At 46.1% G+C, this 1,136,870-nt stretch overlaps 37 protein-coding genes, 6 long non-coding RNA genes and 1 pseudogene across 99 annotated transcripts; 20 read left to right on the top strand and 24 right to left on the bottom strand.

Annotated features, from left to right (window-relative positions):
* Positions 1 to 72,971: 72,971 nt before the first annotated feature.
* Positions 72,972 to 80,257, top strand: ACKR5 (atypical chemokine receptor 5). The gene is made up of 2 exons (XM_080994891.1): positions 72,972 to 73,218; positions 78,801 to 80,257. Exon 2 carries the CDS (start codon positions 78,819 to 78,821, stop codon positions 79,899 to 79,901), a length of 1,083 nt encoding a protein of 360 aa, XP_080851017.1. The 5' UTR covers positions 72,972 to 73,218; positions 78,801 to 78,818; the 3' UTR covers positions 79,902 to 80,257.
* Positions 80,258 to 83,417: 3,160 nt separating this feature from the next.
* ZBTB39 (zinc finger and BTB domain containing 39) lies at positions 83,418 to 89,936 on the bottom strand (the record flags this gene model as incomplete). The annotated part of the gene is made up of 2 exons (XM_080994547.1): positions 83,418 to 85,287; positions 87,802 to 89,936. One exon carries the CDS (start codon positions 89,934 to 89,936, stop codon positions 87,837 to 87,839), a length of 2,100 nt encoding a protein of 699 aa, XP_080850673.1. The 3' UTR covers positions 83,418 to 85,287; positions 87,802 to 87,836.
* A 2,293-nt stretch (positions 89,937 to 92,229) lies between these two features.
* Positions 92,230 to 106,027, top strand: LOC308471199. The gene is made up of 4 exons (XR_013982784.1): positions 92,230 to 93,634; positions 102,816 to 102,863; positions 105,672 to 105,781; positions 105,876 to 106,027. It is a non-coding gene; the product is annotated as an uncharacterized lncRNA (long non-coding RNA).
* Positions 101,078 to 127,188, bottom strand: TAC3 (tachykinin precursor 3). The gene is made up of 7 exons (XM_080995125.1): positions 127,106 to 127,188; positions 119,792 to 119,929; positions 109,144 to 109,252; positions 107,889 to 107,918; positions 106,037 to 106,090; positions 105,044 to 105,118; positions 101,078 to 101,486 (listed from the first exon to the last, which is right to left on the bottom strand). The coding sequence occupies exons 2-6, from the start codon at positions 119,903 to 119,905 to the stop codon at positions 105,045 to 105,047; spliced, it is 381 nt and encodes a 126-aa protein (XP_080851251.1). The 5' UTR covers positions 119,906 to 119,929; positions 127,106 to 127,188; the 3' UTR covers positions 101,078 to 101,486; position 105,044.
* A 66,820-nt stretch (positions 127,189 to 194,008) lies between these two features.
* LOC308471053 (17-beta-hydroxysteroid dehydrogenase type 6-like) lies at positions 194,009 to 198,789 on the bottom strand. The gene is made up of 5 exons (XM_080994969.1): positions 198,655 to 198,789; positions 198,226 to 198,547; positions 197,087 to 197,345; positions 195,068 to 195,225; positions 194,009 to 194,771 (listed from the first exon to the last, which is right to left on the bottom strand). The coding sequence occupies exons 2-5, from the start codon at positions 198,536 to 198,538 to the stop codon at positions 194,554 to 194,556; spliced, it is 948 nt and encodes a 315-aa protein (XP_080851095.1). The 5' UTR covers positions 198,539 to 198,547; positions 198,655 to 198,789; the 3' UTR covers positions 194,009 to 194,553.
* A 13,976-nt stretch (positions 198,790 to 212,765) lies between these two features.
* Positions 212,766 to 222,294, bottom strand: LOC308471057 (retinol dehydrogenase 7-like; the record flags this gene model as incomplete). Its single annotated transcript, XM_080994976.1, has 4 exons — positions 212,766 to 215,631; positions 216,939 to 217,096; positions 218,518 to 218,776; positions 221,982 to 222,294. The coding sequence occupies 4 exons, from the start codon at positions 222,292 to 222,294 to the stop codon at positions 215,414 to 215,416; spliced, it is 948 nt and encodes a 315-aa protein (XP_080851102.1). The 3' UTR covers positions 212,766 to 215,413.
* A 9,847-nt stretch (positions 222,295 to 232,141) lies between these two features.
* On the bottom strand, positions 232,142 to 248,716 carry LOC308471051 (retinol dehydrogenase 7-like). Of its 3 annotated transcripts, none has more exons than XM_080994966.1 (5): positions 248,608 to 248,716; positions 236,101 to 236,422; positions 235,567 to 235,825; positions 234,750 to 234,907; positions 232,142 to 232,690 (listed from the first exon to the last, which is right to left on the bottom strand). In XM_080994966.1, the coding sequence occupies exons 2-5, from the start codon at positions 236,411 to 236,413 to the stop codon at positions 232,473 to 232,475; spliced, it is 948 nt and encodes a 315-aa protein (XP_080851092.1). In that variant the 5' UTR covers positions 236,414 to 236,422; positions 248,608 to 248,716; the 3' UTR covers positions 232,142 to 232,472. The 3 variants fall into 3 exon arrangements, with proteins under 3 accessions (XP_080851092.1, XP_080851093.1, XP_080851091.1); XM_080994967.1 differs by lacking the exon at positions 248,608 to 248,716 and adding an exon at positions 243,840 to 243,981; XM_080994965.1 differs by lacking the exon at positions 248,608 to 248,716 and adding an exon at positions 236,530 to 236,607.
* Positions 248,717 to 253,306: 4,590 nt separating this feature from the next.
* On the bottom strand, positions 253,307 to 273,886 carry LOC308471054 (retinol dehydrogenase 7-like). Of its 3 annotated transcripts, XM_080994971.1 has the most exons (6): positions 273,244 to 273,886; positions 269,524 to 269,595; positions 267,504 to 267,825; positions 266,451 to 266,709; positions 258,437 to 258,594; positions 253,307 to 254,440 (listed from the first exon to the last, which is right to left on the bottom strand). In XM_080994971.1, exons 3-6 carry the CDS (start codon positions 267,814 to 267,816, stop codon positions 254,223 to 254,225), a joined length of 948 nt encoding a protein of 315 aa, XP_080851097.1. In that variant the 5' UTR covers positions 267,817 to 267,825; positions 269,524 to 269,595; positions 273,244 to 273,886; the 3' UTR covers positions 253,307 to 254,222. The 3 variants fall into 3 exon arrangements, with proteins under 3 accessions (XP_080851097.1, XP_080851098.1, XP_080851096.1); XM_080994972.1 differs by lacking the exon at positions 269,524 to 269,595; XM_080994970.1 differs by lacking the exons at positions 269,524 to 269,595; positions 273,244 to 273,886 and adding an exon at positions 268,450 to 268,607.
* On the top strand, positions 256,145 to 282,778 carry LOC308470928 (tigger transposable element-derived protein 1-like). Its single transcript, XM_080994638.1, has 2 exons — positions 256,145 to 257,450; positions 282,209 to 282,778. Exons 1-2 carry the CDS (start codon positions 256,180 to 256,182, stop codon positions 282,654 to 282,656), a joined length of 1,719 nt encoding a protein of 572 aa, XP_080850764.1. The 5' UTR covers positions 256,145 to 256,179; the 3' UTR covers positions 282,657 to 282,778.
* Positions 278,081 to 313,853, bottom strand: LOC308471031 (retinol dehydrogenase 7-like). 7 transcript variants are annotated; one of them, XM_080994913.1, is made up of 5 exons: positions 302,658 to 302,809; positions 292,285 to 292,606; positions 291,229 to 291,487; positions 283,213 to 283,370; positions 278,081 to 279,214 (listed from the first exon to the last, which is right to left on the bottom strand). In XM_080994913.1, exons 1-5 carry the CDS (start codon positions 302,679 to 302,681, stop codon positions 278,997 to 278,999), a joined length of 981 nt encoding a protein of 326 aa, XP_080851039.1. In that variant the 5' UTR covers positions 302,682 to 302,809; the 3' UTR covers positions 278,081 to 278,996. The 7 variants fall into 7 exon arrangements, with proteins under 7 accessions (XP_080851039.1, XP_080851042.1, XP_080851040.1 ...); XM_080994916.1 differs by lacking the exon at positions 302,658 to 302,809 and adding an exon at positions 297,911 to 298,434; XM_080994914.1 differs by lacking the exon at positions 302,658 to 302,809 and adding an exon at positions 293,276 to 293,806.
* On the top strand, positions 280,671 to 302,156 carry LOC308470931 (tigger transposable element-derived protein 1-like). Its single transcript, XM_080994641.1, has 2 exons — positions 280,671 to 280,685; positions 300,084 to 302,156. The coding sequence occupies exon 2, from the start codon at positions 300,402 to 300,404 to the stop codon at positions 302,100 to 302,102; it is 1,701 nt and encodes a 566-aa protein (XP_080850767.1). The 5' UTR covers positions 280,671 to 280,685; positions 300,084 to 300,401; the 3' UTR covers positions 302,103 to 302,156.
* Positions 313,854 to 316,640: 2,787 nt separating the features above from the next.
* On the bottom strand, positions 316,641 to 331,989 carry LOC308471058 (retinol dehydrogenase 7-like). Its single transcript, XM_080994977.1, has 6 exons — positions 331,777 to 331,989; positions 328,492 to 328,563; positions 326,479 to 326,800; positions 325,423 to 325,681; positions 318,574 to 318,731; positions 316,641 to 317,728 (listed from the first exon to the last, which is right to left on the bottom strand). The coding sequence occupies exons 3-6, from the start codon at positions 326,789 to 326,791 to the stop codon at positions 317,511 to 317,513; spliced, it is 948 nt and encodes a 315-aa protein (XP_080851103.1). The 5' UTR covers positions 326,792 to 326,800; positions 328,492 to 328,563; positions 331,777 to 331,989; the 3' UTR covers positions 316,641 to 317,510.
* A 344-nt stretch (positions 331,990 to 332,333) lies between these two features.
* LOC308470975 (retinol dehydrogenase 7-like) lies at positions 332,334 to 599,499 on the bottom strand. 4 transcript variants are annotated; one of them, XM_080994735.1, is made up of 5 exons: positions 599,180 to 599,499; positions 351,323 to 351,644; positions 348,091 to 348,349; positions 345,329 to 345,486; positions 332,334 to 332,585 (listed from the first exon to the last, which is right to left on the bottom strand). In XM_080994735.1, the coding sequence occupies exons 1-5, from the start codon at positions 599,417 to 599,419 to the stop codon at positions 332,368 to 332,370; spliced, it is 1,197 nt and encodes a 398-aa protein (XP_080850861.1). In that variant the 5' UTR covers positions 599,420 to 599,499; the 3' UTR covers positions 332,334 to 332,367. The 4 variants fall into 4 exon arrangements, with proteins under 4 accessions (XP_080850861.1, XP_080850862.1, XP_080850863.1 ...); XM_080994736.1 differs by lacking the exon at positions 599,180 to 599,499 and adding an exon at positions 353,996 to 354,016; XM_080994737.1 differs by lacking the exon at positions 599,180 to 599,499 and adding an exon at positions 352,345 to 352,472.
* Positions 333,360 to 335,968, top strand: LOC308470932 (tigger transposable element-derived protein 1-like). Its single transcript, XM_080994642.1, has 2 exons — positions 333,360 to 333,667; positions 334,134 to 335,968. Exon 2 carries the CDS (start codon positions 334,151 to 334,153, stop codon positions 335,849 to 335,851), a length of 1,701 nt encoding a protein of 566 aa, XP_080850768.1. The 5' UTR covers positions 333,360 to 333,667; positions 334,134 to 334,150; the 3' UTR covers positions 335,852 to 335,968.
* LOC308471104 (17-beta-hydroxysteroid dehydrogenase type 6-like) lies at positions 362,682 to 441,364 on the top strand (annotated as a pseudogene). The gene is made up of 5 exons (XR_013991574.1): positions 362,682 to 362,999; positions 364,218 to 364,476; positions 364,979 to 364,998; positions 371,134 to 371,712; positions 439,402 to 441,364. The product of XR_013991574.1 is annotated as a 17-beta-hydroxysteroid dehydrogenase type 6-like (transcript).
* LOC308471056 (17-beta-hydroxysteroid dehydrogenase type 6-like) lies at positions 384,479 to 391,844 on the top strand. Its single transcript, XM_080994975.1, has 4 exons — positions 384,479 to 384,954; positions 387,041 to 387,299; positions 387,794 to 387,951; positions 388,815 to 391,844. Exons 1-4 carry the CDS (start codon positions 384,642 to 384,644, stop codon positions 389,030 to 389,032), a joined length of 948 nt encoding a protein of 315 aa, XP_080851101.1. The 5' UTR covers positions 384,479 to 384,641; the 3' UTR covers positions 389,033 to 391,844.
* LOC308471117 (retinol dehydrogenase 7-like) lies at positions 396,202 to 408,998 on the bottom strand. Its single transcript, XM_080995098.1, has 2 exons — positions 407,873 to 408,998; positions 396,202 to 396,472 (listed from the first exon to the last, which is right to left on the bottom strand). The coding sequence occupies exons 1-2, from the start codon at positions 408,183 to 408,185 to the stop codon at positions 396,210 to 396,212; spliced, it is 576 nt and encodes a 191-aa protein (XP_080851224.1). The 5' UTR covers positions 408,186 to 408,998; the 3' UTR covers positions 396,202 to 396,209.
* LOC308471055 (17-beta-hydroxysteroid dehydrogenase type 6-like) lies at positions 409,182 to 430,794 on the top strand. Of its 2 annotated transcripts, XM_080994974.1 has the most exons (5): positions 409,182 to 409,469; positions 422,080 to 422,401; positions 428,481 to 428,739; positions 429,243 to 429,400; positions 430,281 to 430,794. In XM_080994974.1, exons 2-5 carry the CDS (start codon positions 422,089 to 422,091, stop codon positions 430,496 to 430,498), a joined length of 948 nt encoding a protein of 315 aa, XP_080851100.1. In that variant the 5' UTR covers positions 409,182 to 409,469; positions 422,080 to 422,088; the 3' UTR covers positions 430,499 to 430,794. The 2 variants fall into 2 exon arrangements, with proteins under 2 accessions (XP_080851100.1, XP_080851099.1); XM_080994973.1 differs by lacking the exon at positions 409,182 to 409,469 and having other exon boundaries at positions 421,897 to 422,401.
* On the top strand, positions 410,574 to 415,960 carry LOC308471059 (retinol dehydrogenase 7-like). Its single transcript, XM_080994978.1, has 4 exons — positions 410,574 to 410,917; positions 412,052 to 412,310; positions 412,642 to 412,799; positions 415,082 to 415,960. Exons 1-4 carry the CDS (start codon positions 410,605 to 410,607, stop codon positions 415,297 to 415,299), a joined length of 948 nt encoding a protein of 315 aa, XP_080851104.1. The 5' UTR covers positions 410,574 to 410,604; the 3' UTR covers positions 415,300 to 415,960.
* Positions 432,488 to 504,820, top strand: PRIM1 (DNA primase subunit 1). 3 transcript variants are annotated; one of them, XM_080994723.1, is made up of 13 exons: positions 432,488 to 434,751; positions 486,272 to 486,429; positions 486,823 to 486,929; positions 488,321 to 488,394; positions 489,442 to 489,578; positions 490,634 to 490,692; positions 493,391 to 493,500; positions 494,796 to 494,887; positions 495,645 to 495,777; positions 496,144 to 496,213; positions 498,224 to 498,315; positions 501,504 to 501,602; positions 503,624 to 504,820. In XM_080994723.1, exons 1-13 carry the CDS (start codon positions 434,439 to 434,441, stop codon positions 503,641 to 503,643), a joined length of 1,464 nt encoding a protein of 487 aa, XP_080850849.1. In that variant the 5' UTR covers positions 432,488 to 434,438; the 3' UTR covers positions 503,644 to 504,820. The 3 variants fall into 3 exon arrangements, with proteins under 3 accessions (XP_080850849.1, XP_080850848.1, XP_080850850.1); XM_080994722.1 differs by lacking the exon at positions 432,488 to 434,751 and adding an exon at positions 454,403 to 455,362; XM_080994724.1 differs by lacking the exon at positions 432,488 to 434,751 and adding an exon at positions 484,004 to 484,163.
* On the top strand, positions 458,655 to 466,739 carry LOC308471124 (17-beta-hydroxysteroid dehydrogenase type 6-like). Its single transcript, XM_080995111.1, has 3 exons — positions 458,655 to 458,926; positions 464,079 to 464,236; positions 465,632 to 466,739. The coding sequence occupies exons 1-3, from the start codon at positions 458,796 to 458,798 to the stop codon at positions 465,847 to 465,849; spliced, it is 507 nt and encodes a 168-aa protein (XP_080851237.1). The 5' UTR covers positions 458,655 to 458,795; the 3' UTR covers positions 465,850 to 466,739.
* On the top strand, positions 469,646 to 472,507 carry LOC308471244. The gene is made up of 2 exons (XR_013982835.1): positions 469,646 to 470,751; positions 471,149 to 472,507. It is a non-coding gene; the product is annotated as an uncharacterized lncRNA (long non-coding RNA).
* LOC308471050 (17-beta-hydroxysteroid dehydrogenase type 6-like) lies at positions 472,299 to 479,645 on the bottom strand. The gene is made up of 5 exons (XM_080994964.1): positions 479,507 to 479,645; positions 476,751 to 477,072; positions 475,427 to 475,685; positions 474,722 to 474,885; positions 472,299 to 473,298 (listed from the first exon to the last, which is right to left on the bottom strand). Exons 2-5 carry the CDS (start codon positions 477,055 to 477,057, stop codon positions 473,078 to 473,080), a joined length of 951 nt encoding a protein of 316 aa, XP_080851090.1. The 5' UTR covers positions 477,058 to 477,072; positions 479,507 to 479,645; the 3' UTR covers positions 472,299 to 473,077.
* Positions 489,359 to 501,460, bottom strand: LOC308471185. Of its 4 annotated transcripts, none has more exons than XR_013982764.1 (3): positions 501,072 to 501,460; positions 495,804 to 496,004; positions 489,359 to 489,587 (listed from the first exon to the last, which is right to left on the bottom strand). It is a non-coding gene; the product is annotated as an uncharacterized lncRNA (long non-coding RNA). The 4 variants fall into 4 exon arrangements; XR_013982765.1 differs by lacking the exon at positions 501,072 to 501,460 and adding an exon at positions 500,942 to 501,069; XR_013982766.1 differs by lacking the exon at positions 501,072 to 501,460 and adding an exon at positions 499,865 to 500,216.
* Positions 512,606 to 531,700, top strand: NACA (nascent polypeptide associated complex subunit alpha). 10 transcript variants are annotated; one of them, XM_080994373.1, is made up of 11 exons: positions 512,606 to 512,759; positions 514,386 to 514,457; positions 517,166 to 517,282; positions 519,609 to 519,689; positions 520,759 to 524,184; positions 526,507 to 526,592; positions 527,743 to 527,820; positions 528,465 to 528,611; positions 528,879 to 529,007; positions 530,462 to 530,584; positions 531,579 to 531,700. In XM_080994373.1, exons 2-11 carry the CDS (start codon positions 514,388 to 514,390, stop codon positions 531,591 to 531,593), a joined length of 4,272 nt encoding a protein of 1,423 aa, XP_080850499.1. In that variant the 5' UTR covers positions 512,606 to 512,759; positions 514,386 to 514,387; the 3' UTR covers positions 531,594 to 531,700. The 10 variants fall into 10 exon arrangements, with proteins under 10 accessions (XP_080850499.1, XP_080850497.1, XP_080850501.1 ...); XM_080994371.1 differs by having other exon boundaries at positions 517,151 to 517,282; XM_080994376.1 differs by having other exon boundaries at positions 512,607 to 512,759; positions 517,151 to 517,282; positions 521,413 to 524,184.
* Positions 547,735 to 564,101, top strand: PTGES3 (prostaglandin E synthase 3). The gene is made up of 8 exons (XM_080995113.1): positions 547,735 to 547,911; positions 557,328 to 557,441; positions 557,550 to 557,619; positions 558,903 to 559,001; positions 559,875 to 559,964; positions 560,134 to 560,196; positions 561,387 to 561,411; positions 562,914 to 564,101. Coding segments are annotated over exons 1-8 (483 nt in total). The 5' UTR covers positions 547,735 to 547,909; the 3' UTR covers positions 562,934 to 564,101.
* PRPF40B (pre-mRNA processing factor 40 homolog B) lies at positions 595,802 to 626,582 on the top strand. Its single transcript, XM_080994473.1, is given in 27 exon segments — positions 595,802 to 595,900; positions 600,309 to 600,401; positions 601,502 to 601,651; positions 601,735 to 601,815; positions 602,859 to 602,886; positions 603,285 to 603,310; positions 604,902 to 605,012; positions 605,852 to 605,972; positions 606,074 to 606,104; positions 607,630 to 607,797; positions 608,830 to 608,932; positions 609,137 to 609,201; positions 609,461 to 609,625; positions 610,599 to 610,707; positions 610,923 to 611,073; positions 611,713 to 611,921; positions 613,448 to 613,453; positions 613,455 to 613,587; positions 614,983 to 615,074; positions 616,936 to 617,052; positions 618,244 to 618,381; positions 619,980 to 620,075; positions 620,304 to 620,384; positions 621,206 to 621,308; positions 622,796 to 622,857; positions 625,526 to 625,654; positions 625,811 to 626,582. Coding segments are annotated over 27 exon segments (2,664 nt in total). The 5' UTR covers positions 595,802 to 595,897; the 3' UTR covers positions 625,904 to 626,582.
* A 1,504-nt stretch (positions 626,583 to 628,086) lies between these two features.
* On the bottom strand, positions 628,087 to 732,863 carry FMNL3 (formin like 3). 8 transcript variants are annotated; one of them, XR_013982674.1, is made up of 28 exons: positions 732,636 to 732,861; positions 687,657 to 687,740; positions 685,445 to 685,525; positions 684,498 to 684,574; positions 674,966 to 675,049; positions 672,855 to 673,007; positions 670,285 to 670,393; positions 668,942 to 669,018; positions 665,588 to 665,681; positions 664,304 to 664,378; positions 662,277 to 662,387; positions 658,596 to 658,745; positions 657,394 to 657,495; positions 654,760 to 655,021; positions 654,594 to 654,662; positions 653,780 to 653,904; positions 652,430 to 652,632; positions 651,816 to 652,050; positions 649,503 to 649,571; positions 649,017 to 649,097; positions 648,342 to 648,471; positions 647,420 to 647,580; positions 645,986 to 646,087; positions 641,004 to 641,093; positions 639,949 to 640,060; positions 638,310 to 638,424; positions 635,411 to 635,461; positions 634,849 to 634,938 (listed from the first exon to the last, which is right to left on the bottom strand). XR_013982674.1 is itself a non-coding variant. In XM_080994456.1 (27 exons), exons 1-26 carry the CDS (start codon positions 732,750 to 732,752, stop codon positions 635,439 to 635,441), a joined length of 2,988 nt encoding a protein of 995 aa, XP_080850582.1. In that variant the 5' UTR covers positions 732,753 to 732,862; the 3' UTR covers positions 634,802 to 634,938; positions 635,411 to 635,438. The 8 variants fall into 8 exon arrangements, 7 of the variants coding, with proteins under 7 accessions (XP_080850579.1, XP_080850578.1, XP_080850580.1 ...); XM_080994456.1 differs by lacking the exon at positions 638,310 to 638,424 and having other exon boundaries at positions 634,802 to 634,938; positions 639,949 to 640,072; positions 732,636 to 732,862; XM_080994457.1 differs by lacking the exon at positions 638,310 to 638,424 and having other exon boundaries at positions 634,802 to 634,938.
* On the bottom strand, positions 702,663 to 705,883 carry LOC308471450. Of its 2 annotated transcripts, none has more exons than XR_013982971.1 (2): positions 705,224 to 705,883; positions 702,663 to 703,074 (listed from the first exon to the last, which is right to left on the bottom strand). It is a non-coding gene; the product is annotated as an uncharacterized lncRNA (long non-coding RNA). The 2 variants fall into 2 exon arrangements; XR_013982972.1 differs by lacking the exon at positions 705,224 to 705,883 and adding an exon at positions 703,832 to 704,063.
* Positions 732,864 to 744,312: 11,449 nt separating the features above from the next.
* On the top strand, positions 744,313 to 763,946 carry TMBIM6 (transmembrane BAX inhibitor motif containing 6). Of its 3 annotated transcripts, none has more exons than XM_080995071.1 (10): positions 744,313 to 744,465; positions 755,938 to 756,041; positions 757,745 to 757,853; positions 758,626 to 758,746; positions 759,426 to 759,474; positions 760,039 to 760,136; positions 760,241 to 760,320; positions 761,241 to 761,341; positions 761,798 to 761,870; positions 762,417 to 763,946. In XM_080995071.1, the coding sequence occupies exons 2-10, from the start codon at positions 755,986 to 755,988 to the stop codon at positions 762,438 to 762,440; spliced, it is 711 nt and encodes a 236-aa protein (XP_080851197.1). In that variant the 5' UTR covers positions 744,313 to 744,465; positions 755,938 to 755,985; the 3' UTR covers positions 762,441 to 763,946. The 3 variants fall into 3 exon arrangements, with proteins under 3 accessions (XP_080851197.1, XP_080851199.1, XP_080851198.1); XM_080995073.1 differs by lacking the exon at positions 744,313 to 744,465 and adding an exon at positions 746,919 to 746,943; XM_080995072.1 differs by lacking the exon at positions 744,313 to 744,465 and adding an exon at positions 754,896 to 755,044.
* Positions 763,947 to 778,709: 14,763 nt separating this feature from the next.
* Positions 778,710 to 821,823, bottom strand: NCKAP5L (NCK associated protein 5 like). Of its 2 annotated transcripts, none has more exons than XM_080994412.1 (13): positions 821,676 to 821,823; positions 797,696 to 797,765; positions 794,813 to 795,019; positions 792,618 to 792,686; positions 792,429 to 792,467; positions 792,033 to 792,146; positions 790,086 to 790,199; positions 786,758 to 788,862; positions 784,154 to 784,316; positions 782,661 to 782,739; positions 781,291 to 781,611; positions 780,808 to 780,947; positions 778,710 to 780,468 (listed from the first exon to the last, which is right to left on the bottom strand). In XM_080994412.1, exons 3-13 carry the CDS (start codon positions 794,912 to 794,914, stop codon positions 780,232 to 780,234), a joined length of 3,483 nt encoding a protein of 1,160 aa, XP_080850538.1. In that variant the 5' UTR covers positions 794,915 to 795,019; positions 797,696 to 797,765; positions 821,676 to 821,823; the 3' UTR covers positions 778,710 to 780,231. The 2 variants fall into 2 exon arrangements, with proteins under 2 accessions (XP_080850538.1, XP_080850539.1); XM_080994413.1 differs by lacking the exon at positions 821,676 to 821,823 and adding an exon at positions 803,163 to 803,363.
* Positions 821,824 to 828,840: 7,017 nt separating this feature from the next.
* Positions 828,841 to 840,589, bottom strand: KANSL2 (KAT8 regulatory NSL complex subunit 2). Of its 2 annotated transcripts, none has more exons than XM_080995426.1 (10): positions 840,440 to 840,589; positions 839,490 to 839,748; positions 837,914 to 838,092; positions 837,041 to 837,155; positions 836,024 to 836,187; positions 834,377 to 834,543; positions 833,956 to 834,052; positions 832,814 to 833,067; positions 830,404 to 830,643; positions 828,841 to 829,525 (listed from the first exon to the last, which is right to left on the bottom strand). In XM_080995426.1, the coding sequence occupies exons 2-10, from the start codon at positions 839,738 to 839,740 to the stop codon at positions 829,427 to 829,429; spliced, it is 1,566 nt and encodes a 521-aa protein (XP_080851552.1). In that variant the 5' UTR covers positions 839,741 to 839,748; positions 840,440 to 840,589; the 3' UTR covers positions 828,841 to 829,426. The 2 variants fall into 2 exon arrangements, with proteins under 2 accessions (XP_080851552.1, XP_080851553.1); XM_080995427.1 differs by having other exon boundaries at positions 832,916 to 833,067.
* A 4,558-nt stretch (positions 840,590 to 845,147) lies between these two features.
* On the bottom strand, positions 845,148 to 857,004 carry CCNT1 (cyclin T1). Of its 2 annotated transcripts, XM_080994534.1 has the most exons (9): positions 856,788 to 856,995; positions 855,481 to 855,562; positions 854,105 to 854,233; positions 853,300 to 853,360; positions 851,943 to 852,005; positions 851,540 to 851,585; positions 849,435 to 849,598; positions 849,095 to 849,165; positions 845,148 to 848,586 (listed from the first exon to the last, which is right to left on the bottom strand). In XM_080994534.1, the coding sequence occupies exons 1-9, from the start codon at positions 856,961 to 856,963 to the stop codon at positions 847,222 to 847,224; spliced, it is 2,157 nt and encodes a 718-aa protein (XP_080850660.1). In that variant the 5' UTR covers positions 856,964 to 856,995; the 3' UTR covers positions 845,148 to 847,221. The 2 variants fall into 2 exon arrangements, 1 of the variants encoding a protein (XP_080850660.1); XR_013982676.1 differs by lacking the exon at positions 849,435 to 849,598 and having other exon boundaries at positions 848,517 to 848,586; positions 856,788 to 857,004.
* Positions 857,005 to 861,937: 4,933 nt separating this feature from the next.
* SPMIP11 (sperm microtubule inner protein 11) lies at positions 861,938 to 866,026 on the top strand. Of its 2 annotated transcripts, none has more exons than XM_080995115.1 (4): positions 861,938 to 862,239; positions 863,047 to 863,184; positions 864,583 to 864,727; positions 865,841 to 866,026. In XM_080995115.1, exons 1-4 carry the CDS (start codon positions 862,155 to 862,157, stop codon positions 865,887 to 865,889), a joined length of 417 nt encoding a protein of 138 aa, XP_080851241.1. In that variant the 5' UTR covers positions 861,938 to 862,154; the 3' UTR covers positions 865,890 to 866,026. The 2 variants fall into 2 exon arrangements, with proteins under 2 accessions (XP_080851241.1, XP_080851240.1); XM_080995114.1 differs by lacking the exon at positions 861,938 to 862,239 and adding an exon at positions 862,377 to 862,475.
* Positions 866,027 to 869,508: 3,482 nt separating this feature from the next.
* On the bottom strand, positions 869,509 to 916,435 carry ADCY6 (adenylate cyclase 6). 3 transcript variants are annotated; one of them, XM_080994414.1, is made up of 24 exons: positions 915,945 to 916,435; positions 913,859 to 914,227; positions 912,221 to 912,333; positions 910,810 to 911,632; positions 904,980 to 905,129; positions 904,521 to 904,642; positions 904,100 to 904,211; positions 903,251 to 903,378; positions 900,552 to 900,710; positions 898,804 to 898,945; positions 897,928 to 898,056; positions 886,800 to 886,825; positions 886,439 to 886,586; positions 886,203 to 886,300; positions 884,775 to 884,862; positions 883,835 to 883,951; positions 883,184 to 883,345; positions 882,413 to 882,588; positions 880,882 to 880,917; positions 878,967 to 879,096; positions 877,532 to 877,795; positions 875,755 to 875,959; positions 875,488 to 875,612; positions 869,509 to 872,351 (listed from the first exon to the last, which is right to left on the bottom strand). In XM_080994414.1, exons 4-24 carry the CDS (start codon positions 911,629 to 911,631, stop codon positions 872,226 to 872,228), a joined length of 3,465 nt encoding a protein of 1,154 aa, XP_080850540.1. In that variant the 5' UTR covers position 911,632; positions 912,221 to 912,333; positions 913,859 to 914,227; positions 915,945 to 916,435; the 3' UTR covers positions 869,509 to 872,225. The 3 variants fall into 3 exon arrangements, with proteins under 3 accessions (XP_080850540.1, XP_080850541.1, XP_080850542.1); XM_080994415.1 differs by having other exon boundaries at positions 913,958 to 914,227; XM_080994416.1 differs by lacking the exon at positions 913,859 to 914,227.
* On the top strand, positions 872,358 to 874,571 carry LOC308471282. The gene is made up of 2 exons (XR_013982875.1): positions 872,358 to 873,820; positions 873,866 to 874,571. It is a non-coding gene; the product is annotated as an uncharacterized lncRNA (long non-coding RNA).
* Positions 916,436 to 949,971: 33,536 nt separating the features above from the next.
* CACNB3 (calcium voltage-gated channel auxiliary subunit beta 3) lies at positions 949,972 to 991,419 on the top strand. Of its 3 annotated transcripts, none has more exons than XM_080995465.1 (13): positions 949,972 to 950,190; positions 972,647 to 972,769; positions 974,963 to 975,085; positions 976,855 to 976,970; positions 977,708 to 977,760; positions 981,002 to 981,021; positions 982,054 to 982,134; positions 982,369 to 982,427; positions 982,541 to 982,650; positions 985,225 to 985,376; positions 986,940 to 987,035; positions 987,685 to 987,843; positions 988,244 to 991,419. In XM_080995465.1, exons 1-13 carry the CDS (start codon positions 949,987 to 949,989, stop codon positions 988,556 to 988,558), a joined length of 1,611 nt encoding a protein of 536 aa, XP_080851591.1. In that variant the 5' UTR covers positions 949,972 to 949,986; the 3' UTR covers positions 988,559 to 991,419. The 3 variants fall into 3 exon arrangements, with proteins under 3 accessions (XP_080851591.1, XP_080851593.1, XP_080851592.1); XM_080995467.1 differs by lacking the exon at positions 949,972 to 950,190 and adding an exon at positions 952,027 to 952,234; XM_080995466.1 differs by lacking the exon at positions 949,972 to 950,190 and adding an exon at positions 952,779 to 953,887.
* Positions 991,420 to 994,100: 2,681 nt separating this feature from the next.
* Positions 994,101 to 1,011,066, bottom strand: DDX23 (DEAD-box helicase 23). 2 transcript variants are annotated; one of them, XM_080994495.1, is made up of 17 exons: positions 1,010,950 to 1,011,066; positions 1,008,981 to 1,009,177; positions 1,007,887 to 1,007,997; positions 1,007,117 to 1,007,213; positions 1,006,552 to 1,006,617; positions 1,006,202 to 1,006,340; positions 1,005,708 to 1,005,841; positions 1,003,933 to 1,004,045; positions 1,003,421 to 1,003,564; positions 1,001,872 to 1,002,097; positions 1,001,358 to 1,001,503; positions 999,434 to 999,611; positions 998,680 to 998,922; positions 997,554 to 997,705; positions 996,556 to 996,664; positions 995,860 to 996,034; positions 994,101 to 995,078 (listed from the first exon to the last, which is right to left on the bottom strand). In XM_080994495.1, the coding sequence occupies exons 2-17, from the start codon at positions 1,009,175 to 1,009,177 to the stop codon at positions 994,855 to 994,857; spliced, it is 2,454 nt and encodes an 817-aa protein (XP_080850621.1). In that variant the 5' UTR covers positions 1,010,950 to 1,011,066; the 3' UTR covers positions 994,101 to 994,854. The 2 variants fall into 2 exon arrangements, with proteins under 2 accessions (XP_080850621.1, XP_080850620.1); XM_080994494.1 differs by having other exon boundaries at positions 1,010,734 to 1,011,037.
* A 5,453-nt stretch (positions 1,011,067 to 1,016,519) lies between these two features.
* Positions 1,016,520 to 1,024,337, bottom strand: RND1 (Rho family GTPase 1). Its single transcript, XM_080996054.1, has 5 exons — positions 1,024,086 to 1,024,337; positions 1,023,326 to 1,023,413; positions 1,021,422 to 1,021,531; positions 1,018,644 to 1,018,778; positions 1,016,520 to 1,017,549 (listed from the first exon to the last, which is right to left on the bottom strand). Exons 1-5 carry the CDS (start codon positions 1,024,203 to 1,024,205, stop codon positions 1,017,304 to 1,017,306), a joined length of 699 nt encoding a protein of 232 aa, XP_080852180.1. The 5' UTR covers positions 1,024,206 to 1,024,337; the 3' UTR covers positions 1,016,520 to 1,017,303.
* A 7,160-nt stretch (positions 1,024,338 to 1,031,497) lies between these two features.
* Positions 1,031,498 to 1,042,160, bottom strand: LOC308471232. 2 transcript variants are annotated; one of them, XR_013982820.1, is made up of 4 exons: positions 1,042,012 to 1,042,160; positions 1,037,236 to 1,037,463; positions 1,031,938 to 1,032,033; positions 1,031,498 to 1,031,813 (listed from the first exon to the last, which is right to left on the bottom strand). It is a non-coding gene; the product is annotated as an uncharacterized lncRNA (long non-coding RNA). The 2 variants fall into 2 exon arrangements; XR_013982821.1 differs by lacking the exon at positions 1,037,236 to 1,037,463.
* Positions 1,042,161 to 1,050,732: 8,572 nt separating this feature from the next.
* On the top strand, positions 1,050,733 to 1,063,940 carry DRC2 (dynein regulatory complex subunit 2). Its single transcript, XM_080995183.1, has 10 exons — positions 1,050,733 to 1,050,847; positions 1,052,509 to 1,052,633; positions 1,053,357 to 1,053,496; positions 1,055,177 to 1,055,344; positions 1,055,813 to 1,055,982; positions 1,056,098 to 1,056,236; positions 1,058,258 to 1,058,455; positions 1,059,786 to 1,060,004; positions 1,062,288 to 1,062,440; positions 1,063,513 to 1,063,940. The coding sequence occupies exons 3-10, from the start codon at positions 1,053,365 to 1,053,367 to the stop codon at positions 1,063,804 to 1,063,806; spliced, it is 1,473 nt and encodes a 490-aa protein (XP_080851309.1). The 5' UTR covers positions 1,050,733 to 1,050,847; positions 1,052,509 to 1,052,633; positions 1,053,357 to 1,053,364; the 3' UTR covers positions 1,063,807 to 1,063,940.
* Positions 1,063,941 to 1,064,819: 879 nt separating this feature from the next.
* On the bottom strand, positions 1,064,820 to 1,083,224 carry FKBP11 (FKBP prolyl isomerase 11). Of its 2 annotated transcripts, XM_080995185.1 has the most exons (8): positions 1,083,107 to 1,083,224; positions 1,080,015 to 1,080,112; positions 1,075,919 to 1,076,047; positions 1,070,898 to 1,070,963; positions 1,069,273 to 1,069,360; positions 1,068,223 to 1,068,256; positions 1,066,930 to 1,067,000; positions 1,064,820 to 1,065,059 (listed from the first exon to the last, which is right to left on the bottom strand). In XM_080995185.1, exons 3-8 carry the CDS (start codon positions 1,075,934 to 1,075,936, stop codon positions 1,064,842 to 1,064,844), a joined length of 495 nt encoding a protein of 164 aa, XP_080851311.1. In that variant the 5' UTR covers positions 1,075,937 to 1,076,047; positions 1,080,015 to 1,080,112; positions 1,083,107 to 1,083,224; the 3' UTR covers positions 1,064,820 to 1,064,841. The 2 variants fall into 2 exon arrangements, with proteins under 2 accessions (XP_080851311.1, XP_080851310.1); XM_080995184.1 differs by lacking the exons at positions 1,075,919 to 1,076,047; positions 1,080,015 to 1,080,112; positions 1,083,107 to 1,083,224 and adding an exon at positions 1,071,321 to 1,071,525.
* A 7,302-nt stretch (positions 1,083,225 to 1,090,526) lies between these two features.
* Positions 1,090,527 to 1,102,871, bottom strand: ARF3 (ARF GTPase 3). The gene is made up of 5 exons (XM_080995187.1): positions 1,102,744 to 1,102,871; positions 1,098,865 to 1,099,075; positions 1,096,690 to 1,096,800; positions 1,095,014 to 1,095,138; positions 1,090,527 to 1,092,442 (listed from the first exon to the last, which is right to left on the bottom strand). Exons 2-5 carry the CDS (start codon positions 1,099,010 to 1,099,012, stop codon positions 1,092,281 to 1,092,283), a joined length of 546 nt encoding a protein of 181 aa, XP_080851313.1. The 5' UTR covers positions 1,099,013 to 1,099,075; positions 1,102,744 to 1,102,871; the 3' UTR covers positions 1,090,527 to 1,092,280.
* An 8,456-nt stretch (positions 1,102,872 to 1,111,327) lies between these two features.
* On the bottom strand, positions 1,111,328 to 1,135,721 carry WNT10B (Wnt family member 10B). 7 transcript variants are annotated; one of them, XM_080994852.1, is made up of 5 exons: positions 1,135,507 to 1,135,721; positions 1,133,074 to 1,133,227; positions 1,127,708 to 1,127,970; positions 1,121,006 to 1,121,340; positions 1,111,328 to 1,115,568 (listed from the first exon to the last, which is right to left on the bottom strand). In XM_080994852.1, exons 2-5 carry the CDS (start codon positions 1,133,136 to 1,133,138, stop codon positions 1,115,110 to 1,115,112), a joined length of 1,122 nt encoding a protein of 373 aa, XP_080850978.1. In that variant the 5' UTR covers positions 1,133,139 to 1,133,227; positions 1,135,507 to 1,135,721; the 3' UTR covers positions 1,111,328 to 1,115,109. The 7 variants fall into 7 exon arrangements, with proteins under 7 accessions (XP_080850978.1, XP_080850976.1, XP_080850981.1 ...); XM_080994850.1 differs by lacking the exon at positions 1,135,507 to 1,135,721 and adding an exon at positions 1,134,660 to 1,134,927; XM_080994855.1 differs by lacking the exon at positions 1,135,507 to 1,135,721 and adding an exon at positions 1,134,361 to 1,134,411.
* Positions 1,135,722 to 1,136,870: the final 1,149 nt, after the last annotated feature.

Raw genomic sequence — 1,136,870 nt, 5'->3', positions numbered from 1 at the left:
CTTTTTTAAAAAAATACACACCCACAATTGCACCACACATCTGGGCATTTCTTCTTGGAATAAAAGAAATAAATCCAACATCAAATCTGACTTTCAGATTTCTCAAAGGGGCGGGAGGTTGGGTAGAGAAAAAGACACTTCCTCAATCTGAAACGCCAAATAAATGACAATATTCAGCCAAGCAGGAAAGAACTTGTAGCTTGCCAGGCCTCTTGTGGGCTTTACAACATTTTTATCTGGCTCTTCCTCCAAGGAGCTCAAGGTGGCATGTTTGATTCTTTTCTCCCCCCAATCACTTTTATTTTCAAAGCAATCGTTCATTCATTCACTGTGTATATTTATTCTTTATTTTAAAATGTTATATCCCATCTTTCTTTTAGCACGATTATCTATATAGCTCTATCAGCGTGCATGTCACTTTGCAGAAAGGCTCTGCCCCAAGGAGTCTACCATTCTAAATGCAGCACAGTTCAAATATAAGTAGGACAAAGATGGCTGATAACCACCGCGTTATTTTGAACAATCCCAAACCCAATATGCTTCAATCTGCCTGGATACGGCGGGAATGCAGAAAGAACTGCCTTCTTTAAGAGAATGAAAAAGCAACAATACATAATCGTGTAAGTTACTCTGGGAGGGAAAGGCTTAAGGATGGGAAGGAGATTTGCTTCAGTTTGCATTCAAAGATTAATCTACCTAATCTGCACTTCTCGAAACTGTATGTGAACAGAAGCACAACCTTCCTTAGACATTTGAACTTCTCTGAATTTTGCTGTGCAGTTTACCAGCCAAATGATGCGAACAAAAAATGCATACACTAGAGGAAAGTGTGCATAAATGCAAAAGTTAGTAAAAACAGCATGCAAAAGCAAATTCTGTTGGGGCAATACCTTGCCAAAATAGGCATATCAGTCAAAACTGCATGCGAAAAAAATGTATTAGGATTATGACAAAAAAATCAAACTGATGCAGAAATGTGGGAAACAGCACTTATGACTGGAAACTGAGAGAAACTAACATAGAGAGATTTGCCCATCCCTAATGTTAGAGAGAGAAAAAGGTAGAACAATGGGATACTTGACTCATCACAAGTCAGGGAGCATTACAGCTGGTATATGAACTGTTGAAAATTCTATTCACATTGAATCACAATGCACTTATTCAGGTAAGTGTTACAGTTCATTCACTGCGATAAGCCCAGAAAGCTGCCGAATTGGAGCTTTAGTCCTCCGATTGACAGACCTGACAAGTGGTGACAGAGCAGCAGTAGTGCTCACCTGCACCTCCCAGTGAAAACCACTCCAACATGTCATCAATCATCCACAGCCCATCCAGGCACTGGCATGACACCATGACCAGCCTTGGATGGTAGGCTCATCCTTGCTTATAGACACCCCGTATCCTAATCTAAAATGGCTATTGCCTCAAATCAGGTCACCCAGCAGAGACACAAAGACCATACCTAGGTGCCCAAGAGTGAAGGCACCTGAAAGGCTAGCTTATTCATTGTGGCTGCAGAAATGCACGCAAGAATAAAGGTGCCAGTCTTTGAGGTGCTATAAAATTTTTGGTTGTTTGGGACAAGGAGCGTCCCTGGTTCACCACGAGGAATCAGACCTTGCCAGCCATTTTCTCCCATCCAGCCTGAGAAAAGGGGAAACCATCTTTAGATGCGGCCACGACGGCCAACTATCGCCCAGTCTCAAATCTTCCATTCTTAGGCAAGGTGATTGAGCGAGTGGTTGCTGAACAACTCCAGGCATGCCTGGAAGAAGCAGACCACTTGGATCCCTTCCAGTCGGGATTCAGGCCTCATCATGGGACTGAAACTGCCTTGGTCGCACTGGTTGATGATCTCCGGCGGGCTAGGGACAAAGGTGAGAGCTGTTTCCTAGTTCTGCTGGATCTCTAAGCGGCATTTGATACCATCGATCATAACATCCTTCTGGACCGTCTTGAGGGGCTGGGAGCTGGGGGCACTGTCATACAGTGCTTCCGCTCCTTCCTCCTGGGCCGTGTTCAGAAAGTGGTGGGGGGGATGAGTGTTCAGACCCCTGGGTTCTCACTTGTGGGGTGCCTCAGGGTTCTGTCCTCTCCCCCATGCTTTTCAACATCTACATGAAGCCGCTGGGAGAGATCATCAGGGGATTTGGGCTGGGTGTTCATCAGTATGTGGATGATACCCAGCTTTACCTCTCTTTCAAATCAGAACCAGTGAAGGCGGTGAAGGTTCTGTGTGAGTGCCTGGAGGCGGTTGGAGGTTGGATGGCGGCTAACAGATTGAGGTTGAATCCTGGCAAGACAGAAGTACTGGTTTTGGGGGACAGGAGGTGGGCAGGTGTGGAGGATTCCCTGGTTCTGAATGGGGTAACTGTGCTCCTGAAGGACCAGGTGCGCAGCCTGGGAGTCATTTTGGACTCACAGCTGTCCATGGAGGCACAGGTCAAATCTGTGTCCAGGGCAGCTGTTTATCAGCTCCATCTGGTACGCAGGCTGAGACCCTATCTGCCTGCAGACTGCCTTGCCAGAGTGGTGCATGCTCTGGTTATCTCCCGCTTGGACTACTGCAATGTGCTCTACGTGGGGCTACCCTTGAAGGTGACCCGGAAACTACAACTAATCCAGAACGTGGCAGCTAGACTGGGGACTGGGAGTGGCCGCAGAGATCACATAACACCGGTCTTGAAAGACCTACATTGGCTCCCAGTACGTTTCTGAGCACAATTCAAAGTGTTGGTGCTGACCGTTAAAGCCCTAAACGGCCTTGGTCCAGTATATCTGAAGGAGCGTCTCCACCCCCATCGTTCTACCTGGACACTGAGGTCCAGCACCGAGAACCTTCTGGTGGTTCCCTCACTGCGAGAAGCCAAGTTACAGGGAACCAGGCAGAGGGCCTTCTCGGTAGTGGCGCCTTCCCTGTGGAACGCCCTCCCACCAGATGTCAAAAAGAACAACAACTACCAGACTTTCAGAAGACATCTGAAGGCAGCCCTGTTTAGGGAAGCTTTTAATGTTTGATGTATTATAGTATTTTGGTGTTTTTTTGGAAGCTGCCCAGAGTGGCTGGGGAAGCCCAGCCAGATGGGCGGGGTATAAATAATACATTATTATTATTATTATTATTATTATTATTATTATTATTATGTAATTTTCTTGCCCCCTGCTTCTCCATTTAAAATTGCTTCCCACATGGTTTCTCTCCCTCTAACACACACACTTGGAATCCTCCCACCCAGGGTAGACTGGAGAGCCGTCTGAGGCTACAAGCAGAGGCTTGTAGTCAACCTTAGTCCTACTCAGAGCAGACCCACTGAATTTAATGGGCATGACTAACTTCAGTGGGACTGCTCAGTCTATCATGAGTTGGTTTACTGGTGTTTAAATATCTAATTTGGCCCTGAGTGGCTAACAGGGGTGCTGCTGGCAATATTAAGGATCTCTGACCCTTCCTCTTAATGTGTGCATGTGTGTGTGTAAACCGCAGTGCCAATGAGACCTCAACTACCTGCCATTTCTTGAGCGGCTGCATATTTCTGCAGAAAGGAGAGGAAGAAAAGGCTAATTGCTTGTTTCCATTTTAATTTATACTTTAATTACCCCTTGTCAAGCTTGTCCTTGACCTTCCCAACCAGCGTCTCACAAAAAAAAACATACATATGCAGGCACAAACAAAAACTTTCTCAAGATCTGTGCTTTGCTGGTAATTCAGCAAGGGAAAGATCTCCTGTGCAGTGCCAGGGCTCATCCATACTTCCACTGGTCTCATGCGTAGAAAGCAGGGGCTCAAGTGGTTTCTCCCTTGCCCCACTCTTTTCCAAGAGAAAATTCACTCTTTAGCTTTAAATCAGTACAAATGGCAAACTGCAGAAAACCTGGCTGCTGTTTGCTCTGATTGAGCATTAAAGAATGGTTTTCCCAGGGCAAAGCAGTGGGATAAGGGGAAATGTGGATGAGCCCCCAAGATTTTTCATTCAAAGTGCAACACACAACAGAGTGTCTTGTGCCCTTGGAAAGATGATTTTTCTGGGTGCTTCTTACATCGTGCATCCAAAATCCAAAGGAGTTCAATGCTCCTGAAATCCATGGGAGGAATTCAATAAGGTGGGATTTGAGCCCCACATTGAACAAAAGGTTCCTGCATTGCAGGAGGTTTGATTAGAAGACCATTGTAATCCCTTCCAACTTTTCAGTTCTGTGAATTTATCGTTCTATTTTCCAGGATGACTGGAGGTATTGTGAGTTGTAATCCAGCAACGTCAAGAGGGCACCATGTTTGTTGCTCACACAAACGCTTAACATTTATTTAGGACTTGTTTTTTGCATCTCCTTATCGATTCAGACAGGGACGCGGGTGGCTCTGTGGGTTAAACCACAGAGCCTAGGACTTGCCGATCAGAAGGTCGGCGGTTTGAATCCCCGCGATGGGGTGAGTTCCTGTTGCTCGGTCCCTGCTCTTGCCAACCTAGCAGTTCAAAATCACATCAAAGTGCAAGTAGATAAATAGGTACCGCTCCGGCGGGAAGGTAAACGGCGTTTCCATGCGCTGCTCTGGTTCGCCAGAAGCAGCTTAGTCATGCTGGCCACATGACCTGGAAGCTGTACGCCAGCTCCCTCGGCCAATAAAGCGAGATGAGTGCCGCAACCCCAGAGTCGGTCACGACTGGACCTAATGGTCAGGGGCCCCTTTACCTTATCGATTCAGACATATTGAGCCAAATTCAACTAAATGTTTTCACAAGTGGGAGCCTGAGCAACAAGACCCAGTAGTGCAATGGGGTTTTCCCTCCTTCTCCCATCATCCCCCTGCCCACCAAATCAGCTCTGGGCAATCAAGAGAACCCATCACATTGATGGAGCCATCTCTTTAACGCTAATTTGGGTCCCACCCATTACCCCAAGGATAATTACAACAACCCTGCAAAGGCTACATTTATCTTTCTTAAATGTATGTCACTTTTCTACATACTGGTGACAGCCCTGCTGAAGATCAGAAGCAGGGCTGATGATGGACAGATGAGTGAGTAGCCCCAGGCTACTTTGGAGAAGCCTTGACAGCTGTAAAATTTTAACTAGGGCTGATGGTTTCACCATGTAGCAGTGGTGGGGAACTTGATAAAACTGGGGCCACATTCGCTCATGGGCAACATTTCAGGGGCCGCATGCTGGAGGTGGGCAGGAATCTATTGGAAACACTGAAATGTCTAAAACTAAAACCTGCACTATGTATACAGCTTGCAAAGTAATTATTTTAAAAAACAAGTGCACAGCTTTTATATCCATTTATGGATTTTAAAGCAGCATACACAAAAAGAAATGACCACAACAGTAAGGGCCCCTTCAGGCGTCCTATTTATTGCACATTTGTGATGATTTGTACTCATGATGTAATTTGGACAGCCGTACAAACCAGACTTTTAGAAGACATCTGAAGGCAGCCCTGTTTAGGGAAGCTTTTAATGTTTGATGGATTGCTGTACAGTGGTACCTCAGGTTACATACGCTTCAGGTTACATATGCTTCAGGTTACAGACTCCGCTAACCCAGAAATAGTGCTTCAGGTTAAGAACTTTGCTTCAGGATAAGAACAAAAATCAGGCTCCGGCGGCGTGGTGGCAGCAGGAGGCCCCATTAGCTAAAGTGGTGCTTCAGGTTAAGAACAGTTTCAGGTTAAGAACGGACCTCCGGAACGAATTAAGTACTTAACCCGAGGTACCACTGTATTTTAATACAGTGGTACCTCAGGTTACATACGCTTCAGGTTACAGACTCCGCTAACCCAGAAATAGTGCTTCAAGTTAAGAACTTTGCTTCAGGATGAGAACAGAAATCAGGCTCTGGCGGCGCGGCGGCAGCAGGAGGCCCCATTAGCTAAAGTGGTGCTTCAGGTTAAGAACAGTTTCAGGTTAAGTACGGACCTCTGGAACGAATTAAGTACTTAACCTGAGGTAGCACTGTATTTTGTTGGAAGCCGCCCAGAGTGTCTGGGGTATAAATAAATTATTATTATTATTATTATTATTATTATTATTATTATTATTACATGATCCCACTTTTAATACCTCTTGTGCCTGCAGAGGTTTTGGGCAGTCATACTGCTTTATTTCCAATCAGTGCATGTCCTATAACTTCCTGTTGAAATCCTGTACCTTTTTGTAGCGCAATGTTTGGTGTGTTTTTTTTCCTCCCTGCTTTTGTTGCACTATAGACAACAATAATGTGGTACCACTGAGGAATCATCGCAGAACAAACTAAAGCAGAGTAAATCCACCAGTACGCTATTATTGTGTCAAGAACATATTGCAGAATGCACCTGCAATAAAACACAGGGATGGAGGAGTTCTGATTGCCCCCAAAAGGAAGGCATCTACAGGTGTACATCAAAGAACACATCCTTTGCAAGCAACACACCCAAATGTTCCTCTTCTACCGTTGGAAAGGCAAGGACTGCTCTACTTGGCTGTCAGCTATGCCATTTTGAGTTGAAGGGCGGAGATGCCATTGATCTCTCTTCTTGCACAACCTACCATGTGAAAATAAAATAGAATCAGCTCGTTAGATTCTGGTTGGTCAACTGAAGACATAACTGCTGGGAGTTCCCAAGGGAGTCGACACAGGAATATACTGCCATTTTTAATGGTCTGCCATATAATTTTATAGGCTGTTGCCCAATAATTTTAATTGTTAGGCACGGCACTCTCCACCGCATAACTGTGCTAGATGCAGTTTGCATCAGTGCAATGGCAAGAGATAGGGAAGCATCCAGTGGAAGGATAGTATCTTGCGGGACACCTTAGGAGGCAAATTTGAATAGGATTAAAATACACTTACTCAGCAGATCTCAAACCAGTTTTCTGATTTTCTTCATAAAGTCACTGAGTAACATTGGGCATAGAAGAAAATGTTGAAACCCAAGGGGCTGAGGTGCAAAACATTTCCTTGGGAGTTTCTCACACTCCAGACTTTGCTCAGGACTGCAAAAGAGGAAGTGTAAGAAGTCATAACCTGGGGAGGAAATAAGATTCTATGCTCCATGGCATTCCACCATCTCTTACTCTTTGGAATAAAAGCCAACCTATCTATTGCAAAACACTTGGGCTACGATTAAAGCAGCTAGGACTGTATCTGTTAAATGGATTTATGATCTGCTTCTTGAGACCAGACTCCACAAAGCAGACTGCAACATGCTTAAAGATCCGAATCCAAATGCAATATAAACACCTTTGAAAAGATGTATGTCATAATAATACTAAAACCTAAAAACCCACAGAGATAAACCACAAAACTCACAGAGACCCTCATGCAGGGGTGGGGAACCCCAAGACCAAGGGACCCAATGTAGCCCTCCAGTCCTATCTCGCTGGCCCTCAGAACTCTTCCCAGGCCACCTTCCCAACAGCCCTGCTCCATTCCCCCTGCCCCTGACACAGGGTGCTTTGGTAAGGCTGGAATTTGCCAAGCAGTAACTGTGAAAATGCCTCTCACTCACCTGCAGAGAGGATGGAGAGGTGTGTGTGTTTGTGTAGAAACCGCTAACTTTTGTGTGGCTGAAATCAACCTTTATAAATTCTCTGCGTCAAATACACCTAAGTTAATTATGATATCTAAGTCATTATCGTGAGCATCGCAGAATACAGTGGAGCTCCATTCCTAAATTGCTTAATGCAAAAAAAAAGGCTTCTAATTAGTGTGAAAACCTGCTACAACAAACATTCAACAGCCGTAATTAAAATGCATGATAAAACAATCCAACTAAAACAACACAGCCATTACTGAATAGTGGCAAGAGGTGCAACCGTTGCTCTGCTCACTTTTGTCTCTGGTCACTGCCCACCATGTGGCCCATTGAAAGATTGTCTACAAAGCAATGTGGCCATCAGGCTTAAAAAGGGTTCCCGGCAGCACTGCTCTAGTGGAACAGCCCCAAATTATATTAACCAGGAAAGGGTGCAGACCCATTTAAAGGGCCTAAGTGACTGTGCTTGCTTGAGCTCAGGAGGAATTGAGGTCCATTCTTGCAGAGGTGAGACGTGGGTGGCGCTGTGGGTTAAACCACAGAGCCTAGGACTTGCCGATCAGAAGGTCGGTGATTCGAATCCCCTTGACGGGGTGAGCTTTCATTGCTTGGTCCCAGCTCCTGTCCATCTAGCAGTTTGAAAGCACGTCAAAGTGCAAGTAGATAAATAGGTACCACTTCGGCGGGAAGGTAAACGGCGTTTCCGTGTGCTGCTCTGGTTCGCCAGAAGCAGCTTAGTCATGCTGGCCACATGACCTGGAAGCTGTACGCCAGCTCCCTTGGCCAATAAAGCGAGATGAGCGCAGCAATCCCAGAGTCGGTCACAACTGGACCTAATGGTCAGGGGTCCCTTTACCTTTACCATTACCTTTACCTTGCAGAGCTATTACTGAGAATATGAGCACATAATGTGGTAGTTTCTCAAAGGCACACTCTGGTGTAGCAGAAGCCCAGTGAAACAAAGACTGTGAACATAAATCAATCATTCTTGTTTCTTCAATGTTTGCCCAACAGTAGCAAGGCAACAGCCAAGATGCCATTGTCCCTTTTTCATGTTTACAGTGAAGAATACAGCTAATACAGATGTTAATTGTACAGGCCCTGGCTAATTTATACCACCCACACATACCAACATGAATGTTTCAAAGGGACATCAAAAGTGCATAAGTTAATTATGATATCTAAACCATTCTTATGCACTGGTTTGAGCATCAAAGAGTAAAAATTGGAGCTCCAATGGTATAGTGGTCAGAATAGTCCCCAGCATCAACACCACCACCCATCCTTCATGATTCCTTATATCCTTTAGTTTCTTTTCACTTCCCTTTGCTTAGAGGGAATTCCTGCGCTTGGGTTCCACTGGCTGATGGGCTGTAGAGTTTAGTGGAAGGAAGCCTGCCATGGTCAGTATGGCGAGGGGAGTGCACTGGCCTGACCCCCCATCATCAGAGTTGCTGTGCCTTCCTGGGAAGGAGAGGGGCAGGAGCAGCAAATTTCCTCGGCCTGTGAAATTGCAGCGCACCAGCCTCCACACCACCTCACCTTCCCAGTAAAGCACAGCAATGCTTGTAACAGAAGGTCAGGTAAACGACACTGCCTATCCACAGCAACCACTGCCAGTGGAATGCCAGGTACACAAGTGGTATGAAAGATGGGGAAGATATTCCAACAACACACAATGCTGGTGGGGCCATAATGTGCCAGCAGAGTGACTAACACGGGGCGGGATTATGGCTGCAACATGACCGGCACAGCAGAGGAGCACACTTACACGGTCTCCCAGTGTATCCATTTGATCTGTGCCCCCCATCAACAGTGCAACTTTACACCAGCCTGACACAAGGACTCCCCATCACAAACTACTGATTACAATAGGAGGAGTGGAATTTTTAAAAAATGAGGATGAGAGAGGAATAAGGATGCAGGCCACTAAGGCATGCTGAGCTGCTACCTGGCAGGGCTGGGACTATCTCTGGAATTACACCAATGGGACACAGCACACATGCCTTCCAGAGCCCTGAGGAAACCGCTTAATCCTGATTTGATTTGATTCTTTGGTAGATTTACAAAAAGAAAAACACACACTAATAAATAAATTGTAGAAAGGGGCAAGATTAGATGTGGATGCACAAAGCATTTTAAAAAATAAAATAAAGATTCCTTGTGCTCCCCTCCAATCCCCCTTTCTTCCCACCCTGGCTGGCCCTGCCCTCTGCCTGCCCCTCAAAACCAGTATGTCACGCAAGACTGGGCCTCAGAGGCCACAGCCTGTCTTCCTCACCTGTTGGGATTTCATTCCTCCCATTGCTGATGTGAAATTGTTTTCATCACATGTCTGTGTTGACATTCCACATTGTTGGAATCATGACAACGGAAGTTCAGTGAGACTTTTCCATTGTGTTATGCTTTTGCTTTTTCTGTTCTCTCTCAGACGAAAAGGAGAGGGGAAACATGATTTCTTTGTTCTGTAACACTTGATTTTGTAAATAATAAATCAGTGTAAAATTCTACACCTCAGGTCCAGCTTCTGCTTTGAACTCTGCTATGTTTGTGTGTGCCTATATCTTTGGATATATGTCACACTAGCGACTCGAGACAGAAGAGTGATGAATCATTCGGAGGGAAAGATGCTGTTCCCTGGCATTTTCCTAACATCACCCACTCTCTAGCAGTCGCTACAAGCTGCTCAAGAGAGGAGGCTGGCAGTGGCAGCCATGGAGAGACCATGGAGAGGCAGCCATCACTGCCACCACTGCCACTCAGGACAGGCGCTGGCTCATTCTCCTCCCTGAGCTTGGTGGGGGAAATAGGAACATCCTGGTATCAGATCAGAAGCCTGGATGACTGTCCCTGCAAATAGGGACACTTGGAAGATATGTCTTCACTATAAGATATAAGCCAGTAAGTCCACACAAACATCCTTAAGCATCTTCTGCAATTTCACGCACACCTGTCTCCCAGATCCCTGAGGAAAGCATGCCCTCCCTGCCTACCCATGTTTCAGCCTGGTCCTGAATGTTGGGCTAGAATCAGTGAGACTTGGACTTAAATCCTCACTCAGCCATGAAGGTGACTTTGAGCTAGTCATCACCAGCCAGGATCTCACGGCAGCATTTGTTACAGGGATAAGAGGAGGCTGGCATGATCCATTTACAGTGCCCAGAGCCATTTGGAGGTGCAAGGAAAAGCGTAGAGTGATAAATACCATTTCAGAATTCTTCACCTTGAAACCCCCTCCAAAGAAAGTGCCTATTTGCCTAAAGCTGCTCATTATGCATAGTGTAGCAAAGCATGGCATGAATAAAAATAGAGTGGTACCTCGGGTTACATACGCTTCAGGTTTCAGACTCCGCTAACCCAGAAATATTACCTCGGGTTAAGAACTTTGCTTCAGGATGAGAACAGAAACTGTGCTCCGGCGGCGCAGCAGCAGCGGGAGGCCCCATTAGCTAGAGTAGTGCTTCAGGTTAAGAACAGTTTCAGGTTAAGAACAGACCTCCAGAACGAATTAAGTACTTAACCCGAGGTACCACTGTATGGACATTTACATATTATTTGCACATGCTGCAAAGAAAAATGGAAAAGAAAGAGCTAATTTTAAAAGTCTGGATTATATTTGTTCCTTAAAACTTGAAATCTCTGTATCTATCTTCCCATTGTGAGTGGGAAAACCTTTTTTGTGATTAAAATTTGGTGGGGCATACAGAATTGCCTCAGTGGCCAGGCTCTGGGCACAAATTAGCTTTTCCTGTCTGAATTAATACCCACGTAATTTGTTAGAGGATACTCCAAGGATCCTGGTTCTCCTCCACATCCTCTCCCCCTTTGTTTAGAAATTTGCTTACAAGGTGACCGATCCCACTTGCCTCATTGAGGCCTCAGTCGCCCACTCTCTTAATTTGCTTTCTAGTTGGGGCACAGATTCTGTTGATCTGTGGTTGCTGAATATTGTGTATGGATGGTACTGACTGGCGACAGGGGACAGCTAAGTACAGACAGATAGACAGATAGATGGAGTGAGGAGGCAGGTAGAATCATAGAGTTGGAAGGGACCCCCATGGTCATTTACTCCAACCCCGGTTGGGCGTGTGAATGAGGGAGAGAAGGGGAGAGTTCTGTTAAACACTGGGCAATACTTTAATATGTATGTAAGCAACAGACATTGCCAACAAATTGTGAATAGCACAAAAGGCCCAATGCATATATAAAATACCCAGGAAAATCTTGTTGGCACTTCATAGCTCAGAAGCAAAGGTTGTTGGAGTACAATTTCCTGGTAAGGGATGTTGGAAGTTGTAGTTGTGTGACAACTGGATGGCACCCACATTGGCTAACTCTGGCACAGGGCAAGCCCTGACTGGAAGAACCAGACTTGAGTTTTGCCCCTCAAAATTTGTGTCAATACTTATACAGTTTTATGTAAATATATGTCAGGGCCCCAGGGCCTATACTCCAAGAACCTAGCAACACCCCTGGCTGCTTCCTTTCTTCAAATAAATGCAATTGGCTCACTAAATAATGTCAACTTTCCAGATTCCATGTTTCCCACTCTGTGACCCAGACGACAAAAAATAAATAAATGCCAGCTTGAACCTGTTCATTCAGGCAAAGTTCATTCATTCTTCCTGTGAGTTTCCTCTATGTTTGCATAGTTATTGTTTTTATTGATCTCTTTCTTTTTTGCACCACGCCTGTGAAACCCTTAGCAATGGAATACTTCATTGTCTTCTTCAATACAATTATCGTGTCATCAAACTGTGGAGGTAGGAAATGTAATTACTTCCATTTAGAGATTGCAGGTTAATCCCTCTGTGACTTACCAAGGGAGGCACTGGAAGTCTGCAAGAGAGCAAACCGAAACCTGCTTGCTAGAAGATATTTGCTCCGACACCTGTAGTTACAGTATTGCAACATACCCAAGTCTCAGGCTCCATAAGCCCATACAGTTGAAAGGGAGCCGGAAGACTCAGTGGGTATTGCTGTCTTGAAAAATCTCAAGACAGTAGTTCCGCATTTCTCCTCCTTCGATGACACTACAGTGCTTGGAAATCTTTGTTTAAAAGAGGTCTATCTTGGTCTTCCACTATACTAGCCCTCAAAGAGGCTTACCGCTCCAATTAAAGATAAAATGACAAGAAAAATAAATAAGATCAATTTAAAAAAAAAAAAAATCAAGCAATGCAAATAAACAGAAGTAACTAATACTGATAAAAAGCCAAGTTGCTGGGACTAACCTATTGAAACGCTAAGGCTACAATCCTATACACATGTATCTGGGAGAGTATTCCCATTAAAGTCAGCAAGGCTTACTTTAGCAGGTTGACATGTATAGGATTCTGCGGTAGCGTAAATGGCCTTAGGACCTCGCGACCCCAAAGCCCCCTTTCATTTCCCCCATATTAACCTCCTTGCTCTCTTAGATCACTGACTCAGGCCTTGCTCTCCATTCCTATGGATTCAATGGCTTCACAAGTAGGTGAATGCAAAACAAAGCCTTCTTTACATTTACGCACAGGCAGGGCAGGGCAGTGCTTCCCATTCTGCCTCAAGCAGCAAAATGGGGCACACCGCCCTTTCACCCAAGCTCTGGAATTTCCTCATTAGCAGCTTTCTGTCGGATGGGTAAACCTACCTGCTTAGGATGAATGCTTTGAGTTCCTGCATAGATTAATTGAGGGGTTGTTGCTTTTTCACTTGCTCTCCTAAACAGTATCACTGGAGGACATCTACAACTTAAGGGTTTTTTGGCTGCCTTTTTATCTTTTCTTGTATTCTGCTCAAGATGGTGCTTTTCTTCATTCATCCCCCACCAGATGGAGTGGAGTGACAGAAGCTTCCACCAGTCCAATGTGCTCGGAACTTTTGGACATGTTCTGTATATTCATTTTTTAGTAGTCTGTTGCAGCATAAACAAAGTGGGTGTATATGTTTCATTGTTTAAGGTGTTATAAGACTGTTGTTTTCCCAATACAACTACTTCCTTTCCACCCTGCTGTTTGCACCTTTGCTCTGAAAGTGGAATCACCTATAGATAAGCTCGGTCACATCCCACGTGTATTTCCAAGATGGCAGTTTCAACTATAAACATTCTTGCATCCATCAGTAAAGGCTTTCGTCAAATCAAGGCTTTCAGAGACTGAGATCTTAACGGGATCTCAGGCTTGGGAAGGCGGGAAGGATAGAGACCTGCAGCCCAACCCAAGAAAATCCACCTGGAGGATGCAGTATTGTCTAATTTCTCAGGCAAAATGAGTACATCTTGGGTAACAAGCACATCAGCATCTTAGGCTGATGCTTATGATGGCAGATCTTTCTTGCTAAGGGCTCTGATATGTGTGTCATGCGATGAATATTTCACCAGGGCGTAGTGCTTATAAACCTATGGCCCAATCTATGTCCCTGTAAGCATTTCCACGAACTTCATCTCCCATCCCTAGCTCACTGAATGGAAGAAAAACTGATTGGACTCCCAGCGCTTCATTGATCTTCACAGTGGGGAAACCAAGAACAACTACTGTGCATGTTAAACCCCAAAGGTGTTGTCGGTTTTCCAAGCATCAGTAAACTAAATTTCTGCATTAAATAGCCTGCATGTCCACTGGTGGAGTTAGGCAAATGTTACTGTATGGATTCGAGCCCTTATCCTGGTGATTTCACAGAATTAGGCCAAGCATTGTGAGTGGTACAAATTGCCTCTTCCCGAACTGACTTCTAGCTGTTATTTTCTGTTTTGATAACATCTTCCTAATACAGTTGTTGCTTTTCTGCCTCTTCTGTTAGCAGAAGGGAATAACTGGCAAGCGGCCAGTGTTGTGTGGTCAACAGAATGCTGGTTTTAAGTGTGGGAGATTTAGGATCAAGTCCCTAGTCATTTATGAAACTCAGGGCCTTTCTGCAGCTCAAGTTGCTGTTTAAGGCACAGCTAGGGATGAGGGGGGACACGGGTGGCACTGTGGGTTAAACCACAGAGCCTAAGGCTTGCTGATCAGAAGGTCGGCGGTTTGAATTCACGTGACGGGGTGAGCTCCCGTTGCTCAGTCCCTGCTCCTGTCAACCTAGCAGTTCAAAAGCATGTCAAAGTGCAAGTAGATAAATAGGTATCACTCTGGTGGGAAGGTAAATGGCATTTCCGTGTGCTGCTCTGGTTCACCAGAAGCGGCTTAGTCATGCTGGCCACATGACCCGGAAGCTGTACGCCGACTCCCTTGGCCAATAAAGCGAGATGAGCACCGCAACCCTAGAGTTGGCCACGACTGGACCTAATGGTCAGGGGTCCCTTTACCTTTACTTTACCTTAGGGATGAGGGAGAAATTCACTTCAGTTCACACTTAAAGGCAAACCTACCCCTAGTCGTGCAATGGGTCAGTGTGTCTGGCTGTTCACCAGAAGGCTGGTGGTTTGAGCCCACCCAGGGATGGCTGTGCGCAGAATTCCTGCATTGCAGGGGGTTGGACTAGATGACCCTTGGTGCCCGTTCCAACTCTACAATTCTATGATTCTAACACAATTTGTTAGCATTTCTCTGAATTTTGCAGTGCTGCTCTTTAATCAGGTAATGTGTATAAAAATGCACATATTAATGTAAAATGTGTATTAAATGCATATATTAGTGAAAATAACTTAAAATGCACTCTTTGGGGGGAAATGTGTATATTGGGCAAACTTGCTTACAAAATTGCGTATATTGGAAGAAATTCACACTGAATTACTGATGAATTTTCATGAGGACTTTTTTAAAGCAAACTGATGGGGAAATGTAGAGAACTGATTAATGTACCTGTAGGACACATGTGTCTGCAAAATAAAATGTACTGCAGATCACCTGCTGTAGCAACCATGTTAAAGGAGGCCATCTGTTGTCTCATGCCTAGTGCAATTTCTCTCTCTGGACAAGTGCTTTCTCAGGAACAAGGAAGGGATTGTGATTTCACAGGAAAAAGTTATTCCCCTCCCCCTAAGGGGGCACTGCTCTTTCAGAAAACATCACCCCTTTTGAACTGTTGATTCTCTCTATGAAGAACAAACTGCCTGAAAAGTCATCTGAGGCCTATAAATATGCTTGATTCCTAACGCTGGCTTTCCAGTTTCACTTGTTAGTCCTTGGGTCTGAATCAACGCAGTTTGCCCTATGTCATAGAAGAACTGGCCCTTTAACTGATGAATCTCATGCTTGCCTCAGAACCTAGGGTGAGGGAGATTTGTGGTGAAAATTTTGCAAATGAACTTCTATGCCAATCCTTCCACTGATCCACAGTTCGAGGAAGCTCGTGCGCTGCGCACAGTAATCCTTAGCATCATTAGCACTGAGTAATTATTACTAAAATGCCTGCTTTGTTGGAATGCAGGCTGTGGCATTCCCCATGTAGAAAGGCTTTGTTCCTCGCCTTTTCCTGGCTTTTCCCTAATTGTATCAAAACATTCAGTATGTAGATCAGCTGATACACCCAAAAAGAGCCCTCTTCTCATTGCCTTCCAGGCTCTCCTTCTCTTGTATCGGCTGGGTGTGAGATGTATGAGGCAACGCACAGCTTGGGTCCATGGAAGGCACTGTGCTTGGGGTAAAAGTCTCCTCACCAACAGAAATATCAATAGAGCCAAAGAAGTACCTTGGGCAGGGAGGGGAGAGAGCATGGAATTTAGTAAAACTGAGGCATAATGCCTAGTAGTCTGAGAAGTGCCGGAAATAAATTAGTAAAATAGATTTGCAACCATATCCCCCATTTCCAGTCCACCAATGCCCATCTTTGCAAACTTTTTGAAAGCAGACTTTTATTGACACTTTGGTGTATGGAATATTGCAGTCAGATACACTTGTTGCAGTGTGCTAGGTAAAGGTAAAGGGACCCCTGACTATTAGGTTCAGTCGTGGCCGACTCTGGGGTTGCAGCGCTTATCTCGCTTTATTGGCCAAGGGAGCCAGTGTACAGCTTCTGGGTCATGTGGCCAGCAGGACTAAGCCGCTTCTGGCGAACCAGAGCAGCGCACGGAAACACCGTTTACCTTCCCGCCGGAGCGGTACCTATTTATCTACTTGCACTTTGACGTGCTTTCGAACTGCTAGGTTGGCAGGAGCTGGGACTGAGCAACGGGAGCTCACCCCGTCGCGGGGATTCAAACCGCCGACCTTCTGACCGGCAAGTCCTAGGCTCTGTGGTTTAACCCACAGCACCACCCGCGTTCCTTCCAGTGTGTTATTTTGAATTTATTGGTTTTGAGCCTAGTATGATAATGGAGCTAGGGAACAGTTTGAGGCCACATCATACTGTAATACTTTTATAGCTAACCAGGCCCCAGAGGTATCTGGAGGAAGTGTGGGACACTGATATAAATACCTCAACTCTTTTCATTGTTGTAAGCTGCTTAGATTTCAAGGTCAAGGTACTCCCCCCCCCCCCCCGAATTCTCAAACTTTTCATTCTTCATGCCAGAAACGTGGGAAGTTCCTATGTAGGCAGGCCCTCTAAATAGCAAACTCAACTGGTGGGTCTTTTTGGGTGCAAGTTAGTGTAAACAGATATGGTCTGAAGGCACCAAGGAGTACATGTACATTTTTAAAGAAACTGGAAGCATTTTTATTAGGCATTTCATCGGCAAACATTTCAAAAGAAAATAAAAGAGTGTTTCTCTACGCGTCAACAGCAGCCAGAATACTAATAGCTAAACATTGAAAAAATAAGTCAATACCAACCAAAAACAAATGGCAAATGACGCTGTGCGAATACCTTGAATTGGCTAAGATGACAGAATTAATAAGAAACCAGTCTGGAGACAAGATTAAAAAAGAATGGGACTGTTTTTAAAAAATATCTGACAAAACATTGTTCCAATAACGACACTTGGCTGTGCCTTGATAAAATTCACAGATATAAGGGAAAGTTCATTTAACTTAATAACTAAATACAGATTACGTAATAGTAAGAGAAGTACAGAAACCTCAAAGAGTTAGAGGGAAGTCAAATGAAAACAAATAAGGGTCTCAAACCGAAACAGAGGAACAGAAAAAATGCAAAAAGTAGAAAAGTATAATTACGAAGGATAATTTTTTTCCAGGAATTTTGTGTATAGATTATGTAATACATGGTTTGTAGACCTGAAATGATTTTGTGTATTGAAAAAATATTTGGTTTTTTGTGTTCCTTCTTTTTCTTTTTTCTTTTTTTGTCTTTTTTGTCTGTTTTGTCGTGTTTATATTTTTATTTTTTTTATTTTTTTATTTTTTATTTTTTTATTTTTTTTACTTCTTTGGATTATGGATTGTTACTGTTGATTGTTTTTATTGGTAAATTAATAAAGCAGTTTTAAAAACTAAAAAAAAAAAAAAGGAAGGCACCAAGGAGATATGTGGTCTGGTCAGTGCCTGGGTAGAAGATCACCCGGGAACCACATGACTGAGGAAATGTGGGATATGAATGTAAGAAAACTAATTAATAAGTAGACATATGGTTGGGTGAAGCAACCCTTTTAGATGTTCCTATCAGAGTCAAGAAAGAGAGCCACAGGGACATCTTATCTTTGGGCTGTGACTAGGGTGGAGCTTGATAGATGCCACCACACCTTTGCAATCAGCAATGAGTCAAGTCAATTGTGCGGGCAAATCAAAGCCTCATTGCAAGGGAACCAAGCCCAAACAATGACCCCCATTCGACTACTTACATCATCAACACCAAATATCACCACAGTTTATTACTCATGTGGGCACAGATTAATTTCAAGCCGAGCTTCAAAGAGCACAACCCTCACGTTCCTGAATCCGATTTATAGATTACCCAAGCAATGTGGACTTACATAGCTCTGCAAATTTTATGAGCAGACATTTGTCATAACCAGCATCCAAAATTGGCCCTTTTTAAATAGTGCAAACCAAATTATGTGACTTCTAGCACTAGATCTAAGTAAAACATTGCTGACCAAGGAATTTGTTTTAGAAGGGGGTCCAGTCAGTTTTGAACTTACCGTATTTTTTGCTCTATAAGACACACTTTTCCCCTCCTAAAAAGTAAGGGGGGATATGTGTGCGTCTTATGGAGTGAATGCAGGCTGCACAGCTATTGCTGAAGCCAGAAAAGCAAGAGGGGTCGGGTGCGTCTTATAGAGCGAAAAATACGGTGTGTCGAGTGAGGAATGTACAACCTCAGGGATATGGCTACGACAATCCCTGTGCACAGACTCACAATCTAATAAGATGCAATGCAGAAAGGAGAAGAGAGGGCACATTTGGCCAGAGAAATCAGCCCCTTTATCTCACTGCTGGATGGGGCCAGGCTAGTATCTCCTACATAGTACATGAATGTAAGATAGCAGAGTATTATGGTGAATTATTGGGCTCTCTGTGGCCGAGACCCTCTAAATATAGATTCAGTAGGCTGACCTTTAGAGCATGTGCTTGGAGCCACAAATCAAGGGCTGACGACAGTAGGAAGAAATCAGGTATCAAGACCAGTATCAGGGGCCCCTCCTATGTGCAGCAGTAGCATGGGAACTCCTTATCCCACGGCTTAATCTTACTCTGGTGTCAACAACGCAACAGCACATGGCTGCTGGCCTTGATCCCAACCAGGTGGCAATTGGGTGGGAAGGACCAGTGTTGTCTAGCCCCACCCATGTGACATTGGACCTTCAAGCAATACAGGAGCGGAGCGGTATGGCACCATAAATAAGTGGCTTCTGCACCCCATCCATGACATTGGAAGGGTTTCCCCTTGAGAAAGGACCAGTGGGAGAGCCTTGTGAAATGTTGTCAGAACACATTAACCCTTCAGAGGAAAAAGAAGGACAACTCCTTCACTGCAATGGTGCAAAGAGAGACTTGAGTCATTCTATCAACAGTATGTAGGGCACAGCAATGCAGCTGCTGCTTCCTCCAGAACAATTCAAAATATTTTTGGGGGGGGGAGGTCTCACGCTATGCTAAATGCTTGTTTTGGCTTTGCACTGGGTTGCAGGACTGCTCCGTCAGCCCTGTCACCCTAAAACAGGTGCTACTGTTAGGAGAAGATTGTGAAAATTGTTTTCTCAAGTGCTTCAGTCTTGCACATGTAAACTACAACATCAAAGCCAAGCAAAGAGCCTATCCCTTGGTGGGTGTTTTCAGAGGTTACCCAATCAAATAGTAAAGCAGGAGAAAACGAAAAGCACCCCACTTAGGCTCTGTCTTAGGTTGCAGTTCTGCACAGGTTTAGAATACATCTGATGGCCACCAAATCTGATCCTGATCCATGCATGCAATATTGACTGCTTATCTTTGCTGGCACTCTAGGAATGGCCAAGAATTGGGCTGGCACACAGCAGTTCCAGGCTGCATCTTTGCCAGATAGAAAGAAGATGTGTTTTGTTTTGTGTGTGGTATACACACCCCAAATCTATGCTAATCACACAACCACAAGTAGGTGGCTGCAGGGGAAAATGTTTTGAGTTTAATTCCCAGCTCAATTGCTATGTCTGTTTTCAAGGAGGCCAGAAAAGTAGGGCATGCTGTGATCTCCCTTGAGCACTGGGGAGCATCAAGAGACCACAGGCTAACTTGGTACATATGTGCTCAGCAGCACATGCACACACACCCTTTTCAGCAAGCAAAGGTGCAGAAGGCATCATAATGTGACTACCTGACGCAAGGCCTCTCAAACGCTATAGGCAACTTATTATATATATCCTCACCCTGCCCTGTGCAGCTGGAAACTTCATCAAAGTTAACACTGTACACAATTACTTACAATCTAAGAAATGGATTTGAATGCTTTCAGGGAACTAGCTAAAATAAGAATGCCCACTCACCGACATTCACTTGCCCCCGTTTGCCCCCATCTCCCAAAATATGCCCCTCTCAACCTTTACCCAAATTCTGTTAATTGGCTCTTACACTCCTATTTTGAGGACTGTACATGGTTGGCACGTTCTAGTGATGGCCAGTGGCTTAGATGCCTTTAAAAGAGGATGAAACAAAATTCATGGATGGATAGCTCCATCAGTCTCTCCTAGTTATGGTGGCACTGTGGATGCACACATAGACACACCCATTCAGAGGCAGTATACACCACTGAGTGCCAGTTGTTGGGGAGCAGCTGTTAGGATATTTCCGTTCCACCTTAAAAGGGAGCAGGCTTTGTGAGTCAGAGTCTGCGTATTTCCTGTTTCACAGGATGTTTATGTTTTCTGTTGCTTTCGTTCTCTCTCTGTGTCGCAGACACTAAAAGCAGGCAGTCATGTTTTTCTGTGTTCTGATCAACGCTGAATAAACTTGTAAATAATGCTCTCCTGATTGCAACTTTTGGCTGTGCATTATCTGCTGATAGAGTGTGCATGAGCTCTGGAATGTGGCAAGATATTTTCTAGAAACTCATGTCGCTGCGTGCCTACGGGAGGTCGATGGATCGTCCGGCAGACGGCTTGGGGGCCTTGATGGACTTTACCTCCCTGGCAGTATCCCAACAGCAGCAACCAGAGAGCACTTGTTGCCTTCACGCCCTGTGTCTCGGCTTCCCAGAGGCCACTGTGAAAAGCAAAGCATTCACCTCGATGGATCTTTGGTCTGATCCAGCAGGGGTTTACTATAAGTAAAACTAACAAATAAAAATACAGCTCACATCCTGAGGTTCAGCTCAGTGTTAGAGCGTGTGCTTTGTATGCAGAAAGTTCAAGGTTCAATTCTCAGCATCTCCAGGTGTGCAGATGACAAAACAGAGCTCAGTGGACCAGTGGTCTGACTCGGTATAAGGGAGCACCCTTACTTATTCCATTGGGTTCTGCAGCTTAGCAATTCTTAACAGAGCTCCCATCATCACATACCGGTACATCATTGCAGCACTGATGAGGCAGTGGCGTCAGAAGGGGGGACGGGGGTGGTGCACCCTGGGTGTCATGTCTGGGGGGGCGACAAGAAGGCACCCCACGGGATGCTCGACCTGCCACCTCCAGGCGCAGTGGCGTGAGCAGCCATTGCACCACCGCAGCCACATGTGGAGGATCCTCCATTTGCGGTTGCAGCCATGAGCAGAGGATCCCACCACCATCCTTACGGCGCTTGAGCAGCATGGGCGGCAAACCACTACATTCAATGCATGTGCAGTGTTGCACGCATGTGCTGTACATAGCGATGCTGCACATGCGCTGTATATAGCAGTTTGCCGTCAGTGCCCTCGAACACCATACGGACGGCGGTGGGATCCCTCCGCTGCCACTACAGCTGCAAGTGGAGGCAATTCACTCTACATGGGGCTACCTTTGAATTGACCTGGAAACTGCAATTAATCCAGAATGCAGCAGCTAGACTGGTGACTGGGAGTGGCCACCAGGACCACATAACACCGGTCCTGAGATATCTGCATTGGCTCCCAGTCCGTTTCCGAGCACAATTCAAAGTGTTGGTGCTGACCTTTAAAGCCCTAAACAGCCTTGGCCCAGTATACCTGAAGGAGCGTCTCCACCCCCATCGTTCAGCCCGGGCACTGAGATTTAGCGCCAAGGGCCTTCTGGCGGTTCCCTCATTGCGAGAAGTGAGGTTACAGGGAACCAGGCAGAGGGCCTTCTCGGTAGTGGCGCCCGCCCTGTGGAACGCCCTACCACCAGATGTGAAGGAAATAAGCAGCTATCCTATCTTTAAAGGACATCTGAAGGCAGCCCTGGAAGCTTTTAATATTTAATGCTGTATTGTTTTTAACACTCGATTGGAAGCCGCCCAGAGTGGCTGGGAAAACTCAGCCAGATGGGCTTGGTATAAATAATAAATTATTATTATTATTATTATTATTATTATTATTATTATTATCCCTCTGCCGCCACTGCAGCCATGAGCAGATGATCCCGCCACCATCCGTACGGTGCTCGAGTGGCGCTGGCAGCAAACCGCAATGTACGGCACATGCATGCGCAGCCAGCGGTTTGCCCCACCCCAGGTGTCAGTTAGCCTTTGTTCGCCCCTGTGATGAGGGGAACCTGTAGCTCATGACCCTTTCTCTTTGGCTCTCAAAAAGAACAGAGGCCTTCTTGGGCTGCATCCACACATAATGCTTGGTTTCATAAGCCATCCTGTGCGCAAGCTGGTGCTCACAGCCTGAGCATGCCCACTTTGTTGCTCCCTTGAGATGAAACCATGAAAAGGGTGGCTTATTAATGTGGCATCTGCTCTCTGGATGCTGGTTTATTTCACCCTCACAAACCACAATTGCTAAGCTAACAATGATGGTTTAGGTTGGCTAGCAATAATATTTTCTTAGGGAGAAACAAACCATGATCCTCAGTTCAGGCATTGAGTTACCCTTCACGGCTTGTTTACCTACTCACCTGAAGTGGGGAGCAAAGTGAGAGCGCACCTTAGTTACAGTATGGCTTATGAAACTAAGCTAGATGGCTTGGTACTTTGTGTGAACACTATCTCATATTTTCCCACCTACTATTCCATCACGTAAAGAGAACAGCAATAAATATATAAGCAAAAGCATCAGCATTGGTGGTGTGGGAATTAAAAACACAACTGTAGATGATGAGATGCTCTACCTGGGTGGGAATCTGTTTGTGCATATACCTCTACAAGCACAATGCAAAACTTTGAAATCACATCACGGGGGGGGGGGGAGCCCTTTCTGTGAGCAGGGAACTGTCCGCATCCCATCAAAGCGGCAACATATACAGGCTGCCATTTAACAGAGCTGGTAAATTGCAGGGTTGGACCAAAACGAAGAAGCATGAAGAGGTGGGTCTAAAGAGGTGATCAAAGGAGCCCGTTCAGGAAAACAAGGCCAACACCTAGGATAACCATTTGTTAGCAGTCGGATACAACAAAGTGAGCTCTGAGACTGGAATGTGGTTTTCTTACTGCAGTAAGTCTGTGTTACTATGTGTAGCTTACAGGTAACACCTGTTCTTGCAAATAAGCGTTGCTTGTGGAGCTCAAGAGCTGCTATCCATTAAATATTTCATTAATCATCGTAGCAACTTGTTAAGCGTATTTGCCTAATGGTGCATTGTTTTTATTATCAGTAAGTATCTCTATTTTTCTTGCCACAGACACACGCACACACACACACAAATCAGCTCTCTGTATTAGCCATCTCAGGATATTTGAGGTAAATTTATGAGGACAATTAGGAAGGGAAATGAAGTATCACAAGGCCTTTGCCTAGATTTAAGTCGTGTGGACACATTTTAAACGGTATGCAGAGGTTCAGAAAGCGTGGTCCATCAATTCCAAGACATTGAGAGCTCTGCATGCCCAGGGGCTTCCTTGTTCTCCCCTGCCAGGGAGGGATATTCCGTGTGGTCAAAACATGTTCAGTTCTGAACATTTGGAACACTGAGATCAAACATGAGGTTTCAAGTTAGTTCTCTTTCTGGGGATTTGCATCATTATAAATCTGTTTGTAGGGACGCGGGTGGTGCTGTGGTTTAAACCGCTGAGCCTAGGGCTTGCCGATCAGAAGGTTGGCGGTTCGAATCCCTGTGATGGGGTGAGCTCCCATTGCTCGGTTCCCGCTCCTGCCAACCTAGCAGTTCGAAAGTGCAAGTAGATAAATAGGTACCACTCCGGCGGGAAGGTAAACGGCGTTTCCGTGCACTGCTCTGGTTTTGCCAGAAGCGGCTTAGTCATGCTGGCCACATGACCCGGAAGCGGTCTGCAGACAAACGGCCGGTCCCTTGGCCTATAGAGCGAGATGAGTGCCGCAACCCCACAGTTGTTCGCGACTGGACTTAACTGTCCAGGGTCCTTTACCTTTTTTAAAAAAATCTGTTTGTACTTAACCAATGGCAGTTAATTAGGAATGATATCTAATCTAAAACCCCTTATCTAAGATTCCCCAAGCTTCTCCAAAAACAAGCCCTCCCACTCCTCTCTTTCAGAAGTTGCGGCCACCCCCAGTTGTCCCAGTTCCCTGCAAGATAAATCCAATGTGCCCTATATCAAAAAAATGCAGGGGAGAAATTGCACAGAGTTCTGGCACAACTTTGTCATACGCTGAGGCCTAAAAGATTGCCAGATTAGCCAGGCGTGGTGTGTGCCTCAAATCAATGCAAGATGAAACCAGCCTTTGATGATATAGATCAGCCTCCTTCAAATTAGCATGTATACATACAACAATTTGACGTGTGCAGAATAGTCTCTCTCACACAAACACACTCACCCCAAGTTAGGCAATATTTTTATATTGGGGGGGGGAATACAAACATCCCAATTTTCTCCCTGGTGGGTCCCTGCTATGGAATGCCCCCCCACTTCCTGGGAAATGAAACTGAAATGGAAGCTTTTGTTATTCCAGTGCCAAGTGAAAAATTCAACCATTGGCCCTGGGCTTTCATGAGTTATATCAGTAGTGTAGGGGGGGGCACTCCAGGGGCAGCTGCCCCATGCGCAAAATTGTTAGGGGTGCAAAATTTCAGCACCCGGTGCTGTCTCAATACAGTTCTACCTTCCATCGCTGGGCTCTGTTGAAAATGGCTTTTCCATGCAAACCAGGAACTGACCTCTCCAGACAGAGAAACAACTTATTTTCTTATCTCTGTGGTTGTGATCTCCTGGGTGATGTGGACGCTGTTAGGCAATTGAATGCTCATGTGTACTCCATCCATTTCCCTCACTCCTACCCCCTCTTCGCGCAGTCCCGGGTGCAGGCAACCCACGCTATGCCACTGAATTATTTGGTTCTACTGGTGGTGCTGCAACATGAAGAGCCCATGTCATGGCTCGTTGGGGTGTATTTTAAGGAGACATTGCATTTCGTCTGCTCTTACCATTGTATTCAAATGTGCTTTTTATAATTTTGCGGCATTGCAGCTCACCCTGTTTAGTGGTATTGCAACTCATGACCTTCATACGATGAAGAACAGACTAGAAGTCTTCCTATATAGTAAATAAATACATGTTTTAAGAGTAGCAGTAATGTCACGTTCACACCAGACATTTACAGCACACCCACACACACACCCCAGATAATTCTGGGAATCATAGTTTACCCCTCACAGAGCTATGGTTCCCATTCCATTAATAAACTACAGTTCCCAGGGTTCTTGGGGGGAGAGGCATGATTCTTTTAGGGGGGAAGGAGTAAGAGAGCAGCTGATTTTCTTAGTGAGGTAGTGAACAAGCCCTAGGGCAAGTTTTCAGTGGTCTGTTGGGCAGTACAGTGGTACCTCGGGTTAAGTACCTAATTCGTTCCAGAGGTCCATTCTTAACCTGAAACTGTTCTTAACCTGAAGCACCACTTTAGCTAATGGGGCCTCCTGCTGCCGCCGCGCCGCTGGAGCCCGATTTCTGTTCTCATCCTGAAGCAAAGTTCTTAACCTGAAGCACTATTTCTGGGTTAGCGGAGTGTGCAACCTGAAGCGTATGTAAACCGAGGTACCACTGTACTATTTTTCCTGGTATTCAAAGGGCATTGCATACATCATCTCAGGGGTAAAGTAGATATGGCATTTAATGTGAGTATTTAACATGCCTTGTTTTATTCTTTAAATAGTGTTTGTCAGGAAATGGGTGATCAGAATCAGGACCATGCTGTATTGGGAGGGGGCTTTAACCCCTTTCTCCATGACACAACCACCGCTTGCAACTATCCAGCCCCCCACCAGAGGCCAAGCTGCTATTTGTCCTAGTAGGGAAGTTCCCATAGGCACGGATAACAAGTAAAGAGCAGCTTTTCAGAGGCAGAGGTGGGGAGGATTTTCATTGGCACCATAACACGAGGCTTAAGACTTTAAGCTCTCTCCTCCCACATTCCTCAGTCCCGGTCATAGTCCTCCCCAACATCACTCACAGCTGCTATTTAAAGAACCAAAATCAGGAACATGAAATGCTTACCTGAAATTAAACATTACATCTAGTTCTTTTAGGCCCTAAAAGAACTCTGGAAGTCCTATGCCCATAGGACAGGTTGCATCCTAAGTACAATGGTACCTCGTGTTAAGTACTTAATTCGTTCCGGAGGTCCGTTCTTAACCTGAAACTGTTCTTAACCTGAAGCACCACTTTAGCTAATGGGGCCTCCTGCTGCCGCCGCGTCGCCAGAGCCCAATTTCTGTTCTTATCCTGAAGCAAAGTTCTTAACCTGAAGCACTATTTCTGGGTTAGCGGAGTGTGTAACCTGAGGTTCCACTGTATTGGAATACAGAATCACTGAATAGTTGAGTTGGAAGGGACCCCAAGGGACATTTAGTATGGTAGCTACAAGTGTTTTATGTTAATATCGGTGGGGGCTGAAGCTGAAGGATTGTTCACCTAAGGTCACCCAGGAAGCAAATGGCCAAGTTCATAGCTCATTCCCATAACCACCACACTGAGACAGCTTATGTGTTTTGGGTGTATAGTTGGAAGGCAGCTGTCACAGTTGTGGGCAAATTCAGCATGCCTACAACCCAGGTGTTGTCATTGTAGTTTTAATTGTCCTTAGTAAAGGTTAAAGGTAAAGGTACCCCTGCCCGTACGGGCCAGTCGTGTCCGACTCTAGGGTTGCGTGCTCATCTCGCTTAAGAGGCCGTGAGCCGGCGCCGTCCGAAGACACTTCCGGGTCACGTGGCCGGCGTGACGAAGCTGCTCTGGCGAGCCAGCACCAGCGCAGCGCACGGAAACGCCGTTTACCTTCCCGCTATAAAGCGGTACCTATTTGTCTACTTGCACTTAGGGGTGCTTTCGAACTGCTAGGTGGGCAGGAGCTGGGACCGAAAGATGGGAGCTCACCCCGCCGTGGGGATTCGAACCGCCGACCATACGCTCAGCAAGTCCTAGGCACTGAGGTTTTACCCACAGCGCCACCCGCGTCCCACTTAATTGTCCTTACATTGCACTATATGCCAGAGGAGTTCGAGGGGGTAAAAGGGAAAGGGAACAGGCAAATCACCTTAATGCAAATTAGGGGTTTGTGGACAGGGGTGCCTGCCCCACAACAGTGCCTGAAAGTTTGGCAGCAACCACCGTGCCCTAGGAAGGCTTAGAGGTATGTGTTAAGCATAGAGTTTTTTCCCATTATCAGGGCACAGCTGGATGGGAATATTGCAAGGGATGAAGAGTTCAGCTAACTAGTCCCACTAGCGGAAACCCACACAGAAGCATCCGCTAGTGCAATGGGGCTGTTCCCGAAAGGATGGGGAGGAAGAGGGAAAGGATCTAAAGAGTGATATTCATTAGGGAGGGAAGTATTTCAAATTATAGGGAAAGGGAGAACCTTTTTGAAAAGAGGATGAAAATATGCATGTGGTTCTAATTGCCCAATCAAAGGGGATATAAATATCAAAATAAATAAATAGAAAGAAATTGCACGCTTTAATTGGACGGGACAGCTTAATTGGTTTTAATGGACGGGACAGCTTAATTGCATTTTATTATTTTGCACAAGACACCTTCTGCATCAAAGGCCGGGCATAAATTAAGTCAGTCAGTGAATAAATATGCATGAGATTTGGTGGAGTTGCTGTGATACGTGTAACAAAGAATGCACTGCGGCCTCTAATTGGTGACCACATGTATGAGAGAGAACGAGAGGGAGGGAGGGAAGGAAACGTGTTCATTAGCCAAGTGATACAATGTCTGACATGCACCAGCATGAAGAGAATTCTTCATTTTCCAGCAATGCCACCTGCAGGCTGCTGCTGTTTTCCTGTTGCAGAAGCCAAGAAGTGAAAGACTGCAGCTGCCTGCCTCATGCTGTCTTCAGATTGCATTATGCCCATGAGTAAACAGCTCAAATACCTTTTCAGTTTACTTCAGTAATATATCTTCTCGTGAAGCATTCAGATCCAGGATGAGAAGCAGTTTCATGGCACACACACACACACACACACACACACACACACACCTGCCCCCTGTGGGCCTGCCAAACATTAACCAAGGTGTGGTAAAAATATGAATTGACAAGTCTCACCTCAGCCGCAAAGTTATTGGATACACTTAGGGATAACAAATACCTGAAATGTAAGGTGGGCATTAATAATATTGGCCTACAAGACTGTTGTAATGTTTACCGTGATACAAAAGTGCTATATATACACTGGTTTCTTTATTTTATTAGGAATGTTGCCCACGGTCATGTTCTCATAAGGAAGAGAGCACTGGCTTCAAAAACTGTGTGTGCAAGAAAGGTTCCACATTCAGAATCTGAATTCAAATGTCAGTGTTGACATTTTATGATCAAAACATAAAGAACGTAAGAAGAGTTGTCACAAAATGCCTGCAGGAAGCCTGTAAGCAGGGCATGAGCACAACAGCAATCTGCCCACCTGCGATTCCCAGCCATTGATGCCTTTGTCACACCCTTTTTCCACCCAATCCTTCTAAATCACCCATCAGAGGTTGATGGATTGATCCAGCAGCCTTCTCCTCCATGTATTTGTCTGATCCTCTTTTAGAGCCATCTAAGTCTGTGGCTGGAGGACTTGCTGATCAGAAGGTCGGCGGTTCGAATCCCCGCAACAGGGTGAGCTCCCGTTGCTCGGTCCCTGCTCCTGCCAACCTAGCAGTTCGAAAGCACCTCAAAGTGCAAGTAGATAAATAGGTACCGCTCCGGCGGGAAGGTAAACGGTGTTTCCATGTGCTGCTCTGGTTCACCAGAAGCGGCTTAGTCCTGCTGGCCACATGACCCGGAAGCTGTACGCCAGCTTCCTCGGCCAATAAAGTGAGATGAGCGCCGCAACCCCAGAGTCGGCCACGACTGGACCTTATGGTCAGGGTTCCCTTTACCCTTTACCTTAAGTCTGTGGCCACCACAGCCTCCTGGTTTAGCTATACACTGTGTGAAGAAGTATGTTCCTTTATCCGTCTTGAATCTTCCAGCCTTCGGCTTCATGGGGTCTCCACAGGTTGAAGCAAAAGAGGGAGAAAAACTCTTCTCTATCCACTTTCTCTATGCCATGCATGATTTTATAAAATTATTTCATGTCACCTCTTACCTTTTCTGTAAGCCAGTAAGTCCCAAATGCTTCAACCTTTCCTCATGGAGAACTTGTCCCATCCCCATATTCTTTTCTAGGGTAAATCTGGATTTTGTTTCTGGAGGTCCGTTCTTAACCTGAAACTGTTCTTAACCTGAAGCACCACATTAGCTAATGGGGCCTCCTGCTACCACCGCACCGCCGATACACGATTTCTATTCTTATCCTGAAGCAAAGTTCTTAACCTGAAGCACTATTTCTGGGTTAGTGGAGTCTGTAACCTGAAGCGTGTGTAACCTGAGGTGTATGTAACCTGAGGTACCACTGTACTCATTTAGCTATGTTATATATTCATAGAACCGATCCCCATGAACCAAATGATACCCTCTTCTCCCTCCCCAAGTCCGATTGAGGGTTGGTACAGATATAGCACTGAATCAGCAATTGCTTTCTCTTGCATTTACTATGCAAAAGGCAGACATAAACACCCCCTCTGCCAAACTTCAAACTGGCTGTCCACCTCCTTAATGTTTTAATGTGTTATGCATATCAATTTACTCAATGGGTGGGACAATCCTATGGTGATGGCGGTGAGATCTGCTGGTGGAGCAATCCCCACATCCATTGCTCTGCCATTTCACCATAGGCAAGGTGGGAAGTAGAGATGGCCTTTTCATCCCATTGACAACACGAGGGGAGAGCAAAAAACAGTTTTTGCTACACTGGTGTATCTCCATCTCTGCCAGCTGAGAGAAGAAGAAGATGAGTTTGGACTTGATATCCCACCTTTCACTCCCCTTTAGGTGTCTCAAAGCGGCTAACAATCTCCTTTCCCTTCCTCCCCCACAACAAACACTCTGTGAGGTGAGTGAGGCTGAGAGACTTCAGAGAAGTGTGACTAGCCCAAGGTCACCCAGCAGCTGCATGTGGAGGAGCGGGGAAGTGAACCCGGTTCACCAGATTATGAGTCCACCGCTCTTAAGCACTACACCATGCTGGCTCTCTTACGCTGCTCCCTATGGCCCATCAGCTGGCTTTTTCATGTGGTTTGGAGGTTCATCCATCACTTTAAAATTAAAATAAAACATAACAGGGTTCCTCCCATGAACCTCCAAATTTTCAGATGTTTGACAGTCACACCCCGTGGTGGGAAAGCCACAGACAACTTGCCACCTGCATGGATCTGTGAGGAAGCACATTTGTTCCTTCCTTACTGGTGACCTTACATCACCCAAGCGTACGTCTTTCACAACTGTGAAACTCTTTATGGTAGGTGGCACTACATTTATCACAGATTAAATGGGGCAAAGATCTAACCAGGGGCTCAGGTTGCCACTTCCAGGTCCTGGCTTACTGTTCCTGGAGGACAGAGCAGCCCTAAATAATATAGAATCTGGCCACCCCAGCTGAGGAGGTACTTGATAGCATCTCAAAGGAACATTCCATGTCTTGCTACTTCTCAAAACTTTGAGAAACCCACAATCTCTCCCCTGCACCCAAGTTTCTAGCACCCACGGTTACAAAACGAGCTTGAAAATGTATTGATGCTATGGGATGACAAGCAAGGAAGCTTAGGAAGACCATTCTCCCTCTGTAGGATTTTGGGGGTTTTTAATAATAATAAAAACTAGACAGTCAAGAACAGATAAAACAAAGGTATATCAGATGTAGACATATTCTGAACTGGTTTCAACCTCCCACTGCTTTGGCGTAACACTGGTGTGCCAATACTCCTGACAATGTGCAATTTGGACTGGATTGGGGAACATACTCTGTAGATTTCCTGTGCACCATGGGAAAGACTGGGGTCAGTATTTGGGAGGTACTTTGCCCCCATCTCTCTGAACCAATGAGGGATGAGAGAATAGGACATGCAAATCAACAAAGTTACAGTTACAGACACCAGCAATTCATGTTAGCAGCGCTTTGCAATAGAGACTTGCACTTCCTGAAAGCCAGTGGTGGCTGGTCCATTCAGACAAATGGGGCGCTGCTCCACCAACCTCAGTCAGCCCCAGCTGCCTTCTACTTGCCTGCCTTCTTTCTTAAATCCGGTCCAGGGGGCAGTCCCTGCTATCAGCATCCTCCTCCTTTGTCTCAGCACTGCCATTGTAGAGGAAGATAAGGACCAAACTAGCACTAGTAATACAATCTCTGCTTTCTGCCCCCTGGTTCTAAGGGCACCAACCGCCGCTGTCCGAACCCCAAAGCAAAAGGGCAGGCTTGCTGGACCCTGCATTGTCTTCTTGATCCAAAGATTTTCCCGGCCTGGCCAGCCACTGATACAGTGCTATATTGCTTCTTCCTTTGCTCCACAGCCAGTCTTCATGGCATTATATTTACATCTATTTGAGACTTTGGAGCAGCAAACCTGAGCAGCAGATCTAGTAAACCTCTGAATACCAGTCACTGTCGGATTATATTTTGCAGTTAATTCACGATTAATGACATAATTACCGAGCAATTCCAGGCAACATATAATTTTAGAATTTATTTGTTCTTTAACAGATTATTCTAACCCTCACAGCCTTTAAATAGTGAGACATGGGTTCCCTGTCAAGCAATCACCATCTGTGTGTGTGTGTGTGTGTGTGTGTGTGTGTGTGTGTGTGTTTCCCTCTCTCTCTCTCATTTCACTGTTAAGGAAATACCGTCTTTTTCGCTCTATAAGACGCACCAGACCACAAGACGCACCTAGTTTTTGGAGGAGGAAAACAAGAAAAAAAATATTCTGAATCTCAGAAGCCAGAACAGCAAGAGGGATCGCTGCGCAGTGAAAGCAGCAATCCCTCTTGCTGTTCTGGCTTCTGGGATAGCTGCGCAGCCTGCATTCGCTCCATAAGACGCACACACATTTCCCCTTACTTTTTAGGAGGGAAAAAGTGAGTCTTATAGAGCAAAAAATACTGTATTCCTTGGGCTTGAGGCTACAGCTATAAAGTACCCTGCCATCTCTTCCAGTGTAGCCTCATTGTCACTCGACAGAAGTCTTTGCTTAAAAACAAAGCAGCTTTGGGGTTAAGTCAGGGTAAAATAGATAGTGCACCATGAGAAATTAGGATGAGGACAAGGCCCAGGCACAAAGCAAGTCAAGATCCAGGAAAAGGAATGAGGAAAGCACAGCAGGGATTCAACATTTAAAGGCATCCCCAAAGAGCCTGAACACTAACAACAAGAGCACATGCAGAGATCCAGTGATGGTAAAAGCAGAGCTCATTCTTATTTGATCAAGGATTGGTGGGAACTGATGCCAGACATGGGGGAAGTGCAAGGGGCACACTGGGTGTAAAGGCAGGATAAAAATTGTGGTGGTGATGGTAACTATGACGATAATGTCTAAAGCAGCATGCTATATTTGGAGTTGAACGGTTTCCTGGAAGAAGGTTGGTTTCATAATATACTGTGCACATGGCTAAAACAAACATGACAAAGTCAGTCATAGGCAGTAAAAATATATAAAGCAAAAAGATGTACACTGGACTATGTAAAAATTAGCATTTTAACATACCCTGCAAACGTCCCGGGGAAAAATGGGGAATGCCGTTATCTCACACAAGAGCACGGTGACCACTTTGGGTGTGGTGATCTCATGTGATTTTGCACCAAGATCTCACCCAGAAAAAGTACTCCCCCCCCCCCCCGAAAAAGTGCTTTTCCGAGGCTGCAATATCACACAGTGCCCTAAAATGTGTCGTTTTGGGTACATGCAAGCATGGCTCCCCCCAATAATGCATCTTTTGGGTTCCATGATCTCACTCTAGTCATGTGGCTCATGCAAGAGCACAGGTAAGAAGATGCATGTCTCGGTTTTGGGACTCGAGTTGTTGGAGGGTATGTTTTAAAATCTAAGCTGTTTGGGTTTAAAACTGAAGCCAGAAGATGTGTCTTTCTGGCAAGTTTTGTTTGTGTGATGTCTTCCAGCTATCACTTATCCTGGAGATCACTTGATCTTGGGTCTCTCTGTAAACTGCCACTGATTTATCACTGCTACTTCTCTTTCTCTAGGGAATTCCCTCTCTAGACACCTTCTGTAGCTTCCTTGTGATCTGCAACACGCACATTCATCTCACCATTGGGTCACTTCCAATGCAGGAATGCTGTGAAGGCAATCTTTGGGTGTCAACACCTTCCTAAAATAAGAGAGTGGGTGTGATCCCCAAGGGTTCCGCCCAAGTGAAGTGTCAGTTCTCTGTTCAATTAAACGCTTCTCTCTCCTTTCGTTAAAGGACTAATGGGCAATCTTGCTTGCCTATTTATTCATGTTGCCATCAATCTGTCATGCTCTGTTTGCTACATTGGGTAAGCTCCTCTTGCTTTTTGATGCTTTCGCAGTCTGGAACAGCTCCCATAGCCAACATCTCCTACACACTTCTTCAGCATTGCTCACTTGTGTGGGGCTGCAAATTGGCCCATCTGCAAACACGGTGACTGTAGCTTGGTAGCAATTGACAGAATTGCAACTGGGCCTTTTCAAGCATCCATGCTCAAGAGAATTCTTTCTGCATAGCTCTGTTAATCATGGATGTGCATCATCATCATCATCATTTTATTATTTATACCCCACCCATCTGACTGGGTTTCCCCAGCCACTCTGAGCAGCTTCCAGCATATACAGTGATATGAATATATCACTATATACTATATATCCCTTCCTGTGAAAGTTAGTTCAGGTACATGGATCTGTCCTACCCTTCTGTCTTCATTTAGCTTCCCTGCAATCTCCCCAGCCCCATAACACACCTTGGATACCCTTGTCACCTAAAGGCCCAATTGCCTTCCTAGCTTGTCTCCTATTACTAATATATGAAAAGATTTGGTGGTGGTGGTCTTAATATTTTAGCAAGGTGCTTCTCAAATTCTTCCCCTTTTCTTTTCTTTTTTTATTGTCTGTTAGTATTTCTTTTGGCAAAGTCTGCGGTCTTCTTTGTTCTCGTTTTGACAAGACTTCCATTTTCTGAAGGAAGCCTTCTTGCCCATGACAGCTTCCTTGACTGTGCTCATAATCCATGCTGGCATATTCTTGGCCCTGATGGCAGCAAGCATTTTTAACCTGTTTCTGGTCAGGAATGTTGGTCCCAATTTCCAGCAGGTGGCTTAGAAGTAACCACCTCTGCCACTACATTCTTCTGCCCTAAACTTCAGTTACTAGACCTTGGGGCAAAAGAAAGAGGAGGCAGTTACTGATTGAGCCCAGGCTGGTACTTACAAAGATATGGGTTCATTTCTCCTGCCCTAGAGCAAGCACTCCAACAACAGTGCTGATAAACGCACAGTCATTTTGCCCTATTATCACCAAATTTGACTTTTTAGCTGGGACAGAGAAATCAGAACGCCAGTTACTGAGAGGACTATTTCATTTCTGCTTCAAGGTTCCAAAATGAGTGAGGCTAGATGTGACTTTATAAAATCCGCATGAAAATTAATGCAAATAGCATTCTTTCTGACTACTGTTGCTTGTAGTGTGGGTGAACAGATAAAGCAGAAGAGGCAGATTGCATTGTTGAGTTGGAGAGTTAGTGAAAGACACTCGACTGTGATTTATAGCCTTTCAAACACTGTTTATGCACACCTTCTGTTTATAATATTTGGCTTTAGGGACATTCATATGCTAAAGCGAGTTGTCACGCTGGTAAGGATGGCTTGTATTTGAACTAACTTGAACTAAGATTTCCGGGCCAATAGCTGTGTGTTTAAATGTGTGTGTTTATATCTGCCTGTCACCATATTGATTTGTAGGCTGTTGGTGGATTATTGGCATTGTCTTGTTGGGCTGTGTATGTGATAAAGGGGAGCCATACCGGGGTACACTTACTTCTGTAAAACAATAAAATCCTTAATAATAATAATAATAATAATAATAAAATCTGCCTATCACAGTATAATTTCAATAGCTGTGTGTTTATATCTGCCTACGACAGTATAATTTCAAAATTTGGTAGACGTTGATGTTCTTCAACAAATTTTAACCAGAGTGAAGTTCACCACCCCTCAGGGGATCAACCTTAAATAAAAGTCTTAGAGAAGTGTGTGAAAACTGTTAGTTGGTGTTTGTTAACAGTTGTTCAAGAATATTCTCATTGAGAATGTCTTCCATACAAAAGAATATAGAGATGCATGACATTTTTAAACTCTTCACAGTTTTGTGCTCGCTTCGGCAGCACATATACACAGTTTGAAGCAATGTCCTCTTCAAAATTATCAACATGGAGGGGTGTTATCCCTGAAAGAATCAAAACCGTCAGTCAGTAGTTCAAATATTATAAATGTTGTTCTGTAGTTTCATGGCCCATTGGAAGATAAGAGAACCAGCTGCAAAGCAGGAGCCCACTGTGAAGAAAAATAGATGATGGCCATGGAAGAACATGATGAATGAATAGGTACTCAAAGACCTACAGTGAACTGTCAGCCTAGAGTGTCCAGGGTTGCATCACTTCAGTGAGTTTCTTCATGCACGTAACAGGGAGAGGTCAATGACGGGACAGACTAGAAATTTATTTAATAGCTGTTGCCTTCTTTGGTGGTGCCATTTTGTCTGGAGTACAGCAATGCAACTGGTGGTTGCTATGCAGCCATAAGAAATGTTTCTCCAGGCCCATCAAAATGGCTGAAACTTATGCCAAGAGCATGTGCGTGTGTATTGCCTACTTAATGTTTTCGTGTTGCCCCTGGAGGGAGCCCATTCAAGACCTATAATTCTCCTTGGCTTGGGGCACTTGTGTCACAAAGAAAGGGGAGGTCAGGCTGTAAATCACTGAGCTGTCTCAGAAAAAATGAAGTACTACATGTTCAAATCATAGCTCACCTTGCAGGCTATTATTGTATTAACATTATTATGCCAGACTCACTGCCTCAAAAATCGAAACATGTGGAATTTCCCAACAGGGTGGTGGTACTGCAGTAAATTGTTCCAATACAAGTCACTGTGTGTGATCAGTTCTATGTTTTGTCACACAGGACTTCATCAGTCCATGAAACAAGGCTAAACAGAGATCTAGGTATAATATATATATATAATAATAACTGAGTTATTATTGCTCTTCCTTTATAAAGCTTGAGCTACACTACAACTTTTTCATAAGGTACTGATTTTCTACGTATATGAAGTTCTTTTTAATATTCAAAAAATAATTCATATTCAGAAATTTGATCTACCTCCCCTGAAAACCTTGGGATGCGGGAGAAATTTGGTTTCGTGAGCATTGAAATGAGAAAGTGCTTAATCCACATTTTTTTGAACCAATACAAGAACTGAAATACAATTATCCTCCGAACTTTGCCCTTCTCCAAACTTGGCTATGCAATTTGCCAGCCAAACAGTGTGTACAAAAAAAGTGTATATTAGGGGAAAGTTTGCATAAAAACACATACATGGAACTAGCGCACAGAAATGTAGAAAACTGAATTTAGAATGGGGGAAGAGAGAAAGAAAGATTCCTCCATCCCTACTGTGCTCTGCAGTACTGCACTCCAGGATGGCCTTGGAGCAAGGAAGCTTGGCCCAAAAAGAGCATCCCCAAATGGGCAAACCAGTGGACACCATGTGGAGGGTGATTGTTAAACAGACAGGAGTAATCCCACTGGAATGCATGGCCTTTTATGCACACAGAGGGGGCAAGATGTAGAACATAGCAGGCTTGCTCATCCCTGGGGACTTTCGCTTACTCACATTCTCCAGAAGCCATTCTTAATTACACCGTGCTCCTTTTGTATGAGAAGTGTTGAGTGCTTTATAAACATTAATTAATTTGTGCAGCCTCCCTACTAGACAGGTTAAAATTATGGTGGGTGGTGAAATGGAGACAAAGCAACTTGCCTGGTGTAAAGTAGAAATAAAGTCAAAGAAATAGATTTAGTAGTTTGCCCCATGCTTTCAATCAGGTTTCAAGGGGGGTGGGCGCTATTTACTCCGGCCAGATGGTTATTATTATCAATATTATTTATTACATTTGTATATTGCCCTTAGCCGAAGATCACAGAGTGGTTCACAACATAAAAATACAAAATGAAAACACAAAATACATAATAAAACAAAAGCAAACCTTTTACTCTTAGGAGGATGTGTCTGCCCCAGTTCAGGATACAAATTCAGGATACAGCACAAAATAAGAAAATAGGTATAGCTGGAAGGTATTGTAAGTGGAAACAGTCCCTTCTAGATAGGGGTGAGGGATTAAATTCAACTCATATTTAAAGGCAAATGTAGCAAAATCGCACCTAACAAAACAACAGAACTGAAACAGGGGCATCCTTCAAAATTTGCACTTCTCTGAATTTTGCGACGCAGTTCTCCAGCCAACTGACATTTTTAAAATGTGGAAAAACATGCATTAAAATGAACATATTGGTGAAAATAACAAAGTGCATTTCATTAGGGAACATTTCTTACAAAAATGTATCAAAGCAACATCCAGAAAGCTGTATAGAGCACCACACTAAAATTCTGTTGGATTTTCATGAGGAGTTTTTAAATTTTTTTTTACAGATTTAGGGCGGTGCAGACTCAGGGCACTGAGCCAAGGGGCCCAAAACAATAATAATAATTTCTGCAAATAAATTGTAATAAATTATTTGCAAATAATAAATTGCAAATAATGTGAAGTTTCAGTGAGCCTGTTGAGAAGATCCATTTAAAAAGCAACTGTACCAAAAGGAATTACTGTGGAAATAAGATGTATCGGATATTTTCTTCACTCAGGGTACCATATTACCAAAGTCCATCCCTGGTGGCAGCTGGTTCTTGCCAACTCTTGTTGATTGTTTAGCAGCTGGAGATGTTAGTGATTAGACCATAGCTGTCAACTTTTCCCTTTTCTTGCAAGGAATCCTATTCGGAATAAGGGAATTTCCCTTTAAAAAAGGGAAACATTGACAGCTATGGATTAGACCCAGAACCTCTTGCATGCAGATTGTGTGTTCTGCTACCAAACTATGGGTCCTCCCCATTGGTACAAACCAGTGAAGGTTTGTACCAGGAGGACAAGTAGTTCACAGGCTCAACACATGTATTGCATGAAGACGGTCTCAGATTCAGCCCCTAGTAGCTCCAGTGTTAAAAAGATGAAGAATTGGGCAGCAGGTGATAGAGAGACGTCTCCCTGGGACCCCAGAGTCTTGCTACCAGTCAGAGCACATCGCATTGAGATGGGGGGGGGGGGATCCTGAGCCACCAGGTGAGCTTAAGCAAGTCACCACCTCTCAGATTCTGTTAGAAGCACTTTTATGAGCAGCCTGCCCACACATCCAAGAGAGAAATACAATGATTTTATTGTGCCAGTACTCACCCTAACTGCTCACACAAGCAGGTTTATATCCACCAAGTGGATTGTCAGAACCAGCTATCATTCTAGCCTACCTCACAGGGTTGTCACGAGGATAATTTTAAAGCCCTTTGTGCACTGAGGAAAATGCTATAGACTACTCTTAACCAGAAGGGACGCGGGTGGTGCTGTGGGTTAAACCACAGAGCCTAGGACTTGCTGATCAGAAGGTCAGCAGTTCGAATCCCCGCGACGGGGTGAGCTCCCGTTGCTCGATCCCTGCTCCTGCCCACCTAGCAGTTCAAAAGCACATCAGAGTGCAAGTAGATAAATAGGTACTGCTCCAGCGGGAAGGTAAACGGCGTTTCCGTGCGCTGCTCTGATTTGCCAGAAGCAGCTTAGTCATGCTGGCCACATGACCCGGAAGCTGTACGCCAGCTCCCTCGGCCAATAAAGCGAGATGAGTGCCGCAAACCCAGAGTCAGTCATGACTGGACCTAATGGTCAGGGGTCCCTTTACCTTACTACTACTACTACTACTACTCCTGCTCTGACCTAGTTTCCAAATTGTGTTAAATGAGCTTGTTCCTCCAAAGCTTGCCCTTTGAGGTAGGCACCATCCAGACCCCTGGAGTCTGGGACAGTAAAGCAAGTAATGCGAGATGAGCGCTGCAACCCCAGAGTCGGTCACACCAGGACCTAAAGGTCAGGGGTCCCTTTACCTTTTTACTCTTAACCAGGGGTCGGCAACCTAAGGTCCATGGGCCACAAGCAGCCCACGGCGTCATTTAAACGGCCCACGAGCCGCCCCCGAACCGAGCCGCCTGCTCGGCAAGTCCCCGCATGCTGTGCTAAACCAGCACAGCACGGCACGGGGATTCGCTTTCGCGACGCCGGAAATCGCGTCTGCGCAGATGCCGAAAATTGCGGCTGCGCGCAGGATCTGGCACACAAAGGGATCTCTGCTGGAGTGAACCAGCCCAGGCAAGGTAAACCTTGCTGACTCCTGCTCTTAACAATAGCTGTATGAATGCTAAGAAGTAAAGCTGGAGTATAGAGGTTTGTGGAAGGAGACTAACATCTTTAGCAATTTCACAAACTCTCTCTCTCTCTCACACACACACACACACACACACACATACACACACAGCTATACTTCTGTAGTTCCACATTTTGAAAAATTGACCATTCTACAATGCATTGTCTAGCACTCATAAAACATTATTTAAAGCTAGTGCAGAAAGGAATCTTGATCTGGAGCAATTATAAGAAATGGATGTCCTCTGCAGTCTTGTGCTTAAAAAAAAACCTGACAGTCTAATTACTATGAACCAAAGAGAACCTAATAGATCTTCCCACACAATGTAGTTTGCTTCGTGGTGGTTCATCATTGCTCTCAGTTTTAAAGGTATCTTGCCATGGGAGAACCTTCCTAGGGAACTCTCCAAGGAGTGTTGCATGGCCTAGAGCTCCCTCTAAAGGCTGTAAACAGAATTGCATATTAAGGTCTGAGAGTGCATTTCACATTTTGAATACAGTTCTGCTTCCGAGTTTTTATAGTTCTCATTTGGACCGTAGAATCGTAGAATTGGAAGTGACTCTGAGAGTCATCTAGTCCAACCACCTGCTATGTAGGAACTTCAGCTAAAGCATCCATGACAGGTGACCATCCAGTCTCTGCTTAAAAACCTCCAGGGGAGGAGAGTCCACCACAGGGGTCAGCAAACTTTTTCAGCAGGGGGCCGGTCCACTGTCCCTCAGACCTTGTGGGGGGCCAGACTATGTTTTGAAAAGAAAGAAAAAAGAACGAATTCCTATGCCCCACAAATAACCCAGAGATGCATTTTAAATAAAAGGGAACATTCTACTCATGTAAAAACATGCTGATTCCTGGACCGTCCTCAGGTTGAATTTAGAAGGCGATTGGGCTGGATCTGGCCCCCGGGCCTTAGCTTGCCTACCCCTGGCCCACTACCTCTTGTGGGAGACTGTTCCACTGTCAAACAGCTCTTCCCGTCAGAAAGTTCTTCCTGATGTTTTCTTTGTACACTTGCAGGAGCTAACATCGGGTCCCCACAGATCTCCCATCATGTCACCAATGGGTTCTACGCATTTTCTTAACTTTACTCGTGTTTTAACTTATTAGGTGCACTCTAGAACATTTTAGTGCAGGGTACACCCTAACAAATTTTGGTTTAGATGTTAAATATAAGGGTGTTTTGATTTGTTTCTTCAGTTGTAACTCAGAACTATTTTCTGCCTGGATTATAATGTGTCATGTTGCCAACCGACCAGAAAAATAATAATATTGAAATGCTTTTGGACCCCTGGCCACAGCTTCAGAAATCAGCAGGAAAGTTTCCCACACCCCCAGGGATGGAGACAAGCATTATGAACTGTTTATGTGTGCAGATCAAGCTGCCATTATAAGCACCTGAGCAGGGGCTAATTCAAAAAGTTGGCAGCCTAAACCGTGTAGGGTGTGATTTCTCACTCTCCTGCAGTCTCTGCTCCAAAATAGGCTAAATTGTAATTAAGGTTCTTAAACATGCATCATAGGGTTGGTTTTTTAAAAAATAAATAAAAGAATCAGTACATTTTGTAAAGCATAAGAGATGACAGCAGATAATAAAGATGTTATGGGGAAAATTTATGTGGTTTAAAGATGGAAATAAAGATGCGATTAAAAAATTAACTTTACAGTGCAAATCCTGTGCAGGTTTCCTCAGAACTAAGACTCTCAGAATTCAATGGGGCTTACTCCCAGGTAAGTATAGGGTTGCAGCATGAATCACAGTACAAAAAAAAAAAAAACCCTCTTGTTACAGTGCCAGCAAATGGACTTAAGAAGGCAGGAAGGCTGCAAGGGGTGTGTGTGTGAAAATATGAAGAGACAAGTTTGAGGTGTGTCAGGAATGATCTTCAGTTGCAAAGCAGGGCAAGCCAGTTCTTGCTTTTGAAACGATGCCCCTGACACACCCCTTAGCTGTCTCAACAGCAGCCAAACTGAACAGGAGGGGGCTTAAATGCAAGAGTGGCGGTGGTGGGGATACCCCAATCAAATTGCTAAGCGTGAAAGATAAAGCAATTAGACAGGGGGAAGTGGGATAGAGGCGAGAAGACTAGCCGTGGGAAAGCAGGGGATTTGGGGTTCAGTGGAAGGTTTCTGGAGAGTGGTGCAAAAGACTTAGGCAGGAAACTGCATTATACCTTGTCAGACCATTGGCCCAGAACTCAGTGTTGTCTATAAGGATCAGTCCCAGCTCTCCAGGGTTTCAGACCATGATTTTCCCCAGTCCTAGCTAGAAATGGCAAGGAACCTGGAACCTTTTGCATGGTGGGCGGCAGGCAGAAGCGATCTAAGGAGCCACACTCTTTCCCCTAAGGGGAGAAAACATTTCCTGGCATGTAAGGCTCTAGGAAAGAAGCAAAGGCCACAACTCCATGGTCACTTACACTGCTCCACATGGGGTTGCCAATACGTATGGGGGAAAGGACCACACTTGGCTTGCTCATGTGCCTTTCACGCCAGCCTAATTGCAGGAATCAGCAAGTGGAAATTTTCACATCCTGCACAACATTTCCCAGCTGAACATCAAGTTGCTGTAGAACAGTTGCAGTGATTGAAAAAATGGCTACACAAATGGCAGGCCAAGGGCCGAACTGGCCTCATATTGTAGATTTTGTTGGAGGAGATGGTCTCTTTTCTTTGGTTCCAGACCTCTCTGGAAAAATGCTTCCCCTCATGAGAACTGTTGACTACTAGTTTTAACCTTCCTGACTGACTGAAGTCTCTACAACAGGCCTCCCTGACCTGGTGCCCAACTCCCATCCCTCTCTCTCAACCAGTATGGCCAGTGGTCAGGAATGATGGGAGTTGCATGTTGGAAGAAGCCTGCTCTACACCACCCCAACAGTTACCCATTTTTTAAAACGCAAGAATACTGCTTCTCTCCTGCCAAGGCTATGGGGTGCAGTCAGAGCAAAGTGAACCTGACAAATTTCTGGAGGTCCAGTGGGCAGAGCTGTGAAGAATCTGGAATTCACTAGCTTTTCCAGACCCCAGTATTGGTGACCGGACAAATCATGGTTGTACTGGTCAGATGAGTAAGATACTAGCTGCTTGCTAACAGCAATGTCCACTGATCTCAGATAATCAACAAATAGTTAAATGGCAACCAGCTATTAGTGGGCTCATTTCCCACACAACATGATTCTGTGCATATTTTCTTGGGAGTTAGGCCCAAATAACAGAGGTAACTTGCAGGGAGACAGGTGGACATCAAGGGTGGGGGGGTTACTGCTCTTCCTCCCCGACTCCAAGCAGCAGCCGATGAAGCATGAGCCAACAGTGTGACGCGGCAGCTAAAAAAGCCAATGCAATTCTGGGCTGCATCAATAGGAGTATAGCATCTAGATCAAGGGAAGTAATAGTGCCACTGTATTCTGCTCTGGTCAGACCTCACCTGGAGTACTGTGTCCAGTTCTGGGCACCACAGTTCAAGAAGGACACTGACAAACTGGAACGTGTCCAGAGGAGGGCAACCAAAATGGTCAAAGGCCTGGAAACGATGCCTTATGAGGAACGGCTAAGGGAGCTGGGCATGTTTAGCCTGGAGAAGAGGAGGTTAAGGGGTGATATGATAGCCATGTTCAAATATATAAAAGGATGTCACATAGAGGAGGGAGAAAGGTTGTTTTCTGCTGCTCCAGAGAAGCGGACACGGAGCAATGGATCCAAACTACAAGAAAGAAGATTCCACCTAAACATTAGGAAGAACTTCCTGACAGTAAGAGCTGTTCGACAGTGGAATTTGCTGCCAAGGAGTGCGGTGGAGTCTCCTTCTTTGGAGATCTTTAAGCAGAGGCTTGACAACCATATGTCAGGAGTGCTCTGATGGTGTTTCCTGCTTGGCAGGGGGTTGGACTCGATGGCCCTTGTGGTCTCTTCCAACTCTATGATTCTATGATTCTAAGCAGAGTGTATGTGTCGGGGGTGGGGGGTTCTCACAACTTAGATTTTCAGCAGCCCATTTCCAGGCAGCTGCGCTTTTGTCTCTCTGGCTATTGCTATTGGTGGACGGCTAAGTAACAACATCAGTACCAGGGTTATTTGGTGGGTGGGCAAGGTGAAAAAAAGACCATGAGCAGGCGAGCTTCGTCTGCTACGAGCATTTCTGCAGGCAAGGCAGCTCAGGGGTGGGACGTGAATTCCTGGTGTTTTCTTTTGCAGAGATTTACTACTGGGTGTGGAACAGGCAGCTGCCAAGTGAGCATCTCCTCACATCAGGTGAGTGGGAACGAGAAAGCTGGGTTCACACCACACCCAGACGCTGCCATCGCTCTCAAAGCAGGCCAAGCAGCTTGGCCCTTGTCCCCGCCAATCACCAAGGGTTCCCAGGGCCGCCTTCCTTATTTGGGTGTGATGTAGAGGGAAGCTGCTTCAGCTGTTGAGGCTGGAGTATCAGCAGGCCATTTCTGCATAAGCAGAATACCTTGTAAAGAGGGCATTCCCTGCCCCATACGCCTGGGAACAAACAGTACTCATGGTGCAAAACCCTCTTTCAACATGGCCCAGTGGGAAATGGTCCAGCGTTCCAAATCATCACAGCAAACATAGATAAGCAGACTGGAGGTTAAGGGCCCTTCCAGATGGCATTGCTTGGCCGCACTGAATGTGCAGCCCTTGCCAAGGTGTTTGGGGAGGGTTCAGGTGTGTCTCCCCACCCACAGCCCCTGAGAAGAGCGCATTTCACCTCCACTCAGGCTGCCGTGCAGGTGGGGAGATGCAGGTACCCCACTCCATGCAACTGCAAGTTGAGTCTTAGACCTAGTGTCATAGATGGCAACACTTGAGTTGTGCCTGCAGCCCCACTGCAACAGGAGCTCAAGGCCCTCTCTCCTCTACCAGCACCATTTTGAAGAAGCGAAAGGACAGCACATGAGAAGAGCATCTATGGCTCAGAACCAAGCCTTCCCCCCATCTTTCCCAGGAAAAAAGCAGCAGAACAGGCGTGACCTTTGCAAGGGAAGGCAACATGTGAAAGTTGAAGCCGAAATCCTTGGAGTCAGCAAACATTGCAGGTCGTGATTTATGAGTGGGCTTAAAACGTCAAGGGAAGGCTTGGTTGTGGGACCGTACGGTGGCCTAAAATGTGCACCCTGATGCAAAGGCGGCTCATGGCAGCTACGTGGCACAGGAACAGCCTGAGAAGTCTCTCCAAACCTGGGGACACCTGGCACCCACTGATTGGTCAATCAAGCTACAGCCTGGCAAATGAAGGATCCGGGCCCCTCCCTCTGGGATTAGAGCAGAGCTTTGCTTGGTCGTTTACGGGGTTCTGAAGTAACCACCCGCCCTGCCCCGCAGGGCACGGTGTGGAGAATCTTGCCGTGACTCAGAAAGCCTGGCAGCCGGCCATCGCCCTCCCCTTTCCCTGCCCACCCAAGCATTCTCTGTAAGAAGGACAAGCGGAGTCAGGAGCTTTGCTGTGAGTCAGGGGGCCCCCGCCCTGCTTGCACAGCTAGAACGAACCAGCTCTGTTGCCCGTGGTCAGCAAGATAGGAAAAGACAAGCAACAAAGTCTTGCCGTAGGCCAGGTGGGGGAAGCAGAAAATGAACCCCAAAAGCACAGCGAAGAGGGCGAAACAGCTGGCCAAATCTAGTCATTCACTTCTGGGCATTTTGGGCTGTTGCTGTTGTTTTTTTCAGGCTCCCTGGGCCAAACATTTTGGCCTTGTCCTCACAGAAACTGGCATTTCCCCCCTCAGCTGCTCTCAACTCTGAGCTTGTGTGCATGCCAAAAGAGTTACCCATTGCGAGCTCCATCTTAGAAGCTGCTTAGAAATCTGTCCCTCTCGCAGGTGGCACAGAGGAGATGGGGGTTCAAATCTCCTTCCTTCAGGGACTCCTTTCCCCAATGGTTTGTCCGCTCCTATATGTCTGCCATGGATCCACTTTGAGCACTTTCTGCAGAGCAGATGATTCAAGGAAGTGGAAAGCAAGCGAAGATAACAAATTGTCCCTAGCCTATTTGACCTTGGAGGAAATTCCTATCTGGGGCCTTTCATCGCAGCCAGTAAAACTTCACCTGTTTTGTCTCTCCTGACTACCCAAGGCAGTCTTTCTGCAAGCATGCCTTTTGCACATGGGCAGATGTCAGCTTGGCCCAATTTGGGATGGTTGGGTTGTTCCGGACTGAAATCCAAGATTAGAAAAGGGACTCGGTTTTGCAAACCTCTTTCATTCCAAACATACTTCTCAAGACAGCAAAATGGCATGTCCAAAAGAACCATATTTGCATTGTCGTTTTAAGTTCCAAATTCAGAGCAGCTTGCTAGTCTGATGCAAACCCTCAGGCAAATGCTGTCTGAAAATAATTATATGTACAAGATCCAAAGACCATTTCAAGTATATGGGTTCTCTTCTTCTTCCTCTTCTTTCAAATTTAACAAAATGAAATGAAAATAAATAATATGTGAAGTAAAAAACACCCCATCAGGGTACAATAACCATCCATGCATTCACCTTATGTTAAACATGTACATTAATATAACCCACCAAGTGTAAAAATAAGTATCCATATAAAACTGATGTATATATGAAATATTTTCAGATGTAGCCAGGGCAGTGAGGTCCTCATTGACTATTATGTGATAGATGATGGGTATTTATTCATCCAGGGTTGAAATATATGCCTCTAAGCAACCATAAGGACTCACAAAGTCCACTTTTGTTGCCCTGCCATTAATCCCCATACTACAGGAAAATAATTTTAAAATACAGTGGTACCTCAGGTTACATATGCTTCAGGTTACATACGCTACAGGTTACAGACTCCGCTAACCCAGAAATATTACCTCGGGTTAAGAACTTTGCTTCAGGATGAGAACAGAAATTGGGCTCTGGCGGCGTGGCAGCAGCAGGAGGCCCCATTAGTTAAAGTGGTGCTTCAGGTTAAGAAGTAAGTACGGACCTCCAGAACGAATTAAGTACTTAACCTGAGGTACCACTGTACATGAACATCTGCAGCTATCAAAATGCCTACATAAGCATTCAAATTCCATAAATAAGCATTCATGTTCTTGGCATAGTTTAGTCTTCACATATAACCATACCTTTTCAGAGTTCACATTCTGAGCCACTTACTTCTTTGTTCAATTGATTCAAAGCATTTTCATTCCGCCTGCCAGCCCAAAATAGGCTCCCAGAGCAGCTCGCAAATTAGTATGGTAAGACAGCCCCTGCCCAAATGCTCACAATCTCTGTCCCACCTGACAGCGTTTACTAATTTTAGAGAGAAAGTTCTTTCCTTGTGAACTCTGAGGTGATAATTGTACTGTTGGCCCACCACTCGGCTACTAAAGAGAAGAAATCTTCTAACATGGCAATATTTCTGGAATTTTCTGGCATACTGAAAGCCCCATAGCCAGAAGATTTGCTGCAAACAGAGCAGATCACTGGACCATGAGGAAGAGTTGGGAGAAGAGAGCACCCAAGGGAGGCAGGAAGTCTTCTTTGGCCTGGGTCCACAGGGAGTCTGTTGGAACCAAGGATTTTCCAACCCTAAGGCAAACATCTCCAAGAGGACTTTACAATGTCCATAACTTGGCTCTGCTTTCACAGCCTCTGTGCTTATACACTTTGTTCCTACCCCCTCTTTATTGCTAAGACAACTCCTTGTCTTGTCTTTACTCCTTCCTCTCTGGGGCTCCATTTGTTTATTTTCTGGGCACCACTATATTTAGGCCTAGGCAGAACCCCCCAATCCGTATAGTAAAAGCTATGGTTTTCCCAGTAGTGATGTATGGAAGTGAGAGCTGGACCATAAAGAAGGCTGATCGCCGAAGAATTGATGCTTTTGAATTACGGTGCTGGAGGAGACTCTTGAGAGTCCCATGGACTGCAAGAAGATCAAACCTATCCATTCTGAAGGAAATCAGCCCTGAGTGCTCACTGGAAGGACAGATCCTGAAGCTGAGGCTCCAATACTTTGGCCACCTCATGAGAAGAGAAGACTCCCTGGAAAAGACCCTGATGTTGGGAAAGATGGAGGGCACAAGGAGAAGGGGACGACAGAGGATGAGATGGTTGGATGGTGTTCTCGAAGCTACCAGCATGAGTTTGACCAAACTGCGGGAGGCAGTGGAAGACAGGAGTGCCTGGAGTGCTCTGGTCCATGGGGTCACGAAGAGTCGGACACGACTAAACGACTAAACAACAACAAGAACCCCCCAAATGCTTGCAAGCCAGCCAGCCAGCCACCACCTGCCCTCCCCAGCTTCCCTTGCTGCTCGAACAGCCGCCGCCCAGTTCTAACAACAAAGGCCTATTCTTATTTTGAGAACTAATAATCGCCTGTTGGATTGCCTCCTCTCTCTGTTCAGGCCTGCTCAGGCAAAGGTGCCTCGCCCCATCTGGCTCAGGTGCCTGGAGGCCGGCCAAAAATGCTGAATTGTGCTGTGAAGGCAGCCTGTGTTTTCGAAAGCTCAGCAATAAAGGCCCGACTCTCAAGGCTTTCCTCAGCCCAACTGGGTGGAGGACAAGGGAGTCCAAAGTCTGCCTTTCCATTCTGACACCTTTCAGAACATGCCCAGTGATACCTCTCAGTGAGATAGCAGGTGACTTTCGTTCATCTCTCTCTACCTGTCCATAGCTAAAATTTAACCCCCTTGTTGTCTGTTTTTCTAGCCATCCAGCAGGTTCTTCCTAGAAGCTCAGTGTTCACATCCACACCAGGCTTTTATTCAGTCATGGCTTTCCCATAACGAATCCTGGGAATGGTGGTTTATTATGGATGCTTAGAGTTGTTAGACGATCCCTCACAGAGCTATAGTTCCCAGGAAAACAAGAAAACCCAGGGAAATAATGTCAAACTGTCCAAGGGTTTGAGGACACCGCTCACTTCCTGAGCAAATGTGGATAGGCTCAAGTTGCAGATCCTATGTTGCAAGTCAGTGGTCCAAAGAGGACATCTTACTGCTGGAAGTGTTGAACTTGCATCTGTTGTAAGCTAAGGGCAGGAGAAACAGTTTCATTCCAAGGCTGAACATTCTGGGAGTATTTTACAAAAGGAGACCTTCACAGTCCGTATATTAAAGCATGTTTCACACCATGCTTCAGAAACTGGTGTGAAAGTCAAGCTATCGCAGAACAACACAGAGCAAGGCTTGGTTTTGTTTCCCTCAGCTCCACGGGAAGGTAGTCTGCACAGCCTAGGGACCTTCTTCTCCAAAGGACTTGCCCGTGCTGCCACTCAGCTCTTGGAGGCTGGCATAAAGCTCCCCTGAGCTGGCATGGGGGTCCCACACTTAGCATAGCTTCCACAAACATGGCTGCTTGATGTGGAACCCAAAGAGGGCAATTCTTTGCTCCAACCCTCTGCACTAGGGTCAACTCTTAGAAGTCTTACTGCACCATCCGGACACCAATTCCTCTTCCGTTCTGCTCATTCAGTGTAGTGGGCCGAAGCCTGTGGAACTCCCTTCCAATTGTGAGATTACATGGGCACCCTTCTTGCTGAAGATCAGGCACATGACTAAGACTTCTTTGTTCCTGCAGGTATTTTTAAAGGAGTGTTCGGTTTCATGATTTTTTAAAAATACTTTATTGTCCTGTTTTCCATGGATTGTTTCTTATCTACACTGCTTAAAGGTAAAGGTAAAGGTACCGCTGCCCGTACGGGCCAGTCGTGTCCAACTCTAGGGTTGTGCGCCCATCTCACTCTAGAGGCCAGGAGCCAGCGCTGTCCGGAGACACTTCCAGGTCACGTGGCCAGCGTGACAAAGCTGCTCTGGCGAGCCAGCGCAGCACACGGAAACGCCGTTTACCTTCCCGCTATAAAGCGGTACCTATTTATCTACTTGCACTTAGGGGTGCTTTCGAACTGCTAGGTGGGCAGGAGCTGGGACCGAAAGACGGGAGCTCACCCCGCCGCGGGGATTCGAACCGTCGACCATGCGATCGGCAAGTCCTAGGCACTGAGGTTTTACCCACAGCGCCACCCGCGTCCCTAACTACACTGCTTAGAAAAGCGAATATAATTAAGTGGGATATAAATGTCTTTAAGAAGTCACTCATATTTTCGCCCTGCTCATGCCAAGTCTGGCTTGGTTTCCACATCTCCACCCACCCAGTTCTCTTCCCATACAATTCCACAGCTAGCCATCTACCAAATGGGAAGGAGGGCTTTTTAATAATAATTTAAAAAGAAGCGGAGGGTACAGTAAATAAATGCTATTGGAAGGAGGGACTGGATCGTATGGTTGACTGATAACCAAGAGATTACCCCGGGTTTTTTTGAGAGCTGCATTATTAAGCAAATTAGTGTTAGATCAAGCTTATTTTGATTGGCTATAAAATGATACTCTAGACCAGAGGTAGAGAGAGCCCACCTGGACTCCAATTCCCATCAGCCCAAGCAAACACGGCCAATGGCCAGGGATGATGGGAGCCAAAGTTCAGCCACCTCTACAGGGCCACAGGCTAGCTGCTCCTGGCCAAGACTAATCTGAGAGCAGACTTAAATATCAATATATATTGTGCACAAGAACTAACAGAAAATGGTGGGTGGCAGATGCAAAGAAAAGGAAATGCCTCTTGCCTTCTCACACACAAAACATTTAGAGCTCATTCAATGCACAGGATTTCGCCCAAAGAAGCTTGGGAACTGTAGTTTGTTAAAGGTGCTGAGAATTATAGTTCTGTGGGGGAGAAACTGCAGTTCCCAGGACACTTTGGGGAAAGCCATGTGCTTTAAATGTGCAGGGAATGTGCCTTAAATATCAGGTGTGTATCTGCTGCTGCAAGTTATCTGTGATTTAAAAACAAAGAAGTGGGAGGATACATTTCTCTTAATTCGAATGGAAGTAACAGGTAGATTTACGAGACCAGTCAATCAATTAAGACTCTGTGTGTGTGTGTGTGTGTGTGTGTGTGTGTGTGTAATTGGGTGCATCAGCCCTGCTTGTTCCCCCAGTGGGTCAGGACCAGCGCCGGATTTAGGTTTGGTGAGCCCCTAAGCTACTGAAGGCAATGGGGCCCTTTATATGTCCAGCTGTCCCTTGTCAACAACAAAATGTCACTGTTTTTTTGTGTTGAATATATGCTATATGGTTAATTTATGGACCTAACAGGTATCCAAAGCCATTTGCACATAACAAAATATGTATTTTATCAAAGTAGTTGTTGAACTGAAATACAATTAAGAAGAAGTATATTAATAGTGAAATTGGGAGGGGGCAAGAGAGTGGGGCCCTAAACTATAGCTTGTTTAGCTTATACGTAAATCCAACACGGCTCCCTCCCACAAAAGGGCCTGGATCTGGCGGCAGGATAAGTGTCCCATTTGCCCTGAGGGTGTGTCAGCTGTGATGCCAGTGTGAGAAAATGCGCAGGGCACATTCTGGCCCAGCTTAGGGAAATGGCAGCCTGACCTCAGTGACAATCCCATGGACACACACATACCTTAAGCTCTGCCTCCGCCCTGCCGTGCCATTTAATTGGAGGCTGCCGGAATCCTTTATCACTCCTTTAATTAAGTGAAATTACAAGCTCTGGCAAAGCCGTGCGTCTTTTAGGTCCTAGAGGCAGGTACAGAACATTCAGCTCCACATTTGCCGGCCTGTGAGAACAGGAAAGCAGCTGCCCGGTTTCCTGATAGGAAAGAGAGAGAGAAAGCAGGAAAGTAGCCAGGGTGCCCCGGTTTGGGGTGCTTTAAAAACCTGGGTGCTTTAAAACTACACACCTCGCCCCCTTTAGTCAAAAATAAAAACGGAAACGTGCAAAAGCAGCTAAATTTCATGCTCGTGTTTTTAAGGGAAATGTTGAGCAGCTGGCTCCTGGGCCCTACAACAGCATGTAAATATGCCATATATTCTTAAATCTTGCACAACTATCATCTTAACAACTCTCCAATGGATGCAAGTATTATTATCCCCCTATTGCAGAAAGGGGCAAGGGCAAGGAGTGAGCCTAATGGAATAATGGCTTGCCTCAAAGCCAGCTAGTAAATTCATGGTGGCGGCAGCAGGATTTGAATTGGAAGCTTCCATGCACATGATATTAGTTTAATGAGAAAGCTTTTCGAGATTACAGAGTTCCCCCCCCCCCCCCCGCTACATGCAAGCTACTCGGGCTGTCTGCCTCAGTCTGCCCATCTGCAAAATAATAACAGTAATGCTGCTCAGTGAGTTGTACAGATAAAGCAAAGACAGGGGCCGGTAGCAAAACGAAAGCATAGAGGGGATTGTACCACCTGGCAGGCTGCAGGTAGGTGACTAAGTTTTAGAATGTCCCTCTCCATACATCCTCCTCCCTGCAAGTAGAACAGTAGTGGAAGTTGGAATTTTCACCCCGATATGCTTGTTTTCTACTTGTGGGGATTTTTATTTTTACATTCAGAAACAGCGTTCCTCTCATCTGTGGTCTGAAGAACCACGCTGATGGCTTCCCATGTGTTCAGCTTATGCCTGGAAGCCAAAGTCTGTGGTGGATTCAGCCCCGGCATGGCAAGGGTAGGAGAAACATAGCTAACGTGCGTTGGCAGGCAGTGGCAAGTGTTTGGCAGAAGCACTGATCCAAACAGATAATATCCCTTCAGTCTACTAATGGGGAATCCTGAATTCGATAAGATGGGGACTTGGTGGTACCAGATGACACCAAATTGTTTGGGGTGATGGGGGGAAAGGGAGATTGTGAAGGGCTCCAAAATAATGTTCTCAAAATGCTAAATGGGCATGAAAATGGCAAACGAGATTCAGGGTAAGAAAGAATACAGTGGTACCTCGCAAGACGAATGCCTCGCAAGACAAAAAACTCGCTAGACGAAAGGGTTCTTTGTTTTTTGAGCTGCTTCGCAAGACGATTTTCGCTATGGGCTTGCTTCGCAAGACGGAAACGTCTTGCAAGTTTGTTTCCTTTTTCTTAACACCGTTAATACAGTTGCGACTTGACTTCGAGGAGCAACTCATAGAACGCAGTGTGGTAGCCTTTTTTGAGGTTTTTAAAGACTTTGGTGATTTTTGAAGCTTTTCCAAAACTTTCCCGACACCGTGCTTCGCAAGACGAAAAAAATCGCAAGACGAAAAAACTCACGGAACGAATTAATTTCGTCTTGCGAGGCACCACTGTAAAGTGGCAGATATTGGGGGGGGGGGGACAAACCCTACCTTCACATATGCACTTAAAGGGTCTGAAATGGTGACAAATGACCGGAAAAGAGATTTTGGGGTGGACAGCTCAATGAAAATGTCAACCCAACTGTGAAAAAGACAAATTGCCAGTCTGGGGAAAAGGGACTGAAAAATTAAACACTGAACATTATATCAGCCCCCTCCATGACCTCACTGATTTTGGCAAAAGTAAAAAATAAGGAATAAGTAAATGCAGTTTAAGCCTCTTTGCCCATCCCAGCACCCCAGTGGGGATTCAAACCACCTCCTTCCTGGACCTCAGATGCATCATTTGGTGCCTAGGGATGGGACAGTAACATCCCTCTCCTCTTTGTCTGCACAGATCAGCTATGGTGGTGGTGAGGAGGGCCCTGTCGTTGTGTTCTGCATGTTTGCGAAAGAAACAGAATATGGGGGGGGGGGGAGGCCATGCTCCCCAGTAGCATGCAACCCCTGAAGTGTTGGTGGACGTGAATGCAGACTCCAAGCCCCCTGCAAAAAGGTTGTGTACCCCTGGCCTTGCCAGAGAAGAGATGCCCAGCCCTAAAAGAAAAGAGAACAAGGTTGTATTACCAGGAAGCAGGCCAGCGAGTAGGGGACGTGGGTGGCGCTGTGGTCTAAACCACAGAGCCTAGGGCTTGCCGATCGGAAGGTTGACGGTTCGAATCTCTGCGACAGGGTAAGCTCCCGTTGCTCGGTCCCTGCTCCTGCCAAACCTAGTAGTTCAAAAGCACCCCAAAAAGTGCAAGTAGATAAATAGGTACCACTCTGGCGGGAAGGTAAACGGTGTTTCCGTGCACTGCTCTGGTTTCGCCAGAAGCGGCTTAAGCATGCTGGCCACATGACCCAGAAAAACTGTCTGCAGACAAACGTCTGCTCCCTCAACCAGTAAAGTGAGATGAGCGCCACAACCCCAGAGTCGGTCGCGACTGGACCTAATGGTCAGGGGTCCTTTACCTTTTCTTTTAGGCCAGCGAGTAGAGATCCCACTACAGTTAGGGTTGTCTCCAATTAAGGTTGTCTACTTAGAGTAGACTCATTGAACTGAATGAACCCGAGTTCATCATGTTCATCAACTTGAATGTGTCTACTGTGAGTAAGACTAACATTTACCATGCATTACTGACAGTGAGTCACCAAGTCTAGCACAGCCCACCCGCTATTGCATGCTGGCTAACCTGAACATTAAGGTCAGTTTGGTGGAGCCTTAAACCAAGAACACTAAGCACTTGTCGACATTTATTTTTCCTCTGCTCTTTCCGCAATTTAAAGCTCCGCGTCTGAGCATCCTTCTTTTGCTGCAGAGCTGTCTCTGTGAAAATATGCTCTTTAAAACTCAATCGGAGCAAACTGCAGTCCGTGGAAAACCCAAATTGATTTTTGCTCCAATTGAGCAATAGAGAGGGGATTTTCACCAGGAAAGCTCTGGAGCAAAAAAGAAGCTACTTTGATACAGAGTTTTTAAGCACAGGCCTGTAAGTGTGGATAAGCCCTAAGCCAGGCGTGGCCAAACTCGGCCCTCCAGATGTTTTAGGACTGCAATTCCCATCATCCCTGACCACAGGTCCTGTTAGCTAGGGATGTTGGGAGTTGTAGTCCCAAAACATCTGGAGGGCCAAGTTTGGCCATGCCCGCCCTAAGCACTCATCTAAGCTAATAGTTCTGTTTAACTTTTATCACTTTGTACAAAATAAAATCTGCCATTGCATCACATTGCCATTAGGTGGCAGCAGCGGACCACAGACCAACACCTTGTGGATTCCCGGGCTGAAGTTCTCTCTAAGATTTAAGGTCCCCATTTTTCAAATGTACTGGGATGCAGCAGAGGGTCCTAATCCTGCCATCTTATTTGTCATACCAGGTTTTGTGGAGATTGCTGCTTTGATTTGACTACTGATCAGTCCTGGGAGCGAGCACTCTCTTGCCTTTGGCACAAGTAAATATTCCCAATTGCAGTTCCCTGATGATGTGAAGTCTAGTCCACAAAAGCTTAATAAATGATATTAGTATTTCATGTGCCATGAGAGCCTCTGTAGTTTTCTGCTGCAGGAAATGCCATCTGTAAATCAAAGTACAGTTCGTTGAATTCCTTTTCCTCTGCTGCCCCCTAGGGTTACGTGTGTGTCTTGCAAACTTAATTCACAATCCCTTCTTTCTGTTGTACCAGGAGCACATTTTCTGCCTGTTTGTATTTCAAATCTAGAGTCATACTGCTGCTCTTTTTTATAAAAAAAAACAACACCTGTTTATGGACCCTCTGTAAGCAGCTCATAAAACCGACTGACACTCCCTTCTGTCATTGTCTCTGGCAGAAACAAGAAAAACACATGCACTCTGCTTGCTTCTCTTTCTCTCTCTCGCATTTTCAGGGCACTGTTAGATTGCTGCCGTGCTTAAACTATATTTAATATCCACAACTGCCTAACAATGTGTTTTCAGCGGTCAGCACTGCTATCAGGAATAGCAGCCATGCAAGTGGTCTGCTCTGAATGTATTCAGACAGGGGACACATTCATAGACACACATTATGTGTGTGTGTTCTCAGGGTCTCCCAACAGCCCCCCTCCTACAAATAAATAAAGGAAAATTCAGACTGCATCCCTTACTACCACACCCAGTCAAAGGCACTCCTACTCAGAAGTAAGCCCCATGGAGTGCAAAGGGACTTCCTCCTAGGTAAATCCACCAGAAAAGAGAGAAGGGGAAAGCTGGAAATGAACTTCAGCAACAACGAAAAAGAAATGAGGCAAGGGGGGTTGATAATTGGTGAGTGAGACATGGGCACAGAGGAGGAGCTGACAGAGGGGGATAACTCAGAAACTATTATATGGCAAACACACATTATATGGGACAGCGGCATGTAATGGTTTTAGAAAACCTTTCTGTGCTACTATCAGTTAGGTGAAAATTGGGTTTTACCTCCAGGAAAACTGAGATGTCACCCTCATACACCCCCCCAAAAAAAAAATGCAGAAAGAGGCAAAGCTACAAAGTAAAATTTGAGATAGTGTGAATAAACCCTAAGTTAAGTGTTCATGTTTGTTTGTTTGTTTGTTTGTTTGTTTGTTTGTTTGTTTTTAATGCACACATTTCCTCCCATAATTCAACCACTCCTGTGCAAATGCTATTATTATTATTATTATTATTATTATTATTATTATTGATGCAGGTGGCGCTGTGGGTTAAACCACAGAGCCTAGGACTTGCCGATCAGAAGACTGGCGGTTCGAATCCCCGCAACGGGGTGAGCTCCCGTTGCTCGGTCCCTGCTCCTGCCAACCTAGCAGTTTGAAAGCACGTCAAAGTGCAAGTAGATAAATTGGTACCGCTCTGGTGGGAAGGTAAACGGCGTCTCCGTGCACTGCTCTGGTTCGCCAGAAGCGGCTTAGTCATGTTGGCCACATGACCCGGAAGCTGTACGCCGGCTCCCTCGGCCAATAAAGTGAGATGAGCGCCGCAACCCCAGAGTCGGTCACGACTGGACCTAACGGTCAGGGGTCCCTTTACCTTACTACTACTACTACTACTCCTGCTCTGACCTAGTTTCCAAATTGTGCTAAATAAGCTTGTACCTTGCAAAGCTTGCCCTTTGAGGTAGGCACCATCCAGACCCCTGGAGTCTGGGAGCAAGCATGGTGGGGTACAGTTTCAACACACACACACACACACACATTCACTGAACATGTGAAGTTGGCTTGCAATGAGGAGTGAAGTGAAACAAAGCTTTTCCCTTGACTGGGTACTTTACAACAGAGAGCTGTCATCCACATCATCAGCGTCACAGAAACAAGAGCCAGGCCAACCTATACTTTCAGAAAGTTCTTGGGAAGGTGACTAATAGCATAAGAAGCCATACCAAATGTTTGGACCGTGTTTTAAAGCAGGGGTAGGCAACAAGCGGCCCACGGGGGTCATTTAACCGGCCCACGAGCCTCCCCCGAACCAAGCCACCCACTCGATGAGTCCCCACACACTGTGCTAAACCAGTGCGGCGTGGGGACTCGCTTCCACGGTGCCAGAAATCGCATCTGCGCATGTGCAGACACCAGAAACCGTGTCTGCGCAGACACAGATGCTGGAAATTGCGGCCGCGCATGCTCATGCATGCCCGCAATCCAGCCCATGGACGGATCTCTGCTGGAGTGAACCGGCCCAGGCGAGGTAAACCTTGCCAACCCCTGTTTTAAAGACATCAATTCAGCTGATTCTTTTGCTTTGAGTTAACAAATTCTAGAGTCAGCAGCTGGGTTCCTAGAATAGCCAGGCCAGAGGTGGGTCAGGGGTGATGGGAGCCCTAGTCCAGCAACATCTGGAGCGCTGCAGGGTGTCCATCCTGGATCTAAGCAGAAGGGTCAGGGTCACCTTCTTCAGAAAGGGGGGGGGGGGAGGACAGTCACCTGATTCAGACAAGCCCCAATCTAGGCAAATAAACACCCTTTGTTTGGAGGAAGCAAGGAACTGGGTCTGATACGGAGTTAGAAGGACACAGAGCCACCCCAGCCTACTCTGGTTCTGGAGAAAAATATTTGCTTCACTTGACCGATCATTTCATTAAAAGAACCAGAATTGCAAGATGCTATGCATTTCTCAAGGGAAAGTCAATGTTCTCTGGTCCTTGGACTAGGGCTGTTTGTGATGCACTAGCACCACCTGCTGGAAGTTAGAAGTGGCACATTTAGTGCCCAAAAGAAGTGAAACGACATCCAAAGCTGCGGAAAGTTTCGTTCCTAAAGTTCCTGGCGGCATTAAAAGAAGCATGCTCATTATAATGGAATCACTAATTCCTCTTAGAAGAAGAGTTTGGATTTGATATCCCGCCTTTCACTCCCCTTAAGGAGTCTCAAAGCGGCTAACATTCTCCTTTCCCTTCCTCCCCCACAACAAACACTCTGTGAGGTGAGTGGGGCTGAGAGACTTCAGAGAAGTGTGACTAGTCCAAGGTCACCCAGCAGCTGCGTGTGGAGGAGCAGGGAAGCGAACCCGGTTCCCCAGATTACGAGACTACCGCTCTTAACCACTACACCACACTGGCTCTGCAATGCAATCTATCCATCTGTGACAATGGCTCCGCTGTAACAGAGTATATAAAGAGAAGCCAAGGCTGTGCTCGTGGCGCTGATTTTGTTTAATATGGAAAAGCTAAGAAATCTCACCAATCTGCTGTTTGGCAGGGTTGTGTCGGTGAGGGATAAGTGTCTTGCTCCCCTTCTCAAACTGCGTAGCAGGGAAGCTTTCCCAAAATGGCTAAATGCAACAATCAACATCAGCTGCTGGACTGGGAAGCAGATCTGCATGCGGAGGACCTATTTGTACATGCAGTTCCTCACCCAGCGAGGAACAAGCAAGCAGAGCCCAGCTTTCATGCCTGTTGTAGCCCTTAGCTGAGGCTTCCTCAACCTCGGCCCGCCAGATGTTTTGAGACTACAATTCCCAGCGTCCCTGACCACTGGTCCTGCTAGCTAGGGATCGTGGGAGTGGTAGGCCCAAAACCAAAATGCTTGTTTACAAGGCTATTGTACTACCAACCTTACTATATGCTTGTGAAACATGGACCACTTATAAACGCCATCTCCAACTCCTTGAAAGATTCCATCAACGGTGTCTCCGAAAAAATTTACACATCACTTGGGAAGACAGGCAAACTAATATCAGTGTACTGGAAGAAGCAAAGATCACCAGTGTTGAAGCAATGATTCTTCAACATCAACTTCGTTGGACCGGTCATGTTGTGCGGATGCCTGACGATCGTCTTCTAACTACTCTATTCCGAACTTAAAAATGGAAAGCGTAATGCTGGTGGTCAACAAAAGAGGTTTAAAGACTGTCTCAAGGCAAATCTAAAAAAATAGAAACACTGCGAGCGCTCCAGTTGGAGAACAGCCTTTACCAAAGGTGTCATGGGCTTTGAAGACACTCAAACTCAGGACACAAGGGAGAAATGTGCTAAGAGGAAGGCACACTTGGCAAATCCACACCGTGATCAACTCCTGCCCAGAAACCAATGTCCCCGCTGTGGAAGGACATGTGGATCCAGAATTGGCCTCCACAGTCACTTACAGACTCATTGTTAAAACTGTGTATATAGAAGACAATCTTACTTGGCTACGAGTGAGCGCCAAAGAAGAAGAAGAAGGCCAAAAACATCTGGAGGGCCGAGGCTCAGGAAGCCTGTCTTAGCCGCATCAGGGCAAATGTAGTTGCAAAGGCAGTGCAGTTACTCTAACGGAAGTGCCCCCTGCAGCAAAATGTTACAATGTGCCCCGTTCCACCTATCATCCTGGTTTTCTGTCCTCACCCACCCCAGCAGTCAGCATTCCACGCTCCCTGAGCATGGAATGTCTTCACTAGGCCATTTAGAGGGGTCCCTTCTCTGATATCCCCCCTCCAAATATTGTTTGTACTTCTGGAAACTTTGTTGTTCCCCTGGGCCTGCCGATACCTCCCTCTTCTGCGTGTGGGGGGGTGCTGTTTTGGCTACATAAGCAATGGCACTCAAAGCCTGAACACTGAAAAGAGTTTATCTGCTTAATGTCATCATTGTTCTGGCTATATATATATATATAGCCAGACTATATATATATATATATATAGTCACATTTTCAATGCAGATTCTTCTTGACCATTTTGAGGTTTGCAGCAGCAACTGGAGTAAGGTAAAGGGACCCCTGACAATTTGGTCCACTCGTGACCGACTCTGGGGTTGCGGCTCTCATCTCGCTTTTATTGGCCCAGGGAGCCGGCGTACAGCTTCCGGGTCATGTGGCCAGCATGACTAAGCCGCTTCTGGCGAACCAGAGCAGCGCACGGAAATGCCAATTACCTTCCTGCTGGAGCGCTACCTATTTATCTACCTGCACTTTGATGTGCTTTCGAACTGCTAGGTTGGCAGGAGCTGGGACCGGGCAATGGGAGCTCACCCCGTCACGGGGATTCGAATCGCCAACCTTCTGATCGGCAAGTCCTAGGCTCTGTGGTTTCACCCAAAGCACCACCCGCGTCCCTTCAACAACTGGAGTAGGCATCCCCAAACTCAGCCCTCCAGATGTTTTGGGACTACAATTCCCATCACCCCTGACCACTGGTCCTGTTAGCTACGGAGGGTGGGAGTTGTAGTCTGAAAACATCTGGAGGGCCGAGTTTGGGGTTGCCTGAACTGGAGGTTCAAAAAAATTCTGGCATTCGAGATGTGCTGTGCGTGTGAATTAGCTGGCTGCATCCCAATCTATGCATGTTCATTGCAGAGAGCATCTGTAAAACAACTCTGCATGGACTGCTGGGAATCACAGCAGCTTTCTACAGGTGTTCTAAGGAGTGCAGGGAGGCTTGTCCGTTAAAGTGAATGGGGCACTGCCATGCCAACTTCCATCTATCTCCAGCCAGCCAGTACCTGCAACTAATCCAGCAGGTGGCACAATCTGTCCACTTCCTCCTCCGTAGTCTCAAGGTGTCTCTTGTAGAACTCATGGGGACAAAGCTAGAATTAGTCTGCTCTGCTTGTCATTGGTTCTGGGGTCCACTACTGTTGGCTTCCTTGCCTTCTGCCCTACCAGCCCAAATGAGCAGCAACCACCAATGGTTAGGGGCCTAGCGCCTGTTGCCAAGATGCCCTTTTTCCTTGCATAATCGCTTCTCCTATTTTGAACACTTGGAAAGTGATCAGGTCAGGTGTGTCCAAATGTTCTAATTTACAAGCGGAAGGCAAAAGTGATTTGCCCTTTGAAGCTCCTGCCTCTTGGAGGACTATTTGCAAGAGGGGGTGCTGTTATTGTTTAAATTTGTTTGTAATTAATTTAGGCTCTTTTATCCGCCAGTTGTTTTGATTTTTTACAGTGCAATTCAGTACCGCATGGATTTCAGGGAGGCAAACTTCCAAGTCACTGATTATGTGTAGGGTTGCCGCAGCCCAGCCAAAGCTAAGTGCTTTTTACATATGGTGTTTCCAGACTATCACAGTTTCATGGGTGGGATTCATCACATACGGTCAAATTCAGATCTCACAACTATAATGTATTGGGAGGTCTTGCATAACAAACCCACTTTCACTCCCAAAACCAATTTTGTTGTGATAAGGAAAGTGACAGAAAATTGCACAGGAAAGTGCATGATAGCACTCGCTTCGAAGTGATTATGTCCAGTCTTTATCAAGCATCTGTTCTGATTTGTTTGTTGAGAGGTCATATGGCAATCAGCATTCATCCGGAATTCATCCTGATTTGCTTGTGGTGTGGTTGTGCATTAGTCACTCACTCATCCCATGTGAATTTCCCCATCACTTTCCTAACCACAAAAGCCAGTTTGTTTGTTTTTGGGGTTTTTTTAATATAATATTTATTATTTTTCCAACAATTTAAACACACAAAAAAAGAAAAAGAAAAAAAAGTACAATACAATACAAAAACACTACATAGCACATTAAACTAACAAAACAAAACAAAAACAGCCAGTTTGTTTGTTTTTAAGTGGATTTGTTCCACCAGGGCAACAGAGCAATGGAATCGACTTCAATTGCATAAACCTAATTTTTTGGTGCACACTCAGATCCAACTCACAATTTTTATTTATTTATTTTATTTATTTATTTACGGCTATTAGCCCATAAAGTATGTACAAACATAAAAGCACAGAGGCATAAAGACCGATATATTCGGCACCAGAAGGTGAACACCATGATACAGGGGTGGGTCATTGAGCAGAGCCAGATAACAGCTTGGGGCCCGGAGAGCTCCAAGGGACGGATCCCAGAAAAAGGAAAACTGAAGACGAGATCCGACATGCACTCTCTTCAAAACTGTCCGATTAGTTTTTGATGTTGTTCTTTTTGGTGGTTTTTGTGTGTGAGATAACCGCATTCAGGAATCTCGCCACCTGCAGAGTTACAGAAGGATCTGTATCCTGCAAAAGTAGTGCGGCATGTGACTCAGCAGGCCTGCCAACCAAGCGCAGTAAAGCAGGACCCAGGAATTTAGTCCTGGCTATGCTATGTAGGGGACAGTTGAACATTATATGTGGGAGAGAATCAACAGTTTTCCCGTCACACACGCATAGCGGAGACACCAAACCCTTGGAAAATCTGTGGCTCAGCAGGTTCGATGGAAGGACATTGAACCTTGCACGAATAAATGCAAGTCGGTGTGGTACAGATGAAAGAGATGACATGTATGATGGAAGGCCAAGTGGTGGGGTTATTCCGTGATACCTGGGGGAGCAGACACCCCCACCCCCGGCGAGGTTGTGTTGATTTTCAATGTCTGCTAATCTTTGCACAAAATACCGACAGTTTGGGGGTGACCACAGCCTCATTAGCATAGCTGTCAATGTTTCTCCTTTGTTAAGGGAAATTCCCTTATTCCGAATAGGATTCCTCGTAAAGGTAAAGGGACCCCTGACCATTAGGTCCAGTTGCGGCCGACTCTGGGGTTGCGGCGCTCATCTCGCTTTATTGGCCGAAGGAGCTGGCGTACAGTTTCCAGGTCATGTGGCAAGCATGACTAAGCTGCTTCTGGCAAACCAGAGCAGTGCACGGAAACGCCGTTTACCTTCCCACCGGAGCGGTACCTATTTATCTACTTGCACTTTGACGTGCTTTCGAACTGCTAGGTGGGCAGAAGCAGGGACCGAGCAATGGGAGCTCACACCGTCGCGGGGATTCGAACCGCCAGTCTTCTGATCGGCAAGTCCTAGGCTTTGTGGTTTAACCCACAGTGCCACCCGCGTCCCAGGATTCCTCATAGGAAAAGGGAAAAGTTGACAGCTATGCTCATTATGGATCCCGACAGCATGCCCAATACTCTGCTGAGCAAGGCAGCCTTAGTTAAGTTTAAGCACACCTAGCCTGGCAGAGCATCAGAAGAACGGAAGCCTTTCCAGGATTGTGTGCATGTAGCCAATACAAAACTGGCATGTACCATATTTTTCTGTGTATAAGACGATGTTATTTTATTTTAAAATTATGCAAAAAAAATGGGGTTGTCTTATACACAGATAGTGGAGAGGTGGGATGGGTGATTGGTGGCTGCCATGAGCTGGAGATTGTCAGCAGCGTTTTTGCAGGTGATTGGTGTGTGCGGCAAGGTGCACTGGCTATTGGCTGCTGTGGCAATTGGGCGTGCGATTGGCATTTGCTTTTGGTGAGTGTGCATATGATTGGTGGCTTCACTGATGTGCATGGGATTGGCTGTGGCAATCCTGCGGGTAAGCAGTTTTTTGCAAAAAAACAAACGGGGGGGACACAGCAACCATGGACGATCGCCCCTCAAAAAAAGCTCAGCAACTGTGGGCAATCCCCCCCCCCAAAAAAGCTCAGCAACTGTGGGCAATCTCCTCCATTTTCTCAATTTGGAGTCCTAAAAAAAGAGACGAAAAAATGCGGTAATACTTAAGCTGCAATCCAAATTGTGCTTACTGGGAAGGAACGTAGTGAGACTTACATCTGCGTAAACATGCATGCTACAGGCATCTTATACCTCAGCAGGTTTCTGCCTTTTCTTATTATCACAGTGTAGGAGCCAATACACAGGCCTTCTCCGTATCCGGATGCTGGTGCAGCAAATGTTGGGAACTGGTGCCATTCATTATCTTTGCTGCACGTTCTGCCCTCCTGAGTCACATAACGTGGCTTTGGGATGCCGCATCCTGCTGCTGTCGCTGGGAAGTACGCCCATCTGGCCTTTTTCCAGGAACCCCTGGCTGAAGTGCGGGAATCTTGGCACAAAGACAATAGGAGGAAGATCATCGGGGCACGGTGGGCAGAGGCCGCATGGACTGGCGGAAGGGGCAGGAAGCCCACAGAAGTGCAGAGGAAACAGAACAGCAGGAGACGAAAGCACCTTAGGGGCACCAGCGACTACCGACAGGAATCATAAAACCTGATGTGATGACCAGGAGCCAGCTCTTTCCCTTCCGAAGCAGGGCTGCCGGGGGGGGGGGATCAGGATCAAATGCAGACTGGGAAGCTGCAACACACAATTGCCTCTTTGGGTCCAGAGTATTTCAGTTCAGACGAGTTTGCTTTGCCCAAGCAGGGGAAACTGTGATCGAGGGACTAGGGACAAGGGGTGCAATTTGATTCAATTCACATTTAAAGGCAAAGTTAAGGAAATCACTCTTTCTAAAACAATATGCGGAACAACAGATATCCTTTGAATTTTTTATTTCTCCAGATTTTGCAACGCGGTTCCCCAGCCACACATTCTGTACAAAATTGCATATGCTGGAGTAAAGTATGCACATATATTAGCGACATACAAAAATACATTCCATTATGCAGAATTGCATGCAAAAGTATGTGCATTGGAAGAAGCTGGAGAATTTTCACGTGGACTTTTTAAAGAAAAACCCACACAGACTCATCTGAAAATGAGAACTAAACTTAAAGACTGAAAATATGAGAAACCAAAACTTGTCATATTTTCACACCCTTATGACAGATGTATGGGACGTGGGTGGTGCTGTGGGTTAAACCACAGAGCCTAGGACTTGCCGATCAGAAGACTGGCGGTTCGAATCCCCGCAACGGGGTGAGCTCCCGTTGCTCGGTCCCTGCTCCTGCCAACCTAGCAGTTTGAAAGCACGTCAAAGTACAAGTAGATAAATAGGTACCGCTCCGGCGGGAAGGTAAACAGCGTTTCTGTGCGCTGCTCTGGTTCGCCAGAAGCAGCTTAGTCATGCTGGCCACATGACCCAGAAGCTGTACGCCGGCTCCCTTGGCCAATAAAGCGAGATAAGTGCCACAACCCCAGAGTCGGTCACGACTGGACCTAATGGTCAGGGGTCCCTTTACCTTTATGACAGATGTAACAACAATTTGTGCTATCTTCACAAAACTGGGACTGGGATTGTACAGGGTTGTTGGCAGGTTTAAAGAGAGTTTGACTTGAAGTTTTAGCGTTTGAGTTACAACTTTGCTGAAAGCTTTCTTGAGACCATGCATCCATCATGAAATTGATGTGCGGGATACTCGGAAACTTGGGAGGGGGGTAATATTTTAAGACATTTTGGTGTTTTTAAAGATAAGGCGGCCACTGGCTCCCCACCAAATTAAAAGAAGGAAAGAAAATCCACGAAAGGTCTTAGAAATGGGTTGATTGATTGACATAATCTTTAGCGGCATTTTCACTCCATCCCAATGAAATGCCAAACAGTTTCAGTTTCTTCTTCGGGTTTCCCAGGAGAAACACTCAGATCTCAGGATGAGGAGGCAGAAGCAAACAGGGTGGAGCATCCTCTGCTTCGCTCCAAGAGCTTTTGCTCTTTGTGTCCCCCCGGGGTAAATTAATATCGGGGGGGCTATTAACATCTGTGACCCACCAGCTGCCATTGGACTCCAGCTCCCATCAGCTCCACCAGCATGGCCAATGGCCTTAGATGATGGGAGTCATAGCCCTACATCTAGGGGATGGCATGTTCCTCACCCCTTTGCTTGGGGTTTCATTGTGAACCTACATAATTTCCACTTTCCAAAACAATATGCAGCTATTCTCCAATAACACAGCTATTCTCGAAAATTTGCATTTCTCTGAATTTTGTGATTCAGTTCCCCGCTGAAATAATGTTTACAAGTATGTGTAAATTAGGGGAGTTTCACATAAAAAATGGGTACCTATTTGTGAAGATAGCATATGAAATACTTTATCTTAGGGGAAATTGTTTGCCCAAAAAAGGCTTGTATTAGACAAAATTGCATGTAAAACTGTCCCTATTAGGAGAAATCTGAAATAAAATGCTGGTGAATATTCACGAGGACTTAAAAAATGCAACCTAATGCAGCAATGTGGAGAACTGGAGACTGGGGAAATGAGAAACTGAAAGAAAACAAAACTGAGACATTTGTCCATCCCTGATGCTGAGACATCAGTCTTAGCCAGAATCTTCTCCCAATCTACCATTCGCCATCCTGTAGCTTCTAGGTTCTGCTTTTCTTTACTGCCTGAGCTCCAAGGGACCAGGCAATGCCACCAACCTCCATTTTTAAAATGGTGATGATGATTGTAATGGATTTAGGGGTTGCTCGTGCATAAGTTGCCGCCACTGCTGGCGAGGTTACCTGGTTAAACCCTTTCTGACTGAACAGCCTCTGGCATCGTGACTGTCTCAGTTGCTGGCAGAATCCGTCAGTGGGCGTTTCTTAAACCTTTTCCAGCATAAAAGTTGTTTGACGCCAAGTCTCCTCCTACTCTCCCTGCGCGGAAGTCTTCTGCGCAGGGAGGGTGTGGGCAGCGGAGTACCCGTACTCTCTCCTCTGGTCTCTGGCGAGGAGTCTTGGAGCCTCCTCTCCGATTCCCCCATCTGCCCCCCTTTTCCACTGGTGTTACGCTGATTTCCTTCCCCAGCAGATGGGCTGCCTCTCTCCCTACTGGGACCCTCTCCTGCATCCCTTTGGAGCCTTCCCTCCGCCTCTAGCTCCGATGGCAGTTCCCTGACAATGATGATGATGATGATGATGATGATGATGGCCCTCTAGATTGGGACAAGGGGCAGAGCCAAGGCAGATGAAGGGTGGAGCCTGGAGGAGACTAGCAGATGTGGAGATGGGCACAAAGAGGCAAATGGACTGTAGCAGAGCAAGGCAGAATATGGCAGCTGAATGTATGGATAGAGGCAGACAGAATCTGATCAGAGTATGGACAAAGTAGTAACAACTACTGGCTTTCCATGTGTTGCTGTTTAGTCATTTAGTCGTGTCCGACTCTTCGTGATCCCATGGACCAGAGCACGCCAGGCACTCCTGTCTTCCACTGCCTCCCGCAGTTTGGTCAAACTCATGCTGGTCGCTTCGACAACACTATCCAACCATCGCATCCTCTGTCGTCCCCTTCTCCTTGTGCCCTCCATCTTTCCCAACATCAGGGTCTTTTCCAGGGAGTCTTCTCTTCTCATGAGGTGGCCAAAGTATTGGAGCCTCAGCTTCACAATCTGTCCTTCCAGTGAGCACTCAGGGCTGATTTCCTTAAGAATGGATAGGTTTGATCTTCTTGCAGTCCATGGGACTCTCAAGAGTCTCCTCCAGCACCATAATTCAAAAGCATCAATTCTTCGGTGATCAGCCTTCTTTATGGTCCAGCTCTCACTTCCATACATCACTACTGGGAAAACCATAGCTTTAACTATACAGACCTTTGTCGGCAAGGTTATGTCTCTGCTTTTTAAGATGCTTTCTAGGTTTGTCATTGCTTTTCTCCCAAGAAGCAGGCGTCTTTTAATTTCGTGGCTGCTGTCACCATCTGCAGTGATCATGGAGCCCAAGAAAGTAAAATCTCTCACTGCCTCCATTTCTTCCCCTTCTATTTGCCAGGAGGTGATGGGACCAGTGGCCATGATCTTCGTTTTTTTGATGTTGAGCTTCAAACCATATTTTGCGCTCTCCTCTTTCACCCTCATTAAAAGGTTCTTTAATTCCTCCTCACTTTCTGCCATCAATTTTGTGTCATCTGCATATCTGAGGTTGTTGATATTTCTTCCGGCAATCTTAATTCCGGTTAGGGATTCATCCAGCCCAGCCTTTCGCATGATGAATTCTGCATATAAGTTAAATAAGCAGGGAGACAATATACAGCCTTGTCGTACTCCTTTCCCAATTTTGAACCAGTCAGTTGTTCCATATCCAGTTCTAACTGTAGCTTCTTGTCCCACATAGAGATTTCTTGGGAGACAGATGAGGTGATCAGGCACTCCCATTTCTTTAAGAACTTGCCATAGTTTGCTGTGGTTGACACAGTCAAAGGCTTTTGCATAGTCAATGAAGCAGAAGTAGATGTTTTTCTGGAACTCTCTAGCTTTCTCCATACTTGCAATTTGGTCTCTGGTTTCTCTGCCTCTTCTGAATCCAGCTTGCACTTCTGGGAGTTCTCAGTCCACATACTGCTTGAGCCTACCTTGTAGAATTTTAAGCATAACCTTGCTAGCGTGTGAAATGAGTGCAATTGTGCGGTAGTTAGAGCATTCTTTCCGTACCAGATGCTAATTATCTGAAAAAATACATTTTTCTTGGTCAGACCAATAATATAATGGCTGACTGAATGGAAAAGCTAGGGCACATCTTATCTGATGGTGAACTGACCTGGAGCCTACAGTTATTATCTGAGGCTCTCCTCCATGAGAGGTCCAGAGGGTGGCAACCCGAGAACAGGCCCTTTCTGTGGTGGCTCCCCATATGTAGAATGTCCTCCCCAGAAAGGCTCACCTGGTATCTTCATTAGATATCTTTAGGCGCCAGGCGAAAACTTTCTTCTGTAACCAGGCCTTTGGCTTTTAATTATCTGTGGTCTTTCAGAAGTGGGTGGAATGTTTTTAATGTATTTCTCCCCACCCACCCTTTTTGGTTTTAATGTATCCATGTGGAGTTTTTTGTCTGGTTGTTTGTTTGGTTGTCGGTCACTTTGGGTTGTCCTGGGCAAGATAAAGTGACTAACAAAGTTAATTAATAAATAAGAATAATATACATATTGCCATTCCATGCTTTACAACTGCTTCAGCATTCCTGATACGCTGGAGTACTAATCATGTTACGAAACATACAAAACAGCTTGCCAGGAAAAGGAAAACTCCGAGCATGTGCAGTTGCTCATTCGAAATCCGCTTAAATCGCAGCACCATCATGAATACAGGAATAATATGGATTTTTGCTTCTGCTGCCCTGATGCTAAACATCAGGAATAGGCACTATTTTGTTGCGTAAAAGTATAATGTGTTTTTTTCAGAAGAGCATCTGTGTCCATGGATGTCCCCAGCTGACTGCCCCATTGGCAGTGCAATACTCATGCCAGTCTAGGTGTTTGGCCAGTTTGCCTTTGCCACCACCATCTGCCCCCTCAGTGGTCACTTGAGGAGGGGGCTGCCCCACCAGGTAGCACGTGTAAAAATGCACTTCGAAGAGGATGCCAGAGACCTTATTCCTTTGCAAGATTTCACATGGAACCAAAGTGCTGACAAGGTTCATTTGGGATGGGAGTGGGCTGAATGATAAGGCTTGGAAACGGAGTCGCCTTCCTCAGCCTCTCTTATCGCTCTTTCTTTTCTCTCTTCCTGAAGGCAGTTTATATAACCTGCTATCTGTCAGGGCCTGGGAGAAAGGACCCATCTCAAGCAGCTTTTTTGCAACGGAAAAGGCTTCTCATTTTATCTCTACTCCAAACAGAGAGGAAACTGATCTCTGGATCCAGGGAAGCCTCAAGCGAGGAGCTACAAAGCAGTCTAAAATGATGCAGTCCACTTTGCCCTTGCAGAATCCTGCCCCCCTCCCTGTGTAGATCTAACCTCAGCTGCATGGAACCAAGTCATGAGAAATAAAGTGATCCCTTTGCCTGCGGGAACCATATGAGGCCCAACATAGCAGTTAAATGTTCTCCAAACCAGTCCCAATTGTGGACAATTACTGTGAGAGGTTGGGGAGAGGGGACACAGTCAAAGGTATAGGTTAAATAAGCCGATCCCAGCTCCTGGGGCAGTTGCTCTGTTGCAAACCCAGGATACCTGTTTTCCAGGCTTGGTTTATTGTTTAAAAGGCCTGACTTATCTGGGCAAGTGCACTTCCCTGTTCCAGCCAAGCCTTCCTTCCGATCTGATTGTTGACCTCGCCTGAAATGGAGATTTCCAGCAATTGTTTCAAACATAAAGGTCTTTTGGCCCCTTGCTGGAGCCAAGCCAAAGTCCCCTCCTCACCCCCCCCTTCCCTGCCAGAAAGTGCAGAGCCATCAACTTTTGCTGATTAGTTGTGTCACAATCCTAGCGGCCCTGGGCTTAGCTCGGAGTCTGTCCCCACCTAATAACTTAAAGTTTGCTTTCTAGGACATACAACACAACGTCATGCCCCCAGTTCTCCCAGGTTTCCTCAGTTTACCCCTATAACATTGCACTTGCAAGGGAGTGAGGAAAATTTGCAGAGGTCTGTAGCCTGGGGAGAGTTTCAAGGTCCAAATGGAAAGGCCTGGGGGAGCTGGCGTTGTCCCCTGGTTCTCAGGTTCCCCATCCCTGATATACAGACTATATGGATTATATGGCTGTATGGACCCTCCAGTGTTCTGAGACTCCTGAATACCAGTTGCTGGAGAGCAATCGCCAGAAAAAGGCCATTTTCCAGTGGTCTCCAAACTTTTTTCAAAGAGTGCTAGATTTGATGACGTGAAGGGCCATGAGGGCCAACCAAAGGGCCAAACTTTTTTTAGGATTGAAGCAAAGGTAATAAAAAGAAAATGTTATTTAGGGGAACTGAATTTAATTCTAAATTATATTCCGGAAACGTGGGAGATTTCAGGGGGTCAAAAATAATGGATGTACCAAGAAGCAAAAAAACTTGTTTTGATGAATTGGAAGAGCCGCAAAAAGATTCCATTGAGAACATGGATTGATAATATGGACAGATTAGCTACATATGAACAAATTGTGTGTTGATGCAAAATAAGAATGGAAAAATATGAAGAAATCTGGAATGAATATTTAAGCGATAAGGCGGATAGTTGTGAGAAGTAGGGGGAAGAGAGAGAGGTGGGAAAATATTGTTTAAAAAGGTGTAGTCGTAGGTATATCAGTGTATTCAAATCTGAATTGTCAAATTGTGTTATTATTGTTAGTATGGTTGTTATTGTATGTGTCTTTTTTTAAAAAAAGGGTTGAAATTGTTGAGCTTTTTTTAGGACTGACCTTGTTGAGGGTTTTTTTTTTAGGATTTTACCTCAGGAAATAAACTGCCACAAGGGCCGGATTAGGCCCCCAAAGTGGACTTTGGACATGCCTGCTTTATATACTGCTTGTGGGTTTTGCAGAGACATCTGGTTGGCCAGAATGCTGGACTAGATGGATCCTTGGCCTGAACCAGCAAGGTTTCCCTCTTATTCCACTACACCTTTTCTCCAGGAGACCAACGTGAGTGATTACCAGACACTGCAAGCCAAGAGACAACTGTGAAGTACATAATCAATGGTTCCTGCCCACTGTGGAGGCTGATGAGCCTTAGTTCCTTCCAATCAGCTTCCACTGTGGGACAGTTAATTCTGCCACACCTCCAGATCAGGTGTGACTGGAACAACCCGGAGCAGAGAGTCGTCTGAATTAATCGAGCTCAAATGAGATGGACCATTGCATCTCTGCATGTTGCTGCTCTTCCAATCAACAAGTCTTTCTTACCTCATCACACTTTTGAAAAGCTAACCTTTTCTGGTGAAATGCAGTTCCAATTATAAATCAAAATACAGATGTTCCTCTCCCCTCCCCCACCCAAGGTCTTTCCCAGATCTACAATCTGGAATGAAAGATTTGAATCTGGGACCTTAAATATACCAAGTATGTACCCTACCCTTGGGCCACGATGACTCCTCTACAAGATCAAGTAGTATTTTAAACTTAGGAGCTTCATGTCAGGTATCGTGTGGTCCACAGGCCAGTTGCAAAATCAGCTGTTTCTGTGAGGAGCTGGCTTCAGGTAGCGCTCCTGACCAACTCCTGTTACAAAGATACCTGCAAATGTGACATGAAGGCTGGCAACGTCAACCCCCCCCCAAAGTGAGGATCCGTTGCAGACGCCAGCGCCAGTTTTACGAATAAGCTAAACAATCTATAGCTTAGGCCCCCACACTCTTGGGGGACCCCCAAAAAAGTTAAAGGGGAAAAAACTGGATGTACATTTCCAAAATATAAGATAAAAAAGAAATAAAATAAAACCTACATACAGCAACAGTGTTTTGTGTTGTATAGGCTCCAATGATGTACCGTATTTTTTGCTCTATAAGACGCACCAAACCATAAGACGCACCTAGTTTTTGGAAGAGGAAAACAAGAAAAAAAAAATATGAATCCCAGAAGCCGGGACAGCAAGCGGGATCGCTGCGCAGCGATCCCGCTTGCTGTCCTGGCTTATGGGATAGCCGCGTGCAGCCTCTCCTGGGCAAGGGGAGCCTTCATCCCCCTGCCCAGGAGAGGCTGCATGCAGCTAAGGCTCCCCCAAGAGCCACACTCCCTTTAAAGAGCGTGTGGAGTGTGTGTGCGGCTCTTGGGGTCTTTTCCCCAAGGAGGGAGAAGGGCAACACACGCTCCACACAGCTCTTTAAAGGGAGTGCTGAGCAGAACCTCCCACCTGCATTCGCTCCACATTTCCCCTTACTTTTTAGAAGGGGAAAAGTGTGTCTTATAGAGCAAAAAATACGGTAAGTAATGGGCCCCGCCTGCTAGCCTGCTCCCTAGAATATCACTGGTTTGCTCATTTCTATATATAGGGTGCCTACATTCTGCATGGACTAGTTGCACAACAACATGTAACATGCAGCTGCCGACTGCGGTGCAGCACAGTTGAATGTAGCTCAAGCTGTTGTACCTGTTACCTAATATTAAAGAGTGCTTTGTTGTTGACAATTTGTTGTTGACAAAGGACAGCTGGACATATAAAGGGCCCCATTACCTTCAGAAGCTTAGGGCCTCATCAAACCTAAATCCGGCCCTGCAGACGACCGCAGTGCCTGGAGACAGGCAGATAGGTCTGGACTGCTCTCTGCCACTGACTCTTCCTGCTCACTAAATCCTGTTACCTCTTCAGCTTCTGACACCTCCTCCTCCTCCCAGTCTGCTGCCTCTTCTCCCTCTCACCACTCATCATCGTCCCACCACCAGTCCTCTGGCTCTGAGCCTTCTTCCCTTGAAGGTTCCCTTGGGGGTTCCCCAGCTGGTGCCTCCCACCACTCCTTTCCATCCAGCCAGTCTGTGACAGCTTGATCCTCCAGATGTTGTTGGACTACAATTCCCATCAGCCCTGACAATTGGCCATACTGGCTGGCGTTGGTGGGAGATGTTGTTCAGCAACATCTGGAGGGCCAAAGCTTCCCCACCCATGGCATAAAGCATACAAGGAATCATTATTGGCCTCCCATTTTGCAGACAGGGAAACAGAGGCCAAAGAGAAGGAAAACGACTCGCAACTGGAATCCCAGGGGACATTCTTGTTGACTCTATAGGAACACCCAATGCACTCTGGTTGCATTGTTATGGATGCTCCGGCTCACCCTGTCTTTGCAGGCTGTGGTTTTGACCAGGGAGGCAAGCTTTGAAACAGCAGTTCAGAGAAAGGAAATCAACCTCAGGAAAAATCTGCATCCTCGGATGTTCTTCGAAAGTTGTCATGGGCCTCTCTGAATCGCCTGATATCTGTCCTTGGTGCCTGCCAGGCAATCTGAGCCAAATCTGCATGCATTCAAGAAAAGGGAAGTCCAAGGGATGGGACCGTGTTTGACAGCTCGTTTTACACCAAAGCCTGTGCTCTCAGGATAGCAGGCGATGATGCTCATTTCCTGTGCAGAGGGAGGAAAAGCAGCAGCAAGGCAGCCAGCCGCAAACACACATTCCTGGAAAGACTGCACCGAGAGACCCAGCTGAGCTACCAAGTTGAGAGACTTCAGACCAGAGGTCCATCATCTCAGCGCAGCAAAGGATCGTCTTTGGCTTCCAATAAGGTAAGCAAGGCATAAAAATAAACTTCAAGTTTTCCATCTCTCCTCCAGAAACAAAACTTTTCACCAGCATCTAAGCTTGTATAGAGACCCTCCCAGAGACACCTCTGTTACAGACGCTAGATTTCCGTCTGCTTAAAGAAGCAGCAACTTTCCCTTCCTTCCTCCAAATGCCCTGCCTGGAGAAAGTGCGAGTTATTTTATTTATTTGTTTGCAGTGGCTGCCAAGTTATGAATCTTTTTCTAAGGTTGGAGGCAGGCAGTGATTGTTGCCCTTTTGGGAAGAGTGAAAGAAGGAATTTTGAGAGGCATCGCTGCGTGTCCCAATGTTAAGCAGGTGTGGCAGGAATTTGCATCATTTTAAACAACCCACAAAAATCTGTTTGACCAGAAGTGACTGAGTCAAAATAATGTGTGCCTGAAAAGGTAAGGAAAGCCTCTTTCAAACTCTCTTGATAACATTTGTCCGTCTGCAGCATGATACATTTGATAAAAGTGAGCCTTTGAGATGCACCGAATTCTCCTTTCACCAAGCCAGAACCTACTTCAGAATTATGGCAGCTCCACACCATACATTTAAAGCGCATCCATTGCACAAGTAAAGTTCATGACTTCCCCCAAGGAATCCTGGGAACTGCAATTTGTTAGGGATGCTGGGAATTATAGCTATGTGACAGGGCCAGATTTAGGTTTGATGATGCCCTAAGCTCCTGAAGGTAATGGGGCCCTTTATATGTCCAGCTGTCCTTTGTCAACAACAAATTATTACTGTTTTTTGTGTTGAATGTATTTTGTATGGTAATTTATGGACCTAATAGGTATCTAAAGCCATTTGCACATAACAAATAGGAGCCTACACAACACAAAACACTGTTGCTGTATGCAGGTTTTATTTGTTTTTTATCTTATATTTTGGAAATGTACATCCAGTTGTTTTTTACTTTAATTTTTTTTTGGGGGGGGGGACAAGAGAGTGGGGCCCTAAGCTATAGCTTGTTTAAATCCGGCACTGCCTGTGAGGGGAAACTATAGTTCTCAGGATTCTTTGATCATGGAATTACAGAATTGTAGAGTTGGAAGGGACTCAAGGAGCCATCTGGAATCTCGGCTAAAGCATCCATGGCAGATGGCCATTCAACCTCTGCTTATGAGCCTCCACGAAGGAGAGTCCACCACCTCTCAAGGGAGACCCTTCCACTGTCGAACTGCTCTTGCTGTCAGAAAGTTCTTCCCGATGTTTAGTTGGAATCTCCTTCCTTACAACTTGAAGCCATTGGCTCATGCCCTACCCTCCAGAGCAGGAGAAAACAAGCTTGTTCCCTCTTCCATGTGACAGCCCTTGAGGTATTTGAAGAGGGCCATCATATCCGTCTTCTCGATGGAAGTCAAGTGCTTTAAGTGTGTGTTGGATTTGCTTTAAGTTTATGGTGTGGAATTGTTCCTATTCCTGAATGAAGGAAGAGTCGTCTGGCACTCAAAAGCCAACCCTTCACCGACCACACATCTGATCTTATAAAAAGCTGTCATCTGGACCGCTTTAATAAAAGGTTTTTCTGTTGCTAGGAACAAACCAATCAGTGCTCTCTTGTCAGTGTCTGAGAACCAGCCTCTTCCAAAATCAGTATCAGTGTGGGAAAGCTTGAGGGTCACAGCTCAGCAGCACAGCATGCAGGTTGCACGTATATGGTCCCAGGCTTGTATTTTCTGGCACCATCTTCGATTAAAGGCTTTTGTGTGAAGCAGGGCTGGGAAAGATTGCTGAAGATATTTTCAGAATGGGCGTTAAAAATAATGTTGACCGTTTCCTGAGCTGCCCGTGTGAGCTGTAGCTCAGCACTCCGGTCCTTGGTTCAATCCCTGACATCTCTAGATAAAGGATTTCAGATTGCAGGACTGCCTTTAAACCTTGGAGAATCAACAGCCAACTGGAGTAAGCCATAGTTGTATATTGGAAGGTGCACCAAGTGCATGTGCAGAAATGTGAAATATAAATGTCGTTAGTGAGGAAACAGATGCATAGATAACAGTGCATGAATGTGCTCTAGCAGCCACCCTTATTTAAACCTGAGGCATTTTAACATACAAGCTCAATGAGGTATTCCTAAGTGCCTAGGACTTGCCGATCAGAAGGTCGGCAGTTCGAATCCCCATGATGGGGTGAGCTCCCGTTGTTTGGTCCCAGCTTCTGCCCACCTAGCAGTCCGAAAGCATGTCAAAGTACAAGCAGGTAAATAGGTACCGCTCCTGCGGGAAGGTAAATGGCATTTCCGTGCGCTGCTCCGGTTCGCCAGAAGCGGCTTAGTCATGCTGGCCACATGACCCGGAAGCTGTACGCCGGCTCCCTCGGCCAATAAAGCAAGATGAGCGCCACAACCCCAGAGTCGGCCACGACTGGACCTAATGGTCAGGGGTCCCTTTACCTTTAAGTCTCTTAAGAGATGGGTAGGATGACAACTGTCTGATTATGGATTATATTGGTTAGACTAGAGCTTTGTGCTGATAATGCCAAGATTTCAAGTTCAATCCCTGTATAGGACAGCTGCATATTCCTGCACTGTAGGGTATTGGACTAGATGATCCTGAGGGTTCCTTCCAACTCTGGAATTCTGTGATATTATTGATTATATTATCCACAGTTTCCTAATACCATTTTTTCCAGTATTCAGGTGTATCTGCATTTAAAGAGACAAGGGGAGATTTTAAAAAAGCTATACTGAGGGCATATTTACAGCACTGTTCCTTTGTGTGCATATGGCTGAACTGTTGTGGCTTTCCTTATTAATTTCAGGAGTTCCTAGAATCATAGAATTGTAGAGTTGGAAGGGACAGACCACGAGCATCGTCATCTAGTCCAACCCCCTGCAGTGCAGGAAACGTTTGCCCAATGTGGGGCTTGAACCCACGACCTGAACTCAGATCTACCGACTGAGCTATCCCAGCTATTGTTCCGTGAAATCTTGATTCTGAGAATCCTAATTAATTGATTCTGAGAATCATGATTCTGAGAATCTTTTGGTAGAGATCCCTGAGCTTTTTCACTAAGCTGCACTTTGCAGAATTCCATGGTTGGGAAATATGAGCTGTAGTGAATGTTAGGCCTACTCCAAGTGGACCCATTGACCTTAATGGGCACGACTAACTTACCTCCATTAATTCCAATGGGTCTACTTTGAGTAGAACCCAGGTGCACACAACCCAGTGGCCAGTGGTGTGCGGTGAAATTTTTCATAGGGGAACAGTTAGGGCAGGAGGTGCCAGGTTGCAAGGGCAATAGGGGGGCTATATTGGGAACTATAGTTCACCTTAGCCAAGGCCTTTGGGAGTAAGTACCTAAACCCATTCACTAACAGCTGCTCTTTAGTGAGTTATCTACATACCCCGTTGAAGAGGCAGCATTATAATCTCTGTAAGCCTTTTGATTTAGCTTTGAGCATTAAATCAAATGAATCGTAATTCTAGAGTGGTTTGTAGCTTAACTGTAGCAATGTGCGGTAAGTAGTCAGGAGAGATGGAGAGAGAGAGAGAGAGAGATGAATTAACAGCTAATTCACTGCTTATATATAAATGTGCTAAGTGCTGTAAGCTCTCTCCCCAGATCCTTTCCTTAGAGATGCCCGAAAGTGAGCCTGGTACCTTACGCAGGGCATAGGTTCTCCTGCTGAACCTTCCCGATTGGCCTGCCAATCCTCTGCCTCTTCTTGCTTCCTTGCCATTGCCTCACATTTTCCTCTGCCTCTCTCAGCCAGCACTTCTCTCCGAAGCCCCGTGTTTCTTTGTGACAGTGATGCTCCTCAGGCACACACTCATCTGTCACAACACAGCGTTCTCAGTTGCCACTGAGTCGCAGGTCCACTGGGGAAAGGATAACTGTGGGATGGAAGGGCAGAGGGCCGTCCGCCCGGTGCCCTTTGACCGACCACACTTGCCTAAATGGAAGCTGCTGTTGTAGTATAATACACCGTATTTTTCGCTCTATAAGACGCACCAAACCCTAAGACGCACCTAGTTTTTGGAGGAGGAAAACAAGAAAAAAAATATTCTGAATCTCAGAAGCCAGGACAGCAAGAGGGATCGCTGTGCAGCGAAAGCAGCGATCCCTCTTGCTGTTCTGGCTTCTGGGATAGCTGCGCAGCCTGCATTCGCTCCATAAGACGCACACACATTTCCCCTTACTTTTTAGGAGGGAAAAAGTGAGTCTTATAGAGCAAAAAATACGGTAATTTGCAGAAAGGGGTCAACCAAAATAATGAAAGGGCTCGAGCAAGTCCCATGTGAGCAAAGCTTACAATGTTTGGGCATCTTTAACTTACAGGGGAAAGGCAGCTAAAGAAAGACAGGCGAGGGGCATATAAAATTATGCATAGTGCAGAGAAAGTGAATCAAGAGACGTTTTTCTCCCTCTCACATATTAGAACTAATGAAGCTGAAGGGTTGTAGATTCAGGACAGGGAAAAAGAGTTCTCCACACAGTACACAGTTGTAGTCATCGTAGTTATTAAAAGAATTTATATACCACCTTTCATTTCGAGAAGACTCACAAGCAACTAAAAAACAACGGCCAAATAACAAGAATAAAACCAATTATGAAAATACAGTTGCCTTTGATTAAAATACATAGAACTACATTAAAATATCACACACACACACACACACACACACACACACGTTAAAACTATGGAATTGGCCAGCACCAGTTGTGATAATGGCCATCAACTTGGATAGTTTTTTAAGGTGGTTAAGATAAATTCATGGAGGATAAGGCTGTCATTATCTACCCATCTCACTGAAGGCCTCCCATTTCAGGTATCAAAGGCAGTGAATGGGGTACATGAGTGTGATTAGGACTATTGCATTCATGCCAATCTTGCAGGATTCCCATGGGTATATGGTTTCCCATGATAGGTAAAGGTAAAGGGACCCCTGACCATTAGGTCCAGTCGTGACCGACTCTGGGGTTGCGGCGCTCATCTCGCTTTATTGGCCGAGGGAGCTGGTGTACAGCTTCCGGGTCATGTGGCCAGTATGAATAAGCCGCTTCTGGCGAACCAGAGCAGCACACGGAAACACCATTTACCTTCCTGCCAGAGCGGTACCTATTTATCTATTTGCACTTTGATGTGCTTTCAAACTGCTAGGTTGGCAGGAGCAGGGACCAAGCAACGGGAGCTCACCCCATCGCGGGGATTCAAACCGCCGACCTTCTGATCAGCAAGTCCTAGGCTCTGTGGTTTAACCCACAGCACCACCCACGTCCCTTTACATGATAGGAAAAGGAATATTGGACTAGACATTCTTCTTATCTAAATAAGTAAACCTTTAAAATCCCAAATCAGTTAGGAGTCCTAGTGACTCACATGGATAGAAAAAAAACAGCAACCCGTTCTTTTAATAATTGAGAGCCTATACACATACACACAAAAAACCACTTATAATTGATGTGGATTCATAGCAAAGGGTTACAACTGTGCTAATGAGCAATGCATATCACACTTTCCGGTATCGATTACTCCTCCTTAATTTGGTTCAGTGGAATAATCAGCCCAGATCTACTAGTACTGAAGTCTCTCCACCATTTCTTCTTACAGTTAACTTTTTGACCCAAAATGGGAGAGCCCGACCACCTCTTGCCTTTTAATGAATACGGAGAGTACCACAACTTGACAGAGCTTGCCCACCTGCTCAACTACACCTTCAGCTACTGCAGATTGGGGCTGGATGAGAGCGTGAAGCGGGTGTTCCTCTTTGTCCTCTACCTCATCATCTTTGTGGTGGGGCTGGTGGAGAACCTTCTGGTGATCTGGGTAAATTGGCAGACCCGAAGCCACAAGAACCTGGTCAACCTCTACATCTTCAACATGGCCATTGCAGACTTGGGAGTGATCCTCTCCTTACCGGTCTGGATGCTGCAAGCCATGCTTGACTATACCTGGCTCTGGGGGAGCTTCCTCTGCCACTTCACCCACTACTTTTACTTTGCCAACATGTTCAGCAGCATCTTCTTTCTCACCTGCCTGAGCGTTGACCGCTATGTGTCCTTGACAACTTCCTCCCACTTCTGGCACCGACACCAGCACCTGGTGCGACGCATTGCTTGCTGCTGCATATGGGCCTTGGCTGCCATCGTCCCTTTGCCAGAGGTGTCCCACATGGAGTTAATTGACAGCACTGAGCCAGTATGTTTCTTCATGGCCCCCCTGGAGACCTACGACATCTGGGCCATTACTCTCACCCTGCTCACTGCCTTCATTGGGTTCCTCATTCCCTTCTCCATCATGGCAGTCTTCAACATACTGACAGCGAGGCACATCAAGCGCAGCAACAAGCCTGAGAGCAGGAAGCACTGCCGTGTCATCTACGCCTACATTGCCGTCTTCCTAGTGAGCTGGCTGCCGTTCCACCTGGTTTTGCTTTTGCTGACGCTCGAAGGTACCAGCATCTTCCTCCACTGCCACTTTTTGGACTTCCTCTACTTCTTCTACGATATCATAGACTGCTTCACCCTTCTCCATTGCGTGGTCAACCCCATCCTGTACAACTTCCTGAGCAAGAACTTCAAAGGGAAGCTCATCTCTGCTGTGGTCAGGTACATCCCCAAAGACCAAATGGATCGAAAGGGGGGCGAAGGTTCCTCTTCTAACACCCAACATTCCATTGTCATAGCAAAAGAGAACACCTTGCCAAATTAAAAGTGCGCTTGATTTGGTTTATTGCTGTGGTTCCACAACACGATCCTGTGTATTCAGACATTCTCTCGCTAGCAAAGGGCAGTCTTCAGTAAGAACCTCTCCGCATACACCTCAGTGCTTCTTGAAATCTTGGGAAAGCAGGGCCATATAGGGTGAAATGTGGTGATTATATGCTGCTGTGCCCTGTGTTTTCTAGTAACCCTCATCCAATCCCCCACCTCAGAAAAATAACTATGGAAATAAATGTTCTGATTTCTGCTACCCTGTAATTTTATGATTATTTGGAAGATATAGATTTCTGTCAATTTCCTCTTATTTGTGAAGTTTTGAGTGAAAATTACATTATAAAAACATGAGGGTGTCTTGGTCATTAAATAGATGGCACAAAGACTGTAATTCCGTCCCTGCAAGGGTGAGACAGGGACTACCAAGGTCCTTTTATGTGCATCTAACTAGTTACTTCTTGTGGCTGAGGAACCAGGATACCAACAACTCCCTTCTAGCAGTTTGTGCACAGGCAGCCTTTTATTTATGTCACCACAGAGACATTTACACCCAGGGATGCCAGCCTGAGGTTGGAGAAGGGAAGGCAATGCTGGGGCTATGGACCTCTCCTGAGGGAATGCTGGTGCCTGGGATTTATCTCCCAAGAGAATGCACTCCCACCTTGAAGTTTTGGCTTGGGGTAAACTTCGTTGTCCATTCTGGTAGAGTCAGAAAACGTGATGATTCAGTTCCTGAGTTAACCAGGAGCACTGCAGTTCCGGTCACTGAATCAAGAAGCTTCTGCTAACCCTATTCACAGGGTTCCAGCCCAGTGGTGCCTAATAAAGCTTTAAAAAATGGAAGTTGAGGATCTGAGGGACTGTTCACAAAACCAAGGACTCAGATTTTAGCATGGTATCATTAGCTCAAAAAACGTATTTGCAAAGGCATGAAAAAAACTGGATCCTTGCATGTGATGAGATTACACAACCATGGAGTGAGTGCCAACATATGGAGGTGGGATTTAGTGGAGTTGGGATGCCTGGCTGCCAAAATGTTCAAATAATAATGTGAATAGGCCTTGGCCCTCCAGATTTCCTAACTATAGCTCCCATCAGCCTGGGCCATTGATGATGTTGGCTGGAGCTGATGGGAGCTGATGGGAGACCAACATATGGAAGCCCAAAGGTTCCCCACCCCTGGTATAGACTCTATCAAATTGAGCTTTTTAGTTTGCTGGTGACTTAGCTTTGCCTAATTTTTAGCCAATATTATCATGGAATCTGCCACATAAACATGGGGTAAATGGGTATGTGATCTGGAGGTCCCTCATTCTAAAGTGAGAGTTAAGTGGTTATAGGAAGGCACATGTTCCTAGAGGTCAAGGTCAGACATGTGAGGAAGCGCTGAGCAAAATGTTCTCAGCATTTCCTATGTAATGCCATTTTGGCCTTTATTACAAGAATTGTGATAGGGGCACAGATCCAGGCCAAGTACAATCTCAGAACAATATGAACAGAAGGTAAAAGAGGAGGTTACTACAAATGCTAGAAGATAACAAATCACTTAAAAATAGCACTCTTATACAAGGGCTGAAGGACATAAGTGAACATCTGGATTAAAAAAATACTTGGATAAAGTTTAGGGAAGGAAGACAAGGAAGCAGGATGTTTATAACACATTGAGTTGACTTTTGCATTCGAATGTTATCTAAAAGGGAATGAACAGCCCTGACAAAGGTTTTTCAGGCCAAGTAAGGAAAAATTAATTCCAACCCAATTTGATCAGAAATGACCCAACACATTGGTTCCTTTGCAGGGGGTAGAAAGACCCAAACATTTTCCCCAATACTGGCAAAAATATACCGTATTTTTCACCCTATAGGGCACACTTTTTCCCCTCCCAAAATGAAGGGGAAATCTGTGTGCGTCCTACGGGGCGAATGCAGGCTTTCGCTGAAGCTTGGAGAGCAAGAGGGGTCAGTGCGCACCGACCCCTCTTGCTCTCCAGGCTTCAGGAAGCTATCTGCAAGCCTGGGGAGCCCTGCGGGAATTCCCGCAGGGCTCCCTAGGCTGCGGATAGCAGCCTGCTTCCCGGAGCGCGGGGCGCACTGAAAGCAGAGCGCCCGGCGCTTTGGGAACACGTCCGCAACCTAGGGAGCCCTGCGGGAGTTCCCGCAGGGCTCCCTAGGCTGCAGATAGCAGCCTGCTGCACAGAGCACAGGGAGCACTGAAGCAGAGTGCCCCGCGCTTCGGGCAGACATCGGGCAGCCCCACAAGCTCGGGGGACAGCAGGGAGGCGCAGCGCGCCATCCCGCTGTTCCCCGACCTGGTTTGGATTCCCCGACCTGGTTTTGGGGGGGAAATAAAGGAAAAAATGTTTTCCTTTATTTCCCCCCAAAAAAACTAGGTGCGTCCTATAGGCCAGTGCGTCCTATGGGACGAAAAATACAGTAAGTTACAAGTCTGTATGTATGAATATAGAAACAAAGGAAGCTGCCCTATACAGAGACAGACTATTTGTCCACCTAGCTCAGTACTGCCTACACTGACTGGAAGCAGCTCTTCAGGGTTGCAGGCAGAGGTCTCTTGCAGGCCTACTTAGGGATGCTCAGGACTGAACTTGGAACCTTCTGCATGCAAAACAGCCTCTCCTTGTGCAAGGAATTTACAGAAGTCAGGAGTACCAGTATCCCAGAGCAAAGTCCTTTGGCATAGGCAGAAGACTCAGGTGAGCAGCCTCTGTTATCATTTGATCTGATAATATTTCCATAGCGTGTCAACCACAAACTATGAGCAATGCACCACACTCTCAAGTTTTTCATTTTATTATTCTAAATAAAAACCACACTTTTGTGCCAAATGATGGAGTATAAAAGAATCCGATGTACAACGATTTTAGACATCTACTTTTTTTTCTTTGAGGAAGAAAAGTTTTACAAAATGTACAAACTTTACAGCAAATAGATATTAAACACTTAAATAACCAGGTCAGTACCTACAATTAACTTAACCAAAAGGTTAGACAGCAATCACAATGCTCTGCTTTGTTTTGTTTTTTTTTATTTCAAGACATCTGGATCTTTGGAGGAAAAGGGATAGGGCATGGTTTTGAGTTCACAAAAATAAGAGCAATAATAAAGCATTAGTCTCCAAAAACATTGTTGTTTATTATTTTCAAAGCTTTCTGTGTTAGACTGGAACACCTGTTCCATGCCTGAACCCTCCCCTACTGTGGTGGCAATGGTAGGGATTCTTCACAAATCGTAGCATAGCAAACAGAGCAAAGCTATTTAATTACAATACTTTGTCTTTCTACACGCCTAAGGATTCCAAAGCACTTTACAGACATTTACTACACCTCACAACTTTTCCATTTGTGAGGTAGGTATTTTTAAATATTCCTCACTCACAATTTGGGGTGAGTTGATGTGTGGGTGTTTGAGGCAGACAGGTGAAGTTACTTGGGCCAAGCTACACTACCAAGCACAATGATTCATATCTTTGTCATGGCAGAATGCTTTTTTTAAAAAAATGGAATTTCTAAAGCTGGCCAAGTTTGCATTGGATGCAGTTTGGCACTGGAGAACTAGACTAAAACAGCTCTAGAAAACAGCTCTGGGCTGCATCAATAGGAGTATAGCATCTAGATCAAGGGAAGTAATAGTGCCACTGTATTCTGCTCTGGTCAGACCTCACCTGGAGTACTGTGTCCAGTTCTGGGCACCACAGTTCAAGAAGGACACTGACAAACTGGAACGTGTCCAGAGGAGGGCAACCAAAATGGTCAAAGGCCTGGAAACGATGCCTTATGAGGAACGGCTAAGGGAGCTGGGCATGTTTAGCCTGGAGAAGAGGAGGTTAAGGGATGATATGATAGCCATGTTCAAATATATAAAAGGATGTCACATAGAGGAGGGAGAAAGGTTGTTTTCTGCTGCTCCAGAGAAGCGGACACGGAGCAATGGATCCAAACTACAAGAAAGAAGATTCCACCTAAACATTAGGAAGAACTTCCTGACAGTAAGAGCTGTTCGACAGTGGAAGTTGCTGCCAAGGAGTGTGGTGGAGTCTCCTTCTTTGGAGGTCTTTAAGCAGAGGCTTGACAACCATATGTCAGGAGAGCTCTGATGGTGTTTCCTGCTTGGCAGGGGGTTGGACTCGATGGCCCTTGTGGTCTCTTCCAACTCTATGATTCTATGATTCTAGAAGTCGAGAATAAGGAACAGTCCTTACTGGGTGAGATCCAATATAGCTCCTTCTCCATCACTTCCAATGAAGGCATCTTAACTACGAAAACATGGTTCTGTTCAACACCTGGGGAGTACATCCATTATTGTCTTGGACTCCAGAACTTGAACCAAGAGCTTCAGAGACCAAGACTGGGGCTTAGCCTGGTGTGCTACTTTATGGGCTCAGCCCTCTTCAGGCATAGAGGAGCAATAAGAGGAGCAATATCCAGTTGAAGGATAGTATGAAGCTTTTTGACTGGCCAGGGCTCGTATAAATAATAAAATACTGTCCGTCTGCCATTAGTCCACAGCTGGACCTTGGGCTTTCTTAGGCTTCAGTTCCTTTCTCAAGCCCTGTGGGTCTAGACATGTGGCCCTGACATTAACTAAGTACTAGTAGTACTACTAGAAGTAGTAAATTCCTCTGACAACTCTTACATCCTTACACTGAATGTTTCCAGCATTACTTAAACTTAGGAATAGTCTTGTCCGCTATATTGTTGAGTTAATTCCTTAGTGTGTCCTGTTTGGTGTTTGCTATTCAGAGGTCACAAGGAGGAAAGGAATTGAGAGATATGTCAGAACACTTTCTTGCGTGCTGGGGGCTATTTTAAGACAGCAACTTTCTTATAAGAAAACAAGAAGACATACCTAAGTGCTTTTTTTCCTTGACAAAAATCAAAGCAGTCAATCTTCACAACACCCTTAGAGGTAGGTACTGTAAGCAGAGAGCAAAGCAACCTGCCCAAGGCTGCCCTACTGGAATTACTGTCAGAGCTGAGATTCCTGGGGCTGTACAGTTTTTCATTCCCCCCCCCCCCATGGGTCAGGGCTAGAGCAGCATTATGTGGATTTCTGTTTTTCTTTAACAACAGTGTTTTCATATACAGAAGCCTGGAAGCCTATTTGTACATACCACTGGTTTTTAAGACTCCAGGACTTCCTCCCTATGAGGTAGTTTGCATTAAACTTAGGGGCAGATCTCAAGCCAGCTGCTACATTTGTTAACGTACGTTTCTCTCATCCACCCGCTTGCCTGGATTTCACATAGTACTGCACTTAGAAAGCATAAAGTACAACCTATAGGATAAAGCCACAAGTGTAGTTCAAACTGAGTCTGGATCTGTGCCCTGTGATCAATCTGTTCTGTTGCATCCCTCCAGAAAGCACCTGTCAGGGTTGCAGGAAAAGGAAAAGGAAGGTAGGTTACAACCTCACTTCAAAAGACAGCATAATTGTTATTGTCAATTACACAAGCACACACTGGTTTTTCATTGCCACAAGGGACAAACACCCAGAGGCATTTCAGATGACAAAAACCCCATATGTTACCACAAATCCAGTACCACTGTAATAAAGGGGGGGGGGAATACCTTGCTATAGTGTAAAAATTAAAAAGAAGAAGAGACGTGTGTTCCAGGCTGGAGGGGGAAAGTGCACAGCCCTTAAAGAACTTAAAAACAAATAATCAATTGATGGTGTTTTCCACTACTTCTTGATGATGGGCTAAATACGCATTCCAGCACGAGAGCACTCAAACTCTAAAGACTTTACAAATATTAATGAGAATAAAACCTTTTAAAAGTTTATATAATTGCTCTGCAATGGAGATAGGGGGAATTAATGTTGCTCCATGTTTGTGATGTCATGCTGCCCAAGGATGAAGAAACATATAATTTAAGAATGACCCTTTGTTGCAAATTCTTTATCCTTCCAGTTTAAATAATCTGTATGACAAACACACATCCTATCAAGTCAAATGCTGGATTGACCACTAGACTTGTCCTTCTTCCCATACTTCAGAGGGGGTGCCCACCTCTTTATAAAGCATCACTTGTATGCTTACTCATTCTTTGTTCATCCTGCACCTTCTAAAATGAGCCTATTTTAAAAACTGTAGGGATTTGGGTACATGCTTCTTGGTGATGTAATGGGTATTAGGAAATTGATGCCATCCACAGCCAGCTTTTGCTGCAAACTTGAAGAACTGGGTGTTTTGGATAAATTTGTTTGGGTTTGTTTTTTGGTCAGAGCATAATCCTGGAGAAAATGTCTATTTGTACTGAGTGGTAAAGGCACATTCAAACTGGCCTCACTGCTGCAGAAAAATTGCATCTCTTCATTCCAAGAGCACCTATGACACCAACACAACCACATTGTACATGACACAGTCAGAGTTGATGTGCTAGAAGGTGGGGTGGGTGAGGAGAGAGAGTGATTGCTTTTCCCCCTGCAACAAAATGCTATGGTTTGTGTGCTGGAAAATAGGATACCCCTGCAACAAAAGTGCTACTTTGAAAAGATCTATGAATCCCTCCAAACAAATGATTAAGAGCTGAATATTTAATATGCAACCCCCCCTTCAAAAAAGAGAGATAATAATCTGCCCTAAACCTGTCATTCCTCCTTCCAGAGACACTTCCTTAAGGCAACAATATATTTTCAAACAGAACGAACAGTGCAATAATACACATAACGAGGCTGAAGTAAGCCCCGCTGAGATCAATGAGACTTATTCCCAGCTGTGTATAGAACTGCAACCTAAAACCTTGGCACTGTCCACAGAGCTATGTCAAAGACTTTCAAGAATGTGACCCCTGAGACATTCATCTCAATGTTCAAGACACCAGCACTGAGTTAATATTGCTGGAGGAAAGGAAGGAGCCCCAAAGCTGTTTTATGATGCACTAAGAACACTTCTTTTTTGAAAGTGGATGTTGGAGATAAAACACTATTGCTAAAGCCTCTATATGCTTATACTCAAAAGCTAAGAGTCCTTTCTAGGGCACCCCTTCAAAAAAAAAAAAAAAAATCCAGAATGTTCACATTTGGCAAAACTCTCCTCCATTCCACCACACCATTTTTATGCCCTCTTTTGATTTTGTTAAAGTGGAACTTTGTAAAACCAACTCATAGTTTCATGGAAAAGGGCAAAAGGCAAAGGCTGGGTGCGAACTTAAAAAAACCCAAAACAACTGGCCTAACCTGCTACTGTGGCTTTTTCTGGCAGTTTTTACCTACAGAAATCAGCAAGTAACATGGAAATGAGCCCTAACAACCATGTCTGCAGATCACATGGTTGTTAAAGGCACAGGAAGAAGAACTGGCCATATATATGGCAATCCTGGTGGGAGGGAAATACAAACTTATTGACACGAAGCTAAGGCTAAGAACGCAAAGCACACTTACAAGGCAGAGAGCAAGTCACCATTAAACAAAGGTGGACTTACCTCTGAGTAAGCGTGCTGGGGACTGCATTGTAAGTTTTTATAGAACTTCTACCCTCCCAATAGCAGCACATAAATAATTCGCCCCCCCCCCCCCCACTTTCTCTCCTGCTATCCCTGCTGATGTGTAGCATTAATATATCTTAGCAGCATAAATCTTTTCAAGATCTCAAATTAGAGATGGAGGGAGGAGAGATATGAGGTGTGAAACCTATCCGTTGAAGGGGGGGGCACAGCCTGTTTCTAAGACTTGAAATAATGAGCCCTGGACTCAGCAGGAGGTAAACAGACAGGTTTCTCAAGAACGGTAACACATGTAACGTGCTGTTGTTTTCACAGAACGACGATTTAAGAAACCCTCTAACAAGGCAAAGGGAAGTAAAGTACAATGCTGATGATGCCTGACCATTAAAATGTAACGTTGTTTTTTAAAAACAGAAACAAGCTTCTTTGCTACCTGCAAGTAGTGCTTACTCCGCAAATACTGCTACATTAGCTGTCTGTATTTTTCTCCGTATCTTTGGAATGGATGATGTACATGAAAGTTTGTTCAATGGTGAAGTCAGGTGGAAGGCTGCCTTTGTGCACACCTATATGCTTGCTCATAAGGTTAAGGGTAGAGCTGTAGTGCCCACAAACCGTGCACCGGTACATGAGAGCCCCAGAGTGTGTCTTCAGGTGGCACTTGATGGTGGAACGCCCACGGAAGAACTTGTGGCACACTTTGCACTGATATGGCTTCTCCCCTGTGTGGATCCGCCGGTGGTAATTGAATTCGCTTGTGTGGGCAAATCTCTTTCCGCACACCTTGCAGCTGTACTTACTGTTTCCAGGTTGGCTCTGAAGAGCCACATCCTCACTTAGGAACTCCTCTGTCAGCTTCCTCTTCTGCAGAGCTTGCTGGTGGAGTCGGTCGCCAAAACTGGGCCGGACAAGGTCCAAGCCAGAGCTGCACTTGTGCTGGCTCACATGGTAGCGGTAAGCAGCTTCCAGCTTAAAAGCTTGGCCACAGTAGTGACACCGAAAGAGGGCTTCCTCCATGCTTTGGTGGACTGCCATGTGCTTCTCCAGGAGGTGCCTGTCCACAAAACTGTTGGCACAAACGGAGCAAGAAAAAACAGAAATGCCCAAGTGGGAAAGGGTGTGCCACATCAAGCTGCAGAGATTGAGGTGCCGCTGGTCACACACGCCACATGTTTGGCTTTTCAAGTTAACATGGTCCAAGATGTGGCCCCGAACCATATGAAAATCCTTGGCGAGGAGTTTCCCACAAGTGGCACATGCTAAATCCCCACTGAACAAGTTGACCTTCCCTATAAGCGGGTCACTAGGATGGATGATAATGTTGTTGTCAAACACCCCTTCGCGGCGGTGAAGGCTGAGCTGCCACTGGGTGAAAAATTTAGTCTCACACATATCACAGGAGAAGAGGAATATCCCAATGTGAGACAGGACGTGAGTGACTCTGGAGTTCCTGTCTTGGAAATGGGTCTCGCAGACTTTGCAGTTGCCAGTCAGGAGGTCCACATGGTCTCTGGCATGTTGGCGGATCAGCTGTATGTTGGGCTCCAAAACCTTTTTGCACACTTGACAGGGCATGGCCTTGTTATCACGGTTGTCATTCTCAAAGGATAGCTCCTCTTCACTGTCATCGCTCAGCTCAATAACTTCCTCTGCAGCACCTAGCTCCTCGCTGGGATCTTCAAAATGTAGTTCATCCTCCCCTAGATCTTCTAGCTGCAGCTCATCCATCTGCCCAAAGCCCTGGTCTTTGGAGTGATCACTATTGCTAGGGCAGGAGTTGCTGCCTGTTGATATATCCAATGATGCATCCGAAGCAAAAAAATTGCCTTTGTTGTAATCCCCGTTGTTCTGGAGTTTATATGGATGACATGAGTTGACAGTGGTTTGAACAGCCATGCTGACATTGCTGAGACCAGCCTGTGTCATAATGCTCATGGCACCAGTGAACTGTGCTGGTGATTCCTGTTCTTCGGTTTTGGGAGTCTGCTGGTGCATTAAGTTATGGATGCCTTCATTTGCAGAATCTTCTTTGTAGCCACCTGGTGCTTCACTCTGCATACTGCAACTCCGCTCTGGTCCCGGGTGCTCCCCGCTGTTTCGGATTTCACCCAGAGCATGGTTCGGCTCAGTCGACATGCCAGTTGGCCGGCTTTCACCTGAGACAGAAGGTTGTTTCGTGTTGGCTGAGTTTTCCAAGTCTGGGAACGTGGAATGGCAAGCCTTCAGCAAATCATCCATGCCCAATTTTTCAGCAACCTCGTAAATGACACCCACATTGATCAGGTCTGTAAAGAGCTCTGAGGTATAGACAAAGTTCAGAATCTTTTCAAAGTTGGCTGGAGTAATGAAATCCACCACGTAGGTGCGGGTCACATCCAGACCTGTACTGAGGAAAAGGTTCTGGAAGTAGCCTGCTGCACACGCCAGAACTGCTTTGTGTGCAGGGAAGGTACGACTGCCCACCACAATGGTAACATCACACATAGTCTCTGACAACCGGCATTTGTTAAGTTCCCTCAACAGGTTGTTGGGGTGGTCAGTGCTGTGCAGCTTGATCCTCATGCCCATCTTGACAGCTGCCGAAAACCTCCTTCTCCTGCTCACTTCTTGTTTACTCCTGTCCGTTCCTCAGCTGCACCAGAAGGCGGCTTCCAGGCTCTGAAGCTCACCTGGCAGGGTCCTCTAGAGAGGAGAAAATGAAAAGTTAGTTTCTGTTCTTACTGGTTTTGAATGAAACCCAAAATATAATAAACCTAAACTATTAGTATGCCACCTTGGACATTCTGTAAAGGGAAAGGTGGAGTAAAGATGATTTTAATAAAAAAGAAAACGCCATACATTTATTATTTCTATTACAAGGAAACATAGCTGCTTTTGACAAAATGCTCTGAGGGTGTGAGGTGGGAAAGAGCGTGGTGCACATACTACAAATTAGAATGTCAGGATGTAGTATCACTCTGTGTAACGTAACATTACACACTTCCATGCCATTTCCCACGTCTACTTATACACAGTTCTGGGACCAGTTCACCAGCTATCTTTCCATCAGAGATATAACAGTAATTCTCCAAGTTGGGGGCGGGGGGAGTGTGATTGCCAGTTCACACCGTTCCCTTTCAGTTCGAAACTGCTATTCCTGTCTATGTTTATTTTTTTTCCTTTTAGTCTTTGTCACACTTTCAGAAAACCTTTTTAAAGACACACATTTACTGTGAAAATAAGTTCTACTAACCCCTTTTAACAACTGGACTGGAAGTTTTAAAACTTGGTTGGCAGAAGGCCAAAAGACTAGAAATTTAAACTCCCCTCTGCACATTTCCTTCCAGACACAACCTGTTGTCTCTTTGTTTATGAGCCTCCAGGTGGGTTTTAACTTTTAACCCAGCTGACCAACACAATAAAATGTGCAGTGCAAAACTCATGTTAAAACTCCCTTGTGTTCTTTCCTAAGGTTCTGTGCATTAAGCAAGCAGGCAGGGATGCTATCTTAGCACAATTTCAAGCACTCTGGGCCCCTTATGCCCACCATGAAAACGAAACTCAACTCTGCATCCCAGCAGGATGGAAGAACACTGAATAGCCGTTCACTAAGGCAGAAGACTGCTCTATGCCCCTTCTTCATGCAACAAGATGAGGTGACGGGGATCACTTCGTAACCAAAGTGAATGATGACGACGATGGACATCATCACTGCAAAAAAAAGAGGTGCAAGTGGAAATAGGTTTGAGGCGCAAGGTTCTGTCAGGGTCGTGAACACGATTTCTTTCTCTTTTTTGGTAAGTCCAGGAGATGTGGAAGTAACGTGAAAACTGGAATGATGGGGAGGGGAGGGTATCTCTCGTTTGGCAAGGGGGGAGGAGAAACGGGCCTGGGGGGCAGGTGAGACCCAGAGGTGGAGTTGGGGGGAGAGGAGACCGGCCCAAAGTGGGAGGGAAAAGAAGTTTGGACTGGAAAGGGGGGGAAAGTGCGGGCGAGTGTGGGATGGAGGGCAAGGCGAGGCGCAGGCGGGAGACGAGGCAGAGCAAGCCCCGTGGGGGGCGAGGGAGGGAAGCCGGGCGAAGAAGGAGAAGGGGCTCCTCTCGTCCCGGAATGGGGGCCGGAGGGCGAAGCGGAGAAAGGGGCGAGCGGGGCGGGAAGTGCGAGGCGCGCGGCGCCTGAGGGAAAGGAGCTGCTCTGCTCCGGGGAGGCGGCCCCTTACCCGGGAGGCGGCGGCGGCGGCGGCGGCGGGCACCATCCCCGCGGCTCTCTCGCACCTACACAAAGGGCTCCGGCTCCCCCGGCCCGGCCTCCCTGCCCACCCCGCCAGCCCTCCCGCCCGCCCGGCCTCGCCGAGGAGGCGCTGCTCCGGACCCGGCCAAGAGGCTCCATCCGGCCCCGAGACGGCCGGGCCCAGCGCCGCCCCCAGCCCCGGAGGGGGCACTGCAGCAGCCCCGGCTGCAGGGGATAAGCGCGGGGAGATGAGGCGGGCGGCGGCGGCGGCGGAGGGGAGAGGGGATCCGCCCGGCTGAGGAGCGAGCGGAGGGGTCGCGGGGGCTGAGGCGGCGCGGGAGGCGGGAATGGCGGGGCGGGGGGGAAGGTAAAACCAAAAGCGGGCCCGTGACCCAGCCTATTCAAGGCCGGCATTCCCCTTCCTGATGTGGGGGGGGGACGCACTCTGCGCCCGCTCAGGGGCACTTTTGCCTGTACCCCAGCTTCTTGGGTTGATTAACATTATATGGTTTGTGGGAGAGGGTCAGTGCCGAATTTACGTCTAAGCTAAACAGGCTATTGCTTAGGGCCCCCCAAAAAATTCACTATTAATATACTTCTTCTTAATTGTATTTCAGTTCAACAATTACTTTGATAAAATACAGTGGTACCTCAGGTTACATACGCTTCAGGTTACAGACTCCACTAACCCAGAAATAAGTGCTTCAGGTTAAGAACTTTGCTTCAGGATGAGAACAGAAATCGTGCTCCGGCGGCAGCAGGAGACCCCATTAGCTAAAGTGGTGCTTCAGGCTAAGAACAGTTTCGGGTTAAGAACGGACCTCCGGAACGAATTAAGTACTTAACCCGAGGTACCACTGTACGTATTTTGTTATGTGCAAATGGCTTTAGAGACCTATTAGGCCCATAAATTACCATATAGCATATATTCAACACAAAAAACAGCAACAATTTGTTGTTGACAAAGGACAGCTGGACATATAAAGGGCCCCATTACCTTCAGTAGCTTAGGGCCTCATCAAACCTAAATCCAGCCCTGGAGAGGGTTATTGATTTGCTTTGGTTTTATTTTATTCAGAGGTGGGGTTCCAACCTGAATGAAATTTTTGGGAAGCCCAGATAAGCCCCACCCTGCACAATCGATCCCAAGATGTGTCACAAGCACACACACAGAGAGCATTGGAATGGAAATGCCCATCAACTGGGGGGAACAATATTTTATTTGGCAGTGGGGGGTGAAGGGACCTCAACCCCTAGGAGTTGGCTGTTCAGAGGAGTAGCTAGGCTCCCTTGTGCCTTTGGCAAGGAGCTATATTGGCGTCCCCGCCCAAGCATGTTCACACTTGTGTCTACACTGGCTCCGTCGTGTCCACAGGATGGAAGATGGCAGGCTCCCCAAGGATATGCTCTACAGGCCGGTTTCTGCATTACAAAGATGTCTGCAAATGTGAGACTAGCAATATCAGCCCTGCTGTGTGGGAATCCCTTGCAGATGACCACAGTGCCTGGAGACAGGTCGTGCATCCCTACCAGGGACCAAAGGAGGAACGGCCTCTGGGAGGGGGAACACACAGAGAAGAAATGTCATGGTGCATCTACAGCAGCACAACCAGGCACCTTCACCTGCCCCAGCTGCAACAAAACATGTCTCTCCCGTATTGAACACTACAGCCACAGAAGGCACTGCAACCTTCCAACAGTTTGACTTCAACCCCCCCCAAAGGCCCATTGTCTCCCACGACTGATGGATGCCAACCAGTAATTAGTTAATGTATTCTCATTTTGTGTTTTTCTGTTGTGAATCACCCTAGTTTCTTCAGATGAGGGTGGAAATTTAATAAATATAAATAAAAAATTGGGTTCCAGCTTGAGCCCTGGCATGGGAACGGGAGCTGTGCTGCCGAAGCCCTAGCACAGATAATTGAACCCCAGTTGCTGGATGTTTAAAAACTTTTCTTCTTCCTTTTTTCTTTTTACATGTACCTTATATCCTGCCTTGCAAGTTGCCGCTTTCCTGGAGCTCGAGGTGGCGTAATGTGGTTGTTGAAGATTGAAAGGTGTTTGTTTGGTTGTCAGATTATGCCTGGGGAACAAGGGAGTAGTTAGCTGTGCAGTAGAGGACAATGCTCTCCATTGGTGGTGAAGAAATGGAGAAGGTCTGGTGTCCAGCCCAACAGGAAAGGGGTGTTTGAAATCCTCTTTGCCGAAATGCACACCTGCAGATTCTGTCCCGTTCTGCCCACCTGGAAAAAAGTGATGTATTTCATAAACTTGCGCATTTTGGATGAAGCACGCAAACAGCTCATTCCATGGATGTTATGTGCTGCTTCTCACCTTACATTTATGTAGGTGTAGACCATGCAGAACATGTTTGTGTGTGTGGAGAGTGTGTGTGTGCATACACATGACAAATCAAGGATGGTCCAAATTGTGTGTGTGTGACATCAAAAAGAAAAGTCCATGTGGTGCCGCCAGTTTCTATGGTGGCAAAAATGTAAAATGGTAGTTAAGTAACTACTGCCTAAGACAGATCCCAGCACACTGCCTAATGCCCAGGACTTTGATCTAAGCAGGACTGTGGAACTTGTAGCTCTCCAGATGTTGGGCTACCAACTCCCAACATCCCTGGCACTGTCCACATTGGTGGGGCTGGTGGGAGATTGAGTCCAATATGTGGAGGGCCACAATTTCTCTTGCTTGATCTAAAGGAATGTGATGTAGCTAACCAGGTCCAGGCATTGTCAGTGCCTGGAAAACAGATGGCCTGAGGACCCTAGCTGCACTGCCTTGAGGCAGAAAATGAATTAAAAGTGGCCATGACACAAGTGCATGCATACTAGGGGTATAAAGGGTCTATGTTTGAGGTGCAAAGGCCTGGCTTGCTATATGAAGGTGAGAGACACAAGCAAGGTGTTGGAGATCAGCATGCAGACATAGTGGGTGACCTCTGAGAGGTGAAAACTGCACCAAGGGAGCGGGACTGGCTGCAACTCACCTCTGCCATGTGTCTGCACAGTGGAAAATATGCTTGCCAGTGGAAGTGCCCTACAGTACTGAATAACACTTGTAAAGCTATAACAGGCTCGTCCATCAGGTAGACGGTGATCTACCGGTAGATCAGTGCACATTTGTGGTAGATGATTGGTAGATGACTGGCTCCCAGCAAAGAAGCTCAACAAGTTTGGCTCCCCTAAAGAAAGCTCAACATTTTTGCCCCTTGCAGCCCTAAAAAAATGGGGCTTTTCACCTACCTAAAAAAGCTCAACAACTTTGACCTTATTCCAGTAATTTATGTATAGGTTGGGGGGGGTTGCCCCTCCAGCAGATATGATGCACATGCAGCCCACTACCAAAATCAGCACAATCGCTTTTGTGACTTTTGTGATTTGTCCCCACAAAACACTTCATCACAGTTTCTTCCTACCTATTCAAAGGGCCTTTGCTGCACAATACCAAATGTAAGAATTCACTGATAAATGTATCTATGTACTGGCTCACTGGGAAAACTTCAGAAATTCATATAAACATGTGAGCTCAGCTGCTCAGCAGCGCCTCTGCCTGAGTGATAATCCCTGGCATCCTGATACCTGAGTGCCAGAGAGGTAGCCATTCCAGAAATAACAAACCCAGATGAAGACAAAAGGGTGCGATTAACTTGGCTGGGAAACAGGGAAATGTAAATATCTTTTTTGTTACACTTGATGGGTGTTTGGTGGAGGGCAAGGAGAACCATGGGGCAGGGTCCAGGATGCTCAGATTAATGCCACCAGACCTCCCCTTTCATTATGTAACCGTGATGTATGAGCGATGTAGTCTGGGGGGCGGGGTGTAACATGGGGATTAGAAGCTAATAAAAGTTTGGGGGCTCTTTTGTTTGGGGCTTCCATCTTGTTCCACCTTGTGGCAGGTGGGAGTCCTGTCGCGACAGTCTTCAATAAAGACCAAGCCTACTGGCTGCTGTTTTGCTCTGGTATTCCTGGCTGGTGTCCTTGCTTTTTTTGTCCAAGGGAGCCCTCAGATTTTTCCATTAACAACCTAAACCCCCCCAAAACAGGGTTTTCCTTCCTAAGAAAAGCTCAACAACTTTGAACCTCTCAAAAGGGGGTAGACCACTGCCAGTCCTTAACTCTGTGAGTAGATTGCAGTCTCTTGGGAGTTGGCCAACCCTGAGCTATAAGATACATTTTCCATATGCAGCAAGCACTATTCTGCAAACTGGATAAGCACAGTTGCCAGGTATGCTTCACTGTTAAGGAGAAATTCAGTGTGAACCCGCAATCGTGTGAATTGAGGGGCAGAGGTGTTTCTGCATAGAAAGGAAAGACTGCACCACACAGTGTGAATTATGAAACTAGAACTTCCGTTTCCAGCTGTGGCACATGCTCTTTTGTGAGATGGTTTTGGCTTCCATAGATATGATTCAGATTCAAAACTCACATTGGCTAGAATAAAAAAATTCCTTCCTGTAGCACCTTAAAGACCAACTAAGTTAGTTCTTGGTATAAGCTTTCGTGTGCATGCACACTTCTTCAGATACACTGAAACAGAAGTTACCAGATCTGGTAACTTCTGTTTCAGTGTATCTGAAGAAGTGTGCATGCACACGAAAGCTTATACCAAGAACTAACTTAGTTGGTCTTTAAGGTGCTACAGGAAGGAATTTTTTTATTTCGACTATGGCAGACCAACACGGCTACCCATCTGTAATTGGCTAGAATGTATGTTTGCTGTTGTTAGCAGCAACAACGAAGAATGTTGCTGAAATGTTGTGCATTTATTGTTGCTGCTGCTGCTGATTTATTTTGAAAGTACTTCAAACATACTACGCATGCAATCCAAACAAAGCTGAAAGAAACATGGAAAGAAACAGTGTATTCCAAACTTGGACTGGACTTCAAGACAAGTCTGTTAAAACTGAAGACTGCTGCTTTTGCCCCTCAACCTAATGCATGTCTGTCTATCCTGAAACAAGTCCCATTGAGTTCAAAGATATTTTTTCTACATAAATAGGCATAGTTTGCAGTCTCAGTAGGATAGTCCTATAGATTCAAAGGAAACATTTCCCCTGATTCTGATAAGGTAGGGAAGTAGCCAGTGCATGAGAAACTTATCTTGGAAAATCCAGTGTGGTGTAGTGGTTAGTGTCGGACTAGACCGGGGAGACCAGAGTTCTGTGATAGGAATTTTATGGTCTTAGATATATGGTAATGTTCATAAGTGTACCAACCAAGCACCTACATAGATCAGCACAGGAAGACCAACCTGGAACCATTTTGATTCCTAAACTGAGCAAATGTTTTCTCTGCAGGGTCAAAGTGGGAAACCTCCCATTGTCTCTTTCCTCACAAATCCTGTCTTAAGGGTATGTCTGTGTGGTTTTTTTTGTTTGTTTTTTTACATTTTATTCACATTTATTTTTCGCTTTTAGTGTGCTCACAGAAAATTAAAATAGTTCATCATTTTTTATTTCATTCCATGTTTTCCCATAGTTCTCATTACTTAAATCTATAGTGTTTGTTGTTAAATTTATTCCAAGATACCTCATTTTCTTTTTAATTTCCAATCCTGTAATTTCTTGTAATTTCACTTTATCTTTTTCTTCCATATTTTTCACTAGTATTTTGGTTTTCCCATAGTTTAATTTGAATCCTGCTAATCTGCCATATTCGTTTATGCATTCCAATATTCTAGGTGTACATTGTAGGGGATTTTCTGTTGTGATCATAACATCATCTGCAAAGGCTCTTAATTTGTATCTTTTTTCACCAACTGCTATTCCTCTTATTTGGTTGTCCTGCCTTATTTTCTTTAATAGAACCTCTAATACTATTATAAATAACATTGGGGATAGGGGGCATCCTTGTCTTGTACCTTTAAAGATGTTGATTTCTTCTCCAAACTCTCCATTAATAATAATTTTTGCTTTCTGTTGGTTATATATTGCATTTATACCTTTTTGGAATTTTTCACCTAGACACAATTCTTTTAATAGTTTTTTCATATATTCCCATGAGATTTTGTCCCAAAATTCCCATGAGATTTATGTCTGTGTTTGAATAGGGTGTGAGCCTGTGACCTGGCCCAGGAACTAAGTATTTATCATTACAAAAGACTGGCCAGGCTACCCAGGAAATCCAATCAAGTAACCTGCCAGACAGGAGATAAACAATGACAGGAGAAAAACAATATTCAAATTTTCTGTTTTAGACCACCTTTTTTGTGATGTAGGTATGATGTTTCTGGGGGTGGTCCTGATCTACAGGATTGGAATTTCCAAAGTCTTTATAAGGCCTTGCATGCCATTTTTCGTTGTCCCTCCTCTCTCCTGCGTGTGAGGGGAGCACCCTGTTGCAACAGATCAATAAAGATCAAGCTTACTAGCTGCTTTGCTTCTCAATATTCTCTGGTTGGCCTCTGTTATTCTCTCCTACCAATAGGGAACCTATGTAAGGACTCTATATGGGCTCTTGGATACCCCATAAGGTAAAAGGGCAATTTTTGTTTACAACAGTTCAAATCTCCACTCAGCTATGAAGCTCACTGGGCCACTCACTGCTTCTCAGACTAATCTACCTCACAGGGTTGCTGGGGGGATTAAATGAGGGGGAGAACCATATATGATACCTTGAGTTCTTTGGAGAAAAGGGTGGGATATAAATGCCGTAAATACCTCTCAACCCACCATCCAATCCTGACAACAGGGAACTTTAGAAATTCTTAGCATTCTTAGTCTCCTTCAGAAATACTTGGATGAGTAAAAGTCCTCATTTTAGGTAGCATGATAAGTGCTTCCCGAAGGTGCTTTGATCATTATACTGTACTGAAGCAGCTAGTCGCGTAATTTGACTGGGACCCTCTTATGTAACCGAACAATTTGCTCTGGTTATTACAAAGCTGCAATATAAAGTTAAGCACACAAGATGGCAGTCTCCCGTCAGTATCCAGAGAACCTTATTTTCCTAGTGTGGGAGCAGCACCCTGTGTAAATTCTTCTTCCTATGAAGTTTTGTGTAAATACTGTTTTTTGGTGTGCCCCCCCCCCTTTTTTTATCACTCCCAGGGAGGTCTCTTGGATTTTAAGATGTAATGTACCTTTTCAGATAGCGGAGACAGCAGATAGGCATCCCCCCCCCTGTTAAATTACCCTTGTTGCTAATCCAAAATAGGATTATTTATTCTTTCTGAAGTCAATTTTTCTGAAGTGAATGGCTTTTGTGCTACAGCAGGGCAGAAAAATGCAGAATTTTCTATGGGAACTGATGCTTCTGATGCACAAGAGAAACAACTCTGTAAATAAGCAGTGTGTTCTTTGATATCCATGATTATTTTATCATTCATCTGGACTTATTTCAAAGCCACAAGCTTTTTCTATTTTCCTTGCCAGTTGGTTTCAGCATAAATACCGATGTGAAGAGTTGCACTGGGAATGCAAAAAGTTGAGGGGGAAAGAAACTTGGAACCATTTTCACTTACAAGTGTTTAATTTAAATATATTTTTTTAAATGGGATGGAAATGGAAAATTGAAGTGAGAAGAAACAGTTCCATGGAAATATATCCAAGAGGGGACTATAGTACATTCAGTACTACTACTTCACAAACACAAGGTTCTCATCCCATCTGTAAGCTTATCACTGAGAATGTAGACCTCTAATGGGTGGACTCTAGAGCCAAGTGAAAAATTTAAGATTTTAATGTCCTGTGCTTGCTGAATTTGTTGTATAGGGAGGCAGGTGCCAAGGAGCTGCCTGCCCAATTTGATGGATACATTTTAGAGGTTTCTGTACTGTGGAATCAAATATAATATGGGGAACCCTTTCCACAGACTCCATGTATTGACAACTTGCTCACCTCAGCTTACTCTTTAATCCTTACTACAGATCTGTTTTCTTGTGCCAAATGAACAAGACACACCAAAGCAGACAAGATTAGTGAATGCACATAGCAAGGTTTTTCTCAGTTTGGATTGATGCTAGAGGAAATTGCATCAAAATGCATCACTTTCATAAGAAGTGACAGGATAAATACAGAATAGATATGGATTGTAGCTAACGTCATACGTACACTGCTTCCCAAAGCAGTGGTGGGAGCAGACTAAATACAGACTGCCTACATGGCTCCTCCAGAAATAATTAAGTTAAAAGATACATCTAATAGCGTGATGTACCTCACAGCCCAGGCAGGCAAATCAAAAACAGCATATTATGAGATATACTGATATGCATTAAAGAAATAACAGTAATAAAATTGTAATTAGTGAATCATACTTAATTGAATTACCTTACATAAAATGCCAAACAAAATAAATGGGAGGAACAAAAAGAACACACTATTAATTGTGATAGAATCACACAGCAAAATAAGATACTGTAGACTACTAAATATGCATATTTTGCCGTGTGCGTTAATTTTATGTAAAATGAACAGTGGTAGAATGTTGAACATAAGGGCTGTTTTGCAATTATGGTAAATCTGCAACGGTTGCTTTCAATCACTCTTTTGTGCTGTTACAATGCAAATGAATGAAGCCACCTTATGCTGAGTTCATCTAGCTCAGTACGGTAACAATTCTGACCACGGGTGTTTAGCACAGGACAATTTCCTCCACAGACAGCAGAGAAGAAATGTGTAGAGTAATTTAAAATGAATTCCGTGATAAATGTTGAAGGCTGATGTGGCTGGCCACTGCTGGAAACCGAATGCAGGACTAGAATAGAATATTAGTTTGCTCCATCAAGGCTTTTGGATTCTGATATTATGCATGGCTGAAGGAGGCAGGAGGAACCTGCACCACTCCACTGCTGGATCACAACACCCATCATCCCTGACTAAACTGGCTGGGGCAGGTGGGAGCTGGAGCCACAGGTTCTCCATCCTTGGAAAAGAAAAAACCTCTACCCAGGCCCGGGAACAGAAAGAGGTTAACTCAAACTTCGGAGCCCAGTTCCAGTGAATTAACTTTCAGTGAGGCTGCATTCTAGCAATTCCACCTATCTGGCTCAACTTCCAAGCAGGTCTGAGGCCAGGTCCATCTCATTTGAAAAAATAATTAACAGAGGTGCTGTGTTATTGGCAGAAAGGGGTAGTCAAGAGACTGTGGTGCTGAGGAGGCTGGGGAACTTAGAGTTGGGGAATGTAAATACACGAAGAAGCAGCTCAAGAGACAAATTTCTAGCTGACGCTGTGAGACCAAGGAAGGCTCTATCCTGCTAACCAGGATTCTATAATATTCTCTGAGTGTTTCAGTGCTTCAGGCAGAAGTGTTTCCTAGCCATCCGCACCTGAGATAGTTTTCAATCAGAGATACTGGGGATTGAGCCAGGGACTTTATGTGCACAGATCATAGCTTTTTATGACTGAGCTATGCCCAGACTCTCATCAACAACTTGCGCTGTAGGCCAGTAAGTTACACCATTTTAAACTGTGTTGGTTCGTTTTGTGACAGCAGAATCCCCTCCACAATTTTATTAAATAACAAACAAAGAACGAGAGACACACAGTGGCAGGTCATAAGTAAAAACCCTGTAATTGTAGAAGATTTTGAGGTGTTCTTAATCTGTGCCACAAAAGGGTGGGCAGTGAGGGTGATTTTGCTTGTGGCATAGGAGTTTTCTGCAGATCAGGTATATATGTACACAGAGGGACAAAGCACCATGGGGAAGGGTTACTTTCAAAATTTCCAAACAGTGAACACTAGAGAGTTACAGTGAGGAAAAGGCTGGAATAAAGGGCAGAATCAAGGAAAAGAACATGGCAACAAGGAAGCACAGGACAATACGAGGTCTCCATAGTACATCGAAGGGTTCTGGTTTGGTTGAGAGTGTGCTGGGCTTTGGTGGATGAAATCAGCTTTGTGTTGGTTTCTTGAGGTCCTGCAGACATTGTGACTGTCCACACTCCTACATGGATACCTGTATGAGAGATCAAGGGGGGCAGAGAAGGCTGAAGTTAAATTGGTTCCAACATTCAGCACAGTTCCCTGTCTTGGAATCAGGTCTGGGCATGGAAGAAAATGGCAGGCTGGAATCCAAATAGCTGCTTAAATTAGGGGGTTGCACAGGTGATTTTTTTTACTTTCCCATTTCAACAGCTGATCCCCATCCCATACTACCAACTGCTTGGGAAATGTCCATCAGTTTCAAAAGTAGCTGTCATGTAACATGGGTGGGAGTGGCTGATGTTAAAGCTCTCTCAGTTTCATGGAAAGGATTTGTGGTTCTTTGAGCCCAGGCAAGAAATGTTTAGAGTACAAGGAAGTAAAAGATAAAGGAACCCCTGACAGTTAGGTCCAGTCGTGGCCGACTCTGGGGTTGCAGCACTCATCTCGCTTTATTGGCCGAGGGAGCCGGCGTACAGCTTCCGGGTCATGTGGCCAGCATGACTAAGCCGCTTCTGGCGAACCAGAGCAGTGCACGAAACGCCGTTTACCTTCCCGCTGGAGTGGTGCCTATTTATCTACTTGCACTTTGACGTGCTTTCGAACTGCTAGGTTGGCAGGAGCAGGGACCGAGCAATGGGAGCTCACCCCGATGCGGGGATTCGAACTGTCAACCTTCTGATTGGCAAGTCCTAGGCTCTGTGGTTTAACCCACAGCGAGCTTTTGTGTTTCACTCAGAACAACACATTTCCAATGTTTTGTTTGTTAAACAAAAGCTATGACTTCGGTTTCTCTACTTGAGCAAGAATTTCAGTGGCACTTGCTCAAGATAAAGCAGTTTTGTATCAGTTTTCCAGTGGGGATGGCTGCTTTTGGAACATAATGAGCACACCTGATCTGTATCCTACAGGCCCATGCTACCGCCTTGTTCAGCTTTGTTTATCCCTTAAGTATGTGCAACTGTGAGATCAGCTTGGCAAGCCAAATTTGCACACCCAGTGTGGAAACGTTATTATTGATGACAACTATCAAAGCATTGGTTCAATGACTGTGTCCAAAATAGTAGCCAAGACTTTTAGGTGGGTAATTTAAAAATTCAGATTTCAATCTGAGTTAGAGGGGCATTTAATTTTTTTTGTACAGGTTTCTGTAAAAAAAAAAATGCATAAAAGACAATTGCATCTGAGTTCAGTACTAATTATGTAATATTAAAGACAGTGAGACAGAGAGGGGGAGGGGGGAGCAAACTATATTCTTTACTAATCTTGGATCTGAAATATTTTAAAAAACTTGGTTATTGCCTATTCTATATTATTTTAAAAATCCTTTAAAATATAGCAACCATTTTTTACATATTTATAGAGAGATTCCTGCTGCTTCATGGATTGCATAGTACACAGTCCCTTCCAGGTAATCTCATTACTGATTATTATTATTTGTTTGCATACAATGTGAAATCAAGCAATTGTTATCCCACACTTCCCAGTGCATTTTCACATGCCCTTCCTTACTTCAAAAGGCCTAATTTCCTCAGAATCAGGTTTCTGGCACAATAAATCCACTTTGTAGAACATGCATTTGTGTGGGTATGGTATTGAATCCCACCCACAAAAGAGCAACAATCTGGAATTGACCTTTGTTACTTCCACTGCCATCTGCAATGTTGGCAGGATGGAACACGGAAAAAGGCCACCACCTGTTGCATCATTAGATACATCAATGCTTGTTTCTAGTTCTGAATGGCAATGAAATTTGCATATTTTATGGATTTTAGTAGTTGCTGAATACTGTGGTTTATTGTCTTATTTGATTATTTTGGCTTTTACCTACATTGGGTTCAACCTTAGACAGAGAAAAGCAAGACACAGGTTATTAAATACAATTTAAAAAAATGTTAGCTGCATTTCATACTAGAAAGTGTTTTGACAAATTATGTACCGCTGAGTCACTGTCTTATTACCAAGTGACTCATAACTGAATTTGAATTCGTGAACTGACTCCACTGCATTGTTAACTCTGTTTCAATTGTGCTTGAAGTGACGCGGGAACAAGGTCTGAAGTGTGAAGCCAATGATATAGCCATTTCGCACATGCAGCATCACTTAGGTATTGTATACACAAACATTATACCAACAACAGGCACCCACATGCTAACAGTGTTCAGTTAAATATATAGAATTCTTGTAGGCACACACAGAAGCAGAGGAGCCAACTAGTAGAAAGTAGTGGGCATAGTGTTGATTCATCTGTGTGAAGTTCCCAAAATGCTTGATTTTTCTGTATCCTGAAAATGCATAGCAATCACATTTGGAAGTTAGTGGCTCTGAGAGAAAGCTTGGAACCTGGTCAGCACGGCACGGAGGCGTCGAACAGCTGCTGGTGACCAGGTTCCAAGAGACTTGGACTTGCGAGTCGGTGAAGGGGGGGTGTCAGACGGAGCCGATCGGCAGACCTTAGCGATGTGGCCCCTTTTGGAACACTTCCTACAGATGGTGTCTCTGAATCGACAGTTGGCACGGGAATGGTTGCCTCCAAAGCATTGTTCTATAGTCTAAGTGTCATTGGCTTATCAGCAGCAGCATTGAAATTACATCACAAATTCATAATCATGGAATAACTACTGTCATTCACCAAATTATTGGAACTGAAGAGTTAACAAAAAAGGAGGTCACATACCCATTCACTATGCTAATTGGAGAAATGGCAAGGAAGGAGTACAGTTGGCTGTATAGCCTGATGTAGATGGTTAATGTTTTCCCAGATGGCTGAAAAAGCAGCTTTGGCATATAACATAGTCCTCATGTAACAGAAGAAGGAGGATAGTTTTATGCTGCAATAAGGACTTAACGGCCAGGGGTCCCTTTACCTTTACCTTAAGGACATGTAACTTTCTCTTTTATTTTCTTAACCAAGTTGGAAAGATTGCCTCCTGAAAGCCACCCCTTGATCAATTCCACCCATTTTATGAATGAAATGATACAGTTAAGAGAAGAGGATAAACTCATTCTAAAGACACAAGGGGAAAAAAGCTATGAGTTTACTCTCTCTTACTAGCCATACCATGTCATAAGATTTCTGAAAATAATTTCATGACCGCTTCTTGTCCATTGCTTTCTTCCAGAAAAGTGACTGGGCTAACCAATTCTAGTGTAACTTTCCCACTTGTAAATTGCAATCTTGTGAACCCATCAAAGTTGGACTTGTCATGGTCTCTAGGTCTACATGCAGCAACCTATCAAAGTAGCTTTGTTCCTTGTATGAGCATTTCTCTTTAAATATCCTTTCCCCCTGCTCCTGTTGTACTGAATAGATGGCATTGGTGCCAGGTTTGTGGCATCTGCAATGTGCCTCTGACTTGCACTGGAAATGCCTGGAGATCAACATATTGTTCTTCTACGATGAGGGGCAGGAATCTACACTTCAACTTAACGACAAAAGAAAAATGTATGAGCAGTTGTGAGTGCACTTGCATTTGCGCATGTGTCGGTGAATGTGTGTGTGTGTGTGTGTGTGTGTGCGCGCGCGTGCGGAGCAGTATTTCAAATAATCCCTCTCCCTTATAGTCAAGTTCTGGGTCCCTTCTTCCTTACCTCATTCTGCATTCAATGAATACTTTAGGTCACCAAAACCAGTGAGTGTTCCCTTATTGACATCTGTGGGATTATCTGAAATTAGAGAACGAAGCAAGTTAGTTTTCCCCAGAGCCATTTCTGTTCAGTCCCTTTGGTGGGTACCACATCTTCCCTCTAACTCAAAGGTAACGACATCAAAGGATTCCTTGCCCGGTTCCCCAGCCTTTACAATAAGTTAACATGGCAGAATTTATTTCTTCATTCAACTCTTGAGTTATGAGTGAATAATATTTCCATTTCAGACAGTCCTAAATAACCACTATGGGTACATGGAGTTTCTTCTGAGAGTATATTGATTCAGACATGCATTAGCGATGGGACACATCTCACTCCTGTTGTTACACCTCAAATGGTGGTCATCAAGATGGAAGGTTCTATGAGGAAAGCTGAAGGAACGAGTGTGCTTATCCTGAGGACCAACTATGGAAGGTGGGGAGGGAAGAAACAAGCTACAGCCAGATTCTGTTTCTGCAGTTCCATTTGTCCAGGGGTAGAGCAGACCAAACAAGAAATAGAAATCACCCACTACAAATATGACAGTTTCTCCTTCCTCCTCCCTTACCCTTGTTCTTTGCTTTCCTTTTAGCTGTAGCTGCTTTACCATGTTCCACCTTCTCCACTGCTGTATGATCTAGTTTAATGCAATCTGAAAAGATTAAGCCCTGGATATTGGCCCTTAACCACCAAACCCACCAGGTAATTGCTTTTTAAAATGAAAACTCAGATTCCCATGAAACTGCATTCTAAAACTAATGCCATGTTTTGGGTTTTTCCTCCTTCGTTTCCACAGAACTGCATCAAACACACAGCCCTGCCTAAGAATTAGAAAGTTGAAAGAAAGAACCCTTACCGTACTTTCCAACTAAGAAATCTACCAAGAAATCTATTGAAGCCTATCAAGATTTTCAAGGAGTGTGTTTGAGTGTGAAATCTCTTGGCTTACACACCTACCAGGCTCTGTGGTCCTTTTCCCCATGAGTCCAACAAAGAAATCATGCATATCTCCTACAGAGAAAAACAAGAGGGTTACAACAGGTATCAGATGGATTTCAGATTTTAGAAAAGAAACAACAGCACTATTGTAATGAATGGCTTCTAAATCTGCTATGGTGGTGTTTGGGTGCCTTTCTTGTAGACTCTGATTAGATACTTGCATTCTGATCATCAGGGATGACTCCAGTGGTCACAAGTACAATGGTCACAAATAAGTTTCTGTAAATAACACACTGCCGCCACCATTTTAAACCAGCTTCTCAGAAAGGGAGATATTGCTGACTGTAAGTTGAGGAACTTATGGAATATCAGTATCATGCTGAACACCTCATTCATTTCTTACTATATAATGTTTCTGTTTTAAAAAAGTGTCATGGAACAGTTTGTGTAAATGACAATAGATGGCCATGCCGACTGCATCATGATAGCAGTGGGCACAGTGAGCAGGTGAAGCAGTAAAGCCAAGTAAATGTATATATATGAGAGAGAAATCTGTCTTTGGTCATCTGTTCCCTGACATTCATGTCTCACTTGTGTCCTATAACCATCTGCATTCATTCATCTTAAGAGATTCCAGACATCTTTTCTCTGTCATATCTCCTGCCATTGCCTATTTTGTGGCAGCACACTCAGATGGGCAGGGAATAATAATAATAATAATAATAATAATAATAATAATAATAATTTATTTATACCCCGCCCATCTGGCTGGGCTTCCAAAAGAATATTAAAATACTATGATACATCAAACATTAAAAGCTTCCCTAAACAGGGCTCATCATCATCATCTGGAACTGACAGTGGCAAAGATAACAGGTTCTTTTCCCCCTGTGGGGCATTGCTTTCAATTGTAATCCTTTGCATGTTTACTCAGAGGTAAGCCCAAAGAGTTAATTGGAGGTTACTCCTCACCAACCAGGTTTAGGACTGCAGCATTACAGAACAATCCTTTACCTATCTATTCGAGTAAAATGGGACTTACTCCTGGGTAAGTGTGTATAGGATTGCAGTCTTAATCAACAGTCAGAAGTCTTCTTTTCACTCTCTCATCACTTTTTATCATGAGCAGAAAACTGCTCTCTTTTCTTCTTCCTGTCTCATTCTGTCATTCTTACATGCTGTCCCCAGTCTCACCTGCACACACTTCTACCTAATTCTTATGCCAGTCATTCTAGGAACTACTTCCATCACTCTTACTGCAGTGCCATTGGGAATCCTGGCCTCAGTGAAGCCATTGGCCTGGACTGGTCATGCTATAAATGCCAAGTACCATAGGGGAAGAGAGAGGAGAGAAACCCCCCAGAGTGAAAGATATGGGTGGCTGGAGATGAGGCAAAGAGCCCCATTTCAGCTTCTTCTGCTTTTTACGCATGGTTTAAAAACCTTATTAGACTGTGACTCTCTCATGAAAATGTTTCCTCCACCATAAATTCACTTGGTGGCTGTAAGCAACCTTAGGGCTTGTCCAAACTTCCACTTGTTCTGTGCCTAGAAAGTAGGAGTATGAGCATTTTTCATCTCATCCTGTGCTTTCTAGCCATGGGTCCAAGCCTTTGCCCCGCTGTTTCCCCCCAGAAAATCCACTCTTTGGTGCTAAATTGGAGCAAACATCAATTTGGAGAACACCTGATGTTTGCTCCGATTCAGCGGTAAAGATTGGGTTTTCCCGGGGGAAGTGGCAGGGCAAGTGCAAGTCTGGTTGAGCCCTTAGCCTCACCCTTCAACAGCTGCTTCAAGCTATCGTTAGGGATCAAGCCATAGCCCAGAGACCTTCTGGTGTGCAAAGCAAGCAAAAGAAGAGCTGACTTACGTTTCTGGGAAGAGGCAAGTGCCTGAGGATCTGAAAAAAAGAAAGAACAGGGGTTCTGGTCTACCAAAGCACAATACACATCTCCAGGCCATGACTGGTTTGTAAGGTGGAACAGATGCCTGCTGGGACTTAAGTAGTGAGTTTTTAATTTAAGATTAAGCTCTTAAATACTTTGGGTGAAGATCTATGGACTTAACTTACTTTCCAGGGAGCAGTGTGCTTTCTAATAGTCAGCAGGGGGCTTACTTATCAAGGCCCTTGATGTACTGGGTGCTTTAAGAGATTAATACACAAGCAATGGTGTTCTACACCTCTTTTAAGTCTTTATTTCATGTTTTTTTTCCCTTTGTGTGTTCATGTTTTCATTAGGATTCCAGTGCATAGCCTATTTAACTGCTGATGACCAATGGTGTCATCAAGAATATTCTGAAATAATTAGGCTGAAAACTTTTGTCACTGAATGACACTTTCAGGTGTTGACTACATCTTTTGATATCTTAAGGTGTTATTGTTATTCCTGCCAGGAAATACAGCTTGCATTTTGCGTTAATAGAAATATTCCCATCCCAAATCCAAGGGTGATTAAACTCTCACACACAATGTCCATTTTGTTGTAGGTGTGGCTCGTCCTGCATTTAGATTTACATTTCTGGCTGCCGCTGCAAATAGCCCCTTCCTCCAAATGTTGGACTAGGACCTGGGAGGGAGAGCAGAGCTGAGTTCCCCATTCAGCTGTTAAGCACATTCAATGACCTTGGGGCAGTCACTATCTCTCAGACTAACCTACTACACAGAGTCATTGTGAAGATTTTAAAAAAGAATTAGCATTTTGAAGTAGTGGGAAGGTGAAAAATCTCAAGCTTTTTGGAGGAAAGGTAGGATATAAATGTAATAATTACAACAGAAATCTGAGGATGGTTCGTATCTGTGAAGGCAACCCCCAAATCTATTCTATTCCATGCATAGCTTGTATGGCTCTCTGCTGGAATGCTTGCTGCTATTGTAAAGTAGACTTCATAGAATGTACTTCGAATGAGAAACATAAAAATGTCCCATTTTTTTTTTAATTTCATACTTTATTTTTATTTCATAAAATTTATATACCTCTTGATTGTAAGAAAAAGCCTCAAAGCAGCTTACAAAAAAGGCTTTTCAAGTAACCAAGGTGACTTGAGTTGCCTAAATGCCAAATTTACTCTTCTGTTTCATGGGAAACTGCCATAACTATTCGGAAGGTGAGGGGGACAGGACTTACTGACTTCCTCTTTGCCTGACAGTCTGAGCAGTGCCTCATAGGAAATCCCTTGGCCATCATACAATCGCCGGAGCAAAGATGGAGGAGTCTTATAGAAGTCTGAGCTCTTCTGCTGGAAAGAAAGGAGAAGACAACTGAGAAAGAAGTACCAAAGCTCATGTGGCAATGTATAGCAGAATCGGCTAAAATCTTCCCCAAACAAATAATTCCCACTGTCACCTTCAATAACCCTAACATGGGCATATCAAATTTCAATGAGAAGGCAGTTTTAAAAATATTGCTATCCCCAATCTGTACCAGGTATGTAGCAAAAGAGTTGGTTCAGCGATGGCCACTACCAGCTTTTTGTGGGAAGAGCTAAAGAAATAACAGTAGAATTCAGCTCACGATTAAGGGGAACTAAACTGCTCCATGGCTTTAACTGCACAATAGTTTATGGAGAAAAGCATTAATGCAAAATCTAGTAGCTGAGCTCACACACAGTATAAAAATGTTTTTAGTTCTCTGTTAGCCTTCTTTTCTAGTCGTTTCCCCAGAATGCTCTCAAACCCCAATCTTTTCTCCATCTTCCTCTATACTGCGTGCTCATTGTTATTTCGGAACTTTCCCTCACAATCTGTGTATTCAAAGCTATTCCACATAATGTGCTGGGATATGCATCCACCAATCCCATTTTCTCCCTATAGCTAGGTTTCCCTGGAGAGGAAAAAATTGCAAGTTTGAAGAGCAAGCTTCCTTCTCCTTTCCTCCCTGGCACATCAAGTGCTGCCTCTGTGCTTCGACATGCCCATTCCTGCTGTTCCCTCTGGTCACAACCATCACAGTCCAGAGGGTGCTCCCTTATTGCAGAGTCCCCAGAAGCCCAGAAGAGAAGACAAGGCCAAACTTTATCCAGCCTGCTGGGCAGCAGTGAATCTGTCAGGAAGATTTGCCTAACAGTGCTTGCTATAAAAAACCTCATCTGTCAATCTTTCTTGCAGCCTGGTTCCTATGCACATTATTAACCTGGAAGAAATTAGCAATTTGTTCATTGGAGCTTAATGCTAGGTAAACGTGCAACCTCCAGGCTAGTTGCACAAGGGGAAATGGGGAACTCACAGACTCTATCCAGTGCAAAATATGAGAATGCCTAATACATAAGGCTGTGGTGGAAGGCTGTCTTGGAGATGGGTAAGGGAACAGGGGGATCTTCCCCAAACCAGTGGGAACAGCATGCTAATCAGTACCCATATGTAGCAAGACATGTGTGAAACAACAGGATGTTTAGTGCTGGAAGAGCAATTCCTCCCCATTCCTTGGGAAAGGGGGTAGGGATTCAGAACATAAATTTTAAATAGATATGTTGCAAAGTTTGACATGCACACCTCCCAATCACTTCTCAAATTATTAATGTAGCTATGTGGGATTTTGGATTTTGCAGTTGCTTTACATGGAATTCTCTAAATTCTCACTGGAGATTTTTGAATACTACTGAATGCAAATCAATATGAAGACTTTTGAGTCTCATTTTTTCAGATTCCAGAATAGGGTTGGGGTGAGGAGGGAGGTATTGTACCAGAACTTTCACCCTCTAACATGGATAGTCAGAAAGATTTGCTGGCACAGATATGATTGTCTCCATTCAGCTCCCCATCCTGTTTCTGTTTCTAGGCAAATTGGACTTGTCCCATGGACTTCCAGTTGCTGACACCTACTTTAAAGTTTTGAGTTCTCTCTCTCTCTCTTTTACTACTTCTGTGTGGATTTGCAATCCTTCTCAGTTGAGCTGTTGAGTATGGGCATATAAAAGCCTGAGTGATTTAAAGAGGCCCATACCCCTTCTGTCCTACAACAATTCAGAGAAAACCTCTATCTGAAGAAGCATAACAGAAATTACAACCAGGATTTTATTCTTCAGCATTCAGTGTGGCGCAATGGACAAAAGAAATAATTGTTGTCAGATTCCTGTCAATCTGTGAAATCAACTCCTGGGAAAGAACATGTGCTCCCATTAAAGCCAGATTGCTACAGAATCCCCTTTCTGATACACTGCTGCCATTACTTGTCCATTACTTGTACAGTAGGCAGGACCCTGATGACCTGCCTCAGTCTGAGAAAGTCCATGCGCTGAGCTGCTTTCACTGTGAAGATAAATTTCCTGCTTCAGAGAGTGAGTCGCAGCAGGAAGAGAAGCGTTGAGATCCCAGCAGCAAGACTGGCAAGGCAACACATCTCACAAGGAAACAAGGCCTACGAAGTGGGGAAGATACAATTCCGCAATGGATCTCTTCAAAATGATTTCTATATTGCTGACCTCATCACCGAGCAATTCAGGAGGAGGGCACCTGTGTAGCTACCATCCAGGTGTGTCCCCCTCCCAAGCAGGAAAGCTTATGAACCTCATATGAACGCTACGTAGTACATACATAGTGACACAGGGAATATGATACAATGGGATATAAGCCTTCCGGGGGGTGGGGAGGTGCTCCCTATGTGTTTCTGTGATTGCTAGTGAGGCTCCTCCAGTGCCAGATCTACCCATTTTGTTATAGAGGGTATAACCCCCACCCCTTTGTGAATAAACATCATATAAACTTCCACATTTTGCTTATTGTGGGGTCGTGTCAGAGGCTTAGTGCTGTCCAGCTGGCCATAGATAAGACTCCGGGCTCAAACAATTGATTTATTTGACAAAGTTCAAACGTACATCTCCAGCGTTTCCATTAGCCTCCTTCCCCTTGTGCGCAGTTGCTCCCTCTAATCTTACTTCCTCCTTTTCCGCACCCAGCATGCAAGTCTGCGAAAACTCCTCCCCTTACTTCCTCTGTGTACAGCCTGACTTGTCCCAGGCTCATCCTTCTCCCCCTCTACGTCAGACTGACTGTCAGACGACAAGCTGCTGATAATCTCTTTAGGCTCTCTATAACTGCTGGTTTCTGTCCTTTCATCTTTTCTCGTTTGCCTCTCCCTGACAGGTTGGATACAAGTCTTTAAAAGTTTTGAGCAGATTCAAAACATAGCGAAACCTTCAGCCTTTGAATTCATCATTTATAAAATAGAATTCATCTTATAAAAATAGTACTCTATCAATATGGAACCGAATGGTGCTTAACGAATCATTTTGGGATGCAAAAGTTGGTGTTGCAGAGCTTATATTTGTTTCTGAAATGTAAAAATCAGCAGACAGGTTTTGTGTGCAAAAGTATCTAGACTTTGTCTAAAACAACTGCCCTTGACTTCCATTATTTTTGCACATATTTCACATACCCAGTAGTATTTTTTAATTAAAATTTGTTTTCTATTATTTTCTGTTCACAGGTGCTATTATTTCTGACATTGTGATCTGACAGACATTGCATCTTTTGACTTTGTGATTAATATTTGTATGAAAAAAGGATGTGTCTGTGGTACTGACAGCCTGAGTGCAGAACTTGGCAGTGTAAGAATTTCAACAGCATATTTACTACAGCCTTCATAGCATGTAGAAACTTGAAGGTGAAGAGTCAGAAAGTAGAGTGGGACTCTGCAGGGCATCCACCATTCAGAAGGCAGGAGAATAATGCCTGAGCTCTGTGAGTGCAGCTTTCTCCTGATTGAAGTGCAGAGTGTTTGAGGACCGGGACATTCGCAGGGAAACCAAAATGCTTGTTTACAAAGCTATTGTACTACCAGCCTTACTGTACTGTACCACCTATAAACATCATCTCGAACTCCCTGAAAGATTCCATCAACAGTGTATCTGAAATTTTTTACACATCACTTGGGAAGACAGGCAAACTAATGCCAGTGTACTGGAAGAAGCAAAGATCACCAGTGTTGAAGCAATGATTCTTCAACATCAACTTCGTTGAACTGGTCATGTTGTGCGGATGTCTGATTATAGTCTTCCAAAGCAACCACTCTATACCAAACTTAAAAATGGAAAGCGTAATGCTGGTGGTCAACAAAAGAGGTTAAAAGATTCTCTCAAGGCAAATCTAAAAAAAAATGTGATATAAACACTGACAACTGGGAAACACTGGTCTGTGAGTGCTCCAATTGGAGAACAGCCTTTACCAAAGATGCCATGGGCATTGAAGATGCTAGAACTCAGGACGAAAGGGAGAAATGTGCTAAGAGGAAGGCATGCTTGGCAAACCCTCACCCTGATCAACTCCCGTCTGGAAACCTATGTCTCCACTGTGGAAAGACGTGTGGATCCAGAACTGACCTCCACAGTCACTTACAGACTCACTGTTAAAACTGTGTTTAAGGAAGACAATCTTACTTGGCTATGAGTGATTGCCAAGGAAGTATTGCTCTCAGTGGGAAATGATTTCCTTGCCCTTCTCCTATGCAATGGCTTCTGTCATCCTAGACTTCCCCCCTCCACACACAAAAATCCAAATCATGTGAGAACCAAGTTCTTGGAGTAAATATTGGCCATCAAACTTAAAGGTTCTGATGTAAAGAAAACATAGCCCTTATATAGCACAAGGCTCTCACTTGTACATCTCCTTTGATAGCCAATAGGCAGTCCTGGACAGGTAGCACTAGAACGTCTGCAGATTTTGATGGATATGAAGTTCCATCCTTATTTCCCGTAATCAAAGCATAATTTTCAAGTGAAAAAAACTTTGTCAATTACATCTACCGTTAGTTACAGAATTTAAATCTATCTCGAAGAATAAAGCAAGGGCAGGGCGGGGGTGTCCTCTAATCTGGTTAAAACTACTGCCTATGCTAAGAGTGAAGTAATTCCAGGAGAGAGAAATGTGAAATTGGTCCGAAGGTCAGCCGCATCCAAAAATGTGGAATTGCTTCGTGAGAGCCTTAAAGCTACAGTAATTTGAGGCTTTTTCTTTTCTCTTTTTGGACAGTAAGGATGTGACAGGAAGAGAAGGTGATGGGAGAGGGTTGAATTGGATTTCTCAAAGCTTTTTTATCCTCAGCAGATCTGATTCAGATGGGATTTGACAAAAACAGCCACTTAAGACTCCAGCTGGGTCTTGCCTACAAAAGTAATTTGCAGAGCAGAAAGCTCTTTTTAAGCGAGATTGGGGGGGACCTCATCTTCTTTTTAACTTCCCCTTTTCATACCTATGAAAGAATGCCCCTTTTACATCAGATTAGAGACCATCTACACACCGAAAGCCTCTTCAGCAGACTTAGAATATGGAAAGATGATTATAGTTTTGGCTACCAAGAAGGTGTTCCACCATGCATGTTGCTTCCAAATGCCAGGAGACTGTGTGGCCAGCTCTATGCCTTCAGCACCACAAGTAGATCAGCCTTCACCGACCTGTCCAGATGTTTTTGGACTACAACTCCCATCAGCCCCAACCAACATGGTCAATAGGGATCATGGAAGCTGTAGTCCAATAACATCTGGAAACCACAGGTTCCCCAGCCTTATCCTAGATGATATACAATACTGAAGCTGCCCTTATCTCTGCATGTGAAAGACAGTGATAGAAATTGTTCTCTCCAAACTTTCTGTGTTAGCTTTGAAAACAAGACAGCTAATGATCAAGTTCACAGATCTCCCTCAACCTCTCATTAGCCAGACGTCAAATTTTATACTAGATTGGAGCTGTTTGGTTACGGTATTTTAGGAACTGAGAGATTTGAGTTCCACTAAAGGCTGCCTTCATGACCTTGGGTAAATGATTTAATCCTTTGATATCTTTATAAATGGGGGAAAGTTGTGGGGTAAACATTTCAACAATATAAATTAGTTGCAAAAAAAGCAAAGAAAGCCAAAAGTATGAGCCTTTGAAGCCAGGATCTTGGATGGTTTTATACTTGCTTCATTTCACGGTGAAGCTATTTTAAATAATTTCTCTAATACGTAGAAATCAACCTCTTCGCACATGCAGATGCACTGAAGTGCTTGGCTCTCAAGCCATCGCTTGGCTACCAAGAGACCACTGGCTCATAGAAGCTCTCATCAGTGGCGTAGCGTGGGGGGTGCAGGGGGGGCCGGCCGCACCAGGCGCAACATCTGGGGGGGCGCGGAAGAGACTCGAGTGCTAAAATCCACGGGTTAGGGGGTGCAAATTACTTGCCTTGGCCCGGGTGCTGACAACCCACGCTACGCCACTGGCTCTCATTTCAGACTGCAGTGGGAGAGATGTTCCCTCCTGCGTAGTCATTATCGCAGACCAACATTTTATTCTCCACAGGATGTATAGGCTTTTAGGTTATTGAAACAGCTTTGAGTAAAAAAGAAAAGAAAAGAAAAGAAAAGAAAAGAAAAGAAAAGAAAAGAAAAGAAAAGAAAAGAAAAGAAAGAGCAACTTTTTGTAACTGCACCAAAGAGCCTTCTTTGAACCACTTGTTGTTTCATTATGTACAAGGCCCCATCACAAAAAGCAATGAGGGACCAACAGCCTAACACTGAGAGATACCCAACTAACTCCAAGGAATCAAAAGTAGAGCAGGATACAGACCAAGAGCCTGACCCCGTATATCTCTCCTTTTGATCCTTGAGGTCTTTGGGGGTCGCTGTTGGGGGGGGTCGCCCATGACTTGGGTGCACAGCTCATACCCACAAGGAGCCCGTACATTCAGTAATGTGGGCACAATTTTTTGGAAATCCCTTCCAGTTGAACTTCTAGTCCTTAGGTAAAGGTAAAGTTAGCCCTGACCATTAGGTCCAGTCGCAAATGACTCTGGGGTTATGGCGCTCATCTCACTCTATAGGCCGAGGGAGCCGGCGTTTGTCCACAAACAGCTTCCGGGTCATGTGGCCAGCATGACTAAGCTGCTTCTAGCCAACCAGAGCACAGAGCAGCGCACGGAAACGCCGTTTACCTTCCTGCCGGAGCGGTACCTATTTATCTACTTGCACTTTGACATGCTTTTGAACTGCTAGGTGGGCAGGAGCAGGGACCGAACAACAGGAGCTCACCCCGTCACGGGGATTCGAACCGCCGACCTTCTGATCGGCAAGCCCTAAGCTCTGTGGTTTAGACCACAGCGCCACCCACACCCTAGTCCTTACTGAAGACTTATTCTTTTTTGTATCTCAGCAGGGCTTTTAAAATTGAACTCTGATTTTATAGTTTGAATCATTTTAGTCTAATTTGCTAGGTTTCTTCTACATAACTGTAATCATAGGACCCAATTCCTAGGGGCTGAGGTCCCTTCACACCCCCCATAAAATATTTGAGAGGGCCGCCCCCCAAGTTGATGTGTATTGCCATTCAAATGGTGTGCATGTGCCACGTCTTGTGATCAATTATGTGTGGTAGGGCTTACCTACCCCCCCCCCCAATATTTTATTCAAGTTAGCACCCCTGTTATTAAGTGGTATACAAACTGTTAAATAAATAAAATAAATAAGAAACTTGTATACTGTTTATGGTGCACATGATATGTTTTAGAAACATAGGGGCCATTTCTGGAGAAGGCTCCAGTATTCAATAATGGGGAGCTTCATGCCCTGCAAATCTGTCTGCCCCACCCTGCAAATCTATTGGCTTCTAGTCATGCTTTTCCATCCATATGCCCACGTTGTCTCTCACTTACTTGAGCTTCCCTTCCTATCACAGTACTTTGCTCCCCGCCCCATTCAAAATAAAGCACAATATCATCAATATTAATGCCTGAATAGTCTGTTGATATAAAATAAGTGAATGAGTGCCCAGGAGAGGAAATTTGACGTTATTTATTTACTAAAATGTAAACTATGAACCACTGCATATGATGGACAAGATCACTCATGGGGGGTTTTTTGGGGGGGCAGAGGGATGTCAAGCCTGCTCCCTGTGTTGTAGGTACACGTCTGGGGTTATCTCTCTTTGTACTGCTGGTGTCCACATCTGATAGAATCACCTGCAAAGCCACATCTTCTTTGTTACAAATTAGGGCAGGCATAGGCAAACTCGGCCCTCCAGATGTTTTTGGCCTACAACTCCCATGATCCCTAGCTAGCAGGACCAGTGGTCAGGGATGATAGGAATTATAGTCCCAAAACATCTGGAGGGCCAAGTTTGCCTATGCCTGAACTAGGGCACCAGTTTTGCATTTACTTCTTCATTACCTCTTCTCTGTTCTCGTCTGTTCATTGAACAGTTTCCATCCTTCATACCCATGTAATAACTCCTCTGATTCAGCTAGCATAATTTACACTTGAGTCCCATTGTTCCATCACAGATAACAGAACAGGTGGATGGCTACTTCAGTCTCACCCACACCATACATTTAAAGCATATTTTTTATTTCTATGGAAGCCGCCCAGAGTGGCTGGGGAGGCCCAGCCAGATGGGCGGGGTATAAATAAATTATTATTATTATTATTATTATTATTATTATTATTAAAGCACATGACTCCCCTCAAAGAAATGTGAACTGAAGTTTACCCTTCACAGAGCTTAATCAACTGCAGATTCCAGGATTTTTATTTTATTTTATTTTTTGGCGGGGGACGGAGATGTGTGACAAACACAGATACCACATCCATGCTGGGAAACCATATGTACACATTTGCCTGTGATGGGTTCACATGTGGCTAGTTCACTGAATCATTGTGTGCATGTACCAAATTAAACTGCCATTTGCCAAGTGTTCACTATTATACAGGGTCCATGTGTAGCAAAAGGTCACCAAGGAAAGGCCTTAAGTAACATGAAGCTAAGCTGGTCTGGATCTGCTCAGTGTTTAGATGGGAAACCACCAGGAAGACCCCTCTACACTGCCTCAAGTCCCACCAATGCAGAAAGTGTGTGTGTACGATTCACATGCACTTCACATGATGGCACGCACAGAAAATGCTTATGGTTTTCCAACACAGAAGTTACATCTGTGTACAAAATCACTGCATATAAAGCAGGGCTCATTAACAAGGAATTTGGAAACCTCTCCTGCTGCTTTTAGGTCCTGTTGTTCTTGTGTAATAAATAGATTGGTAAGATTTGTGAGCCAAAGCAATCCCAAAGTTCTAGTTGTGCCAGAAATGTATGAAGAGCCCTTCAGGAGCAGTAGCCAGCCATGACCAGGCAGATGCTTCTGGGCTCTCTAAGCAGGCTCAGGAGAGTTAATCCCTGTTCCAAAGGAGTCACAATGAAAATACCGAGTAGTAGGGGAATCAGTATTTGTTTTCAGTTTCAGCTTTGTAATGGAGGTCCTGCTCAACATGTTATCATCAAACAAGATTAATTCAGCAGCTGCTTGGGTTCTCTGCTGTGGTCTGAACATTACGGAACTTCCTCTCTTGAGAAATTCACTAGTTCAGGAAGGCAGTTTATCATTTTAGAAGTTTGGACTCAAGACTGAGAATACATGGATTCAATCAACACTGAGCCACGAGTCCCATTGGCCAATTGCTGTATCACAGCCTAACCTACTCCACAGGGTTGTTGTGTGGATAAAAGGAGAAGTCGTCTGAAGTACATTGCTCTGGCTTCCAGGGGTTTCTGAACCAAGCCAAATTATATGCAAACTTATGTTTGTGTATGTGCACTTTTCTGGGGGCAGGGTCCAGCATTTATCAGATTCTCAAAGACGTTTGTGACCCTCAAAAAGGATAAGAACCACTGCCTTAGATGAAAGATGTATGAATGTCTTGCCATGGGGTGTGTTTATGGGGGAACCGAATTAACATTTTTATAGGGAAGAAATAGGATCTTCCTCTGTATTATAAACCTCAATACTCCTTCAAACTGTAGCAACTGCAGATGAAAGTCAACAGATAAATTACACAGTACCACCTTTCTTTTTAATTGATTCAGGTTTCTAGCCTTGAGAAAGTGACTAGGCATGATCACATTTCCTGATTCTCTAAAACAGTGTACATTGGTAATATATTTTCCATTATTTGTTTGTTCATTTCCATTTTACACTGTAGGAAATCAGGTAAAAATAATGAAATTGGGGGCAGGGGGCAGAATCCAATTTTGTGTTGTATGTCAAAACTTGAAATATATCCTGTTTGCAAAACGTTAGAAGAAAAACTATGTTGGAAAGAAACCCATGAAATATAGAGAAACATCAGAATAACTTTTCCAAGCCTTGGACAATTTACTGTTGCAGAAGTCACAACAGGGGAGTGTTTGGGGATTATTATCTTTGTTTAATTAGCTTCTATCTGGGTATCAAGGGACACGGGTGGCGCTGTGAGTTAAACCACAGAGCCTTGGGCTTGCTGATCAGAAGGTCGGCGGTTCGAATCCCCACGATGAGGTGAGCTCCAGTTGCTTGGTCCCTGCTTCTGCCAACCTTGCAGTTCAAAAGCACACAGTGCAAGTAGATAAATAGGTAACTTTACCTCCGGCGGGAAGGTAAACGGCATTTCTGTGCGCTGCTCTGGTTTGCCAGAAGCAGCTTAGTCATGCTGGCCACATGACCTGGAAGCTTTACGCTGGCTCCCTTGGCCAATAAAGCGAGATGAGTGCCGCAACCCCAGAGTCAGCCATGACTGGACCTAATGGTCAGGGGTCTCCCCCCCATTACCTTTACCTTATCTGGGTAAAACAAAATTATGCATTAACTTTAGTATTTTGAGTCCTCAGGTTTTCCGAAGTGGATGATGGGTTCAGTCTCAACTCCTGAAATGCAAGGCTCTAAAAACCACACTGGTACCATGGCAGGAACTTATTTGGAGCAGATCCTTACCCAGCACAGAAGCCGTTCCACTCACCAGCAACTTTCCTATCCCCTCTTCCAACAAAATTCTAGCCACTCTCACCTTTGTTTGCATTCCGCTGGGCAGCTGCTGCTCCTGGGACTCAATACAGTAAGCCTGGCACAGTTTTGCTGCTATTAAGGACAGCAGCACTGTCAGCACCAGAGGACTCTTCATTCTCTCTTCCCAAGGGAGCGACAGCTTGGGAAGGGGAGCAGTGGGAGAGGGTTCAGAAAGAGAGAGAAAGCGGGAGAATATCAGTGTGAAAAATGGAAACTGCAAAGTGTGGAGGGAGCACAGGAGTACCAACATACATATCCTTCATCATGGGAAGAAAAAGAAAGCAGATAAATAACAGCAAGCAATTTTATGTAGAACTTTAATTAGCACACTGCCATTTTCACGCTTCAGATTTGTAAGAGGAACAAGAGGTCACTGCCTATTATTCCCTTATAAGTACTACATAATGACTAGCCAATTAATTTCTGGGAAAGCTAGCACTTTGTTTTTTAAAAAGATTATACTGAATCCTCTCTAAAGCTAGAAACAGAACACCACCATACATTACCTGTCAAACATGTTTATTTCATATGCAAACCTGGTTATTTCCTATAGCAAGACACATGAACTGGGGACGACGTTTGTGAGTGTTTAAATTTCTTTTAAATGAACATGTCATGCATCAGGCAACCCCACCTACAAAAAGGCTCCCATTCTCTTTCATCTATCTATCTATCTATCTATCTATCTATCTATCTATCTATCTATCATCTATCGAAATAGAATCTGGCTAGTGTGACCGTGGTGATGGGAAGTTACTCTTGTTGCTCCACAGAAATAATTTCTCTGCATAGCCTTAGAAGACAATAAAGCAATGCTTTCTTAGCTACCTCCCTTCTTTGAACTCTTAGGCTTAAATTCCATCTCTGCTGCTCTCTTTGCACACAATCAAAATGTTGCTTTCTGTCTCCTACTCAGGAACAGAACGAATCAAACTGAAATTACCTACCTAGTGGCATGCAATCTGGACTCACAGATTACGCCCTTTGATACAACCCAATATAATACTTGTATTAACCTTTATCAGTCAGACATATCCTCTCTACTGAAGACAAGGGCATTACTTCCCCAGCCAATCAGCCCATGTGTCAGAATTTGGAACCCATCACTGGATTAACAAGCCTAGGTTAATTGTGGGCACAATCTAATAAAACCACCATGGATCAAGAACACTGTCTGCCCTGATATTTAATGAAGAAGGTACAGTCTCAGCTGTAACAGTAAGATAAAAAAGGTCTCCTCAGTAGCAGGAAACATTTGGTACACTGGCCACAATTGTTTGGGAATTATTTAAAAGATGCACATGCTTCTTTTCAGCTTATGCTCTGAAGTGACATGCAAGCAATAATATAAAAGCAATTAGAATACAGTGGTACCTCGGGTTAAGTAGTTAATTCGTTCTGGAGGTCTGTACTTAACCTGAAACTGTTCTTAACCTGAAGCACCACTTTAGCTAATGGGGCCTCCTGCTGATGCCGCGCCGCCAGAGCACGATTCCTGTTCTCATCCTGAAGCAAAGTACTTAACCCAAGGTAATATTTCTGGGTTATCGGAGTCTTTAACCTGAAGCGTATGTAACCTGAAGCATATGTAACCTGAGGTACCACTGTATAAATCATAAAATAAACTAAAGCAAAACAAGATTCGATACAAAAACATCAACAGCAGAAAATTGGAAAGGGACTAACTTCCAACGGGACAGCGAAACAAGATTCATTTCACTTGTTTAGGGAATTGCATTAAAGAGGCAAACGGATGGACAGCCCACAGAAGGATTGGAAGCAAACTAGTAACCACCTCAGTTGTTTAACCACAGGCTCATATTTGTTACTAGCCAAGCAACAAGATTCTGCACCTCCTGAGTATGCCAACACTTGCATAGATTGCAATAATCTCATCTGGTGACTTGCATATTCCTCATGTAAAATATATGAAGTAGGTTTTCTTCTCTGGTGGATTTAAAATATTGTGTTCCTAATTAAGTTTCAAAATAAAGTCCTTGATAAGCTAGCGGTAGCTTGCAAATACAGGTTTGCTGATGAGCTGGTGAAATTTGCGCCATTGTTCCTAGCTGAGAGGGTATCACTGGCTGGAGGCCACTATACGACACCAAAGCTGGACTGTAGCACCAGCAAGAAGAGAAGTGTAGGATTTCAGTTTGGCTGCACTATGGTAAGCTTTTTGCCTTACTGATTGTGCTCCTGAACAAACGACAATTGGGGGGGGGGGTCACTGTGCATGGCAAGGGGAAAGTAATAAACAAATAATTAAAAAAATAAAAATTCAAGAAGGGAAATGGGTCACTTTGCCTTTTTCTAAGACATAGATGGGTGCCTAAAATGCACTTGGGTGACTGCAATGTTCTCTGCCTTTTTGAAGTTGCCGCTGGTGCAAAATGCAGCAGCCTGAGATAGGCATGTCCCAGGGCACATCCATTATTCTCATTTTGGTTCCAGTGTTCGAAACTCCCATTGCTCTAGGCCAGGGGTCTGCAACCTTTAAGACAAAAAGAGCCACTTGGACCCGTTTCTGAAGAAAAACAACAACTGGGAGCCGCAAAACCATTGCGACATTTAAAGCATGCACGCCGCTGCCCTCCGATCTGGCAGCGGGCGGGAAGGCGACGTTGGGACGGTGCGTGACCATCGCACGCACCGCCCCCATGCGACGTCACAGCCAGTACAGCACCAGCCACAGTGGGGAGTGTCGGGGCGCACAATGTGCCTCCTCCCCTCGCTAGTATCCGCCCCGGAGCCGCGGCAAAGGTGTAAAAGAGCCACATGCGGCTCCGGAGCCGCGGGTTGCAGACCCCTGCTCTAGGCGCATTTTGCGACAGGGAATTTCATTAGTGCAAGTAGCTTCCGAGCTCTGGCTGCGCCTAAGATTTCAGATTAAAACTGCAGAGTGGAAGGAAAAGAGGACCCTTTTCTGCCTCCCCACTTCTAGCTACTCTCTGTAGACTGGAGAAGAGACCCTCTTAAGAATATTAGGGGGGTGGGCAGGGGAAGAACTAGACCATGTGAAAAATGAGCATCATATTTTAGCTGCAGCTCATTCATTTTCAGCTTTGTATTCTTCTTATAAAAAAGCATGCCTAGACATTCCATTGTTGTGCCCATAACCTAGATTTAAGGTGCCATTTAGCTCCTAGCTTTCATATCTCAGTTTCTAACACTGTTTGGTTCAACCACTGTGGCTGCCTGTTTCCTTCTGGGGCTAATTACAAAGTGCTGGTATTTAACCCTTAAAGCCCTTTACAATCTGGGATGAATCTTTTTAGACAAGAACGTCCGGCAAGGGCATTGGTCTCCTCCATGGCACCCACATGATACGTTGCCCACTTTAAGTCTACTCAGCTCTACCACTGCCAGCCTTCCAGAAAAAAGGAAAAACATGGCTTGTAAAGAAAGCTAATCTGGAAGCTATTGTTTTAAACAGCTGCAGATAGTATCTTTTAAATCTGCTGGCTACTATTATTGTTTTCCTGCCAGGTTTTATATGGTTACACATTATTTCAGTATTTTGTTATTTGTAACTGTTTGCAACTTTGGAGGCAGCAGACAGAGAATACAGCTAAAAATGTTTTATATGAATTAAATAGTTGTAAACAGAATTAATCGTTTTTACATTTCCTCCTGCATGGTTTCCTTTTTATCACTCTTACTTTCTCAGTCCCATTTTCAGTTTCGAAGCTTTTCTAAACTCATCTCAACCAGGATTACAGACTTTTCTGTGAGTTTGCAGACAAATAATGCTTTGAAAATCAGAATGCAGGCGTAAAACTAGTGAGGCACCATATCTTTATTTAGCTAGCTATTTAACCATAAGTATATACTGCTTGATTGTAAAAAGAACCTCTAGGTGGATTACAAAAACTTGGAGGTACAGTAGCAATGGTTCATAGTAACCCAAATCAGATTATCAGCATTCTCTAATGCAGGGTTAGTCAATGCGGTTGCCTCCAGCTGATGTTGGACAACAACTCCCATCAGCCCCAGCAGGATGGCAAATTTTCAGGGTTGATGGGCATTGGAGTCCAATACCATCTGGACGGTACCAGGTGGGCTGCCTCCTGCTCTTGTGTACGTCTGACCAGTGTGAATATGCAACATTAGATCTCTGAGAGATCTGCATTGGCTCCCAGTCCCTAAATAATGCAACCCTAATTCTAAGTAGCTGATAGTCATGAGATCCTTGGAGAGGAGAGAGCATGCAAGGGCTGATGACTTTAGCTGCCATCCTGTTATTCTGAACATAAGGAGCCTAACTTTGAGGACTGCAGTCTTTACATAACTGCCATGTGCAATTACATAGATGCTCTTACACATCTTAATGCATGCTTATCAATATATCCACATTACACGGATGCATACATATGATTGCTTATTGTAAGCATTGTGTATGTCACACTAAACAAACACACTGCTATAAAAAGTTTTCTCTCTCAGACACACTCCTTTCTGCATCCATATTCCTGCTTGCTCCTAGTGATACTCCAGCATATTGATGTTCACCCTCATGCTTAACTCAGCCTTGGTCAGCCATCCAACGCCACTCACACATTTGCTTAGACACATACCTGAAGCAGAACTGTGTTATGTCTGAAATGAGATACTGTAATCTATAGAGAAATACCCCAAAATATACCAGATCAAAGGCAGTATTCAAAACTTACTTGCTTGGTCTGATGCCAAGTGTTTTCTCCATTAAAGGAAAATCATTTGGTAAACTAACAGTTCACCTCCCCACACTTACAGCAAAATTGCTATAACCCTGAAAATAGCAGCCCCACTCATTTACACTGAAAAGCAGTTTCTACCAAAAGAAAAACTACTCCTCTAAAATGCAGCCACTCTGTTAGCAAACAGTTAACTTGCACTAAGTTTCAGCAGCTGTCCTGCCAGAGATGCAAGTTAGTAAACTGGGCACTCAGGAGCCCTTGATCCTGCCTACCAAATAATTCATCCTTATAAGAAAACGTCCGTAGGCAGCATGGCCAGGCTGGCACTGAAAGAGGGGCAACTGCTCAGGGGCCCTATGCTATCAACTATACCCTATCTCGTGGTTGCTCTGAAAAGCTTAGAAATGGGATTATCTGTGCCTGCAAAATCTCCAAAATAGAGATCAGTCTTCTTCAGTACTTTGCACAGCAATTCACCGCACTGAATTGGCTACTCTTCTTTATTACATCACATGTTTTGGCTGCTAACTTAAAAAGTTTGAAAGGTGTACATAATAATGTGACAAAGAGGTGTTTTGCAAGCAAATGTATCATGCAGATTCACTTGCCAGGGAGCCAGGACAGGCTGCACCTCCCTGATGAATATATAAAGGTAAAAAGGTAAAGGACCCCTGACAGTTAAGTCCAGTTGCAAATGACTCTGGGGTTGTGGCGCTCATCTCGCTTTACTGGCCAAGGGATCCAACCTTTGTCCGCAGACAGTTATTCCAGGTCATGTGGCCAGCATAACTAAGCCGTTTTTGGTGAAAGCAGAGCAGCGCACAGAAACTCCATTTACCTTCCCGCCGGAGCGGTGCCTATTTATCTACTTGCACTTGACGAACTTTTGAACTGCTAGGTTGGCAGGAGCAGGGACCCCATCGTGGGGATTCGAACCGCCAACCTTCCGATCGGCAAGCCCTAGGCTCAGTGGTTTAGACCATATACCCATTAGCAAATCTATGTTTACCTTTGCCGTGTATATCTTCCATATCTGTGCATGGCTCTCCTTCAAGACTCAGGGTTATTGCCTCTTCTGAGGGTCTCTTGGGCAAAGCAAAGGGGTCCTCATATACCCTGGATGCTACAGTATCTTTTACCTCTATGTAAATATCTCCAGTGAATGACAGGCTACCACCTCCCAAGGCAGTCCACTCCCCAGCCAAAAACAGTCATTTTTTCTACTGTTTAGCTGAAATCTGCTTCCCTACCATTTCCCCCCATGAATTCTAGCCCAAACCAAGAGAGAGAGAAATTCTGCTTGGTCTTCTGTGTGTCAGTTCTTCAGGTATTTGAAGAAGACTGTTATCATGTCTCCCCTTAAGCTTCTCTTCTCCATTGTTGTTTTTAGGTATGTAATAAGCATGGAAATAAGCATGGAAAAAATAAAAAGTATTTTTTTAAAAAAAAAACTTCTCTTCTCCAGGTGTATGAGGAGGACACCTCTACCTGGTCATGCCATTCCCTCTGTTACATATGCATATGACATCTTCGTGCTCTGTGGCAATTGATTCAAAACAACCGATTCCCACCCACTGGTTCCATACTATACCTCTAAGGCACATTTGAAACATGTTCTTTCCCTCAAAGAATTCTGGGCACTGTAGTTTGGTAAGGGTTCCTGGGAATTGCAACTCCGAGGGGCAAACTACAGTGCCCAGAATTCTTTGAGGGAAAATGTGCCCTCAATGTGTGTAGTCAGAACCACTCACGCAGATTAGAACCCACATTTCCCCACACTTCGGAGCAACCATAAACCTCAGCTAATGGAGAATACGACAGGATGGCTAGCAGATTTTAGGAAGCGACCAATTTGTGTTTCTCTCTTTATTAAGCATCACCCAGCAATCTCAAATGCATGCTGAACCAGAGAATATGACGGGGAGATCAGAGAGTCGCATTGGCACAAACCCTGCCACAAACACACAAACACACACACACACACACACACACACACACGTCCCCTAGACTTGAGCAAATTCTTTGCAAGTGGAAATTCAACAGGTGGAGCTTTCCTCATGACAGAAACTCAGGGATGGGGAAACTTCTGTCGAATTTTTGCCCTGTGCTCTACACAGTATATTATTATTAATAATAATACTATTACTACACAGTATTGGTTGCAAAGCTCCGAAAACTTTGTCAGGAGGAGAAAAGTGGCAGTTCTCTTAGAACAGACATGTCCAACAGGTAGTTCGTGACCTACCGGTAGAACACTGGACATTTGTAGTAGATCACTGCCCCCCCCCCCCTCAGAAGCTCAATAACTTTGGCTCCCCTAAAAAAAAGCTTTGCCCGGCACCCCTAAAAACGGGCTTTCCTCCTCCCCAAAGAAAAGCTCAACAACTTTGACCTGAACCCCCCAAAAGGGGGTCGATCACTGCCAGTTCTTAACTCTGTGAGTAGATCGCAGTCTCTTGGGAGCTGCCCCCCCCCCCGCCTTAGAAGATCCTGTCCCCCTGTGAAACGATGGTGAGCTCTGAAACTCCCTGCCCCGCACTTTATAGATATACCTAACCCATTTCCCGCACTTTGGGGTCTGCCGCCCCCTCCCCGCCCCCCTCTCTCACAGCCACGGGGCCGTGAGAATCACCCACCTGGCGGAGGAGGGCGATTTGGCGGGAAGTCCGCGGCGCGCGCTCTCGTGCGGACTGCAAGGGCTGAGGGCGCTGCTGCTCTCCGAGCGCCTTTTCGACCCCCGCCTCGGCTCGCTTGAGGAGAAGCAGCAAGCGCGCTTGAAAGTCGGAGGAGCCGCGGCGAAGAGTGCCTCGCCGCCCGACAGCAGCGCCACTTTAAGAAGAGGCTGGCTGCCGGGGATTGGAGAGCGCCTCTCGGGGAGGGCGGGGGAGGGGGCTGCGAGCGGCGCCCCCTTCCCGCCCACGCGCCGCCTGTGCGCGCGCGCCCCGCGAAACCGCAGGCGCGGAAAGGAGGCACGCGCGCGGGGGGGGGGGGATGCGCAGGGATACTTTGCGCCGTTAACTCACCTCTGAAAGGATCTTGTGTTGTTGTTGTTTAGTCGTTTAGTCGTGTCTGACTCTTCGTGACCCCCTGGACCAGAGCACGCCAGGCACTCCTGTCTTCCACTGCCTCCCGCAGTTTGGTCACACTCATGCTGTTCGCTTCGAGAACACTGTCCCACCATCTCGTCCTCGTTCCTAGCTTCACATTTTCATCGAACTATTCAGCATGACCCCAATATCTCTTCTCTGGTCAGTCAACACCAGTTCAGACCCGATAAGTGTATATGTGAAATTAGGGAATTCGTACCAACATGCATCACTGTGGGAAGCATGATGCTGTTCTAGATAGGCCTTTGATCTGATCCAGCAGGGTTTTTATGTATATGTGAGAGCAGAGAGATGGACATATCCACTTTTGGCCACAGCTACTTCTGGCATTTGTTGTTGTTTAGTTGTTTAGTTGTTTAGTCGTGTCCGACTCTTCGTGACCCCATGGACCAGAGCACGCCAGGCACTTCTGTCTTCCACTGCCTCCCGCAGTTTGGTCAAACTCATGCTGGTAGCTTCGAGAACACTGTCCAACCATTTTGTCCTCTGTCGCCCCCTTCTGCCTCCCGCAGTTTGGTCAAACTCATGCTGGTAGCTTCAAAGACACTGTCCCACCATCTCGTCCTCTGTCCTCCCCTTCTCCTTGTGCCCTCCATCTTTCCCAACATCGGGGTCTTTTCCAGGGAGTCTTCTCTTCTCATGAGGTGGCCAAAGTCTTGGAGCCTCAGCTTCAGGATCTGTCCTTCCAGTGAGCACTCAGGGCTGAGTTCCCTAAGAATGGATAGGTTTGATCTTCTTGCGGTCCATGGGACTCTCAAGAGTTTCCTCCAGCACCAGAATTCAAAAGCATCAATTCTTCGGCAATCAGCTTTCTTTATGGTCCAGCTTTCACTTCCATACGATCTTGTAGAAGTGGAGAAAAGGGCAGGTGACCAAGGGCTGGGAACAACTCGCCCATGAAGAAGGCTCATCGTAGGAGAGGACCTGGTAAGAGGTGCGTAAGATAACGCATGGCATAGAGAGGAATCATGTGCATGGCTCTCCTTCAAGACTCAGACAGCATAGCTGTCAACTTTTCCCTTTTCTTGCGAGGAATCCTATTCGGAATAAGGGAATTTCCCTTTTTAAAAAAGGGAAAAGTTGACAGCTATGTAGAGGTGGAAAGGACCACGAGGATCATCTGGTCCGACCCCCTGCAAAGCAGGAATCGTTTTGCCCAACATGGGGCTCAAACCCTGGACCCCGAGGCGAAGGGTCTCGTGTCTACCTAGTGAGCGATCCCAAGTGGCAAGAGATAAACATTTCTCCCTCTGCCCTGACACAAGCTAGCAGGACCCATGGCCATTAAAGGAAGCCTAATGTTGGGGCGCAGGTGGCGCTGTGGGTTAAACCACAGAGCCTAGGACTTGCTGATCAGAAGGTCGGCGGTTCGAATCCTCGTGACGGGGTGAGCTCCCATTGCTCGCTCCCTACTCCTGCCAATCTAGCAGTTCGAAAGCACGTCAAAGTGCAAGTAGATAAATAGGTACCGCTCCGGTGGGAAGGTAAACGGCGTTTTCATGCGCTGCTCTGGTTCGCCAGAAGCGGCTTAGTCATGCTGGCCACATGACCCGGAAGCTGTACGCCGGCTCCCTCGGCCAATAAAGTGAGATGAGTGCCGCAACTCCAGAGTCCACGACTGGACCTAATGGTCAGGGGTCCCTTTACTTTTATTAATGTTGGAAGGCACACAAAAACGAAAAGCAGTTCTTTACACAGCGCATGGTTGAACTATTATTTGCTTATTTGTGACATTTCTATCCCACTTTTCCTCCAAAGTAAAACTTCAGGTGGCTGACATGGTTTCCCTCCTCTCCATTTCTGTCTTCATGACAACCCTGTGAGGTAGGTTAGGCTGAGAGTCTGTGAATGGCCCAAGGTCACTCAGTGAACCTAGTGGATGAGTGAGCATTTGATCCCTGGTCCAGTGCTCTGACCACACTACAATCGCTTTCTGTGGGATTCAACACCACTCAACGTTGTGATGGCCATCCATCTGGACTGCTTTAAAGGGCGTTTCCACCATTTCAAGCTGTCAGTGGCTCTTAGTCATGGTGGGTATATTAACTCCCAAGATTCGGAATACCAGTTTCTGGGGAACATGAACAGGAGAAGGTTATTGCGCTCATGTGACCCAGCATGGCTATAATGTTCTTATATACATGTGGAAGTGACTCCCTCCCCCCCTCACCTGCTCACAGTTTCACACATCACAAAAGTGCTGCTTTGACAGTGATCACTCACAGGAGCAGACCAGCTCCCTCAATTTTCCATCCGAGGTGGATTTAAGGGGGTGAAACCGGTTTGCCTGCACTGCACCCTGAAACAATGATGTAGAACGGAAGGTGAGAGGGGAGGGGAGATGAATTTTGGAGTCACACAGGGCACCATTGAAATTTGAAAGCCCAAAGTCTGCCATGCCTTTCAACTGTGGCATGACCCTATATTAGGGCACTTCTGGGCTGTTGCTAGTTTTGGTTGGGATTCAGTCACATACAGTGGTACCTCAGGTTAAGAACTTAATTCATTCCGGAGGTCAGTTCTTAATCTGAAACTGTTCTTTAACCTGAAGCACCACTTTAGCTAATGGGGCCTCCCGCTGATGCCGCGCCGCCACCGCACAATTTCTGTTCTCATCCTGAAGCAAAGTTCTTAACCCAAGATACTATTTCTGGGTTAGCGGAGTCTGTAACCTGAAGCATCTGTAACCCAAGGTACCACTGTACTGGCAAATTGTGAGGTCATGTGCAACCAACCCACTTCCCCCAAATATAAGACTTTTTGCAATAAGAAAAGGAACAGCAAAATGCCCTGGATAGTGTGTGTTAACACTTGGCTTGACGCAGCAGCATCCGACCTCCCTGCAAACGAATCAGGGTGAATGCTCAATAAATGGGTCACCGGGAAGCACATCCTACCCTCTGCTATCCAGTCACTGCAAATGTCAGTAGAAAGCATTTTCAGTTTCATTAAAGCATAGCAATACTTTAATTGTTAGAAACACCGAGACGGCATCACTGAAATTGACAAGAACTATCCTCCTAGCTTACTATTTCATTAGCTCTGGGATTTGAGAGAATAGATCAGCAAGCAGGTAATGCAAAAAATGGGATGGCAACACTGTCAGGACTGTCACCAGCCACATCATGGTCAGAGTCTGATGACAGTGTACCACGAATCTGGAGAAGGCAAGCTGGGGAGTCCTCTGCACCTGCTAACTGGAGGGTGGTGTGATGACATTTGAAGCTGGGAAAGCATACATTGTGAATAGTGGTGGTAACACACATTAACAGATGTAGGGGAAGATTGTTGTATTATGATGATTAAAGTGTGTGAAAATGCATTTGTAATTTCAGCCTCAACAGACACATGCATTCCTGATCTCAAAACCAAACATATTACTCCTCGCTGTTTCTCACTGTGTATTGCTCATATACCTTCCCCTCTTTTATGTAAAGTAAAAAATTCTCTATCTCAGTGCTACCCACTCACACTTTCACTTTCATGCACATGTCACTCAGTCACACAGAGATAAGGCTGTCACACTTGTAAACAATAGAATCCTTCCTAATGACTCTTTCACTCATCATTCATGCTCCAAATGTTTCTGTGTTCAGGTACATTTCCCCTGTTTTGTTGTCTAACTTTTAAAAGAACGTTAGCATGCACATATGTCCACTGGAGGGCTTTCTGTCTCAGGTCCCTTCCCTGGGTCTTAAGAAGTTGAATATCTGAATGAATGGGGATCCATTTTAACTCTAGTGCACACCTCTGCCAATAGAACACAAGAGTCGTAATCTCAGGGTCATAGGTTAGAGCCCCACGTTCGGCAAAAGATTCCTGCATTGCAGGGAGTTGGACTAGTAATAATAATAATAATAATAATAATTTATTATTTGTACCCCGCCCATCTGGCTGGGTTTCCCCAGCCACTCTGGGCGGCTTCCATAGAAACAAAAAATACAGTAAAATATCACAGATTAAAAGCTTCCCTGAACAGGGCTGCCTTAAGATGCCCTCTAAATGTCAGGTAGTTATTTATTGCTTTGACATCTGATGGGAGGGCGTTCCACAGGGTGGGCACCACTACCGAGAAGGCCCTCTGCCTGGTTCCCTGTAGCTTTGCTTCTCGCAATGAGGGAACCGCCAGAAGGCCCTCGGCGCTGGACCTCAGTGTCCGGGCAGAACGATGGGGGTGGAGACGCTCCTTCAGGTATACTGGGCCAAGGCCGTTTAGGGCTTTAAAGGTCAACACCAACACTTTGAATTGTGCTCGGAAACGTACTGGGAGCCAATGTAGGTCTTTCAAGACCGGTGTTATGTGGTCTCGGCGGCCGCCCCCAGTCACCAGTCTAGCTGCCGCATTCTGGATTAATTGTAGTTTCCGGGTCACCTTCAAAGGTAGCCCCACGTAGAGCGCATTGCAGTAGTCCAAGCGGGAGATAACCAGAGCATGCACCACTCTGGCGAGACAGTCCGCGGGCAGGTAGGGTCTCAGCCTGCGTACCAGGTGGAGTTGGTAGACAGCTGCCCTGGATACAGAATTGACCTGTGCCTCCATGGACAGCTGTGAGTCCAAAATGACTCCCAGGCTGCGCACCTGGTCCCTCAGGGGCACAGTTACCCTATTCAGGACCAGGGAGTCCTCCACACCAGCCCGCCCCCTGTCCCTCAAAAACAATACTTCTGTCTTGTCAGGATTCAACTTCAATCCATTAGCCGCCATCCATCCTCCAACCGCCTCCAGGCACTCACACAGAACCTTCACCGCCTTCACTGGTTCTGATTTGAAAGAGAGGTAGAGCTGGGTATCATCTGCATATTGATGGACACCCAGTCCAAATCCCCTGATGATCTCTCCCAGCGGCTTCATATAGATGTTAAAAAGCATGGGGGAGAGGACAGAACCCTGAGGCACCCCGCAAGTGAGGGCCCAGGGGTCTGAACACTCATCCCCCACCACCACTTTCTGAACACGACCCAGGAGGAAGGAGCGAAACCACTGTATAACAGTGCCCCCAGCTCCCAGCCCCTCTAGACGGTCCAGAAGGATGTTATGGTAGATTGTATCAAAGGCCGCTGAGAGATCCAGCAGAACTAGGAAACAGCTCTCACCTTTGTCCCTAGCTCGCCGGAGATCATCAACCAGTGCGACCAAGGCAGTTTCAGTCCCATGGTGAGGCCTGAATCCCGATTGGAAGGGATCCAAATGGTCTGCATCCTCCAGGCATGCCTGGAGTTGTTCAGCAACCACGCGCTCAATCACCTTGCCCAAGAATGACTAGATTGTCCTTGTGGTCCCTTCCAGCTCTACAATTCTATGAATGTCATTTTTAAAAAAATTTATTAAAACACACATGTCAAGACACAAAATGTTGATCTGGCTATAGCTTTCCTTCCATCCTCTTGCCAAGAAGAGCAAGAAAGAAAAGAGGGTGGCAGAAACAGAGAGAAAGAGAGATAAGTGGCAGAAAGACTGAGCTCCTGGCTTGTTTGGCTTCTACCCCTGCCCATATTTGATTCTGACCTCTTGTGCTGCCAGTATACAGCCCTCAAGAGACTACCCTCAACTGAGTGCAGCCCTCAACAGAAAAAAAAAAATTGCCACCCCTGATATATGGCATCTCCCAAGTAACCAATGGAAAGGGCAGAGGGAAAAGCAGCCAGCATGACAAATGGGTAGAACATTTTGAGTCAATATTTGATGACCCAGTAATGTTTAGTGTTCAAATTATGTTGAAAGCTGCTGAGAGGTTTAGAATAACAAAGAGAATTGTCCTATCAGCGTCCATCTCTGATGTTCCTCCTAGGTTATCTGTTGGTCCTCAAACTAGGACTGAATTCCATATGGAATGGATCCAGAACACCAGCTTTGTTCCTGGAACCACATGCTTTCTCATGCAGTCTCATATCTCTAATTAAGGAGCGGTTTGTGCATGAACTAGCCTCTTTGTTTCCCCATCCACACCCACATTTTCTTTTCCGAGCTGATTCACAAGACCACTTTCTAGGAATCAAATTGTTTATGCAAACAGAGTGCAATCTCATGTGGTTACATCATATTACCATGTCATTCCCGAGACATTATATTACTGCATGGAGGCCATTTCTCAAGCCATTTTGCAAAAATGACTGTTTGAAGCATCTATTTATCTTGTCCAGCATTTCCCCAACCTGATGCTGTCCAGATGTTTTCAACTAAAACTCCCATCATCTCTGACTTTTGATGAAGTTTTGATGTCTGATGGCAGTTGGAGTCCAAAGCGTCTGGATGGCAGCAGGTTGGAGAAGGCTGGGTTTGTATATTCAGGCTACATTCTCCTTGGCTCAGCAATTGTCAATATACTTGAAGGATTCTCAGCATCTATGAGATATCAATGTTCTAATACAATTGAAGAATATAGTAGAAGTGACCAGCAGAAGACAGCTATGGTATGAGACTGGAATTATACTGCTTTGTTGCACACTATGCTGTCATTAGGGACGCGGGTGGCGCTGTGGGTTAAACCACAGAGCCTAGGGCTTGCCAATCAGAAGGTTGACAGTTCGAATCCCCGCGACGGGGTGAGTTCCTGTTGCTCGGTCCCTGCTCCTGCCAACCTAGCAGTTCGAAAGCACATCAAAGTGCAAGTAGATAAATAGGTACCGCTCCGGCGGGAAGGTAAACAGCGTTTCTGTGCGCTGCTCTGGTTCGCCAGAAGCAGCTTAGTCATGCTGGCCACATGACCCAGAAGCTGTACGCCGGCTCCCTCGGCCAATAAAGCGAGATGAGCGCCACAACCCCAGAGTCGGCCACAACTGGACCTAATGGTCAGGGGTCCCTTTACCTTTACCTTTATGCTGTCATTGAATACAGTGGGATTTATTTCTGAGTAAGCATGTGTAAGATAACACATGCATAGGATAACATTGACCCTGCCAGTCTCTGCAACAGCCACCATATTGTAAAGAAGCTAACAAATCACTGTCGTGGAAATCATCACTGCTAAAATACTCCAGCTGAACCAGTGGTGCATGTTCATCATTCTAGATGGTGGTTTTGTGTTTTGAAAATTAATTTGAGAAACAACAGAGGACAGACTGAAAATCCCCTCCCATTGATAAAAAATAAACTTCAGGCTGCATCCCTATAATTCTTACCTGGGAATACTGTAAGTCTCATTGAACCCAGCAGGACTTGTGAATGTACGTGCATAGGACTGAGCTGCTGAGTCCATTGCCCTTCATATTTATTGGCATGTTGGAGCACTTTGAACCCCAAGCAAACGCTTTTTTAAAAATCACCTGTCAAGAAAGTTCCAATCAAAAAGTGGGCTTGAAAACTATGTGACAGTCAGGATGCTGTCAGCTGCTCCCGGCTGGTTGCCCAGGAAATTATAAAGACAATGAAAAGTTTCTTACAGACTTTTTTTATTTCAATCTTTACAGAGAGAGGCTATAGACCCCAGCCTCTTGGATAATGGCATTGTCCCGCGTGAATCTGCACCCCCCCCGCACCCCCCGTCTCTCCCACTTCCTCATTTGTCATTCTCATCACCTCTTCTACGGGTGCTGCTATGTGCCCTCTGTCTTTGAGCTCTTTGCTCTCCTACTTTTAAGGTTCACCGGGTTCTGGGAGATGGAGGGTCTGGAATGCTTTCTAATGAGAATGTGTCAGCCGCGTGTTGTTCCGCCTCTCCCATGATTTCCCATCTTTCCCCCTCATCTGCCTCTGAGCTGCTACCTCCCTCAACTCCCTGTTGTAAATCTATACAGTCTTCTTCTTCCTCCTCCCTGGAAGGGTCAGGATGGGGAGATGGTCTCCACCATTCCACCTCTGCCCAGTCCCTGACAGTGACTTGCTTTTTTAAGGTTTATAATTTACCCAAAGCCGTTGTACTGCTATAGTGATGATGCATACCACATAAATATGAAACAACGAGGTGCAAGGATGGCCACAGTCACCTTTCAACTCCCTAGCCTTCTGTTTACCACTCTCTTTTGCCTCCCCCTTCTTTTTGCCACTTCAGGATTCACACATCTGCTCCCCCCGCTTTGTCATCATCTCCATTACAATGGCCACTTCAGTCTAAAGTGTCACTTGAACACACATGTGGCAACAACCGGGACATTGTGAGTCATGTACGAATCCATCTCTCAGCCCCAAGCAAAGGGGAGCATCTGCGAAGGCTGGGATGATAATTAAATGAGTCTTGGGAAGAGAAGGCCTAATTAATAAACGCATTGCCCCACCTAATTGCAAAGTCGTAATAGCTCTGCAATGGCTCTCCCCCTGAAAACTTCCTGTGAGGGTAACAGCCACCTCGGGTGTTGAGCCTGCCAATCCAATGGCTGCAGTTATGTGACATTCATTTTTCATGGCACAAGGATTGTACCATGCCGGCTGGTGCTGCCAGACACAACCTGATCTCATTACATTAATTGGGCCGGCTGATTCAGACCCACTTCAATATAAAAGCCACAGAGGATGAAAGGAAATATGCCTTGATTTCTGAAACTGCCCCAACCTTAAAAGAGATTGCTGGTCAATTCATTTCATGGATACTCATTTCAAGGAATAAGCGTTACATAATTCCTTTAAAATGTACAAAAACTAACTGTTTGATTATGAAAGATAGCAAATAACCCATAGTTATCCAAAATTCATGCTATAGTGTAACCCCACCACAGGTTTGTTAATCCTCACAAGACTGCATCAGAACATTAACAAGTCCCAGATCCAATCTGTCTACTGCACACATGTGCACCCACAGTTCTTGACAACCATGCCAGAAAGTTCTACATTTTGCATCTCTACTTCCTCATGTTTCCAATTTGACAAGATTCCATTCTTTTATTTCTTTTAGCTTACGCTTTAGTATTGAAATTCTAGTGTGATTTTGAAAATTCCAGAATACCACTTGAGAAACAAGCTCCAACTTTGATTAGCTAATCAATAACACATCAACTTCACTATAAATCTTTCTGGAACAATTGGCTCTTTCTTCCAGAATACTTAACCACCTACTGCATCAGAAGATAGTAAAGTTCAGTGATTAGACCAGCCCTGTGGAGTTTAGATCTGCAGTTTAAAGAAACATACATAATTGGAATCTTATTTTTAAAAATGATACATGCAAGAATAAGTGTATCATAATTAAATAAACAGAGTCATTCAAATACACTTTGTACAGTAAATAATATAATAAGAAATAAGGTACTAAAGTTAAGAAGTTAATATCAAATACTGATCCACATTGAATCATGAGAAATAACACAAAAGGCCTGAGGTTTAACAAGCCCCTGCCCAAAGGGGCTATCAGTCTAATATGGACACAGGGGAAACAGAAAAGGAAAGGATAATAAAATATTTCCAAAACTTATGTAAGAAATCAGTATGCAGCTTCTCACAATGCTAAAAGTGTGGGAGCCTTTCATTGCATTATAGATTAGTTTAAGATGCAGAGTAAGAAACCACCACATATTTTGTGAACATTCTGCTTTAGCGTAATTTAAATTAATATTTTTGTTACATTGGCCCAAACCCATTTCCACACTTCTGCTGGTATCTCTATCCCCAATCTTTCCCCCATTTTTTTTTAAAAAAAGCCATCTTTCTAAAGTGGAGCATCTTCGACACTTTCCTATTAATCCTCAAACATAGTGCAGTCACTAACAGAGCTATACTTAAGAGACAGGGAGAAAGGCTGATCTAAAAATACTGAAATAGTTTTGGAACATTAGATTAGGGTCTCATCCTAACAACAACGTGATAAAATGAGTTCTTTGTTGTTCTTGCTGCTATAGGTCCTACTGCTGACAATGCAAACCGTACACCTATGGGGCAAGTGACTTTGTCAAGGTATGGGTTGGCTGACGTGTGTTAATGGCTTCTTTGCTTTACATTCCAGAACTTCTGTGTTCTGTCCCTGATTAGGGAAGGAATAAGATTTCATAGGTGGGGTTGGCAGCTGGTGCGAGGATTTCTAAATTCTAGGAAACCACTAGATAACTAGAGAGATAAAAGGTAAAGGGACCCCTGATCATTAAGTCCAGTCGTGGCTGACTCTGGGGTTGCGGCACTCATCTCGCTTTATTGGCCAAGGGAGTTGGCATACAGCTTCCAGGTCATGTGGCCAGCATGACTAAGCCACTTCTGGCGAACCAGAGCAACACACGGAAACACCGTTTACCTTCCCGCCAGAGCGGTACCTATTTATCTACTTGCACTTTGACATGCTTTCGAACTGCTAGGTTGGCAGGAGCAGGGACCAACCAACGGGAGCTCACCTCGTCGTGGGGATTCGAACCGCCGACCTTCTGATCGGCAAGTCCTAGGCTCTGTGGTTTAACCTATAGCGCCACCCGCATCCCCCAACTAGATAGATAGACATAAATAAAATGGAGCCACGTCAGAAGTGAGCAAGTTACTTGTATGGACTTGTTTATGCGCAGTGGAGAGATAACAGTTTAGATGCAGATATTTATTTCCAGTGCATATGATGTCAAAATCATTACTCTCCTCTACCTCCCTGCAAGGATACTCAGAAGAATATTGCTCCCACCGGTTGGCAGCTTAGCCCCTCACTGGTACCAGTAAGGGGAGCCAGTTGCAAATCTCACCACATGAGACAGTTATGAATTATGGACCTTGATGAAGCTGATTTGCCAAGACAGTGGGAATCCTTGATGTGCTGAGTATAAGGGAATTGAAAGAACTCTCCCACAAAGTGGAATTAAAGGGATAGGCTTATGCAGGAGCAACCTGGGACTGGGCCAAAAGAAACTGCAGACACTGTTTCTAGGAGGGAGGGAGAGAGTTTGTGTATGAAACAGAGGGGACAAGAGAATAAAAAGTGAATGGGTTTGGGCAAGTCACTCTCTCTCGGGCTAACCAAGGATGAAAATGAGGTAGCTTCATGTCACTTTAAGCCTTTGGAAGGGTGAGACAAATAAATGTGACAAATAAAATGACACATTAAAAGCAGCTATTCATGTTTACCATCTTCAACCTGTAGAACCCCATGTAGCACCTATGAGGTCATTCCTAACCAAAATACTATGCATATAAAAATTCACTGCCTGTAACATGCTTGCACAAGCCCCACACTTCATAGATAAATAAATGCACTATATGCCACACCCTTCATATGGATATATATTCATATATGTATATATACAGACGCTGCATGTTATGATTAGGGCTGTGAGAAGACTTTGATTTCCATTCTGATCTGTCATGGTAGATGCAGTGCTGTTTCCACTGACGTTCAACTTGCTGTTCGCTGTGGTGGGGTTTTATGTAATTAATTATGCAATTATTTATATTATCATGTTGTTCCACATCATTCATTTTGGTGCAAATGAGACAATTGTCAACAGTGAATATTCACATTGAATATTCACATCGTATTCACTAGATTGATTTGCATTCCGTATACAGGACAAATAAGCAAACCTGACAAGTTCCATCCCCACTTCTGTTTCTTCCAGAATTCTCTGGCATCCCTAATCATAATCACACAAAATGTACAGCTCCATGGATACAGCACAGTGTTACTAAGAGAGAAATACAAATGCCTTTGGAACACCTGAACATCTGTAAATGTTATTAGGATCATGGCACTTACTATAACATGAGTAATAGTAAGTACTGGCACCTTTTTTCTAGTAGAAAAGCACTGCATGTATTTACTTCTGTGTATGCCACACATGTTAAACAAATTTATATGCATTGTGTCAGGAGCACATATGCATATACCTGTGGTCTCACATGGACTCAGGTATGCACCCATCACAAAACATTAGCAGCACATCCATCCATCTGTGCAACACATGCATGCAGTCACCCAGCACATTCTCTCTGCCTTGGTTGTGCTCATACATAAAAGCACAAGGTCGGAAGGAACTAAAATTTATAAAGTTCTAATGACGCGGGTGGCGCTGTGGGTTAAACCACAGAGCCTAGGACTTGCTGATCAGAAGGTTAGCGGTTCGAATCCCTGCGATGGGGTGAGTTCCCGTTGCTCGGTCCCTGCTCCTGCCACCCTAGCGGTTCGAAAGCATGTCAAAGTGCAAGTAGATAAATAGGTACCACTCCGGCGGGAAGGTAAACGGCGTTTCCGTGCCCTGCTCTGGTTCGCCAGAAGTGGCCTAGTCATGCTGGCCACATGACCCGGAAGCTGTACGCTGGCTCCCTCGGCCAATAAAGCGAGATGAGCGCCGCAACCCCAGAGTCGGTCACGACTGGACCTAATGGTCAGGGGTCCCTTTACCTTTTTAATGTCCTACTGCCTTTGCCCCAAGACGGGATCACTCACATGTTCATTATTCTCTCCCTTCCACCAATTTATCTCACACTGTCTAAGCTAGCGCATATTAGAAGCAGAGGAAAGGAGTGAACAAGGTGCACTGTAGATGTGCATTTACACACACGTGCATATGTGTGCACAGATACACACCGCAAAAAGCTGATCACACCTCCAAACCCCTACAGCCGACTTGTGACGACAAGATGATAAGCTGACAGTGTGAGTGTGTGACATGTGAGGACAGAAAATTTCTTAACAATTTTGACACTAGCAATAGGAATAAAGGAAAACAGACCTCAAGGCAAGTGAAAGTTTAGGGTGAAGGGGGGGAGAATTCTCTGCAGACTCTCCAGCCTGCATACAGTTGCAGAGGAAATGCTGTCACAGGTAACAATAGAACATATTCACATCCTGGTGTTTGATGCATCTTATATCGGGGATGAATTTCCTGCAACAGCTGTCAGCAGGGAGCAGCGGCCACTATGACTACTTCTCTGCATCCTTCTTTTTGTGGGAATGTTTAGGGAGGCAGGAGAGGATATATTGTTTAATAATATTCTTCGCAACTTGCGTTAGCAAGTTCTATAATTTAGCAGAGTAACATTCCCTTTTTAAACTTACACAGCGGCTAACTTATTGCCACGCTTGCTTAATTCCCCTTTATTCCCTCCTAAGAAAAGAACAGACACGACACAGTCTTGTATAAAAGGTATAAAATAGCTTACTCACACATTCTGTTCACAGATGGATCCCAGAAGGCAGACTTAGGTTACAAAATATATACACTTGGATCTATCCCATCAAGAGATAGTTCCTTTGTCCTCTCTTGGCTGGAGGCCAAGAGAGCATCTCAGGCTAAGCAGCTGATGCTTCTACGATGAAAGCAAGATGGAGAAGAGAGAGAGATGGTGGCCAACCCTGTGCTTATGCTACCTGCACGGGTAAGGTAATGCCCACCTCTGGTCACATGTAGAGGAAGTTTGTCCCAGCCTAGGAGGAAACACAAAGTTCCGACTGGCTGGTCCAAACATGTTCACTCTAGGAATGTTGCATTTGACTGCTGTTTTTCACATCCCACGCTTTTTTTTTTTATTTAAAAAAATGATATTTATTGAGAATTTAAAATTACAGAGAAAGGAAAAAACAAGAAAAAGAAAAGAAAAAGAAAAAAAGGTAGACAAAAAGAGAAATTAAACAATACAAGTCAATGAAAACAGAAGTAAAAAAAAACACACACAATACATCAAAATCAAAAAAACAAAAATAAACAAAAAATTTAAAAACAAATCCAATATTCCCAAATCTTTATCTTTCATTAACTTGTTTCATCAACCTCCTCACAGCTCCCTTTTTTGTATTCTAGTTATTAATTATCTCAGCAAATCCTTTCCATCTTTCACAATATTCTGTCATTAAATTACCTTAATCTATTTTAACCTTATCTTACCATAAAAAGCCCTAAAGCTTAAAACTTAAATCTTATTTATACCTAATTCTTTTTAACATAACATATTTATACATAATTCTTTTTAACATTTCTACTAAAGCCAAATAGTTTCATTCCAACATTTTTCTAATACTCATTAATTTTACAATGATTTTCTAAATGAATTTTTAAAACTTTCTTCCAATCTTCATCCATCGTCTCTTCTTCCTGGTCTCGGGTTTTGTCAGTCCTTTCTATCCCATCCATCTAGTCCATCAACCTGGTGACCTTCTATCCGAGGCTCTTAAGTCTTTTCCATGTCCCTTCTGCAGGTCTTCTTCATGTTTATACCTGCACTTTACTTTATCTTCTGCTAATCTTATTCTTAATTTCCTTCCTTTCTCTCGTGGAGACTCCAACTTGACAATATCTTTATCCCTTCTCAACAAGTCAGCCCATTCTCCATAGTCGACACTGAAATCCAAAAGATATTTGAAGGCATGTTTCAAAGTCCCTCCAAGGTTAAGGGCCCCCACAACTCCAAACTCCCCCTGGCCCAAAGCCAGATCCGAAAAGTCAAAACATCCCTGCATAGTGGGATCTATCCAACTTCCCATCTCCAGACCAAACAGTACTCCATCTCTCCAAATCTGACTTTCTCCAGGTTCAGTCGTCAGAAACAACAACTTATGTTCCTGCAAGGCCACAGCTCTCTCCATTTCTAGTACCTGAGGTTCAGCAACAACCTCCTCCTTTATCTTCTTCACCACTTGCTCTGTCAAAGCACATTCCTGGATTCATTCCTGAGTGGTTTCTATATGGGTATTCACTGTTTGTCCAAAATTTCCAACTGCAACAGTCATCAAATCCATCTTCTCATGTAACTGTTCCAGTAAAGCGCTTGTCTTGCAAAAAGCAAGCACTAAAGCTTCTTCTGGGCACATTCTTGTTCAAGGTCAATGTCTTCTCACGATCTTTAATCTCTACAGCTGCAGATTTCCCCAGATCAACTCTAACAACAGTTTCACAAGCTCCCTCTAGAGGAAACAATTTCTATTTGTATCCGTCTTTTTAAAAGCCGATCTAGCAACAAAGTTCATTTCGTTTTTCAGATATTTTGTTCCTTTTAAGTGCAAAAGGGAACATTGGAATCAATATGTTTCTCTTTTTTAACTATCTGTCAAAAACGTTTTATCCACAGTCAATGAACTTCCCCAAAGCGTCTGTCTCTGACACCCCGCTCCCAGGTTCAAGACGGTGGGAATTTATCTTTCTTTACTCTCTCTTCTGCAGGTTTAAACAGTCTAAAAAGATTCCCCCCTCTTCCCCTGCTTCCAAGGGGGATTTAGTAATTTTAACTGATGGAAATTTAGTCCTTTACAAACGACTTTCCAGACTCTAGTTTGCAATGTCTTTGCTTCAATCTATTTACAAAAGCGGAAGGCGGACTTCCTGTTTAGACCTTCCCGCTTCGGTGCCAAATTAAGAAGTTTCATAATCCAATTTTCCGTTCTACTCACGGGCAGTTGTTTAAAATCCAATTGTCCACAGGAAAAAGTCAGCGCTCTCCGGCAACAGCAATGCGACTTCACTCCGTGAAAAGAGCAGTCGATTCGAAGCACTGCGCCATTCACCCCACGTCGCTCCGGATACCCGAAACTGGGTTTCCCCGCGAGTAGGGGAGGCGCAAAAGGTGCCAGCTGAATCCCACGTTCACAGGCTTCTCCCGCCTGTGGTTTTTGGTGGGTCTCCGCCTCGCCGCGGCGGTCCAGACCCTAGGTCTCACGAAGCGGATTCCTCCCGATCAGAGGAAATCCGCCATTGCCGGAGGCGCTAACCCGGAAGTCACACATCCCACGCTTTTGACCTAGAAAGACTGGCACCTGGAAGTAGCCTTATTAGGGGCTAAACTAAGTATGACATAGGGGTTGCACTGTGATGAGATCACACAATGTTAAAAGCAGGTTTAGGGCACGCAGTATGAAACAGGGTCACAGTGCTGGGGAGGGGGAGTTAACACTTCCTCCTGCACTATATCACCCACTTAACACCCTCACTTAATAGCAGCAGTGGGTGAGGGTGGGGAAACAGACATAATACAGGTTAATTTTAAATAAACCATATTGTACATAAGAGTACAACAGCGACATTGTGTTGGCACTGCAGTTAAGATGCAGAGGTGGTAACCTTTTGGTATCCCTGCCCCCTGCATTTATTACACCCAAGTATTGTGAGGTTTTTGTTTTGTTTTGTTTTGTTTTGTTTTGCTTTGTTTTGTTTTGTTTTGTTTTGAATGCATTACTATGACCAGGGGTCAGCAACCTTTTTCAGCTGTGGGCCAGTCCACCGTCCCTCAGACCATGTGGTGGGCCGGACTATATTTTTTTTTGGGGGGGGGATTAACGAATTCCTATGCCCCACAAATAACCCAGAGATGCATTTTAAATAAAAGGACACATTCTACTCATGTAAAAACACGCTGATTCCTGGACCGTCCGTCGGCGGGATTGAGAAGGGAATTGGGCCGCATCCGGCCCACAAGCCTTAGGTTGCCTACCCCTGACTAAGATCATAATCCTATGCACCAGGGGATCAGTTCTCTGAAACTGAGAAGGACTTGCTTCTGCATAGCCATGCACTGGATAAGGTTATTTCAGTTCTAGGAGATCCTAAATAGAAGCAGGAGTTATAAAAGCAGTTAATTACACTGTTGTTGTAGTTTCAGCAGTTAAAAAAAGGAGAGATTAATCTTTCTGTATTGATTTGCTGGTCATGCCTCTTGGGAATTTTGAATAACAAATGCACAGGGAAGGGACAGGGCGTAATAGGGCCCTACAAATAAATTACTCCAGTTAACAACCCAGTACATGCTTTATGCTGATGCAGTATTGCTATAAGAAAGGCTGGGAAGGCCACAAACCCAAAGGTATGTGACCAAAATGTCAGGCCAGTCATCTTCAGGTTTTTATTATGAATGAATTTTAAATGGCATAATTTGCCCGAGAGGGTATACTTTTTGTAAGTTGTTGTTTCTTCTTTAGCATTGTATGAGAAGACCCCTGCTGGATGAGGCCAATGGCCCACCTAGTCCAGCCTCCTGCTCTCACAGTGCCCAACCAGAGCAATTTCCCCACTTGTGCACCCCTGCAACTGGTATTCAGAGACATGCCCCCTCTGATACAAAGGTCATATATAATTGTATACTAGCCATCATGACTAGTAACTTTTGGAATAGTAGAATCATAGAATTGTATGCAGCTCAGTAAACTTTCCTCTCTGTGGTCCCAGAGAGAGATCTTGAACTTGTTCATCACTGCAGAACATCTCTTCTACTGCTGCTACTAAGCCATCTCTGACTTCTCAAGCTTCCTCTTCTGCTGCGAGCAACCTGCAGCTTGGAGTGAGTCATCAGGTAGGCTAACCCTGCGAAATGGAAAAACACAAGCCTTCTGCTTTCACCCAGAGTGGAACCTCTTGCTCAGTGTAAACTTCTCGGCTTTGCAAATGCAAACCTTTACATAAGTTTTAACTTCAATGCATTACATCTTATGCGTATCAAACTTGTGATTTTAACAGTCCTTTTTTCATGAATTTGTGTAACCCCCTTTCTTTTTAATCAAACTTTAATAACAAATTTAACAAAGAGAAGCAGCAGCAAGAAATACGGGGTGGGGGGGCGGTGTGAGAGAAAAGGGAGGACAGACCATCAGCTCACGTTATAAATGCAATAGCCATTGATATGTCCAAGTCAGTGGCCATTACTACATCTTGCAGTAGTGAATTACAATGGTACCTCTGGTTACAGAAGCTTCAGGTTACAGACTCCGCTAACCCAGAAATAGTACCTCGGGTTAAGAACATTGCTTCAAGATGAGAACAGAAATTGCGCGGTGGCGGGGGGCCACTAGGGGCGCATTGGAAGATGGCCGACAATACCATCTCTCCGGACCACACGGGGTAATTAAGAGGCTGTTATGGGAGTAGGCAGCCTCCCTTGTTGCCCCAAGGGAATGGGGAACACTGCCCTTGCCTGCTGTGCCCATAAATCACCCCCAAATTCGAAAGAAGGGGGTGAGGGCACTAGGCAGAATGCCCCCGTGTGGACTTCGGCTCTCCTGGATGCTGTCTCTGATAGCGCACTAGCTGCAGCAATTTGGAATAATTAACTACAAAAGAAGCAAATGCACATATTTCAAGTGAAGAAGGGGAGTGAAGACTGCTAATTGAAGGGACCTCTGCGAAAGAAGACGACGGGTTGGAGCAACAGGAATATTTTACGATGAAAATACATCAAAGGCTGGGTATGTCGGCAACGGGACTGAATGGGGGGGGAACCTTTTTTACTTTTCCTCTATGTGATTAACCAAGAACCCCTCCTCATTAGAACCGTCGGTTTAACTGACCCAAGCAGGATGATTAAGGTCTGTGTGGAAATAACCTTTAACCAAAAGTATGCTTTATGGAGATCAAGAAGGAATAAGAGCTTTTGGAATGGCACAGCAATTAATTCTGAGTCGCCATCTTGCCAAAGGATTTATAGCCAGGAGGAGGAACGGATTTGTTTTCAGACTGCATTCCTGGTGAATCTCCTCAGAGGTTTGAGAAAGGAGGCAGATTTGTGAAGATTAATGACGCTAAGACTGTTTTGATTTATGGAAGTGATGTTATATGGAAAACGTCTGGATATGGCTACTGGATAAAAAAATATCCACGCAGGATTACAAACTGTTTTAACCAGCTTGTGGAGACTATCAGAGGTCACAAAGAGGAAAAATATATGAAAATAACAACAAGAGATGTGGAAAAACAATAAGAAAGGACTGGATAGTACTGTGAACATTATATGGTCAGATTTGTGGACATTAAAACAGCAGTAAGAAGCAAGAAGTTGATTGGATCCCCTTCGGAACTTGAAATATGGGTACCCCCAACAAAAATTTAAAATTCGGCTGTGTAATTTGGAATTTAAGTCCATCATTTTCATCTGCCATTCCTCCAGTGTGGGTAGGTCTTGTGTCTTCCAATGCTTTGCAATAAGTATTCTTGCTGCTGTTGTAGCATACATAAAGAAAGTTCTGTCCTTCTTTAACACCGATTGGCCGACTATGCCCAGGAGAAAGGCCTCTGGTTTCTTCAAGAAGGTATATTTAAATACCTTTTAAAATTCATTATAAATCATCTCAGTTCAGACCCGATAAGTGTATTTGTGAAATTAAGTTAGGGAATTCGTACCAACATGCATCACTGTGGGAAGCATGATGCTGTTCTAGATAGGCCTTTGATCTGATCCAGCAGGGTTTTTATGTTTGTATATGTGAGAGCAGAGAGATGGACATATCCACTTTTGGCCACAGCTACTTCTGGCATTTGTTGTTGTTTAGTTGTTTAGTCGTGTCCGACTCTTCGTGACCCGATGGACCAGAGCACGCCAGGCACTTCTGTCTTCGACTGCCTCCCGCAGTTTGGTCAAACTCATGCTGGTAGCTTCGAAGACACAATCCAACCATCTTGTCCTCTGTCGTCCCCTTCTCCTTGTGCCCTCCATCTTTCCCAACATCAGGGTCTTTTCCAGGGAGTCTTCTCTTCTCATGAGGTAGCCAAAGTATTGGAGCCTCAGTTTCACAATCTGTTCTTCCAGTGAGCACTCAGGGCTGATTTCCTTCAGAATGGATAGGTTTGATCTTCTTGCAGTCCATGGGACTCTCAAGAGTCTCCTCCAGCACCATAATTCAAAAGCATCAATTCTTCGGCGATCAGCCTTCTTTATGGTCCAGCTCTCACTTCCATACATCACTACTGGAAAAACCATACTGGAACCACTACTGGAAAAACCATAGCTTTTACTCTACTATACTTCTGGCATAAGGGCCCCCATTAGGGACCCCAGAGGGTTGACCAACAACAAATGCAACCCTCAGCCAAACAGGTTAGCCACCCCTTCTTTAAAATAGTCATCAATTGTAGAATTTATCATACAATTAAACAAGTAAATCTGCAGGCCTAAATACAATTGCTTGGAAGTGCCATTGAGCTTAATGGGGCTTGTTTGGGAGTAGACAGTGTATAGGATTAACTGCAAAATTTCCTCACTGAGGACCCGATTGGACTGCAACTTACTTGGGGACCTTGTTCTTTTCTTTCTGTTTCAATAATTTTTTATTAATTTATAAGGGAAAGCAATTTCAACCAGTACAAAACGAATTACAAAAGCATGGTCAAGGATGGTTACAAACTGTAGATCATCTACTATTACAGTTGGAAAAACTGAGCAGACAAATGCAATCTAGCTTGCTGACAATTTCAGGTTAATAATAATCTTCCTTGCAGGTTCAAGGTTACTCTTTACTTCCTCCCAGGCCAAAAATTATTACTGCAACTACAAACAAGAATATGTTTCAGGCAGGGGATGATTACATGGCCTATACTCTTGTATACCCAATAAAGCAATGCCATACAGTTGCAAACTTATTCTGTTTACTTTCTCCCCTAGAAATTTTCAGGTCCTTGCTCATCAGCAAAATGCTTTTTTTCAAATTTGGGGGTGGGGATTAAAAATAGAGCTCTCAGTCTATCTACTAATCTCAAGATTTGTTCAGTTCCACTTGACACAGAGAGAAGGTCACCTTATCCAAATATCCAATATATAGGATATCACGGAACCATCATGTTCCAAAATATATTGAGTCCATTATGTTCTGTGGAGCTCTGGCATTCTGAAAGGAAATGGACAAAATAATTTAGAATGTTTAAATTTTTAAAAACATCACCCGGTAACTCAGTTTGCAAGCTATTCATCTGATGAATCCACTTCCTTCCATGGATATCCAACTCTCCTGAAGATGGATTATTAATTCTCCAAGCTTTGACAGCACTTCTACTGAATCACAAGACCCCCATTGTCTTCTCCTTTGTTAGAGGAAGGGAGAGACAGTGTGTGTAGGAGGCAATGTGTTCTTTGAGCCGTGTGGTGGTAAATGCAACAGCTTAAAATGGATTCAGGGAGACTGGTGCTAATGGAGGCTGAAGAAGACGAGAACTCAGCTCCAGCTGAGCAAAATACTTAAGAGTTTAGTTCTGATGGATGGGAGTCAAGACACCAGCAAAAACAAAAAAGGAAAGATGGGCTTTTTCCAGACTTGCTTGAACAGAGAATCCCTTCTAGCTTCAGAATTGACTAAGTAAAACTTCAGGTGTTATCTGATTTGCCGTCTGTGAGTTGGACCCTTTATTCATTATTGTAAATTATAAGGCAATTTCAGGGATTTGTCAGGGATTTGACATCTCGCAACAGCCAGTGACGTAGGCCAAAACAATGTAATAACGTGAGCATAATACCTCTGCCTCAGATATTCTTATTTATTTTTTAATTAGGAAGTTCTGTGCTTGTAACACTATAGTCCAGGCTTCCTCAACCTCTGCCCTCCAGATGTTTTGACCTACAATTCCCATGATCCCTAACTAGCAGGACCAGTGGTCAGGGATGATGGGAACTGTAGTCTCAAAACATCTGGAGGGCCGAGGTTGAGGAAGCCTGCTGTAGTCGGACAGAATTCGTACCTCTGCAAGCGTCGTTTTGGAGAAATGCATGCTTATTCCACCCTTCCTTCATTGAGCATATATGAAGTTGACCCACTTTAATCTCACAACTACCCCGCAAGAGATTAGGCTAAGTGTGAGACTGGGTAGCCCAAGGTTACACTGTGGACTTCATGGCTGAGGGGGAGGTTTCAACCCAGCTTTCCCTGCTCAAAGTCTATTCACTACTGCATACACCAAGACAAGTGTGAGTAGAGACAAATTCTTGGGTAGTCGATGTGGTGTGCCCCAGATGTTGCTGGGCTGCAAGTCCCATCAGCCAAAGTCAAATGTCATGTGGAGGGCACCATGTTGGCTACCTCTGCTTCAGAGATACTAGATACACTGGACATTGGGCCATGTATTTTGCAATGAAATGGGAAACAGAATGGAACCAAGTGGCTTCAGTGACTGAAAACCTGACCAGCTGAGGTTGTCTTGGCACAAAACAAGGAAAATGAAGGAAGTAGAAAAAGCCTTGCATTTCAACAGGTGCTGTACGCCACCAGAGATTGCTTGCTGAATAACTTCCATCATCCCTGATGATTGGCTATTTGCCTTTAACCCTCTAAGGAGGACTTCCTTGTTTCCAAACAATTTCATTGGCAAATCCTCTGGCGTGCCTACATATTCCACAGAAGATAGCTTGTACCTTTTTGTTGCTCGTTATGCAAGGATCCCAGAGACAATTCCCTTATGGTACCATTTAGAAATATCTCTGGAATTATGGGTCCTGACGAGATTATTTATTTTCTGGCCAATGTAGATTAAATACCGGTATGTTATGTACAAAAGCATTTTTATGTCTGGCAGCAGCTAAGAAGATTAGAATCAAGAACACCCACTATCAGTTGCTTGGTATTGAATGATCTAGTTAAGTATGATGTTAATGCTTTAATCTATTGTTCATTGGACTGGCTTGAATCCAAATCCTTCTCCATAATAGTGGGAGAAAAGCCCTCCCCTCAACGTTAAAGTCACTCACATGGAGGGTTTTTCTTTTTTAAATGCAGGAACATACGCACTTGTGTGAATGCATGTGTATAAGTAATGGTGAGCATTGCCTCATTGTAATCTCTGCTTCCTCCCTCATCAAGAACACCCACTCTATGCCTGCCTATGCAAAGCAATTTACTCCTATGCTAACTAGTTCAAAGGATGCCTTGCGGTCAAGTGTTGCTTTTGCAAGTGGAGAGTGGAGAACTAGTGGATGTTAAGGCTTAAAGCAATCCCAGTGGACAGGCACTTCTGTTCCATTAGCACATCCCAGAGACATCTTACACTCTTGTTGTTAAGCCAACATTGCATGTTCAATTAAGGCGTGATTGATCATTAGTCATCACAGAGGCAAAATTCTACTGAAGGTTATTTACTTGGAAAGATGGCTGGGGACAGGCAAGGCACAGTGGCAAGATTTTGTTGCTTCAGGAGAAGTGATGCTCCTTCAGAAAACTATCTCTTTGCTCTTCCCTGTTCAGCTTCAGGTCAAATAAGCCATAACATATTGGAGTCTGCATGATGAAGATCCCCCACATCACTTCTAATTGGGCTCAAAATTGTGGAGGTGTGAGTAGACAGACAGTGCGAGTCTTGTAGCATCAACTCCCACCCCCAACAGCATAAGAACATAATAGTTTGACCACAGTGACTCAAGGCATTGATGACTTGTTCCTCACTTTCATGAACTTAATATTTTAGTGTGGCAGCACTTACACTTTGGAACTCCCTTCCTACTGACACCAAGCTGTACTCTTGTTGGCACCTGCTTAAAACATTTTTGTTTAGGCAAGCCTATCCAGACGTAAAAATGACATATGTCTTATCCTGTTTTCCAATACTGTTGATTTCAATCACCTTTCGAATGTTTTTAACTACCTGTTTTTAAGTGATCTTTATTTATAATTTTATTTTATGTTTTTGTAAACCACTCAGAGGTTTCTGTTTTGCAGATGAGCAGTATATAAATTTTGTTAGATAAAATAAACATAAGAGATGAAACCAAAGGCCTCTCTGGTGCAGCAACCTTCTCTTTCAGTGGCCAGCCTGATACTTTTAGGAAGCCCACAAGCAAGACATGAGCTCATCCATTTTGCAAAACCAACAGCACATCCCTGCATTTCTCCCAGCTGAGTGTTTCCATAAATGAGGCATAAATGCTTCTGATAGGCGAGTGTGTGTAATATATATAATGATTCATACTGTGGAAGAGAGGTGCTCATGTAATGTGACTGAGCACTTTAGTCAATGAAGGCTTTATATTATATTGCACAGCCGCCTGAAGCAAAAAAGCCTTTCAGCCTCACATAGGAATAACCCTCAAGTCTGTGTCTCCTTCTCTTGCTAGATTCATGTTGCAAAATCTGGTAGGTAGCTGTGTCAGGGCAAACAATTTGGAAATTGCTGAGGGAGACCAGGGATGAGGCAGCTGCGGTCCTCCCGATGTTGCTGGACTCCCATTTCTCCATCAGCCTCAGGGATAATGGGAGTTGCAGTCCAGCAACATCTGGGGGGCACAGATGCCCCATCCCTGAACCAAACAGCAGTCCTGTTGATTCAAGCAACTGGGTGTATTGAACGGGGAGGGGGAAGGAGCAAGCCCGTGGTGGCAGTTCCAATCCCACAAGTGGGAAGAATTTTAAAAAGCCAAGTTCCTGATTGCAGGTGATAATCTTATTTCAGTACAGGGTGATTATATTAAATGCCCTTTACACAGGGCCGGCCCAAGACATTTTGGCACCTGAGGCGAACCTCAAAATGGCTGTAGAGGTGGAATTGGGCAGGGGCAGATCTGGTCTCTAAGGAGCTCTTTGCAGCTGTTGCTGGTACCACAGTAGCAGGAGTGGGCCATGCATTTTTCAGAGGCCAGATCTGCTGCCCCTGTGAATCCTGCCACCTGAGGTGGTGGCCTCACCTTGCCTCATGGGTGGGCCAGCCCTGCCTTTACGTTACTATTGTTCCATATTGTTGTTTAGTCGTGTCCGACTCTTCATGACCCCATGGACCAGAGCACGCCAGGCACTCCTGTCTTCCACTGCCCCCCGCAGTTTGGTCAAACTCATGTTAGTAGCTTCCAGAACACTGTCCAACCATCTCGTCCTCTGTCGTCCCCTTCTCCTTGGGCCCTCCATCTTTCCCAACATCAGGGTCTTTTCCAGGGAGTCTTCTCTTCTCATGAAGTGGCCAAAGTATTGGAGCCTCAGTTTCACAATCTGTCCTTCCAGTGAGCACTCAGGGCTGATTTCCTTAAGAATGGATAGGTTTGATCTTCTTGCAGTCCATGGGACTCCTCCAGCACCATAATTCAAAAGCATCAATTCTTCGGCGATCAGTCTTTTTTGTTCCATGTTTACATGCATTTTTCTAGCTTTCATCTCTACCTGTAGCTTCCTCTGCCTTTCAGTGCCCTTATAGTAGGTGCCTTTAAGCAACACAAATTCCTCTCAGCCCTTGGCAATAACCAATAGTACGTATTTGCATAACAGCATAGCGTAAAACCAGCTAAAACCAGATTTCCTTCAAATTCTCCTCATTTGTGACCAGCAGTTGGGTCAAGCTCACTTTCCTTCACCTCTACATCACACCTTGGCATCATGGGAAAGTGCACACGAGTCAGCAAAAATGCCTCTGTTGGTTTCTGCATCCTGAGGCAGGTAGGCAGATGTCCAAAGTCCTAATAAAGGTTCTCCATGTGGAAGCAGGTAGAAGGCCCAGGACAGGAGAAGGCATGCATTGTGGAGAGAAGCAGAGCTGCCTGTTGCCTCATCAGCCTTCAGATCTTTTAATTAACCTTCTGATCTTGCAGTCTTTTCGCTCCTCCTGTGTAATGCCATTCTCCAGCTGGATCTTAGCTCTTTGCTGTAACTCACCAGCTCAGAGCCATTTAAGGTTTCAAACTCCCCGGGGAAGCAGGCACAGCTGCTGGGTAAAGAGAGCTGATTAGATGACCAAGCCAAGTAGCCTGCTGTTCCCACCCAAGAGGAGATTAATTGGGCCTCTTAAAGTATAATGTGTGCACATTACTGGGGCAGGGAGGAAGTAACGCTGGAAAGGAGAATCCTCATTAATGAAGGAATGCACATTTCTGTGATGCTGAAGCCGCAACTGAACGTTCAGCCAAAAGACAATGTCAGGATTGGCTGAGTTATCAGAAAAGCTGAAAAGCGTTTTGACAGTGAACTGGACCCTGTACCCTCCCCCTAAGGAAAATGACTATTAAGACCATAAGAATTATAGAATTGTAGAGTTGGAAGGGACCCAGTAGGGTCATCTAGTCCAACCCCCTGCAGTGCAGGAATATGCAACTGTCCGAAACCTGCAAACTTGGTGTTATCAGCACCACGCTGTAACCAACTGAGCTATGTAAGAAGAGCAGCTCAGCTGGAACAGGCCAATGACCCATCTAGTCCCACATACTGTTCTCACAGTGACCAAACAGGTGCCTATGGGAAGCTGACAAGCAGCACCCGAGTGCAACAGCACACTTCTCCCTTGTGAGTCAGATGCAAATACGCTGTAGCTTTTGTCTAACATTTAAAATCTTTCTCTTGTGCATGGAAAAAACATGGCAATCTACCCCAGGTATGAAGAATACACATGTTATAACTCACACAAGGATGGGGGTATAAATTCAGTTTCTAGTTTGCACTTTCTGAAACAATATGTAAACTGAAAATATTATTATTATTATTATTATTATTATTATTATTATTATTATTATTAATTTATTATTCATACCCCGCCCATCTGGCTGGGTTTTCCTATACAGCAATCCTTTGAAATTCCTGCTCCCACAAATGTTCTGATGCAGTTCTCCAGCCACTCAAATAATGTGAGTAAAAATGTGTGTATTATGAGACAGTGTCCATAAAATTGCATTTATTGGTGAAAATAACATATAAGATGCATTGTGTATGGGGAAACGGCTTGCAGATATGTATTATTAGGAGAAAGTAGCCACCCAGAGCGGCTGGGAAAACCCAGCCAGATGGGTGGAGTGTAAGAACAATAACAACAACAATAACTATTATTATTATTATTATTATTATTATTATTATTATTATTATTATTATACTACACACTGCCCAGGCTTGTGCCCCAGGGAGATCACTACAGTGCTGCTGACACAATGGTTTGACTTCGCCCCCAGAGACACATTCCATTCTTGGGACAGATGCATGCAAACAATATTGTAAACCGCCTTGTGATCCCTGGATGAAGGGTGGTATAGAGAATTAATAAATCATAATCATAATCTTACTTGAAGAGTTTAGCACCAGAAGCTAAAACTTGACATTGACTGGCAGCTGGACATGGTATTCGGAAAAGGGAATGCCAATGGATCGGAACATCCCCACTTTTTGAAAGGTAAAGGTACCCCTGACCATTAGGTCCAGTCGCGGATGACTCTGGGGTTGCGGCGCTCATCTGGCTCTATAGGCCGAGGGAGCCGGCGTTTGTCCGCAGACAGCTTCCAGGTCATGTGGCCACCATGACTAAGCCGCTTCTGGCGAACCAGAGCAGCACACGGAAACGCCGTTTACCTTCCCGCCAGAGCGGTACCTATTTATCTACTTGCACTTTGTGCTTTCGAACAGCTAGGTGGGCAGGAACTGGAACCAAACAATGGGAGCTCACCCCGTCGCGGGGGTTCGAACCGCTGAACTTCTGATCAGCAAGCCCTAGGCTCTGTGGTTTCAACCACAGCGCCACCCGCATCCCCACCTTTAGCACGTACCTTATCATCTATGGTACCTAGCAAGCTCTGGTATTATCCATCTATCACTAGATAATGAATACGTTTGAGTTAATCTCAGAGAGCTTGAGTTGTTAACTGAAAGATGTAGTAAACTGGGGCGGGGGGAGGGGAGAGAGAGAACTGCATAGAAATAGGGAGCTGAAAAGCTTTAGCGACAGTGATTTCCCTGCAACTTCCTCAACATTTACGACACTGGTTGCTCCTACAATCCTTCGTGAAATATTTTATATGGAGAGAGACTTGAAAGCTTCGGGCTTAATCTATTGATTTTAATCAGTTACAGAGTTGGAACTGAACGGGGCAAATGTACCAGGAAGATGCAATTTTCAACTGATTTAATGGCATTCTGGAAAATCACTCCAATCAAAGACCTGTAAACAACAGTCAAATCAGGCTTCTCATTGCTGTAGTACTTGGGCACTCATCCAATACCAATGTATTTGTTGCAAAGCCCCCGTGATGGTAGCAGAGGAATAACTGTATCAGGATGGCCTACAGCAGGGATGGAGAAGCTGTAACCCACCATATGGTGCTGAACTACAACTCCCATCATCCCTTACTGTTGATCATGGAACTGGGGCTGGTGGGAGTTGGAGCCCAATGACATCAAGAGGGTCACATTTTCCCCACCCTTGCTTTAGAACTATTGGGAGAAGAGTCCGGAAGGTGATTTGAGGGTCCATTTATATGCAGGGAGGCAGCCTTTCAGGTAACCTGGCCCCAAGCCATTTTCAGCTGTAAAGGTGGATACCAACACTCTGAAATGGGCCTGGAAATGGACAGGCAGGCAGTACAGATGGAGGCGTGTGGGTGTAATTTGGCCATAATAGCTTTGCTATTTGGTTTTGGGCCAGCTGATGTTTCCATGCCATTTTCAAAAGCAGCCCAACATATATTATAATAAAATCTTTATTGAGGTCCAAAGACCCATTGAACAATTTCAGAACATAATACAGTTAAGACAGCCAACCACAAAAGAGAGAGGAACAGAGGCAGTCGTTTTGTTTAGTCTCAAGCATGATGATCCTTGTTTCTTTTAACTTCCAAGAGAAACTTTGCCACGGCCAGTGTAATATCATTAGGCCTGTCACCCAAAAGATATTTAATATGGGAGGCTTCAGATTTTCCCGGCAGGGGTTTGATCAGTTAGTTCCTTGCTTGCTCATACTGCCCACATTGCAGTAAAATATGCTTCATGCAATCAACGTCCTGAGAACATAAACAAAGCCTGTTCTGATAAGGGATTCCTCTCAGTCTACCATTTAGCACTTCCGATGGAAATACATTTAGTTTGGCTTTGGTAAATAAGCATTGATAGGTTTGTACATACAGGTTTCTAAGATATGAGGGTGTCTGAAAGTCGTACCTATTATTGGATTCCTGCTGCTAGGTAAAGGTAAAGGAACCCCTGACCATTAGTCCCAGTTGTGGCCGACTCTGGGGTTGCGGCGCTCCTCTCTCTTTATTGGCCGAGGGAGCCGGCGTACAGCTTCCGGGTCATGTGGCCAGCATGACTAAGCCGCTTCTGACGAACCAGAGCAGCGCACGGAAACACCGTTTACCTTCCTGCCAGAGTGGTACCTATTTATCTGCTTGCACTTTGACGTGCTTTCGAACTGCTAGGTTGGCAGGAGCAGGGACCGAGCAATGGGAGCTCACCCCGTCGTGGGGATTCGAACCGCCAACCTTCTGATCGGCAAGTCCTAGGTTCTGTGGTTTAACCCACAGCACCACCCGCGTCGTACCCATTATTGGATTCCTGCTGCTACCAGGTCACAAATTACATGAGATCGAGATTGTAGGTCGCTATGTGAAATGTACACTGCACTAATCCTAGGCAAGACCTATGCAGTTCAAGCTTTACAGGTGAAAATCAGAAGCAGAAAATGGTTGCAGATTGATGTGTTAAACTTTTTCTCATGTGTATTTTGTACTGGTTGAAATTGTGGAGCTGTCTTTAGAGGGCACCAGGAGTGCTGACTTGACCTCACAACAGCAGGTGCCCGTCGCGTGCTGACATCACAGTGATGTGCACGAGTGGAATCTAAGGGCAACAGCCCATTCATTTAAAATTTGTGGGTGCTTGGGCACCCAGGACCCTACATAGTCAGCGCCCCTGGAAGGCACTATAGTAGCCAAGTCTAGAAATTACAAAAGCATAGATGACAGAGGCAAGGTGCCGATCATCAAAGAAAGGGTGCAGCTCTGCTATCACTGCACAGTTGTGGAGTGATAACAGAGCTTGTTTTCAAGTAAGAAGTAATCACAATAAAGAATTAGACATCCACAGCCCTCAAGCTTTGACAGTGGTTTTTTTTTAAAGGTGACACATGAGGACTGCTAAGAAGAAACAGAATTGAAAACAGGCTATGAGGCATTGAACTTAAATGTGAGGACGGGTGGAGGAGAAAAATGTCACAAAAGGATTCCTGTTGTAATCATGTATAGGGGGAAAGGGGGTGTGCCCCTACCTGCCAGGAGTGGGAGTCAGGAGCAGGATGGCAATAAATCACATGGCATCAGTGAAGTTAACTCATTCTTCAAGGAAACAAGGTCTACTCAGGAGGCCAGGCCTAGTGAGCATAGCAACTCACCCGAAGGAGGCAGCTTTGGGGACTGAAGGTCCCCACCTTCCCACTGTTGTCTAAGTTCCCTGCCCTGGGTCCTTCCCAAGTGATCTGAGATTATGTTGCCATGCCTGTCTCTGCTGCTCCCTCTTCATACCTCTTCTGGTTCTGGGAGACCAGGGTGGAGGGTATCGGATTATTACTCAGCTGGAGGGGGAGACCCACCGGCTTCTTCACCAGCCTGATTCATCTCTGCCTCTTGCGCCGCCTCCTCTCCAGCCTCCACGTCTGCTGCTGATCCTAGACTGCTCTCTGCCCAGCCTCTTCCTGCTCACTAAACCCTGTTGCCTCATCAACACCCAACACTTCCTCCTCCCAGTCTGCTCCCTCTTCTCCCTTGGACCACTCATCGCCGTTCCACCACTAATCCCCAGGCTCCGAGCCTTGTGGGTTCCCCCACCACCCATTGGCAGCCAACCAGCCCATGACACTACCCCCCACACACACACCTGCTGTCAACATGTGGGTTTTTTGGGTGGGAAGACATTTGTTATATGTGCATGCTCTTTCTGTGACTGGGGACCATGATTGCACAAATGGAGACTGAATGCATACAGCAGCCTCCCTTCTAGAGATGCTGCTGCCCTCAACATGCGGATGGCAAAGAGTCGATGTGGAGGCAGGGCCAACAGGGCACAGCCCCACTTTCCCACATGATAAAAAACCACATGGCAGAGAAAGCCTGAATAAGGCTTCAATTCAAAGTGTTGGTGCTGACCTTTAAAGCCCTAAACGGCCTCAGCCCAGTATATCTGAAGGAGCGTCTCCACCCCCATCGTTCTGCCCGGCCACTGAGGTCCAGCGCCGAGGGCCTTCTGGCGGTTCCCTCATTGCGAGAAGCAAAGCTACAGGGAACCAGGCAGAGGGCCTTCTCGGTAGTGGCGCCCGCCCTGTGGAACACCCTTCCAGCAGATGTCAAAGCGATAAACAACTACCTGACATTCAGAAGACATCTTAAGGCAGCCCTGTTCAGGGAAGTTTTTAACGTGTGATATTTTACTGTATTTTTTGTTTCTATGGAAGCCGCCCAGAGTGGCTGGGGAGGCCCAGCCAGATGGGCGGGGTATAAATAATAAATTATTATTATTATTATTATTATTATTATTATTATTATTATCTTGTTTCAAAAGAGTCTGAAAGGAAGGTCTGTACCACCTAGTGATACCTGTTTTATACCAGTTTAAGTGCCACACCTTCCTCCAAAAGAGTCTTGGGAATTGTAGTTTGAGGACAGTGCTGACTATTCTGTTAGAAATCCCTAGCACCCATTCACAGTTTTATAGCTCCCAGGGTTCCCTGGGCCTTGCTGCACCACTTTAAATCCTCAGGTCTGCATAGGCGAGACAGCACGGCTGTTGGGCAATAAGCAACTGCAAAAAGCAAGAACAGAAAGCCGAAATGTATGATGAAAAAAATAAAAACAGGGAAGAAGTTGTAGGGGTGTGTGTGGATCAGAAGAATAGACGAAGGAATGTGGTTTGACTGAGAAGAGCAGGGAGGAATTCCACATAACAGTATGACAATTGTTTCATCAGTGCAAGCTCTTCAGCTTGCCAGGCGGAACAATCCCCACTGAGTGATTGCAAAGGGACTGAATGGAGAGAGAAAGCCATGATCTAAACTTGATGCCACCTTCCTTCCCAAAGTATAACAGTAAACCCCACATCTGGTGTGTCAGGACACGGCAGCCTGCTCTCCAGACCCTAGTGGCAAAAGGCCAGTGGAAGCTGACAATATTGGAAGCAAGAGAATGAAAAGGAGATCAAGACACAAGGAGGAGGTGATGAGCAGAAGGGAGAGAAACATTACTGATATATTTCGAATCCAGCCAGCCATTGTGTTCCCCCTCTGTCATTACAGGGAATTGAATCTGGTGGCTGTGAAGTGCCCATAACAAGCTCATAGTACAGTAATAGGGGGGAAAAGAGACTGCATGACCCACAAACAGAAAGGCTAATGAACAGAAAGGCCATTTGCAGGATTCTGTAGGACTCACACAAGATCTTTCCCATCCAGTCCCGGATTCCAGCATAAGGACATAAGAACAGCCCTGCAGGGACAGACCAAATTCCCATCTAGTCCAGCAACTTGTTTTCCAAAGTGACCAATCAGATGCTTCTGGGAAGCAGAGCTTGAAGGCAATATCCTTCTCCTGCTGTAATTCTGCCCACATCTTATTGAGAGAGGCATGTTGCCTCTCTGAAGCTGAAACTTCTAAATACACATCATGACTAGTGCTAGAGCCTCTGTGAAGGACTAGAATCTCCTTTCAAAGTTATCTTTGGTCTGTGGCCAACACCACATGTTGAATCACAAAACCATTGCATTGTTTTACTGGGTTGCTGTTCTTTTGTTGTTGTTTTAAATTTACTGTTGATAATGTTGCATATTCAATGCTATTGCTGTACAGTGGTAAAAGGTAAAGGTAAAGGGACCCCTGACCGTTAGGTCCAGTCGTGACCGACTCTGGGGTTGCGGCACTCATCTTGCTTTATTGGCCGAGGGAGCTGGCGTACATGTGGCCAGCATGACTAAGCTGCTTCTGGCGAACCAGAGCAGGGCACGGAAACGCCGTTTACCTTCCCACTGGAGTGGTACCTATTTATGTACTTGCACTTTGACGTGCTTTTGAACTGCTAGGTTGGCAGGAGCAGGGGCCGAGCAACGGGAGCTCACCCCGTCGCAGGGATTCGAACCGCTGACCTTCTGATCGGCAAGTCCTAGGCTCGGGTTAAGTACTTCATTCATTCCGGAGGTCTGTTCTTAACCTGAAACTGTTCTTAAGCTGAATCACCACTTTAGCTAATGGGGCCCCCTCTGCCGCTGCGCTGCCGGAACACAATTTCTGTTCTCATCCTGAAGCAAAGTTCTTAACCCGAGGTACTATTTCTGGGTTAATGGAGTCTGTAACCTGAAGTGTATGTAACCCAAGGTACCACTGTAAACCACTCTGGTTCTTTTTTGAAGAAGAGTGAGGGTTAAAATAAAATAAAATAAAAGGGTGTCTTTGAATCATTGTCTTTTAGGCAAAAATACTGTTTCTCCTGGGGCTTTATTTACCAAAGTATTTTTGTCCATCTTTTTACTAAATGTTTAAGGACCACAACACTTGATGCCATGCGGATTTTGTCTCTCATTGGCCTTGTTTGCACATAAAGCAAAGCCATGGCTTGTTTAACAATCCGCGAGTTAACTATAAGTTGTGCCACAGATGATCAAACAAACCATGGCTTGATTCACCAAAGTCTAGTTTGTTTTCCAGCTGCTTTTGCCTTGTCCCTTTGTAGTTGGGTGAGTGTCACTGGTGGTCAAACAAACTATAGTGAAGGAAGAATGCTGGACTTACACATAAAGTCAAGTCATAGTTTAAACAGTTGGGGAAGGGCCACAGCTCAGTAGCACAGCATCTGCTTTGCATGCAGAAGGTCCCAGGTTAATTTCTCAGCATCTCCAGGTAAGGCTGAGATTGGCCTCTGTCTGAACTCCTAGAGAACTGTTGCCAGTCATTCTAGATAACGCTGAACCAGATGGACCAGTGGTCTGATGCAGTAGCTTCCTATATTCAAACCAAGGTTAGTAAAACAGATTGGATACAGATTGTGGCTTGCTGGCAGTAACCAAACTATAGTTAAGCTCCTGGATTGGGTTCACACATAATGCTAAGTCATGGTTTAATAAACCATACTGTATTTTAATAAACTATAATTTAGTATTATGGTTACATGCAAACCCTTTCTTTCTTTCTTTCTTTCTTTCTTTCTTTCTTTCTTTCTTTCTTTTTCTATCTCTCTTTCTTTTTCTATCTCTTTCTTTTCTATCTATCTCTTTTCTTCTTTCTATCTCTATTCATTCCAACACTTCTTCACTTCTATTTATTCTTTTTGTTCCAAGTGTACATGTCTGAGAATCTATTAACAAAAGCCTATTTAGTAAAGATTACTCCCCTCTCAAGGGTGTTCCTTAGAACAGACGAAAGAGAGAAGAAATAGGAAACATAAAAACATTACAAATATTCAGGCAGATGAGATGCTTTCACTCAATTGCTTTTGTTCCGATTATAATCTTGTTCATCAGCACACAGGGCACAAAAAGCACACAGATACATTCAGCTCGCAAGCACACCACTTCAACAGTGCTCCTTCCTACTTCATAAAAACTGACAGAGAAAGAGTTTCTCTTTTATCTAAGGAGTAGGCCAGTTTTGTCCTTTTAATATGGAAGATGCCACAAATTCAGTAAATGCTGGCTTTTACCAGTCATTCTTAAGGTTTATAGAAAACTGGTGGGCAATGACAGAAAATGTTGGCATCCACCAGTAAAATCTCAAATACAATTAAGTGCCAAGCTGATGTGGTAAATGTCAGGATTTTTTTTGTCAGGCAACACAAAGTTCAAATTGAGAAATTGGCAGCGGCTCTGTGCTCCCTGGGGCTATTGGTTGAAGGAAAGAACTGCAGGCAGTTGTAGCTAAGACATTTGACCAACAGCCGACACTTCTCCTGCCCCAAGGAATCACATGACAGCAGAAGGCCAATAAGGTGTCTTAAATATCCATTTCCCAAATCTGCTGGCTTCTCTTAATCCTGTTTCTTGAGGAGGCCACCAGACTCTCTTTTTGTGCAGGTGGAATACCAGTCCTTGGCTGGGCTGCCTGCTTAATGTTCTGTGGGGAATATGTGGGAATCCCAAGAGGCTCCACTTTGGTAGGGAAGCCACTCATGTACGAATTTTCTCTGAAGCAAATGAATCTGGATTCCTTATGTACAGTAGGTAGGGCTCCTTCCAGACCAACTGCCCAGGCCTTGGTAGGGACCTAGAGAGTACAGTGGTACCTCGGGTTAAGAACGTAATTCATTCTGGAGGTCCGTTCTTAACCTGAAACTGTTCTTAACCTGAGGTAGCACTTTAGCTAATGGGGCCTCCCGCTACCGCCACGCGATTTCTGTTCTCATCCTGAAGCAAAGTTCTTAACCCGAGGTACTATTTCTGGGTTAGCGGAGTCTGTAACCTGAAGCATCTGTAACCCAAGGTACCACTGTACCACTAATCTTTCTATATGGTACTGTGATAGGAATTTTGAGGTCTTAGATATATGGTAATGTTCATAAGCATACCAACGAAGCATGTACATAGATCAGCACAGGAAGACCAACCTGGAACCATTTTGATTCCTAAACTTAGCAAATGTTTTCTCTGCAAGGTCAAAGTGGGAAACCTCCCCATTGTCTCTTTCCTCACAAATCCTGTCTTAAGGGCACATTTAAGATATGAATAAGGTGTGAGCCTGTGACCTGGCCCAGGAACTAAGTATTTATCATTACAAAAGACTAGCCAGGCTCCCCAGGCAATCCAATCAAGTAACCTGCCAGACAGGAGAGAAACAACGACAGGAGAAAAACAACATTAAAATTTCTGTTTTAGACCACCTCTTTTGTGATGTAGGGATGACGTATCTGGGGGGTGGTCTTAGGTTACACCCCTTCTGTGATGTATGTATGATGTTTCTGCGGGTGGTCTTGATCTACAGGATTGGAATTTCAAAAGTCTTTATAAGGCCTTGAGCGCCATTGTTCTGGGTTCCTCCTCCTTTCCTGCGTGTGAGGGGAGCACCCTGTTGCAACAGATCAATAAAGATCAAGCTTAGTAGCTGCTTTGCTTCTCAATGTTCTCTGGTTGGCCTCTGTTATCTTCTCCTACCAATAGGGAACCTATGTAAGGACTCTATATGGGCTCTTGGATACCCCATAAGGGAAAAGGGCAATTTTTGTTTACAACAGAACATAAGATCATCCAACTCAACAGTGTTGGCTTCTTTGCTTGTAAATTTCCACCTACAAAAGTGCATGGACTTTGAGAAATGAGGGCTCTGGATTTGCTGCTGCTGTACTGATGTCAAAGGGGTTAAGATAGGCGTCACTGATTTGCCAGGCAGCCAAATAAGCAGGCAACAGGGAGCAAATACACAGTTTTATTTATAGAGTTCACTTTCCTGATCATCACCTGCAATGAAAATAAGCTTATTTTTAAACAGACTCTTCTCCCACTTGTCAAAACAGCAGCGCATGAACTGGAAATAAACTACATATCACCCCGTCTCAAAGGGGGACAGCAATAGGTGAACTGGCTCATGGGGAAATGAGCTCAGCTTGCTGGGCAACTATTGTTCAAGGCATCACAGCAGCAGAGACCCATCTCTTTAAATGTGGGTCTGCTCCCAGATTGTGTTTTAATAATAATAATAATAAATTTTATTTATATCCCGCCCTCCCCAGCAGAAGCCGGGCTCAGGGCGGCTAACAACAATAAAATAGTGCAACATTCGAAAAACATTTCATTATAAAAATTAATTAAAATCCAATTGATGGCAACCATTAAGCTTAAGTTCTGTAAAGATTGCCAAAGGAGGGAGTCAGGCTGCGCCCTGACCAAAGGCCTGGTGGAACAGCTCTGTCTTGCAGGCCCTGCAGAAAGATGTCAAATCCCGCAGGGCCCTTGTCTCTTGTGACAGAGCGTTCCACCAGGTTGGAGCCGCAGCCGAAAAAGCCCTGGCTCTAGTTGAGGCCAGCCTAACCTCTCTGTGGCCTGGGACCTTCAGGATGTTTTTATTTTAAGACCGTAAGTTCCTCTGTGGGACATACCAGGAGAGGCGGTCTCATAGGTACGAGGGTCCTAAGCCGTATAGGGCTTTAAAGGTTAAAACCAGCACCTTAAACCTGATCCTGTACTCCACCGGGAGCCAGTGCAGCTGGTATAGCACCGGGTGAATGTGATCCCACAGCGAGCACCCCGTAAGGAGTCTCGCCGTGGCATTCTGCACCCGCTGGAGTTTCTGGGTCAGTCTCAAGGGCAGCCCCATGTAGAGCGAGTTACAATAATCCAGTCTGGAGGTGACCGTTGTGTGGATCACGCTGAAGGGTCAAGAGATGCTGACCCCTCCTCTTTCCTGTAACTTACCTCCCTACAGTCTCTCCTCTCCAAGCTCTTTGCTCCAACTAGAGTTCATTTCTAGTAATGGACTACAGTAGGGAGGTGAGGAAAATATTTGGGGGAAGAGGTTGGAGGGAAGTAAGCTGCAGGCAGGGAGAGGGTTCAGTGCCACTCATCTATGCATTCCTTTTGATCTTAAAATCGGACTGATTAACCCAACCCCAGCCTCCATTTCTCCTGAAGCAAACTCATTATTTAAGGAGAAGGGTTTGCTGCTGTCATGTTTCATTTAGCCTCGTTCTGCATAAAGAAAAGGTTCGGTGACATTTCTGGATTATGAATTGCCATTAAGTCCAACAATATTGTTACTCTGGGGGATATTAAGGGACTGGGGAAAAGAGGAGCCCGTGAGCTTGTGACAAATCCTGGCGGGATTGAAATTGGTAAGAAATGGGAAAGCACTGAACATGTGTCAGATCTGGATTGGATTAGAAAGCTTTGTCACACATTACATAAGTGAAGGAGGAAAGACTATATACACTCCAAGCTTATTCGATGTGAAATTGATTAGGATCTGCACTGGCTTCAGAATTGGGTTTAGTGAGTCTTTAAATCATTCATCATCATCATAATTTATTATTTATACCCCGCCCATCTGGCTGGGTTTCCCCAGCCACTCTGGACGGCTTCCAACAAAACACTAAAATACAATAACCTATTAAACATTAATAGCTTCCCTAAACAGGGCTGCCTTCAGATGTCTTCTAAAAGTTTGGTAGTTATTTTTCTCTTTGACATCTGGTGGGAGGGCGTTCCACAGGGAAGGCGCCACTACCGAGAAGGCCCTCTGCCTGGTTCCCTGTAACTTGGCTTCTCATAGCGAGGGAACCGCCAGAAGGCCCTCGGCGCTGGACCTCAGTGTCCAGGCAGAACGATGGAGGTAGAGATGCTCCTTCGGGTATACTGGACCGAGGCCGTTTAGGGTTTTAAAGGTCAGCACCAACACTTTGAATTGTGCTTGGAAACGTACTGGGAGCTAGTGTAGGGCTTTCAAGACCGGTGTTATATGGTCTCTGTGGCTGTTCCTAGTCACCAGTCTAGCTGCCGCATTCTGGATTAGTTGTAGTTTCCAGGTCACCTTCAAAGTTAGCCCCACATAGAGCGCAATGCAGTAGTCCAAGCGGGAGATAACCAGAGCATGCACCACTCTGGCCAGACAGTCCGCGGGCAGATAGGGTCTCATCCTGCATACCAGGTGGAGCTGGTAAACAGCTGCCCTGTACACAGAATTGACCTGCGCCTCCATGGACAGCTGTGAGTCCAAAATGACTCCCAGGCTCTGCACCTGTTCCTTCAGGGGCACAGTTACCCCATTCAGGACCAGGGAGTCCTCCACACCAGCCTGCCTCCTGTCCCCCAAGAACAGTACTTCTGTCTTGTCAGGATTCAACCTCAATTTGTTAGCCACCATCCATCCTCCAACCTTCATGGACTTCAGAAAGCTGACCAACTTTATCAGATGCTTGAAAGGAATCTGAATGTTTCCTAAACTGCCTTGGTCAATCTGGAAGACCTCGTGTGACAGATCTGGTGGCTGGTTCCCTAGTGACCAACTTCTTCTTTGTATAAAACTTTTTCTAACAACAACAACAATTTAAAAAACTGATCTGCAAAAACTAGGTAGGGTGAATCTTCGGCCACAACCTAGTCTGTCCAGCTAATTTGGGAGTTTCTGAGCCCTTACACCTGATCTGGACCTTGTGCATAGTAGAAACGAATTTGCTCTCCACCACAAGAGTTTCAAAGCTTTACTGGAAACAATCTTAAAACAGTTACAAATAAACTTGACAAAATACAAAACAACACATTGCTCTTAAACAAGCAAGCAATGTGGCCTAGTCTTTTTTTTTAAAAGTCCTTAATGCAATTCAATAAATATTCCTCTCTCTTGTCCCAGAGAAGGAGATCATAAGCAACTTGCTTGTTAATAATCACCTTTCTGAAGAGAGATATCATCTCGGGTTTCTGTTGATGTGTCATCAATTAACCTGAACACACCAACAGAAAAACTCCAGTCTCTTCTTATTTCTTATTTCTTACTTATTTAATTTATATACAGTGGTACCTCAGGTTAAGTACTTAATTCGTTCCGGAGGTCCATACTTAACTTGAAACTGTTCTTAACCTGAAGCACCACTTTAGCTAATGGGGCCTCCCGCTGCTGCCGCACCGCCGGAGCACGATTTCTGTTCTCATCCTGAAGCAAAGTTCTTAACCTGAAGCACTATTTCTGGGTTAGCGGAGTCTGTAACCTGAAGTGTATGTAACCTGAAGCGTATGTAACCTGAGGTACCACTGTACCACCCTATACCCAAAGGTCTCTGGGCGGTTCACAAAACTGAGACTTCAGCGGCTTTTGGACTACAACTCCCATCATCCATAGCTAGCAGGACCAGTGGTCAGGGATGATGGGAATTATAGTCCAAAAACAGCTGGAGACCCAAGTTTGAAAAACCCTGTACTAGAGACAATTCTGACCTGGCTAATGCAAATCTCTCTGCATAGCATTTTAAATACAGTGCATGCAAACCAAATCATTTTATGCATATATAACTTATATCTTTAACACTAACACCTTGTCTAGATGACCTGTTTGTTGCACGTTAGAAGCATAGAAAACAACCTTTTACTGAGCCAGACTCTTGGTCCCTCTAGTTTTGTATTGTTTACATTGACTGACTTAAAATTGTAGTTATTTTTTTTAAAAAAGAGGTGCCTGTACATTGTTGCTGTTTTTGAAAAGAGGTAGCATCCAGATTTCAACCAAGGATCCCTTGGTCTACAACCAGATCCCCGAAAAGCTTTCCTTTTCGTCGGTTCATACAAACAGGTTTCCTAATGGCAGCACTTGTTGCATTTCCTGTCACGCACAAACCATAATTACACTTAATTTTACTTAATTAAAATGTTCTGTTTCTTTGCTACTAAATGCTACTACCTATCCCAAGCCTCTGGGGACAGAATAGGCTAGAAGCCTCAATAAAGATAGAAACTGGAAGCCAACTGGTGAGAACCAGAAATAGCAGGAATGTGCCTAGAATCTGATCAGCAGGCTGCATTTCATCCCAGCGTTTGGATACTGGCTGGAGCAGAAGGGTTTCTGGAGAGGACAAACTGAATTTTCTGCTCCACTCTCCACGAGACCTTGCCCATTAGGAAGCATATTTCACTGACCCCTCCACTGACCCCTGATATCTCTGATCACTTGGAGACAAAGCAGTGTGTTACATGACATTTCTTGACTTTGGCACAGTTTACCAACTTCTTCTTGATTTCCACTATGCCTCACGGCCACCACAACTCTTTCCTGAGCGTGAACAGTTCTGTCACCTTGGGCACCGAGCCTAGGAGGTGCTGCAGGGCGTTGCAACTGTGACGTAGTAAATTGAGAAGAATGGAACACAAGCAGTGGGGTGGGTGTGTGCCGAATTTTGGCCTCACACAGGGTGCAGCTGAAATTTGAAAGACCAAAGTCTTCCCAGCTACTGCGGATTCTCTTCTCTCCTTTCCCTTTTTCTCACATGGTAGCAGCAGCATCTCTTAGCTTTAATAAACATGTTTAATGGGTCAAAGATGTTTCCTTCCCTTCACTTTGATATGACCCCTCCTCAGGCAAAGGAAGGCTGCCCCTCTCCTTCATTCCTTTTTAATGGCTATTTGACATATTGAAGCAACACAAAATGGCTGCCGTTTCTTAAAGAGCAGAAAGAGGCAGGTCACAAAATGGTTCAGGCAAGAAAAAGGCATCTTTTCACTGCCATCGCTACACTCACTCACAGAAAGCAGCACTTGCGTCTCTCCTCTGTTCAGGACAAAAGGCAGGGATGGTGTCCAATCTTGGCATGCAATGAATTGTAGACAGGCTTAAGGTGATGTGTTCAGTGTAGGAGAAGCTGAACCAGTGCAAACAGGAGCTGAGTATGTTTGAGGGGATATTTACCGAGACCTTTCGTGAGCACCATAGGAAGTACTGGAATGCATGCTGACATTCATCTGCATCACACTGGTGACCCCTGAGCTAGAGCTGCTGTAACCCGGACATTGCCCCCACAGTTCCTCAAAGATGGATGTCTCTACACAACCTCATTAGGCTATGAGGCTAGTCAGGTAGCTGGAGAGGCAATAAAACAGAGCACTACTGGAGATTGTGACCATTTGTTGAGAGCCTCTGAAAAGATGAGCAGAGGGAACCCAAAAAATATTAACTTCCAAAGTATGCACCAAAGGTCATGAGTTAAACCTCAAGGAGATACACAGAAAGACAACCATACAGGAAAATTTGCAGTTGAAGTAGCTTTCTGTCGCAAGCAAGGACGTTGATGGATGGCTTCTATTTAAAGCATTCTAAAACAAGCATTCAGTATTATAGAAAATGATTCATCCAAACCAGGTAAGCAGCTTTGATCTTCAAGTCTTTAAATAGGCGGTCCCAAGATATATAGAACTGGAGAGGGTGGAGGTGGAGAGAAAAAGGTAACAGGCCAAGGTGAAAAGCAGAGGCATTTTCTTAACTACAGTCTTCCAGATAGGCATTTTCTTAACTACAGTCTTCCAGACAGACAGAAGTGCTAACTCTGTTTGGCAAAGTGAACATCTTCATGGATATTTTTGCATAGTTTGGGAGGTTAAAGGTGCTTCCAATAGGCCTGGGGTGAGGAACCTTTTTGGCCTGGCAGCACAGATCTTTATTTCCCCACCCCTGCCCTGGTCAACCAAGTTTGATTATAGGATGGCGTCCTGGCTCCCACCCAACACACATAGACACACAGAGGCTCTTACTTATAAGAAAGGGAGCAGACCTTATTCACACAAGTAATGTTATAGGCACAGCAAGAGACTGAGTGCTCAGGAGCCATGAGTCAGGAATTCGGGAACAGGACAAGTTCAAAATTAGATGGAAGTGATGAAGATGTTCCAACAAGTTTTCCTGCCCCTCCCACAAAGCTTTTAAAGACAATGCATTATTATTATTATTATTATCATCATCATCATCATCATCATCATCATCATTAATTGAATTTATATACCGCCCTATACCCGGAGGTCTCAGGGCGGTTCTCATAAAAAGACATGGTGCAGTCACTTGCAAGACTCTCTCATTGTAAAATTTCTTGGTCCAACAACAGGCACCAATAATGAAGAGTAGTTTTATAAAAGACCCTCTGCTAGGACTGAAACTCAAAGCCTAAGGAACTGCCCAGGTCATGAGGCTCCAAGGCAAGTCCTTAAATTGCCAAGCCTTTAACATTGAGAGAGTGTAAACAAATTATAAGCTCTATCATTGCCTTCCGATAATATTGAGATTGCAAGTGCATGCTCTGCTCCCATCTGCAAAAGTGGACCTGATTCTAGGTGACAAGATTGCAGTCCCTGCTTTGCTGATCAAAGCCCTTCCCAGCCTAAGGCTCTCCACTCTGCAGAAAGGCTGGAGAGGAAAGCCAGCATCCTTGCTCCCCCTTCCAAAGTGGGGTGGAAAGTGGAGGTCCCTCCTCCTCCAACCAGGTTCTCACAATCTGCCCTCCGTTTCCTCTTCCTCCTCCTCTGTCAGAGTCTGCTAGCCCAAGCCCAATAGCACTCCAGGGTTCATGACAGGTGTTCCCACTCACTTGTCAAGGTAAGAAATGCTGCACAAAGCAGGACTGAACTCCCCACACATCAGCTGATATATACCATATTTTTTGCTCTATAAGACTCACTTTTCCCCTCCTAAAAAGTAAGGGGAACTGTGTGTGCGTCTTATGGAGTGAATGCAGGCTGCGCAGCTATCCCAGAAGCCAGAACAGCAAGAGGGATTGCTGCTTTCACTGCGCAGCGATCCCTCTTGCTGTTCTGGCTTCTGAGATTCAGAATATTTTTTTTCTTGTTTTCCTCCTCCAAAAACTAGGTGCGTCTTGTGGTCTGGTGCGTCTTATAGAGTGAAAAATACGGTAAGTTCAATCCTGCCTTGTGCATGACTTGGATGAGCCAGCCACTTCCCAGTGAGAACTCACTGGCATGCCTGAACTGAGCAGGATTCAACTTATGCAGAGGTTCAAACCCTATAGGCATCTGGTTGGCTACTGTGGGAAGCAGGATGCTGGACCAGATGGGCTCTTAGTGTGATCTAGCAGGGCTCTTCCAGTCTTGGGTAGGGTTTGGGTGTTTCAGTCAGTTCCCAGCAAGAACACCCGAACTGGGCAGGATTGAATTCTCCATGCATTATGTGAGACACAAGGAGTTCAGTCCTCCTTTCTGCAGTCATACCTACCCCACACCTGAGATCACATATATCACAGCAGAAATGGGGCAGGCGGGCATGGTTTCAGAAACACTGGTCTTGCAAACCAAATGTGGAGGCCTGGCAGACCAGGTTTAGTCCATGGGCTGGAGGTTCCCCACCCTTGCAATGACCGTTAAACTTCTAATAGGAGACTCAGGCTGACCTTCATCTAAAAGTCCTGCCAGGAATGCAGGTCATGTTGGCATCCTTCGGGGGTCGAGATGCCAGCTGGCTAGCCCCCAGCTGGATCATGCCCTTCCAGCCGTGATGAACCCCCGACCTCTGGTGCGATGTAAATCAGCGACTCAGACTTCAAAGCCTGAGCACACTATATCAGCAGAGCATACTGTGCAAACAGAAGTGGCGTGAGGCTTGTGGAAACATACTAACAAGCTACGGATTTATTAAGCATAAATCAGGACAAAGAAAACATGTCTCTCTTTTGTCTCAGAGAGAGAGTCAAAAGCAAAAGCTATACACAATGGAAGTTCCCAGCAGTCTGTGCTGGAATGTAAACAGACATGTGACATGTAACAATCTCACACGACTGCAACTTAAGGTGGAATGGAATTTTCCAGCAGCTCATACCTACCCAAGACTGGAAGAGCCCTGATGGAGCCCATCTGGTCCAGCATCCTGCTTCCCACAGTAGCCAATCAGATGCCTATAGGAAGCCCAGAAGCAAGACATGACATAGGACAACAGTCCTCTCTTGCTCCTTGCCCACAGCATCTGGTAATCAGAGATATGGTCTTTCTGAACCTGGAGCTCACAGCCTGCCAGGGCTGGGTCTGCCAGGGCCAAATATTATGTGATGATAAATGCATAGAATCATAGAATTTTAGAGTTGGAAGTGACCATGAGGGTCATCTAGTCCAACCCCTGTAATGCAGGAATCTTTTGCCCAACTTGGGTCTTGAACCCAGAACCCTGAGATTAAGAGTCTCCTGCTCTATGGACTGAGCTATCGCAGGTCATCTTCACATTTAACAGGCATGTTTGGGGGTGTTTTTTAAAAATGCAAATTGCACCAGCATCTTACCTCCAGGAGAAAGAAGAAGACTGGGAGAGAACTACTAATACTTTTTTAAAATTACATTAGAAAAAAGCCTCTGAGGAAAGGGGAGGGAGACAAATTTGGGGCCCTTCTCCATCAAAGTGGAGACGAAATTGCTGCAGCCAGCAGCAATCAGGCAGCAGGAAATGAGAAAAAGATGGGGTCAGTAGGAGAGGTCATGGTCTCACAGCTAAAGAGCCAGCCTTCTCTTCCTGCTTTGTATGTGAAGGGCAGGATGTTCGTCACCATTCATCATGTCAATCAACTTATGCCAGCGACACTTTCCATTGTCATTGCTCCCCCACACCTTACGGTAACAGATTGCTAGGCTCATCAATGACCGTATTAACTGGGAGCTACATAGGAGAGAGAACCTGCTTTTGCACCCTAGAGAAGAGCAGCAGCTTCCAAATCAACCCGGACATGAGTGTTTTCTACAAACAAGATGCTATCACTGCAAGTCAGGATGAGGACAGGGTAACATGGGAGATCATGACTCCTCTTCTTCATCACAGGGCAAGGAGACCTGCAGTAAATAAGAGAGTTTCCTGTGAATTTCCCCAGCACTTTCTGTGAACTAGACAGGCAAGAGTGGTAGAAGCAGATCTGTCAACTTCCAGAGGACACAACTTCCAAAACAAACAGATAAGGACTAAAATACACAGGATGCACTGCTTTTCAGCATGCCAATATCTCCACCCCCATTGTCTCCACCCCCACTGTTCTGCCCGGACGCTGAGATCCAGCGCCGAGGGCCTTCTGGCGGTTCCCTCATTGCAAGAAGCAAAGCTACAGGGAACCAGGCAGAGGGCCTGCTCGGTAGTGGCGCCCGCCCCGTGGAACGCCCTCCCATCAGATGTCAAAGCGATAAACAACTACCTGACATTCAGAAGACATCTTAAGGCAGCCCTGTTCAGGGAAGTTTTTAATGTGTGATTTTAGTATATTTTTGGTTTCTGTGGAAGCCGCCCAGAGTGGCTGGGGAAACCCAGCCAGATGGGTGGGGTACAAATAATAAATTATTAATTATTATTATTATTATTATTATTATTATTATTATCTGCATGCAAACAGATATTGTCCATTTGTAGTCTGAAATGGTACAAGGCTGTGTTCTGAGCATGTAGATTGGTTCTTAGTCTGCAGGAGTCATAATCACTCATTGACTAAAACTGAACAAACATCACAAATGTCCCAAGCAGAAACCATTAGATTTTCTTCTTTCTTTCTTAAAAAGACCCAATATGGAGGCTAAATGGCCAAAATATTGGGAAATACTAGAAAAGGATGGAGACAATTGGAAATTGCAGAGTTTGGAGAAAATGAAAGACAAAGTGCGAGATTGGCTACATTACGCTCAGATTAAAGAAGTTTTTAAAAATGATAAGAAACTAGGGTTCCAGGTGGAGAAATCGAAACTAGAAACAGAATTGTTAGAACCAAAGATTAAGGTACTTTCAAGGATGTATAACTTGCTGTTGAAATGGAATATACAAGATGAAACGGTTAAATCGGCTATGATAAGGTGGGCACAGGACATTGGGCATAATATCATGTTTGAGGACTGGGAGAGGTTGTGGAGTAATGGATTGAAATTTACTGCATGTAACGCTCTGAAAGAAAATGTAATGAAAATGATTTATAGATGGTATATGACCCCAGTCAAACTTGCCAAAATTTACCACCTGTCTGATAATAAGTGTTGGAAATGTAAAGAGTGTGAGGGAACGTTCTTCCACCTCTGGTGGACTTGCCCTAAAGTGAAGGCGTTCTGGGAAATGATTTATAATGAATTGAAAAAGGTATTTAAATATACCTTCACTAAGAAACCAGAGGCTTTCCTTTTGGGCATTGTCGGCCAAGGGGTGGCAAAGAGGGACCAGACATTTTTTATGTATGCAACAACAGCAGCAAGGATACTTCTCGCAAAACACTGGAAAACTCAAGATCTACCCACACTGGAAGAATGGCAGATGCAACTGATAGACTACATGGAACTGGCTGAAATGACCGGCAGAATTCGTGACCTGGGAGAAGAGAGGATTGAGGAGGATTGGAAGAAATTTAAGAACTATTTACAAAAGCATTGCAATTTGAGTGAATGCTAAATAAGATGCTAGACTAAAACAACTGAGCACCACTAAATTTAGAAGTTTTTAAGAAAATAAGCAAGACTGTGAAAATTTAGCTCCTTCTGAGAATTATAAGATTATGAAATATAGAAGGGATATAAGAATTTAAATAAGATGATAAATTGCTGACAAAATGTTATAACGATGAAAGTGGGAGCGGGAGATGTGAGGAAGTCCAAAGAAAATGTGAAACTATGTTAAGACAAATGTTATATTGTTTATTATGTTTATTCTTTTTGTAAAACCCAATAAATTGCTTTAAAAAAAAAAGATTTTCTTCTGTTGATTTCTAAGCACTGGATTACTCAAGCAACTCATCACATAGTGAGATCATTCTTACGCTTTGTTTCAGGTGGGGATGAAGGCTAAACGGTTAAATCAAAGTTTCACCATAAAGGTGGCATTAAGAAGAGGGTGAAAAGAAGAGTGTGATTATATGATTATATGATTATAATTATAATTACCATTAATTATTATCATCATTGGGACGCGGGTGGCGCTGTGGGTAAAACCTCAGTGCCTAGGACTTGCCGATCGCATGGTTGGCGGTTCGAATCCCCGCGGCGGGGTGAGCTCCCGTCTTTCGGTCCCAGCTCCTGCCCACCTAGCAGTACGAAAGCACCCCTAAGTGCAAGTAGATAAATAGGGACCGCTTTATAGCGGGAAGGTAAACGGCGTTTCCGTGTGCTGCGCTGGTGCTGGCTCGCCAGAGCAGCTTCGTCACGCTGGCCACGTGACCCGGAAGTGTCTCCGGACAGCGCTGGCCCCCGGCCTCTTAAGTGAGATGGGCGCACAACCCTAGAGTCGGACACGACTGGCCCGTACGGGCTGGGGTACCTTTACCTTTACCTATTATCATCATTATTTATCACTTTTTTAAAAATGACTTAAATGACTTACAGAATATTTAGAAATAGAGAACAGCTTATCAAACATTTAAAATCTAAAATGCTATGGAATAAACAGGAAATAAAACATAAGTTTACTCAAAGTGTTTACCATCAAGAATAGAAAGAACAGATCCTCCCCCATCCGAGTGAAAAATGAATGCCACAAACCAGGCCATATTAAGACTGAAAAACCTGAGTAAACACATATATCTTTGCCACTTGGAGCAAGCTTGAGGGCCTCATCCTGGCCTTAAGGGAGCAGACCATTCTCTAATATTAGAACCATTGTCACCCCACCCCCATTTTTAGGCTCTTTTAACTGTGAGTGTTAATAAACAGTGATTTAGTCTGGCATGGTATGCTAATCCTTTTTTCAAAGTTTTAAAAAATTCATATTTGGAGCATAACTTTCATCCCAATCGATAGATATGCAGAATTAAGGTAGCGGGGGCAGGGGGAGCATGCACACAGGATTGAGGTTTTCTTTCCACCTGCATGGAATCCTCACATCAACAACAGCCGACTCTGAGGAGATGGACATACCGAAGAGATGAGCCTCTAGCTAGGAGAAGATGGTTGAGAGTTCCCATATGTCCTCTTTTTCCAGGGCGCGTCCTCTTTTTCCTGGTTATGTAAATTGAGATTCATCATAATGATCCACAGTTAAAAGCAGAAGTCAGAAAATGTGTCCTCTTTTTTGCTCTTCAAAATATGGCAACCCTACAACTTCTACAACAGCTGAGAACTAATGAGCAGATACCAAAATTACATGTTGTTTTCCTACCTATCTTTTGTAAGACATCAGCCATACGTCTCAATAATACCAGAGGGGCACTTCAAAGTGAATGTCCTCTTCAATGCACACATGCGTAGGCAGACACTTCACTCTCTGCCACCCTTTTTGCCAAATCCTCCAGTTGGAACTAGTTCTGATGTTCAAAGTTCAATCACACCTTCTCACACCTGTTGACATTTTGTGCTCAACAGACCCAGTTTCTGCTTGAAAACCAGCAAGCCAAATTAGCTCTCAACTAATGAGGTTGCCGGGTTTTTCCCTTCTTTGAATAGAAAGGGTAAACAGAAATGGCTAATTATCTGCTGTGTCATGTGCTACATGAATAAGTTTCTTCATAGGCCAGATAAACCCTACCTCAAGCTCAGCTGAGTGCTTCAGATCTGTTTTGTAATATTATGGCATCTGAACTGAAACACTTGTGTTCCTTCCCCTTCAACATATCAGGATGATGCCCTACAGGCCATCCACTTGCCAGAGAACATGCATACAGGTGACTGGTTCCACATTTGCATACATTGCCTATTCTGCTTTCTTTAAGAATGGATGTTGATGACCAATGGAGAAAGATGTGTCCTCACCACAAAGTACCTACTGTATTTTTCGCTCTATAGGATGCACTTTTTCCCCTCCAAAAATGAAGGGGAAATGTGTGTGCTCCCTATGGAGCGAATGCAGGCTCCTTGGCTTCAGTGATAGCAACGCGAAGTCTCCGAAGCGCAGAGGGAGAGCTCCCCTTGTGCTCCGGAGGCTTCGCATTGCTTTTGCTGAAGCCACCTGAAGTCCCCGGAGCGCAGCGGGAACTCCCGCTGTGCTCCGGAGGCTTCAGGCTTCAGGCAGCTATCTGCATGCCTTCGGAGTGCAGCGGGAGTTCCCGCTGCACTCCGAAGGCTTGTGGATAGCCGCCTGAAGCCTGGAGAGCGAGAGGTGTCGGTGCACACCGATCCCTCTTGCTCTCCAGGCTTTGCTTTGCTGGAGAGGCACTGCACAGTTTTCCCTCTCTGCGCAGGGCCCCTTCAGTGAAGTGGGAGGAGAAATGGAAGGGGCTCCGTTTCTTCTGCTGCTTCACTGAAGGGGTGCTGAGCAGAGAGGGGGAGAATTTTTTTATTCCTGTTCTCCCCCTCCTATGGTCCAGTGTGTCCTATGGTCCGGTGCGTCCTATAGAGCAAAAAATACGGTATGTCTTATGTTTCATCAAATTTTGTGAGTTGCACACCTTGGGAACAGTCACCAAGGACATAAACATGCAACAGTGTGTGTGAAAGTTCATCATCATCATCATCACCATCATTTTATTATTTATATGCCGCCCATCTGACTGGGTGGCTCACAACAAAATATTAATGCAGAAGTTTTTACAGACAGATGTAATATTACAGACAGCTACCAATAGGTGCCTTTGACACTTGCGCAAATGCGCATCAATCACAAGAACGGTATGGATGATCTAAGGGAGGTTGTGGGGAATCTCATTTTCCCAGGCACAAAATAAGGAGCTGGGGAAATGCAATATCCTTACAACATACATTCAACCTTAAGTAATCTGGAACTGAGGAGGGGGCCGCACAGCTGAACTAAAAGTTGTGAAGGTAGCTAACACAATCCCAACATCCTTTATTTTAATTTCTTTTTAAGGAGACACACAGCTTCAGGAGGTGGTGATTTGGGGGGGGGGGGGCGGTGCTGAACTCTTCCCACCTACTGCTTCTCCATCTGGTAGCTGACCTTGCCACAAAACATCCCCCCTAGTTTCAGTTGCATATCAAAACCCTAAAATGCATTTTATATAATTGGCTTTCTATTTCTATTCTTTGTATATCGTATTGTTGTTTTATTGCTATGGCCAATGGCTGACACAAATAAAGATTCATTCATTCATTCAGTTGAATACTTGCAAGAAAATCACCTCCTCTCTTCTCTTCTCTTCTCTTCTCTTCTCTTCTGCATATATTTTTGCATGTGATGTGCAGTTCAACCTTAAGCAGTATAGACAGAATGCAAATTTTGCATCCCTAGGTCCAGTTTCCAGCATTTGCTGAGGTTCCATGCCCAGTGCTGCCAAACTGGTCATGCTCCCCTAAATCTGACTGCACTCCAGATATTGCTGGACTAAAACTGCCATAAAACCCAACTGTTGTCCATATTGATTGGGGCTGATGGGAGATGGAGTCCAACAATGTTTGGGAGGGCTACAACTTCCTCAGCTTTGGGCCAGGGGACTACATTTGTTTGTTTACAACAATCAAGTACCTTTCAAGACCCCGCAAGGTCTTTATTTTAAACTAGATTGCGGGGTCAGGCACACAGTAGAATAGGATCTGTTACATTTCAGCTGTCTTTTCTCATCGTAATCTGCATGTTTAATATATTTGGGCCACAATCCTGCTGCAGTTAAGCACTTCTAGTTCCCCCTGAACTTAGCAGAGTGTACAGCTGCAGTCCTGTGTTCATTTACCTTAGAGTAAGTCCCAAGGAACTCGGCAGGAATTATTTCTCTGGAAACAGGTTTAGGATTGTGCTGTGAGGCTATAGTGCCAACCTTAGATGTACTCAGTGGGACTTAAGTCCAAGTAAACATGCATAAGAGTGTACTGTTTAGCATGAGTTTAACTCTCCCACTGAAATCAGTGGGGTTTATCTATGACTAGACCATGTTATTGTTCATCTGTAGTTATCACACTTTCAACCCCCAAACCTTAGCAATGGGCGCAGACTATATACTCCATTTTTAAAAAGGGGGGGACCTCAGTTTGCTGGGGGGAGTTAAACAAAACTAGTCAGTATAAATAAATATAATTATTTTTAAGAACTAATATAATGAAGAAATAAAAAAGGAAAAAGAGGGAAGAATAAAATGAAAGAAACCCCCTCAACCACATTAAAAATACAATAACACCCATACATTCATCTTAATTTAAACATATAAACTGATATCCAAATGTCCAGATAGGTATTTATCTATGAAATTAAAATGTATAAGAAATGTATTCAAATATAGCAAGGGCAGTGAGGTCCTCAGACCATTATATAATAGATGGTGGATGTTTATCTTTCCAGGATTGAAGTACAAGTCTCTTAGCAACAGTAAGGGCTCACAAAATCCACTCTCATTATCTGCTAAATCTTGACAGCAAGGTGGGGCAGAGCAGCGTGTGGAGATCCTGAGAAAATGCATCCCATAAGCGAAAACACGAAGCTGGAAAAGTCGTGCTAGAACTGAATGCTTCTCTAAGCACAAGAAGGGTTGATGGGATCAGGCAGGTATTTTGCAAAGCAGGAGAGGAGTTATAATTCTTCCCTAAAAGCAGTCATTTTTGCAATCATTTTTAATGGCACGTAGCAGCCGGAGGGGTTACTAATGTGCCATTAGAGCTATTTGCATATTCAGAGGGATCTGGTGCGCTCTCCCACTCAGGCTCTCAGCACACTATATAAATGTGTCTGCTGTACACCATTTCCTCTTGACCTCAGGGAGGGAATAGGAGACTCTTGCACCTGGATTGAAAGAACTCTTGAGAAAACATCCTGCCACTGGCACGACAGAGAGACCAAACATTGCCTCCCAAGGGGGACCTTGAGAAATACAGTGGTACCTCGGGTTACAGACGCTTCAGGTTACAGACTCCGCTAACCCAGAAATAGTACCTTGGGTTAAGAACTTTGCTTCAGGATGAGAACAGAAATTGTGCTCCGGCGGTGCGGCAGCAGCAGGAGGCCCCATTAGCTAAAGTGATACTGTAGCACCCTGCTTGTGGTTAACGCTTAGCTGGAATGAAATATTCAACGCAGCAATAGAGAAATTAAAATAATAATTTATTTGTCAGACAAATAAATGAGAGGCACAGTGGTATATGGTTACCAAGCTCTGGCCTGGTCTCCTGCCATTATGGCCAGCACTTATATTCCCTCAGCCCAGCCCCCTTGCTCCTCCTTTGGCTGCCTCTGTCCAATCAGCCTGGTTGAATTTCCTATTGGCTGATTGTTATAACCAATCCTAAAAGATACACCCATTTCCTATTGCCTTTTATGGGATACAAAAAGCTATATATTCTTCTATCTATAAATGACAAATAAGTAGTCATATATCTTACATTTGTCTCAACAAGGAACCTTAATTACCAGCTCACCTCTTGCCCTCCTTGCCCTATTGCCCTCCAAAACAGATGGTTAATAGTTTTAAATTTTTATCTTAAACAGATGTCAGAGATCTTGGGTTCACATTCTCATGCATCATCAATGAAAGATCTCTTTTTTGGAGGTCTTTAAAACAAAGGCCTGACAACCATATGTCAGGAGTGCTTGATGGCGTCTCCTGTCTGGCAGGGGGCTGGGCTCGTTTGCCCCTCTGGTCTCCTACAGCAATATGACTCTATGAAATAAGAATTTAACATTTCTTTCTTTCTAGATCCTTTGCATAATTACATTTAAGCCAGTATATTTCATACATTATCATAGATAGCTTTTTAGAAGAATAAACCTTCTCAAAGCAAAAGGAAGGAATAGTTTACAGCCTCAAAATAAAATAGGAAAAAAGCCTCTTCTTCTGTTTACTCCCCTTCTCCAGCCAGTTGCTTTCTTTTCCATTTGCTCTTGGCCTTTAACCTTAGGAAGATATGACTCAAATTTAATGGGAGGCACAGGGTTTTATTTTACTATTTACCAACTCTTAATTATGTAGGGTCAATGTAACCTTGCTCCCAGCCTGTAATTCCCTTTTTTACGACTTTGAGAATTGTTTTCTGCTATAAATCAGGGGGCCCCTTGTCCAGGAGGATAAACATCTTGCCAAAGTACTTAGGCAGCTGGTCTTCTGCCTGGCATAAAACATTTGAAAATCTTTAAGCTCATTTTAAAATACAGACCCTAATCAAACTATAAGCCTTGATAAAAATGCAGGCTATGATTAGATGCCTCATTACCTCAGGTTAAGAACAGTTTCAGGTTAAGAACAGACCTCCAGAACGAATTAAGTTCTTAACCCGAGGTACCACTGCAAAAATAAAAAATCTTGTCCAAGAGAGGTCAGTCTCCATGGCCCTGAGACATGCCAGATCTCTCAACCTCTGTTTTCCATTTGAGAAATGGGAATAATAATCATGTTAAGAAAAGCGTTTTGCATGTGTGGATAATAACAGCTGGTTGCCTGCCAATTTCCCTTAAACTAAGACCAAGATCTGCAGGGGTGACAAAGGCCGGTATCAGTTTCTATTATAATCATGCACAGGAAAAATATATATATTTGATCCAAGACAGACAGACACCCATGTTCCCCTCCAAGAGCTACAATTCCCAGAGTTGCCAGAAAAGGTTATTTATGTATGCCACTACTGCAGCCGGTGTTTCGTTAGCCCCAAAATGGAAATCGAGTGAGGTTCCAACTAAAGAATGGCAACTTAAGTTGACAGAATATGCACAACTCACAGACTTCGCATATAGAATAAGAGAACAAGAAGAACATACGTTTAAAGAAGATTGAAAAATGTTTATTGAATATATGGGGGAAAACTGTGTACGGCTGAAAACACTGGAAGCATTAAGATAAATTCAACAGTGTAAGCAAGTTTTGATGGATGCAAAAATGGAATACTGAATGGTATAGTTTTTGTAAAATATGTAAGGATTTATGAAATGTAAAATGAACCATGGAAAGAGAAGGGAAGTCTTAAGGATGTAGAATGAGTATTTTAAATTGTAAAAAAGAAAATTTAATAAAAATTATATATAGAAAAAGAAAACCAAAATCAATTACAAGGAAAATTCTGCTGCCCCCTGCCCTGCCACTATAAACACAACAGGGCTTTGGGTCTGCAGTTCCTCCCCCACAGATTCTCCCAGCCCTTTTGATTGCTCTGTGCACCTCAGAAAATAATATTTGACCCTTGTTCTGAGGGCCTATCCACACTTGCGTTTATCCTGTGTTTTCTTCCACTTGCAGTACTACCACAAGTTTTGTCCAGGATTTTGGGTCCTCAGGCCATACCTTACTCTGAAAATGTGTGATATCCCATTCCCTGCTGTCCAGCTTTACTTCCTTCTTGCCCACCCCTTTCTCCATCCCCTTGCACATGTCCTCCTTTGCTGTGGATCTTTTTTGGGGGGTTCCTGCGGTCCATTGTGTTCCTGCGCATGTGCACAGAAACACACAATATCATGCTGTCGCTTCTCTGGAACCCCCAAGAAGAAGTCCAACAAGCACAAGTCAAAAATAGACTGTAATTTAATAGCCATATTCCTGCATTTCATGGGGTTGGACTAGAATCAGCCTTTCTCAACCTGTGGGTCCCCAGATGTTGTTGAACTACAACTCCCATCACCCCTAGCTAGCAAGGCCAGAGCTCAGGGATGATGGGAGTTGTAGTCCAACAACATCTGGGGACCCACAGGTTGAGAACCGCTGGAGATGATCCTCAGGTTCCCTTCCACCTCTATTATTCTAGGATTCTAAGTGGTACTAAATCAATTTTGTGAACCACCCTGAGATCTTTTGATGAAGGGCAGTACATACATTTAATAAATAAATAAATAAATTACTTCAACTAGTTTAAAGGCAAATGATTCATCAACCACAAATATTCTCTTTAGTGATGGGTGATGGCCCTTGTTCTCATGGACATTTTGTGCTGAGGTAAGCCATTCCTCTTAGGAGCTCTTTTCAGAATCCTTCCCATCTTGAATTGTGCTGCTCAAAACAGAAAGCAGTAGAGCAAAGGATGTTTTTGCCAATAGGCCGGCACGGCTTCTTTCCCAAATCTTTGAAACAATGCTACTGTTGAAAAACTGAAATTAGCAAGAAGTGCAAAAACCGACAGAGGAAAGCAGTTCCTGAGGAATAAATTGTGCTAGTAGTCAACCCATAGTCAGGGCTGGAAACCAACTACCTGACAAATGTGTAGCTTGCTGGGTTGCTTCTCTTCTGACCAAGCATGAAGGAAGCTCAATATGTTATCGCTGGATGCAGAGCTCTGGCTACCAAGAGAGTCACAGCTGTTTCCCAGCTTCTAGTTGGCATCACAGGAATGAACACAGCTGGCTGGTAGCACCCCACCAGCACTGAGCCTCTTATTGGTTGGGAGGCAGGTGACAATGGGCTCCAGCTGTGGAATAGTAATTGCAGAGGATAATTAGGTTAGGATCCACATGGGGCTTCACTGTGCTGAACAGAGTGTTATGGGAAGCCTAGATCTGGATTGGAGGCAGGCAGAGGGCAGATCCCACCTTATGCACACATGTGTAAACCTGAAGAGAAGAGTGTGTTCTACCGTCACCCAGAACAGATGAAGAAAGAGGAGAATCCACAAGTATATCTTCCAGGCTGTGTCTGCACTACAAAACAGAATTTTGTCCTTAGAGAATCTATAGAGTTGAAAAGGACATCAAATGTCATCTAGTCCAGGGACCGGGGCCTGGTGTGGCCCTCCAGATGTTCATGGACACCAGTTCCAGTACTTTTCATGCTGGCTTGACAGGCAGAACTTCAACTGGTGAAGACTTAGGCTTCGTTGGGTAAGCAGAAGAAACAGGTGAAGTTGCATAAGCCAGATATTGTTGGACTACAACTCCCATTATACCTAACCATTGGCCTTGCTGTTGGGAGATGGAGTCCAACAATATCTGGAAGGTCACTGTTTCCTCAACCCTGCTCTACAGCCATCCTATACCAGATGGTCAGGGAAGGATGGCACCCTGTTGACTGCCCCTGCTTTATACCATAAAAAGTTGAACACAGAGTTTGCAGTCACAGGACCCAAGTTGGGAAATTGTTGTTGTTTAGTTGTTTAGTCGTGTCTGACTCTTCGTGACCTCCTGGACCAGAGCACGCCAGGCACTTCTGTCTTCCACTGTCTCCCGCAGTTTGGTCAAACTCATGCTGGTAGCTTCAAGAACACTGTCCCACCATCTCGTCCTCTGTCGTCCCCTTCTCCTTGTGCCCTCCATCTTTCCCAACATCAGGGTCTTTTCCAGGGAGTCTTCTCTTCGCATGAGGTGGCCAAAGTATTGGAGCCTCAGCTTCACGATCTGTCCTTCCAGTGAGCACTCAGGGCTGATTTCCTTAAGAATGGAGAGGTTTGATCTTCTTGCAGTCCATGGGACTCTCAAGAGTCTCCTCCAGCACCAGAATTCAAAAGCATCAATTCTTCGGCGAACAGCCTTCTTTATGGTCCAGCTCTCACTTCCATAGTCAAAGGCTTTTGCATAGTCAATGAAGCAGACGTAGATGTCTTTCTGGAACTCTCTAGCTTTCTCCATAATCCAGCGCATGTTTGCAATTTGGTCTCTGGTTCCTCTGCCCCTTCGAAATCCAGCTTGTACTTCTGGGAATTCTCGGTCCACATACTGCTTAAGCCTGCCTGGTTGGGAAATAAGCTGGCATTATTTCTAGCGTGCATCCCAATCATTTTGCTGCCTTTGTGCAGAAAGAGAACTCAGTTTACCACCTTAATCATCCCTCTCCCCGATCTATGAAAGCTTAATTATCCAGCAATTAAAGCAGTCCAGAGTGTGGAGGATCATTATTGGGAAAACAAACAAAGAAACAAGCCTCCTTTCCCATTCAGAAAAACAATGGACCTAAAAACAATTGCCCTATCTCATTATAGCGTTATGCCCAACACACCCCAAGAGCTTTGAAAAGGAGACCATCAGCCAACTGGAAGTCAAGAGGAAGAACTGAATGATAAAATATTTATTCCCTTGGGACATTTGCTTCCCACTGGATAAACCAACCTATTAAGAGTGTCAGGCAACCAGGTCGATTTGCATGAGGTCCATCTAATTGGCCCTGTGTGGGTTTGTGGGACACAAGATTGATGCAGGTGGTTGAGGTGACTGTCAGAATCCAGGCTCCCTGGAAAGAAACTGGCAGAATTCATTCTGTACTGAGCACCCCAAAGGCCTGGGAGCAGGGAGAGTCAGAATGATCTCTTGCTAACAGGGGTCTTGGGAAAAACACTTGAGATTTTCCTCTTTGGATTTTTTTGGCCAGAAAGTGGGTCTTCCCAGCCATGCAAAACACACCTTAAGGGAAGTTAAAGTCATAGAACTATAGAGCTGGAAGGGACCATAGGAGTCATCTAGTCCAACCCCCTGCAATGCAGGAATCTTTTTACCCAACGTGGGACCCGAACCCACAACCCTGGGATTAAGAATCTCATGCTCTACCGGGTGAACAATCCCAGACAGCTGGAAAACCTCTGGAATTCTGTCACTCATGCAGGAATGGAGGGACAAGGGAGAAGGAATATATTGTTGAAGCAATCTGTCCTAGGCACCAGAATATATTGAACTGTCTCAATACCGCATAGCTGGACAGAGGCATTAAAATCAACACAGGTACTAAGATCTTCCTATCATGGTGGCTAAAGTATTGGCGTTAGACCACAGATATATGTGGGTGCAAATCCCAGCCCATAGCTATGAATCTTATTGGGTGACTTTAGACCAGTCATGTCCCCCAGTGGTGCAATGGGTCTGGCTATTAACCAGAAGGTTGGTGGTTCGAGCTCACCCAGGGTTGGCTGTGTGCAGGATTCCTGCATTGCGTGGGGTTGGATTAGATCAGTGGTTTCCAGCCAGTGTGCCGTGGCACCCTGGGGTGCCTTGAATGATGGACAGGGGTGCTGCGGGCAACACTGGCCTCCATCCCACTTTCCTTCCCTCCTTCCTCTGATGCCGTCTTGTGTCTCTGCCTGCCAAAGGCTTGTGTGGCTGTTTGTTGCAGGAGCCCTGGCTACAAGCTCCCCAAGCGAATGGGTCTGGCTGGGGGGTGCTGGTTTCCAGGAGCTGAGGTGGCCTCGGAGTAAGCAAGCAAGCGGGTGAGGGAGCCCAGTCAGCCAATCCACCAGCCCTTGCTGTTGGGAATGGACAGACTAGCTGGAGGCCAGACAGACAGGCACAGTGCTGACCTTTCTTTTGCTTGCTGTGTGCAAGGCCTGCCTGGGAGCTGAGTGCCCACTGCTGCCACCTGAGGTAAGTTGCTGGCCTCCCATTCACCTATGGCCAATCTCGGATGAGCCACCAAGACTGGGGGTATCCTCTTCCCAGGCCCCTATGGGGCAGTGTGAAGAGGCACCTCTTTTTCGAGTGGTGAGCGCAGCTTAAAAACCAGGGGCAGCAGAGGGCCTGCTCTGAGGACTCCCAAGGAGAGGGGAGAAGAGAGGAGGCTAAAGGAACACTCCACAAGGGAGGGTGTTCGAAAAAGGACGAGAAGCTGCCAGCTCTGCAGGCAAGAGGGGACATAACTGGGCTCCTGAGCCCCACAGGGGAGCCTTACAAAGAATGTAGTTGGTCAAGGAAGCCCTTCCAACTTTACAATTCTATGAGTCTAAAATGGGAGGTAAAGGGACCCCTGACCGTTAGGTCCAGTCGTGGCCGACTCTGGGGTTGCGGCGCTCATCTCGCTTTATTGGCCAAGGGAGCCTGCATACAGCTTCAGGGTCATGTGGCCAGCATGACTAAGCCACTTTTGGCGAACCAGAGCAGCGCACGGAAAGGCCGTTTACCTTCCCACTGGAGCGGTACCTATTTATCTACTTGTGCTTTGACGTGCTTTCAAACTGCTAGGTTGGCAGGAGCAGGGACAAAGCAACGGGAGCTCACCCTGTCGCGGGGATTCGAACCACCGACCTTCTGATCGGCAAGCGCTAGGCTCAGTGGTTATTTAACCCCTCACACTGTGAGCTTCTTAAAGGAAGAGTGGGATACAATGAAATGAACATATGGAAACGTTGAAACAAGATAAAATAAATTTTCCTTCCAGTAGCACCTTAGAGACCAACTAAGTTTGTTATTGGTATGAGCTTTCGTGTGCATGCACGCTTCTTCAGAGCACTGATATGGAAATGTTGCCAATCCTAGCCATGGAAAGCAATGAGGTTTAACCTGCAACCTTCTGCATGCTACTTCCCAGGGAGTTGGCACCACTGGACATACCTCCGAGTAAATATGCTACCAATTCATGGTTAGTCACGTACAACAAACCTTTGCTGGATCAGGGCTCAAGGTTTTCTAGGCAGCCTTTAGGCTTCATCTCCTTTCTTGAGAGAGAGAGTTAAAAAAAGAGGCAGAACATTTGCCTCTAAGTTACATCTTTCCTGAGCACTTTGGTACAGATGAAATTGAAAGTGGTCATTTAATTTTTTTTTATCATCACCGCTGACGGTTTCATTGGCCTGGTGGAAAAAGCAAGAGGCTGATTGAAACCCAAATTACCACATTCATCCCACAGGAGAATATCAACCATCTATTTAAGCTAACCTGAGTCATGCTCAGCTTGAGGACTCCATTGCTATTCTTTCGCCTGCAGGTATGTATAATTCTTGTGAGCAAGAGGCCGAGCATTATGCCTGCCAGAGAGATGATGAAAGAGCTCTTTTGTTGCATGGGGCTGGGGAAGTGAGGGGTAGAGTGTGTCTCTAGGCCTTCATGTTTGAGCCCCTCTGTTCATGCTTGGAGAATGATCTGGGCAAGGAATCGTCATGCTTCCTACCAGAGCCAGTGTGGTGTAGTGGTTAAGAGTGGTAGACTCGTAATCTGGTGAACCGGGTTTGCGTCTCCGCTCTTCCACATGCAGCTGCTGGGTGACCTTGGGCTAGTCACACTTCCCTGAAGTCTCTCAGCCCCACTCACCTCACAGAGTGTTTGTTGTGGGGGAGGAAGGGAAAGGAGAATGTTAGCCGCTTTGAGACTCCTTAAAGGGAGTGAAAGGCGGGATATCAAATCCAAACTCTTCTTCTTCTTCTTCTTCTTCTTCAGGTCCTTCCAGACCAGAAGATACAGATTTACTAGACTACTCAAAGACCCAAACACAGGACAGCCAACGTCAACCACACACTGCAAGGGTCAGAGGGAGCATCGGCCACCAGCGTGGATTGCTTTAAGAGAGGGTGAGATAAAGATCATGAGGGAGAAGGCTATCAAGGGCTGCTGGCCAGAATGGCTGGGTTCTGCTGCCATGGGTGATCCTGGGAATCACAGCTGGGGACTGCTGTGTGTAGGTCCTCCTTGGGGGCTTCCTTTGGGCATCTGGTTGGCCACTGTGAGAACCGGAGGCTGGAATGGATGGGCCTGATCCAGATGGGCTCTTCTTATGCTCTTAAGGGCACCTGCAAGCTCATCAGAGTGGATGCAGCCAACAGCTGGACTTGGCAATGCTAAGAGTCGGCACACACGCCACATGCTCCATTCGACAACATTGCAGTGTGGCACCCAGGGTGACTGCACTGGTCGCCCTACCCTAAAATCGCCTCTGCACGTCATACATATGCCTTCCATAGAAATGCACACATTCTCTTTCCTGGTGCTTTCCTTTGCCTGTTGAAGCTTGTCAACAAGGTCTGCCAGTTATATAGGTAAAGCTACCCCTGACCATTAGGTCCAGTCGTTGCCGACTCTGGGGTTGCGGCACTCATCTCGCTTTATTGGCCGAGGGAGCCGCGGTACAGCTTCCGAGTCATGTGGCCAGCATGACTAAGCCACTTCTGGCAAACCAGAGCAGCGCATGGAAACGCTGTTTACCTTCCAGCTGGAGCGGTACCTATTTATCTACTTGCACTTTGACGTGCTTTCAAACTGCTAGGTTGGCAGGAGCTGGGACCGAGCAACGGGAGCTCACCCCATCACGGGGATTTGAACCGCCGACCTTCTGATTGGGAAGTCCTAGGCTCTGTGGTTTAACCCACAGCACCACCCGCGTCCCATGCACAGAGTAATTAAGCTGAAATCAGAGATTTCCTTTAAAAAATCTGTTCCTTGCCTGCCACACCGGGGCATTTTTAACCCGGATTTCTCCCTCAGCCCAGCGGATGTAAGCCCAGATATCAATTTAGCTTGGAAATACATAACTGCTGTTAAGAGTGCATAATAACAAATTGTGGAAGAGTCGCCGATTCATTAGCACAGAGTACTTGTGAATTAGGACTTACAAACGAGAACCTACACATGCATGAGCTGCTGCTGCCCCCTAGTGGGGAAGAGTTAAAACAACTGGCTTCTCTCTGAGTATTCCTTCCCTGACTGAGGAAGCTTTCCAGATAGCTCAGTCTTTAACAACAAAACAACAACAACATGTGTTTATAAATAGTACAAATAGATTGTTCTTATCAATACTGGCAGGACTGACCATGGCAACCTTAACTGATAAGGAACAGGAATTTATGGACAGTCCTATCACCCCAGAGGAAATATTTACGGTCTCAAAAACCTAAAACCACACAAAGCCCCAGGCCCAGATGGCTTTACAGCAGAATTCTATTAAGAAATTCAAAGAACCCCTGATGCCCTCTATGACCTGCCTATTCAATGACATCATAAAAAGGGACCCCATTCTTAAAACCTGGACCTCCTCCAAGATAGTCTCTGTCCCAAAATCACTCAAAGGCAGGGTCAAAGAAGAATCATACCACCCAATCTCATTAATAAACCAAGACTACAAGATATTCAAGCCTTTGGCTTTCCTAGCAGACTTCTACAAATATAACAAACCCACGTTGACACAAGAAATACAAGACAAACTAGGGGACACCCAAATGCCCTGGCTAACACACCGCCAATTACATACCTTCTTAAACAATCCAGTAGTAAAATCAGCAGCAACTAGGCCCTTGACAACCATTGAAAACCTCCTCCTAACAACAAAGGGATACGGCAAGGGGATAGTATCCATAATATACAAAATACTGCTCTAAAAACCCATGAACCCCCTCGACGTAATCAAAAAACGATGGGAGGACGACATAGGCTATGAGAATTAACCCCACCCAATGGACTAGAACCCCCCTTTAAATCCATCTCACCTATATATATATAAAACCTCACCCTGAAACTCACTTACAGATGGTACCTAACACCACGGAAACTAATACGCTAATACGCCCAGGAGCCTCACCAAAATGCTGGAGAGGATGCACCTCCACAGGCACATACCTCCACATGTGGTGGAAATGTCCCAAAATACAACTCTTCTGGACATTTTGCATAAAAGAAATATGCAAACTAACTAAGCAAGTATTAGAAGTCTTCCCAGAACAGGTCCTACTCAACATCTTCCAAGACAATAATGCCCACACAATATAAAGAACTCAGAATCCACCTGCTCTCAGCAGCCAGAAGCATCATAGCCAGACACTGGAGAGACCTGTCAGGAATAAGCATGGACCAATGGTATCAAATTGTATGGGAAACAGCCTTACTAGAAAAGCTAACCAATAAACTGAAACTGACATGGGGACAAATAGAAGAAGATGCCTTCACCCCGGTATGGTTTCCCTTTATCACTTACTTAGCCCAACAAGACAACAACAAGAATCCACCGACAGCATATGAATCAATCTGGCTAACCTGATCCAAAACACCCACCCCCACACACTCACACACATAAACAAATCTCACAACAGCCAACCAAAGACAACCAACCCCACCCTAGGCCACCTCTCTCACCACCAAGGAAATATAACAAGTGAATAGTAAGAGAACCCACACAAGTGACGCTGAAACAAAACCCAACACACACACTAAGTAGAAAAGAAGCATAACCACCACACCCCACCCCACCCCACTCCACTCACCACCACCCTCCCCCTTTCCCCCTTTTCTTCCCAACCTGCATGCAACACTAATGTCTCACAACAAATGAAACTGATCTGTGGAAAACACCACTTGAAAAAAGAGACAATGCACGTCTTTTTGTAAACTAAGAAATCTTTAATACAAATATATTGATTTAAACAACAGTAAGCATGCATATTCAATAGGTTCTTAATGTGGACATTTTACCCATTTAAAATATTTTAGGCTGTTTACTGACTAACGCAGCATACCCCAAAAAGTGTGTGTTTTCTGTTTAGCTTTTAGGAAAATGTATCATCCATTCCTGTGCTCATTCATCTGGTGTGCTGAAGGAAAGGCACTCTGAACATGTTCAGTGATACTTCACATAGAATCGCAGAATCACAGAATTATAGAGCTGGAAGGGACACCCCACTGCAACACAGGAGTCTCAACTAGATCATATAATGCAGGTGGTCATCAAACCTCTGCTTAAAAACCTCCAAGGAAGGAGAGTCCATCATCTCCCAAGGGAGACCATTCCACTGTCAAACAGCTCTTATTGTCAGAAAAGTTCTTCCTGATAACTGAAGTATTGGTTCAGGTCCAAGCCTCCAGAGCAGGAGATAACAAGCTTGTTCCATCTTCCATGTGACAGCCTTTTAGATATTTGAATACAGTGGTACCTCTGGTTACAAACTTAATTCGTTCCGGAGTTCCATTCTCAACCTGAAACCATTCTTAACCTGAGGTACCACTTTCGCTAATGGGGCCTCCCGCTGCCACCGCGTGATTTCTGTTCTCATCCTGAGGTAAAGTTCTTAACCCGAGGTACTACTTCCGGAGTCTGTAACCCGAAGTGTTTGTAACCCGAGGTACCACTGTATGGCTATCATATCTCCTCTCAGTCTCCTCTTACCCAGTTTAAACATACCCAATTCCCTCAACCATTCCTCATAAGACGTGGCTTCCAGACCCTTTATCACCTTGGTTGCCCTCCTCTACACACGTTTCTGCTTGTCAATGTCCTTCTTAAATAGTGGTGCCCAGGACTCCAGGTGTGGTCTGACCAAAGCAGAATAGATCAGGAGTCCTACTTCTCTTGATCAGGACACTAGACTTCTGTTGATGCAGGATCGAATAATATGAGCTTTTTTTGCTGCTGCATACTACTGTTGACTCATATTAAGCTTGTGGTCTACTAAGAACCCTAAATCCTTTTGGCATGTCCTTCTAGCAACCTAGGCGTCCCCCATCTTAATATGTTGGTGCATTAAATTTGCAGATGACACCAAACTGGGAGGGGTAGCACAGGGCCAAAACTAACATGTGTCCCTACTGAAATTCATTTTGTTAGTCTTGGCCCTGTGCTCCAATCTCTTAAGGTCGTCTTGAATTCTGTCTTCTGCGGCATTAGCTACCCATCCCAGTTTAGTGTCATCTGCAAATTTGATTAGCATCACCTCAATCCCTTCTTCCAAGTCATTTATAAAGACATTGAACAACGGGCCCAGGACAGAACCCTGTGGCATGTTTTTCCATGAAGATGAGGAACCATTAATGAGTACTCTTTGGGTTTGGTCAGTCAACCAGATACAAATCCACCTAACAGTTATCTCATCCAGCCCACATTTTACCAGTGTCTTTGCAAGAATATATACAGTATGAGAATACTTCTGTTTATTTAAAGAAAAGGTGTGGCATGGCCAAAAATGGGAGTAAAGTAGTGCTAAACCAGTGTGGTTGAAGAAAAAGGGGTAGAGGCTGGGGCTACAGGTTTCCCCCCCTATTATCATTAAGGTAAAGGTAAAGGTGCTTTTTCCAACTATTTAAAGGTTAAATGGACCCCTGACTATTAGGTCCAGTCGTGGCCGACTCTGGAGTTGTGGCACTCATCTCGCTTTATTGGCTGAGGGAGCCGGTGTACAGCTTCCGGGACATGTGGCCAACATGACTAAGCCGCTTCTGGCAAACCAGAGCAGTGCACGGAAACGTCGTTTTCCTTCCCGCTGGAGCAGTACCTATTTATCTACTTGCACTTTGACATGCTTTCGAACTGCTAGGTTGGCAGGAGCAGGGACTGAGCAACAGCAGCTCACCCCATCACGGGGATTCGAACCGCCGACCTTCTGATCGGCAAGTCCTAGGCTCTGTGGTTTACCCACAGTGCCACCCACGTCCCTATTATCATTGCTAGATCCTAAAGCAAATGCTCAGCATGGCCCATTTATGTGACACAGTGCATACCATATCGTTCTTTCTTATAGATTCAATTCATGCATCTGCAGCCAAAACCACAACACCAATACCAGAGTGGGGTGAAGGTTATTGTGGTAACTCGGAGCTTTCCAAGGTACCAAAAAAAAATAGAATAGCATCCTAAGAGGGAATATCTTGGAATGGATTTATCATCCATTATCTATGAGTTAGGAACAGGTGCAAGTTCACCCATGAACACTTCATAGCTAAGTATTTGTGATACTGTGTTTCATTAACTTACTGTTATTTATGGTTTGTAAACCTCTTTGAGATTCATTTGAATGAAAGGAGGCACAGAAGTACAACAAAGCAAGGAAAATCAGGCGGAGGAACCAAGGCCAGGTCTTTCCACCTCAGATCCATCCACTATTCCAGCTACTGTACCAGAAGAGCTCCCAAGCCTACAAGATGTGGTAACTCCAGAAATATATTATTATTGTGTTTTGTGTCAAGTAACAAAAGACAGCACACAAGCTAGTCTACAATCCTCCTGCGCCTGCAAAAATGTAATGAGCATTCTGTTTCGGATGAGGCAAAAGTAGCTAGAAAGTGGTTTTATCTATTTATGTGTCTGGTTTTCCTATTTTCTTTCCCTGCAATTTTATATATTTGTGCATGCTTCCATTTTCTTATGCAATGTTTTACAGTGATTTCAGATGGAAATAATAGATATGAATGCTCCCCCTCTTGCTAGATCTGGAAAGATTCATTAGAAATATAATGCGCTTCTTAAAACCTGAATGCCCGTCTACGGCAGTTCAAAATTTGTGTCCCCATTTTTTTTACGACTTTCATTCTGCTTCCAATCAGCTGATCCAGTAAGTTACATAAAGCGCTTCCATTTATTTAGGTTGGCTTGGCTGTCATTACAGCCCAAAGCTGTAATTCTCCAAAAAGTTGTAATTGCACATATTAATCCTATCAGCCACTCTTTCTAAGACTTCTTCCTGGACTGAATGGCCCAACACTAAATGAGTCATTTACTGGCAGGAAGCAGGAAGGACTGGTGTGCTGCCAGGGTCTTGTGCAAAATGATAAATAGAATTTGCTGGTGTTTCAGCAGAGCAATCATTTCTAAAGGCCATTGTGGGGATGGGAAATTTTGGTGCCCTAGCCCTCAGCCCTCCGAGTAAAGGTAAGGCGACCGGAGGCAAAGGAAAGCCAGGTATCCATACCTGTACCAGAATGTTGGTTCTACCTCAGGGGACAAGAAGCAAGTGGGCCATCATGATGAAGTCTAACGAACAAAACAATTATTATTTATCTTATAACAGCAATAATAATATTATAAGCCCATTAACATACATTACACCCACAGAATACATTTAGAGCCCTCTAAATAGCCATGGCTTCTGGGGTTTGCTAAGAGAGCTGGCTTCACAGAACCACAATTTCCAGCACCCTTAAACTACACTTCCCAGGCTGCCTTTCAAACACACAGTGTGGGTGTCAATTAATGGACAGTGGAATTGGTGCCCAATGGAGTGCTGAAACCATTCAGAACTGAAAGGAGTGGTGAAGACAGTTCTTCCTGCTTAGTACAGATCTAGGTATGTTTCAAGGAAGGCGGAAGGATAACCAGAAGATTCATGTTGAGGGGGGAACAGCGGGGGGTGAAGGGATGTATAGGCCCCACGGAAAGACCACCAGGTTGATAAACGGATGACACCAGTGCTTATGCAACACCCATCCTTCAATTTTTATAAGCTCACATTGTGCTGCTTAGCCCTACGGCTTGGGTCTAAGGTTGCCTGAGTTTGTGTACTGCAGACATGTCCCGGCAATTGCTGGAACAGAGGAATGTTGGGACTGCCTGTTGGCCTACAGATGACCTACTTTGCCTGCACAAAGCTTACACGTAGTTTAGATTATAACCAGCTTTACTTGGGCATTCATTCCAGTTGGTTTGTGGGGAGCACATCTTTCCCTCACTCCAAGGAACTACAATGGTACCTCGGGTTACATACACTTCAGGTTACATGCGCTTCAGGTTACAGACTCCGCTAACCCAGAAATAGTACCTCAGGCTAAGAACTTTGCTTCAGGATGAGAACAGAAATCATGCTCCGGCGGCGCGGCGGCAGCGGGAGGCCCCATTAGCTAAAGTGGTGCTTCAGGTTAAGAACAGTTTCAGGTTAAGAACGGACCTCCGGAATGAATTAAGTACTTAACCCAAGGTACCACTGTATAAGGATACAATGCATGTCCACTCAGACTTACAGTAAGTTGCACTGCGTTCAATGGGGCTTATTCCTAGATCAGCCAATAGTAGAGAATCAAAGAAAAATAAAACCACTTCTCTTTACAGCTCCTGATTACTAAGCCTGCATCTCAATAAGATCCTAAAAGATTCAATGTTCCATCCATAGATTGTTTGGCCACCTGTAATGTTGTTCTTCACAGTCATCTACACGGCTTGTGCTGGTTTGGGCCCAGAGCGGGTCAACACATAGTCTGCAATGGTGGTTGGCAAGTAAGAGACAGGAAGGTAGAAGAACTTTGCATCCCAGCCTGGAGAGTAGCGAGTGCGAGGGGAGCAGGATGTCAGGGCATGTTCTATGCTGTCGGTGACCGGGTGAAGCTTGTCGCTGCAACCATCAAGTTGTTGTTGGAACGATTTGCAACCTGTGTGAGAGAAACAAACAAATGAACAGTTGGATCTGCAGCAACACAGGAGGCAAATTTAATCTTCTGAGCATCCTCCCTATGATAGCTAAATCAAAGGAGGAACATCTGGAACTATTTTGGATGCCAAAGAAAAGAACCTTCAGGTGCTTCCAGACTGCATTGCGAAATTTTGGCGAGTGCAAATTCGGAAGGAAAGCTGTGTGTCAGTTCGCTTATTGTTTCTTGAAGTGTAAATGAGATACAACTGCATTAAAATGCAAATCGAACTGGCTTTCTCCCCCATCTCTACTCACATTGCTCAAAGTACTGCTGCCCATAAGTGTCTCTGATGTCAGAAGGTACCCGGCTCCATACAGTCTGAAAATGCTCTACTTGTTTTGTGGAAATAGGTGTTTTGAAACCACCAGGTTCAATTATGCTGACTCGGACTCCAAAAGGATGGAGCTCTCTCCTGAATTGGGGAAGAAAAGTAAAGAATTATCATTTGTTACTGAGCCACAGTAATATTGCAGGTCAAGTTTTTGGATCCGTGGAAAGGAACACCTTTCTTTTTGAAAAGAAGGGGGGGGGGAGGAGAGAGAAAAGAAGAGAAATGTAGTCCCCTATCTTTTGCCCTCTTGCGTGAGCCTGGCCCTGCTCTGCCCAGCAACTAAACACTACAGCAATGGTTGTACAGTGGTACCTCAGGTTAAGTACTTAATTCGTTCTGGAGGTCTGTTCTTAACCTGAAACTGTTCTTAACCTGAAGCACCACTTTAGCTAATGGGGCCTCCTGCTGCCGCCGCACCGCCGAAACACAATTTCTGTTCTCATCCTGAAGCAAAGTTCTTAACCTGAAGCACTATTTCTGAAGCTGCAGAGATAGCGCAGGATAGTGCGCACCCCGGAAATGATCTCTTTCAGCTTCTGCCTTCTGGAAGAAGGTATAGGGTTATAAAAGACCAGACTAGCCGCCTGAGAAACAGTTTCTACCCAAATGCAATTCTGGTTTTAAACGCAGTATAAGGAGTCTTTATAGGAGTATATTGTATTTTAAAATGGGGTTTCAGAGTTTTTAGGGGGTTTTGAATGTAGATTTTATGTAGATTTTCAATTTCATTGTTCTGTATGGGACAACGACAATAAAGATATTGCATTGTATTCTCCTAAGTGACACCAGCAACACCGCCAGGTAGGCTGGCCTAGGACCTAGACAAAACCATCTAGAGCAAGGGTCGGCAACCTAAGGCCCATGGGCCACAAGCAGCCCACGGGGGTTGTTTAACCAGCCCACGAGCCGGCCATGAACTGAGCCGCCCGCTCGGAGAGTCCCCGTGCTCCGTGCGGCACGGGCACTCGCTCCCGCGGTGCCAGAAATCACGTATGCGCAGATGCTGGAAATCATGGGCACGCACTCACACACTCGTGACCCAGCCCACGGAGGGATCTCTGCTTGAGTGAACCGACCCAGGCTAGGTAAACCTTGCCGACCCCTGATCTAGAGCATGGACAGCAAAAGTGGACTGGGAGCCACACATCCGATCTCAGGCTTGCAAATTCAAAAACCCTAATTTTTTCATAATTTTATTTGATATGTATTTTGTTGTAATGTTCATGAAATGAAGTACTAACAAGAATTCTTTCAAAGCATTAATTCTATCATGCAATAGCAAGCTATCACTCAGCTTTGTAACACACGTTTAAAAGAAAAGCCTGGTTAGCTTTTCAGACACCTTTTAATTGAATGACTTTCTAAAGAAATGCCTGAAGTAACTGATAATATAGTTTGAAATTTTGTTTAATCTATTATATTTCCCAGAATATAACAGAAGACCCATTTATCCTAATTAGAACCCAATAAGGCAGACATGTATGTACAAATATTATTTTAAAATGTGATCCGACTGAGATCCCAAGAAAAAAAATTGGAAATATTTTTAAATTGTTTTTTTAAAAAATTAATTTTATAACTTAAATTTTAATGTTAAACTAAGTCCATCATACATCATATTAAATCCCATGCAGTTCTGAAGAGATTGGTGTTTTCGCTTTTGACGTATCTCAATTCTGGTCTGAGCTTTTAAGGTTTTTGTGTAGTCTGGCAAGGCCAAAATTGTCAATTTTTTTCAAATTTCAAACCCTCATAACTAAAAAATGGGATGAGATAAAAAATTAAAAATTCAGTTATAAACTTAGTTTTGTTCAATCAACAAGTGTACAAATTATGAAGATAATTGGGTGCCATGGGGTGAAAAAGTTGGATCACTTGATATGGAATGACCCATCTGGTGGTTGCATGTTGCAAAAGAAGAAACTACAGAGCTCGTTTTTACCTCAGGCTGTCAGAGAAGGCTTCCGCACCAAACTTGGATGGGCAGTAACCACCTCCAAAACAGGCCAGTCGTCCCATCGTACTGCACACGTTGACCACCCTCCCTCTGGCTCTCCTCACCAGGGGCACCATGTGTAGCGTCACATCAATCATCCCCAAAAGGTTGACATTGATCACCTTTGCAAAGTCATCTTTGGTCAGCCATTCGTTGGGAGCTGCTGGGACCCCTATACCCGCATTGTTCACCAAGCCCCAGAGTCCTGTGTGAAGAAAGAAGGCATGTTCATCCTCTTAGGCAACCTTAGCAGAGCTCAATAAAGTTGGAAATAAGCTAATCACATGCATAGATTGTTTGTGTTTACTTATGGAATTCTTCCTTTTATTATTTTTTCTGAATTGTTATGCTTATTCTTCATTTCACATGTTGTGAGCCACTTGGGGCACAATTTTGTGGGAAAGTGGCCTACAAATGAATACAGAGAGGCAATTCTAATCCCTGGTCCCACCCAGGGCTGGATTTAGGTTTGGTATGGCCCTAAGCTACTGAAGGTAATGGGGCCCTTTATATGTCCTGCCGTCCTTTGTCAACAACAAATAGTAGCTGTTTTTTTGTGCTGAATAGAATCATAGAATCATAGAGTTGGAAGAGACCACAAGGGCCATTGAGTCCAACCCCCTGCCAAGCAGGAAACACCATCAGAGCACTCCTGACATATGGTTGTCAAGCCTCTGCTTAAAGACCGCCAAAGAAGGAGACTTTGAATATATGCTATATGGTAATTTATGGACCTAATAGGTATCTAAAGCCATTTGCACATAACAAAATATGTATTTTATCAAAGTAATTGATATAGATATGAGCAAACCAGAGATATTTTAGAGAACAGGCTAGCAGGCGGGGCCCATTACTTACATCATAGGAGCCTACACAACCCAAAACACTGTTGCTGTATGTAGGTTTTATTTTATTTGTTTTTTATCTTATATTTTGGAAATGTACATCCAGTTGTTGTTTTCCTTTATATTTTTGTGGCCCCCAAGAGAGTGGGGCCCTAAGCTATAGCTTGTTTAGCCTATACGTAAATCCCGCGCTGGTCCCACCAATAGCACAGAGGCACCACAAGGAAGGTAGAGATTCACCTTTGCTTCCAATGCACCCTTTCACCCACTCCGTCGCTGCCGCCACACTCTCTGTGCTGCTCACATCCAGAATGGTGGTTTTCAAGCGCCCTGAGGTGCCCTTGCCCAGCTGCTCTGCCCCCTTCTGCGTGAGACAGGCTGCCAGCACCCGCAGGCCCCGGGCATCCAGCTGCCTGGCAAGTAGGTTTCCAAAGCCAGAGTCACACCCCGTGATGAAGACATATTTCTCCGTCAAGTTCTCCACCGTCTGTCTCTCCTGGTACCATCGGCGAAGGAAGTAAAGCCCCAGCAGGGCAGCCAGGTAGAGCCACATGGCTGAAACCTGCAGGGAAAAAGAATTCAAGCATTAGGATGCATACACGCCCCTGGCAAAACTTGGAGGAGGATATTTCTACAATTCCTGCTCCACCAAGAAGTTCACTGGAAGACCTTTTATGTTGCCACCGCTCAATTTAGCCTTCCTCGCAGTGTTGTTGAGGGGAAGGAGAAATTTTGCATGAAGCAAAGAGCTGCTTGGAGCAGAGGCAGGCTAAAAGAAGTATAAATAATAGCTCTAGCTAGCTGCTTATTATCTGAACAACTAAATAAAGTGGAAGAGGACAATCCTATACACATGTATATACATAAGAAGTGGGTGGCGCTGTGGTTTAAACCACTGAGCCTCTTGGGCCTGCTGATCAAAACGTCGGCGGTTCAAATCCCCGTGACGGGGTGAGCTCCCGTTGCTCGGTCCCAGTTCCTGCCAGCCTGGTGGTTCGAAAGCATGTCAGCGCAAGTAGATAAATAGGTACTGCTGCGGCGGGAAGGTAAACAGTGTTTCTGTGTGCTCCGGCACTCATCATGGTCCTCCGTGCGCCAGTAGCAGTTCAGTCATGCTCGCCACATGACCCACAAAACTGTCTGTGACAAACGCCGGCTCCCTCGGTCTGAAAACGAGATGAGCGCCACAAGCCCACAGTCGCCTTTGACTGGACTTAACCGTCCAGGGGTCCTTTACCTTTCACCTCTATATACATAAGCAACACTGAGTTCAAATATTGTGCATTAGCTCAAATATTAGCTCAAATATTGACATTGGCAGGCAACAGGTCATATGCCTTATTTTGTCATTAATGCGCCACATATTGTTCAAAGTCCGATCCCCGATTTGTTTTGTGTGATCAAACTCTCCCAACTGAGTTTCACTAAGTATTTTGCAGATGATGGACACCAATGTTTTTGATGCTGGGTTTTTATTAAGTTTTCAAAGGAGATCAGAGATTTATGGTTAGGATGGGAACAAGGACCCAGAGATGAACAGAGACGAACAGAAAGTCTCTACAGAGGGTGGTGAATACAGCACATGATTTCATGGGCTGTCCCTTGAGTCCACTAGATGACATCACAAGGGATCGTTGCCTTAGGAGAGCGAGAAAAATTCTCAGGGATGACTCACATCCCAGCCATCACCTCTGATTATAGAAGTATAATCAGTTGTACCAACAGGCTAAAACAGGGGTAGGCAACCTAAGGTACGTGGGCTGGCTGCGGCCCAATCGCCTTCTCAATCCAGCCCGCGGACGGTCCGGGACTCAGAATGAGTAGAATGTGTCCTTTTATTTAAAATGCATCTCTGGGTTATTTGTGGGGCCTGTCTAGTGTTTTTACGTGAGTAGAATGTATGCTTTTATTTAAAATGCATCTCTGGGGGCATAGGAATTTGTTCATTTTTTTTTTTCAAAATATAGTCCGGCCCCCCACAAGGTCTGAGGGGCAGTGGACCGGCCCCTTGCTGAAAAAGTTTGCTGACCCCTGGTCTAAAAACTAGCTTTTATCCATGGGCTGTTTGGCTGTTGAACAGAAAATAACATAACGAAAATGACTTGAAAGGTGGTGTGTTGTTCAATAAGCACACAGAGTGCAACGAGACTGAGTGTTGGGGGGGGGAGGCTTGTTTAATTTCATTGTACACAGGTTGTACAATGACAATAAAGGTATTTTTATTATATAGACTATAGTATCGAGTGCAAATGTTGCCAACACACCCTAACAAGCTGATCAGAGCTTAAATCCCTAATGATTTGCATGTAGGGATGTAAGAAGGCATAACTTTATTTCCTGTTCTGTACTTTTCACATTCAGTACTGTCTCTGTTCAGGTGCAAGGTCATCTTCCATCAAATATTATGTTATTTGTCTAACTTTCTGCTGTTGCAAAATGACGTAATTAACTAACTATTATTGTTGGCATCCATTTGTGTGGAATATGTCTCCAGGGATCGAATCAAACTGCTGTGTTCGTAGCACTATGACCTCTCCATGTCACTAGCCCAGGCAGTGTGACTTCGCAACACAAGACAAAGCATATTTCAGAATACCAGATGCTGGAAACAAATGGGAGGGACTCCTTGCTCTGTTGACTGGCAGTGACTTATTATCTAGTGAACCCTGCAATCACTGGATGAACTCAGAAATAAAGAGAGCTCAGCGTTAGCACCTCGCAGGTCATAACTGATTTCCTCTTCAAAAATAATAAGGAAGTTTTACTGAGTTTCAGAAAATACATCTTACAAAACCCCCTCATCAATAACAAATTACCCCGTTTGCTCAAGTAGGACACAATGGTCCATATTTTCTGTTGCAACTGATCCAATTTCTTCCAAATCCATGTTAAAAACTGCAGTCCTTTAGCCGAAAAAGTTCCTCTTCCGGTATGATGGCGGACAGCACTCTACTAATGTGAGCCCATTGATTTTATCTTTTTATTTTCTCTTACTCCTTTTAAAGACTATTTTAATGAATATTGAGCTCAGATAAATTTAAGCACCTCACCCCATTCTATCCCACGTTTCGCTTTCCTGACTCATCTTGGAGCTTTAAAGCCGCATTGACTATCTTATCACACTGCGAAGAGCTTACAGGAAGATTCATGGGCTGTTCCCACCACAAGTCTGGAGGCACAGACGGAGCATAATTTAGTGTTATGCCAATAACCTTTGGCACACTCCTCCTCCTTGAATAGGATACTTTCAAGGAAAATACTCCCTCGACTCTTTGAAAAATTTAGGGAAGATAAAAGAGCGAGGCAAAGGGAGAGATGACTCAGCAATTAGACAGCCCTGCTGATGCGAGGAGGGGGGTTGGTAAACGCTGCAGAGAATCTGAGGACTTAGAGGAAATGGCATGTTTGCCCCTTACCAAGCAAACCAAAATCAGCGAATTCTTCTATGGAAAAACAAAGGACACTTTTAATATTCCGACCTCGAACAGCTTCTCGCCATTAGCAGAGATAATAGATAAGGAAATTACACCGAAGGAACCACCCACTAAACAACCCATTAACTCCTTAAACAACACCATCACGAGACCAAAAGGCCCCAAAAAAGTTCCAACTATGCCCATTCAGGCGGAAGACTGCATCGGAGAACAAGCAAACCATCTCTCTGAATTACTGCTTGAACACTCTACCACGTTAGACCTAGTGGCTAAAACCGTGGACTGTATCTTTAAATACATAAGAGACATCAAAGGCTCCTTAGAGAAGATTACATCCTTTGTATCCCCAAAAGTTAATGTCAGCCCTGTAGACGTTTCACCGGAGGATAGGGCTGAACCAACACCCAGAGTACCTGCCCTATTACGCTCAACCCCGCAGACTGGCTGCAAATCTGAAAACGAACAATCTATGGAAGATTTACACACCATATCTTCCTATAATCTTTCGTTACAAGCCACTAGACTTTGTTTAATTATCCTCCCCTTCAAAGGTCAGGTTGTTAACTGGTCGTCTACACATGTCGCAAGAAGGCATCTAGCTGAGCTTCTGGGCGTAGATCCTCTTTCCATCGATCTGAAATCCACTGTCCACATTTACAGCAAGCCACACATGCAGAGGATACTGCTCACCTTTGATTCTAAAAAGCTTCCAACTTATATGATGTCCCTACGAAGCTACCTGACTAATTATAGAATTTTTATCACAAGAGTTTTTATCAACACTAAGATTTGCCCTCTTATTCCCTACTCTCCAGTTAAAAGGAAAGCAATTAAAAATGAGGGCATTCCATCTACTACGAGCTCTACCTCTCCACCCTCAGACTTAATTAGTTGGACAGAGACCCCCATGCCCCTCCTATCAAAGGCTACTCATCTTGAGAATTCGATGGAGCAGGAATTACTTGTCTCCTTCTCCCATCTGCCAAAAGCCGAACAAACAGAGATAACGGACAGACTAGATGAGTTATTACTCTATCTCCGCAACTTTGAAGATCTAGCGCCCACAAAAGAGGCAAATATTCCACCTAACTTGGAGCGAAAAATGGGTCATGAATCTCCTCAGGTCACGGCAGAACACACACCCCTACTCTGCCCAACTGAAATCCACGCCAAAATCTCTGTGGCGCCCCTAATCACATTACCGGAGACTCAACCATCCAATGGTTGCATCTTCCACGACCCCGGGAAAGCCCTAGATGCTATTGAAGAGACAAAATGACTCTCACCCCTACTACTATCCTGGAACGTTGCTGGATGGCAATCGAAAACAAGGGACAAAGACGTTTTAACCTACGTATCACAGTTCAAGATCATCCTGCTCCAAGAAACCTGGATGCAAAATCCTTTCGAACTACACAATTACTTTGCTTTCCATTCCCCTGCCTCAATCGGCCCAAAAGGCGGAAGACCGGCGGGAGGTTTGAGCACCTTCGTATCGACAGATCTAGGAGCCTCCCCTATCCAATTGAAAATCGGTAAAAAATGGATTTTGGCCGTTAAAATATTCTCCACCCATTTTAAGATCATATGCATCAATGTTTATATTCACCCACTTATGAAACAAACTGATCTTAAAAACATCTGGAACGAACTGGAAGACTGCATTCTCCTTGTCTCAAATAAGTTTCCCTCTGCCTCCTTAATTATTGGTGGGGATTTTAATGCAAGGCTAGGCCACTCAGACGAACAGTTAATCAAGGAAAGTGGAATGGGTCCCCTAAATGCTAATGATGAACATTGGCCCCTATTCAGGCGTCACTCACTTGACCCAGTTACCAATTTTGCTGGTACATGTCTTTTTTTAATGGCACTTAGATTAAACCTTGTTATTTTAAACGGCCTCTCCTCGGGGGACTGCCCTGGCCAATTTACTTACTGGTCAGGCTTAAGGCATTCTGTTATTGACTACATCCTTGTCTCCCAAGAACTCTTCGATGAATATATTGAATTTACTGTAGATATAAGAACCGAAAGTGACCATTTACCCCTAAATCTTAAAAGGACTGAATTTTGGGAACCCTCTAGATGTGGGCTTGCCCCGCAGACTCCTGATCCTAGCGCTTTACAACAAATAGGCAGATCCAGAATTAAATGGTCCCCTTATGTTAATAACAATTTTGGTATTTGGACACAATCAATGGAAGGTCAACTCCTCTGGGCTGATCTGACTTCCAACGACACTGAAGAGACCTCCCCAATTGACCATTATAACACATTAATCCGAAAACTCCAACCGTTATTGTCAAGACCCAGAAGATCTAACCAAAATGACTCCCCTACCAACAAAAAATGGTTTGACCATGAATGCACTCAGGCAAAACTTATACTCAGGGAATGCTTTAAGGTCTTCCAGCAAAATCCTAACCCTATCACTAAATTGGAGTTACAACTTAAAAAAAAGAACTACAAAGAGTTATTAAAAACCAAAAAAAGAACCGCAGACTCTCTCATCTGGCAGGCCCTCATAAAAGCGTCAATAGAAAAAGACAATTCCAACTTCTGGAAAATTATCTCCAGTCAAACCAAAGCTCCTAATGAGGGCACAATAATCCCTGCAAATTCATGGGAAGAGCACTATAAAGTGCTGTTTAGGGAACATCGTCCTTCTGCGCCGCTTAACAGCCCCTTAGATAATGATACACCATGGCCCCCAACATCTGAAACTGAAATCACTTCGCTAATTCTACAAATGAAATCTGGCAAAGCCCCAGGAAGTGATTTCATTGTCGCTGAACTTCTGAAAGCGCAAATAAACTGGTGGGCCCCGGTCCTTGCAAATCTATTTTCATATATAGATAAGACAACTGAAATCCCTAAAGATTGGGGACTAGCTATAATTGTTCCCATATTTAAAAAGGGCAACCCCTCTGATCCATCTAATTATAGACCAATTAGTCTCCTGAATGTGATCTGTAAACTTTATACAAAACATCTATGCCTAAAATTATGGGAATGGTTAGATCATAATAACTTGCTAGAAATTGAACAAGCAGGGTTTACATCCGGACGTTCCACCATTGATCACTGCTTAGTGTTAGATTACTTTGTCTATAAGTATGCGAAATATTGGAAAAAGTCATTATATGCGGCCTTTGTGGACCTAAAGGCAGCATTTGATTCTGTATCCAGGAGCAGGCTCTGGGCCAAATTGGCCAATATGGGTATTAACAGAAGGTTATTACTTCTGATGATTAAGCTTCATGAGAACAATACCCTCCAGATAAGACTTGCACAGGATGGTAGACTCTCTAGAGAAATCCCAGTCCAAAGAGGAGTTAGACAAGGATGCCTATTAGCCCCATTCCTATTTAACATCTATGTTAACTCCCTGGTCACATGCTGCCGTGAAATTGAAACCCACCCCCCTGTGTTCTCTAATGGCAGAAAAGTACCAATTTTAATGTATGCGGATGACGCTGTTCTTCTCTCTCAAACCAAAGTGGGTCTGAAACGTGCCTTAGGAAAGTTTAGTGACCAATGTAACACTGAACTGTTAACAATTAACTTTGCCAAAACCAAAATTGTACATTTTAACCGCTCCTTCAGGAAGGATAATTGGAGCGTAAAGGGAAACGCCATTGAACAGACTAAGACCTTCCAATACTTAGGCATTACTTTCTCTTATAATGCCAAATTCTCAACACACTTGACCACATCAGCTATATCAGCAGAAAGAAGTGCAAATGCTATCCTTAGATTATTCAGAAGGAAAGGAGCTGGCTTCCTCCCGATGGCCCTAACAGTCTTTCAGGCAAAATCTTTAGCCCAACTTCTATATGGCTCTCAAATTAGCCCCTCTGCCAACCTTAAGACCCTTGAAACAGTACAATCTAAATTCTTAAGATCATTATTTGCTACCCCTAAGTGTACACCTAATGCAGTCTTAAGGCAAGAGGCAGGACTGCCCAGAGTGGAATTAAAAGTCTGGGAACAAGCAATATCCCTCTGGCTGAAAATCCATTACAATCCTAAGGGTCTATTACCTTGCTTCCTGGCCGCAGTTCCCTATCCTCCTTGGCTTATGCAAATAACTAACAAGATCAAACAAATTGGCCTAAACCCTGAAAATCTTTTTATTGGAACTCTGAACAAGGCAAAAGCTACTATCACTCGGAGACTTTATGATATCGAATTACAACAAGAAGGCGCCCTACTCCCAGAGACGTATAGATGTTTAAAAGCTTGGCCTAATTTTGCAGCTGCCCCTTACTTAACTAACATCACTAACGAAGCCTATAGATGGGCTTTCTCTAGAGCCCGCTTTGAGACAATGCCCTCAGCAGTGCTGTACGGCAAATTCACGCGGGTTCCAATGCATGCGCGTCTCTGCCCTTGTATGTCTAATAAGGTAGAATCTGTCACACACATTCTTCTATCTTGCGAATTCTATAGTGAAGAACGAGTTCAACTTATTTTACCGCTTCTATCAAAATTTATACCCCTTCAATATTATTTGGAATCCTCCCCTGAAATTCTTCGAAAATACCTCCTGGAAGATTCCTCAAGCTCAATATCATATGAGGTGGCTAAATTTTGCACTTTAGTAATTAAGAAGCGTAAATCTCTTCTGTTGAATGGCACACTGCGAAGTTCCCTTGTGTAACCTTTTTTTTTTCTGAAGTTGTTGCTGATTTCTTGTTGTCTGATCTTGTGGTGTTTAGTGTCACTGGCTTTGGCCGCAATAAACTTGAAACTTGGTTAAAAGCTGCAAAGCCAGCACAAGATGGAATGAGGTTAGTTTCTTAGGTTGCAAGTTTTTTCAATGTTCATGAGAAACAGCCAGTTGCACAACACATGAAACTGCTATGTCAAGTAATGAGACTAATTTATTGAAGCAGAAACGCCTTATTTTCTCACAGGGGCACCACAGATGGAACAGGGGCCAACAACACTAAAACCCCTCCAAGAAAGTGCAGATGAAGACAAATTCATGTGATTACATGTTTGTGGTGTTAGATGCCGTCGGTGTAAGAGCTTAAAACTGTTTTCTCCACTCTTAATTAAAACAGAAGATAGACGCATTGTGGCCCACATGCGGCAACAGCCTAACTGTTCCAAGGTCTAATTCACAGGCTTGTTTTCTGGGAACAAACTGTTCCCATCAAATGTCACTAGATATTTTGTAGTTGATGGACACCAATCTTTTTGATGCTGTGTTTTTACTAAGTGCTAAATTCTTATCTCCTTCTGAGTAATAAATGGGAAGAAATATGAGACTGGGGTCGATCTTGTACCTTTTAAGGTTCTGAACTTTTTCTGGAAATGTTTCTGGGCCTTTCAGGGTTGCAAAGGAAGAAGAAATTCAGGAAGTGAAGCTTCCCCCCCCCCCTCCCCCAGCCTGAAGCTTGAGAAAAGTGTCACCTACTGAATATTAGCTTGAAATAAAGTTGTTATGAGCACCTGTTAGTGGGGACAGGAAGTTACTATCATGTATAATTGAAAAGGGAAGAGACAGACCTGCGGCTGGTTAGAGGAAAGGCTCTCAGCTTCAGTTGTGCGGCAGGTAAAGCAATGCTTCCTTCTCCGGTTTACAGTTGCTCCTTATCTGCCTGCTGCTGTTTTTCATACTCCACTGGCTGCAAAGGGAGCTCCTCCCTTCTGGCAAACATTGCTTTAACCCAGTTAGGTGCTGAGATTTACTGCCTTCTTTAAACTAACTGGGGAATCTATTGGTGAGGGAAACACACCAAATCCCTCCCATTGCAGAGCTGCGTGCCACAGATTCAGCCCCTTTCCCCTGTGTTCTGTTCATGTATGGATAGAGCAAATAAATCATTTGTCTAGAGCAGGAAGAAAGCCTGGGGTTGAGAGTATCTTTCTTGTAGAAGCCCATCCCTCCTGCTGATAGAAAGATGGGCAGAGTGCTTGCAAAATTACATTTCACCTAGAGGCTGGACCCGGCCAGCTTGCTTTGGTGCATGAATTCTAATACAGTGGTACCTCGGTTCGCGAACGAAATATCTTCCAGAAACCCATTTGGCTTCAGAAATGTTCAAAAGCCGAGGCGCAGCTGAAGGAAACACAGCCTGAGGGCAGATTTGAGGGTAAACCATACACAGCATGGGTCTGCCTTTGTGGCTCGTTGGAAGTTGAAACTGCTTCACATGTACTATTACGTTGTCGTCTTTATGAGGATATACATTTGACTTTTATTACACCTGTTTTGCAAAAGTCCAGGAAAGAATCGGAACACCATAGTTTAAAATTACTGCTAGAGGACAAGAATCCCAAGACTACATTAAATGTAGCCAAATTCTGTGCGTCTGCAATTAATCGCAGGAAGCAAGTGGTATCCCATAATGACCAAACCCCCAAATGTTTATTACAGGGGGCACGCTAATAATTAACTTTAATTTTTTAGATTTAAATCCTTGTTATATTCATATTGTCCTCTGTATTTCTGATTTTTATTTTTTTTATGATCTGTGATATTGTGTGTGTTGACGCTGGTCTGTGACCGTATTAATAAATTCATTCATTCATTCATTCACAGCCTGAGGAACTGCCCTCCACCTTGGCCCTGTTGATAAAAAGCAAGTCCAGAATGATAGACTAGAATTATGTCCACTGAGCTACAATTCCCAGCATCCTTAAACTACACTTTCCAAGCTGTTAAAATGATATAATAGCTCAGGACCACAATACCTAAAGGACTGCCTCTTTCCACATTGTAATAAGAATTTTAAGGTCTTAGATATATAATAATTGTTCATAATTGTACCAAGCAAACACGTACATAAATATATAAACCACATTGTCTGAAGCAGCACAGGAAGACAGTCCTGAAATCATTTTGACTCCCAAGTCGACCAAATGTTTCTCTGCAAGGAGGGAGGAGGTGAAAAAAAAACCTTCCTTGTTACAGGAATTTAGTAATTACCATCTCAAAGGAGGGGATGACAGACTACCAGGAAAAGCAATCAGATAAGGCATTATCAGATAACCTGGCAGGCAGGAAAAACAAGAACATTCAAATTTCTTTTATAGACTACCTTTTCTGTGATGTAGGTATGATGTATGGAGGGGTGATCTTGAGCTCCAGGGCAGGGAATTTAAAATGTCTATATAAGGCCTTGCGCACCATTGTTCGAGGTCCTCCTCCTTTCCTGCATGTGAGGGGAGCACCCTGTTGCAACAGATCAATAAAGATCAGGCTTACTAGCTGCTTTGCTTCTCAATATTCTCTGGTTGGCCTCTGTTATTCTCTCCTACCAATAGGGAACCCACGTAAGGACTCTATAAGGGCTCTTCCATACCCCATAAGGGGGAAAGGACAGATTTATTTTGCCTACAACAACATGAACCTACCCGGACCCTGAGATCATCTTCCGAGGCCCTCCTTTGTGTGCCCCTCCTCAAAAGGTTCAGAGGGTGGCAACATGAGAACAGGGCCTTCTCTGCTGTGGCTCCCCATCTGCAGAATGCTCTCCCCAGGGAAGTTCATTCCTTCATTATACATCTTTAGGCACCAGGCAAAAACATTCCTTTTCAACCAGGTCTTTGGCTGATCTGATTTACATCCTATGCCCTTTTAAAATGAGCTGGGGGGGGCGCTATTGGTGTGTTGTTTTATTGTCATTGGGTCTCTTGTGGTTTTATATTATTTTATTCTGTGAACCACTCGGAGACACCTGGGTATAGGGTGGTATATAAATAATTATAAAATAAGAATAATATAAGAGTATATTGACATAGTGTGGATGTCAATAAATTGGAGTGCTGAAACCATTCAGAACTGAAAGGAGTGGTGAAGATCAGTGTTCTTTCTTGCTTAGCACAAATCTAGGTACGTTTCAAGGAAGGGGAAAGGGTAACACCCCTCACCACTTCATGTTGAAGGGAGACGTGAGGGGGGGCCATGTATAGGCCCCATGGAAAGACCACCAGGTTGATAAACTGATGACACCAGTGCTTGTGCAACACCCATGCGCTGCTCCTTCAAGTTTTATAAACTCACATTTTGCTGCTTAGCCCTGCAGCTTTGGGTCTAAAGTTGCCTGAGTTTGTGTACTGCAGACATGTCCTGGCAATTGCTGAAACAGAGGAATGTTGGGACTGCCTGTTGGCCTCCAGATTACCTGCCTTACTCGCACAAAGCTTACTGACAGTTTAGATTATAACCAGCTTTAATTGAATATGCGTTCCAATTGGTTTGTGGGGAGCACATCTTTCCTCCGCTCCAAGAAACTACAGGTTACCCCTAGCATCCTTAAACTACAGTTCCCAGGATTTTTGTGGGGAAAGGAGACTAAAGTGAAGAGTTCTGTTTGGTTCTTTACATCTGGTTCTAAGTCAATTCCAAACTTTGCAAGAATGATTCCAAATACACCTCCTTAGAACCAGATAAGTGGGGAATGAAAGAAGATGTTTTATCTTTTAACACCACTTATAACTCCTTCAAGACCCCTTGGCTGGAGAGTAAGGTAAAGGTGTGGCAGAAAGTGTCTGGCCACTCAGTCTCACAGTAGGTGGCACTGAGTTCAATAAGGCTTATTCCTAGATAAATGGGTAGTAAAGTTTTGAGTCTAAGCTGCATCAGCCAATCACCAATAATAAAAGAAAACTATCTGTAACCTCTGGTACCTCTGTGTGGGATGCAGTCCACTGAGAGCAGTCAAGTACAACATTCCATCTTTTGCTAGCGTGGACATGCGGAGAATGTTTGCTGCCACTCTCTCTTTTTTCCATCTTCTTTTCATCCTGCGAACTTCCTGGAATGAACTGGCTGCCAGCCAAGCAGTCCTCCAAGTCAACTCTCTTATAGTGCTCTGCCTGATCTTGAGTAAAGTTTCTTTTTCCCCCTTATGAATAAGCCTGTGGTGTCTTTATTCTTTTAGGAGGGATTTAAAATGGGATCTTACCAGGAACATACAATTCAATCTGAGGGAGACTGAATTGCAACCAGAGTTCTGCTGTGCGTGAGAAGGGGAATGTAAACTCTGCTAAGTAAAGGAACTTGCTAGCACAAGTTAAAAGGTAAAGGACCCTTGACAGTTAAGTCCAGTCGCAAACGACTCTGGGGTTGTGGCGCTCCTCTTGCTTTACTGGCTAAGGGAACTAACATTTGTCCGCAGACAGTTTTTCCGGGTCATGTGGCCGGCATGACTAAGCCGCTTCTGGCAAAACCAGAGCAGCGCACAGAAACGCCGTTTACCTTCTCACCGGAGCGGTACCTATTTATCTACTTGCACTTTGACATGCTTTCGAACTGCTAGGTTGGTAGGAGCAGGGACCGAGCAACGGGAGCTCACCCCGTCGCAGGGATTCGAACCGCCGACCTTCCGATCGGCAAGCCCTAGGCTCTGTGGTTTAGACCACAGCTCCACCTGCGTCCCAATAGTGCAAGTTAGGAAGGCTATTAATAAACAATATATCGTCTCCTGCCACCCTGAGCATTCCCACACTCTGCCCATTCCACTTGTTGTGGGGACAAGGCAGGTCATTTTTAGGAAAGGAAAGGAACCATTTTGCTGAGCTCCAGACCCTTATTTTATATAGCAGCAGCCAAGGGTTTCTCCTTCACTAAAGCTGAAATCAGAGCCCCCACTTACATTGAAGAAAGCCCCACTGATTTCAGTAGCCTTGCTGCCCCAATCTAGCTTTCCATCCCTCATGGAAACTGAAATCCAAGCCCAGCTTGAATGGAAATGTTGTAAAAAGAAAATACAGTGGTACCTCGGGTTAAGTACTTAATTCGTTCCAGAGGTCCGTTCTTAACCTGAAACTGTTCTTAACCTGAAGCACCACTTTAGCTAATGGGGCCTCCTCCTGCCGCTGCGCCGCCGGAGCATGATTTCTGTTCTCATCCTGAAGCAAAGTTCTTAACCCGAGGTACTATTTCTGGGTTAGTGGAGTCTGTAACCTGAAGCGTATGTAACCTGAGGTGCCACTGTACAATATCAAAGTTCAGAATGCGGTTGGAAAAGCCGGGAATTGGCAACCAAAGAGACAAAGCGAGGTAGTTGCAACTGGGTTCCTCCAGCTGAAGAGAAAGGAAGAACCTCACCTACAGGTGGTGACTGGCACTTGGTTGGGTTACATACAGGTTACATGGCAAAGGGGTGCAAAAGGAAGAGACACGGGTGCAAAGAAGTTTCCCTGCTCCGGTTCCTCCAGCGAGCGCGCTTCCGGGGCGCTCGGAGCCGCAGCAGGAGGGGAACTTCGGGTGCCTCAGCCGCTTTCCTCGCAAACTTTATTCCCTTGGGGAAAACACCCCAAGCCCCCCTGCCCCCAGCAGCTCGACTCCATCAGGTCAAAGGGAGCACCAGCGACGGCCTATGTAGACCTGGCCCAGGAACGTAGCTAGGGGTGTGTGGCGCGCCTGGACTTTGGCATGCTGCCTGTAAAAGTAAGCTCCGCCTGGGCTGGGCACCCCCTCCCCAAGCTATGCTACTGGATCCCAAGGTGGTTCACAACATAAAAATGCAAAATAAAAACACAATAAGCGCAATAAAAACAAAAACTGTTCTAGGGCCTGGCTTTGACAGCCTGACTCTCCACCAAGGTGGGTTCTCTATGTCTCTTATCAGTCAGAGGAAAATGAGTGGAGGCAGGAACCAGTGGAAGGAAAGCAAGGAAGATCTTGACTTTCCTGTTGTGCCAGAGACTCCCCACCCCGGCAAGGAGGCGAGGACTCACCACGAGGGTTCTTCTTCTTTGGCGGTCACTCGTAGCCAAGGAAGATTGTCTTTCATAAACATGGTTTTAACAATGAGACCGTAAATGATCCTTCCACAGTGGGGACATTGGTTTCCGAGCAGGAGTTGGATTTGCCAAGTGTGCCTTCCTTCCTTGGAAATTGTTAAGCAGAGGTTGGATGGACATCTGTCATGGATGCTTTAGCTGAGATTCCTGCATTGCAGGGGTTGGATTACATGGGCCTTGGGGTACCAGCCAACTCTACAATTCTGATGCTATATTTTTTTCTTGTTGCACCATTTATGACCATTTCTAGGCCATGTGACTCAAAAACTTGCCTGACACGGCATGTCCATTTAGACTGAAGTCCCATGTATTTTTTTCCTGGGTAAATGAGTGGTAAAGCATTGCAGTTTCAGCTGTATCAGAGAATAGTTCAGAATAATAATAATAAATCACTTCTCCTTAAGGTACTGATGACCAAATCTGCCTCTCATTAGGATCCTAAAATATGCAATTAGACTTGTATTCCATCCACAGCTTGTTGGCTCATTTGGACAACTGTGTAATGCCCAATGGTTATGCCTCCCCAACGACCACCCACCCCTGGTAATCCTGAGGCAGCAGCGGGTTCTTTGGATCTCAAACTTTTAGGCAGTAGAAGCAAACTTTATTAACTACTATCATAATAAGCAAAGAAACAGCAACAGGTGCTAATATACAATTAAAGTACAGTCGTACCTTGGTTGCCAAACGCTTTGGAACTTGTACATTTCAGCTCCTGAACAATCGAAAACCGGAATGTTTTTAAAATGTCCAGTGCAGCTTCCGATTAGCTTCCAATTGGCTTCAGGAGCTTCATTTGGGGGAGCACTGGCAGGGGAGGAGGAACTGGTGGGGTTCACCAGACACGATGAGTTCGCTCAGACTAAAATCAGGGAACTCAGAGATGGAAAGGGGGGAAATGGGGGTTTCAAGGAAAAAAGGAGGGCTCTTGCACTACAAAGGGGCACTGTATGTGCCGGGAGAGCCATTGAGGGCAAAAATCCTCAGCTCCATGACAACCCCACAGCTGGGCATTTTGGGCAGCATAAGACCATGCTACTAGTCACTAGACAGTTCTGGTGGCCCAAGGTAAGGGAGGGTGTACGCAAATATGTCTGAGGGTGCGGCAGGTGTCAGAGGGCCAAAGGGGAAAGAGCAGCACCAGCGGGGTTACTGGAACCCTTACCGACACCGGGGAGGCCCTGGGAGGTGGTGTCCATTGATTTTATGACAGATCTGCCCAAGTCAAGGGGAAAGACAGCGGTGATGGTGGTGGTCGATCTACTGACCAAAATGTGTCACTTCGTGGCCTGCTCCCATGCGGTGTCAGCCGAGGAGACAGCCAGGCTGTTTGTGGATCACATATTTAGGCTGCATGCGACTCCACTGAGGGTTGTATCTGATCACGGAAGACAGTTTACCTCGTGATTCTGGCGTAAACTCATGAGTCTGCTGCAGGTAGAGGTGAGCTTCTCAACGGCTAGGCACCCAGAAACCAACGGGCAGGCCAAGAGAGCGAACAGCATATTGCAGCAGTACCTATGCTGCTATGTCAGTGAGAGGCAGAATGATTGGGTGGAGAAATTGGCACTTGCTGAGTTTGCGTATAACAATGCTGAACATGTGTCCACGGGGATGAGCCCCTTTATGGCCAACTACAGGTGTCATTCCAGGGCTTTCCCAGGGCACGGAGAGGAGGAATGGAGTGTGCCAGCTGCAGAGCAATTTGCAGAAGAGATGGAGGCTTTGCACCAACAACTACAGCTAAATTTGGAGAGGGCGAAGGAAGTCTATAAAAGGCAGGCAGACAGGCACCGCAGGCCAGGGGAGGTCATACAGGTGGGGGACAGGGTGTGGTTGTCATCCCAGGGGTTGCCCTTAAAAGGGGGGTGCAGCCTAGATGGCTGGGGCCCTTTGAGGTAATCCAGCAGGTCAACCCAGTGACTTTCAGGCTGAAATTGCTGGACAGCATGAGGATACATCCGGTGATTCCATAGGTCCCTGCTTTCGCATTACAGGGAGGGGCAGGGATTCTCAGGGAAGGAGGAAGGGGTGTCCACCCATCCACATGCAGAGGAGAGGGAATGTTGTAATGAAGCAACGGAAATACTTGATTCCAGGTGGAGAGGGCACCAGGTAGAGTACTTGGTGGCCTGGGAGGGAGAACCCAGCTCAGAAAACACGTGGGTTCCCGCAGGATCCATCACAGTGGAATATCTGGTGAAGGAGTTCCATGCTTTGTACCCACATAAGCCTAAACCCCAAGCGAGGTTCTTGAAGGAGGTGTTCGGACCCACGGATGACGAAGGGGACTTTGTAGGTTTCCCATCTTCAGGGGAGGAGGAAGGCTGCAGGGACGAGGTCGGGGAATTGTCCAAAGGAGAAGAATCTGACTGGGACGTCCAACCAGCTGGAAGGGACCCGAGAGGATGGGAAACAGTTTTTGAATCCACAGAGGAGGATGACTGTTCTTTCCGGGGTTTTCCTCCATCACCCGCCAACACTCGAGTCGAGGAGATGGTTAGAGACCTTACCAATGAGGAGGGGGGTCTTGAGGAGGAGGTGGATGTCAGGGAACTGCCATCAACTCAGAAAGCGGCGGAAAGGCAGATGGATTACAGAGAACCTCCAAAAATCGTGGGAAGAAGCACTTCCTCAGCGGAGGAAGGAAGCCACACCTCTAGTGGGAGGAGCTGCAGGGTTCGGAGGAGGCAAGGCAGTGCCAGGACACCTTGCCTGAGCAAAGCGGAAAGGAGGGAGGTCCCCCTTTACCCAAGCCTTCCTTGCGCAGTAGGCTTTCGCGCAGAGAGGGGAGGCGTTGGCTGGGGGTCAAGAAACTACTCTGCTGGGGAAAGTTTAAGGACCGCCCACTCTCAGATTCTGCTAGTGAGTGAGCAAGACATGGAATAGAGGCATTCTGCAGTGTAAAGGTTTCAGCACTAATAATAAAGCTTTTGAAAAGACCAGTAAGGCATGTTGCTCTCGAGCAACCACCTGATAGCAATAACATACAGTATAAGCTAAACTGAAAACAGGAACACCATCTACTGGCTTTCCCTTTGGCAATATAACTAATATTTTTCTTCGAAGCAATGTATACTGCTTGCAAAAGTTTGCTTGTTTGTTGCCTTTTCTATTTTGCATAAACAAGCAAAATAAAAACGTAAACATCAAGATGCAATTAGGCTTGTGTTCCATCCACAGATTGTTGGCTCATTTGGACAACTGTAAAGGTTTTTCTTCAAAGCAATCTATACAGCTTGAGCAGGTTTGGGCTGAATGCAGCTCGCCACGAAGTCAGCGATGGACGTTGGAAAGTAAGAGGCAGGAATGTACAAGAGCTTTGCATCCCATCCTGCAGAGTAGCGAGTGCGAGGGGAGCAGGATGTCAGGGCATGTTCCATACAGTCAGTGACCAGGTGAAGCTTGCTGTTGGAAGTGTTAAAGGTATCTTGGCCAATTTTGAAATCTGTGTGTGAGAAATATGAAGCAAAACAGAAGTTAGTGCTGTAAATGTAGGGGGTAACCTAAATCTTTTGGGAGCTGAATGGACTCTGGGCTGCATCAATAGGAGTATAGCATCTAGATCAAGGGAAGTAAGAGTGCCACTGTATTCTGCTCTGGTCAGACCTCACCTGGAGTACTGTGTCCAGTTCTGGGCACCACAGTTCAAGAAGGACACTGACAAACTGGAACGTGTCCAGAGGAGGGCAACCAAAATGGTCAAAGGCCTGGAAATGATGCCTTATGAGGAACGGCTAAGGGAGCTGGGCATGTTTAGCCTGGAGAAGAGGAGATTAAGGGGTGATATGATAGCCATGTTCAAATATATAAAAGGATGTCACATAGCGGAGGGAGAAAGGTTGTTTTCTGCTGCTCCAGAGAAGCGGACACGGAGCAATGGATCCAAACTACAAGAAAGAAGATTCCACCTAAACATTAGGAAGAACTTCCTGACAGTAAGAGCTGTTTGACAGTGGAATTTGCTGCCAAGGAGTGTGGTGGAGTCTCCTTCTTTGGAGGTCTTTAAGCAGAGGCTTGACAATCATATGTCAGGAGTGCTCTGATGGTGTTTCCTGCAGGGGGTTGGACTCGATGGCCCTTGTGGTTTCTTCCAACTCTATGATTCTATGATTCTATGACTGGTTAGCTTCTAGATACCTCTCCCTAGAAGAACTAAATCAATCTGTTCAGGCTTCTGGGATAGCTGCGCAGCCTGCATTCGCTCCATAAGACGCACACACATTTCCCCTTACTTTTTAGGAGGGAAAAAGTGAGTCTTGTAAAGCAAAAAATACGATAAATCATAGCAGATGCATCTGGAACTATTTTGGAGGCTTCAAAACAGAACACCTTCTCAAAAGATTTAAATCTACAATGATGAACCTGTCCATTTTGGTTTCTCTCTGTTTCAGTATCTCCAAAATCTTTGAGTTTGGTTCTCCTCATTTCAGTTTATGATTTTTGAAAGTCATCAGCATTTCAGTTTTCACAATATACACATTTTCGCAAACATTATTTCCTTGCGTAGTGCATTTTTGTTTATTGTGGTCAATTTGCTTAGTGCGTTTTTGTGTATACCTTTGATGCCAATTTCTCTCTAATATGCACATTTTTGCACACATTGTTGATTTATAGAACTAGTTGCTAAATTTAGAGGAGTTTGAATTCCTAAGCAGAGCTATGTATTGGTTAATGTATTGCTTCATGAGTGTGAATTGGGTAAGTTTGCAGGAAAATGCAAACCATGCTGAAATCCCCCCCATGTCTACTCACAGTTCTCCAAGTACTGTTCCCCATAGACTTCTTTGATGTCAGACGGCACTCGGTTCCATACTTTCTTTAAATTCTCTACTGCTTGTGTGAAAATGTTTGTTTGGAAACCACCAGGTTCAATAATGCTGACTTGGACTCCAAAAGGATGGAGCTCTCGCCTGAAATGCAGAGGAAGAAACATCATTGCCTACTGAGTCATAGGTCAGGAATGCAGGTCAGGAACTTGGGTCCATGGATAGGAACATCTTTCTTTTAAAGAAAAAGAAATCAAAAATTGAGGAGAAAGAAAAGATGGGAAATTCAGCTCCCCTGCCTTCTGCCTCTTGCAGGAGCCAGGATACGCCCTACCCAGGAGAGGATTGTGTACGACACAGCACCAGTTGTATTAAGAGACAGTCATGAGGACATACTTCAAAGGGGGAAAGTTGCTGCAGAGAGCAAGGAGCCTTTTCTGCCAGGGCTGCTTCCCACCCTCCTCCCTGCAGCCTCTGCCATCTCTGCCCAGTCTTCTTGTTAAGAGGGAAAAGGTCACTTGCATCAAAGGAACAAGAACCTGTTTTTTGGGTTCTGGGACCCTGTGTTCTAAAAAAGGAGCAGTTAAGGGTTTTGCCAAACCTCCTTTGTGCAGAAAAAGATTACAGTGCAAACAACCATGAGAAGATGTCACACAGAATTTCTCTTGAAAAGCTACACATTCACAGCTTAGCTGTTGGCATCAAGAGAGAATGGAGTGTGCCTCTGCGGGTGAAGTCAAACCACAGGGTTAGCAGCCCCAAAGTGACCTCCCTGCTACGTGAGCCTGGGCATTGCATATCTACAGATAACTGCTCAGTCCCACACTTTGATAATTAAGTGGTACATAAATAGTTGGAAGGGACATGGGGTGAGCTCCTGTTGCTCGGTCCCTGCTCCTGCCAACCTAGCAGTTCAAAAGCACGTCAAAGTGCAAGTAGATAAATAGGTACCACTCTGACGGGAAGGTAAACGGCATTTCTGCGCGCTGCTCTGATTCGCCAGAAGTGGCTGAGTCATGCTGGCCACATGACCCGGAAGCTGTAAGCCAGCTCCCTCAGCCAATAAAGCGAGATGAGCGCCACAACCCCAGAGTCGTCCGCGACTGGGCCTAATAGTCAGGGGTCCCTTTACCTTTAAATAGTTGGAAAAAGCACACACTTTTCAACATGGTAATCAACATTTCTATAAAGCATGTTGGGCCCGAACTATTCTAAGGAAAACAGGGGGACATCCATAGCATGTTCACCATTAATGAGAAGGTCCTGGACTGAGAGCCACACATCCAATTGCGGGCTTGTGATTTGAAAAGTTTGGTTCAAGGCCAGATGTGGACATGGCCTGTGCCTGGATACATTCATCTCAAGTTGTGCGAGTCTTGGGCAAAGCCCTGGGCAACTGCCATATTTCCCAGCTCTTTCTTCCCTGCAGCCCACTTTCCCCAGACTTAGCAACTAAACCAGGAGGACTCGCATCAGCCACTTCCAGCCTGGCAAGTGGTTAGGGAGTATGGCAGATGTTGCACTAAAGCAAGCAAAAGAGGACATTAAAGAGCTGCTCTGTTTACCTCAGGCTGTCAGAGAAGGCTTCCGCACCAAACTTGGATGGGCAGTAACCACCTCCAAAGCAGGCCAGGCGTCCCATCGAACTGCACACATTGACCACCCTCCCTCTGGCTCTCCTCACCAGAGGCACCATGTGTAGCGTCACATCAATCATCCCAAGAAGGTTGACACTGATCACCTTTGCAAAGTCATCTTTGGTCAGCCATTCGTTGGGACCTGTTGGTAGAGCTGTGCCTGCGTTGTTCACCAAGCCCCAAAGCCCTGTGAGAAAGAAGAGATGTTTTTCCTATTAGCAACCCTAACAAATAAGGCTGTCACATGAATAGATGGTTTGTGCTTAGGAGGGCTGGCCCTTGCATGAGGCCTGGTAAAGTGGTTGCTTCACAGCAGCAAGCTGCAGGGCGTAGGGGCCGACTCCCACAAATTTTGTTGTCAGGACCATGCAGGCTGCATGGTATCCATGGCCCCTGGCTCCCATGGTTGTGGGGCCAAGTTGTCACTGCTGGTGGTGCAACGCAAGCAGTGTTGAGGCCGCAGGCTGAGCACAGCACAACTGAAGTGACATTTTTCAACAGCTGAAGCAATCCCCACACACTAGGGTTGCCACCTTTGGTCGAACAAAATAAGGGACAGGTCAGGCAAAATATGGGACATTGGGGAGAATTGGGAGGCTAAAAATTACCTGATGCAGAAATGACTTCAAAGCTATCCATTACAATGGGTTGTTTCCAGTGCTGGCCATACCCATAGAGTAGACCCAATGAAATTTATGGATCTCAGTTAGCAATGCACATTAATATCTATGACTCACATCCTCCCCACGTGCTGAATTTCTGCTTGTCAGAAGAATTGTAAATATAGAAACCGAGCCCCAAAATGAAAGAGGGGTGAAGATAGCAACAAATTCTGTTTCTCTTCCTCACAGAGCTTTGCCTCCAAAGTCCCTTTCCATGTAGCTGCATCACACACACGCATCAGAGACCGACAACTTCATCTAACCACTAGGGTGACATGTGTGCTTCATTTTTCAACCTGTTCTTAACAGTACATAGTATTAGGCATCAATTTATTGAAATAACTAAAACAACAACCATTTTAAGGCTTCAATCCGCTGTGTACTTATTTGAAAGTAAATTAAACGGAACTAATTGGGACTTATTTCTATTTTCAAAGGATCAGGCTGAAAGTGAATTTAGGATTGTGACAGTTTCTTGAATTTTCGTGGGTTTTCTGGGGGAGAGGTTTTCTTTGGTACCTAAAGAATAGGTTTGAAATATCCATCCTACCCCTCTGTAAAGGAACAGGGTCAGGGAAGCATGTAAAAGGAATGAGGACCCACATTCCATTCCATTTTTTTAAAAATGATATTTATTGAGAATTTAAAATTACAGAGGGGAAAAAAAGGAAAGAAAAAAAAGGAAAAGAGAAAAAGGTAGACAAAAAGAGCAATTAAACAATACAAGTCGATAAAAAGAAAAAAAAAGAAAAAACAAAATACACAATACATCAAAACCAAAAACAAAAATAAACAAAAAAATTAAAAACAAATCCAATATTCCCAAATCTTTATCTTTCGTTAACTTGTTTCATCGACCTCCTCACACCTCCCTTTTTTGTATTCTAGTTATTAATTTTCTCAGCAAATCCTTTCCATCTTTCACTATATTCTGTCATTAAATTACCTTTATTTATTTTAACCTTATCTTACCATAAAAAGCTCTAAAGCTTAAAACTTAAAACTTATTTATACATAATTCCTTTTAACATTTCTACTAAAGCCAAATAGTTTCATTCCAACATTTTTCTAATACTCATTAATTTTACAATGATTTTCTAAATGAATTTTTAGAACTTTCTTCCAATCTTCATCCATCGTCTCTTCTTCCTGGTCTCGGGTTTTATCAGTCCCTTCTATCCCTTCCATCTAGTCCATCAACCTGGTGACCTTCTATCCGAGGCTCTTAAGTCTTTTCCATGTTCCAGGACCCACATTCCATTCCATCCCCAAACACTCGCCATCCTCTGCTGCCTTCCATTGGGCCGCAGCTGCGTCTCTGACTGGATTTAGTGTAACAGGAGAGGGTAAGGTAGGGAAAAGGGGAGACGAGGAGAGAGAAATGGAAAGTGGACAGGCAGGAGAGAGGCAGCAGCTCTGATAGAGATGGGAGGGAGCAGCTGAGCTCAGCAGAGGAGGTGGGGGTACGGGGAGAAAGCAAGGCAGACATAAGGGACAAACTACATCCCTTAACAGGCTAAAAAACAGTTTCTATCTGTGGACTGTTAGGCTGCTGAACGGAAAATGTAATATAGTGCAATTGACTTTTGGGGTGGGTGTGCTCTGCGACAAGCTCACAGAGTGCAATGAGACTGAGTGTTTGGGGGGTGGGGAGGCTCGGTTAATTTCATTGTACACAGGTTGTACATTGACCATAAAGGTATTATGATGATGATGATGATGATGATGATGATGATGCAGCATTTCCCCTTAAAATAAGGGGCAATCCCCTATTACAAGGGACAAGTGGAAACCCCACCAACACACACACGTCACCTGGCCAAGCTGCTGCTGAGAACCCTCCTTGTGGGTGGGCAGAGGTGAGGGCAGAGAAGAAGTGAGAGGCAGTTTCTCCAGCCAAGCCAGCAATGCCTTCCTTGTAACAGCGGAGCAGACATTTGTGTATGCTTGGCAGCGGTGAAAGCAAGATCCGGGAAAGGACTTTACTAATTTGCCCAGCAGCTACAGTGGTGGCAGGTTGCTGATCTGCATACAAGTCCCCCCCCCCAAAAAAAAAATTCATTGTCAATCACAATGAAAAAGCTTGCTTTTCTCTCCCTTTCTTTCCTGCCCAGCAGTAGCAGGGGGCATATGCCCTTGTAGGGGGGGCATAGGGCGGCATGGGGGTCTATAGTGTGGCTCAGTGGCTGCTGTGTGCTGTGGGTTGGGATTCTGGGGTTGCCACGCTGCTGCTGCCCAGAGTTTTGCTGCATTCAGAAACTCCTCACGCAGCAAAACCCTAAAAGTGATACAGTATTTAAAAAGTAACCAAAAGAACAACAAAAATGCCCGTGCCCTTCTCTGTTAAATTTGCCTTTTATTTTCACATCATTCTTCTTCTTTCCCCTTTGCAGTTAAAACAATCAATTCTCTTTCCCCACATCAAGAGTTTGACTTAGCTTGGGAACCCCAAAGACTAGAGAAAATATCTGTCAAGCTGGAATGTTGTTTCAACTTTTCAACTCAGCATCCTTGACAAACGACAATTCCCAGGACTCCTGGAGGGGGTGTCCCATGCTCTCAGGCACCAAATATCTGGAGTTGGCTCCGATATTTATTATTAAATGCTCATAATGATTATTTCTAAGGTATTTTCTGAATTGTTATGCTTATTCTTCCTTTTACACGTTGTGAGCCACACGCCGGTCCCACCAATAGCACAGAGGCACCACAAGGAAGGTAGAGATTCACCTTTGCTTCCAATGCACCCTTTCACCCACTCCGTCGCGGCCGCCACACTCTCTGTACTGGAGACATCCAGAATGGTGGTTTTCAAGCGCTCTGAGGTGGCCTTGCCCAGCTGCTCTGCCCCCTTCCGCGTGAGACAGGCTGCCAGCACCCGCAGGCCCCGGGCATCCAGCTGCCTGGCAAGTAGGTTTCCAAAGCCAGAGTCACACCCCGTGATGAAGACATATTTCTCCGTCAGGTTCTCCACCGTCTGTCTCTCCTGGTACCATCGGCGAAGGAAGTAAAGCCCCAGCAGGGCAGCCAGGTAGAGCCACATGGCTGAAACCTGCAGGGAAAAAGAATTCAAGCATTAGGAAGCATACACACCCCTGGCAGGACTTGGAGGAGGAGATTTCTAATTCCTGCTCCACCAAGAAGTTCACTGGAAGACCCTTACTTCCCTGACTCAGCTAATGCCGCAATCTGTTCGATTGTATATTTTATCTTTATGAACGCTGTTTTTATTGTGTTACGTGAGCTGGTCTTTGACAGTAATTGCCACTGCTCAATTTAGCCTTCCTCGCAGTGTTGTGGAGGGGAAGGAGAATTTTTGCATGAAGCAAAGAGCTGCTTGGAGCAGAGGCAAGCTAAAAGAAGAATAAATAATAGCTCCAGCTAGCTGCTTATTAACTAATCAACTAAATAAGGAGGAACAGTAGGATCCTATCTACATCTATAGACATAAGCAGCACTGAGCTCAAATATTGTGCAAGCTCAGCATTAGCATCCAACAGGTCAAATGCCTTATTTTGCCATTATTGCACCACATATTGTACTTGCTCAAGGTCCGATCCCTGATTTCTTTTATGTGATCAAACTCTCCCAACTGAGTTTTACTAAGTATTTTGCAGATGATGGACTCCAGTCTTTTTGATGCTGGGTTTTTATTAAGTTTTCAAAGGAGATCAGAGACTTATGGTTAGGATGGGAACGAGGACCCAGAGATGAAATAGACTAGAGTATCGAGTGCACATGTTGGCAACACACCCTAACAAGCTGATTGGAGCTTACATTCCTAATGACTTGCATTTAGGGATGTAAGAAGGCATAACTTTATTTCCTGTTCTGTACTTTTCACATTCAGTACTGTTTCTGTTCAGGTGCAAGGTCATCTTCCATCAAATATTATGTTATTTGTCCAACATTCTGCTGTTGCAAAATGACGTAGTTACTTAACTATTATTGTTGGCATCCATCTGTGTGGAATGTGTCTCCAGGGATAAAGTCAAACTGCTGTGTTAGCAGCACTGTGACCTCTCCATGGCACTAGCCTAGGCAGTGTGACTTCGCAACACAAGTCCTGAAACCATTTTGTCTCTCCCAAATTGGCCTCAAATGTTTCTCTACAAGGAGAGAGGAAATGGGAAAAACCTCCCCATTGTCTCTTTGCTCACAAATCCTGCCTTAAGGGCACATTTAAGATATGAATAGGGTGAGCCTGTGACATGCACTCCGGAATTAAGTATTTATCATCACAAAAGGATGGCCAGGCTCTCCAGGTAAACAGCCAGTTAAACCCATCAACAGGTTTCCTGCCAGACAGGATTCTGTTGTAGACCGCCCCTTCTGTGATGTATGTATGATGTATTGGGGGGTGGTATTGGGCTGCAGGGTGGCAATTTTAAAAAGTCTATATAAGGCTTTGTACACCATTGTTCAAGGGACGCGGGTGGTGCTGTGCGTTAAACCACAGAGCCTAGGCCTTGTCGATTAGAAGGTCGGCGGTTCGAATCCCTGCGACGGGGTGAGCTCCCGTTGCTCAGGTCCCTGCTCCTGCCAACCTAGCAGTTCGAAAGCATGTCAAAGTGCAAGTAGATAAATAGGTACTGCTCTGGTGGGAAGGTAAACGGCGTTTCCATGTGCTGCTCTGGTTTGCCAGAAGCGGCTTAGTCATGCTGGCCACATGACCCGGAAGCTGTACGCCGGCTCCCTCAGCCAATAAAGCGAGATGAGCGCCGCAACCCCAGAGTCAGTCACAACTGGACTTAATGCTCAGGGGTCCTTTACCTTTACCTTTACCTTTACACCATTGTTCTGGGTGCCTGCTACCTGCAGCATGGGGTGGGGTGGGGGTGTGAGCACCTTGTTGCAACAGTTAATAAAGATCATGCTTACTAGCTGCTTTGCTTCTCAATATTCTCTGGCTGGCCTCTTATTTTCTCCTACCGATAGAGAACCTAAAAAAGGACTCTATATGGGCTCTTGGGTACCCCATAAGGGAAAAGGGGCATTTTTCTTTTCTTCTTATAATAACATCTTACAAAATTTAAAAACCCCTCATCAATAACAAATTACCCCGTTCGCTCAAGTAGGACACAATGGTCCATATTATCTGTTGCAACTGATCCAATTTCTTCCAAATCCATGTTAAAAGCTGCAAGGCCAGCACAAGATGGAATGAGGTTAGTTTCTTAGGTTGCAAGTTCTTTCAATGTTCATGAGAAACAGAGCCAGTTGCACAACACATGAAACTGCTATGTCAAGTAATGAGACTAATTTATTGAAGCAGAAACGCCTTATTTTCTCACAGGGGCACCACAGATGGAACAGGGGCCAACAACACTAAAACCCCTCCAAGAAAGTGCAGATGAAGACAAATTCATGTGATTACATGTTTGTGGTGTTAGATGCCGTCGGTGTAAGAGCTTAAAACTGTTTTCTCCACTCTTAATTAAAACAGAAGATAGACGCATTGTGGCCCACCAGCCTAACTCTTCCAAGGTCTAATTCACAGGCTTGTTTTCTGGGAACAAACTGTTCCCATCAAATGTCACTAGATATTTTGTAGTTGATGGACACCAATCTTTTTGATGCTGTGTTTTTACTAAGTGCTAAATTCTTATCTCCTTCTGAGTAATAAATGGGAAGAAATATGAGACTGGAGTAGATCTTGTACCTTTTAAGGTTCTGAACTTTTTCTGGAAATGTTTCTGGGCCTTTCAGGGGTGCAAAGGAAGAAGAAATTCAGGAAGTGAAGCTTCCCCTCTCCCCCAGCCTGAAGGTTGAGAAAAGTGTCACCTACTGAATATTGGCTTGAAATAAAGTTGTTATGAGCACATGCACTAGAGGAGGAAGAGGAGTGCGGGAGCAGCGCACCGCCCCGGCAGCGCGATCCTGGTGAGGTGCCATCGCAGCTGCCCCGCCCGCGCTGGACACCAAGCTCCCTCAGGTGGCATGCCACGCCCCCAGGACACACGCCAGCCCCACCCCGCCTGCTCTCCGCCCCCACAGTGCCGGAGCATGAAGCTCCTCCCCTGAGCACATGTCAGTGGTGACTGGAAGTTACTAGCTATCATGTATAATTGAAAAGGGAAGAGACAGACCTGCAGCTGATGAGAGGAAAGGCTCTCAGCTTCAGTTGTGCCGCAGGTAATTCCGTTTGCAGTTTCTCCTTATCTGCCTGTTCCTGTTTTTCATACTCCATTGGTTGCAACAGGACTCCTCCATTCTGGCTAGGATTGGTTTAACCCAATTAGGTGGTGAAATTTAACTACCTTCTTTAAACTAACTGGGGAATCTATTGGTGAGGGAAACACATGGAATCCCTCCCACTGCAGAGCTCCGTGCCACAGATACAGCCCCTTCCCCCTGTGTTCTGTTCATGTATGGATAGAGCAAATAAATCATTTGTCTAGAGCAGGAAGAAAGCCTGGGGTTGAGAGTATCTTTCTTGCGGAAGCACATCCCTCCTGCTGATAGAAAGAGGGGCAGAGTGCTTGCAAAATTACATTTCACCTAGAGTAGGAAGGGTGAGGCTGATTAATATAAATGGCAGAATCACAGACAAGTTGAAGGAAATAAGAGAAGGATTTATTAAATACTTTTCTGAGCTGTACAGACAAGGGAAAGAAAAAACATTTAAGATAGAAGAGTATATTAGAAGTAGCAGTACGCCACAGTTAAAAGAAGAACAAAGAAACATTCTTAACTCCCAGATAACAATGCAAGAATTACTTGAGGCAATAAAAAGCTCTAAAGATGGCAAGTCTCCAGGTCCGGATGGCTTTACGGCAAAATATTACAAGAAACTAAATGAACAATCAGTGAACCCATTGAAAGATGTTATGAATGAAATATTGAACACAGGCGAAATCCCAGAAACATGGAAACAGGCCTATATAACAGTAATCCCAAAACAAGATGCAGATCTGCTGCAAATCAAAAACTATAGGCCTATCTCCTTGTTAAATAATGATTACAAATTGTTTGCAAATATTTTAGCCAACAGATTAAAAAAAATTAAATGAGTACATACTTCAAGATAAACCCGGGTTTTTACCAGGAAGACAAATGAAGGAGAATATAAGGAATATTTTTAATATAATAGAATAAGGTAAAGGGACCCCTGACCATTAGCTCCAGTCGTGGCCGACTCTGGGGTTGCGGCGCTCACCTCGCTTTATTGGCTGAGGGAGCTGGCGTACAGCTTCCGGGTCATGTGGCCAGCATGACTAAGCCGCTTCTGGCGAACCAGAGCAGCGCACGGAAACGCCGTTTACTTTCCCGCCGGAGCGGCACCTATTTATCTACCTGCACTTTGATGTGCTTTCGAACTGCTAGGTTGGCAGGAGCAGGGAACGAGCAACGGGAGCTCACCCTGTCACGGGGATTCGAACCACCAACCTTCTGATCTGCAAGTCATAGGCACTGTGGTTTAACCCACAGCGCCACCCGCGTCCTCGTCCATAATAGAATACCTGGAGGCTAAAAATGAAAAGAAAGCAGCTATGATGTTTATAGACGCTGAAAAAGCCTTTGATAATGTTTCTTGGAAGTTTATGATAAAGCTTCTAGAACAAATTAGAAGCGGCTCAAAATTTTTAAAAGGAATAGCAGCAATTTATTCAGAACAAAAGGCAAAATTAATTATAAATCAGGTGATAACGGATGATTGTAAGATCCAAAAAGGAACGAGAAAAGATTGCCTAGAATGTTGTTTTTGTTTCAAACTTTGCAAATTGTGGACAGAATGGATTGTTTCAAGAGGTGGCAGAAAGATATTTCTAGATTTGTCTGGCAGGGCAAGAAGCCCAGAATAAAATTTAAAATACTAACGGATGCAAAGGAAAGAGGTGGATTTGCCCTGCCAGACCTCAAACTTTACTATGAATCAGCAGCTTTTTGCTGGCTGAAAGAATGGCTACTTCTTGAAAACACTGACATTTTGGACCTAGAAGGTTTTAACAATGTATTTGGATGGCATGCATATCTATGGTATGATAAGGTCAAAGCACATAAAGCATTTAAAAATCACATTGTCAGGAAAGCGCTGTTTAATGTTTGGATAAGATATAAGGATCTATTAGAAACAAAACCCCAAGGTGGCTGTCACCAATGGAAGTGAAAGCCTTGAAAAAGCTCAATATGGAGGTCAAATGGCCGAAATATTGGGAAATTTTGGAACAAGATGGAGATAGACTGAAATTGCAGAGTTTTGAAAAACTAAAAAACAAAGTGCGAGACTGGCTTCATTATTTTCAGATAATGGAGGCATTTAAATTGGACAAGAAAATTGGCTTCCAGGTGGAAAGATCAAAATTAGAAACTGAATTGTTAGAACCCAAAACTAAGAATTTGTCAAGAATGTATAACTTGCTGCTGAAATGGAACACTCAGGATGAAACGGTAAAATCAGTTATGATTAAATGGGCACAAGACGTTGGACATAACATTATGTTTGCTGACTGGGAACAGTTGTGGACCACAGGTATGAAATTTACGGCATGTAATGCCTTAAGAGAGAATATTATGAAAATGATATACAGGTGGTACATAACCCCAGTCAAGCTTGCAAAAATCTATCATTTGCCCGATAATAAATGTTGGAAATGTAAAGAAACTGAAGGTACATTTTTTCACCTTCGGTGGACGTGCCCAAAGATTAAGGCTTTCTGGGAAATGATATATAATGAATTAAAAAAGGTATTCAAATATACCTTCCCCAAGAAACCAGAGGCCTTTCTCCTGGGCATAGTCGGCCAAATGGTGTTAAAAAAGGATAGAACTTTCTTTATGTATGCAACAACAGCAGCAAGAATACTCATCGCAAAGTATTGGAAGACACAAGAACTTCCCACGCTGGAGGAATGGCAGATGAAACTGATGGACTATATGGAACTGGCGGAAATGACTGGCAGAATCCGTGACCAGGGAGAAGAGTCGGTGGAGGAAGATTGGAAGAAATTCAAAGATTATCTACAGAAACACTGCAAAATTAAAGAATGTTAGAGTGATGTTGGATTGAAAATAAGTGGTTTCCAGCTGTACAGGATTTAAAGTTATAGATAGACTAAAATAGATAAAGTTAGATAGATAAAGTTAGTATAGATAGATAAAGTTATAGATAGACTAAGATTAAAGATTAGGATTAAAGAAGTTTAAGGAAATGGAAATTTGATATTTAAGAGGTAAAATTTTAATGCTATATTACATTAAGATTAAAGATTGGGATTAAAAAAGTGGAAAAGAAATTGCTGGACAAACAATTTGGACTGGAATACAAAAGAGGGAGGTATGAGGAGGTCCAGAAAATAAGTAAATTTAAAAACGGAAATGAAAAGGTGATATTGTTTTTAATTGTTCTGTTTCTTCTTTTTTTTTGTTTTCTGTTCTCTGTGTTTTTTGTGTTTTTTTCTTTTTTGGATTATGTACTGTGTATTTGTGTATTTCTTTTTTATGTTTTTCTGTTTAACTTTTTATTGAAACTTTAATAAAAATCTTCTAAAAAAAAAAAAAAAGGAACGAGAAAAGAATGCCCATTATCACCATTATTTTTTATCCTGGTCCTGGAAGTACTTGCCAAAAATATAAGAGCAGACAAAGAGATTACAGGTGTAAAAACTGGGAAAAGCGAATTCAAGTTAAAAGCATATGCAGATGATCTAGTGATAACAGTGGAAGAACCTAAAACTTCACTCCCTAAAGTAATAGAAAAAATTCAGAAATTTGGGGAAGTGGCAGGATTTAAGTTAAAAAGGAATAAAACTAAACTATTAATTAAAAATTTAAAAGAAGAGTGGAGGAAAGAATTAGAGCAAAGTACTGAGATTGAAGTCCATAAAAAAGTCAAATATTTAGGGATTTGGTTAACATCAAGAAATATAAACCTATTTAAAAATAATTATGAAAAAATTTGGCTTGAGGTAAAAAGAAATTTAGAAATATGGAGCAGAATGAATCTCTCATTGTTAGGAAAAATATCGGCGATCAAAATGAATGTGTTGCCAAAAAATCTATTTCTTTTTCAATCAATACCAGCCATCCTGAAAGATGAATGTTTTTTAAAAATGAGAGAGAGATTTCAAAATTTATCTGGGGGGGGGGAGGCCAAGGATAAAACATAAAATACTTACAGATATAAAAGATAGAGACGGGTTTGCCCTCCCAGACCTTAAATTGTATTATGAATCTGCTTGTTTGGTATGCATCAGGGATTGGATGAGATTGGATAAGCAAGAGGCATTAGAATTAGAAGGACATGACAACAGATTTGGCTGGCACGCATATCTATGGTACGGGAAAGGAAAGGTTCATAGATGTTTTTATAACCATATAATTAGAAAATCATTAATGAGAGTATGGGAGAGATACAAAGATTTATTGGGACAAAAGACCCCGTGGTGGCTTTCACCACATGAAGCATTACTGCTCAAACCACTAGGAAAGGAAGGAAAATGGCTCACATGTGTTGATTTATTAAAGGACCATGTTGGAAAATGGAAAGAGATTACGATGAGATCAGAGATCACTTTCAGAGTTGGTTGCACTATCGACAATTATATGAAACATATAAAGACAGTAAGAAAGGATTTAGCTACACAAGATCTAGGTTTCAAATGGAAGTGATTGAAGGGAAAGTGAAATCACTGAAGGCTGCATACAGCATACTATTAGAATGGGAGACGAAAGATGAAGAGGTAAAATCAGTCATGATCAAATGGGCACAAGATGTAGGTCACAACATTATGATGGAAGATTGGGAAAAATTATGGAAAACTGATTTAAAATTTACAGACTGTTCCCTGTTGAAGGAGAACTGTATGAAGATGATGTACAGATAGTATGTGACACCAGTACAGTTAGGGAAAATGTACAAAACTAGTTCAAATATATGTTGGAAGTGTAAGGAAAAGGAGGGGACATTTTATCATATGTGGTGGGATTGTAATGTAATTTTAAAAAATTGGGAAATGATCTGTAACGAATTGAAGAAAATGTTCCATCTAACATTTGTCAAAAAACCTGAAGCATTTTTGTTAGAGGTTGTAGGGAAAGACCTGCCAAAAAAGCTGAAAAACAACTTCATGTATGTGACAATGCCTACGAGAGTCCTAATAGCACAAGGATGGAAGACTGAAGAAATCCCAACTAAAGAATCATGGCAAGAAAAACTGGTAGACTATGCAGAACTGGCAAAATTAACACATAAGCTACGGGACCAGGATAACTGTGACTTTAAAGATGAATGGGAACACTTTACAAAGTATTTGAAGAGGCAACAAAGTGAATTGGACTCCTTGACAGGTTTTGAATAAACAAACTTTTTATTGGCAATAATCAGTTAAACAATTTAAGGATCTACACAACTTTGTAACATGCAGAGAACAGCATTTACAGAGAAACCAAAGACTGGAACAGAGGGAAGTCGGGGGTGGGTGGGGGTTGTGTGGGAGGGTGGGGGAGGGAGGAAAAATGGGGGGGGGGAATTAAGGATGATATGTTTTTTGGATAATACGTTTTGTTTAAATTTTATATATATATATATATATATATATATATATATATATATATATATATTTAAAGGAAGGGTGAGGCTGGACCTGGCCGACTTGCTTTGGTGCATGAATTTTAGTGCGTAAATAGAGACAGACTCCACACATGACTTGTTGGAATGATTTGCAACCTGTGTGAGAGAAACACACAAATGAAAATGTGGATCTGCAGCAACACGGGAGGCAAATTTAATCTTCTGGGCATTTCTCTCTATGATAGCTAAATCAAAGGAGGAACGTCTGGAACTATTTTGGATGCCAAAGAAAATAACTTTCTGGTGCTTCCAGACTGCATTGCGAAATTTTGGCGAGTGCAAATTCAGAGGGATAGCTGTGTGTCAGTTCGCTTATGGTTTACATAGTGTGGGTGTCAATAAATTGGAGTGCTGAAACCATTCAGAACTGAAAGGAGTGGAGAAGATCACTGCTCTTTCTTGCTTAGCACAGATCTAGGTATGTTTCAAGGAAGGGGAAAGGGTAACACCCCTCACCACTACATGTTGAAGGGAAAAGTGAGGAGGGGTGATGTATAGGCCCCACGGAAAGACCACCAGGTTGATAAACTGATGACACCAGTGCTTGTGCAACACCCATGCGCTGCTCCTTCAAGTTTTATAAACTCACATTTTGCTGCTTAGCCCTGCGGCTTTAGGTCTAAGGTTGCCTGAGTTTGTGTACTGCAGACACGTCCCGGCAATTGCTGAAACAGAGGAATGTTGGGACTGCCTGTTGGCCTCCAGATGACCTACTTTACCTGCACAAAGCTTACACGTAGTTTAGATTATAACGAGCTTTACTTGAGCAATCATTCCAGTTGGTTTGTGGGAAGCACATCTTTCCCCCACTCCAAGGAACTATAGGTTATTCCTAGAACGCGGGTGGCGCTATGGGTTAAACCACAGAGCCTAGGACTTGCTGAACAGAAGATCGGCAGTTCGAATCCCCGCGACAGGGTGAGCTCCCGTTGCTCAGTCCCTGCTCCTGCCAACCTAGCAGTTCAAAAGCACGTCAAAGTGCAAGTAGATAAATAGGTAAACGGCGTTTCCGTGCGCTGCTCTGGTTTGCCAGAAGTGGCTTAGTCATGCTGGCCACATGACTCGGAAGCTGTACGCCGGCTCCCTCGGCCAATAAAGCGAGATGAGTGCTGCAACCCCAGAGTCGGTCACGACTGGACCTAGTGGTCAGGGGTCCCCTTTACCTTTACCTAGAATCCTTATACTATAGTTCCCAGGATTTTTGTGGGGAGAGGGGACTAAATTGAAGAGTTCCTGTTTGGTTCTTTACATCTGGTTCTAAGTCAATTCCAAACTTTGCAAGAGTGATTCCAAATAAACCTCCTTAGAAACAGATAAGTGGGGAATGAAAGAAGATGTTTTATCTTTTTACACCACTTATAACTCCTTCAAGACCACTTGGCTGCAGAGTAAGGTAAAGGTGTGGCAGAAAGTGTCTGGCCACTCAGTCTCACAGTAGGTGGCACTGAGTTCAATAAGGCTTATTCCTAGATAAATGGGTAGTAAAGTTTTGAGCCTAAGCTGCATCAGCCAATCATCAGTAAAAAAAATAAAACTATTTCTTTTTACAGCTACTGATTACTGAGCCTGCATCTCAATAAGATCCTAAAAGATTCAAAGTTCCATCCATAGATTGTTTGGCCACCTGCAATGTTGTTCTTCACAATCATCTACACAGCTTGTGCTGGTTTGGGCCCAGAGCGGGTCAACACATAGTCTGCAATGGTGGTTGGCAAGTAAGAGACAGGAAGGTAGAAGAACTTTGCATCCCAGCCTGGAGAGTAGCGAGTGCGAGGGGAGCAGGATGTCAGGGCATGTTCCATACAGTCAGTGACCAGGTGAAACTTGTCGCTGCAACCATCAATGAGTTCTTGGAACGATTTGCAACCTGTGTGAGAGAAACAAACAAATGAACAGTTGGATCTGCAGCAACACAGGAGGCAAATTTAATCTTCTGGGGAAAGATTGCTGTCTGGGCATTTCTCCCTAAGATAGCTAAATCAAAGGAGGAACATCTGGAACTATTTTGGATGCCAAAGAAAAGAACCTTCAGGTGCTTCCAGACTGCATTGTGAAATTTTAGCAAGTGCAAATTCAGAGGGAAAGCTGTTTGTCAGGTTTCTTATGTTTCTTTCTTCTTCTTCTTTTTTATTGGGTTTTTTCTAAATTACATCACAATGCAAATATACCAAATCCATCCCCACATCTTCCCCATCCCCACATATATTTATCATTTAAATCATAAATCAAGCATAATATTCTCTTGTCCCTCCCCCTGCTTCTCTCCGCCCCAACTCGATTTCCTCTACATTCTGAGATTACATTTATCTTTGCGTTCTACAATCTGCTCAAATCTTCTATGTATTCTTATTATCCTTCTTTACTAATTTACCTCCCCTCAGATACTTTACATTTTAATCAAGGAATATTAGCATATCTTTTATTGAGTAATATTTCCCCATATATTCATCAAAACATTTCCACTCCTTTTTAAATTTTTGATTTGATTGATTTCTTATAATAGCTGTTAGTTTAGCCAAAGGTAAGTATTCATTTAGTTTTCAAATCCATTCCTCCCTTAAGGGTAGAGTTTGTGACTTCTATTTAGCAGCAATCACTACTCTAGCTGTACTTGCACATAAGAAGATTCTCTCCCCCCCCCCCAATGGTATCTCTTCCCCTATCAATTCCAGGAGATACATCTCTGGTTGTTGTTTTTATTTATTTATTTATTTTCATCAACATCTTTAATTCTTCATGTATTACTGTCCAGAATTTCTTAATTTCCTCTCACCTCCACCATATATGTATTGTTGTTCCTATTTCTTTCCCACAACTCCAACAAATGTTGGATTTCAATTTATATATCTTTGCTAACTTAGCTGGTGTTAAATACCACCTGTAGAAAATCTTAACAAAATTTTCTTTGATTGTGTATGAGGTGGTAAATCGTATATCTTCTCACCAGAGTTTCTCTCATTGCTGTAGATAAATAGTATGTCCAACATCCTGGGCCCATTTAATCATCGTTTCTTTCACTTCTTCATCCATCAATTCCCAGTCCAATAAAAGATTATATGTTTTAGATAACAATTTCTTATTGTTCTGAATTATTGTAGTATTAAATTTTGAATCCTCTTTTGCAAAGCCTTTCTTTGGATCAGAATTAAATATACTTCTTGTTGTATATAATGCCATCTCTCAATTTCATATTGCCGTATCTCTTCAAAGGGTTTTAATCTGAATTTCCCTTGTTCCTCTTCCAATAGTTGTCTATATGTTGGCCAATTTGTTCTCATATTCAGTTTTTTTTACAGCATATGCCTCCAGCAGCAATATCCACCAAGGTGTCTTTGGTTCCAACTGTAGTCTATATTTGTTCCAAACCTTATATAGTGCACTTCTAAGTATATGATTTTACTTTCTCATAATTGAGATACACATGCTGTCCATATCTATTCTTGAAGCTTTCAAGGTCTAATATATAATTTTTTTCTAATCTAATCCAATCTCTTACCCATATTTAACATTCTGCTTCATAATATAATTTTAAATTTGGCAATGCCAATCCTCCCTTTTCTTTTCTTTCCATCAATAATTTATATTTTATCCGCGGTTTTTCCCTTGCCATACGAATCTCATTATATTTTTCCTCCATTCTTCAAAGCAATTTTCTTTGTTTATAATTGCTATCGTTTGGAACAAATATAACATTTTTGGAAAACCATTCATCTTTATTATGGAGATTCTTCCCCATAGTGATAACTTTAGTCTGCTCTAGGTTTCAAAATCTTTTCTTATTCCTTTCCAAACTTTTTCATAGTTATTTTTAAACAGATTAATATTCTTCATAGTTAGATCTATATCCAAATATTTTGCTTTCTTGACAATCTGTAGTCTGCATTAAAATGCAAATCGAACTGATTTTCTCCCCCATCTCTACTCACATTGCTCAAAGTACTGCTGCCCATAACAGTGTCTGATGTCAGAAGGTACCCGGCTCCATACAGTCTGAAAAATTTCTAGTGCATTTGAGACAATAGGTGTTTTGAAACCACCAGGTTCAATTATGCTGACTTGGACTCCAAAAGGATGGAGCTCTCTCCTGAATTGGAGAAGAAAAGTAAAGAATTTGTTACTGAGCCACAGTAATATTGCAGGTCATGCCTGGAAAGGAACATCTTTCTTTTTGAAAAGAAGAAAGAGAGAGAGAGAGAAAAGGGAAATACAACTCCCTATCTTGTGCCCTCTTGCATGAGCCTGGCCCTGGAATGGGTTCTATAGAACACAACATCAGTTTTATTAAGAAGCAGCCATCAGAATGCTGGTGCTTCAAACTCTGGCTGGTTCTCTAAAGTTGACACTTTGATAATTAAGTGGTATATAAATAGCTGAAATACGCACATTTTTAAACACCATAATCAACTTTTCTACACATCACACTGAGGTATTCTATTCTCAAAGGCCTTTGCTATTCTCCTAAGTGACACCAGCAACATAGCCAGGCAGGTTGGCCTAAGAGCTAGACAAAACTATCTAGAGCATGGACAGCAAAAGTGGCCTGAGAGCCACACATCCTATCTCAGGCTTGCAAATACAAAAATGTATATTTTTCATACTTTTCTTTGATATGTATTTTGTTGTAATGTTCATGAGATGAAGTACTAAGAAGAATTCTTTCAATGCATTAATTCACTTGATATGGAACGACCCATTTGGAGGTTGCATGTTGCAAAGAAGAAACTACAGAGCTGCTCTGTTTACCTCAGGCTGTCAGAGAAGGCTTCCGCACCAAACTTGGATGGGCAGTAACCACCTCCAAAGCAGGCCAGGCGTCCCATCATACTGCACAGGTTGACCACCCTCCCTCTGGCTCTCCTCACCAGGGGCACCATGTGTAGCGTCACATCAATCATCCCAAGAAGGTTGACACTGATCACCTTTGCAAAGTCATCTTTGGTCAGCCATTCGTTGGGACCTGTTGGGATCCCTATGCCCGCATTGTTCACCAAGCCCCAGAGTCCTGTGTGAAGAAAGAAGGCATGTTCATCCTCTTAGGCAACCTTAGCAGAGCTCAATAAAGTTGGAAATAAGCTAATCACATGCATAGATTGTTTGTGTTTACTTATACTAATACTCTTTTCTGAATTGTTATCCCTATTCTTCATTTCACATGTTTTGAGCCACTTTGGGCACAATTATGTGGGTGAAGTGGCCTACAAATGAATACAGAGAGGCAATTCTAATCCCCCGTCCCACCAATAGCACAGAGGCAGTACAAGGAAGGTCAAGAGTCACCTTTGCTTCCAATGCACCCTTTCACCCACTCCGTCGCAGCCGCCACACTCTCTGTGCTGCTCACATCCAGAATGGTGGTTTTCAAGCGCTCTGAGGTGCCCTTGCCCAGCTGCTCTGCCCCCTTCTGCGTGAGACAGGCTGCCAGCACCCGCAGGCCCCGGGCATCCAGCTGCCTGGCAAGTAGGTTTCCAAAGCCAGAGTCACACCCCGTGATGAAGACATATTTCTCCGTCAGGTTCTCCACCGTCTGCCTCTCCTGGTACCATCGGCGAAGGAAGTAAAGCCCCAGCAGGGCAGCCAGGTAGAGCCACATGGCTGAAACCTGCAGGGAAAAAGAATTCAAGCATTAGGATGCATACACGCCCCTGGCAAAACTTGGAGGAGGATATTTCTACAATTCCTGCTCCACCAAGAAGTTCACTGGAAGACCTTTTATGTTGCCACCGCTCAATTTAGCCTTCCTCGCAGTGTCGTTGAGGGGAAGGAGAAATTTTGCATGAAGCAAAGAGCTGCTTGGAGCAGAGGCAGGCTAAAAGAAGTATAAATAATAGCTCTAGCTAGCTGCTTATTAACTAAACAACTAAATAAAGTGGAACAGTAGGATCCTATTTACATCTATAGACATTAGCAGCTGCTCAAATATTGTGCAAGCTCAGCATTAGCAGCCAACAGGTCATTATTTTGCCATTATTGCACCACATATTGCACATGCTCAAAGTCCGATCCCCGATTTGTTTTGTGTGATCAAACTCTCCCCAGGGGTGGAGGAAGGGGGGTGGTTTGGTTCACTCCAGGTGTCACCACTGAGGGGGTGTGAGAAAATGGCATGTGCTTCGTGCTGACCGTTAAAGTGTTGGTGCTGACCTTTAAAGCCCTAAAAGGCCTCAGCTCAGTATACCTGAAGGAGCGTCTCCACCCCCATCTTTCAGCCCAAACACCGAGGTCCAGCTCCAAGGGCTTTCTGGCAGTTCCTTCCCTGTGAGAAGTGAGGTTACAGGGAACCAGGCAGACGGCCTTCTTGGTAGTGGCACCTGCCCTGTGGAACGCCCTCCCATCAGATGTCAAAGAAATAAACAACTATCTGACATTTAGAAGACATCTGAAGGCAGCTCTGTTTAGGGAAGTTTTTAATGACTGATGTTCTAATGTATTTTTAATCTTTTATTGGAAGCCACCCAGAGTGGCTTCGGAAACCCAGCCAGATTATTATTATTATTATTATTATTATTATTGACTGGGGTAGATCTTGTACCTTTTAAAGTTCTGAACTTTTTCTGGAAATGTTTCTCGGCCTTTAAAGGGTGCCCAGGAATAAAGTTGTTATAAGCACATGTTAGTGGAGACAGGAAGTTACTATCATACATAATTGAAAAGGGAAGATCATTCAGACTTCCGGGGGCGGCGCGAACGGCAATGGCGGTCCTCTTCCATTAGTGAGGAGGAGGCTCCGCAGAAACTGGGTCGTCCGCTACGGCAAAGCGGAGACCCACCTTGGAAACCCGCAGGCAGCAAGAGCCTGTGGTCTTGAGGCTCGGTGGGCACCAGAAGCGACCCCCAAAACGTAGAAGGAACCCCGTAAGGGGCTCCGGAACGTGGAGGGGGGTAGCGGCGCTGTGAGCCGTTTCGCGATCTGTGGAGCGAAGCCACACGGCTGCTGCCGGTGAGCGCTGATCCCTTTTCCTGCAAATACTTGATTTGGAAGAAAGCAACAATCCGTGAGTAAAGACTGAATATATTAAATTCGAGACTAAAATACTGAATTTGGCTGAAAGCGGAGAGACGTGGAAACAGGAAGTCCGTCTTCCGCTGTCACTGAACTTTAAAGCAAGGAGCTGGAGGAGTGGAGGCGTAAAAAGAACTTTTAATCCTACTGATCTGAGCACCCACTGAATTTTCTTCTAAACAAAGTAAGGACTTTAAGCTTATGATTTGGTACCTTTTATTCGTATCGATCTACCTTTCTTCTATTGGAATTACAAATTGGAATGAGAAACCCAGGGTCCGGAGCTGCCTGAGCTCTCTGAGAGACTGAGCTGTCAGTTTTGCAGATTTGGTTACTGTGTATCAGAATTTGCAACAATCTGAGGGCATTTGGACTTGTTATTTTGAAACACCGTTTGAAAGACCAGTAAGCACTGGTAGAAACAAAGTGGCTGTTAACATCAACTCTGCTAAATACTTGTTTTTGAAGGTTCCTGGACATTAAACTGGACTTTAATTTTATTAGAATTCTTCCCTAAAGACATTTTAAGCTCCCTCTAGAGGATTTGAGACTTACAACAGTGACTGTACATTTACTTTCACTTTCCCGGCCGCCTGTCTTCTTTGGGCCCATGTTTTCCCATGGGAATAACTCAGCTTGACCTTGACTTTTAGATAACTTTGGAATGAGTGGCACAAGAAGAAGGGGAAGAACCAGACAAACAACCCTGACAACTCTAACCTCAGCCTCGCAGATACGTAGATCATCTGTACCTACTCTGCCTTCAGAGGTAGAAGAAGCCGTTCTGCCACAGGCAAGGGAGGGAGAAACGGAGCAGTTACAATTGGAAGATATGGCCTCAGGATCATCTGCTTCTATCCTAGAGAAAATCTATGAAAAATTGGAATCTCTGGATAAGAGAGTGGAATCTTTGGACAAGAAAGCAGATGAGCAAACAGCTAAGATTGATCAAAATACAGAATGTTTAAATAGATTAACTGGACAAGTCGCACAGAACGTGCAGGCAATTGGACAGTTGACGGAGGCCACAGCAGAAAATCGGAAATTGGCTGAGGACACTAGTCAAAAACTTGAAAATTTAGAACAAGAGGTAAGACCACTCTGCAAACAAGTAGGTGAACATCAGATTTACCTCTCTATGATAGAACTGCGAAATCGTGAGAATAATTTAAGGATTAGGTCGGTACAAGAAGCAGAAGGAGGCAATCTAGCTGAGTTCTTAACTAAAGAATTCTCCAAGTTTTGGAATTTAGAGGAAAAGGACTTTAAAATTGTGTCAGCTTTCAGGCTTGGAAGATTTACAAAGAAGGAAAGGCCCAGAGATTGTTTGATAACATTGAGATCAAAGGAGGAAAGGGATAAGATTTTGGGCCTACACTACGAAAAGTCACTGGACATTCTGGACAGAAGAATTGAAATTTACAAAGATATTCCTAGACAACTGCTGGACCTCAGATCCGCCTACTCTGAACTTGTCAAACTATTAAGGAGCAACTCAATTGCTTTTAGGTGGGAATTCCCCCAAGGAATATCCTTCACCTTTAGAGGGAAGAAGGTTAAAATCAGAACACTGGAAGATAGAGATAAATTTCTGTCTACATACGGAGAGGACCTTCAAAAAGGAATTGAACTACCCTTTGGGCCTGGAGCACCGGCAGTACCGGTACCCGTGGAACCTGAAGATCCTGTGAATAAGATACCACCCCTAGAAAAATAACCAGAATTATTCAGGATGTCTCTGCAACTTTTGAGCTGGAATATAAATGGCTGTAACATTCCGGAAAAAAGGAAGAAAATATTTCATATATTAAAAAAAGAACAATTGGACATTATTTGTTTACAGGAAACACATGTGACAAGGCTCCACAGAAAAGTGTTAATAAACAAAAGACTTGGCCAGGAATTTATATCTTCGGATAGAGTAAAGAAGAGAGGCGTGGTGATATATGCGAAAGAGAGCCTGTCACCCAAATTCCTATTTAAAGATGAACATGGAAGAATTTTGGCAATTGAGATACAACATCAAGGAGAGAAGCTTTTGATATTAGGAATCTACGCACCAAACGAAGGGAAAGCGGAATTTTACAGGAAGTTGCATGAGACTATGCTGGATTATCTGGACTATAACAACATCATTATGATGGGAGACATGAATGGGGTCGTATCAACCAACATGGACAAGTCACAAAGTCAAAATGTTACAAAAGACGGCAGACTACCTAAAACTTTTTTTGAAATGACAGACAATATGGATTTGATTGACATCTGGAGGACAAAGAACCCCTTGGGAAGAGAGGGAACATTCTTTTCTGAAGCCCAACTGACCTGGACAAGAATCGACCAAATATGGATATCTAGAAGTCTGGCACCTAAGGCTAGAAAAGTGGAAATCTGCCCAAAGACCTGCTCCGACCACAATGCAGTAAAGATGGATATGACACTGTTACCAACCGGCTCTTTTAGATGGAAGATGAATGACAACTTGCTTAGAGATCAGGAGATTACCAAGAAGGCCCAAAAAGCTCTGAAGGACTATTTCGAGATAAATATGAACACCACGGTGGAAAAAAGAATCGTCTGGGACGCAAGCAAAGCCGTTATGAGGGGATTCTTGATACAACAGAATGCAGTAAAGAAAAGGACACAAAATGAGAGAAAAGACAAGATTCTGGACAAAATAAAAGAATTAGAGAAGAAGTTAAGATTAAACCCGAAGTCACAGCCAACTTTGAGAGAAATTAAACTCTATCAAGTACAATATTCTAAATTGATAAATCAGGAAATAGAGTGGAAGGTCAAATTAATGAAACAAAAAACGTTTGAGTCGGCGAATAAATGTGGAAAACTGCTAGCTTGGCAGTTGAAGAGAAGACAAAGATTAAATACAGTTACGAACTTAGAGATTGAAGGAAGAAATGTCCAGAATCCTGTGGACATCAGAAAGTGTTTCCAGAGATATTTTAAAAAATTATACACTCAAGGGCCGCAAGACGAGGCTGAGATTAAACAATTTTTGGGGAAAAATGGATTACCAAAATTGTCACAAGAAAATAGGACAATCCTGAATTGTAAAATAACACGACAAGAGATTGAACAGGCCATTCAGAACATGCAACTGGGCAAATCTCCAGGGCCAGATGGGCTGACCTCCAAGTACTATAAGACACTAAAAGATTATTTGATACAACCCTTGATGGAGGTCAGCAACGAAATTATGGAGGGGAATAGGGCGCCGGAGTCGTGGAAGGAAGCGTTTATCACATTGATACCAAAGTCGGAAGCTGAAAAGACACAACTTAAGAACTATCGTCCCATCTCTCTTTTAAATGTGGATTACAAAATATTTGCAGACATTTTGGCAAGTAGACTTAAAAAAGTTTTAAATGAAGTAATTCACAAGGACCAGGCAGGCTTTCTCCCAGGCAGACACTTGTTTGCTAATACAAGGAATATTATTGACATTTTGGAACTTTTGCAAACAGATATAAACACAAAAGCAGTCTTAATTTTTATAGATGCGGAGAAGGCCTTTGACAACATTTCCTGGAAATTTATGAAGGGAAATTTAAAAGAAATGGGAGTGGGACGGGGTTTTGAGAATGGGATTGAGGCGATATATTCAGAGCAGAAAGCTAAACTGATAGTTAACAATGTGGTTACAGAAGAGTTTAAAATTGAAAAAGGAACACGACAAGGCTGCCCTATTTCCCCTTTGTTATTTATTTCGGTTCTGGAAGTGCTCCTGAATATGATCAGAGGGGACCGGTTGGTGGAAGGAATTCAGGTCGGAGAGAAACAATATAAGCTTAAAGCTTTTGCAGATGACTTGGTTTTGACCCTGCAGGAGCCAGAGTCTAGTACGAAAAGAGTATTACAACTGATTCATGATTTTGGTCGGGTGGCGGGATTCAAATTAAATAAACAGAAAACTAAGGTTTTGGGAAAAAATTTGACAGACACAGAGTCAGAACGGTTTCAGAAAGAGACAGAACTAAATGTGGTTAAAAAAGTAAAGTACCTAGGGGTAAACATAACAGCAAAAAATCTGAGTCTATTTAAGGATAACTATGAAAAATGTTGGGCAGAAATTAAGAGAGATTTAGACAGTTGGACAAAATTGAAACTTTCTTTGTTAGGCCGAATTGCTGCTATCAAGATGAATGTATTGCCAAAGATGTTGTTTTTGTTTCAAACACTCCAGGTTCTGGATAAGACGGAGTGTTTTCAGAAGTGGCAGAGAGATATTTCTAAGTTTGTCTGGCAGGGCAAAAAGCCCAGAATTAAGTTTAAGATATTAACTGATGCGAAAGAAAGAGGGGGCTTCGCCCTGCCAGACTTAAAGTTGTATTATGAGGCCGCAGCTTTTTGCTGGCTAAAAGACTGGCTACTTCTTGAAGACACTGACGTGTTGGATTTGGAGGGGTTTAACAATACTTTTGGATGGCATGCATATTTATGGTACGACAAGGTTAAAATCAATAAGGCCTTTAAGAACCATATTGTCAGAAAATCACTGTTTAATGTCTGGACAAAATATAAAGACTTGTTGGAAAATAAAACTCCAAGGTGGCTCTCACCTTTGGAAGCTAAGGCCCGAAAAAGACCCAATATGGAGGCCAAATGGCCAAAATATTGGGAAATACTAGAAAAAGATGGAGACAATTGGAAATTGCAGAGTTTGGAGAAAATGAAGGACAAAGTGCGAGACTGGTTACATTACGCCCAGATTAAAGAAGTTTTTAAAAATGATAAGAAACTAGGGTTCCAGGTGGAGAAATCGAAACTAGAAACAGAACTGTTAGAACCAAAGACTAAGGTACTTTCAAGGATGTATAATTTGCTGTTAAAATGGAATACACAGGATGAAATGGTTAAATCGGCTATGATAAGGTGGGCGCAGGACATTGGGTATAATATCATGTTTGAGGACTGGGAAAGGTTGTGGAGTACTGGGTTGAACTTTACTGCATGTAATGCTTTGAAAGAAAATGTAATGAAAATGATATATAGATGGTATATGACCCCAGTCAAACTTGCAAAAATATATCACCTGTCTGATAATAAGTGTTGGAAATGTAAAGAGAGTGAAGGAACATTCTTCCACCTCTGGTGGACCTGCCCTAAAGTGAAGGCGTTCTGGGAAATGATTTATAATGAACTGAAAAAGGTATTTAAGTATACCTTCACAAAGAAACCAGAGGCCTTTCTTTTGGGTATAGTCAGCCAAGGGGTGGTAAAGAAGGACCAGACATTTTTTATGTACGCAACAACAGCAGCAAGGATACTTCTTGCAAAGCACTGGAAAACTCAAGATCTACCCACACTGGAAGAATGGCAGATGCAACTGATAGACTATATGGAACTGGCTGAGATGACCGGCAGAATCCGTGACCTGGGAGAGGAGAGGATGGAGGAGGACTGGAAGAAATTCAAGACTTATTTACAAAAATACTGTAATTTGAGTGAATGTTAAGCAGGATGCTAGATCATAAACAATTGAGCACCACTAAATTAGATGATTCAAGATGATAAGTGAGATTGAGAAAATATAAACTTTTTTGAGAATTACAAGATTATAAATAAACAGATGGGACATAAGAATACAAACAAGATGATAAATTGCTGGCAAAAAGTTATAACGATGAAAGTGGGAGCGGGAGATGTGAGGGAGTCCAAAGAAGATGTGAAATTATGTTAAGACATATGCTATATTGTTTATTATATCTATTTGTATTTTTAAACCCTAATAAATATTTATAAAAAAAAAAAAGAAAAGGGAAGATTCAGGTAGGTAGCCGTGTGGGTCTCACACAGTCAAAATAAAAAATAAAAAATTGTTCAGTAGCTCCTTATAGACCAACTAGGTTTGTTCTGGTATAAGCTTCCATGTGTCTGCACACTTCTTCAGATACATATACACACAAAAGCTTATACCAAAACAAACTTAGTTGGTCTATAAGGTGCTACTGGACAATTTTTATTTATTTATTTTTTTTTTTAAAGGGAAGAGACAGACCTGTGGCTGGTTAGAGGAAAGGCTCTCAGCTTCAGTTGTGCGGCAGGAAAAGCAGTGCTTCCTTCTCCTGTTTGCAGTTGCTCCTTATCTGCCTGTTGCTGTTTTTCATACTCCGCTGGCTGCACAGGGAGCTCCTCCCTTCTGGCAAGGATTGGCAAAACTTAACTGCCTTCTTTAAACTAATTGTGAAATCTGTTAGTGAGGGAAACATACCAAATCCCTCCCACTGCAGAGCTCCGTGCCACAGATTCAGCCCCTTTCCCCTGTGTTCTGTTCATGTATGGATAGAGCAAATAAATCTTTTTTCTAGAGCAGGAAGAAAGCCTGGGGTTGAGCGTATCTTTCTTACGGAAGCACATCCCTCCTGCTGATAGAAAGATGGGCAGAGTGCTTGCAAAATTACATTTCACCTAGAGTAGGAAGGGTGAGGCTGGACCTGGCCAGCTTGCTTTGGTGCTTGAATTCTAGTACATATATAGAGAAAGACTCCACAAATGACTTTTAAAGATATATATATATATATATATATATATATATATATATATATACACACTCTCCACCCTCCCCGGCCAAGACATAAAACAACAAGGTATAAAAACAATTGATTAAAATACAACTTAAAAATAGGATTCAAGTACAACTTAAAATGCAGCCTCATTTCAGTGAAAGCCCAGATCAAAAACTGTTTTGGGGGAGAAAACATCAAATCTTCACCAAGGCCAACTATCCAGATTGGTCCTACGTGGGCCAGAAAGAAGTCAGGGAAGTCCCCAAATAGGAGTTCCATCACAGAAGGAAAAGGAAAGAGGGGGAGGGGTCAGGCTGATTCCAAGCCAAAGGCCAGGCGGAACAACTCTGTCTTACAGGCCCTGCGGAAAGAAATCAGATCCCGCAGGGCCCTGGTCTCATGAGATAGAGCGTTCCACCAGGCCAGAGCCAGTGTGGAAAAGGCCCTGGCCCTGGCTGAGGCTAATCTGACTTCCTTAGGGCCCGGGACCTCTAGGGTATTGCTATATATGAACCTTAAGGTCCTCCGCGGGGCATACCAGGAGTGGCGGTCCCGTAGGTTTCCTTTCTGCTGCTGGTGTGCAGAAAGAGCGGTTAGAATGATTTGCAACCTGCATATTAGAAATAAGATAATGAAATATTATTTTTGTCAGTTTGCTTATTGTTTACATAGTGTGGATGTCAATAACTTGGAGTGCTGAAACAATTCAGAACTGAAAGGCGTGATGAAGATCACTGTCCTTTCTTGCTTAGTACAGATCTAGGTACGTTTCAAGGATGGGGGATGTATAACCAGTAGATTCATGTTGAAGGGAGCAGCGGGTGTGTGGGTGTGAAAAGGAAAGACCACCACATTGATAAACTGCTGGTTCTCTAAATACCTCGCTGAAGAGAGGGACAAAAGGCTGGAGGGAACCCCACTTCATTTTTATCTGCAACCTCTGGTACCTCTGCCCATTCCACTTGTTAGCGGGGACAAGGCAGGTCATTTTTAGGAAAGGAAAAGAACCATTTTGCTGGGCTCCGGGAATCTGACGGCTAGAGCGCCGGTGGCGGATAACCCATTCTGAATCTGACCGGACACGGGTTAGAGCTCAATGTCGAGCCTACCAAGTGGTGATAGCGACGGCGAAGAAGACTTTCTTCGCCGCCTCTATTGCATCTGCGGAAAACAGCAGCAGGAGACTCTTTCAGGTGGTTCGCAATTTAGCGGAACCACCTGCTCCATCAGGGCCCAGTAGCGGCCACATGATCTCCTGCAATGACTTTGCAAAGTTTTTTGCAGATAAAGTCGCTCAGATTCGAGAAGAGGTAGACTCCACCGTAGGAGCAGGGCCGGGGCGGGAGAGTGCTAGAGTCCTGTCTAGTCAAGTTGTGTGGGATCAATTCCAATCTGTTACCCCCGAGGATGTGGACAGGCTGCTTGGACGAGTGAAACCAACCACTTGCCTCCTTGATCCTTGCCCATCCTGGCTTATAAAAGCTAGCCGGGAAGGACTGGGCGATGGGCTTCGTGGGGTGGTGAATGCTTCCCTCCGTGAGGGAGCCTTCCCAGACCCGCTGAAAGAGGCGGTTATTAAACCGCTTCTTAAAAAACCATCTTTAGATGCGGCCACGATAGCCAACTATCGCCCAGTCTCAAATCTTCCATTCTTGGGCAAGGTGATTGAGCGAGTGGTTGCTGAACAACTCCAGGCACGCCTGGAAGAAGCGGACCATTTGGATCCCTTCCAGTCGGGATTCAGGCCTCATCATGGGACTGAAACTGCCTTGGTCGCACTGGTTGATGATCTCCGGCGGGCTAGGGACAAAGGTGAGAGCTGTTTCCTAGTTCTGCTGGATCTCTCAGCGGCGTTTGATACCATCGACCATAACATCCTTCTGGACCGTCTTGAGGGGCTGGGAGCTGGGGGCACTGTTATACAGTGGTTCCGCTCCTTCCTCCTGGGCCGTGTTCAGAAAGTGGTGGTGGGGGATGAGTGTTCAGACCCCTGGGCCCTCACTTGTGGGGTGCCTCAGGGTTCTGTCCTCTCCCCCATGCTTTTCAACATCTACATGAAGCCGCTGGGAGAGATCATCAGGGGATTTGGGCTGGGTGTTCATCAGTATGCAGATGATACCCAGCTCTACCTCTCTTTCAAATCAGAACCAGTGAAGGCAGTGAAGGTCCTGTGTGAGTGCCTGGAGGCGGTTGGAGGTTGGATGGCGGCTAACAGATTGAGGTTGAATCCTGACAAGACAGAAGTACTGTTTTGGGGGGACAGGAGGCGTGGAGGATTCCCTGGTCCTGAATGGGGTAACTGTGCCCCTGAAGGACCAGGTGCGCAGCCTGGGAGTCATTTTGGACTCACAGCTGTCCATGGAGGCACAGGTCAAATCTGTGTCCAGGGCAGCTGTTTACCAGCTCCATCTGGTACGCAGGCTGAGACCCTATCTGCCTGCGGACTGCCTCGCCAGAGTGGTGCTCTGGTTATCTCCCGCTTGGATTACTGCAATGCGCTCTACGTGGGGCTACCTTTGAAGGTGACCCGGAAACTACAACTAATCCAGAACGCGGCAGCTAGACTGGTGACTGGGAGCGGCCGCAGAGACCACATAACACCGGTCTTGAAAGACCTACATTGGCTCCCAGTACGTTTCCGAGCACAATTCAAAGTGTTGGTGCTGACCTTTAAAGCCCTAAACGGCCTTGGTCCAGTATATCTGAAGGAGCGTCTCCACCCCCATCGTTCTACCCGGACACTGAGGTCCAGCACTGAGGGCCTTCTGGCGGTTCCCTCACTGCGAGAAGCCAAGTTACAGGGAACCAGGCAGAGGGCCTTCTCGGTAGTGGCGCCTTCCCTGTGGAACACCCTCCCACCAGATGTCAAAGAGAACAACAACTACCAGGCTTTTAGAAGACATCTGAAGGCAGCCCTGTTTCGGGAAGCTTTTAATGTTTGATGTATTATAGTATTTTAATATTCTTTTGGAAGCCGCCCAGAGTGGCCGGGGAAGCCCAGCCAGATGGGCGGGGTATAAATAATAAATTATTATTATTATTATTATTATTATTATTATTATTATTATTAGACTTTACCGACTGGTGGGGTCTGCGTTGCTCCTGGGAGGGAGAAAGGAAGTCAAATGACACCGAGGTTGATTCAGAGAAAGAGTTTATTCTGCTCTCCGGATAGCAGAAGGTACTGCGTGAATCGGTTCACCGCAAGCACAAAAGCAAGAGAAATTGCATACAGTATATATATCCTCCAGGCACCCTCTCTCCCCTTCCCCAGGAATCCAGCCACGTCAGCTTATACACCTAAGTTGACATTCGTGACCATAAACAGATGTTCCTGTTCCTCTTCCTATACTCTTATCTTGGGGCAAGAAGGTCACCAACTCGAAGAACACTCCTGGCGCTGTTCCCGGTCTTTTGTCAGACCTGACAAGGTCTGTGCATCAGTGTGGTCAGGATGTAAGATAAGACCCAGATGTGCCATCCCTGCTCCACTTTGGAACTGACAAGGCCATTCATTAGGCGACAAAGAGACCTTTGTTTGTACAGCTGGGTTCCTGTTATACATTTGCTCAAGGGCTCAAGTTAATGGTTTTTACCCTTGGAGAAGGAAAAATGGGGATTTTGCGGCCCGTTTCAGACTGACTGCACAGTCAGATTTTAGATCTGGAAAACCCATTCCTTCAAATCGGAAGCCAAAGACACAAAGCGAGATAGTTGCAACTGGGTTCCTCCAACCAAAGAGAAAGGAAGAAGCCTGCCTACAAGTGACTGCCACTTGGTTGGGTTACATACGGGTACATGGGTAAGGGGTGCAAACGGAAGAGACACAGGTGCAAACGACGTGACAGGGGTGCAAAGGAAGAAGAAATTCAGGAAGTGAAGTTTCCTCTCTCCCCCAGCCTGAAACGTGAGAAAAGTGTCACCTACTGAATATTAGCTTAAAATAAAGTTGTTATAAGCACATGTTAGTGGGGACAGGAAGTTACTGACTATCATGTATAATTGAAAAGGGAAGATTCAGGTAGGTAGCCGTGTGGGTCTGACGCAGTCAAAATAAAAAATTGTTCAGTAGCTTCTTATAGACCAACTAGGTTTGTTCTGGTATAAACTTCCATGTGTATGCACACTTCTTCAGATACACATACACATGAAAGCTTATACCAAAACAAACTTAGTTGGTCTATAAGGTGCTACTGGACAATTTTGATTTGATTTGATTTGATTTGATTTGATTTGATTTTGAAAAGGGAATAGACCAACCTGCAGTTGGTTAGAGGAAAGGCTCTCAGCTTCAGTTGTGCGGCAGGTAAAGCAATGCTTCCTTCTCCGGTTTACAGTTGCTCCTTATAGGCCTGCTGCTGTTTTTCATACTCCACTGGCTGCAAAGGGAGCTCCTCCCTTCTGGCAAACATTGGTTTAACCCAGTTAGGTGCTGAGATTTACTGCCTTCTTTAAACTAACTGTGGAATCTGTTGGTGAAGGAAACACACCAAATCCCTCCCACTGCAGAGCTCCGTGCTGCACATTCAGCCACTTTCCCCTGTGTTCTGTTCATGTATAGATAGAGCAAATAACTCAAGTCATTTGTCTACAGCAGGAAGAAAGCCTGGGGTTGAGCGTATCTTTCTTACGGAAGCACATCCCTCCTGCTGATAGAAAGATGGGCAGAGTGCTTGCAAAATTACATTTCACCTAGAGTAGGAAGGGTGAGGCTCAACCCGGCCAGCTTGCTTTGGTGCATGAATTCTAGTACAGTGGTACCTCGGTTCGCGAACAAAATCTGTTCTACTAATAAATCTGTTCTACTAATAAAGAAGGCTGATTGCCGAAGAATTGATGCTTTTGAATTATGGTGCTGGAGGAGACTCTTGAGAGTCCCATGGACTGCAAGAAGATCAAACCTCTCCATTCTGAAGGAAATTAGCCCTGAGTGCTCACCGGAAGGACAGATCCTGAAGCTGAGGCTCCAAGGCTCATGAGAAGAGAAGACTCCCTGGAAAAGACCCTGATGTTGGGAAAGATGGAGGGCACAAGGAGAAGGGGACGACAGAGGATGAGATGGTGGGACAGTGTTCTCGAAGCTACCAGCATGAGTTTGACCAAACTGGGGGAGGCAGTGGAAGAGCGTGCTCTGGTCCATGGGGTCACGAATAGTCGGACACGACTAAACGACTAAACAACAACAACAATAAATTTGTGGATGTTTATTCAAAACCTGCCACGGAGTCCAAATCCTTTTGTTGTCTTTTTAAATAGCTTGTAAATAATTCCCATTCTTCCTTGAAGTCGCGGTTGTCCTTCTCACGCAATTTATGTGTTAACTTTGCCAACTCGCATAGCTCATCAGTTTTTCTTGCCATTGTTCTTTCGTTGGGATTTCCTCATTCTTCCATCCTTGTACTAAGAAGACTCTTGCCGCTGTTGTAGCATACATGAATAAGTTCTTTGTTTTTCTTGGCAGGTCTTGTCCTAAAATCCCTAACAAAAATGCGTCCGTTTCTTTTACAAGTGTCATTTTGAACTTTTTTTTTTCAATTCGTTGTGTATCATCTCCCAAAATTTTTAAATTTCTCTACATTCCCACCACATATGATACAAAGTACCTTCTTTTTATTTACATTTCCAACATGTATTTAACCCAGTTTTATACATTTTTGCCATTTTTACTGGTGTAATATACAATCTATACATCATTTTCATATAATTTTTTTTCAAAAGAGAACAGTCTGTAAATTTCAAATCTACCTTCCACAGCTTTTCCCAATCCTCAAATTGTAAATTATGTCCTATATCTTGTGCCCATTTAATCATGACTGATTTGACCTCCTCATCTTTTGTTTCCCATTCTAGCAGAATACTACAGTGGTGCCCCGCAAGACGAATGCCTCGCAAGACGAAAAACTCGCTAGACGAAAGGGTTTTGCGTTTTTTGAGTCGTTCCGCAAGACGAATTTCCCTATGGGCTTGCTTCGCAAGATGAAACGTCTTGCGAGTTCTTGCGAGTTTGTTTCCTTTTTCTTAAAGCTGCTAAGCCGCTAATAGCCGCTAAGCCGCTAAGCCGCTAATAGCCGTGCTTCGCAAGACGAAAAAACCGCAAGACGAAGAGACTCGCGGAACGGATTAATTTTGTCTTGCGAGGCACCACTGTATATGCTTTCTTCAACAACTTCACTTCTTCTATAACCTCATTTGGGAATCTAGAGATTGTACAGTGGTACCTTGAGTTAAGTACTTAATTCGTTCCAGAGGTCCGTACTTAACCTGAAACTGTTCTTAACCGGAAGCACCACTTTAGCTAATGGGGCCTCCCGCTACTGCCGCGCCGCTGGAGCACGATTTCTGTTCTCATCCTGAAGCAAAGTTCTTAACCTGAAGCACTATTTCTGGGTTAGCGGAGTCTGTAACCTGAAGCGTATGTAACCTGAAGTGTATTTAACCTGAGGTACCACTGTATAGCTAAACCCTTTTTTGTTATCTTCCTTATACATTTCGTATAATTGTCTATAATGCAACCAACTCTGGACATGATCTTGGATTTCCTTATAATCTTTTAATTTCCATTTTCCTTCTTGATCTCTCAGTAAGTCTCTATATGTAGGCCACTTTCCCTTTTTGCCAAGCAGTTTGAGTAATGAAGCTTCAGTTGGTGATAACCACCAAGGTGTTTTTTGTTCTATTAAATCTTTGGACCTCTCCCATACTCTCATTAATGATCTTCTGATTATATGATTGTAAAATCCTTTATGTACTTTCCCTTTCCCATACCATATGTATGCACGCCATCCGCATCTGTTATCATAACCTTCCAAATCTAATGCTTCTTCCTTTTCCAGTTTTATCCAGTCCCTAATCCAAACCAAACATGCAGCCTCATAATACAGTTTAAGATCTGAGAGGGCGAAGCACCATCTTTCTTTTGTATCTGTAAGTCTCTTATGTTTTATCCTTGGCCTTTTGCCCCACCCCCACCCCGATAAACTTTGAAATATCTTTTTGCCATCTTTTGAGGCAATCATCCTCATTACTGGGGATTGTCCCATTACTGGGACTGTCTGGAAGAGAAAGAGCATTTTCAGCAACACATTCATTTTTACCGCTGCAATTCTTCCTAGTAGGGAAAGGTTCATTCTACTCCATATTTCTAAATTCCTTTCTATCTCAGACCATACTTTTTCCTAATTGTCTTTATACACATTTATATTTCTTGTTATTGTTTTTTTTAAAATAATATTTATTAAGATTTGAAAGGTTACAAAAAGGGAAAAGGAAAAATAGAAAACAGCATATTAAGCAAAAACAGAACATCACATCACAATACAGGAAAGAAGAAAAAAAGAAAAAAAAATATAACAAAAAACAATAACAAAAAAATGCAATGAATCTTCCCATAACGTATCTTTCATTTACTTATGTCCTTGACCTCCTCACACCTCCCTTTTTTGTATTCTAGTTCAGTTAGCTATTTCAGCAAATCCTTTCCATCTTTTCCAGTTTTTGTCCTATATTTTATCTTAATATAATGTAACTTTACTTTCCCTCCTTTTACCTTTTAAGAATCTGTTTTTTCTTAATCCTTTATAGCATTTCTGCTAAAACCACATTACTTCATTCCAACATCCATCTAACATTCCTTAATTTTACAATGTTTCTGTAAATAAACTTTAAATTTCTTCCAATCTTCTTCCACCGACTCTTCTCCCTGGTCTCGGATTCTGCCAGTCATTTCCACCAGTTCCATATAGTCCATCACCTTCATCTGCCATTCTTCCCGGGTGGGTAGATCTTGTGTCTTCCAATACTTCGCGATGAGTATTCTTGCTGCTGTTGTGGCATACATAAAGAAAGTTCTAGCCTTTTTTGGCACCAATTGGCCAACCATGCCCAGGAGAAAGGCCTCTGGTTTCTTCAGGAAGGTATCTTTAAATACCTTTTTCATTTCATTATAAATCATCTCCCAGAATGTCTTAATCCTTGGGCACGTCCACCAAAGGTGAAAAAATGTACCTTCAGTCTCTTTACATTTCCAACATTTATTATCGGGCAAGTGATATATTTTTGCAAGCTTGACTGGTGTCATGTACCACCTGTAGATCATTTTCATTATATTCTCTCTTAAGGCATTACATGCCGTAAATTTCATACCTGTGGTCCATAACTGTTCCCAGTCAGCAAACATAATATTATGTCCTACATCTTGTGCCCATTTAATCATAGTTGATTTCCCCGTTTCATCCTGGGTATTCCATTTCAACAGCAAGTTATACATTCTTGACAAGTTCTTAGTTTTGGGATCTAACAGTTCTGTTTCCAGTTTTGATCTTGTTGTTAACCACATCCCTAAATATTTTACTTTTTTATGGATTTCTATCTCAATGCTTTGGGCCAAATCTTTTTTCTCTTCCTCTTTTAAATTTTTAACTAATAATTTAGTTTTATTTCTATTTAATTTAAATCCTGCCACTTCCCCAAACTATTGAATTTTCTCTATTACTCTAAGGAAAGATGTTTTGAATCTTCTACTGTAATTACTAGATCATCCGCTATGGCTTTCAGCTTAAATTCATTTTTTCCAGTTTTTATCCCTTTAATGTCTTTATCCGCTCTTATATTTCTTGCAAGTACTTCCAGGACCAGAATGAACAATATCGGTGCTAACGGACATCCTTACCTAGTTCCTTTTTGTATTTTACATTCATTCATTATCACCTGATTTACAATTAATTTGTTCCCAGTATATTGCTTGCATTCCTTTAAAAAATTTATATACACAATTAATTTCTTCAAGTAATTTTTTCATGAAATCCCACGAAACATTGTCAAAAGCTTTTTCGGCTTTTTCTACCCGTAAGAAACCCTGCCTGATCTTGATGTATATATTCACCTTGATGTATATATTCACCTAAGATTTTTTCATCCTATTTGCTAAAATGTTTGCAAATTAGTTCTTTGGATCTCAAACTTTTAGGCAGTAGATGCAAGCTTTATTAACTACTATCATAATAAGCAAAGAAACAGCAACAGGTGCTAATATACAATTAAAGTACAGTCGTACCTTGGTTGCCAAACGCTTTGGAACTTGTACATTTCAGCTCCTGAACAATCAAAAACTGGAATGATTTTCAATCGTCCGGTGCGGCTTCTGATTGGTTTCTGAACGTTTTGGAAGTCGAACGGACTTCCGGAACAGATTCCATTCGACTTCCAAGGTACAACTGTATATGAAAGAATACTCAAAGATAAAGTTGTGAAGCTGGCTCAGCTATCCATCATTTTTGCCGGGGACATTCCAGAAACCGGTGATGGCACCCCTCTTTCTCAGGCCAAAATATGCTTCGCACTTTACCCGGTCAGTCCAAACTGGAATCCCAATTGATTGCTGCAGTTGGAGCCTTTTATAGCGTCCTGGAGCAGCTTTCCACCGTTTCTGTAGCAAGTGCTTTATGCTGTCATCCTTTTTCCCATCCACTTCTAAGGGCACCTCCTTCGATTTCACACTTTGAAGTCAGAGCATGAGTTCAAGGTAGCCCTGCACTCATACTCCTCCTTATATCGGCAGCTGGTTCAGAGCAAGGACACTCCTTTCTTTCCCATGCCTGCAGCTGCATTCCTTATCTCATCCACCATATATAGAAATACAGTATAAGCTAAACTGAAAACAGCAACACCATCTCCTGGCTTTCCCTTTGGCAATATAACTAATATTTTTCTTCAAAGCAATGTATACTGCTTGCAAAAGTTTGTTTGTTTTTTGCATTTTCTATTTTGCATAAACAAGCAAAGTAAAAACGTAAACATCAAGATGCAATTAGGCTTGTGTTCCATCCACAGATTGTTGGCTCATTTGGACAACTGTAAAGGTTTTTATTTAAAGCAATCTATACAGCTTGAGCAGGTTTGGGCTGAATGCAGCTCACCACGAAGTCAGCGATGGACGTTGGTAAGTAAGAGGCAGGAATGTACAAGAGCTTTGCATCCCATCCTGCAGAGTAGCGAGTGCGAGGGGAGCAGGATGTCAGGGCATGTTCCATACAGTCAGTGACCAGGTGAAGCTTGCTGCTGGCAATGTTAACGGTATATTGGACAATTTTGCAATCTGTGTGTGAGAAATATGAAGCAAAACAGAAGTTAGTGCTGTAAATGTAGGGGGTAACCTAAATCTTTTGGGAGCTGAATGGACTGGTTAGCTTCTAGATACCTCTCCCTAGAAGAACTACTGTATTTTTCGCTCTATAAGGCGCACCAGACCACAAGACACACCTAGTTTTTGGAGGAGGAAAACAAGGGGGGGGGGATTCTGAATCCCAGAAGCCAGAACAGCAAGAGGGATCGCTGTGCAGCGATCCCTCGATCTGTTCAGGCTTCTGGGATAGCTGCGCAGCCTGCATTCGCTCCATAAGACGCACACACATTTCCCCTTACTTTTTAGGAAGGAAAAAGTGAGTCTTGTAGAGCAAAAAGTACGATAAATCATAGCAGATGCATCTGGAACTATTTTGGAGGCTTCAAAACAGAACACATTCTCAAAAGATTTAAATCTACAATGGACGAACCTGTCCACTTTGGTTTCTCTCAGTTTCAATATCTCCAAAATCTTTCAGTTTGGTTCTCCTCATTTCAGTTTATGGTTTTTGAAAGTCATCAGCATTTCAGTTTTCACAATACAGTGGTACCTCGGTTTAAAAACTTAATCCGTTCCGGAAGCCTGTTCTTAAACCCAAACCGTTCTTAAACCGAGGCGTGCTTTCCCTAATGAGGCTTCCCACCGCCAGTGCCCTTCCACCGTTCGGATTCCGTTCTTAGACCGAGGTAAAGTTCTCAAACCAAGACACTATTTCCGGTTTTGTGGAATTTGTAAACCAAATCATTCTTAAACCGGGCTGTTCTTAAGCTGAGGTACAGTGGTGCCCCGCAAGACAAATGCCTCGCAAGACGAAAAACTCGCTAGACGAAAGGGTTTTGTGTTTTTTTGAGCTGCTTCGCAAGACGAATTTCCCTATGGGCTTGCTTCGCAAGACGAAAACGTCTTGCAAGTTTGTTTCCTTTTTCTTAAAACCGTTACTACCCAGGGTGCATTGCTTGAAGAGGTGCAGTTGCGACTTGACTTCGAGGAGCAACTCATAGCACGCGGTGTGGTAGCCTTTTTTGAGGTTTTGGAAGACTTTGGTGATTTTTGAAGCTTTTCCAAAACTTCTTTTGCAGCCATTTGGTAAGTTAAACTTTTAAAACTTTGGGGGGGGTTGGGTTTTGGGTTGGGGTGTTTGGAATTCAAGGACTTGGTGTTGGGGAGGGGTTTGCAAGAATCTGGAAGCTTGTGTGTTTTTTTTCCTGCATTTTTATGATTTTTTGTGACCATTGGGCCACTCTGCTGTTTTTTTAAAAAAAAAAATCTGGATTTGAATTTCTGTGTGGTGGGTGGCTGGGGGAACAGTTGGGGAGGGGTTTGCAAAAGTTGGGGAGGGGTTTGCAACAGTTGGGGAGGGGCTGGAGGAACAGTTGGGGAGGGGTTTGCAACAGTTGGGGAGGGGCTGGGGGAACAGTTGGGGAGGGGTTTGCAATTTCTGTGTGGTGGGTGGCTGGGGGAATAGTTGAGGTTTTTGAAGACTTTGGTGATTTTTGAGGCTTTTCCAAAACTTCTTTTGCAGCCATTCAGTAAGTTAAACTTTTAAAACTTTTGGGGGGTTTTTTGGATTTTGGGTTGGGGTGTTTGGAATTCAAGGACTTGGTTCTGGGTTTGAATTTTTGTGTGGTGGGTGGCTGGGTGCTTTTGAATTTTTTGGATGTGAAGCACTGATTTTTTTGAGGGGGGGTTGCGAAGGTAGGAGCTGTGCTGCCATGGGACCCAAGAAGACTGCTGCTGCAGAGGCCGGCGAGGGGAAGAAGGCGAAGGTTACGCTGGAAATGAAGAAGGAGATCATCCGGAAGCACGACGGTGGAATGCGTGTGACAGACCTCGCCAGGAAGTACGGGAGGAATCCATCGACCATCGAGACCATTCTGAAGATGAGGGAGAAGATCCTTGCGACTGATGCAGCCAAGGGAGTCACCAGGATCGTGAAGAACCACCCAGCTGTTCTGGAGGAGGTGGAGAAGTTGCTGCTCATCTGGTTAGAAGAGAAGCAGCGTGCAGGGGACACAGTGACTGAGGCCGTCATTTGTGAGAAGGCCAAGGCATTGCACGCAGACCTCGTCCGGGAACAGGCAGGAACCTCAGGCGAGCCAGAAGTCTTCAAGGCAAGCAGAGGCTGGTTTGACCGGTTCAAGACAAGATCTGAAATCCACAGCGTGGTCAGGCATGGAGAGGCTGCCAGTTCTGATGTTTCTGCAGCTGAAGACTTTGCAGCGGAGTTCCTGGAGGTTGTGAAGACGGAGGGCTACGTTCCACAGCAGGTTTTCAACTGCGACGAGACCGGGCTGTTTTGGAAGAGGATGCCCAAAAGGACTTTCATCACACAGGAGGAGGCCAAGTTGCCTGGCCACAAGCCCATGAAGGACCGTCTGACCCTGCTCTTCTGTGCCAACGCAAGCGGCGACCTGAAGATCAAGCCCCTGCTGGTGTACCACTCGGAGAACCCAAGGGCCTTCAAGAAACACAAGGTCGACAAGGAGCAGCTGAGTGTCATGTGGCGATCCAACAGTAAGGCTTGGGTCACACGTGTGCTGTTTGTGGACTGGGTCAATCTTGCTTTTGGCCCTGCTGTCAAACAGTACCTGCTGGACAACGACCTGCCGCTGAAGGCTTTGCTTCTGATGGACATTGCTCCTGCTCATCCTAAAGGCCTTGAGGAGGACTTGTTGGAGGAGTTCAGCTTCATCAGCATCATGTTCCTGCCGCCTAACACCACGCCATTGCTCCAGCCGATGGATCAGCAGGTCATCGCCAATTTCAAAAAACTCTACACCAAGGAGCTTTTCAGGCGATGCTTCGAGGTGACTGATTGCACCACCATCACCCTGCGGGAATTCTGGAAGGACCACTTCGACATCATCACCTGCTTGAAGATGATCACCACGGCCTGGAACGGGATCAGCCAGAGAAATTTGAATTGCGCTTGGTGCAGCCTGTGGCCGGACTGTGTGGCACCAAGTGACTCTGATGCACCAGAGTCAACAGCGGTGCAGGACATTGTTGCCTTGGGGAGGACCATGGGCCTGGAGGTCACAGAGGAGGACATCAGCGAGCTGGTGGAGGAGCACGACCACGAGCTGACCACCCAGGAGCTGGTCGAACTGCAGGCAGAGGCTGCGCAGGAGCAGGCCTCGCTGGAAGAGGAGGAAGCAACTGAGGAACGGCTGTCCTCCAAAGAACTGAGGGACATTTGCCTGAAGTGGAAGGATGTGCAGGCTTTTGCACAGCGGCACCACCCTGACAAGCACGTGGCACATGACATTGTGAACACTTTTGATACGAGGGTCATGTCGCCTTTCAGGGAGGTGCTGAAAAGGCGGATGAAGCAGCAGACCATGGACAGGTTCTTCAGCAAGAAGCAAAGAGTGGAAGAGGAACCTTCTTCGAGTTGTCCCCCAGAGTCTTAGAAAATGTACTGTACACTTTGTTGATTTTTAAATGTTTTTCTGTCATGTTTAGAAACTTAATTTATTGTTCCTTCAATTTTTGAAATGCTCTTTACAGTATGTGTGACTTTAAAGAGCACTTAATAAACTCTCGTTGTACCAAATTTGGCTTTGTTTGGACTTTTTTTGACCATAGGAACGCATTAATTGAATTTCAATGCATTCCTATGGGATTTCATGCTTCGCAAGACGAAATATTCGCTAGACGAAAAAACTCGCGGAACGAATTAATTTCGTCTTACGAGGCACCACTGTACCACTGTATACACATTTTGGCAAACATTATTTCCTTGCATAGTGAATTTTTTTTATCGTGATCAATTTACTTAGTGCATTTTTGTATATTATGTTCACTTTGTACACATAGTTAGTCTGGAGAACTTGTTGCTAAATCTAGAGGAGTTTGAATTCCTAAGCAGTGCTATGTATTGGTTAATGTATTGCTTCTTGAAGTGTGAATTGGGAAAGTTTGCAGGAAAATGCAAACCATGCTGAAATCCCCTCCACGTCTACTCACAGTTCTCCAAGTACTGTTCCCCATAGACTTCTTTGATGTCAGATGGCACTTGGTTCCATACTGTCTTTAAATTCTCTAATGCTCTTGCGCCAATGGTTGTTCGGAAAGTACCAGGTTCAACAATGCTGACTTGGACTCCAAAAGGATGGAGCTCTCGCCTGAAACGCAGAGGAATAAAAGAAGAAACATCATTGCCGACTGAGTCATAGGAATGCAGGAATGCAGGTCAGGAACTTGGGTCCATGGATAGGAACATCTTTCTTTTAAAAAAAAGAAATCCAAAAATTGAGGAGAAAGAAAAGTTGGGAAATGCAGCTCCCCTGCCTTCTGCCCTCTTGCAGGAGCCAGGATACGCCCTACCCAGGAGAGGATTGTGTACGACACAGCACCAGTTGTATTAAGAGACAGTCATGAGGACATGATTCAAAGTCTCACTGATACATCAAATGCCTTCCTGAAGGGAGACCTTAAACTAGTGGGGGAAAGTTGCTGCAGAGAGCAAGGAGCCTTTTCTGCCAGGGCTGCTTCCCACCCTCCTTTCTGCAGCCTCTGCCATCTCTGCCCAGTCTCCTTGTTAAGAGGGAAAAGGTCACTTGCATCAAAGGAACAAGACCCTGTTTTTTGGGTACTGGGACCCCATGTTTTAAAAAAGGAGCAATTAAGGGTTTTACCAAACCTCCTTTGTGCAGAAGAAGATTACAGTGCAAACAACCCTGAGAAGATGCCACACAGAATTTCTCTCCAAATGCTACACATTCATGGCTTAGTTGTCAGCATCCATGTATCCCTCCCTCTCTCTCTCTCTCTCTCTCTCTCATTTATTAATTTTATGATAACAAAAAAACAACAACACTCCTCACAATCAAAAATTTAAACCATAAAACTTGATTGACTTCCCTCCACTCCCCCTCCTGGTTCCATTATTTTATACAGATTCATGCATGTCCATAAAATCTTATATTCTTAATCCCATTTTAAAACCTTATTCATCTTATTACAAGTGACTTTTAGAAGTTCAACTAATGTAGAAACCTATACACAAAGCTTACAAAGTATGCATTAAACATTACCCCTTAAAAAAAATAAATCCATGTCCTTTATTTCTTGGGTTTCAAATTATCTAATATGTCCTGCATCGTTCATTAATTTATTTTGCCAATATTCTTTATTTTCTTTGGTGGTGGCTTCTTTCTCCTACAGTGGTACCTCGACTTACAAACGCCTCAGGTTACAAACTCCGCTAACCTGGAAGAGTTACCTCGAGTTGAGAACTTTGCTCCAGGATGAGAACGGAAATCGTGTGCTGGCGGCACAGCAGCAGCAAGAGGCCCCATTAGCGAAAGCATGCCTCTAGTTAAGAACAGTTTCAGGTTAAGAATGGACCTCTGGAACAAATTAAGTTCCTAACTAGAGGAACCACAGTATAGGGATGGGTTGGTCTTGTCCTGGCGTCCACTCTCCAGTGCAGGAACAGAGTCTTTTGCTCAATAAATCCATTAAGTCCTGTGCCTTCCAAAATCATAGCGTCTGTTTTTTTAACGAAAAACATTTTCCACATTCTCTTCAAATCTTTATATGTCACTTCCCAGGTCTTCTTAATAACTTTACATTGCCACCACATATAGTAGCCTCCCATACCTTTTGCCCTCCCTTCCTGTTTTGTCTCCATCACAGTCAAATCCTCCCAAATCCATTCACACAAGGTGCCATTTTTGTCCTGGACCACCCTTGCTTTCCCTTGCATTTTCCTCCAACCTCCCACCTCAGCCTTTCCCACCTTGGTGGCTTGTACATTCACCACTTTAAATTGTCTCACAGCCTCTGAGAGTAAATTTGTATTTTCCCAAATTTGACAAGCTGCCTTATCAACACTTTCCACTGTCCATCTGCCATATCACGGAAACCTGGACGTTGGCATCCATGTATCTCAAAAGAGAATGGAGTGTGTTGGCTATTTGCAGTTTAGTAGCGCTGCAGAGAGCTTGCTGGGGAGACCATGCATAACAAGGAACTCAAAAATAACAAAAGAAAAACTCCTTTTACACTAAAGATAACAACAACAAACATGACCCAACCACCAACCCATCCCCCAGGGTAATGGGAGAGCTAGGTGCTGCTCCTTATATACTATACCCAATTGCTGACACAGCTTAATTAGCAGCACCTGCTATGTTTCACAGCTGTAAAGCTGGGTCTCGTTATTTTGCTGTGGCCCTTGCTCTGGCCCCTTAAAGACATACATATTGGGTGGAACAATGATGAACCTCCACATTTAAAGAAACCATTCAACAGAGTGTGCCTCTGAGGGTGAAGTCAAACCGCAGTGTTAGCAGTGACTGTCAGTATATGGAAACATCACCGCTGCAGACAGCCAGACTGTTGACATCACATGATGTGCCTATCTGTGGGAAAGAAGAATTTCCCAGGACGTTCACAGGCTGGATAAGTCTTTGTGAAGAGTGTAACTTGAAACCTTCTGTGTGCGCTAATTCAGGAAGTTTGTCTGACTTGCTGGAAGAACTGGACTGAAAGGACGTGTTTTTCTCTAGTGCTGTAATGTCAGAAATAAACATCATGTAAATAGATTTCTGACTTATTTTCTTTCCCCTGCGGAAGTAGGAGGGAGGGGTTGTGCATTTTACCCACGCTTGGGAAAATGTTGCCTATCAAAATCTCCCTGGTCTGTCTGGATATCAGCCAGAGGAGGTTACTGGTAAGCAAGCTCCGAGGACAGTGAGAGGGGCCAGCCTCTATGGAGGGGGCTTGCAAACCAACAGTGACCTCCCTGCTACGTGAGCCTGGGCAGTGCATATGTGCAGATAACTGCTCAGTCCCACATCTTGATAATTAAGTGGTACGTAAATAGTTGGAAAAAGCACACACTTTTCAACATGGTAATCAACATTTCTATAAAGCATGTTGGGCCCAAACTATCCTAAGGAAAACAGGGGGACATCCATAGCATGTTCACCATTAATGAGAAGGTCCTGGACTGAGAGCCACACATCCAATTGTGGTCTTGTGATTTGAAAAGTTTGGTTCAAGGCCAGATGTGGGCATGGCCTGTGCCTGGATACCTTCTTTTTTCTTTTTCCGAAAATTTTTTATTATTAAAATAATTCAGCATTAATACACACATATTGCGAATATACAAGCATACAAACATACATTTCATACAATCCTTAAAAATGTTCAAACATACCTACACTTAATCCCACAGATAATTCCTTTTCCCATCACCATCCACCACCCCTCACCCCACCTTTGTGTTAGACTTCCAATCTACTCAATTGCAATTTCTATCCACTTCTGTTACTTTCTTTCACACACCTTTAACCTAATTTCATGCTTCTTTTTCTATTACACATTGTCATTCATCTTAGTATTGAGGAGATTTCACCCCTCCCATACCCAAGAATCTCCTGATCATCTCCTGATGGTCTCTGCTGACTCTCCAGAGAAGAGGAGGCGTGTCCTGCCTATCTACTTATTCTGCCCAGCAACATATCTGTGTGTGAGAGAGAGAGTCAGTCAGTCAGTGTATCGGAGAAAGTGAGAGTGTTAGAGATCTTAGAGATAAGATTGCTGCTAAGTGCAGCTGCAGACTCTCAGTGTAGCATTGATTTATGCTTAGAATATTCAGCTCTGTATATAGTTTTGTATCATAGTTGTAGTTATAGAATAAAAGGAAGATATTCTACAGAGCTGCTCTCCGAGTGGTTTATACTCTGCAAGACTCTGCAAAACTCTGCTGCGCAACGACTGTATTATTGAGACAGTGAATCCGGTGCTCTCAGCTCTAAGCTGTGAGTCCACAGCACTGTGACCTGTTCCTGTGAGAAAGGAGGTCTCTGGCGGTGCTACCCAGCTCGCCTAGCCCAGTCGGGGTTGAGGTGCATGAGTCCAGTTGGTGCACTGGCTCTAGGGCGATGCTGACATCGGTTATGGGCCCAGTCGTTGTTCCAGTCGTCTGACCTGACGTTGTTCCAGTCGTCCCAGTCGTCCCAGTCGTCCCAGTTGCCAGAGGTTTCTGTTGCTGGTTGCCGGACGGTGGAACGGACGCTGCATGCTGGACTGATTTGCGGTGCCCAGAAGCAGAGCTGTTTTGGAGCAGAGTGTTCAAGCTGCCGCTGTTGCTGTTGCTGCTGCTTGATTTATGGAGGTATGTTGCTGACTGCCAAAGGAAGAAGATAGCATCCCTGTTTGCCTGTTAATTGCGCTCTGAGTGAGAGAGAGAGTGGCTGAAGGAGTCAAGGCTTTATCTATGTTGCACGAGGGAAGTGTCTTGCTCTAAGTAATAGCAGACATGGCCTGTGCACATTCTGGCCAGATGGCTCTGTCCTTTCCTCTCCTCACGCCTGAAACCTATGCAGTTTGGCAAGTAAAGATGAAAGCGCTTTTACAGAGGGAGATAGAAGATTTCACACGATAGAAGATGACCCTCCAGATAAGGATGATGATGATTGGGCTGAGTGGCATGCTGCAGATATGAAAGCCCGAGGGACTATTATTTTGAGTGTTTCAGACCACTTGCTGGTGAACTTAGAGGGTCAAGAGACTACACAAGCTGTTTGGCATAAGTTGAGAGATATGCATCTTAGACAAAATGCTGGTTCCAGTGTGATTTTCTTTAAGAAGCTGTGCAGGCTGCAGTTGGAGAAAGGTGGTGATTTGCCTAGCCATCTATCTCAATTAAAGCGTCTCAGACAGGACCTTGTTCAGCGAGACCTGGATATTTCAGAGGCTGTGTTTGCAATGCTGATGATCAATAGCCTAGATGAGTCTTATGATGGAGTGGCTGCCCAGATTTCCACAATGCCTTCTGACCGGCTAACAGAAGATTATGTGTCTAGTGTGCTCTTGAATGAGTGGGATCGCAGACAGGCTGTTAAAGAAAGCCGGGACTGTGCTGTTAAAAATATGCTTGAAAATGTGCCTGAGTCTTCAGCAGGGGAAAGTGAAACTGCTGCTGTTAAAGCTTTGAAATTGAAGCGGTGCTTTTCGTGTGGAGCACAAGGCCATTTGAGTTTCCAGTGTAAGAAGTCTTCAAAGAAGAAGGGAAACTTCAGAGGCAGAGGGGGAGGAGGACGAAATCCCCATGCACCTGCTACTTCAAAGGCCTTGATCTCTCGCTGTTCCAGTCAACGTGGGCGGAGTTTCTTCGTGGTCGACTCTGGCTGTTCAAACCACGTGGCCAAAGATAAGAATCTCTTTGTTCAGCTTGAGAAGCAAGAGAAAGAAATTCATCAAGCAGATGGGACAGTTCTCACAAGTATGGCTCAGGGAACTGTGTTCTTAAAGAGCCTGAATGCAACTATTAAGAATGTCCTGTATGCGCCTGATATTCAGGACAATTTGTTGAGTGTTTCCCAGCTTGATCGTCAAGGGTTTAAGGTGGTGTTTGCTAAATCTCGCTGTGAAATTCTTAGAGATGGCAAGCTCATTCTGTATGCAAAATGTGTAAATGGATTGTACCAATTGCCTTTTGTTTCAGGTACAGGCACTGCAGAAGCAACTGAGAAAGAGTGTTGCAATTTATCTGTGGATAAGAATGAGAAGTTGCATGACCAATGTATTCATTATTACCATCGCGTTTATGGTCATCTGAATTTCCAGGCTGTGGCAAAAATGCCTGATATGGTTCAGGGTATGAAGTTGAAAGAATGTCCCTACCACATGAAATGTGTTTCTTGTGCTGAGAGTAAGGCAAGACAAGCTCCCAAAGGTACAGAGTCTGGGAGAGAGGCCAAGAAACCATATGAAGTCATTCATGCAGACTTAGTGGGGCCTCTAGCGCTCTCTAGAGGCAATTCAAGGTTTTTCATGGTTCTGATAGACTCCTATTCGAAATATGTTTGGGTCTATATGCTGCAGAAAAAGTCTGAAGCCTTTACCAAGTTTCGCCAGTTTTGTAAATGGCTCAGAAATGTACATAATGAGAATGTACGTTTTCTTTTCACAGACAAGGGTGGAGAGTTTTGTTCAGAAGAGTTTGAGAGTTTTCTTTCTGAACAGGGCATTGAGCATAGGACGGCCACGCCCAGATCACCCTGGCAGAATGGTTTATGTGAGAGAGTAAACCAGACCCTGCAGCAAGGAATCAGAACGCTGTTACATGATTCGGGGCTGCCCAATCCTTTTGGGGCTGAAGCTCTTTCGTTTTTCTGTCATGTGTATAACAGGAGATACCAGTCTAGTGTAAATTGCACCCCATATGAGATGCTTCACGGAAGAAAGCCATGTGTAAAGCATTTTAAAATTTTTGGTTCGGAGGTTTGGGTGCACACCTCGCAGGGTGACAAACTGAGCAAGCGTGGAGAACATGGTGTTTTCCTAGGATATGAGAAAGGGTCTTATCGTGTTCTGATCACAGACACGAAAACCATAAGGCTGACCAGGAGTATTGATGACAATCCACAATGGGACAGAGTTGGCGTTTTTCAGTGCCATCCCATTTGTGATGATGGTGCAAAAGGGGCAAAGAAAGTTAAGAGGGAGGCAAGTGTTATTGGTGATGATAATCCTGATGCCAATGTAGTTCCAGATGATGGCACAGATTATCAGACCCCAAAAGCCTCAGGTGAGTCTGACGCTGACTCAGACTTAGCAGCTTCATATACTTTAGCTCCCCATTCTCCCAAAGAGGAGGAAGCACCAGAACAAGAGGATCAGAGAGTTCTGCGCAGGTCCGAGAGAACAACCAAGGGTGTACCACCGAAAAGGTTTTCTGAAGAGTTTGCAAAGACTGCGGTCACGAGCAACTCTGGTGGGGTTTTCAAACCTAGCATGAAGTGTGCTGAGAGTAGTAGCACAAAACGCTTTATTTATTTCCTTACCTGATATTTGAAGGAAAGCGTGTATTTGAGTTCTGAAAAATGGTTTGTTCAAATCTGCCTAATTAGAAATGTCAATTTGTATCTGAAAGGAAGAAATGTGTGTGAAGATTTTTCCAGAAGCTGCTTATTCAATGGTATTGTAAAAGTGTGTTATATGCCGGGGAGAGAGATACCTGCAAATATGTTAACCAAGGTTGTAAGCAGAGAACAACTTTTGGAGTGTGTGTGTAAATTGCAGTTATGTTAAAGATTCTTGAAATGGTCGGATGAAATGGGGGAGGATGAGGAGATTTCACCCCTCCCATACCCAAGAATCTCCTGATCATCTCCTGATGGTCTCTGCTGACTCTCCAGAGAAGAGGAGGCGTGTCCTGCCTATCTACTTATTCTGCCCAGCAACATATCTGTGTGTGTGAGAGAGAGTCAGTCAGTCAGTGTATCGGAGAAAGTGAGAGTGTTAGAGATCTTAGAGATAAGATTGCTGCTAAGTGCAGCTGCAGACTCTCAGTGTAGCATTGATTTATGCTTAGAATATTCAGCTCTGTATATAGTTTTGTATCATAGTTGTAGTTACAGAATAAAAGGAAGATATTCTACAGAGCTGCTCTCCGAGTGGTTTATACTCTGCAAGACTCTGCAAAACTCTGCTGCGCAACGACTGTATTATTGAGACAGTGAATCCGGTGCTCTCAGCTCTAAGCTGTGAGTCCACAGCACTGTGACCTGTTCCTGTGAGAAAGGAGGTCTCTGGCGGTGCTACCCAGCTCGCCTAGCCCAGTCGGGGTTGAGGTGCATGAGTCCAGTTGGTGCACTGGCTCTAGGGCGATGCTGACAAGTATTTCAGTATTTAAAACGGAACTTGTTTATTCTAATAGGAGTTCTGATTTTTCAATATGGTTTTGCAAGTATCCTTTAGACACTTTCCAGTCCCTGTTTATCTTCTCTTTTGAGATCCTTCCTGGATACATTCATCTCAAGTTGTGCAAGTCTTGGGCAAAGCCCTGAGCAGCTGCCATATTTCCCAGCTCTTTCTTCCCTGCAGCCCACTTTCCCCAGACTTGGCAACTAAACCAGGAGGACTCGCATCAGCCACTTCCAGCCTGGCAAGTGGTTAGGGAGTATGGCAGATGTTGCACTAAAGTAAGCAAAAGAAGACATTAAAGAGCTGCTGTTTTTACCTCAGGCTGTCAGAGAAGGCTTCCACACCAAACTTGGATGGGCAGTAACCACCTCCAAAGATTGCCAGTCGTCCATTTGTACTGGAGATGTTGACCACCCTCCCTCTGGCTCTCCTCACCAGAGGCACCATGTGTAGTGTCACATCAATCATCCCAAGAAGGTTGACATTGATCACCTTTGCAAAGTCATCTTTGGTCAGCCATTCGTTGGGACCTGATGGTAGAGCTGTGCCTGCGTTGTTCACCAAGCCCCAGAGTCCTGTGAGAAAGAACGTATGTTTGTGATTCAAGGACCCGATCCCCGCTTGGGGAATAAAGACACGTGGACACAGAATGTAAGGTTAATGGGTAAGGTAAAGGCCACAACTTTGTTGATTACAGCATGTGAGAAGGTATTGGCTTAGGCATTGGACCACGGAACATTAGACTCCACCCACTCGTAGAGGGGTGAGTCTGAGGAGGGGTTAACCACCAGTAGGGGAAGCCTGTTGATGCTAATCCAACTAAAGGCTCTCTTCCTGATGTCACCGAGGGTCGTGCCATGGCCCCCCACCCCACGGGCATCGGACAGGATCCACGACCACTGGATTCCTTTAGCGGAATACCCAAAATTGTCAGGGAAGGCGATGGCCACACCTTGCCCCCCCGAAACACCAACAACACATTCCAATGCCTAACCGCCAGGTACCACGAAAGTTGTGACGGTTGCTACGAGGTAGGCGAAAAAAACCAAGAGGCCGGGCCAATTTAGCCAATTGGAAAAAAACTCCTACCAGGCCCCCTGGTTCAACAGGGCGACCAACCAGAGGTCCATAGCAAAGTCTCAGGAACAGCTAATCTCAAGGGAGTGGAGGGTGGGTGACTCGAAGAAAATGTGTGTGCAATTGTGGGGATGGCTGGCGCGGCTGCCTTTGAGCAGTAAGCCACGCCGCCGAGCTTCCCTATTGGGTGCCCAACTGGGGAGGGGCGTGGTGCCAGCCCTGGAGATGAAGCAAGGGGCATCCCCCGTCCCACCAATAGCACAGAGGCACCACAAGGAAGGTAGAGATTCACCTTTGCTTCCAATGCACCCTTTCACCCACTCCGTCGCTGCCGCCACACTCTCTGTGCTACTCACATCCAGAATGGTGGTTTTCAAGCGCCCTGAGGTGCCCTTGCCCAGCTGCTCTGCCCCCTTCTGCGTGAGACAGGCTGCCAGCACCCGCAGGCCCCGGGCATCCAGCTGCCTGGCAAGTAGGTTTCCAAAGCCAGAGTCACACCCCGTGATGAAGACATATTTCTCCGTCAGGTTCTCCACCGTCTGTCTCTCCTGGTACCATCGGCGAAGGAAGTAAAGCCCCAGCAGGGCAGCCAGGTAGAGCCACATGGCTGAAACCTGCAGGGAAAAAGAATTCAAGCATTAGGAAGTATACACACCCCTGGCAGGACTTGGAGGGGCAAAAGTCGAATCCCTACTCCACCACAGAGCTCAGCGGGAGACCTTTGATGTTGCCACTGCTGAATTTCGCCTCCCTTGCAGTGTTGTTGAGGGAAAGGAGAATTTTTGGATGGTGCAATGAGCTGCTTGGAGCAGAGGCAGGTTAAAGAAAAACAGGTGTAGCAAGCTGATAAGACGATAACGTACATGTACTTGCATGTACCTTTTAAAGTTCTGAACTTTTTCTGGAAATGTTTCTCGGCCTTTAAAGGGTGCCCAGGAATAAAGTTGTTATAAGCACATGTTAGTGGAGACAGGAAGTTACTATCATGCATAATTGAAAAGGGAAGATTCAGGTAGGTAGCCGTGTGGGTCTCACACAGTCAAAATAAAAAATAAAAAATTGTTCAGTAGCTCCTTATAGACCAACTAGGTTTGTTCTGGTATAAGCTTCCATGTGTCTGCACACTTCTTCAGATACATATACACACAAAAGCTTATACCAAAACAAACTTAGTTGGTCTATAAGGTGCTACTGGACAATTTTTATTTTATTTTATTTTTAAAAGGGAAGAGACAGACCTGCGGCTGGTTAGAGGAAAGGCTCTCAGCTTCAGTTGTGCGGCAGGAAAAGCAGTGCTTCCTTCTCCCGTTTGCAGTTGCTCCTTATCTGCCTGCTGCTGTTTTTCATACTCCGCTGGCTGCAAAGGGAGCTCCTCCCTTCTGGCAAGGATTGGCGAAACTTAACCGCCTTCTTTAAACTAATTGTGAAATCTGTGGTGAGGGAAACATACCAAATCCCTCCCACTGCAGAGCTCTGTGCCACAGATTCAGCCCCTTTCCCCTGTGTTCTGTTCATGTATGGATAGAGCAAATAAATCTTTTTTCTAGAGCAGGAAGAAAGCCTGGGGTTGAGCGTATCTTTCTTACGGAAGCACATCCCTCCTGCTGATAGAAAGATGGGCAGAGTGCTTGCAAAATTACATTTCACCTAGAGTAGGAAGGGTGAGGCTGGACCTGGCCAGCTTGCTTTGGTGCTTGAATTCTAGTACATATATAGAGAAAGACTCCACAAATGACTTTTAAAGATATATAGATATATATAGATATAGATAGATAGATAGATAGATAGATAGATAGATAGATAGATATATTCCACCCTCCCCGGCCAAGACCGGGCTCAAGGCTGCTAACATCAGGTATAAAAACAATTGATTAAACTACAACTTAAAAATAGGATTCAAGTACAACTTAAAATGCAGCCTCATTTCAGTGGAAGCCCAGATCAAAAACTGTTTGGGGGGAGAAAACACCAAATCTTCACCAAGGCCAACTATCCAGATTGGTCCTACGTGGGCCAGAAAGAAGTCAGGGAAGTCCCCAAATAGGAGTTCCATCACAGAAGGAAAAGGAAAGAGGGGGAGGGATCAGGCTGATTCCAAGCCAAAGGCCAGGCAGAACAACTCTGTCTTACAGGCCCTGCGGAAAGAAATCAGATCCCGCAGGGCCCTGGTCTCATGAGATAGAGCGTTCCACCAGGCCAGAGCCAGTGTGGAAAAGGCCCTGGCCCTGGCTGAGGCTAATCTGACTTCCTTAGGGCCCGGGACCTCTAGAGTGTTGCTATATATGAACCTTAAGGTCCTCCGTGGGGCATACCAGGAGTGGCGGTCCCGTAGGTTTCCTTTCTGCTGCTGGTGTGCAGAAAGAGCGGTTGGAATGATTTGCAACCTGCATATTAGAAATAAGATAATGAAATATTATTTTTGTCAGTTTGCTTATTGTTTACATAGTGTGGATGTCAATAACTTGGAGTGCTGAAACAATTCAGAACTGAAAGGCGTGATGAAGATCACTGTCCTTTCTTGCTTAGTACAGATCTAGGTACGTTTCAAGGATGGGGGATGTATAACCAGAAGATTCATGTTGAAGGGAGCAGCGGGTATGTGGGTGTGAAAAGGAAAGACCACCACATTGATAAACTGCTGGTTCTCTAAATACCTCGCTGAAGAGAGGGACAAAAGGCTGGAGGGAACCCCACTTCATTTTTATCTGCAACCTCTGGTACCTCTGCCCATTCCACTTGTTAGCGGGGACAAGGCAGGTCATTTTTAGGAAAGGAAAAGAACCATTTTGCTGGGCTCCGGGAATCTGACGGCTAGAGCGCCGGTGGCGGATAACCCATTCTGAATCTGACCGGACACGGGTTAGAGCTCAATGTCGAGCCTACCAAGTGGCGATAGCGACGGCGAAGAAGACTTTCTTCGCCGCCTCTATTGCATCTGCGGAAAACAGCAGCAGGAGACTCTTTCAGGTGGTTCGCAATTTAGCGGAACCACCTGCTCCATCTGGGCCCAGTAGCGGCCACATGATCTCCTGCAATGACTTTGCAAAGTTTTTTGCAGATAAAGTCGCTCAGATTCGAGAAGAGGTAGACTCCACCGTGGGAGCAGGGCCGGGGCGGGAGAGTGCTAGAGTCCTGTCTAGTCAAGTTGTGTGGGATCAATTCCAATCTGTTACCCCCGAGGATGTGGACAGGCTGCTTGGACGAGTGAAACCAACCACTTGCCTCCTTGATCCTTGCCCATCCTGGCTTATAAAAGCTAGCCGGGAAGGACTGGGCGATGGGCTTCGTGGGGTGGTGAATGCTTCCCTCCATGAGGGAGCCTTCCCAGACCCGCTGAAAGAGGCGGTTATTAAACCGCTTCTTAAAAAACCATCTTTAGATGCGGCCACGATAGCCAACTATCGCCCAGTCTCAAATCTTCCATTCTTGGGCAAGGTGATTGAGCGAGTGGTTGCTGAACAACTCCAGGCACGCCTGGAAGAAGCGGACCATTTGGATCCCTTCCAGTCGGGATTCAGGCCTCATCATGGGACTGAAACTGCCTTGGTCGCACTGGTTGATGATCTCCGGCGGGCTAGGGACAAAGGTGAGAGCTGTTTCCTAGTTCTGCTGGATCTCTCAGCGGCGTTTGATACCATCGACCATAACATCCTTCTGGACCGTCTTGAGGGGCTGGGAGCTGGGGGCACTGTTATACAGTGGTTCCGCTCCTTCCTCCTGGGCCGTGTTCAGAAAGTGGTGGTGGGGGATGAGTGTTCAGACCCCTGGGCCCTCACTTGTGGGGTGCCTCAGGGTTCTGTCCTCTCCCCCATGCTTTTCAACATCTACATGAAGCCGCTGGGAGAGATCATCAGGGGATTTGGGCTGGGTGTTCATCAGTATGCAGATGATACCCAGCTCTACCTCTCTTTCAAATCAGAACCAGTGAAGGCAGTGAAGGTCCTGTGTGAGTGCCTGGAGGCGGTTGGAGGTTGGATGGCGGCTAACAGATTGAGGTTGAATCCTGACAAGACAGAAGTACTGTTTTGGGGGGACAGGAGGCGGGCAGGTGTGGAGGATTCCCTGGTCCTGAATGGGGTAACTGTGCCCCTGAAGGACCAGGTGCGCAGCCTGGGAGTCATTTTGGACTCACAGCTGTCCATGGAGGCACAGGTCAAATCTGTGTCCAGGGCAGCTGTTTACCAGCTCCATCTGGTACGCAGGCTGAGACCCTATCTGCCTGCGGACTGCCTCGCCAGAGTGATGCATGCTCTGGTTATCTCCCGCTTGGATTACTGCAATGCGCTCTACGTGGGGCTACCTTTGAAGGTGACCCGGAAACTACAACTAATCCAGAACGCGGCAGCTAGACTGGTGACTGGGAGCGGCCGCAGAGACCACATAACACCGGTCTTGAAAGACCTACATTGGCTCCCAGTACGTTTCCGAGCACAATTCAAAGTGTTGGTGCTGACCTTTAAAGCCCTAAACGGCCTTGGTCCAGTATATCTGAAGGAGCGTCTCCACCCCCATCGTTCTACCCGGACACTGAGGTCCAGCACTGAGGGCCTTCTGGCGGTTCCCTCACTGCGAGAAGCCAAGTTACAGGGAACCAGGCAGAGGGCCTTCTCGGTAGTGGCGCCTTCCCTGTGGAACACCCTCCCACCAGATGTCAAAGAGAACAACAACTACCAGGCTTTTAGAAGACATCTGAAGGCAGCCCTGTTTCGGGAAGCTTTTAATGTTTGATGTATTATAGTATTTTAATATTCTTTTGGAAGCCGCCCAGAGTGGCCGGGGAAGCCCAGCCAGATGGGCGGGGTATAAATAATAAATTATTATTATTATTATTAGACTTTACCGACTGGTGGGGTCTGCGTTGCTCCTGGGAGGGAGAAAGGAAGTCAAATGACACCGAGGTTGATTCAGAGAAAGAGTTTATTCTGCTCTCCGGATAGCAGAAGGTACTGCGTGAATCGGTTCACCGCAAGCACAAAAGCAAGAGAAATTGCATACAGTATATATATCCTCCAGGCACCCTCTCTCCCCTTCCCCAGGAATCCAGCCACATCAGCTTATACACCTAAGTTGACATCCGTGACCATAAACAGATGTTCCTGTTCCTGTTCCTATACTCTTATCTTGGGGCAAGAAGGTCACCAATTCTAAGAACACTCCTGGCGCTGTTCCCGGTCTTTTGTCAGACCTGACAAGGTCTGTGCATCAGTGTGGTCAGGATGTAAGATAAGACCCAGATGTGCCATCCCTGCTCCACTTTGGAACTGACAAGGCCATTCATTAGGCGACAAAGAGACCTTTGTTTGTACAGCTGGGTTCCTGTTATACATTTGCTCAAGGGCTCAAGTTAATGGTTTTTACCCTTGGAGAAGGAAAAATGGGGATTTTGCGGCCCGTTTCAGACTGACTCCACAGTCAGATTTTAGATCTGGAAAACCCATTCCTTCAAATCGGAAGTCAAAGACACAAAGCGAGATAGTTGCAACTGGGTTCCTCCAACCAAAGAGAAAGGAAGAAGCCTGCCTACAAGTGACTGCCACTTGGTTGGGTTACATACGGGTACATGGGTAAGGGGTGCAAACGGAAGAGACACAGGTGCAAACGACGTGACAGGGGTGCAAAGGAAGAAGAAATTCAGGAAGTGAAGTTTCCTCTCTCCCCCAGCCTGAAACGTGAGAAAAGTGTCACCTACTGAATATTAGCTTAAAATAAAGTTGTTATAAGCACATGTTAGTGGGGACAGGAAGTTACTGGCTATCATGTATAATTGAAAAGGGAAGATTCAGGTAGGTAGCCGTGTGGGTCTGACGCAGTCAAAATAAAAAATTGTTCAGTAGCTTCTTATAGACCAACTAGGTTTGTTCTGGTATAAACTTCCATGTGTATGCACACTTCTTCAGATACACATACACATGAAAGCTTATACCAAAACAAACTTAGTTGGTCTATAAGGTGCTACTGGACAATTTTGATTTGATTTGATTTGATTTGATTTGATTTGATTTGATTTGATTTTGAAAAGGGAATAGACCAACCTGCAGTTGGTTAGAGGAAAGGCTCTCAGCTTCAGTTGTGCGGCAGGTAAAGCAATGCTTCCTTCTCCGGTTTACAGTTGCTCCTTATAGGCCTGCTGCTGTTTTTCATACTCCACTGGCTGCAAAGGGAGCTCCTCCCTTCTGGCAAACATTGGTTTAACCCAGTTAGGTGCTGAAATTTACTGCCTTCTTTAAACTAACTGTGGAATCTGTTGGTGAAGGAAACACACCAAATCCCTCCCACTGCAGAGCTCCGTGCTGCACATTCAGCCACTTTCCCCTGTGTTCTGTTCATGTATAGATAGAGCAAATAACTCAAGTCATTTGTCTACAGCAGGAAGAAAGCCTGGGGTTGAGCGTATCTTTCTTACGGAAGCACATCCCTCCTGCTGATAGAAAGATGGGCAGAGTGCTTGCAAAATTACATTTCACCTAGAGTAGGAAGGGTGAGGCTCAACCCGGCCAGCTTGCTTTGGTGCATGAATTCTAGTACAGTGGTACCTCGGTTCGCGAACAAAATCTGTTCTACTAATAAATCTGTTCTACTAATAAAGAAGGCTGATTGCCGAAGAATTGATGCTTTTGAATTATGGTGCTGGAGGAGACTCTTGAGAGTCCCATGGACTGCAAGAAGATCAAACCTCTCCATTCTGAAGGAAATTAGCCCTGAGTGCTCACCGGAAGGACAGATCCTGAAGCTGAGGCTCCAAGGCTCATGAGAAGAGAAGACTCCCTGGAAAAGACCCTGATGTTGGGAAAGATGGAGGGCACAAGGAGAAGGGGACGACAGAGGATGAGATGGTGGGACAGTGTTCTCGAAGCTACCAGCATGAGTTTGACCAAACTTTTTTTTTTTTTTTTTTTAAAGCAATTTATTAAGTTTTACAATAAAAATAAACATGATAAACAATGTAACATTGATCTTAACATATTTTCACATTTTCTTTGGACTTCCTCACATCTCCCGCTGAGTTTGACCAAACTGGGGGAGGCAGTGGAAGAGCGTGCTCTGGTCCATGGGGTCACGAATAGTCGGACACGACTAAACGACTAAACAACAACAACAATAAATTTGTGGATGTTTATTCAAAACCTGCCACGGAGTCCAAATCCTTTTGTTGTCTTTTTAAATAGCTTGTAAATAATTCCCATTCTTCCTTGAAGTCGCGGTTGTCCTTCTCACGCAATTTATGTGTTAACTTTGCCAACTCGCATAGCTCATCAGTTTTTCTTGCCATTGTTCTTTCGTTGGGATTTCCTCATTCTTCCATCCTTGTACTAAGAAGACTCTTGCCGCTGTTGTAGCATACATGAATAAGTTCTTTGTTTTTCTTGGCAGGTCTTGTCCTAAAATCCCTAACAAAAATGCGTCCGTTTCTTTTACAAGTGTCATTTTGAACTTTTTTTTTTCAATTCGTTGTGTATCATCTCCCAAAATTTTTAAATTTCTCTACATTCCCACCACATATGATACAAAGTACCTTCTTTTTATTTACATTTCCAACATGTATTTAACCCAGTTTTATACATTTTTGCCATTTTTACTGGTGTAATATACAATCTATACATCATTTTCATATAATTTTTTTTCAAAAGAGAACAGTCTGTAAATTTCAAATCTACCTTCCACAGCTTTTCCCAATCCTCAAATTGTAAATTATGTCCTATATCTTGTGCCCATTTAATCATGACTGATTTGACCTCCTCATCTTTTGTTTCCCATTCTAGCAGAATACTACAGTGGTGCCCCGCAAGACGAATGCCTCGCAAGACGAAAAACTCGCTAGACGAAAGGGTTTTGCGTTTTTTGAGTCGTTCCGCAAGACGAATTTCCCTATGGGCTTGCTTCGCAAGATGAAACGTCTTGCGAGTTCTTGCGAGTTTGTTTCCTTTTTCTTAAAGCTGCTAAGCCGCTAATAGCCGCTAAGCCGCTAAGCCGCTAATAGCCGTGCTTCGCAAGACGAAAAAACCGCAAGACGAAGAGACTCGCGGAACGGATTAATTTTGTCTTGCGAGGCACCACTGTATATGCTTTCTTCAACAACTTCACTTCTTCTATAACCTCATTTGGGAATCTAGAGATTGTACAGTGGTACCTTGAGTTAAGTACTTAATTCGTTCCAGAGGTCCGTACTTAACCTGAAACTGTTCTTAACCGGAAGCACCACTTTAGCTAATGGGGCCTCCCGCTACTGCCGCGCCGCTGGAGCACGATTTCTGTTCTCATCCTGAAGCAAAGTTCTTAACCTGAAGCACTATTTCTGGGTTAGCGGAGTCTGTAACCTGAAGCGTATGTAACCTGAAGTGTATTTAACCTGAGGTACCACTGTATAGCTAAACCCTTTTTTGTTATCTTCCTTATACATTTCGTATAATTGTCTATAATGCAACCAACTCTGGACATGATCTTGGATTTCCTTATAATCTTTTAATTTCCATTTTCCTTCTTGATCTCTCAGTAAGTCTCTATATGTAGGCCACTTTCCCTTTTTGCCAAGCAGTTTGAGTAATGAAGCTTCAGTTGGTGATAACCACCAAGGTGTTTTTTGTTCTATTAAATCTTTGGACCTCTCCCATACTCTCATTAATGATCTTCTGATTATATGATTGTAAAATCCTTTATGTACTTTCCCTTTCCCATACCATATGTATGCACGCCATCCGCATCTGTTATCATAACCTTCCAAATCTAATGCTTCTTCCTTTTCCAGTTTTATCCAGTCCCTAATCCAAACCAAACATGCAGCCTCATAATACAGTTTAAGATCTGAGAGGGCGAAGCACCATCTTTCTTTTGTATCTGTAAGTCTCTTATGTTTTATCCTTGGCCTTTTGCCCCACCCCCACCCCGATAAACTTTGAAATATCTTTTTGCCATCTTTTGAGGCAATCATCCTCATTACTGGGGATTGTCCCATTACTGGGACTGTCTGGAAGAGAAAGAGCATTTTCAGCAACACATTCATTTTTACCGCTGCAATTCTTCCTAGTAGGGAAAGGTTCATTCTACTCCATATTTCTAAATTCCTTTCTATCTCAGACCATACTTTTTCCTAATTGTCTTTATACACATTTATATTTCTTGTTATTGTTTTTTTTAAAATAATATTTATTAAGATTTGAAAGGTTACAAAAAGGGAAAAGGAAAAATAGAAAACAGCATATTAAGCAAAAACAGAACATCACATCACAATACAGGAAAGAAGAAAAAAAGAAAAAAATATATAACAAAAAACAATAACAAAAAAATGCAATGAATCTTCCCATAACGTATCTTTCATTTACTTATGTCCTTGACCTCCTCACACCTCCCTTTTTTGTATTCTAGTTCAGTTAGCTATTTCAGCAAATCCTTTCCATCTTTTCCAGTTTTTGTCCTATATTTTATCTTAATATAATGTAACTTTACTTTCCCTCCTTTTACCATTTAAGAATCTGTTTTTTCTTAATCCTTTATAGCATTTCTGCTAAAACCACATTACTTCATTCCAACATCCATCTAACATTCCTTAATTTTACAATGTTTCTGTAAATAAACTTTAAATTTCTTCCAATCTTCTTCCACCGACTCTTCTCCCTGGTCTCGGATTCTGCCAGTCATTTCCACCAGTTCCATATAGTCCATCACCTTCATCTGCCATTCTTCCCGGGTGGGTAGATCTTGTGTCTTCCAATACTTCGCGATGAGTATTCTTGCTGCTGTTGTGGCATACATAAAGAAAGTTCTAGCCTTTTTTGGCACCAATTGGCCAACCATGCCCAGGAGAAAGGCCTCTGGTTTCTTCAGGAAGGTATCTTTAAATACCTTTTTCATTTCATTATAAATCATCTCCCAGAATGTCTTAATCCTTGGGCACGTCCACCAAAGGTGAAAAAATGTACCTTCAGTCTCTTTACATTTCCAACATTTATTATCGGGCAAGTGATATATTTTTGCAAGCTTGACTGGTGTCATGTACCACCTGTAGATCATTTTCATTATATTCTCTCTTAAGGCATTACATGCCGTAAATTTCATACCTGTGGTCCATAACTGTTCCCAGTCAGCAAACATAATATTATGTCCTACATCTTGTGCCCATTTAATCATAGTTGATTTCCCCGTTTCATCCTGGGTATTCCATTTCAACAGCAAGTTATACATTCTTGACAAGTTCTTAGTTTTGGGATCTAACAGTTCTGTTTCCAGTTTTGATCTTGTTGTTAACCACATCCCTAAATATTTTACTTTTTTATGGATTTCTATCTCAATGCTTTGGGCCAAATCTTTTTTCTCTTCCTCTTTTAAATTTTTAACTAATAATTTAGTTTTATTTCTATTTAATTTAAATCCTGCCACTTCCCCAAACTATTGAATTTTCTCTATTACTCTAAGGAAAGATGTTTTGAATCTTCTACTGTAATTACTAGATCATCCGCTATGGCTTTCAGCTTAAATTCATTTTTTCCAGTTTTTATCCCTTTAATGTCTTTATCCGCTCTTATATTTCTTGCAAGTACTTCCAGGACCAGAATGAACAATATCGGTGCTAACGGACATCCTTACCTAGTTCCTTTTTGTATTTTACATTCATTCATTATCACCTGATTTACAATTAATTTGTTCCCAGTATATTGCTTGCATTCCTTTAAAAAATTTATATACACAATTAATTTCTTCAAGTAATTTTTTCATGAAATCCCACGAAACATTGTCAAAAGCTTTTTCGGCTTTTTCTACCCGTAAGAAACCCTGCCTGATCTTGATGTATATATTCACCTTGATGTATATATTCACCTAAGATTTTTTCATCCTATTTGCTAAAATGTTTGCAAATTAGTTCTTTGGATCTCAAACTTTTAGGCAGTAGATGCAAGCTTTATTAACTACTATCATAATAAGCAAAGAAACAGCAACAGGTGCTAATATACAATTAAAGTACAGTCGTACCTTGGTTGCCAAACGCTTTGGAACTTGTACATTTCAGCTCCTGAACAATCAAAAACTGGAATGATTTTCAATCGTCCGGTGCGGCTTCTGATTGGTTTCTGAACGTTTTGGAAGTCGAACGGACTTCCGGAACAGATTCCATTCGACTTCCAAGGTACAACTGTATATGAAAGAATACTCAAAGATAAAGTTGTGAAGCTGGCTCAGCTATCCATCATTTTTGCCGGGGACATTCCAGAAACCGGTGATGGCACCCCTCTTTCTCAGGCCAAAATATGCTTCGCACTTTACCCGGTCAGTCCAAACTGGAATCCCAATTGATTGCTGCAGTTGGAGCCTTTTATAGCGTCCTGGAGCAGCTTTCCACCGTTTCTGTAGCAAGTGCTTTATGCTGTCATCCTTTTTCCCATCCACTTCTAAGGGCACCTCCTTCGATTTCACACTTTGAAGTCAGAGCATGAGTTCAAGGTAGCCCTGCACTCATACTCCTCCTTATATCGGCAGCTGGTTCAGAGCAAGGACACTCCTTTCTTTCCCATGCCTGCAGCTGCATTCCTTATCTCATCCACCATATATAGAAATACAGTATAAGCTAAACTGAAAACAGCAACACCATCTCCTGGCTTTCCCTTTGGCAATATAACTAATATTTTTCTTCAAAGCAATGTATACTGCTTGCAAAAGTTTGTTTGTTTTTTGCATTTTCTATTTTGCATAAACAAGCAAAGTAAAAACGTAAACATCAAGATGCAATTAGGCTTGTGTTCCATCCACAGATTGTTGGCTCATTTGGACAACTGTAAAGGTTTTTATTTAAAGCAATCTATACAGCTTGAGCAGGTTTGGGCTGAATGCAGCTCACCACGAAGTCAGCGATGGACGTTGGTAAGTAAGAGGCAGGAATGTACAAGAGCTTTGCATCCCATCCTGCAGAGTAGCGAGTGCGAGGGGAGCAGGATGTCAGGGCATGTTCCATACAGTCAGTGACCAGGTGAAGCTTGCTGCTGGCAATGTTAACGGTATATTGGACAATTTTGCAATCTGTGTGTGAGAAATATGAAGCAAAACAGAAGTTAGTGCTGTAAATGTAGGGGGTAACCTAAATCTTTTGGGAGCTGAATGGACTGGTTAGCTTCTAGATACCTCTCCCTAGAAGAACTACTGTATTTTTCGCTCTATAAGGCGCACCAGACCACAAGACACACCTAGTTTTTGGAGGAGGAAAACAAGGGGGGGGGGATTCTGAATCCCAGAAGCCAGAACAGCAAGAGGGATCGCTGTGCAGCGATCCCTCGATCTGTTCAGGCTTCTGGGATAGCTGCGCAGCCTGCATTCGCTCCATAAGACGCACACACATTTCCCCTTACTTTTTAGGAAGGAAAAAGTGAGTCTTGTAGAGCAAAAAGTACGATAAATCATAGCAGATGCATCTGGAACTATTTTGGAGGCTTCAAAACAGAACACATTCTCAAAAGATTTAAATCTACAATGGACGAACCTGTCCACTTTGGTTTCTCTCAGTTTCAATATCTCCAAAATCTTTCAGTTTGGTTCTCCTCATTTCAGTTTATGGTTTTTGAAAGTCATCAGCATTTCAGTTTTCACAATACAGTGGTACCTCGGTTTAAAAACTTAATCCGTTCCGGAAGCCTGTTCTTAAACCCAAACCGTTCTTAAACCGAGGCGTGCTTTCCCTAATGAGGCTTCCCACCGCCAGTGCCCTTCCACCGTTCGGATTCCGTTCTTAGACCGAGGTAAAGTTCTCAAACCAAGACACTATTTCCGGTTTTGTGGAATTTGTAAACCAAATCATTCTTAAACCGGGCTGTTCTTAAGCTGAGGTACAGTGGTGCCCCGCAAGACAAATGCCTCGCAAGACGAAAAACTCGCTAGACGAAAGGGTTTTGTGTTTTTTTGAGCTGCTTCGCAAGACGAATTTCCCTATGGGCTTGCTTCGCAAGACGAAAACGTCTTGCAAGTTTGTTTCCTTTTTCTTAAAACCGTTACTACCCAGGGTGCATTGCTTGAAGAGGTGCAGTTGCGACTTGACTTCGAGGAGCAACTCATAGCACGCGGTGTGGTAGCCTTTTTTGAGGTTTTGGAAGACTTTGGTGATTTTTGAAGCTTTTCCAAAACTTCTTTTGCAGCCATTTGGTAAGTTAAACTTTTAAAACTTTGGGGGGGGGGTTGGGTTTTGGGTTGGGGTGTTTGGAATTCAAGGACTTGGTGTTGGGGAGGGGTTTGCAAGAATCTGGAAGCTTGTGTGTTTTTTTTCCTGCATTTTTATGATTTTTTGTGACCATTGGGCCACTCTGCTGTTTTTTTAAAAAAAAAAATCTGGATTTGAATTTCTGTGTGGTGGGTGGCTGGGGGAAGAGTTGGGGAGGGGTTTGCAAAAGTTGGGGAGGGGTTTGCAACAGTTGGGGAGGGGCTGGAGGAACAGTTGGGGAGGGGTTTGCAACAGTTGGGGAGGGGCTGGGGGAACAGTTGGGGAGGGGTTTGCAATTTCTGTGTGGTGGGTGGCTGGGGGAATAGTTGAGGTTTTTGAAGACTTTGGTGATTTTTGAGGCTTTTCCAAAACTTCTTTTGCAGCCATTCAGTAAGTTAAACTTTTAAAACTTTTGGGGGGTTTTTTGGATTTTGGGTTGGGGTGTTTGGAATTCAAGGACTTGGTTCTGGGTTTGAATTTCTGTGTGGTGGGTGGCTGGGTGCTTTTGAATTTTTTGGATGTGAAGCACTGATTTTTTTGAGGGGGGGTTGCGAAGGTAGGAGCTGTGCTGCCATGGGACCCAAGAAGACTGCTGCTGCAGAGGCCGGCGAGGGGAAGAAGGCGAAGGTTACGCTGGAAATGAAGAAGGAGATCATCCGGAAGCACGACGGTGGAATGCGTGTGACAGACCTCGCCAGGAAGTACGGGAGGAATCCATCGACCATCGAGACCATTCTGAAGATGAGGGAGAAGATCCTTGCGACTGATGCAGCCAAGGGAGTCACCAGGATCGTGAAGAACCACCCAGCTGTTCTGGAGGAGGTGGAGAAGTTGCTGCTCATCTGGTTAGAAGAGAAGCAGCGTGCAGGGGACACAGTGACTGAGGCCGTCATTTGTGAGAAGGCCAAGGCATTGCACGCAGACCTCGTCCGGGAACAGGCAGGAACCTCAGGCGAGCCAGAAGTCTTCAAGGCAAGCAGAGGCTGGTTTGACCGGTTCAAGACAAGATCTGAAATCCACAGCGTGGTCAGGCATGGAGAGGCTGCCAGTTCTGATGTTTCTGCGGCTGAAGACTTTGCAGAGGAGTTCCTGGAGGTTGTGAAGACGGAGGGCTACGTTCCACAGCAGGTTTTCAACTGCGACGAGACCGGGCTGTTTTGGAAGAGGATGCCCAAAAGGACTTTCATCACACAGGAGGAGGCCAAGTTGCCTGGCCACAAGCCCATGAAGGACCGTCTGACCCTGCTCTTCTGTGCCAACGCAAGCGGCGACCTGAAGATCAAGCCCCTGCTGGTGTACCACTCGGAGAACCCAAGGGCCTTCAAGAAACACAAGGTCGACAAGGAGCAGCTGAGTGTCATGTGGCGATCCAACAGTAAGGCTTGGGTCACACGTGTGCTGTTTGTGGACTGGGTCAATCTTGCTTTTGGCCCTGCTGTCAAACAGTACCTGCTGGACAACGACCTGCCGCTGAAGGCTTTGCTTCTGATGGACATTGCTCCTGCTCATCCTAAAGGCCTTGAGGAGGACTTGTTGGAGGAGTTCAGCTTCATCAGCATCATGTTCCTGCCGCCTAACACCACGCCACTGCTCCAGCCGATGGATCAGCAGGTCATCGCCAATTTCAAAAAACTCTACACCAAGGAGCTTTTCAGGCGATGCTTCGAGGTGACTGATTGCACCACCATCACCCTGCGGGAATTCTGGAAGGACCACTTCGACATCATCACCTGCTTGAAGATGATCACCACGGCCTGGAACGGGATCAGCCAGAGAAATTTGAATTGCGCTTGGTGCAGCCTGTGGCCGGACTGTGTGGCACCAAGTGACTCTGATGCACCAGAGTCAACAGCGGTGCAGGACATTGTTGCCTTGGGGAGGACCATGGGCCTGGAGGTCACAGAGGAGGACATCAGCGAGCTGGTGGAGGAGCACGACCACGAGCTGACCACCCAGGAGCTGGTCGAACTGCAGGCAGAGGCTGCGCAGGAGCAGGCCTCGCTGGAAGAGGAGGAAGCAACTGAGGAACGGCTGTCCTCCAAAGAACTGAGGGACATTTGCCTGAAGTGGAAGGATGTGCAGGCTTTTGCACAGCGGCACCACCCTGACAAGCACGTGGCACATGACATTGTGAACACTTTTGATATGAGGGTCATGTCGCCTTTCAGGGAGGTGCTGAAAAGGCGGATGAAGCAGCAGACCATGGACAGGTTCTTCAGCAAGAAGCAAAGAGTGGAAGAGGAACCTTCTTCGAGTTGTCCCCCAGAGTCTTAGAAAATGTACTGTACACTTTGTTGATTTTTAAATGTTTTTCTGTCATGTTTAGAAACTTAATTTATTGTTCCTTCAGTTTTTGAAATGCTCTTTACAGTATGTGTGACTTTAAAGAGCACTTAATAAACTCTCGTTGTACCAAATTTGGCTTTGTTTGGACTTTTTTTGACCATAGGAACGCATTAATTGAATTTCAATGCATTCCTATGGGATTTCATGCTTCGCAAGACGAAATATTCGCTAGACGAAAAAACTCGCGGAACGAATTAATTTCGTCTTGCGAGGCACCACTGTACCACTGTATACACATTTTGGCAAACATTATTTCCTTGCATAGTGAATTTTTTTTATCGTGATCAATTTACTTAGTGCATTTTTGTATATTATGTTCACTTTGTACACATAGTTAGTCTGGAGAACTTGTTGCTAAATCTAGAGGAGTTTGAATTCCTAAGCAGTGCTATGTATTGGTTAATGTATTGCTTCTTGAAGTGTGAATTGGGAAAGTTTGCAGGAAAATGCAAACCATGCTGAAATCCCCTCCACGTCTACTCACAGTTCTCCAAGTACTGTTCCCCATAGACTTCTTTGATGTCAGATGGCACTTGGTTCCATACTGTCTTTAAATTCTCTAATGCTCTTGCGCCAATGGTTGTTCGGAAAGTACCAGGTTCAACAATGCTGACTTGGACTCCAAAAGGATGGAGCTCTCGCCTGAAACGCAGAGGAATAAAAGAAGAAACATCATTGCCGACTGAGTCATAGGAATGCAGGAATGCAGGTCAGGAACTTGGGTCCATGGATAGGAACATCTTTCTTTTAAAAAAAAGAAATCCAAAAATTGAGGAGAAAGAAAAGTTGGGAAATGCAGCTCCCCTGCCTTCTGCCCTCTTGCAGGAGCCAGGATACGCCCTACCCAGGAGAGGATTGTGTACGACACAGCACCAGTTGTATTAAGAGACAGTCATGAGGACATGATTCAAAGTCTCACTGATACATCAAATGCCTTCCTGAAGGGAGACCTTAAACTAGTGGGGGAAAGTTGCTGCAGAGAGCAAGGAGCCTTTTCTGCCAGGGCTGCTTCCCACCCTCCTTTCTGCAGCCTCTGCCATCTCTGCCCAGTCTCCTTGTTAAGAGGGAAAAGGTCACTTGCATCAAAGGAACAAGACCCTGTTTTTTGGGTACTGGGACCCCATGTTTTAAAAAAGGAGCAATTAAGGGTTTTACCAAACCTCCTTTGTGCAGAAGAAGATTACAGTGCAAACAACCCTGAGAAGATGCCACACAGAATTTCTCTCCAAATGCTACACATTCATGGCTTAGTTGTTAGCATCCATGTATCCCTCCCTCTCTCTCTCTCTCTCTCTCTCTCATTTATTAATTTTATGATAACAAAAAAACAACAACACTCCTCACAATCAAAAATTTAAACCATAAAACTTGATTGACTTCCCTCCACTCCCCCTCCTGGTTCCATTATTTTATACAGATTCATGCATGTCCATAAAATCTTATATTCTTAATCCCATTTTAAAACCTTATTCATCTTATTACAAGTGACTTTTAGAAGTTCAACTAATGTAGAAACCGATACACAAAGCTTACAAAGTATGCATTAAACATTACCCCTTAAAAAAAATAAATCCATGTCCTTTATTTCTTGGGTTTCAAATTATCTAATATGTCCTGCATAGTTCATTAATTTATTTTGCCAATATTCTTTATTTTCTTTGGTGGTGGCTTCTTTCTCCTACAGTGGTACCTCGACTTACAAACGCCTCAGGTTACAAACTCCGCTAACCTGGAAGAGTTACCTCGAGTTGAGAACTTTGCTCCAGGATGAGAACGGAAATCGTGTGCTGGCGGCACAGCAGCAGCAAGAGGCCCCATTAGCGAAAGCATGCCTCTAGTTAAGAACAGTTTCAGGTTAAGAATGGACCTCTGGAACAAATTAAGTTCCTAACTAGAGGAACCACAGTATAGGGATGGGTTGGTCTTGTCCTGGCGTCCACTCTCCAGTGCAGGAACAGAGTCTTTTGCTCAATAAATCCATTAAGTCCTGTGCCTTCCAAAATCATAGCGTCTGTTTTTTTAACAAAAAACATTTTCCACATTCTCTTCAAATCTTTATATGTCACTTCCCAGGTCTTCTTAATAACTTTACATTGCCACCACATATAGTAGCCTCCCATACCTTTTGCCCTCCCTTCCTGTTTTGTCTCCATCACAGTCAAATCCTCCCAAATCCATTCACACAAGGTGCCATTTTTGTCCTGGACCACCCTTGCTTTCCCTTGCATTTTCCTCCAACCTCCCACCTCAGCCTTTCCCACCTTGGTGGCTTGTACATTCACCACTTTAAATTGTCTCACAGCCTCTGAGAGTAAATTTGTATTTTCCCAAATTTGACAAGCTGCCTTATCAACACTTTCCACTGTCCATCTGCCATATCACGGAAACCTGGACGTTGGCATCCATGTATCTCAAAAGAGAATGGAGTGTGTTGGCTATTTGCAGTTTAGTAGCGCTGCAGAGAGCTTGCTGGGGAGACCATGCATAACAAGGAACTCAAAAATAACAAAAGAAAAACTCCTTTTACACTAAAGATAACAACAACAAACATGACCCAACCACCAACCCATCCCCCAGGGTAATGGGAGAGCTAGGTGCTGCTCCTTATATACTATACCCAATTGCTGACACAGCTTAATTAGCAGCACCTGCTATGTTTCACAGCTGTAAAGCTGGGTCTCGTTATTTTGCTGTGGCCCTTGCTCTGGCCCCTTAAAGACATACATATTGGGTGGAACAATGATGAACCTCCACATTTAAAGAAACCATTCAACAGAGTGTGCCTCTGAGGGTGAAGTCAAACCGCAGTGTTAGCAGTGACTGTCAGTATATGGAAACATCACCGCTGCAGACAGCCAGACTGTTGACATCACATGATGTGCCTATCTGTGGGAAAGAAGAATTTCCCAGGACGTTCACAGGCTGGATAAGTCTTTGTGAAGAGTGTAACTTGAAACCTTCTGTGTGCGCTAATTCAGGAAGTTTGTCTGACTTGCTGGAAGAACTGGACTGAAAGGACGTGTTTTTCTCTAGTGCTGTAATGTCAGAAATAAACATCATGTAAATAGATTTCTGACTTATTTTCTTTCCCCTGCGGAAGTAGGAGGGAGGGGTTGTGCATTTTACCCACGCTTGGGAAAATGTTGCCTATCAAAATCTCCCTGGTCTGTCTGGATATCAGCCAGAGGAGGTTACCGGTAAGCAAGCTCCGAGGACAGTGAGAGGGGCCAGCCTCTATGGAGGGGGCTTGCAAACCAACAGTGACCTCCCTGCTACGTGAGCCTGGGCAGTGCATATGTGCAGATAACTGCTCAGTCCCACATCTTGATAATTAAGTGGTACGTAAATAGTTGGAAAAAGCACACACTTTTCAACATGGTAATCAACATTTCTATAAAGCATGTTGGGCCCAAACTATCCTAAGGAAAACAGGGGGACATCCATAGCATGTTCACCATTAATGAGAAGGTCCTGGACTGAGAGCCACACATCCAATTGTGGTCTTGTGATTTGAAAAGTTTGGTTCAAGGCCAGATGTGGGCATGGCCTGTGCCTGGATACCTTCTTTTTTCTTTTTCCGAAAATTTTTTATTATTAAAATAATTCAGCATTAATACACACATATTGCGAATATACAAGCATACAAACATACATTTCATACAATCCTTAAAAATGTTCAAACATACCTACACTTAATCCCACAGATAATTCCTTTTCCCATCACCATCCACCACCCCTCACCCCACCTTTGTGTTAGACTTCCAATCTACTCAATTGCAATTTCTATCCACTTCTGTTACTTTCTTTCACACACCTTTAACCTAATTTCATGCTTCTTTTTCTATTACACATTGTCATTCATCTTAGTATTGAGGAGATTTCACCCCTCCCATACCCAAGAATCTCCTGATCATCTCCTGATGGTCTCTGCTGACTCTCCAGAGAAGAGGAGGCGTGTCCTGCCTATCTACTTATTCTGCCCAGCAACATATCTGTGTGTGAGAGAGAGAGTGTCAGTCAGTCAGTGTATCGGAGAAAGTGAGAGTGTTAGAGATCTTAGAGATAAGATTGCTGCTAAGTGCAGCTGCAGACTCTCAGTGTAGCATTGATTTATGCTTAGAATATTCAGCTCTGTATATAGTTTTGTATCATAGTTGTAGTTATAGAATAAAAGGAAGATATTCTACAGAGCTGCTCTCCGAGTGGTTTATACTCTGCAAGACTCTGCAAAACTCTGCTGCGCAACGACTGTATTATTGAGACAGTGAATCCGGTGCTCTCAGCTCTAAGCTGTGAGTCCACAGCACTGTGACCTGTTCCTGTGAGAAAGGAGGTCTCTGGCGGTGCTACCCAGCTCGCCTAGCCCAGTCGGGGTTGAGGTGCATGAGTCCAGTTGGTGCACTGGCTCTAGGGCGATGCTGACATCGGTTATGGGCCCAGTCGTTGTTCCAGTCGTCTGACCTGACGTTGTTCCAGTCGTCCCAGTCGTCCCAGTCGTCCCAGTTGCCAGAGGTTTCTGTTGCTGGTTGCCGGACGGTGGAACGGACGCTGCATGCTGGACTGATTTGCGGTGCCCAGAAGCAGAGCTGTTTTGGAGCAGAGTGTTCAAGCTGCCGCTGTTGCTGTTGCTGCTGCTTGATTTATGGAGGTATGTTGCTGACTGCGAAAGGAAGAAGATAGCATCCCTGTTTGCCTGTTAATTGCGCTCTGAGTGAGAGAGAGAGTGGCTGAAGGAGTCAAGGCTTTATCTATGTTGCACGAGGGAAGTGTCTTGCTCTAAGTAATAGCAGACATGGCCTGTGCACATTCTGGCCAGATGGCTCTGTCCTTTCCTCTCCTCACGCCTGAAACCTATGCAGTTTGGCAAGTAAAGATGAAAGCGCTTTTACAGAGGGAGATAGAAGATTTCACACGATAGAAGATGACCCTCCAGATAAGGATGATGATGATTGGGCTGAGTGGCATGCTGCAGATATGAAAGCCCGAGGGACTATTATTTTGAGTGTTTCAGACCACTTGCTGGTGAACTTAGAGGGTCAAGAGACTACACAAGCTGTTTGGCATAAGTTGAGAGATATGCATCTTAGACAAAATGCTGGTTCCAGTGTGATTTTCTTTAAGAAGCTGTGCAGGCTGCAGTTGGAGAAAGGTGGTGATTTGCCTAGCCATCTATCTCAATTAAAGCGTCTCAGACAGGACCTTGTTCAGCGAGACCTGGATATTTCAGAGGCTGTGTTTGCAATGCTGATGATCAATAGCCTAGATGAGTCTTATGATGGAGTGGCTGCCCAGATTTCCACAATGCCTTCTGACCGGCTAACAGAAGATTATGTGTCTAGCGTGCTCTTGAATGAGTGGGATCGCAGACAGGCTGTTAAAGAAAGCCGGGACTGTGCTGTTAAAAATATGCTTGAAAATGTGCCTGAGTCTTCAGCAGGGGAAAGTGAAACTGCTGCTGTTAAAGCTTTGAAATTGAAGCGGTGCTTTTCGTGTGGAGCACAAGGCCATTTGAGTTTCCAGTGTAAGAAGTCTTCAAAGAAGAAGGGAAACTTCAGAGGCAGAGGGGGAGGAGGACGAAATCCCCATGCACCTGCTACTTCAAAGGCCTTGATCTCTCGCTGTTCCAGTCAACGTGGGCGGAGTTTCTTCGTGGTCGACTCTGGCTGTTCAAACCACGTGGCCAAAGATAAGAATCTCTTTGTTCAGCTTGAGAAGCAAGAGAAAGAAATTCATCAAGCAGATGGGACAGTTCTCACAAGTATGGCTCAGGGAACTGTGTTCTTAAAGAGCCTGAATGCAACTATTAAGAATGTCCTGTATGCGCCTGATATTCAGGACAATTTGTTGAGTGTTTCCCAGCTTGATCGTCAAGGGTTTAAGGTGGTGTTTGCTAAATCTCGCTGTGAAATTCTTAGAGATGGCAAGCTCATTCTGTATGCAAAATGTGTAAATGGATTGTACCAATTGCCTTTTGTTTCAGGTACAGGCACTGCAGAAGCAACTGAGAAAGAGTGTTGCAATTTATCTGTGGATAAGAATGAGAAGTTGCATGACCAATGTATTCATTATTACCATCGCGTTTATGGTCATCTGAATTTCCAGGCTGTGGCAAAAATGCCTGATATGGTTCAGGGTATGAAGTTGAAAGAATGTCCCTACCACATGAAATGTGTTTCTTGTGCTGAGAGTAAGGCAAGACAAGCTCCCAAAGGTACAGAGTCTGGGAGAGAGGCCAAGAAACCATATGAAGTCATTCATGCAGACTTAGTGGGGCCTCTAGCGCTCTCTAGAGGCAATTCAAGGTTTTTCATGGTTCTGATAGACTCCTATTCGAAATATGTTTGGGTCTATATGCTGCAGAAAAAGTCTGAAGCCTTTACCAAGTTTCGCCAGTTTTGTAAATGGCTCAGAAATGTACATAATGAGAATGTACGTTTTCTTTTCACAGACAAGGGTGGAGAGTTTTGTTCAGAAGAGTTTGAGAGTTTTCTTTCTGAACAGGGCATTGAGCATAGGACGGCCACGCCCAGATCACCCTGGCAGAATGGTTTATGTGAGAGAGTAAACCAGACCCTGCAGCAAGGAATCAGAACGCTGTTACATGATTCGGGGCTGCCCAATCCTTTTGGGGCTGAAGCTCTTTCGTTTTTCTGTCATGTGTATAACAGGAGATACCAGTCTAGTGTAAATTGCACCCCATATGAGATGCTTCACGGAAGAAAGCCATGTGTAAAGCATTTTAAAATTTTTGGTTCGGAGGTTTGGGTGCACACCTCGCAGGGTGACAAACTGAGCAAGCGTGGAGAACATGGTGTTTTCCTAGGATATGAGAAAGGGTCTTATCGTGTTCTGATCACAGACACGAAAACCATAAGGCTGACCAGGAGTATTGATGACAATCCACAATGGGACAGAGTTGGCGTTTTTCAGTGCCATCCCATTTGTGATGATGGTGCAAAAGGGGCAAAGAAAGTTAAGAGGGAGGCAAGTGTTATTGGTGATGATAATCCTGATGCCAATGTAGTTCCAGATGATGGCACAGATTATCAGACCCCAAAAGCCTCAGGTGAGTCTGACGCTGACTCAGACTTAGCAGCTTCATATACTTTAGCTCCCCATTCTCCCAAAGAGGAGGAAGCACCAGAACAAGAGGATCAGAGAGTTCTGCGCAGGTCCGAGAGAACAACCAAGGGTGTACCACCGAAAAGGTTTTCTGAAGAGTTTGCAAAGACTGCGGTCACGAGCAACTCTGGTGGGGTTTTCAAACCTAGCATGAAGTGTGCTGAGAGTAGTAGCACAAAACGCTTTATTTATTTCCTTACCTGATATTTGAAGGAAAGCGTGTATTTGAGTTCTGAAAAATGGTTTGTTCAAATCTGCCTAATTAGAAATGTCAATTTGTATCTGAAAGGAAGAAATGTGTGTGAAGATTTTTCCAGAAGCTGCTTATTCAATGGTATTGTAAAAGTGTGTTATATGCCGGGGAGAGAGATACCTGCAAATATGTTAACCAAGGTTGTAAGCAGAGAACAACTTTTGGAGTGTGTGTGTAAATTGCAGTTATGTTAAAGATTCTTGAAATGGTCGGATGAAATGGGGGAGGATGAGGAGATTTCACCCCTCCCATACCCAAGAATCTCCTGATCATCTCCTGATGGTCTCTGCTGACTCTCCAGAGAAGAGGAGGCGTGTCCTGCCTATCTACTTATTCTGCCCAGCAACATATCTGTGTGTGTGAGAGAGAGTCAGTCAGTCAGTGTATCGGAGAAAGTGAGAGTGTTAGAGATCTTAGAGATAAGATTGCTGCTAAGTGCAGCTGCAGACTCTCAGTGTAGCATTGATTTATGCTTAGAATATTCAGCTCTGTATATAGTTTTGTATCATAGTTGTAGTTACAGAATAAAAGGAAGATATTCTACAGAGCTGCTCTCCGAGTGGTTTATACTCTGCAAGACTCTGCAAAACTCTGCTGCGCAACGACTGTATTATTGAGACAGTGAATCCGGTGCTCTCAGCTCTAAGCTGTGAGTCCACAGCACTGTGACCTGTTCCTGTGAGAAAGGAGGTCTCTGGCGGTGCTACCCAGCTCGCCTAGCCCAGTCGGGGTTGAGGTGCATGAGTCCAGTTGGTGCACTGGCTCTAGGGCGATGCTGACAAGTATTTCAGTATTTAAAACGGAACTTGTTTATTCTAATAGGAGTTCTGATTTTTCAATATGGTTTTGCAAGTATCCTTTAGACACTTTCCAGTCCCTGTTTATCTTCTCTTTTGAGATCCTTCCTGGATACATTCATCTCAAGTTGTGCAAGTCTTGGGCAAAGCCCTGAGCAGCTGCCATATTTCCCAGCTCTTTCTTCCCTGCAGCCCACTTTCCCCAGACTTGGCAACTAAACCAGGAGGACTCGCATCAGCCACTTCCAGCCTGGCAAGTGGTTAGGGAGTATGGCAGATGTTGCACTAAAGTAAGCAAAAGAAGACATTAAAGAGCTGCTGTTTTTACCTCAGGCTGTCAGAGAAGGCTTCCACACCAAACTTGGATGGGCAGTAACTACCTCCAAAGATTGCCAGTCGTCCATTTGTACTGGAGATGTTGACCACCCTCCCTCTGGCTCTCCTCACCAGAGGCACCATGTGTAGTGTCACATCAATCATCCCAAGAAGGTTGACATTGATCACCTTTGCAAAGTCATCTTTGGTCAGCCATTCGTTGGGACCTGATGGTAGAGCTGTGCCTGCGTTGTTCACCAAGCCCCAGAGTCCTGTGAGAAAGAACGTATGTTTGTGATTCAAGGACCCGATCCCCGCTTGGGGAATAAAGACACGTGGACACAGAATGTAAGGTTAATGGGTAAGGTAAAGGCCACAACTTTGTTGATTACAGCATGTGAGAAGGTATTGGCTTAGGCATTGGACCACGGAACATTAGACTCCACCCACTCGTAGAGGGGTGAGTCTGAGGAGGGGTTAACCACCAGTAGGGGAAGCCTGTTGATGCTAATCCAACTAAAGGCTCTCTTTCTGATGTCACTGAGGGTCGTGCCATGGCCCCCCGCCCCAAGGGCATCGGACAGGATCCACGACCACTGGATTCCTTTAGCGGAATACCCAAAATTGTCAGGGAAGGCGATGGCCACACCTTGCCCCCCGAAACACCAACAACACATTCCAATGCCTAACCGCCAAGTACCACGAAAGTTGTGACGGTTGCTACGAGGTAGGCGAAAAAAACCAAGAGGCCGGGCCAATTTAGCCAATTGGGAAAAAAACTCCTACCAGGCCCCCTGGTTAAACAGAGCGACCAACCAGAGATCCATAGCAAAGTCTCAGGAACAGCTAATCTCAAGGGAGTGGAGGGTGGGTGACTCGAAGAAAATGTGTGTGCAATTGTGGGGATGGCTGGCGCGGCTGCCTTTGAGCAGCAAGCCACGCCCCCGCCGAGCTTCCCTATTGGGTGCCCAACTGGGGAGGGGCATGGTGCCAGCCCTGGAGATGAAGCAAGGGGCGTCCCCCGTCCCACCAATAGCACAGAGGCACCACAAGGAAGGTAGAGATTCACCTTTGCTTCCAATGCACCCTTTCACCCACTCCGTCGCAGCCGCCACACTCTCTGTGCTGCTCACATCCAGAATGGTGGTTTTCAAGCGCTCTGAGGTGCCCTTGCCCAGCTGCTCTGCCCCCTTCTGCGTGCGACAGGCTGCCAGCACCCGCAGGCCCCGGGCATCCAGCTGCCTGGCAAGTAGGTTTCCAAAGCCAGAGTCACACCCCGTGATGAAGACATATTTCTCCGTCAGGTTCTCCACCGTCTGTCTCTCCTGGTACCATCGGCGAAGGAAGTAAAGCCCCAGCAGGGCAGCCAGGTAGAGCCACATGGCTGAAACCTGCAGGGAAAAAGAATTCAAGCATTAGGAAGCATACACGCCCCTGGCAGGACTTGGAGGGGCAAAAGTCGAATCCCTACTCCACCACAGAGCTCAGCGGGAGACCTTTTATGTTGCCACTGCTGAATTTCGCCTCCCTTGCAGTGTTGTTGAGGGAAAGGAGAATTTTTGCATGGTGCAATGAGCTGCTTGGAGCAGAGGCAGGTTAAAGAAAAACAGGTGTAGCAAGCTGATAAGAAGATAATGTGCATGTACTTGCATGTACCTTTTAAAGTTCTGAACTTTTTCTGGAAATGTTTCTCGGCCTTTAAAGGGTGCCCAGGAATAAAGTTGTTATAAGCACATGTTAGTGGAGACAGGAAGTTACTATCATGCATAACTGAAAAGGGAAGATTCAGGTAGGTAGCCATGTGGGTCTCACACAGTCAAAATAAAAAATAAAAAATTGTTCAGTAGCTCCTTATAGACCAACTAGGTTTGTTCTGGTATAAACTTCCATGTGTATGCACACTTCTTCAGATACACATACACATACACATGAAAGCTTATACCAAAACAAACTTAGTTGGTCTATAAGGTGCTACTGGACAATTTTGATTTGATTTGATTTGATTTGATTTGATTTGATTTGATTGATTTGATTTGATTTTGAAAAGGGAATAGACCAACCTGCAGTTGGTTAGAGGAAAGGCTCTCAGCTTCAGTTGTGCGGCAGGTAAAGCAATGCTTCCTTCTCCGGTTTACAGTTGCTCCTTATCTGCCTGCTGCTGTTTTTCATACTCCACTGGCTGCAAAGGGAGCTCCTCCCTTCTGGCAAACATTGGTTTAACCCAGTTAGGTGCTGAGATTTACTGATTTCTTTAAACTAACTGTGGAATCTGTTGGTGAAGGAAACACACCAAATCCCTCCCACTGCAGAGCTCCGTGCTGCACATTCAGCCACTTTCCCCTGTGTTCTGTTCATGTATAGATAGAGCAAATAACTCAAGTCATTTGTCTACAGCAGGAAGAAAGCCTGGGGTTGAGCGTATCTTTCTTACGGAAGCACATCCCTCCTGCTGATAGAAAGATGGGCAGAGTGCTTGCAAAATTACATTTCACCTAGAGTAGGAAGGGTGAGGCTCAACCCGGCCAGCTTGCTTTGGTGCATGAATTCTAGTACAGTGGTACCTCGGTTCGCGAACAAAATCTGTTCTACTAATAAATCTGTTCTACTAATAAAGAAGGCTGATTGCCGAAGAATTAAGAATTAAGGTGCTACTAGAAGGAATATTTTTTATTTTGCCGAAGAATTGATGCTTTTGAATTATGGTGCTGGAGGAGACTCTTGAGAGTCCCATGGACTGCAAGAAGATCAAACCTCTCCATTCTGAAGGAAATTAGCCCTGAGTGCTCACCGGAAGGACAGATCCTGAAGCTGAGGCTCCAAGGCTCATGAGAAGAGAAGACTCCCTGGAAAAGACCCTGATGTTGGGAAAGATGGAGGGCACAAGGAGAAGGGGACGACAGAGGATGAGATGGTGGGACAGTGTTCTCGAAGCTACCAGCATGAGTTTGACCAAACTGGGGGAGGCAGTGGAAGAGCGTGCTCTGGTCCATGGGGTCACGAATAGTCGGACACGACTAAACGACTAAACAACAACAACAATAAATTTGTGGATGTTTATTCAAAACCTGCCACAGAGTCCAAATCCTTTTGTTGTCTTTTTAAATAGTTTGTAAATAATTCCCATTCTTCCTTGAAGTCGCGGTTGTCCTTCTCACGCAATTTATGTGTTAACTTTGCCAACTCGCATAGCTCATCAGTTTTTCTTGCCATTGTTCTTTCGTTGGGATTTCCTCATTCTTCCATCCTTGTACTAAGAAGACTCTTGCCGCTGTTGTAGCATACATGAATAAGTTCTTTGTTTTTCTTGGCAGGTCTTGTCCTAAAATCCCTAACAAAAATGCTTCCGTTTCTTTTACAAGTGTCATTTTGAACTTTTTTTTTTCAATTCGTTGTGTATCATCTCCCAAAATTTTTAAATTTCTCTACATTCCCACCACATATGATACAAAGTACCTTCTTTTTATTTACATTTCCAACATGTATTTAACCCAGTTTTATACATTTTTGCCATTTTTACTGGTGTAATATACAATCTATACATCATTTTCATATAATTTTCTTTCAAAAGAGAACAGTCTGTAAATTTCAAATCTACCTTCCGCAGCTTTTCCCAATCCTCAAATTGTATATTATGTCCTATATCTTGTGCCCATTTAATCATGACTGATTTGACCTCCTCATCTTTTGTTTCCCATTCTAGCAGAATACTACAGTGGTGCCCCGCAAGACGAATGCCTCACAAGACGAAAAACTCGCTAGACGAAAGGGTTTTGCGTTTTTTGAGTCGTTCCGCAAGACGAATTTCCCTATGGGCTTGCTTCGCAAGATGAAACGTCTTGCGAGTTCTTGCGAGTTTGTTTCCTTTTTCTTAAAGCCGCTAAGCCGCTAATAGCCACTAAGCCGCTAATAGCCGTGCTTCACAAGACGAAAAAACCGCAAGACGAAGAGACTCGCGGAACAGATTAATTTTGTCTTGCGAGGCACCACTGTATATGCTTTCTTCAACAACTTCACTTCTTCTATAACCTCATTTGGGAATCTAGAGATTGTACAGTGGTACCTCGAGTTAAGTACTTAATTCGTTCCAGAGGTCCGTACTTAACCTGAAACTGTTCTTAACCGGAAGCACCACTTTAGCTAATGGGGCCTCCCGCTACTGCCGCGCCGCTGGAGCACGATTTCTGTTCTCATCCTGAAGCAAAGTTCTTAACCTGAAGCACTATTTCTGGGTTAGCGGAGTCTGTAACCTGAAGCGTATGTAACCTGAAGTGTATTTAACCTGAGGTACCACTGTATAGCTAAACCCTTTTTTGTTATCTTCCTTATACATTTCGTATAATTGTCTATAATGCAACCAACTCTGGACATGATCTTGGATTTCCTTATAATCTTTTAATTTCCATTTTCCTTCTTGATCTCTCAGTAAGTCTCTATATGTAGGCCACTTTCCCTTTTTGCCAAGCAGTTTGAGTAATGAAGCTTCAGTTGGTGATAACCACCAAGGTGTTTTTTGTTCTATTAAATCTTTGGACCTCTCCCATACTCTCATTAATGATCTTCTGATTATATGATTGTAAAATCCTTTATGTACTTTCCCTTTCCCATACCATATGTATGCACACCATCCGTATCTGTTATCATAACCTTCCAAATCTAATGCTTCTTCCTTTTCCAGTTTTATCCAGTCCCTAATCCAAACCAAACATGCAGCCTCATAATACAGTTTAAGATCTGAGAGGGCGAAGCCCCATCTTTCTTTTGTATCTGTAAGTCTCTTATGTTTTATCCTTAGCCTTTTGCCCCACCCCCACCCCGATAAACTTAGAAATATCTTTTTGCCATCTTTTGAGGCAATCATCCTCATTACTGGGGATTGTCCCATTACTGGGACTGTCTGGAAGAGAAAGAGCATTTTCAGCAACACATTCATTTTTACCGCTGAAATTCTTCTACTCCATATTTCTAAATTCCTTTTTATCTCAGACCATACTTTTTCCTAATTGTCTTTATACACATTTATATTTCTTGTTGTTGTTTTTTTAAAAATAATGTTTATTAAGATTTGAAAGGTTACAAAAAGGGAAAAGGAAAAATAGAAAACAGCATATTAAGCAAAAACAGAACATCACATCACAATACAAAAAAGAAGAAAAAAAAGGAAAAAAAGGAAAAAAAACAACAATAACAAAAAAAATGCAATGAATCTTCCCATAACTTATCTTTCATTTACTTATTTCCTTGACCTCCTCACACCTCCCTTTTTTGTATTCTAGTTCAGTTAGCTATTTCAGCAAATCCTTTCCATCTTTTCCAGTTTTTGTCCTATATTTTATCTTAATATAATGTAACTTTACTTTCCCTCCTTTTACCATTTAAGAATCTGTTTTTTCTTAATCCTTTATAGCATTTCTGCTAAAACCACATTACTTCATTCCAACATCCATCTAACATTCCTTAATTTTACAATGTTTCTGTAAATAAACTTTAAATTTCTTCCAATCTTCTTCCACCGACTCTTCTCCCTGGTCTCGAATTCTGCCGGTCATCTCAGCCAGCTCCATATAGTCCATCACTTTCATCTGCCATTCTTCTCGGGTGGGCAGTTCTTGTGTCTTCCAGTACTTCCCGATGAGTATTCTTGCTGCTGTTGTAGCATACATAAAGAAAGTTCTATCCTCCCTTCGCACCACGTGGCCGACCATGCCCATTAGAAAGGCCTCTGGTTTCTTCAGAAAGGTATATTTAAATACCTTTTTCAGTTCATTATATATCATTTCCCAGAAAGCCTTAATCCTTGGGCATGTCCACCAAAGATGAAAAAATGTACCCTCTGTCTCTTTACATTTCCAACATTTACTGTCTGGCAAATGATAGATTTTTGCTAGCTTGACTGGGGTTAAGTACCACCTGTAAATCATTTTCATTATATTTTCTCTTAAGGCATTACAAGCCGTAAATTTCATACCTGTGGTCCATAACTGTTCCCAGTCAGCAAACATAATATTATGTCCAAAATCTTCTGCCCATTTAATCATAACAGATTTAACCGTTTCATCCTGTGTATTCCATTTCAGCAGCAAGTTATACATTCTTGATAAATTCTTAGTTTTAGGATCTAGCAGTTCTGTTTCCAATTTTGATTTTTCCTCCTGGAAACCAATCTTTTTATCTAGGGCTTTCTCGGCTTTTTCTACCTGTAAGAAACCCTGCCTGATCTTGATGTATATATTCACCTTGATGTATATATTCACCTAAGATTTTTTCATCCTATTTGCTAAAATGTTTGCAAATTAGTTCTTTGGATCTCAAACTTTTAGGCAGTAGATGCAAGCTTTATTAACTACTATCATAATAAGCAAAGAAACAGCAACAGGTGCTAATATACAATTAAAGTACAGTCGTACCTTGGTTGCCAAACGCTTTGGAACTTGTACATTTCAGCTCCTGAACAATCAAAAACTGGAATGATTTTCAATCGTCCGGTGCGGCTTCTGATTGGTTTCTGAACGTTTTGGAAGTCGAACGGACTTCCGGAACAGATTCCATTCGACTTCCAAGGTACAACTGTATATGAAAGAATACTCAAAGATAAAGTTGTGAAGCTGGCTCAGCTATCCATCATTTTTGCCGGGGACATTCCAGAAACCGGTGATGGCACCCCTCTTTCTCAGGCCAAAATATGCTTCGCACTTTACCCGGTCAGTCCAAACTGGAATCCCAATTGATTGCTGCAGTTGGAGCCTTTTATAGCGTCCTGGAGCAGCTTTCCACCGTTTCTGTAGCAAGTGCTTTATGCTGTCATCCTTTTTCCCATCCACTTCTAAGGGCACCTCCTTCGATTTCACACTTTGAAGTCAGAGCATGAGTTCAAGGTAGCCCTGCACTCATACTCCTCCTTATATCGGCAGCTGGTTCAGAGCAAGGACACTCCTTTCTTTCCCATGCCTGCAGCTGCATTCCTTATCTCATCCACCATATATAGAAATACAGTATAAGCTAAACTGAAAACAGCAACACCATCTCCTGGCTTTCCCTTTGGCAATATAACTAATATTTTTCTTCAAAGCAATGTATACTGCTTGCAAAAGTTTGTTTGTTTTTTGCATTTTCTATTTTGCATAAACAAGCAAAGTAAAAACGTAAACATCAAGATGCAATTAGGCTTGTGTTCCATCCACAGATTGTTGGCTCATTTGGACAACTGTAAAGGTTTTTATTTAAAGCAATCTATACAGCTTGAGCAGGTTTGGGCTGAATGCAGCTCACCACGAAGTCAGCGATGGACGTTGGTAAGTAAGAGGCAGGAATGTACAAGAGCTTTGCATCCCATCCTGCAGAGTAGCGAGTGCGAGGGGAGCAGGATGTCAGGGCATGTTCTATGCAGTCGGTGACCAGGTGAAGCTTGCTGTTGGAAGTGTTAAAGGTATATTGGACAATTTTGCAATCTGTGTGTGAGAAATATGAAGCAAAACAGAAGTTAGTGCTGTAAATGTAGGGGGTAACCTAAATCTTTTGGGAGCTGAATGGACTGGTTAGCTTCTAGATACCTCTCCCTAGAAGAACTACTGTATTTTTCGCTCTATAAGGCGCACCAGACCACAAGACACACCTAGTTTTTGGAGGAGGAAAACAAGGGGGAAAAAATTCTGAATCCCAGAAGCCAGAACAGCAAGAGGGATCGCTGTGCAGCGATCCCTCGATCTGTTCAGGCTTCTGGGATAGCTGCGCAGCCTGCATTCGCTCCATAAGACGCACACACATTTCCCCTTACTTTTTAGGAAGGAAAAAGTGAGTCTTGTAGAGCAAAAAGTACGATAAATCATAGCAGATGCATCTGGAACTATTTTGGAGGCTTCAAAACAGAACACATTCTCAAAAGATTTAAATCTACAATGGACGAACCTGTCCACTTTGGTTTCTCTCAGTTTCAATATCTCCAAAATCTTTCAGTTTGGTTCTCCTCATTTCAGTTTATGGTTTTTGAAAGTCATCAGCATTTCAGTTTTCACAATACAGTGGTACCTCGGTTTAAAAACTTAATCCGTTCCGGAAGCCTGTTCTTAAACCCAAACCGTTCTTAAACCGAGGCGTGCTTTCCCTAATGAGGCTTCCCACCGCCAGTGCCCTTCCACCGTTCGGATTCCGTTCTTAGACCGAGGTAAAGTTCTCAAACCAAGACACTATTTCCGGTTTTGTGGAATTTGTAAACCAAATCATTCTTAAACCGGGCTGTTCTTAAGCTGAGGTACAGTGGTGCCCCGCAAGACAAATGCCTCGCAAGACGAAAAACTCGCTAGACGAAAGGGTTTTGTGTTTTTTTGAGCTGCTTCGCAAGACGAATTTCCGTATGGGCTTGCTTCGCAAGACGAAAACGTCTTGCAAGTTTGTTTCCTTTTTCTTAAAACCGTTAATACCCAGGGTGCATTGCTTGAAGAGGTGCAGTTGCGACTTGACTTCGAGGAGCAACTCATAGCACGCGGTGTGGTAGCCTTTTTTGAGGTTTTGGAAGACTTTGGTGATTTTTGAAGCTTTTCCAAAACTTCTTTTGCAGCCATTTGGTAAGTTAAACTTTTAAAACTTTGGGGGGGGGGTTGGGTTTTGGGTTGGGGTGTTTGGAATTCAAGGACTTGGTGTTGGGGAGGGGTTTGCAAGAATCTGGAAGCTTGTGTGTTTTTTTTCCTGCATTTTTCTGATTTTTTGTGACCATTGGGCCACTCTGCTGTTTTTTTAAAAAAAAAAATCTGGATTTGAATTTCTGTGTGGTGGGTGGCTGGGGGAAGAGTTGGGGAGGGGTTTGCAAAAGTTGGGGAGGGGTTTGCAACAGTTGGGGAGGGGCTGGAGGAACAGTTGGGGAGGGGTTTGCAACAGTTGGGGAGGGGCTGGGGGAACAGTTGGGGAGGGGTTTGCAATTTCTGTGTGGTGGGTGGCTGGGGGAATAGTTGAGGTTTTTGAAGACTTTGGTGATTTTTGAGGCTTTTCCAAAACTTCTTTTGCAGCCATTCAGTAAGTTAAACTTTTAAAACTTTTGGGGGGTTTTTTGGATTTTGGGTTGGGGTGTTTGGAATTCAAGGACTTGGTTCTGGGTTTGAATTTCTGTGTGGTGGGTGGCTGGGTGCTTTTGAATTTTTTGGATGTGAAGCACTGATTTTTTTGAGGGGGGGTTGCGAAGGTAGGAGCTGTGCTGCCATGGGACCCAAGAAGACTGCTGCTGCAGAGGCCGGCGAGGGGAAGAAGGCGAAGGTTACGCTGGAAATGAAGAAGGAGATCATCCGGAAGCACGACGGTGGAATGCGTGTGACAGACCTCGCCAGGAAGTACGGGAGGAATCCATCGACCATCGAGACCATTCTGAAGATGAGGGAGAAGATCCTTGCGACTGATGCAGCCAAGGGAGTCACCAGGATCGTGAAGAACCACCCAGCTGTTCTGGAGGAGGTGGAGAAGTTGCTGCTCATCTGGTTAGAAGAGAAGCAGCGTGCAGGGGACACAGTGACTGAGGCCGTCATTTGTGAGAAGGCCAAGGCATTGCACGCAGACCTCGTCCGGGAACAGGCAGGAACCTCAGGCGAGCCAGAAGTCTTCAAGGCAAGCAGAGGCTGGTTTGACCGGTTCAAGACAAGATCTGAAATCCACAGCGTGGTCAGGCATGGAGAGGCTGCCAGTTCTGATGTTTCTGCGGCTGAAGACTTTGCAGAGGAGTTCCTGGAGGTTGTGAAGACGGAGGGCTACGTTCCACAGCAGGTTTTCAACTGCGACGAGACCGGGCTGTTTTGGAAGAGGATGCCCAAAAGGACTTTCATCACACAGGAGGAGGCCAAGTTGCCTGGCCACAAGCCCATGAAGGACCGTCTGACCCTGCTCTTCTGTGCCAACGCAAGCGGCGACCTGAAGATCAAGCCCCTGCTGGTGTACCACTCGGAGAACCCACGGGCCTTCAAGAAACACAAGGTCGACAAGGAGCAGCTGAGTGTCATGTGGCGATCCAACAGTAAGGCTTGGGTCACACGTGTGCTGTTTGTGGACTGGGTCAATCTTGCTTTTGGCCCTGCTGTCAAACAGTACCTGCTGGACAACGACCTGCCGCTGAAGGCTTTGCTTCTGATGGACATTGCTCCTGCTCATCCTAAAGGCCTTGAGGAGGACTTGTTGGAGGAGTTCAGCTTCATCAGCATCATGTTCCTGCCGCCTAACACCACGCCACTGCTCCAGCCGATGGATCAGCAGGTCATCGCCAATTTCAAAAAACTCTACACCAAGGAGCTTTTCAGGCGATGCTTCGAGGTGACTGATTGCACCACCATCACCCTGCGGGAATTCTGGAAGGACCACTTCGACATCATCACCTGCTTGAAGATGATCACCACGGCCTGGAACGGGATCAGCCAGAGAAATTTGAATTGCGCTTGGTGCAGCCTGTGGCCGGACTGTGTGGCACCAAGTGACTCTGATGCACCAGAGTCAACAGCGGTGCAGGACATTGTTGCCTTGGGGAGGACCATGGGCCTGGAGGTCACAGAGGAGGACATCAGCGAGCTGGTGGAGGAGCACGACCACGAGCTGACCACCCAGGAGCTGGTCGAACTGCAGGCAGAGGCTGCGCAGGAGCAGGCCTCGCTGGAAGAGGAGGAAGCAACTGAGGAACGGCTGTCCTCCAAAGAACTGAGGGACATTTGCCTGAAGTGGAAGGATGTGCAGGCTTTTGCACAGTGGCACCACCCTGACAAGCACGTGGCACATGACATTGTGAACACTTTTGATACGAGGGTCATGTCGCCTTTCAGGGAGGTGCTGAAAAGGCGGATGAAGCAGCAGACCATGGACAGGTTCTTCAGCAAGAAGCAAAGAGTGGAAGAGGAACCTTCTTCGAGTTGTCCCCCAGAGTCTTAGAAAATGTACTGTACACTTTGTTGATTTTTAAATGTTTTCTGTCATGTTTAGAAACTTAATTTATTGTTCCTTCAATTTTTGAAATGCTCTTTACAGTATGTGTGACTTTAAAGAGCACTTAATAAACTCTCGTTGTACCAAATTTGGCTTTGTTTGGACTTTTTTTGACCATAGGAACGCATTAATTGAATTTCAATGCATTCCTATGGGATTTCATGCTTCGCAAGACGAAATATTCGCTAGACGAAAAAACTCGCGGAACGAATTAATTTCGTCTTGCGAGGCACCACTGTACCACTGTATACACATTTTGGCAAACATTATTTCCTTGCATAGTGAATTTTTTTTATCGTGATCAATTTACTTAGTGCATTTTTGTATATTATGTTCACTTTGTACACATAGTTAGTCTGGAGAACTTGTTGCTAAATCTAGAGGAGTTTGAATTCCTAAGCAGTGCTATGTATTGGTTAATGTATTGCTTCTTGAAGTGTGAATTGGGAAAGTTTGCAGGAAAATGCAAACCATGCTGAAATCCCCTCCACGTCTACTCACAGTTCTCCAAGTACTGTTCCCCATAGACTTCTTTGATGTCAGATGGCACTTGGTTCCATACTGTCTTTAAATTCTCTAATGCTCTTGTGCCAATGGTTGTTCGGAAAGTACCAGGTTCAACAATGCTGACTTGGACTCCAAAAGGATGGAGCTCTCGCCTGAAACGCAGAGGAATAAAAGAAGAAACATCATTGCCGACTGAGTCATAGGAATGCAGGAATGCAGGTCAGGAACTTGGGTCCATGGATAGGAACATCTTTCTTTTAAAAAAAAGAAATCCAAAAATTGAGGAGAAAGAAAAGTTGGGAAATGCAGCTCCCCTGCCTTCTGCCCTCTTGCAGGAGCCAGGATACGCCCTACCCAGGAGAGGATTGTGTACGACACAGCACCAGTTGTATTAAGAGACAGTCATGAGGACATGATTCAAAGTCTCACTGATACATCAAATGCCTTCCTGAAGGGAGACCTTAACCAAGTGGGGGAAAGTTGCTGCAGAGAGCAAGGAGCCTTTTCTGCCAGGGCTGCTTCCCACCCTCCTTTCTGCAGCCTCTGCCATCTCTGCCCAGTCTCCTTGTTAAGAGGGAAAAGGTCACTTGCATCAAAGGAACAAGACCCTGTTTTTTGGGTACTGGGACCCCATGTTTTAAAAAAGGAGCAATTAAGGGTTTTACCAAACCTCCTTTGTGCAGAAGAAGATTACAGTGCAAACAACCCTGAGAAGATGCCACACAGAATTTCTCTCCAAATGCTACACATTCATGGCTTAGTTGTCAGCATCCATGTATCCCTCCCTCTCTCTCTCTCTCTCTCTCTCTCTCTCTCATTTATTAATTTTATGATAACAAAAAAACAACAACACTCCTCACAATCAAAAATTTAAACCATAAAACTTGATTGACTTCCCTCCACTCCCCCTCCTGGTTCCATTATTTTATACAGATTCATGCATGTCCATAAAATCTTATATTCTTAATCCCATTTTAAAACCTTATTCATCTTATTACAAGTGACTTTTAGAAGTTAAACTAATGTAGAAACCTATACACAAAGCTTACAAAGTATGCATTAAACATTACCCCTTAAAAAAAATAAATCCATGTCCTTTATTTCTTGGGTTTCAAATTATCTAATATGTCCTGCATAGTTCATTAATTTATTTTGCCAATATTCTTTATTTTCTTTGGTGGTGGCTTCTTTCTCCTACAGTGGTACCTCGACTTACAAACGCCTCAGGTTACAAACTCCGCTAACCTGGAAGAGTTACCTCGAGTTGAGAACTTTGCTCCAGGATGAGAACGGAAATCGTGTGCTGGCGGCACAGCAGCAGCAAGAGGCCCCATTAGCGAAAGCATGCCTCTAGTTAAGAACAGTTTCAGGTTAAGAATGGACCTCTGGAACAAATTAAGTTCCTAACCAGAGGAACCACAGTATAGGGATGGGTTGGTCTTGGCCTGGCGTCCACTCTCCAGTGCAGGAACAGAGTCTTTTGCTCAATAAATCCATTAAGTCCTGTGCCTTCCAAAATCATAGCGTCTGTTTTTTTAACAAAAAACATTTTCCACATTCTCTTCAAATCTTTATATGTCACTTCCCAGGTCTTCTTAATAACTTTACATTGCCACCACATATAGTAGCCTCCCATACCTTTTGCCCTCCCTTCCTGTTTTGTCTCCATCACAGTCAAATCCTCCCAAATCCATTCACACAAGGTGCCATTTTTGTCCTGGACCACCCTTGCTTTCCCTTGCATTTTCCTCCAACCTCCCACCTCAGCCTTTCCCACCTTGGTGGCTTGTACATTCACCACTTTAAATTGTCTCACAGCCTCTGAGAGTAAATTTGTATTTTCCCAAATTTGACAAGCTGCCTTATCAACACTTTCCACTGTCCATCTGCCATATCACGGAAACCTGGACGTTGGCATCCATGTATCTCAAAAGAGAATGGAGTGTGTTGGCTATTTGCAGTTTAGTAGCGCTGCAGAGAGCTTGCTGGGGAGACCATGCATAACAAGGAACTCAAAAATAACAAAAGAAAAACTCCTTTTACACTAAAGATAACAACAACAAACATGACCCAACCACCAATCCATCCCCCAGGGTAATGGGAGAGCTAGGTGCTGCTCCTTATATACTATACCCAATTGCTGACACAGCTTAATTAGCAGCACCTGCTATGTTTCACAGCTGTAAAGCTGGGTCTCGTTATTTTGCTGTGGCCCTTGCTCTGGCCCCTTAAAGACATACATATTGGGTGGAACAATGATGAACCTCCACATTTAAAGAAACCATTCAACAGAGTGTGCCTCTGAGGGTGAAGTCAAACCGCAGTGTTAGCAGTGACTGTCAGTATATGGAAACATCACCGCTGCAGACAGCCAGACTGTTGACATCACATGATGTGCCTATCTGTGGGAAAGAAGAATTTCCCAGGACGTTCACAGGCTGGATAAGTCTTTGTGAAGAGTGTAACTTGAAACCTTCTGTGTGCGCTAATTCAGGAAGTTTGTCTGACTTGCTGGAAGAACTGGACTGAAAGGACGTGTTTTTCTCTAGTGCTGTAATGTCAGAAATAAACATCATGTAAATAGATTTCTGACTTATTTTCTTTCCCCTGCGGAAGTAGGAGGGAGGGGTTGTGCATTTTACCCACGCTTGGGAAAATGTTGCCTATCAAAATCTCCCTGGTCTGTCTGGATATCAGCCAGAGGAGGTTACCGGTAAGCAAGCTCCGAGGACAGTGAGAGGGGCCAGCCTCTATGGAGGGGGCTTGCAAACCAACAGTGACCTCCCTGCTACGTGAGCCTGGGCAGTGCATATGTGCAGATAACTGCTCAGTCCCACATCTTGATAATTAAGTGGTACGTAAATAGTTGGAAAAAGCACACACTTTTCAACATGGTAATCAACATTTCTATAAAGCATGTTGGTCCCAAACTATCCTATGGAAAACAGGGGGACATCCATAGCATGTTCACCATTAATGAGAAGGTCCTGGACTGAGAGCCACACATCCAATTGTGGTCTTGTGATTTGAAAAGTTTGGTTCAAGGCCAGATGTGGGCATGGCCTGTGCCTGGATACCTTCTTTTTTCTTTTTCCGAAAATTTTTTATTATTAAAATAATTCAGCATTAATACACACATATTGCGAATATACAAGCATACAAACATACATTTCATACAATCCTTAAAAATGTTCAAACATACCTACACTTAATCCCACAGATAATTCCTTTTCCCATCACCATCCACCACCCCTCACCCCACCTTTGTGTTAGACTTCCAATCTACTCAATTGCAATTTCTATCCACTTCTGTTACTTTCTTTCACACACCTTTAACCTAATTTCATGCTTCTTTTTCTATTACACATTGTCATTCATCTTAGTATTGAGGAGATTTCACCCCTCCCATACCCAAGAATCTCCTGATCATCTCCTGATGGTCTCTGCTGACTCTCCAGAGAAGAGGAGGCGTGTCCTGCCTATCTACTTATTCTGCCCAGCAACATATCTGTGTGTGAGAGAGAGAGTCAGTCAGTCAGTGTATCGGAGAAAGTGAGAGTGTTAGAGATCTTAGAGATAAGATTGCTGCTAAGTGCAGCTGCAGACTCTCAGTGTAGCATTGATTTATGCTTAGAATATTCAGCTCTGTATATAGTTTTGTATCATAGTTGTAGTTATAGAATAAAAGGAAGATATTCTACAGAGCTGCTCTCCGAGTGGTTTATACTCTGCAAGACTCTGCAAAACTCTGCTGCGCAACGACTGTATTATTGAGACAGTGAATCCGGTGCTCTCAGCTCTAAGCTGTGAGTCCACAGCACTGTGACCTGTTCCTGTGAGAAAGGAGGTCTCTGGCGGTGCTACCCAGCTCGCCTAGCCCAGTCGGGGTTGAGGTGCATGAGTCCAGTTGGTGCACTGGCTCTAGGGCGATGCTGACATCGGTTATGGGCCCAGTCGTTGTTCCAGTCGTCTGACCTGACGTTGTTCCAGTCGTCCCAGTCGTCCCAGTCGTCCCAGTTGCCAGAGGTTTCTGTTGCTGGTTGCCGGACGGTGGAACGGACGCTGCATGCTGGACTGATTTGCGGTGCCCAGAAGCAGAGCTGTTTTGGAGCAGAGTGTTCAAGCTGCCGCTGTTGCTGTTGCTGCTGCTTGATTTATGGAGGTATGTTGCTGACTGCCAAAGGAAGAAGATAGCATCCCTGTTTGCCTGTTAATTGCGCTCTGAGTGAGAGAGAGAGTGGCTGAAGGAGTCAAGGCTTTATCTATGTTGCACGAGGGAAGTGTCTTGCTCTAAGTAATAGCAGACATGGCCTGTGCACATTCTGGCCAGATGGCTCTGTCCTTTCCTCTCCTCACGCCTGAAACCTATGCAGTTTGGCAAGTAAAGATGAAAGCGCTTTTACAGAGGGAGATAGAAGATTTCACACGATAGAAGATGACCCTCCAGATAAGGATGATGATGATTGGGCTGAGTGGCATGCTGCAGATATGAAAGCCCGAGGGACTATTATTTTGAGTGTTTCAGACCACTTGCTGGTGAACTTAGAGGGTCAAGAGACTACACAAGCTGTTTGGCATAAGTTGAGAGATATGCATCTTAGACAAAATGCTGGTTCCAGTGTGATTTTCTTTAAGAAGCTGTGCAGGCTGCAGTTGGAGAAAGGTGGTGATTTGCCTAGCCATCTATCTCAATTAAAGCGTCTCAGACAGGACCTTGTTCAGCGAGACCTGGATATTTCAGAGGCTGTGTTTGCAATGCTGATGATCAATAGCCTAGATGAGTCTTATGATGGAGTGGCTGCCCAGATTTCCACAATGCCTTCTGACCGGCTAACAGAAGATTATGTGTCTAGCGTGCTCTTGAATGAGTGGGATCGCAGACAGGCTGTTAAAGAAAGCCGGGACTGTGCTGTTAAAAATATGCTTGAAAATGTGCCTGAGTCTTCAGCAGGGGAAAGTGAAACTGCTGCTGTTAAAGCTTTGAAATTGAAGCGGTGCTTTTCGTGTGGAGCACAAGGCCATTTGAGTTTCCAGTGTAAGAAGTCTTCAAAGAAGAAGGGAAACTTCAGAGGCAGAGGGGGAGGAGGACGAAATCCCCATGCACCTGCTACTTCAAAGGCCTTGATCTCTCGCTGTTCCAGTCAACGTGGGCGGAGTTTCTTCGTGGTCGACTCTGGCTGTTCAAACCACGTGGCCAAAGATAAGAATCTCTTTGTTCAGCTTGAGAAGCAAGAGAAAGAAATTCATCAAGCAGATGGGACAGTTCTCACAAGTATGGCTCAGGGAACTGTGTTCTTAAAGAGCCTGAATGCAACTATTAAGAATGTCCTGTATGCGCCTGATATTCAGGACAATTTGTTGAGTGTTTCCCAGCTTGATCGTCAAGGGTTTAAGGTGGTGTTTGCTAAATCTCGCTGTGAAATTCTTAGAGATGGCAAGCTCATTCTGTATGCAAAATGTGTAAATGGATTGTACCAATTGCCTTTTGTTTCAGGTACAGGCACTGCAGAAGCAACTGAGAAAGAGTGTTGCAATTTATCTGTGGATAAGAATGAGAAGTTGCATGACCAATGTATTCATTATTACCATCGCGTTTATGGTCATCTGAATTTCCAGGCTGTGGCAAAAATGCCTGATATGGTTCAGGGTATGAAGTTGAAAGAATGTCCCTACCACATGAAATGTGTTTCTTGTGCTGAGAGTAAGGCAAGACAAGCTCCCAAAGGTACAGAGTCTGGGAGAGAGGCCAAGAAACCATATGAAGTCATTCATGCAGACTTAGTGGGGCCTCTAGCGCTCTCTAGAGGCAATTCAAGGTTTTTCATGGTTCTGATAGACTCCTATTCGAAATATGTTTGGGTCTATATGCTGCAGAAAAAGTCTGAAGCCTTTACCAAGTTTCGCCAGTTTTGTAAATGGCTCAGAAATGTACATAATGAGAATGTACGTTTTCTTTTCACAGACAAGGGTGGAGAGTTTTGTTCAGAAGAGTTTGAGAGTTTTCTTTCTGAACAGGGCATTGAGCATAGGACGGCCACGCCCAGATCACCCTGGCAGAATGGTTTATGTGAGAGAGTAAACCAGACCCTGCAGCAAGGAATCAGAACGCTGTTACATGATTCGGGGCTGCCCAATCCTTTTGGGGCTGAAGCTCTTTCGTTTTTCTGTCATGTGTATAACAGGAGATACCAGTCTAGTGTAAATTGCACCCCATATGAGATGCTTCACGGAAGAAAGCCATGTGTAAAGCATTTTAAAATTTTTGGTTCGGAGGTTTGGGTGCACACCTCGCAGGGTGACAAACTGAGCAAGCGTGGAGAACATGGTGTTTTCCTAGGATATGAGAAAGGGTCTTATCGTGTTCTGATCACAGACACGAAAACCATAAGGCTGACCAGGAGTATTGATGACAATCCACAATGGGACAGAGTTGGCGTTTTTCAGTGCCATCCCATTTGTGATGATGGTGCAAAAGGGGCAAAGAAAGTTAAGAGGGAGGCAAGTGTTATTGGTGATGATAATCCTGATGCCAATGTAGTTCCAGATGATGGCACAGATTATCAGACCCCAAAAGCCTCAGGTGAGTCTGACGCTGACTCAGACTTAGCAGCTTCATATACTTTAGCTCCCCATTCTCCCAAAGAGGAGGAAGCACCAGAACAAGAGGATCAGAGAGTTCTGCGCAGGTCCGAGAGAACAACCAAGGGTGTACCACCGAAAAGGTTTTCTGAAGAGTTTGCAAAGACTGCGGTCACGAGCAACTCTGGTGGGGTTTTCAAACCTAGCATGAAGTGTGCTGAGAGTAGTAGCACAAAACGCTTTATTTATTTCCTTACCTGATATTTGAAGGAAAGCGTGTATTTGAGTTCTGAAAAATGGTTTGTTCAAATCTGCCTAATTAGAAATGTCAATTTGTATCTGAAAGGAAGAAATGTGTGTGAAGATTTTTCCAGAAGCTGCTTATTCAATGGTATTGTAAAAGTGTGTTATATGCCGGGGAGAGAGATACCTGCAAATATGTTAACCAAGGTTGTAAGCAGAGAACAACTTTTGGAGTGTGTGTGTAAATTGCAGTTATGTTAAAGATTCTTGAAATGGTCGGATGAAATGGGGGAGGATGAGGAGATTTCACCCCTCCCATACCCAAGAATCTCCTGATCATCTCCTGATGGTCTCTGCTGACTCTCCAGAGAAGAGGAGGCGTGTCCTGCCTATCTACTTATTCTGCCCAGCAACATATCTGTGTGTGTGAGAGAGAGTCAGTCAGTCAGTGTATCGGAGAAAGTGAGAGTGTTAGAGATCTTAGAGATAAGATTGCTGCTAAGTGCAGCTGCAGACTCTCAGTGTAGCATTGATTTATGCTTAGAATATTCAGCTCTGTATATAGTTTTGTATCATAGTTGTAGTTACAGAATAAAAGGAAGATATTCTACAGAGCTGCTCTCCGAGTGGTTTATACTCTGCAAGACTCTGCAAAACTCTGCTGCGCAACGACTGTATTATTGAGACAGTGAATCCGGTGCTCTCAGCTCTAAGCTGTGAGTCCACAGCACTGTGACCTGTTCCTGTGAGAAAGGAGGTCTCTGGCGGTGCTACCCAGCTCGCCTAGCCCAGTCGGGGTTGAGGTGCATGAGTCCAGTTGGTGCACTGGCTCTAGGGCGATGCTGACAAGTATTTCAGTATTTAAAACGGAACTTGTTTATTCTAATAGGAGTTCTGATTTTTCAATATGGTTTTGCAAGTATCCTTTAGACACTTTCCAGTCCCTGTTTATCTTCTCTTTTGAGATCCTTCCTGGATACATTCATATCAAGTTGTGCAAGTCTTGGGCAAAGCCCTGAGCAGCTGCCATATTTCCCAGCTCTTTCTTCCCTGCAGCCCACTTTCCCCAGACTTGGCAACTAAACCAGGAGGACTCGCATCAGCCACTTCCAGCCTGGCAAGTGGTTAGGGAGTATGGCAGATGTTGCACTAAAGTAAGCAAAAGAAGACATTAAAGAGCTGCTGTTTTTACCTCAGGCTGTCAGAGAAGGCTTCCACACCAAACTTGGATGGGCAGTAACCACCTCCAAAGATTGCCAGTCGTCCATTTGTACTGGAGATGTTGACCACCCTCCCTCTGGCTCTCCTCACCAGAGGCACCATGTGTAGTGTCACATCAATCATCCCAAGAAGGTTGACATTGATCACCTTTGCAAAGTCATCTTTGGTCAGCCATTCGTTGGGACCTGATGGTAGAGCTGTGCCTGCGTTGTTCACCAAGCCCCAGAGTCCTGTGAGAAAGAACGTATGTTTGTGATTCAAGGACCCGATCCCCGCTTGGGGAATAAAGACACGTGGACACAGAATGTAAGGTTAATGGGTAAGGTAAAGGCCACAACTTTGTTGATTACAGCATGTGAGAAGGTATTGGCTTAGGCATTGGACCACGGAACATTAGACTCCACCCACTCGTAGAGGGGTGAGTCTGAGGAGGGGTTAACCACCAGTAGGGGAAGCCTGTTGATGCTAATCCAACTAAAGGCTCTCTTCCTGATGTCACCGAGGGTCGTGCCATGGCCCCCCACCCCACGGGCATCGGACAGGATCCACGACCACTGGATTCCTTTAGCGGAATACCCAAAATTGTCAGGGAAGGCGATGGCCACACCTTGCCCCCCCGAAACACCAACAACACATTCCAATGCCTAACCGCCAGGTACCACGAAAGTTGTGACGGTTGCTACGAGGTAGGCGAAAAAACCAAGAGGCCGGGCCAATTTAGCCAATTGGAAAAAAACTCCTACCAGGCCCCCTGGTTCAACAGGGCGACCAACCAGAGGTCCATAGCAAAGTCTCAGGAACAGCTAATCTCAAGGGAGTGGAGGGTGGGTGACTCGAAGAAAATGTGTGTGCAATTGTGGGGATGGCTGGCGCGGCTGCCTTTGAGCAGCAAGCCACGCCCCCGCCGAGCTTCCCTATTGGGTGCCCAACTGGGGAGGGGCGTGGTGCCAGCCCTGGAGATGAAGCAAGGGGCATCCCCCGTCCCACCAATAGCACAGAGGCACCACAAGGAAGGTAGAGATTCACCTTTGCTTCCAATGCACCCTTTCACCCACTCCGTCGCAGCCGCCACACTCTCTGTGCTGCTCACATCCAGAATGGTGGTTTTCAAGCGCCCTGAGGTGCCCTTGCCCAGCTGATCTGCCCCCTTCTGCGTGAGACAGGCTGCCAGCACCCGCAGGCCCCGGGCATCCAGCTGCCTGGCAAGTAGGTTTCCAAAGCCAGAGTCACACCCCGTGATGAAGACATATTTCTCCGTCAGGTTCTCCACCGTCTGTCTCTCCTGGTACCATCGGCGAAGGAAGTAAAGCCCCAGCAGGGCAGCCAGGTAGAGCCACATGGCTGAAACCTGTAGGGAAAAAGAATTCAAGTTGTTATAAGCACATGTTAGTGGAGACAGGAAGTTACTATCATGCATAATTGAAAAGGGAAGATTCAGGTAGGTAGCCGTGTGGGTCTCACACAGTCAAAATAAAAAATAAAAAATAAAAAATTGTTCAGTAGCTCCTTATAGACCAACTAGGTTTGTTCTGGTATAAGCTTCCATGTGTCTGCACACTTCTTCAGATACATATACACACAAAAGCTTATACCAAAACAAACTTATTTGGTCTATAAGGTGCTACTGGACAATTTTTATTTTATTTTATTTTTAAAAGGGAAGAGACAGACCTGCGGCTGGTTAGAGGAAAGGCTGTCAGCTTCAGTTGTGCGGCAGGAAAAGCAGTGCTTCCTTCTCCCGTTTGCAGTTGCTCCTTATCTGCCTGCTGCTGTTTTTCATACTCCGCTGGCTGCAAAGGGAGCTCCTCCCTTCTGGCAAGGATTGGCGAAACTTAACTGCCTTCTTTAAACTAATTGTGAAATCTGTTAGTGAGGGAAACATACCAAATCCCTCCCACTGCAGAGCTCCGTGCCACAGATTCAGCCCCTTTCCCCTGTGTTCTGTTCATGTATGGATAGAGCAAATAAATCTTTTTTCTAGAGCAGGAAGAAAGCCTGGGGTTGAGCGTATCTTTCTTACGGAAGCACATCCCTCCTGCTGATAGAAAGATGGGCAGAGTGCTTGCAAAATTACATTTCACCTAGAGTAGGAAGGGTGAGGCTGGACCTGGCCAGCTTGCTTTGGTGCTTGAATTCTAGTACATATATAGAGAAAGACTCCACAAATGACTTTTAAAGATATATAGATATATATAGATATAGATAGATAGATAGATAGATAGATAGATAGATAGATATATTCCACCCTCCCCGGCCAAGACCGGGCTCAAGGCTGCTAACATCAGGTATAAAAACAATTGATTAAAATACAACTTAAAAATAGGATTCAAGTACAACTTAAAATGCAGCCTCATTTCAGTGGAAGCCCAGATCAAAAAAAAAACTGTTTGGGGGGAGAAAACACCAAATCTTCATCAAGGCCAACTATCCAGATTGGTCCTACGTGGGCCAGAAAGAAGTCAGGGAAGTCCCCAAATAGGAGTTCCATCACAGAAGGAAAAGGAAAGAGGGGGAGGGATCAGGCTGATTCCAAGCCAAAGGCCAGGCAGAACAACTCTGTCTTACAGGCCCTGCGGAAAGAAATCAGATCCCGCAGGGCCCTGGTCTCATGAGATAGAGCGTTCCACCAGGCCAGAGCCAGTGTGGAAAAGGCCCTGGCCCTGGCTGAGGCTAATCTGACTTCCTTAGGGCCCGGGACCTCTAGAGTGTTGCTATATATGAACCTTAAGGTCCTCCGCGGGGCATACCAGGAGTGGCGGTCCCGTAGGTTTCCTTTCTGCTGCTGGTGTGCAGAAAGAGCGGTTGGAATGATTTGCAACCTGCATATTAGAAATAAGATAATGAAATATTATTTTTGTCAGTTTGCTTATTGTTTACATAGTGTGGATGTCAATAACTTGGAGTGCTGAAACAATTCAGAACTGAAAGGCGTGATGAAGATCATTGTTCTTTCTTGCTTAGTACAGATCTAGGTACATTTCAAGGATGGGGGATGTATAACCAGAAGATTCATGTTGAAGGGAGCAGCGGGTGTGTGGGTGTGAAAAGGAAAGACCACCACATTGATAAACTGCTGGTTCTCTAAATACCTCGCTGAAGAGAGGGACAAAAGGCTGGAGGGAACCCCACTTCATTTTTATCTGTAACCTCTGGTACCTCTGCCCATTCCACTTGTTCCTTTCCTAAAAATGACAAGGCAGGTCATTTTTAGGAAAGGAAAAGAACCATTTTGCTGGGCTCCGGGAATCTGTAGCGTTATTAGACTTTACCGACTGGTGGGGTCTGCGTTGCTCCTGGGAGGGAGAAAGGAAGTCAAATGACACCGAGGTTGATTCAGAGAAAGAGTTTATTCTGCTCTCCGGATAGCAGAAGGTACTGCGTGAATCGGTTCACCGCAAGCACAAAAGCAAGAGAAATTGCATACAGTATATATATCCTCCAGGCACCCTCTCTCCCCTTCCCCAGGAATCCAGCCACATCAGCTTATACACCTAAGTTGACATCCGTGACCATAAACAGATGTTCCTGTTCCTCTTCCTATACTCTTATCTTGGGGCAAGAAGGTCACCAACTCGAAGAACACTCCTGGCGCTGTTCCCGGTCTTTTGTCAGACCTGACAAGGTCTGTGCGTCAGTGTGGTCAGGATGTAAGATAAGACCCAGATGTGCCATCCCTGCTCCACTTTGGAACTGACAAGGCCATTCATTAGGCAACAAAGAGACCTTTGTTTGTACAGCTGGGTTCCTGTTATACATTTGCTCAAGGGCTCAAGTTAATGGTTTTTACCCTTGGAGAAGGAAAAATGGGGATTTTGTGGCCCGTTTCAGACTGACTGCACAGTCAGATTTTAGATCTGGAAAACCCATTCCTTCAAATCGGAAGCCAAAGACACAAAGCGAGATAGTTGCAACTGGGTTCCTCCAACCAAAGAGAAAGGAAGAAGCCTGCCTACAAGTGACTGCCACTTGGCTGGGTTACATACGGGTACATGGGTAAGGGGTGCAAACAGAAGAGACACAGGTGCAAACGACGTGACACTTGACAGGCAAGGTAGGTGTAAAGGAGTCCTGGGCAAAAAAACCCAGGAGACCACAGCCAAAGCATCGGGGGCAAAGGAGGGAAATTTTGCACCCCTTAGGAGCACTGCTTTTTTACCCACCCACCCCCACACCCCCCGGTGCCTCAATAAGGCACCCTCCTGGGACTCTTTTTTTTAACGTGGTGTTCCTTCTGCTCTTTGACAAAGGAGGAACCAGGAGTTGGAAGACAACGATCTCCCCACCACCACCAGCACTTTTGGAGTGTAGGAATACCGAGGACGACGGGAGGTTGAATGCAGGTGAGCTGGGCAGGAGCAAGCTGGCAAGCAAGCTCCAAAACAGCTGCCGGCTAGTTCTGCAGAGGCTCCTTTTATTAGCAGAAGTCAACAATTGGAAACAGTAGTGAAACCACTTTGAACATGATGTATTTCCATCTAAGCACATTTCCAGCGTTATCAAATACACGTGTTAGCAGGTGTTTCCCTAAAATGTTTTCCCCGATACTTGATTACATCTGTGTCCACGGTCATGCTCCAGCCAAGCGTTATGTCTAGTAACCAAATCTGTGAGAGGACAAACTGTCAGGCGGGAACCCTGTTTTCTAGCCAAGAGGCAAGAGTTCAGGGAGTGTGAGCGCAAGGCTCCTTGGCACACTGTTGCATGCCGGGTGCAAGGTGTGCCTCAGCACAAGCCGAGCGTTACCACCCCACAGAGCAAGTGCCCGCTTTGCAGGAGGAACCCATTGATCCGTTTAGTTCGGCTTCCTAGCGCAACAAGCCTCGTTCCGCTTCTCTCTCCCTTTTGATCCAGCTCCTCTCAACCCGCCCTCCCACTGCCATCACTCCTGCGATCCCAGGATACACAAGGCTCACTTTGGCACTGCCGCGCGTTGGGTCGGAGAGGAGCACTTCTCCTCCTGGAAAGAAGTTTCCCTGCTGCAGTCCCTCCCAGGGAGCTCGGAGCCACAGCAGGAGGGGAACTTCGGGTGCCTCGGCCACTTTCCTTGCAAACTTTATTCCCTTATGGAAAACACCCCGAGCCCCCCCCCCCCGCCCCCAGCAGCTTGACTCCATCAGGTCAAAGGGAGCACCAGCGACAGCCTCTGGAGACCCAGCCCAGGAACGTAGCTAGGGGGGTGCAGCACATCTGGGCTTTGGCATCACTTTGGGCTCAGGCATGCTGCCCGTAAAAGTAAGCGCCGCCTGGGCTGGGCACGCCTGTAGACCACACCTGGAGTAGGGTATTGACAAGCTGGAACTGTAAACATTCTGTGATGATTCGTATTTTTGAGATGGAGGTTTTTGAGATGTCTTCCCCACTTTACTTGGGAAGTGTATGTAGCTCAGGTTTCTGTGATTTTAGCACCCACCCCCAAGTTCACAGTGGAAGAGTCTCCCTTGGGAGGTTGTGGACTCTCCTTCCTTGGAGATTGTTAAGCAGAGGTTGGATGGACATCTGTCATGGATGCTTTAGCTGAGATTCCTGCATTGCAGGGGCTTGGACTCCATGGCCCCTGGGGTACCAGCAGTGGAAGACAGAAGTGCCTGGCATGCTCTGGTCTATGAGGTCACGAAGAGTCGACTAAACGACTAAACAACAACAATTTAGTCTGAAGTCCCATGTATTTTTTCCCTGGGTAAATGAGTGGTAAAGCATTGCAGTTTCAGCTGTATCAGAGAATAGTTCGGAATAATAATAATAAATCACTTCTCCTTAAGGTACTGATGACCCAATCTGCCTCTCATTAGGATCCTAAAAGATGCAATTAGACTTGTATTCCATCCACAGCTTGTTGGCTCATTTGGCAACTGTAATGCCCAATGGTTATGCCTCCCCAACAATCACCCAGCCCTGGTAATCCTGAGGCAGCAGCGGGTTCTTTGGATCTCAAACTTTTAGGCAGTAGATGCAAGCTTTATTAACAACTATCACAATAAGCAAAGAAACAGCAACAGGTGCTAATATACAATTAAAGTACAGTCGTACCTTGGTTGCCAAACGCTTTGGAACTTGTACATTTCAGCTCCTGAACAATCAAAAGCTGGAATGATTTTCAAACGTCCGGTGCGGCTTCCGATTGGTTTCTGAACGTTTTGGAAGTCGAACGGACTTCCTGAACGGATTCCGTTCGACTTCCAAGGTACAACTGTATATGAAAGAATACTCAAAGAGAAAGTTGTGAAGCTGGCTCAGCTATCCGTCATTTTTGACGGAGACATTCCAGAAACCGGTGATGGCACCCCTCTTTCTCAGGCCAAAATATGCTTGGCACTTTACCCGGTCAGTCCAAACTGGAATCCCAATTGATTGCTGCAGTTGGGGCCTTTTATAGCGTCCTGGAGCAGCTTTCCACCGTTTCTGTAGCAAGTGCTTTATGCTCTCGTCCTTTTTCCCATCCACTTCTAAGGGCACCTCCTTCGATTTCACACTTTGAAGTCAGAGCATGAGTTCAAGGTAGCCTTCCACTCATATTCCTCCTTATCTCTGCAGCTGGTTCAGAGCAAGGACACTTCCTTCTTTCCCATGCCGGCAGCTGCATCCCTTATCTCAGCCACCATATATAGAAATACAGTATAAGCTAAACTGAAAACAGGAACACCATCTACTGGCTTCCCCCCTGGAAATATAACTGTAAAGCTTTTTCTTCAAAGCAATTCATACTGCTTGCAAAAGTTTGTTTCTTGCATTTTCTATTTTGCATAAACAAGCATCTACAGATTGTTGGCTCATTTGGACAACTGTAAAGGGTTTCTTCAAAGCAATCTATACAGCTTGAGCAGGTTTGGGCTGAATGCAGCTCACCACGAAATCAACGATGGACGTTGGAAAGTAAGAGGCAGGAATGTACAAGAACTTTGCATCCCATCCTGCAGAGTAGCGAGTGCGAGGGGAGCAGGATGTCAGGGCATGTTCCATACAGTCAGTGACCAGGTGATGCTTGCTGCTGGCAATGTTAACGGTATATTGGCCAATTTTGCAATCTGTGTGTGAGAAATATGAAACAAAACAGAAGTTAGTGCTGTAAATGTAGGGGGTAACCTAAATCTTTTGGGAGCTGAATGGACTGGTTGGCGTCTAGATACCTCTGCCTAGAAGAACTAAATCAAAGCAGATGCATCTGGAACTATTTTGGAGGCTTCAAAACAGAACACATTCTCAAAAGATTTAAATCTACAATGGATGAACCTGTCCATTTAGGTTTCTCTCAGTTTCAGTATCTCCAAAATCTTTCAGTTTGGTTCTCCTCATTTCAGTTTATGACTTTTGAAAGTCAGCATTTCAGTTTTCACAATACAGTGGTACCTCGGTTTAAAAACTTAATCCGTTCCGGAAGCCTGTTCTTAAACCCAAACCGTTCTTAAACCAAGGCGTGCTTTCCCTAATGAGGCTTCCCACCACCGGTGCCCTTCCACCATTCGGATTCCGTTCTTAGACCGAGGTAAAGTTCTCAAACCAAGACACTATTTCCGGTTTTGTGAAATTTGTAAACCAAATGATTCTTAAACCGGTCTGTACTTAAACTGAGGTACCACTGTATACAAATTTTGGCAAACATTATTTCCTTGCATAGTGAATTTTTTTTATTGTGATCAATTTGCTTAGTGCATTTTGGTATATTATGTACACATAGTTGTTCTGTACACATAGTTGTTCATAGTTGTCTTTGTACACATAGTTGGTCTGGAGAACTTGTTGCTAAATTTAGAGGAGTTTGAATTCCTAAGCAGAGCTATGAATTGGTTAATATATTTCTTCATGAAGTGTGACTTGGGTATGTTTGCAGGAAAATGCAAACCATGCTGAAATCCCCTCTGCGTCTACTTACAGTTCTCCAAGTACTGTTCCCCATAGACTTCTTTGATGTCAGACGGCACTCGGTTCCATACTTTCTTTAAATTCTCTATTGCTTGTGTGAAAATGTTTGTTTGGAAACCACCAGGTTCAACAATGCTGACTTGGACTCCAAAAGGATGGAGCTCTTGTCTGAAACGCAGAGGAAGAAACATCATTGCCTACTGAGTCATAGGTATGCAGGTCAGGAACTTGGGTCCATGGATAGGAACATCTTTCTTTTTAAAAAAAGAAATCCAAAAATTGAGGAGAAAGAAAAGTTGGGAAATGCAGCTCCCCTGCCTTCTGCCCTCTTGCAGGAGCCAGGATACGCCCTACCCAGGAGAGGATTGTGTACGACACAGCACCAGTTGTATTAAGAGACAGTCATGAGGACATGATTCAAAGTCTCACTGATACATCAAATGCCTTCCTGAAGGGAGACCTTAACCAAGTGGGGGAAAGTTGCTGCAGAGAGCAAGGAGCCTTTTCTGCCAGGGCTGCTTCCCACCCTCCTTTCTGCAGCCTCTGCCATCTCTGCCCAGTCTTCTTGTTAAGAGGGAAAAGGTCACTTGCATCAAAGGAACAAGACCCTGTTTTTTGGGTACTGGGACCCCATGTTTTAAAAAAGGAGCAATTAAGGGTTTTACCAAACCTCCTTTGTGCAGAAAAAGATTACAGTGCAAACAACCCTGAGAAGATGCCACACAGAATTTCTCTCCAAATGCTACACATTCATGGCTTAGTTGTCGGCAACCATGTATTAATTTTATGATAACAAAAAAACAACAACACTCATCACAATCAAAAATTTAAACCATAAAACTTGATTGACTTCCCTCCACTCCCCCTCCTGGTTCCATTATTTTATACAGATTCATGCATGTCCATAAAATCTTATATTCTTAATCCCATTTTAAAACCTTATTCATCTTATTACAAGTGACTTTTAGAAGTTCAATTAAGGTAGAAACCTATACACAAAGCTTACAAAGCATGCATTAAACATTACCCCCTGTCTTTCTTGGGTTTCAAATTATCTAATATGGCCTGCATAGTTCATTAATTTATTTTGCCAATATTCTTTATTTTCTTTGGTGGTGGCTTCTTCCTCCTGCAGTGGTACCTGGAGTTACAAACGCCTCAGGTTACAAACGCTTCAGGTTACAAACTCTGCTAATCTGGCAGAGTTACCTCGAGTTGAGAACTTTGCTCCAGGATGAGAACGGAAATCGTGTGCTGGCGGCACAGAGGCCCCATTAGCGAAAGCACGCCTCTAGTTAAGAACAGTTTCAGGTTAAGAATGGACCTCTGGAACAAATTAAGTTCCTAACTAGAGGAACCACAGTATAGGGATGGGTTGGTCTTGGCCTGGCGTCCACTCTCCAGTGCAGGAACAGAGTCTTTTGCTCAATAAATCCATTAAGTCCTGTGCCTTCCAAAATCATAGCGTCTGTTTTTTTAACGAAAAACATTTTCCACATTCTCTTCAAATCTTTATATGTCACTTCCCAGGTCTTCTTAATAACTTTACATTGCCACCACATATAGTAGCCTCCCATACCTTTTGCCCTCCCTTCCTGTTTTGTCTCCATCACAGTCAAATCCTCCCAAATCCATTCACACAAGGTGCAATTTTTGTTATGAACCACCCTTACTTTCCCTTGCATTTTCCTCGAACCTACCACCTCAGCCCTTCCCACCTCGGTGGTTTGTACATTCACCACTTTAAATTGTCTCACAGCCTCTGAGAGTAAATTAGTATTTTCCACGGTCTGTCCGCCATATCACAGAAACCTGGATGTTGGCATCCATGCATCTCAACAGAGAATGGAGTGCTAACAGTGACCTCCCTGCTACGTGAGCATGGGCAGTGCATATGTGCAGATAACTTCTCAGTCCCACATCTTGACAATTAAGTGGTATGTAAATAGCTGGAAAAAGCACACACTTTTCAACATGGTAATCAACATTTCTATAAAGCATGTTGGGCCCGAACTGAAGATTTATCGCTTTTCCGTCCAGCTTACGCTTCCATTGCGCCAGCTTTTCAAGCGCAGCCCCGGGAGAAAGCAATTAGCAGATGCACAGCTTTGGTCCGTGTGAGAAAGACATTAAATCAAGTCCAGACAGCTTCTCTATTCGAGAAGGATTTGAAGCCTCCCTGCTGAGCAGATTGACAGCAAATGCTATATCTGGTCTGTTCCACTGGGACAAATACAGCAAACTTCCTAGAGCTGACTGAAAGACTTCAGCATTTTCGAACGCAGCACGTTCTACTTGCTGACTGTCCTTTACAAAACTAGTCTCCATAGGACTTCTTACTCCTGCACAATCATTCATCCTGAATTTCTGATGCAGTTGCTCAATTTTGCCTTTCTGGCTGAGCAAGAAACTTCCATCTTGTGCCCTGACAATATATACGCCTAGATACATCTTGACAGCTCCAAGCTGCTTGAGCTTGAACCGTTTACCAAGCTCCCTAGCAAACTTTTCTGCCTCTTTACCTGTCTCTGAGAAGTACAGCAAATCAGCTACAAAAATCTGCACAAATTCCTGTGTTGCACCTGATCCTTTCAGATAAAGGCAACTGTCAGCAACACTTCTTCTGAAACCTAGCTCTTCCAAGGCTTCATTCAGGCACATATTCCAGTTTCTGGCAGATTGACGTAACCCATAGATGGATTTGTGCAATCGCCACACAATGCCTTGCCTCATGATCTCAAACCCTGGAGGAGGAAGCATGTACAGCTCCTCCTGGAGATCTGAGTTCAGGTAGGCAACATCCACATCAAAGTGGTTTACCCGCCAACCTCTCTGTGCCGCGACGGATAGAAGCTTCCTAAGCGTCTCACATCTTGAGGTGGGCAAATACACCTCCGTGAAGTGAATTCCCTTCCTTTGAGTGAATCCACGAGCCACTAATCTAGCTTTATACTGTGGTTCTCCAGCGTCAGTGGGTTTAAGGCGATAAACCCATCTGCAACTCACAGCTTGTTTGCCCGGTGGCAACTCTGTGAGCGAGAACACACCTAGATTTTCCATGGATCTCATCTCCTTGTGCATTGCCTCATGCCACTTGCTGGCTTCTTCCTGAGGCAAATTCTGAATATCCTCGAAGGATTCAGGTTCACACCTGGCTACACCCACCCAGACACCTGTAGCTTCAAAACGATCAGGAGGCTTCCCCTTGGTTGACCTCGCTGACCTCCTCAGTGTGAAACCTGGTGTTCCTTCTGACTCACTGGGTCCTACTAAATCATCCTCAACTTCAGTGTCTTCCCCCTCTGACCTGCTGCACCTTTTGGGCCTTACAGCTGGTCCAGCAGGTGAGGAAGGCTCACTCTTTGCCTCAGACTTGACAGTTGCTGGAGGAGGTGTTCTAGGTTCCCCCCTCTGAGGGATCCTGAGCTGTCCCTGCCTTGGACTCTGTTTCTGTGGTGGACCCCGTTGCTCTGGACTTCGGTCCCCAGCAACAAGTTCCTCTTCCTCCTCACCGTCTGAGTCATAGAACTGCTGCAAAAGCGCGTCTGGATTAGCATGAAGACGTGACCACCCAGCCTGTTCACAGAACTCAGCACTATTGCTGATCACCAACCTTGACTGGTTTCCACTTGGGTACGCGAACCGCCAGGCCTTTGAGCCAGGCTCATACCCCACAAAGATCATTTTCTTGGATCTTGGCTCACCTTTCTTGCGTAGAGCCTTTGGAATAAGAACCCAGGCCTCACAAACAAACACACGAAGGTAGTGCATCTTGGGCTTCTTACCATGCAGCAGGAAATAGGGTGTGTTCCCTACACTTGAGTTGTACACTCTGTTCTGTGTAAACACCACAAATCTCCAGGCTTCAGACCAAAACTTTTGGGGTAGCCCTGCATCCCATAAAATGGACGACACTGCTTCCTGAATCGTCCTATTCTTCCTTTCCACAATTCCATTCTGCTGTGGACTGCAGGGAGCGGTCAATCGGTGGCTAATCCCCTTCTTCCTAAAGAAATCCTGCAAAGCAGAACCAGTGAACTCTGAACCTCTGTCACTTTGGATGTTCTTAACTTTGGTGGAGAAGGTCACTTCAACTGCAGTGATCCAATCCCTGATCAACCCAGTCGCCTCCCCTTTAGTACGCATAGCAAAAGTCCACGAATTCCGAGAAAAATCATCAATTAAGAGAAGAGAGAATTTTGACCCACCCAATGACTCAACTGACATTGGACCACACAAATCTGCATGAATTAACTCAAAAGATTGAGTGCTCTTTCTCTCTGACTTAGGATAAGAGCATGTCACAATCTTGGACTGTTTACAAGCATGACAATCCAAGAATTTGTCACAAGCCTTAAATTTGCACCTTTCTGTCAGTTCAGGTGCCTTTTTGACATAACTCCAATTCAGATGAGCAAATCTGCGGTGCCAGATATGTGGGCAACCATCATGGGGCACTACATTCACACATTGCCCCCTTGCATCTTCGGTGTCATCCTCAGTAGAAAGCGGCATCTCTATAAGAAAAAAATTGCCTTTGAACTGTACTGAGTACAGCTGTTCACCATTCCTGGAAAACACACACTGGTTAACTGCAAAAGACACACAGAAATTGTCAGCAATTAAATCAGACATGCTTAGCAAACAATTAGCTAAACATGGCACCACAAAAGCTTGAATTTCATGTTTAAGAAAGGAACAATAAAGTGTCCCGGCCTGTGTGAGCGTTTTTTGACTCTCATCAGCAAGCGTCACAAATCTGTCAGTTTTTACTGTCCTGCAATTTCGCAAAAGATCAGGAGAGGGCAGTAGAGTGTTTGTCGCTCCTGAGTCTATGACGACAGTGAGGGTTTCTGGTTGTTGACATTCCTGAAGAATTGTCATGGCAACGCTTTCCCTCTCATTGCCCCCCTGACTGGGGCCTCTGCAGACGTCCTCTGCGGTTGTCACGGCAACAGTCTCCCCCCGGCTGGGGGATGTGTTGCAGCATCCAAACAGCTCTCAGGCACAGCAACAGCACCAGCAGCAGCAACAGGAATAGCAACAGTCCCTTCACTCCCCCTTGGGGGCTTAAGGCTCCTCTCAGCTTTCGAAGAGCTCTCAAGGCTCTGGCCAGCGCCATCTTGGCTCTCTGCCACCTCTGGTGCAACTCCAGCCACTTCCTGGTCCTTGCCTCCAGCTCCACAAGCTTTTAGGAGGGATTCCCAAGCGACCCTTGGCTCATTGGCACCCTGTAGGACTGGCAAAAGACAAGCCTCGACGCTTTCAGCCAGAATTCTGAGCACACGCTGTTTCAGCTCAGTTTGAACTGCAGCTTCCTCAGCCATTGCATTCCCAACTTCGGGCTGTGGGGGTTGCACCAAGTGCCACAGCTGCTCCCCCACTAGCAGGTACTCCATTGCAAAAGACCATTCCAGCCAATTTTGGCCACTCAGTCTCTGACACTGCATATTAAACCCAAAGACCTGTCCCTGGGGATGGGCCATTCTTTCCCCTTCCCTTCTGTCGGCTAGAGTAGCTTGAATACTCACTCTTCTGCTAAACCGGGCATTCCGGAAAGCCTTGGCTCCGTTGTTCCCCTCCGTCAGCAAACTCAGATCTGCCTTTGAAGCCTCTGGCAGTAGATCAAGCTGACCTGCAGGCTTTTAAGTTACGTTCTTTCTCACACTTTTGGCGTGGTTCCATAACCTGAAGATTTATTGCTTTTCTATCCAGCTTACGCTTCCGTTGCGCCAGCTTTTCAAGCGCAGCCCCGAGAGAAAGCAATTAGCAGATGCACAGCTTTGGTCTGTGTGAGAAAGACATTAAATCAAGTCCAGACAGCTTCTCTATTCTAGAAGCATTTTATTAAGCAAAAACAGCATATTTACAGGCCATCAGTATCCAGCTCCATTTTCTCTGACTCCTTTCTTCCTCGGAGCAGCGACCGACTGAAAAACGAAAGCACTTCTCACAGCACAACAAAGAGCTGTGACGTAACATCCTGGCTGACTTCCCGTGGAAGCCCTTCCCTCAGACGTGAGACACAGAAAGGTTAACCCTTTACCACCACACTCTACACGAACTATTCTAAGGAAAACAGGGGGACATCCATAGCATGTTCACCATTAATGAGAAGGTCCTGGACTGAGAGCCACACATCCAATTGTGGTCTTGTGATTTGAAAAGTTTGGTTCAAGGCCAGATGTGGGCATGGCCTGTGCCTGGATACCTTCTTTTTTCTTTTTCCGAAAATTTTTTATTATTAAAATAATTCAGCATTAATACACACATACTGCGAATATACAAGCATACAAACATACATTTCATACAATCCTTAAAAATGTTCAAACATACCTACACTCAATCCCACAGATAATTCCTTTTCCCATCACCATCCACCACCCCTCACCCCACCTTTGTGTTAGACTTCCAATCTACTCAATTGCAATTTCTATCCACTTCTGTTACTTTTTTTCACACACCTTTAACCTAATTTCATGCTTCTTTTTCTATTACACATTGTCATCCATCTTAGTATTTCAGTATTTAAAACGGAACTTGTTTATTCTAATAGGAGTTCTGATTTTTCAATATGGTTTTGCAAGTATCCTTTAGACACCTTCCAGTCCCTGTCTATCTTCTCTTTTGAGATCCTTCCTGGATACATTCATCTCAAGTTGTGCGAGTCTTGGGCAAAGCCCTGAGCAGCTGCCATATTTCCCAGCTCTTTCTTCCCTGCAGCCCACTTTCCCCAGACTTGGCAACTAAACCAGGAGGACTCGCATCAGCCACTTCCAGCCTGGCAAGTGGTTAGGGAGTATGGCAGATGTTGCACTAAAGTAAGCAAAAGAAGACATTAAAGAGCTGCTGTTTTTACCTCAGGCTGTCAGAGAAGGCTTCCACACCAAACTTGGATGGGCAGTAACCACCTCCATAGATTACCAGGCGTCCATTCACACTGGAGATGTTGACCACCCTCCCTCTGGCTCTCCTCACCAGAGGCACCATGTGTAGTGTCACATCAATCATCCCAAGAAGGTTGACATTGATCACCTTTGCAAAGTCATCTTTGGTCAGCCATTCGTTGGGACCTGATGGTAGAGCTGTGCCTGCGTTGTTCACCAAGCCCCAGAGTCCTGTGAGAAAGAACGTATGTTTGTGATTCAAGGACCCGATCCCCGCTTGGGGAATAAAGACACGTGGACACAGAATGTAAGGTTAATGGGTAAGGTAAAGGCCACAACTTTATTGATTACAGCATGTGAGAAGGTATTGGCTTAGGCATTGGACCACGGAACATTAGACTCCACCCACTCGTAGAGGGGTGAGTCTGAGGAGGGGTTAACCACCAGTAGGGGAGGCCTGTTGATGCTAATCCAACTAAAGGCTCTCTTTCTGATGTCACTGAGGGTCGTGCCATGGCCCCCCGCCCCAAGGGCATCGGACAGGATCCACGACCACTGGATTCCTTTAGCGGAATACCCAAAATTGTCAGGGAAGGCGATGGCCACACCTTGCCCCCCGAAACACCAACAACACATTCCAATGCCTAACCGCCAAGTACCACGAAAGTTGTGACGGTTGCTACGAGGTAGGCGAAAAAAACCAAGAGGCCGGGCCAATTTAGCCAATTGGGAAAAAAACTCCTACCAGGCCCCCTGGTTAAACAGAGCGACCAACCAGAGATCCATAGCAAAGTCTCAGGAACAGCTAATCTCAAGGGAGTGGAGGGTGGGTGACTCGAAGAAAATGTGTGTGCAATTGTGGGGATGGCTGGCGCGGCTGCCTTTGAGCAGCAAGCCACGCCCCCGCCGAGCTTCCCTATTGGGTGCCCAACTGGGGAGGGGCATGGTGCCAGCCCTGGAGATGAAGCAAGGGGCGTCCCCCGTCCCACCAATAGCACAGAGGCACCACAAGGAAGGTAGAGATTCACCTTTGCTTCCAATGCACCCTTTCACCCACTCCGTCGCAGCCGCCACACTCTCTGTGCTGCTCACATCCAGAATGGTGGTTTTCAAGCGCCCTGAGGTGCCCTTGCCCAGCTGATCTGCCCCCTTCTGCGTGAGACAGGCTGCCAGCACCCGCAGGCCCCGGGCATCCAGCTGCCTGGCAAGTAGGTTTCCAAAGCCAGAGTCACACCCCGTGATGAAGACATATTTCTCCGTCAGGTTCTCCACCGTCTGTCTCTCCTGGTACCATCGGCAAAGGAAGTAAAGCCCCAGCAGGGCAGCCAGGTAGAGCCACATGGCTGAAACCTGTAGGGAAAAAGAATTCAAGCATTAGGAAGCATACACACCCCTGGCAGGACTTGGAGGGGCAAAAGTCGAATCCCTACTCCACCACAGAGCTCAGCGGGAGACCTTTGATGTTGCCACTGCTGAATTTCGCCTCCCTTGCAGTGTTGTTGAGGGAAAGGAGAATTTTTGGATGGTGCAATGAGCTGCTTGGAGCAGAGGCAGGTTAAAGAAAAACAGGTGTAGCAAGCTGATAAGAAGATAACGTACATGTACTTGCATGTACCTTTTAAAGTTCTGAACTTTTTCTGGAAATGTTTCTCGGCCTTTAAAGGGTGCCCAGGAATAAAGTTGTTATAAGCACATGTTAGTGGAGACAGGAAGTTACTATCATGCATAATTGAAAAGGGAAGATTCAGGTAGGTAGCCGTGTGGGTCTCACACAGTCAAAATAAAAAATAAAAAATTGTTCAGTAGCTCCTTATAGACCAACTAGGTTTGTTCTGGTATAAGCTTCCATGTGTCTGCACACTTCTTCAGATACATATACACACAAAAGCTTATACCAAAACAAACTTAGTTGGTCTATAAGGTGCTACTGGACAATTTTTATTTTATTTTATTTTTAAAAGGGAAGAGACAGTCCTGCGGCTGGTTAGAGGAAAGGCTCTCAGCTTCAGTTGTGCGGCAGGAAAAGCAGTGCTTCCTTCTCCCGTTTGCAGTTGCTCCTTATCTGCCTGTTGCTGTTTTTCATACTCCGCTGGCTGCAAAGGGAGCTCCTCCCTTCTGGCAAGGATTGGCGAAACTTAACCGCCTTCTTTAAACTAATTGTGAAATCTGTGGGTGAGGGAAACATACCAAATCCCTCCCACTGCAGAGCTCTGTGCCACAGATTCAGCCCCTTTCCCCTGTGTTCTGTTCATGTATGGATAGAGCAAATAAATCTTTTTTCTAGAGCAGGAAGAAAGCCTGGGGTTGAGCATATCTTTCTTACGGAAGCACATCCCTCCTGCTGATAGAAAGATGGGCAGAGTGCTTGCAAAATTACATTTCACCTAGAGTAGGAAGGGTGAGGCTGGACCTGGCCAGCTTGCTTTGGTGCTTGAATTCTAGTACATATATAGAGAAAGACTCCACAAATGACTTTTAAAGATATATAGATATATATAGATATAGATAGATAGATAGATAGATAGATAGATAGATATATTCCACCCTCCCCGGCCAAGACCGGGCTCAAGGCTGCTAACATCAGGTATAAAAACAATTGATTAAACTACAACTTAAAAATAGGATTCAAGTACAACTTAAAATGCAGCCTCATTTCAGTGGAAGCCCAGATCAAAAACTGTTTGGGGGGAGAAAACACCAAATCTTCACCAAGGCCAACTATCCAGATTGGTCCTACGTGGGCCAGAAAGAAGTCAGGGAAGTCCCCAAATAGGAGTTCCATCACAGAAGGAAAAGGAAAGAGGGGGGGGGATCAGGCTGATTCCAAGCCAAAGGCCAGGCAGAACAACTCTGTCTTACAGGCCCTGCGGAAAGAAATCAGATCCCGCAGGGCCCTGGTCTCATGAGATAGAGCGTTCCACCAGGCCAGAGCCAGTGTGGAAAAGGCCCTGGCCCTGGCTGAGGCTAATCTGACTTCCTTAGGGCCCGGGACCTCTAGAGTGTTGCTATATATGAACCTTAAGGTCCTCCGCGGGGCATACCAGGAGTGGCGGTCCCGTAGGTTTCCTTTCTGCTGCTGGTGTGCAGAAAGAGCGGTTGGAATGATTTGCAACCTGCATATTAGAAATAAGATAATGAAATATTATTTTTGTTAGTTTGCTTATTGTTTACATAGTGTGGATGTCAATAACTTGGAGTGCTGAAACAATTCAGAACTGAAAGGCGTGATGAAGATCATTGTTCTTTCTTGCTTAGTACAGATCTAGGTACGTTTCAAGGATGGGGGATGTATAACCAGAAGATTCATGTTGAAGGGAGCAGCGGGTGTGTGGGTGTGAAAAGGAAAGACCACCACATTGATAAACTGCTGGTTCTCTAAATACCTCGCTGAAGAGAGGGACAAAAGGCTGGAGGGAACCCCACTTCATTTTTATCTGTAACCTCTGGTACCTCTGCCCATTCCACTTGTTCCTTTCCTAAAAATGACAAGGCAGGTCATTTTTAGGAAAGGAAAAGAACCATTTTGCTGGGCTCCGGGAATCTGTAGCGTTATTAGACTTTACCGACTGGTGGGGTCTGCGTTGCTCCTGGGAGGGAGAAAGGAAGTCAAATGACACCGAGGTTGATTCAGAGAAAGAGTTTATTCTGCTCTCCGGATAGCAGAAGGTACTGCATGAATCGGTTCACCGCAAGCACAAAAGCAAGAGAAATTGCATACAGTATATATATCCTCCAGGCACCCTCTCTCCCCTTCCCCAGGAATCCAGCCACGTCAGCTTATACACGTAAGTTGACATCCATGACCAAAAACAGGTGTTCCTGTTCCTGTTCCTATACTCTTATCTTGGGGCAAGAAGGTCACCAATTCTAAGAACACTCCTGGCGCTGTTCCCGGTCTTTTGTCAGACCTGATAAGGTCTGTGCGTCAGTGTGGTCAGGATGTAAGATAAGACCCAGATGTGCCATCCCTGCTCCACTTTGGAACTGACAAGGCCATTCATTAGGCGACAAAGAGACCTTTGTTTGTACAGCTGGGTTCCTGTTATACATTTGCTCAAGGGCTCAAGTTAATGGTTTTTACCCTTGGAGAAGGAAAAATGGGGATTTTGCGGCCCGTTTCAGACTGACTGCACAGTCAGATTTTAGATTTGGAAAACCCATTCCTTCAAATCGGAAGCCAAAGACACAAAGCGAGATAGTTGCAACTGGGTTCCTCCAACCAAAGAGAAAGGAAGAAGCCTGCCTACAAGTGACTGCCACTTGGCTGGGTTACATACGGGTACATGGGTAAGGGGTGCAAACAGAAGAGACACAGGTGCAAACGACGTGACACTTGACAGGCAAGGTAGGTGTAAAGGAGTCCTGGGCAAAAAAACCCAGGAGACCACAGCCAAAGCATTGGGGGCAAAGGAGGGAAATTTTGCACCCCTTAGGAGCACTGCTTTTTTACCCACCCACCCCCACACCCCACACCCCCCGGTGCCTCAATAAGGCACCCTCCTGGGACTCTTTTTTTTAACGTGGTGTTCCTTCTGCTCTTTGACAAAGGAGGAGCCAGGAGTTGGAAGACAACGATCTCCCCACCACCACCAGCACTTTTGGAGTGTAGGAATACCGAGGACGACGGGAGGTTGAATGCAGGTGAGCTGGGCAGGAGCAAGCTGGCAAGCAAGCTCCAAAACAGCTGCCGGCTAGTTCTGCAGAGGCTCCTTTTATTAGCAGAAGTCAACAATTGGAAACAGTAGTGAAACCACTTTGAACATGACGTATTTCCATCTAAGCACATTTCCAGCGTTATCAAATACACGTGTTAGCAGATGTTTCCCTAAAATGTTTTCCCCGATACTTGATTACATCTGTGTCCACGGTCATGCTCCAGCCAAGCGTTATGTCTAGTAACCAAATCTGTGAGAGGACAAACTGTCAGGTGGGAACCCTGTTTTCTAGCCAAGAGGCAAGAGTTCAGGGAGTGTGAGCGCAAGGCTCCTTGGCACACTGTTGCATGCCGGGTGCAAGGTGTGCCTCAGCACAAGCCGAGCGTTACCACCCCACAGAGCAAGTGCCCGCTTTGCAGGAGGAACCCATTGATCCGTTTAGTTCGCCTTCCTAGCGCAACAAGCCTCGTTCCGCTTCTCTCTCCCTTTTGATCCAGCTCCTCTCACCCCGCCCTCCCACTGCCATCGCTCCTGCGATCCCAGGATACACAAGGCTCACTTTGGCACTGCCACGCGTTGGGTCAGAGAGGAGCACTTCTCCTCCTGGAAAGAAGTTTCCCTGCTGCGGTTCCTCCCAGGGAGCTCGGAGCCACAGCAGGAGGGGAACTTCGGGTGCCTCGGCCACTTTCCTTGCAAACTTTATTCCCTTATGGAAAACACCCCGAGCCCCCCCCCCGCCCCCAGCAGCTTGACTCCATCAGGTCAAAGGGAGCACCAGCGACAGCCTCTGGAGACCCAGCCCAGGAACGTAGCTAGGGGGGTGCAGCGCATCTGGGCTTTGGCATCACTTTGGGCTCAGGCATGCTGCCCGTAAAAGTAAGCGCCGCCTGGGCTGGGCACACCTGTAGACCACACCTGGAGTAGGGTATTGACAAGCTGGAACTGTAAACATTCTGTGATGATTCGTATTTTTGAGATGGAGGTTTTTGAGATGTCTTCCCCACTTTACTTGGGAAGTGTATGTAGCTCAGGTTTCTGTGATTTTAGCACCCACCCCCAAGTTCACAGTGGAAGAGTCTCCCTTGGGAGGTTGTGGACTCTCCTTCCTTGGAGATTGTTAAGCAGAGGTTGGATGGACATCTGTCATGGATGCTTTAGCTGAGATTCCTGCATTGCAGGGGGTTGGACTCCATGGCCCCTGGGGTACCAGCAGTGGAAGACAGAAGTGCCTGGCATGCTCTGGTCTATGAGGTCACGAAGAGTCGACTAAACGACTAAACAACAACAATTTAGTCTGAAGTCCCATGTATTTTGTTCCTGGGTAAATGAGTGGTAAAGCATTGCAGTTTCAGCTGTATCAGAGAATAGTTCGGAATAATAATAATAAATCACTTCTCCTTAAGGTACTGATGACCCAATCTGCCTCTCATTAGGATCCTAAAAGATGCAATTAGACTTGTATTCCATCCACAGCTTGTTGGCTCATTTGGCAACTGTAATGCCCAATGGTTATGCCTCCCCAACAATCACCCAGCCCTGGTAATCCTGAGGCAGCAGCGAGTTCTTTGGATCTCAAACTTTTAGGCAGTAGATGCAAGCTTTATTAACAACTATCACAATAAGCAAAGAAACAGCAACAGGTGCTAATATACAATTAAAGTACAGTCGTACCTTGGTTGCCAAACGCTTTGGAACTTGTACATTTCGGCTCCTGAACAATCAAAAACTGGAATGATTTTCAAACGTCCGGTGCGGCTTCCGATTGGTTTCTGAACATTTTGGAAGTCGAACGGACCTCCTGAACGGATTCCGTTCGACTTCCAAGGTACAACTGTATATGAAAGAATACTCAAAGAGAAAGTTATGAAGCTGGCTCAGCTATCCGTCATTCCCATCCACTTCTAAGGGCACCTCCTTCGATTTAACACTTTGAAGTCAGAGCATGAGTTCAAGGTAGCCTTCCACTCATATTCCTCCTTATCTCTGCAGCTGGTTCAGAGCAAGGACACTTCCTTCTTTCCCATGCCGGCAGCTGCATCCCTTATCTCAGCCACCATATATAGAAATACAGTATAAGCTAAACTGAAAACAGGAACACCATCTACTGGCTTCCCCCCTGGAAATATAACTGTAAAGCTTTTTCTTCAAAGCAATTCATACTGCTTGCAAAAGTTTGTTTCTTGCATTTTCTATTTTGCATAAACAAGCATCCACAGATTGTTGGCTCATTTGGACAACTGTAAAGGGTTTCTTCAAAGCAATCTATACAGCTTGAGCAGGTTTGGGCTGAATGCAGCTCACCACGAAGTCAACGATGGACGTTGGAAAGTAAGAGGCAGGAATGTACAAGAACTTTGCATCCCATCCTGCAGAGTAGCGAGTGCGAGGGGAGCAGGATGTCAGGGCATGTTCCATACAGTCAGTGACCAGGTGATGCTTGCTGCTGGCAATGTTCACGGTATATTGGCCAATTTTGCAATCTGTGTGTGAGAAATATGAAACAAAACAGAAGTTAGTGCTGTAAATGTAGGGGGTAACCTAAATCTTTTGGGAGCTGAATGGACTGGTTAGCTTCTAGATACCTCTCCCTAGAAGAACTACTGTATTTTTCGCTCTATAAGACGCACCAGACCACAAGACGCACCTAGTTTTTGGAGGAGGAAAACAAGAAAAAAAAAATTCTGAATCCCAGAAGCCAGAACAGCAAGAGGGATCAGTGTGCTTCTGGGATAGCTGCGCAGCCTGCATTCGCTCCATAAGATGCACACACATTTCCCCTTACTTTTTAGGAGGGAAAAAGTGAGTCTTTTAGAGCAAAAAATGCGATAAATCATAGCAGATGCATCTGGAACTATTTTGGAGGCTTCAAAACAGAACACATTCTCAAAAGATTTAAATCTACAATGGACGAACCTGTCCACTTTGGTTTCTCTCAGTTTCAATATCTCCAAAATCTTTGAGTTTGGTTCACCTCATTTCAGTTTATGGTTTTTGAAAGTCATCAGCATTTCAGTTTTCACAATACAGTGGTACCTCGGTTTAGAAACTTAATCCGTTCCAGAATCCTGTTCTTAAACCCAAACCGTTCTTAAACTGAGGCGTGCTTTCCCTAATGAGGCTTCCCACCGCCGGTGCCCTTCCACCGTTCGGATTCCATTCTTAGACCGAGGTAAAGTTCTCAAACCAAGACACTATTTCCGGTTTTGTGGAATTTGTAAACCAAATCATTCTTAAATGTTCTTAAGCTGAGGTACAGTGGTGCCCCGCAAGACGAATGCCTCGCAAGACGAAAAACTCGCTAGACGAAAGGGTTTTGCGTTTTTTGAGCTGCTTCGCAAGACGAATTTCCCTATGGGCTTGCTTCGCAAGATGAAAACGTCTTGCAAGTTTGTTTCCTTTTTCTTAAAACCGTTAATACCCAGGGTGCATTGCTTGAAGAGGTGCAGTTGCGACTTGACTTCGAGGAGCAACTCATAGCACGCGGTGTGGTAGCCTTTTTTGAGGTTTTGGAAGACTTTGGTGATTTTTGAAGCTTTTCCAAAACTTCTTTTGCAGCCATTTGGTAAGTTAAACTTTTAAAACTTTTTTTGGGGGGGTTGGATTTTGGGTTGGGGTGTTTGGAATTCAAGGACTTGGTGTTGGGGAGGGGTTTGCAAGAATCTGGAAGCTTGTGTGGTTTTTTTCTGAATTTTTATGATTTTTTGTGACCATTGGGCCACTCTGCTGTTTTTTTAAAAAAAAAATCTGGATTTGAATTTCTGTGTGGTGGGTGGCTGGGGGAACAGTTGGGGAGGGGTTTGCAACAGTTGGGGAGGGGCTGGGGGAACAGTTGGGGAGGGGTTTGCAACAGTTGGGGAGGGGCTGGGGAAACAGTTGGGAAGGGGTTTGCAATTTCTGTGTGGTGGGTGGCTGGGTGTTTGGAATTCAAGGACTTGGTTCTGGGTTTGAATTTCTGTGTGGTGGGTGGCTGGGTGCTTTTGAATTTTTTGGATGTGAAGCACTGATTTTTTTGAGGGGGGGTTGCGAAGGTAGGAGCTGTGCTGCCATGGGACCCAAGAAGACTGCTGCTGCAGAGGCCAGCGAGGGGAAGAAGGCGAAGGTTACACTGGAAATGAAGAAGGAGATCATCCGGAAGCACGACGGTGGAATGCGTGTGACAGACCTCGCCAGGGAGTACGGGAGGAATCCATCGACCATCGGGACCATCCTGAAGATGAGGGAGAAGATCCTTGCGACTGATGCAGCCAAGGGAGTCACCAGGATCGTGAAGAACCACCCAGCTGTTCTGGAGGAGGTGGAGAAGTTGCTGCTCATCTGGTTAGAAGAGAAGCAGCGTGCAGGGGACACAGTGACTGAGGCCGTCATTTGTGAGAAGGCCAAGGCCTTGCACGCAGACCTCGTCCGGGAACAGCCAGGAACCTCAGGCGAGCCAGAAGTCTTCAAGGCAAGCAGAGGCGGGTTTGACCGGTTCAGGACAAGATCTGGAATCCACAGCGTGGTCAGGCATGGAGAGGCTGCCAGTTCTGATGTTTCTGCGGCTGAAGACTTTGCAGCGGAGTTCCTGGAGGTTGTGAAGATGGAGGGCTACGTTCCACAGCAGGTCTTCAACTGCGACGAGACCGGGCTGTTTTGGAAGAGGATGCCCAAAAGGACTTTCATCACACAGGAGGAGGCCAAGTTGCCTGGCCACAAGCCCATGAAGGACCGTCTGACCCTGCTCTTCTGTGCCAACGCAAGCGGCGACCTGAAGATCAAGCCCCTGCTGGTGTACCACTTGGAGAACCCACGGGCCTTCAAGAAACACAAGGTCGACAAGGAGCAGCTGAGTGTCATGTGGCGATCCAACAGTAAGGCTTGGGTCACACGTGTGCTGTTTGTGGACTGGGTCAATCTTGCTTTTGGCCCTGCTGTCAAACAGTACCTACTGGACAACGACCTGCCGCTGAAGGCTTTGCTTCTGATGGACAATGCTCCTGCTTATCCTAAAGGCCTTGAGGAGGACTTGTTGGAGGAGTTCAGCTTCATCAGCATCATGTTCCTGCCGCCTAACACCACGCCACTGCTCCAGCCGATGGATCAGCAGGTCATCGCCAATTTCAAAAAACTCTACACCAAGGAGCTTTTCAGGCGATGCTTCGAGGTGACTGATTGCACCACCATCACCCTGCGGGAATTCTGGAAGGACCACTTCGACATCATCACCTGCTTGAAGATGATCACCACGGCCTGGAACGGGATCAGCCAGAGAAATTTGAATTGCGCTTGGTGCAGCCTGTGGCCGGACTGTGTGGCACCAAGTGACTCTGATGCACCAGAGTCAACAGCGGTGCAGGACATTGTTGCCTTGGGGAGGACCATGGGCCTGGAGGTCACAGAGGAGGACATCAGCGAGCTGGTGGAGGAGCACGACCACGAGCTGACCACCCAGGAGCTGGTCGAACTGCAGGCAGAGGCTGCGCAGGAGCAGGCCTCGCTTGAAGAGGAGGAAGCAACTGAGGAACGGCTGTCCTCCAAAGAACTGAGGGACATTTGCCTGAAGTGGAAGGATGTGCAGGCTTTTGCACAGCGGCACCACCCTGACAAGCACGTGGCACATGACATTGTGAACACTTTTGATACGAGGGTCATGTCGCCTTTCAGGGAGGTGCTGAAAAGGCGGATGAAGCAGCAGACCATGGACAGGTTCTTCAGCAAGAAGCAAAGAGTGGAAGAGGAACCTTCTTCAAGTTGTCCCCCAGAGTCTTAGAAAATGTACTGTACACTTTGTTGATTTTTAAATGTTTTTCTGTCATGTTTAGAAACTTAATTTATTGTTCCTTCAATTTTTGAAATGCTCTTTACAGTATGTGTGACTTTAAAGAGCACTTAATAAATTCTTGTTGTACCAAATTTGGCTTTGTTGCTTTGTTTGGACTTTTTTTGACCATAGGAACGCATTAATTGAATTTCAATGCATTCCTATGGGATTTCATGCTTCGCAAGACGAAATATTCGCTAGACGAAAAAACTCGCGGAACGAATTAATTTCGTCTTACGAGGCACCACTGTACCACTGTATACACATTTTGGCAAACATTATTTCCTTGCATAGTGAATTTTTTTTATCGTGATCAATTTGCTTAGTGCATTTTTGTATATTATGTTCACTTTGTACACATAGTTAGTCTGGAGAACTTGTTGCTAAATCTAGAGGGGTTTGAATTCCTAAGCAGAGCTATGTATTGGTTAATGTATTGCTTCTTGAAGTGTGAATTATATTAGAAATATTGGACAGTATGCACAATTGTTATCATTTACCATTGTTTACAGGGAAATTCTTCTTTTAAATATATATTTTCCTCCCATAGAGTTGGAAATTAGACCAGATTATGGTTGGAATATAGTCTCTGAAGAGCTGTATTTAATACGTAGTAAATTTCCAAATATTCCCCTGATTGTAATGGGAGACACCAATGCTAGAATTGGATCAGATAATATAGCTCTCTATAAACGCTATGTGTCAGGGAACTGCCATCGGAAGGAAGGGAAGTGAAAGGGCTCACACAGGTTGGGAGAGACTCAGCAGCTGAAGAGGGAACCAGTAGGGGGAGAGGAGCTGGGCTGAGGGAAAGGGAGCTGGAGGGATGGCTCAGAGACACTTCCAGCGAAAACAGTGGGGAGGTTTCAGGACCTCCTGTAGGGACACCCACTCCTCGCCGGAAACTGTCACGCAGAGAGTCCAGAAGACGTGTTTCCGTTAAGGAGCTTTTATGTTGGAAGCGATTCCGAAAGCAACCACTGTCGGAATCTGCCAGCGACTGACGGAGCCATGTTTAAGGGGCTCCGTTACAGACAGAGGTTTGCAAACTTGACCAAACTCTGAGGGACTAGGATTTTACACACAAGCAGCTCATCGTCCCATCACAGCATTCCGACAGTCTTCGTGAGCAGCTTGTGCAGGAGAAGGCATCATGAGCAACCCAGCCGGAACCGGAGAAGCAGGAGCTGGAGCGGGTCCAAGCCTGGAAGAAAGGTACCGGGTGTTGGAGGTCCAGCTAGCGCTGCAGACGGCGAGGCTTGAGGAGAGGAGGGCTCAGGATGCAGACAAAAAGGGGAAAGACACCCAGCTCGTCAGAAAGGTACCAGGATTGGTGCAGAAGTTTGGGGGGGAGCCCAAAGACTATCATGGCTTTCGGACAGAGATGCAATATGCCCTCAATCTGCAGTTTGATGAATTCCCTGACGAGGAATCAAGAGTGGCTTTCGTGATTGGGCATCTTGAAAAGGGGGCGAGAGACTGGGTTAGACCCCTGATGGCAGCGAATAGTGACGTCCTAAAGGACACGATGAAGTTCTTTCGCGCCATGGATCTGATGTTTTCCAGCGATATTGAACAGGGAGTGGTCCGCAGACAGTTAATGGCTTGCAAACAGGGTAGCCGATCTGTCCGTGAGTACTGGACTGAATTCACCATGTTGATCCATAAATTGGGGTGGGATCTATCGGCGGAACCCATTCAAATGCTTTTTGAAGAAGGGCTTTCTTCGGCTGTGAAAGACGAACTTTCCCGGGCGCCCAGGGCGGAGTCTATGGACCAGCTGACCAAATCAGCGCTGACCATAGGAGCGCGCCAGGAGGCGAGAGCATTGGAGAGGCGGGAAGGGAAGGGGGAACGTTGGAAGGAGTTCCGCATTCCAGACATTCCAGAGCCAACTTTCCCGCCGGCAGAGCCGATGGAAATCGGAACAGCGCGCGCGCGCGCAGTTTCAAAGCCCAGTGAGGGGGGAAAGAAGGAGGGAAAAGGCGCCCGGAAATGCTATCTCTGCCAACAGCCAGGTCACTTTGCCAGAGTCTGCCCCCAGAGGAAGGAATGGCAAGGGATGGTAGGAGCTGTGGAGGGAAGAGAGGAAGAAATACCGAAGCAAGTAAAAGCCAACGCCTGGCTGCCACCGTCGGGGCACAGCAGTCAGGCCAAAGAGCAGTGAAAGTGCCCACGCCAGAACCTCCTAAACCCGCCCTAGTGATAGAAGTGGCGCTAGAGCTGCCAAACGGACACCCTCTAAAGATAAAGGCGCTGTTGGACTCAGGCAGCTCCTGCAATTTCATGAGCAAAGAGTTTGCAGCTGAACACCAGATACAGACGATCCCTTTAAGCAACCCCCTGCAGGTGACCACGATCGATGGCAGGGAGCTGTTGGGAGGAGAAGTCAGCTTGCAGACCGTCCCAATGATAATGAAGGTGGCAAGGCACACCGAACTGATAGCGTTTAATGTGGCCACCTTGGGAGGAGCTCCCATTATATTGGGGATGAGCTGGCTAGCGTTACATGATCCGCTGGTGGGCTGGCATCAGAGAGTGGTTTCTTTTGGTTCAGCACATTGCTTAGAACACTGCAAAGAGGGAAAGGGTTTGGCAGGGGCCCAAGCCACCCTAGCAGGGACTGAAGTAACGGAGAACGTGAAGGTACCACGACAATACGCAGATCTCCGCGACGTCTTCAGCGAAAGGGAAGCTGACCAATTACCCCCGCATAGACCCTTTGACTGTCAAATCAATTTACTCCCTGGGGCACAGCTCCCTGTAGGCAAGCTGTACGCCATGTCAGACAGAGAGATGCAGGAGCTAAGAGAGTTCATTGACAAGAACCTGAAGAGAGGGTTCATCAGAGAGTCCAGGGCGGTGGGGGGCAGCCCAGTGTTTTTTGTGGATAAAAAAAACACGAACAAGCCGAGGCTTGTGTGTGACTTCAGGGCCTTAAATGCAGTGTCAGAACCAGTGGCTTTCCCTATGCCCAGGATTGACGACATTTTGACAAGGGTCAGGAAGGGAAAGATTTTTACTAAACTGGACCTAAGGGGGGCGTACAACCTGATACGAATAAGGAAGGGGGATGAATGGAAAACCACCATGTTCACCCCTTTGGGGGCATTTGAATATTTAGTTATGCCCTTCGGCCTACAAGGAGGCTCCGCGTGCTTTCAATCGTTTATGAACCACGTCCTGGGGCCTTTGCTTTACAAGAATTGTGTGGCCTTCTTAGACGACGTGTTGGTGTATTCTGAGAATGAGGAGCAGCATGTGAGAGACGTCAGAGAAGTGTTGAGCAGGCTGCAAGCCAACCAGCTGTGGGTGAAACTGGAGAAGTGTCAGTTTCATACCAAGGAGGTGGAATTCCTGGGGTATCGCCTGTCAGACAAGGGATTGGCCATGGATCCCGGCAAGGTCCAGGCGGTGCTGGAATGGAAAACACCCAAAACAAGGAAGGATGTGCAGAGGTTCCTAGGATTTGGGAACTTCTATCGTAAGTTCATCCGAAACTTTGCCCACCTGACGGCGCCCATTACGGACTGTCTCAGCAGTAAGAAGAAGTTCGTTTGGACTGAGGAGGCGGAGCGAGCATTTGAGGAACTAAAAAGGGCCTTCGCCTCGGAACAACAACTCCTGCATGTGGATTTACAAAAACCGATGAGAGTGGAAACTGACGCATCAGACAGAGCGATTGGGGCGGTGCTTCTGCAGCCAGGGAAGGAGGAGTCAGAGTGGAGACCGTGTGCCTTTTTTTCGCGAAAGCTGAACAAATCCGAGAGGAACTACACGGTGTATGACCGAGAACTACTAGCCATTCATGAGGCGTTCCGGAGATGGAGGCACCTGCTAATTGGCGCACAACATAAGGTGCAAGTGTGCACTGACCACAAGAACCTAGAGTATTGGAGGACGGCACGAGTGCTCAACCAACGGCAAGTGAGATGGGCCCAGGAGTTCTCCAAATTTAACTTTGAGATTTGTTACGTGCCAGGCCCAGAGAACATTAGGGCGGACGCTCTCTCACGCAAACCTGAATATTTGGAGGAGGAGGGAGCACCCGAAGAGAGACATGTCATTCCAGAGGACCGCTGGGTGTGTGGGGCGGCATTGGTGGGACAAAGAGAACTGGTAGAGGAAACAGAGAATGATGAATACGCCCAGAATAAGCTCAGAGGTCTTAGGGGTGAGGGAGAGGAACCAGGGGGTTTCGAGGAAAGAAATGGAGCTTTGTATTACAAAGGGGCACTGTATATCCCTGAAGGAGACTTAAGGGGGAGGGTACTCAAGCAGTTGCACGACAGCCCCACGGCGGGGCATTTTGGACAACACAAAACCATGTGGTTGGTCACCAGGGAATTTTGGTGGCCTAAGGTGAGGGAAGATGTACGGGAGTATGTAAGAGGGTGTGAGCAATGCCAGCGAGCCAAAGGGGAGAGGCGGGCACCGGCGGGGCTATTAGAACCCTTACCAACCCCAGAACGACCTTGGGAGGCAGTGTCGATAGATTTTATGACTGATCTGCCGAAGTCCAAGGGGAAAACAGCCATCATGGTGGTGGTAGACCTACTAACAAAGATGTGCCACTTTGTAGCCTGCTCGCATGCAGTCACGGCGGAAGAGACAGCGAAGTTATTTGTAGAACACATTTTTAGGTTGCACGGGGTGCCATTGAGGGTGGTCTCAGACCGAGGAAAACAATTTACTTCCAGGTTCTGGAGGAAGCTCATGAGCTTACTGCAGGTGGAGGTCAACTTTTCGACTGCCCGGCACCCTGAAACCAACGGGCAGGCGGAAAGAGCAAACGGGGTCCTCCAGCAATACCTGAGGTGTTATGTCAATGACAGAGAGAATGACTGGGTAGAAAAGTTGGCGCTGGCGGAATTTGCCTACAACAATGCCGAGAATGTGTCCACAGGGATGAGCCCCTTCTTGGCTAATTATGGGTGTCATCCCAGGGCTTTCCCAGGGGGAGAAGGGGAGAGATGGGGTGTCCCGGCAGCCGAGCATTTTGTAGAAGAAATGGAAGCAATCCATCGTCAGCTCCAACTCAACTTAGAAAGGGCGAAGGAAGAATACAAGAGGCAGGCAGACAAGAACCGAAGGGAAGGTGAAACCATAAGGGTGGGAGATAGGGTGTGGCTGTCAACCCAAGGGTTGCCGTTCAAAGGAGGTTGTAAGAAATTAAGACCCAGGAGATTGGGTCCCTTTGAGGTCATTCAACAGGTCAACCCAGTGGCTTTCAGGCTCCGGTTACCCAACCACATGAAACTGCACCCAGTATTTCACAGGTCGTTACTGTCACCGTATGAGGGGGGACGAGAAGGGATGGCCACTCGGGGACCGGTCATAGAAGAAAGGGAATGCAGCAGCCATGTGGCAGAAATCCTCGACGCCAGATGGAAGGGGGATCAGGTGGAGTATTTGGTAGCGTGGGAAGGAGAACCGGAGTCAGAAAACACTTGGGTAATGGCAGAAGATATCAATGACGAGGTATTGATAGAAACGTTCCATCAAAGGTTCCCAAGGAAACCTCAGCCTGTGGAGAGGTTCCGGAGGGAATACTTTGGGACCACCGATGAGGAGGAGGAGTTGGAAGGATTCTCGGAATCGGAAGGGGAAGGGGAGATGGACTCTGAGGAGGAGGAGTACTTCGAGACCAGGAACCGCAATAGGTGGAGAGAAGTGTTCGGGACATCGGAAGATGAAGGAAGTTCATTCCGGGGTTTTGCCTCCTCACCGCCCGTAGAGGAGGGGGCGAGAGGGGATGAAGGGGGCCCTGGAGGGGAGGTGGATGTCAGGGAACTGCCATCGGAAGGAAGGGAAGTGAAAGGGCTCACACAGGTTGGGAGAGACTCAGCAGCTGAAGAGGGAACCAGTAGGGGGAGAGGAGCTGGGCTGAGGGAAAGGGAGCTGGAGGGATGGCTCAGAGACACTTCCAGCGAAAACAGTGGGGAGGTTTCAGGACCTCCTGTAGGGACACCCACTCCTCGCCGGAAACTGTCACGCAGAGAGTCCAGAAGACGTGTTTCCGTTAAGGAGCTTTTATGTTGGAAGCGATTCCGAAAGCAACCACTGTCGGAATCTGCCAGCGACTGACGGAGCCATGTTTAAGGGGCTCCGTTACAGACAGAGGTTTGCAAACTTGACCAAACTCTGAGGGACTAGGATTTTACACACAAGCAGCTCATCGTCCCATCACACTATGTCTCAAATCTAGCTGAAGATGCCCCACTTCCATTGAGAATAGGGAGGAATTCAAAGGACATCATTATTAATAAAGCGGGAGGAAAACTTTTACAATTGGTTTTAGAATTTAACCTCTCATTTTTGAATGGCTCAATGCGGCCGGATATTCCAGGAAATTTTACCTTCAGCTCCAAAAGGGGTAGGAGCGTAATTGACTATTCTCTAGTTTCCGTTGAAATGTTAAATGAAGTTGCCTCTTTTACAGTTGTACCTCACTCAGAGAGTGACCATTTCCCAATAGTTTTAGAGATGTACAGGAATCCTAGAAATAATGATATTAGTTCTCCTATTAGTATTGATAAGACTATTTATGCCAAAAGAATTTATATAAGTGATAAAAATAGGGAGGATTTATTGGCTGTATTTGAAAATAACCCAGTTATTCTCGAACCTGTGGCTAACCAAAATTTGTTGCCCTTGGAGGACAATGATTGTTATTATAAGACTATCCAGGAATTATTTTCTTCTTTTTTAGACCTTCAGTTCAGCAACAAACCTTTAAATAAGTATAACTGGTTTGATAAAGACTGTATTAACTATAAGAAAGAACTTAGAATTTGTCTAAAAGAAGCCTATACTACCAACTCTCAAGGTCTCTGGAAGACTTATTTTGAAATGAAAAATCTTTTAAGAACATGCTCCTGGAAAAAAAATCTGAGTTTGCACTAGCCAAATGGTCTAAAATTGTTACTGCATTAGAAATCAAAGATACCAAAACCTTTTGGTCACTTCTCTCAATAAAAGATATCACTGATTTCCCTAATATAAGCGATGAGGCTTGGATTTCACATTTTACTGATGTTTTTTATGATCACCAAGTTTGTAAAAAGGAAAATTTTAAATTTTCTTTGGCAAAAACCACACAATTTCAAATTACTGTTGAGGAGATGAAAAGGATAATTTTTTCGTTTAAGCAAGGGAAATCACCTGGTATGGATGGCATTCCAATAAACCTGTTGAGATTAGATGTAGAATGGTGGGCCATTAAACTTGTGCTGCTTTTTAATTCTATCTGTCACTCAGCCCTTGTACCTAAGTCGTGGAACAACTCAATAGTGGTACCGATCTTTAAAAAAGGTGATAGGAATTGTCAAGAGAATTACAGGCCTATAAGTCTGTTACCATGCATAAGTAAAATCTATGCCAAATCTCTGCTTATTAAATTGGAAGAATGGATGCTGACAAAAGGTCTACCTGGTAAAGAGCAGGCTGGTTTTAAGGCAGGCGCGTCAACTCTTGACCAGTGTCTAGTGTTAAGTCATCTTGTGGATAAAGATGTCATGAGAAATAAACGAAAACTCTTTGTGGCATTTGTGGATTTAAAAAGTGCCTTTGATTCGGTCGACCGTAACAAACTATGGACTAAACTAGAACACCTTGGTATCGACCCATATCTACTTACACTGATTCAAAGTTTACATTCTAATAACCAAATATATGTTAAAGTATCAAAAGATGGTAGACTTGCAGGTCCTATTCTGAATAATCGAGGAGTTAGGCAAGGCTGTATCTTGGCCCCTACCTTATTTATTTTTATCTGACCTACCATTATTTCTTCAAAACGCAACCACTCATACTCCTTATTTAAACAATAGCCCACTTTTTTTATTACTTTATGCAGATGATGCTGTAATTATTTCACTCTCTGTTTTGGGTTTTAAAAAATTATTTAAGAGTTTTTCAAACTACTGCTCTCTCAATAATCTCAAAATTAATTATGATAAGACAAAGATTATGCAATTTGGAAAGAGAGGGAACCCAAAAGGCTGTATAATTAATGGACATTTAATACAGGAAGTTAAGCACTTCAATTACCTGGGAATCACATTTAAAAATAATATGAATTGGAATACACATATATGTGCTGCAATAGTTAAGGCCAAAGTGACAGCCCACCATATTAAATCCTACTTTTTTTCTCCAGTAGGAAATAGATTTATTCCAGCTGTATTGCAAGTGATTGACATGAAACTTTGTGCCCAACTTCTATACGGCACACCAGTGTGGATTTCAGGTGACCTCAAGAGGTTGGATAAATTCCACGCATCCCTTCTGAGGTCATTATTAGGACTTGCAAACTCTGTAAAATATGAAACAATATGTTGTGAGCTGGGAATATTGCCTTTATCAGTAAGAGCATGGTTGAGGACCTTGAAATATTGGATCTTCCTCCATTATAGAGCCCTATACCCTAATTCTCTACTTTATGATATTTTAAGTGATAGTGCAATCTACAATCTATCATTGATCTGTAGGAGAAAACTGGATTCGATAGGGCTCACTCTAATTGATTTTGAAATCTCTGATCCCAAAGACATATGGGAAATTATCAGGAAGACTCTTACAGAAAAAAGTGTTCTCGCCATGCTTGAGGCTGCAAAGCACAGCACTTGCTCTCCTATCCACTTAAATCTCCCTTTGTGTAGAGATTTCCAAAAGGGATACATGACAAATCTGAAGAAACATGAATCGTGTAGGCTGTTTATGTTGGCCAGATTCAACATGTTTCCCTCGGTGGTAGTGAGAGGAAGATACTTAGCTATCCCAGAATCAGAGCGTCTCTGCAAATGCAGAAAATAGGAACCCGATACTCTAGAGCATATATTCTTTTCCTGTGATTTTGGTAGTTATGCCAGAAAACAATTATTTGAGGCCCTAAAAGTTAATAGACAGATTTTTACACAACCAACTGTTCAGGACCTGCTGGCGGACAGCGATGATCAAATTACTTTAATAGCGGCTGAATTTTTAAGTGCTGTCCATGAAGAAAGAATGGGCCATGATAAAGAGAATTAGTGGTTTTTAATGGTAGGTGATGTTGCTGTGTTGTTGTATTATATTATCTATGTACATCGATTTATTTCTTGGAGTTAAGAATAGGACTAGGATAAATTGTTCGCTGAGCCCGTATTTTATACAGTCTGTATATGATGTTTGTTTGTTAGTGTGTGGTGTGCTATGCCTAATAAAGGATACTACCGGAAGTGTGAATTGGGAAAGTTTGCAGGAAAATGCAAACCATGCTGAAATCCCCTCCACGTCTACTCACAGTTCTCCAGTTACAGATAGGTAGCCGTGTTGGTCTGCCATAGTCAAAACAAAAAAATTCCTTCCAGTAGCAACTTAAAGACCAACTAAGTTAGTTCTTGGTATGAGCTTTCGTGTGCAAGCACACTTCTTCAGATACACAGTTCTCCAAGTACTGTTCCCCATAGACTTCTTTGATGTCAGACGGCACTCGGTTCCATACTGTCGTTAAATTCTCTAATGCTCTTGCGCCAATGGTTGTTCGGAAAGTACCAGGTTCAACAATGCTGACTTGGACTCCAAAAGGATGGAGCTCTCGCCTGAAACGCAGAGGAATAAAAGAAGAAACATCATTGCCGACTGAGTCATAGGAATGCAGGAATGCAGGTCAGGAACTTGGGTCCATGGATAGGAACATCTTTCTTTTAAAAAAAAGAAATCCAAAAATTGAGGAGAAAGAAAAGTTGGGAAATGCAGCTCCCCTGCCTTCTGCCCTCTTGCAGGAGCCAGGATACGCCCTACCCAGGAGAGGATTGTGTACGACACAGCACCAGTTGTATTAAGAGACAGTCATGAGGACATGATTCAAAGTCTCACTGATACATCAAATGCCTTCCTGGAGGGAGACCTTAACCTAGTGGGGGAAAGTTGCTGCAGAGAGCAAGGAGCCTTTTCTGCCAGGGCTGCTTCCCACCCTCCTTTCTGCAGCCTCTGCCATCTCTGCCCAGTCTCCTTGTTAAGAGGGAAAAGGTCACTTGCATCAAAGGAACAAGACCCTGTTTTTTGGGTACTGGGACCCCATGTTTTAAAAAAGGAGCAATTAAGGGTTTTACCAAACCTCCTTTGTGCAGAAGAAGATTACAGTGCAAACAACCCTGAGAAGATGCCACACAGAATTTCTCTCCAAATGCTACACATTCATGGCTTAGTTGTCAGCATCCATGTATCCCTCCCTCTCTCTCTCTCTCTCTCTCTCTCTCTCTCTCTCTCTTATTAATTTTATGATAACAAAAAAACAACAACACTCATCACAATCAAAAATTTAAACCATAAAACTTGATTGACTTCCCTCCACTCCCCCTCCTGGTTCCATTATTTTATACAGATTCATGCATGTCCATAAAATCTTATATTCTTAATCCCATTTTAAAACCTTATTCATCTTATTACAAGTGACTTTTAGAAGTTAAACTAATGTAGAAACCTATACACAAAGCTTACAAAGTATGCATTAAACATTACCCCTTAAAAAAAATAAATCCATGTCCTTTATTTCTTGGGTTTCAAATTATCTAATATGTCCTGCATAGTTCATTAATTTATTTTGCCAATATTCTTTATTTTCTTTGGTGGTGGCTTCTTTCTCCTACAGTGGTACCTCGACTTACAAACGCCTCAGGTTACAAACTCCGCTAACCTGGAAGAGTTACCTCGAGTTGAGAACTTTGCTCCAGGATGAGAACGGAAATCGTGTGCTGGCGGCACAGCAGCAGCAAGAGGCCCCATTAGCGAAAGCATGCCTCTAGTTAAGAACAGTTTCAGGTTAAGAATGGACCTCTGGAACAAATTAAGTTCCTAACTAGAGGAACCACAGTATAGGGATGGGTTGGTCTTGGCCTGGCGTCCACTCTCCAGTGCAGGAACAGAGTCTTTTGCTCAATAAATCCATTAAGTCCTGTGCCTTCCAAAATCATAGCGTCTGTTTTTTTAACAAAAAACATTTTCCACATTCTCTTCAAATCTTTATATGTCACTTCCCAGGTCTTCTTAATAACTTTACATTGCCACCACATATAGTAGCCTCCCATACCTTTTGCCCTCCCTTCCTGTTTTGTCTCCATCACAGTCAAATCCTCCCAAATCCATTCACACAAGGTGCCATTTTTGTCCTGGACCACCCTTGCTTTCCCTTGCATTTTCCTCCCACCTCCCACCTCAGCCTTTCCCACCTTGGTGGCTTGTACATTCACCAACAGTGACCTCCCTGCTACGTGAGCCTGGGCAGTGCATATGTGCAGATAACTGCTCAGTCCCACATCTTGATAATTAAGTGGTACGTAAATAGTTGGAAAAAGCACACACTTTTCAACATGGTAATCAACATTTCTATAAAGCATGTTGGGCCCAAACTATCCTAAGGAAAACAGGGGGACATCCACAGCATGTTCACCATTAATGAGAAGGTCCTGGACTGAGAGCCACACATCCAATTGTGGTCTTGTGATTTGAAAAGTTTGGTTCAAGGCCAGATGTGGGCATGGCCTGTGCCTGGATACATTCTTTTTTTCTTTTGTTTTAAAAAAGTTTTTATTATTAAAATATTTCAGCATTAATACACACATATTGCAAATATACAAGCATACAAACATACATTTCATACAATCCTTAAAAATGTTCAAACATACCTACACTCAATCCCACAGATAATTCCTTTTCCCATCACCATCCACCACCCGTCACCCCACCTTTGTGTTAGACTTCCAATCTACTCAATTGCAATTTCTATCCACTTCTGTTACTTTTTTTCACACACCTTTAACCTAATTTCATGCTTCTTTTTCTATTACACATTGTCATCCATCTTAGTATTTCAGTATTTAAAACGGAACTTGTTTATTCTAATAGTTCTGATTTTTCAATATGGTTTTGCAAGCATCCTTTAGACACCTTCCAGTCCCTGTCTATCTTCTCTTTTGAGATCCTTCCTAGATAATTCATCTCAAGTTGTGCAAGTCTTGGGAAAAGCCCTGGGCAGCTGCCATATTTCCCAGCTCTTTCTTCCCTGCAGCCCACTTTCCCCAGACTTGGCAACTAAACCAGGAGGACTCGCATCAGCCACTTCCAGCCTGGCAAGTGGTTAGGGAGTGTGGCAGATGTTGCACTAAAGTAAGCAAAAGAAGACATTAAAGAGCTGCTGTTTTTACCTCAGGCTGTCAGAGAAGGCTTCCACACCAAACTTGGATGGGCAGTAACCACCTCCATAGCTTACCAGGCGTCCATTCATACTGGAGATGTTGACCACCCTCCCTCTGGCTCTCCTCACCAGAGGCACCATGTGTAGTGTCACATCAATCATCCCAAGAAGGTTGACATTGATCACCTTTGCAAAGTCATCTTTGGTCAGCCATTCGTTGGGGCCTGATGGTAGAGCTGTGCCTGCGTTGTTCACCAAGCCCCAAAGCCCTGTGAGAAAGAACAGATGTTTTTCCTATTAGCAACCGTAACCTACATGAATTTAGCTGCGTCTCTCACTGGATTTAGTGTAACTGGAGGGAGGGAGTTAGGGAAAGGGGGAGAGAAAGAGAGAGAAATGGAAAGTGGACAGGCAGGAGAGAGGCAGCAGCTCTGGTAGAGATGGGAGGGCGGAGCTGAGCTCAGCAGAAGAGGAGGAGGGGGAAAGAAAGCAAGGCAGACATAAGGGACAACTGACTTTCGGGGTTGGTGTGTTGTGCGACAAGCACACAGAGTGCAATGAAATTGAGTGTTTGGGGGGAGGGGAGACTCAGTTAATTTCATTGTACACAGGTTGTACATTGACCATAAAGGTATTATTATTATTATTATTATTATGATGATGATGATGATGATGATGCAGCATTTCCCCTTAAAATAAGGGGCAATCCCCTATTACAAGGGACAAGTGGAAACCCCACCAAGACACACACGTCACCTGGCCAAGCTGCTGCTGAGAACCCTCCTTGTGGGCGGGCAGAGGTGAGGGCAGAGAAGAAGTGAGAGGCAGTTTCTCCAGCCAAGCCAGCAATGCCTTCCTTGTAACAGCGGAGCAGACATTTGTGTATGCTTGGCAGCGGTGAAAGCAAGACTTGCAAAGGATGAGATCCGGGAAAGGACTTTGCTAATTTGCCCAGCAGCTACAGTGGTGGCAGGCTGCTGATTTGCATACAACCCCCCCCCCCATTCATTGTCAATCACAATGAAAAAGCTTGCTTGCTTTTCTCCCCCTTTCTTTCCTGCCCAGCATGGGGGGGGTCTGACCTTGTGGGGGGGTCTGCCCTTATAGGGGGGGCATAGGGCAGCATGGGGGTCTATAGTGTGGCACAGTGGCTGCTGTGGGTTGTGGGTTGGGATTCTGGGGTTGCCACGCTGCTGCTGCTCAGAGTTTTGCTGCATTCAGAAACTCCTCACGCAGCAAAATCCCAGAAATAATACAGTACAGTGGTACCTCGGGTTCAGGTTACAGACTCCGCTAACCCAGAAATAGTACCTTGGGTTAAAAACTTTGCTTCAGGATGAGAACAAAGATCGTGCAGTGGCGCGGCAGCAGTGGGAGGCCCCAATAGCTAAAGTGGTGCTTCAGGTTAAGAACAGACGTCTGGATGGAAATGATGAATCAGGAAATAGAATGGAAAATCAAACAAATGAGACAAAAAACATTTGAATCAGCTAACAAATGTGGGAAATTGTTGGCCTGGCAAATGAAAAAAAGACAAAAATTAAATACCACTACAAACTTAGAAGTGGAAGGAAAGAGTATACATAACCCAATTGAGATTAGAAATTGTTTCCAGAGGTACTTTAAACAATTATACACACAAGGGCCACAGAAAGAAATGGCCACAGAAAGAAATGGACATAGACCAATTTTTGAAGACAGGTGGAAAAGTCAAAATTAGAAACAGAACTGCTAGAACCCAAAACTAAGAATCTGTCAAGAATGTATAACTTGCTGTTGAAATGGAATACTCAGGATGAAACGGTGAAATCTGCTATGATTAAATGGGCACAAGATGTTGGACATAATATTATGTTTGCTGACTGGGAACAGTTATGGACCACAGGTATGAAGTTTACGGCATGTAATGCCTTAAGAGAGAATATTATGAAAATGATATACAGGTGGTACATGACCCCAGTCAAGCTTGCAAAAATCTATCATTTGCCCGATAATAAATGCTGGAAATGTAAAGAAACTGAAGGTACATTCTTTCACCTTTGGTGGACGTGCCCAAAGATTAAGGCTTTCTGGGAAATGATATATAATGAATTGAAAAAGGTATTTAAATATACCTTCCTGAAGAAACCAGAGGCCTTTCTTCTGGGCATTGTCGGCCAATTGGTGCCAAAGAAGGACAGAACTTTTTTTATGTATGCTACAACAGCAGCAAGAATACTCATTGCAAAGTATTGGAAGACACAAGATCTACCCACTCTGGAAGACTGGCAGATGAAGGTGATTGACTACATGGAATTGGCAGAAATGACTGGCAGAATCCGAGACCAGGGAGAAGAGTCGGTGGAAGAAGACTGGAAGAAATTTAAAGACTACTTACAGAAATATTGTAAAATTAATGAATCTTAGAAGGATGTTGGAAAGAAACTAAGTGGTTTCCAGCTGCAATGCTTTAAGAGATACGAAAAAAGGTTCACAAATGGGTAAGAGCTTAATGGTAAGGATTTGCTGAACTAACAAACTGAACTGGAATACAAAAAAGGGAGGTACGAGGAGGTCCGGGGAAATAAGTGTAAGGAAGATATGCTATGGAAAATTAATGTGTTTTTAACTGTTTTTATTTTGTATGTTTCTTTTTATTTTTCATTTCTTTGTTATACCTTAAAAACTTTAATAAATATCTCCAAAAAAAAAAAAAAAAAAAGAACAGACGTCTGGAACAAATTAAGCACGTAACTAGAGGTATCTCTGTATTTAAAAAGTAACCAAAAGAACAAAAAAATGCCTATGCCCATCTCTGTTAAATTTAACTTCTATTTTCATATCATTCTTCTTCTTTTCCCTTTGCAGTTAAAACAATCAATTCTCTTTCCCCACACCAAGAGTTTGACTTAGCGTGGGAACCCCAAAGACTAGAGAAAATATCTGTCAAGCTGGAATGTTGTTTCAACTTTTCAACTCGGCATCCTTGACAAACGACAATTCCCGGGATTCCCAGAGGGGGTGTCCCATGTTCCCAGGCACCCAAATGTCTGGAACTGGCTCTGATATTTATTATTGAATGCTCATAATGATTATTTCTAAGCTATTTCCTGAATTGTTATGCTTATTCTTCCTTTCGAACATTGTGAGCCACTTTGGGCACAATTATGTGGGGAACGTGGCCTACAAATGAATACAGAGGCAATTCTAATCCCCCGTCCCACCAATAGCACAGAGGCAGCACAAGGAAGGTAGAGATTCACCTTTGTTCCCAATGCACCCTTTCACCCACTCCGTCGCAGCCGCCACACTCTCTGTGCTGCTCACATCCAGAATGGTGGTTTTCAAGCGCTCTGAGGTGCCCTTGCCCAGCTGCTCTGCCCCCTTCTGCGTGAGACAGGCTGCCAGCACCCGCAGGCCCCGGGCATCCAGCTGCCTGGCAAGTAGGTTTCCAAAGCCAGAGTCACACCCCGTGATGAAGACATATTTCTCCGTCAGGTTCTCCACCGTCTGCCTCTCCTTGTACCATCGGCGAAGGAAGTAAAGCCCCAGCAGGGCAGCCAGGTAGAGCCACATGGCTGAAACCTGCAGGGAAAAAGAATTCAAGCATTAGGAAGTATACACACCCCTGGCAGGACTTGGAGGGGCAAAAGTCGAATCCCTACTCCACCACAGAGCTCAGCGGGAGACATTTTATGTTGCCACTGCTGAATTTCGCCTCCCTTGCAGTGTTGTTGAGGGAAAGGAGAATTTTTGCATGGTGCAATGAGCTGCTTGGAGCAGAGGCAGGTTAAAGAAAAAGAGGTCTAGTAAGCTGATCAGAAGATAACTTGCTTCTACTTGCATGTACCTTTTAAAGTTCCGAACTTTTTCTGGAAATGTTTCTCGGCCTTTAAAGGGTGCCCAGGAAGAAGAAATTCAGGAAGTGAAGTTTCCTCTCTCCCCCAGCCTGAAGCTTGAGAAAAGTGTCACCTACTGAATATTAGCTTGAAAGAAAGTTGTTATAAGCACATGTTAGTGGAGACAGGAAGTTACTATCATGTATAATTGAAAAGGGAAGATTCAGGTAGGTAGCCATGTGGGTCTGATGCAGTCAAAATAAAAAATTGTTCAGTAGCTTCTTATAGACCAACTAGGTTTGTTCTGGTATAAACTTCCATGTGTCTGCACACTTCTTCAGATACATATACACACAAAAGCTTATACCAAAACAAACTTAGTTGGTCTATAAGGTGCTACTGGACAATTTTTATTTTATTTTATTTTGAAAAGGGAAGAGACAGGCCTGCAGCTGGTTAGAGGAAAGGCTCTCAGCTTCAGTTGTGCGGCAGGAAAAGCAGTGCTTCCTTCTCCCTTTTGCAGTTGCTCCTTATCTGCCTGCTGCTGTTTTTCATACTCTGCTGGCTGCAACAGGAGCTCCTAATGAGGCAAGGAAGAAGGGCTACCCTTATGCAATTCATATAATCAGTTATCAGTAATCAACATATTCATATATGCTCACACATAATCAGGGCTTACAGTATTGTATAATCCATTTTTAATCAAAGGGAAGCTGTGCCTTAGCTAACTGCATACTGCTTGAAACAGCAAAATTAGGAGCCGACCTTTCCCCTACAAACATCCGTGTACCCTGGACAAGGGGAAGACGTGAATCAGAGATACTGGTACAAAATCCCCTCAGATACAGGCTAAATTAGTCCACTGGAACAGGAAGAGCTAAACCACAAAATCTCCAATACTCCCTGTCCTGTCATAACTAGGGGAGCGGTTAGACAGAGCGTCACTGCAAGCAGCGGAAAGCAGAACTAGAACTCCGTGCTTGACCAGTGTTGACCAGGAGCTGGAAGCATGGCAAGAAGCTTGCTAATTGGCTAATTTTCGCTGGCAATATCGTGACTGCCTCATGGTTGTCTCATGATCTATGATTTGCTGTGATCTGCTCAGGTATAAAGACCTCTGGATTTCTGTCAATCGGGGTCCCAGTTCCTTTTGGAAGAGATTCCAAACTGGGTCCTTATTGCCTGGCAATAAACTTCACCTTCTTATTCCCCATTGCTGAGTCTACCTGATCCTTATTAGCACCAAGTGGGTACCTGCTTACGTGCTTCACTCCCTTCTGGCAAGGATTGGCGAAACTTAACTGCCTTCTTTAAACTAATTGTGAAATCTGTTGGTGAGGGAATGTATGGATAGAGCAGATAAATCATTTGTCTAGAGCAGGAAGAAAGCCTGGGGTTGAGCGTATCTTTCATGTAGAAGCACATCCCTCCTGCTGATTGAAAGATGGGCAGAGTGCTTGCAAAATTACATTTCACCTAGAGTAGGAAGGGTGAGGCTGGACCCGGCCAGCTTGCTTTGGTGCATGAATTCTAGTACATATATAGAGAAAGACTCCAAAAATTACTTTTAAAGATATATATATATATATATATATATATATATATATATATATATACACTCTCCACCCTCCCCAGCCAAGACCGGGCTCAAGGCGGCTAACATCAGGTATAAAAACAATTGATTAAAATACAACTTGAACAGGATTCAAGTACAACTTAAAATGCAGCCTCATTTCAGTGGAAGCCCAGATCAAAAACTGTTTTGGGGGAGAAAACATCAAATCTTCACCAAGGCCAACTATCCAGATTGGTCCTACGTGGGCCAGAAAGAAGTCAGGGAAATCCCCAAATAGGAGTTCCATCACAGAAGGAAAAGGAAAGAGGGGGAGGGATCAGGCTGATTCCAAGCCAAAGGCCAGGCAGAACAACTCTGTCTTACAGGCCCTGCGGAAAGAAATCAGATCCCGCAGGGCCCTGGTCTCATGAGATAGAGCGTTCCACCAGGCCAGAGCCAGTGTGGAAAAGGCCCTGGCCCTGGCTGAGGCTAATCTGACTTCCTTAGGGCCCGGGACCTCTAGGGTATTGCTATATATGAACCTTAAGGTCCTCCGCAGGGCATACCAGGAGTGGCGGTGCCGTAGGTTTCCTTTCTGCTGCTGGTGTGCAGAAAGAGCGGTTAGAATGATTTGCAACCTGCATATTAGAAATAAACTAATGAAATATTAGACCTGTAACAACACAGGAGGCAAATTTAATCTTCTGGGGAAAGATTGCCTTCTGGGCATCTCTTCCTATCAGTTGCAGAGCTTCATGCTCCGGCACCGGGGGGCAAAGAGTAGACGGGGTCCTGGGGGCGTGGTGCCCAGCTGGGGCAGGGGGGCAGCCACGATGGCACCCCACCGGGATTGCACTGCCAGGGGCGGCGCACTCCCCCCGCACTCCTCTTCCTCCGCCAGTGCTCCCTATGATAGCTAAATCAAATGAGGAACATCTGGAACTATTTTGGATGCCAAAGAAAAGAACTTTCCACATGGCTAAATTTTTGTCAGTTCGCTTATTGTTTACATAGTGTGGATGTCAATAACTTGGAGTGCTGAAACCATTCAGAACTGAAAGGAGTGATAAAGGGGAAAAGCTTGCCTGACATGGCATGATAGGTAGATAGATGATAGATAGATGATAGATAGAAAAAAAATTATTTGTGTCCCACCCTCCCTGGCCGGAGCTGGGCTGAGGGCAGCTAACATCATGAAACTAAGATGGTATACAAAGAACATAAGAACATAAAAACAGGCAATCAATTAGTTAAAATACATCTTAAAATTAGTTCAGAAGCAAATTAAAATCTGGACAGATAGCATCCACGGGTAAAATTGAGAGTGTCCATTTGGTCTGAAGTCCCAAAGTTTAATGTATTTTTTTCCTAAGTAAATGAGTGGTAAATCATTGCAGTTTCAGTTGCATCAGACAATAGTTCAGAATAATAATAATAAATCACTTCTCCTTAAGGTACTGATGACCCAATCTGCCTCTCATTAGGATCCTAAAAGATGCAATTAGACTTGTATTCCATCCACAGCTTGTTGGCTCATTTGGACAACTGTGTAATGCCCAATGGTTATGCCTCCCCAACAATCACCCAGCCCTGGTAATCCTGAGGCAGCAGCGAGTTCTTTGGATCTCAAACTTTTAGGCAGTAGAAGCAAGCTTTATTAACTACTATCATAATAAGCAAAGAAACAGCAACAGGTGCTAATATACAATTAAAGTACAGTCGTACCTTGGTTGCCAAACGCTTTGGAACTTGTACATTTCGGCTCCTGAACAATCGAAAACCGGAATGATTTTCAAACATCTGGTGCAGCTTCCGATTGGCTTCTGATTGGCTTCAGGAGCTTCCTGCAGCCAATCAGAAGCCACGCTTTGTTTTCCGAACATTTTGGAAGTTGAACGGACTTCCGGAACGGAAGGCACAAACACCCCTGGCAGGACTTGGAGGAGGATATTTCTAATTCCTGCTCCACCAAGAAGTTCACTAGAAGACATTTTATGTTGCCACTGCTCTATTTAGCCTCCCTCACAGTGTTATTGTGGGAAAGGAGAAATTTTGCATTATGCAATGAGCTGCTTGGAGCAGAGGCAAGCTAAAAGAAGTATAAATAATAGCTCTAGCTAGCTTCTTATTAACTGAACAGCTTAATAAAGAGGAACAGTATGATCCTATCTACATCTATAGACATAAGCAACACTGAGCTCAAATATTGTGCAAGCTCAGCATTAGCATCCAATAGGTCAAATGCCTTATTTCACCATCACTGCACCACATATTGCACTTGCTCAAGGTCCGATCCCCAATTTGTCTGGACTGAAGCTTGACACAAAGTCTAAGCATTGGTTATATAACACAAAGGACACCGAAGTTCAGGAACAACACCCCATCAACCGCCAGCAGTTGAAAGTTCAATAGAGGAGGTAAGAAACTCAAAAATAATTGTTCAGTCTTTGATATTTCATTGCTATGTTTGATCTTAGTATTGCTGGAGATCCAAAATGACTCCAGAGGCTTCTCCTACACTGCAAATGCTGACTAATCGGTTTGAGGTCCTGCAACAGCTTGTCAGTTAAAATTAAAATCTTGCGAGACTTCCGGGATTAGCGCCATCGGTAATGGCGGAATTCCTCTGACTAGGAGGAATTTGCTCTGTGGGAACCGGGTCTGGCCGTCACGGTGAAGGCGGAGACCCTTCAAAAATCACAGGCGGGTGAAGCCTGTGAACGTGGGATTCGGCGGGCACCTTTTTTCACCCCCCCTACTCGTGGGGAAACCCAATTTCGGGGCTCCGGAGCGAAGTGGGGTGAGTGGCGCGGTGCTGTGAATCGACTGCTTTTTTCACGGAGCGAAGCCGCACAGCCGTTGCAGGAGAGCGCTGACTTTTTCCTGTGGACAATTGGATTTTAAAAGCAACTACCCGTGAGTAGGATAAATTGGAATTTTTTAAAGGAAAAAAGATTTAATTTGGCACTGAAGCGGGGAGGCTCAAACAGGAAGTAATGTGGTTTTAGCAGAAATGCTATAGAGGATTAAGAAAAAACAGATTCTTAAATGGTGAAAGGAGGGAAAGTAAAGTTACATTATATTAAGATAAAATATAGGGCAAAAACTGGAAAAGATGGAAAGGATTTGCTGAAATAGCTAACTGAATACAAAAAAGGGAGGTGTGAGGAGGTCAAGGAAATAAGTAAATGAAAGACAAGTTATGGGAAGATTCATTGCATTTTTTATTTTATTTTTTGTTATTGTTGTTGTTGTTTTTTTCTCCTTTTCTGTATTGTGATGTGATGTTCTGTTTTTGCTTAATATGCTGTTTTCTATTTTTTCTATTTTTCCTTTTTCCTTTTTGTAACCTTTTAAATCTTAATAAATATTATTTTAAAAAAAATCTTGCAGCATTGATTATGATATCTTGTATCTGTGCTTTTTGAATCAGGTTGATCAGTGGATATTATCAGACAGGAACATTTATCTTCATACAAAATGAAGTTTCACTGTGTGACTTCACAGAACAAGCTGCTGTCAAAGGCACAAAGCAATAATCTTTCAGGTTATTTGGCAATCGTAGCAGCTCTTGACAGAGGCTGAATTAAGGTGACCCCATGGAATTCCTTCCCCATTCATTGCCTTACTGATTTTAGCTGTTTCTAATACTTTTTAAAGTTGTGTTCTGAGGCCAAAGGAAAAGGACCCTGGTGAGCCTCTGCCCATCAGTCAAGACAAAACTGAGCCCAATGGGCTCACAGGTCCTGACGTGGTACAGGGAACGTCCCTCTGTTCCTGTTTAACTTAGCCCTTTCTTCAGAACCATGAGGACTACAATCTTAGTTTGTTTTTAAAGGGAACAGCTGTAACCTCAGTGGCTTTGCATGCAGAACACCACAGGTTCAATCCCCGGCTTCTCCAGGCCTGAAACTCTGGCAAACTGCTCCCAGTCAGTGTTGACATTACTAAGCTAGATGGAGTAGTGGGTCCGACTCCTTATAGGGCAGCTTCCTAGGTTCCCATTTATGCTTCAGATCTGAGTGTGAGACTTGCTGTCACGTTTATTATTTCTACCTGGAACTTGGATTTTTTTCCGTTCATTCCGATCTTTTTATCTTCCTTCCATAAGGCATTGATTTGATGGTACTGCAGCCAACCTGATAATTTACTTTTTAACTCTTCATATGGTCTAATTTTCCATCCTCTTTCTGATCTTTCTAGGAGGTCTTCATAAGTCCATCTCTCACCTTCTATATTTGTTTTTTTAATAGTTAACATATCTATAGGCGATAGCCACCAGGGGGTTTTTTTTCCAACAGTTTCTTGTTCTTTTCCCATGTTTCTAACAATGTTCCTCTGATAATATGGTTCAAGAAGCCTTTATGCACCTTTTCCTTATTCTGCCAGAGATAAACATGCCAACCAAATCTTAAGTCAAATCCTTCTAGGTCTAGCAGGTCTGTATTTTTCAAAATAATCCATTCTCTAAGCCAGCAAAGGCACAAGGCTTCATAGTACAGTCTCAGATTTGGGACCGAGAATCCTCCCCTGTCTTTTTTATCCGTTAACAATTTAAGGTCTTTTACCTTGCCATATAAATTTAGAGAGAATTTTTTGCCAGTTTTGGAATATTGCACTTCCTCTAATCACCGGAACGTTTTGGAATAGGAATAATAATTTCGGCAGTATGCACATCTTGATTGCTGCCATTCTACCTGACCAGGAGAGTTTGATCCTGTTCCAGATGTCTAGTTCCTTTTGGATATCCTTCCAGGTATTAATGTAGTTATCAGCCATTAAATTTATGTTTTTCATTGTAAGCCACACTCCTAGGTATTTTACCTTTTTTACTTCTTTAATTCCTGATTGGAGTTCTAATTGCCTCCTTAGGTCTTCCCCCATGTTCTTTACCATCATTTTAGTTTTAGTTTTATTTAACTTAAAGCCTGCTACTCTCCCAAATTCCTCTAGAAGTACCAGGGCTTTGTCCATACTTTGTTTTGGGTCCTCCAGTGAGATTACCAAGTCATCCGCGTCTGCTTTCAATTTGAATTCTTTCACCCCAATTCTAATTCCTCGTATCTCTGGTGTTTTCCTTATCTTATTTGCAATTACCTCCAATACCATTATGAAAAGAAGCGGTGACAGGGGGCAGCCTTGTCTCGTACCCTTGGAAATCTCGAATGTATCAGTTAAATTGTTGTTAATAATCAATTTGGCTCTTTGACTAGAATAAATTGCTTTGATTCCCTCCATAAAGGCACCTTCTATCCTTGCTGTCTCCATAAACTTTAATAAGAACTGCCATGAAACATTATCGAATGCTTTTTCTGCATAGATAAAAATTAATACTGCAGGGATTTCATTCTTCCTTTCCAGGTATTCGATGATATTTATTATGTGCCTAACGTTATCTTTTAGTTGTCTATTAGGAAGGAATCCAGCTTGGTCCGTGTGTATTACATTTCTTAGGTAATGCTTAAGTCTGTTTGCCATAATTTCCGCAAATATTTTATAATCATTATTAAGAAGCGATATCGGTCTGTAATTTTTTATACTCAGTTTATCTGACTCCACTTTAGGTATCAACGTTATGTGGGTATCTTTCCAGGAGTCCGGTATCTTCCCTCCTTGTAGGATGTTATTCATTACATCACGTAGCACCGGGGCTAACTGTTCTCCAAGAACTTTATAATATTTGGCCGACAAGCCATCTGGGCCCGGAGCTTTCCCTATTTTCATTTTCTTTATTGCTTCCTGGACTTCATCTATTGTTATGGCCTTGTTCAATTGGGTTTTCTCTTTTTTTTTTTTTTTAATGATATTTATTACTTTTTCAAAATTTCCAACACAACACTACAAACAAAAAGAAAAAGAAAAAAGAAAAAGAAAAAACAATATGAATACAATACAAAAACGCTACATGGACTAACAAATCAAGCAAAAACAAACAAAAACAATTTAAAAACACCTCAAACATTTTCAATATCTTATATTTCATTCACTTATTTCCAGCGACTTCCTCACACCTCCCTTTTTGTATTCCACTTCTATTATTTGTCTCAGCAATTCCTTTCCATCTTACTCTGTTTTCTGTTCTATAATTATCTTAACACATTCTTGCCATACTTTTCCTTTAATTTTCTATTAATCTATTTATACTTAATTCCTTATGACATTTCTACTAAAGCCATGTAATTTCATTCCAACATTTTTCTAACATTCCTTAATTTTACAATATTTCTATAAATAGTCTTTAAACTTTTTCCAATCTTCTTCCGCCGACTCTTCACCCTGGTCTCGGATCTTGCCAGTCATTTCCGCCAATTCCCTATAGTCCATCAACTTCATCTGCCATTGTCCAACACTTCAGTGTTTTCAAGAAGCAACCATTCTTTCAACCAGCAAAAGGCAGATGGTTCACAACGAAGTTTAAAGGTCTGGCAGGGCAGGTCCACCTCCTTCTTTAGCATCCATCAATATCTTAAGTTTGACTCGAGGCTTCCTGCCCTGCCAAACAACTCTAGGAGCATCCCTCTGCCACCTCCTGAGACCCTCCATCCCATCCAGAGCTTGCAATGTTTGAAACAAAAGCAACATCCCCAGCAACACAGCAGCCCTCATCTCCACCACAATAACTCGGCCCAACAGTAGCAACTTCTGATTTGTCCATATTTCCAAATCCCCCTTCTCTTCAATCCAACATCCTTCACAGTTGTCCTTAAGCAGATTAAAATTTTTGGCGGTCATACTAACCCCCAAATACCTCTCTTTCTCAACCAATGTTAGTCCTGTCGCCTCCTGAAACTCTGTCAGGCTTTCCTTTTCCAATTCAGATAGGGCTCTGGTCCTCAAATTCATCCGTTCTTCTTTAAGTTCAATCATAACGAATGTCAGCTTATGTTCATCAAGTTGTCTTTGTATGGATGGGACTCTCCTCTCCAGTTGTATTACTTTAGATTCAGCAGCAACGGTTTTTTCCCTGACTTCATCTGCAGTTTGCCGTATCAGAGTAGATTCCTGTATCAGTTTCTGGGTGGTTTCTGAATTGGTATTCACCTTTTGTCCCAGGTTATTTAAACTTTCTACACTTAAATCAATTTCAATATTTGCAACATCCAATTTCACATTTATCGCATCTGTTTTCTTATGGAGTTGTTCCAGCAAATCATTTATTTTCAATAATGCAGCCACTAAGGCCTCCTCTGTCGACATCCCGTCTGTTTTTTTCCTTTCCGTTTGCCATAACACTTAAGAGATTCAAGGTCAATTCCAAAGTCTCACACTTTTTTTATCTTGCAGCTGGAAATTCCCCTAGCCCAGCTCCTATAAAGTAACCAATTTCAAAAGCTTCCACTAGGGGAAAACAGGTTGTATTTGCATAGGTCAATATGTCCTCTTTTAAACACAGTTTCAATAATCCGAAGTTAGTTTCAATTTTCAGTTACTTTCCTCCTTTTTTAAAAACAACCGGAAACAGTAGAAACAATGTATTTCTCTTATTTGGCTAGCTGTCAATGAACGTTCTAAGCGCTGTCAATGAACATTAAAAAAAAAGTCAGTCTTACTAGCAGCCCGTTTCCAGGGTCAGAGCGGCGGTGTTTTAAGCCTCTTCGCTCTCTCCCGCAGGCATACTCAATCTGCAACTTCCCCCTCTCTTCTCCTGCCTCCAAGAGGGGGTTTAATGTTCTTTACCGTTGGAAATTTGATCTTTTACAAAAGACCTTCCAAGACTCCAGCTTGCAACTTCGTTGCCTCAGTCTATTTACAAAAAGGGAAGGCGGACTTCCTGTTTTGAACCTCCCCGTTACGATACCAAATTAAACTTTTAGAGATCCAATTCTTCCGTTTCAGCTCTACTCACGGGTAATTACTTTAAAGTCAAATTGTCCACAGGAAAAGGTCAGCACTCTCCGGCAACAGCTATGCGGCTTCGCTCCGTGGAAGAAGCAGACAATTCAATGCACCGCGCCACTCACCCCACGTCGCTCCGGAGCCCCAAAAACCGGGGTTCCCCGCGAGTGGGGGAGGCGCAAAAGGTGCCCGCCGAATCCCATGTTCACAGGCTTCTCCGGTCTGTGATTTTAACGGGTCTCCGCCTTCGCCATGGCAGCCAGACCCAGATTTCCATGGAGCAGATTCCTCCCGGTCAGAGGAATTCTGTCATTGCTGGAGGCGCCTCCCCCGGAAGTGATTTTTCATGGCTATGTTTAAAGGCATCTTCTGACATCTGTGCAAGGACCAAGGTTTGTGTTTGTCCTCCAGCACACCCTTTCCGGACAGTGATGATGAACCTATGGCTCAATGGCTGTGTTGCCTAATCTTGTACAGTCATGCCTCGGGTTGAATGCGCTTCGTGTTGAACACGTTCGAGTTGCGCTCCGCGGCAACCCAGAAGTAACGGAGCTCATTACTTCCGGGTTTCGCCGCTTGCGCATGTGCAGACGCTCAAAATGACGTCACGCGCATGCACAAAAGCGGCGAGAAGTGGCGCGTGCATGCACAGACATGCCATCACGAGTTACGTTTGATTCTAGATGCAAACAGGGCTCCAGAATGGATCCCGTTTGTATCCAGAGGTACCACTGTATTGGCTTAATTTAATGTGTGCTCGTGTGCAGACACAAGTGAATGCGCAAAGCCTGAAGGAGAGGAAAGCAGACAGGGGAAATCCGGGGGGGGGGAGCTGAAATGAACAGAGAGTGAAGAGTGGAGAGAAAAGGGTGGCCAGCCCTCAGCCAGAGGGTTATGCTTTCCGTGCAGTAATCTGGACCTACAAACCATGATCCAGGGAAGAACGAAGATGCTTCTTGAGAGCTTAGCGTGAAGAGGAGGTCCCATTGGTGTTTGTGAGCTACCCAACATTAAAGGATGTGTGGATTAAGTATTCTGCTCCAGTGTTAACCTGCAGAGAAGGGAAGGTTCTTTTTAAATGAGTGAGTTTCATAGCACCTTTATGAAACATTTATTTAAGTGACATTAAGCACTTTCCTTCCATACATTTTTATTATGGATACTCCACAATAAAGACCTTGTCTGAAAGCAACTCAAGCCTGTGGATCCTGGAGCTACTTCTATATAAAGAAAGATATTGGGAAATCTAATTGGGGATTCCTCACATATGTGTCCTTGACTATAACATTCTGCATGATTCATATTCTCCATGGAGATTTTAGCTGCCCTGCTGTTGATGCACAGGAGTGCCTTTGGCCCTTATACTCTGTCTGTTATCTTCCCTGCAGGTTTCAGCCATGTGGCTCTACCTGGCTGCCCTGCTGGGGCTTTACTTCCTTCGCCAATGGTACAAGGAGAGACAGACGGTGTAGAGCCTGACGGAGAAATATGTCTTCATCACGGGGAGTGACTCTGGCTTTGGAAACCTACTTGCCAGGCAGCTGGATGCCCGGGGCCTGCGGGTGCTGGCAGCCTGTCTCACGCGGAAGGGGGCAGAGCAGCTGGACAAGGTCACCTCAGAGCGCTTGAAAACCACCATTCTGGATGTCACCAGTACAGAGAGCATGGTGGCAGCAACGGAGTGGGTGAAAGAACAAGTGGGGAACAAAGGTAGCTTTTTGTTCTGTTGTTTCCATGCTCTGGATCAGGCCAGGCATTATCTGTATCATCATCTGCTTATCTTTATTCCACTTTCCCACAAAATGTGGCCAAAGTGACTCCCAATATATCAAATGAACAAGTACTATTCAAAAAACTTATTAGAAACAATTAATCCAGGCTTCTGGTTTCCAGCCGTGAGATATGGCTGCCTCCCAAGAGATCGAACCCTCAGTCTTGCCAGTAATTCAGGGTTAATATGAAGGTAATTAGCCCTGCTGCCCCCCCCCCCGGGTAGGGGAGGCTGCGCCACCTGCAGATCATCCGTTATCTGCCCTCCGCAGTCTCATGAGCTGGGGATCCCTGTGTTCTCAAAGTTATGAAAATTTGGACTAAGAAATAGGCATGTTCTGGAAGGGAGATAAAAAAGATCTCCTAAACGAACCAATATTTGGATGTCAAGGTTTTGAAAAGGACTCTATCGTTGTGTTTTCATTAATGTGAGGTGCGTGGTTATTTTTCCTTCCATATATCTACATCTACTCTTCTATGCCAAACCTCACCAAGAAAGAACAAACATTAAACGGAATACAGGCAGATTTCCAATTGTAATTAGTTATCTGGCTGTGCAGCCCTCGTTTGAAGTTCTAATTTGACTTAGCAAAAGATAAAGGAGTTGAGAAAATGGCGTCCATTAGCTGTGGTGCAGAATGAAAAACCTCCTTCTGAGAGAGTGGGGGGGGGGAGTTTTGGACTACAATATGGGAAATGTTTCATGAAAAGCAGTGCATTTGTTTGCACAGATTATTATTATTATAAAACAGACTCCATTCTCTGACAGCATGCAGGGAAATCAGGTGGCTACTGTGCAAATTGATGCCCAGGGCTCCATACTATCCTCCACTTTACTGCTGTGCTCATTTGACAGAGGGAAATGACGGAAGTTGCAAGAGTGTCTGTGCATGGATCCTAAGCACTAAGTGAGCAAAATATGTGTGGGATAGAAGCTAAGATGGGTGCCTTGACTTAACAGCATCATCCTTGGAAGTGCATATAGTATTAATGGGAAATGTATCATTGTGTGTATCTGCGTGCGCACACACACAGAGAGAGAGAGAGCACGCTCACAAGAATGCAGATATAGCCACATTTCCAAAGAATTGTGTATATCCAATTATTAGGGCAGGTGGGAACCTGGAACAATAAGAATATTTTTTTCTTCTCACACAGGGCTCTGGGGTTTGGTGAACAATGCAGCCATTGCTGCCCCATCAGCTCCCAGTGAGTGGCTGACCAAAGATGGCGTTGCAAAGATGATCGGTGTCAACTTTCTTGGGATGATTGACATGACGCTACACATGCTGCCCCTGGTGAGAAGAGCCAGAGGGAGGGTGGTCAACATGTCCAGTCTAATGGGACGATTGGCATGCTTTGCAGTACCCTATACCGCATCCAAGTACGGCGTGGAAGCCTTCTCTGACATCCTGAGGTAAACATGATAGTTCTGTATCTTCCTCTTTCTCCTTGCTTTAGTGGGATGTCTGCTTCTCCAGCTAAGTTTCAAGCAGAGGACAGCAATGAATAAAGAGCAGGTGCTGGGACATGTGGACTGCACCAGAGACTTACCAAGTAATCAGCAGGGGTTTGCACACCTAAGTCAGCTCTTTTTCTTGAGGAAACAATTTAATGTACCAGCAAGAGTTGTAAGCACCAACCTCCTGGTGGCTGCCTCTGAATATACCTGATGTCGGGTCATAGACAATGCCCTGGTGCCTCAAGACAGAAGAAGACAGGAAGCTGCATTTCACCACATCTCCCTCTCTCCCTTCTTCTTTTTCTTCTTCTTCTTCTTCAAGGAAAGATGTTCTATTCCATGGACCGCAAATCATGATCTTCCTTATTATTCATGATCTTCCTTATTATTCATGATCTTCCTTATTATTCTGGTTCAGTAAGAAGACGTGTTTCTTGATTTTTCCTCCTCAATTCAGGCGAGAGATTCATCCTTTCGCAGACTTCCGGGGGCGGCGCGAACGGCAATGGCGGTCCTCTTCCAGTAGTGAGGAGGAGGCTCCGCAGAAACTGGGTCGTCCGCTACAGCGAAGCGGAGACCCACTTCGGAAACCCACAGGCAGCAAGAGCCTGTGGTCTCGAGGCTCGGTGGGCGCCAGAAGCGACCTCCTTAACGGTAAAGGAACCCCGTAAGGGGCTCCGGAACGTGGAGGGGGGTTGCGGCGCTGTGAGCCGTTTCGCGATCTGCGGAGCGAAGCCGCGCTGCTGCTGCCGGTGAGCGCTGATCCCTTTTCCTGCAAATTCTTGATTCGGAAGAAAGCAACAACTTACTTGTGAGTAAAGACTGAATATCTTAAATTTGAGACTAAAAGTTGAAATCAAAATATTGAATTTGGCTGAAAGCGGAGAGACGTGGAAACAGGAAGTCCGTCTTCCGCTGCCATTGAACTTTAAAAAGCAAAGAGCTGGAGGAGTGGAGGCTTAAAAAGAACTTTCAACCTTATTGATCTGAGCACCCACTGAACTTGCTAAACAAAGTAAAGACTTTAAGCTTATGATTTGGTACCTTTTATATGTATTGATCTACCTTTCTTCTATTGGAATTACAATTGGAATGAGAAACCCAGGGTCCGGAGCTGCCTGAGCTCCCTGAGAGACTGAGCTGTCAGTTTTGCAGATTTGGCTATTGTGTATCAGAACTTGTAACAATCTGAGGGTATTTGGACCTGCTATTTTGAAACATCTTTTGAAAGACCAGTAAGCACTGGTAGAAACAAAGTGACTGTTAACATCAACTCTGCCAAATATTGTTTTTGAAGGTTTCTGGACTTTAAATTGGACTTTAACTTTACTAGAATTCTTCCCTAAAGACACCTTAAGCTCCCTCTAGAGGATTTGAGACTTACAACAGTGACTGTACATTTACTTTCCCTTTCCTGGCCTCCTGTCTCTGGACTCCAGTTTTCCCGTGGGAATAACTCAGCTTGACCTTGACTTTTAGATAACTTTGGAATGAGTGGCACAAGAAGAAGGGGAAGAACCAGACAAACAACTCTGACAACCCTAACCTCAGCCTCGCAGATACGTAGATCATCTGTACCTACTCTGCCTTCAGAGGTAGAAGAAGCCGTTCTGCCACAGGCAAGGGAGGGAGAAACGGAGCAGTTACAATTGGAAGATATGGCCTCAGGATCATCTGCTTCTATCCTAGAGAAAATCTATGAAAAATTGGAATCTCTGGATAAGAGAGTGGAATCTTTGGATAAGAAAGCAGATGAGCAAACAGCTAAGATTGATCAAAATACAGAATGTTTAAATAGATTAACTGGACAAGTTGCACAGAACGTACAGGCAATTGGACAGTTGACGGAGGCCACAGCAGAAAATCGGAAATTGGCTGAGGATACTAGACAAAAGCTTGAAAATTTAGAACAAGAGGTAAGACCACTCTGCAAACAAGTAGGTGAACATCAGATTTACCTCTCTATGATAGAACTGCGAAACCGTGAGAACAACTTAAGGATTAGGTCGGTACAAGAAGCAGAAGGAGGTAACTTAGCTGAGTTCTTAACTAAAGAATTCTCCAAGTTTTGGAATTTAGAGGAAAAGGATTTTAAAATTGTGTCAGCTTTCAGGCTTGGAAGATTTACAAAGAAGGAGAGGCCCAGAGACTGTTTGATAACATTGAGATCAAAGGAGGAAAGGGATAAGATTTTGGGCCTACACTACGAAAAGTCACTGGACATTCTGGACAGAAGAATTGAAATTTACAAAGATATTCCTAGACAACTGCTGGACCTCAGATCCGCCTACTCTGAACTTGTCAAACTTCTAAGGAGCAACTCAATTGCTTTTAGGTGGGAATTTCCTCAAGGAATATCCTTTACCTTCAGAGGGAAGAAGGTTAAAATTAGAACACTGGAAGATAGAGACAAATTTCTGTCTACATACGGAGAGGACCTTCAAAAGGGAATTGAATTACCCCTTGGGCCTGGAGCACCGGCAGCACCGGCACCTGTGGAACCTGAAGATCCTGTGAATAAGATACCACCCCTAGAAAAATAACCAGATTTATTCAGGATGTCTCTGCAACTTTTGAGCTGGAATATAAATGGCTGTAACATTCCGGAAAAAAGGAAGAAAATATTTCATATATTAAAAAAAGAACAATTGGACATTATTTGTTTACAGGAAACACATGTGACAAGGCTCCACAGAAAAGTGTTAATAAACAAAAGACTTGGCCAGGAATTTATATCTTCGGACAGAGTAAAGAAGAGAGGTGTGGTGATATATGCGAAAGAGAGCCTGTCACCCAAATTCCTATTCAAAGATGAACATGGAAGAATTTTGGCAATTGAGATACAACACCAAGGAGAGAAGCTTTTGATATTAGGAATCTATGCACCAAACGAAGGGAAATCGGAATTCTACAGGAAGTTGCATGAGACTATGCTGGATTATCTGGACTATAACAACATCATTATGATGGGAGACATGAATGGGGTCGTATCAACCAACATGGACAAGTCACAAAGTCAAAATGTTACAAAAGACGGCAGACTACCTAAAACTTTTTTTGAAATGACAGACAACATGGATTTGATTGACATCTGGAGGACAAAGAACCCCTTGGGAAGAGAGGGAACATTCTTTTCTGAAGCCCAACTGACCTGGACAAGAATCGACCAAATATGGATATCTAGAGGTCTGGCACCTAAGGCTAGAAAAGTGGAAATCTGCCTAAAGACCTGCTCCGACCACAATGCAGTAAAGATGGACATGACATTGTTACCAACCGGCTCTTTTAGATGGAAGATGAATGACAACTTGCTTAGAGATCAGGAGATTACCAAGAAGGCCCAAAAAGTTTTGAAGGACTACTTTGAGATAAATATGAACACCACGGTGGAAAAAAGAATCGTCTGGGACGCAAGCAAAGCCGTTATGAGGGGATTTTTGATACAACAGAATGCAGTAAAGAAAAGGACACAAAATGAGAGAAAAGACAAGATTCTGGACAAAATAAAAGAATTAGAGAAGAAGTTAAGATTAAATCCGAAGTCACAGCCAACTTTGAGAGAAATTAAACTCTATCAAGCACAATATTCTAAATTGATAAACCAGGAAATAGAGTGGAAGGTTAAATTAATGAAACAAAAAACGTTTGAGTCGGCGAATAAATGTGGAAAACTGCTAGCCTGGCAGCTGAAAAGAAGACAAAGATTAAATACAGTTACAAATTTAGAGATCGAAGGAAGAAATATCCAGAATCCTGTGGACATTAGAAAGTGTTTCCAGAGATATTTTAAAAAATTATACACTCAAGGGCCGCAAGACGAAGCTGAGATTAAACAATTCTTGGCAAAAAATGGATTACCAAAATTGTCACAAGAAAATAGGACAATCCTGAATTGCAAAATAACACGACAAGAAATTGAACAGGCCATTCAGAACATGCAATTGGGCAAATCTCCAGGGCCAGATGGGCTGACCTCCAAGTACTACAAGACATTAAAAGATTACTTGATACAACCTTTGATGGAGGTCAGCAACGAAATTATGGAGGGGAAGAGGGCGCCGGAGTCGTGGAAGGAAGCGTTTATCACATTGATACCAAAGTCGGAAGCTGAAAAGACACAACTTAAGAACTATCGTCCCATCTCTCTTTTAAATGTGGATTACAAAATATTTGCAGACATTTTGGCAAGTAGACTTAAAAAAGTTTTAAATGAAGTAATTCACAAGGACCAGGCAGGCTTTCTCCCAGGCAGACACTTGTTTGCTAATACAAGGAACATTATTGACATTTTGGAACTTTTGCAAACAGATATAAACACAAAAGCAGTCTTAATCTTTATAGATGCGGAGAAGGCCTTTGACAACATTTCCTGGAAATTTATGAAGGGAAATTTAAAAGAAATGGGAGTGGGACGGGGTTTTGAGAATGGGATTGAGGCGATATATTCAGAGCAGAAAGCTAAATTGATAGTTAACAATGTGGTTACAGAAGAGTTTAAAATTGAAAAAGGAACACGACAAGGCTGCCCTATTTCCCCTTTGTTATTTATCTCGGTTCTGGAAGTGCTCCTGAATATGATTAGAGGGGACCGGTTGGTGGAAGGAATTCAGGTCGGAGAGAAACAATATAAGCTTAAAGCTTTTGCAGATGACTTGGTTTTGACCCTGCAGGAGCCAGAGTCTAGTACGAAAAGAGTATTACAACTGATTCATGATTTTGGTCGGGTGGCGGGATTCAAATTAAATAAACAGAAAACTAAGGTTTTGGGAAAAAATTTGACAGATACAGAGTCAGAACGGTTTCAGAAAGAGACAGAACTAAATGTGGTTAAAAAAGTTAAGTACCTAGGGGTAAACATAACAGCAAAAAATCTAAGTCTATTTAAGGATAACTATGAAAAGTGTTGGGCAGAAATTAAGAGAGATTTAGACAGTTGGACAAAATTGAAACTTTCTTTGTTAGGCCGAATTGCTGCTATCAAGATGAATGTATTGCCAAAGATGTTGTTTTTGTTTCAAACACTTCAGGTTCTGGATAAGACGGAGTGTTTTCAGATGTGGCAGAGAGATATTTCTAAGTTTGTCTGGCAGGGCAAAAAGCCCAGAATTAAGTTTAAAATATTAACTGATGCGAAAGAAAGAGGGGGCTTCGCCCTGCCAGACTTAAAGTTGTATTATGAGGCCGCAGCTTTTTGCTGGCTAAAAGACTGGCTACTTCTTGAAGACACTGACGTGTTGGATTTGGAAGGGTTTAACAATACTTTTGGATGGCATGCATACTTATGGTACGACAAGGTTAAAATCAATAAGGCCTTTAAGAACCATATTGTCAGAAAATCACTGTTTAATGTCTGGACAAAATATAAAGACTTGCTGGAAAATAAAACTCCAAGGTGGCTTTCACCTTTGGAAGCTAAGGCCCGAAAAAGACCCAATATGGAGGCCAAATGGCCAAAATATTGGGAAATACTAGAAAAAGATGGAGACAACTGGAAATTGCAGAGTTTGGAGAAAATGAAGGATAAAGTGCGAGACTGGTTACATTACGCTCAGATTAAAGAAGTTTTTAAAAATGACAAGAAACTAGGGTTCCAGGTGGAGAAATCGAAACTAGAAACAGAACTGTTAGAACCAAAGACTAAGGTACTTTCAAGGATGTATAACTTGCTGTTAAAATGGAATACACAAGATGAAATGGTTAAATCGGCTATGATAAGGTGGGCGCAGGACATTGGGTATAATATCATGTTTGAGGACTGGGAAAGGTTGTGGAGTACGGGGTTGAATTTTACTGCATGCAATGCTTTGAAAGAAAATGTAATGAAAATGATATATAGATGGTATATGACCCCAGTCAAACTTGCAAAAATATACCACCTGTCTGATAATAAGTGTTGGAAATGTAAAGAGAGTGAAGGAACATTCTTCCACCTCTGGTGGACCTGCCCTAAAGTGAAGGCGTTCTGGGAAATGATTTATAATGAACTGAAAAAGGTATTTAAGTATACCTTCACAAAGAAACCAGAGGCCTTTCTTTTGGGTATTGTCGGCCAAGGGGTGGTAAAGAAGGATTGGACATTTTTTATGTACGCAACAACAGCAGCAAGGATACTTCTTGCAAAGCACTGGAAAGCTCAAGATCTACCCACACTGGAAGAATGGCAGATGCAACTGATAGACTATATGGAACTGGCTGAGATGACCGGCAGAATCCGTGACCTGGGAGAGGAGAAGATGGAGGAGGACTGGAAGAAATTCAAGATTTATCTACAAAAATATTGTAATTTGAGTGAATGTTAAGCAGGATGCTAGATCATAAACAATTGAGCACCACTAAATTAGATGATTTAAGATGATAAGTGAGATTGAGAAAATATAAACTTTTTTGAGAATTACAAGATTAAAATAAACAGATGGGACATAAGAATACAAACAAGATGATAAATTGCTGGCAAAAAGTTATAACGATGAAAGTGGGAGCGGGAGATGTGAGGGAGTCCAAAGAAGATGTGAAACTATGTTAAGACATATGTTATATTGTTTATTATATCTATTTGTATTTTAAACCCTAATAAACATTTATAAAAAAAAAAAAGAGAGATTCATCCTTTCCGGGTCCGAGTCAGCATTATTGAACCCGGTTGTTTCAAAACACCCATTCAGTCAAAGACGGTAGAGAGCTACAAGAATGAATGGAGCCAAGCCCCTTCTGACATCAAGGAAGCCTATGGGCAGCGCTACTTTGAGCGCAGTGAGTAGAAATGGGCAGGGGGAAGAATTCAGTTTGGTTTGCAATGTGCGAAAGCACACAGCTATTATAACTGCAAAGCCTGCAATTAAAGCATGTGCTAATAAGTCACACTGTTGCAGTGGAACACACACACACACACACACAGAGAGAGAGAGAGAGAGAGAGAGAGAGAGAGAGAGAGAGAGAGACCCTGAGACCCACCAGGCTAAATTGCTGGTTTCCAAATCCCACCCCTCTCCACCCATCAGTAAAATGTTGTTATGATTCCCAAGCTTCTGGAACACATTCCCCCTCCAATGGTCACACTGACACGTGTGTGTGTGTGTGTGTGTGTGTGTGAATGAACCCCCCCCCCTTTAAAAACATAAAAGGCTAAGTTATGTACACTGTATTGGCCAATATCCCAGATATTTTTAACCATTTGCCTTTTCAGTGACTGAGGTAGATGGAGATGGGGGGGGCATGATTATAGTTAGGAGTGGGGGCAGAACCTAGCTATTGTGACACGTTCAGGTCTGTATCTGGAGAGATATGAAATTGCACCCCTTCCTATCCTGTCGTTTGATCTTTGATTCAATTTGGCATATATGATACATAAGGAGACACATAAGTGGGAGGAAGTGGGGAGAGAGAGATGGCCCTGATGGGAGACCAACTCAGCCCAACACTGCGGTTGTGGAGCAAAGGACCTTGGGCAGGTGGGGCAGGCAGGGTGATGCCCTGGGCTTCTCGTTTACTGCATGGAAAGGGAAGCACAAGAAGTTGTGGGAGATGGAGAGGAGATGCAAAGAGACACACATAAGCACACACACGGTCGAGTCCAGCGGAGAAAAGGGAAGAGATTACCAAGGGAGTGGGGAGAGAGATGCACAGACACCCTGGGGCAGAGGAGGGGGGTGCGGTAGGTGCGGATCACCCTGGGTGTCACCACTGGGGGGGGACAAAATGCCTGGAGGCACTCACCGCAAGGGCCCTGCAGCGCACCAGAGCCACTCATCTCTCCTGGGAGTGACGTGGTGGCTTGGGCACCTGAAGGCTCCACTCTGCCCCAAACGGTAGGGCGGCTAAGTGGGAGGAAGCAGGCAGACTCTGGAGGTCCTGTGGTGTGCCACGCTCCTATGGGCGGCTTGGGGGCCACCCAAAAAATTAACAGAAAAAACCCTGCCCCTATGGGCACCTTGCCCTGGCCCTTGGAGTGCTACCCCAGGCACCCGAGCAGGTTGCCCTGCCAGAGCCCGAGACCAGTGCCGGATTTACGTATAAACTAAACACGCTATGGCTTAGGGTCCCACTCTCTTGGGCCCCCAAAAAACATTTAAAGGGAAAAAAAACCTAGATGTACATTTCCAAAATATAAGACAAAAACAAATAAAATACTTCAATAAAATATTTATTTTCTTATGTGCAAATGGCTTTAGATACCTGTTAGGTCCATAAATTACCATATAGCATATATTCAACACAAAAAACAGTGACAATTTGTTGTTGACAAAGGACAGCTGGACAAGGGCCCCAATATCTTCAGTAGCCTAGGGCCTCATCAAACCTCAATCCGGCCCTGCCCGAGACAGAGACAAATCCTGGGTTGCCTGCCCCTGAACCCGGCGTATGGCGACCCTCACCTAGATACAACCCTCAAGCCTCACTTACAGCCTGAAACACAATGTCTAATCCTCTGTTGAAAAAGGTTCCGTCTTAAAGCAACAGAAAATGCTCCCAATGCTCCTCCTCAGATTTAGACCTCCTAGGTAGAGAAATCCAGAAGCTAACATATCTCTTCAGAACCCAAAATATTTAGTTCTAAACCAGTGGTTCTGATACTTTTCTTCCCATGGACCACTTGAGAATTGCTGAAGGTCTTGCTGGACCACTCAGTCATTTTGCTACCCGTTGCAGCAAGTGCAATGTGCCATGGTAGGGTGCTCAGCGATTTTTAATTGTAGTTTATTTCTACTTTTATATCTTTATATATATACAATGTATTTTATTGCATTACAATTGGAATTCTAGAGTAGAAGTCTATTAAAATATTTATCATGTAATGTCCTACTCAGTAAGCATTTCTCTCACACCACACAGATGCACCACTGAAAAACTGGTTTGATGTGGCATTTGGCCTATAGTTCCAGTAAACAAATTAATACCTTTGGTCGATCCCCAAAGTACACTGACTTAAAGGCAGGATCATGATATTACCTCAGGGTTAATCTCAGTGTCCCAATAACTTTCTCATGAATGAGTTTGGCTGCAAGGCAGTGGAGGTTTAGAACCAAAGGTTTACTTCTCCAGGACTGGCTACCTTCCCTTTTGGAAATGTGTGGGGCCCTGTCTCAGTTCTGGCAGCAACAACCAAGGTTGCCCAGAGTCACTGGGGAAATAATATGTCTTTGTTTAGCTCCATGAGTAAGGAAAAGGGGGTGGATTCTGAGCACCATGTGGGTGGGGTGGGCCCAGGGATTCTGAAGGAAGTGCCCCCAGATCTAGCCTGGTGGCAAGATTTTGAGTTGGAATATGGGGCAGGAGATGTCCAGGGAAGAGATTCCCCATGTGCCAGAGAGGAAGCAGCTGAAGAAATTGTCTAGGGGTGTGAGACTGGAGGCCCTGACCCACAACCTAGAAGGAAGGGGAGCAGAATACTGGACCCAACATGGACTGAAAACTGTGTTTGATGTACTCAAGGATAAGAATTCTGGGAAAACCTAGGCAGGCTACCTCAAAGCAGGAGGAGAGAGGTGAAAGCTAAGAGAATACGGAAGGTATGGGTTGGTTGGTTGGTTGGTTGGTTGGTTGGTTGGTTGGTTGGTTCATCATAACCTCCAATCCCCTACACTCATCCTTCTGAATTTTTGCAAGTTACATTCCTATGAACACCTTTATGATGTATGAACAGACCCCAGTTAAGAAACTTGGGGTGCAGCAAGATTAGCATCTGTCGTCTTCACAGAAAAGATCTGGGGCATTCTAGGTACATGGGATGTGGTGGAGGCTGGTCCACTAGGTCTTCTGGAAGCCTGACCTACCAAGTCTTTCCCCATCCACCATACAAATGATTGGACATCTTTGTTCTATCCCTACATATGTCAGAATAGAGGGAAAGGGTCAAACAAATTCAAGCCACTTTTCTTTGCAAGATCCTTGGTGCCCCTAAATGCATAAGTTATCTAACCTTAGGTGCCAAAACCGGTCAACATCAACAAACTTGGTAGGTTTGATAATAGGGCCCATGGAGCGGAAGGCGGAAGTCTGAAGATTCAGAGAAATCTCTAAATGTGGATATGGATTTGGCATTGTTATAATCTTGTAAAATTCAAATAAAAATTATAGAAGAAGAAGAAGAAGAAGAAGAAGAAGAAGAAGAAGAAGAAGAGGAAGAAGAAGAAGAGACAATTATTGTTTCAGGTTCCCACCTAGCATAACATTTGCATGTATGCTAGATTTTGGAAGTGTGGATGTAGTATTATTCTTGTGGTCTATATTTTGGTTGATATGTATTCTAGGATTTGTTAAAGTTGCAAAACAACGAAGCACGGGATGGAGCAAGGGAGAAATTTCTGGAACAACATTGGGATATCAGCTCCGCCCAAGGCATGAAGAATAACAGCAACAACTGGGTGGGTGGGGAGACATAACATCTTACAAGGACCAGAAGAAACACCACAGGCAGAAGAATTGCCACACACAGGAAGAACAAGGATGTAGTTTGAGTTCCTCACTTGTAGTTTCATAAATCATTTAACGTGTCAACACGAATAGAAGTTATTAATATTGCAGTTGTTGTATAAGGGATTATTATTATGACTGGAATGTAATGGAAATTAATAAGATTTTGGAAGACAGAAATAAAGAAAATAATAGAATCATCAAATTTAGCACACAGGGGGCCACTTTATCTAAATTATATAATTCAGCATTGGAACCATTGATATTAATAATTGTATTATAAATTGGTATTGTTATAATGAGGCAATTATTGGATTGTAATTGAAAAAGCCACTACCGTGCTGGCAAAGGAGGGGTTGAGGGCTTCACACCCCTCCCCCACATGCATGGGGACTGGCTCCAGCCCCTGCGAGAACAAGGGAATCCCCGTTCACCTCACTTACCAGGACAGCCAATCGGCTGGCTCCGGGGGCGGGGCCTCGGCTATTTAACCCGGCTTCAGCCGAGGCCCCTCCTCTTTCCTCCGCTACAGCTGGAACGTTTTTACCAGTGTTTTGCTTCGCCGTTCTTCCGTGATCTGTCCCATTCGCATCCCGGCCACGTGGGATGGAGCAGTCGCCGACAACGGTCGAAGAGTCGCTGCATTAGGAGCCTATCTTATGGATCAGAGCTGAAATCACTGGGGGCGTTTTAAGTTGCAGGTTTTTGTTCATAATTGCCCGCCCGCCAGCACCCGGATTCTGGAGGTTCAAGTGACCTCGTCGCGCCGGACGCCGCTCACCGAGGCTGATTTCAATGCAACCGCCTCCTCCGTGAGTCGGGAGCTAGTGTCAGAATTTCACGGGTATTTTCCAGTGGTTTCCCTGCAGTCTGGGAGCTTCAACTCCTCTCCATGGAGTGGTAACTTATAAGGGGGCATTGTTTTGGTTGCATGAGCTGTGACAGGAGCGGGGGAAAGAGCAGCCCCCTGAGGTTTGGGGGTTTTAGCCAGCATAATCATTTTTGAAGGTTGCCACGGTAGCTCGAGCAGCATTGCATTGTGGTAGCCCACGTGGTCGGAGGTTTCCTTCCCTTGAACTGCGGCCATCTTAGGTGAGGCAGCAGCTGCCTGCTGATTAACTTTTCATAAAATTTGCTAACTGTGTGCGGGGGAAAGATTAATAATTTTATTGGTAGCTGAGAGGACGCAGGAGTCAGCAGTACCAAAGGGTTTTAGTCGCGTATTTTATTAAACTGCAGTCCGAATTGAAGCGGTCGCTTGTGTGTGTTGCTGGTTGTTGGTCGCCGCTACACAGCGTCGCTAGGCTACCTGAACCCACGTGGTGCAGGCAGGCTTTGTTTTCGGGGGCCACCTAGGGAGAGGCAATCGGCGAGCATAATTAGCGATTCATTCGGGGTTGAAATTTATCTGGTTATTTGAATTTATTCGCGTTACAGCGTGCCTTGGGGGGGAATTTCCCCCGTTTAAAATCCCTATAGCCATGCTGTTGCCAAGACAACGTCTGCCGGCGCCGCCATTTTAAGTGAGCCCACGTGATCCGCCATTTTAGGTGAGGCACGGCCTGGCCAGCATCGCATTTCAGCGGCAATTTTAAGCTGCCGGGTGCTGGGAACGGCTAAGCCGTTTCATTATAGCCTCTCGTGCTAAAAGGGCGGCCGTTACCTTCATATAAAGCCACTGCCTTCAAAATAAAGCCACTGCCTGTGCAGGCAGAGCTTTCTCTGTGCCGGTGGGCTGCTACCCTGTAGCCCCATCGGAAGGATTATTTTGTGGCTTGCTTGGGTCCAATTCGGGTTCCTCAGGCGGCAGAGCTCCTCCTAGGGGAGCCAACAATACTAATTCTCATCAGGACATAGGTATGCCTAGTCTCTTTCAGGATTCATCACAGCAGGGGGAAGTCTATTGTTGCAATCTGTGGGAGCCAACTTAAAGCGTTTGATTTAACTGACGGGAATACATTCAAAATCGGAAAAGTGCTCCATGCTGTTTATTGTGCTGCTCAAAAGTTAATTGGTACAGTTTGATAAATAAGTAGTAAACGCTGCAGCCGATAAGCGTTGCACCGCTGCCTACGCAGTTAGCTTACAGCAGTATTGCTGTGCTTTTAAAGTGGGCAATACTGAGCTAAGCCTAAGGGTTTAGTGACAAGTGTTTTCTTAAGCAAATTTTATAACCAATAATAGTTGATATATATTTAGACAGACAGACAGATAGATAGATAGATAGATAGATAGATAGACAAACAAATAAATTAAATAAATAAATAAATAGGTAAAGACTTATAGAAGAGAATAATTAATGACAAAGGTTAATAATAATAGTGTATAAATAAATAAATAATAAATAAATTTTAAAAATAACATATAGATAGATGATAGATAGATAGATAGATAGATAGATATTAATAAACAAATAAATAAATAAATAACCTATGTGCTGGTGGTGGTACGCTCCTTTCGCCATGCCTCCTAAGAATAATCAGCAGGCATCTTCCCGCAAGGGGAGCAAAGGAGCCACTCAAACAGATGCACTGGTGCCAGTCATGCCGTGCAACCCGCAAGCATTTGCTCAGTTCTTCGCGGCATTTGAGACCTTTTATAGGCAATGTAGGCCAGGAGCCATACCTCTCCCAGCGCCACTGCCGGCCTCACAGGATTACATTCCTGACACCATACCCAGTAATCAGGAGCGCCCGAGTACCTCTGCCTCCAGGCCAGGCATAGCCCCACCGGGGCCCGCTGCAGTGTCACCACATAGAACCCGCTCGCAGTCCGCTCTATCCCTTGGGTCCAATTCGGATTCCTCAGGCGGCAGAGCTCCTTCTGGGGGAGCCAACAATACTAATTCTCATCAGGACATAGGTATGCCTAGTCTCTTTCAGGATTCATCACAGCAGCTCACAACGGTGGAGGGGGACTCTGGATCGTCCGACGAGGAGGAACAACAGGGACACCAAGACACCCCAGCCACGGTCCAAATGGTAGCTGACGCTGTTCAGCAGGGTGGAAAAAGGAAGTCCAAGAGGAAGCACACTGCGAAAAAAGGCAAGAAGAGCAGGAAGTTGGACTCCGAGGATGAGTCAGGTACCTCCTCTTCAGATTCGGATAGCGACGCTCCCATGGAGGATTACTGGGGCCAGGGCGGGGATATTTCTGGGCTCCCTTTGTGGGTGCATGAAAGGAGGGCTAATTCCCACCGCAAGTCCTTTAACGGGTCTCTGGAATGGAAAGAGGGGGGCATTGGTGGAAGATGTAAAACCATCCACCAATGTGTCCACTGATTTTATACTAGGCAATCATTTATCTAAGAAGAAGAGGACTAAAATACTCAACGGGGATTACATTGACATATTCACTCTCCTCCCCCCCCCCCCGACTAAGATGACTGGTAAAGGGGAGAAAAAACGTAATTATGGGAAACGGAGATATAGGACCCCCCCCCCCCGGCGGAACACACTTTCGATAATTGGTTAGATGGTTACCAAGTCTTTATGGGTGTAGTTTCCGTGGCTTATCACAAGCGGGCTATGCATCTAATAGCACACATGGCACACGTGAGACGGGCCTTCACAATAGCAGGGGAGAATGCTGCCTTATCTTATGACAAGGATTTTCGTAGAAATGCGTCACTTCTGCCATCCGCTCGCTGGGAACTGACGGACCAGAACTATTGGATGGATCATGTAGGTCCATATGTTGAAAAGAAATCTCAGGATTCTCCTAAAAAGGGAAAGGTGGAGCCTAAGCGGCGTCGACAATGCTGGGACTTCAACAGGGGGGTCTGTTCCTGACCGGCTTGTAAGTATGCCCACGAATGCAAAAGGTGCCTCGGTAGTCACCCGGGCTCTGCCTGCATTAAAGGAAGGCAGCCCTTTCGGGGCGGCAGGGGGTACTCTCACCAAGGCCCCAGGGGTACCTCCAGACACCCACAGGGAAATGCAGGGAACCGCCAATAATGTCGCCCTCGACCTAGCGTTCTCACCTATCAAATTACACCCGTTAAAAGCCCTATTAGAATCATACCCCAATAAAACAGCAGCGGCATATCTCTGGGAAGGGTTCTCCACAGGTTTTAGAATTCTGGTCTCCTTCCCACCCAACCCGGGCGATCCTCCCAACCAAAAATCAGTGCGGGAAATGCCTGACATAGCCAGAAAGAAAATTCAAAAGGAAATTGCAGCGGAGAGGGTGGCCGGTCCCTTCAATCAGCCTCCTATTGAAGGCCTACACATTTCCCCCCTGGGCATAGTTCCCAAGAAAGCCCCTGGGGAGTTCCGTATGATCCATAATCTCTCATATCCAAGGGGAGGTTCCGTCAATGACTCCATACCCCAAGAGCTTTACACAGTGAAATATGTGTCATTTGATCAAGCGGTTAAGATGATCCGTAAATTTGGAAAGGGGGCGCTCCTAGCAAAATGTGATATTGAATCGGCCTTCTGTCTCCTCCCTGTGCACCCCGACAATTTTCGCTGGTTAGGCTTTAGATTTGAAGGGTCTTATTTTGTCGACAAAGCTATGCCCATGGGCTGTTCGGTGGCCTGTGCAGCCTTCGAAGCTTTTAGTACGTTCCTGGAATGGGCACTTTGATTTAAAACAGGTTCCATCGGGGTCTCGCTTTACCTCAACGACTTTATTCTCGTTGCAGCTACAGAACCCCAGTGCACCAGTTTACTGGCGTCATTTATCTCTTTAGCTGAGGAACTCGGAGTCCCTTTGGCGGCAGACAAAACAGAGGGCCCCGTTACGAAAATAGTGTACTTAGGCATTGAACTAGACACGGTTGCGCAGTCCTCCAGGTTGCCAAAAGAAAAATTAGACACCCTTAGGGAATTGATTCGGCAGCTTTTGCCATTGAGAAAAGTTACCCTCAGACAAATTCAGTCCCTGCTAGGTCACTTGAATTTTGCCTACCAGGTGGTATCTCCAGGGCGCTCCTTTTGTACCCATCTACCTAGACTGTCAGCGGGCCTGCGTGCTCCGCAACACAGGGTGCGCCTTTCCAGGGCGGTCAAGTCTGACCTGGAGGTATGGCTTCATTTTCTTGATAATTGCAATGGAATATCACTATGGCAAGACAACTTGCTGCTTCACGCAGATTTTCAGGTGCAGTCCGACGCGGCAGGATCATTAGGTTTTGGGGTTAACTTCAAGGGTCAGTGGTGCACCCAACGCTGGCCATCTGAGTGGCGGGACCTTACTTTCTTAGAATTCTTTCCCATCGTTGTGGCAGTTCACTTATGGGGGCAGGTATTTTATAACCACAGGGTGTGCTTTTGGACCGACAACTAGGCAGTCATAGCGGTCCTTTCAACGCAATCCTCACGCTCCCTGAGGGTGGGAAGCCTCCTAAGCTCCTTTGTCCTGCTATGTCTTAAACGTAACATCTATTTTTCTGCTAAGTTTGTGACAGGCGTTAACAATGACATTGTGGATGCTCTGTCTCGTATCCAGATGGATCGCTTCCGCTCGTTAGCGCCAGAGGTGGAACAATCGCCGCTGCCTTTCCCAAAGCATCTTTGGAGCCTTGGGAACTCGAGATAATGGAGGGAGTATTGGCAGCATTAGCGCCATCCACTCGGAGAACATACACTAAGGCATGGGTGGACTTCCTAAATTTCCGTAACAGAGCAGGCAACTTGAATACCACATCCTCCCCTTCAAAACGGGAGGTCCTAAAATACTTATTACACCTAAAAAACTTAGGGAGGGCATCAAAAACCTTGAATATTCAGTCAGCCGCTATATCCTTCTTTTCCAAAGTGGCCTATTCCACAGAACCATGTGCAGACTTTGTAGTGCGCAAAGTGCTCGAAGGTTGGCGCAGGCAGGAGCCCCCAGCAAGAATAAAAGGAAGCCTATTACATTTGACATCCTTAGCCAAATTCACAGAAAATTGAGAGCCATATGCTGGTCAAAATTTGAAGCGCGGCTATTCTCAGCAGCATATTCCATTGCATTTTTTGGAGCGCTCCGGATAGGTGAGGTGGTATGCGAAGGAGGCCCAGAAAATACACAACGGGGTATATTGTTGCAGGACTTGACCCTCTCGTGCTCAGACCTGATCGTACAAGTCCGCAGTTCTAAGACCGACCAGCAAGGGAAAGGGGCACTAATTAGATTACTTTCAACGAAGAAAGCAGGGCCTTGCCCGGTAAAAGATACCAGGCGCTTCCTATATCTGAGACCCAGGTTGCCCGGGCCGTTATTAATCCACAACGATGGTTCTCCCCTGACTAGGCACCAGTTTACTTGGGTAATGCGGATGGCGATAGTGGCCTGCAGCCTCAACGCGGCAGAATTCGCAGCTCATTCCTTCAGGATTGGGGCAGCTACTACTGCCGTACATATGGGCCTTTCAGCAGAAAGAATTAAGGACACGGGGCGATGGAAATCAGATGCTTACAAAACATATGCTAGAAAGAGCCAGTGACTGATCTTGCCTTGTTATTTCATTTACCTTTCAGGAGACACGAGAATTCGGATATGGATCGTGGGCCACAGTATCGTGCATTGGGCTGCTAAACGGGCTGCTATGTTGGGCTCCTGGCCTAGGCTCAGTTTACCGCCAAACATTGATGTCACCTGGATGGCTAGGAGAGGGATGCGATGGGCCAAGTTCATGCCGATTGTTATGAACAGAGTGGTGATTGAGGGCCCCCCAGATGCCTTAGTAATTCAGCTTGGGAAAAATGATATAGCGTACCGCAAAGCCATCGATTTGCAATGGAATATTTTTGGAGACTTTGAGGAACTACTCACCTCTTACCCCGGCATTAGCACGTGGAGAGATTGTCGCTCTCCCGCTGCGGTGAATAGAGCCCGAAAGATCTTGCAATGTACTGTGGCACGTAGAGTGGCGGCGCTGGGGGGACGGGTCATTGACCATCCCGAGATCCAGGTGGGCCTCTACAGAGATGATGGCGTACATCTTTCTGATGCGGGAAATGATGTTTGGTTGAGAGACATTACATCAGGGATTAGGGATTGGTTACAGGTTTGAGGGTATTGGCGGCGAGCTTGGGCTCGAGTGGCGCTTAGGCATTGGTGGGGGTACAATCCTATTGTTATGCAAATGAAGGGGAGAAGGAGCGCCACACCTTCCCCAAAACAAGGGTAGTCCAGTAAAGGGCGTGGCCTTGTCCTAAGCCTATGGAGGTGTGGGCCCATGGCACGCCCCCACGTGGTGACACCGGGGGGAGGTCCTAGTTGATGTGCCTCAGCAGGACTCCCCCCACTGGTGATTAACCCTTCCGTCTTTCACCGGTTATTAGTTAGGACCAATGCCTAAGGCCAATACCGCTCAATTCCTGTAATGAATAAAGTTGTGGCCTAATTTGACCCATTAACCTGAATTCTTGTGTCCTGTGTCTTCATTTCTTCGGAGGGAGGCGGGAAATCGCCACGCAACCAATAAAAATGATTTTTTTAAAAAAGTTGAATGGGTGGTTCATCATAATTTCCCCAACTACTATCAACAGGAAGCGATAAAATGGGCAATATTTGTTAAGGGGAAAGCTGTAATTGAAAGCATGGGAGTCCTAAAGCTTCTATTCACATCACTCTTTCAAAAAACCAAACGCCCTGCTCTTGCATTTGATCTTAGTATTGCTGGAGATCCAATATTTCCCCAGGGATTCACACAGTTTTAAAAGTAAGGCCAACCAATGACCTCTGGGGGCCATTTTGGGAGGCCTTTACATGAAATTTAGCAAAGAGCATGAAGGCTTATCCAAAGTAGATCTGTTAGATAAAAACTGATCCAGTTGACCTAGTGTACTTAGACTGCCGACTCCTGAATAAGCTGAGCAGTCATGAAACTGGTTAAGAAGCAGAACACAGAGTATAGGAATGAATGGAATATCTAGATGGGGAGATGTAGAAACTGGAGTTCTCCAAAGATCAGTGCTGGGACCTCACCCAATGAGCAGTATGCCAAGTGGAGATTTGAACCCAGGTCTCCCAGGTCCTAGTCTGAAACTCTAACCACTGCACCACACTGCTTCTCATTCTCCAACACTAGAACACATGGACATCCAATGAAGTTGAATGTTGGAAGGTTCAGGAGATAGGGATGCCCACCCACTTGGATGGTTTTAAAAGTGGATTGGACAACCAAAATGTCTATGCTCTGCCTCTATACTGGAAGCAAAAATCTTCCAAATACCGAATGCTGGAAAGCACAGGAAGGGAGAGTGCACTTGATTGCTGCTTTTGAGAAGTCATCTGCTGGTAACTGAATGGTGGCTGAGAAGAGACATTGGCCTGATCCAGAAGGTTATACCTTCCATATTCTCTGCTCTGGGCTCCCCAAACACATTTAAATGGGAAGCATCTTAAAAGATATTGCAATATAACTCCTCTGGTCCCTTCTTCTCCCAAGTATTTTCCCCCATCTAAAATGCCTCCTTTCCCAGCTGCTATTAGGAGGAAAAATTCAATGTAGATCAGCCAAATGACTCCAGAGGCTTCTCCTACACTGCAAATGCTGGCTAATCAGTTTGAGGTCCTGCAGCTGCTTGTCAGTTAAAATTAAAATCTTGCAACACTGATTATGATATCTTGTATCTGTGCTTTTAGAAACAGGTTGATCAGTGGACATTATCAGACAGGAACATTTATCTTCATACAAAATGAAGTTTCACTGTGTGACTTCACAGAACAAGCTGCTGTCAAAGGCACAAAACAATAATCTTTCAGGTTATTTGGCAATCCTAGCAGCTCTTGACAGAGGTTGAATTAAGGTCACCCCATGGAATTCCTTCCCCATTCATTGCCTTATTGATTTTAGTTGTTTCTAATACTTTTTGGGGGGGGACGTGGGTGGCGCTGTGGGTTAAACCACAGAGCCTAGGACTTGCCAATCAGAAGGTCGGCGGTTCGAATCCCCGCAACGGGGCGAGCTCCCGTTGCTCGGTCACAGCTCCTGCCAACCTAGCAATTCGAAAGCACACCAAAAAGTGCAAGTAGATAAATAGGTACCGCTCCGGCGGGAAGGTAAACAGCGTTTCCGTGTGCTGCTCTGGTTCATCAGAAGCAGCTTAGTCATGCTGGCCACATGACCTGGAAGCTGTACGCCGGCTCCCTCGGCCAACAAAGCGAGATGACCGCCGCAACTCCAGAGTCGGTCACGACTGGACCTAACAGTCAGGGGTCCCTTAACCTTTATAGGGGAAATGCAGAAATAAAAGTGAAACCAGAAGATGAAACAGAAGGGGAGGAGGGAAGTCAAATTATGTTTTTATTCTGAAGATGTACTACATTTCATATCTTTTATAAAACTGAAAACTCAAAAAATAAAATTAACAAACAAATCAAATTGGGGATTGGACCTTGAGCAAGTGCAATATGTGATGCAGTGATGGCAAAATAAGGCGTATGACCTGTTGGATGCTGATGCTGGGCTTGCACAATATCTGAGCTTAGTGTTGCTTATGTCTAGATATTTATAGGATCATACTGTTCCTCTTCATTTGGTTATTCAGTGAATAAGCAGCTAGCTAGAGCTATTGTTTATACTTGTTTTAGTTTGCCTCTGCTCCAAGCAGCTCATTGCTTCATTTCTCCTTCCCCTCAGTAGCACTGCGAGGGAGGCTAAATAGAGCAGTGAGCTTCATGGTGGAGCAGGGGTTGGGATTTGGTTTCTCCAAGGCTTGCTAGGTGCCTGTGTGCCCTCACTCTTGCAAGCTTCTTCCCTGCAGGTTTCAGCCATGTGGCTCTACCTGGCTGCCCTGCTGGGGCTTTACTTCCTTCGCCAGTGGTACCAGGAGAGACAGACAGTGGAGAACCTGATGGAGAAATATGTCTTCATCACGGGGTGTGACTCTGGCTTTGGAAACCTACTTGCCAGGCAGCTGGATGCCCGGGGCCTGCGGGTGCTGGCAGCCTGTCTCACGCGGAAAGGGGCAGAGCAGCTGGACAAGGTCACCTCAGAGCGCTTGAAAACCACCATTCTGGATGTCTCCAGTACAGAGAGCGTGGCGGCAGCGACGGAGTGGGTGAAAGAACAAGTGGGGAACAAAGGTAGCTTTTTGTTCTGTTGTTTCCATGCTCTGGATCAGGCCAGGGATTATCTGTATCATCATCTGCTTATCTTTACTCCACTTTCCCACAAAATGTGGCCAAAGTGACTCCCAATATATCAAATGAACAAGTACTATTCAAAAAAGTTATTAGAAACAATTAATCCAGGCTTCTGGTTTCCAGCCGTGAGATATGGCTGCCTCCCAAGAGATCGAACCCTCAGTCTTGCCAGTAATTCAGGGTTAATATGAAGGTAATTAGCCCTGCTGACCCTCCCCCCGGGTAGGGGAGGCTGTGCGACCCTCAGATCATCCATTATCTGCCCTCCACAACAAGATGTGGGGGCAGGGGTGCAGGGTGATGACCACGGCAAAAACTGGGAACCTTCCAGAAACAGTCTCATGAGCTGGGGGTCCCTGTGTTCTCAAAATTATGAAAATTTGGACTAAGAAACAGGCATGTTCTGGAAAGAAGATAAAAAAGATCTGCTAAACGAACCAAAATTTGGATGTCACGGTTTTGAAAAGGACTCTATCGTTGTGTTTTCATTAATGTGAGGTGCGTGGTTATTTTTCCTCCTATATATCTACATCTAGTCTTCTATGCCAAACTTCACCAAGAAAGAACAAACATTAAACGGAATACAGGCAGATTTCCAATTGTAATTAGTTATCTGGCTGTGCAGCCCTCGTTTGAAGTTCTAATTTGACTTAGCAAAAGATAAAGGAGTTGAGAAAATGGTGTCCATTAGCTGTGGTGCAGAAGGAAAAACTTCCTTCTGAGAGAGTGGGGGAAAATTTTTTGGGACTACAATATGGGAAATGTTTCACAAAAAACAGTGCATTTGTTTGCATGGATTATTATTATAAAAGGTGAAAGTGAAGGTGAAGCTGACATTTGGCAGCCCCCCCCCCCAGGGCCCGGGGGGGAGGTGTGGACTCTGGAAAAAGCCGATCAATTGCCAAATGATTGCTGAAAGTGAAATATACCCTATCATGTTGATTTTCTACAAAAAACTTTGGAATAACAGCTTCTTAAACAACTTGAGAGCTCACGGCGTCATTCATCTTCAAATGAAGCAGGGAAAACAGTGAGTAAAATTTTACAAAAACTATGCAATCAGTTTAATTCAACCTCTATAAGAAGCTTCTAGGGTTGCCAACTGATCTGAAAGACATTTGCTTTGTGCCTTTGACAGCAGCTTATTCTGTGACATCAGCAGGTGAAGCTCCTTGTGGTGTGAAGAGAAACATTGACACCTCATAATGTCCACTGATCAAGCTGCTCTTTAAAGCACATGTAGGAAAAGCCATAAGTGATGGTACAAACTGGTAACTTTAACTGACAAGCAGGTGATGCTGGACTCTGAATTTTTCCTCCTAAGAGCAGCTGGGAGGAGCTGCAATCCACACCAGGAAAATGACTCAGAAGGAGGAGATATGTGTTCCCTTTCTTCAGAAATGCTGCCTACAGTGGCTGCTGAGACTGAGACAAGAAGGGAGATTATTGTACTATTGTTAATAAATGATATAAATCATTTATTAATGATACAAACCCCTCTTTCTTAGTTATTCCTCTCATCACCTCTCATAAACACCCTCTCAGTGTTCCATACATGCGATATTCCACACGTATGATGTCTTATTAATTTTATCTTTTTCACTAGCAAAATCCCTATAAAATCTCTTAACCAACCTGTGCAAAACGTAGGCCCAAACTGCAGACTCCATTCTCTGACAGGATGCAGGGAAATCAGGTGGCTGCTGTGCAAATTGATGCCCAGGGCTCCATACTATCCTCCACTGCAGTGCTGTGCTCATTTGACAGAGGGAAATGACGGAAGTTGCAAGAGTGTCTGTGCAGGGATCCTAAGCACTAAGTGAGCAAAAGATGTGTGGGATAGAAGTTAAGATGGGTGCCTTGACTTAACAGCGTCATCCTTGGCATATAGTGCATAGCACACACACACACACACAGCACTCACAAGAATCAGATATACCCACATTTCCAAAGAATTGTGTATATCCAATTATTAAGGCTGGTGGGAACCTGGAACAATAAGAATGATTTTTTTCTTCTCACACAGGGCTCTGGGGTTTGGTGAACAATGCAGCCATTGCTGCCCCATCAGCTCCCAATGAGTGGCTGACCAAAGATGGCGTTGCAAAGATGATCGGCGTCAACTTTCTTGGGATGATTGACATGACGCTACACATGCTGCCCCTGGTGAGAAAAGCCAGAGGGAGGGTGGTCAACATGTCCAGTATAATGGGACGATTGGCATGCTTTGGAGTACCCTATACCGCATCCAAGTGCAGCGTGGAAGCCTTCTCTGACATCCTGAGGTAAACATGATAGTTCTGTATCTTCCTCTTTCTCCTTGCTTTAGTGGGATGTCTGCTTCTCCAGCTAAGTTTCAAGCAGAGGACAGCAATGAATAAAGAGCAGGTGCTGGGACATGTGGACTGCACCAGAGACTTACCAAGTAATCGGCAGGGGTTTGCACACCTAAGTCAGCTCTTTTCCTTGAGGAAACAATTTAATGTACCAGCAAGAGTTGTAAGCACCAACCTCCTGGTGGCTGCCTCTGAATATACCTGATGTCGGGTCATAGACAATGCCCTGGTGCCTCAAGACAGAAGAAGACAGGAAGCTGCATTTCACCACATCTCCCTCTCTCCCTCCTCCTCCTCCTCCTCCTCCTCCTTCTTCTTCTTCTTCTTCTTCTTCTTCTTCTTCAAGGAAAGATGTTCTATTCCATGGAAGCCAAATCATGATCTTCCTTATTATTCTGGTTCAGTAAGAAGACGTGTTTCTTGATTTTTCCTCCTCAATTCAGGCGAGAGATGCATCCTTTCGGGGTCCGAGTCAGCATTATTGAACCCGGTTGTTTCAAAACACCCATGCAGTCAAAGACGGTAGAGAGCTACAAGAATGAATGGAGCCAAGCCCCTTCTGACATCAAGGAAGCCTATGGGCAGCGCTACTTTGAGCGCAGTGAGTAGAAATGGGCGGGGGGAAGAATTCAGTTTGGTTTGCAATGTGCGAAAGCACACAACTATTATAACGGCAAAGCCTGCAATTAAAGCATGTGCTAATAAGTCACACTGTTGCAGTGGAACACACACACACACACACACAGAGAGAGAGAGAGAGAGAGAGACCCTGAGACCCACCAGGCTAAATTGCTGGTTTCCAAATCCATAGCTAAACACGCTATGGCTTAGGGTCCCACTCTCTTGGGGCCCCCAAAAAAAATTAAAGGAAAAAAACCTAGATGTACATTTCCAAAATATAAGACAAAAACAAATCAAATAAAATACTTCAATAAAATATTTATTTTCTTATGTGCAAATGGCTTTAGATACCTGTTAGGTCCATAAATTACCATATAGCATATATTCAACACAAAAAACAGTGACAATTTGTTGTTGACAAAGGACAGCTGGACAAGGGCCCCAATATCTTCAGTAGCCTAGGGCCTCATCAAACCTAAATCCGGCCCTGCCCGAGACAGAGACAAATCCTGGGTTGCCTGCCCCTGAACCCGGCGTATGGCGACCCTCACCTAGATACAACTCTCAAGCCCCACCTACAGCCTGAAACACAATGTCTAATCCTCTGTTGAAAAAGGTTCCGTCTTAAAGCAACAGAAAATGCTCCCAATGCTCCTCCTTAGATTTAGACCTCCTAGGCAGAGAAATCCAGAAGCTAACATATCTCTTCAGAACCCAAAATATTTAGGTTATCTCCTGCGGAGGTATAGGGCAGCATAGAAATCAAATCAATAAATGCAAAATAAATACATACATGTTTTTGCATCACTAAGTTTTCTTTTCTTTCCTATATCCCACACACAGGTCTCAAATTATTAAAATTCTGCCACTTCACCGGCAGCAGCAACTTTCAACCGGTCACGGACTCTATAGAACATGCCCTGACCTCCTGCTCCCCTCGCATCCGCTACTCTCCAGGATGGGATGCCAAACTCTTATACGTTCCTCTCTCTTACTTGCCAGCCTCCATTCTTGACTTCCTGTGGAGATGCATTTGGCCCAAACCAGCACAAGCCGTGTAGAATATTCTGAAGAAACATGTCAGTTCTCCAAATGAACCAAGGAAGTCTTTGCGCTATTAACGATGTTCCGTTGTTTCTCTTTTCTGAAGTTCTAAACCAGTGGTTCTGATACTTTTCTTCCCACGGACCACTTGAGAATTGCTGAAGGTCTTGCTGGACCATGGTAGGGTGCTCAGGGATTTTTAATTGTAGTTTATTTCTACTTTTATATCTTTATATATACAATGTATTTTATTGCATTACAATTGGAATTCTAGAGTAGAAGTCTATTAAAATATTTATCTGTTGCAATGTAATGTCCTACTCAGTAAGCATTTCTCTCACACCACACAGATGCATCACTGAAAAACTGGTTTGATGTGGCATTTGGCCTATAGTTCCACTAAACAAATTAATACCTTTGGTCGATCCCCATAGTACACTGAGTTAAAGGCAGGATCATGATATTACCTCAGGGTTAATCTCAGTGTCCCAATAACTTTCTCATGAATGAGTTTGGCTGCAAGGCAGTGGAGGTTTAGAACCAGAGTTTTCCTTCTCCAGGACTGGCTACCTTCCCTTTTGGAAATGTGTGGGGCCCTGTCTCAGTTCTGGCAGCAACAACCAGGGTCGCCCAGAGTCACTGGGGAAATAATATGTCTTTGTTTAGCTCCATGAGTAAGGAAAAGGGGGTGGATTCTGAGCACCATGAGGGTGGGGTGGGCCCAGGGATTCTGAAGGAAGTGCCCCCAGATCTAGCCTGGTGGCAAGATTTTGAGTTGGAATATGGGGCAGGAGATGTCCAGGGAAGAGATTCCCCATGTACCAGAGAGGAAGCAGCTGAAGAAATTGTCTAGGGGTGTGAGACTGGAGGCCCTGACCCACAACCTAGAAGGAAGGGGAGCAGAATACTGGACCCAACATGGACTGAAAACTGTGTTTGATGTACTCAAGGATAAGAATTCTGGGAAAACCTAGGCAGGCTACCTCAAAGCAGGAGGAGAGAGGTGAAAGCTAAGAGAATACGGAAGGTATGGGTTGGTTGGTTGGTTGGTTGGTTGGTTGGTTGGTTGGTTCATCATAACCTCCAATCCCCTACACTCATCCTTCTGAATTTTTGCAAGTTACATTCCTATGAACACCTTTATGATGTATGAGCAGACCACAGTTAAGAAACTTGGGGTGCAGCAAGATTAGGATCTGTCATCTTCACAGAAAAGATCTGGGGCATTCTAGGTACATGGGATGTGGTGGAGGCTGGTCCACTAGGTCTACTGGAAGCCTGACCTACCAAGTCTTTCCCCATCCACCATAAAAATGATTGGGCATCTTTGTTCTATCCCTACATATGTCAGAATAGAGGGAAAGGGTCGAACAAATTCAAGCCACTTTTCTTTGCAAGATCCTTGGTGCCCCTAAATGCATAAGTTATCTAACCTTAGGTGCCGAAACCGGTCAACATCTGATGGAAACCAACACATGGCTCATTATAACCAAGGCCTGGCTGAAAGTACATTACAGAACAACATCAAATTCCTTTTCAACCTCTATCCTTGAAGACCGTAATCCATCTAGATGGTATAGAGCAGACATGGGCAAACGCAGCCCTCCAGATGTTTTGGGACTACAACTCCCATCATCCCTAGCTAACAGGACCAGTGGTCAGGGATGATGGGAATTGTAGTCCCAAAACATCTGGAGGGCCGAGTTTGCCCATGCCTGGTATAGAGCAATTCAGGACAAAATACGTACTTTGGGTATTTCTCTGGGGAGCCTCAAAGTATGTGATGAAAGCTACATATTCCAGACAATCAAGCAGTGGCCATGAAAAACAGCATTTGTCTCCTCACACTCCGCGACCCTGTTCCTCAGAGGCCCTAGGCATAACTACTTCTTATGGATTTTGTGCCAATTACCTAAATGACCTACTACTTCCTTCCCAATGAAGAGCTTTTATCTTTATTTTTTAAATAATATTTATTAAAAAATTTCCCATCAAACCAAATTATATATTCCAAATTATACAAATTACCCAATAATCAAACAAATCTCAATGTTATGCCTAATTATAAATTATTAATTTTTTTTAGCTGACTTCCCAAGCTTTGAGATCGGAGGGAATCCTAATTATCTCATAGTTCTACTGCATTTTAAAATATTACAATAATTCCCTTAAAACATTCTGCTGTTAATCCTTCATTATTTTCAACAGCCTCTGCATTCATTCTGCAAGTAAGTTTAAGTTCAAATAAAATGTTTCTGTGTGGATTTTATGTCTTTACTCTTCTTCTTTATAGTCCAAATCTGTAGTCCAATATTCTCCTCTGTAAATTCACATCCTCTCTTCGCAAACTGGTGCTTCTGCTGAATTAGTCCAGGAGCCTTCCACTGCAGGTAGCTGCCATATCGACATACAGTCTAGATAAAATCAAATCATGGCGTCTGCCCAATGTTGTTCCTTAACCAGCTGCTTAAGAAATGGAGACTTATCGCTCCCGGAGACAGCTTCAGAGAGTGCCAGAATTGTGCAGGGTCTTTCCATCTAGCGTCCCCCAGCCCCTTATTCCCTCCAGATCTGGGGCCAGGTGGGAGCTTCTTAGACTGAATAAAGAAGAGGCATCCCCAAGTCTGCAAATGCCATGCAATCAATAACTTTTTTGGATCTGATGATTCCTTTACACTGACATGAATGTACATTATGTAAGCTAAGTAACTTGTACTAAACAGCAGACAGCGAGGCAATTCATGTGTCTGGTGGAAACCAAACTGCAGTAGAATGGAAGCAGCTTTCTTCCTCCCACTTAAAGAAATAAAAGACAGAGAGAAACCAAAACTGACAGGTCTGTTCACTCCTAGCTTTAGTGTGCCACTTTATTTTCCTTCTGAAAAGCTTTTTGCCTTACTAACTGGATATTGGGTAGAAATTCAACAGGCACAACTCTGCCCCAGTCTTGAGATGCATGGAGAAAAGGGCTGCCCCCAGTAATGTTCCATCTGTTGCGTAAAAAACACATGGCTTCTCAAGCTGCAATTCATGCAAGAGGTGGTGTGGGAACCTCAGGTGTAACCCTCAACTTCTCGTTTGTTTGTTTTTTTATTCTGTGGCAGCCAGTCCTGACCTCACTGTAGAGACTGTGGTGAGGGGGAAAATTGGAAGTTTCTGCTTCTTCCATTCATCCCATTCCTCACACGTAAAAATTGAACTAACTGTAATTAGTTCTTTGTTTTTAAAAAGCTTTCAAAATTTTCTAAAATACATTCAGGATATATTCATAATAGATCATATACTGTACTATATTTGCAAACAAATTCCTTCTCCAATAATTAATAAAAGCTCATTGCTGTACAGTGGTACCTCGGGTTAAGAACTTAATTCATTCTGGTTAATTCTTAACCGGAAACTGTTCTTAACCTGAAGCACCACTTTAGCTAATGGGGCCTCCCGCTGCCGCTGCACCGCCGCCGCCACATGATTTCTGTTCTCATCCTGAAGCAAAGTTCTTAACCCGAGGTACTATTTCTGGGTTCTGAGGTACCACTGTATTGTTGCCTGACTCCTTTGGACCCTATGTCATGAGGTACTTTGGTAAAAGAAAAGAAAAGAAAAGAAAAGAAAAGAAAAGAAAAGAAAAGAAAAGAAAAGAAAAGAAAAGAAAAGAAGAATAGCATAGGCCATTTTATTTTCCTATTCTGTGATAGTAGTCATGTTTTCTTTTCTTTTCTTTTAAATGATATTTATTGGGGGGGGAATTAAAATTACAAAAGAGAACAAAGTAGAAGAGGGAAAAAAAGAAAAAAGAAAGAGCAAAGAAAAAACAAACCACATCAAACAATACAAATTCAAAAAAACAAAAATACACCAAAAACATTTAAAAACAAATCCATTATTCTCAAATCCTCAACTGTCATTACCTTCTTTCTTTGACCTCCTCCTCCTCCCTTTTTTTGTATCCTAGTTGTTAATTGTCGCAGCAAATCCTTTCCATATTTCATAATATTCTGTCATTACATTACCTAAAACTATTTTAATCTTATCTTACTATAAAAAACCTTGAAACTTAAAACTTAAATCTTATTTTTACCAACTTCTCATAACCATAATATTCTTACATAATTCTTTAAACATTTTTACTAAAGCCAAGTAATTTCATTCCAACATTTTTCTAACATTCATCAATTTTATAAAACAATCCTAGTAATAAAAAAAGAAATAAAAACAATCCAATCTTCATCCAGCGTCCCTTCCTCCGGGTCCCGGGTTTTGTCAGTCCTTATTATCCCATCGGTCTAGCGCATTAACCTGGTAACCTTGTATCCGAGGCCCTTAAGTCTCTTCCATGTCCCTTCCGCAGCTCTTCTTCATATTTATAACTGTATTTTCCCTTGTCTCCTGCTCGTTTCACTCGTGGGAACTCCAGCTTAACAATGTTTTTGACCCTTCTCGACAGATCAGCCCCTTTTCCATAATCCACACTAAACTCCATGTGGTTTTTAAGTACATGTTTCAAAATCCCTCCAAAATTAGGAGCCCCCACAACCCCAAACATCTCACAGCCCATTGCCGGACTTGAAAAGTCCAAACATCCCTGCATAGGGGGGTCTATCCAGCCCCCCATTTCCAAACCAAACCAAACTTTTTCTTTCCAAATCTGGCTTTTTCTAAGTTCATTTGTCAAATCCAAAAGCTCATGTTCCTGTTGGGCCACAGCTCCCTCCATCTCTGGCGCCCGAGATTTAGCAACATCCTCTTCCCTCATCTGTTCTGTAAGGGCACACTCCTGATTTAATTCCTGGGTGGGCTCCATATATTTTCCCACTGCCTGTTCAAAATTTCCCACTGCCTGTTTAAAATTTCTGATCGCATCAGTCATCAAATCCGTCTTCTCATGTAGCTGTTCCAGTAGGGGATTTGTTTTACAGAAAGCACACAACAGAGCTTCTGAATACATTGTCCTGCAAGGTCAGAAGTCTATTCCCACGATTGTAATCTGTAACAGCTGCAAGCTCCCCGGAGTTGGTTACAGTTTCACAGTCTCCCTCTAGGGGGAAAACTTCTATTTGTTCTTTCTTTTAAAGACAAGTCTAACAACAAAGTTTCCTTTTTCAGATATTTTGTCAATATTTGTTCCTTTAAAATGCGAAGGGGAACAATGGAATCAATGTTTCTCTTCTTATAGCTATCTGTCAAAAACGTTTGTCTCTGGTCAATGAGCTTCAAAAAAAAAAAAAGTCAGTCCTGACACCCCGCTCCAGGATCAGGATGGTGGAAAGTTACTTTACTTTACACTCACTTCTGCAGGTTTAAACAGTCCGAAAAAATCCCCCCTCTTCTCCTGCTTCCGAAGGGGGTTCAACAATTTTAAATGATGAAAGTTAATCTTTTACAAGCGATTTTCTGAGCTCTAGTTTGCCATGTCTTTGCTTTAATCTATCTACAAAGAAACGGAAGGCTGACTTCCTGTTTAGACCTTCCCGTTTCAGTGCCAAATTGAGGTAAACTTTTAAGTCCAATTTTCCTTTCTGCTTGCAAGTCCTTATTTAAAGTCCAATTGTCCGAAATTTAAGTACTCACGGGTGATTATTTTAGAAGCCAAATTGTCCCAGGAAAAAGGCAGCGCTCTCCGGCAACGGCTGTGCGGCTTCGCTCCACGGAAGAAGCAGTTGACTCTCAGCACCGCGCCACTTCCCACTCTTCGCTCCGGAGCCCGTTAGTGGGTTCCTTTGCGGGTTGGGGGGGGCGCTAAAGGTGCCCGCCAAGTCCCATGGTCACAGGCTTCATCCGCCTGTGATTTTTGAAAGGGTCCCCGCTTCGCCGTAGCGGAAAAGACCCATTTCACGTGGAGCTAGTCCCTCCAGATCAGAGGGAGTCCGCAGATCAGCTGCTGTCAGCAAATCATAGAATTTTTATTTTGCCTTCTGAAAAGGTCAGGCAATGAATGCTTAATAATAATAATAATAATAATAATAATAATAATAATAATAACTGCAAGTCCTTGGCAATCATTTTTAATGATTTCTATGCAATTTCACACTTTTTACTTACCAATCAAAACTAAATGGTATCAATTTAAGCAAAATATCTTTTGAATTCCCAAGTCATGTTACAACTTTTTAGCACCCCCATTTTTGGAATTTGAAAGGTGAAAAACTGAACATGTCCTAATTGTGCCAAGCTCTCTGGCAGGGACCCTGCAGCCCCTTGATGGCCCTGTGTGGATTCCGGCAGAGACAACAAGGTGGTGCAGGCAGCAGTAGTGATGGAGGAGGAGGCAGCAAACCCTTCTGTAACCCAGCCTGCCCCTTCTGGTGCCCCCTCCCAGATGATCTACTGTTCTGAAGATGCTGTCATCTCTCAAAACACAACCAACCATCTTTGAGTACCAGCCACAACTTCTCCGTCCACCCTCACCAAATGGCGGGGAGGTAGTTAGCACGATGGTTTGGCACCTGTGCTGCCAGGGCTGCATCCTCATCTGGGGGGCTGGCGGGGGCTGGCAGAGGTGATGGCCTCTCATAGGTGGTGGAGCAAATTCAATCAGATCTGTGGAGTCCACGCACGCACCTTCCCCCTCCCATCTCATCTCAGGCTTGCATTTTGAAAAAACATATTTCCCCGCAGACCTGGAGATGAGCAAATGTATTTCAGGTCCAGTGTGGGCATAGCATGAGCTGGATCCTTATCTCTCAAACAGTGCAAATGTCTGCTTTTTAATCTGTGATTTAAGGTTCAGCCCTTGACAGCAGCCTGATTTCCCACCACCTGTTTTTTATTCCCTACACCTGGAGAAACACCACGTCACTAAACCGAACCAAACCAAAAAGTAAGCTACAGTGGTGCCTCGCAAGACGAAATTAATTCGTTCTGCGAGTTTTTTCGTCTTGCGGGTTTTTTCGTCTTGCGAAGCACGGTGTCGGAAAAGTTTTGGAAAAGCTTCAAAAATCACCAAAGTCTTCAAAAACCTCAAAAAAGGCTACCGCACCGCGTGCTATGAGTTGCTCCTCGAAGTCAAGTCGCAACTGTATTAACGGTTTTAAGAAAAAGGAAACAAACTTGCAAGACGTTTCCGTCTTGCGAAGCAAGCCCATAGGGGAAATCGTCTTGCGAAGCAACTCAAAAAACGAAAAACCCTTTCGTTTTGCGAGTTTTCCGTCTTGCGAGGCATTCATCTTGCGAGGTACCACTGTACAGAGCTTGTTTTTACCTCAGGATGTCAGAGAAGGCTTCCACACCAAACTTTGATGGGCAGTAACCGCCTCCAAAGCAGGCCAGGTGTCCATTCACACTGCACACATTGACCACCCTCCCTCTGGCTCTCCTCACCAGCAGCAGCATGTGTAGCGTCACGTCAATCAACCCTAGCAGGTTGACATTGATCACCTTTGCAAAGTCATCTTTGGTCAGCCATTCGTTGGGACCTGATGGGACACTTATTCCCTCATTGTTCACCAAGCCCCAGAGCCCTGTGCAAGAAGAGACAGCTATTATTTCCCAAAGGAAATGATATGTAATGAATTGAAATGATATATAATGAATTTTTAAAATGTTTAAAATAAGTTTGATAAAGAAACCAGAAACCTTTTTATTAGGAATTGTAGGTACCAAGATCCCAAAGGAACAGAAAAGACTTTTAATGTATGCAACGACAGCCGCATGGATGTTACTTGCCCAGAGATGGAATGAAGACAAAGTCCTTACCAGAGAAGAATGGCAAACTTGAGACACCACTGTCAGCAGATGAAAACATTGGCAGGACTGCAATAACACTTGTAATGCAGAAATTATTATGGATAAAATGAAGTGACATAAAATTTGGATGAGGAAATAATATGCAGTTGAAAAGGTTGATAATACGGCCCACGGAGCGGAAGGGGGAAGTCTGAAGATTCAGAGAAATCTCTAAATGTGGGTATGGATTTGGTATTGTTATAATCTTGTAAAAATCAAATAAAAATTATTTCAAAAGAAGAAGAAGAAGAGATAATTATTGTTCCAGGTTCCCACCTAGCATAACATTTGGATGTATGCTAGATTTTGGAAGTGTGGATGTAGTATTATTCTTGTGGTCTATATTTTGGTTGATATGTATTCTTGGATTTGTTAAAGTTGCAAACAACGAAGCACAGGATGGAGCAAGGGAGAAATCTCTGGAACAACATTGGGATATCAGCTCCGCCCAAGGCATGAAGAATAACAGCAACAACTGGGTGGGTGGGGAGACATAACATCTTACAAGGACCGGAAGAAACACCACAGGCAGAAGAATTGCCACACACAGGAAGAACAAGGATGTAGTTTGAGTTCCTCACTTGTAGTTTCATAAATCATTTAATGTGTCAACACGAATAGAAGTTATTAATATTGCAGTTGTTGTATAAAGGATTATTATTATGACTGGAATGTAATGAAAATTAATAAGATTTTGGAAGGCAGAAATAAAGAAAATAATAGAATCATCAAATTTAGCACACAGGGGCCACTTTATCTAAATTATATAATTCAGCATTGGAACCATTGGTATTAATAATTGTATTATAAATTGCTATTGTTATAATGAGGCTATTATTGGATTGTAATTGAAAACCAATAAAAATGATTTTTTTAAAAAAAAGTTGGATGGGCGGTTCATCATAATTTCCCCAACTACTATCAACAGGAAGCAATAAAATGGGCAATATTTGTTAAGAGGAAAGCTGTAATTAAAAGCATGGGAGTCCTAAAGCTTCTATTCACATCACTCTTTCAAAAAACCAAAAATGGGTATCTGCAAATTGAGAAAGACAACACAGAAAACACTGGACTGAAACAGACAATTTTGACCAACAAATGTTTATCTCTGGAGATATACCGAGAGAGAGAGAGAGAGAGAGAGAGAGAGAGAGAGAGAGAGAGAGTTCAGTATGCGTCCCTGCTCTTGCATTTGATCTTAGTATTGCTGGAGATCCAATATTTCCCCAGGGATTCACACAGTTTTAAAAGGAAGGCCAACCAGTGACCTCTGGGGGCCATTTTGGGAGGCCTTTACATGAAATTTAGCAAAGAGCATGAAGGCTTATCCAAAGTAGATCTGTTGGATAAAACTGATCCAGTTGACCTAGTGTACTTAGACTGCCGACTCCTGAATAAGCTGAGCAGTCATGAAACTGGTTAAGAAGCAGGACACAGAGTAGAGGAATAAATGGAATATCTAGATGGGGAGATGTAGAAACTGGAGTTCTCCAAAGATCAGTGTTGGGACCTGTGGCTTTTATCTTATTCATAAATGATCTAGAATTAGGGGGAGCATGAAGTGGGCATGTTTATAGCCCATCTTTTCCCCACTCTAAGGGGCTTGAAGTGGCACACATGGTTCTCACTTTCCTCATTTAATCCTCACAACCCTGTGAGGTTGGTTAGGTTGAGAGGCAGTGACTGCCCAAGGTCACCCAATGAGCAGTATGCCAAGTGGGGATTTGAGCCCAGGTCTCCCAGGTCCTAGTCTGAAACTCTAACAACTAATAATAATAATAATAATAATAAAAAATATTATTTATATCCCACCCTCCCCAGCCGAAGCCGGGCTCAGGGCGGCTAACAACAAATTATCCCACATTCTAAAAACATTTCATTATAAAAATTAATTAAAATCAAATTGATGGCAACCGTTAAGCAAAATTCTGTGCAGATTGCCAGAGGAGGGAGTCAGGCTGTGCCCTTGCCAAAGGTCTGGTGGAACAGCTCTGTCTTGCAGGCCCTGCGGAAAGATGTCAGGTCCCGCAGGGCCCTAGTCTCTTGTGACAGAGCATTCCACCAGATTGGAGCCGCAGCCGACAAAGCCCTGGCTCTAGTTGAGGCCAGCCTAACCTCTCTGTGGCCTGGGACCTTCAGGATGTTTTTATTTGCAGACCATAGGTTCCTCTGTGGGACATACCAGGAGAGGCGGTCCCATAGGTACGAGGGTCCTAGGCCGTATAGGGCTTTAAAGGTTAAAACCAGCCCCTTAAACCTGACCCTGTACTCCACCGGGAGCCAGTGCAGCTGGTATAGTATAGAGTTGGGTGTCATCGGCATACTGATGTCAACCCAGCCCAAAACTCCGAACAAGCTGGGCGAGGGGGCGCATAAAGATGTTAAAAAGCATTGGGGAGAGTATCGCACCCTGAGGCACTCCACACACCAAGGAGTGGCGCGATGACAATCCCCCCCCAAGCGCCACACTCTGACCACGACCAGAGAGAAACGAGCGCAGCCATTGAAGGACTGTGCCCTGGATCCCCATGTCGGCAAGGTGGTGGTCCAGGAGTTCGTGATCGACCATGTCGAAGGCTGCTGACAGGTCTAGAAGAATCAGCAGCCCCGACCCGCTTCGATCCAGCAGCCTGCGGAGATCGTCTGTTAGGGCGACCAGAGCCTAACCAGAGGAAGAAGCAGGCAAGTGGCACAGAGCAATGGACAAAGAGATTAAGTCCATGAAAGATCTAGGTGTGTTCTCACTCACAGAGTTGCCACCGGGCAAGCAGGCTGTGAGTTCCAGGTGGGTTTACCGCTTGAAACCCACTGACGCTGGAGAGCCGCAGTATAAAGCCAGGTTAGTTGCTCGAGGATTAACTCAGATCTCCAGGAGGAGCTGTACATGATTCCTCCTCCGGGGTTTGAGAATTTAAGGCAGGATGTTGTGTGGAGATTGCACAAATCCATCTATGGATTACATCACCTTTGTTAGGTAGATTTATTGCTTTATTGTTCGGCGTCCGGCACGCTTCCCCTGCACGCCTCTGCAGGTCGTAAAGCAATTAGGAGAATTGCACAGCGTCCGTGTTGAAAGGGCAGTAAAACAAGTCCCACACATTTCTTCTGTCCTAATATCACTTTATTTGCTCAAAAGTAGCATATTTACAAACAAGAAATTCCATCTGATTCAAGCTGCATCTTCTTCCTCTGTTTGCAGCTGCGTAACAAAGCTGCTTTCACTTTTCACTCAGCTCACAGCATTCCAAGCGGCTTTCGTCACGTCCTGGCTTACTTCCCTTGTAAGCGCCTCCTCTCAGCCTCGAGACACAGAAGGTTAACCCTTCACTACACCCAACACCCCCTCTTGTCTCGCGCCTGAGGGGAGAATCGACCCTTGGTCGTCCCAAACCCAGACCTTCACAAAACTCCCCATGTCTTTGGAAGGTGAGTGGCTTCGTGAACCCATCAGCTAGGTTCTTGGCAGAGGGACAATACTTCAGCGCAACTAATCCCTCCTGAACACTCTGGCACACATTCCGAAAGTGAATGTCTAGGTGTTTAGTTCTGGCCTTGAACTGACCTGACTCTGCCAAACGCAGGCATGGTTGATTGTCCTCGAAAACACGTATCGACAGACAATCCACTTCGCAGAGTTCCTGCACCAAGCAAGCATAGAACTCTACTTCTCTGCACACCTCTGAAAGAGCACTAAACTCAGCCTCAGTGGATGAGAGCGCTATAAGACTTTGCTTCTTGGACCTCCATCCAACTACTGAGTTCCCAAACTTCACCACTAGGCCAGACACAGACTTGCGATCCTCAAGATTAGCCCAATCCGAGTCCACAAAGCAAGTCAGTTTGACTTCTCCTTGTGCTGGCAACCTAAGACAAAATTCTTTGGTCTCCTGCAAATACCTCAGAACTCTCTTGATGCCATTCCAGGCTTGCACACTAGGGTTTGAAGCTTCCCTGCTGAGCAGATTGACAGCAAACACTATATCAGGTCTGCTCCACTGGGAGAAGTACAACAAACTCCCTAGGGCTGACTGAAACACTTCAGTATTTTCGAACGCAGCGCGTTCTACTTGCTGGCTGTCCTTCAGGTAAACTCTGAATATCCTCGAAGGATTCAGGTTCACATCTTGCAGAACCTACCCAGACGCCTGAAGCGTCGTACCGATCAGGAGGCCTCCTTGTCCTCGCTGATCTCCTCAGTGTGAATCCTGGTGACCCTGCCGCTTCACTGGGTCCAGCTAAATCATCCTCAACTTCAGTGTCTTCCCCCTCTGACCTGCTGCGCCTCTTGGGCCTTACAGCTGGTCCAGCAGGTGAAGAAGGCTCACTCTTTGGCTCAAACTTGACACTTGCCTGAGGAGGTGTTCTAGGTTCCCCCCTCTGAGGGATCCTGAGCTGTCCCTGCCTTGGACTCTGTCGCTCTGGACCGTGGTCCCCAGCAACAAGTTCCTCTTCCTCCTCAACATCTGAGTCATAGAACTGCTGTGGAATCACGTCTGGATTAGCGTGCAGACGCTTCCAACCGGCTTGCTCACAGAACTCAGCGCTATTGCTTATCACCAACCTAGACTGGTCTCCACTTGGGTACGCAAACCGCCAGGCCTTTGAGCCAGGCTCATACCCTACAAAGATCATTCTTTTAGATCTTGGCTCACCTTTTTTGCGTAGAGCCTTTGGAATAAGCACCCAAGCCTCACAACCAAACACACGAAGGTAGTGTACCTTAGGCTTCTTTCCATGCAGTAAGAAATACGGTGTATTTCCTACACTAGAGTTGTACACTCTATTCTCCGTATGGACCACATAGCGCCAGGCCTCAGACCAATATTTCTGGGGTAGCCCTGCGTCCCACAGGACCGCAGACACAGCTTCCTGCACCATCCTGTTCTTTCTCTCTGCCAGCCCATTCTGTTGCGGAGAGTAAGGAGCGGTCAGTCTGTGGCTAATCCCCTTCTCCCTAAAGAAATCCTGTAAAGCAGAACCAGTGAATTCAGCACCTCTGTCACTTTGAAAACCACGAACTTTGGTGGAAAAGGTTACCTCAACTGCGGTGATCCAATCCCTGATCATTTTAGCTGCCTCCCCTTTCGTTTTCAGAGAGAAGGTCCAAGCAGACCTCGAAAAATCATCAATCAAAAGCAGAGAATACTTCGAACCTCCCAGTGACTCAACAGACATGGGTCCACACAAATCTGCATGAATTAATTCAAAGGGTTGTGTGGTCTGCCTCTCTGACTTTGGATATGAGCATGTCACAACTTTCGCCTGTTTACATGCATTGTAATCTAGAAATTTGTCACAAACATTAAATTTGCACCCTTGTGTCAGCTCTGGTGCTTTCTGGAGATATTTGCAATTCAAATGGGTGAAGCGTCGGTGCCAAATATGTGAACAACCATGGTGAGGCGCTACATTCACACATTGGCCCTTCGCATCTTCGGTGTCATCCTCTCCTGTGGAAAAAGGCACATTTACAGCAAACTAATTATCTTTAGACTGCACTGTGTACACGTGTTTCCCATCCTTGGAGAATTCACATTTGTCACCTGCAAAAGAAATTTGAAAATCATCAATGAGTAGATCATGCACACTTAACAAACAGTTAGTTAAACCGGGCACTGCATAAGCTTTGACTTCATGCTTAAGGAAAGGACAGAAGAAATAGCCTGTCTCTGTTAGCCTTTTTCTGCTTCCATCTGCAATTGTCACATATTTCTCAGTTTTTACTGTCCTGCAATTCCTCAAAAGACTGCTAGATGGCACTAGCGAATTTGAGGCACCAGAGTCTATTATTACAGTGAGAAAGTCTTGTTGTTTACATTCCTGGGTCGCCAGGGCAACAATCTCCTCACTACCCCCCTCCTTGGGGCTTCTGCAGATGTCCTCTCTGGTTGTCACGGCAACAGACTCCCCCCGGCAGGAAGACTTGCCCACGACCTTCACAGCTTCCGTAGATGCAACTCTCTCAGTTGCCATGGAGACTGGACTTGTCTCGGCGTTCCCACACAACTCTGAAGCTCTTATCTCTACTTGCTGCAGGTGGCCAGCCTTGAAGCCTTTAGCTCTTTTCAGCTTCCCAGGCTCCGACTCACGACGTAAACAACTCTTGGCAGTTTTTGGAGAAAGAAGCATCTCTGAGTTTTCACTGCTCACTGCCCCCCCACTGCTCACAGGGTCTCCAGGACGTTTTCCTGCACCCTCTCTCCAGGTTCCTCACACAGACACGTTGCAGCATCCACACAGCTCCCAGGCTCAGCAAAAGCACAAGCAGCATTGCTAGCAACAACAACAGCAACAGTCCCTTCGCCCCCCTGTGGGGGCTCCCAGCTCCTCCCAGCTGTGTATCGGCTCTCAAGAATGTGGCCGGTGCCATCTTGCCTCTCCCTTTCGGATGCAGCCACTTCTCGGCCCTTGCTTCCCACTCAGCTCCACAAGCTTCTCGGAGTGCTAGCCAAGCGGCCTCTGGCTTTCTTGCACCCAGCACAACAGGCACCAGATGAGCATCCACACTTTCTGCCAAAAAAGCAAGCACACGCTTCTCAACTTCACTTTGCTCTGCAGCCCTCTTAGCCTCTGCTTTCCCAGCTGCATTCTGTGTGGGGTGAATTACATTCCACAGCTGCTCCCCAACTCTACTTGAAAGCTCCACTGCAACCAACTTTGGCTAGTCAGTTTCTGAAATGGCAGTTTTAGCTCAAAGCCATGTTCACGGGGCTGAGCCATTGCCTCCCTTCTGTTGGCCTTTTGCAAAGGTACTCACTCAGCAGCCAAACTGGGCACTCCGGACGACATGGCTCTCAGCTCCCTCTCCGTCAGCCTCCTCCGATCTGCCCTTTGAAGTCTTGCTTGGCAGTCGATCAAACTGACGATCAGCAAATAAAGCTTCAAAGCCCTTTCTCACACGCTTCACGTTCACCCATAACCTTTGTTAGGTAGATTTATTGCTTTATTGTTCGGCGTCCGGCACGCTTCCCCTGCACGCCTCTGCAGGTCGTAAAGCAATTAGCAGAATTGCACAGCGTCCATGTTGAAAGGGCAGTAAAACAAGTCCCACACGTTTCTTCTGTCCTAATATCACTTTATTTGCTCAAAAGTAGCATATTTACAAACAAGAAATTCCATCTGATTCAAGCTGCATCTTCTTCCTCTGTTTGCAGCTGCGTAACAAAGCTGCTTTCACTTTTCACTCAGCTCACAGCATTCCAAGCTGCTTTCGTCACGTCCTGGCTTACTTCCCTTGTAAGCGCCTCCTCTCAGCCTCGAGACACAGAAGGTTAACCCTTCACTACACCCAACAGACCAGAGCCGTCTCGGTCCCATGACCAGCGCGGAAACCGGACTGGAATGGATCCAGAGCTGATGTTTCATCCAGAAACCTGCCAAGCTGTTCAGCAACCGCTCTCTCAATCATCTTACCCAGGAATGGAAGATTCGAAACCGGGCGGTAATTGGATAGACCTAAGGGATCTAATGATGTTTTCTTTAAGAGTGGGCGCACCACTGCCTCCTTCAGTTCCCCTGGGAATATCCCGGTGCCAAGGGATAAATTGATGATATCCCCCAGGGGGGCCTGCACCTCGTCTGGACACGCTCTAATCAGCCAAGACGGGCACGGGTCGAGAGGACAGGTGGTGGGCTTTCCAGCTCGGAGGAGTCTGTCCACATTGGCTGGGGATATCCGGTCAAAGTGGTCCAATACTGGACCCGAGGACAGTCGAGGGGCCTCCAGTTCCTTTAGTGTATCCAAATTGGCAGGGAGGTCATGGCGGAGCAACAGGACCTTCTCCACAAAAAAGCTCGCAAATGCCTCACAGCTGTGTGTCAAATTGTTATCTAAATTTGGCTGTCCTTCAAGGGACGTTAAAACCTGATTATACTAAATAATTGTGCTGGGCGAGAGCTAGCGGATGCAATGGAGACCGAGAAGTAAGACTTCTTAGCGGCCTTCACTGCCATCTCATAGGTTTTTATAAAAACCCTATAAGATGTTTTTGAGGCTCCGTCACGGGCACCCCGCCATACTCACTCTAGCCGTCTGAGGTCCCGCTTCATTTTCTGAAGCTCCTTGGTAAACCAGGGAGCCCGGTTTCCGTGGGGTCGCAGAGGGCGCTTAGGTGCGATCTCATTGATGGCTGCCAGGAGCTGGATATTCCCGCCCTCAACTAGCTCAGTCAATGAGTCGCCAGGGGGAGCAAGGTCCCGCAAGGCTTGGCGGAATCTGTCAGGGTCCATCAGCCTCTGCGGGCGAGCCCAAATCGGCTCGCCACCCAAGCAGGGTGGGGGTGGAAAGTCAATCCTGGCTTTCAGAGCGTAGTGATCAGACCATGGCACCTTCATCGAAGGAGACATGATCACATCTATACAAACGCCAAAGATCAAATCCAGCGTGTGGCCTGCTTGATGTGTGGGGCCGAAACAAACTGGGAGAGCCCTAGCATTGCCATGGAAGACGCCAGGTCCAGAGCCTGTGAGGAGGGAGTGGCATCGGCATGGATGTTGAAGTCCCCCAATACCAATAGGTTAGGGAACTCCAAGGCCCAGGGAACTACACCACACTGCTTCTCATTCTCCAACACTGGAACACGTGGACATCCAATGAAGTTGAATGTTGGAAGGTTCAGGAGATAGGGATGCCCACCCACTTGGATGGTTTTAAAAGTGGATTGGACAACCAAGATGTCTATGCTCTGCCTCTATACTGGAAGCAAAAATCTTCCAAATACCGAATGCTGGAAAGCACAGGAAGGGAGAGTGCGCTTGATTGCTGCTTTTGAGAAGTCATCTGCTTGTAACTGAATGGTGGCTGAGAAGAGACATTGGCCTGATCCAGAAGGTGATACCTTCCATATTCTCTGCTCTGGGCTCCCCAAACACATTTAAATGGGAAGCATCTTAAAACATATTGCAATATAGCTGCTCTGGTTCCTTCTTCTCCCAAGTATTTCCCCCCATCTAAATTGCCTCCTTTCCCGGCAGCTATTAGGAGGAAAAATTCAATGTAGATCAGCCAAATGACTCCAGAGGCTTCTCCTACACTGCAAAATCTGGCTAATCAGTTTGAGGTCCTGCAGCTGCTTGTCAGTTAAAATTAAAATCTTGCAACACCGATTATGATATCTGTGCTTTTAGAATCAGGTTGATCAGTGGACATTATCAGACAGGAACAATTATCTTAATACAAAATGAAGTTTCACTATGTGACTTCACAGAACAAGCTGCTGTCAAAGGCACAAAGCAATAATCTTTCAGGTTATTTGGCAATCCTAGCAGCTCTTGACAGAGGTTGAATTAAGGTCACCCCATGGAATTCCTTCCCCATTCATTGCCTTATTGATTTTAGTTGTTTCTAATACTTTTTAAAATGGTCATACATTTTTTATTATTATTATTATTATTATTATTTTAGTTTTTCTAATATTTTATTAAGGATTTTCTTGTTTTACAGAAGTAAGTGTAATGCCTCGTATTTTTTTCCCATGTAACATTTTTACAAATCCATTTCATTTGTTGAGGCATTAGGGGGAGAAGAAGAAAAAAAGGAAGGAAGGAAAAAGAAAGGGGGAGTGGGGGGAGGGGAGATGGATGGGGGTGGGGTCGGGTGGCGATGTTTCTATTATGCTTAATGTATGTAGAGTTTGGTGTCAGCGTTACTTGTGTTCCTTTGGTGGTGAGAGAGGTTGGGGTTGGCCTAGGGTGTGATTGGCTGTGGTGATCTTTGTTTTCGTGCGTGAGTGAGGTGGGTGGGTGTTTTGGACCAGGTTAGCCATATTGATTTGTATGCTGTTGGTGGATTATTGTCATTGTCTTGTTGGGCTGTGTATGTGATAAAGGGGAGCCATACCGGGGTATGTCCCCATGTCAGTTTCAGTTTATTAGTTAATTTTTCTAGTAGGGCTGTTTCCCATACTATTTGGTACCATTGGTCCATGCTTACTCCTGACAGGTCTCTCCAGTGTCTGGTTATGGTGTTCCTGGCTGCTGAAAGTAGGTGGGTTATGAGTTCTTTATGGTGTAAATGGGCATTGTTGTCTTGGAAGATGTTTAGTAGGGCCAATTCTGGGGTGATATCTTATACTTGCTTAGTTATTTTACATATTTCTCGTATGGCTGTTGTCCAGAATAGTTGGATTTTGGGACACTCCCACCACATGTGGAGGTATGTGCCTGTGGAGGTGCACCCTCTCCAGCATTTTGGTGAGGTTCCTGGGCGTATTAGCGCTAGTTTCCTTGGTGTTAGGTACCACCTGTAGGTGAGTTTCAGTGTGAGTTCTTTTCTTTTCGTTGATATGGATTTAAAGGGGGGTTTAGACCACATTCTGGTCCATTGAGTGGGGTTAATCTCATAGCCTATGTCATTCTCCCATTGTTTTTTGATTGCGTCTAGGGGGTTTGTGGGATTTTGGAGTAGTATTTTGTATATTGCGGTACCGTCCCTTTACCGTTTCCCTTTGTTGTTAGGAGGAGGTTTTCAAAGGTTGTCAGGGGCCTAGTTGCTGCTAATTTTACTGTTGGGTTGTTTAAGAGGGCATGTAGTTGGTGTTGTGTTAACCAGGGCATTTGGGTGTCTTCTAGTTTGTCTTGTATTTCTTGTGTTGACAAAGGTTTGTTATTTTTATAAAAGTCTATTAGGCGATATAAGCCTTTGGTTCGCCAGGTTTTTATCTGAAGGTTGTGTGCTGCATGGTGGAATAATGGGTGGTACGCCAGGGGGATTAGTGGGGATGGGGTTGGGGATAGTTTGCCTATTTGTGTTTTCCATGCTTTGAGCATGGTCTGTATACATTTTATTTTTGATATACAGTGGTACTTCGGGTTACATACGCTTCAGGTTACATACACTTCAGGTTACAGACTCCACTAACCTCGGATTAAGAACTTCAGGATGAGAACAGAAATCGCGCTCCGGCGGTGGAGCGGCAGCAGGAGGCCCCATTAGCTAAAGTGGTGCTTCAGGTTAGGAACAGTTTCAGCTTAAGAACGGACCTCCAGAACTAATTAAGTACTTAACCCGAGGTACCACTGTATTGGGAGTCACTCAGGTCATATTTTGTGGGAAAGTGGAATAAAGATAAGCAGATGATGATACAGATAATCCCTGGCCTGATCCAGAGCATGGAAACAAAACAACAAAAAGCTACCTTTGTTCCCCACTTGTTCTTTCACCCACTCCGTCGCTGCCGCAACGCTCTCTGTACTGGTGACATCCAGAACGGTGGTTTTCAAGCGCTCTGAGGTGACCTTGTCCAGCTGCTCTGCCCCCTTCTGGGTGGTACAGGTTGCCAACACCCACAGACCCCGGGCATCCAGATGCCTGGCAAGGTGGTTCCCAAAGCCAGAGGAACAGCCTGTGATGAAGACATATTTCTCCGTCAGGTTCTCCACCGTCTGTCTCTCCTGGTACCATCGGCGAAGGAAATAAAGCCCCAGCAGGGCAGCTAGGTAGAGCCACATGGCTGAAACCTGCAGGGAAGAAGTTTGCAAGAATGAGGGCACACAGGCACCTAGCAAGCCTTGGAGAAACCAAATCCCAACCCCTGCTCCACCATGAAGCTCACTGCTCTATTTAGCCTCCCTCGCAGTGTTATTGAGGGGAAGGAGAAATGAAGCAATGAGCTGCTTGCAGCAGAGGCAAGCTAAAACAAGTATAAACAATAGCTCTAGCTAGCTGCTTATTCACTGAACAACCAAATGAAGAGGAACAGTATGATCCTATAAATATCTAGACATAAGCAACACTAAGCTCAGATATTGTGCAAGCCCAGCATTAGCATCCAACAGGTCATATGCCTTATTTTGCCATCACTGCACCACATATTGCACTTGCTCAAGGTCCAATCCCCAATTTGTTTTGTTTGTTAATTTTATTTTTCAAGTTTTCAGTTTTACAAAAGATCTGAAATGCAGTACATCTTCAGAAATAAAAACATAATTTGACTTCCCTCCTCCCCTTCTGTTTCATCTTCTGGTTTCACTTTTATCACTGCATTTCCCCTATAGTTCCTTATAATTGTTACTATCTAGTTTCCAAATAAGTTATTATTTAACTTCTTGTGTTGTGTTCTTCCTGCTAATGTAGTTAAATGTTTGCAAATATTTTTTAAATAATCCACGTATTTCCCCCATTCTTTAGTGATTCTTTATTGACCTGATTTTTAAACACATATGACATATTTTGTCATATGATGAACTGGAGAATACAATGAGAAGTACAAGATCAAGAGATGTTTTTCCAATTTAAGCAGATCAATTGCGCGCATCAGGAAATATAGCTCCACTTTTTGTTTTCTTTCTTGCCCTCTCTCTCCCTCTCTCTCTCTCTCTCTCTCTCTCTTTCTCCATGTATAAGAGGCCCATAAAAGTGCCTTTTTATATTCAGAACATAAGAAAAATGTGTGTGTGTTTGTGTGTAGATGTGTGTACACACCACACACACGCTAGGGCAAATGTACTTGTATTTTTCCTCTTTTTTCTGAATTTAATGAGCAAATATTCCATGCCCAGCCTAACTGGAAGGATCTGTTCCCTCCTAGTAACACCTAGAGGGCATCAGAGGCAGAAGCAGAGAAGAAATCTGAAATCTGAAACTGGTACATGCCACCAGCCAATGGGAAAAGGCCTCCAATACTTCCGGACTGAAGGTTTAAAAGTCCAAGCATTGGTTGTGTAACACAAAGGACACCAAGTTCAGGAGCAACACCCCATCAACTGCCAGCAGTTGAAAGTTCTACAGATGAGGTAAGAAACTCATAAAAATAATTGTTCAGTCTTTGATTTTTCATGGCTATGTTTAAAGGCATCTTCTGACATCTGTGCAAGGAGCAAGGTTTGTGTTTGTCCTCCAGCACACCCTTTCCGGGCAGTGATGATGAACCTATGGCTCAATGGCTGTGTTGCTTAATCTTGTACAGTCATACCTCGGGTGGAATGCGCTTGGTGTTGAGCACATTCAAGTTGCGCTCCGTGGCAACCCGGAATTAACGGAGCTCATTACTTCCAGGTTTCGCCGCTTGCGCATGTGCAGAGGCTCAAAATGACGTCATGCGCATACGCAGAAGTGGCGAAAAACGGCGCGCGCATGCGCAGACGTGCCATCACTAGTTATATATGATTCTAGATGCAAACGGGGCTCCAGAACGGATCCCGTTCGTATCCAGAGGTACCACTGTATTGGCTTAATTTAATGTGTATGCGTGTGCAGACACAAGTGAATGCGCAAAGCCTGAGGGAGAGGAAAGCAGACAGGGGAAATCTGGGGGGGGGGGGCTGAAGTGAACAGAGAGTGAAGAGTGGAGAGAAAAGGGTGGCCAGCCCTCAGCCAGAGGGTTATGCTTTCCCTGGCAGTAATCTGGACCTACAAACCTACAGAGTCTCTCCTGTGTCAATCAGAGTTGCTTGATCCATGATCCAGGGAAGAACGAAGAAGATGCTTCTTGAGAGCTTAGAGTGAAGACGGGGTCCCATTGGTGTGTGTGAGCTACCCAACATTAAAAAATGTGTGGGTTAAGTATTCTGCTCCAATGTTAACCTGCAGAGAAGGGAAGGTTCTTTCTGAATGAGTGAGTCTCATAGCACCTTTATGAAACATTTATTTACGTGACATTAAGCACTTTCCTTCCATACATTTTTATTATGGATACTCCACAATAGAGACCTTGATTGAAAGCAACACAGGCCTGTGGATCCTGATGCTACTTCTAAATAAAAAAGGTATTGGGAGATCTAATTGGGGATTCCTCACATATGTGTCCTTGACTATAACATTCTGCATGATTCATATTCTCCATGGAGATTTTAGCTGCCCTGCTGTTGATGCACAGGAGTGCCTTTGGCCCTTATACTCTGTCTGTTATCTTCCCTGCTGGTTTCAGCCATGTGGCTCTACCTGGCTGCCCTGCTGGGGCTTTACTTCCTTCGCCGATGGTACCAGGAGAGACAGACGGTGGAGAACCTGACGGAGAAATATGTCTTCATCACGGGGTGTGACTCTGGCTTTGGAAACCTACTTGCCAGGCAGCTGGATGCCCGGGGCCTGCGGGTGCTGGCAGCCTGTCTCACGCAGAAGGGGGCAGAGCAGCTGGGCAAGGCCACCTCAGAGCGCTTGAAAACCACCATTCTGGATGTCACCAGTACAGAGAGCGTGGCGGCAGCAACGGAGTGGGTGAAGGAGCAAGCAGGAAGCAAAGGTTTGACCAAACACAGTTCACTGAGTATTCTATTCTTATGGATATCATAGGCTGTATGTTGCATCCAATGTTTGGCTGCTTCTGAAACCAAGAAACCCACACTTTCTCTTCCTCACCAGTCTGGTAACATTTCCTTCTTTCCTTCCTTCCTTGTCTACATTTCATAAAATCTAGGACTGATGGGTTGTAAAAGAAAACAAAAAACTCAAAGTGGTTTCCAAAGAGTGTAAAACAATAAAATGATCTGTGGAAACAGTTAAAAACAACTACCTGAAACATTCAATAAAATAAAATCAGCAATAAGGTAAAAACGGATTAAGACTTTCAACATTCAACATGTATGGGTAGGCTTGTCTAAACACACACACAAAATTAGGAGGTGCCTGCCTGATGCCCATGGTCTGGCGGTTCCTATATGTAGGTGCTGCCACACTCAAAGTTCAATTTCCAACACCTGCGGAATGGGTATTATGTAACGGTGCCAGTTCTGCAGATTGAAGTGGTCAATTGGGCATATATAGGATAAGATGATCTCGCAGGTAAACTGGTTGCAAGCAGTTAAGGGCTTTATATGCTAAAAATTTGCCTGGTAGCAAATAGGCAATCAGTGCAGTTCTCTGAGCAGACGTGTTATATGCTGGCAATGTCTCACTCCTGTCGCAACCATGCTGCAGCCATCTGCACTACCTGCAACTTCTGGACCAAGTGCAAGTGAAGTCCCACACAGAGCACATTGTAATCATCCACCCTTGAAGTAACCCATGCACGAATTCCTATGGCCAAGCTTTCCAGGTCCAGGAATGTTCATAGCTGTCAAATCACACCAACTGCAGCTGGTCAAAAGCGCTTCTAGCCACTGAGGCTACCTGAGCTTCCAGTGACAGAGCTGGAACTGGAAGTACCCCCAAACTGTGAACCTGCTCCTTCATGGGGCGTGCAATCCCATCCAGGGTGGACAACTGACCAATTTCTCTGACACAGGAACCCCTCACCCACAGTGCCTCTGCTTTGCCAGGATGCATCTGACCTCTGCATCCATGGCTATTGCTGTTTTCCCACTCTTTGAGATGACGGGTTCATGCACTATCCGCCCAAAATGTGTTCCAAAGAGAAACCATGAGTCTTTTCCCACAGGACTCTGGGGCTTAGTGAACAATGCAGGTATCCTCTGGCAAATGGCCCCCAACGAGTGGCTGACCAAGGAGGACTTTGTGAGGGTGCTGGATGTGAACCTGCTGGGAACAATTGATGTGACGCTGCACATGCTGCCCCTCATCAGGAGAGCCCAAGGAAGGCTAGTCAATGTGTCTAGCATGGTCGGGAGGTTTGCTTATAGTGGAGGAGGCTACAGCCCTTCAAAATTTGCTTTGGAAGCATTTTCTGACAGCCTCAGGTAAATCATTCATTCTGCTTTTACATTTACTGCCGCTATGGTAGGGAAGAGACACTTTGAATGGCATGTGAGATTACACTCCTGAGAAACCCTAATTCATACTGTTTTTAACCTAAAAGGAAACTATCTTCATGTCTCTTTTATGCATGCTCACAGACCTATTTGTATTTAGCAGTTCTGTTGCTTTTGATCGTACCCAAGAAAGGTAAAGCAGTCATTAAAATGGGTAAGAAATCTGTCTGTAACTGGCAGGTTGGGCACAGGGAGAGATAGGAACTCTGGGTTCAGGAGTCATCATGTTGTCTCTTTAAATTTTTTGTTTTCATCATAGGCGTGAATTACATCCTTTTGGGGTCAAAGTTAGCATCATAGAGCCAGGCAGCTTTGCAACAGAATTTGATGAAACTTACAAAAAGAACCTCACCAACTTATGGAACAAGTTGCCAGCTGAGATCAAAGACCTCTATGGGCTGCAGTACTGGAATAACTGTGAGTTGAGACATAGAAATTGCTTTTCCTTGCCCCACTCAGGGATATATATATAGAGAGAGAGAGAAGGAAAACTCTGGTCCTAAACCCCCGCTACCTTGCAGCTATTCTCATTTGTGAAAGAGGTTTCAGGAGTAAACCCCGTGGAAAAATCCATACCCGCTGCTTTTGTTTTAAACTTTTTTTAAATTTTAAATTGCTGTGACCCGTCTAGAAAAGTCTGAAGAGTAAACTCTACACAAATCTCTACACAACCCTAAGATGGTTGGATAGCACCTTGTACATCTCCATCTGGCAGCTCCTGCAGCCAAGCTGGTGCCAAACATCTTGCTCTGCTTTCTTTTGGACCACATCAGTGAGGCCAAGAGGGGGGTCTTGTTGTCTGGGCAGCGCAGGACCTCCATACACACTGCTCAGGCTTGTGCCCCAGAGAGGCCACTTCAGGCCCTGTGATTCTCCAGTGGTTTGATTTCACCTCTGGAGATGCACTCCATTGTCTCCCGAAGCAGACAATGCCAACAATAACACACACACACACACTTGCTTTATTGCTCACCTTTCCCCATTAGTTCCCATGGCAGGTCACAGCAATTTAAAATATGATATTAAAAACAATTAAAAACAAATTACAGCCTCCCCCAGTAGGGTGGGTCCTGATACATGCATGCATGTATATTATCATATTAGCATATCATTTCATATCTTATCATAAATACACCATATATATTTTTTATTTGATGCTGATGAAAAGATGGTAGACTTTGACACGGTCAAACACTGTGGTGCTGTGTGGTGAATTTTCCGAAGCTGTCTGGAACCCGCCCCACTACCATGAGACATTGCCCGTCCCGTTCTTTCTCTCTTCCGAATGGTTGCTGAAACCGGAGGGGAAGTTGCCATTGACATTTCAGGTCATTTCCTATAACATTCTGCATTGTCTGCACTGGACTGCATGGGGCACATACCTGGGTTAGGCAAGCTACATGAACTAAGAAGCTCTTACATTCTGAAAAGCAGATGGGTCATTCTGCAGTTCTTCCCCTGCTCCTTCTACATTTATCTAAAAACATCTGCTGTGTCATGCAGATGTCATGTTCCAAAGAAGCCGAGTGCGCAAGAGGCAGGTGGTATGGCTAACACTCAGAAGCAGATGAATTAATCAGTAACTGGCAGGGCAGGCAGAACTGAATCTGTGATCCCTGAACTCAAATTGTGAGGTAGACGTGGGCTACTGTGAAGCAAGAAGGCAGAAATATAGCCTACAAGGAAGGGTATGGCAGTGAGTACCTGCTGCGAAGATCCACCCAAATTATCCAGAAAGGAGTTTAGTTAATGCCTGGCAGGTGTACTACTCAGCCAAAAGCTTGCCCGCCACGTCTTCCCTTATACCTCGAGCACAAACAGTAAATCAAGCAATAAAGCAAACCGAAAACCGCTGCCAGTCCCAAAGGTACCAATAAGCAAGAAGGAAGAATTGGACAAACCAATCCACCTATCTCCTCAGGATACACAATTCTTCCGCAGTAGGTCCAGGGGGACTTGACACAGGCTGCCATTTTCAGTCTCATAAGTACTCCCCCACCCTTACAACTCAAAAGCTTTGCAAAGTGGGAACTGAGGTCCAGCTGCTTCAGAAATCTGGCAGCAATATCTTCATATGGCACCGGCCCATAGGACGCACCTAGTTTTTTTTGGGGGGGGGGGAATAAAGGAAAAAAAATATTTCCCCCCCAGCCCTAGCTTCCCCGGAACCCAGCCCCCAGAATAGGCAGCTCTCCGCAAGCCTTGGGAGACCGGCGCGACTTTCCGCCGGGCTCCCACGTCTTGCGGATATCTGCCTTAAGCCCAAACCAGCGCGCTTCTCCCCATCGCCAGCCTCCAGATCAGGTCGGGAGACAGCGGGAAGGCACGCTGCGCGCTTCTCCCCGCTGCCAGCCCCACAAGCTGGGGGACAGCGGGGAGGTGCAGCGCACCTTCCCGCTGTCCCCCGACCTGGTTTGGAGGCTCCAAAGGCTTCCTGAAGCTTGGAGAGCGAGAGGGGTCAGTGCGCACCGACCCCTCTCGCTCTCCAGGCTTCAGCGAAAGCCTGCATTCGCCCCATAGGACGCACACACATTTCCCCTTCATTTTTGGAGGAGAAAAAGTGCGTCCTATCCTATAGGGTGAAAAATACGGTATATATGATCTTTCAGTTCTGTTGTGGAAGATGCCAGGGCTCTGTGCCCAGTCAGTTACAAGGCAGGGATGATTTCTTTTTGTTCTTTTCCCCCCTCCATCTCTAGTTTCCCAGACGTTCTTCAATGGTAAATGGAGGAATACAGATCTCTGCCTGGTCACGAACTGTATGCAGCATGCGCTGACCTCCCGCTACCCCCGCAGCCGCTACACTGCAGGTCCGGATGCCAAATTCATCTTCATCCCCCTCTCGTACCTGCCAGCCTCACTTGCAGACTATATTGTGGCTTATGGGAGGCCTGGACCAGCCAAAGCTCTTTGCTGATCATAGACACACTTCAGACATGAATCTCTAGGAGAACCAAGGAATGTTGACTACAGCTGCACGATGCCGTCATTCCTACTTTCGCCATCTCCAGGCTGGTAGCAACTGGAGCTCTCATCTCCTTCCCACTCATTCTGCTTTGCACCAAGATCAATCTACTGAGCTTTCTGTTTATTCACAGGGATATTCATCAACGAAGGGGGAATTTTGAAACATAAAACCCCACTCCCTGCACAGGCACACCATGAAATCACCCCTCAGACTGTTTGGGTCGATCAGCTGAATGTTTCACACCTACACACTACAGCCTCCTAACCAGAAGATGCAGGGCTTCCCATAAAGAGCCATAATTTGTTAAGGGTGCTGGGAATTGCAACTCCATGAGGGCTCCACTACCATTCCCGGGATTCAGCCATGAACTATGAACATGCTTGGAAATCTGAATGTTGTAACTCTTCTCCTTGATATGGCTGGGCTAGCATTAACCCTGAAGAGGATTTCTGCCGTACAAAATTTAAACAGGTTTATCTAGGAAGCCTGAAAAGACATCCCCTTTTCATAATACTCTTACATTTTGAAGGTATGTTGTCTTCAGTAAAGAGGTTTATTGCAGGTCCAGTCCCCAGACAAATAAAAGACCACTAATACTGGTTTGGATCGAAACAGGCCACAACTTTATGGAATACAGTGGTACCTCAGGTTAAGTACTTAATTCGTTCTGGAGGTCTGTTCTTAACCTGAAACTGTTCTTAACCTGAAGCGCCACTTTAGCTAATGGGGCCTCCTGCTGCTGCCACACCACCAGAGCAAGATTTCTGTTCTCATCCTGAAGCAAAGTTCTTAACCTGAGGTAATATTTCTGGGTTAGCGGAGTCTGTAACCTGAAGCATATGTAACCCAAGGTACCACTGTACAGATGAAACAGGTTTGGCTTGGGCATGGGGCAATCAAAATATACTTCTAGCCCGCCCACCGGAAGTAACACGTAGCTCAATCCAGGCGGGGGTTCCTAAGACTTACATCAAATAGGATGATCCCAGCAGGGACCGCCGTCTGGGGGAGTGCCATCAGCCCTGGCCCCGCCTGGCCACGCAGACATGGCCACTGCCCCCAGATCCCTTTAACAGGATACCCATGGGATTGGAGGGGCAGGTGGAGACTACAACCTCCCCTCACAACGCTGGCACACTGAAAGGGTGAGAGGACTTGCCCTTCAGATTTCTGCATAGACCTGCTTCGGGCATTGCTCTTATCAGCATTAAAGCACATACTTGCATATTGTGGGGAAATGTTGTGTTTGTTGGTTTCCTCAGCTAAAATGACTCCATCAGTCTCACCCTCCCCACCAGACATGTATATTTTTCTTCCTTCATCTTTCAGTTGCTATAATTGAAATTGCTGCTTCATTTTTGCATCAAACTTGTCACAATGCCTTTAGTGGAAGTCATCAGATATTAGCATATATTCAATTCCTCCTGCATTGCTAAAGTGTTACAGTGGTACCTTGGGTTACATACGCTTCAGGTTACATACGCTTCAGGTTACAGACTCCGCTAACCCAGAAATATTACCTCAGGCTAAGAACTTTACTTCAGGATGGGAACAAAAATCATGCTCTAGCGGCGCGGCGGCAGCAGGAGGCCCCATTAGCTAAAGTGGTGCTTCAGGTTAAGAACAGTTTCAGGTTAAGAACGGACCTCCAGAACGAATTAAGTACTTAACCCGAGGTACCACCGTGCATGCATTAAGCATGTTGGGCACAAATACTTTCTTCCATTTTCTAAAAATAAAGTCTATCCCTGAACTGTCCAGGAGAATCATGGATTCAAGCATAACTGGCAGTATCAACCCTATATCAGGGTTTCCTTAATGACAGAGGAATTACAAATACTACCAAATGGTAGAATCCTTTCCCTTCACTAATGTTGTTCAGAAAGGAATGTGGATTAAATGAACTCATCTCCCCTGTCCCCTCTATATATAAAATGGATGAGATTAATTGTGCATCTACATGTAAAAAGGAGATGTTGTTTAGTCGTGTCTGACTCTTCGTGACCGCCTGGACCAGAGCACGCCAGGCACTCCTGTCTTCCACTGCCTCCCGCAGTTTGGTCAAACTCATGCTGGTAGCTTTGAGAACACTGTCCAACCACCTCATCCTCTGTCGTCCCCTTCTCCTTGTGCCCTCCATCGTTCCCAACATCAGGGTCTTTTCCAGGGAGTCTTCTCTTCTCATGAGGTGGCCAAAGTATTGGAGCCTCGGCTTCAGGATCTGTCCTTCCAGTGAGCACTCAGGGCTGATTTCCTTAAGAATGGATAGGTTTGGTCTTCTTGCAGTCCATGAGACTCTCAAGAGTCTCCTCCAGGGAGACCAAAGATGAAGAAGTAAAATCAGCAATGATCAAATGGGCGCAAGATGTAGGACATAATATACAATTTCAGGACCGGATAAAATTGTGGAAAGTAAATTTGAAATTTACAGATTGCATATTATCGAGAGAGAATTATATGAAAATGATGTATAGATGGTATTTATCGCAGGTTAAATTGGCAAAAATGTATAAAAATGAAAAGAAAGAGTGTTAGAGATGTGAAACAAAAGGTACGTTTTATCATATGTGGTGGGATTGCAAAAAGGTAAAATCCTACTGGGAAATGATATATAATGAATTGAAAAAAATGTTGAAAATAACTTTTGTAAAAAAAACCAGAAGCCTTTTTGTTAGGTATTTTAGGTCAAGACATACCAAAGGAAGTGAGGACTTTATTTATGTATGCCACTACAGCAGCAAGAATGTTGATTGCACAAAATTGGAAGACTGGAGAAATACCAACTAAAGAACAATGGCAAGAGAAGTTTAAGAACTATGTAGAACTGGCAAAAATGACCCAGAATCTCTCATCCCAGAATCTTTTCCACTCAGATTTTTTTTAAATTTTTTTTATTAATTTTCATTTAAAAATATCCAATATAAGCCTTATTATATCAATACCAAATTACAATACCAACTCAAATACAAATCAATCACATAGGCAATTATGTAATTTAGGTGGCTTGCAATGGGTGGGGCCAAGTGGAAAAAAAATTGAACCCCAAGTCTGGTATATCAGAAAACTGGTTCCCCCCCCCAAAAAAAAATGGCCTTGCTCACAGGTAAATCAATGCTTACATGCATTCCCACTGTGGACTTCAGGTTTCCTGAACTCAGGCAGGGAAGGGGAAGTTAGTTGAGACATCAGTTGAGAGCATGGAGGAACCCCCCCCTCCCTTCAGACTTGGAGGTCCAGCCTCAAATCTTCAGTCTTATAGCACTTTGCAAGCAAACCTGCTACAAAGTCTATATATTGTATTGTTAAGCATCTCCCCAATCTTTGAAAAGAAAGACTCTGGCATTCATAGAATCATACAGCTGGAAAGGACCCAAGGGTCATCTTGTTTAACCCCCTGCAATGCAGGAATCTCAGCTAAAGCATCCAAGACAGCCTGCCCCTTCCACCTTGTCTACTGTTTTTGAGGCTCATGGTCCTTCTGACACGAGTGAAGGGAGTGAGGCTTTTGATTCCTCTGGTGCCTTGTTCTCCCAATTCCAGCCTTCTAGAATCCCAGTCCCAGGGGTCGGCCTAGGAGTATGGGTGCATGATACAGCAGGCATTCCAGTCCAGTTTGCCCCGGTCGCAGTCTGCACCCCCTGGGCATGGGAGTTGAGGGTCTCAGCTTGCTCGACATGTGGGGGGGGGATCTTCTTCCCAGCCACTGGTGAGCCCAGCCCTCGTCCAGTTAAGGATGCCAAGAAATATTTGTCGCTTCGCCCGCCTGGGGATGGTCCCTTCCTGGTTCATCTGATGGAAACCAACACATGGCTCATTATAACCAAGGCCTGGCTGAAAGTACATTACAGAACAACATCAAATTCCTTTTCAACCTCTATGCTTCAAGACCGTGATCCATCTAGATGGTATAGAGCAGACATGGGCAAACGCGGCCCTCCAGTTGTTTTGGGACTACAACTCCCTGTTGGGATACTGCCAGGGAGACAAAGTCCATCATGGCCCCCAAGCCGTCTGCCGGACGATCCATCGATCTCCCGTAGTCACGCAGTATCAGCAATTAGTGACATGAGTTTCTAGAAATAGCTTGCCACATTCCAGAGCTCATGCACACTCTATCAGCAGATAATGCACAGCCAAAAGTTGCACTCAGGAGAGCATTATTTACAAGTTTTATTCAGCGTTGATCAGAACAAAGAAAACCATGACTGCCTGCATCGATGTCTCCAGACATAGAGAGAAACGAAAGCAATAGCAAACATAAACATCCTGTGAACAGGACATGCGCAGACTCTGACTCACAAAGCCTGCTCCCTTTTAAGGTGGAACGGAAATATCCTAACACTCCCATCATCCCTAGCTAACAGGACTAGTGGTCAGGGATGATGGGAATTGTAGTCTCAAAACATCTGGAGGGCCGAGTTTGCCTATGCCTGCTTTAGAATATCAGCGCCTACAGTTCCTAATAGAAAAGCTTCTGGTTTGTTTGTTTTTACAAAAGTTATTTTAAACATTTTTTTCAATTTATTATACAGTGGTACCTCTGATTACGTACTTAATTCGTTCCAGAGGTCCGTTCTTAACCTGAAACTGTTCTTAACCTGAAGCACCACTTTAGCTAATGGGGTCTCCTGCTGCTGCCGCGTCGCCGCTACACGATTTCTGTTCTCATCCTGAAGCAAAGTTCTTAACCCGAGTGTAATGGGTATGAGTTACTCGTGCGTAAACTGGTGCCTCTCTAGGCTGATTTGCCTTGTTAAACCTTTCTGACTGCACAGCCCTTTCTAATCGTGACTGCCTCAGTCGCTGGCAGAATCCGTCAGTGGGCGTTTCTTGAACCTCTTCCAACATAAAAGTTGTTTGACACCCAGTCTCCTCCTCCTCTCACTGCGCGGGAGTCTTCTGCGCAGGGAGGGCGTGGGTAGCGGAGGACCTGTGCCCTCCTCACTGAGGTCCAGTGAAGAGTCCTGGAGCCCTCTCTCCGATTCCCCCATCTGCCCCCCTTTTTCCCTGGTGTTGCGCTGATTTGCTTCCCCCTCTACTGAGCTGTTTCTCCCCCTGCTGCTGGGTCCTTCGCCAGCATCATCTAGGAGCCTCCCCTTCGCCTCTCGCTCCGATGTCAGTTCCCTGACACCGAGGTACTATTTCTGGGTTAGCGGAGTCTGTAACCTGAAGCGTATATAACCTGAAGCGTCTGTAACCTGAGGTACCACTGTATATCATTTCCCAGAAAGCTTTTACTACCTTACATGGCCACCACATATGATAAAAGGTACCTTCTTTTTCTTTACATTTCCAGCGGGTATTTGTACTTGCTTTATACATTTTTGCTCACTTGCTAGGAGTCAAATACCACCGGTACATGATTTTCATATAAATTTTTTTCAGCGTACAACATGCTGTGAATTTCAAATCTGTTTTCCGTAGCCTTTCCCAATCTGAAACCTGAATATTATGCCCCAAATCCATTGCCCAGTGTATCATTACAAATTTAACCTGTTCATCTTTTGCATACCATTCCAAGAGCAATTTATACATTTTCGACAATAATTTCAAATTGTTTTCTAACAGGTCTTTTTGTTTTTGACTGTCTTAAAGATATCATTTAATTGGTGAAACTGTAACCAATCTGTTAATAAATCCCTTATCTCTTCAAAATCTTTCAGTTTCACCTGATGTTCCACCTCGGTTAACAGCTCTCTATATGTCACCCTATTACTTCTCACATTTATTTTTTTCAAAGATATCACTTCTAATGGGGAAAGCCACCAAGGTGTTTTCTGTTCAAGTAAATTTTTATATTTTCCCCATACAGCAGATAGGTCCAACCCATCGATCACAGGCCCGATTCCTGTCGCTCCCGGGCCCCAGGCAGCCCAAGAGAGCATAACATGCTCTTCACCAGAAAGGCAACAGCTCCAAAGCCGACACGAAAGACACACACGCACAAGAAAGGCAGAAGGAGAAGCCAGTGTGAGGCAGGAGGCGGGAGGCGGGAGCAGGGAGGAGGAAGATGGATTGAGGGTTGGCAATGGGAAGGCAGCAGCGGTGGATGGTGGAGCAATGTCGAGATGTTGTCCGATGTCAGTATTCCCTTTGGAGGCTTGCCAAGTTTGGAGGGTCTCTTCGCCGAGGGAGAGCCTGGAGGGTTCAGTGCCCCCAGCCACCTCCCCCTAAAGAGGCGATTGATGGAGCAAAACAGTTTAATGTTGGAGCTCTCCTTCTCCTGCCAGTAAGCGACAAATTAGTGAGATGGAAAGGACTCCTAATGACCCTTTGGAGTTGATTCCAAAGTAACATCACAGGAGGCAAACATGCCTTCCTAAGCGGGGGTGGGTGGGCATTGCTAGGACATTGGCATGGCCCCTTCTCTTTGGTTCAGATCCGTCTGGTGCAATATGTGATGCAATAATGGCAAAATAAGGCATACGATCTGTTGGCTGCTGATGCTGAGCTTGCACAATATTTATAGATAGGCTCATACTGTTCCTCTTTATTGAGCTTTTCAGTTAATAAAAAGCTAGCTAGAATTATTATTTGTACTTGTTTTGGCTTCCCTCTGCTCCAAGCAGCTCATTGCTTCATGCAAAATTTCTCCTTCCCCTCAGTAACACTGCGAGGGAGGCTAAATAGAGCAGCGAGCTTCATGGTGGAGCAGGCGTTGGGATTTGGTTTCTCCAAGGCTTGCTAGGTGCCTGTGTGCCCTCACTCTTGCAAGCTTCTTCCCTGCAGGTTTCAGCCATGTGGCTCTACCTGGCTGCCCTGCTGGGGCTTTACTTCCTTCGCCGATGGTACCAGGAGAGACAGACGGTGGAGAACCTGACGGAGAAATATGTCTTCATCACGGGGTGTGACTCTGGCTTTGGAAACCTACTTGCCAGGCAGCTGGATGCCCAGGGCCTGCGGGTGCTGGCAGCCTGTCTCACGCAGAAGGGGGCAGAGCAGCTGGACAAGGTCACCTCAGAGCGCTTGAAAACCACCATTCTGGATGTCTCCAGTACAGAGAGCGTGGCGGCAGCGGCGGAGTGGGTGAAAGAACAAGTGGGGAACAAAGGTAGTTTGTTGTTTTGTTTCCATGCTCTGGAACAGGCCAGGGATTATCTGTATCATCATCTGCTTATCTTTACTCCACTTTCCCACAAAATGTAGCCAGAGCGACTCCCAATATATCAAAACGAAAAAGTATGACCATTTTAAAAAGTATTAGAAACAATTAAAATCAATAAGGCAATGAATGGGGAAGGAATTCCATGGGGTCACCTTAATTCAGCCTCTGTCAAGAGCTACTAGGATTGCCAAATAACCTGAAAGATTATTGCTTTATGCCTTTGACAGCAGCTTGTTCTGTGAAGTCACACAGTGAAACTTCATTTTGTATGAAGATACATGTTCCTATCTGATAATGTCTACAGATACAAGAGTTCTTGTTGAAACTACACTGAAAAGGATATATCAAGAACTCTGGCCAAAAGTTTCAATATAAGGAATAATTCCTACTCAAGAGTTGAAATGAAAAACGTGTGTATTCTGCTAAGAATAACAGTTTGAAGCTAGTAGTAGATTTAAACACAACGTATAAGTATGATAGTTTTAAAGTAATGGTAAGTTTGGATACAACGTTTAAGTGCAGAAATAATGTCGTTTCAAATATACAATGATATAGTACAAAGGTACATGAAATACCAGTGCACAACAATTGTTTTATACAAGTCTCAATAGCAGTCAAAAAGAGTCCACATTATATAAAATTAGAATAAAGAATAAAGAATGAAGGATCAAATGGGGCCAAAAAGGAGTATCCGGAGTGTGAATCAGATGTACGGTTCAGTGGTGGTAACCAGGACAGGGCCCTGTTTTGGAGTACACGCCTTCTTCAGCTCGGTTTTTTGACGACTATAAATCTGTTGGAAGTCTGTATCATTTAGTTCTTTTATGTTTCTATTTCGACATGCGTCTTAGATAATTGCATCCAAGTTGCATCCAGAGAAACGCAAGAAAACCGGGAAGTAAATTGTTTTCCGCGGTCAGAGATAACCCTCAAGGGGGTGCCATGCAGCCGGAAGATGTGCTCCACAAACAACCGGGCTGTTTCCTCTGCCGTTACAGCATGTGAGCAAGCTATAAAATGGCACATTTTTGTCAGTAGGTCGACCACTACCATGACCGCTGTCTTTCCCCGGGACTTGGGCAAATCTGTCATAAAATCAATGGACACCACCTCCCAGGGTTTTCCCGGCGTGGGTAAGGGTTCCAGTAATCCTGCGGGGGCAGCCCGCTCCCCCTTTGCCCTTTGGCAGCGGTCGCACCCCCATACATATTCCCGTACATCCTCCCTCACCCTGGGCCACCAGAACTGCCTGGTCACGAGCATCATGGTTTTGTGCTGCCCAAAGTGCCCTGCTGTGGGGTTGTCGTGGAGTTGTTTGAGTACCTTTCCCCTCAGGGTCTCCCCTGGTGCGTACAGCGCTCCCCTATAGTACAGTACCCCTTCCTTCTCCTCAAACCCTTCTTGGGTCCCTCTTCTGTCTCGGAGTTCCTGGATTTTAGTTTGCGCGAACACATCATTTCTGGTCAGCCCGGCTAGTTCTCGTTTCCCCACCAAAGTTCCCCCACACACCCATCGTTCCTCGGGGATCACGTGCCGTTTCTCCGGCGACCCCTCTCCTTCCAGGTACTCCGGTTTACGCGAGAGAGCGTCTGCTCTGACGTTTTCCTCTCCGGGCACGTATCGGATTTCAAAGAAAAACTTGGAGAACTCCTGTGCCCATCAAATCTGTCTCTGGTTGAGTACTCGTGCGGTCCTCCAGTACTCCAAGTTTTTGTGATCTGTGCAAACCTGGATCTGTTGTTGCGCCCCTATCAGTAGATGATGCCAACGACGAAAGGCCGCGTAGATCGCCAGCAGTTCACGGTCCTATACGGTATAGTTTTGCTCTGACTTGCTCAGTTTTCTCGAGAAAAAGGCACACGGTTTCCATTCCTGCTTGCCCCTCCCTGGCTGCAAAAGGACCGCCCCGATGGCTCTGTCGGACGTGTCGGTCTCTAGCCTCAGGGGTTTCTCCAGATCTACGTGCAGGAGTTGCTCTTCCGATGCGAACGCCTTCTTCAGTTTTTCGAAGGATTGCTGGGCCTCTTCTGTCCACACAAACTTCTTTTTGCTACTGAGGCAATCCGTGATGAGCGCTGTCAAGTGGGCGAAGTTCTTGATGAACTTCCTGTAGAAGTTGCTGAACCCTAGGAATCTCTGCATGTCCTTCCGTGTTTTGGGAGCCTTCCACTCCAGCACTGCCTGCACCTTGCTTGGGTCCATCGCTAAGCCTTTGTCAGACAACTTGTACCCCAGAAACTCGACTTCTCTGGCGTGAAACTGACATTTTTCCAGCTTGACCCACAACTGGTGCTTCTGCAGCCGTTGTAACACTTCCCTGACGTCTCTAACATGTTGCTCCTCGTTGTCCGAATAAATTAAGACGTCGTCCAAGAAGGCTACGCAGTTCTTGTACAGCAGAGACCCCAACACGTGCTGCATGAAAGCTTGAAAACAGGCGGAGCCCGACTGTAATCCAAAAGGCATAACTAAGTACTCAAAGGCACCTAGGGGTGTGAACATTGTGGTCTTCCATTCGTCCCCCTCCCTCATCCTGATCAAATTGTATGCGCCCCTGAGGTCCAGCTTGGTAAAAATTTTCCCTTTCCTCACTCGTGTTAAAATGTCGTCAATCCTGGGCATAGGGAAGGTCACGGGTTCTGACACCAAATTGACGGCCCTATAGTCCACAACGAGCCTGGGTTTATTTGTGTCCTTTTTGTCCACAAAGAACACCGGACTGCCCCCCACCGCCTTTGATTCTCTTATGAAGCCTCTTTTCAGGTTCTTGTCAATAAATTCCCGCAACTCCTTCATCTCCCTGTCCGACATGGCATACAGCTTACCCACTGGCAGCTGAGCCCCCGGGAGCAAGTTGATCTGGCAGTCAAAGGGCCTATGGGGTGGCAGTCTATCTGCCTCCTTCTTGCTGAAGACCTCCCGCAGATCTGCATATTGCGGCGGCACCTCTCCCTTCCGCTCCACAGCCATCCCAGCCACCCTGGCCACGCTCATCCTTGGGGTTGCTCCTCCTAGACAGTGTTCCAGGCAGTAAGCTGACCCAAAGGTGACTGTCCTCTGATGCCACGCCACCACTGGATCATGTTGTGCTAGCCAGCTCATCCCTAATATTATTGGGGGCCCTGCTAGTGAGGCAACGTGAAAGGCGATGGTCTCCGAGTGCCTGGACACTCTCATTCTCATTGGTGGGGTCTGGTGTGTCACTTCCCCTCCTAGAAGCTCCCTGCCATCAATGGTGGTCACTTGCAAGGGAAAATCCAAAGGCAGTAAGTGGAGCTGGTGCTCTAATGCAAAGTCTTTGCTGAAGAAATTACATGAGCTGCCTGAATCCAGCATCCCTTTCACCTTGACTGGGTGCCCGTTTGGGAGTTCCTAGCACCACTTCGATGGCTATTGCTGCCTTGGGGGGGTCTGGTTGGGGCACTTTTACTGGTGGCTGGCCTGGCTGCTGTGCCCCTTGGTTGGCAGCCAAACGTTCCCGTTTCCCTGTTCCTGTTCCTTTACCACCTCCTCCTCACCCCCTGCGGCTCCCACCATTCCTTGCCAGGCCTTTCTTTGAGGGCAGGCTCTGGCAAAATGTCCTGGCCGCTGGCAAAGGAAACACTTCTTGGTGGTTTTCCAATCCTTTCCCTCCTTTTTGCGCCCTTCGCTGGTGCTTGAAACTTCCCGCGCGCGTGCCCCATCTATTTCCATTGGCTCTGCTGGCGGGGAAGGCTGCCTTGGTATTTCAGGAATGTGGTAGTCATGGCAACGTTGCTCTCTCCCTTCCCGCCTCTCCTGGGCCCGCGCTTCCTGCCGCACGCCAATCGCAAGCACAGCCTTGGTCAGCTGATCCATCCCCTGTGGGCGGGGTGGGCGGGAAAGTTCATCCTTAACCGTTGGGGACAACCCCTCCTCGAATAACATTTGTATGGGTTCGGAGTCCAGTTGCCACCCGAGGCGGTGAACTATCATGGCAAAGCGCGACCAGTAGTCCCTAACTGACTGGCTCCCCTGTTTACAGTTCATCAGTTCCCGCTTTGTCACACTTTTTTGTACATCACTGGAAAACATTGCGTCCATTGCCTGGAAGAATTTCCTCAGGTCCTGCATGGCGGCATTCTGCATCGCCATAAGGGGCCTGACCCATTCCCTGGCCCCGTCCTGCAGGTGACCCACAATATATGCCACCCGCGCTGCGTCGTCTTCAAAATCGTCATGCTGCAGTTCCAATGCGTACTCTATTTCCGTTCGGAACGCACTATATTCCTGCGGCTTCCCCCCAAATTTGTGCACCAGTCCCAGTACCTTCCTTGCTATGGGGGTGGGCCTGACCTGTGCATCTTGAGACCGCCTTTTGTCCAGCCGCGCCGTCAGAATGGCCACATGCTGCTCCAACTCTCGGTTCCTCTCCACCAGAGTTTGCCCTCCAGCTTCTCCCTTCTGGGCGCTCGCTTCTCCGGGTTTGCTCATGATGCTGCCTGCCTGCTGCTGCGCACGAGCAACTTTCAGGGACTGACGGATTGCTGTAATGAGTATGAGTTACTCGTGCGTAAACTGGTGCCTCTCTAGGCTGATTTGCCTTGTTAAACCTTTCTGACTGCACAGCCCTTTCTAATCGTGACTGCCTCAGTCGCTGGCAGAATCCGTCAGTGGGCGTTTCTTGAACCTCTTCCAACATAAAAGTTGTTTGACACCCAGTCTCCTCCTCCTCTCACTGCGCGGGAGTCTTCTGCGCAGGGAGGGCGTGGGTAGCTGAGGACCTGTCCCCTCCTCACTGAGGTCCAGTGAAGAGTCCTGGAGCCCTCTCTCCGATTCCCCCATCTGCCCCCCTTTATCCCTGGTGTTGCGCTGATTTGCTTCCCCCTCTACTGAGCTGTTTCTCCCCCTGCTGCTGGGTCCTTCGCCAGCATCATCTAGGAGCCTCCCCTTCGCCTCTCGCTCCGATGTCAGTTCCCTGACAGTATCTTTATTCCACTTTCCCACACAATGTCGCCAAAGTGACTCCAAATATATCAAATGAACGAGTAATATTCAAAAAACTTATTAGAAACAATTAATCCAAATATCCAAATATCAGTGAGTAAAAAAAAATTTAAAACTATGCAATCAGCTTAATTCAACCTCTATAAGAAGCTGATCTGAAAGACATTTGCTTTGTGCCTTTGACAGCAGCTTATTCTGTGACATCAGCAGGTGAAGCTCCTTGTGGTGTGAAGAGAAACATTGACACCTGATAATGTTCACTGATCAAGCTGCTCTTTAAAGCTCATATATGAAAAGCCGTAAGTGATGGTACAAAATGGTAACTTTAACTGACAAGCAGGTGATGCTGGACTCTGAATTTTTCCTCCTAAGAGCAGCTGGGAGGAGCTGCAATCCACACCAGGAAAATGACTCAGAAGGAGGAGATATGTGTTCCCTTTCTTCAGAAATGCTGCCTACAGTGGCTGCTGAGACTGAGACAAGAAGGGAGATTATTGTACTATTGTTAATAAATGATATAAATAATTTATTAATGATACAAACCCCTCTTTCTTAGTTATTCCTCTCATCACCCTCTCATAAACACCCTCTCAGTGTTCCATGCATGCTATATTCTACACGTATTATGTCTTATTAATTTTATAGCAAAATCACTCTAAAATCTCCTAACCAACCTGTGCAAAACGTAGGCCCAAACTGCAGACTCCATTCTCTGACAGCATGCAGGGAAATCAGGTGGCTGCTGTGCAAATTGATGCCCAGGGCTCCATACTATCCTCCACTGCAGTGCTGTGCTCATTTGACAGAGGGAAATGACGGAAGTTGCAAGGGTGTCTGTGCAGGGATCCTTAGCACTAAGTGAGCAAAAGATGTGTGGGATAGAAGTTAAGATGGGTGCCTTGACTTAACAGCGTCATCCTTGGCATATAGTGCATAGCACACACACACACAGCACTCACAAGAATCAGATATACCCACATTTCCAAAGAATTGTGTATATCCAATTATTAAGGCTGGTGGGAACCTGGAACAATAAGAATATTTTTTTCTTCTCACACAGGGCTCTGGGGTTTGGTGAACAATGCAGCCATTGCTGCCCCATCAGCTCCCAGTGAGTGGCTGACCAAAGATGGCGTTGCAAAGATGATCGGTGTCAACTTTCTTGGGATGATTGACATGACGCTACACATGCTGCCCCTGGTGAGAAGAGCCAGAGGGAGGGTGGTCAACATGTCCAGTATAATGGGACGATTGGCATGCTTTGGAGTACCCTATACCGCATCCAAGTACAGCGTGGAAGCCTTCTCTGACATCCTGAGGTAAACATGATAGTTCTGTATCTTCCTCTTTCTCCTTGCTTTAGTGGGATGTCTGCTTCTCCAGCTAAGTTTCAAGCAGAGGACAGCAATGAATAAAGAGCAGGTGCTGGGACATGTGGACTGCACCAGAGACTTACCAAGTAATCAGCAGGGGTTTGCACACCTAAGTCAGCTCTTTTTCTTGAGGAAACAATTTAATGTACCAGCAAGAGTTGTAAGCACCAACCTCCTGGTGGCTGCCTCTGAATATACCTGATGTCGGGTCATAGACAATGCCCTGGTGCCTCAAGACAGAAGAAGACAGGAAGCTGCATTTCACCACATCTCCCTCTCTCCCTCCTCCTCCTCCTCCTCCTCCTCCTTCTTCTTCTTCTTCTTCTTCTTCTTCTTCTTCTTCTTCTTCAAGGAAAGATGTTCTATTCCATGGACCGCAAATCATGATCTTCCTTATTATTCTGGTTCAGTAAGAAGACGTGTTTCTTGATTTTTCCTCCTCAATTCAGGCGAGAGATGCATCCTTTCGGGGTCCGAGTCAGCATTATTGAACCTGGTTGTTTCAAAACACCCATTCAGTCAAAGACGGTAGAGAGCTACAAGAATGAATGGAGCCAAGCCCCTTCTGACATCAAGGAAGCCTATGGGCAGCGCTACTTTGAGCGCAGTGAGTAGAAATGGGCAGGGGGAAGAATTCAGTTTGGTTTGCAATGTGCGAAAGCACACAACTATTATAACGGCAAAGCCTGCAATTAAAGCATGTGCTAATAAGTCACACTGTTGCAGTGGAACACACACACACACAGAGAGAGAGAGAGAGAGAGAGAGAGAGAGAGAGAGAGAGAGAGACCCTGAGACCCACCAGGCTAAATTGCTGGTTTCTAAATCCATAGCTAAATACACTATGGCTTAGGGTCCCACTCTCTTGGGGCCCCCAAAAAAATTTAAAGGAAAAAAAACCTAGATGTACATTTCCAAAATATAAGACAAAAACAAATCAAATAAAATACTTCAATAAAATATTTATTTTCTTATGTGCAAATGGCTTTAGATACCTGTTAGGTCCATAAATTACCATATAGCATATATTCAACACAAAAAACAGTGACAATTTGTTGTTGACAAAGGACAGCTGGACAAGGGCCCCAATATCTTCAGTAGCCTAGGGCCTCATCAAACCTAAATCCGGCCCTGCCCGAGACAGAGACAAATCCTGGGTTGCCTGCCCCTGAACCCGGCGTATGGCGACCCTCACCTAGATACAACTCTCAAGCCCCACCTACAGCCTGAAACACAATGTCTAATCCTCTGTTGAAAAAGGTTCCGTCTTAAAGCAACAGAAAATGCTCCCAATGCTCCTCCTTAGATTTAGACCTCCTAGGCAGAGAAATCCAGAAGCTAACATATCTCTTCAGAACCCAAAATATTTAGGTTATCTCCTGCGGAGGTATAGGGCAGCATAGAAATCAAATCAATAAATGCAAAATAAATACATACATGTTTTTGCATCACTAAGTTTTCTTTTCTTTCCTATATCCCACACACAGGTCTCAAATTATTAAAATTCTGCCACTTCACCGGCAGCAGCAACTTTCAACCGGTCACGGACTCTATAGAACATGCCCTGACCTCCTGCTCCCCTCGCATCCGCTACTCTCCAGGATGGGATGCCAAACTCTTATACGTTCCTCTCTCTTACTTGCCAGCCTCCATTCTTGACTTCCTGTGGAGATGCATTTGGCCCAAACCAGCACAAGCCGTGTAGAATATTCTGAAGAAACATGTCAGTTCTCCAAATGAACCAAGGAAGTCTTTGCGCTATTAACGATGTTCCGTTGTTTCTCTTTTCTGAAGTTCTAAACCAGTGGTTCTGATACTTTTATTCCCACGGACCACTTGAGAATTGCTGAAGGTCTTGCTTGACCATGGTAGGGTGCTCAGGGATTTTTAATTGTAGTTTATTTCTACTTTTATATCTTTATATATACAATGTATTTTATTGCATTACAATTGGAATTCTAGAGTAGAAGTCTATTAAAATATTTATCTGTTGCAATGTAATGTCCTACTCAGTAAGCATTTCTCTCACACCACACAGATGCATCACTGAAAAACTGGTTTGATGTGGCATTTGGCCTATAGTTCCACTAAACAAATTAATACCTTTGGTCGATCCCCATAGTACACTGAGTTAAAGGCAGGATCATGATATTACCTCAGGGTTAATCTCAGTGTCCCAATAACTTTCTCATGAATGAGTTTGGCTGCAAGGCAGTGGAGGTTTAGAACCAGAGTTTTCCTTCTCCAGGACTGGCTACCTTCCCTTTTGGAAATGTGTGGGGCCCTGTCTCAGTTCTGGCAGCAACAACCAGGGTCGCCCAGAGTCACTGGGGAAATAATATGTCTTTGTTTAGCTCCATGAGTAAGGAAAAGGGGGTGGATTCTGAGCACCATGAGGGTGGGGTGGGCCCAGGGATTCTGAAGGAAGTGCCCCCAGATCTAGCCTGGTGGCAAGATTCCCTGGGGCAGGAGATGTCCAGGGAAGAGATTCCCCATGTGCCAGAGAGGAAGCAGCTGAAGAAATTGTCTAGGGGTGTGAGACTGGAGGCCCTGACCCACAACCTAGAAGGAAGGGGAGCAGAATACTGGACCCAACATGGACTGAAAACTGTGTTTGATGTACTCAAGGATAAGAATTCTGGGAAAACCTAGGCAGGCTACCTCAAAGCAGGAGGAGAGAGGTGAAAGCTAAGAGAATACGGAAGGTGTGGGTTGGTTGGTTGGTTGGTTGGTTGGTTGGTTGGTTGGTCATTCATCATAACCTCCAATCCCCTACACTCATCCTTCTGAATTTTTGCAAGTTACCTTCCTATGAACACCTTTATGATGTATGAGCAGACCACAGTTAAGAAACTTGGGGTGCAGCAAGATTAGGATCTGTCATCTTCACAGAAAAGATCTGGGGCATTCTAGGTACATGGGATGTGGTGGAGGCTGGTCCACTAGGTCTACTGGAAGCCTGACCTACCAAGTCTTTCCCCATCCACCATACAAATGATTGGGCATCTTTGTTCTATCCCTACATATGTCAGAATAGAGGGAAAGGGTCGAACAAATTCAAGCCACTTTTCTTTGCAAGATCCTTGGTGCCCCTAAATGCATAAGTTATCTAACCTTAGGTGCCGAAACCGGTCAACATCTGATGGAAACCAACACATGGCTCATTATAACCAAGGCCTGGCTGAAAGTACATTACAGAACAACATCAAATTCCTTTTCAACCTCTATGCTTCAAGACCGTGATCCATCTAGATGGTATAGAGCAGACATGGGCAAACGCGGCCCTCCAGTTGTTTTGGGACTACAACTCCCTGTTGGGATACTGCCAGGGAGACAAAGTCCATCATGGCCCCCAAGCCGGCTGCCGGACGATCCATCAATCTCCTGTAGTCACGCAGTATCAGCAATTAGTGACATGAGTTTCTAGAAATAGCTTGCCACATTCCAGAGCTCATGCACACTCTATCAGCAGATAATGCACAGCCAAAAGTTGCACTCAGGAGAGCATTATTTACAAGTTTTATTCAGCGTTGATCAGAACAAAGAAAACCATGACTGCCTGCATCGATGTCTCCAGACATAGAGAGAAACAAAAGCAATAGAAAACATAAACATCCTGTGAACAGGACATGTGCAGACTCTGACTCACAAAGCCTGCTCCCTTTTAAGGTGGAACGGAAATATCCTAACACTCCCATCATCCCTAGCTAACAGGACTAGTGGTCAGGGATGATGGGAATTGTAGTCTCAAAACATCTGGAGGGCCGAGTTTGCCTATGCCTGCTTTAGAATATCAGCGCCTACAGTTCCTAATAGAAAAGCTTCTGGTTTGTTTGTTTTTACAAAAGTTATTTTAAACATTTTTTTCAATTTATTATACAGTGGTACCTCTGATTACGTACTTAATTCATTCCAGAGGTCCGTTCTTAACCTGAAACTGTTCTTAACCTGAAGCACCACTTTAGCTAATGGGGCCTCCTGCTGCTGCCGCGTCGCCGCCACACGATTTCTGTTCTCATCCTGAAGCAAAGTTCTTAACCCGAGGTACCATTTCTGGGTTAGCGGAGTCTGTAACCTGAAGCGTATATAACCTGAAGCGTCTGTAACCCGAGGTACCACTGTATATCATTTCCCAGAAAGCTTTTACTACCTTACATGGCCACCACATATGATAAAAGGTACCTTCTTTTTCTTTACATTTCCAGCGGGTATTTGTACTTGCTTTATACATTTTTGCTCACTTGCTAGGAGTCAAATACCACCGGTACATGATTTTCATATAAATTTTTTTCAGCGTACAACATGCTGTGAATTTCAAATCTGTTTTCCGTAGCCTTTCCCAATCTGAAACCTGAATATTATGCCCCAAATCCATTGCCCAGTGTATCATTACAAATTTAACCTGTTCATCTTTTGCATACCATTCCAAGAGCAATTTATACATTTTCGACAATAATTTCAAATTGTTTTCTAACAGGTCTTTTTGTTTTTGACTGTCTTAAAGATATCATTTAATTGGTGAAACTGTAACCAATCTGTTAATAAATCCCTTATCTCTTCAAAATCTTTCAGTTTCACCTGATGTTCCACCTCGGTTAACAGCTCTCTATATGTCACCCTGTTACTTCTCACATTTAATTTTTTCAAAGATATCACTTCTAATGGGGAAAGCCACCAAGGTGTTTTCTGTTCAAGTAAATTTTTATATTTTCCCCATACAGCAGATATGTCCAACCCATCGATCACAGGCCCGATTCCTGTCGCTCCCGGGCCCGAGGCAGCCCAAGAGAGCATAACATGCTCTTCACCAGAAAGGCAACAGCTCCAAAGCCGACACGAAAGACACACACGCACAAGAAAGGCAGAAGGAGAAGCCAGTGTGAGGCAGGAGGCGGGAGGTGGGAGCAGGGAGGAGGAAGATGGATTGAGGGTTGGCAATGGGAAGGCAGCAGCAGTGGATGGTGGAGCAATGTCGAGATGTTGTCCGATGTCAGTATTCCCTTTGGAGGCTTGCCAAGTTTGGAGGGTCTCTTCGCCGAGGGAGAGCCTGGAGGGTTCAGTGCCCCCAGCCCCCTCCCCCTAAAGAGGCGATTGATGGAGCAAAACAGTTTAATGTTGGAGCTCTCCTTCTCCTGCCAGCAAGCGACAAATTAGTGAGATGGAAAGGACTCCTAATGACCCTTTGGAGTTGATTCCAAAGTAACATCACAGGAGGCAAACATGCCTTCCTAAGCGGGGGGAGGGGCATTGCTAGGACATTGGCATGGCCCCTTCTCTTTGGTTCAGATCCGTCTGGTGCAATATGTGATGCAATAATGGCAAAATAAGGCATACGATCTGTTGGCTGCTGATGCTGAGCTTGCACAATATTTATAGATAGGCTCATACTGTTCCTCTTTATTGAGCTTTTCAGTTAATAAAAAGCTAGCTAGACCTATTATTTATACTTGTTTTGGCTTCCCTCTGCTCCAAGCAGCTCATTGCTTCATGCAAAATTTCTCCTTCCCCTCAGTAACACTGCGAGGGAGGCTAAATAGAGCAGCGAGCTTCATAGTGGAGCAGGCGTTGGGATTTGGTTTCTCCAAGGCTTGCTAGGTGCCTGTGTGCCCTCACTCTTGCAAGCTTCTTCCCTGCAGGTTTCAGCCATGTGGCTCTACCTAGCTGCCCTGCTGGGGCTTTACTTCCTTCGCCGGTGGTACCAGGAGAGACAGACAGTGGAGAACCTGACAGAGAAATATGTCTTCATCACCGGCTGTTCCGCTGGCCTTGGGAACCACCTTGCCAGGCATCTGGATGCCCGGGGTCTGCGGGTGTTGGCAACCTGTACCACCCAGAAGGGGGCAGAGCAGCTGGACAAGGTCACCTCAGAGCGCTTGAAAACCACCATTCTGGATGTCTCCAGTACAGAGAGCATTGCGGCAGCGACGGAGTGGGTGAAAGAACAAGTGGGGAACAAAGGTAGTTTGTTGTTTTGTTTCCATGCTCTGGATCAGGCCAGGGATTATCTGTATCATCATCTGCTTATCTTTACTCCACTTTCCCACAAAATGTAGCCAGAGCGACTCCCAATATATCAAAACGAAAAACTATGACCATTTTAAAAAGTATTAGAAACAACTAAAATCAATAAGGCAATGAATGGGGAAGGAATTCCATGGGGTCACCTTAATTCAGCCTCTGTCAAGAGCTGCTACGATTGCTAAATAACCTGAAAGATTATTGCTTTGTGCCTTTGACAGCAGCTTGTTCTGTGAAGTCACACAGTGAAACTTCATTTTGTATGAAGATACATGTTCCTATCTGATAATGTCCACAGATACAAGAGAGCATAATCAATGCTGCAAGATTTTAATCTTAATTTTAAAAAATTAATTAAATTTTTAAAATTTAAATTTAAATTGGCAAGCAGTTGCAGAACCTCAAACTGATTAGCCAGTGCCTCTGGATGGATCAGGCCAGGGATTTTCTGTATCATCTGTATCTTTATTCCACTTTCCCACACAATGTCGCCAAAGTGACTCCAAATATATCAAATGAACGAGTAATATTCAAAAAACTTATTAGAAACAATTAATCCAAATATCCAAATATCAGTGAGTAAAAAAAAAATTTAAAACTATCGAATCAGCTTAATTCAACCTCTATAAGAAGCTTCTAGGGTTGCCAACTGATCTGAAAGACATTTGCTTTGTGCCTTTGACAGCAGCTTATTCTGTGACATCAGCAGGTGAAGCTCCTTGTGGTGTGAAGAGAAACATTGACACCTGATAATGTCCACTGATCAAGCTGCTCTTTAAAGCACATATATGAAAAGCCGTAAGTGATGGTACAAAATGGTAACTTTATTTTTTTTTATATATATATATAATTATATTTATTAAAGTTTCACAAAAATACACAAAACAAAGAAAAAAGTATAAAGTACAGCAAAAAAGTAGAAAATAAGAAAAAACATACAAAATAAAACAGTTAAAAACACAATAATGTTCCATAACCTATCTTCCTTACTCTTATTTCCCCGGACCTCCTCATACCTCCCTTCTTTGTATTCCAATTCCATTTGTTGGTTCAGCAAATCCTTACCATTAATCTTTTACCCAATTGTTAACCTTTTTTTTTCCATGTCTCTTAAAGCATTACAGCTAAAAACCTCTTAGTTTCTATCCAACATCCTTCTAAAGTTCCTTAATTTTGCAATATTTCTGTAAATAGTCCTTAAATTTTTTCCAGTCTTCTTTCACCGACTCTTCTCCCTGGTCTCGGATTCTGCCGGTCATTTCCGCCAATTCCATGTAGTCAATCACCTTCATCTGCCATTCTTCCAAAGTGGGTTGATCTTGTGTCTTCCAATACTTTGCAATAAGTATTCTTGCTGCTGTTGTAGCATACATGAAAAAAGTTCTGTCCTTCTTTAGCACCAGTTGGCCGACAATGCCCAAGAGAAAGGCCTCTGGTTTCTTCAGAAAGGTATATTTAAGTACCTTTTTCAGTTCATTATATATCATTTCCCAGAAAGCCTTAATCTTTGGGCACGTCCACCAAAGGTGAAAGAATGTACCTTCAGTTTCTTTACATTTCCAACATTTATTATCGGGCAAATGATAAATTTTTGCAAGCTTGACTGGGGTCATGTACCACCTGTATATCATTTTCATAATATTCTCTCTTAAGGCATTACATGCCGTAAACTTCATACCTGTGGTCCATAACTGTTCCCAGTCAGCGAACATAATATTATGTCCAACATCTTGTGCCCATTTAATCATAGCAGATTTCACCGTTTCATCCTGAGTATTCCATTTCAACAGCAAGTTATACATTCTTGATAAATTTTTAGTTTTGGGTTCTAACAATTCTGTTTCTAATTTTGACTTTTCCACTTGGAAGCCTATTTTCTTATCCAAATTATATGCCTCCATTATCTGATAGTAGCGGAGCCAATCTCTCACTTTATTTTTTAATTTTTCAAAACTCTGCAATCTCAATTTATCTCCTTCTTGCTCCAAAATTTCCCAATATGTTGGCCATTTGGCCTCCATATTGAGCCTTTTCAGAGCTTTTGCTTCCATTGGTGATAGCCACCTTGGGGTTTTATTTTCCAATAAGTCTTTGTATCTTATCCAAACATTAAACAATGCTTTCCTAACAATATGGTTTTTGAATGCTTTGTGTGCTTTGACCTTATCATACCATAAATATGCATGCCATCCAAATACATTGTTAAAACCTTCTAGATCCAAAATGTCTGTGTTTTCAAGAAGTAGCCATTCTTTCAGCCAGCAAAAAGCTGCTGATTCATAATAAAGTTTAAAGTTTAAATTTAAAACTATGCAATCAGCTTAATTCAACCTCTATAAGAAGCTGATCTGAAAGACATTTGCTTTGTGCCTTTGACAGCAGCTTATTCTGTGACATCAGCAGGTGAAGCTCCTTGTGGTGTTAAGAGAAACATTGACACCTGATAATGTCCACTGATCAAGCTGCTCTTTAAAGCACATATATGAAAAGCCGTAAGTGATGGTACAAAATGGTAACTTTAACTGACAAGCAGGTGATGCTGGACTCTGAATTTTTCCTCCTAAGAGCAGCTGGGAGGAGCTGCAATCCACAGCAGGAAAATGACTCAGGAGGAGGAGATATGTGCTGCCCTTTCTTCAGAAATGCTGCCTGATCCAATCTAAACATTAATATAACTTCTCCATAGTGGCTGCTGAGACTGAGACAAGAAGGGAGATTATTGTACTACTGTTAATAAATGATATAAATCATTTATTAATGATACAAACCCCTCTTAGTTATTCCTCTCATCACCCACTCATAAACACCCTCTCAGTGTTCCATGCATGCTATATTCTACACGTATTATGTCTTATTAATTTTATAGCAAAATCACTCTAAAATCTCCTAACCAACCTGTGCAAAACGTAGGCCCAAACTATAGACTCCATTCTCTGACAGCATGCAGGGAAATCAGGTGGCTGCTGTGCAAATTGATGCCCAGGGCTCCATACTATCCTCCACTGCAGTGCTGTGCTCATTTGACAGAGGGAAATGACGGAAGTTGCAAGGGTGTCTGTGCAGGGATCCTAAGCACTAAGTGAGCAAAGATGTGTGGGATAGAAGTTAAGATGGGTGCCTTGACTTAACAGCGTCATCCTTGGCATATAGTGCATAGCACACACACACACACAGCACTCACAAGAATCAGATATACCCACATTTCCAAAGAATTGTGTATATCCAATTATTAGGGCAGGTGGGAACCTGGAACAATAAGAATGATTTTTTTCTTCTCACACAGGGCTCTGGGGTTTGGTGAACAATGCAGGCACTGGTGCCCCATCAGCTCCCAGTGAGTGGCTGACCAAAGATGGCGTTGCAAAGATGATTGGTGTCAACTTTCTTGGGATGATTGACATGACACTACACATGCTGCCCCTGGTGAGAAGAGCCAGAGGGAGGGTGGTCAACATGTCCAGTATGGCGGGACGACGGGCATGCTTTGGAGTACCCTATGCTGCATCCAAGTACAGCGTGGAAGCCTTCTCTGACATCCTGAGGTAAACATGATAATTCTGTATCTTCCTCTTTCTCCTTGCTTTAGTGGGATGTCTGCTTCTCCAGCTAAGTTTCAAGCAGAGGACAGCAATGAATAAAGAGCAGGTGCTGGGACATGTGGACTGCACCAGAGACTTACCAAGTAATCGGCAGAGGTTTGCACACCTAAGTCAGCTCTTTTTCTTGAGGAAACAATTTAATGTACCAGCAAGAGTTGTAAGCACCAACCTCCTGGTGGCTGCCTCTGAATATGCCTGATGTCGGGTCATAGACAATGCCCTGGTGCCTCAGGACAGAAGAAGACAGGAAGCTGCATTTCACCACATCTCCCTCTCTCCCTTCTTCTTCTTCTTCTTCTTCTTCAAGGAAAGATGTTCTATTCCATGGAAGCCAAATCATGATCTTCCTTATTATTCTGGTTCAGTAACAAGATGTGTTTCTTGATTTTTCCTCCTCAATTCAGGCGAGAGATGCATCCTTTCGGGGTCCGAGTCAGCATTATTGAACCCGGTTTTTTCAAAACACCCATGCAGTCAAACATGATAGAGAGCTACAAGAATGCATGGAGCCAAGCCCCTTCTGACATCAAGGAAGCCTATGGGCAGCGCTACTTTGAGCGCAGTGAGTAGAAATGGGCGGGGGGAAGAATTCAGTTTGGTTTGCAATGTGCGAAAGCCTGCAATTAAAGCATGTGCTAATAAGTCCCACTGTTGCAGTGGAACACACACATACACACACAGAGAGAGAGAGAGAGAGAGAGAGAGAGAGAGAGAGAGAGACTGACCCTGAGACCCACCTGGCTAAATTGCTGGTTTCCAAATCCCACCCATCAGTAAGATGTTGTTATGATTCCCAAGCTTTTTGACTACATTCCCCCTCCAATGGACACACTGACACATGTTTGTTTGTGTGTGTGTGTGTGTGTGTGTGTGTGTGTGTGTGTAATCTCCCCCCTCCCCCCTTTAAAAACATACAAGGCTAAATTTTGTACACTGTACTGGCCAATATCCTAAAAAAAATTTTTTACCATTTACCCTTTCAGTGACTGAGGTTGATGGAGATGGGGGGGGGCATGAAGTCTATTTACAGTGCTCATTATATTTAGGAGTGGGGGCAGAACCTAGCTAATGTGACACGTTCAGGTCTGTATCTGGAGAGATATGAAATCGCACCCATTCCTATCCTGTCGTTTGATCTTTGATTCAATTTGGCATATATGATACATAAGGAGACACATAGAAGGGAGAGAGAGAGATGGCCCTGGTGGGAGACCAACTCAGCCCAACACTGCGGTTGTGGAGCAAAGGACCTTGGGCGGGTGGGGCCAGCAGGGTGCTGCTCTGGGCTCCTTGTTTACTGCACGGAAAGGGAAGCACAATCAGTTGTGGGAGATGGAGAGGAGACACAAAGAGACAGTTATGAGGAGATTTCACCCCTCCCATATCCAAGAATCTCCTGAGGAGTCTGCTGATTCTCCAGAGAGGAGGAGGTGTGTTCTGCTCTCTACTTATTTTGCTCCAGCACCAAATCAGTCAGTCAGTCAGTGTCGGAGACTGAGTGTTAGAGATCGTGTGTAGAGATAAGGTTGCTGCTAAGAGCAGCTGCAGAAACTCAGTGCGGTGCAGCATTCATTTATGCTTAGACCTATTTAGCTCTGTATATAGTTTGTATAGTTGTAGATAGAATAAAAGAAGATATTCTACAGAGCTGCTCTCCGAGTTGTTTATATACTCTGCTAGAGTCTGCTGTACTCTGCTTTGCGACGACTGTCTTCTTGTTGGAGTGAATCCGGTGCTCACAACTCTAAGCTGTGAGTCCACAGCACTTTGACCTGTTCCTGTGCAGAAGGTGGTCTCTGGAAGTGCTACCCAGCTCGCCTAGCCCAGTCGGGGCTGAAGTGGATGAGTCCAGTTAGTGGCACTGGCTCAAGGGCTATGCTGACAAGTTATACACACATAAGCGCACACACGGTCGTGTCCAGCGGAGAAAAGGGAAGAGATTACCAAGGGGGGGGAGAGAGGGAGAGAGGCGCACAGACACCCACACCAAAACAGCACCCGCTACCCGCTTGATCCTGGGAGGCAGCTCTAAGAAAGGAGACCAGTTAATGCTTTTTTTAAAAGCCGCAGAGAGGGAGAGGAGCTGGGCTGCCCCAGTGGCAGAGCTTCATGGTTCGGCACAGAGGGGGGAGGCGGAGAGCAGGTGGGGGCAGGCTGGGGCAGGGCGTGTGTCCTGGGGGTGTGGCGGGGGGAGCAGCCGCGATGGCACCCCACCGGGATCGCGCTACTTCTTCCTCTGCTAGTGGGTTGCCCGGGCCTGAACCCGGCATATGGCAACGCTCACCTAGATACAACCATTGAGCCCCACTTACTGACTGAAATACATATTGACACTGTCTAATCACCTATTGCTAAAGGTTTTTAATTCTGGTGCTGGAGGAGACTCTTGAGAGTCCCATGGACTGCAAGAAGATCAAACCTATCCATTCTTAAGGAAGTCAGCCCTCAGTGCTCACTGGAAGGACAGATCCTGAAGCTGAGGCTCCAATACTTTGGCCACCTCATGAGAAGAGAAGACTCCCTGGAAAAGACCCTGATGTTGGGAAAGATGGAGGGCACAAGGAGAAGGGGATTACAGAGGATGAGATGGTTGGACAGTGTTCTCAAAGCTAGCAACATGAGTTTCACCAAACTGCGGGAGGCAGTGGAAGACAGGAGTGCCTGGCGTGCTCTGGTCCATGGGGCCACGAAGAGTCGGACACGACTAAACAACAACAATCAGCTGCTGCTAAAGGTTCTGTCTTAAAGCAACAGAATATGTTCCCGATGCCCCTCCTTAGATTTAGACCTCCTAGGCAGAGAAATCCAGAAGCTAACATATCCTTTCAGAACCCAAAATATTTAGGTTATCTCCTGTGAAGTTATAGGGCAGCATACAAATTAAATAAATAAATAAATGCAGAAATAAATGCATATATATTTTTGTACCACTAGCTTTTCTCTTGTTTCCTATATCACAGGTCTCAAATTATTGAAATTCTTCTCCTTCACCGGCAGCAGCAACTTTCAACCGGTCTCAGACTCTATAGAACATGCCCTGACCTCCTGCTCCCCTCGCATCCGCTACTCTCCAGGATGGGATGCCAAACTCTTATACGTTCCTCTCTCTTACTTGCCAGCCTCCATTTTTGACTTCCTGTGGAGATGCATTTGGCCCAAACCAGCACAAGCCGTGTAGAATATTCTGAAGAAACATGTCAGTTCTCCAAATGAACCAAGGAAGTCTTTGCACTATTAACGATGTTCCGTTGTTTCTCTTTTCTGAAGTTCTAAACCAGTGGTTCTGATACTTTTCTTCCCACGGACCACTTGAGAATTGCTGAAGGTCTTGCTGGACCATGGTAGGGTGCTCAGGGATTTTTAATTGTAGTTTATTTCTACTTTTATATCTTTATATATACAATGTATTTTATTGCTGAGCAGAGCACCGATTGTCCTACGTGTTAGAAGGGCTACAGTCTTGAAGTGGGCAAGCCAGCTAGATGTAGCTTGGAAAGTGATACCAAGATATTTAAAAAAAAGACACTGTTCAATTTTGTGTTCATCTAAAGACCATCTAAATGTGTGGCGAGCTCTAGTAAATACCACAATTTTTGTTTTGTCATAATTTATCTTTAGAGAGTTTTGGGAACAATAAGCTGCGAGCCCCTCCAGCATGCTATGTAGGCCCCTTCGAGTAAGTGCCATGACAGCCATGTCATCAGCATATAGTAATATATTCAGGTGTTTGCCGTCTGTTTAACTCGTTGCTTGTTTTCCCTCTCTTTCTATTTTGTGGGATGAAGGTTTTGTTGGCGTAGTATGTAATGAATTTTAATATTTTTTAACTATTGTTGTGTTGATGTTTGTGTACAGGCATGGTCCTCACAATAAACGGATTTGATTTGATTTGATTTCATTACAAATTCTAGAGTAGTAGTCTATTAAAATATTTGTCTTTTTTTAAAAATAATATTTATTGCTTTTAAACCTTACAAAAAGAAGAAAAGAAAAGAAAAAGAAAAGCAGAAGAAAAAACAATACAATACAATATATAAACAATACACAACACAACATTAACATTAACACTTTAAACTAAACAAAAGCAAAAAACAGTTCAAAAAACACACATCATACCATCTCAATATCCTCTCTTTCATTCCCTTGTTTCATCAACCTCCTCTCACCTCCCTTTTTGTATTCCATTTCTATTAATTGTTTCAGCAAATCCTTTCCATCTTTCTCTATTTTCTGTCAGGTAATTATCTTAACCTATTTTGACCTTATTTTCCATTAATACTATAATACTTATTTATGCTTAATTCCTTAAAACATTTCTACTAAAGCCGTATAATTCCCTTCCAACATTTTTCTAACACTCATTAATTTTACATTATTTCCATATATAAATTTTAAACTTTTTTCCAATATTCTTCCACCGTCTCTTCTCCCTGGTCTCGGGTTCTGCCAGTCATTTCCGTCAATTCCATATAGCCCATCAACCTGGTGATCTTCTGTCCGAGGCTCTTAACTCTTTTCCAGGTCCCTTCTGCAAGTCTTCTTCATATTTATACATGCACTTTACTTTGTCTTCTCCTGATCTTGTTCTTATTTTCCTTCCTTTGACGCTGAAAAGTAGATCTCGGGGAAATTCCCATCTAGCAATGTTTTTATTCCTTCTCGACAAGTCAGCCAAATCTCCATAATTAAAACTGAAGTTCAAAAGATATTTCCTGTCGTGTTTCAAAGTTCCTCCAAGTCTGGCGGTCCCCACAACTCCAGTCTCCTCCTGACCCAAGTCCAGGTCCCAAAGGTCAATAAATCCCTGCATGAGGGGATCTATCCAACTTTCTTTCTCCAGTCCAAGCAGGGCTCCAGTCCTAAAAGTCTGACTTTCTCTAAATTCAGACTTGAAAGGCATCAACTTATAATCATCAAATTGCAACTGTAAGGCTGGGGCTCTCTCCCTCTCCACTTGTGCCACTTTAGGTTCCACAGCAAAAACTTTCTCCCCCGCCTTCTCCTCAATTTGCCATGTCAAAATGGATCCCTGTATCGATTCCTGAATAATTTCTGTATTAATATTCACTTTTTGTGCCAAATTAGTCACTTTTTGTTCCAAGTTATCAATTTTTATAGTCCTCGCGTCCATCTTCTTATAAAGCTGTTCCAGTGAATCATTAATCTTACATAATGCAACCGCTAAGACTTCTTCTGTCAACATTCTTAACGGTCCAAGGTCAATCCCAGATTCTCACAGTTTTATCTTGCAGGTGGAAATTCCCCCAGCTCAGCTCTTGTAACAATTTCAAAGGCTTTCTCTAGGGGGAAACAATTTCTATTTGTATCAATCCTTTTAAGCACAGTTCATACAATAAAGTTAGTTTCAATTTTCAATTACTTTTACTCCTTTTTAAACGCAAAAGGAGACAATGGAAACATTGTATTTCTCTTCTTTAACTTACTGTCAGCAGACAATCTATTCACAGTTAATGAGCATATTCAAAACTTCCGTCTTACTAGCAGCCCGTTTCCAAGTTCCGAGCGGTGGTAATTTGACTTTCTTCACTCTCTCCTGCAGGCTTACGCGATCTTAAATTTCCCCCCTCTTCTCCTGCTTCCAAGGGGGGTTTGATGATTTAACCGATGGAAGTTTAATCCTTTATGAAAGGCTTTCCAAGACTTTAGCTTGCAGTCTCTTTGCTTCAATCTATTAACAAAAGGGGAAGGCGGACTTCCTGTTTGAAACCTCCCCGTTTCGGTGCCAAATTAAGACATTTAAAAATCCAATTTTCTGTTCTACTCACGGGTAGTTGTTTTAAGATCAAATTGTCCACAGGAAAAAGTCAGCGCTCTCCGGCAACAGGAATGCGGCTTCACTCCGTGAAAGAAGCAGTCAATTCAAAGCACCGCGCCACTCACCCCACGTCGCTCCGGATCCTCGAAACCGGGTTTCCCTGCGAGTAGGGGAGGCGCAAAAGGTGCCAGCCGAATCCCACGTTCACAGGCTTCTCCCGCCTGTGGTTTTTGGTGGGTCCCCGCCTTCGCCGTGGCGGCCAGACCCTAATTTCCACAAAGCAGATTCCTCCCGATCAGAGGAGTTCAGCCATTACCGGAGGCGCTAACCCGGAAGTCCTATTAAAATATTTATCTGTTGCAATGTAATGTCCTACTCAGTGAGGATTTCTCTTACACCACACAGATGCACCACTGAAAAACTGGTTTGATGTGGCATCTGGCCTATAGTTGCAGTAAAGAAATTAATACCTTTGGTCGATCCCCAAAGTACACTGAGTTAAAGGCAGGATCATGATATTACCTCAGGGTTAATCTCAGTGTCCCAATAACTTTCTCATGAATGAGTTTGGCTGCAAGGCAGTGGAGGTTTAGAACCAGAGTTTTCCTTCTCCAGGACTGGCTACCTTCCCTTTTGGAAATGCGTGGGGCCCTGTCTCAGTTCTGGCAGCAACAACCAGGGTCGCCCAGAGTCACTGGGGAAATAATATGTCTTTGTTTAGCTCCATGAGTAAGGAAAAGGGGGTGGATTCTGAGCACCATGAGGGTGGGGTGGGCCCAGAGATTCTGAAGGCAGTGTGGGATATAAAGCTGTCAGTCAAGTCCAACATTCCAAGAGGACTAACTGCCTCTACGTGTCAGGCAGTTTTGTCAGTTGGTTGGTTGGTTGGTTGGTTGGTCGGTTGCTGCTAACTGGTAACTGCTCGGTTGCAGTCTTCTCATGATTCACTACTATCTAGTATATAGTTTATCTGTTATGTAACCTGAACCTGCCTTCAGGAACCACTCTGTCAACCTGAATGAATCTGAAAGTAAAGTAGTTTATGTTAATATGATTCAGATTCATATGTGTTTTCTTTAAGAGGGACAGAAAGGGATTATCAACTAGGAAGGTATAATTATTGATAGGACTCAAATGAGTTAGCAACCCGCTTGTCGCTGCATATACTCAAACAGGGGATCATTTAAACGCTTCCACAGGAAGTGCCCCCAGATAAAGCCTGGTGGCAAGATTTTGAGTTGGAATATGGGGCAGGGGATGTCCAGGGAGGAGATTCCCCATGGGCCAGAGAGGAGGCAGCTGGGATTCTGTGTTTCAAGCAGCTGGATAAATTGTCTGGGGGTGTGAGACTGGAGGCCCTGACCCACAATCCAGAAGGAAGGGGGGCAGAGGACTGGACCCAACATGGACGGAGAACTGTGTTCGATATACTCAAGGGGAAGAAGAAGAGGAGGAGGAGGAGTTTGGATTCGATATCCCACTTTATCACTACCTGAAGGAGTCTCAAAGCGGCTAACATTCTCCTTTCCCTTCCTCCCCCACAACAAACACTCTGTGAGGTGAGTAGGGCTGAAAGACTTCAAAGAAATGTGACTAGCCCAAGGGCACCCAGCATCTGCATGTGGAGGAGCGGAGACGCGAACCCGGTTCACCAGATTACAAGTCTACCGCTCTTAACCGCTACACCACACCCGCTCTCCCAAAATTCTGGGAAAACCTAGGCAGGCTACCACAAAGCGGGGGGAGAGAGGTGAAAGCTAAGAGAATACGTAAGGTGTGGGTGGGTTGGTTGGTTGGTTGGTTGGTTGGTTGGTTGGTTGGTCATCATAACCTCCAATCCCCTACACTCATCCTTCTGAATTTTTGCAAGTTACCTTCCTATGAACACCTTTATGATGTATGAGCAGACCCCAGTTAAGAAACTTGGGTGCAGCAAGATTAGGATCTGTCATCTTCACAGAAAAGATATGGGGCATTCTAGGTACATGGGATGTGGTGGAGGCTGGTCCACTAGGTCTACTGGAAGCCTGACCTACCAAGTCTTTCTCCATCCACCATACAAATGATTGGACACCTTTTTCTATTCCTACATATATCAGAATAGAGGGAAAGGGTTGAACAAATTCTTTTTTAAAAAAATATACATTTTTATTATTTTTTACATATATTTTCCAAACAGAACATATCATCTCATCTCATTTTATACAACAATGAGACTTCCATCAACCACGTGTAATGATTTTCAAACCTCATCTCTTAATCTTACATTTGTTATCCTATCTTTTACTTTTAATCATCCATAACTTAAAGTCCATTCTCATAAATCTTTTCTGCAATATTTCATATAGTTCTCCTTACAAAACTTCTTGTAGTCCTACAAGCGTAGTCAGTTGGTTACAATTGTCTTTCAGGTAACTTGTATATTTACTCCAATTTTTCAAGAATTTCTGGTCCCGCTGGTTTCGAATTCTCCCTGTCATCTTATCCAATTCTGCGTAGTCCATCAATTTCATCTGCCATTCCTCTTTCACCAGTAGTTCTTCCTGCTTCCATTTCTGTGCCAATAATATTATTGCAGTAGTTGTCGCATATAAAAACAGTTTTTTATCTTGTCTTTTAATGTCAGAGCCTACAATACCAAGTAAAAATGCTTCTGGTTTTTTTTATAAATGTAAACATCTTTTTCATCTCATTATAAACCATTTCTCAGAAACCTTTCACTTTCTTATATTCCCACCACAGATGATAAAAAGTGCCTTCCTTTTCCTTACATTTCCAACATTTATTGCTTATTTTATACATTTTAGCTAATTTCACTGGTGTAATATACCATCTATACATCATTTTCATTACATTTTCCTTCAAAGCATTGCATGCAGTAAATTTTGTTCCTTCTTTCCATAATTTCTCCCAGTCTTTTAGCTGTATATTATAACCAAAGTCTTTGGCCCAATGTATCATAACCGACTTAACCTCTTCATCTTTCAAATGCCATTCCAACAGCAATTTATACATTTTTGACAATGTTTTAAATTTGTTATTTAATATTTCCATTTCAAATTTTGACTTAATATAACCAAATCCATTTTTCTTTAAGTCTTCTTTAAACATTTCATTAATTTGGCGATAGGGCAACCAATCATTTACATATTCTTTTACCTCTTCATAAGCTTTAATTTTCCAACTATTTCCTTCTTCTCTTACTAACTTTTCATATATGGCCCAATTTTTACTCATATTTATCTATTTTACACTCATTGCTTCCAAAAGTGACAACTACCATGGTGTTTTACGTTCTAATAGGTTTTTATACCTATCCCATATTTCATATAGAGATCTTCAGAATATGTGGTTTCCAAATCCTTTAGGCACTTTTGTTTTGTCATCCCATTAATATGCGTGCCAACCAAACCTATGATCAAATCCTTCTAAATATTTTCTAACAACATTCCTTCAACCAATAGAGGCAGGATGCTTCATAGTATAACTTCAAGTCTGGCAAGGCAAAGCCCCCTCTTTTACTAATATCAGTTAACAATTTAAATTTAATTCTTGGTTTCTTCCCCTGCCAGATGTATCTTGAAATTATTTCCTGCCACTCCTTAAATATAGCTGCCCCTTTGATTATCGGAATTGATTGGAACAAAAATAATATTTTTGGTAGCACATTCATTTCTTCAGTTTTCCTTATACTCTTTAGGAGGACCTCCAGTACCGATATGAATAATAATGGTAACAATGGACACCCTTGTCTTGTACCTTTCATAATTTCAATATATTCTGTTATAACGTTATTTACTATCAAATTCGCTTTTTGATTTGAATATATGGCTTTTATTCCTCTTATAAACAATTGTTCCATGTCCATTAATTCTAAAAATTTTATCATAAATTCCCAAGATATATTATCAAAAGCCTTCTCTGCATCCACAAATATTAATATTTTGGTTAACTTTGACATCATTTGGTTTTTTTAATTAGCTTTTTCTCATTTTTCGTCATCTGATTTAAAATTTCCAATTTTTTCTTCTCTGTTATCTTTTTCTTAATACTATTTTGTTGTATGAAAAATCCTTGCATCAACGCTTTGCTTGCATCCCACACCACACTCATTTTTGTTTCTCCATTACTATTATTCACAAAATACTCTGTTAAGACCTTCTGTGCTGCCTCATTTATTACTTGATCATCTAACAAACTTTCATTTAAAAAGGTACGGGCCAGTCGTGTCCGACTCTAGGGTTGCGTGCTCATCTCGCTCTATAGGCCGTGAGCCGGTGCCGTCCGAAGACACTTCCGGGTCATGTGGCCAGCGTGACGAAGCTGCAGCTGGCGAGCCAGCACCAGCGCAGCACACGGAAACGCTGTTTACCTCCCGCTATAAAGCGGTCCCTATTTATCTACTTGCACTTGAGAGTGCTTTCAAACTGCTAGGTGGGCAGGAGCTGGGACCAAACGACGGGAGCTCACGCCGCCGCGGGGATTTGAACTGCCGACCTTACGATCAGCAAGTCCTAGGCACTGAGGTTTTACCCACAGCGCCACCTGCGTCCCTAAAGTTGTATGATACTGCTTTAAATGTTTCGTGAAAATGGGGCTAAAGAGTCTTGAGGCATTGTAATCCAAAAGTGTCTTTGGTTCAATCTCAATTTTTATAACTCTAGGTATTAGTTCGCTGGATGTCCAAACATAGTTCTGTTTGTGATGGCGTGGGATTCGGATTCAGATGCTGAACCTGAGGAATCCCAGCCTGCACAGGATTCCCCACCTACAGAACCAGCTGAGCCAGGGCTGGGGCATGAGCCCGAAGGGTCCTCACCTGTGCTGGATCCTCAGGTGCAGGCACCAGCTGAGTCTGCTCTGGCTCCAGAGGGGGTGGAGGACCCACTGCCTGCAGGTGCTCCGCTCTCAGCCCCGTTGGGGAAGCTGAGGTTGCCTCTGGGTCCGGTAACCCTCCAGCTTCTCCTGAGCTGCAGAGGCTCAGGGCAGAGAGGCGGAGGGAACTATGTTTCCGCAGGAGGAGTGCTTGCCTCCAGGCCAGGAGAAGTGAGTCACCTGAGGATCGGGGCCACCCTGTGCCTCAGGGCAGATAAAAGTCAGTCCCAAGTTGTGGGAGCAACTTCGTTGGTTGTCAGTTCCTGCCCGAACCCTGTCCTGCTATCCTGCCGGAGCTCCTGACCTCACCCGACTACCTGCCCTGCATCCAGCTTCAACTTATTCAGACTACCTCCATACTGCAACATCAACCTCTGACGGGACTCGGACCTTGCCTCTCAGTTAGCCCATGGGACCAAAATGCTGTTCTTGCGGCTGATTGATTTGGCTCTGAAAAGTGAGTAAATTGTTTTTCTAATGGGTGTCTCAGTCTCCAAACATCTACCAGATTACAACTTTCTACTAAAGAGAAGAAAGTTTTGGGTAACTTTCCTTCTTTTGATTTCATTTTTCTTCTTAATCTGTCCATTTCTAATGAAATTACCCTGTTCATGTCCCCCATTATTACAATTTTTTGATCAACATTGTCAAACAATTTCTCTTCTAAAGATTTATAAAATTCTGTCTTACAGCCGTTTGGTGCATAAATTCCAACAATTAAGTTTTTCGCCTTGCCACGTGACTTGTACTGCAATCATCCTACCTTCCTTGTCCTTGAAGATTTGCCGTGCCTCAAATTTGTGTTTTATATACAAAACTACCCCTCTCTTCTTACTTCCATCTGAAGATATAAATTCATTCCCTAGTTTTTTATTAACCAAAATTCTGTTTTCTAGCTACATGAGTCTCTTGTAAACAGATAATATCCAAATTCTTTTTCAACAAAACATGCCCAATTTTCTTTTATTTTTATTGTTTAAATCATTAACATTCCATGTCCACGCTTTTAATGCCATCTTGATTTCTTTTACTTTTTGTTAAAAGAAAAGAGAAAAGGTATTTAAACCTGTCCTCCTCCTCCTCCTCCTCCTTCCTTATTATCTTCTTCTTCTAGGTCCGGGGTCGCTGCTGCTGTCTTCTTCCTTGCCTAGCTCTTTGTATCTTCTCATAAATTTCTTTGTCTCATCCACATTTTTAAGTTGAAACCACTTTTCTTTGTAATAGAATGAGACCCCTTCTGGGAATTCCCATTTGAATTCAATATAGTTTTTTCTCTGTATTTGTGTCAGTCTTGTAAGGCTGGCATTTCTTCAGGAGACGAAGTGGGATGTCCTTAAATATGATTATAAATGTTCCATCAATACAGAGTCTTTGTTCTCTGTTTTTCTTCAGGATCAGATTCCTCATCTCTCTATCTTTAAATATGATCAAACTATCACCTGGGAATTTTTAAGCTTTAGTAGCTTTTGTTTTGATCCCGAATGCACTTTGAATTGTATTTGCTACCTCCTCTGTTTCCATACTTAACCATTGTGCAATCTCAATGATCAATTTTCTCATGATATTTCCCCCTGGTGTTTATGGAACCATTCTAAATCTCAAATTCATTTCTCTCTGCTTCATTTCATTTAAAGCAATAGCATCCCATAAGTCTTCCTGCATCTTACTTATTTCGGACACATCTCCTATGGTCTTTTCTTCCTCCTTTTTCAACTCTCTCATTTCTCGCTGTGCCTGTTTCATTCCTTCTTCCAAGCTTTGCATCCTTTTACTTATCTCCTTCATCTGTTAAATCTAAGGAAGGTTTAGGGAATAGTTTACAACAATATGTGCCAGACTTCGTTGTTAAGAAGAAGTATAAATGAGCTGGGCATCTTCCGCCACTTGTTTGGCTAATCCGCAGATTTTGAAGCTTTCCTGAAAAAACCTCACAATAAAAACCAATAAGAAAAAATAAAATACAATATCTTGAACCACTTACTGGCTTAATTCCACACAGTTCCACGCAGTCGCTATTCACTATAGAAGAAGAATCCCAGGAGTCCCAAAAACAACTTAAAGACAAGGGAGCGGGGGGGGGGAGTTCTAACACTCTCCTCTCCACACAGCTTCTCCCCAAGGTGTTTGGAGGTACGGCTATTTTATAAAGTTTTAAATAGGTCTATCTATGCCGGACATTTGCAGGTCCTGCTAAAAGAAAGCTGCTATTTGGCTTCTTTTCCCCTTAACAGTTTTTAATTTCAATCTACGCAGTTCCACAAAATTGAAAGTAAAAGTTCCCAGGAAGCTCTCCCCCCTCCCTGCCCCATGGTATCCAAAAAGTCTCAAAAGAATGTATAATATATCCAGATTAAGAGGTTTTTTCACGCCTTCTCAGTAAATGTTCAGTCTTTTCAAATAAATTGAAACTGTAATTGTGAATCTTATATCTCCGCTGTAGGAAAGTTAAATAGAGTCAAGTTCTCTAGGAAATTCATGCAACCACCTTCAGATCACAAACAGAGCTGACCTCCTTTTTTTGCACCCCACTGTCTTCTGAATTATTATACCACCAAATTATTATTTTTTAATGTGTATGCAATTATACATTTTCTTTCTTTGTATCTCTGTGACTTCCCTCCACCTGTGCTTAGCATCATTTAATTATTTTTATATCATTTAATATTGTGTTAAAGAGATACATTATACATATTAACCCATAAAATCTTTGTTTTATTTTTTAACCTTAACTTTGCGAATTTCAGTCTATGCATATCAATAAATTTATTTTGGAACAATGTTTTGTCATGTATTCTTCTACATACTCCCATTCCTTCCTTAATTTCTGATTTGGTTGTAATCTGATCGCTGCCGTCATTTTGGCCAGATTGACAAACTCACAAAATTTATTTTGCCATTCCGCTACTGAATGAACAAAGTCTGCTTTCCAATTTTTCGCAACTGGAATTCTAGCGGCAGCTGTTGTGTATAAGAATATTTTTTTCTTGTCATTGGGGATGTCTTTTGTGACTATACCTAAAAGGAACACTTCTTGCCTTTTCTCGAATGTTGTTTTAAACATCTTTTTTGGTTCTTCATGGATACTACACGAGAACTTTTTTATTTTCTCACATCCCCACCATACATGATACATTGTTCCTTCTGCCTTCTTACATCTCCAACATACATTTGATTTTAATTTATATATTTTACCTAATCTGGCAGAGGTCATATACCACCTGTACATCATTTTCATCCGATTTTCCTTTATTGTGTAACCAGGGCCGTCTTTAGCAGATGTGGCGCTGGGGTGCAGATATCCTCCCAGCACCCCCAAATTACCACGGATAGTGGGGGAGTGAAGCTGCACACTGCCAGCCATGGGGGGAGGCACAACTCTCCCCCATGCCGCTGCGGGAGAGCGATTCCTGCAGAGGCTTGGGAGGGAAGCTGCATGCCCGCCAGCCATATGGTTGGTGGGGCGCAGCTGGCGGGCGTGCAGGGAAAGGGGAGGCCGGCGGCAAAGCCACGCAGCTCCCCCACTCTCTGGGGCACCCCTGAGAGGCCACCGCCCTGGCGCGACGCACCACAAAACCCTATGGGAAAGATGGCTCTGTATGTAACAGGCAGTCAATTTGATGTCTTGTTTCCACAACCTTTCCCACTGTTCCATCTCGATTGCATAACCGAAATCCTGGCCCCACCTAATCATGACCTCCTTTACTTCCTTATCCTTCAATTCCCATTCCAGTAATAAATTGTACATACGTGGCCAGAAAACATAGAAGAGTATTGATTAATAAGAAATTATGAACGGAATTTATTTCTTCAGGTGGATGAAAAGCTTTTGCTACAGAGAGGAGGGAGCCTTGCCTGGCAGGAATGCCTCTTACCCTCCTTCCTGCATCCTCTGTTGCCTCTGTGCATTCTGCTTGTTAAGAGGGACGAGACAGGCCATTTGTAGGAAAGGAACAGGACCATACAGGTTTTCTTGGGCTCTAGGCCCTCTTTTTATAAAAAATTATGGAACAGTCAAAGGTTTCGCCAAAACTCCCTTGTGGCAAAGAAGATTGCAATGCAAGCAACAATGAGAATATCACATTGGTGCAATGTGTGTGTGTGTGTGTGTGTGTGTGTATCCCTGGATGCCAAGATCCAAATTTGGGGTTGGAGAGATTGTGGAAGGTAGATATTAAATTCACAGCATGCTGTAACCTTAGGGAGAACATCATGAAGGTGTTATATAGATGGCATCATACCCCCTTGAAACTAGCGGAAATGTATAAAGGAAGGTCACCGACTTGCTGAAGATGTAAAATAGATGTGGGGTCATACTACCACATGTGGTGGACTTGTGCAATCATTAGGGGATTCTGGGATAATATCTATAATGAATTCAAGAAATTATTCAGACACACTTTAAAAACAAACAAACCAGAGATCTTTCTTTTAGGCATTTTACCATTAGAAATTAAGAAAGACATAAGACCACTGTTCATGTATGCCACCACAGCAGCAAGAATTCTTGTGGTGAGGAAGTGGAAAAATGAAACAATACCGACAATCACAAATTGGCAGATACTCAGGTTAGAATATTTACAACTAGCAAAACTGACGGAAAGAGTTAGAGGAGTATTGAACTAGAAAACATTTGGAGAATGGAGAATATTTCAGGATTATATGGGATCATATTGTACCAACCACACCATGTTATCAGAACTTGAGTGATCCTTTAAACACAACAAATACCATTTGCAGAGTAGATCCTTCCAGTTAGGCTGGGCATGGAATATTTGCTCATTAAATGCAGAAAAAAGAGGAAAAATACAAGTACGTTTGCCCTTCTGTGTATGTGTGTCTGTCTCTGTGTGTGTGTGTGTGTGTGTGTGTGTGTGTGGTGTGTACACACATCTACACACACACAAACACACACACATTTTTCTTATGTTCTGAATATAAAAAGACACTTTTATGGGCTTCTTATAAATGGAGAAAGGGAGAGAGAGAGCGCAAGAAAGAAAACAAAAAGTGGAGCTATATTTCCTGATGCGCACAATTGATTTGCTTAAATCGGAAAAACAACTCTTGATCTTGTACCTCTCATTGTATTCTCCAGTTCATCACATGACAAAATATGTCATATGTGTTTAAAAATCAGGTCAATAAAGAATCACTAAAGAATGGGAGAAATACGTGGATTATTTAAAAAATATTTGCAAACATTTAACTACATTAGCAGGAAGAAAACAACACAAGAAGTTAAATAATAACTTATTTGGTAACTGTTGTTGTTGTTGCTGTTTAGTCATTTAGTCGTGTCCGACTCTTCGTGACTCCATGGACCAGAGCACACCAGGCACTCCTGTCTTCCGCTGCCTCCCGCAGTTTGGTCAGACTCATGTTTGTAGCTTCGAGAACACTGTCCAACCAATTTGGAAACTAGACAGTAACAATTATAAGGAACTATAGGGGAAATGCAGTGATAAAAATGAAACCAGAAGGTGAAATAGAAGGGGAAGAGGGAAGTCAAATTATGTTTTTATTTCTGAAGATGCACTACATTTCATATCTTTTGTTAAGCTGAAAACTCGAAAAATAAAATTAACAAACAAAACAAATTGGGTACTGGACCTTCAGCAAGTGGTGCAGTGATGGCAAAATAAGGCATATGACCTGTTGGATGCTGATGCTGAGCTTGCACAATATTTGATCTCAGTGTCGTTTATGTCTATAGATGTAAATAAGATCACACTGTTCCTCTTTATTAAGCTGTTCAGTTAATAAGCAGCTAGCTAGAGCTATTGTTTATACTTCTTTTAGCCTGCCTCTGCTCCAAGCAGCTCATTGCTTCATGCAAAATTTCTCCTTCCCCTCAATAACACTGCGAGGGAGGCTAAATAGAGCAGCGAGCTTCATGGTGGAGCAGGGGTTGGGATTTGGTTTCTCCAAGGCTTGCTAGGTGCCTGTGTGCCCTCATTCTTACAAACTTCTTCCCTGCAGGTTTCAGCCATGTGGCTCTACCTGGCTGCCCTGCTGGGGATTTACTTCCTTCGCCGATGGTATCAGGAGAAACAGAAGGTGGAGAACCTGACGGAGAAATATGTCTTCATCACGGGCTGTTCCTCTGGCTTTGGGAACCACCTTGCCAGGCATCTGGATGCCCGGGGTCTGCGGGTGTTGGCAACCTGTACCACACAGAAGGGGGCAGAGCAGCTGAAGAAGGTCACCTCAGAGCGCTTGAAAACCACCATTCTGGATGTCACCAGTACAGAGAGCGTTGCGGCAGCGACGGAGTGGGTGAAAGAACAAGTGGGGAACAAAGGTAGCTTTTTGTTGTGTTGTTTCCATGCTCTGGATCAGGCCAGGGATTATCTGTATCATCATCTGCTTATCTTTACTCCACTTTCCCACAAAATGTGGTCTGAGTGACTCCCAATACAGTGGTACCTCGTGTTAAGTACCTAATTCGTTCCGGAGGTCTGTTCTTAACCTGAAACTGTTCTTAACCTGAAACACCACTTTAGCTAATGGGGCCTCCTGCTGCCGCTGCACCGCTGGAGCACAATTTCTGTTCTCATCCTGAAGCAAAGTTCTTAACCTGAGGTACTATTTCTGGGTAAGTGGAGTCTGTTACCTGAAGCATATATAAGCTGAAGCATATGTAACCCGAGGTACCACTGTATATCAAAAATAAAAAGTATGACCATTTAAAAAGTATTAGAAACAACTAAAATCAATAAGGCAATGAATGGGGAAGGAATTCCATGGGGTCACCTTAATTCAGCCTCTGTCAAGAGCTGCTACGATTGCCAAATAACCTGAAAGATTATTGCTTTGTGCCTTTGACAGCAGCTTGTTCTGTGAAGTCACACAGTGAAACTTCATTTTGTATGAAGATAAATGTTCCTGTCTGATAATGTCCACAGATACAAGAGACCATGATCAATGCTGCAAGATTTTAATTTTAATTAAAAAAAAATAATTAAAAATGATCAACCTGATTCTAAAAGCACAGGTGCAAGATATTATAATCAGTGTTGCAAGATTTTAATTTTAACTGACAAGCAGCTGCAGGACCTCAAACTGATTAGCCAGCATTTGCAGTGTAGGAGAAGCCTCTGGAGTCATTTGGCTGATCTACATTGAACTTTTCCTCCTAATAGCAGCTGGGAAAGGAGGCAATTTAGATGGGGGGAAATACTTGGGAGAAGAAGGAAGCAGAGCAGCTATATTGCAATATCTTTGAAGATGCTTCCCATTTAAATGTGTTTGGGGAGCCCAGAGCAGAGAATATGGAAGGTATAACCTTCTGGATCAGGCCAATGTCTCTTCTCAGCCACCATTCAGTTACCAGCAGATGACTTCTCAAAAGCAGCAATCAAGCGCACTCTCCCTTCCTGTGCTTTCCAGCCATCGGTATATGGAAGATTTTTGCTTTCAGTATAGAGGCAGAGCATAGACATCTTGGCTGTCCAATCCACTTTTAAAACCATCCAAGTGGGTGGGCATCCCTATCTCCTGTGGCTGTTAGATCTATATCTTAATTAAGAGAAGTACTTTCTCTTAGCTGTCCTGGACCTTCCAACATTCATTAGATGTCCATGAGTTCTAGTGTTGGAGAATGAGAAGCAGTGTGGTGCAGTGGTTAGAGTTTCAGACTAGGACCTAGGAGACCTGGGTTCAAATCTCCACTTGGCATACTGCTCATTAGGTGAGGTCTCAGCACTGATCTTTGGAGAGCTCCAGTTTCTACATCTCCCCATCTAGATATTCCATTTATTCCTCTACTCTGTGTCCTGCTTCTTAACCAGTTTCATGACTGCTCAGCTTATTCAGGAGTCAGCAGTCTAAGTACACTAGGTCAACTGGATCAGTTTTATCCAACAGATCTACTTTGGATAAGCCTTCATGCTCTTTGCTAAATTTCACGTAAAGGCCTCCCAAAATGGCCCCCAGAGGTCACTGGTTGGCCTTCCTTTTAAAACTGTGTGAATCCCTGGGGAAATATTGGCTCTCCAGCAATACTAAGATCAAATGCAAGAGCAGGGACGCATACTGAACTAACTCTCTCTCTCTCTCTCTCTGTATATATATATATATGTATATATCTCCAGAGAGAAAACGTTTCTTGGTCAAAATTGTCTGTTTCAGTCCAGTGTTTTCTGTGTTGTCTTTCTCAATTTGTAGATACCCATTTTTGGTTTTTTGAAGGAGTGATGTGAATAGAAGCTTTAGGACTCCCATGCTTTTAATTACAGCTTTCCTCTTAACAAATATTGCCCATTTTATTGCTTCCTGTTGATAGTAGTTGGGGAAATTATGATGAACCGCCCATCCAACTTAAAAAATAAATAAATCATTTTTTTGGTTTTCAATTACAATCCAATAATAGCCTCATTATAACAATAGCAATTTATAATACAATTATTAATACCAATTGTTCCAATGCTGAATTATATAATTTAGATAAAGTGGCCCCCTGTGTGCTAAATTTGATGATTCTATTATTTTCTTTATTTCTGCCTTCCAAAATGTTTTTAATTTCCATTACATTCCAGTCATAATAATAATCCCTTGTACAACAACTGCAATATTAATAACTTCTATTCGTGTTGACACGTTAAATGATTTATGAAACTACAAATGAGGAACTCAAACTACATCCTTGTTCTTCCTGTGTGTGGCAATTCTTCTGCCTGTGGTGTTTCTTCCGGTCCTTGTAAGATGTTATGTCTCCCCACCCACCCAGTTGTTGCTGTTATTCTTCATGCCTTGGGCGGAGCTGATATCCCAATGTTGTTCCAGAAATTTCTCCCTTGTTTCATCCCATGCTTCGTTGTTTTGCAACTTTAACAAATCCTAGAATACATATCAACCAAAATATAGACCACAAGAATAATACTACATCCACACTTCCAAAATCTAGCATACATGCAAATGTTATGCTAGGTGGGAACCTGAAACAATAATTGTCCCTCCTCCTCCTCCTCCTCCCCCTCCTCCTCCTCCTCCTCCTCCTTCTTCTTCTGAAATAATTTTTATTTGATTTTTACAAGATTATAACAATACCAAATCCATACCCACATTTAGAGATTTCTCTGAATCTTCAGACTTCCCCCTTCTGCTTCATGGGTCTTATTATCAACCTTTTCAACTGCATATTATTTCCTCATCCAAATTTTATGTCACTCCATTTTATCCATAATAATTTCTACATTACAAGTGTTATTGCAGTCCTGCTAATGTTTTCATCTGCTTACAGCGGTGTCTCAAGTCAATTGTAAATTTTTCCCATTCTTTATTAAAGTTTTGGTCTTCTTGGTTCCTGATCTTTCAGGTCAGTTTTGCCCTTTCGGCATATTGGCAACAGCTTAGTTTGCCATTCTTCTCTGGTAAGGACTTTGTCTTCATTCCATCTCTGCGCAAATAACATCCATGCGGCTGTCGTTGCATACATAAAAAGTCTTTTCTGTTCCTTTGGGATCTTGGTACCTACACTTCCTAATAAAAAGGTTTCTGGTTTCTTTATCAAAGTTATTTTAAACATTTTTAAGATTCATTATATAGCATTTCAATTCATTACATATCATTTCCTTTGGGAAATAATAACTGTCTCTTCTTGCACAGGGCTCTGGGGCTTGGTGAACAATGCGGGAATAGGTGTCCCATCAGGTCCCAACGAATGGCTGACCAAAGATGACTTTGCAAAGGTGATCAATGTCAACCTGCTAGGGTTGATTGACGTGACGCTACACATGCTGTCGCTGGTGAGGAGAGCCAGAGGGAGGGTGGTCAATGTGTGCAGTGTGAATGGACGCCTGGCCTGCTTTGGAGGCGGTTACTGCCCATCAAAGTTTGGTGTGGAAGCCTTCTCTGACACCCTGAGGTAAAAACAAGCTCTGTAGCTTACGTTTTGGGTTGGTTCGGTTTAGTGACGTGGCGTTTCTCCAGGTGTAGGGAATAAAAAACAGGTGGTGGGAAATCAGGCTGCTGTCAAGGGCTGAACCTTAAATCACAGATCAAAAAGCAAACATTTGCACTGTTTGAGAGATAAGGATCCAGCTCATGCTATGCCCACACTGGACCTGAAATACATTTGCTCATCTCCAGGTCTGCGGGGAAATATGTTTTTTCAAAATGCAAGCCTGAGATGAGATGGGAGGGGGAAGGTGCGTGCGTGGACTCCACAGATCTGATTGAATTTGCTCCACCACCTATGAGAGGCCATCACCTCTGCCAGCCCCCGCCAGCCCCCCAGATGAGGATGCAGCCCTGGCAGCACAGGTGCCAAACCATCGTGCTAACTACCTCCCCGCCATTTGGTGAGGGTGGACGGAGAAGTTGTGGCTGGTACTCAAAGATGGTTGGTTGTGTTTTGAGAGATGACAGCATCTTCAGAACAGTAGATCATCTGGGAGGGGGCACCAGAAGGGGCAGGCTGGGTTACAGAAGGGTTTGCTGCCTCCTCCTCCATCACTACTGCTGCCTGCACCACCTTGTTGTCTCTGCCGGAATCCACACAGGGCCATCAAGGGGCTGCAGGGTCCCTGCCAGAGAGCTTGGCACAATTAGGACATGTTCAGTTTTTCACCTTTCAAATTCCAAAAATGGGGGTGCTAAAAAGTTGTAACATGACTTGGGAATTCAAAAGATATTTTGCTTAAATTGATACCATTTAGTTTTGATTGGTAAGTAAAAAGTGTGAAATTGCATAGAAATCATTAAAAATGATTGCCAAGGACTTGCAGTTATATTATTATTATTATTATTATTATTATTATTATTATTATTATTAAGCATTCATTGCCTGACCTTTTCAGAAGGCAAAATAAAAATTCTATGATTTGCTGAGAGCAGCTGATGTGCTTTTTAATCAAATGTAGGTTTACCAAGCTAAATGTTGCCAAATCAAAACAGTAACAGCAGATTTGAATTTCCCAAACCCAAAGAGAGCCCTCACTGAAGAAATTTGCAAAAATTAAGCTTCCGTCCAGAAAAGAACACCCCCTAATTGGCACATGGCCAAGGTGTGCAGCATGTCAGTATCTTCAGCTCACAGGCAGAGGTACCTGGCCTCCCCCGAGGCAATTGAGCGAGATACTGGATGACCTCTCCGCTGCTTCTCCCGGCAGGCTAGGTCATAAACCGGCGATTTCCCTCATTAGATGTGAGGAAAACACACCCTCTGCTTCTCTCTGCTTCTCTCCCTCCCTGCATTCTCCCCAGGGAGGGGAAATGAGACAGACAGGAGTCCTATTTACATGTTTTATTCCTGTCACTCAACAGTACATAGAAATGTGACTGCTCCCTTCAGACTCCATCAGAAGAGTCACACACTCCTCCCCTGTACTTCCAGCACAGGTCATATGACACTCTGAGCTAACATCCGGTGCTCAGTACAGAGAATAGGCTCCACCTTTTCCCCAACAGTACATCTGCACTGTTTTGCATTCCAGCCATCTGGAGCTGGCTTTTGCCTTGGTGCTTTTTCCTGACATCCTCCCCCAAAAGCATCAATTGGCAAAACATGATCCAGAGAAGAGAACAAACAGTTGTTATACATATAACAGTCCCCTGTTATTTCAGTTCCACCCTTGGAACTCCCCACCACTGGTTTCACCAGTGTACCTCTCTGGTTGTCTGGCTTCCAAGGAATGAGTGCTTCTGCATTACCTTGGCTTGCTACCCTCTGTTGTGTCTTTGTCTCTGACTTAGACACTGCTTCAACCTGCTTTGAGTTGTTAACAATAGCAACACATGCAACAGCTAAGTTAGCAAACTCTTTTGAGTACCTCTTTGGTGGTACACCCTTTGTAACTCTCTCAGACCTGCGTATGAGGTTCTGATCCTCTGTGCTCACTGGTTCAACCTTTGGACTCTGTTGAGAACCAGTAGCAATCAGTGGTTCTTCCTTCACCTGTGAAGGTCTATCCATTGTGTGAGATTTTCTCTCAATGACCGTTACAACTGAACTCTCTGAGCTATCACTGTCATCTTCATCAGTACCACTGTAATCTGTGACATCAGAAAAATCATCATCATCATCTGAATCGCCACCTGTGGGAAATGTTTGTTCTACAACCCGCTCTTGCTCTGGAGCACTCTCTAGAAACTTTGTGAGAATCACCAGACCAGATTCAGACAAAATTACTCTGTAGAGACCCTTTTCATATCCCACAAAAATGCCTCTGGCATTCTTTACTCCACCTGGAGCTTCTGTTCTCACATGAGACCCGAAAACCTTAAAATAGGCAACAGAAGGTTTTCTATTGAACAGCTTCTCAAAAGGAGAACATCCCAACTCTGTTGAGACTTTTCTCAACCACACATGAAGATAGGACGCTAGCGATTCGGCCCAATATTCATGTGGCAAATGTGAACTCAGCAATTGCGCATTCATCCCCTTTTGCAATTCTTTGTTCACCCTCACACAGACCCCCCTGTTCCACGCTTCTTGCGAAACAGCCACTTTGTGGTCTATCCCTTTTCCATCCAGGAACTTCTGAAACTTCTTTAACAGAAAAACTTGTTTGTCATCTGTGAAAAGACAATCAATGTTAGCATCATGCATACTTTTAACCTTGTCACAAAACTCCTGAAACTTTTCTAAAGTTTCTTGCGGTTTCTCCATCATATAAACCCAAGAATAATTAGTGAAACAATCCACACACAAAAGGTAATACTTTGCACTGCCTCTAGATGGTTCTAGAGGACCAATCACATCAGCATACACCCGCTGAAATGCTCTGTCGACCTTCTTGGTCTTGGTCACCTTCCTGGTGCTCACACTGGTCACACCTGCAAGAGAGATTTCGTTAGAAACAGAAGAATTACATTTCATGTAATCACTTTGATCAAAAGTCAACAAATACAGTCCATCTTTCTCTTTGGCAGTAAGAAACAGTTCTCCATCTTTGTAGATCTTGCAGCTTTTAGCATCATAGGTCAGTTTCAGTCCTTTCTTTGCAATCTGCGACACGCTCAGCAGATTAAATCTCAGTTCTGGAACCAGGTAAACATCACTTATAGTCAAGTTCAGACTCTCAAGATACACAGTCCCAATTCCAGTCGCTTCCAACTCCTGACCGTTGGGCTGTTTCACAGTGAAGCTTTGCTCCCTCAACGTCGAAAATAGTCCTCTGTGCGGGCACATATGAACCGTGGCGCCCGTGTCAATTATGAACGAGTTCCCAACATCTGGCGTGGTTCCTTTCGCCATCATAGCCTTTGCAGGTTTCACCTGGCACTTGGTACGGCTTTTGCCTGACGCCTCAGGCTTCGTAGAGCTGCTCTTTGCTCTTCTTGACTGGCGCGGCTTCTTACAGTTTCGCTGTAGATGCCCAGTCTGTCCACAATTGTAGCATCGGACAGCACTCAATGCTACTCCATGCTCTCCAGTAGCATCATCAGTGGGGAGATTTGAACTCTGTTCTTCCCTCCCCCTGTCAGCAACACCCATTGCACCTTGTTCAGGAACACCAACAGTTCCAACAGCCACAGTTCCTGCACTCTCCCCTCTGGGGTCAAAGCTCTCCTCAGCTTTCGTTGAGCTCTTAGGAACTTGGCCAGCATCATCTTGGCTCACCCCTTCTGGGGTAGTTATCCATCCAGACCCTGATGAATAACTGTCTCTGGTCAGGGGAGATGAGTTAGGCAAGTCTCCCCCTTCTTGGCATCCATTTTGAATCCAAGCCTCTCTTACTTTCAAACAAGCTGTAAAATCCAACAGTTGTTTTTTTCTTTCTCAGGCAGGCAAAACTGCAAGTTGTTTACGCTTTTTGCACCTGGCAGCTAAACTCTGGCTGCTTTGGAAAGTCCCTTCCAAGGGCACGTAAACTTTGTAGCCAAAACACTCTCTGGTTTTGTTTCGCTTTTCTCAAGCTTCATAATCCAGCCTCTCTGCTAGTAACTTTCCAGGACCGTTACTTAGCAACAATGCATTCCAGTAGGACTTCTTATCTTAACCACAAGAATTTGTGGAATGCAGGCCTCTTCTCCCGGAGCTGTATTTTTCCAAAACGCAGCTCCCCCGTGAACCAGAGAATCAATCTGCGTTCACACTTTTAGCCCGAAATGCAGCAGCATACCTTGAACTCCGTTGCTTGGAAAACACTTCTTCTTTCCACCAGCCGTCTGTTGAGCCTCTGGCTTCTTTCAGACGCTTCTCTTCCTCCTTGGAGCAGAGGAGGACAATCCACCAGCCTCTCATGCAGATGTCCGATGAATCGCAACCATCCGAAGGCTGCCATATGTCAGTATCTTCAGCTCACAGGCAGAGGTACCTGGCCTCCCCCGAGGCAATTGAGCGAGATACTGGATGACCTCTCCGCTGCTTCTCCCGGCAGGCTAGGTCATAAACCGGCGATTTCCCTCATTAGATGTGAGGAAAACACACCCTCTGCTTCTCTCTGCTTCTCTCCCTCCCTGCATTCTCCCCAGGGAGGGGAAATGAGACAGACAGGAGTCCTATTTACATGTTTTATTCCTGTCACTCAACAGTACATAGAAATGTGACTGCTCCCTTCAGACTCCATCAGAAGAGTCACACACTCCTCCCCTGTACTTCCAGCACAGGTCATATGACACTCTGAGCTAACATCCGGTGCTCAGTACAGAGAATAGGCTCCACCTTTTCCCCAACAGTACATCTGCACTGTTTTGCATTCCAGCCATCTGGAGCTGGCTTTTGCCTTGGTGCTTTTTCCTGACACAGCACTCAGGCACATGCCAGGAAAAAGAAAGATGAGAGAGTAGAGCAACCAGCTAAGAAGGCAGGCAGAGGCCAGGCCTGGGTGGCTGGGTGACCCTGGCGCAGACCCCACCCGCTCCTGCTGAGGACCCCTCCCTCTCGCAAGGCTCCAGCACCACCAGCTTGGCTGACTCTGCCCTCTGCCAGGCCTGGCAGCCCTGCTCCCCCAGAATCCCCAGGCGCCTAATTTGTTTTGCATGCCCGGGACCTTTCCTAGCAGTCAAACAACCCACTGTTTTTTAGACTTCAGCAGGAAATGATGTTTCTTGACTTTTCCTCCCTCGTTCAGAAGAGAGCTCCATCCTTTTGGAATCAAAGTCAGCATTGTTGAACCAGGTACTTTCACGACAGCCATACTGTCAAAATCAGCTGAGTCCTATGAACCTTTATGGAGCCGGTTACCTTCTGACCTCAAGGAATGCTATGGGCGGAAGTACTTTGAGCAATGTGAGTAGACCTGGGGGAGAAACTCAGTTTGGTATGAAAGCTACCTAGTTCACACTTAACAAAACAACACATGAATCAACGAAGCAACACATGAACCAAAATTCAGACTCATGTAAATTTAGTAATGCACTTTCCACAAACAATAATGTGTACAAAAATACATACTGTTACACAAGCCTGGTGTCTGCCCCCTCAACAACTCTGCACTCCCCCCAAAAGTCACGCCAAGTCTAATCCATATCCCAATTAAGCAAAACCCTGGTATTTATTAATTTCTAGGGCTTAGCTATATCTATAACAATACATTAGTCGGAAGTATGTATCAAAAGTGAAGCTAGCATACAAGAATACTCTGTGTTAGAGAAAACTGCTTGCAAAAATGTGTCTCTTGTGGAAAATTGCATATAAAAATATTAAGAGAAATTGGCACTAAAATGCTGGTAAAATTTTGTGAGAATTTTCAAACCACAAACTGAAATGTGGAGAACTGAACTTAAAGGTTGAAGAAATGAGAAACAGAATCTAAAATTGACAGGCTGAGCCATCCCTGACTGAAATTTCTTTTTTCAAATTTTTTTAATGAAACTTTGAAAGAAAATATACAAAGGTTAATATCAAATCTCTTGTTATCAATGACAAAAACTAATCTAAATTAGAAACACAAATCAAAAAGAGGAAAAGAAAAAAAGAATAAAAAGAAAAAAAGAGAACTTCTGAATTCTTTGTCTGTCAGCTATATATAGAAAATTATTCAAAACATCCACTCCAAGATGACACCCAATGATTCCACTTTCTATAAACCAATATTTCCATTAATCCTCAAACCCAGATATCATAAGTTCATTTTCTTTTTCATGCAAAAAAGTGTATAAGGCGTTTCCAATCTTTAATAAATAGTGACAATGATTATTCTCTTATTAAACACGTCAACTTTACCATCTCAGCTAAATCCAATATTTTTTACATCCGTTCCCTCATGGTAGATAATGGTGAATCTTTCAGTCTTTGTGCATAGAAGAGTATTGCCACTGTGATCATGTATTGAAATAATGTTCTGCAGTCTTTTTCTAATTGTCTATCCATTATTCCTAGCTGGAAAAGTTCAGACGTCAATTGAATGTGAAACTTTAAAAAATTCTGCATCAATGTATGTATTTGAATCCAATATTTCTTGGCATTTTTACAAGTCCACCAAGCATGACAAAATGGGTCTGCATATTTTTCACACTTCCAACAAACATTTCAAACACCTTTATACAGTCTAAATAATTTCACTGGAGTTAGATACCATTGGTACATCATTTAATCTACACCTTCAGCTTCCAAAAGATTCTAGGTGCCACCTAGGCTGTTGCAAGGATAATGTTTCTTTTGCTACATGTTTCTCACAAACAGGTTGCAAAATAAGCAAATATTTCCAAAAGGCTGGAAGCGACAACCTTCACCTGGTCACCGACTGCATCGAACATGCCCTGACATCCTGCTCCCCTCGCACTCGCTACTCTCCAGGCTGGGATGCAAAGCTCTTGTACATTCCTGCCTCTTACTTTCCAACGTCCATTGCTGACTTCGTGATGAGCCACATTTGGCCTAAACCAGCTCAAGCAATATAGGGTTGTTGTTGTTTTAAAATAGCGACTATAGAATAATCAAAACATACAATACAACAAAGTAAAGAACCAAGAGGCAACTTACTATTATAGATCCACCATTCATAATTAGATATTACTTTGAAACATAGGAAGGTTCAATCCAAGATTGATCAAGAAAATTGGCATTTTTTTTTCATGGACGCAAAGAGGGCTAATAGTAATGAGTATTCACATTTATTTGGTACTAAATAAAATCAGTTGTGGTGGGATTGCTCCAGTGTTTTTTATAGACATCAAAAACATCCCCTATATAGTGACATACAGTGGTATCTCGGGTTAAGAACTTAATTCGTTCCGGAGGTCCGTTCTTAACCTGAAACTGTTCTAACCCGAAGCACCACTTTAGCTAATGGGGCCTCCCGCTGCCACTGCGCCGCCACCGCACGATTTCAGTTCTCATCCTGAAGCAAAGTTCTTAACCGGACGTACTATTTCCGGGTTAGCAGAGTCTGTAACCCGAAGCGTCTGTAACCTGAAGCGTCTGTAACCCAAGGTACCACTGTAATCCATTGGTTTAGCATGTATCATGAAACGATCATGTGACAAAGGTATTTGAGAGCAGAAGCAGTAAAGGAAGCAGAAAAGGAGTCTAGAAATGTTGTGAAATGTTGTAAAGCTGCAGAATCATTTAGCATGCTGAATCACTGTGACTCATCTTGAGGATGATTCATTCTCTGTATAAGTATTGTATCTGCTTGCAGGCAGACTCAGTGACTTAGTGTCTGTGTCTCTCTGTGTGTGGTGGAGCCTGTGCTCTGTAAAGCCTGTGCTCAATGGAAACTCTGTGTATGCTCTGAAGCTAGTTGAATCTTCTGTTCACTACGGTGTTATTGGCAAACAAGTTTATTTTAACTCAGTAAAGCTTTTATTCCTTTACTGAAGAAGACTCTGCATTATTAATTTACGCTGTGCGACAGAAACATGTATCAAATGAGTCATTTCCCCCCTGAAACTGCAATATGCAGGGATTTATTAAACCAGATGTTAAGGGGAAAGCCTCATATTTCTCCATCCCTACCAGATGGTCAGTCTGGCTGCAACCAGCAAATATAACAGTTTTGTTCACTAATGATGTATTGCCATCTGCAAATATTGATAACAAACATAGTTGGGCACCTGAGGTTAACTCATCTTCCTACAGTCTCAGATTTTGTGTGTGTAAAACTCATCTCCAGAACTTAGGTACAAATTTGCGGTCAAGCAAGTTTATCTATTTGAAGGAGTTGGTAAAGGGACAGCTGAGGAATGAGGAATTTGCTTAAAAAGAAGATGTTAATTGGAGATAAATTTGTAAAATAAGCAATATGTAAAAGGGGAAAAATTGGATTATATCTGAGAGACTGGGAAACCAGTTTTGAAAAATTTGTTTTAAATTAATTTCAGTTTGGTTTTGATGCGCTATAAGTTTGAAAATAAACAAAAATTAATTGGCAAATTTGCAGTTCCAACACATGTACAAGTAAGTTCCCCTGTCAAGACACCCCCTTCATCACAGGGGGGAGCATCTAATTATATGGGCCAATCGCACCAGGGTTAAACGATGTCGCTGCACTAACTTCAGGGTGTTGTCCCAGATGGTGGCAGATACAGACTGTCTCCCAGTCTCCCCGACTGTTTTCAGTGAGGAGAGGGGAGAAAATTGGAGTTTTAATAAGAGGGAACATATAGTGGAAATCACACCATTACCTAAGCGCCCTCTTATTATGGAATCAAACGGTTTAAAAGATTTAGTAGCCCCCTCCTGCACCTCTGGTTAGTTAACAAACGTACGTGATTTTCTTAACATTTAGCCCATTCAATCCCTGGTCTCATCAGCTGATATTGTTGCCTTCCACCCCAAACTCTGAGCGGTGTGAGACTCCAGGGGCTCACCCAGGATTTGGTTTCCTTGAAATGAGGCACAGTAGAGACCGTGGTGTCTCTATGATATATGGCTTACACATACTGTATTTTTCTCTCTATAACACTCACATTTTTTCTCCTAAAAAGTAAGGGGAATTGTCTGTGCGTGTTATTGAGTGAATGTGTGGTCCCTGGAGCTGATTGGCCCATGTACGGGGCAAAAATCAGATCACGGAGGAGGGAAGGCTAAAAAGAGGAGGTTGCTGCTTTCCTGCATTCTGCCTCAGGGTCTTACTGCCCACTGTTTTCACTAGGAGCGCAGCCGACAGCCACCACCTCCTCCTCTCCGTGCTCCGCTGCTGCTGCTGCTGCGTCCAGCATCACAGGCAGCCGGAAAATGCAGGTGGGAGAGAGAGAGAAAGAGGGGGGGGCTGGCTTGGGTGGGTGGGGGAAACTTTTGCCTTCCTTTCCTCCCTCCCGTTAAACCCCTGTCCTGCATTGTTAGCCAGCTGCTTCTCCGCACACCCCTCTCGTGCTCCTTGTCCCTTCTGTGTTTTTCCTTTCCTCTCCACTTAAAACGTGGTTACAAAGCACGGATCCACATGGATCCTCGGGATCTTTGCATTGGGCTACCCCAAACTCACCGTCAAATCACATGTCTCTGGCCACAGCATGAAGCACAAAAATGATACATCCACTGTTTCATTCAGAACTTTTCCCCCTTGTTTTCCTCCTCTAAAAACTATGTGTGTGTTATGGTCAGGTGCGTGTTATCGAGCGAAAAATACGGTATATGCAACCTGAGTCTACTATGGAGGGGCTCACAGCATTAACACCCAAGAAGGCCTTGCTTTGACCATAGCCACAGTGTTGGATTCAAAGAGAGGTCAAGCATGTCTCTTGCTGTCTGGCTTCTGCCTGCTTCTGGCCCAGCTCTCTCACACCCCTCTGGTCCTTGCTCTTCTCCCCCCCCCCCAAGGGAGGGGGGTCCATCCATTTGTCCTCTGGCACAAAGCCACTATCCTTTGTTACCATAGTGACCCGTACTTAGGGGCCATTAACTAACTAACTTATTGGCTCACATAGCGTAGCTATTACAACAATTGAATCCTTGCTGGATCCAGGACTTAGAAAGGACTCAGGAGTACAGCCTCACCAGCAGCAGCAGAAGCACAAGCTCACAACAATATTCAGAGAGTTGAAGCTTACTATGATAAAAATCAAAAAGATAAATTCTATTACCTCCCAACATCTGGTGATAAATGGAGTGCCTAGTGGCAAATATAGAAGAGGGATTAAAGGTAAAGGTATGGAGATTACCTTGTATCTCCATCAGTTCCCAGACTCTAATATTCAGTGCACGTAATACAGTGGTGCCTCGCAAGAGGAAATTAATTCGTTCTGCGAGTTTTTTCGTCTTGCGAATTTTTCGTCTTGCGAAGCAACCCAAAATCCAAAACCCCCCAAAAAAGTTTTCAAAGTTTAAGTTACCAAATGGCTGCAAAAGAAGTTTTGGAAAAGCTTCAAAAATCACCAAAGTCTTCAAGCAATGCACCCTGGGTATTAACGGTTTTAAGAAAAAGGAAACAAACTTGCAAGACGTTTTCGTCTTGCGAAGCAAGCCCGTAGGGAAATTCGTCTTGCGAGGCAACTCAAAAAACGAAAAACTCTTTCGTCTTGCGAGGCATTCGTCTTGCGAGGTACCACTGTAATTATATCCCTCCACCTGGAGCCACTCAGTCAGGAATGGGAGAACTGCTGGGCAGCAGGAAAAGGACTTCAAGCTTTGATGGCTACCAATTCCTTAGTCATTTAACAATGCTTTATTCAAGCTTTTTCATAATACAATAAAAGAAAAGAAACTATCTAAACAAAAACAAAGAGAGAAAGAGAAAGGAAACTTATGGATGGATGGAACAGAGGGGAAATGGCTGGATTTGGCACATGAAGGTCTACAGAAGGAGGGTGTTCCCTTTACCAACAGATTTCCCAGTTAGCCTAGAAAGGTTCTTACATTCCACCTCCTCCATTGGCCAGGCCAGATGTGAGAAACTGACTGTAGCCAATGGTGTGAAAGGTGGGCAGCTGCAGGCACTCTATGGAGCAGGCAGATGCATTATTTTACAAGCAAAAGCCACCTGCGTTCTGTCTGCCACTCAGCTGAAGCTAGGAGCCCTTCCTCTAATCAACTGCAGGTCAGTCACTTCCATTGCACCATTTAGTAATCTCCAGTAACCTCTATACTGTGCTTAAAAGAACTTTATGTCAAGCTAGTAATTCATTAGTTGAATTTCTTCTTCCTGTGCACCTCTTATAGGCTCAGAAACATTTTTGCCTTGGGCCGGGGGGGGGGGGATAAAAGCCTTCAAAAGTAGATGCTGATGCTGAGTTTGCACTACATTTGATCGCAGGGTTCCTTATCTCTGAGCGGATGTTATAGGGTTATACTGCTCTTCTTTATCTACTTGCTGTTTTAATAAATCAGTGAGTCAGAAAGCAGAGCAGGAAGGCTCTCTCATTTGTTGCCAGCATCTGGTGCTCTGAAATATATTCTCTCTTGCATTGTGAAGTTCAGAAATGTGAGATGTCCTGCGATGTAAAGGGTAAAAAGAAATGTTGCCAAGGCTGGAGTCAGAAAGCAGCTGCTGAGATTTGCTACTCTGAGTTCCTCGTGTTACAGTCGACTAGGAGAGCCTGTTGCAAGTAAGGATGTTGGAGAAGTCCGACAAAAATGGTAATGGGAGTGGCAATTTCTGCTGTTCACTTATTCATCTCCATGTCTAGAACAGAAATCAATCCAGTGAACATTGATGTAGGTTTGAGGGGGTCAGACTGCATGATGCCCTGGGCCCCTTCCGGTTCTTGGGCTTTTGTATCAGTGGGAGTAGAAAGCATGAGAACACGTTTTCCAAACCATTCCCTTTTTCTAGGCAATTGCAAGACAATGGCCATGGCTGGACACTTAAGCACCATGATCAGCATCCCAAAAGAATGAGCCGTCCTGCAAAAGCTACAACTACCGTATTTTTCGCTGTATAAGACGCACTTTCCCCCCTCCCAAAATTAAGGGGAACTGTGTCTGCGTCCAGTGGAGCGAATGCAGGCTCCTTGGCTTCAGCGATAGCAACGCGAAGCCTCCAAAGCGCAGAGGGAGCGCTCCCTTCGTGCTTCGGAGGCTTCGCGTTGCTTTCACTGAAGCCGGGAGAGTCTTGCTCTCCCGGCTTCAGCAAAAGGAACCTGAAGCCTTTGGAGCACAGCGGGAACTCGCGCTGCGCTCCGAAGGCTTCAAGGATAGCCGCCTGAAGCCTCTGGAGTGCAGAGAGGGAGAGCTGCGCAGTGCCCCTTCAGCCAAGCGGTAGGAAAATGGAAGGGGCATCCTATGGTTGGGTGCGTCCTATAGAGTGAAAAATACAGAAAGTGATGTGCCCTCCCCCCCCTCCTCACCTGGCCAGTAGATAGAGAACAGGGAAGAAAGACAGATCCATGTCTGATCTGCGCTGGGCTCTGGAGCTCCCCTAGAAACCTAATCGGGGAGCAAGATCTATTGGGGTGTTCATGTGTGCAGTTTAGGACTTCTGAGTTGCCTATGACAAATATCTTAATAACTCTCAATATTTTCTAATTATCTTATATTATTACTGCAGGTGCCTCTTTACTAGATATCAAATATTAGAAAATGTGACTACTATCACAGAATAGGAAAATAAATTGGCCTATGCTTTTCTTTTCTTTTCTTTTCTTTTCTTTTCTTCTTTTCTTTTCTTTTCTTTTCTTCTTTCCTTTTCTTTTCTTCTTTTCTCTTCTCTTTCTTTTCTCTTTCTTTTCTTTTCTTTTCTTTTACCAAAGTACCTCATGACATAGGGTCCAAAGGAGTCAGGCAACAATACAGTGGTACCTCGGGTTACAGACACTTCAGGTTACAGAAATCATGTGGCGACGGTGCAGCGGCAGCGGGAGGCCCCATTAGCTAAAGTGGTGCTTCAGGTTAAGAACAGTTTCAGGTTAAGAACGGACCTCCAGAATGAATTAAGTTCTTAACGCGAGGTACCACTGTGCAGCAATGAACTTTTATTAATTATTGGAGAAGGAATTTGTTTGCAAATGTAGTACACAGTATATGATTTATTATGAATATATCCTGAACGTATGTTAGAAAATTTTGAAAGCTTTTTAAAAACAAAGAACTAATTACAGTTAGATCAAATTTTATGTGTGAGGAATGGGATGAATGGAAGAAGCAGAAACTTCCAATTTCCCCCCTCACCACAGTCTCTACAGTGAGGTCAGGACTGGCTGCCACAGAATAAAAAAACAAACAAACGAGAAGTTGAGGGTTACACCTGAGGTTCCCACACCACCTCTTGCATGAATTGCAGCTTGAGAAGCCATGTGTTTTTTACGCAACAGACGGAACATTACTGGGGGCAGCCCTTTTCTCCATGCATCTCAAGACTGGGGCAGAGTTGTGCCTGTTGAATTTCTACCCAATATCCAGTTAGTAAGGCAAAAAGCTTTTCAGAAGGAAAACAAAGTGGCACACTAAAGCTAGGAGTGAACAGACCTGTCAGTTTTGGTTTCTCTCTGTCTTTTATTTCTTTAAGTGGGAGGAAGAAAGCTGCTTCCATTCTACTGCAGTTTGGTTTCCACCAGACACATGAATTGCCTCGCTGTCTGCTGTTTAGTACAAGTTACTTAGCTTACATAATGTACATTCATGTCAGTGTAAAGGAATCATCAGATCCAAAAAAGTTATTGATTACATGGCATTTGCAGACTTGGGGATGCCTCTTCTTTATTCAGTCTAAGAAGCTTCCTTGGGGGATGTGGACTTGCTTTCATTGGAGGGTTTTAAGCGGAGGTTGGATGGCCATCTGTCATGGACGCTTTAGTTGAGATTCTTCATTGCAGGGGGTTGGACTAGATGAGCCTCAGGGTCCCTTCCAAGTCTACAGTTCTATTATTCGGTGACTTGATAATAACAATGATGTGAACAAATAATGATCATCCTCATTTGACTGGTTTCTGTTCCTGACCCTTATAGACACGTTATTGGTTTGGAGAACTCCATCAGAAAATTCAGAAAGGTGAGAATCTCAGGAAGGTGTGAGATGTAGCAACCTGTGCGCCCTGTGGCCAGCAGCAGAAGCAGAGAAGGCTCCTGAACCTTGATTAGTTACATAGAAGAGGGACGTGCAACATGCACAGCTTACCAGCACAAACCACACATGCTGAAATTCCCTTTTGTACACAACGATTGAAAGCATAGGAGCCTTGTCTCTGTTCTCTTGCATCTGGCTACCCAATCCCCCCTTTTCTTTCCCTAGCCACTATTTTCACGTCACTGTCTTCACACGGCCTGAGCAGGTTTGGGCCAAGACCAGGTCAGCACAAGGTCTGCCAACGCTGTGGGCATGTAAGAGAGAGGAACGAAGAAGAACTGGGAGTCCCAGCCTCCAGAGTAGCGTGTGCGAGGGTGCCGGGACGTCAAGGCATGCTCCATGCAGTCAGTGACCAGGTAGAGGTTAGTGCTGCATCGAGTTATGAGGGCCTCTTTGGACAACTGGCGCCCTGGGAAGAAAAAGAGAGGGAGTTAGAGGAGAAGATTTGTGGTCCAAAACACTGCAAACAAACACCAGGATATGAAGCCGTTCTCTGTGCGACAGTCAGGGTGGCATATGAAGTTTTCAAATCAACAAGAAGAACTGGTGCTAATCACTCAACCATCCCCCCACAAAAAAGAGCACTTTCTGAATTTGGAAAGGTACATTCCCTGTTCCATTAAAGAAATCAACAAACCTTTGAGCAGTTGGGACTTTGCCAAGTCTGAGGGAGGAAGTAGGGCAGGTGGACTTTTCCCCCAATGAGTTTGTTTTCAAACTGGAAGATAGAACCCTTAGGGGGCTAACCATAAATCATAGAGACAAGCAGCAGAAATCAGAGAGACCAGCCAGCAGATGAGGGTGTTGCAGAATCAGGTCTATCCTCCCTTCCTATGTCAGGAGACAATTCTGACTCATCAAAAGGAATCAGGGCCACCAAAGGGGGTAAGTACAAGGGGCACCTCTGTACTACTGGGCCCAGAACCAACACAGGGCAGACTCTGAGATTTCATATTAAAAAATCGTATTAAGTCTCTAGCTCCTTTGGAACAAATGACACAGAGCAAAATTCCTTTGTGAGATATAACTTGCTTCCACCTTCCACTGTTTTAGCCAATGAGTGCCTGAGTTGTGACTGATGACTACAGTGGTACCTCAGGTTACAGACGCTTCAGGTTACGGACTCTGCTAACCCAGAAATAGTACCTCGGGTTAAGAACTTTGCTTCAGGATGAGAACAGAAATTGCGCGGTGGCGGTACAGCAGCAGCAGCAGCAGGAGGCCCCATTAGCTAAAGTGGTACCTCAGGTTAAGGACAGTTTCAGGTTAAGAACGGACCTCCAGAACGAAATAAGTTCTTAACCGGAGGTACCACTGTACTGTGAAAAGGGCAGAAGGCCCCCAAATGGCTTCAAAATGATTCTCCAGCACCAAGGACGCCATGCCTGTAAATCACATATATACCACTTTAACAATCATGGCTCCCCTCCCCAAATCGTGGGAAGTGTAGTTTGTTAAGGCTGCTGGGGGTTATAGTTCCGCAAGGGGTAAACTACAATTCCCAGGATTCTTTGGGAGAAGCCATGACCGTTAAAGTGGTATAAACATTCTTTGAATGTATGGTGTGGATGCAACCCAATATTAAGGGCAAAGCTCCCATCCTTCAAATGGACAGGGAAGCTCTGCTGGCAGAGGTTTGCAAATGCACGGGACTTGTGGCCCTCCAAAATGTTGTGGGACTCCAACTCCCACTATCCCCAGCTATCGGTTATGATGACTTGGGCTGATGGGAGTTGCAGTCCAACAACATCTGAAGGGCGCTAGGTTCTCCATCCACCTTTATCTCAATGGCAGCCCCAGTTCTCTCCCCACAGACCACAGGGAGGACTCACATCTTTCATAGTAGGTCTGTCCATAGCTATCTTTGACTTCCTGTGGGGTGCGGACCCATTGCTGCTCGAGGACGCTGATGTTGTGCTGGACGTTAGTCATGTTTGTTCGGAAATAGCCTGGCTCCACCATGGCTACTTTCACCCCAAAAGGGCGGAGATCACGCCTGGAAAGAAACAATGGGTTTCACCTGGTTCATACAGCTACCCCTGCAACTGTGGCTAACAGACGACAGTTATATGGGAAGAAATTGAATATTTAATTTAGTTTGAATCTGGGTCTGGCAATTAAAGGAAATGGTGAGTGAGGGTGAATTTTGGGAGCGAGGGTAGGTGATTGTAAACAGCTGAACTCAAAAGCTTACTTGGCTAGTCAAGGACCCTTTGCAAGGTCCGTAGAAAATTATCTCACATTCCAGGGACGAGGCTAACCCAGTGAGCAGAGGTAGGCATCATTTCGGCCCAAATTTTTGCAAAAGGTGCTTCTTAAAACCTCACTCCTTAGCAGAAAAGCTAATAATTTAAAAAATGGCATGGGATACATAATTGTTCAGCTTCACTGTCCCCAGCTGTGGAGTGGGGGGGAATGAAACAGCCAGCAAAGCCCAAAATTGATTGCCTTCTTCCTCCTCTTGATCTGGGCCTGAGATATTTAGCCCCTCTCTGCACTGCATTTTGACAATTATGATGTCAGAAGTGATAGCTTACCTGAGAGAGTCGGAGAAAGCCTCCACCCCATACTTAGATGGACAGTAGCCTCCTCCGTAGAAAGCCAGTCGCCCTAGGATGCTGGACACGTTAACAACCCTTCCCCTGGCCTTCTTCACCAGCGGCAACATGTGTAGCGTCACGTCAATCAGTCCAACCAGATTGACATTTAGCACTTTTACAAAGGCATCTTTGTCCAGCCACTCATTGGGTACCATCGCTTCCAGAATCCCTGCATTGTTCACCAAGCCCCAGAGCCCTGTGGAGTAGAGGCAGCAAGTTAGCATTTGAGTAAGAACACCATCACCATCATCATAATTAATAATTAAATAATAATTTCTTATTTATACCCCAGCCACTCTGGGCAGAAACCAAAGGACTATTAAAAACACGATAAAATGATGCTGAACATCTGGCCCAGGCTAAGCAAAGCTTGGGAACACCAATAAATTTAATTTTCTCATAACAAAATGTGTTGCTCGGGGGGGGGGTTCTAAAAATTCTGCACTCACAAGGTTTTGTAAGACAGGGATGGGAAAGCCGATGGTGTTGGACTCCACCTCCCATCAATACCACCCACCATGTGTGATGGACAAGGATTGTGGGAGTTGCCTTTTTAAAATCTGCCTTTCTGTATCAAAGTGTTGTTCTTCAGCATGCTTTTTCTGTGCTTTAGTGAGTAAGAGGGAAAATGGTTGAAACAGCTGTGGTTTGTAGTAAAACAGTTTGCTCGCCAGATGCAGAATCAAATGTGTGCAACGTATCACAGCATGCAGGGATTGTGTGCCTAGAGTAACAGGTGGTAATGCTGGCTAGAGGGAGGACATGGAGCATTGCCAAAAATAGATAGGTAGGAAACTTTAAAAGTTATTGAAGATGTTCCTATGTAGGCAAGCTAAGGGAAACACCTGGCTATGCAGTCCCTATAGAGGACTCGTGAAGCGGAGCCACATATGGATTTATGTTGCCATGGGATACCACAAATGGCTCTTTTGAATCTTCCCTTGTTTGTGTGAAACTATTACTGTACTTGAACTGCTGTTTGTGCACACAATTAAAATTGCTATATAGCTGTATCTCTCCTGCTTAAATGTGCCCTTAAGGCAGGATTTGTGAGGAAAGAGACAATGGGAGGTTTCCCACTTTGACCTTGCAGAGAAAACATTGGCTCAGTTTAGGAATCAAAATGGTTCCAGGTTGGTCTTCCTGTGCTGATCTATGTAGGTGCTTGGTTGGTACACTTATGAACATTACCATATATCTAAGACCATAAAATTCCTATCACACTATCTTCAAGCTCATATCTGGAAGCCAGCCACTGTACCTTTGTCTCTGACGCACCCTTTTGCCCACTCAGTCGCTGCCACAATGCTCTCTGTGCTGGTGACATCCAGGAGGGTGGTTTTCAACCGATCTGATGTGAGCCTCTCCAGCTCTTCGGCCCCTTTCTGTGTAAAACAGGCTGCCAACACCCTTAGCCCCTCAGCGTCCAGCTGCCTGGCAAGCTGGTTCCCAAAGCCGGAGTCGCAGCCAGTGATGAAGACATACTTCTCTCGGAGGTTTTCCACCTTCTGCCTTTCCAGGTACCATCGGATGACAAAGAACAGCAAGACTGCCAAAAGGAGCCACATGCTCACTGTGTATTTCTTTTAAAAGAGGAAGCAAAACATGGCAGGGTTGTTTTTTAATTCTTGTTGTTTTTATGCATTCCAGGTTTATTTTTATTTTATTTTATTGAATTTATATACCACTCTATACCCGGAGGTCTCAGGGCAGTTTGCAGAATCAAAGCAAAATATTAAACCACAAAATACACAATCAAAACAAAAACAACCACCACCCAATAACTACCCCCCCCCAAAAAAAACCACATTTTGAAAGGGCATAGGATGTAAATCAATTCAACCAAAGGCCTGGTTAAAAAGGAATGTTGTTTGCCTGGTGCCTGAAGGTGCCTAAAGAAGGCGCCAGGCTTCATTATTTCCATTCTGGAGTTAGGTAAAGGTAAAGGGGTAAAGGGACCCCTGACCATTAGGTCCAGTTGTGACCGACTCTGGGGTTGCAGTGCTCATCTCGCTTTATTGGCCGAGGGAGCCGGCGTACAGCTTCCGGGACTAAGCTGCTTCTGGAGAACCGGAGCAGCGCACGGAAACGCCATTTACCTTCCCGCCGGAGTGGTACCTATTTATCTACTTGCACTTTGAGGTGCTTTCGAACTGCTAGGTTGGCAGGAGCAGGGACTGAGCAACGGGAGCTCACCCCGTTACGGGGATTCAAACCGCCGACCTTCTGATCAGCAAGTCCTAGGCTCTGTGGTTTAACCCACAGCACCACCTGCGTCTCTATTCTGGAGTTATCGGGCAGCAAAGTTCTCTTAGGAAAGCAGTTTGCAACACTCAAAGGGTTAACATAACAACATAAGGGTAATGATTAACAAAGCCATGCCTGCCCTGGAGTTCATTACACTGATTTCTGAGACTGTGTCCTTGCCTGTGACAACGACTGAACTAAACTGGCACTGCTCTGTTGAAATTAACGGAGACACTATGCTTAGTATTGAGGGATCCTAAAAGAAAAAAAACACTCCAGGGAGACTCTTTCTGGAAAGGACATGCAATAGAAGAGAGATGGGGGAGCCACCCACCCCTTTATGTCCGTATTTGCAGCATGTAAAAGGGCTGCATACCAGGGGTGGGTCAGGCAGGAACCTATAAGTGGTTATAGCCACCCCACATTCTCACACAGCACCCCAGCCAGCCATTTTCACTTAAAGTTAAGCATAATCCATTCTTTTAACAGCCATTCATTCTCTCAAGGGGGCATTAATCACCTCCCTGTTATGCTGGATGAGTTTCAGTTAGTAAGGATAAAGGATGTGGACAAGGTTCTTGAATCAGTCAAGGGATCTGATCCTGACAACGGACTGAAGTCAATATTGCACATTTTCAGATCACCCTCTTCCTGCTCAGCTGAGAAAACAATGTCCACAGTGTAACCTGCCACGTGCATTGGGCCAGTGACATGTTGGGGCAGCACCATGGTCATCAAGGAAGCCATGAAGTCCTGAGCCACCCCAGAGTCAGTTTCCTTGGCATGGATGTTGACGTTCCCCAGAAACAGCAGTCTGGGAGTCCTCAACACCCCTTCTAAGACCAGTTCAGGCAGGGAAACTGCTGGGCAGCAAGATGCACAGTAAGCCAACAGAATTCCTAATCTGTCCCAATTGCCCAGTGCTAGGAACATACACTCAAGATCCCACCCAAATGGACAGAGAGCCTGAAGAGAAAGACAAAAACCCTACCGACTATAGCAACTCCTCCTCCCTGGCCCTCAAGTCTGCCCAGATGCTGCCCAGAGTATCTAGGTGGGAACAGATGGGTAAGACCAACTCCACCCTGCTCACCCACCCAGCTCTCAGTGATACAGACCAGATTGGCCTTATCCATCATCAGATCATGGCTGAAGGAGGTCTTACTCAGTGTCGACCTGGCATTCAGCAACAGCAGCTACAGACCCGAGGCTGGTCCTCCTTTGCATCCGGGCACCTTAGTTCCAGATTGTAACTTGTATTCCATTTTAGAGACCTCATTTCTCTGCCTCTAGGGAGCCATGGGCTTTTCCCCCCTAAGCAGCCATTGATGTCATTCTTGTAAAACTTAATAGACGTATAGGTTCATTATTCTAAGGAAGAACAGTGCTTGTCTTCTTACAATGCTACTGACAATTCTATTAAGCTGTAACCCACCCAACTTCCTTCCAAAAAAGATAGCTAAGATTCAAGCCACTCTCTTCTTTTAAACACACCCTGGATGCTTCCAGATGCGTTTGTGTTGTGGATTGGTGTGTCTCATGCACGCAAGCTTTTTGCAACATTCACACGGTGTTAGTGGCATCAAAATGCCAGCCTGTATCTCCCTCCCAATTTAATCCAACTTGACCCTCTCCAGGCATTAATTCTGTATTAAAAACACCTGTTGGCAATGACTCATTTGTGATTATCTTAGTGACCCATGTACAATATTAAGTCACTGTCTGGAAGCACTCCCATCGCCAAACGAAAAGTTAATAGGCTTTGCTTACCTCAAAACTCAACCAACACCTTGACTGTCCAATCTGTCTGAAACAGGAACCCTCTACGAACAGAAGAGTAGATCTGTTAATCCATTCTGTTAGTGAACCTTTCCCCTACATCCCACCCCAGAATTTGTACGGAGGTTCTGGATAGGCTGGAAAACAGCCACCAAGTTGTTGGGTTTTTTTGCCAAAACAAGAAAAGTCCAAAGTACTTTGTGTATCTATGAATTGGTAACCAGTCTGGGGCTTAGTTCAATGACTTCCCTGCTTCAGTTGTCTGAAATCATTAGCCAGGGAAGTACTCATTTCTGCAGCTGGCTGGCTGCTTGCCATCTTCTCCAAGGCACCAGTCACAGTGCATGGCAGGGAGCTGATCAAAATGTCCCTGTAAATGCTATCTGCAAGCCTTTCAAGAACAGATTTGGCCTGCTTTCTTCTTTCAGGTTTTCCCGTTAATTTTTCAAGATGTAACTCTCCTTTATTCGTGCAAAGATTTACATTCATTTAGGGCATGGTATATATATATATATATATATATATATATATATATATGCCATGGTGGTTGGCTTTAAAGGTTAATTGCCATCAGGCAGCATTTTAACTGATTTTGTTCAGACTGTGTCAACAGGGAGGAGGTATTCACATTTTTTAAAAAGATCAATCATGGCACTTCAGGTGTAGCATTTAGCATCATGTTTTGTTTGGCCCTTAGAAACACACAAACAGGTAGACTAGCATTTAACATAAGAACAGTGTTGCCTGCCACCCCAATCACCAAGCGGTGCGAGATTCCAGGGGTCCCAGGCGCTTTTCCAGGGTTCGTGTTTCCTTTTGGAATTACGCAGAGCAGAGACCGTGGTGTCTTCATGCTATGTGGTTTATTTACACAACTATATAAGCTGAGCCTGCAGTGGAGGGGTTCACAGCATTAGCACCCCAAAAGGGTTTTGTTTCTCCCATAACTACAGCCTTGGATTCAAATAGATATCAAACATTGGTCTCTGGGTGTCTATCCAGCTAGCTGCTTTACTTCTAGATCTCCTCACTGCTCTCCTCTCAAAATCTCTGGTTGTTGTTTTTTTTTCCTTTTCACTATCTGTGAATTGAGGGAGGGTCCTCACCCATTCAGGGACACGGGTGGCGCTGTGGGTTAAACCACAGAACCTAGGACTTGCCGATCAGAAGGTCGGCGGTACAAATCCCCACGACGGGGTGAGCTCCCGTCACTCGGTCCCTGCTCCTGCCAACCTAGCAGTTCGAAAGCACGTCAAAGTGCAAGTAGATAAATAGGTACCGCTCCAGCGGGAAGGTAAACGGTGTTTCCATATGCTGCTCTAGTTCGCCAGAAGCAGCTTAGTCATGCTGGCACAAAACCTGGAAGCTGTATGCTGGGCTCACTCGGGCAATAAAGCGAGATGAGCACCGCAACCCCAGAGTCGGCCACAACTGGACCTAATGGTCAGGGGTCCCTTTACCTTTACCTCACCCATTCACTGTCTACCATGTGAGCCCCTTCCTTTGTTCTCCTTGCACATCACCAGGAGGCTAGCATGGCTATTCCAAAAATTAAAAGTCTTGCCAGATCCACACAGTTGAATACCTCAAACTCATAACCCTGAAGAAAAGTTCAAAGTACTGGGTTGTATCTGTGAACTGATAACTGCCCTGGCAGGGTGCTGATAAGGCTGAGGGTCATGCTATGTCCTGAGCAACCTTTCAGGGCTATGAGAATTATGTAAGCAGAATTCCCTGATCTGGACCTTGTGCAGAGCCTGAATCAAAAAGCTCTTCACACCAAGAAAGAGTTCCAAAGTTTTACCTTAAACCAGTCACAAAAACATTGTAAATAGAAATCAGCACATTGCTCTTAAACAACAAGCAATGCAGTCCAATTTTCTTTAAGCTGTAACTTGTTAATATAGCCCAGAGAGAGATTCCAATAAACAGGTTGCTTCTGAGAGACGCCCAGACTCCCAGGGATGAGTTATCTATTAATATGAGCAATGATGCAAAGATTCCACCCTCTGTTGCAACCCTAGCTGCAAAAGCACCCGTTTGCACTTGCCACGTTGTTGTTGTTGTTGTTGCTGTTGTTGTTTAGTCATGTCCGACTCTTCGTGACCCCCTGGACCAGAGCACGCCAGGCACTCCTGTCTTCCACTGCCTCCCACAGTTTGGTCAAACTCATGCTGGTAGCTTCGAGAACACCGTCCAACCATCTCGTCCTCTGTCGTCCCCTTCTCCTTGTGCCCTCCATCTTTCCCAACATCAGGGTCTTTTCCAGGGAGTCTTCTCTTCTCATGAGGTGGCCAAAGTATTGGAGTCTCAGCTTCAGGATCTGTCCTTCCAGTGAGCACTCAGGGCTGATTTCCTTCAGAATGGAGAGGTTTGATCTTCTTGCAGTCCATGGGACTCTCAAGAGTCTCCTCCAGCACCAGAATTCAAAAGCATCAATTGTTCGGTGATCAGCCTTCTTTATGGTCCAGCTCTCACTTCCATACATCACTACTGGGAAAACCATAGCTTTAACTATACGGACCTTACAGTTCTCTGCAAAACAGAAATCCTGCAAATGCAAACCTCCACTAAGTTTCACACACAATGCATACAAGCATTGCATTTGATGCACATTCAGCTTAGAACTTTTACACTGGGCAGAGGTAAAAGTGGGTGGATCAACAAACGTGAGTTTTGTGGAGGGGGCAGCACTTCTCCCTCGAGCCACTATCCGTTCCTTCCCCAATGCACTTCAGAGCCAATACCACAAATGGCAGGTGCCTTGACCATTTCAGCGGTGTGAACACAATTGCCAGGCTAGCCAAGACCTGCACCTTGCGCCTTATGGTAAGACAAACCCGACTTCATCCTCAGTGGCAAAGTGGCAACTAGAGAGGCTACCCTGCAGTGTGAGCTCAGTCAGGGAAATGTCTTTGATGAGTTCCTGATGGAGGGAACAGCTGCAGACAAAATAATAATTTATTTAGAGCTAACACCTGGAAGGGACGCAGGTAGCGCTGTGGGTTAAACCACAGAACCTAGGACTTGCTGATCAGAAGGTCGGCGGTTTGAATCCCCATGACGGGGTGAGCTCCTGTTGCTCAGTCCCTGCTCCTGCCAACCTAGCAGTTCGAAAGCACCTCAAAGTGCAAGTAGATAAATAGGTACCGCTCCGGCGGGAAGGTAAACGGCCTTTCCGTGTGCTGCTCTGGTTCGCCAGAAGCGGCTTAGTCATGCTGGCCACATGACCTGGCCAATAAAGCGAGATGAGCGCCACAACCCCAGAGTTGGCCACGACTGGACCTAATGGTCAGGGGTCCCCTTACCTTTACCTTTAACACCTGGAAACTTCTCCAGAGCTTTGAAAACAGAATGCCAAGGAAGTGATGTTGACTAATAAGCATTGCCCTTGCCTCACAGTAGCAAGAGAATGGCCAGCTCTAGCCCTGTTGTGGCTTATGACATTCCTGTGGGAATTATCCCAAGAAAGCTGCAGAATGACTTCAGGGAGTAGCAGGCTGGGCCAGAGTTTGATGGCAGCATTTATTTGCCAGTGCTCAAGACCATAAGGAAGAGGAGAAGGGTTGTGGAAAGAATGAACAATCTCTACAATTCTATAGTAATAGAATCAAATTTAATGGAGAAATGAACTTGAAAACAGAAACTGATCTGGTGTGTGTTACAACTCACTTTAAAGAATCCCCCCAGGGTAGGCAGGCTCCCAAAGATCTACTCACAAGAAAGAGACCATAAACTACCATAAAATGCAGCCAGTAAAAACAGCACAACACTATTGTATGCCCTTTCGCTTAAAAAAAAGTCCACTCCCAAAAGCCTCTTGGAATAAGAGCCTTCATCTGCCCTCAGAAAGGAGAGAACTTTTTTTAATTTTTTTTAATTTAATTTAATTTTTTTATTTTACCAACAAAGGTCCATATAGTTAAAGCTATGGTTTTCCCAGTAGTGATGTACGGAAGTGAGAGCTGGACCATAAAGAAGGCTGATCGCCAAAGAATGGATGCTTTTGAATTCTGGTGCTGGAGGAGACTCTTGAGAGTCCCATGGACTGCAAGAAGATCAAACTTCTCCATTCTGAAGGAAATCAGCCCTGAGTGCTCACTGGAAGGACAGATCCTGAAGCTGAGGCTCCAATACTTTGGCCACCTCATGAGAAGAGAAGACTCCTTGGAAAAGACCCTGATGTTGGGAAAGATGGAGGGCACAAGGAGAAGGGGACGACAGAGAATGAGATGGTTGGACAGTGTTCTCGAAGCTACCAGCATGAGTTTGACTAAATTGCGGGAGGCAGTGGAAGACAGGCGTGCCTGGCGTGCTCTGGTCCAGGGGGTCACGAAGAGTCGGACACGACTAAACGACTAAACAACAACATTTTCGTAAAGGGCCGCTAGAGCCTCTCAAAGGCCGCTTTTTCTCGCCGGAACTACAACTCCCACAATCCCCGGCGCGGTGCATATATGGCGGGCGCTGCTCTGATTGGTCCTTCGAGAAGCGGGAGGCGGAGCCTGGCTTCTCCCGCGCGCGCGCTCCGCTTTCTCTTTGGACATGGCAGATTTCGAACCCGGCTCCCTGCCCGACCTTTTGCCGCTGTACTACCGCCGCGTCTTCCCCTTCGGCCTTTACGGGCGGTGGCTGCGCTACGGCGACGGTGAGCCAGGAGCGAGCGGGCGGGCGGGCGGGCGGGGAGGAAGAGGCGCGCTCCTGGGACCCTGGAGCTGCGGAGGGTGCTCGGAAAAGGCCGCGCGGGAGCGAAAGGGAAGCTTCGGGGCAGGGCTCAGCCCCCACAGCCTTGCAACACGGGTGCCTCTGAGCATATGCAGGAGGCGCAGAAACGCGCCTGGTCTCGCCCTTCCTGGTGGGCGCTGGAACGGGAGGAGGCGCCCAGGTCAAAGAAAATGGGGTAGCTGAGTGAAATGAGTCGCTGCCTGCAGACTCAGGGCAGGCTTCTTCCCGCAGTTTGTAATTAACTGAGGAATTAATTGAGGAACGCACAACTGCAAGATGCAGGGGCAATAGGTTTCCAAAAGAAAAGGTTTGTGGGTTTGTGGAAGAGGGACTATCAACTACGCTGAACTGAAATAATAATGCAGTGGTACCTCGGGTTAAGTACTTAATTCGTTCTGGAGGTCTGTTCTTAACCTGAAACTGTTCTTAACCTGAAGCACCACTTTAGCCAATGGGGCCTCCCACTGCTGCTGCGCCACCGGAGCACGATTTCTGTTCTCATCCTGAAGCAAAGTTCTTAACCCGAGGTACTATTTCTGGGTTAGCTGAAGCGTATGTAACCCAAGGTACCACTGTAATAATAACTTTATTGCCAATGTACAACCTGTGTACAATGAAATTAATCAAGCCTTCCCCCCCCCCAACACTCAATCTCATTGCACTCTGTGTGCTTGTCGCACAACTCACCAACCGCGAAAGTCAGTTGCACTATATTAGTTTCTGTTCAGCAGCCTAACAGCCCACGGATAGAAATGCTTTTAAGCCTGATTATACTTCTATATCTCCTGCCCGAAGATTAAAGAGGTGCTGGCCGGGGTGTGAATCATCCCTGAGAATTTTTCTCGCTCTCCTAAGGCAACGATCCCTTGCGATGTTATCTAGCGGACTCAAGGGACAGCCCATGGTATCATGTGCTGTATTCACCACCCTCTGTAAAGACTTCTTGTCTGTGGCGGTCAAGCCAACGTACCACACTGTGAGACAATATGAGATGACACTTTCTATTGTGGACCGGTAGAAGGAGGTCATCAATTGTTGTTTAACATTGTTCTTTCGCAAGACCCTGAGAAAATGGAGTCTCTGTTGGGCCTTCCTAACCACCTGAGTTATATTGCTTTTCCAAGTGAGGTCTTCACTAAGGTAAGCTCCCAGGAATTTAAAGGAAGAGACTCTCTCCACACAGTTCCCCCCCCCCCCCCCGATATGCAACGGGGCTAGTTCCCTTCTCTTCTAAACAGAAGCTCCCTGACTCAGTCGGCTCAGCTGGTTACAGGGTGGTGCTGATAGCACCAAAGTCGCAGGTTCGATCCCCATACAGGCCATCTGCATCTTCCTGCATTGGGGGTTGGACTAGATGACACCCAGGATCCCTTCCAACTGTACAGTTCCATGATTCTGTGTTTGGAAGCACTATACAAGGGAACACTGCCACCTTCGTGCCCCATCTGGCATTGGCTAGTGTGGCCACCTGTGTGGTGAAAAAGAGAGCACAGACATGCATAAAATTTACACGTGCTCATGTATTTGGCATAAATGCAAATATAATTAGTGCAGTACAACACTTGTCGCCATAGTGGGGAAGACTGTGACTGAATGATCTGTGACCGAATGATGGACAACTTCAAGGCCTCTGCTTTCTCTTCTTATTGTTATTTAGCTTTAAAGTGGAATTGTACTATAAGGCTCTGCAAATAGCAGACACTTTTGGACAGAGGACCAGCCCAGCTAACAGTTAAGGAGGACCCAACATTTTGCTGGCCACAGAATTTTTAGGGTTGTATGGACTTCTTGTATGGACTTTCCTGAATTATTGCCAACCTGGCTGACTAAAATATAATCACACTTAGCAATTATATATATCATTTAGAGTGTTCAGTGTGCTGTCTTATTCCTCCATATTGCAAAAGGAGAACTGGGGCTTGGCGAACAGCATCTCGCCTAAGACCATCTTGCCAGCTTCGTGGAATAGCTGAGATTCAAAGCAGAAACTGTGCTGCGCAATGTAACTAGCATGTGATCTTCCTTTTGCAGTGTCAAAGAATTACTTTCAGCGGAGGGAGTTTTCGTTCACGCTCCGCGATGACATCTACGTGCGGTACCAGTCTTTCAACACACCCTTGGAATTGGAAAAAGAGATCCAGAAAATGTGCCCTTACAAAATTGACATTGGGGCTGTGTATTCGCACAAGGTATGCACTTCAGGGCTATAAAGCCAGGCCGGGGAATCTCCGGGTGTTGCTGCACTACAACTCCCATCATCACCCTGGCCATTAGCATCGCTGGCTGCGGCTGATGGGAGCTGGAGTCCAACAACAGTTGGAGGGTCACAGGTCCCTCAGTCCTGTTATAAAAATGATTTAGAAAAGGTTTTCAAAACTGCCTGCCCTAGAGTCCACCATTTAACTGGCTTAAAAAAGACTTGGCCTGTTGGCTGTACAAATATGATCAAACATAATTCTATTGGAACCATTGAAAAAAAAACCCAATTAGTTAACTGTCACAAGGCAGGGAAATAAAATTCTAAATTACTGTAAGCAGCTATCATTTCTAAGTTATTTCTGTTCCCTTTTGCTTCCCTGCAGCCCATCCAGCACAACATGGTACACCTAGGTGCCTTCCAGGCCCAGGAAAAAGAGCTCGTATTTGATATAGACATGACAGATTACGATGATGTTAGAAGATGCTGCAGGTATTTTTCTTACCCTTCTGGGATAGAGATTTGGGGACAGGAAGCCAGTTTGATGGTGAGGATGATAATTGTATATGTTTGGGAAGGTGGGTAGAGCATTCGCTCTCAATTGACTGATCACTCTTGAGTTCTGCTCTGAACTTCACAAGATGCTGCCCACTTCTGTGCTTCCGGCGTTGTTGTAACAGTTATGGACTAGAAACTTGTTTCGTTTTTACTTTAAGCTTATTATCTGTTTTTGTACTGTATTTCCATGTGTGGGCATTCCCTGAACCTTGACAGCACATCAAATGAGAGTCTAGACTCTCAGTATTTTGTGGGAAGGATTCCCACACAAGTGGATACCAGAACTTTAGGTCTGTACAGTAAATGAGGATTAAAGGGCTCTGTCGCCCTGGCACAACAAATCCACTTTAAAAAAGAACCAGACTTTTTGCGGTTTGGAAAGTGACCGGGAAATTCATTCAGAAGTGGGGGGGGGAGGGGTTGTACAAATGACTAGCTAGGTCATCTGGCGGAGTCTTGACAGTGCAATCCTGTGCATGTTTTCCTGGAAGTAAGTCCCACTGTGTTCAACGGGACTTACTGCCAGGTAAATCTGGGTAGGCCTGTAGCCTGAAGAACTCTGAATAGCACTCTTCTGGGAGCTTGGAAGAATATAGAGTTTGCCACGCTGAGCCTGACTCAACCAAGTGCTCTGTCTTCTGGCACAGCATGCAAGAAGATTGCAGGTGGGCAGGATAATAGAAGCCACCCTTTGTTTTGTCCCACACACCTAATAATAATAAGGATGCTAGATCTAAGTGTTGGGCGCAACACGAAATCGTATAAATTATTTCATTAAAAGAAAATCCTTTTTCCATTCTGAACCTTCAGAATGTGCGCAAGAACATGGGGTGTCCACCGTGTGGATGCAGTGTCAAATGACTTCTCATGTTCAGTGAAATTGCCACTCATTACATATGAGCCTCTTCCCACTGAATCCTGAAGCCGTAGAATAGCCTCTTGGATTTGCTTGTTCAGTGCCTTTGGGGTGTGTGTGTTAAAAAATACACTGCCCACTTTAGGCTGAAGAGCATTTAGCAGATCACACCCTGACTTACTTCCTTGTTTGTTAAGGGACGTTAACTTAGAGCTTCCTAGTTTGGACATAACATAAAACTCTGGATTAATGCGGTCCAGGGCCTTGGCACTTAAGCCAACGGAGGAGAGGATGAGTGCTCAGCCCCAATATTTTTCCACTGTTCCATAAACCACAGAGTCTAGAACAATTGTCTGAACCGGGTTGTTGTGGTTTTTATATGGTTTTGTAAGCTTCCTTGAAGGGTGGGAGTCGTGGGTTATATTTTTAAACTAATCAGGGCTTCGTTTTTTAACAACTCTTCTTTCAGCTCTGCAGAGATCTGCCCCAAGTGCTGGACTCTAATGACCATTGCCATCCGCATCATAGATCGGGCACTCGTGGGTAAGTGGCCAATGGCCATGTAGCAACTGTTGCCAGACTGACCATTTTGTCCACCTTTCTTTCGGAGACTCGCCCAAGTCAGAGTTTAAGCGCCTTCCAGCAGTGTGTACCATATTTTCATAATATATGATTTATCCAGTACCATTGGCTTTTGTGGAGCCTTTTGGGAAGTGTAAGCAAAAGAAGGTGGGTGCTTGTCCCAAGGAACTTCCAACCTAAACAGATGGGGGGCAAATTAAGCTTATGCATTAAAAACTTTAAAACTGGGTCTCACCCTGCAGGTGAATTCTGGGTCTGAAAAGACAGGAGGTTGCACATTGCTGTGCTGATACAGCTTTTTCTATCCAAGCAGACAGATAAGGACGGACATGGAAGCTACAGTTCCTTTCCCACGTTCAAGTCATAGGGCTGGAATGGTGTCTTTAAGAGGGTACCTAATGTATCATTCTGCAGTGAGGAAAGGTCAATTTTCCTTAAATTTATAGTGGATATGATTACAACCAACTTCTGCAAGCCTCCCAATTATGGGGACTCCCTGACTTTCCTTTTCATGCTTTTGCCTCTGTTACTACTGTCAGTCCATGCAGCCTAACTTTCGGCAGCAATATCTGCAGATTGGTAAACTGCTGAACTGGCTCTTCCCTTTTACCCTCCTCATATGCTTTGTACCAATGGAATGCTTCTGTTACTTTATATTGCTGTATTTGTGTATGTGTGTGGGAGTTAGTATCTACTGGAATAAATACTAACACACGTGGTATTGCAGTTCAGGATATGCTTGCTCAAATCTCACTTTAGCCGTGATCAAGGTCTGTTTCTTTCTGACTCTTGGTCTTTCCTTGCTGCCACACACACACACACACACACACACCCAGCCAATCTGCAATAGAATAATAATGGCAGCCTACCTCACGGGACTGTTGTAAGAATTGCTGGGACGATGCATGCAGAACGCTATGAGCACTCGCAGCACTAAGGTTTTATTCATGCATTCTTGTCAAAGCTATTGCCTTTTGTGCTTTCTACTCTGCTCTTCTGCACCTCCAGAGGACTTTGGCATCAAGCATCGCCTCTGGGTGTACTCGGGACGGAGAGGCGTTCATTGCTGGGTGTGTGATGAATCGGTCAGGAAGTGGTCTTCAAGTCTCCGCTCTGCAGCAGTGGAATATCTCTCCCTTGTGAAGGTGTGGTATCTTTAGGACAGAAGGAGGTGGAACTTAATTTCTGCATTGCAGGGGGTTGGACTAGATGACCCTCGGGTGCCTTCCAACTCTACAATTCTATGATTATGTGACACTAGAGGGCAGAGAATCAGTGGCCCAGTTAAGCTACAGTACTGGCCTGTCACGTTGGGACATGCCCTAGGACAGGGGTCTGCAACCTGCGGCTCCAGAGCCGCATGTGGCTCTTTTACACCTTTACCATGGCTCCGGGGCGGATACTAGCGAGGGGAGGAAGCGCATTGTGCGCCCTGACACTCCCCACTGTGGCGGGCGCTGTACTGGCAGTGACGTCGCATGGGGGCGGTGCGTGCGTTAGTCACGCACCGTCCCGATGTCACCTTCCCTCCCGCTGTCGCAATGGTTTTGCGGCTCCCAATTATTTTTTCTTCGGAAACGGGTCCAAGTGGCTCTTTTTGTCTTAAAGGTTGCAGACCCCTGCCCTAGGACAAGGAAAGGCAGAGCACAGTGTCATAACCAGAAGCAATCTTTAAGTGTATTAACAGAGAATCCTGCTTGATCAGGCCACAGGCTCATCTGCTTGAGCACTGTTCTCACATTGGCCAACCAGATGCCTCTGGGAAGCCCATAAAGCATGACATTTCTAGCTCTCAGTGGAGGGGTGAGTGGCATTAACCAGAGCTCATTTTGCATATTTTTTATTTCCTGGTGCATTTTCGATTCATTTTTAATCTCGCTGGCTGTTTTGAGCTTCTAGTTTTCTTTATTTTGTATTTAAATGTTTTCTTATTTGTAAACTGACTTTGAAATAATAATAAATAATAATTTTTTATTTATACCCCGCCCTTCCCAGTTCAGGAAACCGGGCTCGGGGTGGCTAACAACAAATTTAAAACACTTAATTGATGCTACAAAAAAACCAGCATAAAATACAGTATAAAGCGTAAATAACAATAAAATCAAAAATCAATTTAGGGGGGAAATCCATCCAATAAACATTAGATAGACTGAAAGATGCTTAAAGAAACCAACCTAAACTAAACCTCCATATTTCACAGGGTGGCGAAGAGACCATCAAGAAGGTGACTCTTCCGGACAACATCCACCCTTTCATCAGGTCAGTTCAGGCAACAGCCAGGGAATTTATGGCATTTCTAGCATAGAGAGGTTGCACGTCCTGAATTGGTTATTCAGCAAATGTTAAGCTTTAAGTGTTGTTTTAAGCTGTGCTGAGAATCACTATGGAATAAGGAGGTATGGACTGCATTGTGGCTTTCTGATGGAGAAGGGTGAGTAGAAGCTATAGGTGCAACTATTGATGAGGCTCGTGGGCAGCTTTCTTCAGTGGCATTCTGTTTCACTTAACCATGAACCAGGGGGCTTAGAAGAGCCTTTTATATACAGTGGTACCTCTGGATGCAAACGGGATCCGTTCCGGAGCCCTGTTTGCATCCTGAGCAGAACGCAACCCGCGTCTACGCGGGTTGCACTTCTGCGCATATGCGTGACGTCATTTTGAGCGTCTGGGCGAGCGGCGGAACCCGGAAGTAACCCGTTCCGTTACTTCTGGGTCGATGCGGGACGCAACCTGAAAAGATTTAATCCGAAGCGACTTTTAACCCGAGGTGTGACTGTCACGGGACGCGGGTGGCGCTGTGGGTAAAACCTCAGTGCCTAGGACTTGCTGATCATATGGTCGGCGGTTCAAATCCCCACGGCGGGGTGAGCTCCCGTCGTTTGGTCCCAGCTCCTGCCCACCTAGCAGTTTGAAAGCACCCCTAAGTGCAAGTAGATAAATAGGGACCGCTTTCTAGCGGGAAGGTAAACGGCGTTTCCGTGTGCTGCACTGGTGCTGGCTCGCCAGATGCAGCTTCATCATGCTGGCCACGTGACCCAGAAGTGTCTTCGGACAGCGCTGGCTCACGGCCTCTTGAGCGAGATGAGCGCGCAACCCTAGAGTCGGACACGACTGGCCTGTAGGGGCAGGGGTACCTTTACCTTTACCTTTATGACTGTAATAAGAGCCTTGAGCCATGGGAGAGCTTTTGGGCTGCTCCTAAAACCCTAAAACTAGGGTAAAAGGTAAAGGGACCCCTGACCGTTAAGTCCAGTTCTGAACGACTCTGGGGTTACGGCGCTCATCTCGCTTTACTGGCCGAAGGAGCCGGCGTTTGTCTGCAGACAGCTTCCGGGTCATGTGGCCAGCATGACTAAGCTGCTTCTGGCGAACCAGAGCAGCATACGGAAACGCCGTTTACCTTCCCGCCAGAGCGGTACCTATTTATCTACTTGCACTTTGACGTGTTTTCAAACTGCTAGGTTGGCAGAAGCTGGGACCGAGCAACAGGAGCTCACCCCATCGTGGAGATTCAAACCGCCGACCTGATCGGCAAGCCCTAAGCTCTGGTTTAGACCCAAAACTAGGGTAGGCTGTGGTTAATGCAGCTCCAAGGGTAAATATTCAGATGTGAAGTGGAGGAAAGACCCATTGAAGACTATGCATAATGACTGGCGAATGTGCAGAATTCCCTTTTCATGGACAGATTATGTGCACATTCCCCATGTGGATGTGCACAATGGCCAGCTGTTATGCACATTAACCACTCAACTCACATTATCCTAATCTGCACAGAGACATACATTACTAATTCCGAGACCGTATCTACATTTCCCCTCCTGCAGGCAAGTGCCGGAATGCATGCCCATTGGCATGCATCCTATTTATGCAATCTGCACAGAACAAAGACCTGCTCGTTTCCCTTCTAGCAATATTTGTGCTTTCTACCAGGGTTGGGTTGCTACAAAATGATGCCATTCTATGTTGCAGCTTCCTTCTTCAACAATACAGTCGTACCTCTGGATACGCACACCTCTGGTTGCGTATCCTTCAGGATGCAAAAACGGCAAACCCGGAAGTATTTTTCTGGGTTTCGCCACATGCACAAAAGCCCTCTACCCTGCTGCGCGCATGCGCAGAACAGGCACCTCTGGTTGTGAATTCCTTGGGATCCGACCAGAGCTTCGGAACGGATCCCGTGCACAGCCGGAGGTACTACTGTACAGATTTCCCCAGACCTAGGCAAGAGCAAATGAAATGCCATTGAGGCTTTTATTACCTCTGTGTTGCAGGCTGTTCCTGCTGAAATTCCCTCTTTCCCAAAATGCTAGGTGTGGGTGGGCGTGTGAGTGTGTAAACATATTGCACCATTCAGGGCAAAGGCCACCCACCTACTCCAAAGCACCTTATAAAATATAACTAACTTTGTATAAGGGTAAAGGGACCCCTGACCATTAAGTCCAGTCGTGGCCGACTCTGGAGTTGCGGCACTCATCTCGCTTTATTGGCCAAGGAAGCCGGCGTACAGCTTCCGGGCCATGTGGCCAGCATGACTAAGCCACTTCTGGCGAACCAGAGCAGCGCACGGAAACACCGTTTGCCTTCCCGCCAGAGTGGTACCTATTTATCTACTTGCACTTTGACGTGCTTTCGAACTGCTAGGTTGGCAGGAGCTGGGACCGAGCAACGGGAGCTCACCCCGTCGCAGGGATTCGAACCGCCGACCTTCTGGTTGGCAAGTCCTAGGCTCTGTGGTTTAACCCACAGCGCCACCCGCGTCCCTAACTTTGTATACGTAGGAGGATTATTGAGCTTTATATACATAGCAGGAACGTTGTGCTTCCTGATGATTGACGACATGGTTCACTTGCGGTGCTTTCAGCCCATGCCCTCGGTAACCTTCCTTGTGCCCATTCACCTGCCTCTCCACCAAAGTTACCCCTCTGACTCTCTGATGTTTTCCCCTCTTCTGTTGCAGCGAATCTCTAAATGTGGTGAAGCGTTACTTCAGAGAGTATGCACTTGTCGAGCAGGACATTCTTGGAAGTAAAGAGAGCTATGAAAAAGTGTTGGCTTTGGTCCCAGAGAATATCCTTTCAAGAACCTATGGGGCGTGCCAGAGAGTGCTGCACATCTTACTAGTGACATGCCCATAAAATCAGGGATGAGGAACCTGTGGCCCTCCAGATGTTGGGCTGCAACTCCCATCCAACATGCTATATGGCCAGGGATGACGGGTTATATTCCATTAACTTTGGGAGGGCCACAGCTTCCCCTTCCCTGCAATAAATAGTCAAGGCCGTGGGGGCAAAAATCCAGATACCCCCTGGGTCTGTTTACTGGCAGGGGTTAGGAAGCAGATTTATCCCGTATCGGAGGCGGAGGCTGCTGTTTTTGTTGGCATCCGTTTGCCTTTGGGGGTGAATTCAAACTTGGAAGGTTACAGCGCCTGCTATGGCATTGGAGACCGATATGGGAGAGACATGTTTTGTTGCAACTGGGGCAGATGAAGGCATCTGGTTGTGTTGCTGCAGATGCACCATGGCGTTGCTTCTCTCTGCGCTCCTCCCAGCAGGCATTCCTCCTGTAGTCACTGCTAGGGATGCACAACCTGTCTGTCTGTCTGTCTGTCTCTAAGCATTGCAATAATCTGCAAGAGAGTGCCATATGGCAGGGGTAATGTTGCCAGCATTCATGTCATGTTTGCATCAATCTTTGTAACACAGAGTTGGTCTGCCATCAAGCCTGGTGCCTGAAGCCAGCTCCCCGTAGTGCACATCCTTGGGGTTCCTGCTATCTCCCATTCTGTGTACACAACTGAGCCAGTGTAAACATCGCTGAGACAGGAGTACAGTCATACTTCGGGTTGCGAACGTGATCCGTGTGGGAGGCACGTTTGCAACCCGCAGCCTGAAGCACTGTGTCTGCGCACGTGCGTGAAGCGATTCGGCGCATGCATGTGATGTCATTTTGTGCTTCTGTGCAAGCGCCAAAACCTGGAAGTAACCCATTCCGGTATTCTGGGTTTGGCGCAGTCCGCAACCCGCAGCATTCGTAACCCAAGGTATGACTGTACAAGCATGCTGGGAATGTGAGATTGGGAGGGCATATCTTTGCTTGAGATGCTGTCCTGCCGTGTGATGCCCCAAATTTTACTGATGCAGAAACAGCATCCCTCTAAATACCAGCTGCTGGGGAACTTGAGTGGGAGAATCCTGTTGTGTTCGTATCCTGCTTGTCGGCTTTCCATAGGCGTCCAGTTGGCCACTATGCAAACAGGATGCTGGACTCGATGGGCCTTTGGTCTGACCCAGCAGGGCTCCTCTGCCCCAGGCACCAGCAGGCCTTGGACCAGATTTGAAACTCCTTAACAATTTGGCCACCAGTTCGAAAAGAACTGCTTCAGGAATTCACTAAAAAGCACGATTCGGTCAAGCGCTGGGAGCTTTTGACAAAAGCAATGGAAAGACACAGTGTAAGTATTTGAGGTGGGGGAGGGATATTTGCATCATAAGAATCTTTTGGGTGAGTCCCTAGGCTGCCAGCACTGGGTGATGGGGAACAAAGCAACATGAGAAGCTGGCGAGCTTTTATTTTTTGACCAAGAAGTGGGATTGACAGCTGAATTCTAAAGCAATGGGATTGTTGGGATGGGCAGTGTTTGAACCCCCTGTCTTGATCAAAAGCACTTCTCACTAACCCCTTCTGCTGATTCCACCCCTGCCCCCAATATAAAACTGTTCAGCGTTGCAGTCGTAGAGTGCTCTCTTAGGTGCTGTGGTGGCACAACCCTTCCTCTGCGACTGTAAGGTAAAGGTAAAGGGACCCCTGACCATTAGGTCCAGTCATGGCTGACTCCGGGGTTGCGGCACTCATCTCGCTTTACTGGCTGAGGGAGCCGGCGTACAGCTTCCAGGTCATGTGGCCAGCATGACTAAGCCACTTCTGGCGAACCAGAGCAGCGCATGGAAACACCATTTACCTTCCCGCCAGAGCGGTACCTATTTATCTACTTGCACTTTGACGTGCTTTCGAACTGCAGGAGCTGGGACCGAGCAACAGGAGCTGACCCTGTCGCGGGGATTCGACCCGCCGACCTTCTGATCAGCAAGTCCTAGGCTCTGTGGTTTAACCCACAGCATAGCCTCCTTCTAATAGAGGGGTGAAATACAAATGCCTACAAAAGATCCTCCCAAGTTTGAACCCTTCCCAATCTTCCTCTTCCTTCCCAGAACACACTCAAGAAAATGGCGCACACTGAGTCTGAGATCATGCTTCAGTACTGTTTTCCACGGCTAGATATGAATGTCAGCAAAGGAATCAACCACTTGTTGAAGAGCCCCTTCAGCGTTCACCCCAAAACAGGTTGGTTGCATGATGCTTCAACATACCTTCCTTTAGTCAAGATGGGGATCTAATAGGGTGTTGGATAGGGCCTTTGGTCTTGGATCTGGGAGTTCACATATCCCCTTAGGTGTGCCAGCTTCACTCTTGCCAGTGTCCTTGGGCCACTCGCTTGTCTCTCTGCCTAAACTACCTTGCAAGGTTGTTGAGAGGGTGAAATCAAAGAGGGCCGCCTAGAGCGCTCTGAGCTGTGGAGGAAGGGTGAGATAAAACCATCTTGGTCAGTGGTAGTAGCAGTAGTGTTGTTTCCCCACCAAAGCATGTAGAGTTATATCTATGCTGGCACCCAGAAAGGCCCCTTCTAACTTGCTCATTGCCCTCCTTTAGGACGTATTTCAGTTCCAGTCGACCTGAAGAAACTGGATGAATTTGATCCATTTGCTGTTCCCACTATAAGGTATGAATGATCCAGCTTTGGGCACATGGAAAGTTGAAGCGCCACACATGCTGCCATTTGTCTCTTGGAGCACAGAGCAGCTGCAGCAGTCCGTGTTACCTTCACTGCGTAGTCTGGGGATAGCCACTGTGGTGGCGTCCGCATGCTGTTGGACTACAACTCCCATCAGCCCCAGCCATCTTGGCCAGCAGTTAGGAATGATGGCCATTGTAGTCTAACAGCATCTGGAAGATACCATATCAGCTGCTCTTCATGTGGTTAGACCCTTAGGTCACTGGACTAGGAGGATTAAAGCATCTTGCGTTAACAGAGGCATCACTGTTCCTGTAGCTTTTTTTAACAGAGGGGAGGAAACTCCTGTTTCTTACTCTTAATTTCCTTTAACCCTCATATCTCTGCAGCCACAACACAACATTCTCCATTGTTTATTTACTGTCGACGAGCAGTCTCGTGCCCTTCATTGGTTGGGAATTCTAAGAAACAAAAAATAAATGGTGCAGTTTTTAAATCGGTAGTTGCAATCACTGAAGTTTTGAAAGGTTCAGTCTGCCACCTTGCTTCAAAATGGTAACCAGTTATGTCCAAACATAAAGGAAAACCTGCTCCTGCTGCTTGATCTCTAGAACCATTATGCAGGATTTGTTTACGATATTGTATGAAGTGTCAAAATGCATAGTGAACAAACAACTTTCCAAAAAATGTAATAGATGAGATTTATTAATAAGGTCCCAGGGCAGGTTACAACATTATTCTGCCTCAGTTTTGGCATAGCCAGAGCTGAGGAACCTGTGGTCTTCCAGGTGTTGTTGGACCCCAACTCCCATCAACCCCAGCCAGCTGATAGTCAGGGGTGATGGGAGATGTAGTCCAACAACATACAGAGGACTCCCAGACGTTGCCTGATCGTATGCATCAGTGGGTTTAGGAGTGCTAAACTGCATAGGACCAAGCTGTTGAAAGAGTTCCACCCTGTAATACAGAAGGTGGATTTGAGGAGAGAATGTTCCTAGAAGAGTGGCGCTGTGGGTTAAACCACAGAGCCTAGAGCTTGCCAATCAGAAGGTCGGCGGTTCAAATCCCCATGATGGGGTGAGCTCCCCTTGTTCAGTCCCAGCTCCTGCCAACTTAGCAGTTCGAAAGCATGTCAAAGTGCAAGTAGATAAATAGGTACCGCTCCGGCGGGAAGGTAAACTGCATTTCCGTGCACTGCTCTGGTTCGCCAGAAGCGGCTTAGTCATGCTGGCCACATGACCCGGAAGCTGTACGCTGGCTCCCTTGGCCAGTAAAGCGAGATGAGCACGCAACTCCAGAGTCGTCCATGACTGGACCTAATGATCAGGGGTCCCTTTACCTTTAAGGGAATCGCAGCAATATTTTGAAAATCCTAAAATGAAAGATCAAAGCTTAGCATGAGCTTCTGAATCATAGCATTCTTCATTGCAAAAATGCAACTTCCAAATCCAAAGCTTTCATTTTTTTAAAACACACACACAAAAAAACATTATATCAGCACACATCGCCCCACATCAGCCTGGTTGGGAGCCTCAGCCTGGTTGGTTGCTGAGACAGGTGGGGTCCTTGGGAAGATGCTCTCCCTAGGGAGGCTTGCCTGGTGCCTGCTCTGTTTAGTTTTCAACACCTGTGTTCTGCTGCCCCAGAAACTACTGCTACCACTATTAGTAGTAGTAGTAGTTATTATTGTTACTATTATTATTGTAACTGGTGTATCCAGTATACGAAGCTAATGTTGTCAGCCAGTAATAATTTAGTGGGGAAGGTAAACAGCGTTTCCGTGCTCTGCTCTGGTTTCGCCAGAAGCGGCTTAGACATGCTGGCCACGTGACCCGGGAAAACTGTCTGCGGACAAACATCGGCTCCCTCAGCCAGTAGAGCGAGATGAGCGCTGCAACCCCAGAGTCGTTCGCGACTGGACTTAACTGTCAGGGGTCCCTTTACCTTAACCTGTTTACCAGGTTTTGTGGGGTTCCTGATGTTTCTGTTTTGTTTTAGCCGCCTCTGTCATGAGCTGGACACAGTTAGCAACGACGAGGGGGATGCAAAAGAAAATGACGGGGAGCCCGAAAACTCTCGACGAAGCAGAGGTTCGTGGAAGGCAGCGTAAGACCTTGTGAAATCTTCACCCACTTTCAGACATGAGATTGTAATAAGGCAATATTAAAACGTATACAGTGGAACCTCGGTTGTCAAACATAATCTGTTCCGGAAGACTTCTGAAACGTTCGACAACCGAGGCGCAAAGGGCTGTCTGCAATTTCAGTGTTGAAAATGGAAAAACATGCCGCAGAAGCCGTTCGACTTCCGAGGTGTGTTTGAAAACACAAGCAATTACCGTATTTTTCCATCTATAAGACCCCCCATATATAAGATGCCCCCTATTTTTGGGCAACAACCAATCACCAGTCCACCCTTGGCACTATCCGTGTATAAAACACCCCCTAATTTTTGACATTATTTGGGGGGGACGACCTAGTCTTATACACGAAAAAATACGGTACTTCGGGGTTTTCAGCGTTCGGGTTCTGAAACATTCGGCTTTCAAGACACTCAAAAAACGAGGTTCCGCTGTATAATGACAACAACATGGCGATTTTTAGAAGTTTTAGTATGGTTTTTAAAATTGTTTTTAAAAATGTTTTAAGTTCAGTCGTACCTTGGTTGACGAATGCCTTGCGAATCGAATGTTTTGGCTCCCGAGCGCCGCAAACCTGGAAGTGAGTGTTCCAGTTTGCGAACGTTCTTTGGAACCCGAACGTCTGGCTTGGCTTTCGCAGCTTCCAGTTGGCTTAAGGAGCTTCCTGCAGCCAATCGGAAGCCACACCTTGGTTTCCAAACGTTTTGGAAGTCACATGGACTTCCAGAACGGATTCTGTTTGACTTCCGAGGTACAACTGTACTGTATGTTTTTTGATTTTTATACTGTATTGACCTAACATTTTTCTGTTTGCTGCCTTGGACTTGGGAGAAAAGGCAGGATCCAATATTGTGCTATGTTTCTTCAGTGCAAGCATTTTCACTTGCCAGAAAGGACAATCTCTCTCTCCCCCCATGCAATGTTCCAGGGTTCTGCCAAACCACCACCCACTGAGCCACCGAGGAGGAGATGAGGGGGGGGGGGACCCATCACACAAACTGATGGGACCCGTTGGTTGAATCTCACCTATAAAGAAATAATAATAATAATAATAATAAATGAGTGAAATCCGCGCCATGGCAATCATTCCGTAAGCGCAAAGATTTCTGCTTGCATGTGGAATGCTCTCCCCCTCTCCTCCCCCCGCACAACCCCTAAATCTGTTTTAGGGGTTCCCCCAGTGCTTCAGAGTAAATTTGGGAGCGGGGGGAGTCCTGTTGCACAAATGTAATGTATGTTATCCTAAAGGAACAAATATACACAGCAGTCATTGAGTTCTTACATAGGCCTGTAACGGGCTTGGCCTCAGAGTTACATGTACACGCATTCAGGGCCAAACCCTGACACATGCGTATTTATAGCCTGTTTGGCTAGAACAGGGGTCAGCAAACTCTTCCGGCAGGGGGCCGGTCCACTGTCCCTCAGACCTTGGGGGGGCCCGGACTTTATTGGGGGGTGGGAATGATGCAAGAGCACCACGAGCTCCAGTGGCTGCTTACCTGTGTCTTGCGAGTGGCAGGGGCTGGCGGCGGTGGAGGGACGCCAGAGAGGGGCTGCTTAAAATGGCGGCCACTCGAGCGCTGCTGGCACCAACAAAGCCCAACCCCCTTCCTCCTCTAGGTAGGGTGGGGAGAAGCCAGGAGGAGGGAGGGAGGAGGCGCCACCCTTGCCGCTGTCTGAGGGCGAGGGAAAGAACACGCGTGCTGGCGATCCATGCAGTGATTCCCGGACCGTCCGCGGGCCGGATCCAGAAGGCAATTAGGCCTGATCCAGCCCACAGCCCTTAGTTTGCTGACCCCTGGGCTAGAACAGAGGTCGGCAACCTAAGGCCCATGGGCCGGATCCAGCCCATGGCCAGTTCCATGGATCGGCGGTTGGACTCCGTGGTGGTTTTTTTGCGGCACAGGCACCATTTTTTTGGCCAACATTTCCCCCCCCCCCTCCCTCACTGCAGCAGAACCTCCTCCCTCCTCTATCCCTCCTCCTTGTGCAGCCAATCGCCTGCTAAGTTTTGAGGCCCTGGCCAATGGCCGAGCAGCGGCTGCACATGACCAAGAGGGGGAAGGGGGCTGGCCTGAGCTGGCTGAGTGCATTTCCAGCAGCCCCTTGTTGGAGCAAGCTGTTTGCCACTGCAGCTTATGCCGCCGCCGTCGCCCGTGCCGCTGCTGGCAGCAGAGGAGGAGGAACAAGCAGCCCAAAATCAGCCATTTCAGACTGCTCGTTCCTCTGCCGCTGTCGGTGGTGGCGGCGGCGGCGGAGGAACGAGCAGCCCAAAAGCAGCCCTTTCAGGCTGCTCATTCCTCTTCCATTGCCACCATTAGCCTCTGCCTCTTGGCAACACCCTAGGTAGGCAGGAGAACGGACCGGGAGGGGCTGGGGGAGAGAGAAGCCCCCTCTGCCATATGCGCGTGCGCACACGCACTCCGGCCCACCAGGAGGTTTGTGATGCGGTGAACTGGCCCACCCCCCAAAAAGCTTGACGACCCCTGGGCTACAATGTGAGATTAGGAGACTGACTTTTTAACACTGATCAGAGCACATGGAGGGTGGCAGGGGAAAATGGGAAGAAATCTCACCCTGCCTTGCTGTACCTTCCAGAGCTCTGCAGATTTAAGAGTTCTTTTCTCCCAGCTGGCTCAGAGCAGGCTGGGGGAAGTGTGTTAAAACATCTCCATCTAGTGGAGAAAGCTGATCTGTGTCCCTTACCTTCAGGGGCAGATGAGAAACAGGCTGTGTATACACCACACATTTAAAGCACACACATGCACGTCAGCAACCGATTCTGGGGACTGCACTTTGTTAAGGGTGCTGGGAATTCTAGCTCCCTGCAGGGTAAACAACAGTTTGCAGGATTATTCAGTGTGTGTGCTTTAGAAGGATGCTGTGTACGCAGCCACATACTCCTACTGTTTTTCTGTTGTAAAAGGGCATAGGGAACCTGAGACCCTCCTGTGGTTGTTGGACTACTTCTACTATAATCCCTGAGCATTGGCAGTGCCAACCTAGGGCTCAGGGGAGTCGGAATCCAATAATATCTGGAGGGCCACAGCTTCCCCAGCCGTGTGTTTGGATTATTTAGTTTAGCATGGAAAGTGAACAGCTTGACAACATACTTTGTTGTATGTCTTCTGTTTATAGATTACAAGAAAACCAGCCTGGCTCCATATGTGAAAGTCTTTGAGCAGTTCCTGGAGGAAATGGAAAAATCTCACAAAAAGGAACGTCTCAAGGCTAGCGGTAAGGGCTTGAGTCAGAATGAGAGGGTTGGCTTGTGCTCCCTGTGCTTTCCCCAAACGTTTGTGTGGCGTTTGTACGGAGCCCCCAGTCGTCTCACGGACTATTGACCCGTACACCGCTAATCTGCTGCCACCAATCAGTTCCTCCCTGGTAAATCACTTAGTCTCAGTCAGGTTCTCAAGTTAACAAAGAAGAGTGTAGTTTATTGCAGACACAAACAAATTGTAGCTGCATTCCAAATGTTGTTGCTCTTTACCTTCTTAGTCTTATTTTATCCTGTCTTTATCTCTTCTACCTCCCCTCACACAAGAACCCACTGTCTCTCTGTTTCCAACTGCCTACCAACTGCTTTTCCAACTGCCTTTCCCAACCAACCAACCAACCAACAACCCACTCCCAAACCTTGGGCTAAGCCCTTTTATAAACAGGTAGGCTCCGCCTCCAGCTTTCCTATTGGTCTACATTTTAACCCTTTCTCTCTCTCCTGTACAGACATTTTCAAACCAACGGGCAAACACCAGTTTGTTACCCCTGTATGCAGTCAGTTTTACTGGGGACCTATAAACACGCTTTAGAAGGTTGTTTTTTTACAGAACACCCTTGCTTTACAGAAGATATGTACCGCAGCTCTATTGCATCCTTCACTTTGAAATTTGCTTTGGTTATTCTTGTATGTCTTGATTTTGGAGTTTTGCTTATTTTGCTCTGTGACAGAGGCTATGTACACACCATACATTTAAAGCACACACACACACACACACACACACACCAGGAATCCTGGGACCTGTAGATTGCCCCTCACAGAGCTACAATTCCCAAACTACAGACCCCAGGATTCTTTGGGAGGGTGCTTTAAACATATGGCATTACACAGCCTTAGGCTGAAGGCAGAACCACAGATAAGAAATGTGGGTCTGCCACCCAAAACAGCTGCCCTAGCTTTCTCATTAAAAAGGTAAAGGGACCCCTGACCATTAGGTCCAGTTGTGACCGACTCTGGGGTTGCGGCGCTCATCTCGCTTTACTGGCCGAGGGAGCCGGCGTTTGTCCACAGACAGCTTCCGGGTCATGTGGCCAGCATGACTAAGCCGCTTATGGCGAACCAGAGCAGCGCACGGAAACGCCGTTTACGTTACCTATTTATCTACTTGCACTTTGACGTGCTTTTGAACTGCTAGGTTGGCAGGAGCAGGGACCGAGCAACGAGAGCTCACCCCGTTGCGGGGATTCGAACCGCCAACCTTCTGATCGGCAAGTCCTAGGCTCCGTGGTTTAACCCACAGCGCCACCCGCATCCCAGCTTTCTCATTACAACCCCCCTAACATGGTACAACTTCCACTGGTGTTGTTACACTGGGCTTCTCTGTTTTACGTAACTGGCTACTTCTAGTGGAGGTCAGGGAAACACAGCATAGTGATGTCCAGATGGCAGGGAACATTGTATTACATGCTACTGAGCAGGGAACTCGACACCGGGCTATTTTGGGTAACAATGCTGTTTTGTTTGCTTTGTTTAAAGGCCCCTCCAGACATGCCTTCTATAGCGTTGCCCATACTATTTATACTGATCCTCAAAAAAGCCCCAGAAACAATGCCATCATTGTGTCAGTTTTCCAGTTTATGTCCATCATCCCTGTTCTTTTTTTAAACTTGCTGCAAAAAATCCAGCAATATTCAAAACTCTGGAACCGTTGTGCAAAGACACCCTGGTGTGGATGTTCATTCTGCAGATACTCCACTTTCGGGGGTGGGGGTGGGGGTGGGTGATCAATGATATGTTCCTCAACTTGGTGCCTTTTTCCTGCAGCCACCTAAGAGTTCTGTAACTTTAAAAATAAATAAATTGGACATGCCTTTTGTAAGTTGTTTTAAACTATTTTTAATATTGTATTCTAATTTTTCAACCTGCCCTGGAGCCTTAGGGTGAAGGGCAGAATAATAGCTATTGTTATTAATTTGTTACAGAACATGTTAGATAATACCTTCAAACTATGCCTTAGCGGTATATTTTCTCTTTTTAGATATGCAACTGGATTTCTGAAGTTTTTTTGACATTCGGTGTGCAGTAATGAGGACCCTTTCATGCAGCCAGACAGCTGTGTTCATCTGCAGTGGGACGTATTTTTAGCTGCCTTGTTAGATTCTTGCAGCAGCCAACCACTTTCATTTACAGAAGCAGACCAAAGTAATGATAATCCCCCCTATCCAAGGGCTGGTGATTAGAATAGAATTAGGAGCTCACAGTCTTGTAGGTGCCAGTGGCAGAATACAGAGCCCATGTGGCTAAAGGACCTGATGTAAACCACCCACATGATTAAAATGTAAACATTCAGCAGTAGTGTTGAAATTCCGCATAAGGTGGGAGCCTACTCAACATGATGTGTCTTTCACTGGTAGCAGATAAAAGAAGAGTTTAAATCACATACTAGCACAGAAAAATGGTGTGGTGGTGTTTCTCCTTGAGATAAACCTCAAAGAACAGGAAATTCTGGATGGTACTTTGAAGGAGAGGGAGCCTGGTTTGATTTGGTTACCAAGAATCAGATGTTCAGGACTCGGCAGAAAACACTGTGGCACGTTTATGGCAAAAGAGGCAACAGGCAATGTGCTAAGCAGCCCCGATTACCTCATCATCCTCTATTTTCCAGTATAGTTCTTGTTGGTTTTGTCCCCTGCCCCCATTTTTTTAATGCAGAAAGTTCAGTATGCATTTGCTTTTGAGTAGGATGCCTCTTAGATTAACGGTCCTGAGTTAATGAATGTAAGCTAGGTATTTTCTGTAAATATCTGGGCAGCTTTTCATTCTCAAGAGTTTGCATTTTGCCCCCAAGAGAGGCACTAGAACAAACCTGCTCTGCTTGTGAGCCACCAAGATAAATGCCACTTGCAGGTCATGTATTAAGGCAGCAGTGCCTAATTCTCAGCCCAACAGCCTAATCTGCCGCCAAGCCTTTTTTTCTGCCCCCCTCCTGCTACCAAAGTCTCTGCTGATTTCTATTAGCAGCAAAAGCTAAGTCGCTGCAACACAGAGATTCTGCCAGAGCTATACAAACTTTTGGCCACACCCACTGAAACGCAGCATAATCCTAGCCATGGCTACTTGGAAGTATGCCCTATTGAATTCAGTGGTTTTTGCTCCCAGGTAAGTGTCATTAGGTTTGCAGCCTAAATCAGTCTCTGAGTTGCAGGTATTATAATAAAGCAGCATAAGACCTTAATGGTGCTCCAAAATGAATTTTTGTGACAAAGTATAGGGGGGAAGTCAGGAGAGGGTTACAGGAAGTGTTCATAATAGCCATGTGTGCATTGCCCACCTCTGTAGCACCCAAAAAGCAGGCTGAGCAGCTTGGCTCCATGTATTTTATAGGCTGTGTACATTAATGTATGCAACATATATGCTGTAACCAGCAGTGCCTTCCCCACTTTCCTGTTGTTATCTTTATTTTAATTCTGTACAGGCTAAATGTTAAGACTGTTTTATTTTATCACCTTAGAAGGAATTTGTTCATGTCCTTTTTTGTTTTCTTTATATTTAAAGCTCCGTTGTCCTAAAATCTTTACATTTTCATAAATAAATTTTTCAAAAGAGCCACAAAAGTTGTGAGCTTGCATACAGTCTGAAAGGAGGAGAGAACCTACTCTCTTCCAGTTTACATGCGCTTCCTCAAATGGTTGCATAGACACAAGGGTTTGCGTCCAGATGTCCTGCCCATTGAGCAATCACCCTGATTTGTTTGAAGAAAGTTTGTGCAGAGGTTAGAGGACATTGGCTTCTTATTGAGCATCAGTTCTGATTTGTCTGCATGGAGAGCCACACCGTACATTAAAAGCATATTTAACACATGACTAGTTCCCCCCACATGGAGTCACAATTCTCAGCCCCCTTAACACAGTGCCCTAGATTCTTTGGAGGGTGCCATGTGCTTCAAATGTGTGCTGTGGAAGCTTTGTCAAGCAATTCTTATCCCGTAAAGGTAAAGGGACCCCTGACAGTTAAGTCCAGTCGCGAACAACTCTGGGGTTGCGGCACTGATCTCGCTTTACAGGCCAAGGGAGCCGGCGTTTGTCCGCTCCGCAGACAGTTTTTCCGGGTCATGTGGCCAGCAACAGAACACTTGACACCAGAGCAGCGCACGGAAACGGCGATTACCTTTCTGCCGGAGCAGTACCTATCTAATTGCACTTTGACGTGCTTTTGAACTGCTAGGTTGGCAGGAGCTGGGACCGAGCAACGGGAGCTCACCCTATTGTGGGTATTTGAACCACCAACCTTTTGATTGGCAAGCCCAAGGCTCAGTGGTTTAGACCACAGCGCCACCTGCGTCCCTCTTATCCCATACTTCCTGGCATATTTTCCTACCATGTTCCTTACCACAAAAAAAAATTACTTGGAGTGGGGTGGGCAGAAGCAGGTTGATGGGACAAGATTATCAGATCCACTCTACTTACGTTACCTGAATTTTCTGGTATGAGACTGAATTCTACCCACAAAACAGCAACAGCCTGGAAGTCCCCAGGGGGCTTCCACACCAGGCGGTTAGTATGGAATTGCCTCACTTGGGGTTCAGCCCCAACCCTGGCTGCTGCCCAACAGTACTTAATGGAGTGGCAAGGCCACCACCTCATGTGCAGCCCTGCCAAGTCAGCACAGAAGGGGGGAACAAGCAGCCTGAAGTTGAGGCAGCAACTCGGCCCAAAGAATGCCCCACATCAGGGCTTTTTGCCAGCAGCACTTCTACCTGCACATTTGTGCAGAAATGCTGATGGGAGGGACACTTGCATCCCTCCACAAGCAGAGACCAGCAGGGCTGGGTGGAAGGATAGCTCCAACCAAAGCACACACCCAGCCTGGGGCAAAGAGTTTGGATTGCTCTTTCCTTTTTATAGGGTATATACACAGCAGCAGCATCCATCAGAGTTGTCCTCCATTCCCCATGGCTGTTTCTTTTCTCAGGCTGCAGCAAATCTGACTTCTTTTTTTGGTAGAAGTGGAACAGCAGCATGGTCTGCAGGTGTGGTGAGCTGTTATTCTTTTGTCTTTCTAAGGTAAAGGTAAAGGGACCATTAGGTCCAGTCGTGGCCAACTCTGGGGTTGCGGCGCTCATCTCGCTTTATTGGCCGAGGGAGCCGGTGTACAGCTTCCGGGTCATGTGGCCAGCATGACTAAGCCACTTCTGGCAAACCAGAGCAGCGCATGGAAACGCCGTTTACCTTCCTGCCGGAGCGGTACCTATTTATCTACTTGCACTTTGACGTGCTTTCGAACTGCTAGGTTGGCAGGAGCAGGGACCGCGCAATGGGAGCTCACCCGATCGCGGGGATTCGAACCGCCGACCTTCTGATCGGCAAGTCCTAGGCTCTGTCATTACAGCCTTTATAGTAGTTTTAAACTACAATTTCCCCCTTCTTGGTGCTGTCAGTATGTTTCCCGTTCATTTATTAAGTTGTACTTTTTAAAAAAATTGTATTGTTTTAATTAACAATCAGCATCCAGAAATCTTTACAAAACAAATGGGGGGTTGTTGTGATTAAAATTGTGATTGCACACAAAACTATGCAATTGCAGAATTCTGCCATCTATTTTTCAGCTCTTGAAGCCTTGCCAGAAATCATGCTCAGCATTATTCACCTTTTACGTGGTAAGAATTCACCCTTTTTGGTGCTGTGACATCTTTCATCCATGCATATTGCCACAGGTGGCAAAAGTAGCAGCTGAAGTTTCATTCAGAAGCATTTGGTATTGATTTTTTTTCATGGGCTATAAGAAACTGTGAAGGCCCGCAAAGAAAATGCAGGCTACAACAGCTGTCCTTGACATACAAACATAGGATGATGCCTTACACTGAGTCAGACCATAAATCCATCTAGCTCTGTATTGCCTACTTTTCACTGGCAGGTTTCCCAGCTTTATTCTGGAGACCCCAGGGACTGGACCTGGGACCATCTGCAGGCAGGCCAGATGTTCTGCCACTGAGCTATGGTCCTTTGGCTTCAAGAAAACAAATTCCACAGATGTGGCTGTTCTTGCGGTGAAAACAAGAGTCGCAGGGTACCATAAATCTAAAATGACACTGGGAATTGTGTTCTCAGTACAAAAAGTAACTGTTCCACTTCTGATGTTTGTACTTTCCTTGCACTGCTAATTTATCACCCAAGGACTACGAGTTGGGAAAGAATCACACCAACTTGGACGGAATATTGTATTCATGTGCTCCCATTTTCAGCTATATCCTACTGTATTATTAGGGGTGTGTTGTTTTTTTAGTAAAACACACACACGTTCTCCCTACTGCCCCAGACTACCTCTTTCTCTGTACCGTGGTACCTAGGATAAAGAACTTAATTCGTTCTGGAGGTCCGTTCTTAACCTGAAACTGTTCTTAACCTGAGGTACCACTTTAGCTAATGGGGCCTCCTGCTGCCGCCACGCTGCTGCCGCACATTTTCTGTTCTCGTCCTGAAGTAAAGTTCTTAACCTGAGGTACTATTTCTGGGTTAGCAGAGTCTGTAACCTGAAGCATCTGTAACCTGAGGTACCACTGTACAGTGTTACCTTGGGTTACAGACACTTCAGGTTACATACACTTCAGGTTACACACTCCACTAAGCCAGAAATAGTGCTTCAGGTTAAGAACTTTGCTTCAGGATAAGAACAGAAATCGTGCTCCGGCGGCACGGCAGCAGCAGGAGGCCCCATTAGCTAAAGTAGTGCTTCAGGTTAAGAACAGTTTCAGGTGAAGAACGGACCTCCGGAACGAATTAAGTACTTAACCTGAAGTGCCACTGTACTCAAGTTTGTTTCAGGGCTGTTTTCCCCATAGCCGGAACTTGCCAGAGCTGTTCTGGCACCTCTCAGGTGGGAACCATTGTCATTCTAAGAGAACAAGGGAGGTGTTCATGGTGAGTTCCGACACCCCATTTTCTAGAAAAATAGAACTACCTACATGCTTGCCTAACTACCCACTGTGGTCAACATTATGCATCAAGTAGACTATTTTGGGAAGAAAAGCCAGACATAAAGGTATGTATAAATAGTCTGACAAAGTGGACTCAGCCCCCCCCCCCCCAAATAAGCCACAATAAATTTGTTAGCCTTTAAATGTGCCACAACACACTATTTTTCCTGTAGTGGGTTGATGTGGCTATCAGTCTGGAAATAACCCTCTCCAAAGTAAAGTACATGAGAGCTTGTGAAGACCAGTGACTTTGAGACTCAGCTAGAAATCTGACTTCCCCTGGTTTGAATCTTGCTTCTGCCACAGACTCGCTAGATAGGCAAGCCACAATCTTGCCTCAATTTCCCACCCTCAATATTGACCGCTTTTCAAGGATTAACAGAAAAAAACTACATGAAGGGTGCTGAACAGTATAAGTGCTGTGTCATTGCTAGTCCTTAGTATATATATACAGTGGTACCTCGGGTTAAGTACCGTATTTTTCGCCCCATAGGGCGCACCGTCCATAGGGCACACCTAGTTTTTTGGGGGGAATAAAGAAAGCCCAAGCTTCCCCCGACCCCAGCCCCCAGAACAGGCTGCTATCCGCAAGCCTAGGGAGCCCTGCGGGAACTCCCGCGGGCTCCCCAGGCTTGCGGATAGCTTCCTGAAGCCTGGAGAGTGCGCACTGACCCCTCTCGCTCTCCAGGCTTCAGCGAAAGCCTGCATTCACCCCATAGGACGCACACACATTTCCCCTTCATTTTTGGAGGTCTGTACTTAGCCTGAAACTGTTCTTAACCTGAAGCACCACTTTAGCTAATGGGGCCTCCTGCTGCTGCCGCGCCGCCGGAGCCCGATTTCTGTTCTTATCCTGAAGCAAAGTTCTTAACCTGAAGCACTATTTCTGAATTAGCGGGGTGTGTAACCTGAAGCGTATGTAACCCGAGGTACCACTGTTTACTGCAAGTCCTTAGTATATGTATTTAACCTACCAACTCAAGAAAGAACTTCCTCTATATCTCACAAAGTGGTCCCTAACATATGAGACGATTAGCTTTTACAGTGGTGCCCCGCAAGACGAATGCCTCGCAAGACGGAAAACCCGCTAGACGAAAGGGTTTTCCGTTTTGGAGGTGCTTCGCAAAACGAATTTCCTATGTGCTTGCTTCGCAAGACGAAAAAACCTGCGGGGTTTTTTTCCTTTTCCCCCCCTTTTTCCCAAGCCGCTAAACCGCTTATCAGCTGATCGGCTAAGCCGCTTAACAGCTGATCGTTAAGCCGTTTATCAGCTGATCGTTAAGCCGCTTATCAGCTGATCGTTAAGCCGCTTAACAGCTGATCGCTAAGCCGCTTATCAGCTGATCCGCTAAGCCCGCTAAGCCGCTAATACTGTAGCGCTAATCCGCTAAACCGCTAATGGGCTTGCTTCGCAAGACGAAAAAACCCGCAAGACGAAGAGACTCACGGAACGGATTCTTTTCGTCTTGCGAGGCACCACTGTATTTGTATTTGTAGAATACTTATTTCACATTTTACAGACCCAGGAGGCTCTCAAATCAGTTTACAAAAGATCATCATAATACAACCTCATTCAGTATTAGTATCTGGAACAGAAACCACACCAGGCCCATAGGGTACCAGGATCATCCAGGCAACATATCCTGCCTTTGTCCTTTGTCTATCCTGGTGCCAGCTCTCTACTACCTCCTACTAGGCAGCAGAGCCCAGACAAGGGAGTGGAACTTTCACAACTGGAACTTTTGTAGCCCATGAGGAGGGCAAGTTTTTTCCTCCTGGCTGTTAGCAGTTTCTAGGGAGCAGCTCAGCCACTACTACCAAGGTCCTCGGATACAGGGGGTAAGGCACAGCAGAGCAGCTGAAACTCACACAGCCCATGACAGAGACAGGTTTTCCTTTCCTGACAGTCAACAGACAAAACAGAGTTTCCCTTCCTTTTTCCTTTTTTTTTACACTCACAGTTTCGTTTAATGTTATCTTCCATATCTATAATATGGATCAGTCTTGGTTTCTAACTGCCTCAACCGTTCCTCATCAGGCTTGGCTTCCAACTGCCTCAACCGTTCCTCATCAGGCTTGGTTTCCAGACCCTTTATCATCCTGGTTGCCTTCCTCTGCTCACCTTCCAGCTGCTCAATATCCTTCAACTAGCCTGCACTGACCAGCAGCAGTTCTCCAGGGTTTCATTTGGGGGGGACACATTCCCAGCCCCCCCCCCCCCCGGAGATACTGCCCAGGACAGAAGACCTGTATGCAAAGCAGATGGTCTAATCCTGCGCTATGGAGACCCCTAGCCTGCCTTGAAGGATGTGGGGATGGTCTCCCTTTGGAAATGGGGCTGCAGGAAGAAGGATGTGAAATGAAGATGCAGCCCAGCTGCAGGCAGAACAGCAGATGCCTCCAAGTTCTGACAGAGGAGCATCACCACTCAGGTGGGGCCAGGTCCAGGTGGGAGGGTTGCCACGGTGACAAGGACCTGCCCTCCTTTGTGACATCTCTTGATTCTCCCTTAAAAGCCACTGACTTGCAGGTGGCCATTGTAGGTTAGTAGTGAGGCGAATGGAGGAGAGAGAGGAGTTAGTGGCGGGTGGCAGAGATAAGGTGGAGGATTAGTGAATTGTTATTTTCTCATTTTGACTTTTATTTCATTCGTTACTTTTATTTGATTTATTTGATTTGATTGATATTATTTTATTCTTTTATTTTTTATTTTATTGTTCTTTATTTTAATATTTTTATTTTATTGTTCTTTATTTTAATATTTTTATTTTTTGTTCTTTATTTTTCATTTGTGCCTATTTTGTATATAATTTGTATTTATTTTGTACATAGAGGAGTACTTATGGTTAGGTGTAGGGGTAGGGTTAGGGGTAGGCATAGGGCTGGGGTGGGGTGGGGTCAGAGTTAGGCTTGAGTGGGCATTTTAGATAGTTAGCTAGTTTAGAGAGGAGGGTGGGAATTTTTCCTGGAAGAAATGTGCAGACTGTAAGTAGGATTCCTTCCCTTTCTCTTGGTTTCCTGGGGGCAGAGTGTGAGTTCTGGGGTCCCCTGCACAGCCTTGGCCCTCTGGAAATTGACCCAGCTAGTCTTCTCCAGAGAGCTCAGCTCCTCCACACACTTCCCCCGTCTTCCCCTTTTCTCTCCCCTCTTATCATTTATTATGACATTCCGAGCCCACTTTCCTCCCAGGAGCTCAAGGAGACCTTCATGGTTCTCCCGGCCCCCAATGGCTAGGCTGGCCCAAGGTCCACCAGGGAGCTGCATGGCTGAGTGCGGATTCGAACTCTGCTCTCCCAGGTCCTCCTAGTCCAGCCCTCCAACCACTACACCTCTGCCTGGCTCCATTTTACATCTCTCCAGCTGTCCTATGACATCGGCCTTCTCCCCCTTCCTGAGGGTCTCTCTGGCTCCAAGGAAGACTCCACCGCCTTCCTCATTTTCTGCTCAGATTTGCTGATGGTCAGTGGGTTGACAACTGAGAAGAAGTTGAAGTATTCGGGAATATGGCTTACAGCGAAAACCCCCAATGTATTTCTTTAAAAAAATAATTTTTATTAGTTGATTTTTATTGATTTGGGGAGCAGCTGCCCCCCCCCCCGGCTATACCCACGCAAACCTGCAGAGTCCTACTACAGCACATCAGTGGCCCATGAAACATGGTTAGTCTATTATTTTAATTATTTTCAGCATTTAAATGGTGCCGTTTTAGTCAAAATAGCTCGCAGCGCAGCTTAGCCAAAACACAAAAGAAGTTCTCTGCCCTGAAGATCACAATCCAAAACGGCAACGACACACGAAGAGAATGGAAGCGGAGGAAGGAGGGGAAAGCAAGCCCAAAAGCACATTCTTAAAAGTCTCGTCCGATCGTCAATTGCGGTTCCCTTCCCCTTTCCGTGTGCCGCGCAAAACAAGTGGGGCTATTTTCAGTACAGCTTGAGGATCACCGCGCTGGAATATCCTGCTTTCTGGCAGCGAATTATTGCAGGGCTTTGCGCTCGTGTTTACTGCAGCTTTTGCTAAAGGCAGAGCAGGGCTGGAAGGAAGCAAAAGCAGCAGCGAGAGGAGCGCATGGAACCATAGAACAGCGCATGGGGCAGCCCCGCGGGGACCCGGAAGCCATTCCTGCTCAGACCGGAAGTCGCCCTCCCTCCTCCTCTCGCTCTCTTTCTGCCTCCATCTTGCGCCCGGCTCGTCCTGTACAGTAAGTTCCCCCCCGTTTGCATCCGCCGCCATCCTCCTCAGCGAGCCCCCTGACAGGGCAGGCGGGAAGCTCCCGAAGCGTAGGGGCTCGAGGCGGAGAAAGATGCGGCGTTGGCGGGCGGGTCGAGCGCAGGGCTCCGGGGCCGAGCGACGGTTCCGCGAATAGGCCGCTGCGCCCGAGTTGTAGGGCCTCGGCGGGCCTTCGGGAAAGGCCTTCCGCTCGTAGGCCGACGGGGGCAGGAGGCCCTGAAGGGAAGGAACACTGGGAGGGAGAGCCGAGGGGGACGGAAAGGCATTTGGGAGGGAGACCCGGCTCTCCACCCGCCCCGCTTGGACTCGACCCTCACCCGTGGAGCTTGGAGGTCGACGCCTGGAGGACCCTGGGCCGCACCTGCCGCCTGGCCACCCCCCTCCCCACTTGCAAAGGGGTGTCACTCTTGGCAGCGGGGGCAGCGGGGCTCCGGCCTTCCGCTCAGAGGGGGTGCTCTCATAGCGCTCCTCCAAGAAGGGTAGTTGCTGTGCAGGAGGTTCCAGGAAGGTTGGCATTGAGTGGGTTGGTGGCTGTGCGTGTTGGGGCACAGGCTTAAGCGCCTGGTGAAATGAAGGGAGCTGAGGTTTGTCCCGCCGTTCACTTAAACTATTTCTGTTGGGATGAGTATTATGCCTGTCAAGGAGGAAGTGCACGGGTAAGGAAGCTCCCGCATGAGAGTGAATGGAAGATCTCGCTGTACATATCCATAGTTTGGGTACATGACGGTTGTAGGGTGGAGTTGTAGCAAAGCAAATACAGTCATACCTTGGGTTGAAGTAGCTTCGGGATGAATATTTTCGGGTTGCGCTCCGCGGCGACCCGGAAGTAACAGAGCGCATTACTTCCGGGTTTCGCCGCATGCGCAGACGCTCAAAATGATGTCATGCGCAGAAGCGGCAACACGCACAGTCACATGTTACATTTGCTTCAGGATGCGAACGGGGCTCCGGAACGGATCCCGTTCGCATCCAGAGGTACCACTGTAGGTGCCTTGCTGGATCAGACCAAAGGCCTACCTAAGGCTGTGCTCTTTTTCCAACAGTAGCCAACCAGATCTTTTGGGGGGGGGGGATCCTACAGGCCTTTTCTGTTTCTCACCATAGTCTGCGATGCTGCCATTGAACATGGATGGTTAATTTAGGTATCATGGCTGATAGTAATAATGCCAATCTTGCTTGCAATACAACTTGGTTAGGTGAGGGTAGAAGGGAATAAAAGCTTTTAACCCATTGGTAAACATTCAGGGATGAAAGTTGATTATGGATACAGAAGTTGGGCAGATCTCCTGCAGTTGTATCAATAGTCCTTCAGTGGATATGGTTTTCTATGCATTTAGTACAGAAATCGGGGCTGGTGAAAGTTAAGCAATTTGACAGACAAAAGTTTTTAAATGCATGTTTTTTTTGTCTGTGTGACTACCTAGAACAAATTGTGCTTGGCAGCAGTGTTCATTCTCTAGGAAGTGATTCAATTTGTTCATATGCAGCTTACCATGATATTCTGATTGTAGAGAAGCAAGATTTTGGTTAGATACCCTGTAATGATTTACACTAATTCTGTAGAAAAATTGACTGAATTTTACTTCCCTTCTCCCAGAAATGCCTGGTGAAGCCACAGAAACTGTTCCAGCAACAGAACATGAGCTGCCACAGCCTCATGCTGAGACAGGTTAGTGCCTTGGATGACTAATACACTTTCAGAAAGAATCCTGAAACTCGTCCAGTCAGCCAGTTTAACAAAGCAGGTAAAACCATTTGTGAAGGGTAGAACTTGCAAATAATTGAGGGCTATTGTGGCAGTGTGGCTAAGAGTCTAGGACTGCAGTCTTGCACATTTACCAGGGAATAAGTCCTATTGAACTCAGTAGGGCTTCATTTGAGTAGACATGCATAGAAATGCATGGTAAAAGAGGTCATGTGTAAGTTGCACTTTAAAAAGCTTGGTTTGAGTCTTACACCTGCCATGAGCTTTCTGTGTAGCCTTCGAAAAGCCAATATCTGAGATACTATATCTCTAAACTTCAGCCCCCCATCTGCAGTATGGGGATAATAATCCTGGCTGCCCTTACAATGTCGCTGTAAGGATTAATGAGACAATGTGTGGAAAATACTTGGAACTTGCCATATAAACGTTATCATGACTTTGAAGAAATTGAGATAAATACTTTGAAATTGTCCTCTTGTGCTCTTACCACGTTTAGTCTCCTCCACGTTGGATGAGTTGCATGGTCTCTCTCTGGAACATGGCAGTAGCATGCTTGACGTGAATCACAAGCTGGATAAACACTGCTATCCCACCACATTTTGAAGGTTTTTAGACTACAAAATGTTAAAACTACTAACAACAGCTTCTGATTTTTGTGTGTATGCTAACATTGGGTGATTACTAGAGGAAACATTAGAGAAATGAGGATCTTAACCTAGGTCAAATTCTAGATACTTGCTTAATGACTTGGGAAGGTTTTCTTCTTTTTGGCCTTTTGTGCTGGAGTAAACTGTGTGTTTTAAAGGATCCGTACATGGTTTGTTTCCCAATCATGCTTCCACGTTAACAAATGGGTTGATGTGTAAGAATTCTTCAGGAAGAAGGAGGCAGGTGGCTTAGTAAGATCCAAAGGATACAACCTCTTCATATTTCTAAACCTGTGTGAGACAGTTGGGAATTGGGCTGTTAAGCTTATGATCATCCATCATTACTTTGTGACACATGTTTCTTTTTGCAAATTGGTGGTGACCACTGTTTAAGGTTGGAGAGGTGGTGACTCTGATGTGACTGAAATGGGGACCTCAGACTAGAAGGAATTTTAATCTGTTTATTTGAAACCTACTAGATGTCAAGTGGATAACTTTCTAATCCACTCACTAACACTGCCTATCTTAAGCACAGAGCAGGGAATCATCGTTTTGTGACTGCAAGCCAAAAGATTACAACATAATTTGGCATTTACCAAGCATCCTGAACTTGGCAATAACACAGCTGATGGATGTGTTGGCTGTGAAAGTGCGTCATTCTAGTGGAGTAGAATTTTCAGCTGATACTGCATTTAAAAATTGTATTCTGAAATGTGTGTTTGTGCGCACGTGCATCCTTCTTACTTGGGACATGCTAACTCTAAACCTTCCCTGTGTATTGTGTCTCCAGTTATCTGTCTTGAAGGTATCATGGATGCTGGTTAGCAGAGAACCAGGTCTCCTTGTATGCTACATTTCCGCCTTGCCGCTTAGGGAACACTGCATGACTTTGTGACTGGGTCTCTCCTATACACACACCTATGCATGGGGATGCTGTACACTGCATGACTGGTAAATGCAATGACTTCTGTCCAAGGGGTGTGAGAGTTTCTCTTAGACAGGGAGGAAACACACACGTTCGGTTGAATAAATAAATGGAGCTGTATAGAATGGAACAGTTTTACTCTGAAGCAAACAGAAAATGTCTGCCTGTCCATATTGTGGATGTCGTGGTGTTGAATGGCCTACCAAATCTTAGCAAAGTCTACACTGGTTTTAAGCTTTTATTCTGGCCCATTAGAGAGTTATGCCAAGGCACCTGTGTTGCAGAGAAGAGGTGGCTGTAAGTGCCAGTGTTGATATTGGCAAAATGTGTGACACACTAGACAGAATTCTGTGAGGAGATTATTGGGGCACAGCAAATAGATTTTGCTTTGCTCCAGTCAAGCTTTGCTGCTGGTTCTTGGATGTAAGAAGTGGCAAAGAAGATGCACAGCAGCTTTTCCAGAGCCACCCACACTGAATGTAGAAGCAAGATAGGAGGAGACAGAAGAACTGATACAACTAGTTCTAAATCCAGTACATCATCCATTCTTGTTCATATTTACCACAGTCTGGTGCATGAATATGCCCTTCTGCCCTCAAAGGCACTGGCTACTAATGTGATACAAACAGGGAAGGTTTTTAACTGCTTCCTCTGCTAGTGGTAGCTACATTAAAAAAACAAAAACCTGAACTGACTTCCATCCGTTTTATCCCATTATGAAGTGGTTGCATGCATGACCACTGTGACGCAGTAAACTTGGCCCAGATCGGCTTTTGATACATCAGTACTCATATTCAAGAAGCTGATGTCAGCTGAGTTACGACTGTCAGAGTGATGACACCAAATCCTCATGATGGCTAGGAAACGTAACTTAAATTGCCAGTTTCCTCTCCGGAGTAGATTATCCTTATAATGCTTCATACATTAAGGTTTTTGTTAGTCCTGGTGCCATTTGTCTCTGGGCTGCTGAGGATAACTGACATCTTTCCCCAATTTTGGATGCTACTGATTGCTAATCACCTCATGAGGCATGTGCAGACTGTTGGGTTTCCTGAGTGGTATCTGAACAGTTGACACTATTTCAGTAACTCTACCCCCAGTTCCTGGGGTCCCCATGGAAGTGATGCAGACAACTGAGGAGTCCAAACCAGTTGCCACCAAGAATCCTGAGGTGGCAGGCAAGGGTTCTCAGGCTGGGACTGCTCTGGAGCCATCAGGTAGGTTTCAAGTTAAAACAGCAAGATGGGATTGAAATCACTTCATTTTAATTTTTAAAATGAATTTTTTTATTTTAAAAAACCCCTATAATGTACAGTGGTGCCTCGCAAGACGAAATTAATCCATTCCGCGAGTGTCTTCGTCTAGCAGTTTTTTCGTCTTGCGAAGCAACCCTATTAGCGGATTAGCGCTATTAGCGGTTTAGCGGCTATTAAAGGCTTAGCTGCTAAAAGGCTATTAGCAGCTTAGGAAAAGGGGGGGGGGGAGCGGAAAAAAATCTCAAGACTCGCAAGACATTTTCGTCTTGCGAAGCAAGCCCATAGGGAAATTCGTCCTGCGAAGCGCATCGAAAAACGGAAAACCCTTTCATCTAGCGGGTTTTCCGTCTTGCGAGGCATTCGTCTTGCGGGGCACCACTGTATCAGGGCTCCAGAACTGCTAGCTTTATTTAAGCTGAGATCTTGTTTCCTGCTGGTGAAAGAAATAAGTAAATGTAGATACTTGAAACATACATTTCTGCTGATTAAATACACTACTGCAAGAGTTAATAGCTGTTAAGTATGGTATGCAGGTCTTCCTAAGAAGGAGTTTCTATGGTTTGCTTGTGATGTCCCTGGGTGTACTACTTGTGGTATATAATTTACAGTAGACCTGGGGGAAATGTCATATCTCAGTGATTCCAAGTTTCAGATGCTGACAATGATTTATTACTGCTTTTTTGCGGGATGGGGGTGGTGAGCCACCATAAAGGTTGAACCAAGGGTCAGCAACCTTTTTCAGCCGTGGGCCGGTCCACCGTCCCTCAGACCATGTGGTGGGCTGGATATATTTGGGGGGGGGGGGGAATGAACGAATTCCTATGCCCTACAAATAACCCAGAGATGCATTTTAAATAAAAGCACACATTCTACTCATATAAAAACATGCTGATTCCTGAATTGTCCGTGGGCCGGATTGAGAAGGCAATTGGGCCGCATCCGGCCCCCGGGCCTTAGGTTGCCTACCCCTGGGTTAAACGCCATCCTTTAGAATGACTATTAGTTTGAATGCCTGCACTTTGATGGTACTCTTTTAGGCTAGATCATGTTTTATCTAAAATGTCATAGTTTAATTTTAAGAAATGGTTCAGCTTTCTTAGCATGAATCTTGTAACTTTCTGGTTACATGTAGTTCTTGCCCCTTCCTTGTTTAACTTTTTTTTGGGGGGGGGTGAGAGAGAGAGAATCTTCATTCCATTATTTTGCTCTCCCATTGTATACTTATTTTCCCAAGAACTGATGCACAGCAGTGGGTAGCTCTAGACAAGCGACTATTTAAAGTTCAGTGACCAACACAAATTATATAGTGATTCCTTTGCCTTCTTTTCTTCATCTGCTTAGTAGAAACATGACCTAGAATCTACAGTTAAGGACTATTTAGTAACTCATTCATGAGAGACAGTTATGATTATTGAAGCCAGCTCGCTCATTGAACTCAGGCTTCTAGCATTCTTACTGGAAAGCTTGGAAATAAGGAAAATCTTGAAGTAGTGAATTGGTGTTAGTGTAGTCTGAGCACTTACTCAATCTGGCATTTACATCACCTTTCCGCTAAATCTGTGCCTTGAATTCTGGTTGTCCCAGTCCTGCTATGAAGTGATGCAGCCCATGATTTGAGGGAATTCTCTCAGCATTTTTTACTCATCTGCTAGTCTAGCTGATGAGTACAAAAAAGGGACCCTTGATCCCCTCAGAATCTTTTATCACGTTGTTTTATAGCCATTTTGTTTTTTACTGCCCTTATGAAGGTCAATCCCAGTGTTACGGAAGTAGCTCTTAAATTCCTGTTTCTGGAATTCTAAGATCCTTCTGCTTAAGTTGCATGTGATAGCGGACGTCTGTCCCATGCAGTCAACATTAATATAACATGTGCTGGGCTCCTCTTCCCTGCATGATCTCACTGAGCGGTGTGCTTCTGGCTTCATTTAAAGCAGTTTCTGCTCATCAGAGTAGACTTGCAGACATTCCTAATGCAGCTACTCTCAGGCCACACAAATAATTTAAGATTAGTTAATCCACCATTTAATGCTTTGAGGAAACATCACTGAGTAACTCATGCTTTAAAAGTTTGGGTGGATGCTAGCTGTGTAAGTTGTAGCTTGCATGTCCCAATTAGGTTTGAATTATGCCAAGCCTGAAGTTGAAGGCATCTTAGTTCAGGGATAGGCAGTTCCCAGTAGACTTAATTTGTCATTTTGACTAAGCCAAGAGAATAGAACCTTCTAGATGGTTCTAGCCCCAAGCTTATTGGTTTGTCGTTAATAACCTATTGCTCTTGCTCATTTAGCTCCTGCCACTCCAAACCCTTTTGCTGGTGCTTCTGAAGCACCTGCAGCCTGTTTTTCTCAGCTTCCTATTCCAGCACCAGGTATTAGTCCCTATGTATGTCTCCTTAACAACATTTTGCTGTGTTGTGTTGATGCAGTTACATTAACCATAGTATTTAGCAAAAAAAGACTTGGTTAAAGTAGTTAAAGTCACACTTCTGAGTTCTATTCTTCGCTCTTCAGCTGACATAGATCATATACAAGTTACTGTGTAGAATACAAACTTCTCTCTGGAGTTAGCAATGTAAGGAAATGTATTATGGACTGATCTGCCATCTAGATTACCAGAGGGAGGGTTTGATTTTTTTTCTGTGGGTGTTTGCTGTTGACAAGGCACACAGAATTGGTGTGAAAGGTTCTGTGATACCTTGCATTGCTGTCTCAGTATCTGTTTCAAAGAATACTGGCATTTTGTGGTTCCTGGGATGCCAGTGGCTACACCTTGAAATTACATGCGACTTGTGTGAAGATCTTGCTTTGATCGCCCCTGCTTATACATTGGCCTAACCTCAGGGTAGGTGAAAAACCATGTTCCCAAGCTTCATTTCTGCAACCAGATTAACTTGGGTCATATAGGAGTCATTGCCATTTAAATGGAACATGTACTACAAAGCAGTTTTCAAGCGGCAGCAGACTGGTATATTGTCCTTTTCAAATCTGTGTACCCAGACACAACATGGAAGGTTAAATGTCAGCACTTGTAAGACTTTGCAACTTGTTTCTTGAACTAGATGTTTTCTCCTCTATAATTGAGTTTCTATTGATAGCATGTGTTGAGGGTGCCCAACCAGATATCTGGATAATAGAGTTGGATATGTAGTGAGTCATCCAATGAGAGTGGTGACAAGTATGTCGGGCTTGCCTGTGCACTGTCACATGTTTTCAAAAGACTTGATCCTGCACATGTCCTCCAGCGGAATATTGGCATCATACAAAGAGCCTTGGTTGATGGGGTGGGGCATACAAACACTGTGATACTTTTTTCTGACAGCGGCTTCAGCAATTTCTACCTCACAGGTAACTGAGATGCATTTCCATGTGGGTGGCTGTAGATAATTCATTTTTTCTTCTCCATGTTTTCATCATTGATTCACTTTTTCTCTCCTTTAGCTGCTGTTTCCGGCTCCTCTGTATCTAGCGCTGCCCACCCTCCCTCTTCATCCCATGATGCTAACTCTCCCCTTGCTGGACTCTGTCCTTCCAGTACTCCACTAGCACCTACTGACCTTGCTGCCTCACCTGGGCAGCTTTTCTCCTTTGTGGCTCCTCCTTCCTCCCCCTTCCCAATGTCAGTCTCTCCTGGCTCAGCCTTGCCTCCTAGTGTCCCAGCTGTGGTGACCCAGATTCCTTCCTCTCCCCTGAAGCCTCCGGATCTGGCTGACACTGCACAAAAAGTTAGCTCCTTGTCTCCCAGCATTGCAGTAGGGCCTGCAGCTTCTGCCCCAGTCTCAATAATTTCCTCTGGGTCTCTTAGTTCAGCTCATCCAGCTACCCCTGTGAGCCCACCACTGGCAACATCTGCAGGCCCAGTTCCTCAGGTGCCATCGTGTCCTATTCCAGCTCCCTTCATTCTCCCAGTTGCTCCTGTTTCTCCTCCTCTGGTCCTTGGACCCACTGTTCTCCCTGTTGTATCAAGCACAGTTCCTCTCAGCTCTCCTGTCAGTCCCACAGTCCCAAAGCCTCATAGCACTATGATATCGCCTGCTTCTCCTTCTAGACCCAATAATTCTGTTACAGCACCTCTTTCTCCTCTACCCCTTGCAGTGACTACTCAAGGCTCTGCAGCCTCTCCAGTGCCAGCATCTAGTCCTGTGGCACCCCCAGGGCCACCTGTGGGATCTGCTTGCCACCCTGTGATTCCTCCTTTGGCACCTATAGTTGGCCCTGCAGCACCTGCTTCCTGCCCCTTGGCTTCTGTGGTGTGCCCTGGTGCCCCTCCTTTGTCCCCAGCAGTGCTTGCTCCTAGACAACTGATACCTGCAGGGCCACCTGTGAAACCTGCTTCTGGGCCTGCGGCTCCTGTTTTGGCACCTGTTTCTAGCCCTGCGTTTGTGGCTCCAGCAGGGCCTGCTCATGCACCCCTGCTACCTGCAGGGCCATCTGTGAAACCTGCTTCTGCTTCAGCACCTGTTTCTGGCCCTGTGGCCCTAGTGGGCTCTGCTTCTTGTCCCGTATCACCTGTTTCTAAGTCTGTGACTCCTGTTTTGGCACCTGTTTCTGGTTCTGTTTCCCCTCCAGTGTCACAAGGAGTACCTGCTCCTATTCTGTTGGCACCTGCAGTACCAACAGTGAAACGTGAATCTCCTGCACCTACTTCTGGCCCTCTAACCTCAGCTCTGCCTGTTTCTCAGCCTGTGGCCCCTGTTCTGGCTCCTCCTTCTGCCGCTGTAACCCCAGCGGGGCCTGCTTCTAGTCCTGTGACTCCTCCTTTGGCTACTGCTTCAGGACCTATATCTTCTGATGCTCCAGTAGGAGTCGTTCCTCAACCACTGGCACCCGCAGCTTCTCCTTTGCCACCAACTTCTGATCCTGTGGCTCCTCCTCCTGGCCCTATGACTCCAGGGGCATCTGCCTCTAGTCCCATGGCTCCTCCTTTGCCACCTCCTTCTGGATGTGCAACTCCTCCTATAGTTGCATCAGACATTGCTTCTAAGCCACAAGCACTTGCAGTGCTGGCTGTGAAACCACCACCTCCATCAGCACCTGCACCTGGTCCTTTAACCATAGCAGGGCCTGCTTCTAGTCCTTCGGCACCCCCTCCTGGACCTGTGGCCCCAGCAGGGTCTCTTCCTAGATCATTGGCATCTGCAGTGCCACCTGTGAAACCCGATTCCCCTTCGGTTTCTGCTTCTAGCTCTGTGGCCCCAGGAGGACCTCCCCCTAAACCTGGGGCACCTCTTGCCGAAGCTGTGCCTCCTCCTTTGGCACCTGTTTCTGACTCCATAACCCCTCCTGTGGTTGCAAAAGTACCTACATCCAAACAAGTGGCACCTACAGTTCCACCTATGGCATCTACTGCTTCTTGCCCTTTGGCTTTTCATCCCATGGCTCCTCTTCTGGCACCTGTCTCTGTTCCTGGGGTTCTTGCTTCCTTTCCCTTGGCCTCAGCAGGGCCGGTTCCTATGGCCCCAGCAGAAGGGCCTGTATCTAGTCCTGTCACCCCAGCAGGGCCTGCATCTAGTCCTTTGAGCCCTACTTCTGGACCTGTGGCCCCAGCAGTGGTCCCTCCTAGACCACTTCCCTCCACAGGGCCACCTCTGAAACCTGCTTCTGGACCTGTGGTTCCTCCTTTGGTGCCCCCATCTGGGTCTTTCGCACATCCTGCAGTACCAGAAGGGGTTGCTTCTAAGCCAGTGCCACCTGCAGTGCCACCTGTGAAACCTACTTCACCTTTGTCACCTACTTCTGGGCCTGTTTCCCCAGCAGAGACCCTTCCTAAGCCACTGGCCCCCACAGGCTCAGCAGTGAAACCTTCTCCTTCATCCCAGCCTGTGGCTCCTCCTCTGGCACCTCCTGTGGGCCCAGCAGGGCTTGTTTCTAAGCCAGTGCCTCCTGAAAAACCTGCATCTCCTTTGACACCTACACCTGGCCCTGCGGCCCCAGCAGGGCCTCCTTCTGGTCCTACACCTGCCCCTGTAACTCCTCTTGTGGCCCCAACAGTGCCTGCTCAGACCCCTTTGGCACCCGTAGTGCCTGTTGCAAAGCCTGCTTCTCCTTTGGCAGCTGCACCTGAGCCCTTAGTTCCCCCTGTATCCCCAGGTGTGCCTGCCTCTAGCCCTGTACCCTCAACAGCTCCCTCAGTGGCCCCTCCAGTTCTCCCTGTAACTTCTGCAGCTGGCCCCAAAGGCCCTTCTGTAGACTCCTCTGTAACTGTGACCCCCACTGCTTCCCCTAAGTCTCCCGTTGTTTCTGCTTCTGGCTCAGGAGCCTCCCCAGTGTCACCTGTTGTCTCTGCTCCTGGCACTGTGGCCACCACTTCCCCACTGGCTGCTTCTACATCCTCTGCCACCCCAAGTACTCCTACCCCTCTTTCTCTGGTGACCCTTGCCTCTGCTGTCCCTTTTGGCTCTGCTGCCTTGCCCTTGGATGTGTCTCAGGTCCCTGTCAGCTCTGCTGGGGATAAGGCACCTCCACCAAAAACAATACCTTTGCCTTTTGCACCTGCTGATCTTTCTGTTTCTGCCACAGCTACAAGCAGTCTCACTCAGCCTGCTTCCCCTGTGCCACCTCCTACTTCCCCTGTAAAAAAGCTAACTCCCTCTGCTGTGCTTCCTAAGCCATCACCAGTTTCACCTGCATCTGGTCTAGCGTCTGAAGTGCCACCCAAACCCCCCACCCCTGTCTCTGCTGTCATTGAAGACGACGAGTTGCCGCCTTTGATCCCTCCAGAGGTGCCTGCTGGGGAGCAACCTCTGCAGCCAATCCTGGTGGATTTCTCTCCCAAACAAGCTGTGGCCCTTGCTGAGGCCCCAGCAACTGCTCCTCCTGCTCCTCTTCCTCCTCCTGCCAAACAGCCTGTCCTGAAGAATGATAAGGGTATTTGCCTCCTTGGTTTGCTGTGTGCATGGATATCACAGACTGCTCACTGAATACTAACCTGTCTGTATGGGCAAGGGGTCCCAAGTTTCCTCCCTTGGGCTCCTTGCTTTGTTTGTTAGTCTAGAAAAGTAGTATTTAGAAGTGAAGCCAAAGTAAGTCCAAGCTGAGCTGTAACCAGTTGTGGTCAGAGCCAATTGAAAACTCCTTTCGTGTTGGAATCGAGACTTGTGCACAGGAATGTACGGCACAAATGAGAGAGTCACTTCACATGCTCAGCATGTTGTGAATGTCTTATTGAGGGTGTGACATCAGTGTTGCCTTGGCTGGTATTTCTGGAATAGCACTAACCTAGAAACCCTAATCACAGCTTTGTTTTCTGTAGCACTGTAGCAGTCCTCTGTCTCCAATCCTAGTACTTGGCTTGTGATTGGACATCTAGTACATCTTGTTAATTAAAAGTGCTTTAAGTGGGATGTTCATAGATTTAGCATGTGTTGCCAACTCTTGTGTAATGTTTTATCCAGACTCTGGAAGAAATTGCAGTGTCCACTATTCACTTCAGTTGTGCTTTGTCTGTATTTGTACTTGCACTGGGGGGTGGGGTTACACAGATGGCAGTATGTTGGCAGTAGTTCTCTATTAAAGACATATTAAACAAGATGCATGCTATTTGTTAAAATCAAACATCTGCCTAAATTCAAGAATAAGTGAGGCTTTGCCTAGCTACCAGTGTGGTCTGGTGCATATGCAAGTACAGTGGAACCTCTGTTTTCAAACGTAATCCGTTCCAGAAGTCCATTCAACTTTCGAAATGTTCAAAAATCAAAGGGGTGTCAGCAAAGTGAATGGTAAAAATGGAAAAACACGCTGCAGAAGCCATTCGACTTCTGAGGCGCATTCGAAAATGAAAGCATTCACTTCTGGGTTTTCGGTGTTTGGCTTCCGAAACGTTCAAAAACTGAGGTTCACTGTATTGGGAAAGATGCTAGAGTATTACATAAACTAGAATTAGCTGAGTTCATTGGCAAGTGAGAAAATAGTTGTACTTGTTCTAGGAAATGTGTTCTATAGATATATTTTGTTACTTTCACAATTGTTGGTCAGTCATTTTTCCCCTCCCATTTACATCACAGTCACTTAGTCCTAAAAGGACAAGGGTGGGTATCATTCGAAAAGACAGCGGTGAACTTCATTCTAGGTTCTTGAGGTGAAGCATATCCAGGCCACTATTTCAGAACTGAGCTTTTAAAATCTGTGTTGTTTTGTTATTTTAAAAAGCCGAGGAATTACCAAAGTTAAATTGAGTCATTGGAAATGTGCTATGGGCTCCTCAACTTCCACCTCCCTCCCCTCCCCCCATTGGGCATTCTACTTCCTTTCCATGTTTTGCAATAACTACAGTTTGTCATGACACCCAGCACACTATAAAGACCCATCATCTCATAACTATCCTGACTAACCCTACTTAGAGATAGCCCAATTAAGACATAATCACAAATCATGGAAGGGAAAGACATAACTGCAGAGAGTATGCAAGTCTGGAACACATTCCTAATCTCAAACCATTGAATTAAGCCAGAGCTCAGCTGCCAATTCTCCTACATGTAGAAGTGGTATCTCAATCCTAAAAATGCAAGCAAGATCCTTCCCCCAGGAACTTTTCTCTTCATACACTACAACTAATATTAGCATGCCTAGAATACCCACACTTTCCCAGATATTTGTTTTTAGCTGAAACTCTTAAAACTTTAAAAAAGTCTTTTTGCCTCACCTTTTCCCATACACACAGACCTATTTCTAGTAGTAATATCTGAAGGCAGTGACCTGAATTAATCTTTGAAAGAGCTAGTGTTTTATATGCACTGTCTTGAAGCCCAGGCTGAGCAAAGCTCAAAGCACCTCTATTGCTACAAATATTATAGCCAATAATAATAATAATTTATTATTTATACCCTGCCCATCTTCCCCAGCCACTCTGGGCAGCTTCCAACAAAATATTAAAATACAATGGCCTGTTAAACATTTTTTAAAAAATGATAACATAAAGCACTTCCATTCCAAAGTCATTTGTCTGTAGGTTGCATTCTTTCTGTGTCGTTTGCTTTGCTACCTGTATTGGGAATAAATGCCTCTGCCACTAGATAATTGTGACTTTTCTGGATTGGTATGAGTTTCTTGATGTGCATTATCACAATAAAAGGGAGATAAAATCTGCATGATCAAGTTGGCAAAGCCTTTCATGTTTCCCCTGGGCTTCTCTGCCACACCCAGCTGAAGCCAAAATGGAAAAAAAAGGATTGCACACATTTGTATTTGCAGGGTCTGGAACAGAATCTGACAGCGATGAGTCAGTGCCAGAACTTGAAGAACATGACCCTACGCATGCCACAACACATCGGACAGAGGTGAGAAGCAAATAACTGGGCTGCATTTAATTGGCATCCGGGGCAGGGCCACAAAACCTGTGACGTTGAAGAGCTGCCAATGTGCAAAAAACCACACACCAGGATGCTTAACACACAATTTACTGTGTGTGCTTTGTTCAGCCACACATACTTTAACAAGCATCCTTGTCCTAGGATGGTTTGCCTTCTGACCAGTAGGTAGTGAGTACAGTCTGAAATTCTTTGTTTAAAATCCCAAGTTTGAAATGCAAACAAAGAAGCAAATTACACAAGAATAACAAACAGCAAGTATTGTTAAATGTACACTTTTTACAATTCTCCGTAATTTTTATTCAATCTGGATTATAATTGAAATAGTGAAAGGCAAGAGGAAAGTTGCTGTGGTGAAAAAGCTCGCAAAGTCTACAGTTTGTAACATCTTATGATGGATTGAAGGGCATTGTAAGAGCAAAACATTTCAGGTCCTACTGGGACATAGAAACAGCAAGGACTATTCCTTTGTATTTTTAAAATATAAAAGGAAGCAATTACTGAATTATGCTGGACTTATTTTCAAAATATGGAGAACAGCCATTGCTGTGAGATCTTTGGGTTTTTCTGTTGTTCCAGCCTTTTCTCTGGATAGTAAGCCTTTTGGTTTTGTTTAATCCAAGTTGAATAACAATTGTGAAGAGTGCCAAAGCTTGCTCACTACTTAGCACTGTTTTATTTGCAATGTTACTCTACTGTGGTTTTTGAATGTTATTCTATATCTGGTCATCAGTTAAGATTGCTTCTGTAAGGCACATAGGCTTTGGTTGGTGAGTCTCCAGGGGAAGAGAATTCTAACATCATGGGACAACCACAAGGAACACCTTTCTGTGTGCTCTTGTGGTCCTAACTTGGCACATAGATAATGTACTTCAGTATATGAATTTATGCTAGTACATGGGAGTGGAGTGATTTCTTTGGCATGCTTTGCAAATACCTGGCCCTCCCTGCTTGGATTTAGAGGACTGGTAGGGTAGATGGGCATGTGCATATAAATCTGTTCTCTCGTTTCCATTGTAGAAAGAGGGCACAATAAATCTGCAGTCAGAAAATGTATTTGGGGAGGGGGACTTTCTGCTGGGCATCCCTTTAACTCCATTTTGGGTCTTTTTATTTGCAGCTTGCAGCAGCAGCTGAAATAGATGAAGAACCAGTTAGCAAAGCAAAACAGAGTCGGAGTGAAAAGAAAGCACGGAAGGTAAAATGAAGATGATTGGAAATGACTGGTGTTTTGCTGATTCAGCCTGGGGAGGCAATAGCTACTCAAACATTTTATCCCCAATTACTTACCTATAATCATTTTAGCATACTCCTTGGGATGTTCTTCCAGAACCTATTTTATTGCAGCCAGCAAAAGGGATTGATCTATGTGCCTATTTGTTCTTTCTCTGAAATGTTATCCTTCATTCACAGAAGCAGCGAAGGAGGAGAGAAATAACTCAAGGGAAACTACATAGTTAGGCATGGGCCCATTCCTCTAGGCTTTTCTCCCAACCCTGTTCATAAACTACAAAAACAAACGTGCATCCCCCAAACACACAAAGTAATTGGTTGGGTTTTTTGGTTGTTGGTTTTATTTTGAGTAAGTATTCTGTATGAGTTAGTGACACAGCTAGGAATGGACACTAGTTCTGGTTTTGCTTTTGGGGAAAGGTTTTTTTGTTTTGTTAATCAAATGAGGAAAAAATGCCTGCTGCACTAGTGGAGTAGCTTTAGCACCGTTAGAAAGACTTTCTATAAACCAAAGAGCCAGGTTCTTGCCGTGACTAGTTTAGCTCTTATACTCAGTAGCTGCTTCCCCCACCCACCCACCCAAAAAATTATTTCTCCTTTGCTTTTAAGGCAATGTCTAAGCTTGGCCTTCGTCAAGTCACAGGTGTAACCAGGGTTACAATCCGGAAATCCAAGAACATCCTGTTTGTCATCACCAAGCCCGATGTCTACAAAAGTCCTGCATCAGATACCTATATAGTATTCGGTGAAGCAAAGGTAAGCTAAGCTCAGGAATGTCTAGTTAGACTTTGGGGCCTTGCAATTTGAAGAACAGGACAGTTGCACTATGTAGTTTCTCTGCCACTGGAATGGGAGAAGAGTTCTAAAACTGGAGTGGGAAGCGGGGGGGTCTATATCTGGAAATGCTGGTCGTTCTTGTCAGTAGTGCTTGCAGAGGCCTCCATTCTGTTCTGTGTTGCTTGCTTACTTACTTCAGTTGCAACAGCCTCACTGACCTCTCTCTTTCTCACCCATCTCTAACAGATTGAAGATCTCTCACAGCAAGCACAGCTGGCTGCTGCAGAGAAATTCAAAGTGCAAGGAGAAGCCGTTTCAAACATTCAGGAAAACACACAGACTCCCACTGTACAAGAGGAGAGTGAAGAGGAAGAGGTATGCCACATACTTTCTGAATAAGTAATTTCAGCCTTGAAACTGGCACTCACGGCCAACTCAGAGCTGTTGGTCTTTTTAATGTCTGCCTTGGTGAATGAGACAGGAAGAGCTTCTCCTGCTCATCAGGAGTTTCTTGATTTCTGACGTGTGGGGAGAGTATGGTTCTTCAGGTGGGTGTGAAGGGTAAAGCTCAGTGCTCCATGTGGTCTCATTATTCTTAGTGCCCCTATTGGTCAGCCTGCACTAACCAACCAACACCCTGCCTTCGTCTTGTGAGCTTTCAGCTTCCTTCGTATCCGCAGGTGCATACCAAACAGATTGCATATTTCATTGAAGTTTTCTCCTCCTTTTAAAATGCCTACAAGTGCCTCAGTGGCCTTCAACACACAAAACTCCAAGCCATGATTTGTTTCTCCAAAGGTCTGTTTGTTTTCCAGCTCTTCTTGATTTGTGCCTTTGTTTGGGATGGAGTGGCCAGACCATCCATGGTTAAGGCATAATTGTAAGTTCCCGCATAATGCCGTAACCCAACAATAAACTGTGGCTTCAGATTATGGTTTGCTTATAGTGGACAGAGTTCTCACATTATGCTAAGCCATGGGTTGATAAACTGTTGCTCATTATGCTAAGCCATGGATTAATAAACCATAATTCAGCATTATATGCAAACCAGGCTAGTGTGAAACCAGTGCACACACCCAACTTTTTCTTACCTGCTGCAGTCATGGAGAGTTGTCATGCACCCAGTCTCTTGTTTACCATCATCCCAGCTTCCTGTTTGAATTTGGGGAGGGGAACTTGATCTTATTCCCAATGAGCAATCTGCTTAGGTTCTCCTGCCCCCAAACTATTGTAATTGGTGTCACTTACAGAAATAATAGAGCCAGCTGCTCTCTTCTCACAGATATTGGCAGGTAGCAGGAGTGACATGGGCACTGAGGATGCATTTTTGATACAAACATTCTATTAATGATCATGAATGTCTTACACAGAATACCAGTGACTATAATTGTACTTGCACTGGACTTAGAAAACTTCCTCTTGTGGAATGAACTGGCATACATTTAGCTGCCTAACAGGCAGGGGCAGTTGTCAAAAGAAATTCATTACCATTCCAGGCTTGCGTTTTATTGGCTCTTTGGTGTGGGCAGACACAGAGCCCAAATCCAGCTGTGGGGTTAGAGTTCTAAGCATATGTAGAGAGCACACTCACTTGCCTGTCTGTTTCAATCTATTCTTCCTTTCTATTTGAAAGAGCAGGTGAGTTTTTCAAGTTTACCAGGGACTCTTTAACAATAATTTGGGGTTCCCTGTGCCTGCTTTACCTCGTGGCTTTTGTAAACCTTAGGTTGAATGGATCCTTAACTTTTTAAGGATCCATGCCATTTCTCTCCGACTTGGCAGAAAAGGGCTTGAACAACTGTCCTGAGACATTATCTTTCCCCATCCAGGTTGACGAGACTGGTGTCGAGGTGAAAGACATCGAATTAGTGATGTCCCAAGCGAATGTTTCCCGAGCAAAAGCCGTTCGTGCCCTGAAGAACAACAGTAACGATATTGTAAACGCTATTATGGTAAGTTCCTGCTTGAGTGACATTTATCACAGGGCCCATGGACCCAGAGCCTGGAGAACAGATGGCAAAAAGTTCATGGCCATTTTATGTCATCACTTCACCACCAGATTAATCCATTTCTTGGAAATGCACTGTTTTCTATCTCTTGCCCCACTGCAGCTGCTTTTCATCAGTGACTATAACATTTAACTACCTCTCAGCATTGAAAGGATGTCTGGAAAAGTCAAATGCAACACAATGCATTTTAACACCTATGTTTTCAAGTATATCTAAACATAGCTTAATATTTACTAAGATTCGTTTGCAACAGTGTGCCTCGGACAACTGGATTTATAGATTGCATTTACTATGAAACGGTTTTTCCAGTGATATTTCTTTATTGTGATCTTGAGCAGGGTATATGTATGTTGAACAATGTAACATCAGCAACTGCTTATAGGCATGTGTGGGTCAGTGGGTACTGTACACAAAACTGCTCTAGTGTGTAAGATCAGATGTATCAGATATACCCTACAAACAGGTTTAACTGCCATGGTTTAGCTTTGCAAAATTTCTGAGAAGTGTCTGGTTGGTGTCAGTTGGCTTCTTCACAGAAATGCAGTTCCCAAGGTTCCAGGAGGGAGGACGAATCTTCTCAGTGGAAACCACTTGAAACATCTAGTGCAGATTTGTCTGTCCTTTGGGAACATAAATGCATCAGTTCTCAATGTTATATCCTAGGCAACTACTTGGGAACCAGGCACTTTTTTGCCTGTCCTCATCTGATTACTTTATCTTGCTGCTAGAGTTACGCCTGCTGTGTTCTGCATCCTCTCCATCTTAAATCTCAGGCAGCCATAACAATAGCCCCCCAAGGTCATCTGGCTGTGCAGGATAGATGAACAGTCGGCCAGTTTCCCACTGGTAAAATACCCAATAACCCAGCACTTCCACATCCCATCACCTATGGGAAAACAGAGTTTCTAATTCTCTTTTTTTCTGTTTTTTCCCCCAGGAGTTGACGATGTAGCCACCCAGGAAGGGGAACTTTTTGGTTGTTTCAGAGGAGAGTAAATTGCAGCTGAATTAAATTTGTACTATTTCTATCAATTAATAAAAGTTGTGGTTTCAAAGGTTTCACACATCTTTTTCTTAGTTGTCAACAACACATTCAATTACTCAAACTGAAACAATTAGTTGTGGTTTATGATCCTGGTGCCAGCATGCTCCCATTACCGTATTTTTCGCCCCATAAGACGCACCTAGTTTTTTGGGGGGGGAATAAAGGGGGGGGATTTATTTCCCCCCCAGGTGCCTGACCCCAGCCCCCAGAACAAGCTGCTATCCGCAAGCCGTGGGAGAGCTGCGCAAAGTCGCGCGGCTCTCCCACGGCTAGCGGAGGACTGCACGAAGCCTGAAGCTTGGGGCGTGCTGAGCTCAGCGCGCCCCAAGCTTATGGGTGCCGGCAAGCTCTCCGCTAGCTGTGGGAGAGCTGCGTCTCCCACGGCTAGCGGATAGCTTCCTGAAGCCTGCATTCGCCCCATAGGACGCACACACATTTCCCCTTCATTTTTTGGGGGGGGAAAAGTGCGTCCTATAGGGCGAAAAATACGGTACTTTTGCCTATTTACTGAAAAGATTCTACTAATTAAAGTTGCCTGAACCGCTGGGATATCAGAAAACTAAGAGATTGATAATAATGCTCCTTTAGAGATACAGTATGTGTTGTTCTGTTTCCTGGCTCTGAAGAGTTGACGCTTATTCTTAGCTCTAGTGTTTGTAGTTTAGAAATTGCCTGTTTTAAACAGTTTATTCAGGCACTCGTGCTGGGGAAAATTGAGTAACACTGGAAAGAACAGTCTGTTCTGTTTCATTGATCCCAGAGAACGACTTCTGCCACTGTGTGAGAGGTTTTGGTTGGTGTAATCCCCTTAGCAAATGCTATCTCATATTTGGGATCCTGCCATCACTTATCACTGCTTATTAATGTACATCCAAAGTTCACAGGCACAGACCCATTACATTACAAACAGTACAATAACTGCATGTTCAAAATACTTGTTTTGTTAGGAAGGTTGGTGCCTAGCACTACTGTGTAAACACTGCCTGGTTTTTCCCCTTCTTTTCTATTTGTGCAGAATTAACTGGTGGAAAGTGAAGTTTTAGGAAATATTCCCTAGAACAGGGTCCAGTATTTGTCTCAAAGACATGAGGGCTCTGTCAGGGTCCTGGAGTGGTGGTCCTGCCTCCTTCCCAAAGCGTGGTTAGTGCTTTCCCAGCTTTGGGAAGAAGGTGGCAGAGGGCTCTAGGGCTCAGCCAGAGCTTCTTGCCTCCTTCCCAAAACTGGCATATTACTTTGGGAGGGCAGGGAGGGCATCACATTTTGGGCTTGCTCTCCCCTGTGCAACAAGGCAATGTGTGGCCCACAGGTTCCATGTCAAAGTACACTTGTGACCCACCTGGAACGAAAAATTGGGCTGCCCTGCCCTAGAGGGAAAACATTTGGGAGAGGAAAGGGTGAAGCTCATGCCCCCAGCTTTTCTTCTCAGGATTCCAATCTCTCAAGGCTGCTTCTGATTAAAAAAAAATGATTAAAATCCATCCATGTAAATGTGTGCCTGAGAGAGGCAAGGTAACATGCATGATTTCTCCGTGCGTGGGAGAGTCGCCATCTATGTGAAGGACACAACTGGTCGCCAAGAAATTAATTCAAAATTGCTTGGTCTCCTACCCCAAAATAGTTTCTCCTTCAGGAACCTGTTGCCATTGAGACAGTTTGCATAGTTCATTTTATTTTGCTATTGGAGCTATATGCATAATCCTAGTTCAGCTAGACAGGCAAGGAGCTGGGCCACAATACTGATGCTGTTACTCTCCACTGGAAATTTATCACAGCTACCTATGTCTCTGAAGGATATCTATTCTGTTCCCAGTTTTCTGTTGCTCCCCCCATCAGTAGGCATGGAGGTGGAGTTCACTCTTTAGGATCCCCCTCACCAAAAAGAAATAAATAAATCCTATTTCAAGCCTTGGGAGATTCTGCCAAGCAAGTTTATATCCCACCCACTTGCTTTTCAGCCCCATGTTGGCTCCACAGCTGTAATGGCTCAGCACTTGAGTTTGCTGCTGCTGTTGTTGTTTAGTCGTGTCCGCCTCTTCGTGACCCCCTGGACCGGAGCACGCCAGGCACTCCTGTCTTCCACTGCCTCCCCCAGTTTGGTCAAACTCATGTTGGTTGGTGTATGTTTAATGCTATGTGCAATGTTCTGCACTTCTATGACAAATATTAAAGTGACAACTTAAAGAAAGTTAATTACTACTTCCCTCTAAATACGCTGAAGACTGTCTGAAATTGCATATAGATAATTCCTGAGAACGTAAACAAAGAAATAGTGGCCTATAATGTGATTTAATAGAAAGATAAAGCTGAGATAATTTATTATCCTGAATGTGAGACAAAGCCATTCTGAAATCATTTTTCAAAAATACTGAACCTTTGAATCTTCAATTCATGTGTGGATTCAAGACAAAATTATAATACACCCTCCTCCATTATTATAATACAGCAATACAGTATAAGAACTATAAAGGTACCGTATTTTTCGCACCATAGGACGCACTTTTTCCCTCCTAAAAAGCAAGGGAAAATGTGTGTGCGTCCTATGGAACGAATGCAGGGGGGAGGCAGGCGGGAAAAGCCCCCAAGAGCCGCACACAAGCTCCGTGCGCTCTTGCGGGCTTTTCCACAGGAGGGAGAAGGGACTGACTGGCGGCATCAGTCCCTTCTCCCACCTCCCAGGAAAGCCAGAAGAAGCCGCGATGCGGTTTCTGCGGGCTTTTGGGAGAGGTGAGGGAATCCCTCCACCTCCCAGGAAAGCCAGGAGAAGCCGTGCAGCCCTTTTAAAGTGTGCGCGGCTTCTGCCGGTTTTGCGGGAGGTGGGGGAATTCCCCCACCTCCCAGAAAAGCCAGGAGAAGCCGCGATCTCTTTAAAGGGGTTGCACGGCTTCTGCGGGCTTTTGGGAGAGGTGAGGGAATCCCCCCCACCTCCCAGTAAAGCCAGGAAAGCCCTGCGCAACCCCTCCGCCAAGGAGAGGCTGCACAGGGCTAAAGGGGAAGCCAAAACAGCGAGCGGAATCCATCCCGCTCGCTGCCTTGGCTTGATCCATAGCTGCGCGCAACCCCTCCGCCAAGGAGAGGCTGCACGGGGCTATGGATTCTTTAGCCCCACGCAGCCTCTCCCGGGAGAGAGAGGCTGCACGGGGCTAAAGGGGAACCCAAACAGCGAGCAGAATCCATCCCGCTCGCTGCCTTGGCTTGATCCATAGCTGCGCGCAACCCCTCCGGCAGGGAGAGGTTGTGTGCAGCCTGTACGCTGCTCTTTGGGGCTGGGGGGGGGAAAGATTTTTTTTCTTGAATTCCCCCCCTAAAAACTGGGTGCGCCCTATGGTCTGGTGCGCGCTATGGTGCGAAAAATACGGTAATCTCTAAGCCATTCTGGACAGTCCCCAGTTCAGCAACTTCCATCCAACCGTGCATCTCTGTCCCAAAGACTAGGTGTGACCTTACACAGAAATTAACTGCAGTTCTCAGCATTTCTACTCAGAAGTAAGTTACACTGAAGTCAGTGAGGCTTACACCCTGGCATATGACATAGGAGGTGGGACTAAATTGAACAATCTAAATGAAGCAAAATTTAAAATGGGCTTGATAGTTGGAAATGCTTAAGTCCTTCAACTGTTCAGGATTGACAGTATTTTCCCCATTTGTGCACCTTGATTTTACTATAATTCAGCAGACTGCATTTCTTTTTATGATACTCTCTTACATCTCTTAAGAAGGCACTTCATCCCTGTCACTTTGGTAGTAGAGGTTAGGACCATGTTGTCCCTTAAAGCTTGTCAACAAGCAAAATGCTGAGGATCTTGGAGGTCCGTCACACTGGGTTAGAGCCAGAGAACCATGAGCTGAAGAAAAATGGCTGCAAGTGCTGTTCCACAGACCCTTGTGCAAGATTTCTCAATGTTTATACTGTCTCAAGAGGTTGCACAAGTGGGAGAAATGGCCCTTCTGTGAGCAAAAGAATGTGAAAGAGTACCTTTGGAACCAACCCAGTATTATTTATGTATAAACGAAATGGGCTAACAGACACCACTTGGACATCCCCAAAGGTGGTGGCAGGTTTATCAAAAAGACTTCTGGTCCTAAAGTCAGTAAAGATTTTAAATCAAAAGCAGCAGCCCCTTACTAAAGTTAGTGTTTGGCTACTCTGAACAGTCTGTTAAGATCAAATGGGATGTTCAGAACCCTTGTTCTGCCATTATGCTACGCTCCTCAGGCGAGGTCTCTTAATTGTGTGTGCATACAGAGAGAGACTCCCCCAAGGCAGCTTAGACTTAAATGATCATAACCAGACAATCACTACAATGAAAGCCGAGAGCAGAAAAGTTAATAAAATGTTTGAACAGGAGCCAAAACAGTAAAACCAAATCATACAGGGGAGAGAGATTCAGCACAAAACAAATGCTAGACATAATAAAGTAACAGAATTGGGGGGGTGGGGGCTTCTGGATGATTGATTGGGCTTAATTCTTAAAGCTGGGAGCCATAATACAAGATTGCCACCCAGACTGGAATTGTTCCCTCTAATTAAAAATCTAGGTTGTAAGTGCTGACAAAATTATAGTCAAAACAGGGCACCTGAGAAACAGGATGGTATCAGAATGATCAGGGAACTCTGTGAGGTTTGTAGAAGTATCATTAGATACCTCTGCGGATATGCAAAACTTACTTTAAGAAAACCACTGAAGGTCATCCTTGTACAATAGCCATGGAATCTACACTATCAGTTGGAAATGGTAATTGGGGTGCAGGGTGAGAAAATGGAATGGAGTATTCTCAGGAGGGTCTAGCCTGTTGGTTGAAATTCTGAACAGAATTTCTCCTGGATACATCATATCCTTTTGTTGCACTTCTATCTGTTACTCTAATGTTGGTAAGCATGAAGCGTTCTGCAAAAAAATTGAGCCTACCATTCACAGTATTGACTTCAGATTAAACATTTTAGCAGGACATTCCTCTGGCTCTGTCAAGATCTGACTTATTACATCATCATATATTTTAATAATTTTTATTTGCGTTTTTTACAAAACAATAAGTAAAAGGAAAAATGAAAACAAAACCGCAACCAAATAGGGACACAACACAAGACCCACATAAATGAGGTGCCTAAGCAACTGAACTACTCTAACATGGAAATTCTTCCACCTAGCAAACTTGCGATTCATGAATTACATAATCTAATTTTACACCCCTCAATCTGAATTACACTGAATGGAAAACTGAATGGCGAAATGATCACTTTCTTATCTATCAATTGCTGAGAGTGGGAGAGGAAAGACGCATCTGCTGGATACCACTTTCTGCACTGGCTGAAAGGGAACTATAACAAACTGCTGCATCATCTTCCTGTTGGAAATTATCATCAATTGATTATTGGTTTCATTTAAAAAGGAAGTCCCGAGCTTTGTTAATAATGTCCAGAGAAGTAATCGTATTAGTGTGCTGCAGCAAAATCAACAGTCTTGTGGCACTTTAAAGACAAAGTTATTGTGGTCACCCACAAAAGTGTATGCCATAACAAATTGGTTAAGTTGTTCCAAACTGCTGGCCCAAAGGAGGGCTTGTGGGAGTGGTTGGGTGCAGAAAAGCAAAGAAAGAAGCCAAATATGACAGCATGATCAGTTCTAGTGTCTTGTTAAAAAATATGTGGACTTGCAGCAAACCAGCCTGTCAGGTCTTCTAGTCTTTGCAGACGCGGGACAGGAAACGATGCCTTATGAGGAACGGCTAAGGGAGCTGGGCATGTTTAGCCTGGAGAAGAGGAGGTTAAGGGGTGATATGATAGCCATGTTCAAATATATAAAAGGATGTCACATAGAGGAGAGAGAAAGGTTGTTTTCTGCTGCTCCAGAGAAGCGGACACGGAGCAATGGATCCAAACTACAAGAAAGAAGATTCCACCTAAACATTAGGAAGAACTTCCTGACAGTAAGAGCTGTTTGACAGTGGAATTTGCTGCCAAGGAGTGTGGTGGAGTCTCCTTCTTTGGAGGTCTTTAAGCAGAGGCTTGACAACCATATGTCTGATGGTGTTTCCTGCTTGGCAGGGGGTTGGACTCGATGGCCCTTGTGGTCTCTTCCAACTCTATAATTCTATGATTCTAGGAACCACGGCAAGGAGATGGCTTGCAATTATGTGGACATTCTTTATACACAAAGCAGCCTATGTCATTTCACCTGACCAGATGAGGGCATAGGTGGCAAATACCCAAGCCTTAAAGATCTTTCTGAGCTCAGAGCCCAGCACCCCAAGCCCTCAAATAAGGATGGCATTAAAGCATGCCAATTAGCTTATATCAAAGCAAATGAATATAAACATACATGAGCTCATTGCTACAGCCACTACCAAATAATTGTGGGGTTATCTTGACTACCAAGATGGCGTTAGCAAAGCTTCTGGAACGGTTCGCCTTGGTTCAACACATGTCTGTTAAGGTGCCAGAAGATGCTTCATTGATTTTATTAATAATGGGATCCTTAGAAATGCTCCATACTAGAGAGGAAAAATTGCATTAAAAGCCCCAGTTCCTAAAGAAAAGGCAAATCATCACAGTTGCCTGCCACCAGAATTATATATTCAACTTTCATGGTCTGAACTTCAAACAAGACACTGTAGTTTCCTCCATTAACAATACTTCAGAGTACCTGCTGAGAAGATCCATACAAAAGCAACGGTACCAAAACAAATTAATAATTAATAAATAATAATAATAATAATAATAATAATTTATTATTTATACCCCACCCATCTGGCAGGGTTTCCCCAGCCACTCGGGGCAGCTTCCAACAAAATATTAAAATACAATAGTCTGTTAAACATTAAACGCTTTCCTAAACAGGGCTGCCTTCAGATGTCTTCTAAAAGTCTGGTAGTTTCTTTTCTCTTCGACATCTGGTGGGAGGGCGTTCTGCCTGGTTCCCTGTAACTTGGCTTCTCGCAGTAAGGCCCTTGGCACTGGACCTCAGTGTCCGGGCAGAATGATGGGGGTGGAGATGCTCCTTCAGGTATACTGGACCGAGGCCGTGGAAAATAAGAAATATTATGGGGAGGGTCCAAATGCTGTCCTCACTCAGGGCACCATATTAGCAAAGTCGGCCCCCGTGCTAGTGCAACAGGGCTTTCCCTGTCTCTCCTCTTCTCATACCCCCGCATTGGTTGAGACTCGCATAGTAGGCAAACTCAGGCCCGGGGGCCGGATCCAGCCCAATCACCTTCTAAATCCGGCCCACCGACGGTCCTGGAATCAGCGTGTTTTTACATGAGTAGTCCTTTTATTTAAAATGCATCTCTGGGTTATTTGTGGGACATAGAAATTCATTCATTCCCCCCCCCCCAAAAAAATATAGGCCACCCCCCCCCAAAGGTCTGAGGGACAGTGGACCAGCCCCCTGCTGAAAAAGTTTGCTGACCCCTGGCTGAGAGGGTCAGGAGAAACCCCATAACAGCATACAGGAGGTAGGTGGGGAGAGGGTGGATCATTCCCTCAGGCAATCTGCTTAGCACTATTCTGAGTATGTCCAGCTGCTCACAGATGTTTTTACAAAGGCTGCTGCAGCTATAGCCCTCTGGGAGAACTACATCCCCTAAACATTTAGTGGGCTGGCTCTGGTCCATCACCCAACACACAGGAAGAAGGGAGGGAGGAGAAAAATCCCAATCTAACCACCACATAGTTCTTGGGCTTTCTTCCTCCCCTCTCCTCTCCACAGTCCCTTTTCTCCTAAATTAAGGAGCAAAGAGCTATTGCATAGTTGATGGGAGGCAGTGTTCCTCCTTGGCTCCCTCCCCTAATATTTATGGGTACAGGGCTAGTGGCTTGGGCTAGAGCTTTCCCTTCCATGAGCAATGCCCCATCGGCCCTGGTCTGATATTGTTTAAAGTTGCCCCCCCCCCCCCGGCAAAGCAGCACATGCCCTATCTCTGTGGCAGTTTCATTGTGGCAATGATATGCACTGGGTGTTATGTTCAAATGCTCCCTGCAAAATGTCAAGGATGCAAGAGGTAGGCGTTCCCGGGCTCAAAAAACTTTAAACCAAAATAGTAGTAGTAGCTCTTTTTCTGAAAAGCATGGCTTCCCTTTTCTTGTTTTGGTTCATAATTATTTTATTGAAGAAAAATAATGCAGAATTAAAAAAAATATACAGTGACTGTTCACGTTAGTGTAAGAGCAAAGAAAGAAAACAAACAAATTTTCAATGCAAACCTGAATGCGGAGCTTTCTTGATAAGTTATTTGGTTTCTTAGGGTTTCCACTGAGAGAAGCTCACATGGTCTGCTAGAAGGATCTTCTCATAACCCTTCACCTGCTTTAGTAACCCATCCCATGGTTGTGAACTGCAATCTGTAATCTATTCTAGCTTTAAGCCCATTTAAAATGGAACTAAACTGATCGCTGTAAAGCGCCTCTTATGGCAGCTTACTTGTAAGAAGCACCATGCCAAAGGAACTGTGTAAATGTGCATTATGCTGCGAAAACAGTTATTTTGACATGGTGCTTCTTACGAACAAGCACACGGCTTTCCCAAAACAATTCTGGGATCTGTAGTTTACCCCTCACAGAGCTGAAATTCCCAACATCCTTAACAACTGATGCTTCCCAGGATTCTTTGAAGGAAGCCATGTGCTTTAAACATATGGCGTGGATGTGACCCTATAATATGCGCACACACCAGCTGGGAGAAGGTAAGGTCAAGGTTCGTGGGCTGGGACTCAGAGATATAGTAGGCAGACGGTCAAGTGCTTTGAGCAGGCCTAGCAGAATTGACTTTTCCCCTTTGAATGGCAAACGCATGGGCACATACAAACCCTGTGAACCCCCTTGCTAAATATCACAAGCTGTTTCTGAAACTCCTCCTAGTCTCAAAAGAAGATCTTGGAACTAGGGGGCTGCTGTCTAACAAACCTAAGTACAAATCTGCAATGGGAAACAGGATTCAAATTCATGATTTAAAGTGGCCATTTTCCCTGGCGATTTAAATCATTATTACAGCGGTACCTTGGGTTAAGAACTTAATTTGTTCTGGAGGTCCGTTCTTAACCTGAAACTGTTATTAACCTGAGGTACCACTTTAGCTAATGGGGCCTCCTGCTGCCACGCCGCCGTGCAATTTCTGTTCTCATCCTGAAGCAAAGTTCTTAACCCGAGGTACTATTTCTGGGTTAGCGGAGTCTGTAAGCTGAAGTGTCTGTAACCTGAAGCGTATGTAACCTGAGGTACCACTGTATTGAAATAATAATAAAGTGTGTACCCTCCCACCCCCACACACTGACCCTTCCAGCTTCCCCCTTCTTGCTTCACACACAGACATGCTGTGGTGACCAGTTGCAGCTATAAATAAAGGTAACACTGTACCTTAATTTAAACCAGGAATGGAGGAATGTCTTGTGGTCCTCCTGATGTTCTTGGACTCCCATTAGCCCCAGACAGCATGGCCCAATGGCAAGGATGATGACTGGAGTTTTAGTCCAACAACATCTGGAGGGTCACAGCTTCCCCGCTCCCACTCAGAACCAATCTACCCAGTGAGGAGAGGCTGTAGCTCAGTGGTAGAGCCTATGATTTGCATGCAGGAAGTTTTGGGTTCAATCCCATGCCTTTTCCTGCTAAGAGGATTTCAGGTGACCTCTCCCTCACTGCAGGTGGACAGCCATCTCTTGGGAGATGCTTGAACTCTGGATTTCCTGCATTGAGGATGGGATTGGACTAGCTTCTAGTAAGGCTAGATGGATCAACGGTCTAAATGTGCACAGCACCTTCATCAAACCACTGTCAAAGAGTGCTTCTGTCTTACTGTGCCCGTGTTGGATGAATCCCCAGCAGAGAGCAGGTTTCTCACAACTTGCTTTAGTTTGATACCTGCCGAAGGAACGAGAAGAAAATAGCACTTTAGGGCATTAAAACCAAAACTGCATTACAACCCAGATGTCCTCTTCCTGTGTTCTTTCAAGCCTCTGGCAGCCACAGTCCTGCAGTACGTCTTAAACATGCTCTGGATTTGGCAAGTCTCTCCCTTAGACCCATGATGTTTAACATCCTCCCAGATTGAGCTGATAGTCCGGGAGCCCTTTCTTTGCATCTGCAGTAGTTGTGGGTGGGTGGGGGTTGAGCTCTCAGGAAGTTTTATCTGAGTTCCGTCCCTTCCTTCAGTGAAATGTCTGTTGTGAGGGAAAGAAAGGGAGGGAAGCAAAAACATAACATACGGTTCCTTGTAGGTTCCCACTTATTCCTTATATTTTACGTTGTTTAGTCTGGTGGTCAAGGTGAGGGACCATGTAGGACCCTGTGCCTCAGACCCAAGATTGGCCCAAGACATTTTGCCATGTGAGACAAACCACAAAATGGTGCTCCCTGCCAGAGAAGAAGAAGTGAGCAAAGTTCTGCATCAGGAACAAGGGTGGGAGGAGTCCAGAAGCACCTCCTAATCACCAAGAGACCACTGTAGAAGCAGCATAGGGGGGTTGCTGAGGGGACAGCAGATGTGGCCTCCAAGGAGGATGCCATAGCTGTTACTGCCACCATGGCAGTGGCAGCTGGCAATGCATTCCTTGGTGGGTGGATCTGCTGCACCTTGGAGTCTGCCACCTGAGGCACTTGCCTCACCTTGCCTCATGGGTGGGCTAGGCCTGCCCTAACTACTAGAAGACTTGGGGCAGAAATCCTTACCCCATTACCTGGGAGAATCCCCACTGAATTGAGTATGACTTCTGAGTAGGCATGGTTAAGTTTGCACTGTTAATCAGATATATCCCTCTAACTTCTGTGGTTGGTGGCATGATTAGTGTTGAGAAGAGACCAAATTAACAGAAGTGCTCCCAATAAAGGAAATACAGTGGTACCTCAGGTTACATACGCTTCAGGTTACAGACTTCGCTAACCCAGAAATAGTGCTTCAGGTTAAGAACTTTGCTTCAGGATGAAAACAGAAATCGTGCTCCGGTGGTGTGGCAGCAGCAGGAGGCCCCATTAGCTAAAGTGGTGCTTCAGGTTAAGAACAGTTTCAGGTTAAGAACGGATCTCCGGAACGAATTAAGTACGTAACCAGAGGTACCACTGTACACAGAAGGGGGAAATTGAGGAGGAAGAGGCTACTGTAGTCTAAGTAGGAGGTAGCCAGTCGGAACACGTACAAAAGTTTTGGCCAAAGTTTCAGACAGGAGTATTGCAGTACAGTACTAACACAGATGGCCTCGGTCCAGTTTTCCTGAAGGAGCGTCTCCACCCCCGTCGTTCTGCCCGGACACTGAGGTCCAGTGCCGAGGGCCATCTGGCGGTTCCCTCGCTGCAAGAAGCCAAGTTACAGGGAACCAGACAGAGAGCCTTCTCCGTAGTGGCACCTGCCCTGTGGAACGCCCTCCCACCAGATGTCAAAGAGAAAAACAACTACCAGACTTTTAGAAGACATCTGACAGCAGCCCTGTTTAGGGAAGCTTTTAATGTTTGACAGACTATTGTATTTTAATATTTTGTTGGGAGCTGCCCAGAGTGGCTGGGGAAACCCTGCCAGATGGGTGGGGTATAAATAATAATATATTATTATTATTATTATTATTATTATTATTATTATTATTATAACACACTTCTGATAATATGTTAGAGCATTTGCACCCTACCCTTTAGCCAAAAAGTGTCCCAGCACAATGGTGGTGCCAGAGCATGCCAATACCCATATCCCCACCCCAACAAACCAATAATGCTGTTAACAACACTGACAACATTGCTTATAAACTTTATACCCAACACAGGCGTCACGAAGGCGCTTAACACCGTCTCACTGACCACTCCCTATCACAAACGATAGGTATGGTTCCCCTTTAACACATATTTTGCCCAAGAAGACAATAAGAAGAATCTGCCAACAGCATACAAATCAATCTGGCTAGCCTGATCCAAAAATACGTAGCCACACACCCCACTCTCACACAAAAACTAACCTCACTACAGCCAACCAAAGACAACCAACCACACTCTAGGCCACCCCCAACCTCTCTCACCACCAAGGAAATACAACAAGCAAATAGTAAGAGAACCCAGACAAGTGACACTAATACAAAACCTGACACATACCCTAAGTACAGTCAAACCTTGGTTTTTGAATGTCTTGGCTGCCGAATGTTGCGGAAGCTGAACGTTGAAAACCCGGAAGTGAATGCTTCTGTTTTCGAAACGTGCCTCGGAAGTCGAATGGCTTCTGAGGCGCATTTTTCATTTTCCCCCATTGACTTTGCAGCCTGTCTGTCTGGAACCCTCTGATCCTCGGTTTTCTAACGTTTCAGAAGTTGAATGGACTTCTGGAACGGATTACATTCAAAAGCTGAGGTTCCACTATAGAAGCATAACCACCCAACCCACCCCTCCCCCTCTTCCCCTCTCTTTTCTTCCTAACCTAATACTGAATGCAACAAAAAAAAATCTACATGGTGCCTAGGAAACAACTTGCACCTTAATATCAGCAAGACAAAGGAGATGGTGTTGGACTTTTGGAGGAAGAGAGGAGAACTAGCCCCACTGTACATCGGGGAGGGCTGTGTGGAGAGAGTCTCTTCCTTTAAATTCCTAGGAGTTTATCTCAGTGAAGACCTTACTTGGAAAATCAATACAACCCAGATGGTTAAGAAAGCCCAACAGAGACCATATCTCCTCAGAGTATTGTGAAAGAACGATGTCAATCAACATTTGATGATCTCCTTCTACCGGTCCACAATAGAAAGTGTCCTTTCATACTGCATCATGGTGTGGTACGCTGATTTGACATCAATTGATAGGAAGTGCCTACAGAGGGTAGTGAAAACAGCACAAGATATTATGGGCTGTCCCGTGAATCCGTTGGATGAAATAGCGGAAGAACGTTGCCTCAGGAGAGTGAGGAAAATTCTCAGGGATGATTCACACCCTGGCCGGCACTTTCTTGATCTCCTGCCCTCAGGTAGAAGATATAGAAGCATGATTAGTCGCAACAACAGGGTAAAGAACAGCTTCTATCCATGGGCTGTTAGGCTGCTGAATGAAAAGATAACAACAGGGCAACTGACTTTCGGGTTTGGTGGGTGTGTGTCAATAAACGAGGGGAATTAAGACTAAGAGAGTTGGGGGGGGTGTAATCTCACTGTATACAAGTTGTACAAGTGACAATAAAGTATTTCAATGTCTCACAACAAATGAAACTGATCTGTAGAAAACACAGCTTGAAAAAAGAATACGTGTATTTTTGTAAACCACAAAATCTTTAATAAAAATATATATATTAAAAACCAGTGGGTTTGTACCTTTCTATTGTTTTAATTTAACCAGGGCAAAAGTGATTTTCAGAGTTCTGTTCAATCTGCATCTGGATTTCAACAAAGCAGCTACTTTGTCCTCCTCCCCTGCCTATGGTAGCAAAATCTGAAGATACAGGAAATAGGCCCCCACAGAGGCCTCTCTGCTAAAGTTGTCCATAAATCTCTGCATTTGTTTGCACTGATACCTGATATTTATACACCAACTCTGATATCTAAAACTCTAATTTCTGATCACATAACCATAAATCCTCCCCGAGTCAAGGAAATAAATTTGCATTAAACAAGTTATTTTAAAGGGAGCTGCTGGTTCCACCACCTATGAGTAAATTCCTCAGTGTTCAATGCAAATAAATGGGTGGAATACACCATAATGCTATTAAGAACCTTCAGTCTGCACAAGCATTTCAACTTGCCAGACCAAACAATGCCTCCTCTCCCTGCATTTGCCTAATTTGGTGAATCCTGCCCTACATATTTATCATTGACTAGTTCTCCCTGCTTCTCTAAACCCTCAGATTAGAGGAAACCAAGACAGAATTGCAACTGAAGTCTGTAGTGGGGAGGGTGGACGGCAGGAGCAGTCTGAGCAAGGAAACAGGTTTCCACCAACACCGTTAAATTATTGATCAATTATTTTAAATGTATAGGGAGGCTGTAGATAGTGATCAAACCCCAGCACCCCTCCTGCATACATGTTATGTATGCAATATATTCTTAATAATATTCTGTCATAGATTTCCAGATCAAATCTGGGCTAGTCAATTACCTGGCAATGTTCCCCCTCTGTAAAATGTGACCCGTGTTCTCAGAACGGTATAACTATAGTTCATATATGTATCTTCTAGGAGTTGCCTTTGTAACTTGCCTTGCTGTTTGGGGCTGAAACCATGTGCACAGCTAAACCTGCTTTGCACATGAACCACACGATTACTGGGAGTATGTCATGCTGCTGCCAACATTCCTGGATTGTCCACTGACTTTCTGCAAGGCCTATGCATGTGCAACTGCTTATACATAGGCTTCCATGAGATCAGGACACACATACCATGGAGTCCCAGCCGTGTGGATGCTGTCTTCAGACATGTTCTAGCAGCGGGCCCAAAGCCAGTAATCACTCAATGTGGCTTCACACAAGGGCCTTCTTCATGGTGGCACCTCGCCTATGGAATGGCCTTTCCACTGACCCTTATCTTAAGTTCTACATGAGTGTAGGGAACAACCATGTCTGTGCCCTTAGCTTACACAATGTGGAAATCATACTTAGTCAACTACAGACGCATCCACTGAAGACCGGCAGACCTTCCCAAAGGGTTGGTGAAGATTGTCTCTGACAGCTTATGATCACAGTGGACTTTGATATGTTGTTGTTGCTGTTGTTTAGTCGTGTCCGACTCTTCGTGACCCCCTGGACCAGAGCACGCCAGGCACTTCTGTCTTCCACTGCCTCCCGCAGTTTGGTCAACTCATGCTGGTAGCTTCGAGAACACTGTCCCACCATCTCGTCCTCTGTCGTCCCCTTCTCCTTGTGCCCTCCATCTTTCCCAACATCAGGGTCTTTTCCAGGGAGTCTTCTCTTCTCATGAGGTGGCCAAAGCCTTGGAGCCTCAGCTTCAGGATCTGTCCTTCCAGTGAGCACTCAGGGCTGATTTCCTTGGACTTTGATATAGCATTGCCAAAAACACACTGATGGAACTCATTGGTAGCAAAGACAATGCCGAGGAATTTCTTCTCAATCAGTGGATGAATCTGTTCAGTGCATGAATCTGTTATGTTGGAGATATACATCCAGGTCATCTTTAGATGCAACAGCCTGGATTTCCACCCCCGCCTTACTCAGCCTCATTTCTAAAGACCTGTGATGAGGGTTCAGACAAAATCACAGAGGATCAAGCTATCAAGGGTTACTAATCATGATGGCTGTCCTGTCTCCATAGCCAGGGCTGAGTATCGCTAGTGAGAGAGCGATGTGGCCTTTCCATAGGCATTTGCTAGCCACTGCAAGCACAGGATCGGCAGGGCCGGCCCATCCATGAGGCAGACTGAGGTAGCCGCCTCAGGTGGCAGAATTCAAGGAGCCCCTCCACGCCCCCCCCCCGCAGAAGCTTCTGGGTTTGGGCGAGATATCGCAAGTCCTCCATGAAATCACGCCCTGAGGCATCTCTTAGCCCCAGGAAAGCCAGCGCAAGGCTGCTGCCTGACCAAAGAGAGCCAACTCTGGAGAAGGAACAGAGGTAACTAAGACGGGTCCTCCCCCCCCCTCCTTCGGCGCATGCGCGTGAGGGCAGTTGGCAGCGGGGGGGGGGAATCTAGAGAGGACGAGAACATGCGCGAAAGACTGGCAGAGCGCATGCGTCGTCGTGTAGGAGTTAGAATAACGCTCGCGAGGGAGAACATGCGCGAAAAGCAGAGACGCGCACGCGCGTAGGGGAGAAGGGCCGTAGGCGCGTGCGCAGCAGCCAGCGATCCGGCGCCGCTCGGCTTGGGTGCGCGCGCGGTTGAGGACAGCGAAGCGGCGGCAAAGGTGGCGGCGAGTGGCGCGCATGCGCTGTTCCGGCGTCTGGCTTTTGAAGGGGGGGAGAGAGAGAGAGAGGGTAGTGTAAGGGAGGGAGGGAAGAGGGAGGGGGCGGGTATTTTGCTGCGTCACCGCCCGCTTGGAAGCCGCCGTTGCCTGAGAGGGAGCGAGGAGGCAGAGCGGCGGGAGGAGGTGAGGGGGGGGGGAGAGGGAGAGCGCGAGAGCGCGCGCGCGCAGTGCTTTGTGGGTAGCAGGCCTGAGCCTTTGAGCCCTGAGAAGGAGTCCCGGCCGCCGCCGCCGCCGCCACAGCCGCCTCCTCACCTTCGCCCGAGGGTCTTCCCACCCCGACGCCGCTGGTTTCTGGCCGAGCCCTTCGGAGAGACGGAGAGGAGGAAGAGGACACGCGCTGCCGCCGCCGCCGCCAACGCCGTCCGCCATGTGAGTGAGTGAGGCGGGGCGGGCTGAGCTAATCTGTTGCTGGGCCGGAGGAGGGTCGGGAGGGATTGGGGTCAGATGGAGGCAGATCAGCCGGGACGGAGCTCCCGGGGAAAGGGAGGAAATACGGCATTCTCTCCCGCTCCCCTTCGATGGTGTTTAAGGAAGGAGCGGGGGCAGAAAGCAGCCCCAGACGCGGGGCTTAACCTGCGCCAGCGCCCAGCCCACGCCTCTCGGCGCCCTTCCGGAGAAAGAGCTGAGGGGGAAAAGCGCCCCTGAGCAGGTGCAGAGTGCGCCGCGCTTCGCGCAGGAAGGTTCCCAGGGTCACGAGGGCGGCCGTTCCCGGGCACAGCCGTTCATTTTATACTCTGCACGTTTCCCTGTAGAGTTGAAGCGCTGCCCAGGCGTCCCCCTGACGGGCCCGGCGCTGGGAAGGTGGGAAAATGGGTCGTTATTGTGCGGCATCCGGAATTAGGAGGCGGAAGCATGTGCGAGGCAATGCCGGGAGGAAAATGGATGCTCGTTCAGGTCGGGGTTGGAGCTAGAAGTTGACATTCATTTTTGGAAGGGCTGTGAGGTGGCTTATTTTTTTTAGGTGCTAGGAGCATAGCTGTCAACCTTTACCCTTTTTTTAAGGGAAATCCTATTCGGAATAAGGGAATTTCCCTTTAAAAACGGGAAACGTTGACAGCTATGGCTAGGAGAGGCAAGGGCGTAAAGGAAGTTAGGCAGCAAGATTTGAGAGGGAAAGAAATAGCGCATCATGTGAGACCCGGAGCTGGTTGCAGTGGGTTGTGAGCTCTGGGACATAATGCATGTGGTTAGGGCTGGAATGTTGTAATATGACTCGCTTAACCCTGTACACTAAAGAAGATAGCCGTCATTGGGGAATAGGCATAGGAAGAGGGCAGGCAGGGCTTGGGAAAGGAAGTAAAGCTGGCATAAATAATGGGACTGTAACATACCTAGCGAGATGTTTCACCGGAGGAATAGTGGAAATGAGAAGTGTGTGGGCAAATCGTTTGCAACTGTTCCATTGCAAAGAGAGAGAGCTGAGATTGTACAGCCACATGAGTAAAAGGCAGAAGAAGTGCTTTTGCAGGCAGTAATATGCTACATCTGTAACTTTAAAAAAGATAATTTGTAGTGTTAATTATCTTATAGTAACTTTTGAACCCTCTGAGTTTGGGACCTTATGTCTTTTCCAGGGCTGTCTGATGTTGAGAGGCATGCAGAGGGCTTACACATGCACTGTGCCCTAACCACCTCAAGCAAGAATAATTTCTGTTCTGTTAGGGCGAAGTCATAAACACCTCTTGTTTCCAGTCAGGCTTACGAATGCCTATTTTCCTTCTCTTTCTAAAAATGGAGGGTACTACTGACCTTGCTAGGTGCTCTCCAGCTTTGAGGATATCTTTTTTTAAAAAAAGGTCTGGAATGACAAGCTTTGTTCCAGTATGGAGAGTGGTCTCCTGTTGGGCATAGAGAAGCTGCTGTCCTATCTCATTGTGGTTTGGGAAGAGCTACTGCCTTGTTTTAATTATGATTTCCTAGCATCATTACCTAGGAAGGTTCAGAGATGTCCTGTTGTGCTTCTCATGTAATGCCCCATGGGTTAGTTGAATTTGTGCCCCTGACCCACAGATCCTTGTATAGTGTGCAAAATATAGTATGATTGCATCTTGCATACTTGTGCATTTTCAACTGTACATGGTTGAAAGTCAGCCAGTTGAAATCCAGCAAATTACATGCAAGGCAGAGAGGTTAAAAGTTCCTTTTGCAATGAGTTTTCCCCTTGGTTTTGGGTATGTGTTTTTGCATATATGTGCCATCCCTGGAATGTAACCCCCGTGCAAGTCACACTTGTACTGTAAAACCTTGTGCGAACATTTCTATACACAACTATAGAGCAGATTGTTGATGCTTAGAGGTGGGTAGTTCAGACAGTGAAGATTAGAAGGCAGAGGGGCCAAACCAAAAGGCTTGAGAAACACTATTCTAGGTAAAATGAATTGTAAATGAAAGGTGAAGAAACAGGTAAAACATGTTGCCTGAAAGCTGTTAATGAAATAAAATGTTATTTGATATGCAAACACGTGCACTTATAACTCCACTCAACAGTCTTGCAACAACAAAAGGTGGATCTGGAGGAAGGAAGGAACTGAGACATTTTGCCTGTGCTCATTATTGGTACCATGACCAAATTGCTTCTAATTTTGTCTTGAGTGAAGAAGTTAAAGTGGTCTAGAAGGAAGACAGACTCTAATGACTGGTGAAATGGCCTTGCTAACAGTGACTCAGTTCAGAGGTAATGACAAATAATAGACAACTTTTTGCCAGAACCTTGGGCCTGTTCAAACATGTTCCCAGTTTGGTCAAGCAATAGTTTGTGCAAGCAATCTGAAATGTGCAAACTGTGTTTTGCTTCCAAATCAGAATTGGAAGCCCACTTCAGACTCTGGTTTTCAATTCCAGTATTTAGGCAATTGATGCCTTTTGCAATCAGCCATTTGCAGGATACATATATACCTGTAAACAATGGTTTAACCAAGGGAGCAAGGATGGAAATTCAAGCATTTAGGAAGGCGTATGCATACTTGAGGCTAAGATCGAAATGCCCAAACCATGATCTTCTCTTTTGTAAGAATTGAGTCGTTGTCACCAGAGAATGCCCATCTGCAAGTCTTTAGACAAACTTGTTCAGCCATTATCAAGCAATATGTCATTATGCATCCAGAAAAGTAGGCTTTGTTTTTTTAACCTTACTGAAGCTATAGTTGTAATATAGAATTGCAGCAGTTATTCCTCCTCCCACTTTCTCTATATTACTAAACAGCCCCTCTAAAGGTAAGTCAACCTCCTACATAGTTGATGCTGATTGAAATCGCCAACATGTTCATGTAGGACTTGGATCCAGAGTCCTTAATTGAAAGCAAATGAAATAATTAGCTGTGTTGACAGAAATACATACGTTGAGAGACAGTATGAGAATGGGATGCTCTTAGCAGGCATGCATCTATTTGTCACTTTAAATACACTGGTTATGGGTCCACAAACAGTCGCCCCCCAAATAACTGCTTAAGCATTCTGGAATATGGCCTCTAGTTCCCTAACACTGATTCAGTTTAAATGTTACCCATGGTTCTGTTCAAATGAAACATGCATCTTCCTCCCCCCCCCTTTTGATCTATTATAATATCTGTCAGGTAGGATCAGAATACACATTAAAAAGCAAAATGAAATGGTTCTTCTGTGTAAAGGAAACGGAGTGGCAAATAAGGCAAGTGAGGACATGTGTATACAAAAGGAACTTCCATCACATTGTAGTGTGACCAATTTTAAGAACATATGGCAGCAAGGGGCAGGTCTGAGCGCTTTTAAGTTCTAAAGAACAAAATTAACTGACAGTGGTCAATGAAGCTATGGGGAAGAAGGAAACTGCTTCTCTCCCTCAAACAGTAGAGTGTATTCTGCACTGCAATGCTGTCATTGTGTAAAACCATTTTAATTTGTCCTATGCTGTATAAATGAATAACTGCCATTTACTATTGTGTAAAAAAAAAAACCAAGCAATACATTTGGAGCCATGGTTGTGGTGAAGGAAAAACCTGTCTCTACTGCTGACATTGGATAGCTCAACCTCCACTAAGTGGGACCAAGTGGGGAGAGATAGAACAGGTCTGTGTATGCAGAGCACACACTTGTCTTATATCTCATAAGAAATCCTTGCTATAGTATATAGACACTCTCTGCCCATCATTATTGACATTTTGCTAGCTCTGAAGAGCTGCCAAGAGGTTGCTTGGGAAGGAACTGCTCTTCTACAGCAGGAAAAAAAAAATCATCCACAAACCCTGATTTACCAGTACTATGCTGTTTCCCTTTGCTTCTTGAAAGTAATGAATATTCCTAGCAACTTCAAGGGTAGAAAATAGCCAGCACAAGAAGGTAGTGGGACAGGCAGTTTTAAATGCAACAAGGGCTGAGATGAGGCTTCAGCTCTTAGCAACAGAAGCACATTCAGGTAAGTATCTGTTACCCCTAGTAAATGATACACAACAGGCTTTGTTGAGTGGGTGGGAATGAAGCTGCTGTGTGGCTACATAATACTCAGTGTTTTGTGATATGATGTGCAATCAAGGTATCAAAAGTTGTGGGGGGGGGAGTGTGCATGGAGTCTTAGGGGTTTAAGTACAAATTTAGTGATGCATGTGTGAACTGAGATATGGTGTACATTAGTGGTTCCCCATTGGTGGGTTGCAGACCTCAGGGTGCCCATGTAACCCACCCAAGGGGTCCGTGGCACCAATCACATAACAAAAACTAACATAGAGATAACAAAATTTTCAAGTAGGGAGGGGGTCTGTGTCTTGGCTTTTGAAAACGGGGTCCACAGTACTCATCTTACTGAGAAACACTGGTGTACATGATTGTGTGATTGAGGAAATTGAGAACATAGGAAACTGCCTTATATTGAGACAGACTGCTGATCAATCTATTTCAGTATTGTTTTACTGGCTGGCAGTGGTCTTGTAGGATTTTGGGCAGAGTCTTTCCTAGCCCTGTCTAAAGATGCCAGAAATTGAATCTTGGTCCTTTGCACACAAAAGGTATGTGCTCTACCATTGAGTTTGGCCCTTTACGTTGTAGTTGGAACTTATGTGGGATGTGTGGCTTTGCATGTAAATGAGGAGAGATATGTGGACTTCAGAGTGCACATGATATGTAAGGCTTTAGTAGTAATCATATTTAAAATGTAGTAGGATGCAAGCCAATTCTCCACCCACCTGAGGTTTAATTGCAAGTTGTCCCCTGTCTTCTTGTAATTTGTTTTTATTAAAGTGTGTTGTTTGTCTGAGGCCCCTCTGGGTAAAGCAACTTATGATTGCACTCAAAGTGAACTTACCCTAAATCAAGATTTATTTTATGGTTTGTTTTATCTTAAAGGTTCCAGACCAAATATATAAAATTCTTGTAAACCATGCTTAGTTTGGGGCTTTGTTTGATCTTGCTAAATCTAGAGCAGATACAAAGAACTGAAAGCAAGATCTCAATGTTGCCAACAGATCATACCTTTTAAGCATAGAGGGCACAAGCCAAAAACATTGCTTTGTAGAGCACTGGGTGTTGAGTCTGAATCAAAGAACTGCTCAGTACGGCACATCAGTGCTGCTGCTGAGATCTGCTCAATATCTGCAGTTGACTAGAACTACACTTGCATCTAGCAACAACATCTGAATGTTTAAGCAACATTTGAGGAGTGAGCATGTAGGGGATCTGCTGGTCCCAGCCAATGTATGCCTTCCCAAACATATTATGTTGAATGAGAAGTTCTGAAGGAGACTTCTAACAGTGCTGAAAAGCCTCCATGCAGTTTGAAAACCTGAAAACGCAGGGTTCCAGATTGCACATATGCTTGTGTTCAGATGATCTAAAAAGAGAGCAAAAGCTTATTTAGTCAAATAACATGTTGTTTAGTCGTGTCCGACTCTTCGTGACCCCATGGAGCACGCCAGGCACTCCTGTCTTCCACTGCCTCCCACAGTTTGGTCAGACTCATGCTGGTATCTTCGAGAACACTGTCCAACCATCTCGTCCTCTGTCGTCCCCTTCTCCTTGTGCCCTCAATCTTTCCCAACATCAGGGTCTTTTCCAGGGAGTCTTCTCTTCTCATGAGGTGGCCAAAGTATTGGAGCCTCAGCTTCAGGATCTGTCCTTCCAGTGAGCACTCAGGGCTGATTTCCTTCAGAATGGATCGGTTTGATCTTCTTGCAGTCCATGGGACTCTCAAGAGTCTCCTCCAGCACCAGAATTCAAAAGCATCCATTCTTCGGTGATCAGCCTTCTAATAACATACTGTGTGAATAACACCCTTTTGATATTACAAGCCCCTGAAACGTGTTGAGTCCAGTTTGTACTTTAAAATGCCTTTGAGTATCTTTAATAATAGCCAAATAAAGATGTGTTAGAAAACGGGGTTAATAGCTGATAAGAGCCCATTAGCTCTGGAGTTGAACTGGTGTTCTTTTCCATCTAAAAGTTCCAGGCCCCCTTGTATTCACAACACACTGCAATAAGCAGTTCTGGATAGGAGACGGGAGATTATTGAGGACCATCAGAGTAAAATAAAAAGCTGTACAGTGGTACCTTGGTACTCAAATGGTTTTGCTCCCGAACAAATCGGCTCCCGAATGCAGCCAACCCAGAAATGAGTGTTCCAGTTTGCGAATGTTTTTCGGAAGCTGAACATCCAACTCGGCTTCCAATTGAGTGCAGGAAAGCTCCTGCAGCCAATCAGAAGCTGTGCCTTGGTTTTTGAACCGTTTTGGGAGTCGAACAAACTCCCAGAATGGAAAACCAAGGTACCACTGTATTTTAATCAGAGCATTAGGGACTAGGTACAGTGCACAGATGTGTTGAAAATCCATTCAAAGAGGAAGTAATGGTGCAAGCATATATGTAGCTTTTTGGATAGCTTACTGGTTTGATTGCAGCAGCTAGTCTGTCATGCTGGCTTTGCTTTTGTTTATGTCAAGACCATGGCAACAAAAGTTGACTGTTCTGTGGCTTCAACACACACCATCCTGTTCATCAGAACTTGTTAGTCTGTTACAAATTTGAAGTTTTATATTTGTACTTCCAATTCTAGGATGTTCAAAATATGTGGTACTATACTGTGCCCTGGTTCTTAGACTTATGAGCATTTTGGGAGTTGGTTTTGCCATTCTCAGGCTTTTATCCATTGAAGTACAGTGGTACCTCAGGTTAAGTACTTAATTCATTCCGCGGGTTCATTCTTAACCTGAAACGGTTCTTAACCTGAAGCACCACTTTAGCTAATGGGGCCTCCCGCTGCCGCCGCGCCACCGAAGCACGATTTCTGTTCTCATCCTGAAGCAAAGTTCTTAACCTGAAGCACTATTTCTGGGTTAGTGGAGTCTGTAACCTGAAGCGTATGTAACCCGAGGTGCCACTGTAATGGCACAAGCGGAATGACTTCTGCTCATGCAACAGAACATCCACTCCCTCTCATACCCCTGTGTGCCCAACAGATTTGTTTTGAGGGGATTCCCCCCAACCCTCCAGAGCAAATTGGGGTGGGGTTACGGGGGAGGAGAGGAAGAAGAAGAAATTCCAGTCCGTGGGTGGATGTCATTTTGCTTGAGCAGTGATTGTTGGATTAAACCCTGTGTCTAACAGCTTATGGTATCCTTACTGTAGCAGCCTTTTTAAGGAATGTTACCAATATGTGAATGACAATGGCAGCATGATCATGGAGATCCTAGTTCTTGTAGTCATTGGCTCCATTTGAGTTCTGTCATGCTGTAAACTCAACAACATTATCTCATGAAGGCCTAAATTTGTATAAATTGGGCTTATGATTGCATGTATTTTTTTAATTAGGAAATTCCAGTTATGACTGACAAGATTAACAAGGATTAAAATATATTCAACTGAAATAAGATTTATAATATCAGGAAGCAGTTCTCAACCTCTGGGTCCCCAGATGTTGTTGGACTACAACCCCCATCATCCCTGAGCTCTGGCCTTGCTAGTTAGGGGTGATGGGAGTTGTAGTTCAACAACATCTGGGAACCCACAGATTGAGAAAGGCATGTAATCTTGTAGTTTAGAGACCAGCAAAGGGGGGGGGGGAGGCTACATGGTGTTTTCCACTTGATACAAAGTAATCTGACATACTTACCTTTTCATGTCTTTTAAAAGGTGGTTCCTGTCCACTTGGAACTTATTGGCAATGCTTAGTTTCATAATGGTAATAGCAAAAAACCCCTAGAACAGCAGTTGGAAAATAATTTGTATGAATAAAGAAAGTGGTTACATTCTCCTGTAAACTATATGGAGAAATGAACTAGAGTCAGTGTGGTGTAACAATTAGGTTGGGCTATGCCCTGGGAGACCAGAATTTGAATCCTCACTCAGCCATGAAGCTCACTGACTTCCCTTGTGCCAGACACTGTCTCTCAGCCTAACCTGCTTCACAGGCTTGTTGTGATGATAGCATGGGGAGAGGAGAACTATGTACATCACCCTGAGCTCCTTGGAAGAAAAAGTGGGAGAAATAAATACATTATTGAAGGCCAGCTATAAAAACTGCTAACATTCCTGAATGCATTCTCTTTTTCTATTTCAATTTTTTACTTGATAGAATTAAGTTTATTTTGCTGTCCAGTTTAAACACATGAGGCCGACACTTTTGACAAGATGGAAATAACTAAAAATATTCAAATTATAATTTGTTCACCATATTTGGGGGACCTAAACCTAAACAATGGGTGGGGAGAAGCCCATATGAGGACAGTGCAGAAGTCTTCTGTCTTTGTATTGTATCATCATGGCCACCATCTACCTAGTGCAGGGGGGAAATGCAGTCAGGTGTGGCATGGGTGTCGGCGTTAAGCTAGGAAATTCAAGAATTCTTCTTTGGTGTTGACAGCTTCAATGCAAATCCTTGACTGAAAATGGAGTGGTGCCATAATGCATTGCGTTTTCTGAGAAACTGGATTATGAACATGTCAGTAGCTTGCTGCTGATTGTGTAGATCACAGTGCTACTGGTTTTCAAGCAAGCATTCTTTATTTCTGCAATTTAATGGTGCATTTCAGCTCATGTTTTAGTTGATCAGCGTTTCCTCTTTTGGTTCTTATTCAGAAATTCAAAACTCTGATAGAATATTTCTCAGGTTAGAACACCAAAGGATTATATTGGCTTGTCTGTGACAGAGCTTCTTCTGAAACATTTAGGTGTGTTTTTTTGGTAACATTCTTTGCTGCTGCAGGGATAGTTCCTTTGAGCTTTTCTGTTTAAACATTAACGTTTTCTTATTTAAATGCACTACTTGTGAATCTACTTCCCTCCTTCTAAGGATTTCGTAAAGACAATGGGCACCATATTTATGGTGCTGTTGCCTTCACATGTGTGATTGTGCAGCAACACCTTAGCACTAGACTAGAATTTAAAATGATGTGCATATTGCTCATCTTCCTGACATACTGGAAGACCCGCTGAAATTAAAGCTACCAACAAAACACATGTTCCTATCAAGTTTCTGTGTTTCAAGTCAAACACCTTGCTTGCAGTGAAAACCTGTTCATATCTAATCAGAAGTAAGTCCCATTAGGCTCAGTGAGACTTAATCCCATTGTGGGAGGGGCGGGCTCTGGACACCTGCATAAGACAAGTAGGTGCTTGGCTGGGCGCCCAGGATTCTTCAAGTTCTTTGAATACTGTTGCAGTCTTGCTTTGCTGTAGATAGCGAAACTTGTAGCAAAAAAAAGAGAAGCTGCTAGGAAAAGCTGCTAGTGTAACACAAGCATCATACTCATTTGAGTCATTTGCTGCTTTATGTCAAGTTGTTTGCTGTGTACATTTTTTCTCTAATACTCCAATTACCTTTCTAGGCAGCCTGCTTCTGCGAAGTGGTATGACCGAAGGGACTACGTCTTTATTGAATTTTGTGTTGAAGACAGTAAAGATGTTAATGTAAATTTTGAGAAATCCAAACTTTCGTTCAGGTAAGCAAAACACCCAACAGTTGAGCATGAACAGAGATCACATGCATGTGTTTCAACTGGATCCCGTTCTCGAGACAGTGTTAATATTTGTTTCTCATTTTCCTACAGTTGTCTTGGAGGAAACGATAACTTCAAGCATTTAAATGAAATTGATCTTTATAATTCAATTGATCCAAATGTAAGTTGCTTTCATATATCTATGGCATGCTTAATTTTAGGGTGTAAAAAACCACAGGACTTCACTTTGTTAGTAAGCCTATAAGCATAACCTGTAAATAGGTGGTGGTGACTCTTGCTGCCGTTTAGTGTGCAGTTTGATTACAATGAAATAGTTAAAATATTGTACTCAGTGTTTGAAACTCCCATTGTTCTAGGCACATTTTGTGATGGGATTTCATTAAGGCGAGCAGTTTCTGATTAAAACTGCAGAGTAGAAGGAAATGTGGACCTTTTTCTGCCTCCCCACTTTCATATATTATCTGAAGATTGGAGAAGAGACCCTCTTGGGGGGGGTAGGCAGGGAAAGGACTAGACCATGTGAAAAATGAACATAATATTTTAGCTGCAGTTCATTCATTTTCAGGTTTGTATTCTTGTTATAAAAAAGTGTGCCTAGAAATTCCATTGTTGAGCCCATAACATAGGTTTAAGGTGCCTCCTAGCTTTCATATCTCAGTTTCTAACACTGATTGTACTGAATCCTGTAAAAGCATGTAGCCTCCTGGGAAAGCTAAAGATGATGTAATGTTTGATTGTGTTGCACCTAGTAGACAAATTACCAACTTAATTAAGTTATTATTGATTCCTCTAATTCTTCGATTATGTATGTATGTGTTACTAAGTTCTCAAAAAGAATTGGTAACTACCATTAGGGAGTAGAGTATGAAGCTCTGTTTCTGTCCATTGCTGCTCAGCTTCTGTTGCTCTCAGTCTTCAAGGCATTTAATTGCATCATTACACATGGCTCAGAGTCTTCCCTCTGCCTGCTTTGCCTAATTACTTTTGGAGGAAACCGCAGTGGAAGCATGATGGCAAAGCTTACACAGTACTTGAGATTTTATGACCATTTAATATTTGATATTATGCTTTGATCATTGAGGGTAGGGGTGCTTGACAAATGTGGGGTGGTTAACTCCAACCATTTTGACTACTGACACGTGTTAGTAGTCAAAATGCAAGTAGAAGACAAATTGCCACTGTAGTAACTGCAGGCTCCCTCATGGCAGTGAGGTCTAGTTCTCATAAACATTATGATGAACCTGTTTCTCAATTGTACCATTTCTATAGCTTCTCAAAATATTCAGTGTACCAAGAAAGCTGGGATGTCAGCAAGAAGGCTAACGCAGCTTTTTGAGTGTTTTCTTAATATGAAGGTACACAGTTGTGTGAGCCCTCATCTGTAGCCTTGTGTAAGAATCGGGCACATGCTTACTATGTTAAAGGAACTTCTTTTCTTTTCAGGAATCCAAGCATAAAAGAACAGACAGGTCTGTCTTATGTTGTTTACGAAAAGGAGAATCTGGCCAGTCGTGGCCACGATTAACGAAAGAGAGGGCAAAGGTAAATCTTTATTCATGACAGTACTCTAACCTCAATATGGTGTATCTCAAGTTTTTTAACGTGCCCCTGTTCTAAATGTACTTTCTGAGGGCTCCAGCCTAGGACTATTCATTCTCCATTTGAACATACAGAGATTCTCACAGGCAGTTACAATGCACACTAAGACCTACTTTGTATAAGTTCTGTGGTTTTGCGGCATTTATTTTACATTAGACGGGGAGAATAGGTTAATTCTGAAGATCTCTCTCTCATGTACCCAGAAACATTCAAAGTATAGTAGCAGACCACCTGGCTGCTGTTCCTCAGATCAGGTTAGAATGAAGTGAGCTGTTGCCTCCACTGATTTATTTGGGATTGGTGAAGATACTCTGCTGAGAGTTTGCCCAGTTCCTGGCTGGTAATGAATGCTCTCATTCTGTGTATAATGCCCCCGAAACTTTGTGCCCTGTTCTAGAGTCTGAAAGCCTAGCCTATAAACAAATCACTAAAATTATGATTTGCAAGTCAAATTATCTTGACTTTTTTGTGTAATCCTCATCCAGGAGTCATATTTTGAAACCATTAGACTTATTATTAATTCATTAAATTTGTATACCACCCTATACCCGCAAGTCTCAGGGTGCTTCACAACATAAAATCACAATATAAAAGCACAAAATACATAATAAAAAATAAAATTATAACCCCTGCAAGTAGAGGGTTAACTTGTAGAACAAAGTTAAGTAATTTTCCCTAATGAATTAAAATACTCATTGGGTAGAACAAAAGTCAGAAGAAATGTGTTACTTCAATTGAGAGCTCTTAAAGCTCCTATAGACTCCATCCCATCCCTATTTGCCTAACTTGCCTGTGACCTTATTTCTATATCCACAGCTCAATTGGCTCAGTGTGGACTTTAACAACTGGAAAGACTGGGAAGATGATTCTGACGAAGATTTGTCCAATTTTGATCGCTTTTCTGAAGTAAGCAGAACATTCTGCGGTTGATGACATAGCTTAAATTATTGGGCATTGATCTTGATCTCACCGAAGTTTTGATAGTTATTTTGGCTCCTTTTCATATATACTATCTTTACTTGCTTGATCAAAACAAAAAACACGACTTTACTTAATACTCCCTTGCGTCATTTAGATGATGAACAACATGGGTGGTGATGAAGATGTAGATTTGCCAGAAGTAGATGGAGCAGATGATGTGAGTAGCTTCCCTGTGATTGGAACTTTCAGTCTCCTGCTTGAGGCTGATGTCAATACTTGATGTATATTGACATTTGTATAGTGTCACTGTTTGGAAACTCTGGGTAGTATTCATTGATGTGCTTCTGCTAATGGAAGGACTTTCTGCTGCACACCCGAACTTCCCTTACCCACAGCTTCCTAAATCCGCCCGGGGAAGGGGTGTCCCGCTAACCTCCAGAGCAAATTTGGGTAGGTCATGTTTTGCACAAATACTGCCCTTTTATGAAACTTGAGAATAGAACTGGGCAATATACCAATATGTTGTCCAAAACAGGTTTAAAAGTCCATATTGTGATATCTGTTTCATAATTTTTGAACTGGTAATATATTGCGAATCGTGTGTGCACATGCTATGCAAAAATCATGATGGGGGAAACCGTGAAGCCAGCCAATGCCTCAACATAGCTCCATCCTTATTTCAGACATCGTGATAATATCAGTATATTGTGGTCTTTAGCTGGTAATACGTTGCAGTGTTGAAAACCAGGTATCGCCCATCCTTACTTGAGAGTTTATTCCTGTATCCAAACTCTACTTAATATGCTCATTTGGTAGGAGACTTATCTGCATCTAAAATGTGATATGCACAGTTGCATATAAACTTTGAGTCCAAATTTTCTTGGTGTTAATGTATAAAGTAGGCTTAACTCCATATCAAAATATATCTAACCTTTGTTCTCAGCATCAGTGATGGAGGAAGCCGCTTGAGCGCCTGGGGCAGCACACCCAGAGGTGGGGCGAGCCACCCATAGGAGTGGGGCACACCATGGGGCCTCGGAAGTCTGCCTGCCTCCTCCCACTCAGCTGCCCTACAGCTGGGGGGGAGGCAGCAGGTGGACCGTTTTGGGCAGCGCAGAGTCTGCGTGCGCCCAAGCCACGACGTCTCTCCCAGGAGAGACGCGTGGCTTGGGCACACTGCAGGCCCCATGGTGAGTGCCACCCGGCATTTTGTCACCCTCCTCAGTGGTGATACCCTGGGTGGCTCATACCCACCGCACCCCCCTTCCTCCACTCCTGCTCAGCATAATAATTCCAGATATGTAGATACTTGCCTGTAGAGGTCCACAAAGTAATTTTGCAAATATTGTGCTATGGCTTGCTTTCGTAGCTGGCTTTAATTGCTAATCATCTGTGCTTCTGTCCTAGGATTCACCAGACAGCGATGATGAAAGTAAGTTGACTATTGTTCTGTGTTTACTTACCATATACATCCAAAAGAGTTAGACAAAACTCTTGGCACTTCTCATGAATATTTACAAAGTTGTGCCTCCCATACCTCATTAACATTTGCCTGACAAAGATTGCCACGGGCCTCCTATCCTGCTATGCTACTTGGGTGGTGGAGAATGGAAGAATATTCTCCCTCAAGGTGACTTTACCCTGGGAAAAACTTGCTTTGCACTTGCATCAAAAGAGGGTGGGGTGGAAAAGCTCTTGATGGATGGCAGGGCATAGATTGAACTATTCTGCCTACACTCTTGTTTCTAGAGTGGAGCTGGTCATGTTAAATTCTGTATTAGTAATTGAAGGGCTTTCTTCTGCGTTCTTGTAACTCATGCGTGACTGGGCACACAGGAGAAGTACCTACATGATTTTATTTGTATGCCACCTTTCCGCAGTTCAGACCATGCTTACAAAATGAAGAAAATACTTCACTACAACTTAAAGTAGTCAAAACCAATAAATTAAGCACAACAAAATCTAAACCGAAAGACCAATACCCCCCCCTCAAAATACTGCAGCCCAAGAGTCTGTTCAGCAGCCTCAGCTTTTGTAGCTGCAGTCAATCAGGGCCTCACCCTCCCAAGCCAGATGGAAAAAGACCTGCAAGGCAGGGAGCAGGTCTTCCAGGACTTAAAGCCAAGATGCTAACTTGCTCCCCGATCTCCAGCATCAAGATGGAAGAGAAATTGTAAACATGTTCAAGTTTACCACTGCAGTCCTTTTGAGGCATGCTTCTGTGAATGCACAATCTCCACTTCATTTTTCCCTGTGATTACAACCATTATGAATTTTTCATATACACTATACTCTCAAGGTGCTGCGAGTTGCAGCTACCTAGAATAACTTGGTGTAAGAGGCATAAGAGAGTAATCTTTCAGAATTGGCCAGAATAATGGTTTGTAACACCACTCAGGGACGTCGTAAGCATTAGCCTGGCTGTTTAGATGGCCTCTGTTTGGGTTCACAACAACACCCCCCTCCCCAAAAAAATATGGCAGGTAGGGAATAAACATTTTTCATTTCCACTGTGATAGAGAAAATGTGTGAAAAGTAGGAGAGGCTTTGGTTAGCTTACCCAGACATCTGTGTGCTCAGGGGAGAGGCTGTGTACTGCTGGACATACTTTTTACCAGAAGTAGTAGCATTGGGTACATGGCTCTGTGGGTATTGATGTATTTTTGTCACAGTAACTCTAGTGGGGCATATTACTCACATCTTTGAAGGTGAGACTGTTCTTCAAAATTGTTAAAGCTAACAATAACTTAGTGCAGACTTCCTCAGCTGCTATCCTCTCAGTGTTTTGGACTACAACTCATCAATGACTATGGTGATGAGAGCCTGTAGCCCAAAACATGTAGAAGGCACCAGATGTTGGTGAAAGCTGTTTCAGTGCATTAATTCTAGTGCTGTTGCCATACAGTATTCAATGTTTGTTTTGTTTTATTTCAGAAATGCCAGACCTGGAGTAAAGGGAACCTGCTATCTTTTGGGGGTTTAGGGAAAGAACTTCATCACAACATTTCATAATTGAGATAAGAATTCCTGAGTTGATAGCTCTAAAGGCAGAAAATGCATCCTTTAACTCATCTTCAATCTGTTTTAAGCAGCTTCATTGATGATTGGTGCGTACCATTGTTCAGGGCAGTCTTAAGCTACGTGAGGCAATAATGTTATGCATGAAAGGTTTTCCAGACTTCCAAAAACAAAACAAAAAAAGCCACACACAAACAATTGAGGTATAGGCAATCGAGAAAAAAACAGTTGCAATAAAAGGGTTTACAACGCCTCTTTGCCTCATCATCAAATATAAAAATGGGAAAACTCTCAATTTACATGAAGTGGTAAACATGTACTTTCCCCCTCACATTGTGGACAGCAGGTAACTTAGAACGTTTCAGATTTTATGCCTGGAACAGAACTGGCTGAAGCAATGTTTTAATTGGCTTTCAAAATTTAAACTGGTAACATGCTGTACCTTTTGGGGTGTCTTCAGGGTATGTTCCACTAATGTTTAATGCTCTTCACTTTGTTGTATTTAATCACTAGTTAGTGTTCAAGATATCCTAGCTAAAACTAGCAGTCCCTTTAAAACTTAAAATGGGTGAAGCCTGTACATTTGGTTGTTTGATCCTCAAAGCTCTTACATCTCAGTATGGAGGGGTTAGAGCCTGTACGTTGTTGCTTGTCAATCTGTACATTTAGACCAAATTGTATTTGCACTGTTGGTATGAAAGCGAGTGACAAAATGTTAATACACTATTGGATCTTCTTTTGGGGTTTTATTTTTTTTTTGACCAGTTTATGATAAGCCTAAAAACCTCAATTTGTGTTCAAAGCAGTGGGGATTTTTTAATGTCTACATTATTTCTAATAAACTGTTGAAGACTCCATGGCTGTCAACTGTCTGGCTGGCTGTAACTTCATGTATTCTTACTATTTGTTGGAATGGAATACTTAATTTCTAGTTGGAATAAAAGTGTGGGACTATTTCATCTGTTTGAAGGAGGAAAATTGTAATATTCCCAGGCAAGTCTTTTAAAAAAAAAAAAGGATCTGTAAGTTGTGGGTACACTGACAGTTTTAAAAAAAATGTTGTGATTTGACTAAAATAAAAGCAAGTTTGTCCTCCTTTAAAAACGGTGAGCTTCTGCATTTGACACTTGTTTTCTGCAATACTTTTTTAAAAAAGGGTTCTCAAGCTAAATATGTGTGACTGAGGTGGGACACTTGGAGTTTGATATAGGCTGTTAATACTGAAGAAACATTTTTTCCATATATACTTCAGTTCCCCCAACTCTTAACATGCACTCCAAATGCACACAGTTCCACACCTTTTTTGACTATTGCATCAAGGGTCCTCAGTGAGCTTGCGTTTTTAGGAAGGTGTCGAATTAAGGAATTTGGGGGATTAAATTATTTTGATTTCATAGAAGTGCTGCCTTCTCAACCAGACTTTTCCCTTTAATAGTATCAGATAGATATAACATGAACTTAGACTTGCCACTGGTTTCCAACTTGGCAGCTGCTCTGAAACCATAAACATCTAAGTTAAGTCTTAAACAAAAGGCTGTTAAGAGACTATTGATCTGAGATGCAAACAAGCATGGGGGGGGGGGGGAATCACTTGTTAGTGAAATGTAGTTTATGCCCTGAGGATAGGTCATCATCTTGTCCAGAATGTCCTTGTCTGCAGCCCCAGGGCAGAATGAGCTCCAAGAAGCTAACCTTGCTGATTCCCTTGCCAGAAGTAAACAAACTTCAGTTTTTAAAGGCTATTGTTGGAGTCTTAAACCAAAATTAAGTCCCTCAAATGTGGGAATGGAACAGAGAGAATATATCAGTACATCTGAATTGTTTCTTAAATTCAGAAGCATGTGATTCCGTTGGTGTTGGCTTATTATGCTATTTGTTGCAAACAGCTGTGCTGTATGACCACCTTGCATCTGATGTGCCTCCACTGAAGTCAGTTGCTGGAAGACTGAAAGCCTAGTAGAGAATATTTGTGGGGAAGCAGGGTAGACAAAAAAACAAAACGAGAGAAGGGAGGGCTGGGACAGATAGGGATGTAAAGAAGTGAGTGCTTAAGGAATGTGTTAAGGAAAGGCCAGAAGAAGTTAAAAATTTAATATGCTTTTCTGTGACTCTAAACCCCAAGGGGCTGCCAACTTGGGCAAGTGCCATGGTTGCTGTGAAGGCCTTCACTGGCAGCTGGATAGGGGGGCCAGACTGAGCTTTCTTTAAGAAAAAAAGTCTCTAGAATGTAAGTGGTGAAGCAAACCGTACAGATAACCTAATCAGTTTTGTGAAATGAACCTTCTTGGTTGCTTCTGCCTATCAGCGTTAGAGCTACAATAAGTAGATACCAAGCAATCCTGCTTCTTTCTTATTTTCTAGTCCTTGGAATCTCTAGTTTCCCTTTTTTCCATATAAACCAGGAGGCATCTTTCCTGTGGTGGGTTCATCTCAGATCAGGTATTCTCTAGAAGTTACTTTCTGCAAATACTACTACGCAATAAGTGTGAGTAGATGTTTGTCCCCTAAACGCCAATGCTCAGTTGGTAGAACATGAGACTCTTAATCTCATCATGGGTTTGAGCCCCATATTGTGCAAAATATTCCTGCATTGCAAGGAGCTGGACTAGATGACTCTTGTGGTCCGCTCCAACTCTACAATTCTATGATTATAAGATTTGGCTTGTAGTCTGTGCAGGAGCCAAAAGATCAGGCACTCATTAAGAATTCAGTGTATATTTAACTTACAGTACAATAGCTACACAGAATTAAATACTGGCGTTTAAAGGGACTTACTCCCAAGTAAGTAGGTCCAGGATGGCAATATTGGCTTTGGTTTAGGGTTGGCATTTGGGAAAAACAGGGTTCTTGTACCTTAAGACAAATTCCACACATTAAGCCATTTCTAGTATGGGAATACAGTTGTGGGAAAATCTTCACCATGGCTGTTCTCTTAATTTTGTATTATGCCTTGCCCCTCCCGTGCAGCAGCCATTTTGTAACTGGCTCCCACTTGGTGAAAGGCAAACCATCCCAAGACTCTTGGTGGGATTGGATCTGCATATGTCTAATAGTCTACATCAGAGTTGGTGTGTATTTTCCCATACTTCGAACTTGATATGTAGCGTTCTTGCCCAAAAGGTTGGTGGTTGCTGGCGCAGCCCTTTTTAAGTGTCTGAAGTTAAGAACGCAAGCATATTGAGTCTGGGTGCAGCTTATAATCTTGAAAGAGCTTCACAGCTAGGGCATCGCCGGGTGCTTCCTAGCATCTGTTAATCAAAATAATGCTGTTTGAACATGGGAACTGTATTTTTCTGGCTGATTATTGCAAATAGACTTAACTTCCATATGTTATGAACCCATTAAAAGCCCTTTATCCTAGAAAGTGAATTCCTCTACTGAACTATGCACAAGACTGCATTGTGTTCTGCAAATCAAGGAATTGGATCTGGCAAATCACATTTAGCACCCTGGGAATATTTGCTTGATGTGAGGCATGGTTTGGGAAACTTTTTCAGATTCAGGCTGCATTGCCTCCTAGGGAATCTTCCCAGAGCATCATGCTAGTTGACTGGGGTGGTGGAGCAGACAGAGGCACCCCATAAACCTACTTTCATACATACACATACCCATCCATTCAATTCTACCTTGTCTTCTGCTGCTTGTCGTCCTTAGCTCCACCCCACATGACAATACACGTTTAAAAATGCTCCTATTGGTGCCAATGCAAACGTTTTTAAAAGCCTAATTGCTATATGTAGAATGAGGGAGATGGCGACTTGTAGTGGGAAGGCACAGTGAGGGGAGAGTTAACCTTTATCTCACAAGCTGTGACTCCATTAAAATCCCACCTACCTGTAACAATAAATCTTCTAAAGTGCTTTCATGCACACCTATAGGACATTTTCCAAAGTCTGAATTACTGTGTGGGGTAGTAAAGCTGAGGTGTTGTTGTTTTTTTTAATTCTTCAGTTTTCCTTCTACTTATTAGGTGCAGCACTTCATATTGTAAAACCTGATATTGGAAGCAGAATCATCAAAATATACACAACAATCAGACCTGTGTAATTTGCGATTTCAGATTTTTTAAAATGAAAGGTATACTCTGGTCCTGTTGTATGGTGAAATATTGCATCTTTAAGCCGTTCTGTAATCGTAAGAGAACATTGGTGTATGCTGAGAGAAAGCGCTTTGAATTTATCATCCTAGTAGCTAATACTCCGTTTTTGGGTAGATACCAACTTAATCAACACTGCAGCGGGCAGTTGATAGATGGTTAAAGCTGCAAAAATTAAAGTACTTTTTACTATCCCAACAGAAAGCCCTTTAGCATACAAGAGAGAGCATGGACTGGTTTTAATGCAGACTCAAGAATTGGGCTACAAGATAGATGTCTTATTTAGAGGTAATAGCAACCCAAACTGGCTAAGCAGGAAGGAGCAAGTGGTGCCAGGAGCTAACCCATAGTTTGACCGAGCAATATGCATGAAACCAGGCTTGAGGTTTCTCTTTCCCCAAACAAATCCCAAGTGATAAGCCAATAACAAATCCTTGGTTATAGTTCATGGTTCGTTGAAGAGTAAGGCAAGTCGTGACCCTGTGTTTGATTACATGTAACGCTAAGCCAAATCATGGCTTAATTCCCAGTATTGTAGCAGCAGCAGCAGCATGAACTGGGAGAAGTGATGTGGCTATGATTTTCTAACTGCACTATTATTTTAATTAAATTTCTATACCACCCTTCATCCAGCTATCACATGGCGGTTTACAATATGAAAGCACAATAATACGTACTACAAGAACAATATCCCCCACATATATATTTATTAAATATTTATGAAGTATTTCTGATGTTGCCTACACCTAGGGCGTAGCTTTGCTGATGTATCTGGCCCATACTGCTTCAGATTGCAGGTGGAGGCTCCCATTGTTAAAATCTTATGCACATGCACCTCCGCATAGAAAGCTAGAATGGCAGGTGGAAGACTAGGCTAGAGAACACTTTCCTGCTCTCTTGCTTTCAGTATTAGGTGGGTGGTGTACAGAGGCACCTTTGACACAGCACCTAAACAAAGACCACTGAGTAAGCTTACTGGTCATGGAATAAGAGGAGAGATCTTCTTGTGGATTGGTAACTGGCTAAGAAACGAGAATAGGAATAAGTGGACAGTTCTCCCAATGGATGGATGTAGAAAATTGGGTAAAGTGATGCATACTGGGAATGAGATCATGGGTTCATAGTGAATAGTTAAATGAAGATGTTGACCCAGTGTGCGGCTGCTGCGAAAATGTGAACTCCATGCTAGGAACCAATAGGAAAGGAACCGAAAATAAAACTGCCAGTATCATAATGCCATTATATGGATCTATGATGTATTCCAAGTGCAGTCACTGTAGACTCCTCACCTCAAAAAAGATGTTGTAGAGCTGGAAAGGGGCAACCAAAAGGATGAAGCAAATCCCTCCAAGGAAAGGTTGCAACATTATCACGTTTGGAGAAAAGGCAAGTAAGAGGAGACATGATAGAAGGGTCTAAAATGGGTCAAAAGAGGTTCTTCTCCCTCTCTCAGAACACTAGAACTCAAGACATCCAATGAAGCTGAATGTTGCAAGATTCAGGAGACCAAAAAAATCAGAAAATACTTCACACAGTATAGTCAAACTCTGGATGTTTGTCTGTTTGTCCCCTTTAGGGGCAGATAGACAACAGAAGTGGCAAATAGATTAAAATTGCTTTTAAAAGCTTGACTCTGAGGACCTCATGTGTAAGTCACCTGTAATGATGGGACACTAACGTAAAAGGTAAAGGACCCCAGGATGGTTAAGTCCAGCCAAAGGTGCCTATGGGATGCGGCACTCATCTCGCTTTTCAGGCTGAGGGAGCTGGCGTTTGTCCACAGACAGCTTTCCAGGTCATGTGGCCAGCAGGACTAAACCACTTCTGGCGCAATGGAACACCGTGACACTATCCAATGCTAGTCCTACTCAAAGTAGACCCATTGGAATTAATAAACGTGACTAACATTTTACAATTTCCTGCTTTTTCACCATATAGGTCTCAAAGCATTTTACAGCAATAGAATAATATGCAAGATTTAAAACAAAAAATTGGGTCCATTAATTTTAATGGACCTACTCTGAGCAGGACTAGCATTGTATGCAACCCATGGTGCTCCAAAAGCTTTGGTATCTGCTGCAAACTATTAACACCTAGCCATTTTAGTGAAATCTTCCAGATACCTGGAACTCTGCTGGATAATAGATCATTCTGAGCAGAGACTGCGATGATAGGCTTTCACAAATCAAAATATACTGGTTGGGGAGCAAAGCACAGAGATATTGTGTGTGTGTGTGTGGAGACTGGCAACTAATTTGATAGAGTAACTATTTTTGTAATCCACACTTCAACAAGCCTACCTTTTAACTCCAAGACATACTACTCTTGCCTCAAAGTGTTTGTTACCTCTCTCCAACAACACATCTGACCATGATAACTTGTCCCTTGGTTTTCATGGCAGACAATGCAGTCATTTGCATGACTCAAGGTAATGCAAAACATTCACCTAAGCCCTGCCAAGGCCTGATGACACAATCTACACAAGTCATTACTTTGGAGAAGAACTCTGTGAAGGAAGAATAGGTTGCCTTCCTACTACCCTCCATTGTTTCAGCTAACTTATTGTCACTGTAGTTGCTTTACTTTCATTGCTGAACCAGCATGGTGCCCACTGGATGCAGTGAGACCCCAGAAAGTGAAAGCCAGTAATCCTCAAACATTTTCTCTGGGCCACACTGATTTTTTTATTGATAAGAAATATATTGGAAAACAAAAAGAAACAACTCCGAGCAGTGCTTAATTTAGAACACAGAACACAGCTATTTTATAATATGACCATGAGGCATCCAGAAAGTATAAAACAATGTAGGTACATAAGGACACGAATCATTCCTAAATATAGTTTAGATATTTCTTTGATTGTCCTTGAATCTTCCCACTACACTAGCCATCCTCTCCTTGTGCCACAGCCTTTGAGAACCACCGGCCTTCATCAGTTGGCAGGACTTCCAAGTTTGGGAACTGAGCGCCACATTATTGGTCCATGGCTTTTGTAAAAAAGCGCTCGTACCAATAACAGTTAATTGTAATCAAAATATATAATAATAATAATAATAATGTCCAGTAGCACCTTAGAGACCAGCGAAGTTTGTTCTTGGTATAAGCTTACGTGTGCATGCACACTTCTATCTGGTTGGTGTTTTATATATATATACCGTATTTTTTGCACCATAACACTCACTTTTTTCCTCCTAGAAAGTAAGGGGAAATGTCTGTGCGTGTTATGGAGGAAATGCCTATGGGTGGCATGCCTACGGATTTTCCTCCTCTAAAAACTACGTGCGTGTTATGGTCAGGTGCGTGTTATAGAGCGAAAAATACAGTATATAATTTTGACTGCGTCAGACCAACATGGCTACCTACCTGAAGTTAATTGTAATGTTGATGATGGTGATATCAGTTGCTTCAGCTGATAAGATTATTGAGGACAAATGTTCTGATAACAGTGTTACCAATGTGCTCGTCATAAAAGGATATTGTCACCTGTCACGAATGACCGTCTCTTCTGTCATTACAAGTGAAGGTTGTACTGAGAAGCACTTTAAAAGGGACAAGTGTCCCATACCCATTTCTGAATAAACTCCCTCTTTAAAAGTAGAATCTCTCTTAATTGCTTGCACTGTAATTTCCTCAACATTACTTTGCCCAACATGCTGGTCAGTTGAAACAGAGAGAAGTGGTAAGTACAGGGCTCATTTTGGCACCTATGCAATAAAATGCTATTGGAGCAAATACATTTTGAAACAGCAACCAACCTAGAAGCCACTAGAGGGCAATCTGTACAATCGTTTGAGCCAGGCTTTATTAATCTTTTTTTTCTTTCCGTATTTGTGTCTTTCTTATTTGTATGGATTTTGTTGCAAAACCACCCAACAGCAGTATATAAGTACTGTAAATTAATAATACAAATAACACAAGTTGTTGTTTTTGGACAATATTTGAATGATTGCTTCTCCAAATGAAAATAAAAAAACCTTTGCACATACAAAAGCCAAGCAGCAGGAATAAGCACTCTAGCCTAACCTGCTGCTGCCATGCTGGATTTTTAAAAAAAATGTGTGAAGGAATCCTTTTATTGGGGTTTAGCCCTGCAAGTCCCTACCTGCAGACTGAAGTGCTACTTTCAACAAGACACAGGCATGCTTCCTAACTGAGAATGTCTCTTACCAGATTTCAAGAACAGTTGGCTACTCCTAACACTGGAGGGCAGAACTGTTGTTTAAGAAACTGTTTAGCAGAAACAGCAGAACCCCACAGCGTCTTGAAGACTAGGGTATAGCAAGGCCTGAGTTTTCATGGACTCAAATCCACTTGCTGTAGATGAAGTGGCCCCAAGTCCACAAAAGCTTGTCATAATAATACATTTGATCCTCTTTATATATATAGTTTTTATTAAGTTTTCAGTTTTACATCTCCAATTAAACATCTTTCATTATACCATACATTCAGTGACTTCCCTCCTTCCCCTTCCATGGTTCATTTAATTTATCCACCATTCCTACATATTTTATTATAACCATCTAATTCAGTTCTCTTATCTTACATCACTTCCACATTTATAATAATAATAATAATAATTTATTATTTGTACCCCGCCCATCTGGCTGGGTTTCCCCAGCCACTCTGGGCAGCTTCCATAGAAACCAAAAAGTACACTAAAAGATCACGCATTAAAAACTTCCCTGAACAGGGCTGCCTTAAGATGTCTTCTGAATGTCAGGTAGTACATTTATTATACTGTTGAATTTACTTTAATACTGTCAGCGTTTTCAGCTGTGCACAATTATTTTTCCACTTTTAAAATACCTGATCTTGCTCTCTTCTATTCATTAGACCAGCTAACTCCGCATATTCTATCATGTTATGTTGCCAATCCTCCTTACCTGGGACCTCTCTCACTTTCCATTTTTGGAAAGTTTTTGCACTTTGATTTGCCATTTGGGGATGTGATTCTATAACATCCACCTGTACTTAATGTGACATAGTGTATTGTGGAAATAACCTATAGGGAGTACCTGACCTCAGATGAACCCACTACATTAAAGATGCATCTTGGTTGCTAGGGAAAAATGAAAGGCAAGCTACCAAGACCATTAAAGACTGCTAGAAAATAAGAGAGAAGCAAGACAAGGGTGTGGCATCCAGACAGGCTATTCTTCATTTGCTTTAGGTGAAAGCAAATGCAACGTAACAGTGGGTCACAGCAGGGTCTTCAACCATCATTTAAACAGCATATTACTTTTTACAAATATACTTTCATCTGTCACCTTATAAAAAACACACACACTTTAAATTACACATGCAAACATGTGATGGGGGGGCATGTGTTGGGGATGCCACAGGCACTATTTAATAAGGGCTCTCCACAGCTGGTTTTCCTTGACTCAAGCAGCATCACATTGAAGACTTCCAGAACCAGTTTGTTTTGATTTTCCTTTAAAGACACTGCCAAGTTCTGTATTGAATTTGGTGAGTGTTTTCCAATAGAACACACTGCTCTTTGAATGCTATGCTACAGGTTTCCTTGCAGTAACCGTGTTTCTCCCAAGTTTATACTATTACATTGATATACTGCCTTTTCTCCAAGGGCTTAATGTGACATGCAAGGCTCCCCCACCACATCTATTTTATCCTCCAGCAACCTTGAAAGGCAGGATAAGGCTGAGAGTGACCGGCCGAAGGTCAACCTGTGGCTTTTATGGGAATCCAGGTTCTTGCAGTCCTAGCCTGATGTGCTAACCATGGCACATATACCACACTGGCTCTGCTATTGAAAACATTGTGCAGCCTCTGCCCTGAACATTTTACAATCAGTATGTTTGAACGTATTACGGAAAAGGAAGGGATTAGTAATGCACTAAGGCTAAGCAACTTGCCTCTCTCACAAAGGAGGTGTGTGTGAGAGAGTGAAAGGCGGGAACTGAACCCAAATCGCCTTCACCGTACACACAATAATCCCTTCATCTCCTGTTTGGTTTCTCATGCCTGCAACCCCACAATTCCTATTCATGAACTTGTCATCTGCATATGTGCAACAACGGTCTCAAATGGACACCCCTCAACTTAACTGCAAAGGGAACCCAGCTTGCCTTTTCAAATTGGATGGAACCTAGCTTGAGGGAAAATGCACCACGCTGAAGCATTTCTCAAGAAATTACAGGATATGGATTGTGGCGAACTTCTTGTGTAGTTGGCTTCAAACACCAGTAGTGAGAATGCACTGAAGTCAGTGTAAAGAGTCATGTGTACACAGCCTCAAACAAACACCAAAGATGTTGCAGTAAAGTGATAAGCACTATGAAGGGTACTTCGGAAAGATCTACCGTATTTTTCGCTCTATAAGACGCACCAGACCACAAGACGCACCTAGTTTTTGGAGGAGGAAAACAAGAAAAAAAATATGCTGAATCTCAGAAGCCAGAACAGCAAGAGGGATCGCTGCGCAGTGAAAGCAGCAATCCCTCTTGCTGTTCTGGCTTCTGGGATAGCTGCGCAGCCTGCATTCGCTCCATAAGACGCACACACATTTCCCCTTACTTTTTAGGAGGGAAAAAGTGAGTCTTATAGAGCAAAAAATACAGTATATACTGGAGAATTTCATTTATTGAGGTCAACCAATCTGAGTTCTCTTTTAGGAAGCTGAGTTCTATATATCCTTATTTCAAATATGTTTGATGATACCTTGAGCATTTCTTTTCAAAATGGAAAGGCAGGTATACATATTTAATAGCAGCAATGCATAGTTCTCCAAAGCCACATCTGGAAAATGCTTGATGTTTTTTAATCATTCCTCAGCGATTACTGCAGTTGTCAGGTTGGGTTACCAGCTGAGATCAGAGCCAGAGTTAAGGTGGTGCAGGCAGTTCCTCCTCACAGGGTGCCAAGCCAAGGGAGCGCTAATAATAATAATGGACAGTGAAGACCAGTTGAATTCAACTATGTGGTGTGGCACTCCTTTGTCTGCTGACAGCTTTTCAGGGTCATGTGGCCAGCATTACTAAACTGCTTCTGGCACACAGAACACCGTGACAAGTGTCAGAGTGCATGGAAATGCCATTTACCTTCCTGCTGCAGCAGTACCTATTTATCTACTTGCGCTGGCATGCTTTCAAACTGCTAGGTTGGCAGGAGCTGGGACAGAGCAACGGAAGCCCACCCCGTTGCGCGAATTCAACCTTACGATCGGCAAGCCCAAGAGGCTCGATGGTTTAGACCACAGTGCCACCTGCATCCCTAATCATCATCATCATCAATAATAATAATAATTATACTGTTATGTATTGAAGTTCTCACCTTGGCCACCAGGAGTATTGTGTATGTAGTTTTCACTCAGGTCCACGTCAGTTATTTTAGGCGGGAAACCCTGGGTTGTTGTTGCTACAATGTTGACAGCCGGCTGCCTATAAAAGCAGGCCGGCTGAGCTGTTTGCTGTTCAGTTCTGTTCCAGCTTACAAATAAAGAGCTGCTTTGGAGAAATCGCTGTGTCGTCTGCTATGTCTACCCACTATTCAACAAATACCACCACCTATATTTATATGGGTACCAACTGAGATGTTTTAAAAAGCAACTGCACCAAAAGGAAATATTTGAAAATACAAAAATAAAAATTGGGAGGGCACCAAATTTTGTCCTTGTTCAGGGTGCCATATTACCAAAGTCTTCCCTGCTGAGATGGAGGGAAGGAATAGCTTAGCCTTTAACAAAAGTGTGATCTGGAGAGATCAGTAGGAGACACTTTTCACAGCACGGAGACCAACATTTTCACCTGCTGTTTTCTGTGCATTATCAAGCTGCTGCAGGTAGAGCAGGTTGAAAAGTTGGCAGGACAACCATGGAGGTGTTATCAGACTCCAGGCAAGTGCTTTGTAATACAGCTTAGGCTGGGGACAGTCCCTCTTGTCCGGTTTATCAGAAGCCCCATATTACAAGCTTATGTTGGCAGGATACACAGTGGCTCCAGTGAAATCAGATCCCAAACATATGCTGCAGTAAATTTTAATTGGAGAGATTTGGGACACAAAAAAAGGGCTCTCTGCAGGCTTTTGCAAGCATCGCAAGGGAAAAAGTTCATGTTAAACAGTAACAGCTGCAATACACCAAGACGATGTGTAGAGAATCAAGCAACGTGACAGTTCCAGTGGTCACATTTGAACTTCTGTGCAAATACTGAATTGGGAGCTAACCAATATCAGCCTTCCTAATATTCCTGAACTTAAAAAAAGAGGGGATATGTCATTTCCCAATCATGTCCTGTTCTAACCAGTAGCTAATTATAAAACAGCCAGTTAGCTGGGGAGGAAATGGGGAAATGTCCAGGTACGCTTCTGTGCTACAACAGTTTATGCCAAAATTGTGTATTTGCTAGCCTTTAATGTGTGGCAAGACTCTTTGTTGCTTTTGACTTAGCACAATTGTCCCTCTGGAATTTGTTTGGTGATAGAATCAAAGAACCGTAGAGTTGGAAGGGACCCCAAGGGTGATCTTGTCCAGCCCCCTGCAAGGCAATGGATCGGAGCAATGGATCCAAGCTACAAGAAAGAAGATTCCACCTAAACATTAGGAAGAACTTCCTGACAGTAAGAGCTGTTCGACAGTGGAATTTGCTGCCAAGGAGTGTGGTGGAGTCTCCTTCTTTGGAGATCTTTAAGCAGAGGCTTGACAACCATATGTCAGGAGTGCTCTGATGGTGTTTCCTGCTTGGCAGGGGGTTGGACTTGATGGCCCTTGTGGTCTCTTCCAACTCTATGATTCTATGATTCTAATGCAGGAATTTGTTTTCCCAATGCATATATGATGTCTCAAGGGGTGTTCAGTCTGTGAGCAGAAATAGCTGAGCTGTACAACAATGAAAGGTGTATTGTTTTTCACTTGTACATGTGTAGAGACAGTGCAGTATAGTGCTTAGAGTGTCGGACTAGGATCTGGGAGACGAGGGCTCAATTCCCCACTCAGCTATGAGTGTATTGAAGTAATCTTAAAGATGCAAAAACGAGGCCAGAAAATAATCCCCAACGTTGACTTAAAAGTGATGCATTTTTAATAAAGTGGGGGCTTATTTTCCTTCTGTTATCTGTAACATTCTGCTACATATTGTTTTGGAGCTCTTGTTCTCTAATGGTTAAGGTAGGAATGGCTGTTTTTATTTTGGAAATGAGAAGCACATGATTTCGGCAACAATAACTTGAAGGGAACAGAAAGTTCACATGGCAGAAATTGACAGTGTTTTCCAAACCACAAGTCCCAGGGGATTTCCTCCCCCCCCCCCCGCCTGTTCTTTCAGTCACCTCTTCTATGAATCTCCTCTGATAGCTTGTAGGTTTTCAAATATTCCTTAAAAGTTTTTCCACATTTGTCGAAATATAGACTTTTATATGCCTAGCCACTAGTCTAAGGGCTCCTGTGCTTTTAACAAGGGCATGGCAGGAGGCAATTCAACTACCAATGCTTTCTCCTGTTATAGAGCTATAATGGGGGGGTCAACACCTGATGAATGTCTGCCTGCAGCTTTTAAAGGCCAGAAAACAGGTAACATTCAGCTACGGCTGTCAACTTTTTAACTAACAGCTGCAATGGTGGCTTGTGGCCCAGAAGCCAAACCTGTCTTCAAGTCCTCTTTGTCTGGGCATACCTCTCACCAAACCTGCTCCACACCTTCCATAAGTACTTTTACCTGTACGAAATGTGTCCTTGAACTACAATAACACATCTTGCTATCCTGGATGGAAGACAAAGTGCATATATGTGTGGGCTATAGAAACCTATGAATTTTGTATGGCTGGAAAGTAGCTTACAGTCACATCCATTGCGCTTCTCTCTTTTACTTCTGGCCACACCCACCTTTGCCTCTGGCCACACCCACACCATGAAAAGTTCCTTGTAAAATAATGCAATCCTCAGGCTTGGAAAAAACCTTTGCCACTCCTGATCTACAACAAGTAAGGGTTCATCCACACTTCCACTGCTTTTCCCAGGGAATCCCGCTGTTTACTGCTGAATCAGAACAAACATCAGTCAAGTTTTCTGCAGATTGACATTTATTCAATCTGGGAGCCAGTGTGGTGTAGTGGTTAGGAGCGGTAGACTCGTAATCTGGTGAACCGGGTTCGTGTCTCCACTCCTCCACATGCAGCTGCTGGGTGACCTTGGGCTAGTCACACTTCTTTGAAGTCTCTCAGCCCCACTCACCTCACAGAGTGTTTGTTGTGGGGGAGGAAGGGAAAGGAGAATGTTAGCCACTTTGAGACCCCTTCGGGTAGTGATAAAGCGGGATATCAAATCCAAACTCTTCTTCTTCTTCTATTCTGATTCAGCAGTAAACACCAGGTTTTTCTGGGGAAAGCAGAGGGACTGAAGAAGCACCTCTTGGACCTGTGCCTAGAAATCTCAGGACAAATGGAAGAAATTGCACGACAAAGGGATGCGTGGATGAGCCCTAACTGGTGGTCATTTATTTTGCCATGTCGTAAAAACCTTCACATGCTAATTTCAGCAGAACAAGTCTGCAGCCACAGAGGCTGGTTGAAAAGTTCACAACTCTGATGTTTAAAGGTGGGAAGCAGGCAGGCCTGGAAAATAACTGGGAGTTGGTTGTGTGATGCTGTGATGGGATGATGAGCTGCTTGTGCGTAAAATCGTATCCCCTCAGAGTTTGTTCAAGTCCACAAACCTCTGTCTGTGACGGAGCCCCTCAGACATGGCTCCTCTAGTCACTAGCAGATTCCGACAGTGGTTGCTTTCGGAATCGCTTCCAACATAAAAGCTCCTTAACGGAAACACGTCTTCTGGACTCTCTGCGTGACAGTTTCCGGCGAGGAGTGGGTGTCCCTACAGGAGGTCCTGAAACCTCCCCACTGTTTTCGCTGGAAGTGTCTCTGAGCCATCCCTCCAGCTCACTTTCCCTCAGCTCACCTCCTCTCCCCCTACTGGTTCCCTCTTCAGCTGCTGAGTCTCTCCCAACCTGTGTGAGCCCCTTCACCTCCCTTCCTTCCGATGGCAGTTCCCTGACATCCACCTCCCCTCCAGGGCCCCCTTCACCCCCTCTCGCCCCCTCCTCTACGGGCGGTGAGGAGGCAAAACCCCGGAATGAATTTCCTTCATCTTCCGATGTCTCGAACACTTCTCTCCACCTGTTGCGGTTCCTGGTCTCGAAGTACTCCTCCTCCTCAGAGTCCATCTCCCCTTCCCCTTCCGAGTCCGGGAATCCTTCCAACTCCTCCTCCTCATCGGTGGTCCCAAAGTATTCCCTCCGGAACCTCTCCACAGGCTGAGGTTTCCTTGGGAACCTTTGATGGAACGTTTCTATCAATACCTCGTCATTGATATCTTCTGCCATTACCCAAGTGTTTTCTGACTCCGGTTCTCCTTCCCACGCTACCAAATACTCCACCTGATCCCCCTTCCACCTGGCGTCGAGGATTTCTGCCACGTGGCTGCTGCATTCTCTTTCTTCTATGACCGGTCCCCGAGTGGCCATCCCTTCTCGTCCCCCCTCATACGGTGACAGTAACGACCTGTGAAATACTGGGTGCAGTTTCATGTGGTTGGGTAACCGGAGCCTGAAAGCCACTGGGTTGACCTGTTGAATGACCTCAAAGGGACCCAATCTCCTGGGTCTTAATTTCTTACAACCTCCTTTGAACGGCAACCCTTGGGTTGACAGCCACACCCTATCTCCCACCCTTATGGTTTCACCTTCCCTTCGGTTCTTGTCTGCCTGCCTCTTGTATTCTTCCTTCGCCCTTTCTAAGTTGAGTTGGAGCTGACGATGGATTGCTTCCATTTCTTCTACAAAATGCTCGGCTGCCGGGACGCTCCATCTCTCCCCTTCTCCCCCTGGGAAAGCCCTGGGATGACACCCATAATTAGCCAAGAAGGGGCTCATCCCTGTGGACACATTCTCGGCATTGTTGTAGGCAAATTCCGCCAGCGCCAACTTTTCTACCCAGTCATTCTCTCTGTCATTGACATAACACCTCAGGTATTGCTGGAGGACACCGTTTGCTCTTTCCGCCTGCCCGTTGGTTTCAGGGTGCCGGGCAGTCGAAAAGTTGACCTCCACCTGCAGTAAGCTCATGAGCTTCCTCCAGAACCTGGAAGTAAATTGTTTTCCTCGGTCTGAGACCACCCTCAGTGGCACCCCGTGCAACCTAAAAATGTGTTCTACAAATAACTTCGCTGTCTCTTCCGCCGTGACTGCATGCGAGCAGGCTACAAAGTGGCACATCTTTGTTAGTAGGTCTACCACCACCATGATGGCTGTTTTCCCCTTGGACTTCGGCAGATCAGTCATAAAATCTATCGACACTGCCTCCCAAGGTCGTTCTGGGGTTGGTAAGGGTTCTAATAGCCCCGCCGGCGCCCGCCTCTCCCCTTTGGCTCGCTGGCATTGCTCGCACCCTCTTACATACTCCCGTACATCTTCCCTCACCTTAGGCCACCAAAATTCCCTGGTGACCAACCACATGGTTTTGTGTTGTCCAAAATGCCCCGCCGTGGGGCTGTCGTGCAACTGCTTGAGTACCCTCCCCCTTAAGTCTCCTTCAGGGATATACAGTGCCCCTTTGTAATACAAAGCTCCATTTCTTTCCTCGAAACCCCCTGGTTCCTCTCCCTCACCCCTAAGACCTCTGAGCTTATTCTGGGCGTATTCATCATTCTCTGTTTCCTCTACCAGTTCTCTTTGTCCCACCAATGCCGCCCCACACACCCAGCGGTCCTCTGGAATGACATGTCTCTCTTCGGGTGCTCCCTCCCCCTCCAAATATTCAGGTTTGCGAGAGAGAGCATCCGCCCTAATGTTCTCTGGGCCTGGCACGTAACAAATCTCAAAGTTAAATTTGGAGAACTCCTGGGCCCATCTCACTTGCCGTTGGTTGAGCACTCGTGCCGTCCTCCAATACTCTAGGTTCTTGTGGTCAGTGCACACTTGCACCTTATGTTGTGCGCCAATTAGCAGGTGCCTCCATCTCCGGAACGCCTCATGAATGGCTAGTAGTTCTCGGTCATACACCGTGTAGTTCCTCTCGGATTTGTTCAGCTTTCGCGAAAAAAAGGCACACGGTCTCCACTCTGACTCCTCCTTCCCTGGCTGCAGAAGCACCGCCCCAATAGCTCTGTCTGATGCGTCAGTTTCCACTCTCATCGGTTTTTGTAAATCCACATGCAGGAGTTGTTGTTCCGAGGCGAAGGCCCTTTTTAGTTCCTCAAATGCTCGCTCCGCCTCCTCAGTCCAAACGAACTTCTTCTTACTGCTGAGACAGTCCGTAATGGGCGCCGTCAGGTGGGCAAAGTTTCGGATGAACTTACGATAGAAGTTCCCAAATCCTAGGAACCTCTGCACATCCTTCCTTGTTTTGGGTGTTTTCCATTCCAGCACCGCCTGGACCTTGCCGGGATACATGGCCAATCCCTTGTCAAAATGTCGTCAATCCTGGGCATAGGGAAGGCCACTGGTTCTGACACTGCGTTCAAGGCCCTGAAGTCACACACCAGCCTCGGCTTGTTCGTGTTTTTTTTATCCACAAAAAACACTGGGCTGCCCCCCACCGCCCTGGACTCTCTGATGAACCCTCTCTTCAGGTTCTTGTCAATGAACTCCTTTAGCTCCTGCATCTCTCTGTCTGACATGGCGTACAGCTTGCCTACAGGGAGCTGTGCCCCAGGGAGTAAATTGATTTGACAGTCAAAGGGTCTATGCGGGGGTAGTTGGTCAGCTTCCCTTTCGCTGAAGACGTCGCGGAGATCTGCGTATTGTTGTGGTACCTTCACGTTCTCCGTTACTTCAGTCCCTGCTAGGGTGGCTTGGGCCCCTGCCAAACCCTTTCCCTCTTTGCAGTGTTCTAAGCAATGTGCTGAACCAAAAGAAACCACTCTCTGATGCCAGCCCACCAGCGGATCATGTAACGCTAGCCAGCTCATCCCCAATATAATGGGAGCTCCTCCCAAGGTGGCCACATTAAACGCTATCAGTTCGGTGTGCCTTGCCACCTTCATTATCATTGGGACGGTCTGCAAGCTGACTTCTCCTCCCAACAGCTCCCTGCCATCGATCGTGGTCACCTGCAGGGGGTTGCTTAAAGGGATCGTCTGTATCTGGTGTTCAGCTGCAAACTCTTTGCTCATGAAATTGCAGGAGCTGCCTGAGTCCAACAGCGCCTTTATCTTTAGAGGGTGTCCGTTTGGCAGCTCTAGCGCCACTTCTATCACTAGGGCGGGTTTAGGAGGTTCTGGCGTGGGCACTTTCACTGCTCTTTGGCCTGGCTGCTGTGCCCCGACGGTGGCAGCCAGGCATTGGCTTTTACTTGCTCCGGTATTTCTTCCTCCCTTCCCTCCACAGCTCCCACCATCCCTTGCCATTCCTTCCTCTGGGGGCAGACTCTGGCAAAGTGACCTGGCTGTTGGCAGAGATAGCATTTCCGGGCGCCTTTTCCCTCCTTCTTTCCCCCCTCACTGGGCTTTGAAACTGCGCGCGCGCGCGCTGTTCCGATTTCCATCGGCTCTGCCGGCGGGAAAGTTGGCTCTGGAATGTCTGGAATGCGGAACTCCTTCCAACGTTCCCCCTTCCCTTCCCGCCTCTCCAATGCTCTCGCCTCCTGGCGCGCTCCTATGGTCAGCGCAGATTTGGTCAGCTGGTCCATAGAATCCGCCCTGGGGCCCCGGGAAAGTTCGTCTTTCACAGCCGAAGAAAGCCCTTCTTCAAATAGCATTTGAATGGGTTCCGCCGATAAGTCCCACCCCAATCTGTGAACCAGCATGGTGAACTCAGTCCAGTACTCACGGACAGATCGGCTCCCCTGTTTGCAAGCCATTAACTGTCTGCGCACCACTCCCTGTTCAATATCGCTGGAAAACATCAGATCCATGGCGCGAAAGAACTTCATCGTGTCCTTTAGGACGTCACTATTCTCTGCCATCAGGGGTCTAACCCAGTCTCTCGCCCCCTTTTCAAGATGCCCAATCACGAAAGCCACTCGTGATTCCTCGTCAGGGAATTCATCAAACTGCAGATTGAGGGCATATTGCATCTCTGTCCGAAAGCCATGATAGTCTTTGGGCTCCCCCCCAAACTTCTGCACCAATCCTGGTACCTTTCTGGCGAGCTGGGTGGCTTTCCCCTTTTTGTCTGCATCCTGAGCCCTCCTCTCCTCAAGCCTCGCCGTCTGCAGCGCTAGCTGGACCTCCAACACCCGGTACCTTTCTTCCAGGCTTGGACCCGCTCCAGCTCCTGCTTCTCCGGTTCCGGCTGGGTTGCTCATGATGCCTTCTCCTGCACAAGCTGCTTTCAAAGACTGTCGGAATGCTGTGATGGGATGATGAGCTGCTTGTGCGTAAAATCGTATCCCCTCAGAGTTTGTTCAAGTCCACAAACCTCTGTCTGTGACGGAGCCCCTCAGACATGGCTCCTCTAGTCACTAGCAGATTCCGACAGTGGTTGCTTTCGGAATCGCTTCCAACATAAAAGCTCCTTAACGGAAACACGTCTTCTGGACTCTCTGCGTGACAGTTTCCGGCGAGGAGTGGGTGTCCCTACAGGAGGTCCTGAAACCTCCCCACTGTTTTCGCTGGAAGTGTCTCTGAGCCATCCCTCCAGCTCACTTTCCCTCAGCTCACCTCCTCTCCCCCTACTGGTTCCCTCTTCAGCTGCTGAGTCTCTCCCAACCTGTGTGAGCCCCTTCACCTCCCTTCCTTCCGATGGCAGTTCCCTGACAGATGCTATCCTTTCCCTTGTAAATAGAACTGCAGTTGTGGTACATTCTCCTTTAACTTTTGGGCCTTAGAAAATTTGGCTTAGATGATGGTGATGATGATTAAAAATCTTTGTGCATTTCTCCCCTTTATCATATTCAGGGCTAGAAACTTGCTTGATCCTCAGAGCTTTGAAAAGCTGTCAAATTGACAGGATTGTGGTCATGCAATTGTCCAGCTACACTGGCTGCAGATGTACAGCATGATTCTTGGTAAAGGGAACAATAATTGCCACATGTCACAAGGGAAGCGTCGAGAATCATTCTTGCAAAATGCCTGTTGGTGAGTCTGCAGAACGCGGGCAAATGGGGGTGAACCAGATCTAGCTGGTGTTCTGTTAGGTGAGGAAAAAATTGTGGTGGCCGTTCTATGAGGATTGTATCCCTTGGGGAGCGTAGAAGATCAAAGCAGCAAATCTATCGTGAGAAGGTTGGTGAGAAACTCTGTGAGAAGATCGACAACACTGCTGAAGTGATGAATTGACATGAATGCCTGCCTAAGGTGCCCACCCAGGCTGAGGAAAATAATCTCTTTGCTATGGGCTGGAGAGTTGTCCAGCCCTACCTATACAGGATTTTTTACCGGATCACTGACACATTTGGAACCTCTGTCACTACCACCATGCAGCCCCTCATCACGGATACCCTGGTACACTGATGTCTGTGAAACTGGAGACCTGATGCTATTGAGGCAACGTAAGCAACCAGTTTTCTGTCCTCTCTAAGCTCCAAAGTACCAAATCCATCTTTCTTCTCATAAAACCTGGGAGTCGCAAAAGATGGTAGACCCTCCTTTAGTGGAAAGTCCAGTTTTTCTCCTCCTCCGTAAGTGTTAGACCAGTAAATAAAGGGAGAGTGATGTTTTAGTGGCCATTAGGGCTAGAAAGCTGACAGTTCTTCTCCAGGTCAGATTTATCTGAGCCAGAGGAGAATTTGAGAGCTTGAAAGGACCCATCTCTCCTTTGAGTCAGGCTTTTATGAGCCTCATCTGAGTCAGAGCTTGTTTCCCTGGCATCTCAAGCAGAGAAATCGCATGGCAATATGTACCACAGCTGGAAGAGAATTCTTATCTTGACATCACTTAAGCCCTCCCCGTCTGTCGCTGACCCTCAGCCACAATCCTGCTCAGTGAGCACTTACATGCTTCAGCCAGCTCAGCTGCGAGAAGGAGGCTGCTGGAGCCTTAAGAAGAGCAACTGTGCCAGAAGAGGCCCTCTGCAATCTCCTTCCCACCCAGCTCAGAGATGATGAATACCACGTTCTCCAGCAAGGACACTTACCCTCCTGGGGAAACTGCTCCCACAGTGGACTCTCTCATCACCTCCTGCTGCACCCTAATGACGGGGGCATGGGTGCCGGGGATCTCGGTGGCCACAGATGTCCAGAAGAACCAGCATGTGGCAAGGATGGTACAAATTGCTGTCCTTTGTGTCCTCTGTCTGACTGTCATCTTTGGGGTGTTTTTCTTAGGCTGTAACCTGCTGATCAAGTCGGAGAGCATGATCAACATGCTGATGAAAGACAGGAGAGCCTCCAGGGAAGTTGAGGTGGTTATCATTGACACTTAACAATGGAAGTGGACAAGGGGGGAGAATTTCACCAGCCTTTGGGAGTTCAAGAATGTTTTGCGGAGTTGGCTGTTAGATCCTTAAGTTACTCTTTAATGGATGCTAGAAAATGAGGTGACAGGGTGGAAGTGGATTCACACAGAGAAGGATGTGCTTGTCCAAAACGTTATTTGGAAATCTGTGCTCTTCCTAGTTATTTTTTTCTCTCCCCTTTGGGTGGATTTTCCTACACAGAGACTTCATAGAGCCTGTCTGGGTTTCAAAAGCCGTACAAAAAGCCCAGAACGAGGGCAAAGGAACTGCAGTTTTGTGCAGAAATCTTCACGGAATAGGCTCATCAGTACGTTTTTGTGATCAATGTTAAAGCCTGCACCTGACTTGAGACTGAGTCTCTTTGCTGCTATTGCGATTCTGGTTTGTCTTGAGGAAGAAGTGCAGCCACACCCCGGGAGAAAGAGAGAAGAGAGAGAGAACACCCACAGAGACACTTGAAATGAATCCAGATCATTTGAACTCTGCCAAATTGGCTGCATGTCAGAATTACCCCCATTCGTAACCTAAAATGGCCAATAAGCATGGTCATCCGTCTGCCGAGAGACCCATGGTTGCTATAAGCTATTTCATTGTTGTTAAATGTCGTGTAAACCCAGTGAGGCTGTGTAGCAGCGCTGACAGTGATGGGTTGTTTATTGTGTCCTTTCCAAACCTATTAAATAGGCACAGAAATGGTTCTGGTTTCTGTTCCGTCTCGACTCGCATCCATGCTCCTTCTGCAGGTCCTGGATACTCAAGTTCAAAATGAGAAAGGCTCAGTGACGAAGCGTGTGACTATGTGAGGTACAAAGCAGTCGCCAACAAAGGTATTTTGGGGTAAGAAATGAATTTTGGCCTGAGGTTACTGAGAATTGCGTTGACAATATTTAGAGTACACACCTTACTTGTAAAGTACAGAGCTTCACCCAGAGAATCCTGGAAACTGTAGTTTACCCCTCACAGAGCTACAATGCCTAGCACTCTCAACAAACTACAGTTCCCAGGATTCTTTCTGGGTGTGTTTGCAGCATCAGTTACAAAGAAGCCACTTGATCAGGGTCCTTGAAGGGTAAAATGGATCCTTATGGACGTTTAAAGGGTGGGTTAGATCAGACTCAATTATTTCTCTTGAAAAGAAATATCATGGTTTGGGTTTGGGGTTTTAGTTCCACCCAAAAAGAAGTGGGTTGGCATCCCATTCCACCCTACCTTACTTCAAGCACTGAAAAGGGTACCAAATGTTATTAGAAAGACAGTTTGGCTTTATTCCTTGTTGCCAAAGAAAATGTAAAAATAATTTTGCACCTGTCATAAGTACCATGTGCTGGGGGGAAAATGACATAATATGCAATGTGTTGAAGTTAGCTCAAGAGAAGGACATTCTCGTTACACTTTCTTCTCTGATAAGGAGGCTTTCCAGATTGGGGGGTGGGCTCAGTGCCGGATTTACGTATAAGCTAAACAAGCTATAGCTTAGGGCCCCACTCTCTTGGGGGGGCCCACAAAAATTAAAGCAAAAAACAACTGGATGCACATTTCCAAAATATAAGAGAAAAAACAAATAAAATAAAACCTACATACAGCAAGTGTTTTGTGTTGTATAGGCTCCTATGAGATAAGTAATGGGCGGGGTGCCCACTATGGTGATATTGATATTATATAAAAATGCATCATATTAACTACAATTGCATTGTACAGGTTATAACACTTAATTTCATATTAATAAAGCTATTTATAATTATTAGTAGTTTGCATCATATATTTACACCTATTATTATTTCATGTTATAGCAAGTTTCTAGAGACTAGATTATGAGTCTTTGTAAATTGTGTTTCTAAAGGAACTTTTTGTTTTTGCCAAATGCCAATGTGTTTGAATTGTTTTGTTATGAATAAAAAATCATTTTAAGTTAGAGCTTAATAATTATTTCACTATTAATATACTTCTTAATTGTATTTCACTATTAATATAACGGTACTTCTTCTTAATTGTATTTCAGTTCAACAATTACTTTGATAAAATACGTATTTTGTTATGTGCAAATGGCTTTAGATAGCTATTAGGTCTATAAATAATCATACAGCATATATTCAACACAAAAAACAGTGACAATTTGTTGTTGACACAGGACAGCTGGACATATAAAGGGTCCCATTACTTTCAGTAGCTTAGGGCCTCATCAAACCTAAATCTGGCCCTGGGTGGGCTACAGACAAACCACATTTTGTACAACTGACTAACTGCTAATAGTTCACGATTGTTGGTTGATATTTCATCAGTGAAAGCTCATGTCAGGAGAAGGACTCCTGAGAGCTGTCATTACTCCCCACATTTGGAGATAGATTCCCCTTCAGGTCTTGCTGAAGGTGACAGTCACCAAGCTGCAAGGAGCAGACTGTGGGACAACAATAACGTAGCTACTAGTGAGAGAATGAGAAAGAGGGAGATGAAAATTTCTTCGGGAGATGTTAAGCCTTGGGGAGGAGAGATGTCAGGATTGGCTACCTGCCGCTTGGATTCCTAGTTCCTTCCCTATACCCAGCATAGCTGCTATTGCTCCACACCCCTTCTGATAATGTTTACCCAAACAAAATGGACTTGCAGTCAGTAGATCAAGAGATTCTTAATCTTGGGGTTGTGGGTTTGAGACCCAAATTTGGCAAAAGGTTCCTGCACTGCAGGGGGTTGGACAAGAAGAGCCTTGATGTCCTTTCCAAGACTAAAATTCTATGAAGACCACCAACATGATTCTGAGTGTGCAACTGTTTCTTTCAAAGGGAATGTCAGAATGCAAGTGAAAATAAAATGTCAGGCTTTAGGAAGAAATGTGTTGGAAAAGCTGGAGCAATGAATTTTGCTTTTCCATTCCTGCTTTAAGGCTGCGTACACAGGTAGCTTTCGCAATGCACAGAGATTGTTTTTTCGCACTGCACTTTTGTAGAAAGTGGTTTGTAACTGTACACAGCATCCCATGATGACGTCATCTAAAGCAGTAGCTACTTTCCATGTTGTCTGTACACAGGAAGGTATCTTATCATGCGAGTGTGCAATGCTGTTCTCTAACTCACAGACCCCAATTAGTGCTTCCACATATCTTTTCAAAATTAAAATTATTTTTCACAGTCTTTTGAAAGAGGGGGGCTGGGAACAGTTGTGCTGCTGTATATACAAAGGATATACAGAGAGGATCACTATACACAGTATACAGTATGCAGCAGAGGCGGCTAAGTTACTGTACTGCTTCTTGTTTTGCTTATTTCATGCACAGGCAAAGCAAGCAGAAGAGGTGCCAGCAGTGCCAGCAGGTGAGAAGGTGCCCTGTGTGCACAGGTTTGTAACAAGAGCTTGAGAAGTACAGTGGTACCTTGGTTTACGAACTTAATCCATTCTGGAAGTCTGTTCTTGAACCCAAACTGTTCTTAAACCAAGGCGTGCTTTCCCTAATGAGGCCTCCCACCACCGGTGCCCTTCCACCGTTTGGATTCCATTCTTAGACCGAGGTAAAGTTCTCAAACCAAGACACTATTTCTGGTTTTGCGGAGTTTGTAAACCAAATCGTTCTTAAACCGAGATACCACTGTACATTCTTGGCACAAAACCGTTCCAGTAGAATGGGCTTTAGATTGACAAATTATGTGGGACGGGAATGACATGGGGATGACGTTGTGTGTACAGCATCCCCTAAAGGCTCCTGAATGTACATTATGACATAGTGTGTACACACCCTGTCCGTTCCATTTGCAGGAGGAAGCTTGCTTTTCTTCCAGACTGGTGGTGTGTTGGGCACTCAGTTTCCAGCAGGGATTTTATGAGATAGTATCTCTGGCCAGTAATAGCACTAAGAGGCTGTAATCAGTTTGACAATAACAGTACATGTAAGACCATATATTGCAAAGATATTCGTCAGCGCTTTAAACTGTTAGGCATTAATCAGAAGAAGAACTGCAGATAAGATTCCCCTCTCTCAGGGAAGATTTTTGTCGCTTGCGAATACTTCTTGCATGTCCTAAATGTTGATTAATAATTGAAATAGAGAAGAAGGGGAATTTTGACAGAAACAACATTTTTCGTTTGGATCAAGGTTTAACAGGCCCACAAAGACAAAGACTAAAACTAGTCAGGAAAGCTGCCAATTCTGGCACTGGAGGGGTTTACTAGATGATCCTCAGGGTGCCTTCTAACACTAGGATTCTATGATTCTAAGATTCTGGTGAAAGCAGCAAACCCAGGTTGTCAATTTTTCAAGTAGCCATTGCAGCTCTGCCTTGATGAGTAGAAGCTTCCTCCTTTCTCTTTCCCAAAGCCTAGTTCAGGCATAGGCAAACTCAGCCCTCTAGATATTTTGGGACTACAACTCCCATGATCCCTGACCCCTGGTCCTGTTAGCTAGGGATCGTGGGAGTTGTAGTCCCAAAACATCTGGCGGGCCGAGTTTGCCTATGCCTGGCCTAGTTAGTGCTTTCCCAGCTTTGGAAGGGCTCTAGGGCCCTACCAGAGCCTTGTGCCTTCTTCCCAAAGTCCAAAGCCTTGCTTCCACCAAAATATAGTGGATCCCACCACTGTATCCCAATTGCGGCAGATCCCACCTATGTACATACTCTAGAATATATATTTTCAACAATCACAGGTTATATTTTGGTTCTTGTGTGAAGGAAAAATTAAATACTTGGGAGACTCAGGCAGAAGTTGAACAAATAAGAAAGATTTGTTTAACAGAACAAAGTGGGTAAAACAGGAGAAAATGAAAAGTTGAATCGCTCAGCTTATATATGCTTATTCAGGAAAGAGTTGCAGTGCCTTTGATGAGTCTAACCCCTGAGGTCTAGAAACTTGCGGCATGTGCACATTTGATTCCTTGCATGTGTTTTCCCACACCTGCAACCACCCCCTCTCCTGAACTCCAATGAAGCCAACACCTGCACATATGTTATCAGTGGTGCGTGTGCAATGGGTGTCTAAACTATGCACACTTCAGCTTAATGAAGACTCGGAAGCCAGCTTGAGGGAAAGCAAATGCATCAGAAATATTTCTCAAGAGACTGCAGGATGCTGATGGATTGTGGCTCACAGCTTCAAACACCAGAGTGTTTCATAGAATCATAGAGTTGGAAGAGACCACAAGGGCCATCGAGTCCAACCCCCTGCCAAGCAGGAAACACCATCAGAGCACTCCTGACATATGGTTGTCAAGCCTCTGCTTAAAGACCTCCAAAGAAGGAGACTCCACCACACTCCTTGTTTGTGGGAGTGGGAGACGAAGCAAATGGTCTTGTTTACCCAGCCTTGGTCTCTTCCTTTCCTTTGCCTTGGTTGCTCAGGCAGATAAAAGAAATGTTTCAATCTCCTTGTAGCGGAGACTGAAATAAACTTGACCCTGATTCCCTACGCAAAAGAAAGTCCCCTCCTGGCCCTTGCGCTGCGGAAGCTTTGTAGCCACACTAATCCAGGGCCGGAGGAGATTAGCGCAAATTTGTATTTCATGTTTCCCAGTTAATCCCTGCAGAGTGCTGGCTGCAAAAACTTTCCTCACAGAAGAGGATCAGAGCCGTCGCCTGCGGTGAGGAACAGGGCCAGTGAGGGATGCTGGTCTCAAATCTCCTGGGTTTAATTCCAAGACACCAGGGACAGCAAGATTTTAAAAAGAGGAAGTTTCTTATACTTCGGCTGAACAGCAACCCCCACCTCCAAGCACACAGGCGAGAGGATATCCTTGTCTGTGTCACCTACATGTATGGAGCACATGCTAAACACCAGCTTTGTATGGCTGACTTAATCCAGAGGTGGGCAACCTGTGGGCCCTCCAGATGTTGGGGCTGCCGCTCCTCTCATCCTTGAACACTGGCCATACTGGCTGGGGCTGCTGGGAGTCCCATGACTTCTGGAGGGCGCCAGGTTTCCCCAACTTGAGTTAACTCATGAATGGCCAACTAGCAATCTGAATGCTGGACCTGGTCTCCAAGCAGGAACTTTGGCAAGTAGGTAGATTCAGAGAGTTCAGCTCCACCGCAGCACAAATCTGCGTAAAATGTGTGTGTGGTCATTTATATGTGGAGGTGAATTTCAGCCTCAGAGCAAAATAAGATGGTGATTTGTTGGAGTCTCACCTGCATTGTGCTTTGCAGCCCTGTATGCAAAGCAAAAATAATATTTTCGATGAATTGAGAAAGACAGTAAGTGGAAAGGAGATCTGGGGCAAAAGATCCAGGCCTTCTGGAGCACTCTGTGCTCCTATAACAAGAACCCTTGCCTTGGAGGCAAATTTGTCTGCCTTGTGGCAGCCCTACCAATTTTAAAAGGATTGCCCGGTGCCCAGAGATTCATTTTGAGGCAAAGAACAATAGGCAGGATTTAGCTGAGATGTTGCTTGCACAATAATATAAGGTCAGTTTATGCAAAGCGACTTTCTCTTTGCCCCCCTCCCACCTGTGCCCCTGAAATCTGCTCTGGAGGGTTGGGGGCAGGTTTAAGGGATGTTCAGAGGGAGGAGAGGGTGGAAGTCTTGTTCCGCAAGTGGACTTTGTTCTGGGCATACATATGCCACGTTGAACGCCACCCAATGTTTTCAAGTTGCAAGAAATATATTCCACACTTTAAGGTAAAGGTGAAGGGGTAAAGGGACCCCTGACCGTTAGGTCGACTCTGGGGTTGCGGCGCTCATCTCGCTTTATTGGCCAAGGGAGCTGGCATACAGCTTCCAGGTCATGTGGCCAGCATGGCAAACCAGAGCAGCGCATGGAAACAATTGTTTACCTTCCCGCCCAAGCGGTACCTATTTATCTACTTGCACTTTGACGTGCTTTTGAACTGCTAGGTTGGCAGGAGCAGGGACCGAGCAACGGGAGCTCACCCCGTCGTGGGGATTCGAACCGCCAACCTTCTGATCGGTAAGCCCTAGGCTCTGTGGTTTAGACCACAGTGCCACCTGCGTCCCTCATTCCACACTATTATATTCCAAATCCAAAAGTAGTTCATCAAACGTACACAGGTAATTCTTGACATCTTCACGTAAAGAGCCAGCAGGTGATGAGAAAGTCCAAAGATCACAATCTGTTGAAATGCAGTCTTGGTGTAAGGAAAGAAAGCCAATGGACTATGAAGTACCTAAAGCCCCCTTAATCATATTGTTGGGATATTTTAGATTAATTGTGCTTCTGGAAGACTTGGAGATAACAACTCATTATTAACAGCAGCCCAGATGGCTATATGTCAGGAATGGAAAAAGCCAGACCTGCTCCCCACCCGGCTTCAAGGGAGGCCTGGAGAGCAAGCATCTGGGATATAGCTTATATGATTAAATTAACAAACATAATAAAGATCAGCGAAGGAAGGCAACAAGATAAGTTTGCTGAGAAACTCATTCATTTTGTATTGGAACAATATACAGTGCACGACGCAATTAATCCACATACATTATTAGGTGAGTATAGAATGACTCAGCAGAAAAACAGCAAAGTTACAATACAGGATGTGTAATGCTGGGCTGTGGAGTGTTAAATATGGCATTTGCATAGGGTTCACTTTGTTCCAGTTTAGTATCCTTGAATAGCTTTTTGAACCTCAAGTCACTTATTTTTAAATGTTTGATTGTTATGTATGATCGTCAATGTGAATCACATCACTGAATTTAAGATGCAATGATAAGGACAGGAGATAATCTCCTACAAGGGAGAAAATTATGTATATTGAAATGGATTTATGGTATATAATTTAGAGTAATTTTAGGGTTATGATGCATAATCCATCTACACTTGTTATCTTAAGCATCTTTGTAATTCAATGAAATGTTCTGTGTATTAGAAAATTAAAGTTGGGGGGGCGGTTGACAAATAGTCTGTTCTGACAGACGGCATTTTCCTGTTTTTCTGTGCTATATCCCAATGAACGTTTCCCCCTCTGTGGCCACCAGCAGCTTTTGAGTATTTTGATTTAGACCTGGAGTCATCCAGTATAAGGATGATTTTTTTAACACTCAGGAGGAAGACTCCTGGAAGATAAAGGAAGCGTTTTTTCCACATAGCACCCAGCTAAAGAATGGAATTTTCTACCACAATACATAGTAAGGACAGGATGCTGAATTCGATGGGCCTTTGGTCTGATGCAGCAAGGTTCTTCTGTATGCTCTTACTGGGGAATCGGCATGCAGGAAGCATAGCTGTCAACGTTTCCCTTTTTTTAAGAGAAATCCCCTTATTCTGAATAGGATTCCTCGCAGAAAAAGGGAAAAGTTGACAGCTATGGCAGGAAGGAAAGGCTTCTCTTTCACATGCCCCTTGTGTCATGGTCTGCTCTTAGGCCCCATATGCATTTAAAGTGATATCATACCACTTTAAACAGTCATGGCTTTCCTTCCGCAAAGAATCCTGGGAACTGTAGTTTCTTCTTCCCATGGAACTGTGGGAATGGTGCTGCTAAATTGTCTGCTAAGAGGCTCACAGACTTTCTGCTTTCATGTGTGAAAATATCATTGACAGACCTTCCAAGTGTCCCTGTTTTCCAGGGATGTCCCTGATTGAGAGAAGCCGTCCTGGTTTCTAATTTGATCCTGGAAGTTCCTGCTTTTCTTAGAACGTCCTTTTTTTCATCAGAGAAATACTGGAGGATATGGAGTTATCTGGCCCCAGAGCCATCTGAAGGCAGCCCTGTATAGGAAAGTTTTTCAATGTTTAATGTTTTATTATGTTTTTATATATGTTGGAAGGGCCCCTGAGTGGCTGGAGCAACCTAGTCAGATGGGTGGCATATAAATAGTAAAATTATTATTATGGATTAGGATGACCCTATTTGCATCAGAGAAATGTTGGAGGCTATGCATTGGTTATCCTTAAGGAGGAAAACAACAATCCCTTTGTTTATCCCCAGGGAGCATTTGCAGGATTTATAAAGGGGGCATACAGCGCCACCCGCTGGCAAGTGTGTAGACAAAGTAACCAGGCAGTCAACATCAGGAGAAAAATTCCTGCAAAATCTACATGGGTAACATTTTAGAAATGAAGGAGACAGCCTGTAATAGTCTTCTGTTTCATGATTAGTGGTTCATATATAGTGAACTAGAGAGGAAGCAGAAAAATAAACAAATCCATCGCTGCCGAGGCTGAAAGCTCAATAAAAAAAATTAGTATCAAAAGCTTTCAGACACCTGGAAGAAAATGCAGGATTTAAGCAGATTTAAAACAAATCTGTTAATTTTTCACATACCATGCAAACCAGCCCTTTTCAGAATTTCAACCTAATTTGTGATGAATAAATAAATAAATAAATAAATACAGCATATGAAGCGAAGTGACGGAAGTCTTTCATTTAAAGCCTGCTACAAACACACCATTTCCCTGTCTTATCTGTTTTTTTTAATAACTACAGTTTGAGTTTCCTTCCATGCAGATGGAATCTGCTCTCCTACCATAACCACATTTAATAAATTACATAAAATTGGTGTTACTCGTTCTTTTTACAAACTGAGGCTGTGTAACCATCTTTACCTGGTGACTCATTTGTTTTTAGGCTTTTAATTGCATCATGTTTCCCTGCACTTGTGATGGGACTATTTAAATCATTTTTGTGTTCATCTGGTATTTGCTTTACCCCAACTTTGTCCAACTATTTGCTTTCATCAGCCAGGCCACCATAACTGTGCTTTTAACAGCAGTCTAATGTGAAGATAGGGGACGCGGGTGGCGCTGTGGGTTAAACCACAGAGCCTAGGACTTGCCGATCAGAAGGTCGGCGGTTCGAATCCCTGCGACGGGGTGAGCTCCTGTTGCTCGGTTCCTGCTCCTGCCAACCTAGCAGTTCGAAAGCATATCAAAGTGCAAGTAGATAAATAGGTACTGCTCTGGCGGGAAGGTAAACGGTGTTTCCGTGCGCTGCTCTAGTTCGCCAGAAGCGGCTTAGTCATGCTGGCCAGTAATGCAAGATCAGCGCCGTAACCCCAGAGTCGGCCACAACTGGACCTAATGGTCAGGGGTACCTTTACCTAATGTGAAGGTGGTATTTACCGGTATTCCCCATGCTATGAAAAGAGAAGAAGTCACCTACTGATTTCTGCCCATCAAGCTCCTTTTAAAGGCAGCATTTCAGATTTTCGGACTACAGCTCCCATCACCCCTCTAGGGTTGCCATACTCCAAAGCCCCCAAACCCAGACACGTTTGGGGCACACACACACACACCATCCTGCGTCTCGGTCGCTCGCTCCCTGCCTTTGACTCCTTCCTCGCCCCCTTCTTCCCTTTCTTACCTTTGCTGTCTTTGGCCTCCTGTTCTTCAGATGCGATGTCGAGTGGCACTGGGAAGGCTGTGCCAGGAAAAGCTGATGGAAGTCCTGCCAGGCCTAGTGCCACCCGTGGAAGGCCTGGTGGCTGCTGGATACCCTAACACCCACCCCCATATAAAATTAAATAATAATCATAATAAAAATTTAAGAAATAAAAAACCAAAAAAACTGGACATTTCATATAAAATACAAAAATCTGGCCAGAGGGGCATGCTGCCCCCCCCCAAAAAGAGGACATGTCAGGGAAAATCCAGACATATGGCATGTCTGACCATGTTGACTGCAGCTGGCCAATTTTGACTTGGGTAGGGGGGCTGGAGGAAAATTTGGTCTGAGCCTCAAGCACAAAGGTGGTGGTGGGGCATAAAATTTAGACCATTGTAATTATATATATATATTTGGTATGTTTTGTTTTTATGCACGTTGGACCCAATTGTGACATGCTTTCTCAGCTAAAGAAGAGCTGTGACTTGGTAGAATACACTCTTTTCGTGTTATCTGATAAAGGGCTTGCCATACAATGGCGCTTCAAATGCTCCCAAACATCAGGGGAAAAGATTAGACAAGATTAGGCCATGTCGAGAGCGCATCCTCTCAGAGGCAGCGGGTCCTATGAACCGCGCACTCTTTTTTGCGGTCCCTTATTTTGTCAGGCGCTGCCCGTGTTTTATTTCCCTGGTCCTCTTTCGTGATGGCGAGGAGCCTCTAGCCCTGGCAGAGAGCCAGGCCTCTCCCCCCTGCCACGCGCTTTGCCCCCCAGGTGAAGAACCACCTCTTCCCCCCGGGAGCCGCGTCAGCCTCATCCTAAAGCGGATGCTCCTTTCTCCTCAGCGCGGCGCGAGGAGGAGCGCATCCTTCGACCGCCTCTGGTGGGAAAGAGGCTTTCCGCACATGCTCAGAGGCACTCTTCAAAGGGGGGGGGGAAACACCACAGCTTATGACGTTGCGGAGAGCGCGCGCCGCGGTTGGGTGACCCCTGGCCCGGCCTGCTGCCTCTCGCCCTTGGAGAGCTCCAGCCGCCCTCGCCCGCTCCCCCTTCTCCTCCCGCGCTTCTGCCTCCCCCCCCCCCCGGGATCCCGCCCGCCCGCCTCCCTCCTCTCCCTCAGCCCGCCTCCTCCAATCGCGGCCGCCCTTACTGCCGGGTGGGCTGAGCTGCCCGCCTGCACGCCCAGCTGATCCGAGGCTCGGCCATGGTAATGTCTGCCGCTTTGTTATTCCCCCTCCCCCGAAGATCCGGGGCGGAGATGGGTTGGGGGGCGGAGGGGTGCGTGTGTGTGCACGGTGGAAGCTTGCGAGGGAGAGGGAGGGGCGGAGGGGACATCCTCCACGCGCCACATCGCCCCCACATCTTTTGCACCCAAGGGGGAATGGTGATGGGGCTCCCCACCCGCCTCCTTTTCCTTCTCCTCCTCCTCTCCTTTCTTGCTCCCGCTCCGGGAGGCTTCGGAGCAATGAGGTGGGTGCTGGAAGGAGGCCGGGAGGAGGGTGCGCAGCCGGATAGTGAGGCACCCTGGTTTGCGCAACTAGATGCACCATGCCAGAAAGGAAGGGGGGAAATGCAAAAGCATCCAGATCTCTCTACAGGTGCATGCAGAACTACACGAACCCCACATGTGCAAACACTCATGTGCAGATGTGGGAATAGGTGCACACATAAAGCATGTGTAGATTTTACACCGGCTTTAGCCCAGGGGATGAATTTGAAGCGAACAGTATTGTTTTGGGATTACAAGGAGAAGCTACATTCACTTGAGATAGCAATCTTCCCAAGGCCACCCAGTAGTGAGCTTTATGACTGAGCACGAATCTGAACCAGAGTCTCCCACAGGCACCCTGTCTACCGCACCATGTCCGCTCGCTCGTCCATATCTATACTCGCACACAAACACTGTCCATGGGAGCAAGCACGCAGCAATAAATGGGATGTGTCATACATATGTGTGCACACCCTGATGTATGCCTGCAGGGATAGGTACGATCACCTGCTAAAGCACATAAATGCACAAATACATGCACTGCTTAATATACATAAACATAGGGACCTTTTAACGTAAATTGCATACAAGTAATCTTTATTTGTCATGTACATCTAACTATAGGCACATGTGGAAGGATTCATGTTTGAAGGCCCACCTGCAGATAGACATTGCAGACAAATGTGTAGGCACAAATACGTGGACACATTGACCTAGATAGGTATGCATTATACATGGACACGCATGCACAGGCAGATAATGTGTATATAAAATAAGTCTGTTCCACAGCTGAAGTGGGATTCAAACTGCCATTCCAGATAGTGAACTGGGCTTAGAAAATCACTTCAGTATTGGGCAGAGAGCATCAGAGTAGATTGTACAAGCTACCCTGAGGATGGAACCAGTGTCAAGTTTGCTGATGTCAGCACAGAAGTGAATAAGCCTTGATAGATTGCAGTAGAATGAACTTCCATGCAAGAAGCTGAAAGCCCCATGGCTTCCCTGTTTAAGAGTGGGTCTTCCAGGTCACTCGTTAGGAAAAGGAGCGTAGCTTAGTTGTCAAGCCCATGCTCTCCATGCAGAAAGTCCCTGGCTTGATGATCCCTGGAATCTCCAGGTAGGACTGAGAGACTCCCTTGAAGAGCATTCTTCAGCCTTGCGTCCCCAGATGTTGCTGGACTCCCATCATCCCCAACAGGTTTGGCCAATGGACAGGGATTATGTGAGTTATTACTCAGCAACATCTGGGGACCCAAGACTGAAGAACAGTAGACAAGTGCTGAGCTAGAGAGACCAATCATCTGACTTGATACGAGGCAGCTTGTTATGTTCTGATTTAGGGCAATAAATTAGGGGCTAGGTGCTATGTCCCCACACTGAGATTTCCTCTAGCTCAGTTATAGAAGAGGGCAATTCAGAATTGTCTTGTCCCTGCCTAACTCTTTCCAAATCTGGGATCTCCTTATGCTGGAGAGAATAAGGCATTGGTGCCATTCATGGAGAGGAGCCTGACGACGCGCTAAGTCAACCCATGCTAACCACCTGTGCTAGAAGGAAAAGTGGGTGGGAGTTCTTCAGGAGCCAACACTTTACATGGTAGGCCAAAATTTGGTTTACTGTGAACAAATGAAGCCATTCTCTAGATATGCTACCATTTCCCACCAAATGTTGTTGCTCATGCCCCAGTGTAGCCATTCCTTATTACTCTCCATCTCTGCTCCCAGTTATCCTCATCTCCTACAAGTTCATCTGTATGTATGTGCCCATTAATCCAAGTCTGCTTTCCAAACCTGGCCATCCTCCACTTGTCATACAGAAAAAAGGCAACTGAAAGGATCATTCGGCTGGAGCACTTGCCTTAAGCTTATGGTGTTTATTAAAGGGATGGCAGGTTTTATGAAATTATGAATGGTGTTGGACTGAAGTAACATCCTCTCTCACACATCCTGTGTCAGAACTTGGCATCACCAACAAGCAGTAGATTCAGGAGGAATAGCAAAAAGAAGTGCATTTTTCACACAGAAGTGCATTAATGAATGTTCATTATTTGTTCATTTATCCCAGTTATTTATTAGTCACTTTTCAGGGTCAAGCCCTTCTTAAGGTAATGTACAAAGAGAAATTAAAACAGTAGACCATCAGGCAGAATACGAAGCATTGATTGGATACAGGCCAGTAGACACAAGAGAGAAATGGCGTGAAGTCAGCAAATCTCTTAAGAAAAAGCAGTAGGGGAAAGTACAAGTTTTTAAGACTTTATTGAAAGCCAGAACTTAAATGGTGAATGGTAACTGAGAGAGAGTTCCATGACTGTGGAGACACCACAGAGAAAGACCTGTCTTGTGCAGGAGGGGTTGCCCAGTGGGATGGAGCTACAAGAGTAGCCTTCACACAAGTGTTTACTGGGAGGGCCAAGATCAGGACCATGTGAATGGTCTAGCGGAGCCAATCCGCACACAGTCCCGAGCTTGCTGCCTCCTTTCCTCTCCCAGTAAGCACCAGTGACATTGCTGTCAAGAGGCTATTGCTGCAGCTCTGCCCCACTGGGCAAGCCACTCTGTGCTCACCAAGCAAACCAGTTTGACTGGGAACACATTAGGAATTCACTACTGCAAGCTGGGGAGATGGCCATTAGCTTGCTTGCTTTTGTTATTTAAGTGCAGGACAAATTCAGCAAGAGAAGAGCCATCAGTGGCTGATAGCCATGATAGCTAAAGTGAATTGCTATGTCCAGAGGCAGTGTACCTGCAATAAATGCAACAGGGAAAGGCAGGCATCCTTGGACTTTAATTGTTAGCTTCCAGGGACATCTTAGAATCATAGAATCATAGAGTTGGAAGAGACCACAAGGGCCATCGAGTCCAACCCCCTGCCAAGCAGGAAACACCATCAGAGCACTCCTGACATATGGTTGTCAAGCCTCTGCTTAAAGACCTCCAAAGAAGGAGACTCCACCACACTCCTTGGCAGCAAATTCCACTGTCGAACAGCTCTTACTGTCAGGAAGTTCTTCCTAATGTTTAGGTGGAATCTTCTTTCTTGTAGTTTGGATCCATTGCTCCGTGTCCGCTTCTCTGGAGCAGCAGAAAACAACCTTTCTCCCTCCTCTATGTGACATCCTTTTATATATTTGAACATGGCTATCATATCACCCCTTAACCTCCTCTTCTCCAGGCTAAACATGCCCAGCTCCCTTAGCCATTCCTCATAAGGCATCGTTTCCAGGCCTTTGACCATTTTGGTTGCCCTCCTCTGGACACGTTCCAGTTTGTCAGTGTCCTTCTTGAACTGTGGTGCCCAGAACTGGACACAGTACTCCAGGTGAGGTCTGACCAGAGCAGAATACAGTGGCACTATTACTTCCCTTGATCTAGATGCTATACTCCTATTGATGGGGCCCAGAATTGCATTGGCTTTTTTAGCTGTCTCGTCACACTGTTGGCTCATGTCAAGTTTGTGGTCAACCAAGACTCCTAGATCTTCCAGACATCTGTTTAGGATTGTGCAGTCCCTTTCTTATTTGGGTTAGCCTGTTTTCCTGGATTGGTTCTCCTAACCAAAAGGCACACTGGAGTCTCCTGCCAGTAGCATCCCAAGCCAGTTTTTTGCCCATGTACTTCACAAAAGAATAAAGGAAGCCACTGAAGCCTATTCATTTGGGGTGAAAAGTATTTCTCATCGTGTGTTGGGATCTTATTATTTGTATGTTCTAACAGACTCAGCAGGGGAGATCCAGAAAAACTAGTTTGGGGGAGCAAAGGGATGGCAAAGGCAAGGATTAGGGGAGCAACACATTAAATGCAAATTATGCTGTAGCTGAAAAGAGGGAGCAAGTCATTTTCTTTTGGCTGGAGGAAGGCCAGCTAACACTTGGAGTCATCCTTGCAGTTCAGACTGGGATTTTTAACCTCAACACTTCATGAGAAGTTAGATTACAAGAGTGTGACTTGCCAAAGGGGGATCAGTGGACGTCGCGGGCTGAGCGGAGATTTATTCCTGGGTTTGCCCCATCCAAACCCAATATATACCCCTTGCACCAGTTTTCACTTTAGCTGCCTCCCCAGCAATAAACTCGCAATTACCACCACCCCACGTTTATTCTCTCCCTCCCCCTCTCTCTTTGCAGTCAGCTCCAGATTCAGGCAGTGGCCCTCCGCCTGGGCAGCCGGCCCCATTTCCTCCAGCTCCACCGCCACCACCAATTCTGCCTCCTCCCTTTGTAAGTTGTATTTCAGCTTGTATCTCAGCATGTTAAGCTGCCTTCTGGTCCTTGATCCTATGCAACGGGGTGTATGGTGTGTGTGCGTGCACACGAGAGTGTATAAAGGTGTTATATGTGACAGGTGATGCATCCTACTTTATCATCGCTGTGTGTACCACCTTGGACTCCTTTGTCTGCGAAGTGTGTGTGTTTGTGTGTGGGAGAAATAAATTTAATATTAAATAAATGTGAGGATGTGTTTTGAGTACAGCGGTACCTCGGGTTACATACACTTCAGGTTACACACACTTCAGGTTACAGACTCCGCTAACCCAGAAATATTACCTCGGGTTAAGAACTTTGCTTCAGGATGAGAACAGAAATCGTGCTCCTGCGGCGCGGCGGCAGCAGGAGGCCCCATTAGCTAAAGTGGTGCTTCAGGTTAAGAACAGTTTCAGGTTAAGAACGGACCTCCAGAATGAATTAAGTACGTAACCAGAGGTACCACTGTACATGTGAAAGTGGCATGAGTGTGAGTTTGTATCTACTCTTTATATACCGGAGCAGCAAAATAATAATCGTTATCATAATAAGCATATGGCACCAATACTGTTGATGATGCTTTGCAAAGTATAAGACAGGAGTAGGGAATCTGTGGCCCTTCAGATGTGGCTGTACTACAACTCCAATCATTCCTGATCATTGTCAGTCGTGGGCAGTGAAATGCTGTGAAAGTCTGAAAGGTCATTACAGGCTTCGGTGGAGTTCAGATCCTGTTGTCTTTCTACACGTTTCCTTTACTTGAGTCGTGGTGCGGAATTGCAGCATGTGAAACGTGGACTGGAGACCATTGCCTGGACTTCAGTCTGCCAGTTCGCCATGTCTGCGGTAGGATTTTGTAAGCTTGTATATGCGCACAATTGCCCTCCCTATCTGTTGAAGTGCAGTGCTGCTGTGGGAGGGGTTGTCCTGTGAAAATGTTGCCTTCTTATTGCCCTGATGTTGGACCCAATTTGCTTCTACTTGACAGAGGCCCAAGTCATGCCATGGTTGCTGGCAGCTGTTTTGGATACGTGCGACTTGGAGTGTATTCTTTCTCTTTTTCTCCTTGCTCCTAGATGCCTCATCCTGGGATCCCACCTCCGTTCCCTCCAATGGGATTGCCCCCATTGGGACCGCGCCCGCCCCCTATGCCGCCCATGCCTCCGGGCATGATGCCTCCTCCCCCAATGATCCCACCCATGCCTGGACCGCCACCCCTTGGACAGGTAATGCCTTTCCCACAAAGCCTTTGTTTGTCTTTCTGACCATCTTCTTATGACTTACACCATTTTTTGGTTGTTTCCCCCAGATGCCCACAATGGTACCACCAATGCTGCCTGGGATGATAATGCCTGGGGTGCCAGGTGGGCCTGTTGCTGTCTCTGGAGGGGTGAGTATCTGGGAGGGGCATAGATCTCAGTGGGTTATAGTGAGATAAGGGTCTCCAGTTTGTGGCAAGGCTGCTGGTAGTGGCACTCACACTAGGAATTTGGTGACATGCCTGTATATCAGTAGGACGGCCTTTTGATCTTGACCAGGGGTCAGCAAACTTTTTCAGCAGCGGGGCGGTCCACTGTCCCTCAGACCTTGTGGGAGGCTGACTATATTTTTTTTTTGGGGGGGGGGGAATGAACGAATTCCTATGCCCCACAAATAACCCAGAAATGCATTTTAAATAAAAGCACACATTCTACTCATGTAAAAACACAATGATTCCCAGACCATCCGCAGGCTGGATTTAGAAGGCGATGGGGCCGGATTTAGAAGGCGATGGGGCCTTAGTTTGCCTACCCATGATCTTGACTGTGGCCTACATTCCTGCTTGCCTCTCCCTGCCAGTAGAGGGCAAAGCAACCCCAGGGTACAAAGGGTTGCGTGTGTACTGCAGTAGCCGCTGAAACTGGCTTGTTTATTACTCCGAATGTGGCATGTGGTGCTCTTGATGAAGACAAAGTCAAAAAGAAAAAAGTTGGCCACACTATTGGAGAAGGGTTTCCTGCTGGCTGCTGCTGCTAGGGTCACCAAGCTGTGGGTCGTGTTATCAATTTGGCCCAGGCAGATGTGGCAGCGTTTGCTGGCCTTTGATGTAGCTCGAGCATCTGGGTATGTGGATGAGTGTTGTAAGAGATAGTCGGTGCTGTTGGGCCTTACTAAATAGGCAAGAGGAGAGGCCAGTGGCCTGTTTTCAAGAGCAAAGTTGTCATGGGAGGGGGTGACTTAGAATGCAGCAGCAGAACGTGTGCACATGAGCATGCACACACATGCTTAACTCTTCACATGCCTCCCACTTCTCTGCTCCAAATCACTTTGCCTAGCCAATCTTTTTGCAACATGTAGAGTGCCTTGAGGGCAAAGAGGCTCAGGAATTCCCTCCAGTTACGGACAGAGCAGGTTCCAAACGCCTTGATTTAGTTCCCATTTCTCTTTTGACAGGCAGGTCCTGCAACAGACCCATCCAGTGGTGAGTATCCCAGTGGATTTGTCCTTAAGGGAAGGGTGCATTCCGATTAGGAGCAAATCCAACAGCAGAGAAACCTGCTGCTTCTCACCCTGGTCTTTCTTTGCAATGGAGTTACTGTGCCTTCTACGGCTTCATGCTGTAGCCTCTCAGTGCAGAGAGGAGCAATAACTACATCTGTTGAAATTTTGCCTGATTCGTTGCTTTCAAAGGCACAGCACCTTTAACCAGAAAACACTGGAGTCCTACCATCCAGTGCCAGTCCAGATGAGATGGTTATTTCTGCAAGCTTCCTTTTGCTCCCCCATTATAGAGAAATTGAAATTGGTTCCTAGAAGCTTGTATCCTCTTCAGCGCTAAGCCACTGTACCTGGTCTAATCTCTGCTCTCTTGATTTGCAGCCACGGCGACCCAAGGAGCCCCTGTGGTGAGTAACTGGCCAAGCACCAGTTTCAGAGGAAGAATTAAATGCTCAGTTGTCACTCTTTTTATTATGGGGAGTTTAAGGGCAGCCTCCTTCAAGGTTCCACTTCCATGGTCAGCTAGTTTGCATGTTCCCAGCGCTCAAAACTCCAGCTTTTATTTCTGTTGCTGGAGAAAATGTGATTCTTCCCCCAGCTGGAACAATTATTTGTGTCAATGTGAATGTTGTGTAGAGGTGTGGCTGAGGCACTGACTGGATAGTGCCTGTGGATGAGGAAGAGGCACAACTCATGGGGAGGAAGCGTAGCTCAGTGGCAAGCAGAAGACCCACCCTATTCCTATGGCTGCCATTTGTTTTAATTGTTTTTAATACTGTAGAAAGTGGTTTGTGGAACGCCTGCCAGTGGGCATCAGCTGTGTGTGGCTTGTGCTTTGCTGACGCCGCTGCCACCAGCACCTGCCTTGCACGGTGGCATTGTAACTTCATGGGTATTTTGTCATCCTAGAAACCTTGTGCTGATGTTGTTGGGCCTTGTTTAGAGAGACTGAAGAGCAATCTGCTCTGGCACTTTTCCTCTAGTGCTGGATCTTCTGGATTTGTGCAAAAGCAAATCCCCAAATAGAAGTTGGGGAACAAGGAACAAAACTGGAGTTTTTTTGGCCCTGGGAGGGGAGGGGAGTTTGTGTGTGTATACGATGGTTGAGCTCCTGATTCAGATGAGGAACCTTGGGGAAGGGTCTCTAGCAGCTGCAAGGGGTATTTTGTTGATGATATAGACCAGAGAAAGAAATCAAGTGTGGTTGCTTATATTTGTAAGCAGTGTGTCAGCTTATTTTTCATTTCCCTCTTTTGCATAATTTATTCTGGTTGTTATGGGAAGCGGTAAAGAAACTAAGGTAAAGGGACCCCTGACCGTTAGGTCCAATCGCGGACGACTCTGGGGTTGTTGCACTCATCTCGCTTTACAGGCCAAATGAGCCGGTCTACAGCTTCCGGGTCATGTGGCCAGCATGACTAAGCCGCTTCTGGCAAACCAGAGCAGCACACGGAAACACCGTTTACCTTCCCGCCAGAGCGGTACCTACCTATCTACTTACACTTTGACGTGCTTTCAAACTGCTAGGTTGGCAGGAGCAGGGACTGAGCAACGGAAGCTCACCCCGTTGAGAGGATTCAAACTGCCGACCTTCTGATTGGCAAGCCCTAGGCTCTGTGGTTTAGACCACAGTGCTACCCGCATCCCATAAAACTAAACATGAAACTAAACTGGGCGCTAAAACTTCCCAACTCCTTGACTATAGGAAATTTATTACTAGACAGCCTTTCCCACAACCCTGAGACTTAGGAGATTTTCTTGTGGTGTTGCCTACATGGTTTGAACCCTATCTTCATAATTACAGGCGCTAGAAACTTGCTTTTTTTTTTTTTTACTACTTATTTATTGAAAATGGAAGCTGATATTCTCAGAATACCGAATTTTAAATTTTTTGCTCAGTTCCAGTTTCTATTTTGAGATGGTGTGATTGCAAGATATCCATGCAAGAAAAACCTCCTGCAAAGTGTCCCATTTTCTTCTCCTCCTCTTTTTCCTCAGAAGCCTTCATGGACTGAGCATCGGGCTCCGGATGGGCGAGTTTATTACTACAATTCTGAAACCAAACAGTCAAGCTGGGAAAAGCCGGACGAGCTGAAGTCCAAGGCAGAAGTGAGAGCCCTAGTTAGCCTTGCATTCCAAACATAGATGCCTTACTCTTTGTTGAGTTATCTTGAATGTTGAGGAGTGGAGGCCAGCAGACCAGAGATAGGAGCTAAGGGACAAAGGGAGAGGGGGGATCCTGTGAGCTTATTCAGAAGCAGCCCAAAGAAAAAGCACATTGAGGGTTCTTGGATTCAAATCCTACAAGGAATGGTTGAAATTGCTGGGTATGTTTTGCCTGGAGAAGATTAAGAGGAGACACGATAGCAGGTCGCCAGATATCTGGAGGGCTGTACAAAAGAACATGAGAATAGGCCTGCTGGATCAGGCCAGTAGTCCACCAAGTCCAATATCCTGTTCCCACAGCGGCCAACAAGGTGCCTGTGGGAAACCTGCAAGCGGGACCTGAAAACAGGCACACTCTGCCCACCTGCAACTGGTATTCAGAGGCTTGGTTCTCACTACAGCGTTCTATCCCATAGGAGTGAAAGGCAACCATTTGCAAATTCCGGGGAAAGTAAAAATAAATAAATAGGGGGTGCATCTGGGGACTTCATTGCTGCCAAGGTGAAGCTTGTTCCTGTCTTCTTGTGCACCAATTACTGACACCCCTGCCTGCTCTCATCTACATAGCCCTATCTTGCATTTTGTCTCTTGGTCACTCTGGACTGTGACAGTGTGTTGGGCGTTGGCTTCTTCACGTACACACAAATATACAGATGGTCCTTTTGACTCTGTCTTTTAAAAAGGGGGTGGTGGTGGAAGTTTTTGTGAGGGAACCTTGTCACCACCACCATTTTAGGAAGAGCGCAGGCAGCTCCTAAGGTGTCCTTTCTCTCCCCCTTCAGCTCCTGTTGTCGCGCTGCCCTTGGCGTGAGTACCGCTCAGAGACCGGGAAACCTTATTACTACAACACTCAGAGCAAGGAGTCCCGCTGGACCCGTCCCCGTGACCTTGATGACATTGAAGGTGAGGGTCTGGGCCGCCAGGAGCTGATTAGGCCCGGGGCTGGGCCCTGCCTTTCCTCAAGCGTCACCATGGTAACCACCCCCTGCCTTTTGTTTCCTCAGCACTGATCAAAGAAGAGGAAGAAGAAGCAGAGTAAGTCCCTGTGGAGGAGCTTCACGTGAGGAAGGGCTTCTCCTCCGGCCAGCTTAACAATCTGGCATGGGGTCCAGAATTCAGCATCCAAAAAACTAACTTTCTTGTGTTGAAGTTGCTTTTAGAGAGAGCAAGGGGTAAGGGAAGCTGTTGGGACTCCACATCCCATCATTCCTGACCGCTGGCCCTGCTGGCTGGGGTTGATGGGATTTGGAGGCCAGCAACACCTGGAGGGTCCCAGCCCTGTTCTTGCCCTTATGGCCAGTGCAAGAAGCTTGAAAACACCCATTCCACCTCCAGAAGAGGCTCGGGCAAGATCCACAGTGATTGAGACTTTCAAGGCTCGCAGAGGCCCTATTTTATGGTGTGCTAGCCTTGTTCAGCATCTCTCTCTCTCTTTCCCCTGCTTTTAGCCCTTGCCAAGGAGAGAAAAGATTTATTTGGCGGGTAGCAGAATTATTTATTTGGCTATTTATTTATTTAGATCACTAGCAGATAAAAATTATTACCGACCCCTAGCTAGTGATTTATTTATTTAGAGCATTAGTGCCCTGCCCTTCAGCCCAAAATGGCTCCCGGAACGGCTTACATACAGCCAATGCAGAAAAGGCCTCTTGTGGTCAGCCTCCGAACCTCTCATGGGAGAAGGCACATGAATAAGTGCCTCAGAGGATGGTCACAGGGTCCGGGTTGGTTTATATGGGGAAAGGCGGTCCTTGAGGTATTGCGGTTCTGAGCCATTTAAGGCTTTATAGGTCAAAAGCAGCACTTTGAATTGGAAACTAATTGGCAACCAGTGCAGTTGGGTCAGGATTGGCATCATATGCTCAAACAGTCTTGCCCTGCTGAGCAACCTGTCCGCTGAATTCTGCACCAGCTGAAGTTTCCGAACTGTCTTCAGAGGCAGCCCCATGTATAACCAGAGCATAGGAGACAGAAGTTAGGTTGTCCCTGTCCGGATAGGGGCATAGCTGGGCCACCAGCCAAAGCTCATGGAAGGCACTCCTTGCCACCAAAGGCACCTGAGCCTTAAGGGACAGCAAAGGATGCAGAATACCACCAAGCATGTGTATAATAATAATAATAATAATAATAATAATAATAAATAATTTATTTGTACCCCGCCCATCTGGCTGGGTTTCCCCAGCCACTCTGGGTGGCTTCCAACAAAGATTAAAAACACATTAAAATGTCACACATTAAAAACTTCCCTAAACAGGGCTGCCTTAAGATGTCTTTGACATCTGATGGGAGGGCTTTCCACAGGGCGGGTGCCACTACTGAGAAGGCCCTCTGCCTGGTTCCCTGTAGCTTTGCTTCTCGCATTGAGGGAACTGCCAGAAGGCCCTCGGCGCTGGACCTCAGCGTCCGGGCAGAACGATGGGGGTGGAGACACTCCTTCAAGTATACTGGGCCGAGGCCGTTTAGGGCTTTAAAGGTCAACACCAACATGAATGGTGCCAGTTTCTTGTGTGTGTGTTCTGGCGCACAACGTTCCGAAGCCTGGTCTTCTCCCCTTCCTTAGGAGGCAACCGCAGCCTCAGCAACCAGAGGCGCCGCTGTCGGGCCCTGAAAGCCCCACCCCATCCTCCGCAGCCACCTCAGACACAGAAGGCACCGGGGGCATCGAAGGACAGGAAACGCCAGGCACGGAGGGCGGGCCAACTGCAGCTGAGGAGGAGATCGCAAGCAGGTGACATGAGGGGCGGGGGACAGAGAGGGTGTGGGATTAAGGCCTCCTTGGGTTTTGGGGGGATGATGACTCCAACTGCCATCAGCTTCAGCCAGCATGGCCGATGGCCAAGGATGATGGGATTTGTGGTCCACGGCACACAGACAGCTACAGGCTCCCCCATCCAGGCTTGGCTTTCAAACTGGGGGTTTGTGGAGTCTCCCCCCTCCTTGGGGAATTGGAAAGGGAACACCAAGCGGGGGATGATTATGGAAGTGGTATTCTATTCTTGCAAAATAAGCCACAGCTTCCCCTCCACACACACTATTGCAGGTGGTCATAGAGCTCTGGAGTGTGTCATTTTGCAGTGTGTTTAGCGCAGGAGGTGTGGGCTGGTTGTTGTTGTTGTTGTTGTTGTTGTTGTTTTTCCCCGTTGAGGGCATATAACAGCCTAGTACACCAGAGAGAAAAGGTTTAGTGTGGCCCTGTCCCTGATGTGCTGGATTCGTACAAACAGGGAGGTTTTATTTTCTTATTAGGGTGCATTAAGAAAAACAACAACATGACATGCCCACCGGCTGCCTGAAGTGGTACAGGCTAGAATTCTAGCGCCCGCTTCTTTGGCTCCGTGGAGGGAGGGGCTGGAAAGTTCCTCCCCTTCAGGGATGCTGAAGCTTCCACCCTTTGCCAAGAGGTTGGGATGGGTGTGTGTGTGGCGGGAGTAAAGGGAAGGAAGTAGAACTCCTGCTGCAACCATCTTTAATATCCATTCACCCCCGTCCACAAAGCCTTATGTGTGGAAGTTGGGGGTGTCTGTACCTCCATTATGGCTGGGTTACTGCATTCCAGTATCAGAGGTGTGGAATGCATCTGTGTACCCTGGGACTCAGAAGTATTGCGCATAGGTCCTCCTTGTGAGGTGCCCACAGGTATCTGGCTGGCCATTGTGAGAAGGGAAGACCCAAATTCATTTGAGAAACCCTGGACTGAGCACTGGCATGCCCATTGCTCCATCTGATACCTTTGGGGGGGTTTGTTTGTTTCCTGAGCTAGCTGTGATCCCGTCCGGAGAGACGAGGAAGACCGTGGCCCTGGCAATGCCTGGAGCAACAAGGAAGAAGCCAAACAAGCTTTTAAGGAGCTGCTCAAGGACAAGGTACTGATAGGGGCAGGTGGGTGGGCTGGAGGACCAGAGATTCCCTCCTAGGAACGAGCAAACATGTAGCCTGGATTGGCGCAGTCCAGGCAAAAACTTGACTACGATTGTGTAAACTGGTCCTGAGATGAGGGGCGAAGTGGGTGGGGCCAGTCAAGCTGGAAGTGCTATTTTGGCTGAAATGCTGCTGCTCTCTGGCTCCAGGGCGTCCCAGCAAGTGCGTCGTGGGAGCAGGCCATGAAGCTCATTAGCACCGACCCGCGGTTCAGGTACAGTCTGAAACGAACGCCCCTTCCTTCCCACAATGTTATTGCAGCCCCCAGCCTGCTTCACTGCACAGTTGGAAATCCTGACTGTTGCAGGAAGGAGAAAAAGTCCAGCTAGTCTTAGGCTTTGCCTGGCCCAGAGTGTTGTGTGGCTGGGAATTCCCTAGCACTCCTTCCCCCCCCATTCTCCCTCACCCCTTGTCACGGATGGGTGCCGTCTCTGGAGAGCAACCCTTGATGACCCTCTTGCGTTGTGCCCCAGCGCTTTGCCCAAGCTGAGTGAGAAGAAGCAGGCTTTCAATGCTTACAAGGCTCAGCGGGACAAGGAGGAGAAGGAAGAGGCCCGGCTCCGGGCCAAGGAAGCCAAAGAGGAGCTTCAGCGCTTCCTGGAGCAGCACAGCAAGATGAGCTCCATCACCCGCTACAGGTAGAGAGTGCCAAAGTTGCAGCCAGGTTTCTTGCAGAGGGGCAGGATCCCAGTGCAGTAGTTCTCTTTGAGTAGGGGGCACTTTAAGGCTCTTTAAGGAGGGAGCTAGGGCACCTGCAGGTTTCTTCCTGGCCCTTCCCACCCTGTTCTGAGTCTGATTTGATTGGCCCTGGACAGAGGAGGTGTCACTCCATGTCTGCCCAGTCAGTGGGTACCATCAAGTGCAAGTCATCATGTTCCAGGCTTCATGTTGGGGTCTGGCAGGACCCATCAATCAACCTTAGACCAGGAGGGAGGGATCATTCTTCAGCTCAGAGTCCTCATTGGTGAAACTGAGGGGGCTTGAACTGGAAATGCCGAATAATCTGGAGTTTGAATTTCAGAGCAGAAGTAGCTTTTGTTTGCTGTTGACCAGGCAAGGGAGAAGGCTCCTACTGCCTATTATTGATATTAAAGCCTGGCCAGTCACGAGGGCCATTGTTGCATGCCTCTGCTCCCCTTGGTACCTGAAGAAGAAGCACATACCTTCTGTGGCAGATCAGGGGGCATAAGTCCCAGCTCCAGCCTGCAAGATTCCTCTTTCAAGCTCCAGAGTTTCTGTTAGCTCTGCTTTTTCCAGCAGTTCCAGTAGGAGTGTTCACATGTTGCAGTCAGAGAGCTGAGCTGTACACTGGTACCCTTATTTGCGGCTGATGTGCAGCAAGCGTACAGCCTATGTACCTCTGTACACAACTAGCTGAGCTGAAGAAATCAGCAAGTGCACACCCTTTCACACAAACACATGTACCTGTGTTCCATGCAATGTGGGAATAAGCTTCCTGGCACGAGTTAAAAAGTGAGAGAAGAATCGAGCTTGGTGCTCCTGGCTGTGGCCACGCCAGAGGGCCTCTGTGTGCATGCCCTCCCTTGCCCACACTGCAGCAGCATCCCCCCCCCCCTGCTGCTTGCTTCCTTTCTTTTCCTGTCACCCCAGGAAAGCTGAGCAGATGTTTGGGGAGCTGGAAGTGTGGGCTGTGGTGCCAGAGCGTGACCGCAAGGAGATCTACGATGATGTTCTCTTCTTCCTGGCCAAAAAGGAGAAGGTAAAACGAAAACAAGGAGTGTGAGCAAAGGAGGACAGAGGTGGTTGATCGTTTGCATAGAATCCAGGCGTTCCATCTCCCAGAATGCCCTCCCTGCCCATCACCTCCCCAGTCCTCATAATGGAGAAGGCTCCCGGAGCTTGGGGGCAGGAAGCCGTGGGTCCTGCTGGGGTGGGTTCCGCCCCCCCCAATGCTGTCCTCTGCCCCCCACCCAGGAGCATGCCAAGCAGCTGCGCAAGAGGAACATCCAGGCTCTGAAGAGCATATTGGACAGCATGAGCCGCGTCAGCTTCCAGACCACCTGGTCCGAAGCCCAGCAGTACCTCATGGACAACCCCAGCTTTGCCGAGGATGAAGACCTGCAAAGTGAGGCGCCTTCCACCTTCCTAGTCCTTCTCTCTTTCCCCGCACAAAGCCCCCTAGGCGAATGCACACCCCTCCCAGGTGGAAGTTCCAGAATCACATGGGCTCCTATGAGGCTCTGTGCGCATGACAGAAATGTCACACCAGTAAGAAAAAGACTCATTAATAGGGTGGGGTGGAGCCCTTCAGTTTACAAGTGGGGAAAGCTCAGACACCTATCAATATCCAAATCTATATCTGTTGCTAATAAATAAAATAAAGGGAGACCCCGAGGCCCTGAAATCCTAAATACTGTGATTAACCCCTTGAAATAAATGTATTCTGTTGGCGTGGGCATTTTGGCTGTGACCTGTTTTGGGTTTGTTGTGCTTTCCAGAATATAATAATAATAATAATAATAATAATAATAATAATAATAATAATTTATTATTTATACCCCGCCCATCTGGCTGGGTTTCCCCAGAAGTCATGAAAGCTTTGGTTCTAGGGCTATAAAGCGTAGAAGCAGTGCTCAGATGTCCTGGCCTTTGGCTCTCCTTGCTGCTGCCACCCCCACCCCTCCAGCACCACATGTCTCTCCCCCCCCGATCCCCCCCCCAGCCAGAGATGATAGACTCCCCTCCCTGTTTCCCTGTGCTGTAGCCTGCCCCACCTTGCTGGCCCAGAGTGATGCACCCCCTTGCCCAGCTGAGCTCGGGCCCCTCCCACCTCTTTCAGACATGGACAAGGAGGACGCCTTGATCTGCTTTGAGGAGCACATCCGGACCCTGGAAAGAGAGGAGGAGGAGGAGCGTGAGCGCGGCCGGCTGCGGGAGAGGCGCCAGCAGCGCAAGAACAGGGAAGCCTTCCAGGTAGCTGCAGCTTTGGGGGGGGGGGCACGATCAGTGGGGGGAACCCAGAGCCCCTGTTTGGGAAGTGGGAGGCAGCCTTGCGGAAGGGCAGAGCACATGGTTTGGTTGCAGAAGGTCCCCGTTCAGTCCCTGCCTGGGGTTGGGGGGGGACGTCTGCCTAACACCCCAGAGAGTTGTTGCCAGTCCGAGTAGGCAACGACCAGGCTAGATGGACCAAGGGCTTGATGGGAACAAGGCAGCTTCATACACTCTCTCTTGTAGCCGCATTTGTAATCATCTGCTGCTTTAAAAAAAGGTAAAGGGACCCCTGACCATTAGGTCCAGTCGTGGCCGACTCTGGGGTTGCGGCACTCATCTCGCTTTATTGGCCGAGGGAGCTGGCGTACAGCTTCCGGGTCATGTGGCCAGCAGGACTAAGCCGCTTCTGGCGAACCAGAGCAGTGCACGGAAACGTCGTTTACCTTCCTGCTGGAGTGGTACCTATTTATCTACTTGCACTTGGACGTGCTTTCGAACTGCTAGGTTGGCAGGAGCAGGGACCGAGCAACGGGAGCTCACCCCGTCGCGGGGATTCGAACCGCCGACCTTCTGATCGGAAAGCCCTAGGCTCTGTGGTTTAACCCACAGCGCCACCGCGCTGAGGGAATGTTGTAAATACTAGGAGAGGATATATTGATTTAATAGTATCCTTCCTAACTCGTACTTGTCAGTCAGCAGCAGAGTGCATTCCACAATATATAGCAGGAAGCTAGTTGGTAGATTCGTTTGAATCTCTTTACTTAAGCAATCCAATCTGGCTTCGTTCAGATTGGGTTGGGTTCCTGGTAAGTCCCCTTTTAGGTAAAGGTAAAGGTTCCCCTGCCCATACAGGCCAGTCGTGTCCGACTCTAGGGTTGTGCGCCCATCTCACTTAAGAGGCCGGGGGCCAGCGCTGTCCGGAGACACGTCCGGGTCACGTGGCCAGCGTGATGAAGCTGCTCTGGCGAGCCGGCACCAGCGGGGCACACGGAAACGCCGTTTACCTTCCCGTTAGAAAGCGGTCCCTATTTATCTACTTGCACTTAAGAGTGCTTTCGAACTGCTAGGTGGATAGGAGCAGGGACCGAGCAACGGGAGCTCACCCCGCCACGGGGATTCGAACCGCCGACCTTCTGATCGGAAAGCCCTAGGCTCTGTGGTTTAACCCACAGCGCCACCCGCTTCCCTTCATGTCCCTGCAATTATCTTGAGGATAAAGGAATTGTTAAGATGGTTCGGCAACAGAGCAAAGGCAGAGACTATTTTGCATGCTCTTGACACAGACAATGTTTGCTTTGACCTGAAAAGTATTCCTGATTTCCTAGGAAACGTCTGGAGAAGAGGCCTTAAAAAAAAACCAGCCCCTCCCAGTATGAGCTGTGTTTGGGCTGCCTAGGGGGAACGTGGGGTTTGGGGGCCTGCTTTGGAGCACATGGGCCGCCCCGCCCCCGACAGGGCCTGTAAATGGGGGAGGGGCTGACTCCCCGATCTCTCTCGCTCTATCGTAGAATAACCAGGCTGCTTCTTGCTCAGGCCTTCTTGGACGAGCTGCACGAGAGCGGGCGCCTGCACTCCATGTCCACTTGGATGGAGCTGTACCCCTCCCTCAGCACCGACAGACGCTTTGCCAACATGTTGGGCCAGCCTGGTAAGCAGACGATGGACAGGAGCCCCTGCCCCCACCCCCTTCCCCATAGTGACCCCCATCCAAAGGGGAGGTGCCTGGGATGTATTGAAAGAGAGAGCAGAAAGCCCAACGCAGTGCAGTAGGCGTGAGCACCAGCTGAGGCACACAGAAAGGTTCCACAGGAGCGGGTGAATTTATGCATTGGGTTGTGCTCCTGGTAGTGATTTAGTTGAGCCGATGTGAGAAGATGGGCGTTCCAGCTAACCAATGGGAAGAGAAAGCTGTCGCCGCGGAACGTTTGTAGTCCAACTTCTGTGAAGAGTGGTATTTGTCAGTGCGGCTGGGGTTTAAAAGCACCACAAAAACAAAGAGAGAAAGCAACTCCCCACCCGCAAGGAATTGCCCCTGAAGAAGGAAGGAAACCTTTCCAAAATGCATGGGGCATCAGTAAAAATGGTTGCTTCCAGAGACAGACCATTGTCTTCTCTCTTGTTCTTATGGTGGGCAACATGGCTTGTTTCAGGGGATTAAAAAGCACTCTTCTGCTAATGAAAAGTGCTCAGTGGAGGAAAAGGATGGTTGGAGGGTTTGGGGAACTTCCATTCCTAGATTCTGTCCCTTTTTTTAGTTTAGTTTAGTTTAGTTTAGTTTAGTTTAGTTTAGTTTCGTTTTCAGAGGGTATAACTCAGAGGTAGGAGAACATGCTTAGCCTGTTGAAGATCCCAGAGTCAACCTTCATCATTTCCAATTAGTGAATCCAAGCCCTCAGATTTTTAATTGGAAACATCGAGGATTGAACCTTGGATCTTCAGCATGAAGATTGATGCTTGAAGCCCTTGAACCAGAGTTAGCAGCTCTGAGCTGGGGACACCCATTGGCTTCATTCAAGTTTTTAAGGCAACTTACCTTATCTCAGTGTTTTTCAGACTCCCTGTCTTTTGGGGGGATACATTTTCAGCATGGATTTTTCTGCCGTTGCATCTCTGTACATTGCACAGGATTCTGGAGAATGTTTTTAACGCAGAGGGTGAGGAAGGTGTGGACTTCAGCTCCCATCAGCTCTAGCCATAATGGCCCTGATAGTCAGGGATGATGGGAATTGTAGTCCAGCAGTATCTTGAGGAGCCACACCTGCCTCACCCATGTCCTAGGGTCTTCCACTGATACAGGGTTCTTCACTTTCACCTGGCCTGAACTGAGAGTGAGCCAGAGAACACACTTTCTGTTCTTCTGTTGTTGCAGATTACTGGGTGAGGTGGGGGACTGGTAGTGGTCTACCAGGGATTGTTGTCTTGTCATTTACTGGGCTGCTGATAAACTTCTAAGGAATCCCGGGGCAGTTCGAAAGCCACTATCTTAAAAAACTTCCTTCTTGCAGGCATGAATAACGGGATGTGTTCTTCTCCCCTTCCACAGGCTCCACCCCACTGGACCTGTTCAAGTTCTACGTGGAAGACCTGAAGGCCCGCTTCCATGATGAAAAGAAGATTATCAAGGACATTCTGAAGGTGTGGCCATAGTGTGCGTTGGAGGGACATGGAGAGAATGAAACACCTAAGTTCTTCCTGGTCTACTGCTCCCTCTCCTGAATCCCAACCTGTGCTTCTCTCCATGATCCCAGAGCTGGCTGCACCTTCTCCCCTGTGTTCAATCGCAGTTCTTTTTCCAGAAGCTTCTTCTCTTGGCAATGAATCCATAGTGTCATAACATCCTTCTGGACCGTCTTGAGGGGCTGGGAGCTGGGGGCACTGTCATACAGTGGTTCCGCTCCTTCCTCCTGGGCCGTGTTCAGAAAGTGGTGGCGGGGGATGAGTGTTCAGACCTCTGGGCTCTCACTTGTGGGGTGCCTCAGGGTTCTGTCCTCTCCCCCATGCTTTTCAACATCTACATGCAGCCGCTGGGAGAGATCATCAGGGGGTTTGGGCTGGGTGTTCATCAGTATGCGGATGATACCCAACTCTACCTCTCTTTCAAATCAGAACCAGTGAAGGCGGTGACGGTCCTGTGTGAGTGTCTGGAGGCAGTTGGAGGATGGATGGCGGCAAACAGATTGAGATTGAATCCTGACAAGACAGAAGTACTGTTTCTGGGGGACAGGAGGCGGGCAGGTGTGGGGGATTCCCTGGTCCTGAATGGGGTAACCGTGCCCCTGAAGGACCAGGTGCGCAGCCTGGGAGTCATTTTGGACTCACAGCTGTCCATGGAGGCACAGGTTAAATCCGTGTCCAGGGCAGCTGTGTACCAGCTCCATCTGGTACGTAGGCTGAGACCCTATCTGCCCGCGGACTGCCTTGCCAGAGTGGTGCATGCTCTGGTTATCTCCCGCTTGGACTACTGCAATGCGCTCTACGTGGGGCTACCTTTGAAGGTGACCCGGAAACTACAACTAATCCAGAATGCAGCAGCCAGACTGGTGACTGGGAACGGCCGCCGAGACCATATAACACCGGTCTTGAAAGACCTACATTGGCTCCCAGTACGTTTCCGAGCACAATTCAAAGTGTTGGTGCTGACCTTTAAAGCCCTAAACGGCCTCGGTCCAGTATACCTGAAGGAGCGTCTCCACCTCCATCGTTCTACCCGGACACTGAGGTCCAGCACCGAGGGCCTTCTGGCAGTTCCCTCACTACGAGAAGCCAAGTTACAGGGAACCAGGCAGAGGGCCTTCTCGGTAGTGGCGCCCTCCCTGTGGAACGCCCTCCCACCAGATGTCAAAGAGAACAACAACTACCAGACTTTTAGAAGACATCTGAAGGCAGCCCTGTTTAGGGAAGCTTTTAATGTTTGATGTATCATTGTATTTTAATATTCTTTTGGAAGCCGCCCAGAGTGGCTGGGGAAACCCAGCCAGATGGGCGGGGTATAAATAATAAATTATTATTATTATTATTATTATTATTATTATTTGAAATGCTATTCCTTCACAAGCGGTAAATCAGCCATGTTTTCATAACTGTGTCAATTTCACTGTGAAGAGAAACAAGTACGGTGATACCTTGGAAGTCGAACGGAATCCGTTCCGGAAGTCCGTTTGACTTCCAAAACGTTTGGAAACCAGGGCACGGCTTCTGATTGGCTGCGGGAAGCTCCTGCAGCCAATCGGAAGCCGTGGAAGTTGCGTCGTACATTTGGGTTCCAAAGAACGTTTGAAAATTGGAACAAACCACGGCATGACTGTACAGTCTACCTTGTGTCAATTCACTTTTTGTGTTTTAAAAAAAAGTAATGAGTGAAATTGACATGTAGCAGATGTTGGAGAGAGTGGTTTGGAACAGGCTATCTTGATACTTTGTGGTTTTTGGAGGGAAATAGGGGAATTCCTAATTCTGTTGTTCTCCTCTGTGCACCCCCCCAATCTCTCCTTGGTAGGACCGGAGCTTCAGCGTAGAAATAAACACAACCTTTGAGGACTTCGCCCATGTCATCAGTTTTGACAAGCGTGCTGCCACGCTGGATGCCGGCAACATTAAGCTGACTTTCAACAGTGTGAGTAGGGCAGGGGTCTGTCAGTGTGCCTCCAGACTGTCAGCGGGAGGGATTCCAGTGAATGTGGTTTGTGTGATTAAAGTGAGTTAAAGGGATCTGCCGCCCTCACATGTCAGTTCCACTTTCAAAAGGAAGAAAAATACCGTATTTTTTGCTCTATAAGACTCACTTTTCCCCTCCTAAAAAGTAAAGGGAAATGTGTGTGCATCTTATGGAGCGAATGCAGGCTGCACAGCTATCCCAGAAGCCAGAACAGCAAGAGGGGTTGCTGCTTTCACTGCGCAGCAATCCCTCTTGCTGTTCTGGCGTCTGAGATTCAAAATATTTTTTTTCTTGTTTTCCTCCTCCAAAAACTAGGTGTGTCTTGTGGTGTGGTGCGTCTTATAGAGCGAAAAATACGGTAATTGGACTGATTACTGTTTGGAAAGTGATGGGGAAATGCGTTGAAAAAAGTGGGATGCACAAATGATCAATGAGAAGACATGTAAATATCCCACAAGCAAATCAGGATGAATGCACCTCGTAGCATAACATCTTGGCTGAAAGCCACAGTAATAATCCTCGGTAGTCTAATCTCCGCATAAGCTTTGTTCAAGCATATCAGGATAAGTGCTCTATAAATAGGTTACCTGGAGGAGTCCCAGTTGCTTGCACAAGAAGTACGGCACAATTTCCAATAGCTAAGTGCATCTGAAAGGCAGGGGCCAACATGCCCCTTCAGTACAGTGACTGGCCCCTTGTTGGCTCCAAATAAATGTTCCTTAGGAGCAGTGGAGACTGTAGGAGCACATTATAGGGAGCAGGATACCCTCAACCCTCTTTCATAATACTAGGACTTGGGATTCACTGGATGAAGATGCTAGGCTAGGGGTGGGGAGTGCGGAACAGTGGTAATCTCGATGTTGTCCCAATTTCCATCAGCCCCAGAATGCTGGGAATTGATGGGAGCTTTAGTCTGAAACCCTGGAGAGCTGCTGCCAGTCTGTGTAGACAATACTGAGCTAGATGGACCAATAGCCAGATTCAGCTTAAGGCAGCTTTGTATGTTCCTATGGCTGATCTGGCAAGGAGGATAATTTTGCTCATTCAGTGCAAGGAATGGGGAGATCCCTAAGGGCCATTCGGGTTCTGTGACCAGCGGAGGTTAAGAGGAATGCCATATAGTGATGCTCTCTGCTTCCCTGCCCTCAGCTGCTGGAAAAGGCCGAGGCACGGGAGCGTGAACGGGAGAAGGAAGAAACTCGCAAGATGCGGCGCAAGGAGGCGGCATTCAAGAACATGTTGCGCCAGGCAGCTCCTCCACTGGAACCCAACATTGCCTGGGATGAGGTGAGGTTTTCTGCGCTCGGTTGCAGGACCAGCTTCAGCTGCCTTTATCTAGAGTTGCATGAATTGGCTACTAGAGAGGAGAACGAGCAGGGCTGAAGTTCAGAGATAAGGCACATGTTTGCATATAGGAGGTCCCAGGTTAATTCCTGGGGAACTGGGAGAGGCTCCTGTCTTAAATCCTGGAGAACCACCACCAGTAAGTATTGGCTTGTTGTTGTTTAGTCGTTTAGTCGTGTCCGACTCTTTGTGACCCTATGGACCAGAGCATGCCAGGCACTCCTGTCTTCTACTGCCTCCCGCAGTTTGGTCAGACTCATGTTTGTAGCTTCGAGAACACTGTCCAACCATCTCGTCCTCTGTCGTCCCCTTCTCCTTGTGCCCTCCATCTTTCCCAACATTAGCGTCTTTTCCAGGGAGTCTTCTCTTCTCATGAGGTGGCCAAAGTATTGGAGCCTCAGCTTCAGGATCTATCCTTCCAGTGAGCACTCAGGGCTGATTTCCTTAAGAATGGATACGTTTGATCTTCTTGCAGTCCATGGGACTCTCCAGAGTCTCCTCCAGCACCAGAATTCAAAAGCATCAATTCTTCGGCGATCAGCCTTCTTTATGGTCCAGCTCTCACTTCCATACATCACTCCTAGGAAAACCATGGCTTTAACTATACGGACCTTTGTTGGCAAGGTGATGTCTCTGCTTTTTAAGATGCTGTCTAGGTTTGCCATCGCCTTTCTCCCAAGGAGCAAGCGTCTTTTAATTTCGTGGCTGCTGTCACCAGTATAGGCAGTACTGGGCAAAAGGGGACCAATGGTCTGATTCTGCACAAGACAGCTTTTAAATGCCTAGTGTACTGACACATGCAGAGGTGCATTGGGCTGCCTCCTTTGGAGGGCAGGTAATTCTTCTGCATCAAGAGTGATCACATGATTCTATCAAACCTAGTGTATAGCAGTGTTATTTACCCCCAGTTGAGGACGACTGGAAGGCAACAAAAGCAGACCAGTGACTTGTGCCAAGACACAGCGTGGGTGGGCTGCTCTCTGCGTCATGGGAACCTTTACTTATTTTCATTTTTTGCAGCATGCACTTTGGGAATGACTGCTTCCAAAGCCTAAAGTTGATCTTCCCTAGAAAACTTTTTTTGTCTTAATGCAGTTGATGCAAACACTTTAGTGACTGAAGACAGAATCTGAGGTTGAGGTTCCCACGCAGCAGAAGTTGCCTCCAGTTCCAGTCACCACACAGAGGCTTAAGGTCCAAAATAGTTTACTGCTGTAGAGGATAAGGCTTCAGTAATACAGTTCCAAACATTGATATATACATACAGCTTGTAGGCTTTGCAGATACAGATATACAAGCACAAATTATCTCTATTGCTGCAGCCTAAAGATGTAAAACAGACTCCGACTCATGGACAGACTCACTGACTGAGTACTGAGCTAACATGCCTTAATCACTTATGGTACAAGTCCATTACCATAGCAGCTGGCTTATCTCATACTTGGGGTGATGTGTGCTCATGAAGGAAATTAACTCTTTCCTCCATGTCCAGTTCCTCCAACATGTTCACCCCCCCCCCCCTTTTTGGCTTTCCTTTCCAGGTCCGAGAGCGGTTTGTCAACAACATAGCATTTGAGCAGATCACGCTGGAGTCAGAGCGGATCCGCCTTTTTCGTGAGTTCCTGCAACTACTAGAGGTGAGCAGGGGCTGATTGGGAGGGTCAGAGTGGTTGAGCCTCAGCGGGAACTTCCGCTAAGGGGATCTGTGGGGTGGGATTGCCTGATGATGAGAGGCTGAAGTAGTGGGGATGGAGAAGGCAGCAAGCCAGGGGGGCTGTACCAGAAGAAGGGCCAGCTCAGGATTTTTTCTGCAATTTGGATTCACACACATGCACCCCGCTCTCTTTGTCTCCCTCTCCCCACAGACCGAGTGCCAGCATTTCCACGCCAAGGCCAAGAAACACACCAAAAAGCCCAAGAAACACCATCGCAAGCGGTCTGCTTCGGTGAGACCAGGGGGCTGTGGTGGGAAGAGATGGAGGGGGGTGACTGAAGTCAGGATGGTGAGACATGTTCATCAAAGCCAAGTGGCAGAGAGCATTCTTCCCCCATCCTATTGAAACTCTGGGTTGGTGTTTTTGCAGCAAGAAGTGTTGGGAGAAGCTCAGTGGCCTACACCTGCAGGGGAATGAGGTGGAAGAGTAGACTGCACCCCCATGTACACAATTGCCTGTGATTTTTAAAAAAAGAAATATCAGCAAAGAAGGAGCGGACTAGCCTAGGACACACACTATCACCCTAGGATTCTGCCTCCTCACTTGGCAGTGATTTACATAATGACATAAGATTTACATAATTACAAAAAAACCCCAAATTTAAGTCGTTTTCATGAATGAAAGCATCTCAGTACATATACAGTAAAATTAAGCAATCCCTACATAATTCATAAAAAAGGTCTAACAAGACAGAAAAACATTAAATCAGTTACAGTAAAAATTAAGCATCTCCAAGGTCAAATCCTGACCACCACAAAGCCCCCAGATAGTCTTGAGGCATCCTGAGTAGCAGGTTGTGCAGAGCTCGCAAGTAAGATGGTCTCTGGCCTCTTCAGCAGCAGTAGGTGGGGTCCGTCAGGGTCTCCCAGGCCAGGTAGAAATAGGCGCAGAAAGGGAGTGAGCTAGCCTAAGACCTTCCTCCCTGACATGCTTGGTGACGATTAGCCCTTGTGATCTCCTGTGGTTTATTAATGGCATGCTGGGCTTCCCAAGTGCTAGTCTGCCCTCCCTCTGGGAGAGGGTGACTGACGAGTGCAAATTTCTCCCCTCAGGGCTCGGAGTCAGGCTCAGACCACCCCCACCGCACAGCCAAGCGCAAGAAACGAAACCATTCGGAATCGGCTGGTTCAGGACCGTCGTCGTCACCTGATTCAGGTAAGAGCGGGGCATTTTGCAGAGCCGAGTAGTTGATTCAAACTGCCATTCTGAGGGAAGTTTCCTCTGCCTGAGGGCCATACAGTGGTACCTTGGGTTAAGTACCGTATTTTTTGCCCTATAGGGCACACCAGCCCATAGGGCGCACTTATTTTTTGGGGGGGGAATAAAGGGGGGAAAATTTATTCCCCCCCCCCCCGAGCCCCAAAGAGCAAAGAAGCGATGACAGCGAGCGGGATGGATCCCGCTAGCTGTCCTGGCTTTGTTTTTAGCCTCCGGAGAGTGCCCCGTGCTTCGGGCTGCAGGCTGCTGCCCGCAAGCCTTGCGAACCCAGCGGGAACTCCCGGCGGGCTCCCAAGGCTTGCGGATAGCTTCCTGAAGCCTGGAGAGCGAGAGGGGTCGGTGCGCACCGACGCCTCTCGCTCTCCAGGCTTCAGCGAAAGCCTGCATTCACCCCATAGGACGCACACACATTTCCTCTTCATTTTTGGAGGGGAAAAAGTGCGTCCTTTAGGGCGAAAAAACGGTACTTAATTCGTTCCGGAGGTCCGTTCTTAACCTTCAACTGTTATTAACCTGAAGCACCACTTTAGCTAATGGGGCCTCCTGCTGCCGCCATGCCGCCGGAGCACGATTTCTGTTCTCATCCTGAAGCAAAATTCTTAACCTGAAGCATTATTTTTGGGTTAGCGGAGTCTGTAACCTGAAGCGGATGTAACCTGAAGCGTATGTAACCCGAGGTACCACTGTATTCCCTAGTGGGCCACCTTCCTGGGTGGGGGTGAGGCAATGGGGTGTCACCCTTCTCTCAGCATAGCAGGGTGCTGGCCAGCCACGCAAAAGGCAGAGGTTTCTACATGGGCATCTCTCCACTGAGGCCAGCAAGAGCCATTATTACAGTATGAGGATGCAGTCCAGCCAGGCGGAAGAAGTGGAGGCCGGGGGGGGGGGTAAGGGCCAGGGAGGGGTGTGGCCTGAGGAATGTCTCGAGGGTCAAAAGGTGAGGTCTGGAGGGCCATGTGTGAGGTTCCCCACCTTTGGTATACAGAAACCCGATCACTGTGTGTGAGGGGCAGTGCTGGATTAAAGCCCATGGAGGCCCCTAGGCAGTCAAAATCTCGGGGGCTCCCTTGCAAATTATCTCCTAATACATTTGTGATTTTACCAACCAACAATTTTAATAAACCAAGGGGCGGGGCCCCTAAAAAGCGTGGGGCCCATAGGCCAGTGCCTACTCTGCCTATTTGGTAATCCAGCATGGGTGAGGGGGCTTTGGCACCCACATGAATCACGTGACACCCTGGCCACCCTTCCGCCTACCTGCTGAATCCAGCCAGCGGTGCGTCTGTTCCTCTGTCTGGAATGGGCAGGGATCCACGGAGGTTTGCCTGCCGGCGGGTCAGTCTAAACCGGCTCTTTTGCCTGCTCCCACTGAGGGATGGCAGCACCCACATGCTGTGTCTCTCCCCCCCCCCACCCACCCACAGAGCACAGCACCAGGCGCTCCAAGAGGCAGAAGAAGAAAAGCAAGAAAAAGAGGCACAAATCGGTGAGTCCCACGGCAGGACACAGGTGAAACAGGTGCGGGTGAGGCAAGGGGCTGGAGCAATACGTCCAAAGCCAGGTCTCTGGGGACCGTTGAGGGGGAGGGATCTGTATAGGAATGCAAGGCCAGGGGTGTTCCACGCTGACCGATCGGGAAATGGAGTTCTGTGACCTGCATGGCTTTGTCCCAGGGGTGGAGGCACACAAAGCAGATCATTGCCTGGGTGGGAAGCCAGCTGGGTGGGAGCCCCATGTGATAGATAGATAGATAGATGATAGATAGATAGATAGATAGATAGATGGATGGATGGAAGGAAGGAAGGAAGGAAGGAAGGAAGGAATCAACCCTATAGGAGCCTTCTCCTATAGTGAGACTGGCAGTGAGACTGGCCTCAGGAGGCGCAGAGCTCTTGTTGGCTGGAGGTATTTAATGAGAGGTTGGATGACCCACCTGCCAGGGAGGCTGCTGCAGCTGCAAGAGCCCTACAAGAGCAGAGGGCTGGACTAAATGGTCTCCCAAGTTCCTTTTAGATCTGTGATTCTGTAGTGTGAATTAAGCAGATTTTCCTCTTAGCTGCATCTTTTACTCTGCTGCTGTTTACTCATGTTTCTGTGTCTGTAATAGTGAATGTCAATGTGCTATGAAAGCCCCTTTTGCCTCAAGAAATCCTGCGTGGTTTCTCCCCACCCCAACTTCTTGCATTTTTGAGATTTTTAGTATATATTTGCAGTTTTTAAGGGATTCTTTAAAAAAAAGAAAGCTAAATTTCTCAGGATGCATAGTTCTGTACACAGTGCACAATTATGTTGTATTTATGGATATCATCTCCCTTTTAATGTACAACACAATGAGTGGCAGCATTTGCAGGGGATGGAGGCTGAGTGTGGACTGCATCCATTGAAGCGCATGGAGGGTGACGCGCAAGTTCTGTTTGTGGGATTGCAAAGGAGTCATCGCATGTCCAGTCCTATAGGGAGAACATGACTAAGGCCACACTAGTTGTCAGCAGTTCACATGTTCTGTTGTCAAATCACCCAGTGTGCAAGGATTGTGTAGGAACAAAGTCAAGTGATGCATTGCCACATATGTGTGTGTGAGAATGAGACCTGTGTGACTGCAGAGTCGAATGGTGAGGTGTGAGGGAGCGAATGTGCCCATCGAGATCCATATGTGAGCCGTCATTTGATGCTGCAGTCTTGCAGGCTTCACACACACAGACGTACACAGACATACCTGCACATCATTTGATTTCTCTGCATCTGATTCCTGCACGCAGAAAGGCTGCCAGCTGAGTGTGTGAACTGTGATTCCACTAGAAGCACTTTTATTTCAGGTGAGCTGAGCTGATGTAAAAGTTCTGTGCTTGAAAGTGCCTTGAGTGCTTCAGAGACTGCTATAAAATCCAGTGTGTTGGATTTGTTTCAGGTTTGGAGGATCAGGACGGCTGATCTGCACCTATGTTTTCTTTTTTTGTGGTTATAGCACGTGTCCATTAGTCAGAGCTATTTAGGTACCATTAGCCAACTATTCATTTATTAACACTTTCTCATGTCTGTTGCCTGCTTTTGGCACACTGTAAATGACATTATGTGCTTTAATCCACAGGCGGTAAAGTGTGATGGAGTGTTTTGCCTCGGAGCACGGGGAAAAGAGATTAGAATCAGAAAACTTTCCATGCCCTTATGATTCTGTGGTCAGAAGTGTTTGTGTGTTTGTGCTATGAATGCAAGCACATTACCCAGTACCTGGTACAAAAGGCAGCATCCTGAGCATCTCAGCTTTCTTTTTCAAATAAAGATTGTAGACCTTATGATTGCAAAGATGTACTTGAAGGCACAAGGGCAATGCCTTATGAAATCTCAGACCAGAGGAGTTTCTGAATAAAGGTTTCAATATCTGTATCCTTTCCCCACATTTAGAGGCCAAGTGGTGACGACAGCAACAGTGCCTTTTCTGCAGTGGCCCCTTCTGCTCTGTATTGTTCTCTTTCAGAGGCGGCTCGGCCGACACTCAACTTGGATTAGCTTCAGGCCCAAAATTAAAGTGCTTTTATTTGCCCAGGTTTTTACCACCACTGGTTCTTATTGCTTCTGCTGCTCTTTCCGTTTGACCGTGTTGTTCTTTTTAATTCTTTATATTTTGCATATCAAAATTGTCAGCCACCTTGGAAACTTTGTAATCGAAGATACAGATTTTATAAAGCAGGGGTGGGCAAACCTGTGTAGCCCTCCGGATGCCACGGGACTCCCAGCTCCCATCACCCCTGACTCTTGTTCCATACTGGATCCCGCTGATGTGAATTGGAGTCCCAAGAACTCCAGGAGGGCCTCAGGTTAGCCGTACTGCTGGATTCTGATCAGAGCAGCAGCAACTGCATTGCTAAGGGATCCAGAAAGAAGCAGGGTCACTTGTGTCCAGAACACAACTTGCCAGCTAGTTTCCCCTGGGGTTCTTTTTCTCAGTTAAGGCTCGTTGATTGTCTCAGCACAGACTCCTCACAACCTTGTCTGTAGTCTTTTTCTGCATTGCCTTAGCCCACTCCGCTTTTGCCACCTTCCTCCCTATATCGGGCTGGTCACCGCTGAGCTGGCTGGGCCGCTAGCAGCCCCCCGTCGGCTGCCCCAGCCCAGGCCCCTTTTGCCCTCGAGTTTGCAAGCTGCTTCTTTTACAGAACAGCCCTGAAAGCGAAGCTGAGCACAAGAAGGACCCGAGCCGACCCGACGAGTGGGAGCGAGAGAAGGCCCCTCCGCGACCTGAGGGAAGAGGCCACTCCCCTCCCCGGGGCACCAGGAGGGAGCGGGTGAGCCCTGGGAGGAAATCAAACGGCACCAGGGATGGTGGGTGGGAAGAGGCAAGGAGGATTTGGAAGTGGGGAGGAGGAGGAGGAGGCGGCAAGGTGAGGTGGCAGGCGGGCAAAGGTGCTGGGGTTTCTCACTCGCGCTCCTTTCCCTGGCAGAGCGGCTGGGACACCTCAGAGAGCGAAGAGCTCAGTGAAGGGGAGCTGGAACGTCGGCGCCGGACTCTGCTGCAGCAACTGGGTGACCAGTAACCACCGCGGCCTCTTTTGAGGCTCCCCTTCCACACACGCCAGACCCAATTGGTCCTTGTTCCTGCGTAGGCTGTGCCTTCCTTTGGCTGCGACAGCGCCCAAGCCAAGCGTGTGCACTGCTCTGGCCCGGAACCTGCACAATTGGGCTGCAGTGCCCCCCCTCCACCCCCCCTGCTTGCTTCCGAGTCGGGAGCGGGCCCTGCCCACTGGCAGGGACGGCCTCCATCGATTCCCCCTGTCTGCATGGAGCCACCAGGACAGGGAGGAAGGATTTGGCTGTACTGTCTGGACCTAAAATTCAGAACCAGCTCTGGGATCCAGCCTGAAGAAGATTAGAGGGAATAGGGTTAGGGGCTCCTCCGTGCATCAGTTGGCAACGTAGCACAGGAGCAAATGGCATCTCTTCTCGACGTTTCACCAGGGCTGCACCTGCTTGGAGCCTCCTTGGCCTAGAACCAGAATGGCAGGGTCCAGTTTGTTTATCACAGCATCAGCCCTGCCTGGGGAATGTGGTCCAGGAATGGGGACAGGATGTATGTTCCTGGTTGTTTTTTGTTCTTTTTTTTTGAAGGTTTGTCTCAGTGACTGGATCCTTCTTTCTGGTTGCAGTACCCCTTGTGTGTTGAGGATTCAGTGGGATTTTTCAAACAATATTTATAATAAACTTGGACTAGAATTATCCTTCTCTGGTGGGCCTCCTGTAGAAGATTGGTTTAAATTTGAGAAATCTGAAGCTTGGGTTATCTTTCTTGGACATTTTGGGAAAATATTGGGGTGGGTGTGTTTTGTTGCATACCACAAATCTGTGGCTGCGTCTGCTCACCAGCATAGTGGGGAAGGGGATTTTCAGAGGAGGGCAACATAGGTGTGCTTTACACTGGCTTGCACATTGTGGACAGATGTGCAAAGGAGGGAGGAGAGTGAAGTCACAAAAGGAAAGCTGTGCAGAATCATGGAAGTGCATATACCGTATTTTTCGCTCTATAAGACGCACCAGACCATAAGACGCACCTAGTTTTTGGAGGAGGAAAACAAGAAAAAAAAAATTCTGAATCTCAGAAGCCAGAACAGCAAGAGGGATCGCTGCACAGTGAAAGCAGCAATCCTTCTTGCTGTTCTGGCTTCTGTGATAGCTGCACAGCCTGCATTTGCTCCATAAGACGCACACACATTTCCCCTTACTTTTTAGGAGGGAAAAAGTGAGTCTTATAGAGCAAAAAATACGGTAATAAACAAAGCACAAGTATATTGTGTGTATGCAACAATAAATATGCACACAGACATTCCTCAGTAAGAATAAGCAATTTGTGCAATGCTGATCAGTTTATTTGCACAACTGATTTTTTTTATTGATGGATGTCACACTTTTAATATATCTAATTCAGTACACTAGTGTTTGTTTTATCGTGTGCATTTATTGTGCGTCCCCCCACACTCCCATCCTGCCAATTCCTTATTCTTTTGCAAATGTGAAATGCAATTCCAAAATCTGGCAGCTGGGTAGCACCTTTAGTGGGAACACCTGAAATGTCACAAAGGTATGGCAAGCTTTCAAGTTCTCCATAACTCTTCCATTGGGCAAGATCTTACACAGAGCACTAGGTGGGGTGGGGGGAGTACATAAAATAGGCTGTTGTAACTTGTAGTCCTAAAGTCAGCTTGTAGACTCGGTTCTAATCTGGGAGATCTCAGGATGCATAAGTCTCTTTCTCAGGTGCTACAGCTATCAGGCTACACCGTTAGGATTTTAAGATGAAGAAGCTGGGTCACCCAGATCTGTCCTAAACCTTAAAAACAAAGCACACAAGTTCCTGGGGTAGGTAGAGAGCAGAAGTAAAGAGAAACCCACGAGTTTTTAAATTCAGCAAAGCCTGGGGTTAATTTGGGCCGTGTGCATGTTTAGAAACCTCTGGCTCTTCTAGAACGCAGCGTTCAATACGAAGAGAAAATATGCACCTGTTGTTTTGCCCAGCTTTTGGCCTCTGGCAACGCACACCACTGAGAGTCCTGAACAGGAATGTGAGCCTTGGGCTAGGAAAAAGCTCTGCACCCCATCTCTTGTCAAATGGGCACCCATTGTCCCAGGAGCTAAAAGCAAAGTGTGGCCAAGAGGAGTGAGGAAACGGCACAAGTCTTAAAGCAAACGTGGTGGTGGGAATAAATCAGATCCTCAGAGACAAAGCTCAGGTGGATAGCCTTTTTGTTTGTTTGTTTTATTTTCTCCGCCTTCTCCCATTAGTAGAAATTCTGTACAGTTCAAAGGGGGGGGGGGGGGCGGGAGAGGAGGAGGAGGCACTGGCTTACAATACAGTCAATAATATTTCACATGTACAAAAAGTTACATCTAGCTACACAAAAGGACTACGATGGAGTGGATACGCTGTAAACTGTCCAGAAGCAGCACCAGGAAGATTCCTGCCTGCTTGGATTGAGCCTCGCTTGCCCTGTTAGCTGTGGCAAAGGCCTTTGAAGGGGTGGTTGGTCCCTTTTGCTTATTGGGTGGGTGGGGAAATAGTGTTTGCTCCAGAAGCAACTGTGTCTGTAGCCCAGCTTCCCCACTTCCAATTAGTGTTAAAATAGTGTTCCCTGTGCGTACTCGTAAGCAGTTTCACACCCACCTTTATTTTATTTTTTAAGACTTAGAGCAGGGGCTTCCAGCATGGTGCCCGTGGGTGCAAATGTGCCCACAAAGGCCCTCCTTTTTGCCCATGTGGTCCCCTCCCCCAAGTTCAGCTTGAAAGAAGCATTGGGGCATGTATGTGTGTACGAGAGAGGCCTGCGGTACTTTCTCCAGTTTGCAAATGTGCCCATGAGCCCCCAAAGGTTGACGGCTGCTGACAGAGAGAGCTCTGTTTCTTTGCTAGAAAAGGCAAATGTGTCGTGTGAGTTGGCAGTGTGCCCTGTAAGCTTTGGGATACAGTGCAGGAAACCTAAATGCGACAACCTTGTACCAGAAAAAACCATATACATTCACAAGAGTCGGATTTCCTCAAATCTGCTGCAAAAGAATCATTGCACAAATATGTGAGCTTGGTGGTGGTGGTGGTGGTGGTGGTATTAAGGGATCTGATTCACATATCTGTGCCCATCACTGAGTCAAAGCAAGGCCAACATTCTGTTTCCAAAATAAGCCAGCCAGGTGCTTCCAGGAAGCTCCTAACTAGAGCCCAGTGTTTGCTCTGCTGTTTCTCCTCATCTTCTAGAACTCAAAGGGGTACTGAGACCAATCTGGTGTAGTGGCTTAGAGAATTGGGAGGAGGTCTGGGGAGACCTCTGTTGAAGTCTCCACTTTGGCCAGTCACTCTCTCACACCCTAGCCCACTTCACAAGGATGTTGCGAGGATGAAATTGGGAGTGTGGTGAGAAATTTGTTTGCCACCCAGAGCTCCTTGGAGGAAGGAGCAGCATTTTAATACTGCTGCAAGGAATTGCTATGTACTATCACAGCCAATATATGTTGCTTCCTCAAGGAGATGTGTGGCAGCTGAATGAGCAAACTAGCTACTCCATTTGGGATTACATGTTCCGGCTTATCTGGTGACAACTCATTTGCACAGTATAATCTTGTTCATGACTACTTAGAAGTAGGCCCCAGTGAATTCAATGGAACTTACTCTCAGGCAAGCGAATATAGCCTTGCAGCCTCAAACATGCAATTCCTGTTGCAGCAATCAACAGATTGCGTGTGTGAACAAGATCCAACTCTCTCCTCCTGTAAGCAAGTTGGGCTCATGATTTAAAGTGGTCACCTAAGAGTAGAGGAACCCAGAGCCAAGTAATTACTTAGGCTAGGGTTCATACTGCTTCATATTGTTGTGGCAATGGGCTATGTGAATGGATCACTCTGATCTAGCATCAAGGTTTAAGAGCTCTTCTGTAATCAAACACCTGGGCCTCTTCCAGACGGTCACAGTTTTGCAGGTGGAATTCAATCATATGCCAGCAAATTTAGACCATGCAATTAAAGTGGATTTTGCACTCATGCACAACGAAGGCACTTCCATTGTTAAAAATTGACTTTTTGTGGCAAGGAAAGTGATGGGGAAACAAGGGAAGGTGAGGGTTAACAACTGCTTAATGCAATGTCATAAAACCACACAAATCAGAATGAATGCTCAATAAGCAGTGGGCATCATATATCTATCACCTCATGAACTTTTAGAAACCAAGATCAACGTCCAATAAATAGATTTGCCTGGAAGAGCCTCTGATTGTGTAGGTGTCCCAAATGTAGAAAGGAGTAGGAGCTCATGTGTCGGGTTTTCTCTAGGCACAACTGCATGCAACACAGTTGTTGAAGGAAGTTGTGTCATCAAGAGTGGGATTAAAAGTGCAGCCCCAAATACACACTACATGTGAAAAACTGTAAGGGATTCTGGGGGCATGCGCTTAGTGTGGGCAGGAACACTCATGCTTTATCCTACAAAAGCAAATTTTTTGGGGGGGGTGTCTCCAAGTGACTGAGTGCATCACTTGCATCCCAATCCTTCCTAATACACCACCAGGATATAAATCAAATTGAACCAGTCAGAATTTCTCTCTTGCACACATACGTACATAACATACATCCCCAGCGCCTCTATTAGTGTTTCCCAAGCTCCTTGTTTCCCACGTTTCACTTACTGCTTCTAAATACATTCTGCCCTGTATCTGCCCATCCCACCCACAAAGCTGTTTCTCTTCCACTGCCTTCCAGTTGCAGGTAGGGCTGCCAGGTCTTTATCTGCAACTGGGCCATCAGACCAAGAGCACAAGCCTTATTTCCTTACCAGATTCCTTTGACCACCCTCCTGATATATGAGCTTTCCGAAAAATAACACTGATGCCACAGTTCCATCCTCATAACCACCAACATGAATTCAAATTTCCACTTAACCTATTAAGTAGGCATTGAAATTGTGGGTTGTTTTACTGTTCTCGTTTCCACACGTATGCATATTACAGAGTGGTTAAAGGCAGCCTTGCAAATAAAGTCTGCAAAAGTTACTAGTCTACGAGAACGGCTAGTGCATTGAGTCACTAATATCTCTGTTGGTATTTCCTGGCCTCAGCTACCTCCCCACACTGCCCCCAGCTTCCCCATCTGGTCACTTGGAATAACCAACCAAGTAGCTGATTGCAAACCTATTTAAAGGCCAGTAAGGAGTCTCCTTACTGGGAGGGGTGGAGGGACACGGGTGGCGCTGTGGGTTAAACCACAGAGCCTAGGACTTGCCAATCAGAAGGTCGGTGGTTCCAATCCCCGCAACGGGGTGAGCTCCTGTTGCTCGGTCCCTGCTCCTGCCAACCTAGCAGTTCGAAAGCACGCCAGTGCAAGTAGATAAATAGGTACCGCTCCGGCGGGAAGGTAAACGGCGTTTCCGTGCGCTGCTCTGGTTCGCCAGAAGCAGCTTAGTCATGCTGGCCACATGACCTGGAAGCTGTACGCCAGCTCCCTCGGCCAATAAAGCGAGATGAGCGCCGCAACCCCAGAGTCGGCCACGACTGGACCTAATGGTCAGGGGTCCCTTTACCTTTAAGGAGTCTCCACTCTTGCTTAGGTGAAATGCACCCACAGAGGATTTCCAGGGAGCATCTGGCTGGTCACCATTGGAAACAGAATGTTGGACATTGGGCTGACCTACAGCAGATTTACCTGTGCCTTTAGTGGCTCAGTCAACACTTGCCCCTCCTCTGAATTGAATGATGTGACTGATTTCAGTGGATATACTTCCCAGCCTAGTGGCCTTCCTCTCAGTGAACCTAGCTGTTGAGGAAGATGCAAGGTTCCTTGCAGGGAACCTGTGCTAATTGGGAAGTTAGAGGCAGCTGTATTTTTGACGGAAGTGAAGATGGTAGTTGATATGCAAAGTATGCTGAGGTGGAAATGGCTGCTGGATTTTGCAGTGGGGGTGGGGGTTGGCTTCTTTGGAATATCTGGGTTCCCAAACGTGGTCCCTGATTTCTTCACCTCACCCACAAGTGGTTTGGAGACTGCTTTGAATATTATAAAAAACATTCGAAAAATAGTTTACATGAAGTTTAACGTCAGACCTTCATATTCACAGGACAGAAACAAAAGGCAAAATATATCCAGCATACAATGACCAAAAAGAAAAAGAAATGAGTCAGTTTTGGCAGTTCTTTCGGCGGAATAATTTTCTGTTCCACAGAGCTCCAAAATTTACAACCCATTCTGCTCTGCTGCACCCCAGCAAAGTGATGGGGCCTTGCTCTAAGGCTTCCTTACCTAGGAATAAGGACTATTGACTTCAATGGGCTTTACATCTGAGTAACCATGCACAGGATGAACATATAAAGCTGCATCAGTCCATCTAGCCCTGTTCGTTCAGACTGGCAATGGCTTTCTAAGGTCTCAGGCAGAGTGGGAGAGGCCTGAACCTTGAACCTTATGAGGTGCAGGCTTTAGGCTCCTAGGGGTCTCATCTATAATACAGGCCTCGGGCTGCCTTTGGGCAGGATTCAAATACACAGGCGCAAACCTAGCAGGGGTGCTAGGCCTAAACCAAAGAGCCAATTTTTCCCGGGACACAATAGCTCAGCCATAAGCACTGGGTTCCCTGCAAGAGTCACCCTGAGAGTCTTTGGCACGGTTTATATACAGACGGTTAATGCAGGGAGATGCTTCTGCCATGACTAACACTCTAGAATGCCAAGCATCACTGCTTTTCGCAGGTGTGCCCAAGCAGAAGGATTTGCTGCATCCTTCCTGATCAAGTGGTTGATTCCTTCCATTGTCTAGATAACTAGGATGCCACAGGGCCTTGGCACGTGTTCTGAAATCCCAGTTATCTCTCCACAGAGTTATGGGACTAAAGTCACATAGGAGCATTCTGCTGTGCAAATGCTCTTGTGAGTAGTTGGCCATGCTTTGGAGCCTGGGGTCAAAAGATCAACAGGACTCACCTGGGTCGGCCTTGGAAAGAAATGTGGATGAATATTCAAATACAGGAAAAAGGACAATTTCATATTCGTAAGCTCTGTTGGAGCCAGCCCTATCTAAAGATCTCTTTGGTGTATTAAGATCTATATAAACCTCTTTCACATAAAGCTAATTGCTTCCTGGTTCCAGAAAGTGGCTAAACCCCCAAGGGAGTAAAGTTGATTCCCTGAATTATAAACAATTGAAGAAGCAATTCTGCTTTCATTGTCAAATGGCTTTATCCTAATGCTATCTGCAGCTCTAATAACTTCTGGACTAACATCTTTGGTCAGGGGGGAAGCATTAAAGCAGGTTAAGAGGAGATAAAGTGGCTCCTCTTTTTCCGATTGTCTTAAGAAACATCATGGCCTGGAAACTGAGGCCGAGGTTCAGAGAGGAAGGCAGCAATTGGCCATCATAGTGCAAGGGCCAAAAGTGGTCTACCATTTAGTATGATGAGTCAGGTACCAGAGGCGGCTGATTCCTGGCACCCTCATGAGGTAACATCGACTGGAAAGTTATTTGCTGAAAGTCTCACTGATATTAATGAGCTCATTCCATTTATTTCAATGAAATGTTCGCTGATGGGTTCTGTTCCATGTTACTTAGTGGGAAGTAGAGAGGGGCGCCATTTTGACAGTAATGAATTAATGGCTACAAAATGGCTCCCTCCTGCATGCTAATATCTCACTTGCTATCGTTACCTGCAGCATTTAACTTCTTGAGGATGATTCCCAGGCTACAATTTAGTGTTTTTACTGCAGGTATACAAAAGTATACCTGGCCTTAGGGATGGAGGAGAGTTTCATTCTGTCCCCCTTTTAAAGTGAATCAACAAAGTTGCCATGCAGCCACCCTGGACAAATACACAATTCAGAACAGAATTGTCCTCTGGATTTTGCAATAAAAATTCTCAGGTCAAACAATGTACCAAAATGCGTCAAAAAGGCATATTTTAGGATGACATGCATTTAGAAATGCATACACTGAGATAAAATACGTATTTAAGAACAGATTTTGGTACATAAAAAAATACTGCACATTAATGCAGGAACAGACTTATGAACGAACACATGCAAAATTGACACATTTGGGAAATAAGACGGATCCACCCGTCCCTAGCTGGTTCTGAAAGATGCAACATTCATACATAACCATTGGTGCTTGTTCTGAGGGGTTCAAGAGGACATAGAAGGCGAGCGAGATTTGACCTGGTGAGAATTAAGGCATTTGGTCCAGTAAATGAGAAGAGAGCTGTATCTAAAACACCATACATGAACTGGAAGCATAATTTGGTCCTCTGGAAAATAATGAGAATAAGAAAACTAAAAAAATTAAAAACTGGGCAGCATCAAAAGTTGCCTGTAACCTACCTAAGATCTTTCTTTTGATAATCAATGGTTGGCTCATCACCGTCGTTTCTCTGCTGTGCGAACACCAGGGTCACTTCGTGCAGTTGAGACATGAGACTTTTGGTCTGAAGGTTTCCCCTTTTGAAGAAGGATTCCAGTGGTTTTTCGAAAGGCCATCAACGCCTAGCTTTTAAGCTCTTCAATGCCAGCTCAATAGACTGCTGCTCCAAGAAGACCACAGTATTGCTGAAGGCTGCTCCAGAAAAACGTTGCTGGTCCACAAAACTAGCGCCATACACAAAGGTCTACTAATGGAAATACTCCCCCCCCAAAAGAAAACACCCCATACTCCCGCATTGCATTGTGACTCCAGCCATGATGATGTCCTCTGTCTCAATCCAGTCAAAGTGCAATTTTGGTCCGGATGCTCAAAGAAGGGGGAAGTCAGACACCTGCTGGCCAAAGGCACTTCTAAACAACCGAAACAGCCTTGTCCTTCAGAGCTGGCTCAGCGAGGGGACAGGAGGAGCAAGGGCTGACGGGAAAGGTCATATATGTACAGATTAAAAAATACACCTTAAATAATAAGAGAATAACAATAATACTGTCGCAGTAAGGCACTTCCTAAATGTCCCTTTGGTTCTTCAGCTTAAAATGTTTGAAAGGATGGAAGTTTTTTCTTTCTTTGGCAAAAGGAGAACTAGGCCTGGGCTGTTGGGAATGCAGCAATAGCCCATTGGAAAGGCAGGGTATGCAGAACTCTGTGGGAGAAAGGAACAGCCAGTCAGGACAGGAGTACAGAATTGCTGGAGAAACAATGCATAAGCGGTTGCTGTCGGGGGCATTAAAGACTGTGAGGCAGTTCATGTACCATTTGGAGTGGGGTGAAAGGCAGGCAGCGAGAGTTCTTGCCCCTTGGGGGCATATAACCACCCACCCAGGCCACCCCTCTCCACATTCCCCCTTTTCAGGCAAGAGCATACGAGACGCTTCTTTGCCAGAGCGTCAAACAATGGGTTCCGTGGCAGGCTAGAAAAATAAAGGGGCTACCCCCTCTCCCCGCCAGTGGGTGCTATGGAGCAAGACTGAAGGCAGCTGAGGATGATGGGCAACTGTGATGGCCAGTTCTCTGTCCCAAGGGCAAACTTTTCGTTTTGGTGTCTCCTACTTAGGCAGAAGCAGCAAAGCAGAGGATAAAGGGCTCTGGGCATCCAGAGAGCTGTTGTTTCTTACCCTCTGCCGCGGATGAATTGAGAGGGGACTAGAGGCAGATGGTTCTTGCTGCTATGGAGGGGATAAAAACAAAAATTAGGCCAAATTGGGAAGGGGTGGGTGGGAGGGAAAGCTCTTCTCCCCTGGGGGCTGGATTCTGCCCTTGCCAAGGAGCCACGAGGTCTGGAAAAGCACCAGCTCATCCAATTGCCAGGGATGGCATGGTGGGGTTGGGGATGGAGCTGCTAAATCTTTAAACCAAACTCTCTGGTGCCCAGCCTCTGTGGCTCCCAGCTCTATCTGCACACTGCTAATGAAGGGGATTGCTTGAGTTGCAGTCGAAACAGTGCAACTGATTCCCTCACAGTCCACATGCGCTGGGACTTCACTGTGCTCTTGGGAAACCACTGGGGGATCAGATCAGTGCTGCCTTCTCCATGGGGGCACCCCAAGGACACTGCCTGTGCTCCCCACTGTTTGCTACTGTACGAAGCTGGCACTGTAGGCAGTCAGTGCGTAGACATGTTCTTAAGTCAGGGGTGAGGAAACTGTGGCCATCTATATGTGGCAGGGCTACAGATCCATCATCCCTGACCATTGGTCAGGCTGGCTGAGGCTGGTGGGAACTGGGAGTCCAATGACACCAGGGTGGCAGCCACAGGTTTCTCGTCCCTGCCTTGAAAGTCTTGCGCTTAAACCCGTCCAGACACACTGAGTGCAATCCAGAGAAAGCGAAGGCATGCCTAAATAATCAGACCTGGCATTTATCAGAGCACCAAAAGTCCTTCACGGTCAATCCAGCCGCAGACTTAAATGTGATGAAGCCCATTGGCCTTAACTGTACTTAATTTTGTATTGGTCTGTGGCCATTATGTCAGCCATCCTTACAATAACTGTAAGGTAGGTCAGCATTATCTACCCCCATATTGCAGATAGGGGCTGAAGGTGAGAAATAGTGTCCTTAAGGCTGCCTAACAAACTCATGGCTGGCGTGAGATTTGAAGCTGGAGTTTGACAGTTGGCATTGACTACATCTGTCTGTATGCTACTTCCAGTCATTTTATGAGTAAAATGGTGGCGGCAGTGACGACTACTACTATCACTACTAATGGTGCTCAATACATGCAAGCATCTATAGGAACACAAAAATATAGGAAGCTGCCTTATACTATAGGCCCAGCAGCCCAGTAAGAACACATGACGAGGCTTGCTGGATCAGGCCCATGGCCCATCTTGTCCCTTATCCTGTTCTCACAGTGGCCAACAAGATGCTTCTTGGGAGGCCCACAAAGCAGGACCTGAGCGCGACTGCTGCTCTCTTCCCACTTATGGTTCCTTCCCAGCCACTGGTTTTGTCCACTATGCCTGGCAAGTGGCTTTCTGAGGCAAAGAAAGGCTGAAGACCTTTCTTTGTCACTAGCTAGCTGATCTTCCGGGAGACTTCAGTGTGCACTTAATTCCCATTTAATTCAGCAAGATTTGGGCATGCCTCTGTATTGCGCACAGTTTGCATATTCAGCTCTTATATGGAAACAGAAAGAAGTCCAGAGATGAGAATCCGCATGAATTTTGGCTCTTTGATTAAAAAAACAAGCTTGGCCAAAATTTAGCCTGTTTCGGGTAGAGTGGGAGGATAAATTATCATGCAGATCATCTTTTGAACAAATGAAACTGTTAATTATTCTATCTGCAGCTCCCCTTCCTCCAAAATATACATTTTGGCTGTAACTATACAGCTACTTTTCCAGGAGAAACCCCCATGGAACTCAACGGGACTTGTTTTTCAGTAAACATACATAGGCTTGCAGTCTTGATCTCACTCCATGGTTTTTTAAACAGTCTCTTTCAGATGTATTGGGTGGGTGCAGGAGGCATATTTGAACGCGCCCTTGCAAAATATAGACCTCTACATTAAGGCACGCTTAAGTGGTACAGTCCCTAAAGGAAGACATATCATGAGAGTTTGCTGCTTGTGTAAACTGGCCCTAGGTTGTAATCGACCACACTTTGTTGACTGCACAGTTAGATGGTGCTGTTTTCACCCCCAACAAGAATTCAGGCAGCAACCCCCACCACCCCACCCCCACTCTTCAATCAAGAGAGGATTTAGTAAAGCTACTCTACTGCATTAGTGTGATGAGATGATCTGATAAACAGACTGGAGATTGATGCATGCGAATCAAGACAGGGGGTCTGTAACAACCTCATCATGCCAGCCATGCAAGGTATAGACAACAGAATAGTAGATACAGGATGAGGCCTCTGGGTCCATGCAGGGATTCTCAACAGTGAAAAGGAAGATGCAGTGAAGGGGCTTTTTAATTAATTTCTGGTCTTTTAAATCAACCAGTAAGTTTCTATCCTTCATGTTAGCAGAGAGAACCCTGGAAATGTATAAGGATAGAAGGCAGTGTGCAATTCTGTCCAAAGGAGAATTCTGGCAGGTGCAGCTTGTCGTGTGGAAGTGAGGGAAATTTTCTCTCTCTCTCTTTACACAACTAATTGAAATGTACCGGAGCCTCATCATCTCCAGGTCACCTTGGAGGCAGCCTGGAAAGAGCAGCTCACACAGCCATCAACTACCGCCATGATTCCTGAGCAGCACCGCTGAGTCGACAAAGCAACTCTCTATAAGCCTCCATAACAAAATTTCCGTGACCTGGCTTCGGACTACAATTCCCATCAGCCCCATGTCGGCTGGAGCTGATGGGAGTTGTTGTCAAAAACAAACATGGAAGGCACCAGGTTGGAAGCCAGGCTGCTGTACAGTGATGGCGATTCTCTGCCAAGTGGGGCTTCTGAGAAGAGGTTGGGAAGCCCCGAGATCATGGGAGGAGACAGCAAGGCATGCAGGAGGGAAGCCTAGGCTCTGTGGAGGGAGCAGCTGCATGCAGAAGAGAAAGAGACGATCCACGGGTACCTTTGACGAGGGAGAGGGCAGAGCTAACAGTTAGGCTCGTCATGGTGGGATGGCTCGCAGAAAAAGCGAGACCCCCGCTTCGCTGTGCGGGCAGTGAAGGGAACGCTCTTCAACACTGCGGGGTGGGAGGGGAACGGACAAAGACATACAAGATACGTCAGACAGCGAGAAACACGGTGGGCGGCTTATTTCACAGAACGTGGATGCAGCTATACTCGGGACGTCTTAGGCGCGGGGCATATACGGCTAGTGCATCGAGGAGGGGACTATCTCAGGGAAAGAAGCCCAGGGCCAGAATTCTGTCATACAGAAGCCTCCGGAAGGCGAAATGGTTTGTTTTACAAGAACGGTAACGCCAGAGTTATTATTAACGCCTCTTGGGAGGCTACATTGGAGATGGCCTACAGGCAGTCCAGCCTGCAAAGCCACAGAGTGACCATATGGCAAGGAGGGCATGGCTCCTGTAGCTTTAAATGGGTGCACAGGCAAGGGAATTCCGGCTTTGGTATGTGGGGAAAGCTGTCCCTGCCAAAAATTCCCTCACCTGCACAGCTGCTCAGGGTACAAGAGCCTTGGCCTCCTTTTCAGCTGGTCACCCTACTCTAGCCTTAACCAACCTGGTGCCCTTTGGCTGATTTGGTCTGATCCAAAGCAACTGGAGGGCACCGGGTGGGCAAAAGACGCCCTGAGGAGTTTCCCCACCTCACGCAATGACCCAGCCATGCCCATTTTCAACACAGTGCTTCCTATGAGGTATATGCTAGGCCCGGCTGGTTTGGGGGCCGAGTGCAGCACGATATGCTTCTGCCCAGGAGAACAGAGCGTCACCTGAGGCTGTAAACGTCAGCCATCTCTGCTGCTCATCACTGAGCACCTCATGTCATTAGTGGCATGGTGGTACAAAAGTGTTATACCACAGGTGGCAGGGAAGACCCTCACAGAGCCAAGCAAATACCACAACAGGGGAACATCAGCACGGAAGCAGGCAAAGGTCACTCCTCACCTAAGCCTGAGGAAGGCTGTCCACAACTGGGGCCTGATTTATGAGCCGTGATATATTTTGTCTTGCGGAGCAGGGCCACAGACATGCCAAATAGGCACAGAATGAGGTACTGAGTGCAGAAAACGGTTTCCACACCTGAACACACATACTTTCTCGTGTGTTGATTTTTTTAAAAAAGAAAATAATTTCTAGTCCTTATGGGGGCAAAAATAAGACGGTGCTGTCGTGTGTGTGTGTGTGTGTGTGTGTGTGTGTGTGTGTGTGCTTTGCAGATATTAGGCTGGACAGGCCCTTAAGAACCCACTGTATAGGTCCCATTTTGCTTTATTGTTGGAGGAGATGGGCTGGAAAAGGAAGAGCATTTGGGAAAGAAATAAAACATTGCTCCTTCAGGAGACTTCCGTTCACAAATACATCACGGTATAGGTAAATAAAAAGGAGGAGGGGCGAGAGGGAGCATTATAGAGGGCCAGAGATACAGTGTAGGGTGAGGCCCTTCACTCTGAGGGCACAAGCAGTGCCTAAAACACCTTCTTTTCTTCGCCCACACAAAGCCACAACAGTCACTGGGGGGGGGGGGGGAATGAGCACAGCAAAGGAAGTGGATGTTCCCCTGCCTCAGGATGGGTTGCTTACCGGTGATAATATCCTCAATGGTCCCATCTTTGCCTTCATAAACAGGCCGGTGGTCCTTGGCCTGGCGCCGCCTCAGCTCAGCAATCAACTCTTGCTGCTGCCACTTGTTGCGCTGTAAAGGCAACTGCGGGCAGGTCAGGAATTAGAAGGAAAAACAGCCCCAGCTCAGCCGCCACACCGTGTCCCGCTGTCCACGAACCTGACTGACACTCCTACCTGACTGACAGGTGCAGCCACTTTGAAAATGTGTGTGTGTGTGTGTGTGCGCGCGCGTGCCTCTCTCTCTTTCAGGGATTAAAAGGGGCCCAGAAACACAGCAAGGGCCATGCGTGGACTGTCTTGTGAGGCATTTCACTAGGAAAGGCTTTTGTCTGCCACTGGACCCAGCAGGCCAAGGCTCTGTGCGGTGAGCAGACTGGCACACAGGAGAGCAGGCCAGCTGAAAAAAGAAAATGTTCCTTGCACCAATTTAATGAGGAGCTGGCTTCCCTGTCAAAGCCCAGAAGGAGAGTCCTTCTCGGTAATGCCGTGTCAACTGCACTGGCTGGTGCTATTCATATTTATCGACTAAGCACCGAATCAGAACTTGGGAAGCCGCCTTTCGCCGAGTCAGGCTGTTGTTCCATCTGACTGAGTATTACTTACACTGACTGGCAACAGCAACTTTCTGGGGGGCGGATTCTGGCCCTACCTGAAGACGCTGAGGATTGAAACTGGGCCTTTCTGCATGCAAAGCAGATGCTCTACCGCTAAGCTACAACCCGTCCCCAGAACACTGTGCAAGGTGCCATTTCCATTCTCTCTTGGGACATAACCTGGGAGGGGGTGGGACTGCAACAATAAGAGCTGCTCTTCTAAAAATCTGCCTTTGGAGCAGCAGGAGATATGAAGGACTGAAAGGCATCACACGCAAGTTGACAAGAAGCTAATAACAATATGTCCATCCCCGCCATGCAGCAACGGCAGGAGGGGCTTCCTTTGGCCCGCCCTCCCTCCCTCCCTTTCCAGAACGCATCCCTTCTGGTCTCCTGGCTCCCTGCACCATCACCCCCTACCTTCTCCAGCCTCTTGGCTTCTTGGGCCAGCGCCTGCTCTCTTTGGGCCTGTTCCTGCTTCTTACGCATCTCGTTGTCTTGCTCTGCATCCTGGAAGACGGAAGCAGGGAGAAAAGTTAGAAGACAGTCCAACCAGTAGCCAGGCAGCACCTAGCTGGGGATATAAGGAGATGGAGTTCCACTGAGTCAGGCCGTTGGCCAACAGCCTGCTGGATGAGATTTGCCCGGCATTTTGCAGGCACAATCACTTGGATCTGTGCTGAGCTGGATGCCACCATTCGAGTCAATATCAATTCCACAAATAAATAAATGGGCCCATCTAGTCCAATGTATCTTCCATTTGGCAAGACACAATTAAAGGTAAAGGGACCCCTGGTAGTTAAGTCCAGTCGCGAACGACTCAGGGGTTGCGGCGCTCATCTCGCTTTACAGGCCGAGGGAGCTGGCGTTTGTCTGCTCTGCAGACAGTATTGCCGGGTCATGTGGCCAGCATGACTAAGCTGCTTCTGGCGCAACGGAACACCGACACCAGAGCAGCACATGGAAACGCCGTTTGCCTTCCCGCTGGAGCGGTACCAATTAATGTACTTGCACTTTTTGGCATGCTTTCGAACTGCTAGGTTGGCAGGAGCTGGGACAGAGCAATGGGAGCTCACCCCATCACGGGGATTTGAACCACCAACCTTTTGATTGGCAAGCCCAAGGCTCAGTGGTTTAGACCACAGCGCCACCCACATCCCATATAAGACACAACAATAATAATAATAATAATTTATTATTTGTACCCCGCCCATCTGGCTGGGTTTCCCCAGCCACTCTGGGCGGCTTCCAGAGAAACAAAAAATACAGTAAAATATCACAGATTAAAAGCTTCCCTGAACAGGGCTGCCTTAAGATGCCTTCTAAATGTCAGGTAGTTATTTATCGCTTTGACATCTGATGGGAGGGCGTTCCACAGGGCGGGCGCCACTACCGAGAAGGCCCTCTGCCTGGTTCCCTGTAGCTTTGCTTCTCGCAATGAGGGAACCGCCAGAAGGCCCTCGGCGCTGGACCTCAGTGGCCGGGCAGAACGATGGGGGTGGAGACGCTCCTTCAGATATACTGGGCCGAGGCCGTTTAGGGCTTTAAAGGTCAGCACCAACACTTTGAATTGTGCTCGGAAACGTACTGGGAGCCAATGTAGGTCTTTCAAGACCGGTGTTATGTGGTCTCGGCGGCCGCCCCCAGTCACCAGTCTAGCTGCATTCTGGATTAATTGTAGTTTCCGGGTCACCTGCAAAGGTAGCCCCACGTAGAGCGCATTGCAGTAGTCCAAGCGGGAGATAACTAGAGCATGCACCACTCTGGCGAGACAGTCTGCGGGCAGGTAGGGTCTCAGCCTGCGTACCAGGTGGAGTTGGTAGACAGCTGCCCTAGATAGAGAATTGACCTGCGCCTCCATGGACAGCTGTGAGTCCAAAATGACTCCCAGGCTGCGCACCTGGTCCTTCAGGGGCACAGTTACCCTATTCAGGACCAGGGAGTCCTCCACACCAGCCCGCCCCCTGTCCCCCAAAAACAATACTTCTGTCTTGTCAGGATTCAACTTCAATCCATTAGCCGCCATCCATCCTCCAACCGCCTCCAGGCACTCACACAGGACCTTCACCGCCTTCACTGGTTCTGATTTGAAAGAGAGGTAGAGCTGGGTATCATCTGCATATTGATGGACACCCAGTCCAAATCCCCTGATGATCTCTCCCAGCGGCTTCATATAGATGTTAAAAAGTATGGGGGAGAGGACGGAACCCTGAGGTGCCCCACAAGTGAGGGCCCAGGGGTCTGAACACTCATCCCCCACCACCACTTTCTGAACACGGCCCAGGAGGAAGGAGCGAAATCACTGTATAACAGTGCCCCCAGCTCCCAACCCCTCTAGACGGTCCAGAAGGATGTTATGGTCGATTGTATCAAAGGCCGCTGAGAGATCCAGCAGAACCAGGATACAACTCTCACCTTTGTCCCTAGCTCGCCGGAGATCATCCACCAGCGCAACCAAGGCAGTTTCAGTCCCATGGTGAGGCCTGAATCCCGATTGGAAGGGATCCAAATGGTCCGCATCCTCCAGGCGTGCCTGGAGTTGTTCAGCAACCACGCGCTCAATCACCTTGCCCAAGAATGGAAGATTTGAGACTGGGTGATAGTTGGCCATACTGGCCGGGTCTAAAGATGGTTTTTTAAGAAGCGGTTTAATGACCGCCTCTTTCAGCGGATCTGGGAATGTTCCCTCACAGAGGGAAGCATTCACCACCCCGCAGAGCCCATCGCCCAGCCCTTCCCGGCTTGCTTTTATTAGCTAGGATGGGCAAGGATCAAGGAGACAGGTGGTTGCTTTCACGCGTCCAAGCAGCCTGTCCACAGCAGTTACTGCCTTGCAATTACTGCCTTGCAAATTTTCTGCAGGCTAAGCTGCAGAAAATAACTCATGCCATTTCACGTGTGCTATGAAGTTAATATCTACTTATATTTATCTGTATGGTTGTAAGTTGCTTTAAACTGTTTTTAATATTGTGTTTTAATGCTATAGCCCACCCTGGGACCTTAGATAGATAAGATATTCTTATTACCTGCCCTTCATCCTATCTATTGTCTACACTGGCTGGCAGCAGCGCTCCAGACCAGGCTCTCAGGCAGAGATTTCTTTCCATCCACCTGCTACCTGATACTTTTAAACAGGAGGTGCCTGGGACTGGCTTGCAAAGCAGGTGCTCAACCAGAGGTATATGGGCCTTCCCTCTAAAATGACTACCGTTCCTGGCCACATGGTGGGGCAGTAGACAAGAGCGTTTAGTCCGGCCACAGGAAATCTGCACAACCCGCTGCCTGGTGGGTTGCCTTGAGTGGGAACCACAAAGCTGGAAAGGGATTCAATGGACCATGCCCCACCTGAGACAGAGACACAACGTCCTATATATAAAGGACCCCGTCCCCTCAACAAAACTTGCTCCAAGGTTCCCTTAAAAACCTCAAAAGAATACATCCCACGCTGGACCCAGAAGTTCCTGATAACAAGTGGCCTAAATCTATCTCCCGATAACCAACAGCTGCACCTTTTTGTTCTATTCTCAAGCGGAAAACTGGTCCCTCTCTGGGTGAATAGGTCTGGTCCACCTGGGTAACCCTCTGCCTCTTAACCCACCTCACAGGGTTGTTGTGAGTCCTACAAGCAGGACAGGAAAGAAATCTAAATAAATGGGCAGAAATGGGAATGAATTTTGACAGGCTAGGGAGGGGATGCACACGTGGACGTGGTCTTTTGCCAAGAGCCGTGTGTGGATTGAATCAGTAACGATGTGGGTGAGCCAGGCACTGATTCCCTACAATTCACAGCTCTATCTGGGATGCTAAAACCACAAACCAAAGTTTTCCTAGTCCAAAGAACCAGGTGCTCCCAGAGAGCCAATCTTTGGCCACTGCTTGCCACACGAGTCCAGGATAGTCCGGCACGCCCTCAGTCTGAGCATCTCATCACAGAAAGAAGCCATCCCTTTGCACCGCTGGAATGTTTCCCTCCTGCTCCCCACTCCTCCCAAATGCTGCACCTAGCCAGCACTTGAACCCAGGACACCTTCTCCAACAATGGGAACAGAGTGATGGCAGCAGAAAGGTGTGGCTGATGCATGTGATGGAGGTTCAAGTAAATGGATTGGCTTTGCTCAAGGGACCAAACCTTGGAGAGGGGCTTTGGAGGACTGGGATGTTAGCGAAGAGCAGATGGGCTATGGAGCATGTTGAGGTCCTCACAGGTGTGGAAGAGAAATGAAGGAGCATGCCGGGAGGGCGCTCTAAATCTCTTGCCCACTGGCCACACCTAATCACAGGAAGACAGGTAGGGCTACTTCCTGCTGGGAACAGTAATAGGCAGCACTTGGTGGGGGGGGGGGACTGGCAAGGGGGCTCCCACTTCTACACCAGGGTAAGGCATGAACTTGTGTGGCTTCTAAGGCGACCTGGGTTCTCTCTTTTTTTTATATAATGATTTTTATTGAGATTTATGAACACCAACACCAACCAACAAAAACATCAGGTCTTATTACATATATCCTACTTTATGCTCCATAGAGCTGTTGACTTCCGTCCTTCCCTTCCACAAGTTTTCCTATTCCAATCTATAATTCACAGTTTCATTAATTAAAAATTACACCGTGACATAAGATTTACTTCAATCCTGCCAACGTTTTCATATTTGTACAGTTCTCACTTATATAAACCATACATTTACTCCATTCCTTTTGGTACTTTGTCTCCTCCTGATTGCGAATTCTGTGTGTCAATTTAGCCATTTCAGCGTATTCGACCAGCTTTATCTGCCATTCCCTTACAGTCAGAATCTCCTGTAGCTTCCACTTTTGGGCTATCAAAACTCTAGCTGCTGTTGTTGCATACAGATAGAGTCTTTGGTCTGTCTTCTTAATATCTTCTTCCACCAAGCCTAGCAAAAATTCTTCCGGCTTTTTGGGAAAACTATACTTAAATATCTTTTTTAACTCATTATAGACTGATTCCTAAAACTCTTTCATTTTATTACATGACCACTACATGTGGTAGAAGTCACCATCCTTTTCCTTGCATTTCCAACAAGTTTTACTACTTATCCTATACATTTTTGCCAATTTGGCCAATTTGGTGGGAGTGAGATACCAATGATAGACCATCTTCATAACATTCTCTTTTAAGGCAGAGCATGCGGTGAATTTTAGACTCTCATTCCAGAGTTATCCCATGCATCATAGTCTATGTTATGTCCTAAATCAATAGCCCATTTTGTCATGGCCTCTTTTATGAATTCATCTTTTGTATTCCATTCTAATAAAAGATTGTACATTTTTGAAAGTGGTTTGAACTTATTTTCTATAATATCTGTTTGGAATTTCGATTTTTTTATCTTCAAATCCTAATTTTTTATCATCTTTAAGGCGGCCTGGATTCTCTAACACACATACCTTGTAGGATCGGATGAAGCGCGCAAAGACCGGGAAGAAAACGGACGGCGGTGTCGTCTTGGGGCTCTCGCCGAAATAGCGCACAACCGTGTTGTAGGCCTCCTGCCAACAAGAAAGCTGTGTGAACGGAGGCTGGCAGTGGCCCCGGCCTTACACTCAGTTTTACCATGGGAGGAGGATGCTGGCACAACAAGTTTGGGGTCAGAAAGAAAATCTATGCACAAAGAAACCTTTTGACACATGGCCTGCACGTACAGACCTGCCGGGTGTGATCCACTTTGCACATCAGACTAGCATATTCACATGATGAAACCGATTCTTTAAAAGGCACACAAATCTAATGTTCAGAGTGCATACAAACTCTGCTGTAGGGAATTTCGCGGGGATTTTGTTTGGTCCACATTTTCTTTAAACAAACCAACTTCACTGTGGCTCAAAAAAGTGCCAAAATGTGAATTAAAATGTAAAAAATTCACATTTTAGTGTGAAATTGTGTAGAAAATGTGTACTCTTAGGGTGAAAAAATATGCTAAAAACATAATGCAAACCTTTGTGTTTTTCTGTAAAATTGCAGATTGAAATGGAAACAGGCCTGGAAACCGACTGGTAATGGGATGGTACACCAGAGCGTGTTGAATTTTTCAACTTCCAAAAATGAGGGGAGCTAAAAAGTTCTGACATGATTTGGGAATTCAAAGGATATTTTGGTTAAATTAATAAAATGTAGTTTTGCTCGGTAAAATGTGCATAAAACTGCATAGAAATCTTTAAAAATGATTGCCAAGTATTTGCAGTTATATTATATATTAATATTAATATTTATTATTATTGAGCGTTGCCTGACTTATTCAGATGGCAACATTAAAAATTATTTGGTTTTCCGAAAGCAGCTTATGCGCCTCTTCATCAAACGTAGACTTACCAAGCTACATGTTATCCAACCACAAAAATAACAGCAGATTTGAATTGCTCACACCCAAAACCATACATTTAATACCCCTCAGTGAAGAAATTTGCAAAAATTAAGTTTCACCTCGTAAAATGACACGTCCTATGTGATGCACTCATGCCTACTCTGAAGGGAGTTTGGCATGTAACTAACAAAATAGGAACTGCTTACATAACACACAAGCACAAATGCACCCTGGATCCCATTGCAAAAATCTGACACCAAGCAAGCACAGATTAGTCAAATTTGGCACGAGTACTACATCTGAAAATGTACACAGCCAGGCAGGTGGCAGGATTTCCATACTTGAATCTGGCATGCAGCCGGAAACAAAGACAGACACAGTGTTGAACTATATGCCAGACCGGTGCTTATTAACATGCCACACAGCGCATAAAAGGATTTGCGCTCCAAATCCTGCACACATTTTAAGGAGCCTTCTCTGCTCAACCCCCAAGCTGCGTGCCTGCTCCTTCTCCACTCACCTCCGCAGTCTTCGCGTCTTTCTGTAGCCGGTCCAGCTTGCCCTCATTGGCGTTCAGGAAGCTGCGCAGGATGCTATGGTCACGCAAGCTGCACTCCCGCCGGATCAGCTCCATCCCACGCCCCAGCTCCTTTACATCCAGCAGCACGTTCTCCAGGGATACTGTGGTGGGACAGAAACCACTGGGTCAGCCTGGGAACCAGCTCAGATTGGGGAGTGTCAGTTTCACGGCTCGGAAAAGGCTAGAAGAGATGCACAGGCCTCAAGAGGGAGGCAGGCAGACTCTAAGGTCAGGGATGGGGGACCTGTGGCCCCCCGGATGTTGATGGACCACAACTCCCTCATCCCTGGCCTGTGGCGAAGCTGGGGAATTGCAAAACAGACCTGCTGTAAGCATCAATCAGGGCTTATCCACACTTAACTTTTGCCTTGTTCTTTCCAGGCACTGGTCCCCACTTTAAAGCTCTGTGTCCACCTCAGAGCTTTCTCCGTGATAACCCGCTCTTTAAACCAGGCATAGGCAAACTTGGCCCTCCAGATGTTTTGGGACTACAACTCCCATCGTCCCTAGTTAACCAGACCAGTGGTCAGGGATGATGGGAATTGTAGTCTCAAAACATCTGGAAGACTGAGTTTGCCCATGCCTGCTTTAAACAAATGACAATTTGGGCTTTCTGATTGAGCTTTGAAGACCGGGTTTTCATGGGGAAAGCTCTGGGGCAAAAGAATAGGGCACTCAGCTTTAAAGTGCAGCCTGTGCCAGGAAAGTTATGTGTGGATAAGCACTCAATGCACACTCACTGTAAACATCCTACTTTCATGATGTCTGAAAGCGAGCAAGACGGAAGTAGCTACAGAGGGGACACCTCTGTGAGGTCTTGGCCCGGCCCCTTGAACAGGCTGGTGGTTGGAAGGGTCCCTACCTGCAGCTGCTTTCTCCACGAAGTGCAGTTCCTGCCAGAAGGTGCTCAACTCGGGGTATTTCTCCTTCACCATCATGGCAATGAAGTGCAAGAGGGTTAGCTTCCGGTCCGTCGACTTGGTGTCCAACAGCTTTTGGGGTAGAGGTGGGGAAGAACAGAATGTCAAGGCACTGCTACAGCCATCTGCACATGCAGGTGCAAATTTGCATGCGGGCGGGGGCATATGGGCGCATGGAAGCAGATAATCAAATCTGCACAGTGTGCATTAATTGAAACACGGGAGGCGCTCACAAGGGGTGGGGAGAGCAAATGCGTGGACGCATGCCGTCAAGCAAGAAATCAGATACACAGGTTTGTATGCAGGGCTGAGCAATTCTGCAAATTGGTGTCCGTGCATGGTTTGCTCCATGCATGTAACCGTGTGTCTGAGCAGAAGCACATACAGAAAACTCTGTGAAAGTTGCCGTGCTGTAGGGCAAGATAGGAATTAAAAAAAAAGAGCTTGGGAATCTTGCAAGGTGGCACAAACAAACAGCTGCCGCCTGAACAGAATGACCATGGGGTGTAGCATGCGGGAACGGACACCACCTTCCTCCTAGGCACATTATCTGAGCACAGGGGTATGGATGGATACCTTTGCATAAGCTTATGTGCCCCCTTTAGCCCCCTCCTTACCAGATCAAGACTCTGCAGCTTAAAACCATAAACCGAACCACGTTTGCTGCTGTTCATGTAGTTGCCGAGGGCGAGGATGATCTGGGAGGGAGAAAACAGGCGTGACACATAGATGCTTGACATGTCTGATATTGAAGTCATACAAGGGAGTCCCCAGCCAAAATATCCTGGGCCACCTGTGCTTAATTTCACTGCTTTCATGGAGGCTATGACATTTAACCTGGAAGCCATCAGTACCTAAATAGTGTAGGAAAATGCACGATGCTCAGAGGCACTATTTGAACCCTTACTTTGCCTCCTGGCAAGTTACAGAATCAGAGTTGAAAGGAAACTCAAATAGCCCAACACGTTTTTATGCAGGAAATCCTCCGCCTGATACAGCTGCCCTCTAGCCTCAAAATACTCTGCAAGCTAAACAGAAATAGTTGCCCCCCATCACACATTTGCTGTTTCTCTTGTAAGTACTTCCATATCAGCAGCACCCACCTCCAGCATGCGTTTGAGTTTCTGTGAAGACTTGACAGATGCAGAGGCAGCAATGATTGCACTCAGTTGCTGTAGGAGGGCAAAAATAAAAAAGGATTATAATTGGTTTTGCTGCACCTCAACACTTTGTCAGTGTAAAATCATGGAACTGTAGGGTTGGGAGGGATCAAAAGGGTCATCTGGTCCACTCTCTCCTGCAACAGAAGTTGAATAGAAGTTCCTTTCACACAGGGCGCTCTCAGACGGTTGCTGTTTTGAGGTGGGATGCAATCATATACTGTCAAATTCATCTTGGCAATGAAAATGCAATGGGAAGTCATGCTCAACAAACCTCCTTCCTCATCTAAATTTGACCTTTTTGTGATAAAGGAAAGGGAAAATGCACTGGGAAGTGTTGGGGAACACTTACTTGACGCAACGTCATCTAATCTCCCTGCAAACCAACTCAGAATGAATGCTCATTTTATAGCCAACTTCATCTAATTTCCCATCAAATGCTGCACAAACAAGTCAGGGATCAATGCTCAATAGACTTGGAAACAACATCAGTCTGGAAAGTGAGGGGGAGGGCAAGGAAATCTTGATAAACTGTCCTCCCTGACTTTCACAGGTTTACTGTGCTTTTGCAAGCAGAGCCTGTGCATGTACTACTTGTATGCACATGGGTTCTGTTTGCAAATAAAGACTAGGGAGTTGGGTGCAAAAACATGGTGTTCTCTCTCTCTCTCTCTCTCTCTCTCTCTCTCTCTCTCTCTCTGTTCGCTGTATGCTCTACTTGGCTGCCTGGAAAGGACTGAAGAAAATGAAAAACGGTTCTGCAGCCAAGCCTGCAATCAAGTAATTATTATAGGCTAATGAAAAACCTGAAAGAAAGACAGACGAAGGATAAATAGTTGTTCTGTTGTATTTTATCACTATCAACATCAACATTTCTTGTTAGTTGTCTTGGGTGTTTTAGTCAGAAAAGTGGAGTGTAAAACCAAGTAATAATAATAATAATTTATCCAAGAAAACACTAAAATACAATAACCTATTAAACATTAAAAGCTTCCCAAAATGGGCTGCCTTCAGATGTCTTCTAAAAGTTTGGTAGTTATTTTTCTCTTTGACATCTGGTGGGAGGGCGTTCCACAGGGCAGGTGCCACTACTGAGAAGGCCCTCTGCCTGGTTCCCTGTAACATGGCTTCTCGCAGTGAGGGAACTGCCAGAAGGCCCTCGGCGCTGGACCAAGCAAGAAGCAAAAGAAGGGAAAGCGAAACACTGTGAGCATAGAAACATAAGAAGAGCCCAGCAGGATCAGATCAAAGAGCCCAGCAGTTTGTTCTTACAGGAGTCAACCAGATGTGTCTTGCTCATATGCAGAACCTATGAATACCACATGAGAGCTTGTGCCAGCATGGAGAGGATAGGGCTTAGTATGTATGAATCAAGACAAGAAGGTGTCACAAACCACAATGGTGGCAGGTAACAAAAATGGATCAAGAGCATCCAGAGAGGCTTGTGAGCCAGACCATCTAGCTCAGCCATGACTATCCCTACTAGCAACAGATCTCCATGGTTATTTCCCAACGCTTATCAAAATTGAGGTAGTTTGAGCTGAATCTGAGACCTTGCACATGCAAAACAAGTGACCTACTAAAGAACTACCTGTGCCTCCCTGTCCCTTGACGTTGCTGGGCACCACCACAAGCAGAGCCATGCTGTTTGGCAAACACCCTTTGCTGCAGTGACACAGCCAGGTGGCAAAGAATGTGAAGTATGTCAATTACCCTCCGACAAGACTGCTAGGTAATCTGAAGGTTATGCAATGATGCAATGGGTGTTTGCACTTGCTAGCAAAATATTCACCGCCTGATTTCAAAGAATGTGTAGGTTTAATTGTTTTCAAGGGCAGCAGCAGTGTGTGTGTATGTGTGTGTGTTTAATAAAGCTTTTGATCACCAATATATGTCTATCACAATATGGCACGTCTAGCCTCTTGCAGAAACTTAAAGCAGGAAGATCAGCCCGGAACTCCTACTGTCCAAACCTCTGTATGTCCCACCAGAATCAATGTGGCTTTCTCCCAAGTAAGTATGCTTGGGACTGCAAACTTTCCAGCTGCATAATCAGCTAGAACTATTCTCTTGGTTTCTCCCTTTTTAGATATATGGAAAGGTAAAAGGGCACAAAGGTGACCAGACCAGGACAGGGAACTTCATTCCCAGACTCCCCTCCTCTAGCTTCATAAATTAACCCTTCCTTTCCAAGAGCTGAGGACAGAGCCCAAAGAGTTTGGGCTCGCACAGACAGAGGGGAGGCAAGTCTCGTACCGGCATGAGCATCTGGATGTTCTCACTGAAGTTGCCCAGGAAGGCCATGATGGCCATGCGCTGCGTCAGGCGCTCCACCTTGCTGAAGTGCAGCATAAAGCGGTCCTCGTCCGACAGCTCCTCCAGCGGCTTCCGCTCCTTCTCATACTGGCGCAGCAGCTTGACCTCGTTCTCCGTCGGCAGGAAGCGCATGAGGCACTCGACAAAGTCCACCGGAAGAGTCTTCAGGTCAAACCTGGAAGAGCAGCAGCAGCAAAAACGGCCCTGTGTCAGAAGGCAGCAGAAAGCGGGGCTGCTAAAGGAACTGGGCTGGGAGCGGGGAAGCCCAACGGAGCCCGTGGGGTGACGTGGCAAGAGTGTCAGGCTGGGGATCTGGGAGGCCAGGGTTCAACTCTTCACTTGGCTATGAAGTTCACTAGGTGAACTTTCTTGAGGCGGTTTCTCTCTCTCTCTCTCTGCCTAACCTACCTCATAGGGTTGTTGCAGAATAAAATACGCCAAGGGACAGCCACTTTGATCTCCTCAGAGAAAAGGTGGAATATAAACATAATAAATAAATGTATTTCAGGGGTGCTGTGGAAGGAAAAACTACACACACACACACAGATACCCACGTGTGAATGGCTTTGCAGATCTCCTCCGTGCTCCTCCCTGCTTTGCGCAAGGTGATGGCAAGGTTCTTGGCCCGGTTGGCTTCCAGCAGGGTGACCTTGTTGGCTGCCTTATGCGATGCCTTGTTCTTAGAGCAGAGGAGGTCAATGGCCGGGCCTTGGGCTTTGGTCTTAAAGAGCTCCTCAAACTTGTCTAGATCAAGGTCCTGGAAGAGGAAAGAGGATTCAAAGAGCTACCCATCCTGCCGGTAGGTAATTATGATACCAATGATAATAATAATAATGACAACAACGACATACATTCTGATTTCAAGCTGCTCATAATTTGCCTTTTCACTACTGGAGGAATTTCAAAGCCGCTAACAGCATGTTATCAGATGCTTCAGTTTTGGGAGCTCGGGAGGGAACAGTGAATAGAGATCTGAACTTGGATTGGGGAGAAGTAGGTTTAAATTCCTATTTAAGGATTGTTGCGTGTATGAAATGGCGGGGAGCCCAGTGAGCGTGTTGGAGGAACGGTGGGATACGTATGTGAAGAATCAGTACAAAGCAAAATAGAAGCCTGAAGTTAAAGAATTGGCAGGTTGGTTCCAATAATACATGGAATTCCCTCTCTCTTTCTCTCTCACAGAGAAAGTGAGAGAGTGAGCAATTTGGTCTTTGTTGCTTCCTTGGGGTTACCAGTCCCAAGAGGCAGAACTCCCCTATCAAAGGTCCCTTCCTTTGCTGCTCTAGCACACTACACCTCCTCTCTCTTTGACATCATGTGTAGCTTCCCCCCATTCATCAGTTTCCCTGGCTCCTCCTTTCTTCACCTCCATTCATTCCTTCCCTCCCCCATTGTTCTCATAGACTCCTGCTTTTCAGGCCCGCATAGCACTGCGCTCTTCTCCCTTATAGTACATGGGCACTGCTGATCTCAATCACTCCTTAGAGCGCCTTCCCTTGCCTCACTTCCCTCCCTCACTCCTCTCCTCCTTTCCTGAAGCCTCATTCTCCACCAACCATTTTTTCACACTCATTATTCTTACACTGTGCATCGCCTATTCTATATTCTTCCTTCAAACTCCTTTCTTCTGGGCACACTCTCCCTTAGCTTCCCTATATCCCGGGGCCTCTCCTCAATTCTTGTGTGAGGCTCTGACGCCAGCCAAAGTGACAACTTTCCCTTCCCTCAAAGAGGGTGAACTACAAACTGTTCAGTTTCCCTCAGCAACTGAATGTTCTGTGCTGCTGCACTTGATAGGCTGATAAGGGTTTCACCTGCACAAGTACAGTAGATACAAATACAACGGATTAAAGGTTTTAAAGAATGGTGCACACCATTCAGACTGACTTCCCCCTTTCCCTCACCTCCAAGATCTTTTCATCATCCAGCTCACTGAAGACTGTGCCGCTGATCTGGTTGGGCTTCAAGGCCGTCCAGTTAAAGACCGGCAAGCGGAATTTCGTCTTGATGGGTTTCTTAATCCGGATTGCTTGGGGGCACAGAGGAGAGAGAAAAGTATTATTTGTCCTCCCAGGGGCGGAAGAGGTCAGGGCTCAGCTCAGCTTGGTCCCAATGGGCCACTGGGAGGGAATAGAATTGGGTTGGTTCCCCTAGCAAGTTTCTGTTCCCAGTTTTGGTTCACCTTCACAGACTTCTCTCCCAGGAAGAAGAATTCTGTACCCAGAACCATGTTCTGTGCTTTTACTCGTGAAATTACAGTGGTACCTCTGGATGCGAACGGGATCCGTTCTGGAGCCCCGTTCGCATCCAGAAGCAAACACAACCTGCGTCCACGGGTCACCGCTTCTGCGCATGCACGTGATGTAATTTTGACCGTCTGCGCATGCACGAGTGGCGAAACCCGGAAGTAACACGCTCTGTTACTTCCGGGTCACCGCAGCACGCAACCCGAAAATACTTATTCCGAAGCTACTTCAACCCGAGGTATAATAATAATAAATTTTATTTATATCCCGCCCTCCCCAGCCGAAGCCGGGCTCAGGGCGGCTAACAACAATAAAACAGTACAAAAGTACAGCATAATCAACAGTCTAAAATCATTCGTTATAAAATTATAACGATGACTGTACAGCACACATAGAGCAAGCACCCAGGGCCTTTCTTTGCTGTCCCTCTTTCCGTCTTGCAGGAGGATGGGTGGGAAGAGGCGAAACGTACCTGATAAGCCCATAGTGAGAATCACAGAGGGAGACGTCCCTGGAAGTGGTGGAGCTGGCGGACACTTATCTGTGAGAGAACAGGGGCGGAAAAATATATGTAGCAACAGTCGCCCTCTGTGCAACCGTGTGTGAGAAGAAGGCAGGTTTCTTTCCTTTGGACTTACCCGGTAGCGGAGGAGGGGGTGGGGGGAGAGGCGGAGGAGGGGGTGGGGGTGGAGGGGCAGCCTCCATGGGAGGCAGGACCGGGAGGCGGAGGTCATCCTCGGGGATGTCGCTGAAGTTGACCTCCGCCCCTGGAGGTGGCGGCAGCGGCAGGTGGTCTCCCCCTGTTGGGCGAGAGGTATAGTGGCGTCGGAAAGCCTCCTCCTTCTCCTTGATGATTCTGCGCAGGGTGTGGACCTGGTTGCTGGCACTTTCATAGGTTTCCTGCCCCAGAAGAGACACATCGATTAGGCCTCCTCTTCCCACTCGCTGGAGGCCGTCCACAAGGCCAGATGCCTCTGGGTCTCAAAGGACCAAGGGACACATTATACGTTCAGCAGAATTAAGGGGCAGCGCTTATCCCCAGCCGCAGCACCTCTGGGAGCTGTGTGTGTGTAGATATTTACACAAATTTACATTCTCCTCCACAGGGATAAATAACAGACATGTAGAAGTTGTGGGATGTAACATAAGCAGTCAAGTACAACACTTCCTGTTTGCCCAGAGTGGACACGCAGGGGGGGTGTTACTCCAGCCAGGAGGACTTCCTGTCACACCTGGTCTGGAGCTTCCTCCCCCTGCGTGTGACCAGGTAGGTGGGCGTGACCCTGGGAGACACCATAAAAGGGGCGGATCACGCAGCCACCTTCCTCTTGATGCCATGCTCTTCTGATGCCATTTCTTCTCTTGGACTGCACTGCTGGGTCTCTGCCAGCAGCACATGGGTCCATCCTTACAAGGATGTAAGCCACAAGCTAAAGCCTGCCTTCAGGGATCCAACTGTGAACTGAATGTGAGTAAACTTCTTATTACTTTTAAAAGAAGCTTCTTGTGTCTTTATTCTGTTTAGGAGGCATAAAAGGGGACTAAGGGACGCGGGTGGCGCTGTGGGTAAAACCTCAGCGCCTAGGACTTGCCGATCGTATGGTCGGCAGTTCGAATCCCCGTGGCGGGGTGAGCTCCCGTCGTTCGGTCCCAGCTCCTGCCCACCTAGCAGTTCGAAAGCACTCTTAAGTGCAAGTAGATAAATAGGGACCGCTTTCTAGCGGGAAGGTAAACGGCGTTTCCGTGTGCCCGGCTGGTGCCGGCTCGCCAGAGCAGCTTCGTCACGCTGGCCACGTGACCCGGAAGTGTCTCCGGACAGCGCTGGCCCCCGGCCTCTTAAGTGAGATGGGCGCACAACCCTAGAGTCGGACACGACTGGCCTGTACGGACAGGGGAACCTTTACCTTTACCTAAAAGGGGACTTACCAGGAACCCAACCCAATCTGAACGAAGCCAGATTGGATTGCTTAAGTAAAGAGATTCAAACGAATCTACCAACTAGCTTCCTGCTATATATTGTGGAATGCACTCTGCTGCTGACTGACAAGTACGAGTTAGGAAGGATACTATTAAATCAATATATCCTCTCCTAGTATCTACAACATTCCCACAGAAGTTACATGGGTTTTGCCCATGTTGATTTTAATAATCTTTTGAATGTTTTTAAATACAGTATCTGTTTTTAACTGTTTCCCCACCCCTCAATGGATAATTTTAATGTTTTATTTATTTTGCAAACTGCTTAGAGGTTTTCTTACAATCAAGTGGGATCCAAATTTTGTTTAAGATAAATAAATGGGACCAAAAAGGCTTGGCATGGAAATGGGGTCTAGACTAGCCTGACATATTTGTTTCCTATGAGCATGTCATGTTTCCCCCTGGGGGGCAGGGCGAGCAGGAAGCAGGAAGGGAGGGGAGAAGATGCAAATATGCTCCCTCCACCTGCAGCAAAATATGATCCAATAAAAAACTTTGCTTCTTAGTTCTGCTGATTGCACCAACTGCTCAGGGAACTGGGTCGATGCCAGCACTGCCCTGGACCCCTTAACAGAACAGTTGAGATTTATCTGCAGGAGAAGACCCACATCCTCACACAAGGGAGGAATGGGGCCAAAGCATGGACAGTCCACAGAAACCCAGCCAGCCCCAAGCAAGGGAATAGGGACCATTTGCCAGCTGTCCTGAGTGTCACATTGTCACTTTGACCTGTGAACTAGAGCCCCATTAAAAACCCACATAAGATAAGACTTAAGAAAGGATTGTTAGGAAACTTTCCCAGGTCCCAAACCAACAGGCATGCAAGAAAGAGCCTGGAAGGGAATGGCTCAGGGAGGCAAGAATTGTGCCTCATCTCTACAGTGGAAAGACCCAAGGATGAACCCTGATGGGGCAAGTTCTTGTAAATCAGGAGTCTGTCAAAGCTTCATTCTTCAGGGTACCTTTTCCACACAGACCTGCCAGGCAGGGAACGTGCCATGTCCACTCGAGAAATCCTGTTCATGGGGAGCACTAGGCCTCACCGTTATCCTGAATATCGTGTCTGAATAGAAAGTGTTCCCTGGCATACAGCAGTGCTCCCCCTGTGGGTAGGAGGACTGGGAATGGTGAGCCAACTACCAAGGAAGCCTGTCCATCATTACGGATCTTTTCACTGAGAAGCATCTGAGGAAGCATCCCATGGAGGTTAGAAAAAACAATGCTTTAACCCAGACGATGGACGGACCCCCATCTTCTTAGGAAAGCCTCCACATCGCTTTTTCCTGGCCACATACCTTGACAATCTCCAACTCCTTCTCCCGCTGTAGCAGCTGTTTCTCCAGCTCTGCCACCCGCATTATGTTTTCATTCTCCAGATCCAGAAGCTTTTCTGTCAACTGAGTGGAAGAAAATAGGGATCACCAACTTTCCTTTGGTCAAAAAAGACGGTTCTGTTCTCATTATCCTGCTCAGATAATGAGAAAATCTCACGTGTGGAGCAGACTTGTGAGGCTCTTGTTTTTAAACAAGTTCCTGGCCCTCCTGGTTATAACAATGTTTTTACAAATGTGCAGGCAGTTAAGCCTGACTGCACCTTCCCTTCCCAATGCCACACTAGGGGATCTTCTTCAACACAATGTACAATTAGCCTATTGCCCCAAGACGGTGGTGATGGCTGCTGGCTTATGGAGCTTTTAAAAGGATATTAGACAAATGAATGGAAGGTACACTCATTTTCCTCTTTCTTTTTTTTTTTTGTATTTTAACTTGTATATTTTAAAGTAGGTTTGTATTTTTTTCTTGATTTTCTTGTTTTATCTTTTTGCAAAGCTCGTTGAGGGTTGGTGTTGTTGTTTTTACAACCAAGCTGTGTATAAATTTTATGAAATAAATTTAGCCATAAAAGCTAAATGGAACATCCATGTTTGGAAGAAGTATATTACTGAGTACCAAACGTTGGAGGGGTAAACCATGGTGGAGAGCAGTTGCCTTCAAGCCCTGCTTTGGGGCTTCCCAGAGGCATCTGATTAGTCACTGTTGGAAAAAGGGTTCTGGACTAGATAGAACCATCTATCAGGACTCTTCCCTAAATGGCCTTGGCCCTGTATACCTGAAGGAGTATCTCTACCCCCATCGTTCAGCCCGGACACTGAGGTCCAGCTCCAAGGGCCTTCTGGCGGTTCCCTCACTGTGGGAAGCGAAGTTACAAGGAAACAGGCAGAGGGCCTTCTCAGTAGTCGCACCCACTCTGTGGAATGCCCTCCCATCAGATGTCAAGGAGATGAGTAACTATATAACCTTTAGAAGACACCTGAAGGCAGCCCTGTATAGGGAAGTTTTTTATGTTTGATGTTTTATTATGTTTTTAAATTTTGCTGGAAGCTGCCCAGAGTGGCTGGGGAAACCCAGTCAGATGGGTGGCATATAAATATTGTTGTTATTGTTGTTAATTCCTATGTTCTTCTGGTGAACTAAAGGGGGGTATCTGTACACCTACATGTGATAAATGTTCTTCCAACTCCTCCACTTTCTCCAACGCTACGTTCTTGGTCTCAGCATCCTCCAGCAGCCCTCCTACATCAAATACGTTGTCCAGGTAAGCCTGGATCTGTACTTGCAACTTTTCGCTTTCCGTGTGTCTCGACTTCTGTGGAAAGAAACGAAAATGCAACACAAGAGGAAGAAAACTGCATGAAGCCAGTGAGCAAGGGGAAATTATCTTAAAGGGAACAAGCTTCCAGGTTGCTGCGTGATGGCACTGAATCTCGCCCAAAAGCTACAACAGAACAGTGAGGAGCATCTCATGATACATTTCCACAGGATGTTTTCCACGCTCCTAGTTCATCTGATAGTACATACCTGGAAGCACTGGAGGCAGCCCCAATGATAAAGTGAGTCTGATGTCAACCCTGGTATGTCAAAGCTGGTATGTGACGAAATGCCAAGGTTAATTAGGCCTCCGGAGAGCACTTTGGCTTATGGAATCCTGGAAACTGCAATTGGGATTCTGCTGGAGATCCCTAGACCCCCTCCACAGAACTACAATTCCCAGAGATCCCTTGAAAGGAGGAATGACAAGTAAGTGAGATTAAGTTTGAGGGCCACTTATGCCCTTGGAGGTGTCTGGAACTAGCACAAGTCTGACTTACTTCACAGCCATGCCTTGCCATCACTGGTCTCCTCAGAAGGGTGTTTCCATCCCTTCCTGCTAGATGGCTAGAACTCTTCACTGAATAGCTCTTCAGTTCCCAAGTTCTTTAATGTGCCTCTGAAGAGGTCTGACCTTTTGTACCACTACGCTTCTTTATTCTGCCGTTTCGTTCCTGTTATTGAACTGGTGCCTGTTTCCCTTGAACGAGCAATGACCTTGGTTCTGAGAACAAGACTTGGTCTCCTAATGTCTGTTTTGGTTTTGATTCAGCTGAAACCAAGGCTAGAAACTGACATCAAACCGGGATTTCCACCCAGGCCTTGCACCCAACTCCACTGTTCTGCATCCTTCCATTATCTTCAATAATTAGGAGAGGAATGGTACTACATATCCAAACCCGCCATCTGCCCAACTTCTTGCCCAACGGAAAAAATTTTTGGCCTTTTAAAAAGATGTTCAGGTTTGTTGTCTATTTTCATGTGAGGGTGGCCAGTCTTTCTTTTCAATAACAAGGAATTTATTTGATGCTGGGGCTTGAGAAGTTTAATTCTTTTCGTATCCCCACCCCCCACTGCCTTGCAAAGGTTTTGCTTCCAGTTCCATCAGTCACTTGCTAAGGAGTGCTTTTGCTGGAATCGACGACTATTCCACAGCAAAGTATATCACAGCCCTTAACTGGAAGGTTTAAACTAACAGTAGGGTCCTCTTTGCCTGATGAGGTTGTTAAGTGCATTGGCTGCCATCACAGCAGACATAAACAGACCACCAGACTACAAACAAGTATCTTGGCAACTCAATGGAAGGGAAAGGGAGGAGGAAGGCAAAAGTTAATGTTGGTTTTAGAGGAGCTGGAGACAACTTGAAGAAGGCATCACTTTCCATGGGATCCCCTTTATTTTCTAGTTCCATAACTGTCTTTGGTCAAGTAGGTTCTGTAGGTTTTTGAAACAATTCAAGCCCCAAGGAACCTGTTTACCAGAGACAATGGTGAGACATGTACACATTACAGGCAGAAACCCATCCCTACCCCCAAGCTGCCTCTCTGAAAAGAGACCAGTCCATCTCCAACTGAAGTCATAGTGCTCAAAGATAGGACAAGGAATCAAATGTGTGTTGATTAAGCGAAACTCCCCTCAGCATGTTTGTGAAGAGGGAAGTTTCTGTGGTTTTTTAACAGATAAAATTTTCAGGAAATGTGAAGCAGGCATTTCATAAGGGTGCTTTCAGGCTTAATATTGAAAATGTTGTGATATTACAAATAGGTAATTGACAACTGTTTGGGTTTTTTTAAAAAAAAATCTTATCAAATTTCCCCTGGATTTTCCTCATGAATGCATAAGGAGCAACAATCTCACAACAAACACTCATCTGGAAGCACCCTCAGTTCCAGGCTATCTTTATCTGTCTCTGATGAAGTGGGTTCTGGACCGCAAACATTTATGCCACTATAAATTTGATAGTCTTGAAGAGGTGCTACTGGACTCTTAATTGCTTTTGCTGCAATAGGCTAACAAGAGGAACCCTGTATCTTTGCAAAGGCTCCAAAAGATACTCTAAATGAAGGCTACTCTCCAATAAGAGTACGTTATGCTGCCTTTCTGTCAATCTGTCTCTCTCACACACAAACATCCTGCCTGGACACAGTTCACCTCTAGTTGAAAACACCTCTATTAAAAGGATGAGCAGCTGTTTTTTCTTGTTGATCTTTGGTACTGATCACATTGGTTGTTGTTTTTCGGCCTTGATTGCCTGTTAGTGCATAAATATTGTGCCAACAATCATAACTGTAAGCCTAGAGGGCATTTTGTTCCCCTCAAAAGGTAACTTCTGTGCACCAGGAGAAAAAGGTAACGAAGAAAAATCTGTGAACAAGACTGCAATGTAACACACCCATGTTTTTCATGAGGACCAGCACGGCGTGTGATTCAAACCTCAAAGCGATTTTGCTTCAAGGATTTGGCACAACGACTTCTAGGAGGAACAACATTACTTCTAAATCGCTATCAAAACTTGTCTAAGCTCAGGGAAAATGCAGGAATCTTGCTTGCATTAAGCGCCTATGCATTTAGGGGTCAAGGGTGAGTAGATGCCGCCTTCCTGTGATTTTCTCTATTAATTCCTCCCCTCCCATGCAGGTGTCCCTGGCTGATGGATCTGAGCAAGCCATCCTGCCCAGACTCATATGGTCACAAGTTGTTCTGAGAAATTTCAACCATTAATTTGCTCTAACACCCTGGTAGAGTTTAACTTAAAATCAATGGACCTAGACAAAGATCAAGAGACCATACATGAGTATGACAATTTAATGATTCATGTGTCAGAGCACATGACTATTAAGCTCACAACCCCAGTCACGGAAAAATCTGGTGAGGAAAAATGCAACTGGTTGGTTTAACCGTGAATACTTATCTTTAAAGACACAGGTTAGAAATAGATATCACCAATACAGAGACTCTGGTGTGCAGAGACTGCCAGAGGAATACTTTAAATTGAAACACCAATTACATCTCTTGATTGGCACGAAGAACAAGTTTTTCACTGAAAAACAATGGGAATGTTGAATCCAAGCAACAGTAGCTAACAATTCTGGCATTAGTTTCTGGAGCCCTTGACGAGAGACCCTCCATGACTAACACCGTCCCATCTCAGACATGGTACGAATACTATTTAAAAGTATTCTGCGATGAGAGGGTGGGCTCTGTGGAGCCTCAGGAGTTTACTATAGAGGACCTCTCAGAATGGGCACCAGTCACAACAGAAAAAGTTAGACTTCTTATTGCCCCAAATCTAGGAAGGCCCAGGTCCTGATACTTAAACTAGGTGCCGCTTTGCAGATATCAAACTGAGCATGCAGGCGCCAAATGGCCAGGAGCCAGCAGCACATGCAACTATAAAAGGTTCAGATCTAGCTGAACAACCCCATTACCCATCTTTGTCAGGCATTTGACCTATTCTTGGAAAAAGTCTGACCGGGACTAGGTTCTATCAGCTGTTCCTAGATTGGCTTGTGAAGAGACTGGGTGTTACCTGTAAGAACTCTTCCAGACCTAGTTTGGTGAACTCATATTGCAGGTGCACACGGAAGTTCATGTCCTCAACAGAGTGCACCACGATGTTGATGAACTGCATACAAGCCACCTGAAAAACACATTGAGAGAGGGCAGCTGGCATCATGGCGCACAACTTCAATTTGTCATCCCCCTGTGGTTTTGTCAAGAGTGCCAGGGTCTTCCCCATCGTGGTGTCCTCCAGATACTGCTGGACTAAAAAAAAATAACCCCATTATACTGGTTGCTGGCCATGCTGGTTTGAGGCCTGATGGGAGATGGGAGTCCAACATCATCTGGAATACACCATGTTGAAGAAGTCCGGTCTAGAGTTTTCACCGATACAGGATCAAATGTTTAAAAAGCCTATGTTCCAGGACACCACAGTTGGGAAATGCACCTGTGAAAAGTCTGTGAAAAGGAGAAGAAATGAAGAGGCAAGAGCCAGACCTAGGTCTGCAAAGATATTGAGAGAGGGCAATAGGCAGAAGACCTTTAAAATACATTATGGCCAACCAGGTGAAAGCACTTGGGAAAGGCAGATGGGAACATAGGCTGCCAAGTTACTGTTTTGCACTGTAAACCATGCAGCTTGCACTGTAAACTATAAACCATTTAGGAGTTGTTTTGTTGTGGTCCAGTCGTGGCCGACTCTGGGGTTGCGGCGCTCATCTCGCTTTATTGGCCGAGGGAGCCGGCGTACAGCTTCCGGGTCATGTGGCCAGCATGACTAAGCTGCTTCTGGAGAACCAGAGCAGTGCACGGAAACGCCGTTTACCTTCCTGCCGAAACGGTACCTATTTATCTACTTGCACTTTGACGTGCTTTCGAACTGCTAGGTTGGCAGGAGCTGGGACCGAGCAACGGGAGCTCACCCTGTCACGGGGATTCGAACCACCAACAGGTATTAAATCAATCAATAAAAATATATTGACTGTGTGCAAGAGCGCTGCCACAGTCTTTGACATGGTAGCTGGAGAGTAGAACAGGGATGAAGAAGCAGAAACACACTTTCTAAATTGTTCTGTAATATAAATTGGATTGGGGGGGGAACAGTCCCTACCCCATAGAAGAGATAGGTACCCGGCAACCCGCTGTCCATACGCAGACTCTACCAATCCAATCCACAGTGTAAAATGGGAATGCCTGCACAGATGGGGAAGGCCTCTGGGGTTGAGATCCCTGCACCTCAGCTGCCATGATTTTGGAGAGGAACTTTGCATAATTAAGAGGAGGGAGTTCAGCTCAGCGGAATTCACTTTTCATGCCGTGGGTTCGGTCTCCAGCATGTCCAGTTTTAAAAAAAGGAACAGGGTTCAGGTGATGGAAAAGACCTCTGCCCACGATTCTGGAGAGCGGCTGCCAGTTGGGGTGGACCAATCTTCCTATGTTGCTTCCTAAAATTCAATTGGCTAGCATGCGGATGCAGTGTGCTTTAATACCAGGGTTCTGCAGCTCTATGCTGGAACATGGTAATTAGAAACATAGGGAACTGCCTTATGCAGGTGGCGATCATTTTGGGCACGTCCAATTGGCATGTGATCGCTAACGTGTGGGTCCTTTTGGACCCAGAAGAGGGCAGATCTGGGGCATAACGGGGTATAATGGAGTGGGTCGCACTTATGTGTGCTCCGCCAATGTGCGGAGGGGCCGGGAATGGAACCCCCGTGTGAAATGCTTGCCACCTGTACTGCGTCAGAACATTGGTCCATCTATTATCCACAGCAGGGGTGGAGAAGCTACTGATGGCTCTGTTCGGCCATCAGAACTCTTCTTGGGCCACATTCTGTTGGCCACATCCCCTACTGGCCCGAGTGTTTATGCCTGGCTGGAACGTGTCCTTGCCCACAGCACGGTCAGTGACAGCATGTATATAATCTTGCATTTAAGAGACACTGTATATACCGCAACCTGTCCTTCCCATCAGATTGTGGGAGCTGCTGGCATAAACAGAAAAGCGACTTGTGCTTTTATGCAACTCAGGGCACCAGGGCTTTTGCTCCTTACCATGAAGTCAATATTGCTGTCCTCGTTGCGGAAATACTCCATCAGCTTCTCAAAGCGGTGCTGCTCTTTGCAAACCTGAGAAGCAGAGAGCACAGCAGGGTCTTAAGGGTGCTTTAGTACTGGTGAGCCAGCCAAATACAGACTGTTCCCGGTATGCAGTCTTTGTAGACTTCTCCATAAGTACCCCTTCACGTAGCTATTCATCCCTTCTACCAGATTCACATGCACATTCCGATATTCTCAAGCACATTCCTGTATTCATTCCTTTACCCAGCCTCACATCAGCAGCCCAGGCAGGAGGAACAAGCAGCTCTGCTTGAATCCCTCGGCAGAGAGAGAGCATTGGCTCCTTCTCCTTCTACCCTGCATATGTAGGCTCCACCTATTTTTTAATTTTAATTTTGGATTTAGAATTCCCTGCCTTTGATGGATGTTTCAAGGGGGCAAACAGCAGAATAAAACAATTAATAATGCTAATAATAATCATTTAAGAGAGCAGGATCCATTAAGACAAAATACACAAAAAAGTGGGGAGGAGAAGATGCCACAAAAAGGCAGATCAGATAAAATTGAAAGCCTAAGCAAACCGGGCAGGCTTTGCTTGGCACTTAAAAGATGGTGCCAGGCTCACACACATAGGGAAGGAATTCCATAATGTGGGTGAGGAGGCCTGGTGCCCACCTGTCTAACCTCAGACACTGAGGGTGTCGAGAGAAGAGCCTTCAATCAACTTCATCTTGAATGAAAGGCTACAGGGGTTTACGCCATCCAGAAACAGAACTGGTGGGCTTTCAAGCACAGTTATGGTGTGGAGTGGAGCTACCTGTGTAGAGGCCACTCCTGAGCTGAGGAAGGCAGAGGTAAACAGGTACCAATGTGTGCTGGTATTGCAGTTTGCTCCTAAGTGGCACTAACACATGGGCTCTGATTTGGGATCAAAAGTTGGCCACTGCTACTCTATCCATTTATGCTACACGACTTTTCCTCCACCTCCCTCCCTCAACTTGCGTATCTGTCTGTCCATTTGTCCTTGTGCGCACAATTTTCTACTAAATTGTCCCCACTACCACGCACATCTATTTCCCTCATCTTGCCTTCCCTTCCTCTTCCAAGTTTCATATCTCTCCCAGGTATGGGGAACCTGGGGCGTTCTGATGTTGCTGGGACTCCAACTCCCATCAGCCCCAGCTATCATGGCCAATGATCAGGACTGATGGGAGCTCAAGAATAACTGCAGGTTCCCCGTTGCTGATTTCCCCCAGGGTGCTGTAGGTTAGTCCTCACCTCCTTGAAATTCTCAAAAGCAGCCAAAATGATCTCATGGCCGCCACGCACCAGACAAACAGCTGCCAGCAGTTCTAACACCAGGGCTTTTGTCCTGGAGAGAAAAGAGAGAAGCAAGGATGTGCCACCAACCAGAAAGAAAAGCAATGTCACTTTGCTGGTGACGCAGAATATATCCCACAATGATAACAGCATCCCTCGGATGCAACTGTTGCAGAGGCATGCAGCAGGGGCAGCCAGTGTAGTAACCACCAGGTGTCGTTGGACTACAACTCCTACAATCTCCAATCACAGGCCATGCTGGCTGGGGCTGGAGGGAAGTGAAGTCCAAGAACACCTGCAGGGTACCAAACTGGCTACCCCTATCATTCAAAGTTGAGGCTTTCCTGTCAGGGGGCCTTGCTTCCAACAAACCGCTGTCTATTCCAGTTTTGCAACACAGGTGTAGGTTTTGTGATCAGCAGGTGTCCCTGATTGTTCAGCTTTGCCCCTGCTCCTAGTGCAGTTTGATCATTTCTGGTTTCCAGCTGAACACATCCATTGGTGCGGCAACTAATGCTAGGTAAGCAGGAGCTTCCCCTCTAGGCATAGCTGTCAACTGTCCGTTATTTGGCGGGAAACTCCCTTATCCCAGCGCCGTGTCCTACTGCTGTCCCTTATTGATGATGTCCCTTAAATTTCCCGGGTTTCAAAGGAAGCAGCTCCTCTCCCTCCCTCCCTGCTGGCCAGGGAGGAGGGAGGCTCCAACTGGGTTGCTTGGCTGTGTTGCTCACCCAATATGGAGTCTAAGAACGACTGGGGGGTGGAGCTTGCATGCCTTGTGCCGATCAAATCGGCCGCGTTGCCTGGGGATTCGCCTTTGCTCAGCGCTTCCCAGCGGAGAGATGACGGTGGTTTTCCTTGATGCATCCCCTTTGCTGGGTTGCTGCGCTGTGGGAACCACTGCTTGAGGCTTCGTTTGGCTGCTGGCTGGGCTTTCTGCCTTTGGCTCGGAGGGGCTCAGGAGTTGAACATACCTGTGCTTGGAAAATCCCTTATTTTGGCTGCTGATCCCTTATTTTCGAGGCTGTTGGTCCCTTATTTTCAAATATGTAAGTTGACAGCTATGCCTCTAGGGCATACCCTTCTGCTAGGGTAGAATGACTCCACATATATCTGGCATCATGGGCGGAGCCAGGATTTATTTCACGGGGAGCAGGCTTTATGTCAGGGGGGCAGAACCGAGTTATCTGTGATACAATTGGTCAGTTAGTTAAGTATTTTACACCCATGTCTGGCATGATCCTGCCACTTTAACAGCAGCTTTCAAGTGAGAAAGGGCTTGTTTTTCTTTGTATCTCCATGGCATTCTCACTTTACCAATTAAAGACTGAGCCCAGCAGGGAGTTTCTTAAACGAGCTGCATTTTCAAATGCTGAATTAATATTGTTAGGGCAAGGGGAGGCAATAAAAAAAGTGCAAACTTATAACATCTACGCAAGAAGAAGAAATATTGTATATAAATTATATTTTGCGGTTCATATTGTAAACATTACTTTGCAGAGCATACCAAAAGACCCCCAGGGACATGGTTTACTCATGAGCTTGCTTCCCTCTGTATAAATGCCCATTCATCATATAGTGCCAGGACTGGATATGTGATAAGCCAACACAAGATGTAAACCAGCAACTTTGCAATGGAAGGCCTGGAAACCGCAGATGATCAATGCACTTTATATCAACAACATGGCCCAGACAGTTTTTCTGGCTGTGCACAGAGATTTCAGTTAGGCCAAACAATATGAGGAAACAGGAGAAAGTGGTCCAAGTGCACATCTGTTCTGCAAATTAAAACCTGCTCGAAATCAGTTTCACTAGCTGGAGGCAGGCCATTGTTTCGTTTTGTTTTTCAGAGCCGATGGCAGTTTGAAGGAGGGATGGCTACTAATAGCGTGTGAACTCATTCCACTTCCATGTTGGCTAAACAGGTTTTGCAGGGTTTCACGAAGCATTTCAAAAAACTGCAAAACTTGTTTGACCAGAGGCAATATAGGGAGGGATCCATGGTATCATACAAACACGCACACACCACGGACCCCCCCCCCCGACATCCTTTTTATTGTGCATCTGTTATGATTTGTGCTCAGGATGGTCTTGGGGCAGTTATACACGATCCTGTTTTCAATACTGTTTGTGCCAGCAAACGTTTAAGGGTGGCTCTACTGCTTCCTTTCCAATCAGTGCATGTCCCCATATTTCCTGCTGAAATCCTGTAACATTTCATAACACAAATGTTCTCTTTCTTAGAGGACCCCCACTTTTGTCGCACTGCAGTGTAAGAGTGTGGGGCAATAACACTGGGGAAGCATCAGAGAACATCTAAAAAGGCGGAATGATGTGTGGATGATCCAGTATAAATCTAGCCCTGGTGCACTAGTACTGCATCAATCACATGCAACAACAAATGTCAATCTGTCTGGAGGGCCTCATGGAAAGTGATGGTTCTCTCAAGTCACTTTCAGCTCACTTAAGAACAAGCTGTCAGGGACCAGAAGGACGCTGACTCGTGTGCACCAGGGGAAGGGATTTGTGGGAGAGTAGTGATTTGTGGGGACCTCTACTTGCCAGGAGGCAAGAGGCAGAGGCAGAGGCAGAGGCAGAGGAAGCTTCTGTTGTCTCACCACCAAACCCCTGGCTCTGAGCCTTCTTCCCCTGCGGGTTCCCTTGGGGGTTCCCCAGCTGGTGCCTCCCACCACTTCTCTGTGCCAAGCCAGTCCATGACAGCTTCAGAGCTGGAGGGTGGAGCACAGGATGGGTTTGAAGAAAAAGAGGGAGCAGCAGGAGAGGCAAGTGAAGGGTTGGGGGCTTCCCCACCCACTCCTGCACCACTGTCTCCCAGAACCAGGAGGGGGGAGATCCATAAAAAGGTGAAGGGGGAGTGGTCCCCTGTTGCTGCAACTGCTCTATAGAGCACAGAGCTGGGAATAGCAGCCTAGACGCTAGACTGGTATGTGTAAGTATTCAGAGTCATAGAAACTATTCTCAGCGTCCGCTTTTGTCAATGAAGAGTTAACTATCTGCCGTGTGCTTTCCTTTGGCTGGGGAGCACCTGTGACACCAGCTTTGACTTCTTTGTGAAGAGTTTTGAAGACAGCAGTTCTCTGTGGATGTGAAAGTCCCATTACACAACTAAAACCCCTTACTGGTAGGAGAAGCCCAAGGGACAGCTGAAGAGACTTGACGCTGGTTGTAAGGCAAGCAGGACCTGGCATTTTTAAACACACTAAGAGCCAAACAAAGGGAGCCACATTAGTCCACCTATAGAGGTTTTATCCACGTTTCCACAGGGCGCACCTGAACACCCAGCCGCCTTACCTGGGGTTCTTATTGTTCAAGCTGAGGGCAATCTCGTTGACAGCGTGAGGATGAGACATGACCAGATTGAATCCATACTGACATGCAAAAAGGGGAAGAAATGCATAGAAGTATTAGGAGTAGAAAGAAGCAGTGAAACCTCAGCGAAACTGTTGATTTAGCAGCCCAGGCACAGCCTGGAGTGGAGTCATTATATAGTGCAAATCATCTAGGAAACTGGCAGTACTAAAAATAAATAAATGATGTGTTTTCAAAGGAATATCGCACATCACACAATAACAAAGGGGCTCATGCCTCCCTCCTGCCCGTCAAAAATGTTCTTTTGGCTCAGATTTATTGCACACACACACACACACACACACACTTCTTATGTGTCCAATTGTCTGCACTTGTTTCCAACTCCCACAACCCATCCCAGGCCCTTTAGATAGAGCCAGGCTACAAATGTAAATAAATACCGTATTTTTCGCTCTATAACACGCACCCGACCATAACACGCACATAGTTTTTAGAGGAGGAAAACAAGGGGAAAAAATTATAACGAAACAGTGGGTGTATGATTTTTGTGGTTCATGCTGTGGCCACAGACATTTGATCTGACGGTGAGTTTGGGGTAGCCCAATGTAAAAATCCTGAGGATCCATGTGGATCCATGCTTTGTAACCACATTTTTGCACCACTGCGGCCCCACGAAACAGTGGATGCCTGATTTTTTTGGTGCAAGCTGTAGCCATGGACATGCTATGTGATCTGATGGTGAATTTGGGGTGACCCAGTGCAAAAATCCTGAGGATCCATGTGGATCCGTGCTTTGTAACCACGTTTTAGGTGGGGAGGGATGGAAAAGCACTCAAGGGAGAAGGAGCACGCGAGGGGTGTGTGGAGAAGGATGCTGCTAATAATGCAGAAGAGGGGTATAAGAGGAGAAGGCTCCTCTCCTCTCCCGCTTTGCTCCTTTAAAGCAAGCAGGCTCTGTCCCGCTCTCCTCCCCACTCAGCGGCTCTTCTCCCGCTTTGCTGTTTCAAAGCGAGCCACAGAGGAGGGAAGAGGAACCATGGATCCTCTGCTCACGACTGCAGCAGATCCCCCCGCCATCCGTAGGCATTCGCTCCATAACACGCACAGACATTTCCCCTTACTTTCTAGGAGGAAAAAAGTGAGTGTTATGGTACAAAAAATACGGTAAATACAAGCACACATTTTGATTTATTTTACTCTGCTAGGGTAGAATTCAGTTTTCCCCACTCATGAAGTGTTGGGCTTAGACTTGCAGCCAACAGGCATCCCTGATCCTAGCTAGAGGCAGGCAATAGGAAGAAGAAGAAGGGTCCTGCCAGCATTACCTGGTAGTTCATAATGGCTCGTAAGCACAGGATGCAAACGTGGACGTCATCCTTCTGGCTAACCAGCCGTGAGTTCTTCAGGGCTTTCCTGCTGGGAAGGGTGGTGTATCTGGCAAAAAGAGAGTCCTACATTTAGCACAGTCATACACACACACAGAAAAAGCAGTGAGGCTCAAAAAAATGTTTGCCCCATGCCAATGATGAGGTCACGGCCGCAGCTAAGAACAGGAAGGGAGAGCTGTAATTAGAACCACCAGCTTCTGTCAGAAGGTTTGCCCAAGATGTGGGTTTCTCGCTGGCAAAAGAAAGGCTGAATGGCTACCACTCATTTGGAGTCTAAGATCAACTCAGGGGTTTTGCTAATCTACTTAAAAGCTAAGTTCCAGGAGACCACTGTTGTCAGTTTTAGCTTTCAACACATGCACAAACACCCCTCAAGAGATAGGACATTCAGCTTTTATTTGCTGAAACAAGGAGAAATTAAAGTCATGCTGCTTAAAAAAATAATTATACAGTTCCCAAAAACTTGAAGCAAAAATATTGTAAATACACTGGGGATTTAAATGGGGTTTTCCAAAAGGAATAAAGAAGTTTCTTGTCAAAAATCTGGAATACTCTCTAGGTGTTTGAGACACAGAAAGAACACAAGGGCCGAAAAGCTCAATGATCAAGGAGGAAAAGTACCATATTTTTCACTCTATAAGACACACATTTTCCCCTCCAAAAATTAAGGGGAAATGTGTGTGTATCCTATGGAGTGAATGCAGGCTCCTTGGCGAATGCAGGCTCCCGCCGCGCTCCGGAGGCTTCGCATTGCATTTGCTGAAGCCTGGGGAGCGAGAGGGGTCGGTGTGCACCGACCCCTCTGGCTCCCCAGGCTTCAAAGATAGCCGCCTGAAGCCTCTGGAGGCTTTGGGTTCCTTTCGCTGAAGGCTAGGTGCCCCTTCAGCTAAGGCGCAGCACCCCTTCAGCGAAGCGGGAGGAGAAATGGAAGGGGCTCCATTTCTCCTGCCCCTTCGCTGAGGGGGTGCTGGGCAGAGAGGGGGAGATTTTTTTTTTCTTGTTCTCCCCCTCTAAAACAAGGTGCCTCCTATGGTTGGGTGCATCCTATAGAGCGAAAAATACGGTATGTTTGGCCTGATTTTGGGGCTGAGTTTTTGGGGCTCAGCTTTGGCTGAGTTTGGGGCTCAGCATATATATCTGCCATGTCTCTCCATGACAGTATGGGGAGACACTGATCCCTTCGCAGCCACGACCCTCACCCAAGATGGAGTTCCCACAGGTATTATGCAGATTCGCCCACCTATGCTAAAAATGTCTGAACTCATGAGCTCCCAATTTTTAAAGACATGAGTTGGAAAGGGAACCAGGTGACCAAATTAAGTAAGAAAAGGAATCCACCCAACCCATGGGTTTAGGCATCCTGTCTCCTGATTCCCTGGAGTACCCTCTAAACTTGGTTTAATATTTCTTAGACTAGAGGCAAAGACTAGGAAATGATACAAAAAAGGCATTGTTTCAACGTGTTCTGTTTCTTATCTTGGTCAACTATGTTTTGCAGGATTGGGGTAAAAACAAAGGCCTCCCAAACCTATTTAACCAGACAAAATAGCAGGATGAATGTATATACCACAAACAGCAATACTTCTTTCAAACCACCCATCACTCTTTGAAGGGGAAAAATGATAATAATCTTTCAGCAGCCCTTGTTGCTCAATAGCTGTCTCAATGTGTAAACTGCTTTGAGGTTGTGGTTGGGTGCTCGTTTGTTTTTACAATCAAGTGGTATGTAATTTTTTATGAAACAAATAATAAACAAATACACCACAGAATTTCTCTGCTGGACCTACAAGAATATCTAGCCACCTCAAAGTACTGAATGCCTACTATTATCAAGAATCATCAGGCATACAGTTAAAATTGTCAGGAGCAATAGCCCTGCGTGGTAAAACTGTTTTTCTTTCCATTTTTACAGATGGGAATCAGAGTCTGAGAGAGAAGGAGCTTTTCCAAAGTCAGCCAACGGGCCTGTGACTAAGTTGGAGTTTGAACCATGTCCATTCCCAGGGCAGGAACCTCCCAGACTGCGAGGTACCAGGAGTCTTGGACCTTGCTCTTGGATCATCCGTCCCCATTGGCCGCTTGGCCACCTGCTTGCCACCAGGCCACCAGCCCTGGGTGTGGACTGCAGGGGCCCCCTCTGTGTTCCCGCACACATCTTCATGCACCTAGGCCACCGTCCAGCCCGGGGAGTGTGCACAGAATTCCTCACGCAGCAGCCCAGTGCAGAAATACTTACCCAGGTGAGAAGGACAGAGAAAGAGAGAGAACAGGAGACCCAGCAAAGACAGGCAAACAGAGCATGGCAAAAGAGAAGGCCTGGAGCAGAGAGGAGACATGGCCAGCTACCGCCAGAGGAGCATCAGGGGGGAAGGATGGGAGTGGGGAGAAGAGATCAGCACACGGCATCCCCTGGAGGGCAGAAAGCAGGGAGGGGGTTTATTATTACAACCAATGGCAGCGCTCAGAAGGCTACACACCAGAAGGCGCAGCAGGGCAGAGGTACATACCGGAGGGCAGACTGGCGCGCAGAGCGAGCAAGGCTGTTGGCGTAGGGTGCAGACAGGGTGCTGGGGTGCTGCAGATCCTCTATGGACCTGCTCCAGGATTTCAGCTTTTCCAGCGCTCCATCCTCACCACTTTCCAGGCCCTCAAAATCAAACCTGGAGGGCAGAGAGGGATCACACACCATACCTATGCCCACAGACACACAGACACCCCCCAGCCGTACACACACACACACACACACACACACAGAGAGACGTTCGAAAACAAAAGCTGCGTAGAGCGCTCAAGCTCTGGATTCACGGGGGCTCCTCCCAACAGGCCACAAGCCCAGCAGCTTGGCATGCGACAAGGCATAGGCTCAAATCTCCCCCTGCGTAAGCAGGATCTGAGCACAAAGAAAACCAGGTACAAGGCATATATATACATACACGCAGGCAGGCAGGCAGACAGGCAGATATGTTTTTTAAGGCTGGGCCTGCCCTATGACAAATTCCCAGGCTAGCATTGCATCAGATGTGTGCTCACAGCATACAGGCCAATCCGCACTGTGCTACAGGCTGGCTTTACATTAGAAGTGAACCACCTGGCAGTCAGGTGTCTACATTAGAGCAGGTGCTGCACACACCAACTTGCTTCCTGGGAGCTACTAGAGCTGTGTCCACTGAATCCTGGAAGGAGTCACAGATAGCTCAGCTGGTAAAGCATGAGAACTCTTCATCTCAGGGTTGTGGTTTGGGCAAAAAGATTCCTGCATTGCAGGGAGTGGGACTAGATGACCCTCGCAGGCCCCTCCATCTCTACAATACTATGATTAAGGATAGACCTTCAGAGCTGGTTGCTGCCAAAGCAATTCCCTTGTGAAAAGGGGAACTGGGCGCTCAGCAGGGCACTGACTCACAAGTCGCTCCCATGCTGCTCTTTGCATCTCGGTGAAGAGTTTTAAATCAACTACACTGGCCTCCTGGTCCATTTAAAGATCCCAGTTTGAAATACTGGCCTTAACCTTTACAGCACAGGTGGGGACCTTATGGTTCAGGGGTCGAATGCGGTCTTCCAAATCTCTCTCTCCAGGTCATACACCTTCTCCAGCCATATGCTCCCTCTGTTTTGCACCCTCTTCTGGGTGTTTTTGATGGGCTAGGGGGGTGTGATGCCTCTAGCTTGCCTATATAGAGGCTAAAGCATGTGTGCAGAAACTAGCCTGCTGTACAGAGTCTCATTGATCTGCTTACTTTTGCCTCTGGCCCCACCCCTGGCATGTGGCCCTCAAAAGGCTGCCCAGAAGGAAATGTGGCCCTTGGGCTGAAAGAGGTTACCTGCCCTTGTTTTGCACCTCTAAATGGCTTGGTATCAAAATGCCTTCAGGTGTATCTCTTTCCATGTGAGCCTGCCTCAAACTGTAAAAATCTTCCTCGGGGACACTAAGAAGGGGTGGCGTGGGGGCCAATGAGAGGGCCTTTTCAGCAGTGCCCTGACTTCAGTGCCAGCGTGACCCCAACCATCTGCCACCTGAACTTGCCCAGAGACACTGATGCAAATTTGTCTCGCTTCTTCTCGGAAAGGCACCTGAACTGAGGTTTTCATAATATTTGAATTAGTTTTAGCATAACCAGTTCATCACTGAAAGGCCAGATGATTAATCAACTAGCAAGCAGATTTATGCCCCTAATAAATACCCCAAGGTGATGACTATCACAAAAGTTGAAAAAGGGAAGCCGGGAAGCCATTGCAGCAGATGGTTGCCAGCTAAAGATGTTCCAGATGGAAAATGTTGAATTCAACAACATTATTCTGCCTGCCTGGGACTCTGAATGAGAATATGAATAGGCCCCAAGACTGATTAAAAAACAAAAAACCAGGTAGCTAATTATCCTTCTGGACTGATTTTGTCTACAAATGTGTTTCATAAGAACATAATAAGAGCTTTTTTTGGATCAGGCCAACGATCCATGTAGTCAAGCATCCTGTTCTAACACAGAGTCTATGGGAAGCCTGAAGGACTCTCCCCACTCGCAATGCCCAGCAACCTGCCTTCAAAGTCCCACTGCTTCCAATAGTGATACAAAGAGGCAGGAAGATTCAGGGACACCTCAAAGGAAATGCAGACACTTACATCACCGCACACTGAGCAAAGGAGAGATAATCCACCAGCACATCCAGGCCTTTGTTTTCGTCATTGAGAAACTCGCGCACCCACCTGCAAAAGAAAAACCCAAAACGGGGCTTTATTACCCAAAGGCAGCTCACGTTGACTTGCAGAAGTTGACTTGTAATCCATTATCCATCATACCATCATGTGATTTTCACTTAAATAGTTGCACTAGCAAAGATTACGTTATTGCCATGAGATTCCCCCTTCCTTCTACAGTACCACCCCCAAATCTGCTTTGGAGGGTTGGGGAGGGGGAACGGATTTAGGGGACATGGAGGGGAGGGGGAGAGCATTCTCTGCTCAAGCAGAAATGATTGTGCTGATGGAACATTTTGGTTCATGCTACATTGAATATGACCCATTGATGGGTGGCTGAGGATGCTACTGTAGACACACTGACTAAGAAGTAATTGCCACTGAATGTGTATTCATTTTAAAGCTGTCTCTAGATCACCCTCCAGTAAACTGAACAGGGCAGCGTACAAAGAAAATAAAACCATAAACATTATAAATATCACAATTAAAACACAGAATGCAGGACAGATCAAAATAGCAGTAACAAATCAGCTTGCAAATCACTAAACCCAGTGCACACTGCCTTACTTAGCCCCAAAGTAAACTCAGAACAAATCTGAAGGAAGAAAGGGGAAACTGAAAAGGAAAAGAGTTGAAAGGATGTGGTGGTAAAGACGGTGCAGAAGTGGTGAGGGTGGTCCAGGAAGAAAGGCTTTATGGAAGAAGTGGTTTTGTTTTTATTGTTGTTTTTAAGAAGCAATCCAAAAAGGCAAGCTTGGAGCTGCATCAAGCTCATAAAGGCTAGAGACAGACAACACCTCCACCTCCAAAACAGTTTAAGATGGTGTCAAAGAAAGGTCTCTCTTTGTTGTGGATGCTTTCACCTGCTCTAATCAGGTTCTGCAGAAAAGGTGAGGGTTGTGATGTTTCTAAAACCTGAACAAACCTGTTTGGCCAGATTTGGTAGAGTGGCAAAAGACAGACAGACAGACAGACAGACAGACAGAACATGATAGGATGCAAGCAATGTCTCTCCCAGACTACTGCCTGCCTCCAAGCCTTAAACACAGCTGAGGCTACGAGACACAAGACATCAACAGCTCCCTCACTCTGTATAACACAGATCAAGCTCAGCTCATTTACAGAATTGTGTTCATTCAGTCTGGGGGCCCTGTGCCTTTGCAGCAGGGACAGACTGGAGGGGGTTCAAAGGAGACAGATGAACAAAATTCAGAAGGAAGCCAGCCATGGCCCACCCAATGTGTGTTGTGGGGAGACTGCAGCATCCCCAGCTGCCGATAAATAAAGCAACTGGCAGGGCGTTATCTTTTGATGCTGGGCAGGGAGGGTTTCACTCAGAGCCTTGCAGTCCCTTTGACATTCGCTGGGGATGTCTCTCTCCACCCTTCTCACTGTGGTGCAAGTTGTGAAGGAACATGAAGGTACGAATATGATGCCAATCTGCATCAAGGGATCGGATTGAACCAGGTGGAGTATGAAATAAAGGAATACAGTATAGGAGTGCGTGTGTGGTTGTGTATCTGTGGCTTTGTTTCTCTCTGTGTGTAGGTGTGCCAACTCTGGAATATGAAGGAGGGTGCATCCATCTATTTGGAGGCTGGTTGTTCAGTGTATGTTATTTCCAGAAGTAGTCGTGGTTGAATGTGATTTCGTCCATCAATCATCTGGATACTGGAACTATGCATATGTTCATTCCCTCTCTTTCTCTCTCTCTTTCTCTGTGGGACAGGGGAGCAACACTCCCGCCCATTTCCTGCCTGTCTGAACTCCAGCCTCCACCCCTGTGTGTTTCCTGTCTGACTCCAGTGGCTGCTATTTTAGGGCCCTCAACACATTTGCTGGAGGTTAAAGGGCACAGAGGTGGGAGCAAAAGCTGCCCAAGGCAAATCCAATCCTAGCCACGCTCTAGTACAGGAAAGGAGATCGTGGGCGTATGCATAAAAGGAAACTGAGTTGGTGCGCATGCTTTTATGTGCTTATGAGCAGGCATGCCTGTATTCTCTGACTGTAGGTCCATGGGAGAGAACACGTTTTGCAGGGTGACGATCAAAAAGTTGAAAATCTCTCAGGAAAGACCTCCCTCCCTAAGTTCTGGATTCCTATTGCCAGTAGATAAAGCTGCAGTAGATGGACCAAATGTCAAACAAGATAAGGAAGTTTCACATGTGCATATGCTCGGACAAATCTGTCTGCATGTCCCTGACTGCATCTGAGAGTGAAGACACAAGACTGTGCATGCATATCTACATGTACACGTTTGTGTGTGTGTGTGTGTGTGTGTGTGAGAGAGAGAGAGAGAGAGAGAGAGAATCACAGGCTTAAAAGGTAAAGGTAAAGGGACCCCTGACCATTAGGTCCAGTCGTGACCGACTCTGGGGTTGCGGCGCTCATCTCGCTTTATTGGCCAAGGGAGCCAGCGTACAGCTTCCAGGTCATGTGGCCAGCATGACTAAGCCGCTTCTGGCGAACCAGAGCAGCGCACGGAAACGCCGTTTACCTTCCCACCAGAGCGGTACCTATTTATCTACTTGCACTTTGACATGCTTTCAAACTGCTAGGTTGGCAGGAGCAGGGACCAAGCAACGGGAGCTCACCCCGTCGTGGGATTTGAACCGCCGACCTTCTGATCGGCAAGTCCTAGGCTCTGTGGTTTAATCCACAGCGCCACCCATGTCCCTTAATCACAGGCTTAGAAAGGACCAAATGGCTAAACAGGAGTAGTGTTGAATGTACTGTTGAACCCACACAATCTGTGTTACATGGCGAGAAACAGGAGCAAAAGAGGCACCACGCCATGGCTGCCTGCAGGGAAAACATAGCTCCAGATGCCTCAAGCGAGTGACCCATGACTCTCTGATGTTTACATATGTCACTACTGCTCTAGAATATGCCCATACTGGGTTGCGCTTCTGGAACTGCCTCCCTCCCTCCAGAAGGATTACTGAGTTGAATAGGCAAGGCTGCGCTGGTTACGGGAAAGAAAAAGTAAGTTCCTGAAAAACAGAGGGACTTTTCTCAAGGGCAGGCAGACTGTTTGTAGCAGATTAGGGCTGTTTGCATGCAAGCACATTCCCCCCTCGGCATTTCAAAGATGAACACAGGGACTCCCTTGTGCGCTTTGCAACATTCCTATTCTCACCCCAAGGATCATGCTCCGAGCGCCTGCTCTTCTCCCTGTCGTCCCTCCCCAGTCCCAATCACACATTCCTAAAAAAAGGCTCTTCCCATCAAAAGTGCAATGCTGTCTCCAAACCCAGCCTGCTTTTCAGACCATATTCTTGTCATAGCTGTGTGCTTAAAGCAACAACACTCCTCAATGTTGTGTACCAAGTTAGCTCACGTTCTGCTCCTTGAAAAGCTGAAACCAGCAGCTGTGCAGATTATGCAAATCAAGTTGCGGTATGCAAAACATATGCTCATTTTGCATAATTTATTCCACTTCAAGGGGAGGGACAAACAGATAGGCATGGCACTGAAGCTGGATGTCATGACGGCTGTCAATCCTCCGCAGCTACTCCAGCACTGTGACCATCATTCCTGTCGCCAGTTTAATTGGACATTTCCCACAAATTCTCAAGCCTTTTTTTGCAGGCTTAAGGAACGGCTCCTTCTTTGTTTTAAAGTAAGTGCAAAATTCTGTTGTAATGTGCAGCCAACACTGCTCACTGCTTTCTGCAATTTTGCATGTGGAATATAAGCTGGCTTCTTTATTCTGTTCCTCTTCAATAGCTGAATATCAGGAATAGTCCCAAAAAGAACTCCCATGTATGCTTGCACTGTTATAAAGCAAAAAGAGTTTTACACATACCTACTTTTAACAAAAGATGCATTCCTTTCTTACTGACTTGCAGGAGGCACTCTAATTTATTCCTTATGACTCTTATAAACAATTTCATACTTTTAGTTCCAGTCAGTGTTTATCTTTGTAATTTCCACAACAAACCCTTTGTGGTTCTAGTAGTAATTAGAATAAATTAGGTATACATGGTGCTTTGTTTAATCGTGCAAAGTGATCCACACACTCTACCACATTAATCTTTAAAACAGTCCTAAAAGGTAGGCCAGGACACAGGTGGCGCTGTGGTCTAAGCCACAGAGCCTAAGGCTTGCGAATCAGAAGGCTGGCAGTTCGAAACCCCGCAACGGGGTGAGCTCCCGTTGCTCAGTCCCTGCTCCTGCCAACCTAGCAGTTTGAAAGCACATCAAAGTGCAAGTAGATAAATAGGTACCACTCTGGCGGGAAGGTAAACGGCGTTTCCGTGCACTGCTCTGGTTTCACCAGAAAGCGGCTTAGTCATGCTGGCCACATGACCCAGAAGCTGTACGCCAGCTCCCTCGGCCAATAAAGCGAGATAAGTGCCGCAACCCCAGAGTGGTCCGCGACTGGACCTAACGGTCAGGGGTCCTTTACCTTTAAAAGGTAGACCAATATTACACACACGCTGCATTAGAGGCTCCTAACCTTAGCACCCTAGCATGATGCACAGGGAGTAGAGATAGTTGCTTGCCTAAGGCTAATATCCCTGCTCCTGCAATACTAAGAGTGTCTGAGCTGCCTTTATCTTAATGGGATAAAGGCAATTTATACAGAACAGAAAGCTAAGTTAATTGTAAATAATGTGATTACGGAAGAAATAGGGATAGCTAAAGGTACGAGACAAGGGTGTCCACTTTCACCATTGTTATTTATTGTGGTCCTGGAAGTTTTTAAAAAATCTATAAGGGAAAATGAAGCAATAAAAGGGGTTGCAATAGGCAGGAATGAATATAAGGTTAAAGCCTTTGCCAATGATCTGGTTTTAACGGTTGAAGAACCTTCGGAAAGTGCAAAAAATATACTTGCAGAGGTGGAAAGATTTGGTCAAGTGGCAGGGTTTATATTGAATAAGAAAAAGACTAAAATAATTGCTAAGAACATGGATCAAGATATGATAGGAAGAATGCAACAACAAATAGGTATAGAAGTGGTGAAGAAAGTGAAATATTTGGGTATTTGGATAACTCCCAAGAATATTGATTTGTATCAGAATAACTATATGCCAGTGTGGAAGGCAATTAAGAAAGATCTGGAGGTGTGGGGACGAATGAAATTATCGTTATGGGGAAGGATCTCAACGATAAAGATGAGCGTACTGCCAAAGATGTTATTTCTGTTTCAGACAATTCCAATAATCAAGGGGATTGTGATTTTTAAAGAATGGCAAAGAGTAATTTCAAGGTATATCTGGCAGGGTAAGAAGCCAAGAATTAAATTTAAATTATTAACAGATGCTAAAGAAAGAGGAGGTTTCGCCCTGCCAGACTTGAAATTATATTATGAAGCATCATGTCTCTGTTGGTTAAAGGAATGGATAAAATTAGAAAATACAGAATTGTTAGATTTAGAAGGTTTTGATAACAGATTTGGTTGGCACGCATACTTATGGTCTGAAAAGAAGAAAATTCATAAAGGATTTGAGAACCACATCTTCCGAAGATCGTTGATAGAAATATGGGATAGGTATAAAAACCTTCTTGAACCAAAAACTCCACACTGGTTATCTCCGTTAGAGGTTATGAGTGTTAAAAAAATCAATATGAAAAGGAACTGGATTACATATGGAAATTTGATTGTTAAAGAAGGGGGGAGATGGAAAATGAAGCCTTATGAAGAAGTAAAAGAATATGTATATGATTGGTTGCATTATTTTCAGATAAATGAAATGTTTAAAAAAGACTTTAAGGAATATGGTTTTGCAGAGAAAGATTCTAAATTCCAAACAGAAATATTAAATAATGAATATAAAATGTTATCTAAAATGTATAAAATACTGCTGGAATGGCACACAAAGGACGAAGAAGTTAAATCAGTTATGATACAATGGGCCAGAGATTTTGGATACAATATACAGTTCAATGATTGGTTAAAATTATGGAATGAAAATATTAAATTTACTGCATGTACTACGTTAAAGGAAAATGTTATGAAAATGATTTATAGATGGTATATTACACCTGTAAAACTTGCAAAAATGTATAAAACATGTAAGAAGTGTTGGAAATGCAAAGAAAAGGATGGTACATTTTATCACATGTGGTGGAAATGTAAGAAAGTGAAGAGCTTCTGGGAGTTGATATATAATGAATTGAAAAAAATGTTGAAATATACATTTGTTAAGAAACCAGAGGCTTTTCTTTTAGGTATAATAGGAAACGAAATAAATAGAGAGGACTGTAAACTTTTCCAATATGCAGTAACAGCAGCAAGAATATTATTGGCCCAGAAATGGAAACAGGAACAATTACCAACATTAGAGGAGTGGAGAATGAAGCTGATGGACTATGCAGAACTTGATAAACTGACAGGGAAGATTAGATATCTACGTGATCAAAAGTTCATTGAGGACTGGGGCAGGTTTGTTGATTATTTGGAATGTATAAGCGACGAGAGAATAACGCTAGTGGCATTTCAAGAAGCTCTGTAAAAGTTTGAGAAGTATTGTAAAAAAGAAAAACAAATGTGTAAAGATATGCTAAAAGGCAATGGCAGATTTAGGAAATGTGTATTTGAAAAAGTTAAATTTGGATGATTGTCAGAGGGGCTGGAGGAAGTCCAAAAGAGAAAATTTGTAAAAGTTGTAATGTGGTGTTATATGTATTATTTCTTTTGTTGGAAAATTAATAAAAAAATATTTTTAAAAAAGAGTGTCTGAGCTGGCATTGATACAATAATGGTGAATTAGGGCTGGATTTATATTGGGCCTTCCAGACATCATCCTGCTTTATTAGTTGTTCTGTGGTACTTCCCCAATTGTATCATATTATTTCTGTCTGGAAGGGCACCCTTGTGCTATAGCGCGACAAAAGCACAACAAAAATAAACCAACAATTTGTGGTATAAAAGAACTGCAGGGTTTCAGCAGGAAGTCACGGGACATGTGGTGATTGGAAACAAGGTAGAATGTCCGCCCAAAACCTTTTGCAGGTGTGAAAGAGGGGTTCTTATATATAATCACTCCAACAATATCATTCATAAGAATCAGCATAAATGCACAATAAAAAGGCTGTCTGGAGGGACGCTGAGCAAAGCTACTGTTCTAGAAAGATGTGAAAAGTGAACCCCGCGAAAATTCAGCACACATCCAGTTCCATTTCTTGGCCACACCCATTTGTGACAGAATATTGTGAGTTGGCTTTCATATAAATGGTTGGTCATTACCAATGTCTATGACTAAATATCAGTTGCTAATATTATGGGCTACATGGAAAAGGTTTAATTTGCAGATAATATTAGCAAATGACTTTTGCAGTAGGTTGGGGGAGGCAGAGTTGCACTTTTGCAGAACAAGTGACCTAGCCACATATTCGGGTGCACTTTACTGAACACGTTCCTTGTTCCTCCGCGTCAGTAGACTTTGGCCCTCTTTGCTCTCCGTCAACTGCCTGCTAAAATCTAGAAGATAATAGAGCCTGTGACCTTGTGCTGGATAGGTGCCTTTTTTAATGTCTGGGAGCAAGGCTTTGGAACAGATAACCTTCTTGAGGCCTCTTTTGGCACTACAGTTGTATGATTCTCCACCACGAATCCGCAGACACCACCATCCCCATTTCATGGAAAACCCTAACGACACCTCAAAATATTTCGCTCTCACTCACAATCTCTCATCCCCAGCATTTAGCAGACCCCCCCTTCTTTGTTATTGACTCTCACACCCAAACTGCCGCTCTTTCATGGCCTAGACCAGTCTTGCTGACTAAGCAACCCCTCCCCGTGTCAGCTCCAGCCACCCTGAGGAAGTCCCGCCCGGCCGGCAGTGACCAGAAACTAAGGACAGGAACAGTTTGGCTTCCTGCTCTTGCCGGCGTTTCCCTTCCAGCTGGAGCCAGGACAGGTGGCGATAGCGGCGCATTTCCTAGCTCACAACAGAAGGCATGGGAACTTTTGGGAGGATAGGGGTCTCTCAGGCAGGCTAGAGCATTATCAGCAGACCGAGGGGAAGCATTGAAGAAGAACGTCCTCATCTAACCCACCCTCCTTTTTTCTTTTATTGCTTTTCTTGGCCTGCCTGTCAAATGGACCATCACCCAGGTGGACCGTTTTCTGCTTCGTTGGACTGATTCCTAGGACAGTTGGACATTAAGAGCCCAAACGGATCAGGTCAAAGGGCCAGTGAGGGAAGCATTCTGCTTCCTACAGCAGCCAACCAGCAGACATACTGAACCCTAAGCTATGTCAAGTTTAAGAGGCCCCATCGCATCACCAAAAGATGTCCCCACCTCTTTCTTAACTTCCATTTGCCTTTTTTTTTTTTTTTAAGGTTTTGTAACAGAAGACAAAGAACACAACAGAAAGGACACTGAAAGCAGAAATGATAAAGGTTCATATTTGCATATATACCAATACATAGGTTAGGATGCAACGAAAAGCTAACACACTAATTAAAAGATATATATAGTAAGAAGCCTATTAATTTTTTAACCACTTAGGTAAAACTTGAAATTAAGTTTTTCTAAAAAATGTCTTTGGAGGCCCTTTAAGAACCTGGGGCCCTAAGCTGTAGCTTACTTAGCTTATGCACTTCCGGGAATTTTACAAAAGAGGGTTTTTTGTCCAATGTTCCCAACCAGCTACTGGTATTGAGTGGCATTTCTCCTCCTACCACCGATCTGGGGAGTTCCATATAACTATCATGACTAGTAGCCACCAAAAGATTCAACCTCTATGGATCTGTCTAATGCCCATTTTAAAGCTATCTAATCCGTATCACCCCACCTTGGGTAAATTCCAGAAATTAACTGATGTTGAGAAGATGCTAAAACTCCACACCTCTTCCTCAGCAGCTGCATTTTACCTGGGAATCCACGTATTAGCCAAAACCTATACAGCTTCTTGTATTAGAGAAACCATCATCATTATTTAACCCAAATTAAGAAGAAGGTGCTTATTCTCTCTCTCTCACACACACACACACAGAAAACAGAGAGAAAACCAAGTCAAGTTGGGAAACTGCGCCACTTTATTAACCTGTTTGCACACACAGTAAATCTCCTGCCCCCGGCTACACACAGCATGCATGATCCACTCAAAATTAAGCGCTTTAAAATCCCATTGACTTCAGTGGGAGAGATCTGGGCGTGTGCTAAACATTGCCATTGGATCTCAAGGGGTTTAAAAATAGCTGGCTCATGCCCCACATAACTTGTGTGTCGATTGAAGCCTCTCGTTCTCACTGCTTAGTTCGCCTCCAACATGGATCTTGTTGCTCGGATTTCGGAAATGCCTCTAGGTCAATAAACAGCCAATAAACAAAGACACACATCCATGTAATGTTGGCAGGATCTGGTGACTGCCTTAAGGAAGAGAAGCCTTGAGCAGTCCTCAGAACACCTTGTGCCCCGAGGCTAAAGAAGGCGGATGCAGAGCAGCATGTTAGAGCAGCAATATCTCAGACCCAGACAGGGTCCACCAATGACTTACCCAATGTGGTTGGTCCTTAGAGAGATCTCCAGCTCCCTCAGCACTTTGGTGGATTCCTGCACCCTCCGACGGAACTTCTACAAGCATAAAGACCACACTTTACTGGCAGGATACAACCAATTTATCTTCCTCATCTACAATCAAGCCTGCATATGAGGGTAGGATCAACCATCGGGTTAAATGCATCCGTTATTTTCGTACCTCCTTCTCTATAACCAGTCCCTGCTTATATTCTCCTATACCCCTTGTTCTTTTTGCAAATAATACTACTTCTGCAAGAACTGGAGGGCCTGTGAGATTCCTTACTACGGCACAGACCAGGAGTAGCCATCTTGGCACCTTCCAGTTGTACCAGACTACAATTCCCATCACCCCTGACCAATGACCATGCTGGCTGTGGCTGATTTTTTGAGTCCAATGACACCTGCAGGGCCACAGGTTCTCCACCTCTGCTATAAAGCCTGGCCTCAGTGTTTGCTTTTCAGGATGAGCAACTTGTCTCATCGGAAAGGGCCTTGCCTGGCCAAGTGATAGCTATCTTGGCCTAGGATAGCTTTGTGTTCTGTTTTAAAGCCTCTATTTGAAGAAATCCTCAAACTGAAGGACCTCTTTGCCCTAGTCTAGTAGTGGTATTAACAAAGGGAGAGCAGCGGCCTTGGCGCCAACCAAGTAGCTGTACTAGTGGGAGACAGCACATGGAGTCCTGCTAGCACTTCCCCCTCCATTTTGGCTCAGGGGTGTGTGTTTGGAGAATCCCCAGAGCCGTGGGCTGGGGAGGAGAAGGGAGGTTGTTCCTCTTGTGGCAACATGCCCTGAGTGGGCTGCCCTGGAGGGCATCACTGTCATATTGCATGGCCAATGCTTTGTTTGATGTTTCCAGTCTTGTAAACCATTTTAAGTAATCTGTGAATGGAACTTGCATACATTAAATATTCTGAGCATCTTACCTTCCGGGTGACTCCTGGGTCAAGGAAGCTCTTCAGTTTCTGAATGTATGTGTGGGGTGGGTTCTTCACCTGAAATCGTTCCTGTTCCAGGTCAAGGGTGGGCGGGGAAGAGGAAGAAAGAAGAAAGAAGCAGAAGGCAGGAATAATGATTGTTAGGTCTTCAAAAGCACAGAGCCAAGCTTGGCCTAGGTCACCACAGGGGAAAGGTCCCCACTATTTATTTGTTAACATAGCAAGCCTTAGTGTTGCCCTGACTTGCCCCAATGACAACGCTGTCTGGTGGCTTGCTCTTCCTGGGTAATCTGAATTCCAGATGCTCCTTTATGCCTGTATATCTAATAAGCTTGAAAGGAAAGCCATTTCCACTCTCTGCTCCACCCATATACAGTATTTTTCGCTCCATAGGGCACACTGGACCATAGGGCGCACCTAGTTTTTAGGGGGGGAAATAAAGAAAAAAAAATATTCCCCCCCCCCCAGGCCCAAAGAGCAAAGAAGCCAAGACAGCGAGATGGATCCCGCTCACTGACTTGGCTTCGTTTTTAGCCGCGGGGCTGGGGCGGGGGAAGCCCGAGCGTCCCCCGACCCCAGCCCCCAGAACGGGTCCGGGAGCGGGGGCGAGGTTGCGCACAACCTCTCCTTCGCTCCCGGAGCTTGCTGCTATCCGCAAGCCTTCTGAGCCCGGCAGGAACTCCCGCCGCACTCCGAAGGCTTGCGGATAGCTTCCTGAAGCCTGGAGAGCGAGAGGGGTCAGTGCACACCAACCCCTCTTGCTCTCCAGGCTTCAGCGAAAGCCTGCATTCGCTCTATAGGACGCACACACATTTCCCCTTCATTTTTGGAGGGGGAAAAGTGCGTCCTATAGAGCGAAAAATATGGTACATTCTCTTCTGTGGCCTTTTGTCCTGCTCAAATGCTAGCAAAATCTGCACCTTTCCCCTTAGGATTGCAACCTTAGGCAAGCCCCACTGCACTCAAAGGAATTTACTTAACTTCTAAATAAGCATACACAGAACTGGGCTGTAAGAACCTATGGTCTCCCTCTCATGGTTTTGGACCGGTCTAAAGCCACATCTTCATCTGGGAACCCACAGGCGGAGAAAAACGTTATTCCATGATTCCCCAGTCACTGTCCAATGTGATTTATGGAACATAGGCTCTTGGTTTATTACTACAAATGCATCTCTGTAACCTGGATGATGAACCCACATATCTGTTAGGCCTCCCTTAAGAAGCAGGGGCACCTAACCTAATGCCCTCTATCAGTCTTGACCGCTGGCTATGCTGGCTGGGACCTGAGAGGACTTAATAGGACAGCAACACACAGAGAGATACCTGTGCTGGCTGCTACTGTTGCAGCGGCACAAACAGCTGCTAATAGGATTTGTCAACTGACTAGGAAAGAATGACATGGACCACTCCTATGCCATTATCAGCACCTTGATCTGCAAGAACCTCCAAGTTGCTTATAACATAGGGATAAGGATTATCACTTGCTAATATCTTCAGATCAAGCTGATGTTAAATGTACAGGAACAGGATATGACTGAAAATAAATGGAGGGACAATTTCACCCCACTCTCTTCTCCTGAACCTAAATTTTGTGGGTTCCTTGATTAGACAGGGAGGAATCGTATCACAGTGTATTATGGGTAGCTGGGTGTGTCTATAGCTAGGGGTTTGTAGAATTTTCTGAGCTCAACAGGTGGGTGGCAGAATGCACAGGAGCCAAATGTTTTGGTCATGGTGCTGTGCAGATGCCCCGTGAAAAGTACATGAGCAAAACAGTTATGCTCCACAGTAAATGCCCGGCATGGAAGCAACCTCGAAATCAAATGAAAGAGCTTTTCCATTGCTTAGAAACTTTGGTAACTGTGCAGTATATAAATAGCTAAAATAATGTTATGGCCTGTAACAGGCCCACATGGAGGTCAGATGTTTACGTTTTCCCGTTAATCATGCGGGGAACAGGGATACCATTCTCATAACAACAAAGAATTAAGCAGTCAAGTAGGAAAAATGCATTATGATAAGGGGATGTGGCCTGCTCTTTTAAAGGGAGTCGAGGAACTGTAGCTCAAGGGGAGATGAAGTTGTTTCTGGCAGTGACCCTGTCTGAGTCATCAGCCTCTGCCATGATATGATTTGTAGCTTTAATGACAGAGTGGAATCTCACCCCATCAACAACAACCTCAGGGCAGCCCCACCTTACCTGGTCGCAAATGAGGTCCCATTTCTTCTCGTTGTCATATTGTCGGAGGAGACGAGCCTTGTCAGGAGGGAGGTTCATGGAGCTCTAAGGAGAGGAGCAGAGAGACAGGTGGTGTGGATTGAGTTCTTGGACTGCTTCCATGGAATACATTCTGGGAAGCATGGAAGGACTTCCTCTTTCAAGAGAAAGTGTAGGCAAGACATGGGATTCTCAAGGAGCATATTGGTTACATTCAGCAATGTGCTGACTTGGGGATGATGGGTCAGGTTGGCAAACTGGTCTGGTCTGGACAGCACAATAATCTACTGACTTGTCTAGTGTCCAGTATTTTAATCAAAAACATCCCAAACCCAGGAATAAAATTACTGAACTGAACCAATAGCCTCAACCTTTTCAAGAAACAGCCCTCCTTTAATTTCAAAGGTGCAACATGGATCCACATTTACAATGCAATCTTAAGCTTGCCTACTCAGAAAGAGATGACCTTGAGTTCAATGAGACTTTCTCTCAGGTTAGACTTTATAGCAAGGGACAGCTAACTAACTCCAGTTCAGTCAATTTGTCAAGAAAGAAAGAAAGAAAGAAAGAAAGAAAGAAAGAAAGGAAGGAAGGAAGGATTCCCCCAAAAGTAGACACAGTGCTGAGGTGGGCGCATCCCAGTCCACTGATGGGCATGCACACTGCCCTCTCTGCTTGATCAGCAAATCAACCCTCTGATTAATGGAGAGGGGCTGGCAACCCCACTCTGTGTGTTCTGTGCGGCCATCTCTGTACTGCCTGGGTGTGCATGTGAGAATGTGCATGAGAGGCGGCCACACCCACTAGTGGCACACGGCCCTCGGAAGGTTAGCCAAGGCTGCAAAGGTTTCCTTTGTGTAGGGCTGCCATACATCTGGATTTCAAAGGTGGAATTGACATCCGGGGGGAATTTTTGAAATGCGGCACTTTGTTCTGGATCTTAAAAGGTAAAGATAAAGGGACCCCTGACCATTAGGTCCAGTCGAGGATGACTCTGGGGTTGCGGCGCTCATCTCGCTTTACTGGCCGAGGGAGCTGGCGTTTGTCTGCAGACAGTTTTTCCAGGTCATGTGGCCAGCATGACTAAGCCGCTTCTGGCGAACCAGAGCAGCGCACAGAAACGCCGTTTACCTTCCCGCCGGAGTGGCACCTATTTATCTACTTGCACTTTGACGTGCTTTCGAACTGCTAGGTTGGCAGCAGCAGGGACCGAGCAACGGGAGCTCACCCTGTTGCGGGGAATCGAACCGCCGACCTTCTGAACGGCAAGTCCTAGGCTCTGTGGTTTAACCCACAGCACCACCCGCATCCCTCCTGGATCTTAGGCAAGTCAATAATAATAATAATTTTTTTTAATTTTTTTTTATTGACCTGGATCTTAGGCAAGTCAATAAAAAAACCACGGGTTTTTTTGGTGTTTTTGAAAGGAAAGGAACTCAAAAACTTTTGGGATGTCCTGGTTTTTACTTTTTGAAATATGGCACCCCTACACTTGTGCCCAAAAGGTTACCTGCTCCTGTGAACAGGAATGCAGCAAAAATAAATAAATCATGCTTTTATATCCTTTAGCCTACATGTGTCTTCCTCTCCTCCTCTCTGTCTCCCTGTCTTTATCCTTTCCTTTCTGCTTCCCTCTCTGGTGTAACACACCAGATGAAGACCAAGGTACTCAGCAACCCTATACAGAAATACAGCGATTTTTCTATGTCTCTCAGCTCTCGCTTTTCTCCATCCTTGATAACAGATGAAGCATGACTCCCCCTTGCCATAGGTACAGGCTGGTAGCCAGCAGAGTTACTCCTTGTAGTTAAATCTGAAAGCCGGGAGGGCTGACCCTTTCCAGGTCCTTGCCTCATTCGAGGTCCTTGCCTCTCCAACCCTGTACCAGCCAGTCTAGGAGTTTATAACGCTGCTCACTTTTTGGTAAAAGACTCATGCATGCTCAATAGTATTTCCCTGTACTGCAGTAAGAAATTCAAGAGAGTAAGGAAAAAGAGAAGAGCCACCACGTCTCCTTCATACAAGGAGGAAATTAGGACATTTATTTATAGCTTTTTTGAAAGCATGTGTGCCACTTTTGGACTATAAAAGCAGTACAATGTGCCTGCAATATCTCCTCTACCAAGCCAAGGAAGTGTTCATTTGCAGGAAATTTAAGAAATCTCTAAAAATAAAACCAAACATGACTCACTCCAATACAATCATGAATGGGTTGTGGTGCCCTCAGCTACCAGAACAGCACTGTTCCAGAGCTTCACACTGAAAACTGATACTAGGAGCAGCTTCTGGGTATAATAAAGCCACGAAGAGCTAAAGGCCGCAGCATTCCCCACTCTGCCCTTCAGGCAAGAAGACCTGGATTTGAAACCACATGAACTTCAATTTGGGTTCTACTGTGAGGAGGTAGGATGCTGTCAAAGCACTGCAAGGTAGCTGGGAAATAAGCATTTTGGGAAATAAGCATTTCCTGCATTGCTTCCTGGGCAGACCTGTCACTCCAGTCCAGCAGGAGATTTCAATTATCAACCAAGACGTGTGGCTTTCAGCCCTTTTTGCCTGTGGTTCGTTGTCAACAATGGTCAAGGTGGAACCTGTTTGCTACAAGAAAGCTGCTAGCATGCTATGGATGAACTGGTGAACGAATGAATGAACATCGTTCAAGTCTCCTGTGAGCCCAAAATGCCATCTGCAGAGAAGGCCGCCTGTTACATCTCCAAATGATTCCCTTTTCTGGACTTGCTTCCTCCAAATTAGCCTCCACCATGAATAAGTCTGCTGGGTGTCACTGGATTCCAATGCAGAGGTGCAGTAGAATTGCCCACTTTCAGGGGAGGGTCTCCTTTGCATCTCTTCATGAGTCACTGCTCCAGACTCAAAACTGTTGTTAATGCAGAAACCCAAAGAATAAGTGGGTTATGGGCTCCTCAGTGGCTCCAGCCCCAAATGTCTCATGCATAGTTCTTGTTTCTGGGCATTAAAAAAATAAAATAAAAAATCAACTACTATCTAGTATTCTCCCCACCACCACCCATTAAGAGATCAAAACATCACATTGCCTTTTTAATTGAATGAACTATTCACATGGCATTTCTAATTCAGGCTTTCCCCCTGACCCATCTCCCTTGCCCTGTATGAAAAGGGAAAGGAGGAAAAGGAAAACTCTTGAACAACGTGTATGAGAATTGCCAAATGGAATATGCCAACAAAGGAGATCAGTGTATATGATGCTTTCAAGGGATGCCAGAAACCCACAGGCAGAGAACCGCCTGTCCCTGTCAATGCCTCACCTTAATCTATCCCTCATATTAAGAGACGGGTTTTGCCCAGTCCTGTTATGAGTTTGGTATAATGGTTTGGCAATCACCGGCTTCATTTTCTGTGGATATCTAATCAATCCCTTTTGGGGAAACTGCTAAATATTTCACCATGACTATTTCCTTGTGGCAGGCAGTTCCACAGTACAGCTTTCTGAAAACATCGCCTCTGGAGGCATTGTGCCTCAGCCTCCCCACTGGTAATCTAGAGGAAGATGAGAATTTGCTGATCTAAGTGGAGAAGGCTGTGAGTGTACACCAATAGATAATACGGGTTCGCTGCCAGTGCTGGTTTCCAGCCCCAGGAGAGTGCTTTAATGCAACAACAGAGAGGACGGGTAAAGAAAGGTCTCAGGTTACACAGGAAAATTAAATAAAATGAAAAGTTGCGTCATGTTATAATGCATTTAACAAACACAGTTCTTCAAAGCTTGGAACTTGTTCAACTGGGGCGGAGGAGAATATGCCCATCTGAAAATTCTTTCAACCCGCTTTGTAGCAGCCTGCTCTAATGTTCTCTTCGTACGGGAGAACATGAGCCAGTCGCACACAAACACTCATCCCCACAGTGCCATCATACAGACTATAATCTTGTCCCAATCACACACTAATGAATACAGACATACATAAGTCTCTCTCTCTCTCTCACGCACGCGCGCAAACACACACACGCCCCATTGAGTTCACCACTGAGTGAGAGCCAACAACATAGCAGTCTAGAGGCTAGGTGGTTCCTGGGTCTGGGAAATGGGATATTTGGTTACCCTAGAGAGGGTTTCGCTCCCCGCAAAGGAGCAGGTCCATAGCAGTCAGCGGCTGCCAATATGCCACCAAGCCAGATTTAATGGGTTGCTTTTGACCTATGAAACCCTAAATAACTTGGGATCAGCTTGGCTGAAGGAGTACCATTCTGAATATCAGCTTGCCCCCTGCATTAAGACAGCCAGACAGGGCCTTTCTGGTCATATCGCAACCTGCAGAGATTCACCTAGTGGTGCCCAGAGGAAGGGCCTTTTCAGTGGTGGCGCCCTTTCTGTGGAACCAACTCCCATGTGAACTGAGGGAAGCAGCTACCTTAATGTAATTTTGGTCCTTGCTGAAAACACATTTGTTCTCTGATGCCTTTGCTGGTTGTTTATACCACCTGGTTTCTTTTAACTACCTGCCATTGACTTAGCGTCTGCCATTTTAGTCTGATTTTTGTCAATGGATTGCTCCTGGGTTTTACACATCTCCTTGTTATTAGGTACGAAAGATGGCATAGAAAAAACAACACACCATTTATTCCTGTTCCCATTCTTGCACATCCCCATACGTTTTCTTGCACCATTCACAAACTTGCCCTTTAGACAATGAATGTGCACACATTTATTCCTTCCTACCATTCCTGCTTCCGCCCAGTCCAGGGTACCATCTATACACACACCCAGAACTGATTCATAACGGAGCCAGCTCCACTCAGAAAAGGCAGGCTACCTGCCAGACTGAAAAGCCCGCAGACTCTGACTCACTCGCTCTCTGACTCCTTGGAAATGCAAGGAGGATGGGAGTCTCAACAAAGTCACTTTTGTTCTAGCGGGGAAGGAATCAGTAGTGACGAGAGCAACCACGAGAAGGCAAAGGGCCCACATTGCATTCCTCCAAATTGCTCTCAACAAAGCCCCTTCGGCCTCTGAGGCTGCCAGCTATGGAAACCTTTCTTACTTCTCCCCATGCCGGTAACGGAGGAGGGACGGCTGTGCGTTGCAGGGGTCTCAACATCAAATGGGTTGCAGGGCCCAAATCCCCACCTAGCGGATGCCCTGGGACTATGCCCATTACTTTTTAAGAAATCATGCCAATTCCAAACCATCAAGGCTAACTTAGTCGAAGAATCAACTTTGAGGGGGGAAATAAGAGGCACACTCCTTCCTTTGCAGCTCTGGCATGCGTGCCATCTGGTCTTAATCATTTCTAGTACTCCACTATCCTGTTCCCAACCCACAACTGTCCTGCGCTGTGAATTTAGAGGGAATGGGGAGGAGAGGCCCAAGCAGCTGTGCCGGGTGCAGTAGCAGCCACTGGTGACTCAGCCCCTTGGCCCTACCCAAGGGATTTGCTTCCTAGGGCTCCAGAGGAATTTGCCAGGGGTGGCACAAGCCAGTTAGATACCCTCAATGGATCCAATATGGCGCTTGCCACTCGTGGTACCAAAGACTGTGGGTTGTGGACAACAGGGTTGGGGAGCTACGCTTTCCCTGATGAAGAGTAATACTAGACGGCCACCAACTTGGTTGGTTTTACCTCCACTGTTGGTCAGAAGCATCCTAGTTCAGAAGCCAAAACCTGAAACCTAGGGGTGGTCCCTGGTGATGTCATGGGGGTGGACCCTGGAGACGGAGGTTAATTGGGAGAAGGGAGCAGAGGAGGGCAGGCCCCACTGCAACATTTTGTGGCAGCTCCCCCACTGACAGAAACTGAGGGTGGAATTCCTGCAGCCAAGTGCTACATTTTATTTTATTACAAATATTTAATGAATTAACGAAGATTCAAACATATCAGAACACTAATACTTTTGTTTCTGCTATTTCGCATTGATGTGTGATGCCCTGTCCCCCAGCAGTGAGTTCTTATGTCCCCCCACCACATAATCTTTTGGGCCACAGGCCCAACATTGGGGGAGTTGTGTTTGGCCAAGAGATGGAGCCAGAGAGTTGCAATGTTGACGCCCTTTGAAAGATTTGTCCTTAGGGACCCTCCAAATGACCTCTATGTGGAGCATTCATCCTGATTCGCTTTCACAAAGCCTATGCAGGGCTGAGTTTATATGCAATCTTTATTGAGAATTCGCTTTGATTTGTTTGCAGAGCAGTTACACTACAATGAGTTTTTCACCCGGATTATACATTTTCTCATTAGCTATTCATTCATTCAACATTTTTCAATGCACTGTCTCATCACTTTCCAGACTGCAAGAAGTCCAGGTTTTTGTTTGCTTATTTAAAGTTGATTGATTGATTGATTGATTGATTGATTTAAAGAGCATGTTGATGCATAAACCTAAAGTTCTGGCATTCAACCAAATCACTCCCATAAAATACTGACAGTCTGAAGACACCCTTAGTATAATGTGCTTCCGATTCTACTGAGCATGGTAAGACTTACTTACCCCATGTTGTAGTATAATAATAATAATAATAATAATAATAATAATAATAATAAAAAAAAAATTTATTTATATCCCGCCCTCCCCAGCCGAAGCCGGGCGCTCAGGGCGGCTAACAACAATAAAACAGTACAAAAGCACAGCACAAACAACACTCTAAAACCATTCATTATAAAATTAATTCAAATCAAGCCACTGGCAACCATTGGGCCAGAGCTCCACGAAGATTGCCTTGGCTCTAGTTGAGGCCAGCCTAACTTCTCTGTGGCCTGGGACCTTCAAGATGTTTTTATTTGAAGACCGTAAGTTCCTCTGTGGGGCATACCAGGAGAGGTGGTCCCGTAGGTACGAGGGTCCTAGGCCGTATAGGGCTTTAAAGTTCAAAACCAGCACCTTAAACCTGATCCTGTACTCCACCGGGAGCCAGTGCAGCTGGTATAGCACCGGGTGAATGTGATCTTGCAGCGAAAACCCCGTAAGGAGTCTCGCCGCGGCATTCTGCACCCGCTGGAGTTTCTGGGTCAGTCTCAAGGGCAGCCCCACGTAGAGCGAGTTACAATAATCCAATCTGGAGGTGACCGTCGCGTGGATCACAGTGGCTAGGTCAGGGCGAGAGAGGTAAGAAGCCAACTGCTTAGCTTGGCGGAGATGGGAAAATGCCGCCTTTGTTATAGCTGCAATCTGCGCCTCCATGGAAAGGGAGGTGTCGAAGATTACACCCAAACTCTTAACGGACGGTGCTGGCACTAATTGCACCCCCGCAACTGCTTAAGAGGCGGACCCTCTCTCTTTCTGAAACACACACACAGAGAATGACAACTGGGACCAAAACACTGCAGGACTGAGTATTTCTCAACCCTCCCTTCCACTGTCAAATCACTCAGCACTTTGTGCAGGCAGTGAGCATGCTCAGTGCTTAATAGTCCTCATTACAGGGTCTCCCCCAAAAGTGTTTTTGTACTTCTGCAAACCTTGGGGTTCCTCAAATCTGAGGTTTCCCCTCCTGTAGTTTGTGGATGGTGCCATTCTGGCTAAGGGTTAGCAGTCAGAGAATTAAGTTTGCTATTTGTAGATAGTCTGATTGTGGCCTATTGTACACAACTGTTGAAAGGATTCCTGAGACAACATAAGTGAAACACACTGTACTGCTGGAGAAATGTTAAGTATTTCTTCTTCCTCTAGATTTTCAGCTGCATGCTGACTCTGGCTAAACATCTCCAGGAGTCCTGGTTAGAACCTGGCAGGCACGAGAAACCAAATATGACCTGTTGGCAATGAGAACGGAAAAGGAGCCTTCAAAGGGGGCCATTTGGTCCTGGACATACACTTGGGACAATCAGAAACAAAAGCCTGCCTGGCCCCCTCATGACCCTCCAAAGGCCACATTCATCCCATCCTGAGCAGCAGCTGAAGAGGCATCTGACCTCAACCCAGGAGGAACTGTTATGTACTGAAGTCCTCACCCTGGGCCAGCAGGGGGATACTGTAGATAGTTATGCAAATGAAGGATCGAAAAGTGACGTTCAGTGATTGGATAGTTTTGTATGCAAATGAAGGACTGAAAAGTGACGTTCAGTGATTGGATAGTTTTAGAAAATGGCAACAGTTACAATTGTTCTGGAGCTCTATATAAGCAGGCTGACTGAGCTCCTCAGCTAAGTTCTGTTCTGACATCTGAATAAAGAAGAGCTGTTTGAAGAATCGCTGTGTCGTCTGCTATGTTCGTCCACAACTTAACAGGAACGAAGGAAGCCTCTTCCTATCAGGTAAGGATGGAGGAGAAATTTAAAGCCAAATCTATCAAATACACGCCTTCTGAAACAATATGCAAACCAAAACACAGCCATCCTTTGACATTTGCAGTCATCCGAATTTTGTGGTTTCCTCCTCCAACAAAGAAATGCCATACTTTTAATGCACGTCTGAAGTGCATTCTGGCTAGCTCTGTCATGCACACCCGGTGGCTGCCATCTCCTCACACCTGGCCACGCTTAGAGGCACCTTAGCTTAACTAACGAAGTCGCTGTGGTGCTAAGAGGTAATTTCATTTATGCAAAGTCTCACTGCATCACAAAGACTTATGTTTCCTGTCTAAACCAACTTCCTGTGGTTCATCAACCGCAGACACGGAATGGTGCTGTCACTTATTTCCTGAACTGATAGAATTGGGGCTGGGAGGAGGAGCAAGGCATTCTGGGTAAGCATGCCAGATTTTTAGCTTAAAGAGTCTTTCTTCCTTGCCACCACATGAAATGGATGCCAGAGGCAGCACCTGCAGGCACCTGGGCGGGCTCCGGGTGGGTGGGTAGAACAGGTTCCCTTTTCAGATTGTGGAGATAACTTGGGCAAGCCAGATTGTGCTTCTTGGCTTTGATTCAGGAATGATAGTCAGCCAGTAAATCTCAGATGGAAGTGTCCAGCCCTTGATAGGCTTGCAAAAATGACCCTATGAACTGGCAGCCTGTGTTAAGCACTGCTAGATCTTGGCCACATTCCTTTCTAGAAGGCCTCTTGTGAGAGAAACAGATTGAAGTTCCCATGTTCTCGCCCTAAAGGAGAATCTAGTAGACCAAAAATAATGGCTGGAAGGCCTTCTTTGGAACTCCTGATTAACAATGGCGGGATGGAGTCATACTGTTATTCATTCTCTTGCCGTGTTCTAACGTGGGCCTCATGTTGTGGGACACCTTTTGTGGCAATGGCAGGCACACACTCCCTGCCTCCCCATGTACGCACACACAATATCTCTTTGCTGAAAGCAGGAAATAAGCATTCAGACTGCACACCCTGTGAGACTCCTGCAAAGACCCTTATCAGCACTGTAGGCCTAAAGGGGGCAGTTGCTATGGCAACATGCCCTCAAGCCAAACTATGTTTGTTGCAAGGCTGGGGGGGGGCACCAAAACAAGGAATTTGGCACCCACACGGTGTCACGATTCTGGAACTGAGCTGGGTTCAACGGTTAACCTGGTCGTGGATTACCTGGGAGGCCATCTTCAACACATGTCAGACTACGTTCCCATCATGTAAAATGGAACAGAAATATCCTACCTCACAAGACCAGTGTGGTGAGAAATGAGATATGGTACAGTAAAGAAATCAAAATATGCAGGGCTAAGATCTAAATGTGAAACATAAACGGTACAGACCTATGCATTTATTTTTAGAAGGAAGCCCCACTGCGTTCAAAGGAAACTACTCCCAAATGAGTGTGTATAATATTGAAGTCTAAGATGCAAAAAAAGTCAAAAGTATAAACTGGAAAAATATATTATTTACTGCTGAATCAGGGCAACAGATGAAGCAATTCTATGCAAGGAGGAAATGGGAAAGAGATCTAGAAGGTAGGATCTGGAACATGAATGGAGATAGGTCTGGAATAAAGTCCAGACAAATACCATTAGCTCCAATCTCATAAAGCTTTTTCAAAGTTCAGTGCCCGTGATACTTGGATACTCATAGGCAGAAACATTTATACAATCAGATGTGGTGTATGATCCCTGTACGGTATTGGCAATGCTATGCTGACTTTATGCATACGCATTTTGGGAATGTGTTTTGGAAGCAGGCTATAGGATTCCCTGGATGAATGACTGCATGTTTTATTTCACACCCTTTGGTGCACAAATGATCTTGTCCAGTTATCTGAGGGGGAGAGCTGCTAATGTAATCTTGGAGTTGGTTCTGAGCTTGCCAACTAGAGCAAAATCATGTATCAGCTGCAAGGTGGGGCGGGGGGGAGAGGGAGAGTTCTCCAAACAGCGACCTTGCAAAGGGCTCAGAGAACATGTGGTCAAAAATAGTTAGATCTGAACTGGCACATATTATTTTTATTATTTGTTGGAATGAGGAATACAATTATAGCGTTAACCCATATGCTGTGTTTTCAATATTGCAATGAAGACTCGGACTGTTACATAACAAGAAAGTATTCTGAAACATAAGTAAGCAAGCAGTCGTTTACAAAAGGAGCAGAGGGCAGTGAAAGGGGAGGAGGCGCATAACTGAGTAGGGAGCTATTGTGGGGGCCAAATAAGAAGCCTCGGGGCTTCAGACTGAGCCCCTGGGCCAGCAATTACCTCTTCCTACCGTAGGACACATGCACCCAAGCAACAGAGCCCACGTAGCTTTGCCCCATGTGCTTCCGAGGTCATGTGAATCAGCCCTTAGCAGCGTGGGTGACACATTCTTCTGAATTGGCCTTGCACCCATCTCAGTCAGACTTTCTGCAGAAGCCCAGGCAGCTGATTACTACAATGCATGGAGCTTTTCCAAACAAAGTTAAGATCCAGCCACTATTGTCATTCTGGCGTGAACGGGAAATGGAACGTCATGCAGTCACCAAGTTCCTTCCCACCAGCATCTGAGATCTGCTTGAGTCTGCCTATCTTTTTTAGAATCAGCCAAAGAATAACAGCGGTTTAGGGCAAGGGTTGGCTGTATCCTTTAAAAAAGAAAAAAAGAGGCTCCATTGAAGAAGAAGAGGAAGAAGAAAAGCGAGTGTGGGCGAGAGGAAAAACAAAAACAGAACAGCAGATGGTGGTTTCTTTCCAGCATGGTTTTTTGTTTTGTTTTTTGTCGAGAAGTGGGGAGAGGGAATATTCCTGTTCAAGAGAGACAGAAACGGCATTGTTACAAAACTCTGTTGCCCGAGAGGTAACAAGATGACATTAGCTGATCAGCTGACGCTCTGGGATAAGGGACTGCTTTTTAAGGAAGGAAGGGTGGGCAAACATCTGTATTTTCAGTTGACACAAATGTCTGGCTGCCTGATGCAACTCTCAAACAAAAGGTAAAAATATTCTGAAGCATAATTGCCAAGCCCTGTCCCCACACCCTCTGGAGGCGAAGGAAGAGCAACATATGGGCAGATGAAAAGGGGTTTGGCCTTGCTAAAACACACACACACACACACACACACACAGGCATTTAACAAACCGGAACTGGTCCAATTTGGAGCATCTCCCAGGGGATAAAGGGACACACCCTGTGAAATATACTCAGAGTCGCAAAGTGATTTCATGCTCTTTATTCAGCTCATAGCGGTGAGGAGGAATGAATGAATGTCCCCTCAAAGTATCTGCTTTATATACATTATTTACACAATGGGCTGCACATGATTGGCTAATTCTGCAATTCTACTGTAAGCCAATCAGGTTGTGGATTCACTTATATCTGGAGCATGATTGGGTGGTTCCTGCCAACCAATCATACTGCTGTATTGTTCTAGGACCAATCAGACTGCTGCATTCTGAATCCTATTGTTCTAGGACCAATCAGACTGCTGCAGTTTGGATCCTATTGTTCTAGGACCAATCAGACTGCTGCAGTTTGGATCCTATTCAACTCAGTACATAACACCCTGCATTAGAAAGCAGGAGGCCAGCAGAATGGGGGGTGGGAGGAAGGTGCAAAGGGGTCTCAAGCTGCTTTCCAGAGGCCAGATTCCAGTGGTCTCAGTGCAACTAATCTTGCCTAGAGTGTATTAAGTTGAGATGGACAAATCTGTCAATTTTAGTTTCTCATTTTTTCAGCCTATGGTGCGGTTCTCTCTATCAGCACATCAGGTTGCAATTTGAAAAGAAAAAGGAAGTCTGCATGAAAATCGGTCTCCTAATATATGCATTTCTGTAGTGTACACAATTACGTTTAGTATATGCATTTTTGCATTCATTTTGCACAATACATGTATTTTTGCAAGACATTTCCCATTATATAATCCTTTTTTTATACATTATTTTAACTAATATATGCATTCTTTGTGTGACCTTTCCCTAACAGGCTCTTTTTGTTTTGGTACCCATTTTTTGAGGTTGGGAGATCTGTATCTTAGCCTTTCCCCATTACTTTTCTTTGTGTAATGCTTTTGCTCTCTCTCTGTGTGTGTAGTGTGAAAAATTTAAACATGTTCTCTCTACCATGAAGTGCTGCAGTGAAGGAAAGGGTTTGGCATTTTATCTGTTGTTTGTGTAGACCAGGCCTTAAGAGAGAAACAGAAGAAGGATTGCAATAGAGGCTGGAATGTCTGTATCTATGAAGAGTTAAACGTCCGTTTCTGTGGTCCTTCAGACAGAATATTCAAGTGGCTTCCTATCCTGATACCAGTCCTGTATTTTAGCCATTTCCAGAGGAGTAGCCATTGCAGCAAAACAATTCAAATAATTTTCACTTAAATTAAATTAAATTAAATTAAATTAAATTAAAATTAATGGAATCTTAGAAGGATGTTGGATAGAAACTAAGTGGTTTCCAGTTGTAATGCTTTAAGAGATATGAAAAAAGGTTTGCAAATGGGTAAAAGCTTAATGGTAAGGATTTGCTGAACTAACAAACTGAACTGGAATACAAAAAAGGGAGGTACGAGGAGGTCCGGGGAAATAAGTGTAAGGAAGATATGCTATGGAAAATTAATATGTTCTTAACTGTTTTTATTTTGTATGTTTCTTTTTATTTTTCATTTCTCTGTTATATCTTAATAAGGGTTTTTTTATTTTTCTTGCTGTATTTTATATTTTCTTGTATTTTTACTTTTTGTTTTTGTGTAATTCTTGTATTTTTTGAAATTTTAATAAATATCATTTTAAAAAAAATTAATGGAGAGAAGTAAATCATGGTCATTAATTTCAGTGGGTCTACTCTTGCGTAAAGTCAGTTGACTGCAATACTATTACCCCTACATTGCAGCTTCTTTTATATCTGTGCCATTTTATTTCTTTGATTCATATCCTACTTCATCCAAACACCTTGGAGCAGTTTACACAATATTTAAAACTGTACATTAAAATTTTAAGATTGCAGGCAAGTGAGAGGTGCAAATCCAAAGAAACTGAATTTTCCTAACACCTACACCATGTGCCTATGCTTGGTGATGACTGGCCAAACTCACGGTCCTTTCCTTTGTCCGCATCCACAGGACAACTGAGTTACAACAGAGTTTTTTTTGTAAAAAGGAGAAAGAAGGCATCTTGTTACAGTTCTTGGTCCTTGTAAGGTTCTTGCTCCATGTGGATTTCAATATGTAAGGAGCTCTAAGCTAGTTGCTCCAGCCAGCTGCATGGCTTTAAACAGCCTCTTTTGTTTCAGAGCAGAACAGAGTCTGAAACTAGTGTTTTTCTACACCAGTAGTTTAGAAACTTTTGCCATTTGTAACTAAGGAACATTTTGACTGCCTGTGCATCTTATCTGACGCCGTATGGAAAAGCACATGAATCAGACCTTTAAAGTGTTTTGTAAGTAAACCATTTTATGACTTACCAAACGTATGGTCTAGCTCCACACTAGGAAAGTGGGATAGAGCTTTTAAAGGGGGACATTTTGGGACTCTCTGCAATGGCACATTTTAAAAAGGTTTACAGCCTACAGTATATCTTCACGCTTTCCTTTGCTGCGTGTTTTGTGATGTTAAATCTCTGCTGGGGTTCTCTGACCAAAGAGTACTTGCCCCAAACTTGGGTCTTGGCTTCCAGGATTCCAACAGTCGTCTGGTCAATGGATGGAACCAAGATGTTTCTCACCCAGAGATGCATTTTAAATAAAAGGACACATTCTACTCATGTAAAAACACGCTGATTCCTGGACCCTCCGTGGGCCAGACTGAGAAGGTGATTTGGCCCCGGGGCCTTAGGTTGCCTACCCATGGTCTAAGGGAAACTGAAACTAAAAGCTTCCAGAGTCCTCTTCTTAGTCAGGTGGGCAGAAGGGAAGGTGTGAGCCCTTGGCTTGTTGCAGTTTATACGTTATGGTTACCAGACATCCCTGTTTCCTGGGGACAGTCCCTAGATTAACAAATCTGTCCCCGGGCAAAATCCGTCCCCGGAATGCCCCCGGATTTCATTTAATGTTCCCGGATTTATATTTTAAGTGTTGTAGATTTATTAGTAGGCAATGAATGTTGCGTGATTGGTTCAACGGCACAAGACACATCATACGGGAACTTCCGGTGAGGCAAAATGGCGGATGCCACGGCAACGAGCAGCTCCTGAAGCCAGCCAAAGCCAAGTGCGCTACCAGGCTGGCTCCGGGCTGCGGAGACTGCCGCTACCACCGCCACTACCGAGGGGGAACCAGGGATGCCCAGCACATCAGCTGGGGGAACCGCTGACACACACACCCATGACCCAAATCGAGCTGAGAGCGAGAGCGCCCGGCCAACTGGCCGACTGCCCAGCGGTGCTCCAGGGCCAGTAAAAACCCTGGAGCCGATGCAGGGAGAAGTAGGAGAGGAGAAGGAGAAGGAAGAGAGAGAAAGAGGAAGGAGAAAAAAGAGGGGAGCCCTGACCTGATGAGGAGAGGTAGGAGAGCACCAGGAGGCCAAGGACAGGTGGCCGAGCCCAGGCCAGACCCAAGCCTTCTCCACGGCGGCTAGCGCTCCAAGAGAGCAGGCCAGGGCCCAGGGGAAGGCCATGCGACAGAGACCACAGAGAAGAAGATATTACTTAATATTTTTTAAAAAAAAAATAACTTTTTTTCCTCTTTTCAAAAAAAAGGTGTACCCGGATTCTTTGAAAACTGGTAACCTTATTATACGTGTCATGATAAACCATGGTTTATTTGACAAAACAGGCAGGTTGAAAGTATTAAAGCAACAGCTCAGAAATAACCCTCCTCCCCATCTTCATTTGCTAGCTTTTAGCTGAGATGACATCTGCATAATCCTTATCTGGGGGGCTGAATGCGCTCAGCTGAATTCCGCAGTCTGCATGCATTGAAGTCTCTGGTCTATTCCGCGCTCCCTCCACCATTTCTCCATATGGATGACAGGGACAACTGTGGGAGCCAGGCAGGCCATGCTACCAAGTTGATTCCAGGGGCAGATGTCTCCATGTTACACAGCAACTCTCCCAACTCTCCTGTGCGCAATGCCAAACTATTAGGAAACACGTTCCCCGCCATGAACTTTGTAAGTCATCGTGTCCTTGTAAAGTGGCAAAGTCTGTTGCTGCTGGAAAGAGAAGGCAGAACAAGAAGGGAGAGAACAGGGAGACTTCAAGTGTGAATCTGTGTGTGCTGTCAAAGAGACTAAGTAAATAAGGTAAGTAAATGATCCCTGGATGACTAGGAACCCCTTCGAAGGCTCTTGGTCGACAAAGCTACCAGTCTCCCATGGGAGGCTCAAGAATGCTCTGTGTTTTTTGCTTTTCTAAAAACAAATTCTCTGCCAAAATCTGCACCTGGAATAAAGTCTGAAAATGTAATTTTCACTTAAATTCTTCTTGCAAGGAAAAGGATGAGGAGGGGGACAGGCTAGCTAACAGAACGTTTGCTCATTTTCCTGGTTGTGAAGGCTCTTTTAAGGTCTCAAGCCTGCTTCAAGCCTAGCAAGGGCTAGAATCTTGGAGGAATGGAGGGCCTCTGGATTCTGGGGCAGATACCAAATTTTGCACACAGAGTATACCCAGCCCTGGGCCTGTATTCAGATCAGAATACAAACAAGAACAAGAAACCAGGAGGCAGGAGAAAACTACTCGCCACCCGCCTTTTGCACATGTGCTCAGGGCAAGCGCACAAAATCTCATCTGAAGCTGATCTCCTCCCCACCCAGCCCACCCCCACACACCCCACGTGTTGCTTGGCTTGAACTCTAGAGCTGTAACTTCACCTCCAAAAAGCCCAGACAATGAAAGAGCATGTTAACTCAAGCCAGCTGGACTGAGTGTCCCCCCACCATCCGCCTGCCACATACAACCTCATTTGTTTACCTCCTGTTCTCCTCCTTTTAGCTCTTCCTGAACTAGATCAGCTTTCAAGGAGCTAAAATTACACCCCATTCCCTCTTCTTCTTTTTTTTACTCCTCCCCCAGCCTTCCATGTGCACGTACGTGTGTGTGCGCGCACACTTTTAAAAGGTGATTTGGGCAGAGCCTTGGCGTTTTACCCCGCCCCCCATCCCATCAGGCAGAGGAAAGGAACCCATTCTTATCTCTCCTTCCAGATCTGCCAGCCTTGTAAACAACGCTTAGCTACCATTTCCAGTTTCTGTTAGGTTTTCCCTCTTCCTGGTCCGCCTGCCCCAGGCTACCTCTCATGCCAGGGGCTGAAATGAGAACAAGGTTTGCCTGTGGCACGTAAATAAACATGGAAACCCAAGAGAACGTCCTCGCTCTAGAGCAACAGTGTTCAAACTTTCTGCCTGCAGGGAGCACATTGCACATCAGATTGTCTGTTGAGGGACTCCTGCAACGTGGATCAGAGTCACGGCAGTGGGGACGGTGGGTTTAATGCTGTTTCCCCAATCCAAATCTCCCTCCCTCCTGGAGCTGCTGCTACTCACAGAAGGGGAAACATATGGACACAATATGGGGGTCTGTGCCTCTGAAGAATTTGTGCTGAGAAAAGGCTTAGAGATACACTTCCTTCTTTAACACAACATAACAACTAGGTTGGCTCTAGATGTCCACACATGTGCATCTAGGGTTGCCAAGACACTCCAAAAGTTGTTGACTAGGGATGATGGGAGTTGCAGTTCAGCAACATCTGGAGGGACAAAGGTTCCCCACACCTGGTGTAAAGGCAGAAAATGTACAAGTTGGAGTTCAACAGCAATGAAATGGAGAACTTCAATGGATGGGGAACTTCAGACTCAGGAGCCTATGTAGCCTTCTGCCTGTTCCTCAGGCCATGCCCTGTCTCTCAAGGTCCTTTACAGTGGTACCTCGGGTTACATACGCTTCAGGTTTCATACGCTTCAGTTTACAGACTCCGCTAACCCAGAAATATTACCTCGGGTTAAGAACTTTGCTTCAGGATGGGAACAGAAATCGTGCTCCAACGGCGCGGCGGCAGCAGGAGGCCCCATTAGCTAAAGTGGTGCTTCAGGTTAAGAACAGTTTCAGGTTAAGAACGGACCTCCGAAACGAATTAAGTACTTAACCCAAGGTACCACTGTATTTGATCTTAAATAAATGCAAAATAAGCACAGTGACTTACTGCAGAATAAGCTTGTGTAGCCAAGTGACATGAAATATTGTAGTAAGAAGTTCAAACCACCCCCACAGAGCTGCCAACTTTAATCTCAAAACACATCAGAAGCACTCCGCGTTAATTTCAGAGTGTCTGCTTCATTCTAACCCGGGGACACATTGCCTTAATACCTGTTGTTGTTGTTGTTGTACTGCTGCCACTTAAGAAGAGCGCCTTCCCTGCCGAGTCCTTCCAGTGATATCAGGAGCTACGCTGTATTACCACACTCCTCTGTTGACAACACTACGGCATGGTGAGGGCCAAAACATCCAGGGTCTACACATGTATGCTGTGTACACACCGTGCATTGAAATCGCACACCCCTGAAATAATCCTGGGAACTGGGGTTTACCACTCACAGAGCTACAAAACACAACATTCTTAACAAACTACACTTCCCAGAATTCTTGCGGGACAGGATGTGCTTTAAATGCGTACACTGCTGTAATTTTGGATTCCTTCCAAGTCAATGGCTTCTTCATCTTTCACTCCTTCCTGAATACCATACCATGCGGCAGAAGGGCTCAAGCAGAGACACCACTTCCACAGACAATATCTGCGGTTGCCACCATCTCGTATAAAGTGGGGAAAACGGCTCATTTACACATGTTCGTTCATTTATAAAATAGCCTGTTGCCAAAAACTCAAGCAAAGGGAAAGGAAATAAACAGGAAACATATCTAGAGGTCAACATCTTGCTCAGGAACAAGGGAAAGAAGGCACCGATAGAGGAGCAAAAGGAGAAAGAGTCCCCCAAGGGGCATGAAATAATTTTATTCAGCTGAACATGTTGCAGTTAAAATCTTCCATCAGAGGCACTACAAAACATAGCAGAAAGTGATTTTTTGGCATTATATCTTTGTGCACATGAGAATTTCTCTCTCCTGTAGTTTGGACAACATGCTCAGACCCGGTTAAAACCAGTTGGCTGGCAACCACACCAGTACTAGCCATGAAAGGTTCTGCTTGTGACCAACTCTCGGGTTGCGGCGCTCATCTCGCTTTTATTGGCCGAGGGAGCCGGCGTACAGCTTCTGGGTCATGTGGCCAGCAGGACTAAGCCGCTTCTGGCGAACCAGAGCAGTGTATGGAAACGCCATTTACCTTCCCGCTGGAGCGGTACCTATTTATCTACTTGCACTTTGCCGTGCTTTCGAACTGCTAGGTTGGCAGGAGCAGGGACTGAGCAACAGGAGCTCACCCCGTCACGGGGATTCGAACCGCTAACCTTCTGATCGGCAAGCCCTAGGCTCTGAGGTTTAACCCACAGCGCCACCAGCATCCCTCTTGTGGGCTATACTCAAGGTTAACTGAGCAAAAATGACTATATACACTCCAAAGCAGGTACATCAGTTGCTTAAAGTGCATGAACTTCCAGGGGAATTCAAACAGCCATGCAGCCGTCTCCTCTTCCATTCCTCAATCACAACTTTTGCCCTATGTGGCCAGAGACATTTTGTGAGTCCCTGGGAAGGAAGGTGATGGAGAACCTTTGTTGATTATTTATTAATCATCTAAAATTACTGGGCACCACAGAAAAAATAGCACTTCCAGGCCAACAGACTGACAATCTATAGTTGCAAGGCAAACTGCAGGATGAATAAGCTGATTGCTAAACGGAGAATAGTTACGCCTTCCCCAGCCTATCAGAATGGCTAGCTAGATCTGAATTTATTATCAATTCAGTGGCTGCCTGGAAAGGAGAATGATAAAAGGACAGAAACAGTGCTGGGTAAATATAATGCTTAATTTTTGCTAGGCTTCGCTTATAGTTGTTCCTGGAACCTTTCACAGCCTATGTGCAGCTCTACATATGTAGTAAAAAAAAAAAAAAGCAGGCGGTGGGATGAGTTAATTTGAGCATGTGCTAAATACATTTCCTTTGCCACTTAAAAACAGAATGAAATACCATCTCACATATACCCGGAAGAAGAACTTCTGGATCACATGGTATGATTCCCAGACCAATTTTGAGAATGAAAAACACTTGTTAACTCTGGAAAGACAAGTGGGGGCTGCAACGAAATGTTGTTGTGTGGAGTGCTCTTACTCAGCTTTCCAAGATAATCCATTCAATTCCAACTTGGTTTTCCATCTCTCTACCCCTGCATAACACGGTCAGCATTCTGTGGCCGCTAAGCATTCTCAGTCCCTTTAGGTCTGTTTAGGATCCCCTTCAATTTAGGCTCCTCCCCCCCTTTGTACTTCTGCAAACTGTGGGTTTCCACAAGCCCTTTATTGGTGGATGGTGTCACTGTGTCAGGCGATATAAGAACTAACACTCACATAATTAAGTTCTCTATCCATGTTAGTTTGCTATGACTATACGCCTTGCCATCACCTCCAAGCTCTCCATACCAGGTTGTTGCTGTACTCAAGGGCAAGTACTCTGTTCCCACTTCCTCCCGCCTTTAAAACCCTTCCTTGCAGGCTTCTGGTGCCAGTGGCATTTAAATACCCAAAGGGACTGAACTGAGCAAAATGTACTGTCAGCTGAGACCTTAGGCCAGCCCGGCATCATGCGTCAGGCAACTCATACTATGAGGCTTTTCATCTTCAGACTTCTCTCCTTCAGGGAACCCTTTTCCACACTGGCTTGCCTGACCAGGAAGCCCTGCGCACTGCAGAGGATTCTGCGACAGGTTCTTGGGGCACAGAGAGCACACCCAACCTCTGACAGCAGGTTCCATAATCCCCAGCCACTTCTGCCAGCAGCTGTGTTGCACCTTGCAGGGAAGCATCCATAATGTAGAGCAAGCTGTTTTCAAGTCTCACAAGGTGACCCTGAGTTCTTACGGGAAAGGGAGGCAGCCGGGGGGCGGAGAGGATCTATCTATTTTCTCCACACCCTGTCTAAGGTGCAACTACTGTCTATCTGCTTCCAGCAGGCAGGGCCACACAGAGCTAAATATAGGCCGCTCATAATTGAAAGCCCTGCCTTGCACAATGGTTACTTTCTGCCCTCGTAATAGAACAAGCTTTTTTTATTTTGGTAACCACTCAAGCCACAAATTGCCAGGTTGGAAGAAGCTGTAAAGCTTCAGCCAGGCCAGGTCTCCAGGCCCTTCCCTTCAGTGAGCTGGACATTAATAGGCAAGAAGCTTGGGAGGCAGGGAGAGAAAAATGCAGGGTTTATTAGGCCCAAAGCTTCTGATACCTTCTGGAGAGACACGTAAGGTAGGAAAGAGCCAGCCATTGTCCCTGCTGCGATTACCATATAATGCCAAAATGGGGCATCAGCCCACTGGCCCAACACACCAAACGAATTCTCAGTTCCTTGTGGGATTGCACGCATAAGTGTGTATGCATGTGTACATGCATGTGTCCAGAATGCGGCAGCTAGACTGGTGACTGGGGGCGGCCGCCAAGACCACATAACACCGGTCTTGAGAGTCCTACATTGGTTCCCAGTACGTTTCCGAGCACAATTCAAAGTGTTGGTGTTGACCTTTAAAGCCCTAAACGGCCTCGGCCCAGTATATCTGAAGGAGCATCTCCACCCCCATCGTTCTGCCCGGACACTGAGGTTCAGCGCCGAGGGCCTTCTGGCAGTTCCCTCACTGTGAGAAGCAAAGATACAGGGAACCAGGCAGAGGGCCTTCTCGGTAGTGGCGCCCGCCCCTGTGGAACACCCTTCCTTCAGATGTCAAAGCGATAAACAACTACCTGACATTCAGAAGACATCTTAAGGCAGCCGTGTTCAGGGAAGTTTTTAATGTGTGACATTTTAGTGTATTTTTGGTCTCTGTGGAAGCTGCCCAGAGTGGCTGGGGAAATCCAGCCAGATGGGTGGGGTACAAATAAATTATTATTATTATTATTATTATTATTATTACATGCATGTGTATTTTTAAATGATACTTTCTGCCACTTTCCCACAGCTCAAGATGGCTTACAAAGATAGTTTCGCTCTCATTGTGACACTGTCCAGCATGCAGGCCTGGGACAGAGGTCAGAGGTAAGCCAGGAGTTGAGCCAGGGAGTCAGAGCCAAGGGACACACAGAAATGCTCCAGAGCCAGGAAGGCCATGTTGCTCAGGAAAAGCTCCAGGCCAAACAGGAAGCCATTTATATCCCTTCCTGTCCAGGAGGGCCCAAAGGACAGGATGGGTAGGTGATGGCCACTCCTGATCCCTGAGAACACATCACTGCCAGGTAAGATGTTCCAAGGTGAAGGCCTGTTACCTCACCACAAAGGGCAGCCACATGCACTGAAACAAAGGTTTCTGGTTCTAGAGTAGCCCCAACAACTACTGGCAGCAGGGCCTGGTACTGTTGCTCAATTACAGGGGTGCCGGTGTTTCCCAGTCTTGGGTCTCTAGATGACTGCAAGCCCCTTCATCCCCGGACAGCGTGGTCTTCAGTCAGGGATAATGGGAGCTGTAGTCCAACAGCATCCCAAGGCTGGGAAAGGCTGATGTAGTCCACTGCCTTCAGGATCACCTATATGACTCTAGTAGCCATCGGCGTCCCAGAGCTACCTGCCAAAGGAAACTTCACTTAGATGAAACGTGCACAATGGGACTTGAGAACTAGCAGCCATAGTTCTACAACGGCTAGGGATTTGCCGTTGAGGGATTTGCAAAGGGAGAAGATGTCAAGGCAGAGCTCTCAAAGGTTGGATGGAGGAACTCAAGTGTTCCTGACATGACCTGTACAGTGTCTACCGAGGAACTGTAGAGTAAGACTTTGAGTAAAAGGAGTGAGCCCCTGCATACTGGTTGAAGAATGCACCATTTCTTGGTTAAAAAGGTGAGAAGGTTTAAAATGCTGAGCAAATTTGGGTTCACAATTATTTGCTAAAATTAGGTGGAGCACAGAATTTCTCTTTTCTTGGAGCTGTTAGAGACCTGCATTGGCTCCCAGTACGTTTCCGAGCACAATTCATAGTGTTGGTGCTGAACTTTAAAGCCCTAAACAGCCTTGGCCCAGTATACCTGAAGGAGCATCTTCACCCCCATTGTTCAACCCGGACACTGAGGTCCAGCTCCAAGGGCCATCTGGCGGTTCCCTCACTGCAAGAAGTGAGGTTACAGGGAACCAGGCAGAGGGCCTTCTCAGTAGTGGCACCCGCCCTGTGGAACACATTCCCATCAGATGTCAAGGAAATAAACAACTATCCTATTTTTAAAAGACATCTGAAGGCAGCCCTGTTTAGGGAAGTTTTTAATGTTTAATGCTGTTTTGTGTTTTTAATATTTGATTGGGAGCTGCCCGGAGTGGCTGGGGAAACCAGGGTATAAATAATAAATTATCATTATATATTATTATTATTATTATGGCTCTCTGTGTCTGTGCATGCAGGAGATGGTGGAGCCTGTGGCCCTCCAGATGTTGATGGACTTCACCTCCTATCAGCCCTAGCCAGCATGGCCAATTGTAAGGGATGATGGGAGTTGCAGTCCAACAATTTATAGAGGACCACATCATAGGAACGGCCTTGTTTCAAAGGCTCTGTATCTTGGGTGGAGAAAGGGTTTGTTTGTTTTTTCCTTCCTTTGATACAATGGGGTCTCATTTGCCCAGCGAGCAGGAGCACCACTCCAAAGTCCTCTTTAAAATCCACAGTGCATCCTGTGATGGGAGCTACCCAAAATATAAAGACACTCACCTTGACCTAGACTGTGTTTTATAGAGCAAGCCCATGAAAGGTGTTGAACACTGGTTTTATATGTTTGAGAAGGCGGCAGACACCAAGCTGGGCGGAATTTCCTCAGATCTGGAGGCTTCAAGCTCAGGTAGCAAGACACTGAGGTAATCCTGGGAAAAGGTGATGAGAGTTTTGGAACCCCTGAGGCTAAGTGTCATTCGGCAGGTTAGAACAGAGCTCCCTTGACGGCTAGAGCATCAGACACGACGTTCCCCGACTGCCATGTTTTCTTGCGGCAACAAAAAAAGCAACGGCACCTGCTGCTATCAAGCATTCAGATGACAAGCAACTGCTCCAGACTTCCCTGTTCTGTGGCCTGACAGATGTTATGGACTTTGATTCCCATCATTCCTGGTCACCGGCCATGCTGGGAGTTGGGAGTTCCAACTACTTCTGAAGGGCACCAGGTTGGGGAAAGCTCTCATGTCTGGTTGCATTTGCTTCCAGGGATGGTATCCCAGGATGCATTGCTTCTGTGGGTGCTCACTGGTCCCAGGTTCACAGCATAACTTAGTTGCCAGAGGACTGGAAAATGGGCACAAACTGCTCTTATCTATTACTATATTGCTCCTTATATTTTTAGATACAGGCACGTAATGGTACTAGCAGGGCCTTTTCAGTGGTGGTTCCCTGGTTGTGGAAGGCCCTTCCTAGCAAGGTGTGTCTTTCTCCATCATTATTCACTTCCAGGAGGAATTTGAAAACATTCCTATTTACCCAGGCATTTGGTGACTGAAGAATACCATTCCTAGCAATCCTATGATCCCTGAACGGAAGAATGTTTTTAGCTGCTTTTACATGTTTTTAATTGTAATTGCTTTTAGAATGTTTTGACTATTTAAACATATTTTTGCTTTGTTTTTAAACTGTGTATGTGTTTGCTGCTTGGGATTCTCTGGGGAGGAAGGGTGGAGAATAAATCAGTAAATAAATAAATACTCTGTACTAAGAATATAAATGTTCCCTACTAAGTAGTTTGAATTATGTACCAAGCTAAATTTTGAAGCCTGTAGGGGGAAAATGGCCAACAACTGAGTGAATTTAGTTTAAACACGTCATTCATGTTTTGGATGAGGCAAAGGGAGGGTCAGAACTACGTCTATTGTAACCCACCCTTTCCTCTCCTACCTTGAGTTTTAAAAGCCATCACCTAAGACACTTTCAAGCCTATCTCTGCATCCTTAAGGGATAGAAACTGGCATCTAAAAGGACAACCACAAAGCACACAGCCCATATATATGCTCTGTGGGTTGATGGCGCTCAGATCAGGGAGCTCAGCCCCTGCATTTCACACTCTGCTGCAGGTGAGAGACTGTGGCACACCAGGTGGAAAGCGCAGTTCCTCCACAACCACCTCAGTTGACAAAGGCAAGAAGAAAAAAGAGGCAGAGGGGACATCAGAGTGACGCACTTGGAGGGTGGCAGCAGCAACTGTGGGGGCTGCGCTCACACCCCCTTTCCTGTGTGGCAAAGGAGAATGAACTCCAACTGCAGGAGGAAAGCTTTAGCTCAAAAAATGTCAGCAGAAATTTTCCAACCATAATAATAGCCAAGCAATGGAACAAATTACCAAGGGAGCTTGTGGAGACCCAGTGATGGGAAACTCTGGAAAATAGTCACATCAGCTTCTGTCTGGAATGGTTTAACTGTTATTCATTCTGGTCAGGGGCAAAGGAGTGGCTTAGATCCATTCATTCATGCCCCCCCCCCCTTATAGAGGCTTATTAGCTGTATTCTCCACTAAAGGGACTCAAAAGCATTCTAAATTAGAGTTCTAGAAACCTAATAAAATAATCACATGTTAAATTGAGGAGCAGCCAAGCAAAGGAACCCAGCGCTAGACCTCTCCTGGTGCCTACTCACCAGGAATAGGAGGCACTCCCTTAGATATTTAGGACATAGGACTTATAGTGATGCAGACTCTCCCCATATTTGCCTCCCCAGAATTCAGATCTTCTGTGGAGGCTTTCTTAAGAGTAGTCCCATCTGACTGAGATTTCAGGGAGCGGTGCCTGGAGTCCTAGCTGGTTCTCCCCCAGAGCCACAGACACAAGCAGACTCCTCAGCACCCCCACCAAACCCCTCAGCTAGCTGCACATCAGTTAACTCAGAAAAGGGAGCTGCACAGAAGTGCTTGCCTGGATCAGGGCCTGGCAGAGAGCCAGGAAGGGGATCAGCCTGCAGCACCTCCGAGGTAAGCTTTTGGTCTACACCATTGCTGAAGCAACATCTCCAAGCGCAGGCCTGACTGAGTGGAGGGAACTCGACATATTTTAAAAGCACCTAGGCAAGGCCAGGTACATTCTGCAGTGGAAGTTGCAGCAGCAAAATTCCTTTTGCACAGAGACAAGCTGGATTCCTATCAGCTGTACAGATGAGGCACATGAATGCATGCTCTTGATATTTCATAAGATTCTGCTTCTGCTATCTAAGCGGCAGGGCACAGAGATGTACCAAGCACAGGAGCTCCACCTCTACCCATTTCAAACACTGTACCCGCCTCCCACTGCCTCTGAAATTGCACCATTTGTCACCTTTCAAACCTCTTTGTGTCATTAAGGGCTGGGAAGGTGAAGAAGAAGAGAAGAAGAGTTTGGATTTGATATCCCGCTTTATCACTACCCTAAGGAGTCTCAAAGCGGCTAACAATCTCCTTTTCCCTTCCTCCCCCACAACAAACACTCTGTGAGGGGAGTGAGGCTGAGAGACTTCAGAGAAGTGTGACTGGCCCAAGGTCACCCAGCAGCTGCATGTGGAGGAGCGGGGAAGTGAACCCGGTTCCCCAGGTTACGAGTCCACTGCTCTTAACCACTACACCACACTGGAAACAAGGTGGGCTTGTTTCCCCACCTCAGCCAGCCCTCAAAGAAAGTGGAAAGTCTCTAAACTCAGTATGCAGTTCCAGTTCCTGCACCTACACGGAATAATCACAGAATAGAATAAACATAGACAGGAGGGTTCATATCTACATAGTAAGAGTTACCAAGAGCACAGAATCAAGGCACCCATAAGCCTCTACATCTGCAAGACTAGCATAAGGGACATACCTGCAGATAGACCAGAGTGGAACTGTGCTGCAACTCTGATGTCCAATCCTCTCCTTTTTAAAAACACCAACAACTGTGCTTTGTGTGTGGTTGCTCTATAAAAAAAGCCACCACACGAGCTCCTCCTTGCATGCCAGAGGCTCTGCGTGATCAGGGCACCCACGCAGCAAGGGGTCCTAATCACGTGGAGGCCCTGCATGTCAGGAGAAGCCCATGTGTTGGCCTATCTCTACAGACAAATGTGTGCAATGCGTGGTTGTTAGGAAAGGCAGGTGAAATGTCAGGTATGGGGGTAAAAGTACAGCCCCACTTTGGTCTGTCTGTGGGTGTGCCTTGCTTAGGGGTGGAGGAAGAATTTGATTCGGTTCACATTTAAAGATGAATCTACCCCATTCACACTTTCCAAAACCGTACACAAAACAAAACAGCACTGACCTTCAAAATTCACACCTCTCTGAATTTTGCAAAACTAGGGTAAAGTGTGCATAAAAATACATATATTAGTAGGGGGAGGGGTGCACTGCATTGGGGGAAATCACTTTGCAATAATGTGTATGTTAAGGAAAATTGCAAGCGTCTATATATGCAGAGAAATTAAAGATGCTGATAAATTTTCAAAGGGACTTTTTTCTTTAAAAAGAAAATTTCAGACTGATGTGGAAAAGAGGAGAACTGAACTTAAGATTGGGAAAATGAGAAACTGAGAGACACCAAAACTGACAGATTCTGCCCATCCCACGTGTAAGCAGCCATGGATCAGGCTGAAGTTGAGCCCTAATGTTGTCTCAACAAATATTAGCTGCCTCCTAAAGCTCTTCTCCAAGGGCTAGAAGGGTTGTAGCTGATTCAAGTGTTCGGATAGGTTTACTGTGATGCTGGCAAGGCTTGGCTGTTATGTGCTCACATGTGGAACTACTGGAGCTAAGACAGGGTGGGGAACCTGTAACCCTCCAGGCATTCTTCAGCTCCCATCACCCCCAGCCAACATAGCCAGTGGCCAACAATGATGCGAGCTGTGGGGCAACAGCATTTGGAGGGCCACAGGTCCAACCTCCCTGACAAAATAAGGGCTGGTTTGGCTAGCTAAGCACTCTTCCATTAACGGCTCAGATGGCGAAGGAATAGGAGCAGTATCTAGAAAAGCAGCCAGAAGATGTGTCTGGAGAGGCATGTGAGTGTTGGTTGGAAGGGGTGCAGAACAGAGTAGAAGATTCAGGGCTGTGGATCAGCCACTCCCCAACTCAACTAAGAACTACTGCTGTGGGATTTTTAAGAAAGTTGTTGCCACAGGGCAGTTTGATAGCCACAAGCAAGAAAGCACAGAACTAATGGCCACGATTGCCAAAAGCGCAACCTCCTTGTTGAAAGGCAGTATGCTCACGGTGGACTAACAAAGCCCAGTGACTGAGGTGTCCATATATAGCATTCCTGGATTGCAACCCAGCAATTCTTCCATTTGCTTTTAAGTGGGTCCAAGACACAACACAGGGTGACTGTGGCTTTTCCTACCCTTTCTTTCCCGGAATATTTGCCCACATAGATGTCCTCTCCCTGGCTAGCTTGTTGTGTGATATATCCATAGCAGGTCCCAAAATACAGTAGCAGTTGGAAAATGTAAAGGGGGGAACTTGAGTTGCAACTGAGCAGCCCTAACCAGATGCAAAAGAAGGCTGCAGATACCTATTCCTTTAACATAGCAATGAGGACCCTGTAGTCCTCCAGATGTTGTTGGTGGGCTCAAACTCCCGTCAACCCTAGCCAGTGCTGAGGGCCCACCACTTTCCCCCTCCCTGCTTTAATAGATATATAGAAGAGGGGATTTCAGCAGAGACACATCTGCATGTGTAGCTGCACCTACAGAGAGAAAAAACCCTCTTCTTCACCATTGTTAAAGGCATGGGATGCTATCCTCCTTTGCATCTGGTCACCTCCCTAGGGGATTAACAGCAGGGCTAGACAGGGTTATGATCCTTTGCTTGTGAACTTCCCACTGGTATCTGACTAGCTACTGTTTGAAAAACATTTGCTAGTGATCTGTTCTGGGCAGACCATCAGTCAGATCCCAGCACAACAATTCTTGTATTCCAAAAATCATCAGATAATCCCTGAGACTACACCCTCATCATCTCACCCTGAGTCACAAAGCTTTGTTTGCCCGTGGTTTCAGAATGATCTTAAAAAGGTGGAGAGGGGGGATTGCAGCCCTCCATACAAGGCTGGATTCCAGCTCCCATCATTTCTGACCATTGGCCTTGCTGTAGATCTGTGAGACCAGTCCAGCAACGTTTCTGGAGGACCACCCCTCTTTGAGAACATCAGCCATGAGCAGAGATCTCCTTTCCCACTTTAGCAGCCTAACCTGAAACACACCTTTGAAGGTGTGAGACCCACTGAGTGTAACAGGACTGGCTTTCTTCTAGCATGTATGCCTAGGTCTGCAACTATCCCTGCAGCTGATACTGCCAGAAGCGTCTCATGCATTAGCCCATGCGCCTGTGTTTCCGGCCTTTGTGGTCCTGTTCCGCTCACACCACACAAGTCGGCATTTCCTTTGCTTTAAAAACACATGCACACATAAAAGCTGTTCTCCCCACCCCCAGCAATTTGAATAGAAGGCAGGCTGCAAATATGATATCGAGAATTTGAAAGCCCAGGGGTTCAGGCATGCACCAGAAATGCCAGTTTTAACTGCTCTTTTACGTTCTGGCCCTTAATGGCAAAAGGTTCCCCCGTATTCCAGAACATCACGGCAATCAGCATCCCTTATTTCAAGTGCAACGCTGCCAAAAGAGTATTTTTAGATTGGTGGATACGGCATTGTGGTTATCTGTTGAAAACTGGGAAAAAAGGGAAGCACACATTCAAGCCATGTCAAGAAAGGCTCTGAAGAGCTGCTTCAGACATGGACAATTTTGTTTGGGTGTACACCCAACATAACGTGGGAATGTGATGAAACAGTATGTGTGCCATTACTGGTATACTTGTCAGGCACATGCACTCCTGTTGCACTCCTGTCTTGCCAGCTGTGTGGTTTTGAATGAATGAAGGTTCCATTGCAGCCCAGGACTGTCTCATTTGAGTAACAGTGGTTCTCAAAGGTCTTGTGCAGCTGGCAATCCCAGGTCTGCTACCCAAGATCCTTTAGCTGGAGATACCAGAGATTGAGTCTGCGCCTGAGGTATACAAAGCACACATTCCATCAGTGACCAATGGCCCCTTCCCTTTGGAGGGCCACTGTCGGAGTAAGCAAATGAGTGTGCCCAAAAGTTATAGGGGGCATCTTGGCTCCATCACAGGCTAAAGGTGATCTCAGAGCAGCCCCACTGAAATCAATGGACTTAAGTTCATTTATTTCAGCAGGTGAATTCTATGTAAGACTAACATTTTGTGCGCAAGCATAAGAAAATAGTTTGTGGGGGGTTGTTTTGGTGCATGGGGAAAGCATTAAGCGTGCACACACTGCTTCTCCACTCAGAATCATCCCCTCCCCAAGCTGGTTTTCATTTAAAGCAACAACAATAAACACTGCCTAGGCTCCACTGCACAATTTTGCACATCATGTGTAGGGTTAGCCCCTTAAAAAACAGGGCCGCACTAAATCTGCCTGCGTTTAGTTATGGCAACAAAGTTTTTTCTTTCATAAATCACCGGCAAGCAAAAGCTGGCCTTTGGGATTTCCAGGGAAACGGAAAGCAAATCTTTTCTCCAGTGCAGATGTTATGCTGTGAAGCAAAGGCTTCCTGGCTATTTCCTCCTGTCCATACATCCTAAACTACCTCCTGCTTGCTCCCCATACCCTTTTGCCATCAAATCCAGGTTTTGCAGTTTGTTCAGAGTTAAAACACAGAATGTCCTCTCTTATGATCCAGAGTCTATGGACCCCTCCATGTGGGGATAAATTTCGGGAAAATGGAAGATGTGATTCACAGAGAAGCCACTCGCCTCCCTCTGGCAAGTGCATCCCCCATAAACAGGAAACACATAACCAAGATGCTTAGGGCCAATGGGTGCCTTTTGCCCTTTAAACATACTTCTTTTTCAGTGATCCCTCGTAGCCGAGTAAGATTGTCTTCCATGAAAACGGTCTTAACAGTGAATCTGTATGTTTGAATTGGGCGGAATTCAAACATACTAATGCGGATACAGCCCTAGGGAGGGAGGGAAGGATCCGTCAATTTTGATTTCTCCCAGTTTCTCATTTCCCACATTTCTGCATCAGTTTACAATTAAGTCCTCTCCAAAATTCGCCAACATTTTAGCATGCTTCCCCCAACACATACATTTCTGTATGCAAGTTTGCCTAAAACACACATTTCACGTAACAGTAATGCATGTTTGTATGTTATTTCCACATAGATGCAGTTTATATATGCAGTTTCCCCTAATACACACATTTTTGTACACTTCTTTTGTTTGGCAAACTACACTGAAATGTTCAGAAAAGTGCAAGTTTAAAGAGAAAGCTGCATTTCAGATTACATATTAAAATATGAACCAAATGGAATTTCTCTTCCACGGCCCTAGCTTCCAACATGAATTAATCCACTTATTTGGAGCCTCTTTTTAAAAACCTCATCTCCAAAATTTGCAATGATTGCCAAGGTTAGCCAGGGGTTGTCAATGTGGTGCCCTCCAGATGTTGTTGGACTCCAACTGCGTGGTCAATGGTCAGGGATGATGGGAGTTGTAGTCCAGCAACATTTGGAAGGCATGACATTAGCTACTTCTGCTGTAAGCTATGCAGTCATTAGATGATTCTTCCACTATATTCTTACTCCACCCATCCCTCTTAATGCACATCATGGGATAATTGTCAACTTAATCACACCATCTTGTGTTGTCTGCCCTCCGAGCCACCCCCTGCAACCTGCAAAATGCAATCATTCTGTTTTGCACGTGGTGCAAAGTTGTGGAAGAACTGAATGCCAGCATTGACCGGTAACTAAGCCTGGGTATCAACACACCATGGGCTCTGCAAGAGGGTAATTATCAGTGATGGCATCTGTGTGGTGAGTGTGATCATCAACAGTGTTGAATTAAAGGACAAACGTAAGCCCCATGCAAAATCATTATTTGCATTTGTTCTGGTCTTGATTCTTCCCTTCCTGGCTATATTCCCAAAAGCTCACAGATGGGGCTGCAAAATAGCTTTCTCCAGTCCTGCTAACTTCATACCACAATATAGATATTGAATGTATAGTCTGTCAATGTGCACATGGTTCTCCAGTAGTCTCCCATTCAAGCCCTGACAATGCCCAAACCACCTTAGATTGAGTAAGGTTGACACATCATGTGCCACATGCGTGAATCTACCACTGTTAGAACTCCAGATGCACCATACAAATACCATCTCAAACAATGACTTTGCTACAGGGCCCACAGTTGCTATGGCCTTGCACAGTCATTCTCCTCTAAGATTCCTAGTACAGTGGTACCTCGGTTTAAGAACAGTCCAGTTTAAGAACGATTTGGTTTACAAACTCAGCAAAACTGGAAATAGTGCCCCAGTTTGAGAACTTTACCTCGGTCTAAGAACAAAATCCAAACGGTGGAAGGGCACTGGCGGAGAGAGGCCTCATTAGGGAAAGCGCGCCTCGGTTTAAGAACAGTTTTGGTTTAAGCACGGGCTTCCGGAACAGATTAAGTTCGTAAACCGAGGTACCACTGCACTTAAATTGTCTTGTTGAGCTCTGCCTTTAGCAGTAGCTTCATCCGCAACAACAGAACCTATGAAATAGCCTTATACAGTGGTACCTCGGGTTACATACGCTTCAGGTTACAGACTCCACTAACCCAGAAATAGTACCTCAGGTTAAGAACTTTGCTTTAGAATGAGAACAGAAATCACGCAGCGATGCAGCAGCAGTGGGAGGCCCCATTAGCTAAAGTGGTGGTTCAGGTTAAGAACAGTTTCAGGTTAAGAACGAACCTCCGGAACGAATTAAGTACGTAACCAGAGGTACCACTGTATTGCATCAGAAACAGGAGAAGCCGGCTTAGTCCATCTTGCTCAGCATCCTCTAGACCAGGGCAGCCCAACTTTTCAGATCAAGCGGGCCACAAGAGCACTTTGACATGGAACCTGTGGGCTGCGCACTGTCTTGTTGCATGTAAGGGGGGAAGCAAAGCCAAAATCTGATGCTCCCTCCCCTCCCCAACATTGCCTTCTGAAAGCCAGCTAAGCAAGGCTCTGGGCTTTGGGAAGGAGGCACGAAGCCCTGGCAGGGTGCTATAGCACTTCAACCTCCTTCCCAAAGCTGGGAAAGCACTAACTAAGCTTCGGAAAGGAGGTGGGGGGACTCAAGGACCCTGTCAGAGTCCCCACGCTTCCTTCCCGAAGTCCAGCCAGTGTGGTGTAGTGGTTAAGAGCAGTGGACTCGTAATCTGGTGAACCGGGTTCGCTTCCCCACTCTTCCACATGCAGCTGCTGGGTGACCTTGGGCTAGTCACACTTCTCTGAAGCCTCTCAGCCCCACTCACCTCACAGTTTGTTGTGGGGGAAGAAGGGAAAGGAGAATGTTAGCCGCTTTGAGACTCCTTAAGGGGAGTGAAAGGCAAGATATCAAGTCAAACTCTTCTTCTTCCAGCAACCATTAGCCAGCACAGCTGGGCCAGAATTGGTGTTGTAGGCTCAAACTGTCTTGGATTTTGATGTTTGGTGGCATCAGAAGAATTTCGATTTTCTTTGATACTGTTTCTAGTCCTGCGGCTTCAAAACATGACACAACCAATGTCTGGTGTAACATAAGGGCCAGGAAGTGGAGTTTCAGGATCCGTTCTGCTCCCCCCACCCCCCAGCTATGGGCATCCTACAAATGCATGGGACATTTGTAGATGTTGGTATTTTGACACAGAATTCTATGTCCCATTAATCTCAGCTTTCCTTTTTGGGGGGGAAAAGAAGCAAGCTTCTGTTCCTCAAGACTGCAAAAACTAGGCTGGAATGTGCCTGGTGAAATCTAAGGAGCCATGGAGAGAACTAAGTGGGCTTTCATATGGCGGAGATGTGAAGTTTCAGAGGCACGTGCAATTCCTTATCCCTTCTTTAGCCAGTAGAAGAAAAAAAGTTGTAAAATAAGCAAACATACGCAAACTTGCATGACTGAGAGGTTCTTGATGCAGAACTCTTCATTTTTTTAGCAGCCCAGAACATATACAGTCCTGCCAAAGGCTGTTACTTATTGGCCAAAACCTATGGCATCCGAGGGCTGAATCTCCATAACCCTCTAATTTCCCAGTAATTGGCAAATAAAAGCACCATATTCCTTCAAAATGCATTTTGGAAACAGAATATATAGTTACGGGGAACGAGGTAGAGGGTCTTCTTGGTAGAAACGCCTGCCCTGTGGAACACCCTCCCATCAGAAGTCAAGGAAATAAACTATTTAACTTTTAGAAGACATTTGAAGATAGCCCTGTATCAGGTGGTTTTTAATGTTGGATGTTTTATTGTGTTTTTAATATTCTGCCGGTAGCCGCCCAGAGTAGCTGGGGCAACCCAGTCAGATGGGAGGCATCTAAATGTTGTTGTTGATGATGATGTTGATGATGATGGTGATGGTGATGATGTTGCTGTTGTTGTTCTTAAAAGGCCTACAGATAAACTGCATTTGCATAATCTCTCACATTATATGAGTGTTTAGAAAACATGGACTGCCTGTTAAAATGACATCTTGGCTTGCTAAACTAAGGTATCTGATTAGGACAATGAGAATAGTATCTAATTCTGCATACTGATGTGAATCTTAGATGGTGTATGGGTTAAAGAAATGAAAGGCCAGCTATATTGTGGTTCCAAATAAAAGTCCGCATGTCTTTTTATTCCACTTTTTTTTGGGGGGGGGGGACAAAGCATTTGTGCCATTAAACAGCTGCTGGGCAAGCATTATTTATGTGTTTTGTTTATTGATCTCTTTCCACAAGACATATCCAAGCAACTTACAAAAATAAAATTCAAATACACAATACAAAAAAGATTTCTCAAAGCCAGTATAAAAGTCTAAGGTGATCAAACTCTTAAATCCCCCTTCCGCCCCCGCCCCCAAGTGCACCAAAGAATCACCCAGGAAAAGTACCATCAACTGCTGCAGAAAGATATAAAAAATCCACAGATTTTTATCACCACACCTTCAAACACTAGGGAAGATGCTGTACCTGTTGGATGTCTGACTGCTGAAGCTACAGTAGCCCTGCCAGAAACAAGTGGCAATGCTAAAAGACAGCCTGGGAATGGGAGCCAGGATTTTGCTCTACACTCCCCTAAGCTCTAAAACATAGTACTGGGAGGAGGCAACGCAACCTCACAATTTATTACAAGGCAAAACTTGGTCAAGTTTATATTTTTTTTAATTCCACAAACTCATACCCTATCCTCCAATGCAAGTATTTCCAGCATGGCTAACAACTAACAGACAATAGAAGCATGATAGCAGCTTTACTTTTCAAACAGTGTTCAGAAAAGAACAAGCAACAATTAGGCTGTACTGCTTTTTAAACATCAGGGTTCTTCCCCACCACCCTCCCCATTGTTCGAAACATTTTCGCCAAAGATCCAAGCAGAGGAGCCAAAGCATTGCAAGCCTGGAATTAGTTGCAGCTGCTTTCTAATTATTCCTCAATTGCTATTTTTCAAGCGTTAATTACACCCTCACAACATGTTGGTGGCAGATTGAAGCATTCAACGACGGGACGCCCGAGGGGGCCTTCATTTGTAAAAGCTGCAGCCAAGCTTCTTAGCTCCCATCCTCCCACACTGGAACTCACAGGATCCTCTCCTGCAAGCCCCTGATTTAGATACAGAATTCTTGCCCTGCTTCATTTCTTGCCTGTGACCAGCTTCATCCTAAGCCCAGGCAGCCATTTTGCCTGCTCCAGGATAGGCTGTGGTTGCTAAGCAACCACAAGGTAGTCTCCCCAGCATCCTCCAGGCAGGGTATCCACATGGCTAGAGCAGAGTGCCAGTAAACCCACCTCCCCACTTCAGCCTAACCCACAGCGCTGTCCTCTCAGGGGCAGGGCTCCCTGGCTCGTCCCCCACCCCTTACCCTAGCAAAGGCTCCCATCTTTTGTGGAATAAAGTTTCCGAAAGTAAGCCCTCCCCCTCAATGAGATGCTGTTTCCAGGGAAGTGATGCAATGTGACTGCAATCCGTAATGAGGCCTAAGTGTTTGGGTCTCCGTTGAGACTTGGCAACCCACCCAACTGGGCAGCTCTTCCAAACCGGTCCCCTCGTTGGACGACTCCGCTTGCTTTGCGGGGAGTCTATCTGGGTTGCTTGGGAGGCTGCAGTCTGCTATTCCCCCTCAATGTCAGTTTCCGTTCCCCCTCTGACTAGGAAGGAATTCCAGTCCCCCCTGCCAGAATAAAGCCCTGGGTGTTTCTTCCAGATGGGACGCTGCAAAGATGTACGAGCTTCTCTCTCCTGCTGGAAAAATGCCAAGAGGAAACCGATAGCTATTTCCACCCTTTTTCTACCCAGCGTTGTACGGAATTAACTGCACGGGGAGGGATGCCATATGCTTCTATTACGCCATCCCCTTAGTAATTGTGTCTATGGCTGTGTGGGAAATTCAGTCCCCTGCCAGAGACAGCTCCCTTTGAAATCCCAAACCGGAAGTCCAAATTCTGAAACACAACCCAGCCAGGCAGCTGGATTCCATTGAATAAGGTTTCTCCTTGGGTTCTTTTCCTTTAATAATAATATTTTTTTGTATTTTTAAAAATGAAGCCGAGAGAGAAAAAGCGAGGAAGTAGGAGAACAGAGACAGATCTTGCATACTGTGCTGTAAGCTTTGAGAGTTAAAGTTGCAGCCTCTATTTTGCATGGATTGGGGTTTTTTTGCTCCTCTGTGGAAAAGACCGGCCACTGTTTTAGCTTTTATAGTTGCTAAAATGAACTTTACAAACTATAGCTACTCAAAGCCTTAATCTAAAGTGTAGAAAAGTATCAATCACCTCATTCCATTTTAATTTGAGCCTTTGGAGATTTCAACTTTGCCTAAATGTGATCTGGCACTTTCTCATAATTCTACCCACATACCGTTTCAAAGGAGACATACACTCAAAAAATGTTCTTGCACCCAGGGTCATCCAAGGGGTTTTGGTGCTGGACGGGTTAGAGTCAAATGGCACTCCACATCCTTCACTGACTTCCGGAGAATACAATTCCTGGGGAAATTCTGTATGAGCCTTGCTAAAATGCAGACCTGTTCTTTTAAAAGGGACCTGTAAAGATATTCCCAGTGGATTATAGCCCATGGGTCAGATCTGTCTGCCTTTTAGCAAGCCATCTCCCCTTGCCCCAGGATAAGGACACTCCCCCCCCCCAGACTTTTTGTTTTCTTCCAAAATGTCCCCAAGTTAGGGTTGTGCATTGCTGCAGTCATCTTTGCTGACAATACCAAATTATTCATGGTGGGGAAAATTAAAAGGGATGACAAAGAGATCCAAAAGGTTCACACCAAACTGAATGAATTGGTAATAAAATGCCAAATGTGGTTTAAGGTGTGGCAAAGAATCCCAACTTCTCAGATACAATCATAGGACCTGAACTGACAGGGAATGACTTTGAAATACAGTGGTACCTCAGGTTAAGTACTTAATTCGTTCCGGAGGTCCGTTCTTAACCTGAAACTGTTCTTAACCTGAAGCACCACTTTAGCTAATGGGGCCTCCTGCCACCGGAGCACGATTTCTGTTCTCATCCTGAAGCAAAGTTCTTAACCCGAGATACTATTTCTGGGTTAGCAGTGTCTGTAACCTGAAGCATCTGTAACCCGAGGTACCACTGTAATAATAATAGATGTCTTCTAAAAGTTTGGTAGTTATTTTTCTCTTTGACATCTGGTGGGAGGGCGTTCCACAGGGCGGGTGCCACTACCGAGAAGCCCCTCTCCCTGGTTCCCTGTAACTTGGCTTCTCGCAGCGAGGAAACCACCAGAAGGCCCTCGGCACTGGACCTCAATGTCCGGGCATAACGATGGAGGTGGAGACGCTCCTTCAGGTATACTGGACTGAGGCCGTTTAGGGCTTTAAATGTCAGCACCAACACTCTGAATTGTGCTCGGAAACGTACTGGGAGTCACTGTAGGTCTTTCAAGACCGGTGTTATATGAAAGGGATATTGGAGGTCAACCCAGTGTACAGCGGCTGGGGAGCGAATCCCATGCTTTGAATCTACAGTCTGACCACACTTGGAATAGGTATAGTTTTGATTGCCACACCTTTTGGGAGGGGTGTGTGTGAGAGAGAAATATTGTAGAGCTGCAAAAGATACAGAAAAGGGCAACCAAAAGGATTAGGGGGCTACAGCAACAGTCTGAGAGCAAAGGTTTGGAGCTATGGGGACAGTGGACAGAGTGAATATTTCTCCCTGCCACCCAATGAAACTGAATAGTGGGACATTTAGGACAGACAAAAGGAAGTACTTTTCCACACAGCGGGCACCTTGGCTGTGGAATTTGCTGCCATGAGATGTGATGGAGTGTTTCCACCCCCGTCATTCAGCCTGGTCACTGAGGTCCAGCTCCAAGGGCCTTCTGGCCGTTTCCTCACCGCGAAAAGTGAGGTTAGTGGGAACTAGGCAGAGGGCCTTCTTGGTAGCAGCATCTGCCCTGTGGAACGCTCTCCCATCAGATGACTAACAACTACACAACTTTTAGAAGACATCTGAAGACAGCCCTGTATCAGTAAGATGTTAATGTTTGGTGCATGCTGTGTTTTATCCTATTGAATGCTGCCCAGAGTGGCTAGGGCAGCCCAGTCAGATGGATGGGGTATAAATAAAATAATTATTAAGGCTTTAAAAGGGAACTGGACACATTCTTAAACCATGTTCAGGCACCGGCCTGAATATGTGAAGGGTTAAACCGGGGGTAGAGGTCACAAGCTATGTCACAACATCCCGAGGTGCAAGATCATTAGTCAAAGGTCAGGAAGCCTTTTAAAAAAACACCTGTTTGTGCACACTTGTAAACTGCCCTCACAATCAAAAACCCTGAGAAGCCAGAGTTCCTGTTTGAGGAGAGGTTTCTAACTACATTCAGGGTGCGGGGGAAGCCTCCAGACCTTCATGGTAATCGCACAAAGATATAAGAAGCAGCCAGTTTGCCCAAGGATGTTGGAGGCAGGGCATGTGTGTGCATGAGAGGATAAAGTTATTCATGGCCGCTACTCATGGATACAGACTACCTTCCAGGATCCAAGGCCTCCGAATACTAATTGCTGGGAAACAATGTTGGGAGGGCTATTGGTTCTCACAGGCACCTGGTTGTGCTGGGACGCGGGTGGCGCTGTGGGTTAAACCACAGAGCCTAGGGCTTGCCGATCAGAAGGTCGGCCGTTCGATTCCCCGCAACACAGTGAGCTCCCGTTGCTCGGTTCCTGCTCCTGCCAACCTAGCAGTTCGAAAGCACAGCAAAGTGCAAGTAGATAAATAGGTACCGCTCCGGCGGGAAGGTAAACGGCGTTTCCGTGCGCTGCTCTGGTTCGCCAGAAGCGGCACAGTCATGCTGGCCACATGACCCGGAAGCTGTACGCCGGCTCCCTCGGCCAATAAAGCGAGATGAGCGCCGCAACCCCAGAGCTGGCCACGACTGGACCTAACGGTCAGGGGACCCTTTACCTTTATCTTACCTGGTTGTGCCACTGCAGGAAAAAGGCTCTGGGTTAGACAGGTCTTTGCTGAGTTGCAAAGGAAGGAAACAATTGAGACCACACTCTGCAAACCCACCTGCCAAAGTGGCCCATGGGAGCAGCTGAGGGAGCTCAGGATCCAACCCGCTGGCAAGATGTAATCCCCAAACCTACACTAGCCCCTATTCTCATTAAGATGGCAAATCTTTGCCTGTGCTATACTATTTCTCAGTATAGGTGGAGGTGCTCCTCCGTCCAAAAATCCCCTCCAGCTAGAAAAGCACCATCTCCGGGAGAAAGGTTCTCGATGGGAGGGAACTTTGATGCCACAGTAAAACCAATCCTTAGTTGCAGTTCAGATTCACTACTTGAGGCAGGGCCTTCAGCATCCCTCATGATTTTGCTGTCTGCAACAGCCTAAAATTATACAACTAAATTATTAAAAATCTCTTATCTATCGATCGTCTATATATCTATAACTCAGTTTTGAGAGGTGTGTTTAAAGCTTTGGGAACTAAAAATGTTTTAAAGATGATAAGGTGTTTGCAGGCCTCACTGGGTAAAGAAATTTCATAGGTCCAGCAAAATACACTCCCGGCCCCCACAAATGTCACCGCTTGTTGAATGACATTTAAAAAGATGGCTTTCCCAGCCCATTTCAAAGGGCAGGAGAGCTTGTGCAGGGAAGGTTTTCTCCCAAAGGAAGGGTTGGGCCCAGGCCTTTCACGACTCTAAAGGTCAGTTCCAGAATCTTAAACTGTACTCAAGAAAGTAAATGGCAGACAATACAATTCACAAACAATATTATGATAACCCTCCCAGTGATGTGGCACTTTAAATTGGCTTATAATGAAGGAATCTGCAACTGGAAGAACAATTCAGGCTTCGTAATGGGTACCAGCTGGTCCCTTCAGCTGCCCACAGGAGGCAGGCGAAATGGGTGGGGAGACTGGTGGTGGTTGTTCAAGGAGGCCAGCTGGCAATCCACTTCAAAATAGGGCTGGGGAGATGTTGCTGGACTTTCAGATGGTGTTGGACTACCACTCCCATCATTCTTAACCATTGGCTATGCTGGCTAGGGCTGATGGGAGATGAAGTGCAGCCAGCCATGTCTGGAGGACCACAGCTTCCGCATCCTTTTTAAGGAACTGAAAGAGCGGGTTGACTCCCCAGTCCTTATTCCCACCTCCAAAGCTATCCAGTTCAAAGCACAATATTGGCCAGGTCTCATAACACAGAATAATTCAAAATACAATTTAAAAATCTGGTTTTTAATTTGCGATTTGACCTCAAAATTCAAGATGCGATTCTCAGGTTGTTTTCAACAGAATGTTTCCCAGTTGGTTAAATACATGGGTGAAATCATATGGAAGTCACAAGTAGATTTTCAAGCATTTTCAATGATCCCTTGGGAATCTTCCCTTCCTTCTTTTAACTTGCATCACCACCAATCACAAGTTATGCTTCTCTCAAACATCACAGCACCTCAACCTGCTAGTGCAACCTGCTGGTCTACCCAAGATGGTGTCACAGGTGGCCCTGTGTGGCTTGACTTACACATAGCTGTTGACAGTCTGTCAAGTGTGTAACTTTGGGCATTATCTTCCCACCTCTCTCACCAGTTTCCTCTCCCACCTCTCCGGTCTACACTGAAATCAGGTAGACATATAATTGATATCCAGTGCTTGGAAGGAGGAGGGCAACAAAGGAGGTAGACATGTCTGGGGCTATCACACCCCCTCCTGTCCTGAAGCCCTCCCTGTGCCACATTACATCATGATCTAGCACAGCATTGTACACATGGGGGAGGGGCGTGTTTCTGTCTTCCATCTCAACCTATACTGCAGGGGCAAGGTAGCACATCTGGGATGGAAGTCCACCACATTTTTACTCAGAACAAACCAAATGACATTATGAGCATGACTAAGTTAGGTCCATTAATTCCAGTGGGTCTACTAGGAGTAAAACCTAGTTAAATGCTACCCCCATGGTCCTTCTGTCCCTCATCTAGGGCAGGTTACTACCACCATAGGGACGCAGGTGGCGCTGTGGGTTAAACCACACAGCCTAGGACTTGCTGATCAGAAGGTTGGCGGTTCGAATCCCCACGACGGGGTGAGCTCCCATTGCTCGGTCCCTGCTTCTGCCAACCTAGCAGTTCGAAAGCACGTCAAAGTGCAAGTAGAAAAATAGGTACCGCTCCGGCGGGAAGGTAAATGGTGTTTCCGTGCACTGCTCTGGTTCTCCAGAAGTGGCTTAGTCATGCTGGCCACATGACCCGGAAGCTGTATGCTGGCTCCCTCGGCCAGTAAAGCGAGATGAGTGCTGCAACCCCAGAGTCATCCGCGACTGGACCTAACGGTCAGGGGCCCCTTTACCTTTACCACCATATACTTCACTTGAGCGGAGCGTACAACCATTTGCCTTACATTACGGAATTAGAGACGAGACACCATGTTATGGACTGCAGGGAATATTACAGAACCTCTGTGGAAGCGAACAGGAGAGCAGATGCGATCACTGCTTTTCCATAACTCCAAAGTTCTGACCCGTCGATAGCAGCAATAAGAACTGGGGAACTGGATGCAGTGTCTATGCTAGGACTGGTGCACCAAAACTGGAATGGACAGCAGACCAACTACATTGCACCTAGATTGGAGAGTGGATCCATCTGATTTATCACTAGCTGCTTCAGCACTGTAGCACAATGGGAAAGTTTTATTGTTGGCCGATACAGACTCAGTTGGGCTCTCAAATTACACTACAGATAGAGCTCTGATATGTGCCCTCCTCTGCAACCACGTACATAGCATAATGCTTAATCCTGCCCCAGGGAAGGAAAAAAAAAGTATTATACATCTGCTTAAATCATAAATCACCAGTATCAGAATGATGAATGCCTCTGTGAATATACAGGAACATAACATGGATTTCTTCTTCTTCCTGCCTTTGGCTATTAAGATTGATACTTTCATGAATGCAGACTGTTCCACCTTTGCCCAGGGCTACGAATAGTCCGCACATTCATACTCAAAATACAAAAAAAAAAAAAAAATCCTACAATTTTGCATCTGCTGAATTCAAATTCTGCATGAATAAATTATGTAACCAATATAATTTACACAAAGGTGCATAACTTTCACCTATTTTGCATAACTGCAATGTTTACTGTTTTATATATTCTGATTTGATAGTCATGGGAATTGAAAGAACTATACCAGACATGAGTCCTAACCCCACAGCCACTGGAAATCTTGTTTAGCCCAGTCCCGTGACTAGCACATCACACTGTTTTTTGAAATTTCAGAAAGCACAGCTCACATGCTTCCAAGAACATATTCAAAACAATGAGAGCAAAAACTTGCTCTCTTTTAAAGAAAGAAATGAAAACTCTGGCTTAAAAAGATCTTAATGCAAAAAGCTACTGCTATTCAAAGCAGACAATATTAGACTGGCTGGATCAATGATCTGCCTCAGTATAAGCTCCTTACGTTCAATGTATTACCAACAACCCTGTATCATGTGGATTTTGAAACACAACCCCTTTTCCTACAAATCAGAGTGAAAATGGAACTATTCAAACAACTGCATGACCACTGTAGGGAGAATGGACAGAGGAGGGAACTATGTGTCACATGCTGTCAGCTTCCTGTCACTCTGACATCGCTGGAGTGGAATTTTGAAAAAAACAAACATACTTTCCACAATCAAGAAGGAAAAAATCCCCCAGAAATCCCCAAGCATTCTCTATACAACCAGAATCTCTAATGGCTCAGCCACAGTCTCTGAATCTCAAGAGTCACATCCGATGTGTCAGAATCTTTTTATGAAAAGTCAAGAAGCAGAGAATCTCCTTGGAAAAGCCAGGGAAGGAAAGGCAATTTTACTTTGCAAAGAGAAAGATGACCACAGAAGTGTCCCTTTGTTGCCAAGAAACCCTTGGGGCCGTCCACTGGGATGTTCCATATGAGTAAATGGGCGGCACGAACTCTGGTTCTCAAAATGGTCAAATTTCCACTGCATAAGGAGCAATCACAAAGCCACTCTCTACTCTTCTGGCTTTAATTCTTTTGGAATGAATTCCTCCCTATCAGTTCTTCCATCACAGCAATTAACACAGATCAACCCATTACCCAATCATTACACCGCACTTTGGGATAACTTCCCCAAACAGATAATATGTACAAACAGGAGCATCGTCACGATCCTGTACTGATTTGGTTTCAACCTCCAGAAGCCTCTACTCAAAATTTTAATGCATGAAGATCACAACCACCACCTTGCAGTCTTCCAAAAGGCAAAACTTATACAGACAAAGACACAAATAAGAATACTTTAAGAGGTGAAATGATCAGGTGAATATGTCCCTTGAATTCACAGAAGTCACCCATTCACAAAGCTTGGCCTGGCACACTAAGCTTATCCTAGGCCTCCTGCTTAAAAATGGAACATTTCCCCACTCAAAGCCCTTTTCAGCAGGTGTGGACAATTTATGGCTCTCCAGATTTGTTAGATTACCACTCACATAATCGCTGACCATGCAGGGTTGGAGCTGATGGGAGTTAAGAGTCCCAAGAGCATCTGGAGGGCTAAACAGGTCAGCCACCTCTGCTCCAAAGGACGAGGGCATATTCTACAGATCTCACAAGAAGGTTCACAACAAGGAGCACCATCCAGACCCTGCTTAGGAAGACCATATTCTCTGCTCCTCTTTTCCTGATCCCTCTTCTTCTTCTTCCTTTCTTCCTGGGCAAAGCTTGGGCCACTAGCAGCTATCCAATCAGAGACTAATTCCTTTCACCCACAAGTTAAGAGTGGCCTTTCCTGTGGACACAGTGGAGACGCAAGAAGGTAGTCTCATAACTTTCCAGATCAGGTCCGCTTCCTTCCTTCTTCCAAGGACAAGAATTTAAATCCCCACCAAACCCACCACCTACATGCCCTCGGCAGGATGCATGCCAACAGCGTACAGTGATGCTGAGGGGCACCTGGGGTATTCCACATTCCTGCCGGTACCACTCCTCACAAAACTGGTTCACAACGCAAGCAAACAAGGCCTCTCGGTTGATAAAGGGATCATCCACAGAGTCCCGTAAGGAGAAACTGGATTGAGAGGGACTGGATATCAGAGGTCAACCAAGGAAAGATAAATGGTTCCAAGGAAAAGGATGGCAAGCGCAGCTCCATTAGGGTAGCAAGGTGATGCTACGGTTCTACGGCAGAAGGATCCTAATGCATGGGAGCAGGAATCCAGTCTTGGTGGGGGGGGGGTTGAAAATTTCGAAGGAATTGGGGGATATAGATGCTTGAAACGCAGCTGCAAAGGAATTGGAAAGAGCTAACCCACTGGAACAAAAATGGGACCTCAGATTGTGGGGTGGAGTGATCGAAGTGTGGAAGAGGTCAAGGCAGATGGGCAAAAGGATCTGGGGAAGAAGGCATTTCAACTGGGGATCAGGCATGCTATCGGTCAGAATGTGGAGATGGAGAAAAGCTGTGGAAGATTGACTGAGGATCACTGGACCCTGGATTCCTGGCCCATTGTGATGGGCCAAGATAACACTGAAGTTCCCAGTGTGAGCTGACTGCCCTACAAGCGAGATCCACTCAGAATGGTGCCACAAAAGGGGGAGGAATCTGTCAGAATCATGGGTTAATAGACGCTAAGAAGATAGGTAAGATTTATAAAGCTGAGACCAGTTGAGGGATCTAGCGAAAACGAACGGAGAGCGGGGTGAAAGAGAGATGGAAAGAACTTCTGGGAACTCTTGTGGTGAAGAAGAAGGGGAGCTACCGGAACATCTCAGCAACCGCGAGTAATCTGTCCTGCGGAGGAATCGACCAGAGAGCCCCGGTCAGGCAAGAGCCCAGGGGGGAGATCTGCAGAACCCAGCAAGGGGAGATTCTGGATGCAACCACCAGGGCTGCAAACCCCGCGGAAGGTGGGGGGGGGGGAAGATCGAGAGAATGGTGTCCCATATCTGAGGGGGCCAGGAAAAGTGTCTGGAAAAGTTGGAGAGGGAGGAGAAACTGTTCCTATCGAGAGGGCGGGTAGGAATCCCTCCCGCAGCGAGGATGGACTAGGGAGATTTTTCAATCGAGGAGAGCCTTGCAACGGAATCTACCCGCAGCAGCGTCGAGAAGGGGATGTGAGGGATCAACGAGGGGATCGGAGCGGGAGAGGGGGTGGGGTAAGGAAGAGGGATCTCTCACCAGCACCATCGCGAATCTCTCCTCCAGCTCCCCCTGGTCCGGCATGGGCACTTTCCCCGGCGGGGGCGGCAGCAGCCCGGAGCCCCCGCCCGGCTCCCCGCTCTCGGCGTTCCCCATCCCCGGCGGCTCCCGGGGAGGCGGGGACGGCAGAGCCCTCCTTGGGTGCCCGTCGAGAGTACGGAGCCGCCGTGGCCAGGCGGCGGCGGCTGCCTCCCACCAGTCCCTCCCTCGCTGCCCGGCCGGGGACGGGACGCGGCCGTCGGCGCCGCCCCCGGCACCGCCCGCCTGCAGACATCGCCCGCCCAGCGGACGGCGAGCGACGGCGGCGCCTGCCTTCCTCCCCGCCTGCGCCTCCCGCGTGCGGGGCTCCCGGGTGAGGGCCGCGACACGCGCAAGCCCGCTCGTGGGGACGGAGCAGCCGAGTAAACATCTCCCCTAATGGTGTGCCCCCACCCCACCCCTTGTTCTCAAGGCCCAGCCCTGTGCACGCGCGCTTGGGAAGAAGCCCCCGTTTTCTCCGCGGGGCTAAGAAGTGCAAGCCCTGGAAAGCAAAACACGCAACGCTGAACAATAAGTTGCAAGATCGTGCGCGCGCGCGTTTTAAAGTCGGCCCAAAGAGTTCGCTGCAGTGTTTTAAATTCAGAAAGCAAAGCGTGGCTCCTTGAGAATCTCAGGCAATGCATATGAGAACACACTTTTTTGCTAGAGAGCATAAAGATCAAACCAAGTTCCGCCGTGTTTACTCGGGAGTAAGACTCTTTGAATCCATCGGGGCTTTTCTTACGCCCAAGTAAGTGCGCACGTAAAATTGCAGCATTTTTTTGCAGGAAAAGTTGAGTTCTCTCTTCCCCGCCCCGATCACCCGGGATCTTACGCGCTCTCCACCCGCCTCCCCTAAAGTTCGTGCGCACGCCGTGGAGACACAAAGGGAGCCGTTACTCAGCCCTGCCCATCCCACTTCGAGACATCCGGCGCTACTTGCAGGGAAAGCAGCGGCTGCCCCCGCCTGGTCGAGCCCAGGATCGCCATAGACCTCGGATCGGCCATTTTTGGGGGATCGCTTTGTCCAGGTTCGCTTCGAAGAAGCCGTGGAGAGTGCAAGCCTGGAAGGCGCGCTCCTTGGCGCGTAAAACAACCCGGTCCCTCCAAAAGGCATAAATCATCCAGTTTAATGGGGTGCAATTGTAAATTGTCCTGCCGGCGTGTTTTAAAGGGCGCTCAGTCTCGAGTGCCTGTAACCGTGACGGAGAAGTGTTTAGCGAAGCACACGTGTCGACAGAGATGCCCGCGCCCTGAGCAGCAGCCCCGGCCCCTCCCCGTTCTACCCATGCACAGGGCGGGAACCAGGCTGCTGTGGCAGTCTCCGCTCGTGGCCGACACGTGTCCTCCTGTGTCTGTTAGAACGTGTGCCGAGCCTGAGTTCTGGCGGAGACAGCTCCTCGAGCCTAGAACTCCATGCGCTTAAGGGGCCTGGAAGAGCACAGCTACAGGACGGCCATAGACGCTGCATTTAATGAATAGGTCGGGGGAGGGTAATACCCACTGGTGGTCACTTTCTGACGTGCATCCAGAATAGAGGACAGAAGGATACAATTTGCTCTGCCTCCATTCTACATGTCAGAGGGGTTCAGCAAATGATTTTTCGCTCTATAAGACGCACCAGACCACAAGACGCACCTAGTTTTTGGAGGAGGAAAACAAGAAAAAAAATATTCTGAATCTCAGAAGCCGGAACAACAAGAGGGATCGCTGCACAGCGAAAGCAGCGATCCCTCTTGCTGTTCTGGCTTCTGGGATAGCTGCGCAGCCTGCATTCGCTCCATAAGACGAACACACATTTCCCTTTACTTTTTAGGAGGAAAAAAGTGAGTCTTATAGAGCAAAAAATACGGTACTTCCTCAACAATCTGGTTTCAAGAAAGGCCTGGTCATTCTCCAGGCAGCCAGCCACACTTCCCCCCCCCCCCTGGCAAGGCCATTGCAGGAGCTGTTGTGCGTTTCGCTGGAAATTGGTGAGAGCAGCTCTCCCAACATGGTACAGTGATGGGAGGAAAACACACATTTCTACCTGTTATGCAGCTGTTAAAGGTATAGGAGAAATTAACACTCCTGAGAGTCTCAAGTCTCTAAGCATTCAAAGTGGCCTTTAGCTTTTCCTGCTTAGCAACTAAGGTTGTCATTATTATTATTATTATTATTATTATTTTATCACTGCCTGCTCCAGTGTCTTTAACACCCGCTTGATCTTGCAGTCGTTGGCAGGTAATGCTGCTTAACTCTGTACCATGAAAAGTTTCACCCCTGATTCTGCAAATTAAGCTGAATTTAAAAGCATAGGAGCAGGTTGAACCATTTCCCCCCTGCTCAGTTGGCAAGCTTTTCACCACTGGCCAGGGAATGCAGCTTCCTCCTTTAGTTTAATTCTTGTTCTGACCATCTATGCCCAAAAAAAGAGTTTTCTGTGTAACTCAGACGCTTACATGTCTCAACACTGCAAACTAAGTAGGAGGCTGACACTTTTGCTAAAATTAAGTCCTGGGTTCTGTATATGCGTAACAACAATGCAAAAAGACCCTTTCTTAGCAGAGGTAGTGTTTCCTGTCTTTCCCTCCACTGCAGCCTAATGGAACTGGATCCATACACTGCATATATATGCTTGTTTATAACCCTGTTGGCATTTGTGGATAGCTGAGAGAGGAAGATCAACAGTCCATAAAACAGCCTCTGGCTATACAGACAATGTCCCCTTCTCCCACAAGGTGTTGAGTGGGGTCCCAATTCTATCCGGCTGCAGCAGAGGGAGAGAAGGAAAGAAGCAGGGCCATTTTATTGGCTTTGCTGAAAAACTAGCTGCCTTTGCCTCTTCCTCACCTTGCAGTGACAGCACATTCTACATAATTCTTGCTCGTTTGATGTGCCCAGCCTTTCTTCATTTGCTTTGGGGAAATCCCTCATACACAAACTCCACAAGCTTTGCAGAGCAGGTAGTGGTTGCCTAAGAATACAATGGTGGATGCTCAAGGCTGGACTTTTTTTTTTTTTACAGATAGATATTTATTGATTTTCCAAAGAAAAAGAAAAATAAAAAGGAAAAACCACATACAACAGACAAAAGGAAAAAGAAAAACAATAACAGAACACAAAACCAATGAACAATATGCACAATAAAGAAGTTTTCACCTACAATTTTACATTGTCGTCTCTTTCTGGGCTTCCTTCAGCTCGTCCGTAAATCTTCCGTAGTAGAAATCAAAATTACGCATTACCTAGTTTGTATTGTCATTATACATTTCTCTTCCTCTATTTTCATTAAACAATAACTCTTAGTCTTTCACAGTGCTTCTCTGAATCCCCTTAACGTTATTTGTCCTTTACTAATATGTTCCAGGTAATCTACGTATTTTCCCCATTCCTTGATAAACTTTTGGTCTCTTAGGTGTCTAATCTTTCCCGTCAATCTATCTAAGTCCGCGTAGTCTAGTAACTTTAATCTCCACTCCTCTATTGTTGGCATTTCCTGTTTTTTCCACTTCTTAGCGAGGGTTATCCTTGCTGCTGTAACTGCGTAATATACAAATTTATTATCTTTCTTTTTTATTTCATTACCTAATATTCCTAACAGGAAGATTTCAGGTTTTTTTATAAACGTATACTTTAACACCTTCTTTAACTCAGTGTATACTTTTTCCCAGAATTCTCTCACTCTCCCACACTCCCACCACATGTGGTAAAAGGAGCCCTCCTTCTCTTCACATTTCCAGCATTTGCTGTCTACTTTGTACATTTTCGATAGTTTCACAGGTGTTATATACCACCTGTAAAACATCTTCATGACATTCTCTTTCACCGTTATACACGCCGTAAAGTCCAGACCTTCCTTCCATAGATTCTCCCAATCCTCGAATTGTATGTTGTGACCCACGTCTCTAGCCCATCGAATCATCACTGTTTTAACTTCCTCATCTCCCAAGTTCCAATCCAGCAGCATCTTATACATTTTAGATATTATTTTCACATCGTTATTTATAATTTCCATCTGAAATTTTGAGTCTTTATCTGCATACCCTCTATCTTTAATCTCTTTTCTAAACATCTCATTAACTTGGAAGTGATGGAGCCAGTCATACACATACTCCTTAACCTGCTCATATGGCTTTAGTTTCCATTTCCCATCTTCTTTCATTAACAATTGACCATATGTTGCCCAGTCACTTCTCATATTGATTTTCTTAACACTCATCACTTCAAGGGGTGAGAGCCAGTGCGGAATTTTAGGTTCTAGTATGTTTCTATACCTTTCCCATATTTCAATAAGTGGACCTCTAAAAATATGATTCTCAAACCCCTTATGTACTTTCCTCTTACCACACCATAGGTAGGCATGCCAGCCAAACCTATTGTTGAAGCCCTCTAAGTCGAGTAGCTCCTTATTCACTAATTTGACCCAGTCTTTTATCCAACAAAGGCATGATGCCTCACAATACAGTCTCAAATCTGGCAGGGCAAATCCTCCCCTTTCCCTTCTATCTGTCAACAATTTAAATTTTATCCGAGGTTTTTTGCCCTGCCAGATAAATCTTGAAAGCACTCTTTGCCATTCTTTAAATGTTCGGCTCCCCTTAATTATAGGGATAGTCTGAAATAGGAATAGTACCCTCGGTAGTATATTCATCTTAATAGTATTAATCCTTCCCCAGAAGGACAGTCTCAGTCCTCCCCAAACTTCCAAATCCTTTCTTATTTCTCTCCACACCGACTCATAATTATTTTTAAATAGATCTATATTTTTGGGCGTAAGCCAAATCCCAAGATATTTCACTTTCTTAACCACCTCTATCTGTGATTGGTGTTGGATTATCTCTATTACACTTTGCTCGACGTTCTTAACCATCATCTTCGTTTTCCTCTTGTTTAATTTAAAGCCTGCCATTTCCCCAAATTGGTCTATCTCCTTTAAAATTTCTTCTATTGTCGTTATTGGGTCTTCCGTCATTATTACTAGATCGTCTGCAAATGCTTTGGTCTTATAGGCATTTTGTCCAATTGTTACTCCTTTAATTTTTCCGTTTTGCCTAATTGAATTCAGAAGTACTTCTAATACCATTATGAATAGCAGCGGGGAGAGTGGACATCCCTGTCTTGTACCTTTCTGTATCTTTATTTCTTCTGTCACGATGTTATTTATGATCAATTTAGCTTTTTGCTCTGTGTATATCGCTCTTACACCATTGAAAAAATCTTTGCCCACTTCCATATGTTCCAAATTCTTCAACATGAAGTCCCACACCACATTATCAAACGCTTTTTCTGCATCCACGAACATCATTATTGCTTGTTTATCAATCCTGACAGATAAGAATTCTAACATATTAATTATGTTTCTTATGTTGTCTCTCATATACCTGCCGGGAAGGAAACCAGCTTGATCTTTGTGGATAATTTCTACCAGTAGAGACTTCAGTCTTCTCGCCAGAATTCCTGCAAAGATTTTATAGTCCGTATTTAGCAGCGAGATCGGCCTATAGTTTTTAACCTGGGTTAGATCTGCATCCTGTTTTGGGATAAAGGTAATATATGCCTCTTTCCAGGTCTCCAGAATTTCCCCTTTTCTTAAAATGTTGTTCATAATCTCCTTCAAGGGATTCACCAAAACAGATTTCATCTCTTTATAATAGCCCGCTGTGAATCCATCAGGTCCCGGAGCCTTCCCTCTCTTTAGATCTTTAATTACCTCCTCTATCTCTTCTATTTCGATTGGCTCGTTTAATCGTTGTTTCTTATCCGTTGGAATTTTCTGCACCATTTTATTTTTCAAAAATCTCTCTATCCTCCTTAAATTATTTCTCTCTTTATTTTTGTAAAGGCTTCTATAGTAATTCAGGAACTCATTCCTAATTCCTTTTGGGTCAGTTACTTCTTCTCCCTCTATTGTAATTCTGTTTATTGTACCTTGTTCTTTCCTTTTCTTAATTTGCCATGCAAGCCACTTGCCAGATTTATTTGAAAATTCGAAGTTCTTTTGTCTTAGTTTTTTTATGTTCCACTCTACTTCTCTGTTTATTATTGTGGCAAATTGGGCTTGCAAAATTTTGATGTTTTCTTTTGTTTCCTGACAGTTAGGTTTCCAAACTAATTTTTGTTCACTGTCCATAATCTGCCTTAAGATTATCTCTTTTCCTTTCTCTCTATTCTTATTTTTGATCGCATTCTGTTGAATAAAGTATCCTCTTATTACAGCTTTACTTGCATCCCAAACTGTATTAATGTTTGTACCCTTGTCACAATTATCCACAAAGTAATCTGTTAGCTTTTTTTGCGCATTTTCTACAATTTCCTGGTCATCTAGGAGGTATTCCTTTAGTCTCCATCTGAAGGTTCGTCTCTCGAAACTCTCCAGTTCGCATTCTATCGGACTGTGATCAGAAATTACTCTCGGTTTTATTTCTACTTGTTTGATCCTAGGGCATAATTCACTCGATACCCAAACCTGATCTATCCGTGACATCGACTGGTGTGGCTCAGAATGGAACGTATACTGTTTGCCCAATGGATGTCTAAGACGCCAGATGTCTATCAAGTTACAGTTTTTCACCATTGAGAAAAAGGATTTTGGTAGTTTCCCTTCTTTGCTTACTCCTTCCCTGAGTTTGTCCGCATCTAGGGAAACCACACCGTTCATGTCCCCCATTAAAATAATTTTCTGATCCATATATTCCGAAATTTTCCCTTTGAGGTTTTTGAAGAAGTCAGTCTTGTTACCATTTGGCGCATATATCCCAATCATAGATGCGGACAAACTCAGGAAGAGTAAGCAAAGTAAAAATCCTTTTGCATGTCGCTTGTTTTCTCCTTGCTCCCCTCATTCCGGATAGATCAGGTTTGTGTCCCGGCCAGGATCAGTTCCAGAGTCACTAGCAGGGTAGACGATCACTAGATGAGACGCGAGGTCCGAAACAGGGAGCCGGGCGGGGGAACAGGAAACGCTGGTAGAGCAGCAGCAGGAAGCCAGGCGGGGAACAGGAACACTGGTGGGTCAGCAGCGGGCAGCCGGGCGAGGAACAGGAACACCGGAGAGTAGAAGCAGGAAGCCGGGCGTGGAACAGGCACACTGGGAGTGCAGATCTAGGTCTGGGTAAACGCAGGTACTCCACAACGACGTTGCTCCCGCAACCTGGGACCGGGCTGCCTGACCTTTATCTTCTTCTAAGGCCGGGGGCGGTCCCGGCCCCCAGGAGCCCCGCCTCTCCTGGCCTTAAAGCGAGCACTCCTCCTGGGAGAAACCAGTTCCCTTCGCCTCTCTGCCCTAAGCCTCTGCAGTTCAGGAGAGGCCGAAGGGTTACTGGGCCCCAGGGGAGGCTCACCTGTAGACACTGAGTCCTCCAGCACTTCTGGGGCCAGAATGGTTTCACCTGATGCCTGCCCCTGAGGATCTGGCACAGGTGCAGGCTCCTCAGCATCTAGGCCTTGCCCCAGTTCAGCCGGCCCTGGAGGCGGGGACTCCTGTGCCGGCTGGGATTCCTCCGGTTCACTCTCAGACTCGGAATCCCAGGCCATCACAATTTGTTTGGCTTCAATCTTGTTTTTAATGTACAGCACCACCCCTCTTTTCTTTTCTCTATCAGAGGATTCAAATTCAATCCCCAGTCTTTTATTAATTAACAGTTTTTTATGTCTTTTAGCCACATGCGTCTCTTGAAGACAGATGATATCCAGGTTTTTCTTTTTCAAGAATTGTTCAATTTTATTCCTTTTTTTTTCTCATTCATTCCATTAATATTCCAACTCAAAATTTTTAACCCCATAATGCCTGGCATTCACCTGACTTTTCTCTTTTTTCCTCCCTTCTTTTCCTCTCTCTTTTTCCTTATAAGTTCTCTGTGTTTTCTTCTTCCCCTTCTTCTTCTTCGTCCGATCTACCTCCGTTCGCTTCCTGTTCGTCCTCTGTTCTTATGTCTCTTGGTGATCCTCCCTCTGCTTCTTTTGCTCCACCCTCCTCAGATTTCAGCTCCTTATACTTCCTCAAAAATTTCCCAGTTTCTTCTGAGTTTAACAGCCTATGTCTTTTGCCTCTATACTCAAATGATACTCCTTCGGGGAACTCCCATCTAAATTCAATTCTATTCTTCTTCAATGTCTGTGTTAGTGGTTTATAAAAGTCTCTTCGTTTAAGTAATCTAATTGGGATATCTTTAAAGATGATTATGTAATTTCCCCCTATATTCAGCCTCTTTTCCCTATTCTTTTGTAGAATCCTGTTTCTCACTTCCTTATCCCTAAATGTAATCAAACAATCACCTATGAATTTTTTCGCTCTTATGTTTTAACACGCATTCTAAATGCATTCTGCACATTTTTAGCCATTTCTTCTACTGGTATGTCCATCCAATCTGCTAATTCTTTTATCAATCTTTCTTTAATATTTTCACCTTGTATCTCCGGGACGGCTCAAGGCTGGACTTATCCCTTGCACAGTGCAAGTGCAGCGGGAGCCACATGTTCAGCGGGGTTGACAATGGTGGAAATCTATAAAGCATGATGGGGAAACACATCTTAGTAAATGTGTTAAGTTGTGGGTGAACATATCAGATGACACAGCGATTCTTCAAACAGCTCTTGTTTATTCACAGGCCAGAACTGAACTGAACTGAAGGGTTCAGCCAGCCTGCTTATATAGAGCTCCACTAAAACGCAACAGTAACCATTTTCTGTAACTATCCAATCGCTGAACGTCACTTTCGATCCCTTATTTGCATATGTGGACCTGAACTATCTACAGTATCCCCCGGCTGGCCCAGGGTGAGAACTTCAGTACATAACAAAATGCAAATTTGTGCACAAAAAGCACCCCAAATGTTTTATTTGCCTGAGAAAGAAAATAAAAATGGCACTCCCCACCAGGGCTCCAAATCCAGGATGGTGGGGCAAGGGGTGCAGATGGGCCGTAGCCCATTTTTTATATGCCCACTTTGGGTACTTTTGTTTTAGGTTGGCATTATTTGACAAAAGCTGGAATATATCTAAGGTTATGGCGTGTGAATTTCATTTTAAACATTATTTATTTAAAAACATTTATATACTGTGGTTAGCAACACTTAAAGGTCCAGTCCCCTCATAATTTGAGTACTGACAACCCCCCCACATGCACACGCATTAAGCTGAAGAACAGTCTACTGAGATGTTTCCCAAAGGAAGCATATTGTGGATTGTGTCTCCATCAGCCAGGCCGGTCTGCCTCCCACTCTGCCATCCTTCATGGCGCCCAAAATTGGCCACCTCAGCTTAAGGGTAGGAATGCACACCTGCACATTCAACAGACATTCACTGTGGAGCTACTATTGGCTGTGGCTTCATGGTGCATGCCTGCAGTGCGCTTGCAAATACCAGCGTACATGCAGCAAGTACATGAGCAGGGTACATGAGCTAGGTCCCTGGGACCAGGCTGAAGTGGAATGATGAGCTTTCACATTTATTTATCCAATGGATACCCTATTATTCTGGCTGTAAGCAAATGTTACTTTAAAAAAAATATGTAGGCAAACATTTGATCCATAAATCAGCTAAACTGCAGTACTTGTATGGTCCAGCCCATGGGCAGGTAAACTAAGGCCTGGGGCCCGGATCCGAAATCGCCTTCTAAATCTGGCCTGCAGACGGTCCGGGAATCAGCATGTTTTTACATGAGTAGAATGTGTCCTTTTATTTAAAATGTATCTCTGGGTTATTTGTGGGGCCTGCCTGGTGTTTTTACATGAGTAGAATGTGTCCTTTTATTTAAAATGCATCTCTGGGTTATTTGTGGGGCATAGGAATTCGTTCATTCCCTCCCCAAAAAATATAGTCTGGCCCCCCACAAGGTCTGAGGAACATTAGACTGGCCCTCTGCTGAAAAAGTTTGCTGACCTCTGGTCCAGCCCTAGCCATATTTACTTGGAAATGACATTTGACTGTGTCTGACGGGACTTACATACTCATAAATATTCTTAGGACTGCAGTTGGATAATCCAGATTTTGAGCTAAATTGTTTAGTTTAGGCTTGGTTCCTATTGGAAGCAAGCCCCACTGAACACAAAGAGACTTACTTCTGGCTTTATAGGCTTCAGAGACTGTACAGACATGCTTGATGAACAATACGGTTTAGCTGGGGTAGAGGATAATTTGAGTTTCAGTTCTGTGGCAGTCACCAAAAACACATTGGTGTGTATGTTTACCATTTTAACATATGGACTCATTTAAACATATGGACTAGTAACATTGATTGGCCAGCAAAAACAATATAAAAGATGAGAATGCAAAGTACAAAATAAAACAAAACCAATAACCCACCCTTTGGACGTTTTATTGTATATCTATCTGACACCATTAAATATGCATATGACAGCTGATACTATTGTTGTTGTCTAGTCGTTTAGTCGTATCCGACTCTTCGTGACCCCATGGACTAGAGCATGCCAGGCACTCCTGTCTTCCACTGCCTCCCGCAGTTTGGTCAAACTAATGCTGGTAGCTTCATGAACACTGTCCAACCATCTCGTCCTCTGTCCTCCCCTTCTCCTTGTGCCCTCCATCTTTCCCAACATCAGGGTCTTTTCCAGGGAGTCTTCTCTTCTCATGACCTAGGTGGCCAAAGTATTGGAGCCTCAGCTTCAGGATCTGTCCTTCCAGTGAGCACTCAGGGCTGATTTCCTTAAGAATGAATAGGTTTGTTCTTCTTGCGGTCCATGGGACTCTCAAGAGTCTCCTCCTGCACCAGAATTCAAAAGCATCAATTCTTCGGCGATCAGCCTTCTTTACAGTCCAGCTCTCACTTCCATACATCGCTACTGGGAAAACCATAGCTTTAACTGTACAGACCTTTGTCGGCAAGGTGATGTCTCTGCTTTTTAAGATGCTGTCTAGGTTTGTCCTTGCTTTTCTCCCAAGAAGCAGGCATCTTTTAATTTCGTGGCTGCTGTCACCATCTGCAGTGATCGATACTATTGTAGTTTCATATATAAAACCGTATTTTTTGAGGATGATTCCAATTTATAACCTTTTGAACAAGGGCTGCCATTGCACTCATTGCTGTGTCCCCCTTGCCTTCAATAACCAGCCTGCAGTGCGGCGTGGGATCAGGTGACATTCGGCAATGCCAAGGCTTGCAGCCCAGCGGAGACAGCTTTGCAAGGCGGTGCGCATCTTCTCGCCTAGCGGGGCTCCCAGCCCGGAACTGCAGAAAAGCACCGGCGACCTCAGATGCAATGAGGCGGATTGGCCGGTAGATGGCACTCCATGCCATTGGATGCGCCGGGACGCCGTACGCACAGCCAGAATCAGCCTCGCCGCTAGAGGCGCTGCGCAGCCCGCCCTGTGCTGCTCTCCTCGCGCTCCCGCCACGAGGGGGCCGCGTGCCACTTCTGGGGAAAGGGGAGACGACCGAGCTGTCGCAATCGGGCCGCAACCTACCAAGGGCGCTGCCTATTGGCCCGACGCTGGAAAGCCAACGGACGTCGCCCCTCAGCGCTGCTTCTGATTTGTTGCCCCTCCGCCCCATCCCCCACCCCGAGATGGACCAATGGCAGCTGCCTGGGCGCGGCCGCGCAACCAATGAAAAGGAAAAGGTGTCAGCAGCCGGCCAATCGAAACCGAGGTACGCAGAGCGTTTGGTTAAATACCAATGCGAGGCCGGGGCGGGACTTCTGGGGGCGACAGAGCCAATGGCGCGGCGGCGGAGCGGGGAGGAAGGAGGACGTAAGCGGGAGGGGGCGGAGGCGTCCGAGGGGAGAGACACGTACGGCTCGCCAAGGAGCGGCAGCAGCTGTCGTCGCCGAGGCAAGAGGATCTTCCGCGGGAGGTAAGGGCCGCCGCCGCGCCTCCCTGGGGCCTACTTCCGGTCCCGACCACCCTCGGCCTGCGCGGTCTCCGAAGCCTCCCTCCCCTCCTTTGAGGGGCCTTTTCGGAAGTGGCCCTCGCGCTCTGGAACCTCCCCTCCGCCCCTTTGTGTCGGGCTCCGCGAAGGGAGGGAGGGAGGGATCCCCTCCGCCTGGTTCTGCCTCTCGGATTGGTCAGTCTCTTCGGCGGGGGGGGGGTGAGAGAGAGATCTGACGTCATAGGGATCCCCCACCCCTCTCTTTCCCCCCCGCCCCACCCCCATATCACGGTGGATCGAACCTCCCTCGCTTGCCCGGAGGAGGAATGGCGGGTTGTTCCCGAAGATTGGATCCCGGGCTCCAGGGTCCCGTGGAGTCGACTCTTCCCACGTTAGCTTGTCCCGTGTCTACAGCGTTGGGTTTGTCGCTCGTAGCTTTTAGCCAGATTACTGTGTTGTTAACTATTTGCAAAGCGCGTAAAGGAAGCTTGAGTTTTGCTCCGCTCGCCTGTGAGGCAGCCCCTGCTAGTGGTAAATAATAGATAACGATGCAAAGCTTAGGGGGTAATGAAACCATTGCGGAGCAACGGAGTTTGAAAACAGGCCTTGTTTAATCTGATTTTGTTTCATTTTGACTGATCTGTTCTGTAATCCTTGCGTTTTTGCATACGTGCAAAGAGATAAATGGGGAATGGGGGGGGGGGAGTGGCATGTGTATTGCTGCTTGTTTTGGCAAGAGTAGGGAGTTTTTTGCTGAGGGGTGGGAAGGTGGGGCGTTAGTGCTCTCAGCTGTCCAGAACTATTTGGTTTGAGTCAGGGTTAAGCTTAGAGTTGGCCTCTGTTGTCTCTGCTGCTGCTGCTGCTGCTGCTGTCTGTCTTTGTATTTGAGCATCGAAAGGACTGGAAGGCAGCCCATAGAACATTCCTCTTCTGTAGTCATGGTAGATAACTATTTCCTACCACACTGGCCTCCCATCTGCTTCAGCTTCCTCACCATAACTTTCACCTGTGCTTTCAACATATTTCATAGAATTGTGGAGTTGGAAGGGACCCTGAGGGTCATCTAGTCCAACCCTCCAAATGCAGGAATCTTAACTAAAGCATCCATGACAGATGGCCATCTAATCTCTGCTAAGCAGATGGAGAGTCTGCCACCTCTCTTGGGAGTTTGTTCCACTGTCAAACAGCTCTTACTGTTAGAAAGTTCTTTAGTCAGAATCTCCTTTCTTGTAGCTTGAATCCATTTGTTCAGGTCCAAGCCTCCAGAGCAAAAAACAACTTTGCTCACTCAATGTGACAACCCTCTAGATATTTGAAGATGACTATCTTCAGATGTCAAAAACTCGAGGCATGGAACCTGCACCCAGAAAAGATGCAATAAAACTTGCTGGTATATTGGACTACTTGATTGTGGAATAGTCTCTGAACTTGCTGTTGGATATTTATTTGGTGAAGTGTTTTCTTTCTTGCAGATTATAACTTTTAAATGTCATGCTCTGGGTTAGCTGTGTGGAACATGGCTTACTGGTCAGAGGTGATGAGTTGTAGTCCAACAACACCTGGAGGGCTGCATGGTGTTCCCCTCTGCTCTGGAGCATTAGTAGTGAGGAATCCCCTCTATTGTACTGTTTGAGCCCTGGAATGTGGGTTCATTCTCAAAACCAAGTCTTGGATCATGTGAAAGAACTACAAGGCATGTGCAGATAGCCTTTCCCTCCATCCTGAGCACCACCAGCTTTGTGTAGTCATGTCCAGACTAAGGAGCAGAACTCCAGAGCAAATATATTTGCGTATCCCAGGCAGATTTGAGCCAAATCATCTATATCTAGAAATCAGATACCTCAGCCAGGGATAATTTCACCTCACCCCAGTGCAAGTTTGTTTACTTAGAAAATTCTGTTCCTGTGGTTGTTACAGATCAAAGGATCCACACCCATTGACGTGTTAGGTGATTTGGTTCAATGGCATGGTGCTTTTTGTGCAAATAGCTGCAACTTCGAACACATAGTGTTGACGTAGTTCTTGAATTCCAGCTGCTTAATGACTTGTATGCTCTCATAACTGACTGGTGTTTGGTGCCCTTGGAGATTAATATGAGAACTGGACATTAAAATCTGCCCCATCTACATCCTGTTAATATTGCATCTTGGGCCTGCTGGAGTAGGGAGCGTCTGGTGCTCGAACCAAATGCCTCTCCTGAGCTTGGGATAGTTGGAGTATGGAACCTGTTGCTTGAGCAGAAGCCTGACGGATGCTCCACAGTAGAGAACTTCAAAGCTGATTGGCTGGCTTTCTGATGTCACAGTGCTCACGTGATGTTATGGGTCATTGTGTGACATTATTTTTTTCTCTCTCCTGCCATTTGGCTGTAAGGATCATCCTGCCCATTATTTGGGGCTCTAAAGGGGAGGCTTGCTTACCCCTTGCCCTCCATCCTTTTCCCCCTCCTTTCTTTTGCAGCTAGTAAGTTACTGTGTCAGGATACTGGTGGGTGAAATGTGATGGTCTCCTTAGAGCTGTCCCTCTAAGGCAGCCCTCGGTGGTTAAAGGTTATAGCTATGACTAAGTGTTATCTGGTTAGTTATTGATAAACGATCATGGGTTCTTTATTTCCTCATAAGCAGGTTCATTATTTAACTTGGATTACACAAGCACTTCCAAAGTTTGCTTTCTCTTCTGGGATTTCGTTTTCACTTGTAATTCTATTTTGGTTGTGCTAACATAGAATCAAGTTACAGCAAGGGTTTACTTTTGGATGATAGTTTCCTCTTAAGGGCTCAATCGAGCCAAGTAATTTTTGTAAACATTGGGCTACTGTGGACAGAGCTAGGTTTTGACATGAGAAATGGAGAGTTTAATCTCCCCCCCCCCACAAAAGCTCGCCTGAGGTCTTTGATCAGTTTTAACTGAATCAGGAGGATGAACATGGATTTGAAAAGCATTTACCGCAGGCGTGGTGGCTTGTTTCCCTATAAACTCTTACAATATGCAAGCCTGTGTATTTCACCTGAAGTTTCCATGGATATTAGGCTTGACCATTTGACATTGTTTTGCAATTACTGTACTACCCCTGGTTGTTGCACAGAGAAGAAATGTGGGAGGTTTTTTTTAGGTACTGCTGAGTTGTAGAAAGTGCAGGGGACGTGTCGGACTTTGTCCCGCCAGCTCACTATTGTCTGCAGTGACTGCAACTCTCGGGGGGCTTTTCCCCATCACCTGCTGTTACCTTCTTTTTTAAACTGGAGATACCAGAGAGTGAACCTGGGAGTTGATGCACATAGAGCCATGTGGTCTTGCCGCTGCAATTCCTCCCCCAAAGGCTACTTCTTGGGTTACCATGATCAAATACACCTGCCCTTTTGCTTAGAGCTAAGATTGAGGAAAGTTGAGTAATTTAAAAGAGACCCTTTGTATTTAGCTAGTTTAGCAAAGACCACAGCTACTTGATAAGTCATCTTAAGAATCACTTTATACAACAACAATGCTGTTCAGTGTTTTTAAGGACTCAGCGTTATCTAATTCTGTGATCCAGTTCTGTGACTTTTCTCTGTCAACAGTTGGCCTATTCTCCTCCTAAGCGCCTTCTATAAAAGAGAGACACTTGATATCTGTATGGAGAGTGATTTACCAGTGACCTGAAGTTCCCAATCTTCACCTTGGCTAAGGGTGCTGTAGCGGCAGCATTGCTTTGAACAATCTAGTCTCCTGGAAGCTCAGGAAGACTATTGTTTCAGCGTACTTTCAAACAATGCCTACAATCTCATAGTCTAAGATCAAATGCAAGTTTAGACTGTGGCACTCAGCTGGTTGAGAACATTACTCACTTATGCTCTAGGTTGAAGCATCCATCTTATTTTTATTACAACTAGATAGGTTGCTTGCAGTGTTAGAAACTCAGATATATAAGCTAGGTGCCAATGGCAACTTAAACCAAAGTTAGTCTCCAAAACGGAATGCCTAGTTCGCCATTTTTGGGCCAGAGGGCTCAAAAGTAGTATTTTTCAGTACAACTTGGTTCCTGAAATTCATTCTGATTGTGCAGATAAAATATAATGAATAGAATTATACAGGATGTGTCACTAGTATGTGAAACAGTCAAGATCCATGGATTCCCATGGATGTACCTCCATCAGTGATGGCCAAACTTGGCCCTCCAGCTGTTTTGGCACTACAGTTCCCATCATCCCTGACCACTGGTCCTGTTAGCTAGGATGATGGACGCTGTAGTCCCAAAACAGCTAGAGGGCCAAGTTTGGCCATCACTGCTCCAGATGGTGGTGTCAGGCACTATCATGGCACCTGGGCATCTTTACTTGTTCACAAGTGGCCAATAGCCAGTGAAATATGTGCCTAGCAAATTTTGAACACTGGTTGCTTGTTGGAGGATTACTGTTATTAAGTTAGGCCATCCTATCAGCAGGGGAAATGTCTGTTTACTTAATTAATAGAGCAGGGGTAGGCAACCTAAGGCCTGTGGGCCGGATGTGGCTCAATCGCCTTCTCAATCCAGCCCACGGATGGTCCGGGAATCAGCGTCTTTTTACATGAGTAGAATGTGTGCTTTTATTTAAAATGCATCTCTGGGTTATTTGTGGGGCATAGGAATTTGTTCATTTTTTTCCTTCAAAATATAGGCTGGCCCACCACATGGTCTGAGGGACGGTGGACCGGCCTGGGAAAGACAAAGGAATTTGTGGCTTCTGCTACTAAAATATAGATACTTTTCTACCAAAAAGCAGTAGTCTTCAACCTTTTCAGACCCAGGACCCACCTTTAACCCAAACATGCATGTGGGTACCATTTCTTAATCTTTTATCATGGAATTATTGTAATGTTCCTGTTGCAACCCACTTTGGATCAGACAGAGTATGGGGGTCCTGATCCACCTGTTGAAGACCAGTGATCTAAAGCAACCTGATGTGTTGGAAGGAGTTTTAAGTTGCAAAGAGTTAATAGATAATATTTTAAAATAATTGTGGTCATAAATGCGGTATGTTTTACATGTTCTTAGATTTTGTTTTAGGACTGGCAGCTGGAAATGGACTCCGGTCTGGAAAATTTAGTTCCAGCTGGTTTCTAGGTTCAGTTTTACCGAAGAACCAACGTTTAGTTGTAGAGAAAGGTCCCAGATTCAGCTTCCAGTATCTCCATGTTTTTTAAGTGATTATTTATAGCAGGGCTTCCTGAGGTCCTGGAGAGTTGTTGCCGGATGGAGTAAATGGAACGGATTTAGAGCCACGAATGGGCTGACCTTGTTGTACGGCAGCTTTATGTGTTTGTTATGGCCAGAGAGTTGTAATAAAGATAGGAATTTCTTCCAGCTATTCCTTAAAGTGGCCTGTGGATCAGCACAGTGACTGATAGGCACCTTACAGATGCTTTGCAAAACTCCAAAAGGGACTATTGTTGGGAGGCATTTTGCCTTTCCAATCACCTCTCAGCCTGGCATGTTTTCACTTTAACATCCATTTCCAGAGGCATCAAGTCTTGAGTGAGAAGCAGGGAGGACTTGCTAATTTCACTTTGACTTTCTGGATCACTTGTTGTGAATCCTACGTTGGTCTGGCATCTACAATAAAGCTCACTCGTTTCACAAATCCACTTCCTGCTGCCTCCCTCACCCCCTGCCACCCTCATTTTATGGAGGAGGCAAACCTCACGTGTTAAATCTTATTTAGCATCTTCGGTCTGGTTTGGCTTCTGTCTTGAATAGCTCTTCATATCTGGGAGGAGTTTGTGGATGGCATGTGACTCTCTCTCATGTTTGCTCCACCACAGGGTGACCCATTTTGGTGCCCCAATATTGACTCACATGAGAACTTCTTTTCACTTGAATTATCTGTTGCATTTCTTTCTTTCTTTCTTTCTTTCTTTCTTTCTTTCTTTCTTTCTTTCTTTTCTAGCAAGCTTTACCAAAAATAAGTTTGTACCTTAAGATGGCCATTGTTCAGGGTCTCACGAGCATAATTTCGCCTTCTGCATCTGCAGACCTCTGAGAACTGAAAACTCTTTAGATGTAGAGCAAATCAAAGCTGGAAGAGGTGTACGGTAGTACCTCTGATTACGTACTTAATTCGTTTCAGAGGTCTCAACAACTTTGGTTGGCCCTCACGCATGTTCACTTCATCAAATCTGGCCCTCTTTGAAAAAAGTTTGGGCACCCCTGGTGTATATGACTTCTTGAGGCAATGTGATCACCCTGCTTTCTTGAAACTGGGAGCCTTTAGCTTTTCTGCTGGCAGCATTTGACTTTCTCTGTTCCAGGGTATGGCTAAAATGATCCTTGCTCAGCAGTGTCTTGAAATGGCATGAACTCTGTAGCTGGGATCTTGCAATCTGTTTTCCAAGGGAGATGAACCAAGTCTTACACTCCCAGGTCTGAGATTTCAAGGCAGGGCTACTTCATTCCTGAACATGAGCACATGTGCTCTCCTACTCACATCCAATCTGCATCCTACAAAGTGCAGTCAAGCTGGCCAACTACCCTGCTCCTAGAGAAGAATTGTCTAATGTGAGCCTCTGTTGAAGCAACAGGAGGCTAAATTACATTTTTTTTAAGCAGTCACAACCTGGCTCTGGCAAATCACAATTCTAGGAATTCAGTTTAATGTTTTATTTGTCAAATGGGACGAGGGGAGGGAAGTGACTTTAAATTCAGATGTTCCAGGCTTATACAAAAGCATCTGGATTATAGGCAGCCCAGCATCAAGCTAGAGTCCTGCAGAACATAGTTATTTCTAAAAGTGAAAATACAGAAAAAAGAATATTGCGTGGTTTGACTAGATTCATGGCTGCACTGTGGCAATATGTGAGATACGTAAGGAACCTTTGGATATGGTGTCTTAATGACAGAACAAACCAACCAATAGTATGTTGATCTTTGGGGTTGGTTGCAGTATTGGTGCCATTAAAAATTCCTCCAATTCATGGATTTTCATTCTCAAATCACAGAGAAAAAGACCCACAATTGCCTGTATTATTCTAGAACACCTCATGCCGGGGTTTTCTGTGGCTATTGTGAAGCCTTCTCAAACTGATGGTCTGCCTTGGACTTAATAGCTCTCTTCCAAATTCTATAAAACTGCTCACACAGGGGCAAATACAATAGTCCATGTTTACAGCAGTTAATAAATGTGTAATTGGTTAGCCAGTTGCTCCTTCTGCTGTTTTACTCTTCATAAAATGATAAAAAATTTCCAGAAATTTTGAAACCACTGAAGAAAAATAGTGAGGAAGATTTATTTATTTATTGCAGGCAGGGACATTTTGGGGGAAATAGGAAAATATGCACTAATCATTTTTACTGCTATTTACAAATTGAGCGTCACTTTAGGAAAGTAAAATGTATTAACTTGGTTTGCCATAGAATGATCATGTTTGGTATGTTAAATAAATTTACTTCTTTTTACAAAAATTATATTTTGTTACAAATAGAGCTACAAGCCAGTTATATGGTGCAGGCAGAATAAAACTAGAAGAAACCATAAACCATTATAGTTGAGCAAAGAAAATTATTGTGTTTTCTGAAAGTTGTTATATCTCCTTCAGCCCTCCACAGTGTCAAGCAGACATAAATCACTCAATTCCATAAAAGAAAAAGACTGGGGGAGAACCCAAGACTCAGTGAAACGATATGAAATTGAATCAGTCTCATTTTCTTAGCTATCAATTTCTGCATCTTCATAGTAAAGGTAAAGGGACCCCTGACCATTAGGTCCAGTCGTGGCCGACTCTGGGGTTGCGGCGCTCATCTCGCTTTATTGGCCGAGGGAGCCGGCATACAGCTTCCGGGTCATGTGGCCAGCATGACTAAGCCGCTTCTGGTGAACCAGAGCAGCACACGGAAACGCCGTTTACCTTCCCGCCGGAGCGGTTCCTATTTATCTGCTTGCACTTTGATGTGCTTTTGAACTGCTAGGTTGGCAGGAGCAGGGACCGAGGAACGGGAGCTCACCCCTTCGCGGGGATTGGAACTGCCGACCTTCTGATCGGCAAGTCCTAGGCTCTGTGGTTTAAGCCACAGCGCCACCCGCGTCCCTTTCCCGCATCTTCATATTTGTCGTCAATTGATGACAGATTTGAGACCTACTCAAGGGGACAGTCCTTTGAGACCTAATCAAGAGGACAGAAACAGATTCACCAGCTATGCCTCTGAGAGGAAGTCTACAAGCAAAGAAGGCATTGAATCCTTCTTCCTTTTCAGCTGACCATGGCAGTGCCTCCTAGGGGCAGAAAGCACATAGCTCTTGCACTTAAGAGTTGTACTCTCCACGTACAACTCAGGTCTTGCTTCTTCTTCGTGCACAGGAATTGTAATGATCTGATACTGTGCATAGTCTTAAGTAAGTCTTCTGTTTGCATAATTTTTAGAAATCATTTTTGGGGAGTAGATATATTAACACCTTGACTTAAAATTCATCATTCTAAAATAACACATTTTATAATATTTTCACAATTTACTGGGGGGAGAGGGAGAATCAAGAGATAAGTTTTCCCCTCTGATTCTTCCCCTCCCTGCTTTTTTTGGGCCTGCCCACTTCTACTGAGGGTGAAGAACCTCAGGCCCGTGAGACTCTTCCTAAGTTGCACTCTCCCCCTGAACTGTTTGGGATGTGTCCTTGAACTGGAATTGTGCTGCTTGATTGAATAAAGGATGGATAAATGTGTGTCTGACTTGTGTGGTGGGAATGTGGCCTACTGCACAAGGGTAAGAGTTGTGTTCATTGCTCTGTCCACTTTTGCCTATGGCCTTGCCTATCACTGGCATGTGGTCTTCAGAAGGTTCCATGGTCAGGGATTATGGGAGTTGAACAACATCTGGAGGGCCACAGTTTCCCCATCCTTGGCACAGAGTGCTTGAAACTGGAGAGAACTCACTTTTCTGGTGCAGGGAAAATGCCTTTGGCACTCCTTGTCATTACACTGCTATTTTTCCATTTACCTCTCTGCTTGCCTGCAGCAGGTTGGCCTTGCACACAGCAGCAGTACAGATGAAGAGGTCTGCTAAGAGCCACGGGGTGTGCGTGCGTGCACATGTTCCTTGTGTGTGCTGTCACTCTTTTACTTTCCAATGCTAGTGACAGCAACTTCACCGAAGCCTCTGATTATAACGTAATGACAAACTCAGGGGCGATTGTTTTAGGGTCCCGGGCTTCAGCCGTTGGCCACATGTGCAGGTAACACTAAGCCAAACTATTATTTAACACAAATGTGCAAACATGCTGGCTTCTTAGGAGGAAATCACAGCCACTTTAATCTTCCCTAGTCCTTTTAGTTTAGCATGGCAACCCATCCAAGGTTTGGCTTAACATGTTGTCTGAACCTGGACTTGTGGTTAAGCTCTCCTTCTTAATCGTGCTCTTTAGGCAAAGGTTTGTTCTTGGCTACAGTTTGTAGCTAAGGAGACAACTTAAGCACAAGGACTGAGGGAGGGACAAAGTGAGAGCGAGCTTCTCCCAAGGGGCCAGCACATTCACATGATCGTGGTAAACTGTAGCTTGGTTTACTTCAGGGCCTTGCTATCATGACGCTGCAAATGTGCTTGGGTTGTGCAGAAAGGATCCTCTTTGCTTGAGAGGAGTGATAATGGGCTACAAGCTGGATCCCTTAGATTTTTCTGCCTGGGGTTGGGATCTGTCAGCCCTAAGTGTTGGCTGGGACCAGGAAGATCAGTCTTCCAACCTCTGCACAAAGAAAGCTAGGTGGCGTTGGAAGTTTCTTGGCATAACCTACTTCACAGGTTACTGTGAGAATAAAAAGAAGTGGCCCCATAGGCATCATCCTGAACACTTGGAATTCGGAATGATCAGATTAGATCTGCTTTTAAAAAAAGTAGGAGACAGATACTTGACAGGCATTTTCCATCTCTGCCAAAGGAGGAAGTGCCATCGTGTCACCCCATGCAATAGGTGTACAATTACTGCAGTATTTGCATTTCCTTAATGCTAGCTCTCCTTGCTAGACAATCCAGGCCTACTTTTGTACGCTTGCCCAAGAGCCTTCTCCTCTCTGTCAAAAGGGTAAGGAATTAGTTGCTGAACTGGTTTTCATATGTCAATTGCATCAGTTGTTAGAGGCTACATCAGGTATCATGATAATTTCGGGGGGGGGGATTGCACAAGCAGACAGGGGCAGTCATATCACACTTGTGGTGCTCTCCTGGGCAGGTAAAATACCTGTACATGTTGGTGCATAACACAACAAAGGGGAGGGATCCCACCTTGAGCAACAGGGAGCAATGCATTTGTTTCCCGGTTGCTCTCTGGCTATGGCAGCTACATGGCTTGTAACTCCTCCCCATCTCTGCCTGGGGAGGTCATTAGGAATGCTAATGCAAGTGTTTTCCAGCTGCCAAGCTGTGAAGCAAAGTTCCCCAGTGAGGCCAATTCCCCCACTCCCTGAGAACTTGCAGTTAGCCTTGCAACAGCCTGCAATAATTGCACCATAGATACCAAGAGGACTTGGAGCCAGTGAAACAGTTGAAGCCTCTAGATTGTCCAGACTACAACGAAGGGGATCAGCTTGCAGGCAGGCAGTGTGTGGGGCTGGGCTTGGCGAGTCTAAAGTAAGCATCCTCTTCTTTGTTCCTTAGCACGGTGGGGTGGGACAAATAACCTTTTTCTTGAGCCTTTGTTTGTGGCTAGTCCCAAGTCTTCTCCTCCCTCCCTCTCACTGCATATTTGGAAATCTGCGTTCTTGGTTGAGATTTAGATAGAATCTGCCCTGAAGGGGAGGCTGGATAGAAGATGCATGTGTGTTTTCTTGAAGTAGGGAGAGCTGTTTGAAGGTTCTGCATTCCAGGAGTAACATCTTGCTTGACCTTCCATAGGGGGGTCTTTGACTTCTCTCCCTTGGCCCCTGACAAAGTAGGCTCAAAGTTAGTAAGATAGTTGCAGTGTATCTCTATTAGAAACCCTGTATCCTAGTTAACCTGTTTGAAGTTGAACAGAGACTAGGAGCTCTGAAGGAGTACTGGTGTTCCTAGATTACTACAGTGGTACCTCGGGTTAAGTACTTAATTCGTTCTGGAGGTCCGTTCTTAACCTGAAACTGTTCTTAACCTGAAGCACCACTTTAGCTAAAGGGGCCTCCCGCTGCCACTACGCCGCCAGAGCACGATTTCTGTTCTCATCCTGAAGCAAAGTTCTTAACCCGAGGTACTATTTCTGGGTTAGCGGAGTCTGTAACCTGCAGCGTAGCATATGTAACCCAAAGTACCACTGTACTAGAAAGCAGGTGTGTGGGGGGGGGGAATCGCTTCTGGAGCAGCTCTATGGGCTGAATAATATTGCTTAAAGTATTTTGGGCAGCCATATAGGAAGAACTTGAGTTTTGTCGCTAAAAGGGGCAGGTGTTTCCAGATGTTCATGGATCACATTGGTCATTCCTGGGAAAGAACTGTACTGTCTTTCTCCACCCCCACCTCTCTGATGTGGCCTTCTTCATCTTTTTCTGCAGATTGAGTATTTTGACACCAAGAGTTGCATCAGTCTACCAGCTAGCACAATGGATGTCTTCAACAGGAACATAAATGTTGATGCCCTCTTCAAATTCTCCCACATGTGAGTATACCCTTGGCCTGTGTTTTACTGCAGGCTGCAGTTTTGCAGGAGGTTGTTTTTATTTGTCATTTTTGGTGCATGAAAACAGCGAGGTAATCTTGTGATTGGTCCCTTATTGTGGATGGCGAATGGGGATGAGGGAGCCAGAAATAGGGTTTTACTGCTTCCTGTGGCCCTGGGTGCAAGACTGTATACGTGTTGGGCTCAGAACCCAAATATTCCACTTGAGCAAAAACTTCCACTTCAATAAAAACTAAATTCTGCAGCTGGTGGAAGTTAAGCAAATGCATGTTTCTTAACTTGCCTGCTTGTGTAATCTGTTCTGCTTCTGTCAGTTATGGGATAGACAAAGAACTTTTCTTGCATGTTCAGCCAACCTTCTCCTGCTTCCCCCATCACAGCCTTTTGAGACTACTACAAATATTGACTCGCACTCTAGACCTTGAGGCTGAAGTGTGTGTGTGTGTGTGTCTTTTTTTTGTTTTGTTCTGTTTTTCTAAAGGGCTTGTTGAGTATAAATTCATCTTTTAAGGTTCTCAGGATTTACTGTTTGGTGTTTCTTACCAAATTTTGTGCAAGCATTTCCCCACTTATATGTGAGTCGGTAGAGGCCAAGGCTGGAAAAGCATTTACATGGTTTAGTGCCAGCACCCATTTTTTAGGAGCACCTGCTGTGCAGTACAAAGTAGGTGCTGCAAACCAGCACCGAACTTGTCAGGGATTTTCCTAGTTTTGTCAACAGCTCTAGCTCCTCTCTTAGCCAATCTGAGAATATCTAATACCATCTCCCTGGGGAAAGTGGTGTCCCAGCTCCAGAAGCTGTGAGTCAAATGCCTTTAAATTGGGGGGGGGGGTGGATTGTCAACCCATGGGTCAGATGCAGCTGCTGTACACTCCCCACCTGGCTTGCAGTGCCATTTCCTCACCCCACTGCAATTAGGCGGCTTGAAAGAAAGTCTTCTGTTGCCTTTAGTATAAGGCTTTTGTCAAGCCTATGTGCAGTGGAGGAGGCGTGTCTTTACGGGAGTTCCAGCTGGGGAGTGTTTAAACCCACACAAAAAATGCCCCTCCCCACAGTTAGTCTTGCGGGGTAAAGCCTTATTGTTGCAGCAAGGAAACCCACCTTCCACTCACTGCAGTCTTCAGGAAGATTGCCCCCTCGGCCAGTTAGACTTGGAAAAAAGCTAACATGCTTTTTCGAGTTACAGGTAGGTAGCCATGTTGGTCTGCCGTAGTCGAAACAAAATAAAAAAAAATTCAAAAATTCCTTCTGGTAGCACCTTAGAGACCAACTAAGTTTGTTATTGGTATGAGTTTTCGTGTGTGTGCATGCACATGAAAGCTCATACCAATAACAAACTTAGTTGGTCTCTAAGATGCTTTTTCAAGCCTAACTTCGTTCGGGGACTGTGAGTAGTGGTGCTGACTAGGCATAACGTTTGTGGGTGAATGACTGCACTCACTTGGTCTTGGCAAGGCCCACTGTAGGCATGTGCCCTCCTCAGGTTGGAAAGGCAGCCCCTGGGCTAAATAAGTTTCCCCACCTCTGTTCTTCAGGTGCTCTGTGGTGGATCCAGTGTTGTTTGTTTAGTTCGCTAAGTGCCCGGGAGCTGGCAAACAGCCAGCCAAGGAGCAGCTGTGCTTCTAGGTGCTTTGAGATGCAACGACACTGACTGACTGTTTCTTTCCTTTGCCCTCTGCAGCTCCGCATCAACCCAGCAGCACCTGAAGAAGGTCTATGCTAGCTTTGCGCTATGCATGTTCCTAGCAGCGGCTGGTGCCTACATCAATGTGGTGACTCAGCTGGTGCAGGTAAGTGTGCTCTGGCACTGATGTGTGTACGGGCTGTGAGGTCACCTTGACTGTTGGGGATTGGTGCTTGCAGGATGGCTTCAGGGAACGGAGCCCAGCCACAGCCTTCAGAAATGAACAGCACAGGATCCTGTTGGGTATGGTTTTCTGGGCTATATCTTGATAGAGCAGTCCTTCGTCTGCTTTCCTAGCAGTCTGTCGCACTATGTTCGCTGATTTCTTAGGACTTACTCCTGATGAAGCATGTTCAGGACTGCAGCCCAACAGTGGTAGCTGGGAACCCAGTGGTGTAGTAACGGAGCCATTTCAGACTGGGGGCGAGAATGATGTGCCAGCTAGTTCAATCTGTTTTTAAATTATTGGATAGATTACATTTGTATAACATTAAAACCCAAACTCATGAAGCATCTTGGTGTCTCGTACTCATTGGCCAGAACAGTGGAAAATGAAAGACTCATTTCCAAGAGTGCAGTTGGGTAGAATGCTGCTTCCCATGTTTTTTTCTTAAGTCTGCAGTGAAAGAAGTTAAAGTCAAAGGAAATCTGAGTGAGCTGAAAAGCCTGCAAAGGGGCCTAGAGTATCTTTGAGGAAGTCAGGTTATCTATGGCTGTCACCCTGTCTAGACTATAGAATGCACTGGATCATTCAAACGAAACCACCTGGGCTCCGTGGGGTAGATTTCTGCCACTTCTGTTCCTGCGCAATGCCTTTCCCAACCTCTGCTCTGCGCTCAGCCTGTACTAACTTCAACCCTTCCCACTTTCTCTTGCAGTTTGGAATGCTGACTGGCCTGGGAGCACTGGGTCTTATGATCTGGCTGATGGCTACACCCCACAACCAGGGAACCGAACAGAAACGGCTGAGCATGCTGGCAGGCTTTGCCTTCCTCACTGGTACGTGATGCTGGAAGAGCAGACATGTGCAAAGTCAGCTGGAGTTACACTTCATTAACTGCTTTTGGTGTTCATATACTACTTTTTAGCAAAAGGTTCGAGGACCGGTCAGAGCAGTGTAAAAAATACAATATAAAAATCTTTTAAAAAGATGTTGATCTGCAAACATGGGTCTTCTGTAAGTGAAATATACATTTCATGTACTGATGCATCCAAGCCCTTCTGGCAGAGCAGCAAAGATGCCTGCAGTTGTTATTCAGATGTGTGCCTGCAGCAGCTGCCTAAGATCACCCCACAGGGGAGTGGCTCTTGCATGACATGGGTGTATGAGTGTGCGTGGGCCAAGAGGGAGGCCAAAATAATCCAGCCAACTCTGATCAGCACAGGAGTGGTTGCCACACAATGATTTGCCCCATATAGAACTACTTTGAAGATTAGGGCCCCTTAGTTGCTGTCTAAATACTGAGATTTTCAAAACTGTTTCTACGTGGCATTTTGTACTTGGGTTTCAGTTTAGGGTCGGGTGGGGGGAAACAAGACAACCTGTATGTTTGTTCTGAAGGGTGCACAATACACACAGGGTAACCATTTTGGCTTTCTTCGAAATACATGGTGAATGGACAAGAATTCCGTTCTCTCTCCTGCCTCTTGGCTGAATTTGTACCCTTTGTCCTTCCAGGAGTCAACCTTGGACCTCTCTTGGAGATGTGCATTGCCATCAACCCAAGGTAAAAGGAAAATGCCACTCTGATGCCCCGTTCCCTCACCACACCCGACATACGCACTTCAAGGGTCAAATTCAAATGAGTTGGTGGACCAGATTCCTTTCCCACTGATTCCAGTGGACACACGCATGACCCTCCCCCCAGCACAAAAAAGACCCCTGACCAGTTCTTTTTGAACTTAAATCAAACAATAACTTTAATTGGAAGAGCAAAAAGATTTCCTCCCGCCCTATACCTCTAAGCATACTTCCTGTTCATAACACAATATTTTTGATATGGATTGTGATTCCAAAAGTCATGCCTTTTCATCTAAGCCATCTCCTTGCAGTCCACCACTTGCCCAAATCTCTGTCCTGCCCCACAAATACATCTAAGCAAAATGCCATCTTTGCTCTACAAAGAACATCCACTTCAAAGTCCTGAATGAGGTTCATTAACTTGCATGGGGCATGAGATGAACCTGTGGGTCTCATTGGGGCTGCTAAAGGGCATTTTACAGTGTCCCCGTGGCTTAGATTTGTCCATTCTGGTGCAGGCATCAACTATTGCTTTTTCCTCTCCCGATAGCATCATCCCAACAGCTTTCATGGGGACAGCAGTGATCTTCAGCTGCTTTTCGCTGAGCGCCCTCTATGCCAAGCGCCGTGCCTACCTGTACCTAGGAGGTAAGATTGCCAGGTGGTCATCATCTCCCCTCCCCCTCCCACCTTAGAAAGAACCCTTCTAGTAACCTTGCAGTGCCCACCACAGCTCTGCTTTCATTTTTCAGGTGTCCTGTTCTCCGGCCTGTTCCTGATGCTGTTCTTCTCCCTGATCAACATTTTCGTGGGCTCGACTTGGCTCTTCACGGTGAGTGTCTTTATGCCCTTGGGCTCTGTTGGCTTACAGGAGGCCTGCAAGGTTGGCTGCCTGTGACAGCAGCAGCATCTCATTCCAGCAAAGCTGCCTTTTTCAGCATGGAGCTGGCAGCAAACCTGCCCTGGAATAACCCCCTGTAGTGACTGCCAAGAGGTGCTCAGCTTCCCCTTTGTTTTGGCTTCACTGAAATAAAGGCCGGCCAATGTGCACTCCTGCACTTTAATAATTATCATCATCATTTTTTAAAAACAACAACCCAGGATAACCCAAATTCCACAATTTGTATAAACTATAGAAACCTTGCAGAATTCTACTCTTGGTAGCCTTGGGAAGAGGCAAAGACCTATACAGTGGTACCTCGGGTTAAGAACTTAATTCATTCTGGAGGTCCGTTCTAAGCTGAAACTCTTCTTAACCTGAGGTACCACTTTAGCTAATGGGGCCTCACACTGCCGGAGCACGATTTCTGTTCTCATCCTGAAGCAAAGTTCTTAACCCGAGGTACTATTTCTGGGTTAGCGGAGTCTGTAACCTGAAGCGTTTGTAACCCGAGGTACCACTGTATATGAACTTAAAGCTCCACCTTCAGATCAATACAAATCATATTCATACTCCTTAGACCTCTGAGATCAAATACATATCTGCAACCAGAAGGGCTGGGAAGTTGGGTTTAAAAAAAAATAAAAATCTAAGTGCACTCCTTACGATTTTTGGGGTTCTGAATGAGGTGGCCCCGCATTTTGCAGTCTTTCCTCATTGTGCCATGATTATGCAGGAAACACAGCCCTGAATAATTTAAAGCAGTATGATTTCTGGGATTTAGGAATGTATATCTTTAGCAGGTGGGTAGGGCCAATCCGAGGAATCTGATTTAGCTGCCCTTGGCCTGATGCATGTTCTTCCTCCTCCAGGCTAACCTCTACATTGGGCTTATGGTGATGTGTGGCTTTGTGTTATTCGACACTCAGCTCATCATTGAGAAGGCCGAGAATGGAGATAAGGACTACATCTGGTGAGTACATGGGGTGTGGAAATGGTAGCTGCTGGGTGTCCAGTGGTGGGGTGGGGGTAGGAGTTAAGAAGAAGGCAAGGTGGACCAGACAGAGTAGAGGAACAGAGGAGTAAAGATCTGGGAGTTGCGGCAACGGGGTAGGGGAAAGGTGCAACAGCAGCCTTTTATTGTTGGATGCAATATGAAAAAGGCAAATATCCTTTGTTCTGGATGGCCACAGAGCTGGGCAAACCAGAAATGGGCTTGAATTTCCAGGAAGAGAGGCTTAAAATGCTTCCTAGCTAAATGAACCTGAATTTAACTAGGGAGCAATGTACCAAATGGGGAAAGAAGCCCAGGGTGGCAGATGGTGTCTCTAGCATCAGCCACTTACATAGGTTGTGCTGTTTAGAGGAAGTAGCATCCAGTAGGAATTCTGGCCTAATACTTCAACCCCTTCTTTCTCTCCCTGCCCAGGCATTGTGTGGATCTCTTCTTGGATTTTGTCAACATTTTCCGGGAGCTTATGGTCATCTTGGGCATGAGCGAGGTGAGCATCGCCTCATGGTGGCAGGGATCATCACTTATTCACAACACACCTTGTATGTCCTAGATTAGGGGTGGCAGACCAACGGCTTGTAGGCTGGATCAGGTCTGCCAAGACATTTTAAATGGGCTACCAGCCCAGGGTTGAGATGGGCAGGAAGGGTCCCTGTTCTTTGCTGTTCAGGGATGGAAATTCTCCTTCCCAGCACAGCACAGGGATTGGTATGGTGAGCGCCTTCGTGTCTCTTTGAGCACAGTGCCTCTGTGCGAGAGCAAATGTCCCGTGGCAACTTTGGCCACGGCTGACATGTGGCCCTTGGAGGGTTGCTCAACCTTGAATGTGGCCCTTGGCCGAGAACGGTTTAGCATTGCTCACCCCACTCTATGCAGATAGGCAGGGAGGGGGGAGCTTGCTGAAAGCAGACCGATTGGAGGCGCAGTGCCAGATTTGCTCTCATCGAAGAGCCTCCGCTGGTCACGCTCCAGAACGCTAAGCTGGTTTTGTTCCCAGGGTCCAGGGCGCTGATGTGGTGTTGTCCCTTTCTTTCAGAACAAGAAGAAGAAAGAGAAGTGAAGGGACAGCGGGTGCCTGTGTGAGGCTTCCTTTCTCTTGCCCTTCCCCCCTTTTGTCTCTTTCTCTTGTTTCCTTCCAATCTGACCTGCATTAAAGGTGTCCCTCTGTTTGTTCCGTGTGAATGAGAAGCATCTGTGACACTTTCATACTTTGTGGAAATTGGGTTGTTGTTGGGGTTTTTTCTCGAGGTTTTGGAGCCTTTTGAAAAAGCTGACTGGCTGATCCTCATCCTGGAGTCTGGCTTTGCTCCACTTCCGTACATAACGTACACAAACACCCAAAAGCTCCCCCCCCCCCTCAAATCCATCAGGCCCTACTATTAGTCAGGCCTAGCATATTGGCAGTGATCCCACAAGTTTTCTTTCTTGGTAGCCCATGCTCCCTCCTCCTCTTCACTGACCTTTCTTCCACCACAACCGGCACACGCCTTGATGCCCTGGGAGCATTTCTGCTGTCATTTAAAATTCTTCAGGTACAGTGCCCACACTTGCCTGAGAACAAACTGAACCAGTCTCCGTGGCTCTTCCTGGATTGGCGTTGCTCAAGCAGCTACCCACAAGGGTGTGTTAGGATGCAAAGCAAACTCTAGCTCTCCCTTTTGTTGTGGACGGTGCCTGGGAGATGGCCAGGACCAGCGCTTAACTGATCCAGCTTCTTCTCTCACTCCACCCTAAATCCCATTTAGTTCTGCTGCTGGGTAGCAAAAACTAGCTGATTTGTGTAAGTGAGAAATCCTAGCCTGGAACTCCCATTCTTTGGGTTTTTAGCAGCTGCCAACACAGTCCTTTTGAGCTAGGTGATTGCCGTCTTTTCTTTTGCCTTGGCATCCCAAAGTGTGTGGGTTTTGCTGAGCAGTTCCAGTTTGCTTGCTGGAATTGGGGACAGAGCAGCCAAGGACAGCTATGCCTAAGAAAAGGAAGCAGCATCAAATGTGTGTAGCTGTCTATTTCCTTTGAGCATTTGGGCACAAGGCCCTGCAGGGCAAAAGTCTGGAGGAGGGGCCACAGTGGACTGCTATGCAATGGTGGGGGAGGTCAGTTTGGTAATCGTGCTGCCCCTGCATGCTGGGACAGGGTGGCATCCGTGCACTTAACATTGGAGCTTACAAGCTCATTAAGGAGCCTTTTTAAAAAGCTTCCCTTCCAGCAAATGAGATAATGTTTATCTTGCCCTTTTGGCACCTGAAGCCAGACTCCAACTCTGCTTGCTTTGGATAAAGGATTTGCCTTCCCTCTCCCCTCCCCCTCCCCCTTACTGGAACCAGTGCCAAGAACTAAACTTCAGCAGATCTACTTTATAGAGACCTTGTCTAACAGGTTTTAATATAGTAATGACTAAACTCTGTCGCTCATTGGAGGGCCGGCTCTGGCTGCATTCTTTCGACTCCTACTGTGAAGAGACAGGGTTTTTAAAGAAACAAACAAAGGTGTTTTGATTCAACTATGAAATTTACATTGTCTTGCTTTGTACGGGAAAAATATTAAAATAAAAATCCTCAAACTTTAACCTACCTCTACTTCTTCATTTTGCATTTGAGGCTGTTGGACCTCCTTTGGCTTTTAGTGGCCTGTGAATTATAGAAATGGCTTTCAAACTTTGTTTGCTCAGGAAGCTTTCATCTCCTCTCCATGTGGTCGTCTGTGGAATCCCTCTGCACCTTCATATTCCAGGCTGGGTGCTAGGGTAGAAGGGTGGCCTTGCTTGAAGCCCTGGCAAGACAGTTGGTGCCTTGACACTGCCTTGAAGCTATATGTGGCTGGATAAGATCAGGTATGGGGACGCGGGTGGCGCTGTGGTCTAAACCACTGAGCCTCTTGGGCTTGCTGATCAGAAGGTTGTTGTTTCGAATCCCCGCGATGGGATGAGCTCCCAATGCTCGGTCCCAGCTCCTGCCAACCTAGCATTTCGAAAGCACGCCAAAAAGTGCAAGTAGATAAATAGGTACTGCTCCGGCGGGAAGGTAAATGCCATTTCCGTACGCTGCTCTGGTGTCGGTGTTCCGTTGCGCCAGAAGCGGCTTAGTCATGCTGGCCACATGACTCGGAAAAACTGTCTGCGGAGCAGACAAATGCTGCCTCCCTCGGCCTGTAAAGTGAGATGAGCGCCGCAACCCCAGAGTCGTTTGCGACTGGACTTAAGATCAGGTATATAGGGGTCAGCTGGTCCCCCAGGAAGCTTGTTCATTGCTAACTTTCTGGAGGAGGATCACCACCTACAAGTGTCCAGGAATCCTTCGGCTTTGCCCATACAAAGACGTCTGCAAATGTGACATGAGGGCTGACAACATCAACCCTGCCAGACAACCACAGTGCCTAGAGACATACAGTCAGGTGATGTATCCCCAGCAGTGACCAGAGGAGGAATGATCCCTGGGAGGAGTGCAGAAAGAAGAAACACCTTGGGTGCATCTGCATCAGCACAGCCAGATGCCTTCATCTGCCTCAGCTGCAACAAAACAGCTCTTCTGCCTTGGTCATTACAGCCATAGCAAGAGCTGCAACCTTCCAACACCTTGACTTTGCCCCCAAAGGCTCACCCCTCCATTGTCTCCCGAAACAGATGGATGCCAGTCCAATTGCCCTATTTCAGGAGAGGAAGGCACAGATCTATAATTGGGGGTGTTGGAGAGTATCTTCTAAGGTCTCTTAAATGTAAAAATAGGAGGTGGTGGGATATGCATTATTCTGTCCCCAGCTGGGGGGAAAAGCAGTTTGGCATCTTTAACTGAGCTCAGTTGTCAGATAACATACAACATTAGCCATATAGCTCCTTAACCAAAATAAGCTGAAGTTCCAACAGTTGCTGTGCTGCACAGGACTAACTGGCTGTGTACAAGTTGCAGGATGAGATCTATGCAGGCAGCAGGCAACATGGGGGCAGCAGGGGCCACAGGCTGGTGGTAAATGGGGCCAGAGGCAAAACTGGGTGAAGCAATAACTGAAGAGGAATGTACATTGAGGCTACATTCCAGCCACCCAAAAAAGATGCACACTCACCTGCCTATCATTATGTTGCTTCAGGCAAGCAAGAGGCATTACCACAGTTCAATAACACCTTCCAGTCAAACATAAAGCCCTTGAAAGGCTGACTGGAGCAGGGCACTCCAGCCCATGGAGTCCCAAGGGCCACGTTGAGGGGCTGAGTTTCCCACCCCTATACTAAGGCTAAGACAGGGAACCTCCCCCTGCCTCTCAAAAATGTGGCTTCATTGGCGTTCCCTATGACTCATGTTTCTTGCAGCTCCAAACCTTTGGCCTATTAACCTTTCCCCATCTACTTTTTATTTGGCAACGCAGGTCATCAACACAGCTTGTACTTCATGTATATTTCCCTGCTGTTCTCCCCTATACTGATTCCCAAAGCGACAAGTCTACATCACATAATAGTGGCTGTAGGCCGCCAGCTTTGTTTTCCATACCCCACCTTGTGCTTTTATCATTTGTGATAGCGCAAGGATGATGCCTCTATTAGTTACAAGGCATCACAGATGTCCCGGTCAGTGGTAGTTATCATTGAAGGAGAGGGTAATGCTAGTCGAAGCAGTTGGGTCTTTGCTGAGCTCAGATCTGAACTTTAGTCTATACCAAGACCTCAAAAATAGAGGTATAGAGTGGGGACATCATCAACACTACGCTAAACCATGGTTCGACAAGGACTGCATCGGCGCAAAAAAAAAGCTCTCGTAAACTCATGTCTCCAATGCAACTCGAACTGCTACATTGGACCTCCTCCATCATAAAAGGCACTACAAGCAGTTGTTGGCTTAGAACAGGCACCCCCAACCTCTGGCTCTCCAGATGTTGTGGCCTACAAATCCCATGATCCCTAGCTAACAGGGCAAGTGGTCAGGCATGATGGGAATTGTAGTCCAAAACATCTGGAGGGCCGAAGGTTGGGGATGCCTGGATTAGAAGAAAAAGGAAGCAGCAAGAAATGACTGGACACGGGTTATCCAGGCAGCTAAATACAATAATCCCGCTCTCTTCTGGAATACCATAAGACTCTCCCAAACTAACAGACTGCCAATGATGGAATGTCATAGCCCAGCAAGAATCTGGGAGACATGTTTTCAGGAACTTTACAAGGCCAGTCATGGTGAGAGAGGCCAAATCCCTCGAAACATAGTGAACCTCCCAAAGTGGGACAGAGATTGAGAGCCTGGTAGCTCAACTGAAACAGGAATACCTGCAGAGGCCACCCAAAACAATCTGGATTTCTGGGCCTCTTCACCTGTATTGATACCTATGGATGTATTCCCAAAGACTGGGGACTCTCAATTATCATTCCAATATACATTCCCGCCAACTATAGACCAATCCGTCTCCTTAACATAATAAGTAAACTGTATGCAAGACACCTGCAACTGAAATTCCAAAATTGACTGGAACTAGAAAATATACTTCCAGAGGAACAAGTGGGATTCAGAGAAGGCCACTTGATTAGCGACCGATGCTTAGTTCTTCAACATCTAATAGAGAAGTACTCATCTAGTGACACCGTCTCCCCCTATGTGGACTTTATAGACTTCAGAGCAGCCTTCGACTCTATATCTATAATAAAGCTATGGGAAAAATTGGAGACCTCCACAGACATTTGCTATACTTAATAGACACCCTAAATGAAGGGACCTCGCTAAAAGTTCAATGTACCCCTCAGGGCCATCTATGCAATACAAATGAAATAGAGAAACGTGTCAAGCAAGGGTTCATATGGGCCCCATTCTTATTCAATTTCTATATAAATGATATGGTACCCCACCTCCTCAACATGAACTTCCACCCCCCAAAATTGGCAGGAAAGCACATCCCAGTGCTTCTTTATGCAGATGACGCAGCAATCCTCTCAATTACACCTATAGGCCTTAAAAGAGCCATGCAAACACTGGCAGTATACTGCAAGGAGAGCAAACTAAAACTCAATTACCAGAAAACCAAAATTATGGTTTTTGTCAAAAGGCCCAAACCTCGTTCATGGTACACTGATGGCCATAAGATTGAGCAGGTCACCTGAGCATAGCTCTGGGTGAGCAGAATAGCTTATGGGGACCATGGTGCAGGGGATGCCCAGAGAAACGCAAATGCTATACTTAAGTACCTTAGAACTAAAGGTGGACACGATATACCTGCAGCCCTCAAACTGTTTGAGGCCAAATTGATTATGCAGCTTTTATATGATGCCCAGCTAGGCCCCTCTGCCAACTGTGCACCACTAGAACTGGTACAATCTAAAGTTTTGAGATCAGCCACTACAAGTGCCTAAACATGTCTCCAATGCTACCATATGTCTTGAAACTGGATTCATAAGAATTGAGGCCAGAGTGTGGCTTGCCACACTTAATTACTGACAGACTATCCTTCCCTTGCTCCTCTAACTATTAAGAATGATTTCAAAACGACATGGAAACAGGCAATGATAAACATGATGTCCCTGAAATTCCTAAGTAGTGAAACCAGGAGATACCTCATCTCCCAAATGCCATATATAACCAATCTTGATATTCCAAAACAGCGAAGGGCTTTCCCCACTGCCAGTCCTCCTTTCAGACATCCAGAAAGGCTGTTTTGGGAAAACACCATATGAGGAGAGAAAATGCCCCCGTGGCTCTGGGCAACTGGAAACAATGGAACATGCCTTTCTTTCATTGCCAATGCTATACAGATATACAAGCTAGGTTCATCCTGTCTATACTGCACAAATTGCCAGAACGTACAGAACAACTCTGTATCTCCCTAGCACTCCAATTTGAAAACCCATATATTGTGCTGCCATGATGGACATCCCCCTATGGATGGCTTGTGCCACAAACCAGGCCTAAACTGAAGGCCCATAATGCAAGACTTGTGCTGCTTCACATTCCCTCCCTTACAGTCACTTTTAACTGCTTCCATCTTCTGTTTCTCTGTTTTAAGTTTATATGAATTATAATCACATTTTAACTTTTAGCTCTTTCCTCTTTAAGTTATGTGCTTTATTTTATTCACATGTGTCAGAGCTGCTTCCAGATCCTAGCTCACAGAGGATCACGCTAGCCAGCGATCATTAAATAAAAGTCTTTATTGAGTTACAGTTTCCATTCTCAAGCTGCTGCGTGCAACTCTACGTCTCATGGTTAGATCGGCGAAGCTCCATCTGAGTCTCCGCCCCTTGTACACCAACTTAATATCCTAGCCTTGCTCCACCTTTTCCGCCTGACTGTTCTTCTCTGGGTCCCTCTGCCCCCCGGGGTCTCTTCCTTCCGGGATTCCTCTGACGCTGACGCTGACCCCCCTGACTCTTCTCCCTCCTTTCGGCGGGCTTTAGGACCTGGCTCCCTTTCCGGGCTGCCTACTGCGCCACCTTCCTGTGCATTTGAACTTGGCACGCGCGCCCAACCTTCCACCTTCCGTCTGACCGTTTCTTCGCTCCCCGATGGAGGTGTGGCCACTCCTGACTCGTGCCCTCCCCCCTGTTGTGAGCTGCCAGCGCTTGATCCCTGGCGCCCTTCCTCTTCCCTGCTCTCTGGCGGTGACGCTGGTCCTGATTTCCAACTGCTCCCCTCTGAGTCCCCTCTGGCTCTATCTTCCTGGGGTGTCCCCCTAGGCTCCCCCCTTGCTCTGGCCACTGGTGCTCCTTTCTGTGAATCTTCTGATTCACTGGAAAGACTCGGAGATCTCGGGTCGTCGTCATCACTCATCTTTTCTTCTGCCTCCTCTCCCTCGCTCTCTGTTTCCTCCCTTGCCCTTGCCTCTGCTCCTGAACCCCTGACATCCATCCCCCCCTCGAAGCCCCCTCTTCCCCCCTCCCCTCCTTCCGGTGCGGGATCTGGGTGCTGCCGTGTCAGGGGGACGAATGTCGGATACAGTTCGCTTCCCGTGGCGGGCCGCCATCCGAAGTCTTCCGGTTCTTCCTCCCTGCTCTCGTTGACGACGGTCACCTCCGCTTCCATCTCTGTGCCGCCGTGCTCGAAACCCGGGTCGTCCCCGAAAACGTCCATGTCCGTCTCTCCCTCGTTGCCTTCTGGAGACGTTGCTCGTCCTGGACCCTCCAGCCACCTTCTGCGGAACTGCTCCTCTGGTCGATCATCCCACCAATACGAGGGTTCTGAAGCAGATCCCGAGGGTGACCCCTCCGGGGAACGGGCGTCTCGTGTCGGTTCCTCGTCCAAGTCGAACCCCCGGAACGTGCTGGCTGAAAGCGTGGGCGTGAAAAGCCAGTCGTCGAAAAAGTCTGCTGGCATTGGCCTATGTGGGAAGAGGGCATGAAACTCTTCTTTGAGCAGAGGTTCGTCTAAAGCGTAGCCCGGCACCCAGCTGTTGGCACTGGCCGGGGTGCCCTCCTTGGCGAGAAGGTATTCTACCCCCTCTTCCCCCCATCTGGAGTCCAAAATCTCCGTGACTTCGTTGAAGCGCTCCTCCTGTGCCACTCCCCCTTGCCCGGTTCTCTCTCGGAGCGGACCCGGTGCCGTTCCTGGTTCCTGAAACCTGTGAGGTGCCTTGTAGGGAGTGAGCACCGATCTGTGGAACACCGGATGCATTCTGGAACCCTCCGGAAGAGCCAGCCTGAAAGCCACCGGGTTGACCTGTTCGTCGACTTGGTAGGGCCCCAGTTGTTTATGCCCTAGTTTCTTCTTCGCCAACGACCTGGCCGGCACTGCGTGGGCTGCTAACCAGACCCAGTCTCCCACATGGATCTCTTCGCCAACCCTTCTGTGTTTGTCCGCTTGTACCTTGTATGCGTGTTTAGCCAGCTCCAGGTGCCGCCGCAGCTGATCGTGGACCTCCTGCAACTCCGACGCGAACGCATCTGCTGTCTGCGGCTCCCCCTCCCCCATTCTTTCCAGTCCCGGGAAGGTTCTGGGGTGCCTCCCGTTGTTGGCGAAGAACGGCGTGACCCCCGTGGACACGTGCTTCGTGTTGTTGTAGGCGAACTCGGCGAGAGGCAGGTAATCCACCCACGTCGCAGGCTGTTGATTCGCATAACATCTCAGGTACTGCTGCATGATAGCATTGACCCGCTCCGCTTGCCCGTTGGTCTGCGGGTGTCTAGCCGACGCCAGGTTGATCTTGACGTTCAGGAAGCCCATCAGCCTCTGCCAGAAGTTCGAGATGAACTGTCGCCCTCGGTCGGACAGAATAGACCGCGGCAGACCGTGAACCTTGAACACGTGGTCTATGAACAGTTTGGCGGTTTGTTCCGCCGTGGCCACCTTCGCACACGGAATGAAATGTGCCATCTTGGAGAACAAGTCCACCACCACCAGCACAGCCGTCTTTCCCCTCGAGCTGGGCAGATCCGTGACAAAGTCCAGGGCCACTCTCTCCCATGGTGCGAACGGAGTTTGCAGCGGTTCCAGCAGTCCGGCCGGCGGTCTGTGCACTGGTTTGGCCCTCTGGCAGGTGTCACACCTCGCCACGTAGTCCGCGACTTCCCCTCTCATTCCGGGCCACCAGAAGTCTCTGGCTACTAATTCCACCGTCTTCTCCTTGCCAAAGTGCCCGGCAGTGGGCGCGTCGTGCAGCTGCTGCAGTACCTTGGCGCGAAGTTCGTCTCCCGGCACGTAGATGGCCCCTTTACGGATGAGCAAACCATCTCGCAGCTGGAACTCGTCGGTCGCTGCCGTGCCCCTGTGCACCTCTGCCATCTTTGCTTGCGCGAAGGAGTCATCCTGCAACGCTCGTCGCACCGCATCCAGGTCAACTGTCGCCGCCGCGCACGCCCACACTGTCGGTGCGAAGACGTGCATGGCGGCCGCTGGCGTTGCCTCCTCCAGATACTGTGGCTTACGGGAGAGAGCATCCGCCATGATGTTGGTGTCCCCCGGGACATACTCTATTCGGAAGTCGAAATTCGCAAAGAACTCAGCCCAACGTATCTGCCTCTGGTTCAGGAACTGTGCCGTGCGCCAGTGCTCTAGATTCTTGTGGTCCGTGCAGACCTGCACCGTGTGCTTGGCGCCGATCAGGAAGTGCCTCCACGCTTTGAACGCTGCATGAATGGCCAGCAACTCCCTGTCCCAGATGGTGTAGTTCTGTTCGGACTTGCTGAGCTTCCTTGAGTAAAACGCTCCCGGCCTCCAAACCCCCTGCGGGTCTTTCTGCAGCAGGACTGCTCCCACGGCTCTGTCCGAAGCGTCTGTCTCCACCCTCATCGGCCTGCTGGGGTTGACATGAAGCAGCTGCTCTTCCGACGCGAAGAGACGCTTGAGTGCCTGAAAGGACTGCTCCGCCTGCTCTGTCCAGATGAACTTCTTTTTCTTGGAGCTGTGCGTGTCCGTGATGGCCGCTGTCTGCATCGCAAAGCCTTTGATAAACTTGCGATAGAAGTTCGCGAAGCCGACAAACCGTTGGACCTCCTTCCGGTTGCGTGGGCTTTTCCAATCCAACACTGCTCGGACCTTGGCGCTGTCCATGGCGAGTCCTTTATCAGACAACTTGTAGCCCAGGAAATCCACCTCCGTCACGTCGAATTGGCACTTCTCCAGCTTGGCGTAAAGCCTATGCTGCTGTAGCCTGCTCAGCACTTCCTTGACGTGTCTGTCATGCTCCTGCTGCGATTCCGAAAAGATCAGGATGTCATCCAAGAAACAGACGCACGTCTTGTAGAGGAGCCCCGCCAACACGTGATGCATGAAAGCTTGAAAAACGTGGGAGCCATTTTGCAATCCAAAAGGCATAACTCTATATTCGTAGGTGCCCAGGGGCGTGAACATGGCTGTCTTCCACTCATCTCCCTCCCGCATGCGAATGAGGTTGTATGCCCCTCGCAGGTCCAACTTGGTGAACACTCTGCCCTTCCGTACCTTTGCGAGGAGGTCGTCGATTCGGGGCATGGGGAAGTCCGATGGCTTGGTCACACTGTTCAAGATGCGAAAGTCCACTACAAGTCTTTTTTGGGGCGTGTCCCGCTTCTTAACAAAGAATACCGGACTGCCCCCCGCTGCCTTGGACTCTCGGATGAAACCGCGCTCCAAATTATGATCTATGAACTCTTTGAGTTCCTGCAGTTCGTCCTCAGACATGGAATACAGCTTCCCTTTGGGCAGCGCCGCCCCCGGCAGCAGGTCAATTTTGCAGTCATATGGTCTGTGGGGGGGTAGCCTGTCTGCCTCCTTCTCGCAGAAAACCTCCAAAAATTCTGCGTACTTGTGGGGAACTGCTTGCAGCGTGCCTAGCTGCAGCTGTGACTCCTCTTCCCCTCCTTCCTGCCTGGGCACGATGCAGTGTTCAGCGCAAAAGGAAGAGCCGAAGGTCAGCTGCCTCTGGTACCAAGCCAGCGTTGGGCTGTGCTTGTCCAGCCAACTCATGCCCAATACAATGGGCGTGTCCGATAGTTGAGTGACATTGAAGCTGATGATTTCCCTGTGATTCCCAAGTCGCATCACCATTGGTGGCGTCTGCTTCACCACTTGCCCCCCTAGCAGCTCCCTGCCATCCACCGTGACAACCTGCAGGGGCAGCGTGGCAGGCAGCAACTGTATAGCGTGCCGGTCGACAAAGTCCTGCCCTATAAAGTCCGCATTGCTTCCGGAGTCAATGGTGATTGGCACGTCCATGGTGATTCCATTGGGCAGCTGGAGCGACGCGGTGAGCCTCACTACCGGTTTGGGCGGGAGGGGGTCCATGGGCTGTAAAATCTCTGGGGACTGCTTCACTGACACGTCTGGCTGGGCCCCAGTGCCTCTTCCTCCAACCAGACTCCGTCGTTTCCCTGCTGTGGTTGTCCTTGCTGCGTTGCTGCAGTTACCATTGCTGAGGCTGCAGTGTGCTTGTGGAGCCTCTGGGGGCACTCTTTCGCCATATGCTGTGGATCATCGCAGATGTAACACTTCCTGTTCCCTCTAGGAGGCTTCGCTTTCACTGCTGCCGGTGCTAGGGCTCTGGCTGCTGACTGAGCCCTTGCACCTCCAACCTCCATAGGTTCCGCTCCTCCTCCTGGCGGAGGCGTGGATTGCGCACGCGCTGCTTCTCTGGGAAGGAAGGAGGAGCCCCTGGCTGGTTCGCGCCCTCCACGCCCTTCGTCCCTGCTCCACGGACGTCCTTCCAGCCGCACCCCCACCGCCAGCGCCCTCTGAACGATCTCCTGCGTGGTCCGGGGTCTCTCCCCCCTCGCAATTTCATCTTTAACCGAGCCGTGCAATCCCTCCCAAAACAGGTCTCTTACAGGAGCCGAATCTCTGTCCCATTCCAGGGCACTGACCAAAGCGAAAAAGCGGGCATGGTACTGCCTTACGCTGGCCCTCCCTTGCTTCAGTCCATGTATCTGCTGCCGAGCAAGATCCACGTCAATGCTTGATAAAAAGCACCCATCCATCGCTTTAATAAAGGCATCCGCATTTTGGAGCGCCGGATCCTTATCTCTCCACAAATTGCGCAGCCATGCTTTAGCATCTCCATGCAAATGGGACATGATGAATCCCACCTTCTCTTGCTCATCTCTAAAGTCTTTGTTCAGCAGTTGCAGTGCACACATTACATCTGCTCTAAAGTTGGGGTACTGTTGCAAATTCCCATCGAAGTGAGAGACCAGACCGCCTGTTCGTCTCCCCAACCCAATCCCCTCCGGTTTGGGTGTCAGTTGCCCTTGCTTCGTAAGCACTTCCAACCTGACCTGGAGATCCCTGTAGGCGGCAGCTGCGTCCTCCTCTCTCTTCCTGGATGCAAGAGCCTCGGCATTCAGTCGTGTCACTGCTTCTCTGAGTTCCACTATCTGCTGTTCGGCCGTCATGTTGTCTGCCGTTCGTGAGCTCGCTAGTAGGCACCCGCTTTCTCTCCTCTCCGCGAGGACGTAGATGCCCACAATTCAGAGATGGAGCTTACTGTCAGAGCTGCTTCCAGATCCTAGCTCACAGAGGATCACGCTAGCCAGCGATCATTAAATAAAAGTCTTTATTGAGTTACAGTTTCCATTCTCAAGCTGCTGCGTGCAACTCTACGTCTCATGGTTAGATCGGCGAAGCTCCATCTGAGTCTCCGCCCCTTGTACACCAACTTAATATCCTAGCCTTGCTCCACCTTTTCCGCCTGACTGTTCTTCTCTGGGTCCCTCTGCCCCCCGGGGTCTCTTCCTTCCGGGATTCCTCTGACGCTGACCCCCCTGACTCTTCTCCCTCCTTTCGGCGGGCTTTAGGACCTGGCTCCCTTTCCGGGCTGCCTACTGCGCCACCTTCCTGTGCATTTGAACTTGGCACGCGCGCCCAACCTTCCACCTTCCGTCTGACCGTTTCTTCGCTCCCCGATGGAGGTGTGGCCACTCCTGACTCGTGCCCTCCCCCCTGTTGTGAGCTGCCAGCGCTTGATCCCTGGCGCCCTTCCTCTTCCCTGCTCTCTGGCGGTGACGCTGGTCCTGATTTCCAACTGCTCCCCTCTGAGTCCCCTCTGGCTCTATCTTCCTGGGGTGTCCCCCTAGGCTCCCCCCTTGCTCTGGCCACTGGTGCTCCTTTCTGTGAATCTTCTGATTCACTGGAAAGACTCGGAGATCTCGGGTCGTCGTCATCACTCATCTTTTCTTCTGCCTCCTCTCCCTCGCTCTCTGTTTCCTCCCTTGCCCTTGCCTCTGCTCCTGAACCCCTGACAACATGCTTTTATCTTATGCTGGTCTGCGAGTGTAATAAAGATTGATTGATTGATTGATTGATTGATTGATTGATTGACACAACCAGCCTGTAAGGTAGTTCAAAATTCTTATCTAATAATAATTAATTTTTTTATACTCCACCCAGCCACTCTAGGTGGCTTCCAACCCAAATGCAGGTGAAAACAACAGCAGCAACATCAAACATTAAAAGCTTCCTGAAACATATGAGAAAAACTGAAAAGGTGGTTTGTTGGTGTGCCTAATAAGGGCATTTCCCTTTACAAGTTTAGCTTTGTTTTCCCCCTAGTAGTCAGCATGCCTACGTTTATTTTTTATGAAGAAGTGGCCTTAGGCAAGGCAGACTCTTAGCATCCCCCTCTCTGCAATAGGGAGATAAATAAAGAGCCACCTTAATGGCTTGTAACAATTAAAGAATAATGTACATTGTTCAGAGCCTCATACGCATTGCAAATATATTTGTGCATGCCACTTGGGGCTAACTTAATTGCTGCAGTGTATGGTTCCTGCCTCAACACAGCCTTGAAATTCCAACTGTGTAAAGGTTAGCCGCCAGGCCCCCTTTTCAAATCCTCCTGTTCCTTTAATTTCCAAGACAGACTATGACTGTAGATGAAGTCTCCAGCCAGTGAAAATACTGCAGAGGTTTTCAGCATTCCAGATGCATAGGAAGAATGAGGCACACTATGCGTGTGAGGCTGCAGTTGTCTGTGACCGACATTAATAGGAGGGATGCTTGGGGAGGGGGTGCGGGGTGACTGCAGATCAGTTGCCTTTACAATCCCGCTGGTATCGGTCTTGCATTACTACTCAAAACCACAATGCTTTAAAGCAGGGGTAGGCAACCTAAGGCCCAGGGGCCGAATGCGGCCCAATCACCTTCTCAATCTGGCCCGTGGACGGTCCGGGAATCAGCGTGTTTTTACATGAGTAGAATGTGTCCTTTTATTTAAAATGCATCTCTGCGTTATTTGTGGGGGCTGCCTGGTGTTTTTACATGAGTAGAATGTGTGCTTTTATTTAAAGTGCATCTCTGGGTTATTTGCGGGGCATAGGAATTCGTTCGTTTCCCCCCAAAAATATAGTCTTAGGAAACCTCAGTTTAACCCCAAAGAAACTGGCTTTTTTTAGACATTGTCCAAAACTCACAAGCACCTGGCCCCCCACATGGTCTGAGGGATGGTGGACTGGCCCACGGCTGAAAAAGGTTGCTGACCCCTGCTTTAAAGCAACAGCAGCCAAGCCACGGGCTTGTTGGCTGTTTTTTTACTAGATTCTGAAGTGCTACCAGGTGAGGTAATGGAAAAAACCCCCCATCTGAGTAAGAATTAAAGAACAGGGTTCCTCTGAACCAAGAAAATTGGTTTCAGAATCGGAACTAAACTCGGTAATTTCACCAAAAGTCTCCTCCTAATTACCCCCCCCCCCCATTTCCCTAGTTTCAGCAGCCAAAATTACAGGGGGAATATTTTTGCTGTTGCCACTGTTAAATAGATCCTGCTGCAGATCCCTGCTCTGAAGATCTCGTGAGCAGCCCAGGCCAGCCTGGAATCCTGGGCAGCGTCTATTTGCAATCCTTGGAAAGTGATGTAAGGACTGAGCAATGCAGGCTGTTGCTACTGGCGCTCCTCCTCTGGCCACTAGGGAGCACCAGGGAGCTGTAGAAGAGGAGGAGGCTGTTCTCCGAAAGAGGAGCTCGCTCCCTCTTGCACTGCTATTGCAAGGAAGGGCATGGAAGAATCTCTTCCATGCTGCTCTCTTCCAGGACGGATTTCCTGCATCAAACCTCCCTCTGCAATCAGCCTAACAATAAAGGAGGCAGGCGAGGTAATGGTTAAATATCCAGCCAGTAAATGGCATTTCATAGAATCATAGAGTTGGAAGAGACCACAAGGGCCATCGAGTCCAACCCCCTGCCAAGCAAGAAACACCATCAGAGCACTCCTGACATATGGTTGTCAAGCCTCTGCTTAAAGACCTCCAAAGGAGGAGACTCCACCACACTCCTTGGCAGCAAATTCCACTGTCGAACAGCTCTTACTGTCAGGAAGTTCTTCCTAATGTTTAGGTGGAATCTTCTTTCTTGTAGTTTGGATCCATTGCTCCGTGTCCGCTTCTCTGGAGCAGCAGAAAACAACCTTTCTCCCTCCTCTATGTGACATCCTTTTATATATTTGAACATGGCTATCATATCACCCCTTAACCTCCTCTTCTCCAGGCTAAACATGCCCAGCTCCCTTAGCCGTTCCTCATAAGGCATCGTTTCCAGGCCTTTGACCATTTTGGTTGCCCTCCTCTGGACACGTTCCACTTTGTCAGTGTCCTTCTTGAACTGTGGTGCCCAGAACTGGACACAGTACTCCAGGTGAGGTCTGACCAGAGCAGAATACAGTGGCACTATTACTTCCCTTGATTTCTTAAGATCAGAATGTTCCACCCTGGTCAGGTAACACAGAAGCCCCCTGTAAACCTGAAGGAGCATCTCCACCTCCATCGTTCAGCCAGGACACTGAGATCCAGCACCGAGGGCCTTCTGGCGGTTCCCTCATTGCGAGAAGTGAGGTTACAGGGAACCAGAGGGCCTTCTCGGTAGTGGCGCCCTTCAGATGTGAAAGAAATAAGAAGCTATCTTCTTTTTAAAAGACATCTGAAGGCAGCCCTGTTTAGAGAAGTTTTTAATATTTAATGCTGTGTTGTTTTTAACACTTGATTGGAAGCCGCCCAGAGTGGCTGGGGAAACTCAGTCAGATGGGCGGGGTATAAATAATAAATTATTATTATATTATAACTATTATTTTACACTTGCAAGGCAAGATGAACCAGAAGACTCTTTCAGTTCCACGCGTAGCACCAAGCCCCTCTCCAGCTGTCGTTCTGTGCTGTTAGCTGGGAGGCAGAATGGCCTGTGATGGAAACCATCTTACCCAGGCATAGGCAAACTTGGCCCTCCTGATGTTTTGGGACTACAACTCCCATCATCCCTACCTAACAGGACCAGTGGTCAGGGACGATGGGAATTGTAGTCTCAAAACATCTGGAGGGCCGAGTTTGCCTATGCCTGATCTTACCACTTTGTCTTAGGAAACCTCAGTTTAACCCCAAAGAAACTGGGTTTTTTTTAGACATTGTCCAAAACTCAAAGCACCTGACACCACCAGCACCATCCTGAACTGTGACAAGAACCATGAATATGCAGCCCTAACTCAAGAACCTGCCCCTCCTTGCTGCTTTGGAACAAGTAATTTTATTAGCATCCCACTCCTGATGTATGCCTGTGAGGCACTGTTCTATACTAAAACTAAACCTCATTTCTTCATGCAAAGTGAAAAAGCTGGAGTGCTATCACTATCTCCCTGCCGCCCTGTGGCCTGTAACATCTCCCCAGGGTGTCCGACAACTCCAGGTCCAATATTTTAGAAACCATGCTTGCTGCTGCAGTAATACATGTAGACTTCCATGCATGTGGTCAGGGATGTGTATTAGTACTGATAAGGTGCAAGAAAGATGTGAACCGTCTGAAAAAATATCATTTCAAACTGGGATGGGGGTGGGAAATGGTATAGCCCAGACATCAAAAGGTACAGAAACACACCGCTTAGGGGGATGAGAGACCCTTTTTCAGGAAAGAGAAAAGGCATCAGGAGAGAATGCTGTGCAAGTTGTTCCCCCAAAATCCATGTATCCAATCCAATACACACACATTTTTTACCCCTTTATTTCCTGGGAGATCAAAAGACAATAAACAGCCTCATTTCACAATAACTTATATAAATTAGTAGAGGAGCAAAAGACATCTTAATGTTTTGTTTTTTAAAAAAACCCAAATTCTTTTTTTTTTTTTTAAAGGACAACATAATAAGGAAGACTCGTAAGGAAAGGGGCCTGTACACAGCAAAATAGCACCATCTGGGGAACCACGTGGGGCTCCTTTAGAAACAGGGAAAGGAGAGAAGAGGGGCCTGAACGTGTGGAAACTAAAACAGCAACATTAGAAACTTAACATTTAAATGGGGGAATACAAGGAAGGGATGGGGAGTGAGGAACCCAGCTGGCCATTCCCGAAACCCACAGAAGTGTTAAGTCCCAGGCATGTGAGGTTCTGGATAAGACGTGTCCTGCCCAGTTGGTTCCAGTGGGGAAGAAGGGCTGTGGGAGCTACTCCATGAAAGAGGGGGAGGTAGAAGCACTACCCTGCCAATCCCTGCGCTCACTCCCACCCCCCAACCCCCAAATAATCTTGTTTGGTACACTCCAGCAGTCACATGAGTGAGGAGCTCTGTGCCTCTTCCCGGGTGGTGAGAAATACTGGATTTGGCAAAGTTGCACACACTCTCCAAGTGATGAAAGGCAGAGAAGGAAATACGCTCAGCCAATGAGGTAAAAGGGGCAGCTTCTTAGGCGCAAAGAGGGGCGCTTAAGAGGCCCAGGCAGCACCACTGCTCAGCAACCTTCACCTGTAAAATGGGGGCCAAGGGGGTGAGGATATCGCACTGGTGCAAGCTCTGGACAGGTGACCCACACCTTTGCAATGACCTACCCTTTCAAGAGAACGCCCTCTGCTCCAGTCTTTGCCAACCTGGGGGCCTGCCAGACGCTTCGAACCACAACGCCCACCAACCCCAGCCAGCACAGCCACGGGGAAGGGATGATGGGAGTTGTGTTCCAAAGTGCCTAGAGGGCACCAGGTTGGCAAACACAGCTCTACTCAGAACACCTCAACTCCAGGCCAGATTTTTCTAGCGTACCTTGGATCCAACGCCTCTCACAGTGAATTTATGAGCCAAATAAAGCGGCCAAGGGTTCAAGCAAAATAAGACAGATCCCACCCCCATCTCCCGTGCTTCAACCAAAGGGTCGCCATTTTAGATGCGCAGGACCCCGGACCCCCACCCCCCATAAGCTAAGCGGGCCTAATGGCGTTCAGCAAGAGTCCATGTGCATGACCACCACGCTCCATTACCTCCTTGGACCCATTTCTTCTCTTGGGCAGAGAAGCCTCCTGGTGTCATGGTTTTCATGGTCCTATTTCCTTCCTTTGGGGAGGGGGGCAGGTGGGGGGTGCTGGGTGTGGAAGACGCATCGCCGTGCTCTGGTGCAGGGCCAAGATTTGGTTTGGGAGAATCAAGCAGGTTCCCACGGGCAAGCGTGTGGCCCTCCGAAGCGGCACGTGGCAGTGTCATGTCAAGAAACCTGTGCCCCGTTCCGCCCCCTCCCGCCACGCTCAACCCTGGCTGCCGCAGGAGGACAAGCTGTCATAAAGAGAGTCGCTCAGGGACTCGGAGTTCTCCAGGCCCGGCTGCCCTTCTGGGCCCATATCCCTGGAACGGGCCTCTGTGCTGCCCTCCTCGCCCACGTCGGATGCGCTGGGGGTGCGGCTGCTGCTGGTGCTGAAGGCCGGCGAGGCCTGAGGCCCGTCCGACGAGGCCCTTCTCCTCTCGACAACGCTGCAAGCAGAGCCCTGCAGATACACAGAGCAGCAAGGCTGCTTAGGAGCAGAGGAACACACCAATGGATAGCGGGGGTGGAAGTGGACTGGAACAGAAGCACCAAATGTCCGGCACATTGAAAGCTCCATCTGCAAGCCAGGGCTAGAGTGAGGCATGGCCTAAACAAGCTAGGGAGAACATTTGTCCTCCAGATCTTGCTGAACTACAACTCCCATCGGCCCCAGCAAGCACAGCTGCTGGCTAGGAATGGTGGGAGTTGCAGTCCAGTAATGTCTGGAGGGACCAAAGTTCCCCACACCTGGCCTGAGCTGGGCACCTTGGTTTCCCCCAGTCACCCCACCCTCACTTACCATTGCAGAACCATGAAGGCCCTCCAGGCCGTGAGGGGAGCAGAGGAAGGGGTCAGTGCCGGCAGATGCTTTGGCATTGGGGAAAGTCCAGTTCTTGCTCTGCTGGGCATGCCGTGGTTTGTTGGGTTCGTTGCAGAGGTCTGAGAGGGGAAAGCGGAGGTGCAACTCATTAGGGTGGGGGAGCCAAATTCTCCTTTGCTTTTGAAGAGCCCAGCAGGGAAGTTGCACGAATCCAGACAAATAAGTGTCCGAGAGATTGCTCACTTGCATGTCTCCCCACACGCTGTATTTGGGCCCACAGGACAGAACAATTCATTATTATTCTCACTATCACCATCACCATCACTATTTCTATACCACTTTATATTTAAAAGAAAAAAAATCTCAAAGCTGTTTACAAGACATTAAAACATCAAATAAAACAATTCAGAATTAACGGTTGTCCCCCTTCCCGTTGCTCACCACCTTCTGGACAATACAAACCTCCTGGGCAGCGATCCCTGCGATCCCGGTGCCTGGGGGGTGGCTCAGCACTGGCTAAGACGCCGTGGAAAGCTGGCATGCTTTGGTGCTTGCTGGGGCCCAGCAAGTCCTCTGTGCTGGGCACCTCCCTCTCCAGCGTCCGGGCCTTGCGGGGAACCCGAGTGACGGGCGGAGGGCCCCTGGCTGGGAAAGGGCCGGCTGACGGAGGGTCAAGTCGGGGCCTCGGTTTAGGCACGCTCTTGCAGGGCATCCCGATGCAGTAGTCCGGCGGCGGAAAGGTGCCAATGCCACTGTCCAGAGTCCGAGTCAGGGAGCTGCACACTGTGGACCACGGGCAGGGACAAGAGGTGGAGTCAGAATCCACATCAAAGGATTCTCTGTCATTCTGACCCTTTCTACTCCAAACAGCTTATATATTGAAAGCTCCAGGTTGCAAGTTTGATCCTTGAATGGGACATAGGGTGCCTTTCCAATTCTACAATTCTATGATTCTGCAAATCTTAGTTTAAGGTCTCCCTTAAAAAAGATAGGAGTTCCTGAAACCTCCCCTCCCGTCTTCTCCCCTCTCCAGCATCCTTGAGCCAACCGTTTGTCTGCTTCGGACCTCATAGATCTTCCTTTTTGCTAGAATTAGCCATAAAATCCCGTGAACACATATTCCAACCGCATTCAAACCAACAGTTATCATCTGTTTTAACACAGCCTTGATTCAGTGCTATTCCCTTCTTAAATCAGAATTAGAAGCAAACAGGAGTACTTGCTCTTTGAAATTCATTTTTTAAAAATAATAAAATTAAACCACTTTTCGTCACAAATCCAAAGCCTAATATACATTTTTAAAAGTTAAGCTCCGAATGGAAGAACTAGATTTATGTGGGCACAATTCTATTAACAGTAGGCTCAAATCTACAAAGCAGATTTTCTCATGGGAAAGTTACTGGAGACAGGCCCACCAGATCTCCCGCAGGAGGTTTCTCTTCGGCACAGAGAAGACATTAATTTCCACTCTAGGAAGCAATTCTTTATGCCAGTTATTTCCTGTGTACAGATGGAGCACAATTCGTGGAAGCCTGCAAAGAATTATGGGAATATCCTCAAAAGGCCTCCACTGAGCTTGATTCTCCTTGTGTAAAAGAAAGGGGAGCCTATATTACACATTAGAGAAGAATGCAATCATTACAGAAAGTGGGTCCTATAATGAGAGTGTATTCTCTCATTTGGAGTGCCCATCCCGAATGGCTCTTCTCCCTCCCCATTCCACCTTGCTTAGCTAAAAGCAGCACAGAATAGCAGTCTGTGCGCACCTTCCAATGAAGGTGCCCACCTGCCACACTTTGTCCCCTCTGCTGGCGACATCCCATAAAGCTCACCTGCAAAGTGCTGGGAGGTCACGGACTCAGCCAGGCTGTCATCGGACGGGATCTCCTCTTGCAAAGTTGCATCACGAAGCTAGAGGGAAACAGGGAGATGAGGCTGGTGAGCGGGACTCAGATACTCAGGCGTAGGCGTGGAGGGGGGGCCTAATCCTCCCCTGTCCCGGCCACGGCGGAAAGGGCACCCAACATTTAAGCCTCAAATAAACCAGGGCAGCGTTGTAGCTTTAAAGCCTACACGTGCTTTCTTGAGGAAGCCCTCCTGCACTTCATCAACTTGCTCTCAATAATTTGGAGTGAAACCATTTGCAGCGCAAAGAGCTTTCGCGCTTTGCCTGCACCTTGGAAAATGCAGCTCTTGCGTCAACCCCTCGCCGCTTGGGGGGGGGGAGGAGAGGATGAGGTAGGGCACAGAATGAAGCTGATGTCACAAGAAGGCTCTTTTTAATAAGTAATAATAATAATAATTTATACCCCGCCTATCTGGCTGGGTTTCCCCAGCCACTCTGGGCAGCTTCCAACCGAATATTAAAAACCATACAGCATCAGACATTAAAAACTTCCCTAAACAGGGCCGCCTTCGGTTGTCTTTTAAATGTAAAATAGTTGTTTATTTCCTTGACATCTGAAGGGAGGGTGTTCCACAGGGCGGGGGCCACTACCGAGAAGGCCCTCTGCCTGGTTCCCTGTAACCTCACTTCTCACACCAAGGGAACCACCAGATGGCCCTCGGAGCTGGACCTCAGTGTCTGGGCAGAACGATGGGGGTGGAGACGCTCCTTCAGGTATACTGGACCAAAGCAGTTTAGGGCTTTAAAGGTCAGCACCAACACTTTGAATTGTGCTTGGAAACGTACTGGGAGCCAATGTAGGTCTTTCCTAATGGGAGCCAATGTGGTCTCAGCGGCCGCCCCCAGTCACCAGTCTAGCTGCCACATTCTGGACTAGTTGTAGTTTCTGGGTCACCTTCAAAGGTAGCCCCACCTAGAGCGCATTGCAGTAGTCCAAGCGGGAGATAACTAGAGCATGCACTGCTCTGGCGAGACAGTCTGCGGGCAGATAGGGTCTCAGCCTGCGTACCAGGTGGAGCTGGTAGACAGCTGCCCTGGATACAAAGAATCCAAAATGACTCCCAGGCTGCGCACCTGGTCCTTCAGCTGCCACGGTGGCAGATGGCACGGTGCAGAAGTAGCTGGTTAAAAAACAACAACACAGAGGCAGCCTTGAGTCTGAAGGGGGAAATGCAGCCTTTACAACCGCAGCTGTCTCTGTAGCAGCGACTCTCAAGTAAACCTCATGTACGAGGAGAGTGCAACAGCCATGCCGCTTGGGGTTGGTATCGCTCCAGCGGGGGCTGGGCAGGAGTGGTGGGCTCTGTTTGTCCTCAATCCCTTGCCCTGCCCCCAGAGAGGGCACCTGCCCCAGGCGGCATGGAGACATGCTCCGCCACTGCCAGGACAGGAGGACTCTGGGCGTCACGACTGGCTCACCTTGGCAGGGGCTTCCTGGCAGGCATGGAGGTGGCCAACGATGCCATTGCGTGGAGGCCGGATGAGGCGGGCATCTTTGGCATCATGGAGGCCTCTCTGCAGGCCCTGCAGCTCGTTCTTCTGCTCCAGGTGAGTCTCAAACGGCGCCTCTTTGCCGTCCACCCTGCCACAGAGCAGGTGAGAGGGGAGAAAGATGAAGGCCAACCCCATATTCTCCCTGAAGAACCTCATTTCCCTGAGCCCCTGCAGGCCAGAAATGTCTGTCTCCTTGAGAGAGTTCTATAGCCCAGCAAAACGCACCAGGGTCTCATTTGCCCTGTTTTTTATACCTGCTTTTCCACCCAAGATTTGAAATCAAAATTTCAGAGACCTCACTGCATACACAGCCAGACTAGTTTCCCCCAGGAACAGCCTCTTCTGCCGTTAACCCTCTACTTTCAATGGGGTTGTCTAGAAATGGCGGCTATATCACACAAATGTGGAAATTGGAATTTGGTTCAGTTTTTAAAAATAAATACGAAGAAGCAAGTTTCTGGCCCTTGAGACTGCAAGAGAGGATTGGAGGTGTTGCCCTGTGCACCATCAGAACCTAGGGGGAAAGCTGGGCATGGACTGCAGTTATGCTGCACACCGTAACAGCTCTCAGATCCAGAAATTAAATGAAATATGCAGTAATGCAACTCTCTCCTTTCTTCAAAGTCAGGTCACAGAAAAACTTGGATTGGTACAGAACATTTGATTACCTTGGTACAGATTTTGCACAGATAAGAGATTTTTAATACATTAGAATCAACAGTCCTGTGTTCTCAGCCAGCCACATAAACGTTTCATAAAATGGCAAGAGTTCTGCTGGATCAGACCAGAGGTGGGTATCCTGTCTCCCCAAAGTGGCCAATCAGATGCCCATGAAAAATCCACAAGTGGCACGTGCTGTTCTTTCCCAGTGAGTGCATTTGTGCATCTAGGTGACCTCTCATCGTGGAGGTGACTTGTAGCCATCATAGCTAGTAAACACCAATGGCCTTTCCGTCTACAAATCTTTCTAATCCCCCTTTAAACTGGTGGCCATCAGCCCCTCTTAGAGCAGCGCATTCCAGTTTAACATTGCACTGCCATTTGTTTGTCCTAAACCTTCCAACATTCAACTTCACCGGATGACTCCAGGTCCCAGAATTACGACAGGGATGGAAACCTCTCTATCCAACTTCTCCACACCATGCATAATTGAGTCCTTTTTTCCAAATTAAAAAGTCCCAAATGAATTAACTTTTCCTTATAAGGAGGCTGCTCCAGCATCCTGAATGTCCTTTTATGTACCTTTTCCAGCTCCACACTGTCTTTTTTTGAGATGCAGCAATAAGGACTGTACACAGTATTCCATGCATGAAGACATTACTATATTGGGAGTTTTATTTTCAGCTCCATTCCTAATGATCAGCTGCTGCACCCTGAGTCGACGTCTTCCTCAGGCTGTAAACCACAACTCCCAAGATCCCTTTCCTCGTGAGTCACTGCCAGTTTAGACTCCCACAAACAGATATGTGAAGTTCGAATGTTTTGCATCACTTTACACTTACAGGCAACCCCCAATCTCCGGGTGGGGTGCACTCAGGGTCATTGTGTATGCTGGCAGCGTGCAGAAGCCCATCACACCCCTATTCCATCCTCTTCCAGGTCCAAAAATGGCCAACGTGTGCACAATTCTTTGAACAAGTGCGAAACAGGTTGCCTGTACTTTCAACCTCAGCTGTCATTAAATTTTGAGAGATAACTCAGGAGTTTTTTGCAATTCCTTTTTATTTCTACCACTCTGAACAACTGGGTGTCATCAGCACACCTGAGCACCTCACTGCTCACCCCCAACTCTTAGGTAATTTAGGAACGAGACAAAAAGCACCAGTCCCCATACAGATCCTTGGGGGATCCTAAGAAACACCATTTGCTGCACATGGTAGGTGGGCAGTGTGTTGCTGTCCCTTGTCTAGCCTGCAGGCTTACCACAGGCATCTGGCTGGCCGATGTGAAAAAAGGATGCTAAACTAGATTTACCTTTGGCCTGACCCAGCACGTTCTTCCTATGTTCTTCTCCAACTTCTTACATCCCTCCACTAAGAGTAACTGTCCTGCTCTTGGCATCCTGTTCTTTTAACTAGTTATCCCAAAAACAGATTCTACCTCCGGAAGTGGTATGCTTTCTTTCGCAGGAAGTATTTAAGCAGAAGCTAAGCAGTTGTCCACCAGGGATATTTTAGTTGCATTGTGCACTGCAGATCCTGCACTGAGCAGGACCCTGGGCTAAATGACTGCTAAGGTCCCTTCAAAGTCTATGAATCTATGAAAAAAGGACCTTCTCTCCTAACCCATTACTGATCGGTTTACTCAGAAGCCGTGGGGGAGGCTTTGACAAAAGGTTTTCAAAAGCCCAAGTATACCGTGATTACCAGATCACCTCTATCCCCATGCTGACTGGCACTCTCAAGGACTCTAAGAAGCTTGTGAGACAGGAGTTACTTTTGCAGAAGCCATGCTGATTCTTCCTCAGCAAGACTCATTCTTCTATGCGGATAACTCTCACAGGAACCTGGCTTCAGCTGTGTCACCTACCTATTGAGCAGCTGCTGCATGAAGTTCTCCGCAGTCACCTCCTGATACATCAGTGTCAGCTGACTGTGGCCGGTGTCGCAGGCGTGGGGCCGGGGCTTGTCCAAGGCCAACCCATTGATGTAGGCCTTCTCTTCCTCCAGGGCTTTGCGCAGGTCCTCCGCCTTCTCCATGAGTTTGGAAATGTTTAGGCTCTCAGCCTCCAGCCTGCGGGAGACCATCTTGCCCTCCTTGACTTTGGGGGCCTCAGGCCTGCGGCTGAGGGCAGGGAGCTTGCTCTTGCGCAGCCCGAACCAGCTGGCGAGGCCGCTAGAGTTCTTCTGCTTCGCCTCCCCTGCTGCCGCCCCTCCTTTGTGCCTGCGCAAAACGTTCTCCTCAATACCTTTCATCACCTTCTCCTCAATGCTGGCTGGAGGCCCAGCTTTGCTGCCCTTGACCGAGTCCAGGCAAGGCGGGTTCTTGCGCCCGACGCTGGTGGGCGTCTTGGCCAGTGCCTGGCACGGCTTGGGCTCCGGGGCGGAGGCCTTGGTTGGGGATTTGGACGGCAACTTTGTTGGGCTCCCATGAGGACTCTTGGTGTTCTTCCCTGGCGGCGGGGGCTTGGGAGGGTTCCTTGCTCCTGGAGTTCCCAGCAAGCGGCTCTTGGAGACGTGGTGTTCGGGGTCACTGCCACGGGAGCCGACCGAGTGGGAGGAGTAGCACCGAGGGGCCGGTTCGCCGCCATGGCAAGGCTCGTGGTGCTTGAGGCTGCTGCTTCCGGTGCCCAGCCTGGGGTGAGCCTCGGCAAAGCCCTCGGTGCGCTCACAGAGCCGGGCCGGGGCCCTCCCTTTCTCAAAGCCTGGCGACTCCTTGCCCTCCGCTCCCTTCAGCCTCCCCAGCACAGTAAGCCGTTCTTTGAAGGGCATGTTGGCTGCCTCAGGCGCCCGCTTGCTCGGCCCGTTTGCCACCTTCTTGGAGCCTTCGGAGGCTCGGCGAGCGAGTGGCGGAGAGTGCCTGCTCTCAGGGCCCGGCTTTTCCCGGCCCCCGGCAAAGGGGCAGGGCTCGAGCGAGATGTCGCTGGGCGGCACAGCACGGAGGGGTGCCGAACGGCACGCGGGCGGGAGTGCGTCGGGGACCTCCAGCTTGGCGTCTCGGGGGGAGTGGGCATGAGGACTGATGGCGCTGCTGAGGGACAGCTCTAAGACATTCTCGTACTCGTGGGGCTTGTGGAAGCTAAAGGGGTCAGGAGAGGTTGGAGTGACTTTGGGGGGCACCGGAACAAGGTGCCGGGCAGCCTTGGGAGAAGGGTGTCCCCCAGCAATGCTAGAGTCGCTGGGGAAGGGACTGTCCGGGGAGCCCTTGCGGCTGGGCGTCGGGGAGTGGTACACCTCGTAGGTGTTGCTGCGACAAGGGATTTTGGAGCTGCGGGTCAGCTGGGGGCTGAGGCGGAGGGCAGCGGGGCTGGGCGGGGGCGGCATCTTGAGCAACTTGAGCACCTTGGAGGGGGAGGGGATGGGCGGGCCTGGGCGGGACTTGTCCTTGCCCTCACTTGGTGCCAAGACCCCAAGGTAAGTCGGCTCCCTGCAAGCAGAGGGTGGCCCCAAGGCCTCCAGGCAACTGACCGCCTGGATGTGCTTGTAGCTGCCCAGCTGCCCCTCCGGGGCTTCCACCAAGCCAGGCCCACTGGGCTCCCCGTTGAGCAGAGCGCTGTCGCCTGCCTCCCTCAGGACGTGGTGCAGGTAAGTCTCCATGTCGCCCAAGTCCATCTTGTGCTCGGCCAGAGTGCTCAGCAGCACCTGCCCGGGGTGTCCTTTCTCTGGGGGGTCGCCTTCGCCGGCCTCGTCCGAGGAGGAGGAGGAGCTGCCCTCTCCTTTCGGAGGAGGCTGCCTGGGGACCCCTTCCCCCTGCGCCAGCAGCAGGCAGGGCCAGGCTTCGGCCGTCACCCCTTCTGGAGAGCCCCCCTGCCCAGGCTCTCTCCAAGGGGAGGGGAAGGCGAGCAGGGGGTCCATCTCCTCCAGCGAGCGAAGCACCTCCAGGATCTGGGCCTTCTTGCGCAGGAATGGGGACAGGGCTTCCAAGGACTGGGGGTTGGGCCCTGGAGTGCCAGCACACTGCTCCTCAGAAATGACCTATGGGGAGTCGGAAAGGGGAGAGGCAAAGTGTAAAAACCTCTAGATCATACACACAAACACACACAGTATACATGTTCCAACGATTAAATCATGGCTTAATATGTCAGGATACTCACAAGCGTCCCACATCTACACGCAGCCCCTTTGCTCCTCCCTTTGCGCAAGAAAGGAGACAAGTCAGGAAGCCTCAGCTGCCCAGAGTTCCGTTAGGCCCAAAGCAGGAAAAATGTGGTCACTGGCTTCCAAGCAAAGCAGGATTTGGAGGCCACCTTTAAACCATGGCTTCGCATCCTGGCATGTTTGGGAGCCTTCAAACCACAGTTTCCTGGTTCAAATGCCATGGGAAGCTATGGCTAACCGAGTTCCTGACCTGTTTTCCTATTTGGAAAGGGATGCACACAGGTGCCTGATGCTCACGCATATCCTGGCTTGTTTGGTTATCCAAGCCAGTCATTATCTCTGCCTGCATCCCATACTCTGCTGCCCAAGACCTTTTATCTGGAGATGCCAGCGACTGAACTGGTGGCCTTCTGCACACCCAAGAGAGTGTTCCACCACTGCTCTATGGTCCCTTTCCATGCCACAGCTCCTCTATTCTTGCAGCATAAATTCAGCAAAAAAATCTGGAGGAAGCTTGAGCTATACAGAGACCATAAGGGGGAAATGGGGTCTGTGGTGGGGCTGGAATGCTTGACCAGGCAGCTTTTTAGCCCTTACCCTCCAAAGCCCAATCCTGCATCTGCTGCATTGCAGGCATATCTGAAAGCCTCAGCTTGCCCCCAGTTTTTGATGCCACCTGGGAATGACGACCCCCCAAGCCTACCAACTGGAACAGTCTCTCACCTGTTAACAGGTGCTTCTACCCAGAGTATCCCCCAGGTGGAAAAAAGACCAGCATTCTAATTTTGGGTCCACCTCAGATAATCTCTTCTTCTTCTTCCCTGGGAAACTGGGCCGCGTCCAAAATTCCCATGATTCAGTGCGAGCTGTCGGGCCTGGCACCTTGCGATGCATCTAAGGTACACACAGTGCCGAGCCGCACAGCAAAGCAGCAATTAATGGCTCTGGGCCCCGTTCCAGGAAGCAAACACCTTCAGTCTCTAAGCTGCGGTGAAACAGGGATGCAACGGGAAGAGTACTTATGGGGGGGGGCTGGGGGCTGCAGAGGCAGCGAAGACCCTCACAGGTAATGCAGGGCAGGGGCGCTTTGCAGAACATACCTCTCTCTGCAAGATGCAGTGTCCCAAGGGCAACGAAGCGGGGAGCTTCTCCACCGTGCCTGGCTGGGAGATGGACGATGGATCCGAGAGCAAGGAAGCAGGATGGGCTGGGAGCTGGGGATAGAAGGAGCACCGTGAAGGGCAAAGGCACTGCAGCGAGGGAGGGAACTGCCACTCTAAACAGCCTCAGTAGAACTGCAGGCAGGCAGCCGATACATACAGGCTCACAACCTCCTTCACACAGACACTCAGAGGGAAAACCACTCTCCACAAGGTGCATTTCCACTCTGCTTTGGTTAAAGCTAAGTTAAACTGTTTTTAAATTGCTATGACACACGCTAGGGCATTATGGTGAAGGGAGTATTTTTTTTAAAAAACACACAAATAGATTCCACCCTCAATGGTCTTATGGGGCTTTTAAGATGATGTTGTGTACACCTGGCTTGCTTTAAAATGCATTCCTGAATTCCAAAGGTGAAATGGCAAGGCAGCCAGATGAGCAAGGCTGAAAAGGCCACTGGCAAGTACAGTGGTGCCTCGCAAGACGAAAAGAATCCGTTCCGCGAGTCTCTTCGTCTTGCGGTTTTTTCGTCTTGCGAAGCAAGCCCATTAGCGGTTTAGCGGATTAGCGCTATTAGAGGCTTAGCGGATCAGCTGATAAGCAGCTTAGTGGCTTAACGGATCAGCTGTTAAGCGGCTTAGCGGATCAGCTGATAAGCGGCTTAGCGATCAGCTGTTAAGCGGCTTAGCGGCTTAGTGGATCAGCTGATAAGCGGCTTAGCGGCTTGGGAAAAAGGGGGGGGAAAGGAAAAAAACCCCGCAGGAACTCGCAAAACATTTTCGTCTTGCGAAGCAAGCCCATAGGAAATTCGTTTTGCGAAGCACCTCCAAAACGGAAAACCCTTTTGTCTAGCGGGTTTTCCGTCTTGCGAGGCATTCGTGTTGCGGGGCACCACTGTACTGAGTGGCATGCAGATGTATTGCTCAAGGGAGCAATAAGAACAGCCTGTTGGATCAGGCCAAAGGCCCTTCTAGCCAGCACCCTGATCTCTTAGTAGCCAGCTGGGGAAAACCCCGTAGGGTAAAGCTCATGAGATTCCATTAAGATCCCACTTTCATTCACCCACTGATGCTGCCCCTTCAGACTCCTTCTGCAGTCTCTCCCCGCCCACCCAGGCTTCTTATCAGCACAATTGTCACTGGTCAGTCCCAAGAAGCCACTCTGCTTGTCTTCTAACTCAACTGTAGCTGAAACAGTGATGCCGGAAGGCAGCCCATGTCCCTTCACCTCCAACCCCAGGAAATCCAAGATGCACTAAGACATGGTGGGTTGTAGGCAGAGATGCACCACATGAGTAAGATGTACGAAGGCCGCACCGTTAGGAGGACCAGGCTATACATTACATAGAAAGACATGCAATATAACCATCACCCCATGGCTGTTGTTTCTATGTATAGCAGTCTAAAACCCAAAGGACAGTGGGGATGAAAAGCAATACAGGTTTCTAAAAAATAAAAATTCCTAAAAATAAAGATGGGAGGGATTTAAACTTGTTCTAAGCAGATCACTCTGTCTGCGCACGCATTTCTGCTGGCCTGACTGAATGGTCTAAACCTCTCCTCCCTGCCCCCATGTGCTGGCCTGGGGTTTCTTCCAGTCCAATTGTGAGGTGGCTATTGGGGAGAAGCACCATTGTGCTAGCAGCAGTCTTTGTGTGAGAGGGATCTGCTCTCTCAATGAAACAGTTTGAAGCATGCCAGAAAAAGAGCCATTTCTGGTTTTATGATTCTAAGGCTTCCATCACACACAACCAAGAAGCTTCCTGTTTGTGCATCCATGCAAAGAGCAAGGCTGAGTGCCTCAGAAGAATAAGTGGGGTGGGAGAGAGAGAAAGAAAGAGAGAGAGAGAGAGAGAGAGAGAGAGAGAGAGAGAAGAATGGACCCACCTGGGAGAGAGAGACAGAGGTCAGCTTCTGGTGGAAGAGATCACTCAGGGCCTGGTTTTGTCGCTCAAGGTCAAAGACCCGTTTTTTCAGTTTGATGCATTCTTCACGTAGGTCCTGAGGAAAGAGAAGGGTCAGTGAGCTTCACCCTCTAAGCTGGTGTTTGGGAGACAGCTTCACCCCCACATCCTGCCATCCCACCCCCTACAGACACATCCTTCAATGAATCAGCTGATAACGCAGAACGATGTCTGGATGATCCAGTGTAAATCTATCACTGATGCACTATTATGATGTCAATGGCAAGTTGCAGAATGCACCTGCAAAAACAAGCAAATGTTCTTGGGGGAAACCCTAAATTGTTTGCAGCATGAGATTTGCACAAGATAAGAGACTCACCTTTTGGTTTAACAGCGCCTGCACAACATGATTTGCTACCTGTAGAACAGTAAAGAACAGATAAGAGGAGGAAAGTCTTAAGGACCCTGAAACAGGCTGTAGTCGTCATCGTCTCCCCCCCCCCCCAAAAAAAAAGGAAAAGGGAAGGTAAAGGCCCTCTTGGAAAATGAGAAGGGAAGGCAGCTGTACCTCATCAAGGCAGCGTTCGTACGTCTCTCGCTGGTTCTCATTGGCTTGTGCCAAAGCCGAATTCTCTGCCTGGGAATATAATCAGACAACAGGTGAGCAAAAGGGCCCAGAATCCCAGCTTTCCTCTCTAGGAAGAAACGGAAGCAAAGAACATCTCGTTTCCCCAACAAATGAAACTGATTTGTAAAAATGTTACATGGGGGGAAAAATACGAGAGAGAGACATTGCACACACCTTTGTAAATCAACAAAATCTTTAATAAATAATAATAATTTTAAAAAGGCAAAGACTTAAAATATTCCGTTCCACCTTAAGGTACACACATGATTGTTGTGTGTCACATGTCTATTTACACTCCAGCACAGCTTGCTGGGAACTTCTGTTTGTGTATAGCTTTTGCTTAAGCTGCTTGCTTTTGGACACGAAGGAGATCGGACATGTTTTCCTTTTGTCCTGCTGTAAGCTGAATAAACTGCTTGCAAATATGCTAGAAAAACTTAAAAAAAACCCTTGTTTCCCTTTCCTGCTCTCCTTTAGCTCCCTTGCCCTACAGGGAAGTTTTTTCACCGCAGCAATGGCAAGACCAAAGCTTAAGCCCAGGCCTCTATGATGCAGTGTTGGCCAGCGATGTGGTTGGCTTTAGAAGAGGATTAGACCATTTTGTGGCAGCTAAGGCTCTCAATGGCTACTAGCCAACAATGGCTGTTCTACCCCCACTGCTGAAGGCAGAGGTATGCCTCTGAAGACCAGTTGCTAGGAGGGGAGCGCTGGTACACTCCTGCCCTGCTTGTGGGATTCCCATAGGAGCATAGGGTTGGCCACTGTGAGAACAAGACGCTGGACAGATGGACCTTTGTCCTGATCCGCCAGTGATCTTCTTGCATACTTAAGAACACAGAAGGGTCAAAAGCAACAGCTTCAGTAGGCAGGCGGCCTTCAGAAACAAGAGCAGTGAGTCCTTCCACTCTATCAGCTTGCTGCCCACTGTCCCATAAGTGGACCCACATCACAATCTGCTCGTGCAAAGGGCTCCTACACACTGGAAGGAGGCAGAAGAGGAACTGCACATGGCTCTACTCGCTTGCTTGAGTCACCTGCAAGCCTGCCCCTGCACTCTCTGGGCACACTGGGGTCTAAATTCCATCAGAGTGATCTTTTGACGCTTGGGAGAAGATGCTTCTGCCTCAAAGCCAGGGGACAGGAGCTATTCCATTTCTGCCGTACAAAAATATACCAGTGAAGGCAAGTCAAAGTTTCCTTTTTTTTAATGGACAGTGTTACATGACTAAATGGACAAAATAAATGTGTCTCCAGAGATTGTGGAACACAACACTAGCAGAGCCAACCAGCACCGTCCAGAAGTGGTTGGACTCCAACTCCCATCAGCCCCAACCAGTACAGCCAATGGTCAGGCATGATGGGAGTTGTTGTCTATCAACCTTTTGAAGGTTTAACTCAATCCAGATCCTGGCTGGGGGGGGGGCGCACCGACACAGGAAAACTTTTAGAAATTTTGTTTCCCTTCATAATCTTTCATAAACGGAGGTAAGTGAACGGACCACCAAATGTTATTCCTATCTGGAATGTGATGTACTAATGAGCCTAGTTTTGTACAAAAAGAAACAAGGCAGGTTCATTATCCCAATTGATTGCCACCCCACTTTGTTAACTGCTATGGAAGAATATTTACAATGAAATCTATTGTGTTATAAAAAACCAGATTCACAGTAACAGATGGGTAGCCGTGTTGGTCTGCCATAGTCGAAGTAAAAAATTCCTTCCTGTAGCACCTTAAAGACCAACTAAGTTAGTTCTTGGTATAAGCTTTCGTGTGCATGCACACTTCTTCAGATTCACAGTAGCTGTTTTGGATCTAGGTTTTTGTGAGCCTACTCCAACCTCGTTCCCTGGAAGCCTGCCCCCTTCCCCAGCAAAACGGAATGTCACTCACATCACTTCCAAAATCTTAAATATAACCTTCTAGTCACTGGCAGGAGCCTCGGAGGGCCAATGAGGCATCAGTGGGTCCAGGGCAGCTCCCCAGCCAAGTAAAACAGATGCTATATTGGTCCCTCGCCAAAGGAAAAACCACCCCACTCACAAAAAGTGGGCAGGGGGTTTCTTAGGGTCTTAAGCCATTACCTCTGTCACTCCTTGTGCCTAAACTCTTCTGGGGAGAAAACTAAGGAACGTACCTCCAGCTCCCGGAGCCTCTGAAGCAGCTCCTGGCTTGTCATGGGCTCACTGCTGCCTCCTTCTGGCTTCATCTCTCCCTGCAGCTTGGCTTCAGACATCATTTCCTTTGGACAGAAAGGGCAGAGACCTCTCTCCCCAGGGGCAGCAGACTGCTGAAGTGCCAATAATCATGCTCCTTGCCACAGACAGAGGAGCGCCAGCAAATCCTGGGCAGGGCGGAAGAGGGTGAAAAACCATCAGCAAGAAGCCACTCTTACAATTACAATTAATCCAGAATGCGGCAGCTAGACAGGTGATTGGGAGCGGCTGCCGAGACCTACATTGGCTCCAAGTACATTTCCGAGCACAATTCAAAGTGTTGGTGCTGACCTTTAAAGCCCTAAACGGCCTCGGCCCAGTATACCTGAAGGAGCGTCTCCACCTCCATCGTTCTGCCCGGACGCTGAGGTCCAGCTCCGAGGGCCTTCTGGCGGTTCCCTCCCTGTGAGAAGTGAGCTTACAGGGAACTAGGCAGAGGGCCTTCTCGGTGGTGGCTCCCGCCCTGTGGAACGCCCTCCCATCAGATGTCAAAGGAACAAACAATATCTGACTTTTAGAAGACATCTGAAGGCAGCCCTGTTTAGGGAAGTTTTTTTAATGACTGATGTTTTAATGTATTTTTAATCTCCTGCTGGAAGCTGCCCAGAGTGGCTGGGGAAACCCAGCCAGATGGGCAGAGTATAAGTAATAAATTTATTTTTATTATTATTATTACTACTACTACTACTACTACTGAAACGGCATTTGGTGATGAAAGCAAGGCTGCAAGCTTTTCTTTCCCCTTTCAGAGCTGGACGGGCACAACAAGTGCATCTCGCATGGTGGGGGAAGCTGCTTCTGTTGGGTTTCTGCCTGTGGCAATGCTGGCAAAGACACAGAGTTTCTGTTGTGCGGCTGTTATTGAGGGGCAGAGCTGAAGGTAGCAGATTTGTTCAGACTGTAACTACGGTTCAGCCTGGCCTTCTGAAGAGCTCAGCTTTGTACACAGTGTCCCAAGCAGGCAGCTCACATGGCAAAGCCTGGCCTAAATGGCCAGATCTCTCCTCCCAACCCAGCGTCTTCAGATTCAGGTGCAGGGAGAGTTGCACAGTCTTCTCCCTGTGCATGACTTCAGGAAGTAAGAACTGGGGAAAGACACCAGTTCCAGCAGACGGACAAGGGCCTGGTCCCTACTTAACACTAAGCCAAACCATGGCTTAGCATAAATGCATGAGCATGCAGGCTCCATCAGAGCAGAGAACTCAGCCGCTTTGCTCTTTCTCTGGTCCCAATGTGAACTAAGCTGTGGTTTGGGCTTTGCATGTTGTCTACACCTGGGCTTGCGGTTTATTTCCACCAGACAATCCACAAGGTGTAAGCAAACACGACAGCTCATGGTTTGCCGGGTCTGGAATGAGACAAGCCACAAACCCAGGTTTGGTTAACATGGCTTAGCTCACAGCAGCACAGGAGGAGGAACAAAGCAATCACAATCTCCTCTGTGGCACAATTCGCTCTAAGCCACAGTTTGGCTTAGCGTTAAGTACAAACTGAGCCATTCTGACCCATTTTATTCGGCTGGGAATGTGGTGTTATCAAGCTTCCTCTGAAGGACTATTAAGCCGTTTCTCCAATATTGATTTTTCCCCTCTCTTTTTTTTTTGCATTTCTCCATTTTCTACAATTCAAAAATAATAATAAAGCTACACTGAACTGGAATGTATCTTCTGGACTAAAAGAGGCAGAGTTCTGGCGTAGAGCACATACTTCACCTAGTGCCTTTCTCATTGAATAAATCTTGGGTGTCAAGTCTTTGCCAGAGACTTTGATGGGCTGCTGCCAATCAAAGGAGATTGTACTGGGCTCAGCAGACTAATGGTCTGCCTCAGAGCAAGGCCGCTTCACAGGTTCTTAGCACCACCTGGGAGAGAAAAATCAGTCTCAAGCTGGTGCTGCCTTTACACCAGAGGTGGGGGAAGCTGTGACCTTTCAGAGGTTGTTGGACTCCCAACTCCCACCAGTCCCAGCCAAGGAGATAGAGCCCAAGAACACACAGCTTAGTTGGTAGAGCATGAAACTCTTAATCTTGGGGTCATGGGCTCATGCCCCACATTGGGCAAAAGATTCCTGAATTGCAAGGACTTGGGCAAGATGACTCTATATTTCTATGATTCTAACTTTGGGATGCGGGTGGCACTGTGGGTTAAACCACAGAGCCTAGGACTTGCCAATCAGAAGGTTGGCGGTTCGAATCCCCACGACGGGGTGAGCTCCCGTTGCTCGGTCCCAGCTCCTGCCCACCTAGCAGTTCGAAAGCACGTCAAAGTGCAAGTAGATAAATAGGTACCGCTCCAGCGGGAAGGTAAACGGTGTTTCTGTGCGCTGCTACGGTTCGCCAGAAGCGGCTTAGTCAGGCTGGCCACATGACCCGGAAGCTGTCTGCGGACAAACACCGGCTCCCTTGGCCTATAGAGCGAGATGAGCGCGCAAACCAGAGTCGTCCACGACTGGACCTAATGGTCAGGGGTCCCTTTACCTTTAACTTTGGAGGGCCACCGCTTCCAACATAGGAGTCTGCATACAAGGCATGTAAGGTTTAACCCTGTGTCTCAGTGCCTGAAATATCAACCCGTGCAAGCCGTTTAAGATCCGCCCAGATGCAAGCCCACGAGGGCCAAATGAAACCCATCACCTAGGGTGGCAGACTTCAGCAGAAGGCACATCTGATCACAAGCAAATGCTCCCTAATGGAATGGGTCTCACGATCATTCATTCTCCGGGGAAGTGGGAGTGCTTCAGTCTGGATTTTGCACCTCAGACACCAAAAGTATCTTTGGCTGTCCACGTGTCCGTCGGTCTTTTACCTTTCTCAAAGGACCCAGAGGTAGACACTGTGGATAACTGGATCTCCAGGCCTTCCTTAGTCGCTCCTACCTGAAAGAGAAGAGAAGCCAAGTAGATTGGGTTACTGCCTGAGGCAGACCCGGAAGCAGCAGCTAGTGCAAAAGGCAGCAGCTCGACTGCTCACTGGGGAGAAAAATCGCCATCACATCACGCCACTGCTGAAGGAATTGCCTGGCTGCCGATTAGCTACCAAGCTAGGTTCAAGGTTGTAGTACTGGTGTACAAAGCCCTACACAGCCTGGGACCAGGACACCCAAAAGATCGCCTCACCCCCTACATACCCAACTGATTGCTGTGTTCTGCAGGAGGACTTACCCTGCGGAACTCACTCCCACTGCATATCAGACAGTTGCCTTTTCTATTGGTTTTTTGGCACTTGCCAAAGATGTTCCTCTTTCAACAAGCCTTCGGAATTCTTTATCCCAGTTGATACCCGCCATGGATATGAACTTATTACATGGATGTGTTGTAGTTTTAAACTGCTTTTATATTTTTGGGGTTGGTTTTAAAAAATTGTTTTTATACACATGTTTTTAACATATATGTTTCATTTATGTCATTATACTGTAAATCACTTTGAGATGTCTGAAAGGAAGAGATTCAAAAATCAATGAAGGGATTAACTAACAGATTTACAAAAAACGATATATGCCACCCTCCCCCCCTAGAAATTTTGTGGTGCGTTTTAAACCAGGACTAGGGAGCCTGTGGCCCTCCAGTCACTGGTGGACTCAAGAACGATGGAGTTGTGGTGGTCAGACCATTCCCAGAGAGTCATCCATTCCCCTTCCTTGCTCTATCTAGAGCAATTCAAGAGTGACTTTGAGCCACAATAGCCAACTAGGGCTATAGCCTTATAAGCCCACTCAACAATTTTGATCTGCAGATCTGGCATTTTACAAGTGCCACATAATGTTCTTTCCACACTTCCAAGGAATCAGCCGTTCCGTATGGCAGCCCCTGCACTTCGGAACCCCCTGTCCACTGAAATTAGGCAGGCATCTTTGCTGTACTGTTTTGAGAGCCAGCTAAGAACTTTTTTGTTCAAGCAAGCCTATCCAGGCATGTAAATTTTGACATGCATTTTAGTAAGTTATTTTATTTTATAATTTGCATTTAAATTGATTTGATTTTAAATAATTTGATTTTATTTTTCAAAATTTCAGGCTAGCTTGTTTTTAGTTTCTGATTTATCGGTACATTGTACATTTTATGCAACCCACTTTCAGGTTTTGACAAGAGCAGTATATAAATTCTGTTAAATAAATCAAAACACAAAAAAGGGAATAGAGGCATATCAGACACTCAGGAGAGGAAGTGGAAGGGGCAGACAGCTACAGAGAGGTATTTTTAACTCAGGGACCTCTCCAAATGCCCCCCCCCATAACTTCCTCTTGGCCATTCTCCACTCCAGTGGTAATTTCACATTTACAAAGTGCAAAAAAGGTCCGCCCCCCCCTTTGAGTTTTATATATGTATTTATTTATTTAGAAGTATTTATGTGCCACTTAACATTTCAAAAATCTTGAAGCAGTGTAGAGTCTAAAAAAAGCAAGCAATATAGGCTGAAAGAGATAACCTAAAACCAGCAAAACAGCAGTATAAAAACACATAAAAGCAAATAAAATAGACACTCACACTCAAAGGATTCAAACACACAAAACGGGGCCTGATTCTTATGGGTCAGGAAATGCCTGAGTTTTTAAAAGGCAAGCCTTTGTAAGGTATCTAAAGTATCTGATGGTTGCTGCTTCACGTACACCAGAGGAGAAGGGAGCAGGGGCAACAGCAGAAAAATGCCTGTTTATGGGGTCACTGCCCTGGGGTATTCTGTATTCTGAGAATTTCTCCAGGTGATTCAAGGGGCAGGTGCTTTTTCAGGTAGTTGTTCATAGAACCATATAACTGAAGAGTTAGAAGGAACCCTGTGGGTCATCCTAGTCAAACCCCTTGCAGGTCTTCATATGTTATAACATGCCCTGGTAGCTGATGTCCAGATTTTATTTACTTGACAAGACTTACAGCTCATTTAATCAACAAAAAAACCTCTAATCGGTTTAGATAAAACAAGATTGCTTCCACACCACCACCCAAAGGATAAATTCATGAAGAACTTGTCTATCAGTTTCATCCCCCATCATCAGGTCCAGTTGGCAAGCTTCCCAAAGGCATATGTTAAAGAGGCAGAATCCTGGACAAGGTAGAGCTGTGGTCTGATTCAGAGGATGTCCCCAAGAATCTCCTCCACAGCAGGGATGAGAAAGCTGTGGTCCTCTGAAAGTGCTTGAACTCCCAACTTCCATCAGCCCCAACCAGAACGGCCAAGGGGCAGAGATGGTGGAAACTGTAACCCAACAGTAAGTGGAGGGTCAGATCCTTCATCCCTCTCTACAGACACAGGATGCAGTGCATGTGTCCGCAAGGCTCCCTAAGAGTCAAGAGCGGTGCAGGAAGAAACAGTGCAGCAAATTTCACCATCTTCAACCTACTCCACTATGGCCTGTTCCAACTGGCAGCAGCTCTTGGGGATCTTGGGGAGGGTGGTCTTTCACAGCCAGGCTATTTGAGCTCCTCAGAGTTGTCCACGACTAGACCTAACGGTCAGGGGTCCCTTTACCTTTACCTTAACTTGAAAGAAGAAGCGAGCCTAAAAACTAAGTTCTATTGCCACCACCAGTGTATAACTTTCTTAACCCCATCAGTTGGGTGTCTGGACTGGTTCTAGTACATGTTGCGGTTGTGGTGGTTTTAATTTAAAAAATCAAATAGCACACCTCACCCCCAGTTGTTAATCAGCCCAAATTCATCCAGTGAGCTGCATGGTTGAACGGAGATCTGAACCCAGGACTCTAAACCCATTTAACATTCTAAACCCAACATTCCAGCTGCTACACACACTCTTGTGAGTGATCCACTCCTTATTGTCATGAGGGGTTCACACACACACACACACAGAGAGAGAGAGAGAGAGAGAGAGAGAAAGAATGAATTGTATTTTAATCTGGAGGGGAAACGTGTCAACACTGTAATCAGAGAAGGGTAGGAAAGCAGAAATTCTAGTTTTCTTTTTACAGAATATAATGCATACAATGCTCACAGATTAAATATAAATATATATGAATAAGTGTGTGTAAATAATCTTCAAAAATTATCTTGTTCTATCAATCATGGCCATTTAGACTAACACAGTATCATTGCTATTATAATAAACATCTAATGTATTATATTACATTGTACTATACTAGTTTATGAATTAATTTTAATCTCTCTTTAGTATTTCTTAATATTCTGACATTCAACGTTTCAAATTTCTTATGTTACGCATCCTAGCAGAAAGAAGCTTCATAAATTTGGATTGTACTGCTGCTTCTGATAATTCATAAAAACATTATTGTTTAAACAAACCTACCCAGATTATTAGAAAGTTGAGGTAATTTTAACCTGCTTTAGTATTTTAACTTTGTATGTTTTAAAGTATGGTTGTGATTCCCCTCCCCTCAATTTTATTGTTTTATATTTTTGTTAACTGCTTTGAGGGTTGTTGTTTTTTAACAATCAAGTGGTATATACATCTTATAAAATAAATAAAACAAATAAATAATAATAAGGGACCATGATCTTTCAAACCATTCCTCTTCCAATTTCTAGCTTTAATTGCAGCTCCAGCAAGCAAGTGGAAGTCTGGTGGATACAGCTGGCAAGAAAACCAAAAGCCAACCTAGCACTTTATAAAAATACACAATACAGTATACACGTTGTGTGTGTGTGTGTGTGTGTGTGTGTGTGTGTGTATGGTGTGTGTACTCAGCTCTGCCTATATACTATTCCAGTTTGCCCAGACTGCATTACACAAAAACCCTCCGTGCCTCCAATCAGATGGGAACCACCAAAGGTTTACCCAGTCTTGAAGGAAAGACTGCAGTTCTCAGAGTACTGGAGATCTTCAACCTTTCTGGGCTACACATCCATTTGTGGACCCAATTCTTAGCATACCTCTCTCTCTATGTATGTATATGTGTGTGTGTATTTATACAGTGTTGATGGTGCACTCACCAGCCAAAGAGCAATGCTAAGATTACTATTTCATGCATTTCAGGACTAAGTCCTGCTAAAAAAAAAATCCCAGTTCTAGCTCACAATTAACCCTTGAGCAGCCAAAACCTCTGGGTTCCTTTCCTCAGTTCTGGCAAAGGCTAGAGAAGGGAGGCTGAAACTGGTCAAGGAGACTATTTCCCAGGGCTTTCCGTCAGAGGCCACGCAACACCCACTCCCTCTGCGACTCCAATTTCCTCAGCATCGCAACACACACACACACACACACACACACACACACACACAGAGTAGGTCTAATTAAACCTGGCAGTTGGGATGTTTGGGTCAATGGCTGCTTTGAGATGCTCCAATAAGCAGCGCACTGAGGAGTCTCCCGTGGAAAGGCCACCTCTGCTCTTCCAAGGCAAGGGTCTCCCCAATCCCACCCTCCCCCCCCCCGGCTCCCAGGCTCCCTTGCAGATGAGCTGCCCACATCTGCCATGCACATCCCCTCCGAGGAAGCCCTCTTTAGCATCCTTGACCGTGATGCGCGCCAGCCTGCCAGCCAGCCAACATTCCTGTGTGCATCTAGCCCAGTACTCCGCACTAGTTCTCAGCCAAGGGCACTCAGCCTACTCCAGCCCGGCATACTGGGTTTTCTTGGCTGCATTCCTGGACTTTTGGGGAGGGGGGAGGGTGGGCAAAGGGAAGCCGCTGGGTAGTGCCAACGTCTACATGCTCAGCACAAAGGGATTAACCGTAGGGAATGCAGAGACATCCGAGACGGCTGTAGGGTCTGAACCCCGTTAAATCAGGAAAAAGCAGCTGCGGAAAATGACACACTGCCCTAAATACAAAAGGGTTCTTAAAGGGCCTCAGATCACGCCACTCTCCTCGGTGCACCCCCGAAGTCCCTATGGGGGGGGGCAAAGAGAACAGGAGGGGAAGCGGGATCCCATGCAAAGCAGCGCTGCCAAGGTGAAAGATCCTCCCGCACCCGCATCTTCTCCAAACAGGAATTGTAGAAGGATGCTCCAAATCTTTCTCTGGACTCCGCTAGCCTCCTAACTCACACTGCTCACCTTATCCATAATGGCACACACATTCACACGTATACACTCTTGCACGCAGCGATCTCCAAGCTCCAGAGACCCCCTTGAGCCCCAACCCGATAGAAGCTTGCAAGTGCGCTGCTTCAAGAATAGTTGTGCAGATGCCTCCCATAGATTGACCCCCTTCCCCCCCCCCCGGTTTCTGCTCCCAGATGCTCCAAATAACCCCTTCTTCCATAACACGCCCCCCCAGGGCTCTTCCGCCAGCCATTCTCCTCGAGGTCCCGCAGTCCTCCGAGGAGCCCCTTGGAGACCCCCGAAGCGCCCCCCGCCGCCTCCTTACCGTCTGGGCCGCCTGGCCAGCCCGGCGGGGCGGGAGGCCCGGGGGTCGAGCGCGCTCCCGTCTCGGCGATGGAGGCCCCGGCGCCGCCTGGGCATCCTCCCGCCCGACGCGGCCCGACTCGGGGCCTGCTATTGTTGGGCGGCGGAGGCGGAGGCAGGAGGGAACGGGCCGCGCCGAGCTCCGCCCTCCGCCGCCCCCCGCCTGCGCGCAGCCCAGACCCCCGGCCCCGGCGCGCCTTCCCCCTCGCCTGACAGGCCCTCCTTCGGCCGGAAGGATTTCAAACTAAACGAGCGCCATGTCTCGCCCTTTGGGGCGATATTCCCCATCCTACGAGGGCCAGCGCCGGGCTATTTTGTGCCCCGGGCAAGGAGAGCTGCTGGCACGCGCGCACGCACAAAATTGCAAACAATTCCAATGGGCGAATTACTTCAAAAGCGATAGAATTCTTCAAAATATAAACGGAATGTAAATTTTATAAGGTCTGTCATTCCTGCATTGCAGGGGGTTGGACTAGATGACCCTCGGGCTCCCTTCCGACTCTACAGTTCTGTGGTTCTATTAAGTGCAAAACTGTGCCCCCGGAAGGTCAGTCAGCATTGAGCCCCTCTGAGGTCTGCGCCTTGGGTGCCTAATGGCAACATTCAACATTGCCATAGATAACAAATTGGCCCCTGCATCATGATGGGGAGTATCCCAAAAGCCCCCTCTCCCTGGTTAATGGCAGGAGATTGCTACATTCACTCAGGGTACCAGTGAAATATAACATTAAGGTTATATTTTGGGTCCATGTCCCAGATTCAGCCTCACCATCAAATAGCAGCAACTGCTAAAAAATAATCTGGAGTGAAAGCACCCTGCTCAAATAAGAATCCCGTATTTTCAAGACATAATCTGCTCATATGTTTGCCATTTTTTTCACTATCAGTTATTAAAAACTTGCCTTGAAAAGGGGATAGATTTCTAAGGTGGAAATCCTAAGCACACTTAAAGGGGAGAAAGCCCCACGAATTCAGTGAAATTTCTGAGGAAAACTGCTTAGCATTGTACTGCAGGTGTGGTCTGCTCCCACCCTGCCATATCATTAACAGAGTACACACAAGGTTACATTCTTTTAAGGCAGGGATCAGCAGGGACCCAATCCAGCTGCTTGAGGAGGATTTTGGTTGCTAGACCAAACACAGAGCTGAAAGAAGAGGGGGAAGTAACTGTAAGGATGGGAGTTGTGACAACCAGGTCTTCTACACTCCCAGCTGACAGAAACCCTCTGGTTCTGATCAGTGTTCTAAGGTCTACTGCTATGTGGTCATAGGTGGACTGGTCTGCATTGCTGTTACTGCTTTCTTTGATTTCCCTTGATGTTGCCTTGGGTACCAGAATATCTGACATCAGACATTTTAATTCCCTCTGAGCCCAAATTTGGCTTTTCTGCAACATTTTTACACCACCTAAAATTAATCCCCTGCTTTGCAAATATAAAAACTGCCTGTTTCTCTTTATTTCTGTTCTCTACCCAACAAGGAACCTATGCGTTTTGTTTAAGGTAGGAGACAGATCTGAGTAACCATTGCATTTGGTATTTCACAAGTGGGGGCCACTGTGTATTTCTTTGTCTTAGATTCAACTTGCATAACAACACCTAGTTAAGCTTAATCCAATTGAGGCTGCTATCTCCTCCATCTTTAACACTGTGGCCAACTGCAGACTTCCTGGCTGCCAAGATCAAGACAACTCTTTGCTCCCTCACCATGTCTCTTCTTTATCATCCAACCTGATGAAGAGTTCTGGATAACTTGAAAGCTCGCTTGCGACATTTCGGTTGCTTCTAATGAAGGCATTGTCCAACAATGCATTTTAAAATGAACTAGATTCCCCATCACCCAGAGGGAAAGCCATCTCTTCCTTTACTCATGCTTGCTGGGGCTGTTGGGAGTTGAATTTCAGCAACAGCTGGTGGGCCGAAGGATCCCCACACCTGCATTAAAGCTCTGGTGTCAATCTCCCCCCTCAAGAACTTAACTATCAAATGAGGGTTTGTCTTCAGAGAAGTACATCAGTTCTCGTAAAGATCAGTGCAAAGTTGGAAGCTCAAGCTACAAGGTTACAACAATCAAACAATGCTTACCTAATCTGTTGTTGCTTCTTTATTGTTCTCTGAGTATCAATTCTCTAATATTTGTTTTAAAGCTCACAGATGGTTACAAGTCTGTGTCTGGTATGAAAGCCAAGGCTGTCCCCTGAAGTTTCAGTTTGCCAAGATGAGCAGCTGACCTTCCCACCCCTCACACCTTGGCAAAAAGATGAATACACTGGTTTTAAAAAACCTTCTTTACTTTCAAGGCATCCTTTTCACACTGGTTTGCCTGCCACTGAGCTGTGTGCTACCAAGTGCTCAAGGAAAGCTTGCTGCTAAAAAGGTGGTACAGTGTTAGAAACTCACAAATATATAAGCTAGGCACCAAATGGCTCCTTGAACCAAGGTTGCAGTTGCCAAAATGGAATGTCTAGTTGCCATTTTTGGGCAAGATGGCTCTAACGTCTTGTTTTTCAAAGGATGGATTGGCTGTGATTGATTATCAGATAAACACCTGGCTAGTTCAGATGACATCCTTGAGCTAGGTTAAGAACTTTGAGAACTTAAAGAAGAAAGGTCACTTGATCCAGGTCCACATCTATATTGGCCAATTCCAGCTCTTTGTCTTAGTGGTAACTGCTCCTGCTCAGGCTGCACAGAAAAAGCATTTTGGTTCCAGAAATTCATTCCGATTGAGCAGATAGAATATAACTGACAGAATTCTACAGGATGGAGTATTAGTATGTGAAAACGCCCCGGAGCCTATGATCCCCAGGCATGCACCTCCAGGTGGTGGAGATGTTGGGCACCATCCTGGCCCTCAGGCACCTTTGCTTGGTTGGTCGCAAGTGGTCAAAAGCTAGGTGCAAAATGTCACTCACTGGGGCAAGCTTTCCTCATCTCCTCAGGAAAGCTGCTTACAAGCCCCAGGGCTTCCTGAACACACAGCTCTAGGAAAGCCACTGGACTAGAAGAAAGCCACAGCTGCTCCTTCTCCTTGCACCAGGAAGAAGGAAAGCTCCTCAGGCATGCAGGGGAAGCTCAGAACACACACAGAAATTGTGTCTGGAAAAAGTGCGTGAAGAACAAAGACACAAACAATATTATTCCACCACAGGGACCCCTTGAGAGATTTTACATTGATTTTCCACTGTTACAATTGCATTTATTCCCCCAATGTCATGTTAATTCAAAACTGTGGGCTGGCTTGTCTGTTTTTATAAGCCAAGGGCTGCGGAGGCGTATTAGTGCACCAGCCACACCAAAGAGAGAGGGAAAGTGTCCTGCAGTTGGACACAGAACCTCCATCACGCTCAGGATCACAGACAACCTGTAAGGAGCAGGAAGCTCCAGCTCTGCCTGCAGTTTCACAGGCAACCCTTGGACAAGTCATTGATGCGGTGGTTGGACTCTATTCCGAACTTAAAAATGGAAAGTGTAATGCTGTTGGTCAACAAGAGAGGTTTAAACACTGTCTCAAGGCAAATCTTTAAAAATGTAGTATAAACACCAACAACTGGAAAACACTTGCCTGCGAGCGCTCCAATTGCAGAACAGCCTTTGCCAAAGGTGTCCTGGGCTTTGAAGACGCTCAAACTCAGGACGCAAGGGAGAAACATGCTAGGAGGAAGGCACGCTTGGCAAATCTACACCGTGATCACCTCCCGCCAGGAAACCAATGTCCCCACTGTGGAAGGACGTGTGGATCCAGAATTGGCCTCCACAGTCACTTACGGACTCATTGTTTATGGAAGACAATCTTACTCAGCTATGAGTGATCGCCAAAGCAGCAGCAGCAGCAGCTGTGTCTGGAAGGTGTGTCAGTCCCCTTCAAACTGCATAGCATAAGCCAGAGAGCCAAGAAATAAAGATAAGGGAGGGTCACGCTAGATGAGGCTTAGGTGCAGCGACAGAGCAGCTGGAATAGTTTATTCTAAGTTTTGCGCAGCTCTTTGAAGAGGGGTGGGGTGCCCTATGGTCCTCCAGGCATTGCTGGGCTCCCAGCTCCCATCAAGCCCCGGCAGTGCCACAGCTACTGAACGGGTAGGCGGGTTTTTTGCCCTGGGTGAGACCTTCAGAGGGGCACCACTGAGGCTCCCAGCCTGTGTGTGTGTGTGTGTGTTTGTGTCTGTGTCTGTGTGTCTGTGTGTGTACACAAATGCACATGGGGGTGTGCCAAACTGGGCCTTTGACCCGGGTGAAATAAAGCCCAGCCAGTGTAGAACAACATTCAGTGGTGGTGAGAGTCCGAGTCCCACAGGTTTCCTATTCCTGACATGCAGAGAAAACCACCATGGACCTCTCCACCCAAGTCAGTCTCCCAAGCATGTGGAAGAGACGCTGCCCAGTTCTGCCCCTTCCCCTGCCTTCACATAGAAGCATTCTGTGATGCACCTCCTGGGAAGCCAGTTGCAGGAAGATGCCATCCTGCTGGCCTGCATCTTGGTTTGTTTATTTATTTTCCCTCCTCACAAAGTCCCGATTCACAAGGTGCCTCTGGCACTCCTGCTTTCGGGTGTGTCCCACCGAATCAGATGGTTTAGGGAAAACATGCAGAACGGCAAAAGTGGAGAGGAGCAGCGGCGGGATAATTAGAACCAGATGAGTTTGCTGCTTTGAGCATGATTCAGAGTTTATAACCCTCAAACACTTTCCAGGCCAAAAGCTGAAACTCATGGTGAGAAAGGAGGACATCTGTTATCCTATGTGGGGGGAAAGAGAGGGAGAGAGAGAGAGAGAGAGAGAGAAAATGGAGGACAGAAATGCAGCTAAAAAAATACAAGACAAGCGAAACTTAAAAAAAACCAGGTGCCTCAAATACAAGAAACTAAAAGTAAGTTTTGAAACTAAAAAAAAGCTACCCTGTGCAGTGATGCTCTCTATGGGGCTGAGCTCAAAGATTTTGACTCCATCACACTGGCCCCTGAAAAACATGTTATGCAAATGAGGAATTATCAATATTATATAAATAACTAACCCAGATTATTTCAACTGTAATAAACTAGAATTAGAATAATGGAGGAATAGGGTGACAGAAGGAAAGCCGTGAGAAATGTATCAGGGTAGGGTGTGTGTGTGTGTGTGTGCGCGCGCGCGCGAGCACGCAATTGATAGGATTCCCTGTTTGGAGAGGTTGCCACATCGGTCTGCTGCAACTAAAACGAAGAAGTTTGCGGCCAAGAAAAGTTGTAATGGCACAAGCTCTCGTGGACTCACAAACACCTTTTACCTTCTTGCATTCAAAAAGCATTGAGGGCATCACAGGGGCTGCGCAGGCTGGCCCTGCCCTCAACAAACCCAGCGGCCACACCTGGCAGCTTCACCCTGCTGGGTGCATGTGAGAAGCAGAGCTATGTGCATACCAATTTGTTGCTTCACACAAGCAGGGATTCCGATTGGCTCAGGATGCCCCCTCACATGGAGGAGCAGTATACATATATGTGTAAATATATTTAGGCAGTGTTGCATAGTGGTTAGCAAGCAAGAAAGCAAGGCCGCTTCTCACACATGGAGGGAAACGGGGCTGGGGGAGCTAGGAAACCCTTGCATTGGACCACTTTTGAGGGTTTAGCAGACACTGCCATTCATTATCAACCTTTCCTCTATTGCATGTTCTATAAATCTGCTATTGTAAAAGCAATATAAAATTGGTTTCTACACATTTCACCAAGGCAACTCTACACTTTGATCGCAATAATGCAGGGCTGCCATATGGACAAAGCAGGGATTCGTCCTTCGGAAATGGCGTCTGGGCAGAATTCTCAGATATTGTTTATAGCAACACTACAATAATGTGGATGTGGGTGTCCCACATCCCATCCCACTAAGCACACCGTAGCCTGGTTTGCGCGTCATGATGAGCTACACCATGGCTCTTAGAGGAAACAAGGCAGCTCTGGGAGAGGAATTTGTTCCTCTCTGGTTGGTCGGCTGCTACTGCGCTGAGCTAAGTCACAGCTTAGCTTAGCTTCTCGTGGTTTAGCTTTCTCTGTACCACTGAGCCATAAGCCAGACGGCTGCAGGTTATCGTTAGTCTGGAAAGAGCTAAACCACGAGCCTGGATTCAGAAGCACACTGACCTAAACTATGGCTTAGCTCTGAGCAGCGGCAGAACGGCCAAGGAGGAACATATTCATGCTAGGGCATGGTTTGGCTTTGCATGATATGTGAACCAGATCGCTATGAGTACATTGAGGGACTGCTGGCTTCCCTCTCCCCGCCTCCAAAACCAGGAATCTTGTTTGTTCTGTTGAAAGGGTGGATGCACCACCAACGTCAGACAGTACCCAGTGAGGTCCCCGAGGGCACAAATAATTCTCTCATGTCATTTCACATCCTGACATGTCTTGGTGTGAATCACAAATATGTTTTCTGTACACACACACTAAGCTCCACTTCTGCCATGCATACATCAGCCTTCTGCTTAAGGCTGTCTTGTCTCTTGCAGTGAAAAATCCATTACTCAAGATAGTTCCAACGAGATAAGAATTGCCGTGCTGAGTCAGACCAGCATTCCACCTAGCTCAGCAGCTCTCCCCCTTCCTGCAGACAGACAGCAGCCACTCAGATCTCACAAGGCAAGTGCTCAAGCGCTCTTTATGTGTAACCATACTCTCTGCTTATAACTGCAATACATTCATCCAATCCATTTAGCCATCATTTTGGTTACCCAGCTATCACAACATCCTGCAGCAAGGCATTCCACAGATCTACAAGGCACGGCATAAAGACCAGGTTTTCTGTTGCACTCCAGAGACTGAGCTTTCGTCCAACGTGTCATCCTGCAGCAAAAGCCAGCCCTCTTCAGAGGAAGTAACAAAGCACCTATTCAGGAGAACATTTTAAGAAGCAAGAGATCGCATACCTGAACTGAAAGCCTAAGGTAGCCATTTATGGGGCCCAAAACAAGAATTTGGCCAAGATACAAGAGAATCATTCAACTCGTTCAGAAGGAAAGAAAGAAAGCTTTAAGAAACTCAACCAGGATGTCAGCATTACATCTTTTGGAACAGTCTGCAGCAGGAAGTTGATTTAAAAACAATACAGCTGTACTTATCCTCAAGCAGGGGTCCCAAGTACACAAAGCTAAGAGAAAGACTTGGTCTCCACTCCCCGCCCCCCATCCTGCACCCTGCTCAAACTGGAGAGGTTGTGTCAGGATGCGGAATAAAACAAAAAGCATCTGTCACCAACTTCTGAATGCCCAGACACAACAAGAGAAGCAGCAGCAGCAAAAATAGCAGCAGAGCCGCAGGCAAGGATATGGCCGTTTATTTATAGCTGCAACTGGTCACCACAGCATGTCTGCGTGTGAAGCAAGAAGGGGGAAGCTGGAAGGGTCAGTGTGTGGGGGTGGGGGGGTACACACTTTATTATTATTTCAATACAGTGGTACCTCGGGTTACAGACGCTTCAGGTTAGAGACACTTCAGGTTACAGACTCCGTTAACCCAGAAATAGTACTTTGGATTAAGAACTTTGCTTCAGGATGAGAACAGAAATCGTGTGGTGGTGGTGGTGCGGCGGCAGGCCCCATTAGCTAAAGTGGTACCTCAGGTTAAGAACTGTTTCAGGTTAAGAACAGACCTCCAGAACGAATTAAGTTCTTAACCCGAGGTACCACTGTACACACAAAGCTACTCCCTTTTATTCTCCCAAAAAAGTCCACCCACCACTTTTGATAGTCATGGCTAAGAATGCAACGAAAAAGAGATGAGCCTGGTGTTAGCTATTTTGAGCGGCCTCAACATACAGCATCTTATTTCAGCAATCCTTACGACACCCCTGTAGAGCAGGCCAATGTTATCCCTGTACTGTAGGGCTGGAGAATGAGAGAACAGTGGCTTGCCCAAGCCCAACAGAAAGTTATATGCAAAAGAGAATTCTGAATTAGTATCTCATCCCAACACTCAGGGTGAATTCAGATGTGGGGAATATTGCATTAGTTCTTCAGATTATATTGCTAGCACTTGTGTTGCATTTTCTAATGTGGCTTTCACCCTGCAGTACCTGTTGTCTTATGGAACCATGGCTTTCTGACTGATAAACCAGCTAAATTTCATTCGCACCAGGGGGGTGCATTGTGACACAATGACACGCACCACTAGCCAATGTTGCTCTCTCCCACCCTTTCTGCACATGTGTGCTTCTGTTTCTCCATGACTGCTGCATGAAAACAGCAGTTAAGCACTGTACGCTGGCGCACTGCCCCAAATTTCATCACTTTACTCCCACAGTTTTTCAGGGAAAGGGAGCTGCAAACACATTGTTTCTGGAATCAACACAAAAATGGGTGCTAACAATATTCCACTGGTTTTCCAACAAGCTCAAAAATAATTCAGAAATTAACTGTTAGGGAAACGTTGGGTAAATGGAACAAATCGCTCTGTCAATGGAGCCTGACTCTCAAGCCCCATTTTGCTACCTTACTGAATTTGTTGCAGATGCTTGCCAAGGGAGAAGTCATCTATGCTAACATTATTTCAGTTTCTTATTCCCACCCTTGCTGTTTTGTTTTCCAACTTGAATACTTTCCCCACCCTGTATCCAAGGAGCTTAGTGTGATGCACACTTCCACCCACTCTGTTTTAGTCTCACAACCACTGAGCAGGCCAGTTGCTTCTATTACTAGTTTTGTTATTTTGCAGATTTCCTACAGCCCTAATATCCAAAAGGATTTAATTTTGGAGCATGCATGTGGAGGTATGTGTCTGTGGAAATGCAGTCTCTCCAGCATTTAGATGAGGTTCTTTGCATGGTGTTGGGTACCATCTATAAATAAGTTTCAGAGTGAGTTCTCTTCTTTGGGCTGAGATGGATTTAAATGGTGGTTTAGACCACATTTTTTACCCTTGGGTGGAGTTTCTTTCATATCGTTCCGCACAGGGGGAAACAGGCACAGCAGTGACCTATGTGCCAAGATCCAAGAAAAAAGCACCGTGTACACTGAAACATGCTATAAAAGCAATTGCACCTAGGAAATTGTCCATCATCGTAACAGGAAGAGAGTGTTCTGGGGTTGGCAGGTGGAGATTCGGAAGCTGCTTTGTAACTAACTAAGCTCAATGGACCAACAGTCTGTCTACACACCAAATGCCAGCAGCTCTCTAGGTTTTAGACCAGGGGTCTGCAACCTTTAAGACAAAAAGAGCCACTTGGACCCGTTTCTGAAGAGGAAAAAAAACTGGGAGCCGCAAAACTCGTCATTATAAAAACAACTTTTTTGTCACTTTTTAAATTATTTCTTTGTTTGACCCCTCAGAATTACTCCTCCTCATAGAAATAAACGTTAAATTAACAAGTTACCTTTTTTTGTGTGTGTGTTCTTCACTCCCCTTCAAAACAGTGACCAGCGTACATGCCCCCTTTCAATGCAGTGACCAGCGTACATGCCCCTTACAATGTAGCGGGCGGGCGGGAAGGTGACGTCGGGACGGTGCATGACTAACGCACGCACCGCCCCCATGCGACGTCACAGCCAGTACAGCGCCCGCCACAGTGGGGAGTGTCGGGGCGCACAATGCGCCTCCTCCCCTCGCTAGTATCCGCCCCGGAGCCGTGGCAAAGGTGTAAAAGAGCCACATGCGGCTCCGGAGCCGCAGGTTGCAGACCCCTGTTTTAGACAGAAGTCTCTTCTGGGTCTACCTGGAGATTGAATCTGGGACCTTTCTCATGCAAAGCAAAAGGCTATGATCCATCCCTATGCTTTACCAATTGCAACATCCATCACTTAATTTAAAAAAACAAAACACCCAACTCTTATTCGAATAGTTACATCCTGATTTGTTTCTTGGTCACATTAGAGCACAGAAGAAAAATGTGTGGCCTTCTAGATGCTGTTAAACTACAATTCTCATCAGCTCCAACCAGCATGTCCAGGGATGATGGAAGCTGTAATCCGGGAACGTCTGGAAGCCTACAGGTACCCCATCCCTGCACTAGCGGGACCAACTGATGGGAACTGGAGCTGAGACAAATGGGCACTGCAGATACAAAAGAGGTGTGTGCCCCAGTCAGATGAGTGGGGCACTATTATTATTATTATTAGTAGTAGTAGTAGTAGTAGTATTTAGTATTATTCCAGCCATTGTTACTTCTGCATGATACCCAGCACAACTTCAGCACAGATGCAGAGTAACTGTCACACTCCTGCAATCCTGGCCTTGATGTTTGCAACATCCTCCTCACCAGTGTCTACATGCCCAGGCCAGCTGCACTTTGCGTCCTGCCCTGCAGATTTCTCCCAGCTTGTCCTTCGTTCACCCTCCTCACCCCACCCAACTGCTCAGATTCTGTCAAGGTTTTTAACAGCCGACATAAATACCCCTCCTGTTAAGACAGCACACATCCCAGAGCTTTCTCCCCAGGCTGCCCGTTACGTAAGTAAAGGAAAACTGCCGAGAGCATTTGCAAGGCTCCTCAGTGTCAAGGCTGCCAAGGAACTGGAGGTCATTAACTCCCAGCCCAGGGCAGGATCCTTTGTGCATGCATGCTCACTGACATGGGGGTAGCTAAGACGGTGCCCTCCAAATCAGCATTTCTTAACTTGTACTTAAGATGCCTGTGCAAGGAGGTCACTGGCCTTCTAAGTAAACTCAAAATAATGATTGCTTTTGATCCATAACTGCTTATGACGACTACCTCATATAACTTTCTGTTTCATCAGCATACTATAACACTGTATTGACACCTGTAAGTGAAATATCACAAAGGCTGCTTTAATTAAAGTTATGTTTTAATATTTTGGAACTGCTCTCTAGTGGCCAACGGCAGATCCGGTAACCATTTACCACAAAGCACTGGCACAGGGAGTTGCTTTGAATGACGGTTTCAGTTCCCTTTTGAATCACAAAGGCCAAAGGCACACTATGTTGCAGAGAGAAGGCTGTCTCCATCCCTCTTCCCCTCTCACAAAGAATCAAGGTAACTTCACTGAACCTTCCAGGAAAGTGGTAATCGGATCTCAAGGACAAAGCAAAAATCCATGTAGCAAGACTCTGTAAAAAGGACTAATTGGGGTGCAACTAAACCCTCCACAAACATGATATACCTTCTTGTACTTACCACCCATGTCCCAGAGCACAGAAGAAGAGTTTGGATGAAGAAGAGTTTGGATTTGATATCCCGCCTTTCACTCCCCTTCAGGAGTCTCAAAGCGGCTAACATTCTCCTTTCCCTTCCTCCCCCACAACAAACACTCCGTGAGGTGAGTGGGGCTGAGAGACTTGAGAGAAGTGTGACTGGCCCAAGGTCACCCAGCAGCTGCATGTGGAGGAGCGGAGACGCAAACCCGGTTCCCCAGATTACGAATCTACTGCTCTTAACCACTACACCACACTGGCTCTAGATTGCCAACTTCTGTAAATTTGGTGTGTGGGGAGGTTCTCCCCTCCCCATACACCAAAGAGACACTATTCCTGCAGGCAGCACCTCAGGAGCCACAATAATACTTAAAAAGTTAACTTGTTGGGAAAGTAGTTTGCTAAGCCCGCCATACTACCATGTGGTGTTGCACTGTAGAGAGGTGCAGGCTTGAATTGTGGCACTGCTTGTGTTCGAAATTCACCACGGAGGATTGCAACTTTTCCTTTTTGCCTGCACTGGGTGGAGCAGAGAGTCTGGCTGCTGCAGTCCTGGCCGTCCATTCCAGCCGGCCCCTCCTTCAGCTTTCGTTAACTTGGCCCCAGAGTTTTACTCTCTTGTTGTCCCAACATTCCCCCCTTCCCCCCCCCATCCCACCCTGCAGCAATGGCAGGAAATGGCACCACATCAACAGCAGACCTGGGGAAGTGAGATGCTGTCTGTGAGGAAAAGGAAAGTCAGTAATTGTGCACAAAACAATGGCATGAAAGGAGAGAGTGCCCCCTTTCCGTCCTGTCCCCCAACAGCTTCAGAGGGAATCAGGATTACGGAGCTAGAAAGGAAATGGGGTACCCAAGTCCCAGGGACCTAACCCAAAGGGGGGTGCAGAATTGCTCCCTCCCTCCCTCCCTCCCTCCCTCCCTCATCCTGGCTTCTGTCATTTTATGAGATGGTCAGCTGCAAAGTGGCTGGCGATGGCTTTGAAGAGCGCTTTGGATTTTAGCATTCTGCACGCAGCCCAAGGCTACACAGGCAGGGCTCAAAGGTGCATCTGGCCAAACAAGAGCCCAGCTTAAATTGTAGCTGCAGGAAGGCACTAGTTACCCAGTCTCCATGAGATCTGGAGACCAGCAAGTCCCAAACCGATGAGTTCATTAAATACATGAAAGCCCTACAGAGGAAGTTGCCCACAGAGGAAGTTGCTTATTGCATGTCTGTGCTCTGGACCTTGCCTCTTCCACTCAGCTTCTGCCTGGATTCGCACATCCTGCCGCATCCCAGTGCAGAAACGCAACACACACCCTGGAGGGGGCTGCCTTGTGTCTCCACAGGAGTCACTGCTCTGGACTCAAGCTCCTTCCTATCAGAAGCCATGCCCAGATTAGCAACTCATGGAAAAACACAGGGAATACATTTCTCCAAGGGGGGGGGTATTTTTGCCCTTACACACTTCTCAAGCATTCTGCCCTGCCACATGAACAGCTATTAACAAATGTAATAGCATGTCCAGCGATCCACCAGTTTCCATTTCCACCAAAGATATTACATCTCTTTCTCATATAGACATTACATCCATCTCCCATATTCCAGCATAGGAGAGCATCAGGCAACAGCATTCAGCGTCATTAAATGGCTAAGAATTAACAGTGAGGGGCTCTAGAAGAAATGATCAGCTTGGAGGGTCTTAACACCTGGACTCAAATTTGCTGCTCAGGCACAGAGAAATCAGGAAGAAAAAAATCCCATGAGGATAGGACAGACTGTACAACTTGCAACTTTCTCTGCGTATTTTTCACACTTCAGAATACAACTCTCTGTAAAAACACCGTGTGCACCAAACCAAATACTACAGCCTCCTAGGTGGTAGAAATCTTGCAAACCAAGCAGAGGGATGTGCTACACACACTCTCCCTACAAGCCTGGCTTCCGAGCTAAGAGCTTTATTTTTTTACCTAGAAGGAGCATTTTTAAAATAGTACCAGCACTTGCAAGATTTCATCCATTCTCCCATTGTCAGGTCTCTACCCACCTCTTTCTGCCACATGGATGGATGGCCAGCTGAATTCAGCAGCCTAATTGTAAAGACAAGAAGGTTCTGTAACTTTTTTGTTTTTGTGTTTACATGAAAAGTGATATAGTGGTTTAATTTGTAAGAAACCTACCTGTACAGACACCTGCTGCAGTAACATGGATGGTGTTGGAAGTGAGGGGAGAAAACAACGGCATTATTGGGAGCCAGGATTCCTGGTCTCCTCTCTCAGAACTGAGGATGTGGGATTTCAGACGAGCCCATCTATGCCCCTGGAGCCTGTTTCAGTTGCAACGACAAGGAAGTGCAACGACAATCAGATGTCTCTCTCAGGTGCTGTTCCTGGGAAGCAGCTCCTCTTCAAACATTTCCAGGGATGAGTGGCAGGCACAAACTGTGTCAACTCTGGCACGGGTGATGCAGTGAATGTTTGGGAGTGCAACCTCCACGAACTGAGTGCTACTGCAAGATTACAGGCAGGTTGCTATCATCCCTGAAGGGAACTGCCTGCGGAGTCAGTGTGTGCCCACTCCTGCTACATAGTAGTGGCTTTCGAACCTCCAGGAACTGATGGGGGCTACTTCAGCCTCCGACAGATGTCAGAGACAAAAGGAGGTCATGGCTTAAGGCATCAGATTCAGCGGCTGGGATGCCGCCGCTTTATCTGGCTCAACGGATGCCTGAGAAAAGCCAAGATCCTCTTGGAAGATGAAATAAAAGCACTCTCTTTCCCAGTGCTGCAGAAACAATCTAGAGGTCTTGACACTGACTGCCACCCAAAGCAAGACTCTCTAGAGTGTATTTAGGGTGCTGAGCCCACACCCTAAATAGGCAGGTTGATACAAGTAGAAAAGGTAGACTCCTCTGAAAACGCCCTCAGAATTTGGGTCGCCTGTCCCACATTATGTGAAAAGATCAGGCACCATGTTAGAAGTTTCCTTCTCCAATATTTCCGCAGTAAATGAAAGAAAGGAGAAGTTTAAACTGCCACAGATTTTCTCCAGAGGCACCTCCTGTCCTTTCCATGGGCATGTAGCTGTAAAAGATAGCCAATGCCTTTTTGAGTCCTGAAATGGCTATCCTGTTAAGATTTCTCACTACCAACAACATTCACCACCTTGGTCCCCTTCACCATTCCTAAATTATGCTCTTACCAGATACCCCTCCCCCCCACACACTGTTCTGCTTCCCCCAGGCCAGGTGTTGGAAACCTTTGGCCCTCCAGCTGTTGCTGAACTGTGACTCCCATCATCAGCCTAAGATGATGCTCTACATCATGGCCAGGAAGAAGAGTTTGGATTTCATATCCCGCTTTATCACTACCCGAAGGAGTCTCAAAGCGGCTAACATTCTCCTTTCCCTTCCTCCCCCACAACAAACACTCTGTGAGGTGAGTGGGGCTGAGAGACTTCAGAGAAGTGTGACTAGTCCAAGGTCACCCAGCAGCTGCACCAGATTACGAGACTACCGCTCTTAACCACTACACGACTACACCACACAGGAAGAACCTGGGGCCCTCCCAGTGATATTTGGACTACAACTCCCATCATCCTTGACCACTTGTCATGTTGGCTAGGGCTGATGGGAATTGGAGTCCAACAATATCTGGAGAGTCACAGGTACCCAAGCTTTACTTTAGACTAGTGCTTCCCAATCAGCTAAGTACAGCAGAGCCCCTGTTTTTCAAAAGCCGAGCCATGTACCCCCTACTTTTGAAATTGTTCATACCTCTGAGGCATTTCTCATTATGTGAATGGTGCCACAGACCCCTGCCCCCGGTGGGTTATGCGGACCCTCTGGGATCCAAAGACCACCAATTGAGAACCTCTGCTTTAGACAGATTTCCTTGTCAGGATATCCTGTGTACATACAAGTGACAGCCTTACACTTGTGACTGTCTGAAATACCAGCAGCACTAGGCAATGAACAATGCAGGAGAGAACCCACATAATGCTGGAATATTTTGGATAGGCATCTTTTTTCTCTTTTTCCAAATACAGTTTCATAGGGAGACGGCAGCACGTCAATGTCCCAGTGACTTGACTTTTATGCTCAGTATGGGTTGTGATGGCTCTTGTCCATGCTTATACCCAATGCTCAGTTTGCAAAGGAGCACAGACAGCATGTCTGTATGGGTGGTCAACACAATATACTCTTTATCAGGAATTCTGCAAGTCCATTCATGCACAACTACATCAACTACATGTACAAACTTACACTCAATAAAAAGTCAGAGTAACTGCTTCTTAAGAGGGAAGGACATGTGAGGGGGAAAGCATTCAATAGTATCTATTTATTATTTTATCGTGAAACACAATAAAGCAAACAAATAAACAAATAAAACCAGTACAGTAAAATAAGAAAAAAACTTAAGACAAAATATCCACAGCTCAGCAAAGTCAGTACCAAGAATCATTGGCTGGAAATGTCTGCATAAATAGTTAAGTAGGGGCCACCATGGAAAAGACCCTTCTTCAAGTTGCCATAAGATGCATTTCCACTAGATGTGGCATAGCTACAAGGTGTGTCACGCAAATGCTCCCGGGGCTGGAAAGGGGTTAGTTTAACCTCTGGTTTGCTAGTAAAACTGAATTACTGTGTCTAAATAGTGTGTCACCAACATGAAAAGTTTGGAAAGCTCTGGCCTAGGCAAATGGACTGACTATCTGTATGGAAGGAGGCACTTTCTTAGGTAGCTGGGTTATTCAAGGCCTTATAAGTTAGCAACAAAACCTTAGCAGCTTGTAGATATCATCTCAACAACAATAGTGCCTTGTATCCTGTTTACTAAACCAGGTTCCATCCCTGAAGTATCTCAGCACCCACAACTTATTTGCTCTTACAACTCATAGGCTGCATTGCAAAGCAGTGCTCCAGCACAAAATTCCTATTGAACTCATGCCAGCTCCCAGAAGGCTAAGCACGCAGGTCTGTAGCAGCAAAAACAAGAGATTCTTGTGGCACTATATGAAAGCTTATGCCACAATGTGTTCAAGTGCATTCTAGTCAATCAGATGCATGATGTGTTATCTTCAGTTGGCGAGTTGTGTATATGTTTGCCCACTGAAGATTGCGCATCAATGCATCTGATGAAGGGGGCTCCATGCCACAAAAGTACGGATCACCATAAATTTGTCAGTCTTTAAAAGTGCCTCCTTTCCCAATCTAGTGCTCTGTCAGAGAATGAAGTCCAAAATATCTGGAGGTTGGGAAAAGCTGTGCTAGATGATTTTACTGTTTTGATATATCATGCCGCAATGGAAGGCAAAGGACAGTGCAGATCTAGTTAACTCTGGACCCGGTAAAATTGAGAAAAGTCATATTTATCCAGCTTTTATCCCAGGAGGATGAAACTGGCAGGCAAGGGTTTTCAATTGCCCCATTCTGCATCCATCACCTAAGTCACACAAATATGCAGATCTTGTAGGTTGGTGTATATTTGGAGAAGAAATGGCAAACTAACTTGCCTCAAGTTTGTCAGAATCTGTGGCAAGGCTCTGATTGCCACGTGTGGGTTTCTTTTCTCTCTTTTTTTGGGGGGGGGGAGGCTCCTGTGCTTTTAACAGCCATACAATACAGCTAAATTCAACAAATAAAGCACTCCCTATCTTCATGGGAAGAGAGGACTTCACCTGTTGAAAGAAGACAGAAACAGTAGGCAAGAGAAGGTAATTCAATCTATGTCTCCATAGAGCAAGGATATGGGACTATATGGCCCTCCTCACATTAAACCCATTTTACAGATAAGGCAAACCAAAGCAGGTGGGCAGGGAAGGGTTTCAATAAGGTGGTAGAGAAAGCAGCAAGGATGCTGTTGGAGGCTACAGAGATGATGATTTCAAGCAGGCCTGCAGAGCAGTTGCAATGCAGCTTCTTATTAGAGAGCAGCGCTTCATACAGATGTGCCTGCCGCATCACAACCGCGGTTGGCTAAAGCAGTTGCTCCCCTCCTTCCCAATATACCTCTGCTGTTCCGGCGGCCAGGCTTCCTCCGACCAGAAGTCCTTCATGCAAGGATTGAGCGGGTCCGTTCCAAACATGCGGAAAGGAAGCGCCGGCCGGGGCATTGGGGGGGGGTAGAAAGGGGTCGGTTCACGCATGCGTAACTAGGGAGCTTTGGGATGAAAAGCGGGGGAGGAGGGGCAGATAACGGGTCGGTAATCCCGGAAGGCGGTACTGTATTCTGCGGGGGGGGGGAGCAGAACTGGCGGCCATTCAGTGCCGCGCCAGCTCGCTCAGAAGTTCCTCCGAGTTAGTTGGGGTTTCCTCCCAAATCGGTGCGCGCTTGTGCATTGCAGGGGGGGTGGGCCCTGGCGCGTTTGATCGGAAGCCAGCGCCCCCGAACTCCGCGGGACCCGCTCCAAGCCTGGCAGGCGCGCCCGGTTGTCGCGCTTTGGGGCTGCAGCAACCCTTGGCCAGAGCAGCAGCCGCAGGAGTACGCTGGCAAAATGAGCCTCCAGGGCTGCGGAAATGAGATGGGACTCATCCACTCCCATCTCCCTTTCCCCACGAAGCAGAACCTCACATGGGGCGGGGAGGAGACGCGCTTCGGCCCAGAAAGAGCTGCAACAACGATGGATTCCCCAAAGAACGCTTTTTTTTTTTGCAGAGGAAGTTGCAAAATAGGGGGAAATTCCCGACGTCAAGCCGTTTTACTTGCAGGGGTCTCCGTATTGGGACGCTGCGGACGTCTCTCCAATGCCCCGTTGCCCCGAAATCGTTATGTCTTAGTAGCAGGCTCTTCTGAAATCCAGGCGTTCTCATTTACTGTACGCAACCGAAACCGACTTTAGGCTGAAATACTACGCGAGGGTAAGTGCGATTGAAAACAGGTCTGGCTTCTGAGCAGATTGTCTGTTACACAGGATTGCAAACCGCCCTGGCACGCCACGAAAGTAGCGACAGATAAATATCCATCTCCCCCGATCTATCTGCCCCTGCCTCGCAAGATGGGGTCTTATTATGGGCCGCTGTCTTTCCTCCAGACCCCATTCATCAGACGCCTCTCCAGTACGGAAAGGGTTAAAGTCAGGGCACTGCAACCAAACCAAGGTTTTTAAAGAGACAGACCCTCGTTCTTGGAAAGGGGCCCGGGGAGGCGCTCTACACGGCTGCCGGAAGGGATATTGCGCCTTGCAAGTTATTCCCCCGACACATTCCCCGCCGTGCAGCCAGCTCGGACTAAAGCTACCCAAGGCTGCATTGTGGGGCCTGCAACGTTTCCCTTAATGCACCCACAAACGGCCTGCAAGAGTTAAAAGTCTTCCAGGGGGAGGTGGAGAAGGAAATCCTGATCGGTGCTGCGGGGAAGAAAGGACTGCTCTGGACTCACCCCGGCGTCAATCGCGGACGATGCTGTCATGCCACAAAAGGGTGCCCTTTGCCGGGACTTGCAGCGAGACTCTGCCTTCCTCGCCTCCCAAGGCCACTCCAGAAGAAAGTGATGTCATCATGGCTTTAAAACGGTGGGGACTCCTCCCTGCATCCTGACCCGCGGCAGCCAATGGGCGCTTGGTCCAAGCTCGCTTGGCGCCAGATGTTTCTCATTTCGGAGCGGGGCTCGGGCCTCCAAGGCTGAGCTCAGCTCTCGCCATGCCGAGCGAGTCGAGTAGCCCCGGGGAAGCAGCAACAGCAGGGCTTGCAACGGTTGCCAAAGGGGGAAGAAAGGCTTGGGCACGCTTTAGGAGCAGGCAAGGAAAGAGGTTGTTTTGCTTTCCAGATGGAGCCTGGGCTTGAGCGGGTTCCTGAGATCCTTCCGCACCCGGCAAAAATCGCTCAGATCGCTGGAGATCAGAATGCAGTCCTTGCTCCACTGACCTTAAATGGGGCATGCCAGGGAGGTGGTTTCCCATAAAACCCCATCTCTCCAGGTTTCCTTTGCACCCCATAAACTATTTACTCCTGTGTGAAGTCACTTTTGAACCCACGCTGGTGTTACTATTACTGGGGTAAGTGTTTTGAGTCCAGAACCTTAATGATACATACATACATACATACATACATACATACATATATAATTTTATTTGTATGCTGACTTTCTAAGGTTCAAACCATGCTCCAAGTGGCCTACAACATGAAAAAATACATAACTACCACATAACAAAAGTCATCATAAACACAAAAATACACAAGCTAACTGAACAATTTCCACATACGGTGGTACCTCTGGTTATGTACTTAATTCGTTCCAGAGGTCTGTTCTTAACCTGAAACTGTTCTTAACCTGAGACACCACTTTAGCTAATGGGGCTCCCACTGCTGCTGCGCTGCCACCGCCACGCGATTTCTGTTCTCATCCTGAAGCAAAGTGCTTAACCCAAGGTATTATTTCTGGGTGAGCGGAGTCTGTAACCTGAAGCGTATGTAACCCGAGGTACCACTGTAATTCACAAGAACGAAAATAAAGATACAGAAAGCAAGAAGATACAGAAAACTGTGGGATGTGAAACACAAGAGCAGTCAAGTACAGCATCCCTAGAGTGGACATAAAGAGGCGGTGCCTGGACCAGCCAGTCGGAACTTCCTGTTTCTCCTGTCTGGGACAGACTTCCTCTGCATGTGACTAGAGGTGGGCGTAGCCTCACCTGTGCAGGTAACAAAAGTGTAGGACTGGCTTCCATCTCTCTCTGACTACATTCGTCGAAGAAGCAACATCTGCTTAGTCCAAGGTTCCCTCTTGGCTTGCAGCCAAGAGAGGACAAAGGGACTGTCTCCTTATGGGATAGTTTCCAGGTGTACATTACTTTTCTAAGCTAAGTCTGCCTTCTGGGATGCAATTGTGAACAGAATGTGAGTGAGTAAACTCTTTTTATACTTTTATAGAAGACTGTGTCGTGTCTTATCTTTTATGAGGGACTAAAGGGGAATTACCTTTAAAAACGTATTATTGAGGCTTTAGCGAGCCTGAGCAAATGCATCCACTGTGTAACTTTAAAAAGGGGAATGTTACTCTGCTAAATTGTGGAACTTGTTAACACAAGTTGGAAAGGATATAATCAAACAATATATCCTCCTGCATCCCTGAACATTGCCACAAAAACCAACAGCAACCCTAAAAGCCCAACAACCCATGACATAGGACTAAAATAGTTGCATATAAAAAAAATATTCAGGCCCTAGGTAAAATATTTCTGTATTTTGTAAGACACCTTGGGCTCATGTTCTCAGACTTTAGTGTACTATTTGTATACTTGTGTGGCTTATGAAAAAGGGAAGCTTCACAGGAGTAATTATTTGATGCTGGGTTGGCTACCACAAAGGGCAGGACTTCTTAGTGGTAGCACCCTCATGGCATCTTCCACCTCTGGGAGATCTACACCCTAAAGACAACTGTGTGTGCTGGAGATGGAGCCCTCGCACCCTTGAGGGCTTGCCAACTCGGTAGGCTCCCTGCCTTAACACCAATCAGTGGCACATTTGTGCTGTGGGCAAGAGGGATCCTTTGGGGAGATAGGGGTGGTCAGGTTGGGAATCATCAGAGATATATCCAGAGTATGGAGCCCTAGCCCTTTTGTAAAGCTATGGGTTTGTTTTCTAGATGTCCCTGCAACTGTCTTGGTAACTTGATGGAGGCAACTGAAATGCCCACAGAGCAATGAAGGCCTCTGCTCAACTCCTCCTGCCTTTCAGTCCCCTCCATCAAGGAGGTCAACAGAAGCCTAGCACAAACAGGAGCTCAATACAGCACTGAATCCTTTGTTACATATCCAATGTCCCAGAACAACTCATTCTCTTATATCAATTGTAGAAAAGTTCATAAATAACTAGCGCTGCCATACTGCCGGATTTCAATGGTGGAACTGACGTTCGAAGGGAATTTCTGAAAGTTCGTCCTTTGTCTTGGATCTTAGACAAGTCAATTGAAAAATTGTGTTTTGGCATATTTGTAAAAAAGCTCAACAATTTTAGGTTTTCTTTGCTTTTATTTTTCCTGAACTATGCTCAGATTTTTATTTCTTTATAATTCACTATGGACATATGAGATTTGGTGATAATTGCCATATGCAATTGGCAAGGTTCTTAATTTTCTGCTTTCCTCGACAGGGTTGAAGGCTTATTGCAAAGCCTTGTTAGTACAGACTTCCATGATGGAAAGGAGGTCATCTCTAACGATAGACTGATATAATTATGAAGGCTTATCTGTTCAGGTAGAAGCCGCCTCGAGTGACCAGTATCATAAACTTTGCTTAGGAAAAGGAATGCCAGGTCAGCTTTTGCAGATTATGATTCTGTAACCTAGAATCATAGAATCATAGAGTTGGAAGAGACCACAAGGGCCATCGAGTCCAACCCCCTGCCAAGCAGGAAACACCATCAGAGCACTCCTGACATATGGTTGTCAAGCCTCTGCTTAAAGACCTCCAAAGAAGGAGACTCCACCACACTCCTTGGCAGCAAATTCCACTGTCGAACAGCTCTTACTGTCAGGAAGTTCTTCCTAATGTTTAAGTGGAATCTTCTTTCTTGTAGTTTGGATCCATTGCTCCGTGTCCGCTTCTCTGGAGCAGCAGAAAACAACCTTTCTCCCTCTTCTATGTGACATCCTTTTATATATTTGAACATGGCTATCATATCACCCCTTAACCTCCTCTTCTCCAGGCTAAACATGCCCAGCTCCCTTAGCCGTTCCTCATAAGGCATCGTTTCCAGGCCTTTGACCATTCTGGTTGCCCTCCTCTGGACACGTTCCAGTTTGTCAGTGTCCTTCTTGAACTGTGGTGCCCAGAACTGGACACAGTACTCCATGTGAGGTCTGACCAGAGCAGAATACAGTGGCACTATTACTTCCCTTGATCTAGATGCTATACTCCTATTGATGCAGCCCAGAATTGCATTGGCGTTTTTAGCTGCCGCGTCACACTGTTGGCTCATGTCAAGTTTGTGGTCAACCAAGACTCCTAGATCCTTTTCACATGTACTGCTCTCAAGCCAGGTGTCACCCATCTTGTATTTGTGCCTCTCATTTTTTTTGCCCAAGTGCAATACTTTACATTTCTCCCTGTTAAAATTAATCTTGTTTGTTTTGGCCCAGTTCTCTAATCTGTCAAGGTCGTTTTGAAGTGTGATCCTGTCCTCTGGGGTGTTAGCCACCCCTCCCAGTTTGGTGTCATCTGCAAATTTGATCAGGATGCCCTTGAGTCCATCATCCAAGTCGTTGATAAAGATGTTGAATAAGACCGGGCCCAAGACAGAACCCTGTGGCACCCCACTAGTCACTCTTCTCCAGGATGAAGAGGAACCATTGATGAGCACCCTTTGGGTTCGGTCAGTCAGCCAGTTACATATCCACTGAGTGGTAGCATAGTCAAGACGGCATTTTACCAGCTTCTTTACAAGAATATCATGGGGCACCTTGTCAAATGCCTTGCTGAAATCAAGGTAGGCTACATCCACTGCGTTCCCTTCATCTACCAGGCTTGTAATTCTGTCAAAAAACGAGATCAGGTTAGTCTGACATGACTTATTTTTCAGAAATCCATGCTGACTTTTGGTGATCACAGCATTCCTTTCTAGGTGCTCACAGACTGTTTGCTTAATGATCTGCTCCAGAATCTTCCCTGGTATTGATGTCAGACTGAAGATAATTTCCCATTTTAAATGGTTTAAATTTAGAATGCTTGTTTCTGCTTGTTCTGAATTTTTTTCCTAAACAAGTCTTTTAATATTTTAAATCCCTGACCAAATCACCAAGGTGAGCCTTGACATTAAAGTATATTAAAATTGTTCTAATAGGAAGGCTACAGAACCTGCCCAGTCTACTATGTCTTGTAAATAATAAGTTGTTAAAGTCAGTCTGGTAGCAAGGGATGAGCAGAGTGGAGTCATTTGGAGCACTCTGGATTGAAACAATCCTCACTTTTTTTAAAAAATACATTCTTTCTTTATACCATTTTTTTCTTTTATACATTGGTCCACAAGATGGACTAAAGTCAATAGATTTGTGGCTTACAATTCCTTTGTTCTATTCAGCAATAGTTTAAAATGTACTGAGTTAGAATTTGCTCCCTCCCCACAACATTCACACATATTTAATCATGTGAAGTTCATAAAATGAGTATACCCTATCAAGGGAAAGGCAAAATGCATAATTATCAAACAATCCCAAGCAGGGAAATTGAAAAAGAGAACCAATATAAGGATATGAGCCTTGTAAATACTTCTGACTTTAGCTCGGGTTATTTCCTTAACAGAGAAAGCAACACTTTTGAGTCCCTAAACACTTGCCAATTCTCATACAGCAGTTTAAAACCTGGAGACATACATTCCTATGGAAGGAAAATGAGCAAAATTGTCATGTGCTCAATTATTGGACCTGTTTTCTTCTACCCCTGAAAACTACCACAGTAACACATTTCTCAAGAGGAACATGGCACTGCCCTGCCATATTATTGCAACTGTATGGGATGTATCCTACTGCATTTTCCCAATGTGCAATGCATGACCACCCCTTTCCTCTCTAGGAAGAGGCATTTCTTTAAGTGACACAGTAAAAGCAAGATGGAGAAAACAAAGATACAAGTTGGTTGGCATCCATCTGTCTTGAAATACAGTGAAGAGTGCACCTTCAGGGGTGAAGTCAAACTGTTGGGAGAGTTATAGCCCCTGCTGTGGCTATAGAGACCAATAGAGGCATGTTTTGTTTGAAAGCTTAGGGTGTACAGGAGTACCGTGGTCCTAATTTTGTTGATACAGCAATTCTATAGGATTGCAGCTGTAAGGAAGCAAAGCATCACAAAGCCTTGCTCTGTGATTAGTGGAAAGTTTGATTCTCAAGTACACAGGCATTTGAGAAAAGGCAAAGAAATGGTGCTCAGGAACATTTGTAAAACATGTTCCTCTTTGAAGGCAGAGAAATATACATGAGCAAACAAAGTTAATAGAGTTACCAGATATAGGAAGTAAAAAGCTAGAATCTCCCACAGCACCTTGCTGATCTTCTTTCAGTACCATTCTCTCCAAACTTAGTGCCTGTTTTTCAAGATTTGGTGTAATAAAGGGTGAAACATGAAAGTGTGTGTTTCTGCTTGATGTTGTAGGGCTTGGACAGCTCAGGAACACATGATCCACATTCCACAACCCTGAGAGAAGTCATTTATCACAGCAGTTAAATACACACCCCAAATCCAATGCTCTGAACAATCTGTGCTCAAGTCACTTGAGAACTTACAAGTTTGTATTTGCCCAAGACTTTATAATTATACGATTACATAGCAAATCACCTCAAGTTATTCCTCTCTTGTACAACGTATACGTATATAAAAACACAGTTCTGAGAACAGAAGTTGCACTCCATCTTCAGGCAATTATTTAGACTGACGTATGTAAAAAGGCACCAGGGGACAGGATTTCAGATGTCCATCAAATCTTTCAGGATTGGCAACACTGCACCAAGTATGAATAAGGAAACTATACTTGTCTGCCTGTACTACTGCAAAGCAGTTCCAGCCCAAGCCAAGCTCAGCTTGCTCTCCCACCATCCTACCCATTGCCTAACTACCGAGGTGGCCAAACAATTTTCTTATTGGCTCCAATATATTTCATTTTCTTTTCCTAGTCTCACTGCTCATCTAATTATACAACTTCCTGTAAGAGTATTATTATAGTCAAAGTACTTCTGTCACCAGTGATAAAGAACTCCATTGTTGAAGGATACGAGATTTGTTGTACAAGTGCTAAAACACATTATCAAGCTTTCTAGACATGTATCCAGCAGTCTGTGTCTGAACTGTTCATATATAAAGTTAAGTTCTGATATGTCCTGAAAAATGTCCACCTGCAATTTACATTTGATTAGGCAGCTTCCGTTAAAGTTGTGCTAATCTTTCCACCACCACCAAGGTGACCCACTTAACATGCAAGTTGTCTGTTCAAAGTCTAGAGGCATCTTTCTAACGTTGCATGACAAGCATTAGCACCAACATTATAATGAAGAGGACCAACGGTTTACACATTTTTTCACTGTTCCCTGCAAACATGGATAACAAAGAAGGGAGTCCAAGTTTACTTCTTCTTTTTTTAGGACAGCCCCCATTTCAGCTTGGATGCTGACTTCTGCTTTGACACAACTGCACAAAAGATGCAAGTAAGTGCCTCTCATTTAACACCCCCCCCTTTTCTTTTGGGATGATTTTTGGAAGAGCCAGACAAACATAAGGAATCAGTTAAAATTACAGAATTTACTACAAGATGGCATGATGGCCACCAATGGGGACAGCTTTGGAAAGGGATTAGATAAATGCACAGAGAATAAAGCTATCAATGGCTGCTAATCATTATAGCTACATACTTACCTCCCATATCAGAGACTGTATGCCTCTGGATACCCGTTGCTAGGGATCATGCATAAGAGAGGGCTATTATACCTGTCCTGATTCTAGGCTACTCATAGGCACTTGGTAAGCCACTGTGAAAACAGTATGTTGGACTAGGTGGGTCTTTGGTCTGATCCAGTACAGCTCTTCTTATGTACCAATCAAAGTCATAATTGTAAAAGCAAGTTATAAACATTATCCAGTGTCTTTATTATACTACATGGGTTATGTACACAAGTTAAAGTTACAGGTGGATATTTGATTACAGACTTAAATGCCAGAAAGAAAGAAAAAGAAGGAATAGCTGTGCAGCTTTGACACCATCAAACATCACCAGGCAAGTGCACAGTTCAAAAACCTCTTTAGCATGGACAAGCCCACGACTTAAAACATATTCCCAATAATCCAGTTTTCCAAGCCATCCCCTTTTATTATGAATTTAGGACTACAAATATAAACTAGGTGTGGCTCCTCAGTGTTTGTATTCATTAAACATTGAGAGTCTCTCATGCCTTATTGGAATTTATAGCAGTACCAGAATTATTAAAAACCAACCAACCAACCAACCCTAAAAGGCTATCAACTGAACAAGATCTGAAGGCCACTAGAAAAGCACCCAAAATCTGCCAGCCGTGTGGCCTTCCAGAAAGAGATTTCACTAATCTAGAAATATTTAACATGGAGATGGAGGAACACACAGAACCAGGAGTCCAAGAGTAGCAGATGCTTCATCTTTGGGGGGGGGGGGGGTTGCCATCTGTTTTGAGTTTTATCAGCTGATGGAAGCTGGTTCTGAATTCCCATTGGTTGCAGGTTCTTCCTTTTTACCCTCCTCCAGTCCTGGCCCAGTTGTCACAAGATGCTGTATATTCTAGTAGAAACAGAGAGGATAAAATTGACAATCGTATCCTATGCTTTTTTTACAGAAACTGGACCTAGTGTGTTCCTATGCAAAGGATGCAATACAGCAACTCTAGAATCAGGTCATACCCAGGCCAGAGAAGGTGATTTCTCCCCCATTGTTTGATGTTACTCCCCAGTGAATTGACTATTCCATTCAAACATTCAAAACAGCCAACAGACCATGGGGAAAATTTCCTCTGGGCACCTGCTTGAAACCAATGGCTACTGCAAACCATTAGCCTTCAATTCAAGGCCTGCAGAATGGATCGGTTTTGATTCCTGGTTGGTAAGACAATTTAAAGTCTCCATTTCAGAGGGCATGGGAGGAAAACAGTCTCGTCTTGAGAAAGCAGAAGTGAGAGAACAAATATGCGCACAACAAACAGGTATAAGCCGAACTCATCTGAATATATTTTTAAGCAGAATGCAACCGAAAAAGCAAGAAAACATTAAAGAAATAGTAATAACCCAATCACAGTTCTGGAAACTCAAACAAACAGCATCAGCCACCTGCCAGTTCCTAACCCACTTCCCATCCCTGCATTAATGCGCCAGGCCAGCTGTGCAATGTTACACGGCTGGGGGACGGTCCTCTTCCCTCCTCCAACACATACAATGAGCAGATGGCTAATCCCCTTGACAAACAAGCACGGGTTGCCTTTTCCTTAGGAGCTAGCCTACGCACGTATTCAGGCTGACTTCAAGAAAATCTTTACAGAACAGGCAATCTCATTGGACTTTAGTGGAGGCAAGGCCTTTGCCAGCAAACCTTAATTCACTCATTAAAAGGATCTACTGACTCCCATCCAGAACCCCATGCAGGTTCTTCCAAGCCCAGATCAGTACCTGTGAGGGTAGCTCTTGTAGCAACTCTGAAGCAGGAAATGCAGTTTGTCTGGGGAAAAACCCTCTGCCTGGCTGTGCTGCCTGGTTCAAAAGTCCTTGTTGAGCAAACTCTTCACTTGGTGGCACATTTGTGGGGGTTTCAGCAACACTTTTGTTTAACTGGTTCTCAAGAGAAGTAGAAGGATCAGAGAGCAGAGGAGAAGGGGGGCATTGCATGCCATCCCCAACAACATCCAAGTCCTGTCACAGAGAAAACCAAACAGTTTTGAGATGTGGCTAAACAGGGTGTTTCCAGTCCCCCTCCCTTAACCCATTCCTAACAGTATTTCAGCTTCTTCTGAAGGGAAGCAGGAATCAAACAAAGTCAGCATGTGCTGAAAGTAAACATGAAAATCAGACTGACATCCTTATTTTATTAAAAGGCATACAGAGTCTGCTTTTTAGCTTAGCAGTCACTTTTGTGGGCAGAGAAAGGAGATACTTACAATTCCAGAACAGCCACTTTGATAAAATGAGACAGATCCTAGCTGCCTCTTGATAAGGTTCTACCTCAAAACAGAATAATTTCAGAATTTCATATGGACACTTCTATCTAGGGAGATTTTTATTTTAATTGAAACAGCAAAATAATGGCATAAATGCCATCAGGGATGATACAAAGCTGCCTAGGGCTTTGCAGCTGGAATCCAATGTAACCCAGAAAGCAGCCGGGATTAAGCCCTAACGTTCCTCTTGGAAAAGACATTAAAGGCCCACACAGAAGCTCATTAATACACTCTACTCCTCACAGAAAATGTCCCCATTTGCAACCACATGATAAAGCCACCATCCCAGTGCTTGCACTTCAGAACAAGTTATATATGAGAAACTAATCTGATCAGTGCTCACTGTACCCAATAGACCTTGCCGAACTATGTGGCAGACCTCCAACTCTCTCCCTACAGTGGGATGTATGCTGCATGAATGGGAAGAGTATGGCCTGATAGGACTCAATATCCCCCATTACACACATCTCCACAAATGTCCTTATGTTCAGCACAAGCTTGACACCCTCACTATTTTCAGAACCACTTTCAGAGCTGGCCCTAGAATGAAAACTGCTAGCTGATTTTACACTATTATTTTTAGAAGACAGACATTTCAGTCAGCATGCTGTGTCTAGAATGTTTTGTTTTTTATAAAGTACATAGATTTAGCAAACACACAGGCCATCCTAGTAATCCAAGGATTATAACCCACACAAACCCTTATGGGATAGAGAAAAAGCTGCTTTTTTTTTTTTTTAAAAAAAAAGCTTTTAAATACGGATTTTAAAGGTCTGATGTTTTCAAAGGGTTACAAAAGGTCCAATTAACCCTTTTGTGTTCTAGTCTTTCCCAACAAGATGCCTTTATATGAATCAACAAAATTACTTCACTTAAAATTCAGTCAGGGCAAGGAACATGACAACAGGCCATCAATTCACTGCCCTACACAAATACAAGTGTTTGCTCCAAATACACACTGAGGAACCCATAATTTTGTTCTTAATCTATTTATTTTAAAATATTTATGTGCTGCTTTTCTAGACAAAGCTGAAACTACATATTCCAAAACAGCACACCTCCAAGGAATGTACCACCTCTGCAAGCAGCTGGGAGACCACACATTCCAAGTGTCCCCCCCCCACAAAAAACCACATGCATATACAAAGTCAATGTATCAAAGAAAACTAGGTTTTCCACAGCTGTAAGTGCCTCTATTTAACATGGAGGAAGAAGCATTTGATCATATTACCCCTCCAATCTCTACTTTAGCTCTCCCTTTGCTTTTTATAAAAAGAACTTTCAAGTATCTTCATTTTCTCACACCCACTAATCTCTTTGCCCCCCCCCCCGTTCCTCCAGAAAGTCTTCTATTAATCCAAAATGACATTCTTCGTGCCCCAACAGCCTCCTTTCTTGCTTCTTATGCTGAGAAGTCTCTCGGTAGCCCTCTAAATGTTTGATAAACACTCACCTCCTCACTTGCTCAATCAGCTTGATCTTGCACCTCTTGAGTTTTCACTCTGTTCCCCTTCAGTTGTTAGTTTAGTCTATTATTTAGACTGCAAACCTGAGAATAGGGTCTGCTTTATTTTAATGTACCAAATTTATTTAAGTCCTCTAGAAATATCGACAGGCATGGCATTAGCAACCTACTTTTTCAAGTGGCACACTTTTTCCTGCACCAAATGTCAGCCCTGTTCACCACGCCCATGGTGCCTGCTTCTCCCACATAATCCATGTTTTTGATGTATCAGAGCTCTCCCCCCCTTACTCATTTACATGTAGCTTCAACCCATGTCATTACTGAAGTACTCATACCCAGGTTAGAGGTAACTGTGCCTTCTGAAGTGCCATGGGCAGGTGCCGCATTACAATTCACTTACATCACTGAACTCCAGCGGCAAGCTCTCTGTGGGCCGGAGTTCAGCTGCGCTCAAGTACAGATCCATGGAAGCAGCTTCCAGCTCCTCGGGAACAGACAGTACCTGTTCAGGAACATACATCTGAGGTGGTAGCTGGAGATGGAGTGGGCAGCAGGGGTCTTCGGAGAGGCTTACAGGCACTGGCTTGCTGCAGGGTGCTTCTTCTGACCCTTGGCACAGCTTAAATAGAAGCTGATTGGTATCCTGGCAAATATCTAAAGACGCAGTCAAAGGAGACAAGCAAGATTTGCGAAAAGGCAAGGTCAGCCGTTCCAGGACATGAGAAATAAAAGGAAGTGTTAAAAGCAGACTTTTAGTAAGTCAGCAGGCCCGCCATTTTGTATGCTTCCTTAAAAATAATGAATAATTTGCAGAAGAGTACATAAAATATATAGAATGGCAGGTGACAGCTCCCTGTTTATTTCCATTTTCCTTGGAAATTCTTCTATTTAGAAGAAAATATCAAGGTGCACATCTGAACTCCATGTGAAGTATCATAGTCTGTACATAAATAATCTAAAGCACCTTAAATTTACTGTAGGAATACACCACCATATTAAGGGGGAACTGCTAGACTTTAGCCTCAAAGTAAAAACCAGCTTTTAAACTCATGGGGCTTGAATTTTTAGTAGATAACTCTTCTTCTGCATATCACAACTAGTAGTCAGCTGTTAGCAAACCAAAAGCAGCTGAATAATTAATGCAGGAGTAGACCACTAGGATAATATAACACAAAGTCAGCAGAAAATTATGTCTAAATTCAGAATATAAGATTTAAGGATCATCGTGGAATTGGAACTACTCAAGTATCCACACATGTGATTCTGAAGGGATCAGTCTTATTTCAGACAGTGGCCTTATTGTAGTTTGAGGTTTGCTTGTTGCTTCCAACTGAATTGGCTGTTCTAGTCTAAAGCAATTGAACAGCCAACAGACCATAGGAAGACATTTCTTTGGGCGCCTGTTTGAAACCAGTGGCTACAGCAAGCCAGCAGCCTTGATTCAGGGCCAAAACAAAAAACAAAAAGAAAAACAAAAGCAATTCAATTCTTCTTCTACTTCCAGAAGTACTAATACAGACAACTGATAGGTTAAAAGGATACGAGTAAGGCAGTGTCTTGTCATTGGAAGAGACTGGTTGGAACATCGAACATCATCCACAAAGGCCAAACACCTCTGGCTAGAACGGGTGGTGTGTGCCTGCAGAGCACAAGATAATTTTGCAGGCTGTTGGTGGAAAAGCTGCTCTTACAGGAATACATTCTTCCATTCAGAAATCAAAATACACACAATAGAGAATCACCTCAACATCTCTTTCCACATGTATTCGTAATAATGTAAGAGGCTGAGCCGATACAATAATTCTGTGCCCTGTTCAAAACAAATAGTGTCATATCTGAAAATCTTCCAACATTTCAGAGCCAATTTATACCCCTGCCTTACTTTCAGAGGAAAATCACAAAACCCACAATTTCTAGCTCTACTGTGCCTAGTAGGTACAGAAGCACAGCCTGACTCAAGTACCTGCTGGGCAGCACCCTCAGTGACCAGCATTCTGCGTTCCTTCAACTGCCGGTGTAGAAGAGCTTCCACACCATAACGCTGCCGATATCGCCTCAAGTATTTCAGCCGTTTCAGGTTTTCACGTTCTTTAGCCAGAAGTCCCTCTGGGCCTGTCAGGAGGCTGCTACCTGGAAGACACCAAGGAAGCATCCTCAAGGCAGACTCACAGCACTACCCTGATTCTTGTAAATCCCAACAGACTAAGCACCTGCTAGTTTGGTGAACCTCTTTTGAGAAGATTATTTTTCACTTGAGCTCAACAGTTCCTTCTTGTTTATAAACCCACATTATATTACATTCAATACAAAATGCACACAAAAACAAATCTGTACCCATTATCCTGTAAAAATGGATCATCAATGTCTTACTATGAAAACCAGTAACATTTCACACAATTTTGAAAAAAATGTCTAGGAATAGCACCAAGCCACAAGATTATACTCTACAGGACCCTTTCTATATTTCTCTGCTTGCAGATTGTCCCATGGAATGCTTTAAAGGTAAAGGTAAAGGGACCCCAGACCATTAGGTCCAGACGTGACCGACTCTGGCATTGCAGCGCTCATCTCGCTTTATTGGCCGAGGGAGCCGGCATACAGCTTCCAGGTCATGTGGCCAGCATGACTAAGTCGCTTCTGGCAAACCAGAGCAGCGCACGGAAACGCTGTTTAACTTCCCGCCGGAGTGGTACCTATTTATCTACTTGCACTTTGACGTGCTTTCGAACTGCTAGGTTGGCAGGAGCAGGGACCAAGCAACGGGAGCTCACCCTGTCACAGGGATTCGAACCGCCAACCTTCTGATCGGCAAGTCCTAGGCTCTGTGGTTTAACCCACAGCGCCACCCGCATCACTTATGGAATTTAGGCCACCTTTAAAGAGCAACTGTTTCAAGACAGCTAACTTGTAAAATCTTGTAAAAGAACCTGTGGAATTGATTAGTGGTAGGTGTGAGGAAATCAAGTTTTGAAACTGTGTAGGGAAAGTTACCCAACTGGTGTTATTGGGTAGTCAACTGCAGGTGTATTTAACCAGAGAAAATACTCTTCACCATTTAAACTTCAAGGAATTGTATACTATTTGTTAGCAACTGCAGGAGTTCGCATCTCCCTTGATGCTTACATCAGGTTTCCAAAGTCATGTGTGAAACAAGTCCCACACTTGTGGCCCTGCCAGAAGCCTGTGCAAGAACTTTCACTAGTGCAATGGGGCCTTTGCCCCCTTCCCCTAATTGCCTCTGGGGGTTGGGAGAACCCCTGGAAGAGCAGGGGAGGCAGGTCGTTTCATCAGGCAATCAGAAATGTTTGTGCTGACACAGCAACCTGCTAAGTACTACACTGAATTCCTTCCTATGCACTCTCCTACCATTAGGGACAAATGATGCTCAATACTCATAACTAGGATTTGGAAACTTCCTAGCTCATTGGAAGATGACTTCTGAAAACAATTTCAGCAGATATAACAAGAAAGTAATGAAAGATCTACAGAAATACTTGTCAAGCATTAAGCATTCTAGCTCTTGGTAAACTGCTTTCAGATTGTCCTAATGAATTTTAGAAGAGCTTTAGCAAAGCTTCTGAGCTGCAAGTACAGGACAATGGCTGTTTACCTATGGCCTCATGTTCCACCTTGCGGCTGTGTAAGTACCGTCGTTTTTTCTCTTTCAGGAGATGTTGAAGTCGTTTGAACTGATCAATATATAGAGACTGCAGCCGGATGAGTTTTTCTCGCATGATCAGTGCCACTTCCTCAGCAGTGTACACACCAGCATGTCTGCAGAAACAGGATCCAATTTAATAAGGAAGCAATCCAAGTCACATTTTCTCAAGTCATTAAAAAGGAAGAGCCAGCTAAAGCAGTGTCAAGTAGCAAAAGGAAGCCATTTAACAGCAAAGCACTGAATCAGGTAGACCTGTGACCTTCAACAGGAATACTTAGAGCAGGATTTTTGTTAACCTTTTAAAGAGAGGATGCTAACTTGACAAACTCAACACAAATACCTGGAACGGCTACAATGAGGATGGCTTGGTTCGAAAGTTAAAACCACTTTTTGAGCCATTCTAAGGCTTCATTTGAGCTACTGTTTGTGATCACAATTAGAGAGGTTAGGGGATAACATTTCTTTCATAACTGTAACCTGTCCAACGCCTTTAGGAAACAACAAACAACTGCTGTACATTCTGGGGGCTAGCACATGGAAAAGGGTGCTTTCACACATATATGAATGAATGTATGTGGTGATGCTGGTTTTATATTTTAGTTACAATGTTCTCAAACTTGAGAAAGTTTTAACTTTTAAATGCAGCCTAAATTTATTTTTAATGAAAGTCTGAAAGTCTCTGGGGACAAAGGAATTCCCAAAGTCTATTTGTGGACTTCTCAAAAAACAGAACTGACAACAAAGATTGCATTTTGATAGAATGGCTATACTGTATCTGCTCCAGAAGTGCAAGGATTAAAATATCCACCTGTCCTCTAATCATTCTCTTATATGGTACGTCACCCAAAGGCCACCACATTTTTCCTGAAGGTGACTTATATTGGAATGAAGTTCTCAGCATCTGTTGACAGGATTTCTTAATTCTGATGTGTCATACAACAGCAATTCACCATTCACATGACTCACTTAAGGGGGTCCTCCTGGTCACTGTCAATGCTATCTGCTTCACTGTCGGGATCTCCTCTCCATGTCTGATCTACAGTAAGAGGTTCCTGCTCTCCATCACTCCAGCTGTCCTCGTCTGAATGAAAAATAACTCATTTGTTATTTGGAGAAAAGTATTTTTAAGGATCTAATTCATGTGGGGAACCCTGGAGCATATGCTGTGGATGCGTCTTGCATTTAGAAGGGCGGGGAAGAGAGAAGGAAGGCCAAAAGTTGGAGGAAGGTGGGGGGAGAAAAGGGATGGTCCTCCAACTAATTCTGGTTTCCATTGTCCAACCGTTCTACATAATCTTCAGAGACCTAGCCTTGATCACAGAAACAAACTGCACACTACTATAACCAGATTGGGCACTATGCTGCAAGCCAGCCATATAAACATTCTTCCCCTTTCCCAGTACACTGGGCTGCTCATCCTACGCCAAAGAACCAAGAGATTTGGGTTTTTGTTAAATCAAAAATTAGCATTCATGACCACATATATAAGATGGAGCATAATGATAAATCAGAAATCAGAAGACAAGGAAAACTGGAAGTTTACCAACTTTATGATTCTGCAAATCTTTTCCCATCCACAGTTCAATAAGTTGCCCATCCTGACATTTTGGCCAGCAGGTTATAAAAAGCAGCATTGGGAAGGGCGTGTAACAAAACACAGCATATATAAAACAACACTGAGTGAAAAATCTAACACCCACGGCTTCCATCTTCTCTCTTGGGTGGCTTTTACTTTTCAATGATAATTAAAAATATTTTTAAGTTAGGATGTAACAGACCCTAGCCTTCACATCCTATTTTAATGACCAGATCAATGCCGTCACCACCTATTCCACTTACCCAGTATTCTGCTAGCCTCGCTGCGGCTACTCTCTGAAGTCTGGGAGCCCAGCTCTGTCTTGGCATAGGAGCTCAGCTGACAGAGAAGGGACTCCCGCACAGGACTAGGGTTGGACTTCTTCATCTGAGCCTGCAGTGCTAGGGCATTTCTACGAGCATGTTCAGCACAAAACGATACCCTAGATGGGGAGACAAAAGAGAAACCAACCTTTCATGGCTCCCAAATACAAACCTTTTCTAAAGTAGTACTGATAATAAAACAATAAGCAGTAAGTATGTTTTCATTTTGTTTATAGTGTAGAAATGAACACAAAACCTGTTGATGGCAGCCTAGATTCTGAAACTGAGCAAATCATGTACAACAGCTGAAACCATTGCTGGACCAGAATAACTTGTAACTGCATTACTTCTATGCAGTGTATGTGGGGCTCTCTTTGCAGTTGACTCTCAAAAACTGTAAATTATGCAGAATGCTGCAGTAGGACTACTAACAGGAGTGTGAGCCTACCACAATTTTATTAAAATCTGCACCAGCTACAGATTTTTTTACTAGGCCAAGTTCAAGACTTTACTATTAGTATATAAAGCCCTTAACTGATTAGGACTACTTTACTTGAAGGATTTCCAATGCCCATATGCGCCTACTTGACCTACTTGACAATTTTGATCTGTGGAACTTGTACTTCTACAAGTGCCATGTAATGTTCATTCTGAGTCTACTAGGAGTCAGTGTAACAGTGCAGTAGCTTTGGATTTCCCTGTGTATTAACATTAGGAAAGCAGTCTTGCTATGCTATTCGATGCCAGTTTAAAACTTTTTGATTTCAGCAAGCCTACCCACTGAGCCTAGGGCTTGCTGATCCGAAGGTTGGCAGTTCGAATCCCCGTGACGGGGTGAGCTCCTGTTGTACGGTCCCAACTTCTGCCAACCTAGCAGTTCAAAAGCACGTCAAAGTGCAAGTAGAGAAAAAGGTACCACTCCAGTGGGAAGGTAAATGGCATTTCCGTGCACTGCTCTGGTATCGCCAGAAGCGGCTTAGTCATGCTGGCCACATGACCCAGAAAAACTGTCTGCGGACAAACGTCGGCTCCCTCGGCCAGTAAAGTGAGATGAGCACCGCAACCCCAGAGTCGCTCGTGACTGGACTTAACTGGCAGGGGTCCTTTACCTTTTTTTTACCCAGACACGTTTAGTTACCTATATTTGTGTTTTTAATATTTGTTGATCTAGTATTATTGATAAGTGTACTTTTTAAGGTTTTACATAAAGCACTTAGAGGGAGATTTTTATTAAGCAGTTTATAATTTTTTCTAATAAAATAAACAATCCATGGCAGTTTGTTTTTGCTATGCATACAAGGTAAGCAGCCACTTCAGAAATTGATCTGGTTATGCCACCTAACAAAGGCATGCCCAAAGCAAGGACTCATGCAATAACACAACAGGCACCCTCATTTGAGGAGGAACACTTGGTACATCTCACAACTTGCGTAGGTTTAAGTTATGTGATTTCAACTGTACATGGATGAAGCCTGGCCAGCTCTCCACAGATAATCTGAACATACGTAACACATACCCATCCTTTTTCTCAGGTTTGGGAGCTGCGCTTGGACATCTCTTCCCATTCTTAGTGGAAATGTAGCTGCACTGCTTGAAAGGCGCATTCCTGTCTTCAAGAATGTGCTTTATGCAGAACTCATGTCCTTCCAAACGAGGCTGGGAGCACGGCCGATGAGCAAAGGCACATGACAAGGCCTCTTGGGGCCTTGGCACAGGGGTGAGTCGTCCCCGACTTGAAGGCAACACGTGGATGCGAATTCTGTTCATGCCAGCGTCTGCAAGGAGCAAGTTATGAATTTCTGCAGCACCACTGACACAGAGGGTGTGAATACATAACCATAAGAACGGGGGGGGGGGGGGGAGGGGACCTGTTAAATCTATCAGTTTCCAGGCACAAGATTTCAACCTTGGCCTTCCTCAGCTTTATCGAATTACGAAGAAAAAAAATATCCAAACCCCATCCATGCTGCTCCAAGTTTTGGGAGAGGAAAGCAACGTAATGGGGTCTCGCCCCCCACCCTTCCCATTATGGCCCTTTCCCTTCTTTTCAGTTATTAGGCCAGACTTCTTGATTACCCGTTTCTTCCCTTGTGGTTAAATTAATATATAAATAGCAGGTAGTGGAGTGTGGTGGCGGGGGGGGGGGAGAGAGAGAGAGACAGCCGTTGTAGAAAATAGAAATGGGGAAATAAAAGAGTTATTATTTATTCTGGTAAGGCGCGCACACACACACTTGCTTAGCTCCCCTGTGGGAAGAGCCGCCAGGGGCTTCGCCCGACCTCCCACCCGCGGTCGCAGCCGCCCTCAGCAGCAGGGAATCCCTGCCCTTCGGCTCTCGTCTCCAAACCACCCGAGCCCCACGGCACAGGCCTGGCCAACGAAACGCCCTTCCTATGTGGAGCAGTTTGCCCACAAGAAGCGGGAGGAAAGGGAATAAAAACGAGACATAAAAAAACAACGCCTCACCTTGGTCATTCCCGCCGCCGCCGCCATCTTAACTTCGCCTCGCGCTTCAGCAACTCCTCCCGCTCGCCATCGCAAGCCAACCCGAGCGGGAGGCGGAGAGCGGGGACAGCGTTGGTCGAAAGGTGCGTCGCTCGAGCGAAAAAGCCCGCCTCTCTCCCTCTCCCCTCCACGCCCAACGGCGCGCAGCCAGTGGGAGGGACCCCACAAATTTACTGGCTGTAGCTGCTGCCGCTCACGGTCGCATCACGCAAGAGGGCGGGGCTTGAATTTAGATGCTGACTGCCTGACGTCGCGCTGCGTTCAGGCTGGGGAGGAGCGGATCCAACATGGAGCACTCAGACACAACCTCCGTCAGGCGCAGCCAGCCTGGCCAAGGGATGCTTATAGTTTATTTGTTGCATATTTATCCCACGTTTCCTCTAAGGAATGGGCATGTGGGATGAATTTTAATGGGTAGGAGAGGACATAAAGGTAAAGGGACCCCTGACCGTTTGGTCCAGTCGTGACCGACTCTGGAGTTGCGGCGCTCATCTCGGTTTATTGTCCAAGGGAGCTGACGTTTGTCCGCAGTTTTTCCAGGTCATGTGGCCAGCATGACTAAGCCACTTCTGGCGAAACCAGAGCAGCACATGGAAATGCTGTTTACCTTCCTGCTGGAGCGGTACCTATTTATCTACTTGCACTTTGAGGTGCTTTTAAACTGCTAGGTTGGCAGGAGCTGGGACCGAACAATGGGAGCTCACCCCGTCACGGGGATTCGAACCACCGGCCTTCTGATCGGCAAGCCCTAGGCTCTGTGGTTAAGACCACAGTGCCACCCGCGTCCCTAGGAGAGGATATACTGGTTGCAATTTATCCCTCCAGGTGCCCACGCTGCGTGAGTTGAAGTGTTTTTCAAAACGCCATCGTTGGTGGCAAAATTCAAAGCATAAGAATAAGGCTGCTAAACCTTGTTTTGAACAAGTCTAGCTATGAAATAAGCTGACCTCCCTTTCTTATTCCGGTTAATAAAGAATCAGGCAACTACTTGAGAATTTTAAAAAGATTTACCTACATTTATGATCATGGACTGATTCACAGTACCAGTAAAATCTATCCAGACAAAATACTTATATGAGAGAGGATATTGATGCTATAAATATGAAATTGGCAACTGCTAAATGTGTTATGATGAAATTCAGATTGGAAGGTGTCGAGGAAGTCTTTTAGCAATGTAAATATACCAGGGAATAAGAAAAAATTCTTTTATTTTTTGTGTTTTTATTGTTAAGTTTTTATGTTGTGTTAAATGTAATGTCTGTGTTTATGTCTGTGTGCTATAACCAATAATTTTTTTGGGGGGGGAATAAATATATTTGCAGCTTCATACATGTTATACTAAAGCTGGAGCAAGCAGAGGGATACCTGCATCCAGCCTGGTCAAAGGGAGTGAGGAACAGGAAAGACTATATTGCTCTCTTCTCCAGGTGAAGAGGGGAAATGACATCACAGAGTCTCCTCTCTACCAATTGTATTTCAATGGTCTGAGCATTGGCCTATCAGCAATCCAGTTCTGTGGAATTAGCCCCTCCTCAAGCTAACTAGCTTAGGTTAGGTTAGTTAGTTAGGTTTGGCTGCTAATCTCCCACAGGTCTTACATAGTTCTCCACATGCTGGGAGTTAAGAGGACACCCGCATTAGCTACCTCTGTATTATGGGACTAAAGCCCATTTTCACCAGATATGTGGAATATGACCCTCAAGTGGCAGGTGTGTCGGCAAAACTTTGAATTTATCACAAAACAAAACAAAAACCTCAACAACTTTGGTCTGTCCCAGGCACTGGCAGGCGTTGCTACGTTGCCGAGTATTGGTTCCATTATAATCATGGGCATAGTCGTAAAATGAAAAGGTGTAGGACATGGTTTAAGTGTGCTTTCCCCCTATACCACCCATAACCCCCTTCACTGGCAGAACAGCTCCACTGGCATATTGGGAGACTTCTGCCAGAGCACATGTCATATCAGTGCTATCAGGCCAGAGGTGGCAACAAGAAAACGGGCTTCTTCAGTAGTGCTCCCTTATCTAAGGAATGCTTTCCCAAGAGAGGCTTACTTGGCATTGACATTAACATCTTTTGGTGCACTAGACAAACTAATCTCTTTTTCCCCAGGCATTTGTTTTTATTTGTAATTGTCCGTTTTCCTTTAGGGGTGTGGTGAAAGTTTTGTTATTAATGGTTTAAGTAACTTACAGTATTATACTTGACTTTTTATTATTTTTCATGTTATTTTGTGCATTTTACTATTATTTGTTTAAGTCACTTAGAGATGTTTCCCTAAAGCAGGGGTGGCCAACTCCCAAGAGACTGTGATCAAAGTTGTTGAGCTTTTTTTAGGGGATGCAGGGCAGAAATGGGCCTTTTTTAGGGGACCCAGTGATCTACCAGGAGACCGCGTTCTACCTGTTGGACGTGCCTGGCCTAAAGCAACAAATATGCATAATAATAGTCCAGTCTCTGGCAGTATAGGCAGGCTTCCACCACTATAGGATTGCATCCTAGCAGAACTGTTATTGAATTGGCAGTCCATACTATCATGGCAGTTCATGCAACTTTCAGTATACAGTGGTACCTTGGGTTAAGAACTTAATTTGTTCCAGAGGTCCATTCTTAACCTGAAACTGTTCTTAACCTGAAACACCACTTTAGCTAATGGGGTCTCCTGCTGCCGCCGGAGCACGATTTCTGTTCTCATCCTGAAGCAAAGTTCTTAACCTGAGGTACTATTTCTGGGGTAGCGGAGTCTGTAACCTGAAGTACCACTGTACCTATATCATTATTTACATTTAAGCATGTTCTAAAGCAAACTTCCTTACATATTTTAGAACAACGCGCGCGCACACACACACACACAAACAGGATGAGGAACTAGAGCTACATGTTGCAATTCTACATGGGTCAGAGGGAGAAAACTAAGCACAATTAAGGTTCTTGGAAATCTAAGCTTTCATTAATAAAATATAGGTTCTAGCCCTTATGGCTGCAGAAGTATGTTGTGCTTGAAAATGCATGGGCCATACCTGCTGAAAACATATACCGTAAGCCAGTGGTTGCGGGGTGGAGCGTCAGTGCCCTGCAGAGTTCATTGCCCAGCCCAGAACCAGAATTTTGCAGTGAGAAATAATAGAAGGTTGCTAAAAAAATTCTTTTGTGTAGAATTTAGATTGCCTAAGAATGGAGTTTAATTTATTTTCTTTTAGGTTTAATTCAGGAGTAGGAATTTTGCCCCCCCCCCCATATGCTGTTGAACTATCTGTCCCATCATCCCTAACCACTGACCATGATGGCTAGAGTGGATTGGATTTGGAATCTAACAACATCTGGAGAGCCACAAGTTCCTCTTCACTGATCTAAATACAGTGGTACCTCGGGTTACATACGCTTCAGGTTACATACGCTTCAGGTTACGAACTTTGCTTCAGGATGAGAACAGAAATTGTGCTCCAGCGGCACGGCAGCAGCAGGAGGCCCCATTAGCTAAAGTGGTGCTTTAGGTTAAGAACAGTTTCAGGTTAAGTACAGACCTCCGGAACGAATTAAGTACTTAATCTGAGGTACCACTGTATATGCAAGTCCTGGCAATAACTCAGTTGGAAACAAGTACCAACTATTTACTTTTAAGTTACTTTCTCCTAATATATAACCGAGGTGACCAAGAAAAAACTACTTAGTACTTTTGTTTCGATTTGCATAGCTTATTTCTGAAATGCTCATTACATATTTGTGAATCAATAAAGGAGTGAATGCATTGAGTATAAGGGATGTATAATATACAAATGATGGGCTATTGAACATTTAGTTTCAAACTCCCCAAGTGCCAAGGAAATACTAGTGCATACCTGTGCCACCAAGCTGCCCGAGGCAAGAATATTCCGTTAGAACACCCAGTTCAAAGATGTAGTGAGCATTAATCAGGTAGGCATCACTCCAGTGCAACTGTCACTCATTTAAATGAGGCTCACACAGGAACCTTCAGCAAGCCCCACAAACATAATACAGATTGTGTTAATCAATAGCAGTTGACAATTGATCACCTGAAAAAAATCTAGTCATACCTTGGTTCTCGAACGTAATCCATTCTGGAAGTCCATTCAACATCTGAAAACATTTGAAAACCAAGGCACAGCTTCTGATTGGCTGCAGGAGCTTCCTGCACTCAATCGGAAGCCGCATCGGACGTTCGGCTTCCAAAAAACGTTTGAAAACCGGAACACTTACTTCTAAGTTTGCAGTGTTTGGGAGCCAAAACATATAAGTACCAAGACATTCGAGAACCAAGGTACGACTGTATTTCTTTTGAGATATTAAAAAACTATTGCAAATGGCAGACTCTGGCTTTTCCCCATGCCCAGCAACATCTTTTTTATCTTCCACACTATTTTATCTAATATGCAGCTTGAAGATGAGTTCCAATGATCTTACAAGGTGGCTTACTACTTTGTGAAAAGTGGTATTGTGCTACTGCTACGGGGGGGGGGGGTATAATTTGCCCAGCATGGCCACTTTCCTCTGTCTGCCCCACTCCCCAGACTACTGTAAGCAGAAAACTGGTGCATATGATACAAGGTTCTTTCCCCAATGCTTCTGTACAGATTTTCTCTGCTGTATATAAATATTGGGATGTGTCCAAGGCAGTTTGCAACTGTTGAAATATAGAACAACAGACAAATTGTGGAGACAGTACATTTATTGAAACTTAGAATAGTAATAATATGAGCTGGGAATTAGAAAGTTTCTGAAAGATTATGTGAAACCAGAGCCAAAGTTCGTGACCATCAACAGCTGAGACACCATTGCTTTAAAAATTAAGAGGTGGTGGGAAAATAGTTATTGTTCCAAATTAAGAGAAAACACTTCAATAAAAACCAAACAGATACCCACAGATGAGTGTCTTTTGTTGTTTTAAACATGATACACTCTATCTAACCAGCAGCAATTAAACTTTTCTCACATGAGACTGCAGACCTAGGGCCATTGCTAGCCTTGTTTGTTCACAACTTTTAGTTGCTATTAACACACTGGAATAGAGTCCTATTGATATGTATTAGTCAAAGCATTCCATTCCAGCTAAGAAAACCACAATGCTTTACACCACACAATCCTCCAGATTTTGAATTTGGAAGTTTCTTCAGAGCAGTGGGAACGCCCTGAAATACTTTGCTGAACTAGGAAATGTATACTCAAAGGACAGCAAAGCTGGGATTTATGAGTACCAACCAAGTGTTCAGTCCAATTGTTATGATGCGACAAACCAAGGCTGAATCCTGTCAAATGAACAAGCACTCAGATGTCATCTACAGAAACACTAAATATATGGCCACTTTTAAAAAGAATAACCCCATTTAACTTTAACACAGTACTGGAGAATCAGGTCAGAATGTTATGCCTTTTGCGATACAACCTTAGGCTGGAATATGTCTCTGAATCAACTTACACAGGGTCAATTCCCACATTTTCCCGTAGATCTCAAAGTCAGGACACAGTAAACCTGGCCATAGGTTTATATTGTCAGCAGACATCATTAAATGAGGAGACAAGCAAGTTCCCATTTATTCATCTAGGTTTTACCAGCTCTTTTCACTCCTCTGTTCTCCAATCCAAATATGCCTGATTCCACTCACTGCTGTCTTTACAAATACTTTGAAAAGCCTTTTCTGCTTCTAGCAAATATGAAAATCTCGTATCCCATAATGCAGTTTAAGTACAATTTAAAGCATCCCAGAATCACGATTACTGTTCTAACATTCACATTGACTTTCTGCCTCCCTTCCCACTCCTCTTCCCAAACTAACCCCCACTTCCAGATAAGTTGCTGCAAAGACCCTCTTTTTTGAAGGCACCCTCAGAGTTCCTGCAGGAAGACACAGTCCTGACCAGCTTTATAACGCAGTCCCATCAAAATTATTTTCAATGCCTTATGCTAGGTGGGACACACAGTAGCAGGGCACCCAAATGGAAGAAATGTGGTCAAGGCAGGAAGTGAAAGGTTAAGGAAGACACGTTCCCACATCCTTCCCGCTCAGCAGGAAGGGCTGGACAAAGCCAGAAACTAAAACACACACTTTGCTGTTTCCAAAGTTTCTTGGAAGTACGGGTCTGCCATCTGTCTCCACACTCACTGGTGAGCAACCAAAAACCACAGTAGGGAGAAATTTGGGGGTGGGGGAACTCCACCCCCTACCCAACCATTACGCTTCTAGTTAATGTTCATGCCTTCCTCAGAGAGTTTTCATGCCTTTTCATCCTATCAAACCTTCACTGCCTTCCATTCAGAGGGAAGCAACTTCCACCAGGACAAGTAACACTTAAGGAGCGAGCAGAGCCCATGAGCCCTGCCTTCATTTCAGTTTCTGCTGTAATCCCCTTCCTTTGTCCACCTTAGAAAAATAAAATCAACACTAAGAACATATATAACTTATTTTTAAATTATTTTAAATGTCTTTTAGGAGAAAGACTGCAACAATTTTAAATAGCCCTATGCCATCTCCTGTTGGTTCACGACCTTCAAATCAGTCTGACAGGAAACATATCCCCATTTCTTTCCAGTAGGACTGGAGGGGAGGGGGAAGCACATGGAGAAAGATGGGTGCATCTTTTCACAGCTTCAAGGGCTCCACATTCTCATACCAATAATAAAAATGTTTTAAAAAGGGGTTCGGGCATTCACACAAGGCAGTGGAGATCACTACGAGCAACATGCCCTCAGCAGACAGCAGCCCAACCTCAGTAGTTAAAAACGGGAATCACTTGGGAAGAGGCGGCAGGGGAGGGGGAGGTTCTGAAGGTAGAGGGGGCGGCCGTGGTTTATCCACACTCGCAGCAGCCCTGGGGTTCAAGTACTCGCCATATGAATGTACAAAGTCAAAGGTGGGAGGCTGGGTGGGTTGCATGCCCTGTGCGCTGAGCAAGGAGTGCAGCATGTTCACTGTATCCTGGTAATCAATGGCCTGGTTCATGTTATGCCCGTTGGCCCCGGCAGTGCTCTTGTCCAGTTTCCCAGGAGCCCCTCTGGTTTTGCTGCCCTGGACAAAAGGGAGACCAGCTGCATCCAAGCTGTGCGCAGGGTGCTGGGGAAAGGGAAACGGCATGGGGGGCCCTTTTGAATTCTTGCTGATTTTCGGCTGATGTTCATGTGCTGCAGCTGAGGCCTCCTCAGAAAGTGGTCTCTTGCGGAAGGAACAAATTGGGACAAAACCTTTATGGGATGCAATGCCACTTTGGTTACCATGCTTGGAGTCCACTGGCCGCTTGGTGCTGGCAACAGGTTGTGCATGTGAATGTTTGTGAGAATGGTGGTTGTGGTGGTGGTTAGAAGAATGGACCTTATGTTTTTCCTTGTGCTCTCCTCGGCTCTTGCCGCTACTTTCATCAGAAGAGCCCGGCCGTTCTGACAGAGTCGGCACCTTGATGCGCATTTTTATTTCCTCCGGTTTGGAGGAAGAGACAGCAGGTTTGTCCCCTGGTGCAGTCAGCCGAACTTTGAGGGCAGATGAGGTCTTATCAGGCTTTTCAGTGGGGAGCCGTTCAGAACCATCAGAGCTGCCACCCAATGGGATTTTCAGAATGATGGGAGATGGGTTATTCTCTTGCTGCTGCACATCCCGTTCCCGCTGCTGTTGCACAAGCAGGTTCTGAGCAGCATAGGCATATTGAGAACGTACATTTGCCTCCATGTTTTCCAGCTCACGTTTCTGTGCAGCTAGCTCTTCAGCATGTTTGGCACGATACTCCTTTAATGATACTTTTGCCAATGGTGCACTTTTAATGCTCTGCTTAGAGAAGGGGCCACTACTGTTATCGAGATGTGGATGATCTGTGCTGGAAGACATTTCACTGGCCCTGTGGCTGACCTCCAATTTATGTGACGGGTGTTGAGCCATCCAGCTGTCTGCTGACATCACATCTGTGCCAAGGTCCCCTGGAGAGTCGCCTGCTGCACCTGAAAGCGAAGCAAGGCCTCCAGCTGTCGAGGAAGTAGACATGCTCATCAGACCTGCAATGGTTGTGTCAGAGGAGCTTCTGGAGATCATGCTGAGAATGGTCTGTTCTGAGAGGCAATCATCATCACCTTGATCATCAGTCTTTGATTTCCTAGCTGCCTGGCAGGCCTAGGGGGAAAAACAAAAGCAGTACCAACTTTAGAATGCCAGATCTCTCTCCTGGACAGAGAAAGGAAGGAAGGAAGGAAGGAAGGAAGGAAGGAAGGAAGGAAGGAAGGAAGGAAGGAAGGAAGGAAGGAGCTGCCCTGTTTTGTTGCAGCTGTCCTGTTATGCCATTTCCATAAACATTTTTTTCATTCACAAATTGTCTTGCAAGAAAATAGAATACATCACATTTCAACAGCATACAACATTTGATCCTGCCACTTTAGAAAATTCTATAATGGAGAAGGCTGCAGTAAGGGGGTCTATACACCCCAGCTTCCTGTCTGATGAAACCTTTGGATAATTCAAAAAAATATAGAAGGGTTTATGTAGAGAAGCATACACCTCTTGAATATTCATCTCCTCACAGCCAGAAGATGTTTATTATACATATATTTCTGCATTACTTATCAAACTGAAGAGCACACACAAATTTTGCCAAGCCATGCTCAGAGTGTGCAGAGGACCTTACCCGCCAATTCCTGATTCGTTTCAGCCGGTTAGGTGTTTTTTCAAGGATCTGCAGGAATTCATGAGTAAGTTCTGCAAGATAAACACAAGAACACCAAGTAGTTAGAGGCGTGGAATTTACAAGCCAGAACCCAAAGGGTGCTTTAACTTCTGCCCTTGCCAGCAACAGATGGAGCAGTCCTGGGACTAATAATACTGGCTCAAGTTATCAAATTAATCCCACTTAATTTTTTATTGCCATGCTGGAAACCTTGGTGAGAATGTCCCTTAGAAGTAAGATATCAAGGTAATAAAATACCTCATTGTGCATGGGAATGTATTTGACCTTGCTCCAAACTTACCATCCAAGAGTTCCAGAGTTACAGTGCCATCAACGTACTCCCACCAGTGCTTCCCGTCCATGGAGACTGGGATCTCCCAGTTGGACCACTTACAGGCCAAGTGGATGCAGACGCAGGCCACAACGGGAGGGGTGTACTGCAGGCTGAAGGTGGTTAGGTGAAGGCTGACATCACCAGCAGGGAGAGAGAAACAGAAAGCTGTAAGCTCCCAAGCCTGAACGGCAGCAGCACACACAACCGCCCGCTGGACAGACACTGCAAGAAGTGAGCATCCCTCAGCTTTAAAAGCCTTAATTATTCTGCATCGTCAAGCAGGCCCTGCTTAAAACAACATTGTTTCAGCCTTCTTCCACGAGGTTTTCCAGGAGCTCCCGTCAGCCTGGAGCTCCAGGACCCCCATACGGCCAACAGGGCGGGCAAAGGGAAAATGCTGCATTTGAAGTTACTATTTTGGGGTTCCACAGGGCTGGATTATCCAATAGCACCAGAGAACAATCTCAAGAGATTTGGGCTACTTGGCTCTTTTTCAAAGGAATTTTATTCACCGGGCCAAAAAGTGCCAGAAACCTCCAGATACGACAATCTGATCAGCGATGGCAGTAGATTTTTGCATCAGATCCAAAAACCAACAGTCAAGCAGTTGTGCATTAGACAAACTGTAGTTCCCTTTAAGCTTTGGCCAATTCCACAGAGCATCAAACCATCTTGCATGACAACAACCTAATAGGAATGGGCCCCAGAAGCCTGATAACAAAGAGATGCTGGCAAGATGCTACTTTACTCATGGTACATTTCTATCCCAACAAACTTCTGGAGACACACTACAGGACAAGGCATTGATTTGTAAATGGTGTCTGCTGGGACAAAAGTGGTCCTTGGGAGATGCGCCAGCTGCTCTTTCCCGCCCCTACACCAGTTGCCTGGGATGAAAAAAAGGTGCGGAGGAAGAAGCAACTGCTGTGGTGAATGGACTTGCAAGCAGCGTTTTGAGAAGGATGAGGCCTCAAGCCCATTCCATCCCCCTCCTTCTAAATAAATTAATCTCCAGCAGAATTAGTACTCTTTGCATATTACACATCAGCTGACTATATACTCTGCAACAAGGTAACCCAAATAAACAAATCTACATGTATGTTATTTTGCATTTTTAAAATTCAGTTGCTACAAGTCAATGGGAAAGAAGAAATTAGAAAGAGAACTCAAACCCCATTAATTGGTCACAGGAAGGCCTATGTATCTACTCTCTGGCTTCTGAAATTTCACAAGGCACAACATATGCCACCAAGTTTCTATATGCCCTACTTTAAAAAAAGAATAGTAAAATCCTCAGGATGCTGACTGCTGTTTTAGACACAAAATTCCCTACTTCAGTCCTCCATGAAGTACAAAGCTGAAACATTTAAACAGCTGCATATACCAGGCCACATCTGAATTCAGAGAAAACTAGTTTGTATGAGTGTCTGAAACACTGTCAAGAAGAGCACTAAACTGAGCAATGGTTATCAGAACAAAATCTAAACATGAAATATAAAATCTATAGAACGGCAGCCTTTGCACACAATATAGTTCCAAAAAGTTATTTCAACCATGTTGCAGGGTTCAAATACTGAAGAGGCATTTCTCTTCTGGAGAATTCTAGATTGAAAAAAGCCATCTCAAGCCAACAATTTAGCTTCTTCCAAAAGAAAATCTAATTCTTTTCATCTCAGACGAATGCTGCTAAGTGTTCACTAACTTCTAGATGGAAAGATCCAGTCTGATCCACACTTAGTAGCAAAGCAATTTTAGCCTGGAATTATAACTAGCCAGCCACCTATGGCAAGCAAGAATTGTTTCAGGGTAACGAAGCAGGAAAATCCTAATAAAAGCTGTTTATTTTTTGGTTTAGGCCACAAACATAGGCTAGTACATGGGCTAGTAGCATTGTCAACTTATTTTCTAGGAGATTTCTTCAGAACAAAACCTTCATTTATTCTGTACTGCCCTGATATTCAAACGCGCAATAAAGCATTTCTTCTATAAGTTTAGAAGGATGTTCTTCTGCAATTGTCAAGAACTACATTCCCAAATTAAAAAGCTAATAAAAGTGAGCCTTCAACACGTACCTGTTGGTAGCCATGAAGTAGGACGTCTGTGCCAGATCCTTGCTGGCTGAATGAAAAAAGGAAAACCACATGTTAGTGCTGCAAAGCACCTCTTTAATATACAATAATATGTTTCTATTGGGAAACAGCTCAGCATATTGAATTTACTTTGATTATATATATACTCATCAGCTGTAAATGCCCACTTTAATACTGCCATACTCTGAAAGCTTGTATCCAACTCATTACCACCATATTAAGCCAGGGTAAGGGGTGAATATTTAGTATAGCAACACCCTCTCTGTTTATCTTACTTGTTCCTTTGACCAAGAAACAATTTGTCGGCTAAGAAACGCAACCACTTCTGTGTGAAAGTGTCATAAGTGCTGTGCCAGAATCACAGCTGTGTTGAATCACTGCTTACCTCGCACTAGCTGTGTGCATTTCACCACATGAGTGTGAGGATGATCTATGGTGATCTCAAACCCTGGAAGAAAAACAGGTGACAGTTAGGTCATGGATATAACATACTTGTGCTTCTACATACCACAAATGCCTCTGGATCCTGGGAGGCAAGCAGATTGCTCATTCTTCCCCATTAAAGCTCATGCTGTGTGTTCAGTTGCAAGCAAGAAGAAAGCACAATATCTTCCTAGGTTCAAATGAATCTGTTATCCAGCACAAGAAAATGACAGAAACGTCTAGCTTCTAAGGCAACCATATTCTCTGCTGCAAATATACTAAAATACAACTGAACATTCTAAATCAGAAAACTAACCTGTATTAAAACAACAGGAAAAGAAAATTCTACAATCTACTGAAAGAGGGCTTTTCTTGTCACACCAAACACCAACAAGCAATGTTTTCCTCTTAAGCAACAGATGCTCACTGAGTATAAACCTAGTTTTTAAATGGTTTCTTTTAATGGGAAATATTTGGCCCAGCTATGGACTGCTCTGAGAAATCCCAATGGGCAGTGGCTCAGGAAAGACAATAAAAAAAAATTATTTGAAGCCTTGCCTTCTGCCAGACAGTAACTACTACCAGCAACAATTAAGTTAAGCAAGTTCTTCCTCTGCGATGTTCTTTGATGAAAGTGTTACTGGAATAATTTTGTTGTGTCCCTTGCAGCCAGGGATAACTTCTTTGTACATTGGGGACTAAAATTTATATACCACTTGATTGTAAGAAAATCTCTGAGGTAATTTCAAAAAAGTGTTTGAAATATCTGCATATAACAAGCAAGATTGGGCATCATATCATTCATCTAATTACAGTGAGAGATAGTATCTGTAAGTCAAGAGGTTACCAAAGGCATAGAAATAATATTGTTTCAGCTATCAAAAAACCTGTTTGAATTAGTTACAAAGTAGCAAAAGCTCAACATCAACAATTCATGTCAGTTTGTCTGGGTATCCAGTTCCCACCCTGCATGACCAAGCTAATCATACAATTGGAACAATAGGCTGTCATGTTGCTAAGCCTTCAATCCAGAGTACACTGCATGGAACCTGAACAATATAAATCCTGTTGAAAAAGAACCCAAACCAATTTTTGCATTCATATTGGCTTACAAGAATGTCAATAAATTCACCCTAAACAAAACATATCAAACAAGTCATAAATTGTGAGGTTTGTCGCCTGGACTGATGCTCTCCCACACTGGCCAGCTGTGCCTCTGCCCTCCAGCTGTGAAGAACACTGGGATTAGACTCTCCACTCTGCGGAACTTTCCTGGGTCTGAGATTCATGAAGCAGCCCGTCCGCTTGGAAAAACTTACCCAGGGTCTGCAGTATTATGCTCTCTAGAATGACCAGGTCTTGGGCTTGTTGCAGGTAAGCCTGGGGTTGAGAGGACAGGCAGGTTACTTGTGATGAGGCACTCTGTATCAAGCCTGCATATTTCTAACACTCTCTTGGGGAGGCAAAAAAATATCAAGGGGGAATCTTTATCATAGTCAATGCTGGAGAGAATTGGCACAAGCATCCCATTCCCAGGAAAAAAATGTTAAGTGCCCAATAGACACAATGCTTGCTCAAGAGGCTGCTCTTGATTCCATAATGGCTTCAACTGCCATGAAGTTATCAGTGTGTGTTAAAAATTGGCCCTTTCCTTCAATTTGGCTTCAGAATAAAGCTTCCCCCTTGTTGGCAAGGTTAGATGTGCTGGTCCTGTCAGGAAGGGCAGTGGTGAGATGTAAAACAATATGCTTAACAATCCTCCTGTTTGAATGGCAGTGACAGGAATGAATTTCAAACGTTTTCTGTGTCACCATAAGAGGGTGATCCTGGCAGGCAATATCCACCCATTAATACAAACAGTGCTACACATCTGCCTTAATTCACAACACTCTAGCAGGAACACACAGGACAGACAAGCTATTTGGCTTACAAAACCCCAGAGCTTTCTGTACTATGCACCAGCAATATTCAAGAACTAATTACTATTGTTCAGATAATATTCCAACAAAGCTGTAGCACTCTAGATCCAATGAAGCACAGGGGACTTGCACTGCCAGGATTCGTCCTTTCCCCTCCCTCACTTGTTGAGCACTGTATATGTTTCACAGGTATTCAGTTACTTACCTCACTCCTGGTATCTGGAAGCGCCTCTTGAGGATGCAGACAGGCATGAGCGACCTTGATGACATGCTCCAGTTTTCGCGGTTGCTCCTCCACCTTGGCTGCCAGGAAAAGGGCAGCTGGTGCTACAGACTTTACAGAGAAAATAAATTTAAATGCAACATCATCTTTCAAATGGCTGCAAACCTCCTTGGTCTCAAAAAGTCCAGAGAAAGTATCTTAACAACAACATAGAACTGGTAGTTCTACTATTTGACTAAATGTCCATAAGCTGAATTGTATACACAAACATTAAAAGATTCATTTGGCAAGGCATCATAACCTGCAGAACAGACTGGACTGTATAAAACCCATGCTATAATATGAAAGCTATTCAGCAGTAGACAACCAGTGCTAATTTGGGATATAACTACCTGGGTTTTCACACTGCACAAATTATGCACAGTAGAAGCTATAATTTAATGCAGAGGATGGTTTCTGGGAATTATAGGCTTATTTTTTCCCTTAAAAACATTATGACTCCAGGTCTTATCATCACAGGAAAACTAATTTACAAAAATGAACAACTTCTACAAGAAACTGTGGGTGCAAGTTTTCAAGTTTTCCTGGGGCATTCTACTGCTGATCCTTAAGTGAAGACCACTGCTAAATTGATGATCAATTTAGGAGCTACCTTGATCACCATAGAGTCCAAAACTTGATACAGATCTATTGAAACAGAAACCTAGATTAAAACCATCCAGTTTTATATGGAATGTGTGCCCTGTTAGTTACAGTATCCAAGTTTTAAAATGTGTTGCCTCAGGAAGTTTACCTTCCTCTCTTCTTCTTTGTCTTTATGGTCATCAGCAAAATGGTATTGTTCCTATAAGCATTTGACCTAGGTGATGCCTCTAAGTTCATTCATGGATTTGCTATTGCTGTTGCCACTATATTTCACTCTTCTATTATCTTATTGTTTAACTATTAGTGTGAACTAGTGAACACAAAATGAATCTGTTTATGTTCTGTTCTTCTTTATGTATAATTGCTAGCGACCTTAAATGTATTTTTAGATCAGAAAGATGAGATCAAATGTTTAATAGATTATCCTCGCTCTTATACACTCTTCATAATAAATTATTTGGAATCAATTTCTGAAAAATGTGACATAGAATAAAACCCTTAAAGATTTCCACCACAATACTCAGCACACACCCTTTCTCTTAATCTGCTTGGGATAAGGGAGAATATGAAACATAGCTATGTACAATTCTAACTAAGAAAAAGTACTAATACAAGTGATACAAATGTATTTTCAATCTTTGCTGGAAGGCACCCAGAGTGGCTGGAGAAACCCTGTCAGATGGATAGGGTATAAATAAATAAATAATACTTACATTTCGATGAAATTGAGTAAAAGATTGAACCATGTAGAACCGATGCATGTAGACAATAGCCGTATTGATAGTCAGTTGGGAACTAGTATCTTGTGGTTAAGGGAAAAGCAGACAAAGGCTTTCCAAGCATATTTTAAAAGGGTTATCTGCAAATTGTAGGTTTTAAGGGACTGCACTGCCCCATGTATTCTAATCTTCACAACACACACTGATGTGAATCAGTGTTTTTGAGGTAACGTACATCACACATTAACAAATCCCAGATGTCTACAAAATGATTAGAACACCTATCTTTCAGATGCAGGCTTACACAGGAAGTTCAACACCAATAAATGCTAGAACAATATTGGGTTGCAATATTATATTGGTGCTTACTATAGAGTAAGCACCAATGGGACTTCCAAATAAACATGCATGGAATCACACTAAGTGCCATATGACCTTTAAGTAAACTCACTATACTAAGGCTACAGTCATAATACCACTTATCTAGGAATAAGCCCCACTACACACAAAAGGACTTATTTCCTAGTAGACCTGGCTAGGATTGTACTGACAGTAAATAGACCCTCTCTCTGAACACACATCTAAACACACATACACAAACGTTAAATTTTCCAGGCCAAATCATATCTTTGAAATCAGAACCAAGCTTCAAAGCATTGCTAAGGGCTCACCAACATTTACTCTTTCATAATCAAGAAATCTAATACAGGAAACACTGACGGAACTTTGGCTGCATTTTGAAAAAATATGTCCCAATTAAGTATAACTAGCATTAACCTGCGCAAAAGAGAAATGTCCGTACAGGAACCAAGACTGGCCTCTTTTCCCACCAGCAAATAACGCTCTTAAAATTTAGCTCAAATCTTAGATTCGCAATCCCAAGCCAAGCCGGCCTGCTAACAAACGAGTGCGCCTTCCAAGTTGTTGCTCAATAACTGCTTCCTCTCTCGGGCCTTGCAGCTCGATCAAGGCTTCAGGGCCTAGTCTCCTCTCCCCGACCCCACCTAGTTCCACCCCAGCCTTCTCCGCGCCGCGGAGTCGACCCTCCGCGGCCAACCGTAAACGCGTCCGAACTCCCACCCGCTCCCGGGCCAACGCGCGGTCTTTGTAGGACGCGGCCTAATAACGTGCCCCGTTCTAAGCCAGCCGCGAACCACCGCGAGGCCCCGGGCTTGGTCTCTCGCCCCAGAGACCTCAGCCCCGGCGAGGCCTAGTTCGCCCAGCGGCCCAAGCGCGCTTCCCGCACCCTGCTCAGCCCAGCCCCAGCTCGAGCTGCCGCGGCCTAGTCCCCCAATGGATACACAGTCAGGCGCTGGCCCATATCCTGAAGCAGGTTGGCTGCCTGCTGCCGGTACGACAGCTCCTTGTCCGGGTCGAGCCCCGCGCGCCGGGAAGGGCTGCGCGCCAGCTGCTCTCGGCTGAAATACCAGCGCCCTCCGCCGCCTCCTGCTGCAGCCGCCGCGCCACACACCGCCATGATGGCCGCCGTCGCCGTCGACAACCACGCATGCGTGTGGAGACGCACGCACCGCGCACCGGCCTACGCCTGCGTGACCTCGCCCAAGAGAGCCTGGGCGTGCGTGCGTGCGTTCCTGCGTACTTCCGTTTCCTCTCCCGCTGGGAGAAAGAAAGGAAGAGGATGTGCGTGCCGAACTTCCGGTATTGGCTTGCGTAGGGGTGGGGGCGGGGCGTTACGTTGACAGTTACGTTTCAGTGCGTCGGTCGATGCCTCCCACCTCTATGGCGATCGTCGTACGGACTCGAAGAAGCGCCATAGAGGCAAAAATTGTAGAGTGACACGCAAAGAAGAGGGCCTTTTTTTTGTTCGTTTTAGTCTGTGCCAGTGTGGTGTTAACCTTCTGCACGTCTTAAATTACGCTGGTAAATTTTTAAGCGATCGTTTCACGCTTCCGCTTCGAGTTCCCCCCTTCCCCCGCTACAACCAAGCGGTGTATATATGCAGCTTGGCAGCTGCGTGCAAATGGACTCTCCCTCCCTGGCTGGTAGTGAGTGGGAAGGAGGAGAAATGTGGGAGAGCTGGGCGAGGAGCAGGCAGAAGGCAGAGAATGAGAACCATGCTTGATTTCTGCTTGAATCCAAGGCTGTGGCTATGGGAGAAGATCCTCGTGGGGTGTTAATGCTGTGAGCCCCTCCAACGTAGGCTCAGGTTGTAAATAAGTGGTACCTTATAATAATACAGTGGTACCTCAGGTTACACACGTTTCAGGTTCCATACGCTTCAGGTTACACACTCCGCTAACCCAGAAATAGTGCTTCAGGTTAAGAACTTTGCTTCAGGATATGAACAGAAATCGGGCTCCGGCGGCGCGGCAGCAGCGGGAGGCCCCATTAGCTAAAGTCGTGCTTCAGGTTAAGAACAGTTTCAGGTTAAGAACAGACCTCTGGAACGAATTAAGTACTTAACCCGAGGTACCACTGTATATCCTAAAGACCTCGCAGTCTCTGCTGCCCCTCATCCCAAGGACATCAAATCCTAGGTAAGCACCTGGAATCTGGCACCGATTGGGGTAATGCACAACAATATTAATGTCGCTGCTGAAGGAATTACACTGACTGCCAGTTACTTCCTGGGCTAAATCCAAGGTGCTGGTGCTGGTGCTGGTGCTGGTGAATAAAGCTCTGTACAATTTGGGACCAGGACAGCTAAACTTCATCTCTTATACACATTTTTGTAAAACAAAATCTGCCCTTTTCCCTTATGGGGTATCCAAGAGCCCCATATAGAGTCCTTACGTAGGTTCCCTATTGGTAGGAGAAAATAACAGAAGCCAACCAGAGAATATTGAGAAGCAAAGCAGCTAGTAAACCTGATCTTTATAGATCTGTTGCAACAGGGTCCTCATTCACCACACGCAGGAGGGAGGAGGAACCCAGAACAATGGTGTGCAAGCCCTTATATAGATTTTTGAAATTGCCACCCTATAGATCAAGACCACCCACAGAAACACCATACCTACATCACAGAAAGGGTGGTCAACAGGAGAAATCTAAGTGCTTTGTTTACCTCCTGTCTGCCAGATTACCTGTTTAATGGTCACTTGATTGGATTGCATGGGGAGCCTGGCCAGTCTTTTGTAATGATAAATACTTACTTCCTGAGCCAGGTCAGGCTCACACCCTATTCATATCTTAAATGTGCCCTTAAGACAGGATTTGTGAAGGAAAAGACAATGGGGAGGCTTTTCCATTTTCCTTTGACCTTGCAGAGAAATAATTGAGGTCATTTTGGGAATCAAAAATGGTTTCAGGTTGGTCTTCCTGTGCTTTTCTTAAAAAAAATTGCCCCACAAATAATAATATGGTATGTTGTAAATGGATGCCTTTGTGTAAATATAGGATATCACATAAAAATAACACATGTTGCATTTTGTTACTAAATTACTTGCAGCATTCTAACACTTTGGGAGAAACATTTACTCAAGAGTGGTCTATGCTTTTCACTTAGCAGGAAGGTCCAATAACGAATGGAAAATGCAGTTTGGTTTGTTTCTGCCTTTTTGTGTGTTCTCTGGTGTCAAACTTACGTAGCTCTCCTCCATCATACCGCAGCAGCAACAATCCCTGGTGAATCCCTTTAGGGCTTTCATATAAACCATGTCACCTTGCCATAGGTTTGGACATGTCATGAGAGAGATGTCCTTGCCTTGACCTTTCTATGGGATTTTAGTATTATAGGCTCTGGTCTTGCACTGTGGGGAAGTTGTTCACTTGCTCTTAAGGAATGAAAAAGCTAGTTGCAGTCTGGATACACTTGTCAAATTCAAACTGAGTCCAATTAGAATTTAGATAGCACCATGGTTCTCAACTTTTCAAACCAATCTGTAAAAAAAAAAATTATAAAAGGGCACTTGTCCAAATTAGTCAATTTAACTCTATAAGGGATCATTCCTGCTAAATCAAGGCATATATACTTTCATGTAGCTGGTGTCTTCATGGATCCTGAAGCTTGCCTTTCTTTTCGTGAAATGAATTAGGATAATTTAAAAATGGGTAGAGAAGGTTGGCGCACTGCAGAGTGTGCCAGGTGAAACATGGTCTAATCTAATTATTGGACCACACAATAGCCTGATCTATTAGAAAGCATAAAATGCCTGTTTAATGGTCACTTGATTGGATTGCCTGGGGAGCCTGGCCAGTCTTTTGTAATGATAAATACTTAGATCCTGAGCCAGGTCAGGCTCACACCCTATTCATATCTTAAATGTGCTCTTAAGACAGGATTTGTGAAGGAAAAGACAGTGGGGAGGCTTTTCCATTTTTCTTTGACCTTGCAGAGAAATAATTGAGGTCAGTTTGGGAATAAAAAATGGTTTCAGGTCGGTCTTCCTGTGCTGATTTATGTATGTGCTTGGTTGGTACACTTATGAACATTTAACATATATCTAAGACCTCAAAATTCCTATCACAACACCAAACTGGTCACTGCATGCTGCAGGAGAGGGCATTGTGATAGGAATTTTATGGTCTTAGATATGTGGTAATGTTCATAAGTGTACCAACCAAGCATGTACATAGATCAGCACAGGAAGACCGACCTGGAACCTTTATGATTCCTAAACTGAGCAAATGTTTTCTCTGCAAGGTCAAAGTGGGAAACCTTCCATTGTCTCTTTCCTCACAAATCCTGTCTTAAGGGCACATTTAAGATATGAATAGGGTGTGAGCCTGTGACCTGGCCCAGGAACTAAGTATTTATCACTACAAAAGACTGGCCAGGCTACCCAGGCAATCCAATCAAGTAACCTGCCAGACAGGAGATAAATGACAGGAGAAAAACAACATTAAAATTTCTGTTTTTAGACCGCCTTTTCTGTGATGTATGTATGATGTTTCTGGGGGTGGTCTTGATCTACAGGGTGGCAATTTCAAAAGTCTTTATAAGGCCTTGCGCGCCATTTTTCTGGGTTCCTCCTCCTCTCCTGCGGGTGAGGGGAGCACCCTGTTGCAACAGATCAATAAAGATCAAGCTTACTAGCTGCTTTGCTTCTCAATATTCTCTGGTTGGCCTCTGTTATCTTCTCCTACCAATTGGGAACCTATGTAAGGACTCTGTATGGGCTCTTGGATACCCCATAAGGGAAAAGGGCAATTTTTGTTTACAATAGCATCCAGCACATTGTCGCCCAGTCGGGAGGTTTGGTCTACACAATGTCAGAATTGGACCTTTAGTGTAGAGACATCTGCCATTTGGAACTTGTGTTAAATAACAGGTGTTGTCTGTATTCTGCACCTTTAATAGGCTTTTCCTTTCTAACAAGTATTTTAAGTGAATAGGGTGGTGTTGTGGTCTAAACCACGGAACCTCTTGGGTTTGCTGATCAGAATGTCAGTGGTTTGAATCCTCGTGACGGGGTGAGCTCCCGTTGCTCTGTCCCAGCTCCTGCCAACCTAGCAGTTCAAAAGTACACCAGTGCAAGTAGATAAATAGGTACCGCTGTGGGCAGGAAGGTAAACGGTGTTTCCGTGCGCTCTGGTTTCCGTCACGGTGTTCCATTGAGCCAGAAGAGGTTTAGTCATGCTGGCCACATGACCCGGAAAGCTGTCTGTGGACAAACGCCAGCTCCCTCGGCCTGAAAGCGAGATGAGCACTGCAACCCTGTGGTTGCCTTTGACTGGACTTACCGGTAACCGTCCATGGGTCATTTACCTTTACCTTTAGGTGGGTAATTTTTTTATTCCAGTCTGTACTGGATTGGAAATTGCTTTTAAATATGCATTTGTTGTTGATGTTTTTTTATTGTTAAATTGCTTCAGTGTGTTTTATGCAGATTCATAAACTGAATGAATAAAAATAGCTGTATATAAACTTATTTTTAATTGTTCTGCTGTCTGAATGTTCTACTTGTTAGAATTGCAGTGCAGGAGAGCATTGTCGTGACAATGTATTACACCAATAAAATGCTGGTTAGACTGGAAATACTAAATAAATACAACAAACTAAAATAAAATAGCTGAGAGTAGATTATAAAACTAATTTCAGACAGACTACACCTCTTCAGTACAAAAGCTTAGCAAAAGAGGTAGTTTCTTCACCTTCCTCCTAAAAGTGTATAAAGATGAGGTAAGAAACACCTCAGTGGGACGATCATGCCCAAGTTTTGGAGGTGCCAAATCTTGGCCTATTAGAGTTGGAAACAAGGCTGACACACAGCACACACTTATGTACCGGTATATTTACTCAGAACACTCCACTGAGTGAACCACTCTTCATGGCTGGAGTTTCAAGAAGGCCGTTTGGCTCATATCTACTAGAGACAACACTAAAAGCTGCTGTGAGTGCCGGATCTCCCTAGAGGAGAAAACACAGCCATCTGGTTAAATACTTATTTCATCACTGGGAATCGCATGCAAATAAATACAAGTTAATGAAGTCATAAAGCTGGAAAAAACACAAGGTTAAGGGTTACTTCTCCCCCTTTCCTTTCTAGATACCTCCTCAAACCAAAGCTCAGTACATTTTTCTCAAGGTATCACAACTGCCCTTTCACACACTCAAGTTTTCATTGCTTAAGAAACTCCCAAGAGACAGGGCCGAGCTGCGCATCTCCATGGTAACATAGCAAACATGCTTTAGAAGGCTGAAGGCAGAAGGCTGCAGTTGGGAAGTTGTGGAGTCAGTTGAACCTACAGCAAATTAGGTGCAGGAAATGTCTTTCTTTGGATTAACTTTTATGGGATATCAAGACCCCTTTCGGGACAGAAAACTAGAATTACCAAAGTATGAGGTACCAGGTAAGGAAACTATCCAAGAACACTTCACTGAAAAACAAAGCTCTTCCTGGGATTCACCAGTGGTGATTGCTCTGTATGTGTACCTATGCACAAAAGTCTTAACTGTCGTTCCTTCATCTCAGAACCCTGGGAATGGCAGTGCTCTGAGGAAGGCTGTGGATCTTTAATGGAATTCCCACCACTGTCACTAAACTACTATTGCCAGGATTCTTGCAAGGAAACCATGATTGAAGATGGTAGAAAACTGATACAGAGCAGTTGCATAGATAAGCTCTTTGTGTGCTGTTCACACACATCACCCCTACTGTACAGGAGGTTCCTGGTTTTGTCTATTCAATCCCCTTCTGAAATTGAAGGGTTGATGGCCATCCCACAGTCTTTCAAAGGAGAGAATCATGCACTGGTCCACATCAGAGAGAATGGTTTAAGCCTTTCTCCCTCAGTGTGCTAGTTTTATGCCTAGAGATTGTTTGTATATTACTGAGATATTTTTCATCCATGCTGTCTTCCAGCTGCAATCTGAAGTGGTACATCTGGGATCTAGATTGGACTTAATTCCCTGGACACGAGGAAATTATCCTGTCTCCAACATGACCATTTTTGGCCCTAATTTCATTACTTCTTTACTTGACTGAGGCCCCATTTGCTCAACACATTTCAAGCAGCATCACACCTCTTTAAACAGTCATGGCTTCGCCCAAATAATTTTGGGAACTCTATTCCCCTAATCCTCTTGTTCCATTTGCTTTCCATCTTGCTATATTGCAGAATTGCATTAGTTTTCTTTCTTCTTCTGTCCATCTTCAGTGGGAACACCAACCCCTAAACTGGAACTTTTCTACCCAAAGCTGCCACCCATAGGACCTAGTGGATATGATGGCACAGTACACAGGGGAAGCTGCAGGAAGTATCGAGAGGCTATCAAAAAGATGAAGCTCAAAAAATGTAGGTAAATAATTATCAGAGGCAGGGTTTAAATGGTAGTTTCAGCAAAAGCACAAGGAGCCTTTAGGATTCTGTAGAGGGACATCCATACTCATGAGTCAGAGCACTGGGACCAGGACTAGGAGCAATGACCTCTGGGTTGGCAGGAGCTGTGTGTGTGTGTGTGTGTGTGTGTGTGTGCGCGTGCGCGTGCGTGCATGCAAATCTAAGAGAGTTCTGGAGGCAGGTTTGGAGGAAGGAGGAGGATTGAAGGCCCCTTGGTTCTTTGAAGAGGATGTCCTTGCAGGATTTCCTGTACATATCTGGTTGGCCAGTCTGAGAACAGGATGCTGGACTAGCTGGTCCTTTGGCCTGATCCAGCAGAGCTCTGTTTATTCCTACGATGTTGGGCTCCAGGCAGGTGCGCCACCTCCATACTCACTGCACCAGCATGACAGCTGGCCCTTCCAGACAGCAGGGAAAGACAAGGAGGAAACCTTTGGCCATGTAAAAAGGAAGTTTGTTGTCACTAATTTTTAGTGAACATGCAAACCAAGTTGCAATACTGTGTATACAACCAGGTGGAAATGTGATGTTCAAGAGTGCTCCCGAGGAAGAACAGTAATTTGAAATGTGTTGGGTTTAATAATCAAAAGCAATTTTTCTTGTGTACCTGGGGTTTTGATCTCTTTCTCTGATTTCTTTCCTCCTCCTCCTCCTCCTCCTAGACAGCAGGCTAGTACCTCTAGGCAACTGATAATGAGGAACCAGTCACCTCCCACTGCCTCCTAAAAGGCTCACAACATCTTGGGAAGCCACTTGTCTCCTAAGTGCCTGTGTCAGCTGTCATTGGAGCTTGGCTTTCCAGCTTCTCTTGCCTGCTTCTTTGTGAGCACATTTTGTGCTGACCTAGTGATGGGGAAGCTGTGGCCCTCCAGATGTTATTGGACTTTTAACTCCAATCATTCCTAGCCAGCAAGACCAATAGTCGAGGATGTAATTCAAAGTCCAACAACATCTAGACCTGCAGTGCTGAAACCAGGGCACCAATCAGGTTCAGGAGCATTAAGGACACAGTAGTTATTGGTTCTCTGTGGAAGGGGAGGAAAAGACAAGGAGGAAATATGATAATTCTAGAAGGGAAGGGGCCATAGGTCAAAAATGGCAGATCCCATCTTTGTTTAGGGCTGGTGCATGACCGTTGAGCTTCTGAACTCATTATGTACAGCGGTAATTTAAACCCACAGATTATTAGCTATCTTCTCAAGCCTCCATTGTTGCTCAAGCTCCTGCTCAAGTCAGTGGATTTTTTGCAAGTGTTGATGACCAGCCCAAAGCCAAGATCCTTCTCTCCCACACCTCCAGACAGCTTTTGATTTCTCCTATCTAACAGCCCAAGCTCTCTGTCTCTTTTTCTAGACCCAAATGAAGAGTACAGGGAACCAATGACCTGCGGGCAAGAGATTGGCTGGTGGCTGCCTAAGAATCGGTCAGTCAAGCCAGAAGATGCCATCCCTTGGATAAGGGTGCAAAGGCATCCCCAGCTACGGAGCTCTATGACCAAGTGAGCATACGATGGGAAGCAGGGAATCAGCCCAACCACCACTTCACCCAGCCAGGGATGGAGGATCTAACTCTCATCTTTTAATTGTTGTGTGTACAGCAGACATCATGGCCAAATCCACCCCATACAAATTACATTTTATCACATAGCTTCACCCAAAGAATCCACAGAACTATAATTATCAGCACCTTAACAAACTACAGTTCCCAGGGTTCTTTGGAGAAAGATGTACTTTAAATGCATGGTCTGGATGTGCACCGAGGGGGTTGCATGATTCCTGCCACCTTCCAAAAGCAGCCGCCCAACATCTCCTTTTACTCACAAAAGACAATTCCATTGCAGTTGGGAATTTTCCCAGCACCATTTCATTGACTGCTGCTTGTGGAGGGCTTGTGTGTGTGTTTGGGGGTGGGGTGTAATTCTGAATGCCATGACACAACAGCTTGCACCTCCTCCCATTACGTTTCATTGGGCAGATGTAGAGAGGAGATTCTGGGTGGCTGCTTTAACTGGATCCAAGCACCCTTTGTATTGTCTAAGAGATCCATGCTCTTGCTTGCCTGGAGGGCAGATAGAGGAATGGCTGCGGGTGTGTGGAAACCTTTGATCTGGAATATAGGCTACTGTACAAAGGTTAAGAGTCATCTGTGTTGCTGTGCCAGCTTTGCCTCTTACCCACTCATTTGGCCCACTGCCCCCCCATAAGGCAATGTGGCCCTTGGCTGGAAAAAGGTCCCCCACCCCTGTGCCAAGATGCGCTTCTCAAACACTGAACCTTTCTCCCCAAGGAACTGCTGTTTGCTCCCCACAGAGCTAGTTTCCAGTACCCTTAACAAAATACAGTTCCTAGGATTCCTCTGTGTGTGCTTTGAAGACCTTCCTCTTTCAACAAGCCTTTTAAAGTTGAGGTCTTTCCCTGTCTGCACCTATTTCAAAATGGCTTTAAAGATGTTTGTTTTTATAGCTTTGTCAATTGTTTGCCACCCTGGGCTCCTTTGGGAGGAATGGTAGGGATATAAATTTAACAATAGATAAATAAGGTCCTGGCAGCTGAAACAGTACCCCACGAGACAATGGAACAGCAATGAAATTTGTTTTCTTTGTTTATTGTAGATTTGTTGACAGCATGATAGCAAGCGACCGCCTCTTCAGCATGTTTTGAGAACCATTTGGAACCATAATAGGAACCCGAGGCGCATGGCAGCACCACTGTGTCAGTGAGAGCTCATTGGCAATAACCAGCTCCCATGTTTTAAACCTAGCGCATTTGTTCTACAAATAAATAGGAAATCAGTACAATCATCTGTGTTTGGGGGTTTTTTTGCCCACAAAAGAAGGGGGAAAGAAAGTGGGTGGATATAAACTACAAGTGAGAAGCCTGTGGCTTCTAAGTGTTGTTGGGACGCCAAATCCCATCAACCCAGCTAACACGTTCAATGGTCAAGGATGATGTGAGTTGCGGTCCAGAACATCTGGGGAGTCCACAGCTGGTGAAGGCTGGTCTATGGCCGTTTATCTTGTACTATATCTATGCACTCCCTGCTTCTTCTTTTAAGAATTAGTACAAGAATGAGGATTGTTCCTGACATTTCAATATCAAAGCTCGCTGTGATTTAAGTAGATGCTGGCAAATGTGTTATGAGCATGTGTTATGTCTACATTTGACCAATACATGTTTCATCCAGGGACAAATGGATGACATATGCTATACAGGCATGGGCAAACTCAGCCCTCCAGATGTTTTGGGACTGCAACTCCCACCACCCCTAGCTAACAGGACCAGTGATCAGGGATGATGGGAATTGTAGTCCCAGAACATCTGGAGGGCTGAGTTTCCCATGCCTGATGTTCTAAAGCAGAATAAAATGTTTATGGGCAGCATTATTGAACTTCAAAATAGATTATCTCCACCCCATTTCCCCACATGCGGACCCCTTGCATTTTCCATTACAATAACGTTGACCTGTCACTGTAGCAGTGGGAGGAAGATCAATGCTAGAAGGACCCAAATTGATAAAGGCAGGGCCTGCAGGCAGACTAGTGCTGCGCTCTTACCCCCCCCCCCGCCCCCCTGTATTTCTTAAACCACCACCTTAACAGAGAAATGGAACAACTCTGTTTTTTGTAAATTCCCTGCTTCCCAATCCACTTCCCTCTAGGAAACTTAAAAGCAGGCTTTACAGATGCCTGCACACAACCACCAAACCAACCTACCCTTCTGTGCTCTAGCAAGGGACTAAGGTGATGAGGCGGCTTTCAGGTTTTACTATTGTTTGACTAGCTTAGCATAGACAAAGTCAGAGGAGAACAGTCAAGGAGACACTAGAGACATACTTTCCTTTGATGGGGGTCTAGTTTGCCGCTGTAAGAACAGGACACTTTTCTAGATGAGCCACTGGCGAGATCCAACAGGCTTTCCTTACAGGTTTCTGCTTTGTGCAATGAGTTTAAATGTATGACCTATTGAGCTTAAGGAAAGTTACTGTCACTTAACTATATATAGAATTGCAGTCAGGTGGTATGAATGCAGGCCATCTTACTACAGCCTAGCCAAAGTTCCAGCATGCAAACCCTTTGCAGTACTGCTTTGCAGTACCAGTGGGTCACAGCCTGATCCAAAGTGGGTCACAACAGGAGCACTACCTTCATGCAATTATATGGTAAAATTTAAGAAATGGGTTCCCAAATGCATGTTTGGGTTAAGCATGAGACTCTCCATCTCAGGGTCATGGGTTCGAGCCCCACTTTGGGCAGAAAGATTCCTGCATTGCAGAGGGTTGGGCTAGATGACCCTTGTGGTCCCTTCAAACTCTCAAATTCTATGGCTCTAAATGTGGTTACTGGGACTAAAAAGGCTGACAATCCCTGTTCTACACCACCCTGTGGCAGCTCACCTTTCTGAATGGTTAGATGATCCCAATACCTTGGTCATTATCCTATATACTGTTGGCAGTGATGTGCGTAAAATATGTGCGTATGTAACGTGATTCTGAATTCTCCTCGACAGTGGTTGTAATGATGTGGTCCTATATGTCAAAATTACCATTACACTTAGGTTCTAGATTCAGGTAGGTAGCAGTGTTGGTCTGACGCAACCGTATTTTTATATATACCGTATTTTTCGCTCTATAGGATGCACTTTTCCCCCTCCAAAATAAAGGGGAAATCTGTGTGCGTCCTATGGGGCGAATACCGGCTTTCGCTGAAGCTTGGAGAGCGAGAGGGGTCAGTGCGTGTCAGGGAAGAGTTAGAAGTTTCCAGTTTATCAGAGGGAGAAAGCATTCCCCAAGGGGGGAAGGAGAGCAGTGAATCTAATAGAAGGGAGCAAGAGGAACAACAGGGAGGGACCGGCTGTTCACAGGAAAGGCAAGGGTTCAGTTCTAGCTCAGATTCGGAGGAGGGGAGATATAGGCCAGCTCTAGCCAGGAGGTTAGAAAAAAGAGCGGGAAAACGAAGGGAAAGGCGCCTTCGCCATTTTGAGGGTGGCTGGTCACGGAGAAGCAGAGCTCAGAAGGCATCTGAAATAAGTGACTCTGAGGAATAATAGTTAAGAACTGTTTATAAGATTATTTTGTTAATACACAATAAAAAGTTATAAAAGAACAAGAAGCGTTTGTGCGGTGATCTGAAGAGGACAACGACCAGTCCTGACAGTGCGCACCGACCCCTCTCGCTCTCCAGGCTTCAGGAAGCTATCAGCAAGCCTGGGGAGCCCGCGGGAGTTCCCGCGGGGCTCCCCACGCTGCGGATAGCAGCCTGCCGCCCGGCGCGCAAGATGCCCTGAAGCAGAGCGCCCCGGGCAGACATCAGCCAGCCCCACAAGCTCGGGGGACAGCGGGGAGGCGCAGCGCCGCCATCCCACTGTTCCCCGACCTGGTTTTGGGGGGGAAATAAAGGGGGGGAAATTCCTTTATTTCCCCCCCCAAAAATTAGGTGCGTCCTATGGGACGGAGCGTCCTATGGGACGAAAAATATGGTGTGTGTGTGTGTGTGTATGTATATATATATATATATATATATATATATAATTTTGTTCTTGGTATAAGCTTTCATGCGCATGCACGCTTCTTCAGATACCTGAAGAAGTGCGCATGCACACGAAAGCTTATACCAAGAACATTACACTTAGGGTTCTTCACAGTGACAGTTGTTCTTTAATGCCTGAAATAATGTAAGGAGATTTAATCAGGGATGTACAAGCTTTAGTATATTAATGATAAACCCTGCAAAATACCAATGCATAGGCATGCAAGCGTACACAAATTGCTTGGGCTGCAATGATTACAGTCAAATTGACTTAACAAATGTCTTTAGCCTGAATCAATCAGGTGCTGATATCTATCTATATCAGATTTAAAAATTCAAGAACTGTTGTTCACAGGTACTGTCTTGAGAGGTGTATCATCTAAAAATTAGTGAGGTGTTTTCTTCAAAAGCTTTTTTATTCATACACAGATGGCATGCAGATTTAAATCAATTAAAAACCCATGTGATTCAATTGTACAATAGTGAAATCTCATGCAAGTGTGCTCAGTGGTCAAGTCCCACTGGGTTCAATGGGGCTTACACCCAGGTAATTGTGTTGAGGATTGTAGAATAGAATTTCCTAACTGTTTGATAGCTCTAACATTCACAGTTCTCACAAGTTTCCATCTCCCTATATTCCATGTATTTGTGCACTGAGCAACTGGGGGTGGGAGGAAGTTGCCCAGGGAAGAAGAGAGGTAGGTATATTCAAGTTTATGGCACTGGGAAGGGAGAAGAGAAAGAAGGAAACAATGTAATAGAAAGTGATCTTTAATATATAATTTATATATACACACACAAAAAGAAAAAAGTACCAAATAAGTGCCATATTGCCCACTCTGCTCATACACCTCGCCCAAGGAACACAACTGAGCCATTTTCGCAGTAGCCCTAGAGGGAGTGGGGAGATCTGGGTTAGTTTTGTCTTTTTTTAAAGCTCACTCTCTCCTCCTACATGGTCTTCCCCATGGTAAGCATAAATAACTCATAGGCTATGCACAATGACAGTTGTCCATTAAAAATAATCTTTTCTTTTAAAAATTTTTTAAGGAATATTAGAGCTTTTTAAACCATAAAGTAAACTAAAAAAGAATAATCTTCAACTTCTTTCCCTTCTTCTTTAAAAGACTCATTTTTTCAATTAAAAATAGTTGTTTTCCGCTTTATCCATCCTCTTCAATGGAATAGAGATTTCACAAAGCTACCTTGCTTCCCCATGGCTTAGATGTTCCCCAATTTAGGTGTCACTTGTGACAAAGAGTTGAGCAAAATACACCTTGTTTCCAAGGAATCTGGTTCAGTACTGGAATCCTATGTAACAAAAGGTGGAAAGGGGGGCTGTAACTTGCCAACATCAGATATGAGAGGGACAAGACCTCTCATATCTAGTGGGTGGGACATACCCATACACATGCTTGCAACCAATTCAGTCCACAGCTGCAGATAAAAGACACCTTGGAACAGGGTCAAGTGAAAATAGGCCAAAGGTGGTTCCTCCAAAGGGGGAATTGCACCCGCTGCATAAAATGGGAAAATTATAGAGGAAACAGGCAGAATGTAAGCAGGCACTATCCAAGGTGCCCCTACAGGGGCTAGAGAAGTAGATGGAGCATTTCAAAATGGCAGCCACAACCCCATCGATCTGGGAAATAGCAAGTGCTCAATAACTGTGCCATTGGCCAGCCGTGCCAGCTACTGACCACATGGACGTGCCCTTCTACACCAAACAGTCACACACTTCTTTTCAGCACACTTTCACCACTCAGCAGTGAGCTCTCTTTCAAATCTTTTTTACACATGGTTTCTGAAGTTCCTATGACCAGTTCGTACTTTGGTGCAAATAGATCCCCCTTCCCACCCACCTAGGCTAATAAAAATAAAAGGAGTCCAGGATCTTCTCCTCTTCCACCTCAGTGCCATGTTCTCACCAACTTAAATCTGGCAATTAACACAGAGCTCTCACTTTGCTGATTTTGTCATCTACTGCGTTTCCTGCCAATCAGGAGGGCCAGAGCAAACATTCACTAGGGCAGCCAGACCCCAAATTTGTGGAAGTCCACTTTGCTTAGGATAAGCACACCCACCTACCCTCAAGCCTTCCAACATCTGGGATAAAGAGCAGAAGGGGGGCGGGTACATTATTATTTTTGTGGAGCTACATATATCATATGTATGAGAAAGACGGGAAAATACCCTCACACCCCCCAGAATCAAGGTCAGTAGAACCAACTTGACCAAACCTAAAAGATGGATAAAACAGGGGGCGGGGTGAGTGGAGAAGAGACATGGCACTTAATAGCAAAAGATCCATGAGAGTGGGCTAGAAGGAAGGAGCTTGCTCTGTCTGCCAATTCCAGCTCCTGTTAAATAATTTCTACTTTGGGGTCCCAAGTGAGTAGGGAAGAAGCTCCCATCTGCAGAAAGGTGGAAGGGGAGGGCTGCAGACAAAACAATCCGTCCCCTTTACTTCAGGCACCTAAGGCAGGTTTGCATCTCCACAGGGCAGCAAAACCTCTTTCCCTGGCTATTACAGGAGATGGAGTGGCGGGGGAGGCAGGGGGAAAGAAGGCCTGTTTCCTTCCCGTCTCTTTGGCATCAAAACCACAACCCCCAGCCACCGTCCCATTTCCCCCCTCTCAAAGCACCCCAAGTGCTTGTCATCACTCCCCTTCATTCCAACCAGACATAGCAATTTGGCAAATAAGAACTGTACCCCAAATGACAATCCCTCAGAGAGAGAGAGAGAGAGTGAGAGAGAGAGATTCCCAAACATCACAGTGAGTTTGTGAGAGCGTGTTATGTGTGTGAGAGAAAGACACACACACACACAGGAACAGAAAGACAGAGTGGGTGTTTGCTGAGAGATGTGACCAACAAAACGCACTGGGGGAAAGTCACCTCCCCCATGAGAAAAGTGCCGTCGCTGCGCTTCTGGAAAGTCTCAGCAAAATGGCGCCATGAGAAAAATGGAGCCCCGCTCAAAAAACATCTGAGCAATGCTTCAGGGTGGAGGCGGGGCAGAAAGAAAAGGGTATAGCCTCCCTTCAACAATAAAATCAAAATGTCAGCTTTCTGGATCCACAGATAGACAAGGGTGGGGTCTTCTAACCCCTACTGCAACCTCCCTTCACCAGGTCCTTTGGTCGATCCCAAGAGCGGCAGAAGGTTCACAACAAACTTTACCCCAAAATAGCACCCACACGGGCCCAAAAGGAGGCACTCCAAGTTAGGCTTTGCTCCAAATAAATAAAAAATAAGTCTTGTATGGGGTAAAGCGACCCCCCTGACATCTCTTCTGTTTCCAAGACTATCAAGGATCCCATTTCAGAAGCTGTAGGGGTTTTTCCCTTTTTAGGAGGGTGTGTTCCAAAATCCAGAGCAAAGAGAGAAAGACAGAGAACCAATCAACCCCATGGTGCCTGACTGAGCCCAGCTTAATAGGTCCCTTTGTTAAGCAAAGGCTCTTTTCTTGCTAACTGGTCGGGCCTCCATTCAGGAAATAGGTGGTCATCTCGCCTTTGCCCTTGACCTTGATGACCCCGCGACACTCCAGCTGATAACCTTTGGCTGCCAATACCTGATATAGGTCAGTTGTCACCTAGAGAAGGGGAACAACAAGTGTTAGGAGGAAAGGGAACACGCAGTTCTGGGCAGGTGGAATTATGAGTTTCCAATTTTGTCCCTCTGCTCACAGAAAGCCTGTTGCTCTAGAAGAGGATTCTGTACATGGGAGTGGGAGGCACTTTCCACAAATTCTCCCCTTTATCCTGCAGTCATATCTCCCCGTCCCCCAGCACTGTTCCAAAGGGTCCCCAAATCCTCTGGAGCAAAATTTGGATGGTAAAAGGAGGCTGCAGAGGGAAGTTGCGATCAGCAAAAATTGCCTTCTTGCCCTGCTTTGGTGAGAGGGGGAAAGCCAGACTGCTGAATAAAGCCACACAGGTGATGTGAATCCTGCTGTTTTTGACAGCAAGCAGTTTGTGACTGAGGACAGCATGGAAGCCAATGCAGCCCCCACCCTGCCCAAGCCTGGCATAATTAGTGCACATTTAAGCAATGCAATGATCCAGCAAATACACTGGAACTGACATAGAGATACTATAGAAACAAATCTTTTGCCACATCATCCAGCGTTTAAATCACCCAGAAAAACCATAGCAGCCCCTCTGAAATACCTGTCATGGAATATCTCAGTTTGGGCTAATAAGTCATGTAGGGTTGCCATACATCAAGAATTCCCTGGACATTGCTGGGATTTGGCCATCGAAAAATGGCCTGAAAAGCTTAACAACTTTGCCAGGAAAAGCTCAACAACTTTTGTGTCCGGATGTTCACTTTTTGAAATATGGAAACCCTAAGTCATGGGATTTGGGGTTTTTTTTGAGCATTTGTCTCCATTTCAGTTATTTGGCTTACAAGAGACCTAGCCCCAAAGTATTGAGGTTCAGGGCTTTAGTAGGCTTTCTGTGTCCCCGGGGAAGGACCATTTCTGAGAATCCTCTGGAAAAACAATCTCTCAAAGGACCTGTTGATGGCATTCTACCATTGCACTGTGGAGAGCGTACTAACTTATGGTCTGTGAATGTGGTTTGGGAGCTGCACGGTCAGGGAAAAAACAATGCTATCCAGGGTTGTAAAGACTGCAGAGAGAATTATTGGGTGCACTCTTCCCACCTTAGATCAAATCTATGCTGCCAGGTGCCATAAGAAGGCAGCAGAGATAGCACATGATAGTACGCACCCCGGAAATGATCTCTTCTGCCTTCTGGAAGAAGGTATAGGGTTATAAAGGCCAGGACTAGCCGCCTGAAAAACAGCTAATGCAATTCTGGTTCTAAACGCAGCATAAGGGGTCTCTGTAGTATAGTGTATTTTAAAATGGGGTTTTAGAGTTTTTAGGGGTTTTGAATGTTTTATGTAGTTTTGTAGTAGTTTTATGTAGTTTTTATGTAGTTTTATTGTAGTTTTATGTAGTTTTTATGTAGTTTTATGTAGTTTTCCAATTTCATTGTTCCACAAGGGACAATGACAATAAAGATATCGTATCGTATCGTATCGTATCGTATCGTATCGTATCGTATCGTATCGTATCGTATCGTATCAGAAAGGAAGGTGGCCTTGCTTTTGGTATAGCCACTAGGTCTACAAGCAAGGGCTCCGCCAATTGATACTAACTCATCCTGTCTTCAGACTATTTCCCTTGGTGAATACAACCCCATGAATCCATTATCTCAAGATTCTGTGATGGCCACTCACTTGGATGGCTGTAAAAATAGATTAGGTAGCTTCATGGAGGATGGATCTACCCGTGACTATTAGTGGCAACAAGTGGAACATCCTGAGGCAATATACACACAGAGGCCACAAGGGGGTGCTGCTGCTTTTAGGTGCTCCACATGGAATCTCTGAAAGTGTCTCGTAGACCATGCTGCAAACGGGATGCTGGCCTAGGTGGGACTTTTGGCTTGGTCTGGAAAATGAGTTCTTACTCTCATATAGTAACCAGAACTATTCAGAAGTGGTCAGCAGAGGGAGCCTTACTGACACAATGCTCCCGTAATATTATTTAATAGAAATGTGGATATCCCGCCCCTCCCACTCCCATGGTCTCTGAGGCAGCTCACTACAAAGCCTGAATTGCTGCTCTTCTCACTGAAGTCTCCTCTGGACAGAATATCCAGCTTTTCCCACCAGCCCCAATAGTGCCTCCCCCCCCCCAAAAAAACATTTGCCAGGAAAAACTGGCAGCAAGTAACAATTTCAAAGCGGTGGGTGGAAAGCTTTTCCTCCACCAGAAATGACTCCCAACAATTGGCAATCAATCAATCAATCAATCAATCAATCAATAAATGGTGATGGTGGCACAGGAATGAGTCAGCAACAATCCTCACTCCAATCCAGGTGTTCCAGTTGCTGGGTCTTAAAAATATCCCACCATCTCTTTGTGGGCTGTCACAGCTGCCCCCACCTTGAGAAAATGCTAGCTATCAACAGCAGGGCTGCCATCCTTGACGGAAAAGAAATCGTTTTTATTCTTAAATTGCTACCCAGAAATTCAGCAGCTGTTCAAAGTGCTGGCACCGTGTTCTTAAGGTTCAAATGACCCCAGGAGCAGGATAGATGGGTTTGCCTCCTTCTAAACATTTGTCCTTTATCCTTAAGGAGAATCTTCAAGATGGTCCTAGTTAGGGTGTCCTTACATTTGAAGCTCACCAGGAGGCTATCAGATCAGGTGGGAACTCTTTCTTAAGGAAGGCTTGTTTGGACACTACTCCCTTCCAACTTTTAACAAACCAACCCCAAAACATCATCTCTTTTTAGTAGGGCTTTTAGATGCAGAAACGATGGGTGCTAGTGTGGAGTGAATCTTGCTGTTCAATGTTGCTGCTTGTTTTGTAAGGTTTGCTGTTTTGTTGATTTTTAACTGTTTTAACTTTGCATGGGCTATATACTTTTTTTGTTAGAACTCCTGTGACTAAGCCGCTCAGAATAGATTATATTATTACAGACCTATTGAACCTCTCCTAAGGAAGTAGACTTCCAAGGTTAAATCCTGGCAACCATGAGGCCTGCGATGGGGGTCTTGTTCTTCGCATGACAGTGTAAGTCAGGCAGGCCCCCTGGCGGGGTCCCTGGCTGGAGGCAAGCGTACCAGGTTGCACCCTCGACCTCTGCATGGGCCTGCCAGCAACCTTAACCATAGTCAAAACAGGTCATGCCATTGCCGCTCTCACCTGAATACGGTCAGGGACACCAGTGCTGTCCATACGGCTAGAGACATTCACCGTGTTGCCCCAAATGTCATACTGTGGCTTTCGGGCGCCAATCACCCCAGCCACTACTGGCCCAATATTTAGCCCTGTGGAAGAAATGGGAAGGGAAGAAGGGATGCAAAAAAGGAAAATCAGTCAAAATTGAGCAGCCAAGCCACTTGCCTTAAGGACACCCAATCTCTCCCCCCAATGTGGAACACCCGCCCACCCTTCCCAGGCTCCACTGACCAATTTTCATTTGGAAGTTATTGAATGAGTGTTCGTTGATATATTTCATCTGCTCCATGAGCCGCATCGCATAGTCTGCCAGCGCTGTAATATGGGAGCGCCCCTCGCGGTCATACGTGCTGTCATTCAGCCCTGAAGCCGCCATGTAGGTACTGCCAATCGTCTTTATCTTCTCCAGCTGCCTGAATGGCTCATCACTGATAATCTACAGAAAGAAGCAATGGAAGGTAATTTCTACGAATGCTGAGAGAGTCTCCTTTCATCAAAATTGCACATCTGTTTTAAAACACATACAGCTCCCAAGTTAAAACAGTTCAACGCATCATCAGAGAGTTACAACCTCTCCTAGACAACGACAGTTCTCTTTCCCAAGCTCTGGGAGGAAGACTTTTCTTTGCCTACAGACAGCCACCCAATCTTAAACAACTCCTCACCCACAATAATACAGCAAGCAGACTTAACATGGACACTGGTACCAGAGCCTGCAATAAACCCAGATGCCAACTTTGCTGCCACATACACCCGGACAACACCATCACTGGACCCAACAACATCAAACATACCATCTCAGGACTATTTAATTGCTCATCTTCTAACATTGTGTATGCTATCAAATGCCAACAGTGCCCTTCAGCTCTCTATATTGGACAAACAGGCCAAACCCTACACCAAAGGATAAATGGACATAAATCTGACATCAGGAATCACAAGACAGAGAAACCAGTAGAACACTTCAATCTCCCAGGACATTCTATACAAGATCTCAAAGTAGCTGTCATATTACAAAAGAATTTAAGAAATAGACTGGAAAGAGAAGTTGCTGAATTACAACTTACTACCAAACTTAAAACCATGGAGAGACCTGGTCTGAATAGAGACATTGGATTCTTATCTCATTATACATGATAAAGCTATTTTTGGCCATCTCATCCCTTGCTTTTTCCTGTAAGACCAATTGCAGTCGTTAGCAGTTTACCACACCTATCAGCCAATCACCCATTCCCATCACCCTTCTGAGTAATACCCCTCCCCACCCTCTCACTGTATATAAAGGTCTGGTGACTTCTCTTTCAGTGTCACAGCTGTCAACGTTTCCCTTTTTTTAAGGGAAATTCCCTTATTCCGAATAGGATTCCTCGCAAGAAAAGGGAAAAGTTGACAGCTATGTTCAGTATATCTGAAGAAGTGTGCATGCACATGAAAGCTCATACCAAGAACAAACTTAGTTGGTCTCTAAGGTGTTACTGGACAATTTTTTAAAATTTTAAAATATATTTCTACTGTTTTAAAACCTTCCATGGCCACTGCCGCACTTCTCCTGAACGGCAGAGATTTTGCCTTGGTTCTCAAAAGTCTCTCCTATTTCTGCTCTGTACTCGTGCAAATGCCCGGCACTAGGTGAGAGCCTTTCTCAGAAGAATGCCATGCAGAGAGCACCAACCTCACCCTGGCACAGGGCCCCCTAGTGGGCACAGAGCCAGATCCGGATTAAGACCCCTAGAGGCCCTATGCAGCACAGAAAAGACTATGGTGACGCTCCCTGTGTAATTCACAATAAAAACAATACTAAACCACAAAACAGTAAGGAAGACTAACAAATATCAAATATTCATTCACGTGGCACTTTCAAAACTGAAGTCAAAAACAATAAACATGTCCTCCTCCAGCATCTTTTTTTTTTTAGGGGGGGAGGGGGAACCTACTCATCTTTCAACCTCTGCCAGTCTTTGGTACCTCCCTTTTCCCAACCCAATGCAGGCAAAAGACACGCGGTTACCTCATCGAAGTCAGCAATTATCTCATTGAGTAGCCGCAGACATTCAACGCCTTCATTGTTGGCTTCCAGCTCCACGTAGAACTCTGAGAAGTTACTGATCGAGGCAAACATGACGGCGACACATTCACACGACTGGTGGTACAACTCGTCGTTGAGGCGCTCGCGGGCCAGGAAGTGAGCGGCCACATCTTTGGGCAAGATGTTGTGCAACAGCCGACGGTTGTAGGCCTGAAGCTCCTCCATCTCCTCTTTCTCACCTGTAGCCTGGGAGAGTCACACAGGAACGAAATGAGGAGGGTACCAATTCTCCAAGACGTGCAATTTCATTAAGCCTTTTGAACTTCCGCTGTTGAAGGTACTGGCCCTCCAGATGTTCTTGGGATTCCAACTCCCAGCAGCCTTAGCAAACAAGGCTGGTGGTCAGGGATGACAGGAGTTGAGAGTCCCAACATCTGGAGGGCCACAGTTTTGCCCAGCCTGCACCACACACACCACACACAAATTCTGCAACCTGTAGAAGTTCTGTACATCCAACAGGACTGCACATATCTGCATAATTTAGTCTTTCCTGCTAGTCACAGAGAGGGGGAAAGAGCAATGTTTGGGACTAAAACTCACCACTACTAACAAAAGATCTTGCTCAATCCACTCTTCAGCTTCAGGTTTCCTCACCTGTTGCACTGTCAGTAGCCATAATCTTAAACCACAGAAGCTTACACCCCTAGTCAAGAGACGCCGTACCAGTCACTCTCCTTCCTACCATTTATTTATTTAACTTATATATGCTTTATGTTTCAATGAATCTCAGAGACATTTACATCATCATTCAACACAAAAATACAACAAAATACACAACAAAATACAACAGTGTGTGTGTGCATTTTATATAATCACATTAATATTACATAAAAGGATCCTCACACGAAATAATACAATTCAGGAATTCAAGAACCATGCTGTCATTACACCCATCACATCATTCCATCCTCTCAATTCTCACTCCAGTGAAACCCTCAACAACCCATAATCACATATGAATCCAACAGGAGAAAGCCAACCCTCCCCCAATCATTTCATCTCCATCTCTCACCTTCGGGGCTATACAAACACCTTCTCCCGCTATCTCCCCTGGGGAGATCAAGTTCTTCCTCTCACTCTGGGGTAGAAGGGTCTCTGGACACAGCCACCCATAGGCTTGACTCTCACACCCTCAGAGGGAGCATCCCAGTCAATCAAACAAAAATAAAGCAAATGCCCCTTAAAATAACTTTGAATTTATAAAAGCACCAAACTAAGTAGTTCAGAGCCAATTAAAGAAGGCATGCCAAAGAGCTGAGTAAACAGCAAGAACTAACAGCATCCTTTGGAATTCACTGGCACCAGGAGATCTCCAGAGTCATCCCAGCCTTGGCAGAAACCTCACACCCTCCACTACCTGTTGTTTCCAGAGAAAGTCCAGCCGGGCCGTAGACTCCACCTGCTGGGCATGCAGATAGAGTGCCAAAGCAAAGAGCAGCAAGATGACAGGTGTCATGTACTGTAGGGCCACTTTCCCCTCGGCAGAACTAGGAGAAAAGAGAGTAAAGGCAAGCTGTTATCTTTCTGCGCTCCTGTGCCCAATACAGCCCTGACACAACCCCTTTGCTCTGCTTCCTCCCCCAGCCTAGGGAAGCCCCCTGCTCTTTAAAAACCAAACTCAGCCCATTCTCCCTCTCTGTCCCTTATGCTTGGTGTACCTTCCTGCCATGACACCAAGGGGACAACCCAAATGCACTGTCATTACATGCTTGCTATCTGGCTTGGGTGCTACATGCAGAAGGTGGAATATAAATGAAAATGAGGAAAAATTAAACCACCGTTGTTACTCCATAAAGTCCATCGCTTCCACAAAGCATTTGGCATTTCCCTTTAGCTGCCACCCCAAGCTGAAATAAAAGCTGTTATTTGTGACTCCAGTTTTAATTTTTTTTATTTGTGGTACGCAGTTACGTCTTGTTTTTATTTAGCTTTCCTTAGGAAGCTTTGGGTTGTAGCCAAGTTATTCCTACTCAGAGCAGACTTGACTACCTTGGGTCCATTAATTTCAATGGGTCTACTCCAAGTATAAGTTGGATAAAACCTTTCACTGAATAATGCATTTTCATTCAAATCACTCAGAGATTGTTATATTAAGTGGTACACAAAATCCATATATAATTTGCTTAAATTTCATTTCACCTCAACGATTTATGTATATATATCACTTAAACCTAACTACATATACAGTGGTACCTCGGGTTACATACGCTTCAGGTTACAGACTCCGCTCACCCAGAAATAGTACCTCGGGTTAAGAACTTTGATTCAGGATGAGAACAGAAATCACACGGCAGCAGCTCAGTGGCAGTGGGAGGCCCCATTAGCTAAAGTGGTGCTTCAGGTTAAGAACAGTTTCAGGTTAAGAACGAACCTCCGGAACGAATTAAGTACGTAACCAGAGGTACCACTGTAACTGCATTTCCTTACTGGTATATTTGTCCCTTGCTATCATTGCTTCACCATTGCTAGGTTCTCTCCCCTCCCCTCTAAACTTGGACAGTAAGCTCCTCAGGGCAGGTACCTATATAGTGCTTCTGTCACATTGTTACTGATATAGCATCACAATATATAAACAAAACAGCACAATCTGATGCTTGCAAATCCAAAAGACTTCTAAAAACCAGAATCTACCACTCTCCCAAACCCTAAAAAACAGCCTTGGGACAGTTTTCCCCAAACTAGTACCCTCCAGATATTGTTGGACTGCAACTCCCATCAGTATGGCTTATTGTCAGGAAAGGTGGGAGTTGTAGTCCAACAACATCTGGAGATGTCACCTGTACCCCCTTGCTGTACACTTAATTTTTCCAAAGCTTTGGTAACACCTTCACCAAACCTCTAAGGTAAAGGTAAAGGGACCCCTGACCATTAGGTCCAGTTGTGACCGACTCTGGGGTTGCAGCGCTCATCTCGCTTTATTGGCCAAGGGCGCAGGCGTACAGCTTCTGGGTCATGTGGCCAGCATGACTAAGCTGCTTCTGGCAAACCAGAGCAGCGCACGGAAACGCCGTTTACCTTCCCACTGGAGCGGTACCTATTTATCTACTTGAATTCTGACGTGCTTTCAAAGTGCTAGGTTGGCAGGAGCTGGGACCGAGCAACAGGAGCTCACCCCGTCACGGGGATTTGAACCGCTGACCTTCTGATCGGCAAGTCCTAGGCTCTGTGGTTTAACCCACAGCACCACCAAACCTCTAGGTAGCCTTTATAACCACAACCCTCCATTCCCCACAACCACAGCAAAATTGGCTCCCTTTCTGGTTCCAACTCACCAATCTTGACTACTGTGGGTCTCATTGAAGGCTGGCCTGTTATGAGAAGGGGAGAGAAGAATTTTTATAGAGAGAGGCCCAAGTCACCCAATACCAACACCCCAAGCCACCTCCCACAATGCAAGGCAAATGAGATTGAGGCCGAGTTAGAAGTGGGGAAATGGGCTGGGAGACAATGAAGATTCTGGTAGTAGATGATGCACCTGAATTCTGCCCCAAGTATCTTGCAATGGGAAGAGACTAAGTAGCCTCCTCCTTAGTTTAACACCCATGTCCACATAGAATGGATCACAATTAAGAGGTTTCTGGAGCTTTATAGAACACCGCAGACTCAGCGCGGTTTCCTTTTTCTCTGCTCCCCAAACTTAGTTGTTTACAAATCATGTTTGCCTATGCCTGGTTTATTTTTTGGAAACCACTTCCAAGTTCTATTACAATCCAGAGGTATATAAATTTTGTTTAATAAAAATATGCAACATTAAGTTACAGTTTTTCCCTTTCTTTCACTTCTTAGCTAATAGAGCAGCTTCCGTATATAATTTGAAGCAAATTATTTTCTCAGAGGAAGGGATGTTCTTACTCCTTTCACCCAGAAATAGATTTTTCTGCTTTAAAACTCCCCCCTCCTGAGGAAACTGCTCTCTCCTCTCCCTGGGTGGGGAAAAAGATGTGGGCACCCAAGGTGGGGGGAGGTGGGCACAGAAAATACTGAAGCAGTTTGCCCAGTGATGGCTTGCTGGCTTATTTTTCCACACATGGTAGAAATATGAACAAGTCAAGAAATATTCAGGAAGAATGGGTTCAAGTTCATTCTGAAAGAATTTTTGGATACAAAGTCCCACTGCATCCGGTCATATTCTTGCTGGATTATTCAGAAGGGTCAGTGAAGGAAGAACATAAGGATATGATTTATTACTTGCTAGCAGCTGCTACGATCTTACATGCAGCTAAAAGGAGAATGGTTACAGCTCCCGACGATTAAAGAACTGCATAATAAGATACGGGATTATGCAGTAGCGGCAAAATGAACTTATTATATAACATCTAAGGATTGTAATTGTAGACGACATATGTTAAAATGGAATAAGTCTGTCAATTATTGTAGAGCATATTGTTTTATCTTCCAGTGCCAATTATGGATTTTCTATGTTGTGAGCTGGCTGGGTTTTTGTTTTTAAGTGGGAAAAGTGCCAAAGGAATAAAAAGACCCTCTCATGAGATAATGCATGAATGAGAACCTGTGGGAATCCACAATTCAGCAGATATCTGAAGGGCCACAAAACCACCCCTTCTGTTATATCATCTTTGTTTCTGATGTTATTTGCTATTGTGGTGGTTTGTAGCTGGGCCCATTTTCTCTCGGTTACTTGTGGCTGTTTGGAAAAGTTAAATTTGAGGGCAACATGGAAGAAAACAAACGCAGGGTGAAAGCTGGAAAACCCTCCCCACTTTAAATCACCCAGACAACTTCAGGGCCCAGGGCTGAAGGTTTGAGATTTTTCCAGTCCCAGAGGGGAGGGGGGATTCTTACAGGGCATTAGCTGCCACCAGCAGGTCGTAGTTGTTGAACAACACCCCCTGGGGGCCCTCGGCCACGGCCAGGTACACCACCTCCATCCCTATCAGCAACGCCAGCTTCCCAAGGCTATTGATGTGCAGGAAAACAGAGGAAGCCAGTAGACTCAGCAACACCGAGTAAGTGAAGTACTGCAGGGAGGAAAGGATAGAGATGTCAGGACGCTCCTTACAACAACTAGACGTGCTCCCCAAAGCCCACACTCATTCTCTTGAGACAAGTGTGACCTCTCCTTCTCCCCACTCTTAATTTGGACAGTGTTTGCTGCCACAAGGTTTTTTTTAAAGAGAGATTAGATAAGTTCACAGAGGATGGTTCTACCAACAGCCACTATCCACAGACAAGCAACCGGGGTAGATCATCGCCCTCGTGCCTTGCTTGTGGAGTTCCCACAGGCACCTGAGTCGTGTGAAACAGGATAGTCAATTGACCTTTGGTCTGATCCAGCAGGATCCTTTTGTGTTACATTCTCCTCCTATCTTCACAGATATGCCACCTGCCTCAGATTTCACAGCTGAGCAACCTTCAAGGCCCAGGCAGAGCCACAAACCCACAAGATATCAAGGCACTCTGTGGGAGCAATGATGTAAAGGAAGGGAGGAGAGACCATCCTTGGACTTAGAGGTAAATGCTGACCCCAGGCCCAGTGACTGAACCCCCAAGTCCCACCCACAACTCTTCACACCTCATGGAACCCTCCCCCCGATCTTTCTGAAATACACGTACCTCAGGGAAGCTGCAGCTAGAAGCGCCATTTCCCTGGCAGGGCAGAGTGTCTGATGCCAACGAGTAGTTGAGGGCATGTAGGTGGCAGGGCCCCACGGCGGCTGGAGTGATGTTGAGAAACCCGGCAGCGCAGTCTTGGAGGCGGAGCCGGCTGCAAGCAAACTGGGTTGAGGGGGGAAAAATGGCCGACTATGTAGGGCTGACAGGGAACTCAATGCTGCTCTTGTTTGCTCTGGGCTTGCCCGATCCCACCCAATGCCAGAGACTTATGGCAACCAGGATAATGGAGAGCCAATGCCTGGGCTCTGGGGCCGGAGACAGACAAAGGGTTCTTCGGAGAGTTGAAGGTTCGGAGAGGGTTGGAAGTGGGACTGCTGCTCATAATGTATACTTTCTTCCCACTTTTGCCCACTGGTAAATACAATTTTGTACTGTTCCAAACACCTGCTTGATCCGGGGAAACAGCAGGACATGAGGAGCGTGTGCATAACTCCCTCAAACCACTTTAGTTCCCCCCCCCCTCGTGTGTATCTCCAGCCTAGAGCAACCTCTGTGCTCTTTCCTGACTCCCATATCGCCTTGGTTCTCAACTGTCCCCACACCAGTCAAAGCCTCACTGCAAGACCTGCCCACCTCTCCCAACCCTCATACCATGTTGACAAAAGCAGAGATGAAGACCAGCAGGATGGCAGCAACACCAGTAATCGTGCTGTTCATTCGGGACTGGATAATCTTGCGGGAGACACGCTGCAAGGCCGCTGGAAAAGGCTGTAGGGAGTCACGAGAGGTCGTATGAGATGGGGGGGCCGCCACCACACACCCCGTTATGCCCAAGAGGCTAGAACAAGCCTTGACTGCCCCCTCATCCACACCAGCCTGGTTACACCAGAATCAGGTGTTAGCATTCAAACCCACAGCAGGTTCTGAACCCAGACGAAAACAGGTGGGGATTTAGCTTGCACACTCAGCGGCAGAGCTCCTGCTTGGTATGGAGAAGGTCCCAGGCCCACTCCCTGGCATGACCAGTTGAACAGAGCAGGTTTGAGAGACCTTAGGGAACATAGGGAGCAGTTGCCAGCCAGGGCAGCACCGGGAGAACAAATAGTCTGGCTTGGTACAGAAGTTAGCTTCCTGTGTTCTGACTGGTCTGAGGAGGAAACTGCAGGGAGATTAGCCAGAAAGCCTCTTAGCTACAGTAGGCCAGAGGTGGTAAGAAGATACTCTCAGATCCATGTAAAACCTTCCAGACCCAACTTGTTCATTGGCCTGAGCAACTAAGGGACCCTTCTCCTCCTGGCTGCTGACTTGCTTTGCCTTTCCTCACCCTTAATGGACAGGAACCTGACACCAGGACAGCAGGCCCGTCTGCTCAGCCCAGCATATTAAGGGCTTAAGGGCAGGGGGGTGACGCTGTGGCAAAACCCCAGGAGCTGCACATGGAACCAAACTGAACCCACACACTGCACCCTCAAAAGGAATAAGGGGTGTTCCCAGGTGGGGTCCAAGGGCTGGCAGGGGGAAGGTCAGGGAGTCCTTGGGATAGTCAGGAGTCACAAAGACATGGGGTCCCAATGAAGAGAAAATCACTTACGCCAAGGCAGGAGTAGATGGCACAGACAAAAAGGATGGTGGCCAGGATGACAAAGATGCTGATGTAGGCGCCAAGCATCAGAGGGGAGCTGCGGGGAGACAAGGCAGAATCAGCCCCATCAGTCAGGAGAACACCATAATGCGTGTGGCTTTCCACCACTCATCAAATGTTGGTGGACTCCAACTCCCATCAGTCCCTGTCAGTATGGCCAATGGTCAGGGATGATAGAATTGTGGTCCCAAAAAGATCCAGGCCCCTGGTGCAGGGAAGGCAGAAGTACTGTGTAAGTTAACAATATTGTGCATATTGTTGCAAGACAGAATGTTAAATTTAATTTTTTAAAAAAATAGTGTATTGTGTGGGTTTTCCACTTGTGGTGACCCCTGACTCCCAAGACCAGTTTGGCTTTGTTGGTAAGTCACTTCTCTGCCTCTTTTTGCTTAAGAATCAGACTGAAAGCAAAAACCTCCACAACCACAGACTGTGCTCTCCCCACTTCCCCATTTGCCCCTTCTTCGCTCAGTGGTATCCCCAAATTAGACATTTAATCAGTTTAGCATACCGCCTTTTCTCACAATGTTGTCACGTGGACATTTGCCAACCCCTTCTGCATCAGGTGTGTAACACGGGCAAGAGGGGGAACTTGGGTGTCGTGGTTCAAAGTGTAAATATACTCACAGACAGACAGCACATCTATGCTCCCTAATAACTGCAACTGAAATCCTTCCCTTCTCTTCCCCTAAAACATTTGTGGCAGCAAATAATTTTACTGACTGGAATCCTGGCAGACTTTGCTAAATAAATGAGGGATATCTTGGGTTATCCAACTGGAAATTGAAACCCATTGGTTCAAGCAGCCACACTTGTGGACAAGGAGATGGAGTTGAGAGAAGGACTGTGGTTTAGTGGTATGACACCTGCTTTGCATGCAGGATGTCCTGGACTCAATCCCTGGTCTCTCCAGGCAGGGATTGGAAAGACTCCCGTCTGAAATCTTGGGAGAGCTTCCACCAGCTGGTGCTGACAATAATGAGCAAGAAAGGGCCAATAGTTGGAATTGGTAGAAAGCAGCTTCCTATGACTTTGAGGTTCCTCTGGCCCAATTTCTTCCACAGTGCCTTGATTGGGAATCAGCGGCTTGTGCATCTGTTGGTGGCACATGATGGCAAGTAGTGCATAATAAGCCTTTATGAGAACTAGGTGTGCTTAGGACTATGGATCTGTACATGCCACCTTACCTCGCCTATGGCTACCATATGCAGCAATGGAGAAGTGTAGGATACAGCCCACTGCACATACTGTGATCCTGTGAAGCGTGTGCCTTCACTGCGTGTGCACATGAATGCACACACACGGGCATGGATGCATATGTACCACGTTTGCAGAAAGAGTACATGACGAACGTACTCTTGCATATGTGTCACTCACTGCGGGAAGATGACAATCTGGATGCAGCAAATGAAGCAGAAGACAAGGACGGTGCAAGCCACGTAGCCGCCAAAGCGGGTATCCACCTTTTTGGAATACTGCAGGGTGGAAGGAGAAGAGAAAGAGAAGTTACCAGTGGGGAGTGGGGGTGGTTCTGCCTGAACTGGAACAAAGAGGTGTGGGATTTCCATGTCCAGACTGAAAGCTGAAGACTCCAGAAGCAAATGGGAAGGTACCTTCTTCTCCAACTCTGGCTTCTGGAAAGTGAGCAGGAAGCGCTTGACATGGTCCTTGCGCAGCTGGTCAATGCTTCGAGCATCAATGGCTCTGCCCAGAAACTCATCAACTTCATCTTCAGGGTTCAGGGCCTCCTGCGTGCTTCGGCTGCAAGAGGAAGATGTCCCAGTTTTATGACTAGTTGTGGGGGCATCAAGTGGCAGTAAAGCAAGCCTTGCCGGTGAAGTCCCTCCCCCCACATTCATTTTGCCACTCGTTGCAGAATCAGCTCCCAGACTGTCCCAACACAGGTAAGGGGCTCTAACTGGCACAGCCTCCCTACCCACTGCTAGGGTCCCAAGAGCGAGGCAAGATACTCACTTGTCTTTGCTGGAATCATCAATACCCTGAGAAAGGAGAGGGAGACACAGAGAAGAAACAGATATTTATATTTATTCATAAAAGTATTTTTGTACCACCTTATCTTAAAATACCAGGGTGCTTTGCAACAACAAAATATTAAGAGCCATTAAAAGCAATTCAAAAAATCATCCAAGTGACTGGCTCATTAAACAGCTGCAAAAGCCTGTTGGCCTAAAAACAGTATTCAGGAGTCATCAGAAAGTCAAAAGCATGGATGCCCATCAGATCTTTGCTAGAAGACTTCTCCACAGTGTGGATATCATTCAAGTATTCACAGCAGATTTTAAGAAAATTGTATACACATGCACAAAAAATGTAGAACTTGTGATCTTTTTAGAACATTAATATATAATCACGCAGTCTTTACTGTGAATGTCTAAAGTGCAGAGATGGCTAACAACTGTGAGGGAATGCTATTAGTCTTGCAATACCTGCAATAAATATTTATTTATTTATTTATTTATTTATTTATTTATGAGAGCGGCGGGGAATCTCCAGTGCATTGGTCCATTAGGGAGTCCAATTAGGGCTCTGGGGTCATATCCCCCAAACCATACACACACACACACACACACCTGTCAATCAGCTGGTGGGTTGGGAGGAGAGTTGTTTAAAATCCTGCTAAGTATTGTTTCACCAAAATACTGCTAATGTGGTATAGTGGTTAGAGTGCCTGGGAGACCAAATCCCCACTCAGCCATGAAACCCACTGGCTGACCTTGGGCTAGTCACCACCTCTCAACCTAAACCCGGGATAAAATGCAGAGGGGGAGAACCATCAATACCAACTTGAGTTCCTTGGAGAAAAGGTCGGATAAAAATAAAATATGAATAACAGTAGTAGTAGTAGTAGTAATAATAATAATAATAGAGAAATATCTACGTAAAATATTAAAACAGCAGAGCATAACATACAGTTATTAAAACCACATAAGATCAGGACCTCCTGCCAATGTAGCAGTTCGAAAGCATGTCAAAGTGCATGTAGATAAATAGGTACCGCTGCAGCGGGAAGGTAAACGGCGTTTCCGTGCGCTGCTCTGGTTCGCCAGAAGTGGCTTAGTCATGCTGGCCACATGACCCAGAAGCTGTACACCGGCTCCCTCGGCCAATAAAGCAAGATGAGCGCCGCAACTCCATAGTTGGTCACGACTGGACCTAATGGTCAGGGGTCCCTTTACCTTTTAAGATCAGGACACAGCAGTAGCAAAAAGAACTGGGGGGAGGGAATGGTATTCACCTGGTGCTGAGAAGATAAACCAAGTCAGTGCAAGGCAAATCTCTTTTGGGGAACACATTTCAACGACAGGGTGCAAACAGAGAGAAAGTTCCATCTTGGCCCCCCCTCCCACCTCTCCTTAGATGGAGGGAGCACTTGAAAATGGGCTTCCAGAGTCACCCAAGTCATTTAGAGACTTGAAGGTCAAAACCAGAACTTTGAATCGTGCCTAGAAGCAGACAGGAAGCCACCACAGTTGATTTCAAAACTGGTGAGAGACAATCAAAACCCCAAATTCCCAGCAGCAATCTTCAGTATTTTAAACCACCTGAAGCTTCTAAGGGGGCTCCTCGTATAGCACACTAAATACAATAATCAAAATGAGATGTTATCAGTGCATACTAAACTGCAGCTTGAAATCTCGGCCAAGGAGACATCACATCTGGTGTACCACCCAAGGTGGTAAAAAGGATCTAGAAGCCGAGAAAGCCACTGGGTTCTCCATCAAAAGATAACGTCAGTCCAAATAGCATACCAAGACTACAGATCTAATCCTTAACCGCAGCCAGAACAGGCTGAACCACACTTTCTTGGTCAGATAAGCCATGCATAGTAGCTCCATCCTGTCTGGACTGAGTTTCAGTTCAAGAACCTAGCCCCAAAATGGAATGTTTGTAATGTCGGGGGGCGGAGGAGGGAATCTTTGGATGCCCTTTATCAAGAATGGTCATAGAATCGTAGAACTGTAAAGCTGGAAGGAACCCCAAGGGTTATCTAGTCCAACTCTCTGCAATGCATTAAAATGGTTATACCTTGATTTTCTTTAAAAGGTAGTCTTATCTCAGAAAGAGACATTTTTAGCCCCTAGACCCAGCAGATGAAACTACCCCAGGCAGATGTAATGAGCCAGGAAGGGCAAGGATTGAGCATCCAGGCAGTAGGCTGCCCCCATCCCTCAGAGCAGCCTGTCGATGGCCTCAGGCCTCAGCGACAAAATGTGACTCAGTGGTGTTCTGAACATGATCACAGAGACGGCAGTAAAGGAAGCATTCCAGTCCGTGCAGATATGGGCAATTCTGCCTTTGAAATGATTAGCAAATAAGTCGCAGCTGGCCTCTGGGGAGTCTTTAACACCTGGATATGGGCTCAGATGGAGAAGGTCACATACCCTCCAGTGGATGGCATTGTGAGGGGGAAGTGTTGTTCCTTCACTGAATCTACTGTGTCAATAATGGCAATCATGAACAGTTACCTGCGTTTGGTTGGATTCGCTGCTGCCAACACCATGCTAGCCAGTGCAGTAAACCAAGGAGCAAATGGACTCTTTCTAGCGGGAGTGATGATTTCACCTGTCTGAGTCACCTCCATGTTCCACAGAGCAAAGCATTGACAGAAACACTAGCCCCAAACTGCCCAAGGCCTATCAGGAATCCAACAGCCTCTGAAAGCAGGCCATCTTAACAGGTTCCTCTTCAACAGGATAGCTGTAAGTCTGAAGTCCTGTTCAGGCACTTGAGTCAAACTCATAAGGGCCCAGACTGTGTATGGGTGGAAGAAACTGTTAAGTTGTGGGTGAACATATCAGACGACACAGCGATTCTTCAAACAGCTCTTGTTTATTCACAGGCCAGGACAGAACTGAACTGAAGGGTTCAGTCAGCCTGCTTATATAGAGCTCCAGTACAACGTTACTGTAACAACTTTCTAAAACTATCCAATCACTGAACGTCACTTTCGATCCCTTATTTGCATAACTATCTACAGTATCCCCCTGCTGGCCCAGGGTGAGAACTTCAGTACATAACAGAAACATTGGCCCCACCTTGTGACATCCCCAACATGCAGAGTTCCTGGTCATCATCCAGCTGAATACACTTTTAATCTCTTTCCAGACCTGAATGTGAGACCTGGGAGCAGATATGTGGGGCATTGGGGGAAAGGGTGTTGCTGGTGCCCATAACACAGTTTTTTTGCCCTCAAGCCTTTGGCCAAGTAGAGCTTAATCTGAGCAGGAAGTGATCCAACCATAATTAGAGGAAAAGGTAAGTAACTCAGAAATTCATGTAGGGCTGAAGTGACCCCAAACTGCTTCACTCCTAGACCCCAAGCACAAGTCAAAGCCTGAGCCCAGAGACTTTCCTGAGGCACCAGAACCACCAACAAACCATTCCACTGTATTGAATTAGCTAAACCACAACAACAGATGCTGGGAGCAAAGGGCACTGCCAGATCATGCAACAGCCACCAGTATCGTGGCAACCAATCAGCCACTACCAAACCATGTCAGACAATGGGCTGCCACCACTGGCAGAGTAGCTCCTCCTACCATGCTAATGAAGCTCCTCCTAAGATGCAAAGGATGCCATGGCAGCAGATGCCACACCACAAAACCCACTGAGCAACCAGTGCCATAGCAACAACCTGCAATCGAGCAATCAGCAAAGTAACAGCAACCCTTCAAAGTGAATGACACAAGACCACGGGTCGTCCCTTAGCAACCAGCAAACTGTGACAATATGATGAAGAAGAGCACATTAAGTGGTAGTGGTGGTTTTTTTAAAACTCTGGAATTATGCAAATTGGCTTAAAATCTTGCTCAATTTACACTTTACACTTTTGAAATCAGGGTAGCGGCTACAAGGTTCTGCATACAAGTATATTGCCAGAAATTGAGATAGTCTCTATGACCTATCATTTCTTAGACTAAGAAGTCTGGATAGATATTGCATTAAATAACCAACCTTAATGCGGAGCTGACAGTGTTTAAAATCCCTAGACAACCATGTTTCATTTAAGCAGGGCAAATGGGATTTTTCCAGCACAGAAAAAGGAAGGTGCAGTGAGAACAAACAACTGTTGCAATGCACGAAGTCTCACTGAAAAACCCCCAACACTCTTTGGTTTTGAAACCAGGGAAAGGGAGCTTCAGTATCAGGGGATCTGCCATCTATTCTCAAGAAACGTGTCTGTGGGCTGGGAGTATATTTTGTGGCACAATCGGATCCCTTCAGATGCGGTCAGGCTCTGTGATAAAGTTATCAACATCTAACAATAAGGGCCCTCATAGCCGTGGAACAAGTGTGTAGAGGCACAGCCAAGGTCGTTCTGCAGAAACTCAGAATTAAAATGTCACACAGTTTGCTTAAGCATTGGTGATCAGCTAAAAGGGTCTTGTGGGTCACACCCTGGCCATGAGAGCTGAAAACTTAGCCATCTGTATTTTCTCATTCACACACGGGCTGTGGGGGCTACAAACTTGCTTTTGTTTTGTTTAAAATAAAAGCCAAGTCTCTCAGGATTGTGTAGAAGCTGGTAGATTTCATGCTAAGGCCTCACTCAGTTCATAGACTCATAGAACTGTAGAATTGGAAGGGACAGCAAGGGTCATCTAGTCCAACCCCCTGCAATGCAGAAATATTTTGCCCAACCTGGGTCTTGAACCCACAACCCTGAGATTAAGTCTCTCATGCTCTACCGACTAAGGTATCCCAGCTATTTAAATAGGCTGTCACCTTGGCTTTTTGTGAGAATCTTACAAAGCAAACAACATGTAGTAACTTATTTTTTTATATACAAAAAAATGCTTCCAAAGTCTTAAAGTTAGCCAGCACATCAAGTTAATGGTCATAGTCATGTTAGTTTCGAAATCTCCCCCTCCCTGACACACACAAATTGGGAACAATAGCTGCCCCAATGTGCAACAACTGTTGCTATAACAATGCTCCATGCAATTTATGAAGCAAACTAGGGCTGGGAGGAGGGAGACTTAGAAAAGCGGGGCATTGTGCCGAGGTCACAGGAAGGAAGTAGGAAAGACTCAGGGGAAGCAAGATTCCAGTTCTCCTAGAAAGACCAAGGGTGAGGCGTGCCGGCGGGTGGGAAGAAAAGGGTGAGAGAGAGATAGCTGTTGGCTGTGGCAGCTGATAGCAGGGGAAGGAAACTGGGTCCAGAAGGGACCTTCCTCCAAGACTCTCTTTGAGATGTGCTCGACACCTGCAGCAGAACGGGGGCAGTAGAGCAGACCGACTCTAAGCAAGAGGGGAAGGAACGTTTTTGAAAGCTTTTCCATAGAAGAGCACTCCATGCACAGAGAAAGTAGGGGAGAAGCTGGTCTTAAAATGGATCTCTTCTCAGCTATGCTCCTTTTATTACACGAGGAGCACACCTTGCGTAGTCAAAATAACACCATTCACACATAAACATACAGAAGAACCCCAGGGTTTGCCAGTATATACACACACACACACACACACACACACACACATATTGGGGGGGGGGACCCCCTCAAAGCAGCCCAAATATGTTCAGCAGGTAGAGAATGCTGGCCAGTTGCATGTGAAGTGGGAACAGAAGAGGTCAAAAGTGGTTGGGATCCTGAACAGGAACACTCAATCCTACTACAGCGGTACCTCGGGTTACATACACTTCAGGTTACATACACTTCAGGTTACAGACTCCGCTAACCCAGAAATAGTGCTTCAGGTTAAGAACTTTGCTTCAGGATGAGAACAGAAATCGTGCTCTGGCGGCGCGGTGGCAGCGGGAGGCCCCATTAACTAAAGTGGTGCTTCAGGTTAAGGACAGTTTCAGGTTAAGAACGGACCTCCGGAACGAATTAAGTACTTAACCTGAGGTACCACTGTATATTTTGTTGCAAGCCTCACATGTACCAGCTCTCGAGACCTCATCCTGCTCCATAGGCAGACCCAGCCTAAACTTCATATACTGGGAGGTGGGGGGAATGTGGATGATTAACACGGAGGGGAAGAATTACTCCTTCCAATGCTAGATCAGTAAATCCTAATCTGTATGCCATGAAATAAACTTAACAATTTATGCAATTTGAGCCGCACCGTACTTGGCAACAAAGGAAATGCATCCACTGCAACTCTGCACAATTTCACTGGGTGGTATTCAACACTTGTCCTACTCAAAGTAGGAGACCCACTGAAGTTAACAGCCATGACTAACAAAGGTTGGTTAATTTCAGTTCTACACCGAGTAGGACCTAGCTGAATAAAACTCATAGACCTTGCCTTGCCCCTTTGCAGCAGCCTCTAGTAGGAGCAATTAATTCTGATATATCACTCCACTGTGTGCAACTGGAGCTTGTAAATACACTCCATGTATAGACAAACATGGCAGAATTACCTGCCCACTAGGAGGCCAACAGTTACATCTCTGCCTGAGTAGCAAAACCAGGTTTGCACACTGGCACCGGGGTCTTGCACAGAAATCTAGGGGGCGACCTCCTTTGAGAAGTAAGAGACCTCCTCTTACTTTTGCACATTTTCTCAACATAAAATCTGTTCAGATGAAATGGAGGCGGGAAAAGGTGTGCCCTACTTATCAGAAGATACCGTATTTTTTGCTCTATAAGACTCACTTTTTCCCTCCTAAAAAGTAAGGGGAAATGTGTGTCGTCTTATGGAGTGAATGCAGGCTGTGCAGCTATCCCAGAAGCCAGAACAGCCTCTTGCTGTTCTGGCTTCTGAGATTCAGAATATATTTTTTCTTCCTCCAAAAACTAGGTGCGTCTTATGGTCTGGTGTGTCTTATAGAGCAAAAAATACGGTAACTTGGGGAAACACCGGATTAAGGGCAGAAAGGGCTCAGGCTTTTGCTGAGTGAATGCCCAGAAAACCTTGGGAGGTTCCCCTACCCACCGAATAAGCACACAAGCACCTCTCATTCTTGCCACCCAAGCAAGATAGTCCAGAGTAATTCAGGCACGAAATTCTTCCTAGTTAGCCGCTCACCACACCTCTCGCTCAGGTGAGTGCCTGATTGGAAACAACCTGCACTGAAACTGCCCCAGGCAAAATCCACCAGCTCAGAATGGCTGCTAGCAACACACCCACCCACCCAACCAACCAACCAACCAACAAGCCATAAAAAGAGAATCTGGACATTCTCCCGCTCCCCACAAAAGCCACCACTTCAAAAACCCTTTACACACAGAAGACTTTCCTCTAATATGGAGAAGAACTGTTCTACTTGTTTTCACATGAAGGAACAACTCCCCACAACTCTGCTCCTGCCTTCTGTGGCAAAAAGACCCAGAGGGCTGTAATAAATGCTCTTTCACATGTGAATGTGTCCCTCAGCCCTAATGCTTCAAAATAATCCTCCTAGTTCCTGAAGCAAGTACCTTCTGTCCTGATAGCTGTTGTATTTCTTAAACAGCCTAAGAAACCCAAATGCTTCGGATTTATTTGGCAAAGCTCAGAAGGCCATGTACTCCCTTCAAAATCCGTATTGTAACTAGACATTTCTTCACCAGAGGCCAGACTTTTAAGAATCCACACTATGGCCCCACCCATTCAGTTTTCAGATAAAACGGTCAATTGTAATTCTCCAGTTGTAGAACACTGCACTTTTTAGCTCTGCCCCACATCTGGGTCTCTAGACATTTGAAAATCGTCCTGTTTCAGCCAACATGGAGCCAGGGTGGGTGGGTTGGGGTGACATGGTACCCAATTTCTGCCTGCTTAGACAGTCCATCAGAAGCATGAAAGAGTTTCCTTCCCTCAGCCCCTTGTTGTGCCGCCCCCTGAGAGAGCTGGGCCCCAGGTATTCAGGAGCCGAGAAAGCCAATTTACTTTCTGGCATTTCTATCCTTCCTATGCTCTGAGGAGCTCTCAGTTGTGTGCTCAGTTCTCCCCCTGTCCCACTGTATCCTCACAACCACCATGTGAGGTGGGTTAGGCTGAGAGAAGGTGACTGAGCCAAGGTCACCCCATGAACTTCCTGGCTGAGTGGGGATTTCAACCCTGGTCTCTCAGTCCCTAGTCCAACACTCTTAACTGCTACTCCATACTTGCTCTTTAGTCCCTTTATACACCTAGCCTGGCACTATCAACTCTAGTCTCTTTCCAAGGTCTCGGGCAAATAGAAGAAGAAGAAAAAGAAGAGGAGGAGGAGGAGTTTGGGTTTGATATCTCGCTTTATCACTACCCTAAGGAGTCTCAAAGCGGCTAACAATATCCTTTCCCTTCCTCTCCTACGACAAACACTCTGTGAGGTGAGTGAGGCTGAGAGACTTCAGAGAAGTGTGACAAGCCCAAGGTCACCCAGCAGCTGCATGTGGAGGAGCGGGGAATCGAACCCGGTTCACCAGATTATGAGTCCACTGCTCTTAACCACTACACCACATTGGTGTAGAGGTTTTTCTACTTGATCTGTTTAACTGGAGACACCAGGGACTGATGCCAGGAACCATCTGCATGCAGCATATGTCTCTACCAATGCTGTCCTACTTTAACCCCAATTCCTTTCATAACTTTTGTTTTCCAAAAAAAGAAGAAGGCTAAAAGTATTTTTGTTCTCTTGTTTGTTGGATATTTGACACCTCCTTTGTCCAATTAGCTTGTCTCCCAGGTTGATTATCTCGAGGGAAAATATGATGTGCTGACACAACGCATCAGATCTCCCCTATCCGCATGGTATCAATAGATTTCCTTTTAACATTGGTCAGCTAGCCTCCAAAGGTTGACAGGGTAAATAGCTGGATCTGGGCTGGTGGTGTAGTCTACTTATCTGCCCTTCTGCTGTCCTCATGGAGGGTACTCCTAGACAGAAAGACAGCAGGCTTCATTCCACACACATATTCAAAAACACACATTGAGGAGATTCCCTATGCTTCTTCGCGTCTGCTGCAACACCCAAGCAGACTCTTGGACATCTGCTGTGCCGACATCTCATTTCAAAAGCCAGTTCCTCTCCAAAGTTAAAAAGCGGTGCTACTCAATATCTCCATATGGATCTAGGGTTTTATTTATTAGAAAATTTAAGCATCTACACAATGGTTAACAATAAGAACCCAAATAAATATAATTTGAGGGGAGACAATGTTTTTTTAAAAAATAATAATAATAATCAAGAACTAATCAATCAATCAAGTTAGCAGCAATAAACAATGACCAAAAGCTAGCAGAAGGTGGGAGATTCTCTTCCAAATTCGAGGGCAGCCTGGGATGGCACAGCCTAGATCAATAACAGCAGCAAAAATTAACAGAGATCAGGGAAAGCATGAATATCCCTTGGGAGGGACTTCCAGAGTTTGGATTCCACCACCAAGGAGGTCGTACCCCAAGTAACTCTGCCCTCAATTTACTTCAAATGGCAAAAGGGTTCAGGAAGAACAGAGTCTCCAAGGAAGTTCTTGTAACGTGGGTAGGTTCACGCTGAGCTGGAGGGAGGTAGAGGAGGACCTTCCACATTATATATTTATTTATTTATGCCATCCTCGTGATCTTAGAAAAATTACATGAGCAGATTCAGCCCAAAGCCTCCAACTGGCCCATGCCACAAGGAAAAGAGAAAACCAGCTTGCTTGTGGAGCATCAAATATATTATCTGTACATCACATAAAGGGTGGGGACATTATTTGCTTTCTCAGCTGCTAGGATCAGTAACAGCCTGGTTCTCATGGATGCAATTTGCTGCAAGTGGGGTAAAACTGTAACTCTGGCATGTGACACGTTCGGTTTTATGGCTGGTAATCCAACTGCACTGGAAGCAACTTTATGGTTATGGCCTATGGCCTTAAACAGCTACTCCCACCCTATCCCCATCCCCCCCTCATTCTGGGCCAACTCCTTTGGCACAGGGCTCACTATTGTCTCCTTGGCACAAGTCAAGGTCTGACCTATAAACAGCCTTAATGCACAGAAGCCTCAGAAAAATCCTCTCCCTTAATTCCACATGCTTTCTCCTTTGCTCCACCGCAAGTGACAGACTCAAGCAAGAAGGATTTCTTCACTGTGCCACCCAGGCCACCAAAGAGGGAAGTTACTGGTGGCTCCCTTCTCAAGCACTCTGAGGATGTTTTAAGGCTTTTCCCACTTGGGCTGGCATTCAAGAGCCTGTGTGAAGCAGTCCAAATGGCAGCGGAGAAAAGCTCTGGATGCGTAGATTTCGCCATGCTCATTCCCCAGCTTCTCCAGTAAAAGAAGCTCACATAAGTGGCCCTGGAAAGATCCCCACCCAAAGTCCTTTTGCCAATCAATTTGGGCAAAGTAGATTAATACTGGACTCAATAAGAGACATCAGCTTCGTCTGCGCCAATAAGAAGAAGTGAAGAGACCAGATCCTGCACATGCTGCCATGTGACCAGCTTGCCACACAGTCAGAAAAGCCCACACAGGCAAGGCTTTTGCCATGGTCACCATGGGTTGTAGCCAATGCTAGCCTGGCTTAGAGCAAACCCATTGAAATTAGGACATGGCTTAATTTAGGTCCATGAAGAGTAACAGGTCTACTCTTAAGTTGGCTACAACCTTCTGTGCTCAAACATTCGTGAGAGCAGGCCCTTGTGGGGGCTTCCGCCTCTTTCTCTAAGGATAATAAAGGTAAAGGGACCCCTGACCATTAGGTCCAGTCGTGGCTGACTTTGGGGTTGCGGCGCCGAGCGAGTCGGCGTACAGCTTTCGGGTTATGTGGCCAGCATGACTAAGCCACTTCTGGCGAACCAGAGCAGCACACGGAAACGCCATTTACCTTCCCGCTGGAGCGGTACCTATTTATCTACTTGCACTTTGATGTGCTTTCAAACTGCTAGGTTGGCAGGAGCAGGGACCGAGCAACGGGAGCTCACCCCGTCGCGGGGATTCGAACCGCCGACCTTCTGATCAGCAAGTCCTAGGCTCTGTGGTTTAACCCACAGCGCCACCCGCATCCCTTCAATATTTAGGATTTTATTAAGGATAATAAATAGTGTAAAATGTACACAACAGACCATTACCCACCCAGGACCTGCAAGCAGGTGTGTAACGTGATCAAAGCCCGGTTGCCTTTTTGCTCCCACCCTCTTGGCTGGATGTGCGCCCAAAGCAAGCCCTCCCTCTGTCCCTCGCTGGCACTCACCATCTGTCGGAAGGCCTTGGAGTCCTTCGTCCGGGGGAAGGAGCGCTCAGGCACCCAGCGAGGCACCAGCCCTTCGGTAGAATTGGCCTGAGCTCTCTGCAGCTTGGCTAAGATGGCCTTCTCCTCTTTCTGTCGGAGAGAAAAACAGGCCATGGAGGTGCAAACAAAGAAGCTGGGGGGGGGGGGAAGGGGCCATGGGGAGAGGCCCTTTCCAACACCCTCCTCTGGAATAAGGCTGCTCATCTTGGCCAGCCAGAGTTGCAGCTTCCACTGCTCCAGCTTTGGATAGCAGAATGCTCGCCTTCCCCGTGAACCATACCTACAGGGCATAAGCAGCGCCCTGCTGGCTGGCAGGTAGGTTTTCTAACCCCCCACACCCTAGAGAAGGGGGGGGGGGAAGGCAACTTCTTTGGGCCACGGGACACATATCAAATTTTGAGAGCATGCTGGGAGTGCCAGTCACAAAATTGCTACCACTGGGGTGGCACTGCATAACACACAATGGCTGCCGTGGGGAATGTGGCATAACACAAATTTAGAGACTACCACCCCCAACTACCTCAGACTTACTAATGGAAGGGAGGTATGTCCTGCTGTGATTCTGAGGGATCACACAGTATTGGTTCTACTTACACACACAAACATTTGCAGTCTAAAAGCAACAGGGAACCTATCTCAGTACCAGGAAAAATATACCTCAGAAGGTATATTCACATTTTGCTCCATAACTTTTTTCCAGGAGGGCTAGAGGCTTCCCTTTAAAAAGACAGAGAAAACGGGGAGACCTGCCCAAGAGCCACAGTGGGAAAGCCTTTTGTGACCCCTGCACAAGAGCAAATTACTGTGATATTCTTCCCCAGCCCCTCCAGGACTCACTCGTTTCTGGCTGCAGCCCACGATGAAGAAGGTGTCGATGTTGTGCTCCTTAAGGTAGGCATTGCGCTCGCCCCCGTGCCCTGGCTCCACTTCGTAGTCCTCATTCAGGTACTGCAGCGTGGCTCGCGTAATGTGGATCCGCCTAGCACAGAACTTTTGTCACTCAGCCAAGTCATCTGGTGGAGCCCCCCCTCTCCCACTCCCTCTGAGCCCCACCTACAACTGCCATTAATATGCGCGAGAGGAAGAAGAAGATACCGTTCAACATGAAGTGGTTTGGTCTCTGCCCACGAAGCTGGAGAGTAAGAGGCTTGAATCATTGAACCATAGAACTGTAGAGTTGGAAGGGACCCAGCAAGTTATCTAGTCCAACCCCCTGCAATGCAGGAATCTCAACTAGATCATACATGATAGATGGCCATTCAACCTCTGCTTTAAAACCTCCAATGAAGGAGAATCTCCCACCTCTCATGGGAGGTTCGATGGGCAATTGAACAGAAGGGGCAAGTAAGTGGGTAGTAAAATTAGAAGAGGTAGCAATAGGACTGCAGGGAAGACAAAAGTGGACTAAGCTGAATATCAGGGGAAAGCCTCGAAGGTGTGTCTTCAGGAACTAAGGCGGGAACAGGGAACAGCATGGCTGAAAGCCACAGAGACAGGACTGGGGGAGGCAATGACAGATGGCTTTTCATGGGTGCAAGAAGGGGAGATGAGAAGGGAGATAGTTGGGGTCAAGAGTGTTGTGTTGAATGAAGGGACTAGAAGTGTGAAGAGGCTGCAGTTGGTAACCGGGAAAAGCCATTGGAGAAGCTTCAAGGGAAGAGATCTTTGGTCACCTTCACCACACCTGGCCCATGCAGTAGTGGAGAAACTCCAGCCCACGGGCCCTCCTTTGTGGCCTGCAAGGCCACTTCAAGCAGTGGGGACAGGGCTTTGCAAGAGTGCCAGGGATAAGCTGATGGCAGTGACTTTGCCTGCAAGGATTGACTCCAAACCAAGAGGGCCAAATTGGGCCACTTGCTATCAGGTGCTTGTCAGGGTGGTCCACCCCACCCACCTGTCAAGCTTGGCCTGCAAGCTTAGATCCAGTTCCAGTTCCCCACCATTGGGTCAAGACCATGACCACCAAAACTAGAGAGCCTGGTTTTGCTCATGCCACCAGCAAGCTGAAGTCCTGGCCAAACCAAGCTGCTTGTTTATGCAAAACTATGGGGCCTCTCCTGGCAGAGAGGTGGGCAGAGCCATGTGGAGGTGGCTGAGGTGGTCAGACAACGTTGCCCCAGCAAAAATGCATCTTTGTGGCAGCGAGACAATGGCTGCTGTTTAAAAATAAACCCTTGCCCCATTTTTTGGATAACAGCAACCCCCACTTCCAAGCATCAAGGATAGGGCAGGGCCTTTGGGACAGGGAAGGTGGCGCCGATTGGACAGTGCTTGTGACATCCGCCAAGGGGGAGCTCACAAATTCTCCTCCAGCCTACCCACAAATACATGTACAAGCTGTTCACCTCCACATGATCTGTCTCAGGCAACAGACACAACCCTACAGTTCCAGCTATCAACTCATTCCTCTTTATGGAGCCACCTCTTAGTAATTCCACCAACCCAACTTTCCCCTCCTTTTACTCCAAAGACAGAGACTTTGTGGCTCTCCAGCCACAAGTTCCAGGACTCCCTACTGCTATCATGCCTGACCACTGGCCCTCACTGCCCCTGCCTTTATTCAGTCCTATGGGGACTGGACTTACCCAGCTTTGCCACCAGCCTCCATGTGGTTGGCCAGGGTGACATCATTGGACCAGACGTCAAACTGCCACTTGCGTAGGCCCAGCACTCCGCAATGTACACGCCCACTGTGGATCCCGACACGCATGTTCACATTCACCCCCGTCACCTCACGCACCAGCCTGAAAAGCAGGAGGAAAGGAAGTGTCAAAGCACGCCTCCCCCTCTTCATACACCCATGAATTCACTTGTGTGAAGCAAGAAACACAGTCTGTGTCATGCTTACAGGGGAAGACTGATTACAATACCATCAACAAAGTGTCATATTCATGCAGGGTACAAGAAAACAGGCCACTGCCCTTAAGGGTGACGACTGATGTTAAAATGGGCAATGAAACTTCCTGCAAGCAAGTTGCCAGGGTGGGGATGGAGGTACGAGAATGAAATAATCTAACATCAATAGACAAGCTTTGGCTATACGTTATTATTATCATTATTAATAATAATAATAATAATAATTTGTACCCCGCCCATCTGGCTGGGTTTCCCCAGCCACTCTGGGCGGCTTCCAACAAAGATTAAAAATACATTAAAATGTCACACATTAAAAACTTCCCTAAAGAGGGCTGCCTTCAGATGTCTTCTAAATGTCAGGTAGTTGTTTATCTCTTTGACATCTGGTGGGAGGGTGTTCCACAGAGCGGATGCCACTACCGAGAAGGCCCTCTGCCTGGTTCCCTGTAGCTTTGCTTCTCGCAATGAGGGAACCGCCAGAAGGCCCTCGGTGCTGGACCTCAGTGTCTGGGCAGAGCGATGGGGGTGGAGACGCTCCTTCAGGTCTACTCGGCCTTTGAGGCCGTTTAGGGCTTTAAAGGTAGGCACCAAGACTTTGATGTATGGAATATGTGGCATATGAAGCCTCAAGCACCTGTAGATTAATTTGTCACCATATCCATACCCAAAGCACATATTTAGACCCTTTTATCAGGTTTTGTGTTGGTCAAGTTAAGATTTACCTGTAAAGAAGACTTTGTATGCTTCTTTTTATTTTCTGTGTTTTTGTTCAGATTAGTTTTTTGTGTGTGTGTGTGTGTGGGGTAATGTGTCTACACATACATATAGCAACTACTTGGGACTGGAGTGAGCCCTCACAGAAGTGGGACACCATGATAAACCACTGGGTTGTATTCAATGATGCAATTCTGCTTGTGCAACAGACTTCCTGCTCCAGAGGGTTGAGGGACCAAAAAGCATCTTGCTGCTTTGACACCAGCTGCCGCTTTTGGACGGTGCAGTGTGGGGCACAGAATACAGCCACCCGTGACTTCAGATGCAAGGACAAAGCTGGTGGCATTGCTGGCTTTTATCACGCACCTCTTCACCTCACAGATGCTTCTGTCTTACAAAAAATGGGCCTATAGATAAAGCATTTTGATTCCCTGGAAGGGGCTCCAGTTTCACAGCTGTCCATCGATAACCCCATGGGGTTCTCCTTTCTCATTTCCTTCAGTGACACTGCACAAGCGCACAGGGCTTGGCACAGAGAACTGACACCCTGAGAGGACTTTGGCTTTTATGGGGGGTGGGGGTGTTGCAAAAAGGAAGTTTCTAGACCATGTGGCTGTAAAGATAATCCTGACTTTACATAGGCAATGCCTGGTGAATTATGAAGATTCTGAGGACGAGGAGGAGGGGTGCTGAGGAATGGCCAGGAAGCAAAGGGAGGGCAAGGCACCTCCCTCCGTACTGCCAGCCAAAGCAACACTAAGAACATTATGGGAGAATAACAGAAGCTTCCCCAACATGTATGATTTATTCAGTTCCACAAATTTGCATTTCAAGGAACTGAGATTAGATATTTCTGCTTCATAGCCCTGGTGATGCTATCTCATATAAGCTATTATCAAGCCAGGATCCAACTTGCTGCAAGTGTGAAAGAGATACTAAGTTTTTTAAACCATTCAGTGATCTGTATAAATGCAGAAGTAACGAATTTGGCTTTCTGTACTGTGACCTGCGATAAAGAAGGATGTTGCCACCTGTATGTTGTGCGTCAAGCATATGCGCAAACTGCCACAGTCATGGCTGGTGTATCTCACACATTGTAAGCTGATTCAGATATCCTGATAAAACACGGCTTATCATGATGGGAACAGGCTGCCCCTGTGAGGATCACACAATCTCCATTCCTCCTCCAGAGTGGCCATGAGGGGGTGACTGGAAGATTTGGCAAGCTTGTTATTAACAAGCTTGACATTCCATCCAAACCTGACAATTCATTTTAACCAGAGTTTATCTGAAATAAGCTGTGGGTTAAACCACAGAGCCTAGGGCTTGCCGATCAGAAGGTCGGTGGTTTGAATCCCCGCGACGGGGTGAGTTCCCGTTGCTCGGTCCCTGCTGCTGCCAACCTCGCAGTTCAAAAGCATGTCAAAGTGCAAGTAGATAAATAGGTACCGCTCTGGCGGGAAGGTAAACGGCATTTCCATGCGCTGCTCTGGTTCACCAGAAGCGGCTTAGTCATGCTGGCCACATGACCCGAAAGCTGTACACTGTATTAGTCTTTAAAAAGTGCCCCAAAGATCGCTGTGACAGGCTAAAAAGGTTACCTTTCTGGAAACTGTCACAAGGAACATGTTACATGCATATAACGAGGCACTGACTATCCCAAGGAACGCATGCAGCCCTCACAAACCAAACTGCTTCCCCCTCTCACACTCACGAAATGGCCTCGATCATGTCAACACCCATCTCCACGCAGCAATGGGCATGGTCTGCCCGCGGTTCTGGAAGTCCAGAGACACAGTAGTAGCAGTCCCCCAGGATCTTGATGCGGAGGCAATGATTCTCCTGCCAAAGGGAGGAGGAGGAGGAAGTCAGAAATACCACCACCTCAAACTCCAACATGCCCCTTCCAAGCACATCTCACCTCAGTTCATTTTGAATTTGAATTTTTTATTGGAATTTTATTTATTATTATTAACACAAACCCCCAATACACAAATCCACCCTCATTAAACGTGAACATAACATACAGTGAGCATAACACTGTGGATATTTAAGTTATAATTAGAAAAATCTTAATAATTATTCATAAGGAAAACAGTTTATAAGAAGTAAATAAGGAGGCCGGATACAGGATAAAGGAAGTCTTTTATTTGGTTGTTTGTATTGTTGTATGTTATGATCTCACCTCAGTTCAATACCTCTGCCCCTGCGCTACAAAAAGACCCTCCAGCAGCCAAAAACTGTACTTCTATAGGGGAAGTAAACTTATAAGAATAAACAGAGTGCTGTGGGATGTGCCTTAAAGGGTCTTGCTTTGTCCACAAACATAGGGAAGGAGGTGGTACCGGAGCTGAACATTTATGGGGATTTCTTAACACGGCACCTGTGTTTGCTGCAGGCACACCTGTAATAAGCACAAAGCTCAAGGGAGGTGTGCATGCTTAAAACATGAAGACATTTGCAAGAACCCCGACTGGGCCATATTCCTCCAATGAGCACAGGCAGACCATCATTCCCACACAGGTCAGCTGTTCCACTGGCCGATCCTGCTAGACACACTTACCGCAGCCAGCTTGTCAAAACGGGCAAACAGCTCGTTCAGTGTCATGACCAGTTCCTGCGCTGTGCACTGGGACGCCAGGCTAGTGAAACCCTCAATGTCAGCAAACAGAATGCTGTTGGGGTGGGAAGAGACAGGAAATGAGCATAGGAACTTGCAAGGAGCTAACAGCCTGGGGGGTCTCTGTCTTATCTGGCTTAATAAACCCACCCAGAACCCAGCCAACATTTTCTCTCCTCAAGCACCCAGCGACCCACCCACTCACGTCTTGTCAAAAAGCAAGTGCCCTGCAGTTTAAGTTTTCCATGTTTACAGTAGAACGGCCTTTGCTTCACTGATGTCCTTGCCACTCCTAGGCCTCGGTCACTCCCAGGCATGGGTGCACACATGCAAACACACACCCCATATCCCAATAGCTTGGTACCTGACATTGTCATGTTTCTGGATGTAGATCTTGTGGAACATCATGTCCTCCTTCTTGGTGTTGATGTCCTCCTTCATCTCCATGGCAACATGCTGGGGCAGCACTGATAGCAAGAGCCGCTCCTGCCCACCACCCCAGAGAGAAAGCCACATAAATACTCCCCTCAGAGCAAGAATGTTGACACAACACACCGAAGTTAAAGGCACCAGTTTCGGCCTAGTCACAGATAATCCTCCCTTCTCTTCCAACCTTAACATTCCTTCTGTCCCAATTCACAATCCCCCCAACACTGCCAGACTCTCAAAATTCTAGCATCTTCTCGTCCCCAAGCAGCCTAATGCCAGCCACACAAGATCAGGAACTGAATGGCCAAGCTGGCCCTTTAACTGGCAGTCCTGCCCACCACAACTCCCGTTCAAGGCTGCAGCCCAACCCTGGCCCCCCACAATGGCTCCTCACCTGCTGGCGGTTTTCACGTTGCAGGTGTAGTCGTGCCTGAATGTAGCCCCGGGTCTCTTGGAAGGCCTGGCGCTGCGACACCTCAGCCGGGTAGTGGGTGCAGATGCCAATGACGTTGGTACACAGGAATATCAAAATGTTGGCTCCAAGCTGCAAGCAAGAGAGGGACCCAAGTGAAACACATACTGGAGCAGGGAAAGAAGTTACCTGCTTCAAGCAGTTTTCTTTCCCAGCAAGCTTTCAGCAGGAAACCTAGACCTACTAAAAAACCCATTCATCTTCAACTCCAGTTCCTGACGTTTGTGAGGTGGACCACCTTCCCTCCACCTGAGGTGCCATTACCCTCTGCTCCCTTCCCTAAAGAATGAATTGGGAGCTTTTTGCAAGCCAAGGAGACCCTCTTGGCCCATAATGGAGTCTCATCCTCCATTGCTGCCAGGATACAAAAGGGGTCCCAATACTGTGCCTTCGGGAGACAGAGGGTGGGAAGAAAAACAAGCAAAACACAGTTCCCTAGGGTTTAAGGCAGGGCTAGGGAACCGAATCTGACCACTGGGCCAAACTCTTACACCCCTCACAGTCAGTGCTTGTGCAGCACTTTGAAATGACCTTTTGGATATTAGACCATTGGCTGACTGTCTGTCCTAGAAGCCCATTTTAGAGCACCATTTTGTCCAGCACTTTGCAGGCACTGTTGATCAGCTGACCAGCAATACCTGCTAATCCCCTTTTGGCGGAGCCAGGTGTTCACCTGCCTCACACCTGACAGGTGGCTGCTGCTGGGGGAGGTAATAGGCAGCAGCAACAGCCCCTTGGCCTTTCCACTCTGTTGCAGGAGCGCTGTGGGAGCTGCATAGCCTGGCCTGCCTAAGCTGAGCCTGCTCTTCTGTTGCCATAACTGAAGGAAGATTAATCTAACAGCCTGCTTGGTTTCTGTTATGTGCAACAGGGAGGCACGGTCCTGTTTTTTGCCTCAGGCAATGACACATCTTGGGCCTGCCCTGCCTCCAGGACTCACCTGCCGCTGAGCTAAGGTGCTGCAGAGAACTGGGATGGTGCTGTGGATAAAAGGGTGAGTTGCAGGCCAGGAAGTTGCCAGCTGAAATCTCACTTCAGCTCTTTAACTTGATATCATTTAATTAATTAATGTTTTCTAGGTACTGCACAAATATTAAGAAAACACCCTAGCCTCTCCCCACCAGCTTACAGTCCAGCTGACATGATGGAGAAAGGGATTGGGAGGGAATGGGCAAACAAGCTGACAGAGGCACAGATTTATTCAGAAAAGTTGAGGGCATGGTCCATGGGCACAAGATGCAGCCGCCATGTTGAAGCCAAGCAGGCCTGGTTGGGAGTGTGTTTTATCATGTATTTTATGTTTTGCTAGAAACTTCCCAGAGTGGCTACATCAGCCCAGTCAGATGGGTGGATGATGATGATGATGATGATGATGATTAGCTCCACAGGCCATCCCCAGCTCCTCCAGTTAACAGATCTCTAGTTGGTCTTGGAATGGGGAAGGCCTAAGATTAGGTGACAGGGCTGGGAAAGACCTCAGCTTGAAATCTTTGTGCAATTACTGCCATACCGAGTAGGTATGAAAAAGAAATTGTCAGACTTGGTCTATGGCCGATGTCTATTCTCAGGGCGACAAGCCCAATTAGAGACATTTCAACTGATTCATCAGCTGAAACTCTTATTTGATTAACCTATTAATTAAGTTTGTGTGATCAATTATGTCTGCATGCACATTTGCAAACAGTGGCATTAAGGGGGAAACAATGTTTCTGAAGCAAGATGCATTTTTTTGGTAGATAACAAAGCAAGCGCTATTTTAGAAGAGGCATTTCCTTGAGTGTGCACACAGGGTTATGTGGACGGGAGAGACAACGACTCTTCTTTAACAAACATAAGAAACACAGAAAGCTGCCTTATAATAACAGGAAAGACTATTTATCAATTGAGCCCCATAATGCCTACTCAGAGTGGCAGCATTTTTCCATGAAAAATGGAGATGCCAAAGATTAAACCTGGAACCTTCTGCCTGCAAAGCCTGTGACCACTCCTACCATCTATTGCACTTCTCAGCTGCATTTTTTGGTAAGAAGCTACATTAATATACAATATGAAATACAACTTTAAAATCTGCTGCCTTGTTAATCAGTGGCACTTTTGCACGCATACACACACACACACACACACACACACACACACACGTAGCTGCACCTGCTGTCCCTTGGTCACTCTGGACTTTCTTTGTAGCTCATGCTCTCTCGCCATGCAATGTTTGTCACAGTGACAGGTACTCAGTATCCATGTAAACTTCCTGGGCAGCTTGGGTGAATTCGTTCTTACTCTAACGCAGTCAATAGGCGACGCCAATCTGTAATCTTCCCTAAGCCATTGAGATAGCATGGGGGGAGTCTAAATAATATATATGTAAATAATGCACAAGCTAAGGCTTCTTCCCTGGTCACCTAATAGTGCCATGATAACTGGAAACAGGATCCTAACACATCTGTTTGGGGGTCAGCTGTGGGAGGAGGCAGGTCAAACCTCCACTCTATAAATGCTGGAACGCTCACAGGTAAAGGTGTGCTTATTACTGCAGGGCACTGATGGTAGGTTCTAGGGATGCTGTCAGCATGGTGAGTCTTGGAGCACAAACGTCAACAGCTCTTTCCCACAATGCCACTACGGTCACCAAGGTCAACCAATCCTCAAGGACCACCTCTCCCCATGTGAAGTGACCCGGACCCTGCGATCATCATCTGTGCCTCCTCTGTGAGAGGTCTGGAGGGCAGCAACATGAGAATAGGCCTTTTCTGCTGTGGCTCCTCGCCTGTAAAATGCTTTCCCCTTGGCTGCGTTGTTGCTGGTTTTCCCCCTGTATTTTTGTTGGAAGTCACCCAGGGTGGCTGGGGCAACCCAGTCAGATGTGGGGGGTATAGGAAATGTATTAGTATTATTATTAATCTTTAGGCACCGGCAAAGCATCCCTCCCAGGCTTTTGGCTAATAAACAATCTATGGGCTTTTAAACTGTGGGGGGAGCATTGTATTTTTGTGTTTTTATATTGTAAACTTTGGTTTCTGATCTTTGTATGAAGGGTGGTATGGACTTGTAATAAATAATAATAATAAATCCTGACCAGAGTTTTGAAAGGTAGCAAAAATGAATGCCCACTAGGATGTCACCAACTTATGGCAGACAGTGACTGGGCCACTTATAGACACCTCCAGACTCCAAGCTAACTCCCCAATTGCTGCCAGCACTGGATAGTTGAGGGTTAACTCTAATTTAGTTTACGAGTTGAAGATACAGCAATAATTCCAAGCATCATAGGGGAGCTATTTGTGTGTGTGTGTGTGTGTGTGTGTGTGTGTGTGTGTTTTAAAAAAACCAGAAATCCACAGCAACCCAAAGCTTGAAAGTAGCTACTTCTTTCCTCCTGCACAGAAAAGGCTGATGTGAGCAGCTGTATCCTTGATCCTTTTTTGGAAAGGAGCACTGGAAGGCTGAACCGAGGAGGAAGGGGAACCAAATGGAGGCATGGATGAAACCCAAGCAGGCCGTGAGGTTACACTAACAGGAGAAGCAGCTGCAAACTGACCACCACATTTGCCTCTCCGTCGCCAGTAGCAGCGCTCATCAATCTGATAACTTTGCAGACGCAGATCCTTCTAGTTATTCCCAGAAGAGAAACGCTGAAAGTTGGGCTAAACACAGCTAACAGACAGTGCAAGAACAGGAGAGATCTGGGGAGCGGTGGGGGAGAAACAACCAGTGAACTTGCAGATTTGAGTGTTTTAAAGACCCTTTTCTAAAACCATGTCAATAAAGGGGCACAGATATAAATCATTGAGGGAGCCTGCAAGCTGCCAGATCATTATTCTATGTAGGCCACCCTCTTGTGGCCTCTTTCCTTTCCTCCCATTTTCTCCTCTCCACACACAAACATTACACATTTTAGAATTATGCCTCATTGCCGCTGTAGTGTTCAACATCACAATTTTAATGACCCGTGTTTAAGAGGTATGTTACGTAGTAGTTCAAAAACCTAATTGCAATGCAATTATGTAAGTTTTAGACACACTGAATTTGACGGATTTCAAAAGGATAAAAATACAAAAGAAATGGGTAAATTATGCTGCTCCTTCCTAGGGCCAAAGAAATAGAAGCACAAAAAGAGGTGATGGAACTGACTATTAACATTATGGTTAGCTGAACTTCTGCATTTACCAGCTGAATAAATGTGGACATTTAAATTACACCTTTGCCTTCATCTCTGCAGAAAACAGAGCACCAGGGAAGTAAATTCAAGGCTTGGAATGTAAGCATATAAAAACAGCTTTATCCAGCCTAATGTCCACCAGATGTTTTAAAACTACAGCTCCCACAAGCCCCAGCCAGCATGACCAATAGCAAGGTATGGTGGTAGTCTACAACATCTGGAAGGTACCAAGTTGGGGAAGGCTGATAAAAAGGTCACCATAAATCTGGATGCTACACAGCACTGACTCTGTAGCACTAATGATACAGTGATGACAGCAGCTAGAGATGCTTAGGAGTAATGTGTACATATGGTTCTCTGTGGAGTGCAGACCATAATTAGCACATCACTCTCTAAGGTACAAAATAGGTAAGACTTTGTCTTTCATGGCACTGATTTATAATATGCAACTGTGGGACAGCAGAGAACTCTTCATCATACAAATTGTTCTAATTCACTTTCAAATGCCTGATTTCCTAATTCATTCAGAGAAAAGGGGCAACCAAAATTATCAAGAGCTGAAGCAACTCCTGTATGAGAAAAACGAACAGCACACCAGACTTGTTAGCTTAGGGGATTAAAAAAAGGGCACGTAAGGCCAGGGAAGGGCAAGGAGAGACCACCAGACAGGTATATAAAATTATGCAGGTGGGAAGAAAGAGGGCAGCGGTTTCTCTCTCATTGTCCTCGAGCCACGAGGTCATCCAATGGTTGCTGGGAGATTCAGGACAGACAAGACATAAACCTTCTTCACCCAGCGATAGTTAAGCTATGGAAATGGCTGTCATGGCTGTGGCCACCAACTTGGATAGCTTTAAAAGGGGGTTAGATAAACTCATGATGGAAAAAGGGGCTACTAGTCGTGCAGCAACAAGAGGCAGGATACTGAGGAGTCCAAGTGGGCAGCTTAAAACTGCCCCAAAATATCCAACCATCCCACCACAAAGAACATTCCTGTGTTAAGCAGAGGATCCTGTGGACGTGCCATCAGATTCTGTGCTGGGAAAAGATGTTCAGTGCTAGTTCTGGCCAAACAAGATTCCCAGGCGTTCCTCTGTCACCACCAAGCAATGAAAAGCGGGCAAGAACCAAGCAGATACGGGGCAGAAGCAAAACGAAGTTTTCACACACAAGGCTTTAGCACCAACAGCCAAGCTTACCATGTTATTTGGGGAACTCAGGAAACGAAATACCCCAATCACCCACTTCCAGAAACTGGGCCGATCCCACAGCATGGGGAGGAGCCACAGGCAGGCTCCTCCCATACTACCCAAAGCTGCTCCTACCAGCTTAGGAAGGGGCCACAGATTCATGGTTCCCACGCAGCTCAACAGGAGAAGGAGGCTGCAGGCCACTTGACTGCTCCCCCAACAAAAGCCTGAAGCAATTACCATACGAGTCCCTGACTTGGCAGCCTTTTTGTTTCACACCCAAGGCCTCTGCCCAATTAGTGTACGGTTTCAAGTGTGCCTTTCCTCACAGCTTCCAAGGCTTTTCTTTGTCCTCAAGGGACTCATTAACCCCAGGCCTCCTCTGCCCTCACTCCTTCCCCCTTACCTGCTTCCAAAGGAAGGAGTCCGCCCTGTTCTGGTGCCAGGAGATTACCAGGTGCAGCACAGAGAGCAAGGCTCCAGCCAGGACCGCCACCCGCATGCGGACGGGCAGGAGGGTGTAGATGATGTAGATGAAGAAGACGCTCCACCAGACGCCCTCGGAGGCACTGCGTGGCGAGACCAGGAGAGTGCCCAGAGCCTGCACCCCGCACAACGCCCCAATGACCAGGTAGCTCACGGCCCACATGCAGTCCTGGTGGAAGCCAGTCCGGTTGCAGAGGACCATGAGCGAGAGGAACAGGGCGGCCGCCACGGCCAGGGCGGCGGCATAGGGCACGCGGGGGGTGCCAGGCACGCAGTGGAACAGCAGCATGATGCCGCAAGCCAGCACCAAGACTCCCATGAGCACCGTCAACGAACTCTGGTTCATCTGGAAGAAGTAGCGCTGGTAGAGCCGCTCCAGCTTGGCCGAACGGAAGCGCTTGGAGCGGAACACTTGCAGCAGGCGCCGGCCGCAGTCGCTGGCCGAAAGCCCCTTGGCCTCTCCGCCCCCGTCCTCGAAGCCCAGGTCCACGGCTTTGAGTCCCAGGTCCCCAGTGCCAGGCGGGGGTGGCGGCGGCGCCTTCTTGCCATAGTGGTCCTCCTGCCACGAACAGTTCAGGCCCAGTCCCCCGCTGCCTCCGCGCTCCAGCTCCGGGTCCTGCAGGCAACTCATGTAGCGAGGGCCACAGAGCGCTGGGCGGTGGCGCTTGGGCCCATTGCGCTCCCCCCAAGCAGTCTTCCGCTCGTCCACTTTGGGCACCAGGATGCCGCTAAACCAGGACATACTGTGGGGGAAGGGCATGAGAAATAAGAACGGGCAGAGCAAGGGAGAAAGTCAGCTGGGCTTGCCTCTCTGAGAGGACCAACCCCACATCGTTCCCCACACAGCCCAGTAAGGGGAGCAGTTCCTGCCATGGGTCCCTACAACCTAGAAGGAGGTGCTTTCTTTCCTTGCCGGATACAAAGCAAGGACAAGGGAAGAATGAAATCCTGATCATTAGCAGACCACTGGGCAAGGAGGGCTCCACCAGTTCCTGGGCAAAGCTATTCCCCTCTCTACGGGAGGCGGGGCCACAGAGGCAAAGCACACAGGGCACTGGGACATCTCAGTTTAGGTAACAAGGATGGCGGCCAACAAATAGGATGCTCTTCAAGCAGGGCAGCAGGATCAGCGCCAGGGGACGAGGTAAGGCTTGTGTGGCAAGATACATAAACCAGAGGTGCCTAACGTGGAGAGGTGGGACAGGGGAAGCAGAGCATCCACATTCTGGAAAAGAGCATCTTGAGAGCCTGCAGAGGGAGGGTTCAGATTTATTAGGGGTCGGTGCCAATGCATCAGAGGCTGCCCTCTCTGCCTTGGGGAGATTCAATACCTGGAAGGCCGCTGGGAACTGGACACGAGGAGGCGACATGGATCCCCGTAGGGAAGGCAAAGAAGCAGCAGTGAGGGGCGTCTCTTATTTCCTCTTCAGCATTGAGCGGCAACCTGTTCAAAGAAAAGAAAGCCGTCAAGCTTGTTGTTCATCCTCGATGCTCTTCCAAGGCTGAAGCCCCCATTGCATCCCGTTCGCCTGCTCTCTGGAACTGGAGACTGGATATTTCTCTACTTGCCAATCTGTGGTTACCTTCACACATTCTCTTTTGCCCTCAAGTTCTATTACAGACACTTCCCCTGAGATGCAACTAGATTCCCACCAGGGTATGATCCCACCCCCCGTGCATACTTTATGCTGAGTGATGCAAAGAGGATATCTATCCCTTATTCCCCTTCCAACACGGATGACAGTATGAGCACGATGCTCTAACTAACAGCGCACAAACACAAGTAAATACATTAACTGCTTTGAGTCAAAAGGACAGCTCAAAGAAGTCGCTTTGTAACCTCAGGTTGCGTGGCGCTGACAGAGGAGCACTTGCAGGTACTTTGGTCACTGAACCATCTGCTGCTGATACTGGGAATCAGAAATATGTGCATGTTCCCCGCCCCCCCAGACCTGCACAAAAAGCAGCTAACAGAGTCTCTGGGGTGGCTTGCTTGAATTTAGCATCCCCGGTGCAGCAAAGTGGAGGACAGGCAGCAACAGTTGTCCTACCAAGGTCAGCTCCAACAAAAGAACAGTGATCAATATGCTAATCTCTCTTTCCTTCTTTAAAAAAGCCAGCTCCTAACATTCCAACCCACTCGAGAAGGACTAAGGGGGGAAAAAACCCAAAAGGATGGTGTTATGCGGATTAGGAGGGGTTTGTTGCAGAAGGGAAAACCTGCTTGATTCTTAATCCCCAAGATCAAGGAAGGGAGCAGGGAATGGGATTAACCCCACCCCAACAGTGTGCTTGCACACTTTCCCTACTTCCCACAGGAGAGAGGATGCCTGTCAGTAATTCCTCCAGAGAGAAAGTGAAAGTGCTGCACCTGGAGAATTAGTGGCTGCCTGAAGCAAAATCTCCCTGTGCATTGCTCTCACCAACAGAGATCCCATGGGGAGGGGGTGCTATACACAGGTCCCCTCTCTATTGCAACAATAAGGGGACAGAGGGGGCCTTACAGAATGCTGTTGGAGGGGGTCGGGTGGAGCAAAGGCCAGCCTCCCTGTTTAACTGGCAGGTTGAGAAGGCATGTGGCATGTTGGTGGCAAGGCGACTGTGCCCTGCCCCCCCCCCTGAAGTGGGAAGAGTCTTCTGCGAGTGTCAGCCTGGCAGCAAAACCGGGTTCCTAACATTTCATCACACTCTTAAGGGTGCCCAAGAAACAGAAGCAAAGGTGGAGTTATGCAAATGAAGGGACTGAATTATTCAGAGACATCTCAAGGCAACACCACACTCCTTGGCTGTCACTAGAGGCAAAGGGAGAGGACCGAGAGAGTGTTCACACGCACAGCAACCCACCAATCTCCACCAAAGCCCTTGCAAAACACAAGTCCTTTTCCCACACTGCCCATCAAAATGGTATCTCTGCACAGTGAATACACACACACACACACAGAAAATGCATAGAAAAGTTTAAAACGTACAGTGAACACAGCCTACGATATGCAGCCTTCCTTATGCAGTCCAGAAAACTCCAGAAGTTCAGATCAGACCCCACTGGTCTCCGACACTTGCTGGCTCACCTGATCCACGCATCAAAGATCCAGAACACAAGGTGAAAGGAACTATATGGGCACAGCTCAGTCCAAACTCAGTTTACTTGTCTGCTATTTCCAGCTCGCCATTCTGCTGCTCTCTCAGCACTGTGCCCTTCCTCTTCTCCAAACGGTGTGGAGTTTTGCCCAGGGTGCAACAGGAGAGATTTCAGAGGCCAGGGAAAGTTTGGGGCAGGAGGGGCAGCGGTGCTAGTTTCTGGCAGCTGGGTCCTTCCTCTGGCTTAGCTCGCCCATTCACTGCAAAACCAAAGTGGAATAGTTTTCCCCTTTCAAACTCTATTTGTCTTGAGTGCCAGCCAAACCAGGGCTTGTTTTAGCTCCAGCCCCTTCGGAGAGCGATTCCAGTGCCCTCCCACACTGTTCTTATCTGCATCCATCCAGGGAGATGGCGTCAACGTCATGACATCATTGCCCTTTACTGTAGGAACACACAGGCAGGCTTCAGAAGCTGGACCCTTCTTCCCCTCCCCTCCCCTCCAATCCCCACACAACACACACACCAGGAATGGCTTCACACACACCAGCAGCACTCTGACGCAGCCTCCTGGCTGTGGGAAGCAACAGCCAACAGCACATGAGGACAGCTTTGTGGCAAGCGGAGGAGGTCAAGGGGTGCAGGACATAACCCATCCAGGGAGAAGCCGGGCTGAAAGAAAACTCAGGCATGCGGGGAGGGGGGAGGACTTTGGCTTAATAGCAAGGTTTATTACAGCTCAGCTCCCCCAGCATGGATTTCCCCCCTCCCTGCAAAAAACCCCCACATTCGTAAGTGATGCAATAATGAAGCATAACAAAGTGATACAACAGCAACAGCATCTTCCTCCTTGGTTCAGCTTTGCATCCTAGGAAGAACACATGCTCCCTCCCATAGTCACTTTTACCCTACTCCCTGCAGCCCAACACCCCTCACTCAGGAGCCTGTTCCCTATAGCACAGCACCCTCTGCCTTGCACCAGGTTATAGGTCAACTTCCTTTCCCTTTCCATCCCCTTCCCCGGGTCCTACTAAGGGGCTTGGGAGAGGTGTTCCAAAGTTCAATGGGAAAAGAGCCTAGGGCCCCACAGAGACTCTCTGCCCAGAGACCCCCTTCCCTCTGCCTGCTTTAAAGGGGAGACACGGCAAAAGAATAAGCAAGTCCACAGCTCACAATACAGAGGCTTTAGGGGAAGCCCACCTGCTCCTCCTCCAGGTATGTAACCTGACCAGGCTGAGAAGCTAAGCTGCCCAGGCCAGCCCACATTCGGGAGCCAACCAATCCCTGCAGAGGGATCCCAGAAAACCAATCCTGGGGGAAGCAGAAATGCGGCGGGGGGGGGGGGGGAGTCCTACCGCGTTCAGTTCACACAAGGAAGGTGAAATCTTTCAACTCTGGGAGTTGCATTATCATTAGCCTTTTCTCCTGCGCTCTCCAGGAGCGTATTCTCTCCCCACTTAATTCAATAGCCAATGCTCCAGTCGGGGGGCAGCCATGGAACTTTCCCGGCTCTGGGCAAGTACGCCCCCCAAGGGCCCCGCATCGGCCCGCCGCTGTGCGCACCTGTCCCCACGCCCCTTCCCCCCCGCGCCCGGCTGCATTCCCCGCAGTCGCCGCGGATCTCTGGGCCCAAAGAGCGCCCCCAGCCGGCGCGCTTGGACCCAAACGCGTCCCCTCTCCTCCCGTGCGCCAAGTCGCCGTGGGGACGGCCTAACTGCTCCCACCCCTTTCTGCTCGTTGCGCTGCCATCCCTCTCGGGACCACCTCCCCAGCTAGCTTCTCCCCGCCGCACCCCCGCCAGGCCCGGCCTTTCTGGACGCGGCGGTTCCCAGAGTCAGCCTCTCAGCGCCCCGCCGCCGCCGCCCGGCTCCATGCGTCCTCCGGGGCGCAAAGCGTATTTCCCCCTCGGAGAGATCTTCCGTGCTCCCTGCGCTCTCTGGCTTGCTCCCGTTCACCACCACCTCCGCCACTACCACTCACCTCCGGGTGCTGGGCCGCCTCTGGGCACGGCAGGGCCCTCCTCTCCGGCGGGTGGGGCGGGGGGGGTGTAGCAAGCAGCGATCTCTGGCAAGCAGATCCTTCTGCAGCCCCTCGCTATCTGTTTACACCATGCGCCCCCCTCTCCGTTTTCGCCTCCTCTCCATTCCTGCCTCCCGCCCGCTCTGGGCCCGTCCCCTCCTCCCCGCGTTGTCCAGAGTAAACGCCCTCTAGCCCGGATCCACAAGGCTCGCCCCGCTCCGTGCGCTCCTGACCGGGATCGCCAAGCAGGAGGCCTTAAAGGCACAAGGTCCCTTTTGTCGCCTTCCCTTCGCCTGTTGCGCGGGGATGCGGGGGCAGTTTGCGCGGGGTGCGGGGGAAGCAGAGATGCCGAGGGAGAGAGGAGCTGTGATTCCAGGCAGCGAGGGCGCTTGGCAACGAGAGGCGGCGGAGGCTGCCCAAAGCAGGGGCACCTGCTGCAAGCAGGCAGAGCGGCAGCTGGGCCCAGTGGTGCAACCCGCCTCTCCCCACGCTGCGCTAGATGGATTCGCTCGGCTCACACGCGTGCCCGCCGGGAGATACACGCAACACCTACCGCCCGTGGGTGGCGACAGTCCTCGGTGTCCTAAAGCACAACTCTTGGCTACAAGGGTCTCTGAGGCTCTCCTTCGAACGCACATTCCCCCCACCCCAGCATAAAAAAATCCCCCAATCCCAGGACACTAGTGGATCCCAAACTATTGTCGCCTAGAGGGGGAATCTTAATGCCGTTTGGGTTTTGCTCAGGAACCACCTGTTGCCATCTCTTAAACCAGGACAATCCCTCTCCCCTCTGCTTTTTGCTTATCCCCAACGCACAACAGGAATATCAGGCTGAAAGTCTGTGCGGACTTACCTGAGAGCCAACCCCGCTGAAAACAACGGCATTTACTTCTGAGTAGGCATGCCTCTGCCAGCCGTATAAGCGTCCACCCGTTTGGATGCCCACGGCTTCAGTCATCAGATACACTCCATCCATCAACAAGCGGCTTGTCAGCCTGTTTGCCCAACTTGGAGGCCGCTCTGCTCCGCGCCAGATCCCGATCCCAGGCAATCTCTCAGGGCTGGTTTGAGTCTCTTCCCCCCCGCCCCCCCGCAAGCTTGCTAGCAGCATACAAGCAGAGTAAGGGAAATGGTTAGTGAGCAGCTTGCCCTTGGCATAGGGACAGTGCCAGGCAGAGGACAAGCCCTAAATCCTTCTGTTCGTGCCACTCCCTTAGTTTGTGCCAGCGAGGGAGAAAGGGGAAGGCAGGCCTCCCCGTGGCACAATCCTCCGAAGAGGTAAGCTTAATTGTTAATTAACCGTGAAGTCCCACGGGGCCAGGGAAGTGCCCGCAGTGGCAAGGATGGCATTTTGTTAAGGGCACAGTTGAGCAGTTCTTCCAGGGCACCTGCACCCGTGCCCCTGTGCCGCTGGGTGTGTACAAAACCTCCACTCCCTCCCTGCTTTGCAGATTGGCTTGGCTACGGAATAATGCCACCAAATCTTCTTAACAAGAGTGACTTATTAAAGCGCTGTTTGGGGAGTGATTATCCCCTGCGCAAGAAGGTCTGGGCTTCCCCTGGGCCTTCTTGCTTGGCTTCTCCCCAGGCAAGGAAGAGGGGAAGGGGGTGTGAAAGGCATTAATTGATTCGGAAGCCTTTCTCCTGAATGTTCCATTGCATCATAGTTGATGGCAGGGGGATTAGGACTGGGTGTCATGTGATGGCCTTAACCCTTCCCGGACTGTAACTGGACACAGAGAGAAACGAGCCAGAAAATGTGGCAGAAACTCGTCGCATTCACATATCTTTGGTGCCTCTTTTCTTTTCTTTGACTGCGTACACATTGCGCATTTCAAGCACTATGTCTCCTGGGAACTGTAGCTTAACCCTCACAGAGCTACAGTTCAGAGCACCCTTAGCAAACTACAGTTCCCATGATTCTTTGTGTGAAGTCATGCACTCTAAACTTGTCTTATGTACACAGCCATTGTCTTCTTCGTCATCTCCATTCTTCCTGGTGGAGCTCCAACATGGCTACTCTAAATATATGGATGCATTTTAACTCTTTTTCTAATAACCGAGTATGGAAGAAAATTCACTGGATTGTGAATTTGCCGTGGTGTTTTCTTTGCAAGTTCCCTTTTCACCTGGCTGGTGGCAGTTATTTGGAGTCAAGCTTTCTAACTCCTGCTCCAATGAGTGTCATAGGAGAGTGTTTTCAAGCAGGGTTTTATGAAACCCTTAAGATTCATGAGCATCTGCTTACACAGGTTCTGCAAACATTATCATTGTCCCACTTCAAGGACATCACCTCCCTATTCTAAAAGTGGAGTTATCCCTGAGTAACACATGTCCCAGTATAATCTCATGATGCATCTTTTGTGCTTAATTGTTCAAAAACAGTCTTTATTTGAATTTTGAAAATGTTAAACACTACGTGCTTCCAGACAGGTTTTTGTTTTGTTTTGTTTTTTGTCACAAACAGGTAATTCTGATCTGATTTTTGTGTGTACGTGATTGGCATGCAACCATCAACACACTCCATTTTTAGTTATAGATATTTCATAGCTATTCAGCTGTTTCCCATCTTGATGGAATGCTATATTTTTTGGTTTCTCCCCTCAACTGCCCACCCCCACCTCAATGCCACCTTATCCTGTTCCGGGCCACAAGACAGCTTAAAAAAAATCACAGGTAGAGGACAAGAGCAAACTTTACCTCTCGTTATCATGCTTCACTATGGGCAAAATGAGGGCTTGTGCTGTGCAGACAGATCTGGTTCCATTTTTTTTTTAATGTTCATTTAAGAGTTGTGAAAAGCTTGTATTTAGCTATACAGAAATTCTGATGCATCGGTCTTGTGCAAGACCTTGTATTATTATTTTTAAAGACCTGATGTATGTGTTGTGATTGCAGTCCTCAAGGGACTCCCTCACATGAACTGAGATCTTGGGAAAACAGCTCCTCCAAACTGGGCTGTTGAAAATTTTGACGTTCCTTCAGCATGTGGTCATTGGCAGAAGTAGGTGGGGAAACTGAACTTGAAAATGTAGAATAAAATAAAATAGGGTCATGGGAAACAAAATCGCCAAGTTGTGCTCAGGTGAGGAGCAGATAGAAGCAGGAGTGTGGCAAAGGGGACAACCTACTAAAACACTTACCACGCATGTGACAAAAAGCCCCCCCTGCCCCCCCATCTGCTGGCAAGCTTCTGCTCCAGTAGTCACTGCAGGTATCTAATGGGTTATTTGTACTGAACAGCTTTTCTACAGGTGATATGGATTAAATGTAAAAAAAGAGAAAGAGAGACTTTGTGCCGCTATTTGGTGGCAAGAACGGTCATATGGACGGTGCAAAAACCTTGCATGTGTGAACAGCAACAATTCCACAATAAACTTTCACCTGGAAGTAATGTAAGGCTGCTACGCTATATCCATTTACTAGGGAGTAGACCCCAATGAACTCAGTGGGACTTACATCTGAGTAGATGTAACCAACTGAGCTGTAAATTTCTTATTAACAGTTGCCCTCTCACTTGGATTGGTCTCTTGGTGCCTAAGTTTTCCTTTCCAGTGGAAAGTGGGGAAGATAATGGAATTTCCCGAGCTTTAAAGAACAACTGCCCCAAAGGCCTGCTTGTGATTATTTGTGTTTGTGATTGTTCAGGGAGTCTGGAAGATCCCCAAAGCTACACAGGTTGGGGATGAAGGAGCCCTTAAAGCCCAGGACTAGCAGGTGGGGGTGTGTGTGTTAAGTAAGAGATGCTTTCCACTCTAATTCTGTGCAAGTTTCTGGGAGCAATCACCATGGCGGGAAGAGTGCTCTGCAGAGGCCGAATGTTTAGCGTCAGCCTGATCCTGGAATAATCCAAGCCTGCTGCAAATGATTTTTCAAATCCTGACATTAGATGATTGCATGTGGCATCAAACCTAAAATGCTTTTTGAGCATTATGCCCCACTGGTCTTGGGCTGGGTGGCAAAGATACATGCACTGAGAAGGAGAGAAGAAAGTCAGACCTGAGGGCCAAATGCAGCCTCCCTAGCTGGCCCTCGGAGCTCTCCTTAGGCTGCCATGCCCTGCTTTGCACACTGCTGGAAAACATCCTTGAATCTGGATGTCTCTTGCTTGCCAGAGTGGAGGACAGCAACATGTTTGTCTAAGTAGAAACTGGCCTACTGTACAAGGGGGAAATTTACATTTGTTGCTCCACCTACTTTTGTCTCTGGCTCCACCCCCCTACATGTGGCCCTCAGAAGGTTGCCCAGGGGATTGCGGCCCCTGGTTCCCTGCCTCTGCTGTAGATGAAGCTAGTGGCGAAGCTGCATGCTCCGGCACTGGGGGGGGGGCGGAGAGCAGGCAGGGGGGAATGGCATGCATCCTGGGGGCGTGACACACCGCCCGCAGGGCATGGCATGCGTCCCAAGGGCGTGGGGCCCGGCACAGTGTGGGGTGTGTGGCGCATGTCCGGGGGGGGGCAGCTGTGATGGTACCCCCCCTCCCCGATGGTGCCGGGGGTGTGTGCGCTCCCCCGCCCCCCCATTCCTCCGCCGGTGGATGAAGCACAATGGGGAATTTAAGAGCCAGTACAGAATGCAGTGCACGAGAATGACATAGGTAAGGCTGCAAGCCTTTGCTCAATCACCAGGGAATTAGTTTCACTGAACTGACTGAAACTTAATTCCATCTAACAACAACAACAACAACAACAACACCTTTATTGTCAATGTACAACCTGTGTACAATGAAATTTACCGAGCCTCCCTCCCCCCCCCCCCCAGTCTCACTGCACTCATTGCACCCTAAACACGCAGAGATCAGGTCTACCACCAAGATTTTTCCCATTGAACTTAGTGGAACTTTTTCTTAGTAAAAATATTTGTGGCTGGGATGTCAGGATGCAAACAACAAACATAAATACTGCTCCTTTTTCAGTCAATTCTATGGTGCTATACTGCAGGTTTAGCAATCTTGCAAGGGGTGGGATTGGAGGATTCTAGGCCAGTGTTTCCTAAACTTCGGATAGCTGAGGCACAAAATCTATCTGAATTGAAAAGGGAAGCACAACACTCTTAGATCTGCAAAGACTAAAAAGAAACATACTACCCCAAATAGTAACTCATGCAGAGATGCGGCAGGCAACCTCCTATGAGGGCTGGTAATTCTGGTGCATTTGTTCATCAGGTATGATTGAGTTGTTTGCATATTTCAGGGGTGGCACCTGGCACTAATAGTATGTTCAGAAGCTGAGCCCTGGCTCACATCAAGCTTTTCATGGCGCTTAATTTGAGCTAAAATATGGCATCTGTTTTCACCATTTCAGCTAATAGCTGCTCTTGTGGGGTGGGAGGGTTTGCATCAGGGAACGGATGTGGGGGAAAGGGGAGAAAGGGTTAAACCTCTCCACTTTGCTTCCTTGATCCAAAGCTCTCTCTTCTCTCTCATGTGTACACACACAAAGAGCAGCTGTTTTTCAAAAGAGAAAGTGATTTTAGAGATGCACTCCTGGCTCTCCACCATCATGTATAGTTTGGGTATGTTTCCCAGGTGCAGGGAAAAGAGTGCTGGGGTCAGACGCCAGCAGTTGCACTATGCCTCTGTATAATAGTAGCTAGTAATCACAAGTGTGGGGGACTCGGGTGGCGCTGTGGGTTAAACCACACAGCCTAGGGCTTGCCGATCAGAAGGTCGGCGTTTCAAATCCCCACAACGGGGTGAGGTCCCGTTGTTCGGTCCCAGCTCCTGCCAACCTAGCAGTTTGAAAGCACGTCAAAGAGCAAGTAGATATATTGGTACTGCTCCGGCAGGAAGGTAAACGGCGTTTCTGTGCACTGCTCTGGTTTGCCAGAAGCAGCTTTATAATGCTGGCCACATGACCCGGAAGCTGTATGCTGGCTCCCTCGGCCAATAAAGCGAGATGAGCGCCACAACCCCAGAGTCAGTCACGACTGGACCTAATGGTCAGGGGTCCCTTTACCTTTACCTTAATCACAAGCGTGCTGTTGTACTCATGTGCTCCTCATGGGTTTCCCACAGGCATCTGAGAGACAGCAGATCCAGGAAGGCTCTTGTTACATTCAGTCCCCCTAGCACAGGGGTCCTGAAACTAAGGCCCGTGGGCCGGATAAGGCCCAAGGGACTCGTTTATCCAGTGCACGGTAACCCCTGCCGCCCGCTCTTACTAACTCTACGTTGCGTGGCGCAGCTGCCCACTTCCGGGTTGGAGGAGCACTGGAAATAGCTTGTGCGCATGTGCAAGCATTATTTGTGCATGTGCAAGTGTTATTTCCGGTGCACATCCGGGTTGGAGGAGGCCCATGCACATGCACACAAGCTATTTCCAGTGCTCCTCCGAGCCGGAAGTTCGCCGGAAATATCGTGTGCGCATGCATATGGGCACATGCATCCCCGCCCTCTGGCCCGCTGCAAGATTGGCGCTGGAGACACCGGCCCGAGGTAAGTTTGCTGACCCCTGCCTAGCACAAGCAATCAGGATCTGCCACCTAAGGGTGGAAGGATGGAATCTTTCCTTGCCATGCATAGCGACACAGGCTCCCCATCTTCCGTCGCCTCCTGTTCCAAACAGTGGCGTAGCTCTGTTGCATTATGCAGCTACTGCACCTCTCCTCTCCTCTGTAGAGAGGCCTGCATCCCACTCCTGAGCTGGGAAATCACGGCCACGTGCAATTTGCCAGCTCAGTTTGCAGAGCTTGGTGAGGTTAATTATTACAACAGCTCCCCCCCCCCCCCCGCTTTCCGTTTCTTTCTTTTTGCTGGGAGATTCCAGAGCAGCGATAAGAAGAACTGGCCAACACATCTCAGAGGGCTTAACGTTCATTAACTGAACACCACAGTCTGCCATGATGAAGCAAGCTGAGCCAATTCTCCTGTGTCAAGGAAGGGAGACTGAGGCTGGGAAAACGGGGTGGGAGAGTTACCCAAGGTCACAGAGTGATTCATCAGGCAAGACAGGAACAGAAAGGTTTGCCAGAATCACCATGTTTTTAAAGGGACTGTCCCTATTACTCCAGAACATTGCAACTTGATGGAACATTTCAGAACGCTACAGCACCAGAGGACAGACACCACAACTTATTTTTAATGCTCCCCCCCCACTCCCTTAGCAGCACTTACCGTATTTTTTGCTGTATAAGACTCACTTTTTCCCTCCTAAAAAGTAAGGGGAAATGTGTGTGCGTCTTATGGAGCGAATGCAGGCTGCGCAGCTATCCCAGAAGCCAGAACAGCAAGAGGGATTGCTGCTTTCACTGCACAGCGATCCCTCTTGCTGTTCTGGCTTCTGAGATTCAGATTTTTCCCCCTTGTTTTCCTCCTCCAAAAACTAGGTGCATCTTGTGGTCTGGTGCGTCTTATAGAGCGAAAAATACGGTAGGTCCTGGCCTCCAGCCATCTGTTTTTCTTCCTTGTAATTTAGGTCTTCCGACATGGAATTCTCCACACTGAGACTCAATTCTGGAATCTGGAGTTAAATGAATGTGTCACATCACATGTAAGCATTGCTGTTTAGCTGTGGAACTGTCCTTCTTGCTTCCCCTTACAGTTCTACAATGCAGTGGTGCTCCAGAATGAGAGAATAATGGACAGCTGAAGCAAAGTCCTGGGCTTCTATCTGCACTACAGACATAAACCAGTTCCATAGCCTTTTCCTCTTCCTAGGAACTTTTAATTCTGGATCAATTCAAATGCAGACAACAATCTGGTGTGCAAAAGAAGTTAGCCATCCCTGTACTAGATATGAAAACAATATATTGTGGTGTTGGAACAGGATTATGCACATGCAGTAGGTTGATAAGGTTGGGATAAAGGTGGCAGCCCTAAACGCTCCCCCCTTTTTAAAAATAGGTCCCCCAATGTGATTCTGTCATGCACCAAGAAGTGTGGTGGGTTGTGAGCCCTCCCCCCGCAAATGTACACAGGAGAAGAAGATAAGGTCCAATCACACAAGGAAAATCTCCAACATTTCCTAGGCAAAAACTGGGACATTTGTAAACTGTCCTCACCCAAAGTAACATAAGGCACACCTCGCTTCATTCTGTAAGATGCTCTTTTTTGAATAACATATTTATTTACCTTGCTATAGCCTGACTTACAATGTGTGTTATATATCCCCTTTAAAAAACAAATCCCAAACCTTTAGAACAGGCATAGGCAAACTCCGGCCCTCCAGATGTTTGGGACTACAATTCCCATCATCCCTAGCTAACAGGACCAGTGGTCAGGGGTGATGGGAATTGTAGTCCCAAACATCTAGCAGGCTGGAGTTTGCCTATGCCTGCTTCAGAATATATATTATTCAATTTATTCATTCAGTTTCCTCCCAAAGGAGCCCAGGGTGGAAAACACATCAATAATAAGTGTGTGTAAATACACTTAGAAACATTCTAAAAGCAGTTGAATGTATTTTCAGCCAGTGATTTCAGGTTGCCAGAAACTGTATCTTTCAGCCATCAAATGCTGGGTCAACCAAGAAAGCCTCATTTCACGGGGTCTGAAATGGTTTGTTTAATCTAACAATGTGTCTGGTTGTACTTATGATGGGACAACTGCAATTCAAGCACATCAGCAACATGCTGTGAGTGGTGGTGGTGAACGGGCAGCTAGGACACGCCTGAAGATGCTGCAAACATTTTGAAAAAGGCTTCCCACAAAGGCGTGTGACTTATTTGGGACATGTACCAGAAAAGACAGACTGTTCCTGGTAAATAGAAACAGGGAGCGTATGTGAATGTTGGGTGCTGGGGACACACAGAAGGGGAAGGAGCGTTGTCCTTGTGCTCTGCTCATAAGAAGCTTCCCAGAGGCAAATCTGGCTTGGCTGCTGTGGGAACAGAATGCTGGACGAGGAGGACCTTTCATCTGATCCAGCGAGCCTTTACACCAAAAAGCCTTTCGTTTGAGGAGCCTGGAAGGGTTGGCGTTAGGAGAGCTGCCGTGATTTATGCAGTAACCAGCTTGGACTTGCTTTCTGCAAATTTCTGATGGCAGAGGGCAACTCTGAATTCTGCCCCCTAATGAGCGGAGGTCACAGCCTTCTGGCGAGTCTCTCCTTCCATTAGAGAGAATTAGAGGGAGACCAAAAGTCATGGAATGCAGCTTTGACCCTGGGCTGGCCTGCGCTGCATTCCCACCCTGAGCGATCTGATCTAAGGGGGCTTCTGACTTCCCTGAATGGCTTCTGTGTAGAGGAGCAGAGGTCAGAAGCGACTTCTTCCCAACTCCCGTTTGCAGTGCGTTTGTGCCAAGCTTTAAAACAGCAGCAGCTGAAGCAGGAAATGGGCCGCTTGAACAATAGGCCTTTGCAAATCCATGTCCCCAAGGGTTTCAATCAGAGATGGAGCCAACCCGGAACTCTCCAGGCTTAAACCATCGGGGACTTCAGGGGATGAGGGTGGGGGAGGGAGGAGAGTGGGAGAGAGAATCCAGCCCTGATTGGAATCTTGAAAGATGAATCATTTTAAGATTTTGAAGAAACTTTCTCTTCTCCACTCCTCCCACGCCATACGCTTTCCTGCGTTTTACTGAAAGGAGGATTCATGGTCTCTCCTCTCACCCCCACCCAAAAGTGACTGCTTGTGTAGTTTACTCCTCTTATGCTCAAGTCCTTGGAAATTCATGCGGCGAGAAGCCCACGGAAATAGTGCTGAACTGGCTCCACGGAGGAACGGAAGGGAGATGTCGGCACGTGAGAATGAGAACCAAACTATGCAGGGAATTAAAAATAAAATAAAATCTGTCCAACGGCCCAGTGAGCTAAGCATGGAGTGCAGAACCATCTCAGTTAGAAAGCTGAAATGGAAAACAAGGTTTCTCTATAAGGGAAAAGGCAGCCTGGAAGCTTGGACCATAAGTGCTCCTTTCAGGTGAGAAGGATACACAGCATCATTTAGTATATAAAACGTATTAACTGTATCTTCAGAAGAAAGCACATACACTTGTGGCTCCCAGGCAAACGACCTCCCAGACTGCCTAAACAGCAGACAGATTATCTTTATTTTTCTTCTAAAGAGAGAGCTGTAGGCAGTTTGGAAAAGGGATTGTGCTCCTGGTGCATGTACCACTTTTGCCTACAGAAAGCATATTTTTGTACCTTCTCAAAAATATGCAAATACACAAAACCTGTTCGGCCAAAGGAAGCAAAATGCACGAGGGCAAAGCATACTGTGGAAAGTGAAGAGTTTCTGTGTTCACCACAGTGCCCTCCATCGGGATTGACTAATAATTCAGTCCCTTGTGGCGCCCACCAGCCCAAGTACTTGCGGAAAGGCTTCCTGGCTTCTCTTGCAAAGTCACCATGCCTGAAGGGGCTAACCCTGCTCCCAAAGCAAACCTCCCCAACTTGGAGGACAGGGAAGAGCCAGCACCAAGGATCCACAGGCATCCAGGGCTTCTTGTCGCCTAGCAACCGGCCCCTTGCCTGCTCAGCTTGGGATTCCATTGATCCAAATTACGCTGTCAACAAAGTTGCTGTGGCAACCGGTGGAGGGGGTGAAAGTTGGTGGAGGACATCTTGTTTCAAGAAGGGCTGAAGGCCCCCCAGCACAGGGGGAGAAAGAATGGAAATGCAGAGAACCAATCGGATGCGGATCACTCTGAGATCTATGAATGAAGGGCAGTATACAGATTCAATCAATAATCATAATAGTCCGTGGAAACCCTCAGGGGCAACAAAGCCTCTCGTGTTCTCCATTGCCTTTTGCACATTTGCATCTATCACTCCATGGGAAAGGAGTCCATGGGGGTGATTACGATGGGAAGAAGTCTTTGGTTGACATTTGAATGGACTATGGCAGGATTATATCTAACCCACGTGTGGGTTCAGGAGGCGATGGGAGTGAAGGTAAAAGAGGCTAGCCTTGGTCTAATCCAGGGGTGGGGAACCTGTAAACAAAGAATCAGGATGAATGGTTCAGGCACCAGGAAGAGGGGCTGTGGAGTGTCGCCATACTGCTGCTGAAATTCCATGCTCTTACTGTTCAGATAGACTGCTCTTGCTCAGAAAGCTGTTGGGTGAAAAAACCTGCTAGCTGTTACTGTACAGTTACTGTCCCCGCTTCTCCAAACAATAGCTGGATGTCTTTTTATGGGCTAGACTGCACGCACTTGGCCAATGGAAGCATGCCAATAAGTCTGGTCTGTTGCCCTCACTAAGCCTCCGAGCAAGAGAACACCGCATTATTTAGCATTCATTTAATAACTGTCAATATATTGTATTATCTTGGATGTTCAATATGGCCCATCACCATACTGGGTTGCACCCACGGCAGGTGCACCTATTGCTCTAACCAAACGCTTTAGTTAACTACTGAATCCTGCTGTGGGTGTTTGCAAGTGTGTATATGTGAATGTTTGGTTGTGTGGGAGTGCCTGCATGTTTGTAAGTGGATTTGTACATTTGCACATCAAATACCAGAAGTGGTCCAGCCCAGGTAAGTCTTAGCTCAGTAACATACATTTTACTTATTGCATTTATTGCATTTTTATCCCATTTTTCCACGAAGGATCTCAAGGTCAAGTACTTGGTTCTCCGCTCCTCATTTTACCCCCATACCAACCCTGTGAGGTAGGATAGGCTGAGATATAGTGACTGGCCCAAGATCACCCAGTGACATTCATGGCTGAGTGGGGATTCAAACCCTGGTTTCCCAGGTCGCAGTCCAGCACTCTAACCACTACACCATGCCCTTTGCCATGCAATGTTGCCAACTTTCCCCCTGGGCACTGCAGCTGTGTTTGCAAAAAACAGCTCGATGCACAAACATTAGCTTCACTGTTTCTTTCTTCCCATTGAGCTGTCTTTCCTTTTTCAGGCACAGGAGCAGGCCTGTCAGCATCATTTTCTGATCAGTTGGCAACCTGATTGCCAGGGAACCTTTGCACGAACATTGTGTTGAGTCAGAAACTCCAGCCCTGAGCCCGCCTATTAAGTTGCCTGTAAAATGGAGGTATTGTTCATTGCCAAGTGAAATTCTTTCCACTGAACATAGCCATGCACTGTGGGAACAATCACACACAGGAAAGCCTGATCCCAAAATTAACATGTGCAGTCATCACATTACTGGATGCCATAAAAACAAATAAGCTAATGATTTATATATGCTTTCTTCCCAGCCATTGTGGGTATATTTCGGTAAATGACAAGCAGGGCTGAGCAGGCAGCAAGTAGGCAGGACTCCATGGCTGAGTTTGCTAAAAGTCACAAGGAAACTTCCTCGCCATTGAATAACCATTGTGTACAGCCGGTACACAAGGACTTAGATGTTTACACTAGATTTGAAAACAATCCCTTTACCTGTGTACTCTGGCTTAGACATTCCTCAAACACATTTTTTCAGACCGGCTTCCAGGTCCTTCTGAAAAGCTTCTCAAGTTTTGCCAGTTAAGTTGCACAATCAGATAAGCCCAATGATAGCAAAACTCCCAGAGCCTCTAAACTCAGGCTGCCGTTTTTTAAAACCACTGTTGCTTTTGGCTATAAGAGTTTGCCTAGTGGTAGAGCAGATGTTATTAGTGCAGAAGGTCCCAGGTTGCCAGCATCTCTAGTTGGAGGGGGGGGGGGACCCCTGCCTGAAACCCTGAAGAGCGATGGCAGGCTAGATGAGCCAATGGTCTGACTCAGTGTAAGGCAGCATCCTACGTTCCTGTGATCCCAATCCAGCCCCTCTGCAGACAACGGTCAACTGCTGAAGTTTCACGAAATGTGTAGGAGCAGTTTGATTGCTCAGAAGTGTGAAACACGGCCAACACCCAAGGCCTGGGGACTGGCGCAGCTCGGTGCTTCTGGTAAAAACTGGACCAGCAGAGAAGATTCAAATAGGCAGCATTTTTGCATGGAGTCCAGGCTAAACAGATGCAGTGGCCTAGTAGCACTAGTGCTCCTCTTGACAGTCCCGCTTTGCCACACTCCCCCCCCCCCGAGAAGAGTCAATAGCCAAGTCCCCATCGAGAGTCCAAAAGGGTAGGCAGCTGTGTCGATCCATTATGATTACATGCATAGACAACGACACACACACCAAAGAGGAGCAGTACATAGCACAATACCCATTTAATAGGATCATCATGACTGCAATCCTATACATGGTTTCCTGGGAGTTGTTAGCTTCTGTCTGTCTTGAGAGGCAATGGAGAGCACTTCCGAGGATGAAGACAAGCCGCGGTATTCGCAGTACCATAGGGACCTCCCTGGGGCACAATCCTGGGCAGTGTGTCTGGAGGTCCTGGGCTGTCCAGACAACAAGACCCCCCCCCACCTTGGCCTTGCTGCGGTGGTCCAAAGCAGAACAATACATTTGGCACCAGCTTGGCTGCAGGAGTTGCAGAAAGGGGGCAGACAAGTCACCATCCAATCATCTGAGGGTCTCCACTCTGGATTTGTGTAGGGTTTGCTCCTTCGCCTTTTCTTCTCTTGAAGATCTCCTGCAAGGCAGTGGATTTTTAGGATCAGAGTTCTCCTTCTCCCTGATGGGCTACCTTCCCAGGTGGATGAGCCCCATTTACTCCTCACAGCATGTGCAGAATCTGCCTTCTTGACAGTTGGACCCACGACTGATCTCATCTGCTCAGTCTGCCAGAGCCTGTCGTCACATGCAGGGGAATAAGCTCCATTAAATCCAGGGGTGTTTACTACCGACTGCATAGATTCAACTCACGAAACACATTTGAGAAGGGGTGGGGAAACTGTGTCCCTCCAGGTGTTCATGGAATTCCTATCAGACAGGCTGACCAGTGGTCAAGGTTGATGGGGGCTGAGGTCTAGCAACCCCTGGAAGGCCACAGGCTCCCCACCCCAGCATTTAACAAAAGACACTTGGTCTGCCAAATGCAACCTCTAGCTTTCAATTAGAAATGCCTACAATCCAGCAAATAGGTATTACGGCTTAAATTTTCTGCTTTCCTCTATGCCAGGCATGGCCAAACTTGGCCCACCAGCTGTTTTGGGACTACATTTCCCATTATGCCTGACCACTGGTCCTGTTAGCTAGGGATGATGGGAGTTGTAGTCCCAAAACAGCTGGAGGGCCAAGTTTGGCCATGTCTGCTCTATGCTGCTCAGTCAGAAACAAACTTCAAAGCCACATTATCACCTCATTCACTTTCCAGGGCAAAGAGGGTCCATCAATGGCCCTGCCACTCCTTCTGATGACATCAACATTCCTGTTCTGAAAAATAGTCCTGGAGATGTGCTCTCTTGCATTCACCTTCCTCTACACCTCTGGGAAAGCTAAGGCTAGGACCTGGGACAGTTCCTGATGCAACTCACAAGACAGAGCAAAGAATTGAGCTCAACTGAAAGCCAGGAGGGATGTAGTAGTGGTTAGAGTGTCAGGCTAGTGGAGATGTGCTCTGGTCCTGCTTGCAGTGGTTGTCCACTGTGAGAACAAGATGTTGGAGCAGATGGACCATTGGCCTGATCCAACAGAGCTCTCTTCTCGGGTTCTTATGACAAGAGTCACATCTGGTTGGTCCGCCTGCTATTACAGCCTGTGGAAAGCTGCCCAAGAGGGAATGTGATCCATGGGCTCAAAGAGCCTCATGCATCCTCATCTCTGCTGTGCCCACAAGTGCTAGAGTGGGTGCCCTTCAAGCAATGCAAGCACCCATCTAGCAGGAGGAAGGAACTGAGCCACAAGGAAAGAAACAGTTTTGGTGTGAAGATCTCAACTCTATGTGCCATAGTTCCGATAACCACAACAAAACGCTGCTCTTGGGATTTCATCTCAAGTTGTGCAGATGAGATCAAAGGTATGGAAATATGTTACTGTGGTATGAAATTGCCCAGGAACCGTTGCCAGGCTACCTTGGTGTTACTCTTGGTAGAACGCCTACCTCTCCACAGCACATTAAGCAGGTGAGCAATGCAGTCAACTCCTGTGTGAAAGTGATCCAGGGGCTGACAGGTGCAAGGAAAACGGGGAACATCTATGAAGCTGCCTTTATACTGAGTCAGACCATTGGGCCTCCAGCTCAGCTGAAGTGCCAGGGGTTGAACATGGGGGCTTTTACACAAATGTGCTTTTCCTGACGAGCTAAAGCCTCATTCCTGTGGTGCCTGGGCGTTAGTGCTCGTCACCAGCAATTTATGGCTAGACAACATCAACGCTCATTTGCAGCCATGCCTGTTTTAAGGTCGTACTGTGCTGTAGGATATGCTGTCCCCTGCACTCCCAAAATTGCCTGTGTGTGGGAGGGGGAGTCGGGAGCGCCCCCCAGAACAGCACAGGGGAGGAGGACAGGGCAGATAGTTCCCTCAGGCAAGCACTGATGGAGCAATTTGCTCAGCGGTGTGTTGCAACTTCTCGCAATATTTAGAGCTGGCATAGGCAATGTGGTTCTCAGTGGTTCTCAGGCTCCAACTCCCCCCAGCCCCCCCCCAGCATGGACAATGGTCAGGGGTGATGAGATTTGTGCTCCAGCAGCATCTGAAGGTACCCCTAATTTGTAGCCTTCTGGATCAATATTAGAGAGAGAAGCTTACTGGCTTTGGGGGGAAATCTGGTACTGCACACCATAGGCTCAAGAATATTTGAATGTAAGAATGGGCTCTCTGTCTGATAAGTGTAAGGATTCCTCTGAGCGTAGGGTGACTGGATGCAGGAGAGAGCAGGGCTCTTGCGCTTCCATCGTTGTATGGAAAAGGGGACTGCGCCTGCTGATATCCCCTCTTCTGCACAGATATCAGAAGATGCAGGAGCCCTGCCCTCTTTTGCATCCAGTCTGTGTGCAAGTTAATAAGGTGGTTCCTGCATTGCGGGGGGGGGACGACGACTAGATGACCCTACCCAACATTGTAATTCTACAATTCTGTGATTCATGAATTAATGCCATCTCGGTGACCCATTGCCTCTTGCTCCTTCTAGTGTCTTCCCTTCCTCTGTGATAGAATGTTGCGAAGTTGCACAATGAGCTCGAAGAAACCCTGTTGTGTGAGCGAGGAAAACCCTCGAAGTCCCCTACCTGCCCGCAGACTGTCTCGCCAGAGTGGTGCATGCTCTAGTTATCTCCCGCTTGGACTACTGCAATGCGCTCTATGTGGGGCTACCTTTGAAGGTGACCCGGAAACTACAACTAATCCAGAATGCGGCAGCTAGACTGGTGACTGGGAGCGGCCGCCGAGACCACATAACACCGGTCTTGAAAGACCTACACTGGCTCCCAGTACGTTTACGAGCACAATTCAAAGTGTTGGTGCTGACCTTTAAAGCCCTAAACGGCCTCGGCCCAGTATAACTGAAGAAGCGTCTCCACCCCCATCGTTTTGCCTGGGCACTGAGGTCCAGCTCCGAGGGCCTTCTGGCGGTTCCCTCACTTTGAGAAGCAAAGCTAAAGGGAACCAGGCAGAGGGCCTTCTCAGTAGTGGCACCCGCCCTGTGGAACCCCCTCCCTTAAGATGTCAAAGAGATAAACAACTACATATCTGACATTTAAAAGGCAGCCCTGTTTAGGGAAGCTTTTAATGTTTAACAGACTATTGTATTTTAATATTTTGTTGGAAGCTGCCCAGAGTGGCTGGGGAAACCCAGCCAGGTGGGCAGGGTATAAATAATAAATTATTATTATAATTATTATTAAGTCAACCACAGCAGAGCAGCAGCTCAGCAGAGGCCTTCCTGACCCTGTGTAATACGGTGTGCATGACTGTCCTATCTGAAGCTGTGGAAGTTTCCGCTCACAGCAAATAGGGTTGCCAACTTTTATAAAGATTGTCCCTCCCCACTCCTGTGCCTCTTCCAACTAGGTGTGCAGTCATTTGTACAGGGTCTACTGACCTCCTCAGACTTGTGGGCACCCCCCCCCGGATCAATACTCTCCTCCTGCCCCCCAAAAAGACAGAAAGCATGTCACACAAATTTTGCTTCTCCGTTTGATACAGTTGGAACCAGATGTATACTTAATCTGAGTCTTATCAAGCATCTAGAGCTGAAAAAGGAGGTGGGAAAGAGCTTCCCTCTTTCAACTTCCCTCTTTGGCTCCATGTACATTTCAAGAGAAAGAAAGGGCACCATCCTTACCACCTGATGACCAAAGGGGAGGTGGTGCTGGTGAGCTCAGAAACTTGGTGAGTGAAGAGGGAAAGCTCTCAAGGGCACCATTGCACCCACTGGGAACACATTAGCAGCTAGTAATGTTAATTTCCATGGCGCAAAACAAAACCTTCACCAGCTTACTGCTGCATAGCAATATTCAGAGCATCAGAGCAGGGCATGCTGTCTTGTCTTTCGAGAGCAATTGGCCTCCTGCCCATTATGGCTTCCATGGGATTTTCCCATAGCAAACTGTAAGAGACAGGTGTATTCTGCTTTATAGTTACAGATTCTGACTAAGTGTCAGCAAGAGCTGGTAGACAGCAGAAGAGACTCCCACGAGAGGTGGCGGACTCTCCTTCCTTGGAGGTTTTTAAGCAGAGGTTGGATGGCCATCTGTTCTGTATGATCCAGATCAGATTGCAGGGGGTTGGACTTGATGACCTCTGGAGTCCCTTCCAACTCTACAATTCTGTGATTCTATATTGTTCCTGAGCTGTCCTGTCTGGAGGCACCTGCCACCACCTCCCTCCTGCCTCAGGTCAGGTGATCTGAGGTGAGCGATGACAGCAACCCTGCTATCCAAAGGCACTTGGGCTTTTGCTGTTAGATCTTAGGGGACAATTTGCCCGGTTGGGATCAAAGCAGCAACCGCCTTTTCACACTTCTAAGGCAGCAGCGCCTCCTCGTGGAATAGTTGTGCATTGACTCAGTGCTTCCTAAAAGCACGGGAGGCGGGGCTGTCAACGCCTTGAGCCCTGGCCAGTCTCAGCGATGGATGGACCGCATCGGTTACGTGAGGAAGGAAGCGCCCCGTTTTCTGTGTTTTAAAAGCGCTTGTGGGCCTATGCATGCAGGTTTGAGTGTGCACACTGCAGTTGCAGCCTGTGGGTCTGAGACGGCAAGAGAGCTTGGTGTTCTGTGTGAAGTGACGCGTTTTTCCCACACGGGGGCGCCCTCCGCCCTCCTTTTCCTGGCTGATGAACTCCAGCTGGGGAATCCTCCCCCGAACATTCCAGAGATCCTACAGGGTTTTAACAAAACCGGTTGCTCAGCACAAGCGCAAGGCAGAGCCCAGAAGTAGCATTGTATTAAGACAAAGTGGTTGTGGGGCTACTGCAAGCATCACTGGGCAGGAGTCTTGCTGCTGCCTCTCCTGGGCTCCCCTTTACATCCCCAGCCCCACTTGTGGTCTGAGTAGGGCTGACTGGCTGGATCTGGTCACCATTTAAACTTCCCAAAATGCCACCGATAATGCACACACAGTCCCACATCCGCGCCAACATTTCTTCCACGAAAATAAACAGGTAAAGGTAAAGGACCCCTGATCGTTAAGTCCAGTCGCAGACGACTCTGGGGTTTTGGCGCTCATCTCGCTTTACAGGCCGAGGGAGCCAACGTTTGTCCACAGTTAGTTTTTCTGGATCATGTAGCCAGCATGACTAAGCCGCTTCTGGAAATGTGTGACTGCCCTAAAAAAAAAAAAAGGCAGGGTGGGTGGGTGGTAATTCTGTATATACAGGAAAATATTGTTATATTGTTTTTACAAGGAAGGAAAACCAAGCAGGTGGATGCTACATATGCATAAAGCACCCGCCACCTGGTCAGGAACCAGAGTCAGGTGTAGGTCAGCAATAAAAGAAGACCAGTGTCAGTGAAGTTAACTCTTTATTGAAAGAAACCAAAACAGTGCAGGCCTAGTGATCACAGCAACCCTTCCCAGTAGGTCTTGCCCCAATGAGGCTGTTGCAAGGAGGCCTGAAGGTCCCCACCTTCCCAACATGCTCTAAGGATCCTTCCCTCCAGGGTCTTTCCTCAGCAACCTAAAACTCCGTTGCTTCGTATCTCATTGCTCCGCCCTCTTCATGTTTGGGGAGACCAGGGGAGAGGGGAGCTGGTCTCAGGAGGGTGAGGAGACTCCCTAGAATCTTCCGCAGCCTGCCTCATCTCCATCTCCTGTCTCCGATTCTGGACTGCTCTCTGCCACAGACTCTTCTTGCTCACTAAGTCCTGTTACCTCTTCAGCTTCTGACACCTCCTCCTCCTCCTCCTCCCAGTCTGCTGCCTCTTCTCCCTCTGACTGCTCATTGTTGCCCCACCACCAGCTGGTGCCTCCCACCTCTCCTCTGTATCCCTATAGACCGGGGATAGTCAACGTGGTGCCCTGCAGATGGCTTGGACTCTAGCTGCCTCCATCCCTGATTATTGGCCATTTTGCCTTGGAGTCCAACAACATATGCAGAGCACAACATTGGCCCCTCTGCTGTGAACGGTTGCAAATAGTGGCAATGGCAAAATGGAGAGACGGGCAATTTCCTCCACCTACTTCCATTCAGAGAAAAAAAACAATAAGGGGGAAGGGGGAGATCTGGGGCCAAATTCTCCCCCCTGTACACACTTCAACAACTGCTCTGCAGCCATCAGGAGGGGGGGGGGCAGGAGCAGCCAGGTGCCCCTCCATTGTTCCTGCATTCGGCTCCAGCTGAGAAGCTCCCTCAGCTGCATATTGTGTTGGATAATTGCTGCGAGTTGCTTGGGGAGCCAATTTTTGGCTGAAAAGCAGGATAAAAATATAACAAACAGAGTGGGGGGGGGACTCTCTCAGTCATAGTGGGGTAGAGGAGCAGGAGGAGGCGGCAACCCACCCTGAAAAACCACCCACCCCTCATCCCCTCCCCTGGGGGTTGGCTATGAGGCCTCCTGTTCTAACACAGCTCAGGAGGGTCAGGGCTGGTGTCTTCTGGTGGCAGCACAGATTCACCTAAGCTCCATGCTGAACCTCATAAGTGGGTGGGGGCTGCCCCTCTGCTGCTCTCCCCCTCCCCATTATTGCTTTGGAGAAGGAGGAAAGTAAGTTTGCTGCTCTGAGAGCCATTGTTTTTACCCCTATGCAAATTTAATCAAGAGTTTAATTAACTGCATCAACAGGAAAAACCCCATTGTGCAATTCATTGGCTAAGCTCTCCTTTAATGGGGTGTCAGACCTTGCTTGAGCCCATGGGAAGCAGTCCTTGGAGGGGTTCTAGCAGTTCCCCCACCATTTATCTGAGTCCAGATCTAGTCTGCACAGCGAATTGCCAACTAATTTTTGCTCCCCCGGTCTCTTTAACAGAGGTTTTGAACTGCAGGAATCAGAAGGGGAAGCTTTTCCCAGCACACAACTTATTAGCTGCTGTTTCATCTGCTAATGTCTGTGCCTTAAGTTGCTATTGGATATCAGAGTCAATCTGAAACACTGGCTGGCCCCCCAACCCCATGATACAATCACACGGGGGTTGAATGCAAGACCACTATTAATCAGGGTGGCCACACATCCTACTTTACAGGGGACGGTCCTCTGTTTGAAGGCATGTCTGGTCAAGAAGCAGGAGGGAGCAGGGAAGGGGGCCATGAAGCTGCCCCCCAGCAGTGAGGGCTTAGGCAGAATCCTGAGCAGCTTCCCCCAGGGGGTCACCCAGGTCACAGCCTCCCACCCCCAACACCCGCATGGGGAGATACATCACCTGCCAACAAAGGTCCGTATAGTCAAAGCTATGGTTTTCCCAGTAGTGATGTATGGAAGTGAGAGCTGGACCATAAAGAAGGCTGATCGCCGAAGAATGGATGCTTTTGAATTCTGGTGCTGGAGGAGACTCTTGAGAGTCCCGTGGACTGCAAGAAGATCAAACCTCTCCATTCTGAAGGAAATCAGCCCTGAGTGCTCACTGGAAGGACAGATCCTGAAGCCGAGACTCCAAGACTTTGGCCACCTCATGAGAAGAGAAGACTCCCTGGAAAAGACCCTGATGTTGGGAAAGATGGAGGGCACAAGGAGAAGGGGACGACGGAGGATGAGATGGTTGGACAGTGTTCTCGAAGCTACCAGCATGAGTTTGACCAAACTGCGGGAGGCAGTGGAAGACAGGAGTGCCTGGCGTGCTCTGGTCCAGGGGGTCACAAAGAGTCAGGCACGACTAAACAATATGGTCTTCCTATTTAAACTACAGTAATTATTTCTAAATTTACATCTGTACAGAACACTTAGCATCTGCAACTTTCAGCAGTGTCTTGCCTTTATTTCACAGAATCATAGAATTGTAGAGTTTGGGTCCTGAGGGTCATCTAGTCCAACCCCCTGCAGTGGAGGAATCTCTTTTTTAAAAAAATAATATTTATTACTTTTATAGATTACAAAAAGAGAGAAAAAAGCAAAAGAGAAAAAACAGAAGAAAAAACAAAGAAAAAAAACGAAGAAAGAGAAAAAAACACACAATACAATACAATATATGAACAATACAAAACACAACCTAAACTCAAAACTAAACACATTAAGCTAAACTAAACAAACCCCACTCCCAAAACAAAAACAATTTAAAAACATACATCCTCTCTTTTCCATACTCTATCTTTCGTTCCTTTGTTTCCTCGACCTCCTCACACCTCCCTTTTTGTGTTCCGCTTCTATTAATTGTTTCAGCAAATCCTTTCCATCTTTCTCCATTTTCTGTGATATTGTAAATAACGTATTATTTTAACCTTATTTTCCATTAAAACTAAATTACTTATATGTGCTTAACTCCTTATAACATTTCTGTTAAGCCCATAAAAAATAAAAAATCATTCCACCATTTTTCTATCACTCATTAGTTTTACCATAAGTCTATATAAAAACTTTAAATTTTCCAATCTTCTTCCACCATCTCCTCTCCCAGGTTTCGGATTCTGCCAGTCCTTTCCGTCAATTCCATAAAGTCCATCAACCTGGTGATCTTATGTCCGAGGCTCTTAACTCTTTTCCAAGTCCCTTCTGCAGGTCTTCTTCATTTTCTTTAATGCTAAAGAGCCAATCTCGGGGAAATTCCAACCTGTCAATCCTTTTCTTCCTTCTGAACAGATCAGCTGAATTTCCATAGTTAAAACTATGTCCATAAAGTATTTCCGGGTATATTTCAAAATTCCTCCAATTCCAAAGGCCCCCAAAACGTCAATCTCCTTCAGGCCCGAGTCCATGTCCCAAAAGTCAGTTAATCCCTGCATAGAGGGCTCTTTCCAACTTTCCTTCTTTAATCCAAACTGGGATCCATTCCTCGGAGTCTGGCTTTTCCTAGATTCAATCATAGAAGGCCTCAACTTATAATCTCCAATTTGCTTCTGTAAATCCACAGATCTCACTTGTATTATTTTATATTCAACAACAGCTGCATTCTCCTTCTCCTCCTTCTCCTCCACCATTTGTCCTGCCAAAATGGGTTCCTGTACCAAGTCCTGAATTATTTCTGTGTTAGTGTTCGCTTTTTGACTCAAGTTGGTCACTTTCTGTTCCAAATTATCAACTTTGAGAGTCATATCATCCATCTTCTTGTGAAGCTGTCCCAGCGAACAGCTTATCTTACATAAAACAGTCACAATGGCCTCTCCTGTCAACATTTTTAAATAGTCCAAGGTCGCTCTCTGGTTCCCAAACTCCTTTTCTGCAGCTGGAAATCCCCCAGTTACAGTCCTGTTACAGTTTCAAAAGCTCCCTCTAGAGGGAAACAGTCTCCACTTGTATCAGTTCTTTCAAGCACAATTTCAAACATTAAAGATAAAATTTCAGTCACTTTTCCTCTCTTTTTTTTAAACGCAGAAAGGGACAATGGAAACAGTATCTTACCCTTGTTTAGCTAGCTGTCCAATCCGTTCTGTCAAAAGCACTCTCTCCAAACGTCATCTGGCAGCCCATTCCCAGGTTCAGAGCAGTGGTAATTTGATTTTTTCACTCTCTCCTGCAGGCTCACTAGATCCAAAATTTCCCCCTCTTCTCCTGCTTCCAAAGGGGGTTTTGTAACTTTAAACCGGTGGAAATTTGATCCTTTGCCAAAAGCTTTCAAAGGCTTTACTTGTAATGTCTTTGCTTCAGTCTATTTACAAAAACGGGAGGCGGACTTCCTGTTTATAACCTTCCCGTTTCAGTGCCAAATTGAAGTATTTAAAAATCCAATTTTCCGTTTTACTCACGAGTAGTTGTTTAAAATCCAATTGTCCACAGGAAAAAGTCAGCGCTCTCCGGCAACAGCAATGCGGCTTCACTCCGTGAAAGAAGCAGTCGATTCAAAGCACTGTGCCACTCACCCCACGTCGCTCCGGACCCCCAAAACAGGGTTTCCCCGCGAGTAGGGGAGGCGCAAAGGTGCCAGCTGAATCCCACGTCCACAGGCTTCTCCCGCCTGTGGTTTTTAATGGGTCTCCGCCTCGCCGTGGCGGTTCAGACCCTGTTTTTCACGGAGCGGGTTCCTCCCGATCGGAGGAAATCCGCCATTGCCAGAGGCGCCAACCCGGAAGTCTCAACTAGATCATACATGCCAGGTGACCATCCAATCTCCGCTTAAAAACCTCCAAGGAAGCAGGTTTAGTTAGTCATTTAGTTATTTATTTTGGGTGAAGCATAAGTGACCACCCTCCTTTAAACAGGAAACCTAGATACAATACGAAAGTCCTGAGGAACACCAGAGTTCGCCTGACACAAAGTGTGAAAAACCACTTGTTGGCAGTTAGTATCTGTTTTTCATGGACACCTTCTACCCTTCCCTCAAGGCATGTGTGATCCAATTTTATCCTTGTGACGGTTCTTGTGAAGTAGGTTGTTTTGAGAGAAAAAGGAATTCCCTCAAGGAACTTCATGGCTGGGCAGAGATTTGAACCCAGGTCTCCCCAGTCCTAGTCCAATGCTCTGTCTGAGGCAGCAGACACCCCATGAGTTCTAGCTGCCCTGAGGCACAAGCCAGTTGAAGCCTGGCATTCTGATGCCCTGGGGACAGCAATGGCAGGAGGGTGACTTTGTGCTCATGGAGCAAGGAGCCAGCTAGTCTCTGATGCTGCTGTGGCCTCTTGCCTGTTGCCACAACATGTTAAAAGCAGTTGCTCTTTCTTCACTGTGCAGGTGAAGAACGTGTCGTTTGAGTGAATGCTGAAGCCCAAGTGGGTGATTCTGTCCATATCCGCTTCTCATTTTTCCAATTTCTAAGTTCAGTTCTTCACTTTTCCATGTTAGTTGGTGGTGGTTTGTTTTTGAAGTCCTCATGAAAAGTCGCCAGCAATTTTTGTACAGGTTTTTCCTCTATAGACACATTTTTGTATGCAATTTTGCCAAATATGCACCTTTTTACAAAGCACTGTTCCCTGATATAATGCATCTTATAGGTTATGTTCACAAATAGATGCATCTCTGTGCACATTTTACCTTAGCAGACACATTTTTGTACTGCATTGTAAAATTCAGAGTCATGTGAATCTCAAAGGAAGGCTGTGTGTCTGCTTGCAAATTGTTTCTGAAAGTGAAAAGTCAGTAGATTCGCCTTTAAATTGCAAACTGAAATGAAATTCTCTCCCATCCCATCCCAACTGGATACACAGTCCAGGAAGGAAGCAAACCATCTGGATCTAACATGCGGAGTAGTTGTACAAATTGGCCCTAACATGGCTAGTCTTCTGGAATTCGCCTCTGGGCTTGCGAGCCAACAAGCGGCTCATCTCCCTCCATTTCTTGAGGGCCAGCTGCTTCTGGTTCTCAATAAGGCCTCAGCTCAGTGGCAAAGCACATGCTTTGCACGGAAGTCCAAAGGAGTCGGTGATGAGAAAAGTCTTTCTCTGCCGAGACCCTGCAAAGCCGCTGCTTGCCAACTGGCTGCACTCGGCTAGATGAACAAATAGCCTTCTCTGGTATCTGTGGGGGTGTGCAGATTGTGGCTCTTTTCTGGCGAGATTCACCCATGTGCCGACAAACTCAGGTTGCAAGGTTAGAGTTGATGGGGGGGGGTGTCGTGCGCAACAAATCCACTTCCCCAGCAGATCTGACTTTTTGCGATAAGGAAAAATGGCAGCAAAGATTTGCGGGAGGGTGTGGGCTCACACATGCTTTGACCCAACATCCTCTGGCCTACCCGCAAGCAAGTGAGAATGAATGCTCAGTAAACTGGTCATCCAGAAGCAACCTACTGTATTTTTCACTCTATAAGACGCACCAGACCACAAGGCGCACCTAGTTTTTGGAGGAGGAAAACAAGAAAAAATATATTCTGAATCTCAGAAGCCAGAACAGCAAGAGGGATCAGTGTGCAGTGAAAGCAGCAATCCCTCTTGCTGTTCTGGCTTCTGGGATAGCTGTGCAGCCTGCATTCGCTCCATAAGACGCACACACATTCCCCCTTACTTTTTAGGAGGGAAAAAGTGAGTCTTATAGAGCAAAAAATACGGTACATTACAGAACTCACCTGGATGGATTGAGCAGGCCTGGCGTGCTATTAAAAGTCACAGCGCCCCCTACAGTCTCTTTGTAGCATCTTGATATCCCAAAAACGTCACTGTGATGTCACTGCGCTCTGGCTTTCCCAGCTCCATGTTTCATTCAACTGACTGCTGACTGCAGGGAAACTCGCCGTGCGATGACATCACCATCCCACCTCGCAGCTGCTGTTGCTGTGTTACAAGATGATACTGTGAGAATGGAGGGGGAGATGCAGGTGTCCTGCTGCTTTTGGCACAAGCCCAGGACACATTAGGGCCTGATGGGAGTTGTAGTTCAATGACCACAACATTGGCTATCTCTGTAAGCTGACGACAAATGAGCTGGACAAGCCACATGCTGTGAGACGGGTCTCCTTTCCCTCCCTGTGGTCACTTCTGCCAGTCTGTGTGGCCGCTAGTCCACAGGACTAATCTGCTCTTGACTTTGGCTTTTCAGGTCCGGTTTCCAGCTACCATACTTCTCAAGTACAGTGGTACCTCAGGTTACATACGCTTCAGGTTACATATTCCACTAACCCAGAAATAGTGCTTCAGGTTAAGAACTTTGCTTCAGGATGAGAACAGAAATTGGGCTCCGGCGGTGCGGCAGCAGCAGGAGGCCCCATTAGCTAAAGTGGTGCTTCAGATTAAGAACAGTTTCAGGTTAAGTACGGACCTCTGGAACGAATTACCGTATTTTTCACTCTATAAGACGCACCAGACCACAAGACGCACCTAGTTTTTGGAGGAGGGAAACAAGAAAAAAAATATTCTGAATCCCAGAAGCCAGAACAGCAAGAGGGATCGCTGCGCAGTGAAAGCAGCAATCCCTCTTGCTGTTCTGGCTTCTGGGATAGCTGTGCAGCCTGCATTCACTCCATAAGACGCACACACACTTCCCCTTACTTTTTAGGAGGGAAAAAGTGAGTCTTATAGAGCAAAAAATACGGTAAGTACTTAACCTGAGGTACCACTGTACTGCTTGCTCTCTCCACCACTACCCAAAATGCCCATGTTATGACACTCTCAACCAGCTCCCACCGGTCCTTTCTCTAGAACAGACAGTCTGGAGCCAGGGCTAGCTCAAGCTATTTTGCTGACGTTGGCAAAAATTGATTTTTATTTTTTTAAAACTGCTGCTCCACACCTGCATCTAGTTTTATCTAGCAAAGGGTGGGAGGAGGTGGGATGGTAATTCTGTTTCTTCTACAAGGGTCTTCCTCATAGCAGTTCCCATAATTTCATTTAGGAATTGCTGCTTAGGAAGCACCGCAAAGCAATTCAATGCACAATAAAAACACATACAAAACAAATCGCTTCTATAACGTCAATTAAACCGACTGTATCCATAAAAGCAAATTAAAATGAGTGAACAGGTATAAAATAAAATAAAATAGAAAAAATTGCTTCCAAATGGGAGGGCCTTTTCTCACAACCGTCCCTCACACCTCAGACTGGGTAGTTTCAAAGGCCTGGATTAGTGGGAGCAGGGCGAAGCGGGGCAGAGATCACTTGTGATTCCCCGGCAGAACTTTTCCAGATTATCTTAGAGTCTCTGGAATTCTGCCACCAAGAGAGACTGATGTGGTCGGGCCGCAGAGTGCCCTGCACATTGGGGCTCTTCTCAGCCCTGCCAGCTGCATCCTAACGCTCCCCACCCATCCTATTCTGCCCAGATTCTCTCCCCGGCCCCACCCGGCCCTGCTGTGCAACCCCCTAGCCTGCTTCCGCCTGCATTCTTTCCCAAACCACCTGGCAGACTTCTTTTTCTCTACAGTCCTCAATAATTCATATGCTGCCAAAGCTGTTTTGCAAGATGTCCTAATTTTTGAGACTGTCTTGGCTTGGGGAGCTGCTCCTCCCCACTCCTCCCCCCCCCTCTCCACTCTCCGCACCCCCCCCCCCCACAACAGAGAGAATTCAGGAGACATTGGAATGCAATGAAATATTAGGGAGACTAGAAGGGGAATGATCACACACACCCACACACCCACACACACACACACGGCTTGTCATTTCTACATTGGGCTTTGGTGCCTTGGGGCAAGAGTTAGACAGACCTGCCATGGGCTTGGTTGTGTGTTTATTGCATGGGCCTTAAACCAGAACATTTAACTCTACAGTGCGAAGGATGTCTAATTAAATACGTTTCACCCCAGATGTCCAATTAGTCAGTGGCCTACTGAAAGTGGAAGGAAAGCAAAATAAGGGATTTGTTTTGGAATGTGAGGAAGCTCTGTTATTGGCCTGTTGAAGATGAGCTAGGGGTTTAAACTAGGGCTGCCAACTTTGCAACTGGTCATTGTTGGTCAGGACTGTAGTTCAGTGGCAGAGCTTGTGCCTTCAGTCCCCAGCATTTCCAAGTGTGGCAAGGAGAAAACCCCTGGAGAGCTGCTGCTAGTCAGTGTGGGTGATATTGAGGTAGATGTTACATGGTTGTTTCCTAGGTTCTGCTAGCTAAGATCCTCACAAAACAGTTCCAATGCAGAGAGGGATTGACTATTAAAACCAGATGCACAGTGCAAGCCTATAGAGCTCTTCTACTCAAAAATTAGCCTCATTGAATTCCACAGGATTTGCTTTCAAGTGAGTCTAGGATTGCAGCTGGGTAAGTAAATCTTTAGTGCAGATATTCCTGTGTCTGCTCCACTTAGATGCTAGTATCCAGGCTAGAACCCATCTTCTCAGCAGATTCCCCCGCCTTTCTTTCCTAAAGCATCTTCTGTCTGGAGATGCAGGAGGTGCTTTCATCACATTTTTTTAGTTGTTTATTTCATTTACAGCCCATCTTTTTCTCTAATGAACTCGAGGAGGCATACATGGTTCTCCTCCTCCTCACTGAGTCCCCACAACAACCCTGTGAGGTAGGTTAGGCTGAGAGGTAGTGACTGGCCCAAGCTTCATGGCCAAGTGTGGATTTGAACCCTAGTCTCGAGGTCTTAGCCTGACACTCTGACCACGAAACTACACTGCCCTCCTTGTTTACCCTGGAATCCTCTGGTCGTTAATATTGGCTGCACATGCTGTCACCTAGCGAAGGTTTGCTTTTATAACTGGAATGGTAATGCAGTTTTTAATTATTTTTATTGCTATGCTTTGTTTTGTTTTCATAAGGTTGTGGACCACTTTGGATACCTTGTACATAAAGCAGTATAACGTTTTCTATAAAAATAAATAGGTAGACATTGTGAATTTGCAGCAGCTCTTGCTTTTTGGATCACAGGGAATATTGGGCCATGATCCAAACTGGCAGCAACTCTCCCCCTCCCCCACAAAAAACCCCTACACCTTTAGTTTCTTCCTAACCTTGCTCTGGAGGATGATGAAGAAATATCAGAAGTTGCTGGAGTCTCCAGAGGCATAAAACTCTGTGGTGTCCTCCCATCACCTGCTGTTCTTACATGCACTCTTTAATTCCCAGCTGCCTTCCATATCCAGTATGCTAGGACGTGGGGGGGGGGGGGCCTCCAGATGCTGTGCTTGGACTCCCATCAGCCAGCATGGCTCTGTAGCCAGGGATCGTGGGAACTGTAATCCAGCAACTTCTGCCAAGGTTAGAGCATCCTCATCCCTGAGGTTGCAAAAGCAGAAGCAACCTCTTAGCACCCACTCATCTCTTTTTAACTTGCTAAAGCTGTTTGGAGTCAAACGCCCCCACGAAGACTCCATTGTGGTGGTGACACTGAAGGAGACCACGGTGAGGCCTCTGGAATATCAGCCAGGAAGGGGCCAGCGTTGACTTTGCTAAGCACATGGCGGAGCCACGGAGGACTTTTGTGGCATCCGTCAAAGCTTGTGAGAGTCAGCAGGAAGCATGCCGGCCAGATAGCGCTGCCTGGATCTGTCTTGCTATTTTTATATCTAGCAAATGCTGTGTCAGAGGACAGCATCCGGAGCTGCTGAGCCTTCTGAAATACCAGCTGGCAGGGTGACAAGGTGGGCAGTTGCGCTCAGCCCAGCTGGAGACAAAGGAGGGAGGTGCGTGTGGAGCCCAGGCTGAACCTCCGAGTTAACAATCCAAATGCCGCCATTTGATGGTGATGGTGGGGGAGCATGTTAGAATGTTTAGTCACAGTGTGCCTTCTGAGCACCGGTGGAGTTCTTGCGGGTTGTTTTAGCACATTTGGTGAAACGTTAAAGCGATATTTCCTCCCTTGCACCACACATCAGAAGTTGCCTTGGACTGAGTCAGAACACCAGTCCATCTAAGATACATCCCTATCCCACTTACTGGGAGTAAGTCCCATTGAAATCAGTGGAATTTGCTTATGTGTTTTTTTTGTGTGTTTTTGCTTTTGGGCAGGTATACATAAGATTGCACTGTTAGCCCCTTATTCTAACTGGCAAGAGCTCTCCAGCCCATCAGGTTTAAGTCTTTTGGGCCCCTAAATCCCAGGATGCCAGGGAAAATTAACCTTGCCTTGCTATGTAATACAACCCAGAATGAGAAGAAGGTGTACGGGGTCTGCTGGTAGATCTCTGGGTAATTTGAAGTACATCAACAAGGGTTTTAGACTCCTAATGTCTTAACTGTTAGCAGGAACAAAAAGCCTTTCCCTGCTCCTAAATTAGGCTTGTGCAGTCAAGAAACCTTGGAGGGAAGCAGGAGAAGATTTGTATAAAAGGTAAAAGGATTTGTGTTTAAGCTCCAGTCCTGGTACCCAAAACTAATTTTGGGGTTAAGTGTTTGGGGGGAGGTTAGATGACATTCTGTTGAAGTAAGTGCCATTCCAAACTTTCCAGTGCATTGCCCCATATCATTTCCCTCATCACAAAAGCCTGTTCCTTTGAGGAAGCAGGTTGGTTGTTCAAGACCCCACAAAACAGCAGTCTGAAAGTGCCTCATGTCTGCCCTCTTGAACCACCATTTTGCATTCAGCTTCACTTGATGCATCTCAGGGCTCTATTGAGGGGGGAAAGTAGATCCTGCAGGCCTACAATCTGCCCCTGCCCCGATATCCCACAACTGGGAATTACTTGCTCTAGTTGTCCATGTCACCACTGTGTATTTGAATCCAGAAGGGGCCACCATCACAGAACAACAATATACCCTGGGGAAAGGCTGTCACTTAGTGGTGCAGCATCTAGTGGGCTTGCAGGAGTCCCAGGCTCAATTTCTGTCATCTCCAAGTAGAACTGGGAATGCCCCTCTCTCATTCCCTTGAGTCCCGTATGTTAGGCTCCCCGGCTCCTCCCACTAGGCTAGCCTGCTGTTCCCAGGTGTGATGTGCCACTGCTTGTGTAGAAGTAACATTCATCTGTCAGTCCAGCCTGATTCTATAACAGGGATCAGTAACCTTTTTCAGCCGTGGGCTGGTCCACTGTCCCTCAGACCTTGTGGGGGGCCGGACTATATTTTGGAAAAAAAGATGAACAAATTACTATGCCCCACAAATAACCCAGAGATGCATTTTAAATAAAAGGACACATTCTATTCATGTAAAAACACGCTGATTCCTGGACCATCCGCGGGCCGGATTGAGAAGGCAATTGGGCCACATCCGGCGCCCGGGCCTTAGGCTGCCTACCCCTGCTCTATAATGTAGAACAGGAAGGCGCCATCTTGTACCAGGCAGAAAAATGTGTTGGGCAGGTCCCGAAAGACCGGGGATACTGACACAGCTGCTTAGGAGGAACAGTCCTATAATTTGGAACAAAAGCAGGGAAATACTCTCCCTAAATGGCCCTCCTGCATAAGCACAATCTCTGGCTTAAGATCTGGCAGCACTAGGACATTAAAAAGAATGGCTGAGTGTTTCTCAGCAGAGAGGTTATTTTTGGTAGGTCCCATTTGGCCAAGTACCCCAAGCCCTAATGGGGCTGCCAGTATAAGTTGTCCACAAACAGGGTTGGGGGCTGGGGAGCCACCGGTTGTGTACGCGGATCGATATGGATCCCTGACAAAAGCGAACTCAGGATCTGTCCTCCCTGCCCCAAATGCAACGGGAGGGAGCGAAGGCCCCCCCCGCCTCCCCTCCTCCCCGCATTCCCTTCCCCTCTTCTCCTTCTCCTGGAAAGTGAAGATGCTTCTTGCATCCCCAGGGCCTGCCTTGGCATAGGAGAGCATCCATTAGCAGGCCACTCTGAGGGCCCCCTCCCCCTCCCTGCCTGGCTTTGTGTTTTCTTATTTATGAAGCTGCTCTGAGGCAGCCAAATGGAAGGATTCTCCACACACACAACACACACTTCCAGCTCTGCCTCCCCCACTCTTCTAAGCGGAGTGACTCACAGTGTGTGTGTGGGGGGGGCCAATAATTTAGATCCAGGCTCCTTATCCTTTTACACCTGCAGGGTATAACTGAGCACAAGTCCCCCAATGCAGTCACACTGGGGCAGAAGAGGAAGGGTCCCTTAGGAGGAGATGGAGGGTGCTTTCTCAGGCACCTGAGATGGCCTGAGTTTTCTGCTGCTGGGGTGGAGTTCTTCATGCCTGGAGCACCACCACCTTCACCCACCAAGTGCCCTCTAGATGCCCTCCAGTGCCAACTGGGAGGTGATGGGAGTTGTATACCAAAACATTTGGAGGGCACTAGGTTCGGGAGTCCCATGGACTGCAAGAAGATCAAACCTTTCCATTCTGAAGGAAATCAGTCCTGAGTGCTCACTGGAAGGACAGATCCTGAAGCTGAGGCTCCAATACTTTGGCCACCTCACGAGAAGAGAAGACTCCCTGGAAAAGACCCTGATGTTGGGAAAGATGGAGGGCACAAGGAGAAGGGGACGACAGAGGATGAGATGGTTGGACAGTGTTCTCGAAGCTACAAACATGAGTTTGACCAAACTGCGGGAGGCAGTGGAAGACAGGAGCGCCTGGCGTGCTCTGGTCCAGGGGGTCACGAAGAGTCGGACACGACTAAATGGCTAAACAACAACAAAGGTTGGGGAAGCCTGCCCTACTGAATCTGTGGGTTTTCTCAGTAAGGTGCCATCCCATGAAAGAGCTGCAAGGCTTCCCAGCAATCCCTCAGTGGTTCAGAAACCATTTCACTGGGAAAATAAATTGCTCAACCTGTCAAATGGGGTCTTTGCTTAGGCCAAAATCAGCCAGAAGAAAGCAGAAGTTGTTGAATATGGTGAGGGGGGGAGGACCTCAGTATTTCTGGTCTCGTGTGCTGTAGGGAAAGGGGGGAGTCTCAATTGCAGACCAGCATGCAGTTGCTTCTGGCTCACCAGCAAAGCGCAGAAGAGCAGTTGCCTTGAAAGGATGCAGTAGTGAAGACGAGCTCCCCCTCCCCACCACCCTGTCCACAATATTTCCCAAGGCCTTTTGCTCATCTTTCATATAAAAGGCAACTTGGATCTTCTGTTGGGTGGTTACAAGGAACAGCTGGTATCTGGGAAGAAGTGCTGTTACTCTGGGCTCTTCCAGATAACCAGATGTTCATTGAGCATGCACCCTGATTTGTTTGCAGGGATGTTAGAGAATGCATTTTCCACCTTTACTTTCCAGACTGTAAAGTCTGATCTTTTGCGGGAAGCGAGCTTGTTGTGGAAGACCACCCAATCCACTACAACCCGTGTGTGATTGAATACCAGCCCAAAGCAGCACCAGCCCGGAAGCTCCCCTTGGCTGCAAGCCTCCAGTGGTGCTGGCCTGGAGTCCTGGAAGGAACGGCAATGGAGAGAGCAAGGGAGCCTCCTCTTGCTCTCACATTCTATCTGACGGGTTCCCAATATGCTAATTGCTGAACATGTACTGAAGATAAATATCAGTCCAGTTGAGGGTGATTTGAGAGCCCATCCATGGTCTAGAAACTGAACCAATGATGGGTAGAAGCCACAGCTGGAAGAGAAATTCCAGCAAGGTGAGGGGAACGTGGGTGCTGCTGAGTTGGGTGGCTTGCTGATGACGTACCATCTTATAGCAGTTTTACAATTTAGAGGGATCTCTCAGGAAGGTTTAAGCCAGGGTTTCCCAAACTTGGGTCTCCAGCTATTTTTGGACTACAGTTCCCATAATCCCTGACCCCACTGGTCCTGCTAGCTAAGGATGATCCAAGTTTGGGAAGCCCTGGTTTAGGCTTTTATTGGGCACTTGTTGGCATCTTGGGAGACAGTGGAGGAGTGCTCCTTTGGGAGTAAAGTCAAACTGTTGGAAGGGAGACCAATACGAGAGAGACATGTTTTGTTGCAGCTGGGGCAGGTGAAGGCATCCAATTGTGCTGCTGCAGATGCACCATGGCGTTTCTCCTCTCTGCGCTCCTCCCATCAGTCATGCCTCCTCTGGTCTGTCTCCACTGCAGTCATATTGGGCTCACTTACCAGTTTCAACGATTGATCCAGAAGTGATCATTAGACGGCATCATTTCTCAGTAGCCACTTTTGACAGCCCAGAGACCCATGGCGCTGAGATCCTGCCCAGCGACTGCCCCCATCCTGTGAGAATCTTTGTCACGAAAGCCATTTGCACTATAGGCCCGCGATAGTCATGGGCTGCCACCGAACTGCTCCTGTTGGGACCCACAAGCGGCTGTGAGCTGATAAGCTGCAAGCTGATGCCTGAAGCCAGCGTCATGTTTAAATGCATTGCTGCGGCTGGTGTGCTGTTTGTGCTTGGTGCTAAAAGATGATGGTTCACAAAGCTGGCTTTGTGATGCGCACTCCCACACCCATCCACACCCACAGTGTCCCACAAGAGCTTGGGAGCCAATGGGATGCTTGCATACGGCGCCACAAGACAACGGTGTGCACGGGGGTGGGGGGGTGGACCTATAATGCTCATGCACCGTTGCACAATTTGCTCATGCCCCTGAACTTGCAGGCTGCTGGCTCTCCATCCCACGAGAGAGTCCCTGTGGGCAGGGCTTCCTGTCTGCCCCGTGAGCTGGGCTGGGTTCATGAGAGGAAGGTAGAGGAGGTGTGTGAGCCACGCAGAGTCAGCTACAGTCCAGCAAAGCAGACACTCTGCATGTCTCTCTCCAACTCCAGTGTCTTCCTGCTCAACGAGGTAAAGTGGCGCCATCCTTGTCTCTTGGGGGGCGGGCTGGGAAAAGAGGAGCGGGTGAGAAGGGGGTGAGGGAGCAGCCTGGCGAGTGGGCCGCCTGGGTGGCAGAACCGCAGCACAAGAAAGTGGAGTCAGATGCAGGAGATGTGGGTTGAGAGGCTCGCCAGAGCTGTCGAGAAGAGTTAGGTTTTCCCAGGTAGTCAGATGGCACCAGCCGCTGCAGCGATTCATGGGTGTGTTTGAGCTCTGCCGTGCCATCCGCTGCCCCCTTTCCCCCTTGCCCTGAACTCAAGGCCTGTGCCCTATAGTGCCCCTGCTGAGTGAAGACCACCAAGGCAGGAGCACTGCCCCCCCATACAGAAGAGTCCAGCAGCTGAATATTTTCTGCTTTAACCCCTGTAGTAACAAAAATATTCCTCCTCCATCTGTGCTCTCTGCAGTTTTCGTCCTATACACAGCAAAGTCATAAGCTTCCCCTCCACAACATCTAAAACCATTGACCCTCAACCCATAGTGCCCGCTGCAGGGCTGGAACTACAAAGGCTCCATTCTAAAATGTTATTTTCACAGGCTTATTCTGAACAATTTTCCATTGCACTGACCAGGGTGGCACCAAAGTCTGTTTTGCCCTCCTTTCCCTCCTCACCCCCTGGGCTTCCTTCCCACCCCAAGTTAAGAGTGGTGGTCCTGCCTAGGTTGAGCTAAGCTTTTCAGTGATTTCTGTCCCATCGCCCACCCTCAGTAAGAGGGTCCAGTGGCACAGCTGATCTTCCCTCTGCCTCCCTTCTCAAATCCAGCTGTTCTTTCATACTGTAAACAAATATGGGGTTTTATTTAGTTATGACCGGCATTTGCACACCAGTCTTCCTGGCCGAGGCCTGTATTCCCTGATGACAAAAGCCTCAAACTGAGATTAAAATAGGGATCTGCTTTATTAATCCTGTTTTAAACACCCACCCGCACCAAATATTCCCTAGCAAGGGAAGTCGAACCCCGATTATCCTCTTATCTCCACCAGCGGGCGCCCCAAGGAGCTGGGGCAAGGGGCTAGATGCAGCCACATTGAAATCCCTGGAAACGGGGCGGGAAGGATCTCGAGCAGCCGAGAGAGAATAATGTGCCTTGATGTGCCTTGCTTTTTAACGGTCGGGGGTGGCGTCCGCGGGAAATGGCAAAGCTTAAGTTCTAACACAAGAGATTCTAGGGCCGGAGGGCCTTCAGACAGAACTCTCCGGCGGTGGCTGATATGTGGCAATTATCTGCAGCCACCCCGCGGAAACGCACTCTGCTCTTGCTCTGGGGCCCTTTCCACTGTTCCCTTTTCCCCAGGGATGAGCCTCTGCCGTGCCAGGGCCGGCTGGCACCCCGGGGAAAGGCGTGGTATGCGGGCAGGGGAGAAGGGCGGCGGGTGAGCGGCTTCCCCCATCTCCAGCTTCTCGGATTTGCAATGCCATCGACGGGCGGGGGAGCGGGAGCGATGGCCTTAAAACCCCGGGAAGCTGGAGATCTCTCTATCTGCTGGATGAGCATCTGGAGCTCGTCGACGGCTGGAGCGAGGCGCATCCTGCACGCCAGCGCGCCCCCCTTCTTGCTCAGCCCAGAAGCGCCCCACCCGGGCGAGAGGAGGCGAGGGGAGCCCGCGGAAAGCCCCCAGCTGCGCGCGCGGGGAAGGCGCCATCGGAGAGGCTCTTGCTTGGCAGGGCGCATCCTCGCCCCCCCCCCCGTGATTATATAGCGCCTGGCACGTCCCCGAGCCCAGTCTGGGAAGGGCGCGTGGAGCGCGGCGGGAGGAGGGCGGGAGGCGCGGCGGCGCGCACCGCGCTCGTCGGCAGGAGGAGGAGAGCGCGGGCGAGCGGACGAGCGCAGGCAGCCAGAGCCGGGCAGGCGCTTCGGAAGCGGCGCAGCGGGGCCGGGGGGCGCCTCCCTCCCTCCTCCTTCCTTCTCCCCAGCGGGCAGCGCACCCCGGGCCCGCCCGCCGGCCGGCCGGCTCCCTCCCCCGCCGTCTATGTCTTTTTCTGACTCCAGCGCAACCTTCCTGCTCAACGAGGTAACCGACCAGGCAGCGCGCAGCCGCCGCCGCCGCCGCCCCCCGCCCCATGGCAGCCCCGGCGCCATGCCCGCCCCGCTCGTCTCGCGCGCCTCTCCCGCGCCAAGCGGCAGCTTCCTCGCGCGCCCCAGACATCCCTCCCCACCCCCACGCGCGCCATACAGCAACTCCGGGAGGATCCGGGGAGCCCGCCAGGGAGAAGGGGCGGGCGACTGCGCGCTCTCCCGTCCCTTCGCCGGGCTCCTCGCCTCTCTCTCTCCCGCGCCTTCAGTCCCGTTGCGCTTCCTAGATTCGCGGCTGGGATGTCAGGATTGGTGCTGCGTCCTCGCTGGCAAAGGGCGGAGGGGTTTCTTTCTGCAGGGACTGCTGCCCAACTTCCGTGGGACGGGGTGGGGGTCCAGCTGGCGCCTGCACCCCTGGCACCGGGCTTGGAGAGGCATCTGGAGGCGCAGCTTGGGGGAATGGCAGGGGGAACCCCACCGGGCCCCATTTCCGGCAAAGCCGGAGGACCGAGTCCAGATCAGCGGGCAGCAGCAGCAGCACCTGCCCCGAAGTTAACGGGGGGGGGGGCAGGCGAACGTCCCCATCTGCCCTTTAGGGATGGAGCTGTGAGACCGTCTGGGTGGGCAATCCGGAGCGTAGAGCCGGAGGAGAGACCGCCATTGATGCCTTAGGGAGAGGCGCTGCATCAGGGAAGCTGGAGGAGGCAGAGGGTGGCATTGCCAGGGGTCGCGCGGAGAGGCACCCAGCTGGTCCTGGTTATCCAGTGACCTGCAGGCAGTTAAGGCAGCCGGGGCTAGGAAAACAGGGCACTCAAGGAACCGGGTGGGGGGCACGGCGTGCCATGGTGGTGGCCTGGACTTCTCACCCTTTCACTGCCCACATTCCTTCGCTTGCCAGGTCTCGGTGCCCGGACCTTTCCTGGCCCAAGCAGGAAGGCTGTGTCTCCCCAACCGCCAATTCCCTTTTGTTTGGCTGAATATCCAGCAAGGCATCCTTCTCTGCCCTCCCTGTCTCTGGAGGCAGAATAAAGGGCAGAGCTTGGTGGGCACTAAGAATGCACTGAGAACGACCCCTGCCCCCTCCAACCCACATCACATGCCCTCCGGTCGTGTCTTCCCTCTCCCCATCCTCCTGTTCCCCTTCTGCTATCTGCACCGCGCCCCTTGGCACCCCGCTTTGATCTTGCCCCAGGTGGGTGCAGACGCATCCGGACAGTTCAGGAGCTGCTGCCTGCCCCACTTCTCTCTTCTCTCTCTTTCTCTCTGCCCGCCCCCCACCTCCCCGCTTCCTTCCGTGCTTGCCTGTCTCAATGCCTGCCCCCAGGGGAGGGCTGGTGGGTGGGCGCTATTGTTTTTGCCGTCGTTGCTGAGCGGAGAGAGCGAGCGAGCGAGCGAGCGAGCGCATCCAGGGTGGGGAATCTTTCTCGGGGAGCAGACAGCAGCTCTGCCATTGCGTGCCATCCGCTGCCCCCAACCCAGCTTGGGGCAGGGGGCACAGCGCTGGGCATCCCTCCGATTGGAAGAGCTGCCCCTTTTCACCCCCCCTTCACCCTGCTGCCACCATCACCACCTCTGTCTTGGTTCCTGAACGATTCTTTCATCCCCCATGTATGACGACTCCTGTCTCCATGGATTCGAAGACTCCGAGGTGGTGAGTCTGGCAGAAGCCAGGGGCTATTTTCAGCAGGGGAACCGCCCACTTACAAGAACCTGGCATCGTCCTGGTTCGCTGGGTGCAGGGCTGGATGGCAGGGGGTAAGGTGGGGTGAGCTCTGGGGCTATTGACTAGGTATTAGAAAGTTGGGGCAGAGGACCCATGAGGGCGCTGGGGGGTTGTGGCTGGGGGTGGGGAAACAGTGGAGTAGGCGACTGAGCTCAGGGCACAATCACAGATGCCACGAGGGTTTAGCTGGGTGCCTTTGGTGGAGGAGGACCAAGGCATGTTAAGGGTACCCCTTAGTTATGGGGTAGTGGTAAGTTGCTTTCCTTGGCTTCTGTTTGGCTCAGCGCTGGAAGACACTTGGAGGCTTGGTCCTCTCCAAGGAGGAAAATGGTTCTGGATAGATGGGGTGCTCTAAATATGTCCGGGTGCAAGCGGGCAGTAGGTTGGTTGCCCTGGCATTCTAGGGAAGTGGTGTTCTTTCCCCTAACAGCTCCCCCTGCTGGTGGGTGAATCCAGCACGTAGGAACATGGGAAGCTTCCTTGCATTGCTTCATCTAGCTCAGTCTTGCCTACCCTAGCAGGCACAGGGTTTCACTCTCTCCCAAGCATGCCTAGAGATGCATATTGAGAGGCATTGGCTGGACCCTGGCATGGTGTTCCTTGTCAGCAGCTGGTTCTTGGGAAGGGCTTGTGCTTTCCTGAGCCAGGAGCGGCGGGAGCGAGTGCAGAATCCCTCAGACCACGCACCTGTTTTGGGGTAGATCCTTGGTTGGAGGTCCTCCTACATGGCTTGGGTAAGGGGTGGAGAAAGTCTCATGTCTCCCTTCAAGTGGGATCCCAAAAATAACTCCTTCCTGAAAGAGGAGGAGGTGTTTCTCTTCTGCACTTTTCCTGGCTGTTGTCACCCAGGCATTAGAGCTCGAAAGAGGAGTTGCGGAAATCCTGGATGGAGAGTTTGTGGAGGGCTTTGCCTGGAGGATGGGGGCATAAAGGAACCTGCTTTGCACAGAGCCAGACCATTGGGTCCACCTAGCTCATTACTGGCTGCGCTAACTAGCAGCGAGACTCTCCAGGAATTCAGACGGGGATCTTCCTCTTAGCTGGAGATGCTGAGGATGGGACCTGGAGTCTTTTGCATGCAAAAGAGATGCTCTAGCCACTGGACAATGGCCCTTCACCTAACATGTGTAAACAAACAGGGGCTATAATCTAGATAGATGGCAAGGGAGAAGAGACATGGCTAGGAAAATCTCCACCCAGTAGGCTAGTTCAGCAGGTCTGGAACAAGCCTCTTTGTCAACCTCTGTAGGAGCCCATCAATTATAAGTCAGGTGTGGGGGCTCCCCTGTGTGATGCCAGCACAATTTTTATCATGCCCGCTCCTTGGGCTTCCTGCCCACTTGGTTGGGGTTAGGCATCCACAGCAGGCACAGCTGCTCCGCTTTGAAATGTGTGGGTGGGTGTCGGCAGGAGGAGGTGGATGATCAGCTGACATGACGGAACTGGGCTTTGGGGGGGGGGAGGGGGCTGGCATTTCCTAGTGTCTGCCTGAGCTGGGGGGGGGGAGAGAGAAGAGAGATGCTGCATGCTGTAAGTGCGAGATGCTCACCTCTCCTCCCGCCTCCATTTCTAGCACCTCTTACCTAAGTCATAAAAGCACTTTTTAAAGACTGTTGCAAAGTATTTTTTTCTTCTCAGTGTCTGTTGATCACACTCCATATGCAGAGGGAGGGGAGGAGAGTGAAGGTGCAGAATTGCGGGTGGTAGCCTAGGGCTGCGAGTTATTAGAGGCCTTCGCACTTTCCATTCGCATTCTGAATTCCTGGGAACCAGAATCAAGTTGTGCCCAGAAATCCTGGCTCCTGGTTCATACCATCTCCAATCTTACTTCTTGGTTTATGGGAGCTGGATTATTTACATTTATTTTTGCAGGGGCGGGGGACCAATTTGGCTCAGTGGCAGAGCATCTGTTTTGCATGCAAAAGGTCGTGGGTTCAATCCCTGGCATCTCCAGAGAGGACTGAGATTGTCCCCTGTCTGAAACCCTGGAGAGCCCCTGCCCAAGAGACTCTGTATAAGGCAGCTTCCTATGTTCCTGTGTTACACTTGTAATCTGACTTTCTCAAGCTCAGGTTGGCATACATGGTTCTCCTTCCCTGCAGTGCATCCTCACAAGAACCCTGTGAGGTGAGTTAGGCTGAGAGAGAGTGACTGAACCCAAGGTTTCCTGGTGATCTCAATGTGGCTGAATAGTGATTTGAATGCGGGTGGCGCTGTGGGTTAAACCACAGAGCCTAGGACTTGCTGATCAGAAGGTCAGCGGTTTGAATCCCCATGACGGGGTGAGCTCCTGTTGCTGGGTCCCTGCTCCTGCCAACCTAGCAATTCGAAAGCACGTCAAAGGGCAAGTAGATAAATAGGTACCACTCCGGCGGGAAGGTAAACGGCGTTTCCGTGCGCTGCTCTGGTTCGCCAGAAGTGGCTTAGTCATGCTGGCCACATGACCCGGAAGCTGTACGCCGGCTCCCTCAGCCAATAAAGCGAGATGAGCGCCGCAACCCCAGAGTCGGCCACGACTGGACCTAATGGTCAGGGGTCCCTTTACCTTTACCTATCTCCCATTCCAGACTGGTGCTCTTAATGACTACACAACATGCTAACTCTGGTTTTCAAAGGGCAAGGTAGGAATGGGGTGGACAGCAAGGCTGAACTGGAGCTGAATTGGCGGCAAAGGGAGAGGAGAAAGGGGGGTCCAGACAATAGCCAGCTTTGGTCTTCAGGCTATTCTGAATCCTCCAATCCTTGTAATGGTAATCTGATTCAGCGGTCTGGAAAGGGAGCAGAAGATGGGCTGGTTTCTTATTTAGCTCATCATCAACAAATTTATTGTTCAAGTTTAAAATTCAGAATTAAAAACAAATTACTGTCATAAGGATCAGGTGTGTTGTGAAAACACACATTTCTGATGTCGCAGGCCAGGGTGAAGAGGGGCGGACTCAGCATTCTCTGAAAGCTGTAAAGTGAGGAGGTCAGACTGGGGGTGGGGAGGGAATGCCACAACCTAGGGCAGGGGTAGGCAACCTAAGGCCCGTGGGCCGGATGCTGCCCAATCACCTTCTCAATCCGGCCCGCGGATGGTCCGGGAATCAGCGTGTTTTTACATGAGTAGAATGTGTCCTTTTATTTAAAATGCATCTCTGGGTTATTTGTGGGGCATAGGAATTTGTTAATATTTTTTTCCAAAATATAGTCTGGCCCACCACATGGTCTGAGGGACGATGGACCGGCCCACGGCTGAAAAGGGTTGCTGACCCCTGACCTAGGGGCTGTCACAGAGAATGCCTTATCCCAAGCCACAGACACACACCCCAATTCCCAAGGGAGGGAGAACTACCAAGTCAGTTCTCTCTGCAGACCTTAACACCTGGGAGGGTCTGTAGGGAAAGAGGAAATCTTTCAGATATTTGGTGGCCTGGGTTGTTTAAGGCTCTGGTGTCTGAGAGGCAGAGTACCAGGGATTGTCATTGTGGCACTTTCTGTATGTTGTTGGACTCCAACTCCCATAATTCCCACGATGGGTGTTGCAGTCTGGCAGTATCTGGAAGGCACTGCACTGGTCCTCTTCCTTCTCACCTTCTTGTGCCCTTCCTTGGTGTAGGAGTAGCAAGTTGACAGTACAACCCCTCTCCCTTCCCATTCTCCTTTAAAACGAGGGATCTCCGGGTGTGTCCCACCCCCCTTTGCAAAAAGGAAAGGCAGACTGAGAAGGGAGCTGGGTGAAGTGGTGGAGCTTTTCGTTGGGGAGAGGAGAGGAGAGGGAGCGAGGGACTGTTGCTCGCTGACAGCTTGGATCTTAAGCTCTTTGGCCGAGATTCATCCTCCTCTCAGGGGGGGACTGTGGTTGCAGCTGTGACAACACAGATTGGGCCAGAAAGTGCCTCTCTCTCTTCCGCCATAGCAGAGAGGGTGACATTTTAAGGATTTTCCATTTTGTGCCTCCAAGTCCAGTTCCTTTCAGCCTGTCTGGAGAATGCCATGTACATAGGCGCTCATCTTTTGGGTATCAGTAAAGTGGGAAGCCCCTCCAAATCTTAGGACTACAACTCCCATCATCCCTGACCACTGGGCCATGCTGGCTGGGGCTGCTGGAAGCTGGAGCCCAGCAGCATTGGCTTGAGCGGGGCACAAGCTGCCCACCCCTTGCTCTCTTAGGCAACAGTTCTCAAAACTGTTGGATCACTTCATAAACTTTCTCCCCATTCAGCCTCTGCTTCAGAACCAGTGCTGCTTTATACAAATTGTTGAGGAGGGCCACTTTTATGGGTCAGTTTTAAGGGGCGAAATCCATTGTGAAGAAACACAATAAAAATAAAAATAATTATTCATACCCCGCCTTCCCCGACCGAGACTGGGCTCAGGGTGGCTAATACCAAATATATAAAATACATTGAAAAAACAAAATCAAATGATTAGTTTAAAATACAATTCAAATCGTATTTAAAATCAAAAGAAAATTAAGTGGGAACCCATGAATCATAACCGTAGGGGTAAAGAATTAAAAGTTCATCAGGCCCGCTCACCCATGCTGGTCCCATAGGGTCAGACCGGGCCCGGACCAAGGGCCTGGCGGAACAGCTCTGTCTTGCAGGCCCTGCGGAAAGAATCCCACAGGGCCCTGGTCTCTGGTGACAGAGCTTTCCACCAGACTGGGGCCAGGGCTGGAAAGGCTCTGGCCCTGGTCGAGGCCAGTAGAGAGATTTGTGATTGTTTTGCAATATTTTTGTGGACTGCCTGAATGGAGCTTGCAGGTCACCAGAGATCCATGGATCACAATTTCAGAGCCTCCGCTCTAAGGCTTACTTTGGGCAAGGACTCCAGAGTAGGGGATCTTAAGGTAGTGGTGAATGAAGGAGACACGTTTCTTAGCCACATGCAATGTGCCTTTCTCTCGCCACTGATTAAAATATACGCTTTGGATGCATTTGACCCAACATTAGGATGACTGGCATCCAGGGCAACGGGCAAGAATTCTGACTAGGATCTAGCACAACTGTTTTGTTTCGCTTTAGCTGTGATTGATGAAGCACAAAATATCACCCTGCTGTTTCTAGACTCTAGAGCAGTGGTTCTCAACCTGTGGGTCCCCAGATGTTGTTGAACTACAACTCCCATCACCCCTAGCTAGCAAGGCCAGAGCTCAGGGATGATGGGAGTTGTAGTCCAACAACATCTGGGGACCCACAGGTTGAGAACCGCTGCTCTAGAGTCACTCTTCTCCCTCTGGTATTCCATCCTGTCCTTTCCCTGGCCAATGTAGAGGTTCAGATATCAGTAGAATGGAGGCTTGTTTCTCTACGCCTTGGGTTGTGTTCAACTAAGTTTTCCTCAGAGTACTGTACTAGAAATTAATGGACCCAACTTTTTCATGGTTATTAATTTCAGTGAGTCTTACTGAATGTGAATCGAAACATAATAGATGTTTTTCATGTCTTGTTTCACTCCCCCCCACTCCCTCTCCTTTCCCAGGCAGTCAGAGTTTCATAAAGCAACCTTTGCACAAGGATAGGGAATTTGTGGCCCTCTGGGTTGCTTTGGACTACAGTTCCCATCATCTCTGACCCTTGTCTGTGCTGGCAGGGGTTGATGGGAGTTGTAGTCCAGCAACATTTGGAGGACCCGGCTTTACAAGGTCCATTTTCTTTGGAGGAGAGAGCATTGGAGGAGAGAGCATTGGAGACTTAACAGCCTCTTCATCATGCTGCATTTATGCACGGATAGGCTGAGCAAGCATTATAAAGCACACAGGCAGATAAAAGTCCCAAAGGAAACATCGACACACTAGAAGCCCCAAAAGTATTCCTTGAATACCTTTACAAATTGTTGGTTTTTAGCTGTCCAGGCACATGGCAAATGCAAATGTATGTGGCAATTTCCTGAGTTTTTAAATAAATGAAATGAGGTTTGGGGAAGCTGCAGTTTTGTGGGGGAGAACAGCAGCAGGAGGGGCTGATTAACCCTTTCATCACCAGTCATTTTCCTGCTCAAAATCATGCCCCCCAGGAGTAAAGGGGAACATGGGGAACAGCTTAAGCAGCCCCTCACCACTGTTTCTGCAACTCAAAAGTGGAGATGATTATGATGATGATGATAATAATAATAATAATAATAATAATAATAATTTTGTTATTTATACCCCACCCATCTGGCTGGGTTTCCCCAGCCACTCTGCGTGGCTTACAGCATATCTAAGAACATAATAAAACACCTTCTAAAAGGTGTGTAATTGTTTATCTCCTTGACATCTGAAGGGAGGATGTTCCACAGGGAGGGCGCTACTGCCGAGAAGGCCCTCTGCCTGGTTCCCTGTAACTTCACTTCTTGCAGTGAGGGAACCAGCAGAAGACCCTTGAAGAAGGACCTCAGTGTCTGGGCTAAGCGATGAGGGTGGAGAAGCTCCTTCAGGTATACCTGAAGCTGCTTTAATTTAGTGAAGCAGAACAGAAGCTCTGAGGGCTCCATCATATCCATTTGCACACAACTGTGCATTTGCTGCTCAGGCAGTCCTAGTTTGAAGCTCCCCCCCTTACTGGAGACTGAAAATCACATTCTGGATGCTTGGAACAGCAATTACAGTGTCCTATTATCACTGATCTGATGCCAGTGCAAAATGGGGCTTTGAATCTGAAACTCCTTCAGCTCGTGATAATCTCTTATGGGCTTCAGAGTGGGTACACAGACCACAGCTTTGGAGTCTTCCTGTAGCCCAAAATGTTCTGTGTCAGGGTGGATGAAACGCAAGAAGAAGAGCAGGTTGTAATAACCCCTTTTCGCTAGCAGTAGCATCTGATCACTTTGGACTTTCTGCTCTCTTTGTTAAATCTGAAAGGGTGCATTTACAGCTTTTGTTCCTGCTGCCATGGCCCGCTTTTGTTAACCGAGCTAGCTGATGCAAATTTGCTATGCACTCTGTTCCCTGATTCGCTTCTGGAGCTCCTCTTGCTTAGCAGTGTATCCCAGTAGCATCACAACAAGCTGCCATATGTATCCCTGCTCCCCACTAGTCAGCTCTTCTAGGCGTCCTTGATGGGCCCCATCACATCCTTGTCTTTGAACAAGTCTTGCCCAGATCTCTCCTCTGGATGTTCAAATGCTGTTTACCTTTTCCCGCCTCACCTTTGGAAACTGGCCCACTCCCTGCTTCATTTTATTCATTGCACTTATGTTCCACCTTTCTTCCAGAGTGGATCTCAAGATGGCATAAGTGGGGTTCCTAGATGGTCTCATAGAATCATAGAGTTGGAAGAGACCCCAAACGGCATCTAGTCCAATCCCTGCAATGCAGCTATCCTGCCCACAACTATCTCTGGGTGGCCTTGAACCACCAACCTTCTGGTTAACCAGACTCACTGGCCCACTGTGCGTGTCCAGCTCCAGGTTTGCTTAGCTTCACTGTGAGGTTGCTGCATCACGTGGCTTTAGACCAACAGTGGAGAGATGGTGTTGGACTACAATTCCCTTCATCCCTGACCATTGGCCAAGCCGGTTGGGGCTGATGGGAACTGAGGTCCAGCAATTTCTGGAGGACCACAGAATTTGCCACACCCTTGCCTTGCTTTGCTTGAGTTGTGCCAGTGAATGGCAAAGGTATGAGTTCCAGGTATAACTGGGAAGGGAAAAGGTATTTCCATCTCTTGATGCCCCAGATGCAATGCTAGGCCTCATTCCTTGCAAAGGATTCCATCTAGTGATAAAGCGAGCCCTGTAAAACACTCTGAATCCTCTAAATTACTGTACCTGCTTTGGGAAAGGGACATGAAAGGGCTTAATTTGAGTCAGGGTTTAGGCCTAAAACTATTTTTGAATACAGTATAATAATATTGTCTTGGGACATGTAATAAAAAAGACAGGGAAATCCATAACATTAACCAGTCTTCTTAAAAGTAAGGAAATAACAATAATGGTTTAATAAGTGCTAGATTACTGGGGGTTTGCTCATGAGTTTTTGAAATGAGCAGTGTCTGGCACCAGTCTGACAGTCATTGTAAATATGCTGTAGATGCTTGAATTTGAACCTGTATTGAGAAATCAAAATGCATTTATTATACTGTACTAGCAGAAGGTGACATATCAATATGGTATGCATTTGACATTTCATGTATTTTATTTTATTTAACAAAATTATACACTGCCTTATTGTAAGAAAATGTTGAAGTGGTTTACAAAAATATAAAATAAAGCATGACAATTTGAGTTAAACACAGGTATTTAAAAAAATTCAAAAGATGGTTAAATCCAACAATACAGTGGTACCTCGGGTTAAGTACTTAATTCGTTCCGGAGGTCCGTACTTAACCTGAAACTGTTCTTAACCTGAAGCACCGCTTTAGCTAATGGGGCCTCCTGCTGCTGCCACGCCGCCGTCACACGATTTCTGTTCTCATCCTGAAGCAAAGTTCTTAACCTGAAGCACTATTTCTGGGTTAGCGGAGTCTGTAAACTGAAGCGTATGTAACCTGAAGCATATGTAACCCAAGGTACCACTGTAATGAAAAAGAAATAAAACACATGTAACTTTTACATGTTTGGATAGGCTTACCTAAACAAAATACGTTTTAAGCAGGTGCTGAAAAGTGAAGGCACTTGCCTGGTGTCAATAGGCAGGGAGTTCCAGGTTGCAGGTGCTGCCACACTAAAAGATGGATTTCTTACAAGTGCAGGACAATGCCAGTTCTGCGGATTGAAGCTGTCAAAGCATTTGCATTTAATTTGGTGTTTATTTATTTATTTAAAGCCTTTTTACCCTGATATTCAGCTGAAAAGGTCCCTAGAGCAATAAAAAAATAACACTGTGTTATTAGGCAAATAATCTGAAACACACGACACAAAAGGAAAAGGGGAGGGAGAGGGAGGATGAAAAAAGCAAACTCAGTCACTAGTTCTGAAAGTTACTCGTAGGAAGCAAGAATATGAAAGAGGCTCTCAAAAACCTTGTGTTATCTCTCTCCCCGCCCCCCATTTAAACTGGCCAACTGTACACAAGAAACATAATCCAAAATGTAGCTGACCTGAATGTACTTCAGAAAACCCACCTGAATTACTGATTTCCATTTCTTCTCTTCATCAGCACTCTCCCATGTTAATTTAACATTGTTTCCCAGTCTGGTGCTCAGTTTCCTGCTTAGCAGCGTAGAGCACTTTCGAGTGTTTTAAAGTGCTTCACATCCCAATGCACAACAACCTTGTAAGGTAGGCCAGGATTACTATCCCCATGACCTAAAGCCGACAGGAAGAGGCTTGCCTTCGGCCACCGAGTGAATTCACAGCAGAGGTGAAATTTGAACTTGGCACAACTGGAGTTGTAAGTCAGCCTTTTGTCCTTGCACCACACCGTTTTGTTGTTGTTTAGTCGTTTAGTCGTGTCCGACTCTTTGTGACCCCCTGGACCAGAGCACGCCAGGCACTCCTGTCTTCCACTGCCTCCCACAGTTTGGTCAAACTCATGTTAGTAGCTTCGAGAACACTGTCCAACCATCTCATCCTCTGTCGTCCCCTTCTCCTTGTGCCCTCCATCTTTCCCAGCATCAGGGTCTTTTCCAGGGAGTCTTCTCTTCTCATGAGGTGGCCAAAGTATTGGAGCCTCAGCTTCAGGATCTGTCCTTCCAGTGAGCACTCAGGGCTGATTTCCTTCAGAATGGATCGGTTTGATCTTCTTGCAGTCCATGGGACTCTCAAGAGTCTCCTCCAGCACCAGAATTCAAAAGCATCAATTCTTCGGCCATCAGCCTTCTTTATGGTCCAGCTCTCACTTCCATACATCACTAACCACACCATTATTCTCAAGCAAATGAAAACCCATTCCAAAGTAGGGGCTGGGGTGGAAGAAGAGCGCCAACACGCATGTGCAAAATGTCTAATGCCTTTTCACACACACACACCCTTTGGCTTTTTGGGGAAAGATTTCAAGGCAGAAGCGTGTGTCCTTTTGTCAATTAACCTTGGGAAACGAAGCCCCTTTGGATCCCCCTGTGCTTCGCAGGCCCGATTCCCCTCCCCAGTTTATCTACATCGCAGGCGGTTCACTGCAACGCGAAGCTCGGGAACAGGAAGGGCATCGAGGATGCGCGAAGAAGCATCTTCTCTCTCACCCACGCGCGCCTTTCCAGACTCCCGCGTTGCGGAAGAGCCGTGGGCCGCCGAGCTCCAGCCAGCAGAAACGCACGCGTCCTACACGTGTGGGGCGGGCAGGAGAGGAGAGGGTCTGAAGGCTGAACACGGGGGCCGGAGGCGGGGGCGCCTAGACGCAAAGGCTCCTTTCCCGTTTGCACCAGAGACCCCCACTTCCACGCGAGATCTAAGCTCCGTCGCGGGCCCCTCTTGCGCGCGGCTTCTGCCACGTGCCTCTTGGGCCGTGTGGACGCGCGACGGGGGACACACGCCTGGTGGTGGCAGCTCCCTGTGGAATCTACAGGCAGAGACACGCGTGGGCGATTGGTGCGCATCCTTAACGAAGGGGTTGGGCGCGCAGCAGCAGCTCTGAGCCAGCCAGCGCGGCGTGTTTTTAAAACGGTGCCCCACTCCTCCTCCATCGCCCTCGCCCGTGCCCGGCTTCGCTCCTTCTCCTGCGTTCACACAGGCCCTAGTGCTGCCACCTCCCCGTGGCGTTGCGCGTTGCCGTGGTGCTAGCTCCCAATTGCCTTCTCCCTCTCCGCCTCCCTCTGTCGCTCCTTCCCCAGGGAGGGACGCCACCTTCCCCGAAGTCGAGACGAGGGAAGATCGGAGGCTCCTGTTCTGCCCCTGCGCTGGTTCAGCATGGCGGTTTTTTCCTGGCATTTTTGGTGCCACGCTGTTGGGCGTGGGAAGGGAGGGCAGAGAAGATGGCTTCCGGGAGAGGTGAGGGGGTGCCCATCCTCCTCCTCCTCCCACTGGAATCTTAGAGAGTCACACTTAGGTGTTCATGTTGTTGTTATTTAGTCGTTTAGTTGTGTCCGACCCTTCGTGACCCCATGGACCAGACCACGCCAGGCACTCCTGTCTTCCACTGCCTCCCACAGTTTGGTCAAACTAATGTTTGTAGAGAACACTGTCCCACCATCTCGTCCTCTGTCGTCCCCTTCTCCTTGTGCCCTCCATCTTTCCCAACATCAGGGTCTTTTCCAGGGAGTCTTCTCTTCTCATGAGGTGGCCAAAGTATTGGAGCCTCAGCTTCAGGATCTGTCCTTCCAGTGAGCACTCAGGGCTGATTTCCTTCAGAATGGAGAGGTTTGATCTTCTTGCAGTCCATGGGACTCTCCAGAGTCTCCTCCAGCACCAGAATTCAAAAGCATCAATTCTTCCGCGATCAGCCTTCTTTATGGTCCAGCTCTCACTTCCATACTTCACTACTGGGAAAACCATAGCTTTAACTATGGAATTGCAGAGTTGGAAGGACCTCCAAGAGTCATCTATTCCACCCCCTGCAATGCATGGATCCTGCCCCCAGCCATCCCTGGGTGGGCTCGAACCACCAGCCTTCTGGTTTACAGCCAGACACACTGACCCATTGCGTATTTTACAATATTGTAAAATACCAAAATAATAAATACACATTTTATGTGTGTAAGGCAGGGGTCAGCAACCTTTTTCAGCCGTGGGCCGGTCCACTGTCCCTCAGTCCTTGTGGGGGGCCGGACTATATTTTGGAAGAAGAAAAAAGAACGAATTCCTATGCCCCACAAATAACCCAGAGATGCATTTTAAATAAAAGCACACATTCTGCCCATGTAAAAACATGCTGATTCCCGGACCATCTGTGGGCCGGACTGAGAAGGCGATTGGGCTGGATCCAGTCCACGTACCTTAGGTTGCCTACCCCTGGTGTAAGGTATCCTTCTGGAAGCAGTTGGCGCCAAAACCTGGCATAGGCTGCTGCTATGTTTTCCTTGCAGCTTAGGTTGCAGCCCTAGTTTCACTTTCCTGGGAGTAAGCCCTATTGAATTCGACAGGGTTTGCTTCTGAGTAGACATGCCTACTATTAATCTGTGAAAACTGAAGCGGAAGGGGGATTAAAAGTGCAAACCCCACTGATGAACTACCTCTTTTCTTCTAAAGTTAATGGGGGAGGCAGCCAGGACTTTCAGATTCCCATTTTTTAAGGGAGGGGGAATTTCTGCATCTCTTACATTGCTGGGCAGAAAGGAGAATTTTGGGAAATGGAGCTTCACTTATTAGAAGCTTCCCTGCTTTTGTCACAACTCTCCCTTATCCGGTGCAACTGTGATAGAAGTACATCACACACACACACACACACACACACACCACATTTAATGTAGCAGAGGGTGGTGGGGACTTGAGAGAGGTTTGGTCTAGTCAAGTGATGGGGAACCTTGAGTCCAAGAGCAATTGGACGGCCCCAGGTTTCCTACACCGATGTAGCCCTTTGAACTGTGCTGATGAGACCTTCTTGGGATCTTTCAGAGTCGCCAACTGATCCATCTTTTTATACCCAGAGCTGATGCTCCACTTATGGCCCACCTTACAGGGCTGTTGTGGAGGATTGCTGGCATAATGTACACAAAGTGTTGGGACATTTCAAATACGCAGTATTAATAATAATTTATTATTTGTACCCCGCCCATCTGGCTGGGTTTCTCCAGCCACTCTGGGCGGCTTCCAACAAAGATTAAAAATACATTAAAATGTCACACATTAAAAGCTTCCCTAAACAGGGCTGCCTTCAGATGTCTTCTAAATGTTAGATACGTAGTTGTTTATCTCTTTGACATCTGGTGGGAGGGCGTTCCACAGGGCGGGTGCCACTACCGAGAAGGCCCTCTGCCTGGTTCCCTGTAGCTTTGCTTCTCACAGCGAGGGAACCGCCAGAAGGCCCTCAGCGCTGGAACTCGGTGTATGGGCAGAACAAAGGGGGTGGAGATGCTCCTTCAGGTATACTGGGCATTAATAATGGTGGCGGCTGTTTTTGACTTCTAATAGGATGGCATTCCCAGATGCTTCCCTAGTGACATTGCTGTCGGTGTGTCACTTGTTAGACAGACTGAGAAACCCCATCTCCACCTTTAAAGACAAAGCAGTCAGGTTGTCAGTGGCCGCCCAGGTCGCATCCTCATCCCTTCTTTACCTGAACCCCCTCTGTTTTCCTTCTCTGAATTCCCACCTTGCTTAGATTGTAAGCTGTTTGGCGGGATGGTGGGGCAGCAACACCTCCAGCAGCCTTTTTTGTTCAGTATTGTATGCACAGAATTTGTTAAGCTGATATAGGCAGGCCCCTTCCCTCAAGGAATTTGCGCGTGAAAACCAGCCGAGGAGAAGATAAGACAAGGCAGAGAGAAGTGGGAGCAAGGAAGGGATGTGGGCAAAGGCAACTGATGTGATTGAAGCTAGAAATGGGGACTCATCTGGGTTTCCTAAGGGGAAAGTAGAATTTGAGGAGGGATTTGAAGGAAGGAAGATAAAATATATGGTATGAAGTGCAGTGGAGAAATGGGAAAGGAGAGCTTGGCTGCCATAGGAATAAGATTTTAGGCAAACCAATAAATACCAACAGCACCAATGATATAATTTAGCATTTATGTAGCATGTGTCTGGTTTCTAAGGGCTTCTCTGAGAAATTCTTACAATAACAGCCCTGTAGGGGATGCCAGTATTATTGTCCTCGTATTGCAGATTGGGGGGGGGGAGCAGGCTTCACTTGTCTTGAGGGTGCTAGGTTGGCAAAAGCTGACTTAGTGAATATGTGACTGAGGAGAGAAGGGCCTGAGGAATGAGGGACTTTTGCCATCTTTTTGTGGTGGGCCCTGCTCCTGTACCTTTAAGGACAGTCGGATACCCAAACATGTAGAGTTGGTGGTTTCCTGGGATCAAGGTGCATGGTGGGAAAAGGTTCACCTATTGAGTTGGTCATCTGAGGGTCATCTGGTCCAACCATCTGCAATGAAGGAATCTTTGGCTCAACCTGGGGCTCGGACCCACGATCCTGAGATTAAGAGTCTCATGCTCTACTGACTGAGCTATCACAGCAGTTCTTGTGAACGTATAGGAGCAGTCCTGGTGCAAAAGTAAACAACACAGCTGCCACCCGGACCACTGAGCTATTCTATACTAGAACAGAACTTGCTCTGACTTTGGGACGTAGGAAACAGCCTTATGCTGAGAAAGACCACTATTCCACCAACTCAGTACTGCACTGACTGGCAGTGGCTCTTTAAGATGTCACCAGGGTTATCTGCCATCCCTACTCGGAGATGGTGGGATTGAACCCACAAAGCAGATGCTCTACTACTTCCCCTTATATGCTCCAGCTTTCCCTATTTACTTGTCCCTGGTACCTTGGCTGCCTGCATTTTGCCTTTGGGGAGATTTGGGGATCTAAAGAAATTCCCCACAAGCCATGTTCGGGTTCTTGCACAGTGCACAAGCTTCCTTTGCACCTCAGCCATGCTGCGAACATTTCCTTGAATGCATCTGAGTTGCAGCTGTTCCACAAGTCTGACTATATATCTTGTGAAAATAAATGCTATAAAATATTGTTTAGGTTGCTGTTTTAAAAAAGGAGATTTTTAAATTTTTTTGGCTTTACTAATAAGCTTTCATCCAAAACCAGCACAAAGCAGGTGATTGCACAGGAAATAAATATAGCATACAGCTAAGCCTTCAGCAGTGTATAATAGTGTGTGTGTATTGGGGTGTGGGGAAGCGGGTAGCCTTCTGGCAGTGATTTTTAGTTCAAAGACAAGGGTGCTGTAATTATACAAGAGTGTCCTCTTTTTCCGGAGAGCTGTTGGAGGGTATCTAATTTGAATATTAAGGCTGCAGTCTTATATACTTCTGAGGAAATGTTAGCTGAGGAACAAGCTTTAAGAATTCTGATTTAACATCTCCACCATTGGTGTTGTAAAGCAGCTCCCAATCGTACCAGCCTTCCCCCAACCTGCTACTTTCCAGATCTTTTGGACTATGACTCCCATCTGCCCCACTATTTGATCCTGGAGCTGATGGGGTCACGGCCGCGCTGGCTGGGGCTGATGGAGTCATCGTTCAAAACATCTGCTGGGCATCATGTTGGCAAAGGATGGACTATAGGCTATATTACACCTTGAACAGCAAAGCTGTAATGAGGGGATTCTTGATACAACAGAATGCAGTAAAGAAAAGAACACAAAATGAGAAAAAAGATAAGATCTTGGATAAAATAAAAGAATTAGAGAAGAAATTAAGAGTGAATCCGAAGTCACAGCCAACTCTGAGAGAAATTAAACTTTATCAAACGCAATATTCTAAATTGATAAATCAGGAAATTGAATGGAAGGTTAAATTAATGAAACAAAAAACGTTTGAGTCGGCGAATAAATGAGGAAAACTGCTAGCTTGGCAGTTGAAGAGAAGACAAAGATTAAATACTGTTACGAACTTAGAGGTTGATGGAAAAAACATCCAGAATCCAGTGGACATTAGAAAGTGTTTCCAGAGATATTTCAAAAAATTATACACCCAAGGGCCGCAAGATGATATTGAGATTAAACAATTTTTGGCAAAAAACGGACTATCTAAATTGTCACAAGAAAATAGGACAATCCTGAATTCTAAAATAACACAACAGGAGATCGAACAAGCCATCCAGAACATGCAACTTGGCAAATCTCCAGGACCAGACGGGCTGACCTCCAAGTACTATAAGACATTAAAAGACTATTTGATACAACCTTTGATGGAGGTCAGCAATGAAATTATGGAGGGGAAGAGGGCACCGGAGTCGTGGAAGGAAGCGTTCATCACATTAATACCAAAGTCGGAAGCTGAAAAGACACAACTTAAGAACTACCGTCCCATCTCTCTTTTAAATGTGGATTACAAAATATTTGCAGACATTTTGGCAAATAGATTTAAAAAAGTTTTAAATGAAGTAATTCATAAGGACCAGGCCGGCTTTCTCCCAGGAAGACATCTGTTTGCTAATACAAGGAACATTATTGACATTTTGGAACTTTTGCAAACAGACATAAATACAAAAGCAGTTTTAATTTTTATAGACGCGGAGAAGGCCTTTGACAATATCTCCTGGAAATTTATGATGGGAAATTTAAGAGAGATGGGAGTGGGACGGGGTTTTGAGAATGGGATTGAGGCGATATATTCAGAACAGAAAGCTAAACTGATAGTTAATAATGTGGTTACAGAAGAGTTTAAAATTGAAAAAGGGACACGACAAGGTTGCCCTATTTCCCCTTTGTTATTTATTTCGGTTCTGGAAGTGCTATTGAACATGATTAGAGGGGATCGGTTGGTGGAAGGAATTCAGGTCGGTCAGAAACAATATAAATTAAAAGCTTTTGCAGATGACCTGGTTTTGACCTTGCAGAAGCCAGAGCCCAGTACGAAAAGAGTATTACAACTGATTAATGATTTTGGTCGGGTGGCTGGATTTAAACTAAATAAACAGAAAACTAAGGTTTTGGGGAAAAATTTGACTGATACAGAGTCAGAACGGTTTCAGAATGAGACGGAACTTAATGTGGTTAAAAAAGTAAAATACCTAGGGGTAAACATAACAGCAAAAAATCTAAGTCTATTTAAGGACAATTATGAAAAATGCTGGACAGAAATTAAGAGAGACTTAGATAGTTGGTCAAAATTGAAACTTTCTTTGTTAGGCCGAATTGCTGCTATCAAGATGAATGTATTGCCAAGGATGTTGTTTTTATTTCAAACACTTCAGGTTTTGGATAAAACGGAGTGCTTTCAGAAGTGGCAGAGAGACATTTCTAAGTTTGTCTGGCAGGGCAAAAAGCCCAGAATTAAGTTTAAGATATTAACCGATGCAAAACAAAGAGGGGGCTTTGCCCTGCCAGACCTAAAGTTGTATTATGAAGCCGCAGCATTCTGCTGGCTAAAAGACTGGCTACTTCTTGAGGACACTGATGTGTTAGATTTGGAAGGGTTTAACAATGCTTTTGGATGGCATGCATATTTATGGTATGACAAGGTTAAAGCAAACAAGGCCTTTAAGAACCATATTGTCAGAAAATCATTGTTTAATGTCTGGACAAAATATAAAGACTTGCTGGAAAATAAAACACCAAGGTGGCTTTCACCTTTGGAAGCCAAGGCCCGAAAAAGACCCAATATGGAGGCTAAATGGCCAAAATATTGGGAAATACTAGAAAAGGAGGGAGACAATTGGAAATTGCAGAGTTTGGAGAAAATGAAAGACAAAGTGCGAGATTGGTTACATTACGCTCAGATTAAAGAAGTTTTTAAAAATGATAAGAAACTAGGGTTCCAGGTGGAGAAATCGAAATTAGAAACAGAATTGTTAGAACCAAAGATTAAGGTACTTTCAAGGATGTATAACTTGCTGTTGAAATGGAATACACAAGACGAAACGGTTAAATCGGCTATGATAAGGTGGGCACAGGATATTGGGCATAATATCATGTTTGAGGACTGGGAGAGGTTGTGGAGTAATGGATTGAAATTTACTGCATGTAACGCTCTGAAAGAAAATGTAATGAAAATGATTTATAGATGGTATATGACCCCAGTCAAACTTGCCAAAATTTACCACCTGTCTGACAATAAGTGTTGGAAATGCAAAGAGTGTGAGGGAACGTTCTTCCACCTCTGGTGGACTTGCCCTAAAGTGAAGGCGTTCTGGGAAATGATTTATAATGAGCTGAAAAAGGTATTCAAATATACCTTCACTAAGAAACCAGAGGCTTTCCTTTTGGGTATTGTCGGCCAAGGGGTGGCAAAGAAGGACCAGACATTTTTTATGTATGCAACAACAGCAGCAAGGATACTTCTCGCAAAACATTGGAAAACTCAAGATCTACCCACACTGGAAGAATGGCAGATACAACTGATAGACTACATGGAACTGGCTGAAATGACCGGCAGAATCCGTGACCTGGGAGAAGAGAGGATTGAGGAGGACTGGAAGAAATTTAAGAACTATTTACAAAAGTATTGTAATTTGAGTGAATGCTAAATAAGAGGCTAGATCAAAATAACTGAGCACCACTAAATTTAGAAGTTTTTTAAGAAAACAAGTAAAACTGTGAAATTTAGCTCCCTCTGAGAATTATAAGATTATGAAATATAGAAGGGATATGAGAACTTAAATAAGATGATAAATTGCTGACAAAATGTTATAACGATGAAAGTGGGAGCGGGAGATGTGAGGAAGTCCAAAGAAAATGTGAAAATATGTTAAGATCAATGTTATATTGCTTATTATGTTTATTTTTATTCTAAAACCTAATAAATTGCTTTAAAAAAAAAATATATATTACACCTTGAACAGAATAGTGCCTTAAGGCGCTATAGTTTAGCACTATAGTTTCCGATATGGCTGGTCCATTGTATTGACCCTGCCAGGGAAACCTCAAACATCACAGGGGTGGGGGAGAGGTTAATACTTTTTTATCCTCTCTTTCTTCCATCATGGAATTGGAGGACAGATGCATGTGGTTTCCCATCTGGTCTCCCATCCAGGCACACATCAGATCCACCCCTGCCGAGCTTAGCAACTTGCAAGGCTCTCAGCCTAAAAGTGCGTGGAGTCCAAATGCACAGGTTTTCAGAATTCAGTGTGAAACTGTGCGGCTGAGGTACCTCTCCTTTCAGCGGCCATTACAGAAAGAAAAGTCCCATCTGGGAGAGAAGCTCTGGCAGGCCTCCTCAAACCAGGCTGCATCCTGACTTCCAGTATGGCCAAATCCCTCACCTCACTCGAGCTTTGAATCTTCTCCTCAGGGCTCCGCTGATTCGTACACCAGCCGCCCATCGCTGGACTCCGACGTGTCGCTCGAGGAGGAGCGCGAGGGGGTGAAGCGCCAAGTGGAGAACCAGGCTCAGCAGCAACTCGAGAAAGCCAAGGTACTGGCAGGGGAGGGTACGCCAGCCTTGGTTTCAGCTAAGCAGATGTTGGGTGAGGACCTCTTTGTCCATGAAACAGCTTCCCTTGGTCCCCAGCAGCTCTGAATGCAGGGAGGCAACCTGTGGCCTCCCATATATTTTGGTACCACAAGTCCCATCGTCTCCAACCACTGGCCATGCCGGCTGGGACTGATGGGAGTGGGAGTCCAAGACAACATCTGAGGAGCCATAGATTCCCCAGCCCTGCCCTGGGCCAGGAGGGGTGGACTGTAAGGAGCAGAAAATAATCTTTAAGTTTTATGTAAACATCATACTGCTTTCTCATGAACATTCTGGAAAGGACTAGTGCATTTCCAATCTGCCTTCAGAATAACGGCGCATCAGCCCTCCCCCAAACAGTGACCTCAAAAAGATCCATGATGACGGGGGTGGGCTGCTCTTCAACGACTTCTTGGTGGCCCCACATCTGCCCTTCATTTTGGCTTCTGAAGACCACAGAGAGCAGGGGAGCGAGCAATTTTTGGCCTTTTGCTCACTGGTTTCCATGACTGCGGTTTCTTCTCCTTTCTGTAGATTACAATTGATGTAATCCTCACCCGTGTGTTCCAAAGGCATCATACACAACACACACAAGCCAATGGGGTGGCATTTATTAGTGAATAAAAGAGAAACGGGCTACAATCCAGTATGGGAGGGAGCACATCTGGGCTGCCCTGCATGTTCTGTTGCTGCAGCTAATGACTACACTAAGGGCCAAGCTAGATATTACAAAGCAGATTCGGACAATAGTTTCCTGATCGTGGTTGTTGTGTATTTTTTTAACAAATAAAAAGCACTGTGTGAGGCTGTGGGTTTGATCTGAGGAGTGGGGGAGGGAGGGGTTGCTTTGGCCTTCCTACTCCTGCCATTCTCTTGCTCAAATTTGCTTCCCACAACTGTTTTTGTCACTTGCGCAAAGGAAGCATGGGAGTCTGAAGACTGTTAAATGTAATACTGGATTTGGCCTCATAAATCACTTTTCTATATAATCCATATTACATTAGTTGTGATACATGTATGATATCATGGCAGTATAGGTTGCCCTCGGTTCAAGTCTTGCTGCAGCCAGGAACTCACTGTGGGAATGTTCAGGGAGGCAGGAGAGGATATATTGTTTGATTATATCCTTCCCAACTTGTGTTAACAAGTTCTACAATTTAGCAGAGTAACATTCCCCTTTTAAACTTTCACAGTGGATAGGTTTGCCTGGCTTGTATAAGCCTCTAAAATAAGTTTCCTGGTAATTCCCCTTTATTCCCGCTTAAAAAGAATAGATACGACACAGTCTTGTATAAAAATATAAAAGAGTTTACTCACACGTTCTGTTCACAGATGGATCCCAGAAGTCAGACTTAAGTTACAAGATATATACACGTGGAATCTATCCCATAAGGAGATAGTTCCTTTGTCCTCTCTTGTCTGGAAGCCAAGAGGGCATCTCAGGCTAAGGAGATGTTGCTTCTTTGAGGAATGGAGTCAGAGAGAGAGATGGCTGCATCCCCTGTGCTATTTTGTTACCTGCACAGGTGAGGTCACGCCTACCTCTGGTCACATGTAGAGGAAGTTCGTCCCAGCCCAGGAGGAAACAGGAAGTTCCGACTGGCTGGTCCAGACATCCCCCTTTTTATGTCCACTCTAGGAATGCTGTATTTGACTGCTCTGTGTTTCACACCCCACACTCACGAGACAACCCCCTCTCCTTAAGTTCCCCTTACCTGCAACGTGTGAATCTACTTTATAGGGCTGTTGCCAGGATTGCATATAAAGTGTTTTAAACACCTACAAGAAGAGAGACCATCAGTGGGCTCTCTAACCAGCGAGAGCGGGAGCAGGTGTGTGTAAATGTACAAACTGAGTGAGCATCAGTCCTTTCCTCAGATGACTCCAACAGCCAAGTCAAACCTTGTTCAGTCTAGAGAATTTTCTAGAGAACTAACAAACCTCATTAAGGGGAACTTTTCCTTGTCTAGCTTCCTCAGTGGAGGACTCCATGGTCCCTGGCCCTTGCCCCATCAACTGCCCTCGCTACCCTTTGGAACTGGGCATAATCCCGAGAGTGACGGATCCTGCACATTTGTTCTTGAGAGGGAAGTGACGAGGTCCCATCTGACCTGGCGCTGACAGGCTCCCTCTCTGATTTCTTTTCCTCCTCAGAACAAGCCGGTCGCATTTGCTGTTCGTACCAATGTCAGCTACTGTGGGACGCTGGATGAGGAATGTCCTGTGCGTGACTCTGCCATCAACTTTGAAGCCAAAGACTTCTTGCACATCAAAGAGGTGGGGCCTGGGTGGAGATGGGGATGGGGAGAAGAGTTGTCAGCAACAGCTTGCAGTTGTAGTACCTCTTTTTCCTGGAGGTACGATGCTGAATTGGGGGAGATTCAGGGCAGACAAAATCAGTACTGTTCACACAGAGCATAGCTAAACAATGGAATTTGCTGCCAAGAGATGTAGTGATGGCTGTCAAAAAGGACAGCTTTAAAAAGGAATTTGACAAATTCATGGAGTATAATGGCTACTAGTCTTGATGATTGTGTACTAGCGCCAAAATCAGAGTTGACATGGCCACTGTGGAAGACAGGATACTGGACCAGATGGGCCAAATTTAGATTGGATTAGTGCTGTTTTTGTTGGTATCTATCTGACTTGGGAGACAATGGATTGGGCCTCTGGGGGGTGAAGTTAATAGCACCGAAGTGACCTCCCTGGTGCATATGGTGGTGTATGGTGGTCCTGGGCTGCACAGATGACAAGGACCGGCCCTCCCCAATGTCGTCCAAACACAAAGCAAAGCAAGACATTCGGCACCAGCTTGGCAGAAGGAGGCTCACAAGGCGCCACCCAACCGTTTTAGGAACTTCACTCTGGATTTGTGTAGGGTACCATTCTTCTTCTTCCAGAGATATCCCCCAAGGCAGCGAAGGTTTAATTTCAGTTTTCCTTCTCCTAGATGGGATGCCTTTCCAGGTGAATGAGCCCCATCTGCTCCTCACTTCCTCTACAGTGCTAGCTTCTCATCTATTAAATCCTGCCGATTCTCTGATTGCTACAGCCAGTGGTTCTTCTATCTGATATGTGACTTGAAATCTGGCCATAGCCTTCTGGTACTGAAGGGTCAGATCTTTAGCTACTGCAAGATTTATAGATGTTGGCTTGGTTTTTTGTTTTTTTAACATTAACATATTGTTACTCATCTTGAGGATTCAAAAATAGTAAAAAATATTTAAGTTCTAATGTCAGTTGTTTACATGAGTAGTTTAATAAGTGAGAGATACTTCTCATTCCCTCCCTCTTTTTCTATACAGTGGTACCTCGGGTTACAGACGCTTCAGGTTACATACGCTTCAGGTTACAGACTCCGCTAACCCAGAAATATTACCTCGGGTTAAGAACTTTGCTTCAGGATGAGAACAGAAATCGTCCTCTGGCGGTGCGGCGGCAGCAGCAGGCCCCATTAGCTAAAGTGGTGCCCCCATTAGCTAAAGAACAGTTTCAGGTTAAGAACAGACCTCCAGAACGAATTAAGTTCTTAACCTGAGGTACCACTGTATATGGTAGGAAGGTGTCTTTAAAGGGTCTATGACCCTACAGCAGCGGCGTAGCGTGGGTTGTCAGCACCCGGGGCAAGGCAAGTAATTTGCGCCCCCTAACCCCTAACCTGCCGCCGCTGCCAGCTTCTTCTTGCTGCTGCCTGGTCTGGTCTGGTGTGGTTCTCTCCCGCGCTCAGCGCTGCGCTGGGCGGCCGCTGCACTGTCCCTCCCCCAGATAGTCCCTTGCTCTCTCTCCGCACCGCACGCCTGGCACCCACCCCCTCCACAGTGGGCAGCGACCCAGCGGCTTGGATCGGATTCGCACAGCCAGCACTGCAGTGAGAGAGAGTGGGTGAGCCAGGTAGGGGCAGAGAGCTGCAAGTGCGAGCGCGCCCCCCCCAGATGTTGCGCCCGGTGCGGCCGGCCCCCCCTGCACCCCCCACGCTACGCCACTGCCCTACAGATCTGTGAAGCCTTAAGTATAATTCTTGGCCCTCTACCATGATGTCTCTGCAGAAGTACAGCAATGACTGGTGGATCGGGCGGCTAGTGAAGGAGGGGGGAGACATCGCTTTCATCCCCAGCCCACAGCGGCTGGAGGCCATTCGGCTGAAGCAGGAGCAGAAAGCCAGGTAAGAGGGTCTTCAGTGGGTGGGATGGCAAATAACTCTGGCTCAGTCAGGCACACCAGCAAGAGTAAGGGGTGTGATGCTTTTCTGTGGTGGGAGGCAAGTTGTAAAACTGGCAGTAGTACTGTGTACCTCCCCCCCCCCATCTAAATTATTTGGTAGCTAAACTCAAACCACTGTGTGATACTGTGCATGGTTTTTAATATACCGTATTTTCCGCTCTATAAGACGCACCAGACCACAAGACGCACCTAGTTTTTGGAGGAGGAAAACAAGAAAAAAAATATTCTGAATCTCAGAAGCCAGAACAGCAAGAGGGATCGCTGCACAGTGAAAGCAGCAATCCTTCTTGCTGTTCTGGCTTCTGGGATAGCTGTGCAGCCTGCATTCACTCCATAAGATGCACACACATTTCCCCTTACTTTTTAGGAGGGAAAAAGGGAGTCTTATAGAGCAAAAAATACGGTACATGTTCAGGGACACTGATGCTAATTCTAAGTTCAGCATCAATGAAGAGCTACACGAGATGCTAACTTAGGTCCTGTGAGCCACCTTCAGTATACAGCACTGGCCCTTGTTCCATTGAGAAAACTGGACTGTGGGAGGGCATGCTTTCTTTAGGCAGCTGCTGAATCTTCCAGACTTTGCTTTCCTATTCGGAACAAGCACATCCACACAAGCTTGAGCTCCACATTTATCTCCAGTTGCCACACTGACTTTCTCTTTTCTTCCTCAATTAGGCAGTCTGGTAATCCCGCCATCAGCAACAGGCGATCGCCTCCCCCATCACTAGGTAAAACCTTAAACAGGGTTGAGTGTCTGCTGTGTTTCTGTGGGAGTGCTGAATGCAACCGCCTGAGAACCTTAGCTTTTATTAAACCACAGAAGCAAGATCCTAGCCCTTATGATATGCTTGAAAACGACTGGTGAAATCTTAGCATGTTTTTGCAGACAGAAAAGCAAAGCAAAAACACCCACCCACACTTTTGTTTGAAACAATTCTGGTTTGGTTTGGTTTATTTATTTCTTAAATTTGATATACTACTTGTTTGTAAGGGAAAAAACCTCAAAGAAATTTACAAAAAGAACAAAACAATAAAATTATCAATATAAACAGTTTGAAACAGCTGTTTGAAACATTCAGAAAATAATGAAAATCAACAATAAGCTAAAAGCAGATTAAAACACGTATCAGCATTCTACATATTTGGGTAGACTTGCCTAAACATGAATGTTTTTAGCAGGCACCAAAAAGTGAAGGTACTTGCCAGGTGAAAAATTTCTGACTAAATATACTGTGCTGAAGCCAGATGCTAGTGTCAAATTGCACCACCTGCTGGAGCCAAAAAGATTTTTTCTTGTCTTCAGAATTTCACGTGTGGCAAGGGGAAGGCTCCTTGCATATGCTCAAAGACACTCTTTGAAGATATTGTAGTAGAAGAGGCATTTAACCTATGCCAGCTCTTTCTCCCCCTTGAGAAACAGAGAGAGACCAAAAAGATCTTGCTGGAGGGGTAGGTAGACAGGCAGTGCCAAAAGGGAAGAGCTGCCTCTCTCTGCCTGAACCTACCCAGACCTTGCATTTGTCAGCCTAGGCCAGGGGTCAGCAAACTAAGGCCCGGGGGCCAGATCAGGCCCAATTGCCTTCAGGATCCGGACCACGGACTGTCCATGGATCGGCATGAGGATTCTGCTTGTTTGGGCTGCACCATCCCCCCCCCGCGCCATTCCATCCCGCCCCCCCACACCACGGTGGTGGCGCCTCCTCCCTCCCTCCTCCTGGCTTCTCACTGCCCTGCCTAGAGGAGGAAGGGAGCTGGGCTGAGCTGGCTGAGCACCATTTTAAGCAGCCCCTCTCCGGAGCCAGCCCTTTCGCGCCACTCATCTCCCCTCCGCCGCTGTCCTGGTGCTCCTGTAGGCCAGAGAGCTGAGCGGACAAGCTCCTTCTGCCTACCCACGAGAAGTAGCGGCAGTGGTGGTGGCAGCCCTTGGGAAGATAAGCGCAGCGGCTGGGGTTGGGGGGTTGGGAGGAGGACTACTTGCCCCCCTCGCCTCTTATTCCAGCCCCCCCCCAGTGCCGCTTCTACAGCCCACCACAAGGTCTGAGGGACGGTGGACCGGCCCACGGCTAAAATCTTTGCCGACCCCTGGCCTAGGCCCTTATTTGTTTGCCTCCTCCCCTCGGAGTGAAGTGTAGAGGGCAGCAACAGGAGAATGGTCCTTCTCAGTGGTGGATCCCTGACCGTAGAATGTTCTCCCTAGAGAGATGCACCTGGTGACATCACTACCAGCTTTTTAGGTGCCAGGCAAAGAGTGGGCCTTATGGTTTGGTTGGTTCTTGTTCTGGTTTTTATCATGTATTTTCTGTTTTCATATTTTATTTTTATGTTGTGAACTGCCCTGAGATTTGTGGATGAAGGGTAGTATACAAATTTAATAATTAAAAAAATATAAAATCCCTCTACATCCAGACATTGAGCTTTGAATTGGGCTTATACAGTGTGATGATTCCCCTAGCCTGCATTGGGGCTATCTTTTAATAGGGTGGAGTGGGAGATGTCCTTATGCAATTTCAGGACAGGCTCTTTGAGTCCGTAATTTAGCTTTTTGGTGTGTTTTCACTTTTGTATTATTGTGCGCTTTTATCATTGTAAGTCGCTTTGAGACATGTAGTAAGCGACGAATAAATGCGACAAATAAATAATGCCAAGTGAAACAAGAGCACTGGATTCTCAGTGCAGGCGGGGAAAGATAGATAGTGTTGCCAACCACACTCGAAGCTGAAAGAACAGAGTATCTGGGACGTAGAATTACAATGCCACATGAGCGAAATGATCAAACATCCTGCAATAAGGGACTATGGGAGAGGTTTTTCTCCAGCTAACTATCTGTCAGGTCTTCAGGTACCCAAACACAGACGGTCTTTTACCCTCGCCAGATTCAACGTTCTCCCTTCTGCCTTACTTCAGGGCAGATTTGAGGGTAAACCATACACAGCACGGGTCTGCCCTTGTGGCTCGTTGGAAGTTGAAACTGCTTCACATGTACTATTACGTTGTAGTCTTTATGAGGATATACGTTTGACTTTTATTACACCTGTTTTGCAAAAGTCCAGGAAAGAATCGGAACACCATAGTTTAAAACTACTGCTAGAGGACAAGAATCCCAAGACTACATTAAATGTAGCCAAATTCTGTGCGGCTGCAATTAATCGCAGGAAGCAAGTGGTATCCCATAATGACCAAACCCCCAAATGTTAATTACAGGGGGCATGCTAATAATTAATTTTAATTTTTTATATTTAAATGCTTGTTATACTCATATTGTCCTCTGTATTTTTGATATATTTTTTTTTATGATCTGTGATATTGTGTGTGTTGACGCTGGTCTGTGACCGTATTAATAAATTCATTCATTCAGTTGAAGAGGGAAACACAGCAATGCATCCATTTGTCTGGATTTCACTTTCCTTAGCACAAAATTTGGATGCAATGCCCTGAGCACGAAATGTTAAATGCTTTTAATGTCATACGTGCATAAGCCACTGCTGACTTCAAATGTATCCCTTTAAGACAAATTGGCCTAGGCCAGTGATGGCCAAACTTGGCCCTCCAGCTGTTTTGGGACTGCAATTCCCATCACCCCTGACCACTGGTCCTGTTAGCTAGGGATGATGGGAGTTGTAGTCCCAAAACAGCTGGAGGGACAAGTTTGGCCATGCCTGGCCTAGGCTTACTTTGTCCCTGCCCTGTCACATGATTTGGCAAATCAGAGGTTGTTTCAGGGTTGCACAACCGGTGCCACACTAGGTGCCGTGCTTCAGGGGGTGCCACAACAGTGAGGCCAGAGGTGCCTTGCGAGAGTGAGGCCGGGGGAGAAGGGGAAACAGGAAGGCAGTCAACCACCCACCCCAGTTCCAACTCCCAAGGGATTAAAGCTCTTAAACTGCAGGGCCCCTTGTCCTCTGTGTAGTCTTGTTCATTTGCTGATACTTCACTGTTGACAACCCCGTATTTTCTTTTCCCCCCAACAAGCCAAACAGAAGCAAAAGCAGGTAAGGACTCAATGCTGGGATGACCCTCTTCTCTGCTGTGTCTTTTCCCTGCTAGCCAGTCCTACAAGCGGAGGACGGGGTGAACTATGAGGCCATCCTGTCCAAGGCTGCACTTCCAGTATGCCTCTAAACCACATTCGAAACACATTTCCCCCCTCAGAGAATTCTGGGCACTGTAGTTCACCTCTGAGTTACAATTCCCAGCAATCCTTGACAAACTACAGTGCCCAGAATTCTTTGAGGGGCCCCCGCGGAATGTGCTTCCAATGTGCTTTGCACATACATGTGTATGCAACCTAACTTTGAACAGAGTGGATTTCATGCTAGAATGGCATTCAAGGTGGAGCTGCCTTTGGCTGGAGCAGCCTGCAGTGATGGGGGTCTTCCCCCCTTACAGGGCCACCTCAGTGTGTGCTGGGGGGCATTTTGCCCCATGTAGACCAGGATGCAAAGGCAGCAGGCTTTTTAACCTGTTTTGATTGGGCTTCCTCCCCATGCTTAGCATAAAAATGTGAGAGGAGAAGGCTGGTGGCCCGGGTGTCCACAGGAAGGAGGGGACAATTGCTGTCCCTAGTTTAGCCATAATTCCTTGATTCCCAGCTTTCATTTAAAAGGGGGGAGTAAAGGTTCTATTCTTCCCATTTTTTGGTGAGAAACTAGCTTGCTCTCCCCTTTCAGTGTTTTACTCCCTGCCACCCAGAAAAATGCCCACATGTAGCGGTTTGGGTGGCTGCTGTGGGCGCAGTAGGAGGTGGCAGTGTAGGGCAGAGAAGAGGGGCTGGGGCTGAGCAGGTGAGGCCATTTCCTGTTGCAAGGAGTTTGTAGCTTATTGATACTGATATGATATTGTAGCAAAGCAAAAGGGATATAGGGGTGGTATCTGATATCTCATCATCCATTGGGATTGCGTATCTGCGTTTCCGGTTGAAATGGAGAGAGCCCCCACTTTGTCATTACTGCTCTCCTTTCTCCTACTTTCTGGGCTGCAGAGGAAGGGAAAAGCCATTTTGTGACACACCCTCCTTTTTACAGACAGAGCACATCCCACCTTACGATGTCGTGCCCTCCATGAGGCCGGTGGTGCTGGTGGGGCCATCCCTGAAAGGATATGAGGTATGGGAACGTGGAAGGGACAAAACTCTGCCCCAAACCCACATTCTGAAATATGGCTGTAGCCAGTGCATTTTTGGTAGGGGCGGGGGGAAGACAAGCTGCCAATACTCGTATATTCCTAAAAGTGCTGCGGGTACCAGCATAAAATAGCTCCCATGTCACAAAAAAATTCCTGGCTGTGGTAGTCATTTGACCAGCACCGCTGCCCTCTTGCCCTCTGTCCTTTCTTTTCAGGTGACAGACATGATGCAGAAAGCTCTCTTTGACTTTCTCAAGCACAGATTTGATGGCAGGTAGGGCACTATTCTGAAATGAAGAGCAATTTCGACCCCCACCTGTTGCCTGGTTCCTGTGCCACTAGCGAGTGTTGGGTAATGGTCTTGTTGCCTGTCATCCTGTCTTTCAGAATCTCCATCACACGGGTCACAGCTGACTTGTCACTGGCCAAGCGCTCAGTGCTGAACAACCCAGGCAAGCGGGCCATCATTGAGCGATCCACAACCCGGTCCAGTATCGGTGAGTCCCAGCAGGTCCCATAAGGGCAACGGGAGTTGGCAGGCGAGCAGCTTGTCTGGCATAGCCATGGCGATCGTTGGTCTTGCATCCCAGGTTCCCTGCTTATAGAAAATGAGTGTGCCAGGGAGAAAGGTCATCTAGATTTTCCTCTTGGTGTGGGTAGGTCTCAAGCAACGCTCTTGGATGCAAATTGTGCAAGTTTCTAAGCAGAATTCACAGCACTGTTTCCTTCACAGCCACCTCCTGCTCTTTCTTTGTGCTCACCCATCAGTAGATTTCAGGGTCCTGCTTTGAAAGGCCGCAATCCACAGAGGGCCCTGGGTGCAAGCTCCCTGAAAGCATACAGGCTTCGCTCTTCAAGGATTCAGAAATGCCTGCAGAAACTATTAACTTTAAAACTTGGGGGGGGGGGGGGGAGAGCTCATTTTGGTTTGTGTATATGTTGCTGTCATGCTCTCATTGCTCGTCTGAGCACAACAGGGGAAACACAGTTTTAAAATCTCCTGGGCAGAGACCAGACCTTCTATGTATCCCTGTTGGTAACAGGCTGAAGCTCAGTGGTAGAGCCTCTGCTTTGCACACAGAAGGCTCCAGGTTCAACCCCTGGCATCTCCAGGTGGGGCTAAGAAATACTGTATTTTTCGCTCTATAGGACACACATAGGAGGGGGAGAACAGGAAAAAAAAAATCTCCCCCTCTCTGCTCAGCGCCCCTCCAGCGAAGCGGCAGGAGAAATGGAGCCCCTTACATTTTTCCTCCTGCTTCGCTGAAGGGGCGCTGCGCAGAGAGGGAAAACTGTGCAGCGCCTCTCCAGCGAAGCGAAGCCTGGAGAGCAAGAGCGATCGGTGTGCACTGACCCCTCTTGCTCTCCAGGCTTCAGGCGGCTATCTGCAAGCCTTCGAAGCACGGCGGGAACTCCTGCTGCGCTCCGAAGGCTTGCAGATAGCTGCCTGAAGCCCCCGGAGCACAGTGGGAGTTCCCTGCGCTCCGGGGGCTTCAGGCGGCTTCAGCGAAAGCAACGCTAAGCCTCCGGAGCGCGGGAGGAGCTCTCCCCCTGCGCTTCGGAGGCTTTGTGATGCTATTGCTGAAGCCAAGGAGCCTGCATTCGCTCCATAGGATGCACACACATTTCCCCTTCATTTTTGGAGGGGGAAAAGTGCGTCCTATAGAGCGAAAAATATGGTATCTGCTTGTCTGAAACCCTGGAGAGCCACTGCCAGCCAATGCAGACGGCACTGAGCTAGATTATCTGTGAAGTGCCCTAATGCTGTTTTCTTGCACGATATCTGTGCAGTTATAGTTGCGCATGTGGGAATGTGCTTGCGCAGAATGCAGACACAGTGTGAAAGCGTCATGTGGCTGCATCTCAGTGTCACCCTGTAAAAATGAGTAACATTAGCAGAATTAAAAGTGTTTTTCCCCTCCTTACGTTGACATTGTACTATAAAACTGGATCCTGTCAGTTCACCTGAAGCAGCCTCCTCATTCTCCTTGAATGTACCCGGTGTCTTGCATTTCACCGCTTCCTGCAGGAGGCAACACACTGCTGTTATTTATATACCTCTCACAGCATTTTCAGAATGGGTTCCTGCTCATTTCCCAAGCTTACGGGGAAGGGTAATAATAATCTCAAAGACCCACCAAGTCTGAAAAGGGACAATTATTCTTTTAGAAACTGGTTTCTAAGTGGGATAGTTATTTATCTCATTTTCACTTCTGGAAAACAGGTTTTGCAGGGCATTGTATGGCATAAAAAAACCCCTGCACAATTTGCTTGACTAGAAGCAATAGTGGGACAATATAATAATGAATGAACCATGCATTTATATAGTGCTTTCAAATGCCCAAAACACTTCAGATGTGTTACTTTGTAATCCTTGCAAAACCCCTGTAGGATAGGTCAATAGAATTGCAGATAAAGGCTGGGAGAAAGTAGCAAACCTTCCCAATGTCACCTGATTAGTCCTTGGCAGATTGGAGGATTAGAAATAAGGAAGTTCTGGAGTGTAGCTCCCTGTCCCTTACAGGGCAGTCCTATACTTGTCTACTCAGAAGCTCTGTCCTGCTGAGTTTAGTGGGACTTACTCCCAGCTAGGATTACATGTGATTGACTCCCATCATCTGGAGGGCCACAAGCTCCTGTCCCTGCGCTGCACCCAGAGAAAGGCCCTGCCATTGGACAGAGTGAGGAAGCTGGCTAAGGCAGTAGATACTGCTGTGACAATGCCCAAATGATGAGAGGACAGAGCTGTGTCCTCTGAACCTAGCCTGCCATCCTGCTATCCTAACTGAAACTTTCACCAATGCTACATCCCAGATACTTAGGGTCTAGAGACCTGAACAGGCAATTATAAATCCTTTTAGAAACAAGAAGGAAGCTTACCATAAGTAGTTCTTCCAGCCTACAGTAAAAACTGTAGTTTCAAAGGTGGTGGTGAGCTGTGGAGGTGAGACTCAAGGGAGGCAAGTGTGTGTGGATGCCAGAGAGATGCCTGAGGAAGGAGGCAGACACAGCCTTCTTTCCTGCCTATTCAAAGGGGCATCCAGCCAACTGTCCTTCTGCTTCCTTTGCAGCTGAAGTCCAGAGCGAGATCGAGCGAATTTTTGAACTGGCCAAGTCGCTGCAGCTGGTTGTGTTGGATGCGGACACCATCAACCACCCAGCACAACTGGCCAAAACTTCGCTGGCCCCAATCATCGTCTACGTCAAGGTCTCTTCCCCAAAGGTAAGCAGGGGAGGAAAAGGCTCCTCAGAGACAAAGGGGATTCCTCTGAATCATTCTCAGTTTTTCTGAAGCCCCTTTCAGCTCTCCCAGCTGTGTTTTCTGCTATCCCCTAGTTTTGCAGTGGGAGATGGATTCCTCCCGTCTCTAGGCTGTTCCCCAGCTCACTAGGTAAGCTGGTTTCTGCTTAGTTTAATTTATGCCCACCCCACGTTTTCTTGAATGGGCAGGACCATGTTAAAAACAGGGACAGGAGCTTTGGGCCCCACGGATGTCGAATATTAAGCTCTCCCCATCCCTGACTATTGGGCATGCTGGCTGGAGCTGAAGTCCAGCAATGTTTGGAGGGCAGCAGGTCCCACAGTCCTGTTTTAAAACCTTACCAAAAGAGTTATATATACCCCCTCCCTGAAATCACAAATTTGCAAAGTTAGCATTTCAGCTCAGGGTTTGGTTTCCACTAGGACAGCCAGATTGCAACTCAGAGATTCACCACCGCTGCACCCAGTTACCTTGAAACCCAACTCTGACTCTTGAGAAGGAATCCAGCTGTGCTGCCCAACAGGTGCCAGTGGGCGAACTGGGCAGTGAAGTGGCAGCAGCACTCGATTTAAAGCTGTGTGGCTGGTTCCCCCCCACAGGGCGCTGAACTGAGAGGTGCAAAATTATCATCATCATCATTAATATACCTATATTAATACTGGTACCTACTCAAAGTACCAAAAGGAATTATTGTGAAAATAAGAAACTTGAGGTGGGGGCACCACATTTTCTCCTCACACAGGGCGCCATATTACCAAAGTCCACTCCTGGTGGCAGGTGAGGAGAGAAAGTTGCTGCTCTCTTACTCTGGATATGGGAAGATACAGGGGAGGTCCCTGGCCACTCTAATTCCAGCTGCTGGGCCAAAGAAAAACACAAGGTTGGCTCACTTTCCACACTGGCGCACAACCCTTTTACCTTTACTATACACAGAAAGTCTTCTCTTTAACCAAGCTGGTTGCCCAAGTCGAGCTTCGTGCTGTAGGGGACGGCAGCAATAGTACATGGGAAATGTGTGCTTGGATTTCCTGGTGTTTGCTTTTTTTCCCATATGAGGTTCAGTTGTTGGGTGGCCGTGGCAACAGTGGGAACTTTCCCATTGAAAATGTCAGTGTCAGGTGACCCATGTAGCATGCAGTCTTCCCATGAGAGTGTGTGGGATTAATGGTACTCCCATAAACCATTTAGGATTACAGGAAGTGTCATAGCTCAGTGGGAGAGCAGCTGCTCTGCATGCAGAAGGTTCCTGGTTCAATTCCACGCATCTCCCTGTCTGAAAGCCTGGGCTTCCCTGCTGCCTCTTCTAGCCCCATGGCTCTGCCAGTTGGTGGCTTCATAAGTTTTAGGAGCTGCAGAGGTGGAGGGAGGAGGCTGAGAGAGACCATGTGATAGTTTCATAGTAAATTCTGCTTCACAGCTCAGTCATCTCAGCCAATGCACCCCTCCCGCCCGCTTTAGGTGGCCTGCTGGGAGCCTTCCAGCTCTGTAGCTGTGTCCTCTTCTAATTTTATTTTTTTCTGGAAGGTGCTGCAGAGGCTTATCAAGTCCAGAGGGAAGTCACAAGTGAAGCATCTCAACGTGCAGATGATGGCAGCTGACAAGCTTGTGCAGTGTCCTCCAGTGAGTTTCTCTGTCTGTCTGTGTCTCTGTGTGACATGCCTCTGCCTTGCCCTGGGCTCTGTCTGGCTCTTCACTTTCCTTCTGTGCCTCCTGTAACTTTGACTTCCTCCACTCGGCGCCTCCTGGTCCTCTCTTAATGGCAGAAGGAACCCCAGGCAAGTGCTTTCGCCATCGATGGCCACACTCTGTCTTTTAAGAAACTGATGTGAAGTCGTCTCATATGGTAAAACGTGCCTTTGAGCATGTGCAGAGCGCATTTCCCACGCCCCTGAGCAACCTGAATCTGGCCTTATGTGTTTAGAATTCAGGAACATCCTTCCAGGACAAGTGGCAGAGATTCCTTTGCAGAGCTTTTTTGTCTAGAAATTAAGAAGTGCTCCTGCCTCATTTAACAAACAACCTTAAGATTGCAGTCCCTCATCCTGAAATTAGGGGGAAAACATTTAAAGGTTGGAGCTGATGGTGGCACTTCTGTGCCTCTGCTATACACCATGCCAAGCCACCCGGTACTTGCTTACGTTCTCCACGCAACACTACAAGCCTCATATTCCTCCCTGCCCACTTCTCTGCTCTCTGTGCCTGGGTCTCTGAGGAACTGATCCCTTTCCCTCCCTCTTCTCACCCTTGCGCCTCATCCCTTTCCCCCAAGGAACTCTTTGATGTGATCCTGGACGAGAACCAGCTGGAGGATGCTTGTGAACACCTGGCAGACTACCTGGAAGTATACTGGCGGGCAACTCACCACCCTGCGCATGCTGCCGGCGGCCAAAACCTCACCACACCTTCGACTGCCATTCCAGGCCTGCAGGTACAAATAACCTAACAATTGGGGCAGGGGCAGGGAGCTGTGGTCCTCCAGTGTTGGGACTGCAAGTCCCATAATCTCTGACTGTTGATTCTGATGGGAAAAACTTCTGGGAGGGGGCGGGTTAGTGCAGAAGCCTCAACCCAGGCCAAATAAAATAAGTCACCCTTAAGTGCCACTGGAACTAGCTGTGCGAGATGCAAAACAATTCCATACCCAGTGGGAATTGCTTCCTGGTACGTTGGCTCAGGGTTGCCATTTTTAGTTTGAATTGTTTCAATGGGATTTAAGTGTGAGTGACTGTAACTGTCTCATGGGCCCTGCCCAGACGCGCTATGCGCCCCCAGATGGCACTGTCTCCTTGGGTGCTTTTTGTGACCCGCTTTACGGTTCCCCACTCCAGAACCAGGCCTCGCTGGGCGAGCGCGGCAACGAACGCTCCCCGGTGGAGCACGACAGCTTGATGCAGTCGGATGAGGCGAGCGACGCCTCCCGCAAGACTTGGACGGCGGCCTCTCAGCGCAGCTCCCGGCACCTGGAGGAAGAGTACTCAGATGCCTACACTGACCTGTACCAGCCTCACCGCAACCACAACAGCGGCCTCCACAGCACCAACGGCCACGACTCCCAGGACCGCCTCCTGGAGCGCGAGACAGAGCACAACCACAACGAGAGGAACTGGCAGCGCAACCGGCCCTGGGCTAAGGACAGCTACTGAGGCCTCCTGGCCGGGCACCTCCCGACCCTCCCTGGGCCGGGCAGCCAGGGAAACGGGATAAGGCCTCCTTCTCCTCCCGAGTCACGTCAATTGCCTGGTATTAAGCCTTCCTCTCTTCCTCCCCTCCCAGCTCAGCCCCACAGTATACAGGTCCTGCCCTGGTATACAGGTGCTATCCATGGAACCCCAGACACAGCCACAGCTGCCTGATTCCTAGACCCAGGACGGGTGGAATCTCTCGCTCATCTTTGTTTGGGTTAATGAGAGCCACAATAATGTCCTTGCAGGGTAAATTCCATTGGTAGCTTCTCATCCCAGGTCCATTGTTTTTGGGGGAGGGATTTGGGCTTCGGGCATCTCCAGGAGAGAGGCAATTGCGTGTGTGTGCACACAAAAGGGGGTGGAGAAAGGGCTGTGATTCTCTTTTTCTGACTCCAGGTGAGCAGGGCTACTGTTAGGACAAAGGAGGCTTAGCAGGGAGCAACACCAGGATCAGTTTTCCTGCTAAGATGGAGTAGATGGATTACTAGCGGAAATATAAGATTGTGGGCTTTTGCTGAAAGTACTTGGGCGTCGTTCTCATGCTTTGCTGTAGACCAGTTCAGAAGTAATATGATTGGGGTTGCTGAGGAACACGAATGTCTGCTGTGGGAATGGGTGTGGTCTGTGAGTAGATTTTCAGATTTGCAGTTGCAGTGGGTGAAGTCATGACATGTGAGCTTTGTGGCATTGGCGACTGTGCAGGTGCTTTGATGCATCACACACAGCCATATGCAGCAGTTGGGGGGGGGGTCTAACTGTCCCCTGGGCTGAACCACTTCAAGTTGCAGGGGTAGAAGAATTGCATAGTTAAACATATTGGAAAGGAATTTCCCTCATATAGAAAATTTGTGTGGAGAAGGCTAGATTATGACGCTTCTTCATGTTTTGTTTCTGTATGCAGGGAGATATATGTATTCAACAATGTGATTCCCTTACCTGTAGCTTAAAGGAGCAGTCTAGAAACAGTTCTTCCATCTTTTCCTCCCCTTCCATTCATGGCAGTGGGAAAATGTGGCATAATCCAAGAGGTGAATGATGGGTTGTGAAATGTCAGACAGCATCCACATGCAGTCATAGAGGCCACCCCACAGTGGCTTTTCCACCTCGAGATATTCTCCTGAAAAGGGGGGATGCTTGTTTTTTCAGCATCATCACTCACAGGCGTGGCTAAGGCCAATAGGAGAGGCTTACACGGCCTTTGCCTGACATTGCTCCTGTGAGCACCATGAGATTTGATGCCCCTATTAGCAAAGCCGTGCTCCAAAGTAACCATAAGAACTGCCCCAAATTCCTTCCTCTTCTTCTCTCCCAGTTTGGCTTCTGTGAAGTGGAAGCCCTCCTAATTCCTAGGAACCTGAGAGGTAAACTGCACATTTTACACAAACGTGTAATAAAGTCCTGATATAGTAGAATCATGTCTTGCACACGGGTTAATTTCCAGGGGGTAGCACATAAAGCCAAAATTGTGTCTTGTCAAAACAACCCCCTGGAAACGCCATCACGCAAGCAATTTTACCTTCAGGAGACGGTGCGAGATCTTGTGGGGCTGTCCAGGATCTCACAAGACCTTCTTAGAACCCAGTGAGAAAGTCTGAGAGCTTAAAAGCATTTTCTGCCTTTTGTGCGTTTAATTTGTACGATATCAGCTGGCCAGCTGCCAAGTGCATAAAGCTGCGATCGTCCAAGTTAAATGTGTGCAAGTTGCAATCCTACTGCACTTCAGATATATATATTTAAAGAAGATTTGGGAGGGTATGATTTTGGATAGGGAGCAGCAGGTTTGCGCAATCATTTGCAAATTGGCTGCACTAAAAATGCTCTCCCAGCTGCTTTTCCAGTGATGGGGGTTCCAGATCCACAGGAGATGGGTGGAGGGGGCAGGTGGAGCAAGCATGTTTTTCGGTGGGAGGAGAGTAGAAGTTTGAGTTGGCAACAGGCAGTGGAGAAAAGATGAAGCACTCCTTTCCACCCTTCTGTTGTTGAAAAAGTTGCAGCCTACGGAGACCAGGGGATATAATATTCAACTTTTTCCCTGGCACAGAAGAGAAGCCTGTAACGAACGAGCAATGCGTCTCCTTAGAGCCACAGTCCAGGCGTCTGCTTGCATTGGACCCTCTCTTCCCCTCACAGAGACTCTTCGTCTCCTTTCAGTACACATCCACCCCTCCTCTGTTGAGGAGCTGGTGGGGTAACAATCAGTTGTAAAGCCACAATGTGATATTTTTTTATTCTTCTTCTTCACCCTCCCTGGAGTTCTCTGCTATAATTGCATGAGGCCTTGATCTTCCATAGTCTGTCTGGGAGGGGTGGGCAAAATACCAGCCAGCGTTGCTGTTTGGCAGTGATGCCCACCTGCATCACTCACAGATTCTGTTTTGAGGAGGGAGGCATAGGGCTAGAGCCAACCCCACCCCACCATTTCCTGCTTCCTATCTCATGCACAAGCCCCCTTCCCATCCCAAAGGCCCAGCTGACCTGCCTTCGGTTCTCCCGCCGCCCCTTGCTCCAGGCTCCTCCAGCACTTCACTGGGCAGTGGATGGCAGCTCCCTGCCTTTAAAAACCACGTACACACCTATCAGAAATCAGCCTGTAAATACTGCATGCTACCATCAGGAGTTGTTGAGTGTGTGTCCTACGCCCTGGGCTGGCCGGAGGAACTGAGGCGGCTCCAGGGGCCAGGGATATCCGGGTTCTGTCCCTGCAATTGCCGGTCAGTTGGCCATGGCAAGAGCTTTGTTACTATTCTTTTGTAGAGAGCACTTATTTCCCTGACAACTTGTAAGCGGTTTGAAACAACAAGCATTTGCTGTTTATAAAACATGGCTGGTCTGTCTTTTTTTAAACGGAATATGACAGGTAAAGAACAGTGGCGCTCAGTGGGTAATCAGTGAGCAGAAATTAATATGTTTTGTATGGTTTATGCACTCTTAAAGGCAATGTGGGTAGGGCCTGCTGTGAACTGGGTTAGGTGTGTTCAGTGTTGACTCACAAATGCGATACTTCTTGCAAAAACCTTCAAAGAGGCTTAACAGCTCTTTGCTGCATTGTTTAGTTCTAGGACAGGAGAGGGTTGGGGGAAACCTCAGACCCGGGAGGCAAATGCAAGCCTTTTACAGGCCTCAGGACTCTCCCTAGGCACCCAGCCCAAGTTGCTTTTGTCAGGCTGGACATTGCCAGACTGGAATGTGTCTTTGAACTGCAACGATGCCACTCGCTTGCCTGAATAGAGACACGCCTGTTGGTTTTTGTGGAGCAGGAACATAGCCTGCCATACAAGGGGAAAAGTTGCATCTCTTGCTCCACACATTTTCTACTTCAGGCCCCCACCACCAACACGCTGCCTCAGGAAGGCTGCACAGAAGTGCATGTGGCTCTCAGAACAAAAAGTGTTCCTCTCCCTGGAACTAAGGCTCTCTGCTGTGCCACACAAAACCATCGTTCCTAAGGATTCCTTAAGGGAATCTATGGCACTTAAGGTGGTATAGAAAAACACATAAATCAAATGGAAAATCTCAAGAGCTTAGCTGCAGCCCAAAGAAGTTCAGTTGGCTGTAGCTGGACTTGACAAGGCCACACACACACATTAAGCGATTGTCACTTGTGAAAAAGCCGGGCAGGTGAGGGAGGCTGTCGACATTTGACACGTGTGCTGATAATTCAATGTGCATTTCCCACCGAGCCTTAAATCAGAGCCTTCCAATTCAGCAGCATACACCCTGCCCTCTGTCAGCACTATCTGAAGCACAGCACAAAGTGCACTTTAGCCAAAAGGAAGGTTTGAGTCTGCTTATCAAGAGTCCTTTCGCATTTCAGGTGTTAATACTCCTACTGGGTTAAACAAGCAAAGCAAGGTATGTGAATGGCTGCATGTCACTTTTGCTTCTAATGTATGTGTGTCCTGGTTTTCAGAGATGTGTACCAGGAGCAAAAGGGGAATTTGTGTAATTATTTAGTTCCCCTCACAATAAACGATCACATGAAGTACCTTCTCTCCTACCCACCCCTGCAACCCCCCTCCCCCGGGCACACACTGAGGACTCTGCAGTCCAGCTCCTGCTGTGGGGACTCTTTCAAAAAGTCTTTTAAAGAGCACATTCGAAGAATTTAGTCTGCAGATATGCAAATGAAGCTGTGGAAGTGGCTACCCAGTCCCGGAGAACAAAGATGGTTCAATAACACACTGTCCTCAAAGTCCACGTGGTACAGTCCTAAGCATCGGTAAGACAGGCCTTCCTGCTTTCAGTGAACCAGACTCTATAGTTAGTGAACTCAGCACTGCAGCTTTCTACCATAAATGTCTTCATCTCTGCATTATCACAATTCCTGGTGGAAATGCAAATTTATTGGTGGAAAATCCATACTCTTTGCCCTGGGCACTTAATTTACATTTCAGATTATGCAATATTGCATCACTTGTTCCAGTTGCAGCAGAGTGAGGGAGCTTTTCAACATGTTGTTCTTGCCTTATCCAGTGCTGAGCAGGCCAGCAAATAAAGGTAAAGTCACCCCAAAGCATGGAGGGCTACACAAATTGAATGGGGTGCTGTCCAGTCACATTACAGTCATACCTCGGGTTAAAGACGCTTCGGGTTAAATCTTTTCAGGCTGTGTCCCATGGCGACCTGGAAGTACCAGAATGGGTTACTTCCGGGTTTCGCCGCTCACGCAGATGCTCAAAATGACATCACGTGCATGTGCAGAAGCGGTGAATCGCGACCCGCGCACACGCAGGTTGCGTTCTGCTCAGGTTGTGAACGAGGCTCCGGAACGGATCCCGTTCGCAACCAGAGGTACCACTGTATGCTGAATTTCATTTGGGGCACTCTTGCCAAAAACGACCACCACTGGGTTGCAACAGGAGTGTAGGGCTGCAGCTCACCGGACATAGAGCTACTCACTTGCAAAAATTCATGTGGCTCATGGTGTCTGCAAATGGTTCACTTTTACAACAACACAAACAAGGTCCCACTTCTCTTCAAACGTCTACTTCTGCACACTTTTGCTGAGACATACAGCAGTAACATCAAGACATGCCAGGTTTTATCCCAGGCATCTTCAGATAGGACAAGAAAAGGCTTCTGTTTGAAACCCCTGGAGAGCAGTGTAGAGGATATTGAGCTAGAAATATTTTGTTTGTTTTAAGTCCAACATGCCATCAACCTTTTGGGTTAGGGACATAAAGAACAAACAATTTCTACACATTTTGTTTTTAACAAAAATAAGTTGCCCTTTTATTCTAGACCTCCAGCTGTCATGCTTCAAACACTGCTTTGTTCCAACTACTGCTACTGCCCTCACACACACAAGATTTACTGTATCAGTAGTGCAAAACTGGTTATCTTGCTTCTAGCTCATAGTCTCAAAAATAGCTTGTAAGGGCAACTGCTACATTTAAAAGGCACAGAAGCAGGACACAGAGGAATGCAAGTTCTACAGAGGAGACACAGTTTGAACTTGCATCTGTGAAAAGGGAGGAGTAAAGGAAGAGACAGACCTGAGTAACATTTCACATGGATTTATAGAAGCACAGAAACATCATTGAAAAATATGAATGTCTTTCTGTACATCACCTGTCCCCTTCTACTGAAAGTAGCCAGTACTAACCTCTGAATAAATCAAGTTTTGTTAAGAAATTCACCCCACCCTTCCTCATGAAATTACCACCCTGAAACATGGTACTGGAAACAGGGTGATGTTCTCACCAGAGAAGGAAAGGAGGTCCCTGCAGCATCCCAGTCAGAGTGCCACAAGCTGTATCACTCCCCCCCCCCCCCCAAAAAAAGTCGGGACAAATCCTCAGAGTCTCGCTCGATCATGGAGTAGAGGAGGTGGCAGGCTTAAAGCCACCAAGTGGCACAAATCAGCAAGGTGAGTCTGCAGGCCTGGCCTAGCTCAGCTTCCCAACTCAAATGTAAAGCAAGGCTCCAGGAAAAAGGAAGGAGGGAGAATTGTCTAGCTCAGGATTCCCAAGGAGACATTATAACTTTTTAGATTGAAGTCTTCATTCTTTGGTGCTGAATTCTTTGCTGGGTGTCACATCAATGGCTCAAAGGGTGTACCTACTACGTTTGAAGGGGAGTGGGAAGCACATTAAAAGCCACTGCCTCTTTAAGGTCTCGGCAAGTGGGCCAGAAAGAGCCATTTCACCAGGAGGCTCTCACTCTATCAGTCTGCTCCAGGCTCCAGGCAGTGGCCCAGAGTGTCCCCTGGCTGCAATCACAGATGGGCCTCTTGAATAGCAATCCTACAGGACTCAGGCAAAGATAGTCTCTTCCCGCCGCTTCTTGGTAAGGATGGTTCCCGGCTTGTGCTGTGCATCTGGGTGGTTGGCCAGTTCTGGAGGGCATGAAGACACCGGACTCTCAAGGATAGCCTGCTTAAGGTCATAGAAGACAGCAGAGTCCTCCTTGGTGACAAAAGAGATGGCTACACCACTCTTGCCAGCTCGTCCTGTTCGGCCAATGCGGTGAATATAATCTGTAAGCAAGGAGGAAGGAAGGTGTTAAAATGTGGCTAACCTTTGGTGCTGGATGGAAAATCTAAATGATGGCTCATACTACAGGGTCAAGGACAGAGACTGACCACTCCTTAACAGAATATATATATATGTATTTTTCCTCCTGTTTTATATATATATATATATATGTGTGTGTGTGTGTGTGTGTGTGTGTGTGTGTCTCCGCACACGAAAGCTCATCCCAAGAACAAACTTAGTTGGTCTCTAAGGTGCTACTGGACAATTTTAATTTTTTAAAAATATATTTCTACGGCATCAGATCAACACGACTACCTGCCTGAATCTATCACCTCTTAACAGTTACAGATAAGCCATTAAAGATGAAAATGAAGATGAAGTATTAGTATAGAATTTCAGTGTTCAAAGCCCTTCATACATCACATTAATCCTTACAACAGTCCTAGAAAAAGGTAGGCCATCCATCACTAACAACTCCATATTGCAGAGGAGGCTGAGGCAGAAGGGCTTGCCCAAAGCAGCAGAGACAAGATTTGACCCAGACTTTCTAACTTGTGCACTTTGTGACTACACACTGCCAACTCCCAGACGTGAAATTAGAAGGACCTACATCAACTTTGTGACTTCAGCAGCACAGCATGCCAATCACGGCCACCCCGCCTCTCCTGTTCGGTGGCCCAAATTGCTGAAGCCATGCCTCACAGGCACAGAGGTTTCTGTTCTAAGACCAAGGAAGTGCCCAGAAGATCTCTATAGAAAGGCAGAGAGCACTGGACAGCTCACCTTCAATGTTCTTGGCCATGTCGTAGTTCACCACCATGGACACATCATGGATGTCGATACCACGTCCAGCCACATCTGTGGCCACCAGAATATCCTTGGCACCAGCCTTCAAGTTGGAGAGGGCAAACTCTCGCTGCTCCTGACCTTTGCCGCCATGAAGGGTACAGGCGTTGTACTGCAGAGATGGGAGAGCAACGGGTTACATTAAGCCAGATGTTTGTTTGGGCAATGAGGACAGTAACAAGAAGGCAATGAACAAGCAACAATTCCTCCAGAGACAAAGACAGCCAAGTGTTTCAAGAGGAGACACGGGGGCAGAGTGCTCCATCATTCCCAGACATTCCTGGTGAATACCAAGAGATGTTGATTACCTTGCAAGAGGCTTGTGGGGTGGGGGGGGAATGGCAACTGCTAGACCAAGAATGAGCACTGAACTCTGCCAATTCAGGGCTCAGCAGTCAGCCAGAAAATGTCTTACCAGCTGCCATAAGCTCAACAGCTACACCACATTATTCTGATAATTTGCTGATAGTGTGAGAGAAAACACCTACGTATCTTCCCAAAGTTTGACAAAGGACACAAGGACGCCAATTCCGAGAGCCTAAAAAATGGGCTAGCTAACCTCACATGGGCCTCAAATACTTTGACACAGGACCTGCAGTTCTTGAACTTACAGTTCTTTAGATTACCACTTACCCCCATCTTCTCCAGGGATTTAGCCAGCACATCACAGCCCTTCTTCTGGTTCACAAAGATGATGATGGGTGGGTCAAAGCCCTGCTCCAAAATGTTCAGCAGTTTCTTCCTGTACAGGGGAAAAGAGAGGAGAAGCAAACAGGTGAGGCACGTTGGTGGGGTCTGAAGATGTAATCTGTTCAGCAGAAATGTTACGTTGCACCCCTGCCCTCTGGCACACATATCTAACCATCCGTGCCAAAGACATGCCTCATCTCTGTATTATCACTGGGCAGGGGATAATAACACTGGGCAGGGGAAACCATGTGTACAGCCTTGAGCTCCTTGGCAGAAAGGAGGGCTAGAACCTGTAACACGTAACTAAAATGTGCACCCAGATTCAAGTAAGCATGGGGGGGGGGGGGGCTGGACTGAATGATATTCTGGGGTCCCTCCGCAACTCTAAGCCACATGCCACGTTCTCTTTTCTGCACTCCCACCAAGGAAAGGATGCACTGGTTGTTATCCTGACCCACTGATCCCACCCCACAGGTAATTGCAAGACCATGTTTCTCTCCACACATTTCAAGTCATTGGTATTTTCAGTTTCCCGACAGGAGGGTACATGGTTCCTTTGGACCTCCACCCACTCTGCTTGAGTAATTTGGGAACTGTTTCATGGTTCAAGTCATGAGGAATGCTGGCTCATTCCACATAGCCCATCTCTGGAAATTACATTACGGCAGAAGCCCCATGTTTGGGTTGAGGCTTTACTTCATAGCCAGCAATGTGCTTATGCCACAATTTGGAAGGAGCGAAGATAAAAGCATAAAATGGATGTGAATTGCCTCTGCAAAGGGTTCTCTTTTTAAGCACAGAGCCCTGTGCCAATCAAAACAAACACAGTTCTATGTTCTATGCCTACCACACCTGAGGGCCCAAACCTCAAAGGCTCCCGTTACCTCGTTTGAACTAGAGAAACCAAGCCCCTTGACGCAACCTCCCACACCAGCGGTTACCTCTTCTCTGACTCTGACATGAGGAAGACCTTCTGCTCCACACGCTCATGTGGCTTGCCAGCAGAGCCAATGTAGACCACCGCTGGGCGGCGCAGGTAACTGCGGGCCAGGCGCTCCACAGCAGGGGGCATGGTGGCTGTGAACATCACAGTCTGCAGGTGTGGGCGGGGGAGAGAAGAGAGAGCATGAGTGCAAGGCAGCCTGCCTCTCCTCCCACATAATGGAACTCCTCCAATTTAAGCAGAAAAGGGGAGGAATGCATTTTCACAAATATCACATTGCAGGAAATATGTACAAAGAGAGCTCTTCTATTAAGAAAGTTACCTCCAATCATAGCTAAAACAAGTCTCCACACTTCAATTTGCGGTATTTTAGCTAGAAATAAAGGAAATCAATGAACCCTTCACCCTGCAAAGGGCATCTAATCCTACCATTTTACCACTTCTGGCTGGTAAGTTGGGTTTTTTTTTTACTGTGAATGGTGCCCAAGCTTAAATGTTCTCCTTGTTCTGCCTCGCTCCCTCTCAAAGCACACTTTCAAGCACTCAGTATGTTCCACAGAAAAGGGAATGGCCACTAACATCAACCATCCTCTTAACCGCCTCATCTTTTGTGCCTATGAATCTGAACTCTGGGTGGAACCCAAATGATCAGTTCCATTAGCACAAGGACTATCTATCTATCTATCTATACCCGGAGGTTTCAGGGCCCTCTCCTCTCCCTACACATCCTGTAAATCAGCTCTGGAGGATAGCGGTAACCCCCAGAATAGTTTTACAGGGCACACAGGGGGCATATGGGGAGAGAGGAGCAGACAAGGAAGCTCCATTGCACAACTAAAAGTCTTTGTGCTGTTTAGTGGGCTACTGCCCTCTGGAATGAACATGGTTTCCTAAGAAACAGCTTTCAGATGAAAGCATCTCCCTGCCCATAAGCAGCCACCAACCACACCCTCCATCCCTTCAAAAAAAGTGCCTTATTTCTCATGTGGATTTAAAAACATTGCTAACCAGGTCAGATTAAAGGAAGAGTGTTTGGGTCAAAGGGTGGAACTTGAACCCCAGTGCTTTGCTTTTTACAAGTTAATACACCAGATGTGACAGCAAGGCATCCAAACCCCACTAACCTGCCGATATTTGTGCTTGCCCAACTCAAAGTTGGCCAACATCTTTTCAGGGTCTTCAGCCTCGTCCGTATCTGGTTTCTGGTTAGTGACAGGTATGTGCTCCAGGATCTTCTGCACATCAGGCTCGAAGCCCATGTCAATCATGCGGTCAGCCTCATCCAGTACTACATAGGTGCAGCGGCTCAGCACCAGGTAACGGTTCTCCAAAACGTCGATCAGACGGCCCGGTGTAGCAATCACAATCTGTGGCATTCAGCGAGAGAGAGCAGATACATGGAGGTGGAAATGACCCTTGCAACCTGTGTCCATACAACTTTTCCCCATCCTTCCCTGATGAACTCAAGAAACAGTGCAACATTTCCCAATGTACTATCCAGGCAAGGAAGGTGAGCCAGGCCATGATGTTAAGAGGATATTAAGCTATGAATGGGTGTCATCATTTATCACTCACAGGAGCACTGTGCTAATGCACAAAATGAACATTTAGGGTTGTAACCAACAATATGCCAAGAGTGTTCTGCTGCTACAACAGGATTTCCATTTCCTCTCCTCCCACTGTGTACCCCTAAAATCTACTCTAACGTCTCCCCCTACCCTCTGGAACTGATTTTGAGGGTGTGCAGGGGGATATAGTAGAGGAAGAAGCAGCTCCATTGCAGGATGAGAAGTTGGTTGTGTCAGCAGCAGCAGCATTGACTGCGGCCCTTACAGACCACCCACCCTAACTTTTAAAGCAGAAGGGTGCCCCTCTCACCTCACAACCCATGCGCAGGCGGAAGCCTTGATCCTCACGCGAGATGCCACCAATAACAGCCACTGTGCGGATGCCCAGGGGCTTTCCAAATTTGATGGTCTCTTCCTCAATCTGCTGGGCCAGCTCACGGGTGGGAGCCAGGATGACGGCATAGGGTCCCTGATCCGACTCCTCAATCCTGCAGTGAACAAAAAACACACGCTGAGCTGAAGCAGACAGGGTGAAACCATCCCTCTCTGGCCTATGAGACTTCGGAGCAAAGGCAGGATCCCAACCAATGAATGCCCCAGGTTTCCGCCTGCTAGATTGGACTGTGAGAAATGTATACATTTGTGACCTTGATCTACTGACTACCACTGAAACAAAATTAAGTAAGGGTGGGCGCCATGTGATTTCTTTTTGGCGGAGGGGAAACAAGCCCCCCCCCCAAAGTGTCAACCCAGTGAAGTAAATGGGTTCCAACTGAACCAGATTATTTCAAGCTCACCTAGAAGCCACGGTTTCTGGGGAAGGGTCATCGTTTAGTGCAGGGGTCAGCAAGGTTTACCTCGCCTGGGCCGGTTCACTCCAGCGGAGATTCCTCCGTGCGCCAGATTGCATGCACACCCATGATTTCCGGCGTCTGCGTAGACGCAATTTCTGGTGCCTGCGTCTGTGCAGACATGTTCTCGGCGTCTGCGCATGCGCAGACACGATTTTCAGCACCGCGGAAGCGAGTCCCTGCGCTGCACTGTGCTAGTTTAGGGCAGCGTGTGGGGACTTGCCGAGTGGGCGGCTCAGTTCGGGGGTGGCTTGCGGGCTGGTTAAATGACCCCCAAGGCCGCTTGTGGCCCATGGGCCTTAGGTTGCCTACCCCTGGCTTAGCGGTGCAGCACATGCCTTGCATGCAGAAAGTCGCAGGTTCAATCCCTGGCAACTCCAGGTGGGGCTGGGAGAAACCTGCCTGAAACCCTGGAGAGCCACTGCCAGTCAGTGTAGACAATGCTGAGGTAGATGGACCAATGGTTTGACTCCAAACAAGGCAGTTTTCTATGTTCATAAGTTGACACCAGCCATTCAGGTCTTTACACAGCCGGAGCACAACAAAAGCTGCAAGGAAGTCCCTGCAGTGCACACAGGGGTGGGGCCATCTGTCCATGGTGATTTGGCTTATCTCCAGCATGGTTAGTTTGTGAGCTTCCCAGAAGTCTCCGGGTAGCCACTGATGGAAACAGCATTGCTGGACAAGATGGACTTTTTTTTGTCAATGTGAGCAAAGCAATTCTTATGTTTGTTATCACGCCATGACTGTGGTCCTGCTCACTCAAAGCTGCACACCTGGAAGCAATGGCTTTACCATGGGAGAAAAATCCTCATCTCCCCACCTCTCACTCATTCTCACATACACACAAAAACAGGGGTGAGCAGTGACGAGCACAATTCTGAGCTTTGCCACCAAAAGTTACAGAAATATTAGGGGGGTTACAAAGGCTTCCCAAACAGATTACAGCGGAACCTTGGTTCCTGAACAAATTGGCTCCTGAACGCCACAAACCCGGAAGTAAGTGTTCCGGTTTGTGAATGCTTTTTGGAAGCCAAACATCCAATGCGGCTTCCGATTGAGTGCAGGAAGCTCCTGCAGCCAATCAGAAGCCGCACCTTAGTTTTCAAATGTTTTCGGGAGTTGAATGGACTCCCGGAAAGGATTAAGTTCAAGAACCAAGGTACCACTGTACTTGATGTGTGGTATTAGATAAATATCACTCCCTCACAGAAGAATGCCTGGCGGTTGAGAGCACCAGTGCAAACCGTGGTGCTGAAGAATCATTTGCATGTGAGCATTGGACCCAGACCCAAACCAGGACCCTCCAATGTCCATTTCATTCCCCCCCCCCTCTGGAAAAGAGGCCTAACCTGCCGCAGCACCCATCACTCCCTCCCTCACCTGTCAATCTTGGGAAGTGTTGTGATCCACACCAGCAATGGGATAAGGAAGGCAGCTGTTTTACCACTGCCAGTTTCTGCCACGCCAATGATGTCACGGTTCTGCAGACCAATAGGAATGGCTTGACGCTGAATAGGAGTTGGTTCCTGTGGAAAACGGGGCATAAAACCTATCAGGAAAGCACTAGACTTCTTGGGAGGAATCAAAGGGAATTCAAGCAGTCAGCAACAGAACCAGGAATCCTGACTCTTAGCCCTCCTCAACATCCAAAACAATATGGCCTTTCAAGAACAAAGCTGATCTCCAGAAGTCATGCTGCTCAGTCCCTGTTCAACAACACCCACCCCCATAAACTAAATGATGATTTTTTTAAAAATGATCATCTTAAAATATAAACTTTTATATTTTAAAACAGGATTTAAAATATGCACTTATACAGTCTCTCAAAATAAACTGAAGTTTCAATGGTTAGCAGAAGGGCCAATCCATCTTTATGAAGTGACCTGCATCTCACCTTGTAGCCGCATTTGTCAATGACCTCCAAGATGTGAGGGGGCAGCGAAGAGTCTTTCCAGGAACGAATAGGGTTGGGGATCTTGCCTCCTTTGGTGGTGATGCTGTAGTCCTCCCGGAAGATACGCCAATCCCTGTCTGTCATCTCATCCAGTTTCTTTTGAGACCAATGCCTGTCATCCCAGCGTTGCTTGGCCTCCTTTTTACGCAGCTTGCGCAGACGTGCCCTACGAAGAAGGAAGAGCCCAACAGGGTCAGAATAGTCAGGCCAAAATGGTAGAAGACAAAAGCAAAGAAAAACCCCAGCAAACTGGAAGAGGGCTGCTCTTATTTGTCCACATTCGCACAAAACTTTGCTTACTGCAACCTATTAACTCTGCCTGGAATAGGATTGGGCAATATATTGAGATATCGTCCAAAACTGGTTAGACGTTCACATCATGATAACTGTTTCATAATATTTTACCTGGCAATATATCACGAATCACAGTATGTGTGAGGATTAGGCGACATCTGGTTTTCAACATTGCAATGTATCCCCAGCTAAACATTGCAATGTTATCACCAGCAAAACATCACAATCTACCACAATGTCTGAAATAAGCATGGAACTATGCAAAGGCGAAAATGACAATGTCCTGGCGACTGCTGCTACTTAGGGGTCTAAAACGGATAAATGATAATATTATCAATCACCTCATGGTCACTTTAATCACTGATTTAATCACTTTAATCAGTCAAGGCAAAATGCATCCAAACAGGACTTTTAGTTTTGGGTTTGACTACCCAATGGTGGTATTCAGGACAATCCACAGCACGACAATGAGTCATAGTGAATACAAATAATCTGGGAGTGCCAGACTCCCAGCATGCCCACTAAGCAGCAGCAGTGGCAGCAGCCTGGCAGCAGTAGAATCAGCAAAGGCCGGGGGGCAGAAGTGGTGGCAGCCTGCAAAGGCCTTGTCATGGTAGTGGCAGTAATGGTTGCCTGCAAGGCCTTGCAGTGGCAGCAATAGTAGTGGCAGCCTGCAAGGCCTCACTGAGGCAGGCTGCCACAGCTTCTTCCACTGCCTCCTACTACCGCCAGGAGAACTTGCAGACTGCCGCCACTTTTTGCCACCGTGGCGAGGTTTAGCAATCCCCACTGCTAAAACACAAAACTCTAGCCAGAAAAGAAAACTGGTGAGCACAAGCTGGCTCAAGTAACCTATTCATTACTTCTGTAGATGCTGAATGGCATGTGTGGCTAAAAAACCCAACAATGGATTCGATCTATTAATAGAGTATGCATATAATTTGAACAATTTTCATGATTTACACTCCTCACAATGAACTCTTAAGAGTCGGACTTTCCCTGTCAGAGAGTTTTGGTTGGTTGAATTGAAAAAAACAACAACCCACCAATCCTTGTACATGTGATGAAAGCACAGAATGTCTTCCCATATCCACCTGAACGCAAAACCACAAAAGTTAACTGTTCCCTCATCAGCTGGAGAAATGTCATCATGAACTTCACAACACCAGCACCTGCCTCCCTTCCTGTAACTTACTCTTCTTGCTCTTTCTCCTCCAGCGTGCGCCGCTTCTCCATCAGGTCTCCATAAAAACGCGACTGCTCCCGCTTCTGCTGTTTCAAGTCAATGCCAGCAATGAAGCCACGTCCCAGCAGCTGAACCTGATGTCGCTCCTTGTACCTGTTGAACAGAATGTCAGATGGTACTGTATACACTCCAAACTGTAGGTGGTTAGAATCTGGTTAGGAACTCCCAGAACCCCATCTCAATTTTTTCCACAAGCCCACTTAATTTGCACAACTCACTGCCATGTGAGAATTTGTATTTTTAGGGTACAAGGATGTAGTTTTTCTACAAATCCCAAATCCCAGACCTCTAGTCATCTTCCTCTCACAGGGATGGGAATATTCCTGGTTCATTTGTGTCAGCTATACCGGCTAAGGAGGAAATGGGATTTTCAGATTGTTCCCAGGAGCAAGGATAGATATATGGCTCTGCGGACACCCATAGCATCCCATACGGAACCTGCCTCCCACAGCAATACTCACAGGGGATTGTAGTCAATGGAAGTGTCTTCGGAAGCATCCCACTCAAAGACAAATTTGCGGTCATTCAGATGCCGAGTACGTCTCCGCTTCTTGACCCCACCCAAGTACCGCTCCTAAGGGGACATGGGTATTTATTTATTTATTCAGTTCATGCCCTCTCAGACTTTTCCAAAGGAAAAACAATACAACATTTCCCAATGAAACACAAAGGAAGTTTGCAAGGAAACTCTATGTGCCTCACTTTGCAAGAATTCAGTCTGACTGCGAAGAGACAAGGATTGTTGCTGAACACGCTAAGGAGCAAAATATACCTTAAAGCTTGCTATAATCCAATTCACACACCGGTTGGATCACAATTACAATAAACACGTATGCTGCTCTTTTTAAGTTTTCCAGACGCTTCATATATGACAGCCCTGTAAGGTGGGTCAGTATTATTATTCCTCATATTTCTGATACGTGCCTGAGGCTGACAAGACAAGAGTTTCCCTAAGGCCCTGTAGTGACAGAAGTGCAATCTGAACTAGGGACACCCCGGCTAACAGTTCAGACTCTGCATTGGTTCCCAAATCAGCTTTTTGCTCACTTGGGCTCATATCCAGATCATCCGTTTCATTCCCAGCCCAGAAAACATGTGTATCATCATTGGACCTTGGGAACAAAGACCCAGGAAAAAGCAGGAAGAATGAATTTGCATAGGTTCTGATCTCGGCCCAGTTTTGCCGCAGCAAAGCAAGGGGGGGGGGAAGCCTTCTATTCCAATGCTGAAAACTCCAATCAGCTGTGTCTGAAGATGTGTTCCTGTCAAGAACTGGGCTGTTGCTTTCTTCTTCAGGTGTACATTTCAAAAACTCAGGAACCCCCAAAGAAAAGTCATTACAGTAGCCTAGCCATAAGGTTATGAAGTCATGTAAAGGGCAAGAAATGAGTGATGAAAAGTGATCAAACAATTTTACAGACCATTTTCTAAAGCTGGCTTTTTGGGAGGTTGAAAGTACGTTGGCACTGTCAGGTTGATTTTGTGAGTGGGTCTACTGTGACAATCAACCCACACCAATAATATATTCTTCAGGACCTAGAAAACTGTGATGATTCACTCAAAAAACTGGTATGATTGCATTAAATTGATCAATGAATTCAACTTCAGCCACTTGGATGCACATCAAAGATACAGTGGGGCCTCGCAAGACGAAAAGAATCCGTTCCGCGAGACTCTTCATCTTGCGGTTTTTTCGTCTTGCGAAGCAAGCCCATTAGCGGTTTAGCGGATTAGCGCTATTAGCGGCTTAGCGGGCTTAGCGGATCAGCTGATAAGCGGCTTAGTGGCTTAACGGATCAGCTGTTAAGCGGCTTAGCGGATCAGCTGATAAGCGGCTTAGTGGCTTAACGGATCAGCTGTTAAGCAGCTTAGCGGATCAGCTGATAAGCGGCTTAGCGGATCAGTTGTTAAGCGGCTTAGCGATCAGCTGTTAAGCGGCTTAGCGGATCAGCTGATAAGCGGTTTAGCGGCTTGGAAAAAAGCGGGGGGGGGAAAGGAAAAAAACCCCGCAGGAACTCGCAAGACATTTTCGTCTTGCGAAGCAAGCCCATAGGAAATTCGTTTTGCGAAGCACCTCCAAAACGGAAAACCCTTTCGTCTAGCGGGTTTTCCGTCTTGCGAGGCATTCGTCTTGCGGGGCACCACTGTACTATCCTATCCCAGTCCCCTTGTTCAAACCCATTAATCCTCATCTCCATACTTCTTACAGAGAGAAAATGAAATGGCCTAGCATTACCTTGATGGCATGAAGTTCCTTACTCTTATCTTTCTCCTCACGGATTTTTTGCCGCCCTTCCTCATCTTCATTGCCATTGGTCTCTCGTTCCATGCGCTCTCTCCGCTCACGCCGCTCCCTCTCCTGGGGGTCTTCTGTAGTAAATGGCAGAATGTCAGGAAACGTGGCATCAGGACACAAGCTCGGAGCAGGGAATCACATCATGCCCCTGAAGCTGAATACAGTTGTACCTTGGATCCTGAATGCCTTGCGAGTCAAACGCTTTGGCTCCTGAACACCACAAACCCGGAAGTGAGTGTTCCGGTTTGTGAATGTTCCTTGGAACCCGAATGTCCGACATGACTTCCGATTGGCTGCAGGAGCTTCCTGCAGCCAACTGGAAGCTGTGCCTTGGTTTCCAAACGTCTTGGAAGTTGAACGGACTTCTGGAACGGATTCTGTTCAACTTCCAAGGTACCACTGTACCTGATGATCTCCTGAGAGGTAATCTTTACCTAGCATCTTCCTCCCCATTTCTTGGAAATGTTTTCTCTTTTTCCTCTCCTCTTCTATGAGCCGCTGCCGCTCCTCCACCTCCTGCTGCCGTCGCTTCAAGGCCTCGGCCTCTCGTTCTGCCTTGGAAAGGAACTTCGGCTGCAAGAAATCAGAGCAAGATGTTGAGCGTGCAAGGAAACCTTGTGTACTTCCCTCATCAAGTATTGCTGAAGATGACAGGAAGCAAAGCACAGCTTTAGACACACACAGCTTGCTGTAATCCAATACACCCACCTGCTGGCCTCACCCGGGCAAAAATGGAATTGGTAGGTGGGGAAAAAGAAAGTGGAGGCATGCCCCATGCTCTTACCTTGGCTTCAGCCTCTTCCTCGGCTTTCTTCTTGGCCAGCAGCTCCTCCAGAGAAAGTGGCTGGGCCTGTGAACAAAATAAGTGCACATTAAAATCAGGGGTGGAGGTGAGTGGGGTGGGACAGAGAAACCCAAAAAGTAGGAATTGCTATCACTGAAGCTGTGGGGTCTATACTTTTGGCTGTATGGGAAAAGTGCTATGGTATAAAGTTCCAAAGGAGCAAGGTTGAAAGAGAATGTAAAAAACTGTTTTTAAGTAGCCTGATTAATCGAGAAGAGCTGCCCTTTCATCTCACAGTAAGCACTTTCCAGAGATATATAAAGAAGTAGAGAACAGAAACATACCAGAGATTTATAGTATAAGGCCTTTCAACCAAAAAAAGGTTATCTATGCCATCCTAGAAACACACTTTGAAAAATATACATGGACTTGTAATTTTTAATAAAAAGAGGTCTCAAATTAAAAGCATCAGGGTGCTGTGGGGAATTCAAACCCACCCAGCTTAACTGTACATGTTACAGAGAACCGAACAAGCACTGGACATCTAGAAGGTACATGCAGTTACCTTCTCCTTCTTTGACAATGAATCATCATCATCATCTCTGCGAGAATCTCTGTCCTTTCTGGATTTGGAGTCTTTGTTCCGACTTGGAGAGGAGCTCCTGTGCCAGAGGGATAGAAGAGTCAGGAGTTGGGGTTACCGCATTTCACTGGGTGGATCTAGGTTCAGTCCCTCAGGTTCAGCTGGCCTCAATGATGGACCATTCCTTTACTGTGGCAAGCCCTGCCCTGTGGAACTCCCTACCAGTAGAGGTTCAGCAGGAACTTTCCCTCCCTTCTTTTAGACGTCTTCAATTATTTAGACAGGCCTTTGAAATATGCATTTCTCTTTTTAACCAACTAGTATCTGCTGATGTTTCACTGATGTTTTTATGGACTACTTTACTGATTTTATTATATTTGGTATGTTACTCACCATTCTGATCTACTTCATGAAAGTATGGATTATAAATATTTAAATATATCCAAATCTAAATAAATCCATTGAACAAATCCTCAGCACCAGTCACTCATGGTAACTGTAGATGCTACTGCTCTTTCAGCGACAACCTAGGCCTTGTACCTTGAGCCCAATTCCCATAATAGTAACCTGTTAACCCAAGAATTTAGATGAAACTTCTCTTTAAATCCAAACATAAAGCTAAAATGGTGAAATTGTAGGTAACTTTTTCATCATGTTTCTACCCCAGCTACCCATGAAACAATGCTATATTCCACAACAGCTGCGACACCTCAGAAGTAACTGCATTCATTGTCTAGGAAACAGTGTTTTACCTGGACCGTTTACGGTCCTTGTCCCTCCGGTGCCCATCTTTCTCACGATCCCGGTCCTTCTTGCTGCGCTCCCGCTCTTTGTCTCGCTCCCGCTCTTTATATCGTCGCTCTCTACAAACAAATGGTTTACATGCGAATAACTGATTTCAATGCACACAGATCAAGCCACCCCTTCCATCAGACAGCAGAAACCTGAATCAATAGAAATCAACCAACCAACTGTAGAAACTGTTCAATCCCACCAAATTAAATTAGCATCCTCCTATAGATATAGTCCCTTTATGTTTTGCTCACACCCATCAACTCAGGCTTTATATAAAGGGTACAGCTGTGGTTTATCTGTACAGCAGACCTGGAAAGGCATAGAAATTGACAATAAATGTAATCAAGACTGAGTGGATGTAACTCTACAACAGTGCTTCTGAAGTGCTGAATTTGGCACAGAGCACTGAATTTAGCATCATAAGAACCTCCATTTTCTTTCTTAAAAATGAAAAGGAAAAAAAAAAAAGATTAGCCACAGCTCAAATTCAGGAGAGAATTAGGACAGAGCAACATTTTCATTGGTTGGGCTTCACTAACTTGCATTGTCTCACAAGCTCCCTTCCCCAAAGAAAGCAGATGTGATACACTGTAATCTGTTTAGCATGCACAGTGTTTGCAAGTCTTAGAAACCAAGCTCTATCAGTGTAGTTTAGGAAAACTTTGTACCCATTTTTTATTTCAAAACCAACAATACCGACTACCTAGCCCCAGTGTAACAAGGGATGCAGAACAGTATGTCTACAAAGGACATGCACTGGGTGTCCTTGAACTTATGTAAGCACCATTTCTGTTGGGAATAGATTGTGACTCTGTTACAAAGTCCACCCCCAAAGCATTTGAAAGTAACTGCTCTGAGAAACTGGATGCTACCTCGGTAAATCGTTGGTTTGAGTCCAAAATCTAGTTCAGTGCTGGATTGTTGAATCCTACTAATAGGCAAATAAAAACAGCTGAAGCTAACAGCATTCCCTGCTTACTTAAGACACTCAAGGCTGAATAGCCTTCATCATCCTTGCAGCAAACCAAATTGACCTATAATCTGGCCTTACCTCTCAGTCGATTTGGACCTGGATCGGGATCTTGATCGACTGCCTCTCCTCCTCTCGCGGGAGCGGTGCCTTTTCCTGTCCTTTGTGACGGGGGAGCCTTTCCTGTCTCGCTCTCGTTCAGCTGAACGTGAGCGTCTCCGCTCTTCCTTGAGGGGTGAAGAATCTCTCTCTCTCTTTTCAACAGTTTCCCCAGCCATCTGGATTAAAAAAGTTTTGTTGATGGTATTAATATACAGAAGTTATTAGGAAGAGGAAGGGGGATTGGAGACCTGCTTCAGTATGGAATTGCCCCCAACTGTCTGTGGATATAGCTTAATTAAGAATCTGAAATCTCACTCCTCGCATTATACACCAATCATGTCATTCTTAAAATCCTGAGAAAGTTTTCAAGGTGTGGAAGTTGGTGAGGGACCAACAGTTGGAGCCCCTGATTCCCAAGAGAAATGCCACTTGAACTCCTCCCAGTTACTGATTTGGACATGAAAAAGGAATCTGTGGAGGGGATAGCATCTCTGAAAGAGGATTTGCTGGCAGGCTATTTTGGGAAGGTGGCAGTCTTGGCATATTGCCTTCTACTCCATTCTCAACATGGTCCTCTTAGAATAAATAAATAATGATTAAACAGGCTATTGCTACCAGTTTTAACACAGCTGGCCTGTTTTTAGAGGGGAAGCCCAAAAATTGATCAGGACAAATTTATAAATGTCACATAGACTGAAATAAATTAAAGTCTGCCAATGAGCAATTGTTTCAAATTCATATAGACTGGTAGTGGAAAAACACACGCGCACGCACACACAAAAATCATCATGTCCAACAACAAGTAGTTCTTCTGCATATAGGCATGATAAAAATTCATGATCAGGTGCATGCTGCATGTTCACATGAACATGCAGTTCTTGCAGCTGATGATCCACATGCTGGTTCTATGACTGCAGGTATGGTATAGCAGCAAAAGTGTCTGACTGAGAAAAGGGAGAGCTGGGATCATATCTCCCCTCAGTCATGCACAGAGTGGTTGTGAAGATAAAAGCTGGGAGGGGGAGGAAATACTACTTTGAGCTCTTTGGAAGAAAAGTGGGATATAATAAAATGTAACAAATAAAACATATTTTAACATAAAAATAGAGCATAAAATAAAAATTTATGTTGGAAAAAGTGGCATGTGATGCACAATGACAATCACAGTTATTTCGGCACAAACCTCAACAGAACAATCAAGACTTCACTCTTCTCGAATTCTTGAACCCAGCTCACTCCCTAAAGCTGGAGGGAGATACTTGATCTTTGGGCTGAAGGGGCTGGAGGGGCTTTGGTGTTGTAGCAGGTAAGACAGTGGAGCTCAAGTCAGGCTAGAAATGCCCCACTCTGCATGGGAGCCCATGTGGGGTAGTGGTTAGAGCAGGCATAGTTAAACTCTGGCCCTCCAGATGTTTGGGACTACAATTCCCATCATCCCTGACCATTGGTCCTATTAGCCAGGGATGATGGGAACTGTAGTCCCAAACATCTGGAGGGCCGGAGTTTGCCTGTGCCTGGATTAGAGTGCCAGACCGGGTCCTAGGAGGCCGGAGTTCAAATCCCCACTTGGTGATGAAGCTCACAGGGTGACCTTGGGCAAAGTCACACACTCTCGGCCTAGCCTACCTCACAGGGTTGTTGTGAGGATAAAATGGGGAGGAAAAGCAGGATACAAATTTAACAAACAAACAGCAACAACGTCTCTTCCTCCCACGAACCCTGGTGCACAAACCTCTGTGTTTATTCTGGCACCATCCCCGTCAGGGCTGAGCGTCTGGAAACAAACCAAGGCGAGGGAAGCGACGGCGTGAGGCGCCCGCAACTACCGCTGACCTGAAGCCGGCAGCCCTTCTGCCTCCAGCGGCAGCCCTTCTTCTTCGATAGCCTTCCCTACTTGCAGTCGCTGGAAACACCGACGGTGGCCGGGGGACAAGCGGGTGCGCCTCACCTGTAGCCCTTCCCGACGTTACCAGCAACTCACTGCGCCGCCAACATCGCCGCCATCTTACTAAAGCTAATTCCGGTCACAACAGCGGGTGTGCCGCGGAGCATCATGGGAAAGCAAGTCCACTCGGGCTATCCCTCCCGCCTCAGTGCCCGGGCTTAGGACTACATTTCCCACGGAAACCGCGAGGCAGGGAGAGAAAAAACAAAAAGAAAAAAAATCCCAGCATGCACCACACTCGGAAGGCGCTCTGTTCGCCCGGCAAATAAGCTTCTCGGGGTACGCAGCCTGTGCGTTCTAAACGGAACGTAAGTAAGAAAACTACATTTCCCAGAGGGCGTTTCGGCGCCTTGACGGAAGATTAACGCCGCCTTCCCCCATGGGGGCTACTGGGAAATGTTGTTTTGCTGGCTCCGTGGGCCTTCGGGCAGACGTGCTTTCATACGAGGGGATGGAGACGGGTTTATTGCGAAGGAACTTGCTGGAGCGGCCCCCCGCAAAGGCACCGCCGCCCTGCGTTCACACCGTTGTTCCTGATGCGGATCTTCGCTCACCCCTTTTCCCCTGGTGGGAAGGAAGGGCTTTCCTTTTGTGGTTCTCCCAGGTGCCAAAATGGGGCCAACCCTGCCTCCTCCCCCGCAAAACCATAACTACCACCAAAAAACACCCCCCACCAGCCAGTGCAAAAGACAAACAAACCTGAATCACCACTTTGACTACTTGCTGGTTTGATTTTTATTGTGAATTCGTAATTATGTCTGAAATTGACTTGAATGATAGGTTGTTGTTATTTAGTCGTTTAGTCATGTCCGACTCTTCGTGACCCCATGGACCAGAGCATGCCAGGCCCTCCTGTCTTCCACTGCCTCCCGCAGTTTGGTCAAACTCATGCTGGTAGCTTCGAGAACACTGTCCAACCATCTTGTCCTCTGTCGCCCCCTTCTGCCTCCCGCAATTTGGTCAAACTCATGCTGGTAGCTTCGAGAACACTGTCCAACCATCTCGTCCTCTGTCATCCCCTTCTCCTTCTGCCCTCCATCTTTCCCAACATCAGGGTCTTTTCCAGGGAGTCTTCTCTTCTCGTGAGGTGGCCAAAGTATTGGAGCCGCAGCTTCAGGATCTGTCCTTCCAGTGAGCACTCAGGGCTGATTTCCTTCAGAATGGATAGGTTTGATCTTCTTGCAGTCCATGGGACTCTCAAGAGTCTCCTCCAGCACCAGAATTCAAAAGCATCAATTCTTCGGCGATCAGCCTTCTTTATGGTCCAGCTCTCACTTCCATACATCACTACTGGGAAAACCATAGCTTTAGCTATACAGACCTTTATAGTTTTCACTATACGGAATGATAGGTTAAAAGGTTTTAAATAGCCAGCCAACCCAAGGTGCCACCTTTGGTTGTGAGTTCCAGTTGATTTGTAGCTGCAGGTTGGTGCAGCAGGCATTAGAGGGCGCACCCAGCCTGTATCAAAGTTATGGGCACCGGCGGGTTCAAATTTATTTTATTTTTTGTTTATTGGAAGTTTTCCCATATTTTCCCCATATTAAGGATTCACAAGGTGCCTGTCATCATAAAGCAGAGCAAAAAAACAGCAATAAAAACATGGTGCACCACAAACTCTTGTGTGCCACCACAATTAATTTCATTCTTGGAGGTTTGCTGGCTTCTCAGCTAGTTGAAGGACTGGTATTAGAAAGCATTTTGGCTTGTGGAGGTTGTGTCTGAGTGGAGGGAGAACTTGAGGGCCTCTAAGAGGCACAGGGTGTTATGGCGCTGGGGGATGGCAGATGGCCAGTGAAGGGCAGGAGTATCCAATGTATTAAGGCGGTTGCCTCTTCAGGGCCATTCCTCACCTGACAAGATTTGGGATGGCATGCCAACCTGCCATCTCTCACCTGCTGTTGTTAGAAGCCAAGTCAGTCCAAAATGCAAACAACTCTCACCTCCAGTTTGACTGTAGATGAGGTGGCTCACCTGGCATGTATCACCTGTGTGGATGGGCTGGGCAGGCTTGATCTGACCCAGTTTGCTCACCCTCCCTCTGTCCCGATACTTGAAGCAGCACCAACACTGGGGGTGCAGAGGCAGTTTTAGGGTAGTGTGACCAGTGTACCACAACAATGCTGTAGAACAGAGCACAAGAGAGGTGGGAGGGCACCAATTTTAGCATAAATTTGAGAGCCCAAAGCCCATCACTGGGTGCAGGTTGCCATCATTCATAGGAATTCTAACTACAGTAGGAAGAAATGTGTCTGGAAGCTGGAATTGGATGTATTTTATTGACAATGGATCAGAGACTGAACAGGGATCTGGTTGGTGTAAAGCCTGCTCTGCTGCTCAACAGCCTTCCTTCCTGAGCTGATGCAGGTAGTCTTGGTGGTGGTTAGAGATGTGAAGGCCTGGGAGGGGGGATTCCACATTTTTTCCTAAGATTCTCCCCCCACCAGGCCTATACATCTCTAGAGATGCTACTGGAGGAGGAGCTGGGAATGATCTGGTAATAAGTGAGGACTACAGGTCACCCCACCATTATGTATATATCACTTCCTGGTGAGATTTGGATTTGCAGTGGCTGTTATTCCATCTTGTGGTGTTAGGGGGACCATTTAATATTCCTGAATGCTTGGGATGGGCGTGTTCAATGGAAGCAATAGTACTGCTCTATTCTGCCTTGGTCAGACCACACCTGGAGTGCTGTGTCCAGTTCCGGGCAGTTTTAAGATTATTGACAAGCTGAAACATGTGCAAAGGAGGGTAACCAAGATGATAAGGGATTTGGAAACAAAGTCTTATGAGGAATGGTTGAGGGAGCTGGGGCTGTTTAGCCCGGTAGAGAAGACTAAGAGATGATAGCCATTTTCAAATATCTAAAGTGCTGTCACATGGAAGCTGGAGCAAACTTGTTTCCCCTTCTCTGGAGGGTAGGACCCAAACCAATGGATTAAAGTTACACACAAAAAAAGATTCTGACTAAATACCAGAAAGAACTTTGTGACAGCAAAAGCTGTTTGACAGTGGAATGGTCTTCCTTGGAAGGTGGTGGACCCTCCTTTATTGGAGGTTTTTAAACAGAGGCTGGATGACCATCAGTCTTGGATGCTTTAGCTGAGATTCCTTCATTGCAGGGGGTTGGACTAGATGACCCTTGAGACTCCTTCCAACTCTACATTTCTGAGATTCCAGTTGACATGACTTGACACACCTGTCAAGGCCCTAATTTTGTTGCAGAATTGCAAGATGGAGAGGCATCATCTACACAGTTGCTCCTAAATCCCTTTATCACTGTGGAGCCCAGCTGGCTCCCTCATTTTCTGTGGTCAATGAAATAAGTATGACAGTTGGATGACAGGTGGTGCAGGTCCTGTAGTGAAGTTGACAGAACACAGCTTAAAGCTTATAGTCTAATGTATGGCAGTGATGACAGCGTATAAAACTTATTCCATTACATCCACATTACATAGTGCCATCCAGCGGAACAGGCAGGGATATCAGAATCTTGGGAGGCCTGCCATGATGGATTGCAGCGCAGTGCGAGAGGAAGTCACTCAACTCAGAGCTTGATGCCATGGTTGGGACAGGGCATAGGGAGGCTTCCAGAATGCTGTTTTATGGGATGAGGTTCAGTTGTTGAAGCCTGAGCTTCTGAGTACACACTTGTGGTGGTCTAGCTAACTTTGCCCTACCCCAGGTCAGCCTGTTTTCTCATCCTGCTGGATCAGTCCCAAGGCCTAGCTAGTCCAGCATTCTGAGCATTGTCTGTTCAAACCAACAGTGACTCACTGTGGTCAGAATCTTTCCCATTACCGACTAGCTGGTCCTTTCAGTTGAACCAAAAACCATAATTACTGTTAAAAGCAAAAATGAAAACCAGGGACCTTTCACCTCAGCAGCTAAGAAAGGGGACACCTGTGGAAGCTGTGACTCCTCTTTCCTATGACATAGTTCACTCCTGCAGTATCGCTGTTGCAACTAAGAGAGAATTAGTATGCCGGATGTGATAGTAGGCCTCTATTTACTGAGAGGGTAAAGTCCAGCACAGCATGAGATCCTGCCTGGCTACAGCCTTGCATAGTAAAACTAAGATATGTGGAAGAACCCCGGGCCAAGAGAGCTGGAGTGGGGTGTCTATCCTCCCTTCTGCCACCATTTCTCTCTCTCTCAGAAGGAAGGATCTCTGCCAGGTCTACCCAAGGGATTACTTAGGGCTTTGGATTTCAATAATTTTTATCCCTGTAACAGAATTAGGTTGCTACAGGATATTCATGAACCAACCACTTGGAAAGCAAAATGCTTAAGGTTTGCTCTAAACAGGATAAAACATGTAAAAACTAAGCAAATAATGATCAACAAGTGAAAAACAACTCTGCAAGTGTCAAGCTATTCAAATGTACTCTCTTGTTCAGGTACTCTAATTGTAGATATACAGAGCCCTTTTAACAAACATTGGGTAGGGCATCATAAGGAGGGCTAGGACTCTTCAATCCTTTTGAGGAAAGCTGGGATTCAGGAGACTCTGGTAGGGCTCCTGCCCATTTCCCCAACAGCTGCAGTTGCAACACAAGCACACCCAGGCAGTAACAGCAAGATCACAACTTATATAGGTGTGCCACTGACTGCAGAATAGCTGGCCTCAGACATTCTCAAGTTAACTTCCAGCAGCAGGGGTCAGGTAGTCATGAGGCCTCAATGAGCTCTTTTGGGTAAAGAGAAGAGTACAGACAGCCTCGTGTGAGAAGCTTCTCTTACTCAAAGCACTCCATTCCACTTGAAACTACAGGATTAAAACTTCCATACTATATTCCTCTAGCCAAATTTAGACATGGTGAAAGGATGTAGAATTCCAGCCCAGCTCAAACTAAGGCTTCTTGTAGTGCGGGTTAACTGTGGAACACAACCAGGTGAGGGCTTAGATAACTACTAAGAAGGGAGGCTATATACAATTTAACATGATTGTTACCTGCAACCACTTTGTACTGGAGTGCGCTTCCATAGTTGATGCTTAAAAGGGAGCCACGACCTCTAGCATCCCAGCTTAATTGGATAGTGCTTGCATCATCTTACATTAACTTTAGCTAGAGTGATTGCAAAAGGTATGCCCCTCAATCAATATTATTCTAGCTGTATTCATTGTATTCCCCTCCACTCTAGAAGTACTGCTAGGCTTTGGTATGAAGAAATTGTTTGGGGACTTGACCATTGTACTGGCAGAGAATCAAAACTGCTACAGGAACTGTATCATTCCCTAATCAGAAGATCTGTAGCAGCAGACAACCTGTCCTAGAAATAAGCTATTCCTGAAACACACATTGTCACAGAGCATTGGGTATGTTCTAGAGTGCACTGAAGCATAGCACCAATGAGGCAGATTTGGCCAACTAACTGCTCACTTGAGAACATGCCCCAGAATCTATTGCAATGGACAGAGGCACCATAAGACATGTCAATGAGGAAAAGGATTCCATAAAAGGCTCACTTTGGTTTGGACTTGGTATCTGCAAGTCAATCTCTCCCAGTTTCCTCCATGACCAGGAAAATCCAAGAATGATACTAACAAATAAGAAACCCCTCAAATGTGGATGTTAATCTGCATTATATTTTCATTAATAAATAAGTTTTTTCTTTTAATAACACTGAACATTTAACAGATTTGCCCCATTTCCTTTCCTTCCCATACACAAAGAGACAATGTCTATAAAACAACCACTCCCTCGTCCTGCCCTCCACCCCCCTCCACCCGCAATTGCAGAGGCGAAGGAGAGGGTACCCGGACACCTCTCTGCTAGAGGGAGGAGGGTAAAAGGAAGGACACAATATTCGGCAGGCTTTGGGGGGGGGAGAGAAGGGAGAAGTGATCTGCACTCGGCCTGCTTCACACAGGCAATGGAGACAAGCAGCTGATGGGAAGAGGTGATCAGGGCCAAACAAAGATATTAACTGTGCATCAGAAAGGGGGCGATTCTTTAGAACCTTCCAAATCTATGTGGAACGACCACCAGAGCCACTGCTGTCCACGATGTTGCTATGCCAAGGCCCAAGGCTTTCCGGAGCAGTTGGTCTTGGGCCAGCCTTCACCTTTGCAGTCCAGCCAAACTCCCCCTCCCCGCTTCACGTCTATCTGGAAGAAGCGCACACTGCAGCTGCATGGAGGGAAGCATTGCAATGCGGAAGGGGTGGCAGGCTTGCTCAAGCCGGCGAGGGAGTTGGGAATGGGATCCTTCTGGAGTCTCCAGGCCTGGCCCCTGGGAGCCAGGCAGCCCTCTCCCTTCCCCACCCCAGAAGGGCCAGCTGGAGGGCCCAGTGTCCGCAATGGTTCCACTGCCACCGCCACCCCCTGCTCCCCGGAAGTAGGCGGCCCCTTCACATGACAGAGCAGCTTTTTGCTTTCTCCTTCTTGAAAGTGGAAGAGATGAGCTCAGATCGGCTGGGAAAGCGGAGGAGTCTCTTGGGGAAACTTCGGGCTGGGCTCTTGGGGGGCTGGGGGCCAGGCTTGCTCAGGCAGATGGACGCTGCTGTCCGGAAGATGCTGTGGATGCTTTTCTCCGATGTGAAGGCTGAACACTCCAGGTAGGTTTCTGCTCCTAGCTGCTTGGCCACTGCGCAACCCTGAAAAGGGAAAGAAAAAAAGAGGAGGGCATGAGGACCCAAGCCAAGGAGCAGAGCTAGTGCTCCAAATTAGGACACACATGTTGAGATGGTTGGCACATCATTGTTTTTGTTTGCTATATATTTTTGTGTTTTTATACTGCAAACTGTCCTGCAATGAAGGGTGGCACAGAACTGTGCTAAATAAAATTATTAAGCCATAGTTAGATGGAGCACTGTGGTTTGCTATGAACATGCAGCGCACTGGCGCATGTTGATGAAAAGTTCTCACTCCACACTCCTGCCCCACTGGGAAACAAGCCAGAGTCCGGATTGTCATTTGAAACTAGGATTGTGGTTTGCTTTCCCCAAAACAAACCACGAACAGTAAAGCCAAGATGCAGATGCCAGAATGTAGCATTCTGAAATGCATCGCACTTGAGCATTGGATTTGAAACAGTCCTATAGCCAAACCACAGCCCAGGTGCCATGAAGCTGCCAATATCCATCTCAAGGAGGGATGTTCCTACGGTGGCTTGTTCCTCCCAAGACAGTTCCAACAAAAGGACCATACTCCCAACATTCAAGATATCAAAGTTCTATTAAATTTCAAATTCCTCAGCGTATTTGTATTTCAGCAAGGCCACTTTATTATAGTTGGAGTAAGCCTTTGCAGAGAAGCTTGCAGTTTATATACCCAGTGGATTTTAAAGAAATGTTTGTAGTTGGTATATGCAATTGGAGTGTTATTCTACCCAACCTAGGACTTCTAAGACTGCATAGATATATATCTATACTTATCTATAGATTGAAAATATCATTCTTAGTTGGAATCCTTTTGTGAGGGTATGTTCAGAATGCCTTTTTAAGTTGTATACAAAGCTAATTTCAGTTTGCAAGGAAGCACATTCAAGCTCAAATTCCTTGAGGGATAACTTAAAACAAAAAAAACCCAATGACTTGAGGAAGGAATTTGAGCTTGAATTTAATCATGTGTGCCATCATATCTACAGGTGTAAGTAAAACCCTAAGCACAGAAGACTAAAAAAGAAGAAGACATCTACTGCTCAAGGAAGGGATTCATACTGGGGTGGGTGTGTAGGTGCAGACCTTACCTGTTCATAAGAGACAGGGGCTTGCTTTTGGTGGGACAGTTCCATCAAGGTGCTGAGGTCGGTGCGCAGGTCTATCTTGCAGCCAATCAGCAACACACGGGTGCTAGGACAGTAGTCCAGGATTTCTGTCTTCCACTAGATAAACATAGAAGAGGAGGAGTTTGGATTTGATATCCCACTTTATCACTACCCAAAGGAGTCTCAAAGCGGCTAACATTCTCCTTTTCCCTTCCTCCCTCCACAACAAACACTCTGTGAGGTGAGTAAGGCTGAGAGACTCCAGAGAAGTGTGACTAGCCCAAGGTCACCCAGCAGCTGCATGTGGAGGAGCGGGGAAGCGAACCCGGTTCACCAGATTACAAGGCCACCACTCTTAACCACTACACCACGTTGGCTCAATACCAAAGAGGAATTGAACCCTCCAGCATTCCAAGACTCAAAACGTGTCCCAGGTAGAGATATTGCCACATCACCATGACGCAAGCTGTCCCGTCCTCTGGGGCTCACTTAACAAGCTGTTTTGCTAACTGGGAGAAGTCTAACATGGTGTTGCCATTGCTTAATTTCTGCAGTGGGCATGGGATTTTAAAAAACAGTGTCAAGAGTTCTGTGTGAAAATTCAAACGTGTGTTCTCTTTCTCTCTCACTCCCATAGACTGGGCACACCTGGAAGCAATCTCTATAGCCCCCTCACCATCCAACAGTTATGCATGACAAGAATTACAGAGCATTTGTGGAAATAAGAATAGAGAAGCAGCCCCAGAACCTAAAAATCCAGGATCACAGTCCTAAATAGTTAAAGGCAGATTTTAATTACCAGAAAAGAAACTGAAGGATAATATCCTTTATAGATCAGTTGGTTTGGTGTTATTAATATAGTCATATCTTAGGCCAAATCTCTTTCAAAAGACTTTAAAGACCTCCTCTCTTTCCTTGAGCAGGATAGGCTATGAAAAAAATGCAATTTCTAACAGAAGAAAGTAACACGAACTTTGGGATTAGCTGTCAGGCAGCGTATACTCTGCAGCTTCCTGAACAAGTGGATCAGCGCACATTTCCCCCTTAATAGCCATCCTATACTCCTTTAGCAATTGACTTCTCTGGATTTGTGCTTTTAAGAATCCATTAGATGCTACCAATGAATTTGTGTCATATGGCTCACAAGTAATGGGACTCAACTACAGGACTCATTGACTGCCTTACTATACAAGGAGTGCCAGCTTAGAATACTCTGCACATAGATTTAAAGCAGCAAGTATGTACAAACATGAAAGGATCGTGAACAGAGACGTTTCTAAATATAACGGCTCAAAGTGGCAAGAAACTCAAGTTGGAAACTAAGAACTGTTTTTTTATATGTTAGGCTGATAGAGACCAGGACTTTAGGGATACCTTGCTGGAGTATTTATTGAAGACCAGGGAGGAAAAGTTAAGTAGGGGGAACAGCAGCGCTATCCATTTGCAATTGTCCGTATGGCATGTAGAAATTGTGGGTGCTGGAGGCCTTTAAGGAGAGGCAGAAATGCATTTGTTTAGGTGGCTGAAAGGAGAGAATAACTAGATGATGTGGCAAGTCACTTTCAACTCTGGGGACACAGGATATTAGGCAGGGTCCTGGGCTCAGCAGTCCTGCTTTGCATGCAGAAGGTTCCAGGTTCAATCCACGGCAGCCCTAGGTAGGGCTTGAGAGCAGATGCCAAGTCAAAATAGACAACACTGGGCAAGGCAGCCTCTCATGCTGTGTTTTATGGCCTTTCAAAATATTGCCCCATAATTCTCCCAGACAACCTGGATCTCCAAGACCATCTGTAGTCTTGAAGGCCATTCTTCTTCAAACAGTGGTTGGGGAGAGGTGGGAGGAAACACAGGGATGAGTTTTGCGGAATGGGCAGACTCCATAATAAAGTTGGGCACCTCGTTTATACTGTGCTTGTGTATGCCCAGGCCTAAATAGCTCTCAGTATTGTATATATATGCATGTAAAGTTAAAATGGAAGAAATATTAACATGGAGCCAATTCCCCCCGTGCACCATACTTTGACTAAAGGGTCTCCGAGATCTGGATACAAGTACAGCTGGGATAGCTCAGCTGGTAGAGCATAAGGCTCTTAATCTCGGGGTTATGGGTTCGAGACCAAACTGGGCAAAAAGATTCCTGCATTGCAGGGGGTTGGGCTAGATGACCCCCATGCAGGCCCAGACAGAGGGGGGACATATGGGCCACTTGGCCCGGGCCTCCGATTCCAAAGGGGGCTTTGGTCAGCATAGTCACTATTGTATATTTATATTTTCCATTTTGTCTTTATATGCAGATATGGTTCAAGCCTTGAAATAAAATTATTTGTCAGCATAACTTTTGTGAAAATTATTTATATACTTACTTATTTATAAGACTTCAGTTATCCCCAGGGTAAAAAAAGGGGGGGCACATTATCTACCTGGCCTGGACCTCTGCCTGACTCTGCAAGGCCCTGCCCTCATCATCCCTTCCAAATCTACAGTTCTATGAATCTACACTGGGGGACCTGCATTAGAGGCCCCCCCCCGTATAACTATGCCTGGATGCTCATGGATTTCACAAGATCTGAGAGGAAGCATGGATGCTTCCCATGTAGGTCAGGGACCAATGACCCCCTTAAGGATGCCTCTCTTCCCAGGAGGCATGTAAGTCTGGCTTGTGGAGCATTAAACTCCGTGCCAGCAGGTACCCCCAATCCGACCCTCAGGCCTTATAGTAAGGGGAGGCAGGGAGTGGGGAGGAGCACACATCTCTCTCACCTTCTTCAGTGCACTGTCCATGGTCTCAGGGCGGCTGACATCAAAGCAGAGCAGGACCGCATCTGAGTCGCTGTAGCACAGGGGGCGCACATTGTCATAGTATGGGGATCCTGTGCAGAGAGGAAGGTCATGAACCAGCTCAGGACACTCTCTCCCACTGCCACCAAATCAAAGCCAGTAAGCAGCATCCGATTCGAATAAGCCTTTTAGGTGCAAGTAAAAAGAACCCACCCACCCTCCCCTCCACATTGCAGGGCCCTGCATGCTCACTCACACCCATTTTAATATTCAGCCTTCTCAAGGAATAGCTTCACCAGGGTTTATATAACCAAGGCCATCTCTCCACTACCCTTCTGCACAAGCAGTATTGAGGGCAGGAGGGGGGGGGGTGCAGGGCTCCCGTTTTTCCCAGGGATTTTTTTTGGGGGGGGGGGGGATGCAACATACAGGGAGGAACGGGTTGCTTAGCAACCCGCTCATCAGCGAGAATAGATAAAAAAAAGGTTGCATATGTGTAAGGGATGTTACGGATGCAAGAACTGGAGGTGGGGGTGGGGAACTGCTGCGTAGACGCAAAGGGGTGGAAGAAGAGGAATAGGATCACACAGCACCCCCCCTCTTCGAAGCAGCAGCAGCAGCATCCAAAATGCTTCTGCAGCCCAGACGCTGCGTGCCCAGAATAGCAAGCAGCCCCTGGCTCCCTGCACCAGCACAATCACCATGGCAACAAGGGGGATCCGAGTAGCCAGGGACCCCCACCACCTCCAGCCCCCTTCAAAAGAGGGGATGCTGCAGCCATTCCCCATCCCTGGTTGCTAGGGCAACTCCACTACACCCCTCTCCACGCGCGCACACAATACCCTTTGAGAGCCCCTTATTGTTAGTGTCCATTTCCTCCCAATTTCACGACCAAAGTCCACACCAAGCCCCCTCTGCCCTGGAATCCCTCCTCCTTAACATGCACACAATGGACAAATCTCCTCCCCTCTGCATTCCACAGGAGGGGGGGATGAAATAATAGGCAAAGCTGGAAGATCACAGACCTTTCAGCAGCTTCCACATCTTGCAGAAGATGTGGGAACAAACGGGAGTCTTGGGGGAGCCGAATGGGGGTGGCAGGAAAGAGGATTACTGCATTTTTACTTCAGCCCTGAGGGACTGGAGTCTCTCATTCTAACAGCTAGAAGGGCAGATTTAAGATATTGCACACAGCTGTCCAGCTGTGCACACACACAAACAAGTTGCTTTTTAGGGCAGCAGCCCCTAAACATGGGGTCTTGGTTCTTTTTTGGCCAGGATTCCAACCCTAAGATGGTCTAAAGTCTTTGCCTCACCTACTCCTCCCTCCTTTGCAGGAGCCATTAGCTCTGCATACCAATGCTAGATGTCCCCTTTTTTCAGCTCAGGACTGCAGTGCATAACACGTTCTCCCCACCCCCAAAGCTCTGAATTATGAAGAACCCCACCCCCCACCCCTTCTAACTAACACACACATGATTCAAAGCCATTTACTCAGGCTAGCAAGATCCTTCCCTTAGATCTAGGTGGGTAGAACAGAATTTAATCCACACCCACTATTATTATCACTGTATTCTCCCATACCCAAAGCTAAAGTAGACCAAGAGACAGAAACATCGACTAGACAGGATGCTCCCCACGCCTCACCCCACACTGAGCCCTTGAGAAATCCTCACTTCCTCATCTACATCTGTTCTCAGAACTGATTCACTTGTATTGTTCACCTTTCAGGGATCTTATTAAAAGGGTGGTATACAAGTTGAATTATTCTTATTATTGCCACAAGTTACCCCCTCTAGAAAGGCTGCTTGACTGCAGCATCGCCGAGGGGTGTAGCTTGGTCCTTAGCAGTGGGGCACAGTCCAGAAGGGGAAAGGGAGCCTCACCAGATGTGTCCCACAGACTGAGCTCCACCCGTTGCTCCTCCGTCTCCAGGCACGCCGTATAGTTCTCAAAAACCGTGGGCACGTATGTCTAGCAATGGAGACAAGATACACAAAGGCATTAGCTATAACTTTTTGGGTGGGGGTGGAAGAACTGTCAGCTACAGTGTCAAGCTCTGCCAGGAGAACGTTACCGATATCCAAGGATCTGGAGGGCAGAGAGGTCAGTACCTTCAAGTACCAACAGCGGTGGGGTCAGCACCCGACGTTGTGGGTGTCCGGACACCCCATCCACGCATCATCAGACGCCGATGGGCAGAAGCCGGTTAGTGCGCAGCTATGTGCATCAAGCCCATTTCACAGAAGGGGGGGGGGGCGCCGAGGCCATATTGCCTGCTGTGCGAGCAGATGAGATACGACAGCAACGCGCGCGTCCCTTCCGAAACAGCAAGCCCTCTCCAGCGCTCAGCTCCACAGAAAAGAGAATCGGTGCCCAAGGCAGAAGAGGGCCTGGAAAGCCGTGGAGGCAACGTCGCATCGTAGTCCCTGGAGGCGCGGGACGCCGTCACGCCGTCGAAGCTAAGTCGGTCTCCGCCGGATCGGGGCCCGCTGCGTCGGAGCTTCCCCAAAGTGAAAAGCAAGGCGCGGGCCAAATAAAGAAGGGGCGATGCAACGTCTCCACCCCGACGATCCAGGCCAGCCCCAGGCCCGACCCCCGACGCCTCCTGCAAGCGGAGGCCCCGATCCCGGCTGGTCCACTTACCTCCGGGTAGCAGTCCTTGGCCAACACTTGCAACATGGCAGTCTTCCCGCAGTGCACATCCCCGACGAGAACCAGCTTGCAGCGGGCCACCACCGGCTGAGGCGCTCTCCTCTCCCTCATGACGGCGTCGAGGGGCGAAGCGGGGCGCACCGGCCAACGTCTCTGCAGCGCAAAAGGGAACGGAGAAAATCCTTGCGCGACTCCCGGCTGCTGGCGCGCACTCGCTCGCTCCCTCCCCGGCTGCAGGACTCTAACTAAGCTCGGCGGAGCGGGGGAGGCTGCCTTTATAGATGATAGGAGACGCCAATGGCCAGCGGAGGCGGGACTCCGCGCAGCCAACCAGGAGAGGCTGGGCTCCAACCTGGTGGCCAGTGATAGAGACCAAGGTGGCTGAGTCAGAGTTTCTTTCCCTCCTTCCTCCTCAGGTTAAAGATACATCCCGGGGCCTGGAAGGATTTCTCACCTTTCGGGCTCAGGGTACAATTGGGGGAGCGGGGGCTTACGGCAAAAGAAGAGCGTTCAAGGCACCGTGGGGCAAACCAAGCTGAGATCCCTGCATTACAGGGGGTTGGACTAGATGCCTCTGAGGTTCCCTTCCAGGTCTAGAGGTTCTATGGTTCTAAGTGTAAATCATTTAAAGGGGGTCCTTGGTGTTTGCTTTTTCATGTGGCTAGAGCTGGAGCAGGCTTAAAGGTTAGGTTTTGGAAAGAGAGTTGGAATCATAGAATTGTAGAGTTGGAAGGAACTACAAGGGTCATCTAGTCCTGCAAAGCAGGAATCTTTTTGCCCACCGCGGGGCTCAAACCCACGATTCTGAGATTCAGAGCCTCCTGCTCTATTGACTGAGCTGTCCTAGGAGTTGTCAGGATTTTTTTTTTAATCAACCAGTGACTAAGTGTGTTGGTTTAATGACCAAACCATGTTTTTTTTTGTTTTGTTTCAGTGTCACACGTAGGAGGAAATGGACAACATCCTGCCAAATATTCTTGCTCCCCAAACAAGTCTCATTCAAATGCTCAACTTTGAATTCATTTACACAGATCCCGAAATCTGTCCTAATTCGGGCCTGGGTTTTTTTATAGCAAGTTAATAATTCATTTGCTGCCGGCTTCCAGGTTAAAAATAGCTCAACAATAGAAAGAGGCAGACGCAGAATCAGCTGGTTGGTAGTTTTCAGAGGGCCTGGCTGTTTTGCTGGCTGGAAAACATACTTGTTTTGTATGTTGCAGGTAAAGGAACTGGGAACACAAAACATGTTTATGGTATAGGTTTATTCTGTATGTCGATGAGGCAGAGGCAGAGCAAACACCAACCCAGACATACAGAAGGCTTGGGCTTGATTTAATTTGATTAGGTGGGATGAGAAGGGAAGGAAAAGGAAGGTGATGGGGAAGGAATGGATATCTTAATGCCAGGCGTTTCCCCACAATATTGTAACCTGCTCCGTCAAGAACGCTTTGATGATTTGCCTTGCTTTGTACAACAACAAATCACACTTTTGTCAATGTACATCTTTTCCTGGGAGGTATTGTCTTGAGTACTGTTTTGTATGTTTTGTTTCTTTTTCTTCTTTCAAAACCACCCCTAAATCTAGAAATCTCAACGTCTGCATTTGTATTTTCATTTTTTACATGTAAGCCTCAAGTACAGTCTTTGAGATATGTGCTTTGAGATACTTGGTGAGTCTGCATGTGTGAGTCTGTTTGCTCTCACCTCAATGATAGAATTATAAGGTAAAGGTAAAGGGACCTCTGACCATTAGGTCCAGTCGTGGCTGACTCTGGGGTTGCGGCGCTCATCTTGCTTTACTAGCTGAGGGAGCCGGCGTACAGCTTCCGGGTCATGTGGTCAGCATGACTAAGCCGCTTCTGGTGAACCAGAGCAGCGCATGGAAACACCCTTCCCGCCGGAGCGGTACCTATTTATCTACTTGCACTTTGACGTGTTTTCGAACTGCTAGGTTGGCAGGAGCAGGGACCGAGCAACGGGAGCTCACCCCGTCACGGGGATTTGAACCGCCGACCTTCTGATCGGCAAGTCCTAGGCTCTGTGATTTAACCCACAGCGCCAGAATTATACAGGGCACTAATATCCAGTGCTGGCTATAATCAGAGCAGTGGGCTTAAGTCCATTCACCAGTGGGTGTACTCTGAATATGACTTAGTTGAATATCACCCACAGTTCAATGAAAAACATTTTTTTAAAGTCATGGTTGGTCCTCCCCTTTGCTCCAGATGTTCCCAGATAATAATCTGTCAATATCTGAGTCTGTATTTCAGACGAGAAAGAATCTTTGTAGGTTCAATAAAATAAGTTTGAGAAAGACATTCAGTTTTCTCTATCGTTTCTCTAAATGTTGAGAAATTTATACAAAATTTCATTTCAGCTCTAAGAAAAAAAAGGAAACAACACCCCCTGTAGGAAACACATAGAAACAGCAGACACAAAGCGAAACTGATACGTGATCTAAATTAGTAGATCAAGTCCTGACTTGTCCTGTTGCTGCTTTGGTTAATGCATACCAGTTTCTGTGGCAAGCTAACCTACTTGTTACATTATTCTTTTCTCTTTTTTTACCAGTCTTGTTCCTGTCATAGAGGGTGGGGCCCAATCTGATGCTGACCTCCTGATCCAAATTGGTCCCAGCACCACTTTCCCACCAAAAATTGCTCTTCCTGGTGGTGATTGGTTGCTGAATGTGCTGTTTGCAGTATATAGCAAAGGCACTCATCCAGATCAGGAGTGTGGTCCCCCATGCCTGCTTTTGGTTAAAAATAAAGGTATAGTTTGAGTGATGTGCCTCATCCCACATCCAACCAATTTTTAGGTTCCATACCCTCCAACATTTCTCCAGTGAAGATAGGGATGTCCCATTCCATAATGCAACATTTACTATTTATACCCCACACATTTTATTTGGTTGCTCCAGCACTCTGGGGAGCTTGCAACGTATATAAAAACATCATAAAACATTCAACATTAAATAAACAACAATGCTTTCCTATACAAGATTGCCTTCAGACAGCTCAGGGGTTGGATAGCTCCATACCTTCAACATTTCTCCAGTGAAAATAGGGACATCCTAAGGAAAAGCAGGACATTCCAGGATCAAATCAGAAACTGGGACGGCTTCTCTAAATCAGGGACGTCCCTGGAAAATAGGGACTGGGGGATCTGGGGTTCCCAAGTGCGCATATACCATGAGAAAAACTATGCTGAGTCAGACTCATGGTCACTGGTGAATGATGGTCAGATTGTGGCTAGGAATGGTTAATCAGATCAGTATTTTAAAATAACTAAGTGTCCCAACCTTTTTTGTTTTGGGGGCCAGTATGTGAAGCAGTTGAAACACCTTTACTGGACCTTGGGTCAGTGACTGAGAAAACACAGACTAACATTCTAACCCTCTTCACTATCAAGGAAATTCTGGATGACCTGGTGATTAAGGGCCAAGCTGCGCCATTGTATTATGGCCATGTGTGTAATGTTAGCCCAACAGAGCCATCTCTGTTGTCACACCAACAATTTTCAGGCAACGCCCCCAAACAAACCCTGATTCTTTGCCCCTCCAAACAATCCGTCCCGTGGCAAATTCCACTCCTGGAAAGTCACCTTTCTCTTTTTTTAAAAAAATAATATTTATTACTTTTCCAAAAATTTAAACACTAAAAAGACAATACAATGCAATACATTAAACTAACAAAACAAAACAAAACAAAAACAATAAAATAAATCAAACAATTTCATTATCCCATCTTTCATTCACTTATTTCCACGACCTCCTCACACCTCGCTTTTTGTATTCCACTTCTGTTAATTATTTCAGCAATTCCTTTCCATCTTCCTCTGTTTCCTATCCTATAATTATCTTAACTCATTCTAACCTTATTTTTTCCTTTAATACTCTATTAATCTATTTATATTTAATTCCTTATAACATTTCTACTATAGCCATATAACTTCATTCCAACATTTTTCTAACATTCATTAATTTTACAGTATTTCTGTAAATAGTCTTTAAATTTTTTCCAGTCTTCTTCCACCGACTCTTCTCCCTGGTCTCGGATTCTGCCAGTCATTTCCGCCAGTTCCATATAGTCCATCAACTTCATCTGCCATTCTTCCCGGGTGGGTAAATCTTGTGTCTTCCAATATTTTGCGATGAGTATCCTTGCTGCTGTTGTTGCATACATAAAGAAAGTTCTATGCTTCTTTGACACCAATTGGCCGACTATGACCAGGAGAAAAGCCTCTGGTTTCTTCAGAAAGGTATATTTAAATACCTTTTTCATTTCGTTATAAATCATCTCCCAGAATGTCTTAATCCTTGGGCATGTCCACCAAAGGTGAAAGAATGTACCTTCAGTCTCGTTACATTTCCAACATTTATTGTCAGGCAAATGGTAAATTTTTGCAAGCTTGACTGGTGTCATGTACCACCTATAAATCATTTTCATTAAATTTTCTCTTAAGGCATTACATGCCGTGAATTTCATACCAGTGGTCCATAACTGTTCCCAGTCAGCCATCATTATATTATGTCCAACATCTTGTGCCCATTTAATCATGGCTGATTTCACCGTTTCATCCTGAGTGTTCCATTTCAACAGCAAGTTATACATTTTTGACAAATTCTTAATTTTTGAATCTAACAATTCTGTTTCTAATTTTGATTTTTCCACCTGGAAACCAACTTTTTTGTCCAAATTGTATGCCTCCATTATTTGATAATAATGGAGCCAATCTCGCACTTTATTTTTCAATTTTTCAAAGCTCTGCAATTTTATTCTGTCTCCATCTTGATCCAGAATTTCCCAATATTTCGGCCATTTGGCCTCCATATTGAGTTTTTTCTGTGCCTTTGCTTCCATTGGGAAAGTCACCTTTCTCTCAGAGATAGAAGCAGATTGCTCTAATAACAGGAGAAGCAAACAGACTTTACTGGGAACTCATGTGGGGCTTGGATGGCAAACAGGATATGAGCCCCAGCAGCAGCAGCAGCAGTCCTGAGGACCATACACATAATTAAGTGTAATATGACAACATGGCAGATGATGGCACATTGCTTTGAACACATTTGCCGAAGGGGGGGGGGGGAGACGTATAGTTTTCAAGCTTGCAACTTCTAAGGACCAAGTTGGCTCAGCAAAACATGCCGTTTTAGATGTGTTTGTGTCTTAAATGGCTCCAGGGTAAATATGATGATGTAACTGCCCAGGAATGGGCAGGGATAAACAATAAGACCAAGACCCGGAATGGGATCCTGCCTCTAATCTAGGGGGATCACACTCATCCTATTCCCAGCAGTGATCTAAGAATGTTGCCTTCTTATACTTGTCCACAAACTGTCACTGAACCAAGCTGAGTTTTGAAGGCTATAGTGGGCATTTGGTTGCTACTTTTTAGTCAATGGTCCCAACGCCACTGATGTTTGGAACTGGCTGGAGTGAACTTCTCACCTTGCTTAATGCTTGTGAACTGACCAAGTGTCTTTCCGGTGAGATGGAGGTAATCTTTGTTGCATTTTAGATAGTTTTTACATTGTTCCAGCAGAGAGGAATCCAAATTTGTGTCATGTTTGCTGGACTCATGTTTGCTTAAGTGGCTCACTGTCTGAGCTGTGGAGACTCACTAACTAAACTGAGTAATTTGACAATAATGTCACCCAATTTAAAGAGCTGTCTTGGTGTATGCCTAGGATCTCAATAATTTACCTAGGCTTTAAAATGCAGCTAGATTCTATCAACTAGATATTCTCCTACAAAGTTCCCTTATATATGGCAGGGGGAGAAATCTTCTGGTCCCACCCACCGTCCTGAGAAGGAGAAGCTTTACAGAGTTTGCTTTCAACATCCCTGTCAAAAAGAACACATAAGTACCAACACACAGTTTCCCTGGGCCTGTACATACAACAGGAGACTGGTCAGCTTCCCAGTCTCACAAAATCTTATTCAGTTATTATCAGTTATTGAACAACAACAATTGTTGGCATTCAACAGTCTTGAAAGACAATGAAATGCATCTGCAGGCGTGAAGTCAAACTGTTGGAGAATCACAGTGCCTTCTGTGGCAGCAGAGACCGGTAAGCTGTAACTGCTGCCTCCCTAGTGGTTTTTGCTGTTAGTAGAGAAGACTCCCTGGAAAAGATGTTGGGAAAGAGAAGGGGACGACAGAGGACGAGATGGTTGGACAGTGTTCTCGAAGCTACCAGCATGAGTTTGACTAAACTGCGGGAGGCAGTGGAGGACAGAAGTGCCTGGCGTGCTCTGGTCCATGGGGTCACAAAGAGTCGGACACGACTAAATGACTAAACAACAAGCACCAAAGTGACCTCTCTGGGGCACAAGGCTAGGCAGTGCATATGGACGTCCAAGGCTGCCCAGACAACAAGACCCCCGTCCAGCAACTGCATGCTAAGGAAAGCTGGAGCTGTTGAGTGTGTGCTGGGCATCAAACTGTCAAAGGTCATAAGAACAGAAAGAGAGTCCTTCTGGACTTATTTGTTTGTTCAATGTACTGAATTAAATGTCTACCCTGCCTTTCCTCCCAAAGGTGCCCAGGGATTGGGTCAGCAAACTTTTTCAGCAGGGGGCCGGTCCACTGTCCCTCAGACCTTGTGGGGGGCCAGACTATATTTTGAGGGGGAAAATGAACGAATTGCTATGCCCCACAAATAACCCAGAGATGCATTTTAAATAAAAGGACACATTCTACTCATGTAAAAACACGCTGATTCCTGGGCTGGATTGAGAAGGCGATTGGGCTGGATCTGGCCCCTGGGCCTTAGTTTGACTCCCCATGGATTAGACTAATGGCCCATCTAGTCTGGCCAACCAGTTGCCTCTGGGAAGCCCAAAGACAGGACATGAGCCCAACGGTACTCTCCTATTCTTGTTTCCCCAAACACTGAAATTCAGAGGCAGCCTCAGATACTGAAAGCCCCTGTGACCAGTAGCTTCTTATTAATGATGTCACATATCACTGCTGCTCACGGATGGCCCCCAAGGGGGGGGGGGCTGGTGGCCAAGTGAATTGCACAATAGCGCACAATAGCCAGCTTTAGAGTGTTGATTTGGGTTATTTCCCCCTTAAGTCCTTAGCCTTGGGTCTCTCACGTACGTTGCAAGAGGCAACTCCCTCCGAGTTTGTTTTGTGACCCTGTCCTTGAGTCAGGGAGGCAGCCGCACTGCCCATTGCCCTGTGCAGTGACATTTATTATTTAGGAATGAAGGACCCTTCTATGGGGAGGAAGGAACAGAGGAGAGAATAAGTGCAGACCCTCCAAGTGTCCCTTTTTCCCGGGGGACAGTCCCAAATTTAAGAAGCCATTCCGATTTCTGATTTGATCCCAGAATGTCCCACTTTTTCTTCTTTTTTTTAATAATTTTTTTTATTAGTTTTTACACATATTTTCCAGCATAACATCCTTTAAACATCATTTCAAATTAGTTGGCTATCACAGCCTGAGACTTCCTTCAACCTCAATTGATAGTTTTCTAAAGTCTTTCTAATTATGCATTTTGTTACTATAGTTATTGCTATAAACTCAGATTTCCAATACATCTATTCTTAATTCTCTTCACAATAATTTATAAATTACTCCTTACAAAACTTCTTTTAACCCTACAAGTGGTATCAATTGATTACAATTGCTTTCCAGATATGTCAAAATCTTCTTCCATTCCTTTAGGAAAGTCTGGTCCTGCTGGTTCTGAATTTTCCCAGTTACTCTCGCCATCTTGGCATAATAAAAAAAATCCTTCCAGTAGCACCTTTAAGACCAACAGCTGGTCTTAAAGGTGCTACTGGAAGGATTTTTTTTATTTTGACTATGGCAGACCAACACGGCTACCTATCTGCATCTTGGCATAGTTCATCAATTTCTCTTGCCACTCTTCTTTAGCTGGCATTTCTTCTTGTTTCCGTCTTTGGGCTAACAGTGTCCTTGCTGCAGTTATTGCATATAAAAACAGTTTTTTATCATTCTTATGAATTTCTGTACCCACAATACCCAATAGAAGGGCTTCTGGTTTTTTAACAAATGTATATTTCAACTTTTTTTCCATCTCATTATAAATCAATTCCCAGAAGTCCTTCACCAGAATGTCCCACTTTTACTTAGGATGTCCCTATTTTTATCAGAGAAATGTTGGAGGGTATGGATTTATGCGACCCCCCCCCCCAAGCCAAGGAGATATAACTATACAGCCTTTAGAAGACATCTGAAGGCAGCTATGTATAAGTGTTTTTAATGTTTAATGTTTTATTATGTTTTATTATGTTGGAAGCTGCCCAGAGTGGCTGGGGCAACCCAGTCAGATGGGTTGGGTAGAAATAATAAAATTATTATAATTATGGAATAGGATGTCCCTATTTTCATTGGAAAAATGTTGGAGGATGTGTAAGGGACCACCCACTTTCACCAAAAATAGTGGTTGCCAACACCAGACATACCCTCCAACTATGTGCATGTGTTGAAGTGAGAGGTTAAGGGTGCAATCCTAAGCATGCTTGCCAGGATGTCTTATTGCACATTGATACTGAAGATGGACTGCAGTGCCATGCTAAGGCAAATGATATGAATGGAGGAAGCTGTAGTTTTAATTCCTGGCATCTTTAGTTACAAGCTTCCAGGAGCAAGTCATGTGGGAAAGACCTCTGCTCAAGACCTTGGCGAAGAGCTGCCAGTAGCCAATACTGGACTTGGTGGACAAATATTCTGGTCTGGAATAATGTAGTTTCCTGTGTTTCTAACTCTGTGGTAAACAAGCATAGGATTGCAATGTTCATGACCGTCATTTCAGGATGTGTGGGCAGGAAGAAGAAATTCAACGGAGGTGCCAAGTGAAATGAAACAGAACTGCCCACCTTCTTTTCAACGTAGAGAGAAAAGGCCTATACCCCATAGGAGAGAAAGGGCGATACTAGTTGCAATAATAATAAAAAAAAGATTTAGTTTTCATTTATACTATGAATTTCTATGCTCAAAACAGCTTATGAAATAGAATAGTGAAACACAGCAACCCCTTGTTAAAACGTTTTGTTACAGATGACAAAACAATAAAGAAAAAGAGAATAATGCCAACAACCAAATAAAACATATTAAGTGGTTCTTCATCCACCCACCCTGCCCCAAAGCCTAGACTTGTTTTCTTAAAATTCAAATAGATCTGGCCCAGTGGATTTCTTTTGGGAGGGAACCAATGCTGCTGCAGAGAGCAAAGGGGGGGGGGGTTGATCCTGGCCAGACAATATGCTGTGGAAATTCCCAGTGGCTCTTCCCATCAACTGAGCAAGAAGCAGAATTCCAAAATAGCTTATCATGGATAGTCACTTGAAACAGATTTGGCCCTCATGTGTCAAAGAGGTGTGACATCTTCCACTTTCTGTTCTAGGTGTTGATTCACAGTCTAGTTCCTGTCATTAGCAACATCAGATAATTCACATCACTTTTGCAGCTGGGCTGCAAATCTGTCTGAGCATTTGGGGATGGGGATGAAAAGAGCTTGCTCTCTGCTGTTCAAACGGTTGAGTTTATGAATCGCCTGTCATAGAGCAGATAGGGAAACTGAGGCACAGAGCTATAAAAGTGATTTCTCTACAACCCACAGGCAATAAACTGAGATCAATTATACAGACAGCTGTTTCTTATATCTTTAGTCCTTGGACCCATTTTGAAGATGGGCAAGGAGAGAAAAAACCCTGCTGACTCTCAGTCTCCTTTGTGTGGCCAACAGTGGCCTTTGACCAAATGGCACACTGTACAGAAATCATCTCGTGTCCCATCCCTATTGATTCAACTTTTGGATACCTTGTGTTGTATATGCAGCCCATTTAATGATTTTAATGTAGTTTAAATACAAGCTGATCACAGTTGCATACATTGATCTGATCACAATTGCTTGTGTGTGCACCCGGTTCTCAAACAGGCATTGATTATGTAAATAAAATAAAATAAACGAACAACAGTGGAATGCTGGCAACACTGGTTAGTGCCACCAGCTTTACAAGGGAAAATTAACGATTTGGACTACAAGTGGGACCTGCCACAAAATGCGTGGAATGCTCCTGTTCAGTATCCCAGACACACAAGCTTCTTCCAGGATACTTCATTCCTTCTCTCTCCCAATCTCTGGGGTTTTCCTCCCCCTACCCCCCAACATTCACTCAACATGTTTTGTCCACTGAGCATGCTCAGTGCTGATTGGCAGCAATCCCTCCCCTTAGTTTTTCTTCTTCTTACCAGGGCCGTCTTAAGCATATCCGGCGCCCCCCCCAACCCATTTCCCAGAGTTGTCAACCTTTCCCCAAGCCCGCGGAGGCTTAGGAGGCAAGCTGCACGCCCGCCAGCCATATAGTTGGCGGGGCGCAGCTGGCGGGCGTGCAGGGAAAGGGGAGGCTGCCGGCAAAGCCGCGCAGCTCCCCCACTCGCTGGAACGCCCCTGAGAGGCCAGCGCCCTGGCGCAATGCGCCAGTAAGCCCAATAGGAAAGACGGCTCTGCTTCTTACACACAGTACTTTTCGAACTCCTGCAAAACCTGGGGTTCCACTGAGCCCACTGATACCTCCCTCTTGTGTGTTTCTGGCTGCATAAGGATGTACACTCCTACCCTGAACTTAGGAAATTGTCATAATCCAGAAGGTGCCCTCAGAGACTTGGGTCCTAGCTTCAGGAGGTATAAGCCTCCAGGGCCGGATTTAGGTTTGATGAGGCCCTAAGCTACTGAAGGTAATGGGGCCCTTTATATGCCCAGCTGTCCTTTGTCAACAACAAATTGTTGCTGTTTCTTGTGTTGAATATACGCTATATGGAAATGAGCAAACCGGTGATATTTTAGGGAGCAGGCCAGCAGGCCGGACCCATTACTTACATCATAGGAGCCTACACAACACAAAATACTGTTGCTGTATGTACCGTATTTTTCGCCCTATAGGACGCACTTTCCCCCCTCCAAAAACGAAGGGGAAATGTGTGTGTATGGGGCGAATGCAGGCTTTCGCTGAAGCCTGGAGAGGGAGAGGGGTCGGTGCGCACCGACACCTCTCACTCTCCAGGCTTCAGGAAGCTATCCGCTAGCCGTGGGAGAGCTGCGCGAAGTCACGCAGCTCTCCCACGGCTAGCGGAGAGCTTGCCTGCACCCAGAAGCTTGGGGCGCGCTGAGCTCAGCACGCCCCAGGCTTCCGGCTTCACGCAGCTCTCCCACGGCTTGCGAATAGCAGCCTGTTCTGGGGGCTGGGGGCAGGGGAAGCTTGGGCTTCCCCCGCCCCAGCCCCGCACCTGGGAAAAAAAATTAATTTCCCCCCCTTTATTTCCCCCCCAAAAAACTAGGTGTGCCTTATGGGCCGGTGCGCCCTATGGGGCAAAAAATACGGTAAGTTTGATTTTATTTGTTTTTCATCTTATATTTTGGAACTGTACATGCAGTTCTTTTTTCCTTTAATTTTTTGGGTGGCCCCAAATAGAGTGGGACCCTAAGCTATAGCTTGTTTAGCTTATATGTATATCCGGCACTGTAAGCCTCTCACCTAAGCATGCACTGACTAAGGAAGTTCCCAGTGCAGTACAGTCTAAATCAAATAAAGGTCAAATGCAGGGAATCAGTGTAGGTCTAAACATGATTCGGAAGCAAGCTCAGGAACCAGTCCAATATCAATATCACAGAGAGTTCAGTAAGGCAGGGGAACTAGACCAACAACTTGAAGGCTCAAGAGGGAGGAGGTGCAAAAAAGAGAAATGAATCTCACAGATGCCACAAAAGGGATGGGTTCTTTAGGTGTTTCAGCCAAAAATGCCTTTGCCAAGTTTTGGCTTATTCCTTTGTTTCTTACCAGACCAATCTCAAAACTTTCCGTTAAGAAAGAAACAGAAAGGGTAACCTCCAAGAGAGAGGACGCCTTATGGACTCTGGCCTCCTGACCTCAGGTGCTGGTCAAGGAGTTTCAGGGAATGCTTACTTGCAAGTAGACTCTGGTCTGTAGAGGCCTGCAGCCTCATTGCTCTTCAGCCTGAACCCAAACCTTTTGGCGCCAGCATCCTTGAGAACCAGTGGGGTGGTTCCATTTCCTCCTCCACAGCCCCAGGGATTATCCAGCAGGTCCAACCAGCCCCTGGGGTGCCACAACCAGGATTTACAATGGAGCGTGACAGGTGGAGGGGCACCAGAATCTGGCGCTGCACAGGGCGCTGCTGAAATTTAAGACCCCAAGACTTGCCACTGCCTCAACACTGCCTCGTCCACAAGGTTCTTGACCTGTGGGGTGTTGGGTTTGTCTTCAGAGGTTTCCATGCCTGGTAGCAGGTCAGAACAGGGCAGAAATAGAGGAAATGCTTTGTTCCAGGTCTTCAGTAAATAGCTGAGTAGAGAGCCCATGAAAACTATCTGATGAGCTGGCTCCCCCAGCAGTCAGCTGGGCAGCTTGTCACTGAATTTGGCTCTGGACATTGTTCCTGAGTAGTTCCACATACATCTCCCAAGGCAGAACAAGCACTCAGAAGTCTTGGTTCCCTGCTACCAAAGGTGATCCGATGGTAAGGTTGGTTATTGGTTCCCTGCAAACTGCATTTCAAACTTTTGTGAAAATAAAGAAATAGGAACTAGTAATAACCAACTTCATAACATCAAAACTCTGCCGTCTCAACCCTTCCTTTTTATCTTAATGGTTCAAATTCATTTTCTCCCCAAATTTATTAGCCTTCACTTCCAGCAACATTGTCACCAAAATACATGTTATATTTCTCATACTATAAAGAAGAAACCCAAATCCTGCTTAAGCCGGCCACTTTGATTTTGAATTAAAAAAATAACAACTGGGGGTCCCAATCCAGAATGGGCTCTCAATCCAGATTGGGGCCTTGCACCAGTTTCCTTGTGAAAAACGCCAACAGCCTGGATAGCTCAGCTGGTTAGAGCTTGGTGCTGATAACACCAAAGTCGCAGGTTCAATCCCCATTTGTGACGGCTGCATATTCCTGCATTGCAGGGGTTGGACTAGATGATCCTGAGGGTCCCTTCCAACTCTACAATTCTATGAATCTATGATTCCCACCTTCTGTTTGTCTCCCCCCCCCCCGCAAAGGTAAACAGGAAACAGCATCATTAGGGGCAAAAAAATTATAAAAAATAGGGGGGATTTTCAGCAGAAAACTCACTGTGTTCAGGTCATCTTGAGTTAGGGGTAGGATTTTCAAGCTGATGTAACTTCCAGGCAGACTTAAATCCTGCTTTGTTTCAGTTCAGCGCCTAAGCCTTGCATGGTTTATTCAGAATTTCATGTATGTTGCAATGTCGTCGTTGAACATTAACCAGAGTAGGAACTCCCCACAGAGAGAAAATCCCCGAGCTGTACAAACTTTTCCTTCCTACGTTCCAAGATGGTTCTTAAAATGTCAGCGGTGTGGGAGAGAAATATGGTTAGATTAATAATAGTTGGCCTTGGAGAAAATGGGGGAGGGGAGGAAAGAAACTAGTTTAAGCACCACAGTACTGTCAATGTCTCATTTGCTTCTGTCCCATAGAAGTGAAAGGGAGCTAGGAAAGCCTTGGTTACATTTGTGATATTTTGGTTGGGCTAATAAAGGTTTTAGTTACCCTGATACAGATTTAGGGATTTTTCTTAGGGTCAGCTCAGCTATCTTTAATTATTTTAAATTTTCAAATATACGAGGAAAAGAAACAGAATAAAATCCACAATCCAACCGAAACCAACCCTTCCTCTAGCAAAGGATGTCAGAGATCAAGGTCAAGACATATATTGCCAGTAAATCACATTTCAACCTCCAGCATGCAGGAAGAATTACTGGTAAATGATGCATATAAGAAAAACATATGTAATGAGTTCCATACTGATAAAGATGCAGAACATATAAACTCACAGCATATTGCTTAGAATTTATCTGTCTTTGCTGATCCTCTGATATTCCAAGTACCGTATTTTTTGCTCTATAAGACTCACTTTTTCCCTCCTAAAAAGTAAGGGGAAATGTGTGTGCATCTTATGGAGTGAATGCAGGCTGTGCAGCTATCCCAGAAGCCAGAGCAGCAAGAGGGATTTCTGCTTTCACTGCGCAGCGATCCCTCTTGCTGTTCTGGCTTCTGAGATTCAGAATATTTTTTTTCTTGTTTTCCTCCTCCAAAAACTAGGTGCGTCTTGTGGTCTGGTGCGTCTTATAGAGTGAAAAATACAGTCCCCCCCCTCTATTATCGCAATATTCCAGATACTAGTCAGCTATCTTTATTTTTTGTGTTACATTTGTCTAGCAGAATATCCCTATTGCAACCACAGCATCACACTGCCCCCCCTGCCTCCCTCCCCACCTCCCTGCCTTCTAGCCGGAGTCATCAAAGGATTGTGAGCTCAGTTTCTGAGAAAACAAAAGCCCACTGTCCTGTGCACAAACAAATCCAAGGTGAGGTTGATGACTTGGGATAACAATTTCAACGCAAACTGTTTGGCAACCTCCCCTCTCTTTTCTCTAACCCCACCCCAGCAAGTAATGCAAAGAAGCTTCAAATTTACAAGCAGGGATGTCAAATACTCTTCTCTAAGGCTGGGTACACATTACTGTTTATTCTGGCTCCACTGCACTCCTATCGTTGGTATTGAAAACCGAGTTTGAATCCTCTGGTTTCTTGAGAAATGCAGCTGATTGGTGTATTGTACCTGAACCCAGCTTCCATTCAGTTCGAAAATGTAAGGTGTGTACGTACATCTGAGACATCCATCACATACACTCAGATGATAGCTTCATTGAACAGCAGCTCACGGGGGTTAAAGGTAAAGGTAAAGGGACCCCTGACCATTGGTCCAGTCGTGACCGACTCTGGGGTTGTGGCGCTCATCTCGCTTTATGGGCTGAGGGAGCTGGCGTACAGCTTCCAGGTCATGTGGCCAGCATGACTAAGCCGCTTCTGGTGAACCAGAGCAGTGCACGGAAACGCCGTTTACCTTCCTGCCCGAGCGGTACCTATTTATCTACTTGCACTTTGATGTGCTTTCGAACTGCTAGGTTGGCAGGAGCTGGGACCGAGCAACGGGAGCTCACCCTGTCGCAGGGATTCGAACCGCTGTCCTTGCTGTTCTGATCAGCAAGTCCTAGGCTCTGTGGTTTAACCCAGCGCCACCTGCGGGGAAACAAATCAGACAATCAAGTAATGGTGTGCGCAGCAATGTTAAACATGACTTGAAATGCACTAGAGGAAAGGGGGAATGACCCGGATGAATTTTCAGCCACTCATGTGCACATACCTAAGTGTGTCTGCACCAAGGGACAAGCCCATCTGGGCACATGGAAGGGGATCCGTTGTGTCCCCATCTTCATATTCTCCAATTGCCCCTGTTTATGAAGCACATTCCCTGTTTCCCTTGTAAAAACACTGTCCTGGTTTTACCTTTTCTTGGGGGAACGATGTGACTTTAGAAGTCAAATCTCTCAGAGCAGGGAGCAGATGCATCTTGATTCAAGTTAATACACATGTAAGCCACTGCTGCACTGCTTTCCTTCCTGGCCATTTCCCTTAACAGCCTAATTGACAGTGGAATGGAAAATAGCACAAGGGATAGTCGACAAAACAAAGAGAAGACAAATCCCTTGCTTTATTTCTGAAGACTCTGGAGAAGACAAATTACTGTATTTTTCGCTCTATAAGACGCACCAGACCACAAGACGCACCTAGTTTTTGGAGGAGGAAAACAAGAAAAAAAAATTCTGAATCTCAGAAGCTAGAACAGCAAAAGGGATCGCTGCACAGTGAAAGCAGCAATCCCTCTTGCTGTTCTGGCTTCTGGGATAGATGTGCAGCCTGCATTCGCTCCATAAGACGCACACACATTTCCCCTTACTTTTTAGGAGGGAAAAAGTGAGTCTTATAGAGCAAAAAATACGGTATGTGCCTTATTTCCTGACAATGCTTTCCTGGCTTTGGGACCACACATGGGAATTCTGATGTTGTTATGTGCTGAGCGAGATGCCTTCCATATAGGTAAATATGCAATACAGTGGTACCTCGGGTTACAAACACCTTGGGTTACAAACACTTCGGGTTACAGACTCCACTATAACCCGGAAGCAGTACCTCGGGTTAAGAACTTTGCTCCAGGATGAGAACAGAAATTGCGTGCCGGCGGCGCGGGGGCAGCAGGAGGCCCCATTGGCTAAAGTGGTACCTCAGGTTAAGAACAGTTTCAGGTTAAAGAATGGACCTCCAGAGCGAATTAAGTTCTTAACCTGAGGTAACACTGTAGCAAAAAAACCACAAAAAACACAGCACCTTCCTTGTCTGGCAGTGGAGGAAAGGAATGCATGGATCAGAGCCAGCCTAATGAGAAAGTGGGAAAGTCCAGGCTGAGGGTTTTTCCTTCTCTTATATATCATTTACTTAGAAAGTCATGTTCTGAGCAAGTTTAGCAGCTGACAGATGGAACTTGCTCATCAGGAAGGCCCTGGTTCAAATCTCACCTCAGCCAGGAATTCACTAGGCAAGCAAATCTCTCAGCCGCATTTGAAATTTGGGGATAATAATACTGACCTGCTTTAAAAGGTCATTGTAATATTTATTTTTTAAAGTATTTATACCAGGGCAGGGGACCTTTTCAGATTCATGGGTGTAGCGGGGGGGGGGGGGCAGCTGACCCCCATCAAGTAAAACAATAGAAATACTTAACTAACTGACAAGTTGGTTCTCCTCCACACACAAAAGTCCTGCCCCCCCCAAGCAAAAATCCTGGTTATGCCTATGGCCACATTTCCTTTTGGGGAAAATTCCAGGGGTCAAATATCAGTGGGGGGGGGGGGGAGAGAGGCAAAAGTGAGCAGAGCACCAGTTAAGCTGGCAAAGATATAAATTGAAATCCAACCCTTGTTGGAGATGTGGTAAAGAAATAGGAACAACAATACATATGTGGTGGAGGTGTGAGGAAATTAAGAAATTTTGAACAGTAATACATGAAGAATTAAAGAAGATGTTGAAAATATCAAATAAAAAAAACCACCCAGAGATATATCTCCTTGGATTGACAGGGGAAGAGATACCATGGGGGGGGGGGGAATCTTCTTATATGCAAGTACAGCAGCTAGAGTAGTGATTGCTGCTAAGTGAAAGTCACAAACTCTACCCTTAAGGGAGGAATGGATTTGAAAACTAAATGAATACTTAACTCTGGCAAAACTAACAGCTATTATAAGAAACCAATTGAATCAAAAATTAAAAAAGGAGTGGGAATGTTTTGATGAATATATGGTAAAATACTGCTCAAAAAAAGATGTGCGAATATGCCTAGATTAAAATGTAAAGTATCTGAGGGAAGGTAAATTAGTAAGGAAAGATAATAAGACTATGTAGAAGATTTGAGAAGACTATAAAATGCAAAGATAAATGTAATCTCAGAATGTAGAGGAAATCGAGTTGGGGCGGAGGGAAGTGGGGGGAGGGACAAGGCAATATTAGGTTTGATTGATGGATATGTGGGGGGATGGGGAGGGTGTGGTGATGGCTTTGGTGTATTTATATTGTGATGTAGTATGGAAAAAACCCAATAAAATATTGTATTGGGGGGGAGTGAGCAGAGCAATTTTGCCTTGGGGCAAGACGCTACTTTCTTCACATCCACACATCCCTCTTTACCCTCCAAGCAAGAAGCACCCTCAGAGTTCAAGGACACACCCTAGGCGAGTGTTTCTCAAACTTGGGTCCCCATTTGTTGTTGGACTACAACTCCCATCATCCCTGAACACTGGTCCTGCTAGCTAGGGATGGTGGCAGCTATAGTCCAACAACAGCCGGTGGCCCAAGTATGAGAAGCACTGCCTTAGACAGACAAAAACACTGAAGGAGGGTGTGGCATTTGCCAGTTCTTTTGAAAATGTCTGTACAGGGGGAGAGAAAGAGTTAATAGGTAGACCAATAGGAAAGCCAGAGGCGGAGCCTACCTGTTTATAAAAGGGCTTAGCCTGAGGTTTAGTTTGAATTGCTTGGTTGGTTGGGAAAAGGCAGCTGGGAAAGCAGTTGTCAGACAGATGGAAATACCTGTAGAGAGACAGTTAGTGCAGTTGGTTCTTGTGTGAGGGGAGGTAAAAGAGTTAGAGGCAGAATAAAACAGAGCCTAGGACTTGCCAATCAGAAGGTCGGCGGTTCGAATCCCCGCAACAGGGTGAGCTCCCGTTACTCGGTCCCTGCTCCTGCCAACCTAGCAGTTCAAAAGCACGTCAAAGTGCAAGTAGATAAATAGGTACCGCTCTGACGGGAAGGTAAACGGCGTTTCCGTGCGCTGCTCTGGTTCGCCAGAAGCAGCTTAGTCATGCTGGCCACATGACCTGGAAGCTGTACGCCACCTCCCTCGGCCAATAAAGCGAGATGAGCGCCGCAACCCCAGAGTCGGCCACGACTGGACCTAATGGTCAGGGGTCCCTTTACCTAAATTAAGACTAAGAGGGTAAAGGGTAACAGCGTTTCAAATGCATTTAAAGTTTATTTGTGTTTGCAATAAACTACAATCTTCATTGTTAAGAACCTTACTGAGACTAAGTGATTTACCAGGGAGGACCTGGTTGGTGGCAGCATATTAGTGGTGTACAGGTCAATAGTCCCTGAGACGACGGGGGCTCCGTACAAACGCCACAGAGGGTGCAAAGGAAAGGAAGATTGGTGGTGAGTCATGTAAGGTAAAGGTAAAGGGACCCCTGACCATTAGGTCCAGTCGTGAACGATTCTGGGGTTGCGGCACTCATCTCGCTTTATTGGCCGAGGGAGCTGGCGTACAGCTTCCAGGTCATGTGGCCAGCATGACTAAGCTGTTTCTGGCGAACCAGAGCAGCGCACGGAAATGCCGTTTACCTTCCCGCTGGAGCGGTATCTATTTATCTACATGCACTTTGACGTGCTTTTGAACTGCTAGGTTGGCAGGAGCAGGGACTGAGCAACGGGAGCTCACCCCGTTGCGGGGATTCAAACCACCGACCTTCTGATCGGCAAGTCCTAGGCTCTGTGGTTTAACCCACAGTACCACCCGCGTCCCATGAGTTGTGTGGCTTGAGGGAAATCCTGAGAGTCAGAAACAAAGACCTGCTGGACCACATTGCCCTATAAAAGTTCAGGGCAATTCACAAGAAATATTGAGCACAGCATAAGTGTATCTGAACCACTTTGGACATTCAAATGTGCTGCATGTTAAAAAAGATGGTGCTCTGGGCAGGAGGCCCCCTTCTGTCACTTTTCCCCCTGTGAGTGTTCGACAGAGGTAGAGAAGTATGGGGAATGGTGACATTTGTGAAACACCAACCTGTTCAGGCAGCTGCAGAGGAAAGAGGGGAAGAAATGAATTGCGAACAGGAATCCATGCGAGATGCAGAGATGGCTGAAGAGATGATGTTCAAGAGGCAGCTGAAACGGTGGATGAAGCAGAGCTCTTGATAAGGGGTTGAGAGGGGAATGAGAGGAATGATTTTTTCAAAAGAAGAATTACGCTGTTGGGTGAGGACAGAGATAGGTGGCTGCATCCAATCAAATCCCCACCTGTTGCCATGGCAAACTGTGCTCTTCAAAAATGGGGACAAAAGTAAAAATATGCTCTAATGTGCCACCTCTCAAGTGAGTGGTGTGCTGGCATTGTGGAGAAGCCTTCTAGTAGGCAGTGCTGTTTGGATGATCAGTGGCTGACAAGTTCTGACTGAAGTGATTCTGGACTGTATCTAGAATGATGCATGTTCAACAAGCTTTTTAAGAAAAAATATGAAGGTTCTTGAGTTTATTTTTTGTTTGTTTGTTAAATGTGTTTACTGCCCTTCATCTGAGGATCACCTAAAAATACATAACATAATAACAAACAAAACAATAAACCCCCAGTTATTTCACACCTCTTTTCCCACAACTGAGATCACTGCCAAAGTCTCCCCTCCCCTTATCCTGTCTACATTGGAAGAACATAAGGGCGAGACCAACTTGGCTCCCACCCACAGGCCAGGGAAGGAGAAGCTGCTCCAATGTTTGCTTTCCTCCTCATTTTCCCCCTTTTGTGTGGTGTATATTAGATTGCGAGCTTGCAGACAGGAACTGTCCCATACAGTGCTTAGAAGATTTTAGGCAATTTTTAAGTGAGTCACATGACAGAGAGAGTTGTCTTGAAAGAACTTTGATGGCTACTAGCCATGATGGCTCTGCTCTGCCTCTAAGTTGAAGGCGCCAACGCTTCTGAATACCAGTTGATAGAAACCGCAGGCGGGGAGAGGGTGCTTGAATCCTGCTTGCTGGTTTCCCACACAGGCAACTGTTCAGCCACTCTGAGAACAGGATGCTGGACTTGATAGGGCATTGGCCTGATCCAGCAGGCTCTGCTTATGTTATTATGAACTTACACATAAGGACTGAAAACTTAAACAGTAAACAGACAGTAACCAGTAACCCCTAAGCCAACTTGTATCAATACCATGTATTAACCAACCATCTCAACAATTCATGTCAGTAATTGTTGTTGTTTAGTCGTTTAGTTGTGTCTGACCCCCTGGACCAGAGCACGCCAGGCACTTCTGTCTTCCACTGCCTCCCGCAATTTGGTCAAACTCATGCTGGTAGCTTCGAGAACACTGTCCAACCATCTCGTCCTCTGTCGTCCCCTTCTCCTTGTGCCCTCCATCTTTCCCAACATCAGGGTCTTTTCCAGGGAGTCTTCTCTTCTCATGAGGTGGCCAAAGTATTGGAGCCTCAGCTTCAGGATCTGTCCTTCCAGTGAGCACTCAGGGCTAATTTCCTTAAGAATGGATAGGTTTGATTTCTTGCAGTCCTTGGGACTCTCAAGAGTCTCCTCCAGCACCATAATTCAAAAGCATCAATTCTTCGGCGATCAGCCTTCTTTATGGTCCAGCTTTCACTTCCATACATCACTACTGGGAAAACCATAGCTTTTATTATACAGAGGCTATAAATCCTGAGGCTATAAACAACTAAAAAGTATTTAAATTCTCTTGCCATCTCTTGCCCTACATTGACAGGAAGCTCTCTTCCCAAAATGGCTGTACCTGCCTTTGAATGCTCATCATCATTCTTCCTCATCCGTGTTCTAAAAAGGCCATGGCATTAGTTACTTGTAAGTAAAGCAATGATAGCAACGGCCCTTTGAAATATATTTAATGAAATAATCAATCTGATTAAACTTATAAGGAATAGGTAAAGGTAAAGGGACCCCTGACCATTAGGTCCAGTCGTGACCGACTCTGGGGTTGCGGCGCTCATCTTGCTTTACTGGCCAAGGGAGTTGGCGTACAGCTTCCAGGTCATGTGGCCAGCATGACTAAGCCGCTTCTGGTGAACCAGAGCAGCGCACGGAAACGCCATTTACCTTCCTGCCGGAGCAGTACCTATTTATCTACTTGCACTTTGATGTGCTTTCAAACTGCTAGGTTGACAGGAGCAGGGACCGAGCAACAGGAGCTCACCCCGTCGTGGGGATTTGAACCGCCGACCTTCTGATCGGCAAGTCCTAGGCTCTGTGGTTTAACCCACAGCGCCACCCGCATTCCTCTTAAAAGGAATAGCTGTAACATAAACACATCCAGAATCTCACACTCCAGGAAGAGCCAACGTTGTGCTTTCCAGATGCTGTGGAGTCCAACTCTCCTCATCACTAATAAAAAAAATCCTTCCAGTAGCACCTTTAAGACCAACTAAGTTAGTTCTTGGTATGAGCTTTCGTGTGCAAGCACACTTCTTCAGATACACAGAAGTGTGCTTGCACACGAAAGCTCATACCAAGAACTAACTTAGTTGGTCTTAAAGGTGCTACTGGAAGGATTTTTTTTATTTTGACTATGGCAGACCAACACGGCTACCTATCTGTAACTCTCCTCATCACTGACCATGGACCACGCTGGCTGGGGCTTTCAGGAGTTGTAGTCCAAAACATCTGGAAGGCACCACGTTGGCTTCCCATGTAACTGCTTTATAGGGATGCTTCATGGGAAGTGATCAAAAAGAAAGGAAAACTCAGAAAAAGCTTTCTCCTGCACTTTATCATGCTGGGGAAGCAGCATCTATTGAATGTCTACCTGCATTCACATGTTAAAGATACACAAGTTTGCCAGAAAATAAAATGATGGCCTGGAAAAGAAGGAAAACAGCTTGGAAACTCTTAGGAAGTGCTGCCACCTTGTGGGATCAGTTTGTTTTGGCATTTTCTGACACTGGAGAAGTGTGCATGCACACGAAAGCTTATACCCAGAACAAACTTAGTTGGTCTCTAAGGTGCTACGGGACAATTTTACAATTTTTAAATTTATTTAAATTGCGTCAGACCAACACGGCTACCTTCCTGAATCTGGAAAAGTCCTATTAGGGCTCAACTCCTGCACAAAGGCTTCAAATATTGTGAACAGTGATCTCTTATCCTTCTGAGCAGTTGGGGTACAGGCACTGAGATAAGGGGTGGACTAACTGAATCTTTCAGAAAGCCGAGCCTTCATTCCACCCCCTCCAACATTTCTCCAACGGAAACAGGGGCATCCGATTCTCACCACAGGGCAGTATAAGGAAAGGCTTCTAGCTGGGGTGCGGGACACATGCGGGCTTCGTGTTTAGATTTATAGGGGTGCTCAGCACTGGCACAAAGTTCCATGGCAGAAAAAAGCTTCAGACATTCAACATTTCTTCAGGCTGGGCTGTTTCTTGGAGCTGGGATTATTTACCAGTCAGTATTTGCTGGCCCCAAACTATGTTCTGCCAGGGACACTCCTCACTCACCCTGGTGCTATTTATCCTAGAGCTGGCCCCGAATTATGTGTCATAAAAGTGTGTGCCAGCGATACACATTTTTGGGAGGTCAATAACAAAATTAAATGATCTAATAGAAGTGTAATACAGTGTTACCTCGGGTTACATACGCTTCAGTTTACATACGCTTCAGGTTACAGACTCTGCTAATGCAGAAATATTATCTCGGGTTAAGAACTTTGCTTCAGGACGACAACAGAAATCGTGTTCCGGTGGCGCGGCGGCAGCAGGAGGCCCCATTAGCTAAAGTGGTGCTTCAGGTTAAGAACAGTTTCAGGTTAAGAACAGACCTCCGGAACAAATTAAGTTCTTAACCCGAGGTACCACTGTAGTCATTATCCTTTCAATTTGTATACTAACAAACTGTTTTTCAGTCATCACCTGGCATTGTATATTATTATTTTAGCAGTAGTAATTATTCCTGTTGTCATTATTTCATCGCCCATGAACATGACAGGTCCCTGCCCCAAGTAGCTTCCAGTTAGAAACAGATACAAGGGAGACGACAGGGGGAAAGAAAGAAATGGAGGCAGGAGTAAACTAGTGGTGCATGTGTAATCATTGCAACTCATATATTTAGTGTTATATATTTACAGCAGGGTATGGTGACTGGAGTTGGTTTTTTAGTGATTACAAAAAGAAGTAAAAGTATTTTGCCACACCACTCACTATAGAACACATTTAGCCAGGATGTTGTGTCTGCCCAGGGCCGGATTTAGGTTTGATGAGGCCCTAGGCTACTGAAGGTAATGGGGCCCCTTATATGTCCGGCTGTCCTTTGTCAACAACAAATTGTCGCTGTTTTTTGTGTTGAATATATGCTATATGGTAATTTATGGACTTAATAGGTCCATACACAACACAAAACACTGTTGCTGTATGTAGGTTTTTATTTTATTTGCTTTTTATCTTATATTTTGGAAATGTACATCCAGTTTTGTTTTTCTTTAAAAAAAAATTGGGGGCCCCAAGAGAGTGCGGCCCTATGCTATAGCTTGTTTAGCTTATATGTAAATCTGGCACTGTGTCTGCCCATTGTAACAATTTCACAGGGGATGAGCTCCCACTCCCCTTCTTTAACCTACTGTGTTCATCACCCAAGTTCCTACATTCTGTTGAAATTGAACAGAGCTTGTGAAGGATGGTCTGACGGTGAAAGGAGGATCCCAGGTTATTTTTAGACGGCTGTTACCTCAAATGGGCCAGGCTGTGTCGGGATATCTAATGCTGAGTACCACAGGCAGGTTCTGTTGTCATGACAACTGCAGTCTTTCATCTCCAAAGAGGCTCCAAAGCAGGACATTGCTCTTAGGCTCTGAAGAGAGTCTAGGGATGCCTTAGGTAAGTGGGTTGGATGGATTAGCAGGTGTGGGGATGCTTCAGGGCAGGGATGGGGAATTTGAGTCTCGCCAGGTGTTGCTGGACTCCCAGCTCCCATCTGCCCCAGCCAGCATGACTAATGGCCAGGAATGATGGGGGTTATAGTCCAATAACATATGGAATGCCACGGGTATGACGTAACAGCCTTGGGCAATTGGACTGCAGAGCATCTCTGCTAATAACAAAGGGGCAAAGACCTGGTTGAAAATTGAATCCTGCTACCAACCAGCAGCTTTTCAACCAGGTCTTTCCCCTTTGTGGACTGCAGCACTCATTTTATTGATTTCTTGAAAATATTTCAATCCCACATTTTTTAAAGCTCAGAGCAGTTCACAATTGAGTATTAAAATTGCAGCAAAACAAGCCCCTGTTCAAAACTAGCAGACAAATTAAATTGGGATCCTCATACCCTTTATTTATTTATTATGTTTCTAGCCCAGCTTTCCTCTAGGGAGCTCAAGGTGGCGAGCATAGTCCTCCTCCCCTCGCATTTTTATCCTCACAACAACCTTGTGAGGAAAGTTAGGGCAGACAGCAGCTGCAAGAGAGAAAAAAGAGGGCTTTTTTCTAGCCTCCGCTGTGAGGCTGCTACACTGGCTTCTCCAAAACACTATCCCCCCCAAACCCAATTATATGAGACCCCCCTTTTCTCCCCCCTTTAAAAACATCTCAGCTAGCTGGCTAAACCAGATGAGAGTAGCCAGTGGGTCTCAAACCCTCTGTGAGTTAGGGACTTGCCCTGCATGTGAAGACAGGCACTTTCTGCATGTGATGTAGAGGGAAGTGAGGGATGGATGGGGCTCACTGGGAAGGTAGCCTATCTCAGAGAAGGAAAACTCTGCTCCTAAACCTCCTCTGCCTTGAGGGATATCGTTGGGAGAAGAAAAGTTATGCAATAAACCCTGCACAAAACCGGAGTGGAGTCCCTAAGAGAGTTGGATGGCAACTCCTGTAGCCAAGCTGGTGCCAAACATTTTGCTCTGCTTTCCTTTGGACCACATCAGTGAGGCCGAGAGGGGGGTCTTGTTGTCTGGGCAGCGCAGGACCTCCATACACACTGCCCAGGCTTGCGCCCCAGAGAGGTCACTTCAGTGCTGCTAACACAGTGGTTTGACTTCACCCCCAGAGGCGCACTCCATTGACTCTCCAGCAGGGCCGGATTTAGGTTTGATGAGGCCTTAAGCCACTGAAGGTAATGGGGCCCTTTATATGTCCAGCTGTCCCTAGTCAACAACAAATTGCCACTGTTTTTTAGGTTGAATATATGCTATATTTATGGACCTAATAGGTATCTATTATGCCAACAAAGGTCTGTATAGTTAAAGCTATGGTTTTCCCAGTAGTGATGTATGGAAGTGAGAGCTGAACCATAAAGAAGGCTGATCACTGAAGAATTGATGCTTTTGAATTCTGGTGCTGGAGGAGACTCTTGAGAGTCCCATGGACTGCAAGAAGATCAAACCCCTCCATTCTTAAGGAAATCAGCCCTGAGTGCTCACTGGAAGGACAGATCGTGAAGCTGAGGCTCCAATACTTTGGCCACCTCATGCAAAGAGAAGACTCCCTGGAAAAGACCCTGATGTTGGGAAAGATGGAGGGCACAAGGAGAAGGGGACGACAGAGGACGAGATGGTTGGACAGTGTTCTCGAAGCTACCAGCATGAGTTTGACCAAATTGCGGGAGGCAGAAGGGGGCGACAGAGGACAAGATGGTTGGACAGTGTTCTCGAAGCTACCAGCATGAGTTTGACCAAACTGCGGGAGGCAGTGGAAGACAGGAGTGCCTGGTGTGCTCTGGTCCATGGGGTCACGAAGAGTCGGACACAACTAAATGACTAAACAACAACAACCACAATAGGTATCTCAAGCCATTTGCACATAACAAAATACGTATTTTATCAAAGTAATTGTTGAACTGAAATACAATTAAGAAGAAGTATATTAATAGATAAGATAAAACTTTATTTGCATTAGCCAATGGCCATAGCAACAGTAAAACATTACAGTACTGTATATGCAGAAAAGGAAATTTGATATAAGAGCACAATTTAAAGTCCTGAATCAGCCATCAGTTAGTAGCCATTATTCTGATTGCCCCTGGTATGAACCTAGCAACCTTTGCTGTCATCTGCGCATTTTGATCTGATAGAAGTGGCAGTGGTTGAGTATATTAATAGTGAAATACAATTAAGAAGAAGTATATGGGGGGGGGGGTCCCAAGAGAGTGCTATAGCTTCTTTAGCTTATCCGTAAATCCGGCGCTGCTCTCGAGACAGACGGATGCCAGCAGCAGCAGCAGCAGCAGCAGCAGCAGCAATAAAACTGCCCGCACCTTTGCAGTGCAAAGCAGGGTCCGGCATGGTTTCAGAGTGGACTGGGGATCCTGCGTCGAGATCCCTGCATGGCACGGGGTTGGATGAGAGGGCCCGCCCCTCGGGGCCCCTTGAAAAGTCTCCGGACGCTGCTGGCTGCGTCGGAAGGATCGTCGGAGGCCGCTTCGCCCAGCGGGCAGCCCAGAGCACCCTCCGGCTCCGCCCTCCACGGCTGCGCCGCCCTCGCTCTGGCCGGGGAGGCTGTTGCTAGGAGACCGGAGGGACTCGGCCTGCGACAAGAGGGGGAAACAGAGAGGTAGGCGCGGCGGCGGCGGCGGGGTAGCGAAGCCGGAGGGGGGGGGGTGCGCGGGAGGGGGGGCAGGTTTAACCACGACAGGAGACTGGCTGGGAAGATGTTTTGCGCCGCATCCAAGATCCGAACTGCCTGCCTGCCTGCCTGCCTGCCTGCCTGCCTGCCTTTCAGGGGGTGGTGCCACATCACCATATCAAAATTAGGACTGCGCAAGGGGGAGACAAACCTAGACAGCATCTTCAAAAGCAGAGACATCACCTTGCCAACAAAGGTCCGTATAGTAAAAGCTGTGGTTTTCCCAGTAGTGATGTATGGAAGTGAGAGCTGGACCATAAAGAAGGCTGATCGCCGAAGAATTGATGCTTTTGAATTATGGTTTTGAATTATGGAGACGCCTGAGAGTCCCATGGACTGCAAGAAGATCAAACCTATCCATTCTTAAGGAAATCAGCCCTGAGTGCTCACTGGAAGAACAGATCCTGAAGCTGAGGCTCCAATACTTTGGCCACCTCATGAGAAGAGAAAACTCCCTGGAAAAGACCCTGATGTTGGGAAAGATGGAGGGTGCAAGGAGAAGGGGACGACAGAGGACGAGATGGTTGGACAGTGTTCTTGAAGCTACCAGCATGAGTTTGACCAAACTGTGGGAGGCCGTGGAAGACAGGAGTGCCTGGCGTGCTCTGGTCCGTGGGGTCCCGAAGAGTCGGACACGACTAAATGACTAAACAACAGCAAAGGGGGAGCATTCAACATGAAGCATTTCTGTTGGATCCATGTGACAGGCTTTTTTTTAATAAAATAAAATAAAATCATGCATCGTCATCCGTATACCCAAAAAGCCTTTTCCTCCACCCCATTTATGTAAGAGTGAGAATTACCTAGGCTCAGGGGAGCTGTGTGTTTTTGCCTCAGCTGCACGTGCCTGGAAGCAGGTGATCCCAGAGGCGCCACTCATGCAGAGATGCAGCCCTCCTTCCTTCCCCCCTGAGGCTGGGTAATTGGGCCTAAGGCAGGGATGGGTGATCCAAAGGCATCTGATGGAGAGACGCCACAGACCAGAGCAATGAATCATGCAAAGGGCACAGTGAGCAATCTTTGCTTGGTGCTTTGGGCTCTCAGGAGCCCTTGATTATGCCATTTTATTTCTTGTAGCCATTAGCAGTTATGTCAGGCCACACCATTTGGGAATTAGTGCTTTAAGAGCTTCTGACAACAGGTCTCTTGTATGCTTTGTTGATGGGAGAAACCAGAAGATAGTCTCGTGAGCATGGGTTAGATGGCAAAACTGATCCCAGAAGGGAGGAATACTTTACAGGCAGGATAACACATCTAACAAGAAAGAAAAAGGGATTGTCTCCAACTTATTTGCCACTTCTTTAAGGACAGAGGCTCTGCTCCTTGAACAGATGCATGACAGGTAATCATTTAAAATGGGAGCATTACCTGGCATGAAAAAGCAGTGACAGCAGGAGACACGAGTTGTTGATTTCTGACCTCTACACACTGCTTTAAAGAAAGCACAGAGCATCTGTCCGTAAACAACGTGGCAACGCTAATTTTTAGGAAGTGGGGCTTCCCCAAAGGACAACCAAGTCAGGCCACAATGATGTTTGAATATTTGCCATTTCTAGGCTCATCCATGCTTGCTTCCTCTCCTCTAATAGGCGTTCCTGGCAATTCTGGTCTCATCAGACGTGTCCCTCACAAAGCTTTGGTAGTGTTGGTGGAAAAGCCTTCATAGCTAGCCTGTGAGGCAGTGGATTGACCCAGATTTGAAGCTTCAGGCAAGGTGAGTTCTAAGAATTGCAATAAAAATAATGGTGAGGGAAGGGAAGGAAATAAAAGGCAAGAAAGAGCGAGCTAGTGGACTTAATCTGAGGAGAGCCAGGTTCAAATAGGGACTTAGCTCCCTGGGTGGCTTCGGACCTTCCATGATTTCTCAACCTAATCAGTGTCACAGGATTATATGTGGATGAAAGGGGGAGGGACCATGCACACTATGCGTGGGGGATCTGTGGCCCTCCAGATGAGGTTGGACCACAACTCCCATTATTCCTAGCTGTTGATCATGTTGGTGGGAGCTGATGGGAGTTGGAGTCAACACCTGTAGGGCTACAGGTTTCCCACCTCTGATGTTCATAATCCTGAGATCCTTAAGACAAGGCCAGGATAATAAAGAAGGAATGGGTATGGACAACAAGTTAAAGGAGGCTTCTGAAGAGCCATATTGGTGTGTCTATACCAGTGATGGCCAAACCTGGCCCTCCAGCTGTTTTGGGACTACAACTCCCATCATCCCTAGCTAACAGGACCAGTGGTCAGGGATGGTGGGAATTGTAGTCCCAAAACAGCTGGAGGGCCAAGTTTGGCCATCACTGGTCTATACTGACAAAAGAGGTATAGGTACAGATGTGGTCTGACCATTAGAGCTGCCTCCCTTTAGCATAGACCAAAGGGGTAGGAGGAGGCTTGGGTTCCTCCTCTTTGTACTTTGTACTTTCCTCCATTATAGGTGCAGTCATGCCGAAGAAGAGAGGGCGCAAGCGGGCGGCCCTGACTGATGAAGAACGGCTGATTATGATGCAACAGAAGCGGCTGGCTGAGGAAGAAATGACGAAGAAGAAGGAGGACATGCTGGCCCAGTTCCTAAAGGTACCATTTGTTTGCCTGGACATAAAGGGGTTTGTGCTACAAGGAAGCATGAAGATATGTGGCATGTTGTGGGGAGAGGAGTGTCGGCAGACCTGCTCACAATTCAAAACAGTGCTCCAGGGGTCTTGTTTCCAAATGTGAGAGAACAGGGTGAATCACATAATCTTAGGGTGTTCTCAGCAGTGAGGCTAAGAACATCTTTTAGTCTGCAACGTGCCACTTGTAAGATAATGCAGGATGGAAAACAGAAAGAGTCGTTTTAAAATTGTATGCTCTGACCGCAGCATTTTATGCAGTCAGGAGGTGAAAGAGCTTGAAACTAGCATGGTAGATTGTTGCGAGAGTTTATATGTAATCTCTGGAAGGTAAAAGGTCAAAACTAGGTTAGTGGTTTGGAGGCAGATGGGCAAGGCCGGACACAAACTTAATTGGGAAATCCTAGAATCTCAACACATTTTGAGCTCAGTACTTTTCCCCAGAGGAGAATTCTTTGAGAGCAAAATAGATGTTTAATTAAATGGTTGTCTGTATTGTTGGAGTTTATTTTAAAACTACTTTGAGGAAGTCTTTCAAGCTCAACACCTTTGGGATTTTTCTATAATTACTGTTCTGTACCATTTTGGGGGTCTTTGCTGCTGTTCTGCTGTAAGAGGGAAGACATAGAAGGCAAGCAGATGGGTAAATAGATAGATGTAGGCAGGCAACAAATTACTCTGATGGAAGAATAGTGAAAGGCCTTGGAGCCTATATTGGAGAAAGTGAGCTGTGGCTGCTTCTCATGGTCACCTGACTCATGAAGATTCAGACCAGTGAGCAAAGTTACAGTGCAGCCCTTATTGACGCTTTTGATATTAAATTGAACTGATTGCTGCTACAACAATAGCCGATGCCAGGCATATATGACTTCCGCCACAGAAATCCAGTGAGAGAGCATTGACCCTATGTGTGCCATAGGGAGCCATGGCAATGGGTGAATTTAAATTTAGTACCGGAAGCTTAGATTGTGTGTCACTCTAGTTTTTATCATATCTCTTTTGTTCTGACAGAAGGTTTCTGCCAATTAAGCCGGAAATGCTTTCAGTTCCTTTTCTTACCAACTGACTTGGTGGCATATTGAGTATGAAACTGGAATTGGGTGATGTAATGAATAGTTTCAGGTAAACATGGCAATAGAGTTGGAAGACCCCAGTGATACAAATCCCTAAATTTAAAGTGGTCCTACAGTGTCTTCATGAACACCTCCGAAGACGTTTCACAAGTCCCCCAGTCTGTCTGTTATATTGACATGGCCTAAGGGGCTTTACATTTGGGAAGTATTTCCTGATGATCATTTGAAGGCACTCCCACATCACTTTAAAAGGATCAGTGCTGTTTCAAGGCAGTTGATCAGCACAGAACATGTTCAGGGTGTTCAGTTGACACTGGGGCTAATATGTGACCAGTGTAAGTGGTGTCTGACCTGTGGAGAAGGTTGCCATCCTAAGAAAATTCCTTTTTGATCAGACCAAAGGCTCATGTAGTCCAGCAACTTGACATTGATCAGTCACTAGTTTTGTGATCACAATGGTTTTAGGAAACAAATTTTACTGCCTACTACCTCTATTCTTTGTCTGGTTCCTTATCTTGCGATGCCTGGGATGTGTTGGGCTTGCCTGGGTAAAGTTGTGGCTCTTAATACAGGAAAAACTGGCCAAAGAGGAGCGCAACAGTGAACTAAACCTGCACAAGATCACCCTACAGTGGCGCACGGTGCTCCGTGAAGTCAAGGCCAGGGAGCTGCGTAAGGACATTGAGATTCTTAGCCAGACCTTTGAACGTGTGGTGGACTGCAAAGACAATGTCATTAAGGTGAGCCCTGGCCGGGAAAAGCCCTTGGAATGAGACTGTGAAACTGTTAATGGCTCTCTTAGAGATTGGAGAGGGAAGTCACGCACCTTCTGAGACTCACTGCAGCTCTGTGACACTTGCCAATAAGGAGCAAAGGGGAATAACAAAGGGCACATCTGTATTGTAGGCAAAAGTGGTTTGCACTTTGTACAATTCTGCAATGACCTCTTAACAGTTCTTTATTATTGCTGTCAGTGGGTCCCAGTGGTATAAGAACTGAATGCAGTGTGGAATGCCAGGGCCAATCCACAGCAGATTCAGTTCAGAAGCTTTATGTGTGTTTACCAGCTTAATATAAGCTATTTCAGATACCACAATTTATTATTTTAGGTCTTGGCATTCTCAATATTTTTAGTGTGGAATTCTTTAGCTCTTTAAAACAGATTGGTCTCCTGCTGTGGTTGTCTGATCCATCTCTGTCCCCTCCAGTCCCTCGCTAAGGACCTCACGGAGGCAGAAGCTCAATATGCGCATGCTTTGCGCAGCCACTTGCACAACATAGACCAACTGTTGGAACTCCAGCGCTGCCGCATTGGCTACTTGGAGGAGGATTACCAAATGGAGCTGCAAGCTCTGCAGAAGGAGTTTGACACAGAGAGGTAGAAGGGAAGAAGGGAGGGAGGCAGGGCTGGGAAAGATGGTGGCTCAGCAACCGTGGAAAACTGTGTTTTGTTGGACTCTTAGAACTCAACTGGCTTTTCATATTTTCACCAGGAAGATAATTATAGGTCACCATAATCTAGAGAGCCGGTACCTGCAGGATGTGCTGCTGGCTATGGAGCAAAACTTTACTGACAGTGAATACGAGGCCAGGCTCGACTTCCAGAGTACAAGAGATGACGTCAAGAACAAGGTCTGGGTTAAAACTCGGGGAGGAACTTATGGCAATTTCTAAGTTTGCTAACGAATGGGAGGATTTATCATACAGTGGTGCCCCGCAAGACGAATGCCTCGCAAGACGAAAAACTCGCTAGACGAAAGGGTTTTGCGTTTTTTGAGTCATTCCGCAAGATGAATTTCCCTATGGGCTTGCTTCGCAAGACGAAACGTTCTGCGAGTTCTTGCGAGTTTGTTTCCTTTTTCTTAAAGCCGCTAAGCCACTAAGCCGTTAATAGCCGCTAAGCCGTTAATAGCCGCTAAGCCGCTAATAGCCGTGCTTTGCAAGATGAAAAAACCTCAAGACGAAGAGACTCGCGGAACGGATTAATTTCGTCTTGCGAGGCACCACTGTATTTTGAAATGGACAATATCCTCAGGAAAAAATATATGCACGTTTTAGCAATGGCATAGCCTTGAAACCTGCCTTTCATAGGCCTTTTAAAAGTTATTTAATATGCAAGTTAGGGCATCATTATTTCATAATCAGCTGTGTGCTGATGCTCTCCTTTTTTCTTTTTGATTGTTTTAGCCCATTTCAAGTGAGTTTTAATTAGTTACACTGATTTATCTGTGAATGCCAGTTGCTGGGAATCACAAGGTTATGTTATGTTCAGTTCCTGCATTGAGGCTGCCTGTAGGCCTCTGGTTGGCCACTGTGAGAACAGAATGCTGGACTAAATGAACCATTGGCTTGATCCAGCAGGCTCTTCCAGTGTTCTTATGCGTCTGTTATGTGACAATATATTGGTTAATTTAAAAAAAAAAACAAAGAAAGAAAGAATGTGGGATGGGTAGAAGCTACATGGAGATGTTCAATGGAGGTTTAGTCATGCCAGGACTTTGAAATTATAAAGGTTCTAAATATATCCTGCACCCAATATCAGGCATCTCATTTGACTGGAAGCCTATATGTATATTCCTTCAACTCTTTGTTAACACTCATCATCATATACTTCGTTTGAGTTTATTTTCCTTCCATTGATTTGTAGCTGCCACTAGTGATGAAGGGCCCCAGCTCAAACACATTTTATGTAATCAAAATACACCCATTACCATCCCTGTGTTTTTTTGCACATATAGCTATAGTCAGTGGCTGAACTGGTCTACAGGCAGAAACATGGAACCACCTCTGCTGTATATTTCTTTCTCTCTTCTTCCCAGTAATGTGTAGCGAATCAACTCATGACCTGATTTTGTAGCCCCCTCACCCCCACATAATTGGCTCACAGGCTGGGGGAATGCGCAGGCGGATGGTGTCATTTTCATGCATTGTGTTATGCCACACATTACTGGGCGGGGAAGAAGAAAGAACCCTCAGAGCTGATGCTGTAAAATCCAGTTCCATGTAAGATCCCAAGAAGAGCCATATGAGAGATTCTAGTGATTGGGGAAACAAGACTGTAGCTGAAACTATGTGCAGGTCCTCCTTATTTTCATTATTTCTCCAGGTACAAGGTTTCTTGTTGCTGGAGCCCATACTCATGATTTTAAAACCCCCAAAGTAAACCAGTTGGGCATACTAAGGCTTTTTACTTATTTATATTAAATTTCTGTACTGTTGTTCATCCAAATATGACAGGGCCATTTATAATCTAAAATTACACAAATATATAGCATAATAACAAACAATAACATTTTTTTTAAAGGGCAGATCCTCCACACCATACATTTAGAGCACATCCAATGCACATTTAAAGCTCACGACTTCCCCCAAATAATCTTCCAAAGTGTAGTTTCCTCCTGTAGAGCTACATTTCCCAGCATCCTTAACAAACTACAGTTCCCAGGATTCTTTGGGGGAAGTCATGAGCTTTCAGTGTGCATCAGATGTGCTCTAAATGTATGGTGTTCTTTTGCTTGGGGAAGGAGTTCCTGGGGAGGCTGATCTTGGGGTAGTCCAAAATGAGTCAGTTAACTGGAAAACTCCAGAGCAGACCAGAATAGGACCGACTGTTCTGCTAACAGAATACTAATCTGTGTTCATTTCTGCCCCAGAACTTGGAGGAGAAGCATTACCTGCGCATGCAGTTGGAGGGTAAAGTGGAGGAGCTGTGGAAACGCTTCCAACAGGCCTTGCGTACTTACACAGAGGCAACGGAAGACCGTAAGTTTGCCTTTGAAGGCCTCAAACGCAGAGATGAGAAGAGCACCAAGGAGATTGAGATGCAGATGAGGAAACTGCAGAAGATGCAAGTGAGTGGCCCTGCTTGGGCTGGTCGGACCAGGGAAACATTTGGGCTTTATTCAGGCATTGCTTTCTCCTGCAGCTGAGATATTGCTGTGCTGTCCCTTCTACGCAGTGGTGTTCTTTCAAAATGGCAGCATTAACAGCCTCCCCAAGTTACCTTCCTTGACCTATATCCCCCCACCCCTTGCAATTCACCATCAAGAGAGATACCTAACCGGTGGCCCAGTTTCTAGAATTGGCAGTCCACTTGCAATGACCTCCAGGAGTGTGTGAGGTTGCCACTTGGCTCACAGCTTAGTTGGGTTCCCATGGCGGAGACACTCTTTGCAGGGCCTTTACCTGCATTGGTGATTATCATGGCCTTGTCTTGAAGTGTTGCTGTTGATTGCAGGAAACAGGGTGTCTGTGGATTAATTTATATGAACTATCCCCTCCATGTAAGGGACGTGGGTGGCAGGTGGCGCTAAACCACTGAGCCTCTTGGGCTTGCCAATCAGAAGGTCGGCGGTTTGAATCCCCACGACGGGTTGAGCTCCCATTGCTCGGTCCCAGCTCCTGCCAACCTAGCAGTTTGAAAGCACGCCCCAAAAGTGCAAGTAGATAAATAGGTACCACTCCGGCAGGAAGGTAAACGGTGTTTCTGTGCGCTACTCTGGTTTCGGTGTTCCGTTGCACCAGAAGTGGCTTAGTCATGCTGGCCACATGACCCGGGGGTGTGTGAACTCTCTGCAGACAAATGATGGCTCCCTGGGCCTGTAAAGCGAGATGAGCGCCGCAACTCCAGGGTCATCTGCAACTGGACTTAACTGTCAGGGGTCCTTTACCTTTGTATCCCCTCTATGTGGGTAGATCCTGGACTGGCTGCCATTCCAGTGGTAGCCGTGGAGGTCATGCTGGATGGAGGGAGCATTGAACATTTTATTTGGGCCTGCAAAGCTCAGTGGACAGAATCGGAAGGCTAGAAAAGATCAAAAATTCATCAGCCTCCAGCACTCTTCTCCATAAATCTACCTTCTCCCCCTCATCCCACCAACAGAAGAACCTGGGGGAAAATAGATTCATGGGCAAACGTCTGGTGATGCACATCAGCAGTGGGCGGAGCAACAGATCCTCCTGAAACCTTGCCCCCCCCATCTCCCATGCCTTATAAATATCTGCAGTTGTTCCTCATCCCATCATTACTCTGAACCTCCTACAACAGTAAAATCTCACACCACCAAAGCTGCAAACCAAAATGGCCATCTAATTGCACCTCTTCCTGCAGCCATGAGTTTCAGTTTATAGTTGCTACAGAAGACCTCCTGTCGGCTGACTAGATCCCTCTCTTGTCACCAGGACCTCATTGGCATCCTGAAGAACAAGATTGCTCTTCATGCACGGGAGAGCGAGGAGCAGAACCGGCGAGTCCGCGATGAGAAGGAGGTGGTGCTGAAGCAGCTGCAGAAGCTCAAGAGCGAGATGAACCGGGCCAGAGCCAAGGCCCGTAGCAACCTGGCTAAGCTGTCCAGGGAGAGCAGCGGGGCTCTCAAAGTGTTGGAACGTGTTATGCAGAAGGTAAAACTGTATGCACTTCTGGGTAGTCATGGTCTCAGGCTCCTTCCTCCCACATATTGAGAAAGTACATAGGATGGGGGGAACGAAGGTAGCTGAAGACAGTGGCATCGCAACGGGGGTGGGGGGGGCGGTGCACCGGTGTGCCCTGGGTGCCATGTCTGGGGGGGGGGGGTGATAAGAAGGCATGAGCAGCCATTGCACCGCCGCATATGTGGAGGATCCTCCATTCAGGGCTGCAGCCCTTGCGCTATAACAGAACAAGTGCTTTGCATACTGTACCGTGTGCCTGTAAATCTTGTCACATAATCTTCCCTTGCCAAGGAGCTGCCCGCAATTCTGGCTCTCTTTTGAGCGTCCCTGTGTGACAGGCATGTTGCCACAGATGTGTTCGTCCCAGTCACATGATATTTTAGTGTACATTTAAATAACTCCAAATCTTAAATCTCTTCATGGTGCGGAGAACCCATATGTACTCTTGTGTGAAAATTGTGCATGGCTCTCATTTTGTCACAATAATTCGCTTAGAAGCCAGGGTGCTGAGCAGCTCCCAGAGGACAGTTGTGTGTGCAGTACATGTCCCTTCTTACACAGATTAATTCAGCATTGGGGGGGGGCATCATGTGTGATGTCTCTTAAAGGTACAGGAGCCCAGGGATGATTGTAATGTGGCAACGAGATAGAGGCTGTGTTCACACTGCACCCAATGTGCTCCCACCACTGGTTAGAGAAGTAGTGTGCACATGGCATTATCCACAATTCATATCTATGTGGTTGTTTCTTATGAAATACTGTGTTTTGATGTGCTTCCCCTCAAACCAGCTTCAATCTGGATTGAGAAAAAGAACAATTTAGCTGCATTTTGAGCCATTAATGTGTACACAGCCATATAGCCTCTTCTTCCCAAAGGAGCCATGCTTGAAAGTGCCCTGACATAGTGGTGGAAACTCAGAACTCCCAGAGAGCAAAGCAGATTCTTTGCATGCTGCTCTTTTAGCCGAGATGTACAGCTCAGAGTTTCTCTCATGTGACTGGGCAAAAACAAACAAGAGAACTGGGCCAAAACAAACAAGATGAATTTTAACAGGGAGAAATGTAAAGTATTGCACTTGGGCAAAAAAAATGAGAGGCACAAATACAAGATGGGTGACACCTGGCTTGAGAGTAGTACATGTGAAAAGGATCTAGGAGTCTTGGTTGACCACAAACTTGACATGAGCCAACAGTGTGACGCGGCAGCTAAAAAAGCCAATGCAATTCTGGGCTGCATCAATAGGAGTATAGCATCTAGATCAAGGGAAGTAATAGTGCCACTGTATTCTGCTCTGGTCAGACCTCACCTGGAGTACTGTGTCCAGTTCTGGGCACCACAGTTCAAGAAGGACACTGACAAACTGGAACGTGTCCAGAGGAGGGCAACCAAAATGGTCAAAGGCCTGGAAACGATGCCTTATGAGGAACGGCTAAGGGAGCTGGGCATGTTTAGCCTGGAGAAGAGGAGGTTAAGGGGTGATATGATAGCCATGTTCAAATATATAAAAGGATGTCACATAGAGGAGGGAGAAAGGTTGCTTTCTGCTGCTCCAGAGAAGCGGACACGGAGCAATGGATCCAAACTACAAGAAAGAAGATTCCACCTAAACATTAGGAAGAACTTCCTGACAGTAAGAGCTGTTCGACAGTGGAATTTGCTGCCAAGGAGTGTGGTGGAGTCTCCTTCTTTGGAGGTCTTTAAGCAGAGGCTTGACAACCATATGTCAGGAGTGCTCTGATGGTGTTTCCTGCTTGGCAGGGGGTTGGACTCGATGGCCCTTGTGGTCTCTTCCAACTCTATGATTCTCTGACTGTTGGCAACTAAACCTACATTACAAACTTATATTGGTTTTATACTCATTTAATTGCCATGGTTTTCCCTAAAGCGGGATTGAGGAACGTACGATCCTCCCGTTGTCAGGACCACCAGTTCCACCACTCCTGACCACTGGCCAGGCTAGGAGTTCTGGGTGCTAGAATCCAGCAACAAACATCTGGAGGAGCACAAGCTCCTCACCCCACTCTAAAAAATCCCGGGAATTGTAGTTTGGTAAAAGTGTGCCCCGGGTGTCATGTCGGGTGTGTGTGTGATAAAAGTGCTGAAAATCCTGTGAAGGCATTCCTAGCTCTCCAGAGAACTAAAACTCCCACATTAGAACTATACAGAGACACTCCAGTGCCAGACCCTGGGAAGTGTATCCTGTGCCAGATAGAGGAAAACTGAGTCTGATTATTGTTCCCCGTCCCCCATAGGCAGAGCTGATCCTGCGCCTGGCTGAGATGTGCCGCAGGCTAGAGTCGGAGGAGGAGAAAGTGCTGCCATTTTATGCCAGTTCCCTGACCTGGGAAGAACAGAAGACTGTGGATAAGGTGGTCCTGGAGAAACCGGAAGAGCCACTAGCCCAGGTGAATTGTCTGTGTGTGGAAAGGGGAGGAAGGCATGTGTGCCTGCTTCACCAGCAGAGGAGGAAACAGTTCTTTCAGTTCATTGTCAGGATTATTCTGTGTCTCCAGTTTAGCATTCAGGGCTGTTCTTTCCCAGAAGATTGGTCAGATTGAGGCAATACAGCCCTGGCACCAATGGGAACACCCACCCCAAGGCTAGCAGCAGCAGCTGGGGTGGAAGGGTTTCCATTCAGACCATGGCAGGGGCAGAGTTAACCCCCATGTCACAGCCCCAATCCTGATTAGGCTCCCTATGTCTGCTCTTCACAGCAGGGGAACCACCATACAACTTCCAAGTGATGCACTTAGCATCATGCAAAGTTTTCCCCTTTGCCTCTTGTACTTTCCCAGAATGCATTCTGCCTGCCTCTCTATCCAGGCCCACCTGACTTTGTGGCGTTTGCTTGCCACACAGCTATAATACCGTATTTTTCGCTGCATAAGGCGCACCTGACCATAAGGTGCACCTACTTTTTTGGGGGGGGGGAATTCAAGAAAAAAAAAATGTGGCTCTTGGGGGCTTTTGCGGGAGGTGGGGGAAGTGAGAGAGCCTCGCTCTGTCCCTTCCTCCACCTCCCGCAAAAGCCAGGGATATCTGCGCAAAGCCTCCCCAGGGCAGTGGAATGAAGCCTCCCCGCTGCCCTACGGAGGCTTCGTGGGCTACTCCAGAGCTGCTCAGGAGCTTGGCAGGGCTGGCGGGGGAAACCCGGATTTCCCCCAGCCCCAAAGAGCAGGTGGGGGCTGGCAAGGGAAGCCCGGGTCCCCCCCCAGCCCCAGGGACCACACATTCACTCTATAAATAGACGCACAGACATTTCCCCTTAGATTTTAAGAGGAAAAAAGTGTGTCTTATGGAGTGAAAAATACGGTAATCTTTGCTACAAGACCTTTGGGTGCTACATTCACAAGAAGCATTTCCCGACTTAGTGGCTGCTCAAGAGCGCTTTGTTTCTCCCAATGCAGCCACTGACTCAAAGCAGGGATTCTTGTCCAGAGACTCCTTAGAACCAACCCAGAAGCCTGTCTTTTCCAGATGATGCAGGATTACGTGGGGCTGGAGCGCTTCTGGCAAAGATACAACAAGGTGAGGCTGGAGCAGCTTTCGCTGGAGCGGACGAAGCAAGCGCTGCTCCAAGACAACCTCAGGCTGAGGCAGCTGCTCAAGCAGTACCTGGATGGCATCTCGGTGAACGACGAGGTGCTGAGCCAGATCAATCCACTGATGATTGTCAACCAGCAAAACGTTGCCCCACCTTCGTCCCAGCCTGCCAAGCAGCCCATCTATAACGTGGTCGAGGCAGCACTCGAGGTCAAGCGGATCCTCTAAGTCAGCGGCGTGTGATTTCAAACTATCCTCCTCTGTCATGTTAACAGACCACTGGGCATAAAGAAGAGTGAGGCCTGTTGGGGGGCCTTTGGGGAAGGGCCGATACCTGTCATTAAACGGCTGCGCAGAGCTGAGCTGATGCGTACTAGAGCCTTTTCTTTCCTCTGCAAGCAAAGCCCCCGAGGCTGGTATATTGGGAACTCAGATTTATGGTGTGTCTGCTGCCAGTGGTTTCTTTTACAGGCTTGTGCACAGGCCTAAGAGCTGTTTGCAAAGGAGGCGGCTAAGCACTTGCGCAGGTGCCAACTTTTGTGTGTGATTCCTTTCCAACATGCTTGCTTTTTATTTAATTCTCCATCCTAGAGTTCAGAGTAGAGGTAGGGTTTAGCTGACTTAATACCCCTGCCAAATGCTGGGAGATCAGATCTATCGTGTGTGTGCAGCAAAAAGTCCTTCACTTTGCAGGACTACAATTCCCAGGGCCTCCAAGGAAGATGTAATTAGTTAAAGCTCATTGTGCAAATCAAGGGTGCTGCCTGGGCTTCTGCTTCAGACGTTGCTGGGCTTCTGCTCCTGAAGTACCTGGCCTTTGTCCATGCTGGCTAGAATGGTGAGAGCTGGAGGCCCCCGATGTCTAGAGAACATATTGCAAATATACCTGAAGGATTGCAAATGCATCCCTCTGTTGCAGCACAATCTAGGCCATGGGAATTTTAAACTTTGTAAAACAATACATGAGCACTGCTCAATGTATATTCTGAAAGGCCTGCCAGTGCTTTGCTAGACTAGACTCTCAGAAATATGCAATCTTCGAGTGACCAGCTAGACGGAGCTGCTTATATATTGCAATAATACTCCGTAGATACCCTTCCCTGGTTAAAGACTGTTCAAACTACTACATCCTAGTAGGTGAGACCAGCCCTTCATCCAGCCTACCCCTTCCCTCCGCTTTATCGTGAAGGTGCGAGCACAACAGAGCAGAACCCCACAAGAGAAGCAACCGCAAAGCCATGTCCAAAAAGGTGAGGGGGCACTTTATTTCTTCTTAGCCTTGTTTCTCTTCTCCTCCTTGAGTTTCTTCTTGGAGACACGGGGTGCCCGGGCTTTCTGGTACAGGTGGTAGCCAATGAGCCCCAAGAGCGCAGGGACAAGCCCGATGCAGAGTAGGGGCAGCACGTCATTCAGCATCTTCTGCCAGTAGGTGGCTCTGGACAGCCCCACCAGCTCCACCTCAAACTGCAGGACTGCATCAGCTGGAGAGAGAGGAGGGAGTTGGGTGAAGCAGCGCTGGGAGACAATTCAGGCAAGGCAGGTCCCTAGGAAATCTGCCCTGTCAGTGTTAAGCATCTATGGCAGCTAGAGAAGCACAAACAAGGCTTTGCGCTGCTCAGTGGTGCTGTCAGGACTTTGGGGGCTCGCTCGAAAAAATTAGCAAGAGGCCCTCCTCAATATCATAGTGCAAACTGCACCCACTGGTGCTGCTGCAACTAAATGCCACTTTTAGCATAGGAGAAAAGAGAAACTTAGTTCTGCTTCCCTGTGCTAGGCAATCGGTCCCTCCAGCCCCATATCCTGTATTGGCAAAAGGTAACTTTTGCAGAAGGACTGTGGCTCAGTGGTAGAGCACCTCTTTTGCATGCAGAAAGAAGCACACCCATTCCCCGGCCTACACAGGTAAGGCTGGAAGAGAATCCTGCCTGAAATCTTGGACAGTCACAGCCAGTCAACGTAGACCACACTGCGCTTCCTAGGTTTCTCTGAGGATCTGTATTGTCCATAGGATGCTCCACGCGAGAGACCCAAAGGGTTGCCTTCACCCTCTTTATGCCGGCATCCCTGCACTGGTGCAATTAGTCAGGGCACAAAAGCCAGCAGAGAACACAGCCACCAATCTGTATTTGCATGGAGGCTCAAAATGCACGGCTCTGCAGGCTACATGAACTGCCAGGCCAAGGGCAGAACGTAAGCAGGGCCACGGCTGCTTGTCTAACTGCAAACTATATGCAAACTAATTCCTAGGGGAGCATATACTTCGCCCAAGCTGGTACCTAGATTGCAACCACATATGCCAGCCACACTTTGGGGGCAGCCACAGATCCTTAAAGCAATGGGGTTAATGTGGGTGATGAGCACAGGGCGGCTTCAGCTGAGGATGCCATCCCATCCAGCCCCAATGCCAGCAGCTAGTAAGTCAAACATCCTAATTCTTTACTGAACTGGCCAGATGCTCCATTGTGAGCTACACAGGTTGGCCACCATGTTTTCTCCAGAAGTTGTGTGCATTCAGTAACACTGCAACGCCTGTGGATGCGGCTCTTACCTCACACGTTCAAATGCAACTCTGGACTTTCCACACGTTTGTGTGAATTTTGTCCCATTCAGTCAACACGCCTGAATTCACCTTAGGTTAGGGTGCATTTTCACTAGAAATGTGAAACCACGGCTCAGCCCAGAAAACTTTTTTAAATGCCTTGTTTCGGCCCAGGAAATTATGAAGTAATAATAAAGAAAAGAGTGCTTCTGAGTGTGTGCAGAGTACATTTCACCAATGCTTAACTACAGCAATTCTTTGCAGATCTGGGTGTAGGAGCATAGCCAGGAATTTGCTGCATGCTGCAGCAAAACTAAAAGCCCTAACGGGCCATTGGGCTCTGCTTCAGGCGTGAAAACCTTGAACCAACACGGCTTCTGTGCAGGATTCAGGCTCAGCTCAGCCCTTTTTAGAACTTAAACCCACTGCTTGCTACCGCTGCTTCGTGATAAGCAGGAGATGAGAAGGGAATGGAAGGAACTAAATATCTTGCATTTAAAAAGAAGTCTGATGGAGAAATCCTGTCTTGCAGCACTGTACCAAGCACCCCACATCGCCTCTTTCTCATGCAGTCACCCAGTGATAGTTCACATCTAGCTATCCCACAGCATCAAAATGCTGTAAGAGACCACCCCGCTACAGTCAGTCGCTTTCCAAGCTCCCCTTTTCAGTTCCTCAACCCCAAATCAGAGCCCATGTGCCAACTGTACATCCAAAGGCAACGGAAGCAGATAGAGCAGCCTAGAGAAAAACAGCCTGCCAAGATGTCCTGCCGAATGGCCATCAAGTAGGCGCTAGTCGCTGGATTGTACCTGGGACAGCTGGCGGGGAACCTCGTTTGCCGTATGCCAGGTGAGGGGGGATGAGGACTCTGCGTTTTTCCCTGCCAGGAAGAAGGAATGCCATGTCAGCATTTGAGGACAGGACACGGGTGTACAAAGCTGTTGACTTCAGTGGGGATTCTTTGGGCATTAAAAAAAAACAAAAAACCCAGGCAGAAAATTGCAGTTGTCAGTGAAACAATCTAGAAATTCCTTGGCTGGAGGGAGCAGGATTCAAATAAATGCTCTACGGATGCTTCACACCAATTTTTTAAAAGATGGATTTCCTTTTCACATTTATACATAAAAATATTTGTTTGCTGCTTATTGATATATAGAAATAAATCATAGTGGTTTACAACTCTATAAAATCATAAAGGTAAAGGGACAGGGACCCCTAACAGTTAAGTCCATTTGCGAACGACTCTGGGGTTGCGGTGCTCATCTCGCTTTACAGGCCGAGGGAGCTGGCATTTGTCCGCTCCGCAGACAGTTTTTCTGGGTCATGTGGCCAGCATGACTAAGCCGCAACAGAACACCGACACCAGAGCAGCGCACGGAAACGCCGTTTACCTTTGTGCCAGAGCGGTACCTGTACTTGCACTTTTTGGGGTGCTTTTGAACTGCTAGGTTGGCAGGAGCAGGGACCGAGCAACGGGAGCTCACCCCATTGCGGGGATTCAAACCACCGACCTTCTGATCGGCAAGCCCAAGGCTCAGTGGTTTAGACCACAGCGCCACCCGCATCCCTATCATAAAACCATACAGTAAAATAATAAAAAATCAAAACCATCCTAAAGTCAAAACAATTTAAAACAAACATCTTAAAACCAATCAATCATTTTATTTGCATGCTGCCTTTCCAAAGTTAAAGCTCAAGGCGGCTTACAACATATTAAAAAATTACACAACTACAAAAATAACAAAAGTAGTCATAAACAATAAACAAATGAACAGGAAGTGCACAATCAAATTGAACAACTTCCACATAAACCAGAAGATCCAAAAAATTAACAGCAGCAGCAGCAGCAGCAACCCTCTAAACAATACTGCAGCCCAAGATAATCTTAATCACCCGCATAGGCCTGGCAGAATAGAGAGGTTTTCAACAGGCACATTTATGGGAGGAGACCAAGAGTTCTTACACTGCCTCACAGAGAACCTTCCCAAGTTAAGAAAGTGAGAAATTGTGGCTTGCATTAAGCTTGTGAAAGGTGCATTTTAGGGAAGGGGTTCAGAGATGGTAACACAGACTACAAGGCAAGCACACTGAAAATTACTTACCCAACACACATATCCAGCAGACCCTGTTCTAAACCTGAGCAAAAGAATAAACACAGGTAAGAGTTACGTGTGGCTTACATTCAGCACTGTTTATACTTGACAGGGGATGCAAGCCGCACTGCTTTCAGCCAGGGTCAGAGTTACTTGTGAGCTGCTGAGTGCATCAGTAGAGTAGCATGCACTCAGTGCAGAATTAAAATGATGCCACATGCAAGCAACATTTGTAAAGGAGCAACAGGAAACACAAAGTTTTTACCTGGCACCTAAAGATATGTAACGAAGGGGAGAGTTTGTCCCTTTTTTTTTTTTTTTTTTTTTGATGGACTACATGGAATTGGCGGAAATGACTGGCAGAATCCGAGACCAGGGAGAAGAGTCGGTGGAAGAAGATTGGAAGAAATTTAAAGACTACTTACAGAAATATTGTAAAATTAATGAATGTTAGAATGATGTTGGATTGAAGTTAAGTGGTTTCTAGCTATATAGGTACAAAAGAATATGGAAAAATTGGTTTTTAATATGTAAAATCTAACGTTACAATATATCAGGACTAAGGATTAGGATTAAAAAGGAGGGAAAGGAATTGTTGGATTAACAAATTTAATTGGAATACAAAAGAGGGAGGTATGAGGAGGTCCGGGAAACAAGTAAACGTAAAAGAAGTGAGGAAAAGATGGAATTGTTTTTAACTGTTTTTTTTTTTTTCTATTTTGTATTTTTCCTTTTCATTGTTAATTTTTTTTACTAATGTGATTTTTTTTCCCTTTGAAACTTTAATAAATATTATTTTAAAAAAAAAAAAGAGTTTGTCCCTTTTTTTGGATTACAACCCATTTTTTTGGGAGGCCCCATTGGCAAAAGCGCGCCTTGGGTTACAACCTGTTTTGGTTTACAACAGGACCTCCGGAACGGATTATGGTTGTAAACCAAGGTATCACTGTATTGGAAAAGGTCCAATAGTGGATAACATTCCTGCTCCAGTTCTTGTCCAAATTGCATGGGAAGTTCGTTAGCCAAATTGGCCTCAGAGCGCGAGTTCCAAAGATGTACCTGGGATGACTTGTCTTTTGCCCAGCTCCACTTGCAGTGGGTCACGGGACAGAGAGCTGTCAATAATGCGGCCATCTTCAAGGGTACCCTGCAAAGAAAGAACGCTATGATCCAGCAATTCAGCTGCTAGATCCGACCAAAGCCCCAGCCAGTCCAGCAGCTAGTCTAGTCTCATGGCAGCTAAGCAATTTCCTAAGGGAAGCCCACAAGCAGTTGCTAAACTGCACGGAAAAACAAAACTTGCAGGAAGTGTGGAAACTTGTGGTTCTGAGACAAATGGAGCAACACGGTGTCAGGAAAAAGGCTTGTGGTGATTTCCACCATGACGTCATTTTCCATTATTATTTTTTAAAAGCCAGATTTTTAAAAAGGAGACGCATTCGCTTTTCTCACACTGACAGAATCACCTCTTCTATGGTGTTGTGGTGTGTGCATCATCTATCCCAGCAAATAAGAAAATATGCTTCCCTCCCTTCAGAATACTTGTTCGACTTTCAAGGGACACTTTCTACACCAGGGGTAGCCAATTATGTCAGGGGCAGACTTTGGTAATACAGCACCATGAATGAGGACAAAATTTGGCACCCATTCTTATTTTCACAATAATTCCTTCTGGTGCAGTTGCTTTTTAATGGATTTTCTCAGTCGACTGTGAGAGACAATGGAGTGCACCTCCAGGGGTGAAGGCAAACTGCTGCAATAGCAGCACAAAGGTGAGACCCCTGGGGCGCAAGCCTGGGCGGTGTGTATGGAGGTCCTCAGCTGCCCAGATCACAAGACAGGCCTTGCTGATGTGGTCCAAAGTAGAGCAACACATTTGGAACCAGCTTGGCTGCAGGAGTTTCCTAAAGGAGGCAACTATCTTAGGGACTCCACTCCAGATTTGTGTAAGGTTGCCGCCTTAGCCTTTTCTTCTCCAGAAGATGTCCTGCATGGCAGCCAAGGTTGAGGTTCGGTTTCCTTCTCTGAGATGGGCTACCTTCCCAGGTGGATGAGCCCCATCTGCTCCTTAAGTACCTGTATAAATCTGTGTGTTGTTGTTGTTAATTTTATTATTATTTTGTGTCCCCTGGACTGGCTGCCCTGTGCGGGGTAACTGCCTGCACTGCCCTAAATCCCCTCCATATGTTGGGACTCCCAGCTCCGCCAGCCGCTTGCTTGCAGGACCAGCGGTAGAGACTGATGGGAGCCAGAATCCAACGCCATCTGGAGGGCACCCGGCTGCCCCACGCGGGGTCTGCACCAGCCTGCCTGCAACTGCCCTTTGCTGGGAGCCCTTGCGCCCCGCAGAAGCCTCAGCCCGGGCTCCAGGGCTTGTCCCGGTGTCCATGTGCCAGCCGAGCAAAAGCCTATTGGGCCTCGTGACGCGGAAGGCTGCTCCGAAAACACGCGCAGCCTCTTCCACGGCGGCAAAGGGAGGACTGGCACCGGGGCGCACAGCTCGCCTTCCCAAAACCAAACGCACCAACGCGCCCCCCGCTCCCGATCTTTCCTGCCCAGCACCCGCGCCGGGCTGACCCGGAGGGCGGAGCCGCGGGAAGCCCCTCCCCAGGCGGCCGCGAAGCGCCGGTGCTGACGTGTTCGTGCGCGGCTTTCCCCGCGCCCTCCGCCCGGCCTCGGCTTACCGTGTAGTGGATGTGGAGCGTGTCTCCCAGCGCCGAGCGCTCCGCGCAGTCATCGGGGGGCTCCACCTGCGGAGAGCCGAGAGAGAGAGGGGAGGGCGTCAGCGGGGGGCCCGGATCCGAGCCGCACGTGGCTCTCCATCCGTGCAGCAGCGCGCCAACGGGGGGCGGCGGAGGGGCCTCTCCAAAGACTCCGCTGCGCCCCAAAGCGCGCGCCGAGAGTCAGTGGCACCGGCGCCGCTGCTTCGCTCCTCCCGCCCCACCCGCCGCGTAAGAGGCCCGGGCGAGGACCAGGCGCGCCCCCGGGCAGCCGCGGGGCTGCGTCTCTCCCTCCCAGCTCCGCCGGCGGCATCTCGGAGGCGCGCCGGGCACTTCTCGCCGCCGGCCGGCCGGGCAGGACACGCAGCTGCGCCCGCGCGCCCTCACCAGGGTTTCCAGCTGCAGCTCCCGGGGCGCGCTTTCGCTCGGGCTCTCGGGCTCGTCCTCCGCCCGCTGCGCGCGGCTGCCGGCTGCGCACAGGAGGACGAGGACGAGGCCGAAGCGGAGAGGCGGCATGGCGAGAGAGAGGTGGCCCACGGAGCCGGAGCAGCGGCGGCCGGGCTTGCACCGCAGGGCAGGGCAGGGCAGGGTGCCTCCTCCTGGCGCCGCCCCCTGCTGCCCGCTTCCCCGCCCCGGAGGAAGGAAGGAGGGCCGGAGCGAGCGAGCGAGCAAGGGGGCTCTCCTGGCACCGGAGAGGTGCTGCTCTCAGGCCTTCGAGAGACACGTGCGCAGCAACACCGAACGGGGTGCAAGTAATGTAGGAATGTTGCTGGAGAAGAATCGTGGAGTTGCAAGGGATCCCGAGGGTCATCTAGTCCACCCCTTTGCCATGCAGGACCCCCCCCCCATCCAATGTGAAACCATACATGACCCTTCTTAACTTTGCAAATGTGCTAGCAGTTTTATTGCTGCAGAACAGGTGCCTCCTTGTTTGTGCTCTTCTGTTCGCAGGATTCCCACTGGCATCCGGCTGCTGTGGGAAGGGGAAGGTGGGCTAAGCAGGCCTCTTCTCCCCACCCCCATCCTGGGCTCTGGTGAAATCCTGCAGCAGGGAGTTCCGCAGGTCAGCACACTGTTCCCCACAGCGCCCACACAATGGCGCCCAGGAAGGTGCCCACCCTCTCTGAAAATACAATAATAATAGTAATTATTATTATTATTTATTTATACCCCGCCCATCTGGCTCTGGATAGCCCTGGGAGGAGGAGCACACTCTCCATTTGCTCGCAGGGCACTTCTTCACAAATTGGAAGACTCGGCTTTGGTGTGGGAGATTAGCAGCCAAAAGCTAATAAAGGCATACAGTGGTGCCTCGCAAGACGAAATTAATTCGTTCCGCAAGTCTCTTCGTCTTGCGAGTTTTTCGTCTTGCGATGCACGGTTTCCCATAGGAATGCATTGAAAACCAATTAATGCGTTCCTAGGGAAACCGCCTTCAGACCATTTCCGTTTTGTGAAACCGCCTTCAGACAGTCTGTCCCCAGACCTCTTCTGAAGGCTGGGGGGGGGGGGGCAAGGGCTTTTCTTCCCACCCCCAGCATTTTAAAAAACCCCGGGACAGCGGAGGACTTCTCCGCTGTCCGGGCGATCTTAAAATGCTGGCGGGCGGCATTTTAAAATCGCCCCGGGACAGCGAAGGACTTCTCCGCTGTCCGGGGCGATTTAAAAGCCCCTGGGAAGGCAGACAGGGGGGACAAAGACTTTTGCCCCCCGCCCGCCTTCAGAAGAGGTCCTGGACCTCTTCTGAAGGCGGGCGGGGGCGAAAGTCTTTGCTCCCCCCCTGCCTTCAAAAGCCCTCCGGGACAGGCAGGCAGGGGGGAGCAAAGACTTTCGCCCCCCGCCCGCCTTCAGAAGGTGTTCCCGCCCCGCCGCCCGGCTTCGGAGCACCGTTCCGAAGCCGGGCGGCGGCGGCAGGTCTTCCCTCCCCCCCGCCCGGCTTCGGAGGAGCCTTCCGAAGCCCGGCGGTGGCGGGAGGAGGTGTCCCCGCCCCGCCGCCAGGCTTCGGAGGAGGTCCGAGGACAGTGGGGAAGACGCGCTGCGCTTCCCCGCTGTCCCTGAGATTTCCCTATGGGCTGTCGTCTTGCGAAGCAAGCCCATAGGGAAATTCGTTTTGCGAAGCGCCTCCAAAACGGAAAACCCTTTCGTCTAGCGGGTTTTCCGTCTTGCGAGGCGTTCGTCTTGCGGGGTACCACTGTATTCTTGTCAGCATGAGAAAGTGCCAACCCCACAGAGCTGTATTGCTGATAGGCAGATGCTCAGACCATAGAAACACAAATGCTAGAAAGAACTCTGTGGGATGTCATTTCCCCTCCTTTCCTGGAGAGGAAGTTACACTGTAAATAAAAGTATTTTGCCTGCATGGCTTTAACTGCTGCCATTGCTGTGAACCAGTGCAACATCATAAAGTACTGGTAAATAAATTATACTTTCCAATTTACTTCCCAATTTGTTGCCTGATTGTTTGTTAAGCTGGTAAGAATAGGAGAGCCAGCTTACTTCAAAGCTGGACTTGCTCAAATCAAGGTTTTGCAGCCTAGGACAGGGGCTGGATCCGGCCCAACTGCCTTCTCAGTCCAGCCCACGGATGGTCCGGGAATCAGCGTGTTTTTACATGAGAAGAATGTGTCCTTTTATTTAAAATGCATCTCTGGGTTATTTGTGGGGCATAGGAATTCATCCCCCCCCAAAAAAAATATAGTCCGGCCCCCCACAAGGTCTGAGGGACAGTAGACCGGCCCCCTGCTGAAAAAGTTTGCTGTCCCCTGGCCTAGTCCCTATGCATTTTAATTTTGCTGACTAGGATGATATTTTAAAACACTGTTCAAACCACACACTTGGGCACCTGGAAGGATTAATTGCAATTAATATATCCTCTCATACCTATAAAAACCCATCCCACATTTGAGTATAAGAGCTAGGGCCTGGTCACACGGACTGCATGACCATGTGGAAGTTCTGTCCGCATGCGCTGCCATCCCTGCCTCACACTATTGGACTAGGCCCACAAATAACCCAGAGATGCATTTCAAATAAAAGGACACATTCTACTCATGTAAAAACATGCTGATTCCCGGACCGTCCGCAGGACGGATTGAGAAGGCGATTGGGCCGGATCTGGCCCCCAGGTCTCCTACTCTCTTAAATTATCTCTCCCTGTTCTTCCAGGGCTGCTGATCCTTGCATGTACTGTTGCATTCACAATACATAAACATGATCCCTGCTGTCTCCCTTTCTGCAAAACCCACCTTTTCCACATTGGTATGGCTTTTCCTCTTAATCCCCACTCATTCCTAATTACCAGCATACTTTAAAAAAGGTGTCAGCATCTGCCTACATTTCCTCTGCCTTTCCTCCCTTTGTTTCTTCACTGTTTTAAACTGTAAGCTCTGTGGGCGCAGGGACCTGTCTATGTTGCTTGTCTAGCTCTATGGTGCTTTACACACTGGCAGTGAATAATTATAATGAATAATTATAATGGTTGTGAATATGCACAGATGTGCACTGGTTTGGAGTGGCCAGGTGGAAAGGAGAACATGGGACTTCTGAACTTTTACTAATTATTTCCAAAAGGAAATGTGTACACCTGCAGCTTTGCATATCCTGCAGAACAAGCTCTGCCTGCCCAAAGGCTGTTTGTGCACCATAATGAAAAGTGTAGAAGCCTGTCCGTTGCACCTAATGATTCAACCTCTAGCCCAGATATGGAGAAGCCTACCAAAATGGATATAATGTTTGTTTGCACACTTGCAAATGCATGTGCAGATGTGTACACAAACTGATGGTGGTACAAGCAATGTGGACACTAGCACACAACTTTGAATACACAGAGACACCTCAACTTGCAGTTAAGATGTGTCTGACTACAGAAAATCTTTAGACCATTACACACTCAGCTACAGGGTTCTTTGACCATATGGAATGGAAAGGACTGGACAATTCTCAGGCATTTGCTTTCACAGGTAGCTTTGCCTATTATTAAAGCTGACGTGGAAAGCAAACATGCCTGCCATTTCCTATCAGCAGAGACTGTCACCTTGAGCGTGCTGCAAGAGCAGTTGCCAAAAAAGATAAGGGGACTTGTCGAAGATGAGGAAAGATCTAGTATTGGTGGTGTTTGGAGGGTCTAAACAAAACAGATGTAATACAGCAATGTGTGTAATTTCACATTTCTAGAAGAAAGCAAAGACAAGTCTGGATTTCAAAGTGAACCCAGACAGTAGAGGAACAGCTGTTGTAACAAACTGTGAATGACTAGGGGGGAAATACGTTGCATTCTTCATCAGCCGCCCTGTATGTTTTCCTAATTTCTAGGTGCTAGCACCAAAGTCTGAAAACTCTTGAGTCACCAGCATCCCAAGATTCATCTGAACATGAACATGGTCACTGCCCCCAATCACAGAGCAAAGTACAGTGGTACCTCTGGTTACAAACTTAATTTGTTCCGGAGGTCCGCCCTTAACCTGAAACCATTCTTAACCTGAGGTAACACTTTAGCTAATGGGATCTCCCGCTGCCGCCGCACGGCCACCGCGCGATTTCTGTTCTCATCCTGAGGTAAAGTTCTTAACCCGAGGTACTACTTTTGGGTTAGCGGAGTCTGTAACCTGAAGTGTTTGTAACCCGAGGTACCGCTGTATAATTTTGTGGAAGAGAAAGCTAAACGGCACAAGGCACTCTTATAAGCCACTGGCATGTAGCTAACGAGAGAGCTTTCATTTTAAAGGGCACATTTGCAACTAACTTGCTACCTATAAATTACCATCAGCTTATGTACTGCATTAACTTGTACAAAACAGATCCTAGTGACTCTTGTTTGCACAAGCTTGTTCAGAACTATATTGATTCAACTGGAGGGACATCCCATGATTTTGAATCTATTTGGGCAGCTTAAAATGTTTAAGTGTACATTTGAAAATGTACAGAGAGGGGCACGGGAGAAGGAAAATAAATCTGTGTTTGCAAACACATGTGACCTAGGCACATACCTCAGTGCTAGAGTACATTTTGCATTCAGAAGATCCCAAGTTCACTCCTTGACATCTCGAGGTAGGAATGGAAGAGATCCTGTCTGAAATCCTGGACTGCTGCTGTCACTCATTGTTGGCAGTATGGAGCTAGATGAAATCAGTCTCAGTCAGTTTTATTGCACATAGCCAAAGGCTGCCGCAATGTACACAGAATTATTTGACAATTAAAAGAAAATATACTGAATTGGTAAAAAAAGACTTAAAACATTTGTATTATTAAAACATTACGTACTCTAAACAAAGCTATAAAAGTACCCCAATGTACAAATAAAAACATTAAACAATAAAATTCATAAGCTAAAATCATCACATGGTCACTAATGTTAAAAACAGTATCAATTAATACAGTGTGCAATTTATACTCAGAGTTTGGTGACAAAGATAGAGCATAGCCTGAGGTAGATAGATGGGATCAAATAAATTCATCTCCTTTACAGTTAATGGCTACCTTGGCTATATAATTTGCTCTAATTTTCCTAGCAGCAGTTGCAAAAAGTGCTACCCGCCAGGTCATATACTTATCTGTGTCTGCAAGGAGATATAACATCATGTCAAGGGGGTTCTGGTCAGGGGACCCTGTCATTATAGGTACCAAAAATCTTTTTCTTGCATCATTATATAACGGACAGTGCAAGATATAATGCATAAGGTCCTCTACTTCAGAACATCCCCTAATGCAAACACGTTCGTTTTTTGGTATGCCTCTGTGTCTCCCATCTCTATAAGCAGAGCTTATTGTATTTAGTCGTAGCTCTGTAAAAGCTTTTCGAAGCTGTGCAAAAGTCAATTCATTAAAATAAGATATGTGTTCATTGACCTCTCTAAGTTTAAAATACAATGGGACACATGTAGATGTGCACATAGAGTTTAGATCGTTTTTAGTTGCCACTGCCCTTATGGTTCATTTAAAAATATTTTTCTGTGAATATAAGGGGAGTTCTTTAATCTCAGTCACTGAGAGGTCATATTTGCCCATCAGTTGGGCAGCATGATGTACCCAGTTTTTAAAGGGTAATTCATTTGAGAGCTCAATCAGGCATTTTTTTGGTAGCCTAGTGTTGTCCATCTGTTGAACTCTAAACCAGTAACAGAGAATTCTTTTATCTGTTTGGCTCTCTATGCTCAACATGCGAGTTTCCAACCTGACCATGGCAGATTGCACGTCCTTGGGTAAACCTAAAAGAACTCTTAAAAAATAATTCTGTGGGGGTTCCAGACCGGAGACCTTTGAGGTACCCCAAACCTCTGCACCATAGCTAGATGAAATACTTATCTGTGCATTCATGATAATAATATTATGATGGTTATACATGATCCCACTTTCAATACAGTCTGTGCCTGGGGAAGTTTTGGGGCAGACATACTCCTTTGCCTCTCATTGGTGCACGTCCTATAGCTTCCTGCTGAAATCCTGTAACCTTTTTAATAGCACAAATGTCCAGAGATCATTTTTATTTCTTGGGATCTGCTTTTGTTGTGCAAGAGTGCCCCTTTGTATCACATTAATGCAGTGGCAATGGGGAAGCTTTGCAGAGCAACTAATAACACAGAACAATGTGTGGACATTCTAGTATATATCCACCATTAATACATTATTATTGTGTCAATGACATGTTGCAGGAAAACACACCCACACACCAGTTTGGATGTGCCTTTAAAATTTCAGTACACAGTTGAAGGGCTGCCTGGCGTGCTCTGGTCCAGGGGGTCACGAAGAGGCGGACACGACTAAACGACTAAACAACAAAGCAAAATAGTGGCAGTTCAGAGGCATTCTTATAAATTACAAAATTCTTATAAATTCTTATAATTTACAAAATGCAGATTTTGCAAAGGTGCAGTACATTGCTGTCACCACTGTGTGGCAGCAAAACATCACAAATCCTCTTTCCACAACCCACCCACCCACCCCCCCGGAAAATAAGCACCCTGAGGTTATTCAATCTAAAGGCCTAAGTGACGTCCCTTCCCTCTAGCCATCCCGGTCCCTGACAAGACAGGTCTGTCTTCCCACTGGAATGCATCCAGCATGAATCACAAGGAACAAGCTCACTGTGCTTTATTGACTTCATCTGGCTGCATTTGAAGGGCAATCAGCAGCCCTAGAGCATTTTTGCCCCCTTGGGAAAAACTCCTTATGAACTATCAAAGGTAGCAGTCTACCAGGTGTGCAATGCACATATGCCCAAATTCGAGTAGTTGTGTCAGGTGGACTTACCTGTGTTGTAACCCATCCTTTTACAAAACACCCAGGCCTGTTGGCTTCCCGGCATTGTCAAAGCCATACTCCCCACGCCAGTCTAGAGATACACAGATGGGCGAGGATAACTGGCATTCAGGCATCCCCACAAATCCATCCCTCCACCACCAGGGATCCCAGGATCCTTACTTAAAACCTACTGCTCTTCCAGTCATGCCTGGGGATGAAAGGAAGGAAGGAAGGAAGGGAGGAAGGAAGGGAGGAAGGGAGGGAAAAGAGAGAACAGCTCGGCTTGCTCTTGGACTCTTTCAACTTGATATGCAGAAGCCCAGCAAGGAAGCTTCCCAGAGCATGTGGAGACAGTGATCTGTGCATATCAAGCTGCTCTGAGCAGCACAGCTTCGGTGGCCAGCTAAAAAGTTGGCAGCCTGCGCCATCCGAATACTGTGGACCCACACCCCTGCCAGCTAACTTGCCCCGCCCTCAGAGACCACGGCTTTGCGGCATCTGGATGGCGCTGTAGACCACTTGGCTAAGCAGGCCCAGACTGGGAATGGTGCTTAAGAGCGCTCTGGAACGGTGCCTCCAGAAGGCTGGCTGGGTGCCCCCGGTGACGGGATAGGCATGCCAGCTATTTCCCCTGCTGTGTTGCTGCCCCCATTGTCATTCCAGGGCTCTGGCTGCCCCCCTCCATATTGACATACCAGCCCTCGTTGCTGTGATGAGCCGAAGACGGGCTGGCGGCATTTAATGGGATTATGGGCGCTTCCCCCTCCTCTGCCCAGAGACAATACAAGATGGATGAGCCCAGAACTGGTGAGAAACCAGAGGCAGGCTCCAGCTCAGGCTGGGGGTAGGTGGGGGGGGGGGGAGAAAAGGCACTCTGTCTCTCCCCATCAATGTTGTCAGCTTGCTCCCCTTCTCCTCCATGATGCCGAAGAGCAATGGCTTCTCCACCGGTGCAGCAGGATTGGGTGCTGAGACTGGCAAGCTCTGTAGCCGCAGTGACAGGCAGCCCCAAGTGCATCACGGGCTCCTCTGCTCTCGTCCATTATCACCATTCAGTCCTACTCCTGAGACTTCAGCATAGCGCCAGCCTGTTTGGAATGACCAAGGCTACGCCAGTGTGGTCTCCAGGTATTGGATGGCGCTTGTGCAAGATGAGCCCTCCATCCATCCGTTTCCCTTCTTCCTCCAAGCCCACTTGCACCTCCACCTAGAGGGGGAGCGCAAGGCAAATGGAGAAGGATGCTGCTGTTCTGTTGCTCCTTCTCACTTGTCATAGCTCCCATGTTCAGAGGGGCAGGTGATAGCAAGGCGAAGGGCTTGGAGCTTCCAGGGGTTGGCAGCAGGCCCACTGGGTGGGGTGTGGGCCTCATGCCAGTGCCCAGTAATCCGGGCCAGTCCAATACATTTTGCCACCCGAGACAAAGCAGGGCACGACACCCTGCTCTGTCATTCCTTGCCCAGAAGCTGGCAAGACTGGCAGCTGAATCCCACCTCAGCACTGGCTGCCACCACTGCACCTGCAGGACTAGGTGAGGGAGCACAGGGCAGGCCACGTGGCACACATAACTCTGCCCTCCCACACCAAACTACCACTACCTACTGCCCAGCACTTGTTGCCTGAGGTTGCTTTGCTCTGCCCTAACAGTAGGGCTGGTTCTGCCAGGGATGCTAACCTCCGATTCCAACCCTGGATTGCTTTCTTCTTCTGCAGCAGTTAGACTATAATAAAATACTGAGTAGCAACCAGCAGGGAGCATGACGTAAGAGAACCCGAAAAGAGAAGCATGATTAAAATGTCAGCTTTTGGTGGCAGTTTTCTTTCACATGAAAAATGGAAGCAATTACCTTTTCGTGACTGGATTAAAACGGGGTAGTAGAGTTACAACAGATGAGGTGAAATTGTTTCCTTAGCAAATCTGGCTCACGGCCTGTCAGATAGCGAACTGTGGAACATAAAGAAAGAACACGGCTTTCCCAGGTTTCACACTCCACATGATACGCCGGAGAGAGAAGCCTCCCTTCAGATGTCCTGAAATGGGCAATGAGGCTACCCCCCGCCATGTCTCCTGGTTCTGCCCTCTGACATCCACAGCTGGAGGGGGGCATCTGAGAACAGGGCGCCTAGGCATGTAGCTGGTGCTCTGCAGGTATAGGCAGCCAGTGGCATGTGTAGATTCTCTGGCTCTGGGTGCCCAAGCTCCATGTAGGGGAAGGCAGGGCAACAGTGTGACTTCAGGGGGTAGGCATACTAATTACATGAAGCCGCTTCATGCCAACATGCCAGCGTGGAGCCTGGAGGTGCCAGTGTGCCTGCCAGTACCTCATGCAAAACAATATACCCCCTCAAAAATCCACCACACACAAGAGGCTACTTGTTCTTCCTGCTCAGTAGTACCTCTTTGGCTGGCTTGGCCTCTCCTACATCGAACTACAGACCCTTAAGCATGCTTACATTACACTGGACACCCACCCACCCTCTGAACGAAGAAGAGCAAAGGGCTTCTTTATGGGAGGGGGACATGGCAGTGTCTGATGCCGGTGCTTTCTCTCCATTGATGGGGCAATCGCCAATGCTGGCACAATTCTGTGGGCCCGTCTCTTTTTCTGCTCTTTTAGGTGTGGCAGCCATTTTGTGTTATGCCCGGCCAGCCATCCTAATGGCAGCCATTTTGTGGCTTGCGCCCAGAGCACTCAAGATTCCTGATGCCAGTGGCCCCTCACCCAAGGGCTGCAGATCCTACATAATGGCTATCAGAGGCTCGCCAAGGTTTCAGCCCCACCTAGAGATGCCAGAGGCTGAGGTATTTTGCATGAAAAATAAGTGTTCGGCCACGGAGTTGTACAGTCCGTCCCAAATGCACAATTTTGTACTCTTATCTGGGGGGGGAAATGCACGTTCTTATTTCATTTGCTTAGACTTTCAAAACCACCCAGTGACTGATCCCTAAACTTTCCCAGCAGGAGGCAGCACACATAGAAATATTTTATCACTGGCCGGGGACGCACAGTCTAAATAGCAGGACTCCATTTAGATGCCAAGCAAGTGTGACTCTATTCCCACTTCTCTTTGTAACATATGTGTTGCCTGGTGCAACTGTAGGCTTGATTCTCCATGACAGAAAAGTTTACACCTGCTCTGGATCATGGCCATCGCACTCCTTCATGGCTTTCTCTTCATCCAAGTTGCTTCTTGCCTACTCTCCCCTGGGCAAACTGAAGCACCACCCGAGTAACAGACGTGATGCAAATGTTGGCATAAGGATCCACAAAAGGGGAGGAGGGAAGTCAAAGGGGATTCATTGATTATAGCTTAATTGTTCTCTTGTAAACTCGAAAATCCAAAAATAAACTAATATAATTTTGGGGGAAAGTGGAGTATCAAGGGAAAGGGTGTGACTAGCCGGCAGGCAACCTGAACTCCACACTGCAACTTTCCCCCAGGTCCCAGTTACTATGTCCTCCTCTCTTCCGTGGAACTCAAAATGGCATTCACACCAGACTCAGAACAACTTAACCTCAGCAGTTTGCTGCATGCACCATATGCCTTCAGCCTACGCCCAGTTGACTGGAAAACACCCATGTGGCATATATAACCCTCCTGCTTTGTATTTTGCATTTTCACACGTTTGAACTTAAAGATTCTTCAGTCACACAATATATTGCCAAGATTGGGCATCATACTCACTTGTGTTTTGCAAATGCCTCTTCGCTGTACAAGTGACAGGCATGAGGGAAAGGCAGATAGATGACTTCAGATCACACTGCTCAATGCCATGCAATTGCTTCCAGAGCTATACCCAACCTAGTCCTCAGAAACCTAGCCTTTGTGCACAAGGGCAAAAGTTCAAGGCCCTGGGGGTGATTGAAACTTAATACGATGACTGTACTGTGTGCTAAAGGATGAGAGACAAAGGTTTGGGAGGAGTTGACTGGCCATCATGAGAGACTTCTTGGTTCCTTAGTGTTCCCCCTGCTCCCTCCTCTGTGGGCTTCATTCCATATATACTGCTCACAAGGCAGGCTGTCTCTCAGCCATAGTTCCCTGCCTGGTCTCCCTCAGTGAGAAGATGGAAGTAACAGCAAAACATTTCCCCTGAAGTCAGTTTGCCGCACTACAGAGCTTCCACTATAAAGGAAAGGAACAGAGATATATATGTCACTTCTGGTCTCATTCACACCTGGCTGGGATGGCACATGACCAGAGAGCGCAGTCTCATCCACAGTAAGCACAGTGGTAGAGCACATGCTTGCAACATTCAGAAGACCACAGGTCCCTGGGATCTCAGTTTAAGAGGATCTTTGTGGGGGGAGCAGGCAATGTGAGAAGACCTCTCTGGGCCCGAGACCCTGAAAAGCCGCTGCCACTCAGAATAAACCAGGGATGAGGAACCTGTGGCCCTCCAGAATTTGCTGAACCACAACTCTCCTCATCTCTGCAGTTAGCTATGCTGGGTGGGACTGATGGGAGTCTGAAGTCAACATATTCGGGACTAATGGGAAAGATGGCAAGAGAGCTGCCATATACCAGGCCAGGCTTTCTGCAAAAGGGCTCGAGGTAAAAAGCTGGTAATAACATAGCACTGGAACTCGTGGGCATCTAATGCAACTGAACGTTGAAGGTTCAGGACAGATAAAAAGAAGGAAGGCGCTTCTTCAAGCAGTACTCAGTTCAGCTATGGCACTTGGTCCCCCAGGAGGCAGTGACGGCCCCCAAACTAGATGGCTTTAAGAGAGGGAGAGACAAATTCATGGAGGAGGAGAGGGCTACTGAGGGCTACTAGTCACGACAACTGTGCCCAGAGTCCACAGTTAGAGGCAGATGTTTCTGGACGTCAGCTGCCAGAGAGGCTCTTGAGATCGGATCCTGTTTGCAGGTTTTCCACAGGCATCTGTTGGACTAGATGGGCCACTGGTCTGATCCAGCAGGCTTTTCTTACCTTCTTATGGAACTCAAGAGATTTTGCATTGTTTCCTTTGCTTTCAGTGTGTTATGTATTGGGTTTAACACATTTTATGTTACAAGCCGCCTTCTAACCAATCGTAGAAGCGTTGGTAGACGAACGTTCTAATGGCAAGTAAGCGCATGCACTTTCAACTGCCAACTGTCAACAGTCAGTTCATGCTTGGCATTATTATCGTGTTGTCCAGTCAGTTTGGTTCTTGTGTTCCTATGAGTGAGCTGTTGTCACTGACAAATGTCACTGACAAATGACGAATAAACTTAGTTGAGGAACTTATACTGCCTTGGCTTCTGACTTTTTCCGAATATGGCGATGAGGATGGGATGTTGATGACTTCCCACCGGCTGCCAGAGGCCTAAGACCACACCGCAGCACCGTTGCCTGCCGCCTCGCAGTAAGCGCGACCTCACTGCCACGCAAATAGTCCCGGAAACGAGATCGCACCTGCCGCGTCTTCACAACCACCCACAATTGCACAAGCGACTGCTCCAGATCCGAGGATGGCTACCAGGCATAGTCGGCCGCCAGTGGACTTCGATATGAGCCATCCTGCAGAATGGCCGCAGTGGCTCTGCCGAATAAGGAGCTATGTCCGACTACAAGGCTTCACTAGGGAGGCAAACAAGGTGGATGCGCTACTGACGGTGCTGGGAAGTTCCGCCATCACTCTACTGGAAGGTCTGATGCCACCCAGGGACATAGAGGCATGAACTTTCGATGAGCTGACACAGGCTATGACAAGACACCTCGCACCTCAGCCAACTAAGAACCACCGCTGCTACGACTTTGCGCACAGAGAGCAACAAGCGCATGAGTCAGCGAGTGAATACATCGCAGCGCTCCGGGGATTGTGATGTACTGTCATTTCGCTGACATCAAGGAACGACTTCTCAAAAGGTTCACCGGTGCATGCGAGACAGCCGTCTCCGCCGCAAGCTGATGGCAATCACGATGTGGAAGCAATGAATATGGCCACGGCCTTTGAGAAGGATAACACCCACGAGGCGGCCCACTGCCCACGTACCCAAAGGAGAACTCACCGCATCCAGCGAGACCGGTCGTCTTCCATAGATTCCCACAATGAGGATGTCCACCGAGCTTCGGACCGATCCGACCGACACCACCGCTCCCAAGCTACGAGCACATCATCGAACCAACGGTCATCTGATGCACCTCAAGGAACCTGCGCCAGCTGTGGAGAAAACCACGAGCATCAGACATGCAGGTTTTGTGACGCCACATGTTGCCGCTGTGGGAAGACTGGGCACATTGGTCAAGTCTGCCGCTACAAGACCTCCGGAGCACGACCCAAGCAATGTGTCCACAAGGCCTACATAGAGGAGGAGTTACAGTCCACCTCTCCAGCCAGGGTACTTCAACTTCCATCCCCGGGGTCCAATAAGCTTAGGGTACAACTCAAGATAGAGGGAACCCCGTGGACTATGGAGTTGGATACTGGCTCATCCTACCCCATAATATCTGCTAAGACTCTGAAAGAGTTTGCCCTAACGGTGGTCCTCCTCTCCGCCCGGCCCCCATAGTGCTGTGGGACTTCCAGAGAAAAAGAATCCAGCTAAAGGGGATGGGCACCTTCAAGGTATAGTTTAAGAAATACACAAAGAATTTGAACCTCATCATAACTGAAGACCCATTCACTAGCCTTCTAGGCCTAGCATGGTTCAGGCCGTTAGGCTTAGGTATTCCCCAGGGGCAGATTTCGAATCAATCTACCAGGAGCATCCATCAGTCTTCGATGGAACCCTGGGCCTGTACAACAGACCCCCGATTTCCCTACGGCTCAACCCTATGCTACAACCTATTCGGGTCAAGGGCCGTAGAGTCCCGTTTGCTCTTAAACCCAAGATTGATGAGGAGCTTGATCGCTTAGTCGCCCAAGGGGTCCTAGAGCCGGTAGCTTCGGGAACCTGGGAAACCCCAATCGTCACACCGGTTAAACTGGACAGCTCAGTCCGTATCTGTGGCGATTACAAATGCACCCTGAACCAGGCCTTGCAGGACCACGCGTAGCCGGTTCCGGTGGTGAGCCACGTGTTAGGCAACCCTGACTGGAGCCAAGATCTTCGGGAAGCTGGATTTAGTGCAAGCTTATCAACAGCTAACCGTTGACAAGGCCACCGCAGACGCCCAGACAGTCGTGACTCATAGGGGTGCCTTCAGGGTCAAACGCCTACAGTTTGGAGTTAGCGTGGACGCAACCCCAGAGTTGGTCACCACTGGACCTAATGGTCAGGGGTCCCTTTACCTTTACTTTACCAGGGTTATTTCATGGCCTAATGGAGCGTCTCCTTAAAGGCATCCCTGGAGTCACACCGTTTTTCAACGATGTGCTGATCACTGCATTGTCGAGAGAGGACTTTGCCGCCAGATTACGGATAGTGCTCCAATGCTTCCAGGCGGCAGGACTTAAGGTAAAACAGAAAAGGTGCCTGTAGGGAGTGAGCAGTGTGGATTTCTTGGGGTTCCGGGTTGACACAGACGGGCTCCATCCAGCAGAGGACAAAGTGCGCGCCATTTGCGACGCCCCAGACCAAAAGAGCAAGGCAGAGTTACAAGCCTTCTTGGGACTTCTTAATTTTTACCACGCGTTCCTGCCGCACAAGGCAGCCATAGCTGAGCCTTTGCACAGGCTCTTGGACAAAAAAGTGCCGTGGGTCTGGGGCCCTCGACAGGCCAAGGCGTTCCGAGGGGTCAAAGACTTGCTTGTGTCCAACTCAGTGTTGGCACACTTTGATGAAAAGCTTTTGGTGGTACTGGCTTGTGACGCTTCCCCTTATGGAGTGGGCGCAGTACTGCACCACCAGCTTCCGGACAGGAGGGAAGTCCCAGTGGCTTACTTCTCCCAAACTCTCATGTCGGTGGAGCACAACTACTCCCAGATCGACAAGGAGGGTTTGGCAGTAGTTAAGAGAGTCAAAAAGTTTCATGACTTTCTTTATGGTCGGCCTTTCACTATTGTCACTGACCACAAGCCACTTCTGGGACTATTTGCGCCCGACCGCAAGACACCCCAGATGCTTTCACCACGAGTATTGTGCTGGTCCGTTTTCCTGACCGGTTACCAACACTCACTACAGCACCAACCTGGGAAAGTCATGGGTCATGCAGATGCACTCAGCCGCTTGCCGTTGTCGGAGAATGGCCCTGACCTTGCTCCTGCCCACCAGATCCTGCGGCTGGAAGACTTACTGGACCAGCCCTTGCATGTGAAGGACATTGCTGCTGCAACCGCGAAGGATAGGCTGTTGTCCCGCGTCTCGGACTGGGTGGCGAGGGGGTGGCCCGGGAAGCCGGGTCCAGAATATTCATGCTACACAGCCCGCAAAGACGAGCTGTCTACTCACCGAGGATGCGTGTTATGGGATAGCAGTGTCATAGTCCACGCCCCCCCCCCCCGTTAAGGAAAAAAGTTTTAGAAGGGCTGCATGTGTCTCACCTGAGGGTCGTCCGGATGAAGGCATTAACCCGTAGCTATGTGTGGTGGCCAGGCATAGATGCGGAGAGGGCTGGGTGAAACATTGCAAGCCCTGCCAGGTCTCCCGGCCGGATCCACCCAAGGCACCAGTACAGTCCTGGAAGTCCACACAATCCCCATGGTCTTGGGTGCACGTGGATTTCACGGGGCCTTTTCAGGGCCAACACTTCCTAATAGTGGTTGATTCTCAGTCCAAGTGGCTCGAGGTGGTGCCGATCTCAACCGTGTCCGCTAGAGCGACTATAAACACGCTCAGGAAGCTATTTGTGATACGTGGCTTGCCAGACACACTGGTGAGTGATAATGGGACCACTTTTACACCGGCGGAATTCAAAGAATTTGTAACTGAGAATGGAATCCGCCACATTCGTTCTGCTCTTTTTCACCCAGCCACTAACGGCCAAGCTGAACGCATGGTCCATACTACCAAAGATGTGCTTAGGCGCATAGTGCATGGAGACTGGACTCTCCGGTTAGCGGAGTTCTTATTGGCCCAACACATCACCCCAAGCGCAGTGACTGGCTGGAGCCCGGCGGAGTTGCTTATGGGGAGGAGACTCATTACCCTCCTTGATCATAAGGACCCCGACTTGGCTCTTGATCAACTGCCATCCACTGTGGTGCAGGGGCTCCAAGAGGGTTCTCTCCCGGGGACACTGTGTATGTCCGAAACTATGGGCCTGGACAGGGTTGGGTCCCTGGTATCATTGCCCACTGTACAGGTCTGGTTTCCTATGAGGTAGGGTTGGAGGGGGGACTGGTTTGGAAGAGACACCTCAACCAGATCAGAGCCAGGCACCTCCGAACATGGAACTTCAAGCGGAACCAGAGGACAGAGAAATGGGTACTTCGGGAGATTCTGTGCTCAGGCCAGGGTGGGAACCAGATGGGTTGCCGGTGACTGAGTTACCCCAGCAGGGCGACCTCAGGCCAGAATCCTCAGTGGCTCCATCGGCAGTGACCCCTTCGGAGCCGGCCTCGCTGACTGCCCCACTCACAGTGGGTACCGGAGGAACCTCCTGGGTCACCCACTTGGCACAGGAACTGCGACGATCCCAGCGGGAGAGGAAAAGGCCGGCACACCTTGATGACTATGTTTGTTCCTTTTGTTAGGAAGTTGGGGGGAGGAGTGTTATGTATTGGGTTTAACACATTTTATGTTACAAGCCGCATTCTAACCAATCGTAGAAGCGTTGGTAGATGAACATTCTAATGGCAAGTAAGCGCATGATCTTTCAACTGCCAACTGCCAACGGTCAGTTCATGCTTGGCATTATTATCGTGTTGTCCAGTCAGTTTGGATCTTGTGTTCCTATGAGTGAGCTGTTGTCACTGACAAATGTCACTGACAAATGTTGAATAAACTTAGTTGAGGAACTTATACTGCCTTGGGCTTTTGACATTTTCCAAACATTTAACACAATGCAATTTCTGTTGGAAAGTTGGGCCTGGAGACTCAGGGGTCTACAGACTGCTTTTTTCTTTTCTTAACTCATCAGGGCCATCTCTCTTTACAGCCACTCTGTATTATTCTCATCACATCTATTAAAGATTTGAGGTAAGGCACTTATGTAGAACAAGAGGGTCTGGGTAGGATTTTTAGACCCTGCTATGCGCTTTATCTCTTTCAGAGGAGGAAGCGGAACGGAGCCCAATCTGATGTCGTCAGGGTGGGCAATCTTCCCCCACCTTTTCTTGGATTAGCAACTAATGGGATTTAGCTGCTCATCCAATATCCCCCTTCAATACAGGAGCGGAGGGGGCTAAATGCCACTCCGGATTAAAAAATACACCCCTTCCTCCATAGCAAAGTGCAGCTCAGTTAAGCTGTTTCTAATTAAAGCCAGCCCGTACATGTCCATCACCCCTCCCAGAGCAAGCCATGGCGACCCCAGCCCAAAAGGAGGAGCTTGTCAATTTCATACGTTTCATCAGCCAACGTGGAGACTGTTCAGGGGGTCAGAGATGGAAGACACACTTCTTTTTCAGGCAATAAGTAGAAACACCACCCATCTCCTGCTCTATGCTCACAGGCAGTTAAAAATGAACTAACCACCATTTGCAAAACGAAGAAGCCAATTTAGACCAAGTTAGAGCCTTGGGTCCATCTATCCAGTTTTGTCTACAATGACTGGCAGGGCATCTCCAGGACTTCAGACAGAGATGTCTCCCAACCCAACTGGAGACGAGGGGGATGGAATCCGGGACTTTGCATGCAAAGCAGATGCTCAAATCATGGAGCCAAGGCTGTTCCTCACACCGTCAACCCCCCTGATCTGCCCTGAGAAGAGGGAACAGGTGTATAGACGCCATTCCAAAGGGCAAACACCTTTTACTTGTGCGTTTTTCGCTTCTCCTTAATTAAATAATTTTTATTTTTTTTTTAGCATTCTTCAATCACAGAAAAAGATGTCCACTGTATCTCCTACATGATAGAATCATAAACCCATCATAAAACCATCCAACCCCCTGCAACTAGGCCATCCAAACTCCGCTTAAAAACCTCTGATGGAGTTTGTCACCTCTGGTGGGAGTCTGCTCCCCTGTAAAACAGCTCTTTCTAAAAGAAAGTTCTTCCTGCTGTTTAGTCAGGACCTCCTTTCTTGTAACTTGAAGCCGTTATTTGTTTCCTACCCTCCAGAGCAGGAGAAAACAAGCTTGCTCCATCCACCACGTCACAGCCTTTAAGGTAGTTGAAGATGGCTATCATATCTCCTCTCAGTTCCCTCTTTACCAGGCTAAACATACCCTGCTCTCTCCACCATTCCTCACAAGGCATGGTTTCTATCTTGCTTGCCCTCCTCTCCACACCTTCCAGCTTCTCAATGTCCTTCTTAAATTGTGGTGCCCAGTGTGGTGTCTGACCAAGGCAAAACACAGCAGGACATGAATCACTGCTCTGGCATGCCTATGAGAGGAGCTATAGCTCAGTGGCAGAGGAAGTATTTCTGGTTCAATCCCACCTAGCATCTCTGGGTAGGGATGGGAAAGACCCCTCCCTGCCTGAAAGTAGGCGCAGCAATGGAAGAGGCAGCTTCCTCTTCCTAGAATATCTTGGGGTGGGGAGTGGAGATGACATCCACAATAAACCATCCTTGCTCCTCTGTGTTATTGACAGGCAGGGTACAAATGTATTAAAGAGCTAGTTGTTGGCATCCGTCTGCTTCAAGAAACAATTGACTGCGTCTCCGGGAGTGAAGCCAAACCACTGAATTAGCAGCACCATAGTGACCTCTCTGGGGTGTAAATCCGGCCAGTGTGTATGGAGGTCCTGGGCTGCCCAGACAACAAGACCCCTCTCTCGGACTCACTGATGTGGTCCAAAAGAAAGCAGAGCAACATGGTTGGCACCAGCTTGGCTGCAAGAGCTGCTGGAAGGAGGCGTACAAGGAACCATCCCACTGTTTTGGGGACTTCACTCTGGATTTGTGTAGGGTTTACTCTTTTGTCTTTTCTTCACTTGAAAATATCACACAAGGCAGAGGAGGTTTAGGATAAGAGTTTTCCTTCTCCAGATGGGCTATCTTTCCAGGCTGATGAGCCCCATCTGCCCCTAGCTTCCCTTTACAGCACATGCAGAAACCGCCTTCTTGACCACTGGACCCACTTTTGGTCTCATCCGCTCCATCCACTGCAGCCTGTCTTCACATGCAGGGGAAGTTCCTAACTCACAGAGGGTTTGAGACCCAACAGCTACCTCTCACCTGGTTTAGCTGGACAGTCAAAGTCATTCCCAGGGTTAGGCCACTGTCGCACGCCAAAAGCTCCTAAATGTACCTAATCCTCTTTGCACTTTGTGCGTGTGAAAACAGTCATCAAGAAAGGCAAGCTCATATTGAGAAAGCTGCAGAACATATAAATCACATCCCCCAAACCCACAAACACCAGACTAGAGCCAGCAGCTACATAAAACAAGTTTAATATCCAATGGGAGTGCACAGAGGTTGTGGTGCATCCAACTGTTCAGAGAGGGGGCGAGAAAATCACATATAGGGAGCCATGGCCCAGAGAATGAACAAATCAGAAGGGGGTGGGGAGAGGAGGAAACCACTTTACACCAAGCAAAGGGGGCTGAAGCTGGGTAGGGAGAAGAGAAAAAGAGGAATAAATACATATTTGCCAGGATGGGGGAAGGGAACACACAGTACCAACACTGTCCAGAGGCAGGGAGTGACCAGAAAGTTGCATGCAGTGACCTGGGTTTAACCCTAATACAATCATTATCCCCTAAAATTAAAAATGGGGGAAAAATACAACTCTTCCAACTTCCCCCATCATGGAAAAGGAATCTTGCAACAGAAGGAGTGTTTCGGAGGAAGGATGGAATGTTCTGTCCAACTGGGAGACATCCATGGAGTAAGCAGCAACATTACTAAAGAGCCAACCTTTTGAAGCTGCCAAGGGCCGGGGCAGGGGGCACCTTTGCACATGCACATGCTCCCCTTGGCTGGAAAGAGCAGGCCAAACCAGGAAAAAATGTGCAGTTAGCATCTGCATGGGCAGCTTTACGATAGCATTGGTCCCAAATTTACTGCGGCAGCCTGCACCAATCACCATCAAACCCTGGTCTGTTTTCCGGGAAGGGAGCAAAACAGTAAGGAATTGATGGGGCTCAGGAGAGGTGTATTATCAAGGGCTCCAGTGTCATTTGGTCTAAGAAGTTGGAGTGCAAATGATTCAAGTCCATCAGCAGCATTAAAAAAAAACTAACCGTCCCGGGCCACTCATGAGGATGCTGTTAACAGGGCGACGGATTCGGGGAAGGAAGAGCAAGGAGGGCGTTCAGTATTGCTGCAATCTCAATTGTTGCCAGCAGGGGGCACTGCCCAACAAAAAAAATATATACAGGGACAGAAAGAATACAATTGGGGGGTGGGGGACAGAATGAAGTAGTAGCACTGCTCTCCCTCCAGAACATTGCCCCAATCTGGGAAGAGAAGGAGAAAGGAGAAAGGGGCCTTTGATCACCTGCAGACCCATTTCCTAGAATGCCCCCTCCTTGCACTAATTGGTCTCTGTTCCCTTCCCCCCCCCCCCGCACATATTGCAGATATATATATATATACACACACACACACATCCTTTTTAAGTCCCCGGCTTCACCACCTAGGTCCCTTCGCTGCAACCCAAAGCGCAGCACACAAAAGCAAGAAAGCAGCAGCTGCCACTGAGTATTGGTCACCTCCGGTCAAAAAGAGAGAGAGAGAGAGAAAGAGAGAGAACCAAGCTTCACAGACCACCAAGAAAATACAAAACTGACCAACAAAATAGAAAGGGAAACGAAAGAGAGAGAAAAAGAAAGGCCACAGAATCGGCACCCGAACCCCCCACTTGCCCCAACCCTCCCACCACACCCATATATTTTATTATCTCTATATATATATTTATCACACACACACACGCGCACACACAGAGACCGTGCAAAAAATCCTGGCAGAGCCAGAATATGAGAAAAAGAGAGAGAGAGAGAAACCAAAAGTTAACCCCAACCCCCCCTACCCACCCCAACCCCCACAGCAACCGGTGCCGGCAAGGAAAAGCAAACCCAATAGGGGAAAGGAAGTTGGGGAAGGGGAGAGGGGGGTTGGGGAAGGGGGGAATCAACCCATAATGGAACCAACAAGTGAGGGGGCTTAGCCCCACCACCACCCCTGCACTCATTTCTTGTTCTTCAGCTGGTTGGCCAGCCAATCCAAGCCCTCGTAGAGGCCGTCTCCGCTGGTGGCACAAGTGGCCTGGATGTACCAATTGCGATGGCGCAGCGAATGCAGTCCCAGCTTGTCCGTGATTTCTGCCGCGTTCATGGCGTTGGGGAGGTCCTGGATGGAGAAGAGGAGGCAGAAAAAGACCAGAGAGTTCAACTACCCAAGAAGAAAGGTGGGGAGAGGAGAAAGAGGAAGCCAGCCTCAAAGAGGCGTCCTCAAAAATCAATTTAGGACCCAATGTGGGTTTGAGTCAGTGGCAACTGACCCAGTGGCGCTGAGGTGGCGTGAGCATTTCCAGATATTACAGCCCTGGTAAGTAGTGTCCATTTTTGCTAGAGGCACCATCTAGCTGCCCCTTCCTTCCTTCCTTCCTTCCTTCCTTCCTTCCTTCCTTCCTTCCTTCCTTCCCTCCCTCCTTCTTTCCTTCCTTCCTTCCTTCTTTCCTTCTTCAAGCCTCCTAAGATCGCTGCTAGCTCTTCCCACAGTAGCCAGACTCCATACAGGAAGAGCTTAAAATGCCTGCCTGGCGATGAAGCCCTCCCCACCCACCCACTTTTCAGAGTTCACCAAGTGTTGCCCACAGGTTCTGCCTGCTCTGCACTAACAAGTATGTACGTGAGTTAGTAAACTGGCTACCAAGGTAGTCAAAATTGAAACAGATGCCACCCCTGCCTGCTCCTGTAAAAAACCTCTGCTGCCATCTGCCAACGGCCTCCTCCACATGAGGCAGGTTGGTGACCAGAGGGAATATCTTACTACAGTGGTGCCTCGCAAGACGAATGCCTCGCAAGACGAAAAACGCACAAGATGAAAGAGTTTTCCGTTTTTTGAGTCGTTCCGCAAGACGAATTTCCCTATGGGCTTGCTTCGCAAGATGAAACGTCTTGCGAGTTCTTGCGAGTTTGTTTCCTTTTTCTTAAAGCCGCTAAGCCATTAATAGCCGCTAATCCGCTAATAGCCGTGCTTCGCAAGACGAAAAAACCGCAAGACGAAGAGACTCACGGATTAATTTCGTCTTGCGAGGCACCACTGTACTTGTAGTTCCCCACCCCTGGAACTCTTACCCCACAGAGGCTTGCCTAGTTATCTTTTACATCCCATTTTACTCTCCCAGACTTTTGAAGAGTGTTTTAAGGACATTTACAAGCAAGTTTGATGTTTTTTAATGTTGCTTTAAATCGTATCAATATTATTCTCTTGTATACTTGGAAAACCCACCTGAAAACTAAGATTGAAGGGTGGCATATAGTTGTTTTTAAGTACTATTTTGCACAGTTCATTCTGCTATTCACAGGGAGGAACAAGTGGAGTTGCTTCACAGAGGAACTGATGCATCAGTCAAAAGGAACTCTTACTGAACAACTCCTTTGGACTCTTTGATGTAACCAGGCCGGGCCCACACACTTCCTAGTCCATTATTGCAATCCAAAGGGCTAGAAATTCGCTTTGGACACACAAAAATCCAGGAGCTGGGGTTCTTAGGAAACAGAATTCAAAACCCATACCACTATCTTACGTGCACTCCCACAGAATCACAGTGCACACGCAGCCTTGAATTATCCACGCACTTATTTTTGCAGCCACAAAAGCACATGGTTTGTTTTGCTCAGTCCTGCACCCAACAAGAGCCCCTCATCTGCACAGAATGCACATGGGCAAAAGCAGCAACTGCGCTTTCCTTCTGAACAGCTATTCCGAGGTGCTGCATGGAATCCTATAACTAAAGTTTCTTATTATGGCAGTATACACCTTTCCACACCCCAGAGTTTGTAGGCTTCAGTGCTGCTCCACACCATGTAGGATGCAGGTGTCCGTTTGTCCCAATGGCCCACGGGAAAATCTTAGCCACCTAAAGAGAAGCCAGCATGTTCCACAGAGTCTTTCTTGAGATTATACTGGTTCATGGCTGGGTTTTCAGCCAAAGGCTCCAAATTTCACTAGAGAAGGGATGGGGAACCGGTGTCCCTCCAACTATTTTTGAGACTCTGAACTCCCATTAGTTCCAGCCAGCCTGAGAGAATAACAGCCAGGAATAATAGGAGTTAGTAGTCCAACAAACATCTGCAGTCACAGGTTTTGCACCTCTGTCCCAAAGGTGGAGTGGGCAGACTTCAGTCATGTCAAATCTCCTTCATTTTTTAAACTAGAACTTGAAGATCTACTACCATGAGTCAGGTACAAGAGACGCACAGTTATAATTAAAGAACAGAGTGCCTCTGAGCCTAGGAATTTGCTTTCAACACAAGAGATGAAACGAGTCCACAGTTCTTTCATACAAACACCTGGATAGTTTCATTTCAGCAGCGAGGCGGGGAGTGGGGGGGCAGGGGACAACGAGATGGACAATTTTGTTAGTGATATTGTTAAAAACACTGAGAGTCAGAAACTCTTGCCAATCTCATGCAAATATATTTACCAGTAAATCTTACTTCTGCCTGCCTCTGCCCTAGAGCATGGGTCAGTAGCACTTTGTTACTGCACTCCCAAGACAGTCAAACGCAGTCTGCCAGCAGGCCAATATGTTACCGTGCATTCCTCGTCAAATCGCAGTGCTAGAGGCATGTTTGCTTACCAGAGGCAGGCAGGCACAGAGACCTAGATCAGATCAGCCCATCAAAGTGGCTTAACTGACTCCCCACCAATCTCCGATGCTCTGGAGCACCCCACGTCTCACTCTGGACCAACCTGTTTGTTAGCAAAGACAAGGAGAACAGCATCTCGCAGTTCATCCTCTGCCAGCATCCGCATCAGCTCCTCACGTGCTTCGTTCACCCGCTCCCGATCATTGCTGTCCACCACAAAGATCAGACCTGAAAGCAAGAAAGGCTGAGGATGAAGGGACACAAGGTATATGAGAGAGACAGACAGACATCTTGCAAGCAAAGTATGAGGATGTGGAGTGGAAATGGGATTAAAGAATGTGAGACCAGTGGATACAGGGAGGTATACAAATTTAATAAATAATAATAATAATAATAATAAAGAATTAACATGTGAGGAACTCTGGAGACTGCAAAGGGCAGGCCAGCTGCTCAAAAGATCTAACTATCTGGAAAGGATGCAAGCCAGTCCTCAACCCCATTTTTTTCAAGAGAAGATGGGAGAAAAATGTTACCCAGTGGAAACTCACAGCCCTTCTTCTCAAGGAGAAGTGAAGTCTCTTAGAAAAATCTCAGGCTTTGAGTGGCCTTTGCAACCACACAGCCTTATCAGCAACTCTGTGAGGCCTTTTCTCTATGGTTTTTTGTTGTTGTTTTTTACTCCCTGCCCTGCCCTACCAACACATACACACAAAGAAATGGGAGGGATGGGCTTGTTTTCAAATTTGAAAGATAGAATTCATGTCCCGAATGAGCACTCCAAGTTTTAAACAGATCTCTCAATTGTCCAGGGGCATTGTCTGACTAAAAACAAGAAGCACATGTTAAACCAAGGCCAATTAACCCCACCACCCCTTCAGGAAGGCCTCCCATGCAAGATGCTGAAGCTCAGGGAAACAGAGGCTGCCTGATAGCTACAGAATCTTGATTGTATGGTCCCAGAGTCATCCTACAATGCCAGCACTGCAGGGCTGAAATTCATCCGGTGTCATGCTGCCCCGCTCCACCCCAGGCCACATTCACACTGTACATTCAAAGCACTATGTTAGCACTTTGAAAAGCCATGGCATCCCCCAAGGAATTCTGGGAGATGCTGAGAGTTCTTAGGAGACCCTAAAAAGTACTAGAGCCCCATGTGAATTGTGTCTAGCTGTTAACCCGAAGGTTGGTGGTTTGGGTCCACTCAGAGACTGCTTGGGGCAGGATTCCTGCATTGCAGGGGGTTGAACTAGATGACCCTCGGGGTCCCTTCCAACTCTACAATTCTATGATCTCTGGAAACTGCAGCTTTAGGACGGGAATAGGGATCCCCTAACAACTCTCAGGCACCCTCAACAAACTACAGCTCCCAGAATTCAATAGAGCTCAAAATAAACAATTGCAAGTGGCAAGGGACCCCAATCTCAACTAAAGCATGCAGGACAGATGGCCATCCAATCTCTGCAGAAAAACCTCCAAGGAAGGACATGCCAAGGGAAGCTCTCAGCCATGCAGTCCAGATGGCCCTTTGCTTGCAAGTCACTTTGTTTCTCTTTGGAATTGTGAGATCCACACCTCAGTGAGAGAGGCACCAGCTCCTGTTTAAACATCCTGGGATGAGAGCAAGAAAGCACTCTGGCCAAGTTACCTCAAGACAACAAATCAGGGGTTTAACTGAGTCCGGGGGTTGCTGTGCCCAAGACATCCCAAGGGTGAAAACAAGCCCAGAGCCATGCCAACCTGGAAGGTGATGGGGAGAGAGGAGCTTGGTAAATCCCATACCTTGGGTGTTTTGGAAGTAGTGCCGCCACAAGGGCCGTATCTTGTCCTGGCCACCAACATCCCACACGGTGAAGCTGATGTTCTTGTACTCCACCGTCTCCACGTTGAACCCTGAAGAAGAGCAGCAGGTTAAGAACCAAGTTTAGCACGACAGGGGACTCAGCCCTCCCTCTGAGCTAGAGACAACCAAGCATTCCACATTTAAAGACAACACACCAAGTATTAGCATGATTTTGCATAGGCCCCAGAATTGGCAGGCAAGCCTGTCTTGCTTCCAGTTCTAGTTCAGACTTCAGTTGGCAGGTTCTTTGCTTGACAACAGAAAGGCAACAAGTATGGCCATTAGAGGTTGCCATAAACTGAGGCTATATGCTGCTGCATGGTTCAACTATTTTTTGGTTCTCATTTTATGCATTGGTAATGCCAGAGAGAGATATTCTAAATGTTTTAATTGTACTTTGGGAACTGCCCTGCGATCTACGGATGGAGGACGGTATACGAATTTAGTAATAATAAAACCACTTTATGAGGCAAGATTTGTTCTCAACAAATAATTTGGCAAAATTAAATGAAAAAGGGATCTTAGTTTGCTCTTCAAGCTTCACCAGTAAGATGCGTTCACCAGTGAGCAGGTTACCATGAAGAAGATTAAGCACTTGTTGACCAAACTGACTTGTTTCCATGTAGAACCTTAGCTACAGTCCAACAGTGGGTTCAAGAAACCACAGGGTTGTATCTAGGGAAGTCACTGAACACACAGAACTACTGCTTGTGCCACGGAACATGTCCTCCCACTCCTCTCTCTGTGTGCCCCCCACATAATCCCAAAATCTGTCCTGGGGTCCATATGTCCTTCCAAAAAGCTCCTCTGGAGCAGAGTGGGGGCAGGTATCTGTGGGGGGGGGGGCGCACACAGGGGACAAGAGGAAGGGGAAGTTCTTTAGTGCAAACAAGAGCCATTGTTGTTGAATTTAACCCATAGGCTCCAATGTGACTAACTCTTTAAAATATTCTGAATAATGAGTCACCCTTTCCAACATAGCTGGATAAAAATCAGATGGTGCAATCCAGGGAGCGCTAGTGCGCCACAATCTGTTTCCTTCCACAGCACAGGCACCGCTGATGAATGGAGGTTGCGCAGCAACAGCGCATAACCAATTGCACTCGTGATGGCCTCACAGAGGGGCCCCCACCCCAATTTTCCTTGTTTCTGAGCCATTAACAACAATGCTATAAATGTTTCCAAACTTCCCTTTCAAATCCATAAAACCAGCCATGGTTTTGTTTTTTGTTTTTTTTGTTTTGGTTTGAGGAAAGACCAAACCAGCCAGTCCTGTTGTGATCCCGAGATTACAGTAACATATCAGAGGCATAATTCATAGCTGAAATGGAATTTCTACATTTGAGGAGGAAGGTACCTCTGGAAACCAGCCGCTGAGGGAAGGTTGTTCTCCTCCTCATGCTCTGGCCAGACATTACGCTGGCCAGCCACTGGTGGACCAGAGAGACCCTTGGTCTATCTGGGCTCTTCTTAAGTTCCCGCGGCTCCAATGGGCTTCGAGATAAATGTGCTTTTGAGAAGTGCAGAAGCAACAGCCATCTCTGCTTAAAGCCTGCCAGCCCACTCAATACTACCCCAGGAACTGAGTGAGCTGGCAAGATTCTTGTTCCTAACCAGGAACAAGAACCTCAACTGCTAGGGAGACCCTGCCCCAGTAAGGTGCCTTTCCAAAGCTGGAGATGGAAGCTTGGAACAGCAATAATCAATCAAATTTGGGCAAATTGCTGGCATGTCAGGCAGGGTTCTGTGTGCCATGTGCATGTTTACGAGTTCTCCTCTGGATCTAGCGGCTCCTAGTTCTGTGAGTCACCCTAATTAAGCCTGCTGTGTGCTCCGTCAGGGAGGGAACGGACTAGTACAAATGACAGAGAAATTGCTTTAACTTAGCAGACACCCCTCAGCACACTCACACACCGCTTTCGTAGAACTGGGACTGAATCCCAGGGGCAGTAAGGAAGACGGGATGCAATGGGTCCCAAGGGGGAGCAAGGTGCTTGCTGATACTGCTGTCCTGAAGTTACATCCTATGGCCTGGCTGCAATTCAACCCTTGGAAAAGGAAGGGGGCGGGAAGCAGTTCCCCATACTGTACTGGTAGTAGGCAAGAGACTGTACCGATAGTAGGGATGGTGGTGACGATCTCTCCCAGCTTGAGCTTGTAGAGGATGGTGGTCTTCCCAGCAGCGTCCAGACCCACCATGAGGATGCGCATTTCCTTCTTGCCAATCAGGCTCTTGAGCAGGTTTCCAAATATGTTCCCCATGGCGGCAGGTTCAACAGTGCAGGACTTGGCTTCTTCTGTCCAGTCGGTGTCCAAGGACAAGTCCTGTGACAATGGAGAAAGGCTATTAGTTGGAGGAATGGCAGCTCCCAGTAACAACGACCAGAACAATGCTCTTGAGACTTGCCCATCATGGATTTCCAGTCTCCCCAAAACTGGAGCCTGTCAGATGTTGTTAGACTCCCAACTCCTACCATCATCGCTAGCGAGCATGGCCAATGGTCAGGGTTGATGGGAGCTGGAGGGCACCAAGCTGGAGAAGACTGGACTAGCAAGTCCTACAAGAAGAGATAAGCCTGAAGCAATATGATGAGTTTTGCACCTTCCTTTAAGGCTGGGCTCACACACGCAGGCAGAGAACACCTGGCCACACATTCAGCAGCCAATTGTTAGAGTATATAAATTTGGAGGGCTACAATTTCATTACCCCCTGCAAGAAACACAGACTCCACAGGAAGTGTGGAGAAGATAGTGAAGTTCTTCCTGTGGTATTGAATCTGCCTGTAGGTTATTCACAAACGCAGGGTAATTTGATGCGTGGATCTAAGACTCCATTGGAAACCTCTTTCGAATGGAATCTTCTTTCAAGCAGGAGGAAGGCTTTGCTGAACTGAAAGCCACACCTTCTGCAACTTAAGCCAGCCCTACAAATGAATATCACAAAAGTTAATAACTGACTACAACACAGCCCACCCACAAAATTTTGTTTTTCATTTGTGACACTGCAACTGCCTGAAAGGATATTATGCCAATTCTTTTTCTCTTCATCAAGACCCGGCTGGTCTTCTGGAGGCAATGCTTGCTTACCAGGAGGCAAATGGCTCTTCAAAAGCCCTCCCTTTGATGGTAATGCAAAATTATTCCCGCCTGAAGATCCTTCATGCAGGCTAAACAAAGACCCACTCTGCTCACAACCAGACCATACATTCAAAGCACACAGTTTCCCAAAAAGAATCCTGGGAACCAAAGTTTACCAAAGCCCCTCACAAAGCTACAATTCCCAGCACCCTTAACAAACAACAGTTCCCAGGATTCTTTTTTGCCAGGGGGGGGAGTCATGTGCTTTAAATGTGCATTGAGTGTGCTTTAAATGTATAGTGTGGATGTGACCATAATCTTCTCTTACCTTTTCAATGAGCACCATCCATTTCTACCCCTGAAGAAGCTCACAACTTATAACCAATTCGACGAATCCCACAAACATACAAACAGCAATGTATGATGGGGTTCCCCCATGTCTTAAAAGAAAAGTATCATTTAATAAAATTTGTCACACAATAAATGGATACTATAACAGGCAAACCGGGCAGTTTCGAAGTTGCAATTGTCATCTATCCCTAAGCAACCCCAACAAACCAAGGGCTCCATTTTATTTGTAAACAGGGGGTGGTGTTTAAAATCAGAAGCTTAAGCACAAGGCCACACAAAATTCAAAACCAACTAATTTTGAGCCTCGTGAAGTTTTCCAGCTGAAAAAATCAAGAAAGCAGAAATGCTACACATCCTCAACCCCCTATATTGTTGAACAAGCATGTTATGAACAATTATTTCCTCTACGCAGAAGAATCACATTATCCGAACACCACCTGAACTTCTAGAAAATTCAGATAAGCATGAGCACCCCAGATTCTGATCAGATTATTCCTGATCATATCTAGTGCCCCTACAGTTGTGTTACTTTCCTCCAGAAATTTCTCAGTTTTCCCCCAATGAAGATCAGGCCCCTACAGTTTAGAAAGGAGACGGCTTGAGCAAGGTGACTCAATGCAACTGGTCCAGCCCCAGCCCCCAGTTGCCAAACTAGCAACTAAAGACAACTGTGGCCATAGGTAACAAGACAAATAAGGCTTTATGACTCTGTATGAAAAGGCTTTTGTTTTATGAACCTTTAAGGAATGCAGCCCACATGAGACAACAACCTTTGAGTATGAAATTTGTTTCCCAAGCCCTACCATGATTCTTACAAGTAGTGGAAGAGGGCCAAGTGTGGAAGTAAGGCAGGCTCTATATCATCAGGCAAAGGCTGAGGAGGGGGATAAAAACTATCAAGTGTCCCCAAAATTTCTGAAGTTGAATAACATGGGATGGGATCAAGGCACTCACACCTCTTTTCTTCACCAAGTACATGAGGTTAAGTTGCTATCGTGTAACAAAACGGATGAGTAGAAGCAAGCGTATCTATGCCAGAATGCTGCTAGTTTAAGACTAGGGACTACAACTCCCAGCATGCCTTAGTAGGTGGAGGTATGCAGTTCAGCAAAAGGGAAGTGCTTCAACATCAGATGATGTGGCTATGTTTGGGGAAGAATGCAGTGCCTTCTAACCTGGGTAAATGGCTTATTGCTGCTGCCGCTGCCCAGAAATCACCTAAATTCCAGCGTCCCTATAAGGAAAGCTACATTTGGTGAGTGAAGCAGGCCTCATGTTAGATGGGGAACAGTATCCTGATTGAGAGCTAGCGTTGGGGGCAGGGTGGGATCAGCATACCAGTGTCAGCAGAGACCTATAAGGGATCCTTTCTCCTGCGTCACAATAATGAAAGGCAAAACAGAGGGAGGGGGTAAAGAGAGCACACGTGCCAGGCACTGCCCGTCACATAAACCGAGCCACATATGGCAGCATTCATCATTGCTAGACAGCTCAGTCGGAAGCCACATCCACGGAGTCAACAAACTGACCCCCACAATTTGCCTTGCTATTGCCTTTGCCATGAGACTGGATGATCTGTTTCAGGCTTTGACCAAACACAGCCTTGGCCCAACCGACTGTGATCTGCTTCTTTTCCAAAATAAATAAATAAAAAATATCCAGGTGTCTTGTCCCTTGATTTAACCAGGAAGCTTTGTGCGTGGGAAGGCGCTGACACATCCCAGAATCCTGCTTCTGCCGGGTGCTACTGGCGCCCCCTTCAGCCGAGAAACAGTAACTGCATCTCCCACAGCAGCTTCTCAAGGGCCAGGTGGCCTCGCAGGCCCGACTAGCAGGATGCCCCGGGCCAGGTGTCACTTGGGGGGCGAGCCCACGAGGGCGCTCGGCCTCGCTCCGTGGCAAGCCCCCGTTCCGAAGCCTTCCTCTCCAGCGCTCAGGAGAGAAGGCACGACGCCTGTCCTCGCCGCCGCCGCCGCGGCCACCCACTCGAGTGCCAGCCACCCACCCACCCACCCACGCGCGCGCTGCCTGGCAAGCGCACGCACGCACGCAGCCCGCGGCTCTCCCCGCCACCCCCAGCCCCGAACCGCCTGCTGCCCCCACCCCCGCCCGCCGCAGCGCAAGGAGCCGGCCAGACACCCCCACATCGCAACGCGCGCGCTCCCGCGGCGCCTCTCGGGCTGCATGCTACCCGGCACTCCCCCCCGCAAACCGTTTAAATATTGCAACACCCCCTCAGAAAAACAACACCCCCCCCCGCGCCATCTAACTTTGCAGTCCCTGGCCTTCCCTCCAACCGGGCAAAAGCGGGGGGGGGGGTGAGGGGGGGGAAAGAAGCGCCTCCCGGAGACCCCCCCCTTTCCTGGCCAACGCGCGCCCCCCCCCCCCGCAAGAGGCTCTTCCCGCTGCCGCAATGGCCCCTGGCGCTGCCCTTCGCGCCCCCAGCCGGCCTCCGCGGGAGCCTGGCCGGCCTGCTTCTGTCGCCCGCGGCTGCAGTGAGGGCTCCGCCGGCCCTCGGCTCCCCTCCTCCCGGCCCGCCCGGCGAACGGGGCCCGGGCGCCCACCTGCTCCTGCTCCTGCGCGCGCCTCCGCCTCCTGCTGCCCAGCTGACTCTGCACTCCCAGCCCCGCTTGCCAGCCGGAAGCAGCGAGCAGGCAGGCCCGTGGACACGACGCTCTCGCGAGAACGCGCGCATCTCCCCCCCCCCGTACACACGCACACACTCACTCACAAACCTGGGGGCGGCGAGTCTCGCGAGATGCCCCGCGCCACCGTCTCCATGGCAGCAGCTGCGGCGCTGCAGGTAGGCAGGGCGGGGGAAGCGGCGCCTGGGCTGCCTCGGGCGGCAGAGTTGGAAGGGACCCCGAGGGTCATCTAGTCCAGCCCCCTGCAATGCAGGAATCTTTCGTCCAACGTGGGGCTCGAACCCAGGACCCTGAGGTTCAGAGTCTCGTGCTGTGCTGACTGAGCTATCAGCACTCACCCCTTCCTGAGAGAGCCAGCCCCTTTTGTAGGTCTCTCGTTCTTCTCCACTGGGGTGCAAGATGATTTGCCGGAGGATCATGGCTGCATTTTGGAATGCACTGGTTTTCATGTCCCAGATTATGAAGCACAGTCAGGGCCAGCCTGCAGCAGGAAACGGGATGAAGGAATGGGGCTTAGAGAAGCACAAAGACAGTCTATGCAAGTGTGCAGATACAATTTAAATATAAAAACACATGATCCACAATTTTTAGTGTATTGATCTGAGATTATAACTTTTTAATACATTCAGTTTGGCAATGAAGGACCAACTCTGGTTTGAAATACACTGGGTTTAGCAGTCATTAAATAAGAGGGGAGAGAGGTTCCTCTTGTGGATCAGGAATTGGTGAAGTGGTGGGATGCAGAGAGTAGGAAATAAATGGACAGTTCACCAAATGGAGAGCTGTAGAAAGCAGAGTCCCTCAAGGGGACTGTGCTTTTAACTTGTTCATAAACGAGCTAGAATTGGGATGAACAGTGACACGGCCAGGTTTGCGGATATATTAAATTGTTCAGGGCCAAACAAAAAATGTGAAGAGTTCCAGAAGGACCTCTCCAAACTGAGTGGATGGGTGGCAAAATGGCAAATGTAATTCAGTGTAAGCAAGTATAAAATATTTTGGGGGCATGTTGGGGCAAAAAAAAAAAAAACCCCAACCTTAATATGCTCATGGAGTTTGAACTGGCTGTGGTGACTGACTGGGAACACAACCTTTGAGTCAAGGAAGATGTTGACCCAATGATTATACAAATCAATGGGGCAGCCACATTTGGAATATACAGTGGTACCTCTAGTTAGAAACTTAATTCGTTCCGGAGGTCTGCATTTGTAACTCAAGGTACCACTGTAATGTACAGTTCTGGTTGCCTCACCTCAAGAAGGATATTGTAGGTTGGAAGAGGTTCGCCAAAGGGCAACCAAGATGATCAAGGGGATGGAAGTAGCCTATGAGGAAAGGCTGGAGCATTTGGGACTTTTCTTTTTTAGAGAAAAGTTGAGAAAGAGGTAACATGGTAGAGGTTTATAAAATTACGTTTGACATGAAGAAAACAAAGGAGAGTTGTTTTTTTCACTCATAACTCTGGAACCCTTGGATATCCAATGAAGCTGAATGTTGCAAGATTTAAGACGGATAAAGGAAAGTACCGTATTTTTTGCTCTATAAGACTCACTTTTCCCCTCCTAAAAAGTAAGGGGAAATGTGTGTGCATCTTATGGAGCGAATGCAGGCTGCGCAGCTATCCCAGAAGCCAGAACAGCAAGAGGGATTGCTGCTTTCACTGTGCAGCGATCCCTCTTGCTGTTCTGGCTTCTGAGATTCAGAATATTTTTTTTCTTGTTTTCCTCCTCCAAAAACTAGGTGCGTCTTGTGGTCTAGTGCGTCTTATAGAGCGAAAAATACGGCACTTCTTAACAGCGCATAGTTAACTCACTCCCATGGGAGGCAGTGATGACCACCAATGTGGATGCTTTTAAAAGAAGATTAGACAAATTCATGGAGGAAGAGAGGGCTATCCATGGCTCCTAGGCACAATACCTGTGTTCTACCTCCACTGTCAGAAGCAGTATGCCTCTGAATACCAAGTTGCTGGGAACGGCAGGTGGACAGTGGTCCTGTTTGCAGGTTTCCCTCAGGCATCTGGTTGGCCACCGTGAGAACAGGATCCTCAACTAGATGAGTCACTGGTCTGATCCAGCAGGCTCTTCTTATGTGAATAACCTTATATCAATATGATTATACAGACTCTCTTCTTACTGTATTCATCTGGGAATTTCTGTCTTGCTGGACTCCCATCTTAGAGAAGGAGCAGAATGGCAAAGATGCCCCAGCCTTGCAGAGCCTGTGCAGAGACCAGCAGAATAATGATAGTGGCTTGCAATCCAGCTCTTGGGGCACAGAGCTAATGAACCACTGAGTCATGGCACAGTGAGTGCCCCCAAACAAACTGAGCTCCAGCTTTTTGCCAGTGCAGTGGAAACCTTAAGGACAAACAAGGCTAGCAAATGGATTCAGTGGATCAAATCCAACAATTAGTTAATATATTTAATTATGGACATTATGAATATGAAAGGTGAATTCGGTAGCAACTGAAAAGACTAGTCCATCCCTATATACACTGTGCAGCAGGCAATTTTGGACATGCCTACCTCCCCCCATGCCTGTTGTTTTTGTCCATGGAGTTTTCCTGGCAGGGATACTGGAGTGGCTTGCCGGTTCCTGCTCCAGGTGGATCACGTTTAATCAAAACTCTCCACTATGACCTGTCCATCTTGGGTGGCCCTGCACAGCATAGTTCATAGCTTCTCTGAGTTATTCAAGCCCCTTCACCATGACAAGGCAGTGATCCATGAAGAAGTAAGAAGGCTGATCACCAAAGAATTGATGCTTTTGAATTATTGTGCTGGAGGAGACTCTTGAGAGTCCCATGGACTGCAAGAAGATCAAACCTATTCATTCTGAAGGAAATCAGCCCTGAGTGCTCACTGGAAGGACAGATCCTGAAGCTGAGGCTCCAATACTTTGGCCACCTCATGAGAAGAGAAGAATCCCTGGAAAAGACCCTGATGTTGGGAAAGATGGAGGGCACAAGGAGAAGGGGACAACAGAGGACGAGATGGTTGGACAGTGTTCCCAAAGCTACTAACATGAGTTTGACCAAACTGTGGGAGGCAGTGGAAGACAGGAGTGCCTGGCGTGCTGTGGTCCAGGGGGTCACGAAGAGTCGGACACGACTAAACGACAGCAACAACCTACCCCATACCTGGCTTTGCTGAAGGCAGGGGGTTGCTGACACTGCTCATCAGCAAAGCCATGTGCAAAGAGCTCTGAAAGAACCAACAGTGAGAGTCCTTTGCTTTGCAAGGGGCTCAGCAAGGCCTGACAATCTGCCAGCTCCCTTGCTAGATAGCACTATGCAGGGGGCATAGGAGCCAATTCCTAGGAGCCAAGGTCCCTTCGGCCCACCCAATAAAATATTTGAAGGGGCCAGCCCCCTCCCCCAAGTTAATGGGCATTACCGTTTAAATGGTGTGTGTGCCCAGCGTCATGATTCATTATGAAGGGCTAGACTTACCTGGGTCCCCCAATATTTTTTTCAAGTTGGCATCAAGGGGCTTTGCAAGATGGTGCTGCTGAGACCCTTGGAAAGTGCCATCATGCAGAGTGCTTTGGAAGGAGCTTCACAAGACCCAATAATCAGATAACTTTTGGGTCTTGTGAAGCCCTTTGCAAATCACTCCACAATACCCTGTGGGCAAAAAAGTGAAATAATGTCAGACTTGGCCTGGGAAGGATGGGAGAAAATAATGATCTGATTCACCAGCTAGATCCAGCTCCACACTTCCACATGAATGTACTGTGGTGTAAGCTTTCATAGGCTGCTGTTGGCTTTCTCCGTGCTGAGGCCTGGAAAGTTTGGTAGATAAAGTGGTGAGACATTTAAATAAAGTTATGCTTCCATATTGGGGAGCTGTATATTTTCAGCGAACTAATGGCAGATTAAAAGAGGGATTGCTGTTCATGTTGTGTGTTATCCCGCTTTTACCTGTGGTAAAAACATATTGTTGAGACAATGCAGAAACCTGCAAAACATGTTTGACTAGAGATGTATGTTAGCTATGGGAAATGATGCCTCTGTCAAACCAACGTCAGCTCAGAAAAATCTGTCTCCTGCCTGAGCTGTCCTCTTTCCAAAGAAGCCTAACAGTGCAAGCCCAGTGGTATTATTTCATATTGGAAGAGTTTCTGAGGGTCATCTAGTCTATGGTTACCAGATTTTTTTTCAGTGAATCTGGGGACACTTTTTTTTTTTAAGCCTAGTAGCAACAGGGAGTCAGTAGTGGGGACGGTGAGACAAAAGACCCTGGGCCCAAGCACACATGCATATTGTATACAGGTGCAAAGCCCTTCTTTCACACCCTGTGAAACATAAATGCGCAGAGGTTTTTTAACTCCTGGGCAACGGCTGCCCATCCATGACTCCCGAAGCTCCCCAAATCTCCTGCCCACTTCCCCCTTTGTTTTGACAGATTGGGGGAGGCTTGGGAGTCACAAGAGGGCGGCCGTTGCCCAGGAGGGGCGCAAGGCACACAGTTTCTCTGCCAGGCAAGGTGCAAAGCCCTACTTTCGCACCCTGTGAAACATAAATGCGCAGAGTTTTTTAAAAATTGGGCAACGGCCAGCCGCCCGCAACTCCCGATCTGTCAAAACAAAGGGGGAAGGGGGCAGGAGATCTGTACCGCCGGATGTCCCTGGTTCCCCTTTGGCAGTGACGGCAGCAGCGGCAAGTCTGCAGGCCCGAGCCAGCCTGGTAGCGCAGTTGGCTCTGGCTGGCTTCAGGAGCCGCTCGTTGCCGTGGCGCCCACCATTTTTCCTCACCGGAAGTCCCCATATAATGTGTCTTGTGCGCAACAAATCATATGGGGACTTCCAGTGAGGGAAAATGGCGGACGCCACGGCAGCGAGCAGCTCATGAAACTAGCCAGAGCCAACTGCGCTACCAGGCTGGCTCAAGGCTGCTGAGGCTGCCACTGCCGTATTTCCCGGGGACAGATTTGTAAATCTGGGGACATTCCGGGGACAGAATTTGTCCGGGGACAGATTTGCAAATCCAGGGACTGTCCCCGGGAACTGGGGACGTCTGGAAACCCCAATCTGGTCCAACCCCCTGCAGTGGAGGAATCTCTTGCCCATAAGGCTCAAACCCATGATCCTGAGATTAAAAGTATCAAGCTCTACCGCCTGAGCTATCCCAGTCAGAAGTGCCGATAAGCATGCATGTCCCACTGAATGTAGTGTTTACTTCTGAGTAAATGTGCACTGTAAATCTGTGAAGGCTACCTTTAACTTCCCATTACTTGTGTGGTGCCGAACTGCAACAAGCATGGCACATGCTAGTATTCAAAGCCAATTGTCATTGCTGTCAGTCTATAGAAAGTTCTCCTGTAGTGATGAAGATGATGAAGATGATTTTAAAAGCCCTAATGAAAACGGATCAGCATTTTAGAATGAATTTCTCCTGGTATACCAAATGTTTGTAATTGTATACTCATTTTTGCAAAGCTTATTTTGCCTAATATTTATATTTCCATAAAATTCATGTTTTTATGTTTGCATTTCTATGCACACTTTATCCCAGTATAGGCATTTTTGTACACATTACTTGGCTGGAGAACTGCATTGCAGAATTTGGGAAAATGTGAATTTCAAAGGATGATTGTGCTTCAGTTTGTGGATTGTTTCAGAAAGTGTGAATTAAGAAGCATACAGTGGACGCTCGGGTTGCGAATGTGATCCATGCGGGATGCACGTTCACAACCTGCAGCGTTCGCAATCCGCAGCGGCGCGTCTGCAACCCGCAGCGGCGCGTCTGCGCACGGGCGGGGTGTGATTTGGTGCGCATGCGCAAAGCGTGATTTAGCACTTCTGTGCATGCGTGACCACCAAAACCCGGAAGTAATCCGTTCCGGTACTTTCAAGTTTTGGCATGTCTGTAACCTGAAAAAACGCAACCTGAAGCATCTGTAACCCGAGGTGTGACAGTATTTGCCTTTAAATGTGAACCGAAACACATTTAACTCTGGTGCCTACTGCTAACACACATTTCAAGCACTTTGAGCTAACCTGCCAAATCCTACTTTTGCTGTGAACATACTGTGAGGTGACATGGACAGAAGTTCACCCTGTGCCCCCTCCCTGCCCAGTGGCCAAATGCTGAGCCACCCCTCAGTGGCACCCACAATAACACACCTCTCTCCCTGAAATATACTCAGAGTCGCAAAGTGATTTCATGCTCTTTATTCAGCTCATAGTGGTGAGGAGGAATGAATGAATGTCCCCTCAAAGTATCTGCTTTATAGACATTATTTACACAATGGGCTGCACATGATTGGCTAATTCCGGAATTCTACTGTAAGCCAATCAGGTTGTGGATTCGCTTCTATCTGGAGAATGATTGGGTGGTTCCTGCCAACCAATCATACTGCTGCATTGTTCTAGGACCAATCAGACTGCTGCGTTCTGAATCCTATTGTTCTAGGACCAATCAGACTGCTGCGTTTTGGATCCTATTGTTCTAGGACCAATCAGACTGCTGCAGTTTGGATCCTATTCAACTCAGTACATAACACTCCCCTACTGCTTCCCCGCTCCTTCCACCCACTGTCTCACACATGCAGTTGGCTGAGCTTTCCATGTGTTCAGATGCAACCACTCCCTCCCACAGAGAAACTCAGCACAAGTGAAGTCATGGCTGTGGGTGGAGACCAAGCTGAGTTCAGCAAGTAGACCTGGTCCAGCCTGACTCACAGCTTGTGGGTCCCTCTTGGGCTGGGACCAGGATGAGGACACTGGCAAATGCCTGGGGATCTCTGCCTTCAGATCACAAAAAGCTTAAACTCAGCCTCTGTGATCTTTCAGGTGCACTGGAGAAGACAATAAGTGGGGCAGGATATCCCATAATTGAAAGCACTAGTCAGCAACTAGATTTCCTGGTCTGCTACTATGGGAAGCAAATGGGGAAAAGTGGAGAAGTGCTTCAATTCCCTCCCCATAATTCCCACCAAAATCTGTTGCCAGTTGCACCACTTTAAAAAAAACAACAACAACACTTTCAGGGTGGTGAGAGGGTGGCAAAAAGCACCTGCCTTACCCAGGCACATTTTCTGAACTCCCAATTGTGCACTATGGTGCAGCCGAACTGGAGTGCAGGAAGGATGTGGCTGTGAAAATGTCCCAACTGGATCTGAAGATGCATTCGGACCAGTGTGTGTTGTGCCATGTGCTGTAGCAAATTGCAGAAGGTGGTCCACTCCATGCCACAGTCCATGATCTGCCACTTTGCTTTCCCCTTCCGCCCCCCCCCATGCAAAAAGCATGAGGGAGGGGAAGAGACAGGAGCTTTTACCTGATTGGCTGGAAGAGAACCACACTGTTCCGTTTCATAGACATTTACCCACTTTTCCTTCTTCATTATCTGATTGCTTTAAAGAGTGATTTGCTCCGCTGCAACTTCCAATCATTCACTTACATATTTAAAAGCTGTGTTTCACAGTGGATCTTTTCTGGTAATCTAATGGTTGCATGCTTCTTTAAAGAGTGTCAGAACACGTCGAAGGAAAAATAGAGTAAAAAGGTTCTTATAACCCGAGTCACAGAACATTTACAGATGCTTTTAACCCTGACACTTCAGTAAAAAATGAATCTTGAGTTCCTTTGAGCATGTGAAAAGTGCCTTTCCCTTAGCCACAATCTCAGCAGTGACATACACGACTGCAAACAAGGGGCAAAGCTTCCAGAAAGGCCTTGAGGTCTGGAACCTCTCCTTAGTAATTAACTACTGGAAAGGAAACAAGAAGGAAAGCACTCTGAGCTCGGAGGCAGCTACAACTTTGTAGAAGCCCACTGTGTTAAGGAAGCCCGACTTGGAAGGATCTGCTGGAAAATCTCCGTGGTGTCCGTATCATCAGGCAAGGCGAAAAAAGTGTCATAAAGGGTGGCGATGGGGAAAGACAGAAAGTTCTTCTGACCCACAGGACACAAATCCCCATTAAATGAATGGAATGAATGGAGCCTATCCCAAACCACACTTCATTTTCAGAGACTGCAGAGAAGCTCTCTTGCATTTGTCCCCAGAAGGTGAGCCAGACACCAAGGATCTTTCCTTGCAAACTGCGTTGAGATTTCAATACACTTGAGTGATATATAAACGTTGCTATTTTGGGGGCAGGGGGTAAAATGCCATTTGGCTTTTCCACCTCAAAATGTCTTAGGCTGCATACACATCAAAAGTTTAAAGCACCCCCCCCACCCAAGAATCCTGGGAACTGTAGCTTGTTAGGGGTGCTGGGAATTGTGGTGTGAGGGGAACTACAGTTCCCAGAAAGCATTGTGCTTTAAATGTATGATGCGTACGAGCACCCTTGTCCATCCTCTTCTTTCCCAGCCTTGCACACGTAAAGGATACAAGGGAGGGTATCCATTGTTGCTGTTAACCCTTCCTCCCCCATTTGCAAGTAGCCTTTTCTTCCCTCGTTGCCTTAGTGGGTGACAGCCAAATGTAGCGAAGCCCCCACCCCCCATAATCTTCTAATTCCAAACAAATCCTTGTGCAAGAAAGCAATGCTTTGTTTTAATTTCGGTTTATTGGAAGAATCTCTGAGCATCAGTTCCATCTGGAAAGAAGCATCATCCTGGGGCTGATGGGACCTGCAACCCTGCAGTGGCCACGTAGTAAATCACCCCATGGAGCTGGCTGCAGCAAGCGCCTTTCCCCGAGACCAGAGCCAGGGCCTGACAGAAGTCGAGAGGAATTTTGAGAGGTTGTGGTTTGGGTTGGAAGGAGATGTTCTGGCACCGAAACACTGACATACACACATCAAGCTAATTGCAAACACACACACGCACACACACTCCATGCTGATCACATACACTATTATCACATGCGCTTCCCACGCTTACTGGACACTCACTCACTCACTCACACAGTAATTCCTGAGGCTCCACATCTGGTTGCACTATTGAAATAATATATGGTCTGCTTATGACACACACTTGTGTTGACAGTCAGGCTTCCTATATGCATTGGGCTGGACATTTACATTTTGTGACATTTACCTGTAGTAGCAAGTTGCTATCTGTCTTCATGTTACACCAGGGACAGACTGCAGTCTCTCTCCCTGCCAGCACCCCATATTTCCTTGCTCCTTTTCAGGATTTAAGTCAGTCCTTTTGCAAGCTCAAGGAACCACACTGAAGCAGTTGCTGAGGAACGCCTGTGTGTTGTGAGCAGTGCTAGGCGCATCCCGCTTCAAGCCACAGGCCCGTTGGAACTCACACAAACTGGGAGCATGGCTAATCCTCTCCCAGGGCTGCAGTGGAAGACTGGTGATGGTGGGCAAGCTGTCTTCCAATGAAGCTTGCTGATCCCACCCAGGAACTTGTTGAGCTTCCAAGGTGTCCAGGAACAGTCTGAAAAGCAATGATTTAAGTCATGGCTCCAGGGCCAGCCCTGACATTTAGGCACAGCAAGGCCGCCATCGCAAACAGCTGATGCTGGGGGCAGCAACCCTCTAGTGGTTCCTTGCTGCCTTGGGTGCAATGGGGGACACAAGCCTGTTGTCTGCCAGTCCAGTTGGCCTCTGTACTTGGGATGGGGAGAGGCACCTTCACCTTCAAGACTAATGCTCAGAGCTCATTCATACTATCGTTTAACCTGGACGGTAAGCTTCCTGTTCGTTCACTAATTCTCAGCTGTCCACACGACTTTCTCCTCCAGTCGGTGCCTTTCCTCCCTTTCACCTCCCTTAATCTGCATTTTCTTATACCATCTCCTTTTCAGTGTATCCGTGGAGTAAGAAAATCCAGGGAGGAGAAAATGTGAGAAGGCAGTGATTCGGAGGAGAAGGTCATATGGACAATGAAGAATTATAATCCACATTAAGCAACTGTATGGTTGAGCCCTCAGTCAGAAGAGACAACAACAGGGAGGGAAGACTTTGAGCCTAAACAGTGTCTTTTCCCTTGCCACTGGGTGACTACATGTGGGATTAGGGAATGAGATCTGAGTTAGAGGAAGCAACTTGCATGAAAGTCTGGGTTTCAGCACCTTCCATTTTGGGAACTAACTTTAGTCCTGTGTATTACTTATCTCCAGACACTTATTATGGATAGGATTTTAGGTATGGTATTTAGATTTTAAACATGGCAGAAATCCATTGTGTACATTAATCTACAAACATAGATTATGTGACATAGAATATTGTCTGGGGGTTGACAAACAAAACTGAGTCGTGCCGCAGCCTAAGGTAACGCCAGCAGAAGAACCGCCATTTTGTAAAACATGTTTTTAAAGAACAAGACAAAGATTAATATATAATGGTCTCTCTTTTTTTTGAAAAAGTGGGTCTCATGTTGCAGGATAGGATTAAAGCTGGCACCTCACCTTGTTTCTAACACAGACAGGTACATACTCTGCCACATTGCACATCACACCTATAGGATACACAGCAACAGGTGTTTATCTCGTTCAATACACAAAAGCTGCATAGCCAAGGTCACATACAAATGTGAACATCTTCCATGCCACACACACACACACACACACACACACACACACACACACTCACTCATGTATAAATGAATGTATACCATGGGGGTAACTACTATTCAAAATTCAGATCCAGTCTAAAATTCAGAGCTTTCTTTTTGGAGTCTGTCTGTTGCAATGGGCCGTATGTTCCTGCTTCCTTGTTCTCAGGAAAAGGTGTGTACTGGCCTCATGCAGGTTGCTCCCAGACTTCAGAGCCTGACTTTGGAAAATGGACTTCTTGATTCCCGTAGGGTAGGACTCTCTCATTAAAATAAATAAATAAATAAATAAAATACATATCTTTTAGGTTTTGAATGCCAATCGAACTGATTTCGTAAAATTATTATTCGTGGTTTTTTAAAAATTGCATTAATGTGTCTGTGGATTTGAATTTCTGTGCCTACCTGTGTTCTTAAAGGCATTGGTGTGTTATGGGTAAACAGATGTTTAGGTTTTGTATACAGCCCCTACTGGCCCTCATTCTACCAGAGAACCAGCTGTGGGGACAAGGTTGGAAGGTGGTCAAAAGGTGTTGTTGTTTTACACCGAAGCCTCCCCTTCATACTACAAGAGGGGCAAGTGTGGAGGGGCAAACATAACTTTCACCCAGGGCAGCAAAATAGATTGAGCCAGCTACTGCTGACATGTACCACACACAAAAACCCACAGAGGTCTACAAAACAAATGGACGTTGGGCCAGTGGAAAGATGCAGCTCCCCAGGATAATGTTACACCTCCATTAGCCATATGAAATGGCTTCGCAAACACACTTCAGTAACAAAGCAAAAGAATAAATTAACCCTGCAGTATGACACCCCACTGTCATTTTGCTCGTCTTGCTTTTGCTGGGTTGGTTGCCGCTGCTATTCCAAACGACTGCAAGAGTTGCAAACCTGTCTGTACATTTTGCCTCCTAAAAGGACAGCCTGAGCTTCTTACACCTGCCACACGCATGCACATGCGCACGCCACCCTGAACAAATGTTTAGGCTGTGCACACACTCCCGTTTACTCTGCATCCAGTGCACTCCCATCTCTGGTTTGGGAAGCAGTGGACACAACACAACATGACCCACAATCCTATGTATCCCACTGTTTCTCATGGGGTACTACTGTGTTTTGATGCATTCCCCCACAAACTAGCTTCAATCCGAACTGAGAGACCTAGCCGTGTGTTAAGCTGGCAATGCACACACAGCCTTTCAGTGTCCCAGGCCCTTCCATTGGCTGCACTGGGCCTCTGAAACAACTAGCAGCCCAGCTGGGGTCCCACAACTCACCCCTTGCACTCGCCTGCATCAGCCCTGATGCAGGATTTATGCCAATAATGTTAGGTGTCTCCCCCACAACAGGTATTTGAAGAGCAACACACTGGGACACAAAGCCTTCAACATGTCATGCCTGCTTCCTCGCCGCCACCAACCGCCAAATAATCCTTGGGTGGCAGTTCATCATAAAACAAGGCACTATGCACAGAGAGTCTGGCACCACCATGGGGAAACAGGCCGACGGAAGGCTACAGCTTCTATGCTGGGCTTAGAAATCCATCTGCGATCCATCCATTTGTACGTGTGTTTCCACACTGCAGCAAATCCTTCCTGTCATGGTGTTAGGAGAGGCCCAAGCGCGGCATGTTTGGGATGTGGCAGAAGAACCACAGTAAACATGTTCCCCGGAAGGCCTAGTCTCGTGGGGTGCTGGGCCCCTTGAAACGAGGTGCCCTTCAAAAGCAGCTCATTGGCACATGGCGCCAGGCCCGCGCCATGCAGCCATGCCCCTTGTAGCAAGGTCTCTGGGAGGACAGGGCCTCGCTCCACGTCACTTGCAGACGTTCACCCATTCTGTGGCAGGGCACTCCTCGCACTCCACGTGGCAGCACCAGTGGAAGCGGCAGTGGCAACGCTGGGCATGCACCTCCTGCAGCACATTGTGGCCCCGGCCGCAGCACAGGCTGCTGCAGCCGTCGGGCCGGACGCTGCCCTTGGTGCAAGGGCGGCCACGGGTGCCCGGCGAGCCCAGGCTGGGGTCAGGCTCGCAAAAGTCAGGCGAGGGTTCGTAGAAGATGAGGTGCTTGGCCAGGCGCGAGCGCTGGAGGCGGGGCCGGAAAGCCCCCGAGTTGCTGTTGTGCGGCCGCAAGAGTATGGCATGGTCCATTCGCTCCCTCAGGTGAGAGCCCACACGGCGGAAATCGGGTGCTGCCAACCAGCAGGTCCGGAACTGGCAGCTCCCTGAGGGGCCGTGGCATTTACATCTTCGCTGGCTCAGCTCTGACACAACCTGCCAAGGATGGGGTGGGAAAGGGACAAGAACGAAGCATTAGCTTAAATGGGCACAAGACGTTGGACACAACATTATGTTCGCTGACTGGGAACAGTTATGGACCACAGGTATGAAATTTACGGCATGTAATGCCTTAAGAGAGAATATTATGAAAATGATATACAGGTGGTACATAACTCCAGTCAAGCTTGCAAAAATCTATCATTTGCCCGATAATAAATGTTGGAAATGTAAAGAAACTGAAGGTACATTTTTTCACCTTTGGTGGACGTGCCCAAAGATTAAGGCTTTCTGGGAAATGATATATAATGAATTAAAAAAGGTATTCAAATATACCTTCCCCAAGAAACCAGAGGCCTTTCTCCTGGGCATAGTCGGCCAAATGGTGTTAAAAAAGGATAGAACTTTCTTTATGTACGCAACAACAGGAGCTCACTGCAAAGTATTGGAAGACACAAGAGCTTCCCACACTGGAGGAATGGCAGATGAAACTGATGGACTATATGGAACTGGCGGAAATGACTGGTAGAATCCGTGACCAGGGAGAAGAGTCGGTGGAGGAAGATTGGAAGAAACTCAAAGACTATCTGCAGAAACATTGCAAAATTAAAGAATGTTAGTGTGATGTTGGATTGAAAGTAAGTGGCTTCCAGCTGTACAGGATTTAAAGTTATATATAGATTAAGATTAAGGATTAGGATTAAAAAAGTTAAAGGAAATGGAAATCTGGTTTTTAAGAAGTAAAATTTAATGTTATATTAAGATTAAAGATTGGGATTAAAAAAGAGGGGAAGAAATTGCTGGACAAACAATTGAAGGGGAATACAAAAGAGGGAGGTATGAGGAGGTCCAGAAAATAAGTAAATTTAAAAATGGAGATGAAAAGGTGATACTGTTTTTAACTGTTTTCTTTTTTGTCTTTTGTTTTTTGTTTTTTTGGATTATGTATTGTGTATTTTTGAATTGTGTATTTCTTTTTTATGTTTAATCTTTTATTGATGTGTTTTTTTATTGGAAACCTTAATAAATATCATTAAAAAAAAAAAAAAAGAACGAAGCATTAGCTGCAGGAAAATGTGGGGTATTTAATTGCAGTCCCACCAACAATTCATGTTTTGCCAGGCAGGGGCATCAAGGGGCTGAGGCTCACAGAGCTTTCCTGTAAACTTCCTAGAGAGAACTCTGTGAGATCATTTCCCTTGTGCCCTGACAGGAAGTGTGTGTAGTTATACAACCTCCTCCCTGCCTCTTCTCCAGCATGCCAGCAATGTGAGAACATCTGCCAACAGGGGTGCCAACTTGAATTGGGGGGCAGTTAAGCCCTGCCCTTCATAATTGATCACATGATGCGGTGCACGCACATCATTTGAATGGCAATGCCCATCAACTTGGGGCAGCCCCCTCAAATATTTTATGGGGGGGATGAAAACCCCTTGGCCCTAGTAGTTGGCTCCTATGTCTGCTAAGCTCAGACTCCATTTTTAAGTGAGACTTAAATACAACTTACGAATTACCATTTTAAGCTTACTTGAACAAAGTTGCTGTACTGTATCTGTTACTCTTCAAGAAGCACACTGAGTGAATAAATGTTATTTTTACATTTTACAAGGGTTTATGTGATGGTTAAGGGGGAGAAAAGGGGTCAATACCAGGAAAATACAGTCTGCCTTAAAAGCTTAAAGCTTCCCTTTAAGCTGCAAAGGGATAGCACTCTGCTGAACTCACAAACATGAGGGAGGAAGGTTAATATCTATTAAAAAATCTTCTCCAGCATCTAATCACATCACAACACAAAAATGGAGGCACTTCCTGCTGCAGGGAAAGAGACGGTACCAGAGACACCAGCCAACTCAAATCCAGTTTGATTTCCGATTAAATCTCTGAATCACCACAACAATCTATAACTATTTCATCTAACTCATTTTTTCTTTACTATTTATTTTTTTTGGCATCCAGTGCATAGAGGGCCGCTCTGTGTGTGCAACTTGAATGACTATAAAACAGGATTAGAGCAATTCATGGAGGAGAGGGTTATCGATGACTACAAGCCATGGTCGCTATGCTTTACCTCCAGCAATGCTTCCGAATTCCTAGCTCTCCCAGCTGCGTGGGGAGACGGAGGCAGTAGAACCAGTTGCTGGAAACAGCAGGAGGGGAGAGGGCTCTTGGGCTTGAATCCTGCTTGCTGGTTTCCCACAGGCAACTTGCTGGCTGAGCACAGTGAGAACAGAGAGGACTTCCGGGTTGGCGCCTCTGGCAATGGCGGATTTCCTCCGATCGGGAGGAATCCGCCCCGTGGAAAACAGGGTCTGAACCGCCACAGCGAGGCGGAGACCCATCAAAAACCACAGGCGGGAGAAGCCTGTGGACGTGGGATTCGGCTGGCACCTTTGCGCCCCCCCTACTCGCAGGGAAACCCTGTTTTGGGGATCTGGAGCGACGTGGGGTGAGTGGCGCGGTGCTTTGAATCGACTGCTTCTTTCACGGAGTGAAGCCGCATTGCTGTTGCCGGAGAGCGCTGACTTTTTCCTGTGGACAATTGGATTTCAAACAACTGCCCGTGAGTAGAACGGAAAATTGGACTATGAAATGTCTTAATTAGGCACCGAAAGCGGGAAGGTCTAAACAGGAAGTCCACCTTCCGCTTTTGTAGATAGATTGAAGCAAAGACACGGCAAGCTAGAGTTCAGAAACTTGTTTGCAAAGAACTAAATTTTCATCATTTAAAATTACTGAACCCCCCTTGGAAGCAGGAGAAGAGGGGGGAACCTTTTTTAGACTGTTTAAACCTGCAGAAGAGAGAGTAAAGAAAGGTAATTTTCCACCGTCTTGAACCTGGGAGCGGGGTGTCAAGACAGACGTTTTGGAGAAGCTCATTGACTACGGACAAACGTTTTTGACAGATAGTTAAAAGAACAGAAACATATTGATTCCATTGTTCCCTTTCGCTTTTAAAAGGAACAAAATATTGACAAAATATCCGAAAAAGGAAAACTTTGTTGCTAAATCAGCTTTTTTAAAAAAAGAAAAAAAGATGGATACAAATAGAAATTGTTTCCCCTAGAGGGAGCTTGTGAAATTGTTATTAAAGTCGAACTGGGGAGTTTTGCAGCTGTAAAAGATCAAAGATCGTGGGACCAGACTTCGACCTTGAACAAGAATGTGCTCAGAGGCTCTGGTGCTTGCCTTTTGCAAGACAAGTGCTTCATTGGAACAGTTACATGAGAAAATGGATTTGATGACAGTTGCGATAGGAAATTTTGGACAGGCAGTGGGTACCTATATAGAACCCACTCAGGAATTAATCCAGGAATGTGCTTTGACAGATGAGATGAGGGAGGAGGCTGTTGCTGGACCTCGGGTGCCAGAGATGGAGGGAGCTGTGGCCCAGCAGGAACATGAGTCGTTGGATTTGACGAATGAACCTGGAAAAAGTCAGATTTGGAGAGATGGAGTTCTGCTTGGTTTGGAGATGGGGGGCTGGATGGACCCCCCTATGCAGGGATGTTTTGACTTTTCAAGTCTGGCTTTAGGCCGGGGGGAGCTCGGAGTTGTGGGGGCCCCTAATTTTGGAGGGGCCTTGAAACATGCCTTTAAATACCACATGGATTTCAGTGTTGACTATGGAAAAGGGGCTGACTTGTCGAGAAGGGACAAAAATATTGTCAAGTTGGAGTCTCCCAGAGTGAAAGGAGCAGAAGACAAAGTAAAGTACAGGTATAAACATGAAGAAGACCTGCGGAAGGGACATGGAAAAGACTTAAGAGCCTCGGATATAAGGTCACCAGGTTGATGGACTAGATGGATGGGATAGAAAGGACTGACAAAACCTGAGACCAGGAGAAGAGACGATGGATGAAGATTGGAAGAAAGTTTTAAAAACTTATTTAGAAAAGTATTGTAAAATTAATGAGTATTAGAAAAATGTTGGAATGAAATTATTTGGCTTTAGCAGAAATATTTAAAAGAATTGTGTAAGAATATGTTATGGTTAAAAGAATTTGGTATAAATAAGATTTAAGTTTTAAGTTTTAGGGTTTTTTATGGTAAGATAAGGTTAAAATAGATTAAGGTAATTTAATCTATTGTGAATATTGTGAAAGATGGAAAGGATTTTCTGAGATAATTAACAACTAGAATACAAAAAAGGGAGGTGTGAGGAGGTCGATGAAATAAGTTAATGAAAGTTAAGGATTTGGGAATACTGGATTTGTTTTTAAATTTGTTGTTTATTTTTGTTTTTTGATTGTGTTGCATTGTGTGTTTTGTTTTTTCTTTTTGATTTTGGTTTTTATTGATTTGTATTGTTTAATTGTTACTTTTATCTACTTTTTTCTTTCTTTTTCTCTTTCTCTCGTTTTTTCCTTCTTTTTTCTTTGTAACTTTAAAATTCTCAATAAATATCATTTTTTTAAAAAAGAGCACAGTGAGAACAGAATGCTAGCCTAGATGGGCCACTGGTCTGATCCAGCAGGCTCTTCTCATGTTCTTATGCATTTGTTTCTCTCGTGAATCACACAATCACACAACACCCTTTCAGGATGTCCTTCTGTTGTGGGGTTATTGCATTATTGGGGTACACAAAGCTCACAATGTTTTCCATCTCAGAAAATGCATCATTTCCTATGGGGAGGGAATCCCTACCTTCAGGATAGGGTAAACTTTATTCTGCTGTTAGTCTTACCAATTTCGTTTTGTTATAAAACTATTCAGTCTTTATGTACAACCTCAGCGCTGAAACATTATGCAAAACATTATACAATTGTGTGTGTGTGTGTGTGTGTGTGTGTGTGTGTGTTACAGACTCCCTCGGGAGGTAGTGGACCAAACATCTGTTGCATTTGCCATAGCGACATAAGAATAGAGGAATGCCGCTTATCTGCATCCACAAAAAGTCTGGGTTCCAGTGGCGCCCTGCCCTTCAAGTTCTATATTGGAAGTTCAGGCGGTGAGTCACCCGGACCTTTACTTCATGCCTATGCCAGGATCCTGCACACTACAGCCCCCTAGTGCCCACAAAGAGTCTTCGAGAAGAGAACAGGAACAAATCTGGGAACAATACGGCATGCTAATCCTTCCAACTCAAATTTGGTTATTTAAATACAACACACAGAGGAAAACAGCAGGATTCCTAGGAGATCCCACCTGCCACAATGACACTGAGTGACCCATTTTTGCCTGCACGGACCATCAGCTGATTGATCCATAATCATGAGCACGGCAGTCTTGCAACATGAATCCTGAGGATGCCACATAGCGCACTGCATACCGGATTATGTACTTGCCTGTTCACTGCTGCCAACACAAAGGCGTGCGTAGACCTTCAGGAATCCAGCCCCGTGGGGGACCCTTTCTCCCTGCTAACTCCAGCCCGGCCCTTTAGTTACACCAGATACTCTGGCTAGCAAAGCCCTGCCCCAGGGATGCCTCCTACCTTTCTGCCTACGCGATGACTGTGGAGCTGCATCCGTGCGTGAGCATCGCGCGGTTTCCCTCGAGGGTCCAAGAAATGCCGGGCAAATTTCTGGGCATAGTCAAAGTCTGCACTGCAGCCCCCCCACTCCCAGGTGTCCTGGGGGCCAGGCTCCCCCCACAAGGAGGCCTTGCCGCGGCTCAGGGTCTGCAGCTGGCTGAGTTTCAGCTTCTGGGTCTCGGTGCCTTGCCTGGCGCAACCACAGCTCTGCAGCTCCCCAAGGCTACAGGCTGTGGCTACTGCATGGGTCACCCCAGCTGCCAGCAGCGAGAAGGCAAAGGCGCTTTCCCGGAAGCCTGTGGGGACACAGAGGAAGGAAGAGGGTGAGTTGGAGATGCAGCTGGAGGGCAGCTCAAATAACCAAGCGAGGAAGCATTTGCAAGGAGACTGGTGGAGAGAAAGGATGCCTGGCTAGATATCTAGCCCTGCACATTTTGGGCATGTGTGTGTCCAACAGTCATGTTGATTGATTTGTTTTTGACATTTATATACCGCTGACCAACCATGTCCTCCGAGAGGTTCACAAATTTAAAATCAGTTACATGCAGATGGAAAACACAATTGATGCAAAAGCTGCAACCAGCACAAAATTAACGTAAAACCAGCAGAAATCCACATGGAAGCATTCTTTTTTTTAAAAAAAGCACTAAAACCCAACGAGGGGAAATGGTTTTAAAATACCTAGTGGTTGGTATAGGAGGCCTGGGAGAAAGAGAAGGTCTTTATCTGGCACAGAAAAAAAGATCCTGACATAGTTGTCAGGTGAGCCTCTTTGGAAAGAGCATTCCACACCCCGGGCCGTAGCACTGAAAGGCTTTTCCAGCAAAGGGACTGACTCATCTCTCGTCTCATTGTGTGACCTCTGAAATCAGGGCTGCCTGTACTCTGCACTACCACTACTGCCATCCCTGCCACACACATAGATCCAGGATTAAGCTAATCCAGAACTTGAACCAAGATAGACAAATTCTGCATCTGGTACAAATCTAGTCAAACATTCTGCACATAATTGCTAATTTCTCATCATTTCTTTTCCTTATTCTATTCAGGGCAGGAAAGTAACAGAAACAGCTATGCAGGACACTCCTCCTTTAGCCACTAGAATTCCTGCTCAATCCCTCATTGTCTGGCTTCTGTGATTTCCTCAGGTATTACCCACCCAGTGTTAACCCTGCTTTCACAGTCCTGAGGGCTAGGAGCTTTACTTTTTTTAAAAAAAGCAAAGGCTGCTTCTGGACTGTCGTTATTTTGGGGTGGGATTTAGTCACACCAGCAAATTCAAGTTGTGCAATTATAGTTGACTGGGAGGTCTTGAGCGGCAGAACATCTGCTCTAGAAGGCTGGACTTTTTGGGACATGGAAAGGGATGGGGAAAAGCACTGGAAAATGTGGGATAACGGCTGCTTTGATGCAACATCATCTAACCTCCCTGCAAACAAATCAGAATAAATGCTCATTAAACAGCCATTGTTGTTTAATCTGTCAGCAAACTAATGCTCAATAAAAAGATCATCTGGAGTAGTCGAAAAACAGAAAGCAGAGCTTTTCAGGATTAAATTCTGTGCTTGTGCGGTGAGGTCACAGCCATGCTTAGATCAGCTGAGAACATCATCTTAGTAATGCCATTCGTATGCCAAGTTAGAATGTCAGCAGCTACCCAAAACGAGAGAGTGCCCTTCCCTGGGCAGGATGCCAAAATCTCCCAGTATTTTCAGACCACCACAAAGGGTTTTTTTACGTGGGCTGGGCTGGGATTAAACTGGTTGGGGTTGTGTGTGACCGTGATTTTAGCAACTAACTACTGTGACCATTCACAATCTTTCAGGCTGGGCAGGCGCACCTTAAAATATCTAGTAATTTTAAATTAAATAGGGTTGTGTATGATCCCAGAAGTGGCATGTTTATGTCACTGTCAGGGTTTTCCCAAAGAACCCTGCAAGGACGGCAGTTTGTCCTGGAGTTGAAAGATGCCTAGCTGTCCCCTCACAGAACTACAATTCCCAAGGTTCCCTGGGGTTATTATAAATAAGCCAATCCATAGTATAGGTTTGATCTTCTACAGTGCAATGCTAGACATGTCCACGCAGAAGCAAGCACCAATGGATTTCGATGGTAAATGTGGGTTGCAGTCCTAGGGAGCTTATAGGCAGTCATGATTCTCAGGCTGGATTCAGTCATACCCCAGCAAATTAAGGCAGCACAATTAAAGCTGATTTGGAGCTTGTGTAAAACATCCGCTTCCTCAAAATATCAGACTTTTTTCCAACAAGAAAAATGACTATGGGAGAAGGGAGGATGCACTGGAAAGGGTAGGATTAACACTCACGTGACACAATCTCCCCACAAACAAATCAGGCTGAGGGCTCATTAAACTGGTCGTCTGGAAGCAATCTTAGATCCTGATCTGTTCAGGCTTAGCAGTATTGGTATTTTCTTAAAATCAATGCAGGTTTCTTTTGTAGTGGAGATTAGCCCTCTTCCCTCAAGTAAATTAAGCCTCTTCCTCATCATCCCATCATCCAGCCCTTCGTCTCCACTAATCCTGATTTACCTTTCCGGTTTGTTTCTTGATCAGCCAAAGCCTTTCTGTTATTGATCCTCACTTTCCTACCGTCTTCCCATCTGATGCTGCCTGAGATCCTGATGAGCCGGGCCAAACTCCCACCGCCACCCTCCATCACACGCCAGGCAAAGGCACAGAGCCCAGGTGCATGGGTTGCAGCTTGATGAAGCTCTTGCCTGCCCAGGGGCTCACTTTGATCTTGGATTTAAATTTGGAAATGGCTCCTTCAAAGCTGAATTAATCAAAGAGATCCAGAGGACCAAAGTAAGGAGCTCCCGGCCAACTTGCCTCTAGGGTCAGGTGTTGGCCACTACATCTGCAACCAGGGAAAGGTGCAACCAAGAAAAGGTGCCTGCAGTAGGTTCAAGGGGAAAGAGCCAGGGGTGGTGTTCATGAAGACAGGCAGGCAGGGCAGAGCAGACAGGATCTAAGTGTATTGGTGTGTGTGTGTGTGTGTGCGCGCGCGCACACTTGGGAAGATGCACTCAGATGCTTCCCACCACCCTGTCCCACCAACCAGGTCACTGCCTCCTCCTCCATATCAGCTGCACAGGCAGAGAGGGCAGGCATCAGTATTATCTGTTGTTTACTGTTGCCAATTGTCTGCCCACCCCAGTGGGCAAGTGGCAAGGGTGGCTAGGAGCATCAGTCAGAAAACCAGGAGGAGTTCCCTTTCCTTAGTTTTGGCTAAGCCATCTGCTACAAATCACCCCTTCACTCAGGATTGGCACCCAGCTATTAAGTCGTAACAATAAATGTGCCTTAGAGTTAAAAGGCAGGAAGAAAAGTGAGCAGCCAGTGGCAGAAAGGAGCAGGAATGGGCACAGTGGCAAATGGGGAGGTGGCAGGGCAGTGCTCAGGGGAATCGGCCGAGTGAAGCAGGCCCAACTCCTTGAGGGATGCCCAGTCCTCATCAGGATAAGAGAGCACGCAGGCGTTCATTTAGTTGGAAAATTTATAAACCTCTTGTTCAGAAAAAGTTATTCAGTGATGCCACCCATCTGACTGGCTTGCGCCAGCCACTCTGGGCGGCTCCCAACAAAAAATAGTAAACAACAACACCCACTAACAACTTCTCTGAACAAGCAAGTGGAGTACAAGCCCAATTCTATTTTTAAAACTTGACTAAAAAAGATGGTTGCTCGTCCTTCTCCTCCTCCATAGTGGCAGCAAGCTTCAGGAGAAGCCATATTCAGGCTCTGAAGTCTTAGCAGTTTTCCAAAGATGCTAGGTACTCACACCAGCCCTGAGGCAGGCCCTGGGAACTGGCTCATCTTAGGCGGCAGGTGTGGAGATGGACAGCAAGGTAAGGGAGGACAGAACTGCAGTGGCAGCCCAGCCTGCTGTGCTCCAGCCCCCTCCCCTTGAACTAGCCTATTGTCCTCAGGTGTGGGAGAGGACACCATCCAGTCACTGTCAGGGCTTGGAGTGAGGAGGAATGGTGGGGACTGCCCCCCCCCCCACTTCCTGCACCTTCCGGAGGAGGACAGTATAGATTTACAGCACCGGTTTGCAGAAGGTTCAGAGGCTGCAGAGGGGAGAAGCTGGGAAATATTGGGAGAGCAGCAGGAAGAAGCAGCAGCACCAGAGGAGAGACAGCTGACAGACTCAGTGTCTTTGGAAAGCATTCCTGACCCCCCTCTCCCAGGACCCAGCGTCCATTGAGAGTAGGAGAACAGAAAGCTCAGAGGCAGAAAGCACTGATCAGGCAATGTAGGGATGATGTATAATAGGAGAGACGGAGAGAGTGGGACTTTACTCGGAGCAACGCCATTATCTGAGATAGATGGCATTTCTACGTTCTCTGTGAATATTGAATAAAATACTTAGTAATAATTGTTCTTGCTTATCTGCTTCTTGGCTGCCACCTTGGGAGGAATCAGATTCCCCAAAGCCTGACAGTCATTAGGGTTGAATTCCAATGCAAGACCGGTCAGCTTCTCTGTGTGGACTTGGGGGGAAGGGGTGACATTTTGTTCTTTGCCTCAGGCAGTAACATGTTTGGGGCCAGCCCTCTCACCACCACCCAGTCTGTTCTTATCCTTAAGGTAAAGGGTAAAGGGATCCCTGACCATTAGGTCCAGTCGCAGACGACTCTGGGGTTGCGGTGCTCATCTTGCTTTATTGGCCGAGGGAGCCGGCGTACAGCTTCTGGGTCATGTGGGCAGCATGACTAAGCCGCTTCTGGCAAACCAGAGCAGCGCACAGAAACGCCTTTTACCTTCCTGCCGGAGTGGTACCTATTTATCTACTTGCACTTTGACGTGCTTTTGAACTGCTAGGTTGGCAGGAGCAGGCATTGAACTGCTGACCTTCTGATCGACAAGCCCTAGGCTCTGTGGTTTAACCCACAGCGCCACCCGCGTCCCTCGTTCTTATCCTTAAGGTACATTTATTGTTACTCCTGGCCCAAGAATTCTCTTGAGGGAGAGAGACTTCAACCACAGACAGTTTAGGGAATGGGACCTCCCTCCACTACTGATTTGTTGTTGTTTAGTCATTTAGTCATGTCTGACTCTTTGGGACCCCATGGACCATAGCATGCCAGGCACTCCCTGCCTTAATTTGGTACAGTGGTACCTTGGTTTTCAAACATAATCTGTTCCAGAAGACTGTTTGACTTCCAAAACGTTCAAAAACCACAACTCAACAACCGACAGCTAAGCTTCAGGGCCTTGCACTCAGTGGAAGTCGTGTTTCCTGTTTGACTTCCAAGGTGCATTTGAAAACCGAAGCAGTCACTTCCACGTTTTTGGCGTTTGGAAACCGAAACGTTCGACTTCCGAGACGTTCGAAAACCAAAGTACCACTGTACTAGGAATAACAATGTCAAGCAAATCAGGTCTAAGCACCAGGAATCCCTGACTACTGGTGAACAATGGATGATGATGATGATATCCTGTTCTCCTGACATGATGGGTGTAGCTCAGTGTTCCCCAAACTTGACACAGCTGGAGTACTCCCTTCACCCCACAAATTAAAACTGGAAGTACATGTCACTTTTATAGCCAGGGCACACTTGCACACCAGGACAGAACTCCTGGTGCATCGCCAGAGGAGCCAGATGCAGTGCCTTTCATGTGTCAGTGATCTGGCGCAATGCCTCCCGATTTGAAGGAGGAAAGCCCAGAGGTGACATGCTGAACTGCTGGGTGCAGCCTCCTTGATGAGCGATAAATTCTGCTGTGAATCCTGCACCGCGCGTAACTAAACGATCCAACTGCACTCAGTGCAGAGAAGTAGCAGGATCAGTGCTTTTATTCTAGAAAAAAATGGTGCTGGTATTATAATTTTCTTCATAATAATAATTTATTATTTATACCCCACCCATCTGGCTGGGTTTCCCCAGCCACTCTGGGCGGCTGCCAACAAAAGCACAATAGAACATCAAACATTAAAACTTCCCTAAACAGGGCTGCCTTCAGATGTATCCTAAAAGTCAGATAGTTGTTTCTTTCCTTGACATCTGATGGAAGGGCGTTCCAGAGGGCGGGAGCCACTACCGAGAAGGCCACTCCCCATGAAGTTGCTACACTAAGTGCTACCCTTTCAGCCAGTGTTTTTCTTCTAGAAAAAAAGGTGCTGGTACCGCGTACCCCTGAGTAACCCCAGAAAAAGAGCACAGAGAAGAATCACCATTCACAGCAGAGGCTGGTTGATGACTCATACAGGGATGCAGCAGGCAGCCTCTTCTGTGACTGGGCTCTTCTGGCTCAACCAGCCTTTTGCATCCAGTTCATTTATTTCTTGTGGCATGCTAGCAAGGATTTCATGGCACACTGTTTTGGAATTACCACTGTAACTCCCTGGGCCTTCTTTGGCCCTCCTTGCTCCTGTGACTTGTCAAGTGACAGCAAGACCTTCTTTGGCTTTCCCTCCATTTGTAGTGACCCTGTTTGGCTCCATTTCTGTTGTCACAAGAGGGGAAAGGGGGCACTGAGTCAGCTCCTAGAGGGAGGGCCAGTGGGGAGGCAAAGGAGGGTGCAGCAGTGATAGCAAGGCATGAATCAAGTTCTGGTTTTATTGCTTACAGACTCCAACAGAAGAAGAGGAAAGTGTCAAATCACATCACACGGCAAGTATCCTCTCAAGCTCCTCACCTCTCTTCAGAACAGCGCTGTTGAGAAGCATGGTGCCGCTACTGCTCAAGTCCGAGCAATCCCACCGCCTCTCTTGCAGCTGATGCCGGCATTCATGGATGGCGAGGTGGATGCCTTGCAGGGCTGAAGCCATGGCTTCTGGGCTGCGGGTGCAGAGCCCAAGTTGGCGCCGGCTCAGCCAGGGGAGGGTCATGCAGATGGCGTTGGGAGTAAGAACAGGTTCAGCCAGCGCCCTTGGGCCTAGGAAGTCATGGCCCACGATCCTGTAGGAGAACAGAGGAATTAAGCAGGAACTTGGCTTTGGGGACAAAAGAGGAAGAGGGGAGAGAGAGACAGAAAGGCAGAGGCTACTTACTGCCTCACCCACAGATCATAACAGACAGGAGCGAACACAGTGGGCAAAACAGAATGCTAAACGATGGAAGCTCCATAATTGAGATTGGGTGCCCCTTAGATAAAAGTACACCCATCCATCTGGGCATGGAGTAAGCTACCCGAGTCCTTGGCTAGACAAAATCAGCTACAATGGCCTAAAAAAACTGGGCAATAGCACAGCGTATCTACAAATTCTCTGGGCCTGGGTCCATCACTAGCACCAGATGTGGAAGCTTTAGCTGGAGTCAACAATGGAACTGGAGCAAAGAGACCGGAGCATTAAGGAGCTCTGAACCAGCAAAGTCCAGAGGAGACTGAAGGACTTATGTAGCCATTGTCTCTACCAGGTCCTCTGCAGGGTCATTCTACTTCCTCTTGGGTAGATCCTTCCTTCTGAGTAGAAGGGTCAGAGTTGTCTGGAAGCCAAACAGGCTCCTGTGGCTTTGGCTTTCCCATCAGCTTCGCAGCCTTCCTTTGTACCCAAGGCTTAAAGGATGGTAGGAGAGAACTGCAGAGAAAGGCAGGGCTCAGGATGGGGTCATGGAGTGGGGATTTGGGGGGGGGGGCAGGATGTGTCCAGGTGAGGCATCTCAGAGATGGGGCTCTACAGGTTGTCTTTGGATTGGTTTCTCTATGTCTTCAGTGGGAACAGGGTGCCGTGTGGGAGCCCCATCATGCCCCTTCCTTCAAGGAGGTCTCTCCAGGGTCTGGATCAGCCAGGATCTCAGTTCCATGCGTCTCTGCAGGAATGCGGGGTAGGGGAGACCTCTGAAAGATGAGGGGCTTCTGTGCAAAATTCTGTGGACACCACCAGAAATTTGGGGGTGCCACCATATCTGTATCTATCCCCTCAATCATACAGATCCATTCCCTTTCCACCACATTCAGATATATATAGCTTCCAATTTAGAGCTGGGAATGAAGTTAAATTGTTCTTTTCCCTCCTTCATTGAATTATGTATGCTATTCCCCCTCCCTGCCCGCTCTCTGACCCATTGATCTCAGCCAGATGCAGAAAAACCCACCTTAGCCCCTAGGACTCCAATCTTTGCGCTACAACCTCTCCATTTCATTCCATTCTCAGGTAAGGTGGGAGGGAGAGAGGGAATGACTAGGAAGCACAACTCCTACGTTTCTGCTAAACCTGACGGGTCCCACACCTCAAGCAGAATCGGGGCCAGTGCATTTCATCACACATGTGTGGAGGGTCGTGCAAAACCCTTGTGGCAGTCCAGCCCAACTCTACTGCCTGAGGGAGAGATCAGTGCACCTGGGTGGGCGAGTATCCAGGGGGAAATTCCCTGCCTGCCCCCCCACCCCCCTCACTGGCACCAGATGAAAGCCAGGTTGGAGATCAAAAGCAACACCCTGCGGCTCAGCACCCAAAGAGGGGGTGGGGGTGGAGGGGAGGGAGGGAGGGAGATGTTCCCCTGACAGAAGCAGAGAAGCCCCTCCCAGATCTAACACAGGGTGTCTCCGTGGCAACAGAAGGAGGAGCAGGAATAACCGCGGCAGTGGCAGACACAGACATGTCGATGTGGGAAAGGGAAATGGAGCCAAGTTTCCTGATCAGAAGGGGCCACCATAGCAACCACCCAGTGGAGAGGGACATCCTCAGGTCGTTTTCACGTGCAGCTCCAGCTATTGCTCCCAGCTGACACAGAGAGATCAGTGGCAGTCCCTCCGATCACACACCCTCTCCCGGAAAATTACCCCAGACAAACATCAAGCATTTCTCACAACAAGCCCCACGGGAAGGAGTTTTCCATAAGTGGGGCACTTGTCTTAGGGCCTCTCATCACAAGAGGACCAAATCAGCCCCTAAGGGCACATGATAGATCTATCTAATCATACTCTAAACAGAAATATGGGAGTCAAACATTATAGAACGTTCTCCCTATACAGAATTGGGGCCAATTGATTTCGTCATCCATGTGCGCAGGGTTGTTGCCACACTAAGCCCTTGTGGCTGTCACATGCATCCAGTTTATGATGCTCAGAGGGACCTTCTTTTGAACCTGTGAATCCTTCCTTCCTTCCTTTATACCAACAAGAACCACTACTGCAGCTTAGATACCAACTCGGCAATCCTGTGCACTCAGAGGTAAGTCCCACTTGACAGTATCCTAAGCGAAGTGGGCAAGGGACTGCAACCTGAAGGAAAGGCCCATTAAAAAACAGCAGAATTTACTTAAGAGTAAATGTGCATAGGATTGTGCTGGGCTGCTGCAATAATGTGCATAGGTACTTGGGAATAAGCCTTGTTAAATTTGGTGGGATTTACATCAGAGTAAACATGCTTAGAATTGTACTGTGCCTGGCTGATTGTGGCCTGGGGCGATCTTCACTGATTCACAGATAAGAGCCTACATCTCCAAAACATCTCTCAGGGTCACTTTGCATCAGGGATGAGGAAGCTGTGGCCTTCCAGATGCTGCTGGACTCCAGCTCCCATCAGCCTCAGCCAGCATGGCCAATGGTTGGGGTGATGGGAGCTGGAGTCCAGCAACACCTGAAAGGACCCCGCCCTGGTTTTACATATTGCCTGTAGTGGCATGGTAGCTGCCTCTGCTGTGGCTGTTCCCAAGCCACTCTGGGAATGCATAAAGCTTCCACCCATGTTACACAACATGCCAATGACACACCACCCAAAAAGGCAGGCGTTGCTGGCATGTTATGTCAACGTACACTTTATGTCTATATGCTGCTGTGTCAGTGCGAGCACAGCCCTCAGTCCGCATACACATCTGATAAAGCAAGGCTACAAAAATGCAAACCACGATGAATCAGTTTCCAAAGGGCTGCGATACCATCTCCTTTCGTGAACGTGAAGCGTCCTCAAAGCATCTGAGCATAAGAACATAACAGCAGCCCCGCTGGATCCAGGCCAAAGGCCTCTCTAGTCCAGCACTCTGTTCCCACGCAGTTCAACCAGACACCTCTGGGAAGGCTACAAGCAGAACATGGTCCTCTCCCGCTTCGGTTCCCCAGCATGCCTCTGAGCTCAGAGCTAATAGAGCCATCAGGACTCAGAGGCATTAAGAGCCTTATCCTCCATGAATCTCTCTAATCCTCTTTCAAAGTTGCAAACCACTTTGAGATTCCCCCCTCTTAAAAATATAAACAATATAGAAATATTGTTATTATTATTATTATTTCCATCCAAATTGGTGCTCATCACTACCTCATGTGGTCAAGATGGGGATAGCCCATTAGCACTACCCCCACAGAGGAAGAAACTCTCATTCCATGCACAGGTGTCCACTCGTTCAGCTACTGTCCAGCTGAGACCCTCCAGCACATATTAGCATAAGCTTGTGCTTAGCCCCTTGCTTGGTCATCTACAACGAGTAGAGAAATGCCCGCAGGTAATGACTCTCTCACACCCCACCTAGTCATAGAGAATGTTTGACTCTTGGAGGTTTAGAAGAGACCCGTGCCACCTCTGACGCACAGGCCGCACTGCCTAACACTCCTTGTCTCTCTTCTAGCTCCTGAGTTGAAAGCCCTCAACCTGCAAGAGAAAATGAACCGAGCCTGCGCTTTGAACAGATGAAGCTGCCTCACATCTAACCGTATCATTGGCCCACATAACCCAGTTCTGTTTACTCTGATGGGCAGCAGCTCTCTAGGGCAGGGATGAGGAAGAGGTGACCCTCCATATGCTATTGAATTATACCTCCCCTCATTCCCTGACCACCAGCTGTGCTGGCTGGAGCTGAGGTGAGTTGGCATCCAAAAGCATCTGGAGATCCACAGTTTCCCCATCTCTGTCCAAAGGTTTCGTGAAAGGGGTCTTTGTGAATTCTGCTGTCTCAAACTCCTGGAGATGCTAGGGCCTGAGCCTGGAAGGGACCCTGCGCCTGCAATGTCATGTGTCTCATAACTGAAGTATGTTGCCTCCCTTAGCTCATCCTCAGGTATGGGCAACGTGTGGCCCTCCCCATGTTGCTTGACTACAACTCCTATCATCCCTGATCAAAGGCCATGCTGGCTGGAGCTGAAGGGAATTGGAAGTCCAAAAACATCAATAGGGCCTCACATTCCTCACCTCTGGTCTAGCTTGGGCAATGCTGTTATGGCATCTATTTTAACCAACAATACCTAAGTTGGTCTTAAATCTAGCTTGGGCAATGCTGTTATGGCATCTATTTTAACCAACTTAATACCTAAGTTGGTCTTAAATCTAGTGAAAGCTAGCATTGACTTGCATATAAAAACACATGGCACACAATTCTTGCTGTGGATTAATCTGGAGTAACTACCACTCTTGGTCCCATACACAGAGCTAGTTTGCATGTAATACTGAGCCAAACTATGTCTTAGTGTGAATATGCAGGCATGCAAGCTCTGTTTGTAGTTTGGCTTAGCATTACGTGCGGAACCAGCTCATAATCACAAACAATCCACGCAGACCATCATTAACTCATCCTGAGCTACTGGTCTTCAGCTGGTGGGCTGTGCCATGATCCAAGCTGGGGCACAACAGGAGCACTATCCTCACACAAGTAGATGGCATATAAGAAATGGGTCCCCAAATGCATGTTTGGGTTAAAAGTCGGCCCTGGATCCAAAAAGAGTGAAGAGACATGTCCTCAGCGATCATCAGAAATGTGTTCCAGGAATTCCGCCTACATATTCCCTCAGCTTTAACCCTCTAAACTCACTGCTTTCGTGGAAAATCCAGGCATCACATTTTAAAAATCCAGTGGGAAAGCAGGGACAGAGGAAGCTGACTGAGGAGAGGCTACAGCTGTACAGTTTGTCCTTGGTATATTGCTTGCTGCGCACTGATGTAGTAATGAAGAAGCAAGCACGATGCCAACTGGGCAGATAAATGCCCTTCCACACCAGGGACCCTCATTAGCCCCACATAATCACACCAGTGCCATTCTCCTGGCTGTTCAGTATCCCCAGCAGGACAGGGGCAGCAATTTCTGGGACAGCTCCATTCCCACCACCACAGCACCGCACCTCAGTGAATCACTTACCCTCTCCAAAGGCAGAGGCAGGCAGCAAAGAGACAAGTGGCCACACAGGGGCTCATTGGAGCCATGCCAAGCTCTGACCGGGCTGCTCTCTAGTTTGGCTGGAGGTCACCCTCTCCCTCATGGCCCTCCCAAGCAGGGCAGAAGGAGGAAGGTTCTGGAATAAGAGACAGTAAGTAAGTGGGGTGGGAAGTGGGCAGGGGGGAAGCGAGCCGATAACCCTTTCCCAACGTCCTCCTGATTCCCTGGGAGGAATAAGGGTCATTTCCCCAGCCCCTGACTCCTTCGCCTACCCCAAAATATGAGCTGAATCATGGCCTCCCCATAGTTTAAAGCATTTTTTAAATGGCAGCAGCTAAAGGGATCAATACAAAAAGTAAAGAGGCTGCCATGTGAGCACAGCTCCTGACAGAAGCTCCCTCGATTCATTCTACTCAAGCTCTGCCATCTCCATCCCACCTACTGCAATCAAGTTTCAAGGGCTACGCTGGGTATGAACTTGTGAGGAGGAAGAGCGACCTGCGGGTATAGGGCGGTATATAAATTCAATTAGTAATAGTAATAATAATAATAATAATAGCAGCACAGGTCAGAAAGAAGCTCAAGCTTCAGCAATTATTTTCCTCCCACAAATTCCTTCCTGCAGCTGGAAAGGCAGCCCAGTTCTCAACACACACACACATTTACAACGGGGCACTGACCTAGGATTGCCAAAAGCCCCCTTGCCCCCTCCAGCGTGAAAGAGCGGCAGAAATCCAATACTCCATTATGGAGATAGAGCACTATCAGTTTAATTTCTGCCTGTCTGGCCGTAATTAAAGATACAAGTGAGGGCAAGGATGGTAAGGCTACGTTGAACCCAGCGGCATGGCTTCAAACACAGTGACCCCAGATCCCCAGCTTATGCGGGAACAGCTCACAGTCCCCGTCCCCCCCAGCAGACCTGCCTTCACGCAACCGAGGAGAGCGCGCGCCCTTCCTTCTCCATCCAAGCTTACCGTGGCAGCCAGGAATCCCCTCCCCTCTCGTCCCTCGGCTGGTCTCCCTCTTCTCTCGCTCATCTACCTGCCCCTTCTCCCTCTCCCTCTCCCTCTCTCCGCGGCCGCTAGAGCCTCGCCTGGGCGAGGTTTTCCCCTCCCCATCCGGGGGCAGCTGGAGCCGGGAAGCAGCTGTTCAGTTCGGGTGCGGTTCCAGTGCCCACACCCACGGGCGTGAACGCCAGCCCGCCGTGGGTCCCACGGGCCGCGCGCGGCGCCTCTCTTCTCCCCAGGCGCAAAGCGCCGACCCCACCTTCTCCCGCAGCTCCTCGGCTGACCAGGAGACGACCCGCCCGCACCCGCGCCGCCCGCCTTCCACCGGAGAGAACCCAGGCGTCCTGGCGCCCCAAACCCCGATCCCGTCTCCCCTGAGCGATTGGATCCCAACCACTGGATCCCAGCCTCTCCCTGCTTTCAAGCCTCTACAGGTTGCCTTCCCGCAGACTGATAGAGAGGATTAGAGCAGAGGAAAGTTTCTGTTCGCTTCTTTTGATTCCCTCTCCTTCCTTCGCCCCCCGCCCGCCCGCCCTTCGGTCTCGTTCCTCCTCTAACCTCGCGCGCTGGCCTTTTTTCTCCCTCCGTCCGGACGATCTGCTCGGGCGCTTCTGCAGCCGGCTGCCAGGTTTCATGTCTCCACTCCCCTTTTCCTAGCAGGCTCCGCTGCCGTCCCTCCTGCCTCGGGCGTCCCAGCCCCACACGCTCGCGTGGGTCGGCCTCGCTTCCTCCCCCCTTTTCCTGGGGGCGGGTGGGAAATCGCGCGGGAGGAAAGAGAGATCCAAAGGCCATCTAGTCCAGCACACACACACCGCACGCGGGGAGCGCGCACAGCCCTAAGGCAGAACGACGCACCCGCCCCTCCCAACTAGCCCCCAGGTGTTACGGAGAGGACAGAGCAGGTGCACCTCCCCAAAAACAGGAACCGGGCGCGTTCGGGACTCTAGCCAGTCTTCAAAGATAAGCCCCGGAAAGGTTGCAGCATTGCAGCAATAAAACTGCTAGCCTCTGTGCAAAGCTAAGCAGGGTCCGGTATGGTTTCAAATTGGATGGGACACCGTGCGTTGATATTCCTGCATTACAGGTGGTTGGTTGGACTAGATGACCCTAGGGATCCCTTCCAACGCTGCAATTCTGTAATTTTGTGGTTTAGGATTCCGCAATTCCCCTTTCCCAAACACAGGGAGGCCCTTCAGAAATTGCCGGACTGCAACTCCCACCATCCCTCACCATTGCCAATGTTTGCTGGGGCTGATGGGAATTGGAGTCCCAACGCCGTGAAGCCGGGGGGGGGGGGCTCCGTCTCGAGAGCCTAATGCCCCGCAACTGAATGAGTATCCCTTTCATAAATGCTGCATGCACGACACTTAACTGCAACCCCGTTATATTCTTGGGAGAATGTTACCTATGGTTCCTCCCAATTAGCCCCACGGGAGGAGAGGCAGCATCGATTGGCCTGGAGAAATTTAATTTGATTGTTGGCCAAGCATTTAAACCTTTATCTTCGCTCCTCCAATACTGTACTGTACTGAGTTCCGGGTATAGAGTTGTTGCAAGGTCGTTCATCAACCCGGGCGCTCCTTCTCAGATTCAATTGCATTGCTGCACGAAGAACTGAGACGTGTGCGGGGCGGGGGGGGGGAGCCCCTCTTTAGCGCGTTGTGCCGGGTGGCGTGTGGACTCTGAGCAGACTGAAGCGCTGCTGAGCCAGTCGGTAGCGTAAGTTAGACGGTCCGCCATGCAGCGAGCGAGCGCCCCAAAGGCGGGTTGGTTCCGAGCCCACGTCGGATAATAGCAGCGCGATGCGATGTAGAAATTGCGAACCTAACTCTAAACAAGATCGGGCTGCACGTCGGGTGAGCAGCCTTGCAGAGAGCAAGCTTGCACGGCTTGCGCTTCAATTGCAAGGCGCACTTGGACAGGATGCCTGTGTTGCATGACTTTCCTTGGCTCGGTTAGGCTCCCTTCCTTACCCTTCGAATTATTGCACGGGCAGGCCGCTCGCAAAGCTGGAAGGGGCGCAGACAATCGCTAATGGGGAGGAAAAGGCGGCGATCTCCTCTCCCAGCCTTCCCTCCAGGCATAAATCAGCCCTGCACAGAGCAACTCCCACCTATAGGACTTCGCACACAATCCAGCCCCCGCGTTGCAGTGTTAGGTTATGGGGCCTACAGAGCGAGCAAACCGGGATGGCTGCGCAAGCCAGCAGGCGCCCTAAGTAAGAGGAGCGTTATGCACAGCGGGGTTTGGGGTGTGTGTGAAGCTACAAAGCACCACCACCAGCTGGACTCCTGTTCTCCAAGCCCTGCAGCCTGGTGGGGTTGCTGCTTGCTGCCGTCCATCACAGGACACTCCCAAGTTTCCAGTCCGCTGGGTGCCCGCCGCTTTCTTCCCGCCCTCGCGCGCGGCTCCGCGATGCTGCCAGGGAAGCCGCCCCGCGAGCCCAACTCGCGTGCAAGAGAGGGACTTTCCAGGGTGGGGTCGACTGATCCGCAGGCTCGGTGGGCTTTGCCTGTGCCCGTTCCCGGGAGCCGGGACCTTCCCTGACTGCGGCAGGGGCGGCGCGCGAGGCGCTCGGATGCAATTGCACAGCTCGCAGCGGTTCCTTCCTCGCGTCCGCCCTGCTTTCTCCCCGCCCGTTTATCTTGGCTGCAGGGGACGATTATGTATGAGTCAGTCGGAGGGGAAGGTGAGGCGCTGAGGGTGGGACTGAGCGGCGGACGGGCTATCCCTCTCTCCGGGGGTGGGTGACCACCAGGCTTTGGGCGC

This window comes from Podarcis pityusensis, assembly GCF_964106645.2.
Source record: "Podarcis pityusensis genome assembly, chromosome: 2".
Classification (NCBI taxonomy): domain Eukaryota; kingdom Metazoa; phylum Chordata; class Lepidosauria; order Squamata; family Lacertidae; genus Podarcis; species Podarcis pityusensis.
Note: the sequence above shows the minus strand (reverse complement) of the source record. Positions and strands in the feature narration are given on the sequence as shown.

Coding starts and splice junctions, on each gene's coding strand:
- ACKR5 (XM_080994891.1), top strand. CDS start 78,819: ATGGGAGAGCCCGACCACCTCTTGCCTTTTAATGAATACGGAGAGTAC.
- TAC3 (XM_080995125.1), bottom strand. CDS start 119,905: ATGAAGAGTCCTCTGGTGCTGACAGTGCTGCTGTCCTTAATAGCAGCA. Junction 109,253..119,791: donor CCAGCGGAATGCAAACAAAG/GTGAGAGTGGCT, acceptor TCTTTCCAGCAG/AAGAGCTCAGACTTCTATAA. Junction 107,919..109,143: donor GTCAGGCAAAGAGGAAGTCA/GTAAGTCCTGTC, acceptor TCTTTTTTTCAG/ATCCTCAGGCACTTGCCTCT.
- LOC308471053 (XM_080994969.1), bottom strand. CDS start 198,538: ATGTGGCTCTACCTGGCTGCCCTGCTGGGGCTTTACTTCCTTCGCCGA. Junction 197,346..198,225: donor AGGGTGCATTGGAAGCAAAG/GTGAATCTCTAC, acceptor TTCTTCACACAG/GACTCTGGGGCTTGGTGAAC. Junction 195,226..197,086: donor GCCTTCTCTGACAGCCTGAG/GTAAAAACGAGC, acceptor TCCCCAATTCAG/GAGAGAGCTCCATCCTTTTG.
- LOC308471051 (XM_080994966.1), bottom strand. CDS start 236,413: ATGTGGCTCTACCTGGCTGCCCTGCTGGGGCTTTACTTCCTTCGCCGA. Junction 234,908..235,566: donor GCCTTCTCTGACAGCCTGAG/GTAAACAGAGCA, acceptor TCTCCAATTCAG/GAGAGAGCTCCATCCTTTTG. Junction 232,691..234,749: donor GCAGCAGTACTTTGAGCAAT/GTGAGTAGAGAT, acceptor TCTCTCACACAG/GTTGCAAATCGTTCCAAGAA.
- LOC308470928 (XM_080994638.1), top strand. CDS start 256,180: ATGGGACCCAAGAAGACTGCTGCTGCAGAGGCCGGCGAGGGGAAGAAG. Junction 257,451..282,208: donor AGTGACTCTGATGCACCAGA/GTCAACAGCGGT, acceptor TGTGGCACCAAG/TGACTCTGATGCACCAGAGT.
- LOC308471054 (XM_080994971.1), bottom strand. CDS start 267,816: ATGTGGCTCTACCTGGCTGCCCTGCTGGGGCTTTACTTCCTTCGCCGA. Junction 258,595..266,450: donor GCCTTCTCTGACAGCCTGAG/GTAAAAACAGCA, acceptor TCTGCGTTTCAG/GCGAGAGCTCCATCCTTTTG. Junction 254,441..258,436: donor GGAACAGTACTTGGAGAACT/GTGAGTAGACGT, acceptor TCTCACACACAG/ATTGCAAAATTGTCCAATAT.
- LOC308470931 (XM_080994641.1), top strand. CDS start 300,402: ATGGGACCCAAGAAGACTGCTGCTGCAGAGGCCGGCGAGGGGAAGAAG.
- LOC308471031 (XM_080994911.1), bottom strand. CDS start 313,531: ATGCAGGTTGCAAATCATTCCAACCGCTCTTTCTGCACACCAGCAGCA. Junction 302,816..310,677: donor GCCTTCTCTGACAGCCTGAG/GTAAAAACAGCA, acceptor TCTGCGTTTCAG/GCGAGAGCTCCATCCTTTTG. Junction 298,661..302,657: donor GGAACAGTACTTGGAGAACT/GTGAGTAGACGT, acceptor TCTCACACACAG/ATTGCAAAATTGTCCAATAT.
- LOC308471058 (XM_080994977.1), bottom strand. CDS start 326,791: ATGTGGCTCTACCTGGCTGCCCTGCTGGGGCTTTACTTCCTTTGCCGA. Junction 318,732..325,422: donor GCCTTCTCTGACAGCCTGAG/GTAAAAACAGCA, acceptor TCTGCGTTTCAG/ACAAGAGCTCCATCCTTTTG. Junction 317,729..318,573: donor GGAACAGTACTTGGAGAACT/GTAAGTAGACGC, acceptor TCTCACACACAG/ATTGCAAAATTGGCCAATAT.
- LOC308470932 (XM_080994642.1), top strand. CDS start 334,151: ATGGGACCCAAGAAGACTGCTGCTGCAGAGGCCAGCGAGGGGAAGAAG.
- LOC308471056 (XM_080994975.1), top strand. CDS start 384,642: ATGTGGCTCTACCTGGCTGCCCTGCTGGGGCTTTACTTCCTTCGCCAG. Junction 384,955..387,040: donor AGAACAAGTGGGGAACAAAG/GTAGCTTTTTGT, acceptor CTTCTCACACAG/GGCTCTGGGGTTTGGTGAAC. Junction 387,952..388,814: donor GCAGCGCTACTTTGAGCGCA/GTGAGTAGAAAT, acceptor TCCCACACACAG/GTCTCAAATTATTAAAATTC.
- LOC308471117 (XM_080995098.1), bottom strand. CDS start 408,185: ATGTGGCTCTACCTAGCTGCCCTGCTGGGGCTTTATTTCCTTCGCCGA. Junction 396,473..407,872: donor AGAACAAGTGGGGAACAAAG/GTAGCTTTTTGT, acceptor CTTCTTGCACAG/GGCTCTGGGGCTTGGTGAAC.
- LOC308471059 (XM_080994978.1), top strand. CDS start 410,605: ATGTGGCTCTACCTGGCTGCCCTGCTGGGGCTTTACTTCCTTCGCCGA. Junction 410,918..412,051: donor GGAGCAAGCAGGAAGCAAAG/GTTTGACCAAAC, acceptor CTTTTCCCACAG/GACTCTGGGGCTTAGTGAAC. Junction 412,800..415,081: donor GCTGCAGTACTGGAATAACT/GTGAGTTGAGAC, acceptor CTCCATCTCTAG/TTTCCCAGACGTTCTTCAAT.
- LOC308471055 (XM_080994974.1), top strand. CDS start 422,089: ATGTGGCTCTACCTGGCTGCCCTGCTGGGGCTTTACTTCCTTCGCCGA. Junction 428,740..429,242: donor GCCTTCTCTGACATCCTGAG/GTAAACATGATA, acceptor TCCTCAATTCAG/GCGAGAGATGCATCCTTTCG. Junction 429,401..430,280: donor GCAGCGCTACTTTGAGCGCA/GTGAGTAGAAAT, acceptor TCCCACACACAG/GTCTCAAATTATTAAAATTC.
- PRIM1 (XM_080994723.1), top strand. CDS start 434,439: ATGTGGCTCTACCTAGCTGCCCTGCTGGGGCTTTACTTCCTTCGCCGG. Junction 493,501..494,795: donor GTTGGCTTTGGTCCCAGAGA/ATATCCTTTCAA, acceptor CAATTTGGCCAC/CAGTTCGAAAAGAACTGCTT. Junction 496,214..498,223: donor TTTGCTGTTCCCACTATAAG/GTATGAATGATC, acceptor GTTTTGTTTTAG/CCGCCTCTGTCATGAGCTGG.
- LOC308471124 (XM_080995111.1), top strand. CDS start 458,796: ATGCTGTCGCTGGTGAGGAGAGCCAGAGGGAGGGTGGTCAATGTGTGC. Junction 458,927..464,078: donor GCCTTCTCTGACACCCTGAG/GTAAAAACAAGC, acceptor TCCCTCGTTCAG/AAGAGAGCTCCATCCTTTTG. Junction 464,237..465,631: donor GCGGAAGTACTTTGAGCAAT/GTGAGTAGACCT, acceptor TCTCACAAACAG/GTTGCAAAATAAGCAAATAT.
- LOC308471050 (XM_080994964.1), bottom strand. CDS start 477,057: ATGTGGCTCCTTTTGGCAGTCTTGCTGTTCTTTGTCATCCGATGGTAC. Junction 475,686..476,750: donor AGGGTGCGTCAGAGACAAAG/GTACAGTGGCTG, acceptor TCTACTCCACAG/GGCTCTGGGGCTTGGTGAAC. Junction 473,299..474,721: donor ACAGACCTACTATGAAAGAT/GTGAGTCCTCCC, acceptor TTTTCTTCCCAG/GGCGCCAGTTGTCCAAAGAG.
- NACA (XM_080994371.1), top strand. CDS start 514,388: ATGCCTGGTGAAGCCACAGAAACTGTTCCAGCAACAGAACATGAGCTG. Junction 514,458..517,150: donor ACAGCCTCATGCTGAGACAG/GTTAGTGCCTTG, acceptor ACACTATTTCAG/TAACTCTACCCCCAGTTCCT. Junction 527,821..528,464: donor GTGAAAAGAAAGCACGGAAG/GTAAAATGAAGA, acceptor TTTGCTTTTAAG/GCAATGTCTAAGCTTGGCCT.
- PTGES3 (XM_080995113.1), top strand. Junction 557,620..558,902: donor ATAATTCAATTGATCCAAAT/GTAAGTTGCTTT, acceptor TTTTCTTTTCAG/GAATCCAAGCATAAAAGAAC. Junction 560,197..561,386: donor AAGTAGATGGAGCAGATGAT/GTGAGTAGCTTC, acceptor CTTCTGTCCTAG/GATTCACCAGACAGCGATGA.
- LOC308470975 (XM_080994735.1), bottom strand. CDS start 599,419: ATGGTCAAAGGCCTGGAAACGATGCCTTATGAGGAATGGCTAAGGGAG. Junction 351,645..599,179: donor TTAGGAAGAACTTCCTGACA/GTAAGAGCTGTT, acceptor TTTTCCCTGCAG/GTTTCAGCCATGTGGCTCTA. Junction 345,487..348,090: donor GCCTTCTCTGACAGCCTGAG/GTAAAAACAGCA, acceptor TCTGCGTTTCAG/GCGAGAGCTCCATCCTTTTG.
- FMNL3 (XM_080994452.1), bottom strand. CDS start 732,752: ATGGGGAACGCCGAGAGCGGGGAGCCGGGCGGGGGCTCCGGGCTGCTG. Junction 665,682..668,941: donor TTGAACAATAAGAACCCCAG/GTAAGGCGGCTG, acceptor TTTTCTCTCCAG/GACAAAAGCCCTGGTGTTAG. Junction 658,746..662,276: donor GTCTGGAAGAGTTCTTACAG/GTAACACCCAGT, acceptor TTCTTTCCACAG/AAGTCGAGACACACGGAAAG.
- TMBIM6 (XM_080995071.1), top strand. CDS start 755,986: ATGGATGTCTTCAACAGGAACATAAATGTTGATGCCCTCTTCAAATTC. Junction 756,042..757,744: donor CTCTTCAAATTCTCCCACAT/GTGAGTATACCC, acceptor TGCCCTCTGCAG/CTCCGCATCAACCCAGCAGC. Junction 757,854..758,625: donor TGGTGACTCAGCTGGTGCAG/GTAAGTGTGCTC, acceptor TTTCTCTTGCAG/TTTGGAATGCTGACTGGCCT.
- NCKAP5L (XM_080994412.1), bottom strand. CDS start 794,914: ATGATGTCTGAAGCCAAGCTGCAGGGAGAGATGAAGCCAGAAGGAGGC. Junction 792,147..792,428: donor AGGCGCTGTTAAACCAAAAG/GTGAGTCTCTTA, acceptor CTCTTTCCTCAG/GACCTACGTGAAGAATGCAT. Junction 790,200..792,032: donor CCTCTGTCTCTCTCTCCCAG/GTGGGTCCATTC, acceptor TTCTATCCCCAG/CTCCCAGCCCATCCTGCTTC.
- KANSL2 (XM_080995426.1), bottom strand. CDS start 839,740: ATGAACAGAATTCGCATCCACGTGTTGCCTTCAAGTCGGGGACGACTC. Junction 834,544..836,023: donor GGTGGAACATGAGGCCATAG/GTAAACAGCCAT, acceptor GGTGTCTTCCAG/GTAGCAGCCTCCTGACAGGC. Junction 833,068..833,955: donor GACAAGACACTGCCTTACTC/GTATCCTTTTAA, acceptor CTGCGTCTTTAG/ATATTTGCCAGGATACCAAT.
- CCNT1 (XM_080994534.1), bottom strand. CDS start 856,963: ATGGCGGTGTGTGGCGCGGCGGCTGCAGCAGGAGGCGGCGGAGGGCGC. Junction 854,234..855,480: donor TTACTCAATTTCATCGAAAT/GTAAGTATTATT, acceptor TTCTCTGTAAAG/TCTGTAGCACCAGCTGCCCT. Junction 852,006..853,299: donor CATAATACTGCAGACCCTGG/GTAAGTTTTTCC, acceptor TTTTTCTTCCAG/GGTTTGAGATCACCATAGAT.
- SPMIP11 (XM_080995115.1), top strand. CDS start 862,155: ATGTCTTTCTTTGGATTAACTTTTATGGGATATCAAGACCCCTTTCGG. Junction 862,240..863,046: donor ACCAAAGTATGAGGTACCAG/GTAAGGAAACTA, acceptor GTCCATCTTCAG/TGGGAACACCAACCCCTAAA. Junction 864,728..865,840: donor CTACGGAGCTCTATGACCAA/GTGAGCATACGA, acceptor TGTTTATTGTAG/ATTTGTTGACAGCATGATAG.
- ADCY6 (XM_080994414.1), bottom strand. CDS start 911,631: ATGTCCTGGTTTAGCGGCATCCTGGTGCCCAAAGTGGACGAGCGGAAG. Junction 884,863..886,202: donor CAGATTGTCATCTTCCCGCA/GTGAGTGACACA, acceptor GTCTCCCCGCAG/CTCCCCTCTGATGCTTGGCG. Junction 883,952..884,774: donor CCATCTACTCCTGCCTTGGC/GTAAGTGATTTT, acceptor GACTCCCTACAG/CCTTTTCCAGCGGCCTTGCA.
- CACNB3 (XM_080995465.1), top strand. CDS start 949,987: ATGCCCCTGAACTTGCAGGCTGCTGGCTCTCCATCCCACGAGAGAGTC. Junction 975,086..976,854: donor ACTTCTTGCACATCAAAGAG/GTGGGGCCTGGG, acceptor ATGTCTCTGCAG/AAGTACAGCAATGACTGGTG. Junction 987,844..988,243: donor CTGCCATTCCAGGCCTGCAG/GTACAAATAACC, acceptor TCCCCACTCCAG/AACCAGGCCTCGCTGGGCGA.
- DDX23 (XM_080994495.1), bottom strand. CDS start 1,009,177: ATGGCTGGGGAAACTGTTGAAAAGAGAGAGAGAGATTCTTCACCCCTC. Junction 1,007,998..1,008,980: donor AGGTCCAAATCGACTGAGAG/GTAAGGCCAGAT, acceptor ATTTGTTTGTAG/AGAGCGACGATATAAAGAGC. Junction 995,079..995,859: donor CATGGCCAAGAACATTGAAG/GTGAGCTGTCCA, acceptor CCTTGCTTACAG/ATTATATTCACCGCATTGGC.
- RND1 (XM_080996054.1), bottom strand. CDS start 1,024,205: ATGAGGGAGAGGAGAGCGCCTCAGCCGGTGGTGGCCCGCTGCAAGCTG. Junction 1,021,532..1,023,325: donor CAGTCTGTGGGACACATCTG/GTGAGGCTCCCT, acceptor CTCTCTGCACAG/GATCCCCATACTATGACAAT. Junction 1,018,779..1,021,421: donor TGGACAGTGCACTGAAGAAG/GTGAGAGAGATG, acceptor ATGTTTATCTAG/TGGAAGACAGAAATCCTGGA.
- DRC2 (XM_080995183.1), top strand. CDS start 1,053,365: ATGCCGAAGAAGAGAGGGCGCAAGCGGGCGGCCCTGACTGATGAAGAA. Junction 1,055,345..1,055,812: donor GCAAAGACAATGTCATTAAG/GTGAGCCCTGGC, acceptor TGTCCCCTCCAG/TCCCTCGCTAAGGACCTCAC. Junction 1,058,456..1,059,785: donor GGAAACTGCAGAAGATGCAA/GTGAGTGGCCCT, acceptor TCTTGTCACCAG/GACCTCATTGGCATCCTGAA.
- FKBP11 (XM_080995184.1), bottom strand. CDS start 1,071,449: ATGCCGCCTCTCCGCTTCGGCCTCGTCCTCGTCCTCCTGTGCGCAGCC. Junction 1,070,964..1,071,320: donor AGCTGCAGCTGGAAACCCTG/GTGAGGGCGCGC, acceptor GGCTCTCCGCAG/GTGGAGCCCCCCGATGACTG. Junction 1,069,361..1,070,897: donor CGCTCCACATCCACTACACG/GTAAGCCGAGGC, acceptor CTTTCTTTGCAG/GGTACCCTTGAAGATGGCCG.
- ARF3 (XM_080995187.1), bottom strand. CDS start 1,099,012: ATGGGGAACATATTTGGAAACCTGCTCAAGAGCCTGATTGGCAAGAAG. Junction 1,095,139..1,096,689: donor CTACTTCCAAAACACCCAAG/GTATGGGATTTA, acceptor TCTTGCTTTCAG/GTCTGATCTTTGTGGTGGAC. Junction 1,092,443..1,095,013: donor TTGTCTTTGCTAACAAACAG/GTTGGTCCAGAG, acceptor TTCTCCATCCAG/GACCTCCCCAACGCCATGAA.
- WNT10B (XM_080994852.1), bottom strand. CDS start 1,133,138: ATGGCTCCAATGAGCCCCTGTGTGGCCACTTGTCTCTTTGCTGCCTGC. Junction 1,127,971..1,133,073: donor TGCCTCTGCCTTTGGAGAGG/GTAAGTGATTCA, acceptor GTTCTCCTACAG/GATCGTGGGCCATGACTTCC. Junction 1,121,341..1,127,707: donor CAGCGCTGTTCTGAAGAGAG/GTGAGGAGCTTG, acceptor GTGTCCCCACAG/GCTTCCGGGAAAGCGCCTTT.